Source organism: Schistocerca nitens, chromosome 1 (genome assembly GCF_023898315.1).
Source record: "Schistocerca nitens isolate TAMUIC-IGC-003100 chromosome 1, iqSchNite1.1, whole genome shotgun sequence".
In the NCBI taxonomy this organism is placed as follows: Eukaryota; Metazoa; Arthropoda; class Insecta; order Orthoptera; family Acrididae; genus Schistocerca; species Schistocerca nitens.
The window spans coordinates 379,516,551-380,669,983 of record NC_064614.1 but is presented as its reverse complement, the minus strand read 5'-3'; the positions used below and the strand labels follow the sequence as shown (position 1 = coordinate 380,669,983).

The following is a 1,153,433-nucleotide window of genomic DNA, read 5'->3' as shown; positions in this document are numbered from 1 at the left end:
AATAAGAACACCGTGAATTCATTGTCCCAGGAAGGGGAAACTTTATTGACACATTCCTGGGGTCAGATACATCACATGATCACACTGACAGAACCACAGGCACATAGACACAGGCAACAGAGCATACACAATGTCGGCACTAGTACAGTGTATATCCACCTTTCGCAGCAATGCAGGCTGCTATTCTCCCATGGAGACGATCGTAGAGATGCTGGATGTAGTCCTGTGGAACGGCTTGCCATGCCATTTCCACCTGGCGCCTCAGTTGGACCAGCGTTCGTGCTGGACGTGCAGACCGCGTGAGACGACGCTTCATCCAGTCCCAAACATGCTCAATGGGGGACAGATCCGGAGATCTTGCTGGCCAGGGTAGTTGACTTACACCTTCTAGAGCACGTTGGGTGGCACGGGATACATGAGGACGTGCATTGTCCTGTTGGAACAGCAAGTTCCCTTGCCGGTCTAGGAATGGTAGAACGATGGGTTCGATGACGGTTTGCATGTACCGTGCACTATTCAGTGTCCCCTCGACGATCACCAGTGGTGTACGGCCAGTGTAGGAGATCGCTCCCCACACCATGATGCCGGGTGTTGGCCCTGTGTGCCTCGGTCGTATGCAGTCCTGATTGTGGCGCTCACCTGCACGGCGCCAAACACGCATACGACCATCATTGGCACCAAGGCAGAAGGGACTCTCATCGCTGAAGACGACACGTCTCCATTCGTCCCTCCATTCACGCCTGTCGCGACACCACTGGAGGCGGGCTGCACGATGTTGGGGCGTGAGCGGAAGACGGCCTAACGGTGTGTGGGACCGTAGCCCAGCTTCATGGAGACGGTTGCGAATGGTCCTCGCCGATACCCCAGGAGCAACAGTGTCCCTAATTTGCTGGGAAGTGGCGGTGCGGTCCCCTACGGCACTGCGTAGGATCCTACGGTCTTGGCGTGCATCCGTGCGTCGCTGCGGTCCGGTCCCAGGTCGACGGGCACGTGCACCTTCCGCCGACCACTGGCGACAACATCGATGTACTGTGGAGACCTCACGCCCCACGTGTTGAGCAATTCGGCGGTACGTCCACCCGGCCTCCCGCATGCCCACTATACGCCCTCGCTCAAAGTCCGTCAACTGCACATACGGTTCACGTCCACGCTGTCGCGGCATGCTACCAGTGTTAAAGACTGCGATGGAGCTCCGTATGCCACGGCAAACTGGCTGACACTGACGGCGGCGGTGCACAAATGCTGCGCAGCTAGCGCCATTCGACGGCCAACACCGCGGTTCCTGGTGTGTCCGCTGTGCCGTGCGTGTGATCATTGCTTGTACAGCCCTCTCGCAGTGTCCGGAGCAAGTATGGTGGGTCTGACACACCGGTGTCAATGTGTTCTTTTTTCCATTTCCAGGAGTGTAGTTTTGATCTCGAAAGACCACGAATTTTTAATCATTACTATGTGCAAAAAGAAGGGGACTTCTGTGTTTGCATTCTATGTAACCAACAAATTAAATACATAAATATTCTAATACCATAAGCAATTTTCTGTTCATCACTCTCATTCTGTTTTTACATGCAACCATGCTTCAGTGCTGTTGAGCCACATTTCTGACAGTCATTTATAACTGAAAGAATTTTATCTGTAATTTAGTCAAAACTGATTTACTCACTTTCACTTTAAAAAATTAATTCACAACAATTATTTTCAGGCGTTTATTCAAAGATAAAAATTAGTGCTTATAGATAGTGAATATCTCGCGAAGAGACCATGAGGATAAAATCAGGGAGATTAGAGCCCACACAGACGCATACCGACAATCTTTCTTTCCACGAACAAAACGAGACTGGAGTAGAAGCGAGAAACGATAGAGGTACAAGGTACCCTCCGCCACACACCGTCAGGTGGCTTGCGGAGTATGGATGTAGATGTAGATGTAGATAAAGCACTTAATATTTTTAAAACAGGTTTACTCAGAATAATGAAACACCAAGGAAGGACCTTATATAGATGAATGATTAGGAATAAATAACAGGGTGAACCAAATTTTATGCTTTAACATAATAATTATTCAAAAAAGTTAATTTTGAATTAATGGTCCATGCTTTTACAATTCTAATTATACTGTTCGTAGCCTGTGTCACTGTCCACTGTATGGACTAATTAATTCATGTTGGCTTCCTTCTTAAGTCCATAATACAGCCGAACGACTTGTACGAAAGCGGTAATAATTCGGCAGTCGTTGTCCGAGACTATTGTGCAACAATTTTCACCCAAGGCATCGCCTGCGCCGTCCGAGTGCTGCCTGTTTCAGTGGTTCCTACAGACTGTGTCTTTTAGTCTCCGTTCGCTCTCCAAGTAGCGTACCAAAAACCCAAGCCACTTTATACGCTTCCCACAGTAACTTCCGTACAGTACAAAAGCACTCCATCTTTTACATATCACATATCCGACACACTATCCCTAAGCGTGTACCATTTTACAGAAACGACAATTTGCACAAATATATAAAATTATGTGCACGAACATTTTCATTTCATTAATCCATGACAAAATATTATTTAGTATATTATACAGTTCACATATTTCTTTGCACGAGTTACAAATATACATTAGCAAAGCTCTCTAACATCACATAAATCTCATTTTAGAAATAGTCGTTGTGATGAAATTTAAAGGGAAAAAAGTAGAAGAATATTGTAATAGATTTTTGCTGAGGATGCAACGCACCTGAAGATAATGATCGTACGCACCTCCTTGTCTTAATACACTCAACAAGACTATTGTGAGTTATTATCATAGAATAGAGTTAATGTGACAGCTAGACATTCTTGATATAGCTCCTTAAATTCCTGGACGGCGTTCCATAATCCAAAATTCTTATTTTCTCCAGAACGCTTTGAAGAATTAATTCTCTTTCGCAGGAAATAACTTAGCAGTGCATGACCTAACAACAATTAACTATTGGCGCCGTTGAATGGATATACAACAGTGCAACGTAATGGAGCCACAAATGGCCCGACGATTATGTCGACTAACTGTTCAGAAAATTAGATGGGAAATGGCGTGAATTGCGTAAGAGCTCTCCACATCGTCAGCACCATCTTTTTCTTCTTGTTTCTCTTCATGCATTTGACTTTCCCACAGATTGTCAACATCATACTTGAAGCACAATACATGAAGTCACATTTTAAAGAAAAGCAGTTGATAATATTTATCCCATAATGAAAAGTGGTGTCATAATTGAAGTTTTTACAATTTAACCAACGATTTTAACCAAATAAACAAGGTAGCTTGCGTGTAGTTTCAATAATTCCTTTACGTGCTCTGGATACACCTTCGGGTTACAAAATTGTTTTTTGTTTCCTTTATTAGTTGACAGCTTAAGTTCTTCGGTAATGTACTTTCCGCGCAGCAGTGTACATACTGTGTTTTATATAAGCATATACTGTTCATAGCTTCTCGTCTATAAATACGTGTATTTCTTTCATATAGTCCTCTGTTATCATACTTTTATTCCATTCAAGATGCTGAAGATAAATTCTCAGTAACTTTTTTCATACAAAGTGAAAAACTGTAGAAACAAGAAAGGCTGCTTTGAGAACTGAAGTCCTTAATGTTACCCAGTTTCCTAACAATAAAGTAACTTTGACCTAAATGATAAAAACCGTCACGTTACAACATTTTAAGTTATTCTCATTAATTAATCAACACAGAGGAAATTAATTGAACCTACTTGTACATCTTCACGGACTTGTTCGGGCATTGCCAGTCCTATGTCACTTGGCTGTTTCTCAACAACTAAAAAGCGATTCTATCTCCAGAGAACGAGGCAGTAACTTTGAGTAACTTTCTCACACATTATTCAGAAGGTCAGAGAGTTTCTGGTGGGGAAACAAGTAAAATTTGAATATAATACCTTGAGATCTGTGACGCTTATAAATAATAACACACGGGACAAGGGCTCGACGGTTGCTTCCATTTGCCAGACCATAAAAGAAGAACATGTCCGACATTTAACATGTGGAGTAATAGGCATCCGTTACGCTGGTAAGTGTAAATATAAAACTACATAGAACGTAAAAGTATTTCGTAAACTTATCGAAAGACTCACTGCTTCCATTAGAACTAAAGTATATGCTGTACTTACCCCGAATTGTGAATGCAGTTTACAGTAACAACACAAACAAATGTTTACTACATGCTGTTCCCATGGACAACAGCAGAGTGTCCTCCTTTGCTTATTGCATTTTGTAGATTGTTTATAATAGGAAAGGACTTGGTGTGCATTTTAGAGCCCACGTTTATGATACATCTTTTCTTATTTTGATCCGTACTACCACTTCTCAAAATATGGGATGATGAATTTTTTTTAGCACCCTTTTATATGCAGTAAGTGCGTTGTGCACCTTCCGTGTTGCGTAATTATTCGAGACAGACCAATAGGGATAGGTATGAAAACTCAAATGCTATACCAAAATTTCGGCAGTACGCCTTTCAAGCTACTACAAATAGATTCTGCTTTATATCCAACATCGGGTGTTTCACGGAAACCGAGGAGAACCTGAATTTGGCTGGCAGTACGGAGATCCGAAGTCCTCCTGAGAATGAGTCTCGTGTATTACCAGAGCGCGACCTCGCTAGTTCCCGAACACGAGTACAGTATTTTAAACATTGTGTTATCGCAAAGCGTCTCACTAAATCAGACCCAATAAACCATTAGGAAAGGCATCAGAAATAGGAGAAGGTAAATTATCAAAAGGACATAATAATACAACAAACAGTTCTAGAGTTGCATCTCTATAGACCTAGTTGTTGTTATACTAGACTAGGATTTCCTGCGTGAGGACGAAGTGGAACAATACAGAATTGTATATATGCTGAGTGTGTGGATATCGTTGCATTTCACAGCTGATTGTAGTCATGGTATCGAGCGTATCGATGAAAAAGATTTTCTTCACCTTTAATTCCGCTGACACATTGTCATAATAGGCTACAAACAATTACCAGTGACAACCAGTCTGCAGATACATGTTTAAGAACAATCAGTCCTACATGTGTATTGGTATTTGTATTTGGACGCTAGTCAGTATAATCATTAGCAACAAATCGTTGGAATGTACTAGTAGCTTGTTTCTTCTTGATACATTAAGCTAAGAGTGGGTTCTTAACTCTGCATTGAATTTTACGCTTCACGAAAGCACCCTGACTGGCGCCATTTCTTTTCGTTACCCATATGTAACTGGACTGTCAAATCACGCTCCATGGGCCGACTTAAGCCCCACAGAATATCAACTGCAGATTTTCTGCCCAAGCGAATTCTGGTCTAGAGTCGTGGTCCACATGTACATCAAGTACGAGCTGGTTAAGTGCAAACTTTTGAACGAAACAGTAACTGCGTAGGCTTGAGTTAAATATGACCTGCAGTTAAGGATTAATCCTAGCGTCACCTACCAATGTCAGAGGTTGTTCAGGGATATTTTGTGAGTATTTTGACCATTTGTCCCTTTGGCTCTTTACATACTAGTAACGTAATTACGATTTACTCGGTTTGTAATCCCAGTTACCAATGTTTCTGTAAAAGTATATCCACAACAATGGAAATGCCTATAATATGCAGTTATGAAAATGTAAGTGCTGCAAATCTAGAGGTGATATGAATTCAAATAAACAGTATCGACAGCAACTGAAAGATTTATACCAAATAAACAAAAGACGGAGCTGATCTCCCACGTTAAAAAAAAAATGAGTCAGAACAGTGTTGGAGAAACAACGCAAAAAGCATGCCAAATTTAAACGAAAGCAAAATCTCCAAGACTATCTTTTACAGAAGCTCTAAGTTTAGCGCGAACTTCAACGCGAGATGCTTAAAATAGTCTCCACAAAGAAACTTTGTCTCGAAACCTGGCAGAAAATTCAAGAGATTCTGATCGTATGTAAAGTATGATAGCGGCAAGACACAATCAATGCAGTCTTCGTTCGATAGCAATGGAAATACTATTGAAGACAGTGCCGCTAAAGCAGAGTTACTAAACATGGGTTTCCGACATTCCTTCTCCAAAGAAGACGAAGTAAATATTCTAAAAATCGAATCCAGAACTGCTCCCAGCATGAGTAACTTAGGAGCAGATATACTCGGAGTAGTGAATCAACTTGAATCACTTAATAAAACCAAATCTTTCGGTCCAAATTGTATACCAACTAGGTTCCTTTCAGGATATGCTGATGCAATAGCTCCATACTTAACAAGCATATACAACTGTTCGCTTGACAGAAGATCCTTACCCAAGACTGGAAAATTGCACAGGTCACACCAATACTCAAGAAAGGTAGTAGGACTAATCCACTAAAGTGGTTGTGATCAGAGTGCGTGTTTATGGAATATCGTCTGAGTTATGTGACTCGATTCGTGATTTCCTGTCAGCGAGATCACAGTTCGTAGTAATTGACGGAAGTGACTGAGTAATTTCTGGCGTTCCCCAAAGCAATATAAACGATTTAGGAGAAAATATGAGCAGCTGTCTTAGGTTATTTGCTGATGATGCTGTCGTTTATGGTCTAGTAAAGTGACCACAAGATCAAAGGCAATTGTAAAACGTTTTAGATAAGATAGATGTATGATGCGAAATTGGCAATTGACCCTAAATAATCCCGGGTTCGATTCCCGGCGGGGTCAGGGATTTTCTCTGCCTCGTGATGGCTGGGTGTTGTGTGCTGTCCTTAGGTTAGTTAGGTTTAAGTAGTTCTAAGTTCTAGGGGACTTATGACCACAGCAGTTGAGTTCCATAGTGCTCAGAGCCATTTGAACCATTTTTGAACCCTAAATAATGAAAAGTGTGAGGTCATCCACATGAGTACTAAAAAGAATCCGTTAAACCTCGGTTACACACTAAAGAAATCAAATATGTTAAGGAAGTAAATTCAACTAAATACCAAGGAATTACAATTACGAATAACCTAAATTGAAAGGGACAGATGAATTTGTTGTGGTGAAGGCGAACCGACTGCGTTTTATTGGCAGAACAGTTAGAAGATGCAACAAATCTACTAAAGACGACAAATCTACTAAGACGACAAACACTACACTTTTCTGTCCTCATTCGGAATACGGCTATGTGGTGTGGGATTTTTGTGAGATAGGATTAACGGAGTGCACCGAGAAAGTTCAAAGAAGAGCAGTATGTTTTGTAAAATTGAGAAATATGGGAGAGAGCGTCACGGACATGATACAGGGTTTTGAGTGTAAATCATTAAAATAAAGGCATTTCTTGTTGCGGCGGTTTCTTCTCAAGAAATTTCAATCACCAATTTTTTCCTCCCAATGCGAAAATATTTTGTTGACACCGACCTACATAGGGATAAACGGTCATCATAATGAAACAAGGGAATTCAGAATTCGTGCTTAAAGATATAGGTGTTAATTCTTTCCGCGCCCTGTTCCAGAGTGGAATAATAGAGAATTAGTGTGAAGGTGCTTCGATGAACCTTCTGGCGGGCACATAAGTGTGATTTGCAGAATAGCGATGTAGATGTAGATGTGAAACTGCTGGAAAAACTATCCCGATGTAGAACCAAGCACTGTTGATGGCAATCTTGAGGACGAAGAGTGAGGTGGGCATTACTGCTGTCAACAGTAATTGAAAGGAACAAGTTTGTTTCCAAACAAAACACCCAGCGCATATCACCAATAGCTGCACCGTAGTACAGATCAAAAAAATGGTTCAAATGGCTCTGAGCACTATGGGACTCAACTGCTGTGGTCATCAGTCCCCTAGAACTTAGAACTACTTAAACCTAACTAACCTAAGGACATCACGCACATCCATGCCCGAGGCAGGATTCGAACCTGCGACCGTAGCAGTCGCACGGTTCCGGACTGCGCGCCTAGTACAGATCTTTTAGTGCGATACAATGATAACCATAATAAGAAATTAAACGAAATGCAAGAACAACAAGCCAGCTGGGCATGCGTGTCTCTTATACCGAAATATTAAAAAAGAATCCCCGAATAATATCCAAAATTTAGTTCAAAAATGTTCAAATGTGTGTGACATCTTATGGGACTTAACTGCTAAGGTCATCAGTCCCTAAACTTACACACTACTTAACCTAAATTATCCTAAGAAGAAACAGACACACCCATGCCCGAAGGAGGACTCGAACCTCCTCCGGGATCAGCCGCACAGTCCATGACTGCAGCGCCTAGACCGCTCGGCTAATACCGCGCGGCAAAATGTAGTCGGTAGTGGCCGGGTGCACCCTGTACTTAACGCCATGAGAGATTGTCAGAATATTACTCGCTATGGTAGCAAATGTCAGTGCCAAATCGGGCCCCTGGAGGTATCCTGGAGCGGTGACACGCAGCCCACCGCAACAACTGTGTGGCTGCGGCAGTAGGCGGGCTCTGCGCTGGCAGAGGCGCGGCGTGACGCAACGCGGCGCGTCCTCCAGGTCTTCTGCCGCAGCCGGCAGCCGGCAGCCAGCCTTTCACTCGGTCGAGGGCGGCGGCCGGCCGCTGTGCCACTTGCGGCGCAGACGCAGCGGAGCCGTGACGTCACGGACGGGGACCCGCCATGGCGCCAGCGTCGGGGCACTGCGCCAGCCCGCCTCGGTCGTCATTCAGCTTGTGCCAAAGCCTGAAATGTTGTGAGAATCTGAATTACTGACGGATTATAAGCTGGAGCTCTGTTTACCACGGTTTTTAATATTCTAGGAGGTGCGTTCAATAAGTAACGCAACACTTTTTTTCGAGAGCAATTGCTTTTGAAAAAAAAAAAAAATGCAGAATTTTATTGTGCGGCATCATGGAATCTTGTTTCAGCCCTAATAGTTCATGAAGTCAGGTGATGGTGCTATCAAATTGTTCAAATGTTCAATCTTATGGGACTTAACTGCTAAGGTCATCAGTCCCTAAGCTTACACACTACTTAACCTAAATTATCCTAAGGACAAACACACACACCCATGCCCGAGGGAGGACTCGAACCTCCGCCGGGACCAGCCACACAGTCCATGACTGCAGCGCCGTAGACCGCTCGGCTAATCCCGCGCGGCGATGGTGCTATCCATAGTCTTCGAAATGGCTTCTGTAGCCGGCCGCGGTGGTCTCGCGGTTCTAGGCGCGCAGTCCGGAACCGTGCGACTGCTACGGTCGCAGGTTCGAATCCTGCCTCGGGCATGGATGTTTGTGATGTCCTTAGGTTAGTTAGGTTTAAGTAGTTCTAAGTTCTAGGGGACTAATGACCACAGCAGTTGAGTCCCATAGTGCTCAGAGCCATTTTTTGAACCATGGCTTCTGTAATGGAGGTGTGTTCCAGGCAGAGAGCTCTCACTGAGTATCTTTTGGAGGAAATACGCAGCATCTCAGATATTCAAAGGCTCTTACAGAATGACTATGGAGATCTGACAGTGAACAAAAGCACGGTGAGTCATTGGGCGAGGCGTCTGTGGGGAGAGTACCACCAACTCGACCGACCTCCAGCGTACCGGCCCGCCGCACAAGGCTGTGACTCCCGCAATAATGGAACGTGCGGACACTCTCATTCGAGGGGTTGGGTTGGGTTGTTTTGGCGGAAGAGACCAAACAGAGAGGTCATCGATCTCATCGGTTTACGGAAGGACGGGAAAGGAAGTCGGCCGTGCCCTTTCAAAGGAACCATCCCGACATTTGCCTGGAGCGATTTAGGGAAATCACGGAAAACCTAAATCAGGATGGACGGACGCGGGATTGAACCGTCGTCCTCCCGAATGCGAGTCCAGGGTGCTAACCACTGCGCCATCTCGCTCTGTCTCTCATTCGAGGTGATCGAAAAATCACAAATACCTCACTCTTCAGCTGGACGTCTCTGTTGGTAGTTCTGAGACACACTTGTCCACCAGTTACTCAGTGATGTGTGTGCCAACTTGGTTCCACACCGCCTAACTGGTAACGACAAAGAGCAACGAAGGACCATCTCTGTGGCATTGCTTGCGCTTTACGAGACTGATCGTGACGATATTTTGTCGAACATCGTCACAGTCCATGAAACATGTGTTCTTAACTTCTAACCGTAAATAAAACTGTGATCCATGGAGTGGCACACCACCTCTCCGTCATAAAATGTTCAAAAACATTCCTTCAGCCGGTAAAGTCATGGCGACGGTCTTTTGGGACTCTGAAGAAGTTATTCTGTTTGATATCCTCCATCATGGTGCAACGATCAACTCTGATGTGTATTGTGCTACCTTCAGCTTGTTAGTTGCCACAAAAATGGAAACGAACTTCTCCTTCTCCATGACAACACATGTCCTCACAAGTCGGTGTATCTTCGAGGAGCCCACAAAACTTCATCGGAGTGGTTTTCCTCTTCCATTCTACAGCACGGATCTCGCACCTTCTGAATTCCGTCTATTTGACCCAATCAATGATGCATTCCTCAGGAAGCAGTACGTAGATAATAGAGGGGAAGGGGGGCATATTTATGTAGTATGACGATGGCTCCGAAGCCGACCAGCAGAGGGGTCCCAAGCAGGCGTAAGGCCGTCACATTGAACGGGGATTATGTTGAAAAATAGGATTTTGTAGCTAAAAGAGTGGGGAATGATATGGTGTATTGAGTCCTGAGTAAAACCAACCTAATTTCAGAAGAAACTGTGTTGCATTACTTATTGAATGCCCCTCGTACAATCCTTGCACTAAGTTTAGAGACAGGTCTAAATTTCACTGAATTCGCTTCAATCATAGGTTTTGATGATGTTATTAGACACCTGAATTAGTTTTCACTTAAAATCTCACTGTAGCTCTAACACTCTTGTACATCGTTTTTCCTTTTTGTAAACGAGGCTAAAACATTTGTTTTTAGATTGAAATGTTTTCTTCTATATCTACATGAGTACTCTGCAATTAATCCTTACATGCCTCGCAGGAGGTTCATCGAACTATCCTCAGATTATTTCTCTACCGTTCCGCTCTCGAACAGTGCGTGAGAAAAATGAACACTTAAATCTTACCATGCGTGCTCTGATTCCCCTTATTTTATTAATCCGATATTTCTCCCTATGTAGGTCGGCGTCGACAAAATATTTTCGCACTGGTGGAAGACGAAGTCTGTGGTTAAAATTTCGTGAAAAGATCTCGCGCAATGAATAACGCCTTTTTCTAAAATGACTGCACCTGTAACTTGCGTATGACATCCGTGACCTGATCGTCTCTGTTTCGTGACAGTTGAGCTGTCCTGTTTTGAGCTTTTTCGATGTCTTCCGTTAATACTTTCTGTTACGGATCCCATTTCGCGCAACAGTACTCTGGAAGACGTCGGACAGCTGTATTGTAGACAGTCTCTTTAGTTGACCCATTGTATCTCCTAACTGTTCTGTCAGTAAAACATTTTGATTTCTAGGTGGGTAGGGTTGATTTTTTTCCCGGATGGGACCATTTCTCCCCCAAACTCACTCCTTATTACAACATTGCGAGGGAAATAAGAACAAATAGACACAAAGTTATGTAATTCCAGACTCTAGAGAGTGGGATACATTTACTATAGGAAATACCCGAGAGTGGCGGTGCACCTATAATAGGAAGTATTAGAGTGGAGATGCGTGCATTGTAAACTTTGACACGTTGTATCGTATTGCACTTCATCACAAATGCCACGTTGGAAGATAAGATGGCATGTGTCTTGTTACACGACATGACATCATGTATCATGTTATTTTAGTTGACACGATGCATTACCTTACAAGACATTGGTTCAACTACTGACAAGTAAAAAGGTACGGATACGTCAAGATGCTTTGATTTAAATGTATTTGAGCTGCCAAATAAGTAAAAAATTTAGTTCCCTTTCTTTTAGATCCCTAGCCCTGCCCAGGACATATTCACGTTTTTTTATGCTATGATAAAAAGTGGCTCTGAGCACTATGGGACATAACATTTGAAGTCATCAGTCCCCTAGATCTTAGAACTACTTAAACCTAACTAACCTAAGACAGCACACACATTCATGCCCGAGGCAGGATTCGAACCTGCGACCCTAGCAGTCCCGCGATTCCGGACTGAAGCGCCTAGAACCGCTCGGCCACGGACGCCGGCTCTATGCTATGATGAAACATTTTTCGTTATGGTAATTTAGTCAGTAACGTGGGATGTACAACGCTGTGGTAAACAGTCTGGTTCTTAGACAAATTCCACAGGCAGTCTTGAGGAAAACAGCAACGGGGAAATAACGAGTGGGACGGTGCGACGTAACTGGTGCGAAACCCTGAGGTCTGCCGGCCCGGCTCGCCCGCAGGAAGTGGGCCTCGGGCTGCCTCTTCCGGCCTGTTTCTTATCAAGGCTCCACTCTCCCCAGCCGCTTAATGATCACCGACAGCAGCTTCCGCGGTAATTGGCAGGTAGCGCTTCATAGATGAGCTCGCATCTATGTGAAGGTTCACATCTGAACAGCAGCTACAGAAGCGGGAAACTTTCCGAAATTAAAACATCTGCAACGCCTGTTAGACCAGTGCGTCTCACGTTTCATTATTTCGAGGAAAGCCGGAAGTCTTCGTGATGGTTCGACAAACCTTGCGAAATAGTTATGATCTGTCTTGCTAATAGGCGAATGATTTATGTAACCTAAATGCATTGAGATAACTAGGGATTCCTTACCAATGTAGCAGGTAGAACGTTATTATGCTCGAAGTCTCTGAATTATCATGTTTTTCATTTTCTACCTGACCATTTAGCTATCATTTCTCTTTTGCAATCATTCACCTTTCAAATTTGTTACACAGGTTGCGTTTTCATATTTGTTGTTGTTGTCTTTAGTCCTGAGACTGGTTTGATGCAGCTCTCCATGCTACCCTATCCTGTGCAAGCTGCTTCATCTCCCAGTACCTACTGCAGCCTACATCCTTCTGAACCTGCTTAGTGCATTCACCTCTTGATCTCCCTCTACGATTTTTACCCTCCACGCTGCCCTCCAGTACTAAATTGGTGATCCCTTGATGCCTCAGAACATGTCCTACGAACCGATCCCTTCTTCTAGTCAAGTTGTGCCACAAACTCCTCTTCTCCCCAATTCTACTCAATACCCCCTCATTAGTTACGTGATCTACCCATCTAATCTTCGGCATTCTTCTGTAGGACCACGTTTCGAAAGCTTCTATTCTCTTCTTGGTTCAAATGGCTCTGAGCACTATGGGACTCAACTGCTGAGGTCATTAGTCCCCTAGAACTTAGAACTAGTTAAACCTAACTAACCTAAGGACATCACAAACATCCATGCCCGAGGCAGGATTCGAACCTGCGACCGGCGCGGTCTTGCGGTTCCAGACTGCAGCGCCTTTAACCGCACGGCCACTTCGGCCGGCTATTCTCTTCTTGTCTAAACTATTTATCGTCCATGTTTCACTTCCATACATGGCTACACTCCATACAAATACTTTCAGAAACGACTTCCTGACACTTAAATCAATATTCGATGTTAACAAATTTCTCTTCTTCAGAAACGCTCTCCTTGTTATTTGTTATTTTCCGTTTTATCAAGTAGATTACAAATATAACTTCGAAATGCTTGCCTTCCTTCCTTTACACTATCATACATGGGTTCAATGGATTGTTCCCCTGATCGTTTCATACACGTCTCTTTCAGTCTGGTACTGGTGGCAAGTCTACATATAACTTACATAATTTTGTAATAAATGGGCACACTGTTGTCTCGACACATGCTTGTCGATATTTAACTTATGGTGATATTCAGAACTAACTCACTTGAAAATAACAAAAATTGTTGGTTTACTCTTATATATCGTTAAATATTTCTCTTGAAAAAAAATTAACTGCTGCGTATTTCCCGATATCCTCGACAGAAAATAGTAGGAATTACGGCCCATGCTGATCAGTGTACTGTTTTCGAAACGTGAAATTTTTGCCCGCTGATTTATGCAACGAGAAATATATTTACAAGTAACTAAATCACTGCATACAAATGTAAATCCGATTTATCCTGAACAATCACATTTGACAAAAAGAGAAAGGCAGAGAGAGAGAGAGAGAGAGAGAGAGAGAAAGTGGTACTGCAGAGGGATATGACTGGTGTAACTATGAAGCTGGTTGGTAAGATTCCAAAACTACAAGTACGTCTCATTTTAAATAAGCTCTGTAATATCGTGAAAGTGATATCCAACCAAACGTAATAAAAAAGCATATATACAGTAAGAGGAGACTACGTAAGCGAATTCTGTCACATGTGAAACGATGAAATTCTTGCGCTAAGGCATATTAGCTCGTTTACTGCATAGCGTGAAATCGCAATTTCTGAACTTCACCAGAGAACGCAAGATACTCAGTAATATATACAACAATGCCGTAATACATCCGTTTCTTCCCGGAGCAGTCAACCTTTATCCGTTCTCAGAAGTGCTGCAAAATTGGGTATGGGGTTGGCGTTGATGAGACATCAGTCTCGTTCGACTTTCATTCGAGACTTTCATCCCGATAGCTGCCGTCTAGTTGTTCACAAGACCAAGCATGACGTTTATATGCGTGAAATCCTACCATCTAAGGTGTTGCGTTATATTATAGAGTAAAACGAAAGCAATGTTTTGGCAGTCTTCGGCATGACAGTGATTCGTACTCTGGTTTTCCTGCTGAGAAATTTCTTTCTATAGTAGCTTCTCAAGAGACATTGTCATTATTCTGCGCTACCAGTAAAAAATTCCTATTGTGTTGACAGTCGGTAGTTAAATTTCAGAAGTGCAAAGTTTATTTCATTTTATTTATTTATTTTGTTTTTCTCAGTCTTAATGTGATAAAAGATTGTCACTTGCTAATATTATATAACAGTTATCGAAAAAAATTATTTTACAACTCTTATTACTCACGCTAATGGATTTTACGCTCGTTACTTTTTGCGACAATTTTGTTTGTAAGGGAAAAACAAAATTCTTAACGATCTGCTGCAGTTTAAGTGTGGGACCTGGCTTTTCCGTTGCAAAGTCATTTTGAGGTAAGGAGTAACTCACAAGCACACACTTAAATGTACAGGTATTACGAGAATGCGGGATGTAGGACGAAGTTCTTACGTTTAGGTGAATGCAGCTCGGCTCGTCGGCCAGAAGTCACTTACAGGCTTGGGATTCAGCACATCAGCCGTAACATGCTGAATACATATACAAATGTCCAAGTTACGTAATACAATTCGGTGTAATGTGCATAGACTGATGACCTCAGTAGTTGAGTCCCATAGTGCTCAGAGCCATTTGTAATGCGCATAATGGTCTGTCAGTTTGATGGACACAGGTCTTCTGGGACTTCAAGAGCCATTATACAGACTGGATAGGAATGGTAACGTACTTTGATCCTTCTTATAGGCAAACGCCTTTTTTTAGTTACAGTAATTTGTAGTCTCTCGCAACGGCTGAAAAATTATTAAGTTTTGTACCGATTTACTTTCTTCTGAAAAGTTTTTCATTGTACTTTGCGCATCCTACTAACATTTGGCCTATGAAAAATTGTCAATAGACGGCAAATTTTATCTTCAACAATTTTTAAAAAAGCGGTCGCTGGTTTTCTCTGTTTGTGTAGTAACGCTGAAGATGACTCGGTACTAAGACTTCCAATCTACAATTCAAATTCGCGATAAGTATTCAGGTCATACCAAATTTATAGGTGAGTTATGAAAACCACTTCCGATATAATTTTGCTTTAAGGTCTCTCATTCGAGATCGATGAATCTTTTCTCGTGTACACATATATTTCAGCAAAACTTATTTCAAAAATTATTCCATTTCTCAATTAACTGTTCACATAAACGCATCGTTTGTATGAAATAACCAACCAAAAACGCAGCTGTGAAGTACGTGCAGTCTTATTACCTTGGTCACATAGTTTCTTAAGAAAGCAGATTGACCGAAACAAGGTACAAGTATTTAGGTTCCACCGAAGAAATGATACAGCAAGAAACAATAGTAGACGAAATCTGGCAGCTTAAGCGGTTGGTGGGATCCGTGACCTTGGAGATTTGCTTCTCAAATTGGTCCTGCTGAACTTGACGTGTGAATAAATAAACAAATAAATGATCAAGCGGGTCGAAGATGGTGGAACGTACTGGGGTACATGGGTAGGTGACTGGTTTATGACTTAGCATGTGGGGCGCTGTCCGCGAAAGGCCAAATACTGGGGATTTCAGTACACTATTTTAGTATGCGAGGTGATTAAAGTCACACAATATTTAACATGAATTTAGATCCCAGTGTGATGCTGTCTGCTATTAAATAATTTGTGATCAGCTTTGGCACCTGTGGTCGGAGTCGTCAGAGTTTCGGAACCGGCGCTTATCTAGGATAGAAAATTCTTCCGAACATTGAGTTGAGTAATGCTAATTGAGGAGCAGTAGTCCAAGACAACCTTTTAATGTTTGATTCACGTTAGATCACAGTATGAAATTGAGAGGGAGAAATTCCATCACTGCTATATGTTTAGCTAAACCAAAGTCTTCAGAACAAAAATCACCATCGGCAATCATCACAAAGATCTCTTACGACGAGACGTACACTTATTTAGAATAATTTGTTTATAATCGATATAGCACAGAACAATATGGCTTCTGATTAGTTCATATCGCACCAGTCTCGTTTTGTCAAACTCTGTAGGAGTGCGGTAGTAAGTTGTACTGCTCAACGAGAACCTTGGAGTTTATATGAGCAACGTCCATCCCCCTTCTCCCCAAAGAAGATTGTCAACGACAGGTGCATCTGCAAAGAACTGACCCCGTAGTACGTGTAATAACTGGGACTCGAATACATCTGACTTCGCCGGCCGCGGTTCTAGGCACTTCAGTCCAGAACCGCGTGACGGCTACGGTAGCAGGTTCGAATGCTGCCTCGGGCATGGATGTGTGTGATGTCCTTAGGTTAGTTAGGTTTAAGTAGTCGTAAGTTCTAGGGAACTGATGACCTCAGATGTTGAGTCACATAGTGCTCAGAGCCATTTGAACCATCTGACTTCCATATGATCGATCCACGTGAAAACAGCTTTACCGTTTCTCCAAACTTAATGAACCATCAGCACACAAATTATATTTCGTTTTGTTTTCTTTTGATATGTATTATCATTTAGAACCAAACCTCTGTTTTTATATTTCTCACTGTCTTAGGAACATCAATGAGTCAAGGAGAAATGAATCAAAATTTCAAAAGTTTGCTATAGTAGTTCATTATTTCTCCTCCTTTAAGATTTAAGGGCCGGCCGTTGTGGCCGTGCGGTTAAAGGCGCTTCAGTCCGGAACCGCGTGACCGCTACGGTCGCAGGTTCGAATCCTGCCTCGGGCATGGATGTGTGTGATGTCCTTAGGTTAGTTAGGTTTAATTAGTTCTAAGTTCTAGGCGACTGATGACCTCAGAAGTTAAGTCGCATAGTGCTCAGAGCCATTTGCACCATTTTTTAAGATTTAAGGTAGGATCTTGTGGGGGTTCTGAGCACTATGGGACTAAACATCTATGGTCATCAGTCCCCTAGAACTTAGAACTACTTAAACCTAACTAACCTAAGGACATCACACAACACCCAGTCATCACGAGGCAGAGAAAATCCCTGACCCCGCCGGAAAGGATCTTGTGGATTATTCTTCTTATTTGCTCTAGGCGATTGGGAGTAAGCTTTACATTTAACTAGTTCCGCAGGCTTCCATGTAATTAACTTGTGGTTTCTAGCGGAGAGGGGAGTCCTAGTTCAGTTCCCATTCCCCTGTGTGCAACGAGATGCGTTCTCTATTCCACTTAAACGTTTTTTTTTTTCATCCTATTCGCTGTGGACAACGCCTCACGATTTTATATTGAATAGCTTTTGTACGAACGTTCGAGCTAGCACTGGTACGGATATGGCTGTCTACTTTCGTGTTAAGTTGTACTTTGAGAAGGAAGAGGCTTCCACCATCCTCCCCCTTCCAAAACTCCTCCTCTCCCCTCCGCCCCACCACCGCTCACCATCCGATAATTTTATCCCCGAAACTTCGTGATTTTAAATGTTAAACCCTACAGACGTACTTGTTTGCTTGTTTCAGTATAGAAAGGTGACTTCGATTTAAGATTTATACCAAATGTTGTTTAACTGTAATACGAATAAAAATGAAAACGGAACTAGGCAAGAAACAGAAAAAAAGTCTACTTATCGCAGAATCGTTGTTAACCACAGATTAAAGTGATGAATAGTGGTAGCAAGGAGAACAGCGACAGAAGAAGAAGCGAAAGAGTGGGGCTGTTCAAGGGGCGAGACAATTGGACACGATCATGACAAAGGCGCCATCTGAAGCAGATTGACGCAGGTGAACAAAGCCTTATTCAACAAAACAAAAGATGATGAAATACCGACATTGAATGGTGGACAGATGCCTAAAACCGTCTGTCTGGAGAACACAGTTTAATGTAAATGAATTATGGATCTAGTGAAAACAAGAGGAAGAAACTGAAAATTGGTGCTTAGCAAAGTTTTAGAATTAAGTAGACAGGAAAATAATAACACCAAAAGCCAGCAGAGATGAAGCACATGTGAAATCATTACTATACTACTGCACTGTGGATACCAATAACCATTAACCTTATTATGCGTATACAATTTAGCAGAAAGAATCACTTAAATTTTTAGTACATTTTGGGATGATCAGGTTGCGAAATTTATTACATACAGCTTTTGGCAGCAACAATGGTTCTCTGCCGTCTGGGCATCGAGTAATTGATCTCGGATTACAGATGCGGATTTGTCATTCCATGTCGTTGGATACGCCATTCCATGTTGGTTCAAATCTATGCCAGAGTACATCGTAATGGGTGACGTGTAAATATGTAACCCATGAACTGATGTGTGCATGAGTGACACATCTGAAGATCGTGTTGGCCGGCACAACAGACGATCATTCTCTGTGTCGCCGTAGGGCAGGTAGGACGGACAACTTGCGGTCTTGCGTTATCTTGTTGAAATATGACGTCACGGAGACCTCGCTGGTAGGGCACAGACACCAAACCTAATCCGCCTTAGCCGTAAGGGCTACTGTCTAAATTACAGGCTATGCGCCCAAGAGATTATCGCGTAGCTTACTCAACAAAACCCCCAAACAATAGCACCAGTTGCTGGACCCATATAATGATGACACATGCAGTGTGGCAGTGTTCATTCTCCTCAAAGCAGCACGCATAAATACATAGTTAGTGATGCCGTACGCAGAACTGGGACAAGTATGAAAAGAATACGTAGTGTCATTCCTGTGTCCATTGAGCGCACCAGTATCGGTGCGGTGCACTTTTCTGCCACATCAAAATTCGCCACGACAATTGTTGCCGAACTGACAGTCCGTGTTTTGCTGAAAATAAGCCCATTTTCTGACTTACTGACCTGACGTGGCTGCTGTAATCCCGTATGATCGAGCGAACACTAAGTCTGTCCTGTCGAGCGCTAGTCGCGTGGAACCCTTGAAATCCTGCGTGGCGCTTTGTATATCTTTCCTGAAACCGTCAACTCCATATTAACAATAAAGTCTTTGGATCCCAACCAAAGCGAGCAGCAATATCGTGGAGCGTTAAACCACAGTCTCGACAGTTCACCATCCGGCCGCTGTTAAGTTCCAATGCCTGCTGAGAACATTTATCCTTCTTACAAGGGAATAATGCGATTTTGTCACAGAAAAAGAACAATCATTTGGGACTGCCGAATAAGGAAGTAGCTGCCGTAATCTTTCCTTTACGTAAGGCCAATAATTCTGTAGCTGCCAAATGGCAAGGCGTTCATGGAACACTTGGTGCCACAATAAGGGAATGTTCGTATCATTTCTCTCTGCAAGCGGTATCCGTGCTGTCAGGACTCCACTCGCAGGCTGAGATCGGCGGATGGCAGGGAAAGGCCACCGCGGCGGTGACGGAAGCGGGCCGCGGAGGTGACCTAGGACAGCACGCCTGTCGAGTGACGCGGACAGTTAGTCTCGGAGGCCAGCCGAGGTAAGCGCGGTCGCCCACAGCGCACCGGAGACTCCCGCGATCACGCTGTTACGGAGCACTTAGCGCTAGTGCTTAATGGCCTACGAATCAACAGGTCGCGAGAAGAACGCGCGGCCTTGTAACTGTCGGCCGACTCCTCAGTGCGGTCACGTTCACTATCGGCTGCGCCACGCGGCGTGGGGAGACAGTTTTGGGGCCACGGCCGGCCCAGAGGCCCGCACAACAAACAAATCACTCAGCACACTGGTTCCGGTACCTGTTTTCATTCTTACGGCCAACAGAAGCAGCAGCGCCAAATTTCCGTAGCGTATTGAGATTCCGGGTATGTTTCGCAACAATCAACTGTCCTAGTCAACATGACGTTTCTTTCTTTTTTGTGGTTGCATATATAAAAGAAACAGAATAAGGCGCAGTGGGTGTTCCCCAAGATGGATCATCTGGAAGGAAGAGGGAGCGCTTAAATGTCGACAAAACTGTGTCAAGGCGCGCCGGCTGCAGCTGGCGTTACGGTAGCGACAGCAACACGGAGCATGCCGTTCACTGACCACGGCACGCATTAACAAGCTTCAGGCGTGAGTCCACTGCGCAGTGTGAAGTGAGTTCCCAGCCATCCATCTGACATATTTCTTTATGAGTAAATGTTCCTAAACAGTACTTTCAGACAAATAACTAACGCTAGAAAATGAATATTTAGTTCTTTCGGTTTTTAAGTGTTCCGCTTTATGAGTTAATCGCTCCGCACGCCCAACCCTAGATATTTTATGGAATGAACAGTCTCCAGCGACTGTGCTGTAAGAAGTTTTCAGGCGTCGCGCACGCCTTTGCACCACTTCACAACCTCGTCGTACGACGAAAACTTGAAGTTTTGTAGGTGCTGCTCCTTCGGACAAAAAAGGTAAAACTTATGTTGAGTTACCAGAAGCAGCCAGAGCTGCCAGAAGCAGAAAACTAGGATTTTGGACGCAGTGGCTTGTTTTCGCAACTTTATGAGGCTTACATTATCCTGAAACAAAACCGCAGCTTTCGAGAGCTTCCTTTTCATCTTAACTTTTATTTCGGGTTTCACGTCTCGCAGTAGCTCACAGGAGCTGTTACTACTCACTGTTTGATCTTTAGAGGAGTAATGAATTAGGAGTGGACCTCTCATGTCTCAAGACACTGCTTCATGAATTTTCCTTCCCGAATGCAGTTCGTCGCACTCAGATGCACGTCTAAGGCGATTTATCCACTCGCTAGTTTTTCTTTCACTGAGACTTATCAGCGCATTGCAGCTGCATTCTGCGAATAATCTTCGCATCTGTAGTCTCTTCAGAGTGCAGAAAATGAGTTAATCCGATCATTTCTTCCATGGTGCGTATGAATATCGGAAACTTCGTAATACGAGCTCGTGCTGGAAAGTAGTGCTGCCGAGTATTTTACGTGAAAGCCCTTACGGCTGTTCAAATAAAACACACTTTATTAACATTCTATTCTTCATGTCTACAAAAAATGGTTCAAATGGCTCTGTGCACTATGGGAGTTAACATCTGAGGTCATCAGTCCTCCAGAACTTAGAACTACTTAAACCTAACCTAATCTAAGGACAGCACACACATCCATGCCCGAGGCAGGATTCGAGCCTGCGACCGTAGTAGTCGCGCGGTTCCGGACGGAAGCGCCTAGAACCGCTCGGCCACCGCGGCCAGCTTTCATGTCTACATATTCATTTTGAAACATAGTTACCCTATCGACGAACACATTTCTCCCAACAAGAGACCAGTTTGTTCAGACAGTCACTATAGACTGATTTTGTTGACGGAGCCACAAGTTCACTTCTGTTTGCAGCGCATCGTCACTATGAAAGTGAAATTCTCGGAGATGTTCTTCTGATCCATGTCAGTGAACTCAAGGCGTCGGACTGTTGCATATGTCGCAACACTCGTGAATCGTCTGGCTTTGCCATGCTGAACGAGAGGGTGCTCCGTGTGTGGTAGAACTCTTAGAATTCATGCTTTCAGTTTTCGGAGGGACTTGCAGGATTTGTGGTGGTGCCTTTACGCATTAATTCCAATTGCACCATACCTGGAACATCCCAGAACACTGTCAGTATGACCTTTGCCTGCTAATGGTATGAACCTGAAAATTTTTGGCGTCGGTGATCTTATGTGGAAGAGCCCCACTGATGCTTTCTTGCTTTCGGGATCAGAATGATGGCACATATTTCATCACACGTCAGAATGTTGTTAAGGATCCCATCACTCACACGTTCAAAACGTAAAAGAAACTGTTCACAGATGTCCAATATCTTCTGATTCATGTCAGGAGTGACTGCAGTTCTGCAGCGATGGCCTGTAGACGATGCCGTGATATGCCATATTTACCTGAGACCTGTGTCTGTGTTATCCGACAGTTTTGTCTGGTGTGTTCACCAACCCGATTCCAATGAATCTCGTCGGTTGCCGTTCGCGATCGTCCACTCCTAGCTCAGTTGCACACGTAGAGGTTAGCACCGCCATTTCATTCATTACGAGCTTGAAGAACCCGACGTCGAACATTACTGACGTCGATACAATCATCACCGTTCACAGCTTTCATTCTTCTATGGATTTCAATTAGAGGCACATTTTCTGTGGTTAGAAACTTCATTACAGCACGATGGTTCTCATGCACCGACGCAGTTACATCACACAGCGCCATGTTACACGCTACAATTCGGAGACCTCTAGCGGCAGAGGGTTGCAACTAGCATCAGCGAAGCAAGAAAGTCGACCAATTAACATGCATACATATAATACCACAGCCGTTTTTGGGAACAGAACAAAAGTGTCGGATACATTACCTTTGTGAAATCTTATGGGACTTAATTGCTAAGGTCATCAGTCCCTAAGATTACACACTACTTAACCTAAATTATCCTAAGGACAAGCACATACACCCATGCCCGATGGAGGATTCGAACCTTCGCCGGGACAAGCCGCACAGACCATGACTGCAGCGCTTCAGACCGCCCGGCTAATCCCGCGCGACAGCATTACCTTTCAGCACGCCCTAGTACAGTGGTCTAAACTCACACTGAACCAACACAGCTAAAGGCATGTCATTCTTGAAGCTGTGCTGTCAACACTGGAGCAGAAAACAGCCAGCCTTTACTTGCTGACTTGCTCTCGCAGCCGGCTACTTTAGTCGGGCTCTGCTGGTTTCGGCACACCTGTCCCCAGGCTTTGCGGTCAGGGATGAGTCTCACATCGATGGGATTGGCGCACCTCCGGCGAGCGATCGCCGCCCACACCAACAAGGCGAGGTCCCGCTCAGCGGCTCGGCCGCAAATGCCTCCACGTGCGGCACGCGCCGCGTACGCCACGTGAGCACGTGCGTCAGCCTCGCGGCTAACTGGCCTCAGCCCCAGCTTCAAGGACCGCCGCTCGCGATCGGCGAGCATCTTTCGTACGTGGCCGCCTTGAGGCGCGTACGAAATTGAAATGGTAAACATTAATCAGCCTTGGTTGACACTTCTTCGTATTTACCTTGAGCTCGCTATGGAAACAGCGACCTCCACCAGGCATGAAATGTGCGCTGAAAGCAGAAATTTTGTATTATACACTACTGGCCACTAAAATTGCTACACAAAGAACGGCAGATGATAAACGGGTATTCATTGGACAAATATATTATACTTGAACTGACATGTGATTACATTTTCACGCAATTTGGCTGCGTAGATCCTGAGAAATCAGTACCCAGAACAACCACCTCTGGCCGTAATAACGGCCTTGATACGCCTGAGAATTGAGTCAAACAGAGCTTGGATGCGATGTACAGGTACAGCTGCCCATGCAGCTTCAACACGATACCACAGTAGTGACTGGCGTATTGTGACGAGCCAGTTGCTCGGCCACCATTGACCAGAAGCTTTCAATTGGTGAGAGATCTGGAGAATGTGCTGGCCAGGGCAGTAGTAGAACATTTTCTGTATCCAGAAAGGCCCGTACAGGACCTGCAACATGCGGTCGTGCATTATCCTGCTGAAATGTGGGGTTTCGCAGGGATCGAATGAAGGGAAGAGACACGGGTCGTAACACATCTTAATTGTTACGTCCACTGTTCAATGCGAACAAGAGGTGACCGAGACGTGTAATCAATGGCACCCCATACCATCACGCCGGGCGGTACGCCAGTATGTGCGTTCACCGCGATGTCTCCAAACAGGGATGCGACCATCATGATGCTGTAAACAGAACCTCGATTCATCCAAAAAACTGACGTTTTGCCATTGGTGCACCCAGGTTCGTCGTAGAGTACGCCATCGCAGGCGCTCCTGTCTGTGATGCAGCGTCACGAGTAACTGCAGCCAGGCCTCCGAGCTGAAAGTCCATGCTGCTGCAAACGTCGTCGAACTGTTCATGCAGATGGTTGTTGTCTTGCAAACGTCCCCAACTGTTGACTCAGGGATCGAGACGTGGCTGCACGATCCGTTACAGCCATGTGGATAAGATGCCTGTCATGAATTCTAGTGATACGAGGCCGTTGGGAGCCAGCACGGCGTTCCGTATTACCCTCCTGAACCCACCGATTCCATATTCTGTTAACAGTCATTGGATCTGGACCAACGCGAGCAGCAATGTCGCGATACGATAAACCGCAATCGCGATAGGCTACAATCCTACCTTTATCAAAGTCGGAAACGTGATGGTACGCATTTCTCCTCCTTACACGAGGCATCACAACAACGTTTCACCAGGCAACGCCGTTCAACTGCTGTTTGTGTATGAGAAATCAGTTGGAAACTTTCCTCATGTCAGCACGTTGTAGGTGCCGCCCTTCAGCTTCGTTACAGCGACGAATCCGTCGTCTAAACAGTGCTGATATCTTTTGTTGCATCACTGCACAGATTTTTCAGTTTGTCAACAATTCGAATGAGCGTTTAACCGCCTGAATTCAAGAATTCTATCACAGAACGCAGTCTAGTAAGAACATCGATGTCGGCCATTTTGCAAGCGACTGCAGTACTGGCATCTGTTGGCGCAGAAAGTTACTGCTACAGTGGATTTTGCGGAATAGCTCCAAATTCAAATTTTCCTTTAACACACTCTGTTTAAAGAGAAAAAAACAGGAGGCATTATTTTTTGACTACCTTCGTATCATCAAGACTGTAAAGTCTCATCTTCAGATAACAAACTTGCCTCAAAAGTCAAGTGCTGTCTTTCTATTTCCACGGTTATGTAGAACGGAATGTCCGGTATCTGATACTTCGCTTCCTGTATGACATTCTCCAGTTCTGGACGAACGGTCGTCATGCTTATAAAACTTGATTTTCGAGAGAATTTGATACCAGACGATGAGCCTCCATTGGCGATACATTTACTGAAGATCAAAATAAATCGCATGATACAGCTGTACGGAGAAACGGACTTTTTGCTGGAATGTATGGTGATTTCTACAGTATGTCACAACCGGTTCAGGATTTATTACGGTACATAAACGACAGAAATTGAAAAATGGATAAACAAGAATGTTTAGAGGACAACTGTAAGTTTAGAAGGATGTAGAACTGGAGAAAGATAGATAACACCTACGGGAAATTAAGGAGGCTTTTGGAGAAAAGAGAAGCAGGTGTATGAATATCGGGATCTGAGACGGAAAGCCAGTAGTAAGCAAAGAAGGAAAAACTGAAAGGTGAAAGGAATGTACAGAGGGTCTATACAAGGGAACTGAATTCGAAGGCAATATTGCAGGAAGAGAAGAGGAAGTCGATGAAGATGATACGGGAGATACGTTACTGCGAGGCCCGTGGAGTAGACGATGTTCCCTCAGGGCTGCTAATATCCATGGGAGAGCCAGCCGTGACAGAACTATTCAACATGGTTTGCAAGGCATATGAGACAGAGAAATACCCTCAGATTTCAAGAAAGCAATAATTCCAATGCCAAGGAAAGCAGGTATTTGTAGGCGTTAATATTACCGATTTGATTCATGCTGTCACGGGCTGCGCGGCCCCTCCCGCTGGAGCTTCGAGTCCTCCCTCGGGCATGGGCGTGTGTGTTGTTCTTAGCATAAGTTAGTTTAAGTTAGTTTAAGTAGTGTGTAAATCTTGGGACCGATGACCTATGCGGTTTGGTCCCTTAGGAATTCACGCACATTGGAACATTTGAATATTACCGAACTACCAGTTTAATAAGTCATGGTTACAAATATTGACATTAATTATTTACAGAAGAAAGCAGAGGAACTGGTAGAAGCCGACCCCAGGGAAGATCGATTTGGATTGGACAGAAATACTGGAACATGGGAAGCAATAGTGACTTACTACATACTTCAATAGAGAGGTTAAAGAAAGGTAAATCTACGTCATTAGCAGGGCGATCAGGAACTCGGCTCGCAGATCATATCCTGGCACGAGGGCCACAGCGCTCAGTTTCACTACCCTCTCCCCCTATCGCCACGGCAAGCTCTCTGAGTGTGAGGAGGGGGAAAGTGCGAAAGCGCCGTATTTAAATGGCAATGCAAAATGGTTGAAATGGCTCTGAGCACTATGGGACTTACCATCTGAACTTAGAACTACTTAAACCTAACTAACCTAAGGACATCACACACATCCATGCCCGAGGCAGGATTGGAACCTGCGGCCGTAGCGATCGCACTGTTCCAGACTGAAGCACGTAGAACCGCTCGGTCACAGCGGCCGGCTAAATGGCAATGTAGTTGCACTGAATAGGACTTAGTTTTATATTTCACACGTCTCAACAACACGGACCACAAAAAAAAACAAAATTTCAGTATTATGTAATTATTTTTGGAGCGCCGAAGACATAATATAATTTTTGTCTGGATCAGACTGTCAGCATACTGACAGACTGGGCAATTTCGCAGATTTCGCTCCCAGGTTGCCACATAATCGTAACTTATTTAGTCTCATAATCGGAAAACGTGTTTCACACACGAACATGCTGATCAGAATATTGCCGCACATCTGTGACCTCATTATGGAGTGATGGAAACTCTATCTCAGGAAACCAATATGAACTTCCTGAATAAAACGGAATTTGTACTGCAGACCAAACAGTTACATCTTTGTATGCACAGGGATATTTTCAACCGAAATGGAAAGGAAGGGAACACGTCTGTGCCATCTGCCTGCCTATCGTGGAAACGTTGTTGTGTATGATATCGTATTTTAACTGTTTGTTTATCGTATTTTCTAAGGCGGCGATTCTGGTCGAGCCCTAAATTTGCCTACATGAGCTTGGAAAACAGGCTAGGCTGCCCGATGTAAAACACCAACTGAGGTTAATCAGAGCCTTTTTAAATATATTGGGAATTTCAATGATCACGATGAACATTAATGAAATATTATGTAGAACAGTCTTCATCAAAACACTTTTATTTGTAAGTGGTGACCAGTGTCGACCTGATGCCGATCGTCTTCGGTCCATACTCTGTAATTTAGTGCTACAACAGGATAGAGGAAAACATGTAATATAATAAACGCTAAGTTAAAAATAAATTGTACGAAGTTATACCAGGTGATGACGTATGGAGACCACGGCGCAAACCAGTAGCTGTGTACACCAGCCAGTGATGTCGACTGCTGACTATAGCGGCAGTGTCATGGTGTTAAGTAGCAGATGCCACGCCCCTTGTCCTCCCCCCTGTATCCTTAGCGAATAGGATACAACACATGCAACATGTGGTTAGATAGCATGAATATTGTGCTGGGTATTAGCGTAACTTATATCCAAATAAAAATTTATATGTTGTGCAGTAAAAATTATAAATAATGTAACGTAAAAAGGTGTAATTCAGCAGCAAATGACATCAGGTAACACGTTACTGGACTGCCCTCTCCAGGATTTCATTTACACCAAACCCGGGCTGCAGGAAGCCGTTGATTGCCTACCGACGCGGACAGTTTATCGGTAGCGATCATAGGTGACATGGCGCTGTCGTACTAGATTCGACTGGGCCTCGTATGGTCTTCATACTATTTGCGTTGGCCGCAAGTCGTGCTTCAGCATCGAGCGTTCATATTGCATGACTTGTTAAAGACTGTAGAAAGCATGTGTAGCCATTGTCCAGCATTACCACTAATATAGACACCTAATCGGGTCACAAAAGTGATTGGATAGCAATACACAGATATAAAGATGGCGCTACCGCGTACCCAAGGCATGACACGCCAGTGCATTGTCAGACCTGTCATTTGTACTCAGGTGACTCGTGTGAAAAGGTTTCCGACGTGATTATGGCCGCACGACTGGAATTAACGAATTTTGAACACGGAATGGTAGTTGGAGCTAGACGTATGGGACATTCCATTTCGGAAATCGTTAGAGCATTCAGTATTCCGAGATCCGTAGTGTCAAGGGCCTGCCGAGAGGCATTACCTCTCACCACTGACCACGCAGTGGCCGATGACTTTCAATTAACGACCGAGAGCAGCGGCGTTTGTGTAGAGCTGTCAGTGCTAGCAGACAAGCAACACTGCGTGATACAACCACGGAAATCAGTGGCGGGACGTATGTACGACGATCGTATCCGTTACGTCAGTGCAGTCAAATCTGGTTTTAACGGGCTATAGCAGCAGGAGACCGACACGACTGCTGTTGCTAACAGCACAACATCGCCGGCAGCAGCTCTCCTGGACTGGTGACCACATCGGTTGGACCCTAGACGACTAGTCAGATGAGACCCGATTTCAGCTGTCAAGAGTTCATGGTAGGGTTCGAGTGTGGTGCAGATCCCATGAAGCTATAGATCAAAGTTGTCAGCAAGGCCCTGTATAAGCTGGTGGTGGCTCTTTAATGTTCTGGGCTGTATTTACGTGGAATGGGCTGTTACCTGTGTTCTGACAGAACCGATCGCTGATTGGAAATGTTTATGTTCGGTAACTTGGAGAACATTTGCACCTATTCGTGGGCTTCACGGTCCCAAACGACGATATCATGTCACTGAGTCACAAACTCAGATCGCCCGTCATGAATCCCCTCGAACATTTATGGGTCGTAATCTAGAAGTGTGTGCACAAAATCCTGCTCCCGCAACACCTCCGCTGTTATGGATGACTACAGAGGCAGCATGGCACAGTATTTGCACAGGAAACTTGCAACCACTTGTTGATTCCATGCCACGTCGAGTTGCTCCACTATGCCAGGAAAGAGGAGATCCAACAACGTATTTATTTTGTTAATCATACGCTCTGATTTGATCTGGGTCCGGCTGTCCTCCCTGTTTCACGAGAGTGCTTGCTGCGCGTTAAGCTGCATGAGCAGATCCTTTAAGTAGCTAACCAACAGAAAAATAATAGTTACTGGAGAAATATTTAGTGAGGGCGTAGTGCCGCCGGCCAGTGGCCTTCCGCCGCGCTCTGCGTCTGCGGCTAATATCGTGGACCGCGCCCGCGGAGGCCGTGCCAGCGCTCTCCTTGGTCCGACCGGCCTGGATTCCGAATGTACCGGGGCGGACCTTGTGCGGTGCGCAGCGATACAGCCGATACCACTGTGCGATCAGTATAGGTCGCACCGACCGATATCTAATTAAGCCCACCTTTCTGTGCATTCAGAACAGTCAAGTAATCTGCACTCAACGCTGGTAATACACACCGCCTGACCAAAAGAGAAGTTGAGCACCCAAAAGGAGAACAGCAAATTAAATGAAACTCCACGCGTTGAGAGGTTATGTGATGTTATCCTAAGAATCCTAAGGAAATGCAATCCGAAAACAAAGGTTACAGTACGCTTGTTCGCCCACTGCTCGAATACTGCTCACCAGTGTGGGATCAGTACCAGATAGGGTTGATAGAAGAGACAGAGAAGATCCAACGGAGAGCAGCGCGCTTCGTTACAGGATCATTTAGTAATCGCGAAGGCGTTACGGAGTTGATAGATAAACTCCAGTGGAAGACTCTGCAGGAGAGACGCTCAGTAGCTCGGTACGGGATTTTGTTGAAGTTTCGAGAACATGCCTTCACCGAAGAGTCAAGCAGTATATTGCTCCCTCCTGCGTATATCTCGCGAAGAGACCATGAGGATAAAATCAGAGAGATTAGAGCCCACACAGAGGCATACCGACAATCCTTCTTCCCACGAACAATACGAGACTGGAATAGAAAGGAGAACTGATAGAGGTACTCAAGGTACCCTCCGCCACACACCGTCAGGTGGCTTGCCGAGTATGGATGTAGAGATGTACTTATTTCGGTGATTACAAAATCGAGCCAAGGTTACATATACAGGGTGAGTCACCTAACGTTACCGCTGGATATATTTCGTAAACCACATCAAATACTCACGAACCGATTCCACAGACCGAACGTGAGGAGAGGGGCTAGTGTAATTGTTTAATACAAACCATACAAAAATGCACGGAATTATGTTTTTTAACACAAACCTACGTTTTTTTAAATGGAACCCCGTTAGTTTTGTTAGCACATCTGAACATGTAAACAGTTACCTAATCAGTGCCGTTTGTTGCATTGTAAAATGTTAATTACATCCGCAGATATTGTAACCTAAAGTTGACGCTTGAAACCTCCGACGTTCAGTTGCGTGTTGTAACAAACACGGGCCACGGTCGGCGAGCAGTGTCATGCGCATACTGCCTCGTGTGTCATTACATCAGCAATTACATGGTGATGACTTTAATCATCGAGTGCAATTCTGTCAATGGGCATTAACAGAGAATGCGTTGCAGTTCTACCTGTTTACCGATGAAGCGGGTTTCACAAACCACGGGGCAGTGAATCTACGGAACATGCATTACTGGTCCGTGGACAATCCTCGCTGGCTCAGACAGGTAGAGCGACAGCGACCATGGACTGTAAATGTATGAATCATGAATCATTGGCGACCACCTCATTGGTCCTCACTTCATTGCAGGGGCCCAAACAGCTGCAACATACATCGCGTTTCTACAGAATGATCTGCCAACGTTGCTCGAAAATGTCCCACTGCAAACGCGTCGACGTATGTGGTATCAGCATGATGGTACACCTGCACATTCCGCAATTAACACTAGGCTGACCCTTGACAGGATGTTCGACGGGCGTTTCATAGGACGTGGAGGACGCATAAATTGGCCAGCCTGTTCTCCTGATTTTACACCTCAGGACGTCTTTCTGTGGGGTACATTAAAGGAGAATGTGTACCGTGATGTGCCTACAACCCCAGAGGATATGAAACAACGTATTGTGGCAGCCTGCGGCGACATTACACCAGATGTACTGCGGCGTGTACGACATTCATTACGCCAGAGATTGCAATTGTGTGCAGCAAATGATGGCCACCACATTGAACATCTATTAGCCTGACATGTCGGGACACACTCTATTCCACTCCGTAATTGAAAACGGAAACCACGTGTGTACGTGTACCTCACCCCTCACGATAATGTACATGTGCGTCAGTGAAAAAGACCAATAAAAAGGTGTTAGCATGTGGACGTAATGTGCTGTTCCAATCTCTTCTCTACCTAAGGTCCATCACCGTTCCCTTTGGATCCCTACGTAATTCGGTGCTCTCCGATACACACGATCGAACAGCAGAGGAGTGGTACTCAAGCGTCAACTTTAGGTTACAATTTCTCCGGATGTAATTAACATTTTACAATGCAACAAACGGCACTGATTACGTATTTGTTTATACGTTCAGATGTGCTAACAAAACTAACGGGGTTCCATTTAAAAAAACGTAGGTTTCTGTTAAAAAACATACTTCCGTGCATTTTTTTATGGTTTGTATTAACCAATTACACTAGCCCCTCTCCTCACGTTCGGTCTGTGGAATCGATTCGTCAGTATTTGATGTGGTTTACGAAATATATCCAGCGGTAATGTTAGGTGACTCACCCTGTATACTGATGAGCCAAAACGTTATGACCAACTCCTTAATAGTTTGTTTGTCCGTCTTTGGGACGAAAAAAATGTTCAAATGTGTGTGAAACCTTATGGGACTTAACTGCTAAAGTCATCAGTCCCTAAGCTTACACACTAGTTAACCTAAATTATCCTAAGGACAAACACACACACACCCATGCCCAAGGGAGAACTCGAACCTCCGGCGGGACCAGCTGCACGGTCCATGACTGCAGCGCCTTAGACCGCCCGGCTAATCCCGCTTGGCTTGGGACAAAATACATCACTAATTCTGCATATCATAGATCCGAAAGTTTGTTGGTAGGTTTGTAGAGATACGTGGAAATAGATGTCTACGCAATGGTCATACGTAAATAACGGGTCGTTGATTTGCGTAGGCGGTGATGGCGAATGGCAGCGACCCAGATGGCTTCCATAGGATTTATAGTGCCGAAAGGTGACACGGCCGTCGGGGGAGACATCAAGCATGAAGGGATGCAGGTGGTTCACAGCTGTCAGCGTGCCTTCGATTACTACCACAGGTCCCATGCAAGTGCAGGGGAATGTCTCCCGAAGCATAATACTGCTCCCATCAGCATGCATCCCTGGCGCGCTGCATGTTTCGAGCCGCCGTTCACCTCGATGACGGCGTTTGTGGAGACGTCCATCGATCTAGTGTAGCAAAAATGTAATTCATCCGAAGAGCCGACATGTTTCCATTGATCGACGCTCGAATCCCGAAGTTCGCTTGTCCACTGCGACAGTAACTGACGATGTCGTTGGGTCAACATTTGCACACGTAGGGGTGGTCCACTGCGGAGTTCCATGTTCAACAATGTACGATGAACGGTGTACTCCGAAACGCTTGTGCGTGCACCAGCATTGTTTTCCTTCAGCATAAATGCCACAGATCAAGACTCCGAACCCCAGGTTCTGCGTGGAGTCGTGGATGTCCAACCACTAAGCATCTAGCGGTAGTTTCACTGTCCTTCTACCTCTTTACGTAGCTGCTCACGACAGTAGCACGCGAACATTCGATCACCTTCGCCGTTTTCGAAATACTCTTCACAGGTCTTGCGTAAATCTGTCTTTTGACAGAGTCGATTATCTCAGTGGATTTCCCCATTTGTAGCCCATATCTTGGCTAGGGAGATCCCTCATCCGTCTCTGCTGCGCTTACATGTTTTTCATAGCACGTCATGTGCCCGCATTGTCACCAGGCGGCATCCAGCATCGCGGTGGGCAGTGGTCATAATGTTTTGGCTTATCGGTGTAACTTGGCAGTATTGAGCCCATTAAGAAGTACGACGTTGGACCCTCTCTGGCCTGTATGCATGCACTGACTCGATTGAGAAGTGTGTAAATAAATCCGTTGCGTCTTCTCCTGAGGCAAACTGGTCCACACCTGCTGTAATTAGTCCTTGATATCCTACATACTGGCACTGGAACGGAGTTGAGGTCCGAGCCAGGGTTCTGCACATATTAGACTGTGTACAGATCAAACGATCTTCCTAGTCAAGTCAGTACCTCCACCCCACGAATACAGTCCACAGAAACATGTTCCACGTGTGTACGAACATTGTCCTGCTGAAAAATGGCACCGCGATATTGTCACATGGCAGGTAACACATGCGGAAGCAGGATGTCGGTGAAGTACCGTTTGCCGTCAGAATTCCCTCAGTTCATAACACCCATGATCTGAAATAATACCCGATGGTTTACCCGCACGCCAGAAGTAACGCTGTTGTGCCTCTCCACAGCATTGCCGCCATACCTGCCAATGATGGTCATCCGGGGTAGCACAGTAGTGCGATTCATTGCTCAACACAGTACGACGTCATTCATCTACATTCCATGATTCCCGGTTACAGCACTACTCCAGACTACGTCTTCTGTGTTTGGTGTAAACGACATCCTGCGCAGTGCACGGTTCCGTAACCCCTTCCTCCGACTCCTGGTAGTCTCCGACCAGTGATTCGGGATGATACAGAATGTGGCGGGGACTCCATTACTGAAACTTCCCGGCAGATTAAAACTGTGTGCCGGACCGAGACTCGAACTCGAGACCTTTGCCTTTCGCCAAGTACTCTACCACCTGAGCTATCCAAGTACGACTCACGCCCCGTCCTCACAGCTTTAGATCTGCCAGTACCTCGTGTTCTACCTTTCAAACTTCACAGAAGCCCTCCTGCGAACCTTGCAGAGCTAGCACTCCTGGAAGAAAGGGTATTTGCGCAGACATGGCTTAGCCACAGCCTGGGGATGTTTCCGAAATGAGATTTTCACTCTGCTCTTCCTTGAATCTTCCCTATCTCTTCTGTCAGCCTTAACTCGCAAGGATCCCATATTGGTGGACACTACACAACAAGCGCCTTATATGGCACTTCCTTTTTGGATGAGTGATTTCCTTAAGATTCTTTCTATGAATCTAAGTCTGGCATCTGCTTTTCCCATTTCTTATATGTGGCCATTCCAGTTAAGGTCTCACTGGATAGTTACTCCTACATTCGTTACGGTAGATACCGTTTCCAGCAGTTTGTCATCAATCGTGTGGACGCACAGTAGCAGATTTCTTTTCCTATGCAAGCGCAATAAGTAAATTTTTTTTACGTTCAGGGCCAACTGCCAGAACCTGCACCATCCATCAGTCCTCTGCAAGTCATTCTGCAAATCGAAACTGTCTTCTCGCATTGCTGCTTTAATATAGAAAAGCGCGTCACCTGCGAACAGTGTTAAAGAGATTTCGACGCTTTGTTGATTATGTTCCATTAAGAATGACATTTTGAGTTACCTCCGCAAGGAAGTCTTGATTCCAGCCGCAAATATGGTTCAGTACTCGATAAGCTTGTATTTATTTCACTAACCGGCAGTGAGGGATGGTGCCAAGTGCCTTCCTAAAGTCAAGGAACGCGGCATCAAACCTGGCGTCGTTGTCTACGGCGCTATGGACCTCATGGAAGAAAAGAGCGAGCTGACTTTCGCAAGATCTCCGTTTGCGGAGTCCATGTTGATTTTTTATAGAGATTACGTTCTCCAAAAATGTCATAATTCTTGAGCATAAGACATGTTCCTACAATAGAGTGACGTCAACGACAGAGGCCTATAATTATATGTGTGTTGTACGGTCCTCCTTGAAAACGGGAATGACCTGAGATTTTTTCCTGTTTTTTCAGTCGCTAAGTACCCTTCGTTGCTCCAGCGGTCTACGAAAAACTGCTGCTACGAGGAGACCAAGTTTTTTTTCGTAATCTTCGAAGAATCTTATAGATATCTCCTCTGGTTCTGACGCCTTTCCGCTACTAAATGATTGTCTTTGCTTTTGTACCCCGTGATCAGTTATCTCAGTGTCTGCCATTTCGGCGTTCGTACGACTATTGAAAGGTGGGACTGTGTTACGATCTTCCGCGGTGAAACAATTTGGGAAGAGAGAATTCAGTATTTCGTCCTTCTGTCTATTACCTTCCGTTTCGGTGCCACTATGGCAGTGAATAATATAGGATTTCGAATCGCTTACTGATTTTACATCAGACCAAAGCCTCTTAGTATTTATACTCAGATGGATTGACAAAATTTTGCTTTCAAAGTCATTGAATGCTTCTCTCATTACGCTCCTTAAGCTCCTTTTCCTCTCGTTCAGCTTTTGCTTGTCAGCTAGGTTTTAAATTCTCTTGAATCTGTGATGAAAATCTCTTTGTTTATGTAGCAGTTTTCTAACATGGATATTAAAGTACTATGGGCCTTTCCCATCCCTTAAGACATTTCTCGGAACATGCTTGTCAAAGGCATACTAAACAGCGCTTTCGTTTTTTTTTTTTTTTCCCATTTGCGCTCCACATCTTCGTCCTTCTCACCGAATATTTGAAGCTGACTACTCAGATACTCAGTTACTTCATCCTAAGGCATCACGCACACGATTAATATTCTCTTAAATTCGGCTTGTTTTTATAGTACTATGTCTTTTCTTTTTTGTGCTACCAATGGCTTCGAAGATTCTCACCCAAAGGTCGCTGGACGTTGGCACGGGAGCCTCTGGGATTTCAGCTAAGAGTGCATTGAACTCCAACAAAAGTACGCGAGTTTTGGTAATACGCCTTTACAGTGAATGCACTTGACCAACTCTGTATTACTACTAAAACGTCCACCTGTTCAGATGGCCAAGTTCAAATCCCCCTCGCCCATAATCCGCCTCCACGGCAGGCTGATAGTCCACGGATCTTCCCGTTTAACTGCCTCACTCTGTATACGGAGGCCAAACGAAAGTGATTGTCGGGTCGTGCTTCAGTTCCAGACGCCGGTACGCTTCGTGTGTTGTGGGGAGCAAAGCAAACGGTAGCGCTAGGCGCGAGGAGCGCTTGTGTTCACGCTGTGCCCATTACCCGGTGCAACAAGTAGGTCTGCGGACCGCTCGGCCGCCACCGACTGCCTCCCCCCCCCCTCCCGAAGTACCCCCTCCCTCCTCTCTCCTCCCGCCACATCTTCCGTCGTCCTCCGACCCCACAGACAGCCCCTCACGGTTTGTTACCCAGGTCACTGACAGCTGTCGCGGATACTGTTATCTGCAATGCCTCTATTCAGTACTGAAACATTGTTATAGTCGTTCTGCTACGAAGACGTTCGTATAAAAGTTGCGTTTCCGCTAAATATATATGAGTGCCTCGCTATATTGTGAGGTGTGCATGTCATTTTGATCTCTTACGTAAATATCGATATGTATAGCACACAGAGACAAAACTATGTAGTTGTGTAATCTTTGTCTACTGCTGTAATATCTTTGTGTTGTTACACCGTCTCTGCCTGAGTGCGCTAGCAAAGTTACAATCTTTCTAAATAGAGCATTGGTGAGTGGAAAACGTAATTTGAACTATGGTCAGGAAATTTTCCTTATAAGTATGATATAAGATTGATGGAATTTGAGTATGAATATTTTTGATGCAGTTACGCGCTATCAGTCTTTTGTCACCACAAAAATAAGACATAAAATACAGTGTATCAAAAAAAGGCAGTTTTTATTTACAAAACAAATAAATTTTGCTCATGCAAAAAGTAAAGGTGCTTCATCTTCGTCTAGTGGACGCAAGCAAGGAAGGAAGGTTGCACCTAATATCGAATCGACATCAAGGTCATTAGAGAAGGTGCACAAGGTCGGACTGGAGATGAATGGAGCCTTGGTTATTGATACATCCTTGCATTTAGGAGAAGTGGGAAAAACTTCGCCTGGTCTAACACTAACGTCACTTCCCGAAGATGAAGGCGAAAACCAACATTATTAAAATGTGGCCTGTAAATTTTTATCAGTAGGGACGGACGGAAACATTAAAAATGTGAACTAGCTAAGTAGTGACACGGCTTACGTCGGATATTAAACTTACATATCTGGTTGCTGCTACTGTGGACGAGACAGTGTTTTCGATACGAGATGCTACAGACGGCGTACCTCTCTCCTTTCTCGCAAAGTCCTTAAGTCTCCTGGTTGTCGTCAGAAGTAACGAATCAGTTGAACAGCGTAGCGCCATAAAATGTCGACAGAATGCTGCGTCATGTAGTTTTCAAACTAGGTCTCTTAAATACCAGCTTTCTCTTATTATATTTCACTGATCCAATGCAGCCTGTAGATACATGTGTTACACAACAGCATTATCCCAGTAGCGTTCACTGTGCGACGAGCAGCTACACAAGACAGCACACAAGTCGGTCGCCCTGGCAAGCTGGCAAGTTAAAAAAGGTTTTATTGAGTAGCTGTTACTTCATACGGTCGGTCGAAAATGGTTTATAGCGGGTCCCTGCGAACAAAAAATTGGCCTCTCTTACTTTAAAGGAAGGAGCGTATTTTAACTGGCTCAATTATTCTTGGGCTCCATATTTATCGTCTAGATAGGTATACTCCCTTTCATCACTACCGCTTTCGGAGGCTAATTATCGTCAGACGCATTTCCGAGCAGTTTGTCTCAAACCTGTTAATTTCTATACATTTAGTGCTGTATGTATGATCACGTCTGTGATATATAACGCTCTTCAACATAATGCCGATCTTCATACCATTTGTTATAATTATAATTTAGCCGTAATAGGGGTAACAAGCTGATGTTGATAAGGCTCCCCCATGCATCAGTGCCAACAGAGATTTTTCACTCTTAAACGTATTTCCTGTTACGGCTGTTCTACATACGAGGTCTCATATAAAAGTCTGCATAAGCCTGTATCCGAAATTAAACATAGCTTGTGTTATTACGAACGAGCATGAACCAATGCAATGAAATGAAGTACCTGTAGATAGACTGAAAGGTGCTGCCGAGAATGCCATGGCCAACTATTAGAACCAGCGTTTCGAGATGCTGTAGTTGCGAAACGCTGCCGGTACATTGTTATAAATACGAGTACTTGTAATCGCCATTTAACATCAAATTTTTCTGGATATGGTGCCACGTCATAAAGTAACAAATTATGCTGCAGAAATCAACGTTTCAGCCACGGTTACAGTGGTCTTCTTCTGGATCTACCAGTAGAACACTTGGCTTCTCAAGTGCAGCTTTTTTACGTTATGACGAGTAACATACTCAGTAAAGTTTTATATCAACTGACTGTCAGCGGATGCCTGCATAATTATACAGGGTGAACACTAATAAAACCGACAGACTGAAATGGAGGAAAAAAGGTCCAATGAACATGTGTCCGGAAATGTATCGTTGTCAAGATAGATGCTGCTGACGAATGAAAACTCCTCTGACCACGTGCACTGTATTCCTTATGTGTTGATTGACATAGCGTACTGTAAGCAGCACCGTGGTGCGGTATTCATGACGGAAATAAGCCGAGATGGTGTCTGTAAACGGCCAAGCAGATGGAAACGGTCGAGAGGCAGGACGTCTGTACTAAAACAAGTACCCTCACAGAAACCAATTACGTCACACAACATTTCACGCCCTTTTTGGGCGTATGTGTGATCATGGGTCCTTTCAGACAGATGAACGTGCAGGGAGGCATCGGACTGTGCCTACACCACATTAGAAGGACCGGGTGCTATAGGATATTGAGACGAACCCTAGCACAAGTTCCAGGCAACTGGCTCGCCAACATGGTGTAAGCCAAAGTAGGATTATGTGTATCCTGGATAAAAAGCTCTACTGTCCCTACCACCTGCAACGAGTGCAATGATTATCAGCGATGGATTTCCCTCTAGGGGAAGTATTTTGTCGATGGTTTTTTTGCATCAGACCATCACAACTATGGGCTTTCTGTCGTCAGTCCTCTTCACCGACGAAGAAATCTGTACCAGAGCTGACATCACCAATCTATATAATCGTCATCGGTGGGCTACAGACAATCCTCAGAGAATGGTTGAGGCATCTAATCAGCATCGGTTCAGCATTAGTGTGTGGTCAGGAATTCTTGACGAACACATACTTGGATCGGTTATTATTCCGGTTATTCCGGTTATTATTCATTGATGCGGAATACTCTGCCTGAGCTGTTTCAGAATGTGCCTTCGGCAGTACAACAGATTATGTCGTTTATGCTTGAATGCATGATAGAGCACCATCCTACTTCCGCATTAAAATTCGCCGACATACCAACAACATCTTTTCCCGGACGTTGGATAGGACGCGGAGTCCCTGTAGCATGGCCTGCTAGATCAACAGATGTAAACCCTCCGGATATTTTATCTCTGGGGGCACATGAAAAGCGTTGTGTGTGCAGACCCTTCAACAACGTGTTCACAACGCGTGACGCCATTCGGAGAGAGGCCAAAACGTGCGAAAGCGTGTGTCAGTCCACGATGCGATAAGTGAACGCGTGTATTGAATCCCATGGAGGCCACTTTGAACATCTGTTGTAACGTGGATGCCATGCAACTCTGTACTGTGTTCCGGGATGACTTGCTGTCGTTGCATGCACACCGTCCATTTCCGGACACGCGTTCATAGGACCTTTCTTCCTCCATTTCAAGTCAAGAATCCTTTCCTGTAGTTTGTCGGTTTTATTAAAGTTCACCTTGTATTGTAATTATCAGTTTATCCTACCAGTTATTTTCACTAGTCAAATTTTGGTCTTGAGTGCGTCTTAACTCTGTTACGATTTATCTATAACGAGCACAGTGAAGAATCGATGAATTACGGAATTTAAGAGAGCTTTGTGGCCGATTTCAATTAATTTCCTTTGGGTGTATGACCACCTCATAAGTAACAAAACCACCACTATTTCGGGTGCTACTGCAGACACTATTCATTGGGCTCACTGTTTAACCTCCCCGCAAAATTTTTAAAAATAATTAATGTGAAATGGTAGCCAAGCGTAACCTCCCCACAGAAATTTAAGGAATGAAAATTGTCCATAAATCACACAATAATATTAATTAAATAATGAACCATGAACGAAATGTAACCTCCCAACAGAAATAATAATATCTGGTAAATTTTATAAGGACAGCAGCGCTGACCTTCGGCCCTGTATTCTGAATAAAACACCAAAAATTCTTACCTCAATAAAACTGCACTTATATGTGCTCTTACTTATACATTCTTCGACACAGCTTCGTGCAATGCTGGCGTATATTTTTTTTTTTTTTTTGATTATTGAAAGGAGTGATGATCCATTGGAAATGTTCTTTAAATTGAAATGATTGTTTTTCTTTAAATGAGTTACTTTGTAAAAGAAATTATTATTGGGGCATTTTTTGAACAAATGAAATTACAATTAACATACATTATTAAATATGCGCAAGGCTGCTTCTTTACCTTCTATAACAATACTCATCCACCAGAGTCCTGACCAGAGTCGCGAGAAGAGCACACCGCCGACGCATGCTGGCTCCCGCTCAGTACAACCGTCCACTCGCTACTACTGTCGACTGACTACTACTACTGCCGAATCGCTACACACTACTGTATCCGACTGACTACTACTACAGACAGAGTACAACTGAACACTCGCGCGGTCAAGCGCAGACTAGCAACAGCTAACGATAAACTACTCTCTGGTCAGAGATTCTGTCATGCCTCGCCCACCGCCGGCAATGTAAACGTCTTTCAACTGTTTGTCAAGACTGTCTGTAATAGCAGTGGCGGTAACACACCCAGAAGGATTTTTTTGATATCATGATAGTGATTAGTTTCCTTTCATGAAAGAATAATTTCAAACCAAGTTAAAGATGTCGCCGTAATGTTCAACCACGAATCCTTACGCAAGAGAATTCCGTGACTATTACAAGCGGCATATAAACATTCCTGTACTGCAAGTTACTCGATTTTTACCTTAATAGTAACTAAGACGCCTTAAAAAATTGTTCTGAGCACTATGGAACTTAACAGCTATGGTCCTCAGTCCCCTAGAACTTAGAACCACTTAAACCTAACTAACCTAAGGACAGCACACAACACCCAGTCATCACGAGGCAAAGAAAATCCCTGACCTCGCCGGGAATCGAACAAGGGAACACGGGCGCGGGAAGCGAGAACGCTACCGCACGACCACGAGCTGCAGACAAGACGCCTTAAGTTGTTAATTAGTGATCTCTCTATTTGTGAGCGTTGATAATGAGATTTATTCCTTACTTAATTTCGCATCACGAAACATTTTATAAACGTAGCGCTGCACTTCGAGATTTAAAAAAGAGAGCTACAAAACGCTTCCAGTATGCTATGGACTGACATCTGTTACTCTGTAAAATTCATTGTTGGAGAAAAATGTTGTGCAAAATTCTGGACAGTATTCGTAACTTTCAGACATAATTAATGACGTCCTATTCGCTTCATGATACTGCAGTGCTAGCGTACTAGGCTGGAGAATAAACACATCACACAGGGATCCACAATGATACGGCGTATCATCTTGTCCAGCCTTGACAACGGACTAAAACCGGCGAGGAAGAGAGTTCGCGAGTTTCTTCAGGTATGTCAAATGCAACTGAAGCCACTCATCGATTATCAGTTAGATTCCGTAGGGCGTAGAGGTACCAAATTACAGGCATGTTGGTTGATACGTTTTACCCGTTGTTCCAATGGTCCGAGACATTTTCTATGGGATCGAGTGATTTAGCGGGCCAATCGAGATACGACAGGATGCTTGTTTGTCAAATCAGGAACTTGCGTGGGTAGCACAGTGAACAGGTCTACTGTTACCTCGCTCACAGCACAGTCGTCATCAACACGTAGAAGAAAAGGCAACATTTGGTCACCGAGAATAAAACCACATCTTACTCCACACACCGTAGGCTGAACGCTTCATTTGGCACTCGACGCCTTGCTTCATTTGAAAAGAGGCAAAATCGCATGTCACGAAACCACACTACACGTCTCGGGTCAGCTATTGCGCAGCTTCTGTTATGTACGGCCCATTTGTGTGCCGCAATGAACGAGGGCCTTTTGTGACGTCATCCTCTGCAAACCGACGTCATTTGTGTGCGGCATCGGATATGTCGCCCAGCCATTGTCAGCTTTCCTGGCCTTAGAATATTCAAGTAGCTACTCGGTTCGCCTCACGGGGCTGTGTACGCCAGGACAAGGGGGTGGGAGCAGGGGGGTGAATGTATGGGCGCTCAACGACGAGGTTATCAGCGGCCCTGTTACAGTCCTCTCACGAAGGAAAAATCTTTGGCAGTACTTGGAGTTGAGCCTGGGTGGACCATTTACCCCAATAACGAGGGGAAATGTACTCGCTGTCTTGAATTACGAACAGTGTTCCATCGAATTAGGGGAACACGTGTATCAGCGTCCGGTATGTTAAACCTATTTTGATGCAGGAGGTACCTGTGATCCTACAGCATGGATTGAGATCTTTGCTTTCAATTTAGGGCACGATGAAAATCATTCGGCACCTATTGGCTGTGGTACGCTTTACGGTGTCAGGTCGTCCCTCAGAAGGAAGTGGTGTCCCAGTGCTTTCTGGTGAGATCAACAGATAGCAGCTGTCATTTGTGGATGTTCTGTTCAACCAAGTTCATCTTAATGCAGTGCATGTTGCAACGGTGGTCTGTGTGATCCAAAAAGGATGGCTTTTCGGTCGTGTTGCTGCAGATGCCAGTGTCTCTATGTGTAGGCTGCGGACACGCTACAGGGAGGCAGGTCAGTCCACAAGGTGACTTGGACAAGGTCTCCGACGTATTGCAGTCCCACGTGAAGACCGGTATCTGGTCATCTCTGCGTTGCGGCGTCGTACAGGTACCACCAGAGCACTGCAAGACCATCTCAGAAGGGCCACTAGAGCTACTGTGTCGATCAGACAGTAATGAACAAGTTACGAGAATGGACCTTGTGAGCCAGACGTCATATTCGAGTACCCTGCTTGACGCAACATCTTGCAGCTCGCCTTCAGTTCTGCCATTCCCATGTCAACTGGCAACTTCGTCACTGGCGAAACGTTTTGTTCACAGACGAGTCCAAATAGCCTATGATGCAAGGTGATGGTCGTGTTCGTGTGGGCATGTAGGTGGTGAGCGGTATCTGCCAAATGTTGACCAGGAAATCGACAGATTTCCAAGGTTCTGTGATACTATATCTTGCCGCTCTCCGTACCTCCAGGTAATACATTGAACAGATCCTATTGGACCATGTGCTGGCTGTTGGATACGGTGGTGGACCTAAATTCCTTCTAATGGCAGGGCTTGTGTGGCGGGCGTCAGTTGGAATGTCCTGCAGAGCCTGAACGTTGAAGTTATGGAACGGACAATGACGAGTTACGACCTAAACCCCATCGCGCATTTGTGAGACAAGCTTGATAAACGTGTTGATAGTCGTCCTGTTCCACCGCGGACCCTCCAGGGACTCTGATGGGCTCTCAGTGAAGAATGAGAACTTATACTACAGCGTGATCTCCATAGACTTACACTCCACGCAGGTGTCGGCAGTGATAAAAGCACACAGAAGGCATACTCATTATCGAAGCTCTCAAAATCGAATGAACAGCAGTCAGGATGACTGGATGATAGATAGTTTCCACTTTGTTTTAGACACCTGTCGGACATTTCAGTTCTTTTTATGTAAACGATCGAGGGTGTAATGACGGTTTGTTGTGTACTTAATTTGTGAAAGGTAAAGGTATAATTTGGTAACATACCCAGCCCTCATTGCTCAGTGGAGTATGGCAGACGCCCAAAGTTATTTTGCCCTGATTCTTTTGAGAAGCGTATTTAGATAATTCTAGGCTCATTTATCAAAATTCCATTGTAGCAGAGGTAATGTGAGAATTACTTCGGTGTGCAGCACAGGTGACGGGAGAGCTGAAGGCAGCAGCAGACTATGCCGCCTGGCTGGAGATAGCCGACGCTTCTGGGGATTGCCGCCAGTGCAGCCATAACTGAAGTTATCAGCGTGGCGAGAGGCACTTTCCACAAACAGCAGTCTCCTCGCGGCAAATATTTCACAGCTATTGTCGACTAAAGGCAGCACTACTGCTTATGTGCGCAGGTAACCACGGCCTATTACACGTCTCACGGCGGTCCATTTAGCGAGTACGCCTAATATTTCAACACTACTCATCCATACCGTTGTAGACAACTGTGCACGCTACTGCCCCATTCACAATAGAAAATATACAATGCAAAGAGCTTAAGACAACCGTACTATACGTAAACGATTGCACGCTTTTGTACTTTGTACACATCATTTCCGTTTATTTACTTTTTTCTAATGTTTTACGAAGTCTCCATGCTGTTTGTCAACAGACCCACCTCGTGAGTCCAAAAAGTTTCGACACCGAATTAATGAAAAATAAACAAAGATGAAGGTTGCTGACTGCAATGCTCCACGTGTTTTACATAGTCTCCTTCCATTTGAGTACAGAACTTTCATACAACTATTTGAAACAGTCAGTAAAGTAATTCTTTGGGATTTTGTTCAACTCGCGCACGACACAAAGCGTTGAACCTTCCTGTGAATTTCTGCACTTTGTCGTTTTGTGGTAGGTTCCTTTTAGTATTAAGTCTCGTCACTGGTGGTGATTTTTTCCAGTAAAGAATTGTCCGTGTTTTGTATTTCAATCAATTCGCGACAGACGTACTTGTGATGTGTTTTTTGCACACACTTATCTCTTCTTCAGAACATTCTGGAGACTGTCTCGAACAGTTAGATTAGAAATGATGTTCGTTTGCGGTTTCTGACATGACACTGTTAACACACTGAGGCTACACGTCCACTACTTAACACTACTTGTTCACAACTGCGTAGTCGAATGAACGTTGCTTACACTTGTTAGTTCAAGCTGCCATCGTAGTTACTGCGCTGACGTCGCTTGCACGCCGTGAAAAACTCGGTCTCGGAACTTTTGAACGGACGGTGTGTCTATACAGCACTTGTTCTTCATAAACTGCTCGGTTTTCAAAAAAATTCATCTGATTTCACGAGACAGTATCTTCTACGTGAAAGGAGATAGAAACGTTGGAGAAAATTTAACTTACATATAGGATTATAAAGTATCTATTCCAAAAGAACCATCTAATTTCACAAGGGTGTATCTTTCACAGGCATTCACGTACGTCCACGGGATACCTTTTACAACTTCCTATATGATCAAAGTTTTCATGTACCTCTCACAAATACTCAGTTTGCTCACCAGCGGACCCTCGATACACAACCAGACGATGTCAAACAGCCAGACGATATCAGACAAGACCCATACTTTTGCGAACATGTCTGCAGCTACTCTGTATTCGTTGCTTTTGCTATTCGACGTCGTTTCTCACGGAAATTTGTTGGCATGGAAGGCACATAAACGGAGAGATGAAGACCTTCACAATCCACAGAACAAAAGTTCTTTTAGAGGGAGCTCAGGTGACCTCACAAGCCAATTGGTACGTTTACGTGCCGCACAACTTCCAGAAAACGAAAACCAAATTTCGGAAACCTTTTTTCCCTGTTGTGTTTACTTATTGACGCCAGAAGCTTTTTCTCTAGACCGGTCAACTACTGGTTTTACTATTGTAAAGTTTTTTACAAAAATATACACAGGCTATCAGCTGTATCAGTTTCTGATTTAGTCCGCGGAATGACTGTTTCTCTTCAGTTAAATATCAGAGGTAGACAATTTCGTACTCAGTCGAATATTTCTACTTGTCCTTTACTGCAGATTAGCCGAAAATTTTTAAAAACAATACGTAGCATGACGATCCAAGCATCTTTCAGAAACGATTGTGCGTCTACATGGGAGCGAAAGTCGGTCGTGGAACAGGGAAACCGGCAATTAAAACCGCATTTTCAAAATCTTATTATTGGAGTGTTTACATGACCAACAAGAATCGGTATTGGGAAATCGGTTTACGAAATACGGCTATGGAAGAGAAAGGTAAACAAAGTGAATGGTGTGATGCGAGATCTGTACACTCCCCACGGCCGATCTATCGTCGAGGCAGCTCATTCTTAAGAAATGCGGAAAAGCTTTTCTGTTCATCTGCCAATGCAGTGGTGTTCTGTCCTGCTGAAAAATTAAATGTACGGCATCATCTCGCAACCCTGCGAAAAGCCGTAATAAAAGAACGAACAAACGACGTAGCTGCTCCAGGGAGACTTCCATAAGTAACCACTAGAACTGGCAACTCGCAACTGGTGACAGGACAAACGTTTGGTTTCAATGCGAAAGTTAAAATGCAGCCAAAAGTTTAATACTTCGTTCATACAGTAGATAAAGTCTTGTAAAATCGGATCAGTCTCTTTGAAACGCCCCTTAGTACATGAGATGGTACATTTACTTAAAAGTTTTTGAGTTGCTGCTTCTAACAATATTTATACTGTTGAAATTTCTGACTAGCTGAAACTTGAGTGAGTGGCAGGAGCCTAGGAAGGTCAAGACAGAGTTTGCCAGAGCTAAAAGTTATTAAATAACCACGTTCATACCCTAAGCCAGTCCGTGTGGTTCAGTTATTTCCTAGTTTCTCTAATTAATCAGCACAGAGAAAGAGCTTGAAAGTTTCCTGAATAACAAGTGTAATTCATTTCCTTTATGCCTGATAAACAGATTTGATGATCTGTAGTTAATAATTTAGTAGTTAATTTTCTGAATCAAAATGATACTAGAAGAATCTAAAACATCCTGTCAGTAAAACTGAGGGCTTTAATGTTTCAGTTGATATTAATTTGATATCTTATATGTCTTCTTCTTTTTCCAACACTGAATATTACTTTTACGTATTCTGTAGAGCCCAGGATAACACAGAACTGATATTGCAGAGACCAGGGCAAACGAAGTAATCGAATCTGAACCACGGGAAGACGAAGATTTCTCTTCGCAAAGCATCGTCAGAATTAAAAACCAAGAGCGACTTGTATTGCTATCTATTTGTATATAAAATGTTGTAAACTTACACCATGGACCAAGCCTGCCCACCAAGATTATATTTACAAAACATCTTTTTGGGTGTTTCAGCGTGAAGTTTTGACTATAGAACTAAAAGACAGATCTAGCAATGAGACGCAAGTGCTCCAGTAATTATGTGCGTAGCCTCTTATCCAATACATAGGGACCACAAACAAATTTAAGCTGCGTCTGACTCCAGTTACTTTAGGTAAATGCCCAACAAGTGTTACATAGTGGGAAAACGACCCAAGTTTGTGAAATGCGCTACGCTATAGGTCTCTATACCTATATGGCCGTGACCTAAGCAGCTGGCGTCAGGTAAACAGAAATTTACCACTCAGAATAGGGTCGTATTGCGTGCGGGTGAAAGTGAGGACAGATCAGTTTATCTTTTAAGAAGCGTAATAACAGGGCAATATGCATTCTCAATGTGTGAAGAACAGTCTATAAGGTTGTGAGTACGATGATGTAACATTCTGTTGGTAGTAGTGTGTGTGTGTTCAAATGTGTGTGAAATCTTATGGGACTTAACTGCTAAGGTCATCAGTCCCTAAGCTTACCTGACCTAAATTATCCCAAGGACAAACATACACACCTATACCCGAGGGAGGACTCGAACCTCCGCCGGGACCAGCCGCACAGTCCATGACTGCAGCGCCTCAGAACGCTCGGCTAATCCCGCTTGGCTGTTGGCAGAACTCATAAATATTTTAACTGCTATTACATCCGAATAACTTCTGCCTGGAGGTTCACGTCAGCTAAGCTAAAATTGCGATGAGTGTAATTTTGCATTCTGTCAGTGCCAAAACGAACTGTATGGGAAAGATGAAGTACTACCGCAAATGGCCATAACAAAAAGATAAACTATTTTATCGCTGGGAGGATTTGATAACAAAATATGGCTAGTTTCACGTGCCATAGCTTCAGAAATTCGTGTAATAAGCCTTATGTCCATACTGCACAGTATCTTTATAGCATGATATATTTTACTAACTGACTAATTCATTTCCAAGTTACTATTTCTTTGTAAATAGTAACTTGGAAATGAATTAGTCAGTTAGTAAAATACACTTCACTTGTACACTTGTATATTTATTGTATCACTTTCTTAATTAAGTTCGGCACGCCTCGTTGTTGCCTTCAAAGTTTACTGTTTTAATTGTTCCACGTGCTCCCGAATGTCTGCTCTAGAGATTATTGAATTATGATGATTTAATTGATTTGATTAACTAGTATGTTACCATCTCTATTATTTTATTTGTTTATTTATTCGGTTCTTCATTCCGGTCAGATTAAAAAATCTCTTACACTGGATGAGCGTCCATAACCACCATCAAATCAAAATAAGCTCCCGCCTCTGTATCCGAGGCCACTGAAATACGCCTGAGCGCAGATAGCTGGTTAGAATCCTCCGTGTCGTGTTTACGTGTTCGGTCTGAGTCGATTTCGCTGGTTCGAATAAATATCGGCTTTTCGAGCGTCATTTATTTTGTAGAAATAATTACTGTATATCAGCTACTACCATGACGTCAGCACTGTTGAGGTTTTCACCCGCTGTATTTGACCGGTAAATGGAGGCTGTGTAAAAGTTCCTGATTTTATTTATTTATTCTCGTACCAAAACATACATATTACTTACAGTTATGAGCGTATTACTTTAGCACAAATCTTGGCCACTCCCTGTGCGTTTTCTGCTCCATGTGGAGGCTCATTTCCTGTGCGGGAAGCTGGACGCAGTCGGAATTGAAGCATGTGATGAACAGTCTGGTCCTCTCCATAGTCGTGCTGAATATCGTCTTGATCAGTGTAGCCACACCTTCCCGAATCAACCTTTGATCTGCCAACTCAAGATCTCAGTCTATTCAGGGACTTCCAAGTCGTCTGTTTCTTACCATAGCCAGGAGGTAGAGTTTCTGAAACATTCTTCCAGTCAGGAGGAAGGCAGCTCGTAGTCCTTCACATTTGCAACCTAGCTTTTACAGCAATTGTTATCAGTGCCGTCGATGTTCTTATGAAACTCCTCCTTGACTACAGTCGTCGCGGGTGCGGTTCGTGCCCATACAGAGGATGGTTCTCTCCTGCTCCATTTTCTTCCTTTCCTCATTCGCAGCAATTGTTTTTCTAACCGGAAGTGATGCCATTCCTGCGATGTGGTAAAGTCATTCGATTGGAGTGGATTTCAGGCAACCTGTTATGATACTGCAGGCGTCACAGAAATCTGTGTACCACCTATTTGGCATATGTTGAATTATACCGAACAGGACATACTTACTCTGCTGCAGAACAGCGTAGTGCCATCGTAGATTTCTGCATAGTTTCTGGTCGACTGTGATCCGGTAATTTTCCGTAGAAGATTGTTCCTAGTGGAAACTTTGCACTCGCAATTTATGCCTCTTTAAAGTGAGGGATATATCAGGTGTCACTCGTAGATTTTTGGGGTCTCACAGAGTTCCAGCTCGACACTTGACCATGCTTTCTTGAACTTGAGACTAGGTGGTTCCCTGTTCCTCAAATGAAAAGCATACACTTGAGTCTTTGTGGGGTTTGATTTAAGTTGGTTTTTGTTGTAGTATCTTGAAAGTTGTTTATGGGAATTCGTGAGAATGTTCTCCACTGATTCAAAATCTGTGCTCTGCGTGGCTAAAGCCAGATCATAGACATAAAAGACTCCTGCTATTGGGTGCTAAGGGGTGGTCATTCGTGTACATATTGAACAGAACTGGAACAAACACATTTCTGTACTTTCTCCCGGTGTAACTGACTTAAATTCCAGACCTCTGCGCATCGTAAGGGCTCGTGAATCTGTTAACGGTGCTTAGTCCGTAAGATAGCGACGTTAAACACGCAGTCCCCTTGGCAATTCGAGAGGAGTGGGTTACGTGCTGCCACTTACACTTCAAGAAGGAAAAGTTCCATTGTGCGTAGAGAAAGAAAAACCTATCCATTTAGATACCTGAATCTATCCCTTGAGGTGTCCAAACCAGCCATGACTATCTACTTTGCTTCATACGAAAATAATAAAAGAAGCATTGATACAGTTTCTCGCGCAAAAACTGTATTGCACAAAACAGTCGTAAACTCCTCTTATCACTGAAATATAAAGTACAGTTGACGGTGTGATATACAGTATCTACGCTTCAGGGTTTACTTTAATTTTATAATTGGTAGGACCAATACGTGTCATAAGGAATAATAAAACACATTACGATCTGCACAAATTCTGCGTGTAAATGGATTTTGCATCAGAATATAAACTCCATTTGGATCGGATTCTATTGGCAAATCTATATTTCTACTCCTATAATAACGTTCCGTCATAATTTTTATTTGATTGTTTTGGTCGCAAAATTTTTTTTTAGTAAAATTACCGGTTTTGGCTATGCAAAAGACATCTTCAGAATCTACAGTAACAACAAAAGAAAGTAAATTACTAGCTACTGTACTAAGAGATTAAAAACAAATGAAACTGAGTAACAAAAACACGACATACATCTAATTCTACTGCATTGTAAAAAGTCATAAGACGTAAAAATAACACGTATCAATACTGCCACGCATGCTTCAACAAGCTACTGTGGGATGCAAAGCGATCGTAGAGGTCGTTTATGCATGCATAAAATACAAATAATCATACAAAGTAATAAAAACGAAGTTCATTTAAAGGCATACATCTTAAAAATATTTTTAGTTGCATACAAGAAAGCAGGACTGTTAAAAATTGTTTAACCATATGAAAAGTGTATTCGTCTTGTGACAGTTAAAAGTTGTCAGAATTTAACAGAATCTTCGAAAAATTAAAGTTTATTAGAGAAATCTGTCTAAAATTACACACATGGTGATGACTGTAAAATCAGTCGTTTAAAGGATGAAGCGCTACGGTCGCAGGTTCGAATCCTGCCTCGGGCGTGGATGTATGTGATGTCCTTAGGTTAGTTAGGTTTAAGTAAGGTTCTAGGGGATTGATGACCTCAGAAGTTAAGTCCCATAGTGCTCTGAGCCATTTGAACCAAAGGATGAAGACAGAACAAAATTCGAGAATGAGCATATTGTTCTGTTTCTCGTATTCCGTTCCATGTTTTAAATCGAAAAGTAAATGATAAAAATTAAAATGAAACAGGAACTGACATCAAATATCCAAAAGAAGTAAATTCAGTAGTATTTCATTAAAAAACGTAACAGATAGCATAATGTATAGTGGGAAGGTAGTGAAGTGCAATGGACATCGCTAGCCTGCGCAGGTTAGCCTTTCTTCCATGTTGCTTACTCTTAGGTACAGTTCTTTCCGTTACTTACTCTGGGCTTCAGTTATTTTCGTTGCTTTTTGTCCATTTCTTTTTCATTTCATTTTTATTACTTACTGTTCGAGTCAAAATATAAAATGGAATGTGTGAAACAGGGCAATACGCACAGTCTCGAATTTCATTCCGTCTTCACCCTTTAAAATACTAATTTTAGGGCCATCAAATTCAATTTGAGACTTATATTTGTAATCAATTTTAATTTTTCTGAAGATTCTCTTAAATTCTAACCAGCTTCAAACAGTCAGAAGACGAACACATTTTTCATATGGTTAAACAGTTTTTTAACAATCCTGCTTTCTTGAATACAACTAAAAGTGCTTGGAAGATTTATGGTTTTAAATGAGCTTTCTTTTAATTACTTTGAATGATTATTTGTACGTTATGAATGCATCAACGACCTCTATAATCGCTTTGCATCCTATACATAGCCGGCCGTGGTGGCCGTGCGGTTCTAGGCGCTCCAGTCCGGATCCGCGCTGCTGCTACGGTCGCAGGTTCGAATCCTGCCTCGGGCATGGGTGTGTGTGATGTCATTAGGTTAGTTAGGTTTAAGTAGTTCTAAGTTCTAGGGGACTGATGACCACAGCAGTTGAGTCCCATAGTGCTCAGAGCCGTTTCATCCTATACATAGCTTTGTTGAAGCATGCATGGCAATACTGAATCGTGTTGTTTTTACATCTTATGACGAATTCAGTGGAGCTGATTGAGAGATATATCGTATTTTTTATTTTTTATTTTTTTATGACTAGTGTCATTTGTTTTTAATATTGTACATTCTGAAGATGGCTATTACATAGCCGAAAACGGAAAGTTTATTCAAAAAACTTTGCGATTAAGACAGTCAAATAAAAATTATGTAGCTCATGATCGCTCTCTCCATTCTGTCATTTTATGCCAAATTCTGTAATGTTGCGTCACTATTATGTAAGTTTGTACTGAGACTGGCGAAACTGAATGAAGTGACAGATTTTATGACGCGGAACGCGAGGAATACCTGTGCGCGACGAATAAGCTACTGCCGTTGAGAAAGGTCAGGTCGTGAGTTGCCGCTCCGCCTCCGGAGCCCTGCTCACTTGTGCGCAGCAGCAGTGGCGCAGCGTAGAAAGTGGGCAGCTGGCGACTGGCGACTGGCGCTCCAGTAGCAGCGGGTGGCAGCGCGCCAGCGTTGGCGCCAGTCCTCGCTGTGGACTCATCCTGCCCGTAGCGCTGCACTGCGCGTTGCTTTGCTCTTCCTATGGGCCGCCAGATCGCTCAGTGCGTGCTCACCCCCACAGGATTCTAGCAGTGGACATGTTCGTCGACACACCTCCCTCCCAGTTCCAGCGTCTCTGCGAAAACTACTCATAAATGGACTCACTAATCCGGTTTTCAGTTAACAGATTTCCCAGCACCGTTCCTGTTCCATTACATAAACACTTCAATATCAATTCTGGAAATGCCGGTTTGGATGTTAGAATCTGCTGCCAAAATCGATATTCACTCCACGTAAGTGCTCTGACACATTTGTCTCCGGTTGTGACTTGCTAATTAAAATGTTGTATAATGTGAGCAAAGCTATTTGGTTTGGAGAAGAATAACTATTAGTTTATAAAGGAAGTTAATACTTTATTTAACTGAATAGAAATGCTTTTTATTTTTATTAGATGAAAAGAGGTATATACAAGGTGTAATGGGTATAAGTGAAGATATTTTTGTTGATGACTGAGAACGGTATGCTGAACAACATTACGTCAGTATTGGCGTCATTTGCAGACTAATAATTATAGCCATAACAAGTACTATGTTTTATGGTTGGTTAGTACCTCCAAGTACATTTGGCAAGAGCAAGCCCTTACTGCTTATTTTCCCCTTGGCAACAGGTCAGGTGTTGCGGTGTGTACGCGTGGACGCGAAACGGTTAGTCTATACTGAAAAGTGCAATTCACCTAATGGTGTAGTACGACTGTGCAGAAAACATCAGTTCGTCAGGTTTGCAACTTGTTTGTGGGAAGACTGCTCGACACAGAGTAAAAACAACCGACTCACTGACGTGTATAAACACTGAGGTACCACTCATAAAAATAACTGCATTGATACCCGATACTCTGTATATTAGTAAAGTCACAAATCGCACTGCCCAGCAGCAACCCTATATTCTGCATAGCTTGCTAATTTGTAAACTACTACATCCACCCCAGTCTTTTAGTGGCGTAGACCTTCGTGTACAATCGATGGCATTCACGTCTGTGTGCAAGATCAGGAGCGTGTCTTCACTGATCCAGAATATTTCTAGCCTGTCTCCAAAATGTTTGGGTACAGTTGCACCAGTAATCACTTCACACATTTTTCCACTAACAGCGTGACGTAGGTGATGTAATAAAACAAAGTTGTTCATATTAATGTCCATGATAGATTCTTCAATGCCTTTCCTTGAACAAACTGCACCTGTTCCTTCAGAGTTCACTGGCACTTATGAAGAAATAGTGCCTTCTCTTTATTAAAGATATTACGAAAGTACTGAAAACCTCAATGGTGCTAACTTCATTATAGCAGCTGATATACGTTTCGCGTAGAATAACTAATGCTCGGGAAACAGACACTTCTCCGGATAGCAAAATTGTCTCAGGCCTAACACGTAAACACGATAACAAGATCGGTTTCTCAAATTCTCTCGTTGTGGACATGTATGTTAAGTGATGAGAATCTCCCCAAATACGAAAATTTCCTGATCTCTAACTTTTCATTACTTGCAATAAGATAATGGGGAACGACACATAAAATGCTCAGTTACACACGGCTCTAACTTCCCGCTACAGATGGTCAGAAAATTTTCTCATTTCTAAAGTAGGATATGAGACACCTTACCCGTTGTTTTTAACGGTATACTGAATACAGCGGATAAGTTAATGCATTTAAACTAGAGAAAGAATCAGTTGCCATGACATTGTAGGGTTAGTGATAAACTTGATGGGCGTTTAAATACAAAGGAGCAATACTGCAAAACTGTATGAAATACGACTAACATTGGAAATCAGTAGTAGGACAGATGACTGAAAGATAGGTTTGTTGAGAGGTTTCTGAGAAAATACTGCGTATCTGTTAAGGAAGACGTATAGAAGACTCTAGCATGACACTTAAAGAGTAGTGCTGTAATGCTTGGGTGTTTTATCAAGTTGCTCTAGGGGCAGATGTTCAAGAATTTGGAGACTTACTGCTAGAATTTTAATAGGTCGATACATCCATACAGAAAGGAAAATGAATGTTCAGAGAATAATACGGATTATGTAGGAAAGACGACTTGTTCTGACGAAATAAGTTTGGGTAAATTTAGACAACCATTTGAGAGAGATATGCAACAGTTTTACTGCCTCCATGGCAATGATGAAAATAAGCTAAAAGAGACCGTAGTCGCATGCAAAATGTATGTGCAGATTTATTTCGTTGAGTAACGCGTTTCTAGGGCTTTTCTGTTCCTCGAGTGCTTATTACGCCTGCGTTATTGTTTCACTGAACACCATAGTATATATCTCATTAAGTGATAACAATAAGCACCCCACTGACTACAGAAATTAAGATAAGGATAGATAAGTCAAGTATCAACATTACATGCAGAAAGAAAGAGAAAAGTTACTTGCTAGGCGTCAGAAGTAGAGGATGTTGCAGTAGAAAGAGGGAAGGTCATATAATATGATGTGCAATGTCAGGTTGACTACAGGAGCAGATTGGAGCACTTGTAGAACGCTTTCTTTCAATAAAATTAGCAAAAACTGTACATAAATAAAAATTTTAAAAAAGCGTAGCTATCTAATTTTCAGATAGGAATGTAAGCTAATAATCACAATCACCTTCAGTGTCACTAAATGATCAGGCTCTGTAGTTTTGCAGTCAGCTTCCCATGCTAGGTTAAATTAGTGCTGATTTGATACCTAGAGGTGCCTCGAATATATTTAATATGTAAAGAACTGACTTACAAAAACAATATGAAGTTGCAGACGTGATGTGTGCAACTTTTTCTTCCATCTTAGTTTTCACACATTAGCAAAAGAAGGCATTCCGGTGAGATGATTAAATGTTCAACACAGCGTGAATAAATGCCTCTCGTATGTTAAAACAGGTCAAGAGGAGCCATTTAGAGCAGGGCGGAGTGTACTAATTCCGTGTGTTAGCAACAGACGGAGAAACCCCGCCATTGCGCCCATCTGTCACTCTGAGCGAGTGTGGGCAAGGCTGGGACACAGCCGGTTCCTCGAAAGACGCGAATTTCCCGAGATACTAAACGACTCGGGGCTTTGAGCGCTGCCCTTAGCGGTCTGCAGGAAAGAGATTCCTTTTATAGTCTGTTATGACCTATTACCAGTTTCTTTCGTCGCATCCTTCCATTCTAAGAGCTACTAAAGGCAGGAGAAAGTGGTGCACTCTACGGTTAACTGCGCGGCGTAACTGGGTATTTTCCAGCTTGATGACATTTGCATGCTTAACAGCAGTCGGTCACACCCTTCACTAAATGAGTGCTGCTTCGTAAAGAAGGCCTAAGACCTCCGGGTATTCTATCAGCCTGAAATGTTAACTTATACTCAACCTTCCTTTGATAAATTCACCCTTTTTATCACGAATAATCTGCCTACTACAACTTTCACAGCGAGGCGAAGAGCGCGAGATTACTTCTCGAGGCAGGTCTGACAATGGTGGAGCGGAATGTGTTTCCATACAGCGAAGTAGCGACGAAAGGATTCATGGACTGAACTACGTATTCGTGTCTTCTTTACTGGTTTCATCGCCGCCTCCTGGTGACGCCACACTATAAGCAACATTGACTAAACAATGAGACTGCTACGTGTTGAACATATCACGCATCTAATAAATTACTCCATATCTGTTTTGAGGACGTTACCCGAGTATGTTGTTGTTGTGGTCTTCAGTCCTGAGACTGGTTTGATGCACCTCTCCATGCTACTCTATCCTGTGCTAGCCTCTTCATCTCCCAGTACCTACTGCAGCCTACATCCTTCTGAATCTGCTTAGAGTATTCATCTCTTGGTCTCCCTCTACGATTTTTGCCCTCCACCCTGCCCTCCAGTACAAAATTGGTGATCCATTGATGCCTCAGAACATGTCTTACCAACCGATCCCTTCTTCTAGTCAAGTTGTGACACAAACTCCTCTTCTCCCCAATTCTATTCAATACCTCCTCATTAGTTATGTGATCTACCCATCTAACCTTCAGCATTCTTCTGTAGCACCACATTTCGAAAGCTTCTATTCTCTTCTTGTCTAAACTATTTATCGTCCATGTTTCACTTCCATACATGGTTACACTCCATACAAATACTTTCAGAAACGACTTCCTGACACTTAAATCTATACTCGATGTTAACAAATTTTTCTTCTTCAGAAACGCTTTCCTTGCCATTGCCAGTCTACATTTTATATCCTCTCTACTTCGACCATCGTCAGTTATTTTGCTCCCCAAATAGCAAAACTCCTTTACTACTTTAAGTGTCTCATTTCCTAATCTAATTCCCGCAGCATCACCCGACTTAATTCGACTACATTTCATTATCCTCGTTTTGCTTTTGTTGATTTTCATCTTATACCCTCCTTTCAAGACACTGTCCATTCCGTTCAACTGCTCTTCCAAGTCCTTTGCTGTCTCTGACAGAATGACAATTTCATCGGCGAACCTCGAAGTTTTTATTTCTTCTCCATGGATTTTAATACCTACTCCGAACTTTTCTTTTGTTTCCTTTACTGCTTGCTCAATATACAGATTGAATAGTTTCGGGGAGAGGCTACAACCCTGTCTCACTCCCTTCCCAACAACTGCTTCCCTTTCATGTCCCTCGAATCTTACAACTGCCATCTGCTTTCTGTATAAATTGTAAATAGCCTTTCGGTCCCTGTATTTTACTCCTGCCACCTTCAGAATTTGAAAGAGAGTATTCCAGACAACATCGTCAAAAGCTTTCTCTAAGTCTACAAATGCTAGAAACGTAGGTTTGCCTTTCCTTAATCTTTCTTCTAAGTTAAGTCGTAGGGTCAGTATTGCCTCACGTGTTCCAACATTTCTACGGAATCCAAACTGATCTTCCCCGAGGTCGGCTTCTACTTTTTCCAATCGTCTGTAAAGAATTCGCGTTAGTATTTTGCAGCTGCGACTTATTAAACTCAGAGTTCGATAATTCTCACATCTGTCAACACCTGTTTTCTTTGCGATTGGAATTATTATATTCTTCTTGACGACTGAGCGAATGTCGCCTGTCTCATACACTTTTAGTGCAGATCTGGAACAGCTACGTTCGAAACTAGTCCCTAGTATAAACTAGACGCAAGTGTGACAGAAATTTGAGTACAGAATTACGTTGATTGTTGTTGTTGTTGTTTTCGTCGTCGTTGTTTTTGTTTTTGTTTCGTCGTTGTTCGTTGAAGTGGAAATAGACGACTTATTTAAAGCCCACTGGCGTATTGTCGCACTTGTCAAGGCCGTCGCGAATCAGCGTTCAATTGTCGGTCGGAATTTGGCGGAACGCTTGGATCTGGGTCAGAGGTCGGCAACCGCGGTCCACCGCGACTGGTTTTGAGCGCGGCGTGGCGCGGTGGTGTGAGAACAATGCCTATTGTCACTGCGCCAGAGCTGCCGCCGCTCTCCTAATGACCTGGAACGTCATTCGCTGCAAATACCTTCCATCGCGACGTGCTTTCTCTACTGTGCGTTCTGCAGTCGCAAGTAATTGTGCGCGTTACGTTAGTAGCCTCATATTTTCAGGGATATTTTGCATTTGACAACTGATGTTGTAAGTGTTGATATTTTCATTTAGCCATTTCAAGAGGACAACAAAATAGTTCCAAGATGACTGTCATGGCCTTCAGTGTTGTTAATTTCACGGGTCTACGGAACTGGCTATTAGAACTGCAACACTAGAAGGGCAGCATGCAAGAATGCTGCGCCAACACCAGACATGGGAGTGGCACCACGCCACGTTTGCAGACTATTCCTGGTTCTGTGTAACGCATCGCGATGGACGTATCCGCGTACGCAGGCTCCTAGGAGAACGAAATTTGTCATATTCAACTCTTCACAGTATTACTCGCCTGACGTCTGGTGTACTACTATGGGGAGAGACCCTGTACGGAATATGATCACCACTGGTTCGTATAGTTGGTAGTTTTTACAGCACGCCGTGCTCTATTTTCGAGGTCTCTATGCCATTATTTTCAAACAAGACAACGTTGGATCACATTTTGCCAGTGTTCTCATGACCTACCTCGATACAGAGGGTGTTCGGCTGCTGCCCTGAGTAGAACGTTCTCCAGGTCTCTCACACACTGAACGCCATCTGTTCATGTTGTACCGAGAGACTGGCACGCCACTACTCACCAGGCATTAAGACTTATGAAATCTGACGCAGAGGTGAAGCAGCGTGGAATGACCTTTATCTGTCAACGAAGCTCTGTTCGAGAAGTTGAAGCCGTATTCACAAAATTTTATAACTAAACGCCTAAAAAATACACTCCAAGAAAAAAAGCACCATGAAGGAATTATGAGAATGAGACCTAAATCGGTAGATGTGGATGTGGTGTACATGTACAGACAAACAAGTAATAACAGTTTCAGAAAAACTGGATGATTTATTGAAGAGAAAGAGCGTCACAAATTGAGCAAGTCAACAACGCATTGGTCTACCTCTGAACCATATGCAACCAGTTATTCGGCTTGCCATTGATTGATAGAGTTGTTGGATATCTTCCTGAGGGATTTCATTCCAAATTCTGTCCAACTGATGTGTTAGTTCGTCAAAATTCTGAGTTGGTTCGAGGCTCCTACCCAGATGACTACAAACATTCTCAACTCCGTGGAGATCCGGCGACCTTGCTGACGAAGATAGAGTTTGGCAAAGACGAGGACGAGCAGCAGAAACTCTCGCCGTGTCCTGGCGGGCCTTATCTTGCTGAAATATAAGCACAGGATGGCTGGCCGTGGAGGGCATCAAAACGGGGCGTAGAATATCGTCGACATACCACTGTGCTGTAACGGTGACGCGGATAACAGCTAAACGGGTCCTACTATGGAAACAAATGGCACGCCTGACCGTCACTCCTGGTTGTCGGGCCATATTTTCTGTCCATATGGCGGTCGACAATCACGTTGGTACCCCACCGATGTCCGGAGTGTCTCCAGACACGTATTTTCTTGTCACCGGGACTCGGTTCGAAGGGAATTCTACTCCAGTCAATGAGACTCCAGGCCGGTTTCGACTGACTGCACATTTTCAATCTTGTTAAACCGTCTGTAATGATCTCACTCCATTACTTCCTTCGGTAATGGTTTTCACTGATACAGATGTCCTATTGATATGATCGTGGAACGTACGTATTGGGGCTGACGGTCTGACGAACTTCCGCTGCCAGTCACTGGATTGGCTTTCTTCAAAACTGCACAGACAGCCGAATGTAGGGTGAGGATCCGCAGCAGCGCCGACGCTGCCGGAGGATCGGCACGGTGCATCGGGCTTTACGGCGGCCAGCACAAAGAGTCTCCGCCGGCGTAACGACTCCCGGACCGTTAAACCGCTGCCATTAATACCTTTACTGTTGCTGCACGCCGAGCTGATCGTGGCACAATTATCTCAGACACAGTCATGCTGTCACATACATTTTCTCCGTACCTCATTCGTGAAGAATTGTGATATGCCGCCGAATATAGTTAAATATCTTACTTTATCCATTTGGCGATAAGTACCGGTTCGTCATCAGGGTGTGAGACTGTTCCAGTAAAACACTCGTGGCTGCCGCATCGCGGTCGCGAAGTGTGGCGGAGGCAGTTCCAGATAAGTTTTATAGTCTGACGATAATTTATGGATTTGTAGTTTTAGCTTGACGATGTCCACTATGGAAAGACGGTAGTTACTGTTATTCTGAAGAAGGTTGGGTTATCCCGACTGAAACCTAAGTAAATTTTAGGCAAACAGTGCAACTGAGGCTGTTAATTATTAAAATTAAAATTAATACATACACAGTTGCTGACAGGGCCGCGAAATGTTGAAGATATTCGAGTACTAATGTTTTGAGTGCAAATAGAGTGCAACGTCATTTTCTCCTAAAATTCTGTGATGGTACATAGGGTGCCATAAATAGGCCTGATTACCATTTCGTGCATGATCGTTAGGCGGAATAGGTGAGAGAATAATAATAATAAGAAGAAGGATTGGACAGGATCGAATTGGGATGGGTGGAGATGTTTGAGAGTGAATCATGTGGAGATTCGGACAGTTTTCAGCAGATCCATAAGACTTATCTTTCCCTGGTATGGAGACGTTTTCTTCGGATTTGCGGCCTTGGGGCCTGTCTCCTTGCCCCAAGCAAGTCAGTGCAGTGAAGGTGTAAAGCGCATACGAAGTGTGTGAGAAAAGTAATGAGATTGATACCACTAAGACCGATCTGACAACGCTGTGTCGTTCTACTGTGTAGACCGATGTGTTCATCCCTTCCAGATGCTCAGCCCAAGTTTCAGCTCCGTAAGGCCATCAGGGAAGATATATTATTGTTGCGTGTTATGAAAACGGAACAGCACAAGTTTTTTGCTGGCACAAATCCTTTTTGGAAGCTGGAGGACACGTTGGGGATGAACCTCGATCAGGGAGACTTTCAACTTCAAAAACCGACGGAAATGTAGAACACGTGCGTGATCATCTGAGATTGTTCCTCCAGGACAAACTGCCAACCAAGTGTTTTACAAAGATGTCCTTGAAAGACCCAGGAAAAGAGTGAATCGAATGAGACCGGACATTGTAGACAAGTGGATGGTGCAACATGACAACACCCCATGTCAGACACATGCCAATACCAGTTTCTTTGCCGCTTCAGTGTATATTCACCCCAGAGTACAATTTGTTAAGATTCAGCCTGAAGCACAATGCACTTTCTGGTAATCAGTAACTTTCGGCTTTCAACTCTATTTGCTCGATCAAATGCTGATGCTGGAAATCTTTTCTACTGCTAGGAATCAAACGAGATATCTCTGACACGAGTTCTAGCATACTACACGCGTCTGCGGCTAAGGCTATCGGAGGGTGAAAGTCTATTCTTATTCAATAAATTATAATGAAATTACTGTCAAGTGTGAAATGCGCAACAGGTCAAAGGGCCTAATTCATGAATATAATGTAAGTGACGAAGAAAGTATATTACTGTACAATGACAAGCTTTTCACTTTCCCAGAATGTAATTAGCACCTGAATTTGGAAAAATATGTGCCTTATTTTGGAAATGTCTGATACCTTTTATTTTAAATGATTATAACGAAAATAGAAAAGACTAATAAGATTTTAATTCTTACTAAAAAGCTATGTATCGAGTATTTTACTGATTTTTTAATGAAATTCATGTTTTAGACAAGTCTGTATGTTGCGTATCGCAGCTTTTAAAAATTTCAAGACTGGCTTATTTTTTAATTCATGGTAGGTACACTTTCCAATGTTTTAGATATTATCCTGAAAATTTACCTGTTTACCGTCCGAGTTTGAACTCGTTTTTTGCGTTTCACCCTAAATGCCACTCACACAAATAAAAACAATGGTTTAATTTCCTTTGGGGATCACGATATGCTTCTGAGTTGCAATATAACAAGATTGAGCAAGTCTTCGAATACTCGAGAAGAGCAACCAAATTTTACAGAGCACGCATTACACTCTGAAACGATTTTCATTGAAAATTTGTAAATTACTCATATTTAGCATTTCTACATTTATTTATATGTAATGTGAATGAAACTTGCCTGTAAAATGAGCATATAGCTCCAAGTTGAGAAATTTGTATCCTGTTTTATATCACCAATAAACGTATATGTTTTAGTACCAACACAACTTAGCAATGTTTAGTATAGGAAATTTGTTAATTATTACGAGTTCCTGAGCTGAAGTATCGCTCTAACAATATTAAATACTTGCACTGGAAACAATTCTACTGATAAAACCAGTAAACATCAACTCACCAAATTACTAAATTAAACCAAAAGAACCTGAAGAATTTTCCTTGTGTATAACAGTTCTTTGAGACAATGATCAAACATACACAAGCAGTCAACAAAATTATGCATTTTCAGGGAGAATGATCCATAAATACATGTGCCCTTTTTCGGGAAATTGCTTAAAATTAATCAGCGGGTTGTATAGCATGTTCTACAAACGTTTATTTTCATCATCCCGTTGCTAGAAGTCTTCAGTCCAGCTTGGTGTATATCTCAGTATTCTGATTTTTTGTGTCTTATTAATTGCACTGAAGTCTGATTGTCTGCTATCAGGCGCCTACAGACATCCAAAAATTTCATTCTACCAGTCTGTAGCTGATTTCTGCAATCCCTTCTCTTGTTAGTGAATTCTACTTTCAAGAGTTATAGCCACAAGACCGTGATTGCTTTTCAGTTTAGCGAGCCAGATAGGAGAATTCCGAAGGGAATTAATGTTCTGGTGTAGCGAACTGCAAATCTTAGTACTGTCATTTATATTTTAATTTTTCGATGCTCACTATGGAGTAGTTGAGATGCACTTCGTTAGTAGCAGTGCTCCCGTTCGAAATCTGAATCGGTGCTTCATCTTTCACTAATGTATTGTTGACATGATGCGCAACCGCAAGAAAACTAACAAGTATCACCAGGTAATATAGTTACTACTTTCCCAAAATACTGCACTGTTCTAGTGATTCACCTAGGTTAGCCAAGTTTTTGTATGTCCGTCCTTTTGACGGGGGGTCTTGGGGACGACGGCCATTTGCTATTGTGAGAAAATGAAACACCTACAGCTGTCCTTATGATTTTATTTACTGTCTAGCTACCAGTTTCGGCGCTTCAATGCGCCATCTTCAGGTTGTAATTATGCTGAATGGTTGCCACGATCCCTATACATACCGCATCAGTGGCCAACTTAAGTGGCTACGCAAACTATCTGAAAACTTTGGCGTCAGCACACCAACCATCAACTGCCAACTGCCAGTATCAGCTACAGCCTGAAGACGGTGCACTGAAGCGCCGAAACTGGCAGCTACAAAATAAATAAAATCGAAAGGATGGCTGTAGGCGGTTCATTTTCTCACACAAGTTAGCCAACTATTTCGTGTAGCTATTGAAACGTTGACCCGAATCAGATTTTTCTCGTTTCGTTACACTGACTCAAGGAAATAGTCTGAGTGGTACTGAAGTAGGTTCCGGAGGCCGTCACGCTAGTGCGGATTTTCTGCGCAGCACACCGTACGTATCTTAGAGAGAAAGTGGTTTGTTGACTGCAGAAGGCCCTTAAAGTGTCGAAGGCGTTCGCTATGAATACCGCGCTACGTAGTTTATCTATTTCATTGTGCACATAAGGTTAAGATCCCATTCGATGGAGACGTCCTAGCGCGCTACGGTCTTACCCTAAAGTCACTGTATTTAGAAAGAAACGTTTTCTCTGTTGTGGAAGAAGCAACCCAAAATACGCAGTGAACAAAAGAAATTAAATCGAGAGACTGGAGATGGCATATTTTGGAACCGACGTTCCCCTAAACGTACATACCGAGTCCTAGCGTTGCATACAATTTGTTTGTTGCACAGGATAAACGTAGATCTAAAGTAGCGAGTGGATTGCCATATGTAAAGTCCCATCCAGTGTAAGGATTTTACGCAAATGTTAAACTCGCGTCGGTCTTGGCTCATACAGGACGTTCTTAAGAATTCAAGTTGTGTTACTCTGACTTCGCTCACATCAACTTCTTATGGTCTTACTAAAAGGAACCATTTTTGGACGCAAGAGACATTACGTGATGAATGTACCGTCCGAAAGTGCCTACGGTTTAAATATTAGAAAATTTGTAGTCTCGATCGAAGTGATCGAGAAAGCGATTCCATTTCAGAGTACAAACTGAACTGGTTCTCAACGATGGGCTCTTAAGAGAGCTGCTGTGTCTCTGCTTTGTTCAGGTGAACGTTAAAAAGAAAGCGTGACCGGTACTGGTTTGTTGGCGTTGTCGCTGCCATCAGATGAGAGAGTTCCCATTCCTATGGGAAATGCAGTTGAGATGGAACAAACATTAGAAGAGTCCGCTAATGCTGATACTAACGATAGCAAGTATGTTCTCTCTCTGTATGTTATCTCCAGAGAAGAGAACTACAGCGATTAGGCAGTGATATACTCACATTGAAACGGAAGCTTACGAAAATGTTGCACATACTATCCTATGTGTGCGGAAAGCCTAGTTGCGTCTTGTCAGTAGTTACAAACAAATGTCTGCGACTGAAAATCTGGCGAGCTCTCTCTGCCACTGGCGCGCCTTTCGTATAAGCAGCATATACGCGTGTCAAACTAGCTGTTCTTCTAACAGCCAACAGTTTGTGAACGGCTCGGACTTACTATGGGAATTGATTTAAAACGAAGCATAGCCATGAACGTCGCACTGTTTACACGTACAGTTACTAGCCTCAGGAATCACACTTCATCTATAGATTCTCACTGTACCCTCACGAGCAACTGATTTAGAACTAGTTAGAAAGTGTAGCATCCCTTTCGCCCTGGTAGTGAAAGCGGCTCGTCTTCACATGAGCTACACGCGACACCGAAAGTGATCGAAAGCCTCCTAATCCATGACCGCTCACAACTACCTGCATCTCTCGGAGACTGATCGGCGCTGGGTTCACAGATATTGGATCGATGATGTCCAAAGTATGCTCAGTCGGACAAAGGTCAGGTGACCTGAGTGGCTACACCGGCATTCTCATGTTTAAGGAGTCCGTTTGAAATCATTCTGGCACAATCCGGGAGAGGTGGGGTATTGCATTGTCTTAATGAACGAGCTGGACACCTGCAGTGTGGTTTAGGCCACCACATGGATCCTCTTGATCGACAAGCAAGTACTTGCGTCGTTCGACGCTGAGAGATGATGGCGCGAGTATCATAGGTCCCTTATCAAACCATGCACACATCCCCACAACGAGAATACCGCCACCAGAAGTCTATAGCAAGTCACCAGAGTCATTTCATGCGGTTCTCGACGTGCTCGTGCCCTGCCCGTCGGCTCGCAATAGTTTTTACAGTGACTCTGTCAGTCCAGTCATCGTTTTTCCTTGTTTCGCGCGTCGTTTGTCGATCATGTTGTTTCTCTGCATATCTCTACGCCCTGTTGCGTGCGTAGTTTGGAAGTAGACGAGTTGGATGGTGACCTTTGCAATCTTTAATTGAGGAAGCAAAAATATATAGGTGGCGAGTGGTCGGCTGCGCGCTGACGTACCTGCTGCTACAGTCTGCGACTGGCGACTACGGCGGCGCCAGTCCTCGGCACTTTGTTGTCCACGGCGCTTGACTATTGTGGCGCTGTTTCTCTGTTCGAAGTAATACTAACACCATGGTATCAGTCAAATGTACTGACATCTCACATCTTTCCCATCTTGCAGTTGCCTGTCACGCTGATGACCTGTACAGCATTTCCCGACATTCAAGTCACGTGGCACAAGGAAGTATTCCGTTTGCCGCAGCTACAGGAACAAACTGTCTGCAACACATTTACTACATTTCAGCTGGTCAAGAGTATGTAGTCATTAGCTTGTTTTAGACGACCAGCCAAAATAATACATTTTTCCTCACAGTCCACATTCAACCTTTGAGAAAACTACGTCCTTCTTGAAAGGTGACATTGTGTGTATACCACGTAGCTTACACCCTGTGGTGTATTCTGTAAGTTGTCAAAGGCGTTGGCTTATATAGACATCAATATCCTTTTAACTAAATTATAAGACTATCGTGTAACAGGAAACATCGCAAAATGGTTTAAATCGTATGTCTTTGACAGGAAACAAGAGATGTCAATGAGAGAGTCCCGTATTACGCCAACAGTCATAATCCACCTGGTGACTCCCTACATGTGATGTTCCTCAAGGTTCGATCTTAGGGCCGTTACTTTTTCTTGTCCATGCCTTTCGTCAGTAACATTACTAGTCTGTTTGATACAAACAATGCAACGAATGGCAAAAAATGGTTCAAATGGCTCTGAGCACTATGGGACTTAACTGCTGAGGTCATCAGTCCCCTAGAACTTAGAACTACGTAAACCTAACTAACCTAAGGACATCACACACGTCCATGCCCGAGGCAGGATTCGAACCTGCGACCGTAGTGGTCGCTCGGTTCCGAACTGTAGCGCCTAGAACCGCTCGGCCACTCCGGCCGGCTAACGAATAGCAAATCAAGAATAGTTTTAGAAGCTCGTTCCATGAAATGAAATTTTCCAGATGTTGGATAATTATGCGATGGAACTGGAAGCAAGCGATACTACAGGTTAGAGTAATTGTGTTAATAGTGGCGAATTGCTTCTCACGCCAAGAAGTTGGAGTTACAGGTTATGGGGCTCCAGAATTCTCATTTTGGAAGGCGGGGGAGCAGGACACCTTGAAATAATGGGTACGACCTGATTGTTCAGTAGCTCGACACAATCGTTCTTGGACAAGATACTTTCACCGAACCATTTCATCCACTTTGGTGTATTTAAAATATCATCAGAACTTCGCGGAGCCACCACTTGGTTGCACCGTCTTATGGACAATGAACACCACGCCACGAATCTTTCAGATACCTAAACAACTGCCAAACTCTTGTAAGCTGACATCTTTACAAACTTCAAACAGTCCCCTGTTGATCTTCCTTTGCTCACTGCACCAAGACAATTATGTGAACGTGTGATGCACCAAGTTACTTTGTGTACTGTTCTGCTCTTTATGCCCAAACGATAAAAGTCCCTCCAGAGTTTCGGTGAGGAAGGCAAGAAAGAGGAAGTATTAGCATCGTGCAACAGTTATAGTTTCGTAGCCATGTAATTTTAGGTCTCAAGCTGTATCGGCTGGTGGCTATACTCACCATTCATAATCATTGTTTAGTCGCAACTGTATAATGAATTTCTACTCATCCTGTGCGACTGCCACAACTAGCAATCAGTGGATCGTTTTCGGTGACACAACAGAGAAATCCGCCACTAGCGTCACTGCTCAACGTGTGGGACATCCAAACGTAATCATTCCCAATTGCCACTCCTTCCGGCACCGTGTTTTCCTAGTTCCGCGGACACTCTGAAAGTGAGTTAGCTCTCCCCATGCGGCGCTACACCTGCTCCTACTTCTTCCACTCCACGTCAGGCAAATGAATGTAATACTAGCTCGGAAGCAGGCGACTAAATACACAGACGGAAGTGCAGAGTATTAATCCAAGAACAAACTGATCGAACCCTGCCAAACTTATACTCCAGTATTCCCACGCAGGTAATATTTGTTGATTAAAACTTCATCCTCACGCGAGTTAATTTTCAGTACAGAAAAAAACTCGTCCTTCAAACGGAGTACATGATGCTGTTGGGGATGTCTAACGTTACTGAGGCCTTTAGGTGGAGATCGCAACACAGCACTCCCAGCTTATCGCCATCTTTCGGAATCTGAGAAAGGTGGCATTTTTTTGCATGAGTGACGTGAGAGCATCATGCCGACAGATCACACCGGCAGTAGGATGTAGTGCAGCGACTGCAAAACAAGATTAGTTGTGGCAATGTGGAAAGGATTCAAATGGCTCTGAGCACTATGGGACTCAACTGCTGCGGTCATAAGTCCCCTAGAACTTAGAACTACTTAAACCTAACTAACCTAAGGACAGCACACAACACCCAGCCATCACGAGGCAGAGAAAATCCCTGACCCCGCCGGGAATCGAACCCGTTAACCCGGGCGTGGGAAGCGAGAACGCTACCGCACGACCACGAGATGCGGGCTGTGGAAAGGATAATAGTGTGGCATGCAGAGTAAATGCAGTTCGTTGCAAAAGAACTACAACACGAAAAGATAGTTTCTGACTCATAGACAGGGGCCAGCAATTGAAATGCGAGAAGTAGTTAGGTAGAGAGTCACCACCACCTGTCGGGAACAGATTAGTGGAGCTGGGTTGATATTTCAAGTTGCCATGAGCATTGCCGCTAACACTTCATTACTGAAGGCAGAAACGTGCATGGTATAAAGCCAGAGTAAACTGTGACATTGAGTAGCATTCTGTGGTGTTCAGTGATGAATATCGCTTCTGTCTGTGGTAGTCAGATAGATGCCAAAGTGTTCGTAGACGACCTGGTACGTAAATGGAGTGTGACGAGGGCCTCCCGTCGGGTAGACCGCTCGCCTGGTGCAAGTCTTTCGATTTGACGCCACTTCGGCGACTGGCGCGTCGATGGGGATGAAATGGTGATGATTAGGACAACACAACACCCAGTCCCTGAGCGGAGAAAATCTCCGACCCAGCCGAGAATCGAACCCGGGCCCTTAGGATTGACAGTCTGTCGAGCTGACCACGCAGCTACCGGGGGCGGACGACGACCTGGTGAAAGGTCACAGAAGGGATGCTCGTGACCCATACCTTTCCATATCTTGGCATCATGATGTGGGGAAATATCGGATATGACAACGGGAACTGATATGGTAATTGCTCAAGGAAGGCTGAGTGATCATCAATCTCCTTGACTGGTGTGCCTAATCCCTTTATTTGTCACCCACAGAGCAAATCTGGAACATGATGGAAAGATTCACCTACCAGTCTACAGACAGCACTCTTCGTGAGCTGACATCACGAAATTCCCCAGAATGACGTTCGGAGATTGTTTGTTTAAATGCCCCAACGAAGGCAAGTTATAATCGACCGATCACCTAACCTTACTTTTATGTTGGTGATAACCGTCAATTCCGAATCGAACTGAAGTTTAATCATTAAATATTCGCTATGTAATCAACACCTCCCCACAGTTTGAGAAATGTCGAACTGATGACACATGCTGCAACACAGCCCATCTCCGTCAGTGGTCACGATGATGATGACGATGTGCTTGTGCGGCCTTACTTGGCCCCTCCGGTTTGAACGTCACTCATCTGACAAACATCAAGAGACAAGGACTCCACATTTTTTTTTTTTACAATTGTGCCTTCCAGAATCATGTAATGGTTAAATAAGGAAAGTTTTTTAAGGAGGGATAGAGTCTTTCGGCTGTTGGCGTGGTATACTTTGGCCGCTGAGGCGCCAGCTGCAGACTAGAGGCTGCAGGTATGGCGCGTGCCTAGGTGGTGCCGCATGGCCTTGGTGGCTGCCGTGACGCACCGCCGTTTGTTTCCACAGCTGCGGCGCGTCGACGATAGCGTAATCTGCGCCGCTCCTCACCTCTGACGGTCCAGTCTATTGTGGGCTGCAAAAGATGGCTTCCATTGTTCTTGCTTGACTAACAATTCAGTCGTCGCGTCGTTTTAACCACGACGAATTTTAATGCTGTCATTCATGTTTTGATATAGAGGGTGGGCCTAAAGTCTTTTTATTGTGCAAGAGCTATTAAACTTACAAGTTTGCGGTTTGTGCCAAATTAAAGAATAAATCACCAAGTTTTTGTTACGACGTCAATCAACTTCATCACGTGCAACGTTTGTTCACAAAGAACCTCTAATCGATATTAGACTTCACGCCATACGTTTGACAACAGCAACAGCATCTGTTATCCTTCTTTCTGATGCATCCAGATCAGATACTTGTGTAGCGTAAACTTTGTCCGTTACGTAACCCCACAAAAAGAAATCTAAAGTGTTCTAGAAATGTCCAGACAGATGTTAGCTGTTACTGATTTTTTTACATTATAGAAAGGCCCAATGACTCTGTTGTGCATTAAACCGCACCACACATTGATTTTAGGGAATACCTAACGTGATGTAAGGCAACTTGTGGACTTCCCGAACCTTACATCTTCATATTGTGCTTGTTAACTTCAACTGATAAGTGGAAAGTAGCCGCATCTGAAAAGCAAATTCGTTGAAAATACTCACTGCTCGTGTCGATTCTTGCCAATATCTCAGCCTCGAAAGCTGCTAACCAAGTTCCATCGTCTGGTTGTAACGCTTGGTTTATCTGGATCTTGTACGCATGCAGGTGCCGCCTGTTGTGTAGAATTCTCCGAACTGTGGTCCTAGGAATCCCTAATTCACGAGATGCGCGTGGAGTAGGTTTGGTAGTGCTTTGCAAGAACGTCTGCTGCACAGCTCCGACACTTCGTACACTGTTCGAAGGCCATCCTGTTCGCGGAAGAGCTAACGCCCTGCTACCGGTCTGTTTAAACTTCATGTGCTGCGCAGTAATACCCATTCTATCATGTACTTCTCTTGTATATTGTTCTAAAATATTTCACTGAACAGTAATCGAGGATGTCGTCTCGTGATACCTCAGAACACAATGCGCCATCCCTACGGCTGACGCCATTTTACAACAGCAATTCCAGTCCTCTCAAAGCAATATCTATCTGCAACAATGATATGCAAACAAATTTGGTGATTTATTCTTTCGTTTGCTACAAACCACAAATTTGTTAAGTTCGATAGTTTTTATAAATAAATATTGATAATCATACAAAGATTTTAGGCTCATCCAATACAAGGATGACGGGGACTAGTTAACGATATCAGAAATATATTTAAATAATCAACGGCGATTTTTGTAGGTTTCTGAACAGTGGTTAAAAAAATCCACGAAGCCAAAACAATGGAGCCAAGTGAAGACAACACAAAAAGAGAGGCATTTCATATGAAGCAAATGAATGATTACTGCAAATTCTTGCGCGAACAGTAGAACAAGAAAAGAAGTGAATATTCTTTCATGAGGTTTTCCTTCCCATTTTCCGCAGGATGACCGCAGCACATGTCAAGATTGTACCGATCTACCTCAATATCTATGTGTACTTCTATTAAATGTTTCTGTATTGCCGTTGTAGACTGAAGAGGTTTAAAAACCGAAGCATATTCCAGTATTAAATAAGCAGCTTTTTGCCCATGTACGCTTATGTCACCTATACTTTACACACACACACACGTTTATACAGGATGTAACGGGTATAAGTGACTGCGGACAGGTGTACTGAACAACATTACATCAGCATTATTATTACATTATAGCTATTGCAAGTCGTATGTTTGCAGCAAGTCAAGGTGTTGAACTGTGGATGCCTGAACATATCTCCATATTGACAGGCATAGTCCACTTAGTGGTGCAGCTACGATAAAACGTCAGGCCATGAAGTTTGAGATGTGTTTTTGTGAGAAGACGGTTCAGTGCAGAGGAAAAACAACCAACACATTGATGTGTGTACCTATTAACGAATTTCGCCTTGCGATTTCATTTGAATCCCTTACTGTACGATTCTCTGCTGTTATACGACATGGTCCAGAGAGAAAATCAAGTGTATCTGTTGCATTCAGCTGTGTCGTGATCCGTAGCCCCGAAAAACGATGACAAAATAATTCGCTCGCTGCAGAGCTTGGCGTGACCAGATTGACGTACTGAACAACACGGATAAGAGGCAGATTGCGCTTCATACTTTCAAAGATCCCAAGTCCACTAAATACAGGAAAGAAACGAAAGGTCATATTCGAACATTTTTAACATATGTTTTGAGTGGGGTACGCCCTTAGCAAAACACAGTTTTGTTTTTTGTCCTAGACATGTTTCACTGCAGTTGCAGCATCATCAGTGTCTTTTTTTATTATTTTGGCTGTTAAACATAAGGAATGTTCTTTACTGTTTAAATACATGTAAATATCAGTTTCTAAATCGTAATTACAGGTTTTTGAAGAGCACATAAAATTGTGTAATTATGATTTAGAAACTAATATTTATATTTATTTAAATAGTAAAGGGGATCCGTGCGAAACTTTCGCACGTTCATAGTTTTAAATAATGACAGTATTTGGAATAAATGTACTTGTTTGGATAAGGGTAGTTGTGGGAATGAACAGAAAACTTATTTAAAAATGAACCGAAGGACATAAAATAATAATCGTCAATGTATGATACGTCCTTGTACGTACATTTCCTAGTGTCGAAAAATGTGTCTTGCGTTCGGAATGTTTGTCACGACTAGAACGACAGGCAGAGATCAGGGACAGTCAGTAGGGCAACCTAACCTCTAACTTTAACTCGACAAACATTTTCAGTTACTGTAAACACCGTAAGCAGCAGTAGCAATACGTCAATCAGAATTCAAGGTAGCAGTGACAAATATGTTTGTCGTTTCGGGAAGTATATTGGTTTAGAAAAGTCACCTTATACGACAGGCAGAGATAATGGACTACTACAGTGGTCATAGTTATTACGTATGACAATGCTGTACAAAAATTATCCAGTTAATAAGTACTTTAAAATAAATGAAACGCTATTTGTAATGAGATAATATGAAAAGAGACTCCCTTATTCGTGATTAATAAGTAAAGTATAGGTATGAAGCTTACATCCACGATGCCCTTTTACCTATTATAGTTAAATGCCCCTTTTAAGTTAAAATTTTCCACACATAGTTTGTTTTAGCGCAAAATCGGTATGCAATGTCAGCAGCCGTTAAAAAACCATTCTAACGATACCTCATTGGTTCAAATGGTTCAAATGGCTCGAAGCACTATGGGACTTAACATCTGAGGTCATCAGTCCCCTAGAACTTAGAACTACTTAAACCTAAGTAATCTAAGGACATCACACACATCCATGCCCGAGGCAGGATTCGAACCTGCGACCGCAGCAGCAGCGCGGTTCCGGACTGAAGCACCTGGAACCGCTCGGCCACAGCGGCCGGCGATACCTCATTGGAAGAATCCTAAGGAAATGGAATCCTAAAACAAAGGAAGTAGGTTACAGTACACTTGTTCGCCCACTGCTTGAATAATGCTCACCGGTGTGGGACCCGTACCAGATAGGGTTGATAGAAGAGATGGAGAAGATCCAACGGAGAGCAGCACGCTTCGTTACAGGATCATTTAGTAATCGCGAAAGCGTTACAGACATGATAGATAAACTCCAGTGGAAGACTTTGCAAGAGAGACGCTCAGTAGCTCGGTACGGGCTTTTGTTGAAGTTTCGACAACATACCGGAGTCAAGCAGTATTCTGCTCGCGCCTACGTATGTCTCGCGAAGAGACCATGAGTATAAAATCAGAGAGATTAGAGCCCACACAGAGGCGTACCGACAATCTTTCTTTCCACGAACAATACGAGACTGGAATAGAAGGGAGAACCGATAGAGGTACTCAAAGTACCCTCCGCTACACACCGTCAGGTGGCTTGCGGAGTGTGGATGTAGATGTAGAGATGTAGATCCCTGTAGAATTAGTATGTGTTCAAAACAAAAAAAGTATGTTGATTTGCAGTACTTCGTATTCAGCAAACGGCCAGGACGAAGCAATACATATAAACCTATTACCCGTAGTCGGTAAACTGATGGCGTTAGAAAAATAGTAAATGATCGATGGAACAGTAACTTAACCTTTCCTGCTTTCAATTTCGTGGAATTAGTTTGTTTAATAAAACTTAAACAATGTCACAAGATGATTTCTTACCACAGAGTTCAAGGGAAGCGGTATTTTAATAACATTTACCGATTGAACCGTGATTTATTTTCAAAGAATGTTCTTAATAATTTATTTTATTTACTAGCGATTCATCAAAAACATTAACATATTTAATCACACTATGTAAGCGTGGAAGTAGTTGCCAGGGAGTAGCTGATGAAATCATAACCAAATTGCTTTTAACAAATGGCAATTTTATTCGTAAAAACATTTTTTTAAAAGAAACAGATTTAAAATTATTATCAGAAACCACCCTCTAAATATCAAGTTACAATTTATTCAGAGGCAGAAAGAAACAAGTTTTGCCTGTATGAGCTTTCGGGAAGAAACCTTGCCGCTCGTTTTTGACGCGGTCGTAGTTACGACCGCTCACAACAGCCTCTGAAAGACTACACTGGTGCAAATCTGCAACACACCAGATGACTTTAAACTAAACCTTCTAAAAATTTACACAAGCACACAAACTATGCACCCCGGTAGGAGGGATGGAAATGGTACAAAATACTAAAAATTAAAATATTAACTTTGCCACCGAAGGTGCAACTTGATTTTAACTTCTAAGAAAAGTCTTACGGTGAAAGGGTGGCAACTTTATATACTAAAATGATCATTTAAATAAAAGCCCATGAAAAGCAATCTTATATAAAATTCCACAAGGTTGGCCAAACAAGTTAAGATTCTCTATAGTACACAGATACCGCCTCTCAAGATGATGGGCAAGATCAAAACATATTTCAGGAATTAGGGCGTTACACTCCAAGCAATCAATTCGTTAACACACCAAATCCGACAAATATGACAGAGGCAGCTCCGAACGACAGACAGACACTAACTGCCTAACAAATGCGGACGAGAGACAGACGAGGAAGCTGGGGACCAAAGCCTGACCAAGAAAACAAGTAGAATTTAACAAAAGTAAATAACACAAAATATCACCAATCACTTAACTTCTAATAAACTGCGATTTCTCGAGAAGACCTGACGCAGCACCCCCAAATCGCTCTCCCGAACCGTCCGCTGCCAGCCGCTTCAACGGACGCAGGAAGACGCGCCGATCTCCCGTCTCACGGCGTCGCAGGTCGCACCGGCCAGACCGATGTCGTGGGTTTACTCCTGTTGCTCTCGTGTCGACCGTGAAGCCACTACCCCTCGCTATACGGCGCGGCCCACTGGACTCACGTGGCGACCTCACATGCGCCGACGCTCGAGACGGACAAGTCATCTTGTGTCTCAGTGAGCGACCGACCAACCGATCGATCCAACCGCCAATGACCATTGCCTGAGCAAACTCGAGCAGACTGGCGGCCTAACGCGCAAACTCAGATGCAGGAACTAAACTCCGACCGGGCGACCACTCGCTGAGTTCTCTTACTGGCGGAGTGGAAAGACTCTCATTTTGCCGGCTTTAAAAGTTGATCCGAACGACAGACATACTAGCACTACGAATGGCAGACAGACACTAACTGCCTAACAAATGCGGACGAGAGACAGACTAGCAAGCTGGGGACGAGATACTGACCCAGACTGACCGACTGCCGAGCTCATAGTCCCCTAAAATGCAAGTGAACAGGCAACCTTTCCCCTTTCCCTCCAGAGGGAGACACCAAAGCTGCGATTGACACAGCGGCGCCACCGCCAGAAAAGGAGCGCGACTGCTTCACACTACGCGCTGCTGCGCGCTCTTCAAAACAGCAATTTTTACCACGGCTCACCGATATTAATGCTTACAAACAGCGACGGCCAGGAGAAACAGGAAGAATGGCCCTGGTTGCGGGGTTATGGTAATAATGGTAATGTTAAGACGTATTCATTATATTTTACTTCTCCTTCGTAAATATAGTGTCTGCTGGCAGTGAAACTGTGATGTGTCGAAGGTTTGAGTCCAGAGAAAGCAACATTGTTCGGGGCGGCGAGAGAGAGAGAGAGAGAGAGAGAGCAGTAACAGGGTCGGTGTGCCTCTGGAACTGGTCTACCCGGCTTGCGCAGGCTCTGGAGAGGCGAGCCGGGCCGTGATGCGTGAGACCGAGTGCCGCCCCTCGTCAAGCCACAGGACACCGCTACAGCCTCTGGCAGTTCGATAACGTTAGCCGACGTTCACTGGCTACGCCATCAGCTGGTCGGGACAGCGTCGTTGTCATGTGGCCAGTGTGTCGCGAACAGGTGGAGTTGTATGGTTATATGTGGTGTCTGTTCCTTCGGACGTGTCCGAAAGAAAAGACACATTGTTCGATACAGTTCCCCACAGTCGTTTATAGGAGCATATGGACTATTAGACCAATTGTGTGGTTGGATTGAAGAGTTCCTAGATAACAGAACGCAGCATGTCATTCTTCCGTTGTAAGAGTGATTTCAAGTGTGTGTGCCACAGGGGACTATCGTCGGACCGTTGCTATTCATAGTACACATAAATGACCTTGTGGATAGCATCGGAAGTTCACTGAGGCTTTTTACCGATGATGCTGTAGTATATCGAGAGGTTGTAACAATGGAAAATTGTACTGAAATGCAGGAGGATCTGCGACGAATTGACGCATAGTGCAGGGAATGGCAATTGAATCTCAATGCATACAAGTGTAATGTGCTGCGAATACATAGAAAGAAAGATCCTTTATCATTTAGCTACAATATAGGAGGCCAGCAACTGGAAGCAGTTAATTCCATAAATTATCTGGGAGTAGGCATTAGGAGTGATTTAAAATGGAATGATCATATTAAGTTGATCGTCGGTAAAGCAGATGGCAGACTGAGATTCATTGGAAGAATCCTAAGGAAATGCAATCCGAAAACAAAGGAAGTAGGTTACAGTACGCTTGTTCGCCCACTGCTTGAATACTGCTCAGCAGTGTTGGATCCGTACCAGATAGGGTTGATAGAAGAGATAGAGAAGATCCAACGGAGAGCAGCGCGCTTCGTTACAGGATCATTTAGTAATCGCGAAAGCGTTACGGAGATGATAGAGAAACTCCAGTGGAAGACCCTGCAGGAGAGACGCTCAGTAGCTCGGTACGGGCTTTTGTTGAAGTTTCGAGAACATACCTTCATCGAGGACTCAAGCAATATATTGCTCCCTCCTACGTATATCTCGCGAAGAGACCAAAAGGATAAAATCAGAAAGATTAGAGCCCACACAGAGGCATACCGACAGTCTTTCTTTCCACGAACAATACGAGTCTGGAATAGAAGGGAGAACCGATAGAGGTACTCAAAGTACCATCCACCACACACCGTCAGTTGGCTTGCGGACTATGGATGTAGATGTAAATGTAATCAAGGTGGTGACGGCTAGTGATCCCTTTAGTGCAGATGCACGCCAAGCTCGAACTCTTATCTGAATCGGGCGTGATGCCGCGACTGATGAGGCTAATATGAGCAGCGGCACTGCATTAGTAGTGTGAGCAATACGTTGAGAATTTGGGTTTGATGGGAGGCGTCCTACGGCAGATCGCGCAGTGCTGGTGACCGCTGCGTGTGGCTAGTGTAGTGGTCAGCACATCTGCATAATAGGAAGGGGACCCAGGCTCGAAAGCCGGTCCGGGTCACATTTTCAACTTATTCAGCTGATATAAATCATTGCCCACTGGCATCTAATGTCAGTAATTCCTTTGTGTCTTGGTTTAAATGTCGTTTCTGCACCCGTGCGAAATGAGCAGTTCGCGACTTTCATACGACAGGTGGTATTTTTAAGGCAATAAATTCAGTTATTGTGTGGTCTAGACCATTTTAAGCCACTTTACTATGAAGGTCATATTTACTTTCTTAATTACAATTCAGAGAGGTCTAAAAAATAGCATCTACCACCGAAATAGAATTCCTTCAGGTGCCTCAAAGCGATTTCCAGCAACAAATTTTCCCTAGAGGTGGGCACAGATGCAAATCAGAGCATACCAGATTAATTGAATTGGGTTCCAACAAATCGTACGTCATTCTCTTAGTCAACTGTGAAAGTGGCGTATTGGGCCTGTGCACTCTCCTGGAGAACTGATTTTTTTAAATCCAGGTGTCTTCTCACGTGTTAGGCGTCTTCCCACATACTTCTTCATACAGTTTGTCAAGAAGAACTGCACACTACTCACCTGTTATTGTTTTCTGCCTTTAAAGGTAATATACACTTACATCTACATACATACTGTGTAAGCCATTATACTGTGCATGGCGGAGGGTACCTTGTACCAGTACTAGTCATTCATTCCCTTTCCTGTTCCAGTCGCAATTGGAGCGATGTAAAACCTGCTGTCTGTTTTCCTCCATACGAACCCTAATTTTTCTTATTTTTTCGCGTTCCTTACGCGAAATGTACATCGGTGGCTGTAGAATCGCTCTTCAGTCAGCTTCAAATGTCGGTTCTTTAAATTTTCTCAACAGCGTTTCGCCAAAGGATCATCACGTTCCCCCCAGGACTTCCCATTTGAAATCACATAGCATTTCCGCAACACTCGCGAGTTGATCGACCAGTAACAAATCTAGTAGTACGCTTTTGATTTGCTTATACGACCATCACCTTTCCCCAAACGTTTCCCATTTGAAATCACGTAGCATTTATGTAATACTGCGAGTTGATCGAATCTTCTAGTAACAAATGTAGCAGCAAGCGTCTGAATTGATTAGATGTCTTCTTTTAATCAGACGCGATGGGGATCCGAAACATTCGTGTAGTACTCAAGAACGTGTTCTACATGCGGTCTTCTTTATAGACCATTCGCCTTCCGTACTACCGTAATTACGTGCTGATTCAATTTCATCTCGTTCTGCAACTTTACGCCTAGATATTTAATCGACATGATTGTGTCAAACACCACACCTCTAATATTTTGTCTGAACATTACAGGATTGCTTTTCCTACTCATTAGTTTACAAAAAAAAAATGGTTCGAATGGTTCTGAGCACTATGGGACTTAACATCTGTGGTCATCAGTCCCCTAGAACTTAGAACTACTTAAACCTAACTAACCTAAGGACATCACACACATCCATGCCCGAGGCAGGATTCGAACCTGCGACCGTAGCAGTCGCGCGGTTCCGGACTGCGCGCCTAGAACCGCTAGACCACCGCGGCCGGCATTAGTTTACATTTCTCTCCATTTAGAACAAGTTGCTATACATCTGTCTAAGTGGTCCTGTGTCTCCCTATACTCACTCAACGATAACACTTTCTGTAAAACCGAACTGAAATTCCATCTGGATTAATACGAATCACTCCGATTTCAGATTTCAGCCCAGTCAATACAAATAATCCCTTCTACATCCCAGAAAATAATATCACATGTTTTCCGGTAGATGTAAACGACTTCTCCTTCCTTGGTGCATGCCTGTCGCCTTTCACCCATTTTGCTGTTATTATTTCGTCTTCAGGCGTGGCGAGGTGGACGACTATATCACCCAGAAAACTACTCGAAGGGCACAATCAATTGGATTCATTTAAAACTGTGCAGACTTTGCTGTAACATTCGTTTGTGAAGTCATTTTACGACATAATTAAAGAGATATGGCACCTGCGTTCTATATGTAAAATGAACGATACCGTTTCTTCTCATTCGCACGTATCACCGGCTGTTTCACACATCTTTAACGGTCGATCCTCCAAGTACCATATTGTTGTACTTTCTCTGCTTTGCGATATGTTGTTCCTGGATTATGTTATCCTTCACATGGATCATGTTGAAAGGAAGTGCAGCAAAGGTGGAATTCAGCAAGTTATTCTTTAGCTGTTGAAAATTGAACTACAAAATTAAAACTTATGGATAAGGCACTACAAACTGGCGCCAGCTCTATGTGCGTGATAACTGCTGTCTACGTCACTTAACGTGTTACAATTTATAAGACATTTAATATAAGGTCTTTTGGAGTAACTTTATTCAGGTACTATTTGTATTAATCGTTTTCCAAAAATCAAACGCTTTTAACAGAGTCTACTGGAGCAAGGTGACTGCAGCAGATTTACGGCCTCATCATCTAACGACCGCCGGCGTGTGTGACCGAGCGGTTCTAGGCGCTTCAGTCTGGAACCGCGCGACCGCTACGGTCGCAGGTTCGTATCCTGCCTCGGGCATGGATGTGCGTGATGTCCTTAGGTTAGTTAGGTTTAAGTAGTTCTGAGTTCTAGGGGACTGATGACCTGAGATGTTAAGTCCCATAGTGCTCAGAGCCATTTGAACCAAGCTAACGACCACTGTTTATTTCTAAGCAGCTGCTGTCGCTGATATAACAAGCGTGTTAAAAAAAAAGTGTGATCAGACCTTATGATCGCCATCTGGTTAATGAGCATCATTTTATTGCCACGAATATCACACACAGTGTTCTTACTTCGGACCTTGCATAAGTGGTTGTCTTGCTCGGTGTATGGCACATAAATGCCAAACCACAGAAACTCCTAATTAATCTTCTGACGAACTTCAGGTAGAACGTAACAAAGAACTGGGAATTTCGAAAAAAATTCTGCTCTCATTAAACCGAAACGTTCCTGTAGTCAGTTTAAGACCATTGCCCAAAAGAGGGCCATATCTGAAAAAAAAAATTGAAAAGTCACAGAATGAAAAGTGCAAATGTTTTAGTATTTTCACCTATTAAGCCGATTTTCGTTCATAGGGAACCACACAAAATGGAGCAAGAACATTTAAAATCAACAAAGGAACTTCCGTAGAAAGTATAGTGCAGCGTCTTGCATCTGATGAGACCTATATTGACCCTCGACAAGAAGACTATATAGTGTTGAAATTGATGCATGTGGTAGAATGAGGGCTGCTCAAACTTTAAAGCTACGTAAAAGATAAACTTGACAGAAAGGGGTTTGTTGTATACCACTTGAAACATTTACTGCAACATACGTATTCATCAACTCAAGCAAACATCTCTACAATGCCTTAACACTTACTCTAAAATAATGGTGTTCTTTTGCTATATGTTCTTTGCACTTTGTAATAGTGTTTTTGTTTTTCTCTGTTTGTTTTGTGCACATGGTAGTTTACAAAGTGAGACTGTCTATGTGTGATGTATTAAGACAGGAAAGGAGCCTGTAATACTGAATGTACTCTGTTTCAGTTGTTTTATTTACGCATTTACGTTTACTTTTTAGTCAAAGAATGCAGAGTCATGTTCGGAAATAGCGTTCTGTTTCTTCACTAGACAGCGCTACAGGTTGCCCCAAAGTCGTAACATACACCCACATATCGCATTAGACATATAAACCCACCTGATGATGGAAGTTTAAAGCTTTGAATGGCGCTGTGAATGTAAATAAAACGTGACTGGTAACAGTAAAGTTGTTGTTTCATAAAATCTGAAGCTGTATTAATTTTCAACACAATATTTAATCATTAAATAGTGTTCATTAATAAGTACACAGAAATGTTTCATTAATTAATATACTGGCTTGTACAAAACAACAAGAGGTCATGCTTTAATACGTGTAAAGAAAAACCAACTACCTAAAAATGAATTTATTAAGAATGGTTAACGGCTAACGCCGCCACTTTGCCCCGCTCTCCCCTCTATCTTATCATACTGATCCGTATAAACAGCGTTTATCTCGTTTCGAAACCTCTGTCTATATCCCTTGACACGTTAGTGGATTTAAGAATTAAGTATCATTATTTATGACAGAAGCAGCTGTTGACAATCAGTATTGCCCATTTTGCAAGTAAGTCGATTGTACATTGGTGCCATTAATCACTGACTCTTGGAAACTGGTCGTCTGAAGTAGTTGTAATCCAAGAGTTAGTAACTCAATATGCCAGAATTTTTAGAAACGAAAGTCATAAATTGGGTGAATGTGTTTGTGTTTTCGTTAAGGAAACAAATGTTGCCGTTGGTTTTTTTCATTTACTTGTTCATAGTAATGTCTGTTCATGTGGTCCTGTACGGTTTCGATGCCAATTCTGAGGAATGTCTTGCCAATGGAAATTCGTGGTCACCCGCAGTTCAGTAGATATTAAAGCACACGCCTTCTCACGTTGTTTATCAGTGTGATTAAAGACTTACGAAGTGAACCAGTGTCTCAAACCTCGGTCTTGCTCGTTAATACGTCACCTGAGTGCTTTACTACAGCAGATTCTGGAGAGTAAGCGAATATTCCGCAGCAGCGAGCGCTCATTCTGGTAAGTGGAACTGGAGACCTACCTCCATCATGGTTGTCTTTCACGTCGATGTAACTGGCTGATAATGAAACTGGTTGCTTATGTGTTCGCTAATCACCCAGTAGACGCTGATTTTAGAGACTTCAATAAAGGGCAAATTGTGATTGTCCAGTAACTGAAAACGAGCACAACAGAAATGGCGAGGAGTTTCAAATGTTAATGTGCCACCATCATAACTTCCAGTCGAAAGTGCGTGAAAGGCGGTCAGATCGTATTTCAGAAATAGATGTCCGTGCTTCGTGCAATAACGTAGCCGTTGGAAGCTATTTCAGTCTGTATAATGTGATATACGGCAATTTATGACACAGGAATCAGCAGAGTGTAACGTTAGAAAAACGAACGTGTTTCAGAACATTTTGTTCGCAGCAACTGAACGACCACGTCAATTAAGATTGATGCGTTACAGTAAATTTGTGAATACATCTTGGTGTAAAGGTGTCGATTTGCCTACTTGTATGATTCATCCTATTACATGACGTCAGAGTTCAGGTCAGGATGTGTCATTTCCAGGAGAAGTCTTACAGTGCCGACAGTACGCAGCTTAGCGGGCGAACATTCTGCTGTACGGGATTCTCATCTAGACCTTAGAGAATCCTGCAGTTGTTATATTAGTCTACATGAAGACTGTGACTACGTTAGGATGGTTATTGCCATATGATAAGTATCCATCACAGCTGATGCCCTCCACACCAGATATCACGTTTTTCAGCATAGCAGTACATGCACAAAAAAGACAGAAACATACTGCAGTAATTGCGTGGAACATTGCATTTCAGTTGACTGCCTGCCCCAAAATTCGCCCGATATCTATACATCTAGAATCCTCAAGCTTAAGAGCCAGCTCTTTACAACAAAAAAAAAGGGTGTGAGATGCGTGTGATTATTTGCATCGATGTGCTCTCCGCCACAGACCAGTTGCAGCCGTCTGTCATAGTTGTAACGGGAAAAGATGCCGACCGTATCGAGGTCCGTTTGGTTCTCAAAAATCTATCAACATTCCCACTCCGATTACCTCTAGCAAGCTTTCGCCTATGAATCTCTTTAAAGTTAAATGTAAGCGTAGGGTTCCGCAGCCATTGTCACAGTCAACAAAATACTTCTGGGTTTGAGGCCGCATTGTCATCTGTGAAATACCGACGCTTCGGCGACTGTTGCAAGGCGCCTTCCTCAGGGTGTGTTGCACCCTGAGGAAGACGCGTTGCAACAGTCGCCGAAACGTCGGTATTTTACAGATGACAATGCGGCCTCAAACCCAGAAGAATTTTATTGACTCTTTAAAGTTGTTAACCTGTAAGAAACACATTAACCAAATATTTGCCATTAAAGTGTTTCAGCCATGATTTGCCTTTACTTTCCGTTCCGTGGAAATTTCTTAGTGCCTACGTACCAACTGTTTCAGTATTCCATATGAGTATCAATGTGTCTCGATAAATATTTTTGCTCGCTTCATGTATTATAAAACATCTTTCTTTCGTGGTTCTGTAGCGTTGCATCTGAAGTGTTTATTGTCATGATACCCGGTTCCGCACATTACGAGCGTCCTCTACTGCGTCTTGTTGTAAGTAATCATGTACATGTCTTCATTCGTTTACCCCATTAGCCGGACGCTGTATGAAGAATGAAGTTTGCAGTCTGAAGTTGCGCTGGCTCAAAACGACTATCGTGTTCACCAGCTTGTTGTGCTCGTTAACACTCGGAATTCCACACCTCTTGAGAAAGACACCACCAGATGGGATGCGTTGCGACCATTACTCCCTTCTAAGTGCGTCACACTTTGATGATTGAAAATTGTAGTCCTTGTATTCCTAATATTTCACTAATCTACATAAACGTAATGGGGAAGAAACTAGAACACGTACAGTGCAATATAAGCTGCGCTCACCTGCAAATGGACTGGGATAGAAGAGAGTTAATTGACATCAGCATCGTTTGTCATATATTGGACGATGTTCTTCAGTGTGCAAAGGTAGCTGTAGGTATAAATGAATGATCGCTCGAATGGAGTGAATGGTCTGCACAGATTTTTTTTGATCGTTTTCCTTTAATCAAATTTTTATGTCGTTCAAAGATTTCAACTTCTTTTGAACTTTTCACGCTAGTTAAGGCCATAGATGCATGATCTTTTCCGAATCTACGTGTGACCAAAAGCAATTCTGATAGCTGGAGTTCAAGGTTTTTGTTAATAATGCCTTCTGAGTTTTTGTGAAGATATTTCAATAGAAACTTTCATCCCATGACACGTATTTCTTTATGTCTAACCGGAAAGTCAGATACCAGTTTTCATAGATTTAGTTTTCAAAACGTTTTAATATAATGAAATATTTTCTTAAAAATTTGCATCCCATGTTTCACCTCCTTAGGGGTTGAATTTCCAGAAACACTAGAACATGCACTTTTTAATTTCCAGCCGAGAACTTAAATACCAATTTCCATAGAAGTAGCATGAAAGATCCTCTAGTGATTCTTAAATAATGATTTATTTTCAAGTAAAAGTTTAACCCACTATTTTACTCCCTTTAACGCATACTTTTTTTATATTTCTAACTGAGAAACCAAATAGAAGTTTTGGTAGTTCTAGTTTAAAAATTGCCTTAATAGCGACATGTTTTGAAAAAGCGTTTCGCCCTCTGTTTCACCCCCTTAGGATTGGAATTTCGAAGAATCGCTTCTTAAACGATGCCTACAGTACGAGACCAACGCCCTCTCTGTATTTCAAGTTCCTGTCTTTAGCGGCTTTGGCTGGGCGATGGTGAGTCAGTGAAACAGTCAGGCCCTATTATATCTCATTATTTTACCCCCTTAGTGGTTGGATTTATGAAAATGTTGTAAAACGTATTTCTTTATTATTTAACAAGAAACCATATATCAGTTTTCGTAGTTCTAGTTTCAAAATTGCCTTAATACTGACATATTTTCAGAAAACCTTTCGTCTCCTATTTCACGCCTTTAGGGATAAAATTTCGAAAAATTCCTTCTTAAACGACGACTACAATATAAGATCAACAGCCTCTCCACACTTCAAGCTTCTGTCCTTAGCGGTTTTGGCTGGGCGGTGATGAGTTCGTCAATATATTGCCTTTTATATAAACGGATTAATTAAACGTATAACAAAAATGAAACAGAAATTAGCATAGAATACTATTTACTCTCGATACCACTCGGCAGTTTTCGAAACCTGGAGTACATCCACTCAGATGGTTGTTTAGAAATTCCTATTAAACTCGAACATAACATGTTGCAGACTACGCCTGTAGTGCATATTAAACACTTAGTGATATACTTCTATTTTCGGAGACTTTTTCCGCCCAGGAATACTGAAGTCAGTGGAACTGCGGACAGTGGATCGTGTAGTGCCACTATTCTTATAGCTGAGGGCCATGACGCAGGTTTTGCTTTCGACAGTTAGTCATTCTCCACGCCTCGTTCGTTACCTGCTACTCGTCGTTGCTGGCCTGTAACGGTGTTGGCAGAGCGATGTGCAGAGCCATCTGTTGCGCACGGTAGGAGTCTCGCGTGGGAAGGTGACCGAGAGCACTCATTCCGACGGCAGACGCAACGCTGCGACCGCAGCGGCAAGGTGTGAAGTGTGCAGCGAGCAGTGGTGTAGTTCGCAGCAACGAGACACGCTCACCGTCGTCCCTGTAGGTGTGCTCCAGCCGTAACATGCCAACACACAATTCGCATGTAACAGTACTTCTCATTTTTCTGACGTTTCTGTGCTTCCACCACACTATATAACTCGCAATCGAGTAAAACTACTAAAACTCTTCACCGCGAAATACGGGACTGCATCCCTCCATTACCCCGCAAGCCTGTAAAACTACCGTGAGCCTTATTCTCTCCCTAGCCACTGCCGTCCGGATTACTGCTACAACAAAATTTTAACGTTAGCTCCAAATCATCGAATACCATGCGCTCCTTTCCGTGTCAGTTTTCCAGTATCAAAAATTCTTTCTTCTTCCCGCCCAAATTGAAACACTTCAGATTTCGTACATTCTCTGAAAACTTGAAGTCCGCCATCAACTCGTTCACTGATTTTCTACCGCAATACTAAACGCGCTTATACTAATGCATTCCGCCAACGTTGCAGTTGCACACTCTGCACATCCTATCCCGAAGAAATAGTACACGTGTCCTCTAATTGACAACGAAATCCGCAGACATATCTACAATTTCTTGCAGAAAACAGAATCCTACTTTTCCTTTCCATGTCAGACCTCCTCCTCTTTCCATGCAGCTTGGTTCGGAGAACTCTTCCTAATCATTTCCCAAACAATATCTCACCTAAAATCCAAACCAACTACCTCGTATCACCAAAATCCATATTTACTGCACACCTCACCATCAAGGTCAACAAAAAGTCGGGACCGATGACCAATCTGTACCTTGCTACCCTCCCCCTTAACACCTTTTCATCCATCCCTACTCCCTGTAGAGAAAAACACACCATCGTTCTCATCAACACTAGCAAATTCAGTGCTACACGTCAGTCTTCCCCTATGTAACAAATTGTCAACAAAATAAGTTTTTTATCTTTCTGTAACTATAGACCTACCCAAGTCTATTTTATTTAAGAAAGTGCGTGCTGAAAATTAATTCATGCGAATTTCTTAGGCTAAAATTCTTAAAGCTTTTTAAATAAAACAAACGTTATTAACATTCTACATAGTTATTCTTCATGTCTCCATGTTTGCAGCCCTGTGCCGCTAGAAGTCCCTGAGTTATGGCGTGTAACATTCCAGTGCGTGACATAACTATGTCGGTGAGTGAGAAACAGGGTGCCGTAATCGAGTTTCCAATTCGAAGAACTGGTTCACACATGAAGCATCCTGTCGTTCAGCATGACAGTCCCAGACTACACACGAGCACTGCGACATCTTCAACAATCCGACGTCTTGGGTTCACTGTCATCGATTATCCTCGATCCATCCCGACTTGGCCCCCACCCGATTTCCATGATGTCCAAAACTTAAGGAACGCCTTGAAGGACATCACTTTGACAGAGACAAAGCGGTGCAAGTACAGGTGGGGTTGTGGCTCCGTCAACAAAGTGATGTATTCTACGGTGACGGTAGCAACAACCTTGTCTCTCGTTAGCAGAAATGTATTCGTAGCCAGGGTGAATATGTTAATAAACTGATATGTAAACATGGAGAATAAATATGTACGATGTTGATAACGTCTGTTTTATTTTAAAAGGTTTAAGAGTTTCACATTAAAAAAACCAGAGGCATTACTTTTCAGCACGCCCTCGTGCTTCATGAATGCATAGATTGAATAAAATCCTTATTGACATTAGACTGCGTCACTTTGAATCTAAAATCAATGAAGAATATCGCTCCAAAGACGATCGGAACGTCGGTTTCAGTAATGGTATTAATTTCGAAATGACGCGACCTAATCTCCAAAATTTTATTCAAATTGATACTTATAGTGGGAGCCTTCGCACCTGAACTCTAGGATTGGTTCGAGAATTGTTCGAGGAGGTATATCCTTGCCTTTCTCCTGAACCGACTCGCCCAGCTGTACGTTCGGGAATCAACGGTTAAACTATCAGTTGGAGGTTTTCCTCTTTAGTAAGTAATGGCCACATGTGAAAGAACCAATAGCAAGAGACTGGGGAACCGAAGGCTGGACCTTTCGATTTACAGTGTGGTGCTTACCCACTAAGGCACCAGGTCGGTAGAAAACAGGTATTACAAAAGATTTTTAACATTTAAAACCACTTCCTTATTTTTAAAAAGGAGCCATTTCATTGTGAATGCTGTGTTTCTATTCGGTTTGTACACTACAGTAGTATGACCGATACTTTCTCCACCCGTAGCAAGTCCCCCCCCCCCCCCCCCCTCACCAACCTCAACACTCGCAAAGGGGAACAAAATGAAGAGGGAAACTTGAGAGGAGAAATCGTGGCGAACATGTAACACGACACAGTTACTATTGAGACAAAACTGTGTCACTAAATTCAGTTAGGAATATATCTTCCATAGCTAAATAACCTATTATATCTGTTCCCTAGTGAATACGACACACCAGAAACCCATTATCCCGGCCTCTGGAAGAACATCCATTACGAGAACGGTATTTCTACACAGGGCCTAAAGTAGGTACATTGAGTCCACAACAAAGTAGCTAATCTCTTTATAGAAGCCTAGTCACAGTGAATGAAATGCTTTTCTCTCCGCCCTGAGGCGTCGTACTCTGGTAGCTGCTCACGAGTCGTGCCTTGAGTGACAAGACTGAAGAGCGGCGGAAGCAGCACAATACGTCTCCATTAAGGACATGCCATAAATCACGGACTTGTCCTCGACGCAAAGGGCTGATCTCCCCCATACATGGAAGAGCACCCCGACGTGGAAGGAATAGGCGGCCCAGACAAAACTGCCCACTGCTAAGCAGACAATATTGCTCTTTCAGTGATCAAGAATCGAAAATACGCCCTACTTCACGTACTACCAAAAAATTAACAATCTAACATCTACATATTGCGTCGTACCTAGACAGGACATGTCATTTTTCCCATCAGATTCGTTCGCCAGACCTTACAGGGTCCTTACTAAACTTCATTTTCATTATTCTTATTGTTGAAAGATACACTAACACCTTTCTCTCGGCAATTAGCGTTGGTGATCTGTCATGAATATAGACGCATGCTGTAGACAGCAAAGCTCCCTTCTAATGGACGGCGCCCTAAAGACAAGAATATTTAATATTTATTAAATAATTGCAGCTGAAGATGGGACCATCTACGTTGTATGTTGCTTTGCAGCAACCAAGCGGCAGCGACAATATTTGCATTTTCTTATTACCAATGAACAGTTCAAAATGTGTGTGAAATCTTATGGGACTTAATTGCTAAGGTCATCAGTCCCTACCTTTACACACTACTTAACCTAAATTATCCTAAGGACAAACAGACACACGCATGCCCGAGGGAGGACTCGAACCTCCGCCTGGACCAGCCGCCAATGAACAGCAAGTTTAATTCAACATGACATTTAGAAAAGCATAGATTGTTGTTGCGACAGATGGTGGCATAGCTGGCGTGCATCACAGTGAAGCTTTCCTGGAAGTTTCGTCATTACAAGTGCGTTCTCCCAAGAGACCACCCCTTCCTCCAGATGGAAGCCAATGTCTGTCGCCTCACATCATGATGCGTATCCGAATTTTTTGTACACATTCAGTTGAGGAGAACCGTGCTGTACTCGCTGCAATGAGAAAGCGCTCGAATGCGAAGTTAACGCGGCAAACACGAGCCTAACTGGCACTTCTACAGGACTGAAAGAAACTCGTCCTACCTACGTGTTGCAAGCCGTCTGTCTTCGTTGTGGACGGACACAGCGCAATAAAGTCTACACGAAGACATGGATGCGAGTAGAAAATATCTAAGTTTAATGTTTATATACTTTTTGATTACTTATTTAGATCTATGTTGTGACGTTAAGCAAAAACATAAAATTACGACAAATACTGGTTGAAGGCCAGATACCGATACAAATCTAGTGCATGTTTCACTCGTTAAGGTGCGATCACAAAAGAAAATTTCTCAACTAAAGATTGAAGCTTGTAGTTGGATCCTTGTGGGAACAACGAGACGAGAGACATACTGTACTCGTGTTGCTATAGGCTGAAGAAAAAGCTGTAAAATCATTTAATTAATGCGATAATTTGCTAACGTATTTGTTCAACTCACTGAACTTATGTACTTTGGCGATTGTTATTGGCTGCTTGATTAAAACAGCTAACTAATTAATACAACTTATACTTGGATCAAAGTAACAGAATTATTGACAGCAACTTGTTTTCACGGCAGTTGCCATAGCAACAACAAATCACAGAACGGGCATCATTCACCACAGTCATATAGCCCTGCTATCTCAGATTCCAGTTGCAACATTCGGCTGCAGACGGCGTTTGCGGCCGGTAAGATTAATAGTCGTGATTCGTTTTCGTTGTTTGTAATGTTTCTGTGTTCAGCGTGTCTATTTTCTACAACAGAAAGTCCTAAACCAATTGCGAAAGTGTGCAGAAAAGTGATCAGACGATTACCACTCTGTTAAGCAAAAACAGTACTGCATGGTAACGGGCAGCGTGTGAATGTGTGCAGAAAGGAAATGCCCTGTTGTTGCTGCCGCAGCCGTATTGTGTGAGCAGACAAAAGATCAACAAATAACATCGCTCGCTCACATACTAGACTCTCAATCTGTTGTTTTGATCGTTGAATAAGGAAAGATTCGTGTTGTCAGTGATGGAAAACATTTCACAATTTGCAAAGATTTTATTTATTTTATTTTTTCTCAGTCGTAGTGAGTTACCCTTTTTATAACATTTATGTTCCAAGAAGATATTAACACATTTGACGGATCTGAAAAAATGCACCATCATCATTTATCCACCAACAGCACGTCTCGTGGATGTTCGGCGCAAACTATTGATCTAATGTGTGTGTGTGTGTGTGTGTGTGTGTGTGTGTGTGTGTGTGTGTGTGTCTGTGTCTGTTTTCATTATTTCTAACATTATTCCCTGAAATGTCCTACTGCAAGATATCGTAATTTCCTTAGTTTTATCATTCAGATTAATCGAAGTGTAATAACTTATGGTAAGAGAAATTTCACAAATGATTGCTGAAACCGAAAAGTAAATGTAACCACCGTCACGTTTGTGTCAGTGAATCCCACTTTGAAAGCAACATATCGTGATACCAGTAGTTTTAATGTGTGTTATACGATATGGTTTTTGCAGGCAGTGTGGGGATGGTGTTATATAGGAACTGGGCTCGCAGAGTGAGCAACCGTGTGAGAACCAGGGATTATCGGAGGGGGATTCGCGTGTTGTTTGAGTAGGAAAGTTTAATGCGCGTTACAGAGATACATAGTCAGCGTTGAACTTTGTACAATTCGGTACGTAAGCGCAAATCTCAGAATTATAAAAAATCTGCAGGCAGTGGTTGGAACTCTGAATTATTCGTGTGGCATTTCCCTTTGGGCTTAGTAGAATTTTCGTGCACTCGCACCGAACTTAACGATTTAGAGTGAAATATGAACTATACTGATTAGTTGGTGAGAATCTTCAGCAAGCTTAGTTTACAGTGCTTACATCAGGGAAATTATTTGGCAAAAGACTGCAGCGTAAACCTGAGTGGTAGCCTCACTATGGCAGAATCTTATGCTCGAATAGCTCTCACCAGTTAACCCCCGAATCCTTAAAGAGTAGAATTCTCATGTATAAAACAGCTTCAAACATTTGATTATTTTACAAATGATTTAATGTGTTAAATATTTGACTTTAAGCACGTACATGAGAAAAAGTTTAGTATCTGCTGAAGGTCACTGAGTGCTTTCATTAAGAAAAAGTGGATGAATATAGTCTGCATAGTTTACGCTCCCTTTTAAGCGAAAGCAAGTTTACACATATCTCAGTCTTTATGACACCATGTCTCCTGGATTGCGTGTCGTGCAATGGTATACGTTTGCAGGTACATTAAGTGTTAGATGTTCGTACTATCTGCAAACTGTATTATGAACAGAATTAGTTGTGAAGAAGTAATAAACTAAAACGTCATGGCCAACGTCGATGAAAATCGAAAATGTAATAAGTGATAAATTTTTTCCTTTCATCATTTTGTAGCGGGTGTCAACGAGAAAAGGTTTCGAAAATATTTGAAACTATATCTAAAATGGAAGTCGCCAAGTGCTCCCACACTCAAATACAGTATGAATGAAGTCCGTGTATTTGCGCACCATTAATTACGCTGGGTCAAGATAAACACACAGTTTTAAACAGTAATACTTGTCTTATTGTGTCAAACTTTTAACAGAAGATTATACCTCTTAAGGTGTAGACAATGATGGCATTTTACATTTTTAAATTCGGTCAGTAATTACGCGAAATATTGAAAAAGTAATTTTTTGTTGCCCAATGAAGGCGTTAGATAGGCAATCTGCAACTGGTACCGGGTCCCTGGATTTAGTAACATAGATGTGCCCACTCTATGCAATAGACTGTCGATACTTCTAGCTGAATTCTGTTGATTTAACAAATCTTCGAATTCTCGTGTGTTGCCTAGAGATATTGACTACCACTTTGCGATTGATTACTCCATTTTAATGCTAACATGTGTTAGAAACAGAAGCTTTGAACTTGTGCAGAACGGAGTGTGAGCGTGTGTGGTTCGTTCCCTAGATAAACAAGAATCAAACAAATTAGCGGGCACACATCATTCCAGCTGCCTTGCTCCAGATACCAATATTTTTTTCTTTTATTTCAATTTAGGTGCTTTCGGTTCGTCCCCAAACTGCCATCTCAGGTGTGTAAATGTGATACGACCCTGTGTTTGAGGCGACGTTCGTGTCAATAGTGTCGATACGATACCCAGTCCCCGAACGGAGAAAATCTTCGACCCGCCTGGGAACTGAACCAGGACCCCTTCGGGTAGCAATCTGCACACTGGCCCATCAGCTACCAGGGTGTGCGATCCAAATTTTATTTACGGGGGTGGGCTTTGGGTTTCAAATAGGCTTAGTAGAAGCGAATTTAAAATCCACACCCATGCACAAAATGGGACTTCCACAGTCACCTGCAACACTCCCTCTTATTAATACAACTGTTAGGCCTACTGCCTTCCACAACAGAAACGACGATCGGATGCAGTCCCACGAGCTTCTTAAAAAATACTACTGAGAGATGCGAAATAAATCAGAATCCCGTTGGTACACGGAATAAAGTAGATCGCTTATGTGCTGTTATCTTTACTCCACAGCCTGCAGTATAGAAAAGTCAGGGTTGATTGTGCGATAATGGAACTCCTGCCGTAGCAGCCATCACGTGCGTGTTACAAATGGTTCAAATGGCTCTGAGCACTATGGGACTCAACTTCTGAGGTCATTAGTCCCCTAGAACTTAGAACTAGTTAAACCTAACTAACCTAAGGACATCACAAACATCCATGCCCGAGGCAGGATTCGAACCTGCGACCGTAGCGGTCTTGCGGTTCCAGACTGCAGCGCATTTAACCGCACGGCCACTTCGGCCGGCTGCGTGTTACATCGCCGAGATAAAGCAGATTTTGCGAGGAACAGAGCACGTCAGTCCTTCCTGACCAGCCGCTGAATCTTCATGCGTTAACGCACAGAAAATAACAGCAACAGGTGTGTAAACTGGATGCGCATCGCAGTGCACAAGCGAACCGGACAGCACGCGTCGCTAATGACTTCCGCGACGCTGCATGCGCTCCTCAGCTTAAGTTGGTCGAGGCCGCCGGGCCCCACGCTATGCGAACGTAATAACTCTGATTCACTTCCCCAAAGAACATTCCCAGAACCTCCAGCATTCCAGTAGCGGATTTAAAGTCCAGACAAAAACTAAAGACAGGGAGCAAGACTGTTTCGTAAAATATTAAAACTTGGCTCAACTACAAAAAAAAAAAAAAAATCAATAAAACATCACAAGTCACACGATGGGTTACGAGTGTAGGCTGTCATCTTCAGAAAAGTATACACAAAATATTTTTAAAAAGTTAACACTGTCGTAACATACAAGAAGTAAAACTGTGTAATTAAGCAGTAGTTCCTCAACTTACATTCAGTCCTCGTCATATTTTGCTGGCACTGTCCAGTTTACAAACTTCTTTTCTTCGGCTCATCGTGTTCTCCCATCTACCAGCCAGCTTGTATCACGTGTTCTGTTGCGTGTTTACTGGAAATCGCAAGTTGGCGTGCCGGTGACGCGAGTCAGCAGTGCACTGCGCTAATTGGTATTATTATGGTAGCGATGGAAAACACGTAAAACTAGACTTTTGCCCGCGCCTTCGCCTGAGCACACATATGTGACATACATTTCATATATGTACACTGAGGGAAAAAATCGAAGGATGATTTGTATTAAAACTTCGCGCCAGTCGCGTAAGTGTCACGCTAGTAGCGCCACTATGAGGATGCAAATCTAATTTGCTTTAAATACACACAGTAACGGTCGTGAACATTAGTTATCTTTGAGACTGGACGTGATGAGTCGATATTAGTCAAGAACGCCTTTAAGGTGACAAAGACGCCATCATTATCAGCACCTCACTGAGTTTAAGTAAGGTCGTGCAACAGGGCTACGAGAAGCTGGATGTTCCTTCTCCGATACTGCAGAAAGACATGGCAGGAATATAACCACTGTACACGATTGCTGGCACCGGCGGTCACGAGATTGTACTGTCGAAAGAAGACGGGGTTCCGGCGGCCAATTGACACTACCGAGAGGGAAGAACATGGTGTTCGGCATACTTCCCTGGCGAATCGTACTGCACCTGCATCACCAATTTGAGCAGCAATTGACCTCACATTGACACAAAGAACTGTTAAAAATTGGTTACTTCAAGGACAGCTCCGAGCCAGACCCCTTTGGCGTGCACTCCATCTGCCCCAAACCACCGCCATTTGCGACTTCAGTGGTGTCAAGCGAGAGCTGGGGTCTGTTGCGTTTTCTGATGACAGTTGCTTCTGACTCGGTGGCAGAGATGGCTGTGTGTTCGTTAGAAGGATGCCAGTTTAGAGCCTGCAACCAGCATGTCTGCGTGCTGGACGAGTGGACCTGCACTTGGAGTTATGGTCCGTGGTTCAATTTCGCACGACAGCACGAGCAATCTTGTGATTATCCCAAGTGTCCCAACTGCAAATCTGTACTTCGATCTGGAGATTCGACTTGTTCTGTTGCCCCTGACGAACATTACTCCGGGAGATATTTTCCAACAGGATAAAGCTCGCCCACATACCGCGGTTGTAACTGAATGTGCTGTACAGTGTGTCGACATGTTGCCCTGTCCTGTTCGATCACCAGATCTGTCTTTAATCGAGCATAAATGGGACTTCATCGGACGACAACTCCAGCGTCATCCACAAACAGCATTAGCCGTCCCTGTGTCGGCCGACCAAGTGCAGCAGGCATTGAACTCCATCCCACAAACTCACGTCCGGCACCTGTACAACTCAACGCACGCACATCTGCATGCTTGCATTCAACTTTCTGGCCGTTACGTCGCTTATTAATGTACCAGCATTTCACGTATGCAGTGGCTTATCTCACGCTTACGTTAACCTGTGATCTTGCAATGTTAATCACTTATATGTTACCTACAGAATTGGGTTCCCGAAATGTCATTACATTAATTACTTTTTAATGATGCGATTTTTTTCGTCAGTGTGTATGCAGGGTGGGCGAAATACAGGGTGGTGAGAAGCAGTCTGCAAAGCTTGTAAGGGTGTTGCATGGTAGTAGGTCGTGCCGGGAAATAGTTGTTAAGAAAAAAAATTCTATACGCTGCGCCGCTTCCGAGTTAAAAGCTTTGAAGTCAGCCAATGAGGCCGTTGAACGAGCAAATTCAAGCAACCTGCCAGAGACGGTGTCATCAAACGTGTCCTTCGGGCTTCCTAAACCCGAACAAGAGATTGGACTTGGGGCGGTAGTATGGATCGAACCCGAGCCAAAGGCTGGGCTGTCTCGTGCGCTGTCGTCTAACCTATGGAAACAACTGACACTAATTACATGTGGCGGGCCGCTTGAATTCGGGCGCGCCACGGACTGACTGACTGATTTCAAGCCGGCCGGAGTGGCCGAGCGGTTCTAGGCGCTACAGTCTGGAACCGCGCGAACGCTACGGTCGCAGGTTCGAATCCTGCCTCGGGCATGGATGTGTGTGATGTCCTCAGGTTAGTTAGGTTTAAGTAGTTCTAAGTTCTAAGGGACTGATGACCTCAGAAGTTAAGTCCCATAGTGCACAGAGCCATTCTGATTCAACTGATTTTAATTCTAATTAACTCGGAGACGGCGCAACGTATTGAATTTTTTTCTTAACAATTATTTCTCAGCACAACATACCCGGAAACACCCTTAAAAGCTTTTCAGACTGTTTCTCACCACGCTCTACATAGCACTGCCTGTTAAATAGGAGCCGGCCGTGGTGGCCAAGCGGTTCTAGGCGCTACAGTTGGAACCGCGAGACCACTACGGTCGCAGGTTCGAATCCTGCCTCGGGCATGGATGTATGTGATGGCCTTAGGTTACTTAGGTTTAAGTAGTTCCAAGTTCTAGGGGACTGATGACCTCAGAAGTTAAGTCCCATAGTGCTCAGATCCATTTGAATCATTTTTTGTTAAATAGGAGTGTGATCGGCGTTAGACACAGATGGTAAAAGACGTCTTCTTAGTTCTTTCACAAACCCAACAGAAGGAATCTTTGTCCTTCAGTGTCCATAAAGCATTAGTTTACTTTGAATTCTTGACTGAGATACAAAAGAAGAAACATGAGAGCAGCTTACACTTCGTCTTTATCAAAGAGTTTGATACTGACTGCCGAACGTTGGTTCATCGACAAAAATGAAGATTGGACACTGCAGGAGAACGATGGTATGAAGCACCGCAGCAGGAAAAAGGAGAAAGGCGTGCTGGCACTGGATTGGCCCTCACAGTCGCCTGACGCTAATCCTCTTGAAAATGTGTGGTCTGACATCAAAAACAAATTGCAAAGAAAAATAATCTTCACTCTGAAACAGCTGTCAACGCAAATTCGACGCATTTGGAGGTCTGTTCCACATAAATACGTGGAAAGCTTGGTTTGAAGCATGCCTCGGAGATGCCAAGCAATTATCGACGCTCCGGGTGATTGGACGTATTATTAATTGTAACTGCATTTTTCTTTTGCTCGTACATGGTGTATGTATAAATTTTAGTTATTGTCAAATACATTTTTCTACTGGTTGATCCGACCACGACTTACTCAACAGACTGTATATGCAGTTACGTTTACAAATACGATATATAGATGGATAAGCCAAGTACAGACAAGAAACTGGCGCTGATGAACAGGAAATACATGAAATAGAGCTTTTATTGTCCTAAAGCTGATGTATATAACATATCGGGCAACACTGAGCGTTTTTTTTTTTTTTCGTGTTACTTAGGTTCATTTAAGGGCATACTTGGACTATTGGAACCAAATGTAGTGGGTTCGGAGTATTAAATGTGATGTAGCTTTCACTAAACGTGTGACATAGTTGTCACTTTCAACCCTCGGGGGAGTCTTCAGGCAGCTCAGCTGTAGTCGTTTCTCTCTAGCGGTTTCTTGTTTCTAATTGAGACCGACAGATATGACAGTCTCCTCATACCTCTCTGTTCACGAGTTTCGCGGACTTTTCTCGCAAATTGCCCGCTTTCCCCGCTAATGCTTGGTCACCACGACGCGAGAGTGTTTGCGGTCTTCAGCTCGGCAGTGCCACAACGACGCAGCAGTCAGCTTCGTCCTACGGCCGTCGTTTCTTTGCGCTCTCTTCCTCGCGGTAAATATAATCTCACACATAACACGTAAACTTGTCTCGAATTCCAGCAAGTACCCACAGTGCTGATTCCGTTTGGATTTTAAGACTGAGGCACTGTTTTCCCCTTTTCGCACCAAGTTTGAACATACTGCATATACATTCGTTCAAATCCGTCGTGTCTGCCTTTTAAACGCAACCATTCGTTAGTATACAAGTGACTCTCACCACTGTGATGTTCGACTCATCTCACCATCACATGCACCCTTATCCTGGCCGCATGCAGACAAGCTCATAGATTCCCGTGGACTCTATCTTCCCTACTGTCTTATCAACGAACATTGTCTCTCATATCTCTCCTCGAAATTAACGCTTTTGTCTCAACAACACGGTAGAAACACTCGCTCCAACAGGGCAGAAACCTTTCTATCCCACTTCATCGTTCAACCACATTCTCGACGTCCTTCTCAGTAGCAGGAAGTCGATTCTGGAATAACCTCCCGCATTATATTAGAGAACTGAATAACATCTCCAGCTTCAGAAGATAGGTAATGATATATCCACTGAAGCAACAAAAAGGGTTGCCATTGTCCCTGTACGCACGCGCTACGTTTGCACATCCCTCTTTCCAACTTGATCTCCCTCGTTTCCAGTATACTTAGCCGATGTATTCTACTTAAATGTCCTTTTTCCTAGACTCGCTATATCGAAAAACATCTATTTTGTATTCCTATAAATTCTTCTTATATCTGCCACTGTCATTACTGTTGTTAATTTCACAATTATTATTATTATTATTATCGTTATTATTATTCTGTTATGACGGTTAGTGACAGCAGCCGTAGTAGTAAAAGTAACGACACCACTATGTCACTTGGTACGTTTTAGTAAAAAATAATAAAACATTCCAAGTGACCCAGTCACTAAAAGTGTAATATGATTACTAGACAACAAACTATATCTTACTTATAGTGACAGTTTCAGCCGATTCATGTAAAACATATCGCTACTTCAGTCCAACAGCTCGTGGCCCTATCATTTACTGACTGGAGCTATTTACAAGGATAGTGAAGAGATATGGGATCCAGTATTGGAGTCAGAATTTAAAAGAGCTTTGGACGACTTAAGATCAAATAAGGCAGAAGAGATGGATAACATTCTATCGAAATTTCTAAAATCATTAGGGGAAGTGGCAACCATTTGTGCGTAGAAGATGTGAGACTGGCGATATGCTGTACCACAGACTTTCGGAAAAACATCATCTACACAATTCCGAAGACAGCAAGAGCCAACAAGTGTGAGAGTTATGGCACAATTAGCTTAACAGCTCACGAATCCAACTAAAATAATATACACGAGAATGGAAAAAAAATGATGTTAGATGACGATCAGTTTGGCTTTAGGAAAGGTAAAGGCGCCAGAGAGGCAGTTCTGACGTTACGGTTGATAATGCAAACAAGACTTGAAGAAAAATCAAGATATATTCATAGGATTTGTCAACCTGGAAAAAACGCTCGATAGTATCAAATGGTACAAGATATCCCGAATTCTAAGAAAAATATGGGTAACTTATAAGGAAACCGCGTAATAAACAACATGTATAGGAACTAAGAAGGAACAATAAGACTGAGACACCAAGAACGCAGTACTCGGATTAAAAAGGGTGTAAGACAGGACTAGTCTCTCGCCGATACTGTTCAATCTATACATCTAACAAGCAGTGACGGAAATAAAGAAAAACTTCAAGAGTGGAATTGACGTTAGAGGTGAAAGGATATCTATGATAAGTTTCGCTGATGACATTGCTATCCTCAGTGAAAGTGGAGAAGTATTACAGGACATATTGAATGTATAGTGCGTATAGAATATGGTTTAAGAGTAAACCGCAGAAAGACGTAAGTAATGAGAAGTAGCAGAAATGAAGCATGGAAAAATCGAGGATCACGAAATAACGAAATAAAGCAATCCTGCTACCCGGGAAACACAATGACCCATGATGGAGGCAGCAAGAAGGACATAAAAAGCAGGCTAGCACTGGAATGAAGGGCATTCCTGGCCAAGCAAGTCTACTAGTATCAAACATGGGCCTTAATTTTAGCAAGTAATTTCTGAGACTGTATGTTTGAAGCACAGCATTGTATGGTAGTGAAACATGGACTATGGGAAAACTGAAACAGAAGAGAATCGACGCATTTGAGATGTATTGCAACAGACGGATGTTGAAAATTAGGTGGACTGATAAGGTAAGGAATGAGGAGGCAAAATCAACAACGAAAGGAATAAATGGGATACACTGACAAAAAAGGGACTACATGATAGGATACCCGTAAATAACTCAGGAAATAACTTCCATGGTACTAGATGGAGCTGTATAGGGTACAACTGCAAAGGATATCATTGGCAAACATTCAGCAGATAGTTAAGGACGTAAGCTGCATTTGCTAATCTGACATCAAAAGGTTGGCACAGGAGAGAGAGACTCGTGATGGGCCGCATCAAATAAATCAGACAAAAAGCAGACGTTCTACAAGTTGAAGATCAACTTGGATTTAAAAACCTTAGAGGTGGTGCTACATCGGGCCAATACTGATTTTACGCTCAGTTACAGACGGAAGGGAGAATTCGGAACTCGTTCTTGGCGTGTGAGTACCCAGAGTAAGGTCTCGACATTATAAACTGACTTATTATTATTCTGAGAAGAACGTGGACGCAGAGTAGTGTCATGCTCAGGTAGGAACTGCAGTAGTATAAAGTAAGGGACACAAGAATGAGCTATAAAGATTGTAAGACAGATTATTAATTACTCACCACTTATGGGTGAGTAGGTCGTCGGAGAAGCATCAGAATAAGTTATATAAAAATTCTGAATACTTTAATAAATTAAGTAACCCTGCCATTTAAAGAGAGGAGGAGTTGCAACTACGGTGCTGGAATTTCCTGATCATTCGTTGAAAAATAAAGTCAAAGAAATGACATAAGCAATTAAATAATTGGTACCCGTTTGTCTTAATTTATCAATGACGAATAATTAAGCACCACAAGAGAAGTATTCTTTCAAATATCATTTGTTACACTGCAGTCACTATTATCTAAACGACCAGAAACTGCCAAAATCCTTTCCAAATGCATAACGGTATTTTCCAGGATATATTTTCTTAGATGTGTTTATGGAACAAACAGAACGACGACTCAAAAAAATGCCTAAAACTGGCAGCTTGTTGTTACACGTTTCTATGTGCATAGCGTATATACTATTAACCCGACTGCGTTTCACCTTTCTTTGCGTTTTATGTGCGACTTTTGCCACCGTTCTGCTTCCAGGCTAAGTGACAAGACGGAAGTGCGAATATAATTATGCTACGGAATCTCTGTATGTTGACCTGCGAAAATCAGTGCGTGTTCGGAGACAAAAACGTAGTCGAGAGCAGATATCTGGTCGTCCGTTTAGCAGCTGTTCGCTGAGTTTCACAGGCTATTTCAAGCACAAATATTGTAGGTAATTCACAGCTAATTGGAGAGAGAGTCGTACGCTGTAGGAACCTTCGAGTTCCTCAGCAACGCTTTGCTCGAAAAACACATTACGGTGGCTGGTGTTGGGCGAAGGTGCTTACACTAGGGTATTTATTTTGAGAAGTAACGGTTCCGCTCTTCCAAACGACGAATTACGCACCGTGACATGGCGAGTATCTAACGGCCTGTACCGGCCCTGCCAGCGCCTTCGCTTTCGATTTGTACATCGTTATGCAGGACGTCAGTAAAATTAGCGGGACACGATATTCAGATTCCCACGGAACTTAGAAAATTTCATTCGTCAGTAATTCAATTATCGCCAACAAACAAAGTCACAACAACTGTTCTTGCTGTGCTACATTTTCACAGACAGCGTTGCAGTGACGTTATCCCGGGTGGGGAGTAGTCTACGCCCAAAAACTGACGTCGGATGCCCGGCCAAGCGTGATTACCACATTTGCTGTGTGGTAAGTAATACTGTAAAATTAGAGCTTACGCAAATGACGTGTTTACATTCGAGAGAGAGTTACCGAGGTAAATTTGTATAAATACCTAGACGGTTCTGAATAAGAGAGGAAATAGATTTACATTGGCTCAAAACGTAGCGAAATTCGATATCCACTAAACTAAACGTTGACGATTTTTTTGTTATGAGATTGTTCCACCTGTTGCATTTGACTATTCTTCTGTTATTTTGAGATTCTTATTGTGCTAAACTGTCTGTGGGGCACACTCAAATAAGTGCAGAGCGGTCGGTATCAGACTTACTCAGTTGGGAATCGTTGAAAGAAATAGATTTATAAGAACCTGGTTTCAATGTGAAGTCCACAAATCTTCATAAGTGTCCCACATATCGCTCCCGATGAGACCATGAAGATAATTTTAGACAAACAATTCGTGCAGATACATGTAAGAGGTTTTTGTTTTAGCCTTCTCATTCTTAACCAGAAAAGGAAGGAAGATTGAAATGTATAGTACAGTAAAAAAAAGTATACGACGCATTGTCATACGTGTGGATCGGCCTAGGATAGCTCACTGAAGACGGAACATTTCCTCAAAATCAAAGAACCTGAATGCAGAACCATTTATTCACTCGCTGATTCTAGAGTGTGTACTCAATAACACAGAGCAGTAAATCATTAGACTATTATTCCAGCCAACGCCTGTTATATGGGTGTGACTATTCTATAGCAAACGTCAGGACGAATTCTTTAACAGCCCCACAGCTGATTTGGTCTACCAGCCGTATGCATTTGATATACCGAAGCACGACATAGAGGTCGACATTTCATTCTAACGCCGGCCGTATTGGCCGAGTGGTTCTAGGCGCTTCAGTCTGGAACCGCGCGACCGCTACGGTCGCAGGTTTCAATGCTGCCTCGGGCATGGATGTGTGTGATGTCCTTAGTTACGTTTAAGTAGTTCTAAGTCCTAGCGGACTGATGACCTCAGATGTTAAGCCCCATAGTGCTCAGAGCCATTTGAACCATTTTTTTCATTCTAAAATGTGAAGAAACGAACCACGTTGCTTAGTGCAGCACTAGTAGTAGGATATTACGAACAAAGTGCCACAGTCCTCCTTTAACAATTGAAACTCATTCATGATATAAAGGACAAACAGCAATAACTTTGTAGCCTCGAGAGTCACGATCGTAAGTTAATTAATGAATGCACAAGATGGTGTAGCACATGATAATGTAATAAAGGGGGAACCGTTGGTTTAGTTATGTCTACGTCGATGGAATTATCCAATACACAGTCAGGTCTTCAGATTTGACTGAGAGAGATGGTTTTCTGAAATCTTAAGGGACACAGTAAGTCACAAGTGAATAACTGTATGAATGTGTGCAACGTGTCTTTAACGTCTTATCAAAAAATGAAGTCTTCAGCAATGCAAACTCGAATAGGAAAAGAGTGGATTAGGAAAAAGGCCGTGGGCTTTTCAGAGGAACTGTCCTGGTATTCGTCATGGTGTATTTAGGAAAAACACTGAAAAGCAGTGTTTGCAGACATAAAAAGTAAATTTTACACATCGTATGGAGAGATTTATACAAAACGTTAAAAAATGAACGATTCTTATAGATAATTACGCTGGTGTATTTCGGTACGGTAATTCAGTCACTCCATTGTTGAACTGCTGAAAACACAGACATTTATTCAACGGTAAGATGGCGATAGTTAAGTTGGTTGGTTGGTTTTGGGGAAGGAGACCAGACAGCGAGGTCATCGGTCTAGGTAAGTTGGAGGCATGTGCTTTGAGTGCTTTTTTAAACATCAATTTTTAGCGCCTATCGCAACACATCGGGAAATTGTTTTCACTGCACAATGGAGATGTAGGTGAGGGAGCAATTGTTCTCTGCCAGCGTCGCGATGTTCATATCCAAAATTCCTGTTCCATGTAGAAGTTTAGGAAATCTGGATATTTTCGAATTACTTGTTTTGTTATTGTAAATACAGGGTTATAAGTTATTTAAATTCGTGATCGTCATAAGATTCGTCACAAACGACAGACGCTTGCTTAATGGCTATCTGAATAAGCTTTCATGTTGCTGACGATTGAAATTAGAGGGACTTATATATAAGTTTTCCAAGAAGAAAGAACACTGTTCAAATGGTCCAAATGGCTCTGAGCACTATGGGACTTAACTTCTGAGGTCATCAGTCCCCTAGAACTTAGAACTACTTAAACCTAACTAACCTAAGGACATCACACACATCCATGCCCGAGGGAGGATTCGAACTTGCGACCGTAGCGGTCGCGCGGTCCCAGACTATAGCGCCTAGAACCGCTCGGCCACACCGGTCGGTAAAGAATACTGTATTATGACAGTTTTTTCCTAATTCCATCATAGGTAATTATATTAATCTGAAGTTCTCTAACAGACATTCAGATCACGTTTACGTGCACGAATAATTCTCTGATACGTCACATTAATAATGTTTATAACCAATGCGTATAGAAGACAGGAGAACCACCCCTACTCGTAAACCGACACCACCAACACAGAGCATGGAGGTGTCTGCTTGGTTCACGTTGCAATTTTACAGCGCGCAGTTCGTTGTATCAAGATCGAGAGATAATTTTAGTAGCAACTAAATTAGCGTGAGACGTTTTTCTACGCTGTTATCTCGGTTTATAGCTTCATTGTCCCCATTCGGTGTCCTTTCTGAATGTCTCCTTAATAACGACTTGTTTCGTCGCACGTAATTTTCAAGTTATGAAGGCGTAGAGTGATATTTGAGGTCAAATGAAAAAAAGTCAAATCTAGTCGTACTATAATAAGGGAACCTATACTGCTTTTCCTTTAAGCCTCCAATGGAAATTATCTATTTATTATTAGCTTTCCAGTAGACACAAGTGAATCATCCAAGATATTTGAATATTGTTTTGCATATCGTTTGCTAGTATGTTTCGCTGTGGTATCCTTAGATGACAGTCTCAATGCTGCATTTGTGTATCGATTCTCATACTGTAATAAATCTACTGTTTATAAGCACTGGCAATATCTGTGAAGTGAGACACTAGCCTAAAAATGCAACATCAAAGATAGAGGTCACGTAATATTTGCTGTGTACGATCTACTATTATCTGAGCAGAATTTCATTTCAGTGCCAAGTACGTAACATATAATGATTAACTTAAGGAGATAACTGGAATACCGGATGGCATCAACAGCATGGAAAAAAATTCCTGAAGATGGCTTTGATCATTGAGACCTGTTACAGTCACTTCAAAATTTCCTTCCGACTGTGTTTTACAGAAAATTTGCTGCTAAATCCTTATGCCCTTCTTATATTCTCTGAATACTCAAGGTGGATCAAATTTTTAGCTTCTCTCAATGAAATGATAAAAGTACAGATTTTAAGAACACGTTGTGGTCGTAAAATGTTAGTCGCCTGACATTAGCAGCTCGAAACAGGTGGCAAGTAGAGTTAACACGCTGTCGCAACAGCAGCATGGCTATTATTATTCCGCAACACTTAGGGACCAAATGCTAACAAAATGCTAAGTGGAGGATGTGTCCCGCGTATTCGCAAGCAGAACTTGGCTGCCTACCGAGACTGATCGTATGATTCCGCTACGCTCAGTGTCCTTGGTGCCATCAAGAAACAGCAGAAGCTAATTACAGGGAAGACGTTTGTATCTTTAATTGAATAAACACAGCATTTCATCTTCGTCTTTTTTTCTTCTTGTTGCTCCTACACAGACAGCATTTACATTGTCTGCGACGTATGTGATTATGATATAGACAAAGTTTTCTCGTTCCAGGGTACCTCCTGTAACGTGCACTATCCATCTCCTCTTCGTAAGCAGTATATTTATAGCTATTTCCTTATTCGTTGAACTGTATTACTTCGGCTGTTTCGTTACTTATTATAATGTAACAGCCGCGCGAGGTAGCCGCGCGGTCTAGGCACCTTCCACGGTTCGCGTTGCTCCCCCCATCGGAGGTTCGAGTCCTCCCTCGGGCATGGGTGTGTATGTTGTCCTTAGTTTAACTTATATTAAGTAGTGTGTAAGCTTAGGAACTGATGACCTCAGCAGTTTGGTCCCATGAGACCTTACCACAAATTTCCAAAAAAATTTTATAACGTAAAAACTCGAAGCAGCAGTTGTAATTGTTATGCTTCTTTGAATCCATGACGGATGGTAACATACATTTAGATTCATGTTCGTCTCTGGTATCTGAACCAAGAATTCGCCCGTGAAACGTTGAAGAACTATTTTTAATGTGTCAGCAAAGGACATTAGTGATTGCCACATTCTTCAGATGATGCAAATGAACAGGAAAAGTACTAAATAATCCCGTTTAGTAGACTGTCGGAACAAGAGCCGGTTTCTGCGCGTAAATCTACTTACGGCTCCTTTAAGGACAGTTTTCCAGCGAAGAATATACGCGTAATAACCACCGAAACCTAATGTGTGTAATTCAGACGTTATCGAATGCGCTACAGGGCGCACGGAAAAACGCCTTCAGTCCATCTCCGTAAGGAAAGCAAGTGCAAATTGTGCTCTGTCGTGGACTTGACAGTGATTGTCGGTTTGGGGATGTTGATGTCAGGGCTAACCAACGGAGGAGATACCTGTTTAGCTGGCGGTGCAAGTAAGTCTGCGGTTACCACATGTGGAGACTGGAAAAAGTCGTGTCAAGTAAAACACAAGCGACTTACTGCGCAGCCTATCGGCTACTCTTATGCCCTTATCTGATTTGCTGTTGCTCTGCCGCCAACCCCCTTCCCCTCCCTTCTTCTCCACCACCCTGACCCCTCTCCGCGACGACCCTAACATTTCTCCGCCTCCATAATATCCCTGTTAAATACAAATCGATCCATTTCGTGTTCTTAATTTCCAGGAGAAGACGACGTTTACGGCCCCCTTGCTTCTAATACATTGCCTCTTTTCTAAATGAAACAAAATATCCCTAAGTCCTCTGTATCGATCGCGACATAGATCGTTGCTGCTTCTACGGCTCGGCTGCCGTTGTGATCTTTTCGCTTAAAAAAAAAAGAAAAAAAAAGAGGAAAGGTGATAGGGTAGACTACTACTCAGAGATTTTCCTTGGGTTATACACTTCTCAGAGATTCTGAGTAATATGACGTAATCAAAAATAGTTGCCTCGATAGCAAGCATCTATATCAGTCTGAAGTGGCTGATCTACAGTGAAACTCTCTTAAAGGACGCCAGATGCAGTCTTCCGTGAAACCACTGTCCCTTCTGTCAAGGTAAGCTCGGTTTTTACCAGGCAAGAACAACGGAAGAAGACAAGAGGCCGACAGGGCATCCCCATTAACTAGCGGAAGGTCAGGAGCAAGACAAGCAACGCAGCGTGTAAAGTGGTTTACTACTACGGCCGTGACACAAGTGATAATGAGTGACCTGTGGAGAAGATTACTGAGCTATACGGTGGTGGAAGTCAGTGTGAAGGCATGAATATGTGTAGGAAAATTAATATTGTTGGCTGAAGTAGTTGTGCACAGTGTATATGCAACAGTATGAAATCCATGAATGCAGAGTCCCCCGGCGATAACATTGAATAAAATGTTCTCCGGTTTCCAACCGCGTCAATTGCTTAAAACTACACGAGCTTTCGGCCAAGCACTCCTTGGCCATTGTCAAGTGTTATGACTGCCAGTGGGCTGTTGATGAGGATATTGCCATAGATACTGCGCCATTGAAGCCGAAGTGTTTCTTTCGATACGTTGATGACACGTTCGTCATTTGGCCACACGGACGCGAGAAATTAGACGAGTTTTTGGAATACCTCAATGGCATCCACAGTAATATCCAGTTCACCATCGAGGTGGAAAAAGATAATGCATTGCACTTCCTCGACGTCCTTGTCCACTGTAAACGAAATGGATGCCTTGGCCACAGCGTCTACAGAAAAGCCACCCACACAGACCAGTACCTGCACGCCACCAGCCATCATCATCCAGCACAGAAGCGCACAGTATTACAAACATTGGTGCATCGTGCAAGAGTAATATCAGACGACGACAACCTGCCCCACGAACTGAGCCACCTAAGCAAGGTTTTCAGGAATAACGGTTACAGCGCCCATCAAGTGAAAGAAGTGATTTCTGGGAAATATCAGAATAAGACCACCGACGAAGAGCAGGAAAAGAAACTTGCTTTGCTGCCATTCTGTGGCTCTGTGTAGGGCAAGATAAGCCGCCTGTTGAAAAGACACAAGATCAAATCCAGGCCTCCAACGAAAATCCGTCAATTAATGAGACCAGTTAAAGACGCAGTAGGCCTCAGGACACCTGGAGTCCGAAATACCTAGTGAGTGTGGCCAGAAGTACATCGGACAAACAATGCGCGCTGTGGAACAACGCAGGAAAGAACATGAGAGGTATTATCGCCTACACTATCCAGAGAAATCTGCGTTAGCTGAGCATGCGTTAGAAAACGGTCACCACATAAAATTTGACGATACCTCTGTCGTGGCTCGCACTAGCGGCTTCTGGGACAGTTTAATAAAGGAAGCTATTGAACTAAAAATTACCGCAAACACTCTGAATAGAGACGGTGGCTTGCAGCTCAGCGCTGCGTGGGATCCAGCGATCGCGCGGTTGAAGAGGGCACATCGAACGCCGACTCAAAACATGCCCATATATGGCAATGTCACGGGCACCAGTGACGTCACAGCCGGCAGCTAGCGTATATAAGGGCGCATCAAGAGCCCACTGGCAGTCATAACACTTGACAATGGCCAAGGAGTGCTTGGCCGAAAGCTCGTGTAGTTTTAAGCAATTGACGCGGTTGGAAACCCGAGAACATTTATTCAGTTTGAAATCCAGTATACCGACAAATAAACTCTGGTGGTATTGCACTTGATGTCAGTAGTACAGCATATAAAAATATCTCAACGGTTCAGGTGGTAGAGGGAGAACTCAGTACGAAGCAGTCAGCCTGTGAGGCATTAGCGTGCGTATGTGTCTTTACTGCAGATAGAAAACAGACAACATTAATGACAGTGCAGGACGGGTGGCAGCAGCCAGTCAGCCCATTCGCGCTAGGAGCCACTACGCTATGACACCTTCGTTCGAGGTTAATCCTTGTTGACATTGTGATAGACTGGACTCCATTTCTTGCTGCACTATTTGTAATGAGTCTTCGTACGTTTGGAGAAATACAAGTTAAGTAAACCTTCTGTTTACTGTGATAACTTGTTTGCTGATCATTTCTGCTCCTGACCACCTTTCCTGCGACGACCGTTGTTCACCACCCTGTAGGCCACCTCTCCTTACCACTGCGCATGAAGCCGCACACAGCAGTAACTGCATACAATAAGGGGCGATCAAAAAGTTTCTGTTCGAAGGCCTTGAAGTCCAGAATCGGAATGTCAGTCAGGCGACATTGAGGACATCGTCCCACCGACGCAACACGTCGAAGGTACCTGTTTGGTAAAACACAGTGTCCCGCTGTGCGAAAAAGTCCATCACTCCCTGTTGCACGTACTCGTTCGACAGTAACCGTCGACGCTTCCAGGATCTTTCAAAGGGACCCGGGGTGTGTTAGTCGCGTGGGGAGAGATCAGGAATGTAAGGCGGGTGCTCCACTGTCTCCCACTTGAGTTGGCTTAACTTCTGCGTTACGACATTTGCGATACAGGACGGTGCGTTATCACGAAGCAGTCTGCAAATTCTTCATTCTCCGATAGGTTCTATCAGTATTCGTTCTTCGGCAGCCAAGAAAAGAATAACAGCACGTTGGTCCCGTTCGGACGCATTTGGTAATAACGTCGCCATAGTTCACGTTCCCGCATTTACCGCACTCACGTTAAAAAGACTCAAATACTACAGTGTTCCCTTGCCCACATATCGGTGCTGATACACCCGCGTCGGAGCCACGCTACGTTGCGTAGATGCTGCAGCAACGCCCACAAACGAAAATTTTTGGTCCGCCCCTTGTACCAGATTTAAGAGCATTTACTTCTGTCTTCACTAAATTGTGTGCGACTGACGCCGTGCGCAGAGGTCATATCTCGCCCGAACGTGCAAATGTGGATGAATTGGGAGACATTATTCAGTTGGTAGAATGTAATCCTTCAATAAGCCACCCAGTAATTCTAAACGTTTCAGTGTTTCACATACAAGACTATGATGGAATTCACATATTCATGGCTTCTATCCTTATTTACCTAGTATTCAACTCCTTCGAAAATGAAATGAGCGCCTCCGTCTGCAAAGAAGTAAGCTCAAGAGACGAACTGATCTTTCGGATTATGTATAGTGCTGCAAGAGGCGCATTGAAGTTGAGGTGGAATTTATGGAAATCAACTGTAAACTTAACCATTTGCCTTTCGTAACACCTTCGGCGAGTATTTGTTTGGGCTAGATTCTAACAGCTTTATCTCTGTAAGCATAAGAGCACTCCGTCTTCAGGCCACGAGTTGCCTATCGGGACCATCGGACCACCGTGTCATCCTCAGTGGAGGATGCGGTTAGGAGGGGCATGGGGTCAGCACACCGCTCTCCCGGTCGTTATGATGGTATTCTTGACTGAAGCCGCTAGTAATCGGTCGAGTAGTTCCTAAATTGGCATCACGAGGCTGAGTGCACCCCGAAAAATGGTAACAAACATTGCGGCCTGGATGGTTACCCATCCAACTGCCGACCACGCCCGACAGCGCTTAACTTCGATGATCTCACGGGAACCGGTGTATCCACTGCGGCAAGGCCGTTGCCCCTGTTAGCATAAGAATGAGACACAATTCATAAGGAATGTTTTATTGCAATTGGTCTATACTACCACCTCCTAGAACACCAACCATACCACTGCAGCGCCCTGTATATTCCAGTTTCTGTCTCCCCCACTACGACTGCCTCTAGTAACTGCCTGACGTCTTGAGACATGATCTGCCATCCTATCCCCTCTTCTAGTCAGTGTTTTCCATATATTCCTCTCTTGGTCGATTTTACTCTGAATTTCTTTTTTTATTTTTCTTCTCAGTTCACTTAATTGCCAGGATCTTCCGAAAACTCACATCAGAAGAGCTTAAAATTACTTCTTTTCCAATTACCCTCGACTCACTTCTATACAATGTGAGCTCTAGACGTATAGTCTCAGGAGTTTCTTTCTTTTTCAAGCTGAGGTCAACGCTGGATAATAATTTTTTCATTAGGAATGATGATTCTGCCCATGCCCCTCCTATTTTTAGATCATTCTTGCCGAGTCCATCGTGCCTTACTTTTCTTCCAAGCTAGCAGAGTTCCGTCACATAGCCTACTACATGGTCCACCATTTTGATGTTAAGTTTAACGATAATTTCATTTCTGCGCTTTTCGTCTTCATCCGAAGATTTGTTTCACTCTCTTGATGCCTTCCCAGAGCTACAAATAAAGCAATACAGACAACGGCTGTAGTTGCTAACAAGAGCCGGCCGCGGTGGTCTAACGGTTCTAGGCGTTATAGTGAATATATATGTACTTTTAGTTTGTTCAATACAAATTTTTAAACAAAAACAACAACAAAAAAAGAACAAAAAAAAAGGAAAACAGGATATGTTCTTTTTTGTTGTATTTAATGTTATTCTAATAATCTGTTTACCTAACACTCATTTGTATATGTTTAACTGATACCTTGAAGAACTTCTGATTTGTGTATATATATATATATATATATATATGTACTCTCCGATAAAAAAAGCGGTAGCGGAAAAAAAAGGCGCTCAGTTCGGAACCGCGCGACCGCGACGGTCGCAGGTTCGAATCCTGCCTCGGGCACGGATGTGTGTGATGTCCTTAGGTTAGTTAGGTTTAAGTAGTTCTAAGTTCTAGGGGACTGATGACCACAGATGTTAAGTCCCATAGTGCTCAGAGCCATTTGAACCATTTTGCTAACAAGAACTCCCTCTCTAGATATTTCAGTTTCAGTTAATTCAATCTTAATGTGTTACCAGTTTCTGAATGAAGCTTTTCCACATTTTACTGTTTAAAATATTATTTATTGCGATTGCAATTTCGACTCATAGCCATAGTCATGCATCCTCAAAGCAAACACTCACCAAGTAAAATACGTTAGAGTTAAAAACTAAGTAATAAATCTCTAGAACTGAAAAAATTAGGTTAACTACGTGGGATGTTGAAACCCACTTTACAACATTAAGTTTGTTATCAGCAGTCCGAAATCAAGTACATGTTCTGGTATTAATATACCCGCTGTTCCACAAACCGTCTGAGCACGCGCCATGTAGCTCAAACAGCTAAGCAATATAGTAAAAACAATATACACCATATACACCGAAGTAAAACCCTTGCGTAGCAAACATGACGGATGGATTACAATGGCGGTGAAATGACAAAGACGTAAACACACAAAGGGTGTGAACTTGAGACAACAAAGACGTTCCTAGTTCTTCTTTCCACGTCCTTTCCTTACACAGGGACCGTGCCTAGTAGTCATCACCGATTTTGTCCAAATTTATGGTGTATGCGGGGCTTGGCCAGTAATGAAAGTGACGGAAGTTGGGCTCCAGACGACCAAGCGTTAAGAAAGAAATACACTCCTGGAAATTGAAATAAGAACACCGTGAATTCATTGTCCCAGGAAGGGGAAACTTTATTGACACATTCCTGGGGTCAGATACATCACATTATCACACTGACAGAACCACAGGCACATAGACACAGGCAACAGAGCATGCACAATGTCGGCACTAGTACAGTGTATATCCACCTTTCACAGCAATGCAGGCTGCTATTCTCCCATGGAGACGATCGTAGAGATGCTGGATGTAGTCCTGTGGAACGGCTTGCCATGCCATTTCCACCTGGCGCCTCAGTTGGACCAGCGTTCGTGCTGGACGTGCAGACCGCGTGAGACGACGCTTCATCCAGTCCCAAACATGCTCAATGGGGGACAGATCCGGAGATCTTGCTGGCCAGGGTAGTTGACTTACACCTTCTAGAGCACGTTGGGTGGCACGGGATACATGCGGACGTGCATTGTCCTGTTGGAACAGCAAGTTCCCTTGCCGGTCTAGGAATGGTATAACGATGGGTTCGATGACGGTTTGGATGTACCGTGCACTATTCAGTGTCCCCTCGACGATCACCAGTGGTGTACGGCCAGTGTAGGAGATCGCTCCCCACACCATGATGCCGGGTGTTGGCCCTGTGTGCCTCGGTCGTATGCAGTCCTGATTGTGGCGCTCACCTGCACGGCGCCAAACACGTATACGACCATCATTGGCACCAAGGCAGAAGCGACTCTCATCGCTGAAGACGACACGTCTCCATTCGTCCCTCCATTCACGCCTGTCGCGACACCACTGGAGGCGGGCTGCACGATGTTGGGGCGTGAGCGGAAGACGGCCTAACGGTGTGCGGGACCGTAGCCCAGCTTCATGGAGACGGTTGCGAATGGTCCTCGCCGATACCCCAGGAGCAACAGTGTCCCTAATTTGCTGGGAAGTGGCGGTGCGGTCCCCTACGGCACTGCGTAGGATCCTACGGTCTTGGCGTGCATCCGTGCGTCGCTGCGGTCCGGTCCCAGGTCGACGGGCACGTGCACCTTCCGCCGACCACTGGCGACAACATCGATGTACTGTGGAGACCTCACGCCCCACGTGTTGAGCAATTCGGCGGTACGTCCACCCGGCCTCCCGCATGCCCACTATACGCCCTCGCTCAAAGTCCGTCAACTGCACATACGGTTCACGTCCACGCTGTCGCGGCATGCTACCAGTGTTAAAGACTGCGATGGAGCTCCGTATGCCACGGCAAACTGGCTGACACTGACGGCGGCGGTGCACAAATGCTGCGCAGCTAGCGCCATTCGACGGCCAACACCGCGGTTCCTGGTGTGTCCGCTGTGCCGTGCGTGTGATCATTGCTTGTACAGCCCTCTCGCAGTGTCCGGAGCAAGTATGGTGGGTCTGACACACCGGTGTCGATGTGTTCTTTTTTCCATTTCCAGGAGTGTAGTATTTGTGGCGCGAGTCGGGCGGGACATGAGCCATATATGTTAGTATGGTTTCCAGGCAGTAGTTGGAGCAGTGGGAAGATTACCGAATGTTAATCTGTCGTTCATGGGATCGAGTATTTATCCGAACTTTTCTTTTTAATATCAGTTTCTGCGTTACGTAAACTGCAAGGAACCAAAAAAATCTTAATAAAGTGCATTTAAGAAAATTTTCATAAAAGGGAGGACTCTAACCTCCGACAGGGGTAGCCGCCCGGACCGTGACAAGACGCCTCTGACCGCGCGGCTGCCACGCGCTGCTAATAACAGGGGAAGCAGTAATTATCTCGGCATCTTGCACACGTTATAAACACCGCATTTTTGCGTGGTACTTTCCAAGTTTCTACAGAAAGACAAACGTCGTTTATATTCATAAAAATTTCTCTCTCGCCCCACAGCCTGGCAGCAAGCCACGCTTAAGTAAGTCCTGTACCCTTGAATTACATAGCCTTTCCTTTTCACCCTTTTTATCAAAATATTAATAACTACAATATACTGAGCATTATTTAGGTTTATAAGCAGTGAGCGTAAGGTAAAACCTGAAAAAATGTTTCCACATCGAGACTCGACCCCACGATCCTGTAATTAACGCTCTGCACCAACCTCTACCTGGAAACTACGCTGTCGTAAACGGTTCATCCTCTCTTGGTCTGTACCAGAAATGCAATTTGTTTTCTAAACGCTTGGCCCTCTACATTTAAGTGTCTGACAGAGGGTTCATCGAACCACCTTCAAGCTATTTCTCTAACATCCCACTCTCGAACAGCTCGGGGGGAGAAACGAAATCTTCAATCTTTCTGTCCGAGCTCAGATATCTCTTATTTTATTAAGACGATTATTTCTACCTGTATAGGTGAGCGCTAACAAGATATTTTCATATTCGAAGGACAAAGTTGGGGACCTGAATTCCATGAGAAGTTGCTGCCGCAACGAAACACCTTTGTTTTAACGATTGTCACTCCAATTCGCGTATCATATCCATAGCACACTGTCTCCTATATCGCGATAGTAGGAAACGAGCTGTCCGTTGAAATTTTTCGATGTCCTCTGTCAATGCTATCTCAACCGGATCCCACATCGTGCAAAAATACTCGAGAAAAGGTCGGACAATCGTAGCGTAGGCCGTCTCTTTAATAGACCTGTAGCATTTTCTCAGTGTTTTCCCAATAAATCGTAGTCTTCACACGCAGCCGGCCGGGGTGGCCGAGCGGTTCTAGGCGCTACAGTCTGGAACCGCGCGACCGCTACGGTCGCAGGTTCGAATCCTTTCTCGGGCATGGATGTGTGTGATGTCCTTAGGTTAGTTAGGTTTAAGTAGTTCTAAGTTCTAGGGGACTGATGACAGATGTTAAGTCGCATAGTGCTGAGAGCCATTTGAACCATTTCTTCACCCGCAACATTATGAATGTAATCGTTCCTGCTTCAATTATTCGCAACTATAACCCCTAAGTATTTAGTTGAACTTATAGCCTTTAGGTTTATCGTGTAATCAAAATTTAGCGGGTTCCTTTTGATACTCATGTGGATGACTTCTCACATTCCATTATTTAGAGTCAATTGCCACCATACACATGTCTTTCCTGAATCGTTTTTCAATTTTTTTTGATCATCTAGATTTACAAAATGATAATGGCAGTATTATCTGCAAGGAATCTAAGAGGACCGCTCAAATTGTGTCCCAAATCATTTGTGTAGATTAGAAACGCTAGAGGTCCTATAACACTTCCTTGAGGAACACCAGATATTACTTCTGCTTTTACTTTATGACATTTCGTAGTTACCACGAATCGTGACTTCTATAACAAGTAATAAAGAATCCAGCTGCACAACTAAGACGATACTTCGTAGGCACGGCATTTGATTAGAAGTCGCTTGTAAAAAACGGTGTCGAAAGCCTTCTTGAAATCTAGAAATATGGAATTAATTTGACATCCCCTGTCGGTAGCACAAATTACTTCTTGAGACTAAAGATTTAGTTGTACAGAACGATATTTTCTGAATCCATGTTAGCTTATTGTGAATCCGTGTTGGCTATCTGTGAATTAATCATTTCCTTCGTTCTAATTCATAAAGTTCGAACACAGTATATGTTCCACAATACTACAGAAAACCGACGATAGTGATATGGGTCTATAATTCAGTGGATTACTCCTATTTCCTTCCTTTAATGCCGTTGTGATCTGTGCAACTTTTCAGTCTTTAGATACGGATCTTTCTACAAGCGAGCGTTTGTGTATGATTCCTTAGTATCGAGCTACTGTATCAGCGTACTGTGAAAGGAATCTGGCTGGTGTACAAGCTGGACTCATTAAATGATTTCAGCTGCTTCGCTACGCCAAGGATATCTACGTGTAAGTTATTTATTTTCTTTATAGTATGACAATACACATGCAACGGTCTCGTAAACTGGAAACGGCAGCGAGAGCGGTTCGCTGACCACGTGCTCCATCCAGTGACGAATGTGGGGTGACGATGGCATGACGGCCGGTCGCTACCGTTGGGCTTCATGACCTGTTCGGGCAGAGTTTAGTTTAATACGTATACAAAGATTACGAAGCTACTGCACGTGAACATTTAAACACAGCTCTCCGAAATAAAAGAACACAAATAAGAACAGCTGTGTAGGGAAGTCAATGTCTTCTACGTATTTTATCACACCATTCGTCGCTGTCAGGAAATCTTCGGAAGTATCCTTGTATACACGCTCAGGACATTGTGACACGATATGAGCAACTGTCTGCTCTTCCGCACCACCGTCAGACAATGGTGGTGACAATTTTCCCGGTTCAAGGTAGTCCACACTTGAGAGTCCTGGCTGTGTTGAAAGTGGGATGTCTCACTTTTTGTCTTTTTCGCTCCGCACGGAATATATAGTTCAATATTGTATGGTCGGCGTTATCATCAATCTTCCGGTATTTACGCAGCAGCACGCACTTCCGTCTGACATCAGGAGATGAAATATGGACTCAAGATAGGTAAGCTTAATGTGAGAGTAGACATAGTGGTTACCTGTCTTGAGCCACAGTCACTTAAAGGCAAACATCTAAGGCCAAGAAGCAGAGGCAGCCAGATAACCCCAAAGATCTCCTGGCTAAAATAAATTTGAAACTTCCTGACAGATTAAAACTGTGTGCCGGACCGAGACTCGAACTCGGGACCTTTGCCTTTCGCGGGTAAGCGCTCTGCCATCTGAGCTACCCGAGCACGACTCACTTCCCGTCCTCACAACTTCAGTTTTGCCAGTACCTCTCTCCTACCTTCCAAACTTCACAGAAGCTCTTCTGCGAGTGAAAATCTCATTCTAAAATAAATCTGTCACAGGACATAGACTCAGGTGGTTCTTCTCTGGACCTTGCAGTTATAAACTACGTCCAAGTCACTCATGTTGACAGTTATTCTTGATTCGAACTCCGGAATATTTACTTCCTCTCGTTTGGTGAAGGAATTTCGGGAAAACGTGTCTAGAGCTCTGCATTAGTGGCACTGTCATCAGTAACAATATCACTGTTATCGCGCAGTGAAGCTATCTGGCAGTCCCATTTCTGACACTTTCATTTCTGTCTCATCTCTGCACATACCATAAATTTGGACGAAATTGGTAATGACGGACAGGCGCTGCCCGGTGTTAGTTTAGTACTCCGAACGCCGGCAAGGAGGCGTTGATCAGAGCGCTGGCCGCAGCCCGTGGCGCACAGTGGCCAGAGCAGGTGGAAGCGCCTTGAGCCGGCGCGGCGCGGCGACGCGACAGCCAGCGGCTCGGCAAGTGTGTCAGAGCGAGCGCTAGCCGAGGCGGGGCCCCCGCGTCTTGGCGGTCGCCCTGCGCGCCGCGCCGCGCCGGCCGCCTTGACCCTATTGCTCGGGTATCGCCCTCAAGAGCTGACCACAATTAAGGCTGCGCTATCCTTGGGGACCGACCGGCCGGCCAGCGCACGCAGTTTGAAAGCCTGCTGCCAGATTTGCGCCGATCTGGGTTAATCGAATGCGAGCGCACGCGCGCGCGCCGCCTCCACCGGGGCGACAACGCGTCGACGCCCGGCGCCGGCCCAGCCGCGATCACAACACGCTTGCGAAATACAAAACAAGTCTCTCGGAGAACCAGTTCGTAAATTGCTCCTGATCTCAGTTAAACGTCAATTATTCCGAAGCCGTCATATACCTATTCTTATTGCCAACCGACTCACCAAAGTACACTACTGGCCATTAAAATTGCTACACCACGAAGATGACGTGCTACAGACCCGATATTTAACCGACAGGAAGAAGATGCTGTGGTATGCAAATGATTAGCTTTTCAGAGCATTCACACAAGGTTGGCGCCGGTGGCGACACCTACAACGTGCTGACATGAGGAAAGTTTCCAACCGATTTCTCATACACAAACAGCAGTTCACCGGCGTTGCCTGGTGAAACGTTGTTGTGATGCGTCGTTGTAAGGAGGAGAAATGCGTACCATCACGATTCCGACTTTGATAAAGGTCGGTATGGAGCCTAACGCGATTGCGGGTTATCGTATCGCGACATTGCTGCTCGCGTTGGTCGAAATCCAATGACTTTTAGCAGAATATGGAATCGGTGGGTTCAGGAGGGTAATACGAAACGTCGTGCTGGATCCCAACGGCCTCGTATCACTAGCAGTCGAGATGACAGGCATCTTATCTGCTTGGCTGTAACCGATCGGGCAGCCACATCTCGGTCCCTGAGTCAACAGATGGGGACGTTTGTATGACAACAACCATCTGCACGAACAGTTCGACGAAGTTTGCAGCAGCGTGGACCACCTGCTCGGAGACCATGGCTGCGGTTACCCTTGACGCTGCATCTCAGACAGGAGTGCCTGCGATGACGTACTCAACGACGAACCTGGGTGCACGAATGGCAAAACGTCATTTTTTTCGGATGAATCCAGGTTCTGTTTACAGCATCATGATGGTCGCATCCGTGTTTGGCGACATCGCGGTGAACGCACATTGGAAGCGTGTATTCGTCATCGCCATACTGGCGTATCACCCGGCGTGATGGTATGGAGTGCCATTGGTTACACGCCTCGGTCTTCTCTTGTTCGCACTGACAGCACTTTGAACAGTGGACGTTACATTTCAGATGTGTATCGGCCCGTGGCTCTACCCTTCATTCGATCCCTGCGAAACTCTACATTTCAGCAGGATAATGCACGACCGCATGTTGCAGGTCCTGTACGGGCCTTCCTGGATACAGAATATGTTCGACTGCAGCCCTGACCAGCACATTCTCCAGATCTCTCACCAACTGAAAACGTCTGGTCAATGTTGGCCGAGCAACTGGCTCGTCACAATACGGCAGTCACTAATCTTGATGAACTGTGGTGTCGTGTTGAAGCTGCATGGGCAGCTGTACTTGTACACGCCATCCAAGCTCTGTTTGACTCAATTCTCAGGCGTATCAAGACCGTTATTACGGCCAGAGGTGGTTGTTCTGGGTACTGATGCCTCAGGATCTATGCGTCCAAATTGCGTGAAAATGTAATCACATGTCAGTTCTAGTATAGTATATTTGTCCAATGAATACCCGTTTATCATCTGCATTTCTTCTTAGTGTAGCAATTTCAACGGCTAGTAGTGTATTTGAAAGTACAAATTTGAGGATAATATTTTAACGAAATGCAACATGTCGTTATCAGCTCTATTTTCTCACATATGCATACGACTCGAGGAAAGCTGTTGACAAAATGTAGCGAACTGGTATTTGCGGCTGACTGCAAGTCGACTCTCCTAGCGCCAACGACCCCGACGACAAGATACGCGAAATTAGGGCTCTTCCGAAGCCGTACAGACAATTGTTCTCTCTCTCCATCTGCGAGTGAATCACGAAAGGGAAGGACTTAATAGAAGTACAAGGTACCCTCCGCCAGGTACCCTATCGTGGCTTGCGGAGCATGTAAGCAGATATAGATGTAGATAACGTTCTTCTGTCATCATAGTCTTAGAAAGACACGTGCAAGTGCATGGAAAAGGAAACGAAATTCGCTGATGAATGGCAGGAGGACCGTCGAAAAATGTAGTGGTTGTTTGTGTAGAACGTCCGCTCTCTTGCCTGCAGTTTTCACGTCTTTTCCCACAGCAGTAGTTGGGTCCACATTTCCGTCTCCAAAACAAAACACACAAACGACAGCAATAGACACCCGACGATGAAGTCTACTTAATTATTAGGCGTGTGACATCATTGGCTTCAACCAACGCTTTGCTAAGTTTTCTAGTCATCATCTTCTGGTGATGTAGGGTACTAGTGGAAAGCTTGCTACATAGTGACACTGTTGACTAGTGTTCCCAGAATATCCACTGTCAACATTCATTCATAAACTCTTCACACATTTACATAAAGTTGGCTTTGTGGCGCCAAGAATAATGGGGTACCGAAGAGGGTGGCAGACCTACAAAGAGCAAAGAATCATCTACAACGATCAAGAAACTAGTTGGGCACTTAACGGTGCATACTACTCTCAAGAAAGGCGTAAGGACCACATGAAATAAGAAAAATATATTTCTTCCCCCCAGTTCGAACAGAACAAACAATATTAAATAACAAGTAGTTTCATGAGGCTTAGCAGTTATAAACTAAAACTAGTTGAATTTACTTTGCCGATAATCTTAACCAAGAAAAAAGGCATAAAGCTTAAGAAACTGAAATGTGAAAAATATAATTACTTATGTCTAATTATATCACATTAACAAAAATATTTTCATGAATTAAAAAAAGGGAGAAATCTAGGTAACACATTCAAAGGCATCCACAGCTACTGTATGTCGTGTTGAATATAACAACGTTAGGGTAGAATATCTAGGATACAGAGAAAAAAAGGTCATATGCGGAGAGGTGAGAATTTTATTTCCATTCATGGCAGAGAGTCCAATCGTACAGTGAAGCGTAGTTCTAAAGAGATGTTGTCAAATCAAACGAAAGAGTAATAATCGAACAGAAAAATGATAGAACGGCTCCTGTGGTACGAGTACGGTACTTCCTGTGAAGTGGAATTTTAATTGGTATAGTAAAGGAGAGTCGGCCGGTGTGGCCTAGCGGTTCTAGGCGCTTCAGTCTGGAACCGCGCAACCGCTACGGTCGCAGGTTCGAATCCTGCCTCGGGCATGGATGTGTGTGATGTCCTTAGGTTAGTTAGGTTTAATTAGTTCCAAGTTCTAGGGGACTGATGACGTCAGATGTTAAGTCCCATAGTGCTCAGAGCCATTTGAACCATTTTGAAGTAAAGGAGACTTCAGCATATTTTACTTTTAAGAAGGAACGAAAAATGTATCTCCAAAATTCTAATGACTTTTGTTGAGCCTAATGCAACAGGTGCTGCAGTGTAATTAGATCGTTAACGGGCCATCCAAGAAACAATTTCCCTCATTTGCTGACGTGACATTTTAGAATCGTTGGCCATTAAAACGAGGCTGCTGGTCACTTATTAAATATCACATCAGTGAACGTGCCAAGGTTAATGTGCTCGTGTAGTTCAGGCGACACACGATCTTGGACAAGGAAGACTTGTTGTTGCTCGGTATAACGGCTTGTCCAGTGGGTGCAATGAATGTCGTCAGCTGTTCAACGTTACAGCGTCTTACTGAAATTTACTAGCGGAACGGTGAGCAGCTGTTCGTAATTTTCTTGCTTCATGAACTACATGTATCACAGCTTGATACTTACGATATCCGTCAGAAAAATGAAATTATTCCCTTGCATTCATTCCGTAAATCAAACCTAATTCTAAAATATTTCAAATAAACTTATGGAGATCATTATTTTGCAGGGAACATAATATCTTGGATATCGACAAGTACAGAAAATTTGTGCATAAGTTTCGGATGTATGTTTTATTCATTACGCGTTCTTTGAATTATGTGATTAAGAAACGTGGTATTCTCTGTGCTTTCACAGGTCTGAATAAATAGTAATGCCTAGCGACCACGGCAGCTGCAGTAGCTATTTTCGACAAAATTGGATTACGTTTTATTAAGAAGCAATTTCAGCGTGGACCTCCTGAAGCATCACTGCACCTTTATAATTATTGTGATCCATGTCATCAAAAATGGCTCTGAGCACTATGGGACTTAACATCTATGGTCTTCAGTCCCCTAGAACTTAGAACTACTTAAACCTAACTAACCTAAGGACATCACACAACACCCAGCCATCACGAGGCAGAGAAAATCCCTGACCCCGCCGGGAATCGAACCCGGGAACCCGGGCGTGGGAAGCGAGAACGCTACCGCACGACCACGAGATGCGGGCTCCATGTCATCAATTTCTCATGCTTATTTTCCAATGATGCGAGTAGGGTTTCCAATACTGACGATGTAATGTACTCCGAACACTTCAGTAAACACAAAGTATTCTCTTGGTGCAGCAGTGATTGTATTAGAACCAATGTCCGACGTCACATACAATATTGTGAAGAGGTCGCTTCCCCTCAAAAGTCCTTTGCGAACGCCTAAAATTACTCAATATAAAATGCAAAAAAATAAAATTAAATTTACACGGCTTACCATTAGTGAAGGGAGAATAGATCTGGATTTGCTATATTTATTAAGAATAAAGGTATTCCAAGTTGACTCTAAACATTTACGTCAAAGACATTCCAACTATGAACTTAGATAGCTGAATGTAATGGTTCAAATGGTTCTGAGCACTATGGGACTTAACATCTGTGGTCATCAGTCCCCTAGAACTTAGAACTACTTAAACCTAACTAATCTAAGGACATCACACACATCCATGCCCGAGGCAGGATTCGAACCTACGACCGTAGCGGTCACGCGGTTCCAGACTGAAGCGCCTAGAACCGCACGGCCACACCGGCCGGCGCTGAATGTAATATTTCTTTAGTGTTGCTACAGCCCGCACTGAAATAACGAAACTCGAGATAGCAGAAAGAACCACCGTCTTGATATATCAAATCAGTACAATAATGTAGTTCAAAAAATCTGGAAAACAGTTACTTCGTTTTTATTTTATTTTTTGCTTGCCCTAATTGGCAAAGTGGGCTGTTGGACGTCTAGGCTCACTGTAGATGTTGCAACTTTTCAGCCAGATCCCAGCAAGCTGTGACTGGCGCAACATGTTTCCAGTTGTGAATATCTGGGAAGGGATTTCCATATTCGAAACCTACCTCACAACCAAATAAAATTTCCAGAAGACTTCGTCGGTATCGGGTGATACGAACTATTTTTATTTTGTTGCTGATACCAAACTGAAGTCAAAACGAATTAGCTTATTTGCAGTCTTTCTTAAATAAACTTAAAAAAAATTTTGCAATGGAAAAATTTAATAACTGCGGATCTTTGCGCAGCTTAAATAATAGAAATTTTATTTATGATGCCACTGAAAATTCTTTGGTTGTAAAACATTGCGTGACGGTGAGCCGAAATTTTATGGTTATCCGAACATTAAAGCTAGAAAGGCGAAATACAACTCATCCCGGCGGCGTGTTTGTTTAATTACGTGGAAAGAAAGTCCGGCTGTCAACGAAGCTCTATAATTTTAAAAGATACTTCAGCAGCAGTGAATCGGATTGTACACTGATACAAATCGGCTGTTGCTTTATCCTCTTACGAATGTAGTGTCAAAATATTTTCCTGTCAAACGTATTAGATTAAGTTCGAGGAACAAAAACAAATACAAAGAAGACAATAGAAATCGGCATTTTGGAGAAGCGAAACGTAAAAATTTGCTTTCTTTAGCATCGCTCGACGGGATGTCAAAGGAGCAAAAGAACTCTGGGGTGATCGTCCTCTGAGCCTGTGTCACCTCATCGTTTTCGAAGCTGATGGATGCGGTAGTGAAAGCTTCTTTATATCGTCCATATAAGCAGCCAGCCGACAGAAACACAGAATACCACGTACTCCCCACTGGTAATCGTAACTGGGATGACATCTATGTCGGAGTGTATTCATCACATGTCATAAAAACCTAATGTGTGGCTTGTTCCTACGCCCAATACCATACAGAATATATATTGTTTACGATTACGTTAATTGATGTTGGTCATATTTCGTCCGTATAAATGGAGCCAGGTTCAGGAAAGTAACCTAAGAAAATCGTATTGAGTTCGTTGCATCTTATGGCTCTATTATGTGCTACTACAACACTTGCATATCATAAAAGCAGTGCATGCTGCGAAGAAGATAAGTGTCTAACACGACATTGGAGAGCAGGTAAGATGCTTCTGCCTTTAGATGTCACGCCTCGATTGCTTTTATAATGAGTGGTCCATTCTCTATGCGTACTGTTGCGACTGTAACATTGATAATGCAAAAAATCGATAAATAATCACAACTTTCAGATTTGTTGTTTTCTCACTTCTTATAAATTAGACTCCACACCCACAACAAATTCGATGTTAACGAAGGCATACCACATATTTGATTTCTCACTCGAAGTGCTGGAATGAACGTTTCAAATCTGACATCCTCCTTTCGAATTTATGGGAGAGCTGAGATACATCACAGGTGTTTGTAAAGAAGATGACATTCTGATCTAGCGTAACTGTGCCAATATTGATATCTCTCATGTGTGAGCCGTTGCGCGACGTTCAAACTTTGATGTGTAACTGTCCTTATGCGTCAATACATTTCTAAATGAAGAATGTAATATTTACACTTGCTTACTGCTGTCCTCAGTTCATTACCAGCCGGATCCACGATGGGCTGAATGGAAGGTTTGGAACTGCTCATTTCCTTCAAGTTTGGCCAGAACCTTCTAGGTTTTCCTGAGAGGTCTTTCGCTAGAATGTGACAGTGAAAGTTGCTATATGCTTCAAGCCTGGCCTCTCTTTGACATACACGAACTGCTATGAGCTTTCCTCTGTCAGTTTCTCTGCAGTCTGTTTCTCTTTTATAGCGAGAATCTCCCAGTCCGTCCTTTCGCAACATTCACTGAACGGTACTATTAAGCCAAAGTTGGGTATCTGCCGTCTATTATTACTTTCCTAGGCACAATTTATAGTGACAGCGATTTATAATGTCTGTCTGCTTTACTCACATTAAATAAGTTGATAATGTCTAGCAACTCAACCAAACTCAGTCACGTTCCCAGTTTTCTTGATTATCTTTTCACCTTCGGTGACCTTCATTCCAGCAATGCAATCATGGCCTCCAATACCTGTCTGACTGCTGACACTCTCGAATATATCGGGTCCTTTTGTGATTAGGAGATCCGAAACACTCTTTTCGCATGTTGGTAGTCGGACTAATTGTTCGAAGCAGTTGTCAGTTCTGTATAATTTCGCAAGACTGTTTGCTCTTACTGCCGATAAGGTATTTGTAGTTTTTCCAGTCAGCACTGGGCAGATTAAAGTCGTCACGTATCGCTATCGTGTGCTCGGGGAATTTTCTATCTACTTTAGGCTATCTCTGAATAATCTCCGTACATCCACCGTCTGGTGGGTACCTGGCGAACAACTGTTATTATATCTTATTTGTAGTAAGGTAATACCTCCGGTTGGCCACGCGCACGGCTTTCCGGGCGGGAAGAAGCGCCTGGTCCCCGGCACGAACCCGCCCGGCGGACTTGTGTCAAGGTCCGGTGAGCAGGCCAGTCTGTGGCGGTTTTCCATCTGCCACGGCGAATGCGCGCTGGGTCCCCTTATTCTGCCTCAGTTACACTATGTCGACGATTGCTGCGGAAACAAGTCTGGTGTGAGACGTTCCCTGGGGAGGTCCACCGGGGGTCGAACCGCACAGTAACCCTGGGTTCGGTGTGGGACGGCGGAGGGGTGAAGTGGACTACGGTAGTCGTCGTTGGGTTGTGGACCACTGCGGCTGCGGCGGGGACGGAGCCTCTACGTCGTTTCTAGGTCCCCTGTTAACATACAATTCATACAAGGTAATACCTTCAGCTGTATTTACTTGAATTATTCACACACAACTGGTATCAGTTTTACAGTACACCATCTTCAGACCTTTAACACAGGAACGGGTTGCATATGAATAAAACTAGTAAATACAGCTGATGTTGATATCGGTAGTACAGATAAGATCTTTAAACGACACTACCAGCTATCAAATTGGTGATCAGTAGAAACATCTGATTACTGTTAAATCCACCGACCCCCATTTATTGTTGTCCACATTAGATATCAGTGCGATTTATTTAGTACTTCGCGAGATCTACTGTGTCTGGTTGTCGCTATAGCATTCGTCTCCCTGGAGAGTCTAATCTATCTTTCCGACATACGTTCCACGTGATGTCGAAAATTTCCCTATTCGCTACTTCCGGTTTCGGTCACCTCTGAGTCCTTAGTAAGACGCCGGAGCGACTGCCTTCAACGAAAGGCTCGAGCTTTGGGACTTTGCTGTGAGTACTCCGTCAGTTAATAACGAACAGTTTTAGAGAGTCACTATCAGGATTTTCTGCGTGGCCTATTGGAGTAATTGCTTTACTTGACGCTGGTTTTTCTACTGCAAATCTCGGAGTCACACCTTATTAAAAAATAAAATAAAAAAACCACATGCGTTCCTCCGGTTTCCGTTGTATATCCAAAACGATTTTAGACTGCAGTGGACTCTTCACACAACCGAAGAGGTCTCAAGTTTAAATTATCCCCTCGGCTCCACATCAGAGACCCCTAATCAGCTGTACAGAAGGCACACACTATATAATGATAATTAAACTATATTTGTCGCGTGTCCGCAGCTCGTGGTCGTGCGGTAGCGTTCTCGCTTCCCGCGCCCGGGTTCCCGGGTTCGATTCCCGGCGGGGTCAGGGATTTTCTCTGCCTCGTGATGACTGGGTGTTGTGTGATGTCCTTAGGTTGGTTAGGTTTAAGTAGTTCTAAGTTCTAGGGGACTGATGACCATAGATGTTAAGTCCCATAGTGCTCAGAGCCATTTATGTTTGTCGCAGAGGGTACTTGTACTTATTGTTGACGGTTTCTTCCCCTCTCATTCACGGATGGAGCCCGAGAAGAATGTTTGCTTGCATACACCTCTGTGCGAGCTGATATTAGTCTAAAGGTATCTCCATATAATATGCGGGATCATTTCATAGGTATTGAAGAATGTTTGTATTTTCTGCTTTTTAAACGTTTTTTTGAATCTACCTGTATATTAGTAATGTCTTTTTTGTCAGTTTTGTATGCATTACTTTAAGAGAATACATGAAACTAATTGCAATTCTTTTCTCATTTAGTAGCTGTAAGACTCCTATTTCAGTATTTTGGAGAGTGATTAAAAACATATGTCAGAGACATAGACCATTTTGATATTTCACATAAAATTAACAAGCACACCGAGCGACCTCTAGCACCAAATGGCGATGACATCTTCCAGCAGGATAACTGTCATTAGGACACGGCCATAATCGTGCAGCAGTAGTCTGAGTATCATGATAGATTACTCACATTATTGCATAGGCTACAAAATTCGCCTGTTCTGAACACAGTAGAACACAACCTACGTGCTATCGGCTGCACAAATCACCAGCTCGTCATTTGTGGGAACTCATCGAGGACTTTTCGAATCCGCCAGGTTAGCCTAGCGCGCTAACGCGCTGCTTCCTGGACTCGGGTAGGCGCGCCGGCCCCGGATCGAATCCGCCCGGAGGATTAACGACGAGGACTGGTTTGCCGGCCAGCCTGGATGTGTTTTTAGGTGGTTTTCCACATCCCCCTAGGTGAATACCGGGCTGGTCCCCACGTCCCACCACAGTTACACGGCTCGCAGACACCCCAACACTTTCGCACTATTCCATAGATTACACTAGTCGCAGACAGTTGGGTTACACTGATTCCGTCCTGGGGGGGTACGGGGTGGCGGCAGGAAGGGCATCCGGCCACCCCTTACACTAACATTGCCACATCCGATTAACCATGCCGACCCTGCGTATCCGTGGGAAAACGGCACAAGCAAAAGAAAGAAAAGAATCGAGGACTTTTCGAATCCACGCCACTCAGAATCGCTGCCCTATTGTGTTCCAAAGGTGAACCAAAACGCCGTTAATCTATTTGGTCGTAATGTTTTCAGTATAGTGTAAACCGAGCAAAAAGTTGCGTATAGTTTCGTTTCAGTAGTCAGTATGTAATTTAAAATGCTTAAATAAAATTATCACTCTGCGCAGTGAACGAACCCATCAGAGCGAGAATAAGACTTGAACTGACTGTGATGAGGAACGCGGGTGACTGGGACGGATGTGGCGTGCTGGAGATGATTGAGCGCCGCCCTCCTCCCGCAGAGCGTGTACCCCGCTGGACTCTCGCCGCAGCCCGCCGCTGCCGGCTGCTAATTGCTGCGCCGTGTATAATGGCGGCGCTCGCTAGGCCGTGTCGCGCGCGACCAAGGACGCGCCGTGGGCCGTGCCGCGCGCCGCGCGCGCCCGCTGCAGCCGCGGACTTCCGCGCCGTTGCGCAACGCCGGCGTGTGCAATCACCGGGCCCCACTCCCACGCACCGTGTGTGACCGCACCACACCACACGTCGCTTGCCCAGCTCCATGCAGCATGCCGTACGTGCGTACTCCTCATCACCGGCGATCACCAACTGTCGTGCCATGTCTACTGCGGTACGCAACAAAAGTGGTACTGGCTGTTGCATCCACAGATCGAAAATCAATTTCGAGGGTAATTTTTGAGAACATTAATCGAGGTGAAAAACAGCGGACTGTCTAAAATACTTTATAAACGGATTAAAACAGTTCTCGTCGCAATAAAATATTTACACTACTGGCCATTAAAATTGATACACCAAGAAGAAATGCAGATGACAAACGGGTATTCATTGGACAAATATATTATACTAGAACTGACATGTGATTACATTTTCACGCAACTTGGGTGCATAGATGCTGAGAAATCAGTACCCAGAACAACCACCTCTGGCCGTAATAACGGCCTTGATACGCCTGGGCATTGAGTCAAACAGAGCTTGGATGGCGTGTACAGGTACAGCTGCCCATGCACCTTCAACACGATACCACAGTTCATCAAGAGTAGTGACTGGCGTATTGTGACGAGCCAGTTGCTCGGCCACCACTAACCAGACGTTTTCAATTGGTCAGAGATATGGAGATTTTGCTGACTAGGGCAGCAGTCGAACATTTTCTGTATCCAGAAAGGCCCGTACAGGACCTGCAACATGCGGTCGTGCATTATCCTCCTGAAATGTAGGGTGGAGCCACGGGTCGTAACACATCTCAAATTAACGTCCACTGTTCAAAGTACCGTCAATGCGGTGACCGAGATGTGTAACCAATGGCACCCCATACCATCACGCTGGGTGATGCGCCACTATGGCGATGACGAATACAGGCTTCCAATGGGCGTTCACCGCGATGTCGCCAAACACGGATGCGACCATCATGATGCTATAAACAGAGCCTGGATTCATCCGAGAAAAATGACGTTTTGCCATTCGTGCACCCAGGTTCGTCGTTGAGTATACCATCGCAGGCGCTCCTGTCTGTGATGCAGGGTCAAGGGAAACCGCAGCCATGGTCTCCGAGCCGATAGTCCATGCTGCTGAAAACGTTGTCGAACTGTTCGTGCAGATGGTTGTTGTCTTGCAAACGTCCCCATCTGTTGACTCAGGGATCGAGACGTGGCCGCATGATCGGTTACAGCCATGCGGATAAGATGTCTGTCATCTCGACTGCTAGTGATACGAGGCCGTTGGGATCCAGCACGACGTTTCGTATTACCCTCCTGAACCCACCGATTCCATAGTCTGCTAACAGTCATTGGATCTCGAGCAACGCGAGCAGCAATGTCGCGATACGATAAACCGCAACCGTGATAGGCTACAATCCGACCTTTATCAAAGTCGGAAACGTGATGGTACGCATTTCTCCTCCTTACACGCCGGTCAACTGCTGTTTGTATATGAGAAATCAGTTGGAAACTTTCCTCATATGAGCACGTTGCAGGTCCCGCCACCGGCGCCAACCTTGTGTGAATGCTCTGAAAAGCTAATCATTTGCATATCACAGCATCTTCTTCCTGTCGGTTAAATTTCGCGTCTGTGACACGTCATCTTCGTCGTGTAGTAATTTTAATGACCGGTAGTATATTTGTAATAGTTACTAGTTTCGTTCAGAATGATGCCATCAGCAGACGATTTATACACTGAAGAGCCAAAGAAACTGGTACACCTGCCTAATATAATGTAGGGCCCCTGCGAGCAGATGTACCGCAACACGACGTGGGATGGACTCCACTAATGACTGAAGTAGTGCTGGAGGAATTGACACCATGAATGCTGCAGCGCTGTCTATAAATCTGTAAGAGAACAAGAGGGTGAAGATCTCTTCTGAACAGCACGTTGCAAGGCATCTCCGATATGCTCCATAATCTTTATGTCTGAGGAGTTTGGTGCCAGCGGAAGTATTGAAACTCAGAAGAGTGTTCGTGGAGCCACTCTGTAGCAGTTCTGGACGTGTGGGGTGTCGCATTGTCCTGCTAGAACTGCCCAAGTCTGTCAACATGCACAATGGACATGAACGGATGCAGAAGATCAGACGGGATGCTTACGTACGTGTCATCTGTCAGAGGCGTATTTAGACGTATCAGGGATCCCATATCACACGCCCCACGCCATTACAGACCCTTCACCAGCTTTAACAGTCTCCTGCTGACATGCAGGGTACATGGATTCACGAGCTTGTCTCGATACCCGTACACGTCCATCCGCTCGAAACAATTTGAAACGAGACTCGTCCGTCCAGCCAACATGTTTCCACTCATGAACAGTCCAGTGTCGGTACTGACGGGCCGAGGCGAAGCGTAAAGCTTTGTGTCGTGCAGTCATCAAGGATACAAGAGTAGGCCTTCGGTTCCGAAAGCCCATATCGATTATGTGTCGTTGAATGATTCGCACGCTGACACTTGTTGATAGCCCAGCGTTGAAATCTGCAGCAATTTGCGGAAGGGCTGCACTTTCGTCACGTTGAACGATTCTCTTCACTCGTAGTTGGTCCCATACTTGGAGGATCTTTTTCCGGCCGCAGTGATGTCGGAGATTTGATTTTTTTACCGGATTCAAATGTTCAAATGTGTGTGAAGTCTTATGGGACTTCACTGCTATGGTCACCAGTCCCTAAACTTACACACTACTTAACCTAAATTATCCTCTGGACAAACACACACACCCATGCCCGAGGGAGGACTCGAACCTCCGCCGAGACCAGCCGCACAGTCCATGACTCCAGCGCCTTAGACCACTCGACTAATCCTCCCAGTCGGATTCCTGATATTCACGGTACACTCGTGAAATGGTCGTACTGGAAAATCCCCACTTCATTGTTACCTCGTATATGCTGTGTCCCATCGCTCGTGCACCGACTACAACATAATGTTCAAACTCATTCAAACCTTTATAAGCTGCCATTATAGCAGAAACAACCGATGTAACAGCTGCGCCAGACACTTGTTGTCTTATAAAGCGTTGCCGACCGCAGCGCTTTGTTCTGCCTGGTTACGTATCTTTGTATCTGAATACGCATCCTATACCAGTTTCTCTGGCTCTTCAGTGTACCTTGATGGCAAGCAGTGGCGGCGAATGGAACATGCGTTTTGACTCCACGAACGTTAGCTGCTCACAGCAGCGGACTCACAACACCTGTTCCAATCACCGCCACTGCCTACCATCATGGTATAAATCGTCTAAAGATGGTCACGTTCTTATCGAAACCGGTAACCGTTATAAATAAATATTTTGTTGCTCTCAGGACTGCTTTAATCCATTTTAAAGTATTTTAGAAGGTGCAAGATATGCTGGCAGTGTTCCAGGCTTTTGATGCATTAGAAGAGGAATCCTTATGCTACAATTGGGTGTAAACCTCTCCCTTTCGCATCAACTTCACAATCACCATTCTACAGCCATTCGTCAGTGATCGAAGCAGCCAATACTGCGAAGAAAATGCGCTAGCGGCAGAACATTTCTATTTCGAAGGTACAGATAAATTTGGGGGACGGCATTGTCACTGGGCGTCAATAGCTCTAACGTTCTGCTGCAGCGCACCGATGACACAGGTTTAATGAGCTGAACGCTAACTTCTACAGCTGCATCTGTACTTCGGAACTACCTTGTGGTATGTGGCGGAGGATACTTCCTTTACATCTTTCCTTCATCCTTTCCCTGTTCCATTCGCTCATCACACGTTGAAAGAAGGATGGCCAGTAATCCTACGTTTTAGTTGTAATCTCTCTGATTTCCTCAAAAAAAAATGGTTCTGAGCACTACGGAACTTAACATCTATGGTCATCAGTCCCCTAGAACTTAGAACTACTTAAACCTAACTAACCTAAGGACATCACACACATCCATGCCCGAGGCAGGATTCGAACCTGCGACCGTAGCAGTCGCGCGGTTCCGGACTGCGCGCCTGGAACCGTTAGACCACCGCGGCCGGCTCTGATTTCCTCGATGTGGTATTTTTGGACCAAGATCTACGTCACTTCTGCCGAACTTATTCAAGTCTCTCCAGTCTTTATTTATGTAATTAGAGGTGTAGTCATAAAGGTTAGGGACGACTCTGGAAGTTTATTCGTAAATGGTTCAGAGGAAAGTCGTTACTTCCACACTTCCCATTTTGATGTCTTTGTTAATTTCGTTGTCAAATGGCTCTGAGCACTATGGGACTCAACATCTTAGGTCATAAGTCCCCTAGAACTTAGAACTACTTAAACCTAACTAACCTAAGGACATCACACACACCCATGCCCGAGGCAGGATTCGAACCTGCGACCGTAGCAGTCCTCGTTGTCTCTGACGGTGAAGCACACTTTAAAAAGTAACGTTTTTGTACCATTTACGAAAGCTTTACAACTATAAACCGAAAAAACTTACAGAGACATCCAAAACCTGTGTCACTACGCCGGTAATTGCACAAAGAAAGATTGAAGACACTTGAATAAGTATTGCAGAAGTAAAGTACGAGGGTAAGTCAATTATTATCCGAAATTCAGCTACATTTTTGTTTATTTTGGTAGTACTGTCGTTTTACGTTGATGATGGATGCTTTGCTTATTTGTTGTTATATCTTTGCAATTTTCAAGCTGCTAGGTTAGTTTCGTTATCGCTGCCGTGCTTTTAATCATGGCTACTCCGTTGTCTATTTGCACCAAAGAAGAGCAACGTTCAATGATCCGTTTTTGTGGTCGGAAGGCGTATCAGGAGCCGAAATTCATCGAAGACATTCAGTACAGTACGGGAACAGTGTTTTGCCACAACGGGATGTCTACGAATGGATTGAAAAATTCCGAAATGGTCGCACAAGTGTTACGCACGATGAAGGAGCCGGACGACCGTTTACCGCCACAAATGAAGAAACCATTGAGCGTTCATGCGAAATGATTCTCTTACACAGACGATTAACTACTGACGAAGTGGCACATCGTCCACAAATTAGTCACGGTTATGCCTACGAAATCATCCACAACAGACTTGGGTTTCATAAAGTTTGTGCAAGATGCGTCCAAAAACAACTCACACAGTTGAATCTATATACTGATTAGTACATCCAAATTTTTGGTTATTCCATCAGCAGTTGTGTTCAGTTTACATCTGAGAAGAATTCCTTTCCCTCGCTCCCTTCGGACCCGCTACTGACTATGATCTGTGTTATTGACTATACACAAAAAAACCGGCCTTACCAATAAGCTGTTGTGTTACTGTAGTCATCGTTCATGGTCTCCCAGCTTATTTTACTATTTACAGCGCCGTTGAGAGAGAAGACAACACTAGTGTAACGTGCATAAAGATATCGCAGCCACATTATAAGCAATAAACGAAAGAAAAAATCCTAGAATTGTCGACGTTTTTACTCAATGAAACGAAATGTGTGTCGTGACGAAAGGAAAACATATCGGCAGAGCAAAGCACAGTACCAGTATACTGCAGCAACTGACAACATGTACACGCACATGGAGGGTTTTTCGGAGATTGTTTTTGAAGTATCAGTGTAGTCAAGACGTGAGACGATTTGATAAATTTACGTCGCTCGAAAGTATTGCTTTCACAGCTACAATTATGACATACTTGCATTCACGAAAATGTCTTAGAGTAGCGCACGCTGTTCTGCCTAGAGTATGGTACAGCACTCGCTGCCGCAATCCTGTCACGAGCGCTCTTTTCAGCTTCTTAACAGTGTGTTGCCATCACCATGGAAACAGTCGATCTAAATACCCTTGATTCTCTGCATAAATTGGACACACTTGTTTTATCTGTCCACGCTGCAACAATCTGCCCCTCCGAGTTTTTGTATATGTCCTGTCATTTACACAGACAGATAAATAGTTCATATATGAGCGTGTAGCAGAATACCTTCCTTAATGTAAACAGTAAAGTGCAATCATTGCTTGTGAAAAGCGACTGGAACGTCTTCCTTGTTAACGAACAAAAATATTTCCTTCAGTTTGGTACCCACCTGTAGGTAAAACGATATTTTTTGGTAACCTGCTTGCTTGACTTCTTTTCCCTACTGTTTGCCGAAGTGTGACAGGCGCTGTATTGTCCCCTCCTTCCAGGCCCCGGTGACCAAAGCATATTCAACGGCCTTCGGGGACCGGCTGTCTCGTGCTTGACCTTGGATAATTCACCGAGCCTTATTGCCTGTCTTTAAACCTCACGGCCAATGTCGTCAACTTTTTTCTTTATCCTTCTATAATTCTACGCTCCGCTTTAACTCACTAAGTTCTTCAGCTCACTGGGCAAAAGTGCACTTAGCGACTGACAGGATGTTTACACTGGTTCAGATTCTTACTGTTACTCGAGGAGTTATTCCGCTTATAAACAGTGAGCAATAGTAACGATGATGACTGTAGTGACGGTGTCGGTGATCATGCTAAAAAGGTCTTTCAGAGACCTCTACCAGTCACAAACTTTCTTGACATTCAGCTTATTTAACGAACAAACATACAGTATTTCAACGTATAGATCTCATCTTTAGGCTATAATGACAATACAAAAACATGTAACAAGGTGCACATAGGTATTAAAGTTGTTTTCTAGAGTCTTGGCATCTGGCGTGGTCATTCTGTGGAGAAAGAGGGACACTGGAAGATTCGTATGTACATTGACTCTGTGAAACTACAAGTGTGCATTATGTGATTCGTTGTTTACGAAAAAGACACATAGAATCTAAATGAATATGAGATGTTGCTCTCGCAGCCGTTGTCGATGATGTTAAAAGTTCTTAATTACTTATACAGCACTAATCTTTTAGAATCGTCTAAACCAATCTTTCTGCCTCCTTGCTGAGTCCTTCTCCGAGGAACTGCCTCCATAAAGAAAATTCTACAAGAATGACCCGGCTCCAGTGCCCGAAGACGTTTAACATAATTTAAAGTAGGCAGGTTACATCTGCGTCAGTTTTCAGTTTCTAACGAATAATGTTTTGACGAGACGTTCAATTCTAATCTTCCTGGTTTCATTGACTTGGTGGTTCTGCTACTGGTCTACAAATGCGAAGGAGTGTATTTGGTGTTAGCGCAATGAGTTATTTTGACTGTTAATGTTTTCCATCTCTGGCACAATTCGTATAACGTCCAGGACACTCGATTCGGGATCTGAGAAAGACATTTTAGCGGTGCTGAAAAATTATCTTTAGATTCAGTTGTACTTATCGTGAAGTTAAGCATCTCGCTAAACGTAGAATAAGGTCTCGGCCTATTCTCGGCATCCAGTGACACCAGGAATTGGTTCCAAATTTTATCTGCATCCATCCAAGGATGGAGAGTATTTTTCAAATACCTGAAAATGAATCCAGACGGTTTTTTGCTGTTTTTCAAAACAAGTACATTCTAATGTCAGGACAGTCACTTCATTGTAGTCACATCATACTTCTTCCTACGTCGTTGATGTACTGTACCAGAGCGATGTTTCTGAGAACTTCTGTGACCATGCATTCTCGGAAGCACTCAGTACCGCCAGTTCACGATAACGAATGTCACGAATATGTTCCAAATCACCTGCGCTCGGCAGATAACATCGATTTCTCTCAGCAAACAAGAGTTTGGCAGTTTTCTGCAGGAAACGTATATGCTGGCCAATTAACGACTATTTCTATAAAGTAGTGTGCACTTAGTGCGTTAGTGTGGATATTTCCGATTATATTAACAAAATTGTTTATGGTTTTAACGCAGAGATGGAGTTGATTGCGGCTGAAAATTACTTTTGTTTACCAACAGCAAATGTGAAAGATAAGTTTCATAGCTACTTCTGAGAAAAATGGGACAACTATCTACAATAATTCATCCATTTTACTGGCTGTCGATCTCCATGACTGTGGATTATATTCTTTTAATAAATACAGCAACCAGCCACTTTCTTATGTATTTTTATTTAGGCTAATACGCGTTTCACCAATCTTCAGTTAGCCTAATACATATGTGAGTCTTCGGACGGTACATAGTTACAACATCTACAGAAAATTGGATGCTGCAGCTGCCTTTCTAATCTGCTCGCTGCTGTTCCGATTTTTGGCTTTATAGATGCAAAATAAAGCTGTAAAAGTGTTTGTGTCACTCCATAAACGTGAAAAATTAGAATAATAACAAGCAGAGTAGAAAGGCAACATACAGTTTGCTGTCGGTGTTGTAACTACGAAATGATTGGATACTCAAATACGCATTACGCTAATTGGAGATGGCTGCAAGCGTACAACGCATATTACTTTTAAAAAATATGTAATAAACTAGCTGATTATGTATTTATTAAAATAAAACAACTCTCTAGATTCATTACCCGCCTTTAATTCTATGAGAACGTGAGATAGCCGGCCGCGGTGGTCTAGCGGTTCTGGCGCTGCAGTCCGGAACCGCGGGACTGCTACGGTCGCAGGTTCGAATCCTGCCTCGGGCATGGGTGTGTGTGATGTCCTTAGGTTAGTTAGGTTTAAGTAGTTCTAAGTTCTGGGGGACTTATGATCTAAGATGTTGAGTCCCATAGTGCTCAGAGCCATTTGAAGCCAGAACGTGAGATATCGCGTTTTCATAAACTTCCGTTGTCAAGAATTTAACACGATTCATTCAGCATCATAGGTTATGCCGACAAACCAGAATGTACAAACAAACGTAAAGCAGTGTGTATTTATTGGCTCCGGTATTTTGATTCCTATGCTTCCGTCGCTTTTGAGGAAAAGGAGTTATGTATCCAAGAACTTTGTAGAAACAGTCTGTAAATCGAAATTAATTTTTACTGTCGAAGTAACTGATCTATTACGTTTGTAGTTACACAAAGGACAATATAATTTCTCAATATACAGAAATAATAATAGGGGTACCTTCCAACGTTAACATCACATGGTGTTTAACGGGCGTATCAGAATTGTCAGTCATAAATATGGTAACGCATTGCTAATTTCAGTTGTAAGGGGTGAATCCGAACTCCAGGGACAAAATTTGGGAGGCTTTTCAGGAATATTTTCTGAGTATTTTGTTATAAGGGACAAATGGTATCCAGTCGTTCGTTACATTCATAATAAACTGATAGTGTTTCGTTTGGATGTTTACCCCAGTTTTTTTGTGTCTGTATTGCACTAAAAGTACCTGAACCACATTGCAAATGGCGACGGTGTGCGTTGTGTGTTGTGTTTGAAAAAAAAAGAACGTGTTCCATTCTCTAGCGGTACTTGCTATTGACCGCAGTGAAGGCCACACCCACTTCGTCCTCATGCTTGCACTCAGTGCTGCTCATCCCTGTAACAGGTTCGTTTTTCCGGTATTCTGAGTTGTACGGTAAAAGTGATGCATAGCAGTATACATACGTTTGCTGGTAAGAAATCAAATGAAGTGCAGTCATTCTGCAGCGAGCCACGGGAGACCACAGGTTTGCTCGTGCAGAAGCACTCAAAATATATTGCTGAACAGCTTCCGAAATTTGTCAGTGGATTTCGGATGCACTCTGTTGCCTAAAACTATTTCGGCACACAGACGCGAAACCGGTGAACAGAGGTGAGGCCAAAGGACGCATGCGAAAGGACTTTCTCCTATTCTAGCTGCATTGTACGGTAGATTTCAAGAGGAGCGAAGCGTTCACAATGATTGTAAAAAACGCTCAGCTCATTCCCGTTTTCTTGAATGGTCGCTGAACAGACGCACACTACTATAGACTATAGATGTGCCGTCGATCCGTTAGAGAATTTTGAAACATGTTTCATGCTCCCGTGTTATGATATTTCTGGAGACCGAAAACCCACATGGGTTCGGGAAACAATGATCGTGTAAACCCAACTCGCAGACACAAGCAGCAGACACAAGGGCTCCGGTAGATGCCGTGTTCCTCGACTTTCGGAAGGCATTCGAGACAGTTCAGTACTGCCGCCTAATTAAGAAAACACGACCGTATGGAAATCACACCAACTGTGTCACTGGATGGAAGAGTTTCTAGCGCACAGGACACAGCACGACGTTCTGAACGGAGACAAGTCTTAAGACATAAAAGTAACTTGGGGCGTAACCCTCGGGATTGTTATACGACCTTTACGTTTCACGGTTTTCCGTAATTTCTCTAAATCATTGTAGGCAAATGCCGGGATGGTTCCTTTGACAAAGAACACAGCCTTTTTCTTTCCGCATCTTTCCCCAATCCGTTGTGTTCCGTTTCTAATGACCTTATTGGCGAGGACGGGATGTTAAACACCAGTCTCCTCCTCTTTCTCCATTACTTTTCACTACATATAAATAACCTAGTACGTAGCATTGGCAGTTCCATGGGGATTTTCATGGTTGGTGCTGTCGTATACAGACAAGTCGCGTCTCTAGAAAATTGTAGCTATTTGCAAGAAGAACTGCAGTGGATCGACGCTTGGTGCAGGGAGTGGCTATTTACCCTCGACATAAACAAATGCGATTTATTGCAAATATATAGAGAGAACGAGCTATTATTGTATGTTTACTTAATCAGAGAACAGTCAGTGGAAGTAACTATTTCCGTAAAATATTTATAAGTATACGTACGCAGCTATTTGAAGTGCAACGTCAACATAAAATTAATCGCTAGTGAGACAGATGTGAAACTGAGGTCATTGGAAGCCCACCAAGAAAAGTAGGTAGCTTCCAAAACACCAGCACGACCAAAACTTCACTATTGCTTGTGAGTATGGGATAGGACTGATAGAGAAAATAGAGAAGAATCAAAGAAGAGCAATACGTTTCGTTACAGGAGTAACAGACGGAAAGTCATCGAGTAAAACAGAAGTACTATCCGGCGTTCCCAAGGAAGTGTTATAGGCCTTCTATTGTTCCTGATCTATATTAACGACATAGCCGTCTTAGATTGTTTCCAGATGATGCTGTCATTTACCGTCTTGTAAAATCATCAGATGATCAAAACGACTTGCAAAATGATTAAATAATATATCTGTATGATGCGATAAGTGGCAGATGGTCCTGAATAAAGAATAGTGTGAAGTTATTCACATGAGTACTAAAAGAAAGCCGGCCGGTGTGGCCGAGCGGTTCTAGGCGCTCGTCTGGAACCGCGCGACTACTACGGTCGCAGGTTCGAATCCTGCCTCGGGCATGGATGTGTGTGATGTCCTTAGGTTAGTTAGGTTTAAGTAGTTCTAAGTTCTATTGGACTGATGACTTCAGATGTTAAGTCCCATAGTGCTCAGAGCCATTTGAATCACTAAAAGAAATCAGCTAAATTTCGATTACGCGATAAGTCACACAAATCTAAAGGCTGTAAATTCAGCTAAATACTTAGGGATTACAATCACAAATAACCTAAAATGGAATGATCACATAGATAATATTGTGGGTAGAGCAAACCAAAGACTGCAATTCATTGGCATAACACTTACAAGGGAACCTCCCCATCGCACGCCCCTCAGATTTAGTTATAAGTTGGCACAGTGGATAGGCCTTGAAAAACTGGACACTGATCAATCGAGAAAACAGGATGAAGTTGTGTGGAACTATGAAAAAAATGAAAAAAAATAAGCAAAATATACAAACTGAGTAGTCCATGCGCAACATAAGCAACAACAAGGATAATGTGAGCTCAGGAGCGCCGTGGTCCTGTGGTTAGCGTGAGCAGCTGCGGAACGAGAGGTCCTTGGTTCAAGTCTTCCCTCGAGTGAAAAGTTTAATATTTTATTTTCAGACAATTATCAAAGTTCAGGCACTCACACATAATCAACTTCGCTCTCCACAATTCCAGGACATGTTCAGATTTGCTTGGACATATGCAGGATTTGACGGTCTACACACGGAAAAAATTGAGAACGTTAAAAACATATGTTTTGACAGAGCACAGGGAAAACTATGCGACTGTGAAACTGTTGTATTCATTTGTCGCAGTTTATGTGACAAACTCTTATGTTTTCATCACTTTTTTGGGAGTCATTATCACATCCACAAGAAAACCTAAATCGGGCAAGGTAGAAGAATCTTTTTACCCATTCGCCAAGTGTACAAGTTAGGTGGGTCGACAACATATTCCTGTCATGTGACGCACATGCCGTCACCAGTGTCGTATAGAATATATCAGACGCGTTTTCCTGTGGAGGAATCGGTTGACCTATGACCTTGCGATCAAATGTTTTCGGTTCCCCATTGGAGAGGCACGTCCTTTCGTATACTAATCGCACAGTTTTGCGGTGCGGTCGCAAAACACAGACACTAAGCTTATCTTGCGCATGAGCTACTCAGTTTGTATGTTTTACTTATTTTTTCCATAGTTCCACATAACTTCTTCCTGTTTTATCGATTGATCTGTTTTCAGTTTTTCAAGGTCTATCCACTGTGCCAACTTATAACTAAATCTGAGGGGGGTATGATGGGGAGGTTCCCTTGTTAGAACGTGCTACAGGTCTACTAAAGAGACTGCTTACACCACGCTTGTCCACCCTATTTTGGAGTATTCCTGTGCGGTGTGGGATCCGCATAAGGTGGGACTGACGGATGACATTGAAAAAGTACAAAGAAGGGTAGCTCGTTTTGTATTATCGCGAAATAGTAGAGATAGTGTCATAGATATGATACGTGAATTGGAGTGGCAATCATTAAAACAAAGGCGTTTTTCATTGCGACGGGATCTTCTCATGAAATTTCAATCAACAGTTTTCTCCTCCGATTGTGAAAACATTCTGTTGGCACCCACCTACATAGGGAGAAATGATCATCACGATAAAATAAGAGGAATCAGGGCTCCCACAGAAAAATTTAAGTGATCGTTTTTTCCGCGTGCCGTTCGAGAGTGGAATGATAGACAGCTTGAAGGTGGTTCATTGAACCCACTGCCAGGCCCTTTATTGTGAATAGCAGAGTAATCACGTAGATGTAGATGCAGATGTAGATGTCACGAGTTGCTCAGTCGATTCCAGTGGCAGACGCTGCAAGAGAGGCGTTCGGCATCACTGTATAGTCTACTGTCGAAGCTCCGAAAGCGTACCTTCCTAGAAGTGTCAGCCAATATATTCCTTCCTCCTACGTATCTCTCGCGAAAATACAGTGAAGATAAAATTAAGGAAGTTCGGTTCCACACGGAGGCTTACTAACAAACTTTCTTCCCACGAACCATACTCGACTTTAACAGAAAAATGAGGAAGACTCACTGTCTACAACGTACCCTCCACCAACTAGCGTAAGGGGACTCGTGGGCACTTGGTATAAGGTTCCGAAAGCGTTCCTGTCTTCCGTGCGATATACATAATACGTAATTATTCAAACAGTCCTTTTGTCTGCGCTAATGTCAACTTCGACAAAACTGGCATTCTGCTTGCGAACTGTAACGTTGGCGTGCCGCGCGCGACAGGCCATCCGCCAACGTGGTGACGTCGTAGGCTACATTCAGGGGCGGCCACGAGATGGCTGCCGGTGGGAAACTAGTGACAAAGCAATTTCGAGGTCACAGACCTTGTCGTCCTGTGTCGTGAGATGGGAAGAGGCGCTGCGTGAGCGGGTAATATTTTGACGGCATTTTTAAAATATGACAACGTATTAATCTTGTTATGCAATGACTGCTTGTCTTATGTAACGTGCGGCACTTCATGAACGACCTTCAAGTGTTCGGGAAATAATATGGCTGGTGGCACAAAAAACATAATCATACTCGACTATATGTTTAATTACGGCTCATACTCAGTACTTAAAAACTGTGACCATATATACTACAAAGCGGCGAATTGCCTGTTTTAGGTGCCCGGATATATACTCTTATCTGTGCGGCCTGCTAAACTGTGGTGTTACAAATAGTTGTGTGAACAGAGCTAATTAACCGAATGACTTGTTGTTGAAGCTCGCTGTGGTGGACGACTCTCTGGTTGGAACACGGTTTCGTCTGGTCAGCGTTCGGAATGGGAGCGCTGGCGGCACCTCAGTGTGCCTTATGCTAAACAAAGTGCTTCAGAAACTATCTCAGCGTGACGTCAATGGTCGACAGCAGTGGAATTCTACGTATTATAAAACAATTTCTTCACTTCACTGAAGCTCTGCAGTCCTTCAATAAAGGAAATTGCTTGCAATACGTTAGTTCGTCCAGTCTTGGAGTATTGTTCGTCTGTATGGGACCCTTACCAGTTGGGTCTGATTCAAGAGATTGAGAAGGTCCAAAGAAGAGCGGCAAGATTCGTGACTGGTATATTTAGCCATCGTGAGAGTGTTCCAAATCTCATTGAAAGTTTGAAGTGGGATACACTTGCAGATAGACGACGCGCTAAACGGGAGGGTCTGCTCACTAAATTCCGAAATCCGATCTTCGCCGAGGATGTAGAGCATATATTATTACCACCAACTTTCAAATCGCGCATTGATCACCATTCAAAGATAAGGGAAATTAGGGCTCGTAATGGGGCGTTCAGACAGTCGTTTTTCCCTCGTGCGATCCGCGAGTAGAACAGAGTGGTGGGAATATGAATTTGGCGCGAATTGTGCCCTCCGCCAGACACTGCTTGGTGGCTAGCGGAATGTATATGTGGATGTGGATGTTCACTACTTTGCAGCAACCGTAGCTGAAGTGAGGAAGCTTAACTTGGTTACTACACAACATATTGTTTTCCGCGTTGTGCTCTATCTCACTATAATTGTACAAATATTGAAAGAAAGGTGACCATTTCGTCTATTAGTATCCTTCCCTTATTTTCCTACAAGAAAAATTTCGTAACTCATACCGTAATTATTACTCTAACTTTCGGCGGAGTTATTTAACAGAATGAAGACAGAGATATACTATACTTCGCCAAAGAACAAGTGGTAATTTCCAAAGATAGTGACAACTCTAGCAACATGTTAAAGAAGCTATTTTAAGAACTTAAAAAGTACAATTTAAAAATAAAAACAGTGAAAGTGAGTATCTGACAGTGGATAGTGACGAATAAAGTGATTAGAAACTCGCTATTTTGGTACAGTGTTAATCTTCTGTTGCACATGTAGATGTAACTGGTTGAGTGTAGAAGATATTAAAAATACCACTAGATAAGTGGAAAGTGTTAGTCGATAATCAAACTCGGACCCTTAGGACCAACAAGCATAGCAAATAAGCAAGAGATTATGTAAATAACAACAGTAATAAGCTTATGTACATTGCCTCACAAAATAAGTAAAGCTTCCTGAAGGGAAGGAGGAAACGAAATGAAACGTCAGGTGTTAAGAATGTAGTTAGAAAATCGAGTCAAATGTATAACGAATTATACGGTATGAGCCCAGTTGCATCCTCTCTGGCCTCGATGCATGCATTGATTCATTTGGGATGGCTGTCATGAAGCCGTTGCATCCTCTCCCGGGCCAAGCTGGCCCACAACTTTTGTGATTGGTCCGTGACAACTTGGATTCTGGCACCGGGACAGACATCCGAGCTGCTCCCATGCAAGTACTATCTGGGACAGATTCTGTGGATCTTCCTGCCACGGGCGTACCTCAGCATTGCGCAGACGTTTCATACAGACACGTTTTGTGTGTGGATCAGCATTGTCCTGTTGAAAAATAGCACAGCGGTAACGTCGCGTAAGAGGTAACATGTCAGGATGCAGGATGCCCTTGACTTGTCGCTTTGTCATCAGAGGTCACTCAGTCACCACCAGCAGTGTCCTGAAGTCGTACCCGGTGTCATATACGAATCAATAAATGTTGCAGAGGTGAGCATCATGGAAGCTATTTGGAGGAATTAATTACTAGAATACGCTCATTTACAACGAATGAATGATAAATATATGGCCAAAGAAGATATAGAAGAAGATCGCAGAGGGGAACAGGAAACTGGATAGACTACCTACAGGATAGGTGACAGATGTGAAGGAAGTTTTGATCTCCAGAAATCTACAAGAGCGGGACAAAGAAGACTGTAAACTGTGGAGGTAGAGAATATAGGAAGGACATTAGCTGTAAACAACTTTACACAACTCTATAGAACCTCTGACTAGAGAATCTGCTTTTATCTCTTTCTACAGCTACGTGTTAGATTACTAGACTACATCCAGTTGTCGTTTGGATCTATAATACCGATTACGAGGTTAAGAAAGAACAGTGAGGATAGAGTTGAGTCACCATCCAGAAATCCTAGTTCAGGCTTTCCGTGATTCATCGAATCCATTATAGCACATATTAAAATTTCCCTTAATTAAAGCCGCAACCCAGGCCTTCTCTCAACAATTCTCTATCCTCACATCTTCACTGTACAGTTTAACCCTTGCTTCGATTGCTTTGAGCCATTTTCATTATCATCATCATTAGCAGCAGCAGCATGAGACTCACCTTTCACTTGACGTCTGTTGTTGGGCACAGTACGTCTTCTTCCAATATTACGAGTCTACATGCATGCCACCACTGCCTGATGGGCACCCTCCATTACGTCGTCGTTACGGTGCTATGTCTCACGTAATTCAACAGAGAACTTCACCGGTCCATTTACCTTCTATTCGTCTGTCTGCATGTCCCACTCACTTCCACTTCATTTTCATTACAGACGTAAATACTTCTTGCACTCCGGCCTGTAAGTCAATCGATTCATTGTTTTTCCTGTCTTTCCTGATAGTTTTCAAGATGCATATCTCCAGTGTTCCTCGAACAGTTCTCATATTTTAACTCATTTTCGCATTCGAAGTCTCTGCCTCACTGATATTGTCAGACCAGGTGATACATACTGATTTTAAACTTTCCTTTCCAGATGCATCGGAAGCTTAACATGGAAAACTGTATGTGCTTGATAATCATTTTATTGAATGTCTTTGCATTACACAGTGCACCGAAATAGATATAATTTTTTGTGTCTTGTCTGCCTCCAGTCTTCTGTAGCGAAATAATGTTAACAACTACAGCATTGTTTTAGTTTTAGGGAACAGTTTACTTCTGCACGCATTCCATAAAGAATTTTGCAAGTTCGTTTTACCTCCCTCCCACTCCCGCTCCCGTTCAATCATTTCTTTTGAAACATCGTCGTTTCCTAGACAACAAAACGAACAGGCAGTGTTTGCTTAAACAATTTTTAAAAAGGTAGCAAATATTTTGAGATATATAGTGTGTTTACGAATAATTGGTAAAATATGCAGGAACACGTTATGACATAATGTAACTTAAACACAATACACTTAGTGTCTAAAGAAATCTTCTCATTTCAGGTACGTACTCGACCCTCAAACTTTTATCGAGTCGGATGTTCTTGTAGCAGTTCTCTCAGAGAAACTTCTGGAGAAACATGGCATGTTTGAAGCATGACTGCAAGCCGATGGAGGTATGTTCCAGCGGCTGCTGTATTTGTGTCAAACTTGTAATTTAACTAGTTTATAGTGACTCTGGCTTACTAACCATTTCAGTACTTAACTTTCAAGTAGTTCGTGTAATTAATCTTTTTAGTTTGATCTTCCAGTTCATATACAATAAAATGTGCCATTTCCTTTGTATATTTCATCCAGCGAAATGAACGTTTACCTCCGCTTTAGCTACTAGATGGTTAACTATATCTTTTATCTTCATTATTATGTCAATTCTTCTTCTGTTTTGTGTGCCTCGTTGCCTTTCGTTCCTCAAACGAAGCTAACGTTCATTGCCGCACTGTGGGATGAGATTGTTGGGTCTCAGACTACGTACAAGGCAGTGTGCAGTTCTGAAATGTGCGTGATAATACTTTTGAGTGTCTGTTTAACCTCCTTGTACAAGTGCCCCATGTTGACTGCTCTTGAGCTAAGCGGTTGTCAGCCACACACCAGTGAGCACGACAGGCACAAGTGGGACAGATTTCAGTTGAGATTAATATGGATTTCCAGGACTCCAAATATCTTTTAAAATTTTATTCTGGTTAAGGAACTGAAGAACTCTACTTGTTTTACTGCTCTGAAAATAGATCTCCACCAAACTTTTTAATTCATTACAATCTTTAGTTACAGGGTACCGTGTGGCCCTACGTACTCTCTAGTGTCACGTATCCACCTTTCATAACGTTATCGTCTCGAACTTTTTTTGTCTTGACATTACAGCCCCAGTTAACAATGTATAAATACGCCATTGGCCATAAGATGTTTCACTGTATTGTCGTGGTTTAATAGAGACATAAACCAGACACTGATTGGGGTTGGATCGCAATTTATTAATTACGCTTAAACGCATCACCAATTTCTGTCGGTTTTAAGAATACGAGGTGTCTCGTTCTCACCTAATAAGTGCATACCAATAATCACACTCTCAGTCACAACAATGTCCGTATTAAACATCAAAGCTAGATCTCATCTAGCAGACGATGTCAATGTGGGAATGTGGGAATAGGCATTACCCAGCACGTTACTAAGAAACTCACTGTGCTTTGCATGTACAGCAGTTCGCTCTGGTTTCCAATGTGCTCGTAACACTTCAACTATTTACGTGTTTAGAATCAAATGAAATTAAACAAATTCAAATACATGGTCAGACTATTACATGTTAGTAGCATTAGCAATTGCTACACTAGTTAATGGTATTCGTATCTACTAGGTGGCAATTGAATGAAACACGAAAACTATTTAAGTGTTATTAACGAACTGGAAACTAGACTGAAATGTTGTATAAGCGCAATGAGTTGCTTATTAATATACTGCATAACTCCAATTCCTAAATCGACAATATCTGCTATATGCTGTTCCATAGATAGCCGCGCGGGATTAGCCGAGCGATCTGAGGCGCTGCAGTCATGAACTGTGCGGCTGGTCCCGGCGGAGATTCGAGTCCTCCCTTGCGCATGGGTGTGTGTATTTGTCCTTAGGATAATTTAGGTTAGGTAGTGTGTAAGCTTATGGACTGATGACCTTAGCAGTTAAGTCCCATAAGATTTCACACACATTTGTTCAATAGATAAGATATTGGAACTGCTTGAGAGGACCATTATATTATACTTTCATTTGTAGAAATTGGTTGACTTGCGTGCGGGGCGTATGCTTTCGTATGTGTAGAGAAGAGATTCAGAAACAAAAAATGAGTCCACTCTGTAATCAAAGATGGCACACAACTGGAGACACATGTAATTTTCAGCTCATATCAATTCTCTAAGTTAGCGAATTTCTGGATTCTGTAGCACGGTGGCTACAAACTGGGGATCCAAAGCATACGAAAATAGAGAACGAAAACGGTAGGACCACGTGATATACTACGTTGAGGTCGTCGGCAATGAGTTACACAGGAACAACGTTTTGAGCAACCTTGACAACGGGAAGAGCAGTGTGAGAGTTACGTAAACACTTTGTTTGCGCACATTCACATTCTCTCTCGCTGTTAGCGGAGGACTACTGCCGCCGTTTCCCGCGCTACGACGATGCGGCAGTTGTTTTCGTTCCGTGCGATAATTCCGTCAAGGGCAGGGGCGGGTGCGCTGTCAATGAAAGGAGCTCACAGCCGTCTAACTACATTGTGCCAGCGTAGTGAATGATGTGAGGCACTGTCCCCGAAAGCGAGACAGTTTTTCGCGCATTCAAATCTGCAAGTAAGTACACAGGATAAAACATTACATGCGAATGGGGGCCACGACAAACGAACTTGTGAATTCACACTAGTCCGCTTGGCCACCACACTCCGCGAGCGCTCGGCTCCGTGCAGAATCCACGGGAAACAATGTGTCATACCTCATGGCTCCGCACACCATGACGCTATTAGTAAACCGCCGTACCACTCCAAAACGTTGCGAGTGTGAGTCCTCTCCCCATGTCGCCACCACATTCGCCGACTATGGTCATTCGGGGTCAAAACCGCAATTCATCACTGAAAGTAGCGCGATGCCATTAATCGACAGTATATGCTCCGCAGTCACGTGACCACTATGAATAGAGCCGTTTCTGTTGCAGTGTTATTGGCACCTTACACTTGTGACGGTAATTCCCTAGTCGCCCGCATCTCGTGGTCGTGCGGTAGCGTTCTCGCTTCCCACGCCCGGGTTCCCGGGTTCGATTCCCGGCGGGATCAGCGATTTTCTCTGCCTCGTGATGGCTGGGTGTTGCGTGATGTCCTTAGGTTAGTTAGGTTTAAGTAGTTCTAAGTTCTAGGGGACTGATGACCATAGATGTTAAGTCCCATTGTGCTCAGAGCCAGCCAATTCCCTAGTCCGGCTGCTACTAACCTCCGATCAATGATGCAGAATGACGCAGAATATTGTTGGGGGCCATCATTTCTTCTAGGTTGCCTGGCGCAGATATGAGGGGGCTACGATGAGCTTAGGGCACAATATGGTGATTCTCCCTTGTTGTGGTCACACACGTGGTCCACCGGAATCTTGACGGCGAGTATGCCTGCCCCCAAGTGCGTATTTCGTCCAATAGCGTACCAGCGTCACATCCGAATGTCCCACAAATTTAATTATTACACGATTCGACCAGCTGGTCAAATGGAAACCCCAATGAGGCCCCCTTTCAAACTCTGTGAGGTGCTGTTAACACTGTCACACACCAGTACACGGCATTCTCTGCGTCCATCACAGGCATCACTGAACATCTGGCGTTGTTCTTTTCCCTTGTATCCCCCTACCACGTCAGGTGACAACACTAAAAACGAACAACTCTAATGCATTCTGATGGCCATTCTACCTGTCATAGAGTATCGAAACTGGTCATTTACATAAGTTTTCGAAGTTAGATTGACGTTCTACCGTCTTTACGTTTTTCGTCAGACAGGGTACTTTGTGCACATACTTCACACATTTCCTATTGATCATATGCTAACATGATTAATACGTGCAATTTAGATTAAACTATTTAATAATCCCTTATGTATGTCATTCGTATGTCACGTGTAGCTTTCTTATTAATGTTACTGTTTTATAGTTAATTGGAGACACTGGAAGGTTTCAGATTACATAATGATAAGACAAAGAATTCCGAACCTGATTTTAAATGTAAGGCATATCTAGGGGAAGATGTGGACTCTGACCACATGAACTGATTGTGGACTGTAGATTAAAGATGAAGAAATCGCAAAAAGGCAGGAATTTAAGGACATTGGACCTGGATAAAGTCAAATAACCAGAAGTTGTTGAGAGTTTCAGAGGGAGCATTAGGGAACGATTGAAAAAAACAGAGGAAGGGAACACAGTAGAAGAAGAATGGGTAGCTTTGAGAGATGAAACAGTGAAGGCAGTGGAAGATCAAGTACGGCTAGTACAAATCCCTGGGTAGCACAAGAGATATTGAATTTAACTGATGAAAGGAGAAAATAGAAAAATGCAGTAAATGAATCAGGAGAAAGGGAATACAAATGTCTAAAAATGAGACTGAGAGGAAATGCAAAATGGCTAAGCAGGAATGGCTAGAGGGAAATGGTTCAAATGGCTCTGAGGACTATGGGACTCAACTTCTGACCGTAAACCTAACCAACCTAAGGACATAACACACATTCATGCGTATGGCAGGTTTCGAACCTGCGACCGTAACGAGCTCGTGGTTCCAGACTGTAGCGCCTAGAACCGCATGGCCACTCCGGCCGGCGGCTAGAGGAAAAATGTAGCATCTAGAAGCATTTTTCAATAGGGTAAAGACAGATTCCGCCTACAGCAAAATTACAGAGACTTCTGGAGAAAAGAGAACCACAGAGAGTCTTACAAGGGAAATGCACTTGAAAGTACTAGTACAGAAAGAGAAGAGGACGTAGATGAGGATGAGATAGTAGATAGGATACTGCCAGCAGAATTGGACAGAGTACTGAAAGATGACATTATTATAGAAATGGAAGAATACATAGATGAAGGTGAAATAGGAGATATGATATTGCGTGAAGAATTTGACAGAGCAGTGAAAGACCTATGTCAAAACAAGGATCCAGAGTAGACAACATTCCTTTAGAACTATTAATAACCTTGGGAGAGCCAGCCATGACAAAATTATTCCACCTGGTGTGTAAGATGTTCGAGACCGCCGAAATACCCTCAATCTTCAAGAAGAATGTAATAATTCCAATTCCAAAGAAAACAGGTGCTAACAGGTATGAAAAGGTTGTAAAATACAAACACGAATTCTTTACAGAAGAATGGAAAAACTGGTAGAAGGCGACCTCGGAGAAGATCAGTTTGGATTCCGGAGAAATGTAGGAACACGCAAAGCAATGCTGACTCTTTCGACTTCTCTTAGACGACAGATTAAGGAAAGGCAAACACACGTCTATAGAATTTGTAGACTTACAGAAAGCTTTTGACAATGTTGACTCGAATACTCTCTTTGAAATTCTGAGTCACTCCGGGATAAATACAGAAACCAGATGGCAGCTATAAGAGTCGAGGGGCATGAAAGGGAAGCAGTGGTTGAAAAGGGGTGAGACAGGGATGTAGTCTATGACCGATGTCATTCAGTCTGTACTCTGAGCAAGCAGTGAAAGAAATCAAAGAAAAATTTCGAGTAGGAATTAAAGTACAGGGAGAAGTAATAAAGATTTTGAGGTTTGCCGATGACATTGTAATTCTGTCACGGACAAGAAACGACTTGGAAGAACGGTTGAACAGAATGGATAGCGTCTTGAAAGGAGAATATAAGATGAACATCAACAAAAGCAAAACGAGGATAACGGGATGTAATCGAATTAAATCAGGTGATGCTGAGGGAATTAGATTAAGAAACAAGACACTTAAAGTAGTAGATGAGTTTTGCTATTTAGGCAGCAAAATGAGTGATAATAGCCAAAGTATAGATGATATAAATTGTAGACTGTCAATGGCAAGAAAAGCTTTTCTGAAGAAGAGAAATTTGTTAACAACGAGTACAGATTTAAATGTCACAAATCTTTTTCTGAAAGTATTTGTGTGGAGTGTAGCGATGGATTAAAGTGAAACATGAACGATAAACAGTTTAGATAAGAAGAGAATAGGAACTTTTCGAATGTGGCTATACAGAAGTATGCTGAAGATTAGATGGGTAGATGTCATAACTAATGAGAAGGTACCAAATATAACTGTGGAGAAAAGAAATTTGTGGCACAACCAGACTAAAAGATTAAGCAGTTGAGGGAGACCAAGAGATGAACGCAGTAAGCAGATGTAGATTACAGTAGTTATTTGGAAACGAAGTGGCTTGCGGAGGATAGAGTAGCGTGGAGAGCCTCAAACCAGTCTTCGGACTGACGACCACAACAACAACAGTTATTTGTGTGTTTTGGTGGCTACAATTTTTTTATCCAAATAATCTCCTCACTGAGCGCTCTATGGTGATGCTACCGTTTACCTCGCGTCAGATATGGGCGATATCTTTTCATTGCTGTTTAACAGTGGCAATAAAGTAAAGCGCTTACTTCATTTAGGAAGTAAACCGAGAAGGTAGATATAATTTTACTAACTTCCATTCACGCTGACATTTGTGTAGACATCGACGAGCACCTTGGTTGTCCGTAATGTTTGTAATTTAGAAATCTCACGAAAGTTAGTTGCTGCTCACTTTGCGTGAAATGTACACAATAATCCTGGTAAATAATCTCTCATAATGCTGGCAGGTCGCAGCCTGAAAGTAACTGCGTGTGGAGACAAGATGTGAGACAGGTTGGCAGCGTGGCCCGGAGAACGAGTTGTGGCGGAGTTTCGTCATAACTCGCCTACCTCCTGGCTGTAGCAGCCTCGACGCACTACCAGCAGCAGCGACCGCTTTTGCTCCGCCGTGGAATTTCCCTGCCTGCACTTTGCTGACTGCTGATAACCGACAAGGTCACGGTGTCGTCCTAAGACAACGAATGACTTACTGTCAGGGTTTCCACATAGGACAGACATTCGCTAACTCTGAATTTTTGGCAACCGGTTTGTAGCAGATCTTACGACCAGATCGCCGCGACTACACAGCAGTTTGAACGTGGCACAATGCAGAGGCGGTTAGGCTCCTATGTTTACAGCTGGGCTTCCATTCCGTGTTATCAAATAATCCACTACTCGTCTCGCTGTCACTGGCTGGCTGTGTAAGAAATGTCTCACATTTACCGTCAGTGACAGCATTCTCTTTCTTGTTTTGTGCTGTTTCTGTGGTTCCTCGCCTGAGTAGTGTGATAAGTTCCCAAGCGAGCAAAACTAATGTTCATTTTTGAACGAACAACATATGCTACGCTGGCGTGCTGAAAAGGAATGACTCCGAATTTTTTACTCTGTTTTCGATATCGGTTGAGGTATTACATGTCATTCATTTTACTCTCTATTCTCTCGGGTTTCTAGCTTCTCTGTCGCAAGTTGCAACCCTTTGCAGGTAGAGAGCTCCGAATTGTAGCGTGTAACATGGTGGTATGTAACGTAACTACGTCGGCGCGTGAGTAAACGAAGAGCACAAATTCGATGAGTTCGTTCACACATGGAGCACACTATTCTTCACCATGACAATGCCAGACCACACACGAGCGCTGCGACATCCGCAATAATCCGGCGCTTTGGGTTCACTGTCATTGATCATCCTCCATACAGTCCCGACTTCGTCCCATCCGATTTCCATCTGTTTCCACAACTTCGATGAGGTCACTTCGATAGTGAAGAAGCGGTGCAAGCAAAGGTGAGGTTGCAACAAAGCCAAGCATTCTACGGTGACTGCACCAACAAACTGGTTTTCCGTTGGGAGAAATGTGTTAGTCGCCAGGGTGACTATGTTGAGAAATAAGTATGTAGACACGAAGAATAAAAGTGTAGAATGGTAATAAAGTTTATTGTATTTAAAAAGCTTTTGAATGTTCACATAAAGAATTCAGAGGCATTGCTTTTCAGCACGCTATCACAGCTAACCATAGAAAATTCCCAACAATTTTTAAGCCACTTTGTAAGTGTCCAGTTACAAAACTCTGCAAATTACATGGAGTGGCTTGGTAGTGCACTAAAATGTCTGCAGGATATTAGTTTTAATTTATCCTTCCAATAAACAAATAAAGCAAATGTAGTACTAGCACAATTGGAAACATTAACTAGAATCACGATTTCATCTGAATGGAATAAAACTCGCCGCTTATGACGCAGACCCAGCGCGCGTAATTGCCATGCTGGCGTTGTACAGCATGTTACATGAAATTTGCCACCGTTTATAAACTGTAGCAGCCGTCGAGTGAAGCAGAAGGTAACTATACTGCGCACATGAATATATAATACGTTTCTTATTTTAGTAGACGACGTAATGAGTAAATTTAACTAACAATGCGGACGTTGAATTGGGCGCAGCTTTCCATATGCAATGACTTCCTGTGTCGTATCGCCACTAAACGTTTTGCAAAACACGTTCAAAACTTTTTTGGTAAATCCTATTGAGTAATCATCAGTCTCAAATATTCCAACATTTCGGGTAGTCACTAAAGTCGCAGTGTTGACATTTTGGAAGGTAGTTACTGAAGATGACGCGATATGGTTTCCTGAATGTTTTAACGGTTATTACAGTCTGCGGAACTTTTAGGTATTTTCCATAAACCCAGCGAATGTTCTCACGTGTTACTTCATAATGAGTATATACAGGGCTATTACAAATGATTGAAGCGATTTCATAAATTCACTGTAGCTCCATTCATTGACATATGGTCACGACACACTACAGATACGTAGAAAAACTCATAAAGTTTTGTTCGGCTGAAGCCGCACTTCAGGTTTCTGCCGCCAGAGCGCTCGAGAGCGCAGTGAGACAAAATGGCGACAGGAGCCGAGAAAGCGTATGTCGTGCTTGAAATGCACTCACATCAGTCAGTCATAACAGTGCAACGACACTTCAGGACGAAGTTCAACAAAGATCCACCAACTGCTAACTCCATTCGGCGATGGTATGCGCAGTTTAAAGCTTCTGGATGCCTCTGTAAGGGGAAATCAACGGGTCGGCCTGCAGTGAGCGAAGAAACGGTTGAACGCGTGCGGGCAAGTTTCACGCATAGTGATGTGAAAGATTCAGTGTTTAAACCTCCTCTACCAAGAAACGTGCCAGAACTGCGAGCTCGCATCAACAATGCTTTCGAACTCATTGATGGGGACATGCTGCGCCGAGTGTGGGAGGAACTTGATTATCGGCTTGATGTCTGCCGAATCACTAAAGGGGCACATATCGAACATTTGTGAATGCCTAAAAAAACTTTTTGTGTTTTTGTATGTGTGTGCAAAGCTTTGTGAAAATATCTCAAATAATAAAGTTATTGTAGAGCTGTGAAATCGCTTCAATCATTTGTAATAACCCTGTATATATATACAAAATTATGGAAATACAAAAGGCACAACACTTTACCGTGCCTAATGTGATATAGGGAAATCATTGTCATTAAAAGCAGTTTCCAGTCGTTTCAGTATGGATATTGTGTTGTATGTTAACCGGGGGCCTAGAACCGACGGAGAGGCTTCGTCCCCGCCGCAGCCGCAGTGGTCCACAACCCCACGACGACTACCGCAGTCCACTTCACCCCTCCGCCGCCCCACACCGAACCACTCATTCAGTGTTATTGTGCGGTTCATTAGTGGTTGGGAGCTACTGAAACAAGAAACAAATGTTACAGGCATCAGAGTTGAGTGGAAGACGTAATTAGAGATACATTCTGTGTTATAAATTATAGCGTTAACTGGTACAGCCGAAAGTATATTATAATATACTCAAAAGCTCTCCAGTGATCGGGTGTGCGCAAAGATACCATCTGCAACATAAAAGCGAAAGTGTGATTGCTAGCTGCCACTGACTTCAGTATGGAATATTATCGTAGTTGGTATAAACGTATTTTAAATGTTAGCTTTTCGATTAAGTCCCCACGTAAATGGGCTCAAATTTCACCTTTGATCTACCGGAATAAGAATAACAACATTACTTCATCACGTAACATGTTACAATTTGTTGTACATTTGGACCACTGCAGAGGTCCGCGTGTCATCTTTGCATTTGGATGTGCAGTGAGTTATGAATTGTTTTAATCACCCTCAGATCATCTCTTAATCCTGACAAGGCTGTACAATTCGCCGCTACAGTTCTTCGGCTCCATCAAAGGGAAAGCTGTGCATTTCTGTTGATAAGAGTACAAACGTAAAAATGTAGGGGGCTGAGTTCAGGTGGACTTAGAGGGCAAGGTCAGGCCCTGCTCGACCCGTCTGTCTCGCACCGTACTAGCATCAGCAGCAAAATAGACCGATAATCCACCACTCATGTACCACAGCCTGTTAACATGGCTCACTGATGAAACTGGAGCCCAGTTAGATGGGGATTTAATTAAAATGTTTAGTATATTTGTACTCACATTAGTAACTATACAGCAGACTGTTCCCTTGTGGATCCATATTTACTGGATCAGTTTTGCTTCTGTTACCGGAAACGCTCGCTCTATCAGACTTTGCTATTAATGTGAAAGTCCCGTTCCAGTTCTGTGTCAGACGAGTGGCGTAATCGCAATACTCGTTACAAAACAAATCTTCGCTCATACAAGACGAGTGACTACAATGTCAGTTCTTTACTTTCAATTCTTAATACAACGATCGCTGAGTTTGGCCACGGCCAACAACTATAAGGCCGTCACAGCGAGAGCAAGATCATTTGTACGTCATGTTGTATTTATGAACCATGGAAAAGTTATAGGATGATGTAAAGGATCTTGGAATCCACACTCCTGGAAATTGAAATAAGAACACCGTGAATTCATTGTCCCAGGAAGGGGAAACTTTATTGACACATTCCTGGGGTCAGATACATCACATGATCACACTGACAGAACCACAGGCACATAGACACAGGCAACAGAGCATGCACAATGTCGGCACTAGTACAGTGTATATCCACCTTTCGCAGCAATGCAGGCTGCTATTCTCCCATGGAGACGATCGTAGAGATGCTGGATGTAGTCCTGTGGAACGGCTTGCCATGCCATTTCCACCTGGCGCCTCAGTTGGACCAGCGTTCGTGCTGGACGTGCAACCGCGTGAGACGACGCTTCATCCAGTCCCAAACATGCTCAATGGGGGACAGATCCGGAGATCTTGCTGGCCAGGGTAGTTGACTTATACCTTCTAGAGCACGTTGGGTGGCACGGGATACATGCGGACGTGCATTGTCCTGTTGGAACAGCAAGTTCCCTTGCCGGTCTAGGAATGGTAGAACGATGGGTTCGATGACGGTTTGGATGTACCGTGCACTATTCAGTGTCCCCTCGATGATCACCAGTGGTGTACGGCCAGTGTAGGAGATCGCTCCCCACACCATGATGCCGGGTGTTGGCCCTGTGTGCCTCGGTCGTATGCAGTCCTGATTGTGGCGCTCACCTACACGGCGCCAAACACGCATACGACCATCATTGGCACCAAGGCAGAAGCGACTCCCATCGCTGAAGACGACACGTCTCCATTCGTCCCTCCATTCACGCCTGTCGCGACACCACTGGAGGCGGGCTGCACGATGTTGGGGCGTGAGCGGAAGACGGCCTAACGGTGTGCGGGACCGTAGCCCAGCTTCATGGAGACGGTTGCGAATGGTCCTCGCCGATACCCCAGGAGCAACAGTGTCCCTAATTTGCTGGGAAGTGGCGGTGCGGTCCCCTACGGCACTGCGTAGGATCCTACGGTCTTGGCGTGCATCCGTGCGTCGCTGCGGTCCGGTCACAGGTCGACGGGCACGTGCACCTTCCGCCGACCACTGGCGACAACATCGATGTACTGTGGAGACCTCACGCCCCACGTGTTGAGCAATTCGGCGGTACGTCCACCCGGCCTCCCGCATGCCCACTATACGCCCTCGCTCAAAGTCCGTCAACTGCACATACGGTTCACGTCCACGCTGTCGCGGCATGCTACCAGTGTTAAAGACTGCGATGGAGCTCCGTATGCCACGGCAAACTGGCTGACACTGACGGCGGCGGTGCACAAATGCTGCGCAGCTAGCGCCATTCGACGGCCAACACCGCGGTTCCTGGTGTGTCCGCTGTGCCGTGCGTGTGATCATTGCTTGTACAGCCCTCTCGCAGTGTCCGGAGCAAGTATGGTGGGTCTCACACACCGGTGTCAATGTGTTCTGTTTTCCATTTCCAGGAGTGTATATTTATTTGCTCTAATGACTGACAAAACTCGCAATTGAAATTATTGGACAAGAAAGTTCCATAAAACTCAAATCAAATTAAAAAATGGCGCTGAAACTGTGGGGAGGTACCAAAAAGTGTGAAAGACTGTACGGAGAAAGCCCAACGAGATCTGCTCATATCGGTAGCTCACAAAATCAAAGTTAACGATTCAGCAAGATGATAATATGGTCGTCAGCCCGCACATCCTGTACTGAAATGAAGAAAGAGCTTCTTGACAACTACTGAGGCTCTCATCGAGAATCCACATGAGGCAAGGATGTCGCGATGGCGGGAGAAATGTCGGTATTTGGGAGAATGGATGTCTCCAAAGGAAGAACTTCCCCCTGGACATTCAGAGAAGTGGTCAATATGGAGGTTTCTGAATAGATTACGATCAAACACAACGAGATGCAAGACCATCTGCAGACTTGGGGTTTCTCTGTGGACTCAGTTCTTTTCCAGTGTGGCGTTGAGCAGACTAACAGCCTTTTCTTTCAGTGTTTCTCATCACCAACCACCTGCGCCATGCAAGACCTCATGAGAGCTACACCAAAGGCACTTTTAAGTGTCCAACTTTTGGTCTTCTTTTGTGTAAAATTATGTCAATACTTATGTATTTTTTATATTTATGTACTTTTGACACGATAAATAAATAATATAATTATAACCAAACTAAGCAACACAAGTTGCATATCAAAGTAAGCAAGTAATGAACTGCTCAGAATATAAATTACACTTCCATAATTCCGAAAATCAGCAAACTGTGCATGCATCAGTACCAAATGGCAGCTGGGAGATGAGTGACCCACACGGGGTAAGTAGGGGACGACTCAGCACTTTTGCCTGTGTGACGAACGAGAATATCGTTTGTTTGATGATAAAACTGGGGAATGCTGCAAAAACTTCACACTCGTAGTATACAAAACGAAACAAGAGGTTGGCACAGTGATGCAGCAGTGTTCAATCGACTCGTCGGCTTCTTCGCATCAAGTAAGGTGGAAGGGCGACTGGCTACACCAATTTGGAGACAAAGGACCTTCCCACGCTGGTTGGTTGACGTTTGGTGTCTCGTCCTTTAATGTCCAGATGGAACAGGCAAGAATGCAGTGCTCAGTATTATTCACTTGGGAATAGAGAGACAGGGAGGCACCTTCCGCTCAGGGCTAGCAGAGGCGCCGGCTCTGCCAACAAAAGCACTAACCAAGCCACACCCGTGCTTATGCATAAGCTGTCCAGCTCCTGTGGGACCTTCGTTCTTCCTAAAAAGATTCGTTGACTGCCTGCTGCCGGCAAAGACGACTCTGAGACAACACTGGGAAACCGCCCTCCCACCGAGAAAAACGTAAAACTTTTCTTGTAGCAAACGTGTCCAATATACCTAAATAAAATTAACCACAAAATGATGGCAAAAATGAATCAGTATCAATATGAGGCATAATGTCGTAAATTATGATACACCCTACATAATGAAAATGAAGTTTAGATGGGTAGGATATGTAACCAAGCGAATTGAAGGTGGATGAAATAGAAGTTATTGGCGGATTCCAAAAATTATGAAAAGACCAGAAATCTACATAATAGAATGCGGGTTGATGCCCTTACAAAACACCCTGGTGCGATACAGATACGACAAGTGAAGACCACAATGCATGGAAGAGCCTACGGGAGAATTTACGCCGCAGTAGATATCAAACAGATGATGATTATGTCGATGATAATGGTGAAGATGATGATAGCGGTGGTGGTGTAGGTGGGAAGAAGTTTCATTCACAGGCTGTACACCGAAGACACAGCACTACGCCTGGGACAAGAGGCTGTCGCACGAACCGTCGGGGTACTGTCGTGAACTGATCACAGAAACCACGGATAATCTCACTCAGAACGGCACGATCGGTGTTCAACCAGGTTTCTCATCATCAGAGGTCTAGACTTCTACAATGGCCCGCCGAGTGCGTGGCCATTAAAAGAGGGCGGGGGGCATTGCCGATGCGTGACGGGGTCCGGTTCTCGCCATCGCCAGCGCACAGGTCGTCGGCCCTTTCCGTCGAAGTAACCTTTCGGAGCCGCCGTTGCCGGCAACATTCCAGGTTTATCGCGAGGCTGAATGCGGAAACTTACTCACGTATGGACAATGGTGAGGCAGCAGCGGGCGTCGTCTGTAGTGTGCAGCGTTCATTGTCTTGTCGTTTTATCTTGGCTTCTGCGATACCAGCTACCTGTTACTCCCAAATGAAGAAATACAAAATATTTTGTCCTCGAAAAGGAATGTGGAATCAGGAACGTCCTAAGTTTCCGAACAATGAACTGAGTTTCCGCAATAAACAGTTAATTGCCTGTCTGTGTAGATTAGTTTCCTGCAGAAATTTAATTTTCTGTTTGAGAATTTATGTTGTTCGGAACGATGCAGAGATATCATTTGCCTAATAGCAGCCTCTCTCCGTATAAAGGTGAACAAACAGAGACTGTCTCAAAAAGTAAGAGGAAGATGGTATTGTTTTCATTCGTTTCTACGAGGGGCGTATTGTTTTCGTGAAAGCTGGTTGCTTTTGTTCAGCATTCCAATACACCACGTTATTCCCCACTCATCTGACTACAAAACCCTATTTTTCTACATAATCTCCGTTAAATGGAACGGCCTTACACCACCTTACAGAGGATGTCTGTATGCCCACATCGTACCGCTCTACTTCTCGGCCGCGCGGGATTAGCCGAGCGGTCTAGGGCGCTGCAGTCATGTACGGTGCGGCTGGTCCCGGCGGAGGTTTGAGTCCTCCCTCGGGCATGGGTGTGTGTGTTTGCCCTTAGGATAATTTTGGTTAAGCAGTGTGTAAGCTTAGGGATTGATGACCTTAGCAGTTAAGTCCCATGAGATTTCACACACATTTGAACTTTTTTTTTCTACTTGTCGACGTCGGAGCCGTCTTGCTGCATCCATAACCTCCCCATCATCCACGTACTGCTTCCTGCGGAGTGGATCCTTCCTAGGGCCAAACAGATGGAAGTCGGAAGGTGAGATATTCGGGCTCTAGGATGGATAAGGCAGGTTTGCACCACCTATTGCGATGATGACCGAGGCCGCGCCCAACGACTCACCGCGCTTTTGTTCATACCAGGCCTCTGTAGAAATTCTGCAGGCAGCTATGAGTATCTGCGATGCTTTAGTTTTCCACCAAAAATACTCAGTGACAGCTCTCTGTGTGGCCCACCTTCTGAAGGCAACGTATAGCACCGCCGCTTATCGGAACTTCAAGAAACTATAGGGACTGAAGCAGGAACATAACAAGCTGTCCCACAACAAATTACTTATTTTTTCAACCGAAATAGGCCGACAAAAAATAAGTTGAATTACTTATTGAACGCCCTTCCTACCAACAAGAATCAACTAAACTCTTCTCAAAACTACACAGAATTAAACATCAATGAAAAAGAAATTGAGTTTCTCAGTTGCGATAATTTTGTATAGTGGTACTGTAACATAATTCTTTTTTGACACAGAGACAAAGTTTCTCTACATATTTAATCATTAGTCCCCTTTTCATAGAATCGTCTAGAAATACACATAGCCTCTAAAGACGAAACTTCATATTTCTTAAAAATTGTGACGTAACTGCATCGAAGTATACGGCGGCCCATTGCTAAATATTTGTGGCATTGACAAAAATGTTTGACTGTAAAATACACAGTTTAACGAGGATGTATGGCCAGACTTACAGTAAACATTCCTGACATTTGGAGGAAGAAGATATGTTATACGGACGTGAGTTCGGAAACGCATTATTCCCACTTTAGCGTTCAGTTTCTGCTATCTTCAACACATTACTCACTCGTTTTGCAACAAAGCCTCATCCGTGAACAGCACATTTGCAGTAAAGTGACAATTGACACATTGTTGAATGAACCATTCGTACAAGTGCACCCGTGCAGGAAAAGCAGCTACTGACAGTGTCTGCACACGCTGTAAATGGTACGGATACAGCAGTTTCGCATGTAGCAGTCTCCATATAGTCATGTGGTCAACACTACTTGTTTCAGTTAATTTTATTACGCGGACATTAGTGAGGACTCCAGAGAAAAGGCCATATCTGAGCAGAATACAGAGGCAGAAACGTATGCAGTGGGCTTTAGCACACAGTGAGGGCACGCAAGAAGAGTGAGTAATGTGGAGACTAAGATCAGCATCTTTAGAGGCGAAGGAATTATCTTTATTCGTCGTCGAACAGGTAAAGACTTGTTGCCCGAGTGCACCATTGCCACTATGAATCTTCCCATCAATGCCATGGTACATGACAGCATACGGCATTGGGCGTCTGAAAGTGTTAGAGGGTAGTGTTAACGGCGATATGTACCAAGAAGTGATACTGTTGAAATTGCTACCCTCTGTCCGTGGTTTATATCAATGCATACTTCAGTAAGACGTTCGCTGACCATCGCGTTGTCAATAACGTTGCTGCAGTGGTGACGCAGCTTATCGTCGGATCAGCGAAGCTGAGCGCCGTCGGGCTTGATTAGCCCTTGGGTGGGTGGCCGTACGGATCTGCCGAGCTCTGTTGCAAGTGGGGTGCGCTCAGCCCTCGTGAGACCAACTGAGGAGCTCCTTGATTGAGAAGTAGCGGCTCCGGTCACGAAAACTGACAACGGCGGGAGAGCGTTATGAGACCAATGCCCTTCCATATCTGCGTCCGGTAATTCCTACTGTCTGAAGATGACACGGCGGGCGGTCGGAACCCGTTGGGCCTTAAAGGCCTTTTCGGAGGGAGTTTCTTTTTGTTCTGACCATCGCAGTAGTGTGACGAATTGGCCTGGCAACAGTCCAGATCTCAAGTCGATTGAAAGTTTGTTGTCAAGGCTGGAAAATGTGGTTTTACGAAGGAAAACCAGTAACAAGAGGGAGGTGCTACAGACCATTGTCAGTTCTTGGACCATATAACAACCCTACCACAACAAAGGTCAAAATTTAATAATGATTGTGCTGTTGATCACGCTGCTAAATACTGCATTTTCGGCAACAACAAAGTTATTAAGTGGCCCGTGTCATTAGAGCATAGTTAATAAAGTCATTTCATGTAATAATAAATAAACTAGGCACTCATCTTTCCGTGTTTCCCACACTGGTCTCGTTGTAAAATCATCGCTCAATCGTCGAAAATCTAGGTGGTAGTGATTCCCAGCTCGGATGCAAAGAGGCCTAGGTTTTATTCTGCTATATTCAAAGGTTTTGTAGATACGCTTCACAAACTATTCTTGAAGATTAAACCTTTCAAAGTTAGCACAATGGTGATGTAAAAAAGTAATCAGCACTCCGAATTCAAGTTACACTTCCTTTTTATTGCTTTTGTTGCAATATCATGTAACACACAAAACATCACTTCACAATACAAAACATACTTGAAAACATCTTCCTCACTGTTAAAGTTCACATTTTATAAGCTGACTACAATATGCGTCTTTCCAACATGACGTCCAAGACTTGACTTTCTCAAGGTCCGACTCTCTAAAAAGTAATAACCGCTTATGCGCCCAAAAATCAGAGTTACAAGTACGTCAAATTTCATAGTGACAAAAGAAAGAATACACATAAGAACAATATAATAGCAATATAAACATATCGATGTTTCAAAGTATCTCTACATTAATGAAATCAAATCTGAATGTTGTCTCAGAAATATGTAAACTACTTTACAGAAACACAGTAGAATGTTGCTGGTATCGACAGGTTCAGTTGAGGTTAAGTTGAGGTGCCGTAATGGTTACGTAATTCAAGTACCATTACAACCAGAATGATCAAACCGGAAAATCTCCGATGTTTGATGGACTCGATGCTGTGCGGAATAGATGCAGTGATAAAAACAAAAGGATGTTCTGCGAAATACTGAGAAACTTTGTAATAACTTCTGTGCCAAATAATTTACAACTTTCTCAAAATGTTGCGTTGTAAGCATCCTGTTTAACTTTTTATTCAGATTTTATTAAATTTTTGTATTTTAACTCAAATTTTCAAACTGCGGGAATTAGGGCATTTATCCGAAAAATTGTAATTTATATTTCAACTAAAATAATTGCTATTCAATGAATATCTACAGAGTGTCCAGAACTAATGTTACTGATGGAGATGTGGACGTAGGTGAAACAGAGACCACGGAAGGAAGGAGGCGGATGCCTGCGCCCGCTTCGCCAGGGTGGTCATAGGTTCAATCATTCGTCAAGAGACACCGAGTGCTCTCGTCAGGCAGGCAGACTACGTTAACGGCAGCCGAGGCGTCGTCCGCCTGGCTCTGCGGTCACGTTGCGGAGCGCAGCACAGTGCTTACGTAACGGCGCGGTTCCCACTGCTGCTCTCCGGGACGGTCCCAGTAATTCGTCTTCTCAGATCATTCCGTCTCCCGCAAACAGTCTGGCTGCCACTGCTGTGTATCGCTTCCCTCCCCTCTGTAACGTACAGAAGTCATCAAACAACGGCTCCAAAATTACGGTACCAAGTTGGGAATGAATGAATGTGGATAGCATGTCTTTGCCTCCATCATTGAATAATCCTATATAATGAATGAGAGAAATCCGTCAAAATACGTACATCGCCTGACAGAAAATGTGAAACAATAGAAGTGGAGAAGACAATGAAACTTCACTGACTGAGGAAGTATCTGATATTATATTAGTAATTACGAAATCGAATGAAGTTTATAATGAACCCACTTATCAGTATGACGTTGCACCCCATTTCGCCTTAACGCGTGATATTTATCAGTTGTGCCCTCTCCTGAGGCTAGCTGGCCCACAACTGTGGTAACTAATCCTTGATGTCTTGGATACTGACCCTGAGACAGAATTGAAGCCCGAGCTGATCTCACATACACTATTGGCCATTAAAATCGCTACACCACGAAGATGACGTGCAACAGATGCAAAATTTAACAGACAAGAAGAAGATGCTGGTATTTGCAAATGATTAGCTTTTCAGACCATTCACACAAGGTTGGCGCCGTTGGCGACACCTACAACGTGCTGACATGAGGAAAGTTTCCAACCGATTTCTCATACACAAACAGCAGTTGACCGGCGTTGCCTGGTGAGACGTTTTTGTGATGCCTCGTGTAAGGAGGAGAAATGCGTACCATCACGTTTCCGACTTTGATAAAGGCCGGATTGTAGCCTATCGCGATTGCGGTTTATCGTATCGCGACATTGCTGCTCGCGTTGGTCGAGATCCAATGACTGTTAGCAGAATATGGAATCGGTGGCTTCAGGAGGGTAATACGGAACGCCGTGCTGGATCCCAACGGCCTCGTATCACTAGCAGTCGAGATGACAGGCATCTTATCCGTATGGCTGTAACGGATCGTGCAGTCACGTCTGGGTCCTTGAGGCAACAGATGGGGACCATTGCAAGACAACGACCATCTGCACGAACAGTTCGACGACGTTTGCAGCAGCATGGACTATCAGCTCGGAGATCATGGCTGCGGTTACCCTTGACGCTGCATCACAGACAGGAGCGCCTGCGATCGTGTACTCAACGACGAACCTGGGTGCACGAATGGCAAAACGTCATTTTTTCGAATGAATCCAGGTTCTATTTACAGCATCATGATGATCGCATCCGTGTTTGGCGACATTGCGGTGAACGCACATTGGAAGCGCGTATTCGTCATCGCCATACTGGCGTATCACCCGGCCTGCTGGTATGGGGTGCCATTGGTTATACGTCTCGGTCAACTCTTGTTCGCACTGACGGCACTTTGAATAGTGGACGTTACATTTCAGATGTGTTAAGACCCGTGGCTCTACCCTTCATTCGATCCCTGCGAAACCCTACATTTCAGCAGGGTAATGCACGACCACATGTTGCATGTCCTGTACGGGCCTTTCTGGATACAGAAAATGTTCGACTTCTGCCTCGGCCAGCACATTCTCCAGATCTCTCACCAATTAAAAACGTCTGGTCAGTGGTCGCCGAGCAACTGGCTCGTCACAATACGCCAGTCACTACTCTTGACGAACTGTGGTATCGTGTCTAAGCCTATATGGGCAGCTGTACCTGTACATGCCATCCAAGCTCTGTTTGGCTCAATGCCCAGGCGTATCAAGGCCGTTATTACGGCCAGAGGCGGTTGTTCTGGATACTGATTTCTCAGGATCTATGCACCCAAATTGCGTGAAAATGTAATCACATGTCAGTTCTAGTATAATATATTTGTCCAATGAATACCCGTTTATCATCTACATTTCTTCTTGATGTAGCAATTTTAATGGCCAGTAGCATACGTACATCGCCTGGCAGAAAATGTGAAATAATAGAAGGGGAGGAGGGAACGCAATGAAACTTCACAGACTGAGAAGGTACGCGGTATTATATTAGTGATTGCGAAATCGAATGAAGTTTATAAAGAACTTGACAGTATGAACCCACTTATCAGTATGGCGTTGCACCCCAGGAGGAACAAGACTTCTGGTCAGGTGACTACAGGGTTATAAACACAAAGTCCAATAGGGGTAATGCAGGAGTAGGTTTAATAATGAATAGGAAAATAGGAACGCGGGTAAGCTACTACAAACAGCATAGTGAACGCATTATTGTGGCCAAGATAGATACGAAGCCCACACCTACTACAGTAGTACAAGTTTATATGCCAACCAGCTCTGCAGATGACGAAGAAATTGAAGAAATGTATGATGAAATAAAAGAAATTATTCAGATTGTGAAGGGAGACGAAAATTTAATAGTTATGGGTGACTGGAATTCGAGTGTAGGAAAAGGGAGAGAAGGAAACGTAGTAGGTGAATATGGATTGGGGCTAAGAAATGAAAGAGGAAGCCGCCTGGTAGAATTTTGCACAGAGCACAATTTAATCATAGCTAACACTTGGTTTAAGAATCATGATAGAAGGTTGTATACATGGAAGAACCCTGGAGATACTAAAAGGTATCAGATTGATTATATAATGGTAAGACAGAGATTTAGGAACCAGGTTTTAAATTGTAAGACATTTCCAGGGGCAGATGTGGACTCTGACCACAATCTATTGGTTATGAGCTGTAGATTAAAACTGAAGAAACTGCAAAAAGGTGGGAATTTAAGGAGATGGGACCTGGATAAACTGAAAGAACCAGAGGTTGTACAGAGTTTCAGGGAGAGCATAAGGGAACAATTGACAGGAATGGGGGAAAGAAATACAGTAGAAGAAGAATGGGTAGCTTTGAGGGATGAAGTAGTGAAGGCAGCAGAGGATCAAGTAGGTAAAAAGACGAGGGCTAGTAGAAATCCTTGGGTAACAGACGAAATATTGAATTTAATTGATGAAAGGAGAAAATATAAAAATGTAGTAAATGAAGCAAGCAAAAAGGAATACAAACGTCTCAAAAATGAGATCGACAGGAAGTGCAAAATGGCTAAGCAGGAATGGCTAGAGGACAAATGTAAGGATGTAGAGGCTTATCTTACTAGGGGCAAGATAGATACTGCCTACAGGAAAATTAAAGAGACCTTTGGAGATAAGAGAACCACTTGTATGAACATCAAGAGCTCAGATGGAAACCCAGTTCTAAGCAAAGAAGGGAAAGCAGAAAGGTGGAAGGAGTATATAGAGGGTCTATACAAGGGCGATGTACTTGAGGACAATATTATGGAAATGGAAGAGGATGTAGATGAAGATGAAATGGGAGATAAGATACTGCGTGAAGAGTTTGACAGAGCACTGAAAGACCTGAGTCGAAACAAGGCCCCCGGAGTAGACAACATTCCATTGGAACTACTGACGGCCTTGGGAGAGCCAGTCCTGACAAAACTCTACCATCTGGTGAGCAAGATGTATGAAACAGGCGAAATACCCTCAGACTTCAAGAAGAATATAATAATTCCAATCCCAAAGAAAGCAGGTGTTGACAGATGCGAGAATTACCGAACAATCAGTTTAATAAGCCACAGCTGCAAAATACTAACACGAATTCTTTACAGACGAATGGAAAAACTAGTGGAAGCCGACCTCGGGGAAGATCAGTTTGGATTCCGTAGAAATACTGGGACACGTGAGGCAATACTGACCTTACGACTTATCTTAGAAGAAAGATTAAGGAAAGGCAAACCTACGTTTCTAGCATTTGTAGACTTAGAGAAAGCTTTTGACAATGTTGACTGGAATACTCTCTTTCAAATTCTAAAGGTGGCAGGGGTAAAATACAGGGAGCGAAAGGCTATTTACAATTTGTACAGAAACCAGATGGCAGTTATAACAGTTGAGGGACAGGAAAGGGAAGCAGTGGTTGGGAAGGGAGTAAGACAGGGTTGTAGCCTCTCCCCGATGTTATTCAATCTGTATATTGAGCAAGCAGTAAAGGAAACAAAAGAAAAATTCGGAGTAGGTATTAAAATCCATGGAGAAGAAATAAAAACTTTGAGGTTCGCCGATGACATTGTAATTCTGTCAGAGACAGCAAAGGACTTGGAAGAGCAGTTGAATGGAATGGATGGTGTCTTGAAGGGAGGATATAAGATGAACATCAACAAAAGCAAAACGAGGATAATGGAATGTAGTCGAATTAAGTCGGGTGATGTTGAGGGTATTAGATTAGGACATGAGACACTTAAAGTAGTAAAGGAGTTTTGCTATTTGGGGAGCAAAATAACTGATGATGGTCGAAGTAGAGAGGATATAAAATGTAGACTGGCAATGGCAAGGAAAGCGTTTCTGAAGAAGAGAAATTTGTTAACATCGAGTATAGATTTAAGTGTCAGGAAGTCTTTTCTGAAAGTATTTGTATGGAGTGTAGCCATGTATGGAAGTGAAACATGGACGATAAATAGTTTGGACAAGAAGAGAATAGAAGCTTTCGAAATGTGGTGCTACAGAAGAATGCTGAAGATTAGATGGGTAGATCACATAACTAATGAGGAGGTACTGGACAGGATTGGGGAGAAGAGGAGTTTGTGGCACAACTTGACCAGAAGAAGGGATCGGTTGGTAGGACATGTTCTGAGGCATCAAGGGATCACCAATTTAGTATTGGAGGGCAGCGTGGAGGGTAAAAATCGTAGGGGGAGACCAAGAGATGCATACACTAAGCAAATTCAGAAGGATGTAGGTTGCAGTAGGAACTGGGAGATGAAGAAGCTTGCACAGGATAGAGTAGCATGGAGAGCTGCATCAAACCAGTCTCAGGACTGAAGACCACAACAACAACAACAACTTGCACCCCATCTGGCCTTAACGCATGACCTTCATCAGTTGTACCCTCTCCTGAGGGTAGCTGCCCCACCACTGTGGTAACTAATCCTTGATGTCTTGGATACTGAGCCTGGGACGGAATTGAAGCCCGAGCTGATCTCACATATGTCCTATAAGGGACAGAACTGGGGATCTTGAGGCTTGGGAGGACGTCAACGTTACGCAGAAAGTTCATACAGATGCTTGACGTGTGTGGACGAGCACTGACATGATGAAAAATGGCAGCACGATACTATCACATATGCGGTAAAAGGGTGAGGATGCAGGAAGCCGGTGACGTACCGTTCTGTGGCCAGAGTTCCTTCAATCAGTATCCGATGCCTCCCCACACCATGACACCAGAAATAACATCGCTCTGACTCTCCAACGGACGTGATCTCTCCCTAGGTGTTGCCACACTCGCCAACGATGGCCAGCAAGGATAGTGAAGAATTGAGGATCATCGTTGGACACAGCGCGACGCCATTGATCAGCAGTCCGGTGCACAGGAAAAATGCAGCCATTTGTGATGTAGTTGGTGTTGAGGCAGTCTTAGCATGCTAAATAATTCTCTAGTCAGGCTGTTGCTGCTTTCCGACCAAGGGCGCGGAGTGACAGAATACTGCAGGAACACATTACTTGTTCTTGGGTGGCAGGCGCAGTTGTGAAGGGATTACAATATGCTTGGTGCACAATATGGCAGTCTTTGCTTGTTGTGGTGAGACGTGGTGGACCGGGACCGTGACGGCGAGTACGTCTGTCTGCAGGTTCCCATGCTGTCCAACTGTCAGGCTACTGTAGCATCCGAACGCCCTATACCTGCCACTTCGTGTGTGCGTGTACAAAGTTTCAGAGGCATTCGATCATGTCTTCTGGGTGTTTTTTTTTTTAGTTTGGAGTATAATGCTTTATTTTGGAGTATAATGCTTCTCACTGACACTCTCTTTCTTGTTTATCACACACCTTATTCTTATTTTCCTGCTTTATTAATTGGTAATGCTCGTGGGTTAGTGGTGAGTGATGTTTGTTTTCAGTTCGTACGTTGCTGTTATACAAAACTGGTCTGCATGCATGTTTATAGCACCATACGTGAGTGGAGTATTGCGAGTGACGAGAGAGAGAAATTTTTGATTTATGCTGTGTCAATGCGTATTTTTCCTTTAGCTTTTCCTTCGTAACCTTAATTGTAAATGGAGATTTGACTCACTAGATCTGTTACTCCTGGTATTAGCAAATATTCCTAATTTGTGACTTGCATAAGCAATGCAACAGTCACTGATGTGCATTCAAAGGCCTCCGGATTAGTACTTCTCGCTTGTCATTTCACAGTGATACTCTACGCAGCGCAGGTACAGTTTTTTGTTTCATATGTTAGATAGATGCCATCCATTGTTTAGGATATTTTGAACAGTTTTTTCTCGCTTACAACAAATTGCATTATCGGGTGATTTATGCCTTTTTTGTGTATTGATTGTCGTTCTGTCCCTCTCGCTCGATACGAGCAGATTCAGAACTGGTAGTGGTCCAAGTCACCTATTTCCCAGTGCAGCAGTTTCCTTTTTTAAAAAAAAAAAAGAAAAAAAAGTTATAGAGACTTCTGACTTCTCCTCAGATACCAAAATGGCGCCGTCCCTATGTAATAAAACGAGGCATTTGTGATATATGAAGGTGTCGATGACTGGTGACTCAGATGTTATGTGAAAGACTTGTAGAAGAGGATGAACATTTGGACATCAAACAGGTTGCAGCCGTGTGTGTACATCATACCCGATACCAGTGAAGTGAGTGGCCTGGTAAATTATGTAGGAACCAGCTAGAGCAGCAGGATAAGAAGGAAGTCTGATGTGTGGAGAAAAACGAAATATTTTTAGTATGGAGATACAGCGGGGTACGTTCTTTAATCTGTGTAATGCGGAAGTAATGGTAGGTTATGATTTACTGATTTTTTTGTTATTTACTGACTTATTTTGCTGAAATCTGGGTGAGACCGATTTCTGATGGTGTATGTGCGAAACAATATGAGAACAGGACTGAATATGATGAGGAAATGGGAGGGACGAAGGTCGTTTGGCTACGGTCTTTTGGGTATTACGTTTGCGGGAGTTATAAGTTATGTGAATGTGACAGATTGTATCTACACGTGTAGCAAGCTTTTAAATCTGACAGCGCACAAGATAAATCAACGACTTACTTCTTTAACGAAATAATATCCTCGAAAGACAGAGATTGAGTCAACAATTTCTACAACAACAAGAAAAATTAAGGCTGTGCGGATGTAATGGTAGGTTACGATTTACTGACTTATTTTGTGATTTACTGACTTATTTTGCTGAATTTGAGGCATAGTGTATTGACACGTTAACACGAAATTTACACTGCTTCACTCACAGAAGCATTATAAATCCAACGGCCAACAACGGGAAGCTTCTTTTATTTCGAGCAGTCATGAAGGTTTTTCAACTTCCGGTATGCATTAAATTACAATCACAGTTGTTACCATACACATGTGAAGCATTCATTATATCAGTTCTTGAGGGCAGAGACAAAAACTGGACTGTTCGAAAAACATTCTGAAATTCAAAAAATATACGTAAAAGTGAAAAACCGCGCGTGATAAGTGATCCGTAAAGTAAGGAATGAGCCGATAGCAGACACCCCCACTCCCACCCCCTAGTCCAGTGCAAGGTGCAGTTTGAAGGTAAGGTTATATGATGCTGCAATCGGATTGCAGTAATCGAGTTGTCATGCAGTGTCACAAAGGTCTAGGGGACTTCGATATCGCATAGCAATACACCACGTCTCCTTATGGGGGAACCCAGAGCTAACATAGTAATGCGCTCATCCTGTTGCGGACGAACTAGAAGGTCAGCATCACGCCTGACTGTTAAGCGGCTTTCACAATTCTACCGGGTATTTGCAGTTAGTGTGATACTGCTTCAGCGTCGTTAGCTTTTGAAAAATTTGAAATAATCACTGTAACAATCAAGTGGACGGCGGGACACTGTCAATTCACTCTGTTGTATCAGGGTGGAAAATAGGACGAATTAAATAAATCACGATGATTTTAAAAATATTAATTCGCATCGATCATAACTGTCAATAAAATATAAAAACACCAGTAACACAGAGAGATAGGGAATTCCTGGCAAATGAAGTCTACTAGTATCGAACATTGATCCCTATTTCAGGAAGAAATTTCTGAGAATGCACATCATATGGAAATGATTACTGTACGGAAGTGAATGATGAACTGTGAGAAACTAAATAACAATAACCTAAGCGATTCAGATGTGGTGCCATAGAAGGACACTGAAAGTAAGGTGTACTGGTAAAATAAGAAATGTGGAGGTTCTCCACAGGATCGGCGAGGAAGAAGCGGCAGTGTCATGGGACACGTGTTAAGACATCAGGAAATGATTTACGTAGTACTAGAAGGAGCTATAGAGGGTAAAAACTATAGAGGAATACAGCGACTAGAATACAACCATATTATAACTGAGGACATTGGGTGTGAATGGAACTCTGAGATGGATAGGTAAGCAAAGGAGAGGTTTCGTGGAGGGCCGTATCAAACCAGTCATAAGCCAGATGAAATCAAGAACATATAATTACACTACTGGCCATTAAAATTGCTACATCAAGAATAAATGCAGATGATAAACGGGTATTCATTGGACAAATATATTATACTAGAACTGACATGTGATTGCATTTTCACGCGATTTGGGTGCATAGATCCTGAGAAATCAGTACCCAGAACAATCACCTCTGGCCGTAATAACGGTCTTGATACGCCTGGGCAATGAGTCAAACAGAGCTTGGATGGGGTGTACAGGTACAGCTGCCCATGCGGCTTCAACACGATAGCACAGTTCATCAAGGATTGCGACTGGCGCATTGTGACGAGCATTTGCTCGGCCACCATTGACCAGACGTTTTCAATTGGTGAGAGGTCTGGAGAATGTGCTGGCCAGGGCAGCAGTCAAACATTTTCTGTATCCAGAAAGGCCCGTACAGGACCTGCAACATGCGGTCGTGCATTATCCTCCTGAAATGTAGGGTTTCGCAGGGATCGAATGCAGGGTACAGCCACGGGTCGTAACACATCTGAAATGTAACGTCCACTGTTCAAAGTGCCGTCAATGCGAACAAGAGGTGACCGAGACGTGTAACCAATGGCACCCCATACCAGCAGGCCGGGTGATACGCCAGTATGGCGATGACGAATACACGCTTTCGATGTGCGTTCACCGCGATGTCGCCAAACACGGATGCGACCATCATGATGCTGTAAACAGAGCCTGGATTCATCCGAAAAAATGACGTTTTGCCATTCGTGCAACGAGGTTCGTCGCTGAGTACACCATCGCAGGCGCTCCTGTCTGTGATGCAGCGTCAAGGGTAACGGCAGCCATGGTCTCCGAGCTGATAGTCCGTGCTGCTGCAAACGCCGTCGAATTGTTCGTGCACATGGTTGTTGTCTTGCAAACGTCCCCAATTGTTGACTCAGGGATCGAGAAGTGGCTGCACGATCCGTTACAGCCATGCGGATAAGACGCCTGTCATCTCGACTGCTAGTGATACGAGGCCGTTGGGATCCAGCACGGCGTTCCGTATTACCCTCATGAAGTCACCGATTCCATATTCTGCTAACAGTCATTGGATCTCGACCAACGCGAGCAGCAATGGGCAAGTACAGAAAGGGCAACAGCCTCAACGGGTGCGGGGCAAAGTCAGGACATGCGGGGACAAAGCAGCAATCGGTATTGTAATTGTCAACTGTCGAAGCTGCGTTGGTAAAGTACCGGAACTTCAAGCGCTGATAGAAAGCACCGAAGCTGAAATCGATATAGGTACAGAAAGCTGGCTGAAGCCAGAGATAAATTCTGCCGAAATTTTTACAAAGGTACAGACGGTATTTCGAAAGGATAGATTGCATGCAACCGGTGGTGGAGTGTTCGTCGCTGTTAGTAGTAGTTTATCCTGTAGTGATGTAGAAGTGGATAGTTCCTGTGAATTATTATGGGTGGAGGTTACACTCAACAACCGAGCTAGGTTAATAATTGGCTCCTTTTACCGACCTCCCGACTCAGCAGCATTAGTGGCAGAACAACTGAGAGAAAATTTAGAATACATTTCACATAAATTTTCTCAGCATGTTATAGTCTTTGGTGGAGATTTCAATTTACCAGATATAGACTGGGACACTCAGATGTTTAGGACGGGTGGTAGGGACAGAGCATCAAGTGACATTATGCTGAGTGCACTATCCGAAAATTACCTTGAGCAATTAAACAGAGAAGCTACTCGTGGAGATAACATCTTGGACCTACTGATAACAAACAGACCCGAACTTTTCGACTCTGTATGTGCAGAACAGGGAATCAGTGGTCATAAGGCCGTTGCAGCATCCCTCAATATGGAAGTTAATAGGAATATAAAAAAAGGGAGGAAGGTTTATCTGTTTAGCAAGAGTAATAGAAGGCAGATTTCAGACTACCTAACAGATCAAAACGAAAATTTCTGTTCCGACGCTGACAATGTTGAGTGTTTATGGAAAAAGTTGAAGGCAATCGTAAAATGCGTTTTAGTCAGGTACGTGCCGAGTAAAACTGTGAGGGACGGGAAAAACCCACCATGGTACAACAACAAAGTTAGGAAACTACTGCGAAAGCAAAGAGAGCTTCACTCCAAGTTTAAACGCAGCCAAAACCTCTCAGACAAAAAGAAGCTAAACGATGTCAAAGTTAGCGTAAGGAGGGCTATTCGTGAAGCGTTCAGAGAATTCGAAAGTAAAATTCTATGTACCGACTTGACAGAAAATCCTAGGAAGTTCTGGTCTTACGATAAATCAGTAAGTGGCTCGAAACAGCATATCCAGACACTCCGGGATGATTATGGCATTGAAACAGAGGATGACACGCGTAAAGCTGAAATACTAAACACCTTTTTCGAAGGCTATTTCACAGAGGAAGACCGCACTGCAGTTCCTTCTCTAAATCCTCGCACAAACGAAAAAATGGCCGGCCGCGGTGGTCTAGCGGTTCTGGCGCTGCAGTCCGGAGCCGCGGGACTGCTACGGTCGCGGGTTCGAATCCCGCCTCGGGCATGGGTGTGTGTGATGTCCTTAGGTTAGTTAGGTTTAAGTAGTTCTAAGTTCTAGGGGACTTATGACCTAAGATGTTGAGTCCCATAGTGCTCAGAGCCATTTGAACCATTTGAAAAAATGGCTGACATCGAAATAAGTGTCCATGGAATAGAAAAGCAACTGGAATCACTCAACAGAGGAAAGTCCACTGGACCTGACGGGATACTAATTCGATTCTACGCAGAGTACGCGAAAGAACTTGCCCCCCTTCTAACAGCCGTGTACCGCAAGTCTCTAGAGGAACGGAGGGTTCCAAATGATTGGAAAAGGACACAGGTAGTCCCAGTCTTCAAGAAGGGTCGTCGAGTAGATGCGCAAAACTATAGACCTATATCTCTGACGTCGATCTGTTGTAGAATTTTAGAACATGTTTTTTGCTCGAGTATCATGTCGTTTTTGGAAACCCAGAATCTACTATGTAGGAATCAACATGGATTCCGGAAACAGCGATCGTGTGAGACCCAACTCGCTTTATTTGTTCATGAGACCCAGAAAATATTAGATACAGGCTCCCAGGTAGATGCTATTTTTCTTGACTTCCGGAAGGCGTTCGATACAGTTCCGCACTGTCGCCTGATAAACAAAGTAAGAGCCTACATAATATCAGACCAGCTGTGTGGCTGGATTGAAGAGTTTTTAGCAAACAGAACACATTATGTTGTTATCAATGGAGAGACGTCTACAGACGTTAAAGTAACCTCTGGCGTGCCACAGGGGAGTGTTATGGGACCATTGCTTTTCACAATATATATAAATGACCTAGTAGATAGTATCGGAAGTTCCATGCGGCTTTTCGCGGATGATGCTGTAGCATACAGAGAAGTTGCAGCATTAGAAAATTGTAGCGAAATGCAGGAAGATCTGCAGCGGATAGGCACTTGGTGCAGGGAGTGGCAACTGTCCATTAACATAGACAAATGTAATGTATTGCGAATACATAGAAAGAAGGATCCTTTATTGTATGATTACATGATAGCAGAACAAACACTGGTAGCAGTTACTTCTGTAAAATATCTGGGAGTATGCGTGCGGAACGATTTGAAGTGGAATGATTATATAAAAATAATTGTTGGTAAGGCGGGTACCAGGTTGAGATTCATTGGGAGAGTGCTTAGAAAATGTAGTCCATCAACAAAGGAGGTGGCTTACAAAACACTCGTTCGACCTATACTTGAGTATTGCTCATCAGTGTGGGATCCGTACCAGATCGGGTTGACGGAGGAGATAGAGAAGATCCAAAGAAGAGCGGCGCGTTTCGTCACAGGGTTATTTGGTAACCGTGATAGCGTTACGGAGATGTTTAATAAACTCAAGTGGCAGATTCTGCAAGAGAGGCGCTCTGCATCGCGGTGTAACTTGCTCGCCAGGTTTCGAGAGGGTGCGCTTCTGGATGAGGTATCGATTATATTGCTTCCCCCTACTTATACCTCCAGAGGAGATCACGAGATCACGAATGTAAAATTAGAGAGATTAGAGCGCGCACTGAGGCTTTCAGACAGTCGTTCTTCCCGCGAACCATACGCGACTGGAACAGGAAAGAGAGGAAATGACAGTGGCACGTAAAGTGCCCTCCGCCACACACCGTTGGGTGGTTTGCGGAGTATAAATGTAGATGTAGATGTAGATGTAGATACGATAAACCGCAATCGCGATAGGCTACAATCCGACCTTTATCAAAGTCGGAAACGTGATGGCACGCGTTTCTCCTCCTTACACGAGGCATCACAACAACGTTTCACCAGGCAACGTCGGTCAACTGCTGTTTGTGTATGAGAAATCGGTTGGAAACTTTCCTCATGTCAGCCCGTTGTAGGTGCCGCCCCCGCGCCAACCTTGTGTGAATGATCTGAAAAGTTAATCATTTGCATATCAAAGCATCTTCTCCCCGTCGGTTAAATTTCGCTTCTGTAGCACGTCATCTTCGTGGTGTAGCAATTTTTATGGCCAGTAGTGTAGTATCGAACATTGATCCCAATTTCAGGAATAAATTTCTGAGAATGGACATCGTATAGAAGTGATTACTATACGGAAGTGAAAGATGAACTGCGAGAAACTGTAACCTATAGAGGAATACAGCGGCTACAATATAACCATCTTATAACTGAGGACGTTGGGTGTGAATGGAACTCTGAGATGAAGAGGTAGGCAAAGAAGAGGTTTCGTGGAGGGCCGCATCAAACCAGTCACAAGCCAGAAGCAATCAAGAACACATAATTATGTTGTTCAGGAGACTGCAGAGGGGTGGAGGAGATGTCACGGTGTTAGCCCGTGCCTTGGCCATGGCAGTGACGTCGACGCAACAAGTTGTCCGTGGTCGCCCGTGTGACCGGAGGCCAGGGGCCATTAGCCCTCCGGCTGTAATGGCCGAGACAACACGACGGCGTGCCTGATCACTTAGCACCACACCACACTACACCGCACTACACTAGAGCAGGTTAGAGCTGCTCATCTGAGGCCCCGCTGTGGGGCACAGCGGCTGCGCTGCTCACACACCCACCACCACCCACTACACATTTTTGTTATTGTAGTCTTCAGTCTGAAGACTCCTTTCATAGAGCTGTGCACGTTACTCTATACTGTGCAAGCCTTTTCATTTCCAAGTAACCACTGCAACCCTCCTCTTTCGGAATCTGCTTACTGTATTCATCTCTTGGTCTCCCTCTACGATTTTTACGCCCCACACTTCCCTCCAGCACCAAATTCGTCATCTCTTGATGTTTCAGAATGTGTCCTATCAACCGATCCCTTCTTCTAGTCAGGTTGTGCCACAGATTTCTTTCCTCATGAGTTCTCTTCAGTACTTTCTCATTAAATAGTGATCTACCATCTAATCCTCAGCATTCTTCTGTAGCACCACATTTCAAAAGCTTCTATTCTCTTATGTCAAAGCTGTTTATCGTCCACGTTGCACATACATATATGGCTACACTCCATACAAATACTTTCAGAAACGACTTCCTGACACTTAAATCTATACTCGATGTTAACAAACTTCTCTTATTCAGAAATGCTTTCCTTGCCATCATCAGTCTACATTTTATATCCTCTCTACTCAGATCATCCTCAGTTATTTTGCTGCCCAACTAGCAAAACTCATCTACTACTTTAAGTGTCTCATTTTGAAATCTAATTCCCTCAGCATAACATGATTTAATTCTACTACATTCCATTACCCTCGTTCTGCTTCCGTTGATGTTCATCTTATATCCTCTTTCAAGACACTGTCCTTTCCGTTTAACTGCTCTTCCATGTCCATTGTTGAATCTGACAGAATTATAATGTCTTCGTCAAACCTCAGAGTTTTTATTTCTTCTCCCTGAACTTCGATTATACTAAAAAAATTTCTTTGGTTTCCTTTACTGTTCTCTCAATGTATAGATCGAATAACATCGGCTATAGGTTGCAACCATGTCTGACTCGCTTCTCAATCACTGCTTCCTTTTCATACCACTCGACTCTTATAGCTACCACCTGGTTTCTGAACTAGTTGTAAATAGCCTTTCGCTCCCTATATTTTACTCCTGGTAACCTCAGAATTTCAAAAAGAGTATTCCAATCAACATTGTCAAAAGCATTCTCTAAGTTTACATATGCTATAAACCTAGGTCTGCCTTTCTTTAACCTATGCTCTAAAGTAAGTCGTATGGTCAGTATCGCTTTACGTGTTCCTACGTTTCTGCAAAATCAAAACTGCACTTCCCTGAGGTTTGATTCTACCAGTTTTTCCATTCTTCTATAAATAATTCGTGTTAGTACTTTGCAACCATGACGTTTAAACTGATAGTTCGGTAATTTTCACGCCTTTCAGAACCTGATTTCCTTGTAATTGGAAGTATTACATCCTTTTTGAAGAGTGAGGGTATTTTTCCTGTCTCGAACCTCTTTGTCATGGTTAGCTCTCCAAAGGCTATCAGTAGTCGTCTACTCCCAGGGCCTTCTTTCGACTTAGGTCTTTCAGCGCTCTGTAAAATCCTTCTTTCAGTATAGTATCCCCGATCTCATTCTCATCTACGTCCTCTTCCCGTTCTATAGTATTGCTTTCAAGTTCATTTCCCTTGTACAGACCCTCTATATACTCCTTCCACCTTTCAACTTCCCCTTGTCTGGTTTTGGACTGGTTTTCCATCTGAACTCTTGATATTTACATAACTGCTTCTCTTTTTTCCAAAGGCTCCTTAATTTTCTAGTAGGCGGCATTTGTCTTTCCCCTCGTGAAACATGCTTCTAAATGCTTACATTTTTCCTCTGACCATTCCTGCTTGGATATTTTGCACTTCCCAACAGTCGCATGTACACGTTTCTATTCCTTTCGCCTGCTTCATTTACTGTATTTTTATATTTTCTCCTTTCATCAATCAAATTCAATATCTCTTGCATTATCCAAAGATTTCTACTAGCCTTCGTCTGTTTACCTACTTGATCCTCTGCTGCCTTCGCTATTTCACCTCTCAAAACTATCCCTTCTTCTTGTACTTTATTCCATTCCCCTGTTCTTTTCAATCGTTCCCTAATGCTCCCTCTGAAACTCTCAAGGACCTCTGTTTCTTTCAGTTTATCCAGGTCCTATATCCTTAATTTGCTACCCCTTTGCAGTTTCTTCAGCTTCGATCTACAGTTCATCACCAATAAATTGTGGTCAGAGACCACATCTGCCCCTGGAAACCTCTTACAATTTGAAAACTGGTTCCGACATCTCTGTCTTACCATTATTTCAAACTTTCCCGTGTCTCCAGGTCTCTTCCATGTCCACAACCTTCCTTCATGATTCTTAAACCAAATGTTTGTGATGATTAAATTGTGCTCTGTGCAAAATTCTATCAGGCTGCCTCTTTCGTTCCTTTCCCGCAGACCACATTCATCTAATTTTTTTTCTTTCTCTTCCTTTTCCTAATGTGGAATTCCAGTCCCCCATCACAATTAAATTTTCGTCTCCCTTAACTATCTGAATAATTTCTTTTATTTCCTCACACATTTCTTCGCTCAATTAAACACAGAAAAAAAGCGCCGCGAAGTGCTTCTAACCCGTTTCGAGGCCTGAAAATAACTTTTGGTATAATGTAATAGAACGAGACATTTTAAGGTGTCTCTTTGAGACCCCTACAAAATATAAGCAACTATGATCGTACCACTAGCTCATGAACGCCACTAATCGATTGAGACATGTAGACACCTAATCTGTTAACCATAATTATTTTCGAAATTTTTGAAGATAGCCAGTTTTGAACAACTGATGGTTTGTATAGGGGCAAATCCATCGCCGATTGATCAATTTTCGAAACTTTTTCTTATCAACCGAGAAATCTAAGTGGTTGTAGATTTTTAAAAAGAAACCATGCATGCATTTCAGAACGGCATTCGAGTGTTGGCAGTGAAACTTTATGCAAAAGAGGCGGGGAATATGCTAGACGTGGATCATAAGGCTTCTAAAATAGTGCCATTTCATCTCCTCTGCTTCGTAAACGTAGCGTAACGAAGTAGAATTCTGATACGATTGATTTTCAGATAGTTGTCAGTACTATCTTCTGTATCAAGCAAAAAGTATAGTTAATGTAGGCAGCTGCAAAACAACTGGTAATTCTTCGATGCCTGGTTCTTTCCAGAGTTCAGACGAATGCGTACACTCGTTGCAAAGGCAAGACAGCTGACAATAAAAATATAAGGTTTGTATAAGTGGACTGAATATTTAGCACGACACTGTGAGACTCAACAACTAAAAAATTTGCAAAAATGAGTTACATAGGTATTCGAGTACTTCTAAATGAAATGAACGTACTGCATAATACGGATTTTATGAAAACTTACTTGTTTAATTTTGCACACAAAGCTGTTAAATTAGTCTAAACTAGACATATACGAAATGAGTTTTGCCAAATGTGAAGATCCACTGCTTGTGGTAGACAGTTATTCTTAGTTTTCGTCTAAGTAGCTCAGTACTTCCCAATCAGGGGCCACAGTCACACATTCCTTGACAGGATATTTAATACCATTAAAAAGGAAGTAAGAAGATTTGAAACTATAACCTTACCATCTCGTTATCATGACGTTCTGAGCAACCATGGTATCTGTATGGTTCTCGGCAATGACTAACATGTGTATGATTTCAAGACAACTATATTACAGTAATAAAAGAGAAGCCATTCAAATAGTCAAACTGGCTGAAAATATATATGGCACTACACTGTGTATACAGAAACGCAGTGTAGTGTCATATACAAAGTAGAAACATACTTACACTTTTCCTCTCCGATAATTGATGAAGTGAACAAAACTAGCGTAGACAGTTTCTAGGGCATTGGTCAGTCTGCTGTAATACAACCTAGAAAGCATGCGAAAGTTAAAAAAAAATCTGACGATTTAAAGAAACTAAAGAGATTTTTTGATAGATCATCAGAAGAAGCCCGATAAATCTATGGAAAGGCGCTAGAATGTTGCGATGAATGTGATAAGGGATAAAGAGGTATAGTACCTTACTGAAGAAACTGATTAGTTAAAATAAACTAGAACATTACTGCTATAAAATAATTAATTAGTAGATGTTGAGCTTTGGAAAAAATTAATGATTTTTACATTTCTTTATTTGCAACTGAAAGCTTACAGAAATGTTTTTCTTTCGTTCTATTATGTATCAAGAATTTATTAGTAAAACATACTTTTGTAGATATCAGCAATGTGTAATGTTCAAGTAATTCAATAAAATGTTTATTTCTTGTAGATATCGACTTTTGTGAGGACAGTCCTTAGTTCTTACCAGCAGCTACAATTATCGGTCGCTGGTACCCTTTGCGTGGACACCTTCAACCAATAAAAAACAGTTCGTGTTAACATTAGAAAATAAGCGGAAAATGTTACTTATGGAAACCGTCATTGAAATGCATGGTACATCAAAGAGAAATATTTAACTTCATTGCAACTGATTATCACGTAATCGAGTGGGGTTCAAGAATGGAGGCATTCTATGAGTTTAACTCCGAAACTTACTCCTACACAGGCGTCAAGAAGTATATCTTGAAACTGAGAATTACACAAAGATAGACCCTGGATGTGAAGTGGACAGTTCAATACAATTTTAAATTGCTTGTGTAGTACAACATTATTATTTCATCTATATTTCGAGTATCCTTTCTGATCATATGCAGATGCATCAGATTATGGATTAGGGTACACAGTTTTTGATGTTACTGGAGCACAACGGTTGTACAGAAAATTACGATATGTTGACACCCTAACTGCTTATCACTCTTCAAGGCTTCACTGTAGGCAGTAACAGGTGTCACGTGACTATAACACGCAGTTCAAGGGCGCCTGTTTAGCATCTACGAGCCAGCGTCAATAACGCCGCCCCCTCCCCGCACCACCGACTACCAGACTGTAGTGAGATCGGTGGATTGATGATTCTGCAACGATTTCCGGTAGCAGTTCAGTGGAACTTATTTTCAAAAATCTGAAGGAGCATATAATGAAAGGAGTGCTGTATACTCAGCCACGCACATTATTTGATCTAGAAATGATACATGCTAAAATTGTGTACTAGTAATTGAACTGACAGCCCTGGTAGAGTACTCGCTCCATGGTTATTTTCTAGCGCCAAGTCTTCGTCCCCCCAGTTTTCTTCCCCCTCTCACAACTCTGGCCAAAATCAATTTACATCTGTTTTGAGCTAACTATATTTTTCCATAAATAGTCACTTTATAGTAAATAACCCGCCAGGGTAGCCGAGAGCGCTAATGCGCTGCTTCCTGGATTCGGGTAGGCGTGCCGGCCCCATATCGAATACACCCGGCGGTTTAACGACGAGGTTTTTAGGCCGTTTTCCACATCCCGCTAGGTGAATACCGGGCTCGTCCCTGCGTACCGCCTCAGTTACACGACTTGCAGACAGTTGAACACATTCACACTATTTCATGCTTTACACTAGACGCAGACAGATGGGGTACACCAACTCCGTCCCAGGGAATGCGAAAATATTTTGTTCACACCGACCTACATAGGGAGGAACGATCACCACGATGATATAAGGGAAATGAGTGCTCGTGCGGAAAGATATAGGTGTTCATTCTTTCCGCGCACTATACGAGATTGGAATAATAGAGAATTGTGAAGGTGGTGCGATGAACCCTCTTGCCAGGCACTTAACTGTGATTTGCAGAGTATCCATGTAGATGTAGATGTAGATGTAGATCTAGATGTAGGGGGTTCGGGTTGGCGACATCCAAGGGTATCCGGCCACCCTCTGCAACTAACACTGCCAAATACATAGTAACACGGCCGACCCCGCGTTGAATCGGGACAAACGCCCAAAAGCAAATGTTGGAGTCATTTTATAGAAAATACAGTAACAAAAGTTACCGCACTCCACTTTGCCAGTAATGCGATATCGGTACTGTCGTTTACCGTCTAATAAAAGCCTCTGAAGGTCAACACCAACTGAAAAATGATTTAAACACAATGTCTGTACAGTACGAAAAGTAGCAGTTGTCTTTAAACAATACAATATGTGAGGTCCTGCACATGATTATGCTTAGCAATCAGTTAATTTTAGTGACACGATTAATCACGCATACTTCAAGGTTGTAGAATAAGCTAAGGACTTGGGGATAACAGATATTTTAGCTAGAACCATGTCATCGAAAATGTTGTGGTGAAGCGTTTTACCGATCTACTACAGAGACTGCCTATATTACACTGCCCTGTTATGGAGTAGGACTGCTGCTGCACGGTATGGGATTCTTATCACATAAGATTGACGGAGGACATCGATAAAGTTCAAAAAGGACAGCTCTTTTTGTACTACTTGTACTACCGCGAAACAGGGGGAAGAGCATCACGGCTAAGGTACCACAGTTGAGGCGACAGTCACTAAACTAAAGGTATTTTTCGTTGCGGCGAAATCTTTTCACGAAATTTCAGTCACCAACTTTCTCCCCCGGATGCGGAAATATTAGTTGACATCCTCTGACATTGCTAGAAATGACCATCGAAATAAAATAACAGAACTCAGGGCTCGCACGGGAAGATTTAGATGCTCGTTTTTCCCAAGTGCTATTCGATAGAGAAATACTTTGAACGTGGTTCGACGAACCCTCTGCCAGACATTTAATTGTGAACTGCACACTAACCATGCAGACGTAGTTGAAGACGGTAATTTCACGAACAGGCACCAGATGGAGCGCGGCAGTGGCAGCGATCGAGAATGAAGACGTTGAATGAGAGAACAGCGGGTGCGCTGCGTCGGACACGCGCGGCTGTGGTCTGACGCGGCGACGAAACGTGTCGGCCGCCGGGCCTGGCGGTTGAGTCGGCTGTGTGGGTCGGCCAGGGATCTGCATAGGTTCTAGGCTACGCTACCAACGCGTGCGCTGCCGCACGTCGCCCGTCCATCCTAACAGCCGGCACAAGTATGGTAGTGGGTGGGGAGTGATAAAAGCACACCGCCGATTTCCCGACCACTCACTTCAGTCTTAACATCGCAAGAGGGTAATTTAAATGGTTCAAATGGCTCTAAGCACTATGGGACTTAACATCTGTGGTCATCAGTCCCCTAGAACTTAGAACTACTTAAACCTAACTAACCTAAGGACATCACACACATCCATGCCCGAGGCAGGATTCGAACCTGCGACCGTGGCGGTCGCGCAGTTCCAGACTGAAGCGCCTAGAACCGTTCGGCCACACGGGCCGGCGAGGATAATTAAAACTATTCCATTAATTCTGACGATTTTCGATGGGGAATGTGATGTGAGTTTAACTTTTGAATTATCTGAAGACGTTTTGGGCACTACAGCCTGCTTAAAATAGGTGCAAAGTAAATTCAGGCAATGGAAAGAAGCAGACAAGTGCGCGCATTCGTGCATGGCTGCATGTTCGAGTGTGTGTTGAGGTAAAGAGTGGAAGACAGAGAGAGTAAGAGTTGTGGAGGAACAGGCTTTAGCCTAGCGCAAGCTTCACATTGAAGTAAATTATCCTCAACATTTGCCTACAAATTCAAACTGTGTGCCGGACTGGGACTCGATCTCGGAACCTTGTCTCTCGCGTCTACATATACATTTACATGATTAGTCTGCTATTCACACTTAAGTGCCTGGCAGTTCTTCGAATCTCCTTCAGCCTATTTCTCTATCGTTCCACTCTCCAACAGTATGTGGGAAAAATGAACATTTAAATCTTACCATACGAGCTCTGACTACTCTTATTTCATTGTGATGATCATTACTCCCTATGTAAGTTGGCTACTGAAAAATATTCTTGTATCCAAAGGAGAGAGTTGGTGGCATAAATTTCGTGAAAAAATGGAATACATATCGGAATGCTTTTTCCATAGTTATTGGTAGAAGCTAGAAAAATAGTCTGAGTATTGCACTCAGTTCCAGTGGTACTTGTCTTACTGCCAACCTCAGAAAATAAACCCAATAACGATATGTGTGCATATTTATTAATGAGGGTTAATCCTAACTTCGATATTTATTCTTCACAGACGCGCAGGATACTCTTAAATGCCTAACTGAATTCCAGAGGCAAGTCGGATCAATGCGATCGCGCGGTGATCAGGGTCAAAGTGGGAAATCGAGCAGTTCCTTATGATAGCACTTTTAGGAAATGAAACTTCCCGAATCAGTACAACTGTTCGCCGTTCAAAGATTTTGCCAACACAAAAAATAACTCACAGCAATCAAATTCTTCCATTAAAATAAACAGTGGAGTTTCTATAGGATTTAGATAACACTCCAGAGTTACTGGCGGACTGAAGTCTTGACTCGTGGTGGGTGACTCCTCACAAGGCTCTGCTCGTAAGGCCGCCGCACCATAAATGGAAAATTGTCGTTCAGAACGTTGGCCCCTGCACTGTTTTCATTTTTCACACAGATTTCTACAGGGTACGCTACACTACAGAATGAGAGATGCAATCTTTAATCTCTGTAAATGACTTCTAATTACGTTTCGGGTAAGTCATTAAGGTATACATCGATTGATAGTAGTCCATAAGGCACACCTGAAGTTACCCGTGAGAGCCTTCAACACTCTTCGTACAGGTTAATATGGTTTAAAGAAATGCCCACTGCAAGATATAACGCACAAACGTCAATTTATTTGTAAGTGCAGATGTCATTCTGTACATTAATCCTTTACAATGTCGCAGCCGATGATTTTTTTCTTTTTCACTCGTCTTGTATAATTTTGAGTTAAGCCAGTTGGATTCCACGTGATCAATTTTTTGTTTTGTTTTGTAAATTGTGGCATTTACCACGGGAAGTATACATTTTTTTCTTCAAGTACTACATAATCGTTGGATAATATAAAAGCCGGCCGCGGTGGTCTAGCGGTTCTAGGCGCGCAGTCCGGAACCGCGCGACTGCTACGGTCGCAGGTTCGAATCCTGCCTCGGGCATGGATGTGTGTGATGTCCTTAGGTTAGTTAGGTTTAAGTAGTTCTATGTTCTAGGGGACTGATGACCACAGATGTTAAGTCCCATAGTGCTCAGAACCATTTGAACCATTTGATAATATAAAACCTGACTATATTGTGACTGTGCTTTGCCTCACGATATTATCAAAATGGAGGCTATGAACCGTGAATCAAAATACAATATGCGTAAAATAGCTATTCTTATGACATCACATTCGTTGGTTTTGTCAAATAGAACTCGGGATACCATACCGATCAATAGTAGACTTCGCACTGACTTTCGATGGTCTCGTCGATCCTCAACCAAAGTGTCACCTTCCACTAGATCTCTAGCTACGCTGTAGATCAGTCCATTGTTCAACACCATATCATGTGACAATTACATATTATCGGAAGCCTTCATTCCCCAACACCCATCATCCTTCCTTTGTCATACAGAGATCAGTTTCTGTTCAGTATGGAAGCCTTTAAAGATGTCGATAACTAACAGTTCGTGCGGCCTGAAATGTCCCTGTATCTAGTACAGCTCGTTCAAGATCCTTTCTCTCCTCCGTGGATAATTTGTCAGAAAGTTTATGTGTGCTATCAATGGATTACTTTAGTCAGTCTCTGCTAAACGTATGTTTAAAATATAGTATAGGGCAAAAATATACAGGGTGCGTCAAAAAAACTGTATACACACTTTGAAGAGTCATAGAAAATTTATTTCCCGTTCTACAATGTTAAATTTCTGGAAATGGAAAGCTTAAACTCCAATTGGAAAAATAAATGTAGTTTGCAAATGTGATTAATGTTCAAACTGGTGGCCTTCAGCATCAATACATTTCTGAGTACGAGTCAACACTGATTCCGTACATCGTACCAAAGTGTCCAATGAGATTTCTTGCGCACACCGCCTGAATCTCATTCCAAAGTTTGTCCAGGTTACGTGGTTTACGTTTGTACGCCTCATCTTTTACTGTGCCCCATAAGAAGAAATCCAGCTGCGTGAGGTGTGGAGAGCGTGCAGGAAACTCGATTAGTCCCCTGCGTCATATCCACTGGCCTGGCACATTGTGATCCAGGTATGCTCGTACGTCCCTATGATAGTGCGGCGGGGCGTCATCTTGTTGGAAATAAAACTCATAATTACCGTATAATGCACGAATCGCAGGGAATATGGAGTCAGGAAGCATCGTTAGGTACGTTTCTCCAGCAACAGTACCTTCAAAGCGGAAAGGCCCAATGAGTCCCCTTGCAGACAAATCACACCACACATTTACACCAGGGAAATTCACAGCCTTTTCAACTGTAATGTGAGGATTATCTTCAGCCCAGTACACACAATTGTGCCTATTGACAGTTCCATTGAGTTTGAATTGGGCTTCATCCGACCAAATTATGCTACCCATAAATCCCGGTTCACGTCTCACCATCTCATGAACCCATTCACAAAATTCTAACCTTCGATCTGGATCGTCATCACTTAGCTGTTGCACCAGTCTTGGAATGTACACACGAAACTTGCCTTTCTTCAGAACGCGTAGCACACTACTAGCACTTACGTTACTCTCACATGCCTCTTGCCTTGAAGATTTTTGAGCCGAACGCTGAAACAGTTCCAAGACCGCAGTTGTGGAATCATCACTTGTAGCTGTACGAGGTCGCCCTGATCGACCTTTATGCACATCACATACTGTTCCATGAATTTCGAATTTGTCTCGTAGACGTGTAATTATTAATCTTGAAGGTGGTTCTGTACCATACTCACTTCTCCACTGTTTTCGAACCGCAGCTACATTCTCAAACTTTCAGTTCCACTTAATTATCTGCTTCCCCGCTTCGAAGCTCAAACGCACGTCCGCCATGTTGCAGTTACTTCCTTGCCACTGCTGCCACCTGTTGAAGAAACATAACATTACTTTCTCACAGATATTTAACCTTGTAGAACGGGAAATAAGTTGCCTATGACAGTTCAAAGTGTATATACATTTTTTTGACGCACCCTGTATATTGTTAATGTTCTGTACTACCTCTGTTTGCACACGTAAAAAAATTCGCGCCACATCATTATGTCAGGGGTCGAGTCGGACACCCAGCATCGCTACGTTTGACCCAACTTATCGTTTTGAAATAACGGTTCTGTACTGCGTGAGTACGTACGAGAATTGGATCATTTCTGCTAAGTTCCTCTCGCGCACAAGTGGCTGGTGAATTATCTGCGCAGGGAACTCCGTGACAATACAATGCATAGTAAAGACCTCAAACACAAACACACACACAAACACACAAATTCTGTTCTGTCCAAACCACCTCAGCGCTTTTGCCTTAGCTGCTTCTTCCTCAGTGGAACCCCACAAGAGGCACACGAATGTAGCAAGAGAGCCGCCTCACTGATTTATGGCGACTGTCACCTAGAGGTTGCCCCTGACGGCGTATTTCACGCCTCCCGAAAAACAGGTGAATACCTCTCGTGTGGCTGCCCTAGCAGCCAGCACTGGCGCGCCGTTGCAGACTCAGCTGTTCCCAAAGGCTCACAAGCCAAGCAGGTACCCTGCCCATCTGACCGATCGTTTCCGGAGAAGCGTACCATCAGTGCGCGCGCCCGGCAGGGTAGGCTAATCTGCAAACACGCTTACCCCAGATGAATTATGTAGCGCGGTGTCTAAATGACGTCGTATCCCAGTTTCCGAAACACGGCGCTCTTAAGAGATTTACGGCGCAATTATTAAAATGTAACCTGGAAACGTGTTTCGAAACGTGTCTCGCAGTCCACCGAGAGCCGAAGGTGAAAGGGAGGAATCTAACAATCGGTTATTATTATGCTACCATAGGTCTAACAGTTTTACGAGCGGATATTAAAACTGTCGTCTGTGCGGCAGCAGCGTGTTCTCACCCACATTTTGTTACTTCGAGGCGCTGTAAAAAGCTTTCAGACGTAACAGACGAGAGTAAAAGATCAAGGCGGCTGTAGAGGATAGGCAATGCGCAAATAGTGCTGGATAAAACAAATGAACTGTACTTAATTTCCAACAAAAGTAGCAAACACGAAAAATTCGAACTTTAAGAAAAATAAGAGATGGTTGTGGAAAAGAGACGTAGGAAACTCCAATATTTTATTGTGAATACTGAATAGAAGGTCAGAGAAAGGAACATAAATTACATCTCGTGCCCTCACGAACACACGCCTCTGTGCGACGTTCGATGGACGGTACAATATAGAGATAATGTACAAGAAACATCTGAGCTGTTAGTAATGGATTATGCTGGTATGAACAGAAACTGCACAAAGATGGACACCAAGTCCCAGTGTCAGACAGCCAGAGAAAAGCGTCGCATAGAGCATAAAGCACTGCTCTCAATTTTCCAAGTTCTTCATGTCACAGGGAATGACGCAAGTCTGCACTGTAGCTTCTGCCATATCAGAGAAGTAGTAGAAGTTAAACTGGGCAAAGACGAGGAGGAAACCGATCCTGATCTTGTTCAAAGAACTTGCCATTGAGATGAACTGATTCTTGTTCGCCATGAAAAATCCCTGTTTGATTATACTATGTGTGTAATATTACCAACCGGCTTCATTATTTATTTTATGTGCGTGTCACGAATAGAAAACATGACGCGCTATTTTAGACGAAATATTTGGCGTTATATGTGCAGGTAATGGATTAGAAAAATACGTAAATTAACGTCTGTGAAAGGAGTGTTGCTCAGATTCTGTCACAGTGAGTAAAGTTCAACGGAAATCTGGAGACAACACAGTGGGTCTGTTAGTAAATTCAGAAGCGCAAAAATATTCCTCTGTCTCCGGACAGAACAATACTATGCTGGCCATATCACTCTGCACATTGAATAAACTTGAGACACGTCGGCGATTTTTTTTTAAATTGAAAGGCGTTATCTGCTGATATATAACACATGGAGCAATTGGTAAGTTTTGAGTAGTGAATTCTCGTTATTTATGACATCATTTAACTAAGAAGACAAACTAAACAAAAATCTTTCGCGTTCCGCGTGGATTTCGGTTGGAAGAACCCATAAAGCCGTCTGTCTAGTAGTTTCTTTTTCCACCATGTTTTGCGATGCAGCCCTAATTTCCTCTGAGTATCACAGAAGAATCTCTGTTCGGCAAAAGACAGAAAGAAACAAACAAACAAAAAAAGAGAATACAAGAAAGTAGTCCTACATATCGGGATGAACAGCTAATTCATTCTCAGAGTGTGATGGTCCGCCTTGTGGCCGAGCGGTTCTAGGCGCTTCGGTCAGCAACCGCGCGACCGCTACAGTCAAAGGTCCGGATCCTGCCTCGGGCATGGATGTGTATGATGCCCTTATGTTAGTTATGTTTCAGTAGCTCTAAGTCTAGGGAGCTGATGACCTCAGATGTTACGTCCTATAGTGCTCAGAGCCATTTGAACCATTTTTGAACCATCAGAGTGTGATGGCATTTTTACATAATTTTGTGTCATATCGTACCGCGATGGGCCTCGCATGTTGAGTTACAAGGTCCAGTCACATCAGTCACACTAATATGACTACCGCCTTTGTTCAACGTCAACGTGCAATAACAACTAACAGACGACAGGCGACAGTACTAGCAGTGGAGGGTATTCAAGGCGTCTCCGGGGGGAACACGGAAAACATTGCAGTCCAAAACGGCTAAGTTTGCAAACTCTTCGCTTGCCGCCGTCGTTAAAATACACCGTGCATGGCAAAACGGCCCTAACCAAAACCGGTGCTGAGGTATCTGTGGTGCACCAAGGGCCATATATGACGGGAGTGAACGATGTCTACGGAGATGTGTACGGAAGAATACACTTGCAAGTGTTGTGCAAATGACCACTCAGAAGCACCTCCGCAGCAGGCTTCTGGCTCACGCACTGATGCTGACTGCTGTGATTTGCACGCCAATACCGCAACTGGACGTCCACTGATTCTCGACAGGTCGCCTTTTCAGATGAATCACGTTTTATGCTCCATCGCACAGATGGCCATATGGAGTGCACGACGGGAAACGTCTGTAAGTAAACGCCCTGCAACACCATCGGAAAGGTCCAGGCGGAGGAGGCAGTGTTATGGTCTGGGGAACGTTTTCGTGGCTTTCCTCGGGTGATCTCGTCATTCTAGAAGGTACAATGGGTCAAAGCCAGTATGTACCTATCCTTGGGGTCCATGTCGACCCGCACATGCATTTTATTTTTTCTCGGCACGATGGCATCTACCAGCAGGACAATGCAACGTGCACATAGCTCGCAGTGTCCGTGTATGGTTCGAAGAGCGCCAGAATGACTTTATCGTACTCCCGTGGTCACCAGACTCCCCGAATTCAAACTCAATCGAGAATACGTGGAACCATCTCGATCGGGCTGTATGCATCGTGGACCCTGAACCTAGGAGGCTAGCGCAGCTGGCCACGGCCCTGGAGTCGGCATGGATCCATATCCGTGTCGGTGCCTTCAAGAACCCACTGACCCTCTTACTGCAAGCCTTGCAGCGGTCCGCACTACAAAAAGTGGTTATCCAGGCTTCTGGGATATGGTCACTTTAATGCGACTGAACACCGTATTTATTTCGAAAAGAAAGCTTTTTTGAATATCATGACAGTACGAACTTCAGCATCCAGCAAGTTTTTGGCCATTCCCTTCAATCAATACTTGAGTCAATGTGATCCTTTTGCATTACTGGTATAGAAAAATGTTCAAATGTGTGTGAAATCTTATGGGACATAACTGCTAAGGTCATCAGTCCCTATGCTTACACACTACTTAACCTAAATTATCCTAAGGACAAACACACACACCCATGCCCGAGGGAGGACTCGAAGCTCCGCTGGGATCAGTCGCACAGTCCATGACTGCAGCGCCTAAGACCGCTCGGCTAATCCCGCGCAGCTACTAGTATAGAAAGGCTAGCTTTTCTTACTGTCTGATGTCACCTAAAATCGTTGGAGTAACCCCAAAGAAAGAAGAGAATATTAAGATCCAACGCCCAGTCGATGACGTCGTCATTAGGAACGGAGCACAATTTCGGAAACATGCGAAACGTATTCTGTCCTTTCCTTTCCGAGAAACTATCCCCGCATTCACCTTAAGTGATGTAGGGGAACCACGGAAATTCTTAATCTGGATGGCCGAACACGGATTTCATGAGCAGTGTTCTCCAATACGAGTCCACTGTCTTAATTCCTTCTCCATTATTCTCAGGTACGTAAGTTCAGTCTGCAAAATGAAAATATCTCTCGTTCATACGCGCACTTGTCCCAGATGTAAGGCAGTAGTTGTTAACGCAATATAAACACGCATAAAATTACTTTGTTATTCAAACCGTGATCACTCTTATGTATTTAATAAAATAATGCATGCCCATCATGTTTCATGAAGAAATGCACAACTAGCTATACTGGACCATGATATTGGTTACTTCATTATCATGTATGTCGCCAACACTATTGAAGATCTGATATCTGTAACGTAATGAAAACCAGCTCATCAACCACACGACTCGGTACCAGCGTTCATTTCTAGTGAGAAACGATTAGCGCTCCTTAAAAATCACTGGTGGAAACTGCAGTGAAGGAAGTCGTCTCGGTACAACCTCCTAGATATTCCGTATGTGGCTTAAATCAGGCAAGCAACAGCCATGCCATTCCATCAACATTCTGAGTTCGTGATGAATCGTTCTTACTCTTATTATGGAGAACTGGTTCCAAATAACGTCCGACACTGGTGTAGGCTTTCCGTAGTTTGACGGGAACCCTTCAGAATAATACCGTATTGGTTCCTTAGACAATCCCCCAGTCGATTCCTCTTCTCCGTCTGTGACCCTCTCAGCTAGTACCTTGGTGATACAAAACAAACGTTATTAATATCCTAATCCTTATTTTTCATGCCCACATATTTATTTCTCAACGTAGTCATCCTGGCGACAAACACATTTATCCCAATGGCAGACCAATTTGTGGTACCGTACTGTAGACTTTTTGACATTGTTGTCGAATCCACAACCTTAAATATGCTTGACTCACTCCTTCAGTATCAAATTGATGTTCTCGAAAGTCGTCTTTAAGTTTTGAAAACAGATGAAAATCTGATGGGACCAGTTCAGAACTGTGTGGAGGATGGTCGATGACAGTGAACGTAAGGCGTCGCATTGTTGTAGATGTCCGGCACTGTCGTGCTGAACGAGAGGATGCTCAGTGTGTAGACGAACTCTTCGAATTCTTCCTTTCGGTTTTCTGAGGGTCTCGCACCATCTTGTAGAGTTTATGGTTGTGCCTTTAGCCACGAATACCAAATGCACCACACCTTGAACATTCGAGAACACTGTGAGGATGACTTTGCCTGATGATCACGTGGTCTGGAACCCTTTTGGTGTCGGTGATTCTTTGTGGCGGAAATCTACTGATTCTCACTTGTTTTCATCATCTGTCGCAATGCTGTTAAGGAATCCATCACCTTCACACTCAAAACGCAAAAGAAATCATTGACAGATATCCAGTCTCCGCTCTTCCATGTCAAGAGTGAGTATTCGAGGCACCTGCCGCGCATGCAGTTTTCTGTACCTCTGTTCTGCAATGCTGTACACGCTCTCGTGATATGCCACACTTACCTGAGATTTGTGTCTGTATCATCCGACGCTTTTCTCTGATGACTTCATCAGCTCGATTCCGATGAGTCTCGCCAGCTGCTGTACGCAGTCGCCCACTCCGAGCTCTCTTGCACACATTGATGTTACCACCATCGTTTTCTTCATTATGAGCCTGAACAATCCAACGTCCCTCATTACTCACTGTCGAAACAATCATCACCATACATAGTTTTCATTCTTCTATGGATTTAAATTGTAAGTCGATCGAGTAATATGAAGGACATCTAATACGTCAACTGATGTTGAGACAGAATAAAAAATTCGGAGACATTACTTTTCAGCATGCTCTCGTGATATTCCGTCTCCTGGGGTTGACCAATTTATTTGTCCGTTGTGCCTATTTTTTTCATTTAAGCCCCGATAAATATATTTTTACTAAGCATCTTGCTACTTGAACGAAGGTGTACTGTCGTTTCATCAGTTAATGAAAGTATCGGATCGTGCAGAAGGGTACTGCCACCAAACGTTTGCGGTAGGGCCAGCCTGAGTGGCCGAGCGGTTCTAGGCGCTTCAGTCTGGAACCGCGCTACCGCTGCGGTCGCAGGTTCGAATCCTGCCTCGGGCATGGATGTGTGTGATGTCCCTAGGTTAGTTAGGTTTAAGTAGTTCTACGTTCTAGGGGACTAATGACCACAGAAGTTAAGTCTCATAGTGCTCAGAGCTATTTGAACCATTTTTGTTTGCGGTAGGTGTGGTGAAGAGAAGTTTCTTCGTGGTTGTATGTCTGTCAGATAAGAGTTCGTCAGCCTCTGGGTGTAGCAACGAACAAATAACCGTAAGCAATCAACAGTAAACCCCAAGTGGCGCAGCGATGTGGCTGTGATGACGGAGCAGAAAACCACCGTGACGTCTTCTCTCGTGGCTTTGTCTTCTGGACGGCATCGTTTATGTCTTGTCGTGGGCTTTTAACAAATTTTATGAGGAGTTGTGAGATAGCAGGAGGCATCTGAAGGAAAGAGCAATTAAAGAAACCGAAATGTAAAAAAGAGAACCGATGTTTATGGCACGTTCTTGCGTCTTTCCGCTTTTATGGTTGCTGCCAGCAAGTGTCATGCCTCTGACAATTTCGGAACCGCTCTAACGTTGCGTCACTGGATTGTGCTTTAGGGTCCGGCTGTTACTGGCGAGAATTAATTGCCAGTTTAGAACTCTGAACTCTCTTCTTTTGGTGGTTTTTTTTGTTTTTTTTGTTTTGTTTTTTCAGCGTGTCTCGCTTGATACTATACTCCATTGCATTGGAAACAGAATACACTAACTTTGGCTTTTTAGAGAAGCATAATGTGTGGAGTCAATCACTGTCGTTCGTGCCCCACAGGTAGAATATAGATACAGATTTCTACAGAGAAATCGTAAATAACAGTCTTAAAATGGTTTAAGTAAACGTTTGCAATTGATCTTTATCAAGAAAGTATGTGGTAGATCATGGAGGGGAATTTTTTATTACATGTTGAGGGAACCGAGTTTTCCGCTGCAATTTGGATATGAGCTCTGTAGCGCACTAGGCTTTTGATCAGAGTGTATTCTCTAGGATATGTCTAGGAGAACAATTATTGCTCGTGTAGGAAAGAAGGTATTAAAGTTGTTGAAAAACTGCAAATTTAAGAAGTTTTATGGTCACGTCTCACGAACGGTTAGCTATGTATACAGCTCCAGTGCCGCAATCACTGAAGTACAAGGGTTGGAACTTAATTAGTGGCAACTATTTATTCACGACCGATACAAAAAGAGTTACATGCTAGCACCTGTTACCGTCCTTCAGAGTAGTCACCAGCGTTGTGTAGAACCCGTTGCCAGCGAAGTGGAAGGCATAGTATACCGTTATCAGTGCCTGTTCTGTTGATGGCGCGAATGGAGCGGTCTACTGCCTGTCGAATCTCTGGAACTGTCCTGAAGCGATTGCCACTAAGTGGTTCCTTCATCTTCGGAATCAAATAAAAGTCACAAGGACTTACGTCCGAGGAGTATGGTGGATGGCACAGTACTTCCCAGTCCCATCGACCCAACAGAGCAGCCACAGCTTGCGCTGTATGCGTCCGCGCATTGTCGTGCAAAATTATAGCTGGATTGCTCAGAAAATGTCGCCGCTTCTTTCGCAAAGCTGGTAGCAGGTGATGCTCCAAAAACTAACAGTAATACTGTGCATTGACGGTCTGCCGTGGAGGAACGTAATGATTTAGGATAACACCATCACAGTCGTACACGAGAATCACCATAACTTTCACCATACTGGGGCTCTGACGTACTTTCGACTTTCGCGGCGACCCATAATGGCGCCATTCGTTGGATTGGCGTTTCAGTTTTGGCCCTTACGATGTGGCCCATGTCTCATCCAGTGTTACGATACGGCGTAAAAAAGCCTCTCCTTCGCGCTCGTAGCGCACCATGTGCGACTGAGCAACGTCGTAACGCATCCATTTCTGCATTTTCGTCAAGTCATGCGGAACCCATAGTGATGCAATTTTTCGCATGCCCAGGCGTTCCTTCAGGATGCGAAACACAGTCGAATACGCTAATCCGGTTTCGTGGGCGATCTCACGAATCGTATGGCGTCGATCACTGTCCATTAACGCGGTAACAGCATGCACTTCTTCTTCAGAGACGCTTGGACGACCTGCCCGATGCATGTCTGCCACCGTTTGCCGACCTTCGTTGAAGGCTTTTACCCAACGTGCCACTGTTCTGTACGGCAATGCCGATTCCCGCACGCCTCTTGAAGACCTTGATGACACTGTCGTGTTGTACGACCTCTGGCACATTCACTCTTGATCCAAATCCGTTGTTCCTGTTTTGAAAATATAGTGACACCGTTACGTTAGACCGCTCACTGACAAGTGACTGTGTTTACCTCGATTGTGCGCACGCCGGTGACGTGGGACGGGCGAGTCCATTTGCTCGGAGGTAAGGTAGGTACGTCAACAACGTGTGCTATCAGCGACAATAGTAGATTCCATTGAATAGTGTCTCCACGGCAGTGTTGCCACTATTTAAGTTCTAACCTACGTATAAACCGTTCGGCGGCTAAGTTGGCAACGACTAGAAAAATCTGGTGAAAAGAAGAAAGTTAGGTGCTGAGGTTCAGCTACCGTATGTGTTGGAAGATAAATGTCCTACGGGAAGCCAAGAGTGCTACCTGCATCACCAGCACATGCTCCACGCATTTGTTCGTAAAGGAGAGGGCTGCTATTAAGAGGAAATATATGTCAGCAAACATTCCGTTAAGCGCGTATTTGTGGAATTTCATTAATTTTATTTAAAATCTTTGACAGTCTACTAGAATACTTCTTCTCTCTTCAGTATCAATAAGTTTCATCTGTAATCACAGTGTGAGGAGGCAATGTATTGGCTGAGGTAGTCAACGAAATCAAAAAGATTACCACCTAGTATTTTTGGAATTATTTTTCGACTGATACTTTTTACTCTTTCTGTGTCCCTTTAATGGCTTACGAGCAATATCTTTTTTACATTTAGAGAAGGCAGCCAACAAGCCTTATTGATATGTTGAGCCTCGATTTCTCTTACGTATATGCCACATCGACGAGACATCTTTAATGTATTTTGTATGCTCGCATTACTAGCCTTCCCAGAACATGTAACTCATTGTCTTGTATTCGATGGCCGTGTCGGACAATCCAGCTACATCCGCAGGTAACAAGCCTTTATTTGTAAGATATTTTGCCTGCGCACACACAACATGATATTCCCAAGTTTTTAAATATGCTATTATTTCATAAATTCACAATCAAAATAAAAATGCCATTTTCCTGTAACACTCTCTGACTACTGATATTAGTGTCGTAATACAGTGCAAATTTCGCGTTCACCGAAACATCAGCCTCTGGGAATCCATTATGGGGGTATATAAACTACTGTGAAGATAAAGGATCAAAGAGAGCATGTCAGACGTACACAGGTTGCCTCAAGAAATGAGACGAGAATGGGAAAATACTGGCAGCAAAGCACATTAAGCTCATAAAATGGAGCATCATAGTGCTCTGTATTTCGGCGCCAGATCCTGGAAAGATGATGTTCAAACACTGGCCAATGTCCGAACTGGTGAGCTATATCCACACTACTCATGAAACAAATGCCGCGTCGATTTTAAGAAAGCCGGATAGACTATTACTCGCACCGGGAACCACAAGCTAATACCGCGCAACACCAGCTATACCCTTCATAGTGGTTTCGGTTGGCAAGGAAGAGAACCCGTGAATTTGTTCTGGTGTGCCGTATCTAACTAAAGCCACCCATTCATCACTAGGTCCTGTAGCTACCAAATGATAGGGAAGCAATACCCACATTTCATACGCCGTTCCAAAGAGCCCCCAGTCTTATCCATGGAATTAAGATAGGGTGATTTAGGTGGACAGCCGAGGTCGGATAGGAAGCTTAAGCGTTCGTGAATCTAGAAACGTATGCTATGAACATGTCTAGTGACATCTTGGAAGACGTTGGTGTCGACAGCATATTTATCAAGCAGATTTAGGAGAAAGGGCAACAGATGGACTCCGAGGAGGTTGAAACAGATATCCTGGTTCATGTCCACGGTACTATGAGTGGGCTCAAGTCATGGTACGAATAACCACTCCCACAACAACTGAGGACCACCTCCGACCTGAAATACGCTCTCCATACTATCTGGGTCAATCGCTCCACTGGACCGTCGGTGCACTCTGCATTTTGCACACTTTGAAAAGAGGCAGCATCAGTACGCTTAGGACCATTCTCAAAGCCTGCAGACAGCCACTATCCAACTCCTGTGTTGTTTTGCCGACTGAAGAATTGGACCTCCATTTGCCACTCTGAGCAAAGCCACTCTCGAGGTTCATTATTCAAAACGTCCATCGTATTCAGTGTTCCCTCGGCAGTATTCATTCGGAAATAGATTGTTTGCTTGTTTTTTTTTTTTTTTTTTTTTTTTTTTTTTTTTTTTTTTTTTTTTTTTTGGTTACTCGACTGTGGGAGGATCTGTTAGAGTATTATGAAGGCAGTTACTAGTAGTGAAAAGAGTGGTCCGTACCTATTACCAGTTTCTCCCCTATTGCTATGTATCTACACTCCTGGAAATTGAAATAAGAACACCGTGAATTCATTGTCCCAGGAAGGGGAAACTTTATTGACACATTCCTGGGGTCAGATACATCACATGATCACACTGACAGAACCACAGGCACATAGACACAGGCAACAGAGCATGCACAATGTCGGCACTAGTACAGTGTATATCCACCTTTCGCAGCAATGCAGGCTGCTATTCTCCCATGGAGACGATCGTAGAGATGCTGGATGTAGTCCTGTGGAACGGCTGGCCATGCCATTTCCACCTGTCGCCTCAGTTGGACCAGCGTTCGTGCTGGACGTGCAGACCGCGTGAGACGACGCTTCATCCAGTCCCAAACATGCTCAATGGGGGACAGATCCGGAGATCTTGCTGGCCAGGGTAGTTGACTTACACCTTCTAGAGCACGTTGGGTGGCACGGGATACATGCGGACGTGCATTGTCCTGTTGGAACAGCAAGTTCCCTTGCCGGTCTAGGAATGGTAGAACGATGGGTTCGATGACGGTTTGGATGTACCGTGCACTATTCAGTGTCCCCTCGACGATCACCAGTGGTGTACGGCCAGTGTAGGAGATAGCTCCCCACACCATGATGCCGGGTGTTGGCCCTGTGTGCCTCGGTCGTATGCAGTCCTGATTGTGGCGCTCACCTGCACGGCGCCAAACACGCATACGACCATCATTGGCACCAAGGCAGAAGCGACTCTCATCGCTGAAGACGACACGTCTCCATTCGTCCCTCCATTCACGCCTGTCGCGACACCACTGGAGGTGGGCTGCACGATGTTGGGGCGTGAGCGGAAGACGGCCTAACGGTGTGCGGGACCGTAGCCCAGCTTCATGGAGACTGTTGCGAATGGTCCTTGCCGATACCCCAGGAGCAACAGTGTCCCTAATTTGCTGGGAAGTGGCGGTGCGGTCCCCTACGCACTGCGTAGGATCCTACGGTCTTGGCGTGCATCCGTGCGTCGCTGCGGTCCGGTCCCAGGTCGACGGGCACGTGCACCTTCCGCCGACCACTGGCGACAACATCGATGTACTGTGGAGACCTCACGCCCCACGTGTTGAGCAATTCGGCGGTACGTCCACCCGGCCTCCCGCATGCCCACTATACGCCCTCGCTCAAAGTCCGTCAACTGCACATACGGTTCACGTCCACGCTGTCGCGGCATGCTACCAGTGTTAAAGACTGCGATGGAGCTCCGTATGCCACGGCAAACTGGCTGACACTGACGGCGGCGGTGCACAAATGCTGCGCAGCTAGCGCCATTCGACGGCCAACACCGCGCTTCCTGGTGTGTCCGCTGTGCCGTGCGTGTGATCATTGCTTGTACAGCCGTCTCGCAGTGTCCGGAGCAAGTATGGTGGGTCTGACACACCGGTGTCAATGTGTTCTTTTTTCCATTTCCAGGAGTGTAGTATGCTACTTCCAAGACGTATGCGTTCTCTTGTATGCTTGTTTGTTCATTCACCATAAACGCAATGCCCATACCGGGTTCTGAGTTATTTATGAACCATCTAAGCCCTGAAGTTAAACTGATTTATGCCTAAACTAATGTCGGACAAGGATGGCGCTCGAACTTGACCTTATGGTTGACGGCTTTATGTGTTTCATATTCGGTTTCGAACCCGTAAGATCTCAGATACCACATGCTAAGGCTGCATAGGAGAGCAAATAAGGAGGGGAGGAGGGGAACGGATCTACCGGATAATAAAGAGAAACTGAAGTTAACAATTTATTAACGTAGGATGAATATCAGACAGGAAATTAAAGGACACCTATTTTCGTGGTTTCCAGCTGCAATTGTCCTGTACCTATGTGTAAAATAAACACATTTCGCACTGCGATGCCTCTCTGCACTGAGGGGGTAGTGATCCACTAAGTTATCCTAGTTACTCAGATGCAATGTATTCTATATTGAACAGCGGAAAGAAATTAGGGTGAGTTCTGGGTTGCATTTACAGTGACTTTTATTGAACGAATCCAGAACCAAACTGGAGAGGGGAGGCTAGAGTTTCGTTGCATAAGATGTCTGTTCACAAGAAAAGGGTGGGCTTCTATGAACCAAGGTTTTCCACACTAGTGGACATTGGCTCCTTTCGAGAACTGAAGCCATGCCAATAAGTTTGAATGGAAGAAGCTACGTTACCACCCAAAGGTAATATGAATGTTAACAAACACTCCCTATCTCTGAAAGCACTGATACCACCTGAATTAACCGTGTCCTAATATCCTATACGACGCTACTTGCAGTAACATATTCACGTACCTTCACCAGCTAGCAGAAGCAACTGTTCTTCACGACTGTTCTCTCCGAAGACCTCTTCAAATGGTTCAAATGGCTCTGAGGACTGTGAGACTTAACATCTATGGTCATCAGTCCCCTAGAACTGAGAACTACTTAAACCTAACTAACCTAAGGACAGCACATAACACCCAGCCATCACGAGGCAGAGAAAATCCCTGACCCCGCCGGGAATCGAACCCGGGAACCCGGGCGTGGGAAGCGAGAACGCTACCGCACGACCACGAGATGCGGGCCAAGACCTCTTCGTAACTCCTTGCTGTGCCCTCTTCTCAACCTCGCCAAACTACTAGCCTCCAGCACTACTAGCCTCCAGCACTCGCAAGGTATGATAGATGCTAAGTGACCAATCTGCTGTCGCGCTCCGAAATCATGATGCGGCGGCCCTATCACGGCGTGGTACAAAACACGTGACGAAGTTATCCTAGACTCCTTGCAGATCAGAGAAAAAAATTTGTATAACCTTCTCGAAGTTTCTACAAATAATCCAGAAGAGCCAATCGAGCATCTCACTTTTGACATAGGCGGGAAGGGGGGGCAGGGGAGTGGAGCGAGGCCTTGCTTCTACCGTTGAGGTTTCAAGTCTTGTAAGCCGAATGCAGCACGTAGGACGCTCAGGAATGTGCAAGTGTCGGGACTGCCAGCTTTTTTTATGAGGTACATCCCGATATTGTCCCGAGAAAGCAACGGAAAGTCTCCCTAGCCTTCTCCAGGATGCCAGAGAAAAATTCTGCTCCGACCAACTGCCAAGCGTACTACATGAATCTCGTGCAGGTTGCAAAATATGCACAGACTCGAGACTGCTGATGACATAGACCGATATAGGGAAACGAAAAATCATGGCACACAGATAACTTACTCTAGGCATTGGTACACACGAGTAGTATATGAGCTAGACAGATTTATAGATTCATGAAAGAGGTGTGAGAGTAGCGCACGTCTTTCAAGAAGAAACTGCGTTCACTAAAACCATCAATTCCCGTCGAGTATTAACCTGATAGTCATAGGGAAGGGGTGACACTCAAATCTGATCCCTGTTGGTTGAGATCTTTTTACGATTGTTATTACTCAGTGTTACATATTGCGAGTGATACCCCATTCTTGGAGATTCGATGGACAGCCCGCGTTAATTTACCAGCAAAAATGGCGACTTCATTCGCGGAGTGATCATGGTATGCCACGTCTCCACGACAGCCCATCTTAATGTCTGACAACAAGTATCCCGACACTCGTGTGTAATGCGAAACTGATCACTAGATGTCAGGAGAGGCGGACCCGCCAGTATAAAAGGAGGCGGAGAGTGTTATGTTGTCAGCAGAAAATAAGGAACAGCAGAACAGATCTGCCATAGGAGCTGAGTCACTTAGAACGTGAAGTAGTCAGTGGACGTCGCCAGAGTGAAAAATGCATCAGGGATACTTCAATCCTTCAAAAGCTGTCAAATGGTTCAAACGGCTCTCAGGTCATCAGTCCCCTAGAACTTAGAACTACTTAAACCTAATTAACCTAAGGACAGTACACACATCCATGCCCGAGACAGGATTCCAACCTGCGACCGTAGCGGTACCGCGGTTCCAGACTGTAGCGCCTATAACAGCTCGGCCACAGCAGCCGGCTCAAAAGCTGCCCAAGTCGACTGTTGGTGTTATGATTGCGAAGTAGAATCGTGAAGTAACATAGACAGCTAAGACGAGATAGGCCCCATGTATTGACGGACAGGGTACGTAGAGCACTGTGGATGATTGTAAAAAATTCCACGCACTCACTAGAATGAATCACCTGATAGTTCCCAAGTGCTATCAGCAGCCCAGCTACATCTACATCTACATGGATTCTCTGCAATTCACTTTTAAGTGCCCGGCAGAGTGTTCATCGATCTACCTTCCCAATTTTTTATTATTCCAACCTCGGATAGCGCGCGCAAAGAATGAACACTTATACCTTTCCGTACGAGCTTGGATTGCCCTTATTTTATCGTGGTGACCATTCCTCCCTACGTAGTTCGGTGTCAACAAAATAGTTTCGCATTCGGAGGAAAAAGTTGGTGATTGGAATTACGTGAGAAGATTCCGTCGCAACGAAAAACGCCTTTCTTTTAATGATGTCCAGCCCAAATCTTGTATTATTTCTGTGACACACTCTCATATTTCGCGATAATACGAAACGTGGTGCCTTTCTCTGAATTTTTTCGATGTACTCAGTCAGTCCTATCTGGTAAGGATCGCACACCGCGCAGCAGTATTCTAAAAAGAGGACGGACAAGCGTAGTGTACGCACTCTCTTTAGTGGGTCTGTTACATTTTCGCCCGCATCTCGTGGTCGTGCGGTAGCGTTCTCGCTTCCCACGCTCGGGTTCCCGGGTTCGATTCCCGGCGGGGTCAGGGATTTTCTCTGCCTCGTGATGGCTGGGTGTTGTGTGATGTCCTTAGGTTAGTTAGGTTTAAGTAGTTCTAAGTTCTAGGGGACTGATGACCATAGATATTTAGTCCCATAGTGCTCAGAGCCATTTGAACCATTTGTTACATTTTCCAAGTGTCCTGCCAATAAAATACAGTCTTTGGTTAGCCTTCCCCACATCATTTTCTATGCGTTCCTTCCAGTTTAAGTTGTTCGTAATTGTAATACCTTGGTATTTAGTTGAATTTACGGCTTTTAGGTTAGACTGATTTATCGTGTAACCGAAGTTTAACGAGTTCCTTTTAGCACTCATGTGGATGACCTCACACTTTTCGTTATTTAGGGTCAACTGCCACTAATCGCACCATTCAGATATATTTTCTAAATCTTTTTGCAGTTTGTTTTAATCTTCTGATGACTTTATTAGTCGATAACCGACAGCGTCATCTGCAAACATCCAAAGACGGCTGCTCAGATTGTCTCCCAAACCTTTTACACAGATTAGGAACAGCAAAGGGCCTATAACACTACCTTTATTGTGCGTATCGAGTTAAAAAGAATCGGATACAACTGCCACGGCTATTGCCCCATGATAATACATACATCAAATGGGCATCTGCCAACTCCGCATTTGTAAACACTACGCTGACTGCAAAACCATGTTCGTGATTAACACTAACCTGTTGATGTTACGTACTGATGTGCTTGATGCTAGTACTGTAGAGCAATGAGTCGCATGTCAACACAAGCACCGAAGTCAACATTACCTTCCTTCAATTGGGCCAACTGGCGGTCAATCGAGGAAGTACAGTACATACTGACGAAACTAAAATGAGCTCTAACATGGAAATTAAGCGTTTCCGGACACATGTCCACATAACATCTTTTCTTTATTTATGTGTGAGGAATGTTTCCTGAAAGTTTGGCCGTACGTTTTTGTAACACCCTGTATGTGCGTATCGCTATAGCACGACTTCTGTCACCTCAGAGCACAGTAGGTACATTGGACGTACAGTGAGTGCGCGAACTTACCGCAAGGGATGGCAGGAGAACACTGCAGATGAGGCGAGGAGCCGCCGTTGAGTCAGCTGCGGCCAGCTGTCTTCAGTCAAGGAGAACTGGTGCGGCGTCCCAGTCCAAACAGCTGGCTGACGGGCTGCTACTGGACGCGTCCGAAAGAGCCCGGCGCCTCGGAGCGCCGGCGTCCAGCGGCAGCGGCGGCGTGACGTTACGTCAGGACGCGGCGCGGCCGGTCATCGGAAGCGGCGTTTGCTCCGCGGCCAATGGCGACAGGTGCGCGCGGCCGCAGCGGCCAATCAGCGGCGCCGCCGGCGGGCGCTCCGCGGCCGTATGCCCGCGCCGCACGCGAACTTGGCGCGCACTCTGCACCGGACACCGTCCCGGCGAGCACCTGCCGCCGCGCACCCGCCACTGCCTGCGCCAGCGAGCACGCCCCCTCCGCGCGATGCGCTGCTTATCGGACGCCGACTGTTCGCGGCGCGGTCCCTGCTGAGACGCCACCCCCGCCGAGACGCCGCCCCCGCGCCCAGTCGCGTGTCGCCCGCGCCCGGCGCGTGCCACGCACCCCGCCGCCAGCGTCTGTGACGTGCGACTGTGACTGTGCGCGTGTGTGCCGTGCCGTTGCGTTCCGTTCTGTGCTTGTGTTTGGAGCCTCGCCTCTGCCGCCACCTCTCGTTCTGTGGATACGCCGGAAGGCGCGGTACGGCGACTGCATACTCCACGTGACAGGTTAGTGCTCAGCCGATACGCGCACTGCGACTCGACGCAATCTCGTTGACAGTCGTACCAAAGTCGGCGATTGCTCTTATCGCGCCATATCCGAGGGCAGGTTAACTTCAGTCGGTATATAAGTAACTTGCCGAATGACATTAAGAGGCAGTCTATGGAAATCGAGGTGGTCTTACTTTACATAGATAAGACTTGTTTTTCTGAGCCAGCGCCTACGAAGAACATGTTTGTTATATCCCTCAGAAAGCGCAGCCACAGCAGCATGTGGCCCGTGTGTTAAAGTTCCTGATCATTACCAATTTAAATGGTGCTGACACTGGAATTGCCTTCTGAAGGAGTAAGGCCACTCCCCCACCTAATCATCGTCAATAAACTTACCTCTGTTATTTTCGTCCGCCACTGTAAGTGAACGCTACGATGGCACTTCCAAAATGTCAACTGCTTTCTACAATGACATCTACGAGACAGTAACTGTCGTTTCTTTTTCCGTAATTACTGGAACCACATGTGTCATTAACATTTTAAAAGACGCCACTACCTAGATGTTATATGAGTGATAAAACCTTGGAAAAGTAAACTTTGAAATCCCTAATGTCAAAAGGCTTCCTAAATTATCCTAAAAGCTGTATCACAACATCACACCAAATTGTACGTGTCTTCTTTTCGGGCAACAGACTCACAATCAGTGAAGCTGTATATCTGAGTTCCACTACCAGTTGCTGTTGGGACGTTTTAGTGTGGGAATATCTATGTTTTCGTTGTATTTTTTCGATTATGTGAACTCTGCAGATGCTAAGTCATTCAGTCAGAGTACACGTAAAATACTGGACGATATTGAGTGGTAATGTAAACAAGAAATCAAGTACCTGGTTAGTTATCGCATGTTCAGCCGGATGGCGTCGCCCAAAAGGCTCGATATTTCAGCAAGTCGACTTCTTGCCATCTTCAGGCGTTATCAAAAACGTCGGAAGATGGCAAGAACTTGGCTAGCCGTAATATCGCACCCTTTGAACGACGCCACTCAGCTGAATAACCAAGAAATATTCAGGATTTCTGTATGCTGGGAAACATTAAAATCGTACAAAAAGAGATGGTACAATTGCACATAGATAATAAGAACTCAGTGACAAGTGAACCGATGTATTATTTTCTGGATTCATTACTTAAAGTAGGTCGTCTGCGAAATTTTTTGTACCTCCGTTCATGTGTCTGGTAACTAGTCAGTTCGCTCAGGTAGCTTCTCACAGTACGTGTCACAGAAGCAGAAACCCGACGATGAATGGCTCTGAAATGGAAAACAGCGAAGCCCCCATGGCAAAGGACCAACACATTAAAAGAACACTCTCACTAACTGTTTACACATTAAGTTGTAAAATCTAAAGCACAAAGCACTGAAGCTGAGCACCCAGTGATGGGCAATGTTTTCCTCAAGGAAATTCTTGGCCCTTATGATTTTACTAAATCGTTTAAACAAAACACCACATGGTTCCTTAGCGGACAATGCCCATTTCCTTCCTCATCCTAGCCGTGTCCAAGCATGAGCTTCGTCTTTAATGATCTGGAACTTACGAAGATATTTCAGATTTATGGAACCTCCAAATGACATTTTGATCAGGTTTTGAGTGACACTTGATTGTGCAGCTCACACAGTAATATCGTCAACAGAAAAGACACTGTCCCGGACTACTTGCACCGCGTTGTTTATCGCGGCACTGTGTCGCAATGGCACACTGTCACCTTGCTCCTGAGATAAGGGCCGGTTCTAAAAAGTACGAAATTCGTCGTTCCTACGCTACCTGAAAAATTCTCTGCTACAAAAGTAGATAGTTTCGTGTAGCCACAGTAGTGACTTTCAGGAAATTTGCTCAGGTTTAGCTAGCAACAGCAAGCCATTTCTGGTACCGTTTACTTCCCATGTCCGTTACTCTATGCCGTTGGTAGAAAAAACTGTCTGTAACGTGTATTTTCAGTTAGCTACGTGTAAGATTCGTTTGCACATCACAAATAATTCGTCTTCGTCGAACATGTAACCATGAGCAGTGTTAATTGGTAGGTAAATACTTCACACATACACATCTAATAGTTTCAGAAACGGTGTAATTATATCAGTAACTTTACTTCTGAAAGGTACCGTTTCCAGTCGTCAACAAAATGGAAAAGAGTTACCTCTGCTTGCGGTTTTCTTTGAGTCCTTCAGCAGCAAGCAAGAGTTTATATTTAGTATTTTTCTAGGAATCCTTTCCTCTAATTTTAATCTTTCAATACATGACATTTTTCCTACTGGTGTTTACAAACTCATATTCGTAACAACTACATTAATTTATTTACTTAAATGAACTGGTATTACATTTTTCTGCAAGACCTAATGGCCGTTGACATTAAGCACAACGTGGAAAAAAAATTAAAGTTGTGCAGAGCAATCGCCTATTGCGACCATGGTAACATATCAGGTATAGTTTAGCGTGTAGACGAAGACAGTGTATTTAAAGATTGCAAAATGTAAACCGAAGAGAAATAAAATGAATTACTTCCCTGCATATAAGATCACAATAGGCGATAGTTCATGAATAATAAAGTTATAATTCAAAAGCTACTTTAAGTTTCGAAAATCACAATGTCATCAGTGATCATTTACCCGTTACCATAGTCATGTGAAGTGGTGCAGTCAAGGATTGAATGGAACTGGAAGATGGCTGAAAATTGTCCTAAAATTCTCTGTGGAAATCCTTCCCTCGACAGTAAAAGTTCTAATTTATCCCTGGTTGTAGATCAGCACAGTCGATGTTACATAGCGTGATAACTTTCTAAAGATCTACTACAAGGAAGGTAACTTTTACGTTTTTCCAATATTTTTAATTACAGCAGTTTTGTCACTTCTTGGTGACATACCATAACGTTGGAAATAACATGTAATAGAGTACTAGGCATCAGTGTGTTATAATGACGACACATCCATCTGTTTACGTGCTGATTAACGACCGGTTGACGCCGACACAACCACGACTAGGGGTCATAAACCAAAGCGATTACAGCACACGCAGTAACGTAGACAGGCTGTGTTTCCGATGCGTTGTCGCCGAATGCGATGAGAATGGCATTAAGACTAGTAGCATGCGTGTTTTCATGGTGACTAGTTAATATGGAACTGAAGGTATTTATTTTCATGTTGTACTACCATGAGTTGTGATATAGGATTGAAGAAGGATGCCTATTACGCGTCGTGCGCAGAATAGAACGTTGTATATTTCTTCATCTTAAAAAATAAAACACACACACAAACAATCACACAAGCAAATTCATGTAGAATGTTGTTCGAGATGCTGATCTTTCGGAGAGCTTTTCCTCCACACTGCACGAACGCCGCTTCTGCACAAGCCATGTTAGCACATCAGTCTTGTTTGCTGCGAGTTATAATTAACGTCGCAACAGTGCTGTCACTTCCACAGGCGTGTGTAACTTCACGATGGCAGCCATAATCCCCTAATGCGTCACTACTTTTCGTAAATCTCGCCTCTGGTGTGGTATGAAGTAAACGGTTTTTTTTCTTTTATTTTTTTCTTTCATAGGAGCTTACTGACTTTTCCCCGCTTTCATTTTCAATTGCCATTTGTATTGCACGCATGCGCTCGCGCCCGTGCGCCTGTGTGTGTGTGTGTGTGTGTGTGTGTGTGTGTGTGTGTGTGTGTGTGTGTGTGTATCACGAAAAGCACCTTATGATGATTGTATGAGAAGTGATAATACCTTCAATAGCTAGGTAGGTCGCAACGGAAGGACTACTTTCAAGAACAGTTACAAGACCGTTGAGAGAATGTGTATGTATAAACGAACTGTGTTTTTCCCCTTGAGTGTCGTTGAAAGATTCCAAAAATTAATCGCTGGTGACCTGTCTTGATTATTCACTGATGGCAGTAGTTTAATTATTCACGTTACCACACCAGAAGCTGGTTTTCTGCACTCTGACGATGCCCTAAGAAGTCAGAAGCCAGTTTTTGTAGAAATAAATAGTATTTGCAGAACATCAGTAATGTTTTTCCTTTAACGTACGTGGTTGAAAGTAGTGAAAGAAGATTCGCATCTCTGCTACATAGCGCCAGTCGAAAATTAAGATTCGATGTCTCCGACAGTTTTTTAAACAATACGTAGGATGCTTTGTATCTAGGTGATCCTTCGAGGTCACAATTGAGATTCCAGGCCGGGCTAAACTGAGAAACGAGAGCATCCAAAAGCTGTTGAAATGTTTTTCATTAAACTAAATTTCACCGTCACCATTCTGTTGCCAGCAGGATCATGCTCAGACAGCTGTTTACGTTTAAAACATTACATTTACAGCATAAGTTATAAGGGGCGATCAAAAGTTTCTGTTCGAAGGCCATACTCACTCTTTTGGTGAGTAACGATCTTTCTGCTTGTACTGTTAACTTTTTGCGTCATCTTTTCTTTGTCAATCATGAGCTATTTTTCTTCCGTATTAGCAGAGTTCCTTCATATAGCCTACTGCATGCTCCTTAGTTTTGATGTTAAGTTTACCGCTGACTTTTTGATCGCCCCTTATAAATCTAGTTTTGAACGTTTACAACATCACATGTAAAACATATCGTTTCCAGATCGGTAACGGGGCAGTTTGGTTTAGTAAACAGTATTACCAACAGTAAATGGTGTTATTTATCCTTTTTGCAGCAAAAAGTGTTCAAATGTGTGTGAAATCTTATCGGACTTAACTGCTGAGGTCATCAGTCGCTAAGCTTACACACTACTTAACCTAAATTATCCTAAGGAGAAACACACACACCGATGCCCGAGGGAGGACTCGAACCTTCGCCGGGACCAGCCGCACAGCCCATGACTGCAGCGCCTCAGACCGTTCGGCTAATCCCGCGCGGCGTTTTGCAGCAAGTAACGTGTATTTTTACCCGTCCAGGGTCTCACCGTGACAGTTTCCAACCAAATACCATTAACAGAGAAATAAGTCTTACCTTTCTGAACAAGTAGTTTCGTTCTTACGACTTTTTGTTTGTGCCCTAAGCGAGTCTGGTGCAGTCGGAGGACCGGCGTGGGGCAGATAAAAGATGCCGCTCTCGGAAGCCGCGGCTGTGTCGGCCAGCAGCGCGGCCTCGGTGGGCCCTGCTCAGCACTCGGCGCCACGGGTTGCGGCCGGTCAGGGGTCAGCGCCGGCGAAACCAGCGGCGCCAGCCGAGGCGCAAGGTCGCGCGCGTTGCCCCGGCTACCGAGCCGCGCCGAAGCGCGCTGGGCGCGCCGCGGGCTGCCGTGCGCGGGTCGGGAGGCGGCGTGCCCGAGGCTCACTCTCGCCCGTGGGACTTCCCACTCTGACCAGTTTTCCTCACTTTGCCGCAGCTGTTGACGCTCGGCCGTAAAGCACGGATGGAAAAAACCGACCGGTTAAAACCGATACCAGTATGTTAGTTCTGAATGGCCAGTATTTTTCGGTATTAGTTTGACCTCGGCTATAACAAGTGTTTCTTACACTGAAGCGCCAAAGAAACTGGTATAGGCATGCATATTCAAATACAGAGATATGCAAAAAGGCAGAACACGGTGCTGCGCCTATACAACACAACAAGTGTCTGCGCAGTTGTTAGATCGGTTACTGCTGAGACAATGGCAGGTTGTCAAGATTTAAGTGAGTTTGAACATGGTGTTTCAGTCGGTGCACGAGCGATGGGACACAGCTTCTCCGAGGTAGTGATGAAGTGGGGATTGTCCCGTACGACCATTTCACGATGTATCGTGAATACCAGGAATTCGGAAAAACATCAAATCTCCGACATTGCTGCCGCCGAAAAAACGTGCTGCAAGAACGGGACCAACGACGATTGAAAAGAATCGTTCAACATGACAGAAGTGCAACCCTTTCGCAAACTGCTGCAGGTTTCAATGCTGGTCCATCAACATGTGTCAGCGTGCTGACCGTTCAAAGAAACATCATCGATATGGGCTTTCGGAGCCGAAGGCCCACTCGTGTACCCTTGATGACTGCACTACACAAAGTTTTACGTTTCGCCTGGCCCCGTCAACACAGACATTGGACTGTTGATTACTGGAAACATGTTGCCTGGTCGGACGAGTCTCGTTTCAAATTGTAGCGAGCGGATGGACGTGTACGGGTATGTAGAGAACCTCATGAATCCGTGGACCCCGCATGTCAGCAGGGGACTGTTCAAGCTGGTGGATGCTCTGAAATGGTTTGGGGCGTGTGCAGCTGGATTTATATGGGACCCCTGATACGTCTAGAAACGATTCTGAAGAGTGACACGTACTTAAACATCCTGTCTGATCACCTGCATCTATTCATGTCCATTGTGCATTCCAATGGACTTAAAAATTCTTCCGCTGGCCACCAAAGTCCCCAGATGTGAGCATTATTGAGCATGTCTGGCATGCCCTGCAACGTGCTGTTCAGAAGAGATCTCCACCCCATCGTTCTCTTACAGATTTATGGACAGCCCTGCAGGATACATGGTGTCAATTCCCTCCAGCACTACTTCAGACATTAGTCGAGTCTATGCCAGGTCGTGTTGCGTCACTTCTGCGTGTTCGCGGGGGCCCTACACGATATTAGGTAGGTGTCCCAGTTTCTTTGGCTCTTCAGTGTATTTTTTAATAATAACCGAGTAAAAAACCGAAATATCGTTAGATATAGTAGATGTGCTAAAATTTAGTTTTTAAATAAACCTATTTTTTGAAAAAAGACGAGTAATTTTTCTGTAAAATTTCCATTTCTTTGAAAACGGACAAATTAAAACGAAAAACAGATTTCTGCAACCTCACTTTTCACTCTATTGCACTGACTATTCGTAATGCCCAAATAGTGGTATGATCCCCGATCACAAAATTGTTTTTCAGCAAAATTTCAAAAAACTGGATTCAGTAAGAGAATACAGGTGACTTTTTTGTAGTATTTAGCCACTTATCACTTTTAGAGAAAAGCAGCGAACGGTGGACTACGTTTATTATAAGACTAAAAAAAATGAAAATCGGTTATTTCAGAAAATTGTTATTTTGAGCGATTTTAGTAGTTAGCTTAAACTGGCGTTGTAAAAAACCGATATAACAGAAAACCGATTGTTTCAACGATAACCGCCATCCCTATGTAAACGTGATGGATAGTGTTCGTGAGTCCTGTGTGGCCATGCTCATTTAACTTACATTCTCTGCCTTGACCGTAAAAATCACCATAGCTTTACGTCCTGATGTTACTGGACACTTTTTTTTTATCGCGCAGTCAACTTCGTCCTCCGGAGTCGCCAAAAATGTTTCCTTGGTAGCAAAACTGAAATGGGACCCACGTGGGAACATTTCAGGAAACATCAGCGTGGAAACAAATTGCAACAGGCAACGCTATTTTAGATACAATCAATTATTAACGAAAAGATCACTCCAGTTGCTCTGTATAACTTTATTTACTCTGCTACAGGTTTCAACTTTATTGTTAAGCCGTTCTCTGGTATATTTGAAACTTCCATACAAATGATAGACATATACACGTATATGAATAAATTTGGAAAAAATGAGGCGTGCATAAGTTTATCTACAGACGGAGCATAAAATGTACAGTGGAGAAGTAACGTCCAAAAAATATAAGTCCAAGTTTGGCAGATTTAATAAGATGTTTGTCCAATGCCGTCGTGAGAATATGGTCGTGTTGATCGTGTTGGCACTGTATAATACATTGCATTATAACTATTCTTTTGGTTTCTGGATATTACGTTCTGACACATAAAATTTCCATTTGGATACGTAAGGGCTTAACAATAGTTTTTAAGTAAAAGTTTTACATAGTTGCATTTTGTATGAATAAGACATCAAAAGAAATTTTAGTAACAGTGCTACATAGTTCCATGCTGCATTAGTAAGACGTCAAAAATATTTTTAATAAAAGTGCTACGTAGGTGAGTGTTCTTTAAGTAAGGGGTTAAAAATTGTTTTATAACACAAGTGGTACATTGTTCTTTTTGTATAAGTAACAGTTTAAAAACAGTTTTTTATTAAAAGTGATACATAGTTGCAACTGTGTAGCATTTTTATAAATAAAACTGTTTTTAACCTCTTACTTATACAATATACCAACTGGAATACGTCAAAAAACAAATCTTCATAAAGCCAAAGAATAATTACAATGTAGTGAATTATAGTTTTGACACGACCATATTCTTACGACATCATTAGGCAAGCAAGAGTTTAGATGTATCAGACTTGTACTTACATCTTTAGGACATTATTTCTCCACTGTGAGTTTTATAGTCTGTAGATAAATATATCTGAGCATTGTTTTTTCACCTTCAATCATACAAATGTATACATCTATCATATGTATTGCAGTTTCAGACTACCAAAAATATATTTTCCGTAACTAACGTCGAGTTTAGGTGAAAATTACTTGGGCAGATTTCTACATTATTAGCCAAAAGTAAATCAGCTTTCCCTGAGCACAGTCTGAAAATTAAATCAGTCAGCGGATTACGGTGGTACAAAAACCTTGATACAGGCCACCGGGTACTTGCACAGTCATATCTGGAAGGCGATTAAGTTGGACGGAAACCTTATCAACAGAGCTTCCGTCTACGGCCTGAGCAAGGTAACGGATCCTGCCTTAAAATCAATAGCCGGCCGTTGTGTCCGAGCGGTTCTAGGCGCTTCAGTTTGGAGCTGCGCGACCGCTACGGTCGCAGGTTCGAATCCTGCTTCGGGCATGGATGTGTGTGATGTCCTTAGGTTAGTTAGGTTTAAGTAGTTCTAAGTTCTAGGGGACTGATGACCTCAGATGTTAAGTCCCATATTGCTCAGACCCATTTGAACCATTTTTTTTAATCAATAAATGAGCGCCGGGAAGCTTACTTTAGGCCACAATAAGGCTAAATGAGCCAGTGACACACCGCCTGGATGCCAGTCACACCGGTGGAAGCGGCTGCTCACGGAAGACTCCGGACGAGCGAAGATCACTTGGAATCGGACGGCGTGCAGAACACCCAATCCAGGATCACTAAAAGGCGAAGGACAGCGGCAGTTGGCCCCTCATCAGCTTTTGCAAAAGGAAAAACAGTGCCCTTTGTACTTGGATACTTAAGTATGTCAGGGGGGGGGGGGGGGGGGGGGGAACCTGCAGATGACAACGAGTTGCGGCATCGACACAAAGGTGGCATAACAATCTGGTAATTAAGGGCTAGAACATTACACATTATAAACACCGGGAAAACATGACACAAGTGCACAAGCGATAGTTTGGTTTACAAGAACGTCTACACTGGTCGCGATATCTATACCTTCTACTTCCTTTAGGAAAAGTATTCTTTGCTTACTGCGGTATAGGTACCAGTTTTCTGCAAGTTTGCCATTCTAAACAATGAAACAGAGCGATACGTGACTAATACTTGTGTTCACATTTGCTATGTTTAAGCTGACATTACGCCCAAAGAGGGAGGAAGCAATGAAGATCTCACATCAACTTTTTAATTCAGATAATCTTTATGGCATCTCTGAACTGAAATTAACTGAAACTTTACATGTGTGCATGCCCGGTGTTCCGCAATTTGAAATAAGTGCCGCACGATTATTAGATTTCATTCGGTAAGTTCTCTGCTACGGCAGTCGAAATCACTGCATTTCAGTCAGTGAGTCAGCCGTCATATTCCGCAATGCTCATAACGCCGATATTAGTGTGTTCAACATGAATTTGTCTCCAAACTTTTACAACACTTACGAGATGCTGACAAGTCGAAACACACGTGCGAGCAAGAAGTTAATCGTTTGTTGAAGGAAGCTAAGCTGAGGTCCACCGACATAAATCAAGACATTGAAAAGCTTGGTAAACATACGAGTCAAAGGATGGAACAAACAGTGTTAATATTATTTTCGAGCAGTCTTTTTGTCCGTCTGTCTTTGTGTGTCTGTCCCTCCGAATACTGCTCAGGCTTGACACGATTTTAATCATGCGTTTGAAAGACTCTTAAACCCATGCTTTATAAATAAAATACGGTTTTATTATAGTTGATCTGTATTAAAAACAAATGAAAAAATTCATGTTCTCCCGACAATTATGTAAAAACGACGTAGTCGGAGGTGGAGGTCTCTCAAAAAATGTCACCAAAGGGACAGGGGGTCCAAATTTTGAAGAAAACGCCTCAGGTAATTAATGGATGTCCCCTAACGGAAAAAGAACGTCAGCTTGCGCGTCGCTGCCGGCAACACACTGTAACATTTGATCTTTTACTGTAGACCTAGTTCGTTTTATTTACTTGCAGGTAAGTTCCACCTCTGCTCGTGAGCCTTGTAAACCACAAAGTGGAAAACTTAAATGTTCGCGAAAATGACAGTCGCATGCGACTGATAAACGCTATCTGTGGCGTTCCCCCAAGGCCAGCTGCCGAGTTTACTGATAAGTAGGAATGTCTGAACAATTGTCTCAGCAGACAACCACGTGCTGTGCTGTAAAGTTTGCCGCCGCCGCGAGCGCTTCGCTGTTATAGTTGGCGAACTGCGCTCAAGAGTCCTGTGCGCTCGCCCTTATTCAATTTACGTTCTCCGCCTTGTCCCCAAAAATCACCGTGGGTCTACAATCTGAAGAAAAAGTGGATGCTTCAATCGCTGCGAAGGGATGTTAGAAAGAAAGCACAGAATTATTGGTACCCCCATGTCTCCTGAACCTATAAGGGTGATGATAATTCGTTCGAAGTAGTCCTCTTCTCACGCTGTTTTCTTCTGTGTATGTGAGCGTTAAGCTGGTCTTTCGTTAAGCAACGTAACTCTTATCTTTTAAGTTTCAACTTCTCTACCAGCAGTACACCTAACGAGTCATTCACGAAGCGACTCATAGGTGTCGACTGATAACCTGTAGCAAATCTGTGAGGGCCGGTCGTGAGTCGTGCTTGGGTAACTGAGTCAATAGAACACTTGCCTGCGATAGGAAAGGTCCCATGTTGGAATCCCCGTACGGCTTATAGTTTTAATCTGTAAGGATGTTTCATGTCAGCACTCTCTCCACTGCAGAGTGAAAAGCCGTTCTGTATACTTAAGAGTAGTTTTAGACGCTACGTCAACGTAAGCATTTTATTCTGTTCTTCAAATTTCACCATTGACAACGTTCAACATCACAGTGCTTTACTAGGAATAGACCTACTGGAGGTTCCCTAAGACGTACACCAACAGAGTACACACTGGTCTTCTGTCAACTACACATACACAGCGTGGTCGTAGAGAAGTTCTGAATTTCTCATTGGTAGGTTCCAATCCTCTTCCAGCATTTTTAATTTAAGATTCCCTGCATCGTTTCAAATGAATGTCGAAGTGGCTTCCCCGGCTTTTGAGCAGGTATATGGGAAAACTACAGTTTAACATCGTCCTAATTGCTTATACAATGCATTTTGTTCCCAGATAATTTATGCGCGTAGTACTTTCACACATTGAAAAGGAGAAAGATTCAAGTAGTGTACCGTTCAATTTACATTATTTTTCCAGCAGTTTTGCTAGTACTATTAGAGATTCAATAGCCTATCATTTGAAGACCAATTCCTACTGTAACACTCCAAACGTTCCTTAAAAAGAAACAATACAGAGGGAGGTGTTCAGGAAACCACGTGTTTAAAGTACCGCCAACTCGAAGTTAATGGAGACGCAACGCTAGTTCGTATTAAAGCGTGCAGACATTAGGCCAACGAAGCACAACGAACGACAGTCAACCACTTCACTAGCCGATATTTGCTTAGTGTTTACGAGTGGCAAATCGGAGCCAAGGAAGCAATTAGCGTTGATTGCGGTTCGGCCTGCTGGCAGCAACACCAAAACGTTGGAGATTGGTTGGCTTTTGGCCTCCTCTCCTAGTGTGGATGCCGGGTTGGATGATGGTTTAGCAGCGATTTTGTGTCTCCAGAACTGGTGTGTATTTAACTTCTTTAGGACAGCCACACGTCGCACTTAATCTGTTTTGTTGAACGGTTTCGCTCTTTAGTTTAACAAGGGCATTATCAGAAACTCTGGTATTTTCAGTTTAACGTAGTTGACTGTTAAAGTAATGAACGAAACCAGTCAGTAAAATATAGTGAGTGTGACTTGTGGTTGTCCTGTTCCCCTGTAGGCAATGCACGCTCTCGCTAATGGTTTGTATTTATTGTGCTCAATAATATAATATAGAGTGGAAAATGGAAAGAACATTAAAGCTGATAGTTTTTTATCATGAACGGGTATGTTTATGGGTCCCTACGAACTGCGACTATAAAAACAAAGTGAAAAAACTAGACGCTTGGAGGAAAATAACTCAGCTACTAGAAAGCGATATGCACAATGTGAAAAAGACAATTATGCCTCTATTTACACCTTTTCGCAGTGAACGGCAAAGAGTAACAAACAAAACTGGGAATCACTATTAGCTTTCTGCTGCAAGTACAGCTCTCCTGAAAAAGATGTTATCATTGGAAATTTTAGGGCTTACACAATGAAATAACCCCTATTACGACTCAGCCTTAAGGTAGACATTAATTTTATCCTACTACAGTGCTGCCTGCTTTTTAAAAGAGAGCTCGACCACCAGCGTCTTTTCTTCTTCTTCTTCTGATGATCATCTTCTTGTTGTAAAATAAATGCTGCACATGCAACAACTGCTAAGTCCTCTTCTTTGCTCATAATATCAGCCGGTGAAATCGTTATTAAAACAGTAACGAAACGGGAGCAACGTCGGCAAGTTATGAGAGCCAGTTGCGATTCCACATGGCCGAATCTCTTGGTCCCAAGCTCTTCGTTTGATGTGGATGATAAGCCGAACGACAATGCGTTGGCGACCAACGTTCGCCTGAATAAAGTCTCTGTCGTTCGTGGGCCTTCATTGGCCTAGTCTGTACGCGCCTTTAGACCAAACTGGAACAAGGCACCGCCCACTTCCTTTCTGAAAGAAGTTTGTAAAGTAACTTTTTTGCTCATTCATTTTTGTAGAGGTGTACGTCTAAGGAAACTAACATGTTTACTTTGAAGATTGTATTAACCTTCAGCCGCCTGAGGTCAACAGTGGACGACCCCCCATCCAATCCCCGCCGCGTACGGAATGAACTTACGGTACACGCCGCGGTTTCCGTCGGCTTGTGCACGAGCTGCTGACTCGTAGAACAAAGAAACCACGTATCTTAAATAAACACATGGAATTTCCCATTAAATGGACACATTCGCTTCGCTTTACGCAACCCGCCGCACCGACGGCTGTAATTTGCGCCTGGCCGCACAGTATAGTGACTCAGCAGGCAGGAGTCCGTTGCTAGGCAACCGGCGACGCGGTGTGACCGGGGCCGACCTCGGCGCGGAACCTGTCCCACGCGCGGCCAGGTGGCGAGCCCGGCTAGTGATCAATTCTCGTCACACCATCTGCCGCCCCCCGGCCGGCCAACCGGGCAACAGCTTGTGATCGAAGAGTCGCACGGCACGCCTTCCACACGTGGAGCCGAGGCGAGAAAATCACTCCTAACGGTATGTGTTACTAATCAGCTAGTTTGTATGCACCTGGCGTGCACTTGGTGAATCACATAAAACGCAAAATAACCAGTTATTATACAAAACGGTTATACTCTTTCCCAAGACGTACATCAACCGAGCAGAGACTGTTCTCCACTCAGCTACTCGTACACACAGTGTGGTTGTGGAGTGGTTTGGAACTTGTAGGTGTCGATTCCCGTAGGAGCAGTTTTCATGTAAGTTTCCCTAAGTCGTTTCAAGCGAATGTCGGAGTGGTTCATTCAACACGGAAGCGGTCGATGCCGCCCTCTTTCCTTGTCTAATGCGAACTATCGTGCTGTCTCCAATAACCTCGATATCGACAATATTTTAAACAAGTGCTTTACTTCATACATAGATATCGACAATATTTCAAACATTGCAATAATAGTATTGAACCAAGATGCTGCTATGATTGAAGTTATTTTATTGCTGTTGAGTATACAGTTGCAAGAGGCATATTTCAGCTCTCTGGCCATTTTCAGGCTATCTGCAGGCAAACACGCTTTGTTAACAGTTGCAAAATTATAACTAATAACCATTTTGTTTGATTGCGTGATCATACTTACATCCATATTGGACCGTGTTGCTGTCGCTGTCTTCTAATGTTATTGCTGCATAGAGAACTTCAATTGCAGCTTAATTTTATTTGTTAGTCATTTACTTCAAATGGTTCAAATGGCTCTGAGGAGTATGCGACTTAACTTCTGAGGTCATCAGTCGCCTAGAACTTAGAACTAATTAAACCTAACTAACATAAGGACAGCACACACATCCATGCCCGAGGCAGGATTCGAACCTGCGGTCGTAGCGGTCGCTCGGTTCCAGACTGTAACGCACTAGAACCGCACGGCCACTCCGGCCGGCCATTTACTTCACTTAAGATTGCTGTTGTAGGAAATGAAATATTGATAAGCTTCTTTCTCTGTTGGAATCTTACTATTTGCCTTCCATCCACAATAGCGAGAACAATGAGCATTCAATAGAACAATGTGTCATTATTTTTTCCACATTTTTTATCTATCGGCAGAGAGACATATTCCTTGGAAACAGCTTTTTCGGCCACTTTTCAGTCTGGGTCGTGGCTATACAGCAATTGACAATATTCTTTGCTAGTAATTTTTCCAACTGGATTTAGACGAAAATTCAGTTCAATCAAACATTCAATTTTTAAGATATAACAAAATTTATTGAACTCTCTTCCTAGTTTGCTATGAGAATCTGAAGGACTTAGTCCGTTTTCTATGACCTCATTTCTTTTTCCACCACCCTGGATTTTAAAATTACGCCGATACCTAATCCACTCGAGGTGGTCTCCTTGAGCAATAGCGACCACAGAAGAAGGAGTGTATTCTGCCTGACAAAACCATGTTTCCGAGGCATTTTCAATGAAAAAGAAGTTGATTTTGTCAAACATTATTTTGAAGTGTTATTATCTCCGTTTCAGTTATCATTGTATCAGAAAGAAGAAGAAATGTTGCATTTCATTTGTTCCGATTGTCCATAGGCTGCGCAAAATAAATCTCCTTTATTGCTTATGTCAAGCTCAAATAAAATAATGGTAATTGTGATCGTACGCAACAAAGCGGATGATCAAATACTAAATAAGTGGTACGAAGGAAAAATCAAAAGCGATGGAGAACGAAAACTGGCAACGTGGAGGGACATTTCGAAGGCATTCCGTAGTAGTTACGTCGGCACAGCAAAATAGACACTGTAAGCGAAGGCAGATAGTACAATACGTCTCAGTTTGAGGACGTTCGGTGTAGTACACAGCTGATTATGGAATGACCCGGGAAAAGAGTAGAAATGGATAATGCCAGTCCCAACAAGAAATTGTACTTAAATCTTGTATCAGAAACATGCATAAACCAAAATTCCAGAAAGTTTATTTTATTGACGATTTGTCTCAATTAAACGTAGCTTTGCTAGGAGAAATTAAATTTTCATTTGAGTGCAAGATCGGTAGAACATAAATTGCAAACGCGACATCGAGTTTTCTACGATGGCTTGTTCAGTTTACCAACGTAATATCTAGTTTCATGAAATTATCAGTTACATGAAGCCATATGTCAAGTGGAGAACTGTTCACCAATAATTTTCAATTAAACTGATGGCAATGACGTCTAGCGGTCTGCTTGCTTTGGCAACATTTCTTCTAGTTCCTGTGAATTGTACTGCTCTTTAAATGTTGATAAGTGCAAAGCACTTTTGTTAAGCTGCTCTCCTCAGTTAATACGAATTCTATGAACCTGATAGAATATAGACACGACGAGAATGCAGGTGATTTGTTTTTATTTTACTATTATTAATTTTGGTCTTTCAGATCATTGTCAACAACAAAAACATCTCCACAATACACACATGTTCACTCGACTGAATGTGTACAGTAAATGGCTCATGACGAGTGATAGAACGTAATTTGCACATAAAAATAGACTAGATGAGACGGCTTTTCGGCAGTATATCCTATATAGGATAATTACTACGTTGTCGAATGTACAGAATTTCACGTTACTCATTACAGAAATCTAGTGTGAGGTTTTGCTCGAATAAGACTGTTAATGGACTTCCCACACATAGTGGCTAGATTAACTTGTCAGTAAATCGGCATGTCAACATTTCTAAACCATGACGGTACGAAACTGGTAGTAAAAGAGAAGCAATTGAGCCAGCAATCTCGGTGTGTTTATATCAGGGGTAATCAACCAATGACCCACTTTTGTATCTCTATTAGTAGTAAAATTTTCTAATTTCCCACCAGTTCCACAGTAATGGTGGTCTATGAAGTAGTGAAGTAACTTTATAAAATTTATAAAACCAAGTTACAGCAAATTAAAGAATACAATAACTACTGATTACCAGATATTATGTACCTGGACACAAGCGGAGAGTGAAAATTAGTATCAAGGCTGGGAATCGAACCCGAGTCTCCTGTTTACTAAGCAGGTGCGTTTGCCACTAAGCCGCTCCAGTCTACGTACATAAAATCATATCTGTACGATACCAGTAAAGTCTCTGAAATTTTGTCATTTAATTACTTGCCAAATACTTTATGTCAAAATGTTATGAAAACTTAAAGAAAATGTTTCCAAAATTCCTAACGTTTACCGTCCACCACGAAAACTAGAACGACTACTAGGGACCAGGCTGACGATCACTGATCTGTACGCTATGAGTTTCATAAATGCTAGTTAATGTCTATGAGAAATAACAGGATAGTAGCCGACGCACATCACATTGTCTAAATATTTAAAGGTAAGCGCTATAAAACAATAGAAACACGTTAAATGAGTGATGGCGAATGCAAACTGAAGACTTGGATCTGTTGGAAGCGTTCTAGAAACGTGCAGTATATCTGTAAGGAAATCGTGCACAAGATGCTAGAGTGACTAATTCTAGAGCTTTCGGAGCTCTAGTTAACTAGTCGTCGCAGATCGCCATAGCCCACACGAAAAGGTAATGCAGATTTTCGGAGAACTCAAATGAGAATCTTTGAAAGACAGGTGACATTATTCTCACAAAACCCTTTTGCGTAAATTTATAGAATTAGTATTCGACGGACTCTGTTGACATTTCTGCTGCCGCCGTCGTATAACTAAGTTGGGATCATGAGAATAAAGAGTATGAGAGATTAAGATTAAGGCGTTTACAGAGCTACAAAGACTGTTGCTCCTTCGTTTAATACGCGAATGAAACAGAACAGAAAATCGCTAATACTGGAACGAAGCACTGTCCGAATCGCACTATTTAGTGGCTTGCGGGATATTATGGACTGTGCTGCTCCCACGGGAGGGAGCGCCTGAAGTGCAACGTCTGGAACCGCGAACCCCTGTGCCTTTCCTTCGGCCCGGCAGCGGCACAGTACTTCGTCAGTGCTGACGCCTCAGGGAAGAGCGACCGGCGCTGTGTGTCAAGTTCAAGAGCGAGCGAGCGCCAGCCGGGCGGCGAAAGTGCGGCGAGCCAAGTGTGTCGGGCCGTTCCTCTCGGCTGGCCGCAGCGTCGCTGCCCCACGCCTGGCTTCTGCCTCGGCCGCCGAGTAGTTATCCACCTTTCATTAATCTTGTGGCTGGCTTTTCTGCTTTTTAGTAATCTATTGGCTTCTTGCTCGTGCCCTTACAGCCACTCAACAGTGGAATGTCAATTATGACGGTACGAGCGTAAGGACAACGCAACACGCAGTCCCCGAGCGGAGAAAATCTCCGTCCCGCCCGGGCATCGAACCCGGGCCCCTTCGGTTAGCAATCCGATATTACTAGCGTGATGCCTCGACCCACGATTCCATTTCTTGGGCCACTCTCATCTCACAAGGAGTCCACATGGTAATCGGAATTCTGCTTTTTTTATATCTATGGCATATAAGATGAACATCGCCGGCCGCGGTGGCCGTGCGGTTCTAGGCGCTGCAGTCCGGGACCGCGGGACTGCTACGGTCCCAGGTTCGAATCCTGCCTCGGGCATGAATGTGTGTGACGTCCTTAGGTTAGTTAGGTTTAAATAGTTCTAAGTTCTAGGGGACTGATGACCTAAGATGTTAAGTCCCATAGTGCTCAGAGCCATTTTCTTTAAGATGAACATCAACAAAAGCAAAACGAGGATAATGGAACGTAGTCAAATTAAATCGGGTGATGCTGCGGGAATTAGATTAGGAAATGAGGCACTTAAAGTAGTAAAGGAGTTTTGCTATTTGGGGAGCAAAATAACTGATGATGGTCGAAGTGGAGAGGATATAAAATGTAAACTGGCAATGGCAAGGAAAGCGTTTCTGAAGAAGAGAAATTTGTTAACATCAAGTATAGATTTAAGTGTCAGGAAGTCGTTTCTGAGAGTATTTGTATGGAGTGTAGCCATGTATGGAAGTGAAACATGCACGTTAAATAGTTAAGACAAGAACAGAATAGAAGCTTTCGAAATGTGGTGCTACAGAAGAATGCTGAAGATTAGATGGGTAGGTCACATAAATAATGAGGAAGTATTGAATAGAATTGGGGAGAAGATTTTCTCGATTAGTTTTTACAGCAGCACCTCAGTGCTTTGTGCAAATGATATTGCAGTTCTGGACTTCAAGTACCATAGATTGTTGTTGTTGTGGTCTTCCATCCTGAGCACAACTAGACAAGAAGAAGGGACCGGTTGCTAGGACATGTTCTGAGGCATCAAGGGATCACAAATTTAGCATTGGAGGGCAGCGTGGAGGGTAAAAATCGTAGAGGAAGACCAAGAGATGAGTACACTAAGCAGATTCAGAAGGATGTAGGTTGCAGTAAGTACTGGGAGATGAAGAAGCTTGCATAGGATAGGGTAGCATGGAGAGCTGCATCAAACCAGTCTCAGGACGGAAGACCACAACAACAACAATCTATGGTACTTGAAGTCCAGAACTGCAATATCATTTGCACAAAGCACTGAGGTGCTGCTGTAAAAATTAATCGAGAAAATCTGCTTTAAATTTCGACCGTCATTAATGTGCTAAGGCAAGACAGATTTTTCTCGGCAGGCAGTGTGGCTGTGCGTTGGAGTGCTTGCTTGTTATGTGCGCGGCCTGGGTTCACTTCTTGGCACATGCAGATTTCTAACCGAAGGTGCATGTTGTACGAGCACTTCCGTGAAGCGTAAAAAACACGAAAACGGCAAAAAAATCGGCACTGCTCGAGACTGGTAATTGCTGGATCGCTGCTTCGAGTTTTCTTTCGGTCATTATTTTTTTTCGTTTTTATCTGTCCACTTCGAATACCTGCATCATTTAAATATAAAAATCATCAAATGTATGCTACTTAACACATGTCTAGTTGTCATGTAATAAAAAATGCGCATCTGCTTATTTCCGTTTATATATCTACACAAAAATCCGGTTTTCATTGCAAGTACGAATTCTTAAATACCGATCATTTATAAAAGATTCTTAGTAAAAATCCTTTAAATTAAAAAATAAACAGCAGAGTGATTTCATCTTTATATGCATTCTAAAACAAAACTGAAAACTATAAGAAAATGACGCACCAAGAAGGAGTTTCCAAATTGGTCACAAACTGGTACTTACGTATCATCGGAAAATGCAAAATTGAAAACTTTGGCGGCCGATGGACGAATGTGTGACGCTGCAGCGCAAAGTCACCGCGCAATCGGTGAGGATAGTAAACAGGGGACATGTCGGTACCAGGCTATGAAGTCTTTGCGAATTTCATTCCGTGTACTGAGTTGGAGAATATAGCTCTGAGCACTAAGAGACTTAATTGCTGAGGTCATCAGTCCCCTAGAACTTAGAACTACTTAAACCTAACTAACCTAAGGACATCACACACATCCATGCCCGAGGCAGGATTCGAACCTGCGACCGTAGCGGTCCCGCGGTTCCAGACTGTAACGCCTAGAACCGCTCGGTCACTCCGACCGGCCAGTTGGAGAATAACTATGCCTCGCAGACAAGTGAGTGCACAATATACGCTACGCACATGCCAGCATTTGAGAGAGGACGTGGGCACAAAGAAGGCGGTTGAAGTAATCGACAAACCGCTCTACATGTTAATAGGAGCGATGGCCTATTCGACCATGTTGACAGGAATCGGTAATACATGGCCGAGCACAGCTTCAAGAAACAAGCGGTCGACCTAGAGAGCCGACAGAACATGAGGACCATGCACTCGTCAGAAAGGTGCTCTGAGGTCCGGATTCATCATTTTCGCTGATTCGACGTGCAACTGATACTTCAGTGGCAACAAGGACCATTAATAGGTGTCTCACAGAAAAGGGGGACGAGCTCATGGTGACACTTGCGCCGACTCCCATGGACAAGCTGATTTGCAGTGCAGTCGGTCACATTGGGCCTGGAATGTAATTGACTAGAGTACAACCACCTTCAGTGATGAGTCCCGCTTCGAACTGGGCCCCGATGGCCAGCAAAGACTAGTACTCAGACGTCCCGGACAGCGGTGGGATGGCAGTGTGACTGTCGTCCGCCATACGACCCAACAACCAGGACAGATGGTTTAGTGCGCAGTTTCATTTCGTAGCAGGACCGCTTTGCTTGTCACTCTTACAGTGCCGAGGTTCGTCAACGACATTCCACACCCTGTTCTGTTGCCCTACATGGCAAGCCATCCTGGGCTTACATTTTAGGGGATAATGCCCGCCCAGACACGGCGAGAGTTTCTACTGCTTGTCGTCGCGGTTGCGAAACTATACTTCGGCCAGCAAGGCCGCCGGATCTCTCCTCAACTGAGAACGTTTGGAGCATTATTGGCAGCACCCTCCAGTCATCTCCGGATTCTCTCGATCTAACGTGCCACTTGAACAGAATTTGACATAGTATTCTTCAGGAGGACGACCGACAAGTCTGTCAAACATAGCCAATCCGAATAAAAGCTTGCGTAAAGGGCAGAGATGGGCCAACGTGTTGCTGACCTACTCAATTTTTGAAGCTCTTTCTCTTGAAAAATAATACAGTTTTTCTGAAATTTAATCAAATCTACTGATTTCCGTCACATTCCGATAATTCCTTCGTAATGTGTAGGTATTTTCTTTTTGGTGTATTTTACTCTTTACAGACATGCCCGTAGAACATGCACTTTTATTTAAAAATTTATCATAGCTAAAAATAGAACCCAAGCCACCCATGTGGTAGGCAACCGTTCTGTCGCAGTGACACGCTGCATATCGATAATTTGATATTGGTTTAGGGTATTAAAAAGACTCAGAAAACACCAAAGTCGGGTTTCTGGCAAATTTTTTGTGTTCATGGCACTACTTTGTGCAACTGATATTTGAGTTCCGCACTTGTTGTACCATAAATATAAAAAAAATTACAGAAATCCGATTGCCGTGTGGTCTTCTTATCAGAGTGGCATCCTACAACCATCGCCCTCAGTTATATGCCACGTAATTGCTGGCAGTTAAAGTTGTAACACTGTGAAGGTGGCAGGCGTCAAACGTCAGACTGCAATATAGTCCATACACAATGCTTGGATATGCAAATGATCAGCATTTCAGTACAGCCGCTGCAGTACATAGCAGTAACGCTCTTTACATTGTGTATCTAAGGAACTATTACGCAACGGATTTGTCATTCATAAATCGTACTTTCTGATGGCTGGGTGTGAGAAAATCGTGCCAAGCCTCGTGTAAGAAGAAGAAATTGCTTCCAGCACGTGTCTTAAGTCGACGCCGGTAGGCCGATAAGGATTCAGGAGAGCTATTCTCAGCGCCAAGCTGTATCTCGGCGGTTCCACGCGTCTAGCGCTCGAAAGGACACACAGTGTTGACTCGGCCATGTGACCTTCTGCAGCCACGTCCGTACCTCGCGTCAGGAAATTTGAACACTTGCGGCAAGACAAGTATCCACGAGGATAGGTCGACGACGCCCTACTGTTTTCAGTTGCTATTATATGACAGTTAGTACCACAGGTTAGCCAGTAAGTTGTTCACATAGTACATATTCGCGTCATTAACTGACGTTAATCCGTCTGATGGAGGTAATAATTCTCCGAGGCACGTAACAATCCTCGGAAACGCGTAGTGAAAATACTGATAAATTGGGATTGGTTAGAGCAAATTGTAATTTCAATTCAGTCGGATTTGCTTTAAAACAGACCAAACATTGCCGAGAAATTCGTTTCCGCATTTACTTTAGGCCGTCAGACAACAGAGAACAGATGCCGCTCCAGTCATACACAATGGCTTCTCTTGTAAAATATATCCTCCTGTTTTCCCTGACGTCTCATCGACACCCTCTTTAATTGCCTGTCATCCGGTATCATACTGTGCTTCATACTGTGCTCTTTCTCGATGTTTTCATCTGGTATTGCAATTTTAATATGTTAGTCATAGGGGACGCACAATCACGTCGGAATACCATCTGCCATTTCTTAACTGTTAAGAATGAGGGAATATTTTCCTTATAAACATGTACCAAGTTTGGCAGAATTGTTGTTGGAGATGAATCGACCAATAAGGAATTTTGTGGTGGCACGGTGTTCCAGTTCCTCCATTTGAATAAAACACATGCCACTTAAACAGGTATTTTGAAAACCATATACACACAACTGTACTGTGAATCAGGTTTTCTCTTGTCTCGCGTTATTGGAGAAAATGTACGAACATAATAAAGACAAATTTTCGTGCCTCGCTTGGGTCAGTGTCCAAATCCAGAGGGGGGGGGGGGGGGGCGGGGGGGATCTTTCATCAGAAGAAACACTCCAATCACCGCAACACCATCATAACAATTTCTATGAAATTGTAGTATTTGTATCAGTATTACGAAATGGATCCTAGTTTTCGCGAATCTAGACTGACGTCAGCTGTTTGCGACACATGAAAATTTCTGCTTGATCGGGACTCAAACCCAGACTTCTCGCTTACGTAAACGGTCGCCTTAAACACTTCAGCTATCCGAGCACGCTTGCAAGCCCGATCCAAACTTCCATATGTCATAGAGTCCACAACCCTTCCGCTGGCATATTTCGTGATTCCTGTGCAGGGAGAGAGAAATATTTTATCGCCGTTTTAGCCCGTCGAGGCACGGATACATCATGGATGGTTATGATGTCTGTGTTTATACAGTGTCTGTATCTTCACATTACAATGTCCTTCAGGCATTCACGCATGTTTGAAGGACATTGTAGTGAGAAGATACAAACACTGTGGCCGGCCGGGTGGCCGAGCGGTTCTAGGCGCTACAGTCTGGAACCCCGCGACCGCCACGGTCGCAGGTTCAAATCCTGCCTCGGGCATGGATGTGTGTGATGTCCTTAGGTTAGTTAGGTTTAAGTAGTTCTAAGTTCTAGGGGACTGATGACCTCAGAAGCTGAGTCCCATAACGCTCAGAGCCATTTTTGAACAGACGCTGTATAAACACAGACATTGTAACCATCCGTTTTTATCAGTCCTTGATTAAAAGAGCTTTTAACATTTTATTTGGTTTCTAAAGACGATCATTACTGTTCGAAAATAGTAATCAAAAAAAGGTATTTGAAATGGCTTGGTTCAAATGGCTCTGAGTACTATGGGACTTAACATCTGAGGTCATCAGTCCCCTAGAACTTAGAACTACTTAAACCTAACTAATTTAAGGACATCACATACATCCATGCCCGAGGCAGGATTCGAACCTGCGACCGTAGTAGTCTCGCGGTTCCGAACTGAAGCGCCTAGAACCGCACGGCCACCACGGCCGGCGGTATTTTAAAAACTCGCGATCAAAGAATGATGCAAATAACACAAAAGCCTCTGAATCGTTATAACTTCATTGCGAACATCTCACACTCCAGCTTTACTATGAATCACTGTTGCCTTTGGATTGGCACAGTGATGTGACAGTCCCATAATCGGAACTGCTGGATCGACACTAACGGCGTACTTGTCGCGTCACGTCTTGGCCGTGATGTAATGGCGTGCCCATTCTTTTCCCCCGTTCCTTCACGCTTCGACAAACACGCATCTCCACGTCGTTACAATGGAATCGCCTCTGAAATGAAGACTACAACAGCTTGATCGCCCCGAGTTAGTTAGTGATGGTCAAAGTCAAGATAGGGCAAACGCGTAATAAACCTGCGGCTCCCATTTAGTGGCTATTCACGATGAAGGCCACGATTCCATCCGCCGCTTAGAGCGCCGGTCGTGATCGCTATTGAGCAGCGTTATGAAGCGTGGCGTGCGGAAGCCAGTGATTGGCTGCCGAGATGGGGGCGACGAGCAGGGTGGTGGGGCCTGCTGTCTAGACCACCTGTTGCTGGACCCCAGGAGTCGCCTCGCCAAACACCCGGCAGGGATTCGAGGTCAGCGCCTCACGTGGCCCAGAGCGCTATCGCCCTCTGAAGAACAACTTGTCTAACACATGGTGCCGCAGATCGCTTTCGCGAACCACCAGGGGTCCATGACCGCGGCCAGGTCTGTTCGCAGTTTCCGTCCCGTCCCTGGATTCATTGCCAGTGTCAGGGCCAGCTGTGTTCCTCCGAGCTCCTGAGATACGAGCCTGTAAATTTGCGACGTTAATCTCCGTAGGGGACGCTGGAACCGCCAGGTGGCGTCGCTTTGGATACTGCCGGAACAATTCCACTCCCAACCGAAACTTAATGTTCGGAGACCAGCGCTGACGGCGCTAACGTTATGTTACGGAGTGAACAAGTTCCCGATTCCACATTCAAGTTAAACAGGATTGTGAAACGATATTTATCAGTACCTCTACGAAACTCGCCCGTTCAACACGGCACACGAACGGTCCGCGAGAATGTCGTTGTCATGTCTTGAAGGATCTCTTAAGAGTGTTTCTGAACTGGTTCTTCGATCAAGCAAAATTTTTTCAGGTCTCCGGATAAAAGGGATTATTCAGCTACAAGATGCCTCACGCCAGAATCAAAAAGATCAGAGATATGCGATTTTTCGTATTTGAAACAGAAGTAGAAATTGCTGTGTTGGGATAACATACACAAATCACCGATAACATGGAGTGAAATTAAACGTAATAACTAAAATGCGAAAGAGACAAATTATTCTCGCCATGCTTTCAACCGTGTGGCAACACGCATACATTCACACAAATAAACGTCGTCGAGGGCCTCGTAGGTACTATGCACTTCCTAACAATGCTCAAGGAAAAATATACTTTGCCAGATCCCTAGAGAACATCATTTTGTGATGTAATAACGTTGCCACAATAGCGTTTTCAAGCTAAATAGTTTCAAGAAACAAAAGCGCTTGGGGTCGGAACGATACATGCATTACATATAATATCGATTACGCGATAAGTCACACAAATCTGAAGGCTGTAAATTCTACTAAATACGTAGGGATTACAATTACAAGTAACCTAAATTCGAACGATCACATGGATAATGTTGTGGGTAGAGCCAACCAAAGACTGCAATTCATTGGCAGAACATTTAGAACGTGCAACAGATCTTCTACGACGCACCGCTACGCTCCCCATTTGGTGCTGTGGAGTCACGAAAGCCTTTCCGAGTGGGGTCCGCATCAGGTGGGACTGACGGATAACATCGAAGAAGTTCAAAGAAGGGCGGCTAGTTTTTTATTATCGCGAAATAGGGGAGATAGCGCCACATGCATGATACGTGAATTGGAGTGGCAATCATTAAAACAAAGGCGTTTTTCGTTGCGACGGGATCTTCTGATAAAATTTCAATCACCAGTTTTCTCATCCGATTGCGAAAACATTCTGTTGGCACCTACTTACATAGGGAGAAATGATCATCACGATAAAATAAGAGAAATCAGGGCTCCCACAGAAAAATTTAAGTGCTTGTTTTACCGCGCGCTGTTCGAGAGTGGAACGGTAGAGATAGATTGAAGGTGGTTTGTTGAACCCTCTGCCAGACACTTAAATGTGAATAGCAGAGTAACCATGTAGACGTAGACGTAGATCGTTTAGATGAATAGTATCGTATTTTACGTTGTATTCATTTAGTCTCATGACGTGAAATTAGTCTACGCGTTACACAGAAATGAAGGACTCTTACACAAAAATATAAAAACTAATGATGACGTACAATATCTAGAATTTAGCAGCTTTGAAACATTTTTCGGATAAATTTATAACAGACGGGATACAAGTTCGTAAACAAGTAGCAGTGACAAGAATAAAATAAGTACAAACACACACACACACGCACGCACAGTTACTTACGAATTTACTTATGTATTTACTTGCACAATTCCATTTAAACATACATATCTACAGCAAATAAAACAAAAAAATAATTCTCAACCACATGCCTCATGTTTGTTGTGAAAAGTGGAACGTGAACGATGAATTTCTTTTCAAACTTTCTACACCTTAATGCTTGTTTCATAGTTAAACAAAGTTCATACTCAACAAATTTTTCGAGCACTCAAGAAAATTAAAAACATGCTGCAGCCAGTAAAAGACAGCCTCAGCCTAATTGTTCCTGAAATTTGTAAAATTCCTTCTGAAACTGCAGACAATTAATTACATTTGTTAATCAGTACGTGCGATTTCCGATACGCTCCACAGAGAACTGAAGCTACATATAGCGATTTTGACAAATATACTGCTGCCGAACCCATTCTCTTCTGTTCGTTTAAACGAAAATCTTATCCCAGCCATCTACTGTCTGCGATTCTATCATCAAAGAAGGCTCTGAGCTCAGAACGTGCAACAGCTACTTTAACCGCCGGAATAGAGGCTATATCCTTAATCGATCGTGGAAACGGGCACTCGATGTTGAAAGGCTGTAAAGTTAACTGCCACTAATTGATCTTCCTCTATAATTGGTACCTACATAATATCTAGTAACATATGGAAGTTCCGAGACTCCGTTCTGAATAGAGTACCCATGTAACGCAAGAGATACACGTGCCGATACTTCGCTCACCTTCTGCAAAGTATCGCTACCTATTAAAACACCTTTCAGCACTCTGTGTCGTCAGTAACGTGCAATGGAAATATTAGATGGTTAAACATATTTTTCTGCTAGTGGAAGTGAAGAGGATAAGAGTAAGAAATACAACTGTCAACTCCTAATGATGTTGACAGAGGAAGCCATTGAAAGCTTGAGCATACAGATGGGTCTGACGCTACAAGATAACAGAGAAACATTTGTCCGAGGTTTATATCTGTCCGTAATGATGGGATGATGATTTCAGCACACTAGACTGATACTTTCGAGCTACTTCTCAATGTTGAGACACACTGTGGACTGGCTATCAGCTTGATGCAGCGCACTCATGTCTCCAACTATCCCATTTCACGATCACTATGTGACGTCGGTGCCAATTCGTTACGTTATATATAAAAATTATATATATATATATACATTTTATGTATTTTTATTTTTAATTTATCAGCATGAATTTTTCTTTTGTTAGTGCATGATTCTTTCTCTTAGGGATATTGTCTTTTCTTACCACTTTTACTTACGTGCATAATTAAATATGAAACGGGTTCTTGAAGGGCCGCTGTTATACATGTACCAACTTTAGATTCTGAACGTAATGACTAAAATATAGTTGCCGTTAACTGAATTGAATGTAATTTTGTTAATTTCTGTTTATTGAGTGCAAAGCAAGGCTCGAGAGAATTTCGATTGTTGCCGTGGAGTGGCCAAGATAAAACTTACTGAACTCATTGAATCTGTATAATTTAAAAAATGAACTTTAACGTAAATTAATTAACTGTTGCAATTTAAAAAGGTTCTTACGACGAAATCTCTCGCATATACAGTTACTGTTACCACTGAAAAATAAATTGATACTTCGCGCGTAATGGCCGACCAGAGGCTGCATCGGAAGATGAGCTTCTCGCAGCGCAAATTACTGAAAAAATGCTTATTAAAAATAATTAGCCACTGCGAGCATTTGAGGTGACAACTATTACAAAGAAATTCATTTTGTGATGATAATGACAATTTTATTTTAGCAATAAATACGAATAACTTACATATAATATGTGTAGCCGCTCAATGGCTGCCTTCCGTACCACGAAACAAAACAGTGTGTGTACCATAAAATACGTCCTTCCTCCTCCGCTGTACAATCGCGTCTCTTTCGATCCTTTTTTATTTTCATAGACATTAAATAAAGATGCTACTCTTAAATTATCGCTGCATATCAGTTGTTTCAAGAACATTAACTGTATCTTTTACACTAATTATTATCATAAAATACTTTAACTGTGGTTTACTACTGATAAAAATGTCAATATTTATGTGTCGTACCGTCACAACTAACCACTTGCACCTGTTCTGAAACGAGCCATTTACATGTAGGTAGGTCAATTTTGACGCCCGAAGAAAGAATCAGTTAATGAAGTACGCCACAGAACTGCTAAACTAACCTACATGGCTGAATGCTATTTTCCCACCTCCCCTTAGGAATCCGTTCATCCCAGTTACCTCGACGATGCACCGCTACGCTCCCCATTTGGTGCTGTGGAGTTACGAAAGCCTTTCCTAGTGCTATAGCTGCGTCAGAGAGCCAGTCTGTTGCCACAGAGGGAGATCACAAAAGAAGCGGAGCTATTTTCTGCCGACCCTGGAGGAAATCGAGGTCGGTCGACACATGAGAATAGCGCCGTGGCGGAGACAAAGCGGGCGTTGCTATGGAAACGCAGACGACTCCGCGTCTTTGTGCTCCGTAGCGCCTGCCCATTCCCTGGCGGCACTGTGTGGGACACAGACGGCGCAGCGAGCGCCCCCGTTCTACAGCGCCGGGAAAGGAGGTGGACTACAACGTGTGAACGGCTGCGAAGGCTAGAGAACGCCTGTCCGTGAACACTGTCCCAGCCTTGGAATTCGCTTCCTTTGCTTCCTTGATACCACATGAAACAGCATACCCAACCAGCCGTCTCAGAATATGCGTTCTCGTTAATAATGATATTAGGTTGGTGCAGAAGTTCGTAGCGTTATTGTTTTGCATGTTGGTATTCCGGTTGCTGTTGGTTTGTTTATCGATTGTCATTTTTATTTGTAGTTCACTGTTGCTGTTTGAATTAACCAAAAAATGGTTCAAATGGCTCTGAGCACTATGGGACTCAACTTCTGAGGTCATCAGTCCCCTTGAACTTAGAACTACTTAAACCTAACTAACCTAAGGACATCACACACGTCCATGCCCGAGGCAGGATTCGAACCTGCGACCGTAGCGGTCGCGCGGCTCCGGACTGTAGCGCCTAGAACCGCTCGGCCACCCCGGCCGGCTTGAATTAACATATTCTCATTTGTCATTTGGAGGGAGTGAATGGAGCTGTGGACTCTAGAAAATGGAGTGCCTAGTGCAGAAATCGGATCACTTCCGACATATTCTTCTGTTTAAGAACAGTAGAGTGGTAAGTGAAATGACCGTATGGCATTGTTGGCCAGGAGGTCCCATTCGGGTTCGGCCGCCAAGTGCAAGTTTAGGTCATTCGGTGCCACACTGGATGACGTGCGGCCGATGATGAGGATAAAATGACGATGAATAGAGGGGTGAAAGTAGCGGAGGCAACCAGAAATACCGGGTGATCAAAAAGTCAGTATAAATTTGAAAACTTAATAAACCACGGAATAATGTAGATACAGAGGTAAAAATTGACACACATGCTTGGAATAACATGTGGTTTTATTAGAACAAAAAAAAGTTCACAAAATGTCAGACAGATGGCGCTGTACAGCAAAACTGCTACCGTGACGGGTGAGAGGTACGCCGATATGTTACAGAATCGCATCATCGCCAGCCTGGCTGATAAACACCTGCTGGAACGTACGATGTTTATGCAGGATGGCGCTCCATCCCATATTGCTAGACGCGTGAAAGATCTCTTGCGCGCGTCGTTTGGTGATGATCGTGTGCTCAGCCGCCACTTTCGTCATGCTTGGCCTCCCAAGTCCCCAGACCTCAGTCCGTGCGATTATTGGCTTTGGGGTTACCTGAAGTCGCAAGTGTATCGCGATCGACCAACATCTCTACGGATGCTGAAAGACAACATCCGATGCGAATGCCTCACCATAGCTCCGGACAGTGCTATTCACAACATTAATCCTCGACCACAGCTATTGTTGAGGAATGATGGTGGACATATTGAGCATTTCCTGTAAAGAACATCATCTTTGCTTTGTCTTACTTTGTTATGCTAATTATTGCTATTCTGATCAGATGAAGCGCCTTCTGTCGGACATTTTTTGAACTTTTGTATTTTTTTGGATCTAATAAAACCCCATGTCATTCCAAGCATGTGTGTCAATTTCTACATCTCTATCTACATTATTCCGTGATTTATTCAGTTTTGAAATTTATACTAACTTTTTGATCACCCGGTATTTGTGCCGCGTATAGGAATAATGCTATTGAATAGAGCTCGTCAAGGAAATTATTTTCTCATTTTAAGGAGAATCTTTTTGACATTAGTGACCCTCCACGATCAGGAAGATCTTTGGTGTTTGATGAAGACCGTTTAACCGCATTAATACACAATGATCCAAGCTAGTGTACTCTAGAACTGCTAGACGTGATGAACTGTAATCATCCCATCATCGTGCCACATTTGTAACGCGATCTAGAACGCTCAAAAATCGAATGTGTGGCTACCACATCTCTCTAATCCAAAATTACATAAATTAGCGGATGGCCATATGTGCATCTATGATTGTTAATCATCAACTGCCTCGTGAAGAAGCCGACCATACCTATACTCTATAGTTACTAGTGACTAGAAATGTTGTATTTATGCCAATTTAAGGAAAAGAGAGGACCTAAACAAAGCAGCAACTCCCCGTACAATGACACAAGCGCATCTACAAAAGATGATGATGTGCATCATGTGTAGCAGCAACAGTGTGGTGTGCTACGAATTGCTTCCTCGAGGTGTAACCATCACTGTTGACATTTATTGTCAACAGCTGAGACGTCTTGCAGTCGCAATCCGAGAACAACTGACAAGAGTGCGTGAAACGAACCTACTTCACGACAACGCGTGCCCGCATTTTGCTAGACTGACAAGAAACACTATACAGGAGTTGGACTGAAAAGTCATTCTGCACCCACCTAATTCACCTGGTCTCGCGCTCTCAGATTTTAAGCTTTTCCACATTCCATCTAACAACCTTCACGAAACTTCCTTTCCATGGGGCGACGAGGTTTTCTCCTCAAAACTACGTGATTTCTACCGTCGTAGAATTTAAAGTGAACTCCAGCATTGGCACACTGTTGTAAGTACTTAAGGAAAATATATTATCGGTGACTAAAGTCTCTGTTATGTGTATCTGTTGTGTTTATTACACTTAAGGAAAACGCTACGAACTTATGCAACAACATAATAACAATAATAATAACAATGCATGTATTGCATAAAGCACTATCTCGTAATAGTTGAAAGTTCAATTAACCTCCCCACATAATAATATCACAAATTCAGAAGACCGCCTAAAATTTTATATGGTAAATGGTTCTTCGACAGCAAGTTTGTTTTGAAATTTTCTTCATTATGTGCTTCCAGAACCTCTATTAAAGACTGGCTGTCTTGTTAATCGGCAAATGCTTAAAGAGTGCCGTCCGTACGACTCCGTATTAGTGCAGAAGTGAGGAAAGAACATGGAATGCAACACGAACTACAATAGGTGCTTGTTGACGCATGGATACATTTAAATGCTCAAGTGAAGGATGCGATAGGATCGTTATTGAAAACGCTCCCACAAAGGCAGTCTATTAACTCTTGCAAGCCGGCTGCGAGGACAGTCTAGGGCGTCGATACGCCTGAAGCGCAGCGATAGGAAACTGTGAATAGGACGGATCTGTAGCGCTGCGGGGGTGACCTTGGACGAAGTGATGACTTGGAGGAGTGGGGAGCTTGCAAAGGGGATCGTTCAGAGCGCCAGCAACAGATTGCTCGTGCGTAAGTAAGTAGCCTTTGCCAGCTCTGAAATCGTTATGTGGACAGAGACAGGTTCGGGACTGACAAGTGAGTTAATTGGCATTTCTCCACCCACGATATTCAAGTACACGTACGAATTGTGAAACTGCTTTTTGTGTGCACGTAAGGCATTGTCTGGGGCAAATTGTACAAATTAAATCTCTGAACTAAACTGTTTTTCAGTTAAATTTTAAAGTATATGTAAAACAATACCTCGGCTGCTCTTAGGAAATGCGTTAATTTCCACTAACGATTACTTTTGCTGAACATTCTCATGTGCCTAAAACCTTATGGAGAGCATTAGTAAACGTGAGACCCGCTTCATTAATATGTGAATCGTGGCAATAAACTACATGCTTCTGAGACTGTTCTCATGTGTAGCAAAGTATTTCTCAAGGTCCTAGATAGCTGTCTACTGCGGATGTTCAATGAACTTACAACAGATAGGAGATATTTAACAATTTCTTAACAGCAGCAGTGGTGGTGTTTTCCATATGCAGTATCTTGACGAATGAACAGCTGTGGCAGCACGTCGTGGAACATTCATTAAATTATTCTGGATCAAAACCTCTAGGCCGATCTATGACACTTTACAGATCAGCCATAGCCTACACTAATTACAACAGTTTGTAGGCGTCAATGTGAATCACGCATAATTTATGACGGATAAAAAAATGGTTCAAATGGCTCTGAGCACTATGGGACTTAACATCTATGGTCATCAGCCCCCTAGAACTTAGAACTACTTAAACCTAACTAACCTAAGGACAGCACACAACACCCAGTCATTATGACGGATAAAATACGACTTCGTAGTAGTACTCGTATTAAAGCAGCCAGGAGAAGTTCATTGCAATACAGCGTAGTGTGGTTAAGTAGGAAAGCTGCAAAAGTCGTCTTTTCAATTTTTAAACTGATTACCTCAATTCGGGCATGATTTTCGACAGTGTAGCACTGGAGACCATCTGAACGTCGTATAAAGACCTTGTATGGATGAGTAAATAAAGCAGGAAGCTAGAGCAACCTTACAAGCATTTCTGCCTTGGTAGCTGTGATGTTAGCGTGGCAGACTGCTAATAGGAGGGGCCCGGATTCGATTCCCGGGCGGCTCGGAGATGTTTCTCCTCTCAGCGACTGGGTGTTGTGTTGTCGTTACATTCGCTTTGTCACTAGTGGCACCGCAGTTGCCTTAAACACACTGTCACCATTAGTCATTACACTACTGAGGTTATTGTATGGGCACAAAACGAAAGCCAATAAGGCGAAGTAAAAAAAAAACTGCCTTACAAGCATTATATGTAAATAAAGTTATTTTTCATTTCATTTCTTCTATTCTAATTTATAATTTGCTACCAAGCGTCGACCATAAATGCACATAACCTCTGCTTTTCTTGAAGAGTCCAGTTTTCTCGACGGATATTTTTTCTGTCGATACTAGATGGCTTTTGATGGGTTCGCGGTCCACAATTCCTGCGAAGTATCACGTATTTGTGTACAAAGCGATATAGTTCGAGATCCTACAACCGCTGGTTCAGTTTAGCCACCAAATAATTATGGCTGTTGAGTCTCATTCGATATCCCGCTCGTCTAAGAAATATTTGTGATTCTTAGGCAATTAATAGTAGACTATTTCATGTTTAAACACTCCCCTCGAACGGACACACAATACCTTACGGTAAGCTGTTGAAGTTCAGGTTTATTTTTCCGCGTCTTTCTCTTCTGTCGGGCGATGCAAATAGTTTAAACGCCCCCACAAACCAATATAAACGGGAGTTTATTGTTCCAGCCGTTGTTCTGGCCGTGTATCACCCAGCGATTGATGTTATCGAGAGTATCTGCGCATAAATAGAACAGATATATTCGTAGCCAGACATCACTCTTCTCAGACTAATATAGTCCTGCGTCTTAAGTTCGGTGCTATTTCCGGAGGGACAACCGACTGTAATAGCTTTGCTACCTCCTTCTTCCCCACCCTCGCCATCCACCATCAGATGCTCAACAGCTGGCTTCGTGAGGGAATATAAAACCGTCCACAGCCCACATACGTGCGGGCAGAATAGTAGGAAACAGAAGGCACATGTGTTCATTCCCAGTCAAAAGCGTTACAGTTATGCAATGTTTACAGTCGCGATGAGGCTAATATCAGTTGTGTGGTTGTAGATAATCATCTACGTACTTCTGTTGCGTAACGAAAGACTGAAATCACTATACACTACATGTGACAATAACGAAAAGAACGCAACCTCAGTGACTTCATTAACCAAAATACAGTCGAAAATTTTCTAGAAAAAGGAAGAGGGGAAGGTGACGGGCAGAAATATAGATCTTAGGAAATTTGCGTCACTATAAAAAAATAGTGCTACATGAAACAGATCCAGACAAAGGCAGAATATGAAAGGGATTCATTTGCAACAGGAAAATATGGGATTGTGTTAGGAAAGAAAGCATACGACTGTTAACAAAGATAGTATAATAATGGAGTTCAGTGCTTATTAAGATTCCGTTAAGTTCATTATTAGTCATGTACTTGGAAAACTGACTGGATGACATGATGGATGGTACAACATACAGCAGCCTTAAGAAGGAAGCAATGGATCGCAGAAAATAGAGAGGCAAAGGACCTGCTAATATAGCAGATAACTGATGATGATGACTTGGAAACCCAGATTATTTGTTCTGTAATAGTTCAAAACTGTATCAATAACAACGTAATTCAAAGACAATGCAGACTCTAACGAACCTAAATTTCGTAGTATGACGTCCTCCGGGGGGAACCGTGGCTTTTGGAACGGTATGCCTCTTGTGTATCCGACTTCCTGTGTTGTCTTCCTGTACTATGCAGTGCTGACTATTACCATAGAGACCAATACTGTGTCAACGTCAAAAGGATCGCATTACAATAATTCCTTAATTATGGAACATCAACACTATACTAATCATAAAAATGTTCCTATGATCCGTTTTTCTCGCTGGTTCTTTTTCTTCATTACTATTTTTGTAATCACCTCGAAATACCTGAGTTCATACACAATGAACACAATGAAAGATACCAGTTCACACTGTAGCTTCCTACACTTCACAATAACTGACGTTAAATCAATGGACAGCTCTGGCTGTAACTAATAAAAGAAAATAACAAAATTATGAAGAACAGTCTTACAGTTACTTTGTTAATTTTATACTTCACACTACGCATTCATATCAGTTCTTGTTTCGTCACATAATTCGGAAGTACAATATAGTTCTAGTCTGGTTAACGATACTTTTGCGCTAAGTACTCACTTGACGAATGCAGTTCTAAATTTTTTAAGCCAGCATCACATACAGGGCCAGCTACGAGAAACAGAAGTACGCAAAGTCTGTAATAATGTTTCCGTATAATCACATTGTATGCACACAAAAAACGCTTAGTGTTAACGGCGAATAGCAGAAATGTACTGGCTGTATGTGGCTTTTACTGCCTTCCACCCGCTACTGGAACTCACAATAACTGCCTCTACCTGCAGGAACACTGAACAATGCTTCTCAGTGTGTCGACGGCCAAGTTAGGAAGACACACTTTCTCGTGTGATAAAATCGCCAGACAATATTTTGAAGATTAAAAACGAGCTCTTTTGACAACTTGTACGGCTGTGTAAAAAGTAAGCATGACAAAACCACCACAGACGCAAAGCACATTTATGGCTAACGTAAGTCTTCTAGTATCAAACATCGTCCTTAATTTGAGGAAGACATTTCTGTGAATGTGTGTCTGAAAAATGGCTCTGAGCACTATGGAACTTAACTTCTGAGGTCATCAGTCCCCTAGAACTTGGAACTACTTAAACCTAACTAACCTAGGGACATCACACACATCTATGCCCGAGGCAGAATTCGAACCTGCGACCGTAGCGGTCGTGCGGTTCCAGACTGAAGCGCCTAGAACCGCTCGGCCACCACGGCCGGCTGTGTGTTTGAAGTACAGCAGCGTGTGGAAGTGAAACAAAGGCTTGGCATTACCGGAAAACAGATCTTAAGAGTTCGAGATGTAATGCTGTAGTGTTGATAATTTGGTGCACTGATAAGATAAGAAATGAAAAGACTTCCACAGAATCGGCGAGTAGAGTAACAAGTGTAAAACGTTCAGAAGTTGGCATAAGATGATACCTTCTATGGTACTTGAGGGAACTGTATATGGTATAAACAACGGAGGAAGAGAGAGATTGGAGTACGTTTGATGCAAGTGGTACTCTGATATGGAAGGGTCGGTACAGTGAGGGAACTCGTAGGGGGCGCATCAAACTAATGACGAAAAAAAAAAAAAACTTTAAGAGGCAAATTGTTATCGCTTGTTGCAATGCCTACAAAAATTTAGTCATCTTTCTATGAAATACGTAATTATGTGTGCACTGAAATGGTAGAACGTAACTGCTTTTCTTATTGTTGTTGTTGTGGTCTTCAGTCCTGAGACTGGTTTGATGCAGCTCTCCATGCTACTCTATCCTGTGCAAGCTTCTTCATCTCCCAGTACTTACTGCAACCTACATCCTTCTGAATCTGATTAGTGTATTCATCTCTTGGTCTCCCTCTACGATTTTTACCATCCACGCTGCCCGCCAATGCCTAATTTGTGATCCCTTGATGCCTCAGAACATGTCCTACCAACCGGTCCCTTCTTCTTGTCAAGTTGTGCCACAAACTCCTCCCCAATTCTATTCAATACCTCCTCATTATTTATGTGACCTACCCATCTAATCTTCAGCATTCTTCTGTAGCACCACATTTCGAAAGCTTCTATTCTCTTCTTGTCTAAACTATTTATCGTCCATGTTTCACTTCCATACATGGCTACACTCCATACAAATACTTTCAGAAATGACTTCCTGACACTTAAATCTATACTCGATGTTAACAAATTTCTCTTCTTCAGAAAAGCTTTCCTTGCCATTGCCATTCTACATTTTATATCCTCTCTACTTCGACCATCATCAGTTATTTTGCTCCCCAAATAGCAAAACTCCTTTACTACTTTAAGTGCCTCATTTCCTAATCTAATTCCCTCAGCATCACCCGACTTAATTCGACTACATTCCATTATCCTCGTTTTGCTTTTGTTGATGTTCATCTTATTTCCTCCTTTCAAGACACTGTCCATTCCGTTTAACTGCTTTTCCAAGTCCTCTGCTGTCTCTGACAGAATTACAATGTCATCGGCGAACCTCAAAGTTTTTATTTCTTCTCCATGGAATTTAATTCCTACTCCGAATTTTTCTTTAGTTTCCTTTACTGCTTGCTCAATATACAGATTGAATAACATCGGGGAGAGGCTACAGCCCTGTCTCACTCCCTTCCCAACCACTGCTTCCCTTTCATGCCCCTCGACTCTTATAACTGCCAGCTGGTTTCTGTATAAATTGTAGATAGCCTTTCGTTCCGTGTATTTTACCCCTGCCACCTTTAGAATTTGAAAGAGAGTATTCCAGTCAACATTGTCAAAAGCTTTCTCTACGTCTACAAATGCTAGAAACGTAGATTTGCCTTTCCTTAATCTTTCTTCTAAGTCGTAGGGTCAGTATTACCTCACGTGTTCCAACATTTCTACGGAATCCAAACTGATCTTCCCCGAGGTCGACTTCTACCAGTTTTTTCATTCGTATGTAAAGAATTCGCGTTAGTATTTTGCAGCTGTGACTTATCAAACTGATAGTTCGGTAATTTTCACATCTGTCAACACCTGCTTTCTTTGGGATTGGAATTATTATATTCTTCTTGAAGTCTGAGGGTATTACGCCTGTGTCATACATCTTGCTCACCAGATGGCTCTCCCAAGGCCGTCAGTAGCTCCAATGGAATGTTGTCTACTCCCGGGGCCTTGTTTCGACTCAGGTCTTTCAGTGCTCTGTCAAACTTATCTCAGATCTTGGCTTACACCAAGGTGTCCAGGAGAAGTTGGGTGAGAACAGGCTGGTGGTTCGCCGCTCGGAACGCGGGTTGTCTGCTGTTGTGGCAGGCTCTGCGCTGAATCCTTGGCTTTCCGGGAAACAGCCTCGCCCCGAGCTCTGGTCGAGCGACAGACACAGGCGCAGTCTTCACGCTGCGTCGCGCCGCCAGCCGGACGAGACCGACTGGAACCGGCACGTCCTTCTGCCCCTCCCCTCTTCTGTCTCAGGGCTGCACCTGAAGCGTTGTTCTCGATTCAATCCGTGGACACAAACGATTAAAAAACGGGTGTTTGCCGTAAATTAGGTCGACTGGGTTCTATTTACTAGTGTTTGTTATTCTTCTTGTCTGTATTTTTCACAGGAAATGCTCAAGTCATGTCCTTCGAGATTTGAATAAGTTTGTAGTTATAGCATTACTCTGACTGTACTACTAAGACAGCTGAAACAAAAGGTCACTTCAAGTTCACAATACGGGCAACCGTCACAGGCATGATACATGCTTAATATAGGTCTGTCTATATCCGAATCCCGCTCCACCTACTGCCGGGTCTGGGTGCTCACGAGTCCTCTCCATTTGACTCGATTCTCCCACCACTTTTCTTCCTCCACTTGCTGCCAGGTCACACCTCTCCTCTCTACAGATATTCTCACTCCCATTTTCCACCGTGTTCTTGGGCCCCCTCTAGTCTTTTCCCATCCATCTTTAGATCTTCCATAATTTTGGGGAGTCTCTGCCCATGCATCCTCTTAACATGCCCATACTATCCTAATCTCTTTTTTTTTCAATTTCTTCTCTCATACTTTCTTGTTTAAGGCACTTTCTAATCTCTACATTCCTTACTCTGTCCATTCTTGTTTTTCACTTAACTGCTCTGAGAAATTTCATTTCCCCTGCTTGCAGTCTGCTCCAGTCCCTTTCTGTCATTGTCCAGGTTTCTCCACCATAGGTGACAATAGGGAAGTAATATTTCTTATACATAAGGAGGTTTGCTATTTCTGAAACTTCCTTATTCCAAATCAGATGTTTTATTGTTTGGTAGAAATTGCCTCCCTTCTGTAACCTCCTATTAACTTCGTTAGTTATTCTTCCATCCCTAGATATTTCATTCCCTAAATAAATGAAACTTTCTACCACTTTGAGGGGTTCTCCATTCAAGGTAATATTTCCGTTGATCCCTTTCTCACTTCCAAATACCATTACTTCACTCTTACCTTTATTTATTTTCAATCCATACCTTTTCATTATTTCCTTCCACGCATCAAGCTGTAAATGTACATCTCTATCTCTTTATCACTCCATATTACCATGCTTAATACAGGTAACATCATGAAACAAGTGTCTGCTTACAGTGCCCCAGTACATGATGCCTCATTATGTTAGGATTACGGTATTATAACTCTACCTGTATTGTATGGTTCCAATTGTACAGTTCTAAAAAGCTTACAATAAGATTCTGTTTCATTACTGCCTATTAAAAGCAAGAACAATTAGTTGTGGGTGTTTAAAGTCACTTTTAAACGGGCTGTGATACGGTACTTTTCGTGTTCACACACCTATTAATGATCCTATACGAATTTTGAAACGACAAGGAAATTCGACGTGCATAGGAAGCCATGAAAAGAAAGTGTACACAAGGGATGTTCTGTTGTTACAGTAAATAATAGAAGGTTCTTTCTCGTCTATTAGTTTTTTTTTATACTCCATTTTCTTCGATATTCCACTTCAGCTTACAGTCCAAACGTTAAAGTCAAGGCGAAGGACTGCTGTACTTCATCGGCCAACTGTTTCCATTCTGCGTAATGTATGCTTCTCTTGGAACTAAACTAGCTCATTAGATACCTTACTGTCTAGCTTTAGTTGCTTACCCACGTAAGTGTTAGGAGCAAAAAAAAATCATAACTCTCTAACGAAGAACGAGTCTATTTTTATGTAATCAAGACTGAATAAATGCTTCACGGAGTTCTTGCCACGCCAGATACGTACTCAGTCTCAAGTCTTTGACGTCTTCTTCCGTTATTATTCTTCACATTAACTTGCACCGGTACAAACGTTAGAGGTATAAGTGACTTACCTTATTCGTTTCTTAGATGAGTCAACCTAACTCTCTTATAGGTTTAACTAGATTGCTGCAGTTACTTACTTATCTGTTTAAACAACAATTCATTTGTTTCTGCTGCCACAGTCTGGAAAAACCTACACTGACGTTAACACTTACGTCTCTCCACGGACATCGCCGTTTAACCATACAATAAAGTGTCGATTACTTAAATTCTGTAGCATAGCGTACACTCTGTAGAATAGTGTGTGTTTGGTCTCCTGAGAAAATATTTTCGTATTACATTGCGTTAACAGAGCTTCAAAGATTCATCGTAGTACATTGTAATGATGGTCACACACAAGAGGCACGCGAGAGGTCATAAACTGAAAGCCAGCAATAAGATACAAAAAACAAAAGAAAGATGAGAATCTTCGGACTGTGTTATGAGTGAGAAGGACTGTCTGTCGTACCATGCACCAGACTTGTTTATCTTACCAGATTCTTAAAAGAAACAGAAAGTGGGATAAAGTAATGTTATTAGCTAATGTTTCCTAGAAAACTCGAAGTATAGTTCGTTTGAAATATTTGTGACACCACGCTGTCACAACTGCAGGAACAGAGGGAGTAACAGATGTCAGTGACACAAGCGAAGTAACGACCGACTGTGTTTCTTAGCAGACACTGTCTGTACGGCAGAAAGAATTATAACTGAACAGAGCTCCACATCGCATGACACTATGGTAAACAAACATTCTTTTGATTCTCATGAGCAAGAGAAATAATTTTACCTTTCCTTTGCCGCTTCGGTTTATCTGAGGGTTTTTTTCTTTTGTTTCCTTAGATGCATCTCAGAACATTCTTCAAAGTCTAATAACAGCCTTTCATGACAGTTAAACGGATTCTGGAAGCAGTCGTTCAAAGATGTCAGTCAGGCAAACAAATGTGTTGGCCAGTACAACGAAAAACCATCCAAAGTTGCAAATTTCACTTCTTTTGTTCACTCGATTAGGAGTTTCGGGCAGGGACCTCGCTCCTGCCCTATACGCCCCTGAGTGTGATTATGATTTGTCTTTGTGGCCGGCCGCGGTGGTCTCGCGGTTCTAGGCGCGCAGTCCGGAACCGTGGGACTGCTACGGTCGCAGGTTCGAATCCTGCCTCGGGCATGGATGTGTGTGATGTCCTTAGGTTAGTTAGGTTTAAGTAGTTCTAAGTTCTAGGGGACTGATAACCACAGCAGTTGAGTCCCATAGTGCTCAGAGCCATTTGAACCATTTGTCTTTGTGGTTTACTGTCTGTTTTCACCTCTGACATGTTAGGGAAGAATATTGTTTTATCTTCACGTCTTTTGTAAAGTTTGTTATGGTAAAGTTTTTATGCTTGTAAAGCGTTGGAAGTGATGAAGATTTTTTAATGTCCTATTGTTTTGGTTTCTTTTGATACTAATGTTGTGGTTCACATTTAATGATTTTTACGTGCCAACATGGCATACAGCTTTGTAATACGCGCCGTATGTGGCGCTGCTGTGTTTTATTATTCACTGATTTTCAGTATTTGACTGTTCTTTTTTCAATATTTTTAAAGTATTAATTTTGTTGACTTGTACTGTTACTGTGTTACTTGTTGTACTTCTGATGGTTAGAGATCATCTTAATAAATACAAAAAGGTTTTCTGTATCCCGATAGAGCGCCCCATTCCCGATGTTTCCTTACGCCAGCGGAAGTAGTAGACTGCCAGTTACCACTTGTTTGCACATTTTCAACATCGTTTTCGCATTTTCGGAAATACTAATTTGACTATCTGTTACGTAAGTCTTCAAAAGATATGTTCTGTATTTTCTGTATTTGCTTAAAAATTTTGTAATACCCGTATTTTACACGAGTGTAAATTTGGTTTTCTGCCTCGTAGGATTATTTGAAAATGGATCTCAGCCTAAAACCAGTCACTGAGAGAATAAAAAAAGTTAAATTTGCAACCTTTCCTGGGTTTTCCGTTGTACTGATTAGCAGGAGTTGCTGACCTACAATTATTCCAGCAGTATGTAAATGTGTTGGCATTTCTGAAACCCGCTCGTTACCGGAGTAGACCTAATAACATCTCTGACGGCTGCAGTCGGTGATGTATATTTTTAGGTCAGTATTGTTTCGATGGCTTTAACATCGTCATCCATCTCTTCGTAACATATGAACACTATTTCGTAATATGCTCCATAGGTATTAGAGAGCGTATAGTCCGACTGCGCTTATCTGAATCACATTTCGCTCATCAAATGTGTCCTACCCTGAAGAAAAATGCGTTTCGAGCAAATGGGGATTCAAGAAGTAGTTACTGACACGTTCCGATTCCTTTCTTGCTACCATTTACGCTGTCACTGAGGAGTTCGCCGACTGCTTCGTTTGGAATATCTAACCAAAAATGTTGGTAGCGTTGCTGAATATTTTAACCGCAAAAAAAAAAAAAATAGAGAGAATTCACGCACCCTTTATGTTACGGGACTAGCATTCGAAAGCATCAGGATTCAAATCTCTGTCCGAGCACTTTCATTTAGCATTTTCGTGCTTACCAAATACCAAAAAATACGAAATCCAGATTGGTTTCCTTCAAAGGGTCATGGCTGATTTCCTCCCCTACTTTCGTCCTAACTAAGCTTATGCTCCATTTCCAATAACCTTGTCGTCGACGCAATGCTAAGACCAAAACTTACTTTTCTGACTACTGTACGTAAAATAGCTAATCAATATTTTGTGTACTTACGTTCGAAGGCTCATGGTTCTCCTGAATAGTAATCTAGGGTCTACCAATAACAAATCAAAAGCCGTCAAACTTTCAACAATTCTTAACACAATAATTTCAGTGCCAATAGGAACTACATTGCCTCCCATAAGCGATACAAACGAGAACATATAATTAGGTTACATTGCATATTTGCCAAAAGTATTGCAAAATAATATGCCAATATTAATTAATAACTGTTTCCATAAACCTCCATTAAAAATTACTGCTCCAGTCAGTATCAATAAGCATGTTCCGAGAAAGTAGAATCGAAAACTGAAATGAATTAAGTTGCTCATGTTACTCTCCACTCACGTATTATTTTAATATGTCCGGTCTGTGGTGATTTTAACCTCTAACACATACACGGTGATTCAGCTGTCCCTACCTACGGCTTTCACCCCCCACCCCCAACACCTCCAAATACCAGACGCAAGATTTCCATAGTCTCTCGATCGCTATTAGGCCTAAAAAAAAATGGACTGGACCTTTTTGTTGGAAATTTGACATAGTTAAATTTTGTACTGGCATTCGTTTTCACTAGACGCTGTATTTTCGAATTATTCGAGAAAACATACAAAAGCTACTTTTAACGTGTTTTTTCTTGAATAACTCGAAAACCGGTTCTAGGCGCTTCAGTACGGAGCCGCTTGATTGCTAAGGTCGCACGTTCGAATCCTGCCTCGGGCATGGATGTGTGTGATGTCCATAGGTTAGTTAGGTTTAAGTAGTTCTACGTTCTAAGGGACTGATGACCTCCGATGTTAAGGCCCATAGTGCTCAGAGCCATTTGAACCATTTTTTGGAAACCGTGGTCTCCAGCGAAAAAATATCCCAATACAAAATATAACTACAATAAATTTCCTACAAAAAGGTCCTGTTCATTTTTTCTGTACGACTAGTAGTTTGCAGGTAGCGAGCGAGAGAATATGAAAATATCACTCATGGTTTTTGAAGGCGTTGCGGGTTGCACAGAACACATAGGTAGGGACAGCAGAAATAATTTCAAGAAATAGTGTGTTAGGGCTGTAAAAGGCCTTCTCGTATGTTAACACAGTCGAAAACCTAGCGAAGAGTATAAACGCTGCACAGAGGTACTTAATTAAGCGAGTTTGCTTCAAATCACATTAAAAGAAAACATTAAAAAATGTCTTTTTCTTTTATGTCCTATTTAGGATAAGTTCGCGAATCAAACATCATTTCTTGAAGTAGTTCAGATTCACGTTCTCACATCACAACATCCGAAAGAGCTGGGAGTACTCAATATAGTGTTAAGAACATCAACATTTATGCCAAACTTACTTTAGCTGTTCATTCATCCAACAAATAAGTCTCCAGCTCAGCGAAACAGACAGACAACTAAAATGTGTGCAGTGCAAGCTCCCCAAGTAAGACGTTGTTCTTCCTTCACCTGGTAAATGTGCCATTACGGAGAATTCACACGCTGACCTTGTTAGCAAACTGCACTTTCCTCTCGAGCCTCAATCCTTTTATTTTGACTGCTTTTAACGCCTGCCTGGGAAGTCCTCCTGGTGCTACGTTACACAATAAGATGAAGCAATATTGAGACAGTCGGCTTCTAGCGACGGACAACTTACGAGCACCAGAGCCCAGATAAGGAAGATAAGGAACCGAATGCCGGGCTGGAGGATGAACAACAGTGAGGAGCTGACTATAGCAGACATCCAGGTGAAATTTTGGTCCTATTTAACAGTTTAGTAAGCCAATGTACGAAACCCAGTCTCATTTCACTCCATCAGCACGACGCCTACCAAGAGGCCACCTGTGGACGCAATAGAGGTTCATACCAAACGCAATGGTCCTCCAGCGGCCACACTGTGTGGCCGCTCTAAGTCAGTTCACGTTAAGAAAAGAATTCCGAAATCACACAAAATGATGTTATTTTTCCCCATCCTGTCAATACAAGTCCATTATAGGTAAACGTTTTAGCAAAAAAGATCTAGGATGCCTGTAGATACTTCACGTGTCAGTGTAACATGTGAACACAGCGGGAGCCTACAGCTGCAGATTAGTAACCTCACAACGTGAATTAGAAAAAAATATCTAGCTGTAAAAACTAGGTAAACCATAAACGAGAAGAAATAAAACGATCACGTATATATATACAGTTTAATATACAATTTATTTTGTAGGCAGAGTCATATGTTTCAGTCTTCCTTACTCCTTTCAAGTCTTCAGACCTAGCGTGAGTTTCAGAAAACTTCAAGTAACTCGCTTGCCATCTCTTTGGCACTTTTATATTTATGTCATCTTTCCCCTCGTGTAACTGTATCTCCTGCAATTGGACCATGAAATTGTACTAATATTTTTTTTACTGCTCCCTAGAGAACGCTGAACAAAATATTATACCGGATTTCCTGTACACCGTTGTCAGTTGTATCAATAAACACAAATTAATGCATAGTACTGCATGATATCTACAGCAAGTGTCGTTAGATGCCACAACTGTGACCAAGTTTAAATTGATAGTACGTCGCCAATCCGGGTTCGCATTTACGTACCACGTTCATCCACGGTCTACTTTTCATCAACAAGCAGTCCGCCCCTGGTAGCTGAGTGGTCAGCGCGACGGAATGCCATTCCTAACAGCCCGGGTTCGATTCCCGACTGGGTCAGAGATTTTCTCCGCTCAGGGACTGGGTGTTGTGTGGTCCTTATCAAAAAAAAAAAAAAGTTCAAATGTGTGTGAAATCCTATGGGACTTAACGGCTGAGGTCATCACTCCCTAAGCTTACAGCCGGCCGGTGTGGCCGAGCGGTTCTAGGCGCTTCAGTCTGGAACCGCGCGACCGCTACGGTCGTAGGTTCGAATCCTGCCTCGGGAACGGATGTGTGTGATGTCCTTAGGTTAGTTAGGTTTAAGTAGTTCTAAGCTCTAGGGTACTGATGACCTCAGATGTTAAGTCCCATAGTGCTCAGAGCCTAAGCTTACACACTACTTAACCTAAATTATCTAAGGACAAACACACACACCCATGCCCGAGGGAGGACTCGAACCTCCGCCGGGACCAGCCCGTCCTTATCATCATCATTTCACTCAAGTCGACGAAGTGGCGTCAACTCGAAAGATTTGCACCAGGCGAATGGTCTACCCGACGGGAGGCGCTAGCCACACCGCATTTCCATTTCCATCAACAAGCAGCATGTGACTGTAACTGTATTACGAATACGTCATCAAAAGGCAGACTGGAGCTTGTGGCCGTCGGCCAGAGATGTAGCTCTGCTCAGTCTGCTGGCGACCTCATGGATGGCAGTCAGCGTGTTAAATTTGGAAGGAATGTTGGAAGATTTGAAACATTTTAAATACTCGCATTTACAATGCTAGCCCCGTGTTATTTGGATACATAAAGAAGGGTATCTAAATTACGAGGGGCGTTCAGTAAGTTAATGCAGCACACTTCTTTTCTAGGCCAATTTCGGTTGAAAAAATGCGGACTGTCATGGTGACTGTCTTCTTCGACATTGAAGGGGTTATTCTATTTGATGTGATCCGTCAAGGTGCAACAAACCACTCTGAATTGTAATGCACTACGCTGAGGAAACAACTTCTACGTGTTCGTCACGACAAAAATGTAAACTAACGTCTCCTTTTTCATGAAACACAAATCCTCATAAAACTTCATTAGATTGTTCTTCTTGTCCACCATACATACCAGATCTCGCACATTCCTACTTCCATCTGCTTGACTCAATGAATGATGCACTCCGCGTGTAGTGGTACATGGTTGATGGGGAGGTTATCGATGCAGCAAGACGTTGGCTCCGACGTCGACCAGTAGAGAGGTGCCACGCGGGAGTACAGGCACTGCCAGTAAGGTCGTGTAAGGTCGTCGCATTAAACGGAAATTTTGTTGAAAACTAGAGTTTTGCAGGCAAAAGAGTGGAATATAGTGTGGTGTATTGAAATCCCGAATAAAACCAACCAGCTCTCAGGGGGAAAAAATGTGTTGCATTACTTACTGAACTGCCCTCGTTCTTAAATATTTAGACTACCCTCAATTTAGAGCTGATTACCGCAACGTAACTATAACCTTTAATTTCTTGATGCGCCTGGCCACCGAGAGCTGTTGCAGGACGATTGATTCACGGATCCAGTTATATGTCTCCTTCCGTGTATAGCGATTTTACGGCTATGACGAATGTGGCCTGAAGATGGCATCAATGTAATACCGAAACTGGTAGCACATAGAAGTTCATAAAATAAAATAAATTTCTACAATACATACGGCTGTTGGTAAATTATTGTATCAAGAAGTTGATGCCAGCCGTCGTCCCACGATCCGTAATGGATCAACGAAGATAACCTCTAATGTTCGTATACCTCAAGACTAGATTTTGAACCCCGAAACGACTCTTTTAAACTAATCGAAGAAGTTTGATTCCCAACTATACACACCCGATTTTTATAGGGACCTCTACAGGCACATTAGCCCTAAAGCAACAATACTTGATTTGAAAATTGTGAAAGTTTAACCTTCGGGATCGAGTGGTCGATACTCTACTTCCTAAGCGTAAATTATTTCAAAAGACTATGAAAATTTACGCAGGAAACCGAGGTGGCGGTCGCCGGGAGCCGATACCAGCAACAGTACTTCACAGTCCGATTGGAGTCGAGGCAGCGGGACGCATAACAACACAGCTCGCAGCACATTAAGAAGTGGACTGGTATTCGTCAAAATACTGAGCCGAAAAGTGGTATCAATAACCTGACTAAACACGTGAAAGTACGCCATTTAGCGATGTGTTACATTATGATAAATTCGTTAAACTCGTAAACGGAAATAATAGTAGGAACGACTGTTGAACTTGCAGAGGAAGATCTGCCGCACTGCAGCCCACCTGCTTTTTCTGTATGTTGTTCACTCAGGCTCAGCGGAAAACTCCAGGGAGGATAATAGCTCGACGCACGCGGCTGTGGCAGAGCCGGAGTGGACGGGCTGTCCGCTGTGGGCTGCCGCAGGCGTTCAGGCAGCAGAATTCCCCGCGCGTTGCGGCAGTCTCGCCTCGCCATCTGTCCCGCGCTCACCGGTCGCTCTGCCCGAACCGCAGCCGTGATCTCTCCGTGACATTTCACACCGATCCACTCTGCTGTCCTCCGTGTCACAACGTTAAAATTAATGATACGCTCTGTCCCCAAGTACACTAGAGGCCTAGCGAGGTCTCCAGAAAATAACCAAATGGCAATGAAAGGCCGCGTCTCGCTTCAGCAGCAGCTGGCTCGCTGCGCTCGTTTCCATACTTGGGCGACACGGAGACTGCGGCCAACAGGTCACAGGCGCGTCGCAACAGCTGTCCACTGCCCTCGCTCTCCCATATACTGTCGATTAAATATTGCTGTTTCTCACCTACCTGTGGAAACTACAAGTTTCTATAAACTGTCACAAATCATTTGAGTTACGTTGGGCGCTCGGGACGGCTAAATCTCCATCATTAAGTCAGTTAATGAGACATGTACACTCCTGGAAATGGAAAAAAGAACACATTGACACCGGTGTGTCAGACCCACCATACTTGCTCCGGACACTGCGAGAGGGCTGTACAAGCAATGATCACACGCACGGCACAGCGGACACACCAGGAACCGCGGTGTTGGCCGTCGAATGGCGCTAGCTGCGCAGCATTTGTGCACCGCCGCCGTCAGTGTCAGCCAGTTTGCCGTGGCATACGGAGCTCCATCGCAGTCTTTAACACTGGTAGCATGCCGCGACAGCGTGGACGTGAACCGTATGTGCAGTTGACGGACTTTGAGCGAGGGCGTATAGTGGGCATGCGGGAGGCCGGGTGGACGTACCGCCGAATTGCTCAACACGTGGGGCGTGAGGTCTCCACAGTACATCGATGTTGTCGCCAGTGGTCGGCGGAAGGTGCACGTGCCCGTCGACCTGGGACCGGACCGCAGCGACGCACGGATGCACGCCAAGACCGTAGGATCCTACGCAGTGCCGTAGGGGACCGCACCGCCACTTCCCAGCAAATTAGGGACACTGTTGCTCCTGGGGTATCGGCGAGGACCATTCGCAACCGTCTCCATGAAGCTGGGCTACGGTCCCGCACACCGTTAGGCCGTCTTCCGCTCACGCCCCAACATCGTGCAGCCCGCCTCCAGTGGTGTCGCGACAGGCGTGAATGGAGGGACGAATGGAGACGTGTCGTCTTCAGCGATGAGAGTCGCTTCTGCCTTGGTGCCAATGATGGTCGTATGCGTGTTTGGCGCCGTGCAGGTGAGCGCCACAATCAGGACTGCATACGACCGAGGCACACAGGGCCAACAGCCGGCATCATGGTGTGGGGAGCGATCTCCTACACTGGCCGTACACCACTGGTGATCGTCGAGGGGACACTGAATAGTGCACGGTACATCCAAACCGTCATCGAACCCATCGTTCTACCATTCCTAGACCGGCAAGGGAACTTGCTGTTCCAACAGGACAGTGCACGTCCGCATGTATCCCGTGCCACCCAACGTGCTCTAGAAGGTGTAAGTCAACTACCCTGGCCAGCAAGATCTCCGGATCTGTCCCCCATTGAGCATGTTTGGGACTGGATGAAGCGTCGTCTCACGTGGTCTGCACGTCCAGCACGAACGCTGGTCCAACTGAGGCGCCAGGTGGAAATGGCATGGCAAGCCGTTCCACAGGACTACATCCAGCATCTCTACGATCGTCTCCATGGGAGAATAGCAGCCTGCATTGCTGCGAAAGGTGGATATACACTGTACTAGTGCCGACATTGTGCATGCTCTGTTGCCTGTGTCTATGTGCCTGTGGTTCTGTCAGTGTGATCATGTGATGTATCTGACCCCAGGAATGTGTCAATAAAGTTTCCCCTTCCTGGGACAATGAATTCACGGTGTTCTTATTTCAATTTCCAGGAGTGTATATATTGTACATGCGACTTTTTTCTGTGGCACTGTCTGAAGTTGTCATACGTTTCTTTCCCTCTCGAGCCTTACATACAATATCACATAAGCTTTGTATACACTGAAATGTCACTACTGAAGCGAGTCGGCAGCAAGTCACAAGCACCGGCTCCCAGTCATCTAGGACGTGTTTCTTCCCTAACTCCTTTATCAACTTTGGTTCCAAAATGACTGACTTACATTTCTCACGCATCACCGGTCGGCCCCTGTCAAGATTGGTTAGTGGACAACTAAACCGCCATGGACCGTACACAGTACAAAAATAAACTTTCTTTATGTTCATAACGAATTATGAGTACATATCACTATTTAACGCCCCACACCTCTACTACCTTGACCAGCCTTGCTCTCCACCTGAAGACAATGGCAGGAAAACCCGAAAGTCGTACATGCAACACATATATGTCTTATTGACTGACGTAAATCGACGTGATGATGAAGATTTAACCCTCCGGGAGGTTTAGTGGAAGTAAGATAAATTGTTCCCCATTACAGGAAACTTGTTTCAACCGGTACACATAGTAAAGTAAGTAAAGCTGTGAGGACGGGGCGTGGGTCGTGCTTGGGTAGCTCAGTTGATAGAGCACTTGCTCGCGAAAGGCAAAGGTCCAGAGTTCGAGTCTCGGTCCGGCACACAGTTTTAATCTGCCAGGAAGTTTCATATCGGCGCATACTCCGCTGCAGAGTAAAAATCTCATTCTGGTACACATAGTAGTCACGGTGAAGTATAAATTTAAATGTTCACAATTAAATTCCTCAGCCACATTCGTGTTCTGCAAGACGCCATACAGTGCATGCCGTAGGCTACGTGGTCAACCAAAATTAATCTTCACCACTCCCCTTCCCCCTCTTTTTCATATTCCTTTCGTAGCAATTACGAAGGGAGGTGAATTTTCCATACCTCCCTGTATAAGTATCATGCTTGAACGAAGGCTGTCGGAAAGGCTCTCCACGATACACAATGTCTGTCTTGCAGCGTCTTCCGCTACATTTCTGGGAAGTTGCCTAAAAAAAAAGCGCCACCCCAGACGAAGCACATAGTGTTCTTTTCTATCCCTCCCTTTAATCCGACTTGTTAAACGCCTTGACCAACAAACGGAGGTCTTGTACCGGCCGACAGGGTGTTTTAGAAGCAATCTCATGGCTGAATTATAGTTCCCTAAGATTCTACAGTAAATCTTACTTTGGTGTCTGCCACGTATACATTTATGTCGGTGTTTCACCTGAAATCGCTCCGAATTAATCATTCTAGACACTTGACAGTCCGACCTGATTCGTGTGACTCGTCACCGACCGTGCAGTCAAACGAGATCGGCCATACATAGGCACAATGGATTCCACTTCTTTATGTTTAGAGTTTTGCATAGTTGATGGTCATGTTCATACATTCGAAACAGTGCTCGAAAGGTGCAACTATCGGGTATACAACATAGTCTGGGAAGGACTCCAGGTCTCCATAAAAATTATCTGCAAGGAGACTTTCTTCCAAATTTTTGGGTTAAATTCTAAACACCACCTCACTAACTCGTCGGGAGAGACAACTCAAGGCAGCCTCCGTGGTCTAGATGATAGTGTTATTGACTACTGATTCAGAGAAGCCGGATTCGACTCCTAGTAACCATCACAGAGAATTCTGTAGCGGAAAAGTCCGGAACTAGGTGCACTCGCCTTGTGAGGCCAAATGAAAAGCTGCTTGATTAAATAAGTGAATTGACATTCAAGTCGCCGAATTTGCGTCAGAGGAAAAGCTTTTGCCAACTTGAGGCTTTTTTCTCCACAGGTAGTTCAGTGATCAACATGGGACTGAGTGGCAGCATTACCCATTAATTAGAAGACATATGGTTGTAGTACGATGAGAATTTTTATATACTGATGGCGAAAAGCGGTGCTGCTATGATGAACCAAGAGTGAGCGATTTTTAAGGAGCACAGGGAGAAAACTGTCTAGTTAGTTGTGTGAAATTATTGCTTTCGCATGGCTAGGCGGACACTGCTTTTGCTACAGAACCGTGACCCAGTGGCGGAAACATTAAATGGCGTCGTCAGGTTTGTTGGTGGCGGCGTTAGTGACGCCTGGAAACCTCCCACCTTGTGCTGCGGTCCGAACCTATCAGCGCGGAACGGCTGTGGTTCCCTGGCCTTGACACAGCGCAGATCTCAAACCTCCACCGCAGGCTTCAATCATTTCTGTCCACGGCTGTCGCTGTTTCCCGACAATATGATACCAGCATTCACTATGTATCTTACATTTGCCACTTTGCAGCGAGACTTTAATTCAGTTTGTGTTATATGGTGCGTTGGCGTCTAGTCGACTGCAGATTAAATGTTAATTAACTAGTACCTCCATGGCAGTCGTAATGACATCTCATAATTATGTGGCACTCAATGTGGGAGCAATTCATTCGAACTTTACTTACGACAGAAATTTTTACCAATTGTACAAGGCGGTTAGGAAGAAGATTGACGGCGAACATTTCCTGATCACCAGATTCTCCGCCGAAGTCTGGAACTAAATTCAAAGTTGTTTGCAGTCCATTGCGGATAACGTCTGTTAATACTGATCCGTCAGCCAAACATAAGCGTAAAAACGGTCGGCTATGGGTTGACACGAGCTCCACTCTTCCCTTATTTTCATTTCATAACAATACGAGCACAAGACAACATCGCTCAAATATCGTCTCTACAAGTCGCACACTCGCCATGTTCTTCTTTCGTCCAGTATTAGACTACCGCCCAATTCCGGTTTTGTGACTCACTCTATCCTTCATTTTTCGTCCCATGGTCTCGGTTTGTTGTTACTTCATACAGTTTTCCATCTTCTGTACTTTGTATATTCTGTATTCGTACGTTACATACACGGGTTTAATGTAATCATCTCATTAACATCAGTATCATCATCACCATCATGATTATCTTGCGGGTATTCTACGGCTGCGCCTTTTCTCAAAAATGGTTCAAATGGCTCTGAGCACTATGGGACTCAACTGCTGAGGTCATTAGCCCCCTAGAACTTAGAACTAGTTAAACCTAACTAACCTATGGACATCACAAACATCCATGCCCGAGGCAGGATTCGAACCTGCGACCGTAGCGGCCTTGCGGTTCCAGACTGCAGCGCCTTTAACCGCACGGCCACCTCGGCCGGCTACCTCGCCTTTTCTCGCTTCCCTTGTTCCACTCCCTCTGATCACGCAAGTCTCCTTCTCGTAGTTCTCTTGCAGCCACCGCGATCCGGACCTCTCGACTCAAACTCCTCCTAGGTCGTCCACGCTTTCTTCTTTCTGCTGAGATCCACTGCCACAGTTTCTTTGCTCATCTGCTATCGTCCATCCATCATCTACATCTTGTAATACGTCCGTCAACACACTACGAAGAAACACTGACATTATTACTTCCAAAGGTTAAGTATCATTGGCTACCGTCGCGGAGATCCTTTTCTCGTTCCCCGTGAGCCCGTGAGGATTTTCCGGCGCATAAAGATCGCCAATGGGGTCGAGTCAGCCTTTTAACGCAAACTGAAAATTTGCCTGAATAAATGAACAACGACTATATTTACGTTTCGCAAACCGCTTCAGACGAATGCTTCAATGCTTTTACGAGTAGAGTATGTATACACCCAGCTCAGCCTAGACTCAGTCTTTAATCACGTCAGTACCATCAAAAGTCTTAACAAAATACACTTTCAGCCACATTAATGTAGCCATCCGTCAAAAGCCTCAATAACCACCTGTTGCAGTCCGCACTGGTGCAAGACGTGAGGGAAGGAAGTCAGTGAGGTTCTGGAAGGCACAGACAAGAATATCGAACCAAACCGATTATAGCGCCGTGGCCAGTTGCACTAAATTACTCGGCTGAGGATCGATGGCACCAACAGCCCGATCGAGATGGTCCCACCCATTCTCGATTGGGTTTAAATCTGAAGAATTTGGAGGCCAGAGGAGTAAGGTAAACTCATTCTGGTACTATTATGACCATGCACGTACGCCATCATGACGTGAAAAGCAAACTGCATGTGCGGGTGGACACAATCCCTAATTACATATGTATAATTGTGTTGATCCACTATGCCTTTCAGAATGACGAGATGATCCACGTAATGCCACGAAAACATTCCACAGACAGCAACTCTTTGGAAGATTGTTGCAGTGTGATGGCATTCAGATATTTCACGGCATACACGCCAACGACCATCCGTCCGATGGAGCGTAAAAGGTGATTCGTCTTGAAAAGGCCATGTATCGCCACTCAGTGGACGTCCAGAAGCGGTATGGACGTGCAAATTACGGCTTTCGTTGCCGACCAACAGCAGTCATCATGGCTGCATGAACGTGGCGCCTGCTGCAGAGGGCTTTGCGCCGCAACGTTCGCTGGGGAGACATTGTTGGCAGCACCTCGGTTCACCTGGATGGTCAGTTGCTCAAGAGTTGCACGTCTGTTCACATGTACGAGGGCGTTTGAAAAGTCCTTGCAAAAATAAAAACTACTTATGTGTTTGGGGTGAACCTTTCTTATTTTTCGACATAGCCTCCTTATAGACTTACACAGTTCGTCCAACGCTGTTCTAATTTGTTGATCCCTTCTGAATAATATGAATTGTCCAAGTCTGCAAAATAGCTATTACTTGCTGCAATCACCTCCTCGTTTGAATAAAATCTTAGTCCCGCCAGCCATTTCTTCATATTGGGCAAATAGTAGTCCAAGGGAGCCAAGTCTAGAGAACAGGGGGGATATGAAACGAGTTGGAATCCTGTTTCCATTAATTTTGCGACCACAACTGCTGAGCTGTGTGCTGGTGCATTGTCGTGATGGAAAAGGACTTTTTTGCGGTCCAGTCGCCGGCGTTTTTCTTGCAGCTCGGTTTTCAAACGGTCCAATAACGATGAATAATATTCACCTGTAATAGTTTTAACCTTTTCCAGAGAGTCGATGAGGATTATCCCTTGCGAATCCCAAAAGACAGTCGCCATAATCTTTCCTGCCGAAGGAATGATCTTCGCCTTTTTTGGTGCAGATTCTCCCTTGGTAACCCATTGTTTAGATTGTTGTGTGGTTCAGGAGTATAGTAACATATCCCTGTTTCATCCACAGTGACGGAACGATGCTTAAAGTCCTGCAGATTCTTCCTGAACAGCTGCAAACCATCCTTGCAACACTTCGCACGATTCCGCTTTTTGTCAAGCATGAGCAGTCGCGGAACCCATCTTGCGGATGTCCAAATGTTTATGCAAAATATTATGTACGCGTTCATTCGAGATACCCACGGCACTAGGAATCTCACGCACCTTAACTCTTCCGTCATCCATCACCATATCATCGATTTTATCAATGATTTCTGGAGTCGTAACCTCCACAGGGCGCCCAGAAAGTTCAGCATCACTTGTGCCCATATGGCCACTCCGAAAATTTTTAAACCACTTATAAACTGTTCTAATCGAAGGTGCAGAGTCACCGTAATGTTTATCAAGCTTCTCTTTAGACTCTTGAAGCGCTTTGCCTTTCATAACGTAATGTTTAATCACCACACGAAATTCTTTTTCATCCACTTTTTGACAGTCATTTGACTTCCTTGATTCACTCGAATGCCAAACACAAACAAATAGACCAATATGGCTGAAACTTGGTGTGCGTTCTTTCCAAAGATGCTACTAACTAAACATGACCTCGATATGCGCCAGTGCTGCCATCTCTCGGACTTCGCACGGACTTCTCAAACGCCCCTCGTACGTATTTTGTAGCCGTCGTTCACCCCTGTCATCTACCCCTTGTCGTGCACAGCAGTTGCCTCGGCACCAGTTTTGGACAGCGCCATTTTTCCACACGAACAGTTTACAGACTTAGCCGTTTACGAAACACTCCCACCTTTGGCCCGGAAGCTAATGACTATGTCGTTTTGGGTGTCTGATAAATAGCTCCGTTTCTACATTACGACAACGATTGAACTCTCTTCCGCGTCCCCATCCCTCCCCCGACACACTTTATATACACTACTGGACATTAAAATTGCTACACCAAGAAGAAATGCAGATGATAAACGGGTATTCACTGGACAAATATGTTATACTAGAACTGACTTGTGATTACATTTTCACGCAATTTGGGTGCATAGATCCTGAAAAATCAGTACCCAGAACAACCACCACTGGCCGTAATAGCGGCCTTGATACGCCTGCACATTGAGTCAAACAGAGCTTGGATGGCGTGTACAGGTACAGCTGCACATGCAGCTTCAACAAGATACCACAGTTCATCAGGAGTAGTGACTGGCGTATTGTGACGAGCCAGTTGCTCAGCCACCATTGACCAGTCGTTTTCAATTGGTGAGAGATCTGGAGAATGTGCTGGTCAGGGCAGCAGTCGAAAAATTTTTGTGTCTGGAAAGGTCCTTACAGGACCTGCAACATGCAGTCGTGCATTATCCTGCTGTAATGTAGGGTTTCGCAGGGATCGAATGAAGGGTAGAGCCACGGGTCGTAACCCATCTGAAATGTAACGTCCATTGTTCAAAGTGCCGTCAATGCGAACAAGAGGTGGCCGAGACGTGTAACCAATGGCACCCCATACCATCACGGTGGTTGAGACGGCAGTACGGCGATGACGAACACACGCTTCCAATGTGCGTTCATCACGATGTCGCCAAACACGGATGCGACCATCATGATGTTGTAAACAGAATCTGGATTCACCCGAAAAAATGACGTTTTGCCATTCGTGCACCCAGGTTCGTCTTTGAGTACACCATCGCAGGCGCTCCTGTCTGCGATGCAACGTCAGGGGTAACCACAGCCAAAGTCTCCGAGCTGATAGTCCATGCTGCTGCAAACGTCGTCGAACTGTTCGTGCAGATGGTTGTTGTCTTGTAAACGTCCCCATATTTTGACTCAGGGATCGAGACATAGCTGCACGATCCGTTACAGCCATGCGGATAAGATGCCTGTCATCTCGACTGCTAGTGATACGAGGCCGTTGCGATCCAGCACGGCGTTCCGTATTACCCTCCTGAAGCCACCGATTCCATATTCTGCTAACAGTCATTGGATCTCGACCAACGCGAGCAGCAATGTCGCGATACGATGAAACGCAATCGCGATAGGCTACAATCCGACTGCTGTTTTAGGATGAGAAATCGGTTGGAAACTTTCCTCATGTCAGCACGTTGTAGGTGTCGCCACCGGCGCCAACCTTGTGTGAGTGCTCTGAAAAGCTAATCATTTGCATATCACAGCATCTTCTTCCTGTCGGTTAAATTTCGCGTCTGTAGCACGTCATCTTCGTGGTGTAACAATTTTAATGGCCAGTAGTGTATCCTCCGCTGCTAGTGCGACCATCAGCCGTGTATGAGTGATTATTGCACATTGACGTCGAACATAGCCGATGGTGAGAATAATGTGACTGTACCGTGTAACTGTGGGTGTCATAAATGCAGCAGTGAGATGATAAAGCTAATGAACGTGCGGTAATTTACACGAATCCTTACATACTTCTCTCGAGCAACGCCGCCATTTCCCGCAGTACGGCAATTAGTCACGCGGCCCGCACAGCGCCTGCAGCTTAATCCGCCAGAGCAAGCAGCTTTCCTACTGTGCGCTTGGCGCTTTTTTTCTGAACAGCCGATGCCGGCGCTGGCCCGAGTTATACAACCACAGCGTCGCTACGTCAACGGCGGGTGAACAGAGGGCCAACTGCGGCGGCCAAAGAAACCTCGCAGTTGCTCGAGTGGAGGGCTTTCTTTGTCGCCCCATTATTCGCCTGGCCTTGCCCTTGAGAGAGGTTCCAGCCGGTGGCTCTGGTCCGGCGCTGCAGACATATTAAGATACCCATCGGCGGCCCGTTCGCTGCCGACGGCTCGCACCGTGGCTTTTCTCGAAGCGCACGACCGCGCAGCCGCCCACGTTACCGGGACAGAAGCTGCTGTCTCGCCGTCCACGGGAGACTTCACCTCGCCTCTGGTACCTGTGTGTCCAGTCTGAGGCTTCTTTTCGTGGTTACGAAGCCAAGTACATGCAGGGTGCATCAGAATTAGTAGTGAGAGCTGACACGGGTGAGGCACGATAGAACACAGACCCATTCTGCGGTCGATCCTTCACTGAAACCGTAATCTATGTACATGCACCACTTTGGTAAGTTTGTAACCTGTATAGTGGGTTATAAATGATGATCCACGCCTGTGAAGCCACGAAGGAAATTATATCTTATTTTGTAAATTGGAGGGGTAACGGCCTTGCCGCAGTGGATACACCGGTTCCCGTGAGATCACCGAAGTTAAGCGCTGTTGGGCGTGGTCGGCACTTGGGTGGGTGACCATTCAGCCGCCATGCGCTGTTGCCATTTTTGGGGTGCACTCAGCCTCGTGATGCCAATTGAGGAGCTACTCGACCGCATATTAGCGGCTTTGGTCAAGAATACCATCATAACGACCGGGAGAGCGGTGTGCTGACCCCACGCCCCTCCTATCCGCATCCTCCACTGAGGATGACACGGCGGTCGGATGGTCCCGGTAGGCCACTCGTGGCCTGAAGACGTGCTTTTTTTTTGTAAATTGAAGGGGTAGGAAGGAAAGGAAAGGAACTAATGGCATCAGCTGCATGAGGACTGAGTGCAGAATCAACGGTGACGAGTGAAAATGTGTGCCGGACCAGGACTCAGACCCGGGACTTCCTACCTAATAGGCAGTTGCGTTGAACACAGCGCCACCCAGACACACTATATTCGCGGACGCTCCCCGGCCGACTCACATTTGCACCTAGCGCCACCTGTTCGCAGTCCTCCAAGCTCGCTGGTTTTAGATTCCCCCTGGAGGTCGAACGTAAATGAGCGTCCGCACTGAAGGCTGTGGATTCATTGCCCTTCGATGCGAATCGATTAAATGAACGCGGACATGACTCTAAGAACAGACACCACGTTGTCATATAAAGGGAATTATATGGTGGATTCGTCATCGCTAGTGATGACATTAACTAAACAAAAATGCTTGGTGCGATCGGTCACAAACGTATCCGCAACACTGGCGCTCCTTCCTGGAATTTTACAAGTAAATCCGACCTTACCTTCAAAACTGCTTGTCTCCTACATCGTTCAACGACAGAGATAGAAGCGGAAACAGGTGTTTCAGTTGTGGCGTGCTCAAATTATGTGGGGACAGGAAGAAAGGCTACAGACGAGTAACAGAGATGCTTCAGTTGAATTAAAGTCAGTACACTGCACTTAAGAAGGTGGGAAAAGGCGAGAAAGCCTACAAAATGTGGCTAAAACCTTGAATCCACAATTCTGGAGTATTTTTGGCATAAGCATGTCGTCCACGGAAAAAGTGCACTTAAATTACACAAAAATATTATAATGGTGAGGGCTGGTTCAAGCATTCAGGGAAAATTACTCGACGTATTGAGAGAGAACCAATCAGAAGGAAATAACTGAACAGCTAGTGAGCCATAAGAGTAACAGTGACTACACTTCGTTCATCATAAGAATAAACCTGATGTAAACAAACACAAGCGCAATAATTGGTCACAGACGTAACTCTAGTACACTGGTGTTGTTCCACTCTTGGAAGTAGATCCAACTTATATACTAGATATCTTATTACTATGACATTGTAAATGAAACTTTAAGACATTCTCATGTATTAACAGCCATCAACGTTTTTCTTAATCATACTTTGGCTACGTAATTTTTATTTAAAAAATCGTGTACAGTCACAGTCTCCGTAAATATTATTTGTGCTCTGATTGCCTCGATGTTAATACGTTCTGTGAAAATGGATGACACTGCATCCTGCTTCGTAGTGAAACATGTGCGCGGAACACAGTTAAAGTTCTCTGACGTTTTTCGAGCAAGACTATGTATTGAACACAACCTGATAGACAAGTTAAAGGCATGGCGCGATCGCCAGCGTTGTAGATCGATCGCGTGTATGCTTTGAGGCAACAGTTCGGATTTCGTTGTGATCTATATTTTTTTTTTTTTGAATGTAATATCTAGATCATTTAAATATGGAATTCATCAAATATATGTTAATTAACTCATACTTAACCATTATTTTTCAAGAAAAATGCACGTCTTCTGCTTTCTAATTACATATCGGACCCAAAAATCTGGGTTTCATTGCAAATATAAATTCCTAAAAGATTGCTGAAGTTAAGGAAACATTACACAATCAAATTTTTTTGGAGAAAAAAATTCATGTTCCAAGTAGATGCGTAAGGGGAACGCGCGATTACCCCTCAGTTAATATCAACAGAACTGAAATTCCTGAAATACCAATTATGAGTAAAACGGACAGCAGTCGTCCGTCAAGTTAATGACGAACATTAGTAAAATGCTATTGTCGGAGAGCTAACGACCTAACGATGAGCTGAGGAGAGCACATTACTGAACTCTGGCAGTCGCTGCAACGGTGTACCGGGGGATAACGCTGCAGGCTGCGGATTGATGAGTGGATTACGTACATTCAGTCGGACGTAGCTTCTCGTAAGGTCATTAACAGCTGACCCTCAATCAGGATTCACACGTCTGTAGGAAGTCATTCACGCAACTGAAATCTAGCGTTCTAATTATCAAAACTCGCACCTTTCTTGTTACGGCGAAACTATTAGCACCTACCTGAAAACAGTTGCCTGGAAGGAACCATGAGGGCATGAATAAGGTTTTACATTTCCATATTTTACAAGCGTGATGTTAAATGAGGTACAGAATCACAGGGTTGTCAGAGCTTGCTTTTCTTAGATCAAAGTTAGATGTAACCGAGTTATTAAAATAAGCGCATACTCACGTCTTCTAATGAACAGTTGTTACAAGTCCGTCAACTATCTTCCTTTACTTTTCGTCTGAGACCTTAACATTCCGCCAACAAACAAGTAGTTATACGAACGTTCACTTGCAAAGTAGTCCTCATGTCGCCCTTCAACGAGCCAATAAACCCCTGCCTAGACATTTTCCTCAGCAGAACAAAAAAGGACTAGATTCTGGATTCATAGAAAGACATCAGCGTATAAAAAGGTAGGCAATAAATCACAGACGGTAACTCGCGGGCAACTGCATATTCGATGTGGAACTTTCAGGATTTGCGAACTGTGTGGGAAAATGTTGTCACGACATCCACATATATCCTACTTGTACCGTGTCATGTAGTTGATCATTACAAGGAAGAAGTAGTGCTTACACATGATTAAGTGAAGTAACGAGCGATTTATACTACACAACTCAATCTCCATCCACACCGGGCAAAGGAATCTCTTTGGAGAACTGTGTTCTTTATAGCCATTTCTTTGATGCTGAGATGGAAATACTTGCTCATCGACTAAAGAAAAAATTCACAGTCCGTTTTGTCCATACCTTGGTAGTGAGCACACGTTTAGTTCAGGACGAGCCAATATATAAATATTTCGGTTAAAATACGTGAATAGCGTGTTTATCTGCTGCATCTTAAGACCTACAATGTGCATGCTAGACCCAGTCCCTACTAATGAATTATTTGGTGTGGGCTGAGAATGTTCCTTTGATGAACACTTCATTCCACCATATGTTACATATAGAGAATGTCCTTCATTTTCATAGAATATTACTGAGTTCCTGCATAGTGAGCTCATATTTCTTTATTTCTCAGCTTTTTACCACTTTTTGCAAGATTCTGTTTTCGTTAATACTGTCGTAAAACTTTTTGGTATAAAACTTGAAATAAAGATATAAATAACACAATATGGCCATCCGAACATTTAAATGAATTTCAACTCCATAGTCTAAAACTTTCTGCGTCAGTTAAATTGCGGTTCATGGAGTATCGTAGACCAAAGTTGAAAAGCTTGTTCGCCCGATTCTTGAGTATTGTTCATCTATCTCGGATCCTTATCAGGTAGGACAGATAGAGAAGATCCAACGAAGAGCGACGCGTTTCGTCACGGGATCGTTTAGCTGCCGAGAGAGCGTTACGGAGATACTAAACAAATTACACTGGCAGACGTTACAAGAGAGGCGTTGTGCATTATGGAAAGATTTCCTATTGAAATTTCGGGACAGCACTTTGCAGGAGGATCCAGACAACACGTTACTGCCCCCCACATATGTCTCGCGTATTGACCACGAGGAGAAAATTCGAGAAATTAGAGCCAATACACTGGCTTACCGACAATCATTCTTCCCACGCACTATTCGCGAGTGCAACAGGGTTGGAGGGATCAGATACTGGTACCGAAAGAACGCTTCGCCACACACCATTAGGTGGCTTGCGGGGTATGATGTAGATAGGTAAGCAGACCAATTGCTACAATTTACCATGTGTTCACTTACACGAACCAAGAGCGATTCTGTGCGCTATTGAAATGCATTAAATGTCCTCAGTTTCATAAGTATACGTCGCCACGTACGTGACTCGATCCAGATTGTGCAAAGGGAACATCCATTAAACTTATGTGATTTATTCAGTAAATATGAATTAATGTTGCTGTGAGACAGAGATATTAAATTAATAACAAAGAAGTCATTTCCACAAGAAACTATGTGACATTTTCCTGAATACTGCCACGGTGACTATGTGAAATAGACTGCTTTTTACTTTGTGCCGATGAGGTAATACGAAAGTATGCTGAAGAGTAATTCCTCGGAAAGTTTTATTCTGTTCCCCAATATCAGTTGACGTATTACGCATCATGCAAATTACTCGATCGTCTTTCCCGCTTATCTGACGCAATATAAGACCCTCTACCGCTACAGGCCTCCGAACTGTAGCGTGTGACATGTCGGTATGTAATGTAACTGCACTGAAGCGCCAAAGGAACTTGTATAGGTATGCGTATTCAAATACAGAGATATGTAAACACAGCCAGAATACGGCGTTACTGTCGGCAACGCCTATATGAGACAAGTGTCTGGCGCAGTTGTTAGATCGCTTACTACCGCTATAGTGGCAGGTTATCAAGATTTAAGTGAGTTTGAACGTGGTGTTAAAGTCGGCGCACGAGGCATGGTACTCAGCATCTCCGAGGTAGCGATGAAGTGGAGAGTTTTCCCGTTCGACCATTTCACGAGTGTACCGTGAATATCATAAATCCAGTAAAACATCAAATCTCCGACATCGCTGCGGCCGGAAAAAGATCTTGCAAGAACAGGACCAACGACGACTAAAGAGCACCTTCAACGTGACAGAAGTGCAATCCTTCCTAAAATTGTTGCAGATTTCAGTGATGGGTCATCAACAAGTGTCACCGAGCTAAACATTCAACGAAACTTCATCGATATGGGCTTTCGGAGCCAAAGGCCCACTCGTATACCCTTGATGACTGCACCACACAAAGCTTTACACCTCGTCTGGGGACGTCAACACCAAAGGACGTCAACACCAACATTGGACTGTTGATGACTGGAAACGTGTAGCCTGGTCGGACGAGTCTCGTTTCAAATAGATGTGTACGGGTATGGAGACAATCTCATGAATCCATGGATCCTGCATGTGAGCAGTTGACTGTTCGAGCTGGTGGAGGCTGTGTAGTGGTGTGGGGCGTATGAAGTTGGAGTGATACGGGACCCCTGATAAGACTGTGACAGGTGACACGTACGTAAGCATTCTATCTGATCACCTGCATCCATTCATGTCCACTGTGCATTCAGACGGACTTGGGCAATTTTAGCAGGACAATGAGACAACCCACACGTCCAGAATTGCTACAGCGTGACTCCAGGAACACTCTTCTGAGTTTAAGCACTTTCGTTGGCCGCCAAACCCTCCAGACATAAACATTATTGAGCGTCACTGGGATGTCTTGCAATGTGCTGTTCAGAAGAGATTTCCACCCCCTCATGTCCTACAGATTTATGGACAGTACTGCATGATTTACGGTGTCAGTTCCCTCCCGCACTACTCCAGACATTAGTCGAGTCCATGCACGTCGTGTTGCGTCACTCTTGATAGCTCGCGGGGGCCCTACACGACGTTACTCGGGTGTGCCAGTTTCTTTGGCTCTTCAGTGTATGTCGGCGCGTGAGCAACAGCCCGCTCATTTAGATTTTATAATCGCAGAGGAGTTCGTCCACACGTGGAGCATTCTCTCCTTCAGCATGACAAATGCCAGACTGCACACGTGTCACATCTGCAAGCATCCGACGCCTTAGTTTCACTGTCACCGATCATCCTCCACACAGTTCAGACTAAGGGCCGTTTAGCCCGCGCGGTTGGCCGTGCGGTCTAACGCACGGCTTTCCGGGCGGGGAGGAGCGCCGGTCTCCGGCACAAATCCGCCCGGCGGATTTGTGTCGAGGTCCGGTGGACCGGCAAGTCTGTGGATGGTTTTTAGGCGGTTTTCCATCTGCCTCGGCGAATGCGGGCTGGTTCCCCTTATTCCGCCTTAGTTACACTATGTCGGCGATTGCTGCGCAAACAAGTTCTACGCGTACGCGTGCACCACCATTACTCTACCACACAAACATAGGGGTTACACTCGTCTGGTGTGAGACGTTCCCTGGGGGATCCACCGGGGGCCGAACCGCACAATAACCCTTCGTTCGGTGTGGGGCGGCGGAGGGGTGAAGTGGACTGCGGTAGTCGGCGTGGGGTTGTGGACCACTGCGGCTGCGGCGGGGACGGAGCCTCTCCGTCGTTTCTAGGTCCCCGATTAACATAAATACATACAAGGACCGTTTTATTTTCATTTGTTTCCAAAACTTAAATAACATCTTCGGCAATTTCACTTTTGTTAGCGATGAAACGGTGCAAGGAGGGGCGAGGTTGTGGCTCAACAAAGTCGATCGTTCTGCAGTGACGGTATCAACAAACTGATCTCTCGTTTGGAGAAAAGTGTTCGTCGCCAGAGTGACAGTGTTATAAAAAACATATGCAGACATGAAGGATGAAGGTGTAGAATGTTAATAAAGTTTGTTCTAAAAGTTTTCGTACAAAAAAATTCTGAGGCATCACTTTTCAGCAGCCCTCGTAGTAACCGAGCACATGTCCGTAATGGCAGGAGCTGCACTGTTATTAGAGAGTAGGAAACAAACGTGTTGATGGCAGAGGCCTCCAGCTGTCAGCGAGGGAGACGGCCTTCGGAACGAGGCTCGGTGAATCATCCTGGATGTGGGTCTTCCTGCGGCGGCGCGTTCCCACGTGATACGCCGGCATGGACGGACGCCGTCACGGGCATCGAACGCGTGACGGCACCGCGCTCACAAATCCCCAGCCTACTCGACGCTCTCGCCGTAACTCGGAGCACAGTGGCAGCACGCAATTCTTCGGTACCTGCGCATAAACCGTGTACTGTGCAAGTCAATTGCCTGTCGCTCGTTTGTTCGAATATGGGCGCTGTAACCCTGTGGGGTATACTAAACAAGGTATACTCGTTTCCTTTTCCTATTGCGTTTATTAAAGCGTCTATCTGTCTAGCTCTGATTACTGTGACCGACCTTGCCGTCCACTGTTACGACTGCATTGTAAATAATTGCCTTGGAAGGACGGAAGAAAGGGTGACCTTGTGTCGGTACACAACCCACACGTTTTGAATAACACGGGGTCACCTCTTCATTGGCCTCATCGTCGTGCGACGTCAGCTTCCAACCTTTCTCTCATTCTTCCTTTGATTCAGGACGACTCTGTTTCAAGAGATCAACATAAATTCACCTCCTTCCTCACCGTTCCTACGAAGGTCATTACCACCTCTCACTTCACGCAAGCGCCTTGACAATAAAAGAGTTACACTTCTTCTTTTTAATCTACTTAAGCATTTCTTGGAACGTTTCTTGCGTGCAGAGGTTGCTTTTCTGTTCCACGTAGTTCGATGAGGAAATACTTCCATCTGAAATGTGAGCCGAACCACTGAATATCTGACGTCAAGAATGTGTTGTAACTCTTAACAATGCAAGCTGACGAATGAATACGGATTAGGAAACACTTAGGCTCGACGCTTCCCCAACTGTGGTCTTCCTACCTACTGCAAATTCGCAACTATTAAGTGAAAATGCCGCCTTATATAATTCTAATGCGATAACTCAAGATGTTTCTTACCTCATTTTAAATTCTAGGCCTTCGTAGATAACTTACCTGAATGGTAGTTGCTATTCATATAAGCCTCCTACACGCCAAATCAGTGAATTCATTTACACACACGCTCTCTCTCTCACTCACACACACACACGCACACACACACACACACCTCCTCACTTCAGTAGTTTCAATAAAGGTGGTACTGAACTCGTACAAAAAGAAAAAAAGAGACGCTACACACACACACACACATACACACACACACACACATACACACACACACACACACACACACACACACCTCCTCACTTCAGTAGCTTCAAGAAAGGTCGTACTGAACTCGTACAAAAAGAAAAAAGAGGAGTACTACACTGCAGACAGGGAGCTGCCTTACATTATCGGTCGATGGTTGTCGTGGAGTCAGGCTTCAGCGCGTTTTTCTTTCTGCGGCTGAGATTCCTCAATAACAATCTAGACGATGCAAATTAATATCAGACTTAATTGGAAAGCACGTACATTACAAAAAATTGACGAAGTGTGAGTAGAACTCACGCATTGAGGGTTCCATGAAAACCCAATTATTCATCCATCCCGAGGATCGAGGATCTCGACGATGTTCGCCTGTTACCGATATCGATATTGGCAAGATATCGGTCCCTGGCGTTCAAAGACCATATCAAAATCTCTACAGTAGTTCCTGAGATCAGTACGCACATTTAGAAATTAGCGAGCAGGGGATTTCAGTTTATACATGTAGGGACAGGAGTTTTAATGAAATATTTTTATTTACTTACTAAAGACATGACTTGAAGTTGCATTTTACGTTTCCAACCAGTAATAATTTTCTATCATGCTTTTGACGGATGCTGAATACAATGTAAGCTCTAATTGCAGAAAGATATTTTTATGTAATACAATTAGTTTTTTTTCCTTTGCATGCGCTGTGAAACCTTGTTTCTCGCCAAATTTCATGATTCTAGCTTAAAGGAAACTACCCTATTGATTTTTATGAGTGAGTTTGCGCGTACCAAAATGTGTGAGGTAAATAACAGCATTTTTTCATTGTAGTAATTTAGAAGTTTACGTTTTTTACATCACCAAGAAACTGGAGATCTTAGTATGAGAGACAAATTTGAACTGGGTAAGACTACCCTTTCCTGAGAAAAAGAGTTCTTAAGAGTCGGACAGACAGACTGACGGACATCGAACCAATTCTATAAGGGTTTCGTTCTTACCGATTTAGGTACGGAACTATAAAAAAAATTATTTATCAGAGATCTTATCTAGAACAATGTGGATCTTCAACGATATACCCGAAACGCAAAAGGGTGACAAGCTGAGATACAGGAGTTTCTAAATACTGTAAGAAGAAGCTAAAACTCAAACAATATTTCTAACTTCCACAGTTTAAACGAAAAAAAAAGCTACACACACGTAGCATTCCTGCAGAATTTCACTGTTTCTTACCTATGCTGTCCTCTTTGCTGAAAATTCCAGTGAAGACTAAATTTAAAAAATAAAGCGAATTTCGTCCTGTCTCAAGCAACCTTTAGAATTAAGTACGGGGTAACTCTGTATCGCAGCCTTCGTTAGACATTTCGTCAGGGAGTTCGTTATAATAACTCACTGAGTCAGTGCAATATTTCAGACGGAAACCACCAGCTTTCATAAATTTGTATGCGACTATGGAGGCGGCCTCAAGGTACCAGTTCACTACTCCGCACAGCACACAGGTGAGAGGAACAGCCGGGAAAGTCCTTATAGGGAGCAAGGTTACGTGTCACCTCTGGACGCGATCTTGTCGACGCATTCCCCACTGGAAGTCGTTAAGTCTGCTCGTGGTGACATTCTAACCAATGCAGACAAAGTGCGAAAACTTTTACTGCCTTGTGTGTTTGCAGTGCGCCACACAGCATTAAGAACCTACAGACTAAGTGAGCCATTAAAAGCACCGAGCGAAATGGCGCAATGGTAAGAACGTGGACTCGTACGGCTCTAGGTGAATGCTGAAATGGTTCCTCTTTAAGGGCACGGTTGACTCTCTTCTCCAGTTAGTGGTTGTGTTCCATCTCTAATGACCTCGCCGTTGATGGGACGCCAAACGCTAACCTTCATTCTTTGCTTTCAGAAGCTTACGCATTACTATCGTCAGCTCACTTTAACAGAGAAAGGGCGCCCTCAAAGCGGTGGCAATGACGTTCCAGTGGTAAAAAGTTATTTTGAGAGCTGACAACGACAATACAGGAGGAACCGAATGTCCTGATACAGATTTAAATCATAGGCGAATTGGAAACCAATCTCAGTACAGCGACGGTCTCAGTCGTATAGCTAAAATGGTGTGGTTAGATACTTCAGAGATGGCAAGAAAAATTCATTCCTCGTGGAACAGATGCTTCCTTGTTCCTGGTCATATCTTCTTTGTCAGAACGCTGAACGCAATAAAAAAAAAATTAAAAATAAAGCAAAATCAGATATTATGATTACGCGAAGCTAATCAACGCTTATATAACCTCCTCGGGCGTGTAGAATACGTCGAAATTGCACCGAGATTGTGATGAAGAGAGTTATGAAAGTCTCTTCTACACTTTCACTATACACTGAAGAGACAAGTCATGAGATACCTCCTAACATCATCTCGGGGGTCCTTTTTCCCGGTGCAGTGCAGCATCTCGACGTAGCATGGACTCCACAGTTCGTTGTAAGTCGTCTGCGGAAATACTGCGTTATGCTTTCTCTACAGCCGCCCGTAACTGGGAAGGTGTTGCCCCTCTATAGCCGTCCATAATTGCGAAAGTGTTACCGGTACAGGATTTCCTGCACGAACTGACCTCTCGCTTATGTCCCATAAATGTTCGACGGGATTCATGTCTGGCGATCTGGGTGGCGAAATCATTCGCTCGAATTATCCACAGTGTTCTTCAAACGAATCGCGAACAACTGTGGCCAGGTGACATGAAGCATTATCGTCCATAAAAATTCCATCGTTGTTCGGGGACATGAAGTGCATGAATGGCTGCAGATGGTCTCCAAATAGCCGAACATAACCATACCCAATCAATGACAGGTTCATCTGGACCAGAGTACCTAGTCCAGTCCATGTAAACACAGCCCACACCATTATGGAGCCACCGTCAGCTTAAACAAGTGCCTCGTTACCAACTTGAGTCCATGGCTTCTTAGGCGCCTGCGCCACACTTGAACCCTACCATTAGCTCTTGTGCCCTCCCCCGGTAGCTGATTGGTTCAAAATGGTTCAAATGGCTCTGAGCACTATGGGACTCAACTGCTGAGGTCATTAGTCCCCTAGAACTTAGAACTAGTTAAACCTAACTAACCTAAGGACATCACAAACATCCATGCCCGAGGCAGGATTCGAACCTGCGACCGTAGCGGTCTTGCGGTTCCAGACTGCAGCGCCTTTAACCGCACGGCCACTTCGGCCGGCGATTGGTCAGAATGCCAATCCTCAGGGCCCGGTTTCGATTCCCGGCTGGGTCGGAGATTTTCTCCGCTCAGGGACTGTGTGTTGTGTTGTCCTAATCATCATTATTTCATCCTCATCGACGCGTAAGTCGCTGAAGTGGCGTCAAATCGAAAGCCTTGCACCTGGCGAACGGTCTACCCGACGGGAGGTCCTAGTCACACGACATTTACATCTACATTAGCTCTTGTCTACTGAAACAGGAGTTCATCTGACCAGGCCACGGTTTTCCAGTCGTCTAGCATCCAACAGATACGGTCACGAGCCCAGGGAACGCGCTGCAGGCGAAGTCACGCTGTTAGCAAAGGCACTCGCGTCGGTCGTCTGCTGCCTTAGCCTACTAATGTCAAATTTCACCGCAGTGTCCTAAAGGATACGTTCGTCGTATGTTCCACTCTGATTTCTTCGGTTATTTCATGCAGTGTTGCTTGTCTGTTAGCACTGACAACTCTGCGTAAACGCCGCTGTTGTCGGTCTTTATGTGAAGGCCGCCCACCGCTGCGTTGTCCTTGCTGAGAGATAATGCCTGAAATTTGAATTGTTCGGCACACTACTGATATTGTGGATCTGGGAATATTGAATTCCGTAATGATTTCCGAAAACATTTTCACATGAATCAACCGAGTACAAACGACAACTCCCCCAATGCGCTGCCCTTTTAGACCTAGTGTAAGCGATAATACTGGCAGTGTATATCACGTTAGTCAAATTTTCTTTTAGAAATCCCTGCACGAATATGAAGGGCTTTTCCATTTTATCAGTGCGAATTTGCACATCAGAAAAAAAACTGAATAAGAGAAGGAATCATTCATAAATTGTTGCAGATGGCATGCGTGGTGCATATATTTCACTCTATGAGAAACACCTAAACTGACGGAAAAATTTAAAGAAATGAAACATGTAGAATTATTATGGGACGCGTGAAAAGGAGGAAGAGGAAGATCGTTGTATATAACCACAACAGAAATTTCTATACTAACGTTTATGTTGCCTCTATTACACCATAAGATACCAAAGTTATTCCGTTCCTTGCAAAGCACTTGCAACTATTGGACACAATAGTTTAAGTAGAGGGATGGATACTAAGTGCATGACTTCGCAAAAAAAAAAAACACTGCGCTAGAAACAGTTCTAAATTTGTTCATTTCCGCGCGGATGTCTGATACTCATGTCTTTAGTAAACTCCAGCTTTAGACGTATTGCTAGGAACAGATCTGCCAGTGTCTGGCCGGGTTTTTAGGTAAGAGTCGATCAGCGAGAGTCGATCAACCAGCGCTACCGCCTTGCATCTGTCGCTGCCGCCGTCGGGGAATTCCCGCAGGACTCTGGCTGCATTCCAGCGCCTGCGCACACCAGCTTCCTATTTTTCCTGTCTGGCTATTACTGCAGAGCGGAATGTGCAAATCATTTCTCTCTGTTCTCTTGCCTTCCGTCACAGATATCGTCGAATCTCAGAACGGCAGACTTATTTCTCAATTGCATTCGTTGTTGAGGGCGGAGTATTAATAAAACGCTATATTTTTTCTCTACATTTTCACGATGTGCACTAATAGCTGAATTGCACAAATAAACTACAACACACAAGTCATTATGCTTTTTTCGTTTGTTTACTTTTTTGTGAGTAATTAGACTTGTTTGGTGTCACTGTTCACTACCTCCTGTACTCCGCTAATCAGTTCCTGTAAACGTATCTACTACACTGAACATTCTTCATAATTTATTTTGTGTATCCTAATCCTTCGTTACCCATAGATTATCCGCAGCGTCTTCCATTTGCACAATAACAACTTGTGAATAACTTAGCGGATTTCCCATCATATATCCTCGTCCACTCGTCGCACAAACTTTTTCAATGTATTTAATATTTAACATCTTTCTACAGCACCTCATCTCGAATAGATGGTTTGTTAGAAATATTTTAATTTCATGTTAATATCTAACATTGATAGGCCTCATTTGTTGAAGGAAACTTTCATTCCCTGCAATAATCTGATTCTTCGTTGCCCCAGACATGTTGTGTAATCTTGTTCCTTCGGCAAAACACTTCTTTCACTTCTTCTCATTATACAGTTTGGACATTTAGCAAGTCGCTTTTCCGCTTTACACACGTCGTCTCCTTTATATACATATCGTTTATCTGCAGTGTAAATTCTTCGTTAGGTAGGCTGTCAGCTGTGGCTTACAATTCTAAGTGTTCCTTTCTTTTCTTGAGAAAACCTTTGTCCTCTGTAACTTGAAATTGGTGTTTTCCTTCCGCTTGTGTTCCTTTTTTCCTCTTACTTTCACAAATTTTTCGGCATCTAAATTAAGAAACAATACAACGTTGCATGAATGCTTTACACTCTTCTTAACAGGAATATTTTTGGGATAATACAGAGGGGTCCAAAAAAATGTATCCACTGCTTAAAAGTCCATAACTGGCAAACTAATTGACAGAGTTGTCTCATCTTTGGTAGTGTAATAGTTTATAGTTCCGGCAGTCACCACACAAGCGTTGTTTTGCGTTGTTTTGTTTTGTCAGATGACAGTCGCCAGATAGTCAGTGTCTTGTTCTTAGTTGTACCTCGTTACTCGAGTAAACATGGCTGGCTCAAGGCTTATATTCGAAACAGAGCCACCGACACGTTTAACGATTCGTCGCATTCGAGACAAATTTGAAGCGAAGGCTGTCTTAAAGATGTACACAAACAACGATCTGGACGACCTGTAACAGTACCAAGTCCAGCTAACTCCCGTCGTGTATTAGAACACTTCACTCGCTCACCACAGAAGTCTGTGAGACAGTGTGCCCGTGAAACTGGAATGAGTTGCTCAAGTGTTCGGCGAATTTTGAAGACAGCAAAGTGGAAGTGCTACATCCCACGATTGCTACACGCAATGAACGAGGACGACCCAGACCGTAGAATGGAGTACTGCGAGTGGTTTACTAACATGGTGCGCAACAATGAAGAGATTGCAGAGATGATTGTGTGGTGTGATGAGGCACAGTTCAAACTCAATGGTACAGTAAATCGCCACAATTTCATCTACTGGAACGGCGAAAATCCGAAAGTCCATGTAGACAAAGCCGTGAATTTTCCAGGAGTAAATGTGTGGTATGAGTTGTCTTACCGGGGCTTGATTGGGCCATTCTTCTTTGACGGCACAGTTACCGGTGAGGTGTACCTTCAAAAGCTTCAGACATCTATTTTACCTGCCATCCGAGACTTGTATGGAGACGGAAAAGTTTACTTTCAACAAGATGGTAGCCCAGCCCACTACCAAAATCGTGTTAGGGCGTATCTCGACGAAAATCTACCAGGAAGATGGATACGCCGTAGAGGTGCTGTGGAGTATCCACCACGTTCCCCAGACCTAACTCCTCTGGACTTTTACCTGTGGGGAACACTAAAGGACGTCGTTTATCGACAAAGGCCACGCACATTGGATGAACTTCGAGAATCCATCGTACATTCATGTGCAAATATCCAACTGAACACGTTGCAATCAGTAGTTCGTGCTGCAGTTAATGGTGACCATTTCGAACACCTATAGTGATATCTTTAAGTTGGACTTTAAGCTATACTTTCGCGAAAAATGAGACAGCTCCGTCAACTAGTTTGCAAGTTATGAACTTTTAAACAGTGGATATATTTTTTGGACCCCTCTGTATTATATTTCTATTGCTCCCGCTTACTTTGCATAGATATTGTTTATTACTCCATCTATGTCTGTACTTAACCCGATGCTTCTCATCGGCAAGTAGTAAAGCTTGTTATATCTCGGGATGCGAAATACCTTATTCGACCCTGTATTGCAGAAAATTTTCTGTAAGTACACAATTCACAAGTAATACAAAGAAAGGAGAAGGTTGTTTATATGTATGTCGCAATATACCTTAATCAAAAAATATTCCGGGAACTATGATATAAATAAGAAAATTAATTACATTGTATTGCGCTATACGCCTTTAAATACGATGTCATACCGTTAACAAATAAAGAAAAGAATAATCTCGAGTGGTGAGAAGTCGATTCGCAGAGCAGGACCGGCGGATCACCACGGCCTCTCTGATCGTCTCGTCAGATGACATACAAGTGTACATCGCATTTCGACTCATCAGCTGCTTCGGTCGGTGCTGTTCAGATTCCCATAAATTCCTAATAACTTCTAGCAAACACATCTGGCGCAATGGTTTCACGTTGTCGAGTAGTCCAGCGCGACAATAATAGGTGTATAAATGCTCTTAAAGTTAAACCAGTTCTCTGAACAGTAACGCAACTTTTCACTCTCCCTTAGAAGTGTTTGTTGTTCCTCACTGTACCAACACAGCTCTTGCCTCGCAAACGCAGTGATTTCCGGACGTTTGTGTTTTCAGTGCCGGCCAGAGTGGCCGAGCGGTTCTCGGCGCTACAGTCTGGAACAGCGCGACCGCTACGGTCGCAGGTTCGAATCCTGCCTCGGGCATGGATGTGTGTGATGTCGTTAGGTTAGTTAGGTTTAAGTAGTTCTAAGTTCTAGGGGACTGATGACCTCAGCATTTAAGTCCCATAGTGCTCACAAGGGAACCTCCCCATCGCACCCCCCTCAGATTTAGTTATAAGTTGGCACAGTGGACAGGCTTTGAAAAACTGAACACCGATCAATCGAGAAAACAGGAAGAAGTTGTGTGGAACTATGAAAAAAATAAGCAAAATATACGAACTGAATAGTCGAAGTGCAAGATAGGCAACATCAAGGATAATGTGAGCTCTGGAGCGTTGTGGTCCCGTGGTTAGCGTGAGCAGCTGCGGAGCGAGAGGTCCTTGGTTCAAGTCTACCCTCGAGTGAAAAGTTTAATTTTTCATTTTCAGACAATTATTATCTGTCCGTCCGTCCGTCCGATGCGAGGTAACTGCGCCGTAGTATGGGGACACTACACCTACACAAAGATCGAAACACACGACGTCAGTCGACTACAGCGCACGGAAGAGAGAGTATTCCTCCTGACGAGGCTCCCTGGCTGGCAGTTGACCTTTCGCTACTTTGGACGAGAGTGCATTAAATACGTGAGATGTATTCCGTGGGCAATATGAATCGAGAAAATATAGCTCCCGACTTCAGTAACAAGGTCATTGAATATTTTCCGAACTGTAAGGAATCGCACGGTTTTGCGGTGCGGTCGCTAAACACAGACACTAAACTTATTACAGTGAACAGAGACGTCAATGAACGAACGGACAGATCATAGCTTTGCGAAAATAAACCTTTCACTCGAGGGAAGACTTGAACCAGGGACCTCTCGTTCCGCAGCTGCTTACGCAAACCACGGGACCATGGCGTTCCTGAGCTCACACTCTCCTTGATGTTGCCTATCTTGCACATGGACTACTCAGTTTGTATATTTTGCTTATTTTTTTCATAGTTCCACACAACTTCTTCCTGTTTTCTCCATTGATCTGTGTTCAGTTTTACAAGGCCTATCCACTGTGCCAACTTATAACTGAATCTGAGGGGGGTGCGTTGGGGTGGTTCCCTTGTCAGAGCCATTGTTTTTTTTGCAGTGACTGCAAGCAGTAAATGACTCTGGGACGTTCTCTTCGTGGCAGTGGATGCAGGAGGGACTGTCTTGGCCTCGAAGTGACTGCCGTGGCCTTAGTCTCAGCTGGGTTCAGATTGGAGGGAATTCGTGGAGATCCTCTCCAAAGACGGAGAATGAGGTCAGCGGCCACACGTCGGGCCGTGCCGCCTCCGGCTGCCAAACAATGGACGATATAATCTGCATTCCGAAGACTGCCGCTCACGGAAAGCGTGTGCCCTTAATACCATACGCTCAGCGGACCGCAGTAGTACACCACAGAGCTTCATTTAGCGATCATGCAGTAGTTTGAGAAGTACTGTTACCAACTATTAAACGATGACCTTGAGCCCTGTTATACGTTTCTGACACAACTACTATATTTCGGGAGTGCACATTGATAACGTGATGGATTTGTGCAAAAAGTGGATTATTATCTCATTTGCTGTTACGATATTACGATTTATCTATTAGATCACGATATGAGTTTGTATCTTGTAAGGAGACCATAACGCAATCGAATTTCTGTAATTTTTCAGTTTTATGGTACGCGTTGTTCAGAATTCATATATCAGTATCCGAAAGCATTTCAAGGCAACTCTCAAAAATTCTTGAGAAAATCGTATTTGAAGTTTTCAGAGTGGCTTTTATACCCTAAAAATACGACCTACTTATCGGCGTAGCTCTGTGGTTGAATACTCACCTCCCGTGTAGGTGCAGGGTGAGGAAGGGAGTGGGTTCGATTCCATGCCATTGCAAAATTTTAAATAAAAAAAATGGTTCAAATGGCTCTGAGAACTATGGGACTTAACATCTGAGGTCATAAGTCCCCTAGAACTTAGAACTACTTAAACCTAACTAACCTAAGGATATCACACACATCCATGCCCGAGGCAGAATTCGAACCTGCGACCGTAGCGGTCGCGCGGTTCCAGACTGAAGCGCCTAGAACCGCTCGGCCACACCGGCCGGCTTTTAAATAAAGCTACATGTTCTATGACCATCCACATGAAACGTAAACTACATGAACATGGAAAGAAATTGGTAACACTCGAGACTGATAATAGATGGATCGCTGGTTCGAGTCTAGTTCCGGTTATTATTTTCATTTTTTTTCGTTCAGTTCGAGTATCTACGTCATTTAAATACAAAATTCATAAAATATATACTAATTAACATATATATACATATTTGTCGTTTTTATGAAAAATTCACGTCTTATTTCTTATAAATTATCACACACAGTAATCTAGTTATCATTGCAAACATAAATTGGTTTTTCTTTAAAAAATTGTTAACCAAGATTTTTTAAATTAACGAATATAACGTAATTTTTTGACGTTAATGTATTTTACACTTCGAAAATGCTCGCAAAATATGCTTATTTCCTTAAAGATTTCTGTCGACCGAGAATCGAACACGTGTCCCCCGCATGACACTCCTACATTGTACCTCAGAGCAACGCTTCCAGTGGAATATTTTATCTTTTTTTGCGTATTAAATTCGCTCTGAAAATTTAAAAAGGGGATCTTCTCGAAAATTTTTGAAAGTGTATCGAACCACTTCGGAAGATCGATATTTGAGTCCTGAACTTCACGTATCATAAATATGAGAAATTACAAAAATCCAGTTGCTGTGTGGTGTCTTTGTTAGTAATATTTGTTACGTCCCTACCGAGAGTAAAACTATTCTACGTTGAACATGGCAAGGACACAGAATTTACAAATAAAAATTTCATATACATCATAAAATTACGTACGTAAAAGTAAAAAAAAAGTTTTATTTTTACGAAACGGGCTTCATTTTGCACAATTTACCTCTTGTGCATCTATTAACATTTGTGAAATCGTACAAATCCCGCAGAGGTTTTTATAGTAGAATTATCAAATGCTTTTCGATCAGGCGTTCATATGATAACCACTAGCAGTTGCATTCAACTGTGCCAAAAATACGGTAGTCCGATAGTTTTGCTAATGTATCTTGCATTGTGGCCTGGCCGTAAACGACAGTGCAAATGATAGCTTAATCAACCTCTCGCTTATAATCTACGAATCCGATTAGCTGCTTTATTTATACACAAGAGTTAGTCATCAGACTTTCGTAGATCTTGTCCATGTGTGTTTATTTTGTGTCTGACTATGATATTTCTTCACCACAACTAACTACTGTTCAAATAGCTAGTCTTAGAAGTCTCTGCCCGTTGAATCCCCGTTTTTTCTTTTCTCACACGTTACAACAAACATGAGGGTAATTACTCTAGAATTCTAAACTGTTTCGTAATCAACGTAAAGGTTTGCTTGACGGTAGAAATAGATCCTTAGGGAACATCTTTCATTCCCTACTAATGAGATGGTAGCTTGCTTGAGATTCTTTGCACGCAAGTGTCTATATACATTGTTAAGCTCTCATCTGAAGAATGAAACTCAGTTTCTTTCTATGTGCGAAATGGAGCGATGGTTAAAAAGCTACTCTTGCATTCAGGACGAGCACTGTTTTAGTACAGATCCGGCCAAACAGATTAGGCTTTTATGTTGTTTACTGAAATAATTACACTCTGAGACAAAAAATGACTCACCACGAATAAATTATCCAAATGGGACGGAAGTCGGGAGATGTGATGAACATGTACAGGCAAACAAATGATAACAATTTCAGAAAATGTGGATTACACAGTTAAGAGGAAGAGCTTCATAAATTGTCCAAGACAATAACGTGTTGGTCCACCTCCGACTCTTACGCTATGAGTTATTAGGTTTGGCATTGATTGATAGAGTTGTTGGATGTCCTCCCGAGGGGACGTCGTGCCATATTCTGTCCAAATGGCGCATTAGATCCTCAAAATGCCCCGCTAGTTGCAGAGCCCAGTCCGTAACGCTAAAAATGTTCTCTAGGGGAGAGATACGGCGACCTCGCTGGCTAAGGTAGAGTTTGGCCAGAACGAAGATAAGCATTAGAATAGGAACTCTCCCCAACTGAGAAGGTTTGGGGCATCATTGGCATGGATCTCCAACAATATCGTAATTTTGACGATCCGACGAGCCAATTTGACAGAATTTGGCACGATATTCCTCAGTCAGACATCCCAACAACTCTGTCAACCAGTGCCAAAGGAGTAGCAGCTTGCACAAGGATCAGAGGTGGACAAGCGCACTATTGACTTGCTCAATTTGTGAAGCTCTTTCTTTTGAAGAAATCATCCAGTTTTTTTTTCTGAAATTGTAATCTTTTGTTCGTCTGTACATGTACATCGCATTTGCCGATTTCCGTCCGTTTTGGATGGCTCCTTTTTTTTTCGCATATAGTGTATCAGCAAATCCAAGACAATTCCTAAAGGAAACTCGCTGCCATGTGCTAACTTCATCTTTATACAAAGGATCTGATGCTCTAAGTCTAATGGCCTCGATGTAGACGCTTACCATAACTTACCTACCTTTTTGATGAGAACTTATCATAATTGAACGCAAGACAGCGGGCATATCATAAAAGATGCATCAGATCATTTCCAGCAACACACGTGCTAGGATACTAAAGACTCTTACTGTCTAAATATCGCACTTACTGGATGTCGAGAATGTATAGCATAAAAAATGCTTCAGTAGGAAGGAGTGATTTGCTCGGCTTGTTTTATAATAGGATATGATGAGAAATATTCTGGGGTCCTTTGAATGTGATATTAGCAATATATCAACCTTACCTGTAGCACTGGATAAAAAATGATAAAGCGTTCCACAGCAGTGTTCTTTGAGGAAAGACCAAATCTGATTTCAGTAGGAAAAAGTGAATTTTCTGAGGAGAAATATGAACAAGACAGATGAAAACTTGAGGGAAATAGCATGTAAAATCAAAAGCGTGGCGCTCAATCGTCTGTAAGTTGCAGAAATAACATTAAGAAGGTCGCATTTAAAGACACAATGATTTTAGTAAAGACTGAATTGAGAAGCAAAACAAGCAGGTACAAAAATTTTCTAGGGGCTTTTTGGAAGTAGGTTCCTTCACCAGATCAATTGATGGACTAGAAAGTGAACATTTTGGCACGGACCATTATCCCAACAACTGACAGCCGGCTGCCTTCCATGACCACAGCTACGAAGGAAATCCGGTGTGCAGAACTAGAACCGCTTCTGGGGGAAGCCTAGCGGGTTTGTCAGCTGGGCACACCACTTACCGGGGGGCTGGGAGTTTATGGTTTCAATAAGGATTTCATTCCGCTTTATGGCACCTAACGACCATCGTCCTCGTAATGAGTGGGGCGGGACGGGCCGCCGTAAAGAAAGCCGACCAGCCACGCCCAGCCGGGCGAACCCTTCGGCCTAGAGGACGGCGTCCACGTTCATCTCGACGGACCACGCCATCCAGTTTCCGCACAAGGTGCAACTAGCACCAGAGAGACCATGCGAAACAGTTCGAGCATTATAAATCATGCGGCTCTGCTAAACAGTCTTGTAGTGGAGCATTCTTTTGAGTTTAGATTAACTAAATTCGAGGAAAGCTGGATAATCAAATGATACTATATGATTTCAGAGCCCTTCCAAGTCTCAAATACCTACGAGGCATACATACAGCTAGCACCAGAGAGTCCATGCGAAACAGTTCGAGCGTTATAAAACATGCGGCTCTGCTAAACAAAGTCTTGTATTGGAGCATTCCTTCGAGTTAAGATTAACTAAATTCGAGGAATGCTGGGTAATAAAATGAAAATATATGATTTCAGAGCCCTTCCAAGTCTCAAACATCTATGAGACATACATGCAGACTCAAACGGCATTGCTACAAAACTGGCGCCGCGCGGGATTAGCCGAGCGGTCTGGGGCGCTGTAGTCATGGACTGTGCGGCTGGTCCCGGCGGAGGTTCAAATCCTCCCTCGGGCATGGGTGTGTGTGTTTGTCCTTAGGATAATTTAGGTTAACTAGTGTGTAAGCTTCGGAACTGATGACCTTAGCACTTAAGTCCCATAAGATTTCACACACATTTGAACATTTACAAAGCTGGCCAAACTGGCAACCATAAAGAAAGAAAATAATGTTTTTTCTCTGACTTCATGTCATAGATAAACATACTTCCGTATAAACTTGTATACATTTAACTACCGTAAAACAATGATATTATTATTCAGATCCTTTTTCGTACTAGAAAAGTGAACGTGATAAGCGAAAATGTACAAAATGGTCAGTTTCTGGTAAGGACCAAGTGGCCAAAGACAGAGAAATGAAAAATAAGACTCATATGAAGTGAAATCTGGCTTTCTAAGGATCATGTTTGGCTGTCTCTCTATAAACTGTGTTACCCAAGGCTTGCCTGCTATCTTTTTCTCTTTGTTGAATGGGTGTGGGTAAATCATTCTGCTCAGCAAGTTAAAATGTCAAATGACGTAAACAAATTACTACGAGGGAAGTTCAGTAAATAATGCAACAACTTTTTTCTGAAGGCAAGTTGGTTTTATTCAGGATTCCAGTACAACATATTATTCTCAGCTTTTTGGCTTTAAAACCCTATTTCTCAACGTAATGTATGTTCAGTGCTACGGTCTTAAGCCATTTTTGTGGGACGGCCTGCATGCCAGCACGGTACCACTCTACCGGTCGACGACGATGTCTTGTTGTACCAATAACCTCCCCATCGTCCACGTACACCTTCCTGTGGAGAGCATCATCTATTGGACAGCCACCCGGGCTGTAAGGTGGGTGGGTAAGAGCAGTCCAGTGAACTTTTGTGAGCTCCTCTTAGGTGCGCAGATTTGTGTGAAGTCCTCCGTTATCATGGAGAAGGAAAAGTTCGTTTGCTCTTTTGGGGGACAAACACGCTGAACTCAATTTTTCGGCTTCCTGAGGGAAGCACAATACACTTCAGAGTTGATCATTGCACCATGAGCGAGGACATCAAACAGAATAACCCCTTCAGAGTTCGAAAAGAGCGTCTCCACGACTTTACTGACTGAGCGTCCTGCTTGCAACTTTTTCTTCGTAGACGAAATAGTGTGGCGCCACATCATGGATTGCCGTTTTATTTCCAGTTCGAAATGATGAAACCATGTATCATGGCGTGTGATAGCGGTCGACAAAAAATTGTCACCATCAGCCTCGTAAAGTGCAAGCCATTCCTCACATACGCTATGTGATCAAAAGTATCCGAACACCACCAAAAACATAGTTCTCCATATTAGGTGCATTGTGCTGCCACCTACTCCCAGGTACTCCATATCAGCGACCTCAGTAGTCATTAGACATAGTGAGAGAGCAGAATGGGGTTCTCCGCGGAACTCACGGATGTCGAACGTGGTCAGGGGATTGGGTGTCACTTGCGTCATACGTCTGTAAGCGAGATTTCCACACTCATAAACATCCCTAGGTCCACTGTTCCCGATGTGATAGTGAAGTGGAAACGTGAAGGGACACGTACAGCACAAAACCGTACTTGCCGACCTGTTGACTGACAGAGACTGCCGACAACGTGTAATAGGCAGACATCTACCCAGACCATCACACAGGAATTCCAAACTGCATCAGGATCCACTGCAAGTACTATGACTGATATGCGGGAGGTGAGAAAACTTGGTTTACATGGTCGAGCGGCTCCTCATTAGCAAATGGTTCAAATGGCTCTAAGCACTATGGGACTTAACATCTGAGGTCATCAGTCCCCTAGACGTAGAACTACTTACACCTAACTAACCTAAGGACATTACACACATCACGAGGCAGGATTCGAACCTGCGACCGTAGCAGCAGCGCGGTTCCGGACTGAAGCGCCTAGAATCGCTCGGCCACACCGGCCGGCTGTTCATAAGCAACACATCACGCCGGTAAATGCCAAGCGACGCCTCTCTTGGTGTAAGGAGCGTAAACATTGCACGATTGAACAGTGGGAAAACGTTGTGTGGAGTGACGAATCACGGTACACAACGTGGCGATCCGATGGCAGGGTGTGGGAATGGCTAATGCCCGGTGAATGTCATCTGCCAGCGTGTGTAGTGCCAACAGTAAAATTCGGAGGCGGTGGTGTTATGGTGTGGTCGTATTTTTCCTGGAGGGGGCTTGCACCCCTTGTTGTTTTGGGTGGCACTATCACAGTACAGGCATACAATGACGTTTTAAGCACCTTCTTGCTTCCCACTGTTGAAGACCAATTCGGGGATGGTGACTGCATCTTTCAACACGATCGAGCACTTGTTCATAATGCACGGCCTGTGGCGGAGTGGTTACACGACAGTAACATCCCTGGAATGGACTGGCCTTTGCAGAGACCTGGCCTGAATCCTATAGAACACTTTTTGGATGTTTTGGAACCCCGACTTCATGCCAGGCCTCACCGACCGACATCGATATCTCTCCTCAGTGCAGCACTCCGTGAACAATGAGCTGCCATTCCCCCAGAAACCTTCCAGCACCTGATTGAATGTATGGCTGCGAGAGTGGAAGCTAAGGGTGGGTCACCACCATACTGAATTCCAGCATTACCGATGGAGGGGGCCACGAACTTCTAAGTCATTTTCAGCCAGGTGTCCGGTTACTTCTGATCTCATGGTGTATGGTCCTTCATTTTCCTTTATGGTCTTTTGGTAGGGGGCCAGGAATCCAGCGGTCACATATGCTTAAGTATCCCAACTGGTGAACAGTACTACCAACAGAAACGCAAACTGCATCTTTTCTTTTCTTACAGCGTCTAATGCCTACGTAAAACGAGGTGGTCACTATAACCGTCCTTACCCTACTACTCAATGCGTATGCAGTTCGTTTCGATGAAAGACGTTTGACTACTGAGCTAGACAAAATTGTCTTAACATTTCCATTCGATACTCTACTCACACTTAACCTCTCGTACACATACAGGGTGAAGCCAATTTTACCGATGACATTTCGGAGGTTTTTCAGGGATATTTCCTATTTTTATTTGAGGACCCTGCTCTACGATTGCTCATTACACAGAAGATACATTTTTTTTTTACTTTCTACTCTTATTTATCTTTGAATCGGTTTTACAAAGGGAGTGCCTTCACAACTGTCCAAATGTCGTCTGTCCTGTTTGGAAACAAGCTCGTTTTATTCATTCCCGGTACTTGGCGTTGGCAGCAAGGACGCTCACTTTACTTCTTCGCTATCAAACTCGCATCCCGCATGGTGATTCAGTGTTAAAGTTAAAAACTTCCATAGATGGTAGAGAAGGGTAAATGCATCGATTTGAGGTAAGGGTCCCTGTCCGGCACTGACCGAGTCGAAACTTACAAGCGAAAATCGTTCGGATACCTCTGGCAGTGAAATACAACTTTCAGAGGTGGTAGTACGGACCAAAACAAGAAAAGTACGTATAGTAAACGTGGTCCCTAAAAAGCATAACTATGAACACTTGTTCATCTTCGCTACTGTGAAACATCTCTTCTAGTGAACAGGTGCCCTTAACTCTTAAGGTATGCATTTTGGAGCCCATATTTCCTGGACATTTGTTTCTTGTTTTGGCGCACAATGCCCCCTCCAAAAATATGGAAACCAAAGAGCTTCCTGTAGAAGAGATATGTTTTACAGTATCGAAGATGAAAAAGTACTCATAGCTCTTACGGTATGCATTTTAGTGCCCATGTTTACTGCACACCTTTTTATTTTTGTGGTCCATACTACCGCCCCTGAAAGGTGTCTGCCCTATAATCTTAGCAACAACAGTGCTAGTACATGTATTTCAGTAGCATAGGTCTGTAAAATCAGCACGTAATACACTTTATATACTTGGTTCTGTCGAGGGCTTGTGTTTCCGACAGCTTTAACCGTGATTCCCAGCGATGTGGGTGGGTTTACTCTTAAAGAGTTGGCCGATATGTACATTGCGTATACTTCACTGAATGCAAAGGAAGACAGGCACAACGATGCTTTCCTGAGCTGTCCAGGCGCCAATGAGAACCACATCGCAGAACTTTTGCTGCTGAGGGTTCTCTCATTACTCTGTGTTTTGTCTGGTATGTTTCCGTGATCACATTTTACAGGTTTCTTCTCTGTCACATCTATCGGGGACTATGGGTTCTGTTTAGCAAATGCTCAGAATATGCCACTAAACAACCTCCTACCTATATACGGTAAGATGGCAATCCTCAAGTACACATGGGCGAAGAATGAAGGAACACCTATATAGGTTGATTCATTTGCCCCTACCGCTTGGTGTTATGCAGCCTGCAACGCTTTCAAATAGCGTGTACTTATCTTTTTCTCGCTCGCTATATGTCGACTATTAACCCTACAGAATAAAAATGGACAGAACCTTTTCATAGAAACTTTAATGTAGTTAAGTTTTGTACTGGGATACATTTTCACTAGAGGCCGTAGTTTCCGAATTATTCAAGAAAAACGTACAAAAGTAACCTACAAACTCATTTTTCTTGAATAACACGAAAAGCGTGGCCTCTAGAGAAAACTTATTCTGCTAAAAAATTTAGCTACATTAATTTTCCTACAAAGAGGTCCTTTACTTTATTCTGTGGGACTAAAAGTTTGCACACAGCAAGCGGGAGAGTATGAAAATCACGCACATGGTTTTCGAAGGCACTGCAGGCTGCATAAAACCCAGTGGTAGGGGCACCTGAATTACGCTGTTTGATATGAAAAGAAACAGTACAGAGAATAAAAAACTGGAAGCCTTCAAATTATTCTGTTATACTGAGTTTCTCAAACTTTAGGGACACTCTAGAGATAGATGCTAATCATATTAGAATTAGATAGAGTACGAACTGAAGAGATGCTAGTGCAGTAGTACATGTCAACTGCTATAAAATTATGGGATAGTTGAACATACATACACTGAAATATCAGGGATTCATTTATGTGGCAATGGTGCAAGCAGTCAAGATGTCGGTATAGGATAATTTGATGTAAAGCAATCATACAACTATTATTCAAGCAATATTGAGGATATTCGATCCAGTTGTCAAACGTGTGATTATTGCCACAACATATTTCGGGACAACATTATCCCATTTTGTGGCATTAAAAAATTTTAAGCACTTAAAATGCGATATGGGATAGTGTTGTCCTGAAACATGTTCGAATGGCTCTGAGCACTATGGGGCTTAACATCTATGGTCATCAGTCCCCTAGAACTTAGAACTACTTAAACCTAACTAACCTAAGGACATCATACAACACCCAGTCATCACGAGGCAGAGAAAATCCCTGACCCCTGAAACATGTTGTGGCAACAATCACAGGTTTGACAACTGGGCCAAATATCCTCAAAATTGTATGTAGATGTAGAATACAATACGACTGTGTATAACAGGTTATTCAGTATCATAAAATGAACAGATTCATGAAGGACAGGAAGAAATTCAGAATGGCAACAAATCATTCAAAAGAATGATGTATTAGGAGGCAAGCTTTCGATACGACAGGCGTTTTCGTTTGACAGTTAGGCAGAGGAGAAGTACAACCGAAACAAGTGGAAACAACAAAAACAAGTGGAAAGGAGCGAGGTAGTATCTATTCGGACTAATGCATTGAGACGCATGCTGTTTAGAGAAGTGTCATACCGGCGCTGAGCAGATACCAACCTGCTGACTTGAGAAAGAGTGTGAGTGGTAGGAAGAAGGTAGTGCACGTATGAACACACGGAAGTGCGCTGTTTTGCAGAAAAACACAATGAGCTATGTTGAATAGCACAGCTGAGAGGACAGAAATAATCGTGTTCCCTAAATAGGACTGCTAAGAGTATGTTGTTATTGAAGATCTCACGGGTGGTTAAATTCTACACTGTGCCAGATTTCCAGTTCACATTTGCAGAACTTTGTGGCAGCACTCTCGGCAGGCACTGCTGCCGTTCTACATCAGTGAGGGCGACAAGTATTTCTTCCAAGCGCCAGACGTCACGAACAGTGGTCTTCTCTCTTTGGCGGAAAACAATCCCTCAACTGATGAACAATTTACTTAACAATAGATTTGTATTGCATAGAGGCTTACGATTATCACTGTCTCAACGCTTGCAATATTGGATAATGGATTTTCCTGTAGTTTGGTTTTCAGGTACAAAAATACATTCTGTTTTCGGATTATGTATGTATACAGTAGAAGAAAAGGCTGTGAGGAAAAGTTTTGCTACGTTCGTAATGTTACTGTCAGAACACGCTGTTGCCACAAAAGTGCTGAAGAAATTGGATTGATATCTGTGTGCTGCTCGTTCAACTAGCTCAAGGAAAGCCTCGCGATGTCTTCATTATATGTGGCACTACTCAGAACGAAGCGATGGAGGACTTTGCTTGAAAGGTGAAGGTAAGACGTCGAGCGTGCAGATATTTTACTTAATCCCGACACGGTCTTGCTGTAGTCGTGACTACTACCTGCTGAATCACACACTCTCGTTCACAGTAATTTCGTTAGCTGCCATCCCAAACGAAGACACAATGACATGTACTGGGATGACCTACGATTTTTATCGAAAATGGCAAGGCGTTTATGTCGTTTACGGGGCACGCAACCTCCCTTTTATCGTATGATAAGTATTTTTAATTTCACACATCAATGAGTATGGGTATTAGAAAGCATAACCTTAATATGAACATTGCATTGTTGTAGTTGGGGAGAAAACATTTTATTCATTGCTTGCCACTTTCACAAGAGCTTCCCTGTCCATTACAATACTGTTAAACCTTTTTTACCTAAAAGCCTGACCCTTAAACTGTATAGTCGTAATTGTGTGAAAATGGCAAGTGTAAGTACTATGCAAAAGCATAACCCTGAAAGTGCTCTTTTCCGACTCCTTTCGTGTCGACATAATTATCTTTTTCTTCTCCCTGTTCCCCCTACTTTTCTCTTGACCGTATCAAATTCGAACACATCTGTTTACTTCTTGGATTTTCTGTCGATATTGAATTACCACAACGTAATGAGAGACGATTTTTGTAAAACAGTGTTTAATGTACCCTACAGTTGCACTGTGTAAGAAGCTCTTGTTAATATCTCTTAGTAAATATATAATGTAAATAGAATTTAGTTTTCTCTTCGATACATTGGTGGCATTGACTATCGTCGAAGACAATTTTCTCCAACAATTTCAGCGCCGAATCGTGAAGCAACATCTCACGTTGAACTAAATTCAGATATCTGATTTTTCCATTAAAATTAAAATAAATAGGAGAAAACAAATAGGAAAAGCTACATTTGTCCGTAATTTATGTCTCATTCCACAATCTTTCATTTTTACTTTCCAGGTACGTTAATCAAGCACATGGGCACACAATATAAAGAGAACAACTTCGTTTCAGACGTAGATGTACTGGTGTTTCCTTTATGACCTTTGGAAAAACTAAGAAAGTTACTATAAACATTCTAACCATAAAATAAAAAACGCAAGGCTTTAATTAACGGAGACAGCAGAAACAGGATCCCGAACTAAAACACAGACACACATCAGAGTCGTATTCAAAACGGAAGGGTTGGCATGTATCCGTTCGTCCTACTTCAAAATTACTTGGAATTTATGTGCAACGTGAGGTCTCGGCAGTTATCTTTGCCACAATTTTTCGGGTTCCGTACTTCAGTTGATAAAAATGGAACCCTTACAGGATCACTTGTTGTCTGTCTGTCCGTTTGTCCGTCTCTCTGTCTGTCTTTACGACGTCTCAAGTCGAAATTTGTGTCACATGTTAAGCTTTAAGGTCGCCTGACGATGTAAGAAAGTGAAGGTTCTAAGTCAATGTAATCAAAAGATTCATCCATTTATGTCACGTATTTTGACAGTCGCAAGCTCATTCATCAAAACCTTCAGGGTACTTTCCGATGACCGAGAAACAAGGAATTTTCCGAGAAGCAAGATTTCACATTTCAACCAAAGTAAAAAATTCGAATATTGTCAACATGTAATTGTGTAACACCAAAACCATATTGTTGTCATTTGTTATCAGACTGTCGCTCTGTCCTCCGTCTGATAAGACGTCTTCTTCCCAGGAACGGGTAGACTACCAAGTTGTAGTTTATGTCTCATTTTAGGTCCACCGACCCTTAGAGATATAAGAAAGTGAAGCGTCAATACAGCCAAATGATACGGCTAGTTAAGTCACGTATTTTGATACTCGCAAACTCAGTCATTGAAACTTATGGGTGCTTCCCCTTGATGTAGAATCGTGAAATTTGACAAGAAGAAACGTTTGACAGTACAAGTAAACGAAAAATAAACCATAAAATCGTTAATTTGTAATCACGTCACACGAAAAATATTTCTTTTGTCATTTGTTATCCGACTCGAATGTCCTGAAATCCCTAGAACCAATATTTTGCCAGTTTCAATGTCGATAACTGGCAAACATCGTCGAGATTTTAGATTCTCCGAATGGATGGATTGTCTGTACACATAATTAAGTTTGTACGGAACCCTCTGTCTGCGAGTCCCATTCGCACCTTCCGAATTTTTTAATACTTTTTGTTCCTTACCATTTCGTAAGCGCTGCTTTTTTTTTATCGACATATTGCGTCGCTTTACACGAAGCACAGCGTGTCGAATGACACTGACGAATTCCTCGTTAGCTGCACCAACAATTATCAGTTTCTCCTTTAGCGAAAAACGCGGGCGAGCTATTACCCGCTTTCTCTGTAACGAGACATGCAGCCCGTCGCCTTTCCCTGGGAACCAGCGGCCTGTTGGCTCCGCCGGCAGCCGCCGCCGCCCCTGTGTAGTGACGCGTCTTGCGGCGACCGGTTTCCGCGCAGACTGGTTGACCTGCGCTGCAGCCAGCAGCCGGCTCCATTTGCGAAGGGCAGTTTATCATAGCACCACGATCTCTGTGCCGCTCCCGGCCGCACTACCAGTCTGCTCGCTACGCCCTCTGCGGAGCTGTGGCAGGGACCGCCAACCACCACGACCACAACCTGATTTTTAGTACACATACTTCCTGCGCGATGACTGCGCGAAGGCCCCCGCATACAGCAGTTGAAGGCAAATAAGTCGCCAGTTCCTGACTGAATTCCAATTCGATTTTACAAAGAGTAAAGCCCCATAATTAGCTTGCATTTGTCACCAAACCTGGCGTCCAGTCGACTGGAAAAAAAGCGCAGGTGACTCCTGGATATAAGAAGTGTACAAGAATGGACCTGCAGTATTAAAGTCCAGTATCCTTCATATCGGTTAGCTGCAGAATTCTTTAACATATTCACGGCTTGAATAAAATGATTTTCCTTGAGAGGGCAAAGCTTCTCTCCACAGGTCAGCACGGTTTTAAAAAACCATCGCTCGTGCGAAAGTCAGCTTGCTCTTTTATCACACACAGGAAATCCTGTGAACCATAGGTGAAGGGAAATAGGTAGATTCCATATTGCTAGACCTCGAGAAGAATTTTGAAACGGTGCGCCACTGCACGTTGTTAACGTAGGTATGAGCGTACGGAATAGCTTCACAGGTATGTCAGTGACTCGCGGACTTCGTAAGTAATAGAACCCAAAATGCTGTCCTCAAGGCGAATGTTCATCAGAGATAAGACTATAGTCAGGAGTGGACCAGGGAAGTGTGATAGAACAGCTTTTATTCTCTATATACATAAATGATCTGGCGCAGAGTTTGCGGTTATTTGCTGACGACGCTGTAGTGTATGGAAAGGTTTCGTCCTTGAGTGACTGTAGGAGGATACTAGATGACTTAGACAAAATTTCTAGTTGGTGAGGTGAATGGCAGCTAGCTCTAAAAGTAGAAAAGCGTACGTTAAAGCAGATTAGTAGGAAAAACACCCATATTATTAGAGTAAAGCATTAGTAGTGTGCCAGGTCCAACGTTGCAAAGCACTATGAAATTGAATGACCGTGCTAGGATCGTAGTAGGGAAGACGAACCGTCGATTTCGATTTATTGGCAGAATATTAGGAAAGTGTGGTTCATCAGTACAGGAGAACGCACACAGGACACTAATGAGACCCTCTGCTGAGCTGTTCGAGTGTTTGCGATCCGCATCACATTGAATTAAAGGGAGACACCGAATAATTCAGAGGCGGGGGTGCTAGTTCTGTTACCGGTAGGCTTGAAAAACACACAAGTATTACGGAGATGCTTCGGGGACTCAGATGGGAATCCCTGCCGGAAGGCGACGTTATTTTCGAGGAGCACTATTGAGAAAATTTAGAGGAGGAATTTTTCAGCCTGACTGCATAAAGATTCTACTGCCGCCAACGTAAATTTCGTGTAGGGACCACGAAGATTAGAGTAATTAGGGCTCATACGGAGGCAAATAGACTGTTGTTTCTCCCTCTCTCTGTTTTCGAGTGGAACAGAAAAGGAAATGGCTAGTTGTGGTACAGGGTACCCTCCACCACGCACCGTAGGATGACTTGCGGAGTATATATGTTGATGTTGATGATGTAGATGTAAAGTAACTTACACGTTTTTTATGACTTGCTTCTTGCTAGGTTTGATACGACATCAGAAATAAGTGTTTCGTCAACACACTATCGTCATCACGCTAGAGACAAAAAAGGCTCCCATGATGGCAGTATGCTGCCGAAATGAATCGTGGTGTTACTCATAGCTACTGAAAAAACAAACTGTGATACCTTTCCGATAGTTAAAATTATCAGATCGCACTGAACTGGAAAAAGTTATAAATTTTCCGAGTCGGGAAATTGAACACTATTAAAAACTTGAAAACAAATAGGGCTTCCAATGTATCTTGACTACGTCAAAACTGTTCAAGAACTTCCGAAGAAAACAAAGAAAAGTAAATTACTGCTAATATTCCTCGACAGTCGACACGTAAATCTTCGTAAATGATCTGCATATGTTATATTGCTAGCGTGCAGTGTCGTCCCTCCATTGATGTAAGAATGTTGAGGTAAAAACTCAGTATTAGCGTAAAGCTGAAGACAGAAGTAGTGGTATTTGACACCATACCTGCTGTGATCAATTTTGTGAAAGTATACCCGATGTTGGATAACACTCACCAAATCGACACCTTTGTTTCCGTGAAATAGATAATGACCGAACAATCTTTTTTTCTTCATTTTTGTGCGTCGAATATGGCGGCGCAGTGATCAAAGCATGATTCCTATTCGCTAACTTCCCTAAATTGTTTCACCTAAAAGATGTATAATTTTGCTTTTAATGGTGGAAGCTAAATAATGATTGAAATTGAAGAAATGAATTAAAATTTATGCCATGGCCAGGACTTATTTTTGTGACCATCTATATTTATTTAAATTATCGTCAACTAAACATTTTTAAACATGTCCTTCTATTAGGCTATTATATTCCTACAGTTGGTTAACATTACAGTCATATTTATAGTTTTTCGTTTGTACATTCTTTTCTTTTTTGATTTTTCTCTTATTGTTGTTTCTCGAACCAGTTTCTTTGTGGATAAACCATTGCAGGACAGGCATAATAATTTATATCTAGCGTCAACACATCATTCATTATGAATTCAGATTTGTGTATGTGATGCATTATATGGTGCCACAGGCGCATTGTGCTTGCTGGTTTGATATCTTTCTTTAGTCAGCACTGTTAGGTGGGACAATGTGAGAGGAAACATCAGCATGACAGATGGAACAGAAGTGGAAGAAAATGTTTTATACATACTACAAACTAAAAGGTAAATTGAAGAAAAAAGAAAAATAATGCCGTATTATTTAAGAGAAGCAGAGAAGAGAGTGTGAGCAAACAATATAAATTTTATAAAGCACATAATAAAGGAAACTATTCAATTTTTATGAGTAATAGGCACTTTTCACTAAGTAATGCTTCTATCCTAAACAATATAGTACAAATAATGATGTATAACTGGATGCTATGCAACACCGCATGACAGGAAGTGACTTGCTTTTTTTTAACAAACACACATTTAGAAAACACTGGTAGTACTATTGGACGTACGTTTCACTCTGATTTGAATGTGAACATGGCAGATGTTTAGTGGGGAGCACTTTGTAGCACTGATTTCACTGAGAAGAAACACTTTATAATACTATACTTGACTATTTGAGGCGAGAGGAGAAACACTTTATCTTTTCTGTTGCACTTATCCACTTTCACTGCACACTTTCTTCTTGTGGTGAGTGCGGTGGGGTGGCTGGGCTGGTGGCAGTGCTGAGGGTCACAGGCTGGGCAGGACTCTTCCGATTGCCGTCTTCAGTGGAATCTGCGGGAAGTTTTTGAAGTTCTCGCGGTATCGCCTGTGCTGCTGGGCCGTCTTGTTCTCCTCCCAGAGGTCCATCAGGAAGGCCAGCTGGTAGGTCTGCCTCCTCGCTACGATGGCGTGTGCCGTCATTGCGAGGGTCCAGAGAGTCGCCACTCGCTTGGGTCGTGGAAATGGGTTGCAGTCTGGGGCGGTGATTGCTTCCCGGCGGTTCTGTTGATGTGGGCCACCATCTGCTTGCACGCCTCCCATATGTTGGTGGCATTCCCGCAGGTGAATCGGTGTTCTAGGGTGTCGGTCATAGCACATACGTCACAGTTGTCACTTGCGATGAGTTTTATCTCTGCCAGTCTTTGGTTGGTGGTTACCGTTCTGTTTACTATTTTGTACATTTCATCTTTAGGCAACACGTTTCCCATATTTGTTTCCAACTGTACTGCGGAAGTTTGTTCTCAATTTTATTTTTCGCCGGCTTCTCCCTGAGGGTCCAGTATATTCTCTTGGCTGTTCTGTGGCCACGGTTCGCCACGGTGTCCAGATCTTAGCTTTTGTTGACGCAGTGCAGCCTGACGTGTCGCATCCTGAAGGGGATGTGCCTCGTGTCGACCGGCGCTTCTTCTGATGCGGGTTTGTATCCTGCAATCACCGTGGCTGTGACGCTCTCATGGTTTTTGTCCTGGACGGCGAGCGTTCGTTTTAATAGAAGTGCTGCACATTTGGTCTTTACATCAACTAGACTGGTCCCCCATCTTTCGTTGGCAGCGAGCACGTTGCTTACGCCACTTTGAATATATTTCGACGCCACAGCAGGTAGTACACTGCACCCGGAAGTGCTCGCACAGTTTCGGTCGGGATGCTTAGGATTTGCGCCAGGTACCATGCTTTCGACAGGATCTTCGTGTTTATCAGACCTATTTTCTGGTGGATTGTTAGTTTCTGGTTCGCGTGCCGTCTGGAGAGACCTTTTATGGTGTGTAGCACGTCTCTCCAGTTGTATGCGGCCATTCTAAGCGGACAAGGCTGTATAGATATTCCAAGAACTTAATGGCTTTCTGCTATTTTGTACCACTGCCCGTCTGGTTTGAATCTTTGGTTCCCTATCGGCAGTAGCACTATTTTTCTGAGGTTAGTTTGGACGGCTGACGCTTTTTGGAATGTACTCACGATAGTTTCTACTCGCCCAACATCTTCGTGATTTTCAATAAAGATGTCTAGGTCGTCAGCGTAGGCTATACATGCTATTGCTTTGTTTCCTCTGATTTGAACCCAGGTCTCTTTGCTTACTAGGCAGATGGGCCAGCCATTACACCACCATAGCAGTGTAGGTAACATAGCTGTATGGACTACCCAGGTTCAATGCCCTCCCAAACACAAACTTTAATTCACGTCTTCAGCTTATTTTCCCCTTCTTAAATCGTCACTATTGTGCTGTTGTTCCTGCTAATCACCTCCGTATCGATGAGTCGCAAACTCTGCCTTTGCTTCTTTTTTGCGCCGAAAATTACGGCCAGAAATATCTGCTTTCACGAAACATGTAGCTTAATACTTTTGTACGTATTTTAACTCTCCGACATTGTCAGAAAACCCTATTATCCTTGCATACACTGTGATTAAACCTAGTATGAGATGTTTCACAACACCAGTTACAGGTTTAAGACTGGTTCAAAGTAAAAACCGAAAACGTACTGAAAGTACCCCGTTTGGGATGCATGGATGAAATTTATAAACTGATACTTAACAAGATTTCATAAACATTAAAACAAGATATTTATCGAGGAACAAGAGAACATTTCAGTAATCAGGAACAAATCCACTAATTCCTAGCGCTCCAAACCATCCGACACTTAAATCTCGAAAATCGCTGTATGCGTCGTTTATACAAAGCAGATGATGCACAAAAAATGTTTACACCGAATCTTATTTGTATATGCCCGCAGTGGCTCTGACTGAGAAGCAAAGTGCAGCGATAACAACAAAGCGGAAAGGCACCAATTCTAACCAACTATGCCACTTGGTACGAGAGTGATCAGTCGTTTTCCCACACCTAAATAATGAATCCCATTTCCTTCCTCAAATACATGTTTTCGTTATTTCATTTTTTTAAGCGACTGTTGCGTCGAAAGTTGTTCTCTTTCGTAATAAAATCAATATTGTTTCTGTGAGTAGCAACAAGAGTTTGATCAACAAACGTCCCAGATTCAAATCGTCATTGCTTACAGAAATTTATTCAGGTCATTTGCCGGATGAAACGTTCAGCGATGCTTTTCTGATTCCTTTCCTTCCCATTTTACCGTTGACCTCGCTACTATCAGAATTCTAATTTCTGATGTTTCACATATCATGGTATCAGTTTTTGCAACAGTGGTACTTAAGGGGGATGTATGTAAAATTTTCCCACCAGGTAGTTTTGTATCGTATTAGAAATATTGTCTCAAATTTTCAGCGTTTAATTCGTAGTACAGCTGATGTAATAGCCATCATTATTCAACCAATGCACAGAGGCACGCCTCCTTTTCTACACGACTCTGTCCTTGTTTGGGAGATTTTATTACTTTCTACCGTCAGAGAAGACGTGTTAAGTATAGAAGGCTATGAGCCCATTTACGATTAGATTAAGTACGAATTATTAAAGAAATGCACACATGGTGGAACACAAAACCCGAGCGAAAGCTTCAACTACCTCTTTTAGAAGAGACGCCCAAAGACAACATTTTGCTCATTTATTACCCTATTTGATGCTTCTATGGTGTCTAATGATGGCGACACTGGAAGAACCAGGACTGTAAAGGGACTAGGATTTGATGCAAGTTGCTTCACTGAAAATCTATTGAAGAAGACTGATGAAGTGCTTATTACTATTTCTGAAATGTCAGTGAAGAATATTTCAAAAACGGCTCTGCAGAAGGATCAGGCTAGAAGAAAAGAGCTACATGAAGACCGAAAATACCAAATGTAAGGTTATGACCAGCATTGAGGTACTTGTTTCTGGCATAAATGCTAATAAGATAAATTTGATACGTATTTCCGGCAATTTTCACTTACATTGTATAAGAAACGTTTTCTGTTGATTCTTATCCGGGAGGACGACGATTCAAACTCAGATCCGGCCATCCCGATTTAGGCTCAAATGGCTCTGAGCACTATGGGACTCAACTGCTGTGGTCATTAGTCCCCTAGAACTTAGAACTACTTAAACCTAACTAACCTAAGGACACCACACACATCCATACCCGAGGCAGGATTCGAACCTGCGACCGTAGCAGTCGCACGGTTCCGGACTGCGCGCCTAGAACCGCGAGACCACCGCGGCCGGCCGATTTAGGCTTTCTGTGATTTCCCTAAATCGCTTCAGACAAATCCCGGGATGGTACCTGTGTAAGGGCACGGCCGATTTCCTTCCCCATCCTTCCCCAATCCGAGTTTATGCTCCGTTTCTAATGACCTCGTTGTCGACGGAACGTTTAAACATTAATCTCCTACTCCTCCATTTTCTGCTGGGCAGTTTACAGATAAAAACATGAAATTTGCTACAGAATTTGTACATACCATAACACAACTTCCTGTAGTATAAACTTTTTCAGACTACGTACCTATCAAATTTATTTAAATTTTTGTGAAATAATAATTTCAATGTACCACACACATAAATATAAAAAATATTTGGGTGAGTTCTAAGACTGATATTGGAAAACTGGTGCACGCATTTGTATGTCTAATTACTAAGAATGACCCATCACATTTCGAAAGTAAGTAAAGTAACCTTTGAGAAAATATTCCTCATATGATGCTCGTAGTATATTTTCTGAATGTTTCCAGCAACTTTCGGATCGAATTATTTCACAGAAAGTTGGAAACAGTCCATATTGAAGATGGACAACTTGTGCAAAATTGAGTTGAATTATCTCTTCAAACAATAGAAGTTACATAAGCTTATACTTGTATGACCAGTTTATTTTCTCATGAGTCCCCCCTTAATAAAAGCACTTCAAGGACGTACGTTCCACGTTAGTATTACTGACATTTGGTATATTAAAACAAGTGCTCTTGTAACATAATATATATGTCAAGATAAAATCTCAGGAGGAACGCGGGCGGTTACGATTGCGTTGTATCTGTGAGTCAGGCTTTTTTCTCGGTCAAGGAGGAATCCGAACATGGCAGTGGCAACTATCGTGAGCGAAGCGTGTAAGGACTCCAGGTTACGCACGCCGCCTCACTGGCCCTTTACAGAAACAGTACTCTAGTTAAGAGAGACTGTGCTGCACATTAAAATTTAAAAATACATAGCTTTTTATGTTGCTGCAGTTTTGTTGAGCTGATTGTTACAATGTGTATTCTCTGTTGGTTACTGTTTCATATTAATGATCAAGTCAGATATAAGATTATGTTGCTTGTATTTGCGCTGTTTTCAAGTCCACTTAATGCAGGGGATTCTGCTCTGTTTAAATTGTTTTCCCTCTGCTTTGCATCGCAGCAAAAACCGTAAATACGATAAATACCGAGAGGCAAGAATTTCGCTAACCCATAAAAAAGTTTAGTTTTTCGCTGCATACCGGGGAACTTTAATTATCATGTTACGGCATTCCTGGGTGTTAAGATATGGCCAGGTCTAGACCTAAACCAGATTCTAGGTCGTGTTTCTGGTGTTAGTCTCCTGCACAAATTTAAGACGATGTCATGAATCGATTGTGAAAGCAAATCACTTTGTTTGTTAGAAACTAATCTCAACACTGCGTTATGGTTGGTGTCATTTCTGTTTGCTCTGTGGTGTAACACTGAATTTACAATTTTGTATAAACAGTTAATACTGCACATTTCAGAATTTAGTTTAATCGTAATCCTTTGGCGATATTAAGTGCCAAGATTGTCGCAAGTACAGGAAAGAGGAACAAGTAACATACGGCGCCTTAAAATTCTCAAAGAACATAACAATGATAAAAATAAAAGCCGTTGTAACGAAGCAAATGTTCCTACTGTCAAAAGACGAATATGATTGAGTAAAGAGCCGAAATATTAAGATTACTTCCATATTTCTTGTAGTAAGACAACAGAAACTGTTTTATCCTAGGCATCACATGACTGGAAGCTGTTGCAGAAAGGCTTATGCGAAATACATCTGATATTAAAACTAACACAGGCTTTAAATAAAACTGCTACCAGTCACAATTTTTTGTTAAGCTCCTATTTAATATTCCAACTTGTTTCGAGTTACAATCTGATCATCAGCCAATAATATATACACAAAAACATTTAACGTAAATACACATAGATCTCATTCCTGTGGTGCAAATGTCCGCTGCAGTGGTGAGGTGTTAATGTGACTTCTTTGGCCTTTTCAATCATTTCTGAGGCTGAAAATGCACGCAGGGCACAGCAGCAGTAGGGAGTGGCCACTGCAGCGGACTGCGTGCATTTACAGCGTCAGGACCGACTGAAATCGCCAAAGAAGTCACATTAACACCTCACCACTGCAGCGGACATTTGCACCACAGGATTAAAGCAGGCAGGCAGCCACAGTACGTGACAAGACAGAATACAGTTACTTTAAGAGGTAATGTATTTATGTTAAACAGCACAGAGTGTATCAAAAGGCCGGCCGGAGTGGCCGATCGGTTCTAGGCGCTACAGTCTGAAACCGCGCGACAGCTACGGTCGCAAGTTCGAATCTTGCCTCGAGCATGGATGTTAGTTAGGTTTAAGTAGTTCTAAGTTCTAGGGGACTTATGACCTCAGAAGTTAAGTCCCATAGTGCTCATAGCCATTTGAACCATTCGTATCAAAAAAGAATCGTCCGATACGCGATGAATTTTGTTTTTTGATGAAAGGGAAACTAAAAAGGTTTTTTTTTCCATGCCTTTTCATACGTGTTCAATATACCCCTTGAGATGCACGGCATATGTCAGCGCGGTATTCAAATTTTTCCCACACTGCAACGAGCATGTCTTGAGTTACAGCTTCCACAACTGCTGTTATGCGATGTCTCAGTTCATTCATTGTTGTTGGTATCAGAGGTACACAAACGGAGTCTGTTATAAGACCCCACAAGAAATAATCACATACAGTCAGGTCTGGTGACCTTGGAGGCCAGTAACGTAAGGCTGAACCATTAGATCCAGTGCGACCGATCCATCGCTCAGTAGTCCTTTGATTTAAAAGTTCCCGCACTTCCAGATGCCAGTGTAGCGGTGCCCTATTCCGTTGGTTAATGAAGTCATTCGAATCAGTCTCCAACTATGGGAAAAGAAAGTTCTCAAGCATGTCGACATACGTGCTTGCTTTAACAGTGTTCTCGACAAAGAAAAGTGGACCGTACACCTCTCCTCGTGAAACTGCGCATAACACATTAAATTTTGGAGAGTTCCTCTCATGTTGTACAACTTCATTTGGTTGTTCCGTATCCCCGTGTTCTCACATTATGGTGATTTCACCTTTTCATTTAAATGGAATGTTGCCTCGTCAGTAAACACCCGCCAGGGTAGCCGAGCTTCCTGGACTCGGGTAGGCGCGCCGGCCACGTTTCGAACCCGCCCGGCGGATTAACGACAACGGCCGGTGTGCCTGCCAGCCTGGATGTGGTTTTTAGGCGGTTTTCCACATCCTACTAGGTGAATACCGGGCTGGTCCCCACGACCCGCCTCAGTTACACGACTCGCAGGCATTTGAAACACATTCACACTATTTCACGATTTACACCAGACGCAGACAGCTGGGATGCACAAATTCCGTCCCGGGGCGTATGGGGTGGCGGCAGGAAGGGCACCCGGCCACCCCTTAAACTTAACCATGCCAAATCCGTCCTTAACCCTGCCGACCCTGCGCACAATGCAGGATAAAGGCAGTAGAAAAATAAAAAAAAGCCTCGTCAGTAAACACTAAGTATGGAAGAAAACTATAGTCCTCCATCTTGCCAAGAACGAAATTACAGAACTCCACATGTTGTTGTGACAGTAGCTGAATTTTGTATGGTTTCATGTGTAAACGTCGTCGCAACACACGCCAGACGGACATCAGGGGCATGCTGAGCTGTCGATCTGCACGGATTTCTGCGGACTCCTTGTGAAACTATGGCGGACGCGGCACGGATTTCTGCGGACTCCTTGTGAAACTATGGCGGTCGCGTTCGACGTCAGTGGCCGACAATCGGGGATGGCCCGGCGATCTGCCTTTACACAAACAACTTGTTTCTCCGAATTGTTCACGCCATCATCTAATTCTCTGTGCTGTATGAGGATCCACACCATACCTAGTACGAAAGTCACGCTGAACAGTTATCACCGACCCGCACTGCGCAAAACGTAGAACAGAAACGCCTTCCGTTGTCCCGACGCCATTTGTACTAGAACTGAAGTGGACGCACACTGTTGCTACCGAGCGTAAACGATGTAAAACTCGAGAGTTTGCTCTCTCCAACAGTACGTTGTTCGCGCACGTATCACAAGTAACATAATTGTAACGATTTTTTAAATCGGATGATTCTTCTTGATACACTTGTAAGGGATCCGTGATCCCACGAACATAGATGCTAGTATTCGACACCCAGGTCGACAGCAGACAGGAGTCGATTGTCGAGCGGTGCAGGAGGCAGTGAGATTAGTGTTGAGTGAGAAGCAGTACTGGGAAGACGGGCAAGAATGGTGGTCGAGCTGAGTACGGTGTCAATGGCGGATGTGCCGAGTGAGTAGTAAACGGTAAATTCATCGGAGTGTGACAAATGCGTCCCCCTGATCGTCGTTGGGCTGACCCTCATCAATACCGATACGCGAGTGATATAAAACCAAAAGTAACAAATGCCGAATTACGTGTTTCGCGTCAACCGCGTTGGCCAGCAACAACCATGGATTTCAGTGAGGATTGTTTTGAATGTTAATCATTATCATTGCGTGTGACTAATTACTTAAAATCAGCAACCAAGGTAGCAACTGCCTCAGAATTTGTGTGTCATTAGAAAATACGTATCGGTATGTATATCGTAACCTTTATGGTCTTTAATAATAGACAAACTTTCAATCATTAACTATTCCGTCTCAGAACAGCCGCACTCGGTTGAAATACCCCTAAAACAACGGCAGAAAAACTAATGGCCATTCATCCATTAAGCACACGGTCATATAACCATAATAATTAACTGTTTGGCGGCTTCGGTAAATCACACAAAACCCAATAAAAGACCTAACGGGGGTGTTTCACACTCTGTATTTTCGAACTGCGATTTTTGCCTGAGTGTGTTACATGTCGAAACATGATGCAGTAGAAGTAGTTAACAAATAATTGAGAATGGCAGCGGACCCTGAAAAACCCGTTAATGAATTTTAAACAAAGGTTCCCATAATAGCCACTATGGCTTTTAATTGTTCTAACCTCAAAGCTTCATGTGTGTATGAGAGTACAAATTTAAGAAAAAACTTCTGTTTGCTTGGAGTTTCGGGAGAAGCAGATAGCTGCTTCCGTCTTTCCTCTTTTCGCTGAGTTTCGCAATGAAGCTGCAAACTGTGTCGAAGCCGGTTTCGCAAACGTAGAGCCTCACACCTGCAAAAAGCGACAACTCCAACCCATTCGTAAAAAGAAACGAGAAAACGAGAAGAGCGGGACCATTAAACGAGTCAGTATTGGGGCCGGTGCTAAACGTAGCCCACGGAGCTCTCCAGTTTGGCCCGTTGAGCAGTACGGAAACAGCGTGCTAATTGCCCCTCCCGCGGGTAGCGTTCTGCGAGCGCCCTGGGGGCGGCTGCGGTAACTCCAGGACCCACGGAAACGGCACCTGTAACGCGCGCTACTTTCGCACTGTCTCGTGCCGCAGTCACAAACCACCATAGTAAAAGCACTCACTTTCCAAATGACGGTTTGTCTAAGATGCAATCGTTTTAAATACGATGGTTTGTCTAAGATGTTGTGTATTATGTGACAAATAGGCTATCGTCACGCGTTCACTATTCATTTCTCTTTGGGTCTATCCCAAGTTCTTCTCGTACTACTGTTATCATAAAGCAAACGCTCAAGATTCTTTTATTTTTCCTGCTCAATGAAAAATATTTTACTTCTGCAACATATTTCGACTGTAAATAGCACTTTCAGCATAGTACTTCTTTTAGTTTGTTGCTATGGTACACATATATTTTCACGGATGCAACGTAAGCGGAGCGGGACGGCAACAGGGTAAGAAATAACGTAGCCTCTTTGGGGAAACGATCTTGAGGCTTGTCTGACTCCGTTGATACGATTGTAATAAGGCGGTCGCGAAGTGACAAAAAATAATGAAGCACCACCAGTCCACTCTTTGTCTCTTGTCTTCTAATTTCCTTGAATTTTGCACCCTTTAATTCAAGAAGTGTACTTAAGCAATTTACAAACCTCACAACTACGACTATGGGACAGTACTGTTAACCTTGAATGCTACTCAATGTCAAGACGTTGATCACTAATAGTAACATACACGGTTCCTTTTCCTACTGAGCGTTGAAGTCTCCATTAAGCAGATGTCGCTCTCTTCCGAACGCCACTAAATTCTAGGTTGGATAGGAGGAAGAACTAGCGTTTCTAAATGTTTTCTACACGTCCAGCGCCTTACATAACTGGTCCGACACCTAGTGAGAAGTTTTCCGTTAAATGCTTTTACAGTGCAGTCCACTTTTCTTACGAGCTAGCTGCAAACTGGAATGAAATGCTGGCTGAAACATTGAAACAGATACAAGTTACTTTTATTTCTATTGTTGTTTTAGATATAGCATAATATATTCAACAGCAGATTAAATTACTAAATAACACGAGTAAAATAACCTTCATCTCAAAATGAAGCTCTGACATTTCGAAAGAGAGGTTCAGTTTGATATGGCGTGGTATGTATAAATTTGCGGTTACAAAAGGCATCATCTGTTCTTTCGGACATACCATCGGTATGTGACCATGCTGCTCGTTAGAATGAAATTACAATTAATTTAAGTGTCTATACAGATTCACATGAAAAAATTTAGCAAGAGAAACAGAAACTGTACGTAACTTTTATTAATCTCTCAATGAAATCGAATGGTGAACACGTGGTTGACATCGGCATCTAGAAGTATTTGCTGTTCGTAGTTACCAAGTGGTGTGTTCTCCATTTTCTTCAGCATTAAGGTCAAACGAAAAACTCAGATGCCTGGTAGTGTAGTTGCGGCACCGAAAGTGGAAACTTGGATCAGAGTCGATTTTCTCGTAACTAAAAGCCTTCTAAAATTGAGAGACTCATCCATATAGCCACCTAGAAGCTACTAATTTTTAAGGTTTCTTGATGTCTATGACGCACCTAACGCTGTGTGTCACCTGCAAACTGAACGTGATGTTTCTCAAGAAGAGGATTTGCAGCCACAAGCTGTAAGTCGCTCGACAGTGTCAGTCCACAGGTATTGCCTTTGTAAGCCGTTTGCGAGAGATTTTTATACATGTATAATTTCATCTCTGCTTACACGCTTCAGCCCATACATCTCACAACGTCTAGATTTTTCAGAACTTCGAGGCATGAAGACATGTCCAAAAGCAAAATCACATTTCAGTAGGCATTTGCTTTGGATCGATATTTATAGTCCGCTCTTCTTCTCCGCTCCTCTGTAACTGAAACCAGCGTCCACTCTCCATTCAACATTAATTTATAGTCACCTCAGCAGCATAAATCCTGTCATAGGATTATACAGTTTTGTCCGATTATGTTCAAAAATGGCTAGTAACGTACGAATTCCGCTTTCGACGTACACAGAGACAAAAAATTGTTCAAATGGCTCTGAGCACTATGGGACTTAATTTCTGAGGTCATCAGTCCTCTAGAACTTAGAACTACTTAAACCTAGCTAACCTAAGGACATCACACACATCCATGCCCGAGGCAGGAATCGAACCTGCGACCGTAGCAATCGCGCGGTTCCAGACTGAAGCGCATAGAACCGCCCGGCCACCCCCGGCCGGCACACAGAGACATTCAGAGTAACGTAGGCGGATGGAAGCTATTTCGTTAACGTAAGGAATGTCCCTACAAGGAAAAAAGAAAACTTCTAAAACTCTGAGCAACGCAAAGTAAGCCTCTGAAAGCTACTCGCTGAATACTAGAAAACTTTTTTTCCTTACATCATAAGCTCTGAGGTTTCTGTTTGGCTACGTAGCGTACGTTCGGTCAAGGCTAACTTATTCTTGGAAGTTCACGCAACCGCAAGTGCTACATGGCATTCCAAGAAGGAAGTAGACCCTCTAAACACGAAGAGCCTCTCGTCTCCTAGTGATTTTTATCCAATATTTTTAAAAGAGACTGTACCACAAGTGTTGGTATTTCTCGTTATGTAACACAAAGAAGCATCATTCTGCAGCAACAGCAACGCGAACAAAAAGAATTAGTAGGCAGAAGACAAGATGGCAACAGGAGCCCGCCGTACTTGGCCGTGAGAGAGGCGGCTGCGGCAGGCCTTGTTACGAGAGGGGAAGGAGAATCCCTGCTAAGTATAGAGTATCAGCGGCGCCGTGGCGCGCCTTCAATGCCAGCGCGAAATCTTCGCAGGTGGCGACCCTGGCCATACTCGGAAACGGAGCTGCTATCTACTGGACGCTATACACGTTGTTCTGAAGACTGTACTCACCTTCTTACAGCGAGAGGCGGCTCGAAATTTCAGGAGAAGCTTTCATTCCTAATTTCAAAATTAAATCGTTAAACGTATTACATTTCTTTCTACATTATCTGAGATTTCAGCTTATCGTTTGGATATTTACGTCTTCTACAGCAGTTAGTACGCCCATTGTCTTGAAAAATGCAGATTGTTCCATTTTTTTTTAAATGTCCCTTGCAGTTATTTCATAATCTCGTTACTATATACGCTTAATTCCAATGGTCTTTCTGCAGTGGTAACATCGTCAGGTCACCGAAGTTAAGCGCTGTCGGGCTTGCCTAGCGCTTGGATGGGTGACCATCCGGTTCTGCCAAGCTCTGTAGTGGGGTGCATTAAGCCCTCGTGAGGCCAATCGGAAAGCTACTTGACTGAAAAGTAGCGGCTCCGACCACGAAAATGTACGACGGCCGGGAGGGCGGTGTGCTGCTGCGGATGATATTTGGTTTGTAAGGCGTTCAACTGCACTGTTACCAGTGTCGTACAAATTCCAAATACTTACACAGTCGATACTCGCCACTTTCACGAATGATGATGAAATTATGCGGACGACACAAACAACCACTCCTCGAGTGGAGAAAATCCCCACCCGGCCGGGAATCGAACCTAGGACCCCGTGAACCAGAAGCAGCAGCGCTAGACACTAGCCCATGAGCTGCAGACAGAGCGGTGTGCCGTCCATATGCTCACCTAAAGTTAATCATTAATGAAACTGCCAAAACGACCTAATTGGAAATATAGAAAAAAAGGTCCTATGAACATGTGTCCGGAAATGGGCGTTGTGTGTACGGCGACAACAAATCGTCCCGGAACGCCCGTCACAACAGATGTCCAAAGCGGCCTCCATGGGATTGCATGTGATAGGAATAGTAGCAGTTGTCATGCAAGTTACATATAATCTTACTTTGGCTCGCACCATGTTGGTGGGCCACTTGCCTGAAGCTTGTACTTGGGTTCGTTTCAGTATCCTGTAGGATACTTTCCCTCGAATCTGATCTCCACATGTCAGCCGCGTCTCTGCACGTTCGTCTGTCTGAAAGGGCCTATGATCACACAAACGCCGAAAATGGGCTTGAAATGTTGTTTGATGTTGTTGGTGTCCGGGTACTTGTTTTGGTATAGCCATGCTGCCTCTCGACTGTTTCCATCGTCATAGCCGTACACAAACACCATCTCAGCTTGTTCCCGACATGCATACCGGACCATTCCGCTGCTCGCAGTAGACTGCTACGGTCGCAGGTTCGAATCCTGCCTCGGGCATGGATGTGTGTGATGTCCTTAGGTTAGTTAGGTTTAAGTAGTTCTAAGTTCTAGGGGACTGATGACCTCAGATGTTAAGTCCCATAGTGCTCAGAGTCATTTGAGCCATTTGCTCGCAGTACGCTGCGTCAGTCTCACTGCCTGCAGCACACAAGGAATACACAGCATGTAGTCACAGGAACTTTCATTCGTCAGCGTCACCTACCGTGGCTACGATGTATTTCAGGACAGCTGTTCATAAGACACTTTTTCCTCCTTTTCCAGTCAGGAATCCATCCCTTGTCTGTTTTAGCCGAAGGAGGAAGGAAGATTAGGGCTTAACATCCCGTCAACATCCATGTCATAAGAGACGGAGAACAAGCTGAGAATGTTTCAAGGAACGGAAAGGAAATCGGCTGTGCTCTTTCAAAGGAACCATCCCGGCATTTTCCAGGAGTGATTAAAGTGAATTACGGAAGAACTTTGTCAGTATGGCCGGACGGAGATTTGAACCTTTGCCCTCCAGAATGCGACTCCCTTGTGCTCACAACTGCGCCACCCCACTCGGTCTGATAATCGAAGGGACTGCAGAAGATCACACAGAAGGTAAAGAGATGACGCATGCTTTGTTTTCACGCAGTTTCTTCCGTGGCGCTTACCGTGAACATATTGGCATTGCTTCCTCACGACTTTTCGCGTATTGTAAACGTATTGTAGACTGTTTCAGTCACATCTTAACGTCAGTAACTTCGTCACAACTGCACACAGTAGAATAGAAACTGCGATCAGCGGAAAACAGTCCACGAATGTCTCTATGCCACTTCTGCAAAGGTAGTAGCGATACGGTAAACACTGGCCTGAAGACTCGGTGTGAAACAACAGCTGGCTGAATTGTACAGCTGCATAAGGCACTAGGATGAACTGCAGATGAAAAAAAAAAAATAAATAAATACCCGATAGACTGCAAGAAATGACAAGAAAGACATGCGCACGAGATCACTCGGAATAAAACTTATTTACGACAGAACAAAGTGAAAAGGGCGCAGATGTTAATATACTCTCTATAAGAACTTCTTATTCGTTTTCGTGTACCTTTGCCCCACATCAGCGCAGTGTAGACGTGCTTATTAACGAATTTCACATGGTTAGTTTAGGGGGTGGTCAGATTCCATTCCTTACGACACCCCCCCCCCCTCTCTCTCGCAGTGGAATACATATACCCCAACTATATGCATATAGTGTTACTCATGTGAAATGAATTGTGTACTAGCTCTGTATTCACAAAGTGGGATGTGGTAAACCGCCTAAAAACCACGTGCAGGCTAACCGGCACACTCGCCCTCTTCGTTAATGCGGCGGGAGTATTCGATCCGAGGGTCGGCGCACATCCAGGTCACGGAAGCGGCTCCTTAATACGCACGGGTATCCAGGCGACTATACTCCGTAGGAGCACTTTAAAACAAATAATAAATATCGCTTGAGTAGGAACAGAATCCGCAGAATGATATCCGCATTCACTCAAGCGTGCTTGCGACATCCAGTGGGCTGACTAATATTAGGTAAGTGCAAAAGTTCACAGCATTTTCCATAAGTTTAGTAAACACGACAGATACAAATAACAGAGACTTTAGTCGTCAATAATATATTAATAATATATTCTCCTTTACTATTTACAACAATCTGAAAACTCTGGGGTAAGTTTTCGATTCCATGACTGTAGAAATTATGTGGTTTTGAGGCGAAAAACTGGTTGAGCCATGTTCGGAGAGCATTTTCATCCGGAAAGAACGTTGCCTGAAAGTCGTTCGTAAGAGAGCGTAGAAGATGAAAATCTGCGGGCGCAAGATCTGATGAATAAGGTGGGTGCGGAATGACTTCCGAACCCAATTCCCGTATAGTGTTTTTTGTCAGTCTAGCAGAATGCTGACGGGCGTCATCGTACCGTACCATCTCTTCACCCAGTCTTCCTGGACACTGTCCTTGGACTTTGTCTGTAACACTTCTCAGTTGTTGACAATAAATGTCAGCCGTGATGGTTACGTCTCGGGGAAGCAATTCCTAGTACATCACACCGTCGTTGATCCACCAGATTGCATAACTTAACTTTTATGATTCCGGGTAGTTCTTTGTACGGGGAGTTGCTGCTTTGTTTGGGCTCAACTGTTCCTTTCATTTCCATGTGTTAGCATAAAGACGCCATTTACCGTCACCAGGGTGGGAATGGGCGGTGTTATTCACGAGCCAACCGATGACGAGCAAGCAAATACGCACATATGGCCGTCCACTGATCTTTGCGATTTAGGCTTCGAGCGTGCGGTACCCATACACCCGATTTTTGAAACTTCCCAATTGCACGCAAATGGCGGAATGATCACAGTTCATTGCATTTGCCAGTTGTCTTCTGCACTGAAGAGAATCATTGTGGATTAATGCGTTTAAACTGTGGTTTTCCTGAACGTGGAGAGCCACCGATGTCAAAATGATCCTCCTTAAGACGAGAAAGCCATTTCCTTGCCGTGCTCTGTTCAATGGCATTATCCCTATATACGGCGCAATTATTTATGGCTGCTTTTACTGCTGTCAGTTCTCTGTTGAACGCAAACAGAAGGTTATGTCGGAAATGTTCGGATTTCTCCACTTGGCACTCCAATTTCTAGCGTCCACAGCTCCACTCGTTATCTCTAAGTGGCAATGTATAAATTCAAATAGCAACAGTGAACTGCAAAACACAATAACAATCGATAAACAAACAGGAAAACCAACATGCAAAACAAAATCACTGCAAACTTATGCACCAGCCTAATAGCTTTGGTACGATATACAGGGTGTTACAAAAAGGTACGACCAAACTTTCAGGAAACATTCCTCACACACAAAGAAAGAAAATATGTTATGTGGATATGTGTCCGGAAACTCTTACTTTCCACGTTAGAGCTCATTTTATTACTTCTCTTCAGATCACAATAATCATGGAATGGAAACACACAGCAACAGAACGTACCAGCGTGACTTCAAACACTTTGTTACAGGAAATGTTCAAAATGTCCTCCGTTAGCTAGGATACATGCATCCACCCTCCGTCGCATGGAATCCCTGATGCGTTGATGCAGCCCTGGAGAATGACGTATTGTATCACAGCCGTCCACAATACGAGCACGAAGAGTCTCTACATTTGGTACCGGGGTTGCGTAGAAAAGAGCTTTCAAATGCCCCCATAAATGAAAGTCAAGAGGGTTGAGGTCAGGAGAGCGCGGAGGCCATGGAATTGGTCCGCCTCTACCAATCCATCGGTCACCGAATCTGTTGTTGAGAAGCGTACGAACACTTCGACTGAAATGTGCAGGAGATCCATCGTGCATGAACCACATGTTGTGTCGTACTTGTAAAGGTACATGTTCTAGCAGCACAGGTAGAGTATCCCGTATGAAATCATGATAACGTGCTCCACTGAGCGTAGGTGGAAGAACATGGGGCCCAATCAAGACATCACCAACAATGCCTGCCCAAACGCTCACAGAAAATCTGTGTTGATGACGTGATTGCACAATTGCGTGCGGATTCTCGTCAATTGGGCCAACTGGCGGTGAATCGAGGAAGTACAGTACATACTGACGAAACTAAAATGAGCTCTAACATGGAAATTAAGCGTTTCCGAACACATGTCCACATAACATCTTTTCTTTATTTGTGTGTGAAGAATGTTTCCTGAAAGTTTGGCCGTACCTTTTTGTAACACCCTGTATTTATTACGGTCCTCAAGAAGTTTCACCCCTGACAGAGTTGCCGATGATGGAGGATACTGTGCACCTCCGGCAAATACGAGATGACGCAAAGTGCACAGGGGAAGCAGGAAGCGTGTGAGCGCTCTCGTGAAGAAACAGGCGAGCGGCGCTGCGGCGCGGCGGAGAGCTGCTAGCTCACGGTCAAGGACGCGCTGGACCGGCACCGTGCCGCGCAGCCTGGCGGGTCAGACCGACAGCAGCCCCCCTCCACAGTACGGTCTGTTTCCATTTGCCACCTGTAGTGAGTCTGCAACCTCCCTACTACTCTACAATTTTTAACAAATTGCGGCATCCTCGTTAACGTGTCCTCGGGTTTGCTGTCGGACCCTAAAATCAACAAATCTCGGCGATCCCTCTGTCCGACATCTTCATGACAATCCAGCTGATAAAGTCTCGCTGAAAACTGATGCCGAGGTTGCATATCGTCGTCCTATATAGGCGTATCCCGCCCACCACAGTTGCTGGCCTCCAAAACTGGGTTGTTAGCGTCGCCCTTAGTAGAACACGGGCGTCAACGATATCTCACAACTCGTCTATTTACAAACACACTTCGGGTGGCCACATCGAAGTACATTGGGTTTTGATGCGTGATAGTATGCGGTTCCACGTCCTGCTAACAGAAAAACCATTGTCTCTATTAATCAAATTGTCTGCCAACCTAATTGCAATTTCCTCATTATAAACATTCTACATGTACTTGAGGACAATATTATGGAAATGGAAGAGGATGTAGATGAAGATGAAATGGGAGATACGATACTGCGTGAAGAGTTTGACAGAGCACTGAAAGACCTGAGTCGAAACAAGGCCCTCGGAGTAGACAACATTCCATTGGAACTACTGACGGCCTTTGGAGAGCCAGTCCTGACAAAACTCTACCATCTGGTGAGCAAGATGTATGAAACAGGCGAAATACCCTCAGACTTCAAGAAGAATATAATAATTCCAATCCCAAAGTAAGCAGGTGTTGACAGATGTGAGAATTACCGAACAATCAGTTTAATAAGCCACAGCTGCAAAATACTAACACAAATTCTTTACAGACGAATGGAAACACTAGTAGAAGCCGACCTCGGGGAAGATCAGTTTGGATTCCGTAGAAATACTGGAACACGTGAGGTAATACTGACCTTACGACTTATCTTAGAAGAAAGATTAAGGAAAGGCAAACCTACGTTTCTAGCATTTGTAGACTTAGAGAAAGCTTTTGACAATGTTGACTGGAATACTCTCTTTCAAATTCTAAAGGTGGCAGGGGTAAAATACAGGGAGCGAAAGGCTATTTACAATTTGTACAGAAACCAGATGGCAGTTATAAGAGTCGAGGGACATGAAAGGGAAGCAGTGGTTGGGAAGGGAGTAAGACAGGGTTGTAGCCTCTCCCCGATGTTATTCAATCTGTATATTGAGCAAGCAGTAAAGGAAACAAAAGGAAAATTCGGAGTAGGTATTAAAATCCATGGAGAAGAAATAAGAACTTTAAGGTTAGCCGACGACATCGTAATTCTGTCAGAGACAGCAAAGGACTTGGAAGAGCAGTTGAACGGAATGGATGGTGTCTTGAAGGGAGGATATAAGATGAACATCAACAAAAGCGAAACGAGGATAATGGAATGTAGTCGAATTAAGTCGGGTGATGTTGAGGGTATTAGATTAGGAAATGAGCCACTTAAAGTAGTAAAGGAGTTTTGCTATTTGGGGAGCAAAATAACTGATGATGGTCGAAGTAGAGAGGATATAAAATGTAGATTGGCAATGGCAAGGAAAGCGTTTCTGAAGAAGAGAAATTTGTTAACATCGAGTATAGATTTAAGTGTCAGGAAGTCGTTTCTGAAAGTATTTGTATGGAGTGTAGCCCTGTATGGAAGTGAAACATGTACAATAAATAGTTTGGGCAAAAAGAGAATAGAAGCTTTCGAAATGTGGTGCTACAGAAGAATGCTGAAGATTAGATGGGTAGATGACATAACTAATGAGGAGGTACTGAATAGGATTGGGGAGAAGAGGAGTTTGTGGCACAACTTGACCAGAAGAAGGGATCGGTTGGTAGGACATGTTCTGAGGCATCAAGGGATCACCAATTTAGTATTGGAGGGCAGCGTGGAGGGTAAAAATCGTAGGGGGAGACCAAGAGATGAATACACTAAGCAGATTCAGAAGGATGTAGGTTGCAGTAGGTACTGGGAGATGAAGAAGCTTGCACAGGATAGAGTAGCATGGAGAGCTGCATCAAACCAGTCTCAGGACTGAAGACCACAACAACAACAAACATTCTACCAAATACCGGGAGTACTGGCAACTATCATGATTTCGTCAAATTTCATCCCATGTCCCTCGTTTAATCGATGTTCTGCTACCGCCGATTTTTCCGGTTCAAATGGTTCAAATGGCTCTGAGCACAATGGGACTTAACATCTATGGTCATCAGTCCCCTAGAACTTAGAACTACTTGACCCCGCCGGGAATCGAACCCGAGAACCCGGGCGTGGGAAGCGAGAACGCTACCGCACGACCACGAGCTCGGACGATTTTTCCGGCTGTTGTAGGCTCGTGTGATGGCGACGTTCCACTTCTCTGTCCTAAACTGTGCGAATCTAACAGCCTATGCAAGCCGTCCCACATCGACTCGAAATTTTACACTGAAGAGCCAAAGAAACTGATACACCTGCCTAATATTGTATAGGGTACTCGCGAGCGCGCAGAAGTGCCCCAACACGTCGTGGCATGGAATCGACAAATGACTGAAGTAGTGATGGAGAGAACCGACACCATTACTCCTGCAGGGCTGTCCATAAATCCGTAATGCTTCGAGGAGATGGAGACCTCTTCTGAACAGCACGTTGCAGCGTGTCCCAGATATACTCAATAATGTTCATCTCTGGGGTGTTTGGTGGCCAGTGGCAGTGTTTAACTCAGAGGAGTTCTCGTGGAGCCACTCTGTAGCAATTCTGGACGTGTGGGGTGACACATTGTCCTATTGGAATTGCCCAAGTCCTTCGGAATGCACAATGGACATGAAGGGATGCAGGTGAAATGAAATGTGGTGTGGTTATACCGATCGCCTGATGCAAGTCTTTTTAGTTGACGCCACTTCGGCGACTTGCGTGTCGATGGGGATGATGAGATGTTGATGAAGACAACTTAACAGCCAGTCCCTGAGCGGAAAAAATCTTCGATTCAGCCAGGAATCGAACCCGAGCCCCTTTGCATGGGATTCTGTCGCGCTGACTACTCAGCTATCGAGGTGGACGATGCATGCAGGTGGTCTGACAGGATGCTTACGTACGTGTCACCTGTCACCTGTCAGAGTAGTATCTAGACGTTTCAGGGGATCCATATCACTCCAACTGCACACGCCCCGCACCATTACAGATCCTCCATCAGCCTGAACAATCCCCTGCTGACATGCACGGTCCATGGATTCATCAGGTTGTCTACATACCCGTACACGTCCATCCGTTCAATACAATTTGAAACGAGTCTCGTCCGGCCAGGCAACATATTTCCAGTCATCAACAGTCCAATGCCGGTGTTGACGGGCCCCAAAACATCACAGAACCACCTCCATCTGGAATGACACCCTCCAACATCTCTTTGTGCCGCCGCTGCCTTCAGTGGCTTGCATCATTCACAAAAGAGAGGAAATGGAGACTTTTCGGAGCGCACTACATGCTCTGTCACCCACTGTCCAGTCTATATGTAGCCTGGGCCATTAAAGAATCGCAGGTTTATCTGTCGCACTAAGCAGTGGCCAGATATCCGTTGTGTGTACTTCCTTTCACAACTGGTCAACATGGACCTTCCTGTCGTGCCTGCATCAGACCGCCTACAGAAATACCAAATGCTGTGCACGACATTATTCCTCAGCACGCTCTAAGACGGATTGTTCAGTGGTATGTCTTAAACAGTTTTCTGTTCACACTAGTAACTCTAGTTTCAAATAACACAGCTGTTTAGGTTATACCCCCCTTCAGATTTCTTTTACTACGTACTACGCTATCTAGATTAGTTGCTGATCAAAAGTATCTAGGCACCCTATGTAACGTGAAATTGACCACTAGCCGTCACGAACCCACCAGTTTAAAAAGGCGGCGCGGAGTATTGTGTTGTCAACAGAGGAAAAGGAACAGCGGAATGGGTCGGCCAGGAGAGCTCACTGATTTTGAACGTGGACTAGTTATTGAATGTCACCCGAGCAACAGATCCATCAGGGACATTTCAGTACTTCTAAAGCTGCCCAAGTAGGCTGTTGGCGATGTGACTGCAAAGTGGAAACGCGAAGAAACAACCACAGCTAAACCAAGACCAGACGGGCACTCGAACATTGCGGAGGGTGACTAAAACGTGGTATGCAGTCAGAGGAAGGAATAACTCGTGAGTTCCAAAGTGCTGCTAGCGGAATAATGACTGCATCTAGGGCGTTAAAAAGAATGGGATAAAGTAGAAGAGCAGCTCCTCATAACCCACATGTGTCTACAGTCAATGCCAAGCTACGCTTGAAGTACTGTAAAACCGACGCCAATGGACAGTGGATTACTGTAAACTAGTGATTTAGAGAGGTGAATCCAGCTGTTATACACTGTGGCAATCAGATGGTGGGGTCTGGGTTTGACGAATCCCTGGAGAAAGTTATGTCTGATCGTCTGTAGTGTCAATAGCGTAGTACCGAGAAAGGGATTTAATCGCGTGGAGGTATTTTTCGAAGTTACGTTCTGATCCACTTATTGCGCTTAAGAAAAAGCGAAAGGATATGCACTCATGTGACAGCACTGCGTACTGCGTATAGTAAAGGAGCAGTTTGGAGACGATGAGTGTGTCACCGTGACAGTGCACCCTGTGAGTCAGTGGTGTGTGGACAGTAGCATTCCTGTAATGGACCGGCCTGCCCAGAGCCCCGCCCTTAAACCGAATGGATCACGTCTGGAATGGGTTAGAACGCCGGCCGAAGTGGTCGAGCGGTTCTAGCCGCTACGGTCTGGGGCCGCGCGACCGCTACAGTCGCAGGTCCGAATCCTGCCTCGGGCATGGATGTGTGTGATGTCCTTAGGTTGGTTAGGTTTAAGTAGTTCTAAGTTTTAGGGGACTGATGACCTCAGAAGTTAAGTCCCATAGTGTTCAGAGCCATTTGAACCATTTTTTTGGGTTAGAACGTCTAATTCGCTCCAGATCCCAATATCCAACCTCACTCACTGCGTTCTCTGGTTTCAGCTCTTGAGAAAGAACAGCCTGCCATTCCTCCTCAGGCATGCAGACACCTTACTGAAAATATCTCCACCAGAATTGAAGCCGTTCTAAAGAAAAAGGATGGACACAGCTCACATTAATTTCGCTTACAGGCGTCTGGATATTTTTAATCAAATAGTGTGTATACCCATTACTGTTTCACTCAATATTCATCGTCTTCAGTTGGTGTGCGCCGGGATAATATGACTGTCGAGTGTGTATATTGTCTGAGAGAGTGAAACGCAGTTGATGACGAAACCGTGTCGCAGTTATTGTGAAGGACTTAGAGACGGCAGGTCAACACTGTAAACATGATGAATCACTCGGTGCTGACTCAAACTAGCTATTGGTCGGTCACGACGGCCATTTGCTCTGCTCCGTTTGGAATGAATAGCCGACGCACGTGACAAACTAGAGACGAACACCCGCGTTTTATATGCCCTTAAACTACCAATTTACTCATTACATATGTGTTTGTTTACATTTTATGCATGGTTATTGGTAGAAGTAATCGGTCGAGCCAGACGCAGAGGAACCATTCACCTTAAACGATACAAAAGTAACAAAAGCATGACGAATACATTAAACTTGCTTCTCTTGAATGACTCCCATATGCCTACGGCGCCTCCCCAGACGTATAATGCAAACCGGAATCTGACAATCAGACACGGCCTTCGATACACAAATGAAGAGAACTGCCCAATACCCTAATTTCCTCCAACGGCACACTATCAGATCATGACGCAGCTTCAAGCCAAAGCATAGCGTGCCACATCTGTCGTCTCATGCAACTTTCGTGCCACATAAAGGAGAGGGAACGGGTCCGAAACCCGCCTGGAGCATCAGCGCGGGTTTAGGACCACTCATTACTATGTTTCTGCGCTCACCAGCTACTGAATGATACTATGTATCCGTGTAATGATACGCACAGTGGACGAGTCTTCATTCAAAGTAGTTCGGCTATAAAGTTGCGGAACCGCAAGGTAACTTCATGATCTTGCTGCCAGACTATTCCAACGAGCCAAAACCAACTTTATCCTGCCCAGTTGTAGCAGTGTTCTCCGCAACAAAGCGAATTAACAATTTCACCCAGGTTACGTGTTGAGTTCCTTCAATGAAGGGCAGTCAGGTATATAATCACTTATAATTACGGCGTAATGTTTTATATGACACACTACTTGGCTTAACAGAGCTGCCTTTCTTATTTTCGTGGCACACAAGGTGTGTCCTTAGTCTCTACTACTCAACGCGTACCGTATTGACAGTGCTTTCGCTACGCAATCTACGTCCTTTACTTCACATCAAGTTGATGGCAATTAGTATTTTCTGCTGGTGCACGAACCATTGCTGAGGTGTAATCAAACTACTGAAACAGTACACAGAAAGAAGGGCGTTGCCAATTTCTCTAAGGAAAGCAGTTGTTGAGCTTTACAAATACAGTTACCAAGTTCAGCCACAAACTTTTTTTTCAAGTATTTGATTGTATAGATTATCAATATTTTCGTAAGACACCATTGCGAGCAAGAGATGACTACCGGAGATGCCTTTCGTTGTATTTGTTCCATGCACTCCTTTAATCCCGTCAAATCAGAATCCACAGCACTAGCTGAATGTAGGGAAGTTTACTGTCGTTCCTTCCGCTTAGGCCTTAGTCGAGGTTTCTGACGCATAGCTATGCGGTAGTGTCCCACTTGTCTTCACCTTCTCCCCTCTAAGGTCATCATCACTCAACACAATTATGATACCACACTACACACACGTGCGCCCGCACCCACCCACCCACACACACACACACACACAAACACACACATACATACACTTCAATAACCTAAACTCAACAGATACACATAGGTTACAAGTGTATTGTATGGAGAGGAAGAAAACCCTTTTCCACTACGAGGCTGATCCTATCCCTATGGGTCTCGTAGCAAGAAATACCGTACGACTCTTCCCTTGCTTGTCAAGCAGCTCATGTGAAGTGTTCTGGCCAGGCAGGCATGCGGGAGGAATGCCGCGCTGCTTGTCAGCGTTTCGTTCATCCCTGATTGATTAAAGGAGGCGCTTTATCAGAGATGTATAAATGATAAAAGTGTGTTCAACCACTGAACTCTTTGATCGTTTACCTAACATTGCAAAATGCCCGACAGATAACAATACAGATTTTAAATTTTGCAGTCAACCAGTTCTTCTGGATACATCTTCCATTCCACTGATGAATACTTAATTACACAAAGGAAGTATGTGAAGAATAGTAGACAAGACGTTTATTAGGTTGTTAAAACCGAGGGAGGTGACGGTCTGGCTAGCACATGGAATTCGCATTCGGGAGTATGACGGTTCAAATCCGTGTCCAAGCATCCATACTTTTGTGATCCATGATTTCCCTAAACCGGTCCATACAAATGCTGGGATGGCTCCTTTGAAAAGGGAAGGTCGATTTACTTCCGCATCCTTAAAACAATCCTAGCCTGTGCTCCGCCTCTAATCACCTCGATGTCGACGAGACGTTAAACCCTAATTTTCCTTCTTCCTTCCTTTTGTTGTTAATAAATTTTAATGTGAATAATGAAAGAACTGATTCATTCATTCTTATTAAATCTTAGCCATTGCTATAATGTTTAGTGTTCTGTAAATGACTAGCATGGATGCACATACACAAACAATCCATCTAAATATACACTCCTGGAAATGGAAAAAAGAACACATTGACACCGGTGTGTCAGACCCACTATACTTGCTCCGGACACTGCGAGAGGGCTGTACAAGCAATGATCACACGCACGGCACAGCGGACACACCAGGAACCGCGGTGTTGGCCGTCGAATGGCGCTAGCTGCGCAGCATTTGTGCACCGCCGCCGTCAGTGTCAGCCAGTTTGCCGTGGCATACGGAGCTCCATCGCAGTCTTTAACACTGGTAGCATGCCGCGACAGCGTGTACGTGAACCGTATGTGCAGTTGACGGACTTTGAGCGAGGGCGTATAGTGGGCATGCGGGAGGTCGGGTGGATGTACCGCCGAATTGCTCAACACGTGGGGCGTGAGGTCTCCACAGTACATCGATGTTGTCGCCAGTGGTCGGCGGAAGGTGCACGTGCCCGTCGACCTGTGACCGGACCGCAGCGACGCACGGATGCACGCCAACACCGTAGGATCCTACGCAGTGCCGTAGGGGACCGCACCGCCACTTCCCAGCAAATTAGGGACACTGTGGCTCCTGGGGTATCGGCGAGGACCATTCGCAACCGTCTCCATGAAGATGGGCTACGGTCCCGCACACCGTTAGGCCGTCTTCCACTCACGCCCCAACATCGTGCAGCCCGCCTCCAGTGGTGTCGCGACAGGCGTGAATGGAGGGACGAATGGAGACGTGTCGTCTTCAGCGATGAGAGTCGCTTCTGCCTTGGTGCCAATGATGGTCGTATGCGTGTTTGGCGCCGTGCAGGTGAGCGCCACAATCAGGACTGCATACGACCGAGGCACACAGGGCCAACACCCGGCATCATGGTGTGGGGAGCGATCTCCTACACTGGCCGTACACCACTGGTGATCGTCGAGGGGACACTGAATAGTGCACGGTACATCCAAACCGTCATCGAACCCATCGTTCTACCATTCCTAGACCGGCAAGGGAACTTGCTGTTCCAATAGGACAATGCACGTCCGCATGTATCCCTTGCCACCCAACGTGCTCTAGAAGGTGTAAGTCAACTACCCTGGCCAGCAAGATCTCCGGATCTGTCCCCCATTGAGCATGTTTGGGACCGGATGAAGCGTCGTCTCACGCGGTCTGCACGTCCAGCACGAACGCTGGTCCAACTGAGGCGCCAGGTGGAAATGGCATGGCAAGCCGTTCCACAGGACTACATCCAGCATCTCTACGATCGTCTCCATGGGAGAATAGCAGCCTGCATTGCTGCGAAAGGTGGATATGCACTGTACTAGTGCCGACATTGTGCATGCTCTGTTGCCTGTGTCTATGTGCCTGTGGTTCTGTCAGTGTGATCATGTGATGTATCTGACCCCAGGAATGTGTCAATAAAGTTTCCCCTTCCTGGGACAATGAATTCACGGTGTTCTTATTTCAATTTCCAGGAGTGTAGATTGCAAACTGACTTTTTGAACAGGAATTGTGATCTATGGAATATGTAACAAATTATAATCTGCAAACTATTATGTTAACATTCTATATGATTATTATTCCTTTCGGAAGGCTTTCGTGATCGGTTCTTCTAAAAAATACAGCTTCAGAAATGACGTTCACAGGTAAATGCTATCTGTGGTTTTGCGGAAGGTTGAGAGCTTTCAGCAAAACGAAGCGCTTGTAAGGCCCCTATAAAGCAAATTGATTTCTTAATTCAAACAGCACTTTTTTCAGTTATTTGATTGTATAAATCATCATTACTTCTTTCAGGCCATCGTAGGGAGCAAGAGGTGATTATGCCAGCTGCCTTTCCTTGTATTTGCTCCATGTACTTCTTTCGTCCCGACAAATTAGAACCATTTGATGGAGTGACAACCAAGACATGTGGTAGTTATATGCGAGGACCCATAATGGACTGAAGGGGTTCAGTGGTGGAAGGGGGAGGAAAAGGCAGGAGGGGAGTTGAACCCGAACCCACCCTCAGCTGTAACCGCCATAAAAACAAAGTTTCTAATAAAATGAGAAAACTTAAATAAACCTATTCCATGTAGACACTGATACTCCCGTACTTCATTCGCAACTCAAGAACAACACCGATCTGATCAAATAGCTAACTGGCGGACGAATCTGACCGTAGAAAGAGGCATAAGCTTCCAAATTGTGTCTTATCGCAACCACTGCAAGAACAAGACAGGTAACTGTGGTTAAAACGAGCGAAATGTTCGATTTACTTTTGGTGAAATATGCTAGTAGTCCTGGTGTTCTTATCACTTCCCATCACACTGTTCCCCAAAATTTACATCTTTAATATGCTTTACCGCTAGACCACGAGACCCGACAAATACATAGGTAGTTCATTTACAGGTTCTGTTACTGAGTTTGTATCAAAATATCTGACGTATATAGCCGTATTTTTGTTTTTATTGCATTGATTTAGAAGCTTAAATATTTCACACCGCCAAGAGACCGTAGATCCAAGTAAAAAAAAGAAAAAAGCCTCCACCCGAACAGGCCATGAAGGCCCAACGGTACCTACTGGCCGCCGTGTCATCCTCAGGCCACAGACGTCACTGGATGCGGATAAGGAGTGGCATGTGGTCAGCACACAGCTCTCTCGGCCGTATGTCAGTCTACGAGGTAGATCCTAGTACCTGACATAAATTTCAGTTTGATACCTCTACTCGTTCCTGTGAGAAAGGGGTTTTAACAGACGGACAGGCAGATAGACGGATAACAAAGTGTTCGTGTAAGGCTTCCGTTTTTACTGACTGAGACTGACAATGAAGGCTAGAAGTAAGGCATCATCTTTCGGACCACAAATAACACTGACCACGGGCAGCCGCAGAGCGTAAGAGCGAGAGGTGGAGGTCTGTTCCCTGTTCCCCTGCTCACCGGCTTATCCTCTGGGCTGCCTACTATAACTCTCATATTACTGATTACCGAGTTGTGCCCACTATTTTTTCTTTTTTAGATATTGCAGCATTTTATACACCATAACTTTGAATGAATTAAGCGTTTCTCTTAGGCCGCTCCCCCAAAACCAAATAAAGGATATTTGCTAGGCACCTAAGATTGGCGCCCACGGTAGAGTGTCCTGCAGGCGGCTGCCGCAGTGGACACAGTGTGTGAGGTGAGCCAGCCGCGTGTGTTCCGAGAGGAGCAGCGGCAGCGACAGGTGAACGCCCCCCGCACAGCGCGGCGGACGGCCCTCCCACGGCCGTTCTCACACGCGCACCCTGCGAAAGTGAAGCGACTGCCGCAGCCGCCGGCCTTTCCCTCTTTGACAGAGCCGCGCGTGGGCGGCCCTGCCGACACACGGCATGAATAATTCCGCCCTGGCGGTGAGGGCCCGGTTTTACTACGGCGGGGCGGCTCTCGTGCACTCACGGCCAACCTCGACACAGCTCGAGCTACGCGCCGTCACGTACAAAAGCCGGCGTCTTTCTTCGTTGCCATCTTGGTGATGCAGGTCAACGAACTCTCCTCTCCTGTTGTAGGCTTTGAGTTTGTGTGTCCTCCCTGGCATTTCCATCTCCGAGGAAAGATGAAGGACGACAGGACATTGCGTGGTACAGTTCTGTTGTTCTGGTGTGCGATCGGATGCTCTATTAACCAACACTTTCCGTTCTAGCCTGCATCTCATCAATACTCCGAAGGAAACGTGACGTTGTGTTGTGGGGCGGTACGTCTGGTACCACAAACTAATCCTCCCTTCCTTGTTCGCGAATGGCAAGTGGGAAGAATGATTGTCGGCAAGTCTCTGCAGTACCTCTAATTTCTCTTGCTGTGGCAGTTTCGTGAGACGTATGTTATAGGAAGTAATATGTTTTCTGACTCTTCCCCGTACGTATTCACTCGAAATTTCGATAGTAAAACCCTCCGTGATGCCCAATGCCTCTCTTATGGCGTATGCCACTGCAGTTTGTTCGGCATAAAAAAAATGGTTCAAATGGCTCTGAGCACTATGGGACTTAACATCTGAGGTCATCAGTCCCCTAGAACTTAGAACTAATTAAACCTAACTAACCTAAGGACATCACACACATCCATGCCCGAGGCAGGATTCGAACCTGCGACCGTAGCGGTCGCGCGGTTCCGGACTGTAGCGCCTAGAACCGCTCGGCCACCCAGGCCGGCTGTTCGGCATCTCTCGCGCCAAGCCATGAAGGTCCAACGGTACCGACCTGCCCTCGTGTCATCCTCAACGCACAGGCGTCACTGGATGCGCATATGGAGGGGCATGTGTTCAGCACACCGCCGTCCCGAAGCCGCTACTTCTCAATCAAATAGCTCCTCAGTTTCTCTCACAAGGGCTGTGTGCACCCCACTTGCCAACGAGCTCGGCAGACCGGATGGTCACCTATCAAAGTGCTGGCCCAGCTCGACAGCTCTTAACTTCGATTATCTGATGGGAACCGTTATTACCACTGCGGCAAGGCCGTTGGCTTACCATGCTAACAGGAAACATAACGCGATATTATTACAATCACGCAACATTTAAATGTCATTTCTGAATGAATACCAGTTGCGTAATCAATATTTCTCTGTATCCAGAACGTAGATGCCGTTACTGCTAATTACTTCCTGCGGTTGTGCTCTAAAGCTAATCATTTGCATATCGAGCCATGTAGTATACATCTTGCGAATTTGAGGCTTGCAGCATGCCGTCTTTACGGTGCTGCAATTTTTGATGGCCAGCAGTGTACGTGTAATTCATCTATCGGATCTAAAACGTACAAAATTAATGCTACGTGTCAGCTAAAGCGATAATGACTTTTCGGGTATCAGTCATAGAATCATCATCAGGAATGATATTTTAGTCTGTGTCCATTTACCGAGAATGAGGAAGCATAATCCAACAGGTGCAAGGTGCAAGCAACAGCTTGTGGTTTCAGTCGTGTCACGGAGCAGCAACCTGCGGTTTTCCGTCGCACACGTTTTCCCAGCTCATTCTGTGTGCGCTTTAAGTGAAGAGGAGGTGGAGGAAATCATTCGTCATTACGTAACTGTGAGATGTTGCGCTCCGTGGCTGAAGGGATTACCTCTTTGTGCAGCAAATTTCTTTGCTTCTGTCTGCAGTCTTGTGTAACTCTTTTAGCAGGCTCAAGCGTAATACATGTTTTCGAATCCGTGCATTCTTAAAAGTATTTTATAGCATGACCATACGAATCCTTGCTTCCAGCTGTATATTCCAAGAGGCATTTTAATTTTAAATTATGTACTCCTCTGATGAGGAAATGTGCAACTTAAGTTGCTATATAGGACGTCCGTAACTTCTTGAGTCGCAGGGATATCCAAGTTTGTTTGTGATTTAACGTGAAGTACTGCTTTAGTTGATAGCTGAAGGACATCAAAAATAATCTAGTGCCTAATAATTTACGATCTAGATTCATCTATCAGATCATAATCATATAAAATCATTCTACATTTCACCTAATATACCAACGTCACCCATACAAAATAAATCGGGATGCACAAGTACTGTTGGCAGAATAATTCTATTCCATGTTACTAAAGACATCTGTCTGCTTAACAGGGGACCTGAAATCCAGTAATCATGCTTTCCACTCACTAATTCCCCGTTCCAGAAAAAGGCGCCTCCCGTCTGTTGATTTCATTTCTTAAGATCCAATCATCCGTCCACCGATATATCCATCCAAGAGGCTAGGAAATACTTTCATCTGGCTTCACTGGTGACTGTCATTTCAGCTGGTGTTATTTTTTTTTAGCAGTAGCAATAGTAGTAGTAGTAGTAGTAGTAGTTCGAAGATTTGCCATCAGCTGTACAAATTTATAATTTACTATCTGTACACGGCATGCTATCAATGCCACGGATTGATCTGAAATTTTGTCACAACATTGCACAGGAATACGCCCGTGGCTTTACATACTTTTTTTCGTGCGTTTGCGAAATGTGTTGCAAAAAGCTTTAGTAGCAAACAAGCAATAAAACAAAACGTCATGCCTGACACGGCAGTTTCTCACGCATGTCAAGAATTTATGACGTCATATCTGCTGAGTCTTAGAGTGATATAAGTTTGCCGGCACATTTAGTGATATATACGGATACTGTATGCAAAATATATAGCGAATGGAGATGGTAGTTATAGATTAAAACGTTATGCGTGATGCGGCAGTTTTACGGCTTGTACAGAGAAAATGTGGTAAGCAATAAATTTTTTTCCTTTCATCATTTTGTGGAGGGTGTCAGCAATAAAAAATTTCGTAAAAGTCTGATATTATAAATTAAGTTAAGTTTGTTGCCAGTTACTAAGTGCCTTCATTCTCAAACAGTGGACGCATAAATCTCGATATTTCCGCGCGGTGTTATGACCTCACATCTCCTTAGTGTCGTACGCTTTTCTTTTTTTTTTTTTTGGGTGGGGGGGGGGGCGTGCTACGGATAACAACTTACCAAAGTTTTATTTCAATCGCATGAATGTTTTAGTAACACAATGACGACAAACATACAAAGAAACGTTCATTTTTATTTATATGAATTTTCTACTGTCTTCAGTCGTACCGACCATTTTCACAGGAAGACTATATAAACAAAAACCAACGAACAGTGAGCGAGTAGCATAAAACAAATAAGTTGTCAGGTTGAACAAGGTAAACATGTGGAAGTCGTTACAAAAAAGCTGTACATTAGATGGATATGGAAATCAGCTTTCCATTGGATAGATTGAAAATTATCAGAGTCATAGAATGTTTGCAGAACCAAGTACAACAGCCCATGATATCGGTACCAGCACAAAACTGACTTCATTATGATTAAACAGAGCGATCCTTAATGTAGTAACAAAGGGAATGATCTATGTTGATATAAGCACATCAAAGAACTTACATATATATGAGAAATCTCGATACTTTATAAAGTAAAGATCATCGTTTAGTAATGAATTTCTGTTATCTTCAGAGATATATATTGTAATGTAAACATTACATTTTTCAGAGAAAGACGTTCATAATCTACATTTTATTGATATTTGACAGTATATATCTTTGTACATAACACAAAATCGATTACGGAAAAATTATCTTTGCACTGTAAGGTAACAAGATTCCACGTTTATGCAGAAGTTCTTCGATGTACTTGTATCAACAGAGGTCAGTCCTCCTGTTACTACCTTAACGATCGTTCTGTTTAATAAGAGTGAAGTCAGTTTTGTGGTGGTGTCGAAATCATGTCCCATGGTACTGTGCCATAAATATTTTATGGTTATGATGAGTTTCAGTTTATCCAATGGAAAACTGAATTGCGTATATAAGTAATGTACAGCTTTTTTGTAAGTATTTCCACATCTTTACCTTCATCAACTAGACAAATTAATTGTTTTATGCTGCTTGTACAATGTTTGTTTGTGTTGATATAGCATTCCTGCGAAGACGGTCAATACGACTGAAACCGGTGGAAAATAAAGAACAAATTTGTACAGCTAAAAGCAAACATGTCATTTTTCAAATTTCAAGCTGTATCGAATCACCTCATTAAACTATTATTTGCAATTCCTTTCTTCTGTTTGATGGCAAGCACGTCCTAGCTGATATTTTTGTATCAACTGAAGATGACAAATTTCTGATGTAAAACATAAATAGTCTTGTTTTGTGACATGTTTTCTCCATGTGGTAACATACTTGCTGAGCATGGGAACTTGTCGACATTCCGACGTAGCACTTACTGGCATCTACAGCTTCAATCAGTTTATAGCCACTACATTAACTACTGTTTCTTTTTTTCCTTTTTCCTTGAGTGCACTTTGTGAAGCTCATTTTACATCATAGGACAAAGTCATAAAGCAAACGAGAAAGGTGTGTCCTCGATACTTGCGACGCACAAAGAATTTGCCCTCCATGACCCCTGTAATTTCCTTGTTATTGTGTGGAAGAGTCTGCCGGCTCTGAATTGCGCAGTATTACCGACAGTCGAATCATTCCGTGTAGTGTCAAAATACGAGGCAACTGTCAATCCTGTCTAATGTTTTTGATATTCTGCGATTGTACGGCATTCTCTCCCTCCCGGCTAACCGTACGGTCTACAGCACTGCTTTCCGGGCGGGAAGGCGTGCCGGTCCCCAGCACGAATCCGCATCCGCCCTGCGGTGTACCGGCCAGTCTGTGGATGGTTTTTAGACGGTTTTCCATCTACCTCGGCGAATGCGGGCTGGTTCCCTTTGTTCCGCCACAGTTACACTACGTCGGCAACTGCTGCCGAAACACTTTCTCCACGTACGCGTACACTACCATTACTCTAACACGCAAACATTGAGGTTACACCCCCGAGGGTTGTGAGACTTTGCCGGGGGGTCCACTGGGGACCGAAACGCACAGTAACCCTGGGTTCGGTATGGGGCGGCGTTGGGGTGAGTGGACTGCTGTAGCCTGTTATAGGGTTGTGCACCACTGAGGGCTACGGCGGGGACGAAGCCTCTGCGTCGTTTCTAGGTCCCCAGTTCCATACAATACAATACAATGGCATTCTCAGACATGTTAGGTTTTATCGAAAATTGTGAATCTGAATAATTATTTGAGTAACACCGACAGTAAGACATCCCATCATGTTCGACATTTAAAAATTAGATCAACAAGAAGTATATTACACAAAACTCAAGCTTATGCTTTAAAGTCCCCTTCCAACAGGGGCTTTAGGGATGGAGCATAAGTTCTGAGTGAGGAAAAATGGGAAAGAAAATCGGCCATGAGCTACGCACAGGAGCCACGTCTCTATTTCCTTAAATAATTTGAGGGAAATATTAGAAAACCTAAATATGAATTGTCGGACAGGTGTTCGACGCCACATTGTTCCAAATACGAGAGCTGTGTTCTGACCACTACGCCACATCGATCACTGCGCAAGCACTTTCAATCATCTTTCCTCATTGCCGTAAGAAAAGAATGCTAACTTGGCAATTAGCGAGCAGGAAATGGTATAGCTATCTCCACGGTGTCCGTTAAAATTCCAGGAATATTTGTTTTTTAAAAGAAAGCCAACATTAATAATATTTCACAACTCGTTTCAGAAAGAATATTTTGCATCTCAGGGGGGAAAAATTAAAAAGTCTTCCGCTTCTAGAATCGAAAGCACTTCCGTTTCACGATCACTGTCCTCCCACATGAGCCAATAGTGCCACATAACGACGCAACCGGGTGACGTCTTCAATAACAGCAGCTGTCGAAGACGTCACCCAGCTGAATTCCCGTAAATTATTTGAAAATGGTAAACCCCAGGAGAAGAGTTTCCTTGTTGAGTTAATTTCAGTACCAACTGTTTATTCATTACTTGTGTGAAAATGGCTTCACTAATACATTTTTCCTTGTGTATTTTTCTTATGCATTTTTATGTATCACTGTTGAGAAACTTATCCGTAATAGTTGACAACTCTATTGGATCCATGAGACTCAGACCCCCCCCCCCCCCCCCCCGTGCGGTTGCGATGTAGAAGATATTAAACATCTTTTTTCTGGGTGCCCATAGTCGCATTAAGAGACAAGTGAGTAGTAAAGTTACATGCGCAAAATTTTAAATGCATATGTTTCAAAAACTCAGTATGTTGACATTATGGTTCAAATGGCTCTGAGCACTATGGGACTTAACTTCTGTGGTCATCAGTCCCCTAGAACTTAGAACTACTTGAACCTAACTAACCTAAGGACATCACACACACCCATGCCCGAGGCAGGATTCGAACCTGCGACCGTAGCGGTCGCGCGGTTCCAGACTGTAGCGCCTAGAACCGCTCGGTCACACCACCGGCTGTTGGCATTAGTATTAGCTTTTAATAAAGAGGCGGATTCCAACGCAACTGAAATTACTGTCAATGTAAGTCCCATTTGATATGTCTGATTTTATGCCACGTTGTTACAGCGCTAGTAATTGTGTTGTGCGCTTATTTCGTATGTGTATTTATCATATCACATTTGCATGATATGGAGAATACATAAAATCTGATGGCCATGTGGATAAGTTATTAAAGCAACATAAAAAGGTATACTATCGCAAACCACATTCCAGTTGAGAATGACTCTCCATTTTGAAGAAAGAGTGACGTTATTTAGTGTGTGTAGTATTAAATGCGTAGCAATTATTATTTTCGCGAACATTGTGACACATTGTTGTGCTTAAAATATAATTTTATTTGATTTGATATGAATTTAACATATTCAAAATTTGTGTTAAAGCACGAAGATATATCGTTCAGATGGTTCTGAGCACTGTGGGACCTAACATCTGAGGTCTCCAGTCACCTAGATTTAGAACTACTTAAATCTAACCAACCTAAGGACATCACACACATCCATGCCCGAGGCAGGATTGGAACCTGCGACCGTAGCGGTCACGCGGTTCCAGACTGAATCGCCTAGAATCGCTCGGCCACTGCGGCCGGCGCACGAAGATAGCATTCCAAATCTGACTAAAGACAAATCACAAGAGATGATGAGAAAAAAGCGGAAAGATATGTATATTCTAGCGCTTTTTTTTTATAAAGGGGGTCTCCCTGTTTCGTGACACTGTCTCTCTAAGTGCTGACTCACCGAATTTTTTCCAAATTTTAAAACTTTGCCAGGCCAGGAATAACTAACTGGACACACGCACAGCAAGCACACACACACACACACACACACACACACACAATCTAAGAGAGAGGGCGAGAAAGAGAGAGGCTCGCGATTAATTTCGTGCTCCGGGTGTTATTTGACGACACGGAGGAGTCTATCGGTGTGACGTGATGCGTTGGTGACACTAGTCTCTAGGCGGACGGAGCTGAAGGCATCCCAGCTGACGTGACTCCCCGCGCCATTAGTGTAACGGCCTGGCCATTACGCCTGCAATCACCATATCTGGTAAATACTCGCGTCCGCTCAAGGCACTGCCCGTGGCCGGCCGCGTGTGACCCGTACGTGGCCGACTTCCCACAAGAGCCGTGCAGCCCCACCCCACCCACAGCCTTAGCACTGAACTGAAGTTATCACTAATTTTGAAGTTAACCAATGACGACAGCGATAATTACCGTCAAAAATAGTGAAATTTTGAGCCCTTTACTTGTTGCAGGGTTTCAGGCTTTCCCGGTGTGTAACGATTTTCAAATATTCTCTGGTGTTCATCGGGGTGCCTTCATCAAAGTCGTGCTATATTTCTGCAAAGCTGCTACTTGAAGATGGCAACAATTCAACTTGCCGAAATATCCCACCATCTCAACGACGCTACTCCGCCTGTATACCTGAAAACATTTCAAAATCCCTTTATTTTATCGAGGTGTTTGAAAAATTGTGCCGGCCAGTGTGGCCGAGCGGTTCTGGGCGCTACAGTCTGGAACCGCGCGACCGCTACGGTAGCACGTTCGAACCCTGCCTGCCTCGGGCATGGATGTATCTGATGTCCTTAGGTTCGTTAGGTTTAAGCAGTTCTAAGTTCTAGGGGACTGATGACCTCAGATGTTACGTCCCATAGTGCTCAGAGCCATTTTGAAAAATTGTAAGTGGCCAGCAGAGACGACTTGTGAAGAAGGTAAAATGGTTCAAATGGCTCTGAGCACTATGGGACTCAACATCTTAGGTCATAAGTCCCCTAGAACTTAGAACTACTTAAACCTAACTAACCTAAGGACATCACACACACCCATGCCCGAGGCAGGATTCGAACCTGCGACCGTAGCAGCCTCGCGGTTCCGGACTGCGGCGCCAGAACCGCACGGCCACCGCGGCCGGCTGGAAGAAGGTAAGTTATACAGGGTGTTTCAGAACGAGTATATGTATTATAAAGTATCATCTTGTCAAAACTACCGATCGCTGCGCCACAGCTCGGTTATTGGAGGAAAGAATAGACTGTGTCGTTTATATTCATTGCCACTAGATGTTGATTGTCTTCTGTTTGCTTCGTCATGGTCACATGTTTTTCAGAAAATCATTAAGTGGTTCTCTGCAAATGGGCTCTCATTAAACTTTGACAAAACACAGTATATACAGTTCCACACAGTAAATGGAATGACCCCATTAATAAATATAGATTTCGATCAGAAATCGGTAGCTAAGGTAGAATATTCAAAATTTCTAGGTGTATGTATTGATGGGGAGTTGAACTGGAAAAAACACACTGTGGATCTGCTGAAACGTTTAAGTTCAGCTACTTATGCTATTAGGGTCATTGCACATTTTGGCGATATACATCTGAGTAAATTAGCTTACCACGCCTATTTTCATTCTCTGCTTTCGTATGGCATCATATTCCGGGGTAACTCATCATTGAGTAAAAGAGTGTTCATTGCACGAAAGCGTGTAATCAGAATAATTGCTGCAGCTCATCCAAGATCATCCTGCAGACACTTATTTAAAGATCTAGAAATCTTCACTGTAGCCCCTTAATATATATATTCACTTATGAAATTTGTTGTTAACAATCCGAACGAATTCAAAAGTAATAGTAGTGTACATGGCTACAACACTAGGAGAAAGGATGATCTTCACTACTCAAGGTTAAATCCAACTTTGGCTCAGAAGGGGGTAAATTATGCTGCCACAAAAGTCTTTGGTCACTTACCTAATAGCATCAAAAGTCTGACAGATAGCCATATAGCATTTAAAACGAAATTAAAAGAATTTCTTAATGGCAACTCCTTCTACTCATTAGATGAATTTTTGGATATAGTAAGTGGGTAATTTCCCAACCTCCAAAAAGAAAAAAAAATTATTGAGTGTCATGTAATATTTTGTCTAGTGTTACATCTTGTGTAGACACCTTTAATTAACCTGACACGTTCAAGATCATTACGAAGTATCGTATTCATGATCTATGGAACAATACTAATCTAATCTAATGTTGCAAAATGGATAGTCCGCAGCAGAAATTATTTTGTGTTCTCAAGTTTGCGAAGTGCAGTTCCGTGATTACAGTGCAAAGATGTTTGAGATCGACGTACTAAACTGATCCTCCAAATCGGTGGAACATTCTCAGATGGTATCGAGAGAATGTAGCCACAGGATGTGTATGTAAAGGTAAGAGTCCTGGCTGCCATCGTGTTTCCGATAAAAATCTTGGACGAATTCAAGTTGCTTTTTCAGCGTAGTCCTCCAAAATCAGCTCGTCGTGCCGTCAGGATTTACAATTGCCAACAACAACATTTTGGCGTGTTTTGAGTTGTCAGTTGGTTATGAAGCGGTAAAAGTTACAGCTGTTACAGGCTCTGCGTCATGACGACAAACGCAAACGTGTGGCATTCTCTGACGAACTTCAGACTGCTGTTGAAGATGATAACATTTTCGCAGAACACATCGCGTCCAGTAATTAAGTGATTTTCCAGCTTAGTGCGAAGGCAAACAAACAGCAGAGAGCTTTTGCAGTCCTTTGAAATATGATTTCAGTAGAAGGTATCTCAGAAGACGGAATACCCCAGCAGTACCTGTTAGCTGAAACAACCGGAGATTACATGTGATGAAGCATAATTACATATTGTTCCTGTGAGCCACAAAGCCAGCATAACGCCGAGTGGATCATCTGTCTTCTGTTAAGAAGAATGGGATCTCGGCATTGTGGGAATAATACAAGCAGTGACGTCAGCGTCTGTGTGGGTGTTCTAGAGTTTGCTTTCTCAATGTATATTCGCTGATTTATTCGTTTACAAGAAAACGAAACAGCACATACATACGTGTTTTCTTTCCGTGCTGTTTTTTTTTCTTTTTTTTTCAGGCTGTGAGTGAATTGTATTTCAACTTCTCTGTAGTTTCTGCACATCTTATCACATTCAATAGAGAACTTTTCACTACACACAGAATCACACTTTCACATTTCTTCTGTTTTCAGTGAAATGTAGAATGGGTTAGTAATGGTATCACTTACTGAGGATTAAATGCTAGAATTAACGCTTCATAACATCCGCATTAGATGGCGGACTAGCTGAACTTGTCAAGGGTGAGGAAGGAACCTTTCCAGAAGGCGCCTGAAGTGATTCAGGGAAGTCACGGAAACCTAAAATTGGCCAAACATACCGATATTTGAACTCTGATCCTCCGAAGTGCCGGTCCAGCACCTTAACCACTGCTCCACCTCGTGCAGCACTTCAATACCGTTAAGCTCTTGTTGAGGCGATGTGTAGTGATAACAATAACAGGGGAAAATACTGGATCAGTGTACGCTGATTTTCCCCTTTTTCAGTTCCCAGAAGCTCTGTCTAGGCTAATTTTATAATCGTTGTTATTTTTCTTACAACAATGTTTCTCTCAGTCTTTGATCCTGTCACGATTGTTGTGGATCGTAGCTTCCAGGAACTGAACGTGAAGCGCATCTGATAATGATTGACACCAGTCGACAATAACGTACACGAAACAGTACTGTATGAATCTTTCAGATCGAAAATATTAATGAGACTGAAAGATTGCAAACGGAAGTAGACATAATGAAATAGTACGTCTGAAATAAATTCACAGAATAGGTTTCAATTTGTGAGGTAGCTATGTGTAATGAACGCTTCGCATTGTTCAGTCTGATCTGAAGTTATAGCGGAGGAAAAATGTAAATTAGGCTGATTTAAAATGGACGTTCCAGCTCTTCGTTGCTGAAGAATGCGACTGGTCTATGATCTCCTAATACTAGCAAACAGAGGTAAAAGAAATAAAGAAAATATAAAGTGAAGTATCCAATAGCAATGTTACCAATGAGGTCGGTAGTAACAAACAGTTGAATTTAAAGTTAAAAACTGTCAGTAGTCCGTTGTCATGCCACTAGGTACCTGTGATGTGCTTTCTCCAAGTTGTAGGTCTTAGCTAATCTTTATTAAGGAAGAGTTGACCTACTAACAAGATGTTTGCCAGCATACCTGAGAGTCATGGTGATGTTACTTTGCTTCGATGAAGAGTATTTACCTTTATTTTAAACCATTTTTATCTTTAGTATAGTAATTAATAGTTCTTTTAGCTTTTGGCACATCATCAAGAGCGCAGATGAAACCTACCATATAAACATCTTCGTATCTTTATTTTACTTGTTCTACTGCACACGTTTGTAAGCTTCTCAGGCTAAAACAGTTCATTTCACAAATTAACAAGAAGAATGCACTGTTTTCAAGAGCACACTAATGTACATAATAGATTACATAAAATAGTTTTGTCAAGGCGTAATTTCAGATTTCCTGAATAATATTCTACACGCATTTCAATCGACAAGTTTTCAGATGTTGATCAGGGGTATATCCTGAGTGCTTTGAGTGCTTTGGATAAGGGACCTGTAGTTTCCGGAAATACGCTACTAAGTAATTGCATTATCTTTAATTTCCTACCCGGTCGCCCCTCCTCCCCCCGCCGGCCACGGTGGCCGAGCGGTTCTAGGCGCTTCGGTCCAGAACCGCGCGACTGCTACGGTCGCAGGTTCGAATCCTGCCTCGGGCATGGATGTTTGTGATGTCCTTAGGTTAGTTAGGTTTAAGTAGTTCTAAGTTCTAGGAGACTTATGACCTCAGATGTTCAGTCCCATAGTGCTCAGAGCCATTTGAACCATTTGAACCTCCTCCCCCCCCCCCCCTCTCTCTCCTCCACCCAAAAATAGTTCAAATGTGTGTGAAATCTTATGGGACTTAACTGCTATGGTCCTCAGTCCCTAAACTTACACACTACTTAACCTAAATTATCCTAAGGACAAACACACACACCCATGCCAGAGGGAGGACTCTAACCTCCGCTGGGATCAGCCGCACAGTCGATGACTGCAGCGCCTTAGGCCGCTCGGCTAACCCTGCGCGGATCCCCCACCCCTCCCTGGTCTTTATGGTCTTTACTCTGTAACGAGTCGACAGAGTCCATGGACCCCTTTCATCAAAATACTCGGAAAATATCCGTGTATAGTCCCCAAATCATTTTTTGTTGGAGTTAACTTTCACACTATACAGGAAGAACCAAACCTACACCGATAAACATTCAGGTGTTGTTAAGGATTCCTTCTGAGTATTTTGAGATAAGACACCCACGGTCTCCGGTGACTTGTTGCAGAATAATTACGTAATTGTGGTTTATTCGGTTTGTTAGCAAAATCGCCATTGTTTCTGTGGAATAGTGAAGAAGCTTGTAATATGCAGTAACCACACAACACACATCACAGAGCAATGCAACAACCCTCAGACCAAACATTGTACTCATTGTACTGTGCTGTGGTTCCTATCGCTGAGGAAACAGGTCAGCATAGTGTCGTCGTGCCGCTTTTCCCCTGCACTCAGTGAACCCACACAAGACGGGAATGTCGGCCAACTCTTCATCAGCAAACCTATGCATACCGTGCTGTACCACTGTTAACGTACCGTAACACTACTGTAAAAACAAACCTGAGGCAGAACAGAGAGATGCTGAAGGTACACTTCAAGACGCAGACTGAAGTGGGCGCTACTGATGGCAACAACAAGTGTCGTGACTGAAAGGAAATAGTTTGTTTCCAAATATGATATACAGTGCTTATCGTCAGTTTTCAATGTTGTGTGCTATTTTCATTGCAGTACATATACAAAGCTAATGGGGGGCAAGAAACCAAATGAAATGCAGCAACCCATGAACTTCTGCTTCACCCTGTATAGGCCTGTTCTATGTCTGTTGTCAGAATGACGAGCCGGCCGCGGTGGTCTCGCGGTTCTAGACGCGCAGTCCGGAACCGCGCGACTGCTACGGTCGCAGGTTCGAATCCTGCCTCGGGCATGGATGTGTGTGATGTCCTTAGGTTAGTTAGGTTTAGCTAGTTCTAAGTTCTAGGGGACTGATGACCTAAGATGTTAAGTCCCATAGTGCTCAGAGCCATTTGAACCATTTTTTGAATGACAATTCCAAAAATTCGGCAAATTACGTAAAATACCAGAAAAGCAAAAAAAAAAAAAAAACACTCTTACTTACGAGAGACATTCCGGAATGTGATGATGACACTCGTTCAGAGCAACTAAGGCAGAAACAGTTTGGATTTTATCGTCTTTTGCCACCGCCCACCGGCCGGGCAAAGTTTTGGTCTCCTGCGTGTGGGAATCCCCTGCAGGAGCGAGTGATATGCATCCCTCCAGACGTCTACGCTGGCCGGGGCAGCTCTTTCGCATGACGTCATCGCGGCTACACCGGCAGGCCGAGTGACCGGCACTTTCTTGCAGGACAACTTTGGGGGGCTGCAAAAACACAGCAACACGCCAACAGGTCGCTCCGTGACACGCCGTAGCCTTAATCAGCATCCAGGGGCGCCGTTCTCTTTCTTTACGTAGAATCTCTGCTCCACTGACGAATTTGCAGTACTTTCTGCCTTCTCGCGTCACCTGTAATTTGCACACTCTTCAGCGGATCTTGCATAAATTTTGTTCTTTTTCACTTTTTTGAGACTTTGACCTTACTTTCCCTTAAATCACTTAAAGTGAGTTCTGGGATGATGACTCCTAGGCCACTGAAGATCCCTTGATTGCTTTGTTTTCAACAAGTCTCTGATGACGATGACCTACGTGTTGCGCTGATGTGTTCAAGCCCATTCTTCCCACGTCCCTCCCTATCATCTTTTGCCACCCTCTTGCAGCTCTAAAGGGAAACAGAGTACTTAGAGCAATTTCGTCGCCGCAGTTTTACATGTAAGTCATACATGGAAAGTTGCACAGTTTATCTTTTTCTTCAGCCTATAAATGGTTCAAATGGCTCTGAGCACTATGGGACTTAACAGAAGAGGTCATCAGTCCCCTAGAACTTAGAACTACTCAAATCTAATTAACCTAAGGACATCACATACACCCACGCCCGAGGCAGTATTCGAACCTGCGACCGTAGCAGTCCCGCGGTTCCGGACTGAAGCGCCTAGAACCGCTCGGCCACCGCAGCCGGCTCTTCAGCCTATATTTGTGGGTTATCACTGCCGTCCTCTGCCATAAAAAGATGTTCTCAGACCGCCCTGAATACAGGGCACAGCTTGCCGGTTAATTAGCAAACATCGCACTGCAGCTCATTGAACCCGTATAGCGTCTTTCACTCAGGCATATATTCGTTGCTTATCGAATTACATTACGCAACAACTGCAAGAGTGTGGAGTAGGGGTGGGGGGAGAGAGGGCAGAAAAGTGCAGAGATAGAACTGAAAATGATACCAAACGAGAGGCATGCAGGTACATCCTTGTCACAAAATATTACAACAAAATACGTCACAGGTTTTTAAATTTCAGTTAGTGTAGAAGCTTTGCAAGAAGACATAATAATACTTCACATCCTAGTCACTTGGTAGCAGGAGAGCATGCCAGTATGATAACTTCATTCCAAACGCTTATTTCATTTGAGACTTGCGTTTTTATTAGCGTCAGTTAACTGAAAGCTGATCAGTAACTACATAGAAAAGCAATCTTTATTTGCCTCTTAGGTATACGAGACTGTAACTTCGTTTCTTGGAAAGGCATTTGTTTCACATGCACCCAATCGCTTGCGAAGTGATGTCCACCGAAACTTTCGCGAGGTCATGGTGCATGCGGAAAACATGACGCGCGAAGTTCCAGGGGTGTAGGTATCATGATTAACTGGAAATTACATGTCAATATGGTAGATTACACTATGTTTCTCCATGATAACGACCGCCTGCAAGATGCACAAAGAGTAAGTAGATATTTCTTATGAAGTTTAGATACCTGATCTATAATGAACACCTTTCACACAATTACTAAGACATTTTCGACGAACTGAAGGATGGAAATCATTTAGATTCTGAAATGTGAGGATTGTTGTGGCTGGGTACAACTGTGATTATGTCAGTGGACGAAACAGACATGCTGGTTACGAGTGCGGTCAAAAATAGCGGCCTGTAATTTATATGGCAGTGAGAGAGAACAATAAAATCCTGAATGGCGCCTTTGATTTAGATACAGCAAAAAAAAAGCGAGAGAATCATTGACGCCGGAAGAAAAGATTATATATATATATATATATATATATATATATATATATATATATATATATAGAGAGAGAGAGAGAGAGAGAGATTATACACATATATAAGATTATAGAGTAATAGACGAAATCATGCGCGGGGGAACGAATGATTACTTCAAAATGGTTCAAATGGCTCTGAGCACTATGGGACTTAACTTCTGTGGTCATCAGTCCCCTAGAACTTAGAACTACTTAAACCTAACTAATCTAAGGACGTCACACACATCCATGCCCGAGGCAGGATTCGAACCAGCGGTCGTGCGGTTCCAGCCTGTAGCGCCTAGAACCGCTCGGTCACCACGGCCGGCGAATGATTACTCAGCCAGGAGAAAAGAGAATTGTTGGGATACCAAACAGCGGGAACAAAGAACATTTGGAAATCTCAGCATAAGTGGATCATATCATCTGTCACGTGGTGTAGGACGAGGAGAAATGATGATACGGTAAAGATTGGTTCAAATGGCTCTGAGCACTATGGGACGTAACATCTATGGTCATCAGTCCCCTAGAACTTAGAACTACTTAAATCTAACTAACCTAAGGACAGCACACAACACCCAGTCATCACGAGGCAGAGAAAATCCCTGACCCCGCCGGGAATCGAACCCGGGAACCCGGGCGTGGGAAGCGAGAACGCTACCGCACGACCACGAGCTGCGGACCCTTATACGGTGAAGCGGAAAAATCCTGACTGAGTTGTTTAACTTTCCATCCTAACTATAGGAACTGATGAATAATAAATTATTTGTGTGTGGAAATGTTACCATGATCTTATAATGGTATTTCACTACAGTAACCAGTAATGTTTCTATTGTTTCTGACATTAGGACAGTAAAATTACAATTTCAACTAATGTGAATCTTACATTTTTCCAATATGCTGTGATGTTATCTGGCAAAATCGTGCGTAACCAGACCTCACCGGTGTGAAGCGTTTATATTCTTATTATGCATCACCATCGAACCTAATTGTTGCTTAATTCCTGACAATTAGAAGGAAAAACAAAAGAGTCATTGAAAATAGTGGTCGTATGGGATAACTAATACTACAAAAATTTGAACTACAGTATACAGAGTGAACCAGTACTCCGCCGACACACTTTCAGAGGTACTAGTGTGCATTAAATAAGCAAACATGTATCGTAAAAATGGTGTCTAAAGTGCATACCTTAAGAGCTACTGTATGAGAACCTGCTCATCTTCGATACTGTGACATATACGTGTTCTGCTGCAAACTCTTTGCTTTCCGTATTTTGAGAGATGATGGCAGAGACCAACACCAAGAAAAAAGTCCAATAAAGATGGGCTCTATGAGCATTTGGTTCATCTTCGCTGCCGTGAAACACATCTCTTCTACTAAACAAGTGCTCATGGCTCTTAACGTAAGAATTTTAGATCCCTTGCTTACTGGGCTTTTTTTCTCCATAGTATCTCCTTCCAAAACGTGGAAGAGAAATAGCTTGCAATATATGTCTGTTTCACAATATCGAAGAGGACCAAGTGTTCATACAGTAGCTCTTAATGTAAGCACGTCAGAGCCCGTGTTTAGTGTATACTTTGGTTTGATTTGGTCTTTACTTACACCTTTGAACGTCTGTCGGTGATGCTCTGGTTCACCCCGCATATTTGTGAGATAACAGTTCACAAAGTCTTTTTGACGACTGAAGGAGCTACATTTTACTGTATGTAGCGTTATATCCGAGTCACGTAGGTGCTTGAGTCTAACTTCCATGTTGACATCTCTCTGAAAACGTAGGAAGTACAACAGTAGAAACGGTTGTAGGAACTTTCCTAGACAGACCCTGTAGTTCTACAGATAGCTGCGACTCTCGCTTCAGTCGTACCTCTTGAAAGCTCGTAACATTTTGTTCATGATTTTGTCTTCATAGAGATTTCAAGCTCTTACGTTCTGCCTCCCCTGTTTCGTCCCATCATAAAACAATACCAAGCACGAACTGTACATTGACTTCATTATCAACATTGGTTCATGCCATTCTTTCAGTGCATTGCGCAGCTAGACACATCATCACCCCGGTTCCCAGAACTCCTGAAGAGTATCACAATCACCGTCCCTTTGACTGTTCAGAGATGACACTAAACCCGCCCAAAGATGTGAATAGCCATGCATGAGCAAAGCCTATTAGACCGAGGGGGGTCCGACAGCCGATCAGTTCCAGTCATTCCACCAGGAAGGTGGTATACGGCTCGTGTTGTCAGTAGTTCAACCATGCCTAGACTGTCAATACCGCGATTCGATTCCGTCCACATTGTTACTTTGTGCCAGGAAGGGCTCTCAACAAGGGAAGTTTCCAGGCGTCTCGGAGTGAACCAAAGCGATGTTGTTCGGACATGGAGGAGATACACAGAGACAGGAACTGTCGATGACATGCCTCGCTCAGGCTGCCAAAGGGCTAATACTGCAGTGGATGACCGCTACTTACGGATTATGGCTCGTAGGAACCCTAACAGCAACGCCACCATGACGAATAATGCTTTACGTGCAGCCACAGGATGTCGTGTTATGACTCAAACTGTGCGCAATAGGCTGCATGATCCGCAACTTCCCTCCCGACGTCCATGGCGAGATCCATCTTTGCAACCACGACACCATGGAGCGCGATACAGAAGGGCCCAACAACATGCCGAATGGACCGCTCAGGACTGGCACCAAGTTTTCTTCACCAATGAGTATCGCATATGCCTTCAACCAGAAATCGTGGGAAACGTGTTTGGAGCAACCCAATCAGGCTGAACGCCCTAGACACACTGTCCACCGAGTGCAGCAAAGTGGAGGTTCCCTGCTGCTTTTGGGTTGCATTATGTGGGGCCGACGTACGCCGCTGGTTGTCATGGAAGGCGCCGTAACGGCTGTACGACACGTGAATGCCATCCTCCGACGAATACAGGCATACATCAGTGCAAGAGGACGTGCTACTGGGTATTAGAGGTACCGGTGTGTACAGCAATCGGGACTACCACTTCTGAAGGTCTCGCTGTATGGTGGTACAACATGCAATGTGTCGTTTTCATGAGTAATAAAAAGGGCGGAAATAATGTTTATGTTTATCTCTTTTCCAATTTTCTGTACAGGATCCGGAACTCTCGGAACCGAGGTGATGCAAAACATTTTTGATGTTTGTATATTTCCTTTGCAATTTTGGTACAGTTCTTTCTATCTCTCTCTCTCTCTCTCTCTCTCTCTCTCTCCTTCATATTTGTTGTTCGCATCTTTTCCTCACACTGATCTCGCTAATAACTCATACTGGACTTGAAGAATGCTGCGAACTGCAAAAATTATAAATAAGTAGTTTTCCATACTTCAAAAAATGGAACTTCAGTTACATATCTTTTCCTCCTTAAAGTTGGCTGCCTTGCGAGCTATTACCACACCTGCCAAGAAATTACACGCGTTATTAAAGCATTTTATATTTTTCTAAGGATTTCCTTCAGTGTGCTGTCTTCACAGTTGTCTTATTTGTTTGAGACATGGTCTTTCGCGCTCTAGCATAACGGGCACGTACCGGCGGCAGCAGAGGGCGCTGTTTGTGCGCGGGTCTTGTACGTGCAGATCTTGAGCTTCCGTCCGAGCCCTGCAGGAACACCGCCAGGTCTTCCATCAGCGTGGCGACAGCTACTGCTTCCCTGCACTGGATACAGCGCTCCATCTTGACAGTTGTCTAGACTTCTTACGTAGTGTGCTACGCAGCTACCTCGAAGCCTCAGTCGCCGGTAGCAAGTGCTGTAAATTCTGTATTCATTTGTTCGCCATTGTGATAAATTGCGTGTACAATTTGTTTCCTGCGACAATACAGCCTCTGTGACTTCGTGTTATACACATTGTGCAACAACATCAGCTTGCAGAAGTTTACGACAGAAAGAGCACTCGCAATAATGACAAAGTTAACACGCCGGTAAAAGCACAGTTTTCCAAGCACTGCTGTATAATTGGATTTTCTACGACTTTAAAACTCCTTTAGTTAGTGTTTGATGAATAGTCCCTGTTTACGACTACATGGGACAGAGTAGCGATGTCATTGGTATGTTGACAGCACACGTAAACTCTAAAGGCATCTCCCGGCTGTTCGTAACATAAACATAAATACCTCGAGGCATTTTTTGTGCTCTACGCTTAAAAGCAAACTTATTACAATGCTACAACTACGTTATGTGCTCGTTTATGATACGTAGTCTATAAAACTGTTCGTTACTTTGTAGCTGTAATAAAATAATTAGCGAATGTCATTTTTAATTATGAGCATAGAAAACATTATAATTTGACGCACTATTGTTACATTACGTTTCGCAGAAAACGTGTTCAGTTCAGATCTTTAAATATACAGGGTGTTTCAAAATGAATATACCGGCTTTAAAGTTTTGCAGGATTTGTAGCATGCAACTTATAAATAATACATCACATGAAAGATCAACTCAAACAGTTTTATTTCTATAGCTGTGGGCAAAGGGAACAGTATTGAATGACCAGTAGTGAGTGAAGAAAGTGTGGAACGAGTGAGAGTCTTTCACGCGTAGCTCCAAGGAATCATTTTTTTAAAGAAAATTCCGCCATTTGACTGTTAACTGTTCATTTATTTTAGACAGTCATAATTTCTGTTTTGTACTAATTCCCAAGTGCATTCCGAAATGTTAAAATATTTCTGACCTGTCTGTAATATCTCATTTCTGGCCTTATATGTTCTGCTCACGAACAGAAGTGTCGAATGCAGGTCACAGGAATATATTAGCTGCTAAATTCAGAGTACTCTGTATTAATAGTTTTCACTGTGCACAACGTCAGCCATATTATGTTTCTTCGATATACTCGTGTCCTGTAATACGACCATGACATGTCAGAGACAGGTCAGACATAAATGGTTCAAATGGCTCTGAGCACTATGGGACTCAACTGCTGAGGTCATTAGTCCCCTAGAACTTAGAACTAGTTAAACCTAACTAACCTAAGGACATCACAAACAACCATGCCCGAGGCAGGATTCGAACCTGCGACCGTAGCGGTCTTGGGGTTCCAGACTGCAGCGCCTTTAACCGCACGGCCACTTCGGCCGGCAGGTCAGACATATTTGAACATTTCATTATGCACTTGTGAGTGGTTACAAAGCCGAAATCGTGATTTTATAAAAGAAACGAACAATTAACAGTCAAACAGCGAAAATATGTTTCAAAAAATTCTTTATGACTGTGGTCTTCCACGAAGGAAAGATCATTAACTCCAAGAAATCAGTTCGGAAGGGTAGTCGTGAATTAGCAATTTCAGTGGCGTCCGTGTAAAAACTTAAGGAGACCCTTACAACTACGTCCTCATCGTTTGCTGTTCTTACAGGCCTAGAGATTACGGTCGACGTGCCAACTTTGCAAAAGAATGTATCTGCATGACGATGACGCTTCAGTAATGAATCGACATTTCACTTAAGTGTAAATGTGAACACACATAATGTGCGCATCTGGGCGACAGCAAATCCCCAAGAGATGGAATAGTTGCAACTATACTCCCCTAAACTGAATATTTTTTCGTGCCATATCCCGGTGGCAAGTTTATGGACCTTTCTTTGTCAATGAAGCAACTGCAGTTGGTGTTTCTTATCTTTATGCGTTACATGTATGGCTCTTTCATCAGTTGGAAGAAGCTGAACCATAGAAATTTATTCGGCAGCAAGACGGTTCGCCGCCCCACTGGCATAACTCTGTACGCAGTTGGTTAATTGGTTAGGTGACGCTGTAGCTGACCGCTGGACTGGCCGGAAGGGTTGTTTTGAACGACCTCCACGTTCACACACGATCTGACGCCATGTGATTGCTACCTTTTGGGGGTTCATAAAGGATGATGTGTATATGCCTCCGCTACCAGCTGATCGACCCGACTTTAGAAACAGCATTGTTGCAACAATTACTCCAGACACACTGATCAATGTTTGGGAATAATTCGCCTGTCGACTCAATATGTGGCGAATGGCGCTCACCTTGAACACTTGTAAGGAAAACTTTTTGAGATGCTCTTTCAGTTGATGTATTATTTATGACTGTAAGTTGACTGTAATAGATGTTACAAAGCCGTAAAATATGTATATTCATTTTGAAACACCGTGTATTTCTAGAGCAACTGCATCCTGAAGGTGACAAGTACAATTACGTCTACTTCAATTGGTTCCTCTGGTGCTAGAGTTCATGGTCGTTGCTGTCGCCTCTGTGGTAATGCTGATATACCAGCGGAAAGAAAATGAAAATTTACTATTCTCCCAACTGAAATAAGCAGCATGAAGCGACAGTTAATGTTTTTCCGACAGGTGACAGCAGAAAAGCCATGTTGTTCTTATTAAACCCAGGATGTAAATGTGTAATAGTAATCTGTAAATAAGACTCAGCATCAGATTTCATTATGAAAGAATAGTCCAAGGTCTAGAAGACGAGAGAGATGCAGAAAGGTGCTATGCTGTTTCGTTGAACGGGGCTTGCGAAAGCTGACTGACAGTTGATTTCCACCTTTTCTTTTCTCAGTTGACGGACAAATCAGCCGTTTTAAAGGTTTCATTACGTGCCTTATAAAAATAAAATACGAATAGCCGTGCGTTTAATTCGCTGCAGCTAGCCATTTATTAAAACCAGTGACAGGAGGGAGAGTAGAGGGAGAACGAGGGGACGCGGCAGCGGGCGGCATTCCGAGAAGCGGCGGCGATCTCTGGTCTGCAGGCGACGGACAATTAACTCCCAGTCAACGCGTGCACAACAGACTGGGCAGCGCTCCAAAACTTTCTACTTATGTAAACGCCTCCGCTCGGCCGTTGCACGCCACACACACACACACACACACACACGCACACGCACACACACACACACTCACACACACACACATACGCACACGTAATGTTTTTCAAACCAGCGTCTTCGTAATAGCAAGCGAAAAACGTTAAGGCGTAAAAACCTAGATCATTGTACTTAATCGTATTTTGTTATTTACGTCACCAAGCTTAATTTCAAGAAACAAGATTGACAATATTTTCGATATAATCATCTCATCGTCATCGGTGTTCTGCATTCTTGACACAATCACAACATAATCATCATCAGTGTCCTGCCTTAGGGCAGGTTCTCACATTTAGCTCTCCATGCAGTCCTGTCATTTGTTACCCTCTTCGTTTTCTCATCAGTGTTTCCTATCCTTATACTATCTACCATCGGGTATCTTCTGCGTCCTGTTTCACCTCTTCTTCTCCTTCGTCCATTGACCGTTCCCTCCATTTATTCTCACCCAATGTCCAAGCCAATTATGTTCCCTCTTCCTGATTCCTTTTAAAATTTCTCTCTCTTCTTACATTCAGCACCTCCTCATTTCCCATTTTGCCTGTCCGATTTATCCCTTTCATCCTTCTCCAAATCAACATCTCAAATGTTTCTGCTTTTCTTTCTTCCTCTTTCCTCAGTGTCTATGTCTCAGCTCCGTGTAATGCCACGCTCTATATTAAGCACTTCGCCAGTCTCTTCCTCAGGTCACTTCCATGCAGCCACATAGAAGCCTCGTCCTCTTATTAGATGCCATTTTGGCAATTACTGTACGTGTTTTCGCCTCCTTGTTAAGTCTCATGTCGTTCATAATAATGCTTCCCAGACATTTGAAAGCTCTAACTTGCTCTAGATCTTTCTGTCCTAACTTCATACTTGTTCTCACTTTTTTTGAACTTATCAAAATCCATTTTGTCTTTTTATTACCAATTCTCATTTCGAATTACTCACCGGTCTTATTTAATTCTTTTAACATTCCAGTCACAGTTCTTTCGCTCTCTGCCAATAACATCATCTTGAATACATTCTATCCTCCTGCCACCAACCAGCACTCCTCTATTTCTTTTCAAACATTTCTCAGTAACATGCTTCAAATATATGTTAAACAGTATGGGGAGACACCGCAGCCTGGCCTCATTCTCTTTCCACTTGTGGTTTCCTCTGTCATCTCATTTCCAATCTGAACTCGTATTTTATGTTATAGATATAGGATTTTAGTCAGTCTTCTATCTTTCAGTCGACACCATTCTTCCTCAGAATGTCCATTAGTTTATTCCATTGTACTCTATCAAAGGCTCTCTCGAAGTCAATGAAGACAATATAAACTTCTCTTCCTCTTTCAATCTATCTTTAGCCTATAATTCTCGGCAGTCCAGTTGTATCTCTTCCCTCTTGTATCTCTTTCCCTCTTCTAAATCCATACTTTTCCTCTGAAGTACTTTTTTCAAGTCTTCCGTGACATCTATTTGTCACCCCTAATAAAACTTTTGCTGCATGAGAAATCGATCTCATAGCTCTAAACCCCTCACATTTCTTAGCATTCCTTTTCTTCCCAGTCGGTATCATTACTGCCAAGAGAAAGTCATCCGACCATTCACCTCTTTCATATACATAGATACACCACTACTCCCAAGTCTCTTAAACAACTGTGCTGGTAATCCATCAGTTCCATTTGCCTTGCCAGCCGCTGTGGCCGAGCGGTTCTAGGCACTTCAGTCCGGAACCGCGCTGCTGCTACGGTCGCAGGTTCGAATCCTGCCTCGGGCGTGGATGTGTGTAATGTCCTGAGGTTAGTTAGGTTTAAGTAGTTCTAAGTCTAGGGGACTGATGACCTCAGATGTTAAGTCTCATAGTGCTTAGAGCCATTTGAACCAACTGAAGAAGCGCGTATATTTTACATTGCCAAGGGATTGTAGACTTTAATACGTGACATAAATTGCAACTTGATATTTCTACCCGTTCATGGTAAAAAGGGTTCTTAACTGATAGACAGACCGACAGACGGACTAAAAAGTGACCCTAAAAAAGTTTCATTTTTGCCAGCTGAGGTACTGGAACCTAAAGATACAGAGCACGCGGAAGACACAGCAGAAAGATGGAGGCAAGGTAACCTGAAAAATTAAGAGTTGCACTTGCCAATTGAACAGCATTACGCTGCAAATCCCACATAACTGGCAATGATAAAACCGAGATTTAGTCAAGGCCGAGAGTTAAAATTCAAGGACAAATGTAGCAGCCGTTAAGATTTGAATATGTAGTTGTCTCGCCACTAAAAGAAAAGAAAAGAAACACCTGGGTAGACAGAACAGGAACAACGGGTATTTGCTACTCAGACAGAAAAGTTGCACAAGACGGTTGTAGAAATGGTGAAAAAAAAATAGTACAATACAGTGAAATAAAGATTTCCTTGTCATTCTTCAACTTCTGGCTCCGGAAGCAAATTATGCGTCTGAAGTATAACACTGCGCAGAGCAGTTAGTAAACCACTCTCATCGAATACGGGTAATATGAGAGAATAGGCTATGAAGAAAATTGACCTTTCGTAATATGATCATAGAAAATCTGTGCAGAAAATTTCAGATAAAAAGCGCTTTCCTAAATGCCTAATTTGTTAAACGAAGATAATTCTGTGCACAGACTATGGAGGATCGATAGTACTGATTATGGAATACGCTAGGTCTAATTGAGGCTTGAAAACAGAAGGGAAGAAGTTGACACGAGGAGAAATAAATAGTGTCTGTTATCAAACCAGTTCGCTGAGTAAATAAAATTCGACCTCGCCCATTCATCGCCGTAACGCAGAGCGCCGAGCGGCAGAAATGCCGAGTGCCGTGTTTTCGCATAGCTGAGTGGCGTCTGGCCAGCGCAGCGCCCGCCAATCAGCGGTCCGGAAAGCGCTTTCTCCGGGTAGTGAGGCATCACGCTGCGTTCCGCAGCACGGCCCGCCATTGTCGGCGAACACACGGCGCACACATGCGGAGAAAAACATTGTGTCCACATCCATCACCGACGAGAAAAACACCGTGTTTTGCAACAACACGTACCGTTGGACTCTGATAGTGTCTCTGTTCTTGTTGCGCAGAAACGCGATGTGCGTGGAACACCGAGTTCCGTTAAGCGAAGTGTGTAAAAAAGATACGACCAAGACCTTTCTGAATAAATGCTCCGATTCTTGCCTTCAGTCATCAGCTAAAAGCTGAGTCAGATGAGAGGGGCTGTAATTTGAAGCCCGAAACTTACGTGCTCATTGTCATGCGATCTCGTTCGGGAGATGAGAGACTGATTCTGTGAGTGTATTCCAAGCGTGATTCCATATTTAATGGGACGAGTTCGTTACAGAGAACGTATTCTGTCATGCATTCCACTGATAAATCTTTTTACCGGTGTAGAGGTATCAAGCCTCTTGAAACTCACAAAAAACTACTCGTACAATCTACCCTGTCACTGTTTGGTCCGCATTGGCTAGTAAGCCTTTAAATCATTTCGTATTTGTCACATCGGTAGATCAAAAGTCCCTATAACGCAATATAATTTGCATCTCCCTTGAAACCGGTCTTCTACGGCGCAAAATGTAACAGAGATCTCGTCGCCTCGTTCAAAATCTATGAGCGCTAATCGAAAGTTTACAAGTTAATTGTTGTAAGTTGAAGAACGAAATGATTGTTTAAAAGCGAAGGTCTAGCTCCACCTTTATCAACTCAGGTATGTCGCAAGGCACTGTATGGAGTGTGATGAATGGGACATGGTGTAACAGAACTATTTTTCCTCCCTTCCGTGTCTCATTGGGGATAGTGCGCACGAGGACACCTTTTCCGTTACCTCTATATGCTACCATATTTCTTTAACTTTTCTTTCGAGGTCATTACACGACAAATTAGTTACAGAAATTAATATGTTGGTTGGTTGTTGTTGTGGTCTTCAGTTCGGAGACTGATCTGTTGCAGCTCTCCGCGCTAGCTATCTCGTGGAAGCCTCTTTATTTCCAAATAATTGCTGCAGACTTCTTGCGTTGAAACCTGCTTATAATGTTTATTTCTTAGGTTTCCTATACAATACTCACGCCCCGCCCCCCTCCACCCGGCCCACTCCCACTTTCTTTCATTATCAGTTTCACGATTCCTTGATGCATGTGTCCTATAAACCCAAACCTTCTTTCAGTCAAGTTGTGCCATAAGTTTTTTTTCTTTTTTTTTCTTAATTCGAGTCAGTACCTCCCCATTAGTTAAGCGATCTACCTCCCAAGTCTTCAGCATTCTTCTGTAGCACAACATTTCAGAAGTTTCAGTTCACTTGTCTGAACTGCTTATCGGTCTCCAGATAAACGTACCTTCAGAAAAGAATTCCTAATACCTAAATTTATGTTTGATGTTAACAGACTTCTCTTGTTCAGATATTATTTCATTCGACCACATTCCATTAGCATAGTTTGACTTTTGTTGATCATCTTACAGCATCTTTTGAAGTCATATCCATTTCGTTCAACTCGTCTTCCAAGTATTTTCCTACATATTTCTGACAGAATTACAATGTAGTCGGCAAACCTCAAAAATTTTATTCCTTTTCCTTTAATTTTAATTTCCTTTCGTTTGCTTACTCTACTGCTTGCTCAATGTACAGATCGAAAAATCTGGGACAGGCTGCAGCCCAGTACCACTGCCTTCTCAACCACTGATTTTCTTTCATGTTAGACTCTTATAATTGCAGTATGGTTTCTATACACGTTGTTAATAAACTTTGGCTTGCTGTATCTTGTCCCTCGTACCTACAGATTTTCAAAGAATATATTTCATTCAACACTGTCCAAAGCTTTCTCCAGATCTACAAATGCTTAAACGTAGGTTTGCCTTTCTTTAACCTATTTTTTAAGAAAATTCGTAGGTCACCATTGCCACTCAAGTTCCTACATGTCTCTGAATCCCATACAAGTCTGCCCTGAGGCTGACTTCCACAAGTTTGTCATTCTTTAGGAAATTCGTGTCAATATTTAGGAACCATGACTTATTAAACTGATGATTCGCCAATATTCACCCCTTTTAGCAGCTGCCTGCTTGAAGTTGGAATTACTAGATCCATCTTACAGTCCCTCTATACATTCCTTCCATATTTTAGTTACGTTATATTTGTCATGCTGGTATGAAAGGCTCTACAGTTCTCAGAGTGAGGTTCTCCGCTATGCACAGCGCCATTATTCTCGCCATTCCTACTGGGTTTCTGCAACGTACTAGCGCTGACTAACCAGTGCCGTATTTAGTTCGATTTAACTCTATCTCTTCAGTGCTGTAGTCTTTCTACAGATAAGATCCACATTCCTTCCCTGTACAGGATTTACTCACTGGGCCGGCATCCAATGTCAGGTTCCTCATTCTTTACACATCTTATCGTTTGTCTGTTAGCATGACCGTTTTGGTGTCTCTAACGCCTAATCTATTGCAGGCCTATTGTTGCTCACTACATACAGCGGTGCTTTCTGCGTTTCTTTGCTTTCAACCAGAGATATACTGTACTCTACGAAGGTTAACATACATGTTATTTCCCCTTTTCTTTTTTGTAGTATTTTCACGTATATTGTAGATATTATTTATTCTGAACTTAGTCAATATGTTTCTTAACAACGATGCCTTCTTCGTTTTCCCCGTCATCCGTTTCTACAGTTTACAGCAATTCTCTAAACAAGGGCAAACTTCGTATCGCATTTCTTTCATACGTTTTAAGTTAACTCGCTTGTATCGAACAATTGACATTTTCAGACGAATTTCGCAGATTTTTTTTCTATGTATCCATTCATGCAACAGTGTCGTCCTTTAAACAATATTTCGACAAGTTTCCTACTTGTCGTTCTCGGATGACTTGTTATGACCCTGTGGAATGTCATTTTGGAGAGGATCTGAACCGCAGCCCTCCTCTCTCGAGAGGGAACTCCAGAACATTCGTTGTAGGCTTAATGTAGGATTTTTTAAATTGGAGATTTCAAAGATATTTGTAACTCTTCAGTTATATTTACTCTGCCTTTATTTTGATTCTGTCTTTTCAGTTTTCCAATGTTTGCTAATTTTCTCCTCCTCATCCTCCTTTCTCTTTAGTCAATTTCTGTGCTTGGAAAAACTCCATCCTCCTGTTCCTTTTGACTATTTCTCTGATTGGCAAAGAAACAGTCATTGTCCATCTACTTATAAAATAATATCCTGATGATTGTATGGTGTATGTTCGAGATCACAGACGACAGAATACGATCTATTTGATTAATTTGTCCCCTCCGTGATCAATTTGTGGCTTCCATATACAGTATCGAGGACGTGATAATAGCTACATAGTACCTGACTATTTCTGCTGGGTTGGGTAAGTCGATTTCTTTCTACTTGTTAAATAAATGCCGCGCGGGATTTGCCGATCGGTCTAGGGCGCTGCAGTCATAGACGGTGCGGCTAGACCCGGCGGAGGTTCGAGTCCTCCCTCGGGGATGGGTGTGTGTATTTGTCCTTAGGTCCTTAGGATAATTTAGGTTAAGTAGTGTGTAAGCTTAGGGACTGATGACCTTAGCAGTAAAGTCCCGTAATATTTCTCACACACACTTGTTATATAAATGTAAATGTCGTGTGACTAGGGCCTCCCGTCGGGTTGGCCGTTCGCCGCGTGCAAGTCTTTCGATTTCACGCCATTTCGGCGACTTGCGCGTAGATGTGGATGAAATGTTGATGATTATGATAACACAACATCCAGTCCCTGAGCGGAGAAAATCTCCGACCCAGCAGTGAATCAGCCGGCCGCGGTGGCCGTGCGGTTCTAGGCGCTCCAGTCCGGAGCCGCACTGCTGCTACGGTCGCAGGTTCGAATCCTACCTCGGGCATGGGTGTGTGTGATGCCCTTAGGTTAGTTAGGTTTAAGTAGTTCTAAGTTCTGGGGGACTGATGACCACAGCAGTTGAGTCCCATAGTGGTCAGAGCCATTTGAACCAACCAGCCGTGAATCGAACTTGTTTACAGCAGCAGACGTATTAGTGATTGTGGAAACAACATGTTCTAGATTGTCGGCCAGATTCACCTGTTTGACCGTCGCAAGGAAAAGTTCCTAGATGACCGCGCTCGAGTCATGCGCTCCTGTGAAGAGACTAGGAACAACACGGTGGCGCATCCAACTACCTGCTGTGGTTTACGCGACATGAGCGCGCATCTCTCGCTGATACGCCTCGTGTCGACCTCCGCAAAATAAATCTTAACGGATTGTTGCGAACGCTGTTGAGCAAGCGAGCGTTGAGGCGATCCATCGTTACGGGGCGAAACTGGCCGTAACTGGCGGAAACTGGTTATCGGGAGGGTCGCGTGTGGTGCGGCGCTGGTGCGCAGTGAGTCTCCAGCACGTACCGCGAGGCGTGCGTCGCCGTCCAGTTGCGGGCCCTGGGCGCGCTGCCCCGGCAGCGGCGTGCGTCACGGCTGCAGCACGCGTCAGCGCCGCCGCAGCCAGCCTGTGTGAGAAAATCTAACAAGGATGCAACCGCCTGGTCTGTGTTTCGTGCACGGTTACAGTCTGTGACACCTGCTACAAAGAGAGGAATGCGTGCAGCCGATTTCAAACTTGGTGGGACATCCATAACGAGATATGAAACACAGACGATTAGATTTACAAACTGACAGCGCCGAGTAGATTCAGATGAGGTAATCAAGAAATCGACAGCCAACAGTCACAAGTGGACAGCCGGCCGCTATGGCCGAGCGGTTCTAGGCATTTCAGTCTGGAACCGCGTGACCACTACTGTCGCAGGTGCGAGTCCTGCCTCGGGCATGGATGTGTGTGATGTGCTTAGGTTAGTTAGCTTTAAGTAGTTCTAAGTTCTAGGGGACTGATGACCTCAGATGCTAAGTCCCATAGTGCTCTGAGCCATTTGAACCATTTGCATCACAAGTGGACAAGAAGAACTGCTGGCAAGTAGTCTTCAAATTCAGAATTGAGAGAAAGCTCAGTGGCACCATGTGAACAGCCATCTTGTAAATAGACTGTCATGTCACATTAATGTGACCGCCTGTCAAAAGCCTCAACAACCACCTTTTGCAGCGTGGACCGTCGCGAGACGTGCAGGAAGAGAGTCAGTAAGCTTCTGGAAGGTACCCACAGGGATTTGAAGCCGTGCCGACTCCAGTGCCGTGGTGAGCTGCGCTAGGCGTCTGGGTGGAGGATCCACGACATGAACAGCCCAATCGAGATGAGTCCTTAGATTCTCGATTAGATTTAAGTTCGGAGACTTTGATGAGCAAGGAAGTATGGTACACTCACCCCGGTGCTCTTCGAACCATCCACGTACACTGGGGGCACGTTGCGTTGTCCTGCTGGTAGATAACACAATGCCAAGGAAAATCAAACTGCATGAAGGAATGGGCATGGTCCCCAAGGATAGAAGCCGACCAGAGTGGCCGAGCATTCCTAGGCACTACAGTCTGGAACCACGCGACCGCTACGGTCGGAGGTTCGAATCCTGCCTCGGGCATGGATGTGTGTGACTTCCTTAGGTTAGTTAGGTTTAACTAGTTCTGAGTTCTAGGGGACTGCTGACCTCAGACGTTAAGAACCCAAGGATAGAAGAATACTTGTGTTGGTCCATTGCGCCGTGCAGAATGACTATCTCACCCAGGAAATGCCATGAAAACATACATCAGACCATAACGCTGCCACTCTGTTTGCTTTCAGATGTTCCACGCCTTACACGCCAAAGGCCATCTGTTCGATTGAGCAAAAAAATGTGATTCATCTGAAAAGGCCAGCTGTCGCCACTCAATGGACGTCAGCTGCGGTAATGGCGTGCAAATTCCAGTCTTCGTCGATGACGAACAGCACTTAGAATGTGTGCGTGAACCAGACACCTGCTGCAGAGGCCAATAGGCAGCAACTTTTGCTGGACGGTCGTGAGGAGACATTGTTGATACCCCCTGTGTTCATCTGGGCGGTCAGCTGCTCAACAGCTCGGTTTAATCTGCTCCCAAGTCTCCTATTAAAAAAAATTGGAGGAAGTTTGTGTTGTGTGTGCCATGTAGAGCGTTGCCTTGTGGCGCCGTTGTTTAATTTTCCATGCGATCATTAAGGCGTTGTGAAGTGATGCAATGCACAAGACGAATCGAACCTAGCGTAAGAACAGATACTGACACGGCAAACAATCTCGGACGATGGAATGAGCAGTGTCTATTGAGAAGCGCATCTGCTGAGCAATGTATACTATATTCATTCTGAGACTGGTGCGAATCAGTTCCTCGATTACCTGGAAATTGGCGCCTCTGGCCGATGTGGATGGCCTTCCTTTCCGAAGTACGATAAGCGGATTATCTCCGTGACTCCCATGTCAAATTCCAGCTAGTACAGAACGTAATGCCTCTACAGTGATGAATTTGTTGATCAACCAGACAGCCTTATAGAATCACGGGAGAACTCTTGCAAATGAAATCAGCGTGGGATGATGGGCACATAGCAGGCCGTCAGACACGATGTGTAACTGATTCGCGTACACAGTTCTCTTCAGCTGCCACCACACGTAAAAATCAAGGGGTGTTTATTTCTGGTGACTGAGGTGGCCAGGTACACGGACCTCGTCGTGCTGTACGTCTCCTGAGGGAAGATGTTGCTGAGGTCTTGAAAAAAAATGGTTCAAATGGCTCTGAGCACTATGGGACTTAACATCTGAGGTGATCAGTCCCCCTAGAACTTAGAACTACCTAAACCTAACTAACCTAACGACATCACACACATCCATGCCCGGGGCAGGATTCTAACCTGCGACTGTATCGGTCGCGAGGTTCCAGACTGAAGCTCCTAGAACCGCTCGTCCACACCGGACGGCTGCTTAGGTGTTGACAAACATTGATACAGAAGTGGGCTGGTGCCTCATCATGATCCAGGTGCATTACATGTCGCGTTGCTAAAGGCAACATCTTCCGTAACACTGAAAAAATTAATACACTGTAATATACCTTTGTTACTTGCTTTATTGCAGGCTCACCGTCCATTTCCAGATACATGTTCCTTTTCCTGTCAGGAGTCAGCTCCTGAACTTTGGCCCCTTACGTGATGCATATGCAGATGTCGACGACTATGTGTAATCGTGCGAGTGACTTTCTCAGGAGTGAACATGACGTCACCGAAAGGAATGTACGGAAACAATGCGAAGCGACAGAAGGGTAATGGCTTGCGGAGGTCAGAGAACCGCGGCGAGTCGTAACGCCAGGCCGGAAGCGGCCCTCGGCGCGTGCGCCGGCCTTCCGCGGCAAGGCCCCGCGAGGGGCGGCACCCGGCTTTTGTTTACACGCACCGCACCGCGCCGCAAGGCTAGACACTGCCGGCGCTAGCTGGTGATCCTGCTGCTCACACACACGCTCTCCAGTCACATTATTGGTCCCACTGCCTGTGTTAGACGTGCAATAACCACTCACTGACGGCATGTGTCACCACTACAAGTGGAGGACATGTAAAGCGTCTCGGGAGGACGCGCAAAACATTTCAGTAGTTGCCGTAATGCGGAAACGGTGCGATTTACCTGTCGTCCAAAAGGCGTGATTATTGGCTTTCAGGCCAAAGACGGAATCATTTCCGAAACGGCTAAGTTTGTAAACTGTTCGCGTGCCACCGTGGTTAAAGTGCACTGTGCACGGCAAAATGGCGTTATCCAAACTGGAGATGAGGTGCCACGGCCATAGATGACAGGGCTGAACGATGGCTGCAGAGATGACTACGGACGAATAGACGTGTAGCTGTTGAGCAACGAGCCGCCCAGATGAACCAAGGGGCTACCAACAGTGTCTCCTCACGACCGTCCAGCAAACCTTGCTGCATATTGGCCTCTGCAACAGGTGTCTGGTTCACGCACACATTCTAACTGCTGTTCGTCGGCGGCAAAGGCTGGAATTTGCACGCCATTACCGCAACTGGCCGTCCATTGAGTCGCGACAGCTGGCATTTTCAGATGAATAACGTTTTACGCTCCATCGATGGGCACTGGTATGTACAGCGTGAAACGTCTGAAAGCAAACACCCTTCAACCACAAGGGAGTGTTATGGTCTGGGGAATGTTTTAGTGCCAGTCCCCGGGTGATCTCGTCATTCTGGAAGGCACAACGGATCAACACCGGTATGCATCTATCCCTGGGAACCATGTCCGCCCCTAGATGCAGTTTGTTTTCCCTTGGCATGATTGCATCTACCAGCAGGTCTGTGCATCGCGGCACAAAGCTCGCAATGTTCGTGCGTGGTTCGAAGAGCACCAGCGTGAGTTTACCGTACTCCCCTGGCCTGCCGGCCGAAGTGGCCGTGCGGTTAAAGGCGCTGCAGTCTGGAACCGCAAGACCGCTACGGTCGCAGGTTCGAATCCTGCCTCGGGCATGGATGTTTGTGATGTACTTAGGTTAGTTGAGTCCCATAGTGCTTAGAGCCCCCACTCCCCTGGCCACCAAACTCTGCGAATTTAAACCCAATCGAAAATATGTGGGACCACATCGATCGGGTCCTTCGCACCATGGATTCTCAACTGGAAGATCTAGCGCAATTGGCCACAGCACTGGGGTCGCCATGGCTCCACGTCTTTGTCGGTACCTTCCACAACCTCACTGACTCTCTACTTGGCATGTTCACCTTTCTACTCCACAATTTGCCAGTTATTTATTTTTTTCAATTTTGGGGTCGCATGACCTTCCTGTTGCCGCTGTTGACATTTAGCCTCAGGGAGGAGAATTGTTGCACCATCTGTCTGTGCACCGTCTAATCACTGTTCTGATTAGTTTCGTCTTTTAAGTGTCTGTGTATCGTGCCTTTCGAGGCAGAGGCTGGGGAAATTTGCCTAAACGAACAACGAGAAGTACCGTACTCAGACTGAGTGGTACGCCAGGGCTCAAGTCTTAATCTGCTGCATGAGTTCAGTCCTGATCCGACTTACCTCATTGTCTTCCTGCACGTTAAGTAATATCAACTGGTCTGTCACAGATACATTACTCATACCTAAGGAGATAGATTTTTTTTTACTTTTTCTTTCCTTAGTACCATTGTTCTTGTCTGAATATCTTCCTTGTTAGCAACTTCTTAATCTGTTGGCTTTCGTTGTTGAACACGATATTGTATCATTGTTTTTGCAGGCAAATCAAACGTTACAATAAACAGTTTCGCACTGTTAGCACCTCTCGGAATTCAAGACTAGGAAAGGAATCTCCGTGGAATCTCCAAGGAAACAGTAGTTATTAAGTTGAACGTTATTTTTACGCATTGTATCACGTCGAAAAGTGACGAAAAAATTATCAATGTTCTTTTTTGGTTGTTAAGTTCAGTTGCTTCTACATGCTGTGATGTTTATAACTAGTAGACTTACTTGTGACCTTCATTTTATGATAGGAACCTAACTCCGAACTTCACAAACATGACATGACGGACACATAACAAGTACTTTTAGTGAAGAGTACGGTACTGAATACAATTCATTATGGACTAAGGTCGATAGAAATAACAGCATACTTTATCAGTAATAAAACTAGTTTAAAACATTTCGATATAAAATTCCGGTCTGACATGGTGGTTTAAATATCAACTGCATCATCTGTCACGGAAATTTTAATGAAATTTGCTACCGACTTTCAGACTTACGTATGACAATGCGCTTACTATTTCATAATGTGATTCTGTCTTGGGAATAATCATGTCTGTTATACAACGTACCTGAATCAGTTGTGAAGACGGATGGAGGCAATGACCAAATTAAGGAACAAATCTTCATAGAGTAATATTAAAGCAGCACCGTGACGCGTTTCGTGAAACGTGATGTCGTTCTCCCGAATGAGCTAAATGACTGGAAGTTCCCGTTTGCTTGTTTACAGCGACACCATTCATAAATACCACGGATTTTTGTTCTCTCGTTTGGACATCATTAGTCAGCATAAGTAATTAACTGGGGCTCTGACAAAAGTCTTTTGCAAGTAAGAGAAGATGCTCACGCGCTCAGCATCCAGTTATAGCTCGCTTCTTTGATTTCTCGTACGACACAGATTGCAGTAAAGCCCCATGTTAATGATAGGCCACAGTGAGTAATGAGAAACTTCAAATACCGTTGCTGAAGAATGGAACCGAATATCAAGCTGTCCCTCTCCCTTTGGGCGTGTCTCACCTGCTACAAGCATTATGTGTTTTTAATATGAGTTTGTATTGTCTACACCCAGTAAAAATTTTTTCTGGAGCAGCTTGCAACCATTCAATAAGATCAAACATCCATTCCAACTTAGTCCTAATATCGGACAGTAAATATATATTTGATGTTTTAAAATACGCATGTAAACACGGTGTGGTCGTGTTTTTCATGGAGGAGTCTTACACCCCTTGTTGTTTCGAGTGGCACTATCACAGCACAGGCCTACATTGATGTTTTAAGCACCTTCTTGGATCCCACTGTTGAAAAGCAATTCGAGGATGGCGATTGCATCTTTTAACACGATCGAGCACCTGTTCATAATGCACGGCCTGTGGCGGAGTGGTTACACGACAATAACATCCCTGTAATGGACTGACCTGCACAGAGTCCTGACCTGAATACTACAGAACACCTTTGGGATGTTTTGGAACGCCGACTTCATGCCAGGCCTAACCGACCGACATCGATACCTCTCCTCAGTGCAGCACTCCGTGAATAACGGGCTGCCATTCCCCAAAATACCTCCCAGCACCTGATTGAACATATGCCAGCGAGAGTGAAAGCTGTCATCAAGGCCAAGGGTGGGCCAACACCATATTGAATTCCAGCATTACCGAAGGAGGGCGCCGCGATCTTATAAGTCATTTTCTGCCAGGTGTCCGGATACTTTTGATCACGTAGTGTATTACTGTAGTACATTTCTTGGGTTTTTAAACTCATTTAAATCGTCGACAGGCAGCTATTAAGGGCGATAGTAGGAAGAGAACTGTGACAGTCGCCGGCAATTAATGCTGTGTGTACTCGCATATTTCTCAAAAGAAAAACCGCACAAAATCGATCAAAAAATTTATTACGGAAATGCAGCATTCCAGACACATGGTTCTGATTCAGAATCGTGAGCATTCCCCCATCAGTCGTGAAGGTTCGGTGTACTAGGATAGGCTTGCACCTTTGCGAGCTCTTTTCTGAAACTTAGTTTAATATTGTGTAGCTTAGTTTTTACTACGCTTTGGTCCACTGTTGGAATACAATCTATAAATGTTTCAATGATCTCTTTGCACGACATATTATTTAGATTCTTATTCGTGTAATATTCATGTGACAATTTGTACAGAGAAGGTATTTCGCGGTATAGTCGTATCAGTTTTTCGGCGTGGTCACTGCTCCACTCTTCCATTACACCTGTAGCTCTTCAAACTTCTTTTCATGTTAAAAGCACAGGAAAACTCACGGACTTCCTGAACGGAGCTCTTCACAGAAACGCGCTGTGTATGGCCAGCTGGAGAAGCGGAATCGCCGGTTCCAAGAACTGCACCTAACGGTCTGAACGTCGGGTCTCCGCTAACGCACAGGCGGGGCCTGAGTTTCTTGCAGAATCTGTAGGAAATATCGGGTGATCCCGATGGCGTGCAGATCCAAAATTTCACCTGCTCTTGAAGTAGCCAACAATGAGCGCGATCGCTTTTCGAAATTGTTCAGTTGCATATGGTGGTCGATTTCGGACTCAAGTCAACTGCGAGCAGAGGAAAACACAAGTTAAGCTGGCAATACAGCATTTTTCTTCCCATTTTCAGAGACCTAGAACACTCCGTGGCTGCTAAGCTAGGCCAGTCCTAGGTACTGTTTAAAATGCTTGATAAAATACTCTTGTCCATTATGGGGCACTCGTGGAGGTGTTTAAAAACACCCGAAAGTTATTTTCATTCCTATTAAACTTACAGCCGTTGATGAGAAGGATATTTTCTTTCCTTACACTTCAAAATGGACATTTACTGCAAAACATTACGAACGTCGTTTAATGTTTTCGGCAATAGTGCCAAAATAGCCTTCTACTCTGATAAATATATTTCTTTAATGATAGTCTTGGCTGGAAATATCGAATCCACTGGATGCAACTTCTTTACGAATTAATTTTAGAGGTCTCTCACATAATTCAATAGTACCATTCGGTTTTTCACTACTGGAAGTTGTTTCTCTGTTAAAATTATCAGTGGGTTCATGATTAAGACTGACTTCATAATTAAATTGAAAGTGGGCTGAAGAACCGTTTAAGTAAATACTGATTTACATGTTTCTACTGTGCACCTCCACGTAACTCCACGTTGTGTTTCTCTGTCTTTACAAAATTTAATTCTTCCAACAACGATCAACCTATGGCCTCTTTCACTCCTCCATGCTCCATTTCAAACTTACCAGCCACATATGAGGAGTAGGAACTAGCACACTCAGCACAGCACTCGGTGAAAATGATTAGTGATAACAGTGCTACCAACAATTCAGTGCAGATATTTCCAAGTAGGAAATAAGACATTGGCGCGCAGTCGAAACCTTTATAACATACGAGTACATTGTCACGCGCAGTCCACCTGTTTGCTGAGGTAATGCTGAACCTGCTCTCGTGCAGTAGGGCAAACAGTAAACCGCTTCGCGCGCAATCGGCACCTACACGGAAATGTCCTTGGCCAGTCGCGAAAATCCCCTCGTAAGTGGGTAGCTACTGTTTGAGCTAGTGCTTTAATGAGGTCGACTAGACTTATTAACGCAGTCTCCCCGCATACGCTTTGTAATATGCCGTTTCAGCAATGAATATCTGTCTCATGATATGTCCACTACACTCGTCAGTTTTGAGGGAAACTGTCATACCTATTTTGACATACGAAAGTTTTCTTATTTAGCTGATTCTGTTGTTGGCCTCGTTATCTTCTTCTCGCGGGTATTAAAATATCGAGCTGTTCTTGTACGAATAAATCTATAATTTTTTAAAGGATTGTAAATATTTGAGTGATTACTAACTACAAATTAAATATCTGTATTCTGAAATTCTTCACCTGACAAAATTAATATCCATTATCTCCCTTGAGTTACGAAATGAAACTAAATACGAAACGTGTCTTTTCCTTACAATAACTAAAACCGAACTGCTTTCCACAGCAACCAAAACATAACTTGCATAAATGCCTGGTGTCTGTCCTTTCGGATATGTCCGAAAGAACAGATACCACGTAGAATACGCAGCTGTGATACATGTCGTGTAAATTGAAGGTGGAGGGGGACAAATAAAGGGAAAAGGACTACTGATATCAGCTATATCGAGACTTTGTGCGAAATAAGCGACTACGAGTGAGAATACGTGCTGGACTGGGATTCGAACCCGGGACCTCCTGCTTACTGGACAGTTTCGTTAACCACTGCGCGACCCGGACACAGTGTTTATCGCAACTGTGTGGACGAACTCGGCACACGTGTCGGCCGACTCACATTCCCACAGAGGTCCACCTATCCACAGTCCCCCTCCATGTCCTCCATGCTCGCTACTTTGAGATTGCCGCAGGACACTGAACGTAATGGTCCATCCGCACGGAAGGCGGTGGATGTACTGCGCTTTGAGGCGAGTCAGTTATATGAACACATGGTGTCTGTTCTTTCGAACATGCAATCTAAAATTGGTGAGCAGGGGGGTCATGGACGGGGTCTAGGGATAGGTGGCGCAATGTGGGAATGTGGGTCGGCGGAGAGGTGTGCCGAGATAGTCCACGAAGTTGCGATAAACACTGGGTGCGGGTCGCGCAGTGGTTAGCACAACTGCCCAGTAAGCAGGAGATCCCGGGTTTGAATCTCAGTCCGTCACACATTCTCATCCGTCGTCGCTGATTTCGCACAAAGTCCCGATATAGCTCACATAAAAAATCCTTTCCTTTCTAGCCTCTCCGCCTTCAGTTCGCATAAAACATAACTGCTTTCTACGGTTCTTCCCGGAAAGTGCGAGAGAAAAATCAACAATTAGATTTGTAGGTCAAATAATTTAAAGAATTTATATCGCTGGCAATGACAATATTGAGATTTACTGATACATACGAGGTGAGTCAAATGAAAACCTTAAATTTGTAATAACAAACCGAAATTTCGCGCCGTTATCCTGTAAGTTGGTAAGCGTGCTACAAACTGCGTGCAGAATGGCCTGTAGGTGCCACCATAGTGCAGATGCACACATACCATCGCAGTATCAGTATAAAGGTGGCCGCCCCACTTGCGACTTGCATCAGGGAACAACAGCGTTCTGTTATTCGGTTTTTTCGTCGTGAAGGTGTGAAACCTACTGAAATTCATCGACGAATGAAGGTTCAGTACGGTGATGCATGTTTGTCAGAACAGCAAGTCTACGAATGGAGTAGGAAGTTCGCAAATGGTGTGACTTCAGTGGAAGATGCTCCTCGTTCAGGTCAGCCACAACGAGTTGTGACTTCACATAACATTGCAGCAGTTGAAGCCATAGTGAAGGAAAACCGCCGAGTGACACTGAATGACATTACAGCATGGTTACAGATTAGTCATGGGTCAGCACACAACATTGTGCATGATATGCTCGAGTTTCACAAAGTGTCTGCAAGATGGGTGCCACGGCAGCTGACTCCAGAAATGAGAGAACGGCGTGTTGATGATTGTGAAGAACTTCTTTGGGGCTCTGAACGAGAAGGTGATGGCTTTCTTGCAAAAATCGTTACTGGGGACGAAACCTGGGTTCACTTCCACCAATCGGAAACGAAGAGAGTGAGCAAGGAATGGCGCCATTCCTCATCACCAAAACCAAAGAACTTTCGAAGAGAACCATCAGCAGGGAAGGTTATGCTGACTCTCTTTTGGGACGAAAAAGGCGTCATTTTGGAGTATTACATGCCTATAGGGACCGCTGTCACCAGTGCATCATATACAGATCCCCAAAAAAATCATTTACGGACTGCAATCAAATCAAAGCGATATTGATTGCTGTCATCAGGTGTCCTTCTGCAACATGACAATGCAAGGCCCTAAGCTGCCCGTACAACAGTTGCAACAATCACAGACCTGCATTTTGAGTGTCTTCCTCATCCACCATCCTCACCAGATCTTACCCCTAAGTGATTTCCATATCTTTGGACAACTCAAAGACGCAATGGGAAGAAAAAAGTTCCGTTCTGGCGAAGAGGTACGCCACGCGGTGCATGAGTGGTTGCGCGGACTACCAAAACAATTTGTTTCTAAAGCAATTTCTGCACTTTGTAAGCACTGGAGGACTTGCATTGAGCGTGGGGGAGATTATGTTGAAAAGTGATACAGTTTTGTACCACTTCTGCACAATAAATAATATTTAAGGTTTTCATTTGACTCACCCTCGTATGTAACAAAACACATCTGAAAACAGATTTACAGATTTTCATATCAAAACTTCAAAATTAATCTAATCATATAAAATACAAACAGCAATGGTTGAAATATGGAATCTTCGTATGCATACCTTTTTTGCGAACTGCTTGTCTTAAAATGAAAATATCGATACCAATCGCTATCGGAGAGTTCATAATTCGTATTAGGATTGATTAGATCATATTTATTACGGAATACTGTGTGGCGCAAGTCTGATCACGTGTCCAAACACACGGAGGCGGATAGGCACTTGGTGCAGGGAGTGGCAACTGATCCTCAACATAGACAAATGTAATGTATTGCGAATACATAGAAAGAAGGATCCTTTATTGTATGATTATATGATAGCGGAACAAACACTGGTAGCAGTTACTTCTGTAAAATATCTGGGAGTATGCGTGCGGAACGATTTGAAGTGGAATGATCATATAAAATTAATTGTTGCTAAGGCGGGTACCAGGTTGAGATTTATTGGGAGAGTCCTTAGAAAATGTAGTCCATCAACAAAGGAGGTGGCTTAAAACACTCGTTCGACCTATACTTGAGTATTGCTCATCGGTGTGGGATCTGTACCAGGTCGGGTTGACAGAGGAGATAGGGAAGGTCCAAAGAAGAACGGCGCGCTTCATCACAGGGTTATTTGGTAAGCGTGATAGCATTACGGAGATGTTTAGCAAACTCAAGTGGCAGACTCTGCAAGAGAGGCGCTCTGCATCGCGGTGTAGCTTGCTGTCCAGGTTTCCAGAGGGTGCGTTTCTGGATGAGGTATCGAATATATTGCTTCCCCCTACTTATACATCCCGAGGAGATTACGAATGTAAAATTAGAGAGAGTCGAGCACGCACGGAGGCTTTCCGGCAGTCGTTCTTCCCGCGAACCATACGCGACTGGAACAGGAAAGGGAGATAATGAGAGTGGCACGTAAAGTGCCCTCCGCCACACACCGTTGGGTGGCTTGTGGAGTATAAATGTAGATGTAGAGTGATGGCGGCCGTTAGCCAGAGAGTGTGCACCGTAAGCGGGCGGCAGATGCGCGTCCTTGGCGCAGGGCCGCATCCGGGACGCGCCAGCAACAAGTGGCGGAGAGGAGCAGGCCGAGGCTGCGGCTGAGGATGGCCGCACGCACCGCAGGGTCGCGCCGGCCGCCGGCCCTGACCCCGCCGCCGCGAGCCTCACGCGTACTCACTGCGTCGCCAGCGAGACGCTGGCCGGCCGCAGCAGCGGATGACTCGCCCCTGTTCTCCACACTGTTTATATACAACGAACTCGCGCGGCGCACTGAGCCAGCTTTTCGTGAGCTGCAGGCCTGATTCACCATGGAGGTATAAGGAGGGGAGATGGCACTATGGCCGTCTGCTGTACGTCTGTTTGAAGCCGGTGGGCCGCCATGTTTGATTGGTCAAAACAGTGACAGAGCTCTTGTTAGAATTGCGTGTTCTTCATATTTAACGTTATGTCTGCGAAATAATTTCAGATGATGAGTGTTACAATGTTTACATGCATAACACAACGTCAGAATAGCTTTTTCAGGTGTTTTCGTTTTGTTTTTAATGCGTTTTTGCCCCAGCAATACAACTGATTTGGTTTCGTTAACTTAAGTGTTTCTTTTGGATACGAACTTCGAATGATGAAAAATAACAGTGTACAAAGCTCTTTTCAAACTCAAATCACCTATTACTGTATTTGTGTCGATGTAAACTGAAAGCAGAACCCGAAACCTATGCTAGTTTACATACCGGATGATATTTCTTACTCGTTTACACACTTATACAAAATTTCATTTCTAAATACAAACATCGTTTGTGCTTTGTCAAGAAAAATAAGCATATGAACCCACAGAGCCCTACGAGCTTCATTGATCGGAAATCTGAAATAAAATAAGAAGAAAACAGTTTCACAAAACGTAAACAAGGCCGCACATCTCACGAATATAAACGACAATATTTTACGAACGGGGCCACTTACGCATGGAACGTGATTCCTTTTAACTTGGTAGCACTATTCCAACGGTTAGTACACCCGTAAACAACGCAAACCGGCATTTTAAAATGAAAAAACCTTCAGCAGCTCTAGACAGTAGCACAATCGGAAACGAGTCTTCTGACCAAACTGCAATGGCGGAGCTCGGTTTCTGTCGGCTTCAAGTTTGTGACGTCATGGCATCTCCCCTCCTTATACCTCCATGTGATTCACATTCTGCATTAAGCTCGCTGGCCGCCTCGTCACGTGACGCGACAGCAACGCTCCTACCGCATAAAGTCAAAACTATATCATCCATCATGTTAAAACCTCTGAAAACACCATCAACGAGGACGGCGGTTTGCAGCTCAGCACAGCCTGGGACCCGGCCATCGCGAGGTTAAAACGGGCGCGACGTACGCGGGATGAAAACATTACCATATATGGCGAGGAAGAGAGCACTAGTGACGTCACAGCCAGCAGTGCGGCTATATAACGACACGGCCACCGCGACACAGCTGTCATTCTTACCACTTGACAATGACTGAGGAGAGCTCGGTTGAAAGCTCGTGGGATTTTAACCACCTTACGCGGCTAGAAGTCCGAGAAACTTTTATTAAAAGTATTCGGATTTTGTAAGGGCGCTGATAACCGCACAGTTGAACACCACGCAAACCAAATATCACCATCCTCACCTTCGAATTCGTGCTTTCAGTTTTGTGTTTCTTACGCACCAACACAGTATCGCTACAGGTCGCCAAGTTACTCGCTACAATTCGGAGTCACGTAGCGGCAGTGGGTTTCAGCTTGCATCAGCGAAACGGGAAAGCCGAGCGAGTATTATCATTGATGTGTAATACTTCAATCGATATTGAGAGCAGAATAAAAAAAAATCAGAGAGATTACTTTCCAGCACGTTCTCGTATTTTGACTGTTTGTATATTGCTATAAAATCTGTAAGGAATAAAATAGAATGCGCGCTTTACAGGTTGACTTTCGCAAGGCGTTCGATACATTTCCCCACAGTCGTTTAATGAACAAAGTAAGAGCATATGGACTATCACACCAATTGTGTGATTGGATTGAAGAGTTCCTAGATAACAGAACGCAGCGTGTCATTCTCAATGGAGAGAAGTCTTCCGAAGTAAGAGTGATTTCACGTGTGCCGCAGGGGAGTGTCGTAGGACCGTTGCTATTCACAATATATATAAATGACCTTGTGGATAACATCGGAAGTTCACTGAGACTTTTTGCGGATGATTCTGTAGTATATCGAGAGGTTGAAACAATGGAAAATTGTACTGAAATGCAGGAGGATCTGCGACGAATTGACGCATGGTGCAGGGAATGGCAATTGAATCTGAATGCATACAAGTGTAATGTGCTGCGAATACGTAGAAAGAAAGATCCTTTATCATTTAGCTACAATATAGGAGGCCAGCAACTGGAAGCAGTTAATTCCATAAATTATCTGGGAGTAGGCATTAGGAGTGATTTAAAATGGAATGATCATATAAAGTTGATCGTCGGTAAAGCAGATGCCTGACTGAGATTCATTGGAAGAATCCTAAGGAAATGCAATCCGAAAACAAAGAAAGTTGTTTACAATACACTTGTTCACCCACTGCTTGAATACTGCTCAGCAGTGTGGGATCCGTACCAGATAGGGTTGATAGAGGAGATAGAGAAGATCCAACGGAGAGCACCGCGCTTCGTTACAGGATCATTTAGTAATCGCGAAAGCGTTACGGAGATGATAGATAGACTCCAGTGGAAGACTCTGCAGGAGAGACGTTCAGTAGCTCGGTACGGGCTTTTGTTGAAGTTTCGAGAACATACCTTCACCGGGGAGTCAAGCAATAGACTGCTCCCTTCTACGTATATCTCGCGAAGAGACCATGAGAGAGATTAGAGCCCACGCAGAGGCATACCGACAATCTTTCTTTGCACGAACAATACGAGACTGGAATAGAAGGGAGAACCGATAGAGGTACTCAAAGTACCCTCCGCCACACTCCGTCAGGTGGCTTTCGGAGTATGGGTGTGGATGTAGATGCTCTATGACGATCGAAAGAGGGACACATATAGGTCAGTTTATATTGACGTCGGCACCACGGAGAAATTTTACAAATAAGTCACGAACACCAACTTTCCTGTACGTTTCTGGAGTGGTTTGCATACCAACGTTTCGTTCACACGTGGTCACTTTCACTGAATGCTGAGCAGAAGAGAAAAACAGTTTCGCGTCGAGTTCTACAGTGCGTAGCGCGTCCTGAGTGACGCTGCTGTGACGGTACGGAGAAGAGGATGGGGAAGAGGATGCACAGTGGCGTGGCGCCGGCCGTGACTCACGGGCTGGTCCGGAGAGCCGCTACTTTCTACCGCCCCGGCACAGGACACCACGTGGTCCACGGCCCACCTCGGCTCTTGCATAACCGTGTTCTTCCGCGGGGCGTGTACTGTGGACCGCCCCTCCCCACGCAGGTTGGTGCGCCACAGCTTCCTGCTGCTCTCGAACGGTGACGCCACGTGTGAGGTAGGCTACAGACTGAATCGTTACAGCATACCTCCTTACAGCGTAACAGGTACTGCAGGTACCGGTTCCAACAGCTACCAGCTTACCTGTCACATTCTGTTCCAACTCGTGATGTTCAGAGGCTGTCGAATTATCTAAATACCTAGCGATTTCAATTACGAACAAATTAAATTGGAAGCAATACACATAAAATGCTTTGGGGACTGAGAACAAAATATTGCGTTTTATTGGGAGAACAATGACAAGATGCAACAAATGCAGTGAAGCGAGGGCCTATACTGCGCTTGTCCGTCGTCTTCTGGAGTACTGCTGCTTCGCGCCCTCACACGGTAGGATTGCCAAATAACACCGAAAAAGTTCAAAGAAGGACAGCCCCTTTTGTATTACCGCGAAGCAAGGGAGAGAGTATCACAGATACGACAAGCGAATTGGAGTGGCAGTCATTAAAACAAAGGCGTTTCCAGTTGCGGTGAGATATTCTCGCGAAATTTCAATTATTCACCTATTTCCTCTGAATGCGAAAATATTTTGTTGTCTTCCACCTACATAATGAGGAACGTCCATTGTCTACACCTTCATCCACATCATACTTCGCAAGCTCCTAATAATGCGTGGCGGAGAATACTTCTGGGACCTTTAACTGACTCTACTACTCTTTTCCGCTCGCGAATGGCGCGTGGGAAGGACGATTGTCGGTAAGCCTCTGTATCGGCTCTAATTTTTCGAATTTACTCATCGTGGTCATTACGCGTGATAAAGTAAAAGAGATTAGAGCTCGCACGGAGATATTTAGGCGTTCATTTTTCCTACATGCTATTCGACAGCGGATCGGTCGAGAAATAGTCCGAAACTTGTTCTATGGACAATCTGCCAAGGACGTAAGTGTGAACTGCATAGTAGGCTTGTAGACGTAGATGTGGATGTACGTTTAGCTGTATGCATCTACGTCTACGTAAGAGCGTCGCTTTCTCACGCTTCTACCTCTTGGTGCGTTCCGTGCTTAAGTCTCTTCCTTGGTGAAAGGAATTCCCAAGTCGCCTATACAACAGCCACAAAAAAGGTATTACACTGGCGAGAAAAATTTAAAACACCAAAAAATAACGTAGAGTAATGAAATTTCGGGAATACATTTCTCTGGGACAGGTTACTGTAAACACGAAATCGAAAATGTGAAATGCTGGTACATCAGTAACCCGTGTAACCGTCAGGATGGTGAATGCAAGCATGCAAACGTGCATGCATTGTGTTTTACAGGTGCCATATGTCAGCTTGTGGGATGGAGTTCTATGCCTGTAGATCAGTCAATACAGGGACGGTTAAGGCTGTTTGTGAATGACGCTGCAGTTGTTGTCCGATGATGTCCTATATGTGCTCGAATGGAGACGATCGAGCAGGTCAAGGCAACGTCTCGACGCTCTGTAGAGCATATTGGTTACAACAGTGGTGTATGGACAAGCGTTATCCTGTTGGAAAACTCCCCCTGGAATGCTGTTCAAAAAAAAATGGTTCAAATGGTTCTGAGCACTATGGGACTCAACTGCTGAGGTCATTAGTCCCCTAGAACTTAGAACTAGTTAAACCTAACTAACCTAAGGACATCACAAACATCCATGCCCGAGGCAGGATTCGAACCTGCGACCGTAGCGGACTTGCGGTTCCAGACTGCAGCGCCTTTAACCGCACGGCCACTTCGGCCGGCTGGAATGCTGTTCGTTATTGACAGTAGAACAAGTCGAATCATCATCCTGATGTATAAATTTGCAGTCAGGGAGCGAGGGGTAACCACTAGAATGCTCCTGCTGCTATACGGAATTGCACCTCGGACCGTAACTGCAAGTATAGATCCAGAGTGTCTAGCACATGAACAGGTTGGTTGCAAGCTCTCAACTGTCCTCCGTCTAACCAACACATGCCCATCACTGACACCGACGCAGAACCAGCTTTCATCAGGAGACACAACAGACCTCCACTCTGTCCTCCATTAATCTCTCGCTTGTTGACACCACTGAAGTCACAAACAACAGTGGTGTGGGGGTAGTGGAATGCACGCTGCAAGGCGTCTGGCTCGGAGTTAACTTTGAAGTAGCCGATACATTCCCGTAACCATCGCTGCCAGTAATCATATACAGTGGCTACATTCCCGCCAAGCCTTTTTGCAGTACCGCAGAAGGAACATCCAGCTATTCGTAGCCCTATTACACGACCTTCTTCAAACTCAGTGAGATGTTGATAATGGCGTCTTTATCGCCTGAAAGACAGCCTAGACTAACAACAACTCACCACGTCCAATCTCAAAGGTAACTACCGCTCACGATTTTTTAAAAGCACACCTGATTTGCATCCTCATAAGGGCGTTACTAGCGCCACTCTTATGTAACTGGCGTGAAATTTATATAGACATCATCTTTCAGATTTAGAAACACGTCTAGCAACTTACTCGTTCAACATATTCAAGGAACCTACAGTGCTTCCACAGAAACAACACATCGAGCAGTCTACTTGAGTTAAAATTACGATTTTTAAATGTGATAAATTATGAAAAATGTGATGCTGCTTTCCACATGTAGTTGTTGTCCTACCTGACTGATTCCTTGCGTCCCATCATTATCTCTCAATTCCTTTTTTAAAAATGCTGTTTCTAGGTTTTAATGCAGTTGTTGTAGTCATAGGAGGACACAAACCGAGAAATCTCTGAATTGCAGAGCTTACTCAAGTTTAAAGTAATCGGTTTGAGTCACAGCCAGAAAGTAGCCAATGGGGAGCACGATAAGCGGGAACGGAGTTCAGTTCATAAACTAATTCCACAAGCTAAGTTACAATCCTCTCCTTGATGTCTTATCGACAATCATATAGGCAGAACAGACAGACAAGGGGAGTGAGAAAAGGAGAAAGCGAGAGAGTGGGAGCGTTTTGTGGGATGTGAAGCTCCCCTAGCAGCAACTCCGCCCGTCTTTTTGTGAAAGACAGCCTGCGGCTCCGGATCCAGAGGCGGACGCCAGCGGCCGTGGACGCGCGCCTCAGTTCCGCCTCACCTCGCCGTGAAAACAAAGTGCCGCTGAAGGCAAACGTGTGCCCTCCTCGCTCGTCTCGGAGGAATCGCTTTCAAGCAAACAGGTGGCAGATGATTCCAGGGTCGCCAAACCTGTTTTTAGATGTAGCAGCGTCTTCCACTTCGAAGATAAAGCTCGAAGCTGGCTTCTAGCAGACGATATATTCTGCTTTCTTTGTCTAGTGCAGTTGGTCAGTCCATAATGGCTCGCCACGCAGTGTTTTCATTATGTTACGTTTTATTTCAGCAATCTTGTAATAGAAATTGCCTTTCCGGTGTCTCCAGTCTTGTCTGTAACGGGGAGGAATGTGACGCCTCGAACAAGGCCATGTTTTGTAATGACACAGAAGCTCCAATGTTAGTGACAGTAAAGCTTATACATTTTGCTTCACTTCGCTAAAGTGGCGGATACGAACCCACTACATCCAGTTTAAAAGACAAATTGGCTTTGCTACCCAGTTTTGCCGCGATGTTTCTGCAAGTAAATTAACAATGCGTTGTGTCGTTTCCAACTTCCGTCGCCACCATTCCGTCTACAGCATATATGGTGTTCCGAAACTATTCGTTCAAATTAATACAAGAGGCAGATAACATCGAAACAAATATGTTTTGTTATGGTAAATATGGTCATCGAAGGCAATTTCTGATGCTAGGGACGATTTAAGCAGAAGGTAGTTTAGCATGCTATTTACAGCAGTGGCATTTACAGGAACTGTTCGAATGCACGACCACTGTGCAGATTCCTGGCAAGTCTGCAATGGTACTAGCAGCAACGGCAAATCTAGCGACGTCTTTTTCTGTTTCCACAACGGCTTCATACATCAGCTGCTTCATAAGCCCCCAGAGGCAGAAATCCAGATTCAAAAATGGTTCAAATGGCTCTGAGCACTATGGGACTCAACTGCTGAGGTCATTAGTCCCCTAGAACTTAGAACTAGTTAAACCTAACTAACCTAAGGACATCACAAACATCCATGCCCGAGGCAGGATTCGAACCTGCGACCGTAGCGGTCTTGCGGTTCCAGACTGCAGCGCCTTTAACCGCTCGGCCACTTCGGCCGGCCAGAAATCCAGACTAGTGTAGTCAGGTGACCAGGGCGGCCAGACCACAGGACCACCTCGGTCGATCCATCGACTCTCTAAGGTGTCTCTCAAACGATTCCTCGCAGCAATGCTGAAAAGGGCTGGCACACCATCGTGCTGGGACTACATCCTTTATCTTAGAGGCAGAGGTACGTAGTCCAGCAGTTCTGTCAACACCTGTTCTGTACACAGAGCAGTTCTGAATGTCGCTACACTTTCCTAGTCAGCGACACCGACAAAACACATTACGTCAACACCTCTCATAAAATGTTTCCCGACGTAATAGGCTGACTTCAGAGACCATATTATGTTTCTTATCGAAATATATTTGTTTTGATGTTCTCTACTTCCTATACTAATTTGAATGAATAGTTTCGCAACACGCTGTACATCTTCCGCATTGCAGATTGCGTCAATACAGACTAACGCAAGCTTTTTTACAATGAAGCGCCGAAGGAACTGGTGTAGGAATGCGCATTAAAACACAGAGGTATGTAAAAAGGCAGAATACGATGCTGTGGTCGGCAGCGCCTATATAAGACAAGTATCTGGCGCAGTTGTTAGATAGGTTACTGCTACTAAAAAGGCAGCTTCTCAAAATTTAACCGAGTTTTAACGTGGTGTTATAATCGACGCACGAGCAATGGGACACAGCATCCCCGAGGTAGTGATGAAGTGGGGACTTTCCCATACGACCATTTCACGAGTGTACCGTGAATATCAGGAATCCGGTAAAACATCAAATCTCCCACATCGCTGCGACCGGGAAAAGGTCCTGCAAGAACGGGACCATTGACGACTGAAGTCCAGCCCTTCCGCAAACTGCTGCAGATTTCAGTGCTGGGCCATCAACAAGTGTTAGCGTGCGAACCATTAAACGTAGCATTATCGATATGGGCTTTCGGAGACGAAGGCGCACTCGTGTACCCTTCATGACTTCATGACACAAAGCTTTACGCCTCGCCTGGGCTCATCAACACCGTCATTGGACTGTTGATGATTCGAAACATGTTGTCTGCTCGGACGAATGTCGTTTCAAATTGTATTGAACGGGTGGACGTATACGGGTATGGAGACAACCTCATGAATCCATGGACTCTGCATGCCAGCAGTTGATTGTTCAAACTGGTGGAGGCTCTGTAATGGTGTGGGGCGCGTGCAGTTGGAGTGACATGGGACCAATGATACGTCGAGATACGACTATGACAGGTGACACGTACGTAAGCGTGTATGAGCATTACTTAATAATGAGCTGCCTCAATGATGGATTGCCGCACTAGGTGTACAGATATAGCATTGCACCATTGGTCTCCAGGGTCGCTTCTAGGCCGATCGCGATGCTTCACAGCGTGAGTAGTGAATGTAGATCAACGCGAGACATGTCCGGAGAAGTAGGAAAGAGATTGATTACCGTCTGCGTGTTTTTCATGCAGTCTGTGGAGGGCACACTGAACATCCGTGAAAGATTTTGATCCTAGAGGTAATTGTAAAAAGTTTCCCAAGATTCTATGTGCATGCGTGTAAGAGATACTCTGTTATTTATTCTATTTAGCTACATGCATAAGTTAAATTGGAAACACTCAGTACAATTCAGTGAGCTGGAAACACAAAGCAAATGCTGAAATTCAAGAGAAAATTTAGTATTAAATATTAAAATAAGTAACTTCGGTTGTCATTTCCTAGTAAATAGTGGAACGCTACAGCACAATTTACGTTGTACGTAAAACTACTAACACCGCTACCTATAATTATTGTCACGTAACCTCAAAAACTATTCCTGGTCGAGAAGCATTGCCAACGGCAGTCTATAATAGCACGTTAGTCATAATGTTGCGCATTATACGCCACGTTCTAATCATACAGACCGTATCGAATGCACCATGTGATATAAACAAGGCCACGGGAGAAACGATTTAACACCCGTAGTATATCAGTAAAGTTATTGTTGTCTGTGAAGCATTTCCAAATAAAAATCTCCAGATAGTTCGACAACGATAGTCAATAACATAGAGCGCTGAATTGTTCTTCTTTCGTCCAGCATAACGACCAAAACACGTAACAGAACAAATGTCCACCAAACCTTTGTTCAGTGACAGGTTGTGATCATCGTCGCAAGCATTAGCCAATGGCTCTCGCAACTTACGTCCCATTCTCAAATCGCAAGCCATTGTCTGTGCTCGTGAGCCTTTTGTAGCCCGAGACGAGCACAGTTCACGGTCGACGTAACCTTTACTGGATGAACGCTTGCCTGCAGACCCCCTGTTAAACAAACACCGTGATATCAAAACAAACATTACTACACCTGCGGAATACCCGAGTAAGAATAAACGTCGTGTTCCGACACTTTATGCAGAATTGGTGATTGCGTTTCCTCTCTGTCTTCACGCATTTAGGTACACAGGAAGATTTATCTTTCGTCCGTTTTCTTCTTTCCTCGTGTTCGCATGTGCTACACAGTTCTAATATCAGATACTGCCAGCATTAGCGTGACATCAGAATGTCTTTTCGAATAAGGCGATAACACAACTAATACAACTCTACAGCTTACTTAATTTTCACTTTTCGGCATTTTTTTTAAAATGCTGGCTACCGCCGAAAGATTGATAACCTACATAGTGATGATACATTACTTGATCCTTGCAGCCGCAGAAGCGTCATTTCTTCAGCTATAATATTTCGGCCGTGTAACTTTCACCCATCTTGCTGTGCCGACAAGTACGCAGCCGAAAGACCAGATTGGACACTGGCGATGCACAGCGACCGTTGAATGCTCAAATATAAAGGAGAACAGTCAGCAGAATCCGCAATTTATTGCAGATCTAGATTTCGACTATAAAGTAATCATCATCGATGTATTACCAAAAGAGTCATAGCACGAGCATGTAACAGTTGGCTCTAGCATTTACATGGCAGAAACAAAATGTAAATGTAAATGTCACATGTTTATGCTCTGATAAGTTTATACGTATTTGTTGTCGTCTACATGACTGATTCTTGAACTGACTGCTGTCCTTTATACTCGAAATATCAGAGTGGAAGAAATGATGTTTTTCCAGCTGCACACACGAAACCTGGTAGTTCAGTCAATGCGCCGCAAAAACACGAAGATGCGCGATTAACGACTTCTCTTACAGTGCAACAGCACAAAACTAACACAAGCCTCTTGACTTCTCAGACGATGCCATCGACCAGTGGCACCTGGCATCTCTATTTGATAATATTCCTCGCAATTTTTATTGCGTTCTGATAATTTCATTGAAGATGATTCTAACCATAGAGATAACTGCCAAAATTTCGAGAATAAGGTTGGTTTTATATTCTGCGTTTTCTTTTACTATTATACACCCGATATCTGTTGTTCTCCGCTTCATTCGGATTCTGACTTTAGGCCATCACACACTGTGCCCACTACAGCATAACATCTCAGGATAGAGACTCATCCAGTCAGCTGATCAGATGTAGTAAATCGATTAAAAGTCTATTTCTAAAAAAAAAAAGGCAGTAGGCCGGGAGGGTGTAGAAGTTGAGTGACTGAATGAGGATACAAGGTGACAATACGAGAGAAGTCGAGGCGCTTTAGTCTGGAACCGCACGACAGCTACGGTCGCAGGTTCGAATCCTGCCTCGGGCATGGATGTGTGTGATGTCCTTAGGTTAGTTAGGTTTAAGTAGTTCTAAGTTCTAGGGGACTGACGACCTCAGCTGTTAAGTCACATAGTGCTCAGAGCCATTTGAGCCAATACGAGAGAAGGAAAGTTGCTACTCACCATATAGCGGAGATGCTGAGCCGCGATAGGCACAATAAAAAGATTCACACAAACATAGCTTTCGGCCATTAAGGCCTTTGTCAGCAGTAGACACACATACACAGCCGGTCACAGTGGCCGAGCGGTTCTAGGCGCCTCAGTCTGGAATCGCGCGACCGCTACTGTCGCAGGTTCGAATCCTGCCTCGGGCATGGATGTGTGTGATGTCCTTAGGTTAGTTAGGTTTAAGTAGTTCTAAGTTCTAGGGGACTGATGACCTCAGATGTTAAGTCCCGTAGTGCTCAGAGCCATTTGAACTATTTTTAACACATACACCCGCACACACACACACACACACACACACACACACACACACACACACACACACAAACACACACACACACACTCACGCAAGCGCAAGCAGTGTAGTTTCAGCTCTCTGAGACTGCAGATGTGTGTGCTAGTTGCACTTGCGTGAGTGTGTGTGTGTGTGTGTGTGTGTGTGTGTGTGTGTGTGTGTGTGTGTGTGCGTGTGTGTGTATGTGTGTCTACTACTGACAAAGGCCTTTATGGCCGAAAGCTATGTTTGTGTGAATCTTTTTATTGTGCCTATCGCGGCTCAGTATCTCCGCTATATGGTGAGTGGCAACTTTCCTTCTCTCGTATTGTTACATTCCATCCTGGATTTTCCTTTGTAGGATACAAGGTGACTTGACAGAAATTCTAATTGGTTACTGAATGGCATCTAACTCTAAATATAGAAAAATGTACGTTAATGCGGATGAGTATTAAAAAGAAACCCTTAATACTCGGATACTGTGTTAGTAGTCTTCTGTTTGGTACAGTCATGCCGTTTAAATATCTGGGCTGCAAAGCGATATGAAATGGAACGAGTAAGTGAGGATTGAGATAGGGAAGGCGAATGGTCGACTTCGGTTTGTTGGGAGAATTTTAGGCAAGTGTGATTCACCTGTAAGGAGACCGCATATAGGACGCTAGTGCGATCTGTTCGTGAGTACTGCTCGAGTGTTTGCTATTCGCACCAGGTCAGATTAAAGGAAGACATCGCAGTAATTCAGGAGCGGGCAGCTAGATATGTTACCTTCAGTTTCGAACAACACGCAAGTATTACGATGCTTCGGGAACTCAAATGGGGATGCCTGGAGGGAAGGCGATGTTCTCTTCGAGGAACGCTATTAAGAAAATTTAGAGAACCAGCATTTGCAGCTGACTGCAGAACGATTCTTCTGCCACCAACATACATTTCGCATAATGACCACGGAGATAAGAAACGAGAAATTACGACTGATACGGAGGCATATAGACAGTTTTTTTTTCCCTCGCTCTGTTTGCGAGTGGAACAGGAAAGGAAATGACTAGTAATGGCACAGGGTACCTGCCGCCACACAACGAAGATGCGGAGTGTTTATGTAGATGTAGAATCGCCTGCCCGTTCCCTACGTTCCATTTTGTTACAAATTGCAGGATAGAGCGGGCAGGATTGTTGGATATTATTAGTAACAACAAATAACTGCCTCCTATTTCATGACCATATTTCTGCAAATATCACAGATCCTTATATAGCATTAACGCATTTAAACTAACAAACATTCATTCTGAATAGACGAGATTGTTTCTGTGACTATAAACGTTCAGCTATGGTGAAGGAAGACAAATGTATCACTTTCAGGCTAGGGAACCTCATCCGGAATCGAAAGCAACGAGAACATTTCTAAACTCATCGCGGTTCTAGTGACGACGATAAAATTCCAAGCAGACATTTATGTAATAATTTGAGTTATTTCACAACTTATTCAAGGAACGACATCTTAAGTTTTTCAGTGGCTTCTCCCAGCCACCGTGTACATTATACGTCCTAGAAGTTCCCACACTGATTTTATTCCTGGCGCATAACCGATGTCAGCGCAGTAGCTATGGTGGCAACGTGAATTAACAACTGCAAACAACAGACGTTCATTCGACCAGCCAGTTGTGAGCCGTCAGTGTTAGGCAGAGGGCGGGCGATCGTAATGCATCAACGCTGTTGTGTCACAAATCGCAACGGTGTAACATCTCTAAACCAAGAGTTCAAGACGTTTTCTTGAGTGTTTCGAAGAGAGAAGTGTGAGCAAAGTTTGTCCCGCACGTCTTTACTCCCGAAAAAAACAGCGACTCGTGGAACCCAGCCAACGCCTGATTGAAATCCAAAAGGCTGACTATTCCTTTCTGGGAAAAATCAGCGTCGGTGACGAGACTCGATTTTATCAGTACTGACGACACAGTGCAGAAGAAATTCACATGAGGGGTCAACGCTTTGACGACATAGCCGACAGAAAAGCCAATTTAAGGCACGAGTTAAACAATATCCCAAAGAAGGACTTTCTGACACTATCGCAAGGTTTTATGTACGTTCTGTGCGTTGTGCGCATATGGGAGGACACTATATGGAACACCTGAAACATTAAAACCATCATATTAACGTTTCGCTACTTTTTGTTAATCCAGACTCGAAACACTTGGACTGACGGGGTAGGTAAGACATTTATTGCATCCATTCAACCAAATTCGATGTTGTTGTTGTTGCTGTCGGAGGCGGCGGCGGCGTCTTCGTCGTCATTGTTGTTGTTGTTAAATTCTTGTCAGCGGTTGTCTTGTGCACAGTTTTTCACACGACCCTACAAATTCAAGTGGGGGAGTATAGGTTGACGAAATGGTCAAGAAAGTGGACCCCTTACTATGTACGACTACATGTTGCTCTAGTTCACCCAACCTACTACATTCGCAACTACGTACATAAGACATTTATTTCATCGTACGGACAATGATTCATAGTTTCCCCTATTCCACTCGCAGATTTATCACCTAAAGATTTCCACTTCGTTGCTTTCGACTTACAAAGTCTTTTCCCGAACATGACTTCTTATCTCAAATTAATTAATTTGCCTCTCACTATCATCTTCAAAGTTTGTATTGTCATCGAGGAAGAACCCTGTATATTTCTGACATATTTGAGCAAGCAACCCAACTCCAAGTTTATTCAACTGACATTTTCAGAAGACTTATTACCTAATTTTCTGATATGTGTCCTGAGACATGTTCGTCTCCATCTCTACACTACAAAAACGTGCATCATATCATTTGATGAGATGAATACTTTGTAAGAGAAAGGATAGACTTTGAACTCGGTGGTTTCCATCGTCATTCGATTTTAGCTTCTTGCTCTTTACCTTTGCTTCAACGAATGTCATGTGTACTTATGAGATGAAAACTGTGGGATAGAGTAGGCCACTGAACGATTAGCACGTTTTTCTCGGTTAACTTTTCACCAGTTGAGCCATCCGAGTACGCCTGACAGCCCTAGTCTCAGTTTCAATGTATCAGGACTCTCACTCTACAGCACCCGCCTCCACACGGGCCCTGCTACGATGCTTGCGCATCCGGGAGAAAGGATGTGGTGGTGAATGGCTTGTAACATGCCGACTGTTAGTTTCTGCAACGAAGGCGGGAGCACGTACGTCACCATTTGTGAACACTGCACAAGGGAGCCGAAGTTTCATTCCGGGAACTGCGTATGCCTGGTGGGAGAAGAAACGACAAGCATGTAATCAACCATATTCAAAATTAAGCTCGACAGATTGTTGCAGTCTGTGTTTTCAACAAGTGCACGAACGGTAGTGGAATGCGCGTCGGTAAGCTCCGAAAAGGACAGCACAAAAGACACCCGAAACACCTCCCATAAGTGAATATTTACGACACCTGATTGGGATCTTAATGCACGTGCACACGTAGATGCACAGTGAAAAGTATCCTCCGTTTCCGCACTTGTATTTCTGTAATTGGTGTGTGTCTCTTTAAAACAGAGCTATGGTAGTGGGGTCACGAGTGAAGACGAGTGCCGCTGAGGTTCAACTTGAAGAGGAAAGCAATACTGGAATTTAACGCCCCAACAAAGACAAGATCATCAGAGAGTTTCGCACTAGATAGGAATGAAGAAGGATATCAGCCGTAACCATTCCAAGAAATCATCCCGGCATTTGTTACAACAGGTTTCGAAACATCACCGAAAGCCTAAATCTGGATACCTGAACCGGGATTTGACCACTACTCCTCACTTCGCGCGCTGACGTCCACAGCAGTTCAGAACTACAGACCATGACAACGAAATACCATATCTTGGACGACCGCCGGAAGATCCGTAAGGCTGCGAGGGCTGCAAAGATCTTCAACTAACGTGTATTTCGCACTGTGAACAAAATTTTTAGCAAAAGTAGTAACCTTACAGATACCGATACTACTACGGTGTGTCGAATCTTCCCCTGCCCATCTCCCTAGACCCGCAAGTGAAGCGGTAATGGTCTATCAGCTAGGGAGTTGGGTGAGCTTTTGTCTCCTGCAGAAAAGGTGAGTAGGTAGTTGTTCTGCGAGATCAGCTCATGGAGTGAACAAGTACGAACTGTGAGGCGGCCTCGTTGTCGCAGATAGGAGAGCGAAGTATTTATTCATTGATTATTATTGTGCAAGATGCAGCATCAGATTTTCTCTTGCGGTGGCTGAATATAAGTCTACAAAGACTAATGGCTAACTGGACTGAAAAGTAGAATAGTGTGTGTGTTCGTGTATTCTGAGTGGATTTTATATCGACCTAGGAACTTTTCTATGAACTTAAGACATGATAAAACCAGTGATAATCATAAACTGTTTAATTTCAAGATCCTTTTTCATCATAATATGTTCATGGAGTCATTTCGATTAAATAGTGGTAGTAGCACATTGAGAGGATGGAGGTGACATAAGCACTCTGTTACGTAAGCTACTGCAGTAATACTTTCACATCGGGAGTAAGTTGGTCCGAAATGCTGTCTAGAAACAGTGCGGTGTCGAATCAGTACGACAGCACTCAACAGGTAAATTATAAAATCATCAAATGACCTACTAAGTTTGAGAGATGAGTAAGGGTGGAGTGATGGTACTACTTTACGGGCATGTCTAGACATGTTAAGCAGCAATAAAGGCTAGAGTATGGTCAGTGGAACGTTTCTACATCACTTTCAGCTTCAGGGACAGAAACAATCAAATAAGTGGCATTCACAAGTATATAGAAGCTGTTATGGAGGTAGTTTAACTGCTGATACATCGACAGTATTTGGCGAAGAAACAGCTTCTCACATTGGAAGATAGGATTCCTCATTCGTGCATCTGGAAATACGACCAAATTCCTTGCACTGATCTAAGTATTGCTAACCAAACACCAGGCCTTCCATATTCAGCTCTCCAGCTTTCTGCAGCGAATTTCTCTACGCTACTACATAATAAGAACAGCTTTTGGAAGAAAATTCACTTTGAATGATACCATGCTAATAAAAGGTTTTGTTTGGAAGAGTTACAGCAATCCAGTGTTTTGGAAGGGCAGGAAAAGATTTTAAAATATTAGATGTACTACACCCAGACCAACTCCTCCTTCCCCAAATCTAAACACAGGTCAAAATATCACCAGTGTTGTGGCCAGATAAGCACTTTTACTTATCCTCACAACTCGCTGATGCTGTTGCTCGCTAAACTCGTTTGCAAGTACCGATATTCGAACGAGCTTGAGAAGCGTAACCCTTACAAGACGGACGGTTACTTCTCGGTTTCTCGTGCTGTGCCTCCGGCTCACAGGAGCCGGAGCTCATTAAGCAGGCCGTAATGAGAGTCCGCGGCAGCGGTTAGCCCGCCTTCTGCTGCACTTGGTGTACGCAGAACCTGTCCTGCAATTCCGGCGCGAGGCAGCAGCACGTGGGCAGCGCCAGGGGACGCCCCGTCCGCACTCATTTCGCCGAACCCATCCCGAGTAGCCGAGTAGGTGCGCACGCACCCAGCGACCTTGCACTGAACCGTCGTATTGCTCGTGTTGCCTCCAGCGTCACCTCACGGTACACTGCATGTAACCCGAGCTGCTGGCTATAAACATTACAACTATAGGAAGAATGAAACTTGAAACTTCCTGACAGATTAAAACTGTGTGCCAGACCGAGACCCGAACTCGGGACCTTTGACTTTCGCGGGCAAGTGCTCTACCATCTGAGCTACCCAAGCACGACTCACGCCCCGTCCTAACAGCTTTACTTCTGACAATACCTCGCCTCCTACCTTCCAAACTTTACAGAAGCTCTCCTGAGAACCTTGCACATCTAGCACTCCTGAAAGAAAGGATATTGCGGAGACATGGCTTAGCCACAGCCTTGGGGATGTTTCCATAATGAGACTCTGGAAACAGGAAGGATAGCAAATAGCAGTCTTCTCATTACCGTATTTTACAGTACTGTACTAAATCATTATATTTGTAGGTTGTCTGAAGGCATGATAAATGCGAAATTTACAAGGCAAAAGCACCATTTCTGATAGATCCAAAGGCTCTAACCTGGCTACGCATTGAAACGAAATGGGCTTGCCCGATGTGGGTAGGCGAAATTGGCGACAGCGGCCATTCTAAGGGAAACCGAATTTTTAGTAAATCATGGTCACTGATAGAAACTTGGCGCTCAGATATTTTGAATCTACGTACTATAAAGCGTCACACCAAGCATTTTTAAGTGAAAAGGAAGATAATGTGTAGGAGCTACATGCACTATTCTGAAGGTTCACACAGTGACCAATTTTCGCTAAATAACATTGCGATCAGTTATTGGTGAAAACATATGCAAGAGTACGATCTTCAGAATACGTAGATGATCTTATTTCCGCTATATCTGCTCACACCAAATATGCAGTACGAAGTTGGGCCCATTCGAGTAATAAAGGGGTATGAATGTTCAGTAATGTGTACAAGAAAGAAGAGAAAAGGGAAGGTGGAATGGAATAATGGAATAGACAGAATTGAATGATTGTTCATATGTAACGCCCACTTGGCTCTTATCCATCTCACTAACAATCTGAGATCACTTCAATGAAACAGCATATAACGCACGTCAGAAGCAGTGTCTGAAGCCACTAAAGTGAAGTAAACAAATTATATAGTCACAAATGGCGACTCATTAGTTGATATGCACATGGTATATATTGAAGTCACTACTTTACAAAATTAACGCTCTATGCCGGGCGTTGTGGCCGTGCGGTTCTAGGCGCTTCAGTCCGGAACCGCGCTACTGCTACGGTCGCAGGTTGGAATCCTACCTCGGGCATGGATGTGTGATGTCCTTAGGTTAGTAAGGTGCAAGTAATTCTAAGTCTAGGGGACTGATGACCTCAGTTGTTAAGTCCCATAGTGCTCAGAGCCATTTGAGCCATAAACCTCTCCCCCCCCCTCCCGCCCTCCCTCCCTCCCCTCCCCCCCTCCAATTTCTCTCTCTCTCTGTCTCTCTCTCTCTCTCTCTCTCTCTCTCACACACACACACACACACACACATATATATATATATATATATATATATATATATATATATATATATATATATATATATATACCAGTATTTGTCTCTAGCTTCACTTTTTTGTGGGGGAGAGAGGAGGGGTCCGAAGTAGGGCCGTTGTTAAGTCTAAAGTCTACACGTGCTGTGTTGCAGCGCGTGAGAGTATCCGATATTTTAGAGGTCGGAGAGTTACCTCCGTGTAATAGAAAGGAAACGGGAGCCGATATCGATTCGATAACATATGCCAGAGACCGGAGATAAGCAGTCTACTACCGCATGACAGGTGGAATGATAACAGATCAGTATCTCACGTGACGAGACAGCTGTAATCGACAGCAGTAGTACGTCATGCAGTAAGAGTGTGCACATACACTTGACTGTCACGTCAGAGCTCCTGTACACTTGGAACACTTCTTGACACGTTCTGATTTCACACAAGAAATATAGGTGGGACCTGATACTCAAAAAGCTGTTTTCCTGAACTTTTATTTTTTTTAATTTTTTACTCGGAAGAAAGCACGTCACTGTATGTCCAACAAGTTTCATCAGAATCGGTTGACGACGTACAAAATTTCTTGATCGGATCAACATGTTTTATGTACACTTATCGCTAAAACTAATACTTCAAATACAATTCTGCCTCGATCGTTTGTTTCGTTCGCGTTTCAGATGATTTCTACGTCACTTAAAAAGTAACACATTCAATTACACACCAACAACAGTGGCGACTTAGAATTTTTGTACTGCACCATCTGAGTTCAAATATCTGTCTGGTTAACCTACCGCATAATTACTGTACATACCTTTGTCTTTTCTTAAGTTACTTTCAAAAGAATGCCAGGATGATTCCTTTATCATGAGTGGGACAGATTTTGGTGTGATCAAATGGAAAACATCACACTACCTAGCGACGTCGTCTGAGCTCACCAGAATGTATCCGCACTAACGTGACGGAGAGGCGCTGTTATGACATCCCCACCGTTCTCTCCCTACCTTCCTGCGCCCCCCTCCCCACCACTCATAACAGAGGTACAGCATCTGTAGCATAATTAGGCAGTGGTAACAGACACTGAATTTTTAATCACGATTTTCACTGCCATTGTTGGTTATTGTTCGTAAGATTGAGATGAGTAAACTTAAGCAAAGCGTTACGTTTACACACAAGTTCTATTTCAATTGGTCTAATGTAAACATTAAAATAACAATGATGTACCTGAAGAAAGATCCATTATAATTATTGCAAGTTAACTTTATTATATTACCAACAAAAACTGCAGTACCCCCAATTTCTCTTAAATGCATTCTGAAATTTATTCGACTGGCACGTACTCTTTACTTGTTAGCGGCATAGTTGATAGAGTCAACGGTAATTTTTTTAGAAATAAAGTTGGAGTTCGTTGCACTATACATAGAATATTGGTCAATAAAACCAAGAAAGACCGAAGACAAAACTCTACAAATAATGGCAATACCTATATGAAAGCGAGCCCTGAACTATAACCATGAAAGACGAAAGAATGATACAGTCAGCTGGAATGAAATTTTTAAGAAAAGTAAAAGGATGTACTCTGATAGATCAAATAAAGAATTCTGAAATAAGAAAATAATTGAATTTATTTTACATGAATGAAAGAATAGAAACTAGATAACAAAATGAAAGATGCACATTGAAAGAACAGTCACATAATAGACTACAGACAGTAGGAAAGAGAGATATAGATGGACCACCGAAAAGGTGGCTTTCGTGGAGACGAAAACAGGCTTTAAACCTATTCCTTGAAGAAGAAGAAGGAGGAGTTTACATTCGTTCCCGTGAACTCCCTTCCACAGCTTGATAATTCTTTGATTGCCTACATTGTTATCCCTGACACCATCTTTCACTTAATGCGAAAACTTAGAAGTTTTACTTTTCTCAGAAGTAGACTGTTTCCAGAAATTTGAAATAATGGAGTGGTGGTTAACTTCTTTACCCATACTTTCTTGTCATGCCTCATGAGTAGCCTATATTGTATTAGTTATTTGAATTGTATACTCATAAGAATTCCTGCTACGGATTGAAATTTCTTCCAAGAAGACAGATGTTCGATGAATCCAACTCACTCTTGTCAAAACATATGAAGATAGTAACTGTTCCGAAAGAACAGATACCAATGATGACCATTCAGCTTCTCTAGAAAGAAATGATAATTAATGGAAACCCTCAGCTGCCAACAGAGGAGAACGCGAGAGGGCACAGAGGAGAGCGCGACTGCAGGGACTTATCCCTTGCACGCTTCCCGTGAGACCCACATTCCCAACTGTCGGGGCACACATTTTCAGCCGTCCCCATTGACAGCTGAGGGTTTCGATTAATTATCATTTATTGTCAAAACAGTTGATGGACCAAACGCGAGAGGAATGAGCCCTTCAAGATGGTAGTACTCCCTTTGTATGTACCATAGGAAGTTCCTGGTCACCACACCCCGTCTCTGCTTTATTTTGATTGCGGCGCCGTGAACCACATCGACCACATCATTTTCGGCTACCATCTGCGATACCAGACGTAAACGAAATTACTGCAATGCTTAGTGCTTCGTCGGCAACAACTTTCTACCAAAGTAAAGACACTACTTACAACGAATCTTGTGTCACTACATACAGCTACATATAAATAACTTTTAAGCGTCTGAACAATTTTCAATTTCAATAGAATTTTTCTGGGTTTTTGACCGCATTGTCAATATGTAAAACTACCGACGTTTCGGTCGCTGTTGCAAGTGACTTTGTTCAGGGTGTTTCGGTAAACAAGAAACACCTTGAAGAAGGTCACTTGCAACAGTGACCGAACCGTCACAAGCCCAGAAAGACTGGTTTTTGTTGGTAAAGCAGTTAGAACCTGCAACAGATCTACTAAAGAGCACGTCAACACTAAGTTTACCAGTGCTCTTGTGCAGTATCGCTGAGAGGTATAGGACACTTACCAGATAGCATTGGCGGAGGACATCGAAAAAGTTCATAGAAGGGCAGTTCGTTTTGAATTATCGCGAAATAGGGGAGAGAGTATCAGAGATATGATACGCGAATTGGGGTGACAACATTAAATGAAAGACAATCTTTCGCTGTGGCGAGATTTTTTCAGAAAATATCAATCACCAACTTTCTCCTCCGAATGCGAAAATACTTTGTTGTCTCTCACTCACATGGAGAGAAACGGCCATCATAATAAAATAGGGGAAATCCGACCTCGCGCAGGAAGATCTAGGTGTTCATTTTTCCACGTGCTACTGGAGACTGGAACAGCCGAGAAATAATATGAAAGTGGTTCTATTAGCCATCTGCTAAACATTTAACTAGAACTGCAGAGCCGACGTGTAGACGTAGATGTGGATTAACAGGCAGCGTCAGTAATACGAGCCGTGAAGAGGGGATGACTAGGCCAGAATTTTTGTGTAGCCTTGCCGTAAGCAAGGTGAAGAGATTAGATGCCGGCAGATAAGAAATGGAGCAGAGAAACAGGAGACGGTCGCGGTGCGTGCCGCGTTTTGCGAATCGCGGCCCGGCGGCGCGCGGCTTTCTCCGGGGAGCAGCTGGGACTTTCACGGCCTCCAGCCCTGCCCTGCCCTGCGTCCCGCTCACACACACACACACACACACACACACACACACACACACACACACACACGTACACACATGGCGAGCACGCGCCATGACCTCACCCTGCCATCGGCACTCGACCCTCGCCGGACGCTTTCAGAGGCAGCGCGCCGCCGTACATGACAACCGTGAACTCCAGCAGGCGTCCTAGTGCCTTCGCCACAAGTGGCTTCTGCGAACACCCAAAACTATATACTTACACTGCCCTATTTTTTTTTCGAAGGAATAGTTCCAAGAAACTCTGTACCAAATTTTATTATAACTATTTTTTGTTATCTTCATTGTATTGTATCTATAGGGCAATGTTTGTGGGATATACTTGCATAGAGTGTAACAGCTATAATTGCAGATATATTGTTTACATCATTTGTGGACTAAAATTATAACTATTAGGAGAATTATACTTTTAGGTTGGTCAGTACCTCCAAGTGCATGAGGCAAAGTTCAGTTGCCCCTGGCAGCAGGTCAGGTTTTGAAGTACGACGTGTGGACGCACAACGGCTAGTCGAAACCGAAAGGTTGCGACTGTGCAGGAAATATCAGATAGTAGAATGAGATTTTCACTCCGCAGCAGAGTGTGCGCTGATATGAAACTTCCTGGCAGATTAAAACCGTGTGCGGGCCGAGACTCGAACTCGGGACCTTTGCCTTTCGCGGGCAAGTGCTCTACCATCTGAGCTACCCAAGCACGACTCACGCCCCGTCCTCACAGCTTTACTTCCGCCAGTACCTCGTCTCCTACCATCCAAACTTTACAGAAGCTCTCCTGCGAACCTTGCAGGAATAGCACTCCTGAAAGAAAGGATATTGCGGAGACATGGCTTAGCCACAGCCTGGGGGGGGGTGTTTCCAGAATGAGATTTTCACTCTGCAGCGGAGTGTGCGCTGATGTGAAACTTCCTGGTAGATTAAAACCGTATACGGGCCGACACGAACTCAGCACCTTTGCCTTTCGCGGGCAAGTGCTCTACCATCTGAGCTACCCAAGCACGACTCACGACCAATCATCACAGCTTCAATTCTGCCAATACCTCGTCTCCTATTTTTTAAACTTCACAGAAGTTTCTTCCAGGGGTGCTAGTTCTGCAAGGTTCGCAGAAGAGCTTCTGTGAAGTTTGGAAAGTAGGAGACGAGATACTGGCGGAAGTGAAGCTGTGAGGACGGGGCGTGAGTCGTGCTTGGGTAGCTCAGATGGCAGAGCACTTGCCCGCGAAAGGCAAAGGTCCCGAGTTCGAGTCTCTGCCTGCAACCGGTTTCAATCTGCCAGGAACTTTCATCAGATAGTAAATTATGTGACATGTATGTGGGAAGACAGTTCGTCGTAAAAAAAAAAAACAAATAGCACATTCATGTGTATCCGTGTTACAACACCACATACAAAAATACACTCCTGGAAATGGAAAAAAGAACACATTGACACCGGTGTGTCAGACCCACCATACTTGCTCCAGACACTGCGATAGGGCTGTACAAGCAATGATCACACGCACGGCACAGCGGACACACCAGGAACCGCGGTGTTGGCCGTCGAATGGCGCTAGCTGCGCAGCATTTGTGCACCGCCGCCGTCAGTGTCAGCCAGTTTGCCGTGGCATACGGAGCTCCATCGCAGTCTTTAACACTGGTAGCATGCCGCGACAGCGTGGACGTGAACCGTATGTGCAGTTGACGGACTTTGAGCGAGGGCGTATAGTGGGCATGCGGGAGGCCGGGTGGACGTACCGCCGAATTGCTCAACACGTGGGGCGTGAGGTCTCCACAGTACATCGATGTTGTCGCCAGTGGTCGGCGGAGGGTGCACGTGCCCGTCGACCTGGGACCGGACCGCAGCGACGCACGGATGCACGCCAAGACCGTAGGATCCTACGCAGTGCCGTAGGGGACCGCACCGCCACTTCCCAGCAAATTAGGGACACTGTTGCTCCTGGGGTATCGGCGAGGACCATTCGCAACCGTCTCCATGAAGCTGGGCTACGGTCCCGCACACCGTTAGGCCGTCTTCCGCTCACGCCCCAACATCGTGCAGCCCGCCTCCAGTGGTGTCGCGACAGGCGTGAATGGAGGGACGAATGGAGACGTGTCGTCTTCAGCGATGAGAGTCGCTTCTGCCTTGGTGCCAATGATGGTCGTATGCGTGTTTGGCGCCGTGCAGGTGAGCGCCACAATCAGGACTGCATACGACCGAGGCACACAGGGCCAACACCGGCATCATGGTGTGGGGAGCGATCTCCTACACTGGCCATACACCACTGGTGATCGTCGAGGGGACACTGAACAGTGCACGGTACATCCAAACCGTCATCGAACCCATCGTTCTACCATTCCTAGACCGGCAAGGGAACTTGCTGTTCCAACAGGACAATGCACGTCCGCATGTATCCCGTGCCACCCAACGTGCTCTAGAAGGTGTAAGTCAACTACCCTGGCCAGCAAGATCTCCGGATCTGTCCCCCATTGAGCATGTTTGTGACTGGATGAAGCGTCGTCTCACGCGGTCTGCACGTCCAGCACGAACGCTGGTCCAACTGAGGCGCCAGGTGGAAATGGCATGGCAAGCCGTTCCACAGGACTACATCCAGCATCTCTACGATCGTCTCCATGGGAGAATAGCAGCCTGCATTGCTGCGAAAGGTGGATATACACTGTACTAGTGCCGACATTGTGCATGCTCTGTTGCCTGTGTCTATGTGCCTGTGGTTCTGTCAGTGTGATCATGTGATGTATCTGACCCCAGGAATGTGTCAATAAAGTTTCCCCTTCCTGGGACAATGAATTCACGGTGTTCTTATTTCAATTTCCAGGAGTGTATTTGCACTTATATCTGTTTCATTCCTGTATGTAATTGATATAACTGCCAAAATTAGACGATACGCTTCTATAGGGACTTGCCCGTTACAACGTAGGCTTTCCCGACTTAATATTTCTTGGCACAATCCTCGGGTTTGCTGCTGGATCCTAAAATCAACATGACTCGATATTTCGACGATCCACCAGTCTGTCATCTTCAGGAGAACGATGCTGCTGTTGAGCCCCCTGAAGATTGATGCCAGGGCTGCAGATCGTCGTTCTATAAAGACCTCCGTACCGTACATGGCGTATGTGCCACCCACCATAGTTGCTAGCCACGAAGACTGAGCTGGTGGCACCGCCCTTAGTAGAACACCAGATCCAACGATATATCAGACTCAAAGACTGTCTTCAAACACTCGAGCCGGCCGCACTAATGAGCGTCGTGTTTTCATACGAAATAGTACAGGGTTCCACGTTCTGCGAATTTGAAAACCCTTATTTTTATTAATAAATTGTCTTCTAATCTAATTTCAATGTCCTCTTTGTAAATATTGTTCCAAAAATCGGAAGTATTGGCAGCTATCGAGGTCTCGTCAAATTTCACCCCGTGTCCCTCGTTTAAACAACGTTTTGCTACTACAGATTTTGCAGGCTGTTGTAGGTGCATATGACGGAAGACAAGCCCTTTCCTCTTAACAGGAGGTGGAACCCTGTATTATTTCGCATCGAAAGACACGGTTCTTTGGTGCCGCCGGCCAGAGTGTTTGTAGATAGTCTTCGTGCGCTATATCGGTGGCGCCGGTGTTCTACTAGGGGCGGCGCCACCAGCCTAGTCTTGGGGCAGCAACCGTGGTGGGCGGCATATGCGCCGTGTAGGGTACTGAGGCCCGTATAGGAAGGCGATTTTCCGCCTTGACATATTTATGTAACCTGAAGGAGGAGATGGGAGAAAGTAAACTAATGAAAGTAGTGATATCAGCTGCATCAGGATTATGTGCGGCATCAGCGGCGACGAGTCAAATCGTGCGCCAGATCGGGATTCGGACCCGATATCTCCTGCTTACTAGCAAGGTGCGTTAACCACTGCTCCACCTGGACACAGTCTTCATCGCAACTGCCCAGACTATCTCGTCTCGCCTCTCTGCCAATTTACATTCCCACCTAGCGCAAACTATCCAAAGTCCCTGTCCATGTCCTCCGTGCTCGCTACTTAAGAGATTTCCGCAGGAGGTCGAACGTAACCGTGCATCCGCACCCATTGCCCATCGAGGTGAATCAGTTATATGAATGCGTTGTGTCTGTTCTTTCGGAGCCGGCCGGAGTGGCCGGGCGGTTCAACGCGCTACAGTCTGGAACTGAGCGACCGCTACGGTCGCAGGTTCGAATCCTGCCTCGGGCATGGATGTGTGTGATGTCCTTAGGTTAGTTAGGTTTAATTAGTTCTAAGTTCTAGGCGACTGATGACCTCAGAAGTTAAATCGCATAGTGCTCAGAGCCATTTTGTTCTTTCGGACATGTCGAAAGAACAGACACCACGCATTCATATAGCTTTGGCTTCAGTTTTCATTGGGACTCAGTAGGAGCGTTCTCCTGAAGATGGCGGTTCGAGGATCGCAGTGAATATCGAGTCAATCTGATTTTAGGATCCAGCAGCAAACTCAAGCAGACTACCAAAGCGGCTTACCTGTTTAAGAAAAGATATAAATATCCCTACATTTCATCCGTGATAATGCCACTGAACAAATATTTTATTAATGATGAAGAGACTCAGAAATCGAAAGTAGTCTTAACAAAATCCCGGTGAGGACTTGCTGTAGTGGTGTTGTTGTAGCGGTGTTTTCAAGTCTCAGCTGATGTCCTCAGTAAGGTTTCTTATTCGGCGAGCTCATAACTCAGGTGGAGCTTACTGCACGCGAAACCGTTTGCATACCTGTTGCGGTAAACTTTGCAGCCTGATTACGTATGAGGCAGTGGGCGTTCACCGCTGGAGCCGCCACGCTAACAGCGCAGTAACAGCGATCGTTGTCTCTCGCTGCTAAGCGACTTGACACACATTTTTAAGGTCGCGCAACTTCCTCGCACAACATTGTCTCCGTTGGTATCTCAGTGTGGTGAAAGAGCTACGTCTTTTTAAAGGTCTTGCTCTTGTGTTAGAATCAAAAGGAAACGAATAAGCAGCTACATCAGCACTATCGAAACACAATTTCTTTTAGTATTTCCAGCAGTCTATCACCAAGGCTGAAATCGTAAATGATCGTGAGGCAGTAGGACTTTTCTCCTGGCGGTAGCAACTTCGATTCTCTATGTAGAAAAAAATGATCGTTTTCCGAGAACTCGTCCAAGAGGAAAGAAAGACTCCGTATAATGAATGAAATTTTCAAAATAGAATATCGAAACGTTTCCTTTTAAGGTGTGGAATAATGTTGTCTATGGTAACATACATTAACGGTTGCTCTGAAAGTTGAGTATGTTACGCGTGATCTTATGTGTGTGTTATACGAGGCAACGATGAATTTTCTACATCTACATCCATACTCCGCAAGCCACCTGACGGTGTGTGGCGGAGGGTACCTTGAGTACCTCTATCAGCTCTCCCTTCTATTCCAGTCTCGTATTGTTCGTGGAAAGAAGGATTGTCGGTATGCCTCTGTGTGGGCTCTAATCTACTAGGACTACGTTACTATTTGAACTGCAGTGTTATTATCATGTCTTAATTAAAAGAGTTTCATGTTTTTAGCAGCGCTGAAAAATCTCAGTCCTTCATTATAATACTTCGGGAACGTCATTGACTGTCAGCTGTTGACGCGAAAAAGTGTCACGAGGCCTGAAAAAATGGTTCAAATGGCTCTGAGCACTATGGGACTTAACAGCTATGGTCATCAGTCCCCTAGAACTTAGAACTACTTAAACCTAACTAACCTAAGGACATCACACAACACCCAGCCATCACGAGGCAGAGAAAATCCCTGACCCCGCCGGGAATCGAACCCGGGAACCCGGGCGTGGGAAGCGAGAACGCTACCTCACGACCACGAGATGCGGGCAGGCCTGAAAAAGAAAGGGGTAAGCAGACAACGCAGAAGATAACATAGGGTATTTTCTGACTGGATAAAGAATATAATACTTTTAGTTTCTAATTTCAAAATCACAGGACCGACTGAAATTCTCAGAAAAATTCTCTGACTGACGCCTTTCCATTACGATACTACTACTATTCGGGTACTTTAGCGTATGGTCACAGTTACACGGCAACAAAAATGAAAGTAGAACCCAATATTTTTCGGTAAATCGCTAATTATATTCTAAAGAGCAAAGATTTCATTAGAAAACTGAATAGGAGAAGATGTGCCTATAGATAAATCCGACAAAATTTCAACGGCATTTAGCTGTTTAAGTGAGAATTAAATGTTCGTCTTGTCAGAACATTGTCATTATTTATCCTAAAAAGATTTTGGTCGTGATTAAGCCAAAACCTTCAGAGTAACGCACGTGTGTTCATTTCTATCAGTGATGTCTACATCAAGTGGTATCGCGACATTTCAATCCTCAGTTTTCAGTTCTTAAGATAAGATCATCAGAAAATCCACATCAGTACATGAACAACCGTTGCATGGTGGTAAAGACTTTGCATGGTGGTAAAGACTGATGATTGATGGCCAGCTTCATTTTCTTCACTTTCAACAACACAACTTTTGAAAAACAGTACGTAGACGAAGGGAGAGCTATCTCGCCTTCAGTAGAGGCAACTTTATTTACAGAGTTGTAGTACAGGTCTGCATAACAACCAGGCGACAAACCTCCGGAAGGGGAAAAATCACATCAATTTTCGGTGTCTGCAGTTTCAATGGACATCAATAGTAGTAATTGTAATTATGAATTTCTGTTTATTTAACCCAGGAACATACGTTTCTAGTGATTGTCTCTTGGATCCATTTAACGAAGACAGTAATACAGAGTATAAGCTGATTCTCTTCTCATGGTTGGGGTTCACAGTCATGTAGAACTTTTAAAATTATTGTAGCCATTGACTGCAGCAATTGTTTATTTTCCCTAATGGAGTTTCGACATTAGGGCCATTATCTGCTGGTATACTGCAAATGTTAAAAAATATAGAATAGAGTATATATATGTGCGGTAGTGTATTACAAAATTGGAAGCAATAACACATCACCGTCGTTCTGAGCCTTTTATCGCTAAGAGTACAATAACATTAAACGAACGTGAGGCTATGTACATTATAAAAATTATATAAATTACGTAAAATGCTATCCTTACTAACATTCTCAACACAAACCCCAACAGACGACTGTTCATGTGCGCTGTTTACGTGAGAACTGAGACGGATGGTGCGAAGCTACTTTCATAGGTTGTACTGCCTTTGCACTCGTCAGAGACAGTACATACCAGCGATAACAACTGTAATATAGTATCATAATATGGGAATGCAGACTTTCTCGACGAATTTCCATGTGAAATCTTCTCCGGTTATCGGCCGAGTATAGGCGTGTATCTGCGGCAACGTTTCGATAAGTTTTTATTCGTTATCTTCAGGTGATGTCAAGGCTCCATCACAGTGTCATAATATTATATATTTGTCGACATAATACTGCACTCTGTATGATACAGTTAAATGGCGCAAAGGAACGGGATAGGGAATTTAGTTGTAACGTAGTGGCGTTAAAGTACATGGGTTACCTGTTTCGAAGAACTTACAGTGACTCGGCTGCTCTTACAGACGGGGTAGTAATAATTTCATTTATCATCATTTTAGATGCGTTAACGTTGCACCAGGTGAAACAACAGAAAAGACACAAAAATACTCGTTCATGAACCGACACGACAAAACAACGAAAAGCACGGCATACCCTGTCATTTTATTTATTTTCCACTTTGTTTTATTTTAAGAATGTCTTTTATCTTATGTAATGTATTTTAGCAGTTCTCCATAAACACTGTTTAACGAGTTTTATAAGTGCAACTCAAAAAGACCTCGCTCGCTAACATTCTAAGTACGATGAAAATGGGTGATTTATTTTACATACGTTTTTGCATATTTATATTACATTTCACATACTAGAATTTAGTAAAGAGACATGTCCTCTATAAAGTGGAAAGTGTCTCGTCATATACTTTTGTCTCAATTTATTGTGTTGCGCTTTTGGTTCTTTTGTTGCATCGGTTCATAAGTGAGCATTTTTTATACCTTTGGTGTCGTTACACCGGTTGCAATACATACTTTTTCTCTTCGTTGCTGTTTCATTCCTCTCCCCACAAATGTGCGAGAATGGGCTGTCAGCAGTTATAGCTCGTCCCTCTTCAGCCAAATGGTGTTAAAAATTTGAAACATACTGAAAAGACTAACATAGTATTAGAAGAATGAATGTTTTCGCATAATAAAATATAGATGGTAAATTGCATAAAGTTAAATAATTAAAGCTGATTTGCTGCTTGATTAAGGTGTACACACAGGTGAATGAAATGATGAGTTTATATAGACTGCCAGGGCAGGGGTCGCAGGAAATTTGTAGGGTGTGTTGTTATGGTAGGAAGGGGTTTTTGTAAGTGGATGTTTGGTGGGTGGATTTGGGAGAGTAAAGAGGGATGCAGTTTCGAACCAAGCGTTAGAACGTGGGCGAAGGGGAGGGATGAGGAAGGAAGCCCTGGCAAGGGGCGGGGGGAGGGGTTGATTCTTCTAGATCTGGTAGGACGGTATATATCAGGGCGGATTTCATGGTAGGGTAAGAGAAGGCCATTGAAGTATCATTCGGAGAGGATGTGGAGCGAGTGGAAGTTTAGTGCTGGAGGGAACGTGCTGGCAGAGTTCCAGGATTAGAGCGTGAGGGAAACGCGGGTTTTTAGCGTAGAGTCTGCTGGTAACGTAGGACGTTCGAAGGCGTTCTTAATGGAAGAGTAGGGTGGGGAATTTTATGTGTTGTTAGAGGATTCGGGTAAGAGAGAATAAGCGGATCCGAAAGGCTAGGTGTAGTGCTTGGCGTGCTATAGCCTGCAGGGGGTGATGGAGAGAGGGAGGTGCGGAAATGCACGCCACATTTGCATAGCAGAGGATGGGTCGGATCAGGGATTTATAGGAGTGAAACTCCTATTTTTTGTGCGTTAGTAATCTTAGTAATTTTTATCTGCCGTGGGTTTTCTGCTCGATGGTTAGTAGAGGGTGCTTGCGTGTTAGTGGGCGATCAAATGTTAGTCCGAGGTATTTTTGTGCGTTAATTAATTGGATAGGACTGCCGTAAATTGTAAGGTAAACGTTGTGGGCGCGGAAGCTGCGTGTTCTCCATACTATAATTGTTGTCTAGGATTTGGTAGGAATTATTCTGAGGAAATACGGGTTGACCAGGAGGTAAACTGATTGAGATGAATGTGGAGGGATCGTGGCGAGCAATATATACGCATGTAAAGTGATAGATAAGGTTTCTGCTGCCATGTCTGCATGAGCACCCAAGCCACTGAATGTTCTGCAGGGCGGATAACGAATGCAGTTTTATGCGACATCGTTATAAACAAATTTGACTATATCTGTTTGTATTCAACAAATTTAAATTGTTCTTCCTGGAATACTCTACCCTTAACAAGAATAAATAAAATACAGTCTGTGAAAGTATCTTCGCACCAACTGCCTCATTTCACATGTAAATAATGAACAAGAACAGTGGTTTATTGGGATTTGTGTTAAGGATGTTACCACTGGTAATACTTTATGTAATTTATATCATTTCACGATGTACATAGCGCAGTGCTCTTTTAATGTGGCTGTGTTCTTGAAGTCAAATAACTCCGATACGATGATGACATGTGTACATTTCGGAGGATTACTTAAGTTTGACATGTGCTGGAGCACAGTGTAAGTGAGGTGCTGTTGTTGCCATTTCTGTGATGTACTACAGTATACCTGATACCTAAGAGCCATTCTTTATCTGTATACTCTGTTCTCCATTTTTCAGCTTTTGCTGTATACCACCAGACAACGGCCTTAAGACTGAAACTGCAGAAGTGAAAATAAACAATTTCTACAGTCAATAGATACTATGATAGCTTTTAAAAAATACTATTTTGAATCGCTCATGGATATATTTAGTGAAACTTATTGGCTAAGGTGCATCAACCGTGAATCTATCTAAGAAAAATCGAAGTGTAAATTTGAAGCCTAAGATTAAATTGAATTAAATTATTCCCTGTAGAAGGGCTGAGAGTGCAGGTGATATGGGAAGAGAGACGGTGGAAGGCGCTGCAGGCTGCACACACATTCTGCTGCTGATCGCCACATCAGTCTAGCAAAGCGAACTGTCTGCCGATAGAGATTTCTGGAGTAACTTTTATTTGAAAAAAATATTTATGGGTACATCAGACTACTTGCCTGTAGTCATCATATTTATTTGTCGAATGCATCAACCATAGTTAATAGAGAAACGTTAAGTATGGAAAACCCGATGTATGACAGCAGCATCTCAAATACTTCGCGACGTGTTTATCAACTTAATGTACACCTATTAGCTGGAGAGCACAAACACCTAATCGACAGTGACATATACTGATTATCAGTCTTATCATCCAAATTCTAAGCGACAAATCCATTAGCGGGTTGTTTCTTTGACTACTTGAAACTGTCTTTATAATGAAATGTGGCATAACGAGCATTATATAAGAAGATTTTTTCAGTTTCAACGCCTATAGGTCTTCGATGACATGCACACATCGAGTTTAAAGTGGAGAAGTTTCACATTGTGCATTTGAGTTTATAAATATTTAATTTTTATTATAATGAATAGTCTTGATGATTACATTACATGACGGAGTGTCTCAGACTAGCAGGCAGGAAGTCTACTCAACAACCGATCATTGAAACTTCAGAGGACACTCCTCAACACAATCTGTACACGCGGGTTGAGTGAAAAGTAATGCCTCCACCTTCGTTAATTGGGTTTGGATGGGAATATTTTAATAAATCAAACGCAGAAATGATCCTTAGAACGTGATTTTTAACTACCAATATTCACTTTTCCACATAATCACCACCCAATTGGATACATTTCTGCCAGCGACGAACAAGTTTTCTGAAGCCGTCACAGAAGAAGTCGACACTCTATTTCCGCAACCACAGTCTCACAGTTCTCTCAACGTCTTCATCAGAAGCATAATGATGTCCCCGAAGACCGTCTTTCATTATCGGGAACAGATGAAAGCCATGTAGAGAAGTGAAACGTGGACGATAAATCGTTTGGACAAGAAGAGAATAGAAGCCTCCGAAATGTGGTGCTACAGAAGAATGCTGAAGATTAGATGGACAGATCACGTAACTAATGAGGAGGCACTGAATCGAATTGTGGCACAACTTTACTAGAAGAAGGGACCGGATGGTAGGACATGTTCTGAGGCATCAAGGGATCACCAATTTAGTACTGGAGGGCAGCGTGGAGGGTAAAAATCTTAGTGGGAGACCAAGAGATGAATACGCTAAGAAGATTCATAAGGATGTAGGTTGCAGTAGTTACGTGGAGATGAAGAGGCTTGCACAGGATAGTGTGTCGTGGAGAGCTGCATCAAATCAGTCTCTGGAATGAGGACTACAACGACAACTTTGTGTTGAAAATGTTTTTTGTTTACATTTATGGATTGTGCATTTCTGCCCATTGTGTAGAGATAGGTGGGACACCTTGCACATTCTTTGTCAACAAATTTCTATTTTTCAGAAACGCTTTTCTTGCTGAGTTGTGAATAACTTTTCACTCCTTCAGTTTTATTCCCGTTATCTTTAGAATTTGAGAGTGTGTATCCCAGTCATCACTTTCAAAATTTTTTCTAAACCTACAAATGCTATAAATGAAGGTTTGCCTCTCTTTAACCTATCTTTAAAATACGTAGTTGAGGCGCTATTGCATCACGTGTTCCCACATTTCTTCGGAATTAATCATACACGAGATCGGCCTTACCCAATGTCTCCTTTCTCCTGTAAATAATCCATGTCAGTGTTTTACAGTCATAACGTACTAAGTTTCTGGCAGATTAAAACTGTGTGCCGGACCGAGACTCGAACTCGGGACCTATGCCTTTCGCGGGCACTTGCCCGCGAAAGGCAAAGGTCCCGAGTTCGAGTCTCGTTCCGGCACACAGTTTTAATCTGCCAGGAAGTTTCATATCAGCGCACACTCCGCTGTAGAGTGAAAATTTCATTCTAGATAACGTACTAAGCTGGTAGTTCGGTATTAATTACATCTGTCGGCACCTGACCTTTTTGGTATTCGGCCTGTTAAATTCCTCCTCGTCCGTTATAGACACAGATGAGGCAGCAGGTTGCTACCAGTTTTCGCAGAGTGCGCTCCGCAGTGCGCATGCGCGGCCCCGTCTGCCTTCCGGTAGCCTTGGCGGGCGGTTTCCGTCGGCTCGCCGCAGCCCGAAATGCGGAAACGCGCGACTCACTACCGCCGCACAGGCCGGCCTTTCTCGCCGTATACGTACGTACGCTGCGTCTGTTAAACCTGGCTTGTACAGCACCATAGCGAGAGCCGCAATACCGTCCATCTATCAAGCCCTTCAAACAAATCTGCACCCACCGGCGAGAAAGGTGGATCAAAGCAGGAGCCTCTCATATTAAGTGGTGAAGTTCGATATTTATACCATGCAAGAGTTTAGACTTGGATCGCATTGCTGATTTCAAAATGACGAACAATTGGTGCTCGGTGCGCCACTACTTACTTTCGAAATCCAGAAGTCACTTCTAGTGTACAAGACTGTTTGTCCAAGTTTCTCTGGATTCTGAAAAATCTTTCGTTTCCGCAGCCGAATACTACAAAGCTACGTAATCGACTTCATACTGACAGTTTTCTTTTGTAAGCCAATAGATATTCGTGTTACTCTCCTTGCGTTTTTCGGCAGGACACTAAGCCTCAGAGCTGAAGAATCGGCGATGAACGACGCCCCTGAAATCACTCCAGAAATGACACGCAGAAAATGTTGTCCTCTTAACCTCATGATGGTCTCTGTCTTTGACAAAATTTTCGGATGCATTCTAATCCCGCAATTAGATATCTGTTTAACCTGCTCAGTAGAGTATTACGAGGAGAACAAACAGTGAAACGTAAGTGTTTGAATGATCGAGTGAAACGCTCTTGAGGCTTTTCCACAATGTGATGTAGCACGCTGGGCTTGCAGCTGCGATTTTCATTATATATGAGGGAATTCATCATGCAGTCACTGAGCATTTAATAGATACTCTGTGATATTTACGTCACTTGTAAAATGATGCAGCTAGACAGAGAAGCGGCGAGTCAGTTTGAATAAATGGCAAAACACATGCCGCTCTAATAATAATAATAATAGTAACAACGAGGTCATAAATTAACAAAGTGCGGGAAGAGAGAGAGAGAAGAATTTGGAGTTAATTTTTGTGAACAACGCAGAGCAGTAATTTCACTAGGAACATAAATAAACCGCATGTCAGTTACAGTACCATCATCTAGACTATGTATAGGCTTAATATAGCTACGACGTCCTTAAGGTACGGAACATTTATAACGACGCTGAACTGGTAAGGTCGCAAAAATCTGGTACCCGTAAAGAAGAAGACGTAATTGTAGTAATGTTTGGACTAGCAAAATGGAATAAAAAATGAGACAGTTTTATGGAGTTCCATTTCAATGAGAGAACTTATCTTTTTGACAAACTCACCGAGAAGAAACTATTTTTCACCTGGAGTAGCAATTAAGGCTAATAGTCTGATACAGTAGTTAAATAGATTCCAGACATGAGCTTTTCACTCTGCAGCGGAGAGTGCGCTGATATGAAACTTCCTGGCAGATTGAAACTGTGTACCGGACCGAGACTCGAACTCGTGACCTTTGCCTTTCGTGGGCAAGTGCTCTACCATCTGAGCTACCCAAGTACGACTCACGCCCCGTCCTCACAGCTTTACTTCCGCCAGTACCTCGTCTCCTACCTTCCAAACTTTACAGAAGCTTTCAGGAGTGCTAGCTCTGCAAGGTTCGCAGGAGATTGGAAGGTAGGCGACGAGGTATTGGCAGAAGTAAAGCTGTCAGGACGGGGCGTGGGTCGTGCTTGGGTAGTTCAGATGGTAGAGCACTTGCCCGCGAAAGGCAAAGGCCCCGAGTTCGAGTCTCGGTCCGGCGTACAGTTTTAATCTGCCAGGAAGTTTCAGATTCCAGACAATTGGAAGGAATGTCTTGTATTAAAGGAAGAAACTCGCTATAAACGTTTGTAGACGAGCTTCTGATGTTCTTGTATTGCCTCTGGCGATACGCTGACAAACTGTCTCGAACTCTGTAGGAAACTGAACTGTCTTAGCATCTTTCGAGTAGAAATGGAGAGAGTAAGGGAGCATACTGGGGGAGGAGGGGGCGGGAGGGAATAAGTGAGTATTGGTTGGGGAAGAAGGAGCCAAGTAAAGAAATGTCTCTGGAGAAATACAACAGCAGAAAAAAGACAGTAGGCAATATATGCAGCTGAAATGAAATTGAAACTAACTGTCTTGTAGCGTACAGGAAGGGTAAATAAAAAGAGAAAAAAAGGAACATCATATGAAAAAGTCAGCTGAGAGTGACGATACAGGTTTACAAGTGAGCTTCCGTAATTGGCTATCGTTACCTTATAACATTCACATATTACGGTAGGACAATGGTATCCATCACAAACTGAGGAATAATACCATTTAACCAGAAAAGTGAGAAGTTTCTTAGGACCAAGAGTCGAAACGAGATTTTTGCGTTTGGCGGACAATACGCGCCGAACCACTCAAGCGCGTCTCTGCGTAAGAGGTGAAGGGTGCAAAAACGTATCTGGCAATAAAGTCTAAATAACGCCCTGTCACAAGAAAGCAATATGTTACAGAATTGAGAGTAGTAAACTAGGAACCCATAACCAATGCAATGGCCGTGCCATAAAGAGTGGCCAACAGCAACTTCGAATGTAGTGCATAACTATTCAAGCTGTGCTTATATATTGCTAGCTGTTTCTTTTCTTTTTTTGGCTTGGATTTCGAAGTTTTGTAAAATACTGAATCTTTCAAAATTAAACTCTTCGCTCTATGTCAAACAACATCTAGTGGGAATCACTTCAGTAAACACGTCACGTCTTACATATGGACTTATTGTTAAAATTCTGACACCATACGACCGAAGATCAGTTCACAAAAATTGCTTAGTCCAGCATACACGTCGCTGAATGACCACTACACTAAATATAGAGAAGTATGGGCCTATACGGAGCTGTACCGACATTCGGTATTGCCTCGCACTCACTACTCACGAATGGAATGTAAAGGGGCCAGGGTGAAATGACGATGGCACATCGAGTATCCGCTGCCACAGATTGTCCGTGTTGGACATTTAGACGTAGAAGTACTGTTTGCATTATCTGACTGCTGTTGTAAGTTGAATCACAGTTACACATTAACTAAATTTGTTTTTGGATAGGTTCCACCTTCAGAAAACTTTTTTTTTTCTTCTTTTCTACCCAGACAAGTTTCACTGAAGTTACGGCAATATCAGTAGTTTTATTTTCTCTTTCTCTTTAATAACAGTAAAATTCGTCTTCGCTATCTGTACATATAGAATTTAAGTCTTAAGAAACGTCTTGATAAACTTAAAAACAGACAACTGTTTTACACATATCTAGTTAACACTACTGTGATTTTCTGTGGCCTTCCGTATTTTTGCGTTGTAACTGCTTTTATTTCACAGTTTGTCATCTACAACCGTAGAGGGTTTAATACAGAGAAAAATGGTAATTTACGAATGGGAGTATTAAACAGTCGTGGCTAACATTATTTTATTCTATGTGAAAGAGTGTGTGCATGTGTGTGTGTGTGTGTGTGTGTGTGTGTGTGTTTGAGAGAGAGTCAAACTGAGTGAGTGAAGCGGTTTTAGTTTTTTACTTTGTGTATGGTTGTTCGTTTATGGGTTTGGGTCGTCCGGCAATTCTTTGGAGTCAGAGAACAGAGTTCCATTACAGAGAGCCGCATATTGGTTTATTGTTTCCTTTCCAGCTATCATAGCTTTCAGCTTTCTGTATTTGCTATAATTGGTAGCTTTATTCAATTATTAGTTTCTATGAAGGGGGGCGAGGGGGAGGGCGGGCGGGGGGGGGGGGAGGAGGGGGGACTCCATTTCAGGCCGGTGTTCACGTCGGTTAATCTGTGATAGGTATCCATAAGGCGTAGTGTGAATGTAGAACGACAGCTGTTGCTTTTTAGTACTCTTCTGTGTTCTGTGTACTTCATATTGGCATTTCTGCTTGTCTGTCCAATATAAACTGAATTTCAACATTGATATGTCAGCTGATAAATACGAGATGTGTTGTTTGTTTTCAAAATCAAACTGCCTTTTCCTGCTGCTGTTTATTTTATTTAATCCATATGCGTTTCGCCTTCTGCTGTTTTAAGGCATCATTAGTGGGATCTATAATGATGCCTTAAAACAGTAGAAGGCGAAACGCATATGGATTAAATAAAATAAACAGCAGCAGGAAAAGGCAGTTTGATTTGCAAAACAAGTATTTATAGGCTTTCTGCGGAGGATGGCCACACAAACAAACTTGAGATGTGTTGTGTTTGTCTGGACTGGTACCGGTTGTTCTTAGTGTCCTCTGTATTGAGTTACTTGTTCTATAGGATATTTTCAGTCCTTGCTTTGTGAGTATATTCTATAGTATGAGTTGCTTCGTTGTAAGTGAGAGTGAGTGCCTAATATTTGCTTATTTATGTGACTAAGTGAATTATGTGTGCCTGCGATTGTATGTTAGTGACGATCTCCTGTTTTTGTATGCTTGGTATTCCGTCCATTTTTGTTATAATTTTGTGATTCAGTTTGCCTGTATTATTTGTGACACCTCCTTTCTTTACAGCTATTTGTCTGATTATAACTGTCAATAGTCCATTTTTGTCGTTGTCTTCATTTAGTGGCATTGTACTCAATCTGTGCATCATGAGCTGTAAACTGGCTTGTTTGTGTTAAATAGGGTCGTTTGAATTTTTGTGTATGGCTGCGCTGATACTAATGAGTTTCTTGAAGAAGCACACAAGAGGGAGCTTCAACATCGAGATAAACCGATTTCCGTTCATTTTTAGAAATATCCTGGTTTATGCAACAAGTAAAGGAAAACGTGTCAATGTCATCAAACGGCATCTGCAGTATTAACTACTAGTCTCATAAATAATGTATGCAACATTCATGGAACACTAAAGCTATGGTCACATTGTATGTAGCCAATAAAACATTTTTGGGACTTATGTCCAAAGCATATTTTTAGAAGTCATAGGTTTGTATTTGTAACGACAGACTAGCACGCGTGAGGCTGACAGCATAATCAAAGTATCGTAGTTTACACTCACAGCAAAATACTTGTCTTCCTTGTACACTGGACCGACCGAGATGGCGCAGTGGCTCACACAACGTACTCGCATTCGGGAGGGCGATGGTTCAAATCCGCGCCCGGCTATCCAGATTTAGGTTTTTTCGTGATTTCCCTAAATCGCTCCAGGCAAATGCTGGGATGGTTCCTTTGAAAGGGCAAGGCCGGTTCCTTCCCCGTTCTTGTATTATTCCGAGCTCGTGCTTTGTCCCTAATGACATCGAAGTCGACAGAACGTTAAACCCTAATCTTCCTCCCTTCCTTCCCTCCTTCCTAGTGCGTTCAGCTACCCAATAGTCATCACCTTTTGCAAGTTAATTGTAAACTTCTGGCAGTTCACCCTTAAGAAAGAAACCTAAGTTCATTTCACTCAATGCAAGAACGATTGATCATACCTAAAGAGTCTGCGCTCTCGTTGAGCTATTTACATGCCAGCTGCGAAGTACACCGACATGTGAAACAGGTTTACCTGAACACGCGCCACACCTCTATTGGAACTTTCACGCCGTACCGCGACCATCAGAGCAAACCGATGTGGAGCAGATAGCAGGTAGCAGGTAGCACGACTTATCGTCGCTTTCCATCGTCAGGAGCTGCGCTTGTTCATTGTGTGGTGAGGCGGTCACCAGGCTGCACACATTGCGCCACTTACTCAGCTACCGGATTGAGACAAAGTAGCAGCCTCACACGCGGTTTCTCATCTGATACAGCGGCGATAGACGGAATTCCGTATCAGTAGCAAACTAGTAAAATTTGTTTTGTTTTCTTTCGACCTGACCGATTACAACAGCGACATCAGGATCAGTGGTCTGTCGCTGCAACGCCGCTTTCTGTTTAACACTTCTCAATTTCATATTTCACATCTCTGCTTCTGAAACACATTTCTAAGACGTCCACCCTTTATTTTCCGTTCACCCTTAACAAATCACTCCCAAAGGGATTGGTGTTCCGCGTAAGATAAAAATGAATCATTATTTCTTTCCCCGCACACGGTAGAGCGAAAGACGTAATATATTTTCGTGTACAGATTCCCATCTTCAGGTTCGTAGTTTTGTTTCATTTTCGACGAAATTAGCACAGCATCTTGAGGAAATATAATTCCCCAATCATTCAACTGTGAAGATGACAAAATAGTCCTATTAATGCGCGATCGTTGGGTGTCTCCGCCTACAAATGAACCAGGAAACAGACATTTCACACATTATGGCACTGTTTCAAATATTAGAGGGACAAACAGTGCGTAACAGTACGTATGAGCCCGAAATCGTTGCGAAATAAATTAATACTGCACAAAATAAGCAATATAGTGTTTTTCATTTATAAGTAAATGAAGTAATTTTTAAAGTTTTGTTGTTGATGCGATCTTCATTCTGAATACTGATTTGACGCTTCTCTCCGTGTTACCCTATCTTGTGTAATCCTCTTCACCTCTGTATGGCTACTAGAACATTCACCCATTGAAGCCGGTTAGTATAGCGAAGATCTCGTATCCCTCTACACTTACCTCCATTTCAAACAAACGATGTTTTGATGCCTCAGTGCCGGCCGGAGTGGCCGAGCGGTTCTAGGCGCTTCAGTCTGGAACCGCGCGACTGATACGGTCGCAGATTCGAATCCTGCCTCGGGCATGGGTGTGTGATGTCCTTAGGTTAGCTAGATTAAGTAGTTCTAAGTTCTAGAAGACTGATGACCTCAGATGTTGAGTCCCATAGTGCTCAGAGCCATTTGAACCATTTGATGCTCAGGATATATCTCATCAGTCGATCTCTTAATTAAGTGAGGTAGTGCTACAAATTTCTTTGCTCTCCACTTTGGAGAGTGGGAATCAGCGCTCCCAAGGATGGGGTGTTTTCATATATGCCCTTTACGCCACACCCTGAGGCCTTATCGAGTCGATTATGAGACTCTCTGTGTCTCAAATGTTTTCCTCACCCACGCTACAAGAAACCCACGTGAATTATCGCTGAGCATCACAGTTCTGACTTCCATCGCAGATGTGTCAAGGAAGGTGTGAAATGTGGGTAAAAGGGAGGTGCACCGACCTTCCCACCATATGACACGTCGACGGTGGCATTGGACAGAATTGTGATGTTTCTACACGAGCGACTTATCATTTGCCCCCCCCCCCCCTGCCGCACTCTCTCCTCCCGATTCCCTCGTACACTTGCAGCTGCAGACACGCACAGTATACAAATCTTGCACTTGTGCGTCCCCGAGGCCCTCTCAGACATGCACCCCAAGCAACCGCTACTAATTGCGATACGTCCCTCGTAGAAATCTTACAGTTGTGGCGTCTGTGATGCCCCTCTCGGCTTGGCGCCCGAAGCGGTGGCTTGTGTCACTTAAAACTTAAACCGGCGTTGTATATAACCCATCTGGTCAAAAGTATCCAGACACCTAACAGTGGACATTAATGTAGCTTATGACCACCTTACGCCTTTATGGCGGCTTGAATCGCGCTCAGAACACTTTCAATTAGGCGTCCAAATGTGAATGGAGACGCGGCAGCCCATTCTTCTCTAACAGTCGAATCCAGAGAAAGTAATAATTTTGGACGCTGTGGTCTCTAGTGAATTCGACGTTGTAACTCATCCGAATGGTGTTCCAGTGGGTTCAGATAGAGTATCTGTGCAGACAAGTCCATTTCAGGAATGTTATTGGCTACAAACCATTGCCTTAGAGATGCTGCTTCATGACAGGATGCATTGTCATGCTGGAACAAACTGTCATCGTCTCCGAACAGTTCCTGCACATTAGACAGTACACAATGCTGTAAAACGTGTTCAAATCTTCACACGTTTAGCGTTCTCTTAATAAGGGGACCAGACCCTAAACACGAAAAACACCCCCATACCGTAACACCAGCTCCTCCGCCCTCCACTGCTGGCACTACACATGATGGCGTGTTACGTTCTTCATGCGTTCGCCAAATCCAAATCCTTCCATCGAATTGCCACACTGTGGTTTATAGCTCCAAATCACTCCACTCGTTTCCAGCCAACTTCTTTGCACTGCCTCAAGTGACGCGTAGGATCGACAACAGGAATGTGGGGCTTATTAGGAATTACTCGACCGTTGTACCCCATTCTCTTTAACTTGCTATTCACAGTCATTGTGCTACCTGGACTACTAGTAGAGGCAAGTAAATCACAAGTGGTTCCTTCCGCTGATTGAATGAGATTTTTTTACGACCAGCCTCCGCGATTCTCGATGGTCGCTGTCCGTCAGTACACAATGTCTGCTGGTCTTGGTTTAGCTGTGGTTGTTTCTTCACGTGCCCCACTTCACAATTACATCATTAAAGGTGACGTGGGCAACTTCAGAAGGGTTGAAATGTCGCTGATGACTATGTTACTAACGTGACATCCAATGACTAGTCTACATTCAAAGTCAGTGAGTTCTCCCGACTGACCTATTCTACTGTTACAGCTTATCTACTGACAACACAATACTGCCTGCCTCCTTTTATACTGGCATCTGCCCCTCGAGTTATCGAGTAGCCAAATCTGCACTGCAGAGGGGTGTCCGCCTACTTTTGATCAGATAGTGGATAAAGATTTCGTATGAGCTCGCCAGGTAAAAAGTACGCTGCCTTCACCTGATGAAAGGCAGGAAATGCTTCTGCACCGCCCTTACGCCTGTCAGGCTCGAGACGAGAACAGCGGTGTCTGTCTGCAGTAAACAGCGGCGGCCACGCCGTGTTGTGGTCCACAGAGCAAACACGGGTCTCCGTGGGAGGCGCTGATTGACGTCACCCGTGGGCCGGCTCTGGTATTCCCCGTCGCTTCTGTCGCCGGCCTTGTGCCGTCGTGCCCGCTGGACACCCGCCACGTTATTTTGGCAACACACGAACAATAATTCTGACACTCGCAGAAATTAATGTGGGTCTACTGGTTTGGGTGCAGACAGCATAAGCAAAGACTTGGTGCTAACCGCTGGTTCCTTCCTTGTTGATTATATTTCCGGTGCATACTTTGCAAAGTCTGTCTGAAACATCCTGAGAATAATATCACAATTAAAGAAAATGTAGGATACGAACAAACTCTAATTATTCAACATCGTAATCGTCACTGACTACCAGTTATACACTGGGAAAAATTTGTAAGGCCTATTAGAAACTCTCAGCGTTTGTTACTTTTTAATGTCGCAGGCATCTGTACACTGTGACCATAGTGGTTGCCTCCCCTGTCCTGGACTGAACTCAAAACTGGCTCTGAGCACCACTATGGGACTTAACATCTGAGGTCATCAGCCCCTAGACCTTAGAACTACTTAAACCTAACTAACCTAAGGACATCACACACATCCATGCCCGAGGCAGGATTCGAACCTGCGACCGTAGCGGTCACGCGGTTCCAGACTGAAGCGCCTAGAACCTCTCGGCCACCCCGGCCGGCCTGGACAGAACTGATATCCCGCGTATCACCTTCTATGTTGATGGTTTGCGGGAAGGATGGATGTAATTCACAAAGGTCATCCGCGCTCCAACCCAGGGTATACCCTCTGTTTAGCCGAAAGTATAAGGGTGATGGTGTTGACATTACTCAGAACAGTGATTTCAATGTCAGTACTGAGAAAGTCGCTGATTTTGTCTCACCACCTGTCACAGTTGCTCGATGTTGCCTCTCGTTATGCTAGTTGACGGACGAGGCGTACGTCAGCACTTTTCTTTCCTCCCTCAGACCGTTCGAACCAATCGCAAATATATCAATATTCATTTTTATGTACATTTCAATGAAAATGGGCTGTCTCTTTCTCTATTATTTTTTTCATTTTGATGTTCATGTGTAGCTCCATCGCATCAATCGCATCGTCCGACTAGCCATACTATATATATATATATATATATATATATATATATATATATATATATATATATATATATATATAACGAATAACACAGTAGACTAATTTGGAACCACTCTATCGAACAAGCAGGCAGAATTCCACTTTAAATATCATTTTGTTTGTAATGGGAAAAAAACCGACGCTTTCCGTCGACGCTGGGCATCGTATGAAAGACATGGTAAGCAGAATTTGAATTTGCTTGTGCTGACTCCATCTACACGTAGCAAAAACTAAATTCCAAATATCTCCCGAAACGCCAGAGAAAATGCGCCTGACCACCCATAGGAGAGGCACTACTCATTTTTAAGAGAGCGATTTAACTCGAGTAATCGTGATTTTTTTTTTCCATCGTCCCGCCTAAACTCTCTTCTTACTCTCGCTGTGTTCTCTCTTGCACTATTCCGACCATTTATTTCCTGTTCTTTTTTCGGTGTGTGTTTCTGAACAGTTCTCGATTGTTTATGTTGCCTAGTGTGATTTCCAGTTCTTTGCCGGCCGGTGTGGCCGAGCGGTTCTAGGCACTACAGCCTGGAACATCGCGACCGCTACGGTCGTAGGTTCGAATCCTGCCTCGGGCATGGATGTGTGTGATGTCCTTAGGTTAGTTAGGTTTAAGTAGTTCTAAGTTCTAGGTGACTGATGACTTCAGATGGTAAGTCCCATAGTGCTCAGAGCCATTTGAACCATTTTTCCAGTTCTTTAATGTTTTCTTCTAAATCAGTGATCCATTTTGTCTTGTTTTTGCTACTGTTTGCTATTTGAAAAATTTACCTTGTGAGTCTGATCTTGTTCATCCTGTTGATATGTCCATAACATTTCATCCTTCTCTTTCTAAAGTTATACATTGTTGTTCCCCCCATGAACCATGGACCTTGCCGTTGGTGGGGAGGCTTGCGTGCCTCAGCGATACAGATGGCCGTACCGTAGGTGCAACCACAACGGAGGGGTATCTGTTGAGAGACCAGACAAACATGTGGTTCCTGAAGAGGGGCAGCAGCCTTTTCAGTAGTTGCAGGGGCAACAGTCTGGATGATTGACTGATCTGGCCTTGTAACATTAACCAAAACGGCCTTGCTGTGCTGGTACTGCGAACGGCTGAAAGCAAGGGGAAACTACAGCTGTAATTTTTCCCGAGGACATGCAGCTCTACTGTATGATTAAATGATGATGGCGTCCTCTTGGGTAAAATATTCCGGAGGTAAAATAGTCCCCCATTCGGATCTCCGGGCGGGGACTACTCAAGAGGACGTCGTTATCAGGAGAAAGAAAACTGGCGTTCTACGGATCGGAGCGTGGAATGTCAGATCACTTAATCGGGCAGGTAGGTTAGAAAATTTGAAAAGGGAAATGGATAGGTTAAAGTTAGATATAGTGGGAATTAGTGAAGTTCGGTGGTTGGAGGAACAAGACTTTTGGTCAGGTGATTACAGGGTTATAAATACAAAATCAAATAGGGGTAATGCGGGAGTAGGTTTAATAATGAATAAAAAAATAGGAGTGCGGGTTAGCTACTACAAACAGCATAGTGAACGCATTATTGTGGCCAAGATAGACACAAAGCCCATGCCTACTACAGTAGTACAAGTTTATATGCCAACTAGCTCTGCAGATGATGAAGAAATAGATGAAATGTATGACGAGATAAAAGAAATTATTCAGGTAGTGAAGGGAGACGAAAATTTAATAGTCATGGGTGACTGGAATTCGTCAGTAGGAAAAGGGAGAGAAGGAAACATAGTAGGTGAATATGGATTGGGGGGAAGGAATGAAAGAGGAAGCCGCCTTGTAGAATTTTGCACAGAGCATAACTTAATCATAGCTAACACTTGGTTCAAGAATCATGAAAGGAGGCTGTATACATGGAAGAAGCCAGGAGATACTGACAGGTTTCAGATAGATTATATAATGGTAAGACAGAGATTTAGGAACCAGGTTTTAAATTGTAAGACATTTCCTGGGGCAGATGTGGATTCTGACCACAATCTATTGGTTATGAACTGCAGATTGAAACTGAAGAAACTGCAAAAAGGTGGGAATTTAAGGAGATGGGACTTGGATAAACTGAAAGAACCAGAGGTTGTAGAGAGTTTCAGGGAGAGCATAAGGGGACAATTGACAGGAATGGGGGAAAGAAATACAGTAGAAGAAGAATGGGTAGCTCTGAGGGATGAAGTGGTGAAGGCAGCAGACGATCAAGTAGGTAAAAAGACGAGGGCTAATAGAAATCCTTGGGTAACAGAAGAAATATTGAATTTAATTGATGAAAGGAGAAAATATAAAAATGCAGTAAATGAAGCAGGCAAAAAGGAATACAAACGTCTCAAAAATGAAATCGACAGGAAGTGCAAAATGGCTAAGCAGGGATGGCTAGAGGACAAATGTAAGGATGTAGAGGCTTGTCTCACTAGGGGTAAGATAGATACTGCCTACAGGAAAATTAAAGAGACCTTTGGAGAGAAGAGAACCACTTGTATGAATATCAAGAGCTCAGATGGAAACCCAGTTCTAAGCAAAGAAGGGAAGGCAGAAAGGTGGAAGGAGTATATAGAGGGTTTATACAAGGGAGATGTACTCGAGGACAATATTATGGAAATGGAAGAGGATGTAGATGAAGACGAAATGGGAGATAAGATACTGCGTGAAGAGTTTGACAGAGCACTGAAAGACCTGAGTCGAAACAAGGCCCCGGGAGTAGACAACATTCCACTAGAACTACTGATGGCCTCGGGAGAGCCAGTCATGACAAAACTCTACTATCTAGTGAGCACGATGTATGAGACAGGTGAAATACCCTCAGACTTCAAGAAGAATATAATAATTCCAATCCCAAAGAAAGCAGGTGTTGACAGATGTGAAAATTACCGAACTATCAGTTTAATAAGTCACAGCTGCAAAATACTTACGCGAATTCTTTACAGACGAATGGAAAAACTGGTAGAAGCCGACCTCGGGGAAGATCAGTTTGGATTCCGTAGAAATGTTGGAACACGTGAGGCAATACTGACCTTACGACTTATCTTGGAAGAAAGATTAAGAAAAGGCAAACCTACGTTTCTAGCATTTGTAGACTTAGAGAAAGCTTTTGACAATGTTGACTGGAATACTCTCTTTCAAATTCTGAAGGTGGCAGGGGTAAAATACAGGGAGCGAAAGGCTATTTACAATTTGTACAGAAACCAGATGGCAGTTATAAGAGTCGAGGGGCATGAAAGGGAAGCAGTGGTTGGGAAAGGAGTGAGACAGGGTTGTAGCCTCTCCCCGATGTTATTCAATCTGTATATTGAGCAAGCAGTAAAGGAAACAAAAGAAAAGTTCGGAGTAGGTATTAAAATTCATGGAGAAGAAGTAAAAACTTTGAGGTTCGCCGATGACATTGTAATTCTGTCAGAGACAGCAAAGGACTTGGAAGAGCAGTTGAACGGAATGGACAATGTCTTGAAAGGAGGATATAAGATGAACATCAACAAAAGCAAAACGAGGATAATGGAATGTAGTCAAATTAAGTCGGGTGATGCTGAGAGAATTAGATTAGGAAATGAGACACTTAAAGTAGTAAAGGAGTTTTGCTATTTAGGGAGTAAAATAACCGATGATGGTCGAAGTAGAGAGGATATAAAATGTAGACTGGCAATGGCAAGGAAAGCGTTTCTCAAGAAGAGAAATTTGTTAACATCGAGTATAGATTTAGGTGTCAGGAAGTCGTTTCTGAAAGTATTTGTATGGAGTGTAGCCATGTATGGAAGTGAGACATGGACGATAACTAGTTTGGACAAGCAGAGAATAGAAGCTTTCGAAATGTGGTGCTACAGAAGAATGCTGAAGATAAGGTGGGTAGATCACGTAACTAATGAGGAGGTATTGAATAGGATTGGGGAGAAGAGAAGTTTGTGGCACAACTTGACTAAAAGAAGGGATCGGTTGGTAGGACATGTTTTGAGGCATAAAGGGATCACAAATTTAGCATTGGAGGGCAGCGTGGAGGGTAAAAATCGTAGAGGGAGACCAAGAGATCAATACACTAAGCAGATTCAGAAGGATGTAGGTTGCAGTAGGTACTGGGAGATGAAGAAGCTTGCACAGGATAGAGTAGCATGGAGAGCTGCATCAAACCAGTCTCAGGACTGAAGACCACAACAACAACAACATTGTTGTTTCCATCGGTTTTTTAGAGCTCTCTTATGACCTCTTTATCCAAATTCCTTCGCGAAAAACTGGTCTGAATATTTTACTTAGAATTTCACTTTCCTGCTTTTCAGTATATCTTATTTTTATATGTCCATGAATCACTGTAGTTTCTGCAGCGCAGAGTGCTTCTTGCAGAACTACTCTGCTGAAATGCCTTAGTTCTGTGCTGACATAAGTAGACTTTTTATTCTGGTGATTCCAGGTGAGTTTATACGGTGTTAGTGGTATAGATACAGTTGTTGTGATGTTTTGTACCTCAGCATGGACCCAATTCAGTGTGTTAGTAGTTTCCGAGTCAAACAGTCTTCCCACAAACACATCACATACATTACTACCTAATGTTTTCTGCATCGTCGTAACTTAGCCACGAAGTGGACTACATCTCTCAGTATAGACTATCTGTTTTGCATCAACGTGTTCACACTTCAATATCTCACTTGCTCCACAGAGCAAAATAAACATTAATTGCTTGTTTATGTCCTGTGTACTTGGACATACTAACCAACTCAAGACAGAATACTTGCAATAGCTGCAATTATTAGTCTTCAAGTGAAGTAAATACTGATGTTATTTTGTTCAGTACAGTGTCTTTAGGCATCACTAGATATATCTGCAAATATACACAGAGCTATAAATATATTAAAGACATCTCTTTCTATGGAACTATGCTCCCATACATTTTACACTTGTTATTTCTTAAATACCAATCTATTTACCTACTTTTCTAGATGTATTTCTGTAACTGTGGTGACAGCAGCGACAAAATATAGGGTCGCTCATAACAGTAAAATGAAAGATCCGTCGACCTGAAGTGGATTTAAAAGGGCTACAGAGGAAAACTACAGAGTAACAGAGAAGGGTACCTTCATCGCTTAACGACAGCACATGCGCGAGAAAACAGACTACAGCCATTAACAAGTGTTATCTTTTATTAGTACGAAATAACGATGAAAATTAACGCTATTAACAAACCGACAAGATTAATGATTGGTACTCATCAGGAAAACGATAGCGAGATAGATTTCTGGAGAGCAGCCTAGTGCCAATCTTATTGATACAAAACGTTTGAAACTGCTTCACAAAAAAGTCACTCTCTGCTACGGACATAAAGGAATTGCCCATAATTTCACTTTCACTTTGAACATAGGAACATCTTTATCAGAAGGAGTGAAAGTATCTAATGCTAACTAATTTGGTAAGGACAAAATTGTGGCAAAAGAAAAACTTTTGAATATTCTCAAATTACTTGGAGCGTTGGATTCAGGGAAGAATAAAGAGCTTTGTCACTGGATATCACATCGTTCATCCAACCATTTATTTTCATCGGTAGGCACACCACGTTTTAAGTGACTTTCGTTTTTCTCAGTGACCATATATGATAACCGTGAATTAAAATATAACATTGAAAGCTTACTTCGTAAGCAATATTGAAAACAAGGTCGACCACAACAGTTGAATTTACGACAGGCCTTTTAAATTACTACCTCGATGATACAAACTACCCAGCCCTTGTCTTCTGCGAAGTACATCCTACTGTCCCTCCTTGGAAGTGTAAGCTACTTGATCATTGTCACCAGCATTTCAGGAGAAGGTATGTCTTATTGGTAATCGTGTAAGTATGCCAAGTCTGAACACAGAGGAAAAACTGCTTACAAAGGATCTGAGCTCAGGTTGACTACACGCAGTAGTCACAGAAACAGCAGGAAGATTTGCACTCGCGTCAGAGCGAAAATTTCTACACTTCAGCTCACTCTGCAGAATTTTAGCATCATTATTATTAACATATTTCTTGAAACTAAGTGCTGGTAATAAAAACTAACCCATCACTTTTACCACGTGACCCGTAGACATCACAGCAGGAAGATTAGACACTTAAGAGTTCCACCTCCACGCCTAACGGAGCATACGTCTTCGTGCCGCCCAGGAGACTTCGGCTCCATCCCCATTCGTGTCCAAGGTCCACATAATCTGGAGAGGAAAGCCAAGAAAGCACCTTAAAAGTAGTAGTAGATCTGAGTTGGAACACCGACATTAACGTTGGAGACAGTAGTATGCTAACCACGTGCCCCTTCTCGGATCTTGTCTCCTAACGAAGCTTTATGTAAGGGCCAACAGAGCGAGTGGTTGATAGGCCAATGCCCTGCTGAATGTAACTGTAAGCATCAGCTACATGTTCAGGTATACGAAATATTCTGTTGCCCTTGTAACTACAGGAAGCGCATTTATATACTCCTCACCATTAAATGCTTGCACCATGATGACCATGAAAGAAACGCGGCTCTTCATACCTACAAACACTCGCTATATAAGAACTTTGTGTAAGAATGTAGTCCAGGAACCACATTTATTTTTAATTAAATTAAAATTTAAATAAAAATCGTTCTTATAACTCAAGTAATCTTTTGTTTTTACTTTGTTTCGGGTAAGCGTCATCGTCACAGCTAGCGCAGCAGTATTATGCGCGGTAAAGGCAACGTCTGCTGCTTACGATCTGTACTCTTGCTGATACACCTTGCGTTTTACACCTAAGGTAACACCCACAACAGATAGTCTGAAAAATTGAGTCTCTTAGAAAACCTGCTCTTTCAGCAAACATACCATTGTTTTGTATTACCCTTGTTGGGTCTGGTAACAGCACTAATAATTTAGGAAGAAAGTATTGCACGCTACTTGTCTTTGCCACAAGTTTAAGTAACTTCAACCGTTTTGAAATGGGGCTTTGTGCGCTAACTAGCATATACTATTATGACATCAACTGTTACAACGGCTTCGCCTTGTAGAGTAGATTTAATATTTCAGAAGAAATTCACATTGTTGCTTTGTCGAATGGTTGGTTCGCTGCTGAGCAAATGTTTTTGCCAATATGGCTTACTGCCCTTTTCGAAAAATTAACCTCATATACGGAAAGGTTAATTCAGGACGATTTCTTTCAGTATGACCGCTGAAATTAATTTCTGTTTTGCTCCATAAAAAATTACTTAATACACCTTATAACACAATTCATCAATGGTTTTTACAGGTGTTCAAATCTCAGCAAAATAAAATTTTAGAGATCATTGTCAGGCAGCTCCGAGGTCTGAAACTAGCAAGAGAGCTTTACTGCTGGCATGAAGGCCTTTTTATGTACGTACCCTAGGGGCATACACTGGAAATTTCCTATTACATTCGTGTCTTTAGACTCAACAGTAATGAACTAAGCAACAGATTTGTCTTATTGATTACTGGAGGATATGCAGCAGACTACTGCTTCAACTGGTACTAGTACTATTTCTACTAGATTCAACATTGCTGTTCTATAACTCTAGTAACCATAACAAAACATGGCGATTATTTTTTACTTTCAGCTAACTATTCGGATCCTCGAAGCACATTGTTGACAGACGACTGTATCCTCGTACATCGTGCATATTCCGTTGTTCGTTATCGTCGCGTGGTAGAGTACTACTTTGCCCAGTAGTGACGAACAAACGAAGACTCATTCCTTTGATCTCGCAGATGAAATTCACAGGTCCCACATAGAAGATACTTAGCAGTTGCAGAGACGTGACTATAACGATGTAAGATACAGGTGTACCCTACTGCTGCTAGTACTTGGATGCTACTCATCTAAGTGGATTGCTGCTGTGAAAAAGATATGCACTTCGCACGAAATTTGTATGGATGTTCAGTGCGCACGTGTATGACCGCTATCGATTGCTAACTGATTATCGTTCAGTGCTGCAGAAGTACTGAGCAACACTGAACGACAAGTAGGGGAAGAACGCTCTTAGCAGGAAAAAAATTGAAACTTAGTGTCAGATAAACACAGCGGTCTGTAATCGGATCCTTGACTTTTGTGGACAAAAGCTCCTATCTCACCCAGGATATGCCACACAACTTCAATAGGAAAATTTACTAACAAGGTATCATCCACAACAACGTGAAATATTCATTTAGGAAAAAAGTTAATTGAAGAATTTCGAAAGCAGTTTGCTTACACAAGAATTTCTGTTCTGCAGAAGCTTCATAGTTTTTAGGAACGTTTTCCGAGGGCAAAGCTATACTAATTACAGCATACGCGCAAGCGGACGAGCAATTGTCCATCCTTCTCTGCATTTCGTCAGCTTTTCGTGAGTTTTAAACACAACATTGCTCAAGTGGAGGCCCCTTCACGCAAATTATCGATGTTTTTGCGGGTAATCGCGAGGAGAATGGTGGATATTTCTTATCGCAACTCCAGGTCGATGTTCGTAGGACTTACATGTCGGTATCTCCTGAGGAGAAAAAAAGTCGTACCTTATCTGATCAGGTCAGCTGCCGTGCCAACCGGTGTCAACAAGATAGAGGCGAGATAAACGAAGAACATCAAAAGTTACCGTCACTTGACGATGTCACTTTCGGAAGGGGTCGAAAATATTGCATCAGCCACGTTTTTTATGAGCAAAATACTTTGTGTGATTCAGTTCTTTTTACTTTTACTGTTCTCAAGTTGAGCTAATCATCTATACGTGGGGTTACATCCAGCCGCGCGGTTTATTTCATCGATCAGAGGTTGCTTCGGTCATCGCTCACCCTCGTTGTTTGCAGAGAAAGGTTGCGCCCCTTGGCTCTCCGCCCAGCCGCTGCTGCAGGGACACCTGTGTAATGCTGTGTGACGTCAGAGCAGCGTGGGACCGATGCCAGCTCCACGCGCGACGTGCCCCCAGAACTTTCCCAGAAGCCTTCACGGCTGGCCCTCGACCCGCAATTTTATTATCCCGGCAACAAGTGCTGCGGAACTCCATTGACGTCAAAAGAGATTCTGGGCTTTGCTTCTGGACAAGAAACGCTTTGCCGAAGAAATAAGGCATGGTTAGGAAAGAGATATGTAACAGCGGACACGTGAAACTGCCACATCGCAATTGCTTTTGTTTTGCAATTAACTAGTACCGAATTTAGAGTTAAGTAACCATTTCTGGTCACTCTTCAACCATACAACGTAGGTAGGAAGTAGAAGTTCCGAGTCAAAGTCAGTGCTACACTAGTAAATTAGCGTTGAGTACTTGAAGGAAAACAGCGCAATGTACCGGGTGATCAAAAAGTCAGTATAAATTTGAAAACTTAATAAACCACGGAATAATGTAGATAGAGAGGTAAAAATTGACACACATGCTTGGAATGACATGGAGTTTTGATTAGAACAAAAAAAAAAAAAAACAAAGTTCACAAAATGTCCGTCGGATGGCGCTGGACAGCAGGTAACTGCTACCGTGACGGGTGAGAGGTACGCCGATATGTTACAGAATCGCATCATCCCCAGCCTGGCTGATAAACACCTGCTGGAACGTACGATGTAAATGCAGGATGGCGCTCCACCTCATATTGTTAGACGCGTGAAAGACCTCTTGCGTGTGTCGTTTGGTAATGATCGTGAGCTCAGCCGCCACTTTCGTCATGCTTGGCCTCCCAGATTCCCAGACCTTAGTCCGTGCGATTATTGGTTTTGGGGTTACCTGAAGTCGCAAGTGTATCGTGATCGACCGACGTCTCTAGGGATGCTGAAAGACAATATCCGACGCCAATGCCTCGCCATAACTCCGGACATGCTTTACAGTGCTGTTCACAACATTATTCCTCGACTACAGCTATTGTTGAGGAATTATGGTGGACATATTGAGCATTTCCTGTAAAGAACATCATCTTTGCTTTGTGTTACTTCGTTATGCTAATTATTGCTATTCTGATCAGATGAAGCGCCATCTGTCGGACATTTTTTGAACTTTTGTATTTTTTTGGTTCTAATAAAACCCCATGTCATTCCAAGCATATGTGTCAATTTGTACCTCTCTATCTAAATTATTCCGTAATTTATTCAGTTTTCAAATTTATACTGACTTTTTCATCACCCTGTACTAATGGAGGCGTTTCCTGTGGCGTGAAACTTTGTTGTGTAGGTGACTGTGGCTGCTATCATCCCCCTCCGACAGACGGACAGTCATGAGTAGCACTGCTACACGCGCCCACTAAACGAGACACTTCGGAGAAGTTTAGGACACAACTCCGAAAATTAGTGTGACGTCTGATGGTAATGAAATCCACGTCACCGCCTCTCCTATTCGTGAGAAGCGGTAAAAATTTATTTCACCTTCGGGATTCGAATTTCCTACTTCCGGGTCGAGCAGCACCATAATGATGTGCAATTAAGTACGGTTTATATAACTGTAACGTGCTTTGAAACATATGAAAGGCCTGCCTTGATACATTAACATAATCGGATAAGAGCAATGATTACGACACGAGACTGTATTACATACAAATTCCATCAGATAATACTATTTTCTTTCCTATATGTTGCAGAAGCTGTCAGATTTCCTTTAACAAACCAAAAGCTTATAAGCAATTTTATATATAGAGGCAGGTCTATATTATTTAATTATTTTCAGCATTATGTTACAACAGATATTAGGGAAAGAATGACTTCCAGGACGATTCTAGAGCTCTGATATTGGTCCATCATGCATGGAATGACTATTAAAGATTTGTGCGACGTAACACTGTAAACGAGCTTTGGAGTATATTGGAAAAGTTCGATGAACAACATTGAAACTGTATGTTACCTTACACAGTACTATGTTATCCAATGGAAGCCATATTTGAATACGATCAGGCTGCGCCATTTTCAGCCGATTTGAATGGTGTGAATACCATGGTAGTCTCTACCTAGCGGAACAACTCAAAACAAATACTTTCTGTGAAAATAATTGTAACGGCACACTCAGTGTAATACATTCAGCGTTTAGGAAGAAGGAACTACACGATTTACTATACTGTTCTCTTCCGCTGTGGTCGCGGTGAAGACGGATTTCAGATATTAAGTGTCGAGCTTCTCATTGCAAATTATAATGAGTCTGAACATTAGATTTTTAATTGTACAGTTGCAGCCGACATGGACATCCTGTCCTGTTGCATGATGCACAGTATAATCTTTAACGTGTCATCTTTATCTGCTGCTCATTGTCTTGGTAAGCTAATGCTGTGTTTATTGTCCAGTAGCTGGAAAACACTTCCTTCTGCACACTAACATGTTTTCAACAGCTGCATCATTACTTTCCCTTCCCTGAAAAATACCAGACATTGTTCTACGGTTGTATTTGTCCTTCAGTCCTATACTTTTTTCCTCCACTCTTTTTCCTTTTTCTCTTCTTTCTCTTACTCTGTTCGTGTGTGAGAGACCTTCTTCGCGTTTTCCAGGCTAAGATTTAACGCTCTGTCAACAGGGAGGTCATTTAAAATTGGCAATTGCTCAGGGGATGGGAAGGACACGTGAAGAATTTCGTGCTTCCTTGTAGTGCAATGTAAGGGAACCAGGATAAATGTACGTCAGGATGGTGGACACAGTTCAAACTACCTTCCGGCTAGGTGGTGCTCCACTATTAAGGAACTGAGTTGCCTTGCTAACCGCATGCCCCGTCTCACTCTCTGATGTCTTTGCGTCTCAGCTATCATCTACAGTCCATACATTACATTCTTCAGCCTACTGTTTTGCCCGGATTTCCGACTTATTTCTCTCTGGTGTACACGCCTAATCCTCTTACAGTCCTTGAAGGTGTCTCATTTACCGGATCAATGTGTGAATGACGCGTACACATTCCGATTTTGCCAAAATCCGAATACGCGTCACTCAAGAATGCGACACTTTCCTTTTGAAATATATGCCTTCTAAATATATGACATCATAAAATACATGCAGAAGTAGCGTGATATGTCCGTTCGAAAAATACAGTTGCGTTAACAACGTACAATATATAAAAGTGCGATCAAAAAGCTCTCGTTTGAGGGCGATGCTGCAGTGAATATGCGAGGTACTGCGATTCCAATGCGGTTATATAAGCGCCGGCATGTAGGTAAGCTATTAGTGTGGCACTCGTGTCTTTCCGTCGTGGGAGCGGTAAATGCAGAAACGTCAGCTATGGCGACGTTGTTCCAAATGCATCAAAACAGTATCAACGTGCTGTTATTCTTTTCTTCGCTGCCAAAGGACAAACACCGGCAGACAACCATCGGAGGATGAAGAACTGTCGAAAACCACCGTTGTGGGATGGTGCGACAAGGGGTGCTTGTGCTTTATGATAAGCACTTCCCCACATCGCGAACGTCCTAAAGCAGAAGTTACGCCATCTCAAGTGGAAAACACTCCACCATCCGCCCTATAGTCCTGATCCCTCCCCATGAGACTGTCACGCTTTCAGTCCCTTAAAAAAGACCTAGAATGGTCGATGATTCCCGTCGGTCGCGAATGTGCAGCAGACAGTTATGGATTCTTCATGTAGCAGGGCACGGTGTTTCACCAAACGGTTATCTTCAACCTGGTGTGCCGATGAGATAAGTGCCTCAATGCTCACGCCGATTTTGCCTGATTGGCATGCCGATTCTGGAGTGTATGGCCTTCAAACGGGAAGTTTTTGATCGCCCCTTATATTATTTGGCAGTCGAGTTGAATGCCACATCTCTGATATTCAGAACTTATTTTATGCACAATTTTAAATACTGTATGTAATCACTTTTACCGCTTATGATCTGCTTTAGTATAACATAAAAAATTCTGTCCATTTCGAGGTATAGGAATCTGCCAGACTTCCTAATTTTGATATTCTATCAACGCTCCGTACAGTATAAGCTCAAAACTGACGCTCTATCAATTGTAGGCTTTTTAAAAATACTGAAGCAGAAGACAACAGTATGCACAGCTGTCACCTTACTTAGTTGTGAAGATGAGCTTGAAACCTACTAGCAAAATAATAAAATATTGACTGGCCACTTGCTGGTCCATATTATTATCGAAGTAGCAGAACCACTTTATAACCACACCATCTTTGTGTGATGGTAAAATTGAACACTTATGCTCAGCGGAAGTCGAATATCAGTGCAGTGAGGGAAACCTGTCAAGAAACACACTATTTCCTATCACATGTGTCTTCCGTATTGACTACAGCGCTATAATTAGAGAGATTCGATTTCATTGAGAAGGAAATTCTTCTGCTCACGTATCATTTGTCATTTGCGAATGGAGTAGGAAGGGGCGTAAATGATACTGGTACACAACGTTCCATCAGTGCACAACCGTATCATAGCTTGCGAAGCTTGGATGTAGATGAAGATGCAGACGTAAATGTACATATAACATGTATCTGCAACATGTTTGATTATTTATCACGTATTTGCTCGAGTAGTCAGAAAAAGGACAGACACAATGAGACGTCTCTTTAGCTTTCACTGAGAGCATGTCGTTGGGGCGTATGTAGAAGTGGTAATGTGGGACATACCATATGTGCGAAAATGTTGCTGCCTCATTCTAGGATTAAATCCTCAAAACTTACGACCATAGCTCCGTTTATGCGTGGTCTTGGGCACCTCCCCTACACTACGTGACCGAAGTCAGGTAATCACCTGTGATAGGTTTTTGATGAAGAATGAGAAGCAGGAATAATGCTCTCGGTCTGCGACGGTATGGTTGAGTATCAGTCGTGCTCGATAAAGTGATTCTCTTACTCTGATAAGTCTGTATCTCAAGCCTGGCCTCACGCTACTTACCTGCTCGAATGCTGTGAGTTCCTGTCGACTTCTCTTTTAGTAAGACGTCAGGCATCTGAAGTAATACATTGTATTTCCGGCATTCTCTAAAGCAACTACAGCAACAACAAGGCCGTGGAAAGTTAATCAGCCTCAGCTCAGAGAAATTGCGCGCTGGAGGTCGTGGTAGTCACGCAGGTGCGTCTAAGTAGCAGCCAGCTCATGTGTGTGTGTGTGTGTGTGTGTGTGTGTGTGTGTGTGTGTGTGTGTGTGTGTGAGTGTGAGTGTGTATTTAGTCGACGATGTCGTCGTTACTGGAGAAGAAGAACCTGTACAAAGATACCGCAGTATCTGAACAAGAAACCAGCAGTATCGTGCGCGAACAGACGTCCTATCTCTCACGTGGTGCGAGCATGCATGCAACACCAAAGCGAAACGAGGAAGGCCGAAGCACGATTTGCTAAAGAGCGCTCTCAAACTCTTATGAGCTCACTGTCCTCCGTGAGGCTTCTGCACGCTTCCTAGATAATAACCGTAGGTATTTTAACTTATGGCAGGCAGCGAGGTCATTACGTAGCTATGAAACCGGTCTTCGAAACTTTTACCTGCTACTAAATTGTGCAAGTGCATCTAGCTGCAGAAAACAACAGGCTTCTCTACTACCTATTTTTCTCACATAGAAAAGTTAAATTCACCTGCTGTGACGACCAGAAAGAAATGAGCAATGCAGTCAACGCTGCAGCCCAAATTGAAGTTCATTTGACGCTTCCAGTGTAACAGTTCTCTTTACCTCTAAGACAAGAGAAATTTTTTCCCAGAAATTTTTTCCCTGCTTATTACGAGCAGTCACTTGAGTTCAGTTCAGGCCATTTCACACTTTCATTGTCGTTGATGCTACTGCCTACGTTTTCCGAGTACTGCACACGAGACGGGGTGTGTGGGTACAGCACCACTATCGGAACAAAGTCGACTGAGAACCATGGCTTACCATGCCACAGTGACAGACTAGTCCAACTCAGTACCCAATGACAGTCTCTCTTGCCGGCCGGGTGGCCGAGCGGTTCTAGGCGCTACAGTCTGGAACCGCGCGACCACTACGGTCGCAGGTTCGAATCCTGCCTCGGGCATGAATGTGTGTGTTGTCCTTAGGTTAGTTAGGTTTAAGTAGTTCTAAGTTCTGGGTGACTGATGACGTTAGAAGTTAAGCCCCATTGTGCTTAGAGCCATTTGAACAGAGTCTCTTGTTGCAGTATTTGGAAGTAACTGGAGGAAACATTGGGCCAGTAACGTTAGAGTCAGGTTTGGAGGTGTGTTCAAGTAGCTGAATGGGTGAATCAGTTTCTAAACGGGTGAAGAATGGAGAAGGGGGAAGAGAACTCATTAGCCTGCAGTTAAGACAAAAACGACGTGAAGATGAATCTCATAGGGACAAAATTCCGACGATCGACTTAAGATCAGTGGTTCGAACAATGAGCACATTTCGTGTAATTTTCGTGTAGTTCCCCAAATCTGTTTAGCTGGTTGCCATCTTGGTTCCTCATTTCCGCTTCTTGCAGGCAATTCCGTAAACAGTCAACACACAAAAAAGAACATAATTTATTCTACTACGAAACAAAGGCAGGAAATAACAACCAGCTGAAGTTAAAGAGACAAGAGCGAGAACTATTTCGGAACGCACAAGGCTGAGGCTGGCGCATCGGCCTGTACTTGTTTGTGGGACCATCGCGTCGTTCATGTGAAGCTCTTTAGGGAGATGGTAGAAATCTAAATCTGAGCTCGGCTCCGAACACCGTTCTTTCCGAATACGAGTCCAAAGTCTGAATTACCGTGCCACGTAGCTCGATAGTTAGACTGCGTACATGACTAAGATAACGTATCTCGCTACAGAAATATGTTCCGGTATACGACCGGGAAATACAGACCTGGTCATTAAATCAGAAAAAAGCATGTTTTGGTTATTCCTGTAAAAATTCCGAACGTTTCTCTTTGATAAAGTACACGTTGATACTTGCAACCACCTCAGATATTCAGCTGGCGTAGAAAAGTAAACATCCTTCAGATTTGCTGATTTGTGTCGTACTTCCACTTCCTGCCGTTTAGGACCACAGTAATTAGGCATGGAAACTTCTGTATTAAATTGAATTTGCTGCGATGTATTCGTATTTACAGAGAAAATCACATTAAGTCCACCGTTACGAATAACACAATTATTAGGGGCAGTCAAATGAAAACGAGACAGATGGAAAAAGGTGCGAATCAGTAAACCGTTTATTCGTTCAAAAGTAATCGCCATAACTATTAATACATTAATTCAGTATAGGCCAAGACGGTCGATGCCTTCATGGAAAAAAATTTGCGGTTGCTTGCGGAACAGTAATTCTACCCAGGCGTGCACCTCTTACCCGAAGCAAATCGTTGGCTACGAATATCTTTCTTCAGGGATTCAAAAATATGGAAATTGGATGGAGGGAGACTGGAACTGTATGCAGGATGTGTTAGGGCTTCTCAATGACACGTCTGCAGCGTACTGTAAACAACCTTGGCGACACGTTGCCGGGCATTTTGGTGGCATGTCATTTCGACTACACTGTAGAAATTCCGTCGGGAAGTCCTTCCGCTTCCTCCATGCAGTACCGTTCTCTCCCCATACCATTTCCATATTTTTGGGACCTTGAAGAAAGACATTCGTGGCTGTAGTTCCCTTCGGACGAAGAGTTATACGCCTGGGTACAATCATGGTTTTGTAAGCAACCGCGTACATTTTTCCATTAAGGCATGCAGCGTCTAGTCTCGCACTGGGATAAATGTGTTAACAGTTACGAGCATTACGTTTGAAACAATAAACAGTTTACTTACATTTTCCCGTTTGTCTGGTTTTTAATTGAGTGCCCCTTATGTATAATTTCAGTTTCTCCAAAAACGCTGCATGCGAAAGCAATCATTTATTATTTACATACAAGGCCAAAATCTTGCTAAGTCTTTACACACACATCAAAAAAGTTTTGCATCACCTCGGTTCCCGGAACTCCTGAAGATAGACGTTGACTGTGGATATCGTATCACAGACACAGTCACTTTGACTGTTCAGAGATGTCACTAAACCCGCTCAAAGATGTAAACAACCATGCATGAGCAGCGCCTGTTGGACGGGGCGCGGTAACGGCTGTACGGTACGTGAATGCCATCCTCCGACCGATAGTGCAACCATATCGGCAGAATATTGGCGAGGCATTCGTCTTCATGGACCACAATTCTCGCCCCCATCGTGCACACATTGTGAATTACTTCCTGCAGAATAACGACATCGCTCGACTAGAGGGTGAGCATGTTCTCCACACATGAACCATATCGAACATGCCTGGGATAAATTGAAAAAGGCTGTTTGGACGACGTGACCCAGCAACCACTCTGAGGGATCTACGCCGAATCGCCATTGAGGACTGGGACAATATGGAGCAATAGTTCCTTGATGAACTTGTAGATAGTATGCCGCGACGAATACAGGCATGTATCAATGCAAGAGGACGTGCTACTGGGTAATACAGGTACCGGCGTGTACAGCACTCTGGACCACCACCTCTGAAGGTCTCGCTGCATGGTGGTACAACATGCAATGTGTAGTTTTCATGAGCAATAAAAAGGGCGGAAAATAATTATGTTTATATTGATCTCTATTCCAATTTTATTTACAGGTTCCGGAATTCTCGTAACTGAGATGATGCAAAACTTTATTTTTATGTGTGTAGTTTGGATTTTGAATGGTCTTAGGCTTTTTTTCTGCCATGTTTTTCAGACCTTTTCTCATTTGCTCGCCTAAGAAATGAAACAACGCTGACAGTTCGTAACTCCAGTGGAAATGTACATTGATGTCCAAAATTAAATCAGGAATCGGAAGTTTTGCTGCGTTTGTTTTGCCACAAAACGGTATAAACATCTGATAATAAAGTAGAAACAATGTAAAGAAGACAGAATGTAAGCAACTGCAACGTGCATGCCGGTAGACAAAAACATCCTTCGTTTTTCCCTAACTTAACTGATTTGTATACTAATTCTGAAAACTGGTTAATGTGCTCAGTATGGGTTGTGACCATCTCTAGCAGAAATACAGGCTTGACAACGACGGGGCATACTGTGAATGATGTCATCAACTCATGTTGAGGCAATAACGCCCATTCTTCCTGCAGATTTGCTCGCAAGTCTTAGAGAATGGTTGGTGAATGATGACGTGATGAAACCCGTCTCCCTAGTCCGTGTATGAGATTCAAATTGGGAGAGCGAGTAGGCCACGCCATGCGTGGAATACCTTCCTTTTCCAAGAAAACATTAACCACTGTTGCTCTGTGAGGTCGATCATTATCGTCGATCAGTACGAAGTCTGGGCCCACAGCACCCCTGACAACCGCACATGAGGTCCGAAGATCTCGTCGCAATACCTGACAGCTGTTAAACCTTGCCGATTCACCTGTACAATTTCACGAAGAAGTGTTTGATTTGTCCCCGCCATTAGAGATCATCCTCGATATCGGTCTCTTTACACAATGTCGAGAATCGCTCTCCAGACGAAATCGGGACTCATCTGTGAAAAGAACATTGAAAAGAACCGTCCAGGTGGCATGTTGACGACTCCACTCTAGACGTTCCCTTCCGTGAAGACGCGTCATATTTACCCATACAGCAGGTCTCCGACAATAAAGGCCACACTGCCGAAGCCTTCTGTGTACCATTTGCCTCGATACAACACGTGCAGTGGATGCTGCGGTGAGATGCCACTACCGTCGTGCCCTTACGGCCAAAGAACAGTCCTCTCTCTCTGATGTTACACGTGGCCGGCCCTGCCCTGGTGTTCGGGATCAGCTACGGTCTCTGTAAAATGTCGCCACATCCTGGAAACAACAGAACGATTGACATTAAGCCTTCGGACCGCATCAGTTAACGGCAGTCCTGCTTCCATCCTTCCTATGGCCTTCCACCGCAGAGATTCTGGTAGGCGTCTTCTCTGTGCCACACTGCACCGTCTGTGACTGTATACACAGCGACTGCGGACTTGGGAGTACACGGCAAACACTACCCTATTTGATAGTTGCCTTGACGTCATAGTTGGCACGGTTGTCCGTTGACCGGAATGCCATCTGCCGTGCAGAACACTATCGTACTGGCGTGTGTTGGCAGTTTGTACGAGTATATCGTGAATTAGACACAGAACGGGGAAATAGTGGTTTGTTGATTTAAGTTTGGACACCAGTACATTTCAATTAAATACTCATGTGGGCCGCTACATCTTGTATAACCGGCAGGAGACGACTCAGTTTGTTAGCACGATATTTAGAGTGGATAGAAGTTGACTTGGTTGACTGCCCGAAAATATACAAGGTGTAAATTTTAAGGCGACAAACCAGAATAACTCAAAAAATAAGCTTCAGACGAAATAATGTGTAGAATCCAAAGTATAGTTATTAGTTTAACCCTCGTGATGGACTTACTCTTACGATTATTATCGTGTTACACTGTGAAAGCTTTGACTGTAGCTGGAAGACAACTACTACGTCAGTCGCAGAAGGCGTCTGCTGCACAAATACCTGATGTCATCCGTCCTAATGACGCGCTGGTGGCGTTGGTGCGGTCGGGGCGACCATTTGTACCTAATTAGCTCTAACGTGTGTATGAACCGCGAACCAGAGGACAGCGGCACACTTGCGGCAGGCACAACCAACACTTGTAAGTCCGCCTCTAAGTCTGTGCTTTGTGTTCTCTTCTAACAAGGCTTCCCACAACAATACCTTCATCAGCAGTCAAATGAAATGTCGCCGATGAAACGGGCAGTACTACAGAGGACACAACCATAATTAAGGCTAAAATTACTGCTTTAGTCTGTTGCACCTCAGTTTCTTCATACGAATTGTTTCGAATAGTAATACTGAATTATTTCGACGGCATCCTACATTCTATTCCTAAATGCTGTAAATTATCGTGCAGCTTCGGTCTCACTCCAACTGACTGTAACATTTTTTTTTTTTTTTTTTGCGTCTCCAATGAAAATTAATGTTTCTAATGTGCTGTCAAAAATATTTATCCAGACATGATGTTTGTCACTAAGACAACTTAACGCGTTTTGTTTACAATAAGCGTTATACACTCCTGGAAATTGAAATAAGAACACCGTGAATTCATTGTCCCAGGAAGGGGAAACTTTATTGACACATTCCTGGGGTCAGATACATCACATGATCACACTGACAGAACCACAGGCACATAGACACAGGCAACAGAGCATGCACAATGTCGGCACTAGTACAGTGTATATCCACCTTTCGCAGCAATGCAGGCTGCTATTTATTCTCCCATGGAGACGATCGTAGAGATGCTGGATGTAGTCCTGTGGAACGGCTTGCCATGCCATTTCCACCTGGCGCCTCAGTTGGACCAGCGTTCGTGCTGGACGTGCAGACCGCGTGAGACGACGCTTCATCCAGTCCCAAACATGCTCAATGGGGGACAGATCCGGAGATCTTGCTGGCCAGGGTAGTTGACTTACACCTTCTAGAGCACGTTGGGTGGCACGGGATACATGCGGACGTGCATTGTCCTGTTGGAACAGCAAGTTCCCTTGCCGGTCTAGGAATGGTAGAACGATGGGTTCGATGACGGTTTGGATGTACCGTGCACTATTCAGTGTCCCCTCGACGATCACCAGTGGTGTACGGCCAGTGTAGGAGATCGCTCCCCACACCATGATGCCGGGTGTTGGCCCTGTGGGCCTCGGTCGTATGCAGTCCTGATTGTGGCGCTCACCTGCACGGCGCCAAACACGCATACGACCATCATTGGCACCAAGGCAGAAGCGACTCTCATCGCTGAAGACGACACGTCTCCATTCGTCCCTCCATTCACGCCTGTCGCGACACCACTGGAGGCGGGCTGCACGATGTTGGGGCGTGAGCGGAAGACGGCCTAACAGTGTGCGGGACCGTAGCCCAGCTTCATGGAGACGGTTGCGAATGGTCCTCGCCGATACCCCAGGAGCAACAGTGTCCCTAATTTGCTGGGAAGTGGCGGTGCGGTCCCCTATGGCACTGCGTAGGATCCTACGGTCTTGGCGTGCATCCGTGCGTCGCTGCGGTCCGGTCCCAGGTCGATGGGCACGTGCACCTTCCGCCGACCACTGGCGACAACATCGATGTACTGTGGAGAACTCACGCCCCACGTGTTGAGCAATTCGGCGGTACGTCCACCCGGCCTCCCGCATGCCCACTATACGCCCTCGCTCAAAGTCCGTCAACTGCACATACGGTTCACGTCCACGCTGTCGCGGCATGCTACCAGTGTAAAGACTGCGATGGAGCTCCGTATGCCACGGCAAACTGGCTGACACTGACGGCGGCGGTGCACAAATGCTGCGCAGCTAGCGCCATTCGACGGCCAACACCGCGGTTCCTGGTGTGTCCGCTGTGCCGTGCGTGTGATCATTGCTTGTACAGCCCTCTCGCAGTGTCCGGAGCAAGTATGGTGGGTCTGACACACCGGTGTCAATGTGTTCTTTTTTCCATTTCCAGGAGTGTATATAAGGAACATTTACAGTGTTCTGTATAGTAGTGGGTCCCTGTAACTCACATATGACTTCTAAAGGTGTTTAAATAATGAATTAACATTATCTGAGGTCTGATTTAACCTTCTCTGTATGTTCTATCTGAGTTAAGCCACAGAATGTGGTATAGTAACAGTTGCAACGTAATTTTACCAGCTGCAATAAAAGTGCAACATTATTTGTAATTTTCTATTGTTTTCTTTGTGACGATACTGCTTCGTACAGTTTTTCAGTTCAATATTATCATATTTCCAGATGAGTTACATGTCAACCAAAACAGCGAATCAAAATTTTGTCTCTGTTCAAACAATTTAGATACATTCGTCAAGATCCTCGGCAGCCAGTGCTCGAAAAAACTTTGTTAAGTTTGACTTACAACACCAATATCCTTTGTAATTACAGACAGTTTCAGTTAGTTATCTTGCAGATTGATAGACTTAGCTACTTTTACGATAACCATACTTTACTTGGCCAGCGTCGCTGGGTCGCTAACGACAGCTCTATCGTTTACTGGTATAGTGTTCATAGCTTCGAGTGGTATTCTTCGAAGTTGATGTTTCTACTAAACATTTAAAGTCTAACAACGCCATTGATTTTTTTTCTTAATTAGAATGAGTTTGGAATCCTAGTGTATTTGGAATGCTACTCCATACTTCTAAGTAAATTCTTTGTGAGTTCTATACCAGCTGTTACCAAAACGAAAAACAAAACACAGAATAAAATCTCCTGACCTTATTACCTGTAATTTGGGTAACGTAGTCCTGTAAGATCAGTAGACTGCATTTATTAAATATATGAGGGAGACTTTTCCTTATTTAGAAATGTGATTTGTTTGTCGACTAGATTTAGCCTCTACGACCTTCGTTTCCCAACATCTTGTGTTCTACAACTGTCGTCCTGTTTGTTATCCTCGTGCTACTTACGGAAATCTTATCACTCATTCCTCTGACAACAGATTTGAGACGTACCTCTTGTTACCCGCTGCTGACAATACATAGAGTCCCACTACGGTTTCCTGAGAATCCGTGTTATGTCAGTTACTAGAACAAGGTGACGTTAAACCGTTTGCGGAACTGGCAGCATACCTAACGGTTCCAGGGTATATTTCACGGCTGCGGATTTCGAAGTATCGAAGGCTGAAAGTATGCGCAAAATCGCAAGGCTTGGCTCATCTCTGTGTAAGGTATGACACAAAAGATTAGCACAAGATCAGAGATGACCTCTGATTCACTGACCAGACTATCAAGCCTGCATCTGTCTAAGTAATTACGTAATGGATGTTGCTGGCACTAGCTACAGGAGAGCTTCTTGACTGGCTGACAGTGTGAAGAGCCCACAAATGTCTTAATAATCTGAATAAATGTGCGACGATATTGTTAGAGAAGACACTTTCACGTTGCGAAGGTCTTAAGCAACACTAAAATGCTGGGGAAAAATGGTTCAAATGGCTCTGAGCACTATGGGACTTAACATCTGAGGTCATCAGTCCCCTAGAACTCAGAACTACTTAAACCTAACTAACCTAAGGATATCACACACATCCATGCTCGAGGCAGGATTCGAACCTACGACCGTAGCGGTCGCGCAGTTCCAGACTGAAGCGCCTAGAACCACTTGGCCACAGTAGCCGGCCGAACATGCTGAAGACGACAGTATGTAAGGTATATTAAGTGCGTGATTCCCAACTAATGACGTGCAGCGTCGCACCTTTAGAACCCACCAAAACCAGTGGTAGACGTAAAATCGAGAATAAATTGGTAAAGGAAGGAAGACTGTGGTTTAACGCCCCATCGGTGCTGCAGTCACAAGATCTGGTTGGACAGAGACCTGGAATGAAATTGGCCGCGTTCTTTATAAAGGAACCATCCGAGCATTAGCCGTTTTGCCTTATTCAGGTCAGTGAAATGACGGGATATCTGAATGTTCGTGGTCGGACGGGAATTTGAACCTCACGTCTCACGAATGAAAATCCAGCGTCTTAAACACTCCGCCACCTCTGTCGGCAGGAACAATTAAGAACACTTCCAATTAATTGGCTTCTCTGAAAGAATTATGAGTTGTCCTTTATTTTCTTATTAATTTCTCAGGTACAGTGGGAACATTGAAGCCGAAGGTATTCGTGCACGAAACGAGTCTCTACATAGTTCACCGTATACAGATAATAAATTCGGAAACTGGATACGGTAAAGAATTTTTAAAACACGGGAACGAAATATTTGTGACAGTATATAAAATAAATAACACATTACAGCGAAAGTCTCTCAGCTACTGTGCGAAATTCCCAAACAGAATTAAACGAGGATGTCATAAAGGAACCCTTCAGTTTAGATCTGAACAGTTTAGTCTTTTCACTCACATTGATCAGTTCTGCTGGAAGCATACTGAAAATGAAACCTGAAGAATATTACGCACTTTTCAGAACAATGATTAAAAATTTTTGTTCTAAGTGCAAACCGTTTTTATGTTTAAAGTATAACGAAAGAATGTTGCAGATACTTTCATGCCCTTCCTTTGAAAAGAAAGGAAAAGAAAACCCTGCGATCAGGCCCTGAAGACCACGACCGCCGTGTCTTCCTCAGTCATTCATCATCGGATGCGGTATGGCGGGGGGTGGGGGGGGGGGTCATGGAGTCAGGCACTCCGATCTCCCGGACGTTGTCGACGTTTCGACCTTTTCGCCGTTAACTATTATCCAGGTAGTTTCTCATCTGACATCAAGAGGCTAAGAGCACCCTGGTCCAGTCCTCCCACCAAGGAAAAATATCTGGCTGTACTGGGAATCGAACCCGAGACATCTGCATGATCGACTGTCGCACTGGCCATTCGGCTACGGCCTTCGACCCTTACTTTCAAAAAAATTCATTTACTAACAAACATTCAATTTATTTATTTCATTTTTATTTCTATTTTTGAAATCTCACCAAGAGAAATAAATCACAGACGGAAGTCAAGTGTCTGTGGATGTGAATCTCGTTGCAGAAACCTGGCAAGGATTTTCCTCGAGGAATTCTGTGAAGTTGAGGGAAATTTTCATCAAGACTGTAAAACAGGGAATTATAGATAACTCATCCGTGAAGAAGACCAGTGCTTCGAGATGGTGCCATCTTTAACATGGATAACTTCAACGCAGAAAGATGTTATTACGTCAGACGATTAACGCTACGGTGCAGAGTAATGTAATGAAAACATACAACACATGTTATCTTTCTGTTACTGTGCTTGGATCTCGTAAAATAAATTACCAATTAAGTTAGAGACGGTGCCAGCAGTTAATCTCCTGCTGCTAAAGACGGCTGAAGCGATCCACGAATTTACTGAAGAAGTGTATTGGGGGAATCACCATCCCAGCTCCATGTCGTGTCATACACATCCCCTCGTTAATGAAATGATCAGAAATCGCAAGTTGGCATAAGTGCTACAGTAGTGGTATTTGCTTGGCTCAAAATGGCTCTGAGCACTATGGGACTTAACTTCTGAAGTCATCAGTCCCCTAGAACTGAGAAACGCTTAAACCTAACTAACCTAAGGAGATCACACACATCCATGCCCGAGGCAGGATTCGAACCTCCGATCGCAGCGGTCGCGCGGTTCCAGACTGTAGCGCCTAGAACCGCTCGACTACTCCGGCCGGCGGTATTTGCTTCCGTTGTATGTTTGTATGATAATCCTCGAATATTAGCTTTCCCGCCAGAATTTCAAAAAAATTGCATATCATTTCAAAGGATATGTGAGCGCAGATCAAATCAAAAGTGCAGCCCTTCTGTTTTTAACGCTTCATAGAGTACTGTCTGATAGACGCAGTAAGGTAGTCATTTGTTACAACAACAGTTAGTTATCAAATTAATGAAAGACCTGAACAAACATGATAGATGGCTGTACTTTTGCTGTGGTTTGTTGTGGAACAGGCCCATACAATTTATAAAATGTTCACAAATAGATTTCGCGCCTCTTGTTGTATATTGGAGCACCATCCTCCGACATTCATTATGATTAAGAAAATCTTGTCCGCTCTAAAACCCGATTACTGTCGGTAACCTAAAAGTCGAATGGCTGAGTGCTCCGGAAGATGTGTTGCAATTATTCCTTTATCTCCATAAAACGAAAGGCGAAACTACTTCGCGCGATTGGTGAGACATGAGGCGTATGGGGGGGGGGGGGGGGGGGGATGGCAGTCTGTGTGGACTCACTCAGTGCCTCAGTGCCTATTTAAAAAAAAATATTCACGTAACACGTCAGAGTAATTCATCATTCCAGAGAAACAATAGGACCAACATAACAACTACAAACTGCCATTGTGCTGTCACTCAAGACATTTGCGTATTTAACTGCAGGAAATAGGCTTTTAACGCGGGTGTTTTTAGACGATAGTCAAGCCAAACTCAATTTGTTGCTGAGTAACTGATTACTCATCGGTCCCTATGACTCTCCGCCAGATATTTTAAGCAACGCTGCACGATGTCGACGCAATTTGATTCGGTCGCAGGTTCGAAGCCTGCCTCGGGCATCTCATCGTCGAATATTAGTGGTTTTAGACTTTCCTTTGCGGGTGGACGTTCAACTCTGGCAGCTCTAGTCGAATAGTGATTGCAGTAATAGATTAATCGAGATGCATACTGACTCCTCTTCTCGCTCTGATTTATCAGCTCTGCTCTTTTTTATTATAACCTTCTTCCAATGTTAGGCGATCCTGATCAGCGGCCGGCCGCGGTGGCCAAGCGGTTCTAGGCGCTTCAGTCCGGAGCCGCGCGACTGCTACGGTCGCAGGTTCGAAGCCTGCCTCGGGCATGGATGTGTGTAATGTCCTTAGGTTAGTTAGGGTTAAGTAGTTCTAAGTTCTAGGGGACTCATAACCTCAGATGTTAAGTCCCATAGTACTCAGTGCCATTGAACCTGTTCAGCGAACACTGATTTTCGTTCAATATTAGTGTATCTTGTCTCCAACAGCATACTGCCTCGCCATGTCACGCGCTCCAACACTCAACGCAGGGGCAGCCTGCGGTAAATTGGCAGCATTAGCCACACATCGATAATTCAACCTCATTGAATAACTATGAGGTGTCCCATTTCGCCTAATTAGCTGCTTGGTCCATGTCTATTGCACCACCTAATAAACAGCAGAGCAACATCCTTCGGTACGTAAATAAACGGCTGTCACTGCCTTACAATACCCCTTTGTCAGTTGCTTGAAATACTGCCTACTGAAATTTGTACCTGTATCAGAATAAGGAAGTGACTGACAGCCACAGAGAAGGATTACGATATCAGTTCCGGCCGGCCGCTGTGACCTAGCGGTTCTAGGCGCTTCAATCTGGAACTGCGCGACCGCTACGGTCGCAAGTTCGAATCCTGCCTCGGGCAAGGGTGTGTGTGTTGTCATTAGGTTAGTTATGTTTAAGTAGTTCTAAGTTGTAGGGGAATCATGACCTCAGATGTTAAGTCCCATAGCGCTCAGAGCCATTTGAACCATATCAGCTGCGCAGTTACTCTCACGCTCACTGTACTAAATTCCGTCCGAACAGGCCTTGAAAGGCGCAACGGTAGCGAACGGCCGCCGTGTCGTCCTCAAGCCAAAGGCGTCACTGGATGCGGATACTGAGGGGCATGTGGTCAGCACACCACTCTCCCAGCCGTATGTCAGTTTACGAGAGCGGAGCCGCTACTTCTCACTCAAGTAACTCCTCAGTTTGCTGAGTGCACCCCGCTTGTCAACAGCGCTCGGCAGACCGGATGGTCACCCATCCAAGTGCTAGCAGAGCCCGACAGCGCTTAACTTTGGTGATCTGACGGGAACCGGTGTTAACACTGCGGCAAGGCCGTTGGCACTCACGGTCATTACGGCCGCAGCAATTCGGTACTGAATTCCTTCTGAAGAGTGCAGTTGGGCTCGAAAGGGTGAGTGGTGGTGGTGGCAAGATGGAGGTCCCAGTGGAAACACTGCTCACCATAAAGAAGGCTTTATTCAATTTGGCACATGCTTGGTCGTGCTCGGCAAGGCAGAACATGCCTCGCTCTGTTGACCATGGCAAGCACCTAAGTACGGGCTGCGGTTTGCATCGTCGTGAGAGGATGCTGCGTAAGCGTCCTACAATGCTGACAGCAGGCCCATAGGCGCCGGTGGCCTCTGCTACGTTAGTGGCGGCGCCGCTTGGGTTCCCTGTGCAGCCAGCGCATTGTGGGATTCGACCCGCTTCTCCCTGGCAGGTGTCTGGGGGCGGCTGGCGCTGTGGTACTATGTCCCAGGGAGAAAACGTGGTACTGGTGGCCATAAGGCGAGCGACAGGTTTACGCTGTTTTGGCACCCAGTCCCGTGAGGAATTTAGTGCTGTCGGTGGCAGGCGTGTGTTTGTTTGGTGCTTCTGGGCGCTCAACGGCGAGGCTATCAGCGCCCACGGTGGCGGGTGTAGTACGGTCTCGAACCAATGGCTCCTGCTGGTGACGCCCAGTCGTCTCGCTGTCCAACATGACTCTGGCGTCGTGATGGTGCTTCTGCCTCAAAATTCAGACATATTTATATCGCTCGGAGGCACATTTGTTTCACTAAAACGTGACACCTAAGCACGTCGCCCATAACAAGAGACTTACCCTGGTGTGATGACATCGGCCCACCAGCTACAGTCAATACCGCTGTGTGCTGCAGTTTTCCACTGAGCGTGACTAGCCATGTCTCGCAAGCCTTTTACCTGTATGTTATTACCACCGACATTTCGCCACACTGCGGCTACCAGCCTGTGAGTGCTAATGCAGCACTTCACGGTGGCTTCCTCACTACTTCTTATTACTTTTGCTTAAAGACTGGGCAGCAACACTGTGCTTTTCACGTTTCTCGGCAACCTGCAGTACTCAGTTAGCTATTAGCTGCAGACATTACGTTGCATGTAATGAAAAAAGTCAACACAAATCGTAGAACGACAACGATTTAGAACAGTTTCAGTAGCGACTGTAATGCCGTTCAAATGGCTCTAAGCACTATGGGACTTAACATCTAAGGTCATCAGTCCCCTAGACTTACAACTAGTTAAACCTAACTAACCTAAGTACATCACACAAATCCATGCCCGAGGCAGGATTCGAACCAGCGACCGTAGCAGTGCGCGGTTCCGGACTAAAGCGCCTAGAACCGCTCGACCACAGCGGCCGGCGGCAATGCGGTCCACAGAGCGATATGGCTATGGCGAACAAAACGGACTCTCTGGCCACGCTCAGTCTCCGGTAGCTTGTTGATATGGTAGCCCTCCTGTAAACAACTAGTCGTCAAACGCTTGGTTATTTTGATTCGGGTGTAGACGATTCCGTTTAGTGACAAGCAGCCACATCATACATCTGATGAATCACTGCAGAATTTTATGTTACGCTGTGTTCTTGCAAAACGATTACTGTTAGGTAATAGTTCCTTGTTCAGAATTACGAGTAGGTCAGATGTAGGCTCAGTTGGTGTTGTAGGGAAGTTGCTCAACTCAGATGTGTATATCCGTAATGATAACGTTTCCATTGGCTTACTGAATCTGCTCTTGAGAACAGACAGGCGCTCATTTATTTCTTCATTTGCCGCCTAGCTCCTAGGTCACTGCAGTACGTACAGGAACACAAACTCCCAAAACTCGTATGGACTCAGTTGTCGTAGCCTGTGAAGCTGTGTTACAATCTCAGAGGATTCTTGACAGTTCTACTCAGCGTGCATGGTACATTACCTGTCGTGACTTTCGTGGTCAGTATTTTGAACAATTTTGTATTGTTATAGAGTGCACAGTAAGGCCACAGAGTTTTTGCATTACTCTTTTTTCTGTACACTTGATCATATTGTACCTTCGTGTACAGTTACGTTAGTCCTACAGAAACAAACTCGAGTGCCCTACCCTGCAAGTACGGGTTAGACGAGTAACGCTCTTCAGCAGTCATGTATTCAGAAACCGCATGCCTTTGCACGTCACCTGTCCGTCGGGTAAAAGTGATAAAGCATACAAGTTCCCGTTCGAGAATCCTGGGAGGCCTGATTTAGAGAGGAATAATTTCAACTGCCTGGCTCTGTAGTCGCAGACAGCTGGGCGCGGGTCTTACTGCGGCCGTGAACAAGTAACTGCAAGGGCCGACACTGCTCCGACAACTGGAGCGTGTGTGTGTGTGTGTGTGTGTGTGTGTGTGTGTGTGTGTGTGCGTGTGTGTGTATGTGTGTTTATTTCTGTCCAGGGCTGCGACGGCCACCAGCTTGCCGGCCGCTTATTTTGCTCTGTGCCAGCCACCAGCCACACGCCTCACCGCACTCTAAGCAGCGCAACGACAGGCACCTTGGACACCCTCCAGCTGATCTCACCCGTCTGCGGTCTGAGCTGGTTAATGCGGGTCTGCTGCTCTCTACAAGAAAAAAAAGACACACCCATTCCTTTCTTTTTCGAAACAGTTCTTGCCGTATTGTTTTTGTTTTCAGTATGTGCTCAGGTGTCTCAGTCTGATGACCATTATTCACCAAAGGCAATCGTTCCAAAGCAGCTCAAAGTTCAAAATGTCCAAAAATCGTGCAACAGTACACAGTCCGTTGACGATACAAGGTCTACATCTACATCTACATGTATACACCGCAAGCCACCCAACGGTGAATGGTGGGGTGCACTTTACGTGCCACTGTCATTACCTCCCTTTCCTGTTCCAGTCGCGTATGGTTCGCGGGAAGAACGACTGCCGGAAAGTCTCCGTGCGCGCTCGAATCTCTCTAATTTTACATTCGTGATCTCCTCGGGAGGTATAAGTAGGGGGAAGCAATATATTCGATACCTCATCCAGAAACGCACCCTTTCGAAACCTGGACAGCAAGCTACACCGCGATGCATAGCGCCTCTCTTGCAGAGTCTGCCACTTGAGTTTGCTAAACATCTCCGTAACGCTATCACGCTTACCAAATAACCCTGTGACGAAACGCGCCGCTCTTCTTCGGATCTTCTCTATCTCCTCTGTCAACTCGACTGGTACGGATCCCACACTGATGAGCAATACTCAAGTATAGGTCGAACGAGTGTTTTGTAAGCCACCTCCTTTGTTAATGGACTACATTTTCTATGGACTCTCCCAATGAATCGCAACCTGGCACCCGCCTTACCAACAATTAAGTTTATATGATCATTCCACCTCAAATCGTTCCGTACGCATACTCTCAGATATTTTACAGAAGTAACTGTTATCAGTGTTTGTTCCGCTATCATATAATAATACAATAAAGGATCCTTCTTTCTATATATTCACAATACATCACATTTGCCTGTGTTAAGGGTCAGTTGCCACTCCCTGCACCAAGTGCCTATCCACTGCAGATCTTCCTGTATTTCACTGCAATTTTCTAATGCTGCCACTTCTCTGTATACTACAGCATCATCCGCGAAAAGCCGCATGGAACTTCCGACACTATCTACTAGGTCATTTATATATACACTCCTGGAAATTGAAATAAGAACACCGTGAATTCATTGTCCCAGGAAGGGGAAACTTTATTGACACATTCCTGGGGTCAGATACATCACATGATCACACTGACAGAACCACAGGCAGATAGACACAGGCAACAGAGCATGCACAATGTCGGCACTAGTACAGTGTATATCCACCTTTCACAGCAATGCAGGCTGCTATTCTCCCATGGAGACGATCGTAGAGATGCTGGATGTAGTCCTGTGGAACGGCTTGCCATGCCATTTCCACCTGGCGCCTCAGTTGGACCAGCGTTCGTGCTGGACGTGCAGACCGCGTGAGACGACGCTTCATCCAGTCCCAAACATGCTCAATGGGGGACAGATCCGGAGATCTTGCTGGCCAGGGTAGTTGACTTACACCTTCTAGAGCACGTTGGGTGGCACGGGATACATGCGGACGTGCATTGTCCTGTTGGAACAGCAAGTTCCCTTGCCGGTCTAGGAATGGTAGAATGATGGGTTCGAAGACGGTTTGGATGTACCGTGCACTATTCAGTGTCCCCTCGACGATCACCAGTGGTGTACGGCCAGTGTAGGAGATCGCTCCCCACACCATGATGCCGGGTGTTGGCCCTGTGTGCCTCGGTCGTGTGCAGTCCTGATTGTGGCGCTCACCTGCACGGCACCAAACACGCATACGACCATCATTGGCACCAAGGCAGAAGCGACTCTCATCGCTGAAGACGACACGTCTCCATTCGTCCCTCCATTCACGCCTGTCGCGACACCACTGGAGGCGGGCTGCACGATGTTGGGGCGTGAGCGGAAGACGGCCTAACGGTGTGCGGGACCGTAGCCCAGCTTCATGGAGACGGTTGCGAATGGTCCTCGCCGATACCCCAGGAACAACAGTGTCCCTAATTTTCTGGGAAGTGGCGGTGCGGTCCCCTACGGCACTGCGTAGGATCCTACGGTCTTGGCGTGCATCCGTGCGTCGCTGCGGTCCGGTCCCAGGTCGACGGGCACGTGCACCTTCCGCCGACCACTGGCGACAACATCGATGTACTGTGGAGACCTCACGCCCCACGTGTTGAGCAATTCGACGGTACGTCCACCCGGCCTCCAGCATGCCCACTATACGCCCTCGCTCAAAGTCCGTCAACTGCACATACGGTTCACGTCCACGCTGTCGCGGCATGCTACCAGTGTTAAAGACTGCGCTGGAGCTCCGTATGCCACGGCAAACTGGCTGACACTGACGGCGGCGGTGCACAAATGCTGCGCAGCTAGCGCCATTCGACGGCCAACACCGCGGTTCCTGGTGTGTCCGCTGTGCCGTGCGTGTGATCATTGCTTGTACAGCCCTCTCGCAGTGTCCGGAGCAAGTATGGTGGGTCTGACACACCTGTGTCAATGTGTTCTTCTTTCCATTTCCAGGAGTGTATATTGTGAAAAGCAATGGTCCCATAACACTCCCCTGTGGCACGCCAGAGGCTACTTTAACGTCTGTAGACGTCTCTCCATTGTGAACAACATTTCCTCCGATAAAAGAGAAATCGACTCTAAGCTGTTGTCTTTTTTCATCGATAACGTACTTCTCGATTTTTTTTCTTTCGTATAAGCTACTTAGAGTCCTTCCGAAATTTACTCAAGAAATATGAAGAAATAAAAATTTTAATAAAAAACAAAATGGATATTAGTGTATGTGACACAAAGTACACAAAACTGAATCCTAATACAAGGGAACATTCAACATACCCTAAGATTGGTGCTCTATTCGTCGGGAGGGAACCTCGTTCGCTGTTTTCAGTTTCAAGGTACAAAAATGATTTCTGCGCAAAGAGGAGAACAGGCATTTACATGGTCCAGTCACATTAATGTAACCACCGCCTAAGTTCGACGTCAACGTGCAATACCCCTCACAGACGGCAGGTGGCAGCACTAGCGGTGGAGGGTGCATAAAGCGTACGTGGGATGGGACGCGGAAAACAGATTAGTCGTTGTCGTAATGCGGAAACGGAGCTATTTCTCTGATGTCCAAAAGGCCAAGGGTGGAAGCAATTCCGCAACGGCTACGTCTTTAAATTGTTCGTGTGCTACCATGTTTAAAGTGTACCGTGCATGACAAAATGGCGCTATCTAAAATCGGCGCGGAGGCAACTATGGTGCAGTACGCGCCATAACAGATGATAGGTGTGAACGACGGCAGCGGAAATGTGTGCGAGTGGATAGACGTGCAGCTTTCGAGCAACAGGCCGCCCTCATGAACAGAGGGTCTGACAAAAGTGTCTCCTCAACGAACTTTCTGTGAACGGTACTGCATATGGGCCCCTGCAGCGGGCGCTTGGTTCACGCACCCGATCTGGCTGCTGTTCATTGGCGACGGAGCCTGGAATTTACCTATGGCTTTGCTGTAATACTTAAGAATTTCACGCGCATTTGTACACATATTTCACTGGTATGTCTAGGTAACTTCGCCCTGCAGTTTCATTCTCACGCTGCTTTATGTGTACGACATCGTATCTCCTGAACTGTGTTCGTACAATGATATAATTTTGCAGGTACATCCAGCGGTATACGTGGCTACTGGCTGCGAATTGTGTTGCAAATAGAGTTAGTAACGTAGAAGTAATAAATTAATACGGCGTGCTTCATGCGGCAGCTTTACTGCATGCACCGGAACATGTAGTAAGCCATATTTTTTTTTTCCTTTCATCATTTTATGGGGGTTGTCAGAGAGAAAAAGTTTCACGAAGGATTGAAATTATGTGTAAAGTTTGTTTCAGTTCACTAAGTGCTCTCATTTTGAAATACTGGGTGTATAACGTATGGATATTCGCGCTTCGTGGACGATACTGTTTGTTTGTTTGTTTTTTCACACCCATGTGAGAGATAGGTCGTTCTTACCCCACAGCGATTCTTTCCAGACAGCAAATGAAATGCTTACCAAGTTTGGTTGAAATCGGTCCACTGGTTTAGGGAGAGATGGGTAACATACATATACAGGGTGTTACAAAAACGTAAGGCCAAACTTTCAGGAAACATTCCTCACACACAAATAAAGAAAAGATGTTATGTGGACATGTGTCCGGAAACGCTTAATTTCCATGTTAGAGCTCATTTTAGTTTCGTCAGTATGTACTGTACTTCCTCGATTCGCCTCCAGTTGGCTCAGTTGAAGGAAGGTAATGCTGACTTCGGTGCTCGTGTTGACATGCGACTCATTGCTCTACAGTACTAGCATCAAGCACATCAGTACGTAGCATCAACAGGTTAGTGTTCATCACGAACGTGGTTTTGCAGTCAGTGCAATGTTTACAAATGCGGAGTTGGCAGATGCCCATTTGATGTATGGATTAGCACGGGGCAATAGCCGTGGCGCGGTACGTTTGTATAGAGACAGATTTCCAGAACGAAGGTGTCCCGACAGGAAGACGTTCGAAGCAATTGATCGGCGTCTTAGGGAGCACGGAACATTCCAGCCTATGACTCGGACTGGGGAAGACCTAGAACGACGAGGACACCAGCAACGGACGAGGCAATACTTCGTGCAGTTGACGATAACCCTAATGTCAGCGTCAGAGAAGTTGCTGGTGTACAAGGTAACGTTGACCACGTCACTGTATGGAGAGTGCTACGGGAGGACCATTTGTTTCCGTACCATGTACAGCGTGTGCAGGCACTATCAGCAGCTGATTGGCCTCCACGGGTACACTTCGGCGAATGGTTCATCCAACAATGTGTCAATCCTCATTTCAGTGCAAATATTCTATTTACGGATGAGGCTTCATTCCAACGTGATCAAATTTCACAATCAACGTGTGTGGGCTGACGAGAATCCGCGCGCAATTGTGCAATCACGTCATCAACACAGATTTTCTGTGAACGTTTGGGCAGGCATTGTTGTTGATGTCTTGATTGGGCCCCTTGTTCTTCTACCTACGCTCAATGGAGCACGTTATCATGATTTCATACGGGATACTCTACCTGTGCTGCTAGAACATGTGCCTTTACAAATACGACACAACATGTGGTTCATGCACGATGGAGCTCCTGCACATTTCAGTCGAAGTCTTCGTACGCTTCTCAACAACAGATTCGGTGACCGATGGATTGGTAGAGGCGGACCAATTCCATAGCCTCCACGCTCTCCTGACCTCAACGCTCTTGACTTTCATTTATGGGGGAATTTGAAAGCTCTTGTCTACGCAACCCCGGTACCAAATGTAGAGACTCTTCGTGCTCGTATTTTGGACGGCTGTGATACAATACACCATTCTCCAGGGCTGCATCAGCGCATCAGGGATTCCATGCGACGGAGGGTGGATGCATGTATCCTCGCTAACGGAGGACATTTTGAACATTTCCTGTAACTAAGTGTTTGAAGTCACGCTGGTACGTTCTGTTGCTGTGTGTTTCCATTCCACGATTAATGTGATTTGAAGAGAAGTAATAAAATGACCTCTAACATGGAAAGTAAGCGTCTCCGGACACATGTCCACATAACATTTTCTTTCTTTGTGTGTGATGAATGTTTCCCTGAAGTTTGGCCGTACCTTTTTGTAACACCCTGTATACGTACATCCATTTTTATAAAAAGTATGGATTAGTATGGATACTCCCGCATAAGAGTTTTAGTGAGACACCATCATTATTCTTTGATCAATCAATCAAAATGACAGTCACAATCGCGTTATTTGTTTTCTCTCCAAACGGTTTCAACCCGCGATGGGGTGATCTTCAGGGCAATTTACACTGTAAAGTTATAATATTAGTTACTAATCATGTACGTAATCTACAAGTATTTAGTCAAAGTTACATAAATAAACAAATTTTTGTAGCCATTTGGTCGCTCGCTGGAGTTGTCACCCTGCCTGTGCACGGTTAATAACTATGCATGGTTGGCTCTCTGCATGAGCTTAAATAACGGCTAACAAAACTTGAGGAGACGGTAACGCCCTCCACGGTGACCAATGGTAGTTACATATTTAAGCAAGAAATCGTAATTTTAAAGTTTGTTCCAGTTGTAATATAAAACATAATAAATAATAATTATAACTAATTAAATCTCGCCAGCCGTTGGTGGCCGAGCGGTTCTAGGCGCTTCAGTCTGGAACCGCTAGACCGCTACGGTCCTAGGTTCGAATCCTGCCTCGGGCATGGATGTGTGTGATATCCTTAGGTTAGTTAGGTTTAAGTTTTTCTAAGTTCTAGAGGACTGATGACCTCAGTAGTTAAGTCCCATAGTGCTCAGAGCCATTTGGCCAATTAAATCTCGAGACATTTACAATTATTTAAAATTCAGATAACTGTTGTCCCACTCATTTTCCACATCATTTGTGGATAGAGTAGAGCCCTCTATCTTTTGTGGTAGGGACGCCGTTGCCATCGGCGACAGTATATATCAAGCGCCGCCTAGCCTGCGTTACCGACCGTGCACAGGCAGGGTGACAACTCCAGCGAGCGACCAAGTGTAAAAATTTGTTTATTTATGTAACTTTGACTAATTGGTTGTAGATTACGTACATGATTACTTACTAATATTATAACTTTCCAGTGTAAATTGCCCTGAAGATGACTCCATCGCGGGTTGAAACCAGTTGGCGAGAAAATAAATAACGCGATTGTGACTGTCATTTCGATTGATTGATTATAAGTAAACCAATCGCTGCTATCTCCACGCAACTATGTTGTCCAAAAATTATTCTTTGAAGCTAGGGTAGGAGATCAGCCGGGCACAAGTGCACTGGCGTGTTCTCGCCTTTGGCGCTGGGTGGTCCGTCTAGACTGGCGAGTTTAACACAGGGCTGTCCGTGTTTACTGTGGGAGGGGCAGGCAGGCTGTTACCGGTGGCTGGCTGTCCGTCCGCCGCTGGCGCGTGAGGGTGACTCCGGCGCTGCAACCGCGGCGCGCTGACGCCAAGGTCGCGGCTCGCGGCGCAACCCGAGCTGGCGGACGGGAATAGCTGAGTGTGTGTGGGGGGGGGGGGGGGGGGGGTGCAGGCGCTGGTCGGGCGACACACGGCGCTACAGCACAGGGAGCGGCGCCACGGCCGCGGCGAGACAGCCGCCGCGCCAAAATACACGGCGCTCAGCTGACCACGCGGCGGATTTTTCCGCTGGCACCGCCTCGGGCTCTCGCCCCGCACTACCACGCTCTGTTTACGTCACAACAGTCACGCGATGTTCGTGTGACAAGGCCGGTCGCAGAGTGATGTTTGTATTTCTGCTCTGGGATGGCCTTCCGCGCAGTAATACTCACCTGGGACACCAAAACGTATTCGTGGGAAAGAATGGCTAAATGGTTGAAATGGCTCTGAGCACTATCGGACTTAACATCTGAGGTCATCAGTCCCCTAGAACTTAGAACTACTTAAACCTAACTAACCTAAGGACACCACACCCATCCATGCCCGAGGCAGGATTCGAACCTGCGACCGTAGCTGTCTCGCGGTTCCAAACTGAAGCGCCAAGAATCGCACGGCCACACCGGCCGGCTGGGAAAGAATGGTCGATTACATTATCCCGTCCGGCTACTCAAACGTAGGTTTTCGTCGTTTTTCCGAAACCGATTAAAGTGAGTTCTGGAATATTTCTTTTGCAATGTATGCAGCCCATTCATTGCTCCATCGTTAATAAGAGGGGCGTTCAATATACACTACTGGCCATTGAAATTGCTACACCAAGAAGAAATGTAGATGATAAACGGGTATACATTGGACAAATATATTATACTAGAACTGACATGTGATTACATTTTCACGCAATTTGGGTGCATAGATCCCGAGAAATCAGTACCCAGAACAACCACCTCTGGCTGTAATAACGGCCTTGATACGCCTGCACATTGAGTCAAACAGAGCTTGGATGGCGTGTACAGGTACAGCTGCCCATACAGCTTCTACACGATACCACAGTTCATCAAGAGTACTGACTGGCGTATTGTGACGAGCCAGCTGCTCGGCCACCATTGACCAGACGTTTTCAATTGGTGAGAGATCTGGAGAATGTGCTGGCCAGGGCAGCAGTCGAACATTTTCTGTATACAGAAAGGCCCGTACAGGACCTGTAACATGCGGTCGTGCATTATACTCCTGAAATGTAGGGTTTCTCAGGGATCGAATGAAGGGTAGAGCCACTGGTTGTAACACATCTGAAATGTAATGTCCACTGTTCAAAGTGCCATCAATGTGAACAAGAAGTGACCGAGACGTGTAACCAATGGCACCCCATACCATCACGCCGGGTGATAAGCCAGTATGGCGATGACGAATACACGCTTCCAATGTGCGTTCACCGCGATGTCGCCAAGCACGGATGCGACCATCATGATGCTGTATACAGTACCTGGATGCATCCGAAAAAATGAAGTTTTGCCATTCGTGCACCCAGGTTCGTCGTTGAGTACACCATGGGAGGCCCTCCTGTCTGTGGTGCAGCGACACGGCTAACGGCAGCCATGGTCTCTGAGCTGATAGTCCATGCTGCTGCAAACGTCGTCGAATTGTTCGTGCAGATGTTTGTCGTCTTGCAAACGTCCCCATCTGTTGACTAAGGAATCGACTCGTGGTTGCACGATCCGTTACAGCCATGCGGATAAGATGCCTGTCGTCTCGACTGCTAGTGATACGAGGCCGTTGGGATCCAGCACGGCGTTCCGTATTACCCTCCTGAACCCACCGATTCCATATTCTGCTAATAGTCATTGGATCTCGACCAACGCGAACAACAATGTCGCGATACGATAAACCGCAATCGCGATAGGCTACAATCCGACCTTTATCAAAGTCGGAATCGCGATGGTACGCATTTCTCCTCCTTACACGAAGCATCACAACAACGTTTCACCAGGCAACGCCGGTCAACTGCTGTTTGTGTATGAGAAATCGGTTGGAAACTTTCCTCATGTCAGCACGTTGTAGGTGCTGCCACCGGCGCCAGCCTTGTGCGAATCCTCTGAAAAGCTAATCATTTGCATATCACAGCATTTTCTTCCTGTCGGTTAAATTTCGCGTCTGTAGCACGTCATCTTCAGGTGTAGCAATTTTAGTGGCCAGTAGTGTAAGTGCTCGCTGTCTTTTGAAACATTATACCGACAGGAAGCGAATATTTGTTACACGCTACACAGTACAAATTCTTACACTCCGTGCAGAATTACTAAAAGCATTGACCTTATAAGTTTATTATCGTACAAACATGTATTTATGCTACCGTGCAGAATTATTTATTAGTTTTCATGATGTCGCAGACCAGATGCACAGCCACGATCTGCCATCATGGTGTAAGGTCTGAAGATTGTCTAAAAGAGACCGAAACCGGCAACCTTACACTAAAAAAATTTTAAAAATTTTATTACTGTTGTGACTGCTCGTATTCATTTCCAACAATAAATAAACCGCTGTACTCCAGAGAGACATGTTCTCAAAAATCATTCTTGCTTATAGACTTTCAATGACTTTCAGTTCCGTGTCATGATTTATTTCGTCTTTTATTTTGTCAATGCTAAAACTTCACGACTCCTGTTCATTACGTATTCAGGAAATAGCTTCATACAGAACAAACACTACAGACAGAGTTAGCAGTGTTAGAAATTCTGGCCTTTCCGTCCGTTCTCAAGATCAAGCAACTCGTTTTCAGTGGAAGAGACGTATGCTGAGATATGAAATTCAGGTCTACAGGCAATGGATAGTTGTTACAGACGCTTCTCTGTTACTGCTGTGATTTTGATGGATGATCGTCAGTCGTACAAGCAAATTAAATTATTATTAATCCCCTATCCAAGTAATCGTAGTTCAAATACACCTCTGCCATTTCTCCGCGACGTGCCCAATGAGAACACGAGAAAAGTACCATAACAGCTCGCCGCAGTCCTGGATTTCTGAAGCGCGGACGCCATCCTAGGCACACTACGTTCCCCAAGTTACCATCGATTTGTGACGACGTACACTGCATGGCAGCCTCCGTCACAGACGTTGATCAAACTTCGCGTGTGGTTGCAAGAGAATGGTGAAAAGTGTGGCGCAGTGTTATCCGAAATACACTCCTGGAAATGGAAAAAAGAACACATTGACACCGGTGTGTCAGACCCACCATACTTGCTCCGGACACTGCGAGAGGGCTGTACAAGCAATGATCACACGCACGGCACAGCGGACACACCAGGAACCGCGGTGTTGGCCGTCGAATGGCGCTAGCTGCGCAGCATTTGTGCACCGCCGCCGTCAGTGTCAGCCAGTTTGCCGTGGCATACGGAGCTCCATCGCAGTCTTTAACACTGGTAGCATGCCGCGACAGCGTGGACGTGAACCGTATGTGCAGTTGACGGACTTTGAGCGAGGGCGTATAGTGGGCATGCGGGAGGCCGGGTGGACGTACCGCCGAATTGCTCAACACGTGGGGCGTGAGGTCTCCACAGTACATCGATGTTGTCGCCAGTGGTCGGCGGAAGGTGCACGTGCCCGTCGACCTGGGACCGGACCGCAGCGACGCACGGATGCACGCCAAGACCGTAGGATCCTACGCAGTGCCGTAGGGGACCGCACCGCCACTTCCCAGCAAATTAGGGACACTGTTGCTCCTGGGGTATCGGCGAGGACCATTCGCAACCGTCTCCATGAAGCTGGGCTACGGTCCCGCACACCGTTAGGCCGTCTTCCGCTCACGCCCCAACATCGTGCAGCCCGCCTCCAGTGGTGTCGCGACAGGCGTGAATGGAGGGACGAATGGAGACGTGTCGTCTTCAGCGATGAGAGTCGCTTCTGCCTTGGTGCCAATGATGGTCGTATGCGTGTTTGGCGCCGTGCAGGTGAGCGCCACAATCAGGACTGCATACGACCGAGGCACACAGGGCCAACACCCGGCATCATGGTGTGGGGAGCGATCTCCTACACTGGCCGTACACCACTGGTGATCGTCGAGGGGACACTGAATAGTGCACGGTACATCCAAACCGTCATCGAACCCATCGTTCTACCATTCCTAGACCGGCAAGGGAACTTGCTGTTCCAACTGGACAATGCACGTCCGCATGTATCCCGTGCCACCCAACGTGCTCTAGAAGGTGTAATTCAACTACCCTGGCCAGCAAGATCTCCGGATCTGTCCCCCATTGAGCATGTTTGGGACTGGATGAAGCGTCGTCTCACGCGGTCTGCACGTCCAGCACGAACGTTGGTTCAACTGAGGCGCCAGGTGGAAATGGCATGGCAAGCCGTTCCACAGGACTACATCCAGCATCTCTACGATCGTCTCCATGGGAGAATAGCAGCCTGCATTGCTGCGAAAGGTGGATACACACTGTACTAGTGCCGACATTGTGCATGCTCTGTTGCCTGTGTCTATGTGCCTGTGGTTCTGTCAGTGTGATCATGTGATGTATCTGACCCCAGGAATGTGTCAATAAAGTTTCCCCTTCCTGGGACAATGAATTCACGGTGTTCTTATTTCAATTTCCAGGAGTGTAACATTTGTTTGTAAGGATGAGTAGTTAAGTCCTCCTCGAGAAGTAAATTCCTTCGGCCAACTTTAAGAAACCCAAATAATTACTGTTGAAGCTTACTGAGTCAATGTGAGCATCCCCTTTGGGTGATTTCAGTACATGCTTGTATCTGCAATTTCATTGAGGATTCTTTTGTACTGCTAAATAGCGAAGTGTGGTCTCTCATAGCACTACGGCAGGATTCTGTGCACTTTGATGTAATCCACTCTGTTTCCGTCCTACTTCCAGAAGTTTTCTTTTTTTAATATAGGCCTCTTCATAACTGTTGATCTTGCGGCTACTTTTTAACATTCTTCACAACTCGGGTGGTACTTGTTGACCATTATCATCCTCGGCAGGATTAGATTCGCCAGTGCAGTTTTCCACGTCTCTGAAATTTATTAATCGGCTGTTATATCGCGTTACAGATACACTACTCCATCGTCTCCTTCAGTACTAACGATTTTTTGGGCCTGGCAGCTCTTTTTGTGTATAACGATTTCCAGATCAGTATCAGTGTATCTGCAATCTACTTCATATTTCAAAATACCCGAAAACTGCACAAATAACCAGTGGTTGGATGGGACATTCAGAAAAGAAATACATAATTGCAATGCTGTTAACGACATGTGGGCGTCACTAAAATAATGTAATGTGAATGGCACTAAAAAAGTAGACGAGACAAAACCAAACATTGGACACGTAAGACGTTTGATGATAATTTGATAAAACAGCTAGCAGTAAACTGTGTTGCTGAAAGGCCAATACCTCTAAATCACGAGATAAATCTGATGACACATAGCCATTATACTTTGCGACGAAGTTGCGCAGACTTCACCTTCCGCTTTTAAAGTGACGGTTAGGAAGAAAAAAAAAGAGTTCCACAAAAATGAAAAGAACACGAAATTTTCCGTATAATATGATTATGACGTCAGTGTTTTAGGACAGACTGTGATATTCGGGGAATAAATACATGCTTGAAATTACTCGCATCAGCACCCTTGCACAAAAGGTTCCTGGTGTACAAGCCGCGTGAGACGTGAATGCTTACTTCCATCGTTTTCGTCACTGTTAAAATTGAATAGTGCCTCTTACGTATCATGTCTGCATCGATTAACACCAGGCCTGCTTTCGGTAGCCTATAATGTGAGAATGTCGTCATGGGAAAGATTCGATCACCATACTAAACAGCAGGATGACGCAGTGGACTAATCTTACTGTCGACTAAATCTCGCAAGCCGTTCTCTCTGTGTGGGAGTCAATAAAGATAGGAGTAAGTTGGATACTGTTGAAAGCTGCTGAGGAGCTGCGCACCTCGCTACTTGACACAAACAGATGCAGCCAGGCGATCAGCGACCGACTGCGCACAACTTCCCGGTAGCGGTGGGCTTGGCTTTCTTCCTTCGGCGAACTCTTGTGCGCGCGTTCCCCGGTGTAAACAGGTGGGGGCGGAGTGGGAGGAGGCACGGCAGTACTAAGAGAGGAGCCGTCGCTGTAATTATTTGGCGCGCTGCGCGTGGGGGCGCGAAAGGAAATCCCGCTACCTCGCGTGTTGCGCGCGCCAAATGAAATAAACGCCGGAGGCGGGAGGCGCGCGTAAACACGGCGCCACCTGTTGGGGGAGGGGCTGGAGGCGTCGCGTGGGCGCCGGAAGGCTTTCCGCCGGAGGCCACCGCCCGTGGCGTCGCCGAGCCGTCTGCTCTTCCAGCAGAGTCCCGCGCCCGAGGCGGATACACCGCAGCGGTAACTGCATCAGCGTACACTTGCCTCCGCTGAAAAACGCTCAAATCAAAATATAGATACTTCTCCTTCTTCAGTATTTATTACGACTCCTTCTTGGTCGCGACACACACACAATACGTAATTCAACATATTTTTTCCTCTGCCAATTTCGGTTGGAAAATTTGGAAATTTGTTGTGGGACATTGTCGAACATTCTCGCTTCAGCCCCTATAGTTTCATAAAATACAGATAGATGGCGGCGGTATAGGTATCCTTCAAAATGGTCTTGGTGTAAAAGAGATGCGTTCAAAGCAGAGAGCTGACATTGAGTTTCTTTTGGCGAAAAACCGGCGGATCGCAGACATTCATAGGCGCAGGCAGTGAACAAAAGTACGGTGAGTCGTTGGGCGAGGCGTCTGTCATCATTGCAACAAGATCGCGCAAGGCTGTTCGATCTCCCGAGATACCGGCCGACCGAACACGTCTGTGATTCGTGCTATGTTGGAACGTGCGGACACTCACATTCGAGCCGATCGACAGATCACAATCAAACAGCTCGCTGCTCAATTGAACGTCTCTGTTGGTAGTGCTGACAGACCCGCCCACCAGTTGGGGTACTCAGAGTTGTGTGCCAGCTCGCTTCCTCGTCGCCTAACAGAAAACCATAAAGAGCAACGCAGGGCCATTTTTGCCGAATTGCTTGAGCGCTAAGAAGCGGAAACAAACACCTATCCATGGAGTGACGCCACATCATCTTTCCTCAGAAGAAAAAGTTCAAAGCCGCGCCCTCAGCCGGTGAAGTGAGGGTGACGGTCTTCTGGACCTCTGAAGGTACTACTCTGTTTCATGTCCTCCCTCATGGTGCAAAGATCAACTCTGAAATGTATTGTGCTACCCTTACGATACTGAAGAAATGGCTTCAGCGTGTTCACTGCTACACAAACGCAAACGAACTTCTCCTTCATCCCGACAATGCAATGCCTCACTCACATCTGCGCACCCGAGAGGAGCTCACAAACTTCATTGGACTGTTCTTCCTCATCCACTCTACAGCCCGGATCTCGCACCCTCCGACTTCCATCAGTTTGCATTATGAAGGGTACACTCCACTGGAAGCAGTACGTGGATGATGGAGAGGTCATTGATGCAGCAAGACTTTCGCCCCCACGTCGGCTAGTAGAGCAGTACCATGCGATTATACTGGCCCACCCAGTAACGTAGTGTAGCGCTGTTACATTGAAAGGAGGTTATGGTGAAAAATAGGATTTTTTAGCCAAAAGAGTGAGGAATAATATGGTATATTGGAATCCTGAATAAAACGAACCAGCTTACAGAAAAAAACGTGTTGCTTTACGTACTGAATACCCCATGTTCTCTGCCCCGCAAAAGAATGTATCACCCAGTAGGGAAGGCAGAAAAAAAAAGATACTTCACGGATTGATAGAGTAAATGGGCCCGTTTATCAGAATGACGTTGCACTCCTTCTGGCCTGCATACGAGCAGTGATTTGGTTGGGAAAGGTCTCATAGAGCCGATTGTGTCCTATCCTCACGTAAGGATGCCCAGAACTGTTGTTACGTGCTTCTCGATATCGAGGATACGGGCACTGGGGCGGAATTGACGCCCGAGCTGTTCTATCGGTGACAGATCTTGGGATCTTGCTGGGCCGGCCGAAGTGGCCGTGCGGTTAAAGGCGCTGCAGTCTGGAACCGCAAGACCGCTACGGTCGCAGGTTCGAATCCTGCCTCGGGCATGGCTGTTTGTGATGTCCTTAGGTTAGTTAGGTTTAACTAGTTCTAAGTTCTAGGGGACCAATGACCTCAGCAGTTGAGTCCCATAGTGCTCAGAGCCATTTGAACCATTTTTTGATCTTGCTGGCCACGGAAGTACCTCAGCATTAAGCAAAGAATTCGTAGAGGCACGTGACAGATGTGGATTAGCATTATGCTGTTCAAAAGTAGCGTCACGATACTGTGGTATGGGAGGTAACACTTGAGGATGCAGGACGTCCGTCACGTATCGTTGTCCGTCAGAGTTCCTTCAGTCACTACCAACCGTGACCAGTGTCCCCACCAGATGACGCCAGGAGTTAATATCGCTGCGCCTCTCGCAAACACTGGAAGAACAGACCCTGTCCCCAAGTCGCCGCCATCCTCGCCAACGATGGTTATCCAGGTTAATGCTGTGGTATCAACGGCATACTACGTAAGAAACGGTAACTACCCTGCCTAAACCAATTACTGCTTGTGTCCGAGCAATGGTGCGGGAAGACACAGAATAATAAACCGTAGTAGTCTGTAGTGCGATGTTTATTTAATCGTGGGAGTAGCTAATTTCGACTAAGCGTCATTGTCAAGCACATCTTTATTTCATACCTATTCAAATCACTCTTAATTACACGTAAAAAGTAGCCATATGAAGAGGGATTAAATAAACATCGCATTACAGCCTACTACGGACTATGTTTAGGTTTATTAAGCATCTGGACACTGTGGGTCCCCACAAACACAAAATTTTAATGACGCAGAATGTTGCAGTGACTCCACCGCTCGTTCTCGGTTGGCAATCGCAGATGTGAAGGAGTTACGATGTACTGCGTGCCCAGTAAGGGGATCCTTCCTTGTTGCTGTCAGACGTCGTCGACCGGAACCTTTAAGGCGGGTACGCCAACCCTCAAGTTCCCATTCAAACCCACATCAGGCCACTGCCACATCCGAATACCCCACAAATTTGGATACTACACAATTCGTCCAGTAAGCGAAATGGAGACTCATAGAGACGCCGCTTTCAAAGCCTTGTCAGGTGCCACCTTTCTTTGGGCAAGCACTTGGCCGGCATTTTATGGTCACACTTCTGTGTTCTTGTTTCATGTCGATAACGACGTGACGAAGAAGAGTTGTTAGTAAATACTACGCCCGAAAAGGAAAAGTCGCTCCCATTCAACGATTTTGTGCACCATTCCACGCAGAATGCATTCCTCGGAGAAGCGACACGTCCGGTGCGACCCAATGATGAATATGTACAGTATTTATCTAATGATGACTGCGGCGACGTGATTTTTAGGCGTTTCTCCACAGTCTCAGTCGCACACGCCGATACAATTTTGGACTATCTTTCGCAACAGCAGCTGTTTTAGTAGCTCAAGTAGTAGTGGCAGTACGACGGCCGGGCAGAGACGAACATGATGGCAATCGTACCACATAACATATTGTTCTCCCATTTTCTACGTAACCGAAGTTTCATAGTTGGCCAGTTTGTTGAAGGAACCATCCCTGTCCTTCCATATACTTTTTTACATAAATCAAGCTACAAACTACATGAAATCGAACTACAGTGGTGTCCAAAATTAAAGCAACGAAAGAAAATTTCGCAATATTGTGTTTTTTTTCCACAAAACATCAGGTGACAGTAAAGCAGAAACAATGTAAAGAATACACAGCGTAAACAACTGCAATGTGCATAACGGCAAACAAAAACATTCTTCGTTTTTTTTCAACTTAACGGATTTTGACAAAAATTACAACTGGTTAACGTGGTCAGTATTAGGTGTGATCAGCCCTGTCATTAGTACAGGCCTAACAACGACGGGGGATGCTGTGAATGATATAATCAATCTCATGTCGAGGCAATAACGCCCATTCTTCCTGGAGACCTGCTCACAAGCCTTGGAGAGTGGTTGGTGGATGCTGAAGTAATGCAACCAACCTTCGTAGTGCACCAGTGCACCCCAGACATGCTCTGTGGGATTCAAATCGGGAGAGCCAGCAGGTCAAGCCATGTGTACAATATCTTCCGTTTCCAAGCAAACATCAACCGCTCTTGCTCTATGAGGTCGATCATTATCGCCCATCGATACGCAGTGTCGGCCCGCACCACCTCACAACAACTGCACGTGAGGTCCCAAGATCTCGCTACAGTGCCTGACACCAGTTTAACTTTGCCGATTCGCCGATACAGTTTATGAAGAGGTTTTCCTGTGGTCAGCATAATCCCTGCCCACAAAATTAGGGATCCTCCTCAATATAGATCTCTGTCCGTAACGTTTGGGTCCGAAATCGTGTTTCACGTTCCGGGCAGATGCGAATGCCTCGAGAATCACTCTCAAGACCAAATCGGGACTCATCTGTGAAAAGAACTTTGGGCCACTATTCGACCGCCCAGGTGGCATGTTGACGACTCCACTCTAGACGATCCCTCCTGTGACGACGCATCAGAAGTACACGTACAGCAGGTGTCCAACACTAAAGGCCACTCTGTCGAAGCCTTCTGGACAGCGTATGTCTCGATACAACAAGTCCAGTGGATGCTGCGAGATAAGATGCCAGTTGCCGTGCAGTGCTAAGGCGGTTCCATCGTGTCCTCACATCCAAATAACAGTCCTCTCTTTCTGATATCACACGTGGCCGGCCCTGCTCTGGTCTTTGTGGTATTGTTCCGGTCTCTATAAATTGTTGCCACATCCGAGAAACAACAGAACGACTAACGTTACGCCATCGGGCCTCATCAGTTTGCGATTGTCCTGCTTCCATTCTTCTTATGGTCCTCCACCGCAGAGAATCTGGTAGGCGTCTTCTTTGTGCCATACTGCACCGTTGGTGACTGTATACACAGCGACTGTGGATGTCAGACTACCCGGAAAACACTACCCTATTTGATAGGTACCCTGACTCATCTTCGACGTGGTTGTCCGTTGACCGGAATGCCATCTTCCGGACATCTGTTGACAGTTTGTATGATTGTACGGTGGATTAGACACAAGACGGGCAAACAGCAGTTCGTTGCTTTAATTGTGGGCACAGTGTATGACTACTTAAGACAGCTCCTGAGTATCAGTCCTGGGTCTTACAAATGCGCGTCTTCGTTTGGTGGCATCTTACAGCGTCTTATCGCCTGTTTCAGTGCCATTCTCCTGTATCAGATAACCTTCTTTCAGCACTGTTCCGTGCGGTAAATGCATAATCAGCTTGCTCGTTGGACTATGTGCAGAGAAGATGTGCGCATGAGGGGTGCACAGGAGAGAAGCCCCAAGTCATGCCCCATTAAAATATTTCTGTTGACGTTTAGGGCGATGAGAGCACACGAGTTGTATGATTGTCAGCTCTTCATATTAATAACAAAGTAATCTATCTCTTAATGTGATGGTAAAAAATGAACGGAGATTACAATATAACGTCCTGTCGGCTTCTAATTCACGAGAGACAGAGCACATGCTCAATTTATAGGGGAAAGCTGTGAAAGAAAATCGACCGTGTCCTTTTCAGAGGTATCATTACGATATTTGCTTCAGGAATTTAGGGAAACCAGGAACGACCTAAATCGGGTGCACCAGACGGGGGTTTTAACCACGGTACACTTACCACAGTGTCACCTCACCCGATAGCTGATGCAATAGAAATGACTTGAAAGCGTTTCAGCGCTCTATGTACCGGCACCTTGTTCTTTTATTCCGGTAGCATTCTCAGTGACGAAACTGAAGTATACGTGTTTGTTTTACAAGTGGCGTGCCCGACCGTTACATGTTTATTTATAATGGTACTGATCTTACCTTTGTTTAGTGACATTTATTACCACGTCTCACAAGTGAGGAGAAATTCTCTTGTTGTTTATACTGCCTATAACAAGAAAATGTAATCAACATGAGCAGACGTTGCAAAAACGAAGTGTGGGAATGTTGCGATGTTATTCTGAACAAGACTGTAGAATGTAAATACCGTCCGGCGTACAAGCTGTGTGTCAGAAACCTGGCTACTTACCTACCTACCGGCCTCTTTACCAGGAGAGTACATCACGCGTTGAGAAGGTCGGAACGATCTGAGGAGATGCTGGTTACTGCCTGCACCGCTGCTCATAAATTATCTACCTCTATTTCTTTTTCCTCAGTCTTGTGAAATGGAGAGCTATTGCTTCTAGCCACGTCGTTTTAAACTCCACATTTGCACAGCTTCTTCTGATGATGGAAGCAGATAATCGTAAATATATGAAAGAAAAGAAAAAAAGAAAACTTCAAAGGAATGATAGTGAACCATCGTTCTGAGTAAGTCCAAGAATTCAGCAAAATCATTTATACAGAAAACGGCGACTTATTCAACGTATAATAAGTAATACTTGAAAGGAAAAGGTTAATACCTTGAAGGTGGTGCGATCAGAACTCGAACCTGAACCGCCCAAATCAAGCATCCAAAGTGTTGTTTCATTCGATTGTTTTACGTCCTGCTGCACCTTAATTCAAACAATGTTGGAAGTGCAGAAAATTTTAGTCCCTGGGAAGAAATCACAAACAAGAGTCCCAAAGGGTTCAATTTTGAATCGACTCCTATTCCTAATATATGTGAATGACCTACTTAACAAGCAGAATTGGTACTCACTAGTGCTATAATAAATTCAATTAGAGAAAGCAAGGGAAGAGAATGTAACTGATAGTTTCCAAACAATTATAAAGTCGAAACGTCCTGGCAGATTAAAACTGTGTGCCGGACCGAGACTCGAACTCGCGACCTTTGCCTTTCGTTGGCAAGTGCCTACCGACTGAGCTACCCAAGCACGACTCACGCCCCGTCCCCACAGCTTCAATTCTGCCAGTACCTCGTCTCCTACCTTCCAAACTTCACAGAAGCTCTTCTGCGAACCTTGCAGAACTAGCACTCCTGGAAGAAAGGATATTCCGGAGAAATGGCTTAGCCACAGCCTGGGGGATGTTTCCAGAATGAGATTTTCACTCTGCAGCGGAGTGTGCGCTGATATGAAACTTCCTGGCAGATTAAAACTGTGTGCCGCCGGCCGCGGTGGTCTCGCGGTTCAGGCGCGCAGTCCGGAACCGTGCGACTGCTACGGTCGCAGGTTCGAATCCTGCCTCGGGCATGGATGTGTGTGATGTCCTTAGGTTGGTTAGGTTTAAGTAGTTCTAAGTTCTAGGGGACTGATGACCACAGCAGTTGAGTCCCATAGTGCTCAGAGCCATTTGAAAACTGTGTGCCGGACCGAGACTCGAACTCGAACAAAGGTCCCGATTTCGAGTCTCTGTCCGGCACACAGTTTTAATCTGCCAGGACGTTTCATATCAACGCACACTCCGCTGCAGAGTGAAAATCTCATTCTAAAATTATAAAATCGTTCTCAGAAAATGGACTCTCCCTAAATTTTGAAAAACCGAACCGTATTCAGTTGCGTTCAACAAATAGTCATTCTAACAATTGATTTAGCACATGGGCAGGAGTCAGTAAATAGGTCTGAATGCTCCAAATTTTTGGGTCCAAATACTGATGACAACTTGAATTACAAGAAGCATATTACCGAGCTTCTCAGTCAGTTAAGTTCAGTTACTTTTACTCTTTGTTTAACTGCTAATTTTGAAAACAAACAAATCAACCTCCTGACGTATTTTATATATCTTTACTCAATAATGTCTGATTAAATACTTTTGTGGGGTAACTCATCACTTGGAAAGGAAGTATTGATTGCACAAAATCGAGCACTAAGAAAAATTTGTGGTGTTCACACACGGACGTTATGTAGGTACCTCTTCAAGAAGTTGGACATTTTAACTGCGCCATTACAATACACATATTCGCTAATGAAATTTGTCATAAATTATAGATCACAATTTGAGGAAAACAGTGATGTCTATACCTACAATGCTAGAGGGAAAATTATCTTTAATACGCATAATTAAAGCTTTCAGTGGCTCAGAAAGAAGTTCAATAAACAGCGACAAAAATTTTTGATCACTTGCTTAATAATATGAAATGTCTGGCAGATAGCAAAACTGGTTTTAACTCTAACCTAAAATCATTCCTTCTTCTATTCCACTGATGAATTTCAATTTAACCAACTGTTATATATATATATTTCGTTTTTAAGTGTAGTGGCATGAGTAGGACTAAAAAACTGAAATGTTCATTCATATTAACACGAATCATGTATACATATCCTTTAAACTGACTCGTTTCACATCATTTCGATAACAGAGTCCTTCAAATGATCTGTGGAACATGTAACTAACTAAAATTAATTGAAAACTACCGCGCGTAAAGATGAGCCTAAGGAAGGGCTAGAATTGTGTGGAGAGAGAAGGCTGCCTCTCCGTTTAAGAGCACATTTATTAATCTAGTTGTGCCCTGACCGTAGGCAGCCTCCTATTAAAAGTCTTAAAGAACAATTAGGGTTAACGTCTCCTCGATGACTAAATCATTAGCAATGGAGAACAAGCACGGGTTGGGCAGGGATCAGGTAGGAGAACGGCCGTGCCGTTTGGAAGTAACGATTCCGGCACCCACCTTAAGCAATTTAAGGAAACAGTGGGAAACCCAAATCTGCATGCCCGGACGGGGATTCAAACCGCTGTCCTCCCGAATACGAGATCGCTGTCTTACGGTCGCATCGCCTCTCTCAGCGGTTCAATATCTTGCCCCTGCAGGATTCTGATAGACCAGGTCAGTAGAAGCTTAAACAAACGTGTAGCACAATCTGTCTGCACTTTTAACTCAGAAAACTAACGGCCGCTCTTACAAAAATCGGTGTCTGAGCCGATTCGTAATCCTTGATTAGTGAGTAAACTCCGAAAGACTCGGTAAAGTCTGCTGCTCAGAAACGCACTTTAACAGCGTTCGGATTTAGCAGCGAAACAAATTTCAACACCAACATCTCTTCTGAGTTCGAAACGGCAGCGTATTGTAAGTTTAATTTTTTGGGGGGCTACTCAGAAGAAAGTTAAGATTTTATTGGTTAATCAGCCCGAAAAGTTAATGAAAAATGCCAATAGGGCCCACTCCCACAAGTATTATATGTTACTGAATGCAAATAAAATTTTATTTGTGCACAATAATGCAGCTGTATGCAACAGACACTCGAAACATGGTGCGCAAAACTTTGTTCTTCTTCTCTCTTAACATCGATCATTATAATGTACTATCTTACTAATCAGTAGCCAGCAGCTCAAGTTGCACATTGGTGTATTATTACGATAGATGTTGACCAGTGACTAATACCATCAGGTCCCACGAAAAGTTGTAACGGTATTTGTAACGTAATAGTCACAAAAAATGTTCAAAGTGAACGTGAAGTGTTCCTTTTGTCTGTCCTCGAAGGTTTCTCTCTTGGCGACGTGCGGCGCGCGGGACGAATTACGCGGCGTACTGCTACTCGGATTCGATTGGAAACGTTTTTGGCGGACCAACATTAATTGCCTCTTTTTCTTTTGTTTTCTTTCTTTCATTCCACAGCAGAGGGAGACGGTGGGCTGCAGGCGAGCGTATCACTTTTCAACCAGCAGGTGTAGTTTGTTCTGCTGTGACACCATTTATTTTGGGTAATTGAGTGCTTATTTAATTTTGTAGGATTTTTAATTGCTTATGAATCGATAATTGTGAAGAAGATGTTGTTATTTAAGTTGCTTCATTCCAAATCCCGGCATTGGCCGTACGGTTTAGAGAAAAATCTCTCGGTCGAAAAAACCCCATGTGCGATTGATTGCTCGTGTTTTGCCTTATATGTCTTCATATCATGTCAGTGGTCTTGATAATGTGACACTGCGATCTTGGAATTTTATTCGTGAAGCGAATTTTCGTCTAATTCTGTATAAGATGAAAAACTTGAAAATCTACTCGATGAGGAGACTTTTGTCTCTATCTGTAGGTACTGATGGAAGTATTGTTGGTCAATAAGTTGTTCTTTTTATGTAAGGCTGCTACATCATACCAAATCCTTGTAGGTGTTATTGATCTGTTGACAGTCTCATTGATTTCGTCGTTTTCCAAAGAACTCTGTTGGAGTGAATTCGATACTGCTTAGAGACTAATGTAGGAAGCATATGCATATTTGAATTTCGGAAAATTAAACGTTGTAGGACCGTGCTGCAAGAATGATTTTGTAAGTCCATTGTAACGTAGTCTGTTGAGTCCGAATTTGGCGATTCGTTCTTTTATTCCAGCTAACATGTTTTTGATTTTAAATATTTCGTAAAATAAATTTGTTGGGAAGCTACTGCTTAGATCCCCAGCTATTCGAAGCATCCTCCGCTCAGCAAATAGGATTTTTTTTTCGTTTGGTTAGATGACAAATCCATATTTGAAATCCATATTCGAGGATGGGATGGACAAATATTTTGTATATAAGAAGGGCAACCGGTTGTTCCAGTCCACGTGTTCTGTATTGCAAGAGACGTACTACGTGGTTTTCAGCTTGTTTTATCTTTTCAGATGCGTTTTTCTGTCAATTTAGGAATTCATCTAGGTAGACTCCGAGATATTTAACGTTTGGTTGTGGAGTAATTTCTTGTCCCCAAAGTCGAATGTTGAATCTGGCCGGCCGCTGGTGGCCGAGCGGTTCTGGCGCTACAGTCTGGAACCGCGCGACCGCTACGGTCGCAGGTTCGAATCCTGCCTCGGGCATGGATGTGTGTGTTGTCCTTAGGTTAGTTAGGTTTAAGTAGTTCTAAGTTCTAGGGAACTTATGACCTCAGCAGTTGAGTCCCATAGTGCTCAGAGCCATTTGAACCATTTTTTGTTGAATCTGTGAGGGTGCTGTTGTCAGCGATTACTAAGATTTCTGTGTCTGAACAGAGCAGGTTGTATTTTGGTTGGAATCAGTTAGATCCTCCATTTACTGAACCAGGCTTCAAGTTTACTGATTAACTGTTAGCCTATTCATTGATTACATTGAAGGTGTATGCATGACACCAATAAGAGGTGTGATCAGCGTATAGAACGGTGTCTTCATTCCGTCACCTGGGTCACGGGATGCTAGTAGTATATATCGTATATAACAATAGGTAGATGACGGCGCACTGAGGGATTCCCACTTTAGGTCTAAAGTAAAATGAATTTTTGTCACAAACTCGTACTTTCACTTTTCTATTTCCAAAGGGTTTTTCTATTAATTGTACTATTTCAGGTGGGAAGTTGTATTTTAGCTCTTTGTGAAGAAGTCCCGCATGCTATACCTCATCCCATGTGTCAAAAGATGGCAGCACATCTGCTAAGTTTCAGGCTTCTGCTACTTTGCTAGTTAGTCTTAATAACGGATCATCGATGCTGTGATTGTTTCTGAAACCAGCTTGCTCTTGTGGTGTAATGTCGTTGTCTTCTGCAAATTGTTGTAGTCTGTCTGCACTGATAAATTACCAAGCCAATGTAAATAAGGGTCCCCAGCCTCGCTTTGACCTGCGAAGCAGGTTAAATTTCACAGCTCAAAAGTCAGTAATTAAAAATGAACTACTTTTAGGGAATATTCCGAAATATGACTACTGGACTGGAAGGACGGCTTCATAGCTAGCAGCTCAATACATCGACTTCAACAGGCTACTCGCAACTGTCGTTTAAAATCGTCATAACAACAAAACACGAACGTAGTTCAAAGCTAATAGGGGAAAGGTCAGTCAAAAAACGTCACTCTCGCTGAGCTCTTATATACATACATCAACAGAACTTTTGCGTCACGCCCTTGTTCCAAAATTCGTGACACAGAAAACAAAAATTGGCTCTGAGGCATATGTATATACATATTTGCAATGTGTCGAGATCATCAGATTGAAAAGAAACTGTGTAACGATAAAATCGTCAACTTCCGAGGTGGGGAGGGGGGCGGGGGGGGGGGGGGGGAGGGGGGTGCTTTACAACATTCCTGAGCGATCCCTTGCTTGGATGCAGCATACCGTTGATAAAGCCATCAACCCAGCCTTGCTCCAAACTCTCCCATTCTTCACTGGTTATTCCGCTTAAGTCGCAGAGAATACGTGTTCGTTGCCGACGTCCAAAGACAGCTCGTTTGAATCAATCCCACGCATGTTTGATTTGGTTCAAGTGCGGAGGACAGGCAGACCACTCAGTTTTGGTGATTCTAGCACGCTGAAGGAACGTGTTCACGAGAATAGTACGTTGAGCACGCGAGTTATCCGTCAAGGAGAAACTATCAGCACAGTGTTGGCTACACGGTCCCACCATTGGTTGCGGAATCTCGTCCCTGTGCTGTAGAACCGCGAGCTTGCACTCAACAACTACGAGAGGTTACGGTGACCCATGTAATGACACCCCCCTACATCATTCAACAGCACCTTGTTGCACAATTGAGACACAGTGTTGGAGGCATTCGATGTTATCGGGTTGTCTGTTAACACTTGGTCTGGGAGGATCAGGGTACTAGCAGGTCCGAGTTTCGTCCGTAAACAACACCCGATGCTAATTCCGAGGCGTTCATTGTGCATGATTTTGGCCCATGAGCAACAGAGTCCATGGTGTTATGATGTAAGAAGTAATGCTCGCCGTGGTCGTCGGTAATGGACCATTTTCAAACAGTTTGATGCTATACATGACGTCCTGTAGCCTCTTCGAACACCGAATTTAATTCTAGGGCACACAGCCCATGGTTCCTTTGAGTCAACAGTCGTAGATATCGATCATGCCATGCACCTATCGAACGTGGACAGTATGTGCGGTGCATCTCTTCAGCATCACAGTCAATTGGAACTGATTCCATGACTGCAGCACATCACTTTGACTCCGTTGCACACATCGGGCAACTTCTCTCGTTGACAAGCATTCTGCGTGTAACGTAATGATGCGGTCTCGATCATCGGTCTCAAATGTCCTCAAAGCATCCTGGATATTCACCCTACTGTATCACCGATGTCTGTAATGCGTTCCTATTGGTGCTTTCCTTTCGGCTGAACTGCTGCAATCCATTGAGTGCGACGTTATATCCATAGGTAGCACTCATCGTAACTGTGTGTATGTTTATAAACATCAATGGTCATCTTGACAGCGGTACAGGAACAGTCACAGTAGCAGGACACCTGCACGATATATCGGATGTTGTGGCACGACGTTAAAAACTTTTGCTGCAACGTACGCTAGAAACATCGACCCTCAAAGGGGAAATTCTCCTGCTTAAAATCCGCAAGTGTAGTGGAATGCAGGAGTTGGAAACGCAGCGAGAAATGGATGCTCGAACGTAAACGCTAAATGGCTCTGAGCACTATGCGACTTAACTTCTGAGGTCATCAGTCGCCTAAAACTTAGAACTAATTAAACCTAACTAACCTAATGACATCACACACATCCATGCCCGAGACAGGATTCGAACCTGCGACCGTACGGTCGCTCGGTTCCAGACTCTAGCGCTTAGAACCGCACGGCCACTACGGCCGGCGAACGTAAATGCAGATGCTACCTAAGTCTGCTGGTTGTATTATATTTTCCAAGGAGCGGACCTGTTCAATGTCCTTAATACGTTGCAAGTATCACTCATCGCCAGAGCACTGCTTTGTGTAGCCGTCACTACATTATGACGGAGCTAAATGAACTCGAACGTGGTCAGATCGCTGGTGCTCTTATGGCGGGTGTTCCCGTAACCGAGGTATACGAAGTTTTTTATGTCTGAAGAATTGCCGTATCAAAGATTTATACAGCGTACAGGGAAAGCAGAACATGATCTGCTAAGTCACAACACGGACAAAAGTGTGTGTTGAGCGATCGTAACAGACCGTCGATGAAGATGGATATGGCTAAAAATAAGAGGAATCGAGCGTCGCAGTCGCGAACCATGTCAGTACCAAAACATTACAATGGGATCTACATAAGCAGAGAAGTGCAGGACGAGCTGGAATATCAAAACCACTAATCACTGATACAAATGCCCCTAACGGGAAAACGTGGTGTCTAAGCCATAAAACCTGGAGTGTGGAACAATGGAAGAAAGTCATTTGGTCGGATGAACCTCGTCTCATACTATTACCACATCCTGAGAGAGTTTACGTCCCAAGAGGGAAACGTAGTGTTTGTTCGGTGATGATTTCAGCAGCCTTATCGTGTTACTCCACGTGCCTCATGGGTAGTCTGCAAGATCGCTTCACTATCGAGGATTATGTGACCATTTTGGCTGATCAGGTCCATCCCATGGTATGATGATGTATGTTCCCCAATGCTGATGCTGTGTTCGAATACAACAGGCCCATGTTCACACGGGTCTCATTGACTAGGACTTTTTGTGAGCACGAGGAAGAGCAGTCGCTTTTTCCCTGGCCGCCACAGTCGCAAGATCTCAATTGAGCCTTTGGGGTCAGCTTTCGAGATAAGGGTGCGTTATCGCTATCCACCTTCTAACAATACCAGCAATTGCAAAGCAGGTTAGAAATCAGATTAATAATGTTGCTCACGCTGCATTTGTTCGCTTTATCGGGCAACAACAAAGTTATTGATTGTGGATGGTATCGTCAGAATGGAAATAATGAAGTCACTGTTAAAAAGTCATTAATTTTGGCACTTATCTTGAATGGATTCCCACGTAGATTTCGTCTAAGTTGTTATGGCTCATCTTGTTGATTCTAGGGTGATTCCACTTTGACTGCTAGAAGGTCCAGATCTATATTTCAGCAATATTTGAAGACCTAACAAATGCGTTTTTCAGGAAATTCTTAATGATCAACCAATCCCAGATCATAACAATGGTATGGGAGAAATAATTTTTGACTTGGTGTTCACGATCCACATTTTTATTAAACTTCTTGTAAATTCACATATACTTCTTCTTAATTGTCACATCATCAAGAAAACAGTTTTGTATCAATCCTCATATATTTAATTTCCACTTTAACCAAACATAAGACTTGACTGTTATTTTACAAATCGAAATAACAACTTAACTTCTGCAAAGTGAAACAAAGACTGCTCTGTGCGCATTCTCGCCAAAACGGTTACAAGTAAGTCAAAGATTATGACAGTCTCACAGAAATGAATACACACAAGAACCATATCACTGTAATATATCGATACATCGGAGTACCTATACATTAATAAAACCAAATGTGAATATTGTCACAAAAATATGTCTGTTATTCCGCAGAAAAGTAGTACGATATTACTGGTATCGAGAACTGGGGTTGGAGTGCCGTAATGGTCACGTAAATAAAGAACCATTACAACCTCCATCATAATTAGTTGAACTTGCCATAGTTTTGCAGAAAGAATTGTAGAAGATTCCTTTGAAAACCATATAGCACCTGTATTTATCAGATTCGAGACGACTGGAAGCTGTTTTGGATGTCATCGTGTTTGCTACACCGTATTAGACGTGTTAATGTGTTGGTTTTTTTGGTGTTTCCAAATTTTGTACGTTTCCTGAACAAAATGTAAGTAAACAATATTGCGTACGAAGTTGAGCTGCCGTTGAGTTGTTGAGTCTTTGGTTTTGCCTCCAGAAAAGAAGTGGCACTAACAGCGCACGCTCTTGCCCGCGCAGTGGATGGCCGGTTGCCTCCGCACGGAGTGTCAGCCAAGGGCCGGTGTCCTCGCGTTGCGTCGCGGCGCTGCACATCCGGCGCGATGCAGCCGCCGTGGACTCGGTATCAACCGCAGCGGGCCGCGCCGAGCTATCTCTAGCGGAGCGCAAATAGAGCGCGCACACGCGGGCTTTACGACGCCGTCAAGGCTGCTCCTCGGAGCTTTGTTTTGTCTCCTCGTCGTGTCAGTCACTCGCCGCTCGTCGGAGCCAGGGAAGCCGCGGGCTGTTGTCGGCGTCAGGGCTGCGGTTCGCCCTCTGTGTCCCGACGTGGCCCCAGCGGTGAGAGGTAGCGTACTCGCAGTCCGGTGTGTCTACCGGGCAACGGCCAGCTTCCACTAGGAACGGGAAAAACCGACCGGTTAAAACCGATACCGATATTTTAGTCATGAATAACTGGTATTTTTCGGTATCTGTTTGGTCCCGGCTATAAAAGACATTTCTTTACTAATAACAGAGTAAAAAACCGAAGTATTAATTACGCACAGCAGCAACGCTACAATTTTTCGTTTTTATACAGGAATTTTTGAAATAAATTTTTATTCGCAAAATTTGCATCGGTTGGAAATATTGCGTTATTATATAAAATGGGAGAAACAGTCAGCGGTATTTTAATAACAACGCCGACAGAAACGAGCACCAAACACATGGCATAAGAATTGGTACACTGTTGCTGAGGCTGAGACAATAATGTCCCCGTTGCTGTGTGTTGTGGTTTAAGGTACGCGTGCACGTCTAGCGTGCAAGACTTGCCCCCACCTGGTCCGAAAATGTGTGTGTGAAATCTTATGGAACTTAACTGCTAAGGTCATCAGTCCCTAAGCTTACGCACTACTTAACCTAAATTATCCTAAGGACAAACACACACACCCATGCCCGAGGGAGGACTCGAACCTCCGCCGGGACCAGCCGCACAGTCCATGAGTGCAGCGCCTAAGACCGCTCGGCTAATCCCGCGCGGCACCTGGTCTATAAGGTAGTTTCTCGCTGTCGTCACCGGACAGCAGAATGGCACCAACGCTACTCTGGAAATATTTCTACGAAGTGAATAGGAATGAATTACAACGCTTCATTTTCTTTAGAAGATGAAAGATTTTTCTGCCATTTCCCTGAAATCATAAAACAGAAAGGAAACTGTGGCAACATTAATAAATTAAAAACTTTTCAATTCATTAATAGTATAAAATAAAAATAGAAAGTAGTTGTTTTGCTGCCTGTGTCTACATAATTGGTCTTTATCTGCTTGTAGTCCTTGAAAACGAAAAAACTGACACAAAAGAAACAGAGTTCTTCAGTCTTGTTTTTCATTCTTTAGCACAGACCATTCGTATTTACCAAATAGTGGTTACGATCTCCGATTGCACTAAGAGTTTTGAGCAGAGTTTAAAAAAATTAGAATCTGTTGGAGAATGTTGGTGATCCTTTGTTACATTCAACCAAATTATCACTTCACCAGAAAAGGAGCGAGATGTGGGCAGACTAAGTTTCCTTTTATTTTCCTATTTAATTTAATGTTTTGATTCTATGTGTCTTACCGAGCGAGGTGGCGCAGTGGTTAGACACTGGACTCGCATTCGGGAGGACGACGGTTCAATCCCGCGTCCGGCCATCCTGATTTAGGTTTTCCGTGATTTCCCTAAATCGCTCCAGGCAAATGCCGGGATGGTTCCTTTCAAAGGGCACGGCCGACTTCCTTCCCCGTCCTTCCCTAATCCGATGAGACCGATGACCTCGCTGTCTGGTCTCCTTCCCCAAACAACCAACCAACCTGATTCTATGTGTCTTGAAACTGACTCAAAATATTTCAATCTTTGTTCGATTTCTACGTTTATTAGAGGAGGTAACAAGAATAAAAAACCAAAATTGGTTATTTCAGAAACCGGTTATTTTGAGCTTTTAACAGTCAGGTTGAACTGGGATGGAAAAATTCGATACAAGCGAAAAGCGGTTGTTTCAGCGATATATAACGTAATTATCTTAGTAACAGCTTTAGCAATTAGCATAGAAATTATAGATTAGCATAGATCTTCTTAGTTAAAGGTAAGCAAAGGATTGGAACTGAGGATCAATGGCTTGACGACTAATTCCAAGGCTTTCATCCTCGGTTCCCCATGGTGGAGGGACTATAAACTTCTTCCTTTCCTGTCTTCTTTCCTCTTCTTCATTCTAAACTATATTTTTGTATTTCTTTTTCAAAATTTAAATTTCATGAAAATTTTTGTTAAACGGTTTGGGAAAGCTGCTATAAAGAAAAGAAAAGAAAGACAAATAGCAAACAAAGATAACCAAGTAAAAGAAAGCAAAATAAAAGAGACAAAAACAAAACACGATCAACTATGACCAGCCTCCACGTGGCGGGACACGGGCAACGGTGCAATCGGATGCGGGAACTGGTGTGGAGGTTCAGCCACATCGGCGCCCATATACCGATCGCAGCGACCAAGTGGTCAATAAAGACCCACCTTAAGCAAATTAGGTGGTGGGTCGAAAAATGAGGGCGGCAAGTGAAAAAAAAAGTGTTTCAGCGATAATCGCCATCCTTAGCTTGCACGAGAACGTGGCCGCGGAGAGACGGATTGCCTGACCTCGTCTGTGCCGACAGCTTCTAGCCGTCTCACAGGACAGCGAATACTTTTGCTGATTGCCTTCTACTTGTATTTCGCGTACTTGATGTTGTCGTTTGAGCAATGCTGTAACACCGGCCGTTTGACGGTGCTTCGGGTTTTAGACTGTCATATCTACGATTGAACGCTTAATGAATACTTTTACTCAGCCTCGACACAGCGTGTAAGTACATATTTATCTTACTATGAAAGTTAATCTTACTAACAATGGTAAATGATAAACTTTACTAGAATCTGCCGTTTAAGCACACAAATATGTGTGAAATATATTAAATATATGTGGCACGGGTGTACGCAGGTAACGCCACGGCTAAAAAGCTCCTCCTAAAACAAACTTGGTCCAGATATTACTGTCTCGAAAGAAGTAGGCCTACTGTGGGGGTAAGAACCAGCAATGGCCTATTGAGGTGGAAAGAGAAGGCGGAGGAAGAGATGGACTTCGAGGAGGTGAGGTATGAATATAGGAGCGAGGAGAGGATGAACTTAAATGAGGCCGTCCAGGGTGGCCGAGCGGTTCTAGGCGCTACAGTTTGGAACCGCGCGACCGCTACGGTAGCAGGTTCGAGTCCAGCCTCGGGCATGGATGTGTGTGATGTCCTTAGGTTAGTTAGGTTTAAGTAGTTCTAAGTTCTAGGGGACTGATGACCTCAGTAGTTAAGTCCCATAGTGCTCAGAGCCATTTGAACCATTTGAACTTAAATGAGAGGGGGAGGAGGGGGGGGAGTCGGAGGTGATGTTAGAGGAGGGATGGAAGAGACGGACAGAGAAAGGGGGAAGGAGGAGATAGACTAATAGAAGACTGGAATAAACAGATATCCGGGCAACGCCGGCTACTCAGCTAGTAGGTTTTTAAACAAGGCGACTGTCTTGTCCCGGACAGCCTACAGTTTCATCTCTAATGAAGTCTGTCTCAGTGAGACGTTAAATTCTAACATGCCTCTCTTCTTAGGGGTAAAAAAATAATTACTAGCTCACGTGCGCACACTGGTGCGCATGTGAACACACACTCGCGCGCGCGCACACCAAACCAAATACACACACACATACATATATATATATATATATATATATATATATATATATATATATATATATATATATATGCGCGCACTCGAGCGGTAGTGAGAAGTAAATGCAGTTACTTTTTTTTGGCGTAAACTTCCTGCACCCACTTGAGAGAAGGGAAGAAAAACTTGGAAACAGAGGGGAAAGAAGGAAGAAAGTGAGGCAAGAAACTTCCTTCGGCGTATTTCGTCACCCTTTCCCACTCTTCTACCTTACATATAACTTCCCTTGATCCGACTTCCTGTCTGAAGAAGCAGGCTATTCTGTCTGTAAATGTAATTTATTAATGCGAATTGTGTGTTATACATGAAGTGCTTTAGGAAAACCAGAGAAAATAGTAATATCCAGCCAGTTATTTGAAAGCAGCTCGTCTCCAGCAAAATGGTGTTTCCGATCTTGTGCGTGGCTTTTAAAGAGCACCCACACAGCCGTAACATATGTTCCACTTGTTCCTTTTATTTGTGCAATTTGCTTAAACTCTTTCCATCCGCAGAATATTTTACACGTGCCCTGGCTTCTCTTTTTTTCCCTTATTCGCCATGAAATTTGGCATAGCTCCAAAGACACCGAAATCCTGGGTTACATTTTCTCTAATTTCTCTAATTCACTTTAATCGAATAAAGGATAGTTTCCTCAAATAACATATGCCCGTTACTTACTTATCCTTTTCTAGTAGCACTAAGTCTGAAATGATCAACATGTCGACGACACGTTAATTTGTATACTAGTTTCCTTAATTACTCAATATTTTATGGACAATTAAGATTTTTCAATCACTGCATAACGTCTTTATTACATTAAGTGACAGTTACGTGCAAGTAGAATGCAATTATAGTTTGAATGCAATTTTTGTTAGATTAAACTAAAATTGCAACGGCCCCTGTCAAGCTACAAAAATTTTCGAACTGAAGTATATGTAAGTCCATCTCCTTTCTAGCTTGTCAGAAGCAATTTTTGGTAAAGCTGCTTTATAGCCTTGCAGGAGGATACGATAGGAATTTGATACCCGTAGTATTGCTACAACCCATCGAAAGTACAAAACTTACACACACTCGTTTGCGGTGAAAATCTTGCAATATATCATCAATGTCTCTCAGTCACGTCAAAATGTAATGTGTAGTATATCGTCTCGTAACACAATTTACTCGTATCTTGTTAGTAGATGAGGCGGAACAGTACAATGAAGATAGTACGTTTGCCAAGTCTGTTGCTTGACATGTGTTCACTGCACTAGGTATAAGGTAGTAGTGGAGAAGAACGTTATCGCTGTGGATCTGCAAGTTGTCACTTTGATGAGACGCTCACAGTGTGAAGCCATTAACTCCGAGGCGTTTACTTCAAGTGGCTGTCAATTATGTGCCTCCTGCAGAGAAATGGAGTATTCACCTGTTAAAAAGAAACTAGATTGTCAACAGGAAAAGTAAACAGTAGAAGAGGTGATTCTTGTCCACCACTGAGTAATCGCTTTCCTCCCACTAAGAAAAATTTTTAATCGCGATAATAGATAAATTACAAAACGCAACGAAATTATTTATTACATCAACCCTTAAAAAATATATATCAAACAATGGAAAAAACCAGAATGTAATTAGCAATGTTATGAAAAGGAAAGTTGTCATTCACAATATAGGGGAGATACTGAGTCACAGATAGGCACAACGAAAAGACCGTCACAATATAAGCTTTCGGCCAACAGGGCCTTTGTCGAAAACAGACGACAGACACACACACACACACACACATACACACACACACACACACACACACATACACACGCAAACGCAACTCACAGACAGATACAGATGACTGCAGCCTCCGGCAGCTGAAGCCACATACTTAGAAAGATCTGCCGCATTTCAGTTAGTAGCTTCGCTTTGCTCCACGCAGACATTACAGTTCGAGTGAGCATGTTTACGGCCATTTAGAGACTAAGATAATTTCCACGAAAACCACAGCTTCCACCAACTTCTCTGTCTGATAAATCGGTTCTAGTCACATACCGATTTTTTGTGTTTCTGATTCGTTTTTATCGATAAGCTAATGTCAACTTCCTTCCACAAATTATAAAGTGGACTTCGAGGGTCTGGTACAACTTCTTAGAATAGCAAGCACTCCGTCTTCAGGCCACGAGTGGCCTACCGGGGCCATCCGACCGCCGTGTCATCCTCGGAGGGGTCAGCACACCGCTCTCCCGGTCGTTATGATGGTATTCTTGACCGAAGCCGCTACTATTCGGTCGAGTAGCTCCTCAAATGGCGTCATGAGGCTGAGTGCACCCCGAAAAGTGGCAACAGCATGGCGGCTGGCTGGTCACCCATCCAAGTGCCGGCCACGCCCAACAGCGCTTAACTTCGGTGATCTCACGGGAACCGAGTATCCACTGCGGCAAGGCCGTTGCCCTAAAATAGCAAGTAGCAGCCGAAAATTAAAGACGTATAAAACATTTACCACATCGAGGATAATTATAAAGTTTCCCATCATTTTTAATATGGCCACATAGAACTTTCGGTAATGGTGCTCACAAACTGACAGCTGTAGGAAGGTATTGACATTTATGACAGAGAATAATGATTCCCAGAACCTGGGCACTCAATAAAAAAATTGTATACTCGATGGGGTGATTATAAAACTTGGCGAAAAGTTAGTGACAGCGGTGAGTTCACGGAGTCTGCTTCCCGGTACGGCTAGAAGTAGTCTTCCTACTGCTGACCTTCGTCAGATCAGCCGCACAATAATCTCTCAAATACGACTTCATCGTTTAACAGATATTTTAAGTCCGTGTAAGTCACAGATCTTGCCGGAAGAGCCGCTGAATCATACGACTCTATCAAATACAGCAGTATCTTATTTTTATCACAATGAATCAGACTCCATTCGTACTATCAGGATGGCCCCTCTACCCTGCCCATGATGCCGAATGACGTTCGCGTCGAAACGAAATACAGCGTCATTGACGAGCAAAGTTGTTTGTGTGGATTGAAGGTTCAAATGGTTCAAATGGCTCTGAGCACTATGGGACTCAACTGCTGTGGTTATCAGTCCCCTAGAACTTAGAACTACTTAAACCTACCTAACCTAAGGACATCACACACATCCATGCCCGAGGTAGGATTCGAACCTGCGACCGTAGCAGTCGCACAGTTCCGGACTGCGCGCCTAGAACCGCGAGACCACCGCGGCCGGCGTGGATTGAAGGAAAAAGTAGCATTCGTGAACCAGGCCACCAGCGAATAATGAACGACTCTAGCACTCATGAGTGGTTACTTTTGGTAAGTTTCACTGAGCACACGGCGTTTGGTGAAACACGATCTTTCAGGGAGCAGCTCCACTATCAAAGGAAGCAACACCGCAACAGATCGACCGCATCGTAAAAGATGTTGTTCTTAGTAGATATGGTCTTACAAAAATAATGTAGCATAATCAAGGGAAGGCCGGGGTGGCCGAAAGGTTCTAGGCGCCACAGGCTGGAATCGCGCGACCGCTACGGTCGCAGGTTCGAATCTTGCCTCAGGCATGGCTGTGTGTGATGTCCTTAGGTTAGTTAGGTTTAAGTCGTTCTAAGTTCTAGGGGACTGATGACCTCAGAAGTTAGGTCCCATAGTGCTCAGAGCCATTTGAACTTTTTTTTTTTTTTTTTTTTTTTTTGAGTCAAGGAAATAGAGCTAGGCGATAAACTGAGTACACAATATAGGCTGCAATACCATGAATAAGCGAACATTGTCTCTTCTAGGAAGGGATGCAGCGAGCGGAATAGTAGATTTTTATTTTCTGTAATTGAACGAAATAGTGGGAATTACATTTTGTAACTACACCCTGTTATAACCTAATTTGTCTAGTGGGTGTCTAAATCGGTATTTTGCCTGATGCGTCGTAGCCTCGTTTGCCTAAAGAATGAATGAGTTTGTGTGGCAGAGTGGAAGACGTGTCTTATAGATTTTCTGGCTTTATAGCTTTCTCGTGTAGAAAGTTCCTAGTGTGTGCTTTTGGGATGTAGCAGTCGCCTTCTTCCATGAACCACACCTCTGACCCATCTAGTGCTGTAGGCAAAATTACTTGTGTAACTTGTGTATATTGGCGTTGCTTGTTCTCAACTGGAACCTCTCCACCATTCCTGAGCGGACACAAAATATTCTGCAATCTACACTGCGGTACCTATGATTTTGATGGCAAAAAGTTATTCTTTTATACAACTGACTATCAACGGGTTTCGGTTTGGAAGTGATTTTTATTTATTTTTTTCCATAGGGCAAGTTGTTTGAGATCTCCGCCGTCGTAGGGCTCTATTGCTTTCAGCGGGAGTGACTTTTGCCTTCTACTCAGTGGGAGTCGCCCAGAGAACTTAGTCACAACATGGAGAATCAAACCTATTTTTAACTTTTTGCTGGACAATAAGTTTCAGAAAAAAATATGAAGATCTACTTTGTAAGAACGTCTTTCCAGAAGGGAGTATAACAGAGTGAAGTCCCTGTGCACGTATCCCAGCAGAAGTGAACGTAAGAGCCACACTTTTATTCGACCTTTTCCTGCGCTTATGCAATCTTTCCTCTCTGGAAATACGGAGTGACTCAAAAGAACGGGAAATTTTGGAATGTGTTTTGGCAACACTGCGAGGCATGTGGCGCCGAATGACGTATAGAATGCTGCCCGCACTATCTTGCCATTTAGTAAGCAGTAAACATGGAGCAACGGAACTATGGGCAGAGAGTGTTTGCGGTGAAAGCCTATTATAAGAACGGAAGTGTGGAGGCCGCGCGTCGAAAACTTCGGCATCATTTCAACATCGGACGGCATGGTCGTGTTCCCTCAGCGCATGCGGTCAACATCTGGGTCCTCAATTTTTAAGCAACGGCTTCTGCACTGAAGAAGCAGTCTGAAAGAGGCCCCGAACTGCTCGTGCGGGAGAGAATATCGAGGCTGTGCGAACTGCTTTCGTAAAAGACCCTCAGTGCTATTTTCTACGTCACGCAGTGTGCCTACAGTTGCATCGTTCGAGGGTTCAACGACTACTGAAAGTGGATTTAAAGTTCCATCCGTACAAGCCGCAAATCTAATGCGTAGACAATATGCTGAAGGCATGTTAGCATAAGTGTCAGACGACGACAATTTCATTAGCAACTGTGGGTGTCGATGAAGCTCGCTTCCAGAGCACTGGTTTTGTCAATAGACAGAATTTTCGCTATTGATTCAGCAAAATCCACGTCAGATACACGAGCCTCCACTGCACAGCAGCAAATTTACTGTCTGGTGCGCCATGTCATCGAGTGGCATTATGGACCCCTACTTTCTTGAAGATTATGATGGGTGCGTAACCACTGTAACATCTTCTCGGTATTTTGCATATTCCTGCCAGCAGTTTGCTTCAGCATGACGGAGCAACCGCACATGTGGCATGGATGTCGATGGGAGCTGTGCGACAATTCTTTCGTAACCGTGTCATTTCAAGGCACGGTGGCATAACATGCGCACTAAGACCGCCCGTCCTGATAGCCTGTGATATTTTCCTTTGGAGCGATCTTAAGAGCGCAATTTACCGTATTCGATCTGCTACCACCGAGGAACTTAAAGCAAGGATACGAAAGGAAATCTCCAGGAATACTATTGAAATGCTAGGTCGAACCATGCATAACTTTCCTATCAGGCTGCAGGAGGAATGTGTGCGTCGAGGGAGAACTCATCTGTCAGCTGTGATATTCAAGAAATAAAAATTCTTGTGACATTCAATAATAACATACTCTGTACTACACACTGTTCAGCCAGAACTGACCTGCTATCGATATAAATCCATCCAGGCGACAGCAACGTCACATGGTGAGGAATGACTGTTACTGAGATACACGGACGGTGCATGTAGATACCAGTGAGCGTGCTGTCCGTGTGCAGAATGGGGAAGGACACGATCTGATTTTGACCAAGAGCAGATGGTGATGGCCCGAGACTCGACATGAGCGTTTCCAAAACGGCACCACTTGTTGGGTGTTCGAGGAGTGAGTGTCTTCAACAAACGGCGAAACCAAGGTGAAACCACTTCGAGACGACGAGGGCTTAGGTAGCCACCTCTCATTACGAATGACGGACGTCGTAGGCTGCGTAGACTGGTAAAACAAGACAGGCGGTGAACTGTGTCGGAAGTAGCACGAGACGTCAATGCTGGGCAAACAACAAGTGTGTCTGAACACACAGTGTATCGAACTCTTCTAACGATAGGCCTCAGCACCCGACGATCTATGCATTAGCCAATGTTAACACCACGATATTGGCAACTACGACTGAAATGGGCACATAACCATCGGCACTGGACGTTGGCACAGTGACAGAACGCTGCAAGGTCTGACGGATCTCGATGCCTTCTTCATCATGCCTATGGGAAGGTGCGAATCCATTATCTTCCAGGAAGGTACCTCCTTGACACCTGTACAGAGAGACGAAAGATGCCGGCCGTTGCGACCGAACGGTTCAAGGCGCTTCAGTCTGGAACCATGCGACCGCTACTGTCGCAGGTTCGAATCCTGCCTCGGACATGGATGTGTGTGATGTCCTTAGTCAGGTTTAAGTAGTTCTTACTTCTAGGGGACTGATGACCTCAGATGTTAAGTCCCATAGTGCGCAGAGCCATTTGAATTTGAGACTGAGACAAGCTGGCGGATGCTAGATTATGCTCTGGTGAAGATTCATGTGGGTATCCATGGGTTCAGTGGAGCTCGTGAAAAGCACCATGATGGCCAAGGAGTATCGCACAGTTGTTGCAGACCACATACACCCCATCATGACGATCATGTTCCCCGACGGCAGTTGCTCTGGTAATTAGGTGACTTTTGCGGGCAGATGTGCTGCCAACGCCGTCCAGCGACCTAACAAGACCTGACTACTTCCACGCCACGACGCGTCGCCGCTGTTATCCGTGCCAGTGGTGGACATATCGGCTATTGGGATCGCCATACTTGAACAGGAACACGGCGGGTCACGTTGCACCTTAAACGCCTGCCTTTAGCCTCTAGCGAAATCGTCGCCAGCTTCTTTCATTACGATTCCATAATGTACTGGCTAATCAAGAATACGTAGACATAAATATGAGCTATTAATCTCCATTTCAAAATTTACCGTTCTTTTGAGTCAATCTGTATTTTGTGTGTGAGAAAAATACCATATTGCCCCCTTGATCAGAGACTACGCTAGACAGTAGACCTCCATAAACCGGTTACGCTGGTTCAAAGGTAGGAGGAAGGCAAGCATATACCGCTTCCAATATTATTACTCCTAGGGTAGCATGTTGTTGTGGTCTTCAGTCCTGAGACTGGTTTGATGCAGTTAAGCTGCATGTCCTCGGGAAAATTTACGGCTGTAGTTTCCCCTTGCTTTCAGCCGTTCGCAGTACCAGCACAGCAAGGCCGTTTTGGTTAATGTTACAAGGCCAGATCAGTCAATCATCCAGACTGTTGCCCCTGCAACTACTGAAAAGGCTGCTGCCCCTCTTCAGGAACCACATGTTTGTCTAGCCTCTCAACAGATACCCCTCCGTTGTGGTTGCACCTACGGTACGGCCATCTGTATCGCTGAGGCACGCAAGCCTCCCCACCAACGGCAAGGTCCATGGTTCATGGGGGAAGTAGGGTAGCATGCGGTGTTCAAACTAAACTTCGAATCTAGGAAAACTGTACCTTGTTACACATATAAACGAGAGAGAGGCAGACAGACAGAAAAGGAGAGAGAACTCCATTTACGATGCAGAATTTTACCAAGGATCTGCGATACAATCTGAAAACGGACACATTAACGTTATGTACTCTGTATTAAATTTTTTTGTGTCCAAGTCCGATGTCCGTATCTCCAGCACTTTTTTTAAAAAAAAATTCTTTAATTCATTTCATAATAATTATACAATAATAACCCACCACCTTAATGATTAGTGGGTCCTATTTTCCTAGATTTACAATAGCAGCTAAACATTTGTTTTTCTTATCTACAGACAGTTCTACGATATTTACTAGGCAGACTACTTCTTAGTTTACTAGCTAGCATAATTTCTAATTACTACAACAGGTTAATTCTAATTCTAACTGCCTGCAGCGTTACAATTGTGCCAGTTGATGATATAAACCTACTTGATGCCCTGCTCATAGAGCTAATCCCTATGAGCAAGCCCCTGGCACAGGGCGGGCAAGGGTTAATTATCGCTGCAGGTTCCTAACTTACTATCCTATTCTAATTGACTAAGTCTACTTCCTACTGTATGTCATTATCGGTGCGTTGTCTTTATCAGGATTTGCCCCAGTCCCCCTGGTCCTAATCGTGGCGGATTCCAACTGTAAGTCTCCAGCACTTGCAAGTCACGCTGACAGCACAGTGGAAAAGCCCTGGAATACTGGATACCTGTTACCCGTCGCAGGGCAAAGTCCTCCTTGGCTGGCGGTTCTGCTGCTGTTGCGACACGCGAAAGCGAGAAGACGCTCCCGCGGAGGCAGCCCTGGCATTTCCCTACCTGCCGCCTCCCGCTCCCGGTTCATAGGTCACCCCCCAAGAGCCAGATATGTCCGACATTCCGCACACGATCAGACGCTTCACAACCAGCACTGCCCCTCCGCATCCGGAATTCTGTTGCGCACTCCGCGTGTTGCTCGACTGCAGTATCTCCCTCCCCAAGAAGGAGAAGATCGCTGTACTTGAACAGGTGCACAGCGAGTCACGTTGCACCTTAAACGTCTGCCTTTATCCTCTAGCGAAATCGTTGACTGCTTCTTTCATTACGATTTCTTTTCGCGTGGACAGCTCTGTTATGACGCTAACTGGAAGGGGAGTCGCTCGACGACTTGTTGCAAAATGCGCCAAAGAAACTGGTATAAGCAAGCGATATCTGAGTTTAGGTACTTTCGCTGGCCACCAAACTCCAGAAATATGAACATTATGCCTTGCAACGTGCTGTTCAGAAGAAATCTCCACCCTAGCGTACTCTTACGTACTTATGAACAGCCCTGCAGGATTCATGGAGTTAATTGCCTCCAGCACTTCTTCAGACATTAGTTGAGTCCATGCCGCGTCGTGTTGCGGCACTTCTGCGTGCTCGCGGGGATCCTACACGATATTAGTCATGCGTACCAGTCTATTCGGCTTTTCAGTGTATTATGTGGGGGAGTTTTCCTACAGCAGTCCTCAAATCTGAGGTGGTCAACTTTCCTGCTGCTGCTGAACAGAACACTACGATGGAGATGTTCCACAGGTGACGGGCAGTGAATTTTCTAGGTACCAGCAAACGCTTGAAAAATAAATAGTTTTACGTCGATTTCAAAAGGCCTGATACGTCAATCGATATGGACCTAATTCATAAAACTGATGTGTGCTGTGGTTCTTTCTTAACGTCCTTCTTACACAATGTCAAATACTGTCTACACTGAGCTTAATCACCATCTCTCCCCCCCCCCCCCCCCCCCCGGTTCCCTCGCCATCCAGACAAAAATTTAGCAAACTTCGCTTTGATAAAGTATTGAAACTCCATGGGCATTGATGGCAGCTGCAGTTCGCAATATTATGAACTACACAAGATAACTTGTGTAGAGGACAAGCAGCACACAGCTTGGGCCGGATTTTCGGGAACGTAGATGTCATATGTCGGTTTGTTACGTTGTAACAGGAATTTACGATGAGTAAAAATCCGTAGCGAGTCAAGATGACTGATCGCTCCTGTATGTTTCTTATTCCAAGCTGTTGTTGTCCTATACAGGTGGACCGAAAACTGGCATCTTTTGGTATAATTCAAGGTACATGATGTCTCTAACAGATGATTACTAAAATATCTCCAGAGCATTACGATCTTCTTCAGATTCCACTTCTCTTGTACCCAGCCCCGCCACGAAGCTTCCTTCAATCTACTGTACGAATAACACGAAATAGACCGTCGTTCACGTACTGGCGCTCTACCTCATATCGGCGTCGGTCTCCAAAATACTTCGTGAAAGTTTTCCTTCTGATGTTAACCTGAGTACGGCATTAAACTCCATTGTACGTGTGCTTTACCCGAGCGCATTACTGCAATCTCCCACTGACTATGTCCAGTATTTTCTGAGATGCAAAAATTATCTTGTAATGGTTGCCTTGCAAAGAATAAAATAACAACTCACTAATGCTACTCAACTCTTCCCTGCTAGCCGAATGAAAAAATATGTGATAGAAGGTAACACTGCAAAATGGAAAATAAAACCACTATTCATCAGGCCAATGCACCTGCTGACAAACATGTTTTGCCAGTGCTAAAACTCAAGATATCGAAATACAAATTGTTGAAATATAACCCTGACTCACCACATAAACCTCCCTACCACTTCCGTACAGAGTTACATCTAACGAAATTTTTTGCTGAAAAACCAAATGGAAAGTTTATGACGTCTGAAGTGGTAGTTTGGAGATATTGTAGAATCGCACTCCATGAACGAAATTTACTTGCAGTGCAAAACATTAAACAGAGTACACGGACCTAAAAGAGTACTTCATCGGTAAGTTTAAGTACGTTTACCCTAAAAAGAGACAGGTTTTCACTGCCAGGTGGAACGGCTTTCACCTTACCACCTTACCCTCAAAAATCTATGTTCGACCATCGCTGATCACACGAACTTCTGACAAAAACCGCCCTCTGCTGTTTACATTCTACTAAAGTCTGTGAGGCATAGTCATATAACCTCAAAGATATCGAGCTGTCAGCATAAAATTTGGTGATTGTCTTAGTCTTGCTCTGAATATTCACTGTGCAATGCGACACGTTTTTCCCAACGACGAATAACGTGGCAGAGGTCTTGATTGTACGTGTCGTCGTTTTGGCTGTGCGGGAAACTTTCCACTTCGAAAATCACATTGTCATTTTGTAAATTACTGTCTCTCAATAGTCTCTTCATCCAAGTAAAGATGAAGGAGTTACTGGCTTATACGTCTGAAGAATGCGGGGTGACTAAGGCACAATTTCATCTACATCTAGATGACTATTCTGCAATTAAAACTTTTTGCTAAATCACGCTGAAGCTGTTTGTCTACCGTTTACTCTCGAACTGCTCGCGGGAAAAAAACAAACGCTTAAATATTTCCGAGCGAGCTCTGATTTCTCTTATTTTATGGTGATGATCAGTTCTCTCTATGTAGGTAGGCGACAACAAACTATTTTCGCATTCGGAGGAGAAAGTTGGTGATTGAAATTTCGTGAGTAGATTCTGCCGTAAGAAAAAAGTCTTTGTTGTAATTACTGCTACCCCAATTCGCGTATGAGATCCGTGACACTCTCTCTCCTATTTCGAGATAATACAAAACGAGCTGCCCTTCTCTGAAATTTTTCGAAGTTCTCTGTCAATCCCGTCTGATGCGAATCCCACACCCAACAGCAATACTCCAGAAGAGGACGGACAAGCGTAGTGTAGCAGTCACTTTAGTAGATCTATTGCGTTTTCTGAGATTTCCGCCAATAAATCACGTTCTTTGGTTTGCTCTGACCACAACAATTTCTATGTGATCGTTCCAAGTTAAATTATTCGTAATTTAAGCCCTAAGTACTTAACTGAATTCAAAGCCTTTAGATTTGTATGATTTGTCGTGTAACCGATATTTAGCGGATTTCTTCTAGTACTCATGTGATGAGTTCACATTTCCCATTACTTAGAGTCAATTTCCATTTTTGCACTAAACAGGTATATTGTATAACTCATTTTGTAATTGCTTTTGATCATCTGGTTACTTTACAAGACGGAAAACGACAGCATCATTTGCTAACCGTCTAAGAAGGCTGCTCAGATTGTTTCCTAAATTGTTTGTACAGATCAGAAACTGCAGAAAGCACGTAAGACTTCCTTGGGGAACGCCAGATATTAATTCTGTTTAAGCCGACCACATTCCGTCAGTTATCACCAACTGTGACCTTTCTGACAGGAAATAGGCCAAAGGAGCAACATGTGTGTCTGTGTGCTGAACAGAACGTTCTGGGACGTGAGCAGCCTAGAAAGCCAGTGAACGGCGATTTTTGTCATGTTCAAACTGTCGTGCACTATGTTGAAACCTGGTATGGCTGCTTTTCACTTTTTCCACAGTCGTCTCGATAGTGATACGCTGGTCTTCTAGAACCAAGGTTTCCACTTTTCTTGCGATTCCTGGTTCATGACAGAGGGATGGTCTGGCACTTCCTTCCCCTACATGGCTTGCTGCAGTGTTATCCCTAACGTTGCTGAAAGCGAAGCACCAAACGGTACTCTATTGCGGCTGCAGCTCCCCCCCCCCTTTTTTTTTTTTTTTTTTTTTTTTTTTTTTTTTTGCGGCGCCGGGATTGCGGATTTCAATGTCTAAACAGACATGTCGTTCCGAGCAAACAAATAATTAATTACGTAACTTTATTTTTCGAGGTGATAACTAAACCTTTATGACTACCTATATAGGGTGCACCACCGTCTCTTTGTTTCACTGATAGTTAAGCCGTTCTTTCACGAGATGTGAAAACGCACGTGCTGGTGACGTCACAGCGTGAAATTCCACGTTTCACTGCTCTGCGGAGCGTGGAAGAAAGAATGTGGCATGTCAGATTTTTGCCTCGTGGTGAGAAACGTGGCCAATGAGATGCGACTTCGTTTTACGTAACAAGCATAACATAGGAGCCGCTATATTGTATGACGTTAAACATCGTGTTTCGTGAGTTAACTTTCTCATAGAGTACGTGGTATAAACATATGCTGTTTCAAATCACCAGTAAGTTGAGGATTTCTCGAAAACACGTTGTTTTTGATACGATTTGTTGTAATAAAATGAAGTGTTATAGCTTGTGTACCGCGGAAATGTACCGTTTGAATGCAGCGGCACAATGATCCACAAAAAGCATGTCTTATTGGTACAATCTGCATATTAAACATCAAATAATGACGTTTGTAGATACAGTATTTAGACAGTATATGCCAATAAGGAGTGTCGGTTGCTACGTCGAAGCTGTAGCATAGTTGATAGCGTCGTGTGGCCAAAGTGACGAAGAAAAAGATGGTGGATTCACGTCCACCTCCATTTTTTTCACCTTTGATTTTCTTAAGGACTCTGCATCTTTCTTATTTACTTAACAGACATATTATCTCAAAAGTTGAAGTTATTTATTATAAATACTATATTTTTTGCAATTATTGTTGCGAATGCCAACGACTGGAATGTTTCCCCTTTTCATGGTAAACCTCCGATTCAATGATGGTGAGCAACTTCGAAAAAAATCCTCTCTTCTATTCCAATGAAATTACGAAACGAATCGCGGCCTTGAAATTTATGTGATGAAGCACATTATTTCGGAGTCACGTAAGATGATTTCGCAACTGCGAAAAAGAACTACCATCAGCTGTAGAATGGAATGGCGACAACGAAATTTTGCGCCAGACCGGGACTCGAACCCAGATTTCGTGCTTATCGCGAGCGGTACCTTACAATTTTTTTTTTAAATCACATTTTGTTCGTTGTATCTGCTCGGGGCGGACGTCGAAAGACACCCGTTTCAGTTCGTTGTTGATGCATTAACTAAGTTTTTTTTTTTTTATTACAGAGGGCAGCTAGCCCTCTGACCGAACAGGCTGAGATACCGTGCCGACGTTTTTGGCTATCCGTGCACTACTTACGGGCCGCGATAAGCGGGAAATCCGGGTTCGAGTCCCGGTCAGGCCCAAATTTTTACTATCGTCATTCCTTTCCGCAGCTGATGGTAGTCTTTATTCGCAATTACAAACTCAATTGATCTGCTTCGTAATGGCTGTGGTCACCGCAGCACCTGTTCGTTTGGACATGCATGCTTGTCCAAAGGAACTTTGTATCGTAATCAGAATAACACAAGTACTGCAATATCTTATTATTTCAGAGTGTTGGTGTCATTGGAACATCGAGAACATTGATATTGTGCAGTCACAAACTGACATTACATACTATATCTTAACTGTAGTAAATTCAAAACTGAAAATGGGATGTAAATTCAATTCAGTTAACGAATAATTTCTACTAGTACGTATCTCAGGTCGTTGTACCGCATTACGGAGTTACCAGCAATTCGGTGTTCAAGCAATCGACGAGTCCAGAAATTTCTTCGCAGTTTCCACCGTTATTCTTCGACAATCGCTAACAGAATAAATGCAGCTATTTGAGACGTGTCCGTTTTCGTAAAGAAACTGTGTGGCGGGAGCCAAATAAAGCCGACAACGGACACTGGAAAGCGCTGAGAGAGCAAATCACGTTAATGAGCTCGTCCCGTGTGGCGACACTGCTGACCCTCGAGAGGTAGGATATCCAGTCCACTTCCACGCCAACGTTAGCTGGCTCGTGGCGTGTGAGGGCGGCTTTACACTTAAAATTCATCGTCACCACCATCACTTCCTTGGACCTTTGTTCCACTTTAACGCGGGGTCGGCCTTGTTACTATGGATTTGCCGATGTTAGTGTCGGAGGGTGGCCGGATGTCCTTCCTCTCATCACCCTTTACCCATCGGGACGGAATTAGTGCACCCTAGCTGTCTGCGTCTGCGAGTCGTGTAACTTAGGCGGGATATGGGGACCAGCCCGGTATTCATCTAGTGAGATGTGGAAAACCGCCTAAAAATGACATCCAGGCTGGCCGGAACACCGGGTCTCGTCGTTAATCCGCCGGGCGGATTCGATCTGGGGCCGGCGCGTCTACCCGAGTGCAGGAAGCAGCGCATAAGCGCTGTCTGCTAACCTGGTGGGAGGCCTTACACTGAACATGCCTGTACATATCTTGCAACGTCAAATATGCACACGCAAATTCTGTAGTGCTAGAGTTCGTGCAGCACGGTCGGCCTTCCAGCTCCAGCGTGTTAGTAAATTCTGAAGTAATGAGAGTCGCCGTCGACACAAGTGTTCCGTGCGGAGGTAGCGGCGCAGCATTTGGCACAGAGTCCGAAAGAAGAGCTGGGCAGCCGCGTGTACGCAACACTGGCCGCCCCTGCGCGCCGTGTGGGAATGCGATGCACTTTGCAGCGGGCAGCGGACGCTCGGGGCAAGGCCGCGGCGCATCCTCACTCCTTCTGCGGTGCCCAGGGCAGCCTCGCCGCTTGCTCAACAGCCTGCGCCCAGACGCTTCAGCACGCCTCCTCGTACATGGCGATTACCTAACAGCCACGGACTTTTGTACTGTACAAGATGCTGGTCACGTAATTCAAAGCGGCACTCGCCACGAATATCGGGTTATACACGTGCCTTGCTAATGACTCAGTCGTCACGCCATATAAAATCGTGTGTGTTCAGTTCAAGTGACGAAGACGAACGAGAGCGGAGTGTTTGTTGTTGTCGTGGTCTTCAGTCCTGAGACTTCTTCAACTCCCAGTACCTACTGCAACCTACATCCTTCTCAATCTGCTTATTGTATTCATCTCTTGGTCTCCCTCTGCGATTTTTACCCTCCACGCTGCCCTCCAATACTAAATTTGTTATCCCTTGATGCCTCAGAACATCTCCTACCAACCGATCCCTTCTTCTAGTCAAGTTGTGGCACAAACTCCATCCCAATTCTATTCAATACCTCCTCATTAGTCATGTGATCTACCCATCTAATCTTCAGCATTCTTCTGTAGCACCACATTTCGAAAGCTTCTATTCTCTTCTTGTCCAAACTATTTATCGTCCATGTTTCACTTCCATACATGGCTACACTCCATACAAATACTTTCAGAAACGACTTCCTGACACTTAAATCTATACTCGATGTTAACAAATTTCTCTTCTTCAGAAACGCTTTCCTTGCCATTGCCAGTCTACATTTTATATCCTCTCTACTTCGACCATCATCAGTTATCTTGCTCCCCAAATAGCAGAACTCCTTTACTACTTTAAGCGTCTCATTTCCTAATCTAATTCCCTCGGCATTCTTTCTTTTGCTACTGCCTTTATCCCACAGTGTGCGCAGGCTCGGCAGGGTTAAGTACGGATGTGGCATCGTTAATTTTAAGGGGTGACCGGATGCCCTTCCTGCCGCCACCCCATACATCCCCCCCCCCCCCCGACGGAATTAGTGTACCCCAGCTGTCTGCGTCCAGTGTAAATCGTGAAATAGTGTGAATGTGTTGTAAATGTCTGCAAGTCTTGGAACTGAGGCGGGACGTGGGGACCAGCCCGGTATTCACCTAGTAGGATGTGAAAAACCGCCTAAAAACCACGTCCAGGCTGGCCGGCACACCGGCCGTCGTCGTTAATCCGCCGGGCGGATTGGATCCGGTGCCGGCGCGCCTACACGAGTCCAGGAAGCAGCGCTTTAGCGCTCTCGGCTATCCTAGCGGGCCAATCTAATTCCCTCAGCATCACCCGACTTAATTCGACTACATTTCATTATAGTAATGGTGCTAATAAGAGAGGAGAGAGGATATATCAGTGTGTCAGCAAGTAGCCTTCCCTCATCGATAACATCGACAGTGCCACCAAAGTTAATGTCTAGAATAGTAAACTTCCTTAGGCTACCAAAGTAAGCGTAGACTACGGCAGTTACGTCGTAGCTTTGGTAAGATAAGACGGTACTCGCGTTACATGCAGGTCAGGTCTGTTTGCATATCTGTTGGGCGTCACCTAATAACAATCACTTTCTTTATGTGTGAGGTAAGAGTCGTACTATATTTCTCTAGAAGCCGGATGCGGTGAACCATCTAAACACCGAGTGAGGGTAAAGAGGCCGCATAACCTATGGAACATTTCTGTTCCACATAGTGATCCTCCTGTTTGTTACTTAAAAATAAACAGCATTTATAGAAAAATTGAAGTTGTCAATGTTTAATTCAGGTTTTATTCCAAAATCACTGATTTGTAACGTGAAACAGAAGGATGTTGTAGTAAAAATAAAGGATAAATACAGACTTATCATGTATCAGTAGGAAACTCAACTTCCTCAAAAAAGAAAGGTAAAATTAAAAAAAAAAATAACGCAAAACAAAAGTGTACCAAAAATCGCTTCAATACTTCGTCGAACTTATATAAAACACGTTTCCGAATCGTTGGGTGCTATTACTAGGGTTCGGTTTTTCCAAAAAATACAATCACTTTACACTTTCACTTCACTGCCTACCTTATTGACAGTTCTGATACCTTCTCGGTATCCGCCGAACAACACTGTATGTATTCAGTGCTGGAATGAGAGCAGTGGCGAATTTACCGTCAGCATTCCACTTGAAACTGAAAACTGATACTAAATGTTATCGGTCGCCAGTCCTGAAGGAGCAAATTCTGTATTTTACTTTTGAGATTAACCGAAAAATATTATTGAAAGCTTTTATTTTTATATAGCAAGTTCATTTGAATACAAGATGAATCCCAGCAAGATCACTGCGATTTAGCCTTATAGCTATCAATTATAAAAAGGACGCTGAGATAATTACTAATATTCATGTAGCTTGGATTTCAAATTAAACTTGAAAATGAATATACGTCAAAGTGAACCATGTCAATGTGATATGCTACCTTTCAAAGCAAACAGTCTCCTTTTTGGCAGAAAACTTAAATAATAACACTTCTAAGTAAACAACATACTAACATTGTCGTTACAAATAACTGCATCTACTGTAATCACTGACCATTAATAAACCAAGATTTTTAAAATGGCAAAAGAAAATTGGATAATAAATGTTTGTGAGTGATGTTAATACAAGCAGTTACCAACAATTAATAAACCATAGTTATACAAAATCAATGTTCAACACGTTTACTGATATGACTGTAATTCCCCAAACAGTTCTAGAAGCGAAAGTAAAATTGAATGTTCTTGCCTTGAAGCAGATTTGCAGCAGTAAATTGTGGTATCGAGAAATCAGCACACAGTTTCTTCACGTCTCTGTTAACACAGACAAAGATGGCTCGCCATGAAGCCTTGCTGTGGCATTGTTCTCCAAATGCCAGCGGCGCAATTATTTCGCTACAAATTATATCCGGTAGGACCTTGCATCCGAGGCAGTTGTGTTTCTGGACGACTTAGAGCTGTACACATACTACCAAGCCATTTCCTTTTCACTCTTAAGACAATTTCATCGCATAAAAATTTGCATTTTGACTGCGCGCTCCAAACACCGACTGCATCTTGGCACTGCCTGCAGGAGATTCTTCGTGCTACCCTCGACTGCTACACGCCATGGTCAGCTAAAAATAACTCCCTTGGGAATGGATCAGTCATTAACAAGTAAAATTAAATGAACGTATGTCCATTCGATACGACATTATAATTAATAATCTGTTACTTTAAATAATATATAAAAATCTATATTAACTTGATATCACAGATATATTAACGATCATGACAAAGATTTAAATTTAAATAAGTGTAGTTGCATTACATGATGATCAGGAGCGCCGGTACACCACTTTCGCTCCATTTGGCCAAAACCAGAGGATAAGAGCCTCCTCCATCGTCATTTAGACCTTCACAATCAAAGTAACCATGTCCATGACTATCTATTCACGATGCAGTTGCCTATAAGGAGATAGCAACGCTAGAAGACAGTAGCGAATTTCAGGAAAACCTGCAGGCGATCATTGATTGTGCAAGGGCTGCCAAATGACACTGAACGCTAACAAGTGTGCTTATGAAGAGACGAAGAAATCTGCTACTGTACGATTGCACAACTGCTGACGAATCACTGGGGACAGTAACTACTGTAAAATTCCTGGTACTAACCATCCCAGCGACCGAAAGTGGAACGACCACATAAAACAAGTTGTGGGATAAGCAGATATCTAGCCGAAATTCTTTGGAAGAATCTTAAGAAATGAAATTCATCAACAAAAGCACTCGTTCCACCGATTCTTGAGACCAGTATGCTAACCACTGCGCCACATCGTTCAGTGTGGGATGTATATGTACAAGGTGGGCCAGAAGACACAACCGGAAGTGTTTAATGTTACTGTATTGAAACAAGAAGCAACATGAAAGGCAAACAGGAACATGAAACGTCTCCGTAGCTCTCGCAGAAACTGTATTTCACAGAAAGAGATACACGCACAAACGAAATAACACAGTGGCGAACGTTCTTACATACTTCTTACATACTTGAAGCTCTCTCTTCACACGAATCACGTCTCGTATTCATATCACGATCACTTAATTCATTAATGCTGCCTGATAGAAATGAACGGTAAACTTCTTTTCCCATCCAACGATGCATGGACGTTCTTGGGAAGTTCCTCTCCGCCGGTGAACGAAGCAGGGATGCATTTAAGCTTTCAGCATCTTCATTATCGTTGTCATATTTCTCGGATCTTCCACTGCATTGTGCATCTTTCCAGTTTCCGAATATCAGACCCCTTTGAAGCTTCTTTCTTGGCGCGATTAAAATGTTTTCCCTAAGTTCATCACATGTATAAACCGTTAGTTCCTTATCATGCACCCCTAAGCTAAGAAGACTGTTTTTCAATTCTGAATCTGCTTGTTTCCGCCATTATAACACAAATGTTTAAAACAGTATCACATTGGTAGCAAAACAGAACACGATCACGTGCCGTAGCATTCGCCAGAAACAGAACTGAAACAAGATCATATGCCCGCATTTTGATTGAGAGACGCCTGCATTATTGTAATTTAACGTATATGTATTATCGTATGAGTTGCTGTAATTTGAGTGACCTCTGCCAAAAGACAGACGTACTATGGGCATGGAACATTATTTGCAACCTAGAAAACATATCCAGATCCATGTAATCGCAGAACTGTGTCTTAAGCTACTGGAATACTTTGCGATCGTGACTTCTGGCCCAACCGGCAGACGTAGTTGTAGATGAGGGGGTGTTCCTGTTTGTTGCGATCTTCTGTTATCCAGCTATATGATTGTGGTATGTTTCTTGGTAATGACAGATGGGTTGCAAAACATTACAGTAATTCTCATCTCCATGATTCCGACAAAAGATTCTGTGAAACATAGGAATTCTCATGTACGCTGTAGTATTGTGGAGAAATGCGCAGCCGCTATGAAGCAAATTTTGCTGGAGTGGCCCTCCAGACTCATCTTCCACTTGAGCGGCTATCTTCCCCACCTGGTCTAGATATTCCACAACCTCCATGTATACCTTATCTTCTGGCAACGTCAGCCAACTTCAGTAGAGAGATCACACTTGTCGCAATTGCCATAATATCCGCGTCTTTGGTCTCAATCAGACCCGTCAATAGTCTTTTCAAGGTCCTATTCACTCGGGCTACTCCTTATAGCTCTGCTCCGACTCTGTTATTCTCTGTTGGAACATTATAACATTACAACTTAATGTTCTTTGCTCCCACGGTCACCTGCGTACATGATCCCGCTACCTGACTGCATCAAGTGCAAAAAAAATGGTTCAAATGGCTCTGAGCACTATGGGACTTAACATCTATGGTCATCAGTCCCCTAGAACTTAGAACTACTTCAACCTAACTAACCTAAGGACATCACACACATCCATGCCCGAGGCAGGATTCGAACCTGCGACCGTAGCGGTCACGCGGTTCCAGACTGAAGGGCCTAGAACCGCACGGCCACACCGGCCGGCATCAAGTGCATTGCTGACAACAAAGCTGCAGTAGCTAAATTAAAACTATCATCACCACTGAGTCACATAGCCATGCTGTGTGTTTTGATCTCGTTTGCCTTGGAAATTATGAAACTTTTCTTCAAGTTGGTGGGTAATTTTACACAAGCGCCTTGTGCTTTTTGTCACACTGAATGTGGTTCGTTAAGAATCGCAGAGGGAGGTATCTTTTCGATAAATGGGCTGGAATCACAATCGTGATTAACAACTTCCTACTTCCCTCGTAAACGTTACGAGTTAGATTTCTGTAAATCTACTGGAGCTTACCTTTTCTTTGTTCATTTCCTACCATTATTAGCATTATAAACTGAGAGCAGCAAGGAGAGAAATTTTCGTTGCCGTACAGAACGAACTGGACATTTCTTCTTATGCAACACAACACGCTTTGCATATAAGCAAGCTTACAAGCATACGCACACCATTACCAAATCGGACTTCGATTTCCTTATGTAAATAGATATCGTTCGATGACTGTGAATAGTTTCAAGTACTTTATAACGAAAACTTGACAGGACCACCACATAAACTTCAAATCTCAAATTAATTTTAATCTATACAAAGCATCCAGGTATGAAGACGTTGCTGGCGTTTCATCATTCACTGAACACTCTCTTATCAACAATGGACTATGTTTCAAAGTGATTCATTGATAACAAACGTTTTATTGATATTCGCTGCATTGCGCTTTCCGCTGTCAGTCAACGCCATGTGAATACTCTATCTTAGTTTTCCTGATGAAAGACGGCCTTTGTACGCGTAAGTCAATTGTCATCAGAGACTATCCGACACTAGCCGACACGGTCTGCAGCAGCGGTACATCTTTGCAACAGGAACGGGCAGCTATCTCCTGGGGAGACACTACACCTCTGACCGGTGCCCGTCAGTCGGAGCTCTGCTGAACCCCTCGTGCAGTTGAAGCACAAAGTACTCTTTTACTGGGCAGAACATCGAGCAGATGCGATTTATACACTATCTTGTACATTTGATATGGGTGAATTCGACCAGTAACATTCAGCACTATGGTAGACTTCAGCAAGCTACGATCATTCGTGTTGTAGTCATGTGATTGGAAATCGAGAGTGCGTTGTGGCTATTTAGAATCGTGACCTTTTTGGACTGAATTTGGCATTCGAACATTTCTCGCTTTTGATAAGAACCCATTGATCGGTATCCGTTTCTGAGGCAACCATCCATAAATTCAGCTGATTTACAAACAGTTTGTCTGACTCGAAATGTTATTTTTCAGAAATTCGTGAATATATTTTTGAGTATTCTTGTACCATGATGCTCGCTGGTTTAATTCGACACCTATGCTTATCCATGACGATTAACTTTGTGCATATGGCGTAGTCAAACATTATATTATGTCCATGTTACATTTGCTCTTCCCGAATGTATCATTTTGCACCTTTTCCCCAGGAGTTCTACGGCCTGTACCATACCTCAATTTGAGAATGCTTCAGATTTACTTCATGTGGAAACGTGCTTCATTCCCTTATGGTACCAAGTGAGGTGGCGCAGTGGTTAGCACACTGGACTCGCATTCGGGAGGACGACGGTTCAAGCCCGCGTCCAGCCAGCCTGATTTCGGTTTTCCGTGATTTTCCTAAATCGCTTCAGGAAAATTCTGGCATGATTGCTTCGAAAGGGCACTGCCGACTTCCGTCCCCATCCTTCCCTAATCCGATGGGACTGATGACCTCGCTGTTCGGTCTTCTCCCCCGAATCAACCCTTATGTTGCAGTTTGTTCAGGAATCACGATGAATACGTAAATATCACTTTCGTTTATCTTCCGGAAGAACTTATTTGGTAAATCAGATAAGGCGACGTAAATCCAAACTTCGAGACACGCGGCGGCAGAGACATAGTCATCGTAACTCATTGTTCCCACCACAGAAGCTCTCAGTTTTCACTTTGTTAGACAGTGTAGACCACAAATGAGAAACACATTTGTCCTGCAAAAATTGAGCCTATAAAGCACAATTTATAATACTTTGGGGCAGTATTGCATGGTGTTTGCAGACGATATCCTAATTAAAATCTCATCTGTGTTACTTCCGAGTAACTCCCCGCCTCCTTTTTCCTCTGTTGGCCTTCGCGGAAGTTTTGGGTTCTTAGTGGGTGATGATTCATGTATGGGAGTAAATTTCAGGGCAGAAAGCAGGGTCATAATTTCACTTTAAAAAGTAGTGGCAGGTTTTTAATTTCTGTATGATAGCCCGATAATGTATGAAATGCAGCTGATTTCTGTTGAAATCAACGCGCACATTCTAACGTCTCTCATGTGAAAAATGTTCAGTTTTCTTGGCACACACTCCAGTCTCCCTCCTGCTGCCTGAATAATAATGATTGCATCCTTCCTTTTTTTAATCTTGTTTTTGTTTCATTCACCATCTTTCGTCTACTTAGAACGCTGACTCGTCGCTTTGAAGCAGCTCGATTCTATAAATCAACGAGTCCGACTTAACGAGTCTTTCTGATCCGACAGTGAGTGGACAGTGGCTCACATTACCATATGTTAACACCCAGTATGTTCGCCACGCCATTAGCACATCACATTATCGCACTTCTTCAAAGAGACGTCTGTGTTCCCAGTGGAACTCGTGCGGAAAATCGTGAGCGACACAACCTTGAGATGGAAGACTCCAAACGCTGGCCGTATCACTTTCTGACGCTCACCTTGTTCGTCATTTTCGTGGTTTGTGACTTTCCAAAGTTAAGTACTCTACACTTTCACAAAAATGGCTTGATTAGCTACTCCAATCGATATTCTCTGATTTTCAAGCCATGATATATAATTCATGCAAAAGTGATGTCGAACAATTGGATATAAACTTGAATCCACCTTAGCTACAGTCGAATTGTTTCAATTTTCTTTACTTGATAATATTTCAGGATTAAGTAAAATTTTCAATCATTTTCTTTCTTCTGGTTTACTTGACAGTTTAAATTCTTCTTTCGCCCTAAAAACTTGATTTTGTGAATAGTTTAAAAACATTTTCATAAATAAATTCGATTTGTTTCTCTTCTCTTCTTTTCTTCTCCCACAAATATGTTCTCTATAACCTAACTGCTGTGCAGGTGAGCTTTCATTTTCGTTTTAAAACATTCGGACACCAGTGTCCCTTCAGTACATGAATCTAGCATTCCTTTATTAATTATAAGTAGAAATCTGGAGCGGTAATGTTTGACTTATCATGTTTTCTTCCTCATTTTCTTATTTATACATTTCATAACCTTTTTTCTATGATGTTCCGTGTCATTCAGTGTTTTCTATGCAAGTGTGGGGCAAGCAGTGTCCGATATATGTCTGCATGAGCTCTAATTCCTTGTGTTGCATCATCTGATTTATTATTTGGAACACTTGTTTCAGTTTCATGTCAGGTCTTTAGTATTTCCTAAAGTCTGTGCGAATCCCTTCAGTGACCATACCACAAAAACCCTTATTGGCCTCCTTGTATTAGCTGTCTCTGAGCACTATGGGACTTAACTTCTGTGATCATCAGTCCCCTAGAACTTAGAACTACTTAAACCTAACTAACCTAAAGACGTCACACACATCCATGCCCGAGGCAGGATTCGAACCTGCGACCGTAGCGGTCGCGTGGTTCCAGACTGTAGCGCCTAGAACCGCTCGGCCACTCCGGCCGGCTTTGTATTAGCGTTGGCATAGTTATTTTTACCTCTCTCATGCACATTTGAGGAAAAACCGATCTTTGTCAAGCTTTCTCGGTGAAAACGATAATCAGCAGATGTTCCAATTTTGCAGCGGAGTTAATGTTACTTCGCACTGCAGCTTTCGTAGCTGTCTTGTTTAGGTGTTTAGGGCAGCGACGTCACCCTGACAGCCCGGAGGCCAGCTAGTTTTTCTCTCATTTCGAACCAGTATGTCTCCTGAATGCTTTGTTTGCGATCCACGTTTATTACTTAAGAGCGCCATTAAATTATGCGCACCACAAGAAGAACTCACGTCAGTAATAACAGCGCTTATTCGAAATCGCCTTTTATCATACCTTTATCTCGTTTCGATGTCGTCTGCAATTAATGCAGTGACAAATAGCACATGCATCTCATGAAAGGCGTTCACAGTACTCTCCACTGGCTGACATCATTTCTAGAAAACTTGAGATTGCCCCTTTTCTCTCTTTAACAGAGCTTTTCCTTCTAATCGCAAAGCTCTTCATCGAGTATCTAGTGAAACATTGTATACATCCTGTTATTGCTCCGGTCCTTTACATAACGAGCTTCTATCGCTGACGTCTATGTGTTTCAGAAAGATGAAACATGTTTTTTGCTCAAGAATTATGACGTTTTTGGAGAACACAAATCTAGTCTATAAAAGCGACATGGATCCCTCAAACAGAGACCTTGCTGAACACAGCTAACTCTGTTCGTCTATTAGATCCAGAATATCGTACACGACGGTGGCCAGGTTGATGCCGTGTTCCTTGGCTTCCGGAAGGCAATCATTACAGTTGCAGACTGTTGTTTAGTGAAAAAAATGCGAGTTTGCCAAGTATCGTAACAGATTTGTCACTGGATACAACACTCTGCTCTTAACTGAGCAAAATCGACGAATGTAAAGATAATTTCTGAAATACCCCAAGGGAGTGTTTCAGTTCTGCTAATACACGGTCCAGTCACATTATTATCACCGCGTATGTTCGCGTCGAAGTGCAATACCCACCCTCGGGCGGCAGATGGCAGCACTAGTATTGGAGAGTATGTAAAGCATGTCGTGGGGTCGCGGGAAACAGTGCAGTCATTGTGGTAATGCGGAAACCGAGCGATTTATCAGACGTCCAAAAGGGCATTACCGTTGGCTTTCGGGCTAAGGGTGGAAGCACATCCGAAATGGCTAAGATTGTAAATATACTCATGCTCATAAATTAAGGATAATTGTAGAATGTGGTGCCACACAACGTGGCATTACACAAAACTGGTGCTAATAGCATAGGCACATATGGAACACTCACGACACAGATCTTTAAGTCCACGGTATTGGTGATAAGTTGAGCAAACCGTCCCGAAACACATGTGCTACAAAACGCCACTGTTTCCTGCGCATGTACCCCGACATCAATATGGGATATCATCACCATGCACACGTACAGAGGCCGCACAACGGGTTGGCATACCCTGGATCAGGTGGTCGAGCAGCTGCTGGGGTGTAGCCTCCCATTTTTGCACCAGTGCCTGTCGGAGCTCCTGAAGTGTCGTAGGGGTGTGAAGACGTGCAGCGATACGTCGACCGAGAGAATCCCTGACGTGCTCGATGGGGTTCAGGTCTGGAGAACAGGCCGGCCACTCCATTCGCCTGATATCTTATGTTTCAAGGTACTCCTCCACGATGGCAGCTCGGTGGGACCGTGCGTTATCATCCATCAGGAGAAAGGTGGGACCCACTGCACCCCTGAAAAGGCGGACATACTGGTGCAAAATGACGTCCGGATACACCCGACCTGTTACAGTTCCTCTGTCAAAAACGTGCAGGGGTGTACGTGCACCAATCGTAATCCCACCCCACACCATCAAACCACGACCACCATACAGGCCCTTTCAAGGACATTAAGGGTTGGTATCTGGTTCCTGGTTCACGCCAGTTGAAAACTCGGCTAGAATCACTTTCAGACTATACCTGGACTCGCCCGTGAGCGTAACCTGGGAGCACTGTTAACAATGACCATGTACTGTGTTCTTGACACCAGGCTTTACGGGTTCTCCTGTGACCAGGGGTCAGTGGAATGCACCTTGCAGGTCCCCGGGCGAATAAACCATGTCTGTTCAGTCGTCTGTAGACTGTGTGTCTGGAGACAACTGTTCCAGTGGCTGCGGTAAGGTCCCGAGCAAGGCTACCTGCAGTACTCCGTGGCCGGCTGCGGGCACTGATGGTGAGCTATCCTATTTTCTTGTGGTGTTGTATACTGTGGACGTCCCGTACTGTAGCCCCTGGACACGTTTCCTGCCTGCTGGGATCGTTGTCATAATCTTGAGATCACATTTTGTAGCACACGGAGGGCCCGTGCTACGACGTGCTGTGTTTGACCAGCCTCCAGTCGCTCTAGTATTCTACCCCTCATAACGTGATCAATATGTGTTCTTTGAGCCATTTTCAACACACTATTACCATTAGCACGTCTGAAAACGTCTGCACACTTACTCGAGCAAATGCTCTACGACTGAGCTACCTAAGCACGACTCAGGACCCTTCCTCATAGCTTTACTTCCGTCAGCACCTCATATCCTACCTTCCAACTTCACATAATTTTTCCTGCATACCTTGCAGGACTAGTACTCCTGGAAGAAAGTACAGTGTGACACAGAATAACGGGAATGTTTGAAATGAACAGCGGCAGCCATGGGCAGGTGGCAGCACTGAGGGTTCGTGACAGTCAGCGAGTAAATAGTCCGACATTTCAGTAATCATGGATCAGTGGAACGGGCAACAGCGTGCGTTAGCCATAAAAATATTTTATAAAAACAATTATAGTTTGGTAGTGGCGCAGAGGGAGTTTCGACGTTTTCATAATTTAGGACGTCATGATGCCGCTCCGTCGAAACACGCGATAAAATGTTGGATTAATAACTTTCAAGAGACTGGATCTGCCCTCAAGAAGAAACCAACAGGACGACCAAGGAGTGTGCGTTCTCCAGCGAACATTGAGGTTGTACGCGAGTCTGTCTTACGGAGCCCACGCCGTTCAATTTGTTAGTAAGATCCAGTGATTGGAATGTCCCGGAAGAGTTTTTGTGGAACTCTTCATCTTGATTTAAAATTTCATCCGCACAAACTACATATGGTGCAAACATTGAAGGACAAAGATTACGGGTTACGATTAGGATTCTGTCAACAAATGATAATAAAAATAAACAATGACGATGAATTTCTAAACAAGTTGGGAATGTCAGAGGAGGCACATTTTCATTCACAGGTTATGTGAATAAACAGAACTACCGTTACTGGCCAGACACAAAGTCTAATGACGTTCATGAGCGCCCTTTACACGCTAGTAAAGTGACAGTATGGTGTGCTGTTTCATCGCATAGTATTATCGGACCGTATTATTTCGCAAATAAACAAGGAAATACAATAACTGTCAATGCCGGTCGTTATGTGGAGATGTCACGAACTTTCGTTACACCTGCATTGAACAACTTTCCAAACGTCCAAGAAGTCTGGATTCAACGGAACTAAAAGACATCACACAGTGCACGGCAATCAATGGCATATATGCTAGAATTGTTTGGCAACCGTGTGATCTCATGATTCGGTAACACTCCCTGGCCGCCTAGATCGCCAGATGTATCCGTTTATGACTTTTTTTTGTGAGGATACCTCAAGAGCAAAGTCTACACTGGACCAAGAACCCTGGATGAGTTAAAACAGAGAATTCGGGATGCAGTTCACAGTATTCCAGCTCAGATGTTGCAGCGGTCAGTGAGGAATCTCAACAGCAGATTTCACGAATGTATTCGTACAGGAGAACGACATCTAAAGGACGTAATTTTTAAAAAATGATAAATGCCATCAATGTTTCGTAAATGGCAAAGTTGTAAGGTTTCAGTTGCTGTGAATGCAGTTTCTTTCCTTCACCACTTCTAGTTTTATTGGATTGTGGAAATGTTCGCGTTTTTCTGTGTCACCCTGTATATTGCGGAGACATATCTTAGCCACAGCCAGGTTAGAGGCACTTGCCCGCGAAAAGCAAAGGTATAGGTTTTGAGTCCACGTCCGGCATACACTCGTAACATGTCGGGAAGTACCAGTGCACACTCCGCTGCAGAGCGAAAATTTCATTCTGGCCATAAAGGAAAAGTTCGCTGTTGAAATTTCGAGGGCGTTCGAGGGTTGGACAAAGTATTACCTCCACATACGTCGCATGAAATAATCTCAACGAGAAAATTAGGGAAATTAGATGTCATATGAGGCTTCACCTCCAACCATTCTTCCCACGCACCATCCGTGAATGGAACAGGAGAGGGGGGAGGGGGTTTGCTGGTTATAAATGTTGGTCTTGAATATGGAACTGTTCTCACTTGTATAATAGTATATAACCTAATCAGTTCACTGTCAATGCGTTCATTTTCAATCTTTACTTATTTGAACTGCTCTGATACAAAAATTGGATAGTGTGGTCAATTTGTTGTATATTTCACTATCGATATAAATATAAATGCGGTAAAAAACCGCTACTTCCAAATGGCTAATTACAAATCAGAACACACGAAGTTTCAAGGAAATGAAACATCGAGCTGATGTTCTCCATAAGGTTTTGTTTCATTATGACAGGAAAATTAACTCAGTCTCTTCAGAAAGTAACAGGAATTGTCGTAAATGTATTAATTAAAAATTAAATATGAACACAAAGAAAACTCCTTTCTCCTTCGTAGATCCATACTGAGTCATGCGTGGCCACTGAAATGATGTTCTTTCATATGATGATATTTACCAAATACGTCAGATGTATGCATGATTTCCATTTAGCAAGCTACTTTAGCCGCTTCCATAAATTTTGAGAAATATATGACAACTGTAGAATAATATCCCAAATATTGATGATCAAATTACTTATTACTTCCTGTAACACGATTGTTAATGGGATATTTCCTCATAAAACCAAAGAAACTTATTTGGTGAAGATTCCGCACGTCGTGCACCATTCTTGGTCGGAGTGGGCAACATTAATTATTTCGGAACCCTGTCCACGAGCTAATACACACAGCAGGACGTTGCTGTACGCTGTAGAGTCCATTACGTTTTTGTCTGACATTGAGTCCCGCGCTGGCAGTATACTGACTTGCGCGTCTGTCAGCTATACTTATCTGCTCTCTCCCTTATCTGCAAGTTTTCCATATATGACACCAGGAAACACATATTAGCACTTGCGTGGTAAGATTAAAAGGCTGCGTGGGTGTTCAGTCAACATGTGTGGGCTGGCAGGTGGCCAGGTCCTCTCCGATATTGGGATACTGCAGTATGTAGTGCTGTAAATTGAAATGTCTGTCATCTGTCCTGAGTCAGTAAGAAAAACACATACGTACATGTATTCATTTTATGACCGTTCGTGCAGGTTGACTGTAACTGAAATCGTGGCGCATGTTTTGCTGATATATAGAACTGCAGCAATTTTCATTATACCTGTCGATAGCCAACCGCTACTGAACTCAATACGGGGAAAAGAATGTTGAGAAAGGTAGGAAGAAGGGGCACGAGTTGTTAAATGGCTGAATAATAGAAGAAAAACAAACTCATGTGTGACTAACATACGTAAACTTCTAAGTCAGATAATGTAGCAGGCGTCCACGAAATTCCTGCCAAAGTAATACTGAAGAACAGTTAATTGTGGAAGAAACGTAAAATATCAAAACAACGTCAAACAACAGCGTAGCATATAGATAAGAGCTGTTTCTGAAGAACAGTCCGATTATCTAACCTTAGACTTGTTGACTGTCGCCATGTTCGACATAAAATAAGACAATACAGCAGTGAACCTGCTTGATCATTTGTTCGTATTTATCAGAAGTAATTCTGTCGGAGTGCTTTCTTACTAGCGGGAGATGAAATCTGGAAAATCGGCGATAATTTTATTTCATTTTTAGTCCTAGTGAAAACGACTGGAAATGTCAACTGAAATAAGTGTTGTGGGATTCTGATGATTAGAGTTTAAGAAATAGATGGGTAATTAATACTTACAAAACGAGTCAGGAATGATAAACATTGTAATTGAGGCATGGAAAGCTACGTTAAAATAAAAAAATGTGAAACACAACCGCAAATTATCACCTATAATTAAATACGAGAGACGACGAAAGAAAGGAAAGGGAAGGGAAGTTAATAGCAGTAGTAAAAGTGCAAGGAGAATAAACATACTGCTAAAAACAGCTAGGGGATCAGTCACAATATCTTGGTACTGACGTCTTGTTTGGGACTACCGTCATTCATTATTAATACAGGGAAGTGAAAAGCCATTCTCCGCTACAGCTTTCACTTTACTTTTTAAAAAATAAATTTCTACAATTTATAAAATGATCCTTAGGAACCCAGAAGACAGTTATTAACAAGATCTTTCGTCTTAGCAGTTCACATTTGGCATCGAAGTTGTTCCATCGGCAGCAGTCATTAACGAAACAATTCCTTTTTTTGAGTAGGACATGATTTTCTTTAAAAATACTTCCCTTAATTCGCATGATTAATGCAGAAGTTGCAGAAAGCTCATGCCAGGTTTGTTAGAGTAAGAGATGAAGGAATAACTTGTCCGAAACTAATTCAGAGTCACCATATGTATCAGAAACACTTACAACCTTTCTATCATGATCAGAGTGAATCATGCTACCTAAACACGCTATTACATGCACGCACCTTGATCGCTTGCTAGTGTGATATAAATTGCACTCATTCTAACGAAGATTACGCTTGCCGTCCCTTATCTCTTTTCAGCGACCAGTGGAAATTACACTTCTCTGTCTTTGTATTTATTTTTAGGATTCACGATGCAAATCGAAAACTGCTGTAATCTGGATGCACAGTTTAATTCTGCTGCTAATCACGTTAACAAGGCCCCAGGCAATCGAAGATCTGTTCTCCTAACGTATCGCGAGATAATCTGCAAGCACTGCATAACGCGTTACAGAGCAGGTACTAGGGTTTTTCAAGAGGTGTGCAGTTGAAGGACACTTAACTCACACTGCGGGAAATGAGGGAAGTGAACATTGGGATTTTACGTTCTGTCTACAGCTAGATCATTAGAGACGCAACCGAGTCTTTTTTAAAGAAACCATACCGTCAATTGCACTAAACATTTTAGGGACAACCTGTAAAATTAAATATGGACCTCGGACAGGGATATGAAGCTTAATCAACCCAAATGAGAATTCAGTATCTTACAACTGCGCCACCTCGCTCGGTTACAGTTAAATCTTACAGCGTCTTGTAAAAATTTAGTACAAATTCAAACGAAGTTCGAACAAGTTTCATGCTATGTTTTGTATCGGGTTTCAAATGTGGAACTCTCGATGACGCAGTCTGGCTTGTAAAACTTAGGCAAAGACGTAGTAGATCTTTCGTTGCGATCTGTTATAGATATTACTTCTAAATTACTAAGTAATAAGCTATGGTGGACCTGAAAATCGCTAAACTGTTGCTCCCAGCTGCGTCGCAGGATCTGCATCACAGCATCATTCCCCGAGTGCTGAAAAATCTTACGAAAGATAGCGGCTACGCTCATTGAAAAACAAATAGGCGCTTTGATTTCAAAACAAACTACGTAGGAAAACAGGGTTCGGTGCCATTAGAGCACCTCGTGTCAGTACGGATGAACAAAGCCATGAGGATACACGGGAGGACAAAGGCAAACTCTCTGCTTCAATAACTAAGCGTACAGAGATCTGAGAAAATGAATGCTCTAGTGTTTGAAAATCGGTGTTACAGATACGGTAGTCCCAAAGGACAGCGTAGTTCACCCGTACAAATTGACACGTAAGTTCAGAATCACTTAATCACCCCATAATATCCGTAATGAAATCTACAAAAAGTATCCAGTGCATTTTATGTGTGTGTGTGTTTGTGTGTGTGTGTGTGTGTGTGTGTGTGTGTGTGTGTGTGAGAGAGAGAGAGAGAGAGAGAGAGAGAGAGAGCGAGAGAGAGAGAGAAAGAGAAAGATCATAAGTCCTTTCTACTTACATTGGTTGGTTTGGGGAAGGAGACCAGACAGCGTGGTCATCGGTCTCATCGGATTAGGGAAGGATTGGGAAGGAAGGCGGCCGTGCCTGGAGTGATTTAGGGAAATCACGGAAAACCTAAATCAGGATGGCCGGACGCGGGATTGAACCGTCGTCCTTCCGAATGCGAGTCCAGTGTCTAACCACTGCGCCACCCCGCTCGGTTTTCCACTTACAGATGGAGAAGTTATTAACAGATATGCCATACAGGTGTGGGAGTAGTTTCTAAAAGCTCACAATGGAATAGTGTGTAGTAGCGAAGAGTCAAATACGCGTTCAAGAAAGTACTTTGAATGAACATTATTCGAAATATATCTTTGAAACACGAGAGCCATGAATAAATTGCGAATGAATGGCACGGCCATCGCCTACAGCAAATAACATTCTTATTCAGCTATGCCATACAGCGTGCTTGAACACCCGAAGTGGCGCAAAGATCTTTGCCGCTTCTCTATCGACTCATAAGGCATGCTCAAATTCGCAAATAAGTAACTCGTTCACAACGCTCTTGCACGGAATACAATATGACGTACGAGGCGTGGCAGTTCTCATGGTACCGAAGAGTTTCGATGGGAAAGAGGAAGATAGAATGTGGCTCCTACTATGTGTGATCAGATACGAAGTGTAACACTACGATTGAAGAGTTCGCTCGGAGAATTATTTAAATGACTGCGAACTGTAAGTGATAGAAGCTGAACGCATTAGTCATACATTTGTCGATATTTTTTACTTTGTGGCTTATCAGTAGATCGTTGTAATACAAATATTTGGACTGAAGCAACTTTCAAACCCGATACTCTTCATCGAGAGAGTTTAACAAGTTATCTGAATCACTTTTTACTATTAAAAGCACAAAAGGAAAACTTAGACAAAAATTTTAGAAACTCTTTATTATTAGCAATTCAGGAAGCCCGTTGAGTTGAATAAGACATGAGAAAATAAAATACAGTTATGCGGTAGAATATACGAGGATTGGAACTTTAATAGTGGCAACTATTTATTTACAGCTCGTACAAAATAGATACGTGTTGCAAAGTCTTACTGACCTTCAGAGTAGTAACCAGAATTGTGTATAACCCGTTGCCAGCGATGTGGAAGACGTAGGATACTCTAAGCAGTGCCAGTGGCGTTGGCAGTTCGAGCGGCGCGGTCTATTGCCCGACGAATTTGTAGCAATTCTGAAGCGAATACCGTGAAGTGTTTCCTTCAGTTTAAAAATCGAGTTGAACTCACGATGGCTTAAGTCAGGGGAGTGCAGTAGGTGGTATAGCACGTAGCAGCCCCATCAGTCAAACAAATCAGCTTGAACTGTACGTGCTTGAGCATTGTCCTGCAAAATGATGGTCAGGTACCGCAGAAAGCGTCATCATTTCTGTCTCTAAGCTGGTCGTAGGTTGTGTTCTAAAAATGAACAGCATAGAGACAGAAGTGATGACACTCTGCAGGGCCGGACCATCATTTTGCAGGACAATGCTCAAGCAGGTACAGTGCAAGCTGTTACTGGTTCAAATGGTTCAAATGGCTCTGAGCACTATGGGACTTAACTTCTGTGGTCATCAGTCCCCTAGAACTTAGAACTACTTCAACCTAACTAACCTAAGGACATCACACACATCCATGCCCGAGGCAGGATTCGAACCTGCGACCGTAGCAGTCGCGCGGTTCCGGACTGAGCGCCTTAACCGCGAGACCACCGCGGCCGGCAAGCAAGCTGTTACTGATTTCTTTCACTGATGGGGCTGCTAAGTGCTATACCACCTACTGCACTCCCCTGCCTTAAGCCCTCGTGAGTTCAACTAGATTTCTAAACCGAAGGAAACACTTCACGGCACTCACTTCAGAACTGCTACAAATTCGTCGGGCAATAGACCGCGCCGCTCGAACTGTCAACACAACTGGGACACCTAAGAGTATCCTACGACTTCCACATCGCTAGCAACGGGTTATATACAATGCTGGTGACTACTTTGAAAGTCAGTAAAACTTTGAAACACGTATCTATTTTGTACGAGCTGTAAATAAATAGTCCCAACCCGTAATATAGGCGTAGCGCTTAATACTCAAAGAAGAATGACTGCCATTAAATGTAATCATAATAGGCAGGTCTTCAGCAGCGACGCGTTTTCTCAGACTAGCAACGGCAAGCTTTGCTCACAAGGCGACATATCCCGAACGAGTGATATGGTCAACACAAAATGAAACCAGCAATCAACATTTATTAGAAGAATTTATACCAAATGAATTGCTGAGCATGGAGTGGTTCTGTAGACCAAGTCCTATACGCCAGTCTAAGCTAACACATGGAAAGAGAACTATCAGATCTTTAAAAGTTCAGTCTTGACAGCTGTATCTAAGAGTTTTGAGTTCTGACTCTGAATACCGAATATTACTTGGACACTTTGTCACTCGGCGTTTACTGTCCGATGAGCACTCGGTAATAGTGGCTGGCTGTAAGGGCGGCAGCCAAAAGTAGGCTTCGTCTGGAACTGTGGGCAACTTTTGCTGACGAGCTGTGCCAAACTAGATGACTCTCCGTTTATCCGCGACCAGCGGAACGATGTCCACCTGCTCACTGTTTAGCGGAAGAGGAAAGTGGTTCCAGGTATCAGCGTTCTCTGTAGTGTCTAACATAACTAGCGACGAATAGAGTGGACCCTCAGATCCCGTGGCGGAAACATAAATGGATTTCATTGTATCAGCGCCTTCTATGTGGCGACAGATCGCAACTGAGGGGCGCCTGTAGTATGTCTGAATGGTGGAGCCCTTTTGTGCTATTGCTATGTATTACATGACTGCGTACACTGCACCTTTGAATCTGACAGTATTTTTCCTTCATTTGAACAAACCCCAGCCTCTACACACCAAAGTTTCGGGTCGCAAATTGTTTAAATGTTCAAATGTGTGTGAATTCCTAAGGGACCAAACTGCTGAGGTCATCGGCCCCTACTCTTACACACTTCTTAAACTAACTTATGCTAAGAACGACACGTACACGCATGCCCGAGGGAGGACTCGAACCTCTGGCAGGAGGGACCGCGCAGTCCGTACATGACGCTTCAAACCGCTCAGCCACTCCGCGTCGCTGCAAATTGTTAAAAGCTTTCGTATAAATGCACGTAAATTATACATCTGTCGCTGAAAGCAGTACAAACATACAATTATTTTACAGACTGATGGCACTGGGTATGAAAGAATATGATGATGATGATGTTCTGTTTGTGGGGCACTCCAATGCGCGGTCATCAGCGCCCATACAAATTTCCAATTTTTACACAGTTCAATTATTACACAGTCCAATTATTACACAGTCCAATTTTTACACAGTCCAATTTTTACACAGTCCAATTTTTACACAGTCCAATTTTTACACAGTCCAATTTCTACACAGTCCAATTTTTACACAGTCCAATGTAGCCGCTGTCACAAATGATTATGACGATGATGATGATGAAATGATGAGGACAACACCAACACCCAACCCCCAGGCAGAGAAAATCTCCAACCCGGCAAGGAATCGAAACAGGGACCCCGTGATCCAGGGGCAGAAACGCTAGCCACTAAACCACGAGCTGCGGACATTATAGGACACGTGAATATCCAAACTGCGCCGACATTCCTTCAAAACAAAGGCCTGCACAGGACGCAGAGGCACAGTTTGTTCATTAACGCTCCCCATAATGTCATGAAACCCGTGCAGAAACACTGTAACCGCCTCTGGGAAGAGATACACAGCGATGTAACTGTGCTGTGCTTCCTCTACAGAAATGACTTTACTCGTAGTTCATCACCCAGGACCAATACCCTGACCTAAAGTTTTCTGACTATTAAGTCGAATAATTAGAAGTAAATAAGATCATAATCGCGGGCAACATGACGGCATCTCGATACTACATCAGAAAGCAGTGGGAACTTCGGTGTAACTTTGGGTGATAATTTAAACTGGGCAGTGTCGCCATGTGTAGGATGATTTCGATGGTTCTGTTGGAAGGGCACGGCCGATTTCCTTCCCCATTCTTCCCTAATCCGAGCTTGTACTCCGTCTCTGATGACATCGTTGTCGACGGAACGTTAAACAGTAATCTCTTCCTCCTCCTCCTCGGATGACTTCCGCTTGCCTCTTTGCCCTCAAAAAATTTCGGAACACATTTCCAGAGGATGTGAAACGCAAACGTGTGCGATTATTCGTTCTACCGAACCTCCACTTTAGTGATATAATTCAACGTGACATGGGTAGTAAAAATATAAGACCGTTGGAGCTAACTATGAATGCTTGTGTGCTTTAAATCAGCAACATCCGTCGATGTGACAATCTCAGTGCTTCGTACTCCCAGTTAGGGTGGTTGCGGTCAGCCAAGTTACGGGATTACCACACGCTGTGTCTACGTCACTAGTTTCTCGTGCCATCATAATATAAACATAAGGTCTCACCTATCTAGTATCCTGGCTGTGCGCGTTCATAAAACAAAAACATTTGCAGACTCCACTGTCACTGCTGTCCGCCTGTGGAACAAGCTCCCCTGCACATTTCGCACAATTCAATGTCCTGCTGCTGATACTACTACTACTGTTATTATTATTATTATTATGCTATTGCTACCAAGGAAAAGATGAAGCCCTTCCTTCTGTTACACTCGTAGCAATTACCCAGAATTAATGCGTCTGGCCAACTATCCCCGCGTCAAATCATAAAGCGAATGTTCCTACCTTCTCCCAGTTATGCTGCTTTCCATTTTTCATAATGTATGAACCACGCCATCTTCTCTTCCTGAGTGTTACCACATTCCTCTTTCCCTTACTCTTCCATCCCTTTCTCCATGCCCATTGCTGCTATCGCTCATCCCTAATAATTGTGTTTAACATGTACGGATATAAACTCTGTGTATGTGCTTTTTGATCTGTACTACAGTGCCTTTCATTTTCTAAATTTAGTATACCGTGCTTACTGTAATGTAAGCAATGTAAAAAAAAAAGTAGAATTTTCGGCTAGATGAGAGAGAGGACCTGAGGCCCAAAACCTTGCCACGTTAAATAAGTCAATAAACAAAATAAAATAAAAATATTGTACTAAACGCAGACATTACGTGATTATAACAGCTCTAACATTGGTTGTCTGCCTTTTCCCTAACCCTCCCTCGCCCCCCCCCTCTTCCATTATATAAAATGTAGGACGTAGAATAATAACCACGACAGTCACAATAGAAGGTGATTTTATTTAACACACGACCCGTTTCGAGCTTGTGCCCACCTTCAGATCGTTTACATTCAGGTTTATGTTTCCATATTCAGTGCTGAAGATCGCTGTTTGAATCAAAAACAAATAATGTGATGATGGCTAAATAGACGCAAATGAAACACCTGTAACTAGCTAAGCGAAATGTGTTGCAGAATATTATAGTACTTACATAATGCTGGTGTATCTATATCGTTTTCACATTAAATTTAGCATACTTTTGTACAAAATATTTCGTTTTTTTACACGTTAACTGTATATTAGTCACCATGCTAGTTATTGTTGCTTCCATAACGTGTCTTTGATAAAGTAGTGGAGGTTTAGATGTAGGTAACTTCAGGCACACATGCACTCACAACATCCAACGTGTTTACATTTGAGAAACAGAGGGTACACTCAAAGAGCTTAAGTCAAGGAAGTGCAGATATGTAACACATACAGATACGTAATAGATTTTACAGATTATGAAAATGAAATTGTTACGTTATTGTGGAAGCACACTGTCATTTGTAATATCGAGAATGGCTTCTGGTAAATTACGTAAGGTTAAGTAGACATTGTATTTTTCCCATAAACTGCTAGGTGTGAGGGGTGCCATGATATTACAGTTTTTTATTTTTCAAATATTTCATAACAAATCTGTAGAAATGACTTGTTTTCAAGGTCTGTTTTGTCATTGACAATTAGGTGCGGTGATTTGGAGCTATGGATGTAAATTTCGAACTCTTAGAGGACGTTCATTTTCTTTAGTTTGCTGTCAGTGTATCTGTAGGTTGTCTTTAATTGCTATGGCTGACTGCTTACGTTCTTGCAGGTATGTTGCAAAAGTGGATTTATTAAAATTACGTAGCCGGAAGGCATCTATGTATTACCGGTGAAACTCCTTCCTATCTGGCATATATAGAATTGCGGTCAACTGTCACATAAATGTTTTTATATACAAGGTTTGCTATGACTGGCTGTTTGTCTTGTTGCAATGAATGATGTGCTGTTGTAGCTTATTGTTAATGCTGAAGAATATTTGAATAATTCCAAAAGTTTCATTTACGTATATTTACTCATCATCATATTATTTGTTTTTGACTTAAACAGTCATCTCCAACACTGAGTATGGAAATATGCACCCGAATGTAAACCACCCGAAGATGGGCACAAAGCCGAAACCGGTCGTGTGTTAAATAAATTCCCGTTCAGTTGTAACTTTTAGCGGTTATTATTCTACACCCTATAAAGGAATAGTCACGGAGTTCAGTTACATCTATTATAGATAAAAATACATACAAAATATATTTTTTTCTTCACGCAGTCTGCCCAGAAATGTTCCTCTGCACATGTAGATAGCAGCTTCGAATACTTAATCCATACTCAACATCGGACAATACATTTTCTAATCTCTAGCGTCTAAAGCACCACGAGTGGCTCATATATTCGTTAAGGTACGTAGATGACAGACGCAAATCACGAAGGGAAAAGACGAACTGCCTCTCAAACAACAAAGTTGTATCTTATCCGCCTCGACACTCAACAAGCGGCGATAAGCTAATTACCCGAAGCATGCAGTACTCCCGCACTAGCATTGCAATGACTTTGGGCGTGAGGAAGTTTCACTCATTTAAAAGTACAGAACCTTTAAAGGTCTTTCCTGTTGACCTACTCGTCCGACTGACGAATGAAATACGAAAAAAATCTACTGTATGAACCTTGTAACTAAAACATCGCAACCCAAATCCTTCTACATTTCTATTAGAATTTCATCAGCAAAACTGTAACTGTTACATCATCAGTGGATGATTGTTGTTCTGTAAGATTGAAATTATTTGATATTATCTATAACTACGTCTACCTCTACGATCAGTAAAAAAAATTCTGAAGGATACCGAGTAGCATAACGGAATCTGTATGATTCCGTGTAGCATAACGTATGACGAGAATGTGACTGAACGCTTTTAAGTTAGATGCACCGACTGATATTGAGAAAGATAATAGGGGTATCCTTCCATCAGTATTGCGTCTATAATATTTATTGTGCAGTACTTAGTCAAGAGATCTGAATCAAAAAGCATTAGTCTACAACTATTCTCTATTTTGGATGATTACACGTAGCTTCTGGATTGTGAAAGGTTCCTAAAGACTCCAGACACTCCTCTCTCTCTCTCTCTCTCTCTCTCTCTCTCTCTCTCTCTCTCTCTCGCACACACATACACACATACACACACACACACGGTCTCTCTTTGTATGTGCGTTCTTATGCTATGTGTGTGCGAACGCGCGCGCTCTTTTTAATCGCCTACATTGTCACAGCGTGCCACAGAGCAATACTTTAACAAAGCATAGCTGTTTTTCTGAGAGGTAGCAACGAGTGCTTGTCCTCCATTAAGATGAACAAAACGAGTTGCCATGAACAACACGCTGCAACACTGCCACTCATACATAAGGCAGAGAGATGGTTTATTTCCCGAAAATAACGTATATCTCAAGTATTTTCTACGCACAGAAGGAAAGAAAACATTTTTGGGTAGAAAATCAGAAAAGATTTTGGCGTCTCAACTAGCTCAGAAACACCATAAAAAGTAGAGAGCTTACGCAATGCTATGAAGAGTGGAACTTTCATTACGCAGACTTTGTGGCTAGATGTTTGCAACTGTGAGTCCGCTGTATGAATGGTCTAGATTTGAGAAAATTCAGTTATCATTTCGGTACGGCTTGGCTATCTATGACGCAAACAAAGTGTCTCTCGAAGATATTTCAGTATGGGAGTAAAGCGTAACACATTCCGCGTATGGGATGGTGAGGTCCTCACGTGTCTTTGATGTTTTCTCTCGCAAACTGTGTACACTGTGGCAATGTCCGAGCACAAACGGCGGTATCGGTTGGAGGACGCGGGAAGATAAACATTCAGCTGGACTGCAAGACGTTTAAACACCAGAAGCTACATGCAGAAGACGAGATCGAAGTATTTGGTTTTAAATCCTTCTTTTATAACATATTCTGACGCATGTGGCTATATTTTCAACACACACTTCAGTAAGTAAGTAAGTAAAGGGGAGTAGGATCATTAAAATCATTGTGAGCGTCTGACCGCATCATGATAGAGATCCCACGGTTCGGCCATAGGTATTACTTGTCTTTGTCCCTCAGTCACTACGAAGGCAGACAAATATTCTTTGTTTGGCAGAGGTGAACATAACTGTGGTGATATGGTACGAGCGACTTGTTCAAACCCTCTGATTTGTAGAATAGGTAAAGCATAAGTGTTCGGTACAACTTATTTTAATGAATTTGTAATTGTTTATAATCTGTAACTACTATTAAAATGTTTACACCGTCTCCCAACTTTATCTAAATATAAGACTATACAAGCAATATGTCTGTGCGCCAGTATTTACCAAAGTATTTCACACGGCATACCACCTAATGTCAATCAAAAGGCGAAGAGAGTAAATGAGCTAATTCTAAAGACAATTCAGGGGTCTAACATTCTTCAGATATGAAACGGGCAAGGTCAGCTCACGGGGACCCAAACAGACAGAAACCATAATACCACTGACTGTAACTGATGAAAAGAACAACTAACACCTAATGTCACTGTTTCCAGTTTATGTATTTCAGTATTACAGCACGTGTCACTGACGTTACTCGCTCAAATCTTAAAAAATTAATGTATTTTAAAATTGAGGAAATCATTAGGCACTTGCAGAGTCAGTTTCATTGAAACGATCATTTATGAGACACATCTTCTCAGCTGTTGTTATTTTGCTGTAAATTTATCTCTTTATTTTCACGTTTTGTAGTTCGTGTGTTTCAAATTTCAACAAGGGTCTCTAAATACAAACACCGATTTTTAACCGATTTTTTAGCTTTAATGTAGTATCCACTCAAATAATTCACTTTTTAATAAAACGTGTGTAGTATTGCAATTTTTTTTTTTAATTTCTGGCAGCTACTGGTCAGTACTACACAGCGACCCGTGCACTGGTTCCTCGCGTCATCTGGAGCCTTGGTGAGAGGATGGTCTTATAGACCGAAACCAGTAACCAGTATTAAAAATACAAATTTATTACGACCTGGACTACTTTTTATTGAAATATCAAATACGATCCTCGTGTTCTATAATGATGTCAGAAATTATTAATCTAAATTTCGTAGACCTCCATGCCACAATGCGGAATGTATTCTGATGGTTCAGGACATTAGCCTTTTGCTTTTTAACATTTCATTTGGATCGGCATACATCACCATTTAACAATTAACCCCTACCATTCGATTAACAAAGCTTCTGCTTAACAAATTATTCCTTCTGCCTTCAGTTTTTATTCCCAAGTTCTATGGCACTACTTAGATAAAGTTTTGAAACCATTATTAAATTACTTTTCCGTCTGCATTTGGCAGAACATGAAATCTATGTTATACAGGAAACATTTTCCTAACGTTATGCGATTTTACACCATTAGCCATTAAAATTGCTACATCACAAAGATGATCTGCTACAGATGCGAAATTTAACCGACAGGAAATAGATGCTGTGATATGCAAATGATTAGCTTTTCAAAGCATTCACACAAGGTTGGCGCCGGTGGCGACACCTACAACGTGCTCACATGAGGAAAATTGCCAACCGATTTCTCATACACAAACAGCAGTTGACCGGCGTTGCCTGGTGAAACGTTGTTGTGATGTCTCATGTAAGGAGGAGAAATGCGTACCAGCACGTTTCCGACTTTGATAAAGGCCGGATTGTAGCCTATCGCGATCGCGGCTTATCGTATCGCGACATTGCTGCTCGCGTTGGTCGAGATCCAATGACTGTTAGCAGAATATGGAATCGGTGGGTTCAGGAGGGTAATACAGAACGCCATGCTGGATCCCAACGGCCTCGTATCACTAGCAGTCGAAATGACAGGCATCTTATCCACATGGATGTAATGGATCGTGCAGCCACGTTTCGATCCCTGAGTCAACAGATGGGGACGTTTGCAAGACAACAACCATCTGCACGAACAGTTCGACGACGTTTGCAGCAGCGCGGACTATCAGCTCGGAGACCATGGCTGCGGCTACCCTTGACGCTGCATCACGGACAGGAGCGCCTGCGATGGTGTACTCAACGACGAACCTGGGTGCACGAATGGCAAAACGTCATTTTTTCGGAAATATCCAGGTTCTGTTTACAGCATCATGATGGTCGCATCCGTGTTTGGCGACATCACGGTGAACGCACATTGGAAGCGTGTATTCGTCATCGCCATACTGGCGTATCACCCGGCGTGATGGTGTGGTGTCCCATTGGTTACACGTCTCGGTCACCTCTTGTTCGCATTGACGGCACTTTGAACAGTGGACGTTACATTTCAGATGTGTTACGACCCGTGCCTCTACCCTTCATTCGATACCTGCGAAGCCCTACATTTCAGCAGGATAATGCATGACCGTATGTTGCAGGTCCTGTACGGGCCTTTCTGGATACAGAAAATGTTCGACTGTTGCCCTGGCCAGCACATTCTCCAGATCTCTCACCAACTGAAAACGTCTGGTCAATGGTGGCCGAGCAACTGGCTCGTCTCAATAAGCCAGTCAGTACTCTTGATGAACTGTGGTATCGTGTTGAAGCTGCATGGGCAGCTGTACCTGTACACGCCATCCAAGCTCTGTTTGACTCAATGCCCAGGCGTATCAAGGTCGTTATTACGGCCAGAGGTGTTGTTCTGGGTACTGATTTCTCAGGATCTATGCACCCAAATTACGTCAAAATGTAATCAGATGTCAGTTCTATTATAATATATTTGTCCAATGAATACCCGTTTATCATCTTTATTTCTTATTGGTGTACCAATTTTAATGGCCAGTGCTGTATATTTATTTGTCACGCAACGTCTTTCACCTTCTTAAGCCAAGTTGTTAAAAAAAATACAGTTCTGAAGAACGTTAGGAAAGTGTTTCCTGTTTAATATTATTGAACGTAGTCTCATACGTGGTTAGGAACTGCCTTCTTCGTACTGCTGCAAGAAATCCAGGGTGTAGTCCGCCATCTTCTGTCGGTGACTGTCTACACCAGAAGTTCGGGAAGAGGTGAGTAGACTACGATGGACTAGCTAGTTTTCTTGTAGGTCGATTGGCCAAATCTATTTTACTGTATCTCCACACAACTAAAGGTAGTCTGTTGAAAGAATATTGAACGCTTCAGTAGTGTGGTATCTCACCTAAGTTAAGAGAACTGAATACGTAATGTAATTTTATTTCATTTGTATCGAGGTACTTTTGCGGTCCTACACTCTTACTCTGAACGTTGTCTGCCCCAGGAATTGCTTGAAGTTCATAACAAGAATTGCGAATCACCGTTTTACATTTACGTAACCTGTATCAAAAAATCGCATAGCATCATTAGACAGTCGAAACACTGTGTGCCGAGGTTGCCACGTGGTCGCTTAGAGGACGTCTTCGCCGGGAGCCATAGCGCGGCCTATTTGTATACTCGTGGGTGTCGCTAGGTGCTTACCTCGCTGACGACCGGACGCGTCTTCCCCAAAGGGCCAGCCGCCTGAACAGCGTTGCCTTACACATTCGGCGTTCCGTAATGGCATCGTGGACGCGCATGATGCTTTTAGAATGAGCTGCCCACAGGACGACGTTCAATTTTAAAAATGACGCCCATCCTCTTCCTGCCGAGCTTCGCTGGCCGTTGTACGGCCACAGTGAGGCAGACAATAACCAACGCTATTCGTCGCAGATAAATACTGTGATATTAACTGCCCAATTCGGGAAAGTTGTAACACCCCACCTGTCACTTATCTGGTTTTGGCGTGTGTTCACCCCAGCTAATTGACTAACAGATCAACAGAGAGTGCAAAACTGCTGCAATATCGGATAACGCAAAGAAAGTAATAAGGCCCTGTGACTCCTGATTGAACTGCGGTGGGAGTGTTGACATTAATTGATTCAGAATTGATCACTTTTAATTAAAAACGGGTGCACATTGATGTTATATTCAGCTATTGAACACCAGATGCAAATGTTGAACATAAAATTAATTAAGAAAATGACTTGAGATTTCAACTACTTGACCGAAAACAGATGCAGTCGATTACCACAAATTTATTTTAGCTCACGACCTTCAATTCATCACATTACATGACTCTCCTACCAGGCAGTGGTAATAAATTGCGTTTGCGTGGAGTAAAGCGCGATAACTCAAAAGTAATTCCTATCGACTGACCCAGGCGTAACACGAAGTGCGAGAAGAATTCTACAATACACAGCCCATGAAACCCTCGTGGAAACTTTGCCGACATGATCCAACAAATTAATCAGTGGCCGGAGCGGCCGCAGTATCACCGAATACAGCGTGGCGGAGCGTCGTAGTTGTGCGGACGTCGGCCGACCTCGTGGTGCTGCAAGGATGCGCTCGTCTATTCACTCCTAGCTATCTTGCTCAGTTCATAGCTGAACCAAAACTTCCTATCTCCAAGCTCAATCGTTCCATTTGCTAAGTCCTAAACTGCAGAGATGCTCACTCTTTCTCAGGCTAGCTGAGTAAAGAACGCAACGTCCGCACTCTAGGCAAGCTGGGAACGGAAGACCTCTACAGGGACTTCTCCCAGTCCGCTCTTCGCCTCGGTTTCCCCTCCAGCAAAATCACTTACGCCAATTGCAGCGCAAGTCGCGTTAATTATGCGTCGCTTCCCAGCGCCGACCAATGCCTGATCTGGGAAGTGAACAAATTCCCACAAAATTTCCCTTCCTCTCAACTTCTGCTCTTTAGCTCCTCCCAGGCCACCCATCAAGGTTAGCATCTGCACAAAACACCAATTTTTCCAGAATTCTGACTCCCAGGAGAGTACTTCAAATTCCTTGGTCCTATGTTCCCATCAGAGGCCGGCGTATTTCATTCTGTCACTCTTCACCTGTTTTACTTCCGACTCTGTGGACCGTGAATTCAGCGTGAAATTGCTATAGTCACGAACACGCATATTTTGGCCTCTGTTGACCGCTCCACTGTAGCTTTGCGCGGCTTACTCGCATGTTTCACTGAAAACGGGTTGACGAACATTTATCAACAGGTGTACAAGTTCTCTGTCTGCTTCCCGGTACACCAGTGTGGGGTCAACCACCCACTCACCGTCACTCATCTTAAGGCAGCTGGAGGCCGCGCCCCGTTACCGCTTTCTCAGAGCTTGAGCTGCCCTAAGCTGCCTATTGTCACTTCCCTTCACCGCTCTCCAGCCAGCCATGGTCAACTCTGTATACTTCCCTTGGGTAAACTAGCCTCCAGTAAATCAACGTGTTTCCACAAAGTTTCTCATGTCATGTGAATTACTTTAAAACCATCACCCGACATTAATTATTCCAATACGTCCATACTATACCCTCTACAAGATGCATTGTGCCTTGTCAGTCATGTTTGTTCAGCCCTACTGTTCTCTCAACGTGAGTTAGGTGATCTTTAATGACTTCATGTAAGGGGCATAGTTCTTGCCATCTTACAAAGTCATTCGTACCAAATTAGTTTCTACACTGTAATTTTTAAAATACACTCCTGGAAATTGAAATAAGAACACCGTGAATTCATTGTTCCAGGAAGGGGAAACTTTATTGACACATTCCTGGGGTCACATACATCACATGATCACACTGACAGAACCACAGGCACATAGACACAGGCAACAGAGCATGCACAATGTCGGCACTAGTACAGTGTATATCCACCTTTCGCAGCAATGCAGGCTGCTATTCTCCCATGGAGACGATCGTAGAGATGCTGGATGTAGTCCTGTGGAACGGCTTGCCATGCCATTTCCACCTGGCGCCTCAGTTGGACCAGCGTTCGTGCTGGACGTGCAGACCGCGTGAGACGACGCTTCATCCAGTCCCAAACATGCTCAATGGGGAACAGATCCGGAGATCTTGCTGGCCAGGGTAGTTGACTTACACCTTCTAGAGCACGTTGGGTGGCACGGGATACATGCGGACGTGCATTGTCCTGTTGGAACAGCAAGTTCCCTTGCCGGTCTAGGAATGGTAGAACGATGGGTTCGATGACGGTTTGGATGTACCGTGCACTATTCAGTGTCCCCTCGACGATCACCAGTGGTGTACGCCCAGCGTAGGAGATCGCTCCCCACACCATGATGCCGGGTGTTGGCCCTGTGTGCCTCGGTCGTATGCAGTCCTGATTGTGGCGCTCACCTGCACGGCGCCAAACACGCATACGACCATCATTGGCACCAAGGCAGAAGCGACTCTCATCGCTGAAGACGACACGTCTCCATTCGTCCCTCCATTCACGCCTGTCGCGACACCACTGGAGGCGGGCTGCACGATGTTGGGGCGTGAGCGGAAGACGGCCTAACGGTATGCGGGACCGTAGCCCAGCTTCATGGAGACGGTTGCGAATGGTCCTCGCCGATACCCCAGGAGCAACAGTGTCCCTAATTTGCTGGGAAGTGGCGGTGCGGTCCCCTACGGCACTGCGTAGGATCCTACGGTCTTGGCGTGCATCCGTGCGTCGCTGCGGTCCGGTCCCAGGTCGACGGGCACGTGCACCTTCCGCCGACCACTGGCGACAACATCGATGTACTGTGGAGACCTCACGCCCCACGTGTTGAGCAATTCGGCGGTACGTCCACCCGGCCTCCCGCATGCCCACTATACGCCCTCGCTCAAAGTCCGTCAACTGCACATACGGTTCACGTCCACGCTGTCGCGGCATGCTACCAGTGTTAAAGACTGCGATGGAGCTCCGTATGCCACGGCAAACTGGCTGACACTGACGGCGGCGGTGCACAAATGCTGCGCAGCTAGCGCCATTCGACGGCCAACACCGCGGTTCCTGGTGTGTCCGCTGTGCCGTGCGTGTGATCATTGCTTGTACAGCCCTCTCGCAGTGTCCGGAGCAAGTATGGTGGGTCTGACACACCGGTGTCAATGTGTTCTTTTTTCCATTTCCAGGAGTGTATGTTCCTGATAATATGAGGGTCACTCAAAAAGAAATGCACACTATTTTTTTTAAATCCATCTTTTATTCTACATGTTTGAATGTTTTACAGTGTGTAGATACATCCTTTAGAAACAATATTTTCATTTCTCCACATAATTTCCATCCCTCTCAACTGCCTTACGCCAACTTGGAACCAGCGCCTGTATACCCGCACGGTAAAATTCTGGACCAACCTGTTGGAGCCACTGTTTGGCAGCATACTCAAGGGAGTCATCATCTTCAAACTTTGTTCCACGAAGAGAGTCTTTCAGTTTCCCAAAGCGGGGTGCGTGTTTCAGTGTTATCCATCTGAGTTTTGTGATCGCTTCCATGGTTTTTTGACTGACATGTAGCCATGCATTGTCGTGCAACAGCAAAACATCCTGCTTTTCCCGATGTGGTCGAACACGACTCAGTCGAGCTTGAAGTTTCTTCAGTGTCGTCACATATGCATCAGAATTTATGGTGGTTCGACTTGGCATGATGTCCACAAGCAAGAGTCCTTCGGAATCGAAAAACACCGTAACCATAACTTTTCCAGCAGAAGGTGTGGTTTTGAATTTTTTTTCTTGGGTGAATTTGCATGATGCCACTCCATTGATTGCCTCTTCGTCTCTGGTGAAAACTGATGGAGCCATGTTTCATCAGCTGTCACAATTCTTCCAAGAAATTCATCTCCACCATTCTCGTACTGTTCCAAAAGTTCGGTGCGTACAGTTTTTCTTGTTTCTTTGTGAGCCACCGTCAACATCCTGGGAACCCACGTGGCACAAACCTTTTTTAACGCCAACACTTTCAGTATTCTGCATACAATTCCTACCCCTATCTCAACGTAGCGTGTCAATTCGTTCACTGTGATGCGTGTGTCAGCAGTCACCAATTCGTTAACTCTCGGCACATTGTCTGTAGTGTGTGCAGTACGAGGCCTGCCGTTGCGAGGACAATCCTCAATATTGCCATGCCCGCTTTCATCACGTAACTTGCTTGCCCACCGACTAACTGTACTGCGATCGACAGCAGCATCTCCATACACCTTTTTCAACCTCTTGTGGATGTTTACCACTGTCTCGTTTTCACAGCACAGGAATTCTATGACAGCACGTTGCTTCTGACGAACGTCAAGTGTAGCAGCCATCTTGAAGACATGCTGTGACGGCGCCACTCACGGGAACAGGTTGAACTAAGTTTGAAAACAAGTGGGAAGGATGTATCTACACACTGTAAAACTTTCACACATGCAGAATGAAAACTGTATTTTTACAAAAATAGTGTGCATTTCTTTTGGAGTGACCCTCGTAATTGAAAAGCCCAGCTACATGTCATATGCTTAACCATAGCTTCTGACGCAACACAAGTTGTTAACAATGCTGTGTGTAGATGCTGTAAGCAAGCCTACCAGAGTTCGTTTTATCATCATGGCGGTGCCGGCCGCGGTGGTCTAGCGGTTCTAGGCGCACAGTCCGGAACCGCGCGACTGCTACGGTCGCAGGTTCGAATCCTGCCTCGGGCATGGATGTGTGTGATGTCCTTAGGTTAGTTAGGTTGAAGTAGTTCTAAGTTCTAGGGGACTGATGACCTCAGCAGTTAAGTCCCATGGTGCTCAGAGCCATTTGAACCATCATGGCGGCGCGTTTACTGCTGTTTACTGATTTTCCGCTCTTGGGAGATGTCGGTTTTCGGTTGCAACCACCTGTGGTGTGTTTTACAAAACGTCTTCGTCGATTTGTCTTATTTATTACGAAATAATCTGTTTTGTAATAAATTCATCCTGCCTTGATCATTCAGCTGTGCGAAATTGGGAGAGGCAAAAGGATTACTGCTCCGTTTGTCACAACTACGTGAAGCGCATGAGCCACACCGAACAAAGGATGAGTTATGAGTTACATTCCCTTCTTGCCCCCTCGCCCCCCCCCCTCCTTCCAAAAGAGGGGAGGGGGGGGGGGGAGGACACCACGCTAATACCACAGTCTAAGATACATATAGTCGTGACCATCTCTCCTGTGAAAACTGCTACCGCCTGACAATTTGAACTACACTAGCGCTCCTAGTGGCGAGAAAGCCAGCCGTAGAATTAATGCTTGTTTGTAATTATTATGCTAGTTAATTAGCCAAATAGTTACATTTTTGCATTCGAAACATTATTAAAATATCGAGAGACACGAATTAAATCTAAAAACGACAGGATCTCAGCGATACAATGAATGTGTTTAAGAGTGTTGTCGTTTGTAGCTCGGCAACAATTTGTGGAATTCGTTTCTTCTGTACTGGGAACAGTTTTATTGCTTTTCACGTTTTATTATCACGTCTGTGTGGTGTTCTCTTGAGCTACAATTGTGGTGGCTCACTCGACCCAGTTTCACTTATTCATCAGGCAAGTCTCTCATACCTCAAAATTCTATGAAAATTGAAGTCTCAGTGAAATATTATTGCATTTTGTTTTTCAGGCATACTTTACAGCAGATCAACCACATCCAGCCAGGCTTCCTATTTTTTCATCCACTTGCTCATTCATGAACCTACTTCCCCGAAAACAGGCGCCTGGTTTCATAGTCCAAAAGTACTGAAAAGTTTCATCAGATCCAGTTATGCATAAAGCGGTGATATTTTCAAGTGTGCTGGATAGTTGTGCAATAGATAAGCGAAACAAACACATTAATCACGTTTGCGACAGGAAAAAATTTGCAAGACAGTAATTGTCCACAAACTGATAATACTTCGTATCTCTCCTAATTCTTTGATAAGGTAATTCGTTCAGTTGTCGTATAGAGCAGACTCATCGATGCATAACTGGCTTCTCAGCTGTACTTAGTTAAAGGTGAAGTAAAAGTGAAAATAAATATTTACACATAGCAAGGATGAGACATTCGCATTGATTCGAGAACGCGTCAATGAAGCACTTGGAAAGTCTGTGAGTCGTAGGATACTTGGGCGTGATTCCCTCTTCTTCGAGACTCGCGCTCGGGGAGGGGGGGGGGGGGGGCAGTGGTTCCCATTCTGTCCTGCATTCTAGATTCAAGTTTTTCGCTAAAGGCGAATTCCGGGATGATTCTTTTGAAAATGACGCGGTCGATTTACTTCATTATCCGTGCCGTGCTCGAAGTTTAGCTCCGTCTCTAATGACCTCGTCTTTGACGGGATATTAAGCTTTAACCATCCTACCTATCCTCTTTTTCGGAGTTTCCTTATTCGAAACTAAAAACAACAACAATAAGTAAAAAAGTTTCTCAATGAACTCTGCCTGCAATCCTAGATTTAATGAGAGCTCCTACATCTAGCAGTAGACAAAGACGCTTTGACAGCCTTCGCCAGATGGTTAGGTTAGGTTAGTGTTGTTTAACGTCCCGTCGACAACGAGGTCATTAGAGACGGAGCGCAAGCTCGGGTTAGGGAAGGATGGGGAAGGAAATCGGCCGTGCCCTTTGAAAGGAACCATCCCGGCATTTGCCTGAAACGATTTAGGGAAATCACGGAAAACCTAAATCAGGATGGCTGGAGACGGGATTGAACCGTCGTCCTCCCGAATGCGAGTCTAGTGTGCTAACCACTGCGCCACCTCGCTCGGTCCTTCGCCAGAAATAAGAGCTCTGACACCGAGCTCAGTTCAAAGTTGTGCATACTAGACGTTACGACTCTAATCTTCCCTCTAGGACATCTAAGCTACTGGTCTCAATATTGAGCATATAGCACGACGACTACTCTTGAAACCACCGCAATCTGAAAGTGGTGCGGCATTCTGCGCGGTCCAGTAACATTAATGTGACCGCCACTATGCTCGACCTCGCCGTACAAAAACCACTCACAGACACAGGTGGCAGCACAAGCAGTGGAGAGTTTCGTCTTGGGGGATGCAGGAACAGGAAACAGTGCTGTCGTCGTCGTAATGCGGAGCCATTTATCTGACGTCCAAAAGGGTATGAGCATTGGCTTTCGGGCTAAAAGTGGAAGCATTTCCGAAACGTCGTGGTTAAAGTATACCGTTCACGGCGGATTGGCACTATCCAAAACTGGCGCCGAGGCAAATTTGATGTACCACAGGCCGTAGATGACAGGTGTGAACGACGGCTGCGCTAATATTTCTAACCAAATGTTAAGTATAAAGCACGTCTGACTCCACTACTCCGAAAATGTTCATTACATCTCCTGGACACGCAGCTCCGAAATTGTAAGTGTTCGCACAACGACGCGCCATTCTTGTTTGAGTACAAACTTGGCCTAGGAAACATCAGGCCTTCAGTATGTTGCACTCCTATGTTCAGTCACACTGATCAGGCTAAAAGATTACGACTCTTTCCTAGAGCTTATATCGTAATACAGGGTCTACTGTTCTCGTGATTCGGCAAACCTCCTTTAAATATATTTCCGGATGCCCTTCCTGCCGCCACAATCGTCTGTTAATCAAAGGCAGGGAAGTGTTGTGCGCTACCTCTCTGTGAATCACGTAATCTTTGTTCTGTGTGCTGTATTACAACTGTTTGTGTATCGTATTTTCTGTGACAAAGATTGACAACCAGCCCAGCATTTGCCTTAAAGAGCGTGGAAAACCATCTAAAAACCGCTATCATGTTAGAAGGTGCCCTATTTGATCCGCGTCTGCTTTGGCTCCTTGCCTCGCAAGCTATCGTACTACGCATTCAGCTGTACGAGCAGGTGATAAAATGTCATGGTTAATCTGTTCTAATCTACAACGACATTAGACGTACGATAACACATAATCGTGAACAGGATTGTAGGGGACACTTACTGTTCAGAACAAAGCTGCTGCAACAATACCGATCGTCTCTGTCCAATTATTGTGACGTCGCCAGTTGCTGATACAAAGTGCTCTCAGTACCTCCCTATGTCATTAGATCTATCACCACAGTGAGGAATACCGGCAGCTATCCGGAGGGAGCCTCTTCAGACTTACATCTTACTTCATCAGCTCATTCTGAGGCTGACGCAGACACATGTCCCGCTTGAATGCACACATACATTCTTCGTGATCGGCGATATGTCGATGCTATGGTAATACACTAGACGTCGTGAAACTTTCGCTGTTTTTCTTTTTCAGTTGGTAGCATTCTAACCGTGACGGTTGAGATATGGGGTCCACAGAAAGGTTTCATCGACTGGAACGTGTTTACATCAGAGCAGACTCCGCAGCTGAATGAATGACCTCATTCATTTGTGATTCACCGTCAATGTGCTGACCTCGGCCCGCCGTCAAGGAGAAATCAGTTGGCTGCAGCTGGTGTCATCCCAGGCCGTCACGTGACCTGCTACTACCAGTTGCGCTGCCCACTGGGTCTGCGTGTTGACGCCCGCTCCTTCAACCCAGACGCACTTGCCCTCTGATAACTTCATCGCCCGCCCTCATCAGCTGATTGTGACTCACTCACTCACTCGCTCGCACGTGTTCATCCGAGCATAATAAAAGACTGTACTGTCACCCGTGCATAACAAAACATGGTGCTATCGCAACTGACACGGCCGGCCGGAGCGGCCGTGCGGTTCTAGGCGCTACAGTCTGGAACCGCGCGACCGCTACGGTCGCTGGTTCTAATCCTGCCTCGGGCATTGATGTGTGTGATGTCCTTAGGTTGGTTAGGTTTAAGTAGTTCTACGTTCTAGGGGATTGATGACCTCAGAAGTTAAGTCCCATAGTGCTCAGAGCCATTTGAACCATTTGAACAACTGACACGACTATAATTAATTAGTTCTGCTCTACGTATTACTATGATACATTAACATGTCATTAAGCTTGTAACCTCCCCCTCACTTATCGACCTTAATGACAGTGAAAAATTAAACCGCGTGTACCTAATGGAAATTTGGGAAAAGCAATCGTCACCGAAGTTAATCTGTCGGTAAAGAGGGAGGAAAGGGTTACATCTTAATGAAAGGAAAAATGCAAATGAAACTGGTGAAAATCAATTTTGAAAAGGGGTAAAGTTAATAAAGAAAGTAAATGTGCGGCCGTTACGTTAACAATTAACTAGCGGTAATTAGATATTTGAGGTTTGGGGGAAATTACGGTCGCCAGTCCTATGGACAATTACTATAGTAACTGAAAGAGAAAGGTTATTGCACATATAATTAGCACTAGAAGCGTGGCAACTGAAGGTTGACACGTGTAGTGTGAAAACTGAAAGTTTGTCAGAAGTAATAAATTTCGCTACACTCTGACTTAATTTAGCAAAAGAATTAATAAAACCGGAAAATTGAAAGTTAATTTAGTGACTGAAATTAATAGTGAGCTTTGTTTCTGAAGCACATCGAAATTCAGTAAAATACGGTTAGTCTTGGGCTACCTCAACAATCATTTCAAAAGCTACTTGAATCTACGCAATTTAGAAATAAGAGATTTAACTTTGAACTTGAATTAAATGATTCGGAACAATTAATAATAGTAAAATTTAGTACGTACCAAGCTGAGCTGCAGTCACAGGTAAGCTAAAATATGCTAACAAAACTCGCACTCTTAATTTGTGCTTGTGTAATCTAAATATTGTAGCCAGCTGTGAATACTTTAACTGAACTTTGAAATTAAAGCAGTGAAATCGAATTATATTACTTTAATGCTGGCGTTTGAATTTCAACGACACTCGGGTTCATTTCGGAAAAGGAAGGGACCCTGCTTGGCAATGCAATTGGGACAATGAGCAACAAAGGTTCATGGTAAGTTGCTGTAATTTTGTGATGCAACAATTTTAAAAGCTGAGGTCTGCCATACAGTTCTGAAACTTTACGTGCTTTTAGTCTTCCTTATTGGTTGATTGAAGGTTTGAAGTCGTCGATCGAGGAGGTGGCGACAGTCACTCATTGTCGGCCGTCGCTGTTGCAGAAGCTAGATGCTGGCGCGCCTTCTTCTCGACACGGTCACCAGGCGAAACGGGCTCTTGATGTGCGCCAGCTAATGCTTCCCGTCGGCGACACCGTGCTAGAAAGTATTATAGCCAGTCGAGCGCAATTACATGCTGCCAAACCCCGAAAGCGCGGCAACTCGCGGGAGCGTCACACAACACACCTGCTCCACTGCACTACCCCAGCCAGACTCTCTCTGCCCGCGCTCCACGCGACAGAGTTAACACTACCAAAGATCCTAAACACTTTCGTTCTCCACACGACCTATCGATGTATTCGTTCGATAGTATAGTTTTCCCTAGGCCAGACTCAGCGTATAAATACAAATAATATTCACAAAACAAACCAATTATACATCGACATAAATGCATATATATACAAATAGTAAAACAATTACAATATACAAAGACACAGAAATGTTATATCTTCAGGTAACAAAATAAGGAAAAAAATTTGCAGTGCAATAGATGGAAATAGGAGGATATGCATTTCCGGCGTTACAAGCTTATCTAGACAGAAGCAACAGCTAATAACTGGGCTATATTTTGCATCATATATTATGTTACCGCACTGCAGTACGACCACAGGCTCGTATTTGAAACTGGCTTTTGATGACCGCGTGTATAACTCGTCAGGTTTTTCGCTGTCTCCCTTGACAACTGCAAGAGATGGTAAGGATGGTTTGTTGTACATCGCTGTGATCCGTGTTTCTCGCGCTTGTATGGAATAGCACAAAATATTTCTTTTGAAAATCGCAGATTATTAAATCCTAAACATTGCTAAGTCATTAATCAACTGATGTGAACAGAATCCTTACAAGTCTGAAGAGGAGGAGACATAAATGAAAACTTCATTTATTTCCGTAACGCTTTCCTAGAGGCTCGCATCGCAGCCAGGATTCAAAAGGAAATTTTCAGAAAGTGACGTGTTCCTTTACGGCTCAGTCTCAGTGCTAATAAAACGTCCAATGAAGAATAAGGACTTTGAAACTTACTGGCACATTAAAACTATGCGACGAACAGAGGTTCGATCCTCGGATCTTTGCCTTTGTAGGCATGTGCGCACGGTGACCTTTTCTTCGTTATTTCGACATGTTTCTTCTTTTCCTCAGGAACGGGTAGACGTATCAAGTTTACATTTATGTCACATACCAAGGCTTAGGACTCCTTGGCGGCGTAAAAAGCGTAAGCTTCTAAGTTAGTGCATTCAAAAGATACGGTTAGTTATGTCACATATTTTGATACTCGGAACCTGTCTCATCAAAACCGATAGGGTGTTTCCCGTTGACCTAGAATAATAAAATTTGGCAAGAAGCAAGGAGGAAATCAGGAAAGTGTTAATTTGCAGTTATATAACACGATTTGTTATCCGACTACCAATTTATCATTAAAACATTCTCGAAGGTCTTGGAATTCCCAGGACCGATACCTTGCCAATATCAGTGTCAATAACAGGAAAAGATCGTCGAAATTCTCGATTCTCGGGATAGATGAACTGTCTATATACATAATAAATAATTACGTTTGTACGGTTGCCTCAGAGCGCGAGTCCTACTAGCACACGGTCATTTTTTATTTTATTTTATTTTATTTTTTTAACACGACAATCCAAGCAGAGCACTAAGGAGGTACGTGCACTTTTCCATTGCCAAAGTTCCGCAGTGTGCTTTAACCCAGCCATTTAGTTCAAAATTAGCTTTACGATTGTTCATGGATGGCATTACATTCGTTGTAGCCAAGAAGAAGAACTCAGTCTCTGATAAGCTATTAATGCTGACAGGTTACGTTTACGTTATATGAGCACCGTTCAATAAGTAATGAAACACTTTCTTTCTAAAATCAGATTGATTTTATTCAGGATTCCAGTACACCATATTATTCCCCACTCTTTTGGCTATAAAACAATTTTTCAACATAGTCTCCGTTCAACGCTACGGCCTCACTCCATCTGTCTGGGAGGATGTATATTCCCGCATCTTAAAACTCTCCTGGGCGACGTCGAAGCCAACTTCTTGTTGCATTGATAACCTCCCCAAATCCAAGTGGTGCTTCCCACAGAGTGCATCCTTCACTGGGACAAAAGAATGGAAGTCGGAAGGGGCGAGATCCGGGCTGTAGGATGGATGAGGAAGAACAGGCCAATGAAATGAAATGTCGTGTGACGAGGGCCTCCCGTCGGGTAGACCGTTCGCCTGGTGCAAGTCTTTCGATTTGACGCCACTTCGGCGACTTGCGCGTCGATGGGGATGAAATAATGATGATTAGGACAACACAACACCCAGTCCCTGAGCGGAGAAAATCTCCGAACCAGCCGGGAATCGAACCCGGGCCCTTTGGATTGACAGTCTGTCGCGCTGACCACTCAGCTACCGGGGGCGGAACAGTCCAATGAAGTTTTGTGAGCTCCTCTCGGGTAAGCAGATTTGTGTGAGGTTGCATTCTCTTGGAAAGGAAGAAATTCGTTTGCATTTTTTGCACCTCGAATGAGAGTGTCCGCACGTTCCATCGTTGCAGGAGTCACAATTGTGTGCAGCCGGCTAGCACGCAGGGGATCGGACAAGATTGCACAGTCCTGTTGCGATGGTGAGACACCTTGCCCTAGGACTCACCGTGCTTTTGTTCAATGCCAGGTCTCCTCAGACATTCTGCAAGCGCCTGTGAAAATCTGCGATGCTCTGGTTTTCCGCCAAAAGAAACTCAGTGACAGTTCTCTGCTTGGAACGCGCCTCCGTTACAGACGCCATTTTGAAGGCTACGTTAAGTGCCGCCACACATCGAGTCTTCATGAAACTGTAGCGGATGAAGCGGGAATATCCCAAGATGTCCCACAAGAAATTCCGCATTTTTTATCCGAAACTGGCCCAGAAAAGAGTGTTGCATTACTTTTTGAGCGCCCGTCGTATTGTCGACGTTTGGCACTGATTCGAAAAACGCCTGCTTGCATCATTCATTCGACGGAACCTATACAGCCAGATCAATATTAAATGTATAAAGATTTCCACATCAAGCAGTCCAATACCAACTTTGTTCCACAGATAACAAAGAGTGAGATGAGTCATGAAGTGGGCAGTGTGATCTTAGAAAGCCACTCGTTGATCGTAAGAACTGATAACTATCTGGCAAGAGGATTAACAGCAAGTACAGAAGCGATACGAACATTCGATGGATATTACAGTACGAGATGTTAGCTTTAACTTTACATCCTGACAAGCAAGCTGAATTCTGATAATCCCAGTGTGATAGGAACTGTGAGTAATACTATTTCATAGGATTCCAACATCTCTGAACCTACATCCTTTTGCTGCCAAGAATAAAACTGCTGTTAATCGTACTCCCGTGCATTGTAGGGAGCCTATGATGCATTCGCTAATGATTCGCTAAGAAATCGCAAGCTGTTGGTTTTCGGCTACAAGACGTCTGGTGTACCCACATGTCTGGGACAGGAGAAGGATATTACAGTTAAATGCTACATCTCCATGGAGGTGCATCCTTCGATATCACCATGAGTTGCGAGCGTTGCCTTCCGTTTCACGTCTTTCTAATGTCCCATTGGGAGGGGGAGATGGGTCCTCCAAGGATAAAAATTAATTCTCGCTCTACCACTCTCGATAGAAGTTCAGACGCTTCTGCGACGTTCTCAGGTGAACAAGGTCATTCTTTCTTCATTATTATATTTCACCAGTATGTACACTGGAGGTCACAAAATCAAGGCGATAATGGTGCCTAATGCTTAATGTGCATCTTATTAATAGATTACTCGTCCCTTTTTAAATGAATCCATAATGGCTTCCCGAGATGTACAGACACAGTGAAAGACGTAAGTTCCATGCATATTACAAATTAAAGTTGCGTTTTTTGTCTGTATGTGACAACCAGTCTCAGGAACTACTTTAGCGAATTTTATGTGATCTTCACTAGTACATAGTCTCATTCACGAGGAAGGTTTGTTTACGGTATTTAATCCATAAATATTTCGGATAAATTTGCTGAGCTATGTGGAATTGAGATCCCCTGCCACATTTTTATGTTTGTATGTGAAGCGTTATAACAGTAAATTTTGATAAAGTTTTGACTTATCCACAATGGAGGTAAGATATTAGTGTTATGCCAGACAAGTCGCGGTGTCGTAGATACTTAGAGCTACCCGCGCGAAGCCGGTAAAGGTCATTATTTTATGAATGAAAGCTCGTGGACTTTCTGTGAATCGCCTTTTTGGGTTTTCATTTTCGAGGCCAATTTCGAAGATAAAGGATTTCCAGGATTCACACGAGCCCTGATAAAGCAGTCGACCAAACTGCAAAGATTTGCTTCACTGATGGACGGTGGGAAAATACCCTTAAGTTGTTTAGTTTTAATTGCACACATATCGACAGCAAATTGATGTGTACAATTAAAACCAAACAACTTAGAGGAATTTCTCCACGGACCACCACTGAAGCAGATTTTAGCACTATGCAAGTGCTACTGCTTCACTGGTTCGAGTAAATAATGGAAAACATGAAGATGGAATTTTCACTCCGAAATATAAGGGACAGTCAAATGAAAATGATACAGATGGAAAAAATAAGCTGTTTATTAATTCAAAAGTAATCGCCATAATTCGTCCCACTGTGCGAAGAGATGGTCAGTGATGGGAAAATGTTTGCAGTTGCCAACGGAAGCATGACTGCAACCGGACGTCCACCTCTTCATCCTAAGCAAATCAACATAACGCAAGTCTTTCATCAAAGTTCCAAAAATATGGAAATCGCATGGGGAAACGTAGAGACAGTATGGGGGATGTGTAAGGGCTTCCCAGTGTAAGAGCTTCTGCAGCGTGGTGGAAACAACGTTGGCAACATGTGGGCCCTACCATACAGAATCAGAAATTATAATCCAGTAGACAGAAGAAGTGTGGGAAGACTAACGAAGAGTTACAGAGGTCTAATACTTGAAGAGCAGAGGAGGAAAAATAAGAAGAACAAGAAGGTAGTTTTAGTTTTCAGAAATTTCTATTTTGCTTTGCTTTCCTGCGGTACTATTTTGGACGAGTAAATAAAAGGGTCCAGTTACTAGTATCTCTGTAGTGAGACATGCAGTAAGATTACACGATAGTGACGATCGTCCTAGTCTGTTTAGTGGGCGCTCATCCCTCTACAATTCAGAGCAACACTGTATAGTCAAGCATCCAACAGTACTGTTCGTACTAAAAAGCGAGACATAACGGCACGTGAAACAGAACATCCGAAGGCAGGCAACAGCCGGCTCTCACCTAAGATCTATCTAATAGTCAACCAACAGTGTCGACAGATTAAAAAGCTTAACACACAGCACTGGACGATACTTGAAAGGAACCGTTGCAACAGTACAACGAATTTCACACTGTACTATACGAGTAAGTTCTTGTGTCCACCCCTCACCACTTGGCTAGCACACTTTGCCAACAGTAGAGGTGAAAAAAAAAACGCATCTCACCGTCAGTGCATCAACGTTGGTACGGCGTAAAATGACTAAAACGCGACTTCGATTTGTGAACTATCATTTACATAGTCTCCTATTTAGAATGCAAACAGTTTTACAGACCGAGCAGCAGGTGCCACCAAAATGTACAGTAAATTATGTCGGAGGAACGATGGTATGATGATACCATGATGGTGATAACGATAACGTGATATTACGAACTTACTTACAGGAAAACACAAACTGCTAATTTTAAACCTTCTGTCTGACGAGTCCATGACCTGTATTGACGGCGACCACAAATCCACTAGCGGTAAAAAAAGACACCTATATGTCGCAATAAAAATTAAAGTGTTGCTCGTTTTCATCCCAACCTGTTCAGAGGCCAAACATATCACGCAGTCGGGTAGCAATAGGAACACGCAATATCCTAGATAAGAAGACTCTTGCGATTCCTGCTAATCCAATGCTTGGCGGAAGCACGCATGACGCAAATGTGTATTAACGATATCACCAGATAGCTAAACACAATCTAATTTAAGTGTTTCTTTTCAAACAGTCATTTCCGTGTCTCCGGACTATCATGTTAAAATCCCTTACTGTTCAAATGTATTTATGCTGGAGTCCTGTATTGACAAAGCATCACAGAGCAAAAGAACCAATTTTATTCAACAACAGTGTCATTCAGATCTTGCTGTTCTCGAGAAGCTTATAATCTAATTCTTACATTATTACTCAACTACCCCTTCCCCTTCACTCCCCTTTCTGTCTGTCTGTCGATGAATACTGCGCCAGCTGTGATTGTCTTGAGGCGTAGCGCCATATAACGATCCTGCCTTGGAGGCGGTTAAGTGGGAGATGTGTCTTGGAGCTGGAGAGGGACAGATGGTGACGCGAGACTGGACGCGCATGTAGTTTATGTATCAGCCGATAGAGAACAATATTGTATAGGGGGACTGTGATTTTAGTTTTGATTGTGCCCACTAGAGTGCACTAAAGTAATAGGATGTTTTTCATAAACTGTTCTAATCTTTTCATAAAGTGTTGTTATTTCTTTTTGTGTATGCAAAATGTTATAAATGTGTTTTATCAGTATGAATGATGCGTGAGTGTGGTTTAAGGTTAATATGAAGATAATTGTTTAATGAGTTATGTAGTGGGATTTAGTGTGGGAACATTTCGAAGAAGTATGGATGTGGACAAAGGGGATTTTTGTAGAATAGATTTGTAAAGTAAGTTTATGGTAAAGGGAAAGTTAATTCAAGTATGAATAACAATAGTAAATAACTTTATGCATAAGCAAAACTTCAGCATATTAGATAATTACGTCGGTAAAAAGTGCTGTCGTTAGGTATACTATTTTGCGATTGGTTATTGATGAAAAGCGTGGACTGACGCAGGAGAGTGTTGTTTTGCTATTGGCTGTTGAGTAAACTGACCAATGGTAAAGCAACATTCTCGGCGCGCCTTTCTCTGCTGGTAGAGAAGACTTAGAGTATTCTAGAGAAGAGTGGGAGCCTAGCCATAAACAGATCGGACGTCTGTAGCAGTAGTTCCGATGGGCCGGCCGCGGTGGTCTAGCGGTTCTGGCGCTGCAGTCCGGAACCGCGTGACTGCTACGGTCGCAGGTTCGAATCCTGCCTCGGGCATGGGTGTGTGTGATGTCCTTAGGTTAGTTAGGTTTCGGTAGTTCTAAGTTCTAGGGGACTTATGACCTAAGATGTTGAGTCCCACAGTGCTCAGAGCCATTTGAACCAGTTCCGATGGAAACGTTAAGTTGCCCAATCTAGCAGTGTTTCATACATCAAAAGTGTGGTAAAGTGACGGCATAATTATGCCGATGGGCGTGTAGAAATTTCGGAATATTTAAGTGAATTTTGTGACGAGAAAAGACATATATTCCGCGTGGCGTATTGAGCAGGTCGGTGGCTAAAAACTGTGACTGCATTTGGTACCGACAGACTTAATATTTGGCGAGCATTATCAATCAAAAACAATCAGTATTTTTGTAGCTATTACGTTTTCGGGAAATGCAACACCATAAACTTGCTAACGTGAGTGAAATGGATTGTGAGTGACTGTGTTAAGACTAGCACAGGCTTGGCAGTGATACTTGTTCACCTAAGTTTCAGAATATATTAATTGAGGACAAAACTTCCAACCTTTCATTTCGTGTTTCTCCCGAAACGTAGATTAGTGACTTTAACTGCAGCCTGGTTCATGTCGAAGTACAGTAGGTTTCACTCGGCTTTCCTACTGATGATCTGCTGAGACAATGTTCACAGATAAGTGCAGGTCCGTCGTAAAGGGACGGAAAGAACCGCGCCGCCGCAGTCTCCCATTGCATCACAGAAGTTTGAAATTGTGTTCAAATGTGCTTACGACGTTCCTCTGTAATGGTGCAAAACCGGGGCGCCCTGCGACATCACCGACGGGCTCAGCGACGCCTCATTTAGCAAGGTATAGACACATTCGAAAAACAGGCCAGATCTCAGAAACTCATGTGAGCACCAAATATCACAACAATTGTGCCCAAGGCCACAGTGGACGTGACACAGGATGGTAAGTTCATCATACCCCCTCTTACCCACATTCCATCCCTTCTTTTGATGCCTCTGCGATGGAGGTCAGAACTGCGACGCCCAGGGTTGAAATCACGTGGGTTTCTTGTGGGTGGCCGAGGGGAACATTTCACACCCACCGCCACTCAGAATCGGCAAGAGAAGGCCTCAGGAGATGGCATAAAGGGCGTCAATGAATCCACTCCTTCCCTATGGACGTTCATTCTCACATATTTCGCGCCCGAAAACGACAGTTTGCAGTGCGATGTACAACAGGACCACGTTTTTGACAAATTTTGCCACTGCTGAAATCCCCTAATTCTACACTTTTTAAAGGAAATTGCAGGGCTGCAAACCTCATTGAACGTGATCTCAACTCTTTGGAGTACACCGTGACAGCTAGTTTTTCTTTGCTGTGTACAGGGTGGAATCGATGAATTTAGTCGTGATTCGATGCAGAAAACAGTGTTTATGCTGTTTCATCCCTCCTTTTTCGAGCCCACCTTGTTGTGTGTATGGAGGGGTGCAACACTGACAGGCACGTGAATGAAATGGCAAAGGGCTCTTCTGAGAGTCTCCTCTCCCGTCCCTCCAGTTAGGAAGCAACCTTGGTGCCATCTTTGTTGGGTACTTTAAAAATGTTCCCGTGTGCCGATACTCATCCACTGAACACTACCCTCAGGTGGGACAGGCAGCCCACTCCACAACAGCGGCTGCTTACCACATGCGAAATCAGAGGGGTGTCGAAAGCGTTGGCTATCTGGCCGGCGGGTAGAGATCAGTAGATGGTTGTCTCTATATAGAGACATTTTTAAAGTGCCCAACAAAGATGCGTAGGTGGCACCGATGGTGTCGCTGAATTGGAGGTCCGAGAGGGACCCTTCTCCGTTTTGTTCACGAGTGCTTCAATGTCGCATTCCCTTCTACACACGCCATAGGATGGTGTGAAGAAGGATGGATAAAACAGTATAAACACTCCTTTCTGCTTCGGATCACGTTCAGATTGCGTCAAACGGTTTTGAACAGTTCCTAGAGGGTCCACCCTGTCTTGGAGTGAGATCACCTTCAAGGGGTTGTCCTGAGAAAAGCCTTAAATCATCCAGGAGTGTGTGAGCAGCGGAAAAATGAGTCAAGAATACTGTCCTCCTCTTCATGACACTGCAAACTATCGTTTTCCGAGAGCGAGATATGTGAGCATGAACACCCATAGGAAAGGGGCAGTTTAATTCACGCTCCTTATGCCATTTCCTAAGGCCTACTCGTGTCGCTTCTGAGCTGCGGTATGTTTGAAATGTTTTCCTCTGCCACACATAAGAAACCCGCATGATTTCAATGCTGAGCATCGTGGATCAGACCTCCATCCCTCAGGCATCAAACGAAGGTTTGAAATTTGGGTAAGAGGAGGTGTGACAATCTTCCCATCGTGTGACACGGCCACGTTGGCGTTGGGAATATTTGGATTTGTGGTGACATTTGATGCTAGTGTGACATCATTAACCCACCTTACAGTTCAAATGAACTGCTGAACTCTAACCTTGCTTTCCACTTGCTGTATGAAGCGTTGCTGAGCGCTATGGTTACGTCGCATGGCACCACACTTTTGCATCATTACACAAGAAAGTTGTCAGCACCTTTCAGTCGAACTTCTGCGCCGCGTTGGGAGACAATCACGGGATTTCCAAAATGTGACCCTTTAATTGTGTTGTACAGTGTATGTATTACTTTCTCATTTTAAACCTCCTTTTCACTTTTTAGGATTTCGTATCTCAATCGGTAAAAACTGATCCCTTATCTTAGTTCTCCGTCTGTTAATACCTTTGCTCTCGGGAGCGGACAGAAGTATAAAATTGAAATTTATGTCAATAAATAAAATAAATGGTCGCATTCTTTGTTTGTATTGACTCAGAAGCTCAAAGAAAACGACGATTTATGTAACACATTTTGATATTCACAAAGCCACTCACAAAAACCTATAGACGAATTATCTATGTGTATAATTAAGCTTGTACAGAACCCTCTGAGAGTGACTTCTCTTTGCACTTGTCTGGTTTTTTCATATTCTCACTTGTTCTTTTCCTCTGTATTTTGGTCATTTTACGCCATTCTTTTTCTTTTCCTCTGGCTTTCCGGTTTTTCACTTTTTCACCTCTTTTTATCTTTTTTATCATATCTCTATTTTCTCTTTATGTTTACTAAATTCTTTCTCTATATCCCCAACACTTTCTGTTTTCATCCTCTTATTTGTCATAATACAATCCTTTTCTCCCATCTCTCTCTCTCTCTCTCTCTCTCTCTCTCTCTTTCTCTCTCTCTCTCTTTGTGCGCGCGCGCGTGTGTGTGTGTGTGTGTGTGTGTGTGTGTGTGTTTGTGCATTATCATTCAGGTATTATCCTGTCCTATATTATATAAATATATCTTACTTGTAACAATAAATTCTAAACTTTGTAAGATTAAAGCTATAAATTTCCGTTGTTCGTAGGTGAGTGTGATTGGCAGCAGAACGCGAGCGAGGTTGGCAGACTGTGAGTGTGCTTTAAGCTAAGTCTGTAACTACTGCATTCTTTATTAATTTAAAAAATGTAGTGTTAGAAAACACAAGAACATTACAGAATAAGGTTTTTCACATTATGCATCAAAAACATATGATACTGAACCTATGACTTCTTAATTCGTTTCCTAGGAGTCTTTCTCAGTAGCCTGCTTAATAAAACCTTCTCTGTTTACAAGCCTCATCACTTCGTATAGTTATCTCCGCCATCTTCATCAGGAGTTAAAATCACTGACAGCCGGGGCTGGCACAGCGCTCTGGCCGGCTGCCGTGACCGAGCGGTTCTAGGCACTTCAGTCCGGAACCGCGTGACTGCCACGGTCGCAGGTTCGAATCCTGCCTCGGGCATGGATGTGTGTGATGTCCTTAGGTTAGTTAGGTTTAAGTAGTTCTAAGTTCTAGGGGACCGATAACCTGAGAGCCATTTGAACAGCGTTCTGCTTTGCTTATATAGACCTCCCAGAGAGAGCCGGAGTTATATATGCAAAGTAGCCAAGTTGGGCAGCTCCTAGCAGCTCCGTCCGGCCGCGGGACCAGGGCTCACGGGAAATACGGGCCCCACGAAGAACTTGCGAGGTCACACTTGTTGACTTGTGCACCACATTTCGCCAACGCTCGGCTCCGTGCAGAGCCCACTGGAAAGCAATGTGTAATTGGAAAGATAATCGCTAATGGTCTTAACTTTATCGTATGCTATAGAGAGATTGCATGCATTTAAACGAGCAGTCAAGGATTATTAAATTCGTCTGAAATAGTTACTCGCTCCCCGCCAGAGACGGCTGCTGGCACTCGAAGGACCTGCAGCGTCGTGTGCTGTGACGCACGCACCACGACTCCTCTTTCTCGTGGGCCTTCACAGGGACCAAGTGACGTCAGAAGGCGCGATGGGCCGGTGCCAGGTTTGAAACTGTTGCTCCCGCGTCCCTACAAGCGTCAAACCTTCGTCTTTGCTTTCGCTCAATGTCTGAAGCCCACCCCCTACCAAGCGTGTACCTGTGGTCCCTGTTAAAATTGTTACTGTTTATTCTAACGTTGTAACAGGTCTGCTCAGCTCTGTTCAATTCTTCAACAGCAGCTCTCCCGTGTGTGAAGAGAGTTCCAACGACGATGCACTGGAAGTTTCAACCGATCCTAAGCTCGTTAACTGTAGTTCGTATTAGCAGATACCACAGGTCATCCCACTTGAATGATTCCAACTTGGAGAAAGCTGTTCACAAAGTGGAAGTGGTATTCTCTTACACTGTCGTCCTGAAAGGCGAGCTCATCATCGACATACTGACTGAGGGCTGGACAGTAGATTGGAGGATCCTATTCCAATACTGTACAGCCCTGAAACAACAATCTATAATGATGACATGTTGATTTCTATACGGAGACATCTATGTACCAATCTGTACTAGCCGGCGAGGTAGGCAACCCTTTCGACACCCCTCTGATTTTTGGATGGGGCCAGCAGCCGCTGGAGTGGAGTGGGTTGCCTGTCCCACCTGTCAATAGTGATAAATGAATGAGTAAATCTGTGCAGAGACATTTTTAAAGTATCCAACAAAGGTGGCCAACGGTATTGTCGAACTGAAGAGGGATTGGGGGGGAGGGATCTTAAGGGACCCTTTGTCATTTCATTCCAGTGCATGTCAATGTTGCACCCCTCCATGCACACGCCAAGGGCGCGCGCGGAAAAGGAGGGATGAAAAAGCATAAACACACTTTTCTGCTTTCGGATAGCGTTCAAATTTCATCTAATAATTGTGAACAGTCGCTAGTGGTTCCGACTTGTACATCAAAGAAAATCTAGGAGTCTCACTATGCTCCAAAGGGGTGAGATCACGTTCAGGTGGGTTGCAGCCCTGCGGTGTTCTTATAAAAGTGAATAACAGGCCGGGGATGTCACCAGTGGCAAAATTTGTCAAGAACGTTGTCCTGTTGGACATCGTACTGAGAATTGTCGTTTCGTGCATAATATGTGCGAAAATGAACGTACCTAGGAAAAGAGTGGATTCATAGAAGCCCTTTATGCCATTTCCTGAGGCCTTTTCGTGGCGATTCTGAGCGGCGGTGTGTATGCCACCCGTAAAAACCCACGTGATTTCAACCCTGGGCGTCGAGGTTATGACCTCAATCGCAGAGGTGTCAATGAAGGGGTGAAATCCGGATAAGAGGAGGTGTGAGAATCTTCCCATCGTGTGACATGTCCACAGTGGCGCTGTGCACAATTGTTGTGGCATATGGTGCTCACATAAGCTTCTGAGCTCTTGCCTATTTTTCGCATGTGTCGACACCGATACCAGATTGACCCACCTGCCTGCTGAAACCGCTGGGCTGCCTGCACGCCTGGCACGTGCATCGGCACAGTCACCTCCACACTCTTCTACAATCACCATTTCACGTCAGACAAATCCTACACTAAAGTTAAAATCTTCTGGGTTGTTAGGCCGCAACATATTTCCTCTTAAGTAATCGACGTTTCGAGACCTCTGCTGGGATGTTCTTCAGGATCTTTCGGTGTCCAATACTGTTAAACGGTTCTAGCAGTGTTGGACACTGTGGAAGATCCTGGAGAGCATCCCAGCAGACGGCTCGAAACGTCGATTATTTAAGAGGAAATATGTCACGGCCTAACAACCCAGAAGATCTTAATTTTAGTGACAATGGCGACGAAGGCCTGCAGACTTACATAAATCCTACACTCGTCGGTGAGCAACGCCATTGTCCAGTTACGTTCTAGGTGTGCACTTGTCCACATTCTTCTCGGACCATGGCGCTGGGTGGTCCGTAGCTTTGTTCTTCAAGGACGCCCAGAGGCCTAATTGGTCGCGAGGACACGTTTGGATAATGTCTGGGTCATCACTCCCCGCACACTGTCCCGAAAATATGCTGTGCACTAGTTGTATTCAGTTCTGCTCAGCGTTCCTACACTAATTAGCCAAACCAACATGACTGCTGCCCACCGCGAGGTTGAAGGGCTCTTGGTAGTGTTGCGGGCACGTGACGCAATAAGGAAAAAATGTAAGCGGACGAAAGACGAACGGGCAGTCATTACAGCGAAGTCACGGGCTGCAAATGCGGAAATCCACTGATATAAGCGGTTTTGACAAAGGGCTCACTTATATTGTGCTGCAGCTAGAAACGAGAAACTCTGAAAATGAGAACCTGGTCGGCTATTCTCGTACTACTGTCGTGAGCACGTATGGAAAGTGGTTGAAGATTGATGGAATAACAAGTAGGCCGTATGGTACTGTAGGACGACCAATTCTCGTCACGAAACGTAGAGGTCTGAGGATCCCCCACTGCACAATCCAGGACAGGCAGCGATCTGTGGCAGATCTGACGACAGAGTATATTCCTGGTGCAGCCACAAGTGTTTCCGAGCACACCGTCCAAAAGCCATTGTTGAACATGGAGCTCCACATCAAACGATCTCTGTGTGTTCCTGTGTTGACCCATAGTCACTTATGATTGCAGAGGGCACAGCATCACTGAGTTTTCATCGTGAATCAATAGAAACGTGTCGCCTGTCGAGTGGATCGCTTTTCGTGTTACGCCAGGTCTATGGCTGCGCCCTTTCACGCCGTCATCCAGGCGAATGTCTGCTTGAAACGAGCACGGCGCCACAGATGCAGCCGGTGAGAGAGCAGTTATGCTATTGGGTACATTGAGTTGAGCTTCTATGGGACCTATGGTGGTATTCTAAGACACCGTGACAGCAAGGAACTACGTAAACATTACTGCGGGCCACCTGCATCCCTCCATGGTTGGCCGGCCGAAGTGGCCGTGCGGTTAAAGGCGCTGCAGTCTGGAACCGCAAGACCGCTACGGTCGCAGGTTCGAATCCTGCCTCGGGCATGGATGTTTGTGATGTCCTTAGGTTAGTTAGGTTTAACTAGTTCTAAGTTCTAGGGGACTAATGACCTCAGCAGTTGAGTCCCATAGTGCTCAGAGCCATTTGAACCATTTTTGAACCTCCATGGTTGAGATCTGATGGCGATGACGTCATCCAACAGGATAGCTCTCCACGACACAAGGCCAGAATCGTGCGGCACTGGTTTAAGAAGTACGATGTTTTAGCCAGCAAATTCCCCTCATATGTACCCACTGGAACACATATCGGGCGCCAGCTACTTCCACACAAACCACCGTCCCGTAATTTTCGGGTGCTTTGTGACCTGTGGGTAGGTATCTGATGCCACGTGCTTCTGGAACCCCATCAAGGACTTGTAGAAGCTATGTCAAGCAGAATTGCTGCTGTATTGTGTTTGAAAAGTAGGGCAACACACTATTAAACAGGTGGTCATAATGTTTTGGCTCATCGACATATGTGTGATGAAGTGCCGATGAGTTTACGGCAAACTGACAGTGTTAGAAGTGTACAGAAGTCGCATAGCCCCGTTAACGTTTGTACACATAGCGCTCTCTACTGACATACATCGTCCTTATCATTATCGTCATGAACATTGTCATAGGTGTTTCCCCGAACTAATTTTGGAAAATCACACAGAGGGCTTCATCCAGATCGGTGTGGTCAGGAAGCGAACCGCGTGTTGGCGAGTTGCCAGCAGCAGTTATGAGACAATTAGCTCATCATCTCGCTGGGTGGCTCAGGGCGAGAGCATTTGTGTGACAAGGCGATCTCGAGTGACCCAAGGTGAGATGGCAGCGATAACAGAGCGCTATCGGCCGCCCCGCAAGTGTTTTGAGTTATCGGAGCGCGCCGACAACAGTCTGTCCCACGGCGTCGCGCGCACCTGTTGCGTTGCGCCCCTCTGCCTCGCCATGCTGCAGCCCAGCGTTCCCCGTTCTCCACGTAAGTAGCGCCGCTTCTTCCTGCCTGCCTGACCATCTTGTCTGACTTGTGCCTCGTGCGTCGTATACCGGCTAAACACCCTTCTTGCGTTAACTCAGCAACGCGATAGAACGCTTTCGACTTATTACATACTCCTTTTGCGACACGCAAATTACATGATATTTTCAACACATCCAAAGTAGGGGACGTCTTGCTAAAGAATTACATATCAATATCAACATGATGGACTGGGTATGGATCCGAATCGACTGACTCATGACTCGTCAGTGTGCGAAAAAATTTTAACGAAGAGCAGGTAAAACGATGCGCTTTTTAGTGGCGAACAGATCGGTCGTATGGGCATTCTCTCTACAGGAGATCTTGACAAATATTTCTGATCGGTTCTTAACATTTCCCCAGCATGGAGAGTGCGAGATGTATAGTTCCGATGACAGACAGATAATGATTAATGTTCCAACGTTATGGAAGCCCTACAGGTTTTGATGCTTGTGTACTAGATCAGTTACACACTTCCATCGATCCTCCGATTGGAACGGATGAGTAAATCTCATCCCATCACGATCTATGTATTCTTTTCTTTTTGTCGTTAACGGAGGGGAAGGGGGTTGAAGCGGCTTGTGTATTGAGTACCACCTGTAAACAGTTAAAGACATCTATTACCTCGAGCTGTGAAAACTGCAATGGTTATTCTTGAAATTACCTTTGAAGGTGATAAAAAATCATTAGTTCGCAGGTTTTACTTTTGTGCTTGTGCACATGGGAGGTAATTTCAACAAAACATATAATAGTAACACGCATTACCAGACAAGACCATTTCGATGTGTATCACTTATCAGTTCGTAATACTGCAATTATAAACCTGTGAGATTTTTGTTGAGTAATCAGTTTTCTGTCAGTCTTGGAAAAGCTGGAGGGGAGATGTACATGCTTGAAAGTAACTAAAATTTCTTTCCTGCGGTGGAGCGAATGACGTGACTGTCGAGTAATCTTTGTTGTGCGGCTTGAATCAGGCATCTCGGCGTCATGCTTGTAGAAACGTCAAAAAACAGTAATAAAACACATCCTGCGTCAGTCGCTTGTTTATTTTGCCATTAAGCGTTTCGATGGTTCACTCCTTCGTCTTCAGGTGGAGAATTGTTTATTTACCTGGCTGGTGTTGGTGAGGAGTACAAACGCCTTTCCACACTCGCAACCCAAGGGCAGTGTAGGTTATTTTGCGCCTTTTGCTAACGGTGAAAATTGTTGATTTAGAAACGACGCTTTGGAGGTTAAAACACATGAATTTCTGACAGTGAATTATACTTAAAGGGATGGAGAGTTGCAAAAGGTCTGGGTACTCTTGCCTGATGTGCCCTCTCCACCGCATATTACATTTGTACTGTCGTTTCAAGAAAGTTGTATGTGTTATAGATATGTTTGTTTACATTGGATACTGATATGTGCACAACTCAGTTATTGTATTAGGCAGCTATAAATAAATTCTTTTCATGCGAATGTGCTGCAGCATTGGATACAAAAACAGTGATTAAATAGTTTTGTACATAAATATGTTTACCTTTTGTTTTAATAATGTTAATGGGCTGCTCTTGAATACAGATACGTGCACACTTTGATTACTATATTAATTTTCTATATATAAGAAGTTTATAACAAATCATACATATTTATTGTAGGTTGAAATTATTAAGGGATAAATGCGAGTGTTTACGCAGTTATTATACTAATTTCTTATACGTAAAAAGTTTACAACCGATCATACATATATATTGTAAGTTCAATTATTGAGGGATGGATGAGAGTGTTTACATTAATTACTCCAGCACTGTATACAAAACTAATGATTAAATAGTTATGTCCTTCTATTACAACTCTACCATTCCTGTAAGTACAATTCACTGTCAGAAGTCCATGATTGTAGCCTCTAAAGTGCCTTTTCTAAATCAACAAATTTTACGATTAGCAAAAGACGCAAAATAACCCACACTGCCCTTGGGCTGCGACTGTGGAAAGGTGTCTGTACTCTTCACCAACACCAGCGAAGTAAATAAACAATTCTCCACCTGAAGATGATGGTATGAATCATCGAATCGGGTAATGGAAAAATAAAAAAGTGACTGACATAGAAAACTGTTTTATTTTTACTGTGTTTTATTTTTACTGATTAACAGTCGCAGCCCTCATAATGACGTCCTTTATGGACGAAATATCAACGTAAAATAATCGAGAATACTTATAAACACTGTTTTAAGAGTTTTACACGTTTGGGCAGTTTCTGACCTGACGGAGCAGCGCGTTGGAATCAACTTTTTGCATCAGTTTGCCATTATAGGTGACAGGAGTCGTGCTATGATTATGACGCAGAACCGAAACAACAACTGAAGCAGTAGAGGTGTATGTCGCCATTGCTGAAGAAAGCAAAAAAAATTGAGTACGAAAGAGAGAAGAAGTGAAACAAAAATCGCCAAACATATCAAACTGCGTTTACGATTTAAGCTCTCTGATCTGCCACTCAGACACAGATGACATTTGGCAGTCTTCAACAACATTGTGTAATAAAAGCTCCTAGCAGAAGAACCTGTCAGTACCACCCATCCGACTGCAGGAGAGGTCTCCTAGTTGTTCTTACCTACCCCTGATATGAAGTTATTCTCCATTCTTGCGTGTAAATGTTGTGTACAATGACTGACTGCAACGGAGCACGGCTTAAGAGTTCAGTATGTCATGTCGTCGCTTATACGTCGAATCTTCGGTGGATGCGAATGGCCGGCTGTCGGTAATTTGAAATTCCAGCGACTTAAAGGTGTAGCGAACCTCAGAATAACTTGGACGTGAAGCGTGGCGCTGGAGAAAAGGACGAGTCGTAAACCTGATGAGGACCACGACACGTGTAGTATTACGGGATAGCGAACACATAGTCTGCACAGTGGTGGCGAACCGCGGAATTACAGCATTGGAGTATGTCTTCAGGTGTGGTTCTAAGTGCCACCACAGTTCCCAGGCGTTTGTTATAACGTGCGGAACGTGCACATATTCCTGAGCGAGTAATATCGCAGAAGCTAAGGTAAATGCGGCTTGAGCTACCAATGCTGTCTCTTAGATAATGCAAAGTGTCACTAGACCGTAAATTGTGGGTCTCGCTTCGTCTTTTTTACTAACATTTAACCATCGCTATACGTCCACCCATCGTACTCAAGCGGTATCATTCTTAATAGTAATATTCTCCAATACAGTTCATTAATTACGCACTTTAGTTTAAAGAGACAAAGGTAAGGATAGAATTCGTCCGTGGATCTTGCAGAGGAATGGCATTCGCCTGGACTGAGTGAGAGAGACGACGCAAAACTAAAATCTGCAAGGTTCTAAACCTCTCGCTGTTCTCTTGTATTTGAAATTCAGTTTGCCAGTGCTTACATGTGACAGTACAGAACTTAACACTACCTTTCCGGATCGACTGTACATCATCATAGCGAACAAAATACTATCGTGCTACCGTGGAGCATTACCGAATTGCAAGGCAGCCACAACAAATGAGCACTTCGGTTTTTTCCATGCTCTAACACTCTACGTCTTTAAATCACCTTTTCAGATAGCTTCAGATTAATCTTTGAATGCTATCGTCAATCTAAAAGCAAGCTTGAGAGGTCCATAAAATAAAAAATGAAAGATTATTACTTCACACATTACTAAGTGATAAAATTTCAGTACACAATACATATCATTCTAGAAATATGATGGATAGCTAAAAGCAGTTTGTACTAAAGTTTGAGCAATGGTGATTAAATGGCGTCGATAATAACAAACGAGATTTTTTCCAGATATTGTATCTGAACTTAGAGTACGTTCGCGATTAGCGACCTCCCTAAAGAAGCCGCATCTCCCAGTACTACCTCTCTAGGGTAGCTGTTTCTTTGCCCTGTGTCAGCTCTTTAATTTGGTTGAGCGTACAGACTTACGTTGCGCCGACAGCGACATATACTTGAAAAGTTTTAACTGGAGGAATGACGTCACAAAGAAACTGCTTAGAAGTTCCGTATAACTGTGTTTGCACGCCTGTGGTGCTTCCTGTCTTCTCCAGTCAGCACCGATAGTGTAATCTTCACTGGCGTTACTTCCTTGCCTCTTGGTTCCTTGTCGTAAATAAACAGAAACTGATACATTCAAACAGTAATTCTGCCGCCCCCCCCCCCCCCCCCCCTGTACTCCACTTGGAGAAAGAAAATTCCAGACAGGCGGCAGATAACGCGATAACGATTGCCGTAGTACTGACAGAAACCTATAACTGCTCAAAATTGTGACAACGCCTCAGTATTGCCATAGAAACGTAAACAAAATCTCATTATGCAATTGGTCGTGGCAGACGGGTAAAGCAGCAGCGCCAAGTCCATTGCAGCTGTCACGGAGCTTCTCTGCTTTTTCCCTTCTGCACTGATGACAGCTGGACGGGCTATTGTATTAGCTTTTCAACCAAATATCTCACTAGACTGTCAGTGGGGCAGAGGGGTTCCTAATCGGGAACATGTGGGGTAACCAAGGGCAACCTCCGGAATACCTCGGTCGGAACTACGCTAATTTGTCTCAGTCACAACATTGTCCATTGTTCCAGGCAAAAATTAAAATTTTATGTGTAATTGTGTGTGTGTGTCAGTTTATTTGGATCAACGGATTCATATATAATGGTTGCCATAATGCTGTAGCTGGGTGCTGTATGCTTCAGCTGTCGTCCTGAGAGTGTTATAATAGCGCTTGCCAGGAATAATTTTAAGGTTTCGTTTACCACGGGAGTAGCGAAACCTGTACTTTTTCCCGAACGCAAATATTCAGTACGACAAAACACTCGTTTTATACGCCGGCCGGTGTGGCCGTGCGGTTCTAGGCGCTTCAGTCTGGAACCGCGTGACCGCTACGGGCGCAGGTTCGATCCCTGCCTCGGGCATGGACGTGTGTGATGTCCTTAGGTTAGTTAGGTTTAAGTAGTTCTAAGTTCTAGGGGACTGATGACCACAGATGTTAAGTCCCATAGTGCTCAGAGCCATAACATAACTCATTTTATAAGGCGGCAACTGTCAGTAGAAAAGATTCTAATCATCGTAGGCCTTAATATTCCTCACATGTAGCAGGTTTCTATATCATCCAAATAAAATTTAGTCTGAGTAGCGACTATGAAATTCTTCCTTCCGTATATGATCACGATATTCTGCTTGAAATTTAGTTTATACAACTTTTCAGGATTATCCCTTTCCTGTCTTAAAAAATTCAGTGGTGAGGATGAGTAAATAATTCACACGAATATTTAATAATAATTGTCTACGGTTTTATTCACAGTAAAACTTGAGTTACCTTAGCATGCGTTCCGAATAGTTACATCACAAAGATGAATTAAGCTTTTGTCTAAAGATACGTATTATCCAGTCAATTCAATAAGCTGTAACATTCACATAAGGCCTAAGCAAAATCTACCGCTTAAATGGAGGTCATAAAATGGCGATTGTGCCTTTTATATTTTCTAATAGCGAGTAGAACTAAATCTACTACAGCGACGTTTGAATTACGCGCGGAAATGTCTCTGAAATTTAGCTCGGCCAGTAGTTAAAAACCTCGGACAACGCCTACATGACTCTAAATAAAATGTCTTTTATAGCACACATATGTACTAAAGAAATTCCGGCTGCGGAATAGGCCTTCTTCGAGAATAGATCCCCAGTTCGGTTAAATTAACATATAAGCTTTTGTTATTTCAGCACACCTGGTTTAACTTCGTTAGGTGACTGGTTTGCGGCAAAAATCCCACGCTCGCCTCGTCCTGTTGGCAGCACTGCCTCAATAAAACAGGCATTACTTGTTGTGAGTCTTTAGCCTATCCCGGCTTAGTAACTGACAGAATATTTCGGCGTCATCTTTAGGTGTGAAGCCTAAAAAACAGGCCCACGGCGCGTGCGCCGGATGACGTCATTGACCTTAGCAGAGAGCATGCGCAGTGCCACTGGCTGGTGAGCGCTGAGAGGAGCGGTGTATCGCTTTCAAGACAACTGTCTCTAAATCTGTTGTCGACCGCGTCACAGGGCAGGCACGAACCCTGCAACTGAAAATCGAACGAGGGAGGAACCACTAATGCCCCGACTGGAATTCCGTGCGTTGCCCTTCAGGCAGAGGAGTGCGATTCCCGCCACCAAGCACGTTCGTGAGCTAACGCCACATTAGGACCAAGTAACTGTAGCTCCTACCGTACATTCAGATATTGTACTACAGGCACAATACAGATATAACTTGGCCCTTTTGCAGGAGATGCTGCAAACTTAAGCACGCGATCGCCGCCTAGCAGGCGGCAGCTGCTGCAGGAGGAGGGGAAGTGTAGGGGGAACAAGACTCGCAGGGCACGCAGCTCACTGGAATCAACATCCCATTCACAGTGCCTACTGCGGTGCTACAGCGTGTTGTATTGTTTATTAGCCAAGGTTGGCAACGGGCCAAAACGTTCCGTAGCGACCTAAGTCATCCGACATCCACCGATGTCAGCCCGAAAAGAGCCAAGTAATATCAAGCGTACACAAATATCTGCTAGCGAACAGCGTTGGAGATGCATAACCCCAAAATTCTTCTAACAGGAATTGATCATATTCTGTCTAGGCGCCTGATAAACCACACTCATGATACATCGTCAGTGAAAAAGGTAGGCGAGAAATCGGTGACAAATGCAATAAAAAAGGAAGGCAACCATCGATCTACTATGTCCTTCGGAGAAAATCCGTTAAAATTTATGTGAAAACACTCTACAGTCACTAAGCCAACAGCGCCTAAATTTGCTCCATAAAAGCCCAAATCTGACGCTCAGACGACACTTTCGGTACTGACACCCGTCTATGGACTACACAAACAGTAAAACTGTAAACAGATTAAATTTCTTCAATTTTCTAATTCCATATGATAGAGGACAGACGAGCACAATGCCCTGAGGAACTTCTACTGCAACAGGACAATATCCCTTCTCGGGAATTCAGCTTCGCAGCCGAAAATAGCGACCATTTGGAACGCCGAAATATAGTGTAAGTTTGTTTTCGCGATCGGATTGCAAATCCGATAAACATACTATAAGGCTTTACCTTTTCGAGACTGCCCATCTTAGCGACGGAAGTCAAGTAGTATAGCGTACAAACAAACACCCCTCTGATCATACAGTGTAGGCTTTCACAGCCGGTATTGTCTTCACTTAAAACTTCCGGGCTGATAAACCATGGTCGAAGTATAAAACTCTCTCCTGACGTTTCGTCTCCGACTGCGGGAGACATCCTCGGAGGTAAAGCGGCGAACTGCGAATAGAACTCGAGGAAGCGCTGATTGGGGGTATATAAAATTCCTTGTAGCTGTGCACAGGTTTATATCGGTACCACAAAGAGAAGTGTGAACACCCTTCTTGTTGAACATAAGAGGAATTGCCGCCTGGGTCACACGGATAAATCGGCCGTAGCGGAACGTGTTGAAACGTCCCCTTAGAAAAATTATTGAATTACTGTGCTGATAAACCTCTCACATTATTTGATTTTCAAACAGCTGAGCAGAACTGAACGTACTCAGACATTTCGCTCTTTACTTATTCCGATCAACGCTAAACTGACACACAATATTTTTAGCACAACGCAATATGACTTTCAAAAATCCCTACAAAAGAATGGCTCTGACTAACAATAACCTATACCTTTCACAAATCACTTAACTCACAAAAATCTTCGTTACTCGAACTACTGCAATACAGCGAGCGCCACTACTGCCAGCTATGCCCAACACTACAATAGCGAATATTACAACAATGCTAACCAGCCACAGACTGCACACAGCACAGCCAGTGATTTTCATACCGAGCGCTACGTGGCGTTACCAACATAAAAACCTAAACAGCCTACTTACAATGTTTATCAGGAAGGTGACCATGAAATAAAATTCAGCGATACGAGCGTCAAATCAGCTATCGAGATTGATAAACTCCGTATTAATTTTAACAGGAAAGACCAAGGTGTGAAGCTGGATAAAATTGGGATGTCAGCGTTGCACCGGAAGCGTGACGATCGATTACTTTCAATCGAGAATGTTGGCATTACCAAAGACAATCTCATAGCCGACGCCACGTGATCGACAGTGGCGCCCTCTGTACTGCCTATATAATCAGCGCTTCCTCGAGTTATCTTCGCAGTTCGCCGCTGTACCTCTGTGGATGTCTCCTGCAATCGGCGTCGAAACGTCAGGGGAGAGTTTTATACTTCGACCACGGCCTATAGCCCGGAAGTTTTAAGTAGAAACACCCCTCTGCTGCCCGCAATCGCTGTCGTAAAGCGTCATGGTAGGCGCGTGCACGTGATGTTGGCTCGCGTGGTCTAGCGATGCATCACGGTCAAGCCTGCCACTCGGAGGTGCGCCGGCACGCTCTCCACCCCTCCGTGGCATGCTCCAGGCGAGCCGCGCTGGAAAGCCTCCAGCAGGTGCGTGTGCTGTCTGCAGGCGCTCCCTGCCACCTTCTCAATGGCGGCGGGAGCAGCGCAGCACTCGCCCCGCCTAGCCACGTGTGCCGCTCATTAGGAATTGCGTCACGGGCTGCCCGCAGCTGCAGGACAGCCCAAGCGCTGCCAATGCTGCCAACCGCGCTACATTGCCCACTACACTGCTATGGCAAACGCACGTATAAATTTTTTTCTCAATTCGATCCGCTTCTGTACAGTCTCACATACCCGGTCACCACATACGATATGTTATCACGTAACATTCGTAGTGTTTTTAATTATTCTTGCCTTCCGAAGTACAGTGATGTGACCAAAGTCATTGGATACCTCATAACATCGTGTCAGACCTCTTTTTGCGCGGCGTAGTGCAGCAACTTGACGTAGTGGTCACCCATAAATGCGAAAATATTGCCGGTGAAAAATTTTGTGCACGAACTGACGTCTCAGTTATGTCCTACAACTGTTCGATAGAATACACTTCGGGCGGTCTGTGTAACCTAAACGTTTTGTTCCAATTGTCCAAAATGTTCTTCAAAACAACTGCGAAAATTGTCGCACAGCAACATGGCACATTGTCATCCATAAAAATGACATCGTTGTTTGGGATCATGAAGTCCATGAATGGCTGTAAATGATCTACTCCAGTCAACGACCGTTTCAGTTGGACCTGCCGGCCGCGATGGCCGAGCGCTTCTAGGAACTTCCGTCGGGAACCGCGCTGCTGCTATGGTCCCAGGTTCGAATACTGCCTCGGGCGTGGATGTGTGTGATGTCCTTAGGTTAGTTAGGTTTAAGTAGTTCTAAGTTCTAGGGGACTGATGACCTCAAATGTTAAGTACCGTAGTCCTTAGAGCCATTTGAACCATCAGTTGGACCAGAGGACCCAGTGCATTCCATGAAAACACAGCCCACACCATTAAGGGGCACCACCTGCTTGCACAATGCCTTGTTGACAACTTGAGTTCATGGCTTCGTGGGATCTGCACCACACCCGAACCGTTCGGTTCTTACCAACTAAAATCGGGACTCAACTGACCAGGCGATGGGTTAACAGTCGTCTACAGTCCAACCGATATGGTCACCAGCTCAGGAGAGGCGATGCAGGCTGTTAGCAAAGATACTCTCGTTGATCGTCTGCTGCCATACTCCACTAACGCCACATTTCGTCAAAGGCTACGAACTCGTATCTTCTACATTCATTTGTGCAGTTATTTCACACATTGTATCTTGTCTGTCAGCACTGTCAACGCTATGCAAACGCCGCTGCTCTCGGTCGTTAAGTGAAGGCTGTCGGCTACTGCGTTATCTGTGGTGAGAGGTAACCCCGAAACCTGGTATTCTCGGCACGCTATTGACACTGTGGATTTAGAAATATTGAATTCCCTAACGATTTCCGTAATGGAATGTCCCATGCGTCTAGCTCCAACTACCATTCCGCGTTCAAAGTCTTAATTCCCGTCATGCTACCATAATTACGCCGGAAACTATTTCACATCAGTCAACTGAATACAAATTACAACTACGCTAATTCAGTGTCCCTCTGTATCTTGTATTCGCGATACTATCGCCACATGTATATCTGCGTACCGCTATCCCGTGATTATTGCCACCTCAGTGTAAATTGGTTGTCATCTGACTTGGAGTGCCCAAAGGTGCGATGTTGTCGCGGTAAGCATTTTCTGCTGTCAGCCGCTACAGCGCTCCGATCTTCCCTGCAATATAAAATCTGAAGTTCACGTATTGTATAGATCTCTCTAGTGTTTCTAACCCTGAGCAAAATTTGTTCTTAATTTTAGTTAGAGCCAGAGAAATGTCAATAAAAAAATTGAAATTTTCCAGTCTCGGAAACATCTTCAAACTGATTACATCGTATCTCGAAAACTAATGAACTCAATCAAATATTTTTCCATTAATGGCCAAAATACTTCGTTCTGCAACGCATTTTTCGAAAGCATCTTATTAAATAGCGTTCCATCCGAAATCTGAGCAATCCTTTTTTAATTTTGTTAATATTTAACTCTCAACAACTATGACGTTTAAACAACTGTATTTGTTTTTGAATTACGGTATCGCTGAATTTTTTACTGATATCACGTACACCATCGACTGTACTATCACCATCAATTTTGGCCTTCATTCATTTTCACGTGGTGAAGGTGCCGAAAATACAGCAGTTGTCAACATTAATAACATAATTAATTTGACTCATTTCATTGATGTAGGTAACTGCTGTGTTTGCAAGTCCTTAATCACTTGAAGCTGACTTATGGTCGAAATTGCAGATGTGGGAATTATAATAAGTAATACAGTCGAAAGCTAACATGATGTCATTTAAGGCAGATGGCGTTTAAAGTCTCCACCTTTCGACAAAAGTCACGTAAAATTCTGAATTGACGTATGGTATACATCTCAATACCATCACCCCTGTACCCCTGTTTCGTCTACTTTCATTGTGTATCATTAGGCGAGATTCATTAGACGCTAGCCACAATGCTTTGCACTGCGGAAATGGCATTACAGTGGCAGGCAAAAATGTAATGAGCCCATTAGCGCATTGATGGTGAAACCACTCTAGCCCGCTAGCTGTCAATTGCCAACTAATTTAAATTGAACTGTAGAATGTTACGTATGTACTCCACTCGCTCCAAGCGTTCTCTATCACGCGAAAACAGTCACCGCCTATTACCAGCGACTCAAAGCAAAACTGTTTCTTTTATACTGTAAAGTGATCTAAGATTTTTTCACTTGTCGATTCAGAGAAGAATGCAAAACGAAAGTCTGCAAAGAAAAGCAGAACAGGAAGTAGAAAATGTGAAGTTCTAAAAACTAAACGTAGACTGGACCCCAGAAAGTTATAGAATGTGACTTCGACAATATAACTAAAATAGAACAGATACAAGTTTAGAATTTAGGTAAACACGTGATCAGAGAATATATTGAACCTTGCTGAGGAATTAAAACTTCGGACTCGTCTAGAAATATGTAAGTATTTGAAACTGCAGATGGGGAGGTGAACTAGACATCAAGAGAGAAATTAGAAACTTGTGAAACATGGTGCTACAAAAGAAGGTGAAACGTAATATGAATAGATCGAATACTAAACAAAATAATATTGCAAAAAAATGGTTGAAATGGCTCTGAGCACTATGGGACTTAACATCTGAGGTCATCAGTCCCCTAGAACTTAGAAATACTTAAACCTAACTAACCTAAGGACGTCACACACATCCATGCCCGAGGCAGGATTCGAACCTGCGATCGTAGCGGGCGCGTGGTTCCAGACTGTAGCGCCTAGAACCGCTCGGCCTCCCCGGCGGGCTAATATTGCAAATAACAGGAAAATAAAGGAGTCCATGCGAGACATAAAATGGAAGAAACAGATTTGTGAGACTCGCTGAGGTACACGAGAATGATTAACGTGGTACAAGAAGGAGGCAAACGGGTACGAGATAGGAGAAAGCTGCAAATGGAGATTAGGAATTGAATATTTAGAACATTTATTGGAGAACTTATTTCATAATAGGTAAGAAATGAAGAGATCTGCATTGGTGAAACTTGAATGATGGTTCTCATCATAGTAGCAGAAATACTGATATCTGCGGTAACATATACAAAAAAAAAGTACTGACTCAATTATTTGATGTACCATGTGACTTGTTTGGAAAAGTTTACAGAATGATAGAAACAAAGCATCAATTACGTCCACATTTGTGTTATTTTGCCAAATTCTTCTCTAATTTTTCACAAATGGTAACTTTCAGACAAATGTGTACGTTTAGGAATATAGACGCAATGACGAATTTCGCTGATACAGTCTTCTCGGAATATCAGCCGAACAGCAGTATCGCCTCGAAGCAACGTTTCGAAGAGTTTATTCAGACGAAAACCACGCCAGAAGATGACAATTAGAAACGACGTCGTAACGTTGTTTCAAGGCGATGGTGCCACCCAAGTGATATCCCGAAAATATTTCGCCAATGTGAATACAAATTCTTCAACACGACAAAAAAAATTCAAACTATGTAAAATGACGTGCCGAACCCTCTGAATAGAGATGCTTTAGTTCTTACAGCATCTACATGCGTCTTATGTGTTGCTCCAGAAACACAGTAGTTTTAAATCACAGCACGTAAGGACACTACATAATATAATCATCACATTTTATTTTAGAGTTTGGATAAAATTAAAGACCGTAACTTTACGAAGTATACCTCAACGAGAGCTTGAAAAGCAGAAGTCATTAGATCAAGCTCAATACCTACCCTCTTCGCTCAAATACAGTTCTGCAAAGACAAATATGAGGTCTCGATGTGGCTCAAGCTTTTAATCTGTTACGAAAGATGCGGCGATTGTGTGTGAATAACGAACAGTGGCAAACAGCTTCAATAGAAAATTGCATTATTTTTTAGGCGTTGTAATTAATTTCTGTTTTTACTTCAGTGAGCATAGTAATTTTTGCTCTTTAAGTGCATTCTCTTATTTCTGGTGTTGTATAAATCCTCTTATGATAATTCGTCAAGAAAGTTAATGTCCCTCGTTGAAAATAAAATTGATTAACGATCATTTAATCACCTTCTGAAAAATTAGTTCTTCTAATAGATCTTCATTAATCCTCCACATTACTTTGTGTCAATCGTGTTATTGACTTCTGTGTTACTGGACAGCGGTACACTCGTTTCGTATCAGTTTTTGTTAGTGGTTTTTCCATCTCCGGCGATATATCTTTTAAAGAGCCTCACACAGCGTTGAAGTGGCAGAGATAGCAGCAATTTGCCTACCTAGGCTACAGGTTCTCAGTTGCAATGATATCCTCGCCCGAGTGGCACATTCCTCAAACTTTGCTGTGAGTGTTCATCGAAAAAGATGACAATATCGCGGATTTCAAACGTTTGACGGTACGCCCATCCACCTCTGAGAATCGTCTAACTCGTCATTCTGCGCGATATCGCTACGAATTTGGAAGAAAAAATTATTTTTAGATAAAGAAAGGTTGGTTTCGAGAACCTGGCAGTTATTTTACTTGCACGGAGTGACTCGTATCCTGTGTAACGTTATGTGTAACAATCTTCTGAAAGTGATTCATGCACGAAACAATTTTTTTCGTAGAGTAGGCCACTCAGAGCAAAAATTTTACTTGTCTCGTTTCATTACTTGTCTGTTGTTTGCAGAAAATAATTTTCAAAATTATTCTATAAAAGCTATTTACTTTTATGTAAGCTGTAATCATATTGTGTCGGATATTTTTGACCACAACGACTACAATGAAATACATTTGCAGACTTTTTCACAGACTTTAATGCAGCGTTCTTTTCCTTTTCAATACTTCACATTTTTTAAATAACTTCTATTGTCAGTTTTGAGAAGACATAGAGTTGGAGTAAAGGAAAATAAAAAACCGCAATGTTACTTAATATTACATAAAAATAAGACAACGAGGTCAGAAAAAGAGAGTTGTCAGTTCGATCACCCAATGACAGCCGGCCGGAGTGGCCGAGCGGTTCTAGGCGCTACAGTGCGGAACCGCGAGCCCGCTACTGTCGCAGGTTGGAATCCTGCCTCGGGAATGGATGTGTGTGCTGTCCTTAGGTTAGTTAGGTTTAAGTAGTTCTAATTTCAAGGGGACTGATGACCTCAGAAGTTAAGTCCCATGGTGCTCCGAGCCATTTGAACCAACCCCAATGACACTCGTATCCTGCATGAAGATTCTCCTCACAGTTCCAACAGTTCAGTACTTTTGTTTCACTGGTTGATTTTGTTAAAGTTTCAAAAATATCGAGAGAGAATGGTTAACGGATGTGTACATTTATATTGGTACACGGAAGACCGCTGTTGGATTCGTGGTAGGCGGTTCCCTTCATTGTACCGTGAATGTAATTTCCCTTTCAATCCATTCACGCATGGGGCGTGGAAAGAAAATCTTCTTATTTCTTCCTGTGCGACTTAGCATTAGCCTAATTTCTAGTCTCCTGATCTCTACCACTGCAAAGTGAGGCTTGAAAATTTTTAAACAGATTTTTACCAGATATGATGGGTCTATAATTCAAACGCCTCCCAGATACTTTTCTGCGCTTTTGTTACAGTCTCTGATGATTCGACCAAATCAAATACGCTATCCTTCCTTGTGTACGCTCTGTAGCTACGGCTAGAGCAAACTGATAGAGATGTTGCTCATTTAAGCACTACTCCGATGCAGATCAGGTGGTTTCATCAGCAGCTTCTTTCGTAGACGTTTACCTGATGCCCTACCAATGAAGCAAAGCATGCCATTTGCTTTATCTTCGTCGAAGCCTACGCTAGCGATCGGTTTCAAATCCCACCGCACTGCAGGTTCCAGAGAGTGCCTCCAATTTGATGCCCTGAACTTAAAATCTCATCAAGAGTACAACTTTACATTTCGCCACATTCCATGTCAGCTCGTAATGCATAAGGGTCAGACAAATGAAAACGAAACAGATGGAAAAAAAGTAAGCGAGCTGTTTATTATTGCGAAAGTAGTCGCCATAACTATTAATAAATTTATCCCACTATGAGAGAGAACTGTCAATGCCTTCATCGAAAAAAGTTTGCGGTTACTTACGAAACAGTGATTGTACCCAGGCGTGCACTCTTCGTCCGGAGCAAACCGACGGCCACCAATATCTTTCTCCAGGTCTCCAAAAATATGGAAATCGCATTGGGGAGACATCGGGCGTGTTTGGAGGATGTGTGAGGGCTTCCCAGCGATGCAGCGTAGTCGAAACAACCTCGGCGACATATGGTCCCTCTCTGAAGAAAGATGCGTGGCCGTCAATTCGGACGAAGATATGCACGCCTGGATACAATCATTGTTCCGTAGTCAACCGCAGACACTCTTCCATGAAGGCATTGACCGTCTTATCTCAAAGTGGGATAAATGTTTTAACAGTTATGGCGATTATTTTTAAAATAATAAACTGTTTACTTACCTTTTTCCATCTGTCTCTTTTTCATTTGACTGATCCTTATAGTAAGCGTCTGAGCTGTTTGCTCTAAACCAAAAGTTGTCAATGAACTATATTACTTTCATAGTCATTTTTAAGACAGAGAATAGTGCTACAACAAAATGTCAAACGCTTCGATCTGGTGACATTAGGCAGCTCAAGTACTGGAAACGCGCGTCTAGTAAGTTACATAGTATAACGTGATTGAGGAAGTTTCGGGCTGTAGTTTTGCAGTTAAAGAAATTTCGATTCAATCAACCTACAATATTCGCATGCCAGTTTAAATCGTCGTTTATTCTTTCAATCATTGTACACAGGAATACAGGGAAATAATTGTTGGAAACTTTTGTATAACACGGTAACTAACCTCAAAATCTTCAGTAGAATGGCGGTGATAAGGAATGGCTTCTAGTCTATGACTCTAACGAACCTCACAGTCTACATAAATACCACAACCGATTATGTGAAGCACAGGATCAAAAACACATTCAGCGTAAGTCACTACTTGAGATATTTATGAGAAAATGCTCGTTTCGAATACATTGACTTATCGTTAGACGTCACCTGCAGCGTTTACTCTGTATACAGAATGATTTGCATCGAATGATGTACTATTTGCCTTTGCACGATTACTTTCAATCTTTTGTCAATGGCATCTTTTACCTGCATATTGCAAAACATAATAGCTTCGCCAGTAAGAGAAAAAAAAAGTTCTAATGTGTATGAGTGCTTAAGGGACCAAACTTCAGAGGTCATCGGTCCCAAGACTTACACGCTACTTAAACTAACCTATGCTAAGAACAACACACACACCCATGCCCGAGGGAGGACTCGAACCTCCGGCGGGAGGGGCCGCGCAGTCAGTGACATGGCGCCTCTAACCGAGCGGCCACTCCGGCAAGAGAAAAGCGAAGACGTGGTGTTTGCACTCGAAAGCCATGGCCAAAAAATAATTAAACGGGGGTCTTTAAAAATGGACTGATGAAAAAATTATATCGCAACGTCAGCCTAAGCTGAGCTCCTGTGTATCTTTCAGATCGGGAGGACACAAAAATGAATAACCTTTTATCCCATCTGTAAATATATGGTAAAGCTTTTTACATGAGGAAAACAAAAATATCCTCCCTGAAACCTCAAAAGAAGGAGGTCCGAGGTCATTCGAGAGAGACCGCAACCTCAGGCTGGGGAAGGACGTGGAGTGATACCGACCGTGTCCTGTTCAAAGGAACCATTCCGGCATTCGCCTTTTTCTGTTTTAGAAAACCACAGGAAAGCTACACCAGGACGGCCGACTAGAGGTTAGAACCACTGTCCTCCCGAATGCGAGTCCAGCATCACATCAATGCGCCACTCGCTCGGCCTTTGCGTCATCAGTTATCTTAAAAACGAACATTAGACGTTTAGCGATAAAAGACTGTCTAGTCCCATTAAATTATGAACAATTAAACATTCTAGATAATAAGCGCCATTTAAGAGCTGAAAGGGCAGATTTGGATAATGTGATTTGTCGACTGGGAGCGTCTCCACCCGACAGAGCTCCTTGCTGTAAACAGCTGACGCAACGCCAACTTGGCCTGATTTTTCGGTAAGCCGCCAGGAAAGAGGTTATCAGCGCAGCAATCTCCACACGCTGAGTGCGAGCACAGACCGCGCACCCACAACTACGGTGCGTCCTTGCCGCACACTCCTGCTGCATGACGAGTCGAGGACGCTCCTGCCGCACCAAAGACGCTGTAGCGAAGTGTTTACTAGAAAAGACATATTTGAACTGTTCAGACCGGAGAACGGCTCTAGTTCTCTGTGCTTCTCGAGAAATGGCGTCTCATCCGAGCGATCAAAGAACACCTTTCCGCACAACAACAGGACGTAATTAAGCAGTTCTGCAATCTAGCCTTGAACGGAGAGATCTACATCTACAAGTACACTGCGCAAGCTGTTATACGGTTCGTAACGGAGAGTATATGACAAAAATTACTACCTGTTTTCTGTCGTAATCAATTCGCACATCGAGTGAGTGATAAATGGCTGGGTACTACGCCTCTGTGCGTGTCACAGTCTCTCCTATCTTATTATGATGGTCCGTAAGCAAGATATACGACAGCGGCAGCTTACTGGTGCTGTTGTCTTTTCTTCAAACACAGTATCTCTTAATTCACCCAAGAGGATCTTTCCATCAATAATTCCCATTCAAGTTCGCCAGCATTTCTGTTATACTTCCACATGTACTATACTCCTTCGATGTCTATTGTCATGCCTTCCTGACAAGAGATCCAAACACTGTAACAACACTCTTGAACTGATCGCATTAGCGTCTTCCACGCCATTTCCACCACAGATGCACTGCATTTTTCGAGAACCTTCCCAACAAATCTAACACTAAATTTACGTAATCGTTCCATTTCATAACACTTCTTAATATTATACTTAAATACTTATTTTCTGTGACTTGCTGTAAATCCTTATGACTAATCTTGTAATTGGGTACTTTCGGATTCTTTCTCGTTGTTATATGCATTAGTGTAGCTCCTAGTTAGCGTTCGCAAATCTATTCTAATAAAGCCGTCGTATCTGTCTGTTCGAACACGCTAATACCCATAACCACTAGTCGAATTTTCGTCGGGTTTTCACAGGTAACTTGAGCGTAGCTGGGGAAACGTATCTGACACTGGGTTCAGTATGCAAGTGTGAGTATGTATATCTCCTCGTGATATGACGACTATTCACGTAAATAATAAGCACGATAAAGGTACAGCGCTTGTTGAAATAAGAGAGAGGTCGTCTTTCAGGAAGTGGTGTGAGATTATAAACTAAAATATTTGCTATTTTCATACTGCACGCATAATACTTCACCTTCTCGGAGGTATCCTACACTCCAGGGCGGTGTTATATCTCACATACATCGAGGTGTTCGCAGGCTTAATAAGATGCAGTTCACCGCGGATGAGTCCGCAGTTCGTGGTCTAGTGGCTAGTGTTGCTAGTGTTGCTGATCACGGGGTACCGGGTTCGATTGCCGGTCGGGTCGGAGACTTTCTCCGCCCGGGGACTGGGTGTTTGTGTTGTCCTCATTATCTCATCATCATTCGGGAAGTGCCGAGACTTCAAATAGAAAGATTTGGAACCTTTACGGGAACTGATGATCACGATGTTGAGCGCTCCACAAACCAACATCATCACCACACCACGGATGAGGCTTTTGATTAAACTTGCTCAATTATAGTTATCGATTACTATTTCATTAGAGTAATCAATTTGCGAAATGTGAGTGTATATATATATATATATATATATATATATATATATATATATACTCCTGGAAATGGAAAAAAGATCACATTGACACCGGTGTGTCAGACCCACCATACTTGCTCCGGACACTGCGAGAGGGCTGTACAAGCAATGATCACACGCACGGCACAGCGGACACACCAGGAACCGCGGTGGTGGCCGTCGAATGGCGCTAGCTGCGCAGCATTTGTGCACCGCCGCCGTCAGTGTCAGCCAGTTTGCCGTGGCATACGGAGCTCCATCGCAGCCTTTAACACCGGTAGCATGCCGCGACAGCGTGGACGTGAACCGTATGTGCAGTTGACGGACTTTGAGCGAGGGCGTATAGTGGGCATGCGGGAGGCCGGGTGGACGTACCGCCGAATTGCTCAACACGTGGGGCGTGAGGTCTCCACAGTACATCGATGTTGTCGCCAGTGGTCGGCGGAAGGTGCACGTGCCTGTCGACCTGGGACCGGACCGCAGCGACGCACGGATGCACGCCAAGACCGTAGGATCCTACGCAGTGCCGTAGGGGACCGCACCGCCACTTTCCAGCAAATTAGGGACACTGTTGCTCCTGGGGTATCGGCGAGGACCATTCGCAACCGTCTCCATGAAGCTGGGCTACGGTCCCGCACACCGTTAGGCCGTCTTCCGCTCACGCCCCAACATCGTGCAGCCCGCCTCCAGTGGTGTCGCGACAGGCGTGAATGGAGGGACGAATGGAGACGTGTCGTCTTCAGCGATGAGAGTCGCTTCTGCCTTGGTGCCAATGATGGTCGTATGCGTGTTTGGCGCCGTGCAGGTGAGCGCCACAATCAGGACTGCCTACGACCGAGGCACACAGGGCCAACACCCGGCATCATGGTGTGGGGAGCGATCTCCTACACTGGCCGTACACCACTGGTGATCGTCGAGGGGACACTGAATAGTGCACGGTACATCCAAACCGTCATCGAACCCATCGTTCTACCATTCCTAGACCGGCAAGGGAACTTGCTGTTCCAACAGGACAATGCACGTCCACATGTATCCCGTGCCACCCAACGTGCTCTAGAAGGTGTAAGTCAACTACCCTGGCCAGCAAGATCTCCGGATCTGTCACCCATTGAGCATGTTTGGGACTGGATGAAGCGTCGTCTCACGCGGTCTGCACGTCCAGCACGAACGCTGGTCCAACTGAGGCGCCAGGTGGAAATTGCATGGCAAGCCGTTCCACAGGACTACAACCAGCATCTCTACGATCGTCTCCATGGGAGAATAGCAGCCTGCATTGCTGCGAAAGGTGGATATACACTGTACTAGTGCCGACATTGTGCATGCTCTGTTGCCTGTGTCTATGTGCCTGTGGTTCTGTCAGTGTGATCATGTGATGTATCTGACCCCAGGAATGTGTCAATAAAGTTTCCCCTTCCTGGGACAATGAATTCACGGTGTTCTTATTTCAATTTCCAGGAGTGTATATATATATATATCACACATTCACGCATCTTTCTCCCAATGCGGAGACTCACAGCAAAATTTTCGCCCAATCTGAACAACTTGAACAGCTCAGATCATTGCATTATCCGCAGTAGCAGCTTAAAGAGCTGTTTCCTCCCGATAATCATGACCACGTAAAACAGAAAGTATTAGCCTCGCTAATCCTATTGTTATAGCGCAGATAGCTCTTATTATTTACGTGAATAGCCGTCATATCACGAGGAGATATACATACTCACACTTTAAGTCCCCTCGAAGATGTGATGATACAAAGTAATAAACGGATTAGTAGATTAGCAAACATCGCTGAGATAAAGACAGAAATAACCTCTCGTCTCCTCAAGCTGGGATACTTTTACAGAGCACGTGGACTCTGTTTTCTAATTACGCTGCTGCATTGCGTGATTCATTGTGCCTTTTTTGTGTTTATGATTATTGAGATTTGCTAGAAACTCGGCACTACTTTGTACGAAAACGGAAGACGGGGTGAAATTTACAGCATATGGCGGACAGCCAGCATACGGAGATTGGAATGAGTTTTTTCTGTACTGAAAATAATAGCGCACGAGGAAGAAATTTTAAACAATATATTCATCAGCCATTGAAATACTGGTGTAGGCTATCGGTGTTGATAACATTCGGTTAAGGTGTTCAGGGAGTAAAACTTTGAAATTTCCCTACGGTCGCAGGTTCGAATCCTGCCTCGGGCATGGATGTGTGTGATGTCCTTAGGTTAGTTAGGTTTAAGTAGTTCTAGGGGACTGATGACCACAGATGTTAAGTCCCATAGTACTCAAAGCCATTTTTTGAAATTTCCGTCGTTGTATTAACAGTTATTTTTCCAGCATACTAGTTGTTCAAGAAAAAAATACCTTGGCGCACATGTTAACGGCTTCGGAAGGAGAGGGACTCAGTCGCGGCCCTGGTCATCTTGATTTGCTTTTCAGTGGCTTTCCGAAATCGACCGAGGCGGATCGTTGGAGAGCGCAGTTAAAAGAGATACGGCCTATCTCCTTCCCCATCCTCCTCCTGTTGGATTCCTTCTCATTCCGACGGTACGGTAAATCCTAAAAACACTTGGTATCACAGACTAGAAAGCTCTAAGAATTGCTTACAGGCAACTAAAGGTACAACAAAATCGAATTTCATTCTCTAGACCAGGGCTTCCCAACGTGTGGTCCACGGACCCCTTAGGGATCCGCCGGCTCTTTCTAGAGGGTCCGCGGCCACGTTTCACCAAATCGTGTAAAATAATGAGTAAAATATTTGAATAAAAATGTGAAAATTAAATTCATCACATTTTTTCGTGTGAGAAACACAGCAAACAGCCACTATTAACACTATTAACAGGTCGTATTCCCAAGCAGCCTTTGCGGTTCCTAAGTGAGAACGCATACACAGTTTAGTGCCGGAGAATGCGGCTTCTCTGATCGACTGTGTCGCAACAATACGGAGGGCGTTTGTGCGCCGGCTCACGGCGCTAGATGCACTGAAACCTTTTACGCATGCGCGGAGCGAGCTTTGTCGACCAATCACAGCGCTCGCTGGCACGTAGGCGGCCCCAGGCATCATTAAATGTCAATCTTGCCTTGTCAGTGCACTACCTGTTTCTGGCAAGTTCATCATCAGACGGCTGTCCACATGATTTTCAAGATACACTTGAACTTGCCAGTTCGAAACCGGTAACGGCGCTATTTACCTAAATAAACAACAGTGTTAATAGTGGCTGTTTGCTGTTATCTTCTTTGTAAGAATTAACCTACATTAATTGTACACAGGCACGGTCTCACAATGTCAGTTTTAGACAAAATAGCAAGTAATATGTTGTCCGACTTTTCCCGGAAAGTACTCTCTTTAAATTTCAAAATTCACCTCTCAGTGATGCAGAACGCCTCTCTTGTGACGTATGCCACTGGAGTTTGTTGAGCGACTCTGTAACCCTCTCGCGCCGACTAACCGATCCCGTAACAAAATGAGCCGCTCCTCGTTGGATCTTCCCTATCTCATCTACCAGTATTACCTGGTAAGGGTCCCAGAATGATGAACAACACTCAAGAGTCGGTCGAACAAGCGCCCTGTGAGCCACTTCCATCGTGGATGAGTTACATTTTCTTAAGATACTTCCTACGAATCTCAATCAAGCAGCTGTTTTTCCTACTATATGTTTCATGTGGTCATTCCACTTAAGTTATCTCTGGATTGTTACTCCTAGATATTTTACGGTTGATGCTGTTTCCAGCAGTTTGTCGTCACTATTTGTACAGTAGTGGCTTTCTTTACCTACGGATGCGTAACTTGTTGAATTTGTCTTCATTTCGGGGACAACTCCCAGTCCCTGCACCATTCATCAATCGTCTGCGAGTTATTTTCCAAATCGATACTGTCTTCTGTCGCTGCTACTTTCTCTTACTCAACCGCATCATCTTCGAACAGTCTTGCAGAGCTTCCGATGCTTTATATACATTGTAAACAGTAATGGTCATAAGACACTTTCTTGGGGTACTCTGGAAATTACCTCTGACGATTTCGTTCCTTTGACAGCGACGTGTTGAGTTCTGTCTGAAAGGAAGTCCGGAATCCAGTCGCATATCTGCTCCGAAACACGATAAGCTCGTATTTTTTTCACTAAATAGTAGTCCGGGACGCTGTCGAATGCCTTCCTGAAATCAACCTCCTACGGTCCAAACTTCACAGTTCTATAGCGTACGTTGTGGTACTAGCTTTCGCAGAAGAAAGTAGCAATCGCCCGCGAACATTTTACATGATGAGTATGCTGTGATAGTTCAGTATTGCAGTATGGCATCAACTGTGTTCAGAGGACGGCGCGCAAACTTCCCCGGTTTTACGAACATTCAAGCACGCAACCGCTCCTCGACTGGCCCGCTCAATCACTCTGTCTTAATCCTATGGGAAATATCTAGCACTCTATCGAAGAACGGGTGAAACATAGCAATCAACATTCCTGCAGTTTGGTACCTGTACGGTTTCGAATCATCACTGAGTTGATTCAGTTGGATATCGCATACCTGAAGAAATTTGTGGTCTCTCTCTTCCTCGCTGAACAGAAGCCATTTCCAGGACAGAGACGGCGTTGTAAGGTATTAGCGTTGTACCTCCTGTATTTGATAACTTGAAATAAATAAGGCTCTAAGTGACATAATAAGGAATTTTGAGGTTTTTTTGTGAAATGGGATCTACGTGCTAAGCCCGACAACCTACAAAGGGCTAAAACTGTCATGAATGGAAGCGTAGTGTCAAATGCAATCAACAGATTTAACATTCACTGCTCTTAACATTCCAAAGGCCCTATGTTCCACGCGCTTACTCCTCAGTGGTAGATAAAATGGCAGAAGCAGCAAGTGTTTGTAACAGTATGAGTGGAAGGAAACCACGAATTAAAGGAGAACGTACCGTGGCAGCAATGAGGAAAATGTTGAAAAATGAAGGGACTGCATAATTAAGTTCGTTTAATAAATGTGTTGCAGCACAGGAAGGAAGTCTCATTACTGTTCGCTAACCTACACTTGAGATGGACAGAGTGTATATTATTGAGTTACCGAATGTATTGTTCCAGAAGATGTAAAGGACATGATACAGTAATCAAGAAAAATAAAGCCATTTATCGTCAGTAACATGAAAGCATCTGAATTATTAGATTTCAAGAAAGCAACAGATTGCAATATAAACACAGCAAATCTAAACACATCAAAAGTATAGCGTCTATGACTGGACAAACGTAAGCCTCATTAAGACCAGGAGAATTTAAATGAAATTGAGACCTGGAAAGCGAACCTATTTTCAGAAGAGGTGTACAGGTACAGGACGTCAAGAAAATGCAACTACGTTTCTCAGACGTTACAAGCCACGTCTTTGTACAATAGAAGAAAGATTCGATTTAAATAGTGCAGAACCTAACAAATAAAGACCACATGGAGTTTTACAAAAGCAGAATGAACTTTTATTGTCTTTTTGCTGAGCATTGAACTCTGGTACTTAGAGCTTCTCATTGCATTTCCACTTTCAGTAAGTTTTTCATATACTTAGCATACAATATTTGTAATTTCTTTTGAAAACTAGACCCATACTATGCTTAACGTTCAAATAAAACACTTTAATAGTGCAATTATGACCATTAACTACCTAATATACAATACTTGAAACTCGTTTTCCTCAAATTCATAATTTTGGCACTTAGACCCTTTTTTTATTTCAAGTTTTCAATCATTTCTCTTGTCTTCTTGCTTTCCTCCTGAAAAATTTCGATTAGTTATTATGCGTTTGTATTGTGTAATTCATGTGCTGTTCAGAGGACTGTACCTGCGTCTTCAGGGAGTATCGACGCGAGAGATGTTTGGTGCCTCCCATCTCTGCAAATAAACCAGCTTTAAACGTATGTGTACTTCCTCATTTACACAGTTTGTGAACGTCGATACATCTAACATAGGTGCGAGAATTGAAGTCACGCTATTCTCGCCAGGTGATATTGACATGCTTCAGAAGTTTGACAGGAAACGTGGATTTGTTTGGTAAACATATTGGTTGTAGCTGAGTCCAAAAAGTAGTATATCGCTTCTCGGTTGCTATAACAGCTACGGTACGCATATCAGCTAGTCCCGTGCTTAGGGAGGACTCAAATGGTAATTTTTTAAAAACTGCAAAAAATGAGTAGAAAATTCTACATTTAAAAATTTGAATAGAGCAATCGCGGAAGGACTTGGTCAGTACTAAATACTATTGGATTTGGAATACAGAAAAATACAGTCTCACGACAAAGTGACATAACTGGCCCCCGAAGCTGTCTGACGGAATAGTATTAGTTGATGTATCCAGAAGGAGCGGAAATCAGTTTCCTATCAGTGCATCCGGATTTAGTTTTCGTCGACACTTCAGGCGAAAGCCTGGATGATTCCCTCAACAAAGCTACGACCAGTTACTGCTTGATCCCTGTCCAACGCAATTAGCACTCCGTCTCCAATGACAACGCTTTTAGAGGGACGCTAAACCCCAATCACCATTGCACCAGTTCGAAGCCACTTACTGACACAACTTTTCTGTCTGTGCTCTGTATAATAACTTTTATGTGTGGCCAATGGAATAAGTGATTGTTAACAATTAGTGGCTGGAAAGTAACCCAGAGGGACGGATAGTAGCTTTGGTGCACGAATATATTAGCAAATATAAAAACGTTTGATGTTTGTTTTTGTCTCTGTAAGCTAAACTCGTATGGTTGAAAGAAAACACGTGTATATGAACATTCAAAAAATTAGTTTTTCTCCGTGCTTTGATAAACATTCAAGCTAAAAACCACACTGCAAACAGTGATTGCAGATACACTTGTATGCAGTTGTATAAATGTATTCATAAGTGAAGCCTCTTACTTTATAGCTCCTCGAAAATTTATGTCAGCGGTTAGCAATAAACTTAAGAAAACGTCAACATTTCACCGTTTAATTGTTTTATAACTGATACCAGCCACGCTTGTTGTTTTTTATTTCCCATAAATATTCCGAGGACTGTTTTCATCTTCATTTCCACATTACACACACAAGGCACTGTCAGTTTATATGCAATATTTCCCTGTACCGATTGCTTAATAATCGAAAACTGCGGAAGCTACCAACCTTGAGATTATGTAACTTGTATGTGAAACAACGTCAAAGTACACAAGTTGTGCTTATATGACTGATATATTATTTTGTCAATTTTGTAAATTCTGAGAAATAGTTAACAAAAGTCCTTAAATAATTCTCTTCACAACAAGTGTCATTGACCGTTAACTACTGTGTCGGAAGAAAAAATAAGTAAATGACATGTGGTATGTGTGATTCTCACTATTTGCTGGTAATGTTCTGAATAGAAAAGTGAGTGAAAATTTCAATAAATGCAAAATATTTTTCTTTCTGTTACTCCTTCGATTACAGAAAAATGTAATGTGACTAGAGATGAGAAGAAGCCAACGGTCTAATAGTGAAGCTTGTAAAAGGAAAATAGAAACACCACAGCTATACCAATTGAATGTTTCTCTGATTTTACACCGCTATTAATCTCTATGGATATAATCCATACACCAGAAAATATGGATTTTTTAATATTGTATACACAAGTTTACGCATTTCATATAACATAGACAGCGTAAGAGAAAGATAAAAAACAACTAATTCACCAGACAAGTCACAAGTCACAATGTATTTTCCTGTAACCAATATAACTGATCATCACACAATTCCATACGGCGCCACATTTTGACCCTAAGGTGGATTGCATGTAATGCACCAGACCGGTGATTTCACACCGCCACAAACATGATGCTCTGATCCTATATCTTTTATCGCCAACGATGCAGCAGTCAGGGCCAAAGGTACCGAAATGCGTCCACGTTCTGTTAACTTCTTCACGTTGGACGCACAATTACTTTAGGTAGTCATAAGCAGAAATTGGCGAAGTTCAATGTCAGCTGTGACGTCAGACCTGGGACGAAGCGCGAGGCTTGGCTGCAGATAGAAGCGGCGATTTCGCGCTAACCGTGGGCGGCCCGTACCTCGAGTCCTGCATCATCGATGCACACCACTTGTTACGTACGTACAGCCACGTCCCCTCACGAAGCGCCGGCCGGACAGAATACAAGCTTTGTTCCGCCTGCAGGAATCATGTTACCTCACTGCGGTTGGCCTCTGATTCCCAACCGCGGTAACAGGCGTGATTCGCATCTGTACCTTGTCCCTTGCATCACCAGTAGAATTGACGTAAGTAGCAACAACAGGGAGAGGTGTGGTGGAAGAGCTTTCTGTAGAAATATCGCGACGTACACTTGGAACTGTTTCTTCGTTCCACAGGCGTGTCTACAACAATACTAGGAAGCTATTTCATTGCACTCTGACAGGATTAAATAAAATGTGGGATTGTAACGGTGCAGTGGTTCTACGAAATGTATGTATACACTAGGCTAGAGCTAGCATATTCACAGACTTTTCTAGAGTGCTTTATCACGTGCAGTAGAGACATACTGTGCTTTGGGCCTCAGACTGTTTCGTTACAGCTTCCACATATAAAATTTTTTCGATGTCCAAGCAGAGTTATGGCTGAGTTAAGACTCGAGATTAGGAAAATATTCACCCCTTCCTTCGTTAGATGACAATGATAGCCACACCGCTATGTGCTCTATGAAGTAGGGCATACAGTTCGCCAAGTGTCCGAGCGCTGTACTGAACATGAATATCATATCTAACCACAGAAACTTCGAAAAATCAGAGAAATCGCAACAATGCTTCAGATCAAGTACAGTAATTTGGAAATGTTAACAATAGCCCAATAGTGCTTCAGAAAGGACACAAGGTTTTCAAATGGTTCAAATGGCTCTGAGCACTATGGGACTTAACATCTGAGGTCATCAGTCCCCTAGAACTTAGAACTACCAAAACCTAACTAACCTGAGGACATCACACGCATCCATGCCCGAGGCAGGATTCGAACCTGCGAACGTATCGGTAGGGTGGTTCCAGACTGAAGCGCCAGGAACCGTTCGGCCACACCGGCCAGCACACAAGGTTTCCTTTGAAGAAGATGTTTGTTCATATTTCATTTTACAGAAGCGTTCTAATAAACGAAGACGTGGGAATTCGAATGTGCATTAGTAAATTTAACAGAGATAGCGGCTATACCGATGAGGAGTCTGGGGCCATGCGCTAGAAACAAAGCGCTAACAAAAAAAGGAAATGCAAAACTTAAACGGAGCTGGTGGTGCAAGGAGCGGTCTCCGTCCATATTCCTCCCACTAATTCTGGAACATTCCATCCATTTCCGGTATTTTCGCACGCCACTCCACCAATAAAGAGCCAGACCATTGTTGTATAAACGAGAAACGTCGGTCCCAGCACTCAGCCAGTTCCAGTGGAAGTAAACGGTGAGTGTTTCGAAAGATCGAACTTATTAATTTACAAATAACGCGGTCTGAACAGTGAGAACATTTTATAAAAACCCTGCATTTTACTACAAGGCACTGTGAAATAAGTGAATGTGGCTGGAGCGATACGTGCGTGTCGGAGACACTGAAAACCCAGCGAAGTTAGCAGTTGTGTCTTCGACAGCATTCTGAGTCATTTATATACCTCCAGGGGCTATGACGAAGAAGAGCCACTAGAGTGACTGGTGAGGTCACAAGATGGCGCTGCACGGCTCAAAAGCGTTTCATCTATGCTTTTAACGCGCTTATTCAACGTAGAGAATTAGGAATATCACTTGAAACAATATGCACTGAAGAGTTGGCGATGCTATTCGAGAGTGGGGCGGGCTACGCGGGCTATCAAAATCCCGTCGTCACTAGGATTCTCTTTGGTCTGCTAGTGGTAATAAACTGAAGCGCCAAAGAAACTGGTATAGGAATGCGTATTCAAATACAGAGATATTTGCTTATATAGGCAACTCCTATAAAAGACAACAAGTGTCTGGCGCACTTGTTAGAACGGGTACTTCTGCTACAATGGTGGTTATCAAGATTTAAGTGAGTTTAAACGTGCTGTTATACTCGACGCACGAGCGATAGGACACAATATCACTGAGGTTGCGAAGAAGTGGAGATTTTCCCGTACGACCATTTCACGAGTGTACAGTGAATATCAGGAATCCGGTAAAACATCAAATCTCCGACATCGCTGTGGCCGGAAAAAGATTCTGGAAGAACGGGACCAACGACGACTGAAGAGAATCGTTAAAAGTCACGGAAGTCCAATCCTTCCGCAAATTTCTGCAGATTTTAATGCTGGGCCATCAATAAGTGTCAGCGTGCGAAACATTCAACGAAACATCATTGATATGGGCTTTCGGAGCCGAAGGCCCTCTCGTGTATCCTTGAGGACTGCCCGATTCAAAGCTTTACGCCTTGCCTGGGCCCCTCAACGCCGATATTGGACTGTTGATGACTGGAAACATATTGCCTGGTCGGACGAGTCTCGTTTCAAATTCTATCGAGCAGATGGACTTGTACGGGTATGGAGACGACCTCATGATTCCATGGACCCTTCATGTCAGCAGGGAACTGCTCCCGCTGGCAGAGGCTCTGTAATGGTGTGGGGCGTGTTTAGTTGGAGCGATATGGCTGATACCTCTAGATACGTAGGCATCCTGTCCGATCATCTGCATCCATTCATGTCCATTGTGTATTCTGACGGACTTGAGCAATTCCAGCAAGATAATGCGACATCCCACACGCCCAGAATTGCTACAGAGTGGCACCGGAGCACTCTTCTGGGTTTAAACACTTCCTCTGGCCACCAAACTCCCCAGACATGAACATTATTGAACATATCTGGGATGCTTTGCAACGTGCTGTTCAGAAGAGATCTTCAACCCCTCGTACTCTTACGGATTTATGGACAGCCCTGCAGGATTCATGGTGTCAATGCCCTCCAGCACTACTTCAGACATTAGTCGAGTCCATGCCACGTTGTGTTGCAGTACTTCTGCGTGCTCGCGCTTTCCTGGCATGATCTTATACAGGTGTACCAGTTTCTCTGGCTCTTCAATGTATAATAACTCCGTGCAAAAGAGTCGAGACACCTTACGTTACAAGAAACTATCTGTCATATCACATTACTTCTTCGCTATTTTTTAGCCTTCAATTGTGTGCTTACTCTTTCACAGCTTTCATCGAAGCTGATCAACTCAGTTGTAGAGGACGAACGGTTAATCTTTAGCAGCCTCACCGGAAACAAAATAGGTGACGCTTCAGGTCAACCTCTCATGGAAGGCGACGTAAGAAAAAGCTGAAAAACTGGAGCAGTACTATAGAACTGACTGGACTAGCGTATGATACAGATTTCGCTTAGAAAAACTCTGTACTTTGTCCTAAGAAATCTTAGGTCTTCCACTCGACTTTCCTACCCTGATATCACGTATTCACGTATTGCATCATAATATCACTGCTATTGCTTTTAAAAATGTAAGAAACTACAATGGTTTATGACAAAATTTGTAATGCAGTTTTGTCATATATAGACATGGTTGGAGATCGCGACTGTTATATAAAGTAAATTGTTGATGGTGTACAGCAAACAGCCACAAATTGGTTATAAGTTAATTTATTCAAAAAGTCCCGTTACCGGTTTCGTTTTTTTTACAATTCGTCATCAGACCGTGTTTTCATGTTTTCACCGGTTATGTTTATACACTGGTTTCCTGTGATTTGCCCTAGAATAAACAATAATTTACAAATTACAAACGTGTAATGGCTGGTTCAAATGGCTCTGAGCACTATGGGACTTAACATCTGTGGTCATCAGTCCCCTAGAACTTAGAACTACTTAAACCTAACTAACCGAAGGACATCACACACGTCCATGCCCGAGGCAGGATTCGAACCTGCGACCGTAGCAGTACTGCGGTTCCGGACTGAGCGCCTAGAACCGCGAGACCACCGCGGCCGGCACAAACGTGTAACCATAATGGTTGCACGGCATCTTTGTGTTGGGATGCAACTTATGTGAAATGTCCATCTGGCGCATTGGTACTAGCAGTTTCCTTGCAATGAAATACATTCTCAAGGATGTTTGTATTTTCACAGTCACAAACGATACTGCGTTGTAAACCATTTTCGATCGGTCACAAAATGAAATGTTTTGATTTATAGCATACGGAAACATGTTCAGGGTTTGCTATAAATCAGAACATACGGTGCACATTGAAAATTCGTTTTATGGCAGAACTAAAGTGATTTACAATGCAGTGCAACGTTTTTAACTGTGAAAATACAAATATCCCTGAGAATGTACTTCATTGGAAGAAAACTGGTAATACAAAGGCGCCAGTTAGACATTTCACATAAGTTGGGTCCAGCACAGATATGTAGTGCATCCATTTTAGTTAAACGTTTGTAATTTGTAAATAATTTTTTATCCTAGGGCAACTCACAGGAGATCAATGTATAATCAGCATTGACAAAAGCTTGAAAAAACTATCTGATGATGAATTGTAAACAAATTCGAAACCGTTAACGACACTTTCTGACTAAAGTAACCTAAAACCAATTTGTGACTGGTTGCTGTACACCATCAACAAAAATTTGTAATTGTATATTATCGGTTCCTTCTCTGTCACTGGCACTGCAGCGCGTACAGTGAAATAGCCGTAAGGACTATGCATCGCGCAGACACTATCTGATCAAATGTTTTCGGACAACTGTGTGTGGACATTAATGTGGAGTGCGTCCACCATTAACCGCTATGACGACTTCTGCTCTAGTGGTGACACCTTCTGAGGAGGAATGGCAGTGGATTCTTCCTCAAGAGTCGAGTCCAGAAAAGGTAGTCAATTGGACGCTGCGGTCTGGAGCGAAGTCTATGTTCTAACCCATCGGAGAAGTGTTCCATTAGTTTCACGTCGGGACTGTGGGCAGGGTAGATCGATTCAGAAATGTTGTTATCCGGAAACCATTGCCTCACAGATGCTGCTTTATGGCGGGGTCAATTGTTTCCCTTACGCAAATCGTCTTCGTACAGTTCCTCTACTGTGCGCAGTGCTGTAAAACGTATTCATATCTTTCCGCATATAGCGTATTCCTAAGCGAAATACGTCTATCCTGCCCTAACTACGAAAACCACTCCCATACTTTAACACGACCTCCTACGTACTAGTGTACCTTACGGAGAAGGACAAGCAGAGGTCTGCAGCAACAACAGACATTGTCACACAAATAAACACACACACACACGAGTGCGCGAGCCAGTAGAGGGAGGGAGGAAGGGGGGTGGGAGACAAGAAGAGCGCTGAGAAAGAGAAAAACGTATGAGCCGATAAACACGACATCGAATAGAATGGAGAGGAAAAAAAGAGATAATTTGCAGACTCACGGACAGATAATTGCCACATGGAATTTCAAAGCTTATTGCGTGATGAGTCACTATCGAGAGAAAGGCGTAGCTGACTACGTGCCTCTGTCACGCTCTTTCTGATAACCGCCATAAAGAGGTTTAAAGAAAGAACACCATCAACGTAATAAACAAGACACTGAGGCTTTATTGGGCCGTGATTTAAGTTACACAACAGATTATTAAAGTTTCAGCAATTTTATGTAATCCACCTGTAATCTTACAAGACTTAAAGGCATAAAATAAAATCTTGATCGAATTTACGCAGTATCTGATGCCAAGAGTGATCATATCCCAGACAATTTTCTGAACTTTAGAATTCTAACTACAAGCATATAGAGAGCCGTGGTGGCTGCCTTGCAGTAACACTGTAACTGCTACTGCTGTCGAAATCTATGTTGTGCGATGTCACCCGAACTAATATTTCAGAGTGCAGTGTTGTGAACCTGCTGTGAATTCTTTCACAGAATAAAACGTTGAAGCCGAACTCTTTTGTTCCGTTCACTTAATTGAAGTATCTGAATATTGATCGCTGACTGACTCAAGTTTCTTTTTTCCTTTTAAGATATTCTTCTAACTGGTGTGATGTGGACCGCAATGAATCCCTCTCCTCTGCCAATGCCAGACTCTTCACCTCGGAGTAGCACTTGCTCCCAATGCCCTAACTTATTTGTTGGATGTACTGTAATCTCTGTCTTCACCAACTGTTTCTACCCTCTACAGCTCCCTCTAGTACTGTGGAAGTTATTGCCTAATCTCTTAATACATGCCAGTCTCTATTGGTCTCACAGTGGAGAGGATGTCGAGTCCTAAACTTATTTCCGTCTCTTAATATATGTCTTATCATCCTGTCCCTTCAACTTATCATAGCCGTCGTGTCTCCTGTCTATTCTATTTTTAAGGAGTACGTGTACGTGAGTCAAATGCTGTTCTCTAGTGATTTTTTAAAAAGTTCTCGGAATCAGGTCGACATGGATACATCTGTTAATATTACTCGTCTGTCTCATTCGCGAAAATAATTGAGTATCCAAAAGTAATGATTTCCGATAGCCTGTCCGAAGTAAAAGCAATTTTGTCGGAAGGGAAAAGGTATTCACTGCAAACGCAACCGCAGATGGTTTATAAGAGTCGCAAAACGTCTGTGAGAAAGTTTTATTTCATTCGCCAGAGGATATGAGACGCCACGTTACTTTTGAATGCGGATGTTTTTCAGACTGCTCAGGTGATTGTCTGCATTGACTTCAAAAGTACGCTTCATAGACAATAATGTAACTGCCACATATGTTGTCTCTTTACTGTACCACTTATATGCAACCTTGTCCATTTCGGGAATATAACATAGCAGGTGATCTGTGCCCATCCGCTTTTCATTTTACCTACTCTAATTTAGTCGCTGGATTTCCTGCAAGAAGGCACTGTTAGAAGGAATAGCGCATACACTTCGACTGAAATCAAATTCCAGCTACATTTTCTGAACATTTGCAAGGGACGATTCTTTTCAACAGCTACTAACTAAAACAGTTTAGCGTCCAAGAGACGTTTTCGTATAGTTAATTACACCTGTCACGAAGCGCGGAGTCTGTTTTGAGAGTCCCACGTGCACTACTTGAGAAGAAAACCATCCGCCGTCACACCGTTCTTCTTCAAACCCATCTCACTTTCAGAACGACATATTCGACCCACTTCATTTCGTATCTATTGTTCACTCCAGAATCTCTGAGATACGTGGCACGCTCAAGGGCTTGCCACCAGCGATGTTGTTGAACGCCAGCGGTCCTTTTAGCCAAGTTGTTACCATCACAAACCATCTGCCGAAACAAAAGAGTCGGCCGTCAGTCATTGTCAAATCCATTTCGCAGAGAGCACTTGTCTATAAATGACTAAACTGCAGCGAACTGTCTCGTAATAGAAGTAGCATTTTTCCATATACTGTGCATAGCAGATACTCCATGAAATACAGGGTGAGTCACCTAACATTACCGGTGGATATATTTCGTAAACCACATCAAATACTGACGAATCGATTCCACAGACCGAAAGTGAGGAGAGGGGCTAGTGTAATTGGTTAATACTAACCATAAAAAAATGCACGGAAGTATGTTTTTTAACACACACCTACTTTTTTTAAATGGAACCCCGTTAGTTTTGTTAGCATATCTGAACATATAAACAAATACGTAATCAATGCCGTTTGTTGCATTGTAAAATGTTAATTACATCTGGAGATATTGTAACCTAAAGTTGACGCTTGAGTACCACTCCTCCGCTGTTCGATCGTGTGTATCGGAGAGCACCGAATTACGCAGGGATCCAAAGGGAACGCTGATGGACCTTAGGTACAGAAGAGACTGGAACAGTACATTACGTCCACATGCTAACACCTTTTTATTGGTCTTTTTCACTGACGCACATGTACATTACCATTAGGGGTGAGGTACACGTACACACGTGGTTTCCGTTTTCAATTACGGAGTGGAATAGAGTGTGTCCCAACATGTCAGGCCAATAGATGTTCAATGCGGTGGCCATCATTTGCTGCACACAACTGCAATCTCTGGCGTAATGAATGTCATACACGCCGCAGTACATCTAGTGTAATGTCGCCGCAGGCTGCCACAATACGTTGTTTCATATCCTCTGGGGTTGTAGGCACATCACGGTACACATTCTCCTTTAACGTACCCCACAGAAAGAAGTCCAGAGGTGTAAGATCAGGAGAACAGGCTGGCCAATTTATGCGTCCTCCACGTCCTATGAAACGCCCGTCGAACATCCTGTCAGGGGTCAGCCTAGTGTTAATCGCGGAATGTGCAGGTGCACCATCATGCTGATACCACATACGTCGACGCGTTTCCAGTGGGACATTTTCGAGCAACGTTGGCAGATCATTCTGTAGAAACGCGATGTGTGTTGCAGCTTTTTGGGCCCCTGCAATGAAGTGAGGACCAATGAGGTGGTCGCCAGTGACTCCGCACCATACATTTACAGTCCACGGTCGCTGTCGCTCTACCTGTCTGAGCCAGCGAGAATTGTCCACGGACCAGTAATGCATGTTCCGTAGATTCACTGCCCCGTGGTTTGTGAAACCCGCTTCATCGGTAAACAGGTAGAACTGCAACGCATTCTCCGTTAATGCCCATTGACAGAATTGCACTCGATGATTAAAGTCATCACCATGTAATTGCTGATGTAGCGACACATGAAACGGGTGAAAGCGGTGACGATGCAGTATGCGCATGACACTACTCTGACTCAGTCCACCGGCTCTCGCAATGTCCCGTGTACTCATGTGTGGGTTCATGGCAACAGCAGCTAACACACCAAATGCACCCGCTTCTCCTGTGACGGGCCTGTTACGGACCCGTTTGCGTGCTTCGACCATACCTGTTGCATACAGTTGGCGGTAGATGTTTTGCAATGTGCGGCACGTTGGGTGCTCTCTGTCCGGGTACCGTTCTGCATACACCCTGCAGGCTTCAGCTGCATTTCGTCGACACTCGCCATAGATGAGTATCACCTCCGCCTTTTCAGAGTTCGAATACACCATGGTCACAGTTCCTACAACACTACACTATCACAGACGTCTGGTAACACGGTGTACTACAGTTGGTCTGCGTGCGGAGACGAATAGCAGCAAGCGCTACATGCGGACACTGCGACAGCTAGACCAAACCACAACAGTGCACTACAGCCACACTCGTAAACGCGGTCGTCATCGTAAACATGTCCCTGCAGATGCTGCTCGCCGACCGTGGCCCGTGTTCGTTACAACACGCACTGAACGTCGGAGGTTTCAAGCGTCAACTTTAGGTTACAATATCTCCGGATGTAATTAACATTTTACAATGCAACAAACGGCACTTATTACATATTTGTTTATATGTTCAGATGTGCTAACAAAACTAACGTGGTTCCATTTTAAAAAACGTAGGTTTGTGTTAAAAAACATACTTCCGTGCATTTTTGTATGGTTTGTATTAAACAATTACACTAGCCCCTCTCCTCACGTTCGGTCTGTGGAATCGGTTCGTCAGTATTTGATGTGGTTTACGAAATACATCCAGCGCTAACGTTAGGTGACTCACCCTGTATAAGTTTTTGGCAAGAATCGTTGGTGTACAATATAGTACTGAATGTATTATTCGATAAATAAGCTGTCCATCAGCAACAACGTGCTGCAGCGTTAAAAAAACGGTGTCACGTAATTCAGCGGCGTTTTGGTTCCTTAACAATGCTCGAGCAGCTATCCACTTCTCAGGGACGATAGATTGCTCAGGACGGGCGTTCCAGCGCCCGTCTAGCTGTCCAGGTCCAGATCTTCCGCGTTATCCGTAAATCGGTCTGGTCCCTTGTTCAGGCTGCGTCTACCTTTCGTCACCATCCTTCTGCAATGAACCACTGTAATTAATGAAATGTACAACCTAATGTGTGTTTTTCAGTAATTCTGTTAGGTTGGTGCATAAGTTCGTTTTTGCTTTGCATGATAATATTCCGGTTCCTATGGGTTTCTTTACAGATTATCATTTTATATAGTTCTCCATTGATATTTGTATTTATATATTGTCTTTTATCATTTTGAGATAATGGAGCTGTGGACGCCAGAAATGGAGTGCCAAGTGCAGAGATTGGAAACTTCTTTTGTTTGAGTTCAATAGACGGGTGGCAGCAGTAGAGGCAACCATAAACATGTGTGGGGATAACGCCATTGGACAGAGCACGGGAAGAAAATGGTTTTCTCGTTTTAAGAAGAATCATTTTGACGTTAGTGACTCTCAACGTTCAGGGAAAACTTCGGAGTTTGATGAAGATCGTTTAAACGCATTAGTCCAGACTGTTCCACGCCAGTGAACACGAGGACTGGTAAATGTGATGAGCTGCGATCGTTCGGCCATGGTGCGACATTTTCATGCAGTGGGGAAGGTTTAATCATCGGGTGAATGTGTGCTGCATGTCCTAAGGAAAAATCACAAAAATCAGTGGGTTGCTATAAGTGGATCTCTGCTTGATTGTCATCAGGTGCTTCCTGAGCAACACCGACTATTCTTATTCTGTATCGTTTCTGATGATGACAAATGGTGTCTTTAAGCTAAAATAAGGGAAAGAAAGAAATGGCTGAGCCCAAACAAAGCAGTAACTCCCCGTACAAAGACCTGCGCGCGTCCACGAAAGATAATGTTATGCACCTGGTGGAACAGCGACGGTGTGGTGTTTACGAATTGATTCCCCGAGGTTTAACCATCACTGGTGATACTTAAAGTCAACAACCGGACGTCTTTCATAAGCAGTCCTAGAACAACGACCAAGAAGACGGCGTGAAGTGATGTTACTCTACTATAGCACGAACTCACGTTCTACTAGACTGACGAGAAACGTTATACTTGAGTTGTGTTGGGAAGTCATTCCAGCAGTTTGGTCCCTTAAGAATTCACACACATTTGAACATTTGAAGTCATTCCGCACCCACCTTTTCCACCCGATATTGCTGACTCACATTTTCACCTTTTCCGCTCTCTATCGAACAGCCTTCAAGGAACTTCCTTGCCGGACTAAATTAACATGACCCGACGAGTTTTTCTCCTCAAACACAAATGATTTCTACAGTCTTGGAATCGAAAAGTTACCCCAGCGTTGGGAGACTGTTGTGAACTGTGAAAAAGCACTCCGCCTTCAGGCCGCAAGTGGCCTATCGGGACCATCCGACCGCCAGATCGTCCTCAGCTGAGGATGCGAATGGGAGAGGCATGTAGTTAGCACACCGCTTTCCCCGTCGTTATGATGGTTTTCCTTGACCGGAGCCGCTACTATTCGGTCGAGTAGCTCCTCGATTGGCATCACGAGGCTGAGTGTACCCCGAAAAATGGCAACAGCGCATGGCGGCCCGGATGACCACCCATCCAACTGCCGACCACGCCCTTCAGCGCTTAACATCGGTGATCTGACGGGAACCAGTATATCCACTGCGATGAGGCCGCTGCAAAATTGTGAAAGAGAATATATTATTGATGACTAAAGCCTCTGTTATGTGTATCCGTTGCGTTTATTGAACTCACAGAAAAACACTGCCAATTTATGCACAAACCAAATATATAACTGCGAAGGATTGCTGTTTAGCGACGAGCTGACGCCCATAAAAATTTAAAATAGTCCAGCACAAACGTAACGCGATTTGATTTTTAAGAAGCACGTTACATTACTTGTAAACGCCGACGTCAGTATCCAGCTTAATTACGCCAGCTTTCAAGGTTGTCTTCTTTAACTTTAGTGAAACGTTACTTTTTTAATTAACTTTCCTGGTGACCTGACTAACAAGGGATCGTACGAACTTCCCCCTTTCGATCTGATGCATATTGACAGGGTGTGGCGCGGGATTAGCCGAGCGGTCTCAGGCGCTGCAGTCATGGACTGTGCGGCTGGTCGCGGCGGAGGTTCGAGTCCTCCCTCAGGACCGGCCGGTGTGGCCGAGCGGTTCTAGGCGCTTCAGTCTGGAACCGCCTGAACACTACGGTCGCAGGTTTGAATCCTGCCTCTGGCATGGATGTGTGTGATGTCCTTAGGTTAGTTAGGTTTAAGTAGTTGTAAGTTCTAGGGGACTGATGACCTCAGATGTTAAGTCCCATAGTGCTCAGACCCATTTGAACCATTTTATACCTTGTGTACGCGATACTACAGCCATCTGTGTATGTGCATAACGCTTTACCATGACTTTCGTCACCTCAGTGTATATTTATTATTGGCGCTTAAGGTTGCGGAACCAACTGCACAGACATTCTTCCAAGCCTAGTTAGGGCAACAAGCGGAAAGCATTCCAGACAGCTAGACTGGGACTATAGGTCAGATCTTCTCGAATGCTCGCCCATCTCAGTGATCATTGTGCCTCCACTGACACGCTGCGATGACACGCCTGGTCAGCCAGGCAGACCAGACGTTCCTCGCTGTGCCGGCCTTTGCTCCAGTCACGGCAGTCCAGCCACCACGCGCCGCCTCCCTCCCCCCTCCCCCACTCCACCGGCCCACACCAAGACACAGCTGGCGCATGCGCATCCGCGGTCGCGCCCGAGCGCTCCCAGCTGACAGGTCGTGACGTCACCCGCGGCCCGCGATGAGCCGCTGTGTATGAGGACGGCGTCCGGCCGCATCCTCGCTCGCCGCCCGCCAGCTCCGTGTGCCGGGCCACGCGGGCGCGCTGACGAAACTTCGCAGGTACCCGTCTCACCTGCGCTTCTGTCCTTTTAATCACGTGTCTCAGACGTGCAGCATTTCGTAAGAAAATAAATGCACGCAGCGGTTTCGAAGTTTGTACTGTGGCCAACGGGAAATAGTCGAGTACGAATGTGATAAAACCGGGCGATATCCTCCAAATCTAATCGGCAAGTGTTTATTGTTTGGAGGCGCCCTGAGATAAGACGTTTCCTTCTCGACGAGTTTGTAGCATACCTCAGTAATTGATAATACGAAAACGAGAAACAAAGTCGTATAAACAACTTTCTTAAAAGATACCTTCACATTTAGAGAATGGTACCGATGCAGAAAGTCCGCCTCCGTTGCTGAGTGGTCAGCGCAGCTGACTGCATTGCGCAGCACCCGGGTTCGATTCCCGGTATTGCCACGGATTTTCCCTTGGTCTGAGGTCTGGAACGGGATGCGCTTAATCTCGTGATGGCAGTTGTGGAGCTACTTGACCGAGTAGTAGCGCCTCCAGGAAGCGAAAACTGACAACGGCCGAGAGAGCGATATTTGACTCCATGCCCCTCCATGCCGCATGCAATGACGCCATTGGAGGAGGATCATCCGGCGGTCGGTTGGAACCGACGGGGCCGCTATGGCATGTGAACGGTGTTTTCAAGTATTTTCATGAGGTGATGCCCCACAGTCCTCATATATTTGAAAAATGTCATATTACCGCCTTGAGCTGCTGGTAAAATACTTTATTTACGCAATCAGTTGCATGGGGGCTTAATAAAAATATTAATGCAAATAATTTTAATTTTTTTTTTTTTTTTTAGTAGCTGTCTGTCCGATTACGAAGTCTCGTAACGGTTGGCCCTGACTGTTATTGTTACGCAATCTGACTGCTTAGAACAATAACAAAGAATGAAATGGAAATTTTCATTAACACAGTTAATTAATTAAGCCCCCAGCAACTATAAAAACAACGCAACAACAAGCACAAGAGTAACTGTTCTGTGTGTGGGAGTGTGACTCAACGTACGCATCTGGCACGGTTCTTCTTCAACAACACAACAATTTTTAAATAACATTATACTGAATTAATTAAAGAAAATACAAATACCATAATTACTCAAGAGAACCACAATTACACTCTAATCCAAGAACCCAAGCCAGATGCTTTGTTGACTGAACCTGTAATGACACATTATTTAAAACATGGAAATAATGAAAAATAAATCAAGTTTCGTTACCTTCATATATTGACCAAAATCACTCTCATAATTACAATATATCTCCACACCGCCTCGCTATTACCACATCTGAACAAGAACCTTTCAGTATCACATCTCAGCAAGCACTCCCTACTAGCACATCTGAACACCAACTGACTACTACGAGCTCTCGCCAAGCAGTGACTTCTAGCACATCTCAATAATGACTTCCCGTGGAGGCGGCGGAACAATGCTCTCTAGCGATCTCTGGCGCTGTGGCTCAGTGTAGCCACCTTTCACAGTTTCAGTCGTCTGACCATCATCAGGATGCTATATTCCAAAAATAATACGTATCACTGCAGACTTAAACTGTCACTGCTCTTTACCTGATGTAAATGTTAACAACAACACAGACGTAAATAGTAAGAGCGTGACGTTAGGCGAAATATAAAATCATTGTCGCCACGTTACACTGAAAATACCACTGAAGTATACCATAATCCAGTGGTGTCAGTCATTATGAAAACTACATATCACAAAAACGTAAATTGTTTACATTTGTACAGTGTAACCTGTTATCATATAGTAATATAAATTACAGTCTTCAGTTTTTATATACTATGTAATGTATATTACGATTTGATAACAGGTAACTCTGTACATATGTAAACCATTTACATTTTTATGATATGTGGTTTTCATAATAACTCACATCACTGTGTTACGGTATGCTTAAGTGATATTTTCAGTGTATAATTCAGACAATAATTTTGTATTTCGCCTAACGTCATGCTTTGAATACCTTTATGTGTGTACGTGAAATTTAATTATTGTACTTTGTTGTTAACATTCACATCAGGAAAATATTCGTGATAGTTTAAGCTTATAATGTTACTTATGTATTATTTTTGGTATGTAGAAACATAAAGATGGTCAAAATGACTGAAACAGCTAGTATAAATAAAATATTTTATTAGCAGCTCAAGGCGGTAATATGGCATTATTCGATGGAGTTTACGTTACTGATGGAGAAGGCCACTGTACTTGTACTCCTGCCTGTCGAACGGAAAAGAGTAGACAAATACAATTTACCCAGTCGAGCGGCCTGGTACGAAACTGAGTAGTTTAAGCTGTGGAATTGTCTGCCCCCGGTAGCTGAGTGGTCAGCGTGACAGAATGTCAATTCTAAGGGCCCGGGTTCGATTCCTGTTGTGTTGTCCTAATCATCATCATTTCACATCCATCGACGCACAAGTCGCCGAAGTGGCGTCAAATCGAAAAACTTGCACCCGGCGAACGGTCTACCCGACGGGAGGCCCTAGTCAAACGAAATTTTTTTTTATCTGTGAAATATTATGGCATGTCTCCATAATCGAAGTCACTAACGCACGCCTCTGTTGTGGCGCTTGACTCTGAGGTAACTGCTTCGAACTCTCTTCGTGTCAGAAATTCTCATCGCCAGTATTTGGTCGACGAGAAGACGTAATGGTGTACAGTTCTTGATCACCAGACTTCGAGCCAATGTTCTTGCTCAAGTTACAAACTTCTACTGAGTGAGGGTAAATGATATTGTAGATGGTGATCAGTCCATCAGACGGAGCCTGGCAGTCTCTTTGGTGATATTCGAGAGAAGTACGCTATGTGTAGCACCACGTTTCACCCTCTCGTTTCCATACAGTCATAACAACATGAACACTACACTACACTGTACAAGCACTCATAAGCCATCCACAAGTCGCATAACGTACGTGATACTCTGTAACCTGTTGGTGAGAGGTAACAAGACTTTGGCCCCAACGATCATCGGCTGAGTACGGGACTGATAGCTTAGAATGTTATGGGTAAGGAGAAGTAAGTGGCGCAAATAGCTATATTTTGCCCCTTCGTAGATTAAATCCGACTTTTCTCTTAGGCACCGAAAACTCCTCAAACACCTGTTCATTTACATAACCATCCAAAATAACTCAACGTTTCAGTGCAATGATGAACTTCACAAACATCCAGTCGTGGCGTCAACGCTGCAAATCGAAGCACCTAACTCAACATTTTCCATTTGTTGTTTGTCTGCGCCATTTTACATTTACTACATCAACACGATGGGAACGCGAATCCGTATCGAAATTATAGTCTGTCACTTCTTACATGGAAAAGAGAGAGAAAGAGGGTTCAAATGATTCAAATGGCTCTGAGCACTATGGGACTCAACTGCTGTGGTCATTAGTCCCCTAGAACTTAGAACTACTTAAACCTAACTAACCTAAGGACATCACACACATCCATGCCCGAGGCAGGATTCGAACCTGCGACCGTAGCAGTCGCACGGTTCCGGACTGCGCGAGAGAAAGAGGGAGGGACAGAGAGGGCGGTCTGGTGAATCGAAGAGGAGTTTGTGCTGTAAAGTCGGTTGCTATTAGCGTTTTATGCTTCAAGGAACTTTCCCACTCTAGAATCGTTTTTTCTCTCAAGAATTGCTAAATTCATTTCAACGTAAGAAACAAAGAAAAATTATTTGGATATAAGAAAAATGTGAGGAGGAAACAGGTACACAGCGCAGCTGATGACTAACTAATCTTCTTACGTAATTTCGTTTGACAGCCATATGAGTTAGCTATCTCCACGCCGTCCGCTATCTCCATCTATTGTTTGCCCGCCATTTGTGTGGCGGCGTGCTCGTGAAAGTCACTTGACAATTCACCAAGGTTCCTGTTCTGTTTACACTGCATGCCATCACCGTTGTCTGGAGTCTGTGTCGTCACAACGACAGTTCAAAGATCAGGTACCTATAAACGCCACACCATAAAATAGAATAACGTAAGAAAACTCAGACTTATACTGAAGGGAACCGACAACAGTTTTTCCCTCTCGCCGTCTGCTAGGTGACAAAAGTATCACTGCTTTACAGTGAACCCTCAGCTACACACTACCGTATTGCTTGCGGAGTAGAGAGTCAGATGTGGGACACATTTACAACACAGTTTACGGCGTGTGTTCGATGGCTTTTGCGATGCACATTAGAGGAGTCAAAATGATGCCTGCCTTTGAGTTGAAACCCAGGAATATATGCAAGTTTTGGGTGACTGATAAACTTTATTGGGGTTAATTGTGATGAATGAGTGATGCACCTTTCATATTGTGAGTTTTCTATTGTGAAAAGAAGACTTTCTTCACGTCACTCTAATACGAAGGTAGATTTATTTATTTATTATCTGCTTCATTCGTTGTCTTAAAAGATCTGCGAAGTAACCACTTACAAACTGAGGCTAGATAATTATCCATCGGTAGCATTGAAGAAATAAGATGCTCCGGTAAGCTACTGCGAATGTTGCCCCATCTGTCGCCATTTCATTTCATGCCTTCTCGGTAACTGTTAACCATTCTTGATTGATGCAGCAAACCATCTCGCAAAATTAGTCGTATAACTGTAAACTCACCACATAGTTCTTGTGTAATATAAATTTTTATCGGTAGTCGTTGACTGACTCATCTGCATCACTGACATCTTTTTCGCTGTAAGACGTTCGGTGGGACGATCGATTCAAAAGCAGAAACTGACACTTTATTCGTAAGGCACGAAAAATAATAGATTTGTATAGGAATAAAAACAAGTACCTTTATTTGCCTTTCACAATATGAACTTCCTTCACCGTTGTACCTCTCCGTTGAACACTGTTGAAAACACACACAGTAGCACGCAAACCTCAAGTTCTACCTCGCGACAGCTGGCGTCTTATTCCCGTGGTACTTGATTGTTTATAAATTCCGAAAAGTACCTATCGGAAGGAAGTAAAGGTAGACTGAGCAGGATGCGCAATATATCACAGCAACATTTGCAGAATTGTTTCGTCATGACTGCACCAAAAAACGCGATACTCAGCGACAACACACATTTTCTCGAAGAAATTCTACGATTGTTTCTTCAAGAGCAATTCCGTACCGTGCGTATAGGGAACTACTTCCCTTACAGGGAGACGACGCTGCAAAATTGTCTGTTAACCCATTACAACTCATCGTCCATGATAGAGGACACATAACGTGCGCTTTGAGGACGCTATAAGCAATGTATAGAGCACATACATTTTCAGTTGATGATGAATATCTCTCATCTGAATGTAGTTGCAATCATGTCGGCGCTGTAGCATCGTAAATTACGGCTTTTGACCCCAAACCGAATGCGAACTGCAGACAGCTGAAAGGCAGCTGAAAACATCAAGCGATATGATGGAATAATAGCAAATTACAAAACAATGCAGCTATATATTATTGTAAAAGAACTGAAATAATTCTACCATTTATTAAATAAGAATAAAACCCATTATCGAAATAAGAGCTACTTTTAAAGTTTAAGAAAGCGTTCTCCAGAAAACTGGTGGTGTTTAATCTGAAATATTGGCCTGAAAATGAGAAACTAGTTTAAGAAACTGCAAGTTTGATATTGAAATACGGCTAGTAGAAAATCAGAAAATAAGGGCTTGAAAGTGCTTGAAATTTGATTAAACAGAAAATTATTAAATATGAAATGATCGGCTAACATAGTACATGAAATATTATATTCCGTTAACGCAGAAATAAGAACTAGAAAATCAGTTAGTGCAAAGAAAGATTGATTTAACGAGTCTTATGGCATCGTACAATAGTTAATAGTACAGCGGCGGGCCGCTGTGGCAGAGCGTTTCTAGGCGCTTCAGTTCGGAGCCGCGCTGCTGCTACGGTCGCAGGTTCGAATCCTGCTTCGGGCATGAATGTGTGTGATGTCCTTAGGTTAGTTAGGTTTAAGTAGTTCTATGTTCTAGAGGACTGATGACCTCAGATGTTAAGTCCCATGGTGATTAGAGCCATTTGAACCAATAGTACAACGAAGTGAAGGGCAGGAAATTTTAGAAGGAGGGGGGGGGGGGGGGTGCGGTAATAGACGCAGAATAGGAAGAAATGGATGAAGAAAGGAAAGAGCTTGGCATCTTCACAACGGTACACTGCTGAATAAGCCACTTAGTAAAACTTCATCAGTCGATGAATGAATGACTTTAATATTACGCATTTCCGGATAATCCATCATAAAATATCATATAGCAGTCAGAGGCTCTCAGTTGTTTGAAAATTTCACTCGCACACTTCATGAAAATAATATGGAGGCGCAGTTCGTTTCAGTACATAAAATTATATTAATGATCGTAACATTAATTGTAGATGGCACGTTAGCTATACTGCATTCCCCTGATGTTGAATTTTTGGCTTACGACAAAATGATACCCAAAAATTTGCGAATGAGATTTACGACGTCGAAACTGGTCTTGTCAACAAAAATATCCAAACAGTGGATGTGGAAACATCAGTCATTATATTCGAGAACAAATGGAAGTCACAATGCCGCACAAAAAAGATCCGTGAGTACTTGAGTGGCACGACATGTAGATCGCAAGAGCAAGAGCGCCTACAGCTGGAGGGTTAGCGAAGTCCGCCTGCAGGCGAGTGCTTATGATTCGTAGCGTGACCCGGCGGGTCGTGTAACTGTCAGCAGGCACTGCCAGTGGTCTGGGGGCCCCGGGGTGTTTCCGTGTCGGACGGCATCCAAACACGCCTAACGCGCCTGCCGCCGCCCCATCCGCCGCAGAATATCAACCACTCAACTACTGTGCGCTGGCTTTCGTCCTGCCCCGCCAGTGTTTCTCTGTTACTAAAGTTATTTCAAGTATTTGCTTCAGCATTTGATTTGCCTTTTGCTTGTCAGTCGAGGAGATACGCAGCTGCTTTTCTTCAAGTTTAACTCAGTTTTCTGTAACTATGACTGCTATCTCTGATCACATCTTATTAGCAAATTTAGACTGGAAGTTTAGTTTATAGCGCTCTGCATTTTTAGTTGTGACATATCTCTGAAAATACATTACCCCAAATTACCTTTCGTATACAACACTGTTCGCTGCTATAATTATGTGTATTCGCTGTAAATTATAGCTGTTAACCTTAATGTCGAATATAACATGTTCTGGTTTTATTTTATATGCTCACAATGCGTCAACATATGCTATTACCTACATTCTATCAACGTGTTCTCTACCATTTTACTCTCTCTACACTCGCATAATCCTAACATTCCTCTCTGTTTGTTACAGCTATGTCTGGAGAACCCGAGGATACGAAAGAGCAAACCCAAAGGAATGATACAGGTAAGTTACTTCTTTGGCTTACTAGCGATACAGAATCGACGTTAAATACGGCGGACATTCGGGAAGCGCCTGACGAAGTTTGGTTATGCAACACGCAACGTAGCGGTGTATCGCTGGTAGCCAACAAACAGGCGCATCTAATAAGGACAGATAGGTAATTTCAAGCATGGTACAATGACCATGAATTTCAATTGGATTTTTACTGAGGACACAGTGGCCTTTAACTACGAAGTTACTTTTTTAAAAAATATTATATATCACCAATAAATAATCTATTCCACTGGATACTGATAGGTATGTAACGGTATGCTTTACGAAATAGAGTAGTAAAACTGAAACCAGAAGTAGCGTTGCCTAAGAACTGTAAACAACATAACCCACTACATTGTCGTATACTATTTGTGTCCATCTGTAAGCGACGTCCTCCTCCTCCCCCCATTTTCAATGATGGACTTCATATAGTGCCTCCTTAACTTTTCTCCGCAGTCTGTCTCATGTCGTAATAACTGCTGTGAATTATCACTGTTCCAAGTTGTTCACATTCTGTTATCATCTGCTGTTTTCCTACTACCGAATTCGTTTTGTGAGTTAACGCCAACGTGTCGTATAGTACACACTGACGTCACTACTCTGTTGTTCTGACGACGACCATCAATATGCCGCAGATATCAAGTATTTGCTCCAGCATCTGATTTATCTCTTGCGTGTCAGTCGAGAAGATATTCAACTGTTTTTCTTCAAGTTTAACTCATTTTCTGTAACTATGAGCGCTTTCTCTGATCACTTCACTACTTATTAGCAAATTTTGACAGGAAATTTAGTTTAAGCGCTCTGCATTTTTTACTTGTGACGTACCTTAAAATACGTTACCACCAACTGCGTTCGTATACAACACTGTTCGGCTCTATAATTATGTATATTCGCTATAAAATACAGCTGTTAATGTTAATGTCGTATATAACGTCTCCAGAGCTCGAAATAAAAATCGAAATAATGAATGCGCAGCATCGGTTTCGGTATAAACAGAAATTAGTTATCAGTTTTTAAACTTTAGTTAAAAAAGAAATAATTAGAAATTGTAAGTGGTCCATTCAACAGTGCTGCTTAAATCTCTGTAGGTCACAATAATAAATTTTGGAGATTATGTTTTTGATTCTGGTGAATTGTGAAGTGGCTGGTACTTACAGCATTGTAACTGAAAGAATAGCAATAAGAAAATTCATACCATTTTATTCTGTCTAGCTCTTTCCTGGTTGATTATAATATATTACCTTTGAAAGCCATATTAGACAACCTTCCGAAACTGTGAGGCACAGCCGCGTGGGATTAGCCGAGCAGTCTAAGGCGCTGCAGTCACGGACTGTGCGGCTGGTCCCGGCGGAGGTTCGAGTCCTCCCTCGGGCATGGGTGTGTGTGTTTGTACTTAGGATAATTTAGGTTAAGTAGTGTGTAAGCTTAGGGACTGATGACCTTAGCAGTTAAGTCCCATAAGATTTCACACACATATGAGGCACACTGAACAAAACTGAAGACAGTCTTCAAATGATTCTGTCAATGTGATACACAGAAAATCTTCGTACAATAGTTGCAGCATACCACTATAAGCGTATATTTTAATTTTACCAGTGACACTCTCGAATAACTCAAGTTTGAACGTGAGTTCTCGTCTGCTGGGCTGCAGTAATGTTCCGTTGCAAAGTAAAAATGATAACTCCTTCCATTGTGTTGACATTATTCACTGCGATGTAGCAATGTAAACATCGTACTGTCAGTACTGTCCGTTAGAGAAGAAATGGTATTTCAAGGAGAAAGAATATAGTTTGCATCATTTGAGGTATTACCCACGCGGCTGAAAATTTAATGTCAGTATTATATACGACTTCTTTGTATCACACATTTGTCGCCTATCATATGAGCATCTTCTGTGCTCGGTTCTTATTTTAGTCGACGTTGAAGCATTTTTCAATAATGAGCCTCGGTACAACCCCACTAACGCCTGAAGGCATCTCTTAAATGAATAAGAATCAACTAGATTGGTGTCAAATATTAGTAAGGGATTGTATGTGAGACGATGTCTGCATGAATGGAAGTAAAAGTGAAGCGCAGAAAACCTGAAAAGAAGCTGGAAGCATTTGAAATGCGATGCCGCGAAGGTTTGTCATCAGCGAAGTAAGAGAGTACAAAATAAAGTACCTGAAACGGCACATAACAAAAGAAATCTAAGAAAAACTATTGTCCGAAGAATAACGCAAGATAAGCATTCAAAAAACACAGTATCAAACTTGTGACTTAAAAAAGCCTTAGCGTTAGTAGGGCGCTGCATGCGCTGTACGCTGTTTATGAGCTGCTTCAATAACGTTTTAGTTTAGAAAGGAAATAAATGAATCTTAAATAATATTGTGATTACCAGGATAAGCTAATGCTTGAATAAAAACTATTTATTAACATACAGGTCGTCCTTTGAAATATTTACAAGCTGTGGGAAATTTAACGACCAGTGCACCGTAGAAAGTGTTGCGCTTCATAATTTAAGTTCACAGTATCAGTTCTTTTCAAGTGGTTAATGTCGACTCACTCTGCCTCGTGCCGATACGTCATAGCGGCAACTCCGCCGTTTCTCGCGAATTCCAGCAGGTGGACGCAAAATGCTCCGCTAAACAGACACGTCCGGCAGCTTTTACGAGCCATTAAGACGCCTATTCGCTCTCTGTGTATTTGTGGATGAGAAAGAGAGCGATGAGAGAGAGAGAGAGAGACAGAGACAGTATTACGCACTCGCTCCTGTGTAACGTTTTAATAGCGGAGCACAGTTTACCGCCGAATGCTCTCTCTGTGCACCTTCTTATCAGCGGATTTCAACGACACTAAACTCTCGTCACCGTACTCCACTCGGTTGCCCATACAGCAGAGCGACAGGAAAACTGGTTAGGGAGGTTATTCTGTTTCGCTGGCAACAGCGCATGTGAAATGTAAGTCACGGTGACTTTCTTAACAGGTTTTCGTGTCGCCTAAGAATATTTTATGTCTTACCTCTCGCTACAGTATTCAGTACATCTAAATGCACCTCAAGGAAGAACGTCGCTCAATAAACACTTTGCAAATACGAGGCGATTGTTTGGGTTCGTAATTAAATGTACCTGGTAAGCTGCAGTCAGTCCATTCATGAACTATGCCGCCTGTATCTGCTTTAGTCGCAAGAATGTATCCTGAAATATGCCCTGTATTAAAATACCCTCTGATATATAATGTTAAGACCAATAAATAATTAGATAACGCTGTGAGACTCCAAAGGTTACAGAGTAAAATCATCAGTGAAGAGTAGGGGAAGTCTATTTCTTTTGCAGAGCAATAATAATGGCACTAATAGACTATTTAAGTGGTTTCCACAAACGTATCAAGTTCTGATGGTCTAGCATTTACAGTGTGTAAGTAACTCGGCTTGTAGTAAAGATAGTTGCAGTGAGCATGTCTGCCTCAAATGCTAGCCTAGCTGTATTACCTAAAAATTCTGAACGGTCACTAGCACAAGGCACACACGTTATTTATAAAGTGACGAGGTGCGAACACGTTCTGCAAACTCCAACCGCAAACCTGCCTTCTGTTCTGAAAGGCGATGCTAAAAAAAAGAGCCGAAGCTTGCTGTTCACTGTCGTTATCTAAAGATCGCAATGATAGTTCAGGAAAACTGCTGTCTTTGCTGAAGACAGAATGAACATTATGTGGAAGCTCCGGCAACAACACATCAAATTTTGCAAATAATGGCAAGGCATTGCGTATAACTTTTAAAAGCTTTAAGTAGAAATACATGTAATTCTATTCAATGCATAGTTAAGTCACCAAGACACACACAACATATATGCATGAAACACGAGATACAAAGAGCCACGACGCGTGAAATAATTGAACAAAAGGCAATTCGTATGTATATGAATATACCGAAAGATCATTATACCGGTATGTGATGAGTTCCAATTCCCTAATATTTGGATGGATTAACGGAAACCCAGTTCTGTACCGTGCTTCGAAAGTCATCCGTCTTAAAAACTCTCTCTCTCTCTCTCTCTCTCTCTGTTAACATTCACATAAAATAGAGCCACAACAAACGACATTACATATGAGAACACCACGCCGTACACGGCCCGTATTTGGATGTCATTTCAATACAGAACCTCGCCGCTGTCCTCCTTGGTTAAATGCTTAAGTGTAATTCAGACCGAATTGTAGATACACCAACTAGACTTATGTCACTAGACTTTATTGGTCTTCGTGTACCTGCCTAGGAACTAACAAGACGCGTGAACATGGATTAAAGCAAGAGGTATTTAAAAACGAAATGAAGGAACACAATTAATAAAAGCCCGCAAATTAATGGGGGTAGGACGTCAAACTGGCCGACTCGGACCAGGAGAGGAACCACAGGACATTTTAATTTCCACTGTCTATACTTTTACAAATAAATTCATAAAAATCAATCAGCATGAAGATGAAGGATTCAGGATTCACACTCCAGCAGAGGAAGTTCAAAAACACAACAAAATAATTTTTTTTTTTTTACGTGTGAAATTTCATCATTTTTTTCACTTACTATTGGCTACATTTGTTGCTATCTGTCCACTTTTCTTCATAAGTAAGAAAGATTCTTCGATGAATTTTAAGCAGCATAAAACGCCATACTTACAGGTGTATGAAACTCGAGAATTTTCCAAATCTATTGAAAACTGTGGTAGAAATTCAGATAACTAACTATACAATTTTAGTTTTTTCTAAACATGACGTTTAAAATGTAACAGCACATTCATTTCTTCATAAATTAAATAAATTCTAGAGTTCCATACACCAATAAGTATGGTTTGCATGTTGTTGTTGTTGTTGTTGTGGTCTTCAGTCCTGAGACTGGTTTGATGCAGTTCTCCATGCTACTCTGTCCTGTGCAAGCTTCTTTATCTCCCAGTACCTACTGCAACCTACATCCTTCTGAATCTGCTTAGTGTATTCATCTCTTGGTCTCCCTCTACGATTTTTATCCTCCACGCTGCCCTCCAATACTAAATTGGTGATCCCTTGATGCGTCAGACAATGTCCTACCAACCGATCCCTTCTTCTAGTCAAGTTGTGCCACAAACTCCTCTTCTCCCCAATTCTATTCAATACCTACTCATTAGTTATGTGATCTACCCACCTTATCTTCAGCATTCTTCTGTAGCACCCCATTTCGAAAGCTTCTATTCTCTTCTTGTCCAAACTAGTTATCGTCCATGTTTCACTTCCATACATGGCTACACCCCATACAAATTCTTTCAGAAACGACTTCCTGACACTTAAATCAATACTCGATGTTAACAAATTTCTCTTCTTCAGAAACGCTTTCCTTGCCATTGCCAGTCTACATTTTATATCCTCTCTACTTCGACCATCATCAGTTATTTTGCTCCCCAAATAGCAATGGTTTGCATGCTGTGCAGAATTCATCGAAGTCTCTCCCTTATTTATGAAGAAAAGTGTACCTATAGCAACAAATGCAGCCAAAAATGAGTGAAAAAATGAAGAAATTTCACGCGTAAAAATTTTTTATTTTGTAATGTTTTTGAACTTCCACTGCTACGAGAGTGAATCCTAAATTTTTCCTGGTCTTGCTGGCAAATTTTTATGAATTTATTTGTAAAATTGGAAATTAAAATGTCCTGTGGCGCCTCTCCTGCTCCAAATCGGCCCGTTTGACGTCCTACGCCCCTAAGCACTTTGAACACCTCTGGCTGGTAATTCTTTGAATAATTAAAACTGAAGATCGCTATTACAAAGATTTCTGGCTGCCTTCGGGAGTCGCATAGAGATCCTGTCACTTCAGAAGAGTTACAGCTGTGGATGCTGTGCTCTTGAGATGGTTCTCCGTGTTGTTGGGTGGTGGGGCCGTTGCTGCATGCTCCAGTTACGGGCGCAGTGCTGGTGCCCCTGCAGACAGACATGTGTTGCATAACGGGGCGGCGCCACAGCTGGGCAGCACCTCGGCAGCTGTTTGCTCCGTGTCCCCCGTCCCAGCCACGCTGCACTCGCCACGGCTCCTCCTCTGGCTTAACCATCCAACCTATCGTCTCGTGTCAGTCCAAACAGAGCTGCACTGTGCACTGTGGGCAGGCACCGCAAAGAACTGTTATATTCCACTATGATGGACACAGACTGTTAACAAAGGTCCAAGCATACGAAGTAGGTTTCCTGACATGTGAGTTGCTCGAAGACTTATGAAGTAATACAGGTGACTGATAAGTTACTCCCGGTTTGTAAACAAACATAATTTCATTAATTAAGAACCAATTTTCTTTGAACCACTTTTGTTTCACAGTCATCAGGAAACAATTGCTGCACATAATGTGCCTTCCGTGGCGTAAAAGTGAGACCTTTCTTAAGAATCGTTGCAACTACGTAACGTGAAAGACCACTTCCACGAGATCCTTGACGTAATGATTTCGTAAGGCCGTCGTGAATATTTCGGGAACTCGGTCAACATTCTCTGGTGTCCTCGAAGTTGGTGGTCTTCGTGATCTTCTTGCATCGGCGACACTCCCTGTTTCAATAATTAGGAATGGCTATTTTTATCTGTTTTTGCATCCATTGTTGCATGGATCCCTTGTTTAGCCCTCCAACACTTTAGTACTCGCATTACAGATCCCCAGACCTCATAACGAGTTGCTGTTTTGGCCCGTTCTTCCACAGTCAACACACGAGGTATTTTCCAACTGAAACAAAAGAAAAAATTGTATGAAACACAACCTCAAGGAGTGCTGTCTCTAACAAAGATAGTTAAAAGAAAATTGGTTCATAAACAAAGAAATTATAACTATTTAAAAATAGGGATTGACTTATCAGATGTGGCCGAGCGGCTCTAGGGGCTTCAGTCCGGAACCGCGGTGCTTCTACGGTCGCAGGTTCGAATCCTGCCTCAGGCATGGATGTGTGTGATGTCATTAGGTTAGTTAGGTTTAAGCAGTGATAAGTCTAGGGGACTGATGACCTCAGATGTTAAGTCCCAAAGTGCTTAGAGCCTTTTGAACCATTTGAAGTTATCAGACGCCCTGTAGAAGCCAGTACATAGTTCTGGACGGCGGGTGTTCGTCAGAGACAAGAATAGCGTCAGGAGTGGCCAAGAAAGTGTGATCCGACTGCTCTTGTGCTCTGTATGAATAAATGAGCTGAAGGACCGGCTGAGCAGAAGCCTGCGGCTGTTTGCTGATGACGTGTACGGGAAAGTATCGTCGCCGAGTGACCGCGTGATGAATGGCAAATTATTCTAAAGGTAGAAAAATTTAATTTAATGCAGATGAGTGGGAAAATCGGTAGTGTGATATTCGAAGATAGTACTGGTGGTGTGTTGCTTGACTTGACGCAGTCATAACAATTAAATATCTAGCAGTAGCGTTACATAGCGATATGAAATGAAACGAGGACGTATGGTCAATAGTAGGGAAGGAAAATGGTCGATTTCGGTTTATTGGGAGAATTCTAGGGAAGTTTAGCTCATCTACAAACGGGACCAAGTACAGAACAGTAATGCGGCCCATTCTTGAGTACCGCTCGAGTACTTGGTATCCCACCATATTGGATTAAACGGAGACATGGGATCCGCTTTCAGCACAACACAATTTTGTTTTTTTCCTAAACATGTTTCACTGCAGTTGCAGCATCATCAGTGGGCTTTTATTTTATAGCTGTTAAACATAAAGAATGATCTTTACTGTTTGTACACACGTAAATATTAGCTTTTAATTCGTAATTACAGATTTTCAAAAAAAGATTTAAAATTATGAATTCATACCTTTTTACCACATAGTGTGGTTTTCCTGATGTGTTATGTTTTTACAGTGACTGATTTCTTTCACAGTTCGTCACCTGCAACCACATACAACTTAGTGAAGACAGAATTATTTAAGCAAAAATTACGATTTGGAGACTGTTATGGCTATGCCTGAAACTAATTAATTCTATTGGAAGGTTGTGTGTGTGTGTGTGTGTGTGTGTGTGTGTGTAAAGGGAGAGAGAGGGAGAGAGAGGGGGAGAGAGAGAGAGAGAGAGAGAGAGAGAGAGAGAGAGAGAGAAGGTTTAAGGATTAATGAAAAATCCTTAAACCTACTCTCTCTCTCTCTCTCTCTCTCTCCTCCCCCGCCCCCTCCCTTTACACACACACACTTCTGAGAGATACAGAACACCTTCAACTGTTCCACTGTCCGCCATTTTGTTTTTACAGCTGGTAAACAGTGAAACAGTGACAGTGACAGCTTAACAACACAATGAAGAAGATGAGAAAAACAGAAAACGTAAGTGAAACATAATGTAAGTAGACACACACACACACACGCACACGCAACCTTCCACATAGAATAAATTAATTTCAGGCATAACCGTGACAGTCTCCAAATCGTAATTTTACATAAATAATATTGTCTACACTAAGTGGTATGAGGCTGTAGACGAAGGAAATCAGTCACTGTAAAAACATAGCGCATTGGGAAAACCACACCATGTGGTGAAAAGGTATGAATTCATAATTTTATGCCTTTCTTCGAAAATCTGCAATTACGATTTAAAAACTAGTATTTACGTGTAAACAAAGAGTAAAGTTCATTCTTTGTGCTTAACAGCCATAAAATAAAAGCCCACTGTTGATGCTGCAACTGCAGTGAATCATGTTTGGAACAAAAAAACAAAATTGTGTTTTGCTACAGGCGGACCCTATCCAAAAGCATATGTATTGTTAAAGCAAACACGGACAAAAAATAGCTTCAACCCCAAGATGATTAGGAGGCATCGAAGTAATTCAGAGGCGGGCTGCTGCATTTGTTACCGGTGGGTTGGAGCAAAGTGCGAGTATTTCGGAGGCGCTTCACGAACTGAAATGGGAATACCCTGAGCGAAGACGATATTCTTTTCGCAAAACACTATTGAGAAAAATGTAGAGAACTGGAATTTGAGTCTGACTGCAGAATGAGTCTACTGCTGCCTACCTATATTCCTCGTAAGAATCACGAAAACAAGATAATTGGAATTAGGGTTCGCACGGAGGCATATGGATAGTCGTTTTTCCCTTCTTCATCTGCGAATGGAACAGGAAAGGCAGGCCTCTCGGGCTGGTAGTCTCACAGAGCCGCAGGGAAATCTTTTGTTGTTTGAACAAGGAATGGGAAGGAAGTAGCAGGCCATCTCTGAAAAAAGGTATGTGATTTTCACCAGGCTACCTCGATAGGAACAACATTACTGGTGCTGGCGACGGAGTCCCTTTGTGGCTCGCAATTTTAACTTCTCAGAAATGCTAAACGCAGAGCATAGTATTGCGTAAGGAGTGAAACAATTCGGTCTCAACGTGGTGAGAGCCCCGGCTGTATCGCATGACCCGGGAAATGGCGAAACCCCGTGGCGACGGCGGCCGCTGATGCAACGGTGGCCGATCTGCGACCCTGACCTGCCAGAGGCAGCGCCCCGGGGCTTATCTGCTGGTCGCTGGACCACGGCTGCAAAGCGACACTTGCGCCCACCGTGCATCTCATCTCACACTTTCCGCCATTCTCCCGCAGGAGCTGATGCAAATGGGGCGTCTTGAGTATCATGACCCTCACCCTTCCCCCTCCTGCCCATGGAACATTTTACTACAAACAAACACTGTTATATGTATATATCAATTTAGAAATTTCTCCGATAAAATCTAGAAAATGAACTATCACGGAGACTAAGAACATCTATAGAATTACAAGCTATAAAATGAAACTGTGGATCAGCGAGAAGTGGCATACAAATTTCATTTTCTTGTCCGTTTCGCTTGTGAGCGCGAGCGCCTTAGAACTGGGAAATCACAGTGCGTTGCAGTGACTTAAGCGAAATAAACGACACTAACTCACACTTCCAGTAGCCACCAGCCACACGTTAAATGCATCTGGTTGTGTACACGCAAACGTACTACAGTTACCGTAAACTCTATGGTCATGTGCAAGCAAGATCCCTGTGGATTAGACGTTGACGGGAAACTACCGCACTGAGTTTGATGCAACACATACGAGTGAATACTATTACACCATTAAACTTTGTCAAACAATCGCTGCTTTTACTGGGGTAAATCCAGTACAAGCTCATACTTTGAATACTGCACACTTCGTCCACTTTACGCAAACTGAGCAAATAGGCTGGTGCTTTTTGCACCAGTTGTGGGCTAAGGTGTGCCTTAAGGGGCTTATGGAGCCACCATTTAGTTGATGGGCGATTCCTGAGAAAACCCGATGAACATGGTTTTATGGTGCCGAAACCGGGCCGCGGAATCCAAGATGGTTATGCACAGCAATAGGGTGAAATTTTTACGTTATATTCCTAAGGTCCCGATCTCGAACAGCTTTGAAAATTTTCTTGATTTTTTTCCGTTTCCGAGATACAGAGTTTAGAAGTTACCTTACATGTACATGTAAAATACGCACATAAAATCCGGCGTGAGGCGAAATCTAAACAATAAATAGCCACAGCAAATCTTCCTGTTTTGGAAAATCTTTGTCCATTACGGAGAAAAACCCATAAACGTGGTTTTGGGCATCAAAGCCGAGCAGCGGATTCCAAAACTGCTATACACAGCAAATGACTGTGAAGTTTACGATATATTCCTAACATCCCACTCTCGGAATCATTATCCATTTCCGAGATACAGATATTCAATGTTACCTACTAATATCAAAGAAATATTAGTGTGCATTTTAGGGTCTGTTACTCTTACGTGACTCATCATTACGCGAATGTCACCTGCGGATTTGGTTTCAGTGCCATGACAACTGTTTTGATCTAACAAAAAAAGTAGAGGGAGAGAGAGAAGCTGTATGCAATTGAAGCGGGTTCTTAATCCCAAACGCGATAACGAAGGCGACTCTGGTACTGAAACAGGAGACAGTAACAGAGAGACTCAAGGAGATAATGAAAATGTGTTGGGCTGAATGAATGAGTGAGAATGGGCAAGTGGGAGCAGACAGGCGTGAGCGAATTACAGTTATGGACCAGTGAGTGCGTGCGAATTACAGTTACGAGATTTGGAGTGAGAGGTGAGTTACATATTAAAAACGACGCGAATAAGTGTGCATGCCAGAATTTTTGGGAAAATTTTTGAAGGTGCTTAGGAAGGTAGAATGATGCAGCTGGTACCCACTTTTCTGTGAGAGTCCTTTAAACAGGAACATGCCTGCCTTTTTGTGCTCCGATAGGAGCAATTTTTCGTTTCTTACACATGCGTCTGAAATTCAGAATCGGTTCTTAAAAAACATTCAAAATACACAGTAAAAAAAAAAAACAGAATAAAAGTATAGTTCCGCTCTTACGGACGTTAGTGCAAATATTTCATGTTAACAGCAGATTAGTAACACCATTAGAATTAATCTGTATTGCAAGTGAGCGTGGTTAGATGTGCCAGTCAAACATAACAACATGATTCCTTTTATGTCCATGGATCATTAGGGTGCAATATATTGAGTAGTAGCAACTTAAGTAAGTAAAGCAGTCATCGGTCCAAAGACTGTTCTGAACACCTCATTACTTTACTAGGCGTGGTCCAGTGTGAAATGGTACTCCGTTGCCTTTTTCCGACCTTTGAACTGACTTACACAGCCCGTTCCAGGGGGACTTATAACTAAATGTGGGTTCCGAACCACGGTGCAATTTGACATTTTTCACATCAACAAATCACTGTGAAACGTGAAATAAATGATAAGTAACAGATAAAAATTCTGGGACTGACTGGGGATACCTGGTAGGAATTTATACACACATATTTGGCAGTGGTCATCCTTAGGTTCTACATTTTAACATCCTGTGAAATATTTTTTTTAAACTTATGTAACTACGGAAGTGTGTTTTCATGCGATCTCGAACTTATTGAAATGCAAACTGCATACAACTGGGATGACCTTCCCAAACGACGATATTGTACGGTACCGTGTTTGCGGATCGTCTGATTACAGACAGGCTATAACCTTCTGTTTAATGGTAATGGACGTGCACGAAATTACACATACGAGTTTTCAGCGAGGCGGCAACAACTAAGAACAGTCATAGCGGCACTGTAGAGATATAAATCCGTTTCCCCACCAATAATTTTTGAATATGACTCTCTGTCATTCTTATATGATAATGATTACCGAAACCGGAACACTCCCATCCCATTGCGATACTGTACGATACAATGCTTATGAAACGTTCGACTGCTGCCAGCACGCAAACATCGATCTTGTGAATACAGATATGCACCAAACAGAAATCTTTTTATTTACAAATTTATAGGTGAGTAGCAAGTACGGAAGTTGCAATTGATTACAATTTCCCACAGAACTGAAGATTTTGGCCTCTGACGAGCGAAACCGGTTGCCAAACGACTTTCTATGCGACTTGTGGCTACTCCAAAATTTTATTTCTTACTGTGGCAGTTCCCTCTGCAAAAGATATCTGATCTCGATCAATAATAAGCCGTGTTTAACATGGGGTGCTTTCCAGGTGCTCGTCCATGGGCTAGCACACATGGATGAGCGTGCGTTCTGAAATAGTAGCCCACTTACAGACTGAGCACACCTGCTACCTACAGCTAATCCGACGCGGTTCGTGGATGCGCAGGTAGAACCGGCAAACCACCCATTACATTAATTATATATATATATATATATATATATATATATATATATGATTATTATTAAAATACTAGATAACAGTGATACGTTAAAAGTAATGGAGACAGCAAACTACGATTCGGTGTGGGGGTGGGTGGGGGAGAGGGGAGCATGAGGATGAAGGTAGAAAGACTGAGTCGCCTCCGTCTCAAAACCCTGCCCTGTATCCGCGCCTCGCGCCTGCTGTGGAACAAACGAAAAGTGGCCGAACAGACAGTATTCCTCGGTTCGCGTCGTCGTTTCTCTTATTTTATTCAGATGTTGCCTTCGCGCGACGCACGCCCAGTTCTTCCTCCAGTACCGGTTCTCTAAATTTATCCTACAGGTTTTCGCGAGAACAGCATCGTTTCTTTTGCAAACATTCCTGTTTGGTAAAAGTTGAAGTTGTCGTTTGGACCTCAGATACTCATCATTTTATCTGAAAAATTTTCTTCAATGCACACACACGTCTGGCCAGTTACGTTTTCAAATGCGTCAGGTATACAGGCTGTCCCATTTATCTTGACCATCCCAAGTAACTTTCTGTCCAGAAGCAAAATAATATATGGCAGGGTTCCACGAAGGTAACAGTACAATGTCTGAAGCATAAAAGTTTCGAATTTACTATGATAATAATACATACACATAAGACATAAACAATAACGACGGAATTACATAATTTATTTCATAACACGAGTAACAAAATAAGTTGTTTGCATTCCCTGCATGAAAATTGGTATAAAGGCATTCACTGTCCTCTGGTGTTATTGCACTGTTGGTACTTGTCTAACCTCCATTCTTCCTAATTTCCTCAAAAATTCTCTTCGGCATTGATTTTTTAGCGTTTGTAGTTCTTGCTGTGAAATTGTCGCCCACTCTTTTCGGCTCATATACTGCCTCAATACCTTCCATTGCGATTTTAGATATATGCTGTCTCTCTACCCTTCCTCTCTCGAACGGCACGCGGGAAAAAATGTCCAGTAAACATGTGCTCTAAAATGCATACCTTGAAAGGTATACCTTCGCTACTTTGAAGCAGAACTCTTCTAATGAAAAACTGCTCATAACTTTTAAGGTATGCTTTTTAGGGCACATGTTTGCTTTTTTCCTGTTTTGGTCCATACTACCACCTCCCAAAATATGGAAAGCAACGAGCTTTCAGTAGAAGAGATTTGTTTCACATAATCGAAGATCAAGAATTGCTCATAGTTCTTAAGGTATGCCTTTTAGAACCCACGTTTACTTGACTTTTTGTTTCGAATGTTCATTCCTGTAATCTCCCTGAATATTGACCATCACTTCTGAAACACCCTGTATGAACCAAATGGTTTTTTGGCTACTAGGGAGACGTTAACCAGCATGGCCGCCTTTCTTGTAATTCTGGTCGTTACAAAGGTACAAACAGAAGTAGGCTAACACCTAACCCAAGGTGTCTGGATTAAATGTATAATAATATAAAATGGAATAACTTGAGACGTAATAGAGATATTTATTCCTGACTTTGCTTCTAAAAGTATGGTAACTCAAATTGTTTTCTGTATTTGCTTGCGGCAGTTGGTACCCCGTGTTCTTGCACGTAACTGAGCATCAGTACCCATATGGACTCAACAGCAGAAGTTACTCTGTGTGCTTTCTCTCGCGGAGCTTAAGCCTATAACACTGGTAAAACATAGTTTCCTGCGTCAGTATGGCCTGCGACCAACTTACGATGTTCCCAATTAACTAACAGCCAAGAAATGGGACAAGCGGCTTCATTTGAAATTGAAACTTCGCTTTCGACGTCGGGCCACCACACCATGCGAGCAGTTTCAGAGGCTGCTGTTGAATTAATCCGTACGTCATTCCAGTGGATCCCTTGTAACTCAATCCGACAAGCAAGCAGCAATAACAGTTACCTCATTTGACAGTACGCGATGCTGTCCGTAAAAAGTAGCACCTTCGGGCGTACAGACTGCAGCATCGTCACAAAATCAAGCCTGACGAAGGCATTCGCGGAGACAGTTCTGGCTAAAATGGATGAAGACGAAACATTCCTCGATTTCGTCTGTTTCTGGAAAGAGGCTACACTCCATACTTCCGGCAAGGTAAACATGCAAAACTGTCGCATATGTGTAACGGAACCCCATTCCCACGAAGAGATAAAGAGCAAAAGTGACTCTCCAAAGCAAATATGTGGTATGGATTGTTGAAGGACACCTCAATCAGAGCATTCTCCTCCGCGGAGCCTGCAGTTAATACAACAGTGTAGATGGACATGTTAGAACCGTATGCTATGCCACAAATTCCTCACGAAATGATCTTTCAACAAGATGGCGCACCATTTCATTTTGCGAACCGCTGGATTGGGAGAGGCAGCCCATAGATTGATTGCGCCCCCCCCCCCCCCCCCCAAAGACCAGACAACACACCACTTGATTTCTTTATGTGGGGAATTATCAAGAATCAAGTGTACCGGACATCAGTTCGTGATCTGCCAACTCTGGCCATCGCATTCGTACAGTTGTGGCAAATGTTACGCCTGCAATGCTGCAAAACACTTGGAGAATTGAGAGGTTTATTCATGGTATGTTTCCACAAATGTTTTTTTTTTTTTTTTTTGCACACCTAATACACGTAGATTTGCGTATCAGTAGTGGCGCAACAGACACGTAGTTTGTGTTCCAGTGCCGTCCGGGGTGGCCGAGCGGTTCTAGGCGCTACAGTCTGGAACCGCGCGACCGCTACGGTCGCAGGCTCAAATCCTGCCTCGGGCATGGATGTGTGTGATGTCATTAGGCTCGTTAGGTTTAAGTAGTTCTAAGTTATAGGGGACTGATGACCTCAGAAGTTAAGTCCCATATTGCTCAGAGTCATTTGAACCGTTTGTGTTCCAGTTCTCTCCAAGTGTTTTGCAGCATTGCAGGCGTAACATTTGCCACAACTGTACGTGAGGTCATCAGTCCCCTATAACTTAGAACTACTTAAACCTAACGAGCCTAATGACATCACACACATCCATGCCCGAGGCAGGATTCGAGCCTGCGACCGTAGCGGTCGCGCGGTTCCAGACTGTAGCGCCTAGAACCGCTCGGCCACCCCGGACGGCGCTGGAACACAAACTACGTGTCTGTTGCGCCACTAATGATACGCAAATCTACGTGTATTAGGTGCGCAAAAAAAACATTTGTGGAAACATACCATGAATAAACCTCTCAATTATTTCTAGTTATTACATTTTATACTGTTCTATGTTTAACCCGAACACCCTGTATCTTTTCTTCGCTGAACTACTTCACCTCCTCAAGACCAGTTCAAAAACGTATCACGGTGTACCACTCACGTAACCATGACGTTATTAAAAATGTATGACATAATTGGCTTTTACTCTCCTGTACTAGCACACAGTAACCAGAGTTAGGTAACTCTTCCGCATAATGGATTTGAGAATGACCGAAGAGAACTCAAAGAAAATACACGCCGGTCATTGCTGTTCTGCTAACTTGCATTCACCATAGACGAATAGTATCTCAAATTTGTATTCGTTGGATTACCCTCAACCCACACAAAACTTCAACTGATGACGCTGGAGTGCATTTTTCTTTTGTTTCCATTTATTTACTGTCAGCTCCAGCAAGTGGACAAGATAGGTTACTCTCCATTGTGTGCTAGCACAGGAGAGTCAAGTCAATTATGTGTTACGTTTTTAATAACGTCATGCTTACGTGAATGGTACACTGTGATACGTTTCTGAACAGGTCTGGAGGAGAGGATGTGGGCAACCAAACAAAAATTACAGGGTGCTGTTTAAAAAAGACGTGCTGCTGTTCTTATCCTCGTAACGAACGAAGTTACTAGAAAGGCAATCATGCTGGTTAATGTCCTCTTGGTAGCTAAAACAACGTTTGTGTGATGATCTTTTATTTCACTTCTGAACAAAAAATTACTTGGGGTGGTCGGGATAAACAGGGCAACCTGTATGAATGATCAACCTGAACTCCAACGGCAAACTTTTACGGGGATATCTTCTGCATATCCATACATCTCACAAAAATGAATGTATGTATATGTATGTCTGTGTGTATGTTCCACATCTGCTTACCCACAGAACCAATTTCAACCGCACTTGGCACACATGTCCCTTACTCTCTGTCAACAATCACTGTCGTGGTAAGAACCACCCATCTGTCATATCTCAGGAGATATGACGTCATAAACACTGGAATGAATGAAAAACTGTCGCATTGTGTATCCGGTTTAACTTTATTAATTCTCTGCTACTCACTCTACTCGCAACACATTTTACAAACAGCATCCACATACGTCGATGAATGCACCTACACAAATATATCAGCGTTCGATCCATAGTTCAAGAAGTATGGTCTCGTAAGCACTGAGATGCGTGAAAAAGCGCCGCATCATGCGTGAAGTTTTAATACATTTATTCTACACTCTTACAGTCGAGTCTGCTTAAGGAATATCTGACGCGTGGTAGCGCTTCTGACTGACTTCAACTGCGAAGTGCAAACGGCGGTAGGCGAAAACAATCGCCATCTCTAGAGCTACGGAGAGGTGTTGCCACAGAGACATTTACAAAATCGCTTTGTAGACACGCGAAGCAGCCGTGCACAGCGTGCAGGAACTGTTAGGAATATTACACTATAAACACAGTTCATTTTTCATTTTCGTTCGTACTAGGAAATTCACAAAATACCGGGTTTGTCAGCAAGGTTTGTTATTTGGGAGCCGTCGTCTCCGATGGCTTCTTCTACATCTACATCTACGTGGTTACTCTGCTATTCATAATAATGTGCCTGGCAGAGGGTTCAGTGAACCACCTTCATGCTGTCTCTCTACCCTTCCTCTCTCGAACGGCACGCGGGAAAAGCGAGCCCTGATATCTCTTATTTTATCGTGGGGATCATTTCTCCGTATGTAGGTGGGTGCCAACAGAATGTTTTCGCAATCGGAGAAGAAAACTGGTGATTGAAATTTCATGAGAAGACCCCGTCGCAACGAAAAACGCCTTTGTTTTAATGATTGCCAGTCCAATTCACATATCATGTCTGTGACACTATCTCCCCTATTTCACAATAACACAAAACGAGCTGCCCTTCTTTGTACTTTTTCGATGTCATCCGTCAGTCCCACCTGATGCGGATCCCACACCGCACAGCAATACTCCAGAATAGGGCGGACAAGAGTAGTGTAAGCAGTCTCTTAGGGTAGACCTGTTGCACCTTCTAAGTGTTCTGACAATGAATTGCAATCTTTGGTTTGCTCTACCCACAATATTATCTATGTGATCGTTCCAATTTAAGTTATTTGTAATTGTGATCCCTAAGTATTTAGTTGAATTTACAGCCTTCAGATTTGTGTGACTTATCGCGTAATCGAAATTTAGCTGATTTCTTTTAGTACTCATGTGAATAACTTCGCACTTTTCCTTATCCAGGGTCAATTGCCACTTTTCGCACCATACAGATATCTTATCTAAATCATTTTGCAAGTCGTTTTGATCATGTGATGACTTTACAAGATAGTAAATGACAGCATCATCTGCAAACAATCTAAGACGGCTACTCAGATTGTCTCCTATGCCGTTAATATAGATCAGGAACAATAGAGGGCCTATAACACTTCCTTGGGGAACGCCGGTTCAAATGGCTCTGAGCAGTATGGGACTTAACTTCTTTGGTCATCAGTCCCCTAGAACTTAGAACTACTTAAACCTAACTAACCTAAGAACATCACACACATCCATGCCCGAGGCAGGATTCGAACCTGCGACCGTAGCGGTCGCGCGGTTCCAGACTGTAGCGCCTAGAACCGCATGGCCACTGCGGCCGGCAGGCTAACGCCGGATATTACTTATATTTTACTCGATGACTTCCCGTCTGTTACTACGAACTGTGACCTTTCTGACAGGAAATCACGAATCCAGTCGCACAACTGAGGCGATACTCCGTAGGCACGCAGTTTGGTTGGAAGACGCTTGTGAGGAACGGTGTCGAAAGCCTTCTGGAAATCTAAAAACATGGAATCAATTTGACATCCCCTGTCGATAGCACTTATTACTTCATGAGTATAAGGAGATAGTTGTGTTTCACAAGAATGATATTTTCTGAATCCGAGCTGACTATACGTCAATAAATCGTTTTCTTCGAGGTACTTCATAATGTTCGAGTACAGTATATGATCTAAAACCCTACTGCAAATCGACGTTAGTGAGACAGGCCTGTAATTCAGCGGATTATTCCTACTTACCTTTCTGGGTATTGGTGTGACTTGAGCAATTTTCCAGTCTCTAGGTAAGGATCTTTGTGTGAGCGAGTGGTTGTATATAATTGCTAAATATGGAGCTACTTTATCAGCATACTCTGAGAGGAACCTGACTGGTATACAATCTGGACCGGAGGCCTTGCCTTTATTAAGTAACAGCACTTCATTTTATTTCTTACTTCCATTTATCTTTGTATCTATAACGCACGGAAAGTAGCTACAAAACAGCGCAGTTGTCGACGGTAAGCCCTGTGTGTCTTGTTTGAAAACAAACTTGTTCCAACCACACAAAGCACTTGCTATCGACAACAGTACTCTCCAGTTTCACTTCACTCTCAAGCTTGTACTCGGTACTGATCGGTTCTGCCTCGTATCTGTTTTTACGGCAGTGTCGGCTTTATTTTAATTCTGATGCACAGCAGTATGGCTATATTTTATTTATTTTTTTTATTTTTGGTTTCGGGCAGCAAAGACCAAACATCCAACAGTAGTTACAAAAGCGCCATGTTAAAATTATTGTAATTTGCACAGTAGAATAATAAAAAAGAGTTCAAAATACAAACATGAGTTCTTAATTTAAAACAAGAACACTAAAGGCGAACATCATACAGCCAGCAGTAGTCACAACAGTGCCAAGTTAACAGTAGTGCAGTTTTCGCAGTAGAACGATGGTAAGAGTGTGAAGTACAGAGATGAGTTCGTAATATAAATTAAAAACACAGAATTACGACCCAGGTTTCTAACCGGGCCGGTTCATGGAGGACAAGATCCACACAACTTACAATGGATGGCTTTTCTCATGAAGAGTTGGCCCGTATGCAGAACTGTTCCCACAGCTACGTTAACTACAACACAGTACCTTTGCCTCAGAGCCTTCTCGTATTGCTCTGTGTTCTGTGTTGTACCTTTTGGTGATTGAAGTTACACGCTTTTCAATTGTTGTTAAGATATTGCGGCAGAGACAAGGTAATTAGAATAACAAACCGAATAAATCGTAGCAACAATATTACTGTGTAACAAGCCACCTGGAACGATGTGTCTGTTATGTTAACACATCCAGAAAATATCTCAGAACGATGTCCGAAATTTTGGCGGTTAATTTGATTCTGTTCAATCAACGGGGGCGTGTGAAAACATTTAAAATACTCTCTCTCAATGTCCACCGCGGCAGGTAGATGGACGAGCAGTCACGATGTATCCGAGGATTTAATAGCTCGCTGCTGTGCGCTCGATTTGTTTGCAGCTGATGCACAAAAAATCCACAAAATTTGAATGTGAAATCCAGAAGAAAAAAGGCAGTGGAAAAAGTATACCAAATCGAGTCAAACCAGATCCGAAATAAGAACCGCATAGAAGCTCTCTAATGTAGTAAATGAAAAGCTCAGTGTCTCGGTTTCTCCCCGTGTTTCTGGAATTCCAGAATTAATAACAGAGTGGAAAAGACTGTTAATTATTTTATAACTCACAAATATTTGCAGTCGAGACACAGGAAGAACACTATATAGCTTAACATAAATCAGGCTGAGAGAAAAATGTTTGAATTTTTATCGAATTTATTAGCGAAACAACATGTATAAATATAAATAAACAAAACGAAAATGCAGGTAAATGACACAATTATGATTAATGATTGGCAATAGACTTGCTACAGGACATGAAATCTATTATTTTTGCTATAGGCTCTTTTTTCTCCTAAAAAGAACCTTTGCAACATCACATCTCTTCGAAGCAAGTTAATTATAAATTCTCTGCCAGTGCCTCCTCATTTGCAGAGTACCAGTTTTTGTCATACTGTGTTTTACTGAACGAAATGTGTAGCCCAAAGAAACACCAGCGTTTCAAACTTCCCGCTCCGTTGTGTATGATTTCTCGTAGTGTCGCTACTTGCCGCCTAGCGGCGCCACTCGTCGCAAGTGGCTGGAGGTAGGTTGGCCTTATTTGGTCGTTGTGCCGCTAGATGGCAGCAGCCGCATGCGGTGCGGGTTGCGGTGAGCAGGAACAAACGGTCGGCAGCCCAAGGCTGCTGCCGTCAGCGCAGGACGTGATAACTGCCGCCCGCACGTCCCGGCGATTACCCGCGAGCCTTAACGCGCCGAGTTAGGGCAACGTAGCTCCACACGTGCTTTCGAGCTCATTTTTAGTTGCCTATTATTTATATACGCCTACTCAACCTAAATTTTTAGCATTCCAGATTCCCCGTTTGCAAGGTGAAGCTTATAGCAGTCACACATAGGCAGCAGTCATGACAAATTTCACTAGCAACGAAGATATGTGTCACAAAATAATATACATCATACCTTCACAAGCAAGACAAACTTGTATATAGAGATTTTGTAGCTTTGGAAAGAGCATTAGACTTTTTTGATTGGAGTTAGGTCTTTCAAAGCGAATCGCTGTCTACAAATGGAAAGACGCCACACAGCAGCTGTAAGACTCGAACATGAAAAGGAGTAAGAGTTGTAGCCTATACTCATATTATTCATTCCATACACAAAGCACGCGGTAAAGGAAACCATCGAAAACTTTGGAAAAGGAATTACAGTTCAGGGAGACGAAGTTATAACTTTAAGATGTGTTGATATTGTAATTCTGTCAGAGATGGAAAAGAAATTGAAAGAGCAGTTGCATGGACGTGATGCTGCCCTGAAAAGTGATTAAAAGGTTTTGAATGTGGGAGAAAAGTCTTCTATGGTATAACGTGACGGAAGGATGGAATTGTCTGCTGGACGGGAAGAAGGAATTGTTTGCTAGGGCACGTAATTGGTAATGGAAGGAAATCTGGAACGTAAACGGCGGGGGGAGAGGGGAGATTGTTGAGGAAAACGAAAGCTGAGTACATTAAGCAAATTCAGATTTCCACAGGACAGACTAGCACAGCGGATTTCATCAAACCAGTCTTAAGACTAAATATTGCTATAACAAATGTTCGACGGAATGGATGCAGATAATCATTACAGAACTAAGGCATGGCACATCGATACTTGACTAGCAAACATACTGCCATTTTATTATGTTATGGCGTGTAATTGTAAGAAATACATTTTTTGAAGTCAAATATGGGATTACAGGACATTATAACTGGATGTATTACTTCGAAGAGATTCTCGGAGAAACAGTAAATAAAGGAATCACTCAATTGAAGGCATCATACGACCGGAGGCAATCAGGGAGAGTCTCGACACAATAATGACGACCAAGTCCTCCTCGTCTATTTTTATTCGATTCTTTCGTGTAAGTATTTTATTTCGTTTCAGTGCGTCTCTAGTTTACAATTTAAAATTCCACAGATAGCGCTGTCGTTAGTGAGCAACCGTTAGTTCGGTGCAGAGGACATGAGAACATTATAATTTGATTGCAAAGACCTTGGGGACCACAGAACGTATAAATAAGGTACCTAGTTTCTTCATTTCCACGGTTCATTCGCAGCAGGTTGAGCTAGAGGACGTAATATCATTTGCATGAAATTGTGATTTGCGTAACAGAACCCGTCAGACGACTGTCTGGTATGCTATGTGACTAATAATCCCACTAATGGTGCGTATGAGCACTTCCGAAACCGGTTTGTGCTAGTAAATATTTCTTATTAACTATTCTTGCAAAAGGAAAATACGCAATATTAATTTAGATACTTTCGATTCCATTGCAAACTAACATCTGTTCAGCATAACTCGTCCGTGTCTGCTCACGTAAAAATAGTAGGGTATAATTCGTTATCCGTACCAAAGAGGTGTCTGTGGAAAGTTACGGAAACGAAGAGAAAGGGCCATGTGCTACAGACAATCATACACGCCACTATTCAGCACGCTAAAAAGGGACAAAACGCAGCTGAGACATGTCTGGCGGGCTCACGCGATGGTACGTCAGACATACTGTCTGTGATAGGCAGCACCAATCAGCGGTCTCATCTCATCCACATTAATGGCGTTAATAATAGAACTATTAGTTCCTGAGAAAAGTTAACTCACGCTACGACCCCCCATTGCTGTAGGCCATCCGTCAGGCAACGCACGGAATTATTACATTTATCGACACCGATCAACGTGGTAACAGTTTTAAAATAGAATTTTATTTGTATAGACAGTAAGTCCTGACAGAATTTCTGAATACATCTCTTATTTTTCTGGTAAGCTTTCAATAATCATGTAATTATTTTCTAGTTTTGCTGAAGACTTTACTCATAGAACGTGTGGTTCCTTCACTGCGATATGCTGTGTGTATCAGGCTGCACAGATCATGTTCCAGCTACACGTCAGCCACTTCTTCGACACAACTGGTATGATGAGAAAGCCCTACCCAGAATTAATTTGTGTCAGGTGCTCGCGTCCATTTATTCTCTAGTATTCAAAAGTGGTGACACTTCCCTCCTGGCAGCATGCTACGATCCTTAAAAAGGGATTACTTCTCCTAATTATGTCCCTGTATTCCCGAAGTTTATGTTGCACGCACTTAAGACAGAAACTGTTACAGTAATAAACGGCAACACGTTTCTCCAACACCTCTCTTTAAAAAAATAAGTTCTAAAATTTAAAAAAACTGCCTTCACAATTCTTTTTTTCTTTTAGTACACAGTCTTACGACTCACGGGAAGCAATTCCTTAAGCAACTCTTATAGCAATCACGGAGGGCACCGAAAAAGTTCAAAGAGTGGCAGTTCGTTTTGTACTATCGTGAAATAGGGGAGAGAGTGTCGAGGATTATACGCGCGCTGGAATGTTTCGCTGCGGCGAGATCTTTTCACGAAATTTCAGTCACCAACTTTTTCGTCAGAATGCGAAAATATTCCGTTGGCGCCCACCTAATCAGAGATCGCGCGTAAAGATTTAAGTATTCGTTTTCCCGCGGGCTGTACTAAAGTGGAACGGTACAGAAACATTCTAAAACTGGCTCGATAAACCTATTCCTGGACACTTAAATGTGAGTTGCAGAGTTGTCAGGTAATGTAAAAGAGCTAGGATCATCAGGTGACCGTTTTAGTTCTGTATATGTCCTGTATCATATGTCCGTAACTACTGATTAATGTGTTGTACACGCAGCCTCTTTCGTTACGTGCGTCCCCTCCATTATGCTTTTTAGAACTGAGCGCGGACCTCAAGACGAGTCTCGTTCAATTTCCGTCGTCTAATGCAGCTCCCCACTTCCTGCATCTCACTGTTTTCCTTTGTGTGTATGTCATATGTGACCCTGTGCCCATACTGTCCTTACCATCGTGCCACGGCACAGCACCTCGAACATATATGAAGCAGATCCCTATGTGATTCATATGTTAATAGCTACAGAAGGGTATCTAATTTTGAACTTAAAGGTAATCTTGCAATTTTTGCAACTAGCGTCTCACAAGATAAGCTCTTAATATCTGCAGATTCCAGTTCACTTCCAGTTTCTGTCTCTCCATGCTCGCTCCTCCACACTGCTCTCATGCCTGCAGGTAACATCTTCATTGGTATTTTCGTTCACTGACTGTCACTCATTCTTCTTACGCGAAAAAATAACTCCAGTCCGTGAGTTCATTAGCTTTTCCGTGTCTACATCTACATCCATACTCCGCAAGCCGCCTGACGGTGTGTGGCGGAGGGTACCTTGAGTACCTCTATTGGTTCTCCCTTCTATTCCAGTCTCGTATTGTTCGTGGAAAGAAAGATTGTCGGTATGCCTCTGTGTGGGCTCTAATATCTCTGATTTTATCCTCACGGTCTCTTCGCGAGACATACGTAGGAGGGGGCAGTATACTGCTTGACTCCTCGGTGAAGGTATGTTCTCGAAACATCAACAAAAGCCCGTACCGAGCTACTGAGCGTCTCTCTTGCAGAGTCTTCCAATGGAGTTTATCTATCATCTCCGTAACGTTTTCGCGATTACTAAATGATCCTGTAACGAAGCGCACTGCTCTCCGTTGGATCTTCTCTGTCTCTTCTATCAACCCTATCTGGTACGGATCCCACACCGGTGAGCAGTGTTCAAGCAGTGGTCGAACAAGTGTACTGTAACCTACTTCCTTTGTTTTCGGATTGCATTTCCTTAGGATTCTTCCAATGAATGTCAGTCCGGCATCTGCTTTACCGACGATTAATTTTATATGGTCATTCCATTTTAAATCACTCCTAATGCCTACTCCCAGATAATTTATGGGATTAACTGCTTCCAGTTGCTGACCTGCTATATTGTAGCTAAATGATAAAGGATCTTTCTTCCTATGTATTCGCAGCACATTACACTTGTCTACATTGAGATTCAATTGCCATTCCCTGCACCATGCGTCAATTCGTTGCAGATCCTCGTGCATTTCAGTACAATTTTCCATTGTTACAACCTCTCGATATACTACAGCATCATGCGCAAAAAGCCTCAGTGAACTTCCGATGTTATCCACAAGGTCATTTATATTGTGAATAGCAACGGTCCTACGACACTCCCCTGCGGCACACCTGAAATCACACTTACTTCGGAAGAGTTCTCTCCATTGAGAATGACATGCTGCGTTCTGTTATCTAGGAACTCTTAAATCCAATCACACAATTGGTCTGATAGTCCATATACTCTTACTTTGTTCATTAAATGACTGTGAGGAACTGTATCAGAAGACTTGCAGAAGTCTTCCTGGGCTTTATCGACCATTGTAAGAGATTCAGTCTATATCAGAAACGACAGTATATTCTGGATGAACTGTCATTGAAATTATGTTTTTCCGCATGTGTTCCATTCTAATGTGGTATCTCACCACGAAGTGCGTCAGTGGGTGTACTTTATCGTTAAGAAGACGTCCTTGTGTTCGACCGTGCTTACGCACTTCACTTCGTATGCAAAAGAGTAAACAATATTCCTTGTCGTCTACCTAAAAAAAGGAAGGAAGATTAGGGTTTAACGGCCCGTCGACAACGAGGTCATTAAAGACGTAGTCTATATAAAACTCGGACGTAGCATTTCGTATAGCAAAAAAATCAAATGGCTCTGAGCGCTATGCGACTTAACTTCTGAGGTCATCAGTCCCCTAGAACTTAGAACTACTTAAACCTAAATAACCTAAGGACATCACACACATCCATGCCCGAGGCAGGATTCGAACCTTCGACCGTAGCGGTCGCGCGGTGGCAGACTGTAGCGCCTAGAACCGCTCGGCCACTCGGGCCGGCTTTCGCATAACAATTCCATTCGAATTCAGTGTTAATGGAACACCCTTTCTTCCACTCTGCTTGCACAGAAATCGCCACTGTAAAGTAAAAAAAAAAGGTCTAATAACAGTTCAGACTGAAAACGTGATTTTTCGAACACTGTAGGCCTGTCGAAGCAGTTAAACAGAAAATTATCAAATTATTGTTCTGGAAAAGGAAAGGTCCTATTATTTGTGGGGGAGATTCCAGGGATACACTTGCTCTAGTAAATGAACTATTAAGTTTTCTTTAATAGTTTTGCATTTAATGGGTGATCACGTTGCACAGTTACTAGATGCAAGTGATTATTACACATTTACAACGCTAATATAGTAATCCAGAGCGTCTGCTCTGCAGCCAACCACTGAGTTAATAAGGGCAGAGAGAGAATGACTAGAGTCGATAAGGCTGCAGTGTGTCATTATAATAGCGAAAAAATCTCCCTAGAAATTACACAACGGATATTTGCCTGCATTTACATAGTGAAATGAAGAGAGCAAAAAAAAAAGTTAACCGGCTTGACAATAACCTATACAACTGCTGCTACGTGCTACATAAATGAAGAATCAAAAAATTCATTTCTTCAAGGCCTAGCCATTTTACGAATAAAATGTTATATTATTTCAGAAGTTATGGAATTATTACTTTCGCGTTGAAAAAATAAGTAAATATCAAATTAAAGCATGAACTGAAATATTTCTTCATTCTCTTTAATTATATACTCTTTTAACGCCGAATGATTTGACGCAGTGTTTAGCACATTGGCCTCGTAAGCGGGAGTAGGGCGGTTAAAACCCGCGTACGGTCATCCTGATCGAGGTTTATCGCGATTTCCCTAAATCACTTCAGGCAAATGCCGGCATGGTTCCTTTGAAAGGGCACGGCCGACTTCCTTCCCCGTCCTTCCCTAATCCGATGGGATCGAAGACCTCGCTCTGTCGACTTGCCCACGAGAGCCCTGTTCGACAGACGTTCACAGCTTCAGTTGTCCTATGCTCCGTGGATCAAGTTTTACTTCTTGCCGTTTTCGCATGTTCTCCTGGACGACACCACACAGCACAATTTATATAGGAGTTTTGGTTGATACGCTGTCGATAGACAATGTTTGGTACCCATCTGACTGACTGACATCTATAGATTTGGGTGTCAGATAACGTGCAGTGACTAGTTGCCTCCGAAGTCGCTCCTGACCGACCCATTCCGTTGTTACTGCATGTCTACGGACAACACGACACTCCCCGCCTCCTTTCATGGCGGCGCGCTAGCCTCTCGTGATATCTGGGGGTCCATTCCACATTACACAGGGGTTTCTGGATACTTTTGATCAGATAGCACACAAATTTTCTTTTTAATTGTTTATTCACATAGCTGTATTTATTAATAATGTCGTTATGTGCACATGCAAACAAAATGTGATTGATAGTCTTGAACTTCCACCTTGAAAAAGCTACAGTAATTGCACAGAAAAAAGAGGATGGATGGGGTTTGGGGGTGGGTGGATAGAGGGTGTGCGCCGTTTGTACGTGTATATGTTGAGCGGGGGCGGAGGGGAGAGTGAGACACGGTATCTTGCTTATTTAGCGCGAATACAAGCAAAGAAAAATGAAACGTAAACGCACGCGAAATTCGTCAAAATCCAACTGATTACGTTGAGGTTGATCTGGAGTACCGATACTACTTCCGGATACTGCAGAAAAAAAGTGATTCCTACATTTCAGAGAGAAAGAATTTATCACGAAACGCTGTAAAAGGAGCTTTTACTGAGACTTTGCGAAGGCAATACCTTCCCCACAATTGAAATTAAATACACTACTGGCCATTAAAACTGCTACACCACGAAGATGATGTGCTACAGACGAGAAATTTAACCGACAGGAAGATGCTGTGATATGCAAATAACTAGCTTTTCAGAGCATTCACACAAGGTTGGCGCCGGTGGCAACACCTACAACGTGCTGACATGAGGAAAGTTTCCAACCGATTTTTCATACAAAAAACAGCAGTCGACCGGCGTTGCGTGGTGAAACGTTGTTGGGATGCCTCGTGTAAGGAGGAGAAATGCGTACCATCACATTTCCGACTTTGATAAAGGTCGGATTGTAGCCTATCGCGATTGCGGTTTATCGTATCGCGACATTGCTGCTCGCGTTGGTCGAGATCCAATGACTGTTAGCAGAATATGGAATCGGTGGGTTCAGGAGGGTAATACGGATCGTCGTGCTGGATCTCAACGGCCTCGTATCACTAGCAGTCGAGATGACAGGCATCTTATCCGCATGGCTGTAACGGATCGTAAGCCACGTCTCGATCCCTGAGTCAACAGATGGGGACATTTGCAAGACAACAACCATCTGCACGAACAATTCGACGACGTTTGTAGCAGCATGGACTATCAACTCGGAGACCATGACTGCGGTTACCCTTGACGCTGCATCACAGACAGGGGCACCTGCGATGGTGTACTCAACGACGAACCTGGGTGCACGAATGGCAAAACATCATTTTTTGGGATGAATCCAGGTTCTGTTTACAGCATCATGATGGTCGCATCCGTGTTTGACGACATCGCGGTGAACGCACATTGGAAGCCTGTATTCGTCATCGCCATACTGGCGTATCACCCGGTGTGATGGTATGGGGTGCCATTAGTTACACGTCTCGGTCTCCTCTTGTTCGCATTGACGGCACTTTGAACAGTGGACGTTACATTTCAGATGTGTTACGACCCGTGGCTCTACCCTTCATTCGATCCCTGCTAAACCCTACATTTCAGCGGGATAATGCACGACCGCATGTTGCAGGTCCTGTACGGACCTTTCTGGATACAGAAAATATTCGACTGCTGCCCTGGCTAGCACATTCTCCAGATGTCTCAACAACTGAAAACGTCTAGTCAATGGTGGCCGAGCAACTGGCTCGTCAGAATGCGCCAGTCACTACTCTTGATGAACTGTGGTATCGTGTTGAAGCTAAATGGGCAGCTGTACCTGTACACGCCATCCAAGCTCTGTTTGACTCAATGCCCAGGCGTATCAAGGCCGTTATTACGGCCAGAGATGGTTGTTCTGGGTGTTGATTTCTCAGGATCTATGCACCTAAATTGAGTGAACATGTAATCACATGTCAGTACTAGTATAATATATTTGTCCAATGAATACCCGTTTATCATCTGCATTTCTTCTTGGTGTAGCAATTTTAATGGCCAGTAGGGTATTTCGACATTTGCAAAAAGATGATTGTGTTGTAAAACAGATCGCCATTATTTGTGAAGCTTTTCCGACATTTCAGTGGCTCAGGGCTCCGTTTCAGTGTGGGCGGTGAAGTCAAAGGAGCGCATCTGAGGAGAGACGCTGACGTAGTCGTTGGGTCGGAGATAGAGCACGCGACTGCAGGGGGATGCCGCGCGCTGGAGGCTGATACGCCGTGCTTTGGGTTTCTCTGTAGTGAGTACGCGAGGCGACGTTCTCTCCACTTACTGGAGCCTACTGACCAGTCACGTCAATACGAAGAATTTTGTCATTCTGCGCTGTCCACTCCATTCAACAGGTCTTCTGCCTTCTTTACATTAGTCCAGAAGGGCTGTACCGTGTGCACACACGGAAATAATTTCGTGACAGACCAGCGGATAGTCACTGATATTCACAGCTTGGCCGTGGCGAGGTCAGCTAATTCCGAGGCTAGATTCCATTTACATATATGGCTAACAAAACGTATAACACCTGTCACGCCTGTACGACGTACATACAACAACATCGAGGCTCCCACTTTTCCATGGCAGATAAGAAGTGAGCAGCCACGTCAACAGGAAGTGAGGTGAGACTGTCGGAGCCTCAGATCCGGATGACTCCATCTGGCAGCCCAGACCCGGCACAGGGTCAAGGCGGGCAGCGGTGCCCTCGCGGAAGAGCGAGCAGCACATTTGGGGGTCCGCGGCGTGCAGCACGGCTCAGTACGGCAAGGCTGCCGTCCCCGGGCACGCGGAAGTCCACACGGGCGCTGCAAGGTCCCCGCGGCCTACTTGCCGCTCACACACACACACACACACACACACACACACACACACACACACACACACACACCTGCCTGCCTGCCCTGCCCTGCATGTGGCGGCTACTGGTACTCGCTGGAGTTCCTGCACTTCTCCACTTGTCCACAAACCTCTCCGCTACCTGATTACCGGTAGTTCGGAGAAAAAACTGGGACTTACCGCGTGAGGAGCACGGTCTATCTCGTGCTCTCTTCTATACAAGTAATTAATAGCAAAAACTAGCACAGGTAAACATTGTGTGGACGGTAACTGCTACCAACGTAGCACAGTCATGTAGAGGAAGTGCATACTAACAATTTCACACAGGACACGTGTGGTCAGAAAACTACCTCAAATTGACCCCAACAAACATCTAAGCTACAGCGCATGCGCGTCGAGGCAGAGTTCCAGTATTCTTTATATCTTCTCCCGCGAACCACTAGTCCTAGAGAAAAAAGACAGGCACCCTCTTTGCAGTAAAATCAATGTAATTTTAATTTTGTACTGGGAAATTTTTTCGCTCAAAGCTATGGTTTCCTACTTATTCAAGAAAAAAGTACATGAGTGGTCCTGAAAGGCACCCGTACCACCACATTCACCCTCCACTTTTGGAGATTTTTAGAATGTTGTCAATGGCATTCTCTCCTACCTCATACCATAACCGATCGTTAACCCCACCAGCTTCATCGGCTGTTTCGTTAACAGTTACCGGAAGAAAAAAGAAATCTGTAAATGTAAATCAAAAACTAATTACGTTTACAGTTCGATCTAAACTTGACTCTTATAAGCACATCAGTTTCGTAGTAAGAATGCCAGACAAACAAAATGATTTAATTGTTAATTTTATACTGTCAAGATCTAAAAAATTTTGAGTTGAAATTTAAATAAATGTTAATTTCACTATTTGTTAGTGCACTGCTTAGCCGCTGGCGTAAGAGGGCGAGCGGTTCAAATGGTTCAAATGGCTGTGAGCGCTATGGGACTTAACTTCTGAGGTCATCAGTCCCCTAGACTTAAACCTAACTAACATAAGGACATCACCCACATCCATGCCCGAGGCAGGATTCGAACCTGCGACCGTAGCGGTCGCCCGGTTCCAGACTGAAGCGCCTAGAACCGCTCGGCAACTAGACGGCGAGCGGGCTCGCATGGCATGGCGTGGCTCGCATGCTCTGTAAATTAGATGACTTTTGTAGGCCAATTTGAGGTACTTTCGCGACTTGATAGGCGCAGTTGTTCTATAACAAATTATGGATCTCGTCTACTTATACACCACTGTAGTACATTCTACATAGTTATCATTTACATCTTGTACAATAGTAGAAGCAAAAATAATACAGTAAACAGGTCCCCGAAAATTAGCCGTTTGCGAGATAATTTGCGAATGTGTGATTAAGAGCCGACACTGTCTTCAATTCTAAATATTGTCCTACTTACTAAATTTCTATTTTAATTGTAAACTTTGCGATCAAGTCCCCGTCTGTTTGGGATGAAATTTCACACATGGCCTACATTAACAAGAAGTACACTGTGGTTTTAGCACTTCAAACAATTTACTGTACACCTGTACCTGTTAAAACAGGTATCCCACATATCATCCCCGCATTTGGATGCAATGCTGCACTAATCTCAAGAGCGAGTTATGAATTCCGAAAAAGACCCTACGGATCATCTTGTATATTGTATAAATCGCTGCTCCTATTCTTCAGACGCATCAACTGGAATGCTGCATACTTCACTTTTGAGATTATCGTAGAAGGAGAAAATCCAGAGGACATTGATCACGTGAGCTTGGAGGCCTAGGTACAGATCCGGCTTGACCTATCCGCTTTTAACGGCACTGACGCGTCACATGTCTTCTTACATCAGTGCAAAATGTCCCGGTACTCGATCATGTATTTACCAAATATTCAGACCTTGAGCCATAGCAGAATTGGAGCCCAGTTAGATGCTTATATTTCAAATACGTTTGCACTAACTAGGACGATACGTCACACTGAAGTCAGTGTTAGTTCTCAATCATACGTTCGGTATTATTTCGCAAACAGTACGATGACGGGTCCATGCTTAGTGGTATTGTTTTTTTATCTATTATTATATACTTTCACCAGTATCAGTTTTCGCTAATAATTATTACATATTCTCTATAGATCTAGAAGAAATTGTTACGAAGACTGATTAATTTAGCAAGAGTTCATCGGGGTCCTGTATCTCACACATCTGTTTTCTGTTCGTTATTTTCTTGCTTCTTTTACTGGTTCTGTGAAACTAGATGAGGCCAGCTTATCCGGTGACAAAAGAAGTCTTTGACAAACACAGGTCACACAATGCTGATTAAAAAGGAAACCAAAAGCAGTAAATAGTTATTTTGCTCTACAAGCCTATATGTGCTTTTTATGAATTTGAGCGCTATCAGGTTGAACAACATACACTCTTTCCGGAGTGTCTCGGGAACCTCTCTTGTAATTTCTGGATTAGCCTGAAACTTTTAGGCGGATGTTTCCTGTAACAGAGAAGAAACAAGAAAATTTTTGCTGTATAACCGACCGCTTACATAACACAATGTGTCCCGAAAGTTGTAGGCATTAGGCCCAACCCCGAGCGCTGTAATATTATTTAAAACATCAGTTTTAGCCAGTGTAAATGAATGTATTCGGTAAGGCGTCAAAACCATTTTGGAACATTTATTGTGCGGCAGCTTCAGTGCCTGGCCACTTGAGAGACTCGTAATTTTAAAATAAAAAATAACAAAGGAATTGTTTGGAATGTTCATGTACGATACCCAGAAGTGTCACGAGGAATAAGAAAAATCGACAGCAATCTAAAGAAAAGTTAAAGGAGAATATGACCAAACCTCCAGGGTCAAACATTCGAACCCCTTTCGTTCAAAAGATTTTTTTTCCTGCAACTTACCGCTTCTTTCGCTTCTTAAACCAAAAAATGGTGATTCACACAGTCGTTCGGAGCCCGAGTTAAGCAGCATGTTTTTATACAACTCGTTGAGTAAATCAGTTGAAATGTTGGATAAGGCAAGGGCATACGACCTCAAATAGGATCATGCCTATGAAAGCAGTGCAGTGTTCCAGTTAACCTTCGGTTTCATGACAGGTTTACCATCAATTTATGTATGTAGTCTGAACAATACTTTGGATAAAAAAGAAAAAAAAGGGAAAAAACATATGTGTTCGATGGTCTCTTGTAAAGAAAAAAGGAAGTCCGCACCAAAAAAGTATCTCGACTTCGATTTGAAAATCTTGCTTTGATCGCTCCATTTCTTTAATTTCTATTGCAAACTTGTTGAAAATTAATCCTGCATAACAGCTGGGACCACCAGCACGAAAAAGGAGGAAGAGTTGTCCTAGTGTAAATCGTTTCCTGTGTCGGTACGGGAGTTTCCTGCAGATGAGTTTATATCCTGTAAGTATATCGCCTGGTTTGAAAGTGTTACCTCGCACTGACGCATAAAACGCTATTATTAAAATAGCTGACTGTATTTGACTATGAGGACTGTCCTTCGAAGACATCGACAGTAGACGTAATAAACGATACAAGGCTTTCTATATGTTAAAAAGGAGATAACATGCACTCATGCGTTTTAACAGCTTCATCACCTGCCATTCACATTTGTGTATTTGTAAACAAATTTAAATTTGCCTTCAGAAAGCATTTACCCAAATAGGTCGTAGATTGGAACCAATGTTACCCTTAGTATTATCGACATAGCGCAGTTCGGAGATTTAACCTTGCCTCCGTTATCGCCTGGCTTTGTCACGTTTTCACGAGCACAGTATCAGCGACCAGCGGTCGCTACAGTAATGCTGATAAAGCCAAATCCTTCGGCGTGATAACGAATCAATTAAATATTTACTATACAGAGATGTAATGCTTTTTTATCTGTAGTTTCAACTTTCTTTGTTCAAGTTGTTCAATAACAGAACCTTGTTCATAACTGCGCGCTTCTATCATGACGTGTAATAAGGAAGAACTGCAGTTGACCTCAAAGCTAAGGTCAAAGACAGCAGATCTTTGTTCTTTATGACTTTCTTTCCACTTAAAGGTGAGAGTGACCATGGTCGAGTTTCAATGGCTATCTGCCTCGATAAAACGATCTAAATGAGATAATAGGCAACCTATCTCCATCATTTTTACAAGGAAACTAGGATGTTAACTGTGTCGCATCAACTTCTCGTACTGATGCGAATCTAAGAGACACACACTCGAGCCGACGGCTTGTGGGAATCTGGGATAAAACCACGGTGACTGGTTACTAATCATAAAGGAGACACTCATGTACACAACCTGGCCAAAAATAAACAGACATATACATTGAAGAGCCAAAGGAACTGGTACACCTGCCTAATGTCGTGTAGGGCTCCCGCGAGCACGCACAAGTGCCGCAACACGACGTGGCATGGACTCGACTAATGTCTGAAGTAGTGCTGCAGGGAACTGACACCATGAATCCTGCAGGGCTGTCCATAAATCCGTAAGAGTACAACGGGTTGGAGATTTCTTCTGAACAGCACGTTGCAAGGCATCCCAGATACGCTCAATAATGTTCTTGTCTGCGAAGTTTGGTGCCAAGCGGAAGTGTTTAAACTCAGAAGAATGTTCCTGGAACCACTCCGTAGCAGTTCTGGACGTGTGGGGTGTCGTATTGTCCTGCTGGAATTGCTAAAGTCCGTCTAAATGCACAATGGACATGGATAGATGCAGGTGATCAGACAGGATGCTTATGTACGTGTCACCTGTCAGAGTCGGATATAGACGTATCAGGGGGTCCCATATAACTCCAACTACACACTCCCCACACCATTACAGAGCTTCCACCAGTTTGAACAATCCCCTGCTGACATGCAGGGTCCATGGATTCATGAAGTTATCTCCATAACCGTACACGTCCATCTGCTCGATATAATATTAAACGAGACTCGTCCGACCAGGCAACATGTTTCCAGTCATCAACAGTCCAATGTCGGTGTTATAGGTCCCAGGTGGGCGTAAAGCTTTGTGTCGTGCAGTCATCAAGGGTACACGAGTGGGCCTTCGGCTACGAAAGCCCGTATCGATGGAGTTTCGTTGAAAGGTTCGCATGCTGACACTTGTAATGGCCCAGCACTGAAATCTGCAGCAGTTTGCGGAAGAGTTGCACTCGCGTCACGTTGAACAATTCTCTTCAGTCATCGTTGGTCCCGTTCTGGTAGGATCTTTTTCCGGTCGAAGTCGGAGATTTGATGTCTTACTGGGTTCCTGATATTCATGGTACACTCGTGAAATGGTCGTGCGGAAATATCCCCACTTCATCGCTACCTGGGAGATGCTGTTCGTATCGCTCATGCGCCTACTATAACACCAAGTCCAAATTCACTTAAATCTTGATAACGTGCCATTGTAACAGCAGTAACCTATCTAATAACTGCACCAGACACTTGTTGTCTTATATAGGCGTTGCCGATCGCAGCGCCGTATTCTGCCTGTTTAGATGTCTCTGTTCTTGTATACGCATGCCTATACCAGTTCCCTTGGCGCTTCACTGTATTAGTGGACATTTATATTGCATGTGACCGTCCTTCGCCTTTATGACGGTTCTGCTGCGGTCATTTTCAGTGATGTGTCTGAATGGAGAAGTGACACCCCATTCATCGTCAGTAGTCGAAATCATATAAGGTAATGATGTTGGACTCAGGGTCTGGAACGAAGTCAACGTTGTAATTTATGCCAAAGGTGTTCCACTGAGTTTAGGTCGGAACTCTGGGCGGCCCAGACAATTTCATGAACGCTATTGTCCACGCACCACTGCCTTACACGTGCCGCTATCTAACAGGGTTCAGTGTCATGCTAATACAATCAGTCATCGTTTCCCAACTGTTTCCCTGATGTACGCGGTACACAGTGCTGTAAGACATTTCCATATCCGTCCATATTTAGCGTTTTCTTAAGCACAATAAGTGCACCACAGGCTAACTACTGCGCGGGGTAGCCGCGCGGTCTTGGGCGTCTTGTCACGGTCCAGGGCGTCTTGTCACGGTCCACGCGGCTTCCCCCCCCCCCCCCCGGTCGGGGGTTCGAATCCTTCCTCGGGCATGCGTGTGTCTTTTACGTAGCGTAAGTTAGTTTAAATTAGATTAAGTAGTGCGTAAGCTTAGGGACCGATGACCTCAGCAGTTTGGTCTCATAAGACCTTACCACAAAATTACCACCTTAACTACGAGAAACGCCACCACCTCTTTTCTTCACCGTTTGCACTACACATGTTGGCAGATAACTTTCTCGTTGCATTCGCCTATTCCAAACTCTTCTATTGGATTGCCACGTGGTGTAGCGAAATTCATGACTCCAGGCAGGTGTTTCAGTCATCCACTGTCGAGTGCCGTCCCTCTTTACACCACCTCGAGTTTCGCTTAGCGTTGACTACTGCTCGACCACTGCATCCCATTCCTTTTAACTCCTTACGCACAGTCACTCTACTGTCTGGACTGCTGGTAGCACTGTGAAACACCCGAGTGATTCCCCCCTCTGATTTCATACGATTTGTTTACAAACACCTCCGCAATGTTCTACGGTCCATGTCCCTCAGTAAATGAGGTGCGCCTGGCCTTATTTCAGTTGTGGTTGTTTCTTTGCGTTTCCACTCCACAATTACAACACCAATAATCGGCTTTATCAGCTTTTGCTGCGCTTACGTGTCCTTGATATATTTGTTACTTAGTTGACATCCCATTACTAGAATTAAATTTTCACCCTGCTGTGGAGTGTGCCGATTTCGATTCTCGCTCCGGTACACAGTTTTAATCTGCCAGGAAGTTTCATCCAATGACTAATCCACGTTGGAAATTACTAGGCGCTCCAGATCTACCCATTCTGCTGTTCTGTTTCTCTACTCACAACACAGTACTCCCCGCCTTCTTTTGTTCTGACTGGTCCATCTGTCGAGACATCTAGTGGTCAATTCCGCATTACGTAGGAGTAACCGGACACTGTTGATCAGATAGTATGTTACCCAGTAAACGAATCTCAAGTCCTGGCTAGTGTGGCAACACTGTCATGTTTATGCCCAGGTAACAGAGAGGGTGTCAGAGTCCACTCCAGTACCCCCACAAGCGGAGTGCCATTACACGCTACCCGTCTGTACTCCACTTCCTTGCGTAGTACGGCAGTTAAACATTGGTCCCCTTTTCTTCAGAATGTTGATACACATAAATTCACGTTTAAGTGAATTTTCTAGTAATTTTAAAGACTTATTTTAAATTTGTTTCCTTACAGATGTCAATTCATTTAAAATTTTGATACCTCCCACTAAGTGATAAACTTCATCTTCGGTCAGCTCATATCAAAGTGCATCTGTGTGGTGTGTTGAATTACACTCGAACAAACCAGTGTGCGCCTTGAGTGACGGTGATGTTCAGTTACAGAATGGATAAATCTGCATCTGCTGTCTTGTAATCGTTAAAATGTTTTTTTCTGCTTTTTCGGTAGGTTTTTCACTGTTTCTCATCATATTTTCCGTTATTTGATTCACGAAATTTGAAACACAACCGTTAACATTCTCAGAACAGGAACATACACATCCCATCCATTCATTCAAGAACAGAAGTAAATACTGTATTAAAAAGATTTGATGCTGATGATGGACCCGCAAGGACCGAAATGCATCGTGTGATTCCATAAAACACGAAAAAACTGTGACTGAAGGCGTTAGTATTCATACTTCCGTATATGATTACAGCCACGTCCACAACTGCAAAATACAGATAAAATTAGAAGTTCACATATGATAATTAGTTAATACGTGTCCGCCGTAGCTGCACAAGAAACGTGAGACACTGAAACATGCCTCATAACACGACCAAATTGTCCATGAAATAGATATGGACAACTATTTGTTTTCAGATATTAGGTTTACAGGAATCCAATTCTTCAATAGAATGGGGACTTCAGCGTTCCCCATCACAAACCAATGACTCCCTTCTGTTGCCCAGAAACTCTTCGTTCATAGTCTGTCGACGAACACAGTGGCCGCTACGTGTTCCCATGAGGCAGTGTTCACCTATTCCGCGCACGCCACAGCCGTGTGATTCACGAAACGTGAACACAGCTGCCGGCCTTTGGTAGCCCTGGGGAAACTCGGCCAGTCCGCTGCGCACTACACTGCGAGAGGCCCTGAAGCGCCCCCGTAAAACTGCCGCGCCTTCGCTACGAGCGTCCCCAGCAGAACAGCTGGAAACAGCCCGTGGCGGCGTTTCTAGCTGCGTCAGCAAGGCGGCAAGTGCGCTGAAATGCGGGAATGTATTTGCTCGCAGAAGATAGACCTGACCCGATTTCACTAGCCACGCCAAACGACGTAACCTTATAAAATGTTCTAGGTACCTTACATGTGCAGGGGAGCCTTAAAAGGAATAGAAACTAAATGACCGCAGCTAAATCACTATAATACAGTCGAAGACAAAAAAACAACAACGGAAAAACGCCAAGGAATTATCCGAATGTTGCGGAAATCGGTAGATGTGACGCACCTATACAGACAAACAAATGATTACAATTTAGAAAAATTGACGATCTATTCAAGAGAAAGAGCTTCAGAAATTGTGAGTTTTTCGTCTTGGCATTGATTGATAGAATTGTTGAAAGTCCTCCTGAGGAATATCGTGCCATATTTTGTCCAATTAGCGCGTTAAATTGTCACAATCGTGAGCTGGTTGGAGAGGTATATTGGCAATGACAAAGGCCCCAGTATAAAATCCAGAAAAAGCTCAATGTAGAATCAAGTCGTATGATGTGCCTGATTGTATTACAGAAAATTCTCTGTACATGAGCTAAGTCGTGGACATCAGTCATATCGGGGAAGGAATGAGTGCCGTATTCGCAGGATGAACATAGAGGAAAACGCTAGCCAAAAATGAAAAAAAAAATGCAAGTAGATATTTCGCTTTTGATTCCTGATGAATCCGCTGCCTGTTCCGACAAGAGCTCTACACTGACATCTGTAACCAGCTTTTATTATACCACGAAGTTTGATAAAGTTTTCTGCATCCTTTTGGCACTAAACGTTGACTGAATCATCATACGAATCTATATATTCTCACTAGTGACACAGTTTCGTCCATAGTTCAGAATTCCACTTTAAACTTTTGCTATCAACGCTACTTTCACCTTTGCCGATCTTTTGCGAATGTGTAAAATGCTTCGCTTTGACGTGGCACGTATTGAACGTTAAACCGCTGTTTGGGTAAAATTCAACTTTCTGTTCCTGAGAATTCTGCATTCATTTTCCTCCAATACACGGCATTTTCCTACGATCTCTATTTCGACAAATATCTTCAATAGGCCTCCTATCGGAGCTTATTTGCTTTCGTCTAATCAGGCATCGTGTAGTATAGAGTTCTATTTTGGAGCTTTGGTGGGTACATCGTCCTCCATATGACTGTTTGTAGTAAATTATGCCGAGCGGTTCTAGGCGCTTCAGTCTGGAACCGCGCGACCGCTACGGTCGCAGGTTCGAATCCTGCCTCGGGCATGGGTGTGTGTGATGTCCTTAGGTTAGTTAGGTTTAAGTAGTTCTAAGTTCTAGGGGACTGATGACCTGAGATGTTAAGTCCCATAGTGCTCAGAGCCATTTGAACCATAGTAAATTATGGTAGCACTGAAGTCACTATCCAAGCTGACAACCTCTTTATTTTAATCCAGGTGAAAGGAGTGAAACATCGTCACTACTCATCTCTTTGTACTTTACGACATTTGAAGAAGTATCGGAAACAAACATTTTTGTAAGATTTTTCCCGCGCTAGTACTCTGCCTCGAGTACGAGCACGCACGGTCACTCCGCTTTGCCTGTTCGTCGGTATGATAAGATTAAATAACCTGTTGATCCGTTGTGATCTAGTTACATATCGACACCTTGTTTATGACAGTCTAGGTGACGTTCCAAGTTCTGGAGGATTCGTTCCACGTGCGACTCCACAGCCGTAATTCGCTTTAGTGTTTCGTAACAGCCAGTACTGGTCGATCAAGCGCGGCCTCGTCTGGTTCTCGTCTCTTCTGCAGACTTACTGTGGACAGCTGCCTGGAAGTTTCCACGAGGAGAAACGTACTCCATCACCGACGATCTCTGAGCTAACGGAATGTGAAATAATTTCAGACGTCTGTAGAGTACGCAAGCACAGTCTCAGTTGATTCCTTTTGTTTGTTTCAATGCCACTCTGTTCCACAAGAAACCCGATCATACCGCTTACAGATGTCAACACACGGCACTCGGCGGAACAGGTTCTGTATCTGTCATGAAAAGAAAAGATCATCTACTTCATTCTTTTCGTTCTTCGGGACGATGTTTAGTTCTATTCAATCCTTGCAATACTGTCCCCATTTTCGTCCGGTTTGTTTGCAGTTTTGTGACCTCTTATTAGGATAATATCTCCCTTTTGGCATGTGTCTTCGCCGACCGGAGTGGCCGTGCGGTTCTGGGCGCTACAGTCTGGAACCGAGCGACCGCTACGGTCGCAGGTTCAAATCCTGCCTCGGGCATGGATGTGTGTGATGTCTTTAGGTTAGTTAGGTTTAATTAGTTCCAAGTTCTAGGTGACTGATGACCTCAGAAGTTAAGTCGCATAGTGCTCAGAGCTATTTGAACCATTTGCACTTGTCTCTTCATTATGCCACCTTCTGACAGTTACCTTGTTCCCTCTCTCCCCATGTGTCCCATTTAAACACCGACACCAACGCATTGTACGTCATTGTATACTCGTTTCCGGACGTGGTGTGTAACAACAATGTTCCATAATGGGTCTCGTTTTTAATGAACATTAACGATCTTTCACTAGAATGTCACAACGTAGTAATTAAATATTTTCCATGTATGATATAACAAGTGAAATAAAAAAAATATTGCTTGTCTTCCTACTAAAAGATTATTTAATGTTTAGAAATATCAACAAGCTTAAATGTAAATTCATGCCGTTAAATTTTGAAGAGTCCCAAGAGTGGTTATAAGCAGATCAATACATCAATAGGACAATACATATCCTATACTTAATGAATGTCTTAAAAATTGATAAATTGATGGCAATTGCGACTGCAGTATATGTGATTTAAAAACTGTTAGAAGTAGTTAATTCTGCTTGCTTCCATTCACTAAAGAGATACAGGATCATATTTTGTGGAAACTTGACATACAGAAATATGTTTCTAGAATACAGGGACAATTTGTGTTAATTATGTCTGGTATTAGCCCTCGAACATCCTGCAGAAACTTTTTGATACAACTGTGGTATTTTGACAACTACTTCACAACAATACTCTCTAATGTCCTGCGTCGTTACCAGTATTTTTCTTTTCCCAAAACACATTATGAATCTGATTACAGTACTAACACCGAAAATAGTCTCTGTTAAGTTATCAAGCGTTTAATATCAGGTCCTCGAAACACATGTTGTCAACAATCTGCCAGAGGACGTTAAACTCTTGTGGTTAGTACCGCAATTTAAGGAGGACGTGAAAGACCTTGTTGGCCATCCTTCTACTCTCTTCGATGGAATATTTTCAGGAAATCGTAAAACAAACATTTTTCAAAATTTAATATTTATTATTTTTGATAATAATTCATTAATTTTTATCATTCTGTTGTGTTTCATTTAATTAAAATGTATATCTTTGATTTCTTCTCACATCCCAGAGACTTTGCCATATGGGATCTATGGAAAACGATTAATCTGGTGTCGTGAAGAAGGTTTCGCATTCTGTCTTCTTTTTACTAGCCTTTGATAATTTCCACATGCGTCAGTCTCACCAATGTTCATACCGTGTACTCATTATGGCACTACTGAAATCCCTTGTGTCTGTAGCCTACAAGTCCGTGAATACTAAGTTTGCGGAGCTCGAAACGACACAAATGGTGTTATTTTTTTTTTAAAGATGTTTCTTTATTTATCGAGAACAAGAAGATAATAAATAAAATACTAAACAGATTTGATATTTTAAAACGTTACTCTCATCTTGTTTTGCAAATTGTAGTACAGTAGTGGTACCACTGAAGTCGACTTCCTAAGTCTTTGAGGCGACATTTGCGCTAAAGAAGTCGTACCTATTTACCTTCACCTACAGGGAGTAGCTGTTAAGACCCATTACTCTAACATAAAAATAGTACTTCGGAGCCCAGTTTTTTCCGCCATTTCATGAAGTTTCTCTACAGATTGTATTTCTTCTGATCTGTGACTGGAAACGATTACAGTTTCATCTGCAAATGCCAGACAGTGAAGGAAACTTTATTTTGGAGACTTTTTCAAATATTCATACCTTTAGTTTCATTTTATAATTTGCAGATCACTTTTCCAGAGCTAAACTGAATAGCGATGGCAATCCATCCACTTGTGTGACCTCTGTTTGATTCCGAATTTCTTAGGAAGTTCTCGCAAAAGTTTAACTTGTCATATTATGTTGATCAGGGGCAGTCCTTCTCCCCCCCCCCCCCTACCCACCTTTAAAAAATTGAATCTCTTAGCTCGTTAAACAGTGTCTGTCCATCCACAGAATAACATGCCTTTTTGAAACCACGAAATATGATTGCTGTTTGTTTAGTTTTGTGAATTTGGAGGACGTTTTTAAGGTTTAGGATTCATTCTGCAAAAAATCTCCGTTTTCGAAATCCTGGCTACTATTTTCCAGTTAAATGGTTCGTTTGTTTTTTTAAACTATTAAGTAGGCTTCATAGAGGATTTTTCTAGTTAGCTGAATTGCTCTGTAATTGTTTATATTTTGGGGGATTTTCTTACTAGAGCAGATCTCCTGTATATTTCTTATAGAATGTGAGCAAGTTGTGGATTGTTTATTTGATTTTTTCAAATGTGAAGGTTGCTGGTTCAGGATTTGGGGTGCGTTTCTTATATGTGAGTTGGTCTTGGGATTTTCGCAGATTAGGAGTTCTGAAAGTAGCCTACATCTAAATCTACTTGTACATGCATATTCCTCAAGACACTGTACAGTGTGTAGCGAAGGGTACCCTGTACCCTCTACTAGTCATTTCCTTTCCCATTCCACTCGTGAGCAGAGCGAGGGAAAAACGACAGTCCATATGCCTCCGTATGAGCCCTAATTTCTTGTATCTAACTTCCATGGTCCTTAAGCGTAATGTACTAGGGGAGTCTGAAAAGTCCCTGCAAAAATAAAAACTACTTACCTGTTTGGGGTAAGCCTTCTTTATTTTTCTACATAGTCTCCTTTTAGACTTAGACACTTCGTCCAACGCTGTTCTAATTTGTTGATCCCTTCCGAATAACAGGAACTGTCCAAGTCTGCAAAATAGCTATTAGTTGCTGCAATCACCTCCTCGTTTGAATCTTTGTCCCGCCAGCCATTTCTTCAAATTGGAGAACAAATAGTAGTCCGAAGGAGCCAAGTCTGCTGAATATGGGGGATGTGAAACGAGTTGGAATCCTATTTCCATTACTTTTGCGACCACAACTCCTGAGGTGTGTGCTGGCGCATTGTCGTGATGAAAAAGGACATTTTTGCGGTCCAATCGCCGACGTTTTTCTTGCAGCTGCGTTTTCAAACAGTCCAATAACGATGAATAATATGCACCTGTAATAGTTTTACGCTTTTCCAGATAGTCGATGAGGATTATCCCTTGCGAATCCCAAAAGCCAGATACCTTAACCTTTCTGGCCGAAGGACTGGTCCTCGCCTTTTTTGGTGCAGATTCTCCCTTGGTAACACATTGTTTAGATTGTTGTTTGGTGTCAGGAGTGTAGTAATGTATCCATGTTTCATCCACAGTAACGAAACGGTGCTTAAAGTCCTGCGGATTCTTCCTGAACAGCTGCAAACCATCCTTGCAACACTTCACACGATTCCGTTTTTGATCAAGCGTAAGCAATCGCGGAACCCATCTTGCGGATAGCTTTCTCATATCCAAATGTTTATGCAAAATGTTATGTACCCCTTCATTCGAGATGCCCACAGCACTAGCAATCTCACGCACCTTAACTCTTCTGTCATTCATCACCATACCATGGATTTTATCAATTATTTCTGGAATCGTAACCTCCACAGGGCGACCAGAACGTTCAGCATCACTTGTGCCAAAATGGCCACTCCGATAATTTTGAAACCACTTATAAACTGTTCTAATCGAAAGTGCAGAGTCACCATAATGTTTATCAAGCTTCTGTTTAGTCTCCTGAGGCGTCGTTTCTTTCGTAAAGTAATGTTTGATCACCACATGAAATTCTTCTTCGTCCATTTCTTGAAAATCACTCGACTTCCTTGATTCACACGAATGCCAAACACGAATCTTTCCAAAGATGCTACTAACTACACATGACCTCGATGCGCGCCGGTGGTGCCATCTCTCGGACTCTGCACGGACTTTTCAAACGCCCCTCGTATGCTGGCGTCAACAGAGTCGTCTGCAGTGAGCTTCAAAGGCAGGTGCTCTAAATTTTGTCAACAGTTTTCCTCGAGACGAACGTCGCCTTCCCTCCAGTGATTCCCATTTGAGTTCCCTAAACAGCTCCGTAATACTCGCAAGCTGTTCGAACATACCGGTAAAAATCTAGCAGCCCGCTTCTGAATTTCTTCGATGTCTTCCTTTACTCTGACCTGGTACGGATCCCATACATTCGAGCAGTACTCAAGAATAGGTCGCACTAGCGTCTTATATGCGGTATTCTTTACAGATGAACCAGACTTTCTCAAAATTCTCCCAATAAACCGAAGTGGACCATTTGCCTAGCCTGCCATTATCTTCAAATGCTCGTTCCATTTCATGTCGCTTTGCAACCTTACATCCAGATATTTAAACGATTTGACTATGTCTGTCAAGACACTAGTAATATTATATCCGAATATTACAGGTTGTTTTTCTTTCTACTCATCGGCATTAACTTATTTTTTTCCACATTTGGGGATAGCTGTCATTCATCACAGCACCTGGAAATTTTGTCTAAGTCGTCTTGCATCTTCCTACAGTCACTCAACTTCGACACGTTACTGTACACCACGGCATCATCAGCAAACAATCGCAGATTGCTGTCCACCCTGTCCGCTAAATGTCCGCAGCTCGTGGTCGTGCGGTTGCATTCTCGCTTCCCACGCCCGGGTTCCCGGGTTCGATTCCCGGTGGGGTCAGGGATTTTCTCTGCCTCGTGATGACTGGGTGTTTTGTGATGTCCTTAGGGTAGTTAGGTTTAAGTAGTTCTAAGTTCTAGGGGACTGATGACCATAGATGTTAAGTCTCATAGTGCTCAGAGCCATTTGTCCGCCAAATCATTTATATTTCTAAAGAACAACAGCGGTCCTATCCCACTTCCCTGGGACACTCCTGATGATATCCTCTCTAGTGAACACTCGCTTTCACGGATAACATACTGGGTTCAATTGCTTAAGAAGTCTTCAAGCCACTCACGTATCTGGGAACCTATTCCTGCTAGAAGTTTGCAGTTTTCTTTTCTGTTTATTCGTATTGTTCCGTCTGGTCACGTTTATTATATTACAGTAAAACATTGTGTGTATTTTGTTACGACAGTTAAAATTCAAGACAACATTCTGGAGAATTTAAACTGTGCCCCAGACGGGGCTCGAAACTGGAGTCTTACCGCGGACAACTTTCCGAACACGATTCACGACTGTACCTCAGAACTTTGCTTTAACCAGTAACTCTTCTCCTGCCTTCCAGACAAGCGAGACTAGCACTCCTGTAATTCAGTGCACAATCCGCCGCATTTTGCAGATTCAATGTGGAACAATTTCTAGGCTTCTGTTGCACGTTAAAAGTGGGGGTGACTGCGCCTAATATTTGGCAGGAGGGAGAGGAAGAGAATAACAGACTACTCACCCTTCACCAGAACCAAATACTGAATTCCCGGCTAAAAGGAGGTGTTCAGTTGTAGTCACTACACAGAACGTTCCCGAAAATACAGCCGGCCGCTGGTGGCCGAGCGGTTCTGGCGCTACGGTCTGGAACCGCGCGACCGCTACGGTCGCAGGTTCGAATCCTGCCTCGGGCATGGATGTTTGTGTTGTCATTGGGTTAGGTTTAAGTAGTTCTAAGTTCTAGGGGACTTATGACCTCAGCAGTTGAGTCCCATAGTGCTCAGAACCATTTGAACCATTTGAACCAACCCGAAAATACATTAATTTTGCGTTATTTGCAAAAGTGTGACGATTTCTAGAAAGGGCAACGCAACCCGGCGGTGTCAGCATGAGACGTCGGGAGTCGCTGCGCCTTCCGTCGTTAAAGCGCGCCGCTCGGCTCTGGAGACATCTCCGGTGCGCCAGAGAGTGACGGGAATAACAATTACTGTCAAATAGCAGGGCTATTAGGGCCGCATCCCGGACGTGTCAATAGGCCATTAAGTAAGTTATGTCACTTGTCCCAAGGGCGCGCGGCGAACCTTCTAGGCGGAGGACCGGAGTGTCACCGAGAACACTGACCCGGTCAGCCACCGGCCGCACCCCGTCACACACGGTCCCCCAGCTGACGGCGGGCCGGGCGCGCGGTTTCCGCGGCTGAGGCTGCGCTTCTGAGGCGCGACGTGACAACGCGCCCGCACGTGCCGCCAGTCAGCGTCCACGTCGCACACAGAAGCGTCATACCCCGAAGTGGACGCTGCCCGCGCCCGCGTGTGTTCCGCTTCTGTAGAAGGGTTACTGACCCATACCTGCTCTACCCACCTTTGCAAAACCACCATCCTAGTACTGCAGTCGTTTACAGCGCACGTGGCCTCAGCTTCGACGCTTACGAGTTGCAGCTTCTCGCTCGATTCACATCAAACTCTGGACTTTCACGACACGAAGAATGTTTAGAGAGACCTGCAGTAATATATGTGTTTTTACTTGTTGTACGTTAGAGTTATTAATTCTACGGACGAAATATTGCGCTACTGGCCATTAAAATGCTACACCACGACGATGACGTGCTACAGACGCGAAATTTAACCGACAGGAAGAAGATGCTGTGATATGCGAATGATTAGCTTTTCAGAGCATTCACACAAGGTTGGCGCCGGTGGCAACACCTACAACGTGCTGACATGAGGAAACTTTCCAACTGATTTCTCATACACTAACAGCAGTTGACCGGCGTTGCCTGGTGAAACGTCGTTGTGATGCCTCGTGTAAGGAGGAGAAATGCGTACCGTCACGTTTCTGACTTTGATAAAGATCGGATTGTAGCCTATCGCGACTGCGGTTTATCGTATCACGACACTGCTGATCGCGTTGATCGAGATTCAATGACTGTTAGCAAAATATGGAATCCGTGGGTTCAGGACGGTAATACGGAACGCCGTGCTGGATCCCTACGGCCTCGTATCACTAGCAGTCAAGATGATAGGTATCTTATCAGCATGGCTGTAACGGATCGTGAAGCCACGTCTCGATCCCTGAGTCAACAGATGGGGAGGACGTTTGTAAGACAACAAACATCTGCACGAACAGTTCGATGACGTTTGCAGCAGCATGGACTATCAACTCGGAGACCAGGGCTGCGGTTATCCTTGACACTACATCAAAGACAGGAGCGTCTGCGATGGTGTACTCAACGACGAACCTGGGTGCACGAATGGCAAAACGTCATTTTTTCGGATGAATCCAGGTTCTGTTTACAACATCGTGATGGTCGCATCCGTGTTTGGCGACATCGCGGTGAACGCACATTGGAAGCGTGTATTCGTCATCGCCATACTGACGTATCACCCGGCGTGATGGTATGGGGTGCCATTGGTTACACGTCTCCGTCACCTCTTGTTCGCATTGACGGCACTTTGAACAGTGGACGTTACATTTCAGATGTGTTACGACCCGTGGCTCTACCCTTCATTCGATCCCTGCGAAACCCTACATTTCAGCAGGATAATGCACGACCTCATGTTGCAGGTCCTGTACGGGCCTTTCTGGATGCAGAAAATGTTCGACTGCTGCCCTGGCCAGCACATTCTCCAGATCTCTCACCAATTGAAAACGTCTGGTCAATGGTGGCCGAGCATCTGGCTCGTCACAATACGTCAGTCACTACTCTTGATGAACTGTAGTATCGTGTTGAAGCTGCATGGGCAGCTGTATCTGTACATGCCATCCAAGCTCTGTTTGACTCAATGCCCAGGCGTATCGAGGTCGTTATTACGGCCAGCGGTGGTTGTTGTGGGTACTGATTTCTCAGGATCTATGCACCCAAACTGCGTGAAAATGTAATCACATGTCAGTTTTAGTATAATATACTTGTCCATTGAATACCCATTTATCAAAAGGTTCACCGAGCGAGGTGGCGCAGTGGTTAGCACACTGGACTCGCATTCGGGAGGACGACGGTTCAATCCCGTCTTCGGCCATCCTGATTTAGGTTTTCCGTGATTTCCCTAAATCGTTTCAGGCAAATGCCGGGATGGTTCCTTTGAAAGGGCACGGCCGATTTCCTTCCCCATCCTTCCCTAACCCGAGCTTGCGCTCCGTCTCTAATGACCTCGTTGTCGACGGGACGTTAAACACCACTAACCTAACCTATCAAAAGGTTCAAATGGCTCTGAGCACTATGGGACTTAACTGCTGAGGTCATCAGTCCCCTAGAACGTAGACCTACTTAACCGTAAGTAACCTAAGGACATCAAACACATCCATTCACGAGGCAGGATTCGAACCTACTACCGTAGCGGCCGCACGATTCCAGACTGTAGCGCCTAGAACCGCTTGGTCACTCCGGCACGCCCCGTTTATCATCTGCATTTCTTCTTGGTGTAGCAATTTTAATGGCCAGTAGTGTATAAGTGGTTTCCTCGTTTAGAAAGATATTGCATAACATTACGTACTAAAATTAACCATGCGCTGTCGGGACTTCATTTGCACGGTCAGCGTGGTTCCTGGGACGGTTTCTCCCTACCACCCTTCTCTGTAGTCTTACGTCGTACAATCCTAAATAAAATTCCTGAATTTCCTCGATAAAACTGAAGTTTTCTAGAAACAGCTATATGCTATGACATGGAATACTATAGTGCTATCTAGGAGTTTTATTCGTGTACAAACATTGATGTTAACGACAAATTTCGTGGCCCGCTGCATGAAAACGAAATTTTTTCTTGATATGACAGTTATTGAGCGCTTCTGAATTCTACACCTAAACTCCGTCCGAACAGGCCACGGAAGGCCCAACGGTACCGACCGACCGCCGTGTCATCCTCTGCCGACAGGCGTCACTGGATGCGGAGATGGAGGGACGCGTTGTCAGAACACCGCTCTCCCGGCCGTTGTCACTTTTCATGAGCGGAGCCGCTACTTCTCGATCAATGAGCTCCTCAGTTTGCCTCACAAGGGCTGAGTGCACCCTGCTTGCCAACAGCGCTCGGAAGACCGGATGGTCATCCATCCAAGTACTAGCCGAGCCAGACAGCGCTTAAGTACGGTGATCTGACGGGGACCACTCCGGCAAGGCCGTTGGCTAGTGGCCCATAAACATACGTGATTTGTTTTAAGTCCCATAGTGCTCAGAGCCATTTTTTGAACGGCCGCCCTGTGGCAGCAGTCGCACCGCGATTATGAACAGAGGTGAGGAGACTACGGCTGTACCAGCTTGTAAATTAGGGGATGCTGTTCCACTCTTCTCGTCTAGGAAGCGTATCCTTAAGTTAGTGTTTTTCTTAGTGAAAGGTCTTTCCCTTTCTGTCCCACCTTAGTCAGTTTCCTGTGGTTTACCGCTTCTGCCAGCAGTAGCGCGATCATTTTCTGATTTTTGTATACAGGACGTGCTGTCAGCAAGAGAACATGTTCGCTTTCCCGAAAGTGATCCACATAGGCATACCCAAACGCAAGCCACCTAATAGTACTGTGTTAAGCATGGCTTAATTTCGATAATTCCTTCCATTTTAATGCTATTTTATACTCCGAAAGTTATCTGAGAAATGTGAAAATTTATAAATTTTAAAACATAAACGCTTTTACTAAAATGTTAAGATCGTGACCGTCACGACTCCCGTTTCTTGAGTAGGGGTGTGGATAAGCGTTCTGTAGCCAGTGGAATACCGTGATACAGGTTACTCGTCTGTGCCTTATTATTGCGTTTTGGTCTTGATGGACCTTTTGATGCTCACCGGCCGCCACGTCGTCCTGTTCGTTAGGACGTCTTTCGGACGTGGTTTGGTGGGGGTATGGGGTCAGAACAGCGCTCTCATGGCCATTGTGGGCTTCCCATATTTTGAAGCCGCTACTTCTCATTCGAGTAACCCCTCAAGTGTTCTCAGCATACCCTGTTCTTGTCCTCCCACCAGAGAAGGATCCCTGGCAGTACACGGAACTGAGATCGGATATTCAGCACGGCAATCAGACCCACTGACCACTCAACTACGTCTTATTAACTGACATAAACTCGCCTGATCATAGAGGTGTAATCCGTCGAAACGAGCAGTGGAAGAATAGTGAAGGTGAGTGGTTGCAGTAAATTGTATTTTTAACTAATTTACAGATACGGTAGGTAGACGCCTAGACGGGCGCGAAAAACTCAAAATTCTGTTAATCAGAAAAATCACTCCACAGTCTGCACAAAGGCTGCAACCTCTCGAGTACCAAGGGCATCGTGAGCTGCAGCTGACCGCCATCCCATTGGCGCTCTGCTGACGCCATTGTCGGGGGTTGAAGGTTCCGCTGTAAAACGTATAGTATTGTCCATATCGCCGGCTGTCGGCGTTTGTGACGAAGTGGGCCATTAGTGAGGCTTTTATGACACCCGCTCGGTAGTAAGGGCAGCGCAGCACGCGGAAGTGTGTATGTGTGTGTCTATGCCAGTCAGCGTGAAAGGCTCGCCTTACCGCTCGCCACAGGTAGTCGGGCGGCTGCGAACCGAGCGGCAGCCTTCGCCTCGCGCGAGCGGAATTGGTGGCAGGTCGGCCGGCTGCTGCGGTGTTTGTCCGATGCTTTACTGCTCTTCCGCCTCGCCGTCCCCTGATTAATGGATGCAGCTCACTCACACGCCCGAAGCCTGGACCAGAAACCCGGAAGCATGACGCATTCGAGATTTAAGACTGTCTCAGCGAGACACAGGCACTGCATGATTATAGGCAATAACAAACAGAGTCAATAATAGCGACGTCACACTACACTGTATAAACAGATGGAGTGTTAAAGAATTGTATAAATCGTGTTAGGGCGCAGAAGGTTGCGTTCCCCTCTCAACAGAAACTGAGGTTCGAAGGCGTTGCTAGCGACAGTTCTAGTCGGCCTTACTCACTCTTATCCTCTTCCTGTTATGCAAGGTCAAGCACACCGTTGTACGGAAAATGGAGCGAGAAGATATTTGTTTGACTCACGGAAGAGCGTGACGAAAACGTTGAAAAACTTGAATTGGCAGGCACTTGAAGAGACATGTTAGTTATCTTGCGAAAGCAAGCAAGAGAGCCTCCGAGTTCTGGTCCAGATGGTCCAGTCGGACCGGCCAGCCGCCGTGTTATCCTCTGCCGCTGTCGTCATCTGAATACAACATGGAGGGATATCAGGTCAGCACACCGCTCTCCAGGTTGTTACAGGCTTTCTTGACCTTCGAGTGGCGAAAGGGTGCTCACAAAGTTTTAGGAGCCAGAGTTATTTATTTATTTAATTATTTATTCATCCAAGGATGGCCTTACAATGACACAGGAATTGTCAAGGTAATACAGTGCTAGTCAGTTGGCCAAAATATGAGGGTGAGTCAAATGAAAACCTTAAATATTTTTTAAAATATTATTTATCGTGCAGAAATGGTACAAAGCTGTATCAGTTTTCAACATAATCTCCTCCACGCACAATGCAAGTCCTCCAGCGCTTACAAAGTGCATAAATTCCTTTAGAAAAAAATTCTTTTGGTAGTCCGCGCAACCACTCATGCACCGCGTGGCGTACCTTTTCATCACAACGGAACTTCTTTCCTCCCATTGCGTCTTTGAGTGGTCCAAACATATGCAGATCACTTGGGACAAGGTCTGGTCAGTATGGTGGATGAGGAAGACACTCAAAATGCAGGTCTGTGATTGTTGCAACTGTTGTACTGGCAGTGTGGGGCCTTGCATTGTCGTGTTGCAAAAGGGCACCTGCTGACAGCAATCCACGTCGCTTTGATTTGATTGCAGGCCGCAGATGATTTTTTAGGAGATCTGTGTATGATGCACTGGTGACAGTGGTCCCTCTAGGCATGTAATGCTCCAAAATGACGCATTTTTCTTCCCAAAATAGAGTCAGCATAACCTTCCCTGCTGATGGTTCTGTTCGAAACTTTTTTGGTTTTGGTGATGAGGAATGGCGCCATTCCTTGCTCGCTCTCTTCGTTTCCGGTTGGTGGAAGTGAACCCAGGTTTCGTTCCCAGTAACGATTCTTGCAAAGCGCCGAAAAAGTTCTTCACAGGCATCAACACGTCGTTCTCTCATTTCAGGAGTCATCTGCCGTGGCACCCATCTTGCAGACACTTTGTGAAACTGGAGCACATCATGCACAATGTGGTGTGCTGACCGATGACTAATCTGTAAACATCCTGCAATGTCATTCAGTGTCACTCGACGGTTTCCCTTCACTATGGCTTCAACTGCTGCAATGTTCTGTGGAGTCACAACTCGTTGTGCCTGACCTGGACGAGGAGCATCTTCCACTGCAGTCACACCATTTGCGAACTTCCTACTCCATTCGTATACTTGCTGCTGTGACAAACATGCATCACCGTACTGAACCTTAATTCGTCGATGAATTTCAATAAGTTTCACACCTTCACTACGCAAAAACAGAATAACAGAATGCAGTTCTTCCCTGGAGCAAGTCGCAAGTGGGGCGGCCATCTTTATACTGATATTACGACGGTATGTGTGCATCTACACTATGCTGCCACCTATACGCCATTCTGCACGCTGTTTGTAGCAGGCTTACCAACTTACAGGATAACGGTGCGAAATTTCGATTTGTTGTTACAAATTTAAGGTTTTCATTTGACTACACTCGTATAATACACAGCATAAAGAGCTTGCTTTCAGAGGATACGACAGGTAGCCTTCGGGCAAAGGACAGGTGGTCGTCTGCGGCCTTGATTGAGGGTAAGCCCCGTCAATTACCTAGCGATCCAGAAAACCACGGAAAACCCAAATGATCAAAATGGCTCTGAGCACTATGGGACTCAACTGCTGAGGTCATTAGGCCCCTAGAACTTAGAACTAGTTAAACCTAACTAACCTAAGGACATCACAAACATCCATGCCCGAGGCAGGATTCGAACCTGCGACCGTAGCGGTGTTGCGGTTCCAGGCTGCAGCGCCTTTAACCGCACGGCCACTTCGGCCGGCTGAAAACCCAAATGAGTATGGCTGACCACAGCAGGTCCATTCTCTCGAATATGAAGTCAATGTCCTAACAGCTGCACTGCCTCATTCTGCAATTCTCTAATGAATAATCTTCCTTCATTTACACACATTTTTTCATGCTACTTGCAATATAAAACATAGTTTACTTCTTTACCCCATCGACACGCAGGTCGCCGAAGTGGCGTCAAATCGAAAGACCTGCACCAGGCGAACGGTCTACCCGACGGGAGGCCCTAGCCACACGACATTTCCATTTTTTACTGCCCACACACTGAAGAAACCCGCTGATGACTCCTGGACTGTTTCCAGTCACTTTTTATACAAAGCATAGTTCCACTCTTCACTGGCGCTCACACTGAGACACCCATCGAGGACTCCTGGACTGAGAAGATGCTTCACTCATTACCAGACTCCGTATTCAGCATCTGTCCACCTGAAAAACTAAACCAACGGACATTATTATCATGCATCATATATCTTGACACATGAACCTTGTTAAAGCAGTAATCTACAGTCAAGTATTGAAATGCGACAACGAGCTGTGGTTATCCCTGTCATTACTATCCACTGCCCTGGGTCCTCTTAGTAACCTTTTTTTGTGTAGTATGCATTATTTGTGAAGACATTTTAGCTGACTTTTCAAACAAATGCTTTTTAGTAATCGTTTTCATTTCCTTTGGCAATTTGTCATATTATTTTATCTCTGATATAAAATGCTGTTTTTACTCCTTTGTTTGCTTTCCCTGCGTAAACGTAGCTTCAGAGTGATCTAGCTATTGTTTTCAGGCCACTAATATCGCTCCAGAACGGAGGTATCTGTCAAACATTTTATATTGTTGGGCAAACTATCAAAGATTTTTGTTGCTACATATTGAACTTCTTTGTGAGTCACAGACAGCCCTAATAATGAGTAATAAATGTCATTTTTCGCTCTAGTGTTGTAGGTATGCACTTCACTGTTCTTCTCAAATTGTAATGGGTTATTTATGATGAATTTCACTAGCATGCGTAGATCCTTGAAGAGGACGTCCGTGGGTGACACCACATATTATTCTTGTTGATCGTTTTTTTGCAGTCAGTACTTTCTTTCTAACTGATGAGTTACCCCACAAAATTATTCCATAAGACATTATTGAGTCGAAATATACATAAATGTCAGGAGGTTGATTCGTTTGTTTCCAAAACTAGCAATGTGAACAACAAAATTTGCAGAACTTAATTGTTTGAGAAGTTTTCATCAAGATGTACACCCAAAAATTTGGAGCAGTCGTCTCCATTTACTAACTCCTTCTTATGTGCTACATCAGTTGTTGGTATGATTTTGCTTGCTGTGCAGAAGTGAATACAGTGTGCTTTTCCAAAATTTAGGGAGAGTCCATCTCGCTAACGGGATTGATTCAGTATTAGAATAATCTGCAAAAAATACTAATCTTGCTTGTTGAAATTAAGTGGACGGTGATTCACATACATGAGGACAGGAGTGGACTCAAACTTGAACCCTGTGGAACACCCTTTGTGACTGTGTCACTAATATTTTTTTATCCATCCGACATAGTTTGAATTATACAGCACAACCTTTTGCATTTTGTTTGTTAAATATGAACCAAAGCAGCTGTGCTTAAAGCCATCAGTTCCATAAAACCTGAGTTTTTCTAAGAGAGTAACATGTTCTAAACAATCAAACGCCTTGGAAAGATCACAAAAATACCGTATGGTGAGATCTTTTCAGAAACAAGCAACACGCAAATGCGAATTCTGACATAGAAACCTGCTACGCGAAGTTACCTTATGTTCTACTTTGTGCAGTTACTCTGAAATGCTAATTATTTTCATATTCAAACACGCCACTGTGACGTTCGTTGCGTTGGTGTCTGAATTTTAACGGCCAGCAGAGTACACGGAGAACAGGAACGATGCTGCCACACTTCTCAAAAGTCCTACAATCGCTACTTTTGCCCTCCCGAATGCGAGTGCAGTATGCGATGGGGAGCGGAGAACAACGGTAGTAGCAGGAGGAACACGTGTAGAGGGAGCAGCAGGAAGTGAGACCAGCACAGCTGACAAGAGGCCGCCACGCGAAGGCGGCGGCTGCGCTGCCGTTCCCAGAACACACACACACACACACACACACACACACACACGCACGCACGCATGATAGCGGCGCTCGGCGCAGCGGCGTGACCTGCCGCACAAGGGAACGCCGTGTAGGGGCCTGCCGAGCCACAGCGCTGCCCAGCGTGCGTGGCCATTGTTTGACCCGAAAACCGTGCACACAACATGTGGGTATCTGTCAACTCTTCGCGACTCATCCACGCGTCGACGGTATGGAAGTATGACGCTAGACAGGTGCCACTAAGAGAGCAACATGGCTGCCTGGCCACGTGCTGGTTTCCGCACCGTTTCCACTTAGGCCTCTAGGAAAGAATGCCAATTTCACCCACAAAGAGCATTTCAAATGGAGTGCGCACACAGATGCCTACTTTGGAAAACAAACAGATTTTACCTTTTTATTGTGCTCTTCAGTCCAAAGCTTTTGATGCAGCCATCCATACTAGTATATCCTGTTAAACTTTTTCATCTCTGCATAAATTCTCTAATTCACATCCATGTGAACATGCTTACTGTTGTCAAACCTTGGCCACCCTCTACAATTTAACCCCCCACACTTCTCGGCATCACGAAACTGACATTTCCTTGATACTCTTCTTTTAGCCAAATTGTGCCATGTATTTCAAATTCAAATGACTTTAAGTACTATGGGTCTTAACATCTAAGGTCATCAGTCCCCTAGATTTAGAACTACTTAAACCTAATTAACCTAAGGGCACGCCCGACATCCTTCCGGACTGAAGCGCCTAGAACCGCTCGGTCACCGCGGCCGGCTGCCACGTTTTTCTTTCCATCCGAATTTGCTACAGTTCATCCTCATTAGTTACACGATCTACCTATCCAACATCCACTATTCTTCTGTACAATAACATTAAAAAAAAAATCTGTTCTCTTATTCTCTGACCTCTTTATCGTCCGTGTTTCAATTCCCTAATAGGTAATTTATTTCACAGAGCGAGGAGGCGCAGTGGTTAGCACACTGGAGTAGTATTCAGGGGGAGGAGAACGGATCAAATCCTCGTCCGGCCATCCTGATATAGGTTTTCCGTGATTCCCCTAAATCGCTTCAGGCAAATGCCGGGACGGTTCCTTAGAAAGGGCACGGCCGACATCCTTCCCCATCCTTCCCTAATCCGATGGGACCGATGATCGCGTTGTTTGGTGCCCTCCCCCATGCAACCAACAACCAACCAACCAGTTTATTTCATTATGAATGTAATGTGCAAAAAAATATTACATTAAAATACCAGCACAAAAGACGAATGTTATGGCATTTAAAGGAATACACGCTATCAAACAAAGACAACCATTGATGAGCGACGAAGTGTTCAGGTGTCACACTTCAACCATCTAGCATGCGACATACGCTATGATCGAAACTAAAGCATCTAAAATAAATTTAAAAATGTTCAACATGCTTGTATCTCAATACTCAGACCCTGTGAGGCCCCAGCCGGCCGCAGTGACCCAGCAGTTCTAGGCGCTTCAGTCCAGAACAGCCTGCTGCTGCCGTCTCAGGGTCGAATCCTGCCTCGGGCATGGATGTGTGTGATGTCCTTAGGTTAGTTAGGTTTAACTAGTTCTAAGTCTCAGATGTTAAGTTACAGATGTTAAGTCCCATAGTGCTTAGAGCAATTTGAACCATTTGAATCTGTGAGGTCAATTGACGACTTACTTGACTGAGAAGTAGTGGCTCCGGGCACGAAAACTGAAAATGGCGAGGAGAGTGGTGTGCTGACTACATGTCCCTCCATATCTGCATCCAGTGACGCCTATCGGTTGAGGATGACACGACGGTCGGTCGGTACCGTTGGGCCTTCCCAGCCTGTTCGGACGGAGTTTAGTGTTTCACAATACAGCGGACTCGTATGAGTTAGACCAGAAAATAGATACTGGTAAAATTCTATTAAACAGTGGCAACCCTGGCAATATCTACTATGCTGTACAGGTGACAGAACAGAATCACATGTCGTAAACGTGAATGAAATATACAGAAAGCTGAAATACAGTTCCTGCGGGAAGTTAATGATTGCAATCTACTGGTCCGTATGTGCATGAACGTAGGTCAAGAACTGAAGAAATACGCCTTAACTGACCGCAAATATGGAAAAGTTACTTGTGAATAATGGATGACCACCAAATCCGTTGTATGATCCAAAAGGTAGTTGAAACTTACGGAGACGCAAAACGCGGGATGAAGTGTAAAGACAGAGGAGGCAACTACCTAATCCCTGCGCTGAAGAAGAAGATCACGTTATTTTTGTTTCGAACGAATAACGGAAGGTACTTCATATCAAAGATAAAAGCGCCCCCATTCTATCAGCGGTTACCTTGTCACGCCTTCAGTCGTTGCTTGCTGGTTAAAGTACTGTGAACGTCTTTCCCTCTTTTTGAGCAAGATATAGTAAAATCAGAACACGTTGTTCACGGAGATGCGTCACTTTTATAAGGTGCATATTGCATAAGTACACGGTGGCTAAATGTATTCGAATACATTCTGAACTGCATCGTACTTTTGATCACGCGTTCACCCAATACATAAGGTAGCTTTTAGCCTCGGGGCTGTGTTCTCTGTAACAGTCATACTTCCAGTGAAGTGCGGGACATCCGTAGCGCACAGCAAAGATGAAACGACAGTAGGTAGCAATGTTATGGTGTATGGTCTGGCCCGAGGCCTGCTTCTATAATATTATCGTTAGCAGACTAATCCATAAAAGTGTTAAAAGCACTCTCCTCCACACTATGTACTCTGAAATGAGAGTAAAACGCAACTAGAAAATGCAGCCCAGCTTCAGTGGTCGAATACAGAAGTCTGCAGCTGTTACGTCACAAAACGTCGGAATACCGTGGCGCCAGGTTTCTAATCAGCTGCGCGCAGAACACGCCCGCAGCAAACATTGACAGATACGCTGAGAGATATCAGACAAGCGGCCCTCCCTTTTCTGTGTCGTATCTAAGTTACGTCTTCTCCGAAATAGTCTGCCTCTACGTAAACATCGGACAGCTTTTCTGTTTCCGTTTCGATTCAGAGGCTTCTTCCCCGTCTCGCTGTTATTTACCTTAACTAATCAGAAACGTTATTTCCTTGTGACCGCTTGCTTAACAAAACATCGTAAGAAGTGTTGACATTAAAACAAAATAAACCGTTAGTAGGTATGTACGTGCGAACAGTGAGACAAGACATTAATATGAATGAAACTTAATGAACAGTTTGGATTTCAGAAACATAACTGCTGTGTGTCCTGCTCTGTTTGATAGGGAAGATGTGTAGTTTCTTCATATTCGTGGCTCCTATACGAACTGTAGGCCAGATTTCCTGCAGCTAAGTAAACTCTGGACCTCATTACGATAAACTTCGCATCTCAGCGTCGATTACACTAGTCACATAACTTAGCAGCAAGGTTATCTCACGCAGTTATACTGTTCGCTTATGCAGCTAACGGTCTGTGCTTCAAGGCTGGTTTCCAAGTACCCATAATGAGGCACGGATTCCTTGTCGTTCTGCAGTCTAGCTTGAATAACTGCATTCGTCGCGAGAGGCATCCAAAAGTCTTATTGCTGTAATGTAACACGAATCTGAATGCACATGCAGTTGTCTATGAAGAACAGTTTTTAAAGGTCTCTTTCAACTATAGCAGCCCAGACTTCCTACATGCCCAGTAAGCGGAATGTTCATCCTGTTAATAAGTTTATCTCTCTCTCTACTAAGACATTAGGCTTGCCGCACTTCAGTTCTGAAAGTCACTTCATAACACAGTTCCTGTTTTACAGTAGTGTGTGTGAACCCTTTTGCCTTGCTTAAACGGAAAAAGGGTGGGGGGGGGGGGCGGAAGAAGTGTGGAAAGATGTGCATTTAAACGCAATTAAAACAGAAGAGAGACTTATCAGAATTGTTTTGTCTTTCCAATAGCTAGATGTAAGTAAAATATGAACAAATTTTCTGCATCCTCCACATCAGTTCGCCATACGATGCGCTTACACAGATTATCACCAGTTGTGCAAACTGACGCAGCGCCAGCTGCGCCGCTCGCAGGTGTCGGGTCAAACGTTTGCTAGTTACCGTACGTCCGCACCGACATACTTACAGTACTAGCAAAAAATAATAAAACAGTCAGACTAAACAAATAAGCACACAGGAAAGTGACTGCTTCACACCACCAAGAGGAATGAAAGTACCACTTTCAGTACGACCGTTCCTAGCACGGCAATGTTGAGTTCGTATGCAACTAAAGCTGATAACTGCCTTAGTTATTTTTAAGAGTATTTTCTTGAACTCAAAGTATGTAGAACTCTTAAATATGTAAAAACTTAAAAAAGTGTCTCTGGAGAACAGGACTGAAAGGGGGTAAAATATGGACAATAATAAAACTGGAGAGGACTGGCGGCAGTTAAAATACAGGGCGTCCGAAAAGTCTTTCCCTGACTACATAAATTGATAACTCAGGCTAGAAGTAAGATACAAATATGAAACTGGTGTCCAATTGTTTACAAACTATCAAAGTTTTTTTCACGCATCAGTAAACTTCCACATGACCACCCTTGGCAGCACGTAGCACATCTAGGCGATATTCAATTTCCGTCCACACATTAGCCAACATCACTGGAGGGATGAATTCAACGACTGTGGTTACCCGTTGGCGACGGGTTTCAAGATCTGGTACACGTGTCCGGTAGACCTCGTCCTTGACATAACCCCATAAAAAGAAGTCTAATGGGGTTATGTCAGGAGAGCGTGGAGGCCAAACCGTTGGCCCATCACAACCAATCCATCGCCCAGGAAAGGTCATATCGAGACAGGCGCGGACGTCCAAACCCCAATGAGGCGGTGCACCGTCTTGCTGAAACAAGACATCGGGGTGATAGTGAAGCAGCTGAGGAACAGCATACAGTAGCAACATGGCCAGATACACTGCAGATGTGATGGTAGCCTCAGCGAAGAGGAATGGCCCGATAATTCGATCGTGCAATAGCGCGCACCAAACATTCAGCTTTGGACTGCCTCTGGTGCACTCAGTGACCTCGCCAGGGGGTTGTGAACCCCAAATGCGCACACTATGGCGTTTCACTACTCCACTGACAAAAAAGGTCGCTTTGCCGGACAAGGCAATTCGTCTGAGATAACCATCATCGTCCTCAATACGTGATAGCATTTCGACCACAAAGTCATATCGACGTGTACTGTTATTGGGCAACAATGCCCGAACGATTTGCACTTTGTATGCACGAAACAATAAACGTTTGTGTAAAATGTCATGGAGAGAGCTTTTTGACATCTGTAATTCACGTGAGGCCCTGCGCACCGATTTCTTCGAACTTCGCAGAAAAGACTGCCTTACAGCTTCCACCCTGTCTGCTGAGGTTCTTGGTCGACCAGACCTGTGTTCTTGAACTTCTCATACCAGGCTTTAATGCTCTTGACATCAGGTGGATTCCTTCCAAATGTTGTCTGGAAGTGTCTCTGCACTATGTTTGGTGATCGTGTCTCATGGTACCACAGGACACACTGTGCCTTCTCCTGATTGGTTAACATGGCTTCTTGGGCACTGCACCTCATCCACTACTTACGTACTGCGAACCTACAACAGAAAAAAAAACTTTGATAGTTGCAAACAATTCAACACAAGTTTCACATTTGTATCTTACTTCTAGCCTGAGTTATCAATTTATGTAATCAGGGAAAGTCTTTTTCGGACACCCTGTATATTCCTGTGGATAATGTTAACAAATAAGGGGTCGTGTAACCTATGAAATGAATTGTTTTTATACAGAGTTGGCGAGAAAACAAACCCATAGACAATTCTTACGAGCAAGAGGAGTACATTGTGTTTCAAGTATATTCATCCGATTTTACATGGCTATGGCTAGGTAGTAACGCTGGCGCGGTAGTTCTGCGTGTTGTGTCAGAGGGCTGGACATTCTCTGTAATTACTAAAAAGAATTCGCCGTTGCGAGTACGACTTGTGCTGTGAGGCATCCGTACAAACTTAATTATGTATACAGACGGTTCACATATCCCAGGAATCGAGAATCCCGGCGATTTTTGACTGTTATCGACATCGACACTAGCGAGATATCAGTCCGAGATTTTCGAGAATGTTTCAATGTTACGTTTGAAGTCGGATAACAAATGAGTTCCGAGAATGTTTTACTTTTAAATTTGGAGTCGGGTAGAAAACGAAAAAACAAATTTTTTCGTGTTATATAATTACAAATTAAAACTTCCTCGCATTTTTCATTTACTTGGACGGTTAAATCTTGCTTCTAGCCAAATTTCATAGTTTTTGGTCAACGGTAAGTACCCCTACACTCTTTGATGAGTGATTTTTCGCGTATCAAAATATGTGACATAAATGGGCGTATCTTTTAAATTCATTGGTTTAGAAGCTTCAATTTTCCACACTGCCGAGTGATCATAGATCTTAGTATGTGAATAAATACCTGACACCTCAGTCTATTCCTGAGGAAAATGATTTTTAACAAAAAGACAGACGGACAGAAAGACGGGCAACAAAGAGATCCTGTAAGGGTACCGTTTTTGCCGGTTTAGGTACAGAACCTTAAACAGTTATGAAGTTTTCAAAGATTAACTTGAAGAGATGTCATGCAACATCCGAAACAACCAAATGACGAACAAACATAGATTTTAAAAAAGGGGGGTTAAGTGCTAGACTACAAAATCCAAAAATGGTTCAAATTGCTCTGAGCACTATGGGACTTAACACCTGAGCATCTGAGGTCATCATTCCCCTATAACTTAGAACTACATAAACCTAACGAATCTAATGACATCACACACATCCATGCCCGGGGCGGGATTCGAACCTGCGACCGTAGCAGTTGCGCGGTTCCGGAGTGAAGCGCCTAGAACCGCACGTCCACGGCGGCCGGCTTACAAAATCCAGAGGTCTCGGGTTCGATGCCCGATCAGTCCTAGGATTTTTATTTGTCATTTATCACTTCTTTCATCTCTGACAATGTTTGTTGAGGTAAAAAATACCAAGTTGCACCGTGGTTCTGAATTTCCTATTACTGCATGGGCAAGTCAACTCAAAGGTCGCAGGAACGGCATACCACAGAACTATGCCTAGGAAAGCACTGTGGTACTCAAAAGAGTCTTCGGACTGATAGACTCCTTTACTTACTTACTCATTTGTATCCTCTACACGGATAGAGACAGGAACTTGGTATAAAGTTTAACTTACGGTTAGGACCGCAGAGGGTTTATTTTTGAAGTGCCACCCGATTTTACAAATGCAAATTTTTTGCATGCGTTTACGTGCAGTCTGGCGGTATTTTTCACAATTACGTTTAGAATAACGTTTTAATACACATGCTCATTTACTGGTCGGTGCTACAGTCCTTGTAGAACCTTGGCCTCCATTGCTTTCCTTCACCTATCTCAATTCCTGACTCCCATTGCTTTAAGGTCCACCTCCATACCTTCAAGACGCATTTTTATGGGTCTTTCTATTCTCCTCCCCTCCTCGGAGTTTCCTATAATCTCTCTCTTAACACTTCGGGTTTTTGGCATTCGGTGTATGAGGAGCCCATCTTATTCTTCCTTGCTTGATTTTCACTACAGTATTCATGTATCCGAAAAACGTCAGTAGTTCTGCGTTTGTCCTTACTCTCCACATTTCGTCCTCTATCACTCCACTACATATCTTCCTCAAAATCTTCCTTTCTCATCTCAGTCAGCAGCCTTCTTCCTTTGCAGTCATGCATAGCGTTACAATCCATACATTACCGTAGTTTTTAATATAGTCAAACATTGTTTGAAAGACCTACTGTTCCCTGTTCACTGTAGAAAATTATTTATTTCACTTCACTATTGCAATTTCGGCCTTTGGGCCATTACCAAAAGCTAAAAGATATACGAAAATTAAGCACAAGGTGTATATATACCGAGTCGCACAAAGAAGCCATCAGACAGTACAGAAAAAATATAACATTACTTAGATTTTGCTTCAGTACATGTCAGTCTTTTAAAAGTCTCCGTCATTAATACATTCAATGGTCAGAGCTAAGCCTCTTCACAGTAGCATTATAGTAACATCAAAGGAGCGGGACGATGACATGTACTCATATACGTGTCGCAGGGCTAACGAAGTGTAGGGTAAAAGATTGAAATGCGTGGTAAAGATAAACATGGGCACTGCAGGCAGAGGATATGATGGTGGGAGGAGGGGGGAGGAGAGTGGAGGGAGATGAAAATGTTTTAGATGCTGTTGCCAGTTGTTCGTATCGTGGTTACAAGAAGTCCCCTACCGCTGATCTTCGATTTCTGTCACCAGCTCTCAGTTCACTCCTCGGGGAACGGAAGTGGCAGAGGCGTGGGACGCGCGCTCAGCTTCCTGGAGCCCCGGGTCGGGCAGTGTGGACAGAAAGCCCCTGTCCTGCGACTGGGGCACGCCACACGGCACCACAAAAACACTGGGAAACACGGCCTCCGGCGTGCTGTTGGGGTGGGGATAGTGGGGGGGGGGGGGGCAGGGAGCGAGGAGACTCGGCGAAAGTGTGAGGGAGACCGGGGAAACCCCGAGCGAACAAGAGAAGATACTCGGAACAGCTCTCTCTAGAAATCACTAGCTAGCACTGTCACTGTTACTCTGACCAATTTGCAAGTGGGGGCCATTTAGATATCATAGATAAACAGTACTTGTCATTTGGAATAAAGAAACGAACAGTCGGTGTCAACTTCCCACAGTACATACTTTGCGTCTCTGGGAAGAACTCTCTTTATATTCGCATCCATTTCCTGGAAACCGCGATATTATTTTGGAACGTTCATTAACGTACGGGGTCACTTTCACAGAAGTGTTGGAATGACCAGAATGAGAAAAAAGTCGTTCTGTAAAAACTGTTTGGAACTGAGTATCGACTAGCCGATCACTGCAGTTCAATCTGCCTCAACAGCATCCACGCAGGGAAGATTGATTTCCAGCGAGATGACACAAACGAAAGTGAAGAGTACATCTTAAAATATCTACAGGAACATACCACACTTAATCCGGTAGGCAGCACTGCAAATTTAATGACTCAACTACTGTTAAAACCCACTACTGGCAGCCATTCAAGACTTCAATCGGAAGTTTCAGACTGTAGTAAAATAGAAAAACCTTCTTGCTAACTAGATGACAAAATCTTTCGAAAACACACTGACATATTTCCAATGGACTTCCTCGGATGTGAACCAGCGAAGCTTAATTTTGGGTTCTCTAAGCTGCTGCTCTGACTCCCAACTTCACAGGAGAAATTGCTCATTGGTGAACCATGTGTGCATTACTCGTGGAGCAGGCGCGTCATGGGTGTACAAGGGGAATAAAGTGGAGCACCATTATTGTAATTCTATATCTAAAACTACTTTTATACTCCGGAAGCCACCCAACGGTGTGTGGCGGAGGGCACTTTACGTGGCACTGTTATTACCTCCCTTCCCTGTTCCAGTCGCGTATGGTTCGCGGAAAGAACGACTGCCGGAAAGCCTCCGTGCGCGCTCGAATCTAAAATTCTACAACAGATCGATGTCAGAGATGTAGGAATATAGTTTTGCGCATCTGCTCGACGACCCTTCTTGATAACTGGAACTACCAGTGCTCTTTTCCAATTATTTGGAACATTCCGTCCCTCTAGAGACATGCGGTACACAGCTGTTAGAAGGGGGGCAAGTTCAGGAAATCTTCAAAATATTGTTACTGCAAACCCAGTCAGGAGATTTAGCAGTAGTTTACGGTACAACCAGGCAACCAGTAACAGCTTTTAAGGACGCTGTATGTCCAGCTAGATACCCGCTGACGTATGTATAGCGTCATTTAAGGTTTCTACGCTGCTTACATACAAAGTAAAGTAAAATAATAATTACACGACATTTGCCCAAATTAATGTGCCACATACTATTTCTGCGAAAGTTGTTACATAGCTCTTATTGCTAACATGTGGCTGCTGCAGTGTCCCAAAATGAGATGCATATAATGACTTGCCGCATGATTAGTTTACCCCTAATGCCAAGAAAAGTACCAACCACGAGATGAACAGCTTGTCATCTTCACATAAAATATACCTAAGTTCATGAAGGCGACCAACCATGAGGATTCTGTGCTTCTTAATTTGCACCAAGCGCTCGAATCATCTCCGAAAAGTACAGAGGAATTTTTTATGCGATATGTTGCCCGGTTTGAGATTAAGCTGAGTTCAATTTGAGAGGAGCAGCGAAGTAGCTTATGGTGGATAGCGGATCACCAATAGTCGCCGAGATAGTTTGGAGTTACTGCATGAGATATAAGTCAACAGTTGCTCATGCCCTGTGTTATCAACTGAATCTCAGATTTATCACGGAGTGAACTGTTGTTTAAGATAACGTACAACTATCACAATACAGTGCCAATATACATCGAATCTGTTGTAAGATTGTATTCAAAATCTAGAAAGCTAGTGAATTGTAACCTCCCGCAACAAGAAAGCATTAAAAACTATTTGAAATTCATCACACTGGTAAGACTGAGGTTTTCTCTCTTTGATGCGGAAGCCCAAGGGACGAAGGGGAGGGGGGGGGGGTTAGAAAGCCGGAAAAGTAGTCAGCTGGGAATATCTTTCGCACTCACCGGCACGTTGGCTGCATCACGCGCCGTCATAGACCTTAGTCGTTTTGCCAGTGACGTGTTTACAGTTCTGTATTTATACGATGACACTGCGGGTAAGTCTTTTTCCTGACGTAGGCCGCGTGTGCTTTTTAGACTCACAGTAGACGGCAGAGTTTACAGATCCAGTCTTTGCTGATACTAACAGCTATCACCTCATAACGGGGCGGCTAAATGTGCGTGCGCAGTCATTGGAGTATTTCTATTTTATTCGTGAATTTCACATCATGAGGACTTGAGGCGCGACAAAGTCTCGTTACAGTCCTCCTTCAAGTCGGTGCAATGACTCTGTTACTGCTCTGTGTGTAATACAGTTCAAGAATTCAATACTTCTCGCCTCTCAGTGATGCAGATAGAGTCTAGTACTCTTTTTTTTCCTTAATACACCAACTAAATACTGAACTAAGAAAAATTCCGCCCTTGTTTCTCAATAGTATGCCAACAGAATTCAAATATTAGTCGTAGTTTTTGCTAGTTATCCTTAAGTAAGGTGAGAGAAATACTAGGAGCGAACCATCAGCAAGGCTACAGCTGCAGTTCCACATTAATAGATGTCTGGAAGCAAAATAAAAAGTCTATTTATATATTAAAGGTCTTTTACTTTCGACTTTTAAACAACACTCTACTTTTTTTTTCCTTTGTTTTTAGGCTTCAGCATCCCGCCGCCATGCAACTCATTAGGGAGTTTTCAGTACTGGTGACATCGCGTTGTTTAAAAGTCGAAAGTAAAAGATCTTTAATATCTAAAACGACAAATTTTTGTTTTTGCTTCCAGACATTTGTTAACGTGTAGAATAGCAGCTATCATAAAAAAAACAAAAGAAAACGTTAAAACCGATTCTGAAAATTTTCTAGATACGTGTGCACAGCAGATCACAGCTTCGTTGTGTAAAAATTCAGAAATCATAATTATAGAAACTTGAATATTTTGCGTAACCTATGTGCAATGCTGAATCATAAAGGTATCATATAACTTTAAAAGTTCTACGGTTTGTTTGTGAAGAGAGATTTATTACCACATATTATTCACGGGAACTTACTGTTATATAACAATCACATGTTTCGGACTAAACTTGCATTTGTTCTCGTGCACGCTGCCTAATGCTTTGTGATTAGTAGTTAGTTGCTGGTCGAATTTCCTTTTGTTTGTTTTGATGTATTTTCGAAGCTGAATCACGTACGTAGTTTCATTGTTTGGCAAGTTAGAACTACTTCTTTCGTTTTCTTCTGGAATTTATACTCAGAGAGCCTTGGGCCCACAGAAGGGTTTTGTGCCGTCATTGTCATATCATTATTATGTTATTATTACGATCCGGTCGTTATAATTTTGCATAATGGTATGTAAAAGTCACACTACAGGGAGGTGTGCACTCTGATACTCAGACGAAAATTCCTGCCTATCTTAGACAACTTGGTGCGCTGACGTATCATATAAACGACATTAACGACGCGATCCCTGTGTGTTCAAATAATATACGTGTGATGCTGTTAACATGTACTATGAAATGAATTGCAACAAATTTCGAAAGGACAGCAATGTATCACTTGTCAATGGCTACAAGGACGAAATTTCGAGTGTGTATCTAGAATAACATTCAAATGGCGAAAACATTATCATCGAGAAAGTTTCAAAAAACAGGAACCACCTCCACGTCCGCACCATCTTTCTGCGGAACCTCACAACTGATTCATAGTGGCATTCCCCATGATGCTCTCCCGTCATCCACCGACTGGTGATCGACCTCCTGAAAAGTGGCGAGCAGCATTCTGTCTCCGGAAAAGCAATCCTTCCGTCTTTGAAAGCAATACAAGTGCTACACCTGCAGAACAGCTACACGTTTAATGTGCAGGTAAATTATAATCCCTTTTATGAAGATCGTCTCTTTTCTACTGAATAGAATTATTATACATTATTTGAACTTGTGCTGACAATATGGTGTTCTTAGCAAGTTTGGCCCTGTGATAAATGCTCTTGGCTCCCTAATAACGAGACTGCTACATTGTTGGACCGCACACGCTTCCCGTGGAATGAGCGGGCCGTTTGGCAGCTCCTTTCCATACTACAGTACGCTGTTGGCTGTGCAGTGGGAAAATCTCACCGGAGGTGCTGTGGGCTATTCACGGCGCGTTTCTGCACGCTTTGGAGTCGCACGATGTGTTCTTGTGCAGCGTTGCCCCACACTGCTGCAGTGTACTCGAGTGCCTGACGCAGCGGAGTAACACATAGCGCGATGTGGAATCCCTCTGGCATCGCTGATTAACGATTGAGAAGTGGGTAGAGGGTCCTCAGTCTACCCATAATCCTCCGGTGTGGCTCGTCGACGTGATGTCTTCGGATGAGGCGCCTTTCGGCATGACACTTAGAAAAGGGGAGGTGCTGAGCCAGGGGACAGGGATACCGCGGTCGTTCTCAAGAAGCAAGGCCTGCTTTCTATCTTTATTTACATCAAGAAGTCCTGAAAATTCCCACTGACATCATAGGAAACGTTTCATCCTTACATTAGGTTTCGACCAATTTGCTTTAGCAACCTTTTGTAGAGCCAGACCTGATTCTCCAAAGAATTACTCACTGACCAAAACTGCTAAAATTTAACAATAAACGAAACAGCCAACAGTACTGGACAATTATCACTTTCGATTTATCTGATTACAACTGAATAAGAAGATGTTAATGGTTAATGAAAATCTCCTCAGCTGTATTATTATGCATGTATTGTGTTGCGACCGGTTTCGTTGGTAGAACGTCTTCAGGTCGCCGAAATGTGCTAAAGTCACGACACAAATGGTCAAATTGTCGTAAGTAATGTTGAAGAACAAACACAAAAACAGTGACCATAAACATTCTGCTGACTACCTGCCGGAAGTTTGGCGAACATGCTGCGTATAAGAAAACGAATTTTTCGTTCCACCCGCGTTTCGTCGTTATTATTTGAAAGGCTTCTTCAGTGGCCTGAAGTACGTACATATCTGTATTTATAACATTATGTTTTACATACTGGACATTGTATGTTGACGTTATAAACAGTTCTGTCATTTTCTGATTTTCTTTTACGTAGTAATGTTTTCAATTTCTGCTTCAAATTTCTTAGATGCTGGTCTACATGTATCCTCGTTACGGTTTCAGTGCTACTCTTCTGCTTTCTTCCAATAGAAATTTTACAAAATTGTTGAGGCTTTCGTGGCCACTTGTTGACAAACTGCCTATTGGCTTCTGTCTCGGGTTCTTCGGCCGACGTTCATCTAATGATTTTTCTGACGTTTCGCCAGCACGAGTGGCTGGCATTGTCAATCCACCGGCAATGGAGGGTGAAGCTTTGACAATGCCAGCCACTCGTGCTGGCGAAACGTCAGAAAAATCATTAGATGAACGTCGGCCGAAGAACCCGAGACAGAAGCCAATAGGCAGTTTGTCAATAGAAATTTTATTTGCATACCACTAGAAAATGAACACTCGTTTTCTTCATGTCATGTTTTGGACGTTATTCCCAACTGTCAAATACGTGTCTGTGATTTGTGTGTGTGCTTGAAATTGTTTTAGTGACATGAAGTTATCGTGTGGCATTGATGGCCGGGTGTCTCCACTTGGTGAAGTTTGGCAAGTCTTTTCAGTTGACACCACAATGGAGACCTCCAAATTGATGATAATTAAATGATGATGAGAACAGTACAACATCCAGTCGCCGAAAGGACAAAAATCTCCGACCGGCCGAGAATCGAACCCGTACCCACTACACTGCCGTCGATCGCGCTGACCACTCAGCTAAGGGGACGGTTTTTGTTCGTTTCAGTATTGTTACATGCATAAATAGGTACCGCATTTTTACCTGATTATTTCTTTTATTAACTTTAGGGGAGAGTTGTGTTGGTAGTATTTCACCATTGGTATAAGGCATCTGTTGTGGTTACTTATCCTGACGATTTTCATATCTTGTTCTAACTTGGTAGGATGATGGTTATGATGCTTTAGGTCTTCTGCAAATGAGGAATGGTTTATTTAAGACTTCCAACTCCTAATGTGCCCTTTGCAACGTATTTTAAAACTCCTTCACGTCATCCGCACATATATTGCATCAAAACTTTGACATTCCAGTTGATATGTTCCTGATCCCTGGAATTCGTTACTCTTAGCTGGTGGCAGCATAAGTTTGTTTGGTTCGCACTTGTTCTCACCGGCCGGCCGCTGTGGCCGAGCGGTTCTACGCGCTTCAGTCCGAAACCACGCGGTTGCTACGGTCGCAGGTTCGAATACTGCCACGGGCATGGATGTATGTGATGTCCTTAGGTTACTCAGGTTGAAGTAGTTCTAAGTCTAGGGGACTGATGTTAAGTCCCATAGTGCTTAGAGCCTTTTGAACCGAACCATTTTGTTCCTACCGACCGAAAATATTAGTGGCCACAATGTCAACAGATTAAAGCTGTAGTAGACACTTCATTATTGTATAATCTACGTAAACTCGTTATCGAAAGCGAATAGAATTAAGGCACTACATGAAAACGGTCAGTCGAATAGTCTACATTACAGCAACGCTGCAAGGGATACACTCCACTGAGGTGACAAAAGTCGTGGGATACTTCATAATATCGCGTCGAACTGCCTTTTGGCCGACGTAATGCAACTCGATGTGGCAACAAGTGGTTGAAAATCTCCTGCAGAAATATTGACCCCTGCTGCCTACTGCGAAAGTGTTGCCGGTGCAAGATTTTGTGCATGAACAGACATCTCGATTATGTTATAAAAGTTAGATGCGATTCACGTCTGGCGATCTGGGTGGCCAAATAATTCGCTCAAATTGTCCAAAATGTTCTTCAAACAAGTCGCCGACAATTATTTCCCGGTTAGATGGCAAATTGTCAACCATAAAAATTCCATCGTTTTTCATGAAGTCCATGAATAACTGCAAATGGTCTCCAAGTAGTCGAACATCACCATTTCCAGTCAATCATCGATTCAGCTGGACCAGAGGAGGCAGTCCATTCCATGTAAACACAGCACACACCATTGTGGATATAGCGTATTGTTGACAACTTGAGTCCATGGCTTCGTGGGGTCTGCGCCAAACTCGGACCCTATCATCATCTCTTACCAACTGAAATCGGGCCTCATCTGACTAAGCCACGAATTTTCCAGTAACGTAGGATGCAACCGATGTGCTCAAGAGTCCAGGAGAGACGCTGCAGATGATGTCATGCTGTTAGCAAAGACACTCGCGTCGGTCGTCTGCTGTCATAGTCCATTAATGCCAGATTTCGCCACACTGTCCTAATGGGTATGTTAGTCGTACGTCCCACATTGATTTCTGCTGTTACTGCGCGCAGTGTTGCTTGTGTGGTAGCACTGACAACTCTACGCAAACGCTGCAGTTCTCGGTCGTTAAGTGAAGACCATCAAGTACTGCGTTCTCCACGGTGAGAAGTAATGCTTGGAATTTGGTATTCTCAGCACACTCTTGACACTGTGGATCTCGGAATATTGAATTCCGTAACGATTTCCGAAATGGAATGTCCCACCAGTCTAGAACCAACTACCATTCCGCGTTCAAAGTCTGTTAATCCCCAACTTGCGTCGATGATCACGTCAGAACGCTTTCACACGAATCGCCAGAGTACAAATGACAGCACCGCCAGTGCACTGACCTTATATACCTTGTGTACGCGATATTATCTCCACCTCTTACCAACTGAAATCGGGCCTCCGATGAGAGATTCGAACTACAAGCCACCAGTCGAACAGCCAGAAATAATAGTACAGGGGGCCTCCAACGCACAGCCCGTGTCCATGTCTGAGAACTGTACTACACCACCCGAATAGCATATTGCTAGCTCGTGACTTTTGTCACGTCAGTGTGTGTAGTTCACGCCGCTACTGTGTACTGGTGCGCCGAGGGGTAAATCCCTCGTGCCGCTGAGTCACATTCGATATCCAGACGCAGCTCGCGGCGACCGCGGAAATAGTCGGCCACCTCTGGACTGGCTCCAGCAGCGAAGTCTGGACCCGGGAGGATGGTGAGTCAGAGGGGCGGCGGCGGCGGACACTTCGTGCGTAAGCAGCGCCCAGCGACCGGCAGCTATTTTCACTGTATCGCCAGCCATCCGCACCAGCCGCCGTGACGCAACGCCTAACCCCCCCCGGCCAATGCTCCGATGAGAGATTCGAACCACAAGCCACCAGTCGAGCAGCCAGAAATAATAGTACGGCCAGCCTCCAACGCACAGCTAGTGTCCGTATTTGAGAACTGTGCCACACCAGCGAACAAGACTGCCTAAAATTTTCCACAACTTGTCTGACATAACATAGTTAAGGATTTAAAACTAAGCTGGTGTTCCTCTTTCTGTAAATTGTTGTACGGTAAGCGTCACGAGATAGCAAGGTGCGACAAATGTAGAGTTGTAAAACTACCGTCGGCTACCGTAGACTATCATAAGTAAGCGTAGACTATGGTAGTTTACCTAGTAGCCTGGTCAGTTAACATCGTAACTGTGTTACTTGTACGTTGTGGGTGTTGCAGACCTGTCGGCCGTCACCTTATTTCGATCACTTTGTTTATGTGTAAGATCAGTGTCGTACTAGATTCCTCTAGAAACCGGAGGCGGTGAACCGTCTAGAAACTGAGTGAGGATACATAAAGGGCCGCACAATCTACGGAACATTTTTGTTCTGCATAGTTACCCTCCTATGTGTTACTTAAAAATGAAATGCATTTATAGAAAACTGAAATTTTTAATGTTTAATTCAGGTTTCATTCGAAAATTATTGACTTGTAACGTGAAGCACAGGGATGATATTGGAAAATTAAATATATATATATATATACAAACATGTTTCTGATACTCATAAACAAATGTTCAAATGTGTGTGAAATCATATAGGACTTAACTAATAAGGTCATCAGTCCCTAAGCTTACAGACTACATAACCTAAATTATCCTAAGGACAAACACACACACCCATGCCCGAGGGAGGACTCGAACCTCCGCCGGGACCAGCCGCACAGTCCATGACTGCAGCGCCTCAGACCGCTCGGATACTCATAAAAAACTTTCGCATTTATCAATAATAACAGGAAACTCTTACCTTTGAACACGATGAAGAATATTCTATTGAGTATAAAACAACAACAACAATCATATAGATTTTTTTATGTTTATGCATGTAAAATATACTTTCCTCTCAAAAGTAATTGCTTTGGTTACATAAAAGCGCAGAAGTTACGCAATCAATTAATTTTTATTACTTACGGAATGCAATTTATATTTTGTAACGGTATAAAATACACAATGAACTAGCATTGACCGATATGTGGTTCTAATCAAATGCAAAACAAACAAAAAACAAAGAGAATACCCAATTTCTCTGTCAAGTATACATTTATGTTTCTTTTCTGCAAATTCTAACCATACTATCGGTAATCCTATCATTTACTACATCATTTATGTAGTGTACCAAAACTACTGAACCGTAGTTTTGGTAGAGCGCAAATCTACACGGATGTCGTAATCTGCCGCTGTGGTCGAGCGGTTCTAGGCGCTTCAGTCCAGAACCACGCGGCTGCTCGGTCGCAGATTCCAATCCTGCATTGGGCATGGATGTGTGTGGTGTCCTTAGGTTTGTTAGGTTTAAGTAGTTCTAAGTCTAGGGGACTGATGACTTCATAGTGCTTAGAGCCATTTGAACCATTTGTCGTACACTTGTCATTAAATTAGGATTAAAAGTTTTACCCTTAGAAAATGAATAAAACCACCATCAAAGAAGGGTACTTTCCGCTACAACAGTCTTACTCAAAAAAGAAAGTAAAATATTATTTTTTTTGGCATTTTCATGAAACAATTCACTTCTTACTAACAAACAAAACACTTAAATTCCGATTTCATTTATCTATAGGGTTCGCCTTTGTAAATAAGTACCGAGCTCGGTGGCACAGTGGTTATCACACTGGACTCGCATTCGGGAGGACCACGGTTCAGACCCACGTCCTGCCATCCTGATTTAGGTTTTCCGTGATTTCCCTAAATCGCTTTAGGCAAATGCCGGGATGGTTCCTTTGAAAGGGCACGGCCGACTTCCTTCCCCATCCTTCCCTAATCAGATGGGGCCGACGACTTTGGTGTTTGCTCCCTTCCCCCCAAATCAAACAACCAGCCGTTGTCAGCAAGTAATTTAGTCGTAAAGACAGACATTATAGATAAAATGAAACATTCTGTATTTAACTGACAGCTGAAGAAAACAGAAACACCAACTCAAAATACTTCACATGAGATCTTACCAGTCTTAGCTGCCCAAGTGTTAAGTACGTCGTGATTTTTCAGAGACCGTGCCTAACTAATTTTAAAATATCTCTTAGGACAAATCGAGTACATTTCGTGAATGCAGCCGCGTAAATTCCAATTCAGCCACTGATTGTTCGGCCATGAACTTTCCTGCCTTACTCGGAAGCCAGCGGTCGAAATATCACTGAAGGAATTGGAATTTACAGGGAAGCATTAGCGAAATGTAATGTATTCTTCATGATGCAGTGAAAAGTCGTAAATGTACAACTTTTAGTCTCAATAACTATTTTCTAATTACTCCCAAGCAAAAGGCTTGTTTATAAGTAGTACTGATTTCGACAGGAAGAGAATATATAAAGGAACCTGGGTGTCTCCAGATGGGAAAACAGTGAACCAAATTGACCACCTAATTGTAGAGAAGAGAATAAAGAAGTGGATACAAAATGTTAGAACGGCAAGAGGTGCGGAATGTGGATCAGACCACTTCCTTGTCAGAGGAAGGATGAAAGCAATATGGAGAGCCAGGAAGCACAAAAGAATGCAAAGAGTCACTCGATATGACCATGAGAGTCTGACTGAAGATAATATAAGAAGAACTTTCAAGATAGCACTAACAAACCGTTTTGAGGCTTTGAATGAAGAGGAAGGAGATACTGTGGTAGATCAGAACTGGAAGGCGATTGCAGAGACCATTAAAGAAACAGCCCAAGAAGTAATCCCAAAGCGAACTAGGGGAAAAAGAGTGTGGTTCAATGAGAAGTGTGAGGGAGCTATCAGGGAGAGACAACGGGCCAAACTACTGTGGATACAAAGCAACATGCAAGAAGAAGAAAAATCGAGGTTTGAAGAAACACGACGGCAGACCCAAGCCACATTGAGGAAAGCAAAGAGAAAATATGTTAAAAGTATCATGGAGGAAGCTGAACAAGACTTTCATGGAAATAGGTATAAAGAACTTTATAGAAAAGTGAAAAGTTTTAAAGGAGGGACATACCATCAACACAGATTTATAAAAGATGACAATGGAAGAATGTTAACAGAAGATCAAAAAATTGGAAGAAGATGGATGGAATACTTCAGAGAATTACTAAACTCTGATGAACCAACCGAAGTACTTGAGTTTGATGAACCCGTAACAGTAGACCCAGAATATCCTCCACCCACCATTGAAGAGATAAGGAACCAGATTAAAAACCTTAAGAATGGTAAAAGTCCAGGTGAGGACGGTATTCCTGCTGAACTTCTCAAGGCTGGAGACGAAATCCTCTGTTTCAAAATCCACAAGCTAATCGAGCAAATTTGGGTAAAACATGAAATACCAGAGGAATGGAAGGTAGCTGTGATATGCCCCATATATAAAAAGAAAGACAAATCCGTATGTGACAACTGCAGGGGCATAGCGCTACTCAACACCTGTTATAAGATCTTCTCCAACTGCCTATTAGACCGAATAAAACCTATAGCAACAGACATAATTGGAGAATACCAAGGAGTTTCCAGGCAGGGCGATCAACCACGGACCAGATTTTTGTCCTAAAACAGGTCTGTGAAAAAATGTACGAATACGGACGAGAGATACATCTCCTGTTTGTAGACTTCAAGAAGGCCTACGACAGTATACATAGACCTAGCCTGATTAGAACTATGACAGAGTTTGGTATACCAAAGAAGTTGGTCAAACTGGTAGAGGTATGCCTAAATGACACAAAACTTAAGGTTAAGGTAGGCAATCAAATGACAGAAAGCTTCCAAGTTGTAACAGGATTACGCCAAGGAGATGGGCTATCACCTGTCCACTTCAACCTGGCACTTGAGAAGGTAATGCGGGATTTCAACAAAGAAAACATCAAGGGCATTCAAATTGGTAATGAACACATTACATATCTGGCCTATGCAGACGACATTGCACTATTAGCATGCACACAAGAAGATCTGAAGAGAAGTATCCAGACCTTGGAGTTATTGGCAGCTAGGATCGGTCTACAAATTAGCTCTGAAAAGACAGAGTATATGACCATAGGAAGAAAGATCCAGAACTCTCAAGATTTAATTGTGAACAACACCAGGTATAAACATGTGAAAGAGTTCAAATACCTTGGATCATTTTTTACAGAAGTAACATCAACTGAAGCAGAGATAAAAGCAGCAGGCGGGAAACAGATACTATCACTCTCTAGACCCTATATTAAAATGTAGAAGTGTCTCGCAACAACTAAAGCTACGGTTGTATAAGACATTAATAATGCCAGTAGTACTTTATGGTTCTCAAACCTGGAGCACTCGAAAACAAGACCTTAAGCGACTGCTAACATTTGAAAGGAAAGTCCTCAGGAAAATATTTGGACCAGTCAGAGATCAGACTACTGGAGAATGGAGAAGACGCCATAACACTGAATTAGAAGAGCTGTACAAGGAGCCTAACATCTTTGGAGTGATGAGAAGCAAAAGACTGCAATGGGCTGGACATGTTGTTAGAATGGAGGCAACAAGATGGCCCAAAATCACAATGGACTGGATCCCGTCAGGCAGCAGACCAGTGGGAAGACCTAGAAAGAGGTGGATCGATGGAGTGAGAGAAGACCTGTTGCAGCTGGGAGTCACGGAAAACTGGAGACAGATAGCAGAAGACAGAGACGGATGGAGAGCTCTAACTGTGGTGGCGCGCGGTCCTCTGGGCCTGATCGCGTGAAGAAGAAGAAGAATGTATTCTTCATGATGCAGTGAAAAGTCGTAAATGTACAACTTTTAGTCTCAATAACTAGTTTCTAATTACTCCCATGTCTTCAGCTGTACTGATCACGACATTATGAACACTGCAAGTATGTGGTTTCGTAGCATTCTTCTCCAAGCTCAATTACATATTCCTCTTTTGGTAGCAAGTAGTGCGGTGGAAGTAATGTGTCCAAACAAGGTATGCAGTACTGTTTTCTTTTGCTAATTTTCAACCATATGAAGAAGGCCCGAGGAAGATTTCAGCAATTATGATGAAACTTACGAGTTGGTGAAGAAGACGAAATGGAAAAATGATATGTCTTATGAGCATAGAAAATTTTACTTTAACTGACAGTGCTCTAGGAACTTAACAAAACAGTGCAGTAGCCTTAATACAAAATTCTACAAGCAAAAGAGTCACCTGCTTTGTTTTCTCAACATTGAGAGTTTTATTTCGTCCTCTAAAACATGAATAAGTGGAGTAATCAACTGGTAATATGTAGATCTCAATGTTTCAGTGTTCACGTTTTCATGAGAAAATATTATATTACATCTTGTGGCACCTACGGACCTTCAATAGGTGGTTCTTTCCATCCTGTAAAGTAAAAACGAAAGTGAAATACGTACGGTACAAGCAACTAACGGCACAGAACAGTAAGCGTCTTAAGCAAATAGGAAACCGCTGACAGCCATGACGAAATAAGACGGACGTATCTTCGAGAACACAACACGCGTCTTTCTGGTACAGAGACTACGACTTAATGATGCAGCGGGAAGCGTAAGGTGATGCGCAATTAGCCTCCTTAACAACAATTAATGACGCAGAATAAAGTTATTTGCATAGTTCTATCATTCCTTATGTCACACTCTTCTTACCAAATAATTCAGATGATATTTCAATATACGTGCCTCATTTTGAATTCGCAATCATTTTTCAATAGTCAAATATCATGTAGCATCCGTCATCTAAAGTCCTAGTTTCAGTTCCATTTGTGTATAAATCATTTTATATCTCCTATGAGGAAGCAAAGAAACATTTATACCCGACATCGTAAAAAAATTGATTTTGGGCGTTAAAATCAGTGTGTTGACACAAGTTGCTTCTCAGAAAACGTATTAGAACCAAATCATTATATTTTATTTTTTAAAGCTACGCTCGACGACTTATCATCGAAACGAGGAGAATTCCAGTCGTAAGTGTAAAATCAACGTACATTATTTAATGTTCCGAATGAGATCTTCAAACAGTGTTGTGACGACAGTCGACAAAGTTAAATGGTGCGAATACTTAGAGACGCGATGTGTTTTATGGAGAGGTGAGAGAACGAATCGTATGACTGTAAACAAGTTGGATGCCAACAAACGAGCCCAACGGCTACAGTTTTTGAAAACGAGACAGAAGTAAACCATGAATGAGAAGTCCATGTCTTCCTGAAAAAAATAATTGTCACTTATGAATATCGAATTGTTCTAACCTCAAGGAAAAGAGTCTGCCACTTTCGAAACAGCAATAGGGTAAATACAGTTGCGGAAAAGTACCCAGGAAACATGTGATAACTAGATGCAGGAAAGGTCACGAAATTTGTCTTTTCCGTTGTCCTCTGGCTCTGTAACCACTGCCGCTGCACCCTGTACCCGGTAGCGAACTCTTCGGGGAAGTGGACGTGTCTGGTGAACCAACAATGCTCCTACGTCACTCAGATAGCCGAAGGACGTCTACAGAATGGCACCCACTTGCGGAACAGCCAAGTAGCAAGGCTATAACAATTTGTAACATTCTTCATATTCTTCTTTTTCTTCTTCAGCGAGTGTATTTACCACGTTTCTGTGGCATTCTTCACAGTTCATGAAGTACTTCATCGACAGTTCGAAAATAGAAGAAATCGCTAAATACTCCAATCCACTAAAGGTGCCGTCAGTGTATGAGTTTTATAAAAGCTATGCAATATGACTGGACAGAATGTTACCTAGACAAAAGGGGATTGTAGGCCAATGCCAGCATATTTATTACGGAAACAGATTAATTGTTAGATAATCACAGTAATTATCACAAAGGAAGTCGTGTTGTCGACATTAGCAACTGACTACTTATACACCGAAGAGCCAAAGAAACTGGTACACCTGCCTAATATCGTGTTGGGCCCGCGCGAACATGCAGAAGCGCCTGCAACACGACGTGTCTCCATGCCTGTACACGTCCATCTACTCGATACAATTTGAAATGAGACGCGTCCGACCAGTCAACATGTTTCCAATCATCGCAGTTCAATGTCGGTGTTGAAGGGGCGGGTGAGGCGTAAAGCTTTGTGTCGTGCAGTCATGAAGCGTATAGGAATTGGCCTTCGGCTCCAAAAGCCCCAGCATTGAAATCTGCAGCAATTTGCGGAAGAGTTGCACTTCTGTCACGTTGAACGATTCCCTTCAGTCGTCGTTGGTCCCTTTCTTGCAGGATCTTGTTCCAGCAGCAGCGATGTCGAAGATTTGATGTTTTACCGGATTCTTGACATTCACGGAACACTCGTGAAATGGTCGTACGGGAAAATCCCCAGTTCATCGCTACCTCGGGGATGCTGTGTCCCATCGCTCGTGCGCCGACTGTAACACCAGGTTCAAACTCACTTAAATCTTGATAACCTGCCATTGGAACAGCAGTAACCGATCTAAAATCTGCGCCAGACACTTGTTGTCTTATATAGGCGTTGCCGACCGCAGCGCCGTATTCTGCCTGTTTACATATATCTGTATTTGAATACGCATGCCTATACCAGTTTCTTTGGCGCTTCATGGTATATTCCGCGATGTTCAATTAGGGCATGATTTTTCCATATAAAAATGGAACAGCAAAACGTTGTGCACGGCAGACTGTCGCACGCTTTTGCCGTTTAGGTATTTTGCCCTCTGGCTGCTGAAGAATGGCGAATTCTTGGAAGACAGCATGCTTCGGTGTCGTGCAAATGTGACTCCAAGGGCCAGCCAGTGTGGCCGAATGGTTCTAGGCGCTTCGGTCTGGAACCGCGCGACCGCTATGGTCGCAGGTTAGAATCCTGCCTCGGGCATGGATGTGTGTGATGTCCTTAGGTTAGTTAGGTTTAAGTAGTTCTAAGTTCTAGGGGACTTGACCACAGCAGTTGAGTCCCATAGTGCTCAGAGCCATTTGAACCATTTTGTTAAGTCCTATAGCGCTCAGAGCCATCTGAACAATCTGACTCCAAGGAGAGGGAAAGACTCTGGGAGATATTTCTGTTGTTTTGCTTTGGCTAGCGGCTAGGCGCTGACACGACTGTCTTGTCTTCCTTGGCGTAAGTCGCCTCAGCGGTGACGCACAAAGCGTGGCGCAACACTTGCCAACTAAAGCCCAGGAGCCACCGTTTATCCGCCGAATTTTCCCGCCTCTGTACTTAAAACTAATCGCGGCTCTGTAATGTGGAGACTTCTGGCTGTACTGACACAATTACATTTTCGTTTCAACATTAATGAAGCATGAAGTTTTGTCAAATAAAGACCCGTTTTTTGGTTATCAGTCTTCTCACTGGTTTGACACGGCCCCCAAGGAATTCCTCTGCTGCGCCAACCTTTAATCTCAGAGTAGCACTTGCAACCTACGTCCTCATTTATTTGCTGGGTGTTTTCCAATCTCTGCCTTACCCCACAGTTTTTACCGTCAAATGCCTGGAAAGTTATTCGCTGATGTAATAGGTGTCCTATCATCCTGTCCCTTCTTCTTATCACTGTTTTCCATATATTCCTTTCATCGCCGATTCTGCAGAGAATCTCCTCATCTTTTACGTTATAAGTCAACCTAATTTTCAACATTCTTCTGCAGCACCACATTTCAAATGCTTCGAATCTCTTCTGTACCTATTTTCCCACAGTCCATGTTTCACTACCATACAATGTTGTGCTCCAACCGTTCATTCTCAGAAATTTCTTCCTCAAATTGAGGCCGATGTTTGATACCAGTAGACTTCTCTTGGACAGGGATGCCCTTTTTGCCAGTTCTAGCTTTCTTTTTATGTCCTCCTTGTTCCGCCCGTCATGGGTTATTTTGCTGCCTAGGAAGCAGAATCCCTTGCCTTGTCTACTTCGTCATCCCCAATTCTGATGTTAAATTTCTCGCTGTTCTCATTTATTGTACTTCTCATAACTTTCGTCTCTCTTCGATTTACTATCAAATGGTTCAAATGGCTCTGAGCATTATGGGACTTAAACATCCGAGGTCATCAGTCCCCTAGAACTTAGAACTACTTAAACCTAACTAACCTAAGGACATCACACACATCCATGCCCGAGGCAGGATTCTAACCTGCGACCGTAGCGGTCGCGCGGTTCCAGACTGAAGCACCTAGAACCGCTCGGCCACACCGGCCAGCTAATTTACTCTCAATCCTTACTGTACCCATGAGATTGTTCATTTCACTCAACATATCCTGTAATTCTTCTTCGCTTTCACTGAGGATAGCAATGTCATCAACGAATCATATCATTGTTATCCTTTCATCCTGAATTTGAATTCCGCTCTTGAATATTTCTTTTATTTCCGTCATTGCTTCTTCGATGTGTAGATTGAGAAGTGGAGGGGAAAGCCTACACCCCTGTCGTACGCCCTGGTTATTCTATAAAGTAAAATGATGATGTACAGCAACCAGTCACAAATTGGTTTTAAGTTACTTTATTCAAAAATTATCGTTTCGCTTTCGAATTGATACAATTTATCGTCGAGAAGGTGTTCATGCTTTCGTCAAAACGTATGCTGTATTTGTTTACTGCTGAGCTGCTCTAGGGTAGAAAATAATTCTCAGTTATAAACGTGTAACAAAGTTGGTTGCGCTACAGACGTGTTAGAACGCAGCGTACGCAAAATGTCTATCTGCAACATTTGTTTCAACACTTTTCTTCCAACATATCATATTCGTAATGTAGAGTGCATTTTCACCATCAGATGCATCGGTTTGCCATACTAGACTCTCACATTTGGTCACAAAATGGATTTCCAGTGCGCACGATATGACTTGACTCATAACACATGAAACAAATATAGAGTTTACAAAGTTCGTAAAAGACAAAGATACACAGATGTGGTAGTTTGTGAAAGGAAGCGTAAATTACTTTTGTTTTAAATTTAAGGAATATTTTACATTAAAAGTAGGGCATTAAATACTGGTAGATAAATGGTATCATGTGAATTACAACGTTACAAAATTAGTTTACAGAACGATAAAAAAACAAATGTGGAGAAGAAAGTATGTGAAATTCTTACGTGATGTGTGAAGAATGATAAAGATAGTACCTTAATATTTATTGATACTTAGTGCCATGAATAATACTGACTACTGAAGAAACATACAGTATTATGAGATTTGTGACGTTGGAAACAAATGCTCCAGATGGTCATTTCACGCAAATTGTGTTCTAACACAAGTCTGTACCGCAGCCATCTTTATCACACGTTTGTAACTGTGAATTATTGTTTATCTTAGGGCAACTCACTAGTAAACAAACGCATCACATGCTTTGACGAAAGCATGAATGCCGTCAGATGGTGAATAGTATTAATTCGAAACCGGTAACGGTACTTTCTGAATAAAGTAACCTAAAACCAATTTTTGGCTGGTTGCTGTACACCATCGACATTTTGTTTTGTATTATATAATAATGACGCAATCGAATACGAGCGAAGTCTTAGCTTGTTGGTCCATTTTATAATTGACCCCATGTGGTAGAAAACCGTGGTTTCTGTTGTTATAATAAATAAACAGACCGTCTGCTTCACTTCTTTTATCACCGACTACGGGTTTCAGTGTGCCCTGAAGATCATCTTTTTCCTAAAGATGACGTGGAGCGAAAATTCGACCCGTTTGTCGGTAACAGAAGGTGTGATCCACATGGGATTTGTTTATTTATTGTTGGACCATGTCACTTCTTCTTCTTCTTCCACTCAACATTTCGACTCCACTGCTAAGATCTTCCTCAAGCCTTCTTCAGACAGCTGAGCGTCAATCATAGGCAATAGAACGCCCCTGCCCAGAGTGACAGTTATGACAGGCAACTCAAAATATATCTTGAATGAGTAAATTTATAGTGGAGCGGGTTTCGCTAAGTTAGATGGAGAAAGTGGCGAATTTTCTGAGGTACGCAAATAATTTCAACGTTTATGGCGACCGAATTATGACGCAGTTATGTATTTTCGATGTAACTATTTTCTGCTTCGTCGGAAGAGGCCTTCGGAGAGAACTTCAACGATAAACACGTATGGAACATGATCAAATAGTGACCAGATAACAGCGCCGCAAACCACTTTCCCGCCGTCTGGGAGGGGGTTTCACAAACGTCCACCTTTCTGCGCCAAATGTAACCAAACACCTAGCTCAGGGACGGTTTGTGTGTTTATTATTGTGACTGTCAAATCAAGTGTTGGAAACGTTGACCTTGACCACTGATACGAGCTATATTCCGGGTAGACAATAACACAAGTCGAATTTCATCTGGACTTATCGTAGTACGGGCCCTTTCCATAAGGAATTTCCAGTCAACCGGAGTCTCCAGTTGTTTTCTTGCCGCAAATGACTTTCTTCGTGGTTCCAAAAACATGGAAATCGCACATGGGGAGATTGTTTTTCTATGGAGGATGTGTAAGAGCTCCCAGCAACACGTGCACGGGCATTATGCCGTCCCTCAAACCGCTGTTCAATGACTTTCTGGAACACGGCGCTACAGTTAAGGCACAGTGGTACATGGACTCTATGGAAAAATTGAACCGCACCATCAGGTCCAAACGCCTACAGATGTTGACGGTCTGCATCATTCTGCTGCAGGATAATGCCCGCCCAAATGCTGCCAGGTTTGTTTCGACTACACTGCAGACGTTTCAGTGGGAAGCCCTTACACATTCTCCGCACACTCCCGATCTCTCCCCTTGCGATTCCCTAATTTTTGGAGTCCTGAAGAAAGACATTCGAAGCCGTCTATTTTCTTCGGACGAAGATGTGCACGCCTGGATACAATCATAGTTCCGTACGCAACTGCAAACATTTTTTCATGAAGGCACTGACTGTCTTGATTCACAGTGGAATTAATGTATTAACAGTTACGACTATTACTTTTCAAACAATAAACAGTTTGCTTAATTTTCTCCCATCTGTCTCGTTTTCATTCCACTGTCCCTTAGAGTTCCCCAGTAATTTCTGAATAAGAGGAATAATTTAGTAATATTTGTAAGACCAGCTGTGTTAGTTCTTTCTTAGTTACGTAACGGCAACCAGTAGTGCAGCGAAAACAATGTACCCAAATAAAGAATGCTATAACGCTTTTTTTGCTCATTTTCAGCCATATTAAGAATGAAGATTTCAGCAGTGATGCTGAAGCGTTAACTTGATGCTGATGATATTGAAGAAAACACGGGAAAATTATTTCTGCTTTCAAGTTTTAAATCTGTGTTTCATGACAGAGATGATGTATTACATCTCTTGGCAGCTGCATCATTTTCAAGCGAGCCTTTCCAACCTGTAAAAGAAAAACGAAAGTGAAACATGTACGGTACTAGCAACTAACGACGAAGAGGAGTAGGTGTCTCAAGCCATAGGCAAACAAGAGATTGTGTATTCGAGAATTCGACATTCACCTCTCTGACGTAGAGACTACGAGGACCCGGTGATGCAGTGAGTTGGAGGTAGGGGGACGGGGCTGTGAAGTGCTGCGTAAGCTAACTCCGCAAGCGTCATGGTGAATCCACGTTTACAAGACAAACGTTCTCTGAAGATCACACCAGGGTGCCAACTGTTCACGCTTCTTCAACCGTACAACGAGGTACACGCGAACAAGCTGCCGAATACGTGGACCGATATAGGCAAACGGATATGAACATACTTTTTTTGATTGGCCCAGTTTTACGTCGCAATATAAAATGAACATAAGTTCCATATTCAGGTGTCAACAGAGTCGGGAATAGAAGTTCCCTCTCATATTTTTCCGATTTGCAGCCGCGTTCTCCCAGTCTGGGTAAATGGACTGATTTCCATAAATGAAAAGTAAAAAAATAAGGAGGGAGAGATAATTTTTACAAGTCTGCTGGCTTTCGTGTCCTCTGTAGTTGATGGTAAAATCTTCTGAGTTGTTATACCGCGTCATATTTCTCTTAGATTTCTTCGACGGCTGTTCGTTTATTAAGGTCTCATGGGTCGCGAAATGGAATCAACAGCGAAAATCAAAAATGTTTTATTTGCAACAGCTACATCTTCCAGCTACTTCCCTACATAGTCGCCGCTCCGACTTGGACATCAGTTGTAGCGCTGTACTAACTTTCCAATATCCTTGTCACAGAAGGCAGCCGCCTGTGATTTCCGCTAATTCTCTATGCTAGTCTACAGCTCACTGTCTGCGCCAAAACGATGTCTTCGTAGTCAGTGGTTCATGTGAATTATGAGATGAAAGTCAGAGGGAGCCACGCTCGGTCTGTGTGGTGGATGATCAAACACTTCCCGCCGAAACGCTGCAGGAGCCTCCTCATTGGTCCCTCAGTGTGCAGCCGAGAATTGTCATGAAGAAGGAAATTCGTGACAGTTACGTTACGTGGGTTGCATGAAATCAGGCTAAATCTCTCTGCAGGCACTCATACTTGGCGGCAGACGCTATTTTCTAGACATCTTTACAGGCTCACTGTGTTCTCAGAACTCAAGAGAGCGCCGTGGTGCGATCAACAGGCATGCTAGAGGCACTGCTCAATACATCTGACCAAGGCTTCATTGGGTTTTCATTGGGGTTTCCATTTCGCGACCGATCGGTCCTTAGTGAACGAATAGCCCTCGTAGATTACTGGACTTTTCTACCCCTCTGTTGGGATCTTTCTTAGAATTCTTCTGGGTTCACCGAGTGGTTGAACTTTCGGCTTTCTTGCTTGGTTCAGTGTTTAAGGAGAGCAAACAGCTTAGGAGATCAGTCTCCTATTCACCCCCAGGACAGAGGAAGTGTACCCTTTCTATCTGCGTATAGAGTAAATTCGCTATTCACCTTTTGGGATGTGGAAAACCGCCTAAAAACCAGATGCAGGTTGCCTGGCGCAACGACTCGTCTGTAATCCACCAAATGGATTCGATCCGGGGCCGGCGTACCTCCTCTTCCTGGAAACGGTCACATTAACATGCGCGGCTAACCAAGCGGTGTACTTCGAGCCAGCAGGGGGATACACTCCTGAAAAAGACGCCAGCATAGGCGTCGAAACGTCAAGTATTCCAGAAATCTGTAGAGGAATATGACATAACATATCAAGTCAGAATATTTTACCATCAGTGACTTTGAGGAACTTTAAGTTGTCAAGGATGGGCTATCAAATGGTGAACACTGCAGATATAACAGCCTAGATAATCCTCGTTTCCTTTGAGAAGCATCTCCTATAACAGACAGGGGAACTTTCCACATTTCGATGAAAAATGCTTCTAAGGTCGGCGAATGGTATTTAAGGTCGCCACTGAAGCAAATGTGGTATTTCCACTGTCCTCTTTTGAAAGCGCAATCTCGTGGCAGAGGGCAGATATCAGAGCCCAGTAATAGTGACTGGGCTGTGTACGGAAGATACTTTTATAGCTGCCGAGGTCTCAGTTATTTTCCACCAGGAGTGGCGGCTGACGAAAACAGGCAGGCGCGTTTCGCTATTTCATGCTGGCAGTGAAGCAGCATCCCAAAGTTACGCCACGAGGGCGGGTTATCTGCCATTTAGCGGACTGCGATAGCGCTTGACACTGTGCTACTGGGAGTAGTGACCCCGTGCGTACGTCAACGGGCCAGGGTGGCGTGTTGCTATAACGACAGCCGGCCGTTGAGTCAGTTCGCGGGGGGCCACACGCCTGGAGACAGCCGGGGGTCAGGGGGGCTCGTCCCGATAGCTGGGGGTCGCCTTTCTCTGGCCGGCCTATCACAGCCGCGCTGGCGCACCAGCTGGGGCTCGTCGCCAGCTACCGTGCGAGGTTCCGCCGTTGGCTGCCCAGAAACGCGGTTACTTAATGGGTTACCACCCAGATGATGCACTTACTAGGACGTAACATCTCTGCACGAATAAGGTCTTTACCAACTAATGACTAAATCGTGGACGTTCAACCGAAGTTTTGATTCCATATTTCTGCATTTTTGTACTCGACACCCGAAAGCTCACCATTAAGCAGCCATGCCGAAAACACCTTAGAGGTACGACGCACACGAACTGTGCAACTTTTACCTGTTCTACACACGAACTTTCCAATTCTCCCAAAACTGCCGCTAACGCCAGTTCCCGAATTCGACAATCAGCATCAGATCTGTGATTTTTTCTTGGGCACTCCACGCAGTTGGTCAGCGATCCATTTCGCAAGATCCAAGCAATATTGAGCTAAAAAGTATTAAACTATGTCTACTAAACATTTAAAAAAGAAATAAAACCTTAAGAAATAAATCTAAAGAAACAAATGTTAAGCACGCGCATGACGAAAAAGTGTTTTACGGAATTTACTCATAGAGATAAGTTGAAGGGAACGATCTATGTTTTGGTTAGAGAAAAAAACTTTCAATAGCCGTGATCGCATCAATTAGTCTTTAGTGTTGACAACCTGTTTCGTCTGCTGTAACTGTCATCTTCCGGTCTTCAGAAAGTTTTGTTATAAAATGAGTCCCATTGTGAGTTATTAGCTCATGTCATGTTGTCATTATAGTGGATAAAATACAGCAAACTATACACTGACGAGCCAAAGGAACTGGTACACGTGCCTAGTAACGTGTAGGGCCCCCACGAGCGCATAGAAGTGCAGCAACACGGCGTGGCATGGACTCGACTAATGTGTGAAGTAGTGATGCGAGGGAATTGATACCATGCATCTTGCAGGGCTGTCCATAAATCCATAAGAGAACGAGGGGTGGCGATCTCTTCTGAACAACACGCTGCAAAGTATCTCAGATATGCTGAATAAGGTTCATGTCTGGTGAGTTTGGTGGCCAGCGGAAGTTTTTAAACTAAGAAGAGTGTTCCTGGAGCCACTCTGTAGCAGCACTGGACGTCTAGGGTGTCGCATTATCCTGATGGAATTGGCCAAGTCCATCGGAATGCAAAATGGACATGAATGGATGCAGGTTATCAGACAATATGATTACTTTCGTATCAGCTGTCAGAGTCCTATCGAGACATATCAGGGGTCCCATATGACTCCAACTGCACACTCCCCACACCATTACAGAGCCTCTGCCATCTTGAACACTGCCCTGCTGACATGCTGGGTCCATGAATTCTTGAGATTGACTCCATACCCGTACACGTCCATCCGTTCGATACAATTTGAATCTAGACTCGTCCGACCAGGCAACATGTATCCGGTCATCAAAAGTCTAATGTCGGTGTTGACGAGCCCAGGCGAGGCTTAAACCTTTGTGTCGTGCAGTCATCAAAGGTACACGAGTGGGCCTTCGGCTCCGAAAGCCCATAGCAATTATGTTTCGTTGAATGGTTCGCACGCTTGTTGATGGCTCGGCATTGAAATCTGCAGCAATTTGCGGAAGGGTTTCTCATCTGTCACGTTGAACGATTCTCTTGAGTCGTCGTTGCTCCTGTTCTTGCAGGATCTTTTTCCGGCCGCAGCGATGCCGGAGAGTTGATGTTTCACCGGATTCCTGATAGTCACGGTTCTCTCATGAAATGGTAGTACGGGAAAATCGCCACTTCGTCGCAAATCCCAGGACCTACCTACTTGTCAGCTAATGTTGCTGATGTACGTGAGGAACTCGTGGAGAATTCTTCAGGAGTATAATCCTTATCTGTACTTGAAGAAGTCACCTGTAACAGATAAAGAGACTGCATATGATAAACGCGTATGTGTCTGTGTGTGTGTGTGTGAGAGAGAGAGAGAGAGAGAGAGAGAGAGAGAGAGAGAGAGAGAGAGAGAGAGAGAGAATGGAATGTTCGACGTACCTCTTCATAAATATTTTCTTCATCAGGCTCTGTGCATAGTATCAGATCTTCGTCGTGCTCTATGAAATGCGTATTCATAACGTCGATAACTGCCTCTGCAGTTATTCACCTATGGATATTACTGTAGGACTGAAGGACATAGGAGGATTGTCAGTGATCATCCCTTTGTCTTTATAAATTGAAAAAGCGTAGGAAAGAGCACTGATGAAGTTTACTTTGAAATATTCATCAAACGTTTCGAGATTCAGTCACTTTTTGTTGGGTTGCCATGTTTGATTTTGTTGCGACGATACTCACAGCTCCACGAATCGCGAACTGACAATAGTAGCACAGTCTAAAGCATACAGTCGCGACAGTCAGTGGTGAGAACAACCGTCTGACAGACGACGCGACGCTTGCGATTCTAGCGGTCAGCTAGGGTAACGTCTGTTAGCTTCATATACATAGTAAGAATAATATTTTATTTTCTAACCATTTTGTACGTCATTTACGATATGATTGTTTTATATTTGATTCGGAAGCTTGAATGTATTAAAATTCTACGGTAAATAGTTGAACAATCTGAAGAAATGAAGTAAAATAACAATGAGAAAAAAAAAACAGAAAAAATTATTAGGAAGCATCTGGGATTGATCTCAGGTGGCCTGTTGCGTAAATAATGCACTTGACCATTACGCTACGCCTTTGACGACCAGTGTGCTGAATAAGTATAGCCGGCCGAAGTGGCCGTGCGGTTAAAGGCGCTGCAGTCTGGAACCGCAAGACCGCTACGGTCCCAGGTTCGAATCCTGCCTCGGGTATGGATGTTTGTGATGTCCTTAGGTTAGTTAGGTTTAACTAGTTCTAAGTTCTAGGGGACTAATGACCTTAGAAGTTGAGTCCCATAGTGCTCAGAGCCATTTTTGAATAAGGTATATGTGCTATCGGAAAAACTTTCGAGAGCATTTTCTCCTTTCCTAAGGCCCACTCAGGCGAAATATTTAAGGCACGTGATGTGGAGACCCACCCGCTTCTACACACGCAATCTGGGTGAAATTGCGAAATTGGAGTGTCCTGATTGGTGGCCTCCCCTTGTAAGATTTTTGGCAGTTGACGCGACTTCCAAAATTGACAACGCTTTTGTCCACAGGAAAAAGTTAAAGTTGCATCGAGGTTGGTCTTTCGCGCTCAGAAGCATATCGCTCCGTGTGGTAACTAAAGACTGAGGGGTCAAGTGATTCCAATGAATCAGAGTTCATTGATGACCTATCCATTTCTTTCGCCGCCGTCCTTGTTCAGACAGCGATGGAGGCGGAGTAACAACAGTAATCAGTTCTCGACTTCTTTTTCTTTCTTAGGTTGCTATGTAGCGCCCTCCGAGCTCGCCGTAGGAGCAGTTCTTGCACGTTTACGGGAAAGATAATGGGACGAAGCAAATGTGAGCCTGCGAGACGTCATTCACACAAGGGAAGGATCTCTCATCCTGAGTATACGACATCGAGCCACCTCCTGGTTCTGCTTCACACCGTGTCCCTAGACGCCGAAGAGTTTAGGAGACACGGGCCACGTGAGAAAGCTACGAGGAAAACGGTGTGAGCTCCGGTTTCACGCTATTTTAAAAGAACGGCGCGCTATTTGTGTTTCACGCCTGTTGCCACTCTCCACGCGGCCTCCGGGTGACCCGAGTTCAGAATGGAAGATTCCTCGTAAGCGACTTCATTTCATCAGCCATAGTCGCAGAGACACTCAGAAGCAGTCTGCGGAACTATAGTATTACAAGTCCCTGGGTCAGGAATTGAAGAGCTATTGTGTTGCTCATATTTACAATGCTGGCCATTACAAGTGGAAACCCAGAAATGATACCAAATAATGACTTAGAAACAAAATTTTGAAAAAAAAGCGCTCAAATTCTTTGTGAAGTTATTTGTCCAACAGTAAGAAATAAAACAGGTTGCAGAAACATTTGACGTACCTCTGATTGCTGCTCGAAATCATACGAGCTAACGAGGTCCCGATGGAGAATTCAAAGCTCTCTTTTTAACATTTGTTGTGAATGGTATCGAGCATCATTCAAAGGCACGTCAAATGTTTCTGTAATCTGTTTTATCGCATACTTTTAGACAAATCTTTTCACAAAACATTTGACCGGTATTTTATTTTATTTTTATTTATTACTTTTAGACAAAGCATTCAAAAAATATTTGACTGATCTTTACAAATTTTCTTATAGTTAAATATTACTCCATTGTAACTGTTTATGAACAACATAGCAGCCCCTTCAGGAAATGAACTTTTTCACGTAGCTAGCAGCAGCTGTTCGCGAAATATTCAAATTTTCCCTCAAATCACTAATTACACTGTCCTTAATTACCATTATTACTTTCCAGCATTTTTTTAAACGAGACCTTTTGCTAGTTAATTTGATAACCCAGTGGTCCATTTACCAATCATCGTTTGGCTATGACAGTTAGGACAGAAATCACTAATTAAGTTTTTCATAATTACTATGATTATTTTCAGTTAAATAAATCTTTCCTTGCAGAACTAGACCTCAAGCTGATCAGTTTGATACCTTATTTGTCCATCTCTGACTCTTCGTTTGGCTATCAGAATTCGGATAAGAAATCTTATTTGTAATTTCTCCCAAACATTTGATCACTTACTTTCAAATGCGATTTCTGAATGAGCATCCCCCTGCGTTGTCTTTCCTTGTATACAAAATGTAGACGGTGTTTCCCTATGCACTTCGTGTGGTTCCGCTGCAGTGCCCATCTTTAGCATATCAGTATGACGACTGTTGTATGCTGTCTTCATGGATACATTCCTCATATATCCTCATCTGGTGCAAAACATCTAGCACTTCACCCACATACCATTTTATAATGAACGTAGCCCTGTACAGGTCTGTACAATAAGAAGGAAGCGACAATTATGGCGGTCTCTGTGCGTCTGTCTTTCTAGCTTAAGTTCTCTTTTTATCAATGTAGGCATGGTCCATCTGTTTTCTTACGCTATCGGCATCTTCAGCCTTCCCATCTCTTGCTAAGCTGGTAACCTTTCCCGTGTTTCTTCGCCTCGAGTACAAGAATCTCTCTTAATGTCTAGCACGAATGAAAGTAGGTTAACAAATACATATTTAGTAAGTTTGACGGTCGCCCACGACAACTCCGTAATATGACGCAAGTTCTGATTCCTGCAAGCGACGAACATGAACCTTCGCTACAGATACCTGTAACTACGCCATAAACTCTGGTCTTTAATGTCAGGCTACCCACTTTTTTAAATTTCTTTTGGGCTATCTGTGGAGCACAGTGATTCTGTTTGTGCTGACCTGAGGACGCCTGCCACTTCTGATGATCTTGGTGAAGTTCAGTAGATGTTTTCTTGTTAGTACCTTGAGCGTTTTTGGTAGCCCAGTATTCGTTCATTTATTGCTGAATTCCGTCTTGCGTTCCTCGGGCCATTTCTTGGTCTCATTGTGAATAACTTCGTAAGGGACGTTAGGAAGGGTCTGGTTTCATAGCCAGATGGTCATCACGCCTGTTATTTATCAAGCCTTGCCTAATATGAAGTTCTGCAAGGTCTTTCTCTGCTTGCTTGATGCGCAAGGATCCAGTGCCTTTACCCTTGTTGGCTACTTTGAAGATCTTACAGGCCTGCGAATAGGGGTCCATTCTGTACATGTGGCTATAGGAAGCTAGTCTTATTCTGATGGCTTCGGTGAGGTTTCTTTTTGTTGGTGGAGTTCACGATTAGGTTCGTAACATCGTCTGCTATATGGAAGGATCCTTGGTCCGTTACCTTTCGCAGGAATTTCCTTTCTTGTGACTAGAGGACTCTTATTGGGATCTTCTCGGTTGGGAAAAGCGCTCTTCTGCATAGAGGATTGACGGGTTGACTATACTATATAAAACTTAGAATACGTATTAAGAAACTACTTTACCTATCATCTCTCTAGTCACCAACATATTGGTTTGGGTAATGACGTTACTTACGAAGAAACACATACTCAGAGCTGTCAGATTTCACAACACAGCCTCTCCGGTGACATTTGTGCTGCAAGTACATTGTCCTTCACGAAAAATGTACAGCTCAAAAATTATTGTGTGAATTGTTTCTACGAGGGTATTATGACTGAAGCAAATGCATCATCGGAAGGGATTGTTCAGCTCCCCCCCCCCCCCTCCCTCCCTGCCGTCTTACCTCGTTAGTAGTAATACGGAGGATTCGCCAGCATGGGTCTCATCCTCTTCCTCCTCTGTCAGTGCCAACAGCAACTTTTTCTTCTTTTTGCTGTCCTTTATTCCATATTTTCATGGGGTGAGTATGTTAACCTGGATTTGGCAATCTTAGTGATAGGGGGAGGTTGCGTGCCCTTCAAGTCGCTGCATTCCCCACCCCTTTGGGACGACGAAACTGTATAAGCCATCTGTCTGTGTCAAGTGTTACCCCCTGTGAATGTGCTAGAACGTTTTCGAAATGTTTGTCAGTCGTGTAGCTGAGGTGGGACTTGGGTACCATCCCAGTATTCGCCTAGATGGATGTGAGAAACCGGCTAAAAATCACATCCAGTCCGACCAGCACATCGACCCCGTCTTAGTCCACTAGGCGGATATAATCTGCTGCGGGAGCGCTAGCCCGAATCCCGGAAGCAGCGTGCTAATGTGCGCGTTTACCTGGGCGGTTAGTGGCAATAGCAACACTGACGCGAAACTACTTTCTGCTAGCATTGTGATCTAAACCAAACAGTAGAACTTGGGGCAGACTCATACTTACAGGAAGAAAAGTCTTAACATGAAACAGGAAACCTTAGCAGCAACAACGCCATTTTACTGAAATCGTAGTAACGTGCACATCGCCCCCATTTAATTACATAACAAATCCAATGAAATCCTGCTTTTGTTACTTCCGTTTTTAAAGTTACAAGCATATACGCATGCGAAGCAGACAGTTGACGTTTTGGTAGAGGATAATGATAGACCAACTGAGATTCCTTACGAAATACGTGGTCCTTTTCACTTCGGTTTTATAATGCAGCGAGTTTCAAGTCTTTACAACATTACACATTCTAATAGTCGCTGCGAAATTTCAAACCACGTCCTAGACATCCCCGTAGTCAGATGGAAAGTTGAATTTGGGTATGTCAAAGACAAATTCAGTTGGGTCGTTTACTCGCCAGTATGCAATATAAGAAAATGTTTTGTTGTTGTTATGTCTAACTGTATGTGATAGCAAGAGACAGAGAGAGAGAAAGAAACGAGACTTTATGCGAACTAAAAACTTAAAACTTGCTGTAGGCAAGGAATGACGGGAAACAGTGAATTGTGGTAAATGAAATGACTCTAAGGACACACAAAAATATTTTGAAAAAGTCGCGTCTCCCAGTATCACTGAATAAAAGTCGGAGGTATTCCTGACAAAATAATCTCGTTTCAACACGGTCAGCGAATTCCGCATCATCGGTATGGGCGCTGTGTTGCTGTACTGGAAATGATTCAGAACTAGCGCGAAACGAATTTCGCGGGAAGGTTAGTCCAGACACGTGTTTGTGCCACTTGCGTGCTCGCAGTATCTCTTGTGCTGCCCCTAGCGCCCATCGCCAGAAGCATCTGTTACGCGGTGCTTGGCGCAGGTAGTTTGCAGTACGCTGCACAGATGGCGCTGACGAATCAGCTTGCGCCTGCTGTCGAGGAACTCCTCGTTTACCGTTTTGCACAGCACAAACCTTCTTCCAAATGCAACTGGCTCCTTGTAAGGGGCAGCTGCTCAGTTTCGGAGAATCAAAATGCGTGTTGGTATTCAAAACTCGAGACAGTTTCTGTCTAGATTACGACTTGGTAAAATATAAGAATAAGGACTACAGGGTCATGGTCCACGTCCGACATTTACGAAGTGTACCGTATTTGAATTGTGGATAGTTCGTTATTTTGAGTTTAGCATCATTCTAGAACCTACATACATTTCTATTGGATGTATTTTGCGTCTCACCAAACTGAGAATTCGGTAACAGGCGAGGGAGTTGAACGGACTTCCGGTTGATAGCTGACACGTACAGCTAATCGGTAACACGTGGTGGTTTCCGCCGGTGACTGCAACGTGTCGCAATGGAAGCGCCGCACAGCGCACGCCACGAACGCTTCACGTGATCAGCCAGCCAGCGAGACAGCCTGCGCCACTTTGCACCTCCGTCGGATTTGCGAAAGCGAGCAAGCGTGCTGTCGTTCCAGCGACGGACGTGAGCTCACCACTTGCCTGGAATCCGACTTCTCCGTCCACTGTTGACACTTGGTGACTGCAGTACATACCGTCTACGTTACGTTTCACGGAAACCGTCTGGTTCAAACCGCCTGCGGAGGCGCCACGTTAAAAAAGCCTCTGTAGCTGGATGTGGAACTGGAGTTTGTCTCTTTAACTCCTGTCTTTGTGCCATTTATGTATTTCTTTTCCTTTTTTCATCGCTCTCCTGACTGGTCTTATGCGATCCTAAAACCTTCCTCTCCTGTGTTCAACCTTTTCGTCTCAGAGCAGCATTAACACCCCCTGTCCACGGTTATTACGGCATGGAAGTTATCCCTGCTATTTTAATACAAGTCCTATCATCCTGCCCCTTTCTTCTTCCTTCAGGATAAAGATTAGGAAAATAATAGAAGAATCATTAAATACTGACAATTTTCACAATCACAATAAATCTGTTGTTAGAATTACGTAGAAAAAAAGGTACCAATGGTGAGATTCGATCCAGAGACAGCACTCCTGCGAAGACCTTATAACTTATACACTAGTGACCTGACAAAGTTTATAACCACCGCTAAAATTTTCTCGAAAACGGTTGTGAGTTGAGTTTTCCTGTTTACAGGGAGCGAAAGGCTATTTACAATTTGTACAGAAACCAGATGGCAGTTATAAGAGTCAAGAGACATGAAAGGGAAGCAGTGGTTGGGAAGGGAGTCAGACAGGGTTGTAGCCTCTCCCCGATGCCATTCAATCTGTATATTGAGCAAGCAGTGAAGGAAACAAAAGAAAAATTCGGAGTAGGTATTAAAATCCATGGAGAAGAAATAAAAACTTTGAGGTTCACCGATGACATTGTAATTCTGTCAGAGACAGCAAAGGACTTGGAAGAGCAGTTGAACGGAATGGATAGTGTCTTGAAGGGAGGATATAAGATGAACATCAACAAAAGCAAAATGAGGATAATGGAATGTAGTCGAATTAAGACAGGTGATGCTGAGGGAATTAGATTAGGAAATGAGACACTTAAAGTAGCAAAGGGGTTTTGCTATTTGGGGAGCAAAATAACTGATGATGGTCGAAGTAGAGAGGATATAAAATGTAGACTGGCACTGGCAAGGAAAGCATTTTTGAAGAAGAGAAATTTGTTAACATCGAGTATAGATTTAAGTGTCAGGAAGCCGTTTCTGAAAGTATTTGTATGGAGTGTAGCCATGTATGGAAGTGAAACATGGACAATAAATAGTTTGGACAAGAAGAGAATAGAAGCTTTCGAAATGTGGTGCTACAGAAGAATGCTGAAGATTAGATGGGTAGATCACGTAACTAATGAGGAAGTATTGAATAGGACTGGGGAGAAGAGAAGTTTGTGGCACAACTTGACTAGAAGAAGAGATCGGTTGGTAGGACATGGTCTGAGGCATCAAGAGATCACCAATTTAGTATTGTAGGGCAGCGTGGAGGGTAAAAATCGTAGAGGGAGACCAAGAGATGAATACACTAAGCAGATTCAGAAGGATGTAGGTTGCAGTAGGTACTGGGAGATGAAGAAGCTTGCACAGGATAGAGTAGCATGGAGAGCTGCATCAAACCAGTCTCAGGACTGAAGACCACAACAACAACAATGTCCTAGTCGTGCCCCACATACACTGTCAGTATAAAATGGTTCAAATGGCTCTGAGCACTATGGGACTTAACTACCGAGTTCATCAGACACCTAGAACTTAGATCTACTTAAACCTAACCAAGCTAAGGACATCACACACATCCATGCCCGAGGCAGGATTCGACCCGGCGACCGTAGCGGTCACGCGGTTCCAGACTGTAGCGCCTAGAACCGCTCGGCCACAACGGCCGACACAAATGTAAGAAATTTACGTTTTTGTGATACGTTGTTTTCATAATGACTGAAATCACGGCCACCCGGCCGGCCACTCAGTATAAATCAAGTCGGTGAAGGGAAGTTCGTGTGGTCCCCTTGTGAGCAGTTACTCTTCAGTATTATACGCGCAAACAAAGTCGATGCCCGGTGCGGTGTATGATGGGAGCGGCTGTATATGGGAAATGCCTTTAGGGTCGCTCCCAGCAGCCACCGCGCCGAGTGTCAATTTAGTTTTCAGATACACTACATAAGTCGCGACAACATGAACTATGAGACAGAAGGTGCTCTATCTGTTCTTCTCTGCCGTCTTACTCCGCTAGCGCTCCTAGCTATCCCTCATTTTGCACAAAACGATCTGTTGTGAACTCTACGTGGACCATTTCACATTTACTCCTGTAAGCATTCTCTTAAATTCATTTTGTAGTCCAGTGCCTTACCCTCTCTATCAGCTGTTTAAAGCCAATGGACTGAGAAAGCTTTTTTTCTGATTTAAACCGCGACCTTACTTGACGGGTCATCATATAATGGCTACAGTTAATTTATCTCTGCCTCTTCCTTTCGATATCCACGGTTATTTTCCGACTTTCACGAGAAGACACAAGCACTGCTGGACTACTTGGTTTAAGAAGGCTGTATACGATCATTTTCATTAAGTATCACAGCTAGTTACTTCGCCCGTGTAGAATCGCAGAGACTGTATCCTCTTGGTTCACATGCGTAGAACTACACAGAGGACGCCCTAGGCTCTTCTACAGGAGAGAGAGGTTTCTCTCTCCCTCTCCTCACCCGCTCCTCCTCCCCCCCCCCCCCCCCCCGCCGCCCCCCGACACCATTCTCTATGGCGATGAGGAAACGAAGTTCCCCAATAGAAATATGTAGGATAGAATTTTTTCTTTATAATGCATGTTTCATTCCTCATCCAAGACAGCAATGCAATCTATTGTTCTTTCAGCCAAATCCCAGAGACGGTGGGGCAAAAGGATTGACGATTGGCGGTATTTCGGACGGTTTTTTATTTGTTTCAGCATTTACCTTCTAATAATAATAATAATAATAATGTTCTGAAAATCTTGGTCGGTACCGGGAGATTGGAATTAACTGTAATTTTGTCTGAGACTAATTATTCAACGCAAAAATTCACTCTCAAACAGCGAGTCGTGCTTATATACAGCGTCGTTATAATTAATACTTCGCTACTTAGGCAGTGTAGAAGGAAAACTATTTACCGTATGAGTACCCAACATTATAGGAACGATCTTCGGGCTGAGCACTGCAGGAATTGCATTGTTAATGTTAGTCTCATGACTTGCCGTTAGGGAGCAGCGCTAGTAGGGCGACATGCACACAAGTGTGCATTACAGTTGCAGACAGTCAACATGAGTTTGGATAAGGTGAGCAGGACTTTACTCGTTAAGGCTGTTTTATCAAAACAGCAGCAATAGTGTTGCTGTTCTTCGCTCGCATCGACTCATTAACGGAATAAGGAGAGGTCCTCTTTCCGCACCGGGGTTGAAGAACAAGATTCGAAAGTTCAAATTAACTGGCGATTTGGGAATTGCTCAAGGGAGAGGTCGACGGTCAATTGCGCCACAAATTGTTGAAGAGGTTACTGTTGCCTTTGCTGAGAATGCTGGACGCAATGTGCCATCTTCAAGCTGTGCACGAACTGTGTCAGGACAGCTGAACAATCCATGGTCCACCGTTGCTTCGGGCAGCAATTGAGGTATACATCCGGTCAGAATCAAGGGATTCCCGTCTTCAGCAATCATTCCGTTAGTTTGCCAAATTTACTTCTGGAAAAGTTCTTAAGCTTACATTTATCGGTGAGTGCCGTACTTTGTTGTAATCCGTGACCGAGTGCAACCGGTTGTTTTTAAAAGTTACAACGCAGTAACTGTTTTCTGCGTAAAGCTTTTCGTTTCGCCAGTGTCTTCGCCACAAGCTTCCGATGAAGCCTTCTAAAGGCTGTTGAGTGTGACATCATGTGGAACTGAACAGCAGCAAGTTTACTAAAGATCGAATAAACAGAACAAGGAAACTTTTCTAGATACTTCTTCATCAAGGAAAGAACTTGTGAGAATACAGGAGATTTAACACGTTTTTGTTGTGCCCTCCAACGCTTCACTTTGCCTCATTAGGCCTACTTTACGCAACAGATCACTTTCCAGTTAAGCGCTTTTGCTGGTTTCTTTTCTTCCTCCTTTTTTATCAGAGAAGTTTCTGACGCATTCGGCTAATACTTTCCTTGTGCTTAGTGCACTGATAATGTAATATCTTGTAAGCTGACAGCCAGTCGGCTATTGAACTGTTAACATGAATAAACAGAACAATTTTCTGGATACGAGAACAGAAATAATTTTGTTGTTGCTGTTGATTAACACGAAAGAGCTGCTCAGAACGTGTTCACGAGCGCTCACCGTTATTCCCTCCAAACTGTTGCGGAAGTGCATCTGTTCTCGCAGACGCTTCCTCGCAAACTGCGTACCCTGCCTCAGGAAGACTTCTGAAACTTTCACGTGGAAGAGCCGCTTCCGGATACTCTGCTTCGATGCAATGAGGACGTAGCAGTTTGAGTATTCCCTACAAAGTTCCTTCCGTTCCTCCCCTTAGAAACGTCTCGGCGATTTCTGTCCGCGTTTCCCAAATGACGTAACGGAACTCGCACGTCAGTCATTATACAACAAGTGACATGCGGGAAACAAACAACTGATGGAAAACAGCTTCTAGACACAGATATACAACGTGCAATACGCCTGGTTTCCGCAACAGTCGACCAGAGACGGTTCTGCAGCTGCTGACAGAGGAAATCGGCCGCGTAGCTTACACAAGAACCATCCAAACATTCGTATGTCGTTTGTTATTTATACTCAGTTATCGTGTCAGGAGTACACAACGCAGATCGCAAATATAGATAAAGTGACTAACGAAAAATAAGACAAGAAATTGTTAAACAATTGCAGACGGCAGTTTAGATACTCAGTAGCGCTCTGGACAGTTGTCTACACGATACTGTCAAGTGCCGCGCTGTTCAGGGGGTGGATTCGGCTTGGATCATGGCCACATTCACTAACCACAGGCTCTGCGTTGTGTCTCATCCCTGAAGATCAGTCTTGATGCTTTTGACGCCAGAACAGAATCTGGCTCTGAGCATCTGAGGTCATCAGTCCCCTAGAACTTTGAACTACTTAAACCTAACTAACCTAAGCACATCACACATATCCATGCCCGAGGCAGGATTCGAACCTGCAACCGTAGCAGCAGCGCGGTTCCGGACTGAAGCGCCTAGAACCGCTCGGCCACAGGGGCAGCTGCTGAATATCCGTGGTACTGCCACCGCGCCAACGAAACTGCTTACTTATTCGTAAACAGAGTGATAACATACTAACGCATGTTATGTGGTGCTTTCTAAAGTCATGTAGTTCCCCGTTGCACTCTGCATTGCCAAATGTAGTACTAGTAGCATCACAGATAATCATTGTTTGAAAATGCTCGAGAAATCTGTAATGAATGAGGAGTCTGTACCCCAGAACAGAAGGTGGCAACGGCTCCCTCTCGTGTTCCTTCACCTTTCGCACTTCATTGGATTAACCGTAATAAAAAAAAAAAAAAAAACGCACGTCCACTTGTCAGGAACGATGGCGCCGTTCCATAGGTCGAAGAGAAGCAGCGTAGCTAGCGCGCAGCACTGCCCCCTGGCCCGTCTGTTTATGGAGCTGCTCATCGCTCCAATATCATGGTCTGGAAGTTCCGAAAATACGTTTTACTGCAAGATTTGCAAACACACGTGACATGCAGAGATGATAAGCAGGCGAGATGAGGGGCAACTCACCAGCTGGTTTACGTGGCTCCTGGAAAACGCAAGCGTAGAAACTCCCTATTGGCTGCGTGTCTCCAGTAATCTAACCGCGCAGCGCGGCTCCTTCCTGTTTGGAGTTTTCCACGCATCCGCCAGCCTAACTTCCTCCTCTTCCTCTCTATTGAGCTACTTCCTCTGCCTCCTCTTTCGTAACAAGGAGCAAGCAAGAACGTCGCAGAAGCGTCGTCACAGCGTTTGTTTGTGTTTTTGTTGTCGTGCTGTGCTCTAATTACATTGTCAGGGAAAAAAGTCCTTGCGTAACGCTGCTTCTCTGAAGTGTGTGTGTGTGTGTGTGTGTGTGTGTGTGTGTGTGTGTGCGTGTGTGTGTATGTACGCGTAATGGTCTCGAGGCTGCTGGATGCGTTGGCCTCACCGGCTCGCATTAGCGCGTGTTATGACGCACTGTGATTCACTGGTGGCTGGAAGTGTACAGTGATAAAGAAGAAATACGGACTACCGTTTACTTTACCTGTTCAAACGCTGCAGGTTAGTAGCTGCAGTTTCATAATGGTCCTCTGCCAGGTTCAGCTAGCTTTGTTTTGAATCTGATATACATGAACAGGAAGTGGTTCAGATGAATGCAAAGGCGAATATCAGGGGAGAGTGATGCACTTTGAGGATAGTGTTCGTAGGAACACATGACGTCTCGCGGTCAGTGTATGCTGTCACTGATTTTAGAATCACCTGCACCTACGCGCACTAGAAACCATCTTAAGCAGTTTCCTGCATTTTCTACTGTTTTTGTTGTAATTACACATTAGGTTGTCTTCTGTGCGGGCCGGTCGGAGTGTCCGAGCGGTTCTAGGCGCTACAGTTTGGAGCCGCGCAACCGCTACGGTCGCAGGTTCGAATCCTGCCTCGGGCATGGATGTGTGTGATGTCCTTAGGTTAGTTAGGTTTAAATAGTTCATCTAGGGGAGTGATGACCCTAGAAGTTAAGTCCCATAGTGCTCAGAGCCATTTGAACCATTTGAACATCCAAGTGCTGTATAATACGGAGCGAGTGAGGAGGAAAGGTACATACTTTGAGGGATGAGAGTTAGGTCGTTGTGAACAATCAAATGGACATACACCCTTTTCTTAACCGTGTCCGACATACAGCTGTTTGAAAATCACGGGCAACAGTCGCATATCCTTCTTCATCAGCACTCACATGCGTTTACAATCAGAGAGACTTTAGGCTAGGTAGTGTAGTCTTTGCTGACCATTTCATTTCAATGCGCAGAGTGGACGGAGAGGAGGAACTGCCTGCTTGTATTTTACATGCGTGCGCTGAAGTAAAGGACAGTACGAATGAGCTCAGATCAGCAACACAGCAGATGTTCACAATAGCTACAAAACGCATTGCATTTGACGGTGGATTTTCTGAACATCTTTGGTGAGCACACACACTCAATTAAACAAAACATTAGATCACAGCCGGCCGCGGTGGCCGTGCGGTTCTAGGCGCTCCAGTCCGGAGCCGCGCTGCTGCTACGGTCGCAGGTTCGAATCCTGCCTCGGGCATGGGTGTGTGTGATGTCCTTAGGTTAGTTAGGTTTAAGTAGTTCTAAGTTCTAGGGGACTGATGACCACAGCAGTTGAGTCCCATAGTGCTCAGAGCCAATTAGATCACAATGTTTCCTTTACTCCCACCCGCATTTATCTTGTTCACCATTATTTTCATTAGTTTCCTCGGAAACTGTTAAGAATAAACATACGTTCGTACGACTTTTTTTTTCAGAGTCAGTAATACTATCATCCCTCACAACATGTACCTTTTCTCCTGACTCACCCTGTATATTAAAGCTATTTAGAAGGTATTCTTCGTTCTTCAGTATCACAATTAAAGGACCTGGGGTACAAGCGAAGAGATAGGGATTCGAGAGTTGTAGGAGTGAAGCACCATTGGAAAACACTATTTTTCTACACTTGTGCAAAGGTCATTTTGACTACGCTGCAGAAGTTTCGCTGGTAAGCCGTTATACAAACTCCTTACCGTCCCGATCTCTATACGTGCGATTTCCATACTTTTAGAGCCATGTAGAAAGACGTTCATGGTCATCGATTTGCCCTGGGTACAATCATTGTTCAGTAGGCAACAGTAAACATTTTTCTCACAAGGAAATAAATGCATTAACAGTTATGGCGATAATTTTTGAAGACTGCCCCTTATATGTCGTGCTGCTGTTTTGTGAAATAGATTATGATGTTCCCCCAACTCACGTTATTGCGCCTTTGATACTATTAATTGGTCGAGCATATCTAATTTGAAAGGCAGGAACGGGTAAAGATTATAGTCCGGAATATTCTGTCCTTGTCAACGGTGACATGGAATGGTCGATACACGTAGACTCTAGAGTCTTTAAGCGTGTCAGAGACTGTAATAAATAAAGAAGGTCACCTGTTATTATCATATCCAAACGAGGTGGCTCATTTCTCGAGGTAATGAACTCTTATTCCGGAACAACGAAGTTCAAACACTTGTTCGGCGATTCTCACTTAATTTTTGCAGTGTCACTAAATCATTTCAGGCGATTGTCAGGATATTTCCCTTTGTCCCATTTATTCCCATCCAAGCCAGTATTTCGTTTCTAATAATAAATGTGAAAGGTGACAAGAAGCTCAATGTAAAGCATTTCATTCAAATTAGGGAGTTTAAAAATATTCTATGTTGGGCCATAACATATTCCCGTACCACTATGGTCAGCATTTCCAGACCTTAGTATCACTATGGTCAGGTTTCCTGCGCCACCAGTTATCCTCTTGCACACTTTCTCTTTCAATTAGATCGCTTAAACTTTCATATGCCCCATTTGCATTCTAGCTTCGTAAGACAGGCAGCTGGCAAAAAACAAGCCATTTTTTATCATTAATCTGACTTGCAACTTAAGCTTACAGTGCACCATCTGTCAGGAATTATTGCTCTCAGATTTCATTCCTAGACTGCAATGCTCATATGCTGTCGACGTAACCGAAGTAACCAGCATTCTGCAACTTCAGCTCGCTATTCCATGTCTCGACTCTGCGCAGTGGTAGTAGTAACAGTTTACTATCACTTATTGCTATAAGCGATACGAATAGTTGATTGGAGCCTATGAAGAAAGAAGAGAAGCATGTGCTGGAACCGATGTACATGCATAGTAAGTGAGCTATAATCTTCACTGTATATACCTTGTACGTTCATTCAACGGCTGGCAATAGTGAAATATGGTGATGTAGGGAATCTTGCCTTTTGTCTTCATTACTGTTTTCCTGTGTCACCGCCAATATTTTCTCATTTCGGAAGCTGCGTGATCGTCAGCAACTGACGAGAAAACTGCTCCGCCGCCGTTACACAACGTTCACTGCACGCCTGGTGACGTCGTCACGCTAGTTACTGGTTTCCCTTTGGCCGTGACGCCAAGGCTGGTACGCCTCTAAGGACAGGCATTGTTACCTCGCAGGGTAACCAGCGGACGGCAGTGTGCACCAGAAGGCAACAGTCGCCTGCAGAAATTTTCGCTTCTTTATGGCTGGTGCTACTAGGCTGATTCGAATGAAAACCTCAAATGACTGAAATAAATAAAAGCTGTACCAGTTAGTGGTGCAGTTTTTCTTTATTTAAAAGACAAATGACACAGCTGCGCCGGCCGGTGTGGCCGTGCGGTTCTAAGCGCGTCAGTTTGGAACCGCGTGACCGCTACGGTCGCAGGTTCGAATCCCGCCTCGGACATGGATGTGTGTGATGTTCTTAGGTTAGTTAGGTTTAAGTAGTTCTAAGTTCTAGGGGACTGATGACCTCAGTAGTTAAGTCCCATAGTGCTCAGAGCCATTTGAACCATTTTGACACAGCTGCAAGCTTTCCAGAAACGCCGATTATGATGAACGAAGTAAAACAAATCAAAAATAGTTCCGAATATGGACAGACGTCAGCTGTGGAATGGAATGACGACAATGAAAATTTGCGCTGGACCGAGACTCGAGCCAGGATTTCCCACTTAATGCGAGCGGCCGCCTTACTATTACGCTATTAGAGCACGGTTCACGGCCTGATAGAAACCTCCGTATGCGGTCAACCATGAGTCTAGAGACTGCACTGTACATCTAATATGTATATTCCCGTACGAGGTAGATTTTTTAATTGAAAGCCGCTTGCCCTGTGGCGGCGGGTAAATACTATATTGCATCGTACTTCTGAACTACATAGGTACTGCAGTTTCTTATTAAATATGAGTGTGTATTATTATGCAGATGAAGTAATTACGCCGGCCGGTGTGGCCTAGCGGTTCTAGGCGCTTCAGTTTGGAACCGCGCGACCGCTACGGTCGCAGGTTCGAATCCTGCCTCGGGCATGGATGTGTGTGATGTCCTTAGGTTGGTTAGGTTTAAGTAGTTCTAAGTTCTAGGGGACTGATGACCTCAGATGTTAAGTCCCATAGTGCTCAGAGCCATTTGAATCATTTTGAAGTAATTACAGATATGTAATTTATCGGCGTAGTCTCCGTGTCGGGTAATGCACGTAATCTGTGCGTCGAAACTGCGAAGATACACCGTGAGAAGTATTCTTTTGGTAGTGAAGGCAGCCACTCGCATACTGCGGTTTTAACCTCGCCATCGCCTGCGAAATGTTTTGCCTCCCAACGCTTCTTTTGAGCTTCCAAACACAGGTAAGTCATTGGGGGCGAGGTCTGGTGAGTAAGATGGATGTTCAAGACCTCAAATTTCATACTCGTTCACCGTTTAAAAAGGCAACGAACATATCATGTATTAACTACAACATTCTTATAGCTCTGTACTTAATTGCAATATTCCTTACGTACGAGGGTGGTTTGAAAAGTTCTCGGAATCACCACGAGAGGTCAGCGCTAGCGCAACGAGTTGTTCACGTGATATTCATCGGACTGTTGCCTTTAAACACGTGTCACGTCAGTGCTCTTGGAAGAGAGCTGTGGCGGTGACGTTGCTCTGTTGTTGTTCCCGCGTAGTGATTTCCGAAGTGGAAAAAATTTAGATTCGAGCAGTGATTAATTACTTCATAAAGAAAGGTATGAAAGCAAAGGGCAGTGATGCCGATTTCCAGAATACACTGGGGGACTCTGCTCCTTCATATTCAACTGGTGTCAAGTGGACAAATGAGTTTTAATTTGGTCGGGAGAGCTTAGATGATGATCCGCGCAGTGGTCGGCCAAGACGTGTCACCTCCAGAAATCTCTGCAAAAGTGCACAAAATGGTCATGGAGGATCGCCGATTAAAAGTGCGTGAAACTGCTCACCCTTGCCAGATGTCATCTGAAAGGGTATATCACATTTTAACTGAAGAATTAGGAATGAAAAAATTATCTGCGAAGTGGGTGCCGCAAATCTTGACGCTGGATCAAAAACGCACGAGAATGGACATATCGGAACAAAGTTTGGCCCGTTTTAGAAGAAACGAACAAGATTTTTTCGCCGGTTTGTGACCACAGATGAAACTTCGATGCGGGTTTTTTTTTCTGTAAACAAATACGGAAAGATTCGATACCCAACAAGAACAACAGCGTTGCAAAACTCACAGTCTTCTCAATTGTCTCTAACTGACGAAATAGCACTATTCGAAGAGTGTTACACTTAACGCAACACAGTCGCTTATTCAGTTCTGAATACTTTGGTTCGATTTTTGTCTCACCTTATCTCAGTAACCCCAATTCTGTCAATTACCAATAGTACCAAGAACTGTATTACTTTATCATATCTTTTACTTTGAAAAAGAAATGGTTATCTTCGTGTTGTGGAGATACTTATCTGTTGACAAGTTCTTCAGTAGTTTTGTTCGAAGCTATGCGATGAAGAATAAAATGCACACAAAGAGTCAAAACCGAGAAGTTGGATCAAGCAGGAAGTTTTTAACCAGCGAATTACACATTGTGGTTATGCTGTTGAAGGAAACAGCTCAGGATGTTGCGCAGTCAATATTACGCCGACCGCTTACTCGACAGCTTTTCTGCAAATTGTTGTGTATGAATAAAAACAAAGAGTTTCAATTCTAGTTCTACGTAACGCCGCAATGTTTTATTTAAGAATGACGAACTGAGAGAATTACAAATGAGTTGAATACTCATGCTTGGCTTGGTAAATACGTCGCTGTGACAGAATAATGTGCTGGATAATTTTCGAAACTTACTGTAGTCAGAAATGGGCTTTATTGTGTGCTGCGAATATGCTGCCACTTCGGAACTAAACACCATAATTCGGACCAACATTCTTTTTATTGTTTGAGGTCATATCTGACGTGGTCGGAAAGTTCAGTAAGTATTTGACACTGCTTGGAGATAGTTCACGCGCCTTTAGCGCTAGAATTGTATGGATCTTCGTGGCTTTGATACAGATAGACGCGAACTGAATTGCACCAGTAAACTGTCTGACAACTGGGGCTAGCATAAATAATTCCAGTTCAAAATCGGACAAGATAAACACTGGAGGTACCCACAGAGTTCGATTATCACTTCGAAAAAATAAAGTTACGTAATTAATTTTTTTATTTTGTTTGCAGTTACATACCTACAATACTACTGCACACTGAAATCGCTGTGGCACAGTGCCATATCACGTCACTAAAGGTGCCGAAACTTAATGGCACGATAGTTAAAACTTGGAGAGTGCTCCTGGTATTTTAACAGTTCTTATTGCAATGTTCACCACTTGTGGATCTAATTCCCCAGTAAATCATTCATTTCCTTGAGGCCTTATTCCCATTGCAATGCGGGGTCGGCCTTGTTGCTATTGATGTGGCAGTGTTGGTTTCAGAGGATGGCCGGATGCCCTTCCTGCTGCCACCCCGAACCCCCTGGGACGGAATTAGTGCCATGGAATAGTGCGAACGTTTTTCAAATGTCTGCGAGTCGAGTAACTGAGACGGAAAGTGGGGACGAGCCCAGTATTCACCTAGCGGGATGTGGAAAACCGCCTAAAAACCACATCCAGGCTGGACGGCAGACCGGCCCTCGTCGTTATTCCGCCGGGCGGATTCGAGCCGGGGCTGGCGCGCCTACCCGAGTCCAGGAAGCAGCGCGTTAGCGCTCTCGGCTACCCTGGCGGGAGTAAAAGTATCTAAATCTCATTTAGAATTGATGAGATCATCTTTGGTTATGAGCTGAGTAACAGCGTCTTCATAAAGCAACGTCTTGACTAATTTCCTACTTGATACCTTCGCCTGAAAATGAGCAGTAGGAAATTGGTTGAAACGATGCTTCAAGACGGCTATGCTACTTGGCTCGTGGCTCATAACGCAAGAAGGTTGCAGTTCGGCAAAAAAAAACCTGAGTAATCGTATAGATTTAAAATTTGTCAGCGATTAACAACACGAGAGCAAACTGTGTCTTTGATTTGTCTGCTCGAATATCGCCAATCTCTCAATTATGTTCAGTAAGTTAGTTTACGCGTAGTTAGACACCCACAATTTCTTTTTTACTCAAGTACGTATGATGACCACCACAAATAAGGTTTTGTCATGAAACAAAATGAAAACTTTATCAATCCAATGTTGTTTAGCTACCAGGAGAACATTACCTGGGTGATAACCTTTCTTGCAAATTTTCGTTGCGAAGATATGAACAGCAGTACATCTTCTTTCTAATACATCAGTATATTTTTTATTTCGCACTTCGCTTCCTCTCCTTACGACCCGTTTAAGACGTACCGCACTGTACCATTCACGTAAACAGTGCTGGTACGCAGGGTAACGTAATTCGTCCATTTGCTGCAGATGACATAGACAAATGGAAACAAAAGCAAAAATGCGCATCGGTCTTTCAGTCCACAACAAATGGAAACTAACGATAATGTAGTTTTTAATCACAGGCTGCCTTTAGCTATAGAGAACATATTTTTTAAAAGTAATACAAAATGTACTATATCCACCCACATTGTAAATGAGAAAACATTATTGCAGCTACTGTTCTGTCAACTTAGACCCACCCCGACAGCCGTCCCTGTTAAAGCGCGGCTTTCGCGACGGGGAGGTGCGCCGGCGGTGAATCTTATTCGCCTGGTGGATTGACGACAACGGTTGGTGTGCCGGCCAGCCAGGATGAGGTTTTTAGGAGGTTTCCCACACCCCATTAGGTGAATACCGGACTGGTACCCAGGTCCCATCTCATTTAGACGACCCGAAATCATTTTGAAAAATTTCGCTCGGTTTCGCGTGAATAGCACTACATGCTGACAGTTGGGTTTCATACATTTCGCCTCGGGGGTAATAGGGTAGCAACAGGACAGGCTTCCGCCCACCTCTTACACTAACCATGCTCAAAGCGTTCATAACCACGCCGATCTTGCACCGATCTGGTACAAAGGCACAAGAAAAAGAAGAAAAAGACTATCTTGTTAACTTACATTTTGCATAGATGAGTAGCATTGCTACCATATCTTCGTTAGTGTACTCACACAAACGTTCAATTGAAGACTGTTGGCTCAATAACCTGTGTGAATTTGCTTGTGTTTCGATGTGCTTACTGCCAGCTCCACCAAATGGCCGAGTTACCATACTCCGGGTGCACTGCTGTGTGCTTGTATATGAGGGTCAAAATCAATTTCGCATTACGTTTTTAACAATGTGAATGATACACTCTGGTAAGTTTTTGAACAGATATTGAGCAAAGGAAGTGGAAAACTGAATAAAAAATACACTCCTGGAAATTGAAATAAGAACACCGTGAATTCATTGTCCCAGGAAGGGGAAACTTTATTGACACATTCCTGGGGTCAGATACATCACATGATCACACTGACAGAACCACAGGCACATAGACACAGGCAACAGAGCATGCACAATGTCGGCACTAGTACAGTGTATATCCACCTTTCGCAGCAATGCAGGCTGCTATTCTCCCATGGAGACGATCGTAGAGATGCTGGATGTAGTCCTGTGGAACGGCTTGCCATGCCATTTCCACCTGGCGCCTCAGTTGGACCAGCGTTCGTGCTGGACGTGCAGACCGCGTGAGACGACGCTTCATCCAGTCCCAAACATGCTCAATGGGGGACAGATCCGGAGATCTTGCTGGCCAGGGTAGTTGACTTACACCTTCTAGAGCACGTTGGGTGGCACGGGATACATGCGGACGTGCATTGTCCTGTTGGAACAGCAAGTTCCCTTGCCGGTCTAGGAATGGTAGAACGATGGGTTCGATGACGGTTTGGATGTACCGTGCACTATTCAGTGTCCCCTCGACGATCACCAGTGGTGTACGGCCAGTGTAGGAGATCGCTCCCCACACCATGATGCCGGGTGTTGGCCCTGTGTGCCTCGGTCGTATGCAGTCCTGATTGTGGCGCTCACCTGCACGACGCCAAACACGCATACGACCATCATTGGCACCAAGGCAGAAGCGACTCTCATCGCTGAAGACGACACGTCTCCATTCGTCCCTCCATTCACGCCTGTCGCGACACCACTGGAGGCGGGCTGCACGATGTTGGGGCGTGAGCGGAAGACGGCCTAACGGTGTGCGGGACCGTAGCCCAGCTTCATGGAGACGGTTGCGAATGGTCCTCGCCGATACCCCAGGAGTAACAGTGTCCCTAATTTGCTGGGAAGGGGCGATGCGGTCCCCTACGGCACTGCGTAGGATCCTACGGTCTTGGCGTGCATCCGTGCGTCGCTGCGGTCCGGTCCCAGGTCGACGGGCACGTGCACCTTCCGCCGACCACTGGCGACAACATCGATGTACTGTGGAGACCTCACACCCCACGTGTTGAGCAATTCGGCGGTACGTCCACCCGGCCTCCCGCATGCCCACTATACGCCCTCGCTCAAAGTCCGTCAACTGCACATACGGTTCACGTCCACGCTGTCGCGGCATGCTACCAGTGTTAAAGACTGCGATGGAGCTCCGTATGCCACGGCAAACTGGCTGACACTGACGGCGGCGGTGCACAAATGCTGCGCAGCTAGCGCCATTCGACGGCCAACACCGCGGTTCCTGGTGTGTCCGCTGTGCCGTGCGTGTGATCATTGCTTGTACAGCCCTCTCGCAGTGTCCGGAGCAAGTATGGTGGGTCTGACACACCGGTGTCAATGTGTTCTTTTTTCCATTTCCAGGAGTGTATATAGTGCTTTAAAAAAAAGACATACTGCTATTTATATCTTCGCAACGGAAAAAGGTACAAGAAAAGCAATCATGCGGGTTAATGTACCCCAGTAGCTAAAAAACACCTGCTTGATACATTCTTTCCTTAATTTTGCTTCTGGACGAAAAGTTATTTGGGGCCATCAAGATAAATGGTACACTCTGTATGTTGACATTTAAATACCCTGTAACTTATGCGATGTTTACTTATATGTCTGTCTTTCCATAGCTCTACAGAGTTAGGAGCCGCAGACATGGATGGCACTGGCGGACGACTTCGCGACCACTGGTTCAGACTGGAGATCTCCCGCTGCCAGCTACGATCTAGTCCTTGACTTTAGCGTGGGCAGCAGGCAGCTTCGTAACTCTGCATCCACCCACGGCTTAGATTCTATCTGGCAACATAAACCGACACACCGTTACTTCTTGCATCCTCCGAGCAATAGATTCGCAACTGCATGTACTTGGACAAGGCTATAAATCCGGCTCAAAGCCCAACACTAAGCTGCGAAGCGAGCAACACTCTCCTTGCTCCGCAGAGCCGTAGTTTCATTTTGAGTGCCGCCTGAAGCGATGAATACACAGTACACGTAAAATCTCCCACATTTCTTGCAAGCCGCACCGTATCGACAGCATTATCAGACCTGTATTGTAGTATGTACTCTGACGCGCAGTTCTGTGAGCCTAGACAACTGATACGAAGCCAAGTCAGAAAACGAAAAACCGTGCCCAGATGTCGTGCCAGACGCCTGTTTAAACACAACTGGTGTTTAGCTGCCGTGTAGGCCGGGATCTGTTTGACAGTAACCAAAGTACTTCTAGTCCCTTGTTGTGGTCTCGTAAAGACAGTAGTGACGTTCCAGTCTGGAGCTGAGGCGTGGAATGGTTTCTGCGAAATCCTCTATAAATACATTTTTCCCTTAGAGTTTTGCAGACTGGTGGCAGTGATATTATTAGGAACCGGATACTGCTAGCTCACAACAAAGCCGGCTTCAGTCCTCTTAGCGTAACGTCGTTGCTTCGTGAAGGGCAGGTCGTGGAGTTAATCTTATCGCGCGTATAGTTCCTAGTTATAAATGCCCTATTGTGTCTGTTTTATGTATGCACCAGAATTTTGATATAAAACTTTACTTTCTAAATTATGTGCTTACGGCGTCCATTGCGATCCTTTGTAGTATTCCTCTTCGTACTGTCTCATGTAAAGTTAGTGACTGTTCTGTAATGACTTGGGTACTGAACATTCGGACGAAATAACTCAAAAATTCAGCATCACAAAAGTTATTTCATTAGTCTGATTTTTTCGCCCCATATAAACTTGCAGTGAAGCCCATCAGAATGTGTATCCGTAGGTACCATTAAAATACACTGCCTTCCAAAAATAGTGAAGCACGTACTAGAGGAGGAGGAAACGAAATGAAATTTCAGGGACTGAGAGAGTATGTTATGTTATTTCGATGGTACAAAATCGAGCCATATGTTGTGTTGGCAGAGGAGCAAACACCGTGTTACGAGAGGAGGCCGAAATGCACGCGTTTTAGCTCACGCAGGCTGGCGTGAGGAGGGAAGAACTATACTGACGTGAGATCTGGAACATGACAAGAAATTAGAATTCAGAAAGCAGACATAATTAGTTTGATACTTAACTTTAATCCATTAATGATGAACGTCGCTCTTGATGGTACATGAGTCACAATATTGTCTGTTCAGGATACATAGTAACTGAATATGGAGCCTTGCTAGGTCGTAGCAAATGACGTAGCTGAAGGCTATGCTAAACTGTCGTCTCTGCAAATGAGAGCGTATGCAGGCAGTGAACCATTGCTAGCAAAGTCGGCTGTACAACTGGGGCGAGTGCTAGGGAGTCTCTAGACTAAACCTGCCGTGTGGCGGCGCTCGGTCTGCAATCACTGATAGTGGCGACAAGCGGGTACGACGTATACTAGCGGACCGCGGCCGACTTAAAGGCTACCACCTAGCAAGTGTGGTGTCTGGCGGTGACACCACATCATATTTACAAAAAACTTGTCAGTATGAGTCCAGTTATCAGTCCAACGCTCCCCCCTCTATGGCCTAGATGCATGCAGTAATATGTTTGGGAAGTTTGGCGTAAAGCCGTTGTATCCTGTCCTGAGGCAAGCTGGGCCACGACTGTTGTAACTGGGCCCTGATATTCTGCATGTTGACGTTGGAACGGAGTTGACACCCGAGCTGGCCCCAACCCATTTCTATAGGTACAGATGTGGGGATTCTACTGGTCAGATGAGTACCTCAGCATCACAAAGACCGACCATAGAGACACGTTCCATGTGTGGACGAGCGTTGTCCTGATGGAAAATGGCACCACAGTACTGTCACGTGAGAGATGACACATGCAGATCCAGGATGCCCGTGACGTACCGTAGTGCTGTCAGAGTTCCCTCAGCCACTACCAATCGTGACCTGTAGTCATGCGCGATGGGTCTCCACACCTTGACGCCAAGAGGAACATAACTGTGCATCTCCATAACATTGGAAGAATGGGACCTCTTCCCAGTATCGTCGCCATGCGGACTACACAAGGGGCAGCAGTTTCCTAGACTGGCTGCTGCTGGTCCCTGACCAGTGGTGCGGGATGACACACAATGTTGCAAGGATTCCAATTCTTGATCTTGGGTGGCTGTCACGGATGTAAAGAGGTTACGGTGTGCTAGTGCGCAGTAGCGCGGTACTCCCTTATGGTGGCCAGATGTGGTCGACGGGAATATTGACGGCGAGTATACCTGCTCTAACGTTCTCATTCAAACCAACATCAGACCAGGATCACATCCGAATGCTCGACAAAACTGACGTTGCACAGATCCACCACCAGGACAATTGGAGGCTGACAATGTGACCCATTTCAAACTCTGCCAGGTGCTGATAACGCCGTGTCATACAAGTACGCTGCACCTCCAAGTTCTTCACAGCATACAGTTAACAACCAGCGCTGTTCACGTCTCTTATACAACACTAAGCACTAGGAAGACTTAAGCACTCTGGTGAGCCTTCTATTTGTCGTAGACAATAGCAGCCCTCATCATTTACATACCCACCGATCGTCTGTATGTGTACGAACTTGCATTGACACAGACCATGTCTCCTGGGTGTCCCACTTTTTTGGATAAGGTAGTGTATTTCACATTGAAATGGTAGATACCGTGTCTGTCTTCATTTTGTTATACCGTCCCCACTTGTCAGTTTTTGATACTAATCGAGAAATGTGGTCTATATGTTAGCACAACTCTCTCAACAGCGACGAGGGTTTGAACTTTAGTTGTGAAAACTACGAAGGGTGTTAAATAACTAATGCAAAACTTTTTTTTTCTCGGCCATTTTCGGTTTAAAAAACGCGGAATTTGTTATGGACATCGTGGAAGATTCCCTATTCAGCCCCTACAGTTTCACGAAGTGCCGACAGCCGGCGCCGCTTCAGGTAGCTTTCAGAATGGAGTCTCTAACGGAGGTGCGTTCCAAGCAGAGAGTTGTCATTGAGTTCCTTTTCGCGGAAAACCAGAGCATCGCAGATAAACGCAGGCACTTACAGAACGGAGACTTGGCAGTGAACAAAAGCGCGGTGCGTCGTTGGGCGAGGCGTCTGTCATCAGCACAACCAGGTTGCACAAGACTGTCCGATATCCCGTTTGCAGCCCAGCCGCACGTAGCTGTGACTCTTGCCTCGTTGGAACGTGCGGACACTCTCATTCGAGGAGATCGACGGATCACAATCAAACACCTTGCCGCTCAACTGGACGTCTTTGTTGGTAGTGCTGACACTCTAGTGCACCAACTGGGGTACTCAAAGATGTGTGCCCTCTGGGGTCTTTGCCGCCTAATAGAAGACCATAAAGAGCAACGAAGGACCATCTATGCGAAACTGCTTGCGCGTTAAGAGGCTATTGATGCGGCAAGACGTTGGCTCCGCCGTCAACCAGTGGAATGCTACCATGCGGGTATAGAGGCCCTCCCAGTAAGATGGCGTAAGGCCGTCGCATAGAACGGAAATTATGTTGAAAAATAGGATTTTGTAGATAAAAGAGTGAGGAATAACATGGTGCGTTGGAATCCTAATTAAAACGAACCTGCTTTAAAAAAAGTGTTGCACTACTTGTTGAATGGCCATCGTAATAATGTGCAACAGTTAAAAAATAAATGCATGTGTCAGAGTATTGCTACCATTCAGAGTAGTCACCAGCATTGTGTATAACCCGTCGCCAACGATATGGAGTCGTAGGATAGCTTTATCAACGCTTCATGTGTCGATAGTTCGAAATGACCGATCTTTTACCGACGAATCTCTGTAACAGTTTTGAATCGAATCCCACGAAGTGTTTCCTTCATCTTAGGAATCAAGTCGAACTTACAAGGACTTGTCCGGGGAGCGGATCGTAACGAAATTCGGCTCTTACAGCCTCGAATAGACCGTAACGAGGTTCTGATGACATTTTACAATTCAGGGGTCTCGGATTTCATCTTAATGTTATTTTAATGTCCGCGAATATTTCCAGTTGATGAACGATAGTGATGACACTGCATCCCTAATCAAACAATACTGCTGATGGAACTGCTTTTCGTCTCGTCACGGTATGATAGAAACCCACAGCCGTATAATTTTCCTCTTGCTTGATGAGTTGTTGGACAGGCTAGTGTCCGCTGACAGTGGACGGCATGATCTCTGCGGCACGCGATGGAATCTGCCCGGGCTGCGGGTTGCGCAGCAGTGCGGTGGGAATGTTCTCGTCTCTGGCGCCGCGGCGGGCTCTTCGGCGCCACGGCTGGCGCTTCCGCGGTGGCGCGTGGTTCGTGGCGCGCGGCCAGCAGGCATTGTGGCGGCCGCCAAAGAGTCGAGAACGCCTCCGCCGTCAAGGACTGCGCCCTCAGCGCACAGGTGCCAGCAGGGGGACGGCCAGTCTTAGCATTCACGAGCGTACCGCTCATCATTACCCGTTGGTCAGCCTGAAGCGTATCGCTCTTGCAACACCGGTGTCATTTTTTACACTACTGGCCGTTAAAATTGCTACACCACGAAGATGACGTGCTACAGACGCGAAATTTAATAGACAGGAAGAAAATGCTGTGATATGCAAATGATTAGCTTTTCAGAGCATTCACACAAGGTTGGCGCCGGTGGCGACACCTACAACGTGCTGACATGAGGCAAGTTTGCAACCGATTTCTCATACATAAACAGCCGTTGACCGGCGTTGCCTGGTGAAACGTTGTTGTGATGCCTCGTGTAAGGAGCAGAAATGCGTACCATCACGTTTCCGACTTTGATGAAGGTCGGATTGTAGCCTATCGCGATTGCGGTTTATCGTATCACGACACTGCTGATCGCGTTGGTCGAGATTCAATGACTGTTAGCAGAGTATGGAATCGGTGGGTTCAGGACGGTAATACGGAACGCCGTGCTGGATCCCTACGGCCTCGTATCACTAGCAGTCGAGATGATAGGTATCTTATCCGCATGGCTGTAACGGATCGTGAAGCCACGTCTCGATACCTGAGTCAACAGATGGGGACGTTTTCAAGACAACAAACATCTGCACGAACAGTTCGATGAAGTTTGCAGCAGCATGGACTATCAACTTGGAGACCAGGGCTGCGGTTATCCTTGACGCTACATCAAAGACAGGAGCGTCTGCGATGGTGTACTCAACGACGAACCTGGGTGCACGAATGGCAAAACGTCATTTTTTCGGATGAATCCAGGTTCTGTTTACAACATCATGATGGTCGCATCCGTGTTTGGCGACATCGCGATGAACGCACATTGGAAGCGTGTATTCGTCATCGCCATACTGACGTATCACCCGGTGTGATGGTATGGGATGCCATTGATTACACGTCTCGGTCACCTCTTGTTCTCATTGACGGCACTTTGAACAGTGGACGTTACATTTCAGATGTGTTACGACCCGTGGCTCTACCCTTCATTCGATCCCTGCGAAACCCTACATTTCAGCATGATAATGCACTACCGCATGTTGCAGGTCCTGTACGGTCCTTTCTGGATACAGAAAATGTTCGACTGCTGCCCTGGCCAGCACATTCTCCAGATCTCTCACCAATTGAAAACGTCTGGTCAATGGTAGCCGAGCAACTTGCTCGTCACAATACGCCAGTCATTACTCTTGATGAACTGTGGTTTCGTGTTGAAGCTGCATGAGCAGCTGTACCAGTACACGCCAACCACGCCCTGTTTGACTCCATGCCCAGGCGTATCAAGGCCGTTATTACGGCCAGAGGTGGTTGTTGTGGGTACTGATTTCTCAGGATTTATGCACCCAAATTCCGTGAAAATGTAATCACATGTCAGTACTAGTATAATATATTTGTCCAATGAATACCCGTTTATCATCTGCATTTCTTCTTGGTGTAGCAATTTTAATGGCCAGTAGTGTATTTGTACTTCACTGATGCTGAGTTTACGTATTGTCGTTTTGCCATTTGGAGATAGTGGGTGGAGCAGTGGACGAAAGAAAATGTTGTTCCAAATGGAGAAATCGGAACATTTCACGCATTCTTCTGTTTGAGCGGGGTGACAGCAGCGTAGGCAGCCAGAAACATTTGCGCCGTGTATGGGTCTAATGCCATTGGAGAGAGCACGGCATGAAAGTGGTTTTATCGCTGTAAGGACAAGGATTCTGGTCGTATGTGAAGTATGTTAGCGGCAAGAAACAATCAATGCCTTCTCTGCGCAATAGCAATGGAGGTACTATCGAAGACAGTGCTGCCAAAGCAGCGTTACTAATCACAGCCTTCCGAAATGCCTTCACAAAAGAAGACGAAGTATATAATCCAGAATTCGAATTAGCTTCCAATATGAGTAACGTAGAAGTAAATATCCTCGGAGTAGTGAAGCAACTTAAATCACTTAATAAAAGCAATTCTTTTGGTCCAGACTGTATACCAATTAGGTTCCTTTCGGAGTATGCTGCTGCATTAGCTCTATACTTAACAATCATATACAACCGTTCGCTCGACGAAAGATCCATACCCAAAGACGAAAATTTGACAGGTTACACTAATATTCAAGAAAGGTAGTAGGAGTGATCCACTAAATTATAGGCCCATATCGTTAACTTCGATATGCACCAGGATTTTAGAACATATACTGAGTTAGAACATTATGAATTGCATCGAAGAAAACGCTCTATTGACACACAGTCGCCGCGCGGGATTAGCCGAGCAGTCTAAGGCGCTGCAGTCATGGACTGTGCGGCTGGTTCCGGCGGTGATTTCTGGCGTTCCCCAAGATAGTGTTATGGGCCCTTTGCTGTTCAAATGGCTCTGAGCACTATGGGAATTAACTTCTGAGGTCATCAGTCCCCTAGAACTTAGAACTACTTAAACCTACTAACCTAAGGCCATCATACACATCCATGCCCAGACTGCAGCGCCTTTAACCGCTCGGCCACTTCGGCCGGCAATACGCTCTTTCAAATTCTGAAGGTGGAAGAGGTAAAATAAAGCGAGCGAAAGGCTATTTACAATTTGCGCAGAAACCAGATGGCAGTTATAAGAGTCGAGGGGCATGAAAGGGAGGCAGTGGTTGGGAAGGGAGTGAGACAGGGTTGTAGCCTCTCCCCGATGCCATTCAATCTGTATATTGAGCAAGCAGTAATGGAAACAAAAGAAAAGTTCGGAGTAAGAATTAAAATCCATGGAGAAGAAATTAAAATTTTGAGGTTCGCCGATGACATTGTAATTCTGTCAGAGACAGCAAAGGACCTGGAAGAGCAGTTGAACGGAATGGATAGTGTCTTGAAGGGAGGATATAAGATGAACATCAACAAAAGCAAAACGAGGATAATGGAATGTAGTCGAGTTAACTCGGGTGATGCTGAGGGAATTAGATTAGGAAATGAGGCACTTAAAGTACTAAAGGAGTTTTGCTATTTGGGGAGCAAAATAACTGATGATGGTCGAAGTAGAGAGGATATAAAGTGTAGACTGGCAATGGCAAGGAAAGCGTTTCTGAAGAAGAGAAATTTGTTAACATCGAGTATAGATTTTAGTGTCAGGAAGTCGTTTCTGAAAGTATTTGTGTGGAAGTGAAACATGGACGATAAATAGTTTGGACAAGAAGAGAATAGAAGCTTTCGAAATGTGGTGCTACAGAAGAATGATGAAGATTAGGTGGGTAGATCACCTAACTAACGAGGAGGTATTGAATAGAATTGGGGAAAAGAGGAGTCTGTGGCACAACTTGACAAGAAGAAGGGACTGGTTGGTAGGACATGTTCTAAGGCATCAAGGGATCACAAATTTAGCATTGGAGGGCAGCGTGGAGGGTAAAAATCGTAGAGGGAGACCAAGAGATGAATACACTAAGCAGATTCAGGAGGATATAGGTTGCAGTAAGTACTGGGAGATGAAGAAGCTTGCACAGGATAGAGTAGCATGGAGAGCTGCATCAAAACAGTCTCAGGACTGAAGACCACAACAACAACAACTTGCGTGTTGAGCGCTCTGGAATCAGTTCATCATCGGTCACTATGTTTCAGTGCCGGAAGCATTGTCCGCGATGACCTGCTAAGGCAGGCTAACGTCATTATTGATCGTTCAGTACTTCCTGGTCATTCACGCCTGAAGAAGATTTAGACCCGTCTTTATCCTTATTTAACCCAAACAAGTTTCGGAACAATATTTTTGCCATGTGAAGTTTTGCGTATTTTATCAAGATCTAAAACTGATACGTATGTCCATCTCCATAATCGCTAAATTTTTTTTTTTCACGGAAACTTTCATTACATATCTATACATATATTCCTTCAGAGATATTCCTGGCCATATCACCATGGCATATTAATGATTGTGCAAAGGAGTACTGAATTGTTCTCAGTGGTATTGCAAGTGACTGTAGAAAGAAATGGAGGGAGTGAAATGCGGCGCCGACACGCAATCTACTCCTCTCCAGCGGCCGACGCATAGACTGACATCAGCAGTGTCACATATTGGTGCACAGTCCAGATAAAGAATTTTGCGCAGCCACCAAGCCCTTGTTGGCTAAACATCGGTATTGAAATTTTCTTTCACCAACAGGATCTAATTGATTATTTCCAGGTTGGTTGGTTGGTTAATTGATTTGGGGGAGGAAATCAAACAGCGAGGTCATCGGTCCCATCGGATCAGGGATGGATGGGGAAGGAAGACGGCCGTGCCCTTTCATAGGAACCATCGCGGCATTTGCCTGAAGTGATTTAGGGAAATCACGGAAACCTAAATCAGGATGGTCGTACGCTGGTTTGAACAGTCATCCTTCCGAATGTGAGTCCAGTGTGGTTGCCACTGCGCCTCTTCGCTCTGTCTTATTTCCAGATCGACTAACGCTGTTCTACAGTGAGTCAGTGACCTAGACGACGAAGAAGGGCGAGGCAGCATTAAGAGGCATAAAATAGTGTTTTGCGTTCAAGAAAGAACATGAAACATTCCAAGATGTTGTATTCTTTATAAAAAAAAAGATAGAATTGTATTCTTCTATAAAAAAAAGATAGAACTTGGCCGTTCTAGCTTCTGGAAACATTATTAACACGTAGCTGTTTGTTCAATATTTCGTCCGTCGTCGAACACGTAACAGTACCTTTCATTGAGAACTTTAGCTGACTGCACTACATGGATACCAGACAGTGAATCGTTTAGTATGAACCACCACCAAAGCCGTCGAGTCTCTTGTAACAATATCTCCAGGTGGAGATTTTCTGTTCTTCCGGTAGTGAAGAGACACATTCTTATTTCATTACATCTAGTGAATACTGTTTGCTAAATTTGTGTAGACGCCTTCTTGTCATCAGATCGCGTAATGCCACAACAAAGAGCCGTTAGGAATCTAACGCCTGTCTGTGTGAGGCGGTGTTGCCGGTTACGGGATCGGTCCTCGCTTCCCTGGCTGCGAGACCGTTACGCGAGTATAGAGGAGACAAGCTTGCTGACGCGCCTCGGACGTGGTGTAACTGGTGCGTAGTCCCTGCGGAACCCCTCTGTGTTGCTTAGGTCCGAGAGCGTATTGGACGACTTCATGGAAGAAGTACACCCGATTTATTAACCTTCTCCATGGCATGCATATGTTGCACGACGGTGGAATGATCACAGTTCATCACATTTGCCAGTTCTCGATCATTCTGGATTAATGCCTTTAAACGATCTTCATCAAACACCAACGGTCTTCCTGAACATGAAGAGTCACTGATATCCAAACGATATACATCTACATCTACATGGATACTCTGCAAAATCACATTTAAGTGCCTGGCATAGAGTTTATCGAACCACCTTCACAATTCTCTATTATTCCTATCTCGTATAGCGCGCGGAAAGAATGAACACCTATATTTTTTCCGTACGAGCTCTGATTTCCCTTATTTCATCGTGGTGATCGTTCCTTCCTATGTAGGCCGGTGTCAACAAAATATTTGCGCATTCGGAAGAGAAAGTTGGTGATTGGAATTTCGTGAGAAGATTCCGTCGCAACGAAAAACGCCTTTCTTTTAATGATTTCCAGCCCAAATCCTGTATCATTTCTGTGACACTCTCTACCATATTTCGCGATAATACAAAACGCGCTGCCTTTCTATGAACTTTTCGATATACTCCGTCAGTTCTATCTGGTAATGATCCCACACCGCTCAGCAGTGTTCTAAAAGAGGACGGACAAGCGTAGTGTAGCCAGTCTCGTTAGTAGGTCTGGTACATTTTCTAAGTGTCCTGCCAATAAAACGTAGTCTTTGGTTAGCCTTCCCCACAACATTTTCTGTGTGTTTCTTCTAATTTAAGTTGTTCGTGATTGTAGTACCTAGGAATTAAGTTGAATTTACGGCTTTTATATTAGACTGACTTACCGGGTAACCGACGTTTAATCAGTTCCTTTTAGCACTCATGTGGATGACCTCACACTTTTCGTTATTTAGGGTCAACTGCCACTTTTCGCACCATTCCAATATTTCTTCTAAATCGTTTTGCAGTTTGTTTTGATCTTCTGATGACTTTATTAGTTGATAAACGACAGCGTCATCTGCAAACAACCGAAGACGCAAGACCGCTACGGTCGCAGGTTCGAATCCTGCCTCGGGCATGGATGTTTGTGATGTCCCTAGGTTAGTTAGGTTTAACTAGTTCTAAGTTCTAGGGGACTAATGACCTCAGAAGTTGAGTCCCATAGTGCTCAGAGCCATTTGAACCAAAGAGCGTATTCCAGTCAACATTGTCAAAAGCTTTCTCTAAGTCTACAAATGCCAGAAACGTAGGTTTGCCTTTCCTTAATCTTTCTTCTAAGGTAAGTCTTAAGGTCAGTATTGCCTCACGTGTTCCAACATTTCTATGGAATCCAAACTGATCTTCCCCGAGGTCGGCTTATACCAGTTTTTTCCATTCGTCTGTAAAGAATTCGCGTTAGTATTTTGCAGCTGTGCCTTTTTAAACTGATAGTTCGGTTATTTTCACATCTGTCAACACCTGCTTTCTTTGGGATTGGAATTATTATATTCTTCTTGAAGTCTGAGGGTATTTCGCCTGTCTCATACATCTTGCTCACCAGATGGTAGAGTTTTGTGATGATTGGCTCTCCCAAGTCCGTCAGTAGTTCTAATGGAATGTAGTTCTAATGGAATGTTGTCTACTCAAGTGTTAGTTAAAATGAAAAGAATAAAGAAACTCGTAACAGAATTTTCTGCAACAGATCAAAGTTTCGAGTGTTTGTTGTTATTAAGGATTTTTCCCTCCTCTTTCTATGCAAAGTTTCATCGGATATCTCGCTGTCTAAAATCTACAGTTCACACTAAATGCGGAACCTAGTTCAAAAGTTTTAAAACAGTCGAGTAAATGAAGATTTCTGAAGCTACGTATCGTAGCAGTTCCATTATGTGTGTAAAGTTGAAGAATGGATCCTCTGGAACTTGTATGCCTTACGAGCAACACGAGATGACAACCAATACTCCTCGTTATACGCATGTACGATAGGCGAACAGGGAAGACGTCTTCCAGAGAGGTAAGAGCACCGTGAGAGGGCAGAGTAAGCGCACGCAGCAAGTGGACTCGCCCTTGCTGTACGTGTCCTCGTCGCACTGACATGGCCGCCCTGAGTGAGGCTAGTGGAAGCAGACCGGCCACCTGCTGATTCGCAGTGACACACTTTCAGCGCGTGGGCGTGCTGTCCGTTTAGGGTTTCAACACCGCTTCACTTGCAAACGTCGCGCCCGATGGCGGTACGAGAACTCCTTCCAATAGCGTGTTATTTCTGCAATGCGAGGCTACAGGGGTGTGGCCCAGTTGGGAGGGGGGCAACGAATACTCTGTCTTGGCAGACAGCAAATAACACGGCGATAACAGCTATAAAACATTATCTTTCGTCCTTTTTTGTCTTCGCCCCCTCTTACATTTCTTCCTACGCTGATCGCGGTGACATCTTTTGCTATTGCGTTCCATTTATGCAACTAATTGAGTCATCATGCTATACATCCGGTTCGCCATCCTCGATCCGGTAAGCCATCAGTGAGCTGCAATCGGAACTTACGCCGAGCTAATTTAGGAGAGTGAAAGCTTACGCTTCTTTTGTTAGCCAGGTGTACATTGACGGGACAAACGTCATTGAATAACGATATGTTCATAGGGTTCGCTATATACTTGGCAGTAGTCTCGAGTACGCAAGATTTAAAGGGGCAGTGCATTGGCGGAACTTTCAATTGTACTCGGGTGATTCATGTGAAAAGATTTTCCATCTGTTTAAGGTTGGTTGAAGGGAATTGATAGAGTATGACCGGAGTGGTAGTTGGGCGTAGACGCACGGAACATTCCATTCCGGTAATCATTAGGAAATTCAATATTCCGAGATCCATAGTGTCAAGAATGTGCCGAGAATATCAAATTTCAGATGTTACCTCTCACCACGGAGAACGCCGACGGCCTTCGCTTAACGATCGACAGCAGCGGAATTTCAGTGCTAATAGACAAGCAACAGTGCCTGAAATAACTGCAGAAATCAATGTCAGGCGTGCGACGAACGTGTCCGCTAGGACAGTGCGGCAAAATTTGGCATTAGTGGGCTATGTCAGCAGACGACAGACGCGAGTGCCTTTGCTACGAGCACATCATATGCAGCGCTCCCGGCCTCTGTGGCCGAGCGGTTCTAGGCGCTTCAGTCCGGAGCTGCGCTGCTGCTACTGTCTCAGGTTCGAATCCTGCCTCTGGCGTGGATGTGTGTGATGTCCTCAGGTTAGTTAGCTTCAAGTAGTTCTAAATCGAGGGGACTGATGACTTCAGATGTTAAGTCCTATAGTGCTCAGAGCCATTTGAACCATATTTTGAACCTGCAGCGCTCTCCCGGGCTCGTGACCATATCGGTTGGACCCTAGACGACTGAAAAACCGCGGCCTGGTCAGATGAGTCCCGATTTCAGTTGATAAGAACTGATGGTAGGGTTCGAGTGTGGCGCAGACTACACGAAGCCATGGACCCAAGTTGTCAAGAAGGCACTGTGGCTCCCTAATGGTGTGGGCTGTGTTTACATGGAATATACGGCGTCCTTTGGTCCAACTGAACCGATCACTGACTGTAAATGGTTTTGTTTGGTTACTTGGAGACCATTTGCAGCTTCATGTTCCCCAACAACGATGGAATATTTTTGGATGACAACGTGCCATGTCACCGGGACGTAGTAGTTCGCGACTAGTTTGAAGAACATTCTGGACAATTCTAGCGAATGGATTGGCAACCCATTGAACACTCATGGGACATAATAGAGAGGTCATTGGGAGCACAAAATCCTGCACCTGGAACACCTTCGCACTTATGTACTGCTACATCGGCAACCATCAGAATTTATGCAGGGGACATCCAACGATTTGTTGAATCCATGTGTCGTCGAATTGCTATCCTACGCCAGGAAAAAGGAGGTCCGACACGGTATTAGGAGGTTGTTGTTGTTGTAGTCTTCAGTCCTGAGACTGGTTTGATGCAGCTCTCCATGCTACTCTATCCTGTGCAAGCTTCTTCATCTCCCAGTACCTACTGCAACCTACATCCTTCTGAATCTGCTTAGTGTATTGATCTCTTGGTCTCCCTCTACGATTTTTACCCTCCACGCTGCACTCCAATGCTAAATTTGTGATCCCTTGATGCCTCAAAACATGTCCTACCAACCGATCCCTTCTTCTAGTCAAGTTGTGCCACAAACTTCTCTTCTCCCCAATCCTATTCAATACCTCCTCATTAGTTACGTGATCTACCCACCTAATATTCAACATTCTTCTGTAGCACCACATTTTGAAAGCTTCTATTCTCTTCTTGTCCATGTTTCACTTCCATACATGGCTACACTCCATACAAATACTTTCAGAAACGACTTCCTGACACTTAAATCTATACTCGATGTTAACAAATTTCTCTTCTTCAGAAACGCTTTCCTTGCCATTGCCAGTCTACATTTTATATCCTCTCTACTTCGACCATCGTCAGTTATTTTACTCCCTAAATAGCAAAACTCCTTTACTACTTTAAGTGTCTCATTTCCTAATCTAATCCCCTCAGCATCACCCGATTTAATTTGACTACATTCCATCATCCTCGTTTTGCTTTTGTTGATGTTCATCTTATATCCTCCTTTCAAGACACTGTCCATTCCGTTCAACTGCTCTTCCAAGTCCTTTGCTGTCTCTGACAGAATTACAATGTCATCGGCGAACCTCAAAGTTTTTACTTCTTCTCCATGAATTTTAATACCTACTCCGAATTTTTCTTTTGTTTCCTTTACTGCTTGCTCAATATACAGATTGAATAACATCGGGGAGAGGCTACAACCCTGTCTCACTCCTTTCCCAACCACTGCTTCCCTTTCATGTCCCTCGACTCTTATAACTGCCATCTGGTTTCTGTACAAATTGTAAATAGCCTTTCGCTCCCTGTATTTTACCCCTGCCACCTCCAGAATTTGAAAGAGAGTATTCCAGTTAACGTTGTCAAAAGCTTTCTCTAAGTCTACAAATGCTAGAAACGTAGGTTTGCCTTTTCTTAATCTTTCTTCTAAGATAAGTCGTAAGGTTAGTATTGCCTCACGTGTTCCAACATTTCTACGGAATCCAAACTGATCTTCCCCGAGGTCCGCTTCTACCAGTTTTTCCATTCGTCTGTAAAGAATTCGCGTTAGTATTTTGCAGCTGTGACTTATTAAACTGATAGTTCGGTAGTTTTCACATCTGTCAACACCTGCTTTCTTTGGTATTGGAATTATTATATTCTTCTTGAAGTCTGTGGGGATTTCGCCTGTCTCATACATCTTGCTCACCAGATTGTAGAGTTTTGTCAGGACTGGCTCTCCCAAGGCCATCAGTAGTTCTAATGGAATGTTGTCTACTCCCGGGGCCTTGTTTCGACTCAGGTCTTTCAGTGCTCTGTCAAACTCTTCACGCAGTATCTTATCTCCCATTTCATCTTCATCTACATCCTCTTCCATTTCCATAATATTGTCCTCAAGTACTTCGCCCTTGTATAAACCCTCTATATACTCCTTCCACCTTTCTGCCTTCCCTTCTTTGCTTAGAACTGGGTTGCCATCTGAGCTCTTGATATTCATACAAGTGGTTCTCTTCTCTCCTAAGGTCTCTTTAATTTTCCTGTAGGCAGTATCTACCTTACCCCTAGTGAGACAAGCCTCTACATCCTTACATTTGTCCTCTAGCCATCCCTGCTTAGCCATTTTGCACTTTCTGGCGATCTCATTTTTGAGACGTTTGTATTCCCTTTTGCCTGCTTCATTTACTGCATTTTTATATTTTCTCCTTTCATCAATTAAATTCAATATTTCTTCTGTTACCCAAGGATTTCTATTAGCTTCGTCTTTTTACCTACTTGATCCTCTGCTGCCTTCACTACTTCATCCCTCAGAGCTACCCATTCTTCTTCTACTGTATTTCTTTCCCCCATTCCTGTCAATTGTTCCCTTATGCTCTCCCTGAAACTCTCTACAACCTCTGGTTCTTTCAGTTTATCCAGGTCCCATCTCCTTAAATTCCCACCTTTTTGCAGTTTCTTCAGTTTCAATCTGCAGTTCATAACCAATAGATTGTGGTCAGAATCCACATCTGCCCCTGGAAATGTCTTACAATTTAAAACCTGGTTCCTAAATCTCTGTCTTACCATTATATAATCTATCTGATACCTATTAGTATCTCCAGGATTCTTCCAGGTATACAACCTTCTTTTATGATTCTTGAACCAAGTGTTAGCTATGATTAAGTTATGCTCTGTGCAGAATTCTACAAGGCGGCTTCCTCTTTCATTTCTTCCCCCCAATCCATATTCACCTACTATGTTTCCTTCTCTCCCTTTTCCTACTGACGAATTCCAGTCACCCATGACTATTAAATTTTCATCTCCCTTCACTACCTGAATAATTTCTTTTATCTCGTCATACATTTCATCAATTTCTTCATCATCTGCAGAGCTAGTTGGCATATAAACTTGTACTACTGTAGTAGGCATGGGCTTTGTGTCTATCTTGGCCACAATAATGCGTTCACTATGCTGTTTGTAGTAGCTAACCCGCACTCCTATTTTTTTATTCATTATTAAACCTACTCCTGCATTACCCCTATTTGATTTTGTATTTATAACCCTGTAATCACCTGACCAAAAGTCTTGTTCCTCCTGCCACCGAACTTCACTAATTCCCACTATATCTAACTTTAACCTATCCATTTCCCTTTTTAAATTTTCTAACCTACCTGCCCGATTAAGGGATCTGACATTCCACGCTCCGATCCGTAGAATGCCAGTTTTCTTTCTCCTGGTAACGATGTCCTCCTGAGTAGTCCCCGCCCGGAGATCCGAATGGGGGACTATTTTACCTCCGGAATATTTTACCCAAGAGGACGCCATCATCAATTAATCATACAGTAAAGCTGCATGTCCTCGGGAAAAATTAGGAGGTATTCTATGATTTTTTGTCGCCTGAGTGTAATGTTACGCTTGTCATGTATATTGCAATGAGATCGTTAAGGTTAGACACGCCATAATTTAGTATAGATGGACAGGAATAGTTCAGTTATGCTCAATAATAATAGACAGTCGTTTCATAGAAATGCAGTGGTCTTTACAAAGCGAACTCAAACCTCAAACCCGAAAACTTTGCAGTTAATTAATATGTTTGTAATGAGTCCTGCTGGCTTAGTGTACCTCGTACGACTCTTAAGTAGGTTTTTGTTGTAACAGACTTTCATTTCTTCAACTAATTCATTGAATCGTTTCTCTTCTGTTCGTCTCGACTTATTTCGTCAATAATAATACTCTCACAGACTTCTTTTCAGAAGAAAACAAGTATAAAATGAGTTGTACATTTAGACAAAAAGGAAAAAAAGTCATGTAGAAGTGATTAATAAACGTTGTTTACACATCTGTGAAATATCTCCAATTATTTTCAGAGTAACTTTTCTGAGAGTGTCATTAGACCATCATTTCAAGTCAGCGCTCTATAGTATATACAATTTAGAACATTGACTAAGAGGAAACATTAAGACATTACGAAAGCGTTTTAAATTCGTAAGGTATTTACTAAAGCTGGCAAGCCTAAAAAACTTTGGAACGAAAGGGACAGGATAACACCAGCATGTTTAAGTGCAATAGAAAAGCATCGTAAAAACTTCTCAGGTTGATCACCCAATAATGTAATTTTAGGTTTTCAACGCAATTATTTTTTAGTACTGCCTTGTTTTAGTTCTTTGAACGTAGGTCAACGGTTTTTCAACAAGGCAGAGACCGTCGCTGAAGTACGAGTCTGAATCTGCTAAATATCCAGCTATGGATGTCACAACTTCTTCATTGTACCCGAAACAGATACCAGCCTCAAATTTATTATGTGTGGGAATGAGTGGAAGGTAAATACGTAAAATTTGGTGAATATCCCCTGCACATATTCCGAGTCCCAATTGTTTTCAATTGCCTGTGCATCTTTTGGACAGTTATATTATCCTCACAAAAATAAAAATAAAAAAATTATTTTCAGAATGCTCGTCGGGTACATTTTCTCATCTAGTCTGTCCGGAGGTCTTGCTTACTATTTGTCATTTACTAAATCACATTTATGCGGAAATCAATAAGAAGAGCATCTTTTAAAACATCGAAAACACTGACCATAAAATTTCCAGCAGATGAAATGGGATTCCCCTTTCATGATGCCTTCCAGCCACTGCTGCCGTTACAATTTCAATTTATGACGCCAGTGCTGGAATACGTATCTTCTGCAGTAAAAATTAAGCTCATAAAATAGATTAGGTTTTTAAAAACTGTCCAAATGTTGGTGAAACATCCGGTTTTGAGCTGCATTTCGTCAGCATTCAGTAAATGCTGCACGCATCTAGCACACAGCTTTCTCATGGTTAATTCTGATCAGATCCACACGCGAACTGTACTGACCTTTTTTCTAATATGCCTATGAAAATCAGCTATTTCATATAAAGAAATCGCAATCTGTATCTGGATTAGAATAGCAGCGTGATTGATAGACACGGATAGGGGCGATGTTATCGGTTCGTCGTTGCACGCGCTCGCAATATGGCTCGGCAGCAACAGCTGGTCATTTCAGTAGTGCTGAATTCGTTCACACGTTTCCCGTTAATCTACAGTACTGAGTTCGCTTTACGGGATCGTAATAGCCTTGACACAGTGCTACTTACTTTCGCTGGTAGCTGCAGGCGTATTGTAAAAAAGTATCAGCACAAAGAAAGAAGGCACACGACGAAAACGAATGGCAACAGTTACATTAGCGGCCATAATTACTGTCGTCCGCAGAGCGCTGCGTCAACGGCGAACAAAGCAAAAGGAGCGACCAAGTTTGTTCTCTGGCTGTTCATTCCTGTGGTATCTCTTCTGGAAACAACCAGTTGTCAATCACTTGTTATTCTGATATGGACACAGATTGCGTATCTATTATTGTAATGACATGTTTCACCCGAATTAGACCATCTTCAGATGTAAGGTAGGGAGAGAATCATAGCCGTCAGTGGCCTCAGCTGTTGTGATCTCCGTACTTTTGACAGTTTTGACAGCGTGCGCGAGCTGATGCCGGTCATACCTATCAGCCTCTCCGTTTATTCTATGTTAAAATGGCCTAATTAGGGTTAAACTGGTCACAGTTATTAAAATCCGTTATCTAAACTTGCTTGTTTTTATAATTAGGATTCCGTGCCTCAATCGGTAAAAACGGAACCCTTACGGGGTAACTTTATTGTCCTTCTGTCTATCTGTCCGTCGGTTACTACCCTTTTTCCTCAGGGGTAGACATATCAGTATGAAATTTATGTCACATACTAACGTCAACAGTTCCTTAGCGGTGTAGCAAAAGTAAACTTCTAAGTCAACGCTGTTTATGTCACCTGTTCTGATACTCACGAACTCATTCATCAAAATTTGTAGGCTATTTCACGTTTACCTAGCATCATGAAATTTTGCGGAAAGCCAAGCTTCACAGAACAAGTACAGGAAAAAATGAGAAAACTGTTACTTCGCAATTATATCACACACAAAATATTTCTTTTGGCACTTATCCGATTTCAAATTCGGAAGTAAAACATTCTCGCAAGTCTTGGCATTCCGAGGACCGATATCTTAGCAGTATCAACGTCCACAAGAGGCAAAAATCGTCGAGATTCTCGATTCCCAGGACGAATAGCCTGTCTGTATGCATAATTGAATTTTTACGTAACACCCAGTGCACGAGTTCCACTCGCACCTGGCCAATGTTTACAAAACAAGACCACTGTTTACTCCTGATGACACTACGTCGCCTGCCTCCAACGGCTTTAATCGCCGCTCTTCCAACATGCTGTTCTTAATTTTCTCGTTATTGTTGTCTTTGCTTTCTCGTGTCTATGATTTATAAAAGAAGTACTGTTACTTTTGGATTCAACGGCCCATTTTAAAACTTTGAAATTGAAGGTGCAGACCTGTCACGAAGCTACAACAATTTTACATTTATTTCTGTCGGTCAAAAACGGCCCAAAACGAAGAACCTGATGACAGAATTTGATATTCCTTATTTAGCAGTCTGGGCGAAACACGCACAAACGACTAGTTTTAAACAGTCGTATAAAAAAATGGTAGACGGCATATAATACTTGCAGTTGACCTACGTTTCAGCTAACACGCTTTCACACATTAAGACAAAAGTTTCAGTGGCATCGACGCCAGCTCTGTACCTGGCCGGGAACTTTCCGTTTCGCCCCACCAAGCAGGCAGAGGGTCTCCTCGCGTACTTACTCCAGAGAAACCCAAAGCCCCGCGTATCAGCTTGCAGCGCGCAGCAACCCCCGTGCAGTCGCGTGCTCTATCTCGAAGCCAGCGACTTCGTCAGCGCCTCGTCTCAGATGCACTCCTTTGACTTCACCGCCCACATTTAAACTGAGCACAGCACAAACGACAAGCTCAAGAACTTTTTTTTTTTCAAGATATCGGATTCAATTTTCTGGTGTAGTGGGAAGTTATTTAAAGATATAGTAATTTTTTTCCCCCAAACAGCGAACTGTTTTTATTTAAATCGTGGGGAGAGCGTCGTCTTCACAAAGTCTCAGTATAAACCACTTTCTCACGGTATCGTAAAACTCCTTTATAACTGAAATGTCGGAAGCACATTTCTCTGTAGTGACGGAAGTCTGTTATTACTTGGAACCCCAAATCTACGTACACTTCATATACTGCTTTATTGATTTTTCCATACTTTTACTTTTCATGTTTCTATGCTTGCTCTCAGGCTAAATGATTAAGGTATTGTGTCCTTCCCCCTCCCCCTCCACACGCACACACACACACACACACACACACACCCTCAGCCGGCCGGTGTGGCCGATCGGTTCTAGGCGCTTCAGTCTGGAACCGCGCGACCGCTACGGTCGCAGGTTCGAATCCTGCCTCGGGCATGGATGTGTGTGATGTTCTTAGGTTAGTTAGGTTTAACTAGTTCTAAGTTCTAGGGGACTGATGACCTCAGATGTTAAGTCCCATAGTGCTCAGAGCCACTTGAACCATTTTTGAACCCACACCCGCCCACCACACACAGCCACAACCGCGATCCGCCCCACCTCTATACTCGTCTCCATGGTTTTAGCTTTTAGAGTGGAAATTAATACTGTCCATTCCCCCTATATACGCTGCAGAGCCAAAGAAACTGGTACATGTGCCTATATCGTGTAGGGCCCCCTGCGAACACGAAGAAGTGTCGCAACACAGCGTGGCATGGACACGACTAATGTCTGAACTAGTGCTGGAAAGAACTGACACCATGAATACTGCAGGGCTGTCCATAAATCCGTAGGAGTACGACGGGGTGGAGATCTCTTCTGAACAGCACATTACAAAACATCCTAGATATGCTCAATAATGTTCATGTCAGGGAAGTTTGGTGGCCAGCAGATGTGTTTAAACTCAGAAGAGTGTTCCTGGAGCCACTTGGTAGCAATTCTGGACGTGTGGGGTGTCGCATTGTCCTGCTGGAGATGCTCAAGTCCGTCGGAATGCAAAATAGACATGAATGGATGCAGGTGATCAGACAGGATGCTTACGTACCTGCCACCTGTCTGAGTCGTATCTAGACGTATCACGGGTCCCACATCACTCAAATTGCACACGCACCACACATTACAGGGCCTCCACCAGCTTCAACAGTCACCAGCTGACATGTAGGGTCCATGGATTCATGAGGTTGTCTCCAAGCACGTACACGTCCAGCCGCTCGACACAATTAGAACAATTAGAAACGAGACTCGTCCGACCAGGCACCTTGTTTCCAGTCATCAACAGTCCAATGTTGGTGTTGACGGGCCCAGACGAAGTTTGTGTCGAGCCATCATTAAGGGTTCATGTGGGGGCCTTCGGCTCCGAAAGCCCATATCGATGATGTTTCGTTGAATAGTTTGCACGCTGACACTTGTTGATGGCTCAGCATTAAATCTGTAGCAATTTGCGGAAGGTTTGCACTTCTGTCACGCTGAACGATTCTCTTCAGTCAGCCGGCCGCTGTGGCCTAGCGGTTCTAGGCGCTTCAGTCCGGAACCGCACTGCTGCTACGGACGCAGGTTCGAATCCTGCCTCGGGCATGGATGTGTGTGATGTCCTTACGTTAGTTAGGTTTCAGTAGTTCTAAGTCTAGGGGACTGATGACGTCAGATGTGCTTAGAGCCATTTGCACCATTTGTCTCTTCAGTCGTCGTTGGCCCTGTTCTTGCAGGATCTTTTTCTGGCCACAGCGATGTCGGAAATTTGATGTTTTAGCGGATTCCGGATATTCACGGTACACTCGTGAAAAGGTCGTACGGAAAAATGGCCACTTCATCGCTACCTCGGAGAAACTTTGTCCCATCGTCCGTGCGCCGACTGTAACAGCAGCACGTTCAAACTCACTTAAATCTTGATAACCTGCCATTGTAACAGCAGTAACCGATCCAACAACTGCGCCACACATTTGTTGTCTTACATAGGTGTTGCCGACCGCAGCGCCGTATTCTGCCTGTTTACATATCTCTGTATTTGAATATGCAGGCCTATATCAGTTTCTTTGGCACTTCACTGTATATGAGCTTTTTTTTTTTTTTAATACGACGTAATTTCATGCTCAGCAAGCAAAGCGTGAGAAAATATGGGGACTCTGGACAACAACAGTACATCAATGAACCCAGAGATGGCCACTGTAACCGTGGCCGAAACGTTAGTTTCATAAAAAAAAAAAAAAAGCACTCCGCTTTCAGGCCACAACTGGCCCATCGGGACCATCCGTCCGCCGTGTCATCGTTAGCTGAGGATGCGGATAGGAGGGGCGTGTGGTCAGCACATCGCTCTCCCGGTCGTTAGGATGGTTTCTTTGACCGGAGCCGCTAGCATTTGGTCGAGTAGCTCCTCAATTGGCATCACGAGGCTGAGTGCTCCCCGAAAAACGGCAACAGCGCGTGGCGGCCCGGATGGTCACCCCTCCAAGTGCCGGCCACGGCCGACAGCGCTTAACTTCGGCGATCTCACGGGAACCGGTGTCTCCATTGCTTCAAGGCCGTTGCCGTTAGGTTCATAAGTGATAACATTTTTGTTCTCTTAAGTATGACGCGGTATCATACCCAGAAAACTTTCATGTTAACGTTAAAATTAGTTAATCGCTCATAACCTTTCAGGTTACAGCTACTGAATGAAAATCAGGGTGATCCGAAATGCTTTTGATCATTCCCGCAATTCAATGTGCCGGTAGATAAACGAAGTAGTAAGGATCGAACCCGAGCCAAAGGCTGAACAGTCTAGAACGCTATCATCTACGCTAAAACAACAACTAATACCAGATGTACCGGGTGATCAAAAAGTCAGTATAAATTTGAAAACTGAATAAATCACGGAATAATGTAGATAGAGAGATACAAATTGACACACATACTTGGAATGACATGGGGTTTTATTAGAACCAAAAAACAAACAATAGCTCAAAAAATGTCCGACAGATGGCGCTTCATCTGATCAGAATAGCAATAATTAGCATAACGAGGTAAGATAGGCGCGCAGTCCGGAACAGTGCGACTGCTACGGTCGCAGGTTCGAATCCTGCCTCGGGCATGGATGTGTGTAATGTCCTTAGGTTAGTTAGGTTTAAGTAGTTCTAAGTTCTAGGGGACTAATGACCACAGCAGTTGAGTCCCATAGTGCTCAGAGCCATTTTTGAACGAAGTAAGACAAAGCAAGGATGATGCTCTTTACAGGAAATGCTCAATATGTCCACCATCATTCCTCAACAATAGCTGTGGTCGAGGATTAATGTTGTGAACAGCACTGTAAAGCATGTCCGGTGTTATGGTGAGGCATTGGCGTCGGATGTTGTCTTTCAGCATCCCTAGAGATGTCGGTCGATCACGATACACTTGCGACTTCAGGTAACCCCAAAGCCAATAATCGCACGGACTGAGGTCTGGGGACCTGGGAGGCCAAGCATGACGAAAGTGGCGGCTGAGCACAGGATCATCACCAAACGAAGCGCGTAAGAGATCTTTTTACGCGTCTAGCAATATGGGGTGGAGCGCCATCCTGCATAAACATCGTACGTTCCAGCAGGTGTTTATCAGCCAGGCTGGGAATGATGCGATTCTGTAACATATCGGCGTACCTCTCACCCGTCACGGTAGCAGTTTTGCTGTCCAGCGCCATCCGTCGGACATTTTGTGAACTTTTTTTTGTTCTAATAAAACCCCATGTCATTCCAAGCATGTGTGTCAATTTTTATCTCTCTATCTACATTATTCCGTGGTTTATTAAGTTTACAAATTTATACTGACTGGCGGGCCGCTTGAATTTGCGCGCAACAACCAGATTGACTAACTTCAATGTAATGAACTAGGAAGCGGTGCAACGTGTGGAGTATTGTTCTTAACAATTAATTCTCAGCACAACCCACTATGCAGTATCCCTAAAAACTTTTCAGTGTGTTTCTGAGCACCCTGTATGTCACCACGCAGCTACGTTTGCTTCTGTGCTGTTACGAAAAGCACAATATAAATCTTGCAGTCGGTATCCAACAAAACGAGAACTCCGCCCGTAGCTCAGTGGAGAATGCCGATAACTCCCCAGATCAAAGCGGCGGCGTTATTTACTTTGCCGCTGTATCGGACGTCAGCAGCCACCTACTTTGCCCCGGCGTGTGCACGCCTGCAGACGCTCGGATGCGCCGTTTCTCCATTCTAGAATACGTTAAGGGGCCGACAGGAATAGCCGGACGGTCGCTTTGGGAGCGGGCGCGCTATTTAAAGGGCGCATCGCCTCTCCAAACTTAACAATAGTCCGCCGCCGGCGGCTCGCGGTGTCGCCTTGCCGTTGGCTGGCGGCTGCCGCCCCGGGGGCGTGTTGCGTGTGTCGCGCGCGCGAGTCAAAGCGGCGAAAGGGCGCAGGTGTCCGCCGTGTCCACGCGGAAGCGGGCGCCCAAGGCTGACACGTGACGTCCACCGGAGAATCGCGCGCTTCTGCGAGGCCCGCCGACCGTCGACACGGCGGCCCGCTCTGGCGAAGGTTTCGCCGAACGACATACGACTCGTTCTACTATCTTGTCTGTTGCTTTTGAGTGGTGCCGTCTTCTTTCTCCTTCGACCGTCATTAGCACGTCCTGTGCGTCAGAGATAACAGTGACGTTCGTCGACTGTGTTCCACACGACGTAGGTTTCTTATTTCTCGGAAGAATATCTTTTTGTACGAGGCGTATGTTTTAAGTACCGTTTTGAAATGAAAATAGACGTGCTAAGATATATCAATAATTTTATTTTTACATGAAAGCCTGTACCTTAATCTGCGCACTGACGCCATTACAGTCTGATTCTTCCTAGTTTACGTTGTGTACTGAGTGTTTAAGATGCCTCCGATAATCGTGAGTCCCGCCGACCGTGAAGTACGGGCTGTTACAAGATTTCTTAGTGCTAAAGGCCTAAAAGCGATCGATATTCATCGTGAGATCTGTCCACTTTACGGAGAAACATTATGAGCGTTGGAATGGTAAGAAATTGGATGAAAGCATTTAAAGATGGCCGCACAAATGTGCATGATGAACAACGGACTGGGCGTTCAAAAATGGTTCAAATGGCTCTAGCACTATGGGACTCAACATCTGAGGTCATCAGTCCCCTAGACTTAGAACTACTTAAACCTAAGTATCATAAGGACATCACACACATCCATGCCCGAGGCAGGATTCGAACCTGCGACCGTAACAGTCGCGTGGTTCCAGACTGAAGCGCCTAGAACCGTTCGGCCACTCCGGCCGGCGGAGTGGGCGTCCTTCGGTCGTTAATGAAAGTTTGGTGCAGGAAGTGGACAATAAGTTGAGAAAAAACACACGCTTTATGATTTCCTCCTTGCGGGATGACTTTCGTAATGTTTCTCGTAGTGTTTTTTATGGCATCATGACCGAGCACTTGAATTACCGAAAATTGTGCGCACGTTGCGTACCGAAAATGTTAACGGGTGTGCACAAAACCAAACGTTTAGACAGTGCATTGACTTTCCTTGAGCGGTACCACAACGACAGTGATGATTTCTTAAGCCAAATTGTTACGGGCAATGAAACACGGGTGGCCTACGTCACACCAGAATCAAAGCAACAGTCCATGGAAGTTGAGCAAGGGCATCGTTTTGCTGCAAGACAATGCCCGTCTGCATGCGGCGAATCAGACCAAAGATCTCATCACATCTTTTCGATGGGAAACTCTAGATCATCCTCTGTACAGCCCCGATCTTGCGCCCAGTGACTACCATCTGTTCCTGCACTTGAAGAAACACCTGGGCGGTCAGGGTCTTCAAGACGATGACAAAGTCAAAGCAGTGGTAATGCAATGGTTAACAAGTCAGGCGGCAGACTTCTATGAGGAGGGTATTCAGAAACTGGTACAACGTTATGACAAGTGCCTCAATATTGACGGAAATTATGTAGAAAAGTAGATTAAGGTACAGGCCTTCATGTAAAAATAAAATTATTGAGATATCTTAGCAAGTATTTTTTTAAATTTCAAAACGGTACTTACTTAAAAAATACGCCTCGTGCTTATCTGGACGCTCTGCTTCGTGTACCTCATATAAGGGCATTATTATACAGTGTGTATCAAAAAGAATCATCCGATTTTGCACGTCTATAGTTCTGAAACAAATAAACATATACAATGAATTCTGTTTTTTGATGAACGAGAAACTCAAAAAGTTTTTTTCGTACCATTTCATTTCTTCTCCATGAAGAAGAAATAAAAACTTTGAGTTTTGCCGATGACATTGTAATTCTGTCAGGGACAGCAAAGGACCTGGAAGATCAGCTGAACGGAATGAGGAGTGTCTTGAAAGGAGGATATAACATGAACATCAGCAAAAGCAAAACAAGGATAATGTAATGAAGTCGAATTAAATCAGGTATGCTGAGAGAACTAGATTAGGAAATGAGACACTTGAAGTAGTAAATGAGTTTTGTTATTTGGGGAGCAAAATAACTGATGATGGTCGGAGAAGAGAGGATATAAGATGTAGACTGCCTACGGCAATAAACGCGTTTCTGCTGAAAAGAAATTTGTTCACATAGCGTATAAATTTAAGTGTCCTGACGTCTTTTCTGAAAGCATTTGTATGGAGTGTAGCCATGTATGGAAGTGAAACGTGGACGCTAAACAGTGTAGACAAGAGGAGAATAGAAGCTTTCGAAATGTGGTGCTACAGAAGAATGTTAAAGATTAGATGGGTAGATCACATAACTAATGAGGACGTACTGAATAGGATTGGGGGAAGAGCAATTCGTGGCACAATTTGACTAGAAGAAGGGATCGGTTGCTAGGACACGTCCTGAGGCATCAAGGGATCACCAATTTAGTGTTGGAGGGCAGCGTGGAGGGTAAAAATCGTAGAGGGAGACCGAGAGGCGAATACCCTAAGCAGATTCAGAAGGACGTAGGTTGCAGTAGTTATTTGAAGATGAAGAGGCTTGCACAGGATGCAGTAGCGTGGAGAGCTGCATCAAACCAGTCTCTGGACTGAAGACCACAACAAACAAAATGGCTCTGAGCACTATGGGACCTAATTTCTAAGGTCATCAGTCCCCTAGAACTTAGAACTACTTAAACCTAACTAACCTAAGGACATCACACACATCCATGCCCGAGGCAGGAGTCGAACCTGCGACCGCAGCGGTCACGCAGTTCCAGACTGTAGCGCCTAGAACCGCTTGGCCACTCTGGCCGGCGACAACAAACAACTATCTTTTCAGAGATGTACAATATGCCCCCTGTGAGACGCACGACATGTGTCAATGCGGTATTCAAATTGTTCCCACACTGAAGCGAGCATGTCTTGAGTTACAGCTTACACCGGTACTGTTATGCGATGTCTCACTTCATTCATTGCTGTTGGTAACTGAGTCACATAAACTGTCTTTTATAAGCCTCCACAAGAAATAATCACAAAAACTCAGGTTGGAGGCCAGTAATGTAAGGCTGAATCATTTGGTCCAGTGCGACCGGTCCATCTTTCAGTAATCCTTTGATTTAAAAATTCGCGCGACTGCTACGGTCGCAGGTTCGAAACCTGCCTCGGGCATGGATGTGTGTGATGTCCTTAGGTTAGTTAGGTTTAAGTATTTCTAAGTTCTAGGGGACTGATGACCTAAGATGTTAAGTCCCATAGTGCTCAGAGCCATTTGAACCATTTGAACCATTTAAAAATTCCCGCACTTCCAGATGCCAGTGTGGTGGTGCCCCATCCTGTTGGTAAATGAAGTCGCTCGAATCAGTCCCCAATTGTGGGAAAAGAAAGTTCTCAAGCATATCAAGATATGTGCTTCCTGTAACAGTGTCCTCAGCAAAGAAAAATCGACCATACGCCTTTTACCGTGAAACTACATAAAACACATTAAATTTTAGAGAGTTCCTCTCTTGTTGTACAACTTCACGTGGTTATTCCGTGCCCCATATTCTCACATCATGACGGTTCACCTTTACATTGCAATGTTGCCTCATCACTCAACACTAAGCATGGAAGAAGACGGTCATCCTCCATCCTGCCAAGAACGAAATTGGAGAACTCCACACGCTGTTGTTTGTCACCTTCATGGACAGGTTCCAGTTGAATTTTGCATGGTTTCAGGTGTAAACGTCGACGCAACACACGCTAGACGAACATCGGGGGCATTTTGAGCTGTCGAGCTGCACGGCGAACGGATTTCTTCGGACTGCTCGTTAAACTATGGCTGATGCGTTCGACGTCTGTCAGACACTGTGGGACGGCTCGGCGATTTGCCTTTACACAAACAATCTGTTTCTCGGTATTGTTCATGCCATCGTCTAATACTCTGTGCTGTAGGAGGACCCACACCATACCTAGTACGAAAGTCACCCTGAACAGTTATTGCTGACCCGCACTGCGCAAAAACGTAGAACACAAAACTCTGCCTGTTGTTCCGACACCATTTTTACTAGAACTGAAGTGGGCGCAGACTGCTGCCACCTAGCGGGAACCATGTAAAATTCGAGAGTTTGCTCTTTCCAGCAGTACGTTGTTCACGTACGTATCTCAAATAACATAATAGTTACGATTTTTTAAGAGTCGGATGACACTTTTTGATACACCCTGTATTATATTATGAGACATAAGATGCTGCTGTGTTTGATTATGTTGTTTGTTAGAACAGGCGTATTTCGGTGTGATCGCCATCTTCAGGTTATCTGCGAAAAGTGCACAGTTTGGTACAATGTTACAAATTTTATAGTATTATTATTATTGAGCGCATTATCAAACTATTATAGAATTATGGTTTGCTACTTACATCAGGTGATCTTGATATACACATGACATCGATGTCTCAATTTCTGTCACACTATTGTATAAGTCTGGTCGTTTGGTGCTGTTGGAGCTACAGAATAGTTAAACTACTTGGTGCAGCAGTTGTTTGTGTAGCTCTCGAATTACGAAGGTTTATTTCATAACGAAGTTTCGTGTATTGACAGTTGAGTCAGCGATGTTACATGGTTATAGGTTGTTTGCTCCTATGGTATTCTGGTAGGTCATATCCTTGAATACCAGCCATATTATATTGCTTGTATGATTCGTGTTTATGCGGTTCTACGGTCATAAGTAATTTAATCCAATTACTTTTTATGGAATTGGTTATGTCACAAAGTACTATGGTGCGCAACGTTTGTATCAATTTCGCGATGTTGTTTTCGTGAATATATGCTTTCCAGTGTTTATTTTTAATTTCGTGTTAACTTACCAAAAATCTAAGATATTACCTACAGAATACCGCAGAAGCAAACAGCCTCTTACCATGTAATATCGCTGGCTCAACAAAGCTGTAATTAAAGTTCATTATGAAATAAACTTTCATAATTCGACAACTACACAATAGCTGCTCCAACGAAAAGTTTAACATCCACTATAGCTTCAACACCGCCAAAGGATCAGCAGCAACTGAGACATCGATGCCATATGGATATCAAGACCACCTGATGTACTTGGCAAGCCATAATTCTGCAGCACGTTAAATTATGTACTTAAAATAATATCTATATTATAGTATTTGGTGAGGGGCCGTCCCATAATGAAAATCCTATGCCGTGTGATGCGTTTTATACAATTCTGCACGGTCGTTTAATAAACAAAACACGAGTTTACCGTCTGTCTCGCAAGGTTTCTTACTGAATCGCTTATTGCAGAAAAGCAGCTTCTTCGAAATTCAAAAATTTCCGTTTTTTTATGATTATAGTTCTGAGTGGGTCGGTGCATCGCTTTCCGCAAAAAGCAAACCTGTTTGCACGATAACACGATTCTCGCAACGCCGACAATTTTCCGTCTACTGCAGATAGGGAACTAGTCCGGGACATGGTGGTGGCGCTGCGCGGCTAGTTTGCGAACTACGCTTTGTTGTTTTACAGGCTTGAGCTGAACCTCTTTGCGTTGTTGTTTGTCGCAGGTTACTTTCTTGGTTCAAACGGCTCTGAGCACTATGCGACGTAACGGCTGAGGTCATCAGTCCCCTAGAACTCAGAACTACTTAAACCTAACTAACCTAAGGACATCACACACATCCATGTCCGAGGCAGGATTCGAACCTGCGACCGTAGCAGCAGCGCGGTTCCGGACTGAAGCGCCTAGAACCGCTCGGCCACAGCGGCAGGCATTACTGCCTCCCGCATACATCTCGCGAACTGACCACAACGAGAAAGTCCGAGAAACTGGAGATCGTACGGACTTATGGCGACAATCACTCATCCCACACACCAGTCGCGAGCGGAACAGGGAAGGGGAAACAGTCAGTGGTGCCAAAAGTACCATTCGTCCCACACCGAAAGGCGGCTTGAGGAGTATAGTTGTGAATGTAATAATGGTATATGTTGAAAGCAGAATGGTTCTGACGTAACTAGCACAATTGATACAGAGTGTATGAATTCTATAACTTTACCTGCTTGTCTTTTTCTTCGTATAAAGTTCTTGGTCTGCCGAGCGTTGACGGTTGCTTGAGCGAGTACACTTCTCTCTTCAGCAGTGTTGAAGCGATCACAATCTGTCTCAGTTCCAGTTCAGATCCCTATATTATCAAGCTTTGATAATCGTCTACGACACATGTCCCGTTTAACATCGAATATTACTTTAAAACTTAAGAAGAATGGAATGTTCTGTCGTCGACGAATTCACTGGACACGGAGCACAGAACAGAATTAGGGAAGGAATGGAAAGTAAATGGGCCCTGTGCTTGTCAAAGGAACCATTCCGGCATTTGCCTTGAGGGATTTAGGGAAACCGCAGAAAACATATCTGGATGGCTGGACGAAGATTTGAACTTGCGTTCTCCTGAATGCGTATCAAAATGGTTCAAACGGCTCTAAGCACTATGGGACTTAACATCTGAGGTCATCAGTTCCCTAGACTTAGAAATACTTAAACCTAACTAAACTAAGGCCATCACACATATATGCCCGAGGCAGGATTCGAACCTGCGACCGTAGCAGCAGCGCGGTTCCGGACTGAAGCGCCTAGAACCGCTTGGCCACAGCGGCCGGCCGAATGCGAATCCGTTGTGTTACCACACCACTTCCCTGTTTTGAAAGCGAGCTGAGTATAATTTCTCCGCGCGCAGTGTGAAAAATGACTGCCATCTTGCACTTTTTTTACTAATTTTAACTAGTTCTCTGATTCTTCTTTTCTTTCTTTATTGAAAGCCAGTCCTTTGCTGGAGCCAGATGTCAAACGTCTGTCTGCCACTCGGGGAGTTCAGTTCCCGATTTCAAGTCTCCGTGTAATGTATAAAAACAATAGGCTGAGTATAACGGCTTGACGCTTAAGATTTATCTTAATATTCTGTTGTACAACACTTTTTTTGTTTCGTTATGTTACTGATTTCGAAATCCGTTCTTATTTCTCATAAGTACTGGTGTTTAACTTCGTTCAGTAACTAGATTAGGTTTGAGTAGTTTATCTCCGACACGCAAGCCTTAGTTATTTAACACATCATGTCATGAGTCGCTACCAGACGGATCCACAGAGTGTGATATAAAGAATCGTGGCGAAAAGTTTTTAATTCGGATTCAACATTTTATGGCCGACATATGTATATACATAATTTTCACTTTTTCATGCCAATACAACAAATTTTGCTAGGAACTGACAAGTAAATTCACATCGGAAGACAAAGATAAAACCATTTTGTACAGAGACTGCTGACTACAGAATAGTAAAGATACTTTAATGTCTTCTCATAGCACATTCGTTTTTTCAGTTTAATTACGGATTGACCTTAAACGATAATAATGCAGTTTGGATTCAATTGAAGTAATTTCTCATGAAAAATGTGTTGTTATATAACAAAATTTTCTCTTTTTCGTAGTTAAAATTTCGGTCATACGATAAAACAACTTTCGTGTAACTAGAAGTGTTGTTAGTGTACGTATAAATTTTAGAAATTGTAGTAAAATACATCTTCGTAAATGTGTTTCTTATCAAAGAAATTTTAGCTTTCACGTAGTGAAGATATGAAGAAAAAAGAAAGTACAACAAACAGCAATGGAGACATGTGTGGCAACGAATCGTAACAAAAGACTATTCAGGCTGAATGAAGGGGTTTTCTTTTTCTTTCGTGTCGATGATCCTGCTTAATGCAGGCCCGATTCTTTAGCGTCCGCTTGGCAACTGAATGCCCGCACGTTGCATACCGGCAGCTTGCCAGGTCTGCCGTGCGAACCGCGTTTGAAGCCACCTTACTGCGTGTTCTGAATACCTGTGTGATGCGTACTTGAAGAGTTAATGAGGGAACCCCCCAGCATTTGATCAACCGTACGCGCGGAAGCGCAACCAGCCACGTCGGCGTACGTCAGTTGGATACCTCGATTCGAAGAAGCTGCAGCTCGCTTTGTGTGACTGCAATGTGCCACAACACGAGATCCTATGTTTACATCTATCCCCTAAGGACCATGACGCTGTGTGGAGCCGCGCTATTCGTTACAGGTAAGTCTAGCCTCAACTTAACTTGGCATTTCAGTGGCGAACTCGCTGTACTTTGGCACCCCAATACAATGTAATTGCTACATGAGTGTCGAAGACCACAAGGTGGTCCACAGCTAGCCGGCCGCTGTGACCGAGTGGCTCTAGGCGCTTTAGTCCGGAACCGCGCTGCTGCTACGGTCGCAGGTTCGAATTCTGCCTCGGGCATGGATGTGTGTGATGTCCTCAGGTTAATTAGGTTTAAATAGTTCTAAGTCTAGGGGACTGATGACCTCAAATGTTAAGTCCCATAGTGCTTAGAGCCATATGAACCATTTTTCCACACCTAGGAAAACGTAAGTTCATTCTGTCAAAGAGAACAGCAAGGTGCCGTGTTGTTGTTTGGAGAGGGTACAGGAGGAACTACTCGCACACTATGGGCAAATGGTAACTTCTTTTTGTGCTCTTCCGTTCCAGGACTTGTTTCACATAACTCTCCACGCTACTTTATTCTTCAAAACTGCTGCAACGTGCACCCATGTGAACCTAGTTACTATAGCCAAGCTATGAACTCCTCCTACAGTTTCTACTCGCTACACATCTCTCCATTACCAAATGACGATTCCTTGATGTCCCAGGTTCTGTCTTATCAGCCTACCGCTTCCATTAGTCAAGTTGTGCCAACACTTCTTTTTTCTACTATTCTCTTCAATAGGGAGTCATGATTTACATAAGAACCCTACCATTTTCTTCCTCACAATCTTAGACCAGGAATTATTCATGTGCTACTGAAGGTGACTTACCATTCTAAACCGTAGTAACCATCTAAGAATTTACTTTTGGATCTAGCTGCAGTAAACTTTGCTACGTTAATATTCTTGCTGCTGTCCATCAGTAACATGGCTAACATCAACGAGTAAAGACAATGTTTAGCCTTGGAACTAACCTTATGGACTGTAGCTAGGGAGTGGGAAAGGTCAACGGTCAACTATGTTGAAAGGCAAAATGGCTTGTACTGGTTTGTATAGGTATCAGGCTACTACATGTTCGCGAGAGTTAGTAAAGCAAGCAATAGTGTACCTGCATACCAAGCCACCGAGCAAGAGTGGAGTAATTATGTCACTTCTTTTAACCTTCCAACGTGGGGCGTAATACACCACAGTTCCCATCACTTGGTAACTTGAGCTGTTCCGTATAATGGCACAAACTTAGTGTGTCTGAAAAAGGCATAATACTTAAATTAGTTTAGCACATATAAAATAAAGAGTCAAGGGGAAATTTGCAAATGGAATTAAAGTTCAGGGAAAAAAATTAAAGCTTTGAGGTTTTCCGATTATGTGGTAACTTTGTCAGGGACGGCAACGGACTTAGAAGAGCAGCTGAACTCAACAGATAGCGTCTTGAAACGAAGACATCAACAAAAGCTAAACAAGAATAATGGAATATAATCGAATATAATGTGGCGATACTGGAGGAATTAAGAATTGAGACTTAGGAGTAGTAACAGATGTTTTTCTGTTTGGGCAGCAAGACAACTTATGATTGTCAACGTGCGCAGGCTGGCATTAGCAAGAAAAGTTTTTATGAAAATGAGGGATTCGTTAACACATAATTTGAATTTAAATTTTAGGAAGTATTTTCTGGTGGAATTTGTCTGGAGTGTAGCGTTGCTTTACAGAAATGAAACAGTTCAGATAAGAAGAGAATAGAAGCCTTAGGAATATGGTGCTACAGAAGAATGCTGAAGATTAGATGGGTAGATTGAGTTAATTAATGAGGGGACACTAATACGAAATGGGGAAAAAAGAAATTTATGTCACATCCCGAGTAAAAGAAGGGATCGTTTGATAGAACACTCCCTGAGGCATCATGGAATCGTCAATTTTGGAGTGAAGGGAAGTGTGGAGGACAGAAACTGTAGAGGGAGACCAGGGAACGAGTACAGTAAGCAGGTTCAGAAGGATGTTGGTTCCAGTAGCTATGCAGAGATGAACAGGCCAGCGTGGAGAGTTCTCAAACTGACAACAACAACAAAAACTGAGAGCTAATGTGGGAACTGACGTCTTTCGGTCTAACTGAACTACAGCTATCTCTGGGGTGTCAGGGTGCGCTGTCCACGTTCCTAGAATTTTGCTCCAGAGCGTTGAGTATCCTTACGGGGCTACCCTATTGTCGCTTAGTTTATTGCTCCATATTTCAGGTTTATCTAAGATTGTAAACTGCGTTATTAGCTTTCCTAAGACGTATACTGTAAAAAGATTCAATGCAGATTTTTCTTAACACTGAGCACGTATGGGGGGCGACAAAGCTATAGCTGGTCTCCTTGGAGACGTCCTTCCAGAACAGAACGCGACACAGCGCTCCGAGTGTAAAAAAGACGTCCATCTAGAGCTGTCTCCGACATCGTCATCAGGATTAGAAGTGCTGCCTAAACTATTTACTCTTTATAACGATGGTGAAGACAGCTGTCGAAAGCTCGAGGATTTTATTCGATATAAAACAGCTTGAAAATCGATGTTTTATTCATCTAAAGCATGAATCTGAACCACGAGGTGAAGTAACGCTGACATAACAAACACTTTGAACTATAGTGCGGAAAAATGTTCTCGAAGCGGAGACAATGTTTTGACGAGCTGTCTTTTTTTAGATAATAACGGTCACTGACGAAACTTTACTTCTGGATTTCTCATGGCGTTTCCCTCTGTCTTTGTACAATTGCCAACATCTATAATAAGCAGCAACGCTTGGCACAGATCTAAGCATATTAATATTGTTGTCCGCCATGAGAACATCTGCGCATTTTCTTGGATGGAGTGCAAAGAGAAAAGGGATGCTGTTCAGAACGGCGCGTGTCGTGAGTCTAGCACACGATTCCTCGTCCTGAGGGTAATTACCCGCTTAGGGGTGAAATTAAATTTTGTGAGAGGTAGAAACAAAACGTCTCGATTGTGTTTCGGTCACTAAACTAAATTTATTTTTAAAAAGCTTTTACTTTAATCGCTATTTCGTAATACTGTAGTGCTGATTGCATAAGTTAGGAGCAATCATATTTTTTTCATTGATAACCTTTGCAAACATGTTGGACATGGCAGCGATCACAATGAACAGTAATAAAATGTCATACAGAACAGTCTCGATCGGATAACAACACTTTTATTTATAAGCGGTGACCGTTCTCGACCCGTTGTCGATCATCCATGAAGAGTGGAGCCGATGGTACGGAGCAGAAACAGTGAGTACCACTCGCTGATGTTGACTGCTCACCAGTGGGTGGTATCCACAATTCCTGTTCCATACCATCGTATCCACGCATCACCGGAGGATCCATATCGAGTCGAAACCGGTTATCACTTGTAAATGAAAGTGTTCTTATGCGTTCAAAACTGTTCTATATACGGTTTTCTTACATTATTTCAATTACTAGCATTAACACACGATACAGTGCAGCGTAGGTTACGTGTTCTGAAACCCAAATGTATCACGGACAATCAAATGAAAACGAGACAGAGGAAAAAGTAAGTAAAGTGTTCATTGCTCGTATTTCAAAAGCTATTGCCATAACTGTTAATACACTCGCAGAAAAGACGGCCAGCGCGTTCATGGAAAATTGTTTGAGGTCGTCTACGGAATGATGACCAACGCGTGCATCTCTTCGTCCGAACCAAATCGACGGCAACGAATGTCTTTCTTGAGGGCTCCAAAAATATGGAAATCGCGTGGCGAACGATGGAAACTGTATGGAAGATGTGTAAGGGCTACCCAGAGAAACTTGTGCAGCATAGTCGGAATAACCTTGGTAACATGTGGGCGGGCGACATAACTATGTAATGCACAGTACACTGAAGAGGGCCCACAACTTATTATAGTAATAATAATAACAATAATAATAATAATTGTTATTATTAGTGGGAGTAGTCAGATGCAAAACATTAACAGCCAGAAGTCTTCCAATTTCTGCCATTTCAGAAGTACGGAGTCCAGCAACAAAGTGATTTGCACATAGTAAGCATAGTGCGCAAATTTTAACTTGGTTGATGTTATATGCGGGTGCAGGGGTTGTGTGACGGAAGAGTCCCTAGGGAGTGGTCTGGTACAGGGGATTCACGCTTTGTAGCACGTGTCTACCCTTTCTTTTCTGAGGAATTGTGTGTAAGTAGCATTCCGAATGTAGTGAAATTTGCTTCATTATTCTATAAGAAAGGTTGTTGGAAATAAGCACTGCCAACTGTATCATTGACTCATTAGTTCGTGGTTAATAAAACACCTATAATTGCGCAAAGAAAACTATTTTTCATTCTAAAAATTAGCTGTGTGCTAGTGTTGATGATGGTAGGAGGGGGCGTGATACTAGCCCATGTCTGATGGCACTCAGCAGTAATGATCTTAGGAAGGTTGGAAACCACTGTATCTAGCAGAGCGTGGCTAAGGCTACTGCACTACGTAGCACTGAGTATGTTTCACTACACTGCTCCTAGTTCCCCTCCTAGAAGCTTTCCAGAGGCGCTCCTTGCGTTGAAGACTGGGTAATTTCGTAAACATTGGTTGGGCGTATATACCGGATATGCTGCTTAATCTCTGATTGCGTCAGCCGTTATTCTATCTGACTGCGAGCGGCGCTTTGTTCTGCTGTGCATCTGAACTGAATCGTCGGGAGCTCCCTGTAATCAGGTTACACCTCCGTAATTTCCATGGCCATCACATTAGCTTCAGCTTACAGTGTAGCCGACTGGAACTGCAACGCGCTCGGAATACGACTGAAGCATTTCACAACCTCCGTCGAGAATCGGGTATACAATCGTACTTCAGCCACCCTTTCAGATTTCACTGGTGGACAGGATTGACATTTTATTCGCACAGGTCTAAGAACTATTTTGACGATAGCAGATGGATCAGAATTACGAAAGCCCAATAGTTTGTTACTCAACTCATCGCATACGATGGTGAGTAGAGCGCAATTCTGCTAGCTACAAATCTGATATACAGAGCTTCCATACACATATTAATTTATTTATCACCATCTCTCCATCCATCTCTTCACTTCAGGACGTCGCTCTATTTATCTTCCCCCACACACCTACCCACTCTCTCTCTGTCTCTCTCTCTCTCTCTACACACACACACACACACACACACACACATACATTGTCTCTCCCCATTCTGTGTCTTTATCGTCTAAATCTATTTTTCAGTCTGTTATGGTATAACACGCTGCGATTTTAACCAGACACAGCACATTCTGAATCCCAGTACAGACGTCGTGATCTAGACTATCTGCAGTTTCCTTCTAGGCCACCATCTGCGCCCCAACAATACTATCGCAGTTATTTCACGAACTTCAGGAAGTACACAATAGTTTCAGACTGAAATACCGATGAGCGTATGGGTTTTAAGTACCAACGTAATCTGGCGAAGTAAACGGAAAGAAAGAGGGGTAGACACACAGTTTTTATTTACCACTTCCCAAAAATAAAACTACACAATCTCTCTTTTTTTTTGCGTGTCTATGTCTCCAGTCCTGGAACACATCGAAATCCCCGCTCCACAGTATCGTATCACGCCGCTAGATGGTCCGAAACAAAACGGTGCAGCCCATATTCACTTTACCCAGAGTCGTATAATTTTGTTTCTTCTCCTCTAGCCGGCCGGAGTGGCCGAGTGGTTCTAGGCGCTACAGCCTGGAACCGCGCGACCGCTACGGTCGCAGGTTCGAATCCTGCCTCGGGCATGGATGTGTGTGATGTCCTTAGGTTAGTTAGGTTTAAGTAGTTCTAAGTTCTAGGGGACTGATGACCTCAGAAGTTAAGTCCCATAGTGCTCAGAGCCATTTGAACCATTTTTTTTCTCCTCTAGCGTCATCATACGGTACTGCGACGCAGCGATTTAGATATGTACCAGGGTTTAAGCTAAATACAAAATTTCATTTTTTTCGATGTGGTAATTACAACTTTATGCCTACCCTTCGTGATGCTTAGGACCCTTTATCAAATCTGTACAATCTTTAGAGAGATTGTGGCATAAGTATCTTATGGTAGAAATGTATTCATAACTGGGAATACGATTATTTGCTGCTGCACAATTTATTGGTATTTACTTACTTACTCCTTGGCGCTAAGGCCCGTGTAGGGCCTTGGCCTTCTGGACAATCTCCGTCCATTCTTCTCTGTTTGCTGCCTTGGCTCTCCATCTTCTAACTCCCATCCTTCTCAAGTCATCCTCCACGTTGCCTAGCCATCCGGTCCTTGGTCTGCCTCTTATACGGCGTCCACCTGGTTTTCCTTTGAAAAGTTATTTGTTTGTGCTGCTCTCCACCGTTCTTTCTACATGCCCTAACCGACGTAGTCTATTACTCTTTATTTCTGTCACGATATCTGATTTGTTACACAACTCTCTGATCCACTTATTATTTCTAGTTCGCCAAAGCCCCCTATCATTCACTGGCAGCCGGTCGGAGTGGCCGCGCGGTTAAAGGCGCTTCAGTCTGGAACCGCACAACCGCTACGGTCGCAGGTTCGAATCCTGCCTCGGGCATGGATGTGTGTGATGTCCTTAGGTTAGTTAGGTTTAAGTAGTTCTAAGTTCTAGGGGACTTATGACCACAGCAGTTGAGTCCCATAGTGCTCAGAGCCATTTGAACCATTTTTTTTTCATTCACTGGCCCGAAGATTTTCGTAAGTATCTTCCTTTCCCATCTCTGCAACAACTCCTCATCATTTTGGTCATTATCCAAGTCTCTGAACCATACATCATCACAGGTCTCACTACTGTACGATACACCGTCAGCTTCAGCTTCCTACTAAGGCTTCTTGCTTTAAATACTTTAATCAGTGCGAAGTAACTCCTGTTACCAGCTCTAACCCTTGCATATATTTCTTCTCTCAGATCATTATTCACAGTTACCAGTGACCCAAGATATTTAAAGCCCTCACAGCGTTCATATTCTTTCCCATTCAAAGTCATGCTTCTTTCTCCTTCACTACCTTTTTCTAGTTATCAACATGTACTTAGTCTTTGACAGATCAAATGTCAGCCCCATCTCCACTCCATATCTTTCTAATTTTTCAAGCTTTTCTTCCAGGTCCTGTTTTCTTCTGGATAATAAATCAGTATCATCTGCATATGCAGGATCCTACATCACTCTATTCGACAGTGTTCCCCCAGGGTTGCAGCTTTGTGTCTTTCGCATCACCCTCTCCAAGGCGACATTAAACAGAATAGTGGAGAGCACATCACTCTGTCGCAATCCTTGGTTAACTTCAAATGTCACTGGTAAAGTGCCCTCAAACTTAAATTATTGTGACAAGTGAATATTGTGCAGGACCGGGACTTGAACCCGAATTTGCCACTTTACGCGAGCGATCGCCTAAACCACATCGGCTAACCGAACACGCCTCCGGAACCGACTCAGATCTCCACATGCCCCTGAGTGTCCACGCCTGTGATTCCTGCACATATAGACTCTTCATTATTATTGTCGTGGCCTCTCTAGGCACGTGTTACTATTTGTAAAGTCTGTGTTTTTCGGTGTACTGTACAGTGTCCTTCAAATAGCATACATGTGTGAAGGACGTAACATAGAACACGGAGAAACCCAGACATTGCAAATACTACAGACATCTTAACTGCGTACCTCAAATATGCTATAAGCCTCAGTGAGTCACACCTGTCTATTTTAAAAATTTATTGTTGTTGGCCATTATGAGTTATCTTCTACATAAAAAGTCTATATAGTTTTTCTTATCTTGAAAATTCAAATACGAGAGACTTCTGTTCCAGTGATGCTGTGTAGGACAGACATATATATATATATATATATATATATATATATATATATATATATATATATATGGTTCAAATGGCTCTGAGCACTATGGGACTCAACTGCTGAGGTCATAAGTCCCCTAGAACTTAGAACTACTTAAACCTAACTAACCTAAGGACAACACACACATCCATGCCCGAGGCAGGATTCGAACCTGCGACCGTAGCGGTCGCGCGGTTCCGGACTGTAGCGCCAGAACCGCTCGGCCACCAGCGGCCGGCTATATATATATATATATATATATATATATATATATATATATATATATATATATAATAATTTTTACTGTTGCAGTCACTTTTTACTAATATTTATTAGCACGATGCGTTTCGGCAGCATGCTACCAATATGAGGTGCATTACAGTTACATGCACGTAAATCTAAAATGTGAGTTTCTTGTCGTAGTTTTCCTTTGACGTTGTACTAAGGAGTACACAGTTAACGACTCAATTAAGGATGTAGATGACTGTTCTGTCTGATAGCCTATGACGCAGTCACCTCCGTGACTCGTGCGTAGACGGTCCATCGTAGGAAGTTCTTGAGTCATTGGTCCTGAATAAAGCACACGGCTTTCTAGCGCCGCACAGGAACTTCCCTGTTTACAATAACGTACAGTTTGTCACCAAATATAATCAGTCCTTTTCATAGAACTTAGGACAGTGCGTCAATCTTATTCATTTTCTTTAATAGGCCCGGAAACGACTCGATGACAAGTGCGTCATACGTTACACTGGTATGAATTTGAGAAGGCTATAGTTAGCTTATAAAGACCATAAATCACTAATCAAACCATTTGATCGGAAGTTTGTTTTTCTCCGTTTCCTTTAATTTCCCCAACTTTGCGCACTACCATTGGTCCCCTCGCTAGTTTCTTTCATTCCACACCCATGTAATTTTTTATATAGCTACTTCTTTCACATATACTTCTTTATGGCACGCGGCGAAAGGAAAATCGTTAACATCGATGGTAATGAAAAGTCTGAACACTTAGTTTGTTGCACCCATTGCACATTTTCCGCGCAATTCTCCGTCAGAGTTCTGGATATTACAATACTTTCCATATCTAAACGTTATTCGTCATTCTAGATAGTTGTCCTTTTTTGAAGTTTTTTTGATGCAATACAGAAAACGGTATTTGACACTACCTTCATTAAGGGAGGAGAGCTTCTGTGAAGTTTGGAAAGTACGAGACGAGGTACTGGCGGAAGTAAAGCTGTGAGGACGGGGCGTGAGTCGTGCTTGGGTAGCTCAGATGGTAGAGCACTTGCCTGCGAAAGGCAAAGATGCCGAGTTCGAGTCTCGGTACGGCACACAGTTTTAATTGGCCAGGAAGTTTCACTACCTTCATTGTCAGTTACGAGGGGCGTTCAGTAAGTAATGGAACACATTCTTTTCTGCAAGCAGTCTGATTTTATTCTGGATTCCAATATACCATATCATTTCCCATTTTTGGCTAAAAAGCCCTATTTTTCAACATTATCGCGATGGCTTTCTGCGATCTTACTGGGAGGGCCTGTATGCCTGCATGGTACACTCTACTGGTCGACGTGGGAGCCAACGTCTTGCTGTACCAATAAACTCCCAATGATCCACGTACTGCTTCCATCGGAGTGCATCCTTCATAGAGCCAAACAGATGGAAATCGGGGCTGTAGGATGGATGAAGAAGAACAGTCAAATGAAGGTTTGTGAGTTCCTGCCGGGTGCGCAAAGTTGTGAGAGGACTTGCGTTGTAATGGAGTAGACGTTCGCTTGCACTTCAGTCGCGTCGAACACGCCGAAATCGTTTCTTCCGTTTCCTGAAGGTAACGCAACACACTACAGACTTGATCGATGCACTATGAGGGAGGACACCAAACAGAATAACCCCTTCAGAGTGCCAGCCGTAGTGGCCGAGCGGTTCTAGGCGCTTCAGTCTGGACCCCACTGCTGCTACGGTCGCAGGTTCGAATCCTGCCTCGGGCATGGATGTGTGTGATGTCCTTAGGTCGTTTCAAATGGACACGAGCACCCAGACCATTCCATGTCAACGCAGACCACATCATTATGGGGCCACTATCAGCTTCCGCAGTCTCTTATTGACAACTTGAGTCTATGGCGACGTGGAGTCTGCACCACACTCGAATCATACCATCAGCTCTTACCAACTGAAATCCGGACTCTTCTGACCAGGCCGCGGTTTTACAGTCATATTGGGTCCAACAGACACGAGCTCAGGAGAGGCGCTACAAGCGATGTCGTGCTGTTAGCAACACTACTCGCTTCCATGCCAAATTTCTCCCACACTGTCCTAACGGAGACGTTCGCCGAACGCCCCATATTCATTTCTGCGGTTATTTCACGTAGTGTTGCTTGTCTGTTAGCACTGACAACTCAACCCAAACGCTGCTGCTCTCGGTCGTTAAGTGAAGGCCGCCGGCCGCTGCGTTTTCTTTGGTGAGAGGTAATGAGTGAAATATGGTATTCTCGGCACACTGTTGACACTGTGGCTCTCGGAATACTGAATTCCCTAACGATTTCCGAACTGGAATCTCCCACGCGTCTAGCCCCAACTACCATTCTGCGTTCGAAGTCTGTTAATTCCTGTCATGGGGCCATAATCACGTCGGAAACCTTTTCACATGGATCACCTGAGTACAAATGACAACTCCGCCAATCCACTGCCCTTTATAGCTTGTGTACGCGATAATACCGCCATCTGTACATGTGCATATTGCTACCCATGACTTTTGTCACCCCAGTGCACAAGTCGTTACACCTCGAACAGGGCTTCAGCAACGGCGTTTAAATATACACAGTCGTAGAAGGCAGCGTTATCCGTTTCTAGGAGCCGTCCTTCGGCGACAGTAACAGTTCCAGCTAGATGGCAACGCAGTACTTCAGACAACTGCGAGTAGGGTGTCTTCAAGACGCCTACCCATCTGACTGTTTCCTCTTTCCGTTTGCATTTATCGCGACCGTTTCTGGGAAAGCCTCAAACAGTCCCGCCAGGCTATCGGCTGCGCAGATAGCGACAGTGGGGTCCAGCGAGCAGGTGGGCGTCATCCTAACGCAGCAGCGCTACGCCTTCGCCGTCCCCGCGGCCGGCGGCGTCAGCAGGAGCCACGCATCGTGACGCGCCGTGACGCACGCAGGAAGCGGCGTGGCCCGCTTTTTGTCCTCTGCCGCAGGACCGCCCGACCCCTATCTGCCTACGCTACATCCAGCGTTCACGTTCGCCGGGCGTGGGAGCTGCAGCCAGAGGCGATGTCGATGGCCAGGATATCCTGGAATCCTGTTACTTCCCTCCAGGCAGTGTGTAGTCAGTCATACATCCTACACTGATTGTCTCCTACTACCTTGAGATACAGGATGTTCTTAAAACCTCACTACCATTTTAAAAAAACTTTAGTTACTTGCAAACTATTAGAGACAGAGTATCATGGTGTGTTGTAAAACGCAGCTCTTAAACGTTTTCTCTGTTATTACAGAATTTCAGTGTATGCCTCATTCGTTGCTATTTGAGCATCAGTGCGATATTCGAGTTCCATCCATGTATGGGCCAGAAATGCAGCACCAATAGTTCTTATTAATCATACACAGCTGATGTTCCTAAGACGTATTGAGTCTCACCTTTATCTATGATAAAGGCCTTGGCCAAAGCAAAGAATTAAAATTTGTATGAGTGCCGGGATTTGAATGCGGTTCTCTTGCTTACTAGGTACATGCCATAGCCGCTACTCCACTACAGCTATCACACCTCTACAGACTAGGGTAGTCTGTCTCCCTCACTGGCACAAATTCCAACTCACGCCTCAGTCCATCATAGCTAGCACATCTGCCTAGTAAACAGGAGAGACAGGTTCGAATCCCGGCACTGGTACAAATTTTAATTCATTGCTTCGGCGTGCGTCATTATCACAGATAAAGGTGAGACTCAGAATATTTCAGGAACATCATCTGCATATGATTAATAAATCAGCTACGCTTGAGATACTGGCAGGTTTCTCTCACTGCTAATATGCTACTTTAATGGAACTTCCTGGCAGATTAAAACTGTCTGCCGGTCCAAGAAATCGGAGCTTTTGCCGGCAAGTGCTGTGTCGGCTGAGCTACCCAAGCACGACTCACGACACATCCTCGTAGCTTCACTTCCGCCAGTACTTCGTCTCCAACCTTCAGAATTTCACAGAAGTTCTCCCGCTAAGAAAGGGTATTGCGGAGAAATGGCTTAGCCCCAACCTAGGGATGTTTCCAGGACAAGAACTTCTCCTGTTCCAATATTGTCGGCCTGTGTGGTCGAGCGCTTCTCGGCGCTTCAATCTGGAACCGCGTGACCGCTACGGCCGCAGGTTCGAATCCTGCCCCGGGCATGGATGTGTGTGATGTCCTTAGGTTAGTTAGGCTTAAGTAGTTCTAAGTTCTACGGGACTGATGACCTCAGATGTTAAGTCCTATAGTGCTCAGAGCCATTTGAATCATTTGATTTGCTCCAGTACTGGACAGCCTCGTCGAGTTTGGAGGGAAACAGCAATAGACTGAGGCGAGGGCTGAAATTTGTATGGGAGAGAGAGACGTGCTAGTATAGTCCGTGCAGCTGTCGTAACCACAGTGCCAGAGTGGAGTATCAGCTACAGGAACTGTCTAGAAAGCAGGAGACCTGGTTTTCAGTCCCTGCATTGATTCAAGATTTTTAATCTTAATTTAATGACAAGTGTACGACAAATGGTTCAAATGGGTCTAAGCACTATGGGATTTAACATGTGAGGTCATCAGTCCCCTAGACTTAGAACTACTTAAAGCTAACTAACCTAACGACATCACACACATCCATATCCGAGGCAGGATTCGAACCTGCGACCGTAGCAGCAGCGCATTCGGCCACAGCGGCCGGCGCCCCTGCATTGGTACGGATTTTAATTCAGTGCTTTGGCGTACATCATTATCATAGTTCTGATAACTTCATTGGCTCTTGCATGAAGGACAGTGTGCGACTGACTGTCTTGTGTATGTGCGATTCTTGACATAACCACACAAAAATAAATCTAGTGGAGTGATATCGGGAGACCGCGGCGGCCATACGCTGCGACGTAGGCACGATCCACCTGCATCTACATCTGCAGACATACTCCGCAAACTGCCGTACGGTGCATGGTGGAGTGTATCACGAACCACTACTAGTCATTTCCTGTTCTGTTCCACTCGCAAACAGAACAAGGAAAAAACGACTGTCTAAAAGCCTCCGTAGGACCCCTAATTTCTCGCATCTTACCTTCGTGGTCCTTCGCCGAAATGTAGGCTGGCGGCAGCAGAATTGTTCTGCAGTCGGGCTCAAACGCCGGTTCTCTAAATTTCCGCAACAATGACTCGCGAAAAGAGCGTCGTCTTCCTTCCGGGGACTCCCATTTGAGTTCACGAAGCATCTCCGTAATCCTTGCATGCTGACCGAACCTACCAGTAACATATATAACAGCACGCCTTCGAATTCCTTCGATGTCTTCCTTTAATCTGACCTGGTGGGGATCCCAAACACTCGAACAGTACTCAAGAATGCGTCATACTAGAGTTCTGTACGCGGTCTCCTTTACAGATGAAGCACACATTCCTAAAATTCTCCCAATAAACCGAAATCAACCATTCATCTTCCCTACTGCAGTCGTTAGACGCTCGTTGCATTTCTCATCGCTTTGCAATGCTACGTCTAGGTATTTAATCCGCGTGACTGTGACAAGCAGGACATTTCTGAAATTGGATTCGAAAACAGCGGGATTGTTTTTCCTACTCATCTGCATTAACCTGCATTTTTCTACATGGAGTGCCAGCCGCGATTTGTCACACGAACTAGAGATTTTGTCAACTCATGCTGCATACTCCTACAATCACTCAACGACGACACCTTCCTGTAAACCACAGCGTCATCCTCAAACACCCATAAATTGCTGCTCACCCTGGCCGCCAGATTATTTATACATGTAGAGAATAAAAGCGACGCTATCACATATCCCTGGGAGACTGCTAACGAAATCCTTGTCTCTGACGAACACTCACGTCGAGGACAACGTACTGGGTTCTGTTGTTTACGAAGTCTTCGAGCCACTCACATATTGAAATCGTACACTCGAACCTTCGGAAGTCTAGGATTATACCTGTTGCCCTCCATCCATGGTTTGTAGCCTGTCATCTGAGGAAAGGGCTAGTGAATTTCGTAGGAGCGATGCTTTCTAAATCCGTACTGATTTGTGGACAGAAAGTTTCCTGTGTCAGAGAAATTTAATGTATTCGAATTCAGAATGTGTTAAAAAATTCTGCAGAAAACAGATGTTAAGGATATTGGTCTGTAATTAAGCGGGTCCGTTCTTTTACGCTTCTTAAACGCAGGAGTCACCTGAGCTCTTTTCCAGTCGCATTGGACTCTGCAATGGGCGAGAGAATCGCGATAACGGTAAGGGGGCAATGCCGCAGAGTACTCTCTCTAAAACCGAATTAGGAATCCATCTGGACTTTGTGACTTATATCAACTCTTTCAGTTGCTTCTCTACGTCACGGATGCCTATTTCCATGTGCTACATTCGGGAGCGTGTGCGACACCTATCAGGAAATGTAACATCCAGCACATTCCGTAAGTTCAAACCCCAATGTGAGGAGGCACCATCAGTCTGGGAGATCATGGACTGCAGCAGCTCTTCGATCTGTGGTAGCACGAAATATTCGAGCGTCTCCATGTAAACAGATACCGTTATGCTTTTTCTCTGCGAAGAAAAAATGGCCCATCACACTGTCGTGTTTTAAATGACACCAAACATTAAGCTTAGGGCTATCACGAATATGTTTTCGGACCCACACATTCTAATACTGTGGTGGGTCACATTTTCAAAAATGTGGAAAATCGATTCATCTGAAAACAGGCAATTTTTCAGGTAGACATCGCCAGCGTCGATGGACGCCATCATTGGAACATGCGAAAACATACCGCAGAAGACGATGGTTTGGCTGCAATGATTGTATCATTTGCACTTTGCACGCTAAAAGCTGTAAACTCTCATGCAACGCTTTACGGACAGTTGATCTTGCTTACTGCAATTCGCATGAAGCACGACAAATTGACTTCTGGTGGCTGCGCTGAAATTCAGCTTGCATTCTGTCAACACGTGCTTGAGACATAAGGGGGACATCCGCTTCGAGGAAGGTCTTTGACACTTCCTGCCTCTTTAAAGTTTTTGAACCTTTTCATCGTGCTTCTTTTTGCCGGCGGTGCCCTCCCGTGCTGACGACCTTGATTCCGCAGTACCATTGTCTCAGATTTGGATTCTGCGTACCAGGTGGCACACCGCGCCTCCTCCTGATATGTCGCCATTGTGATGCACTCCATGTCAAACTGCAACACAGAAAAAAGGAAAAAAGCTTCGAGAGCTGGTAAACAATTTACAACAAGCCACGATTTTTTGCAATGATAGCAGGACTTTAAGGACACCCTGTATAGAGAAGATTCGGCGGAAACAGGCGAAAACTCACATTTTCTTCCCTGTGCAGAAGAAATACGTCGCATCAGTAGTCAGCATAATCAGCAAGTAATTTGGGATAAAATATCGCGTGGCCAGCCTGTTTGGTGGCTTACACTAAGGACTGACTGAATCAAAAAACATAAGAACACTAACATAAGTCAAGTAGTTCGTATAACGTTGGGTACTACGCTCTATCTGTAATGAACTATTCATCTACGGGGCGTTAATGTACAATTTTTAATGGGTGTTGTCTGTTGAAGAGAGACAGAGAGAGAGATGCTGTAAAACAAGTTTATTCATATTTTTGAGAATTGGTTTCCTCTTTGTGTTGAGTGATTCAGTTCATATCAGCACGTTATTGTTATGTATGAGGTGTGGAATTCACTACAGATACAGATAGAGTGGCTTGTTTCTAGAATGGTTCTATCAGTAGTGGAGTGTGCGGTGTTTCGGAATTAGGAGTGCTCACCCAGCGAGCTATGCATGTAAGGTTCCGCGAAGTATCTGAGGTAAGTGAGAGGTAATTACGGAAGTAATCTATGAGGACTGTTTGTGAATCGTGGCGGACAAATCAGACTGTAGGAAAGCAAAAAGTCTCGCACGCAAGCTTTAATTTGCCTAAAAGTTTCAAGAATACCTTAAGTTAAATTTCAGTTTTTTGGGGCTGGTGATACCTGCCATACTATATTTTACAGGAGTTGTGCGACTGCTACGGTCGCAGGTTCGAATCCTGCCTCGGGCATGGATGTGTGTGATGTCCTTAGGTTAGTTAGGTTTAAGTAGTTCTAAGTTCTAGGGGACTGATGACCACAGCAGTTGAGTCTCATAGTGCTCAGAGCCATTTTACAGGAGTTGTTTGGCGAGTACGCAGAAGCAAAGATATTCTGTTTCGTGAAGTGCAAGCACAAAATTCATTGAAACGCAAGACAATAACCTGAAACAACTGCGTCGAACTCTGCAATAGAGAACAAGCGTGTACATTTATATACATCGACGAGACAAGTAGTAAATAATTAGTGAATAGAGGAAAATTTAGCTTACGTGGGATACAGACGACAGCGAAATACTCGTTGGCTATTAACCGCACTGAAAGCTACTGCAGTGCATTTTATTGTCTTCACGAATATCGCAATAAACGCTCAGAATGTGATATCCCAGGTTTTTCGGCATGTTTGATTAATGGTGTGCTTTCGGGCCGAGTTGCTGTTTCCACTGTTCTGCACAACAGTTCGACAGCCGACCCAGTCGTCCTCTGCAGGTGCAGCTATTATTACGTGTTGTCGTTGCCCGGACTCCAAACAGGTTGTGGAGTGTTATTGGTATCGCGCCGCAATTTATAGCCGAGTTCGACATGAGCAGTACTGCAGTCTGGTTGGTACCTAGGCAGCGAGAACGCATGATAACAGCCGCATCTGAGGAAGACGACTGGATCGGTTGCCGAAATATCGTGCAGAAAATTGGAAACAACAGCTCAGCCGGACACCAGAAAGCACACCGTTAGCACGCAGGATCTGCTAACGTCACGTAACTGATTCCGCGAGCTACCACGTAGAGAACTGTGAAAAAAAAAATTCCACGAACGTATCTTCGGGAATGAATGTGGCAGATTAAAATAAGCAGATACGTAGCTTTTCCTCGTACGTAAGCAGCGATGCAGAAGAGGGGGCATCCCGCGCTACCTGTATAACAAGTGGCCTTCACTGAGCAGTGATCGGCTGTTCCACGTCTCCAAGAAGTATGACGTAACATACTTGTTGTCAGAGGCTCCATTCCGACTGCACATTATCCCGACGGCCTCTGTTACTGTATTTGCCACGCATTTTGGTCGAAATTTCAGGTCGCTGAGTAGCAACTGCAGCAATGAACAGAATGTGTAGTGAGGAGTTTACCTCTGTCTGACAGAAATGTTTAACAGCTGCTGCGATAGATACGCGACAAAGGATGACGTCTCGATTATGGGTGTCCAATGGTTCGGCATATCGTCTTCAGAAATGTCGGCTGTAGATTAGATACCGAGCACTTAACTCAGTAGAGCCATTGTAATGACCACAGGGATATGAAATCCAACTTCGACCAAAAAGTTTGGCAGAGAGGCATTTCGCTTTATACGAGAAGAAGTCATCTCAGTTACCTTGGTGAGAGATCGTGGGCAAAGTAGTTCTATCGGCATCTGAATGACGACAGTACTGATTTCATAGTCTCAGAGGAGGATTCCGTGGTTGAAATGTAATGCACAAAGCAAAGAAGTTTGTGCATAGTGTATTCTGTAACTATTGAGTACTGTCAAAAAGTTAATGAACAAAGGAAGGTCTCAGCAACGATTGAACAGTTTTAAAATGAATACTTCGCTTTAATCCGACAGTTTGTTGTGGACTTCAGGCGGTTCCACAAGCCAGAAATGAAGCGGCATTTAATGCAGTGAATGAATGTCGGTGGGCCTGTACCAAAAGAGCTGAAATCAATTTTGTCTGTGGTGAATGTTTTGGCAGTGTTCAGTGGAATATAAAATGTGTTCTTTTTACTGATATGCTTGCCAAGGGAACAACAACAAATCATGTATAACACACGCTTCTTCTAGTCCTATCGAATGGAGGGGAAACATGCAAAAAGATACCTGAGATGAAAAGAAAAAATTGTTTTAGAAAGATAATGCACATACCCACAAAGCATATTTATCAGTGGGAAAACTAAGGGACGTAAAGAACATATTACTGAAATATCCTCCTAACTTACGAAGTCTGACAGGCTATGACCACAGAAAACTTTTGGCAGGAAACATTTTGAATCCACTGAAGTAGTTACAGTAACTTTTCCTGCGTATTTTGCATACTTTCAAGAATGTAATTTCAGGGACGCAGTGAATTCTATGGACGTAAGTTGGATGAAATGCATTGTCCTGAAAGAGGATTATGTCAAAAAAGTGCATTATTCAAGTGAAAAAAACTGTCGTTCATTGCCAACAGCATTAGCTCGGAAGGTAAGTGCAAACTACAAACCAGAGGTCTGGAGTTCGATTGCCGGCCGATCCTAGGGCTTTTTCTGTATTTTATCGCTTTTGGCTCCCCTGGCTCTGATTTGTGCCAGCGAACAATGCCACGCTTCCAGCAGTTTGGTGTCCACTTTAGAATGTTAGCTATATACATCTTCCACAGATCATATCCACGAAAGACTCCACGATATGGAACGTGAAAACAGAATAAACAGAAATAATTATACATGCTGGCCATCTACAGGATTCGTCTGTAAAAAACTACTGATTACTTTTGTTCAAGATTTGTTCTGTGGTACAGATGTAGTTATTGGGGATATATATATTTAACATGAATTTTAAAACACTTCCGGTAATTGTCAGCTATTTTATTTCCATGAACAGACTGTCAAGGAGATTAATAGCTGCATACGAGTATTTCATCCATCCATTCATTCATTCATTTGATTCACTAACGGATAATGCAGATCATTTTTCTTTCTAGTATTATGAATATGTCTACTATTCTCAAACTCAGATGGATTGTTAATCATAAATCTCTGTACTCTCCAGCAGGTGGTTAAGTCAGTTCAAAGATGGGAAGAAGCGACACAACTAGTAAAGTAGTGTCCAAACCTACTTTCGGGCTGAGGACAGATTTACATTTTGTTTTTCACACCGGTCATGAAATTGTGCATTCGATGACCAAATGCGACAGAGTCCGCGTGGAATACACAGAGGTGACAAAAGTCATGGGATACCTCCTAATACCGTGTCGGACCTCCTTTGCGCAGGCGTAGTACAGAAACGCGGCGTGGCATTGATTCAACAAGTTGTTGGAAGTTCCCTGAAGAAATATTGAGCAACGGTGCCCCTATAGCCTTCCTTAATTCCGAAAGTGTTTCCGATGCAGGATTTTGTGCACGAACAGACCTCTCGGGGTATGTCCCGTAAATGTTCGATGGGATTTACATCGGGCGACCTGGGTGACCAAATCATTCTTTCGAATTGTCCAGAATGTTCTTCAAGCCGGTGACATGGCGCACAGTCATCCATATAACTTCAGCCGTGGTTTGGAAGCATGAAGTCCATGAATGGCTGAAAATTGTCACCAAGCAGCTAAACAATCATTTCCAGTCAAAGATCGCCTCAGTTTGTCCAGAGGACATAGTCCATTCCATGTAAACACATACACCACCATTATGGAGCCACCACCAGCTTGCACAGTGCCTTGTTGACAACCTGGGTCCTTGGCTTCCACGTCACCTGTGCCGCACTCGAAGGCTGACATCTGCTCTTACCGACTAAATTCGGAACTCATCTGACCAGGTCGCGGTTTTCCAGTCGTATAGGCTCCAACCGACATGGTCACTAGCACAGGAGAGGCGCTGCAGGCGATATCGTGTTGCTAGCAAAGGCAGTCGCGTCGGTCGTTTGTTGCCATAGCGGATTAACGCCAGATTTCACCTCACAGTCCTTACGGACACATTCGGCGAACGACCCACATTGATTTCTGCCATTATTTCACGCAATGTTGCTCGGCCACTGCGTCGTTCGTGGTGAGCGGTAATACCTGAAATTTGGTATTCTCAGCACACTGTCGACAGAGTGGATCTCGAAATTCTGAATTCCCTAACGATTTCCGAAATGGAGTGTTCCATGCGTCCAGCTCCAACTACCATTCCGCGTTCAGAGTCTGTTGATTCGCGTCGTGCAGTCATAATTACGTCGCAAACATTTCCTCATGAATCACCTGAGTACAAATGATTGTTCTACCAGTGTACTGCCTTTGTAATACCTTGTGTACGCGATACAACCACAATCTCTACATGAGCGTATCGCTATCCAATGAAATTAGTCACTTCAGTGTACAAGACGAATCCGGAACGGGCGAAACTGCAGATACAAGACGTCTGACCAGGCTGAGACAAAAATGGAGACGTCTTTCTGAAAACATCCGCCATTCGCAAAAGATTTAGCAACAGGTGAACGTGAAATGGAAGATTATTTTTTCCTGGATTGTCAAATGTTTTTCGGGAACAGTTGGTGATGACAGAGAAGCCGCCAGCCGCCCCTTCTGCGTGATCGTTTCTCGAGTGATGAGCACGACGCGCACGCGAGGAATGCAGCACTGCGCTGAGCGAAAGGCGCGCGCGGGTAAACGGGCAGTTCGTCTAGTCGACAGACGTGGCGCCGATGGTCGTAGCGGCCGGCTCCGTTTCTAGGCTGGGATCCAGACTAGGTGGTCAGTTCGGCAGCACGTGGCGTCGCGAGCCCCGTTATCTGTGAGTCTGGCTCAGCTAACAGAGCACGCGTCCTTTGTGCTAATGCCACTTGTGCCGTCACCACTGAGCGTCTTCCCTCAACTGAAACGGAGAATATGTGAAGAAGACCATCAGCGTTCAGTCATACATTGTGGTGTTTGTTACGCTGAATGTTGTATTTCAAGCACTGAACACTCAATTTCACGTGCTTAGCACTGTTACGTAGTCTTCCTTTGTACTTAGTAGTTCGCGCTAGTCATGCTACTCATAGATTGGTCAGTTTGCTTATACGGGGTTTTTCAGCTGTCCCTACCGATGCCGCTCTATGCAACCCGCAATGTTATAGCTGACCTTCAAAAACTAACCGCGAGATTTTCATATTCTCTGGCTTGCTATGCGCAGATTCTTATTCGTACCCAAAGAAGGAACTGGCCTTTTTGTGGGAAATTTAATACAGTTAAATTTTGCACTGGGATACGTTTTCGCTGGGGAGCACGATTTTCGAGTTATTCAAGAGAAACGTACAAAAGTGATCTTCAAACGCAGCTACAGCCTCACACTCATCCCTCACCAGTGAGGATTCCTAGTACGTCGTTCTTGGCACTACCTCCTACCACTGCATAAAAATTTCCGACTACACAAACTATTCTCGATATTCTACCTTTTTCCGTCTCTACTGATTCGACTATTACTTCTTACAAAATTATATATATAATTAAATTATTAATTTAAACGTGCCCATATGAGCAATGAAAGAAAAACAACTTTTATAAATGTTACGCTAAAATTACATTGACAATTCGATTAAAACTTAACCCTTACAAGCACAGCAACTTTGTAGCCGGAAGGCCTGACGAATGCAACGATGTGATTGTTTATTTTGTGCAGCTGAAGTTCAAAAAATTGTTAGTTAAAATTTACACAAACATCAATTTTACGATTCTTAAGTGATCGACTAAGCCAGTGGCCTAATAAAGTGAGTCAATGAGAACCACGAAACGTCGAAAGTGGGAAATAATTCGTAACGTCGCAAATGTTTTTACGGTTCTACGAAGGAGTGGCACGAACCAGATACTAGAAATCCTAACGAGTGGAGGCTGAGTTTGGATGTGGGAGTACATTTTTCTTCAATAACTTGAAAGCAATGGTCTCTAACAAAAACATATCCCAGTACAAATTTTAAATACATTAAATTGTCTACAAAAAGGTCCTTTACATTTTCTTCTGTAGGTCTAAAAGCCTGGGTGTAGCGAGCGAGAAAATATGAAAATCTCGCTTGTGGTTTTTGGAAGCCAGGATAAAGTTGCGGATTGCATAAAACGACGTCGGTAGGGGCAGCTGAATCGCCCTATATAATTCTGATTTTTATAAAAATTACTTCCTGTACCTACTTACTAATTGCACAGACTTGATGCACATATGCTTTATTTCGTGAAGAACAATTTTTACTTGTAACAGAGATTTGGTTACATAGGTTAACATTTTTATACTTGAGTTTGAAACAGAAACATAAACAGCTCAAAGAATAACTTTATTCTCAGATATTGCGAATTTTAAATAACAATATCTGTTTTTCGTAACCCGATTTTGGTGAAATAAAGCCTTTATGGTGCCTCAAGCTTTGCTCAAGTTACCTATGCAAACCGCATGAAAAGTCTTCCAGTAGTTTTGGAGATCAGCGTTTTCAAATAGACAAACAGATAGGCACTACAATTTTACGAATTGATTATTAGTACAACAAAAAAAAAGATTTGTTATAGATGGTGGTTGTTTTTCCTATCGTGTTGTATGTTGTAGTGTTTCTGACACTAACAATAACGGATGAAATTAAATACAACAGAGAAGTTCACAGAAAGATACAAATGATACAGTTCTAGCGCTAAGATTATCTGATGTAACAGCCAATGCATTATGACACGATAGGTCACGATAGAAGCAACACATGTAAATATCATCTGTTCCACCTTCGGTCTACGAGATAATTTTATAAGGAACAGAACAGTTGACGTCACTTGTAATTAATAACTTTTCACAGATGATGCGTTTATCGACGAAGACCTGTATTTGGCAGATACTGTAGTACTATGCAGCTGGAACTCGTCGATCGTGCACCATGGTGCAAAGATTTGTAACTAACTGTGAATGTCGTGAAATGTAAAATCGTTCACTTCACGAAATGTAGTACTCTTGCCCACACGAGTAATGAGTGAAAAGAGTCAGTGTTATACTGTACCTCGCTGTAGCACCGTGCAGAGATATGAAGGCAATCATTCACATTAGCTCATGTGAAAACAAACTAAATGGCAGACCACAGCTCTTTCTCATGAAACTGAGACGCTGTTGTTCTTCTGCGAACGAGATTGCTTCTAATACATTTGAATGGTCTGTAGTATAACACACTGAAGAACCAAATAAACTAGTACACCTGCCTAATATCGCATAGGGCCTCCGCGAACACGCAGAAGTGCCGCAACACGACTTGGTATGGACTCGACTAATGTCTGAAGTAGTGCTGGAGGGAATTGACACCATGAATCCTGTAGAGCTGTCCATAAATCCGTAAGAGTGCGAGGTGGTGGAGATCTCTTTTGAAGATCATGTTGCAAGGCATCCCAGATGTGCTCAACAATGTTCATGTCTGGGGAGTTCGGCGGCCAGCGGAAGTGTTTAAATTCAGAAGAGTGCTCCTGGAGCCACTCTGTAGCAATTCTGGGCGTGTGGGGTGTCGCATTGTCTTGCTGTAATTGCCAGATCCGTCGGAAACCACTATGGACACGATTGGATGCAGGTGATCAGACAGGATGCTTAAGTACGTGTCACCTGTCAGAGTCGTATCCAGACTATCAAGGGTCCCATATCACTCCAACTGTACACGCCCCAGACCATTACAGAGCCTCCACGAGCTTGAACAGTCGCCTGCCGACATGCAGAGTCCATGGATTCATGTGGTTGTCTCCATACCCGTACACGTCCATCCGCTAGGTACAATTTGAAACGAGACTCGCCCGACCAGGCAACATGGTTCCAGTCATCAACAGTCCAATGTCGGCGTCGACGGGCCCAGCCGAGGCGTAAATATTTGTATCGTGCAGTCATCACGGGTACACGAGTCGAGTGGGTCTTTGGCTCCGAAAGGTTCATTGAATGGTTCGCACGCTGACTTTTGTTGATGGCCCAGCATTGAAGGGTTGCACTTCTGTCACGTTGAACGATTCCCTTCAGTCGTCGTTGGCCGCGTTCTTGCAGGATCTCTTTCCGGTCGCAGCGATGTCTAAGATTTTATGTTTTGCCGGATTCCTGATATTAAGGGTACACTCGTGAAACGGTCGTACGGGAGAATCCCACTTCACCGCTGCGTCGGAGCTGCCGTGTTCCATCGCTCTTACGCGAACAATATCACCACGTTCAAACTCACTTAAATCTTGATAACCTGCCATTGTAGCAGCAGTAACCGATCTAACAACTGCGCCAGACACATGTTGTCTTATGTAGGCGCTGCCGACCACAGCGCCGCATTCTGCTTGTTCACTTAGCTCTGTATTTGAATACCAGTGGCACTTCAGTGTATTACTCAGATCAAGTGGATTTTAAGGGACATCTAAGTTTACAATCAGCCAATCAATTAGATTCTGGCGCTGCCTAGAAGCAAAGTGTCGAGGTTCCTGCAACGACGTTCACTACTCTCATGCAGTGAACAGTTGAACAGTCACTCTACTTCAACGTTCTGGATGAACAACTTAAAAGCTCAATTACATACATGCGACCGCGAACATGACGAGAATAGTACTCGAGTACTATAGAAAATATTACTGTCGAACGAAAAAGGCGTTGTTGGAAGTGGGGAACGGTGAGCGTCAGCGGTGCATTATTTCCACACATAATATGTCGCCGCTGGTTGACACTGGCTGAAACCGGCGACGCGGCGCTGGCAGGACGCCCCCCGTGTCTGGCGGCTGCAGGAGGCGGCGCCTCCGCGTGTGGCGACGTTCGCAACCGGCCACCGAAAACCAGGCGCTGCCGCTTTCAAGAGGCTCGCTGCGTCCACAAATACTCGTCGTAAGGGCGCCGATTTGCCGACACGTGAATGAACCTCAGCGTGTCAGCGACAAATACGCTACTGGCCATTAAAATTGCTACACCGAGAAGAAATGCAGATGATAAACGGGTATTCATTGGACAAATATATTATACTAGAACTGACAGGTGATTACATTTTCACGCAATTTGGGTGCATAGATCCTGAGAAATCAGTACCCAGAACAACCACCCCTGGCCGTAATAACGGCCTTGATACGCCTGGGCATTGAGTCAAACAGAGCATGATTGGCGTGTACAGGTACAGCTGCCCAAGCAGCTTCAACACGATACCACAGTTCATCAAGAGTAGTGACTGGCGTATTGTGACGAGCCAGTTGCTCGGCGACCATTGACGAGTCGTTTTCAATTGGTGAGATATCTGGAGAATGTGCTGGCCAGGGCAGCAGTCGTACATTTTCTGTATCCAGAAAGGCCCGTACATGAACTGCAACATGCGGTCGTGCATTATTCTGCTAAAATGTAGAGTTTCGCAGGGATAGAATGAAAGGTAGTGCCACGGGTCGTAACACATCTGAAACGTAACGTCCACCGTTCAAAGTGCCGTCAGTGCGGACAAGAGGTGACCGAGACGTGTAACCAATGGCACCCCATACCATCACGCCGGGTGATACGCCAGTATAGCGATGACGAATACACGCTTCCAATGTGCGTTCACTGCGATGTCGCCAAACACGGATGCGATTTTCATGATGCTGTGAACAGCCGAAAAAATGACGTTTTGCCATTCGTGCGCACAGGTTCGTTGTTGAGTACACCATCGCAGGCGCTCCTGTCTGTGATGCAGCGTCAAGGGTAACCGCAGCCATGGTCTCCGAGCTGATAGTCCATGCTGCTGCATACGTCGTCGAACTGTTCGTGCAGATCGTTGTTGTCTTGCAAACGTCCCCATCTGTTGACTCAGGGATCGAGACGTGGCTGCACGATCCGTTACAGCCATGCGCATAAGATGCCTGTCATCTCGACTGCTAGTGATACGTGGCCGTTGGGATACAGCACGGCGTTCCGTATTACCCTCCTGAACCCACCGATTCCATATTCTGCTAACCGTCGTTGGATCTCGACAAACGCGAGCAGCAATGTCGCGATACGATAAACCGCAATCGCGATAGGCTACAATCCGACCTTTATCAAAGTCGGAAACGTGATAGTACGCATTTCTCCTCCTTATACGAGGCATCACAACAACGTTTCACCAGGCAACGCCGGTCAACTGCTGTTTGTGTATGAGAAATCGGTTGGAAACTTTCCTCATGTCAGCACGTTGTAGGTGTCGCCACCGGCGCCAGCCTTGTGTGAATGCTCTGAAAAGCTAATCATTTGCGTATCACAGCATCTTCTTCCTGTCTGTTAAATTTCGCGTCTGTAGCACGTCATCTTCGTGGTGTAGCAATTTTAATGGCCAGTAGTGTATATATGGGCAACCAAATGAAAACGAGACAGAGGAAAAAACTAAGTAAACTATTTATCATTTCAAAACTAGTTCCAATAACAGTTAATGCATATACCCCACTGTGAGACAAGACGGTCAGTGCCTTTGTGGAAATATGTTTGCGGTTGGCTGTGGAACCTTGCTTGTAGCCAGGGTGCACCTCTTCGTCCGAAGCAAATCGATGGCCGCAATGTCTTTCTTCAGGGCTCAGAAATGTGAAATCGCATGGGGAGTAACCGGGACTGTATGGAGGACGTGTGAGGGCTTCCCAGCGAAACTTCTGCAGCGCAGTCGAAACAACCTTAACAACATGTGGGCGGGCATTCTCCTAAAACAGGATGATCCGTCCGTCAACCCTCCTGAACGCTTGAACTTGATGACGCGCTTCCGTTTTTACAAGGTGTCCACCCACCTCTGTGCGTTAATTGTGGCACCGTGTTCGAGGAAGCAGATGATCAGCGGGTTGACAGACATCATTCTGTTGCAGAATAATGTCCGCCTGTAACCCCCCCCCCGCCCCCACCTCCTCACACATGTTGCCAAGGTTGTTTCGACTAGCTGCAGAAGTTTCTCTGGGATGCCCGCCCACATCCTCCACACAGTCCCCATACCTTCCCATACTATTTCCATATTTTTGGTGTGTCCTGAACAGACATTCGTGGCCGTCAGTTTGCGTGGGTTGGAGAGGAGCACGCCTGCGTACACTCATTATTCCATAGCCAACAGCAAACATTTTTCCACGGAGGCTTTGACCGTCTTGTCTCCCAGTGGGATACATGTATTAACAGTTATGGCGATTACTTTTGAAATAATAAACAGTTTACTTACTTTTTTCCACCTGTCTCGTTTTCATTTGACTGCCCCCTTACAGAAATTTCGCGGGATGGCTGTCGAGCCGGATGGGAACGACTGGTACAGTGAGAAGTAACATCGACTCAGCTACTCATTTTTGGCGTTATTTTCTACCAAGTCGTAGGCAGTTGCAAATCAGGCAACCTGCTATAAACCAGAGACGACTTCTTCAAGCAGGCAAGGATTAAACCGTGGAAACACCACACAGCGCAATGAGCAGTAAACTCTTAAACGTTATTACAATTCTACCAGGCATAGTGTGTTTGCTACCTTATGTTGACAGAAGGAAAAATGACATTCACTACTCCACAATAAGGTTGTCTTCAGCGTAAAAAGGGGTGTACAATGATGCAACAAATATTTTTCTTCACTTGAAAAAGTTTCTCCCTGACAACTCCTATTCCACAGAAGAATTTCTATTACTGTAAAGGTGGTGGGTAGGATATCTGTACATCCTTTTTTGGGAATAAATAAATAAATAAAAATCAAAATGAACTTAGAAATATAACCATATGTACAAATTAATTTGCGATGTGAATGTAAAATGACTTATTCCACGTTCTTACGATCTATGTGCTAAATGATCCTTAGAACGTGAAATTAACTATCTAACTAAGTAACCAACTAACTGGAAGCGTGTTAATACCAGCTGACCTCATCTGATTCGTACTGATTTTGCTTCCCATCGGAAGCGGGAAGTCTTCTTATCGTAGATAATCTAAAAGCTTACTGCAAATGTGAACAAGGATACCCATACTGATTCTTTCGCTCTGAATGATCTTGTTAGACTTCAGAATACCTCAGAAGACTGAACATAGAACTCTCCGGATTAACAATACATCTCTCTCCTTCCAGAAAATATGTCGCAGTTACCCAAAGGATGAAAACTTGATTGCAATGTATATACATCCATTTAGGCCATTTCGCTCGAAAACGATGTCTACCACTATCTTTCTCCGTTTCATCGAAAATCCGTTGGCCCAGTGGTGAAAAATGTAAGACGTTCGGACAAATTTAAATGTCTAAAAACATAGGGATTCGATCTATTTCATTTGCTTTCTCTGTGGTTATGCCTATTCGAGCTTTTACCACCCGTTAAAGAATAACTTCCACACATCTGACTGCGAAATGCCTCAGTATTTTCGCTGCAACCCAGAGTGTTAATGATGTGACGTCCACTTTTTTGGCGACATGAGGAGAGAGGACACGACAAAGGAATGAAAAAGGCGTTTAACAACTCGATTGGAGCTGGTAGCGGACTCAGCTGACATTTTGCCAAGAAATATTTTTGTGGACCAATCGACAACGGACGCGCGTTCTTGCGGTTGTGGAAGGACTCACATATATTATCGAAGAAAAGAAAATTGTAACCAGCTACACTTTTTGAATGAATTATTTCTTTCAGCGTAACAAGTTTCTGGCCTAGACCCATCGTCAGACGGCATCGAGAATTTCTCTTAGAAATTTATCAGTTTTGTCCTACAGCAGAACAAAATATTCGTGATTTTCGTTCACTATTACGTTACAAGCAAGCACTATAAATTTTACTTCCTTGAAGAAAAATCGTATTTCATTTATACTGAAAGCCTGTGAAAATTATAAAATCACGAATATCTGCTGCGGTCTGACGATGGCCTCGGGTCCGGAACTAATTACGATGAAATACACTCCTGGAAATTGAAATAAGAACACCGTGAATTCATTGTCCCAGGAAGGGGAAACTTTATTGACACATTCCTGGGGTCAGATACATCACATGATCACACTGACAGAACCACAGGCACATAGACACAGGCAACAGAGCATGCACAATGTCGGCACTAGTACAGTGTATATCCACCTTTCGCAGCAATGCAGGCTGCTATTCTCCCATGGAGACGATCGCAGAGATGCTGGATGTAGTCCTGTGGAACGGCTTGCCATGCCATTTCCACCTGGCGCCTCAGTTGGACCAGCGTTCGTGCTGGACGTGCAGACCGCGTGAGACGACGCTTCATCCAGTCCCAAACATGCTCAATGGGGGACAGATCCGGAGATCTTGCTGGCCAGGGTAGTTGACTTACACCTTCTAGAGCACGTTGGGTGGCACGGGATACATGCGGACGTGCATTGTCCTGTTGCAACAGCACGTTCCCTTGCCGGTCTAGGAATGGTAGAACGATGGGTTCGATGACGGTTTGGATGTACCGTGCACTATTCAGTGTCCCCTCGACGATCACCAGTGGTGTACGGCCAGTGTAGGAGATCGCTCCCCACACCATGATGCCGGGTGTTGGCCCTGTGTGCCTCGGTCGTATGCAGTCCTGATTGTGGCGCTCACCTGCACGGCGCCAAACACGCATACGGCCATCATTGGCACCAAGGCAGAAGCGACTCTCATCGCTGAAGACGACACGTCTCCATTCGTCCCTCCATTCACGCCTGTCGCGACACCACTGGAGGCGGGCTGCACGATATTGGGGCGTGAGCGGAAGACGGCCTAACGGTGTGCGGGACCGTAGCCCAGCTTCATGGAGACGGTTGCGAATGGTCCTCGCCGATACCCCAGGAGCAACAGTGTCCCTAATTTGCTGGGAAGTGGCGGTGCGGTCCCCTACGGCACTGCGTAGGATCCTACGGTCTTGGCGTGCATCCGTGCGTCGCTGCGGTCCGGTCCCAGGTCGACGGGCACGTGCACCTTCCGCCGACCACTGGCGACAACATCGATGTACTGTGGAGACCTCACGCCCCACGTGTTGAGCAATTCGGCGGAACGTCCACCCGGCCTCCCGCATGCCCACTATACGCCCTCGCTCAAAGTCCGTCAACTGCACATACGGTTCACGTCCACGCTGTCGCGGCATGCTACCAGTGTTAAAGACTGCGATGGAGCTCCGTATGCCACGGCAAACTGGCTGACACTGACGGCGGCGGTGCACAAATGCTGCGCAGCTAGCGCCATTCGACGGCCAACACCGCGGTTCCTAGTGTGTCCGCTGTGCCGTGCGTGTGATCATTGCTTGTACAGCCCTCTCGCAGTGTCCGGAGCAAGTATGGTGGGTCTGACACACCGGTGTCAATGTGTTCTTTTTTCCATTTCCAGGAGTGTATAACCAAAACGATAACTTTTTCCTGTACATAGGATAGCAGTCGTTTTACATTACTATAGGATTTATCACTGTAAATTAATTCATTATCTATCACACGTAAAAAATCTAAGATTTTAAACAATGGATCGAAGTTCTTACCAAGTCTCCGGTAAGTTCTTTTTATTGTAAAGTAATCTTTGACAAATCTCCCAGTTCCGACCACGACTTTGAGGAAGTTTCTGGCAGGTTCATAAGATCTTTAACGGAGCAATCCCTTCCAACATCGTTACCAGTTGGGATGCCTCCTTGACCAAATCCCACACGTGGATCTTGCTACAGATAACAACCTGCACGAGAATGTGCGCTGACCGCACCCTACAGAAAATGAAATGAGTGTAATTATAAAAGATAATAAAAACAAAGAATAGAGTTTTTTGCCTTAATTACTGCAAGAATATAGATCCGACAGAAGTGTAGCCTCTTGTGACAAGTGAAGAACCTGTTCCCTGTCATATTCCGCCGTTGTCTGTATTTTCGGAAATGTGTGTGTCACTGTCAAAGACGTTAACATCTTCTGCCGGAAATACTGGTTGGTAGGACAGCTACCGGTTGCTTCTTAGCTTTGCGTGTCTGATAACAGCTCCCTTCCCACGGTAAAATGAAGGCAGAAAGGAGAGTCTGAGATACTGACGGGGTCTAGTATGCCGTTAAAAATACGCTGGACTTGTTTTCAATGTTTCTACGAGCAACAGAATTACAGCAGGTTATCTGTCACAAAATAATTATAGTTTTGAGTGACGTGCACATCGTTATCGCAGCTATGATGTCGGGAGATCTTATTGTGCGTCTATCAATGGACGCATTCAGCCAGCCTCATTTTCGGTTGTTGACGTGTTTCAGCCTTTATTCGACAAACATCCGGCTGTTTCTGGCCAGGTCCTACAAAGCACATGTCATACTTTAGACGTGCTGATTGTAGTTTCGAAGTGACCAAGTCCAGAAGCTTCTCGGCTGTTCCTGTCAAAATTTTAAAGATTTTCATAAGGTCATTAATATCGTTGAAATACAAATAACAATAATAATAATGATGTAACAAAAAACGTACATGGCTTTATGTGCTTTCCAAAACCAAAGTAATTTTTAAACTCCAAACGTAAACATCGCTAAGAATATTCAGATAGATAAACTTCACATTTATGCGCTAGACATATTTCAGTTTTTCACTATTTTTCTTATTTCTTCGATGCGTACCGCATGCGTACTCTTAAATAACACGTCACATAATACAGGTGAATACCATAAATAATACAGTAGCTAACATCAAAAATGTTTCTCGTAAATAATTTCCTAAGACTGAGTTGACAAACCATCACACATTATTAAATGAAATGTTTTCTACCTGTTAAAAGACCCACAAGAGAAAGAAATCATTATTTTAATAAGTTTAGGTTAATAAGTTTTTAACAGACGAAAAGAGCTAGGTCTGAAACGTATTATTCACTTCTTGGAATACATTCCCATCCACTTTCCTTTAATACTTAGGTTCCTGTAGACATAAATCTTCGTGGAAACTCAAGATTTAGAGAAAATTTATTAATTCATTGCGAACGTAGCTAAGGTCTGAAAGATAAATTTGAAGTCTTGATAACCGGAAGTTCACACTCAGATGTCAACGGTGGTCGACCCCAACATCAGGAAATCTCTAGTCAGTGTATCAATGCGTACACATCTTGAGGTGTTGCTCGTATTGTAAAGCTACTATGCATAGCGATTCTTGCTTTCTCGAACACTCCATTGGTTACCAAAAAAAGTTCACAGACAAGGTTTTACAAATATAATTTAATACTAGTACTCTATTGCTACAAAGTGCGTATATGCTTCTATAGGTATTGCACCTACATGATAATTCTGCAATTCACACGTAAGTGTTTGGCAAAGACTTCATAGAACAAGACTATTTCTCTATCGTTCCACTCTCCAAAAGTAATAGCGAAAAACGAAGCAACTGTTCAGCTAGGTGATCGATATTTTTCTTTATTCGTTACGCCTTGCAGCATGTAATAGTTTCCTTGCCGTCACAATTTATTTTTTATTTTTTTATATGCGTACAACAAGATATAAATAAATTAATAAGCCCTTTCAGATTACAAACGTAAGCTAAACAACTCAATAGTTAATCAAGTATCGAACTCTAAAATTTTACTTAAACTGGTGACAAATCCAACAAGATCGAGTTACGCATTTGGGAGCTGAATTTCATTGAGCTGCCTCTTCTCTCAGTACTGACATTTGACAATCAGTATTGGACGGATGAAAAGAACCGATCAGAGGCTCTGTTACAAGTATAAAACAGCTTCCTTTCTTCTTCAGTTCAACGATATCAAACCGACTACCATGGAACGAAAATGCAACTGAAAATTTTGTGAAACGGACCGAATACGCTGGTGTTTCTGAATGCGCTGGAGACCCAACAACGAAATTATTTAGATATTTCAAGACTAAATAACCAAGGAGAAGTCCAACCAGTAACCCTGTCGGCAGCTGAGTGCTTACGTTCACTGCTTTCAGTGTCAGATTCCCCTCCACCCGAGGTAGGAACGTTAGCACTTGTTCCACACGACCTAAACACAAAGTGTCAGCTGCGTACAGTTCAGTATACGTACCTGGAAAGCTGTTAGGTTATTGAGTGCAAGGTTCGTTATGTTTTAATAGAAATGCTCTGGTACGACTCTCTGCCAACTACCACACGAGCATAACAAACCTTCAGAACACTGGCTTTTTTAGATGTCGTTCTATTCCCGCCGTCTACACTGCTGCCACGAACACAAAATTGTGACTGCTTGTCGGTCGGTATCCTTCAACTTCTTCTGTTTCCAAAAACAGACATTCTCCGTCCCGTTCTCTATCATTTGCTTACATTCGCTTAGCCGATATTATCTGCTGCGTCGAGGAAATTTGAGATCGCTTGCTAATAAATCAATGGCATTACGGACGTGAGCGCACTCGACCTGTTAGTGTTATTACTCTCGTCCCGCTATGAGGCAAATTTGTTTACAGTTTCATCATGCACAGACAAGCGTCGCCAAGCCAACTGCCTGCTGCGAAGCGTACTCTGCGATACGCTCGCTATAAGCCACTGTTTGGAAGCTGGGTTGTATGTGTATCACGAAGGTTAATAAGGGACCCGGGATCAATTTCGCGTAGATAACGTATCTGAATCTTTTACCAACACTGGACCCTAAATATTTGTCCTTACTGTCTTAGACACACCGCTTAGTAATCGATGTATCCTTCGTTCAACAATCGACTTAAAATTTTGCGGCTCGAAATATCTGTAGGAAGACATTCGCATATTTGCTTTCGTTTTCGTTGTTTGTAGATATAGTGGTGGCGTATCTGTAGCTCTGCTATTATTTGGCAAACCACATACTAGTTTCGCTGCATATCCTCCAGCTTTACATTGTGCTTTTGTTATTTTCGGGATCAGAACTACAAATTAAAACTCAGATTTGCAGGGAAAGAGTGCAGGTTAACCATCCAGAATACTGTAGCTTTAAAAACTACAGTACTTCACAATTCAGACGATAACGTTTGTAGAGCTTTCAAAGCACAATGTTTGTCAGGTAATATAACCGCCATGCAAAAGAAACCCGTTCACAACTGAATAATTGACAGTGTTTGTCGTCAAGTTTGACACACTTCAACCGTGACAACTCTCAACTATTATAACAGGCAGGAATCCTTCGTTGCCGTCATGGATTTCCTGCTGCTGTCCCCCGTCATTTCGCGAACTGCCGAGTGTTTAAGCACTTCTGCAGCGTAGTGCTGCGTTTCTGGTGTTGTGGATGAGTATGGGCTCAAAATAAGGGTGGTCGGGGATGAGGTGAAATGCACTGCCAGCGCATAGAGTACTGCTATCGGATTTGACGACGTAATTTTCTTCAGAAAATGGTGAAAAAGTTACTGTGAACTACAGCATGGTATTTCGGCGCTTCGTTTTGTGCATCAAAGTTCCATCAGCTTACCTAGAAGGGCTTCAGAACAGTTCTTGTGATAAGACACAGTTGCTCAAGTCTATAAAAGGAATGATATGAAATTGTGCAGAAGACTACTTAGTTGGTTTTGTGAGATGAATATACACATCTATTTTTATAACTATTTCAAAAGTAAGCTGTTATTACTAGGAAGTTCGAAGCCAATGCAATCGACCATGGAAAAAGGCAGTTCACTGTTAGTATAGATTATTATTGTTATGTGGAGATTTTTCTCTTTTTAGGCTACTATTACAATTAGGAACGTTTTAGCACTACGTTATTTTATTTTCATTTACATTAACGTAAAATTTATGTGTTGGCACAGAAGTATATAATTGAGGGAATGTTTTATGGTGGAGAACAAAAAAAAAATACGTGAAATGGACTATCGGGGACTTATGGTACAGTTAATAGTTAGAGGTGAAAAGAAAACAGCAGGATAGATGTGAGGGAGGACGTCGGAATGGTGACTAATAAGAAAGACGTAAAAGCTAAAACACATTACAAAAAGGTCAACCTAAGATGTAGCTGCTCTTTGCCTCTCAAATGCGAACCCCAGGATCACATATAGGCCGCAGAACATTAACAGCTACCGTTCTTTTATGTTATAGAATGACTCTGGTCTTTGGTAGCATTCTCTTCCGTTAATGTACTAATTCTTTTTTGAATCTTTAAAATTTCGATTTCTCATCAGTCTCTACTTTACACATAATTTGAAGTATTACAGTGAACGAACATAGAAATTCATAGCTTTTAATCAGTAAGATGGATAGTTATAAATTTTACTGAATAACATAGGTAGTTACAGTTTTTACGCAGTAAGAAATGAAACAAAGTCTGTCTTTCTCATGGCTCGTACCGTAATATAAGGACCACTTTTTTGGTTTTTGGCAAATTTATTTAATTTCACTTTGTGACTTGGTGCCGTTTCTGTCGCCACTTAACGTAACGGAGGGAAATCCTGTGTGCTATCACTCTGTGAACTGTCTAAATTTTATTTTGTGTTATCATACTGTAATTGGCTTGAAAATCACACCTCGGGTCCCCGATGCAGCAGGCCAACGGTTGCGAAACCGCTGCGCTGATTTGATCCGGGTCTGGCTGACCTCCATAGCTAAAGCACTGTTCGTTAAGCTGAAACTGAAAGATCGGAGAAAGAATAATCAATAATTACAAATTCTGCGCAAGGCTTGGACTAAAGCTCTTCTTATCAGTTGGCCTACCCTTAATCGTTACGGCTAGTTCAAATCATTGGATGATTTTCCATCCATATTGTGCTAGCTACGAGGTAGTAACAATTAGAAATGGGAACTCAAAGAGTAAGAAATCACATATATTATGAACGTAATTTACTGTTTCTATGGGTTCTGGAGGTATGTGGATGCTTCACTGAGGTGACAAAAGTCATTGGATACCTTCTGATACCGTGTCACAACTCATTTAGCCCGGCTTAGTGCAGCAACTCGACGTGGCATGGTCTCAGCAAGTCATAAATATTGATAATGAGATGTTCTCCCCCCCCCCCCCCCCTATAACAGTCCACATTGAGAAAGTGTTGCCGGTGCAGCATTTTGTGCACGAACTGACCTCTCCATTATGTCCCATAAATGTTCGATGGGATTCATGTCGGGCGATCTGGGTGGCCAGATCATTCGCTCAAATTGTCCAGAATATTCTTCAAATCGGTGACATGGCGCCTTGTCATCCATAAAAATTCAATCGTTTTTTAGAAACATGAAGCCCATGAATGGCCGCAAATGGTCTCCAAGTAATTGAACATAATGATTTTCAGTCGATGGTCGGTTCAGTTGGACTAGAGGACCCAATCTATTCCATGCAAACACAGCCCATACCGTTATGGAGCCATAACCATTTTGCACAGTGCCCTGACGACTTGCGTGCATGGCTTTGTGGCGTCTGCGCCATACTTGAACCCTACCATCAGCTGCTACCAACTGAAATCGGGGCTGATCTGACCAGGCCACGTTTTCCAGTCGCCTAAGGTCTAGTAGGCGAACAGCCTTGCCGCAGTGGTAACACCGGTTCCCGTCAGATTACCGAAGTTAAGCGCTGTCTGGCTGGGCTAGGCCCTTGGATGGGTGACCATCCGGTCTGTTGAGCGCTGTTGGCAAGCGGGGTGCACTCAGCCCTTGTGAGGCAAACTGAGGAATTACTTGATTGAGAAGTAGCGGCTCCGGTCTCGTAAACTGACATACGGCCGGGAGAACGGTGTGCTGACCACATGCCAATCCATATCCGCATCCAATGACGCCTGTGGGCTGAGGATGACACGGCGGCCGGTCGGTACCGTTGGGCCATCCAAGGCCTGTTCGGACGGAGTTTAGTTTAGTTTGGTTTTAGGGTCCAGTAGACACGAGCTCAGGAGAGGAGCTGCAGACGATGCCGGTAGCAAAGGCACACGAGTCGGTGGTCTGCTGCCATAGACCTACGGGTACGTTCGTCGCATGTCCCACATTCACTTCGGTGCTCATTTCACGCAGTGTTGCTTGTCTGTTAGTACTGACAACTCTACCCAAACGCCGCTGCTCTCGGTCGCTAAGTGAAGGCCATCAGCCACTGCGTTGTCCGTAGTGACAAGTAATGCCCGAAATTAGATATTCTCGGCAAAATTTTGACACTGTGGGCCTCGGAAGATTGAATTCCCTAACGATTTCCGAAATGGAATGTCCCACGCGTGTAGCTCCGACTACCATCCCGCGTTCAAAGTCTGTTAATTCTCATCGTGCGGCCATAATGACGTCGGAAACCTTTTCACATGAAACACCTGAGCACAAGTGACAGCTTCACCAAAGCACTGCCCTTTTGTACCTCGTGTACGCGGTAATACCGCCATCTATATATGTGCAGATCGCAGTCCTATGACTTATGCCACCTCAATGTATGACAATAAGATGTGCCCGGACCTGTTGACGATGTCCCACAGTACGTTATTAGCAGATGGCGAGAAGGAAATGTTTCGAAACGTTGCATCAGAACGGAGTTGTAACTGTATTGATAACCCCATAAGAGTTCGCCAGTAATTCATAACGTTAAATTTTTACAAAATTATAGCCAGTCGAAACACTGTATTTACTGCAAGTACACGCACAGTGACAGTGCCGCAAAGTGCCTGAACACCTGTGAACACTTCGCCGTTGCTCACCGGCGAGGCACGCCTATTGGGAAACGCCACGAGTGGCGAATACACACTTTGCCCCGCAGCCTGGCTCCGGCTGACGATCACATGTCGCGGAGGTGACGGCCCGACGTTGCTAAGCCGAGGCGCGCCACGTCTCCAGGACACAGTAGACAGCCGACAGCTGCCGTGAGAGAGATAGCCGCCCCACCAGCACGACTCGGTGCATTTTGCAACAGCTTGTCGCGTATCTCAATTAGCTATACATCTCTCTCCCTCTCCGCTCCAAAAATCCCCGAAGCACAGCAGCCAGGATTTACGGATATCTCCAAACTGATTGGCTGTCAATCGTGCTGGCCAGTAATCCCGGGAAATTTTTCCCTCTCTGCTTTTGTCATGATCGCTTCCGACCAGACTGCAAATCACATTTATCTCGTGAAATTTGCGACAAGATGTACAAGATTCCCCAACTAATCTAAATAATCAAAATTTCCCTATATTGCCGGCCGGTGTGACCGAGCGGTTCTAGGCGCTACAGTCTGGAACCGTGCGACCGCTATGGTCGCATGTTCGAATCCTGCCTTGGGCATGGATGTGTGTGATGTCCTTCGGTTAGTTAGGTTTAAATAGTTCTAAGTTCTAGGGGACTGATGACCTTAGAAGTTAAGTCCCATAGTGCTCAGAGCCATTTGAACCATTTTTCCCTATATTTTCTCCTCCATCCTCGGGACTCCTTGGCAAGGTCAGCCAATAAATTGTACAGCCGTCTCGCCACTGGTCGTCTATCCCTGTAACAGAATCTTCCTTTTAACATTCCTTTGGATCTACCGTCTTCTCCGGTTTTCTAGCTGTGATTCCTTGAATGTAACTGTTTCTTTCCTACGCATAAGTTGCTGTAATTCACAGCTGAGTCCCGTTCTCCAACACATTTCCTCCCTCGTAGGAACATAGATATTTGCAAGATGTTTCGTTCATATGCTCTTTTCTATCGATGTCCATACTCTTAACACGTAAGTACCAATTGCGCCATCCTTATAATTAAATAATTCATAAATTCCTGTAAGGCTGAAAAAAAGCTTGTTTTTCCAATCTGTAAAGCTCCTTTGGTACATAATCTCACAATATTGTTACTGGATAAAGCACCAAACATCTTTGGCAAGTTTACCTCATTTTGTGTTCTTCTCAGTTTGAAAGTGGACAATTGATACACTTAGCCTTGATGTCGTTAACATTGAGCTCTATATTAATTTGCTCTGAATCAGTTCCTTTCTATATTCATTAAAGTGTGTTTGTATCTCTCTGTCACAGTTGGTGTATCTACTGCAGATGCTCTTATCTGGCTGGATTTCAGGAACTGTATGTCTCTTGTGGCAAGGTAGTTTCCAAAAGACTATCACCCTGTCTGACGACCGTAGGTGCTTTGGGCGTCCATGACACAGTGCGAGGTGTGTAGTTGTTAAGACAACGGAATTGTGTTCAGGAGCAGTGTAGTTCAATTTGACACCCTCATTTCGATTATCTTTAGACTTCGTACATCACTACAACATGTTTCAACGTCTTAGGTTGCGAGGTACCGGGGCTAGCAGTGTATTTAACACTAAATTCTTCTAGAATCTTCATATATAAAGGATGCCCTAAGCCCCCCCTACTCTAACTTATACTTTTGCTGTTGCACATGGATTAAAAAAGAGACGCGAAACTGTAATCGACCCTGCAAGTGGAGTAGAAAAGAGTTTGGCACCTGCAATAATTTAATTTGATAAATAAGTTAAATAAAGGAAAGTTTCATTAACGTAGTGAGAAATAAAAGGGTTGCTCTACCGATTAACAGAATGAAAGTTCTGTCCAAAATAACAACATGATTTATTATGACTAAAATCAAAATAATAAACAAAACACATGAAACATTTTACAATACATCAAATTGGCTCAAATTGGATACTGAAGTAAATGCTGTGAAGGTGAAGTTGTCCCTAAACTAGATTGTGACATTTATGACGAAGTGGTATGTGCAGCCAATCCCTTGCAACTCAAATCTTAAGAGAAACACACAGCCAACCCAACATTAATTGCTGCTACATTAGTGAGAATTCAGACAATGAACACCCAAGACAGAACAAAGTTAGAAAAAGACGAACAGGCGCGCTCTGCTTAGCTCTGATTATCACCTAGGAAAATCCCTATCTGCCGGAGCTGCGGACATACATTACCAAACTGTCTTCTTAACTGCAAGAACACGATCTGGCGTACCGGAGGCGATGGCTGGTCGCTTCGACGTCCCGTCGTGGTGATTATAATGTCGCGACTATAGCCCTAAACTAATTATCCTGGTCTGGTTGTTCCAGACTAAAGACTTCCTAGCAATACAAATGCGCCTCTGAGGGGGACGAAGAAGGCTCGCCACACAATCACTGACGGTACAGTGATTGATTTTAACAAGCGAAGTCACACTGTAACTCCGATACAGTCAACTTTAGCCAAAACTGCTCAAGACAGACAACATAGGCCGCTTGTACGCAGAACGCTCAATTGCCAGCTGTACTCGGAAAGTTACGTTGAAGTCGAAACTTCAGCAACTTCGTCAAACAGTTACAATTAAATAAAAGTATATTAGACAGCCAACGGAAGGCAGGCTGTCCAGAGCAGCGAGAGCTCAGTCTTGTAACCTATTCCGACCGAAAGGCGAGAACCGACCACTACAAGAGCACCCGTACAAACCGAACACAGAACATTCCCGCCCCCACGACAGTGGCCGTGGTTAAACGTTCCAATGAGCAACTCGAAAACCGGCGGAAAATTCCACTCTATTGCCGAAGCACTACCATTCCACCAATGGAGATTCTTGGCGCCAATTTCTGCGCCGATTTTGCTACGTCACGGAGCTATGCCCTGATCAAGCCAATCACAGTTACAATTTTGCAGAAAGCGCGGGAAATTGCCCGCCAAAACTGCCTGGGTACACAAGTCATTCCCACGCCTCGCTGGTAGCCCGCCAGAAAGTGATTTCGCTAAGTTTCTGCGAAGTAACGGAACCTCTAGCCCAGCCGCTACTTCAGGCGCCTGTGGGCGTGTCTTTTGACAATGTCAACGTCTGGAAAGCATTCACTCGGCTCCCTCACACCCGTCGGCTTACCCTTTCAAGATCAGCAGAGCCCGCCTGTCACCGGACCACCTGGGTGACGAGAGACGCAGCATGGGAAGTCCACGTGTGAAGGAATAGCAACTTTTCACCGCATGCAATTAGAGAGGAAAATCGTAAGATAGATATATGAGAGGGGGCTCATGCCACCTCTCAAGGTAACGTACCTAAATGTTATTCCCGAGGATTCTAACCATATAGCTCTTCCACACGTACAAACAGTAGTTTTTCGGGGTGGGGTTCGACTCACAACGTATCTGTTTTTCTCGTAAAAAGAGAGGTTATAGTTACAGCCAAAATGGATTTCGCTAACGGCATTACAGTTCGGCTCTATCCATAGACATTTAGACCGTTTTACCGTAGAGGTTAGAATTCACTACCGAAGTATACCCAGAGAAAGAAATGGATATTTTTTAAACGTTGGTTGAGGCCTATGTGATGCAGTACATTACTTCAAATGGGCAATAAGATTCTTACAATCTCTTCTTTTACAACTTCCTTGTTTCCCTGTTCGCGTTTAGCGCTTAGCGATTCATTAGCGATACAGCGAGCTCTTCTGTACGGCAAGTATCTGTACAAATTTTTGCTTTAGTCCAGATTCGGCGAAGAGGAACGTTATCTGTGTGTGGAAGAGTTTCACAGCGTCATTATATTCTTCTCCGCTCATAAAAGAAAAGTCTGCTTTTAACTTTATATATATGTCCATGCGGCTCTTACGAACATTGTCCTTCACGACAGGCCGATTCCTAGACGCACCTGTACCGCCGACAATGACGATGTTTTCACGGGCAACTTGCTGACCGGTCAACAGCAGCTGTAGTAGCTAAAGCACTTTTTGATACGTAGTGGTCGCCTACTTATTAGCTCCGACTCGAACGCTGTGGGTGTTTTACATAGGTGTTCAGGACGAATACTAAAGTATCACAGTCCCTCTCCCTTCCTCAGCGTAACGTGTCGAGTATGTAACAGTGTCATTTAATGGTGTGTGTTTTTATGGAGTAGCTTGTAGTGGAAAGGAGGAGAAGTGTGAAACTCGTTAATAGCTAATAGTCCTTTCGTCTGGAAGAGTACCAAAGGGCCAGTCGAGGTGAATGTCCTCATGAATGAAGCCCAATAGCAAGTGTGCCTTCACCTCGCGAAACACTGCGGATAGCTTTGTGGTTTACCCCAGAACTCTGGAGTGTAGTCTGACGATTAGGGAGTGTACTCTGCTTCTCGGATCGTAATGGAATCGGCACACTAGGCTCTTGTTCAGCAACTCATAGGTAGATATTTATACCTACAATCGTTTTATCCCAGCCGTCCACAAATAGTAGGCCGGCCGTTGTGGCCGAGCGGTTCTAGGCGCTTCAGTCCGGAACCGCGCTGTTGCTACGGTCGCAAGGTCGAATCCTGCCTCGGGCATGGATGTGTGTGATGTCCTTAGGTTAGTTCGGTTTAAGTAGTTCTAAGTCTAGGGGACTGATGACCTCAGATGTTAAGTCCCATAGTGCTCAGTGCCATTTGAATCCATCACAAATAGTAATAGCACTTCCGGGTGGAGTGCAATCCCATTAGTGGTTACTATAGGCCTAGCCCGAGTGGTTACTCACTGAAGGTATTGCAAAGTACTAAGGAGTCTCTACAAATCTTCTCTTTCCTCTTCACAATTCTGAACATAGTAGATTATTCCATAACCACCAAATATTATTCGATATCAACGACTTTTATATAATTTACTGCATGGACTACGAGGGCGTTCAATAAGTAATGCAACACAATTTTTGTCATGTCTAATTTCGTTTGAAAAAGTGCAAGATTTGTTTGTGGGACATCGTGCAATATTCCCCGTTCAGCCCTTGTAGTTTCACGAAGTTCTGATACACGATGGCAGTATACGTAGCCTTCAAAATGGCGTCTGTAATGGAGGTGCGTTACAAGGAGAGAACCGTCATTTAGTGTATTTTGGCGTAATAGGCGCTTGCAGTATATCTACGGAGAAATGGCAGTGAACAAAAGCACGGTGAGTCGTTGGGCGAGGTGTCTGGCATCAGCGCAGTAAGGTCGCGCAGCAGGGTACGATCTCCACCTTACAGCCCGCATCTCGTACCTTCCGCCTTCTGTCTATTTGGCCCAATGAAGGATGCACTGTGCGGAACGCAGTAGGTGGACGATGGAGAGGTTATTGACGCAGAAGGACTTTGGCTCCGACGTCGATCAGTACAATGGTACTACGAGGGCATACAGGCCCTCCCAGTAAGGTGGCGTAAGGCCGTCGCGTAGAACGGAAATTGTGCTGAAAAATAGGATTTTGTAGCCGCGAGTGGGGAATAATGTGGTGTACTGGAATCGTGAATAAATCCAACCCGATTTCGGAAAAATAATGTGTTGCATTACTTACTGAACGCCCCTCATATTTAAGAAGGGAATGCAGAATAAATGAATACCATTACCAGCTACCCGCTAAAATAGTGAGTGAGCAACCTTTGGTATATTTTACTAATGGTTGATGGTCTAAAATTGGAACATTCCGCTATTGTAGAGGTTAAAAATTCGATGCATGAATCCATAAAGAGAAGAGACAACTTCAGAGTTGAAACTTCCTGGCAGATTAAAACTGTGTGCCGGACCGAGACTCGAACTCGGGACCTTTGCCTTTCGCGGGCAAGTGCTCTACCGACTGATCTACCCAAGCACGACTGTGAGGACGGGGCGTGAGTCGTGCTTGGGTAGATCAGTCGGTAGAGCACTTGCTCGAGAAAGGCGAAGGTCCCGAGTTCGAGTCTCGGTCCGGCACACAGTTTTAATCTGCCAGGAAGTTTCATATCAGCGCACACTCCGCTGTAGAGTGAAAATTTCATTCTAGAAATATCAGAGTTGTGTGTTAAGACGCAGAGTTTTCCTCGGAAAATATGAGCGCAGCTATAGAGGTGCCAGGGGCAGTGTCCTGGGCCGTGTAACGGGACGAGCCGGCGACGTGTCGTCGGGTACTGCGCAGTTTCGCACAGAGGCGCCGGACTGCGTAGTGCAGGCAGGCAGGGGCCGTGGGAGTCGCGGCACTTGCGTCTGCCCGCTAGCGGCCAGCCAGGGGCAGCCGACACCGGTGTGGCTATTCTAGGTGAGGGTGGCGCGGGCGCAGCAGACGGCTTTCCTAGCAGCATTACCACTGCCCAGTACTGAGCCGCCAGCGGGCCACTGTCTGTCACAACTAAAAGCTGTATGTAGCTTTGCTTTGTGGCGATAACACTTCTTGCTCGTAGCAAGAAATATCCCAAAAATAAATGTCAAGAATCGAATCTCTGTTCAACAGAAATAATAGCCCAAAGCAACGTGAGTGAAGCTGGGTATTGTGGACTTAACATCTGAGGTCATCAGTCCCCTGGACTTAGAACTACTTAAACCTAACTAACCTAAGGACATCACACACATCCATGCCCGAGGCAGGATTCGAACATGCGACCGTAGCAACAGCGCGGTTCCGGACTGAAGCGCCGGCCGGAGTGGCCGTGCGGTTCTAGGCCCTACGGTCTGGAACCGCGCGATCGCTACGGTCACAGGTTCGAATCCTGCCTCGGGCATGGATGTGTGTAATGTCCTTAGGTTAGTTAGGTTTAAGTAGTTCTAAGTTCTATGGGACTGATGACCTCAGCAGTTAAGTCCCATAGTGCTCAGAGCCATTTGAACCGGGCTGAAGCGCCCTGAACCGCTCGGCCACAACGGCCGGTTCGTGGACTTCAGACTTTTAAAATAGTCCAAAGAAGTTCAGCTCGATTTGTGTTATCGTGAAACTCGAGAGAGTGTGTCACGGATGTGATACCTGAGCCGGGGTGGCAATCATTAAAACAAAGGCGATTAAGAAAGTCTTTTCACGAAGTTTCAATCACCAACATTCTCCTTCGAATGAGAAAATGTTTTGTTGGCGCCCACCTATGTAGAAAGAAATGAACATCACAGTATAATAAGAGAAGTCAGATGTCACATAAAAAAATATGAGAGTTCGTTCTTTACGCGCGCTGTTCGAGAGTGGAGCGCTGGGGAAATACCTTGAAGGTGATTCGATTAACACTCTGCCAGTCACTTAATTGCGAATTGCAGAGCAGTGATGTAGATGTATAAAATGATCCGCTTAGAATACTGCTGATTTCACTGTGCACTCTAGCCTTTCCGAGCATGTTCCCTTCTCTAATAACGACGTCGTCATCGCACGCCGAACCCTAATCTTCCTTTTCTTTGGCTGGTCCCGCCGGAGGTTCGAGTCCTCCCTCCGGCATGGGTGTATGTGTTTGTCCTTAGGATAATTTAGGTTAAGTAGTGTGTAAGCTTAGGGACTGATGACCTTAGCAGTTAAGTCCCATAAGATTTCACACACTTTGAACATTTCTTCCTTTTCTTTCGGATTTCTTCCAGCGCACTTGGGAAAAGATAAATCCTGTTCACGTACCGTGCTGTAGCTGAAGATAATTGCGAATTTCATTGTGGTGTAATCTCTGTCACATTCTGGGTAAACTTCATGGTATTCCTGCTTTCTTCCAGAGCCTAGTTCTGTCTGTCGGAGACGAATCTCTACCAGATAGGGAGCGCTAGTGCCTCTACGAATCTCACTGCGCTACCCTAAAGCCGTTGGCACATGGACCGTGCAAATGGTTCAAATGGCTCTGAGCACTATGGGACTCAACTGCTGTGGTCATCAGTCCCCTAGAACTTAGAACTACTTAAACCTAACTAACCTAAGGACATCACACACATCCATGCCCGAGGCAGGATTCGAACCTGCGACCGTAGCAGTCGCACGGTTCCGGACTGCGCGCCTAGAACCGCGAGACCACCGCGGCCGGCACACGGACCGTGCATTTTAACGTCGAGCGTGTCGTGTCTCTATGGTCATGGCGTGGAAAAAGCACGTTGGAGAGCCTTTCCGAATGTGCGCAGCGATATCTAGTGCGTCAAATATTCTGAACGTGCGTTTCAAAGTAGATCAGTGAGATGGAAGAATGCCACCTATATCAAATGACGCCATCTCTTTTCAGTACAGAGCCGCGAGACGCCATTTTGGCTTTCAATTTAAGTCCATATTTACATACGACCAGTAAATTGCGGCTCTCTCGAAAACCCATACGATTTGTTGTAATATAACGACTGGAAACGTCGTACTGGTGGTCAAGGAGTTAATGTAACTTGCGTATTCTGAAAGCATGCCGTTTCAGAGCAACGGAATATTGAGACATATCTTGGTACAGTTTGTTGTAATTAAATATCAGTTAATAACATATATGCGATTACAGCTTTCAAGAGATGATAAGACGTAACTTATGGTCGCAAATCATATATGGCGCGTGTAGCGTAATGAAGAGAGCTGCGGATTAGTTATGTAACAAGTGATGCGTTGCTTGTTCGCATCGCACTGAATCCAAATATTTTTTTAATAACCTTCGCGTTTTCTAATAGATTTTCATACTTTCTTATTTGTTTAATAGAAGAAAGTTCTTTAATATTCAATGTTAAGTACATACAAGTGCGCTCTTTCTGAGAAGTGAGTTTATTCGATTGGCTTTATCTACAAGGCAGCTTACAGCAAGATGACTTTCTTCTTTCAAGTTTTGTATTTCAGATGTTGTAAAGATTCTGTTACTGAATAGGAAAAGTGATCAAGTAAGAATGACCTTAGGGTTTTACTGAAAAGAGAGAATGATGTAATAATTTTTATCTTATGCGGAGAACTATTGAAAATTTGCATGGCACTCTTTGCAGTGGAACTTTTATAACCCGATGTCCCTATTGACTGAACAAGGTACTTTCTTTCTCTCTTATACCAAGTTCACAGATACTGAAATTTTTATTTATGTATAGTACACACAGAACAACATGACTAGATTATAGACAAGGGAGCAAATGTGCGTTTTAACAGAGCTAACGTAGGAATTTTACGCCCGTCCATTTCGTAAAACGTGTGATTGGCGGACCAGTTTACAGCTGCGCTGGAGCGCGGAGCGATCAAGGATACCACGTTCAGACACATGAACAGTATGCGCAAGTCGCATCTTTTCTGAAAGATTAGCACCCCGCTGAAGTCCGCACGATCAACATTGACGTTCGAAAGTACTGTCCGTGCTTAAGTGTATGTATCGGCTCAAGTGTCAAGTACTTTCTCGATGTGCAAGAAAAAGAAAGTACGGATTGGTCTAATTGGTATATACATTTGGAAAGTGGTAAGGGTGAAGTTACCGACACGTAAGGAAATCGTTCTAAGATTACGTAATGTGATTTTCTGTAGATCCTAAAGATGATACAATTTAAGCATACTGCAAACTAATACGTAGTTATGAGGGTATGTTCCCTCTGACGACACTAGGAGCACTAGACGAGGCATTTTGGATGATCGCAAATGTCTGGGACTGTGTTGCAAGTACACAAGTGAGAGGCGCCTCGCAGGCGGTGTGACCGACTTTGTAGATAACTAGTATGTCATAAAATCAGTATGCCCGCTTATTTTCTTAAACAGTCGTTTTCTGTCACCCGAGAACCCAAACTACTCAAGAGAAAATCTTGGTAATGTACGGACAATCTCTTTCCGATAATGTAATTATTATTTTTAAAACGCAGTTAACTGTCTGCCGCGCCACGTGAACTGAATTATCCCACGCAAATCTAATATTCCGTTGTAAGTCTCTTAGCTATCACGGTTATGATGACTAACATTCCATGTTCCGTACTGCATTACGACGCTGAAGATATGCAGATACTGAAGATATTCCCTTAACGGGCTGTTTAATGCTACAAAGGCATTTATTTTCCTTGGAACTGAAACATTTCTGAAACAGGATGCTTTGCTTGCAGTGTTGAATACCTAACTGAACACATGATCTGCACTGAAACTAGGAAATTTGTGATCTGCCAAGCAGCTAAGGTAATATTTTTTGGATATAGAAGCTGAATCTGTTAGCAAATGGTGTTTGCTACGATTTATATCACTTGGTGTATTGCTTACTTATTATCATCTGACTGGCAGCACATTTCTGATAGCTGTTGCGTAGCTACCTTATCAGCTATCCCCGTCATTCATTTCTTGAAACAATAGTCAGTCAAGTGCCAGATTTTTTAAAAATAGATTAAGTATCGAAATGATTTTAACTCATTTCCTTTTCAGATTCTCTGAATAAGATACAGTTGTCTAAAAAGTGTATCCAATAATCTTACGGAGACCACTTATTTTAGTTTTTATTTCATTGTAGCGAATGACTGCAGGGTGGAAGAGAAGGGAAAGGCTTACATCGAGAAAAATCAACGACTAATCCTTATCAAATCTCTGTTTGTTGGAAAACTGTGACGATTTTGTTGGGGCAATGCAGCTGTTTCAGCCACCTGGGTAGTCGGCAAATTCTTTCTGTATTTCAGCTCTTATTCTGGCTTTAATTTTAACTGCAGGAAACTGTAAAGCAAATATTTATTTTGAATAAGCAGCAAGAAGACCTGAATAATTAACATGTGTGATCACAAAAGTTCCTTTTTTATAAATGAACTTTCAATTGAGTACTGAATTCTATTACCTCTCTGTTTTCAAATTATTGTCTGCTTATGGAGTGACACACACACTCTGTTCCTATCAGCCGAACAAGATGGCAAAGTGGTCAAGATACTTAACTCGATTTGTCGGGGACAAGAGTTAGAAGCCCCACCCAGCCAATCAGGCTTAAGTTTCCTGTGATTTCTTTAAATCGTTTAGTGAAAATTACAGAACAGTTGCTTCGAGTTGACACAGCCTATTTCCTTCCATATTCCTGTCCATCCAGAGCTTGAACTCGGCTCTACAAAATTCGTCGGTGGGTCACCTCTAATGACCTCTTTTTCTTCCTTCTTTCTTTTCGTCGTCGGCAGGACTTTAAACCGTAATCTTCTTTCTTCTATCCTTATGTCTTAAAAGGCTTGTGGCGCGGCATCCTTTCAAAGCCGCAATAGGAAAATAAGCTTCTACGTATGGAATAAATTCGTGTAACTTGAGAAAGGGACGTCATTTGATAGGCGTCATTTGGTCGACACATCGTAGCATCCTGCCACACACACGGATCACGTATTTCAGACTGAGCGGGGATGATTCAGATTTCGTCCAAGTGGAAATGAAATATGAGTGAGGTGCCTACAAATTACATCTAGATCTTAATTCCTCTCCAAAACCAAATCGTGTTTACCTATGCTCTCCGGTACAAAACGCCAATATTTAACTTTCTATGCTACCCTAGCATTTAATTATGAGTTCTGTTGCATAATTCTGTCCCTTATATTTCCCAATGGTCCCAAATAACACAGCACAATGAGGAACAATGTCCACATAACCATGAAATGAACAAGAAGTGAACAGCTTCGTACGGTCATGCTGTGCTGCCTGTGGGCGTGAAGTCCGTGGTTTCTCTAGAGGGAGGTTGTGCTGCCTTACTGTGTAGGAACAAATTACATACCATACCGATGGTCAGGAGGAGTGTACAGGCTTACCATGTAAGGACGAGGCTGTACTGACACAAATATCTTGTGTACTCAGAATAAAAATAATTATAGATATTGTGTAAATGAACAGTCAGCTGTCGCCAGTAACAAAATATTTAACTTATTGAAATACAGAGCAAATCGAGCAGTTTTTTGTGTACACGTTACCAGTTTGTTCTTGGGTTCGTCACCATCAGACGGACTGATGTCCGGTTGTGTCGTACGTTTGTCTCATATGCACTCGATTGTTACAGGAGGAGTCGCGAATATGAAAGCTTATAAAAATTGGTACACTTCACCTCCCACAGAATGAGCGAGACAGTGATGTTATTAAGAGAACATTACGCATTCTACAGAAAAGTTTTCGAACTAAAATGTCCATTTTGTTTATTATCTTCAAGTGCTGATTACATCCTAAGAAAAAAATATTAGGATGGGAGCCAGCTTTAATTTTGCAGTACAAGCTTACTTACTTAATTATACCGTTTGTTACTAAATGTCTGTCATTAATCATGTCAGAATTTTTCGATTTCTTACAGGTAAAAAGATAGTATATAAAGCAAATTCGTATGGCACTGTTGGCTAGGAGGCCAGGAACTACCTAACTTGAAAGATTTTTCTGCCCTTCGCTTACGATGACATCTTTTCTTCGCAATGTGCGAGAGTTGTGTGTTTAAGTGTATCTGATATGTGTAGGTGACTGAAATAGATGTGTGTAGTGTAGTGTTACGTTTTTGCTGGATGATGATGACGAGACAAGGGAGAGAGTGAACCCCAATGCTGGCGCACAGCCTAAGCCTCTCGAATAGCGCCTAGGGAACCACCAAGCTTAACCTCATCATTTGACTGACAGATTACCATCGGCAGTCTCATATGCCTTCACTTTATGAGATACTCTGAAGAGGTCTGGAATTTAATCCAGGACAATGGCGCAGAGTCTGGTAATCAGGATCTCTACACCAGCACCCCTCCTCCCGTTTGCTGAATAGGCAGAAGGAAAGCAACCATGGTGTACCCTGACAGTTACCCACCCAAGTAATGGGCACGCCAAAGATCAGAAATGGAGCGAGTACGAATCATATGTTGAGGGTTGCATACTTTATAAATCAAGGCGCCGCTGTTACGTCAATATTATCCCGTCTTCCTTCCTTCCCGCTGCAGTGCTGCTAGCACGACGAGTCTGAGGACAGTGCAGCTGCAGTCGCTTCCTGCCCATCAACTCCTTCTCTCTTACTGAAGTGTTTAGAAAAGGCTCATATAAGACCATCAGATATTTTCAACAAAAATTCATACTATAATCACAGTAATTTAATTAATAGATAAAATTAATATTCAGTGCTAAATGATCAGCCATTTTATTGATGTATGATAATCGTCATCCTAAATGGTTGTTAATGTGGCGACGATGTCGCGAGTTCCCGGATATACAGGGTTAAAATTAATAAAACAGACTAACTGCAGAACCGGATTCCTGTCTAGCAATGGAGGAAAAAAGGGCCTATAACCATGGGTTCGGAAATGCATCGTTGACACGGTAGATGGCGCTGGCAAATGTCAGTTCCCCTAACCACGTGCCGTGACTTCCTTGTGTGTTTCAGGCTGTGTGATAGACGCAGCATAGCGTAAGCCGCAGAATGTTCGGTTATTCATGTCGCGAACAACCCGAGATACGCCTTGCCACGGTTCGCGCGGCTCCCCCCATCGGAGGTTTGAGTCCTCCCTCGGGTATGGGTGTCTGTGTTGTCCTTAGCGTAAGTTAGATTAAGTAGTGCGTAAGCCTAGGGACCGATGACCTCAACAGTTTGGTACCATAAGAACTTACCACCACCAACCCCAGATGATGTCTGTATACTGCCAAGCAGATGGAAAGGTTCGAGAGGCGGTACGGCTATACCAAAAAAAGTACCCTCACAGACACTAACCACATCACACAACATTTCATGCTCTTTTTGGACGTTTGTGCGATCATGCATCCTTTCACAAAGACGAACATGCAGGGAGGCGGCAGAGTTCACGTATACCAGATTTGGGGGACCGGTTTCTAGAAGATATTGAGACGAACCCTAGTACAAGCACCACACAAGTGGCCCGCCAACCTGTTGTAAGCCAATGCATGATTATGTGTATCTTGCATGACAACCACTACTATCCCTATCGTCTGCAATCTCATGGGGGCTACTTTGTCGTTGCACGCACACTGTCCGTTTCCGGACATGTGTTCATAGGACTTTTTTTTATCAATTTCCAGTGAGGAATTCGTGCCGGCAATTTGTCGGTTTTATTAATGTTCACCCAGTACTTGTGAGCTCGTGTAATTTCTCTCCTTTCTGTGCTGCTAGAGTTCGCTCGTACCCGACAAAACTCAAGCGACGAGTTTACTATTGTAATTGGGCAGCGGCGGAGACTCGCGAGTGGCGCGTTTAAAGGGAGTATATAGAGCTCATTCCTGATCCCTACGTCACAAAATGGTTCAAATGGCTCTGAGCACTATGGGACTTAACTTGTGAGGTTCAAATGGCTCTGAGCACTATGGGACTCAACTGCTGTGGTCATCAGTCCCCTAGAACTTAGAACTACTTAAACCTAACTAACCTAGGGACATCACACACATCCATGCCCGAGGCAGGATTCGAACCTGCGACCGTAGCAGTCGCACGGTTCCGGACTGCGCGCCTAGAACCGCGAGACCACCGCGGCCGGCTAACTTGTGAGGTCATGAGTCCCCTAGAACTTAGAACTACTTAAACCTTACTAGCCTAAGGACATCACAAATATCCATGCCCGAGGAAGGATTCGAACCTGCGATCGTAGCGGTCGCACGGTTCCAGACTGTAGCGCCTACGATTCCCGGCGGGGTCAGGGATTTTCTCTGCCTCGTGATGGCTGGGTGTTGTGTGCTGTCCTTAGGTTAGTTAGGTTTAAGTAGTTCTAAGTTCTAGGGGACTTATGACCACAGCAGTTGAGTCCCATAGTGCTCAGAGCCATTTGAACCATTTTTTTGTAGCGCCTAGAACCGCTCGGCCACTCAGGCCGGCTCCCTAAGTCACACCCGACTTTGCTTAACTTCGGTGATCTGACAAGAACCGGGCTGTTCGACGAGGCAAGGCCATTGGCTACAGCATATGAATTTTTAGCATATAGACATTCAGCCTTCGTAAACTATCGTACATATTAGTTGTACAAAGACAGAAAAAACTTTAATTTGTTTCAAAGTACCTCGATGTCGAAAGGGCGCCAAACGACAACTTAATGCAGATTGTTTGAGACGATAAATGAAGGGGACGCCGTCACGAATAACACTGGAAAGAAAAAGGAATATTAAAGTTGGGAGTCCCATAAATGACGAGGTAGTTGAAGACACAGAGTAAGTTCGGAGTGGCAAAGAGGAAAAAGGATATATTGTGCAGTGTCCGTTTCCGAATTAGGAAAATCACGGAATAGCTAAAACTGGATAAGTGGACGCGGATTCGAACCGCCGTACTCCCGAATAGCAGTCCAGTGCTTAACCACTGCACCATCGGCTCGGTACAAATGTAACACTGGTAGCTCTGCAGATACTGAGAGTGGCGCTCGAGCTGTTGTTGTGTGCCAAGTCCAAGGTCGCTGTATAACTTGCGCGTGTCAACGCGGACGCACGTTCGGGTGGACCTGTTACTAGTTGGCGAACGTATACACATACTGAGTTACGTACGGACAACGATACGCCAGTTTGGCGGCTGAGACGCCCCGTCATTAGCGTGGCCGTCATAACAAACAATGGCGGCGTCCCCGTAGCCGCGTTGCCGGGGTGAATGTAGGCTGCGTGGCGCAGCGGCTGGTGGCGGCGCCGGGGCCCGGCCGGCCCGGAGCGGTGGTGAGAACGAGGCCGGCCGGCGACCTACTTGTGCTGCCGCGGCCGCCGCTGCGCCGTCTTGCGGACGGGACCTCCCCCTACAGGAGCTGGCCCGAGGCAGGCCGTGGGCGCGCAGGCGTACAGCCGCTGCACACCTACGCTACAGGGAAGCAAGGGAGCCTCCGAAAGGGCGCATCTTCTACACCTACCTCTACACTTCGCAAACCCACTTTACACTGAGGTGACAAAAGTCATGGGAACCCTCCTAATAACGTGCTGGACGTCCTATTGCTGCCGGCCGGTGTGGCCGAGGGGTTCTAGGCGCTACAGTCTGGAACCGCGCGACCGCTACGGTCGCAGGTTCGATTCCTGCCTCGGGCATGGATGTGTGTGATGTCCTTAGGTTAGTTAGGTTTAAGTAGTTCTAAGTTCTAGGGGACTCATGACCTTAGAAGTTAAGTCCCATAGCGCTCAGAGCCATTTTTGAACCTCCTATTGCTCGGCGTAGTGCAGCAACTCGACGTGGCACGGCCTTAACAAGTCGTTGGAGGTTCTCTGCAGAAACATTGAGCCATGCTGCCTCTACAGTTGTCCGTAACTGCGGAAGTGTTGCCGGCGCAAGAATTTGTGCACGAGCTGACCTCTGGATTACATCCGATAAATGTTCGATGGGATTCATTCAGGTGATCTGAATGGTCAAATAATTCTCTCGAATTGTCCAGAATGTCCTTTAAACCAATCGCCAACAATTGTGGCACGGTGACATCGCGCATTGTCGTCCATCGTTGTTTGAGAACTTGAAGTCCATTAATGGTTGCAAATGCTCTCCAAGTTGTCGAACTCGACCATTTCCAGTCAACCAGATAGGTTCATGTAGACCAGAGGACCCAGTCCGTTCCATGTAAACACAGCCCACGCCATTATGGAACCACCACCAGCTTGCACAGCGCCTTGTTGACAACCTGGGTCCATGGCTTTGCACCGTCTGCGCCACACTCGAGCCCTATCATCAGCTCTTACCAACTGAGATCGGGACTCATTTGACCGGGCCACGGTTATACAGTTGTCTAGGGTCCCAACGGTATGATCACGGGCCCAGGAGATGTCGTGCTGTTAGCAAATGTACTCGCATCGCTCGTCTGCTGCCATACCGTAAACCCCAAATTTCGCCGCACTATCCTAATGGATACGTTCGTCGTACGTCCCACATTTATTTCTGTGGGTATTTCACACAATGTTGCTTGTCTATTAGCACTGACAACCCTAGGCAAGTGCCACTGCTCTCAGTCGTTAAGTGAAGAGCGTTAGCCGCTGCGTTGCTTATGTTGAGAGGTAATGCCAGAAACTCGGTATTCTCGGCACGCTCTTGATCTGTGGATCTCGGAATATTGAATTCCGAAATGGAATGTCCCATGCGTGTAGCTCCAACTGCCACTCCTCGTTCAAAATCCGTTATGTGCATAGCGCTATCCCATTTCTTTCGTGAGCACAGTGTATGCCGTGTGGCGGAGCTTACTTTGTGTATGACTGTCATTTCCGTCGTTCCTTTTCCAGTCACGAATGATGCGCAGGAAGAATGTTTGTTGGTAGATCTCCTAGTGAGCTTGGATTTCTCTAATTTTACCTTTGTGGTCTCTTCGCAAGATACAGTAATCAGCTAAAAGCATTGTCAGTACCACCCACTGTACACTGGCTTCTGCTTCGTAGCGATGCGTGTGCGTGACATGCTAACGGAAGCACAAAATTCAAAAGTTTTGCATCGCCCCTTTATTTCGAAATTCGCGACACAGAAAACAAAAATTGGCTCTGAGACACTCGTACAAATAAATACATTCGTAATGTGTCCAGACCACCAAATCAAAAAATAGTCTGTTACTCACGAGGGGAGGGTCGAGTGTTTAACAGCACTGCTGAGGAACGTGGTGGAACTTCCCATTACTTGGAAGCGGTCTTGAATCCATCTTGGCATACCTTAAATGAGATCATCAAGCTAGCCTGGTCCAAACAGTCCCACTCTTCAATGACGATCTGGTGTAAGTTGCGCAGTTTACACGGCCATTGTCGACGTCCAAAAGCAGCTCGTCTCAATCGATCCCATACATGTTCGATTTGGGTTCATGTCCGGGGCACAAGTAAGCCACTCCTAGCATGCTGAAGGAACGTGTTCAGCAGAACAGCACGTTGGGCATGCAAGTTAACATCCGTCAAGACGAAACTGCCACCGAAATGTTGGCGATACGGTTCCACTTTTTGTTGCAGAATCTCATCCCTGTAGCGTAGAGCAGTAAGATTGCCCTCGTCAACTACGAAAGGTGTACGGCGACCCCACATAATGCCACCCTAATATTTCACTCCACCAACAACTTGTTGCACGAGCGGGATACAGTGTTGGAGGCGTTCGATATTACCAGGTTGTCTCCAAACAAGTTCTCTGCGGTTATCAGTGTACAAACAGGTGCGAGTTTCGTCCATAAACAACACACTGTGCCAGTCGTGAATCTTCCATTCCCCACGATTTTTTGCCCATCTGTAACAGAGTCAGTGGTGTTCTGGTGTACTCGCCATGGTCGTCGGTAATGGAGATTCGCATCGAGAAACCGTCTCCTAATTCTTTGATGCAATAAATGGCACCTTGTAGCCACTCTGAACGCCGAATTCGGTTCTAGAGCACTCATCCCATGGCTCCTTTCACTCAAAAGTCGTGGATATCGATTATCCTGCGCACGTGGCCATCGTGGACGGTTTGTGCGGTGTAACTCCTCAACACCACCTGTCAGCTGGAGCCGATACCATATCCGTACCCCATCAGTTTGACTTCGGTGCACACGTCGAACAACTTCCAAGGTTGACAAGCCTTCTCCCTGTAAACCGATTACGCAAACGCTATCACTGGTTCTGACTTTCCGTGACATGATGAATGTTCAGTCTACTGTTCCACAGACGTCTCTAATGCGTTCCTGTTGGTGCTTTACTTTCAACTGAAATACTGCAATCCATTCAAGTGCGGCGTTCTACGCGTAGGTAGTGCTTATGGTGACTGTGTTTGTGTTAACTAACAACCATCATCGGTACAGAGACAGTCACAATAGCAACACACCTACACGACATGTCGGGCTGACGCAACACTTTCGTTGCTGTGTGCGTATATAGGCAGAGCGGAGACGAATGGGTAGTCGTTCTAAAGGGACTTGGACAAACGCCTGACTGTTATGGCCTGGGGATTGACAACGAACGTCTCGGAAAAGGAGAAGCTGGTCGGCTGTTCGCGTGCTGCTGTTATGAACATCTATGGAAAGTGGTTAAGAACAGTGGAACGACGAGTCGGCCACAAGGTGTTGGACGTCCTCGCCCCATCACCGAACGTATCTCTGTAATACGGGATAGGCGGCGAACTGTGGCAGGTCAGACGACAGAGTACAGAGCTGGTCTCGGCACAAGTGTCTCGAAGCACACCATTCGTCGCATTTTGATGAAAATGGTACTCAGCAGCAGAGGATCCCTACCTGTTCTGACGTACACCCAACGACATAGTCAATTACGACTGCAGTCGACCATCGACACGGGAACGTGGATTAATGGAAACGTGTCCCATGGTCGAATGAATCAAGTTTCTCGTTACACTTGGTCAAGAATATTGTCTAGATAAGCTGTCATTCAGGCGAGTGGTTGCTCGAAACAGGCACCGCGCAACGGACACAACCCGATGATGGCAGTATTATGCTATGGGAGACATTATCTTCGGCTTTCATAAGCCCTGTGGTAGTAGTCGAAGGCACCATGACAAATGTTGACTAGGTAGACATTATTGTGGTCAACCTGCACCCCATCATGCTTGACGTCTTCCCCGTCGCGGCGGTGGCATCTTCAGCAGGACAACAGCTCGCGTCACAAGGTCAAAAACGTGCTACAGTGGTTTGGAGAACACGACGCTGAACTCACATCGATTTCTCGGCCGACAAATTCTCCTGCTCTGAACCCGACGAAAAACATCTGCGACACTATCGGGTGCCAGAGGCGCGCCAACAAACCACTAGCGCGTAATTTACGGGAAATGCGTGACCAATAGGTAGACATTTGGGGTAACCTACCTCCGGAAACCTACCAAGGACGTGCCAAATCCATTCCACGTCGAATCACTGGTGTACTGTGCACCAAATCTGATACATGGTCTGATATTCCATGACATCAACATCTACATCTACAGTCATACTCCGCAAGCCACCTGACGGTGAGTGGCGGAGGGTACTTTGAGTACCTCTATCGGTTCTTCCTTCTGTTCCAGTCTCGTATTGTTCGTGGAAAGAAAGATTGTCGGTATGCCTCTGTGTGGGCTCTAATCTCTCTGATTTTATCCTCATGGTCTCTTCGCGAGATATACGTAGGAGGGAGCAATATACTGCTTGACTACTCGGTGAAGGTATGTTCTCGAAACTTCAACAAAAGCCCGTACCGAGGTACTGAGCGTCTCTCCTGCAGAGTCTTCCACTGGCGTTTATCTGTCATCTCCGTAACGCTTTCGCGATTACTAAATTATCCTGTAACGAAGCGCGCTGCTCTCCGTTGGATCTTCTCTATCTCTTCTATCAACCCTATCTGGTACGGATCCCACACCGGCAGTATTCAAGCAGTGGGCGAACAAGTGTACTGTAACCTACTTCCTTTGTTTTCGGATTGCATTTCCTTAAGATTCTTCCAATAAATCTCAATCTGGCATCTGCTTTACCGACGATTAATTTTATATGGTCATTCCATTTTAAATCACTCCTAATGCCTACTCCCAGATAATTTACGGAAATAGCTGCTTCCAGTTGCTGACCTGCTATATTGTAGCTAAATGATAAAGGATCTTTCTTTCTATGTATTCGCAGCACATTACACTTGTCTACATTGAGATTCAATTGCCATTCCCTACACCATGCGTCAATTCGTTGCAGATCCTCGTGCATTTCAGTACATTTTTCCATTGTTACAACCTCTCGATATACTACAGCATCATCCGCAAAAAGCCTCAGTGAACCTCCGATGTTATCGACAGGGTCATTTATGTATATTGTGAATAACAACGGTCCTACGACACTCACCTGCGGCACACCTGAAATCACTCTTACTTCAGAAGACTTCTCTCCATTAAGAATGACATGCTGCGTTCTGTTATCTAGGAAACTCGTATTTTATTTCCTAACGGCAATGCGGAATTACACGAAAGGTCTAAAGACATATATCTGAGCTACAATTTTTGGAGCTCTCGTTAACCGAAACAATTGGCTGTGCTTCCTTGCGTACAGAATCACATTGCATTATTAAGAAAAGTTGCTCGGTCATTTAAATAAAAACAGATTAAAAACCGTGACTAATGAATAATATCCGAAATTCTGCTACAAATTGTATTTACCATTCAACACGCACTGTAGAGTGAGCTGAAGACTGCAGAAGTAAAAAGTGATATTGCTAAATAGTTAACACATCTGTCCTTCAACACTTAAGTCGCTCCGTTGGTCCAGAGATATACACTAGCCTGCTCCACTTATGCATATAGTGGGTATGTTTCCACGCTCGCCTCCATCTTATTCATTTCTTTCTTCTGTAATGTATATTTAATAGATTCTCCTTACAGCAATTCTCTCAATTAACTTACGCAACAGACTTCGGCGAAAAGATCGTAGTCTTTCTTCCCTGAGTATTCCGTAAAACTCTCGTATTGATTGAATTGCTTGCTGAAAACTGTTATAGCACTTTTCTGAATTCGTTAGCCTCCTTAGAGTGGAGATCCCAAACACAGGGAGAACACAAAAGAATCGGGGATAAAAGTCTGTTACTACACTTTTCCACAGTTCCCCGAGTAATCGAAACCTTCAAATTACTTTCCCTATAACTGATTACCTAATAACAGGGAAGACCAGTTTGGATCCCGAAGAAATGTAGGAACACGAGAGGCAATACTGACCCTACGACTTATCATAGAAGATGGGTTGAGGAAACGCAAACCTACGTATATAGCATTTGTAGACTTAGAGAAAGTTTTTGACAGTGTTGACTGTCTTTCTCTCTTTCAAATTCTAATGGTTACAGAGGTAAAATACAGGGAGCGAAAGGCTATTTACAATTTGTACAGAAACCACATGACAGTTATAAGAGTCGAGGGGCATGAAAGGGAAGCAGTGGTTGAGAAAGAAGTGAGACAGTGTTGTAGCCTATCCGCGATGTTATTCAATCTGTATATTGAACAAGCAGTAAAGGAAACAAAAGAAAAATTTGGAATCGGAGTTAAAGTCCAGGAAGAAGAAATAAACTGAGGTTTTCGATGACGTCGTAATTCTGTCAGAGACAGCAAAGGACTTGGAAGAGCAGCTGAACGGAATGGACACCTAAATTTGGATATCTGAATGTTAGACGCCTACGAGAAGCTATTGCTACTGTTTAGATGAAATTGGGCTTAATATAATTCAAGGTGCATCCTTTGCTCACTTTTTTCCGTCTACTGGTTGGTCCGAGTATGCAGAGTCTGTGCGTCGACCAGTTTGCTGTAACGAACCAAGCGTTTTGTATAAATAAAAGTTCAACTTGCAGCTGACGAGCCGTATGGGCCCAGTACCTAGTTTAATAGTTTGACAACATGTAAGGGGCAGAGGCAGGAAAATGTACTGAAATATTTGAACATAAATCAGTCAACATTGATAACGCTTTTTTTCGGAATCAAAAGCGCACCACTATCGCGAAATCTCGTGCAATGTTTGGATATAACAAAGCAAGCAGTTTTTTTCTTATTCAAGGCTCTAAGGAGTAATAGTATGTCTCTATTTTTAGCTACATCGAATAATACGTTTCGTGCTAACACTCGTTTCTTGCAAAGTCGTTCTCTTTATGTTGGAAGCATCACCAATAGACAAATTTCCTAAATTGAATCGTGAATTTTAAGAAGGAAAACACGGCGTCTTTGATAAAAGGAGGAGTCTAAGCCCTTTCTATTCACTTATGAAGTCGACTAAGGAATGAGGAAAAGATTTGAACTGGCAGTCGTTTTACTATCATTGAAACCCAAGTACAATGTCTATAAATGTCAAGAGCCGCTCTTCATGAAATCGTTGCCGGAAGATTATGATTATTGGAATCCTTGTGATGATTAAAAGTAGAAAATACTCAATGAATATCAAAAACGAAATTGAAAACACAGACATTTTGCACTAGCGAGGTGGCGCAGTGGTTAGCACACTGGACTCGCATTCGGGAGGACGACGGTTCAATCCCGCGTCCGGCCATCCTGATTTAGGTTTTCCGTGATTTCCCTAAATCGCTCCAAGCATATGCCGGGATGATTCCTTTGAAAGGGCACGGCCGACTTCCTTCCCCTTCCTTCCCTAATCCGTTGAGACCGATGACCTCGCTGTCTGGTCTCCTCCCCCAAAACAACCCAACCCACTAGCTATAAATAAAGAGCAGGCAATTCTTCTCGACCACACCACATTATTTGCTCTGTCTAATGAAAGAGTCCCTGTGTAGAACCCCTTTTTGCAGAAAATGTTCAGTGTCAAGAGTTGGTAGTACTGTAACTGAACACATTTTGCAAAGTGAAATTAGACTGACAAAAAATTTCACATCGGTGATGATTAAGTAGTAAAGTAACAAGTCTTTACGTTCGGTGGTGTTAAGGAAACTTTGTTTTCTTTTACGTCAAGTTACGTATCTTTCCCGTTGCAAGTGAAAACTGCACTCACAGAAAACGTTGATATCGGTGGTGGTTATGTGGTAAAGTAACAACACGTTACGTACCGTGGTGACCAGGAACATATGTTTTCTTTTCGGGCAAATTCTGTATCTTTCCCGATGCAAGTGCAAAATTCCGCCGGAACTCTTGCTAAGGGGAATTTTGGACTGCACCCTTCGGTCCTGATGTGCACTCTCTCCCAGTTGTGTTTATCCCACTAATCACCCACTGTCCAGTCGCTGCAGTGCTACGTATGTTGTACCTTTGCCTCGTCCTGATCACAAAGGCAATACTATCTGTACACAGTTCAAGTTGTAGCCCTCCGTTATTCTACCAAATTGGTACTCACAGGTCAGTTATGTTATAGACTGTCACGGCTCTCGTTTTACTTAACGCTGCATCTCCTCACCGCCTGCAGAATGCGGATTCTAGGGATCTGCGTCATTATAAATATAGTAATTTAGGTCCATAGTCAACCTTAATGGTGACCAGTGTAAAAGCTCAACTGCTACATAGATGGTTATTGCATTTAATTAAAATATCAGTAATAGTGACCTTCAGTGCGATAAACGGTGATTGGCCAGATAGTGCTCGAGGCAAGTGAAAACGAAATAACAAAACCATTGCTAGAGATCAGAGTTCTTCGTGAGGCACTCAGCTGATTTCTTTATCTTCGCAATTAATTGTAAATGTTAGCCATGATTCTCAATGATGGCCACTTGTTTCCATCATACCACTTCACTGCAACTGTATACGGCGTAACTATGACATTGCCTACGTACTGTAGGTCATCTGGACAGGAGGTGCGGTTGGCGAAACCTACCAACAACGTCAGTTTACACATATATATTTGAATACGAGTCTATTCTAATTCATTATTAGCCCATTACGAGTAAAATGGATTTACGGATGTCACCGTTTAACATTGTTTTCCTCTTTCTCAAGATATTGCACTACTTTTACTACAGTGTCTACTAATTTTTGTGCAGGTTTTTTCTGCGTTTAGTTTTCATTCATAAATAATTCTCCTTCCTGATTCAGATTAAAAGCCAGCTATTTCTGCAATGTGCGCCTGAAGAATTCGATGAATGGTCTCGGGAAATAAAGGAAGCAAGGCTTATAAACAAAGTAGCTTTCCCGGGCGTCGAAGTAATCACCGTTAGCTACAACACACTTCTGACATCGGCCGTAAAGCTGTTGGGTACTGTCAGCAAATGCTTCGTGTGGAATTACTCGAAGCACCGTGGTCACGCGTTGTTGGACATTCGAATCATTACAGGAGATGAGACCTGGTGTTACCACTTCCATCCGCAGACCAAGCGACAGCCAGTGTTCATTGTCTTCCACGCCTTCTGAAATAAGTCGGCTGCCAAAATCCAAAGTTAAGGCGATGTTGATCGCTTTCTTCGGCAGCAGGAGCTCGATCCAGCGAATTTGTACCAGAAGGATGTGGGAAAGACGATGAAAACCATGTCATCGACTGTCCCTTGGTCTCCGGATAATAATGGCAGCATCAGGTATCATCTTCTGTAATTATTATACACAACAAAAATCACTAACATTTGTACTGCTGCTACAATTTTTGTTACGTAATCGATACAAGTCATTAGGTCTTAGGTGGCAACCAGTTATTAAATAAAGCATGCATCAGATCAACTGTACTGTAAGGGTAATTCCTGAATGCGCGGGACATAATAACGACAGAGATTCGGAGTCAACTATGTGAGGTTTGTGACAATTACGTAAGAGATGTTTCTTAGCTGGATGTAAGTTATTCCACCACGCGAGAATTCTGACAACAAAGTGCGAAGCCTAAGACGTCAAAAGTAAATTAGGATTTGGTGGGGTCCATTGCAGCGTTGATAAGAGAGACCTGACATTACACGATGAGGACACTTACAGGTTCCGCAGCGATAATGAAGTGAAAGAAAATGTTACCTGGCGATTACTATCAAGGGCATCAACAGTCTACTACAAGCAATCGCAGGGATTTTTTTTTTTAAATCATGCTTCCGGCACTGATATGGTTGCCTGTGATTTTCAGCTCATGCTGATACTTAAATTATTTCTTGCTTAGTGACGATCACACGAGTTTCACCGAACTGAAACCAGCTGGTAGGCATTACAAATTTGTACTGCGAGTTTACGACAAATCTGTCTTTAAAATCGCGACAGTTAGGAGATAACAGTACAGATTTCCCAAAATAGCAACAGACTGTTTCGAAGACAGCTGTCCAAAAGCAGCTTGGTACGATTTCATGGTCATGTTGTTCCAAAACCTCACAGTGTTTTTCTGAGTGTATAACGAGAAGAGAGGTTAGGAGATTAGGTTTAAACGCACCGTCAACAACACGAGCATTGAAGCCCGAATTGGGGAATAGTGTTGTACGATAGCGGCCGAGGAATCATTGCGGCATTCGTTTTAAACGGTTTTTCAAAGTTTGAAAATGTAAGCCTAAGTGGCAGGTCTAGGATTAGGTTCCCAGTGCTCCCGAACGAGAGTCCCACGCCTCAGCCACTCGTTCGGTGGCGTTACGTGAACAACTGGGATACAAACGGCCAAGTCCTTTCACCAGCAGGTGATTCCAGCTTCACGACCATGCACCTGCGCAAGCGCTACTCCTGTTAGTCAGGAAGCAGACCACTTTGCTCGACCACCGGCCTCACTCGCCTGGCCTTGCCCCCGACGAAAACAAGCCGTGATTACTTTGAAACATTACGGCTACTACGACGTCAGCTCTAAAAGTGTTCCCCGGCCCTTGCGGCCGAGCGGTTCTAGGCGCTTCAGTCTCGAACCGCGCGACCGCTACGATCGCAGGTTCGAATCCTGCCTCGGGCATGGATGTGTGTGATGTCCTTAGGTTAGTTAGGTTTAAGTAGTTCTAAGTTCTAGGGGACTGATGACCTCAGACGATGGTCCCATAGTGCTCAGAGCCATTCTAAAAGTGTTCACGGAAAAGCAGTTACCAAACTGTCTTCAAGGGGGAGTAGGCAACTGCTTTCGGCGTTCACTGTTAACGTGTCAGAGGGGGGCCACAGTGGTTGTACCCTGCCTGCCAGACTAAAACGTTGCCTTTTGTCTAAACCATTTACGGCGAACGACAGGATGATTTCTCACAAATGTCAAGACTCATTTCCACATTTCCATCACCATACTTATCCAGTCCAAAATTACGTTCCGTCTTTAATTATACAGTTGTCCTCGTTGTGTGAGATACTCTGTGGGGGGAAATGGCCTAAAATGGTACAGGAGGACGAAACTGGATCGCAGTATGGTAATCTACGGTTTACTTGAATGCTTTTGATGGTTACGCTTCACCTACTGCTTCCATTTGGTGGAATGTGACAGAAGAAAGCTTTCCCGAAGACAACGAAGCCAATATTTCTGTTCAGCAACATTCGTAATTGAGCATTATTAACGATTTACCGTAATACTAATAATAAGTATTTCTGTCTACAGCAATATTTTGATCGTAAGTCTGTTAGCTTTCGAACTTATGACCAAAGATTACGTTTGTGTTACAGAAACTAAAATGGCACAGAAATGCCGCTTTGACCTTCACCTTCACACGCCGTGTCCATGTTTCAGACACAACAGTTCTGCTTATAAAAAGACATTTACAGATTAAAACTGTTATTGGTTGATACATTTGCTATTTTTTAGTCTTTCTAAAACACTTTTAGAGGCAGTGGGCAGTGAAAATGAACACTTACGGAATCAGATAGTCAGGGAATGAAAACGGCAAAAAATCTGTCATTACTATCGTTAACGAGGGTGAGACTGGCGGCATGAAGGCATTTTTGACGTATAAAGTCCTTAAAGAGACACAAAGGAAATTTGTATGCGGCAAGCAGAGCAATAAATGAACTTCCTCCCATAATAAAGAAATGCATCCCATCAACATTTGAAGCTCCTGGAACTCATGACTATAACAAGTGATCCACAGAAAGTACTGCCATAATCCTTAAAAAGCTTTCTCCGTGAGCGATAGATTTAGAGCTCTCAAAGCAGTGCTGAGCTTTCTCAACGTCAAATCTCCAAGTATAGGGGAAAAAGCGTCAGAAAAGGGGCGACGAACGGAAAATCGAACTTAGCAGTTGTGAAGCAATGTTTGGTCTTGGTTTCACTATGGGACGGAGAACAAGAAGCAGATATAAATATTTTTACTGATGATTATGAGGATTCGACTTGTTTTCACTGCAGCGATTTATTCAACTAATCAAAAGGAGGGTATGTGTGGTTCAGATGACGAGCTATTAAAAATAGAGCGATACAGATTGTGATAGGCTTCTAAGCATAAAAGATCCTCAGTTTTGTCGATGGGATTCAGGACATGAACGCTGGTGAAATTTTAAATGTGAATGTCAGTTTTTAAATCCCTGCACGGTACATGATATCCAGAGGCCGCTAAAAACCTAGCTGTTGATCTTCCTAAGTCCACACACACAGATACAGGCACGCGTTAACCAATGGGGACACTAGTTATTTTAGTTAAATTCATCAAGCATATCCTACTGTAAAAACCTTAGAGTAGTGTGAAATTGCGTCTACACAGTTTTAAGTGCGGTAATTGGGCTGGGAAATAAAAATGGAATTTCAATACGTCGTTTTAGCCACCTTCTGCTGACTGTAAGTTGTAATAATAATAATATTAATACAATAATAGACGATGTTAAATAACACAGTCCACTTAATAATACAGAAACTTAATGGGTTAGCTATTGACATTACAATTTTACATTGTAATTAAGAAATTCCTGTTTATTGTAGAAGGAGGGCGCAATTGACCAGTAATTTAGTGTTTCTTCTAATGCTTAATCAGAGTCATCTTGAACAGTTAGTCTGGGCTTAATGAAGAATTTGTGCTCTTTGAGTTCATAACTGTAAAATGCCTGCGTGAGGTATAATGTGTAAACGTGTGTATTGCTTTCTGTGTTGTACCAGTGTACATTTTCTCTGGGTTTTGCTTCTGGTATTTGAATTAAAACGTAATGCATGTATGTAAGCTTACTACCGTCTTAATTTTTTGTTTAGAAAACAAACGTACTCAATGTGCTTTATATGACGAACCCTTAATTACCCTAATAGCTTCGTTCTGCAGTTTTAAGATGTGCTGCACATGGATAGAGTTTCCACATAAAATAATACCATATGGTATGGCTAGAGGACAAATGTAAGGATGTAGAGGCTTATCTCACGAGGGGTAAGATAGATACTGCCTACAGGAAAATTAGAGAGACCTTTGGAGAAAAGAGAACCGCTTGCATGAATATCAAGAGCTCAGATAGAAACCCAGTTCTAAGCAAAGAAGGGAAAGCAGAAAGGTGGAAGGAGTATATAGAGGGTCTATACAGGGGCGATGTTATTGAGGACAATATTATGGAAATGAAAGAGGATGTAGATGAAGATGAAATGGGAGATATGATACTGCGTGAAAATTTTGACAGAGCACTGAAATACCTAAGTCGAAACAAGGCCCCAGGAGTAGACAACATTCCATTAGAACTACTGACAGCCTTGGGAGAGCCAGTCCCGACAAAACTCTACCATCTGGTGAGCAAGATGTATGAGACAGGCGAAATTCCCTCAGACTTCAAGAACAATATAATAATTCCATTCCCAAAGAAAACAGGTGTTGACAGATGCGAAAATTAGCGAACTATCAGTTTAATAAGACACGGCTGCAAAATACTAACACGAATTCCTTACAGACGAATGGAAAACCTGGTGGAAGCCGACCTCGGGGAAGATCAGTTTGGATTCCGTAGAAATGTTGGAACACTTGAGGCAATACTGACCCTACGACTTATATTAGAAGAAAGATTAAGGAAAGGCAAACCTACGTTTCTAGCATTTGTAGACTTAGAGAAAGCTTTTGATAATGTTGACTGGAATACTCTCTTTCAAACTCTGAAGGTGGCAGGGGTAAAATACAGGGAGCGAAAGGCTATTTACAATTTGTACAGAAACCAGATGGCAGTTATAAGAGTCGAGGGACATGAAAGGGAAGCAGTGGTTGGGAAGGGAGTGAGACAGGGTTGTAGCCTCAGACCGATGTTATTCAATCTGTATATTGAGCAAGCAGTAAAGGAAACAAAAGAAAAGTACTAAGTAGGAATTAAAATCCATGGAGAAGAAATAAAAGCTTTGAGCTTCGTCAATGACATTGTAATTCTGTCAGAGACAGCAAAGGACTTGGAAGAGCAACTGAACAGAATGGATCGTGTCTTGAAAGGAGGGTATAAGATGAACATCAACAAAAGCAAAACGAGGATAATGGAATGTAGTCCAATTAATTCAGGTGATGCTGAGGGAATTAGATTAGGAAATGAGACACTTAAAGCAGTAAAGGAGTGTTGCTATTTGGGGAGCAAAATAACTGATGATGGTCGAAGTAGAGAAGATATAAAATGTAGACTGGCAATGGCAAGGAAAGCGTTTCTGAAGAAGAGAAATTTGTTAATATCGAATATTGATTTAAGTGTCAGGAAGTCGTTTCTGAAAGTATTTGTACGGAGTGTAGCCATGTATGGAAGTGAAACGTGGACGATAAATAGTTTAGACAAGAAGAGAATAGAAGCTTTCGAAATGTGGTACTACAGAAGAATGCTGAAGACTAGATGGGTAGATCACATAACTAATGAGGAGGTATTGAATAGAATTGGGGAGAAGAGGAGCTTGTGGCACAACTTGACTAGAAGAAGGGATCGGTTGGTAGGACATGTTCTGAGGCATCAAGAGGTCACCAATTTAGTACTGGAGGGCAGAGTGGAGGGTAAAAATCGTAGAGGGAGACCAAGAGATGAATACATTAAACAGATACAGAATGATGTAGGCTGCAGTAGGTACTGGGAGATGATGAAGCTTGCACGGGATAGAGTAGCATGGAGAGCTGCACCAAACCAGTCTCAGGACTAAAGACCACAACTACAACAACATGGTATTATGCTTTGAAAAATGCAAAACAGGATGTTCCAACGTAGATTTTAGATACACAGTTTATAAAGGTGCACAAAATTAAATTTAAAAAAAAGCAATATAAATAATCATACACCCTCTGCTACGCTACTAAACAATCAGCACTGCACTAGCAGTTTCTGATTATCCTTGTCAAAGAGTCTCTACTATGTCTGGACTCCTTATCTTAGCTCTGAGTGAGTATTTGAGAAGCAAAACGGTCATTGTTGAGTGGCGACCGCAGATCTCCCGACCGCTAGCTTTACGTACTTCTCTAGACGTACACCCCAGGAGAGCCTCCGCCGGGGCTCACCGCTTGCGAAGTCCCGTGGTGTCAGGGTTTCGACCCGTTGCCAGGGAAACCAGGCCGAGAAACTGTAGCCTGCGAAGGATTCCGCTGCGGCCTCCCGCTGCCTGCTGCAGCCGTACGGAATCTCGGGGTGCAACGCTGGTTATGACATAAGCTCCCCCTGCTGCTAGCCTCGCCGGTGGTTGGGTAATGAGCGGCGACTCGGCAGCGCTGGAGAAAGCCCGTCTCGCAAGGCACGGAGCGGCGCACCGCCGTTTCCCGCGCCGCCACAGCCACGCTTTTTGCCCTCTGCCGGGTTCCGCCATTTTCCCTCCACGTCGCGAAACCTTCGCCGCTATCTCGCCTTGCGCTCCGCCGCCATGTTTCTACGTCATCCACGGAGTTTCAAGCTGTAAGCGCTCACGGAGTCATCCGATGGGCCACATCTCCAAATCTGATTACTTGGTATGTGCGTTACGACATTCGATTTCACCTCCCCTTGATATTTGGTAGGGTGATTTGTGCATTAGTCACTAACATCCCGTTTGAAGCAGTTCTGTGCAGGGCGTTCTGTGCAAATTTACTCGGCAGTGTTGCCTACCTTGCTCTCTGTAGGCGCACCTTTACTCCTGCTAGTTCAACACGCCGGTCACTGCAACGAGACCGCTTCTACCCGCGCCGACTTCGTCCAAATTAATGCTGTAGAAAGGGCTTGGCCACGAATGAAAGTGACATAAGTGAGAGCTCTAGATGACGAAGCTTTTAGAAAAGAAATAGCATTTTTGACGCGGGTAGGGCAAGACATCAGACATTTGTGTTAGCGTAGTTTCCAGGAACCGGTGGGTACAGAGGAAAGAGCACATACCAGTCGAGTTCCTATGCGATTTTTACATTACTTCACTGCAAATAAACCGAAATGTACGATATATTATATTTCATCATATTTTTCATAAGAGCCATGAAGCAGAAAAGCAAAGGGAAGTTTGAAGTAGCAAATAAATTTCCAAGATGGGATTGTACTAACAGCGTCCACGAGGACTCTGCGAATAAGTTTCAAGAAGGATTTGTAATTACAGCGTATAAGACTTCATATTCCATTAGTTTCATTTTGGCTTACTAGAAGCGTTACGAGTGCTTTGCTGCAAACTGTGCGATGCGAGATAAACTGTAATGAATGTAAACCAATTTTATTCCTGTACAGAAACTTTAAAACAACTGTGTAATTGTGAAAATGCAGCGTTTACAACGTGCGCAAGATGCCAAGAAGATGACTTGTTCCCTGTCTTAAATGAATGTAATCACAGGATGTGTAAATCATCTGCTATAGAATAATGAAAGGATCTAACTTTATATACGACCTTGCCGCGTACGCTTTACAATCCTATGCTCGAAACTGATTTACAGAGTCCTCGTGGATGCTGCAAGTGCAATCCTTTACTGTAAACTTATTTGCTGTCCCAAATTTTCCTTTGTCTATCAGCTGCAATTTTCATGAAATCCTACGAGACGATGTGGCCATTTGGATGCTCTTCAATAACTTTCAGATGCCTTGACAACACTTTTTATTATTGCCAAACTCGTCCTATGCGTTTCGACTTTCCGTCATCCTCAAAGGCTACAAAATACAGCACAAAACTGGCATCAGAAGATATGAAGATATGTTACATTTCACCACTGATTAGAGTCACTGTATAATGTGTAGAATATGGTTTTCTAGCTTACCAATATCATGTCACTCATATAAAATTGTCCAATAGATACATTGTATCTCATCAATTTTGTCAATCACAAAACAACTGCCTAGTGCTAGCAAGCAACAAGTCGGAAACCAAGTGAATTAAACTACTAGGCGGCGCTAGATACGTGATACTAGATGCATTTGTTTGCTGACAACTGCAGTTTCATCATTACACCGTATACAACAATTTCATCAGTGAACAATTCATGAAAATCACTTTACAATGTTTTACAAAAACTTTTTTTTACGAAACAGTGCATAACAGATCTTTTGAATAGTCGAAAATAGCAAACTGGAAGAAGACGCTGAATGGCGCCAGGTTACATGGGGAAAATTGTCTCTTGAAATACAAATTTGGCTACGTACAGCGTATAAATTACTAGTATCAATAAGAGTTTACAATGTATAGAAATACCAGGCATGTAGCAGTCGCCTATGAAGAACTGGTGGCCCCCTTTCAATAGGGGTGAGAGTGTCACTGATATGATACGCGAGGTGGGGTGGCAGTCACTGAAACAAAGGCGGTTTTCAATCACCAACTTTCTCTTCCGAATGCGAAAATGTTTTGTTGACACCCACCTACGTAGGGAGAAATGATCATCATAATAAAATGAGAGAAATCGGAGCTCGAACGGAAAGATTTAGGTGTTCCTTTTTCCCACGGGCCATTCGAGAGAGGAATGGTAGAGTAGTAGTATGAAAATGATTCGATGAACCGTCTTCCAGGCACTTAAGTGTGAATTGCAGAGTAACCATGTAGATGTAGAGTAGATTCAGTGCCTTTCGGCCAATGGAAGCAAATGCTTAACAGCCATACAGGAAATTCGAACAATTTGAGAAGACACGTTGGCGGAAATGGAAAAACAGAACTTTCACGTCGAAATGAAAATCTGCTGTTTATTCTTTTCTCGACCAGGAATGAAAATTCAGAAATTGCGATTTCAGAGTGATAGAGACCTGAAACAGAAGAGAAACATGCAAACGTTGTTGTCCTTCTGACGGTTGAAAGACACTGTACTATCACGTCGCACACCAAACACGTTTAATAGATTCTCCATCTAAATAGCGCCAAGACCATTTATGATTTCACTCTCTTACGTTGCTGAATCACTCCTTGTCGACTTCGCCGATTACAATGTTCGTTACTATCAGAAGAGCACTCAAAAACTCGTAACTGTTTCCCTTGACCTGGTTTCAGAGCGGATCAAGGAGTTTGTGACAGCGCCTTACTTCTAAATTGTAGTCTTCGAAGAACTGAATTGTATTTTGTCTGTGTGGTATTACATCATTGTTATAAACTGCGTTGCGCCTGAGTCTGAAACGTTATATTCATTGAATTTTGTTTCTGTTTCAGATATAGGCCTCCAAGATGTGCACCTCTCTGGTAAGTACATGGTCACCAAGCAGCAGCAATGTGTCACTCCCTCTGTGTTCCCTTGCTTCCGTATTGACAGAGCATCAATAAAAACATATCACCCTTTCTTTCCTTTCCTAATGAAAGCGTACATTATTCGACAAAAATCAACCGATGTTTTAAAAATTTAGATATTGCCAATTACAACAATGTGACCTTCATCAATGTCTGTATAATAATTTATTACGTCACGACCGCTTAAAAATGTGTAATACTCTCATTAACGGTTTCGGCATTAAGTCGCCATCTTCAGGTGTGATTAAGCAACCATAAAGGATCTTCAAGATATACTGGGTGCCCAAGGAGCAATGGTCAGTATACAAGGATGTGACAGGAATAATCAATCAAAGCAAAAACGTGTACTAAGTGTAGGCTCTAAAACGCATACGTTAAGAAGTATGAACACTTCTTTACCGTTTATACTGTGAAACAAATCTCTTCCACTGCAAGCTTTTTGCTTTCCATATTTTGGGGCGAGGAAGTATGGACTATAACGAGAAAAAAATGTGTGGTAAACATTCACTCTAGAATGCATGCCTTAGAAGCTATGAGCACTTGTTCAGTAAAAGTGATGTTTCAAATTAGTAAAGAATAACAACCCGTCCGTAGCTCTTCAGAACCCATGTTTAGCGGACATTTTTTCTTGTTTTGGCCCGTCTATCATCCCTCAAAATATCGAAAGCAAAGAGCCTGCAGGAGGAGAGATTTGTTTCACAGTATCGAAGATAAAGAAGTTCTCATGGCTCTTAAGCGGGTAGCCATCTTTCAACGCATAAAAAATGGCGATTTTCGTGATGTTTTCTAGTAAAATAAAAACGAACGCTGAACTTTGAGACGATTTTATTCCTTACACTTTTGTTCTTTAAGAAGTCATTGCTATGTTCACATCGGATCTTCCCTGTAACTGCTGCACCAGGTGGAGGGACCCCTTGCAGCTGGAACACTGGTCACCGCGGGCAATCCCGAAGCCCTGCTGTTGAAACAGTAACAAAATAATTTTGTACAAATCATTTTCAATATAATTTCTATCAGCATACACAGGATAAATTAAAAACATTAAGTTGTACTAAAATTGTGACATGTTGAAATAACCTCATTTTCTTCGCCCACAAAATCGAGACAACAGCGCGCAACGAAAGTACACTTTTGAAGTTATCGTATACCGGCTGTGTAGCCTGATGGAGAATTCGATTTAGAATTTCAGCATCTAATTCCGATCAAAATCGTATGTACTGTTCTCAAGTTATGTTTCCTCACAGTTTGAAAATACGCTATTGAGAAAAACTTGTTTAAAATTACGGGTTACATTTTTCGTAGTTAGGTTAAACATTCCTCTAGTCAGAGATCCTTAGACCATACAGCAGTCCTTCCATATCCCAAAGGAGATTCTTCTCCATCTTCTTCGTAGCCACGGTGGTCCTGCGGACCTGTCTGACAACTTCTATCATCGGCTGCTCTGCTCGTTCGATACGCTTTTCGTCCGCTTTTATGCAGAAGATGTAACAGGCTAGTCCGATCTCAAGTTCTAGCACGCTAATAATTTCCATAATTTCTCTTAGGTCGCCTTGGAAATTACATGATGCACAATTGGTCGCGATGCTGATTTTTTCCCCGTTGTGAATGGTTTTCGAAGACACTTTTTCACAAATCGCCTTTTTGGCAAACCTAGGATGAACACTAAAATAAAGTAGGCATCAAAGAGAATATTTAACCCAAAAATTAAAAAAGAATGATTTTTATAAATTTTCAAATAGGACTGCTCCCTTAAAATAGGCATTTTAGAGCCCACGTTTACCAGACTGTTTTGCTACGAATGATCATTTCTGTCATATCTCTGAATACCGACCATTCCTCCAGGGACACCCTGTACAACACTTGCAGTTACACACTTTTAACACCGTGCGAGGTGGAGGAATGGTTAGCACAATGGACTCGCATTCGGGAGGTCGACCGTTCAAACCCCCGTCCGGCCATTCTGGTTTAGTTTTTCCGTGATTCAGGCAAATTCCGGGATGATTCCTTTCAAAGAGTGCGACCTACTTCCTTCCCCATCCTTCCCTACTTCGATGGGACGATGACCTCGCTGTTTGGCCCCCTCCTCCAAATCAATCAACAAACCACCAACACTTTTAACACGTGAAGCGTAAAATATATCAATGATTGTACATCATATCGTTACATGGCAAGAAAAAGTCAAGAAGCACGGCATCAATCTGGGCGCCGTTCTGACTGCTTTCTTGGTCTCTAGCTGCAATTGTATATCTTACGATGATTTTTAGTGGATTAATCACATCTTAAACTTGGTGCCGAAATCGGTAATGTGAATATTACATATATTTAAGCGATCTTGAGGTAATAAAATATTACACAATAACCAACAGAGTTAATCTGCTGGCATTAAAATTGCAACACCAGGGAAAATATCAAAAACCGGAATTTTATTTATTGGGCGTGCACAGTATGTATGAAGGATAACTGATTAAATTTGTTGAGAATTTGAGGGCATATAGGATGCGACATTTAGTATTCAGAGTTGCCGCCTCTGGCTGTATTCCATCAAGACATAAAACCGAACTGAGACTGGATGACAGATACGGGTACGTCATTCCATGTTGCGTCAGTTCTATGCCACAGTTCATCAATCGTAGCCACTGGTGAGTGGTGACGTGTCAGTCTTTCGATAACCAATCACCAAATGGTTTGAATGGGTGAGAGATCTGGAGAACGTACTTGCCAGGATAACAGCCGAACATCATCTGTAACGAGGTACGTCAATACAGCACAGAAAACATGCAGTGCCGCGTTATGTTGTTGAAAGACAATGTCTCGCAGACGGAGAAGACAGGGCACAGTTCCCGGCGTTAACGCGTCAGAAATGTACGGGCTGCCGTCCAGATGATCTGCTACGACAAGCAAAGGTTATCGAGTTTGTAACCAATGGCATCCCGTGCCTATAAGCCAACGTATGACGACGACGATTCAAAATGGCAACATTTGTTCTCCTCATGGTCTCCACAGTCGACCAACGTGGCGCTTCACACAGAGAGCGTCTGGAAAGGCGACTTGTTGTCATTGCCGTGTTGAGTTTTGTGTCTGGACACACCTGCCGACACGCCTCTCTCTGCCGCCGAGTAAAGGGAACCGCAACAATGGTCGCCGCGCTGACAGCCCGAGGTGCTCCTGGCGTCGTTGTACTGTCGGTGTGGGTACTTGCTTGGTGCAAACAAGACCATTATCTGATTCAACGTACGTGACGTGGGTCCACAATCCTGCACGACCGAACGCTATTGACGCGTGGCAGTTGAGATCCTGCGAGGTACTGAGTATGGCTTTTGGGACCCCATAGATTCCATATTCGAGTGACAGTCGTGGTATCCCGACCAACGCGAACAGCAGTATCGTAGAACGATAAACCGCAGTATCGATAGACCACGATCCTCTCTCTGTCGAATTCTGGCACGTGCTGGTAGACTTGTTCTTTCTTACACGAAGCGTAACACGATCTTTGCAGAAACAAACAACATTAAAAAGAGATTTCTGAATGAGAAACCCGCTACGTCATCTTTACTTCTATACATTATGTAGACGCGTTACTCCTACCTACGATAGGCGTTCATTAAGTAAAACAACACTTACATCGTGGAGTATTCCCGCTTCAACTCCTATAGTTCGATAAAATTCCTATAGGTGGCAGCGCTGTAAGTAGCCTTCAAAATGGCGTCTGTAACGGAGGAGCGTTCCAAACGGAGAGCTGTCATTGAGTTTCTTTTGGTGGAAAACCAGAGCAATGCAGATATTCATAGGCGCTTGCAGAATGTCTGCGAACTGGCAGTGAACAAAAGCATGGTGAGTCGTTGGACGAGCCTCCTGTCGTCATCGCAGCAAGGTCGCGCACACCTGTCCGTTCTCCCGAGTGCCACCCGGCTGCACACAGCTGTGACTCCCGCCATGTTCGACGTCAGCGTGTTCGCCACCACAAAAATGCAAACGAACTTGTCCTTCTCTATGACAACGCAAGGCCTCACATACGTGTGAGCACCCGAGAGGAGCTCACAAAACTTCATTAGACTGTTCTTCCTCATCCATCCTACAGCCCTGTTCTCGTACTTTCCGACTTCCATCAGTTTGGTCCGATGAAGGATGCACTCCGTGGGAAGCAGTACGTGGGGGATGGGGAGGTTATTGATGAGCAAGACATTGGCACCGAAGTCGACCAGTAGAGTGGTACCGTGCTGGCGTACAGGCCTTCCTAGTAAGATGGCCTAAGGCTGTGGCATTGAAAAAATGGTTCAAATGGTTCTGAGCACTAGGGGACTTAGCATCTGAGGTCATCAGTCACTTATAGCTTAAAACTACTTAGACCTAACTAACCTAAGGACATCACACACATCCATGCCCGAGGTAAGATTCGAACCTGCGACCGTAGCAGTCGCGCGATTCCGGACTGAAGCGCCTAGAACCGCTCGGCCACCGCGGCCAGCTGTCGCATTGAACAGGGACTGAGTTGAAAAATAGGGTTTTGCAGCCAAAAGAGTGGCGAATAATACGGTGCACTGGAATCCTGAATGAAGCCAACCTGCTTTCAGAAAAGTGCGTTGCTTTACTTACTGAACGCCCCTCGTACTTTGTGTGGTCGCTCTGAGATGTCAATTACTTGCAATTTCCTCGCATGCGCGGTTTACATTTATTGGATGCCACCTTCTCAGTGTTGCAATTTTAATGGTCAATTGTATGTTAGCGCTCACTGCAACTATTTTGCATTATTCATTCTTTCCGCTTTTTCTTGCCTCTTTTTGGTAAGAATTTGTGTGTTGCAGGAATAAGTAATTTACCTTTACTACTAACTGGAGTCCGCTATAGCTCGCTCTCTGCTACATCGAAACTTTGCATGGTGATAGAATGAAAATAAAGGGAATCTTATTTTGACTTACGTGCCAACACGCAATAGCTTCCGACAAAACGACGATCAAAGTTTGTCGAGACTTCATAAGGCTACTTGCGCAGCGTGCAACCAAGAGCGCTGGCAACACACTGACTAAGAGCACAGTCTCAAAATTTTGCACCTTATGTCCAAAGTCATAGTTATGTTTCTTTTCTTTTTTTGTCGTGGAAGTACGTGACATCAATACCTTTTAACATCGCGACATTCAATGGATTAATGGCAAAAGAGATAAAGATTTCATTTATTATTAAAAATAGTTTTTATTGTCACACTTGTCACTGATTAACAACTTCCAGGAAACTGCCACCAACAGTTTTCGTTTATCTCCAAGAAATTATTGGCAAATTTTGTCCTCGAGTATATCAAGGCGTAAACCAATTAACATCAGAATGTATACGCAACAGCCACAAAATCTGGAAGGCTCACAAAAGAAACTTATCATCAGCTTCTGGACAAAATTTTGGGATCTTACTTAAAAGTGAAGCCGTTTCTGTCACTTATTGTCCCGTGGTATGGGCAAAACGATCCCTCCTTTCCGATGGGCTGTTTGTTGATGAAATTGAAACATCGACATCTTCCTTAAAAGTAGTTCCGCCAAAGTCTAAGTCGTGATGTAAACCCTGCCACATATACTTTTACTCAAAGGTGAAGAATACATTAGCCAATTCCAGAAGTGTCCTGCTCTCACCGCACAGGAAAGGGAAATCACGAGTAGAAGCAGTGCAGCTAAAATACGCACCGTGATCCATAATCAGTTGCAGCCTCCAGCTTTCGAGGAAATAGACACACTTATTTTATCGCGAAATTACCACCAGATCACGAGGTTGTTTTCCTAACGACAATCACACAATATGCGACGTGGTGTATGTGCCTTCGCAAGTTGCTCGTGGTGCTTCGAATGTTTATGCTTCGAATGTTTTTATGAATTTACTGGTTGTCTTGAAACATAACATTCAAAATCAAAGTAAAAATGGAATACTAAAACTTTTATGTTGTTAATTTTGAGTTTCTGTTAATTATATAACATTATGCAAAGTGGATCACCTAAAAGTTGCACAGCAAATATTGTGGAAATGGAAAGCGCTATTGACGTGTGCTTTCCGCAGAATGGATTGGTAGTCTGGAGATCGTATTGTTAAGCAATCAACACGTTTTAATAATAATTAGAAAATGGGTTTTTGCTTAAACGTACACTGTTTCAAATGGAATAATGCCTACTGACATTAACAGACTAAAGGCAGGGTTAATCAGAATGTCTGTGATGTTTCTTGCAGGTTTGTACTGCGAATCGTTTACGAGATATCGTATTTTAAAATGTTCCCACTCCGACACTTGTAGAATATCTGTGGTAGCATACACTAAATAACAACGCAGGTGGTTACACTACTTACATGGATTCTGAGCAGTAACGAGACAGCTGAACATCACAGTAGCAAAACACGCTTCCATTCTGGTATGATACGACTGCTGCACTCGTGTTGGAATGCAGCGGAGATGTCCGAGCAGGCTGCACTAATGCGTTGCTGCATATCATCGGGTGTAGTTGACATGTCCTTCTGGACAGCGTCTTTCAGCTTTCCTTACAGAAAAAAAAAGCTCCACAGGAGTAAAATCCGGGAATGGGCCGGCCGAGCTACAGGTCTTCCTGCGTCCATTACATTGATTTGGAAGAATTCATGAAGACATGCTGTAGTACTTCGTGCACCATGGGTTGGATAGCCAACATGTTGGTACCACAGGTTTCTCCTAGTCTGTACAGCTGATGGTTTCCTATCCCACACTATTCATTTACACTCCATGAACGGTCGAGTTCCGCCTGACGAAGCGAATGTGAATTGACAACAGACCAATAGCGCATTTTTAGGCCGTTCACTAAACAAGATACATGTTACGTGTGGAGTATCCTGTCTTAATGCCCATGCACAGAAATTAACGCTATTCCCATAATGGTTTCCATGCAGCTCTTGATGGAGAGAGATGCGATAAGTATGGAACCTGGGTAGATGGAAAATGCGTATGACACTTGCCTGACTTACGCCAATTCCTCGTGCTATTGCGCGGCAGGTAACGTGCAGATCAACTGGAATAGCAGCAAGAACATTAAGTTCACCGTCTTTCACGTCATTAGTTTCCTTCTGTTACGTTGTCTAAGTGCTACATTACCACTTTCACGTAACTTATTGAAGAGGTTGATAAGTAACTGCCGACGTGATGGACGTCTGTTAGGATATCTTGCCGCATACGCCATACAAGAACGAACTGCATTCTTCCTACACTCTGTGTACACCATGAGCATGTCGGCTTTTTTCTGCACTGGTAAATCCCATCGTCGACTCACGACCTACAGCTTGGACTGTCACTCACTAACTGACTAGCAAGTCGCAATTCACTCAAGCAACACACAAGCTCACTGTGAGCAACATAGCAACATCTTACCTAGCAACTACGAGGGTTGAATGCCACAAACAAGTGACAGTGTGAAAACTTTTCAAAATACGACATCTGGTAAACGAGTCGCACTACTATCCCGTAGCAAACACCACTGACATTATAATTTACCCTACCTTTAGTTTGTTAATGTCAGTGGGCATTATTCCATTTTCAAAAGTGTTTGTTTGCACAGAAAATACACTTTCAAAGAACTGTTACAATCTGTTGATTGGGTAACAATACGAGCTATGAAAACCACACATCAGTAGCACTTTCCATTTCCGCAATATATGCGGTGCAAGTTTTAGGTGATTCACCTGTTTAAGATTTGTGGTGATATAACCTATTTTTAATTAGACGTAAAATGCTTATTTTTTGTCAATAATTCCACTGTGTTGTACGATCTCATAAAAATAGTGATGTGACATACTTCCGTGACAACAAAACAAAAACGAGACATAAGATTGGATTTGAACACGGAGCAAAAAATTTTGAAATTGTGGTCTTAGCCACTGCACTACCAACTCAATTGGTTTTACGATCGCAAGTGGACTGACGAAATCGCGTCGAAAGTTTGACCGTAATTTTTTCCAAAACTATTGAGTGTTGGCACCTAAGCAGAGACAAATATCCCTTCGTTTTCACCCTTTTCTCACCATGCCAAGTTTTGACTGCATCAAAGAGCGACCAATGACGAGTTCTCTTTCTAAGATACTGTGATGTACATATAATTAAAGACGAGATCAGTAACAAGTTCAGTTTGTAAGACACCGCAATATTTGATATCTCGCAGTCAAAAATGCCATTCGTCATCAGCTCCACATGAAAGGTAAGTAACCAACTTAACAGACTTCAATCGCTCCTTAGAAGAACAGATTCGTATTTATGTAAGTCTGCAGGCTTTCGTGGCCGTTGTTACTGAAGTTAAAATCTTCTGGGTTACTAGGCCGGGTCATGTTTCTTCTAAAATGTTCAAGGTTTCGACCCCTCTGCTGGGATCTTCCTCAGGACCTTTTGGTGTCCACTACTGCTAGAACAGTAGAAGAGTGTTCTAGCAGTAGCGGACACCAAAAGATCCTGAGGAAGATCCCAGCAGAGGGGTCGAAACGTCGAACATTTTAGAAGAAACATGACGCGGCTTAATAACCCAGAAGATTTTAACTTCAGATTCGTATTTAAGTGAGAGGAGAAGAACCTTAAGTTTCTAATGCTGTATGTGTGGTTGAGAAATCGGCTTTCGGGCTACGAATTTCTCTCAGAGTAAACCTTTTGTTGTTGTAGAGTATGGTAGCTTAGTGAAAAGTCAGGCCGGAATAGAGGAAATTAGATAGACGCTCGACCCCGCAAAAGTCTCTATCAATACAGCACAAATGATTTCGAGTCTTTTAAGTTGTCAGATATAGACCTTCTCAGCGTTTTCTCTGTAAAAGCAATGTCGGTTCCCTTCAATCGATTTTGTATATGTGTGCCTGGCGGTGGGAGGGGGGGGGATGGGGGGGGGGAGGATTACACGCCACACCACTCCACATGGCTGTTAGCAGACCTTTATCGATGTCACTGCGCTACAAAGCGTGTCATCTGTGCTATCAGACAAAATGTTCCTCTTACTACAAAGGGCAAGTCTCCATTTCCACTTTTTCCAACAAAAATGAATGAACATATGAGCAAAAGAGTATATTTCATGAAGGATTGGTATTATTATTTCTTCCTAGCTTTGTGTTTCCCCATGGTTATTAAGGAACCTGTATGTATGCAGAATGACATCGTTTTAGTTAATGTCCGACGTACGTGATAACAATAACATCGCAGCACACACACGACGACACACTGATGGATGTATCGGACACTTATTGCTGGGAAATCCGTATTCCGGTGCCTCGTGCTTTCCCCAATCAATATGAAACAGTCTTTGGCGTATATTACCGAAAAAACCGAAGGGCTAATGCTACCCACATCCGGCTCACAAGCATCTAGCGCCAAGTTATTGGTCACTTTCCTCTATTCCTGGCATTAAAGCCCATACAAACAAACTACTTTTGCAGATAACTCCATTTCCGTTTAAGCTGAGCTATTATGGATATTGTAGAGCACCTTGACCGTATATTAACTGAATATAAATACCGATAACTGCGACCAGTAATTTAGTATATACTTGTTTATTTCCATGAACTAGTCTCCTTGCCTTTTGAGGCACGTTTGTTGAGGTTGCAGTCCCGCGATGTCCTTAGAGAAAGGCTGAATCCTCCGCGAGTGCTTCAGAAGTGTCAAAGGTTCTTAAGAACATCGTCTTGTTGCCCATCGCACTACGAACTGACGTTGTTGACCGCAAAATGTGTGGGAATCAATGCCTCGAGAGAAGGGGTAGCTTTATTGACACCCTTTGTGCCAACCCCTGAGGCCTTTATCTTGTCGATATTCAGCGGCGGTGTGTCTGAAATGGTTTGCTCTGCCACCCATAAGAAAATGGCGTGATTTCGTCGCGGTTCTGATCTCCACCACAGAGTCGTCAAAAGGAGGAGCGAAAATAAAGGTAAGAGGGGTTGTGACGACCTTCCCATCGTATGACACATCCACGGTTGGTGTTAGGCAAAATTATGGTGAAATTAGGTGCCAATATGACATCACTAACCCACCTTACATCTCTCATTAACTTCTAAGCTCTGGCCTTTTGTTTCGCATGTGTGGACACTTTGCTGGTTGGAGCGTTGCCGAGCCCGAGTGTGACATCGCAGAGTGCCACGCTCTTGCAAGGGATGGCGGTTATCGCTGAAATAACCAGTTTTCGGTGTATCGGTTTTTTCCACGCCAATTTAACCTGAATGTTACAACCGTTCAAAATAACCGGTTTCTGAAATAACTGCTATTCGGTTTTTTTATTCATCTTATTTCCTGCAATAAACATTGAAATCGAACAAAGATTGAAAACCTCTTACTCTCTCAGTTTCAAGATAAATAGACTCAAAATATTAAATTAAACGGGCAAATAAAAGAAAAATTAGTCCATCCACCTTTCGCTGCTTTTCTTGAAAAATAATAAGTGGTTGAATACTACCAAAAAAAACCTCCTATTTTCCTACTGATGCTAATTTTTTTGAGCTCTGCTCAAAAATTGTGTTGTAATCAGGCATCATGCCACTATTTGGGCATTACGAATAGTCAGTTCTAAAAGGTGAAAACTGATGTTAAAGAACTCTGTTTTTCTTGTTAATACATCCGTTTACAAGGGCTACAAGCATATTACGTGGAACAGGCAGCAAGCAGATAAGCTACTTAGTATTTTTATTGTATACTATGAACGAATTGTTAAGTTTTTAATTTATTACTGTCAGCACAATTTCCTTCGTCTTCTATTATTTAATAGAAATGGCAGGTAAATCTTTAATCTTTGCAAGCAAATGAAGCATTGTATTTCGTTGCTATGGCACTCTGTAAAAATATTTCTAGCCTAGGGTTGGTTGCAATATATCAGATGTCCTGCGACTACAGCGAGAAACTAACATATAAACCAGGTGGTGGCAGGTCTTGCACTCTGCACGTGCACGCGTATCTAAAACCACGACACACAGCAACAGATACATTATTGTCTCAGCAATGCTGTATCAATTTGTATGCCATGTGTTTGTTGATCGTTTCTGTCGGCATTGCTGCCAAAATAGGACTGATCACTACTTCACTTTCTATAATAAAGCAATATTTCTAATCAGTACGAATAAAAATTACTCCTTTTTAATGACTTATTGAAAAACTAAAAAAATTAGCACTGCTCCTATGGCTAACTGATATTTGTTTTTTTCTACTCGTTTATTAGGAAAACATAAAAAAACACCTGTTACAAATGATACCAAACAAATATCGAAAAATACCGGTTATTCAGAACTACAATACCGGTATCGATTTTAACTGGTCGGTTTCTGCGACCTCTAGTTCCTGCAACATAACAGAGGAAGTTTGTTGGCTGCTTTGGGACAAATTTCATACTTCGTCGCAGTGGGAGACAATTGAGGGGTTTCGAAAAACGGATCTTTTAACTGTTTGACGTACAGTAGTTAAACAGGAACGTAACGTGTTTTCATTTCGGTGACTGTGAAACATCCCCTTAAAAATTTTTATAAGTTACGTTATTTGATTTCCAAACGGCTGAACAAACTCAACGTACTCAGACATTTCTCTCTGTACTTATTCTGATCATCACTAAACTGACACACAATATTTTTAGCGCAACGCAATCTTTCAATAATCCCTACAAAAGAATGGCCGTGACTAACAATAACTTATACCTTTCACGAATCACTTACCTCACAAAAATCTTCGTTTTTAGAACTACTGCAATACAGCGAGCGCCAATACTGCCAGCTAAATAAAAGATTCTAACTACTGAAGGCACTAACTACTGATAGGCATAGTTAGCAAATGAAAGATTTTGATAGAGAACAAACAATGTATTAACCTTAATAATATTCAAAAGTCATCATATATATATGATATACAGTATTACAAATTTACTCTTTCTGATGGACACACGTCCAGATCATCCGCTCTCAAAACTCCGCCATCTCTCTCCCCACATCCACCACTGCTGGCGGCCCACCTCCAACTGCGCAACGCTACGCGCTGTTCACATCCAACTGCCCAACACTACAATAGCGAATATTCAAACAATGCCAACCAGCCACAGACTGCACACAGCACAGCCAGTGATTTTCATACAGAGCGCTACGTGGCGTTACCAACATAAAAACCTAAACAGCCTAGTTACAACTGGCCTGCGAAGGTAAACCAAGGTCACTGATTTGAAGTTGGTCGTGAATGAACCGCGTGGCACGATGCTGAATCGAGCACACGTCGCAGGCCAGTTCGACGATGCCGTGCCGCGTAGGCAAGAAGCACGTGTGGAGGAGTCGCGTGCCGGCAGAAGAGCAGGCGTCAGCGCCCGGCAGGGGTCAAAGAACGGCCGGCACGCGCGCCGCCCCAGACCGCGGCGCGGCCAGCCACCCCCGCCACCTGCTGCGACTTCTCGCTGCCACGCACTTCGCAACATGACGCAGACGAAGGACAGCAAAAATTAGAACGCGCCGAAAGGACTCGTAAGCCCATTCTGCTCGAGCAACTTTATGGTCAGCTCCTAGAGTAATCGTTTTGGTTGCGCGTCATGTGCTTGTAAATCGACAGCCAAGTGGTTCAGTGACATCAGTGTCGAATACAGAGTTCTTGAGTATGCTGCAGAATGCGCATGCGCAGAATCAGGGAACTGTGACGTTGTCCGCTAACATCGGAAATTACCCAGTTCTGACCCTGCTCACTTATTTGTTTGTTTGCTTTATTTCGTGACACATTCCAAAGGTAACACCAGGGCCTGGAACTTGTCATGCTAGTGTTCTTCCACAAGAGAGAGACCAAATACGAAGGGTCCTCAAAAAGTTAAGTTACACAGTATAATTGCAGGCCAAGTAACTTTTATTGAATTCCGCACTACAGTTCAAAGTGACACAGCTATGTGACACATTTTTCATCATAGTCACCAACTCTCGGTAAACAACGAACGAAAAGTTGTATCAATCTTTGGTTCAAAATGGTTCAAATGGCTCTGAGCACTATGGGACTCAACATCTTAGGTCATAAGTCCCCTAGAACTTAGAACTACTTAAACCTAACTAACCTAAGGACATCACACACACCCATGCCCGAGGCAGGATTCGAACCTGCGACCGTAGCAGTCCCGCGGTTCCGGACTGCAGCGCCAGAACCGCTAGACCACCGCGGCCGACGTATCAATCTTTCAATTCCTCGGACGGTATTTGCTTCGTGATACATTACCCGTGTTAAAATGGACCGTTTACCAATTGCGGAAAAGGTCGATATCGTGTTGATGTATGACTATTGTGATCAAAATGCCCAACGGGCGTGTGCTATGTATCCTGGACGACATCGTCCAAGTGTCCGGGCAGTTCGCCGGATAGTTACGTTATTTAAGGAAACAGGAAGTGTTCAGCCACATGTGAAACGTCAACCACGACTTGCAACAAATGATGATGCCCAAGTAGGTGTTTTAGCTGCTGTCGCGGCTAATCCGCACATCAGTAGCAAACAAATTGCACGAGAATCGGGAATCTCAAAAACGTCAACATCGATTGCACCCGTACCATATTTCTATGCACCAGGAACTGCATGGCGACGACTCTGAACGTCGTGTACAGTTCTACCACTGGGCACAAGAGAAATTACGGGACGATGACAGATTTTTTGCACGCGTTCTATTTAGCGACGAAGCGTCATTCACCAACAGCGGTAACGTAAACCGGCATAATATGCACTATTGGGCAACGGAAAATCCACGATGGCTGTGACAAGTGGAACATCAGCGACCTTGGCGGATTACTGTATGGTGCGGCATTATGGGAGGCAGGATAATTGACCCCCATTTTATCGATGGCAATCTAAATCGTGCAACGTATGCTGATTTCCTAGGTAATGTTGTACCGATGTTTCACTGCATGACAGAATGGCGATGTACTTCCAACACGATGGATGTCCGACATATAGCTCGTGTGCTGTCGAAGTGGTTTTGAATAGCATACTTCATGACAGGTGGATTGGTCGTCGAAGCACCATACCATGGCCCGCACGTTCACCGGATCTGACGTCCCCGGATTTCTTTCTGTGGCGAAAGTTGAAGGATATTTGCTATCGTGAACCACCGACAACGCCTGACAACATGCGTCAGCGCAGTGTCAATGCATGTGCGAACATTACGGAAGGCGAACTACTCGCTGTTGAGAGGAATTTCGTTACACGTATTGCTAAATGCATTGAGGTTGACGGACATCATTTTGAGCATTTATTGCATTAATGTGGTATTTACAGGTAATCACGCTGTAACAGCATGCGTTCTCAGAAATGATAAGTTCACAAAGGTACATGTATCACATTGGAACAACGGAAATAAAATATTCAAACGTACCTACGTTTTGTATTTTAATTTAAAAAACGTACCTGTTACCAACTGTTAGTCTAAAATTGTGAGCTATATGTTTGTGACTATTACAGCGCCATATATCACAGAGCGAAAAAAGTGGTCCAACTAAAACATTCATATTTCTTTACGTACTGCACGAATATGTAACAAAAAATGGGGGTTCCTATTTAAAAAACGCAGTTGATATCTGTTTGACCTATGGCCGCGCCATCTAGCGGGCCTACCATAGCGCCATCTGGTTTCCCCCTTCAAGCTAGACCAGTTTCGTTCTTTGTAGCTTTTTCGTTTGACCCTTATTTCGTGAGATATTTGGCCCAGTCACTATCATTGGACCTCTCTGTATATGGAAGAGGGTTTGTAGGCGTATTTTATCCTATACCTGACGGACGCAGACATGTGGACATGCACTGCTGCGATCGAGCAGAAGAACGAAGAAACTGGGGCTAGTGCGCTAAGGAGGAGAAACGCAGCGCTTACCAGGCTGTGGTGAACGTGCGGCGGCAACGCGAGGTCGGCCGGTGGCTGCGGAACGGCGAACCGTCGCGTCGCCCGCTGATAAGGCGGCGGCGCGGCCGGCACACCTGCTCAGAGATAGCGGGAAACCACGCTCTCCCGCTCCACACTGCACACACACTACGCTGTACTGCCTAGCTTCCAACCCGCTCTGCTGGTACGCCCTCTTCTGCACTCATCTTCTCATCTATAAGTAAGAATCAAAGACAAGAAATGTATTTGCGATGTTTTGGCACAAACTGACACAATGGAACTTTTGACTGGACACACCGTGAGGTCTCAAGGAGTCGTCAGCTTGGTAACGAACTGTCATGCCGGAGAAGGGGGGGAGGGAGGGCGATCAGGTTCTCAAATTATAGTGGGTTTTACATTACTACTTCACCGTTTGCCAACGTGGACCACACTTACGCTTTCAACTCTCAGGAGCTGCGTTCAGCAGCAAAGTATGCTGAGGGCTTCACTCTACAGTTAAACATGAACGAGGAATTTAGACTGCAGTCAGTTGGTTCACTGTTATCATCATCATTTGCAGCAGGAACAGCAAGCCGGCCGCTGTGGCCGAGCGGTTCTAGGCGCTTCAGTCCGGAACCGCGCTGGTTCTACTGTCGTAGGTTCGAATACTGCCTCGGGCATGGATGTGTGTGATGTCCTTAGGTTAGTTAGGTCTAAGTAGTTCTAAGTTCTAGGGGACTGGTGATCTCAGATGTTAAGTCCTACGGTGCTTAGAGCCATTTGAACCAAGGAACAGCAATCTCATGGAATTCAATATAGAACTTCCTTGGTCTGTATGTCATCCGAATGCATGACTGCGTGTACTGCCCACCTCCAGTTCATTTTAACTAGTGTTATATATTCTGCGCCAGTCTGTTATTGTCTCGTAATGATGCCCAGCATAAAAGTGTCCATTACTTGATGAACCATCACTTCCTGAATGGTTTTCGCACTAAACGTCTATGCCTCTGTCACATACATCAAAACTGGTGCTACACCCCCACTGTAAACTTCCCAGAGAAGAAAAATAGTATCTCCAGGGGAAAATTTGTAATGTTGTTTAATAATTGTATGAACAAAGAAAAAAGCATGGTACACCAAGTATTTTTACTGTGGTAAGCGGTTTCATCTAAATCAGTTCTCGATCGTAGCTATCCTTTTCGCAATATTTTTAGACCTGAAGATAATCTAATTTCGCCGAAACTGATCACTATCGTACCGAGTTTTGTTCACAAAATCATAAATTTTTGTTTTCAGACACTTTCATAATTGGAAAATATTATACCTAAAATACTCCAAGCAATAATAACTCTTACGCTCTGAATATATAGTTCAAATGGCTCAAAGCACTATGGGACTTAACAACCGAGATCATCAGCCTCCTAGGCTTAGAACTACTTAAACCTATCTAACCTAAGGACATTACATACATCCGTGCCCGAGGAAGGATTCGAACCTGCGACCGTAGCAGCAGCGCGGTTCCGGGCTGAAGCGCCTAGAACCGCTCGGTCACAATGGCCGGCTCTGAATGTATAATTTCACTGACTGGTTCAGCGACTTCATCTATAATTTGTGTCGACGTGCTCATAGTACGTTGTTTTAGTTCTGTTTAAATACATTTTCAGACTTGCTTTCAAACTTTCAGTTCTAAGTTCTGCCATTTGTTGTTACACAGGTCCCAGTCACGTTCGTGCGGCCACTTGTAAAAAGACTGAGCAACAACGTTTTGCAGCACTGGTCGCAGTGAGACGTGTAGGAAGAGTGTCAATGAGATTCTGGGAGGAGCCACACAAACTCCTTTGCCATGGCCAACTACGCTAGGTTTCTCGGTTGAGGAGCCATGCCGGAAAGAGTTCGATCGAGGTGGTCCTACAGATTATCGATTGGGCTTAAATGCGAGGAGATTTGTGTCGAGGACAGTACGGTAAACTCATCCCGCTGCTCTTCCAACCAGCAAGTTCACTGCGAGCTGTGTGACGCGTTGTATCGTCTTGCTGGTGGATGCCAATGAGCCGAGGAAAAAACAAGCTGCGTATAGGGGTCGACTTGGTCCCCAAGGATAGTTGCATATTTGCAATGATCTTTTGTACCTTCCAGAATGACAAGATCACCCAAGGAATGCCACGAAAACATTCCCCAGACCAAAACGCTCCCTCCTCCGGCCTAGAACCTTCCAACGATCGTTGCAGCGCCGGACACGCCAACGGCCATCCCTTCGATGGAGCATGAAACGTGATTCATCCGAAAAGGCCTCCTGACGCGTCTCAGTGGACGTCCAGTTGCCGTACTGGCATGCAAGTTGCAGCCTTCTTCACCGATGAACGGCAGTTAGTATGGGTGCGTGAACCAGGCGCCTAGACTGCGGGGGGTCCATACGCAGTAATGATCGCTGAACGGTAGTTGAGAAATGAGCGTTAATAGCCCCTTGGTTCATATGTGCGGTGAGCTTCTCAACAGTTACACGTCGATCTTCCCGTACATCTCTTCGCAGTCGTGGTTAGCCGCTGTCATCTATGGCCCATGGTGCACCAAAATTGCTTCTGCGCAGGTTTTAGAGAACGCCATTTTGCCGTGCACGGTACACTTTAATCACGTCGGTACGCGAACACATAACAAACTTAGCGGTTTCATAAATGCTTCCATCTCGGCCCGAAAGCCAATGATGATGCCCGTTTCTCAGATAAATCGCTCCGTTTCCGCGTTCGCTCCACACTACCACTGCTGCCACTTGCCGTCTGTGAGTTGTTGACATCGAACACAGGCGATGGTCACATTAATTGACTGTTCCATGTGACTCACCCTAATTGAACAATATCACCAGAAAAACGAAGTTGGTTCATTTCGATTTTTTTAGACGTGATATTCCTCATGTTTAACTAAATTCAGACAATGGGCAGTCGTAAGCTCGATACTATTTTGAATAATCTACATAAAATTATTTGTCAACGCATAGGCGTCTTCCTCAACCAATTTCTTTTCTAAACTGAGGAGTATTTCAAGAAAGTTTATTAACTTAGGCATTTATCGACATTAAGAAGCAATTTCATTAATTTTTAAGGGTTTCCTACCTGAAAGGAAAAGGAACAATAGTACCATGTTTCCAAAAAAAATTAAACGAAGAGATGAAGACGAAGAAATGCTTTCACTTAATAAATGCTGCTTTATTTCACTCATTTAGTCTCCTGGCAAGTTAAAAAGCAGTTAAAAAGCAAGTTAAAAAGCAGTTGTTATAGCAGTAAGACATATTTTGTGAAACAGGTAAATATGTTGTAGCAGTTGAACAACTGATATTTTGTTTTTATATATCTCACCATTTTAGTACTTATGCTGCCGTCCTGACGACAGAGTCGCAATTTATTGGAAGGCCGGATGTTATAGAATATGACAGATGCATCTTTATTGCAGAGAAAAATCTGATGACGATCATGAACTTGTTTTGCCGCTGCCCCTCCCCTTGCTCTTCCCCACAACTCGATACAAATGTTATAAAATGTGGAACATCTTATCACTTCACCATGACGCTTCATATATTATATCATCAGTGATACATTCTCACGACGAAGAAGCTGGATTAAGGCGATAATCCTTGAACTCGTTCTTCGTAATCCGACTATGTCTCTGCACGTAAGCGATGTTACGAGTTATTACCTAGAAACTCATTACCTTATTGGTCTTTTCCTGCGATGTAATACCGAATGACAGCTTCGAGAAAAAAGTTTTCCGATATAACGAATTGATCTAAGTTAAACGAATGCCTTTTTCGGATATTGTGAAACAGGTATGTAGCGCCCTCTTTCCTTTAAGGTCCATTCTTTTAAAACTTGAGTCTTTTGACTTGTATGGCGTCTCTTACCTAGTTCAACCTTTCTATAACTGCACGTATTCCACAACGAGCCGCGCGGTCTGAGGCGCATTGCCACGGTCCGGGCGGCTTCCCCCCTCGGAGGTTCGAGTCCTCCCTCGGGCATGGGTGTGTGTGTTGTCCTTAGCGTAAGTTACTTTGAGTTAGATTAAGTAGTGCGTAAGATTAGGGACCGAAGACCTCAGCAGTTTGGTCCGATAGGACCTTACCACAAATTTTTAAAATTTTCTACAATGTACGTCATCTGCTCCAAAATTTTTCCTTTTCTACGGCTCCTTTCAGCTGCAAGGTAACTGTTCCTACACGAATTTTTCTCTTTCACTTCTATTTTCCATATCAACCCTTTTTCCTAGCACTTCTCTTATTATTTCGTCTGTCCACTTGATTGTGATACCCTTATGACTAACTTTATTAAGAAAAGAAAGATGGAAGTTAAATAGTTTGATGTTGGTCGACATCAAAATCATTAGAGACGGAGCAGTACATCAGATGGGAAGAAATGAGTAATGAATTATGTGGGCTTTATATGAAGGAAAGTGATTTAGGACAAAATACTATTCTCCTCGTACCATATTCAAACATTCAGCGTTCTACGAATTGCTTCGCCGAGGTGTAACCATCACTGCTGACTTTTATTGTCAACAACTGAAACGTTTTGCAGACGCAGTCCAAGAACAACGGCCTGAAGTGGTGCTACTCCACGGTAATGCCAGCCAGTATTCTGCTAGACTGACAAAAGACAGTCGTTGGGAAGTCATTCTGCACATACCTTATTCACCCGATCTTGCGTCCTCAGATCTTCACCTTTTCCGGTGTCTATAGAGTAACCTTCAAGGAACTTCCTTTCCGGATGAAAATGGCTCGACGAGTACTTCTTTCGAAACCACGTGATTTCTACAGTCGTGGAATTGAAAAGTTACCCCAGTTTTGGCAGACCGCTGTAAATAGTGAAGAAGAATATATTACTCATGACTAAAATCGCTGTTATGTGTGTACTTATGCAAAAACGGTACGATCTTACGCATCAACCCATCTTTGCATCCAACAAACGTAGTGGTATTGCGTCTAGCACCTCAACATTATCTCTTGAAGGACGTGAAATTTCCGATTTGCTCTCCAGCGCACTAGATAGGAAAAAGGGAAGATGGCTGAGAGGGAGCTAGGAAATTTTAAAGTGATGGTAATATTTATTGCAATTGTTTATGTTTCTGTTTCTTTGTGCTGAAAGCATCCCAAATACCTGTCAACTGTTAACCAAAAATGCCAGTTTTCCTAAATGTGTGCGTAGCGGGAAATGTGGTAGTATTACGACGCCGAGAAGCTCAGTAAACCAAATTTATTTTCGTACTACTAGATTACCATCACATGATAAACATCTGGATCAACGCAAGCATAACAAAACATGTGTTATGAGAGATGACACACAAATATTTCCGTCTGAAGTCTGGGTTACCCTGCATATGTGAAGCTTGTTGAGAGGACAATAACACTGATGAACGGGGAAATTGCATCACTTCACAGCGCGTGTGCTCTCGTCCTTGACTGGTGAGGTAGGGAAACCCCTTATCAGCGTCCTGTGGCGTTATGTTTCCCAGCTGCTGTTTTATCTTCAGCTCGTAATTAACTGTTACATGATGCTTAATCGCACTTTGGAACGGGCTGCTACATCACCCTGAGCTCAGGTTTATTCTCGACTTCCAAACACTCTGCAAGTCGCTCCTAAATGATCGCAGAGTCTACGCCCGAATAATGAATTTCACACTTTCTATTACAGGCTTCTAAGGGTTGTATACGGGACTTAGTAGACAAATCTTTGATACAGGAACCCATGAATGGAAATGTAATATTCGGGTGTAACACACACACAGCGGAGAAAATTAGCTCTGAACTGTGTGTTCCACAGGAGCCAATGACATGTGTAATGCTTAGAGTATTCGTCGTCAGGTGCTCTAATACATGGTAATGGAAGTCTTATTTAAAGTCGAGACTGTGGTAGTCCGTAGAGCAACTAATCAACCCTTCTAGCTGCGGAAGTACCAGTTTCTCGCGGCCGTTGTTGTAGAATATGGAGATCAGAAATGAAACTTCCTGGCAGGAAGTTTCATATCAGCGCACAATCCGCTGCAGAGTGAAAATCTCATTATGGATATCAGAGTTTAACGACAAAAAAATGGTTCAAATGGCTCTGAGCACTATGAGACTTAACTGCTGAGGTCATCAGTCCCCTAGAACTTAGAACTACTTAAACCTAACTAACCTAAGGACATCACACACATCCATGCCCGAGGCAGGATCCGAACCTGCGACTGTTGCGGTCGCGCGGTTCCAGACTGTAGCGCCTAGAACCGCTCGGCCACTTCGGCCGGCGTTTAACGACAACGAGGTCATTAGATTCGGAGCAAAAGCTCGTATTAGGGAAGGATTTGGACGGAAATCGACCATGTCCTTTCAAAGTAACCATCCCGGCATTTGCCTGAAGCGATTTTGGGAAATGACGGAAGACCTAAACCAGGATGGTCGGACGCGAGTTTGAATCGTCATCCTCCCGAATGCGTGTCCCGTGTGCTAACCACTGCGCCATCTCGCTCGGTGTCATTGTTGTAGTCGGACGAAAATGGTATGTGGTAACATAATTAGGCCTACCACCAGACCAGGGACTGAAGACCGCACCTTCTTTTCTGTTTGTGTGCGTACCGGGCGGCGTCGGATTTGAAAGTGATACGGTCTTCAAACTTATTTCATATCCAAAAGGTACAATTCCGGATATGGGTTCCTTATCATAATTTTGATTTATAAGTCCCCTCCACAACCCCTACAAGCACATAACAGTAGTTGTGAAACACTTTTTATATTCTTCGTCAATGTTTCGTGGTGGTGACTTCCTGTGACTTCTAAGTAAACTTGCATTTCGAGAAATTAATGTAGCACAATCTGTTTCACGATTCACTTTTGAGAGAATAGGTAGCGTACTGATGGTAAAATTTGTTCTCTTCATTCTACGCTCACAAAAAATTGCGTCAGTAAAGTTTTGGTATCATCAGAAGGATCGTCCGATTGTTCCCAAATGTGATTAATCTTGCTACAGATCTTCTGGTGACAGGCAGTATTGTCGTTTTTATTATGAAGTATAGTTTCGAATAACCTGCTGTGTCCTTTCTGATAGAAGATCAGACGCTGACGTTCCGGCGACATCGTTCTATTTAGAGATGGAGGACAGTCAGTAAAAATGCAGAGATTGGCAAGGTTGTCAGCCACTGCTTATTCAAAGAAATCATCCCAGCACAAGAGATTTACGAAAACTACAGGAAGAGATCTGTATCCCATTATTCCCGAACACGAATGCAGTGTCTTAACTACCGCGTTACCTCGCTCCGTTATTTCCTCCGTAATTACCGAGCAGTGAAATAATTATTAGCCAAGAAATTCCTTATTGGCGCTGTACGTGTTTTCTACATTTCCTATTTTATTCAGTAAGTCACGCATTCAAATGGGCCCCGAATGTGTGGAAGAAGTATGTAAAGTAACAGCTGTCGCAAGTACACAGCACGTGTTGGCTATGTCAGCGACATTGCTGTCGTATACACACACCAGCAGATACACAGTTATAGGGAACGGTTTCATATTTTTGTTTGGCATATACTGTCCCAGTAATAAATTATAAAAAGCTCCAATTCCCCGGTTCCAACCAAATATTCCCAATTGGGAATCCCTCTGGCCCCTCTGCCCGATAAGTTGACGGAAAATAATCAAACTTTGTAATGCACCAGATTTCGGACAGTCCGCACTCTCCCATAGGAGTAAAGAATTAAACCCACAAAAAAAAAGAAAAAAGAAAACACTGCAGCTGGACGTTGCAGGCATTAATATTCCTATTCCTTCAGCATGGTATTCCTCGATCTGTGATCGTCGAGCTAACCAACCATAGTCCTAATCTTCTAGTTCATACAATGCTCATTGTTCAGTCATATATATATATTTGTATGAGTGTGAGTGTGAGTGTGCGTGTGCACTAAGAATTGCACAATGAACATTTTGTGGACTGGAAGTTTAGATTACTCTGAACTTTTCCACATATATTGCTGGTAAGGGACTGTGTACCTAGCTACGATAATGCGAATCCACACAGAGATTTTATCCTCTCCATCACCTTCCTTAGTGACGATGTCACCACTGACATATTTCGCTACTTTCATCAGTCTTCTCGGAAATATGAATCATAAGGAAACATCATTGCAGACAAGGCGAAAGAAACTTTCATTATTATAGCCCTCCATCTTCGTGCGCGATTAAGAAAATACAAATAACAGCCTTTCGTTTAGACTAGAGCTTTGCATACTTCTTCAGTGCACTGCGAATATTCTTGTGGAATTAGCAGTGGCTCTTCCGACCATGTGACACAACTTAAAATTCATTGTCAGTAAATGATAGGTGGTGGGAACAGCACTGTGCAGCACAATATGTTGAGTACATAGATGCAGAAGTAAGAACTTTCTCGCAATCTTTTTACACGGAATTGGAGCACCAAATGCTAACGTATCGGATAATGTTTGTTGATAATGAGCTAATGCTGTCGGTGACTACGTTCCTTTTACATTCCTCGTCCACGTGAATACACTCTATAATTCACTTCATACTTTCACAGACATACTGAATAAGGAACCAGTGCATTTTACGGGCACTGGGAGCAAAACTTCAAAGTTACACGTCACTTACCACAAAGTTACGCGAGGACTGGTACTTGTAAAGTGACTCTGTAGACATATAGTAAACGTGGAAGACCACGCACAGCATTAAAAATAGAAACAGCGACCTCATACGGAGGTCATGACGTCATGGAATCTGACTGCAGCGCGCAAGTTTGTTTTATCTGGGACGCTGTGATAGAGCGGGAAGAACAGACGCTTGACGACCTCGATAAGAAAAAAGTGCGGGAGTTTCCTTGACGAAACGTGGAAGCCAAAACAGCACCGCCGTTTGAAACGGAGGTTTCTTTAAAGTTACGTGATTCTCTTGAGTAGTACAAGATCGACACATTATTACCATCGTCTCATATCCGGAGCAGCCAATGGCCTTGCCGCACTGGTAACACCGACTGTCGTCAGATCACGAGAGTTAAGCGCCGTCGGGTGTGGCCAGCACTTGGGTCTCCGTCCGGGTCTGCCGAGTGATGATCAGCGGGTTGCACTCAGCCCTTGTGAGGCCAATTGCGGAGCTACTTCACTGAGAATGACAAATGGCAACGGCCGCGAGAGCGGTGTGCTAATCACACACCCCGCCACGTCTGTGTCCAGTGACACCTATCGACTGGGATGACACGGCGACTGGTTGGTACTGCTGGGCCTTCCGAGGCCTGTTCGGATGGAGTGCAGTTAAATACCAGAGCAAAGATCATCTTCAGAGAAGATAGCAGATAGATGGGCTGGAAGTTACTCAGTATGGTGTCGGTAGGTCTCTACGGTATCTAACGTCAGAGTGTCACATGTCCAACGAAAACACTCGAACTCAAGGACGAAGAATTACAATGCCAGGAACCCTTAGCTGTGCTTTCCTTACGGCAGTCAGATATGTTTTAAACCAGTAACATGACACACACTGTTGCTGTAAGACCATCAACATTACTGGAAATAAATGTTCTAATCGGCAGGCCGTAAATTCAATTAAATACCTAGGAATTACAATTACGAACAACATAAATTGAAAAAAAACGCATAGAAAATGTTGTAGGGAAGGTTGACCAAAGACTGAATTTCTAATTGACACGGCACTTAGAAAATGTAACAGACCTACTAAAGAGACAGCCCATACTACGCTTGTACTTCCTCTTTTAGAATACTGCTGCGCGGTGTGGGATCCTTACCAGATAGGATTAATGGAGTACATCGAAAACGTTCAAAGGGTAACACGTTTTGTATTATCGCGAAATAGGGGAGAGAGTATCACTGAAATGATACAGGATTTGGGGTGGACATCATTAAAACAAAGGCGTTTTCCGTTGCAGCTGAATCTTCTCACGAAATGCCGGCTGGGGTGGCCGAGCGGTTCTAGGCACTACAGTTTGGAACCGCGCGACCGCTACGGTCGCAGGTTCGAATCCTGCCTCAGGCATGGATGTGTGTCATGTCCTTAGGTTAGTTAGGTTTAAGTAGTTGTAAGTTCTAGGGGACTGATGACCTCAGAAGTTAAGTCCAATAGTGCTCAGACCCATTTTTTTTCTCACGAAATTTAAATCACCAACTTACTTCTTAGAATACGAAAATATTTTGTTGACGCCGACCTACAAGGGTATAAACGATCACCATAATAAAATAAGGGAAGCCAGAGCACGTACGGAATGATATAGGTGTTCGTATTCTCCGCGCGCTATACGAGATTGGAATAACAGTGAATTGTGAAGGTGGTTTGGTTCGATGAACCCTCTGCCAGGCACTTAAATGTGATTTGCAGAGTATCCGTGTAGATGTAGATGTAGATGTAGATGTAGGACCACGTTCCTAGGAAATGTTAGCAGAAATACGAACAAAGTGTTTCTCTTACGACCCTGCTGCCGCCAAGAGCTTGTGTTGGATAAAATCACAGCAAAATGGTTCTTGTCAATTGTTCCTCTCCTCGCATACCAATATCTATACGACTGACGAGGAACAAAAATCCTCATTTGCAAGGCAGTGTCCACCAATCGAAAGATCTTCTCTATCATAGAATCTGTGACCAGTGGCAAACTAGGCTTTGAAGATCAATACGCAGCAGCATTGTTTAACCACTGTTTTAAATATTCGCCAGACAGAAGTAGCCAGCCATCTCTCAGACACCTACATAGCACAAATTCGACTGCAATTTCAACACCAAATAAGCCTATGTAATAAACTTTCGCAGCTAGAGCACACAAACATTTCGCTTACGACAACACTTTAGAAGTGCCCTTACACGACTTTTTACAAAACTCATCATCGCGCCTGTTACGTAAAACTGACCAATGGCTCACGAATTTACAGGCGCCTAAAGCATCCATCAACTTAGGTCATAACATGTGAAGTACTTCACAGATATTGCTTTTTCGACTTCAAATATCAGAAAGTGGCAATAATAATGTACGGCAAACTGAGGAAAAAAACCAACGCTAATGACTTCGTCGTTGTTTATAGAGCCGTAAGGTGATTTTACGCGCATTAAGTAGTACGTCAGAACGGCCATTCATGCGGAAGCGTGGTCATTAACGGGGCTAATCAGAGCCAAGGCTGGGGGAACGAGTGTGAGGCGGGGCCTTGCGACCGGGAGAGCGGACACGTCTGCCGCAGAAGGCCCTGAGTGGGCTCCGCAGGCCTTGAGCCGCTCCCGAGGATGCAATCCTCTGGACGGGATGCCGCGGCGTGCGGCTGCTGCGTGCTCCCCTGTCGAGGACGCAGACTCGAAAGCACGGCAACCGTGCCAGGCGCAGCTCTTTATTTATTTACCTACTAGCTGACAAATCCGGCGTTGTCCAGGTGTTCGCTTTGTAAATACTGTTGTGTAGGCAGAAGAGCCAACACCGTGTTACGAGAGGAGGCTGAAATGCACGCGTTTTAGCTCACGCAGGCTGGCGTGAGGAGGGAATAACTACACTGACGTGAGGTCTGGAACATGACAAGGAATTAGAATTCAGAAAGCAGACGTAATTAGTTTGATACTTAACTTTAATCCGCTCTTGGCGGTCCATCACTCACAATTTTATCTGTTCAGAATACATTCAGTAACTCAATATGGCGCCTTGCTAGGTCGTAGCAAATGGCATACCTGAAGGCTATGCTAAACTGTCGTCTCTGTAAATGAGAGCGTATGTAGGCAGTGAACCATCGCTAGCAAAGTCGGCTATACAACTGGGGCGAATGCTAGGGAGTCTCTCTAGACTAGACCTGCCGTGTGGCGGCGCTCGCTCTGCAATCACTGATAGTTGCGACACGCGGGTCCGAATTATACGAGGTGCATTCAAGTTCTAAGGCCTCCGATTTTTTTTCTCCGGACTGGAAAGAGATAGAAACATGTGCATTGTTTTAAAATGAGGCCGCGTTCATTGTCAATACGTCCCAGAGATGGCAGCACCGTACGGCAGATGGAATTTTACCGCCAGCGGCGAGAATGAGAACTGTTTTAAATACTTAAAATGGCGACGTTTTCCTTACTTGAACAGCGTGCAATCATTCGTTTTCTGAATTTGCGTGGTGTGAAACCAATTGAAATTCATCGACAGTTGAAGGAGACATGTGGTGATGGAGTTATGGATGTGTCGAAAGTGCGTTTGTGGGTGCGACAGTTTAATGAAGGCAGAACATTGTGTGACAACAAACCGAAACAACCTCGGGCTCGCACAAGCCGGTCTGAGGACATGATCGAGAAAGTGGAGAGAATTGTTTTGGGGGATCGCCGAATGACTGTTGAACAGATCGCCTCCAGAGTTGGCATTTCTGTGGGTTCTGTGCACATAATCCTGCATGACGACCTGAAAATTCGAAAAGTGTCATCCAGGTGGGTGCCACGAATGCTGACGGACAACCACAAGGCTGCCCATGTGGCATGTTGCCAAGCAATGTTGACGCGCAACGACAGCATGAATGGGACTTTCTTTTCGTCGGTTGTGACAATGGATGAGACGTGGATGCCATTTTTCAATCCAGAAACAAAGCGCCAGTCAGCTCAATGGAAGCACACAGATTCACCGCCACCAAAAAAATTTCGGGTAACCGCCAGCGCTGAAAAAATGATGGTGTCCATGTTCTGGGACAGCGAGGGCGTAATCCTTACCCATTGCGTTCCAAAGGGCACTACGGTAACAAGTGCATCCTACGAAAATGTTTTGAAGAACAAATTCCTTCCTGCACTGCAACAAAAACGTCCGGGAAGGGCTGCGCGTGTGCTGTTTCACCAAGACAACGCACCCGCCCATCGAGCTAACGTTACACAACAGTTTCTTCGTGATAACAACTTTGAAGTGATTCCTCATGCTCCCTACTCACCTGACCTGGCTCCTATTACTTTTGGCTTTTTCCAACAATGAAAGACACTCTCTGTGGCCGCACATTCACCAGCCGTGCTGCTATTGCCTCAGCGATTTTCCAGTGGTCAAAACAGACTCCTAAAGAAGCCTTCGCCACTGCCATGTAATCATAGCGTCAGCGTTGTGAAAAATGTGTACGTCTGCAGTTCGATTACGTCGAGAAGGAACGCCAGTTTCATCGATTTCGGGTGAGTAGTTAATCAGAAAAAAAATCGGAGGCCTTAGAACTTGAATGCACCTCATACTAACGGACCGCGGCCGATTTAAAGGCTACCACCTAGCAAGTGTGGTGTCTGGCGGTGACACCACAAATTCTCTATTAAAAACAGTACCTGATGTGTACTTGAAGGCAATATTATAGAAATGGAAGAGGTCGTAGAGAAAGATGAATGGGACATACGATACTACGAGAACAATTTGACAGAGCACTGAAAGACCTAAGTCGAAACAAGGCCCCGGGAGTAGACAACATTCCGTTAGAACTACTGATAGCTTTGGGAGGGGCACCGATGGCAAACCACTTGCACCTGGTGAGCAAGATGTAGCAGACAGCCAGAGTGCCCACACAGTTCAAGAAGAATATAATAATTCTAGTACCAAAGAAAGCGGGTGACGACAGGTGTGAATACACGAATTCTTTACAGAAGAACGGTAAAACTGGTAGAATCCGACCTCGGGGAAGACCAGTTTGGAGTCAATACTGACCCTACGACTTCTCTTGGAAGACAGGTTAAGGAAAGGCTAACCTACGTCTATAGCATTTGTAGACTTAGAGTAATCTTTTGACAGTGTTGACTGGAATACTCTATTTGCAATTCTGAGAGTATCAGGCGTAAAATGCAGGAAGCGAAAGGCTATTTACAACTTGTATAGAAACCAGACAGCAGTTATAAAACTATAAAACTCGGTGGGCATGAAAGGGAAGCAGAGGTTGAGAAGGGAGTAAGACAGGGTTATAGTCTATCCGCTATGTTACTCAATATGTACATTGAGCGAGCAGTAAAGGAAACAAAAGAAAAATTTGGAGTAGGAAATAAAGTTCATGGGGAAGAAATAAAAACTTTGAGGTTTACCAGTGTTGTTGTTGTGGGCTTCAGTCCAGAGACTGGTTTGATGCAGCTCTCCATGCTACTCTATCCTGTGCAAGCTTCTTCATCTCCCAGTACCTACTGCAACCTACATCCTTCTGAATCTATTTAGTGTATTCATCTCTGCCGGCCGAAGTGGCCGTGCGGTTAAAGGCGCTGCAGTCTGGAACCGCAAGACCGCTACGGTCGCAGGTTCGAATCCTGCCTCGGGCATGGATGTTTGTGATGTCCTTAGGTTAGTTAGGTTTAACTAGTTCTAAGTTCTAGGGGACTAATGACCTCAGCAGTTGAGTCCCATAGTGCTCAGAGCCATTTGAGCCATTCATCTCTTGGTCTCCCTCTACGATTTTTACCCTCCACCCTGCCCTCCAATACTAAATTGGCGATTCCTTGATGCCTCAGAATATGCCCTACCAACCGATCCCTTCTTCTAGTCAAGTTGTTCCACAAATTTCTCTCCTCTCCAATTCTCGTCAATACCTCCTCATTATTAATGTGATCTACCCATCTAATCTTCAGCATTCTTCTGTAGCACCACATTTCGAAAGCTTCTATTCTCTTCTTGTCTAAACTATTTATCGTCCCCGTTTCACTTCCATACATGGCTAGACTCCATACAAATACTTTCAGAAAAGACTTCCTGACACTTAAATCTATACTCGAAGTTAACAAATTTCTCTTCTTCAGAAACGCTTTCCTTGCCATTGCCAGTCTACATTTTATATCTTCTCTACTTCGACCATCATCAGTTATTTTGCTCCCCAAATAGCAAAACTCATTTTCTACCTTAAATGTCTCATTTCCTAATCTTATTCCCTCAGCATCACCCGACTTAATTCGACTACATTCCATTATCCTCGTTTTGCTTTTGTTGATGTTCATATTATATCCTCCTTTCAAGACACTGTCCATTCCGTTTAGCTGCTCTTCCAAGTCCTTTGCTGTCTCTGACAGAATTACAATGCTATCGGCAAACCTCAAAGTTTTTATTTCTTCTCCATGGATTTTAATTCCTACTCCGAATTTTTATTTTGTTTCCTTTACTGCTTGCTCAGTATACAGATTGAATAACGTTGGGGAGAGGCTACAACCCTGTCTCACTCCCTTCCCAACCACTGCTTCCCTTTCATGCCCCTCGGCTCTTATAACTGCCATCTGGTTTCTGTACAAATTGTAAATAGCATTTCGCTTCCTGCATTTTTTACCCCTGTCACCTTTAAAATTTGAAAGAGAGTATTCCAGTCAACATTGTCAAAAGCTTTCTCTAAGTCTACAAATGCTAGAAACGTAGGTTTGCATTTCCTTAATCTATTTTCTAATGTAAGTCGTAGGGTCAGTATTACCTCACGTGTTCTAACATTTCTACAGAATCTAAGCTGATCTTCCACGAGGTCGGCTTCTACCAGTTTTTCCATTCGTCTGTAAGTAATTCTTGCTAGTATTTTGCAGCGGTGGCTAATTAAATTGATAGTTCGGTAATTTTCACATCTGTCAACACCTGCTTTCTTTGGCATTGGAATTATTATAACCTTCTTGAAGTCTGAGGGTATTTCGCCTGTCTCATAAATCTTGCTCACTAGATGGTAGAATTTTGTTAGGCCTGGCTCTCCCAAGGCTGTCAGTAGTTCTAATGGAATGTTGTCTACTCCAGGGGGCCTTGTTTCGACTTAGGTTTACCTATGAGATTATAATTATGTTAGAGGCGGCAAAGGACTGGGAAGAGCAGTTGAACGGAATGGACAGTGTGTTGAAAGGAGGATATACGTAAGATGAATATGAACAAAAGTGAAACAAGGATAATGGACAACGTCCTGCGTTATATTTCTAAAGAAGTCTTCAAGCCACTCACGTATCTAAGAACCTATTCCACATGCTAGTGCCTTCGTTAAGCCGGCCGAAGTGGCTGAGCGGTTCTAGGCGCTTCAGTCTGGAACCGCGCGACCGCTACCGTCGCAGGTTCGAATCCTGCCTCGGGCATGGATGTGTGTCATGTCCTTAGGTTAGTTAGGTTTAAGTAGTTCTAAGTTCTAGGAGACTGATGACTTCAGAAGTTTAATCTCATAGAGCTCAGAGCCATTTGAACCATTTGAACCAAGCCTTCGTTAACAGTCTGCAGTGGGGCACCATGTCAAATGCTTTCTGGAAATGTAGAAATGTGGAACCTGCCTGTTGCCCCTCACTCACAGTTCGCAGTATATCATGTGAGAAAAGGGAATGTTGAGTTTGGCACGTGCAATGCTTTCTAAAACCGAGCTGATTTGTGAACAGAGGCTTTTCCCAAACGGCGACATCGTCGCGAAAACCAGTATATATATATATATATATATATATATATATATATATATATATATATATATATATATATATATATATATATATAAGTTTCCTTTAATTTACGTCTATGGTCACAAATTTTTTGTTAACAGATTACCCGTTTCGGTCTTTAATGACCATCATCAGATCTGTTTCGTAAAAACAAAGTCCTAATGTTCAAAATGTGTGTGAAATCTTATGGGACGTAACTGCTAAGGTCATCAGTCCCTAAGCTTACACACTACTTAACCTAAATTTTCCTAAGGACAAACACACACACCCATGCCCGAGGGAGGACTCGAACCTCCGCCGGGACCAGTCACACAGTCCATGACTGGAGCGCCCAAGACCGCTCGGCTAATCCCGCGCGTCCAAAGTCCTAATGTACTGCATTGACGATGCCACTATGGCTGCAATACTAGACTTTGTTTTTATGAAACAGATCTGATGATGGTCATTAAAGTCCGAAACCGGTAATCTGTTAACAAAAAGTTTGTGACCATAGACATAAATTAGAGGAAACTTAGAAGCTTTTCCGTCTCACTGAGACCTTAGAAAAGAAAGTGATTTACTGTTACTGTCAGTCAGCAATTACTCGTGAGAAACAGACTTAAGAAAAGGTGCTGGTTAGCTGTAGATGCAGTGTCGGGTCCACCGAGCGTCCAGGGTGCACCGAGGGTCGCATGCTGCAGCTGTAGGGGACGGGGGACGGCGGTGAGCCGCGCGTACCGCAAGGCGGGTCGGCGTCGCCCGGACGGAGCAGCCGCCACGCGCCGGCCCAGTGTCTGTGGTCACGGACTGGGGCCGCCGCGGGCCACTGCCAAGTCGTTCGGCCCGCCGCCGAGCCAAAGTGTAAGCGATCCGCACACGGCCCGCCATACCTGGCAGCTGTACCCGCACAGGTTAACGGGAGGGTCAGGGCAACAAAAGTGTGCAGGTCAGGACGACTGTACAGTTCTTTATTGTTGATGTCGGTTTCCGTTATTTTCTCTGACTCCACCGCGTTTATTGTTACGCATTTACGAGGGGCGTTCAGTGAGCAATGGAACACATTTTATTTCTAGGCCAGATTATGTTGTAAAAAAATGTGGAATTTGTTGTGGGACTTTGTGAAATATTCCCGCTTCATTCCCTATAGTTTCATGAAGTCCTGGCAGGTGGCGGCGCTACACGTAACTATCAAAATGGTCTCTGCAACGGAGGTGTGTTCCAGGCACAGAGCTGTCTACTGAATGTCTATGGAGACCTGTCATTGAACAAAAGCAAGGTGAGTCGTTGGGCGAGGCTTCTGTCTTCATGGCAACAAGCCCGCGCAAACTTGTCAGATCCCCCGCTTGCCGGCCAGACGCACGCACTGCGGTTCTTGCAATGTTGGAACGTGCGGACACTCTCATGCGAAATGATTGCCGGATCACAATCAAACACTTTGCTACTCAAATGGACGTCTCTGTTTGTAGTGCTGACACACTCTTCCACCAGCTGGGGTACTCAAAGGCGTGCGCCCACTGAGTTCCTCGCTCGTGTAACTGTTTAGTCCAACGAAAGATGCACTCTGCACCTAGCAGTACGAGGATGATGCGGAGGCTGTCGATGCAGCAAGACGTTGGCCCCGACATCGACCAGTAGAATGGTACCTCGCGAGCGTACAGGCGCTCCCAATAAGGTGGCGTAATGCCGTCTCATTGTACGGAGATTATATTGAAAAATGGGATTTTATATCCAAAAGAGTGGGGAGTAACATTGTGTATTGCAATCCCGAATGTAAACATTTACTATCAAAAACAGTCTTGATCACAATTTATGTATTACGGTGACCGGTTTCGACCACTATTGTGATCATCTTCAGACCAATGAGTAAGAACCTCCTCCTGCTGTAGAATCACTACCGGTTTCGACCGCTGCTGTGATCATCTTGAGACCAATGAGTAAGAACCTCCTCTTGTTGGAGATTCACTACTCAGTGGTCGAAACCGGTTACCGTAATAAATAAATTGTGATCAAGACTGTTTTTGATAGTAAATATTTGTAACACATTGATCACTGTTCACTCCCATAATGTATTCCGAATGTAAACACCCTGCTCTGAGCAAGAAATGTGTTGCATTACTTATTGAACGCTCCTCGTATTTGCTATCGACTTCGAAGCAACTACGTCTTTATCCTAAGGCACTTTAGCACTGTGTGATCTGTTAATGTATTCAACCTGAGAAATAAACGAATACTAAGTCAAACACAAAGTACTGTCAGAGGAAGTGTGCCCTGTACACGGTTATAGGGGGAACCTACTTAACGCAACCGGCTAGTGAGAGACACTTACCAGTGCCCGTTGTTCTCTCGCATTGCAAGAATGAAAAGCGATCGTCAAAAAAGCCTTCGTCGACAGACTTGACTGTTAGTTGTTAATGTCATTAAATTTATTGACGAAGAAAACGAATTTGATAGCCTCCTGGATTCGGTTTTGAGGTGAGTCGACAAGGTTGGGCAGGTACGTTGCACCCGATTTAAGCCACTCAATCAATTCCACCAAAGTCCGGCGATGGTGATGTCGGTGTTTCAGCCGCTGTTCCGACATGTCCCACAGCTTTTCCTATGAGGTTCAAGTCAGACGATTTTGGAGGTCTGTCGAAATCTAATAGTTTGGGGGAGTGTTCAGAAAACCAGTCACATATTCTTCCAGCCTGATGAACTTTAATGCTGTTATCTTATTTAAGTGCCTGTGTGAGCAATGGTCTCTTGCGGGGTGACCGACTCCAAGTATTCATTGCATCCAGTACCCGCCGCAATGTTCTCTCGTTATCAGGTTGGAATGGACCTCCATTCACCATCAGCAGCATTTCCTGTCGGTTTTGGGAGCGATCACAAGCCGTGAATGGCGCGCCTCCGGTCCATTCCAGTTAGGATTTTTTTCCGAGCATAATTCTGATATCGAGTTTCGCGGTCAGATATGTTGCACCACTGCCTGTAGACACGCTGAACAGACCGCCGCGAAACACCAGTAAAGTCGACAACTTCACACACTGTATGGCCATGGGCACGGGCAAACACGACTATCCCTTTTTGTCATTATGTCATGTCCTTATATTTACCCAAGTTTCCGTTCAATGTCCGCCTGACACATAAATGTCTCACTGATCTCTACGGCCGGCCAGGGTGGCCGAGCGGTTCTAGGCGCTACAGTCTGGAACCGTGCGACCGCTACGGTCGCAGGTTCGAATCCTGCTTCGGGCATGGGTGTGTGGGGTGTCCTTAGGTTGGTTAGGTTTAAGTAGTTTTAAGTTCTAGGGGACTAATGACCTCAGAAGTTGAGTCCCATACTGCTCAGAGCCATTTGAACCATTTCTTTTTTTTTTAATTCTACGGATTTGTGTTGACACAGAGGCAGTGCGCGTGCAGTTGAGCATCTGTAAAAGCTTAACGCCATCTGTAAAGGCTTAACGATTCATCTGTGCGTGACTAATGTTTTGTCTGGTGAGCCTATCTACCGCGAAGAAAAAGGAAACTGCACACGTTAAATATCTCATTGTTGTCATGGATAAAAACGTTATTAAGCAAAAATTTCTGCGATATTATTAACAATACAAAGTAATAACAACTTTGCAAAAGCTTAAAAGCTTTTGTTACATGCGACTGGCTTTTAAGGATAGCAAGGAAAGACAGAAATTAATGTATTCTCTATGGCGAATAAGGAGAACCTTCAGCTGTAGAATGGAATGACGACAATGAAAATTTATGCCGGACCTGGACTCGAACCCGGATATTCCGATTATCGCGAGCGATCACCATACCTTTGTTTTTTGCATTTTGTTCGTTGTGTTTGGTCGTAAAGGACGTCACATGACATCCGTTGAAGTTCGTTGTTGCTCCCTTCACTTAGTTTTTTAATTACCCTGCTCTCTGACCGAACACGCTTAGCTACCGTGCTGCATGTCTAAAGGAACTTTGCATCGTCATCAAAATAACACAGGTTTTGCAATATCGTATTTCTCTGGCGATACCGAGCAAGTGACTTTCAAGTGAAACGTCTGACCTGTACAGAAATATACATAATGAATGAACGAGTACAGATCGTTGATGCATGGTTGAGGACATATGGAAGTCTGGGTCGGGGCGTGAGTCGTGCACGGATAGCCAACTGGTAAGGCGACACCTCACGAGTAGGGGGATATCCTGGTTGGAGTCAAGATCCGCACAAATTTTTACTGTCGCCAGTCCCATCTACAGCTGATGGTTATCCTTATTCGCTATTGCGAATACATTTAATGTATTTCATAACGGCTGTAGTCGTCGCAATGCCTGTTCCTTTGGCATATTTCCATATCTCCATATCTTGTATTACTTCGAAGCTGTTTGGGCTGTAAGATGGATTTGCGTCACGCTGTGATGCGTGCATGCATATCCAGAGGAGCTTTGCACCGTAATCGGCATCACACAGGCACTGCAAAACCGTAATATCGTAAAAATTGTCCTGTCTCTGGGATTTTATTTTAAAATGTCTCAGAACAGATGAGTCGTCATGTGTGGGAACTAGACGACATAATTTCAAATAAAGGTGTACTACTTAGATTTTTATGTGAAAATGAAACGCCAGTATTAAAGCGGCGTGTCGTTTATGTAAACGAAACGTGAATTTATATGCATTAAACTGTGAATAAAAGTTGTCAGGTGTTATCAGTCAGAAGTTCCGCCAATGCGAATTGTTGCATGCAGGGTATTTGCGTTCAGATGTGTAGCGAGCTGCAACGCTCCAGTTGTGAGAATACCGGAGTGCAGACTGTTACTGCCTCTCCGTTTCCGGGAGCAAACGAGGCGGTGCTGCCACCTTGCCCAGATCCTCAGTTCCCTTTGTCAGGTAGTAAGTTTGATTCGCAGTTCTGGCTTAGCACTCCTTTATTCCTCACCTACGGCACATTAACACGATATACTTGTGGTGGTACACAACATCGACCACAGTGCTAATGTGTCTGAAGATGAATCCGTAGTACGAAATCGATAGCAAACACACAAAAATTGATAAACGCAACTGAGTGGAAGAAAAGTAGTAAGACAATAATAGCCCTTATTCTCCACTAATGTAACCAATTTCCTAGCGCTATGGGAGCAACCAGACTGTACAGTGCACCGGAGAAGGATTTAATTTGTTTATTTTTACCTGCGCACTAGCTCAGACTGAAGCGTGAGTACGAGTCGTTTGTGCACGCTACAGGTCCAGGGGACTCAGGTCGTCCTTTGTTTTCGCTTTAGCGTGTGAAATGTTCAAAGGTGACTTGTGTTGCTGTTTACGTCATGTTAACTTTTAGTAGAGTTAGTGGAGTCTGTTTTTTTTGTTTAGTAAGTTCATTTACATACATGACAAATCGCAAAAGGAATTCATTGAACCTTCTCAATCGAAATCCTGTTTATGAAAAGTAAAATGCAAGAATTCTTACAAACGAAGAATGTAAACAATCTGCATACAAAAAATTGGTTTAAAATCTGAGAATTCGTGCCGGATACCAACAAGGACGCCGTACTTAAAAAAATTAACAATATGTAAAGCAACCATTGCGGAGAGACAGGGGAGGAGGTAGAAAACGGTAAAATCGAGAAGGTCACCTGGGGATGACATACGTGAGCTTATTTATTTATTTATTCTCGAGTCAGAAACATACAAATTTACAGTAGCCATACACATCAATAAGTATATATATATATATATATATATATATATATATATATATATATATATATATATATATATATATATATATATTACATGCGCCCAGTACTTTGCAACCTCCAAGGCGCTTGGAGTGTCTTGCAGGAGATCAATCTTCGTGCAGGGTGTAGGGCACAAAAGGCACTGGAGCATGTGGCTTTGGGTTGTTCTTGTCCACAATCACAGGACGTATCTTCTGTTATGAAGCCCCATCTCCTCAGATTGTCTCTGGATCGTCCAACTCCTGATCATAATCTGTTTAAAGATTTCCACACCAGCCAGCTCTCGTTGTGTCCAGGTGGTAGTTCTTCAGCTTCTGGCGTCTGCAGGTGAGGCATCGACTTCTTCCATAACTCCAGCCTTGCCTTCTCTGATGAAATGGTGAGCTTCTCGGATGTTCTCAGGAAGCTCTTTCGCGACCTCAGCCGTTGCTGACAAGGGGACCTTCCCATCGCACCCCCCTCAGATTTAGTTATAAGTTAGCACAGTGGATAGGCCTTGAAAAACTGAACACAGATCAATCGAGAAAACAGGAAGAAGTTGTGTGGAACTATGAAAAAATAAGCAAAATATACAAACTGAGTAATCCATGCCAAGATAGGCAACATCAAAGATAGTCCGACCTCAGGTGCGCCGTGGTCCCGTGGTTAGCGTGAGCAACTCCGAAACGAGAGGTCCTTGGTTCAAGTCTCCCCTCAAGTGAAAGGTTTTTCTTTATTTTCGCAAAGTTATGATCTGTCCATTCGTTCATTGACGTCTCTGTTCACTGCAATAAGTTTAGTGTCTGTGTTTTGCGACTCCACCGCAAATTCGTGCGAGTAGTAGACGAAATGACGTGCATCTCCAATGTAAACCGAAAACATTTGATCGCAAGGTCATAGGTCAACCGATTCCTCCACAGGAAAACACGTCTGATATATTCTATACGACACTTGTGAGGGCATGTGCGTCACATGACGGGAGTATGTTGTCGACCCACCTAACTTGTACAATTGGCGAATGGGTAAAAAGATTCTTCTACATTGCCCGATTTAGGTTTTCTTGTGGATGTGAGAATTACTCCCAAAAAAGTGATGAAAACATAAGAGTTTGTCACATAAACTGCAACAAATGAATCCAACAGCTTCACAGTATCACACTTTTCCCTGTGCTCTGTCAAAACATATGTTTTTAACGTTTTCAAATTTTTCCGTATGTAGACCGTCAAATCCTGCATGTTTCCAAGCAAATCTGAACATGTCCTGGAATTTTGGAGACGAAGTTGATTATGTGTGAGTGCCTGAACTTTGATAATTGTCTGAAAATAAAAAATAAAATTTTACGCTCTAAGGAAAATTTGAACCAAGGCCCTCTCATTCCGCAGCTGCTCACGCTAACCACGGGACCACGGCGCTCCTGAGCTCGGATCAACCTTGATGTTGCATATCTTCGCATGGACTACTCAGTTTGTATATTTTGCTTATTTTTTTTCATAGTTCCACACAACTTCTTCCTGGTTTCTCGATTGATCTGTGTTCAGTTTTTAAAGGCCTATCCACTGTGCCAACTTATAACTAAATCTGAGGGGGGGTGCGATGGGGAGGTTCCCTTATGAGTACACGAAAGGAGCCTCCACGAAGATTGCAATGATTTCCGACCAAGGTAAGACTTGCAATCGGACGTACCCTGGGCGTCAGGTTTCTCTGGCGGCTGATCCTTTCACACCAGAAACATCATCTTGGTCCTTTTCAGGACCACAGTTGACCATCATATGTGGGCTGTCATTGTAATACTATCATCTGACTTTCTGAAGCAAGTAGGAAGCCTCCTATGGCCAACTGATTTGCAGGTAAGCCTGTCCAGGTACACCCGGCGGGAAAAACCAGAACGTGCGTCCGTCTTTCTTCCAGATTCTGTTCTGCGGCCTCCTGTCTGTAAAAGCATCAACAGACGACGTTCAGCATTACGCCGTAATTATATGGTATGAAAACGCTTCCTGAAACATCCACAACCCCCAAACCGGCTGTGTCCTTGGCATATGATATCAGACATAATGAACAAACTGTTAAGCGTTTCGCGGGAACCATCGTAACCTCATTCTCCTGAAGAAACTTATACGACAGTAAGGGACCACTGGATTCTGTGCTGTTTTACTCAAACTGGCCCTACAGCGAACGTTTGAATATTGTGCGCCTGTTACGACACCGATTTCAGTAAAGAGGAACGAGGCCACAGTACTTTCTTCTTCGTTCCAAGACGACCATGAAATTTTACGCAGAATTATCTAACAGTTCCTTGGCATACTGACAGTTTTATCACGTGTGTCTTATTTTCAGCCGGCCGCTGTGACAGAGCGTTTCTAGGCGCTTCAGTCCGGAATCGTGCTGCTGCTACGGTCGCAGGTTCGAATCCTGCCTCGGGCATGGATGTGTGTGATGTCCTTATGTTAGTTTGATTTAAGAAGTTCTCAGTCTAGGGGACTGATGACCTCAGATGTTAAGTCCATAGTGCTTAGAACCATTTTTGTCTTATTTTATAATCTTGCTGTTCATTTCAAGAGGTATAAAGCAAATTTAACTGTTTTGACTTGCAATATTGTCAACATTTCATTTGATAGTCGAGTATATCAACGTATTCATTCTAGTGTAGTATGACAAAAAGAAATAGATACTGCCTGCAATTACGAACATTACCGTTACCAGAGCGCATATCAATTTACGCCTTGTGTCAAAAAGAGGTACTTGCTGATACTTTCAGAAAAATTTAAAACTTCGTACTGCTTTATTAAACCGTATTTTGTTTGTCTCTACTGTATATTTCTCATTCGTTAAATCATTTGCAATTCTTTCTTTATATAATTTTGCGTCATTCGGCTTAAATAAAAGACTGCCACGTATAAGCCTGAAGCTTTTCGCTTCTCTTACCTTCGAAACATTCACAGCTGTTATTGACGATCATCGCCGTTCGCTGCATCTGTTTCATCTGCTTCTGATTTGTGGCTAAATTTCATCAGACTAGTTTCGCGCTTTTGCTCATACTTCACTGTTTATGTCTCATCTACAAGTCCCACAGAACCGAAACCCTTATGAGATATATGCAGTACTGTGGATAGTTTCTTCGGTCGTAATGGTAATAGTCATCGGGGTTTGGGAAGACGCCGCTGACGAAACGACGTTACACACATTAAACGACTTAATATCTGTCGTCCCCACTCTCTGTCACTGTGTCTGCTATGACACTGCTCGGGTGTGCAAGGCGTTCACACTGCGAACAAACTGTGATTCGCTGTGTGATAAAAGTGCAAGGGAACTCACAGAGTAAGGGAATTTGAAAGGGCATCGGGTCTTCCCTGAAAAAAATATAAATGTATATTAGTTCCAACAAATCAGAATTTCCAGTCTACAGAATGGAGGCAGGAGGGCATTTGCCTCTTAAAATACGCATCAGATTCTTAAGGTCAGAATGATGATACATGCACTATGAATATGGTTTTAAAGTTTCTGTGAAAGATCGAGAAGAAAAGTATAGTATCCTATGCATTTCCATTCCACGATTCGCAGATGTCCAGGAAATAACACGATAAACATTCTCTCTTTATCTCACCTCAGACTAGGCAGAAGCTTCACCGGAAGATTTACAACCGTAAAACACTCTAGATCTGTCAAAGAGATGACATCACATTTATGGGTCTCAGTGTGACATCAAGCTGTTACTCCGGCAGTGGCGCAGCTGGCAGCAAACATGTTTGAAGCCCGAATTTTTCACGGTTCGTGAACGTGACTGGCGTTCTACTTTACGACAGCTCATTATCTGTGAAACTGTTCTCCCGAGTAATCTTCTGTGCTCATCTGCTTAATCCACTAATCGTTGTTTGGCAAACACCAGCCGCTCCGTGTTGTGGCATGCAGTCCTCTTGATGAAATCTTTGAAATCCAGCTGACGCGTTTCTGCGAATGATGATAACAAATATTTGGTATTACTCCGAAGCTGTTTGGGCTGTAAGATGGATTTGCATTCTACTGTGATAAGTCCCTTCTTCTGTGTGTGAACCAGCGCAAGACTGTATAGAACGCACCCCTCCCCCCTCCCCATCTCTGATGTCAATCCGATCATGTGTTTCCAAGATCACTCTGCATTACGCAACAAGAACGCGCGCCTTGTGGAGGACGTAGAGGAGAACGTTATATAATTCTTATGCGGCCCCATTTACTTAATCGTCATGTCACTGGAGTCTCCTGTGTAATCTTTGGCCTACAAATTATCAATATTGAAATAAGTTTTCCGGTTTCAGCACGGAAGGTTTAGTGAATATGGACTGGAGTTAAATAGGGCGCGGCCGGCCAGGGTGACCGAGCGGTTCTAGGCGCTGCACAGTCTGGAACCGCGCGACCGCTATGGTCGCAGGTTCGAATCCTGCCTCGGGCATGGATGTGTGTGATGTCCTTAGGTTAGTTAGGTTTGACTAGTTCTAAGTTCTAGGGGACTGATGACCTCAGAAGTTAAGCCTCATTCAGAGCCATTTGAACCATTTAAATAGGGCGCCCTTTTTCGCCGATCTATTTCACGTCAGTAGGTGACTCAAGATACAGCCAACTAGACTTACACTAAATCTGCAGGCCAAGCGTAAACGAACCAAAAATCTTCAAATTTAGATTGAATAAATATTTTTTGGAACAGAAAAATAGGCAATAATATGCTTGTTTGTTATGAATGCGTGTGGCCATTCTACAGTGTTTGTAAAGATATACCGCTCCCATACTAATGACTGGCACGGGATGAAGAAAACTGCCTTAACTGTCTTCACCTTTTTATCTATAAATTCGACACATGACCCTGGTTGACAGCCTTCTACAAAACACGAGAACCACTTCAAAAACGTCTGCATGTGCGTCCGTAACAGTGGAACTATTCTTGTGCGCAAAGCGTGAGTTATGAGCCACTCTGTCAGCTATTACCACATGTTTTCCCTGTTATGATAATTTATATTTGGATAAGGTATGCTCGTTCGAAATGGAGGGAGAAAATATCTCAGGTCAATCTCACGTAGCTTAATTATCGTATGGCATCTACTGAGGTTCCTAATCAACATTATACATTCAAATATAAAAATATTTATGTACGAAGAGTGATGTAGTAATGTCAAAAAAGACATGTACTATAAATAAAATTTCAAATGCAATGAATGCTGATTACATTATTTAAACATTAAGTCAAACCAAGTTTTTCTACAGCACTCAATTTTTCAGCATGTGTCTGTTACAGCGCGATGACCAGCGAATTAAGCCATTCAGTTTTTTTCAGTTGTTGCTGGTAACAGATCGTCCCAAGTTGGAATTTCCTGTGTCGACACTCAGTTACTATGTGGTGTACTGTTCGTTCTGAACCGTCTAATGCACCTCCATTGGAGATAAAACTGCTAGTTAATGTCCATCATTATGTAAGTAATGATTTCCTAGGTTAAAGGTATGGGACATTACATATCAGATTAAAAACTGTAGTTAGCTTTTCAAGGTGGCTTCAACGTCTAGGGAAATATTAAGTCGTAATATCCACTTCAAATATCAAAATGACCAAACAGAGAGTTCAATACCTTTGTGAAAAAAAAAACGCTGTTTCTTAATCATTTCAAGCAACTTCTCACAGTTTTTCCAAAACATCACAGATAAAAACCAAACATAATGCTTACAAACTCATCGAGAATTCCAAAGACATTTTCTCGATGTGGATCTGTCCAAGTCTGAGCCAAATCGACTGTGAATACAACCTACAAACGATCTTATGAACTGCAATACAACTCCGACGCAACTGGCGCCAAAAACAGTATAATATGAAATGTATAAATGTTGGAATTATTTATACCTTTTAATTACCACATTATTTTCTGAAAATATTTCTTTATGTGAAGATTTTTAGACATAATTGATAATAAAAAAAATTACGAAATTTGCAAATATGAAAATTATAAACTTCCTGTTATTTGATAATATTGATTTCATATTGATAGTAAAATAAATAAAAGTATAAAGAGAACCAGATATTTTGTTTGTATTTAAAACTGAATACAAAAAAATATTGTAAATGATGCAGATTTGTTTTCAGAGCATTTGGTGGTGATAATGCGTCCACTTATTTTCATAGTGTATAACTGGTACATGATAACATATCGATGCATAAATACTAGAAATATATTTAGGGAAAAGTTTTATCTGCCCAACAGAAAACTATGAACAACGACAGACAAGAAATAAATAATTTACGTAAGAAAATCCACTTTAGCTTCGTCAGATTCTAGCATATATCGTACAGTTCTTTAATTGAACCCAAGTTCCAATGAGGCTAGATTTATAACAAGCAGCACATTCGCATTTAGGTCTTTTAGCCTTTTTCCATTTAAAGAGCCTAGCTTTCGTTCTGGCATGTCGTTTTCCTCTGTTCAGACAGCTCTGTGGTTTCCAAGACAAATGCATTTCTCGAAGTGGTTTGGTTCGATCTGAGTAGGACTTGTAGCTGTGGTTCTGAAAGGGCGCCTATTCTGATCTCTATTATTCTTCCAAGTCATAGGTAGGTGGAATGTGGTTTCAGAAAGGTTTCCTAGATTTAAGCCTATTATAGGGTAAAGAGCTCAATGTATTATTTATTGGCAGATCTTTGGAGACTCAGATATTGTTGATCTTGTTCCACTCTCGAGCCATCTGTAAGTGCCACTTAAGCTGAGGAGGAGCAATAGCCGAGAGAACAGGTAGTCATATGAGAGGAGTGGATTTGAGTGTCCCAGATATTATCCTCATTGTGTCATCTTTTTAATATGACAGCTTCGACTCCACATAAGAGAGCAATAATCAGCAACTTGTTTCGCCATGCATAGTATGCAACGTGTGTTCCCAACTTGTTCTGGGTATTTTTGTAATCTAGTTGTTTCTGGCTTCCAATTTTTGTGATATGCTTTCGAGGTGCTTAGTAAAGGCGATGGAACCATCTGGGTGTACTCTAAGATAATTTGGGAACTAATTTTGTTTTACCGTTCGATTACAAACGAATACGTATAAGTCTCTACTTGCTGTGTGGTTGTACAGATGGAATCAGCATACTTCCGTGTTCTGAAAGTTCGACCACAACCACAGCTCGCCGTGATCTCACTTAGTGACCAGCTGTTTTACATCAAGATTGAGAGTTTGCGGGGAAAAAACCTACCGAAGTTTACAACGCTCTAATTGAAGTTTGTGAGGATACAGTACTGGATCGAAGCACAATGTCACGGTAGGCTTTCCGATTCCGCGAAGGCTGGCCAAGCACCGTACCTAAGGAGTGAGCGGCCGGTAACTGCAAAACATTGCGCTTCCGCTGTCACTATTGACATACTGCAAGAAGATCGACGCAAAACATGCGAAGAAATTTCTTCAACAGCTAAATTGTTAACCAAAAATGTAAAACTTTTTGGCATGCTGTCTATACGGAAGAGAGTGACAAATAAGAGCAGTACGTAACTGAGTAATGAAAAAAGCGTTTTTGGCTGTTGTATTCCTGCATATGTACATCTTAACTTAATTGGGTGAGAAGTATACCGGAAGTATACAATATTTCTGTGTTGACATTTAATTGCAATTTAACAATCAGATCCGTTTTCAACTTTGCCGTAGCAGTTATCCAAAGTTCTATAGTTTCAGACCGTTGCTATTTTGTCAGGGTGCTAGTGATGTATCCTTTATGTGACTTCTTTTTTTTTTCAGGCTTTTATCTTCCTGTCTCTGGTCGGTTCAACTCTAACAAGAATTTGTCAAATGCATCCTCTTTATGTTCATTGTGTGGCTTTGCCAGTTCTAGTGCTATTTATACTATTCGTTGAAGATTCATATCGATACTTCTCGATCTTCTAGCATGTCCGCAAGGGGCCTGCATCCTACTGTGAAAGCCTTTATTACACCCCCCCCCCCCCAATGTCAAATCTATGTATGAAGTAGCCAGACGTCCGATACTCTCGACAAACTCTGCCTAGTCAGGGACATATTCAGCGGTGTGATTTTCTCCCTTGTTTTCGCTGGTGCTTTCTAGTTATATATTCTTCGCCAGAGCGAGATTCAATCTCACGCTTGTATCACCGTAACAGGTGGACTACCAGTGGATACGGGGGCCCGTGGACTACTCCGTCCGCTGTTTTTACTTTCCGCCGCCAGACCGCAGCTCAGCTCTCCAGAGACCCCGCAGGGCTTTTCGATCGGAACGGCGGACGGCTTGCGACATTCACGAAGGCCGCCTGTTTCACGTTCCAATAAACCAATACACTGTTCTAAATTCTGAAATTACTCGTTATACGAGATTCTGTATGAAGAACTCGCCATAGCAGATGCTGAATCCGGCAGTAAAGAACTTGCACCTCCGAAGCTTATGGAAATTTCTATGGTAAAAATGTGACGCAAAGGCGCTCTTTTGTAACAAAAGCTTCTTTCCTTTCTCGCGGACATTCCAGTAAGGTGTTAGTAGATGTATGCAAGTTTTTTTCTTGCGTTCCTCAAACACATTCTCCAACAGTTTTTGCTGCTTTGTGTGTATCTGGTTTGAGCGTCCATCAACTCTATCAATCGCCCATTAGGCGTTCAGTAGAATTGTGAGGTAATTCCAGATTGCTCTTACATCATGTCTCACAGGGACCGAGCGAGGTGACACAGTACTAGGCTCGTGTTCGAGATAGCCGGGTTCAAATCTCAGCTCAGATTTAGGTTTCGATTAAGCGAAATCCGGGACGGTTCCCTTAAAAATAAGTCAGATTTCCTTCTTCATCCTTGTCCGATCTGAGCTTGGATCTAATAGTTTCATCTTGCGACGGAACGTTGAACTCTTCGTCACAGGGAATTAACCATTATTGCTCAGTCTTCGTGGGTCGACTGTCTAAACCACTGGGTCACGAGTTAGCAACGTATCATACCATAATGCCCAAAGTTACATAAAGCCAACAATCACGCACTTCATTAAGTAGGCCCACCCTCACCCAACGTACGTCGGGCCATGGGACAGGCGCGACTTGTTACGTAATGCGTCATTCGCAACACTTTTTATGTCTTGGTCATTCAAAATGAATTTTATACTAAATCAGCAACAAGCCGTTCACGTCTGTGATGCTTAGTTCAAGCACTGAATCTCTAGAACGAAGTCCAAGTACAGACAGAACGTGAGTCATCAAATATCATGATGTGAGACGTCATGCATTACTACGAAGATTGCCAGTTCAGCTCTGCCACACGCAGAAGCAATCAGTATTTTCTAAACGCCCGTAATTTAGGTTCGTGTGCGTGATTTCACGGCGTCGTAAATACTTAAGGGCCTACAACATGACTGAGTGTTGAAGGGTGATTGTCTAAAATTTGCCAAAAATCTAAAAATGAATGTGGACTGCTCACGTCTCTTTCAGTTGTACAGAGCTCGTTCTGAATGTCCATTTGCCATATATATTAAATGAAGACGTTAAAAAAGCATTCATGGCTTTATGCTGGCCTAGGACATAGTGGAAAGATGAGAAGCGGGGAGGGTTCAAATGGCTCTGAGCACTATGGGACTCAACTGCTGTGGTCATTAGTCCCCTAGAACTTAGAACTACTTAAACCTGACTAACCTAAGGACATCACACACACCCATGCCCGAGGCAGGATTCGAACCTGCGACCGTAGCAGCAGCGCGGCTCCGGACTGGAGCGCCTAGAACCGTACGGCCACCGCGACCGGCAAAAGCGGAAGGGGTTCGATTCATTAACGACAAACAAGGGTATGTTTCTCGTTTCAACAGGTTACCCAAGAACTTAAATTCAGTACCATATTCATAAAACAGCTACCACACTGTTTTTATCCTAGGACGTAATATTGCGGTACAAGTATCCCATTCACAACTAACGACGGCCCTAGAGCACTGTCAGTTTTCTTCAATTTACACAACCTCCGACACAAACCACAGACTGAATTCTGCTAGCCGGCCGAAGTGGCCGTGCGGTTAAAGGCGCTGCAGTCTGGAACCGCAAGACCGCTACGGTCGCAGGTTCGAATCCTGTCTCGGGCATGGATGTTTGTGATGTCCTTAGGTTAGTTAGGTTTAACTAGTTCTAAGTTCTAGGGGACTAATGACCTCAGCAGTTGAGTCCCATAGTGCTCAGAGCCATTTGAGCCATTTTTTTGAATTCTGCTGGGAAACAGTTAAATAGTGATCCACTCACGCACTGTGCCGTACTAAGAGCTCTAGTTTCCACGTATCCTGCGTTGACCTAAAATGTGGAACAGACAGATATTGTCGACTGCACACATAACATTAAAGTTTCTGCTTGAAGGTAAAAAAAAAATAGTATTTCTGCGTTCAGGCTGATTGGGCAGCAATGGTAAAAGCCAAACATCAGGCAAGGAATAACTCTGTTTCTCATTTGACGTGTTCATGAATCATCTGCACGCTAGTCACAGACTATTCTGCGAACGTTTGTTTCACATACAACTTGAAACGCCATATCTACGAGCAGTAATCGCTCCTGAATATCTGATAATGGATAATTTCCGAAACGCGTCTTATGACCAATAAAGTCGTTTTATGTCTGATATTTGACTCATCGCCATTGTGGCCTCGTCAGTCTGAGAACGGTACTATTGCTTCTGAAAGTAATAGCCGCCTGCTCCCTGCATGATTTCGTCACATCTGTATTACTGGAATTAACACATTGTCGAAAATCTTGAAATCCGTACCAATGATGACGATAGGCAAAAATGGCCGATATTTCCGATTCCCCCAATGAATGAACTGTATGTAATTAAGTATGTGCAGAACCCTCAGTGCACGAGTCCTATTCGCACGCCTGACCAGTTTCTTGATAATTCGAAGGCATTTTCGCCAACATTGTCTCTAGGGTCTGTTAAGGGTGGGGAAACGTGCACAGTCCACAGAAGCTCCCAGTTTGCTTTTCTGGAATTTGTTACCGTCTTAAAGAATTCTACATTCTAATAAATGAAAAGCACCAGTTTGCTTTTCTTCTACAATATCACTTTTATTGTTAACCGGTTTTCGGCTTACAAGGTCATCTTCAGACATAAATACAGAATACATAAGGAACTTAAGCAATATCAATAAGATAAACAGAAATAAATAAATGCAGAAAAATGGAGGTGTTTGAGGGAACCTACAGTCTAAGAGTGTGGTGGTACTACATTTTAACATTAACATCATATAATCATCTTTATTGTTCATTACTTCCCACACTCTCTCTTCCTACATATTCCCATTTTCCTGTATTCATTAAGTTGTTTTGTCTCGTTGAAGTTGTCTTTGTATTCCACATAGATTGTAGTTTCAATAGTTAAGGCTTTCTTTTAACTGGTACTTGTATTACTTTCCATGTTTAACACTCCTTGTAGTTGTCTCATCAAATACTGTTCATATTTATTTTGCTCATTTATTTAATGAAAACTGTTACACTGCTTTGATTATAATGTTAATGTTAAAATGCAGTACCACCACACTCTTAGACTGTAGGTTCCCTCAAACACCTCCACTTTCCTGCATTTATTTATTTCTGTTTATCTTATTGGTATTGCTTAAGTTCCTTATGTATTCTGTATTTATGTCTGAAGATGGCGTTGTAAGCCAAAAACCGGTTATCAATAAAAGTAATATTGTAGAACAAAAGCAAACCGGTGCTTTTCATTTATTAGAATGTTGTTCTACCAAGAACCGACGGAAGATTCTGTTAATTCTACATTCTTTTATTGCCACAAATATCTACCTGCTACGCAGCTAAAACAGCTACAATACTTCGAAGAATCGAAGTAAAATTTAAAAACTGTCCGATCCAATATCAACAAAGATTTTGCTGTACTTCTAGCTGCCGGCCGGTGTGGCCGTGCGGTTCTAGGCGCTTCAGTCTGGAACCGCGTGACCGCTACGGTCGTAGGTTCGAATCCTGCCTCGGACATGGATGTTTGTGATGTCCTTAGGTTAGTTAGGTTTAAGTAGTTCTAAGTTCTAGGGAACTGATGACCACAGATATTATGTCCAATAGTGCTCAGAGCCATTTTGTACTTCTAGCTATTGGTCAGTAAGTATGAAGCAGCTTCGTTACGGAATTGCGGTAGCCTTAATTAATGACGAGTGAGGGTTTTCGTGACGATACGATGACATAAAATGTTTGGGATACCGTACAGATGTTGCACTTAAGTCTGAAATTACGTATCTAAATTCCTCTAATTCTCGCGTGATAGCTGTTAATGGACAATGGATGACACAGTTATTCGCAAGCTTCCAGCAAAGTTTCAAATGACGCAGGCTGGCATGTAGCCAGCTGCTGACAAACGTTATGTATAAAAGGCAAACCAACAATAAAAGAAGGGGATCGCAAAAAACATCTTTCGATAAAGTGGGCCACATCAGCAGCAGCTGAAGGAAAAGTGTGGTGGCATAGCCACGATAGGTTGGCGCTGCAGTATCTACTGCGCGACATACTTGTTTCAGCAGAGACTGGAAATGGCAACATATGATCAATACTGGGATTTATAACCAATCTCGATTCAAGTGCTAAAAGTCGTCATCGCAAAAATCCTGTACTATAGACATTACAGCTTTTCTCATTCTGAATGTTGGTTTGAACATTGCAGTGATGGTCCGTTACTAACACTTGGTTCTTTTAGAGGTACTTGCCTTCCTCCAAATTTTGAACACATTCCGTCAGCCAGTTTAATGTGGACCTCGTACTATGGTGCAACTACACATTTTTCTGATTTACAAACCATTTCCAGCGGTGGAAGAAGGTGGAAGAAGCAATGACAGAAGGAAATCCTAAAACTGAACCCGAATCTTTAGAGTTGTGATCTGACAACTAGCTATCGAGCCACAAAAATGATGAAATTTAACTTTCCATTCTTGGTCTGTGACAAGTTAAAACTGTGCTCGAACCTGGGTGCCTGCCTTACTCAAGAAGCAGTGTTCGGAATAAGCCGCACGGGCTCGCAGCACAAGTAGTAAGAATAGAGAAGAGCCTCTAAGGGTACTTGATGTTGTTAGAGGGTTCATGACGTGTGACTGGCATGTTCGATTGGAAGACCACTGTCTGTGGTGGATATGATTACTCAGTTCGAATCCCTGGGTGTACACAGTCACAAATAAGCAATATGGTAAAAAGTTTGTGCTTCTCAACATATATCTATGTGCATCACAACTGAACCATCTAAAGTCATTCGTCTCTTATCGAAGTATATGTTCCTTCAGTCTCTGAGTAGATTCCACATTAGGATAATATCTGATACGACATCATATCATAGCGGTGAATTGGTTCAAATGGTTCAAATGGCTCTGAGCACTATGGGACCTAACATCTATGGTCACCAGTCCCCTAGAACTTAGAACTACTTAAACCCAACTAACCTAAGGACAGTACACAACACCCAGTCATCGGTGAATTGGTCAGTGGCCTCAGTTGACTTATATCATTTGCTAAAACGATGGACAGAATCATTCTTTTCCTCATTGTGGCTTTAGGGTCGAAAGTCGGAAACAAAGAAAAAAGCGAAACTTCGATAATTTACTCATGAAACGAAGCCAACTATGTAGATAAAATTGTGAATGTCTCCAGCGGAGACCTGACTCCAGACTGGAGGATTCTGGCCACCCTTGCAGCTGCCGAATGCGGCGGGGCAGCTGGCCGGCGGTGACCCTGCGTGGCAGATGCACAGGTCACGTGACTGGGATCGCTGACCTGTGGCGCCCATCGTCCCGGTTCGGCTGCATTCATTATAATCAGCCATCTGTGACGCGCATCTCTACTGACGAGTGTCGGTCTTGTTCAGACTCTGTAGCGAGTAGCGTGGTGCTTAGCTACACACCCTGTTATTCACAATGAAACAGCAAAGTTAGACTTCGTTTGACCAGTCTTCACTGGGCACGTCTCGAGAATTTTGCACAGCGCTACTGACAAGCTCTTAGCCGAGGTGTTTTACCAACTGTGTTCCGTGTCCTAAAAAAATTGTTCAAATGGCTCTGAGCATTATGGGACTTAACTTCTGAGGTCATCAGTCCCCTAGAACTTAGAACTACTTAAACCTAACTAACCTAAGGAGATCACACACATCCATGCCCGAGGCAGGATTCGAACCTGCGACCGCGCGGCTCCAGACTGTAGCGCCTAGAACCGCTCGGCCACTCCGGCCGGCTGTTCCGTGTCCTCCCTATGTGTGTTGTACAGTAGTAGTATATGTTTGTGAAGCGTAGTGTCATGTAGCATCTGGTCCTGCGTGGGAATAAAGAGTAAACTGCACCTACTTCGTGTATCTCTGTCCTTTAACAGAAGAATTTAGTAGAAATTCTAAAAAAATTCGTCTGGCAGTACAGGTCGGAAACCTTCATAATGAAATTTCAAGAACAGCTGTTGAGGATGAAAATTACGATTATTTCTCAGCCTCATACCGACCGCTCCCTTAAAATTTATGAAAAAAGTTAGGCTACCAACAGTTCCCACATAGGAATATAAATTGTAGCTCTTCCCAAACTTCATCCTTGATTGAAGCAGGAAAATCTCTTAACATATAATAGAACAAAAGTACCCTCCACAACGCACTTCATAGCGATTAGAACAGCGTGTGTGTAGGTACAGATTCCAAGACCCACAAAGAACATTTCTAATTAACAGTGCTGTGAATGCGATCTCATTTTGTGCTCTAGGGAAGTGAGAGTAAAACAATGATGGCCTGGCCGTTGCGCAACTGTCGTGACAGGAGGAGAAAGGGCGAAACCCGACGACAGGTGAACTACATTCTCCTCTTAGAGAGGACCGAGGAAGCCGCTGAGCATTAATACACCCGTCTTACAGATGAATCTGAATCAGTACTCTTTCTTATTCGCTTATTTAGCTACCTTTCACTAGTAATTCGTAACCCATCACAGAGAAGTTTGGAATGTAGCCCGGGATATACGCCCACAATTGAAGAATCAGTTGTAGTGCGCTGTCATCGCTGTGCCGAATCCTCCAAGTGACAACTGTTTTCTTTACCAGGATTCCAACTAGCAGCATACATTTCGAATCGACTGCGCCATCAAGATACGAGGGTTGGAACTTTAATAGTGGCAACTATTTATTTACAGCTCGTACAAAATAGATACGTGTTTCAAAGTTGTACTGACCTTCAGAGTAGTCACCAGCATTGTGTATAACCCTTTGCCAGCGATGTGGAAGTCGTAGGATATTCTTAGCAGTGCCAGTCGTTTTGACAGTTCGGCCATCGCGGTCTATTGCCCGACGAATTTTTAGCAGTTCTGAAGCGAATGCCCTGAAGTGTTTCCTTCAGTTTAGAAATCGAGTTGAATTCACGAGGGCTTAAGTCAGGGGAGTGCAGTAGCTGCTATAGCACTTAGCGGCCCCATCAGTCAAACAAATCAGTAAGAGCTTGCACTGTACGTGCTTGACCATTGTCCTGCAAAATGATGGTCAGGTCCTGCAGAAGGTGTCATCACTTCTGTCTCTAAGCTGGTCGTAGGTTGTGTTCCAAAAATGAACAGCATAGAGACTGAAGTGATGACAATTCCTGCAGGACCTGACCATCATTTTGCAGCACAATGGTCAAGCACGTACAGTGCAAGCTGTTACTGATTTGTTTGACTGATGGGGCTGCTAAGTGCTATACCGCCTACTGCACTCCCCTGACTTAAGCACTCGTGAGTTCAACTCGATTTCTAAACTGAAGGAAATACTTCAGGGCATTCGCTTCAGAACTGCTAAAAATTCGTCGGGCAATAGACCGCGCTGCCCGAACTGTCAAACACAACTGGCACTGCTAAGAATATCCTACGACTTCCACATCGCTGCTGGCAAAGGGTTATACACAATGCTGGTGACTACTCTGAAGGTCAGTACAACTTTGAAACACGTATCTATTTTGTACGAGCTGTAAATAAATAGTTGCCACTATTAAAGTTCCAACCCTCGTGTATTATAATCTGTAAGTGTAAATGACTTACTTATGCATGCCCATACGTTAACCTCGTTATTTCCATTCGTATGCCACAAGCCACTTGTCTAGTGTAGGTGGTAGCTACCTAAAATATGGCTCGTTTGTATCCGCCGCGATTGTAACCACCAGTAAAATGTGGAACGTTTTTGACGGTTCGCTCGAAAACAACATACAAGGAAATGTTACATGTAATTCAGATAAGTAACACATTATCGCAGGCTGGGTATTAATGTGAGACTCGTGTATCTCGCATCGATTTGATATCCCTTATCAGTCTGTTAGGAAACTATCTATCTACATGATATGTGACATAATTATGGCCGATGAACCTTCCCTTCCCCACTTCTTTCACTTCGCTCCTGTCTACTAAAACTTGGATTTCCCTATAAAAATATTCCATAGCAATGCCCTGTTACTGGCCAAAGTCTGTTTAAATAAATTACACGTTTTTACTTTTAGCTTCGCCTTTAATGACATGTTATTTGTAAATTGTCTAATCGACGTGACAAAAAGCGAATGCTGTTGGAAATATGTTAAGAAATATGAAGCGTCATACAACAATGACTTCAACTGCTACCCATTTATCAAAATTAGTAATGTAAAAATGCATTTGTTTACAAATTTTCTTTGCTAACTATTTCTTCTAAACAAATGTGAAACACTTCGTGACCATTTTCAGAATATTACAAGCGTTCAATAGTAGATAATTTATATTTCAGCACTCCTGCTCACTAAATACCATTTTGTACTAACTAGGCGAAAAACCAAAGCAGTGGATATTGCGGGTACAAAGCAAAATTTACTCCAAACTTCGAGTGCTACTTAGAACATATTTATGTAAGCCACTGTTGCCATTATATGTGCCTCCGAGACGCCATGTCAAAAAATAAAATTTTCGGCTGGGCCGGAGAATTTACGACAAGTCTACCATGTCCTCACTTTTGAATCTGCCAAGGACATCCGTTTGCTGACCGCAGACATCCTGTCAACATAACGCAGTAGTCTACGGACGGTTTCTCAACTTATTTCCGCACCGCTGTGACAAAAGTCGTTGCTTGCCTGCGGAGAATTCCATCGCAGGCTGAAAAAATAGGAATATCACCATAAAAGATTGAAAAATGTTGAGGGTCAATTGTCGCAACTACTTCAAGCGCAGTTTATTGTACTTGAGCTTAATAACACAAAAAAGGCAGGTAACGCAAGTTGTTCTATAAATTTAATTTATTTTGGCTTAGATCTGAAGCAGATGTTCCATTTAAAGGTTGAAAAACAAAGAAACAGCGTGTTTTCTGTACTAATATGTATTTATTTCGAAATGTTTTCGGTTTACTGTGTTCTCATCAAGCAAGAACTACTAGTGCCCACAAGACACACTAGGATGTGTAGGAAGCCAAACATTAGAAACAAGGATACTCTTATGTACCACTACCTGAAAGTACTTGGAGTTGGTAACATGGAGGAAGCCTTAGCTTAATATTTTACTCCAGGGAATTAATTTCTGTCTATGATGACCATCTTCAAGATCAGAGTACAAAAGAATTATTCAGTCGCATTGAGCCAACAGGAAACGTATTCTTATTCGAGCTAAACTATCTATTATGACAAAATACATGGAAAATTACGTTGATTAAGAGGGGTGATCATGCAGTACTGCGCGTACTCCACTACCAGGGAAACATAAAGCAAATCAATTATTTAAACCAACAAACAATTCTTCTAAAAAGTTCATGTTAATTGTTTTTACGTCCAAGGTAGCATGTTTTGTTTGACAATCGTGCATACCATTTGTTTTCATTATGAACCGGCAGTTCAGCCTAATAACACATCCTCGGAAAACGAGACAATGGAGTAAAGCTCTTAGAATATCAGATATTACAAAGAAAAGTTTGTGTTGGTTCTCAGGTCGGTGAAGGATTTAGAAAACAGCTTTCGTTCCTGGTAAAATAGCTTGGTGTTTAAACCGATCTTCGAGTTGATGCCTGCTTCACTTTATGTTTCACGAAATCATTCGCATAGAGAGTTCACACACATGAAGCATTTCTGTTGATATTACTGTTATGAATAAGTATTAGAACGAAAGAAATGGGAGAGATGACATACATTGCCGTCATGTAGACTCCTTGGCTCTAATGCTGTCAATCCCGCCGAGTCCAGTCGTTCACGTTGTTAAAGTACTGCCGCCAATAGTGTCGCATCCCTGCATTCCCTGAGGCAACACAAGATTTCGGTGCTAAGTCTGGTAACTGTGAACGGTACACGTTAGTGGTCAAATATTTATGATAAAAATGTCTTGCACCACTGAGATTCGTATCGGCTATCCCCAGGTCGAGCGCAACTGCACTGGAGCTTGTTGCAGATATCGACGATGGATGCGGATTGGTTTTCTTTTTGCCTGCCTAGTATGATGGCTGACTAGTTTTAGTACGAGTTCTGTCGGAAAAAGATAATTTTTTTTATTTTCCTTGAGACCAACAGGAATTTCTACTTCAATAGTACTCACTCCATAAGCATTTGCTCGGGGTGGTTTTACCGACAACGGCTTTATAAACCTAAATACAGAGAGCAGTACTATATAAGATAAAGGAATACTCACGTATATGCTCGATTCGGAAACTCATTTTCTTCAATTTTCAGTATTCGATGGTGCCAGTGGTATGTTCTGCTGTTGTAGTTTACCAGTTGTGCACTTGTGCCGCGTTTATCGCTGAACCGGTTAGAACGCGCTGCAATTATAAGTCCCGAGTACTCACTGACGTCATTGGGGGAGAGAGCAATTAACTGATTGCTCACCATTTCAGCAGCCGCCACTTTGCTGATGAACTAACTGCTGTTTGCTTTGAAGTCCAGTCAGCGTAGTTCTCCATAACGACACTTATAAATAACCTAGTCCCTGAGTTGTTGTATTCCAGGTTAACACCTCGCATGAACAGGAGTGGCATAAGACACCAACGGCTGAAATAACGGAAATAGTTCTACCTTGGGAATCGACAGAAAATACGCAACGACTGCCCTTATCAGAGTCGCTAGATTTATAAAAACGTACTGCAGAGCGTGGTGCCGAAGTACTTAGGACACTGGACCTGATTCCAGAACGAACGCCATCCGGATTTGGGTTTTCATTACACGCGAATGCCTGTACGCTTCCTTTAAGTAGGTCACCCCTGCTTCGCTTCACGCTTCTGCTAGAACTGAACCGTCCGTTGCTTCTGATCCAGTTGTTACCCCCAACCTGAAGGTAATCACTTCCGTAGGGGGCGAGACGGCGGTCGGGAGTAGGGACGTGAAATGAAAATTTCCGTGGTGTCAAACCAATGATGATTTAGGAATCACCATGATTTTTTTAAAGCACTATTACGGTAGACTCTAATATGTAATGGATCATCATAGTCATCACCCATTTCACATCCGCTACCAGATACAATGCTCCTCTAGATATTTCCATGCATTGCGGTCGTGAATGATACAAATCCCTCTCGCCCCTGCTTATTTTCTGTTGTCATCTACCTGCTTTCCTCTACTTTGTCTTTTCAGTCTACTATTACTTCTTGGAACTCAGAACAGGACCTTCTTTGGCCGTCTGATGCCGCCCATTTCTCTGGTTACTGCCCATGCCACGTCCACTTTTTTCATCTCTACCATGGTTACGTCTTCCATTCTACTCTGTTCCCTAATCAATTTCCTTCCTCTCCCGTCCTTACCAGTAATTTACAACAGGCATCTCTCCATTAGTCGCACAGCTGACCTTAAATTCTGAACGTTTTTCGTGGTAAAGGGTCAGGATTCACTGCCGTGAGTAAAAACTTTGGTAACACCAACTGTTCGCAAACATATGGTTTCATACACAGTACAAGCTTCATTTTGAAATTTTATTATTTCATCAAAAGTACGAGACCATTTTTACTCTTCAGTTTATTTATTTTTTTGCCCGTCCAGTGGTAGTAGTTATAATTCGTCGTCGTTAATAAATTGTAATAGAAACTTTTCTTACATGATAACTGAAAAGGCAACTTTCTCGAAAGGCAACTGGTATTATTTTAGTGAAAGTTCGGTGATTAGTAGCTATTGTTATTGGAAGAATTCTTAAGAATACCGATTTCATACTCAGTTTACAGGTGTGTCCACAGACCTTCAAGTTTGGTAGCAATGAAAACAATAGTGAAGAACTGAATGAACTAGGCACATAACTTACGATGTACAGTGGTGGACGCCAAACTAAATTGCAAATAGTAATCATGCATTATTTCTTAGTATAGTGAAATACGTAGAAATCGTCTGAGTCACAGTTGTTTGATCATTAACTAGGTATTATAAATCATTTGTCAGTTTAAAAGGTACTGTTCAAGACATTGGATGTCATCTGATCTCGTTCAGGAATAATCTGACAAACTGTCTTAGACCCTGTGGTCTCGGATTCGAATTTCAGCTGGATCGGAAATTTTTCCTCCTTGGTGACTGGGCGTTTGTCTTCTCCTCATTATTTCATTTCAGCATCATTATCAAATGGTTCAAATGGCTCTGAGCACTATGGGACTTAACATCTGTGGTCATAAGTCCCCTAGAACTTAGAACTACTTAAACCTAACTAACCTAAGGACATCACACACATCCATGCCCGAGGCAGGATTCGAACCTGCGACCGTAGTGGTCACGCGGTTCCAGACTGAAGCGCCTAGAACCGCACGGCCACACCGGCCGGCATTTTTTAGTTAAATATGGAATAAAAACCAAAGTAATGCCATTTCGAAAACGTATTTTTTCTAGGTTTACTTGTCACAAACCGAAGCGATGGTAACAGTCCTCCTGGGATTAATAAACTAGATAAGCGCAATAGCGAACATTCTTCCTTATCGATGTAGTATGACTGTTTTCTGTTGTATTGATCTTCCATTTCTTCAAGCACATTCATTCCATAGGTAATTTATTTTTTTCGCAAAACTGGACAGTATTGTCTACAAAAGTTCGTAATGACCACGAAGCAATTTATTACTTTTATTAATACACACATTCGTGCACCGACTGTGAAACAGAATCACCAATTGTAAGACTCAAATATTTCACAAGCAGAAAAGAAGAAGATGTCTTGCTTCTCGAGTAAAAAGTAGCGGAAAGTACAACAATAATCAACCATTCACTACAAAAACTTTTTCGACCGGTTATCGAGATGCATCTGATATGTTTGTTACCGCAACAAGAGATGTATGTCACTTGCCTGGGATCAGAGTCCGAGATGACACGTCCTGAAAACTGTACTTCGGAACTGAACTCGAACTTAGCCCCAGCAATCAGCCAAGTTGCGCTTCATTGTGTCTGAAGGCAACAGTCCATATTGTACCATATTGTGAAGTGTGTCTGTCTTCTCGGCTGATCCGTCTATACAATATTGCATTTGCATTACCTCTTTGTCAAACCAGTAGTCACATATTTTACTTTGTTTCTTCTTCTTCGTCTTCTTCTTCTTCTACTGCTGCTACAGATGCCACTATTACTCTCATTCTTTTACCTTTTTTTGAGTTGATATTTTTTGAAATGATATTTTATTTTTATTCTTTTGTAAATGGTATTTGTCATCTTCTTCTCACGTTTTCATCTTCAGCATCCCCTTCTGATAATTCTTTGCCTTACTTATTTTAGACGTTGCTACCGTACCTCATCTTTTCAAAAAGTTCCCAGATTGAAATTATTCCTGGCGCTCAAGCGACGTCAGCGTAACAACAGCGGTGACGGCTTGAACTAACAATGCATTTGCATTCGACCATTCGGTTGTGAGCAGGCAGTGTTACAGAGTGTGCCTACGTTGTTGTGTAAGAAATCATAACGGAGCAACATCTCTAAATCAAGTGTTCAAAACATTCTCCAGAATAGTTTGAAGAAGAGAAAAGGGCGTGCAAAGTTCTTCCCGCACACCTTGACTCTCGAGCAAGAACAACGACGCATGGAAACCAACCGGCAATTGATTGAACTGACAAACGCGGACATTTCTTTTCTGGAAAAAATCATCACGTGTTACGACGAGTCTTCGTGTAATAACAGGAACATACCACAAAATGACAAAATGCAGAAACTCACCTGAAGCGTCAACGCTTTGACGAAATAACCGACATTCAAACCAATGTGAGGCGCGAGTTTAAGTACACCCCTAAGAACTTTTCTAACTGTTTCAAATGGTTGTATGAATGTTCCACACACACACACACACACACACACACACTTCCCTCTAGTAGTAAATTGGTGATCCCTTGGCGTCCCTTCTTATAGTCAGGTTCCAGGTTCTACTACAAATTTCTTTGCTCCCCAATTCTGTTCAGTATCTCTTTCTTAGGTAGGTGATCTACTCATCTAACCTTCAGCATTGCCGGCTGAAGACCGCTACGGTCGCAGGTTCGAATCCTGCCTCGGGCATGGATGTTTGTAATGTCCTTAGGTTAGTTAGGTTTAACTAGTTCTAAGTTCTAGGGGACTAATGACCTCAGCAGTTGAGTCCCATAGTGCTCAGAGCCATTTGAACCTTCAGCATTCTTCTGTAGCACAGCATTTCAAAAGCTTCTATTCTCTTCTTATCTAAGATGTTTATTGTCCACGTTTCACTTCAATACACGACTACACTCCATACAAATACTTTCGGAAGAGACTTCCTAAAACTTAAATCTATACTCGATGTTAACAAATTTCTCTTCTTGGGAAACGATTATCTTGCCATTGCCAAAAAAATGGCTCTGAGCGCTATGGGACTTAACATCTGAGGTCATCAGTCCCCTAGAACTTAGAACTACTTAAACCCAACTAACCTAAGGACATCACACACATCCATGCCCGAGGCAGGATTCGAACCTGCGACCGTAGCAGCAGCGCGGTTCCGGACTGCAGCGCCTAGAACCGCTCGACCACAACGTGCCATTGCCAGTCTACAGTTTTTATCCTCTCCACTTCGGGCGTCATCAGTTACTCTGCTCCCCAAATAGCAAAACTTGCCTTCTACTTTAAGTTTCTCGTTTCCTAATCTAATTCCCTCAGCATCACTTGATTTAATTCGACTACATTCCATAACCCTGGTTTTCCTTTTGTTGGTGTTCATCTTATATCCTCCTTTCAAGACACTGTCCATTCCTTTCAACTATTCTTTCAGGTCCTTTGTTGTCTCTGACAGACTCACAATGTCATCAGGAAACCTCAAAGTTCGTATTTCTTCTCCTTTGAATTTAATTCATACTCCGAATTTTTCTTTTTTTCCCATTATTGCTTGCTCAATGTTCAGAGTTAATAACATCAGGGATAGACTACAAGTCTCCCTCACTCCCATGTCAACCACTGCTTCTCTTTCGTGACCTTCGAGTCATATAACTGCCGTCTCGTTTCTGTACAAGTTTCGCTCCCTGCATTTTACCCTTGCTAGCTTCAAAATGAGATAATAATGGAATATTATGTTGCGTTCGGAACTGCCATAGCCATCTGTTAAAGACAGCTCAGTGGCTTGTGGGGAGGTGATGGTGCCGTTTCGGTTTAGTTGTCAGTTGCGGCACACTCGCCTGCGGCCAGGAAGCGCCGCGCGGTCCTTCCGACAGCGGAAGAGAAGCAGGCGAGGTAACCTTGACCAGGGCTCAGCCCCTGTGTTCGGTGTTAACGAGGCGCCGCAGCCAGAGGGCGCGAGGTCGCACAAAGAAACGACACTCCGGACGGCGGAAGTGAGTTGGAGCGCGCACTGACATATATCAAGCCTGCTGATCTGAACACGGCCACCTGCGCGGTCGGGAACAAGGCACTTCCTAGAGTCACCGGTCATAATCGGCCAGCCTGTGTGATGCCAATCGATCTCTTCCACAGTGAAGGCAGTAGCGAACACATTTGTTCTGCCGCGCCTGTAGTAACAGTACGCTTCCGATCAGTTTTAATAAAGTGGTGACTGCAGGTTAGGTGAGTCCTTGAAATTAACAGGTTGTGTGCATCTGATTGTCTTGCTAAGGCCGGTATTACACTATCAAATTTCTTTGTCCAATATCTTTGTCAAAGATTTTTGATAGTGTAATAGGGATCTTTGACAAATGTCGTCCAATATTTGATCAAATCTAGGCCGAGGCCGTATATTTGATCAAAGAAATCGCTTGTCTTCTGTTCACTGCAATGCGATATGTTACCACGCGGAGCGCTAGCATCGCTGCAGCGTTCTGTCGTCTGTAGTGTTTTTATAACCATTGCCGGTAAATACAATTGGTGTGTGCCGACAACTACAGAATTAATAGAGATGTCTGAAGCTTATGAGGCGCTTTACAACGTGAGGCACCCTGAATACAAAAATAGATTAAGAAGATTGGAGACCTAACCTGACCTAACCTAACCTAACCCTCTCCTGTAGCAAGGAATCGGAGTGTTATAGTGAGCCTGTCGTCTGAAGATGTAGCAGTTCTTAAGTGAAAATTGTGCTTTGTGATATGAGGATACACTTCATTGAGCACATACAGAAATGTATGCCCATCCATTCTTAAGTAATTGATGTACGACTTGACGTCTTCCACTGTAAGCTCACGTAACAAGTTTTGTTGAATGCTTTTATCGTGTCGTCGTAAAACCCACGGCTTCACCCAGATTAGATTAGTTTTTCATTCCATAGATCCGTGCTGAGGAGATCCTCGTGGATGTGGAACATGTCGATTTTTTTAAGCTGAAATAAAAATACTAATAGTATGAATAAATACATCATTTGTTTCTGTTAAAAATTTCGTCAATGGAGTAGAAGGAGTTGGCCAGTAGTAAGTCTTTCATGCTCCTTTTAGACTGATCTTTATTTCTAACTAATTTTTTTATGTTTCCTGGCAAATTATTGAAGATGAGTGTTCCTGAGTAGTGGACCCCCTTTTGAACTAAAGTAAGTGCTTTTAAGTCCTTGTGCAGATCATTTTTGTTCCTGGTATTGTATGTATGAACTGAGTTGTTTGTTGGAAAGAGAGATATATTATTTACGACAAATTTTATTAAGAAGTAAATATATTGAGAGGCAGTAGTTACTATACCCAGTTCTTTGAAGAGGTTTCTGCAGGAGGTCCGTGAATTTACTCCACAAATAATACGTATTACACGCTTTTGGACCTCGAAAACTTTTGTTTGACTTCAAGATTTACCTCAAAATATTATCCCATATGACATTATGGAATGAAAGTATGCAAGCTTTTTCATTTTTATGTTGCCTATGTCTGCTAACACTCGAATTGCAAATACAGATTTGTTAAGGCGTTTCTGCAGTTCTGTGGTGTGCTCCTCCCAACTGAATTTATTATCAAGTTGTAATCCCAGGACTTTTAAGACTGTCAACCTCGTATGTATGGTTCCATTTTTTCCCCCCACTTCTTTTCCGCATGTGCACACAATGCAATTGGAGTACGTAGAACTGCTGCGGTTAATAACAAGTTGTTGTCAGCCATCTTGAACTTTGACGAAAAATTTGATGACAGTGTAATACCCCTTGTAGCGCTACGTCAAAGATCTTTGTCAAATATATTGGATGGAATATTGGATCACATCTTTGATCAAATCTTTGACAAAGAAATTTGATAGTGTAATACCGGCCTAAGTAATCGTGCAACATCTGCTCTGATCATGCACTGAGGTGACGAAAGTCATGGGATACCTCCTAACATCTTGTCGGACCTCCTTTTTCCCGGCATAGTGCAGCAATTCGTCGTGCCATGGACTCAACAAGTCGTTGGAAGTCTCCGGTAGAAATACTGCCTCTAAAGCCGCCCGTCCATCTTTGCGAAAGCCGGCCGGAGTGGCCGTGCGGTTCTAGGCGCTACAGTCTGGAACCGAGCGACCGCTATGGTCGCAGATTCGAATCCTGCCTCTGGCATGGATGTGTGTGATGTCAGGTTAGTTAGGTTTAATTAGTTCTAAGTTCTAGGCGACAGATGACCTGAGGTCATCTGTCGCCTAGCGCTCAGAGCCATTCTCTTTGCGAAAGTGTTGCAGGTGAAGGATTTTGCGCACGAACTGACCTCTGGATAATGTCGCATAAATGTTCGATGGGATTCATGTCAGGCGATCTGGGTGGCCAGATCATTCGCTCGAATTGTCCAGAATGTGCTTCAAACCAATCGCGAACAATTGTGGCCCAATGACGTGACGCATTGTCATCCATAAAAGTTTCATCATTGTTTGGATACATAAAGTCCAAAATGGTTGCATATGGTCCCCAGGTAGCCGAACGTAACCATTTACCGACAATGATCGGTTCATTTGGACCAGAGGGCCGAGCGGCCTAAGCCGCTGCAGTCATGGACTGTGCGGCTGATCCCGGCGGAGTGTCGAGTCCTCCCTCGGGCATGGGTGTGTGTGTTTGCCCTTAGGATAATTTAGGTTAAGTAGTGTGTAAGATTAGGGACTGATGACCTTAGTAGTTAAGTCCCATAAGGTTTCACACACATTTGTACTATTTTTTTTTTTTTTTAAACAGAGGACACAGTCAATTCCGTGTAAACACAGCCCGCACCATTTTTGGAGCCACCACCAGCTTGCACAGTGCCTTGTTGACAACTTGGATCATGGCTTCGTGGGGTCTACGCCACTCGAACCCCACCATTATCTCTTACCAACTGAAATCGGGACTCATCTGACTACACCACAGCTTTCCAGTCGTCTAGGATCCAACTGATATGCACACGAGCCCAGTAGATATCGTGCTGTTAGCAAAGGCACTCGCGTCGATCATCTGCTGCCATAAGCTATTAACGCCAAATTTCGGCGTATTGCCCGAACAGATACGTTCGCCGTACGTCCCACGTTGATTTCTGCGATTATTTCAGCGGTTTTGGTTGTCTGTTAGCACTGACAACTCTGCTCAATCGTCTGCTCTCAGTCGTTAAACGAAGACCGTCGGCCACTGCGTTGTCGGTGGTGAGAGGTAATCCCTGAAATTTGGTGTTCTCGGCACAATCTCGACACTGCGCGTCTCGGAGTGTAGAATTCGCTAACGATTTGCGAAATGGAATGTCCCAAGCGTCTAGCTCCAACTACCATTCCATGTTCTACGTCTGTTAATTCCCCTCGTGCGGCCGTAATCACGTCGGAAACCTTTTCACGTGAATCACCTGAGTGTAAAAATGACAGTTCCACCAGTGCTCTACCCTTTCATACCTTGTGTGCGCCATACTGCTGTCATCTGTATGTGTGCATATCGTTTTCCCAAGACTTTTGTCACCTCAGTGTAAATCAAACAACGTAATAGCTTCTCTGTCAGAAGGCTCAATACCAACTAAAAGAAGAGGAAAAAAAGTTTCCTTCTGACGGAGGCGTCAAAAGGAACAAAAGTAGCGCCTTTATCCTTGTGCACTGTTGCGAAACTGTGTTAGAAATGCGGCTCCTTCGTTCTCGGTGAATGTACAGCAGCATCGTTCCTGTTCGCTAATTATGGAGTTAACAGTATCACTTGAGCCAGCTCATACGCATAACAGGAAATAAAAGTGGACCGCATAGGGAAAAAAAAATCGCTAGTGCTCCGTTCTTGCCTGCTGTTTCTCTGGATTTGATTTATGCTTCCGCCCTCCCATCGTTTTCTGTAAATGCCATAAGCAGTAATCATCTACTAGTATCAAGCTGCACAAAATCTCTTGATTAACCTCACATTTCCAGGTTAATAACTGGTAACTTTTCTTTCGTTCCTTAGGACCGGGAGCGGAACCGTCGCCTGAAACATCTTCTCTTTGGCTGGTTCATCCTTTCATATTATCCGGACGAATCGGACCTTCACTTGACCTCGTTAGATATCGCGATAGTATTTTGTAAAGTCGACAAGTATGAATTGCCAAAGTACAGAGTACAAAACCTCGAGAAAATTTGTGTCTATCTCGTCCGAGGTAGTTTCTAGTACCTATTATCTTGAATACTGACGGTCATGCCTTTCTCGGCAACAGATGTTTCGGAATACTTTTGAAGCTATAGTTTTGTTACTTCGTAATGAGACGCTGCTTGCAGTTATTCTTTTTCCATCCGTCTTGCATCATCTCTCTTCCTCTCCCCACCCCCCCACACACACACCCACACCACACACAAACACACACAGAATTTGTTACAGTAGCACACTGAGAATACACCTCAGCACAGGCAGTCGTTCTTCATAGGCTAGCGAGCTGTCTTCTCCGTGACACGTGCGAAAGTAATGGAGTAATGAATCACAAGGTAAATGCACGCTCACGTTTCAGAATGGGGACTTTGTGTGGGAAGGCCGTAGGCGTCTTTCACAGGAACGCCGGACACGAAACTCGTGACTGTCATTCACGATCAAGAGACGAGTCTAGAGACAGCCTCTGCAACTTCCTGTCTTCAAACTCCAATGCAAACATCACAGGCAGACTAAAACTGTAGTGCGCTCAAAATGTCAGAAACAAAAATGTATACTACAGTCCGTATTTAGGCGTTTAACAGTGAGTTAAGCAATTCCTGACGAATTTCTTCATTACAAACTTCAGTTCCGAAGATGACATTGTTGTTTCCTGCGTAAGCAACACGTCGCGATACGATAATGACTAAATTACTTAAGTACTGCGTTACAGTTCAGTTTGAGGCATCAAAATATGATAAACTTCAAAAATCTATTATTTAACTAGCTATAGACGCAAGGATATTCCGGCACCAGCTTTCTATGAAGAACAGGATGTGTAAGCTATTTACTTTTTATTTTTAGAGGATCCTATAGCGTTAATGTAAAGCTTTTACAGATGCTATCTGTATAATTCACTTTTTTTTCTTTTTTTACGGTCCCCCCTATTTCGACTACTTTGTTGAAATCTTCCAGTGTTTCCACACTTTCCCTCATCGCGTACCGTAGCGAAAAAGTTCTGGATTGTGTGCGCTACATTACTTCCACCTTTATATTTCCATTCGTTTGCCCCCTACTGTCACTGTATTAGCAGATTAACTACTCGTAGTTCCACAGTCCTTGATCCCTAAACACTCTCAAGAGATTCCAATACTTTTCCTCGGCTGTAGATCGACACGTGAAATAGAATGAATATGTGACAGAATCTGTTGCTTCTGAGGAGCAGAGTGTATGTTTCCAGAATGAGATTTTCACTCTGCAGAGGAGTGTGCGTCGATATGGAACTTCCTGGCAGATTAAAAGTGTGCGCCGGACCGAGACTCGAACTCGGGACCTTTGCCTAGGTCCCGAGTTCGAGTCTCGGTCCGGCACACAGTTTTAATCTGCCAGGAAGTTTCATATCGGCGCACACTCCGCTGCAGAGTGAATATCTCTTTCTGCAAACATCCCCCAGGCTGTGCCTAAGCCATGTCTCCGCTATATCCTTTCTTTCAGGAGTGCTAGTTCTGCAAGGTTCGCAGAAGAGCTTCTGTGAAGTTTGTAAGGTAGGAAACGAGGTACTGGCAGAATTGAAGCTTTGAGGGCGGGTCTTGAGCCGTGCCTGGGTAGTTCAGTTGGAGTACTTGCCCGCGGAAGGCGAAGGTCCCGAGTTCGAGTCTCGGTCCTGCACACACTTTTAATCTGCCAGGAAGTTTCAGAGTGTATGTTGTTCAAGTATTCGAAAAACATGCGTAGCCTGTCATAGTGTCAAGAAAATGTTAGGACTGACATGGGACTGGATAGAGGAGCAGTATTAGAATCACCTAACTTCTAAAGGTTTTCGTATAACTGAATCCTTGGTTTCGGTTAACAAGTTCAGATCTGTTGATAGCACTCAAATATAGATGTTAGTTATTGTCACACTTTTTGTTCAGTACTTTTTAACTGACCCATACTGGCAGCATCTGCTATATCATTGCCGGCCGCGGTGGTCTAGCGGTTCTAGGCGCTCAGTCCGGACCCGCGCGACTGCTACGGTCGCAGGTTCGAATCCTGCCTCGGCCATGGATGTGTGTGATGTCCTTATGTTAGTTAGGTTTAAGTAGTTCTAAGTTCCAGGGGACTGATGACCACAGATGTTAAGTCCCATAGTGCTCAGAGCCATTTGAACCATTTTTGCTATATCATTTGCGACAAGCAATGAATAAAATAAAAACTCAAACACTCTGATTAACAGTATGCTTGAATTCCTTCTTTGCCGGACCTATCATCACAGCATTGTAGTAAATTGTCGTGGAAAACCCATGATCAAGATCTTGTTCAAAAGCTAAATGCTGCTTTATTTACCATTAGAACAGTATCTGAAGTAAGCGATAGTTCAACACGAAAGGTAGTCTACTTGGCTTATTTTCATTCAACTATGACGTATGGTACTATGTTTTGGAGTAACTCTTCTGATTGAAAAAGGGTATATTGGCGTGAGAAACGGCCGGTTCGAACAATATGTGGTGTAAGTTCGCGAATCTCTTGTCAACCTCTGTTCAGTAGTCTGGGAATTCTGACAATGGTGTCTCAATACATATTTTCTTTAAAGTCACTTGTTGCTAATATCAGTTTATTCCCACGAGTTGGCAGCTTTCATTCAATCAATACTAGGCAGAAATCCAGTCTGAATTCGGAATACACCTGCTTGACTCTTGTGAAGAAAGGCGTGAAGTATTCCGCTGCATCCATTTTCAATAATCTGCCTCAAGGATTCAAAAGATATTAGCTGTAATTCGTGCGCTTTCAAGTCTAAACTGAATTTCTTCATCGCTCACTCCTTCTATTCTGTCGAGGAACTCCTGGAATAATTTAAAAATTAAGCTAATTCCTGTGTTACTTTGTTGATTATATATATTTGAATTTATGACTTGTCGTCTCCATACGATTCATATGCGTTTCATTTTACCGGCTATTACTCTACTCTTATAATTTCATGTGCTGACTAGTTCCATGACCATGGAGACTTGCTACTCAATTTGTAACATGACATATAAAATATAAGTATAAAAACATCCAGTCCCGTTAGCGAAGGAAACCTCAGAGCCGGTGGGGAAACGAACCCGCTACGCCTCGTTGTAGCCGGCGGAAGTGGCCGTGCGGTTAAAGGCGCTGCAGTCTGGAACCGCAAGACCGCTACGGTCGCAGGTTCGAATCCTGCCTCGGGCATGGATGTTTGTGATGTCCTTAGGTTAGTTAGGTTTAAGTAGTTCTAAGTTCTAGGGGACTAATGACCTCAGCAGTTGAGTCCCATAGTGCTCAGAGCCATTTGAGCCTCGTTGTAGATCCAGCGTCGCGAACTACTTCTTTTTTTTTTTTCCTCGTAGCCCTGCTAATCACTCTCCACATTTTCGTGCATCGGAACCACTAGATCACGAGCTGTGGATAACTTCCGGGTGACGACACCTTTGTCTTTACGTAGAAAGATGATTTGTAAGGCAACAGTTTACTACCTGACAACGAGTAGGGACCAGCACCGCAGGAGAGGTTGTCGTCTTTGTGGAAGTAGCTGCTGCTCGACACCTGCGATGGTGTGCAGGTCAGGACCACCCGTGGTGTGGGCAGGGATCTCTGAAGTATTGTCTGCACAACAGGAGAGGCTATAACCAAGGGACAAGTGGGTGCCCACTGCAGCGACAGTGCACTCGCACAAAAAAGAAAAAAAAAAAAAAGAACACTCCCACCCCTGTTCCGTGTGTCGGCGGCGTCAGAGACGGGTCTGCCGCTTGACGCGAGCGCTGCAAATCATCATCAGCAACCAGGCGCAGTTCGACGCAGCGACTCGCCAGCCGCGGCCGGCGGACAGCCGGACAGGTCAATTGCCGTTTGGCACTGTGGGGCGACCGTCCGCGTGGACGACGCGTCTCTTCTCCAACTGGAGCGACGCACGCGACCCCGCCGCCGGCTGATGCGCCATCGGAGACGCTGCGTCCCCGTCTACTGTAGCCAATGTTGCCCCTGTCAGTCATCCTTCACAATTGACCATCCCATTAAGCACACTGCATGAAAAGGAACTCCCTCTCCCCGTCCCCCAACCGATACATCATGCCAGTGCCTTGAAACACCACCTCAGTTGGACGAGGAAGAGAGCCTATAGGTTTCTTCAACTACGCCATGTCCAGCGGAAGTACTTATTCGTGATTAGACCCCGGGGTGGTACCAAACTCCGACGAAGATAGTTGCTACGATTCATGCGCTGTTCCAGATAATTTTAGACATTATGATGTGATTAAGATCGGGTGATTCAGCGTGCCAGGAGTGGCGTGACAGGGAGCTTGAGTGCTCGACAAATCAGAAACGTATGTGTGAACAAGGCTGTCGTCACCTTGAAAAACCGGAATGTCCACAGCATTCTCATCATGAATATGCAGGAGAAAGCCGAACACTTGCCCTCCGAGACTGTTGAACTAAACATCCTGATTCCTCTTGGCGGTAACACTAAAGACGTCATTTTGGAAAAATCGGGTTTTCTGCCGGTATTCCGCGTCATACTTGCACAATATTTCGATCTCGTTACTCGTAGTCTTCATCAGTCCCTGAGACTGAACCCAGTGTGGAACAGGTCCAGTATTTATACCTATGTGGGTTTGGACACGGCGCGGACCGATGACGGAGCACCTAGCTCCATGTAAGCATAAATACTGCACCTGTTCCACATATGAGAAACGTATTAACAACTCGTCCCAGAATAAACAAATCCAGATTTAAATACATCTATCCTCCCAGAACCATCATGCAAAACAGCCTCGGCATACAATCCGACTCAGGACAGAAGAAACTCAAACACTAATAGAAAATATCCCCTTCCCACCTTATCTACTAGAGAGACCAGAACCAGAGCCAGATCCAACTGAGACTGAAAAAGATTACATAGACGTAGACGTTTAAATAACAATAAAACGCCGAAACCTGAAATCTAAACGCGACCGCTACGGTCGCAGGTTCGAATCCTGCCTCGGGCATGGATGTGTGTGATGTCCTTAGGTTACTTAGGTTTAAGTAGTTCTAAGTTCTAGGGGACTGATGACCTCAGATGTTAAGTCCCATAGTGCTCAGAGCCATTTGAACCATTTTTTTTTTAAAGCCGGCCGAAGTGGCCGTGCGTTTAAAGGCGCTGCAGTCTGGAACCGCGAGACCGCTACGGTCGCAGGTTCGAATCCTGCCTCGGGCATGGATGTTTGTGATGTCCTTAGGTTAGTTAGGTTTAACTAGTTCTAAGTTCTAGGGGACTAATGACCTCAGCAGTTGAGTCCCATAGTGCTCAGAGCCATTTGAACCATTTTTTTTAAAAAACCTAACCACTGCAGGAACACTGACCACACAAGAAGCAGGTGAAATAACAAACTGCCAACGAACACCTCTAGCGAAACGTACACATGATCACTGTCCAGACCCAAACCGTTAGTTCACTTACCAATAACGCATTATAAATTATAATGTTAATAGGAATTCAGACATAAAAATGTTGCGAAGTCAAAAACCCTTAACTAGCTTCTGCTAGAAAATCATTTGTAAAGTTACCTCTAGTCAGTAGTAATCAAGAAGGAAAAATAACGATGTATTTATGTAAGAATTGTAAACTGTAAACGTAGCTCAACTTCTAGTAATTGGAATAGGAGTGTTAGAAATTAAGTTAAATATTGTGATTCTTCAGTTTCTCCCGGCGTATTTGTTGCTCGAACAGTCCACGGGTATACTGCCGGTTCATAATGGACACTATGAACCGGCTTATACCCGTGGACTGTTCGAGCAAGTTAAATATTGTAATAAAGGAAATCAGAAAAAAATTATAGATACAAACCTATGGCCCAGTGGAGCAGAAGCTCTCAGTGGTCCATCCAGCTCCTTCACAGCAGGAAAAAGAAAAATACACTGGATTCAGCCTCCGGGATTAACCGATGGAGATTGTGAGTTACGCGATCAAAATATGGCGCAAGTACAACAGGGATTACCGGCAGAAAAATGATGACAACGCCTCGGCGGTAAAAACCTGAAGACCAACATGATTGACTGAACTACGACAAACACTCCTTAAACATCATAGAACCATCTCTAGCCTGACATACACCCTCCAAGCACCGTGGATCAACGCTTCATCGTGATGTCGGTGCACTCGAAGCCTTGTATCATTTTAAAAGACATAACATCGAGACTCGTCTGACCAAATTGCACGCAACGAGTCAGTTAGTGTCCAGCTTGTTCGTATAGGCTACCATAGAGGTGCAGCGTTATATGTTACTGAAAGTAATAGTCTTTTGCAAGGTACCCGAGTCCAAATGCCTATTGTATGCACTTCCTTTCGCAATGTTCACTTTGAAGCTGGTTGAGATGAACCAGTATTCACTGGCAGCACCAATTCCTGACTGCCTGAAACCGATTGTGATCGACATGGCATGACAATCGTCTCTCGTCCCTGTGGGTTATAATCTTCGAAGACCACTCTTCTCACGTCGCGTTACACTCCTGCGAGAAGTACACCATTCCTCGTAGATATCTTGGTCAGTCCGCATTCATTCAGATGTGAACATGGGCACATCCAAACAAGACGGCTCCTTTCTGGCATTCTTTCGCGTATCCACTGCGCCCCATCTTACTGCGCTCATTCCATGCAACCAGCATAACGCCATTTCTTACTCAGCGGTGTAGGGTCACATGACCTCTTGGTTCCAGTTCTGTGCCATTTACATCGCTCCAAAGGGAGGAGAATGCTCACAGTACTCCATTCCATTTCGACCAGATGCAGCAACGGGGGTTCAATGTTCCAAAAATAGAAAACAGTCCCTGTGTGTGTGTGTGTTTCGTTAATAATGTCGCGTTTCGCACTAATCGGTGCCAGATAGCTTCGCGAATACATTGTTATGTAACAAATTATTTTTACTATTTACAGATAACCTGAAGACGTGCTAACCGCGTGAAAAGCGTGGTTATTAACGAAACACTCGCAACAGAGACTGTTTCCTATTTTTGGAACATTTCTTGGACTAGTACGTTCCTTTAAGAAGTGACTAACATTTTGTTGTGTGATCTTAAACATCGTAGTTTCGTTGACTTACTGCTTGCCAGAACACAACTAAGGACCCAAAATTAACAAGCATCTATAAGCTACTCTCATAAGGCGTGACTCATAGTGGGGATGGCTCTTCGCAGATCCTTTTTCGACCCAACAGGACTTAACAATAGATAATGCGGCAACTCCATGTAAAAATAAGCCACGGTGTTTTGTTGTCACACAGAAAAGTAAATTCCCTTTCCACAAGGACTGGTATTGGAAGCCCAGTATGGCTTGATTTCGGTTTATTCCTGGTTTCCCTAAACCACTCGGAGAGAATGCTGGGACGTTTCTTTCAAATGGTTCAAATGGCTCTGAGCACTATGCGACTCAACTTCTGAGGTCATCAGTCGCCTAGAACGTAGAACTAATTAAACCTAACTAACCTAAGGACATCACACACATCCATGCCCGAGGCAGGATTCGAACCTGCGACCGTAGCGGTCGCTCGGTTCCGGACTGTAGCGCCCAGAACCGCACGGCCACTCCAGCCGGCCCAGAAAGTGATCACTACCACACAGGCCGTCATGGACTTTCCAGTGAATAGATGGCAGAAGGCCAGAGCTGCAGACTGAAAGGTCAATGGCCGGCTGACGTTTCTTTCCGTAGGACCGTGTGTGAGTTCTTCCCCCTCCCCCCCCCCCCTCCCGCCCTAACCACATACATTAAATCATTTTCCATCTGCGTTAGAGGTAAGTCTTTAATGACGTCGATGTCGACCTGCTTTTGGTGTTCATTGCTTCCGTAATGGTTTCGTGACAGCGCTTCTTATCGGTAATATACATGAAGTAGGATTCAGTACTGAGTAACTGCATCTCATCTCACACACATTACGTGGGTGGTACCGATAATTTTTGGAATGAGAATTAAGCGAATATCGGCGCGTATTACATACGCAGTATATGGGGCCCATGTCATATTCAATGACAATGTCATTAAATTTATGAACACCTCTCCTAGTCCACCTATGTTTATACTATTACTCAGGTGACCCTCATATATTCTTACTTTATATCGTAAGTTTACTTAATTTGCCTGAGAAATGTAAAGGCCAGCGTTGTATATCCGGACATGGTAGCGTTTCCCTGGGAAACCTCATTAGACACCAGCGTAACCTCGTCGACTTCACAACATGCGGTGGCACCGAAAAAGGGATCTAAAGCGAGTCACGTCTCAGCTCCTCATTCAAGGAAAGCCGACACTTAATGAGCGTTGCTAACCTTCACGGCAGACGCGGAAACTCAGTAGGAAGTTCTTCCAATGTGACAGGATGAGTTCCTGCACCCTTTGGCTTCACTACGGAAGCGTGTGGTAGAAGCGTAGAATTTCTGGAATATCAGAGACAGTCGCGGAACGGGGTGATTCTCGAGCCCAGAAAACCTCCTTGATACCATTCTTTTTAGAAGCATTCATTTTAGTCTGTTGATATTCCTCATGTGGAATTCAGGACACGTAAGGACAAAAAATGCCCGCCCGATTGGCCGTCCGGTCTAACGCACGGCTTTCCGGGCGGGAAGGAGCGCCTGGTCCCCGGCACGAATCTGCCCGGCGGATATGTGTCGAGGTCGGGTGAACCGGCCAGTCTGTGGATGGTTTTTAGGCGGTTTTCCATCTTCCTCGGCGAATGCGGGCTGGTTCCCCTTATTCCGCCTCAATAAGACTATGTCTGCGATTGCTGCGCGAACAAGTTCCCCGCGTACGCGTACACCACCATTACTCTGCCACGCAAACGTAGGGGCTACACTCGTCTGGTGTGAGACGTTCCCTGGGGGGTCTACCGGGGGCCGAACCGCACAATAACCCTGGGTTCGGTGTGGGGCGGCGGAAAGGTGAAGTGGACTGCGGTAGTCGTCGTGCGGTTGTGGACCACTGCGGCTGCGGCGGGGACGAAGCCTCTCCGTCGTTTCTAGGTCCTCGGTTAACATACAATACAAAGGACAAAAAATTAATAGAAACTTAAGCAAGAACCCGTATTAGTCAGTGCAGCTAAGCGCAACTTGATCATCAACTGTACTCATTTTCACATTTGCATATGCACTACTGTAAGTCCAAAAAGAATATTTCGCTGGGACGATATTGTTCCAGACTAGCTTCAACCACTCACACTTCCAAAGAAGGTTTTGGGGCGGTGTTTTCTGGTTGCACGGAACATCGCGATAATGCTCACGAGAAAGCGACGACTAGACTTGTGTGACTAGACTGGGCTGTGAAAATGACTCAGGTTTATGTATGAGGATAACCTGTGAACAGTGCGGCCGTGAGAGAGAAATGAAAAAAATAATCAGAATAGAGGAGATTTTAGCAGAACTGCTTTTCCTTCACCGGTAGAATAGCGCCCATTTATTCCTCCAGTGTCGAATTTTATGTTGTGTTGAAACTTTTCAGCATCTGTACAATCGACAGTGCCACGAAAGAAAGAGGAGCTTCAGGTAGGTGGTAAAGGCCACAGTAGCAAAACGTACTTTCCTATCATCTTCCAATATTGTTCCAATCTAGGAGCTTACATCATGTAAGCTTCATAACGTTTTGAACTGGGAAGGGAGTGAATGATAGCTACTGTGCGTGCTCTAACTGCGCTGTTCATACTGCAGTGACTAGTTGGATGTGGATAAGAGACAGAAACTACACATAATTTCAGACTACCTGGTAAATAATGTGAAAAGTGAAGTCATAGACTGCAGTACGACTGATGATATTCTTCAAAATATCGGGAATCCGAAATATCGATATTTAAAAAGTATCATGATCGGCCTTCGATGTATCAGGAAAAAATATCGACATATCGATCGAAAAAATATCGATTTCTGGCCTATAGGGGTATCGGTTGCACATTGTGAATATACTGCCGGTTTTAGAGCTGTGCATTTAAGCACTGATTTATTATTACGAGGGTGAGTCAAATGAAAACCTTAAATTTGTAATAACAAATCGAAATTTCGCTCCGTTAACCTTTAAGTTGGTAAGTGTGCTACAAACAGCGTGAGAATGGCCTGTAGGTGGCAGCAGTATCAGTATAATAATGGTCGCCCCATTTACGACTTGCACCAGGGAAGAACAGCGTTCTGTTATTCGGTTTTTGCGTAGTGAAGGCGAGAAACCTATTGAAATTCATTGACGAATGAAGGTTCAGTACGGTGATGCATGTTTGTCACAGCAGCAAGTCTACGAATGGAGTAGAAAGTTCGTAAATGGTGTGACTTCAGTGTGTAACGGAACCTATTAAAGGCTTTACTTTACCGAAGTATGCGATACCCTCCAAATTCAACCAGTTTAACGAGTATTTATGATTATAGAAAAGTTACTGTGTATGTTAACAATGATTGCATAACATGTCTCCATAAACAGTCAACCCATTAAATTATACTGAATAACTGACCCACACGAAAGTTAATATCACTTGATCACTGATACAGCAAATGTCATCATGTAAAAACACTAAGTTTGATGTGTCGGCAGCTGGGCCAACACCTTGTAGATAGAGGTGGCTTAAAAAGGCACGCGAGACTAACGCAGACGGGCGTGAAGTACTGGAACAGGATACGTGATTAATGCTATGAAGAAAAGAACGGAGTTTCTCATATACTTATCTTTAATTTCTTCTTGTACATCTCTATGGTGAACACAAGTGAGACTCTAATTACAATCACTGTAAGGCTAATGGCGCCTTGCTAGTTCGTAGCCATTAACTTAGCTGAAGGCTATTCTGTCTCTCGGCTAATTAGAGAGAAAGGCTTCGTACGTCTAGTCGCTAGCTCTGTCGTCCGTACAACTGGGCTGAGTTCGAGTCAGTCTCTCGAGACCTGCCTTGTGGTGGCGCTAGGTTTGCGATCACACAGTGGCGACACGCGGGTCCGACATGTACTACAGGACCGCGGCCGATTTAAGCTACCACCTAGGACGTGTGGTGTCTGGCTGTGACACCACAAAGTTCATCTTAAATAGTTAATATGAAGTACGAAAAATAGTGACCAACTCACGTATTTTGGATCTCCTTAAATAAAAATCACCCAGTGAAACCTATTTGTTCACTAGGAGCGTTTTCACTCAGTATTCACGTAATCAATCCTATTTTAGACGAAAACCAATGTAATTCTTAATAATTCATGTTATTTACTTATTTATGCAAATTAGAGAAGTCAATTGACAAACTTCAAAAAAACGGCCTTTTTGTACCAAAGAATTATTCTGTCAAGTCAACAAATCTGTCTGTCATTTTAATAACATGTTAAATTATGTTACTCGATGTAAATTAATAACTTTTCTGCACAAATTATGATAACAGGTGCACATGTGACTTATAAACTATATCTCTTTTTTAGTAGTTCTTTGAAAAGGTTATAAATACAAGCAGCAAGAAGTGTTGAGAGCGCAGTCGGAATGTCACTTTGGTAAAGTGTATACTATGTGTGTTATTGTTCGAGGTGGATAAACAATGCAAAGAACATGTAAAAGAAGTACTACTTTGTGTTGTGTCATTGTATTTTGTGGACAGTGGAATTAAGATGGCCACCAGAGTAATAAATATTTGAAGTTTAAATATTTGTTTGTTTCGCTCGTTATTTATCATCAAAAGCACATCAAAAAACACAGGACCTCATCTTTTTAACCCTAGACAACCAGATTTAAAGCCAGCATCAGCATCGAGACAAAGCAGCGATCCAGCAAGCAGCAGCGATTACTACTTACTACAATGCATTTTAATGGCGCCAACCTAACATCAAGTGCTAACAAGCTCCGTAAATGGGGGTGAAATAGTGCGATTATAGCAATTAGCAATATCTACGACTAGGCGACCATTACAAGTGGAAGATGCTCCTCGTCCAGTTCAGGCACAACGAGTTGTGTGTGACTCCACAGAACATTGCAGCAGTTGAATCCACAGTGAAGGAAAACCGTCAAGTGACTCTGAACGACCTTGCATCATGTTTGCAGATTCGTTCAAATGGTTCAAATGGCTCTGAGCACTAGGGGACTTAACTGCTGTGGTCATCAGTCCCCTAGAACTTAGAACTACTTAAACCTAACTAACCTAGGGACAGCACACACATCCATGCCCAAGGCAGGATTCGAACCTGCGACCGTAGCGGTCGCGCGGCTCCAGACTGTAACGCCTAGAACCGCTCGGCCACTCCGGCCGACGCAGATTCGTCATGGGTCAGCACACCACTTTGATGTGTGCTCCAGTTTCACAAAGCGTCTGCAAGATGGGTGCCACGGCAGCTGACTCCCGAAATGAGAGAACGACGTGTTGATGCTTGTGAAGAACTTCTTCGTCGCTTTGAACGAGAAGGTGATGGCTTCCTTGCAAGAGTTACTGGGGACGAAACCTGCGTTCACTTCCACCAAACGGAAACGAAGAGAGCGAGCAAGGAATGGCGCCATTCCTCATCTCCAAGTGATTTCCATATGATTGGACCACTCAAAGACGCAATGGGAGGAAAGAAGTTCCGTTCTGATGAAGAGGTACGCCACGCGGTCCATGAGTGGTTGCGCGGAATACCAAAAGAATTTTTTTCTAAAAGAATTTATGCACTTTGTAAGCGCTGGAGGACTTGCATTGAGCGTGGCGGAGATTATGTTGAAAAGTGATACAGCTTTGTACCACTTCTGCACAATAAATAACATTAAAAAAAAATTTAAGGTTTTCATTTGACTCACCCTCGTAGATATTCTGTACATCAACAAGCTAGTCGCCTGCTTATCTCCCTTACAGCAAGTATTGAGAGGAAAACGATGCACGTTCACGCTTGCGACAACCACTTTGGTAACAATGGTAACTGTCCCGGTATGTAGGTCTCGATACGGATTCCTCGAAGTTTCCCGCATTCACTCCAATCAAGAAGGCCGCTTATGCAGCACTGCTTATGCACTGCGCCAAATGAACGTCGAGAAGTTGTATGACACTTCGACCAGTTAACTACTGTCACCATGAAGCAGCGTCCATCTCACGAACATGCCGAGAGCTTGTCCGACGCTCCGCTCTGTGCAGTAATCTTTTTGACTACACTCAGCTGCTTGGCGTTTCTTACACTTTACGATTAAGTGGCTTGCCTGAACCTGTCAGCCAATAAATACGAAGCGAAGGGTTAGTGCGCAGGGTTAGTGCCCCATTGCCGGCCGTAGTGACCCACATGTAGTGACAGGGCGGGGCAGGAGCAGGGCCAGGTGTAGTGACCGCACGCTTCCTGCTGACCGCTGCTGACTGGCTACTGCAGCTGCTGACTGCTGACCACGTGCTCTCACATCCGCTCCACAGCTGACTTCAGGACAATGACGCTCTTCGGCGCTAACTTTTAAGTCTTTTTTTCTCTCGGGTCTTCAGTCTTCTCTCTGGTTTGATGCGGTCCTCTCCAGTGCCCAGTCTCCTCATCTCACAGTGGCGCCTACACCCTACGTCCTCAATTATTTGTTGTATAGATTTTACTCTCTGTCTTCCCCAACGTTTGTGTGTTTTCTGCAACTCCCTCTAAATATCGCTGAAGTTATTCATCATTTGGTTTTAGAGCTGTTGCACTAGCAGTGTTTCCAGACAAAATTATTCGATATAAGGCCCACGTCTTACGCAAAAAAAAAAGCTGATTCTTTTTCACGTAAACTCAAACATGTTTCAGCAGTTATATGCCATCGTCAGTGGGTATTTTTTTAGGGCTAAAATCAATTTTTGGCTGCTGCTAGATTGTCAACTGCAACTACATGATGTTAGTGTAACTTCTATTGGCGTCTTAACAAATCACTTTATCCGTAAATATAATTCTGTTCTGCACAAAGTTTTTTTGTGATTGTATTTTTGCTATTACTTACGGTTAGATTTCAAATACCCATTCTCATCTATCGTTGAAATGCACAAACAAACGGTACACATATTTTGTGGGACTCCACTCGTCAACAACATTTTTCCACCTTACGATTGGTGTTGCTGCCGTAAAGCCCACTCGAGGTTGAAGTTCACTTCTTCTCATGTCAGTTTAGCGTCAAACCAAAGCATGTTTACATTTCGCAGAATTGTATAAAGAATACCCGTTGACGATGGCACAAATGTGCTAAAACATGTTTGACAGAACAGCTGAACCTTGTATCTAGTAATCATTGAGCCGGCCGCTGTGGCCGAGCGGTTCTAGGCGCTTCAGTCTGGATAACGCGACCGCTACGGTCGCAGGTTCGAATCCTGCCTCGGGCATGGATGTGTGTGATGTCCTTCGGTTAGTTAGGTTTAAGTAGTTCTAAGTTCTAGGGGACTGATGACTTCAGATGTTAAGTCCCATAGTGCTCAGAGCCATTTGAACCATTTTTTAGTAATCAATGCAGTTATTCTCTGATGTATTAGTATATCTGCTATCTCATTGTCCCGTCTTCTAGTTGGAAGTTTTCCACACATACCTCACTTTCTTCTCCGATTCTGCGGGCGGGTATTACGTATCTCATCAGTCCTCTTAATTTCCGGTATCCTTCTGTAACACCGTAGCTCAAATGCCGTAAGGGGCAGCCAAAAGAGTTAACGGTATCAGAATTATACTCCGCTACACACCGTTAGGTGGCTTGCAGACTATGATGTAGATGCAGGAAACGATACAGGTGGAAAAAAAAGTAGGTAAACAATTTTGTAATTTCAAACGTAATCGCCATAACTCTTAATACATTCATCCCACTATGGGACAAGACGGTCAGTACATACTGGAAAAATGTTTGCGGTTGCCTAAGGAACCATAATTGTACCCAGGTGGGCACCTCTTCGTAACAAGCAACTCGGCGGCCACAAATGTCTTTCTTCAGGGCTCTAGGAATATGGAAATCGCATGGAGAGAGATCGGGACTGCGCGGAGGATGTGCAAGAGCTTCACAGCAAAGTTGAAACAAGCTCGGCAACACGTGTGCGGGCCATGTATCAGCTACAGCTATTTACCCTACGGCAGGTAAACAGATCCATTACCAGTTCAGATCCTCAAAGAATCATCTGAAGATAATCAGCAAGGGTCGCATACTTAATTTTTTGTAATCTCAGAACAACCAGTCGTGTATGGATTTGCGAAATATGCTACGCTTCCGGAAGAGTAATTTCTGGAGTCGTAATGTCTCAGATACTACGTAATTTTACAAGCTACACGTGATGTAGCGTACTAGCACTAAGTGTGTATCAGCTCTGTCCATGTGTTTTATAATTTTGGTTTGTAGTACCAAACAACGTTTGATGGTAAGAATATCTGGTTCTTATTTCAATTTACCTGCTGTCTTAGTTTCTGCTCCAACGTCTGTAAAAACATCTACATATCAAGACCTATATTTTGCGTGTATAATCAAACACACCCGAAAATATTCACACTCAAATACAAAATGGCTCTGAGCACTATGGGACTCAACTGCTGAGGTCATTAGTCCCCTAGAACTTAGAACTAGTTAAACCTAACTAACCTAAGGACATCACAAACATCCATGCCCGAGGCAGGATTCGAACCTGCGACCGTAGCGGTCTTGCGGTTCCAGACTGCAGCGCCTTTAACCGCACGGCCACTTCGGCCGGCTCTCAAATACATAAAATACGAATAACTGGCTATATGGAAGAGCTGTCCTACAATTTCTATACCTTGCATATAACGCAGGGTTATTGTGTGTATTGTGGTCAGTGTTCAGTGAAAGAATAATGTTACTTTTCAAAGTTTTTTTTATCTCTATAATATTATAGAGCCAGACGTCTGATTTTCAGCTTTGTTACAGAATTTTCCTCAGTTCCACTACTCCATAAAAGTTTGGTGACAGCACCACGAAATGGTCATGGTGAAAAAGTGACTACAAAGGCAAAATGCAATTACAGAGGAGGTTGTACTTTATTACATGCGTACTCTCGTCTAACGATGAAACCGGTGATGGCCTGTTTTCCTATAATCGATATAGTAAATTATTGTCATTGTTTGCTGTCTACGTCTCAATATGAAATTACCATTGGTCAGAGTATGGAAGGTCAGTCAGTTTCCTAAAAGATAACACCGAAATTTGAGAATCCAACAGTGTAAATGAAAATGTTACTACGGTGTCAATGGAAAGTGTGAGCGTTGTTAGTAGGGAACACACATTATTTTGGTACGCTCCGTCTTCATGCGCTCTATGCAGTGGGCGCTCAGCATTCGTTGCATAATTATTTTCCCCGTTACCTGTGTCTGCTTGCATAAAGCTGTTCAGAGTTTCTTCATAAGTTACATGGCAAAGGAATCAGACGTAGGGCACTGCACTTCCTGTACACATTAGCATACATCTACATTGCGAGCAAACCCAGACGATGTAGATAATCGTTCTCCTGCACATGACGTAACAGTAGACACTTATGAGATCGGTGAACCTAAATAGTATAATACGAAATAAGGCTTTCAGTATCCGTGCAGAATATAGATGAAGTACAGAAGCAGATGAGTGATTTTCATATCTGCAGAAATTTAGAAGACATAGCAGAAGTGGAAAGCGAAGGAAACTGCCTCGTTAAAAAAAAGTGCAAAAACGAGTGTAGTTTATCAGCATTGCGTTTTAATGTAACATGGTGCTTTGATAAGACTGCCGCGTACCATTAGCCCCTCTAGTTCAAAAGAAGTGAGGTACAACACCCAGACGGGACAGACATGATGCTTAAGGCAAAATGTGTATCTTTAATAGACGAATCAGGCAAAGTATATTTACGACAAAGCGACGTACTTACGCAAAACACTAGCCCGCAAGTGGAACAACGGCACTGATATAAGCAGTAAAAAGAGAAAGAGCAAGGTATGATAAAGGCTGCAGTATCTAAGGAGAATGTTTGTTCATCACTCAGAAGGGACGAAAAGTTTAACATAGAACAGAAAGAAATGGAAGACAGTATTAAATGTCAGCGGGTCCACGTTCACCGTCCTTTTACTGCGAATACACACATACACGTACAGTTATTGTATAGACACTGAAATAGAACGAATGTGATTAACGGTCTTCATAAAGTCTGTCCACAAATATGAAAAAAGTTCTTGAATTTTGGAGGAGAGAGGCTTTGAGTTAACTTTCCGTCAACGTCATCATTCCTGTAGATGGAGAACTGCGAGACAGAAAGTTGGCAGCAAACTTTTTGAAGTAGCACCTCCATTTGTCCGTAATGAGGAGCCAGAACACTGAGAAATACAGATCATTGTGGGTGGCTACGCGAGAATTTAAAGCCCACTTCTCTCAAGCACGAGTCCATTTTCCTAATTACTACACCACCTACACCGCCGTCAAATGATGAAAAGAAGTTACTGAAAACTTGAGCAGGGATCCTAGCAAGGGGATATGAAACAATACTTTAAAACAATATAGGTTCAGTACAAAAACCATTACATCTCTGTCGGTTTTGAATATCGATGGGAAGATGATAAGCAACAGTTTTCTTTCGCGCTTCGTGACGTTATGACACTCCGTTGTCTGTATGACGCAAATATACAATCTTATCAAGGTAGGGACCATTTTTGACGTTACGGTACTTTAGAGGGTCAAAGCGCTATCGGCCAAATAGGCCACCTGACGCAAACTCTTACAGAAACACGCAGTTAAGCATATCGTGATTGACAGAACTTTCAGTATCACTGTTTATCGGATTCTGAACGTCAGTCGCTTTCGTCTTTGCAAGTCTGAACTCGTACCAAGTTCGTGGAGAAATGTTGACGTAGAAAATCAAGTCAAAACCTTAAAAAAGGGCAGCGCACAAAATATGTGTATGTAAAGGAATCCTACGATCGCATTCTTGTGATTGGCTTCTTATCTATTGGTGTTCAAAGTTCATTTTGCAATACACTAGTAATCTAAGAGTAGCTTTTGTATATCAGTTTCAACGTGCTAATCAAGTGCAGAATTGTTCAACATATTTAACATGTTGCAGGTAAAAGGGGGAACATAAATAGATTGGCATTAGATGAGCGTTCAGAATTCCCGGAAAGAACTGCGATGATGATGTCACATCACGACCTAGATGTGATTGATAACGAGGCAACTTTCGAATGTACGATGCGCCTTTGTGTTATGGAACTGTGACAGATGCCACGTAATGCTGATCAACTACATCAGTAATATTTCCTTCGCCTCCTACTTAGCCCAACGTCAAACGACTGGAGAAAGTGAAAATGTGAGAATGCAGGCTTATGCACTTTCCCGAGTTTTGTGGGAAACAGGAATGGGAAAAAGCTAACGGCAGCTGTAAGTACGTCTCACAAAATGTTTTCATTCAGGACGCCATTCTCCAAGCTCTATTAAGGCGCGGACTCTCGTAACAGCTGCAGTATCTCTAACAGCGGTAGCTTCTACATAACAGAGAATAACTTTCGCTTCCCTCGTATCTTGCCAAGTTTTAAACAAGTTCGCCAAGAATTACATTTCCAAAGACGCAGACAACTGCTGAATAATCCCGTGACTCGAAAGTACCCAGTACCACAATTCTATGGAATTAATTTTTTCTAAGTATTTTCAAGAAGAGTCGAACCCCATTGCCAAAAATGATTAAAGAGCTAATAAAACAAACTTATTTAAAAAGTCAGTTAGAAAGATAGTGATAAACATACTTTCTATAAAGTGGAGGATTACTTAGATAACACTGGATAGGAATATAATAAAAAGGGTAACACAAATAAATGAAGCAATTCTGTCATTTAGGAGGACACTTTCACATTGCTCTTTTCTGCTAAAACTTGCTCTGAATCCCGTTTCTCACTCATTATGAAGATATGCTGACTCAGTTTTTCAGGCACGTAAATGGAGAGCTGCAGTGCACAAGATAGAACCAAACATCTTTGTCATTTTCCTGACGTGAGTTGATAGCTTATGCAGTGACTGGTTTTTGAGAAATAAACGAATAACATAACACTAGCTTTTTGTATTATGAAATAATTTCTTTACATGAATATTTAAGCAAAACGTGGTGACGATTTAAGAAGGGGGAAATGGGCTGTAGGTGTGAATTGATATTTGTGTTATGGAAGGCGTTGGACTACAGTAGTCCGTGCAGCTAGTAACCTATATACTACGGTGCTGTACTGTTTAGCACCTCCACCTAGTAAGCGGAAGACCTGGGTTAAAGTCCTGGCCATGGCACAAATTTTAATTTATTGCTTCAGCTTCTATCCTTATCGAGTTTAAACACGACGTTTGTGCACCATGGATAAACGATCGAGACTTTCTTTTTGTAACAAAAAAAAAAAAAAAATGGCTCTGAGCACTATGGGACTTAACTTCTGAGGTCATCAGTCCCCTAGAACTTAGAACTACTTAAACCTAACGAACCCAAGGACATCACACACATCCATGCCCGAGGAAGGATTCGAACCTGCGACCGTAGCGGTCACGTGGTTCCAGACTGAAGCGCCTAGAACCGCTCGGCCACCAGCGACCGGCTTTTTGTAACAGACTTGCCTTGTATTTGGAAGGAGAGAGGCCCTAATGTCAATACGGCCATCCTGATTTACGATTTTCGCTGTTCCCCGTAATCTCTTCAAAATCTCTGTCCAATCCTTGTCAAACTAAACCTCTAAGTATGGAAATATCTGTAAATATGAATCAGGGCCTTTTTGTTCTTAAACTATAATACCAAATGTCCGTTATCCTTGTAATTTAAAAGTGATGCAGCGATGAATAAGACTACTTCTGCTACTACTACTACTACTACTACTACTACCACCACTGCCTCGGTTACCTCCACAACCTCTACCACAAAATCGCTAGTGCAGCCCGCATTATTACGCAGTTATAAAGTATGTTGCTTTATATTCGTGAGTCACATTAACTACAATCGTGGAAGTGTTCAAACGTGAAATTGATTTACATGTTTGTCAGTAAAAAGAAAACGATACACACACGCGCACTTGCACAATGTTTGAGGCGTGTCTTTTCAGTCGTCCCTAAACGAAGCAATAAATGTTAAAAGGCTCATTCGTTGCACTCCACAACACGATCGTGGAATGATAATATTTCACTATAATATTATAAGATGTTGCAAGCGTCGTCATACAACGTAAGTCGTAAGGCTTTCCGGAAGGGCAGGCAGTTGGATCAGCACGCCAAGGTTCAGCAAGACTGTTACTCGAAACTGAACCTCCGGAGGCAGGAGCTGAAGTACACCCACGCACTGCAATCGTCAAGCCAGCAAATGGAAACTAAACGATAGTTTTGAAAACCTGTGTTCATGACGGAAGGGCGTGTCAGTTGGTGGCGAACGAAGTGTATCGGATGAATAGATACGGCCCGACTTAGGCTCAGCAGGAAATCGAAGGTTCAGGGAGTTAACCCCACTGTAGAGGCATTGCCTTCAGCTATCTCATTCCGCAGCTCCTCTTAGCATACAAGCCACTGTTATTAAAACAAACCTCATAATATTTTTAAAAAATTAAGTGTGATATTATTTTTTATATATATGCACTGCCACTGCGAATAAAAAAAGTCTTTTTTAAGCAGTTGCAGTCTGACTACTTTTTAAGCGTCCTCAGTGCCATCTTTGTCCGTCGTTACTGCACTCGTAAACAGACAGTAGACATACAAAATTATCTGACATCTTTCTTGCACCAGACGTTTCCCAGCTACTAACCTTTGCATTTGCTCTTTTAAACGGAGACGAGAGCTTTATTTGCAGTCGTTGGGACTGACGAAAAAGTGATGTACTCCTTTATGCAGTCGGACAATAGTGTTGCCACTTGAAAACAGGGGCGACGCAAGCACTCTTTAAGACGCTATGCCGAGCTAAAATCTTGTCGCTCGTAAATTCAATTGTCATGCGCTATTTGTCGCTAGGGAACGACACAACTCTCGTGGCTCCTCACTGACAAGGTTACTTACAGTGGGGGAAGAGTGGTTAGTAGGCGAAATGGACAGCTTCTTCAATCGGTTGTTTGTTCTACAACCTGAGTGCAGCATTAAGTGAGATTTCCTAAATGTTAACAACAGTCGTCTTAAAAACAAATCCAATTATATTGTACTTCTTATCAGCAGATACCCAATATTTTTTTTCTTTCCATTGCAAAATTTGCTATCGATAACTAATATATTCATCAATGTTGCCCACAGCCTTTGTCACTATTGAAATCTTATAGCATTAGAGAGCAAACGAAGTTTCAATAGTAAACATCTAGCTAGATTTTTTGCTGCCACTTAACATGATTTTCAGTCCTCAATACGTGTTCTCCAAGTTAAAAATTGCGTTTAGCTTAGATTGAAATGTAGGTCGCCCTACAAATGACGGTACTTTTGGGTGGAGCGCGTTTCAGATTCCCATCAAACCATCCAAATTCAGGTGTTCAACGATTTTTCTACACTGGTTGAACCGACTGCTGGGGTGGTTCCTCTGAAATTGCCACGGCCAGTTCGCTGGACCAGCCTGATCCAACTCGACTTTGTGTTCTATGTCTAACATCTGATAGTAGCAACTGCCGGAATTGTCACGGTGAGGAGGAGGTAGAAAAAGGTCAAACACTGCGGAAGACAGTTGAATTTAGAAACAAGGGTTAGTAAATCAGTCATAACTGGTATACTCAGTGATAAAACAAAGCAGTAGGCTTTCACCAGAAATATTGACCCTTAGACAATCTGTATAATAGTGTATTTAAAATATGACAGTATGCCATCTTAGGTCTGTATAACATTAAAAGACTTGATAATGGCATTGTAAAGCCGAAATCATGATCGTGTAAATGTAACATTGCAAATAAAAAACAATCTCTTGGCGGCACTGACTTTAAAGAAACATTGAGCTTTCTTCTGTGGGGAAGCCATTTTTACAATATAGCTCACACAACGCTCTCGGTGGCGAAAGTGTTGAAAGAGACACAGCTGTACAGAAACTTCATAGGTTCCCTAGCAGATCTGTAACAAAAAACAAATATTACCATCAAAAATATAATAAATATTTAATCTTGAAATCAAGGACACTCTGTAATTTTGTAGGTGTATTTAGAGTCACATGACGATACTGCCTGCGAAATTTATTGCGCATACAATTAGTAGCACAGGCGTAGTAGATTTAAATGTTATGCACGATGCGGCACTTTTTCACGTATCTCATTGTTTATGACGTCATATCTCCTGAACTATGATAAGTAGGTGATTCGTGACCCCACAGCGATTGTTGCCTGACAGTAAGGGATATGTGTACTAAGGTTGGTTGAAATCGGTCCAGTGTTTTAGGAGATGTGGAACATACAGGCATACATACATCCATTTTATAATATTTATGGAGTACACACTGTTCGTACGTGTGCGTCTTCCCTTTCGATCCCTTTCGCCTGTTGATAGGCGGAAAAGTTGCGAGGGAGCTGATGTGGTAGTCGTCACCAGGACTGTGACGTGAGCGGAGGATTGAAAACCGCCCAGAACCGGTGAGGGGTTGCTCTTTGACCCGTCCGCATTGTTCTCCGGCGGTATCTCTCTCCGCGCGGGAAGCTCGGCTTTGCACCCTGCTTAATGCCGTGATGAGCGCTCCCAGTCCCGGACGTGGGGGCGGTAGCGCCTGATACGCCTCCTGTACCAGCTTCCGCCGCTGTTCACCACGGCTGCCCAAACACGTGGCCCAGCGGCGGCTCACTGGACACGCATTCAAGAGGAGCGCGCTTCAGATCCCCAGATCCCCGCCCAGTCATCCACAACTAGCCGGAAAGCGTTTACGGAGAATGCCTGGAAGGTTTCGGCCCTTTTACTTCCCCGTATGTCCTCAAACAGGGATCCGCCACTGGTAGCCGAGTGGTCAGCGTGACGCAATGTCATTACCTAACGGCCCGGGTTCGATTCCCGGCTGGGTCGGAGATTTTCTCCGCTCGGGGACTGGGTGTTGTGTTGTCCTTATCGTCATCATTTCATCCCCATCAACACGCAAGTCGCCAAAGTAGTGTCAACTCGAAAGACTTGCTTCAGGCGAACGGTCTACCCGACGGGAGGCCCTAGCCACACGGCATTTCATTTCTCAAACAGGGCTTGGGCTCCGCCCCTAATGACCTAATCGTCGACGGGGCGATAAACGCTAATCTTCATTCCTTCAAGACCGGAAAACCGGAAATGAGCTCCGGTCGCAGTTGGCTCCTTTTCTGTGACTTGTGAATGACGAAACCTGATTCGCACAGGCTCCTTCATCCATAAACATAGAAACTTCAATGTTATGGCCGAAGGAGACTTTGAGAGGAAAGGGAGAGGGGCAGAGGAGATGTTGGGGGGGGGGGGGGATGACAAGCCTTGTTTAAGGCACTGGACTCGTAAAGAGTGGCCGAAACGTCTTTAAAATTAATTGAAAACGTTTCCATTAGGCCATCCCGACACTATCATAATTTAGGATAATTTCGTGCATTTCGGAAAGCCAGTCTCCTCCCAGAAAAGAATCAATAGGAAAAATTGTAATGTTAGATCGGAGAATTCGTGGAGTTTGTTGTTAAACCGCCTAAGACACTTAATCTCACCACTACATGTACTCTCTCACCTAATTAATCAGTGATATGGGTCATTTAGTAGGATTCACTCAGTGAACGCTAGGCAGAAAAACAGTTTGCACTCGGATAACGCCACATTAACCACTGTACAGAAGAATGTCCCTTATTATCTAAGTTTCAAGTTAACAGGCGTCCAATATTACAATATGAAAAATGAGCTATAAACCTTAGATATTAAATTTCATTTTGTATAAGCCTTCTTCGTCCCAGCTGAAAAACGCTTCATCAAAGTGTACCACCGGCCGCTGTGGACGAGCGGTTCTAGGCGCTTCTGTCCGGAACCGAGCTGCTGCTAGGGTCGCAGGTTCGAATCCTGCCTCGGGCATGGATGTGTGTGATGTCCTCAGGTTAGTTAGGTTTAAGTAGTTCTAAGTCTAGGGGACTGATGACCTCAGATGCTAAGTCCCATCGTGCTTAGAGCCATTTGAACCATTTTTTGAGAGTGTACTAGTTCTATGTATGTAACGATAAATTGATATACGTATGGGGCTACACAGACTACTCAGGATTGGGTTCCTTCATCAAAAATAAGAAGAAAAGTAGTGTCATTCGCAATTGCAATTATACAAAAAATGCGTATTTTCTCTGGTGTTTCGGCAGATATTTACAGTGTCATGTTAGCATTGCGTAGCTGGAGTCAACCCAAACAATCGCTGGTCGCCACGTCTTTCATGCGATGCTCAGTGTCGACGGAAAGGTTCATTTACAAACAAAACTATTTTTAAATTCGAATCTTACGTGCCCATTCGAGACAGCGCTTCAAATTAGTCTAGTTCGGTATTCGTTTTATCGATATGTATTAACAGGGACAGTAATACACGATGAGCAAACAGCAAACCAACAGTGACTCAGTAGCGCTGCAGTCACCGCGCGACATGGCAGTGTTGTCGCTGCTGCAGTACTGGTTATTGTTAGAGTTTTACTCTCCCTGTTAATACATATCGATAAAGCGAATACCGAACTAGACTAATTTGAAGCGCTGTGTCGAATGGGCACGTTAAATTCGGATTTAAAAATAATTTTGTTTGTAACGGAACCTTTCCGTGTGTGTGTGTGTGTGTGTGTGTGTGCGTGCTTCAGAAAGATGTAATCCACATGTAATTAAATTCAGACCAAATGTCTGATTCCTTTCCTTTAATTTGTTCGACATAGCCTTCCTACGCCTCAGTGATCAAGTTATATAGAAAACGGATTATTACGTGAGCACATCTACTTTAGTAGACACTCTCCCCAGAGAATAACAAGCCTACGTTTAAATCTGGCAAGAAGGTTCATAACTGACCTCTGTGTGTTTGATCTTACTTCGTCCTTGTCCCCGTTCCTCTAAGGGTCGTAAACCAGAGCAGCTCTTCCGCGTTCGTCGTTGCCCTCCACAGCAAGTGAGTATTATCACATACAAGGCGTTGCGTACGTAATTAATGACGTTCCTGTGATTTAACCAAAAACGCACCACTCAAAGAGCTCGTTACCGGTTAATGTCATGTGCCGTCCTCAACCCGAGTGCACTAACATATTTTCTCCACGATTTCCTAAACACGACAGAATGTTTGCTTACGCAATCAGTGTCAAGGCAACTTTCTTCTTGGAGGGCGAATCAAAGATTTCAGCTCTATCTACAAATTCGACGTCGGCTAAACTACAGAGCTTTACTATCAGTATTACATGTCTACGGCCACATCGACAATTACCTGCACCCCGCTGTGTTATCCACTGTTAAACAGCTACTTCTAAGCAAATGTTAATGCTGAAACTCACTATCCACGCGTATCCGCCATCACAGCCGTTCTCTCTTCGAGGTATTGAGGCACGACCCACTTGTAGTCTAGCAAACCGCGCGACATCGGAAAAAAATTGAGACGATGGCAGAAGTTGACACAATACTTGTCGCTCGCAACTCACTCTTTTACTTAAGGGGCCGGCCGGGGTGGCCGAGCGGTTCTAGCCGCTACAGTCTGGAACCGCGCGACCGATACGGTTGCAGGTTCGAATCCTTCCTGGGGCATGGATGTGTGTGATGTCCTTAGGTTAGTTAGGTTTAAGTAGTTCTAAGTTCTACGGGACTGGTGACCTCATATGTTAAGTCTCATTGTGCTCAGAGCCATTTGAACCATTTTTTTTTTTTTTACTTAAGGAAAAAACCAATCTCTGCGCTAACCACAATGCAGTCATTTGACAGTTGTCTTTCACTGAAGACTTTTTAAGTGACATTACGCATCACACGGGAACAGTAGACACGTTGACAATCCCATGAGAAAAACTGACTTTTTTCCGGAGTAAAACGTAGCCTATGTGTTAATTCAGGGCAAAGGCTATCTCCATTCCAAAATTCATCCAAATCCGCACAGCCGCTTCAAAATGGTTCAAACGGCTCTGAGCACTATGGGACTTAACATCTATGGTCATCAGTCCCCTAGAACTTAGAACTACTTAAACCTAACTGACCTAAGGACAGCACACAACACCCAGTCATCACGAGGCAGCCGCTTCAGCGAGAAGGAATAATAAACATACTAAATCGACGAAGGAAGAAAATAAGTAATTTCTAGATAGGTGCAGCGCAAATTTTATAATATTTGTACTTGCAACAACGTCATCTGCCCTCACGTGTGTACCTGTCACCAGCAGATACGCTCGCATGTCATAATAGAATCCCCCTGTCACTAAAAGCCTAGCACGTTCTACATGTAAAGGCACGCGCTCTCTCTGTCGTACAGAATTTAAATGACACAGTCATCAGTCTTCAGCCGGACATAGTGAGTAATAAAAGCACTTTCATAAATATGATACAGTTCAGAACTCAAAGAGTAAAATGCTTTTTCTAAGAATAATTTTTGTTCCACATTTCATGCTGTACGAGTATTCTTCAAATAAATAAATGTCTTGTTCTACACATTCTTAAAAGGAGCCCATGAGTTAATTCAAGGTACAAGCTAATTCTATTCCAAATTTCTACCAGACCGTCCGAGCGTTTCAGAGTGGAGGAGTAACAAACATACACACAAACTTTCGCGTTTATAATATACACTCCTGGAAATGGAAAAAAGAACACATTGACACCGGTGTGTCAGACCCACCATACTTGCTCCGGACACTGCGAGAGGGCTGTACAAGCAATGATCACACGCACGGGGCACAGCGGACACACCAGGAACCGCGGTGTTGGCCGTCGAATGGCGCTAGCTGCGCAGCATTTGTGCACCGCCGCCGTCAGTGTCAGCCAGTTTGCCGTGGTATACGGAGCTCCATCGCAGTCTTTAACACTGGTAGCATGCCGCGACAGCGTGGACGTGAACCGTATGTGCAGTTGACGGACTTTGAGCGAGGGCGTATAGTGGGCATGCGGGAGGCCGGGTGGACGTACCGCCGAATTGCTCAACACGTGGGGCGTGAGGTCTCCACAGTACATCGATGTTGTCGCCAGTGGTCGGCGGAAGGTGCACGTGCCCGTCGACCTGGGACCGGACCGCAGCGACGCACGGATGCACGCCAAGACCGTAGGATCCTACGCAGTGCCGTAGGGGACCGCACCGCCACTTCCCAGCAAATTAGGGACACTGTTGCTCCTGGGGTATCGGCGAGGACCATTCGCAACCCTCTCCATGAAGCTGGGCTACGGTCCCGCACACCGTTAGGCCGTCTTCCGCTCACGCCCCAACATCGTGCAGCCCGCCTCCAGTGGTGTCGCGACAGGCGTGAATGGAGGGACTAATGGAGACGTGTCGTCTTCAGCGATGAGAGTCGCTTCTGCCTTGGTGCCAATGATGGTCGTATGCGTGTTTGGCGCCGTGCAGGTGAGCGCCACAATCAGGACTGCATACGACCGAGGCACACAGGGCCAACACCCGGCATCATGGTGATCGTCGAGGGGACACTGAATAGTGCACGGTACATCCAAACCGTCATCGAACCCATCGTTCTACCATTCCTAGACCGGCAAGGGAACTTGCTGTTCCAACAGGACAATGCACGTCCGCATGTATCCCGTGCCACCCAACGTGCTCTAGAAGGTGTAAGTCAACTACCCTGGCCAGCAAGATCTCCGGATCTGTCCCCCATTGAGCATGTTTGGGACTGGATGAAGCGTCGTCTCACGCGGTCTGCACGTCCAGCACGAACGCTGGTCCAACTGAGGCGCCAGGTGGAAATGGCATGGCAAGCCGTTCCACAGGACTACATCCAGGATCTCTACGATCGTCTCCATGGGAGAATGGCAGCCTGCATTGCTGCAAAAGGTGGATATACACTGTACTAGTGCCGACATTTTGCATGCTCTGTTGCCTGTGTCTATGTGCCTGTGGTTCTGTCAGTGTGATCATGTGATGTATCTGACCCCAGGAATGTGTCAATAAAGTTTCCCCTTCCTGGGACAATGAATTCACGGTGTTCTTATTTCAATTTCCAGGAGTGTATATAGGCTATTAACTTCTCCACAATGTCAATTTTTTATTGTAACAGGACGCTGAAATCATATCCCACGCAATCTCTTGGTGGCAGGCTGCACTTCACAATAACAAACACTACAGGTTCTTAAAACACAGTTATATTGATCTTTCATTTAAGCTTGCACAAATAGGCTACTGAATACATGTCTAGATTGTTCGCTCGTGCTGCAACTAAGTACGAATCGCGAACATGTGAAATTGGGAGGGTGAATAGAAGATGAGTGTGTATTCGACGTATCTGCTGCGTTCCTCGCGCTAGGTAACTACGTCGTCGGCCTTCCCCATCCTGGACGCCATTGCTGTGTCGGTGGGTCGTACATTAAGCTCTACGTAATTCATGCTCGAGTTGATGAGAGGGAGAGCCAACAACATTACCCACGAATTGTGCCTTACGTCTGTCCGACGTCCCAGAGATGATGGGCCTCGCATGCTACATCCTGGAGGTTGTGTATGATCTTGTAAACAGCTAGGTTGTGCGAGTAGTACCTGTATGTAGCATTCATCTAAGCTCATTTCTTTTTTTTCTTGTATACGTTACGGACCGGAGCGCATTGCGCTTGGTGTGTTGACCGAGCCCTAGTGGCAGACGAGATAAAATGGTAATCTCAAATTACGCAGGCCTTGAGGTGATTGTCAACTATTTTTACATGCCTTTCCCTATCACATAAATTACTTCAAACGTCATGGACACAATACCGAAATGATAATTGCGGAACTGGTTAACAAAGCGTTGTAATGCGTAGTCAGAAACTACATGCGTTTGAGCATGCCAACGTTACGCAGCTCAGCACAGTCAGTATGTGCCACCACTACTGAAGTATGTAAATGTTGAACACAAGAGGAGTAAAGCTGAGGAGAGAGACTGAACCTCAGCTGAGTCACCCTGACGTTGTTTTTCCGTAATTTAACTATACCACTTTCGCAAAAACCCGGATGACTACCCATGAAGTACCACGGGCGATTTCCACCGTACCGATCTGCACCGTGGCTCGGAGTCCATGTAAAAAGGTAAGCCCCCCCATAATTGTGTGGATAAGTCAGTTCAGCGTGCGGAGAACGGCTTTGGTACAGCATCTACAATAGGACCATGCCTAGTAGAGGACACTGGTGTTCAAACCAACTTTTGTGTTGATGAAACGAACAAAAAATTTGATACTATTATGAAGCACAATTTGAGTGACTCAGTTTAAAAAATTCTCCATTTTCGAATAGAAGAAAAGTTGTTATTCTTCGCAATAACGTACCAGCTGAGTTCCGCAGAAGCAGTATTCTTCCCCAGCCACCGATTTAGGACTACTCAGCCATTAATTTCTGAACACGAAGCAGTACGCAGAAGAAAGGTTTAATTATAAATATGAAACCACATAAATAAATGAGTGTGCCTCCGTAGGTGAATAATTCGTGCTGTTAGAATGACTTGGCGTTGTTCGACAAGTTATACTAAGAATAAAGATGTCATCATCAACATCAGCTTTGTACTACGCTAGCAGATCCTTTGCATCTCCATTTGTGGAGGTCCATCGCTTCCTTCTAAATACCGCTGACTGTGCTACAATACAGCACCTCGTCCAAGGTGCGAAGTCTCTTCCTTCCTCGTCTCCTCTTTCCTTCCACCAATCCTTCTAAAATCGATTTTATAAGACCCTACCTTTTTCTTAATGTATGTCCTATCCAGTTTCTTTTCTTTCTTTTTGTTACACACAGTCATTTTCTCTGCTCTCCCACTCTTCTGAGTACCTCATTTTTTCATCCTATCCATCCGAATTACATTTTTGACCGTCCGCCGCGTCCTCAACACAAAAGTTATGCCTTGTTTCTTCGTTATCCACGTTTCAGCTCCACGCACAACAATGAGGAAAATATCGAAAAAAGTACGTTGTTCTTGTCAATTTGCAATGAGTTAGTGAGTTACACGATACTAGTTGTTGTTGTTGTTGTGGTCTTCAGTTCTGAGACTGTTTGATGCAGCTCTCCATGCTGCTCTATCCTGTGCAAGCTTCTTCATCTCCCAGTACCTACTGCAACCTACATCCTTCTGAATCTGCTTAGTGTATTCATCTCTTGGTCTCCCTCTACGCTTTTTACCCTCCACGCTGCCCTCCGGTGCTAAATTTGTGATCCCTTGATGCCTCAGAACATGTCCTGCCAACCGATCCCTTCTTCTTGTCCAGTTGTGCCACAAACTCCTCTTCTCCCTAATTCTATTCAATACCTCCTCATTAGTTATGTGATCTACCCGTCTAATCTTCAGCATTCTTCTGTAGCACCACATCTCGAAAGCTTCTATTCTCTTCTTGTCCAAACTATTTATTTCCATGTTTCACTTCCATACATGGCTACACTCCACACAAATACTTTCAGAAAAGACTTCCTGACACTTAAATCTATACTCGATGTAAACAAATTTCTCTTCTTCAGAAACGATTTCCGTGCATTGCCAGTCTACATTTTATATCCTCTCTACTTCGACCATCATCAGTTATTTTGCTCCCCAAATAGCATAACTCCTTTACTACTTTAAGTGTCTCATTTCCTAATCTAATTCGCGCAGCATCACCCGATTTAATTGGACTACATTCCATTATCCGCGTTTTGCTTTTGTTGATATTCATCTTATATCCTCCTTTCAAGACACTGTCCATTCCGTTCAACTGCTCTTCCAAGTCCTTTGCTGTCTGTGACAGAATTACAATGTCATCGGCGAACCTCAAAGCTTTTATTTCTTCTCCATGGATTTTAATACCTACTCCGAATTTTTCTTTTGTTTTCTTAACTGCTTGCTCAATATACAGATTGAATAACATTGGGGAGAGTCTACAAACCTGTCTCATTCCCTTCTCAACCACTGCTTCCCTTTCATGCCCCTCGACTCTTATAACTGCCATTTGGTTTCTGTAAAAATTGTAAATAGCCTTTCGTTCCCTGTATTTTCCCCCTGCCACCTCTAGAATTTGAAAGAGAGTATTCCAGTCAACATTGTCAAAAACTTTCTCTAAGTCTACAAATGCTAGGAACGTAGGTTTGCCTTTCCTTAATCTTTCTTCTAAGATAAGTCGTAAGGTCAGTATACGATACTAGAACCTAGAGATTATCTGGTCTCCCCATAATCTCTGGGATTAGCACTCTCGGTAACAGAGAAGAAGAAGAGTCTAATTTTGGATTCATTTATTTATTTAGCTTAATCGAATTTCATAGTTTCATTTTCTAACTGAGATGGCGTTATTTAATTATTAAGGGAATCGATCCTTCAGGTGCCCATGGATGTACTTAAGTTCGCAGACGATTCATCTGTACTACATTCTTCTATTCAGAAGCGCAGATGTTTTACAGTAGAGTTCATTTACGGCAAATTAATAAAGTTTGCCGAACGGTTACTCTGACGTAGCTACCTTTCTCCATCGCTGCTCTGCTCACGTACGCTCTCCTCCCCAACACACTCAAAGTATCATTTAACCAATGTCTGCCGACCGCGGTGGCCGAACGGCTCTAGGCGCTTCAGTCCGGAACCGCGCGACTACTACGGTCGCAGGTTCGAATCCTGCCTCGGGCATGGATATGTGTGTGATGTTCTTAGGTTAGTTAGGTTTAAGTAGTTCTAAGTTCTAGGGGACTGACGACCTCAGAGCCATTTGAACCAATTTTTAACCAATGTCTGCTCCCCGTTATTTTCCTTTGTTACTTGTATCCTGTTCACTTAACGGTAAAAATACACACTCAAGACAAAATACGACGCACGGCAACCAAGAGTGGTGGTCTGGGGTGACATTTCTTTTCATAGCAGGATCCCTTGGGTTGTCATCCGCGGCACCGTTACTGCACTACGGTAAGTCGATATTCTACGCCCCGTTTTGTTGCCCCTCATGGGCTTACATTTCAGCAAGATAATGCCCATCCGTACACGAAGAGAGTTTGTATTGCTTGTCTTCGTGCTTACCAAACCCTACCTTGGCCAGCAAGGTAACCGGATCTTTCCCCAACTGAGAATGTTCGGAGAATTATGGGCAGGGCTCTGCAACCCGCTCGGGATTCTGACGCTCCAGCTAATGGGAGAGCGTTTGGCACTACGTCCCCCAGAAGGACATCCAAAAACTCTATCAATCAGTCGCAAGCTGAATAACTGCTATCATAAGCTTCAGAGACAGACCAACGCGTTATTGAGCTTGTGAAGCTCTTTCTCTTCAATAAATAATCCAATTTTTCTGAAATTGTAATCACTCGTTTTTCTGCACTGTACACCACATCTACTGATTACCGTCCCATGGGGATACTACCTTCGTGATGAGTCTTTTTTTTTTTTGCATTATACAGCCTTTCAAATATCATTTTCCCGAATTCGAGTCCCGGTCCAGTACACTGTTTCGTCGTCTCGAAGAAGGTCAAGACAGTACATACTCCGTTATTTACCTAGCTAGGTGGCGCACACTCGATTCGCATTCGGGAGGACGACGGTTCAAACCCGCGTCCGGCCATCTTGAGTTAGGTTTCCCGTGATTTTTCCAACTCTCATCAGCAAATGCCGGAATGGTTCCTTTGAAAGGCCATGGCCGACTTCCTTGCCCATCCTTCCCTAATCCGATGGGAGCAATGACCTAGCTTTCGGTCCCTTCCCCAAAATCGACCAACCAACTCCGTTATTTGCAGGCCTGGGACTGCAGTACCTCCAAAACACTGCGTTGTGTGCCCTCTCCCACGTCCTTCTCCTTCTGGCCTGCCGCGGCGGGGTGGCATGGCAGTGGCCGGAACACTAGCTGGCTACACAGGGCCCGCAGGAGCGTGTGCAGGGCCGGGCAAGCACTGGCGACATCCCAGCGGGCACCCGCCGCTATGTTTAGAGGGTCGCAGCGAACCGCCAGGTGCTTCAAGGGTAGCGGGGCGCGCGCCAAGCCAGCTCCGTGTAGTCTGTAGTGTGTGTACCGACCAACCTGTGCCATTTGGACGACCTTCCAGCCAGAGGCCGCCGCCGCCGTAATTTGTGTAATCTTTCGTCAGCGCGGCGATTCTTCAAGTGGCATCATCCCACGCGCCGTTTCCCACTTGTCTTCTTTAGCGTCCCGTTAAAGGACGAACGCCTTCACTTTCATCTTTCATGTCAGCCGAAAAATTAATCGCTGCTCGTGAATTAGCTCTTGAGTGGATGCCCCTGGCAGGGATTCATATGCATCGTCAGTACTATCCTGTGCCTAAATGACGTGGTACAGCGTTTAAGTGACTGGATTTGTGTTCGGGAGGAACCTGCATTTACTACTTCTCAAAATAATGCCAACCAATATTAGTACACTTGTCCCAACGATGAACTAGTTTTTCTATACCTGATGCGAAGAAATCTTTGTCTTCCTGTTGGGTCAGTTTCAAAAAATGGCTCTGAGCACTATGGGACTTAATTTCTGAGGTCATCAGTCCCCTAGAACTTAGAACTACTTAAACCTAACTAACCTAAGGACATCACACACATATCCATGCCCGAGGCAGGATTCGAACCTGCGACCGTAGCTGGCGCGCGGTTGTAGACTGTAGCGCCTAGAACCGCTCGGCCACCCTGGCAGGCTGTGTCAGTTTGCCACAAATTTTTTGACCTCCTCATTTTTGCCGAATTTTGTTCCACATAATGACAGCTTGGGTGGACCAAACAAATAAAAATCTAGACTGTAGGGAGGATGAGGTAGTATCTCTGAACCCATGTTTACAGTGGTTTCAGCTGGACGGTGGGAGGACGAGCGCTGTCATGCCTTCTCCTTGAGATCCTCGACGTTTCTCTCATTGTTGGCTTTACTTTGTTTTTGAGCATGTCTGAAAAACAGTCATTGCGTATTGTACTCTGATCTTCCAAATAATCACAAAAAACGACAAACTGCGCTTCCCAAAGAGTGGTCAACATATTTTTTTCTCGCTGATGCTTGTATTCTGAATTTGTTTCGGACAAGCGAGCGCGTGTGCTTCCATTCCATGCTTTGTCTTTTGGACTGTGGTTCGTATTTAGAAAAGACTATATACACACGTTGAGTCAATCAGATGTGATGTGCATGTACATACAAATAAATAAATACAATTTCAGAACAAATGGATGAGTTATTCAACAGAAGCCCCTTCATAAACTGAGCAAGTCAATCCGTACCAGATAGGGTTGATAGAAGAGATACAGAAGATCCAACGGAGAGCAGCGCCCTTCGTTACAGGATCATTTAGTAATCGCGAAAGTTACGGAGATGATAGATAAACTCCACTGGAAAACTTTGCAGGAGAGACGCTCAGTAGCTCGGAACGGGCTTTTGTTGAAGTTTCGAGAACATACCTTCACAGAAGAGTCAAGCAGTATATTGCTCCCTCCTACGTATATCTCACGAAGAGACCATGAGGATAAAATCAGAGGGATCAGAGCCCACTTGGAGGCATACTGACAATCTTTCTTTCCAGGAACGAGACTGGAATAGAAGGGAGAACCGATAGAGGTACTCAAGGTGCCGTCCGCCACACTCCGTCAGGTGGCTTGCGGAATATGAATGTAGATGTAGAATGCGTCGGTCCACTTCTGGCCCTTATGTAAGCAGTTATTCGGCTTGGCGTTGGTTGATAAAGTTGTTCGACGTCCTCCTGAAGGATATCGTGCGAAATTCTGTCCAGCTGGTTGGGGGGCCCTACCCGTAATGATATAAACGTTCTCAATTGCGGAGAGATCCGGCGATCTTTCTGCCCAAGATAGGATTTGGCAAGCACGAAGACTAGCAGTAGAAACTCTCGCCGTGTGCGGGCGGGGATTATCTTGCTGAAATACTAGCCCAGGATAGCTTACCATGAAGAGCAACAAAACGGGGCGTAGAACATCGTCGACGTACAGCTCTGCTGTAAGGGTGGCGCGTATGGCAACCAAAGGGCTCCGCGGTGAAAAGAAATGGCACCCCAGACTATCACTCTAGGATATCGGGATGTGTGGCGGGTGAGAGTGAGATCGGTATCCCACCACTGTCCGCGGCTTCTCCAAACAACTTCTTCGACTTGGAATCTCACTGACTGGAGTAGAATTGTCTTGAGTGATGAGTCACACTTCGAACTGAGCCCTGTTGACCAGCGAAAACGCAGCCCTTCCAACCAGCTTGGAATTTTGAAGATCTAGGGCGACATTTGGACAGAATTCCTCAGGAGGACATCAAACAACTCTACCAATCAGTCCCAAGCCGAATAAACACTTTAATAGAGGGCCAAAGGTGGAACATCTTCGTTGATCCATTATGGATCGTGGGACGACGGCTGGCATGAACTTCTTGATGCAATAATTTACCAACAGCCGTATGTATTGTAGAAATATATTTTATTTTATGAACTTCTATGTGCTACCAGTTTCGGCATTACATTGATGCCATCTTCAGGCCCCACTCGTCATAGTCGTAAAATCGCCTGGCCACCAAGAGCTGTTGCAGGACGGTTGATTCACGGATCCAGTTATATGGCTCCTTCCGTGTATAGCGATTTTACGACTACGGCGAGTGGGGCCTGAAGATGGCATCAATGTAATGCCGAAACTGGTAGCATATAGAAGTTCATAAAATAAAATAGATTTCTACAACACATACGGCTGTTGGTAAATTATTGCATAAAAAAAAGGTAACAATACGTTACTGACTTACGAAATTCGTGAAGCTGTTTCTCTTGAGTAAATCATCGAATATTTCTGAAATTGTAATCATTTGTTTGTCTGCCGATTGCCGACGCATTCGGATGATTCATTCGTGGTGCCACGTTTTCTTTGTATTTCTAAAGGATAAGTACCTCAGCTTCGGCGGAATATTGATTTCGTGAATATTTGCCGTGACACTGCATGCATTTATACCTAGGTTAATATGTGTATTCGTATCGCCGCACATTGTCTTGGATATTTATGAAGCGTGATTGATCGCTATCGTGACTCATAATAGGGGAACGAGAACGAATCGAGCACGTATGCAAGATGAGCTCACGACAGAGCCTGAGTGTTGTGAAACAAGGGGAGGCTGGAATCGTTGTCCTTGAGGCGCGACACGCGGCAGCAACCGAGCAGCTGCCGAGACGTGAGTGCACTGTGGTGGGGCACGCAAATGTTTTGTGTCCGTGCAGACAAAATAGCAGCGCAGCGTCGCGACTGGAGAGGCGGCGAACAACGGCGCTCGCAGAACCTATTCCGGGCGCGGCGCGACGGGGCCGGTGCCATCCTTGGCTTTCATCCCGGTACCCGCATTCGCATGCGGCGTGGAGCCGGCGCGCGAGGGCCTCGCAGGCGACAGCCCGGCACCTGCGAGGGGCTCCACCGGACAGGACGGGCGGCCTCCGCTCGTAATGAGGCTGGCTGGTCACTCTTCCGTGTGGCCCGCCGCTGCCTAGGCCACGGGCGGCGCCGTCAAACCTCTTCTGGCACCAAGGGCAGCGCTGGCCGATTGTCCCAGAGCTACCGGCCTCGACGACTAGTTGCTACCTCGTACGCACATTTGCGTACTATCGTGTCCTTTTGATGACAATGTAGTTAACAGCTAATAACTAGTGTTGTACAACGGAGCGGTGTGATGTGGGTTTCGAGGCGACATTCTTGGATAAAAGCATCGCGCATTTCATGCCTGGCAACGGCCTTGCCGCAGTGGATACACCGGTTCCCGTGAGATCACCGAAGTTAAGCGCTGTTGGGCGTGGCCGGCACTTGAATGGGTGACCATCTAGCCGCCATGCGCTATTGCCATTTTTCGGGGTGCACTCAGCCTCGTGATGCCAATTGAGGAGCCACTCGACCGAATAGTAGCGGCTTCGGTCAAGAATACCATCATAACGAGCGGGAGAGTGGTGTGCTGACCCCACGCCCCTCCTATCCGCATCCTCCCCTGAGGATGACACGGCGGTCGGATGGTCCCGGTAGGCCACTCGTGGCCTGACGACGGAGTGAGTGCATTTCATGCCTCGTTAGCGCGAGGACCGTTCAGTAAGTAATGCAACACTTTTTTTCTGGCCAGTTTCGGTTAAAAAAATACGGAATTTGTTGTGGGACATCGTAGAATATTCCCGCTGCAGCCCCTATGGTTTTGCGAAATTCCGACTTGTGGCGGCGCTTTACGCAGCCTTCAAAATGGCGTCTGTAATGCAGTTGCGTCCCAAGCTGAGAGCTGCCACAGTGTTTCTTTTGGTGGAAAGCCACAGCAATGCAGATATTCATAAGCCCATGCAGAATGGCTATGAGGATCTGGCAGTGAACAAAAGCACGGGGAGTCGTTGGGCGAGGCGTCTGTCATCAACGAAACAAGGTAGCCCAAACGTCTCCGATACCCCGCGTGCCTGCCGGCCGTACTCGGTTGTGACTCCTGCAATGTTGGAGTGTGCGGAGACCCTAATTCAAGATGAACGACGGGTCACAATCAAACAAGTCGCTGCTCATCTGGACGTTTCTGTTCGTATTGCTGATAACTAGTCCACCCGTCGGAGACCTCAAAAATGGGTTACCTCTTGGAACCGGCAATGCATGGAGTGGCGCCACACCACCTCTCCTCCGAACAAAAAGTTCATACTGTGCTACCCTCAAGAAATTGAAGAAACGACGTCGCCACAAAAATACGAACGAACTCCTCCATCTCCGTGACAACGTAAGGCTTCACACACAAGTGTGAGCACCTGAGAGGAGCTCACAAAACTTCATTGGACTGTTCTTCCTCATCCACTCTACAGCCCGGATCTCGCACCTTCCAACTTCCACCTGTTTGGCCCGATTAAGGGTGCACTCGGCGAGAATCAGTATGTGGATGATGGGGAGCTTCATGATACAGTAAGACGTTGGTACCGACGTCGACCAGTAGAGTGGTACCACGTGGATACACAGACCCTTCCAGTAAGGTGGCGTAAACCCGTCGCAATGAGAGGATATTGTGTTGAAAAATAGGATTTTGTAGCGAAAAGAGTAGGGAATAATAAACTGTACTGGAGTTCTAAATAAAACCAACCTGCTTTCAGAAAAAAAATGTCTTGCATTACTTATTGAACGTCCCTCGTAGTTCAGATGGTTGAAACGGCTCTGAGCACTATGGGACTTAACTTCTGATGTCATCGGTCCCCTAGACTTAGAACTACTTAAACCTAACCAACCTAAGGCCATCACACACATCCATGCCCGAGGCAGGATTCGAACCTGCGACCGTAGCAGCAGCGCGGCTCTGGACTGAAGCGCCTAGAACCGCTCGGTCACAGCGGCCGGCCGCCCCTCGTAGTTAACAAAGAATAATTGTAATGTACAAGGGAGCGAAGTGATATGGGAAGGTAGTTTTTTGAGACGATATTCTTGGATAAATACTTCACGGACTTCTTACCGCGTAAGTATGTGCGTAATATCACGCTTTTGACGACTTCCTCCATCGTCATCGCCAGGACGTATTAGTATGCCATGTCATACTTCGTTTAGTTGGCTGAATTACGTCTTGGTGACATCACGAAGTCACGGAACTTTCGGATGCTACGAGAAATTATGTCGATGCCTATGATGGAAGAACATCGGTAGCAATACTTCATTAGATTGTCGATGGTTCAGTTTCGTTCTCTGCTGCCTTTCAGCAAGAAGTGCTCCTTTCTGTGCACCAGCTCGAACATCTATATCGCCGCAGGTCATTCATTCTAGATGTAAATTTTGATTGTTTATATTCCACCACAAAAATACTTAAATATTTACCTACTAATTTAAAATGTCAGGCAGGTAGTAAAGCTACTGGAAATAATTTCTTCTGTACAGCTTATGTTCTATAGATGAATATTCTATTAAATTCTGGTGGCTCGTGTAGTAGGGCAGACAAATATGTTCCCATATTTTATTGAATATGTGTCTCACTTGAAACACAAGCAGTGACAGAAACTAATATTTCATTTTTATTAAAATCAAACCACTATTACAACGAGTATTTCGTTCATGGACAGTATGCAACCATGTACACAAATATATGTAGTATATGTTACCTCTAAATAGAGTGCTACTTCTAATTGTGGAACACGTAACTAACTGGCTACTTGGTAATTTTCAACAATGTGTGGAAAACTGAAAATTATTAAGGAAAAATCTACGTACGATACAGTAACGAAATATCGTGAAACGATAACTGTTTCAGTGATTCAGTGAAAATATCGCTGGTAGAAGAGAACAATAAAGACAGAAACAAGCTGCAGAAATGGGAGTCTTGATCAGTTTTCGGCATTATACGAACGGATGTGCGGAAGCAACTCTTCAAAAAATGGTTCAAATGGCTCTGAGCACTATGGGACTCAACTGCTGCGGTTATCAGTCCCCTAGAACTTAGAACTACTTAAACCTAACTAACCTAAGGACATCACACACATCCATGCCCGAGGCAGGATTCGAACCTGCGACCGTAGCAGTCGCACGGTTCCGGACTGCGCGCCTAGAACCGCGAGACCACCGCGGCCGGCAGCAACTCTTCGGCTCGTCTTAAGAAGAAAGCAATGTTGAAACCACATACAAAATTACATTACTATCCGCTGCAGAAAGGGGACGAGATATCTCTAGGTTGAATAGAATATTGATTGTAAGAGCAACGGAATGTAATGGCGTACAGCTTGATAGAAAAATATAGTACATAAAAGGGAGTAATTTTGTTTTTTCAGAACTAACCGTTCCCAGTTCTCCACAATCACGGAATAACTTTTCGCATCGTCTCTTAATTAACCAAAGAAATTGGACATTAGTTTGAAGTAATTTTTACAGACTGTAAATCTTGTGCTGTGCTTCGCCTGTCTGACTACCTCTACATCTACATCTACATCAATACTCCGCAAGCCACCCGAAGGTGCGTGGCGAAGGGTACTTTCAGTACCTCTGTCGGTTCTCTCTTCTATTCTATGGACAGTGTCATGAAAGGAGGGTATAAGATGAAATGGCTCTGGGCACTATGGGATTTAACAGCTATGGTCATCAGTCCCCTAGAACTTAGAACTACTTAAACCTAACTAACCTAAGGACATCACACAACACCCAGCCATCACGAGGCAGAGAAAATCCCTTACCCCGCCGGGAATCGAACCCGGGAACCCGTGCGCGGGAAGCGAGAACGCTACCGCACGACCACGAGCTGCGGACTGGTATAAGATGAACATCAACAAAAGCAAAACGAGGATAATGGAATGAATGTAGTCGATTTAAATCGGGTGATGCTGAGGGAATTAGATTAGGAAATGAGACACTTAAAGTACTGAAGGAGTTTTGCGATTTGGGAAGCAAAATAACTGATGGTTCAAATGGCTCTGAGCACTATGGGACTCAACATCTCAGGTCATAAGTCCCCTAGAACTTAGAACTACTTAAACCTAACCAACCTAAGGACACCACACACACCCATGCCCGAGGCAGGATTCGAACCTGCGACCGTAGCAGTCCCGCGGTTCCGGACTGCAGAGCCAGAACCGCTAGACCACCGCGGCCGGCCAATAACTGATGATGGTCGAAGTAGAGAGGATATAAAATGTAGACTGGCAATGGCAAGGAAAGCGTTTATGAAGAAGAGGAATTTGTTAACATCGAGTATAGATTTAAGTGTCAGGATGTCGTTTCTGAAAGTATTTGTATGGAGTGTAGCCATCTGTGGAAGTGAAACATGGACGATAAATAGTTTGGACAAGAAGAGAATAGAAGTTTTTGAAATGTGGTGTTACAGAAGAATGCTGAAGATTAGATGGGTAGATCACATAACTAATGAGGAGGTATTGAATAGAATTGGGGAGGAGTTTGTGGCCAGTTTAGTCGCCTATATACGAAAACATAGCAGAAACAAACCAAATAATTGAATAGTGGTCGTTATCAAATTGCACGTTATACCAAACATAGTGGAGTGACACGGTGAAATTTTAAATATCACTCAGACACGCCAGTTTTCATCAGTAATATTAATAAGTCATAGAAGCAGAGGGAATCATGTGCAGTCATAAGAACTGTGATAGATAACGAACCGTCGCAAATTGCGAATACCATAATACATCAGCTGCACAAATGACTAATGACGCATGTAAATTTTTGCCGGATCGCCGGCCGGGGTGGCCGAGCGGTTCTAGGCGCTACAGTCTGGAACCGCGCGACCGCTACGGTCGCAGGTTCGAATCCTGCCTCGGGCATGGATGTGTGCGATGTCTTTAGGTTAGTTAGGTTTAAATAGTTCTAAGTTCTAGGGGACTGATGACCTTTGAAGTTAAGTCCCATAGTGCTCAGAGCCATTTGAACCACTTTTTTTGCCGGATCTGGACTCGAACCCAGGCTTCCGCTCAACGCGTATATGCATGATGATGTCGTCTGGCAACACACACGGTATGGCTACATCGAGCAGACTGTGTTTAGCGTCACTATACTCGTACTGGCAGAAACAGTTCAAAATCGATAATCTTTGCTGAAGGTCGATTGTGCGTAAACACACGCGATGCAACTGAAAATATGAATTATTTCTGCCAATTACATCGCATCCAATTTGATATTTATGGTTTATAAAACGATGCTTAATGACAGCACAGATTATGCTTCCATGTCTCTGTAACAGAACGATTAATACTTAATCGCTATTTTCGGTTTGTTGCCGTACGCCCTACGGTTAAAATACTGAATAAATCGAAATTAAATAAAAAATCCTACACTCAACCTCTTAGTAGTATTTTGCACATCAGATCCTACTCCTCGATATTTTTTCCACTGAAATTGGTTTCCTAAAAGGTCATGGAAGGGAACATTAACTTAAAACAGTTAATGAAGTACTATCTGAAAAAAATCTGCAGAAACATTTAATCAGCTCTTTACAAGTTTTCAGGTAGGTGAGAGGATTGTTCATTTGCTTCAAATGTACACAAATGTAAAATTACGCACTGCACAAAATGAAAAAATGCTGTTTGCTATACCAATATCGAGGATTCACAAATAGAATCATTCAACTCATTGAAGTACAAGGGCGTAACAATTTGAAGGCTAGGAAATGGAATGATCACACAGACTCAATCGTAGGTAATGCAGGTGGCGTTTCACTGAAGGACCCCTGGGAAAACGCAGTCAGTCTTAAAAGAAGACTTCTTATAAATTACTTGTGCGTCCTGTCTTGGAATGTTGCTCAAATGTGTAGGACCCATACCAAATAGGACTAACAAGGGATATTAAATGTATACAAAGAATAGTGGTGCGAATGGTCACAGGTTTTTTTGACACCGTAGGGAGAGGCACAGCACACACGGAGACATTTAATCAGTCATTCGTCTCTCTCTCCCTCTCTCTCGCTCTCTCTCTCTCTCTCTACACGCGTGATTGGAACAGAAGAGACCCTAAAATGTGGTACCATGCTAAGTACAGTCCTTTATGCACTTCACAGTGGATCGTAATGAGTGCATATGTAGATATGAAACAATGAGCTGTCTTACTCCCCTGTTAATAACATTTTCAACCTTCTTAGAGGCTTACTCGGTGGTACACTCGAGAGAGGTGTTAAACGTAAGGGAAAGCACGCCAGTGTTTTTACCAGCGAATGTTTTCCACGCGGCTTGCGCTGGAGCCAGGAAAATGGGGCGAGTGAAACCCGGGCGTGCCGATGTCTTCAGGTCTGCCAGTAGCTCGGGTGGGCGCTGGACAGTCGTCGGCCGTCTTTTGTCGGCATCGCCAAGCGTAAACTGTCCCTGCACGGCCAAATGTTTGTCGTGTTCCCCTAGGCTGGAGACTGGCAGGGTGTTTGGGAACTCTGGAGGCCAGCCTGCGGCCTTGCAGATGGCGGAAGCCCTGGTCCTTTCGTCCGATCCTCTCCAGCTGCGTCTGCCCCCGTGCACTGCATCCACAACACGCCCCTCGTCCTCTCCCACAATGCCTCGAGTTACTGTTTTACTCGGGGAGAACGTGACAGCCAGCCAAAATGAATCCCACGTCCGATATATGCTTCCACAAATAATTGTTTTACTCGCCGCAGAACTGTTGACCGTGACACACATTTCCTTGCCTCCATGGGCACGAAGCAGAAGTCAGCTGCTTTGAAATGTTGTTTACGTCCATGCGGCGAAGTTCAGTTGCTCCCAGCTGCCAGACTGGTTTATTGCTTTTTGGGTGCTATATACCGGACCGTACCCCCCTCTAAAGGGAACACGGACAGAGCTTTCGGCACAAACCTCGAGGCAGGTTTAGTGCTGGCAAAACAAATGTCGTCGGACTGTTTAGTCCTTTCTTGAACTGCTACTGTTATTCGTGATCATAAATTCTTGGTGGTTTACAGAGTTTCAAGCCAGTCCCAACTGGCTCTTCTAAACAAATGTTAACCTAGTTTTTGTTTCCCGCAATCCCCTGTTATACAATATAGAAATTTACTATTGAAATTTCGGGACAGCACTTTTCAGGAGTCAGACAACATATTACTTCCCCGCACATACATGTCGCATATTGACCACGAGGAGAAAATTCGAGAAATTAGAGCCAATAGAGAGGCCTATCGACAATCATTCTTCCTACGCACTATTCGCGAGTGGAACAGGGTTGGAGGGATCAGATAGTGGTACCGAAAGTACCCTCCGCCACACACCATTAGGTAGCTTATAGAGTATGACGTAGATGTAGATGAAAACAGGAACTTAGACAACTCTAGTGATACATTCTGTGTCAGCTGTTCTCTTTGAATGTTATCCAATTTGAAATCCAAGGATGCCTCTTGGGCCCGCACTGTAACTATTTGAAAATAGGCTTCCTACAGCTACATAATTCTCCGCAAGCCACATAATGATGTGTGGTGAAGGGAAGAATGTTTGTCGGTAAGCCTCTGTATTGGCTTTATTTTCTCAAACTTTCTCGTCTTGGTCATTACGCGAGATGTATGTCTAAGGTAGTAATACTCTGACCGAATGATCCTCGAAACTGCTCTCTCGAAATAACAGTAGTGCACCTCTCCGTGACCCTCAATGCCTGTCTTGCACCGTCTGCCCCCAGTAGAGTTTGTTGAACATCTCGTTAACGCTCTCGCGCTGATTATGCGATCCCGTGAAGAAACGCGCCGCTCTTCGTTGGATCTTCCCTATCTCCTCTATCATTCCTACCTATTAAGGATCCCATGTTGGTGGACAATACTCAAGAATCGGTCGAGCAAGCACCTTATAACCACTACCTTCGTGGATGAGTTACATTTCCTTAAGATTCTTCGTATGAATCTGAGTCTGGCACCTGCTTTTCCTACTATGTTTTTGTGATCATTCCACTTAAGATCAATTTGGATAGTTACTCCCAGATATTTTACGGTAGACACTGTTTGCAGCAGTCTATCATCAGTAGTGTAGTTTCACAGTAGCGGACTTCTTTTCCTACGTATCCGCAATATGTTATACTTACTTACGTTCATGGTGAACTGCCAGAGCCTGCACCATACTTCAGTCCCCTGCAGAACATTCTACAAATCAATACTGTCTTTTGGCGTTGCTACTTAGTTATAGACAACCACATCATTTGCGAACAGTCTTAAAGAATATCCGACGCTTTCTACGAGAACATTTATATACACTGTAAACAGTAACGGTCCGGTAACATTTCCTTGAGGTACTCTGGAAATTAACTTTACATCTGTCGATTTTTTTCCGTTAAGAGTGAGTTCTATCTAGAAGGAAGTCTTGAATCTATTCGCAAATCTGCTCCGGAACTCGACAAGCTCGTCTTTTTTTTTTTTTTTTTTTTTTTTTTTTCCTTCACTACATGGCAGTGCGGGACGGTGTTAATATCTGTATCTGTGCCAACGGGAAGGAATGCTGGGAAATAGTAAAAAAAAACATCCAGTGTGATATCGCTTCATCTTCGTATTTATTTCACCGAACCATCTAATCTGTTCAGTCTTACACATCTTCCCTGATAGAGCTGGCAACAGCGCGAGTGAAAGAGAACCTCTCCGTTTCGCTGGCTGAGCACCCCTAGGGATCTCTGAACCTACAAGTTTACACTCTCCCCTTCCCCCTCTCTCTCTCTTTCTCTCTCCTCCTCTCCCTCTCTCTCTCCCCTTCCCCCATCTCTCTCCCTCTCTCTTTGTCTCTCCTTTTCTTAATCGCGTTTTTGAATCTTTCTCTTTCTAGTTTTTCTTCTCTCTCTCTCTGCCTTCGCCATCCACTGTTATTTTACTTCTCTCCTAACCTGTCACCTAGAACTGCAGGTCAGTCGACTGATATGTGGAGATGGAGAGAAGAATTAAGTAGAAATCATCAATCAAGTCATCCTGATACAGTTCTTCGCCAGTTCTCAAAACCATTTCATACATTGTCTAGATATCTTCAACAAGCCTACTGTCGAGTCCCTACCACATCTTTGTCCAATTACCTACCGCTGTCCACCTATTTCTTTCTCTCTCTCCCTCTTTTTTACGTCATTAGCATCTCAGTCGCTGTTGTGTATCCAGTTACGAACACAAACACGGGAATAAAATCGGAAGGAAATGGCCAAAAATATGTGGGTAAGGTGCTGTAGGAGCTGGTGATGGCGGTGGATCGACACTATATAGCATTGTCCGAAAAACTAGTAAGGGTTTTGCAGGGAAGGCTGTGCAGAGAAATAATAGTTAAGAAAAATATTCGATACGTTGCACCATTTCCGAGTTGTAATAGCATTGAAGTTAGCCAATCAGGTTGAGGCGCGAGCAAATTCAAGCACTTGCAAGCGCTAAAATGCAATATTGCACAGACATCTATGGATGCGTGAGTAACCACTTGTTGAAATGTTCATTCCCATTTAAAATGAGCCGTTTTCGGAAGTGATAAATTTAAGCTATGCGAGCAAAAGCTACATTTGTTCGGTTTGAGCCGGCCGGGGTGGCCGAGCGGTTCTAGGCGCTACAGTCTGGAACCGCGCTACCGCTACGGTTGCAGGCTCGAATCCTGCCTCGGGCATGGATGTGTGTGATGCCCTTAGGATAGTTAGGTTTAAGTAATTCTAAGTTCTAGGGGACTGATGACCTCAGAAGTTAAGTCCCATAGTGCTCAGAGCCATTTTGTTCGGTTTGAGGGAATCAAGCGAGGTGAGCAAAAGCTACATTTGTTCAGTTTGAAGAAACCAAACGAAGAACAAGTTCGGCGACACTTTCTTGGCGGGATGTTTGAATATGCGAAAACGACGACCTGATTGGCTGACTTCAGTGCCAAATAACTCGAAGACTGTGCAACGTATCGAATTTTTTGTTAAAATTATCTCTCCGTACGACCTCCCCTGCAACATCCTAACAAACTTTTCAGACTGTGTCTGACCATCCTGTACGTCACTGAGAAATAGCAGAGAGGTGAATTGTAATGTAGATCCCATAAGGGATTCACAATCGAAAGGAGGAAATCTTTTTCTGATGATACAAGTAATAATGGCCGCTATTGTTATCAATAAAAATTTAAGGTGCCGGATCAGCTAACATGAAAACAAGATTGAGTAATTGTTTTTATCTGAATAGAGACTCATGGTCTATGTCAACATAACGATGAAGTAAATACAATTTTGCAGGAATTAGATGAATAGCTTCAGAATAAGAAAGGGATGAGTAACAACGTTATATGCAGATGCTGTAGAACAGTGTGCAATTGTAGACTTGTAAAAACGTGTTTTTGCTGTCTCTACTAGAGGTTCGTATGTAAATCACCCAACATCTTCTTTCGATTTGCTTCAGAGCTTTGTGAATCTCAAAGCTGCTAAAATTTTAAGTAGGCTGCATTTAGTATTAACAATGTATGTCATCATGAGAAAGACTTTATAAATTCAGATTATGTACGCCACATGTCAATTATTATAAAATATGTTACATATTTAGTTAGCACTATGGTAGCAAGTGGACTTGGCGTAGATGCGACTTTCTCAACCCCCAACATAACGGAGTGTCCTGCCTTGCTTCAGGCCTACTTGCTGCCACACTACTAACTAGATATATAACATATTTTACAGTACTAGACATGAGGCGTACGCAGTTTTAAATTATAAAGTCTGTCTCTTCATGATATAAACAGTCGAAAGTATATGCATTTTAAGGGAGACTTTCGCAGCTTTGTGGCGGTGTGTATTACAAATGTCTTAAAAAACGTCACCGAAGCTTTCGTAACTAATAAGTCTGTAAGTCAAATGTGATCAACAACTTGTGAGCACGGTGAAGGCTTATTAGCAAAAGGACCAACTACATGATGAAACCTGTGCGTTGCATTGCACTACCTTTGCGTCTATCGTGCGCGTAACTCATAGTGAATGACGGTTTAAAAACATGCATTCTTTGACAAACTATTCTGTGCACGAACTGTCATCCATCAATGGTTGTCGGTGTGATCCTGAAATACCTTCACACACAGGATGATTGTGTGATGATGTTACAAGCTTACAGGGATGATGGCGAAGGGTAACTGTATCAATTTGAGGTAAGGTACCTTGGTCTGGAAACGATCAGTTCGAAACTCATAAGCGAAAATGGTTCTGATACCTTGGACAGTGGACGTCTTCTTTTGCAAGCTCTTTGCGTTCCATATTTTGGAAGGAAGTGGTATGGACCAAAACAACAAAATTAACGTCCAGTAAACATTGGCTCTAAAGTACATGCATTAAGAGCTGTGAGTACTTGATCATATTTGCTACAGTGAAACACGTCTCTTCTAATGGAGAAGTGCTGATAGCTCTCAAGGTACGCGCATCCACTGTTTGTTTTAGGTTGGAGCGTAAGTTCGTAGCGTTTAATAAACACAACAGATACACATAGCGGAAACTTTAGTCCTCAATATTATATCGTCCTTCACTATTTAACAATGGTCTGACAACGCTAGAGTAACTCTTCTATTCCGCGACTGTAGAAAGTACGTGATTTTCAGGCGAAGAACTCGTCGAGCAAGATACAGAACCATGTTCATCCAGAAAGGAAGTTGCTTGAAGGTTGTTCGGTAGAGAGTGGAAAAGGTGAAAATCTGAGGGCGCAAGATCAGCTGAATAAAATGGGTGCGGAATGACTTCCCAGCCCACCTCCTGTATAGAGTTTTTTGTCAGTCTAGTAGAGTGCTGGCGGGCGTTATCGTGCAGTAGCATCACACTGACATGGATCATTGTGGATTAATGCGTTTAACCGATCTTCATCAAACCCCAAAGGTATTCCTGGACGTCGAGCGTCGCTCTAATTTAAAAACGATCCTCCTTAAAGCGAGAAAACGATTTTCTTGTCGTGCTCTGTCCAATGGCGTTATCCCCGTACACGGCGCAAATGTTTCTGGCTGTCTTCACTGCTGTCGCTCCTCTCTTGAACTCAAACAGAAGAATACGCCGGAAATGGTGCGATTTTTTCACTTGGCACTCCATTTTTTAGAGTCCACTATCTGCAAATGGCAATACCTAACTCAAATGGCAACAGTGAACTACAAATAAAAAATGACAATCAATAAATAAACCACTAGCAACTGAAATAGTAACATGCAAAACAAAAACTCTACGAACTTATGCACCAACCTAATAGTTGTTAGTCCCAGCTGCTACCTTCGTTTATGTGCTAATGCCCCTTATACGCCAGGAATAAGATCTCTCGCATAACTTTTTGGAGCGACGGTATATACGAAAGTGTGAAGCTATGAATAGTACTGGAGAGGACAGAACAGGATGACATAGGGTTATGTAGTACAGAGTACGGAGCGCTACGGCCATAGCATAAACAAACAAGCGTAAAGTTTAACTAGGTTTTGATCTGTTAAAGAGTCTGCCCGGCAAGGAAGAGCCAGGCCACCCCCAACGTCAGCCCGCCGTGGCAGGGGGACCGCGGCAGGAGCAGGCTGGCCGCACAGCCCCCGTCCCGAGGGCTGATGTCTGAGGGCTGGGCGACGCCCTTCAGAAGGGCGGCCGCGCGCCCGCACGCGCTGCGCCTGTCTGTGTGAGCCCGTGTCTGTGTTGTGTGTGTGTCTGTGCGTGCGGGAACGCCGGCAGAGGCCTCGAGCGAGGCTATGCTACCCGGAGCTCCCCTCCTGCCTTACCTTGGTAGCAAACCGGCGAGAACCGCCGCCGCCACCGGCTCCGACCCTACCTGTCTTAACGGCGAGCGAGCCGTCGCAACGCGACGCTCCAAATAATATCTGCCGACAGCGCGGCCTGTTTGCTGTGCCCCAGTGTTAGCTGGAGGTCTTCCGCAGGCGGTTGAAGGCCCCGTGTGTCCGTTCGGAGGCAGGCAAAATAAGCTCGGGTGGTGGCCCGTCACTCACGTTTCCGGCGACTCTTATGATCAATAGTGCGGATAACGTCAGCAAACGCCCAGAGACGGGGAGAACAGCCTGTAGTTTCAACTCTGCAAACTCCTTAGTACACTGTCAGAGAAGCGGAGCAGGTCTTCTTGTTAGCAGATAACTTGTTTGCAAGCGAACTACCGACTTTGGCGACAGCAGACAGTGGCTTTGCAATCCTAAAACTAGTTAATGAGGAAACTTAAATCTTTAATATTGCCCTTTTCGGAAGAGAGCATATCTCTTGCATAGGTTGTTACTTATTTACATGTTCATTAAATCGATTTAAGATTCATTTATTGAAATGATGTGGAACAATTCAGTTTATATGATATGTACAGATGATAAGCTTTAACATTAATGAACACATTATTTTTTTAGTCCCATTCATGCAACAACATTTAAAAACAAGTAGTTTTTTTTAGCAAGCTGCCAACTTTTATGTAGAAACTCGTCAATGGGATAGAAGGAGTTGCCGGCCGGGGCGGCCGAGCGGTTCTAGGCGCTACAGTTTAGAACCGCGCGACCGCTACGGTCGCAGGTTCGAATCCTGCCTCGGGCATGGATGTGTGTGATGTCCTTAGATTAGTTAGGTTTAAGTATTTCTAAGTTCTAAGGGACTGATGACCTCAGAAGTTAAGTCCCATAGTGCTCAGAGCCATTTGAACCATAGAAGGAGTTGTCCAGGAGAAATGATTGCTTGCGACCTACAGACACTTTATGTTATGTGACAAAAGATCAAAAGATTTTTGTTGCTGCATATTGAAGTTCTTTCAGAGCCACTGAAAGATTTAATAATTGATAGTAAAGTTCATTTCTCCACCTAGCGGGTTATGTATGGGCATCACTGTTGCTCTCAAATTTTGATTGATTATTTATAACGAGTTTCATTAGCGAATCCATTATGTATTGTGAAGGTGCAGTTAAAACTCCTAGCTCTTGAAGATGTACCTACATGACGTCCATGGCTGAGGACTATGTATTATTCTTACAGTTCGCTTTTGTGCAATCAATACTTTCTTTGACGTCCATGGATCAACATATTACTCTTACAGCTCGCTTTTGTGCAACCAATACTTTCTTTCTAAGTGATGAGTTACCCCAGAACATTATTTCATAAGAAATTATTGAGAGGAAGAACGCAAAATATTGTAGGGAGGTTAATTCGTTTGTTTCCAACATTAGCAATAATTGCACGAAGAGCAAAAGCAACGCAACTTAATTGTTTGAAAAGCCTGCTAATACACTTGTTAAAGTTCAAGTTTTCATCAGTATGTACTCCTGTTCATGTGCTACTTCAGTTGTTGGCATGGCTCTACTTGCTGTACAGAACTGAATATAGTGCTTTATTTTTCTTTTTTCCGAAGCTTAGGGAGGGTCTATTTTCTGAGAACCACTTAGCAATTCTTTGGAAAATATAATTTACCATATCTTTCGTTGCTTTCCGTCTAATGTGATTAATTATAACACTAGTATCATCTGCAAATAGTATTAATTCTGCTTGTTAAATAGAAGGTTATTCAAATCTGCAAGGAATAGGAATGGACCCAAAATTGGACCCTCCTGGACTCCCTTTGTGGTTTCTCTTCAGTCACTAAAATTTCCTACCCTTCCTATATTGCTCCAATTACTGAGCACAACCTTTTGCATTCTGTTTGTTAAGCATCATTAAAACCAGTTGTGTGTAAAGCCATTAGTCCCACAAAACTTGAGCTTTTGTAAGAGAGTAACATGATGTACCCGTTATTTCTAATTAAGCTTCGCAGTTACCTAATTTCAAACTCATTGGACGTTGTGAAGCAAACACAGCAAAACGAAATTATTCATACTGCAGTGACTGCTCCAGTTGGTGTTATGTCATTTGTTACGCACTAACAGCAGCTTGAGGTTTAGCTGGTTTTTATGTTCGCTTTACGCGTTACTCAGATTTACATGTCTGAACTTATTATGCTGTTCTTGCCGTTAGCATAGAGTCTAGTTTGATGCATTTCTCGATATTGTTATCTTTTTTTTGTGTAAGCCTCTTCATCTCTGCATGGGTACTGTACACAATGCCCACTTCAATCTGTTTATTCTATTCAAGACTTGGTCACCAGCTAGACTTTTTACCCCCTCCCCTCCCCACCACATCCACACACCCTTCCTTCCATTACCAAATCAACTGGCCCTCTGCACGTACCTTGAAGTGCCCTCTATCAACTTATCCCTCATGTTGATGTAGTAGTACCATACAGCTTTTTTCTCCTAAATTCTATTCATCAACTCTCAATTACTTCATCTTGCCACCATTTATGTATGGTTATCCTTATGCCTATTCATTTACCCTGACATACATTTTTGCTGTTGAAATACTGACAGATTTGGGAGTCTCCCCGATAATTTTCACGTCCCTCTTAACATCTTTCGAATTTCCAGGTTGTGTATGTTTTTGCTGTTCGACATTTTGCTACACACAGTGCTACAGCGTTTCTTTTACGTCTCTTGAGACCGACTTTTTATTGTATTCAGAAAAGCTGATACTCATTCCCAAATAGTATCTACAACTTTGTTTTTGTTTCTCATTAACTGACAATGAATTTCATCGTTTCCTTCTGTTAAGGCACATTCCCATCTTCGACTGTTGTAATATCGCAGCTAAGAAAAAACGACTTACAGACGGCCCTAAACATGTGAATGTACTCATAATATTCGTGATGCTGTTTTCCCGTAATTTGAAATACAAGGAGGAAAAATAGCACATGCCTCCAAGAAATTTGAGTTTTTACGACATTATGAAACTGACATACGGTACATAACTTTTCTTTCTGCTTACGTTCTTCATTTTCGGTATAGTAAGATACTATTATATATATATATATATATATATATATATCTTTTGTGAAAAAATTTCACTGTGTTATTTCCGCATATCATATACACAATTCAGAAAATTTTCCGAACATTGCGTTTAACTCACATGCGTCAGTAAATATCTGTTTTTCCTGTATCAGAACTACTTCAACCAAACGGCGCCGTGTTATATAATTCATACGCAGTCATCTCGAAATCGCGGTATAGATGTAAACAACTTTTTAAGAGATGAAAGTGACTTTACAGGCACTAGCATAGTTGTGCATGGTTATCTCCAAATGATTGTCGGAATAAATAAAAACATACATAGCGCGAAGCTAGATGTGACTGCCACGCAACAAAAATTCTAGACGCAAATCACCGTAGTACGTGTCAGTAAAGGAGGTGATGTAACCGGTTTTATTTCGCCGCCTGTATCCATCCATCAAACTGCATCATTAAGAGTACGTTTCCAGAACTGGTCGGTGTTACGTCGGTTTACTGTGTAAAGTTGAGATCAAAATGACCTAGTTCATGAATGACAAGGAGTTGCGTTTGGTGTAAAGGAGCTATAAATAACGACAGACTTGCTGTACAGTTTTACACTTGAACAGATATGTACGACCGGAAATGTAGCGGTCCATGATGCATGTGGTAAGAGCTGTTTCCTAACATTCAACACACAACCAATTGTATTTTTGGCTTCTGCACCCTCATAGTAATAGCTTTTATTTTTCATCGCTTCTTTATGACAGAAGAGAACTGTGGGGAAAGTTAGCGGAAACCAATATTATTTCTGTACATTATACACATCTTTTGTCTTATGAAAAGAAAGATTTGTCTCGTCATACCTTATAGTACCGGATTTGACGCTGGAAATTATCCAGCTGTTGTCAATGCGAGCGGTGACTGACTTCTGAATTAAATTAGAAAGTTTTTATTTCCCAGGTCGCTTGATAAATGCTGAGTACGGGTGCAGAACAGAAGAAAATGAACTTTTCATAAAACAGCCCAAAGTATGGGTTAATTGGCTATTCTGAATGTACTAAGTCGCTTTTTCTGTTCCACTTCTGGAATATTTCATAGCGAGCGCTCTACAGAAGACTAGTTCAGACCGTCTTTCGCAGCTTGTTCCAAGTTTTCATTTTGCTGTTTCACTTGTCTAAAACTGAATGATATTTAATTATTTAATATTAACACATTGCTTAAAAATTGAAGGACTTACTAGCGAGTTCCCGTTTCATAAGATTCATATTTCTGGCAGTGAAGACGGATAATACAGACAATCGTTAACACTGCAGATCCCTGAGCACTGTTTCAAAACGGAAGCGATGTTATCACATATAAGACAGTAATAAAATAGTTGCAGCTGCGCTCAAACTAGAAAAATAGATAGAAAATATACAGATAACGTACAGGACTTTATGAGTTGAAATATATTTCGTGATAACCTCGTTGTCTTTTCGGCGAGTTGACACTTTGCTTGAAGATGATGGGAGTGACACTCATCGAAACGTCGCGCTGATTCGACGAACTCACTAGACTTGAAACACGAGAGCTTTATATCAGCTGACTACCCGGCTATGCGTTTATTCCAATTTTAATAGGCAATCTTCTTCCGCTTCTCTTTGTCCATCGCCCTTCTCTCTGTCCTTCTTCTCGCATCTCTCTGTCCACCTCCTCTTCCTCTCTCTCTCTCTGTCCATTTCCTCCTCATTACTTACCATATCTGTGTACCCATATCCATCCTCCTTCCCTCTCTCTGTCTGTTCTTCTCGTCCTCCCTCCTTCTCTCTCCACGTTATCATTCCCACTCCAATTGTAGGTTGCTGGTTCTTACCTCTACAGTATTTCTTTCCAGATAATATATAATACGTGTACCAAGTTTGGTTGAAATCTACCCAAAGGTTTAGGAGGAACTTTTGACCCCCGGATTTGCTGGCATACGCACATACCGCATATATTTCAAATATATTTAATATATTTAACACATATTTCACATGCATCTCCAGCGAATTTCTCCCTGCAGCTTCGATCTCAAGCAGCTGAATGTTTATGACATCATATCTCCTGAGCTATGCGTCGTACAACGATATACACTGCTGGCCACCGTAAATGCAACACCAAGAAAGACAAGAGGTAGCACAACAAAATTTATTTTGTAGATAACATGTTGACCAAGTATCAAATGATTACGTTTACAGACGTCTGTGACATGTGGTTCCTGCCAGAATCAGTAGCCAGAGTAGCCGCCATTGTTGAAGATCACCGCTGCCACACGTCTCGGCATTGAGTCAAAGAGACGTTGGATGTGTTCCTGGGGTACAGCAGCCCAAGCAGCTTCCACACGTTGCCAAAGATCATCTGGTGTAGCAGCTGGGGATGTAATCTGGGTCACTCGTTGAGCAACCCTGGACCACATGTTTTCTATCGGCGAAAGATCCGGAGAGCGACCCGGCCAGGGAAGCGATTCAATCTGGTTATTGACGAAGAACCTTTGGACAATGCGTGCCACGTGTGGTCGCGCATTATCCTGTTGAAATATGGCTGTGGCCGAGCCCTGAAGGTAAGGAAGGACAACTGGCTCCAGCACCTCGGATATGTAGCGCCGGCTATTTAAAGTACCGGCAATGCGTACTAGAGCCGTGCGAGAGTAATATCCAATACCGCCCCATACCATAATACCCGGTGCAAGACCAGTGTGGCGGTGCATAATGCAGCTGTCCAGCTTCCTCTCTCCACGGTGTCTCCACACTCGAATCCGACCATCGTGGTGCTGCAGACAGAAGCGTGCCTCGTCAGTAAAGACAACGTCATTCCATTCTGCTGTCCACATCCGTCTGTCATCACACCATTGGCGACGGAGACGTCTGTGGTTCTGTGTCAATGGTAGACGAAGCAATGGACGTCTTGCGGACAGACCACTCTGCTGTAAACGGCGTCGAATGGTACGCGCAGACACTGGATGATGCGTTACAGACGCAATGTGCTGTGCTATGGTTCGGGATGTCACTGAGCGATCCGTCACTGCCATGCGCACAATTTGCCTATCAGCACGTGCAGTGGTGCACCGAGGTGAGTGCGATCGACCACGTCGGTCCGTCGTACCCTCCTGCATCCAACGGTCACATATCCGCATTACAGTTGTTTGGTTTCGTCCAACACGACTAGCGATTTCTCTGTATGATAATCCACATTCTCGGTAAGCCACTATCCTTCCTCTGTCGAACTCGGATACTTGATCAAAAGATGTTCGCTGTTGTCTACGAGGCATAACTGATCGTCTTGTGAAACAACCACAAGGTAAATACACGTGCCGAACGTAAACTTGTCGAAATTGCCAAGCCTTAAATGGCGCTATGAGGTGGCGCCACAGGCGCGCGTGATGTGCGTCTGCGCTGAAATTCTAATCAGTTGCATATCTCATCGCTGCAAACTCATGGTGTAAATTTCACTCGATTCGGATGCTTCCTTCAGGGTGTTGCATTTACGGTGGCCAGCAGTGTAATTTTGTAGATACGTTCAGAGGCATAAGTCGATACTGTCTGCGAAATGTGTTGAGAATAGAGTTGGTAACAAATAAGTAATACTTTTAAACGACATGCATGATGCTGTAATTTCTCAAGCAGCTCATGTTTATGACGTCATATCTCCTGAACTATGTGTAGTACAATGATATAATTATGCAAGTACATTCAGTGGTATACATGATAACTGTATCGTGAATATAGTCCCCAGTAAAGAAGTAATAAATTAAAACGTCATGCCTGATGCGGCAGTTCTACTGCGGTACACGAACAGCGAAAATGTAGTACGCGATTAACCTTCTCCCTTTTATTAATTTATGGTGGATACCAGCGAGAAAAAGTTTCATAAAGGTTTGAAAGTATGTGGAAAGTTTGTTGCAAGTCGCTATGTGCCCTCACTATCAAATACAGGATAAGTAAAGTCTGGGTATTCGCGCATCGTAGGATACACTTCTTTTTCACCTCCACCCCCACGCCTTCGTTGGGTAGGTGGTTCTTACCTCCACAGCAATTCTTTCCCGACAGTAAGTGGTATGTGTACCAAGATGGTTGAAATAGCTCCCGTGGTTTAGGACGACATGTGTAACGAACATACATAGATACATACATATACAAGTACTAACATCCATTTTTATAATATGTTTGAATTATACGATATTATAACAGGTGCCGGTCGCTGTGGCCGAGTGGTTCTAGGCGCTCCAGTCCGGAAACGCGCTGCTGATACGGTCGCAGGTTCGAATCCTGCCTCGGGCATGGACGTGCGTGATGTCCTTAGGTTAGTTAGGTTTAAGTGATTCTAAGTCTAGGGGACTGACGACCTCAGATGTTAAGTTCCATAGTGCTTAGAGCCATTTGAACCATTTTTATAACAGACATTTAAGATTTTTTGTTACCTTCTGGTATCTAAGTTCGCTTGCTAATAGCTTCAAAACTGCCCAAATACTGTCTCTTAAGATGGTTGATTCGTTAAGTCTGAGAAATGAAACTGAATTATAAATAAACCTCCCGGCCTGTAAAAGATATTCTACTTCGTACACGAAGAAACAAACATGCTTTACTGAAGGAAGAAGGGTTAAATACAACCTTTCAGTTGAAAAAATTAGACGAAAATGCCAAAGGACTCCCATGAAGCACTATAGGGTAAGCATAGGAAAATTTGGTAGGAAGCCCTGTTGAGAGATTTGAAGCCCACACTTTCAAATATTCATTAATAAAATGTAAAATACGGAGCAGGCTGCTTTATTCAGAGATGATTGTAGAAATAAGAGTAGAAACGAAGTTAACGAGCAGTGGTTTCACGGGACTTGAGACGAAAAAGAATAGTGTTACCACCTACGTATTTTCGCACGTTACTCTTCCCACTGCAAGAATACTGCATCTGCAAAAAGCTACTAGATGCGGAACGCTTCGAGGCTCCGGGTATATCATCACATCCACTCAACGTGATATAAACGTAATCGCGGTCGTTTCGTGACCAAGAGTCTGTTGCATGAAGTTTGCTGCCGTTCTACTTGCGGTGGAAAGGACTTGGCAGCTTCACTTGGAAAATGCTCTGCGCAATCTGAAGCGGGTCCTTAATTTCCAGCAGAATTTCCGATTTGATAACAGCCATCGTGGTCAAACGAAAAAAAATTATACTTGGAACATCCGTATGCCATAAATATATGGTGTGTATGTAATTCATCTGAGAGAGAAGCTCATAAAACACTTGTAAACCGAGTATCGAGTATTGACCAGTAGTCTGGGACACTTGCAAAGCTGGATTAATAGAAGAGAGAGAAATATCCTACGAAAAGCGACAAGTTTCCTAACAAGATCGTTTAGTAACCGCAAGACCGTTACGGAGATGCTCAACAAATGCCAAGGGTACACGTTACAAGAGAGGCATCGTGTACCACGAAGATGTCTGCCGTTGAAATTCCGAGAGCATATGTTCCAAGAAAAGTCACTATACATACATCTCGTGAAAAGACAACGACGGGAAATTCAGATAAATTAGATCTCATACGACGGTTTATCGATAGTCATTCTTCCCACTCGGCATTCGTAAATGGAACAGAGGGAGGGGGGGGGGGAGGAAGCTGACAATGGCATCAGAAGTACCCTCCACCGCGCACCTTGAGTTGGCTTGCATAGTGTAGATATAGATGTATAACAATAAGGGAGCGCTGGGCTTTCGAGCCCGCAGAGGGGCAAAGATACACGATTTTGTATCAATACTTTGTTAGACTCCGAATCCAAAGGTGGGATTCGATATATTATTTTGTTCAGAGCTCTAGAAATACCTTCTGGCAAATAGAATGCGAGTTCAGATCAGAAGGCACAAGTAGGGCTTTGTTCTGTACATTGCTCGTACACATTTCAACGCGGCGAAAAATAAACAAAGGCGGTGACCGACTTGAAACAAAACAAGGGAATAGCGGCAAGCGTGCGGTTTCCGTCGATCACCTTGAGGCCGGAGCGTTCACCCCGGCGTGGCGAGGCGAGGCGCAGCCACGCCATCCCCTCCACCGCGACACACACACACACACACACGTTCGCACGCTCTTTGCATTCTACGGGGCCAGAGACGCCGGACGGCTTCCTCAAGAATGTCGTCCTTCAGGTCATCCGATACGCGTGCGTCTGGCGCGCCAGACGCACCGTGAAATTCTGCTTTGTTTTTTCCTCGTCCTTTTAAAATTTCTTGCAGCGCCACACTAATGTCACCCTCGCTGGTAATACTCGGAGCGCAGCCTTCTACACAGCTGTGTGGTTGCGTTTTAACACTTTGTTGTTATTTCTTTGTCAAATAACTCGGTAATGTTGACGTCGACATTCAGTGGACGCTTCAGCTTTCCAAATATTACAGTCAACAAAACTTTCTCAGGTTGTGAAGAAATGTACAAAGTCTGGAACATGTTATTAATTGTTGTATGCTTTTAGGCTGTTTTAATGCAACTTCTACATCTACATACAGTATATATTCCGCAAACAAACGCATGATGCATGGCGGATGGTCCCTTGTACCATTACTAGTAATTTCCTTTCCTGTGCCACTCCCAGACAGAGCGAGCAAAAAACAACCATCCACATACCTCCGTAGGAGCCCCAATTTCTCTTACCGTCGTGGTTTTTACGCGAAATGTACGTTGGCGGGAGTAGAAACATTCTGCAGTCAGCGTTCAACGCCGGTTCTCTAAATTTTCTTAACAGCATTCCTCGAAAATAACGTCGCCTTTCCTCCTGGGATACCCATTTGAGTTCCCAAAACATTCCCGTAATACTCGCGTCCTGATCGAACCTACCGATACCAAACCTTGCAGGTGGGGATCCCAAACACCTAAACAGCACTTAGAAATGGGTGGCACTGATGTTCTATATGCGGCATCCTTTGCAGATGACACAGACTTTTCTAAAATTCTCTCAAAAAATCGAAAGACGACCATTCGCTTTCCCTGCGTCATTACATGCTCATTCCATTTCATACCGCTTTGCAACGATACCCATACGCATTTAAACGACGTGTCTGCGACAAGCAGCAGATTACTGTGTTCGAACCATACGGGGTTGTTTTTCCAACTCGTCTGCATTAATTTACATTTCCCTGCATTTAGAGGTAGCTGCAGTTCATCACACCATCTGCAAATTGTGTCAAGTCCTCTTGTATCCTCCAAAAGTCGCTCAACGACGACACCTTTTCGAACACCACAGCAATATCAGCAAACGGCCGCAGATTGCTGCTCACCCTGTCCGGAAGATCATTTATACCCTTCTCTCTGACGAACACTCGCCGTCGAGGACAACGTATTGGGTCTACTACTTAAGAAGTCTTCGAGCCATTTACATGTATGGGAATCTACTTCGTATGCTCGTACCTTCGTTAACAGTCTGCGGTGCGGCACGGCTTCAAACGCTTTTCGGTAATGTAGGAATATGAAATCTGTCTGTTGCCCTTCTTCCATGGTTCGAACGATATCACGTGAGAAAAGGGCAAGCTGTTTCTGTCTTCTTCAATACCTCGTGTCACAGGATAATGAGGCTTCAGACAAATATTTTCTATAGTGTTTGCTTCTGCTGCAATGTATTTTCGTTCATGTTGGAGGTAGATTAACTTATCTTCTGACTCTTCCGCAACGTTCATTTTACTGTATGTTAAACATCAACACTTCATCAACACACACTTAAGTTCTCAATATTCCTGTTCAGTGACCACAGACATACACGTACAGATTTATTAAGCTGCAAGTCTAATTCCAGTGTTTGTAAGTAAATTATTGATTTCATTCATTCTTGCACTCTACGTAAAGAGTAGTAGGCTTGGGTTGGTTTGTTTGGGGGAAGAGACCAAACAGCGAGGTCATCGGTCTCATCGGATTAGGGAAGGACGGGGAAGGAAGTCGGCCGTGCCCATTCAAAGGAACCATCCCGGCATTTGACTGGAGCGATTTAGGGAAATCACGAAAAACCTAAATCAGGATGGCCGGACGCGGGATTGAACCATCGTCCTCCCGAATGCGAGTCCAGTGAGTAGACTTGGAACGCGCACTATTAATATAAATGAGGACTTCACGACACTGCAACAGACGTTCGATCGTGCAGATCGCTAGATTTATTACGTCCTTTTTCTGCCTAATATGTATATAGTTTAGGTTTCTTGGTTTCATGAACCTCTGGTGTGTCACAAACAGCGACACTGTCGATTTCATCATCTCACCCATTTTTATGAACATCAACACTCAGCAAGTTAATTACATGTTCTAACCATCATTTGAACGATTCTTTTATCAGAATGATGTGATACCAGTCAGTTAACAGGGTATGCAGTATATAGATGGTTAGCGTTAACATTAACTAACACATTATTATTTTAGTCCTACTCATGCACCTATACATAAAAACAAGTTTTTTTCGACGCCGCCAGGTTTTAAATAGAAAATCGTTCATGGAATAACAGTAGTAGGCCAGGAGAAATTATTTTAGGTTAGATTTAAAACTTGATTTACTACATGTCGGGCATTTTACGTTATTGGGAAAACGATAAAAAAATTTTGTTGCTACATATTGAACTCATTTCTAAGCCATGACAGCTTTAATAATGGGTAACAAAGGTAATTTTCGCCTCTACTGTTGTAGGTATGGACGTCACTGTTGTTCTGAAATTTATTTACAAGAAAAGAGCATCGTGAATTAATTAATTTTCAGTATTAGCGGGAAGATGCTTTAGTGTTTCATAACAAGGCCCAATATTCAAAACTAATTTATTCAAAATGACACTAGCTGCGGAAGACTCCGAATTTGTAAAACTGCATTGGTTTAAAAATGCCCTTTTTAGAAGCTCATTCTTGATTTCTAAAACCGCAATACTATTTGTAACTAGAAAATTAATATATAGTTCTACTTACGCTTTCAAATGTTCAAATGTGTGTGAAATCTTATGGGACTTAACTGCTAAGGTCATCAGTCCCTAAGCTTACACACTACTTAACCTAAATTATCCTAAGGACAAACACACACACACACACACCACACACACACCACACACACATGCCAGAGGGAGGACTCGAACCTCCGCCGGGACCAGCCGTTACGCTTTCTTCTAGTTCAGCGATGATGCATTTTAATTTGAAAAAGTCGCAAATATTTTCCTGTTTGACGGAGAATCCAGTGACCTGATCTTTGGTGTCCTTGGTACTTTGGAGTCAAGGTCACTATACCCGTTTCATGTTATACCTCATTTCGTGTTACAGCCGCCACTATGGCCTACCCAGATTTTTCGATTTCTCTGTCTTGTCTCTAGCTGTTCGTACTGAGCGGATGGCGCAGTGTTTAGTACACGAAATTCGCATTCGGGGCAACACCGACTCAGATCTTCCTTGTAACCACTCTTACTTCAACTGAAGATGCAGTGCTAAGATCCTTAGCAAGACAATGTTTCGCAAAAGTTTCGAATTATGTATAAAGTTTGTTGCAAGTCACGAAGTGCTCTGATTCTCAAATACTGGATGAATGAAGTCTGTGTATGGGCGCGTCGTGGGCTACACTTCTTTTCCACCGCCACCCTTTCATAGATAGGTGGTTCTTACCCCTATACAGTATATGTTGTATGTACCGATTTCGGCTGAAATGGGTCCAGTGGTTTAGGAGCAGACATCGAACATAAATATATACATTTTTATAATATGTATGGATACAAGGTTACGTATTATTATATCATGTGTACTACCTAGCGTCAAATGAAAATGAAATTTTGTTGGTCTCTCTACGGTATCAAAAAGGACTTTGGGGCAGGTTCTAATGAATTCTACTACGGCATCTGGCAAGACATGAAATTTGAAAGCAAAGTATCACAAGTTAATGCCAAAACTGCACTTTATTTCAAATAATAATAGTAATTACACGTTTACATACATTAAAGCTGTAACAACAACGGTAGATGTCTTTGCCCGCTTTCTCGTCACCAAAATGAACCAATATTAATACTGTACCAGAAAGTGATTAAGCAATCCGCTATCTCCCCAACTTGTACATTCCACACCCGCTGTACTATTGTGAGTCGAGCTACTGGAGTGAAACGAAACCGAAATGTGCCGCAAGCGCACCAGCTCAGGCGTCGGCAGCGGCGGCGGTGGCGACGACGGAGAGGGGCGCGGGCTGGAACTGGCGCAGGATGTTGGCGATGATCTCGAGCGGCTCGCGCGCCGCGGCGGCCGGCTCGTCCTGCAGGCGCAGCGCCGTGGCGCGCACCTGCTGCACGAACATCTGCAGCGGCGGCCGATCGCCCTCCTCGTGGAACCAGGCGCGCGGGAACGTCGCCACGATGGAGGCGCTCTTGCGCGCCGCGTCCGCCGGCGTGCACGCGCGCAGCGCCGTCAGCAGGTACCGGTTCAGCAGCATCGTCACCGACACCTCCTGCCGGCAAAACACAGACAAAGAGGAGTAGCGGAGACTGCGGAAGGCTGCGTGGCAGAGGCTCGAGACGCGTCAGTTGTGCTGCTAATGCAAAGAGAGAGGAGGGCTCAGAGAGGCACGAAACTGGGAGGTTTCTCGCACAGGCGCAGAACTTAGGCTGTGAGGAGTATCTGACTGCAAGAAAATTCGAAAAAGACGAGGGAGACATACAAAAATAATAAAAAGCGTGGTGATCAGTGGCTTAACACTCAGTTAGCCAGCTGGATCACAGGTTATCACAGAATTTATTTTCATATGCATATTATTAAAAAGTTAACAAACTAAGTCAGTTGTTGGCTCCCAACTTTCAAATTAATGGGAAATGAAAAACTGATGAACCACTTCCAATCAAAATGGTACCTATTTTTTATTTTTGTTCCACTTTTTCAGTAAATATATGAAGAATTATAGTCTTTTCTCATGTTCTACCTTTGAATGAGATATTCACTAGTTGTTTCAACAAAATTATACACTTCACTCAGTTGGATTTCTCAGATAAGTAGTGACTATTCATGTATCTGTTAGTGGAGCGCCTAACCAAATACTAATTAGTGTATGACAGCTGGGGCCCGTACCCAGTGCGCCGTTCCCTAGGGGGCACATTGTCGGACGGGCTAAAAAAATAAGGAAGGGTAACGGAAGAGGGGAAGAGTGAGGGACCGAATTAGGAGGGACAGAGAAAGGGGGAGGAGGAGGAGGAGGAGGAGGAGGAGGAGGAGCAGGATGAGGATGAGGAGGAGAAAAGAAAGAAGAAGAGGAAGGAGGAGGAGAGGAAAAAGAAGGAAAAACAGAAGAGGAGAAGGAGGAGGAGGAGATGAAGGACAGGGAAAAGAGGAGACAGGAGGAGGAGGAGGAGGAGACGAAGAATGGGGAATGGGGAGGAGAAGAAGAAGAAGAAGAAGAAGAAGAAGAAGAAGAAGGAGGAGGAGGAGGAGGAGGAGGAGGAGGAGGGGAAGAAGAAGAATAGAAGGAACATGACGGGCAAAGACTGAAGAACACTGAACTGGGAATGCAGCGGGGATGTATGAAAGAGAAGCATGAATAGCACAAGACCTATGCCCTCGTAAGGAGACGGCGCCTATGTCGTATTTTCAGCTACTAGATGGGACCACTCTAGTTTCATTGCGTTAACCACCTGGCGTAACGAAACTGTGAAGTATATATGGGATGTTTCGTTTGTTATTTTGTCTCTTACAGCTTTCCATTGATCAACAATGAAAAGGTCTTTCTTTATCGTTGCAAGCAATCCGACTATGGGTTGTCTGTGTAGCATCTGACTGACACTATATTACGATTGATTAACTGTAAATGCAGGGATGAACATTGCTTTAAGTCTCGCCGCAATAAAAAAAGTTTCCATGCAGACCGTTATAAATAATTTTACTGTACAGTCAGATAAGGATGATCAATTACCTGCAGCACTCGTTCCCCAAGAATGCCGTGCCACGTGAGTGCGTTCCTCAGTAGCTTGAGCGCTGACCCGAACTGCCGCTGGAAAAAAGGCGTCCACGCCTCAGCATAGACGCCGCGAGACACGTTGGGTGGCACCAACGGGATAAACACGTCGTTGGCCACCGCAGACTTCATCTTGTCGAGGGCGGTCTGCAGCAGCTGCTGCAGAGGCTTGCTGTCCTCGGTCAGTGACGGGTACGCCCGCAGCAGCTTGCGGAGCAAACCCACCAAGCGCAACGTCTGCGAAGTTGACAGTGGGTCCCAGGCGGCCTCGACCAGCGCGCGCAGCTTAGGCACTATCACGCGCTCCATCACTTTGGGCACCAGCTGCGCGTCCGGGTCCTCCCTCAGGGACATTTCCGTTTCCGATTCGGTGAGCCCGTACAGCAGCAGCGTCGCGTACCATTCGTACTGCTCCATCTCGACCGTGGTCTCTTGCAGCGGGTTCCACGTCAGCATCCTGAGCCGGATCACAGGGTCGAAGATTTTGGGCAGGCACAGGCTGACATAGGCCTCCCGGTAGTCGTCCGGATGGACGGAGCGCCAGTCCTCGAAGCGCGACTTGATGCTCCGCAGAGAGGAGAACTCCTCGACGACGTCGTCGAGGACGAGGTCGGCGTCGGACTCGATGGTGGCGAGCTTGCGCTTGAAGGCGGCCGCCTCCAGCTCGGTGACCTCGTCGTCGCTGGACATGCCGTCGACGTGCGCGGCCGCCGCGGCCGGGGTGCGCGCCCTGCGTCTCCGCGCGCGCCGGCCCTCGCGCTCCGCCGCCCTGCGCGTGCGCGCCTCGTCCTCGGGGCCCGTGCGCTTCACGTTCCTCGCGGCCGACGCCACCTCGTCGCACTCGTCGCGGATGTCCTGCCGGCGGCGCTCCATCAGCAACTCGGCGCGGCCCCGCAGCACCTCCAGGAAGCGCTGCTCCAGGTTCGATATGATGAACACCTTCTCGTCCAGGCACTCGATCAGGTTCAGCACGTAGTAATGCAGCTTCTGGTAGAACTGCAGTCTGTTGACCAAGTCGGGCCGCTCCCTTTCGCACGACTCGCGATTCTTCTCGTTCATCTCTATCTGCTCGCAAGTCTGCTGAAGCAGCTGATTGTCCACATCGTGCTGCTGCTTCATATGCGCCAGTCTCTCGCGCAGCCTGTTGACTACTGTCTCCGGGGGCTCTATCGGCGGTGGGAAAGGTGAAGCCGTGTAATCTCCAGACTCCGTAGACATGTTAGACACTTCGGTGCCCACGAATCTTTCACTAGCCATTGGCATATACGGTTGTGCGTAATACATGCTCGCCATTGTCGTTTCGGACCGCATAGCCTCTATCTGACCTCTGGATACTCCTTTCTTCAGCTGCTGGGATTCCCATTCGTCGTCGTCTTCTTTGTTCCCCGGATTCTCCCTAGCTGCCGTAAACACTTCCAGCCTGTTCTCTTTCTCCGAAACTTGCGTCTTTACTTCCATTTTGATCCTCTCCTCATCGCTCGTGTCGTTGTCGTCAGAGAGCTTCAGTTTCGAGGAACTGGAGTCTGTGGTCGCCACGGGAATGAAGTCTTCTCCCATCTGCCTGGCGAGCTGGCGCCGCTTCCTCGCCGCATGAATAGCAGCGGCGTCGGGTATTTTCCCGCATTGCAGTAACAGCTTGACGTTGTCCGCGTCTGGAAACTTAGACCTCTCTCTCTCGCGTTCCTCTTCCTCCTCCTCCTCTTCCGAACTAATATCACAGAAGGCCATTTCCGCTTCGCGACCACTTAGGATCACAGGCTTGTGAGTCTGTTTAACAACTATTTTGAGTTCGTTGGCGTCACCCGGTATGACGGTCTCTGTCGCATCTGTTGTGTCTGGTTTCTCCTCCGTTTCTTGCTTCTTCCCTTCCTTTTTCTTTTTCCTTTCATTATTCAGCATCCTGCTCAGTTTTTTACTCTGTGACGACTTCTTCACTTGGAACACTTCTTCGCCCTCGTTGAGGTCTTCCTCGAAGCTGAGGACGCTGGGGTTGTGTTTGGCCTGCTTCTTCTCCTTCTTCTTGGTAGGTTTCGCCTCCACAGGCACCACTGGAGGCGATGGTTCCTGCTCTGTGCTGGTCCCAGGAGCTGGGGTAGTTTCGCTCTCGTCAGCATTCTCGTCGGTGCCGAATACTCGACGGCTAATATTCTTCTTCGGCTTCTTGAAGAGCGCCATTTTCGTATTTCAATTGTACCTGCAACAGAGAAATACAACAGTCCGATTAAGAGCGAATAACAGTTCAGGAGATGTCGTAATGCCACGCTTCTAGTGTCGTCGTTTCGGGAATCTCATAAAATCTCTATCCACTACTAAAGGATAGTCTCAGTGATCGTCGTAATTCAAGAACTAGTGCAGTTGACTGCAACATAAAGAACACATGTGCGATATGCACAAGACTAGTGTGAGTCCAAGCAAACGAGTAAAAATAAAATTGTAGTGTTTCTGTAACTCTAACTGGAAAGGACTATAGCTGCAAGAACGTTACTTCGGGGCTATATCGACAGCATTTCGCTAGTTACATCCTGGGTATTATAAATTAAACTATTGGATATCGTGTTAATCACACCCCCAACGACTCCCTCATTTATCGCCGTCAACATCAGTTTGTCTTCCGCAGAGTAATTGACTCAGCTAAGAAAGAGATATGTTGCTTCAGTACATATATACCCAGGCTTTGAAAGGAAACACTTATACGCTTAGCATAACAAACAAATTAACATCTCGGACATTAATGTGTCACAGAACTACTTTAGGGACAGGTTTCTTACACCAAAATATGAAAAATATATATGGGCTCTAAAATGCATACCTTAAGACCTATCACCACTTGTTCAGTAGAAGAGATGGGTTACATACTACCGAAGATGAACAAGTAGTAGTTCAGAGATCTTAAAGTGTGCACGTTAGAGCCCACGACCACTATATATTTTCCCTTGTTTTGGTGTAAGGAACCTATCCCTAAAACTTTTCGGTGTATAATTTCACTCGCTTCCGTAATATCTTGAACCAAGCGAGGTGGCGCAGTGGTTAACACACTGGCCTTGCATTCGGGAGGACAATGATTCAAACTCGCGTCCGGCCATTCTGATTAAGGTTTTCCGTGATTTCCCTAAATGGCTCCAGGCAAATACCGGTATGTTTCCTTCCCCTCCTTGATACAATCCCAGCTTTTTCTCTGTCTGTAATGACCTCGACGTCGACGGGGTTAAACCCAATCTTCATTCCTTCCTTCCATAATAGCGTGAATCGACGACTGGATACAAAAACATGGAGATCATCGCAAATATCAGAAAGCAACTCTATTAAGTAGCTGCAGATAAGCCAAGAGATTACAAGACCATTGTTGTGTTACTGAGCAAATAAATAAACAGTAAAAAGAGAAGAGGCACAAGTTTCTTTATAGATCAGTAAGGATGCCTCCAAAAATTAGCCAATACATAAACTGAGAGGCCACATGACACGGTAAAGTTTATCTCATTTTAAGATGTGCCGTGCAGGATACGCGAATGAACGGCTAGATGTTGCCTACGGCACGAATGTAGAACGTTACTCGTACATGTACAGGTACGATCACTGCAGTACCTTTGACGTAACGGCCTTCGATTCTAGGATTATGATCGGTCACGGGTCACAGCATATCGCAGATTACACAAGAATAGGAGTTTACGAGGTCAACATTGTTCATCATCATCAGTAACGCAGATAAGTGTTTCCACGCGCTTAAAATGCTGCACCTGAGGGAGCGATTTAGGATATACTGAGATCTCACTGTGGGGGTGTCAGAAACCTGCATCTACCAGGAATGTACGGAAAAAAATGCACCGCCTAAGATCCAGCGGCCGACGTCAGACTCGTGCCACAGAGCCATCCCGACATCTGGCCACTCACAGTATTTAGATTTGACAAATAAATCGACTTAGTTGGTGGAGCGAATGAGAAATCGTTGGTCAGCCTACAAAACTGTCGAGTTTATTATTGATCCAGACTGGCTTCCGTTGGTAAAGTCAAGTTCTTTGTATTTCTCACGATAATGGTAAGACGGGCATAGTTAATGATTTACCGTACCCATTCGTCTCGAGACACGGTACACAGCGAAACTTCAAAGAGCGCTTCAAGACTGCGACTCTGGAGAGGTGCCTCTGACTGGAGAGTGCTGCGGCTGGAGCGCCCCGTTCTGCAGACGTCCAGCACATTTCCTTCCACGTGCTGGCGTGGGAAGCGGTGTCGGTTGCCGCCTGACTCACCAGCGGAACACGCGCCGACCACGCTGGCCTTTCCACACGCGCCCGCCTCCTCTTGCTTAGTCCAGCTTCAGCGGACTGTTGCTCCCAGGGTAGGAGGTAGGGCGCATGCCACCGTGTTACACTGTTTGAGCAAAGTCTTCGCGAGAAACGCACGAACTCTCCAGCCTGCTCTGGGGCTGTATGTAGTGACAATTCAGCCACTTGTTGGCGATCTTTTGTTCTCGCTGACGTGGCAGCGTCCGAGTCTTAATTGGTGTCCTGCTCACAATTCCATACTCCAGCAGTTTCTATAGTCATACGGTCATGAACGCCTAAAGAGATAACCCCTGCTCCGAAGACTACTTATTACTCTATTTTTGATTTTTGTGAACCATAAATATGCACGTACAATGAATTCGTAGCAATTGTGTAGATAGCCGCGCGGGATTAGCCGAGCGGTCTTGGGCGCTGCAGTCATGGACTGTGCGGCTGGTCCCTGCGGAGGTTCGAGTCCTCTCTTGGGCATGGGTGTGTGTGTTTGTCCTTAGGATAATTTAGGTTAAGTAGTGTGTAATCTTAGGGACTGATGACCTTAGCAGTTAAGTCCCATAAGAATTCACGCACATTTGAACATTTGAATTGTGTAGATAGTTCGTACATTTATGACACTAGTCTTTTTAGTTCGTTGCCTGCCTTTACTTGATGTTATGAAAGTTTAAGATCTCTTCTTCGTCTCCTTGATTGAATGATCAGCGTACTGGACAATGGTCTAATAGAGCTAGATGATAGATACGGAAAGTTCAGTGTCGCCGTAAGGCGGATGATCGGCAGGAAAATGTGTAGGACGATGGCACCACAGAGTTTAGTTTACTGCTACTAACTGCGCAGTATCCATAACCGAGTCACTAAATAAAAAGAACTTTACGGACAACAGAATGGAAGCATCGATTTTAAAAAAATATGACATTTCAACATTTCTGACACAACTTCGCTAATCTTCCTAGCGGTGAGTAAATGAAACGGTACCATAATGAAAATGAGTGTTGGTGATTTATTTTGGCTCACTTGTGCTAATTAGATTCTCACGCACTCTTACGCCGATTAATCGTGCAAATATCAGAGAACAAAAGCGAACGAAACAACCAGTGAGATGAAAATTAAACTAAGTTTCTCTAGCATAGAATACACTTTAAAACTGCGACGATATCATAACTCGGTATTAAAAGCCATTTATCACTAAATCTGCGTGAAGAAATACTTTAAAACCAGGGCCGGGAAAGAAAGTTCAGAGTGTACTTGACACCAACGTCTTTAGAGCTGGAACGCTTGCTCACATTGGGGAAAGAACGAGGAAAGAAATAGCTGTGGTTTCATTCAAGGAGCAATCACGACATTCATTTGAGGTGATGTAGAGAGACGACAAACAGCCAAATCACGATAGCCAGACGAGCATTTTTGGTTGCCTCTCTCATCAGAGGGCCGGTGCCACGTAATTGTGTATCAGCCCTGGATCCCAGCACAAGAATGAGCTGTAGAAAGTGTGACGATTACAAAAATCCATAATATCTTGAATAGACGATTGGATACACAAACATGAAGACCATCACAAATATCAGAAAGCATCTGTATTAAGTAGATGGATCGTAGCTGCAGGTGATCCGAGAGATCACTAAACCAGTGTGGTGTTAATGAGCAAATAAATAAACAGTGAAAATAGAACTGGTTGCGACCTATTTTGTTCAATTCAAACATTTTCAAATAAAAGTAAGGATCGAGGCACAAGTTTCTTTAGAGATCACTGAGGACACCTCCACAAATTAGTCGAAATATAAACTGAGTAGCCAAATGACATGGGGAAGACTATTTCATCTGAAGATGTGGCGTGCACGACGCGGATTCAAAGAGAATTCAGTCAGATGCATCTGATCTCCCCTGACACTGTAAGGAATTCTCCATTCAACCTGATGGAGCAGTGAGAATTTCGTAATCGGGTTTGTTACGCTCACAAATCTCTTCGCAATTGAAAAATTGCGACAAACCGGCAAGAATAATGGTTTTAAATTGAAACGATGTAGAAATCACCTTACTTCTAGAAATTGCTCAGTTCGAAACATTATCATCTAAATATATTTCACCACGACACAATGAATGAACTCTTGAGTGACCAAGTGGGGCCTACATCCCTCGTATGAAAATATAATCGGTTATGTGTTGGTGCGAGAAAATTAATATGGCAAAGTTAACAAAAAAGCGAGCCACACTTATCGTCAATGAAGCACCAGCGGAGCTACAGGACCATGCTAGAAGGTGTTGAGAAGGAGAATGAGGGATTAGGGTAAGTTAAGGTGAAAGAGATGTCTTTTACAACCTCGTGTAAACATGCGTCACACAGCGTATCATCCTGTTGTCTACGCTTCATTCTAGTATCCTGTTTTACAATTACGGTGCAAGAAGTGCTGTGATAACATGACGTCAGTCAAATCTCTCTCATCGCCGCATTAAGGAACTACGCAGATAACGCATTATCCTGCAATTGGAGTATGGTGCGCGCGCGCTTATCCCAGTGGATCCTTCGCGTTGAGAAAGGGTGAGGAGGGGGCAGGGATGCCCCTTTTTTGTACGACATGGTTCCATTCCCTCTCGACCTTCACGCAGTCATCCCTTACACAGAGCAACCTGAGGGCATCCAGATTTCTTCAGAGCTGAGAACATGGTCCATTATCCCATGTTGGTTCTAAAACTATACTATGCTTCTGAGAACAGTTATTACTGCCGTTCCACAATCAGTCTCGTTGACTGACAGTGATGCGTACAAATGGGGAACATTGACAGACTTCAAATGAGTTCACTACTCGTCACCCTCTGTATATAGGAATAACTCGAAATATCGCATCGGAATAAAGCTCAGAGCTGTTAATACATATAGACAAACTACAAATTCAAACATTCAGACTACGATCCTCAGTCGGTACAAAGATTTCTTTTCGTCACTTGCCGCTTCTTTCGTCTCCATCCAAAATCTGCACGTGTGAAAAATGCCAAGTTACACCATAGTTCGGAGTCCATGTTGAACGATATGTCCCCCTATAATTGTCTGGGTAACTCATCTGAAAGGTCGGAGAAAGGCAGAAACGTACCACACCTAGTCAACTAGTGTGCTGTCTAAACCAACCTTCGCGGTGACATAGATTTTCTTGCGATATGTCAGTTCTCTGAGAATGTTACTAAACCAGATGCAGTTGTATCTATTTGATGTGTGCCCGGTGTGGGAAGGATGAATCATTTTTAAGAGCCTACATGTATGTGATACGGGTTGTAATTATTGCGCGCGCGCGCGCACACACACACACACACACACACACACACACACACACACACACACAAGAAACTTGAAACTTCCAAGCGATGGGTTAGTGACGGCGCGACTGCAAGCCATAAAACATAGTTCGAATCTCCCAAAGACTACTGGTATATAGGGGATGTTAGAAAAAAAAGTGTCTAATGTTTTGAGTGGTGGTAGTAATAATCAAAACAAGAAAGAAAGTCCAATAAACATGGGCACTAAAACGCATACCTTACGAGCTATGAACTCTTGTTCATCTTCGCTACTGCGAAAAACATCTATTGTTCAAGCAGTCTGTATGTCGCGAACTATTTACTTGACAGCAATGCATTTTCCACGTGGAAGGTTACATCTAAGCTGCGTCAACAGCATATAGCTCGTTATAAGGTATCACATAGTGAGAGGCAGGACCAACAAGTCATCGACGCAAACAACAATTTATGGCGATGGTTAAGAAGCAAAACAAAGCAAAGCCACGCAGACTGGCTCTGACAGGCCATTCAGTTCCGACCGGCCGCCGTGTCATCCCGTGCAGCATGGTAGGTAAGAGCCACGTGACAATTAATGATGTCTCCGCTGACGTCAAATTAACAGCCAAAAGTACGCCTGTTTCTCAGTGTCCACTCGGAGAGGAAGTTTCCATACTGGGATAACGTAATGCTTTGTTGCTCTGCCGCTAAGAGCCTCTTTATGATCCAACTCACTGAACTATACGTAATTTATGAGTTATCTCGTCATTCATCTCCACAGAGATATCGTCAGCTCCTCGTCTTTTGCGAAAGATACGTTGCCACTTCTCTGGCATGAGGTGACTGCTAGCAGTATCAGAACCAGGTCCCGGATGCTGGGAGACACTGCTAGCATGCTCAGATGCGCTGCCATACCCGTAATTGGCTCTCTGTAGTATTAACTGTAACACAAAATAATGGTCACTTTATGCGTTACGACAATGTATTCGTTACAAATTAAATTTAGAATGCTGCATTTATTGTGTTTTTCACCGATCAAAAACAGTTGGAGTAGAATATCGACAATTTACTTTATAACAGTATTACTCTACGTACATTCAGCTAAAAATGGGCACAGTGCGTACTTGGAACTGCGTCGTCATCGCTAGATAAGGTAACCCGTGGATACAAGCACCCCTAATGTATCATTGTCCACGTCGGTCGATACCTCTTCATATTTGTTGCCACCACTACATTCATCGGTCACGTCTACTGAACTGGCGCTCGTCACGTGAAAGAGTAAGCGATACATGCGCAGAGGTCGACGCAGCTTCAGTGGCAACCCTGCTTGTGCGCCTTGTCTTGGGCAATGATTGATTTCGGTACAGCATCACGTGACGGTGTCAACTATGACGGCCAATTGATGCAATTTCCAAGCGCTGCGCAACGAAACTGCGCCCCAAGGCCCGCGGGAACATTTCTGCTGACGTCGTCCAAGCAGGACAAGGTGACACCCGAAGGAAACGCCTGGACTCCCCACTGGCCCCTAGAGGTTTCGAGAGCCCTTCACACAAAGCGCGACGACCCGTCAAGAAGGGACGATAGCGACGGAACGCTGAGAGGATAATACGATTTGAATTTAAATTTTCATCCGTCTGCCTCTTGTGTCTTACCAGTGAAAAGTAGCAAGTACATCTTCGAATGACAAATACTTTGAAATACAAAAGTTCCGGCCTTTAACCGTTAAAACGTCGTCTGATCAGTAGCATACAGTCTACTCACACGGACACATCGACATTAATTAGGTTTGCGAAATATTACGAAAGAGCAACTCAACAGTTACGTAAGTGACCGACGACACCGCGTACTGCCGTGATACTGCCACTATCGCACAGAAGCTAAATGATGATTACTCGCTAGAGAGACGCCAAAGCCAGATTGTCATGTCTCTTATAGAAATGTACTCATACATCAAGATGTAGCAGTTAATTCGAACAGAATTCAAGCTCGTGCAGTTCTACAGTTAACTTGGCGGATCATCTTAAATCATTGTTGCTGTTTATCACCAGCCTCGTTCAGCTTGTTTTAGGAACAACGAAGAAAGAGAGTGGACAGCTTCCTGAAGTAAAGTTCACCAGTAACACTATCCTTCTTGCCGAAAGTTAGAAGAGCGCAGAGTTAGTGAATGGCACAGACGTTCTGTTTAATGGAATTCTTGTCAAAAATAAATCAAACTGTGAGTTTAATCACAGAAGTGAATAACAAAAATACAGAATTGAGCACATACAGTACAGGAAGAAATATTAGGATCTGAAGTGTCATCGACAATGAAGTCATCTGAGAGAGAACATAAGTTCGGTTTGGACAAGGATGAAGAAGAAAATCGGCCGTAGCAATTTCAAAGCAACCACCCGGCGTTCGCCTTGGTTGATTTAGGGAAACTATGGAATACCTAAAAATGATAGTGATTTCAACGTTGCTCCTTTTGAATGCGATTCGGCATCGTTAAAACACCTCAACTTCTAGATGCTAAATGTTACATTCGGAGTAGAAGTGTGGAAAGTGACTAAAATAAAAAATACACCTAAAAAAACAGTGCTGCATGCTTTTCTTGATAATCAAAATCTCGCAATGAAACTATGTCAAACAATTAGCTTTACTTATGTCTGGAGCGTACCACTGAAGTAGCATTAATAAAGTAAATCCACTGTTTTACGGCTGATTTTAAACTAATTCAAGGCAGATGAATACAGAACTCCAGTGAATACGAACAGATGTCGGCAGAAAAACCGAGAAACAAGGAATTATTTGCAGGGCGAATGGAAGATTAAAATTTCAAGGCATCAGTGGGAAGACGAATATCAACTGTCGATATGCAGTAAAGGGAAATATTACGGACATATATAGCCAAACATTCTATCAGAGTCCTGGTTTCAAATAATTAAGGCAAATAAAACTTTTGTAGGTTCCACATTCGCATCAGGTTTAAACATTCCTCAGCCATTTTCATTGCATACACCTTCGAAATCCTTGTGAAGATAAAGGAGTAGCAGTAGCAGACATCAATCATAGTTTTTTCGAATGTAAACTTCATGCACATTAACAAACTGGTTTTATATAAAAGATAACCAGTTCTCGTCCAGCATTAACAATTAGTATAACAGCTCTCCTTCATCAAAATAACATATTTCAAAATAAATTACGAAATTTTTAAATAAATATGAGCTTTAATCTCAACATCGTAGAAAATTACTGAAACATGGGGATGGTCTTCGAGCACAAGGAAATATTATATACAATAAATGAAAATAAAGACAAAAAATTAATACTTTGTCAAAGTCAAGGTCATCAGAGCCGAAGTACAAGTTCATATAATCAAAAATGGAAGAAGGAAGTGGCCGTGACTTGGTTGAAGAATCATTCCAGAATAGAGTATTTTGAAATGCTATTAACCTGAGAATTTGTGGAGGAAGTTACTAGACAAGGGATAAATGACACATGCGGAAGAAATTAGGCGGATAATGGGACGTGCTGCTATTATAGGTACTTAACCTAGTTTAGAAGAGAACATGTAACAGCACGCGCTGCTTGTAGCATGTGACACAAGGCAGTTTAATAAGGCTGGTCAGACGAGAAAAAAAATTTTTTTGCGGTCTTATGAAATCAATTAACGTCCATAATGGTTCAAATGGATCTGAGCACTATGGGACACACATCCATGCCCGAGGCAGGATTCGAACCTGCGACCGTAGCGGTCGCGCGGTTCCAGACTGGAGCGCCTAGAACCGCTCGGCCACATCGGCCGGCACCGTCCATAATGCATGGCCTATGTCAAAGTGGTTCTCTGAGAGTATAGTGAAAGTCACGTACTCAGTCGTGGAGGGAAAAGCATTTCTGAAGCTATCAGTATAAACACTGCCACATTGATAAACAAGAAGACTCAAAAATTCAGAGCACAATAACAAACAGCAGCGCTCGTGCTATGTTTTGGAGGCTGTCTTCACGTCACAACAGGTGGACGCCGGCGCCACGCACATTTACCTTATCGCATTTACACACACCGCTTGTAGATCCTTCCCCTAATACCCCCTCCATCCCCCTCACCTGTTTAATATCCGCCACGGTTATTGCTACCGTACGGCCTGTGTGGGCACTATTCCTTGTGAATATTGCATCGTGTAATTACGATGTTTTATCGCCCGCAGGTAAGACCAGGAAGCGCGCGAACATGAAATTTTATCTGCGGCGTTGCGTCGTGCAGGCTTCAGAACTACGGCGTAATGAGTATTTCGGTCAAGACAGTGAAAGAAAGTTCCACGAAGTGCGTAGTTTACTAAGCACTCTAATTAATCAGTACACTAAAACAGAAACATGGGACTTAAAAAGTTGTCGCCAGAATCGCTACTTTTTCAGCGACTTAAGACACTTACGTCAGTAGTTTGTATAGTGACGTAATAATGTTCACAGTGACCTGCAATTACACTTCCACGAATTCAAAAATTCCTGTCTGTCCAAAGTACGCTTACTATTCAGTTCGCAAGAATTTCCATTGAATCAGATACTAAATCCAATTCAATAAAGACGAATAGGAGCTACGTGACCGCTACAGAGCTATCTGTTGGCCTAAAAGAAATCTGTCTGCCGGAATGGTTGGATTACTGTAAAAATTCCTATCTTCATTGCATTTTAGAAAATTCACCATTGCACTAATGACAATATTTATTGGGTTTTCACTGATTCTATTTCTTTTGTGCGCGTTTGTATATAACTTATTGCTCTTTTCATCGTTAAACTGGTACTTCCACATCAAAAACAAAATAACAAAAATGGCAGTCGACTTTTCCCCCAGCCTTTGCGATCGTGGGTTAAGTGACATCAACTAAGGCGGTTAAAATAAAAACAGAAAATAAAAAGTCTATCATAGGTTTATACTGCGCAGGTAACCTTTATCAAACCCTTAAGATATGTTCTCAGTTTTACAGTTTTGTAACAGCAGTTACTTCAAAAGCAGTAATTCCGAAACTAAGAACAGAAATAAGAGTCACACAGTATTGTTAACACAAACGTAAACTCAGTTTAACAGGGCGCGACCATCACACAATGTGGAAAAAAAGATGATTCAAAGTTGTAATGAAATATTTAAAGCTTTAAAACCTACTCTGGACCGTCGCAAACGTATAGTTATGTTAATATACGAATAAAGACAACCTAATGAAATGTGGCTGAACATGACAGACGCGTATCTGGGCAGCAAATGCGTACATTGAGTTTTGCTGAAGACGGAGATCTTAAACCGATTATTATAAAAGTAAAGAAAAAAAGACATACGGTAGTTCCTTCTAACCAACAGAACAAACCATGTTTCTAGTATGACTGGAAACACACTAGATATTTTGCCACACATGCTGGGGACTTATATAAATATTTGAAACGTTGAGTAACTGAGGAGGATAAATGTTACCTGGAGTCCATAAGGGAGCCAGGCTTTGACATCACACTTACGGACAGGTTAACTGAATGGACTACTCGCCCAATGTTAGACACGACCCACAACAGTGACATCAGGTGCCTCTTTCGGAGCTAGTGACAGTTATAAAAGCTGACTGAATGCAGAAACATCTGGAAAATGGCCGCTCTGAAGCAATTTCAGTCCCTGATGCGCTGAGGGAGCATGAGGAAAAACCATTAAGTCTGATGAGGACAAGCGAGGCATTATCTCCTTTAAGTAGCCCCTCGTAATGACACGTCATGTCAAGGGATACTGTTGTGACACTTGCACAGCTTGTCAGGTTTTCCAGTGCTATGTAAATTTTTCGCGCACGAGTGCAACAATTATACCGCATAGGTAACGAGTTTCCTATGAGTGTTCAAAACAGCGAGAGTAAATAATTAAAAAATACTTCTAAAACATTTCAGTATCAACAGCAGCACAAAAAATTGTTTAGTTTGTTATCGTTTCAAAAGACACACCGTTCGGAATATTATGTAAAATAATGGCAATCATGTGATTTTAACGAATGATTCGATATCTGGATTACTTAGTTGCCTACTCGTATTTTTTTGCGTAAACCTGCGGCGATTAACGGAAGCGTTGCTGCAGCCACGTGGCGCCCTATCGAAACCTCTGTTAATGAGTTACGCACGCAACAGAGTTATGCCTTCCGTGTCATTAACGTCAGCCGCTTTCCAACCCTGGATGCCAGGTGCTGAGGTTCAAGGTTACAGACCGACCCGATGCCCTTAAGTGGAAGAAACATCCTTGTGCCGAAGTTTCGTTCGACGTTTCGTAATAAGCACATTCTGATATTTTCAAATTATGTCTCTAATCATGCCCGCTATAGTTAGTATAACACAGCTGATAAGCAACGGAGAATTTTTTCACGCTGCTGATACGTCATCGGGACGATGCTTCATTTCTACCTGGATGTGCAGAACACTGCAAAGCATAGCAAAGCACCCAACAAATATTCGCAAGTGAAAATGAGTTTTAGCTCAACTCTTCGTACCCTCGATTTTCAGGTTTGAGACCTGACGTGCCACAAGACATCTTGGCGAAGAGTTGATGTAATGCTGCACCACTCCTGCTTCCGGTATTGCTTGCTATCCATGAGCTCCAGACCGTGGCAGTGACAGCTGAGGCCGACAGTGACGTCAGTGGAAACGACAAGACGGAGGAGTCTTTCAACCGCTCCGAGACTAGAACCAGCAGACCTACTGCTCGTGACATTCTACAGCGTGGAAAATCAGCCGAAATGGCTAAGGATATGCAGCAGCTTACTCTACAAGGAGAATTCTCAATAATATTTCGTGAAGCCAAGACTGATGGAACTAATGTGATATTCATTAACGAAATCCACCGCCTCGTTATCATGCCAGCTATAGGACAGCAGTTGCCTTACAACACATTAAACGTAACAGAAGTCACCTCTCTCTGTGACCTCTACACAAATTAGAAATTAAAATCCCACGCCTCATTCTTCTGTCTGTATGTGAAGACTAATTTCAGAAACTGCTGCAGAGACTTTGATGTGGTTTTCTCTAATAGACATATTGATTCACGAGAAATTTTCGTGTATATAATTTATTTTATTACCGTTACCCCAGACAAGTCATCCGACCGAAGGTACTTAGCGCTACCCGTGCGAAGCCGAGGTGGGGCGGTAGCTAAACTATATATACGGTAATCTAAAACAGTATGCACATAGACGAATTGCCTGCATACATATTTAGCGCTGAGTTAACCCATTAAATGATCGGTGTAGTGCCGGCCGGAGTGGTCGAGCGGTTCTAGCCGCTACAGTCTGGACCGCGCGACGCATTACGACGTTCAAACTGCACGGTTGACTGCGGGAGATGATGGGAATTAGTATGTGCACGCATGGTTTGGTTTAGCTTCGAAGCCCACTTTCATTTGAATGGATTCGTCAATAACCAAAGCTTGCGCATGTGTGGGACTGACGATCCGCATTTCGCGACCGAGAAGTCTCTTCACCCTCAACGGGTGACTGTGCGGTGTGCAATATCCAGTCAAAGAACGATCGGTGCGATATTCCTTGATGGCACGGTGACTACCGAACGGTATGTGAAGGTTTTGGAAAATGATTTCATCCCCATTATCCAAACTGACCCTCATTTCCACAAGATGTGGTTCGTGCGAGGCAGAGTTCGACCCAATCGAAGCACGAGAGTGTTTGATGTCCTGGAGGAGCACTTTAGGGACCGCATGGCTCTGGGGTACCCAGAGGCCACTTACATGGGCCTCGATTGGCCTCCATATTCTTGGGATCTGAACACGTGTGACTCCTTTTTGTACGGCTACATTAGGGACAAAGTGCACAGCAATAACCCTAAAACCATTGCTGAGCTGAGAACAGTCATTCAGGAGGTCATCGACAGCATGCGATACTTCAGCGGGTCATGCAGTATTTCTCTATTTGTCTGCGCCACATCATCGCCAACGATGGCGCGCATATAGAACATGTCACAACTTAAATCGGAATATCTATAGTGACGTTTACATGGTGAATAAAGTGTGTGCACTTGTAGTTTGTAACTAATTTACCGTTTTTCATGTAGTTCAGTAATTGTCATCCTCTGTGTTCCCCAATATGTAAGGGAAATCTCTTCCGGTTACAGCAAACTTATAGACAACAACTTGTCTCGATAGCAATAAAGGAAAGGGTGAGTGCAGCGCAAACGATCAACACAGTGGCTTGTCGTTTTGATCACAGAAAAATCACAAAACTTCGGCGAGATCGGTAGCTCTGTAAAAGTAATTACCAAGTAGAGTTGTGACGGAGCGCATCATAAGCAAAAGTAAATTTCAGTTGCACAACTCAGACACCGCTAAGTGAAGTGCCACTTTCTCTGAGCCTGCGGACCGAAAGCCAGGCACAAAGTGGATGTTGCACGAGTAATCAACAGTGGCTACTTTCTCTGGGTATTTGCTTCCGATAGTGCCCCAGACGTGACGCACAACGCAAAGCACAAACTACGTAAATATCTTGTTTAGTTTTTGAAGTTACTATTTGTTTGTTTGCTTGTTGTGGTCTTCAATCGGAAAACTGGTTTGATGCTGCTATGGACGCTCGTTTATACGCAATAGCAAAGTATACTGGAGCTTCGTCCTGCTGTAACCACATATTCTACGATTCCTATGTCTTAGAGCTGATGTACTAAGCACGATTGCAGCACGTCCTAATACTAATTTGCATTCATGTGTCCTTAAAAAAATATGGTTAGAACGGGCATCGTGTTGAGATCCCGGCCCATAACGTCATACGGGTTCTTCATAAATCTTATACATAATATTGGGATTTTCCATAGACCAAAAACGATATTGCTCCTCTGTGGACTCCGATATATCGCATATTCACATTGAGCGAGACACAGCGCTTGGAAGTTGTGCCGACAAAGCATGGCAGGCTGCAACTCGCTGCTCCTTGTCGTTGTCAGATAATTCATTCACATACTTTCGTGTCAACACTTCCATTCTCAAAACTCTCTTAATGTGGTCATGCACTGATGTTCGCGGTATTTAAAGTTCCGCTGGGAAACAGTCAATAGGGGTACTGCGACTTTACTGACACCCTGTACAGTATTATTATTATTATTATTATTATTATTATTGTTGTTATAACTGACAGAGACTTGGCGTTTGCGAAGAGGGCGCTTCCGAATCACGGATGGATGATTTGAATGCCATTTTCAAATTATTGCGAGGCAGTGAAAACAAACTTTCTCAGTGCACATTACTGTATGCCTTCCTTAGTCCCCCCCCCCCAACCCCTTCATTATTATTATTATTATTATTATTATTATTATTATTATTATTATTATTATTACTGTAACTATAGTTTTACGACCAAAACAATACCGTACTTTCCTCAGTCAAGCAAAGCATCATAATGCTCGAGGCACCATTAAAAAGCATTACTGAATGCAACTTTACTAATATTTTAGAGAAGAGAAACGTTCTGGCTTAAGGCGATTCTACATCCAGTGTTTAGTTGAAAAAGACATTCGAAATATTAAAATCCGGTCACTTATTATTCTTCACGACCTGCCCTCCTGCTTTTCATTGTCATTAAGTGGTTCCTTACTGACAAAACGCGAGAGAAATACAAAACGGCGAGCAGCGCCAAGACCAGAGTGTACACGAATCGTAAGGAGCGACTCGCTCGGGTGGAGGAGGCGTCTGCAAACAAACATGACAGGTAGGAATATAGTTCAGCTCCGCCAGCTCCAGCGCACGAGCGGTGTTTGTTTTCGCAGCGAACCGCTGCAGACGGCGCCCGACCAGACGCAAAGTGTGTCAGCTGAGCCGGCGCGGCGTCGCTAAGCAGGTAAATGTCAAGGCGGCGATGAGCGCTGGCCGCTCAAGTCGGGCCTCCCGGTTGCTACGGCTACCCTCTGCCGGAACGGGGTGCAAAGTGCGAGGAGGGGGGGGGGGAGGGGGGGGGGGAGAAACGACGAGACGAATTTGATTTTCAAACCGTTATCTAACAACTGGCGTGGACTTTATCGGCGCTGTGTAAGGATGAAACAGCTATTCGCTCTGAGGGGAGATAACAGACCGTCGAAGCAAAACGCGTGTTTTGCACCGTCTGGCATGTGCAGCAAACTAACGATAAGGGTACAGTACAACGCCGCCTCGATGAGTTGGAATAACTGACAGAGACTTGGCGTTTGCGAAGAAGGCGCTTCCGGATCACGGATGGATGATTTGAACGCCATTTTCAAATTATTGCGAGGCAGTGAAAACAAACTTTCTCAGTGCACATTACTGTATGCCTTCCGTACGCCCCCCCGCCCCCCCCCCCAACCCTTTATCATCCTTGCTTGGTGAGAATTTTATGTCAACAGTCGATGATCCAATCCGACATTTTATTTTTTCGCTTTTTTGAAATCAGCAGTCTGAGATGTACGTGAAACAGCGTCTACAGTAAGCGAACTGGTGATACGATGTACGAAGTCAGTAATTGTACATACTAAACCAAAGGTGTTGTTGAAGTAGTTGTCGTATTCCAAAATCTATATGAACGATGCTAAACTGGCCAATCGATCAACACCTTACGCAGAAAAGTTGTGCGAATGAAAGGCATGGAAACTTTAAGTTTAACGTGTCGTCGACATGTAAATCATTAAAAGTGGAGCACTCGCTCAGTTAGAGATGGGATCGAAGCAACCACCCCGACATACACGGAACACATGGAAAATGTAAATCTGGGTGGCCGGACAGAGAGATAAGAACTACGTTCTTCCCGAATACGAATCGTGTTTTAGCCACAGCGTCACCTCTCTACAACAGACGTAATCTTAGATGATTTTAAGCTAACGCAAAAGATGTCTGCACAGTGATTTAACTACGCTGCTGGAAGAGAAATGTGTCGTTACGTCAATGGAGCGTAGAAATACTAAAGTGAGAGTTCTCTCTGGTAGTAGAGGTTGTTTTTATCTCTTATCAGGGAATCGCGCATACTGATAATGGCGGACATGTCGTATCACTCGGCGCCAGAACGGCAACGGGCGGTGGTACTTACCTACAAAACGCAGACAAACCACTCGTTCATCACCAGCACGCTGTATAACTCGGAGGAACTCAGGACGTCCGTGTCCGGCCAGATCGTCACATGCTTCACAATGAGCAAATCTTCCTAACAAGAGACCACTGTCCTTGGAGAGAGATAAAGGCGGCTGATAACGACACACCACTTGTTCTAGTGCCACTCGTGCGGCTCCTTCATGAGCCGCTGGCCTCAAGCAGGCATGTTTTAGGAATATCTGGGACGACCGGAAGCGCTGTATAACGAATTTACACACTCATGAACTATATTAATTGAGCAGTTTATTATTCGCATACTGAAATCTGTCAGATGCCGAACTAAGTGTATCGAGAAGACTTTGTCGAAATATTAATGTAACGTGCCAACATTAGTATTTCTTGCTCATTCCCTACTTCGAATTTTCCAATGTTTCTTTTCCAGGCCAAGGCCGCATTTCCATATATTATAAATACACTGGCCCTTAGTGGAAACTTAATAGTGCGTTCTGTCGTCTACGATGTAGAAAATAAGAGAGAGACAGAGTTCAATAACGGACCTCCGGAGATACAAGGAATTTCATAAGGATACTTTGTTTTGAATTTCACGAGCTTGTGTTCCAAAGTTCACGGAGCTGGTGAACAGTGTTGCATGAAAGTATGTCGAAGGTGAAGAAAGTTTTTTTTCTGCGTGTTTTGCTGCATCAGCTAAGCTTACTTGAGCTAATGTATACTGCTTTTCCCGGTATTTGTCGAATGAATGTTTCTTTTCACTGCACTGTGTTCACCCTACCATCCAAATCCGTTTGATGCATTTCCTTTTTACGTTATTACATATATATGACAACTTCAGGATTTGCTATTGTGGACTAACTGAAATAAAAAAACTCCCCTTTTTGTCTTCAAATTTTTGTGAATCTCCATTCGCTCGTTTTATACTCTGCAGTAGAGAGCCTAACTGAAATTCTGTCTGAGCATGTCGGCTCAATGAACAGGTATGTTCTTCCCTTTCCCTTCATTTTCGCATTCTTGGAGATGGAGTGTAGTCGAATTAGACCAGATGATGCTCAGGGAATTAAATTACAGAATGAGATAGCAGCCGCGTGGAGTGACCGCGCGGTTTCAGGCGTCATGTCATGGACTGCGCGACCCCTCCCGCCGGAGGTTCGAGTCCTCCCACGTGCATGGGTGTGTGTGTTGTTCTTAGCGTAGGTTAGTTTAAGTAGTGTGTAAGTCTAGGGACCGATGACCTAAGCAGTTTGGTTCCTTAGGAATTCACACACATTTGAACATTTTGAATGAGATAGCACAAATACTTTCAGTACTTGTCCATTTTCAGTAGGTGTATTTCATTTTGTTGATAAAAATCATTACCAACTGCACGAAGAGATTTTATTTCTTTATCAGCTTCGGGCAGTTAGTGCCCTTCTTCAGAATATCATAATTATCGCATTATTAGCGAGTGTTTTGACGCATTTTTGACGCTCGCTGATAACAATACCAACGACAACAACATAACAATAATAATAATTATTATTATAATAATAACAAAATATTATCATTACCATCTTCTGAAGGAGGCACTAAGTGCCTCAAACAGGTAAAGAAATAAAATTTATTTCGTGCAACTGGTTGCTGGTTTTTCAATAAGAAAAGTACTATATAAGTTTTGTTATTTGGACTGCAAAGTAACTGACGATGGCAGCGGCAAAGACAAAATAAAATGCAGGCTAGAACAAACAAGAAAGGCTTTTCTGAAAGAGAGAAAATACAACACTGAATGCATATTTTAGTATTGGAAATTCTCTTCTGAGAGTGTTTATCTAGAGCGTAGTCATATATGAGAGTGAAACATGGACTTTCATCACGGTTAGGAAGTCTGTATATTTTGAAATGCGGTTTTACAGAAGAATGCTGAAGAAAGGATGGGTAGACGGGATAATACAATTAGCAAAGACGGCTTACTGAATCTTGTGAATGGGAATAGATCTTTGTAAGACAACTTGACTAAAAGAATGGATCGGTTGACACGACACATCCTGTTGAATCAAGAACTCGCCAATCTGATAATGGAGGGAACTTGTGTTTGGGTGTGTGCTGGAGAGGGGGGGGGGGGGCGGGGGAGGGGGAGGGTAAAAAAGTAGAGGGAAACTAAGGCTTGACTACAGCAAACCAGTACAAATGGATATAGTCTACAGCAGGTATGCAGAGATGAAGAGACTTGTGGAGGGCAGATTAGCATGGAGAGTTGCATCAAATGAGTCTTCGGTCTGAGCAGCAGCATTTTTTGCCTTCGCCGTAGGGGAGTAAGAGAATTAGGATAGCCTACCAAACGTTAAACACTGAGCGGCGGAACTCACTTCAAGCTGGTATTGCCTTGAATTTACGGAAACACGGTGGAATGGAAAACAAGGATGGTGAGCGCGAAAGGCAGTTATTTTTCATTTATGTGAGTAGTACGAAAGTCTGGCTTCTGTCTGATCCTAGCTGCCTCGATAGGCGGCCAAGTTTCCTGCCGAGATGGCTCTACAAAGAGTGGCCAACAGTTTTGGGAGCCGTTTGATAGGCCGTACCGGATGTACTGGATGTACTGGCGCGACGCGAGGCGGACGGCAGCCAGACAAACGCGAGCGAAAGTGTATGTGACGTCACAAGGTGTCGGCGTTGCCAAGCGGGCTCAGCTGACGGTTGGGCTGCAGTTGACCCAGGAGGCAGGCCCGTTACTCTTGCGACTGGTATTTCGGCCGCTCGTGCGCGTGCCATTTGCTAGGTGGCGGCCGACACTGCCCCAGCCGATGTTAGCTGGGCTAGCAACACACACACAGTGGCACAGCTTTATTGCGGAACGTTGCAGGGAATTACTCAAGTCCCGCTAAGACCTGCGCCTTGCAGCCCACGACGCTAGCCTTTCGCGGTTGAGCGGCTGCCAACGTAGGCGTCACAAAAATCCCCCACAAACGTTCCAGTCGCCTGGAAAGCAGCCAGCGCTACGGTTTTTCTCGGAGGGAATAGAGTTATGGCGAAAAAGAGGAAAACCTGTCGAAATGTTCGTTTTCTACTAGAAATGGTGATTTGAACTTACTAGGAATAAACAGACGACAAAATAAGTAAAAGTAAAGCGATCCCCAAAAGCTACTTATCGATCACGCGCTGTACCAGACTGCTATACGGGTGAGGATATTGTCTGAAGCATGTTCGTGACAAGGCGGCTGAGAACAAGTGGCTCAGCCGTTTTAATTTTAGAAGCAGCGCTGTGGGGGCAATCAATCGTTCCCCCGGACGCCCGTCATTCGACGCATATTAAGGGGTTAAATATGTGAGTCAACTGAGAGGCCAGAGAGAAAGAAACCCGACGATGGCGACTCTGCCATCCACATGACGAGTATACAGGTCTGCTACGTTGGCTATCACACGTGCATCTGCGTAGCAGACGGCGTTATTGTTGCGCCAGTTCTTAGAATTCGAAATAAATTAACCCCATACCCAGCACCCACTCCGATGTTCATAGTTGATCAGTGTTATGCAGCCTACAAGTTTTATACAATTACATACTTTCTTCAGTGTTCGCCACATACTGTTATGAATACCACAATCTACTCAGGCATACACACATCTGAACTGACTTTCATAAGCGCCTTCTGAAACGCTAGAAACGTGTATACAGTTGAATTTACAACAATTGTAACTCACCCTGTACTTGTGTCGTATGAAGTGGGACCAGAAAGAAATACATTTTATCTTAGAAGCTTAGGCATGTCTTCTTGCAGCACAAAGCGACAGAGCCATGCATAAAAGCGTCATCTTGGCTTTGTTTATATCGGAACAGCCGACACCAGCCCCTTTGCCTTACAAACATGTGCACTTTTCTCGGATATTTTTGCGGAAAGCTTCAATGTCAACTTTAATGAGTGTAATACTGCTGACCTCGACTTTTCGAATAACGTTAAAAAAGTATATCAGTTCCAAAAACAAACATTTGCTTCAGCGTCGCGGTTGATACAATGGCTACGACGACTAACGAACTCACGTACATCCCTCTCGACGTGCCATCATTTTCCGAAAACCTCCATGCGACATCTACAACCGTTCACGAAGTAACATACAGTTCGAATATATTGATACGTAGTGCCCGCATTTTCCAGCTTCTCTGTAGGAGTGGGTACGATTCAACAAAGTACTTGTTGGTAACAAAATCGGGATGAATAAAATGTAAATACCGTGAAAACCAAGTTGTCCGCAATAGCGTCGCTTTCTCCGTAGCGTTCACGTTGAGCGGACATCCACGTTCTCTTGACCCCAATCTCAGACTCCGCCGTAGGTTTTCCCTGCTTGACGCTGAATAGTGGTGAAAGAGACGGCGACAAAATTTATTTTAGCAAACGATATCGCATAAAAGTAAAAAAAATACTTAATATGTTACAGCTGACCATAAAATAACTGTTACAAGCATATGAAAAGCAAAATTTAAGTCACTGGCGGATAGCAATCACAAACTCGATGTTAAATGCAAAATTTTAAGACTTCACCGAACTAAAGGAACAAGTGCAGTTGGGTTTAACTTTGACTAATTACTTCGTTCATCAATTTCCTCTAGCAGACGGGTCCTTAGACCCTGATATTTAGATGATTTATTACTTAGTCTTTACATTTCTTTATACGTAAGCATTAGTCTATACCGGAAATCGTTCTACATGCGTGACAACGAGCGAAAGCCATATCAGTAAAGAATTTCCTGAACATATTCCCCTTTGGAGATGAGTCGTAACGACGCTGTGGATCATGTGGTCTCGTTTTGTATTTTTATTAATCAGAAATCACCATTTTCCGGTTTTTGTTCTGAAAGCCAAAGGGAGCTAGACACGGATGCGGAATTTAGTCAGACGGTGTTTCACTTTCCTCGCAGACTGTCGGGGGCTTTCCCCGTACTCGACAGGAATGTCGGTACCTGTGTATTGAGTGTAGTACACAGCAGGTGTGAGTCAGAGCAAACTTGTTTTGACCGCGGGGATACCGTTGGCGGTCAAGGAACCGAAATCTCTGGCCGTCGTCTGTCCGGATCAGACCTCAGTCAAAGCCTTTTTGCGCCGAAATCAACAGATACACAACTCCGACAATGGCCAGGGAAGACGATTAAAAAACCTCCCACCAGATAACGGTCTTTCCCGATATTTAGTTGCAGTAGTGTTTTAAAGAAGCTAAAGACAATCGGAAATCACGGACTCTGCTTCCGAAGCTAAAGTCGCGGAAAACATCTGACTATGAGATCCGTCCCTAGAGACAAGTCTATGTTCAACATTCATGATACGTTGTGGGTTATGCTTCAAGTTAACAAGCCCGATTCCGACGATCTAAACTTTCTTTGGTCAAACTGCGACTAAACTTGTGGTTCTTCGTGTAGGTATTCGTAGGATGTTAAACGTGAAGGATAGCTCTCATTACACACATGATTACTCTTGATAAACCGCGAACTGCAAATGGCACTATGGACACTGCTCAGAATTAAATGTGATTATTTTTAGCCGGTGAGTACAGATTAACACGTTGAATGTACGATCTGCCATAACACGGATACAAACGTTGGGATTAGCACTGCGTGTCACTATAAGCTAGGGGCTTGAAAATAGTATCAGTTGAGGAGGAAAGGAAGCAGCAGATGACTCTAAGCACTATGGGACTTAACATCTGAGGTCATCAGTTCCGTAGACTTAGAACTACTGAAACGTAACTAACCTAAGGACATGCCCTAGGCAGGATTCGAACCTGCGACCGTAGCAGCAGCGCCGTTCCGGACTGAAGCGCCTAGAACCGCTCGGCCACACAGGCATGCAAGGAAGCAGCAAAATGGTTCAAATGGCTCTGAGCACTATGGGACTCAACTGCTGTGGTCATCAGTCCCCTAGAACTTAGAACTACTTAAACCTAACTAACCTAAGGACATCACACACATCCATGCCCGAGGCAGGATTCGAACCTGCGACCGGAGCAGTCGCACGGTTCCTGACTGCGCGCCTAGAACCGCGAGACCACCGCGGCCGGCGGAAGCAGCAAACTTCAATTAATTTCTAAGGTTAGAAAACAGTTGTTATCTTCCACAACACTGCTCAGGTACGACTCATACGACGAGGTTGGACTTAAGGTATATGGATGGACAAAGTACTTCTTCACCCACGTGGTTGTGCTCTGAATCACCTTATGATGGACTGTGATTTGGAAATTGTGAATCTTTGTGATATAAAGACAAATTAAAACAATTATCAGTGCCGAACCACATTTATTTTTCTCCACGAAGCGTTTGAGGGACTTACACCTTCATCTTCAGGTCGATCAGTGCATTACATGACAATTTCTTTTTCTGGATATGGCCAGTTGTTTGTTTCGGATCAGAAAAGTTGTTATCGTAGTATGGCACTGAACTCAAACACTGGAAAGAATAACGAAGCTATTTACACAGGTCGTTGCGCACGCAAATTCAAGCAGCCCCACAGATACAACTAGTGTCAGTTGCTCTCATAGAATAGATAATGGTACACGAGACTGCTCAGCTTCTTGTTCGGGTTCGTTTTTACTACCATCCCATGTCCAATTTTTACTTCTCTCTCTCTCTCTCTCTCTCTCTCTCTCTCTCTCCTCCTTCTCTATCTTTTTTAAATTTTTTTTCGCCGCTTTGTTCGGCTTTGGGTAACATAACGATTCACACGTTTGGCGACACCGCTCCGACGGGCCGCTTGAATTTGTGCGCGCAAGAGCCTCATTGGGTACCTTTCACGCTAAATAAATAAAAAACGGCGCAACGTATCGCTTTTTTTCTTAATAATTATATCTCAGCATACATACCCTGCAACAACGTTACAAGCTTTTCAGACTCTTTCTGATCACCCTGTATATATCCATCTGTTCAACAGCACAGTAAAAAATGTCATGTGGCTAGGGCCTCCCATCGTGTAGACCGGTCGCCTGGTGCAAGTCTTTCGACTTGACGCCACTTCGGCGACTTGCGTGTCGATGGAGATGAAATGATGATAAGGACGACACAACACCCAGTCCCTGAACGGAGTAAATCTCCGATCCAGCCGGGAATCGAACCCGGGCCGTTTGGTATGACATTCCGTCGCGCTGACCACTCAGCTACCAGGGGCGGACAATAGTACAGTGTGAGCTGGTAATGTTCTTTCGCTCACAAGATACTGTACTTCTACTCATGCCCGATCTCTTAGTGTTTCTGTTTTTTGTTTGTGTGTTGTTCAATGCCACAAATGCGTATACGTAAAGATCATCGGTGTTCTTTATGCTGGAACATCTTGCAAGAAGCTTTGTTATTGTTTATAACTTATACCTTGCCATATTATGATAACAAACGACACAAAGTAACTAATCTGAAGCGAAATTAAGCGTAAGGCAGACAACAAACTATAAACTGAAAAGAAAACTGTCAGGTAATCCCCTGATCTACCTGAAGATAAGGTGTAAAACCTCGAAACAAAAAAACAAGGGTGGCTGACACACCAAATCTTTTAATTTATCTTTTGAACTCTGAATCCATGAAACACGAAATATGCCGCCAATTAAATCTAGTAGAGGTCTTTAAACTTCTGAAACGTATTTACTCATATAAGTAAGGCACGGTGACAATCGCAATGAAAAACTAGATAAATTATAGCACACAGAGGATCTGTTCTTCCCACGATCGCCAGTAGGTTGTTACGCGGCAGAGAGACGGAGTTCCGCGTCTATGTTTTAAAAATTCCAAGTAGACAACCATAAATACATACAAACAAAACGAATTGTGATGGAAGTAACGACGACACAGCATACCTTGAAACACAGTTCTGGGGCTATGAATTCTGTGAGATATTACGAGGCAGCAGTAAGTGTGGCTTGTGGTGTGTGTGTGTGTGTGTGTGTGTGTGTGTGTGTGTGTGTGTCGCAATCATTGTGACAAAATCCATCTACTATCTTTTATGGCATTGTTACTCGTCTAACGCCATTTCGAAGTCATTGTTTCATTGTCAGGGCTTCAGTTTTTAAATATGTCAGCACGGCAGAAAGGCGTATGTGTGAGAGTTGTAGTGCATTCTTAGTTGCAATTTTCGTAACTCTCGTGGTACAGACACAGAATTACAAAAGAATATTTTAAGATTTTTGTTGAAATTTATGGTATGCCTACGAATTTTGTTGATTTCTTTTGTGTGTGGAGCAATTCGCACATGCACCACATAGAGTTTACGAAGATTACACCACAAGTTGCGAAGACAATGACAAATTGCATGGATATCTCAATACCTCTGAAACTTGTTGTGTCATCTTCGAAAACTGTGCATGCTGAAGATGTACGAGTTTCGCCATTGGGATCTTGTATACAAAGTAAATCAACAAAATTCACAGGTACAGTATAAGCTATAACAAGAATCTATATACTTTCATACGTAATTGCTTATCTATTACAAAAGAATTTCGCGAATTGCAATAGAGGATCCAGTACAGCTCTCACGCGCATGCGTTTCAGGCGTATTGACATCGCAGTGAAGTTCTTTACTCAAAAACTGATGATGCTGTGGATTCTGAAAGTACACTGCCATAGTAACGACGCTATAAGAGTAGAAGGATTTTATTATTACGTATCGGTTTGCCGAGAATAGCTACTATGGCTAACACGAAATTTGACATACGTCGTTTAGAAGACACATTTTGGATGAAGACGCTTCACGAGAGGCCGTGGCAAAAGCGGAATGCGCGAAGGTCGCGTGCCCTCATCACGCTTGTCCTCCAAGATCAGCTGCCAGAAAGGGCACCGGTGTTGCAAGACAGGCTGAGGCGATACCGTTCACTACGAAGGCCACTCGGTTCAGGCGCCCGTTCCGCAAAGTCCAATCGGCGGCCGCTATTTTAGGATGCGCTCTCGCCGACGCTGCAGCAAAACTGCATACTGCCGTGTCGGCACGAGAGACCAGCAGATGAGACTAGGCGCTCGCGAGTTGAGTGTAGAGGAGGAGAGCAGAGCAGAGGCCCCGACGGGCCAGTGCTCCAAGTGTGCCGGATCTTTGCGGCCGCGGCTGGCACTCGGTTGGCGACGCTGCCCCAAGGCCGGCTACCGACTCGAGCCTCGCCCCGTCTCACCTCGCCCTCGGCTCACAGTTATTATTACAGAAATAACTCGAGAAACCGAAGCAGGCGGCCGGTGTCCGCCCCGCCCAGCCACGGGCACAAAGGCCGGAGGCGGCAGATGCGGGCCGCCACGCACCCCGCGCCGCCCGGCGCCACGCAGGATGTGTGTGGTCAACGACCCTGCCACAACCCTAGCGCCCGCCAGACGCGGCACCACGTGTGCCTATGTGTGCTCTCTTTCCTTCCACGCTCGGAGGAGCAGGATGTACGCCAACCCTTCTTCTCCACAGCTCGCCTGCCGTACGTATACAAGCCATCGCTCAAGTCGAGTAACTGTTCGCCATTAACGGACGGAGCACAACAACCACGACGCAAACAAAAATACAGGGTGTTTATAAATGAATGTAGGGTTCAAAAATGGCTCTGAACACTATGGGACTTAACTTCTGAGGTCATCAGTCCCCTAGAACTTCGTACTACTTAAACCTAAGTAATCTAAGGACATCACACACACCCATGTCCGAGGCAGGATTCGAACCTGCGACCGTAGCAGTCGCGTGGTTCCAGACTGTAGTGCCTAGAACCGCTCGGCCACCCCGGCCGGCAATCGACAAATATTCGATGCTTCAAATGGCACATCGGCTTCAACTCTTGTGTTAGTCGGATCGTAAAAGGATGCAAACGCAGCTCTTTTGTTAAAATTCGGTGCAAACTGCTTCTCTGACTGGCTAGCCGTTGATAACGGCGGCGAATGACTTACCGGACTCGCAATGACGCTCTCACTGACGAGAGTGACATCCTCTGCCGATCAACAATAATGAGGACGTCCACGTGATTGAATGTTCACGGTCGATCCTATATCTTCAAATTTCCTTACCAGCCTCTATACATTAGGCGCGTTTCACTTACCAAAAATTACACGAAGTCTTCGAACGGTCTCTGCATAGCACTCACCTTACTTCAAATGCACTTTCAAAATCTGGATACACTGATCTATCGTGTATCGCTCCAGTTTTTCGCGAGGAATCAATTCGAAATCATTATGCTGTCTGAGCGCGCCTCCAGGTCATTCTCATACTTTCCCTCACACTTTCATTGTCACTGGTTTTCAACCTTCACTTCCGGACAAACACACATGGTTCTCCAATCTATTGTTAGATCTTCATTTCTTCCATACCAGTTACCTAAATTTCATTTCAGTGAGATTATTTAAAATGATTATATATGGTGTCTCTCCTAATCTGGCATATTTTCTCTGGTGTTTCAGCAGATATTTGCAATTTGGTTTTTGCGTTGTGTAGTTAGAGTCAGCCCAAACAAACAGCGCTTCCATGTGACGCCCAGTATAGACGGAAAACGTCGATTTCTTTCCCGTTATAAACAAAACGACTTTTAAAGCGGAAATTTACGTGCCCATTCGATAGAGCGGCCCCAGTTTAGTCTAGTGCGATATTGGTTTACCGATGTGTATTAAAAGGAACAGCAAAACCCGGAGAATAACCAGTAATCCAGCAGCTATAGCACTGCCTGGCTCGCGCTGACTGCTAGCCTAAGCACCCAGCGCTACTGAATCGTTGCTGGCGTGTTTTACTGCCACTGATATAAATATCGATAGACTAACCTGCGACAGCACTGTCAACTGGGTACGTAAAATTCCGCTTTAAAAATAATTTTATTTACAACGAGAAAGAAACCGACGCTTTCCGTCGCTACTGGACATCGCATAGAAGAGGTGATAACCGACGTATATTGTTGGCCTGACTCCAGCTACACAAAACAAAAACGAATCTGCAAATAACTGCTGAAACACCAGAGAAATTGCGTCTTGACGACTCTTGAGCCAGGGTAACACACACTCCTTCTCATATCTGAGTCTTTGGTAGCTCTACTCCGGAATCGAGAACCGTCTACATCTGTTCGGAAATACCTGGAGGAAAACGAGTGGCAATTAAGGTTTTAGCTGCTAAGATAGCCAGGTTATGATGACTGCTTGCGAAAAGCGGGGAAATTCGATTCCAGTCTATCACAAATCGTGTGAGTGTTTAAGGTTTAATCACCTGTGGACGACACTGTATTTCAGGTGGAGCGGCACTGCACTTCCCCAAGATGAGAACACAAGGAATCAAATGCAACTTGTTGAAAAACGAAAACCAACTTCGAATTCACCTTGACTGAACCAGGAAAAAATCCCCATTGCCTTTCCCTCGCTCTACAGAAACTCTTAATCATTTCGCTGTCGAAAGGACCGATGACCACACAGCTTGGTCTCATAACACAACAATTGTCATCTGCCAATTCTTGACTGGCCTCACAATGTAGCCAACGTGTAAGTCTCCTCCCTACAGCGGGAACACGTCTCGAAATGAATTAATTTCTTCGGATTTGTATCTGCTGCTCTGTGGGCTAAGAAAGAAATGATACTTCTAATCAACTAAGTGCGACTCTACGATGTTAAGTCCCATAGTGCTCAGAGCCATTTGAACCATTTTTTATTAATTTACACGTACATTTCAGGCGCAAAAGCTTAGAATTTCTTATAGTAACAGGAAGTAGGGTGTTGGAGGGGGTTATCCCATGCTCCTCAATCCATAACACATGGACAGCAGGGAAAAACTGTTAGTATAGCTTTGATTCAGACACATTAGGATCAAGAAGTCGAATGATCGAATCAGTATAATTTTCCTGGTATTTCTAAGTAGTGTATGTGGTCTAGAGTGAGGCTGTTCTCAGCACGTAAATTTCATACTGGGTTTTGGGCTGCAAGAGAAAGAAAGTGGTTTTCTCCGCTACCTCTTTGTTAAATATAGATCCAGAATGCTAACTAGTCTGCATGCTACACGTACGAAATGGAAGGACGATCAGATTTGAAGTGGAAGTTTCATATATGCTGCTGAAGAAAAAGTTATCTCGCAGATTTTATATAGTGTGTTTTAACCTGTGAACCGTGGCGATACGTCGACTGGATGGATATAGACCTCATCCCCTTAAAACATAACAGATAAGAGAAGAAAGGAAAACTAATGTCTCACATGCTGGAGGAAATTATACGTGAAGGCATCATCAAATAATACTCCTGCACTGAGGCTGCACATCTGCCCTGCATTCCACAAACTGTCTACAACTGCTGTGCTGAGTTCTTGGCAGTAGGTCTCAATGCATGGTGGACTTGTAAAATACGACAGTACAGTATTTGACTGGCCAGAAAAGAGCTCTGTCACCTGTCAGTCCAATCACTTATCATTTTAAAGAAAAGTGTCAGGTAGCTAACAGCCGCAGACAGAGCATGTTGGGAGAAGACGGTAACGGACGCTAGTGAGTTTCGCGTCTGGTATGTGCGATGATGTCACGAGGACCACAATAGCTCTAACGGGACAAGAAGGTCAGAGTAAACTGAAAATCGCTGTAGTAATGAACTCACCTAACCTAGCTGCAAAACAAATTCGACTACCCCACCCATTCCCCTTCCCAGTAGTTCCCAAGACGGAGAAAATTCCCAGAAAAGTAATTCTCTGAAGCAGCTACAAGTTGTTAACAGGTTAAGGCCTTTCGACAAATGGCAGTTGCGAGGAGAAGCGGATGCCGTAAAAACCCATACGGCAAAGACCGCTCCAAGCCGGAATCTGTCGCTCTTGCTTCTGGTGCCGCAACACTTGTATAACATACTTCAACAGGTGCGTCGACACTGCTATGATACACGTTCCCTAGAAGAAGAATTGTTGTATTCCGCAGATTTAAATGCCACGTCCATGGATATGTTTCTACGGAAATCGACTTGTCGTTTTAGAGGAAAATGATTAGTGCGGTGAGAAACATAATAAATTAGCCAAATTTTCTGGTAGATAAGAACTGCGTACCGCAGAGGGTGTCGTACACGAAGCCTTTCCTTCCTCCGGGCAGTGTTTGTCCATCGAGATATGCATATTTTGTTTGCAGTGTGGAAAGTACGGACAGGCACCGACTGAACTGAAGCGAGACAGCTAATCATGAGTTATGCTCGAATGCTCATTCAGCAAAGGCACTGCTCGCGAAGAACAGGGGTCCTGGTTCTATTCCTAGTCCTGTACATTTATTCTCTGACACAAAATTTCACAACAGCGCAAATTTCGAAGCAGCGTAAAGGATTATTAATCAGTTAAATAAAAATTAAAGACAAGAAAACTGGAAAGACGGAGGGGATATAGGGTCCACTGGCAATTACCGCGAAAAGATAACACGGATGAATTGTCGCTTTTCCATGGTTGAGAAATGTAACTATCTGTAGGGAGTATGTTGGGGTTGGGGTTGGGGTAATGTGGGAAGGAGAGACTCTGTGTATGTACGTGTGTGTGTGTGTGTGTGTGTGTGAGAGAGAGAGAGAGAGAGAGAGAGAGAGATAAATGATTATCTAGAAGGACATTATAGGCTGCAGCCCATCAGCACCGGATGAAGTTCTTAAAGACTGAGTCAATGGAGACAAGGATGTATTACGCTAATCAACAGAAATGAAGCGTGCAAACTCAGAAAGTACGGTTTCAGCTACTTTTACATCTTCTGGGATATGAAGGTATGTTACGGAGGAGGGAAGTTTTAAGTTATCCCTCATAAAATCCAAGTGTACGCCGCTCTTGTCTGAAGGAGCGAGCTAGCAGAGCAAATACCCACCACACTGGCTGTAAGCTGCAACAATGGCGTCGGGCGGCGGCGGCGACGGCGACGCCTGCCTCCTTTTGTTCTCCCTGCCCGCACTGCTATTCGTGTTTCAAGCACCGCAGCACATAACCTATACACATTTGTAGACAATGGCGGCGTTGGCGCGAACACTCCGGATCCAAGATGGCGGCCGCCAGCGCGCCGCCGGTCACGTGATCGGCTACGCTGACCTTAAACCGGCGGCCGGCCAGCTGGGCAAAAAACGCGCGCCCCGTCCGCTGCCGAGGCAGCCTCTGCCGGCAGGTTGTTCAACCGACGGCTGCCTCTGAAGAGTCTTTGTCCTCGCTAGTGCCAGGCCAACGGCGTCGGGACGCCCGTACAATGGTCTAACTAATCCTGCCATGCCGTACAATCCGTTCTCCAGATCAAGTAACAACCAGTATGACAGAGATAATTTTTTGGAACTGTGAAGTAATGCTTTTGCTGTTTCACTGGGGACAAGCGTTGCCACTTCAAGATATGCATTAAATTTAACAACAGCCGGCCGCTGTGGCCGAGCGGTTCTAGGCGCTTCAGTCTGGAACCGCGTTGCTGCTACGGTCGCAGGTTCGAATCCTGCCTCTGGTATGGATGTGTGTTATATCATTAGGTTAGTTAGGTTTAAGTAGTTCTATGTCTAGGGGACTGATGACCTCAGATGTTAAGCCCCATAGTGCTTAGAGCCATTTGAACCAATTTAACAATACGAAATATTGGTGGTTCCATAGAAACGGAGTGACGCATCGAAAAGAGACAAGTCTAAATTGGGCACGCACTGAGAGTTCCAGTGTGCCTTTGAGCAAAGAATTAACAGAGTGGAAAAGATAAAGGGCTGACTCGCCGATATAATTGTCATTTGTACCCGAGTACTCTCTCAGATAGACAACGCTAGTAAAGGTAGCTGGTCGTGGTCTCACTGGAGCAACCATCATGGCATTCGCTTCGAACATTTATGGAGGTTGCAGAAAATCTAAACCAGACTAACTGCGTGAAAGTGAAACTTGCTACTCTAGAATAAACACGGCACTGCAAGGTAACTAATGGTAGCTCTCAACAAGGTTTTATTGAAGAAAAGTTTTTAAGATAACTTCCTAGGGGTTGATCCGTATAGGTCGACTAGTTTTATTAGCCACAACAGTACAAAAAACATTCTTGACCAACTACTAATATACAAACGTATAACAACGCCATTTTTTCCAGAACAGATAGAAAAATGAAAGAAGGAATACGAAAAGTAATAATAATCATCTTTTGGAAAGAAAGGTTAGTAGAACTGGTAGGAGAATTTCAGCTGAAAATAGATATTCATAACAAATACAGTATAAAAAATGCACCAAAATACAACGTTGTTGAAACACTAAAACAGAATGAGTTAATAATTTTAATATTTTGGTGGGACCACGTAGCAGAATGGACTAGAAGATTTAATAATAGATGAAAGAATTCGTAAATCGGAAAAAGAAGACGGTTAGACTGAAAACACCTACAATAAGAAATACATCTCTAGAAATACAGTACAACACTATTCCAGAATATTTATATGCCTATAAATATTTAATAAATACTTAATAATGAACTATATGCTGGACAGAATAGAGATACTTGAAGGAAGGATTACTAAAATGTGTGCAAGGTAAACAATAGATGGTTTGAAAACAAGAAGTAATTACGAGGTCTAACAAAATATTCAGAAAATATCAAAAGTAATGGTAAAGCGTAGGTTAACATTATTTGGACATAGCTACCGAATGAGGCTTCTAAAGCAGAAAAATAAGAAATCAGGAACAACATAGGCAGAAGAAAGAAAACGACTACGCGGGCAGACGTTCAAAGACTGCTAGAATGATGGGAAACAACACAAATAAGAGGAATTGAATCTGTTACGTGATCCCAGATGGTCAATGATAAGATAATAATAAGCGCTTTTTCTGTAAGGTGGACTTGAGACTGTTACGTTATGGAAATGTAGATCTTGCTAAGAAAAGTGTAGATCCCATGGAAAAAGTCTGGTTTTGCAAGATATTGCACATATGGTGAGTAATGAAGAAAAGAATCCATTTATCCTACCAGTTGAGGAGTATGCCCCCTTATTGTACAAGTTGTGTTGAGGAGGAAAATTCTTTTCGCATTAGTTCCCAAGGTATAGCTGTCACGAATGGGAACTATAAACAAGTCATTAAGTAAATACAGTAGCTTCCTGAGTGTGATATTGAGTTTACGTTAAAATTCAGGTTCGGTTATACAGCTGTCAAATTCAGAGCATTCAATCTGTGTTTTTAATGTTAGATGAGCTGATGTATACATTCTGCTCCCGTGTCCCGTAGTACCATTTAAGACACGAGCATTTGATTGTTACCTTATTTGATTTTACACCAGTAGACTTCGTATTTACCGCATTAACGAACAACTGCCAACTGGTGAATTAGTTCCAAATAGTAGAAAACCAGAAAACTACTTCGCCCAAAACCACTGATTCATCTGTGGTTTTTAGCACTGGTTGTTTAGTCCCTATTCTTCTTGCAAAATTTTACTCCACTTCATCATTTCCTCGACGTACAACGTAAACAACAGTCGTGATAAGTTGCATCACTACCTGAGAACTGTTTTTAACTCAAATTTATCTTTCTTGATTTTCCTTTTTTATTATTTCAACTTTAGATTACCAGTCCGTTTCTGTACTTTAAGTCCACATGTCTCTGGATCAGGAACATATGATGTCATCTTAAATCACTGAAATTTATCTTGAGGGTTACAGATGATACAAAGGTATCTTGATTTAACTCTATTGTTTTTTTCCACTACGAAACGAAAAGCCAGAACTGTGCACCAACAAGAGAGGTAGTAACGTTACAGGTATAAGAATATTGCACTCATTCGTTCTGCTATTTGATTCTGGCAGCAGAATCAAATCCACACAGCGCTGGCTCGACGCACATTCCATGCGCTCGTGTGGCGTCGTCACTGTCAATATAAGTAGTTTGGAAAAAAGGCAGCTTTACCTTACAGTACATGGGAGCCAATGGTCAGAAATAAAAATTTAAAGTGAAAAGAACCCTCGAATGAGTAATGCGTATAAAGCATGTGCCTGGAAATTGATTACCCGAGAGAGAGACACGGGAAAACAGCGGTTCAAATCCCTCCTCCGGCCATCCAGATTCAGATTTTTTGTGCTTTGTCTATACATCCCTCGTCGCCGAAGAGACTTTAACCCCACATCTACCTTTCCTATCACTTCCCTGTAGCCAGTTCTTTAAATCAATCTGCCATAGCACTGACGGGTTGCGGGTTTAGCGCATCAATACTGACAGTTCCTCCGTAGTGTTTCCGAGACCGCAGTTAAATATATGGGTACTTAAAGGCCACACCTTTACCCGACGTGTGATACGAACTCGTGGCCTCAGCTTTAAATGTCAATTACGCTATCGCGCACCGCGGAGGCCCACATTTCCCAGTCGGGCGAAGAACACACGAGCGCAGGTGAGGTTGACTGTGGTCCCGGTCGGGCTGTGTTTTGGTGCGGGATCGCCTCGCGGCCAGTACACTGTACAGCTTTCACGGCGCCTTGCCTCGTCTCACCACTCGTCCCCTTGCAACGGGAAAGTAGCTCCTGCCTGCTACCCGTGGACCGCTAGCCGTCCGCTCTTTTCCGCTTAAGGGCGGTTTGCGCCTGCGGAGGCCGTGGAATTTCGTGGTGCTTCCTGACGTCTAAAGCAGCCCTCACACGGGACGTGTTTCTCAACGCGACGCCCGCCAGACGTGGTGTCCGTCGTGTTTGCTGCACGCTCTGAAACGATCCGTTACATCTCACGGATCATCCTGATCGTGGTTTGCGGCCTTAAGCGCTCTGAAGTAGCAGTTTCCGGTTGCAGGTGACGCGTAAACAACACTGTTGCTTTGCGAAAATACACGCACGTAAAATACCTGCGTTAATTATGTTAGCGACTGTCGAAGAAGATCTGGACTCGTCGATGGCTTGAACGACGAACTGCTGGTACAGTATCGCAACATAATGTTGTACGACCATCTGAGATACATACCAGTAGTAGGAGTTGTTCGTTAACTCAACTGAATCTTCATCCCGTTTTCGTTTCTAAACTGAATATAGCTATCTGTTACAGCGACTATCATCACTCTGAAATAACGTACTTCAGCGCATAGATTTCAAGATCGAGAATGGTTTCGTAATTTCATTTGAATCTAAGATGAGATTTCTACTGACAGACTGGCAGTCATGTTAAGCTTTCTGGTCACTGGGGAAACATTCCAGTCGTTGGCCTTTGCACAAATCTTCTTCTTTTGCTTGTCCCTCTGTCCAACATTTTTCCGAGGGTCGGCATGGTTATGGGCGGATGTGGCGTGGTTAATTTAAGGCGTCGCCGGATGCCCTTCCTGCCGCCACCCCGTAACGCGAATGATGATGATGAAATGGTGACGACAACACATACACCCAGTTCCCGGGTAGAGAAAATCCCCAACCCCGGGAATCGGACCTGGGACCCCGTGATCCGGAGGCAGTGACGCTAGCCACTAGACCACGAACTGTGGACTGGCTTCTGCACAAATATTGCAACCAATACATTATTTATAGTAAATAACATCGACGTCTGCTGATCATACTTCTATTAATCAATAATAAAGACCCAGAAATTTTTAGAAAACATAAGGTGAAAAAAGTGGAAGGAGCTGGACGTGAACCTGCTACCTTGTTCTTCACGGCTCACGACCATCTCAACTACGCTACGGCTTCGACAAAGCAACCGGACCTCCGTATATGGCATGCACTGTCTAAAGACTGTATCTACAAATGTCATTATTTGATATTTAATATGGAAATTGTGCCAAAAAGACGCGCTTTTGATAGCACTGAAACGGTATACCCTTACAGCATACGAGTTATAACACTAAAAACATCAACTACAGTAAGCCTTTATCTGCCGATACATAGTTTCTTGTCATTTTACTATACAACAAGTTGTAGCTAAAATGACCCGTTTTCGAGAGATCCTCAATTTGCTGATGTTTGGAACAGTTTATATTGCAACTACTTACTTAATGACAAAGAAAACCCAACAAATACGACGTTTAACGTCAAATAACATGGCAGCCCCTAATTTCAGCTTGTCACGTAAAAATGATGTCGCCTCTCATTGGCCACGTTCCTCTCCACAAGGAAAAAGCTGACTGGCTAGATTCTGTATTTCAGACGGCTTAAGGCACTTCGGCCTTTCGTCGCCTGGGCAGCGGATCGCGTATTATTCAAGCCGTGCTGTTACCTAGCTCTAGGAATTTCTCTTTCCATCCTGCGCTTAATTCGCTGTTGGTGGACTATTTATCTTTGACACAGAGTCGTTTCCACGCTGTTACTGATGATGATTATGATGGTAGGTTTAGGCGCACAACAAATTCTTTAGCACCTGGGCTAACATTTTTATGAGAGAGAGTGAACGTATTGCCTAGGCTGCCAACGTCAGAATTACCCCTCAGATAACTACTACAATGACAATTAAACAGAAAGGTTTGAAAGGACGAGTTTCATTAAATAAGGTAGGAAAGCCAACACACAACTGAAGAGCCATTAAGACTAGCAAGGGCGGGGCGAAGGCCGTGCTCCTCCCACACAGTTCCACAAGGTTGTTCTGCGAGAACTGTAGGTTTCTTGTCTTGGCTCAACTTCGTCATTCAGACACGCAATCCGCTGTTGACAACAGCACATTTAGCGACAGGATATTTATAAACCTATCACTACAACAGCGAAAGCTTGAATACGCGAACCTGTGTGCATTGTCACAGGTTTTATTAGAGATGTGATATATTGATACGCCTTTCGTGACTCACACACAATGAACCTCCAGTCACCACTGATATATGCATTTAAAAGAACATACTCTTCTATTATGACATACATTTTGCACTACATGAAATCACAGTCTGTGTTCAGGGACCATAGAGTGAACACCCTTCGTTGGAATATTACCTAGTGCGACGGAGGCGATGAGCATCACCCAACAGAGGAAATACACCAGAATAACAAACATTCACCAGCTATTTTGGAAACTGATGAGTGCATGTTATAGTTCGTCTCCACTGTGCGGTCTTTAGCATAAGGATCTTTGTAAGAAACGAAAAAAAAAAAGTCTGCGAAGAATTTAACAGTGGCAAAAGTTACGAAGTAAATTTAAGAAAAACAGTAGATTATAAAGGATCGGGAAGGAGAGGGGAAAGGGGATGTGGGGTTTGCTATACCGTCCTATAACTAACGTCGTCACTTCCTGACAATGACGATCTGGTCTCAAAGAGAAACAGGCGGCTTAAAAAATACGATGAACGTGCGCGATAAAGTTTCCTGGAATATCGGTCCATTTTTCTAATCGCAGCAATTTGTAGTCCTTAGTTACTATGAGAGTACATAAAAATTTACAAAGTGAAAAGGAAGTATTGACATAAAAGTGGAGACTGGAATGCGAGCTCACTGTATCCCAAGCAGAATTTTTATTTTATTTTATTTTTTGTAGAACTATTTCTGAAAGCATTTGTTTGGTGTGTTGTTTTATAGAAAAGTCAAATACGGACGGTAAATAGGACGGACAAAGTCAGAACAGAAACTTCTGAAATGTGGTACTATGGAAGAATGCTGAATATTAGATGGGTACACAGCATAATCAATTTTGTAACGGTGGGAAATGTGTGTGCCCTGGGAGGTGGGAAGGGCTGGGGACCGGGGAGGGGGAGCAAACCTTGTCCTGGGAGATAATGGCTAGACTACAATGAACAAGTTCAAGTGGATGCACGGTTCGGTAGTATAAATGCAGATCGTCGGCGCTGGTGACCTAGTGGAAAAGGGTATGCTTGGAAACCGGAAGGTCACGGGTCAGATTACAAAGTATTTCAGTCAACCTTTAACCAACCCTACACTTTCGAATGATGTGAAGATCCGCTAGAAACTACCAGTTGTTTCGTATTCACGTTAAACTACAGGTCTGGTAACCTTGGAAGGACTACTGGTTGGGGACGGGCGAGTCGCTAAAGTGGTGTCCAACTGGAAGACTTACACCAGGCCGTTGAGCCGTACGGAATTATTGTAACCCAGAGACGAAGATACTAGCACAGAATAAACTAGCGTGAAGACTTGCTGAACTCAGTCTTCGGACTGACGACGACGGCAACAACAACAAATGGAAGGTGGAGTACCATCTCTCGACATCCTAAGCATTGTTTACAGCATACACATAAAAAGCCACACGGTAACCCGTCGCAATATATTGCATATAATTCCACTGTTGCTGTGGTCTTCAGTCAAATAACTGGTTTGATGCGTCTCTCCATGCTACTCTGTTCTGTGCAAGCCTCTTCATTCGCAAATAACTACTGTAACCTGCATCCTTCTGAATCTGCTTACTGTGTTAAACTCTTGGTCTTCCTCGACTATTTTGACCCCCCAAACTTCCCTGCAATACTGAATTGTTCATCCCTTGGTGTCTCAGAATGTGTCCTATCAACTGATAATTCCTTCTAGTCAGGTTGTGCCGCAAAATTTCTTTTTCCTCAAGTTCTGTTCAGCAGCTCCTCATTAGTTACGTGACCTATCCTCTAATCTTCAGCATCCTTTGCAGCACTACATTTCAAAAGCTTCTATTCTCTTCTTGTCTATGCTGTTTATCGTCCATGTTTCACTTCTATACACGGCTACACTCCACACAAAAAAATGTTCAAATGTGTGTGAAATCTTATGGGACTTAACTGCTAAGGTCATCAGTCCCTAAGCTTACACACTACTTAACCTAAATTATCCTAAGGACAAACACACACACACACCCATGCCCTAGGGAGGACTCAAACCTCCGCCGGGATCATCCGCACAGTCCATGACTGCAGCGCCCCAGACCGCTCGGCTAATCCCGCGCGGCTACACTCCATACAAACACCTTCAGGAAGGGCTTCCTGACACAAGTACTCGATGTTAACAAATTTCTCTTCAGAAACACTTTCCTTTCCGTCGCCAGTCTACATTTTATATCGTCTCTACTTTGACCATGATCAGTTATTTTTCTGCCCAAATAGCAGAACTCATCTACTACCTTACGTGTCTCAATCCTAATCTAATTCCCTCATTTTGCTTCGGTTGATGTTCATCCTATATGCTACTTTCAAGACACTGTCCATTCCGTTCAACTGTTCTTCCAAGTCCTTTCCTGTCTCTGACAAAATTACAATGTCATCGGCAAACCTCAAAAGTTTCTATTTCTTCTCCCTGAACTTGAATTTCTACTCTAAATTTTTCTTTGGATTCCCTTACTGTACTGATTGAATAACATCGGGGATAGGCTACAACCCTGCCTCACTCCCTTCTCCACCAATACTTCCCTTTCTTGCCCCTCAACTCCTATTACTGCCGTCCGGTTTCCGTAGTTGTAAATAGCCTTTGGCTCATTCTGTATCACCGTATTTGAAGCTTGTGTAAACAAAGTTATAGTGGCCGTTTGAGTAGCTTCCCGCTTCCAAACACCATAATAACATCACCCACACAAACATCAAACCAAAATACGCTAATGCCTCTAAATTATTCTTGTTTTTCTACAGTTGTCTTACCGTCACCTTATGCCCAACCTCAAAAATTGTGTGTCTGTGCCGTTTAGCAATCAAAAAAGGTGTACTGCTTGATTAATATGTCACCGCGTCCGATACAGTAACTGGCACAGCGCACGGAGTTGGGTATCCTGCGAACGGCATTAGCATTGGTTTCCCGCCGCCTCAACCTTGAACCCGGCAGGCAGTGAGCAAAGTAGGTGGTCCCTCCTCTGCGTGGCGTCTAGACGGGCGCGTAACGCGAGCACCGTGCGTGCAGCCCAAAAACGAGCACCAGGCGGGCACAAAGGCCGATGGCTGTCAGACCAGGCGGGGCAGGGCAAGGCGGCAGCTGGGCCCTGGCCGGCGCTACCTGCCCCTCAGAGGTTCCCACAGCCCGCGGGGAGCGTCTGCGTCCGCGACAAGTAGACAGCCTGGTGCGACGGCTCTTCTGCCATCCCAGACCTCCACCGGTCGCTGCTATCCAACCGATACACACTCTGAGAGGAACAGGCACTCGCGTATTGGTTCACGAACTCGCTGACTGGATATACAAGTAGTGAACATTTAAAGACCCTCTTATCTAGCATTTTGTTAAAGTCTTGTCCGTGCTTGCATGAATACGAAGTAATCTCCACCTCCTACCAAAGACGTTGATGCCAGAAGTATCCTCTGCCATATACCTTAATGTGCCTTGTGGAATATAGTGTAGACGTTTGTATTTGCCCAAATACGATCCCTCACCGTTGTGTCCCTCAATGGTCGTTTATTTACTTTCCCGTTGGATTACGCTTCATTTTTTGGGTCTTGTGCCTCAATCTGTAGAAACGGAACCCTTATAGGATAGCTTTGTAGCGCATCTGTCCGGATGTTATGAAGCCTTTTCATCAGGAAAGCATATACGTATTACATTTTAGGTTAGGCTTTACCGTGACTGTTATTGACATTAAATGAAACAACAAGTTTACTGTTACCAGTCACCGTTTTATTTATTTCCACGACGCGTTTCAAAGGTTTAAACCTCCATCATCGGGTGGATTTACATTAGTTAATATGACAATTGTGGGTGTGTTGTGTTACGATTTTTTGGAGGAAATAGTGTCTTGTTTCTCCACTACGCAGTGCCACAAGTTCCTCCAAAAATCGTAACACAACACACACACAAATGTCATATTAACTAATGTAAATCCACCCGATGATGAAGGTTTAAACCATTGAAACGCGTCGTGGAAATAAATAAAACGGTGACTGGTAACAGTAAACTTGTTGTTTCATTTAATATACGTATTTAATTCAAATATATGCCACATATTGAGGTCTATGGTTCCTTAGCATATAAAAATTATTAAAGTCAATTTAATCTAAAGATACGGTCGCTTATGTCTCATATTTTGAACTCGTGAACTCACTCATCAAAACGTTGACCTAGAATTATGAACTTTGGGAAGAAGCAAGGTTTCACAGTACAAGTAAAGGAAAAAAAATTGTTAATTTGCAATCATATAACACATAAAAATGTTTTGACATTTTTCATCCGTCTGTCTATCGGTTTGCCCGTGTGTTAAGACGTCTTTTCCTTTTGAACCGGTTAGTGTATAAACTTCAAATTTTTGTCACGTACTAAGGTCTATGGTCTCGTGGACGTGTAAAAACTCTTGCTTCTTAATCAATGCAATTAAAAGATTCGGCCATACATGTCACATATTTTGACACTCGCAAACTCACTTATCAAAACCTATAGAGTAATTCCCACTGACGTAGAATCAAGAAATCTGGCAAGAAGCAAGGTTACACAGTATAAATAAAGAAAAAAATTCTGAAAATTGTTAAATTTTAATTATATCACATGAAAATACGTTCTGCCATTGGAACATACATTGCATTCATCAGCCGTCAAATGCATAATACACCAACATAACTGCATGCAAACATAAAATGTAAGTTATGGTCATGTTTAAGTAAATACAAATATTTTATTGAGCCCTCTGCTCGCTTCTTTTTCTATGTCCGGGATAGTCTGAGGAAATAGATTTTGGTACTGTCTCAGGATTCTCGGGACCGGTATCCTGCCAGTGTCTACGAGTATATCGAAAACAGGCAAAAATCGAGATTTTCGATTCCCATGATGGATGAACTATATGTAACTAAGTTGGTACGGAACCCTCATTGCGCGAGTCCCACTCGTACTTCGCAAAATTTTATTCTATGTTTGTCTGCTCATTTCAGCCAGACTCATACTTATGTGTTGTAGCACACCATTGTGACTGTAGTCGGCCTGACGAAATAAATCTCGGGTGAACAGCCTCGTACGAATGTGCATAGGACACACTATTTCGGCAATCGACCACGTTGCCATCGTTGAACAATCATGTAGTCGGCCTGTTCTGAGCCATGTCAAATGACTTTTACGTTTCACGACTCGTCTTGTTGAACCTATCTCTTTAGCCTAGTTTGTACAGGCAGTTTACCCACGGATCGCATTCTTATCATTTTGGTTAATATCTGCGACACTATAGTTAATCTTTTTTTTCCCTTAATTTCTTGCGCAGTGCACCGTTTGAAATTACCTTGTTTCTCCTTTGCTAATTCCTTGTACCATACACACATGTGTTCTAGACGAACAGTATAATAATTTATTTGTTAATCTACTAGGATTCTGCTTGTTCTGCTTGACAAAAGTAGTTTTCTTTATCAAAGCTTTCTTTGCCAGAGTTAGTCAATTTATTGTACCAAACGATTCTTTGGTGGGGGTGTGCTGTACATCGACTTCCGGCCATCAGGATTGACGTTTCCCAAGTTTTATATTAATCAGATCAGGCCGGTACAACGATCGTTTCTCCATACTCACTACGACCGACTTTCTTTCTGAGCCCTGTTCGTCTCAAGGATATGAGAGATCCGTCTCTTTGATATTCATTCCCTTCACTTCTTGCTTCATATGCAATACATGATGCCGAAATATTCCTCTTCTGTGGAAGAACGTGTCGGCCCCAACATTCGACGTTTGCATACGGCGGCTGTGCAAACAGGAAACCGTGTGGTTCGTTTGTTGGGGCAGGGAGGAGCGAACGTAATGCAGGCGGCGCTGTGTGCTGGCTCTGTTTTTGCCGGACGCCAGAAATCAGTCCCGACAGCCGCTGATTGGCATTAACGCTAGTTCTGACGCTACTGACGTATTAGCGATTGCGCGACAGAAAACCTGCTGCGGAAAAGTACTGCGCTAATAAAGAGCAAGCACGTCCGAACGAAGCGTCGGTGTGCGTTTCCGCTGGAACCTGTGACGCTTTCGGGGTTACGTACCGGAAACATCAATGCCTAGACACGTGACTTGTTCCTTCAGACTGACAACCACACTAAGGTACAAAGAACTACTAAAACACCGACTCTAATGTTTTATCTGTTCTATAGATGCTTAATATAATTACACAGCTAATGGATGTTGATAAACTTAAAACTAGTTGAAGTATGTGGCTTGTTTCTTTTAACTGTTGCAATGACTGCACTGTAATAGGTGCAAATAATTAAAGTTCTTAATCAATGATTGGTTTATCATCATACGTATCCTCGCAACAATTCACTTTCTAGCCCTCACGACTCCTCCTGAACTAGCGAACAACCCTATATCCAAATTAACACTACACGTTTCCGAGTACTTAGGCGCTCAATTAGTAAAATGATCAAAGGTAATTTGATTAAATACACAATTAACTTGGGCATTTAGAGAAACACTCACCATCAACGAAATGCCGCAGGATTTTAGATGGCGCGTCATTGTTGCCTGTTGCCCGAAGAACCGTTACGTTAAGTGCCCTTTGCTGTTTCGGAGCTTACTGTTACGGCAGGGCGCTTAGCTGTGAAATTCGCAAATGTCTCTTCCGTCAGCTCTCATATTGCAACAGGGAAGAGTCATACCTGAATTTACGAATAAATTAGACCACACATGCTACATATAGAAAAGGAAAGAAACGATTACATAGTGAAATCGGTACGTGAAAAATTATCACCCCCTGTGGTGTAAGCCTCTAGACATCTTACAAGAATAGCTGTTGCTCTGTTATTACAAAACAACAGGAAAGTCGTTGCAATGTACCATTAAATGCTGTGAATACTAGCACCTTCAAGCAGCCGTAACTGTCCATGATCCACGAAACACATTGACGAAGATCGACCATTTACCTCACGTTCAAACTCTCCAACTTATATACGCTCATCAGTCCCATATACACTTGTAGGTCTTTCATACATAGTTCACACCAGTAGTCAATAATACACAACGATACTCAATGCTCTTTTTATCTTTAACAGTTAACACGGCAGTTCAGAAGACGCATACCCAGTCTCTCTTTCTCCCTCCTCTCCCTTTCTTTTAATATTTGGCCGGCCGCGGTTCTAGGCGTGGAGTCCGGAACCGCGCGACTGCTACGGTCACAGGTTCGAATCCTGCCTCGGCCATGGATGTGTGTGCTGTCCTTAGGTTAGTTAGGTTTAAGTAGTTCTAAGTTCTAGGGGACGATGACCTCAGCTGTTAAGTCCCATAGTGCTCAGAGCCATTTGAAACATTTTTTAAATATTTATCGATCCGCCACGAATTCCTATCCTGTATCAACTTCTTCATATCAGAACAGCACTTGCACCTCACGTCCGGAATTATTTATTGAATAAATTCCAGTCTCGGTCTTTCACTACAGTTCTTACCCTCTACACTTCCTTCTAGTACCATGAAAGTCATTTCCTGATGTCTTACCACTTGTCCTATCATTCTGTCCCTTCTTCTCGTCAGTGTTTCCCCTATGTTCCTTTTAATTTTCAATATTCTTCTGTAGCACACTTATCTGTAATTCCGATTATTCACAGGTCCTATGCTGCTTTGATCATCCTCTAATAAAAAAAAACATAAAAAAAGGCTCTGAGCACTATGGGACTTAACAACTGAGGTCATCAGTCCCCTAGAACTTAGAAGTATTTAAACCCAACTAACCTAAGGACATCACACACATCCATGCCCGAGGCAGGATTCGAATCTGCGACCGTGGTGGTCGCGCGATTCCAGACTGAAGCGCCTAGAACCGCTCGGCCACACCGCTGGCTCTAAATTTCTAAATCATTTACGTGCTCCCTTTACACTGTCGTGATTTTGTTCAAATAATAGTATATTGTTATCTGGCCTGTTTCCTGGATGGTCCTCCTTTATGTCGTTGTAGCTAGCCTTTACACAAGAGTAGCTAAGTCACATAAGAAAGCAGTGTGTCTGCTACTCCCACTTCCATGTGTCCTCCCCGTCGGTGCTGGTCTGGATTGAGACATACAAGCGCTCCTCATTGACCGGAGAAAAGTTTCAATTTGTCATTTCGCCTTAGCCCTCGCAGCAGTGGGAAATAAGCAGCAGTTTTATGCTGCAAATACGACGAGAAGACGCGTCATCGAAGCGACGATTGGATGTGCTCGGGAAAAAGTTATAGTTTCAATTACTGGCCTCCGTTAGATGGCTCCTTAGAACGCTCGTAATTTAAGACTACAATATTGTAATTTTCGCCAGAAAAATTACGTGACAATCAGGAAGGCGTGAACGATCGAGGTACTATGCAGCAATGGTAAACGTGGCACAAGTGTCGGCTTGTGAAATGGGAGCAGCGGAGACGTTTTGCAACACCCCGGGTGATCTTGCGCCCGCTCGGCTCGCCAATCCCAGCCAGCCGCCGCCAGGTGCTCGCCTCGCCAGATCGTAGCAAATCAAATCAGTTCAGCCGCCACTTTCAACGGACGGAGCGCGCCTGGCTTCCTGTTTACATATTCCCGCGCTTGTGATGGCGCGCATTAGGCACCAACTGGTGCAGCCCAAGGCGGATGCACGACCAGCGCTACGCCACGACACGCGCTACGCCACGACACGAGCCGCTTTGTGGGTCACCACTGGTGACTTCATTCTTTGCTGCAAATAGACAACAGCATCCGCCGGAGCATGCTTCACTTGCAAACAGTCCGGACTGCAACATTCTAAGAGGCGGAGGGAGATGTGTCCCTTGAACTCCGAGTAAATTCCTTTCTGCAGCAGTGTATGCGGGAGGTCGGCAATTACATATATACACACACCAGAACCTCAGTCAGAAAAGCTCTCTACATCTGTTTTTATATCAAACCACGTACCTAATGCGTGGTAAACTATTCCCATCTAAATCTATCGAATTTTTTAACTGTTGTATAGTGTAACACGTCAACTTAAGTTGCCGTGCGTGGCTGCGTCAATACTGGAACACAGTATTAGTGCTGAAGCAGCCATACACGATGACGAAGATGACCTGTTACACCATTAAAACAAAATTCCGCCCGAATAGGCACTGAAATGCCAACGGTACCGACCGAACGCCGTGTCAGCCTCAGCCCAAAGGTAACACTGGATGCGGATATAAAGGCTCATGTGATCAGCACACTGCACTCCCAGTCGCTTAAGTTTACGAGATCAGAACCGCTGCTTCTCAATCAAGTAGCTGCTCAATTTACCCCACAAGGGCTGAGTGCACCCTGCTTGGCAACAGTGCTCGGCAGACCCGGAGGGTCACCCATACAAGTGTTAGCCAAGACTAACTTCGGTGATCTGACGGGAACCGTTTTGCCACTGTGGCCGTGTGCATACTACAGTACAACCAAGCTAAAAAGAAGTGAAGATGATTTGTAATGGCGGAAAACAACAGTCTGCTGTATTAAATAATCATTTACGAACTTGGGAATAAAGCGAATGTAAGCTAAGTTGAAAATTTACCTGTTCTCTTTGAGACTTATCGTTGAATCTGCATTGTAACCCCAGTAGTCGCTGCGCCTTGTGAAGTCCTAATTACGCCTAACGACACGTAATATCCTTTGAAAATGTTCAACACTTATTTTTCAGTGAACATGTATATCGATTTTTGCACTAACTGCTTACACATTACTAATTAATCCGAAGATTTTTTTGCGTTGGAATCAGGAAACCTTACGGAACCGTGGCATCCAAAGTTGCTCCAAATACTCACATAAATGGAATACTTTAAACGGAATCTGGCCACAGTAACTTGAGAGTCTATCAACAACAGTGTGATGGTATCCGATAATTCCAGCGACACATGAGCCACTCAACACAGAATAGGAACACTGAGACCTAGGAAACTCCAGTTTTAACACAAGCCCACCTTGACAAAGCTCTATTCCAATGAAAATCAAACATCTTAAAAGTTGAACTGAAGACCACAGTGCTTTGCTTCTGCTGTTGTTTTTTTGGTATTCAATTAGAATACTGGTTAGATGCCGCTCTCCATGCTAGCACGTCATGGGAAATATTATTAAGTCTCTGCTTAGCTACCACAACGTACAGCTATTTGAAGCTGATTATTACCGTGATACATTGGTCTCCCTCTGCAGTTCCCCCCCCCCCCCCTTTCTCTCTCTCTCTCTCTCTCTCTCTCTCTCTCTCTCTCTCACACACACACACACACACACACACACCTCCCTCCGTTACCAAAGCGCCAGATCCTTGACGCCTCAGCATGTATTATCAACCCATCCCTTCCATCATTCGTGTTACAAACTCTTCCCAATTAGATTCAGTACATCTTCGTTAGCTGTTCGATCTACGTATCTAGCTCTCAGCATACTTTTGTATCACCACATTTCTAAAGCTTCTACCGTTTTCTTGTATGAGTTGTTTATCGTCCACTTTTCACTTCAGTGTAAGGCTACACTCCAGCAAATCCCTTCATAAAAAGACTTATATATAAGATGTTATCAAGTTTCTCTTTTATTTCTCTTTTCCGTGCTTTAGTATCCGCAGTTTATTGGGGGGAGGGGGCAGATCTCCATTTTACTCTTAGTTATGAACTGTATACCTCAAACACGAAGGGCTCTTCATTTCAACGTGGAGCGGAAATCAAAGAGTAGTTTCACATGTTTCAAACAAACAGTGGGACTCTCAGAGACGGGAGAAACATTACACTTTAGAAAGGAGATATGGAACCACACCAGGACAGAACTCTAAACCTTTTGGGTGTGTAGTCTGATACCCAGCCAGCCTCCGCGGAGGTTCAATCACAAAAGCCACAGAAACCAGTTGCTTTGGTTGACCGCTTGGTTGCCGTCCCAGCAAAGTGCGCGATTCTCGCGTGACGCGGCGTCAGTCTTGGAGCTCGCAATAACAGAGAGGAAAGCAGTGAAAGTCTGCGACCGCACGCGCCACTGTCGTGAAAAAACGAGCGGTCCTCCCCTCTGGCCGGAAATGCGCTGCCTGCTACCCTATTGCGGCCGTTCTGCGACGCTGCGCGCGGCATTTTAAAGCACGCGCTACCGTGCTATTACTGCACGATAAACGCTGACTCATGCGGGGTTGATTCGTGGAGATAGGAGCTGCAGAACAACATGTTACGTTGCACCAGACACACTACAGGGAATGCGAACACTCCATGGAATTTCCTACGATCTAATAATTATCTTCATACACAACTGCAGTCCCAGAGGTAGTTTTTGGATTATGTTATAATCAATCAGTTGACTAGTACTCAGCCAGTGACTGCGTTTACTAATGAGATTTCCGCGATGAGTTTCAATTATATGCTGCCATCAGCAGGTGCTTACTTATTGCATTAGGTGTTACCGTTATCATATCGCTCTGACAGTATGCGTACGTTATGCACCATTTGGTTTACCTCTAACATTGCGTTTGTGACCTGAACAAAAACCAGATTAGAAAATATGTTCAGCTATCGATATTTATCACTACTAACGCACATTTGGTAGATTATGGCTGTGACGTATATTTTTAGAGAGGTCGTCTCAAAGTTTGCACTTATTCGAGGGTACTGACACTGTATGCAGAGTTAGCCACACGAGGAAATTATGTACTGGAACACAGTTGAGAAAAAGTCAAGAGCAAAGACGTTTAGTATTGTTTTAATTGTGCAAATAACAGTCTCCAACACTAAGTGATGCGACGGATATTCACTGGCGTATGATTTTATTTTCGCTAAGAAGTTAGAAACATCTAGTTTGCACACAACCACGTCTCCGTCGAAACCGTACTCGATGGTTTGAAGTCTATCAATACGAAGAGGATAATCTTTCTCGCCACAAATCGAAAGTGTTTCCTTACGCGAATAACAATTATACCTTAACAAGGCCCCTTAATTAGACAAAATTATGAACATTTGCATTACAAAATGTATCATAAAACACGGCTTCGAAACACGGCGTGATTATAAGCCATTTGTTACCCAAACTGTCATGAGAATTGCATATGTGCGAGGGCATGCTGAAAAATATTGCCTCTACATTTTTTATGTGAAAACTCTAAAACTCTTTAAAATCAAACTTTATTAACATTCCGCATCTTTATTCTTCATGTCTACAAATTTATTTCTCAACATAGCCACCCTTGCGACAAATACATTACTCCCAACTAGAGACCAGTTTGTTGACACCGTCACTGTACAATGTTCGATTTTCTTGACTCAGTCAGAACCTCAGCTACAGCTGTACCGCTTCATCATTATCAAAGTGAAGTCCTTCAAGGTGTTCCTTAAGGTTTTGAAACAGATGAGAAACAGATGGGGCCAAGTCGGGACTGTATGGAGGTTTGATCGATGACGTAGAACCCACGGCACCGGATTAATTCAGATGTCACAACGCTGTAGAAATGAAGAATAAAGGTACAGAATGTGCATAACGTTTGACTTATTTAAAAAGCTTTAAGCGTCTTCACGTTAAGAATTCCGGGACATTATTTTGCAGCACGTCCTCGTACTTCTCTGAAGTTGCAAGCTGAAATGAGAACATAACATAAAATTATTCATTTTACAGCCTCTTCTTACCATATATCAGACTGAATCCTGAACGCAAAAGGACGAAAATAAGTAATGTAGTTTTCTTTCTCTATCTCCCTCCCTCTTTCTTCTCTTTCTTTTTAAGCAAACGGGCGGATCGCCTTCAGGGAACACAGGAACCATTGTAATTAACACACTGACAAACCGCCACAGTTCGCGAATTATTTGATTTTTTTAGTGGTTTCGTTCATCACATGCGAGCATCTTCAGATATTCATTGCCCTGGCGACAACGACTTACAGTTTTAAAGGCTCTACTCGGCACCTCTGTCAATACAAAGTGTTGTATCGAACTCACCTCACTGTGTGTTGACGATGGGACCTAGCGATGGTTTAAACCTGTAACGTGTTGTCGCTAGAGCTATGAATATCTGAAGATGCTCGCGACTGAGGAGCGAAACCAGTCAAATAAACTACATAAATAACTCGCGACCTCTGGCGGTTCCTCTGTACAAGTATTGTTCTTGTTGTTGCTAACACTAGAGTTAGGAGGAAGAGGAGGAAATGGAAAATAATTGGCTTTGCAGTATTGTACAGAACTACAAAACTGTGGACGCCGCTCAAGCCTACAGCTCGGCAGCGCACCTCGGGCGCGTTCGCCGGCGCACCCTCCCAGCAGCTTGGCCGCCGCAGCCGCTGTGGCGGCGTGACTACAATGTAGCGCGCGACCCACATACATCCCCGACTGCAGACTGGCGGCGCTGCGCGGCGCAGCGTGCGAAATTGTCGCTTTGCTTTCACTTTCCCCGAGCCTACCCTTCCGCCGGCGGAAGCTCGCGGCGAACCCTTCACTCCGGTACACAGTGGTCGTCACAACACTGAGCTTTCTCACAACTGGTACGCTTTCCATCAGAGCCTGCAGAAAACGACGAAAAACAATCTCTCAGGCTTACCATAAAGCGGAAAAAATATCATGTATTCAACTGCGAAATGGAACAAGTGATCAGCGAACGAAAGAAACAAAAACGTGCGACATACGTTCATTAAAGTACAACTCTGGAAGCAGACGCCTGTTTAGTCTCGAAACCCATGCGATGGAAGTTCGTATTAAACGGAGAAGAGAAGATCAATTCAAAACCAATGAAGGTGCAAGGATAGTCAATGTGTGTCAAGAACTGTCACAATAAAACTTTACTACATTCGGTAAAGGCAACAGTGCAGCGAAAAGCACTTCTCGCGTAACAGTATTATAATACTGGCTTATAGTTGCATAGTTCAGTAATTATTCCATTTCTATGCTATTGTCGATAAAGTAGACTAAACTGAGGAACTAGTGCCTAAAATGAGCTGTTGGATCACAAATGCGTGTGAGGTACGTCTCTCTTCCGAAACAAAACCGTCTACAAACAACATTTCTGTCGCATCGACGTTGGTGGCAATATCTAGAAAAACAGTACTTAGTCGCCTTATATACGTCCACGGTGGAGTTTACCACCGATTATAATTCATCACTGGTTATCGAAGACTTGGCATTACTCGCTACAAGCACCCACAGGAAGGCACTCACTCAGTGAATGGTGTATCGAGATATAGTACCCGGAAAGCTGAACGAATGTACTTAGAAAAGTTTCGCAATACGTATCATACCAATTAGAGTCACTTATTTAGATTTGCTTCCTCCAATACTTGGTAGCATATCGGGCAACACCTTTCCTCCAATGAAATTAATCAGCTGCCAATCTTTCAGCTTCCTCCCAGTTCACGTCCTTCGCAAAACTTCGTTTCCACGTGTAACTACTAGGTCTTCACCTACTTCTGTATCCATCCGTTGGTTTCAAAAACGGTGCTAATCTGGGGATTCTCCTGTTTCTTTCATGGGTACAACATGCCCCGCAAGCTACAGTGTTCTTTCAGCAGGCTGCGTACACCACTAACCACTACTTCTCAGCACTTCTTCGTTGGAAACGTGGTCGCGATAACTGGTGTTCAAAATCCGCATCGTTGGTGAAAAATATTACGTTTGTGTGCCGATTTAACTGACATTTTGCAGATCTCACACTTGTATGTGGCCACTGGTAAGATGATAGAGCAGTAAAACCGAAGATTTCTCGACATACTTATCGAGTCTCATTGTCATATAGATCGCATTCGTTAGAACACTTCAGAAGCTCCCTCAATTTTGTTACTGAGGTCTGCATCTACGTCCCCGTTATCGCAGAAGGCTTCCGTGACACGGAAATCTGTCATACTGTAGTAGCAGGCTAGTTTCTGGAGCACTATAACTTGGATATAGATACATTTCTACTTCTTACGCACATTGTGTTTGTTTTATCACCATTATTTTTAAGTCTACGGAACAGGCCATTCCATCCAGCTCGGTAGTCATCAGCTGTAAAATTTGTGGTGTTTCTGCCAGAAGAACTATGTCCTTATCAAAATCCAGCACCGTAAACGCAGATGCCTCATTCCAACGTATGCCCATGTTGGAGTTTCTCATTATCAAATCTACGACTAATGTGAAAATGAATGGTGGAAAAAGATGTTCCCATCTTCTTCTCTTATAAGCAACTCGAGCCTAGAAACAGCTTTCTGAAAAAAATGAATGACATAGTCAGAAATTCCATATAGGCTTACGATATTCCACAATGATTGTCGGTATATACTGTCAAAATTTATCGTTATGAATAGAAACTTGCGAGGAGCTGGGTCGTTCAAACCACAGATATCTGGGAAACTTTGAAGGAATGGTTCGCAGAGTAGAATCTGAGGAAATGATGTTGGATCGTGTAGTAGAACATTCATCAATACGTACCTATCAACTTGTTGCGAGCTGAAGCTGTTCGCACAAGGAATAAGTCGCTTATGTCAATAGAAATCTAAATGTCCGTTCCCTACCATTAGTTCCTTATTTAAGACTGCTCAGTTTAAGGTACTCTACTATTTTGACCCCAAAGATTGAGGAAACCATATATTTACAGCTGTACTTCGCTACAGTGAGAATTAGCCCGTAGAACTACGAATATAAAAGAGATAAAGAGGTGTGTAGTCCAAGCAAAAATTAACCATTAAGAATAACAAGAGTGGAGTATTTCGCTTACCGAAAGAGGCGCCAATTTATACGGCTGGATTCTAAGCCATTTCGATGTCCACGGGACAGTGAAACGTAGCATTTCTTCCTTCCTTCTTAGCCGTTGAAAAGACACTAAGATATTACATGAAAATCACAGACAACAATGTCGTAATAATCACTGACTCACTCTCCGCGGTGCAAACACTAACCTCAACTGGTAAACCCAAAGGGAGTTGTTGTTTACCACGCGAAATAGCTGCTGCTGCTGCATCAGACGTAAAGAAAGTGTACGGAGGTACCATTTGAATGGATCAAGGGACATGCTGGGATTTGGGGGGGGGGGGGATAAGAAAGCAAAGAATGCAACAAAGAATGGAATACAAGAGCTATACATTCCGCGGATGATCTAATTGCTGTAGTCAATGACAGGGCAAAGCGAATAGAACAAGACGTGGAAGATAGAAGATCTGCAGAAGGGCATCTGATGCCAACAAATCCACCCACATTTACAGAAGACCCAATGATTTGCTGAAAGATGTGATATGAAATGTGACTCAGCTAACATAGGGAACAGGAGACAGTTCCTAAGACTGACTGCGAGGTTGAAATTCAACGACTGCTATCGTCAGCACCTGTATAGAAACAACCTCACACCATCAGCATACTGCGACTGTGGGGCGATCAAGTACACCATCAATTGCATCTACTTTGGACGCCCTACCTAGACACAGAAGACACTCAGACTGCCTACTTACGGAGATGGTCCTCAAGCATCAATCGAATGTGTTAAAATTCTTGACTACGATGAATATAACCACTTACAAAATGGTTGTGAATTTTATTGTAATCGTCCAATGTGCGTATTTACTTCGATTTATTAGATATCTGTAGGTAAATGGCTCTGAGCATTATGGGACTTAACATCTATGGTCATCAGTTCCCTAGAACTTAGAACTACTTAAACCTAACTAACCTAAGGACATCACACAACACCCAGTCATCACGAGGCAGATAAATTCCCTGACCCCGCCGGGAATCGAACCCGGGAACCCGGGCGTGGGAAGCGAGAACGCTACCGCACGCCCACGAGCTGCGGACTTCTGTAGGTAAAACTGCTGTATTTAAAATAATGTGTTGTTGACCATGAGAATGAAATCTGTTTTAAATTCATCAGAAACGATACACTGGCGCCTTCAAAAGATAGGAAGAACTGTAAATTTGGACTGGCTGTATTGGTGTAGCCAAATGTCAACACTTAAAAAAAGTTAATTACTTTGGCCAGCCACAACGATTTCGGATTGAACAAATGTAACGGCAGTTTGATAGTAAGCTATCCCCAAGGGATGTCGACTTCAGCACGCAGTCATAACGCTCTTCCGTGGGAAGAGTTCTAAATCTACACTCACTGACAAGTGCACTACAGAAGGTACTTCCCGTTGCAGCATTAGCCAGGTACCTTCTGGTTTAATCCCCGTATGGAGCGCAGGAAGAATGGCTGCGTGAATGTCTCTGTGCCGTAATTGGTCTAATGTTGTCTTCATGGTGCCTATGGGAGCAGTACCTAGGGGGTTGTGTATACTCGTGGATTCCTCAAAATAATAGTTTGCATCTATCTTATAGTGTGTGTAAGTTAAGTTTTTCGGGTTCTCCGTGACACTGCACCTTGAGTATTTTTTAAAAAAGTTAGTTTTCTTTGGTATGAGCCCATACACTTGCCTAGAGTGGGCTACGAAAATGTAATCTGTGCTTCGTAGACAGACTGCATTTTCCTAGAATTCTATAAATGAACCGAAGGCCGTATCCTGCTTTACCTACGATTGAGTCTGTGTGCTCGTTCCATTTCATGTCCCCACAAATTGTTACGTTCAGGGATTGGTACGAACCGAGCGATCCGAACTGTACGTCACCGATATTGATGAAAAAAAATTCTAAAACCAAGACTGCATAAATATTTCTTTATTTTAAACAAAAGATTTCGATACATTTTGCTGTGTTCAGATCCTCAAAATTATTGTTACAGAACGTGTTCACTGTGAGATGGATAGAGCCTCATGCCAAGTTGTCAAGGTAGTGGATAAAATGTAGCACGTTACAGAAACGTTTGTCAGAAATAAAACATTTACAGTCAAAAAGCGCCTTGTGTACATCACCATGTCCATTCACGGAGTGTTCAAAGATGATTGTTATGTCACAAAGATCACAATATACAATAAAATGCACAGTAGCACATCTCTTTACATTAGCCTGACATGTTCCATTCACTGCTGAGAACTTGCCATGAGGTTCGAACACACAATGAACACGTTTTGTAACAAAAATTTTGAGAGACCTAAATATGACAGCAAAATCTGTCGAAACCGGTTGTTGAAAAAATGGTGAAAATGGCTCTGAGCACTATGGGACTTGACATCTGAGGTCATCAGTCCCCTTGACTTATAACTACTTAAACCTAACCAACATAAGGACATCACACACATCCATGCCCGAGGCAGGAATCGAACTTGCGACCGTAGCAGCAGCGTGGTTCCGGACTGAAGCGCCTAGAACCGCTCGGCCACAGCAGCCGGCTCTGGTTGTTGAAAACAAAGAAGTATTTATTCTACCTTGGCTTTAGAAAGTTTTTTTACCAAATGAAACAGGCCGTTCCTTCACATTCTCAATACGAGAAAATTCGATCTCATTGGTATTGTAGTCACACAATACTAGGTATCCCTTCGTTTTGTAAGGCGGACAGTATTAAATTTCTAGCCACTTTTTGCACCAGTCTGAAAACTAACTGTAGTGTAGTGTAGTGCAGTGCAGTCTTACTGTATACCGTTAAAGCTTTTTTCCATCACATGTAAAAAATTTTGGCATTGTCTGCAGGTCATTAATGTACAACATGAGAAGCAAAGGACCGAAAACTGGGCACGCCTTAACTTTCTACACGATATTTGGATATGACTGTGGCAGTTCAGACCGTCTGCCTGTGGAACTACTGTAGACCAGTCGTGAGTGAGGCTGGAAGTAAAATGGTATCCTGCAACAGTGTTCCGCAGTAAGGGACGATAGGTGAAGCTCGCTTTGCGACACGCGGCTCGTGGCGTGAGCTGTGGCTGCGGCTGGGCCTGGCTCGGCTGTCCTTGGCTAGGAGCGGCGCTCTGCACACGTGGCCGTCGGGCCGGCTGGCTCAGCGTGTCTGCTGGGAGGCTGGCGCCGCCACGCTCTGGAGTCTGCTGCGGCCCCCGCACACTCCTCACTGCACTGCACTACGCTACACTACACTAAAGCAGACTAGGTGACGTCCAGTGATTACGTGAGCTCGAAATGGTGGGGGAGAGGGTCTGACAAAATCTCGCCAGATATCATTTAGGCAGGAAGGGGGTGGGGGGTGCAATGAATATTTTTTAATTCGGAGAATATACATTATTACCAATCCCAAAGAAAGCAGGTGTTGACAGATGTGAAAATTACCGAACTATCAGTTTAATAAGCCACGGCTGCAAAATACTAACACAAATTCTTTACAGACGAATGGAAAAACTGGTAGAAGCCGACCTCGGGGAAGATCAGTTTGGATTCCGTAGAAATGGTGAAACACGTGAGGCAATACTGATCCTACGACTTATCTTAGAAAATAGATTAAGGAAAGGCAAACCTACGTTTCTAGCATTTGTAGACTTACATAAAGCTTTTGACAATGTTGACTGGAATACTTTCTTTCAAAATCTGAAGTTGGTAGGAGTAAAATATAGGGAGCGAAAGCCTATTTACAATTTGTACAGAAACCAGATGGCAGTCATAATAGTCGAGGGGCATGAAAGGGAAGCAGTGGTTGGGAAGGGAGTGAGACAGGGTTGTAGCCTATCCCAGATGTTACTCAATCTGTATATTGAGCAAGCAGTAAAGGAAACAAAAGAGAAATTCGGAGAAGGAATTAAAATCCATGTAGAAAAAATAAAAACTTTGAAGTTCGCCGATGACATTGTAATTCTGTCGGAGACAGCAAAGGAATTGGAAGAGCAGTTGAACGGAATGGATAGTGTCTTGAAGGGAGGATACAAGATGAACATCAACAAAAGCAAAACGAGGATAATGGAATGTAGTCGGGTGATGCTGAGGGAATTAGATTAGGAAATGAGACGCTTAAAGTAGTAAATGAGTTTTGCTATTTGGGGAGCAAAATAACTGATGATGGTCGAAGTAGAGAGGAAATAAAACGTAGACTGGCAATGCCAAGGAAAGCGTTTCTGAAGAAGAGAAATTTGTTAACATCGAGTATAGATTTAAGGGCCAGGAAGTAGTTTCAGAAAGTATTTGTATGGAGTGTAGCCACGTATGGAAGTGAAACATGGACGATAAATAGTTTGAACAAGAAGAGAATAGAAGCTTTCGAAATGTGGTGCTACAGAAGATTGCTGAAGATTAGATGGGTGGATCACGTAACTAATGAGGAGGTATTGAATAGAATTGGGGAGAAGAGGAATTTGTGGCACAGCTTGACTAGAAGAAGGGATCGGTTGGTAGGACATTGTCTGACGCATCAAGGGATCACCAATTTAGTATTGGAGGGCAGCGTGGAGGGTAAAAATCGTAGAGGGAGACCAAGAGATGAATACACCTAGCAGATTCAGAAGGATGTAGGCTGAAGTAGGTACTGGGAGATGATGAAGCTTGCACAGGATAGAGTAGCATGGACAGCTGGATAAAACCAGTCTCTGGACTGAAGACCACAACAACAACAACATACATTATTACAATGGACAATACTGAAATGCCCGCCAATATTTATGGCCTCTCTGAAATGAACCTGTTCAACATGAATCTGGATCAGAATTCTTACAATGCATTCTGTGTGTTAAGCGGCACGCCGAGAAGATGAAACAGAGGTGCGGGCAACAATTTAATCGTTTGTGGATGAAGATAAGCTTAGGTTTGCCGACAAGAATTGCCTCAGTGACCATATACATCAAAGGGGTTGGAAAGCTACGTAATCATAAGGTTCAAAGGAAGGTACAAACTATGTTGTCTTTAACCTCAAAAACGAAGTAAATATTCAATGTCATTTAAAGTATATACGAGGTGCATTCAAGTTCTAAGACCTCCGATTTTTTTTCTAATTAACTACTCACCCGAAATCGATGAAACTGGCGTTACTTCTCGACGTAATCGCCCTGCAGACGTGCACATTTTTCACAACACTGACGCCATGATTCCATGGCAGCGGCGAAGGCTTCTTTAGGAGTCTGTTTTGACCACTGGAAAATCGCTGAGGCAATAGCAGCACGGCTGGTGAATGTGCGGCCACAGAGTGTGTCTTTCATTGTTGGAAAAAGCCAAAAGTCACTAGGAGCCAGGTCAGGTGAGTAGGGAGCATGAGGAATCACTTCAAAGAAACTGTTGCGTAACGTCAGCTCCATGTGCGGGTGCGTAGTCTTGGTGAAACAGCAAACGCGCAGCCCTTCCCGGACGTTTTTGTTGCAGTGCAGGAAGGAATTTGTTCTTCAAAACATTTTCGTAGGATGCACCTGTTACCGTAGTGCCCTTTGGAACGCAATGGTTAAGGATTATGCCCTCGCTGTCCCAGAACATGGACACCATCATTTTTTCAGCACTGGCGGTTACTCGGAAATTTTTTTGGTGGCGGTGAATCTGTGTGCTTCCATTGAGCTGACTGGCGCTTTGTTTCTGGATTCAAAAATGGCATCCACGTCTCATCCATTGTCACAACCGACGAAAAGAAAGTCCCATTCATGCTGTCGTTGCGCGTCAACATTGCTTGGCAACATGCCACACGGGCAGCCATGTGGTCGTCCGTCAGCATTCGCGGCACCCACCTGGATGACACTTTTCACATTTTCAGGTCGTCACGTAGGATTGTGTGCACAGAACCTACAGAAATGCCAACTCTGGAGGCAATCTGTTCAACAGTAAGGCGAAGGCAAAGGTTCAGGGTTAGTGTCCCGGTCTGGCTGGAAGTTTCGGCGGTGTATTTACTGTGTCTACCGCTGGCGGTAAAATTCCATCTGCCGTTCGGTGCTGTCATCTCTGGGATGTATTGCGTTGATAGCACAGTCGATAAATTAACTGGCCGCCAAAGGCAAAGATACCGGCTTCGAGGCCCGGTCTGACACTCAGTTTTAATCTATCACGGAGTTTCAAGTTAGCATACAAAGCGCCGATGAATGGAAATCAGTTCTATAAATACACTGTTAACTGCCACCAGAAATCGGCCAATACCATTCGATATCTATCGATTCAGCTAGTCCCATTAGCCAACTCGCCGCGAATCTTCTTCGTTGAGGATAGCCAACGTCTGCCACTGTATTCTGGAAGTCAATAACGTCGAAGGAAGTAAAGATTTAGCGTCCCGCAGACGATGTCACTACAGACGGAGCACAAGACCACGATGGGCAACAGAAGGGAAGGAAATCAGCCGTGTTCTTGTCAGAGAAAACATCCTACCATTTGTCTTTAGTGATTTAGGCAAACCACAATAGCCGGTGGGGAATTCCAATCGCAATCCTCCCGAAAGCGACCCTATTTGTCTTGAGCATTCCACCACTAGCTTAGCAACAGATGTCGAGACATTACATCAACCACATATCTGATTTACAAATAAGCTCATATGACACCTTTCAACGGCGACCGTTTTTTTTTTTACAGATGCAATCAGCACTGACGTGTTCTCTCCCGAGTGCAAAGTCGGAGATTTCTTGTTTTCAATAAGAATTTCCATCGTCGGAATGCAGCCAGGACGTGGACAGATGCCTCGGCATACTTTCGCGTGACAATACAGAGCGTACATTAAAGATACGTCACCAGTCATTGGCATAAAGTAAATCTGAAACTACGGCCAAATCACTATGTTGCAGATTAAATTATTGTAACGACTAAGTGAAAACTCTGAAAATCCTTTCTAACTTGTTCTAGTTACGTTTCACGTCAAGTAAAACAACTATTTTATAATTCGACGCTACAATCACGGAGAAAGAACAGAGAAATCAGTATACAAGCCGACGGGCTCCGTAAGATATTAAACAATTGTAATAGTTACAAAGGCTAAACTACGCATGCAATCCGCAATCGTTAAAGGAGGTCAAAAACAATTTCTTTGCAGTAAATGCTTGTCGTTTCGTACATATTTCAGTTATATTGTATTGAACTGGAGACATAGAAACAAAGGAGAAGCTTCGTCCCCGCCGTAGCCCTCACTGGTACACAACCCCAAAACAGTCCACTCACCCCACCGTCGCCCCACACCGAACCCAGGGTTATTGTGCGGTTCGGCGCCCAGTGAACCCCACTCCCCGGGAACGTCTCACATCAGACGTACATGGAGACAGTGTTTGCGCAGCACTCGCCAACATAGTGTAACTGATGTGGAATAAGGGGAACCAGCCCGCATTCGTCGAGGCAGATGGAAAACCGCCTTAAAAACCATCCACAGACTGGCCGGTTCACCGGACCTCGACACTAATCCGCAGGGTGGATTCGTGCCGGGGACTGGCACGCCGTCCCGCCCGGAAAGCAGTGCTTTAGACCGCACGGCTAACCAGGCGGACATATTTCAGTTTAGTCAAATCATAAGCACACATTACAATCGGTGGAGATTAGAAATACGAAATGTCTGTACATACGGCGTATCCTGCAACTAGGAACTGGAACAATTCTGTGTCGCGTAGCGTTTCCGTGACGATACGGCTAACGAAGCAAACACCAGCTCTTGCGTTAGGTCGTAAACGAGTAACCTGAAGGAGTAAACGAAAGGATTATGACTCATCGCGTCTCCGATTACAATGTATAATGCAAAATCCTCATATCTCGCATAACCAGATACGCGGATGCGTAAGCTCATAATCACAAGAGACAACGAAACACGAGATATAGGCAACAGGACCATAAACAAAGTTCATGCTCAAGAAACAATGGCATTTGAGAGATTTAAAGACGGAAAATAAAATCTAGGTTGTTATGCAGCTGTCCTGTCACATTACTAGTGTCAAGTGGTTAACGGAATGATAGATTTGAGGACAGGCATTTAAGCTAGGTACTTGTAATTATTTAGCAAAGGAATCTGAAAACTTTAACAATTTAAGTATTCACAAACGGTTCTGTTAAAGAGATGGATGAAAGTAATTGTGAAACTGGAAATGAACCACGGAGCAAGAAGGTTTCTTTGGTAGTGTGACTTCACGTGCCGTTGGTAAGAACAATTTATCAAGTCGAGGATTAGTTCTTACTTTCTAGGCATGGTCGTGTAAGGAGGTGGTAGGCTCTTGACTTCCTCCAGCCTGTGAGCTGGTTCAACACGTAGCTGGTAATGGGGCTCCTACATCTGATACAGCGGCATTCCTTGCACACGACTACGGTCAGACGAGTAAAGCTCACTAGACCAGAAAATGACATTGGAACGAAAGTGGGATGGAAATCTGTAGTTTTGGATTATTGCTGTGACAATAAGTCACTGAGCAACCGACCAGCCAGGAGAGGCATTTCTGGCTGCGTATGCATAATCATAACAATCAGAACTATAACTTACACCAATGACGAAAAACATTAGAAAATTTAAAAGTATGGCCGTAATTTGCATACTGAGTACTGCTCCAGTGTTTGGGATTCCCACAAGGCCGGATTAAAGAAACACATCGATGCAATTCAGAGGCAGTCTTTTAGGTTTATTACCGCTAGGTCCGACCAACGCGCGAGTATTAAGGAGATGTATCGTGAACTCAAATGGAAATCCCTGGAGAGGTGGTAACGTTCTTTTCGCGAAACACTATTGAGAAAATTTAGAGAACCGGCATTTGAAGTTGAATGCAGAACTATTCTACTGCCGTCAGCGTACATTTCGCGTAATGTCCATCAGTATAAGATAAGAGAAATTACGGCTCCTACAGAGGCATAAAGGCAGTTCTATCTGCGACTAGAACAGAAAAGGAAATGACTAGCAGTTGTAAAAGATACCCTCCGCCATATGGTGGCCTGCCAAGTATTTATGAAGTAAAATATAGAATTTCATGTAAATGTTATTTGAATTACAGATTAAGACCATTAAGCCTTCTCTTACAACAGACCAAACTTTGCATGTAAGAAGATAGACGTTTTATGGAAGTACTAATGGCAGATTCATACGAGGTGGTTATATTTACAATAACCATAATGGAAACAATGAAAGACAATGAAGTGAAATTGAATGGGAAAAGTTGAAAGACGAGTGAAAAGAGAGTTAAAAACATGTTTATCACTTCCGGCAAGCCGGCCGGGGTGGCCGAGCGGTTCTAGGCGCTACAGTCTGGAACCGCGCGACCGCTACGGTCGCAGGTTCTAATCCTGCCTCGGGCATGGATGTGTATGATGTCCTTAGGTTAGTTAGGTTTCAGTGGTTCTAAGTCTAGGGATCGGTTGGTAGGACATGTTCTGAGGCATCAAGGGATCACCAATTTAGTATTGGAGGGCAGCGTGGAGGGTAAAAATCGTAGGGGGAGACCAAGAGATGAATACACTAAGCAGATTCAGAAGGATGTAGGTTGCAGTAGGTACTGGGAGATGAAGAAGCTTGCACAGGATAGAGTAGCATGGAGAGCTGCATCAAACCAGTCTCTGGACTGAAGACCACAACAACAACAACAACAACAAGTCTAGGGGACTGATGAGCTCAGAAGTTAAGTCCCACAGTGCTCAGAGCCATTTGATCCATTTGAACTTCCGGCAACAAATAATTAAATTACAGTTAATGCTGTATCTACAAGGAATGCGTACAACAGCGGAGCTACCATTATTTCACGATATAAAGCATTAATTTATTGTCGAAAACAGTAAAATTTGTAATTTCTCCAACACTCAGAAAAAAATCGTCGAGTGCCTAGATGCACGGAAAGATTGGCTTAAACATTTGCGATACCAAAGGCGACAGAAAGTAATTTAGACGATACAAGGATGTGAGAGTTGGCTTAGGAATGTTGCATTTTGAGGTGTTGTTATTAATAGACAGACGACGGTGAAAACACAAAGTAAGGTAATGTTTTCGACAGATAGCACGTAAATACTTCTCTGTACAGAAGGGATGATTTGAGCATACAATAGGGCGCTGGTTCCGCGGCTTACACAGGATTTTGCAGGACCGTGTGGACGGAGTGGCGGGTGGAGGTGGGGGGAATGCCCAGCCATTTGGAGTTGTTGGAGGGCGTAATCGAAAACGAACAATTTTAGCTGCAATGACTCTTTCGTTTTGAAGTCTCTAGGGGAAGATTTACTGCATTTATCCAAGTCTGAAGTGACGCACTCAAGTAACTAGACAAGGAAACTACATTTTTAGTTAGATGAACTGTCCTTCCAAACTCTCACAAACAATCATGAGGAAATGGAAGGAATTTCGAAATTAGTTAGAAAGATATTTTTGAGGTATTTACGAAGAAGCGAAGTGATGGGAAATGGGGCAGTGATCGGGGCAGGTGTGCGACATGCGACAGGAGCCCCTGGGAACGGTGTGCAGAAGTAGTGCCGGCGGCGGCAGCGGCAGTAGCGGTCTGGTGCAGCTCAGAGGCTGGTAACGGGACCGCGAAGGAGAACCGGCGCAGGCGCCGTCAGCTGGCGTCGGCGGCTCGCCCGCTTCCAGGCCCACTCCAACGCCGATCCGTCTCTGCACAAGCTAATCACTTTCTCCATAATACGTCAAGGGGAGTGATGTGCATCCCGTGACACAACGCCGCGTCACTTTCTCACAGCGAAAACACGCACAATTCACATTACAACTGCGCTATGTGCGTACCAGAGTATTATCGAAGATGAAGCGCGACTTCTCAGTTACAGGCAGCCCTACAGTTTCACAGTAGCTATTGTGGCTATTCTTGGCAAAACAAGGGCAGTAAAATGAACGGAGAACTTGTTAGCGAAATCCATCTACTGTCGTTTCAGCAGCGTATTATACTTCGCCAATGTCCATTTCAAAGCGGTAGACTCAGGGCTTCAGTTGACACGATTTCTTGCGCGTTGGTTCCGATAGGTACACTGGCGAAGCAAAAAACGGTATTGAAAACACTGTGAGACGCATTTTATTACCTAATTTTCTAGATGGTTTTCTGAAGAAGAGGGCGGCTGGTCCCTCCCAATCGCCTGTCAACTGCGTTGTTGATGCAAAACCAATGAGGATAGGTGTGAAAAAGATAAACGGAGGTACTATAATCCTAATCATTATCACCTTACGACAGCTTTGGCACATGGGGTCACGCAAATGGTCACGCCCTTAGTTACTGGACAGAGGTGGCGATAATGAAATGTAAAGGTTCCCTCTTTTAACATGGTCCTGTTTAACCTACTTCAACGCCATTTGCTAGCTGGCGTTTGTATGCTGTAGGGGCTGTTTTATATCTACATCTACATGGATACTCTGCAAATCACATTTAAGTGCTTGGCGTCACCGAATAACTGTGAACACCAGGAACGTTACAGGTGACAGTCTCGGTGACGTCCCCGTTGTTAGAGACGGAGCTATAATTACCTCAGCTGAAAGACAATTCGGGAAAAAATCGACCATAAACTTTCCAAATTTACCTTTCTAGCATTCGCCGAATACAAGTTCAGTGCTCACTCAGTGCACCACCACGCTCCGTGTATGCTTGCGATAGGCTGATATTTGTTATGTTGGATTTTAAGAAGCAAGAAACATCTTCACATATGGACGCTGATATCCTCGACGTCAAGTGCCCCAATCACAATAAACTGCAACACAGTAGTTTGTTACAAGACTCTGGAGCGCCCCCCCCCCCCCCCCCCCCCGTGACTTCATAAAAGTTCTTAGTAACTTTTACTAATGAGATGCATAGACATATAGAAAATGCTTAGAGTATAGGGAATCGTCAATGAGACGTGTAGTTTATGAGACACATACTTGAACGACAGAAAGAAGGTGTATGTGTTTTTCCCCGGATTACAATATCGGTATCACTTGCATTTGCCATGTGCTGGGCATTCCTTAATAATTCACGAAAGATATGCCACACTCGTTCCCTGATACCTTCATAGTGAAAAACATGGACACGTGAGTGCATCTGTAGTCTCTGTTTGCCTACAAGTTATTTTAAATGAAATTGGACTGAAACTGTATTATATTTTGTTTTACTCGGTTCGAAAACGTTTCTCATACGTTATAACTCGTGATGGTTTCATGGAAAACAAATTTGGTACCAATGTTATGAAACTTAATTTTTTTTTTCAGACTCATGTGAAGTTAAAGTGGCATGACTTTAGCATTTTTAATGACTGTTTAAGACATACCTTTAACAAGGTCAAATGTGTAAGAGGTAGCATAACAGACCCTCCCTTTGTTTTATGAGTCGCTCCCTGCTTCTAGAAGCAGCAGCGATATACTGTCCAATTCCTCGTACACATTATGGCACTACAGTTATCCTGAGGCCTCTTAAACAAAAGTCACCATCGCGTAAATGATATCGCTCTTTTCAGTGTGTTATCGATGTGGGCTTGTTCGCGATTCCAATGAAGGGTTACTTTGTTTTTATTTCCTTAATCTCCTGGATACTGTAGACGATTCTAAGAGCATGTATGTAACAGTCCAGTTATCACATAATCCTCACCGCAAAGTGCCACGATACTTTATCACTGAGAAGATTAGCAGTTGAGCAGCCGAAACAAAACACAGCATCAGTAAAGCGATGAAATATATTGCCAAGTATCGCTTGCACAATTTTTGATGGTAATTTATTGAAAGTAACTTGGCGCTGGCAGACGTAATGACAACATATAAGCAACAGTTTCTTAAAACCATGTAAAAACAAATCAAAAATACCTATCGCAAACAGTAGAGGAATTTTGTTTTTTCTCTGCCAGTATATCATCATTACGAAAATATTCGTCTATGCAAAGCGCGAGGACAAAGATAAGCCGGGAGTACAGTATGAGATATGGTAGCTAAGGGAAAAATTTATTAAGATAATATTTTCATTCAGGATCGGCAAAATTTATGTTGTTCGGAACACAGAGAGGTTTCTCAACGCTGCTGGCAAGTTACCCAACGTGGAGTAAGCTGTAGACGAAACCCAGCGAGAATGGAACTCTCGTGAGGTAGTTAACCACCAAAACAAAGCAAGACTCACTTAAAACCATAGCGGTACGCCGAGCTTGGTCTCCGTTCTTGAGAATCTGTTCTGCGGCTTGTGACCAACAAATGAATACTTCTCAATTAAGTTAACTTACACATTTGGTATTTTTCCCCTCGTTGGTTGCTTAGTCTCAGCAACATAGACTTTCGCCTCAAAACCTACTCGAACGCGACCTTTTCATTCAGTGGTCTTATGACAGCTATTTCGTAGAGAATACATAGTGCCCTTTTTACATATCAGGTTCGCGTCAGAGGATCTGCTCCTAGTCAATGATGTATCACGAAAACTGAATGCGCCGACTTGTATTTGGGGAAAGAGAAGGCATGTAACTATCAGCTGCATCTGCAATACTGAAAACCTGCATATTCAGGCTAATGGACTGTTTGAATTATTTTCGTAGCAGTTAACATGCACATCTGGGAGAGAACGTCTATGAACCAAGCGATACGATCAAACTGTCATTACTGTAAGACGAACTATCCTAAAAATAGCAGTTGTTTTAACAGTCAATACACATCTGGAAAGAGAGCGTTATTGTCACGGTTTCATCTTACTTCTGAGACACTTCACAGCGGTGTCACAGAGGTGCAGAATTTGAGCGTGTTGTGTTCCTACGCACACATGGCTTTATAATGTGGATTCTCTTTACCGAACATTACACACTTAACTGTTTAGTATATACTGAATGCGGAGACATCATTAAAATTTCACAGCTAGAAACTGTAGCTTTTAGAAAGTCGACGAAAGCTGTTGTGTAATATCTCATTTATGCCAGTGTTTCGAACCTGCAATTACAGTCACTGTGGATGACACAAAATAGCAGTGGAATAGATAACTACGGATATAGCGTGTACATACACAGTCTCGAATTCTAGTGATACTTTTATTTGTATCTTGCGAAGTGGTGCTGCGGGTAAGGCACTGGTCTAGTGTTCGAGAGAACGCGAGGTTTTATTCTCGTACAGCCTTTCTGATCAAGACTCGAGTGCCTCCCTGAGCCACTACCGAGTGATGCTCCGATGGTTTTGTTACCTATCATGACCGATTTGTCCCTCAATTCTTCATGAATTTGTAACAATTTCGATATGGTCTGGGCTTTATCATAATCCCTCTAACGTTGAAGGCTTGCATTCAGCTGCAGTGCGCACTTTGCGAGAACGTTAAATTGCTGCTTCATCCGATGCTCATACCGTTCATGGCAGTACGTTCTCCATTACGCAGCTCTTTAGTTGCCTACATGTCGACAAGCGAACCACACTGCAGTCCTCCCGCCAAGATACACACACTGGTAGTCCCGACACCCGAACACAGGTCTTCCGTACGGAGGTCAGACACACTAACCAGTGAAAGACTATGCAGGACATTCTACCGTTGCAGTGCTTACATTTTGAGAGCTTACTGAGTCCAAAGCTTTCTTTGACAGGCAGCCTTGCTTGCTAATATATAAATTGTTTATCGCAATTTTCTTTTCGACAATTTGTACACGTAGTTGCATCCGTGTGGCTCGGGACTGCCAGATGTGTTTCGCTGGAATCAGCAGCCGTCGCCGCCGCTGTGAAGATGAACTTGTAGGAGCGGCCAAGTGGCTGGAGATGACGCAGAAGCGTTGCAGGGCTGGCCCGGCACCTTTCGCGTCCGCAGATTGCCTGTATTGAAACGCCCTTGCGCGCTGACGTCTGCAGCCACGGCCGCGCGCCGGCGCTGCAGCCCACGTCCCGAACGCCCTCCACCCACTTTTAGTCGCTATGTGGCGTGCACGGCAAAGACCCTTCTTTAGATAGTGTTGCTTCCTGTACGCTGTCCTCCGCGCATAGTACACTGTTGTTACGGGGGTAAGCTGGAGATACAAGGAACATCACTGTGTCTTACATCTACCGTCTCCAATCTGTCGATGTGCAATAGGACATGTTACTTCGTCCCACATATGACTCGCGAATTGATCACGACGTGAAAATCAGTTAAATTAGATCCCGTACAGAGGTTTACCGACAATCATTCTTTCCATGCCACATTCGCAAAAGGAACGACAAGGAAGGGCAAACGGGTATGGTATCAGAACTACTCCCGCCTCACATCGTAAGGCAGCTTGCGGAGTACAAATTTAAATTATTGTTTTGAAGGGCACATGGTGAACATGTCGCAGCCGAGCCGTCTAAGGTGCTGCAGTCATGGACTGTGCGGCTGGTCCCGGCGAAGGTTCGAGTCCTCCCTCGGGCATGGGTGTGTGTGTTTGTCCTTAGGTTCAAATGGCTCTGAGCACTATGGGACTTAACATCTATGGTCATCAGTCCCCTAGAACTTAGAACTACTTAAACCTAACTAACCTAAGGACATCACACACATCCATGCCCGAGGCAGGATTCGAACCTGCGACCGGAGCAGCAGCGCGGTTCCAGACTGAAGCGCCTAGAACCGCTCGGACACATCTGCCGGCGCCGAGTCTGCGTTACTTTTGCAGCGTGTCTATCTTTTCTTGATCCAGGCACTCAGGGGGTAAGAAGAGCGCACATTCTGCCTCATAGTTGGGAGCAGGGAGTGGTAATTTCCACCATTCTTATACCAGTGCTGTCACCAAACGTGTTCGTTTTGCACCCCGTACCTTCTTTTGCAATGGTACAAATGACACACAGAAGCAACAGACTTTCATAAATGTGCATTGCGGATATATTCATGTTCAAATCTGGTAGTCATTTGTAGAACTGAATATAAAATGAAATTAAGTCCGTCGTAAGACATTTGCTAAGGTCGGAAGTAGCTGGAATGGGCAAAAAATCTGCCGATGATACCTATACTGCCTATGAGTCAAGAAAAGACAGTAAAAGATATCAGTTTCGATACTCAGTATTTAATATCGATTAATCAATGTACCTGTAACTCATGCATCGTCTATACATAGCGAAATCATTTAGAAAAATTATCGACGTTTTGATATGTCTATATTTTCCGCCCATCCCTAATTTTAGGTAAAAAAAAAAAAATGGTTCAAATGGCTCTGAGCACTATGGGACTCAACATCTTAGGTCATAAGTCCCCTAGAACTTAGAACTACTTAAACCTAACTAACCTAAGAACATCACACACACCCATGCCCGAGGCAGGATTCGAACCTGCGACCGTAGCAGTCCCGCGGTTCTGGACTGCAGCGCCAGAACCGCTAGACCACCGCGGCCGGCTTTAGGTCAAAAAATGTGATCTTAGTTATGGTCTAGTAACCCACCTTCGTACTGTATACTTTTTACTCAAGATGAATGAGAATCCAGATAACACTCAGTGTGGCTCTCTCAAGACATGGGGGTGCGTAAGGTGTTTGAATAGAACCACGTAATGTCGACTTACGACTGGAGACCCGAAAGGCACAACCATTACTTTCCTGCAAGCAGAGGTGCGCCACGAGGGGTACTCACAAAGTTTTAATTGTCACATCGAAAAATAAAGCTACGTAATTAATATTTTGTTTGTTTTTAGTCCTGGAATACACAGAAAGCTCTGCGCCACATTACCGCAGGAATCCAAACAAAATGGCCGAGGGCTTTTATAAAGTGGGGTAGAGTGCGGTAATTCGTTTTCGGCGGCAGTGGAACTGTTTGTTGCAGCTGTCAAGGCCAACCCAGACGGCTAAAGAATTACCGCACAATTACCCTCCATCCCCCCCCCCCCCCTTCACCGTTATTATTTGGTTTTGGATCCTCAGGATCTCTAGCGGCTTGCTGCTTTACTGTGGCATACATTTTGCAATGTTTTGCCACAACTGCAGACAAGTACGCCCAGACAGGCAAAAAATTAATGACATTAATTTATTTCTTCGACGTGACAGTTAAAATTTTATGGTTAGTCCTCGCATATGCTAGTTCTACTAGATAGCTCTACCACACGCTGTTATGTATCAGCTGCCCAACACAAGTGTCTGTCTGGTGTAAGTTCATCCTGTCACGCGCGCGCGTGTGTGTGTGTGTGTGTGTGTGTGTGTGTGTAATGCTATGGGACTTAACTGCTAAGGTCATCAGTCCCGAATCTTACACATTACTTAACCTAAATTATCCTAAGGACAAACACACACACCCATGCCCGAGGGAGGACTCGAACCTCCGCCGGGACCAGCCGCACAGTCCATGACTGGAGCGCCCAAGACCGCTCGGCTAATCCCTCGCGGCTTCCTGTCATAAACCCTGTTTTGCAATGTCTTTACAGTTGTGAATATGACAGAACGAATTGATAACAACAGGTTTTTGTTAAAAAATCAGTGCAGGTGATGAGGCGTTGTGTTTTACAAAACAAGTAACCACCAAGCCAATGGAAGACTGCCTCATCACCATTATCGAAGAAAACAAAAGAGGCGACAATTCTGACTTATTGTTTCGACATGATGCAGGTAGGACTCCACGATTTTGGTCCCAAAGAGTACCATAGTAAGGCACCGTCACTACCATCTTGTGCTAAAACGACTGCAGGAAGCACTGTGGCGATTAGAGGATTGATTCCGTCACTACTATCGGTAACAAAGCGTCGAATATCAGCAAGTTCTGCAACCTTACTGATTCAAAGCATTTCGTGATAGACGCTCTTAGCGGAAAAACCTATCACTACTGACTTCTACCTGCAGGATAAGAATGCTACTTACTTTTAAAGTCCCTCTTCGAATTAGGACAAGGAGTATTTAGAATAATAACACTGTATTCTAAGTGGATGGTCGGTCAGCAGAACTGGTTAAGTTTAAGGATCGTCTCCAAGGAATTCTTAAGTATGAGGAGATCTGCAAGTTCATTTCTGCAGTATTTGGAACCACATATTATCTGTAATAATACTTCACCGCGCACCTTAACGCACACTTGTGGTTGGCGATTTTTTTTCTTTTTTTTATGTCATCTTCCACCTTCTTTACAAGATGAGCAGACGCAGTGACACATAAAATAGTCATCACTACATGCACCGCGGTTCATCTCCTCTCTCAAAGAAGACAACTTTAACGGGCTGATGACAGAAGATGATACAGCTGCGGCCCACATTTGAGTTGTGTCTGTACAAGTTTGAGGAGAAGCATTTCACCACCAGGGATTCGCTGTTTGCTTTCACGGCGTCTCGCTTTGAGGTGAGCGCTATATGTGTTCGCTACTGTGCCAAGATCCAGCGGTCCAAGCACAGCTGCTCAACGAAACGAGTTTGCGCCGGATATGAGCTGTGCCCCGCTCCAAACAAACTCTCGACACACTATCAAGCTGGAGGCGCCGCTATCACGAGGCATAGTACTATTTTGTATGTGTCTGCGTTCTCCGAAGTCTGTCGTCCTTTAATTGCCCTAGGTAGAGGAAAACGAGGGCACAGATTCAGAATGTGGCTCGATTGTCAAGCAACGATTATAAGAAACTCTGTAATAATGCTGCAGCGTCTGCTGTTAATACTACTATTATTTTGGTGACTGTGGATAAATCAGCATTCAGTCACATCTGAAATAGAAGGCGTGCACAAAACGAATGAGAATATAAATGAGGATGGGAACGAAATGTATTGCCATGTATCTTCGTGGTAAAAAAATGTTGTACATTTAAATCTTATTTCTCTGCTGTCGTATTGCGACCAATACATGGGCGGCAATATTCATTATATATAAGCAACGATTTCTTTACAGGGGCTCTATCGGTCAAGAAAGTGACGATTTTATTGCCGACAGGAGTTTGAGCCAATGCGCTTTCCACTCCCAATAACACGCCTTCTCCTCGCACTCCGTGAATCACAGGAATTAACGCATGGGCTTGCATTAGTTCCTGAAAAAAAATGTCCCGTCTGCGAAGTGGTCGTTATAGAGTCGGTATACAAGCTCGGGTTGGAGCAGGAAATCGGTCATGCTCTCTCAAAGAAACCATCCCCCCCCCCTCCCCCCCATTCGGCACAAGCCATTTAAGGAAATCACGGAAAACCTGAATCTGGATTGTCCGACTGGGCTTTCAATCTCCGTCCTCCGGAATACGAATCTAGAGTCTTATCACTGAGACATCTCGCTGACTTTGATCACTAACATGAAAAATTCATGTAGTAAAGGTGAACTCAGTTTAAGGGAAAATACCCAACCTTAACGTCTAGCTGCTCACCCGTCCTTGGAAATATGACAGCATTGTTTCAAACTGCATCTGCATGTGTTCTGTCATCATTACAGTCTAATGTAGAGTTGGAGCGCACAGTTTTTGTTTTTGTCCTACAGATAGAACACAGACTGCAATTCACAGTCAAATAAACGCAATTGCCTTCTTTGCTATAAATAACTTAAGCTTCTCATCTCTGCAGCTGTTGGCCACTGACCTTTCAACTAGTTCCACTTCCCACTTGTTATATAATTCTTACGATAACATAGTTCGAATACACTGATTGCTGATGCCTGAGTCTAACCTCCAAACCAAACAAGCCAAGCCTGCAGTCCTTGACGAAGCGCCTCGGATCGCGCGGTCCACCTTTCAGCCACGTGGGCTCCAGCTGATGCCATTCTATACATATTTCGATGCTTAGACCTTAACAACAGCATACAGGAGTCCTGAATCCTACGATCCAGTACAGAAAGGCATACCCAATACCGACTGAAAGACGAGGGCCCGAGTACAGAGGCGCAGCAGGGGGCAAAGGACACACCTGTCGCAGTAGGAGCAGAGTACATGGGGTGATCCATCAAGCAAATCATTACCCTTATCTGGCAAATTACGCACGCTGCCGCAGATAAGCCGCGAGCACGATAGGTGCCGTACGAGTTACGCAAACAGAATAGCGGGGTTCGGGGAATTCTCCCCGTGGCGCTATGTTTTGTTTATGGTAAAACCGAAAACAAATGTTGCAATGTGCAGCCGAGGCGGCTGCTCGTTGTCATAACAGGGCGCTGGTTGTTGGGCTGCGAAGTTCAACACGCCGGAGCGACGGCAGCGTGCTATTTTACAGCATACTTACAAGTTTTCTAGGTCAGCGATTTCAGAGCGTACTTCCTAAAAATAATTCAAAAAATGGATCACCTCTCGACAGACCGAGGCCACCTTGCTTGTCACAAGCCGATTACGAGACTTTATAATATAATAATTTCCTGTTTCCGCATACGTCATTGCAAGTGCATGTTTTCCTTGTGGCTTTCGTTGGAAAACGTTAATCAGCTTTCTCCACATCTTACATTTCCTCTTCATTTTTGAAACAGTGCAGATTCGCGCAGTACTTACAGACAACGTCATACTTTTATCACATATGAGAAGTCATGGATCACAGAATAAAAAGTCGAGCATGAAGCTACTTTTGATATACTGTATTATCAGACAGCAAAACAGTGAAAAGAAAAACAACTTCAATAGTATCAAAACAACAGTATCGCTAATCCATATCAACACAGAGGTTAACTTGGGATGTTCTGGGAATGACACGATTCTGGTTCACTGCAGTAGTTCAAATAAAAACACGCCACAGTATTATCCAACAGAATATATTATTGTGCGTTTCAACAATGTGTAACAGCAATAAGCGGCGTAACGAATGGTAATAAGTATTCAGTCCTCGCTTCTACCCCCCCCCCCCCTACACACACACACACACACACACACACACACACTCTCTCTCTCTCTCTCTCTCTCTCTCTCTCTCTCTTTAAAATTTTTGTCTAAACGACAGACATCATTGTTCAAAAAATAAACTGCAAATAGTTCCACTATCCAGTTCCGACCAAGGTTTTCTAAAGGTATCCATGATATATCAGGCGTTTTTGGAAGTCGTGACCCGTCTCAAAATATTCCCAATTGCGAGCAGCTTTGTGTCACCTCTAGCCTGATAGAATATTTGGCTGAAAAGAATCAACTTTTAAGACAGCCCATCCTGCTCTTAAGATGTCAAAAAAAGTCAGTTTCAATCATAAAGTCATCTGAAATGATTTACTACTGTTTTATTACCAATGACAATTTAATTCGTTTCTCTGAGCGATTAAATTGGGCAGTGAGGATTATTCTTTCAGTATCACGTTATGACATTAGTTGAACGACTATATGGCGAACAGCGACCTCAATTACACGCAGTAACTCGCCAAAGATATCACATCTTCTGCTGGAGGAGTAAATAAGTCCTAATCAAGAGTCACATTGCAAAACGTAAAATCTAATGACGTCAGTCAGTACCCCGACTACATATTTCCAGACAACGCAATATTCAGATAAAATTTCTCTCAGAGAAAAATAATAATATTTTTGTGGTGTAATGAACGCTAGCTTTTCAACAAATATCTCGGAACACTACGGCCTTGGTACGAGTAGACAGCTAAATTACATGAAAGTAACACTATCTTACTGGCACGAGATGAGGAACTTTCCAGTACAGTGACCGCAGGCTTATCTTCTCCCGCTCTGAACGCATCTTGCGAATAAAGAAAATTTGCCGCCCATACAGTCTATGGAGTGCTGAAATGGAGAAATCTGGAGAATGGAACTGCTGTGTTTCTATTATTTTCTCTGTTATTTTGGAAGGTTAATTTTATTTGTCGGTTCGTAGGGGACAAAATAATTTTCTGGAATTAGTAGTTCCACACCTACACTTCCTTTTATTAGTTCTATATGATCCGCCACTTTCAAGCACCCACTCTCGATTAAATGAGCTAAAGCTATCACGCTGCAACCTCACGTCATAAGCGCACACAGACTAAGACAGCATGTGAATGCGACGTATACCATCCTGTGTATGTCACATTCGTGTGTAATCTTAGAATCACTGTAGACAGCGATAAGTCAGGTTGCAGATTCACAGTTTTCGACAAGAATGGGCGCTGGGAGTGGCGTTGCAGATGTTAAAACTAGTACCAAAGCATCAAATAAATGTAAAAAAAATGAAGGATAGGTGTGGAGCTGACAGATCCACAAAAGTATGAGAGTATAACTTTCAATAGTGCAGATGATTAATGAAGACAACTATTTCATCGTTTACATGCTAAATATTTATCTACTACAAAAAATATACCTTACAAAAAGTGAGTACCTTTTATCGCCCTGTATAAAGAACTGAGAGAGATGATGATGTTCTTACTCGCTGAATACCGAAAAATATATTTCAGTTGATAATATAAGGTACATTATGATGAAAACGAGACATATGAAAAAAGTACGTAGACTTTATCACTTCAGAAGAAATCGTCGTAACTGTTAATACATCTATTCCACGGCGAGACAAGACTGTCAATGCCTTCATGGAAAAATGTTTGCGTTTGCCTATGGAACAATGATTGTACCCAGCCCTCCACCTCTTCGTCTGACTCAAATCGACGTTCACGAATGTCTTTCTTCTGGGTTCCAAAAATATAGAAATCGCATGGGAAGAAATCGGGACTGTATGGAGACAACGTAAGGATTTCCAAGCGAAATGTTTGCAGCGGGCCTATTTGTCGCAAATGTTGTTTCGACTAAGCTCCAATTTTCGTTGGGAGCCCTGACATAGTCTCCATACAGTCCCGATTTTTTCCCATGCGATTTCCCTATTTTTGGAGCCCTGAAGAAAGACATTCGTCGCCGTCAATTTGCTTCAGACGAAGAGTTGGACGGCTGGGTAAAATCATGGTTCACAACTGCAAACATTTTTTTATGAAGATACTGGCCATTTTGTCTCACAGTGGAGTAAATGTATTAAGAGTTATGACGACTACTTCTGAAATAATAAAGTTCACTTACCTTTTCCTTGCGGCAATGTTTCAAGTGCCGGCCGCGGTGGTCTCGCGGTTCTAGGCGCGCAGTCCGGAACCGTGCGACTGCTACGGTCGCAGGTTCGAATCCTGCCTCGGGCATGGATGTGTGTGATGTCCTTAGGTTAGTTAGGTTTAAGTAGTTCTAAGTTCTAGGGGACTGATGACCACAGCAGTAGAGTCCCATAGTGCTCAGAGCCATTTTGAACCAATGTTTCAAGTCCTGGTGAGTTAAGTAGTTTTAATCTACTTATAAGTTTAATAATAATGTACACTACGCTGCAGATTGAAGGATTCATTGTTAATCGCTACATTTTTTAGTTTTTACTTCCAGTCCTGAGTTTTGTCATGACATCGAGGAAAGCACCCCGAAAACGTGTAAACAGAAGAGTGAGAGCAGCTGTATTTTGTTGCTCGGACAGTACTGTCGTATACGCTTTTCTACCTTTGAGCTGGCTGCCCATGTCATCCGTCAATGACAGTGGCATTGGAGTCACATGTATGTCTGCTCAACAGGTGGCCGCACAGTAGGGATAAAGCGCGAATGGAGCGACGGTTAACGTGTGTTACGTGAAGTAGTGTGAGGTAAAGTAGGACGGATGCCAAGGCTGTACGGCCAGCGCCACAATTCGTCAGAGTCCCAGCTAAGACAAACATATGGACGCATAAAGCATAGGCCGCAGGACGTACGGTGTCTTGTACGAAGACGGTAAACGCCAAGTGTGCCGTGCGGCGGCTGTCGTCGGCGATCTGGGGAAAGCCTGTGAGTGCTGGCGGCATTTCCGGGCCCTGGCCGCTCGCGCCCTTGGTGCCACCTTCAGACCACCTCCAAACCTCTCACACACACACACACACACACACACACACACACAGGCGGCGCGTCTCCACAGCAACCCGGGGCAGATACTGCGCTCCGAGGGGGTGCCACAGCAAAAGAAACCACCGCAGCAGAGCGGTGGCGGAAGAAGGGATGCAACGAAACAGCCCACAGGAAACAGGAGTGACGCTGGCAGAGTGATGATATTTCACCTAATTTTGCACTCTACTTTTGGTCGCCTGCCTGCTAGATTTCGTCGCTAACGCCAGTCAGTAAAATTTACAACGTCGGTACGTATACTCATCGGTGAGCATAACTTACACTACTTCCTTTCCGTTCAATATTGTTCAATATCAGAGTTATGTGAGGCATTAGATTTCGAGTATTTATTTAATGCAACAATCGAACTGTTGCCCACAAAGCAAAACAATTCATTTCACCCTTCCTCCATTTCCATTTCAAAGCTGCCGTAATTAACGGTGTTACCCAATTTCCGCCCGAGAAGACGACACGCCTTGCTGTTAGCGCCCGCCGGCCTCAGTTTTATCACATCCGCCGGCGTGGGCTGTTACGTAAACTCTAGTACTCGGGCAAGAATCTCATTCACAGGCTTCACTCTTATCGAACGCCCCAGACGACCTTATACCGCGGCAGCCGGTCAGGACCGATTTTCTGCCATCATCAAGGGCCCCGTCTGCTCTAGGCTGGACAGCTCATAATGTGACGCTCTCATCACATTAAGAGCTTGCAAGCTCAGATGGTTCAAATGGCTCTGAGCACTATGGGACTTAACATCTGAGATCATCAGTCCCCTAGAACTTAGAACTACTTAAGCCTAACTAACCTAAGGACATCACAAACATCGATGCCCGATGCAGGATTCGAACCTGCAACCGTAGCGGTCGCGCGGTTCCAGACTGAAGCGCCTAGAACTACTCGGCCACACCGGTCGGCGAGCTTGCAAGTGCCGCTTTTAAAAGCTGCCAGACTAAGGCAAATTTTCGTTCCTTTAATTCAACGCTCAACTCAAGCAAAGCGTGGATCTGAAGCCTACCCCCTTCCTCCTCTCTAATGTACAACACTTTATTCATAGGCGTTACTTCATGTTTCCATCCTCATGCAGTGAGAGAGAAGAAAGATATTGCTAATAGATAGATTAGTTAGTGGAAGCAACAGATGCTATTGATATCATACACACGACTTAGTGAATCTGTAGAAAGTACACGTTATGATACTCTCTCATTCAACTGCTTCCAACTGAACTGCTCAGGTACTGTCGCCGTTTCGCAAGGCAACGGATGTTCCACTCAAGGTATTCTGCGAATGACGAAGGTACTTGAATATCTTCGACCTCTCACATTCAGCTATTAAAAGGCATTGATTTTGTTATTCTAAAATCAGATTGACAGATTCTGAGATTCTTATCGCTCTACGGACAGTTATGACGTACAGACCTTCGCTAAATATAAATGTTTGTCAATGAATGGAAATCATGCTAGCTGGACAATCAGTATACGTGCTCTTATCTTCTAATGTCTACTGAAATAACGTCAGCAGGAGGAAAAACTACGAGAAGACAGAGCCCGTCGCTTTTCCGAAAGTACCTAAGACAACTGACTGAAGATTGAGGCATATTAGTTTTTACAAACTTGCCTCCGGCAACGTCACAAAGCAATGGAACTACTCTTTCACAGTGCTACCAAAAGAAGGAAGACAACAAATACATGGGGGAGCATGACGGTATAGATCCTCTATCACAGTTTGGCCTTGCGTTTGATTACAATCTGTTACTTATGCTACTCTGCGGAAGTAGACGAACGTCGAATGACATTTACAACACAATTTATTCAATCATATTTCCACTAAAAGTTTCTTAAATTACAACAAAGGAAGAGTTAAGCCCAGTTTCCGGCATTAAGCAACTTTCCTGCGTTTACGACGATTTTGAAAACTAGTGAACAGATGATGATGATGATGATGATGATGATGATGATGATGATCCAAGCCACTCGGCGAGTGCGATTTTCACTTGTGAAACGACGATGTATCCGTATATTGGAATTCTGGGAAGCAGAACGAACACCGAAATTAATAACACTCAACGAGATACGGAGCTTGTTCACACTTTCGTGAAGTTTTCAAGACAGCACTCACATGATTTCAAGAGTGCAGGTATCTGTGCGTCATCCTGAAACAGATACCTGGATATTCTTTCAACTTTTTCAGCTTTCGTAATGACGTATTCCAAGAACGGCGGATAAGCGTTATCTAACCAGTCCTTCTCCGAACGATCACGAAGTAGCGAATCAAAACACTTCACACGGGAGATACGGCAGCTGTAGGGCCACTTCCATATCGACAATGTGTACTTCAGACTTTACCGCGAGGATTCAAATACCATTTTCATTGCACTTTGTAACCGAATGCTACGTAAAAAATGCACTTGCAAGTGGCCAGAAAGAATATGGACATAGACCAGGACGGGCCCTTAATCAGGAAGACCTCAAATCTCTCATCGTACATACATGCTCTGACCATACTTTAGATTATCATCGGCAACACTTAACAGCGCTCTGGAATAGTTTGACGCAGTAAACAACATACAGCGAAAAGACAATTGCAAACGACGTGGTCCACCTCCACCGCTGGACTGCGGCAATTGCTTGAATGGGATTACAGCAATATCTGTTGCAAATCTGTTAAATACCTTGCCGTCTCCCGGAGCTGCTTAAAGCGCTGTACATTATCTTAAAGACACTAAAATTCTCCCAGAGAGCGGAGGAAATCAGAGGAAAGAGTGAACATTTACTGACTGTGACGGAGTCTAATTGTCTCCGACAAGTCACAAATCGATGCAGCAGCAAGCATTCTGCTTTCCTCACACATATCTGCACAAATGCAGTGACGTGTCGAAGGTCGGTAATGGACCAGGACATATGAAGGCGGACCTCGGCCTAGGTATTGGTAATTTAACAGACACGTCACTTACAAAATGGCGAGGCCCACGAGAAAGACAGGCCGCGGCGCGTACGTCACGAAGGTAGTCCTGAACTCGCTCGGACGCTCAGCTCAGCAAACGACATGCTTTTCTAAACCTGTTAACTCGCAGCTGGGCGTGTAAGTACTAACGAGAATTGCTTCTTCCATTGGAATCTGCTATTATGAAGTCTTACTGATTAACAGCACTACAACAAAATTTAATTTAAGATCAATACTCGATATAAATGGTATAATGATTTTATAGCATTTAGTCTCTTCTGCTTAACAGTACTCATTACATTCTGGAACTGGTGCCTTATGCAACTGATAATCATTTTAGCATGATTTATTTTTATTTTTTTTTATTTTTTATTTATTTATTTATTTTTTTTTTTTGTACGCCAGTACAGCCGTAACAAATTATAAGTAGGCCCGTGGACTACCCATCGTATAGGACTAATAACAGTGAGATTCCAGTAGAAGATTAAGTTTTCGTTTGTACGGACACGCCTAGTTACGAATTAACAGGCGTAGAAACGTAGTTTGTCTGCTGATTTGAGTGAGCTAGCGAGCGCAGGACTATCTCCGTGACGTACGCGCCGCGGCCTGTCTTTCTCGTGGGTCTCGCAAAATGGTCACATCATTTCATGTGATAGAGGTAGCTTGTTCTCTTTATTTTTGCTCGATCTTTCACCACATGTCGAAGAGACCATTTCTAAGAAACCCTATCAAATGGACCGAAGTCAGTGGTTCTCTTAGCTTTTCACGCTGTAGCCAGTTATGATAGTCTTCAATAAAATGTATGATCCGGGAACTTGTATTTCTAGTTATATATGCTAAATTTTTAGTTGTAGACCTATAAACTTAACCCATGACAACAATGGTACCTTGAGTAGGTCTGCTTCGTTATTTACAGAATAATTTATGAGAAGCCATCACATTATGGAAATGATGTGGTAGCTGTTATTATCTCATAAGATGCTGTCAATAAATGATCGTGTACGGAGATGGCATTCCGTAAAGTAACACCACTGGAAATATTCCGAAACGCTAAAAAGAAAAAGAGAGATATACACGATGTTCCGCAATTCATGTTAACACATTTCTAGGGGTTGTAGAGACTCTAAGTTATAGGCGCCGGCGCCGTAAATGATATATACGTATACAGGGTGATTCCGTGATGGTGTTACACGCTTTCAAGAATGATGGAGAAGGGTAAATGTATCAATTTGAGGTAAGGGTCCCTGTACCGGAAACAAAAGAATCGACAGTTATAAGTGAAAACCGTTTTGCTACATTTATCCGTCTCTATCACCCTTGGAAGGTTTTATCACCATCACGGAATCACCCTGTATATAAAGGGTGAGTCAGGAGGAAAAGTACGTGCTTTGAGATGCGACAGTATTAGTGATTCTGAACAAAAAATTTCATGTGGACATAGGCCCTATTGCGAATGGTTTCCGAGACAGAACACGTTTAATATCACTTTTGTACGTTTTTCTTTAATAACTTGAAAACCGCACACTCCAACGAAAACGTGTCTCAGTACACAATTAAACTGAATTAAATTTGTTACGAAAAAAGATCCTATTTATTTTTTGTCGAGGACAACAGTTTGCGCGGAGATCGCGAGAATATTGAAAAACTCGCGCGACGCGCCTGCTCTGTAGCTTATGTGCTTTTTGTAGACCACTTTGAGGTAGTTTTCCGACTTGATAGACCACAAGCGTCCTGTATCAAAATGTTCGTCTCAACTTCCTCTATATTGCTGTGGTATGTTGTAAACAATGACAATGAATAATACAGAAAATAAATATAAATGTACATTACAAGTGTACTATCTCGGAAACCATTCGAAATAGGGCATATATCCACAACAATTTTTTTTTCTCAGAATCACTAATGCTACCACCTGGCAAAACACGTACCTTTCCTCCTGACTCACCCTGTACATACATACATTTACATGCGCCGGTGCCTACAACTCTGACGCTACGTAGCGCCCTTGGATGACGTTTTCGGACAGGGGTTCCTATGTAAAACATGGTCTACTAAATCCGCTCTACAACTACTAGGAATGTGTAACATGAATTGGGAAACACCTTGTATAGCTGGAGGCGTCACAAGCACATTAATTATTTGTGTAATGACACCATGATGTCCAAGTTCGCTGTTAATCAGAAACATTTTACTACAGAAAGATGCCTGGACGTCAGAGCAACTGCACTTTCGTCTTTGTGTGAATCTCTACTCGAATAAAGCAAAACAAAAAGTGCACTGATCAGGCCAAACTACCGATATCCATCCTAACTGCTATTACAGGCAGTGCACAAGTAGTTAGCCGGCCGAAGTGGCCGTGCGGTTAAAAGGCGCTGCAGTCTGGAACCGCGGGACTGCTACGGTCGCAGGTTCGAATCCCGCTTCGGGCATGGGTGTGTGTGATGTCCTTAGGTTAGTTAGGTTTAAGTAGTTCTAAGTTCTAGGGGACTTATGACCTAAGATGTTGAGTCCCATAGTGCTCAGAGCCATTTGAACCAGTGCACAAGTAGTTAGTGCTTCGTCGCGCGTTACATGTGGCCCACAGACGAATTACGGAACCGCATTCCCACATTCGCACTAGAAAAATTCTCCAACTGCTGTAATCGTTTACCGAGACTAGATGAGACTTTAATACTTTTAGGTCGCTCTCTTGTCCCACCGGGAATTTCTTCTTCGGCCTAATCATGTCAACATATTGATATACGGCAGTCAATGTGATTTACATAAGACCTCGATAAAGGCAGTGACAGTGACAGACAGCAGAATTAGCGATTGAGCTCCGACTTAAAAATCCATGCCTCATCAGTGAAAGCTTTAGCTGCGACTATCAAACTGTTCTTAAGCGCAGGACTTTACAGCAGAGTTAAGTTTATCTAAGCTGATACTGGCAAGTAAGACTAAAGCAATGAAATGCCAAGGGGTTCCTTTTTCTCTTCAACACTGCTCTCTTTGTGATGAAATCCATAGATAAATAACATCATATATTAGGAAATAAGTTTTAGACGGTGAAAATCTGAACGCCTGGAAGAAAAATACTAATAAAAAAATAGCAAAGAAACAAGAGAAACACTAGACGTCACCTTATTCGTCTTGCTGTCAACAAACAGGAAGCGGTTTTACTCTGAGTGGGATTTTTCTGTGTTACTCCTGCACTTCACTATGCGGTTCGCAGGAAAACGCATTTTGTAACCACTCGGCCATGCGTGAGTCGGGACGTCCAGGGCCCTAACAACGCCGCTAGCAGTCACGCGACACTACTGTCCCCTTTGTGTATTGTTTACATCAGTCTTTCTTGGAAACAATTAGGCTAGCATTTTTTTCCCTCAACTGAACGCCATCTGCTTCTAAATGCCGCGCCTAGAGACATCACTTCCAGCAACGTCTCTCAACGCAACTCTTGTACTGGATCTAATGTACCTTCATACAGTCTACCTCACAAGCACTGCTTTCCTGCCAGCGTACTGTCTCATTGTTCCAGGCTTCAATACCTCCCAAAGTCTACAGATTTCAAAATAGGAAAATTCCTAACTGGCGTGCCAGACCTATATTCCGTAAAAATGTGTTTAAGTATTTTTCAGGCAGAGACTGCGTACATTACGTGATAACTGACGACCAGGTCACGGTATACCGTTTATAGTTCACCAGTATCGCGCCAAACTGAAGACTACACGAAAGTTGGTACACGAGCCTGAAGTTTCACGTCTCGTCGATGGGCAGCATTAACAAAGTAACAGCTCACTAGGGGAAAGTTGGAAGCAGGGGTCTGTTTTAACCCGTTTAAGGAACAAAACCCAACATTTGTCTGAAGTGGCTTACTGAAGACACGGGCAACGGACACCGGGATTGTCTGTCGGAGATAAGAACATTTTCCTTGCAGTGTCTTTAATCTATCCAATAACTCGCTTCGTCTAATTTTAATAGGGAAGATGGACGTAATTTTCTTCATTTCCACAAAATTCTTCTAGCAGTCGGATAGCGTCGTTATGTGATAAAACATCGCAGCCGGGTGAAATCTATGAAATGGACTTCAGCCGCGAAAACCTACGCTTATGTAATTTTCTTTAGTTTACTCGTAATACGGTCCGGCAACGACTAACTATTGTTTAAAATCCTTGCAGGAGCTTTACATATATTCTCTCTTTCTCATATATTACACAGACGGTACGCGCCGGTATGTCGCACCCACACCTCTGACAAAAAGAGCGTTAAACTAACGTTTTAAGACGTCTAAATTTCAAAACAAGATCCGCCGTAGATCACAGTACCGGAATCTCTTTTTAGCACAAGAAGCACTATATAATAGGGTACATACAGGGTGTATCACAATTAATGACGTAAACGCATACAGTTGAAAGTACACGATACTAGAAGCAAAAAAGTCTCTGTATACATAGGGCCGAAAATGCAACCTTAAGAGCTACGAGCAATTTTTCATCTTCGATACTGTGAAACAAATCTCTTCTAGTGCAAGTTCTCTGCTATCCATATTTTGGGAAGTAGCAGTATGGATCAAAACAGGAAAAAGAAGTCCAGTAAACTTGTGGTCTAAAACGCATTCCTTAAGAGCTATGAGCACTTGCTCTTTTGAAACACAGCTCCCAAAATTTGGAAGGCAAAGAACGTGCAGTAGAAGAGATTTGTTTCACAATACCTAAGATGAAAAATTGATCGTAGCTCTCAGTGTATGCATTTTTGGCCCTATGTATACTGAGACTTTTTAGCTTCTAGTATCGTGTGCGTTTACGCAATTAATTATTATACACCCTGTATGTAAAGTATCTACAACTGTGTCACTGCAGCTGTCGTGTACTTCGTCAGTAGCGTGCTGTTAGGTGAAAATTGACCCTGGTACACGATATAAGGGGAAGGCATTTCGGAAGAGGACTGTAAGTTCACCGTTAGTTTAATGACTTCAGTAAAGCCATTAAGCTGCGTAGGGGACAGAGACCAGGTAGTCTTGCAACATGCAGCCCGAAGGGGCTGCTGCTACATTTGCGGTCTCGCTAGCGGAGATGGCTCTAACGGCATCTAGTGATAATATCGGTACAGTTATTCGCAGGCTGGCTGCAAGGTATCGCAGGGGAAAGACAGCAGGGAGTTCTTCAAACTAAGTGAATATCACAGTGTACCGAAAAAAACTGTCGCTTTTTGATCTAACAACACGTATCAAAATCCCGACTGGGTTGCAGTAAAGTTACACAGTTCTCTTCCTTCACTGTATGTATATACTGAAGAGAAGTCGTGAGTGTGTGTGTGTGGGGGGGGGGGGGAGGGGGGTAACTTTCCTGCAACTGAGTCGGAATACGTAAACATGTTAGGTGAAACACGCGACAGTTTTTGCGCAGCACTGTAATGCTCATCAGTTGGTTTGGACCACGCTCTGCTCTCCTTCACCTACGATGCCTTGCAGCCAGCCTGCGAGTAACTGTACCGATATTATCAGCAGATGCCATTAGAGGCATCTCCGCTAGCGAGACCGCAAATGCAGCAAGCAGCCCTTTCGGGCTTCATGGTGCTATACTACCTGGATTATGTTCTTTTGCAGTTTAATGGCTCTACTAAAGTCATTGCACTAACGGCGAACTTACACTCCTCTTCCGAAATTCTGTCTCGTTAATTTTGACTTAATATTAGATCACACAATGATTGGACGACAAGTCAAGAGAAAGGTACACGATTCACATTAAATCTCCCATATTTATTACAACGCAGGCTGAAGCACTCAGTACTGACGAAGTACACGTAGGCGGCCGGGGTGGCCGAGCGGTTCTAGGCGCTACAGTCTGGAACCGCGCGACCGCTACGGTCGCAGGTTCGAATCCTGCCTCGGGCATGGATGTGTGTGATGTCCTTAGGTTAGTTAGGTTTAAGTAGTTCTAAGTTCTAGGGGACTGATGACCTCATAAGTTAAGTCCCTTAGTGCTCAGAGCCATTTTTGAAGGACACGCAGTTACGGATGCATACTTTTCATAGAAATTTACGTGACAGGAGACTGTGCCCGATACCTCTGCTTATTCGAGATCAACATACATGCACATGTACTACAAGTCGGTGACTAAAATAATATTAAAGTCTCGATCTTTATGAAACTACATTGTATTATGACCCTAACTGTTTATTTCTGATGCATGGACATCTTACTGCAATCTCCAGCTGTTAGATCAATGTCCGAAACGTTTTAATGAAAGGAATAGACAATTTAAAAAAAATGGGAGAGAGAAAAGATCTTGTTTAAAACCGAACCTTGCAAAAAGAAGTACGTATCATCAAAGGTAATAATCCCTACGACAGCAGCAAAAGACACTACTAAGTTTTATAAAGAGTTGCCTTTGTTTTCAGATGCCAAAACTGTTATAAACATGTACCTTAAGCCTTTAAGCATGCCAGCAAAGAGTTTGTATCCAAACCGGTGACTAATTTACGCTTTCCTCTCTTCTGTTTCACAGATCCGAACGAGACGGTGTACATGATCTGTGGTGTGCTAATTGCCATGGTCCTGGTGGCACTCATCATCGTGCTGCTAGCTCTGACCATCAGGTGAGTGCTGGGGCTGACAATATATACTAACGGAACATCAGTAGTTAGATGTACGCTCGATTCTTTTCCAGGGCAAATGGATGATCAGCTCTGTAGTTGCTGGCTAACGCTCTTCCGTAAAAACGCTACCCGGATTTAGAACCATCGACCATCCTTCGGCGATCAGTTTCTTATCCGTATAATTTAGTTGTTTTCGTGCCTAGTTACTCGGTAAACATGCAAAATACGTTACTTAATTTCCACCGTCACCAGTGCTCGATAGGCGCCAGATACGTTTCCAGTGGGGCGGGGCGGCGTCGCGCCCTTGACATTAAACGCTCACGATAGCGCCATTGACGTCCCACAGAAGATGCGAAATTCATACACAAACTCCGAAAGCCAACCAAACAGGAGTTTTGCAATGACATAACCAAACACGTGAGGCGCTTCCGATAGATTTCCAGCGGACTCAAGTTGTTTCTCGTGGCAGTTAATGCTTAACTGCCTGTGGTGCAAGGGTCTGGTGGTGGTGGTTAGTGTTTAACGTCCCGTCGACAACGAGGTCATTAGAGACGGAGCGCAAGCTCGGGTTAGGGAAGGATTGGGAAGGAAATCGGCCGTGCCCTTTCAAAGGAACCATCCCGGCATTTGCCTGAAACGATTTAGGGAAATCACGGAAAACCTAAATCAGGATGGCCGGAGACGGGATTGAACCGTCGTCCTCCCGAATGCGAGTCCAGTGTGCTAACCACTGCGCCACCTCGCTCGGTCTGCAAGGGTCTACCACCATATCATCTTCTACTGACCTTCCCTGTTGATAAATCAGTAGTAAACAGAAACGAAAGCGATTACTGTACTTCGACATCAAAAATTTATAAAACACAATGTATGTGCGTGGATAAGAGGGGGCGGGGCGACGGTCGGGGAGGAACCACCGGAGTATTACATATAATTTCATTGTTAAAAACCATTCAAGCTGTCGCCTTCAGGCCTTAAACTTCTTTTACTAAAAACAATGTTTAAGACCTGAAGATGACACCTAAGAGTGTGAAACCGGTTGTCTTAAATAAAAAATATTTTTGCGATCTTAGCTTTTGATAGTTTTTAACAATTGAAACAGATCTCCCTTCAGTACTCTCATAATGAGAAAATTCAATATAATTTCATATTCTTTCCTTCTACGGAATGAACAGAGACAAAAAAAAGCGTAAATGAATGACTTAGAAAGTGCATCGGTACTCACGCAGGAAAGTTCTCGTTATTGTAGGAGGCAATGTAGTATTAGGATTTTTATTAAACAACGGCTATCGTAACGTTACCAGTAAGCTTTTTTCTGTACAATGCCTCAGAGAACCCGTGTCACTCATTCGGTCTGAATAAATTCTTATGATGACCAAACTCTGGACCAAAACTCAAATTTGCGTACGTGGAAGTCCTGCGAATTAGTGGTTTCCACCATCGATCAGTTACACCTTACTACAATTTTTCATCTGCCCTATCTCCCTATCCTTACGCATGACTAATTCTGAACATGAACTGCACTAATTTCCGCTTAGGTTCATATCGGCACCCCAAGGCCTGTAAGTGATCGAGCTGCGCCCAGGGATATCACAATAAGGCTGTAGTTGAGCTCTGTGGTACAATATTACAGTTTCTCTTATGTTCACGATAGGAAGCTAGGTAACACACCTTACACGCACAACTTCCTCCGAATACGTAAGTAAGAAACGCACGGCGAAATTGCCTGTATGCTGACATTAACGTCAATTCACCCTGCTCAACCACAACAATATCAAAAATGGCTCTGAGTACTATGGGACTTAACATCTTAGGTCATCAATCCCTTAGAACTTAGAACTACTTAAACCTAACTAACCTAAGGACATCACACACATCCATGACCGAGGCAGGATTCGAACCTGCGACCGTAGCAGTCCCGCGGTTCCGGACTGGAGCGCCTAGAACCGCACGGCCACCACAACAATATCGCTAGTCAAGAGAAAAAAGACAGAACTGGTGGTTTCTATAGCCTTGGCTACGTTGGCCGCTAGGTTTACCCGTGCGCTTTGTGTGTGTGTGTGTGTTTGTGTGTTGTGAGAGGAGGAGGGGGGATGAGCGCTAATTACGTATGCATGCATCTTCCTGCAAAATTTTACGCAGGGCACGTGACTGTGTCGCACACACTATGTAGGCCTACCAAGGACGTTGACGCGTCGATATGCAAACTCGGCAGAGGAACCAGCTAACAACTCTGGCCTCTCCGACGTGCCCGATTTTTACATAAAGCTTAGTCTGCGAGTTGCGCTGTGCCCGGCTCGCATCGGTTCGCCAGAAATAGACAGCTCCCTCCCCTGAGTCAGCTCAGCCCGCCGACAGACACCAGCGCAAATACACAGCGGCCACTGCACCTTCTGCCCGCGTCCGTACAGAGGGTACGTTAGACTGCCGCCACTGCAGCCAGAAGAGCCTACTGCTCTTCTGCCAACCTTAATAGTCACGTCTCTGGCCTCCAGTTTGCTGATAACTAAACTGTCCCAAAACTTTATAAAAGAAATTAACGTTTTCAAAAAGACACTGTTCAAAAGAAACTTGAATCAATTTAACAGATTCTCCCTAAGCGTCTTAAGATTACCACTGCGTACCAATTATCTCACTGTAAGTCACTGAAACGTCATCGCAGACACACAGAAAGCTTGTCATCTACGCCGTGTAAATCAACATCTATTACTTTTTTTCCAATTAATTCGTTACCGAACTTTGATTTTGTTGCGAAACACAAACTCTCCAAAAGTACGGTTCAATACACTTTTAAGTTTACAAGACACTCAGCAGCATTTCTTGAAAATATTACCTCACTTCATAAATACATTCCATCGTACTAAAAAGCAGATACGGCAATCGATAGACGCCTTGCACGGTCGAAGAATAGTAGTACAGATTCTGATAATGCAAGTACAGCAAATTTTATACGTTTAGAAGTGTACTGTCATTGTTCATAGCAGAAAGATGAAGCTGTACGATTAACTGCACAAAGAGAAGCAAAAAACAGCATCACAAAAGTTCGAAGTTGTCGAGAGTCTACACGTACGGCAATGCACCGCACATTGATTTGCTGTAGCTGAAAGTAAAATATATGCAAAGAAAGCATCTAAATGTGTGGACGATAAGTTCGCGGAGGCACTGTGCAACTACTACTTTGCCGAAGCAACATTGTTTGTTTCACCCATTTATTTCTTCAGGTTCAAATGGTTCAAATGGCTCTGAGCACTATGGGACTCAACTGCTGAGGTCATTAGTCCCCTAGAACTTAGAACTAGTTAAACCTAACTAACCTAAGGACATCACAAACATCCATGCCCGAGGCAGGATTCGAACCTGCGACCGTAGCGGTCTTGCGGTTCCAGACTGCAGCGCCTTTAACCGCACGGCCACTTCGGCCGGCTATTTCTTCAGGCTCTAACGTCTTTTCACATATTCTGGGGACAAATAAAACACCAGTTAATTGAGTATGAGATAATACGATTGTTGCAACGTGGTTGCACGGTCATTGCAAGGTTCTGACCCTGTAATTTCCAACGATTTTCAACTGGTGGAAAGACTGTAACAGGGCTCTTTCACCATCTTGAGGGTAGGTAAAGAGCTACTTGAAGGCTAAGTACAGACTCCGGTTTTGAATGACAGCTTCGTCGACTGCGAGACAGCTATGAGGAACAGATGACCCTCGAATGACACCTCAGGCCGACGATAAAGCACATTGGCCTGCGTCTTACAGAAAGTTCCTTTAGTTTCATATTGCCCTGGGGTGTTTAGACTGTGTACTACACATGCAGAAACGTAAAACGAAACCCATCCTATCCTAAACTTACCGAAGCACAACGCTTGCATCTTCTCAGCGCTGCTCAGTATACTGGTTGATAAAGTTCACAAATGCTTTTGTTTCTCCGTGATGTTCCCATCTTTTACTCCGGATAGAAGTCGAGATGATCGACACTTTGACACAGTACTAAAAACGCTATTTCCATCCATCGGCAGCAACAGCTCCTCGACATAACTACCGACCGACAATTGTAGCGAGCGACCCGCTGAGCGTGCATACCGAAATCTCCGGCAGGAAGTTTCTCGCGGGCCTCACGGGGAACACCTCGCAGGCGTCACAAGTTCGGCGAAGGCGCCGCCGCCTGTTACGTCACCACTTACACGCCTGTTTCTTCATCTGTGCAACAGACGCCGATACACAGAGGACACATTTGCGCCACGATCCCAATGTTTGTACACACCGACGAACGAAAAAGTACCCCAGTCTTGTTGTGACGTCGCTGCCCGCTCCCAGACAAACCTTGCGTCTATCGTAACCAAGTTGGTAATATCCAGTAATTTTGTAGAGTGAACTGGCGTCCAACGTCAGCACACAAGCTGTTTGATCAATCGGAACTTCTTTACGTATTCGGAGGAAGCCGTTCCTGAAGAGTCTGTCGTTCGTTAACCTAGCTTTCATGGAACCGCTTTCTGCTGTCACTCCTACGATGCCCATATATAGAAACACTGAGGCGGACAAACCTGAAAAGAAGACTCAAAAGTAGTGGTATGTGACGACAGGTAATAGTGCGGAGGAAGAACTGTAACATGTTGAACTGTCAACGGATGCATGAAGGAGACCACTCATTCGAAAGCAGTCCGAACTTGGGTTTTGTCCTAGGGTTTCTCTGTCGTAAAGATTTATTTACCACGAAAGCGTCATACTGGTGCTCAGAGGTACTGAAAAGAGCCAAGTTTAATGGCAATATTTCGATAGCCGTTATCTGGTAAAGAAAACAGTAAACGCTGCCCTTGTAGATTGTAATCGCCAGACGTGTTACGGATATTTTTGGTATACGAGTTGTCTGCAGTCTTCATCACAAAACAGTCCTCGAGAAACTGACAATAGCCCCATATACGATTTCTTCACAGCCTTTAAATTACACCTTCAGCGGCTACTTAGTATTAATGCTGTTTGTGTTAAATGATCGCTCTAGAATTCGGATTTCCCGTTCTCTAAAAGTTTTAAACGCAATAACGGCAAATTATTTGCCAACTTCAGTACTTCATAATACTGCGGTTTTTCCACATTTCTACCACCCGGTCGACTTCCAGGTCCAATCCCTAACACAGTATTGTACGGACATGGCAGTTTGCGACGGTTATCTGCTGGACGGCGCGCCTATCAGGAGGCGCCTGCCAGCGATACTGTGAAACTCGCTCGACGACACTGCTTAGTGAGGTCGGCGACAGTTGTAGGACTCAGACCGCAACTGTTCACCTCTATCAAAAAGGGAAAAAGAAATGCCCTGGGGAAGACATGAAATAATGTGCTGGCACGATTACTGCGCGTATGCAACCATCCATGTAAGCTATAGCCGTGCAGATGCGTTTGAACTGCCTGATACGAAGGCTGAGCGGCCAGATCGCCTCTCCTGGGACCAACAAGGCAACCGCGCGCGGAGATGGAACTATGGTTGGTGTCCCGCAGCGCTAATACCAAACGCACCCTCTCACAGATGCTTCAACAGAAAATATAGCGCATCCCTACACTCGAGTCCCGTCAGTTCCGTATATTAAAAAAAAATTAAGAAACAAATGTTCCAGTACGCTTGAAATACTGCAGTGGACAGGCAAACTGAAACACTGGAGGTGGCATTTTCGTTACAAATCAAGCAGTCCTTCATCCAGCAGTAGGTGCAAATGACTGATGATGATGTTTTTATTATAAGTTTTACGTATACGTTGGGTTCAAGAACTGCCTTAACACAAGCTAGAAGCTAAAGTTAAAAGAAGCACTAAGCTAAAATAAGTAGTTTAATGCCGATTTTCGACGTTACTGTGGTTTTCTGGGGATGGTCATATGATCCTTATTGCACTGTCAAAGCTAGGAACACACAAATTTTTATAAAAGATGTGATAAAAGAACTCAAAGTACACCGTCGAAGAATGTATAAAATAAATTTTATAAAAGATATCTGACAAAGATATTACACAGTGTAATAAAAGCCTAGTAGACACTTTACAATGTAGTACAGGTCTATGGAATGTGATAGCTTTCCTCCAGCCTGACATGCAATAATTATACCAATATTTCGAATCAAAAACTTGTAATTTCTCATATACGCAGTACACTGACAGACTTGGAAAGTCATGATAAATACACTCAAGAGATCCTAGGTGTAACCTGTGCGGAACTCCAACTCGCATGTAGTACGCACTACAGCAACGGCAACCTGTAACATCTCGTTCTATGTACGCGGTTCTGCATCTGTTCTTACTAACTGAAAATGATGATTTTATGTAAGGTTCTAGTTTACATGTGCGTAAACATTTACACCTTTCATAAATAAATACCAAAAAACCATTACTGGGTTAGAAAGTTAAAAATTATTACGAAACATTGCTAGTCACAGCATGAAGAAGCATTGGAGGTGACACTAGAAAACTGATTATGGAGCCTCGAAAGTCTGTACATACGAAATTAAAACCTTTGTATTCGTCAGTTTAGAAGAAATCGCGTACTTCCCTCGCGCCAGTGACGCCGCTGCGCTTGTTTTTCCTCTGCGCAGTCTCGCTAGATAGAGGCTGGCCGCCCCCTCCACCGCTCCGCCAGCCAATGGGAGGCACGTGTCTGTGACGTCAGACCTCCGGTTTAAAACGAGTGCGGGACGGTGCTAGTAGTTTAGATGGGCCTCGCTCAACGGTTGTGAGCGCACGCCGCAGCTCGCCGTACGGTGTTTGCTGTTGTGTTGGCTCAGCCCAAGTCAGGTCTTAAGTGCTGTTGTTATTGTTCGGTCGTTGTTCGTCGTGTGAACCGTCAACATTTGTAGATGCAACAGTGATTCGACGCCCGCGGTCTCGTCTCATTATAAACTAAACAGGCTAGGCACTGCCAGCCAGTTTACACTTTCGCGTGGTTCTAAATACCGCCAAGACGCCTTCTCAAAAGAGCACGTTAGCCAGCAAGCTGCTAGCTTTCATCCTGAAGCCCGGGAAGAAAATCGAGAAGATGATTGGACCAAACTCATCCGTTTCTACCTTGCGTCTGGCCCGCAGCAAACTGCGGAAGAGAGATGACAACCAGAGCCCGCCGCCGCGGCATCCTGTGGGCGTCGCAGCCGCAGCAGCAGCAGCGACGACAACGACGACGCAGATAACAGCTGTGAATCACCTCAACTGCCAATCTGTCGCTACGGTGTCTGCCCAGGTGACAACTACCATCCTGCCGCCACCCGAGGCCTGCCCTGGGAGCACAGCAACGACAACAGTCTACCCTCCGCAGTTTCTGTGGCAATTTCCACCACCCTACTCGCTGTACAGCAACAACCAGGTAGATATGCAGTTTTTGTAGCGTAGTCTTTAACAATGATGTTTCCGCGCTAGCGTGAGTGGGTGCAATACCGTATGATGTTGGCCAGAGGCGGCTGTGTATAATGAATGCATAGTTGGGTGTTCCATGTCGCATTGTTTTACTGGTGAAGACAATTGTGGGAGTTTAGAAACGAATCGTTCAGTTATAAGTGATGTGAAAGTGTGTTATTGACATGGCTTTCGTAACCTGAATAGCCAATGTGAATTCAGTGTGATAGAAAATTACATTTTAAGTAACGTTTACCACGTTATGAAATCTGAAAGTGTGTTTTGCCATGACGGAATGAATACTTTCATTAAGTACTGTGCTATTAGTTTGTGAAGCATGCGCTCGAACAGCTGTTGGCCTACTCACGCTCGCTTGGATTATAGAATTACCGCATGATAAATGTAAACAAATACAATCAGGTTTCTAAAGTAACGTACTACACAGACAGATTTTCAAAGTAACAATCAATATAGAATTATTTCCTGCTTATGCGTTCTTACTTGAAACAATGGGGCGAGACAAATTTTTTAAAAAAATTCGTTCAGTGTTAATTTTGATAGCTGCGTTAAAAACTCGATATTATTGGATGCGTCACAATGATGTTTAAACTCATGTAAGTTTAATGTTGTATTTTACAGGACCCGCTCGTACACACCCTCCCTGCTGGTCAACCCGGAATCTGCAGAGGATTTAGGAAAAACCTGAGAGGCAGATGGAGACGCCTTGTGAAGAGGAAACCTGCCAATGAAGTGTACACAATACCTGCAGAACTTCGGGACCAGTTGAAACAAATCTATGTATATTAATACTATTAGATATATAATGGACTGCAAAGTGCAGGTTTCTGGCGCTTAGCTGTGTCTGCATCTCAGTGCGAACGAAGCTTTTTTAGTCATGTTCAAATACTGTGCAAATGTCAAACCAAAAAGACAGTTGAGTCTGTTATACTACATACCAATATGGCCTTTCAAACCATGATATTATGAAACTGTAAATATGTGATATGTTTGTAAAGTATTATTCTGCCCACTTGTCTGAACTGTGAACTGCATATTCAGTTGGTGTGGCAGGAAATCATTGACTGTCAGCTCATATTGAGCTTGTTTATCCTGATTACAATGGACTGCAGAAAGTGTTTACTTGTAAATCAAGATTGTCGCATTTATTGTCTGAAGTATTTCATAGCTGTTTAATTCCAAAATATTTTCTATTAAATGCCTTGTTGCATTTTAGAAATTAATGGCAATGTCAGTTGTGATTTCTCTCAGGGACAGTTGTACCTTTCTAAACTTTGTTGAAAGTGCTGAAAATCCCTGATAAGGAGAATAGGAATCCATTCTTCCCATGCCAACTGACCACTAAGTTATTATAGTCAATAAACTGTAAATATTAAGACTAAGTTAAATTTTAATTTAAAATAGACATGGTGACAGTGTCTGCCAAAATGTGAACTAAAACTGTTTTGTGATAAAGAATGGCAAATGTTATCAAATAGATGGAACTTGTTCAGTATTCTATGGCAGTATATACACCAGTTTTAAAATTTAGATCTGTCCTATATTGAACATCATTTGAAATTTATGATCTGAGTCATTATGTCAACCATTCCATCCATCAATGAGAATAAATAAAATGTTAATATTGCACATATGTTTTACAATATCCAGTCCTCAACAATTTGTGCTGTTTATTACCTTGGGAGAGAAAACTAACATGGGTTAAATGAATTGATGCTCCTTCCTCAACACATCATCAGTCAGATACTCTTGCAAAAAAAATACAGTTAAGTAGGGGCTAGTACAACCATATTTAATCTGACCATTAAGTGTTTAAGGTCTTACTTTTAGAGATTCATTCCAATGCATTTGGTGATTGATGTAGTACACCACTGTCATGAGCATAACATTTCATTTAGTGTATGACAGTTCAAAGGATATTTGAATTGTTATACAGCAACTAGGCTGCTGCTGTCAGCTGTGCCACATGAGCTGAAATGGATCGAAGTTTTGTAGGGTTACAGTACACCTCTCAATTAACAGAATGCTGCAGACAATCACATGGCAGAACAGTTTGCATTTCCTGGAAAATAATATCCAGTGGGTACTAATATAGGTATTCTCCACAATGTGTTGCAGTTTAATCCAGTTACTTGAGTTGGCCTGTTACATTAAGAAAATGGTATTTTTCAATTCGACTTGTACACTGAGCACTCAATGGAAGAGCCAATTAAGCATGACACAACAGAGAACTACTTGTTTTGAAATAAACCTCCACACACTCACCTTAACAACAATGGATTGATATTTAAATAAACATTTCTTTTCCTCAAATTTAACAGTATTCTTGCCCTCCCCTTTTTTGCACAATTACAGAGGAAATTTTATTGAATGAAACAATACATTTTCTGTAACAGTGATGATAGAGAGAGAGAGAGAGAGAGAGAGAGAGAGAGAATAGCTACAAAATGGCACTCTTGCCACACACACTGGCACATTACACTGAAGACTGCTATTCCTGCAAAGAACAGAAATGTTCCTCACACTGACTATACTTACCAAGGCAAACTGAGACATATGATCATATGATGTGAAAATATCACCACTTAAGTATCTTTTTTTTCTTGGAGTGAACCACTGCTCTTTATTCAGACAGTCAGGTTACACTACACTACTTACTGTGTCCAACTACAGAAATTAAAAATAATCTTAAATTTATAGAAGTCAAATACAAATTTACTTTGTTTCATTCTTTTACCAAATAATCATCTCTGCTATCAAATGATCAATAAATGAAATAAACAGAAAGTACACCACAGATAAAAAAAGAAACCTGCCTCAACTATGCTGTAGGAAAGAAATTTCATTTTGGATCTATTTGTTTAGTAAAGAAGGTGAGAGTTACATTGTAATGAGATCATTAACTAAAGGTAAGTGGGAAAGTCACTTTACGTAAAGCCACAACACTGGTATGACATACTTTTACACATGACATGATGGATAGTGACTGGGATTGAATATTATTTTGTACTGTGGCTAGCTTTCAGCTACAGCATATGACTGGCTCTCTACAGGCCTATAACTTCTGAAATGTATTTCAACTACTGCAATGTCAAACAGCTGACAAGTTCCCTGATTTTAGTACTGTGCTAAGCAATGGTATGTGTGATATGACTACAGGTAGATAACTGAACAGTTTCATTAAGCTGATATGAAGTTTTTATTCATTTTGCAAAATATTTATTGCTGTGATTTTGTACCCTCTCTCTATATTGAAGGAAAACTCATAAACCTTGAAATATTGCATTAGATAAACAATGATGATGACTGCAATCAGGAATGGAGACATAATATCAACTGAAACACCAGCTTGTTTTACAAATCCACAGTGTATTAAATGTAATTTTCTGCAGAAGTGTAAAAAATATCACACTGCAGTCCTTTGTAATCAGTTCCTAAACAAGTTCATGTATATAGAATCTATTGTAAGATATCCAGACTTAAATACAATAATTCGGTTACAAAATATTGTGGAAATGTGTGTGTGTGTGTGTGTGTGTGTGAGAGAGAGAGAGAGAGAGAGAGAGAGAGAGAGAGAGAGAGAGAGAGAGGGGGGGGGGGGGAGGGGAGGATGATGACGACAACACAACAAATGTTGTGAAGTGAAAATATGGTGACGGAAAGTTCTGGTGGAAGAAGATGATCATAGCTTAATGGTAAAGTTTGCAAGTTGCTCAGTTACACTCAGTGGTACCTTCTAACAGAATAACTGAAGTATCACAAACCTGACATTTCCCATTTTTGAGTGAATGTGCACCAAAATAAATACTTCTGCAGAAAAAATGTGGGACTGTGTTGCTGCTGTCTTTGAATTATAAACTGTGTGTTACTGATTTTTGTTATGTTATTTGTGCAACTGGACTTGCAACACACAACAATGCATATATGATTTTCCACTGTAAAAAAAAACAATAAAAACGAAAAAACCATTGTTACAATGACATAGATACATATACCTACAGAACTCAATGGCTCATGTGGTTTATAGAAAGTGAATATCCTCAGCAAAGACAGGATTTTCAAACTCTATGGGAAGCCATACTATAAGAAATATTAGATAACCACAAAATTTTAATGTTCATGAACAAAAATGGAAGGGAAATGAAAAGCATCTGCAATGCATACAGCAGAGATGCTGTGTCGCAGATATGCACAACAAAAAGGTTGTCAGAAAGTGAGCTTTTGGTCAACAAGGCCTCTGTTGAAAATAAACACACACACACACACACACACACACACACAAAAGCACGTGCGAAAACGCAACTTACACACATCTCTGGCTGCTAAGGCCATAATGCACAAATACAAATTTTAAGATTAAATTCATCAACAATAACTATTAAGAGATTATATGGAGAGAAAAAGAGTACAGCATCATTAGGGCAAACAGGGAATTTGACTATGACAATTGCATTTTTCTAATCTGGCCATAATTACTATTTTTTCATTTATTTTACCTTTTGCTGTACCTCTAATTCCTTTGGCCTACTAAACAGAACACAAAAGTCTAAAAACCTGCCCAAATGTTGCGTCATCATGGCCAAGTATCATACAAGATAAGACAGTTGGCGTATGTAACTTAAATAATGCCCAGTTTTGAGATCTTCATACATAAATTCAGCTAATACCGTAATTTGAGGGGAAAAAAACCATGGCTGTTGTCGAACAATTAAACTCTGGACACATATTCACAATAAATATTATCAACTGCACACAATAAGCAATTTGCCTTCAACAGTTTGTATCAAGACAAGATCATTCAAGTGAGAGGTCCCATATCTGGACACTACAACAAAAGAGAGGAAAAGACACTGGGATGGGTTGCAGAGGATAACAGTTGAATGATATGAGGCAAGAATCATGAGCCAAATATGGTATTTAAAAAAGAAATAACAAAATTTTAGAATTTATTATTACTGAATTATTAGCTGGAAAATGGTCACAAGATATATAAATAAATTGTTTTGCAATAAGTTTCCTTTAATTTATGTCTATGGTCACAATCTTTTCTGTTTCACAGATTACCGGTTTCGGTCTTTAATGACCATCATCAGATCTGTCTCATAAAATCAAAGTCCTGAAACAGATCTGATGATGGTCATTAAAGACCGAAACCGGTAATCTGTGAAACAGAAAAGATTGTGACCATAGACGTAAATTAAAGGAAACTTATTACATATATGGGTCACTGTTTTTTCGCGACTATGTCGCAGCTTGTGAAAATTGATTTGCTGCAGAGTAAAGAATAATTGTATGTAGTTTTGGTGTGTGTGTGTGTGTGTGTGTGTGTGTGTGTGTGTGTGTGAGGAGAGGTTGGGGGCAGAGGTTAAGAAGGTGGGGCAGGAAAACTGAAATGGGCAATACACTGTATTTCGTTGTTGTTACATTTACTGAGGGAGCTGCTTTTCATTCAGTTTGATATGTTTTTTCCATTGTACATGACTACCTACTCATCTCGTTTTGTATAGTAGCCCATGTTTGGCCACGTTGTAGGAGAAAACATTTAGAAATTTGTGAGATGATGTATGGCTTCACTTAGGGTAAGACACCCCCCCCCCCCCCCCTATGAAACAGGGATCTTGCTGTTGGTGGGGATGCTTGCTTGACTCAATGATACCGACAGCCATACCGTAGGTGCAACCACTATGGAGGGATACCTGTCAAGAGGCTAAACAAACGTGTGATTCCTGAAGAGGGGCAGCAGTCTTTTCAGTAGTTGCAGGGGCAATAGTTTGGATGATTGATTGACCTGGCCTTGTAACATTAACCAAAACAGCATCGCTGTGCTGGTACTGCGAATGGCTGAAAGCAAGGAGAAACTGCAGCCATAATTCTTCCCAAGGGCATGTCAGATGCCTTAATCTGGCAGGTAGGTTAAAAAATTTAAAAAGGGAAATGGATAGGTTAAAGTTAAGATATAGTGTGAATTAGTGAAGTTCGGTGGCAGGAGGAACAGAAATTCTGGTCGGGTGAATACAGGGTTATAAATACAGAATCAAATAGGGATAACGCAAGAGTAGGTTTAATAATGAATAAGAAAATAGGAATGCATATAAGCTCCTACGAACAGCATAGTGAATGCATTGTTGTAGCCAAGATTCACATGAAGCCCATGCTTAACACAGTAGTACAAGTTTATATGCCAATTAGCTCTGCAGATGACGAAGAGATTGAAGATATGTATAATTGAGATAAGACAAATGTTTCAGATAGTAAAGGTAGATGAGAATTTAATGGTCATGGGGGACTGAAATTCGATAGTAGGAATGGGAAGAGTGGTAAGTGAATATGGACTGGGAGTGAGGAAAGAAAGAGGAAGCCGTGTGGTAGAATTTTGCACACAGCATAACTTAATCATCACTAACACTTGGTTTAAGAACCATGAAAGAAGGTTGTGTACGTGGAAGAGACCTGCAGACACCAGAAGGTTTCAGATAGATGGTAAGACAGAGATTCAGGAACCAGGTTTCAAATTGTAAGACATTTCCAGGGACGGATGTGGACTCTGACCACAATTTATTGGTTATTAACTGTAGATTAAAGTTGAAGAAACTGCAAAAAGGTGGGAATTTGAGGAGATGGGACCTGGATAAACTGAAAGAATCAGAGTTTCAGAGGGAGCATTAGGAAATGATTGACAAGAACAGGGGAAACAATACAGTAAAAGAAGAATGTGCAGCTTTGAGAGACGAAATAGTGAAGGCAGCAGAGAATCAAGTACTTAAAAAGACGAGGGCTAGTAAAATCCCTGGGTAACACAGTACATATTGGATTTAATTGATGAGAGGAGAAAATATAAAAATGCAGTAAACGAAGTGTTGAAAAGAAATACAAACGTCTCAAAAATGAGATAGACAGAAGTGCAAAATGGCCTAGTGGGAATGGCTAGATGACAAATGTAAGGACGTAGAGGCATATATCAATAAGATATATACCGCCTACATGAAAATTAAAGAGACGTTTGGAGAAAAGTGAACCACCTGTACGAATATCAAGAGGTCATATGAAAAACACTCCTAAACAAAGAAGAGAAAGCAGAAATGTAGGAGGAGTATATGGAGGGTCTATACAAGGGTGATGTACTTGAGGGCAATATTATGCAAATGAAAGAAGATGAAGATGAGGTGGGAGATATGATATTGCGTGAAAAATTTGACAAAGCACTGAAAGACCTGAGTCAAAACAAGGCCCCAGGAGTACACAACATTCTGATAGCCTTGGAAGAGCCAGCCATGACAAAACTCTTTTGTCTCATGAGCAAGATGTACGAGATAGCATTTCTTCTATCATACTTCAAAAACAATATAATAGTTCCAGTTCCAAAGAAAGCAGGCACTGACAGGTGCAAAAATTACTGAATTACCCATTTAAGAAGTCACAGTTGCAAAATGCTAATGGAAAAACTGGTAGAAGCCAACCTCGGAGAAGATCAGTTTGGATTCCATAGATATGTAGCACCATGCGAGGCAATACTGACTCTATGACTTATCTTAGAAGATAGTTAAGGTAGGAAAGGCAAACTTACATTCATCACATTTGTGGAATTAGAGAAAGATTTTGACAATGTTGACTGGAATGCTCTCTTTAAAATTCTGGAGGCCGCAGGGGTAAAAATCTGGGACGAAAGACTACTTACAATTTGTACGGAAACCAGACAGCAGTAATAAGAGTTGAGGGGCACAAAAAGGAAGCAGTGGTTGAGAATGGAGTGAGACAGCATTGTAGCCTATTCCCAATGCTATTAAGCAGTAAAGGAAAAAAAAAACCCGAAAAAATTGGAGTAGGAATTAAAATTCATGGAGAAGAAATAAAAACACTGAGGTTTGCCAATGACACTGTAATTCTGTCAGAGACAGCAAAGGAGTTGGAAGAACAGTTGAATGAAATGTATAGTGTCTTGAAAGGAGGATATAAGATGAACATCAACAGAAGCAAAATGAGGATAATGGAATTGAGTATAATTACATCAGATGATGATGATGATGAGCAAATTAGATTAGGAAATGAGACACTCAGAGTAGCAGGTGGGTTCTGCTATTTGGGCAGCAAAGTAACTGATAATGGTCAAAGCAGAGAGGATACGAATTGTAGACTGGCAATGGCAAGGGAAGAATCTCTGAAGAGGAGTCTGTTAATATCGAATATAGGTTTAAGTGTCAGGAAGTCTTTTATGAAAGTATTTGTATGGAGTGTAGCCATGTATGGAAGTTAAACATGAATGATAAAGAGCATACACAAGACGAGAATAGAAGATTTTGAAATGTGGTGCTACAGAAGAATGCTCAAGATTAGATGGGTAGATCACGTAACTAATGAGGAGGTACTGAATAGAATTGTGGCACCACTTGACTGTAAGAAGGGATCGGTTGATAGGACACATTCTGAGGCATCAATGGACCACCAATACAGTACTGGAGGGAAGCATAGAGGGTAAAATCATAGAGCCAGACCACGAGATGAACACACTAAGCAGATTGAGAAGGACGTAAGTTGCAGTAGTTACTTGAACAAGATGAGGCTTGCACAGGATAGAGTAACATGGGGAGATGCATCAGATCAGACTTTGGACTGCAGACCAAAACAACAAGGATAACCACTGACTTATTCAGGGTGGATGTCCGCTTACATTTCAGTGCTCAGTAACTGCATACTGGATTTAGGGAAATGGCCCAGTTAACTAGATAGGATAATATACCAGACCCTTTGAGTGCTCTTGAGTTTGCTGCTTATGTGGCAAATAATGCACCTCAGCTATAATTCTCTTATCACTCCATTTATCATCTACCCCCCCCCCCCCCCCCGAAAAAAAAAAAGGAACTTTCATGCTGAAGTCATGCTTTGCAGTACCCTTTCCTTTTAGATCATTGATATATTAACCAGAAAAACTTCAGGAGAGTACTGCAGAACACTGTCTACTGCAATTATTTGTAGCTTCCACTTTACTTTGGCTTACACTCACCAAATTCAATTAAATACTAGAAACAAGCAAACAATTTTTCACTTTCCTAATAAGGACTTTGACACTTAGAAAGTAATAAATGATGGATAACTGAAGAATTCTACCTTTCCTGCAGTGGTAGGAAGGAGGCATTGTAGGATATAATATAGAGTTATTAAAGAGAGTAAGGTACCTTTAGACAGAAGTACAACAGCTCAAAACTAAAAACATCTATGAGGGCATGCTGAAATGCAATGACTCCTAATTTTCAAACATTATTAACATTCTACATCTTTATTCTTCATGTCTACAGATTTGCAGCCCTCTGCCACTATAGGGCTCAGAACTGTAGCATGTAACATGGTGATGTGTAACATAATTATGTCACTGAGTGAAAAAACAGCATGCTGTAACTAAGTTTCAAATTCAAAGAGTTCATCCACACATGGACCACCCTGTAGTTCAGCATGGTAATGCTACATCATACACCAGAGCTGCGACATCTGTAGCAGTTGGTGCCTTGGGAAACATGTAGACACGAAGAATACAGATGTAGAATATTAATAAAGTTTGTTTTATTTAGAAAGTTTTAAGAGTTTTCACACAAAAAATTCAGAGGAATTACTTTTCAGCATGCCCTCATAATTACAATAACATCCCAACCACATGCAGGAGATAGTGTAATGCAGTTCCCTATCATCAGACAGTGAGATGATATTTTGTGAATAGTATTAAACGTCCTAACCACACATTATAGACTTTGATCACACAAATAAATTTGTTATTAGAGATAACTTAAGAAATAGAACTAAAACATTCTGTCAAAGATACAACACAAAGAACATTATCAAAGAAAATGAAGGATAATTACATTAATGACAAGAAAATGTGCACAGAACATGCCAGTATACTCTATGAGTTTTTTTTTTTTTTTTTTTTTTTTTTTTGAGGATGGTACAATGACAAAGTGAAAAGTTATCAGTATGGCAGTGAAAAGCTGTGTTGCTTTCTCCTCAAAAGCAGACATTACGAGAAATGAGTTGTAGTGCAATTATGAACCTTACGAAAGATGGTGTGTTTCAGAGTTTGGTGACATGGGTGGCTGTACCAACAATACATATTTCAAATATTTGGGTATTCCTGTTGCTAAAGCACCTCAGTTTTCCTTACAAAAAGCATTTGCTACACACATTTCTGTAGGAACAAACCATTAGTTCTTCCTCATTTTTAACACTGCTCTGAATGATGAAGAGTGCTGAGTCAGACACAGCTTATTGGCCAAAGGAGTTCTAATTCAAGTTAATGGTGAGGTACAATATATACTCTGAATGGAAAAATATGTACAAATATTGAAACCTTAGTTTTTTGTGAATCAATATGTTTAGCTTACTAACTAGCTGTTCTCGCACCTAACCTGAAGACCACGCAAATCACATCACACATCTATCTACCTATCTTCTGATGCTTGCTCCTTCATGTCAATGGCACCTCTATGAGGTTCAGAATAACCTGTCTGCACTATACTGTATTGCCAGTTATGTAGGTAGTAATTATTGGTAAGTTTGAGAATGGTTTCAATAAAGAGGGTACAGCCAGAAATTTTTGTCTGAACTGCACTTTCTTGCTGATTGTCATGTACAGTTGTGTGGAAATGAACAACCTGAAAATTCTAGTTTGCTGAGACTCCTGAGTACAGTGGCACATCAATAGAAGAGGATATTTTCACAGCATCAGTAACAAAGCTTTTGGGTACCAAAAAGTCAAAGAATAACAGGCTGCATGTAAGTGGGAAAAGGCACTGGACCAAAACAAGGGAAAATAAGAATAAATAAAATAATTTTCAAAAACTACATAAAAAATCTAGATGTTTGGTAAGAGAGAGAGAGAGAGAGATAGAGAACTGAAAATGGTGATATAATGGGCAAAGAAATGCTGTAGGAGAGCATCGAGGATCTCAAGGGAAAGAGGCAGTGAAAATTAAGACTAGGTCCCTGGTAAAGACCATGTTCAACTTGAAGACCTAGTTTCCATCTTCAGATTTGAAAAGATGATCTAAATGACCTGAATATTGAGGCTCTGAGTGTTTAAAGTGTAGAGTGTTTGTCAGTGGTGATTCATTTTGAATTAAGTTTGGCAGCTGTCATGTAAATAAAACACAGTTTAAAATATGTAGTTTGGACAACAGACTATCTGCATGCTCTGTATGGCTGTAATTATATATATTTTGTCTACTTCACGGTTGTTGCATGAGGTCTTAGTAGGACACAGAATGTATGTTTTCAATGTGACAACTCATACTGACACATAGGACCCATGCGGTCATAATAAATCTTTGGTTTATGTTGAGTTCACCCACAAGTAGCACTACCCTCACTTTGATAGTTGCTCCATCCCATGTTAAATGTTCTTCCCCATACATCCCACAACTTTGTGATAAACAGATACAGCTGGTGTCCTAAAATGTTTTCTGATGGGCATGTATGTTAATTTCTCTTTCAAACACAGAAGCTCATCTAAGAAGAATGAAGTAAATGAAGAAAAGGATAAGTCTTTTCCTCTAAACACTTTATCCCATTGAATGTTTCAGTTACAGTATGATCTAACTTCTGAGCTGTGTAATGAAGGTCCTCAAATGCATTACTGGCAAAATAATACGATTTGCATAAAACTGAGCAGAGCAATTGCATTCACAAATTCACAATCCATGCAGCTGAGAAACAATGTGAAAAGATCAAGCTGTTAGATTTTCATTTCCTAGATATTAAAAAAGACTCTGATCAGTAGTGTGTGATTTCATCTGGTTTAACATCTACATCTACACCTACATGGATACTCTGCAAATCACATTTAAGTGCCTGGCAGAGGGCTCATTGAACCACCTTCACAATTCTCTATTATCTATCTAGTATATTATTGTATATCTTTTCATACAAGCTCTGATTTCCCGTATTTTATCATGGTGATCATTCCTTCCTATGTAGGCCAGTGTCAACAAAATGTTTTTGCATTTGGAGGAGAAAGTTGGTGATTGAAATTTTGTGAGAAGATTCCATCGCAACAAAAAACGCCTTTCTTTTAATGATGTCCAGCACAAATCCTGTATCATTTCTGTGTCACTCTCTCCCATATTTCGCGGTAATACAAAATGTGCTGCCTTTCTTCAAACTTTTTCAATGTTCTCTGTCAGTCCTATCTGGTAAGGATCCCACACGACGCAGCAGTATTCTAAAAGAGGACTGACAACTGTAGTGAAGGCAGTCTCCTTAGTAGGTCTGTTACATTTTCTAAGTGTCCTGCCATAAAATGCAGTCTTTGGTTAGCCTTCCCCACAACATTTTCTATGTGTTCCTTCCAATTTCAGTTGTTTGTAATTGTAATACCTAGGTATTTAGCTGAATTTACGGCTTACAGATTAGACTGATTTATTGTGTAACCAAAGTTTAACGAGTTCCTTTTAGCACTCATGTGGATGACCTCACACTTTTCGATTATTTAGGGTCAACTGCCACTTTTCGCACCATTCAGATATCTTTTCTAAATCACTTTGCAGTTTGTTTTGATCTTCTGATGACTTAATTAGTCGATAAATGACAGCATCATGAGCAAACAACCAAAGATGGCTGCTCAGATTGTCTCCCAAATCGTTTATATACGATGATATTGTGGTCTTCTGGAATACCTCGTCAGGTGGGTAAACTGTTGTTTATAGAATCAACAAGCTAGGTTGAAAATGTTGCAGAGGTGTCAGATGACTTCTGTATTACAGTTGGTATTCACAAACAGTCTGCCTTATAACTACTTCTATTCAACCTTGTGATTGACAGTGGGTAGTAGAGTTGCCGTATCGTCAACAGACACTCAAACAATTCTGAAAACTTGCCAACCACTAACAAGGACCCTTCTCTACACTGATGATAAAATGTAGCCACAATTAGCAATATACCTTACGTCTTAAAAAGTTGAGACACGACAAACAATTGACCTGCGGGAATCACAGAGGACAACTCTCACTGGCAGCATGTCAAAATTCTATTAAAAATATCAGTATCCTTGGTTCACTATCACTGGCAATGAACAACATACTAATGCAGCCAAAGCAAGGCTGAATTAATCCTGCATAAAATGGGAAATGACAACAACTAGCACAATGGAGGTAGAGAATTGTCTGATTGTAAGCATCAAGGTAACTAAGATAGTTGAATAAATAACTGGTGTTGCAAGACTGAACCATGTTTCAGATAGAAGTGTTAATAACTCATTGAGCCACTTCATGGAAAATAGGACAATATTGTCTATTATGTTTTGGAGATGTGCCATGCACACTAAATGATACTGTGACAAGGAGAATCTACACAATGGAAGTTTATGGAAAGCAGCCCAAAATTTGACCAAAAGAGTGGTGAATAGGAACACCACACAGCAGTCTAAAGGCTGTAAAGCTCTCAACACAGCAGAAGACTAGGGATACACATGGTGGGGCATCCCCCATGCAGCGACAGAGTAAAAATAAATAAATAAAAAATCCAATGGGCAGAATACTATTAGTGTGAGAGAAGTCAAAACCACAACAAGTTAGAAATCGATGAGAAGGGAGAGGAAACAAGAATGAATAACACTTAATGATCACAAATTGGTGAATTCAGAAATTAAAGGTATGTAAAATTAAAGTACCGCTACTTATCAAACAGCGATACAAGACGGAACCCTATCCACCAAATAAACTACTGCAGTGGCTACACTATCAAAATAGAAATATCATTAAAAACAAAAACCTGTAAAATTAAAATTTTTATATTGAGAACATGCCCAAGTGTTGACTTAATTGGCCACATATTTGAATTCTAATAAGAAACAGGATTTTGAAAGGTTCCTTGTGTTATCCAAAGAGAAGGTCAAAGAACCACTGACTGTGGGTTCGCCACTGCATTGTACACCAGCATGTTCAAAAGTTTGAAATGTGAGGGCAATCTAACAAGAAAACATAGAAAGAAAGGGAAAGAAAATTAATACAATCAGTATACAGTGGGCTACACATATATCCGAGTAAAAAGTAAATATCGCAGGATGCTAAGGAATAACAAACATCCTGAAAGACTTGTCCAGTTTTCACTTGGAATAGGTCACCTCAAGGGCCATTTTTCTTAAATTTGGTAATACTGCAAATTGATGCTCATAAGAGAGAGAAAACTCAACAGCATGAGATTGCAGCATTAGTGACGAACTTCCAGAAACTGTTAAAAGCATTTAAATACCTGCTTTTAGGTTCACAAAAGGCCAGGATAGCCCACGTATTATTGTAATGCTCAATGATCTTACCTGGGAATCATTGGCAACAAAGGCATTATTGTTTTTGCAAACTCATGTGTGACCACTGGGATGAAAATTCATAAGGAGTAATATGGGTTGATTAACCAACTATACTGTATAAAAATACTTCTAGAAATCACAATTAATACTACATAAATAATTGTGCTAGCTTCATCCATGTATTCAAAGCTACATACACTCTAAATAGTCTACATTTAATTTTCTTGTCATCTTTGTTATAATATAAATAGTTAAATGGATTCAGCTCATCAAACTGAACCTACCAAGAACATCAGCTGCTGAGCATTAATTTGCCACCATTCATTAATACTGGTAAGGTGGTTGATCAGAAATTTATTTTCATCACTTAATGAACTGAATGCCAAAATCATGACTCCTGCTTGTATTGCGTCATTGTTACAACTGGGAAAAAATACAATATACTAGAATTGTCATGGCTGTCAAGTTTTATTTATGTAACAGGTGTTACAGCCATCAAATTTTATTAATGTAGGATGTGTCGTGAAAATCATGGATACTACATAAAGAAAGGAAATTTTATCACATAGTAATGCTGCAAGTATTTCAAGGCAGCTGTGTTTGAGAATCATTCCAACTGAGAATGGACATTTACAGACTGTTCGTAAGCTTCCTAGGAGGTTCTGGAAAGATTTGGTCATTAGGAAGACCTTCGGTAGCAGCTGGGGAAGGCAATGCTAATTAGAGAAACTCGTCCACAAGTCCCTGAAAAATCGGTATATAAACAACAAGCGCACAGGATGATTCAGTTGGAGGCATAGTTACAGTCAGTACCAGGAAGCAGAAGAAGCAGTAGTAGTACAGTTGAGCATCAAGAGTCACAATAGAATAACACTTGGATGCTGCTACAGAGAAGAACTATAACTCTGCAGACAATCAAGGAAAGGCAAATGAGTTTCCAATAAACATCCAGGAACAGTTATTATCCTTAGTTTTCTGCTTGTTAGTAAAGCACGAACTATGAGTAATAGTAGATGTATACCATGTGTCAGGATATACAGAGGAATGAGTGGTGTCTTGCACTTGTCTCCTACTTTGGTTACAGTACTGGATTGTGTGTTGCCAGAATGAGTGGCAAGCAGAGCACTTGTCTGATAGTGAATGGCAGAGTCATGAACCAGGAGCTGTTGGGAGGGATTAACATATAGTGTGGCAGCATGTAACCATTGGTATGTGAGGGTGTGAAGCCACTGTAAGACACTTCTCCAAGCAAGGCTGAACTGCTGGGAAATAAAGTGTTCTTAAATTGTGTCCTTCCTTACTAAATCCTTATGAAACCCACAACTTCAACTCTCCATTCCAAAATTACATGTGCCAAGCATCCTAGCAGATTTCCTACCTCTCACTCCCTTAAAGATAACTTAGCAGACCTCTATCCACATTACCAACAACATTCTGATTGCAACACACAGGCTACAGTTTTATCCAAAGTTGGTGATAGGACCTGTGCTGGGATGTGACACAGTTCACAATGAAGATGTAGGTACTTTGAACTTTTGGGCTCTCTCATTTAAATGATTATGAATGAAATGAAGATCCAAACTACAATGGCAAACATAATATTATCCATTCATTTATTACTGTAATTTGCATTCTTACTCAGGTTACACACAAAAACCCAAGGAATAAGCCAAATAAAATTTATGAGTATAAGTATTTTAAGAATCCATCCCAGCATCTGACGGAAAATAATTATTCCATATAACAGTAAGCTATAAAGGGCATTCAAAAGGGAAGTTACAAATGGCATCCCATGGTACGACCACTGAAATGCACTGCACCGCACTGCCAGAAGAAAATATATGCTCTGGGTTTCCTAGAGACACCCATCTTAATGGCCTTGATGACAATGGGACATTAAACACTGATCTTCTTTCCTGCAAAAATAGTTCTGCGGCAGTACATATAAAAGATGCATCACTGTGTGGGAGTAAAATGGCACAACAACTGGAAACAATACTCCAACATAGAAGTACATGGGGTAGTGTGATTCTTGTGGGCACCATGTCTAAACTGCACACAGATTCACTGCAAAATCCAGGTGGTATATGGACTAAACACAATTTTGCATCCAGCTGCAGTGAAATGGTGCCAAAAATTTAATAAAGGCCGCACAGACAAGAGGGATATGACTGTGAAGAAAGGAAATTAACATTGACCACATACAACAAGGACCAGGCAATGGAGGTCCTAATTCACAAATTTTCTGACAGTGAGGAAGTTCACACAAAGTTCTCAAATGGCTCCAAGACTAAGGAGAAAATTTCAATCACTGAGGAACTAAATGATGGTACAATGTTTAGGACATAGTTTACAGAGACTATATTGCAAAACAATGTCATTTATCTGTGCCACTTTGAAGTGGAGCACAGTATCCAACAATAGTTACTTAGACTGCCATAATAATGTGTAACTTACTTTTTGAAATTCCCTAGCATATCAAAAATCATTTTTAAATCCAATAAACTGATGGCTCAAGTTGAAGTGTAAAATATAAAGATGCTGATTACATTTAACTTGCTAAATTACCTTCTGTATACAAGTCAGTGAAACTCGTTTTAAAAATTGGAATTCATATCACAGCCGTTTTAAGAAGACATTACTGCGAGGCAAAAAAAAAAAAAAAAAACAACATTTTCTGGAAACCACTGAGCAATGAGACAATGCATCAACCTAAAAAGGAAGGAATATTAAGTTTTAATGTTCCATCAACATAAGGTCATCATAGATGTTTCATGAAAAAAGGAAAGTTCACTGCAACAAAGTACTCCACATCACTATATGATTATGGTGTTACTACTGAAATATTAGTAAAGCTGTGCCAGAAAATATTAAATAAAATCGTAAGCTGTCAATGGAAAGAACCCCATTTATAACATCCTCCACGTTATAGTAACAGATAGTAGTGCACAGGCATTAAAGCAACTAGACATACATTGGTACATGAACTCTACTTCCAAATTTTTTTTCTTGTTTAAAATGTCATGCACTGATGTTATAATTGAGGTGATGTGTTAAGATCTACTGTAGCCCTAAAAGAGCCAATAAAGATACCGAGACATATTAGTGAATACAGCTACTGAGAAACACTGCCGAGATACCTAAACTTAAGAATTTTTTGTATGTATTTCAATATATAAAACATATTAGACACAGATTCACAAATGCTACAAATAATACTATAATCATAATATTCTGAAAAATGGCTAAAGGTGGTACAATAAGAACTAGGACCACACTGAGAAAGGAGATTCATCTATTACACAGGAAAGTAATCAACACTGAAACAACAAAGACATGGATGGGTATCATCTGTATTGTAAAGTGTGTATGGCTGATAACAGATTAAGATAATGAATGAACTTATGCACCACCAATTAAGTACAATTCACTTGGTTACCTTCTTTTAAAAATACTGCTATCAGGTATAAATTAGAAAATTATTTAGTTGTACTTAAGGTGTTTCTTCAAGGAAATTTTGACAAGTCTAGTTTGTAAAATACTTAAGGATACATGGGTGCACAGACTAAAATGGGCATTCAGTAGTATAAAGCAAGGAAATTGGTCCTGTACTCTTAAATTTGAGAACAAAAGCTTTAATTTCAAGAGAGTGTTGGAAATAATAATTTTGTACGACACATCTCACAGTGTAAATAATGCGCAGTGCAGTACTTTAAACGGTAATTCTTATGGTTCTATTGGTTCTTGTTGTTTTGTTGGTACTGAATGTGCTATCCTGAATGTATAGTGTATGAACATTTTTCTTTTTTGAGTGCATAAATGAACTAAGTGTCTTTACTATTAATAACATATTTTTCCAACCAGGACATATTTCTTGAGGTTACAGGTACAGAAATAAGAAATTAAGTGTTATCATAGTACATATAACTTTTTTTCATTCATCAGTTTGGAACAACAAACTGTCAGAAGAAAGCTAAGTTCGAAATTTCAAGTGCAAGGTATGCACTAATAACTTTTTTTTCTTTTCTTTTTAAATATTGTTACTGACAAATGTACATAACATGTAAGGTTTTTGGAAAGTGTCATGGAAGAGGAACAGACTGAAAAAGAGCTCAAAATTCCTTAAAACATAACAAGACATATTTTAAAATTAAGAGAAAGAACTGAGACATTTATTTGTAACCACATGATTGGAATACAAATAGAGAATTTCAAATATCAAAGAATATGCACGACAAAGTTGGGTGTGTCACATTAATAAAAGTAGATATTGCAACAGAAATTTAATCCAGCAAAAAGTACAATTACTGTGCATTTTTCACAATTTAGCAAGTTAATATGTGGTTTCAGTTGACAGGTGAAGTGGTTGAAACAAACTGGTGCTCTGCAACTACTTTTGCTAATAATGTCTCAGAAACATAAAAGGATGTTACTACAATTAAAAAAATTGCAATTGAGAAACTGATGTTAGGCTATGTGAAAACTAGGTTCATCATGATCAAAAAAGAAAATGGCCAAGTTTTACAGGAGACTTAGAACAGGATCCTGTTTCACACCTAAAGAAACAATTTCAATCATGGGAAATTTCAACGCAAAAAAATGTTGTGGCATAGAAGTTGAAAAAGAAGCACAGATTAGACATATAAAAATTGTTTAGTTTTGAACATCATGACTGTGGCGAATATGGATGCAAAAGAATAATTGTAAGAAAAGGAACAGATAAATGAAAGTTATTCACTACTCGACCCACTGCATACATAGGCTCAAAATATGACCTTTTCTTTCTGCAGCTAACCATCTATCAGTTGAAAGAAAAAGGAACAGGGAAAATTGTCCAGCTGCATGATTACAGTCCAGAATCTTTAAATATGGGTAGTACTTTTGTTGCAAAACTGGAACTGTACTGAAAGCAACTCAACTTGGTGAAATTAAAGTGTCATCTATGTCAATGGAAAGTCATGTCAATTTAAAATAAAAACATTATTTGTCTCTGGACTTGTTCACAAGTTGTTAACAAAGCACATACAAGGTGACAAAATTGAACTACATGAAATAAAGTCGTCATAACTTTTGAACGGTTTGCATTAGCATGTTCAAACTGCATGGTTGGCCAAGGGGCACGATGGGAATTAGTATGCACATGTGCACGTGCCTTGTTGCTGTCAGCCATTTGCATGTGAAAATAGCAAAACTGGCACATTTGGTGGAGCAAGAATTCGTATTTTGGGATTGAGTTGTCTCTTCACCCTCAACAGGTGGCTGTGTGGTGTGCAATGTCCATTCACAGAACAATTGGTGCAATATTTCTTTATGGCACAGTGACTACTGAACGGTATGTGAAGGTTTTGGAAGATGATTTCATCCCCATTATCCAAAGTGACCCTGATTTTGACAAGATGTGGTTCATGCAAGATGGAGCTCAACTTCATCGAAGGTGTTTGATGTCCTGAGGAGCACTTTGGACATCGCATTCTGGCTCTGGGGTACCCAGAGGCCAATGGCATGGGCCTCAGTTGGCCACCTATTTTCCAGATTCGAACACATGTGACTCCTTTTTGTGGGCTCTATTAAAGACAAGGGGTACACCAATAACCCCAAAACCATTGCTGAGATGAAACAAGCCATTCAGGAGGTCATCGACAGCATCAATGTTCCAACACTTCAGTGGGTCGTGCACAACTTCACTACTCATCTGTGCCACATCATCGCCAGTGATGGCAGGCATATTGAACATGTCATAACCTAAATCCGAATATCTGTGTAGTGACATTTATGCATTGAATAAAGTGCATGCACACCATAGTTTCTAACTAATTTACATTTTTTTTTCATATAGTTCGATAATTGTTACCTTGCATATCGGAAACAAAGGATTATTAAGTTGTGTTACAAAACAGAAGAATATTGCTCAAAAACAAAAAGAAATTGTTACAAAAAACTATGGAGTGGGCCATCAGACAAGACAAGAAATTTGCCAGAAACTTCTATGCGGCACTTCTAATGAAACTGATACAAATCTGACAACAAAGGCGACATCATTTTACTTAGGAAACAATGGAAAATCCAGAATGGAATATAAAAATATAATGAAAAGGATAGTTGCTACACATATCGCAGAGATCCTGAGCTACAAAAAGGGACAACAGAAAGACTGCCAGAAAGTTAGCTTTTGGCCAACAAGTCCTTTGTCAAAAATAGAGAAAATACACACACTAACACTAACACAACTCTCACACATGACCACAGTCTCCAGCGACTGTCCTTTTCATTACATCATTTAAATTATGCACATGTAAAAATTGCTTCTGATGAACTTTTACTGGAGGTGTAAAGCAATTTCACCAAATAATCAATGTGGTGCCAATATATACATCACTTTACAGCAATGTGTCTTATGGTCTTATTTTGGTCAGCGATCCAACTTCTTCAGTGTGACCCAAGTTTTTATATGTAAGTTACTGTTTGGATCTTATGTATATAACTAACATGTGGTTTGCTATGCCATACTCTAAATCAAAAATAAAATTGCATTGAAGAGATTAACCGTGATGGTCTAGAATAATGTACTACTCGTGTATTATCTGTATGAAAGGTAAACAAGTAAGATTACCACATAATCAGAAGAGGACAACATATACACCATTAAGTGGCCAAATGAGCTCTTACATACTAACTTCATGGATCCTATTGCTTCCATTTCTTGTGCCAAAAAGAAGTATACAAGATGACTTTACTCATTTCACAACTGTTTGCATGATTGGTAACAAATACGAAGTATTTCAATAATTTACACAGTAAGAAGCAATCTCAACTACTGACTTTAGCTTGAGGAAACACAGATTTCACAGTGATAATAGTGGTTAATATTTGGCGACTGATGCAAAAAGTTCCTTTAAAGAAAAAGGAATTCAGTATTAACTGAGTATTAGAGTGATATGGAATTTGAAAGAGAATGAATGGAAGTATTACAAACAAAGCATACTGTATAATACTGAGTTTCAAACTTAGAATGTTTGGTGATAAATACCTACTTGATAAAAGGCAACACTGTTAACTGCATTAAAATCAAAAGAAGACACCAGAAAGTGTAATGTGATTATATGGGAGACAATCAAGAACAACCAAAGTATTAAGAAAACAATATAGGCACTTCTGTAGGATAAAAGTCACATAAGCTGAGATGTAAGATGATACTATTGCAACAAAACTGGGAGAGCATACTAACAGCATCTTAAGTTTTATTCAAAAAGCTACAGTATGTAGTGCATTCAAGGAAACAAAAATTTATATAATGTTTGTGTGACTTTTGAATTATCAGATGAAATAAGGAAAGCAATTTGGTGCATGGAAAAAGGAAAAACTGTGAACTAATGGGATAACAGTAGAGATAATAAAAGCTGGAGGAAAAAGTAAAACAGTACACTTACTCACAGAATGTTTGTATAAGATGGTGGTTGGAAAATGCTGCAATAACTGTAATAAACAAGAAAGGGAGCAGGGAAGATGAACCACAGTCCCAATAGCATTTTGTCAGTGGTTTAAATGTTTGTACAAAAATCATTATTAAATATCTAGAATTTTTTTAAAAATTTTTTTAACTGAAAGTACTTCATAATCTGCCGTGACTGAGGTCACTAACCAACTGACAATACTGAATTCAGGCAATGAAAATATTTTTCATTGCTTTACTATGAGGAGCTAGGGCAGGGACGATGGAACTCATTACTAGTGTGCGTGGGGGGGGGGGGGGGGGGCAGCGGCATGTGGCACCTTTCTTGAGATAAAATCCTGAATTTCTTCTTAGTGGCTTACAGATACAGGGCATAACACACTACTGATGGTAAACCACCTGCTGAACACTGAAGTTAAGCCTGCAAGTTTCTTAATTTGAGTATGCTATAAGTCACTGCCTTGTTTCATAATCACTCTTCCTTTTGTTTTCATATTTATATATTATACAAACAGGGAATTACATTTCCAAAAGCATTCTGAAACACTTAACCACGATACCAAAGTCACTGAAATAATACTGGCAAACCTGGAATTTGTTCCTAACAACAGTATTTTTTAAAAAGGATTTACATTGTGAAAAAATGCAGTGTTGTCAGTTCTTCCATCAAAAATGAAATGTATACTAGAAGTACTTCTCTGAGAGGATGCAGAATAGCTCTTTCATCTCCTTAAAATTGGAGGTTTAAGTTTTTAAATAATTTTCCATTTTAATGGACACAGAATGATTGGGGAACAGCCTCAAAACTTCTTTTTCCTGAAACCACTGCATTTGTACTATCATGGTTCAATGGACTACAGGTGGGGACCCTCTCATCCTAGAAACTCAGTGACCTGCCTTTCCTTTCCAGTGCACCCTAACTTACACTTTTATTTGCTTCCACAAGAAAGGAAGGTAAGATTGTATTGTCACTATTATTTTTATACCTGTCTATCAGCAGAACTAAACATTTTGCCTCCTGAAAGTAAGTACTCGTCAGCAAATGTATTTCATAATTTATCAGAAGTATAATATGACACAACTAAATACTTTGAAAATAGATGTGCTAGATGCTGTTCTATGTTTCAATGATGGTGCAGTGTCAAGGCTTAATGTTATGGGACTGATGGGAGTGCCTGGTGGACTAAATATGCTTAGAGCTCTAACAGCTATTGACCGAAGGAGACTCTTCAAAGCAGAAAAATCAGAGATGGAGGCCACCAAAGAAGCAAGAACAAGAAAAGTAGTGTGAAATAGAGAAGGGAGGAAGAACATCACAGGAAACAAGATGAATATGGACCTGGGATGCATTATTGCCATGCAAGTTTAATAGAAAAAGCAAGTTTTAACTTCAACTTGAATTTCCCCAAAGTTAAATTACTTCATGTTCTGGTACACTTTGGCTAAAAACTTAATGATAGAGACCTGAAATTTTGTATACTGTCTTAAAACATGCTTAACTAAAAAGCAGGTTACTCTTGTGACTTAACTTTGAAAACAAAATGCCTTTGAGAAAAACCATGAATTCATTTCCAAAATTTTTGAGAATCACACTTAAAATTTTTTTGTACCACGGTTTATGACAGTACCATCTTTTCAATAGTCTGCTTTAAAGATAACAGTGTAAAGCACTTACAGGAAAAAAATAAACCTTCTACTTTGTATTTTGAGTAATGTGTACCTATGATGTACATAAATAATTAGTATAGTTGATTTCAACAGCAACAAAAAAATACAGTTAAAAAAGTTTAAGAGCTAAAGCTGTGGTTCATACCTAAAAATGTTCCCAACAGGTTTCTTAAAAGATGGCAAGCATTATTTGGGCTTACAAATCTTATTCTTTGAGTTACACTGTTTAGAAAACTGATGATTTTTTCAGGGTTTCCCTTGGTATTCATGGACCAGTCCCCTTAAGGACACTCTTAGTATCAGAAAGCCTGATGTTTATAGGATTCCTTGCAGCTGCAGGAAGTCACACATCGGACGAACTTGTCACACCAAAGAAGACAGATGCATCAAACACTGATAACACACAAGTCTATACAACAACAGAAATCTACAGTCTCAGTACAGGACACAATATGGAATACAAAAGCACTAAAATTCTCTCATTGATGTCTTTGTATTGGGACAGTATAATGAAAGAAGCAGTCAAAATTAGCAGCTTAATAAATCTTGAGAACAGAAATACAGGTTTTAAACTTAGTACAGCATGGGATTCAGTATTGGCAATACTAATTTCACAGTGACTATAAAGGAAAACTACTGGTCATCCAAGAGATGAAACTTCGATGGCAAGTTAACTACTCACATAACAGGGGAGAGGAAGACTAGACATCAGCACAGACATGTATTTTGGCATGTATTTCTAGCAGAAATCACAGGGATGGCTTGACGGCAGGGGACAGGAGAAGTGATACTTTTTACATGTCGGCCACAGTCTTTGGTTCATAACCCTACAAGTGGCATAGTGGCTCTTCCCACTAACAATCAGGTATTCTAAGATTTCAGTTCCTTCTGGGACACTGAATAGCTGCCCTCTCTCAATACTGTGTAAGACAGTTAAGTTATCACCAACCTGCTGCAGCTGATGTTGGTTGTCACTCAAGCACACTGTCAAATCTGACCTGGAATTGACCACGTCTTTATGTTCTTTAAATGTTGTACGAAAATTCTTACCATCTGGCCAATATAACTGGTCTTACATATCTGGCTTGTATTGAACTCAGTATGATTCATGCCACGATACAAGAAAGGATCCTTTTAGAAAACTTCATGGTTCCTTAACCTAATGTCCAAATTTTTTGATATGGAAAATGCCAGAACTATGATGGCAGACAATGGTTTCTTTCCAATCCATTCTGACACATAAAAATAGATTTTTTTTTCACCACAGTTCTCTCTGACAAGACAATTATGTTGTATTTCACAAACTATTTTTATACTGGTATTGTTTGATGAATGTAAAATTTGTGTTTCTGCTGTAGGATTCCGTGGAATGCTACAGTACTTTAGATTATGCTGGCTAACAGAAGCAGCACAAGACCTCTGCGGATAAGACTGAATTCTGGTTCTCTCTCTTTTCTTTTTTTATAAAGTTAAAAACTGAACTCAATAATGAATGGAAAAGCTTAGTTTTTCATTTGCATCAAACAAAAAAATGTAGTCCCGCAAGAGTAACTGTCAAGTGAACATGTAATTATCTGATAAGCATCTCCATTTTTATTTCCTGAGAAAATGCAGTTTTCTAGACACCTAGGAAATAATCCTAGAATCAAACAATAATTTAAACATAATCAACAAACAATAACTGATTTCTGTAATAGCCACAGATAAAATTTTAACAAATTTCATCAAGATTACATTTTTCTGGAAATGGAAACATGGTATTAACCAATTTCTTTTAGCAAAATCCATGAGGCTAACGTGTGAAATTTTGGATGGAACCTTAATGACTAGTGAGACAAAGTTCTCGATGCATGACACTTCCACAATCTAGCAAGCATTGTAATTTGACTATGATTCTCCTCAGTTGAAGTTTACACACTGCTGATGTTTTCTGGCACCTTGAAAGTTTTTCTGAACATCTATGATTATAAACAATTTTCATGTGTTTGATCCCTTTACTACAAATTTAAGACAAGTCTGGCCTACAACCTCATCACAAAATGGTTGCTTTAAAATTTTATGCACTTTGTATCATAATGATAATGACTGTGAATTTCGGGCACTGACCAGTAGGGTTACTAACAGTCTACTGAAGGTATACTGGTTTTTCACATCAGAGAACATGAATTTACAATGCAAAGAATACGAAAAAGGATACAAAAAAACTTTCCTAAAAATAGTTGCTGTTCTCAAAGTGCACACAATATATACTATTATAGGATTACATGCTTAATGTGATTTTTGAAGGTTTCTGAAAGCACTTGTAAAAGGAAGGGGGGAAAGAAAGACCTGCCCTGTTGGGGCTATATGATTTCCTACTAACTGTCGTCCTGACACCTGTAGTAAGAGTTATAATACAGAATTTAGTGAATACATTACCATCAGCCACAGCTACAACCTATATTGTTTAATAATACAACTTTAGTTTACTGAAATCAATAAAACACACTTAAATTTAATGAAAATTAGAGGAGAGATGATTGTTTCCAAGTTTACATGGAAAAGTGATATAATCACGCAGGAAAGGAGCATATGAGCCACATGCAAAATATGTAGTGGTAACTGCTTTGTAATTTGTATGGCTAGTAAACAATATATTATTGTAAGGTCCCCTTGAAAAACATATTTGTCTATTGTACATCCTTAATATCTATCACTTTCTTGGGCGATGGATAGGTATGAAGAGCAACCCGACTAACTTGACCACTGTAAAACTTTCTTATGATTTGCCCACTACTCCTTCACAGATGAGACCACTGACTCCACTTGAACTATGTGAAATAGTCTGTGTGTGGCTGGTAAGGTCATCTAAAGACAAAGAAAAAACAATTATATGTCCACCCATCATTGAGTACTGCAGGCAAGACGACCCCTTCCAATTCATTTCCTACTGATGTATTAGTGGCACAGGTAACCATACCTTCAAGCCATGGCTGAAAAATGACTTTACCATGCAGATGACTGTAATGGGTTACTCTGAAGTTTAATGTTTTGTCTGTCTTTGTTTGTATTAGGAAGGAAGATAATGACAGCCAGCACTATAACAGTCAAACATGATGATGATGATGATGATGATGATGATGATGATGATAATAATAATAATTCATACTACTACATGGGGAGGGGATAAATTGAGCAAGAACTTTAAAAAATTTTTGCCAACAATGTTAAACAACATCCTGTTTTAATACAGGGGCGTCATAAACAGTCACGAAAGCTTGTAAGAGTGTTGCAGGGGAGGTTGTGCTGAAAAATAATTGTTAAGAAAAAAAAAATTCTAATGAATCAGGTCTCAGGACATGCAAATTCAAGCACGCTAAAATGTGGTAATGCACAGACATCTGTGGTTCTGTGAGTTATCACTTTTTCAAATGATCATTCCACTTAAAATGGGCCTTTTTTGAAAATGATAAATTTAAGCTAAGTGAGAAAAAGCTACAATTGTCTGGTTAGAGGAAACACAGTGAACAAAAAGTTTGGTGCCACTGGCTTTGGCAGGCTACTGGAATTTACATGCACAATGACCTGATTGATTAACTTCAATGCTAATTAAATTGCAAACAGCACAAGATACTGAATTTTTTCCTTAACGATTATTTCTCAGTACAACCTATCCTTTAACACACTATACACTTTTCAGGCTGTTTATGACTGCTCTGTATAAAGATAAGACTTTAACATTTTTGCCAAAATTTCAAAAACATCTTGACCAATTTACTTCCGATTTTTACACAATACGCTAATGAATGTTTGGACTTCAAATTTTTACAAAATATTGCAATAAGCACTGAGACAAACGTAATATAAATTTAAGAAATATCAGCCTTAGTAACACTGTGTTAAGAGATTTCCTCAATATTTCTTAGTTGTACGCAATATGGTAAGATTAGCAGATAAAATGGGAGGAAGGAAACAAATAAATAGGTGTGAGAAAAGAATGGATAGTTTACAATATGACAGATACTGGTTCTCTGATGGACAGAAGGAATACAACTGGCAAATGCTGAGAGGGCAGCTATGACAATGGTAACAGATAAAGGTTTAATTTCCTGTTGAAATCAAAGTCATTCCAGAAAAGATGGAAGTTACAGGATAGTTTGTTCCAGAGTCGTATGGCCAAAATGGAGAAAGATTTACTGTTATGCAAAGGTACAGCCAAGGTGCTACACATGTCCACTTTTATATTGTATTTATAGAATATGGGTGGTATATGATATGTGAGGACGCGCTGGACACCAGTGACTGTGAAATTGATGAGGAAAATGGATGGTATACACTGCCTGTTTAACTGCATCTACCCTGACTGAGCATAGGAAGGATTGACATGAGGCTCTACCCTAACTGAGCATAGGATGGACTGACACGATTAAACAACCAAATATTTCAGACATATCTTATGCACACATTCATAACTAGATTGAGTCTGAAGTTTACTATTCGTGCTGTGTTTAGCTACATCACAGCAGCAAAGATTTTCCAGGGCCAACAGACCCTCCCATTTTTTTCTCTTTAAAGGTAGAAATATTTTTCTAAATAAGTAAGGTAATTGGAATGTGTGGAATCAACAAATGCTGAAGGAACCATTTCATGAAAATGACTGCTGGCACAAGTTCTGATGAGATATGAGGATGACCGGTGGCTTCTTAGGATTTAGTTTAAGTTCGTGCACATTATTATACTGAATAAAGTTTGTTATTCATACCAGATATGACAGGAGAAACATTCTTAGGATTGGTATTTTTTGGGTGTACATACTGATGAAGCATGTTACTGAGCTTCTCAAACAACAAAGTTCAGTTACTTTTCTTTCTTTGTATAACTGCTAGTCTCTCAAACAAATCACTCAAACTCTTGAAATATTTAGCAATTTCCATTCAGTAATGTCTAATGGAATGATTTTTGGGGTGATTCAGAAAGAAAGTACTGATTGCACAAAAGCGAGCAGTGAGAATAATATGTGGTGTTCACCCACAGTCGCTATGTAGGTATCTCTTAAAGGAACTGGACACTTTAACTGCCCCATCACAACATACTTGTTTGCTAATGTAGTTCATCATAGCTAATCCATTACAATTTGAGAAGAACAGTGATACCCATACCTACAAACTACAAGAATAAATGATCTTGATTACCCATTGTTATACCTGTCAGAGCCACGGAAGGAGTTCAATATGTAGCGACAAAAACTTTTGATTATTTTCCCAACACCACAGAATATCTGAAATGTAGCAAAGCAAGTTGTGAATCTAGCCAAAAATAATTTCCACCATTCAGCTTCTATTCCAAGGACAAATTTCTATTTCAAAACTGGTGAAAAGCCTAGTTTTGTTTGGTGGCATGAGTTGGACTAAACAAATGTGTCCATGAATGTTAGTATTAATCACCCTGTAAACTGAGATGTTCCATATCATTTCAATGAAATAATCATTCAAATGACTGATGGGACACATAACTACCTAACATCGACAGATGTGGCCAGCATGTAAGTGGTAGTTACACGAATGACATGTCACTGACGTACAAACAGAAAAGCAATGGACCAAGGACAGAACCCTGGGAGACTCCAGAGAGCACATGTTTCTATACTACAAACTAAATGACAAAATGAAGTTTTTATTGGAATGTGTGCAACTAAATCTTGTTGACATCTGTGTTTAACTGCAGAGTAACAGTTTGAGAAAGTCATTTTTCAACAGCTACATCTCTAATTTGCAAACCTCTGTGAAGTGCTTGGCAGAGGCTACACTCCATTAACACTTTTTCCCATTCCATTCACATGTGCATTGTGGAAGAACAATTGCTTAAATGCCTCTGTGCTTGTTGTAATTAGAATAATCACATTTTCATGATCCCCCCCATGAACCATGGACCTTGCCGTTGGTGGGGAGGCTTGCGTGCCTCAGCGATACAGATGGCCGTACCGTAGGTGCAACCACAACGGAGGGGTATCTGTTGAGAGGCCAGACAAACATGTGGTTCCTGAAGAGGGGCAGCAGCCTTTTCAGTAGTTGCAGGGGCAACAGTCTGGATGATTGACTGATCTGGCCTTGTAACATTAACCAAAACGGCCTTGCTGTGCTGGTACTGCGAACGGCTGAAAGCAAGGGGAAACTACAGCCGTAATTTTTCCCGAGGACATGCAGCTTTACTGTATGATTAAATGATGATGGCGTCCTCTTGGGTAAAATATTCCGGAGGTAAAATAGTCCCCCATTCGGATCTCCGGGCGGGGACTACTCAAGAGGATGTCGTTATCAGGAGAAAGAAAACTGGCATTCTACGGATCGGAGCGTGGAATGTCAGATCCCTTAATCGGGCAGGTAGGTTAGAAAATTTAAAAAGGGAAATGGATAGGTTAAAGTTAGATATAGTGGGAATTAGTGAAGTTCGGTGGCAGGAGGAACAAGACTTTTGGTCAGATGATTACAGGGTTATAAATACAAAATCAAATAGGGGTAATGCAGGAGTAGGTTTAATAATGAATAAAAAAATAGGAGTGCGGGTTAGCTACTACAAACAGCATAGTGAACGTATTATTGTGGCCAAGATAGACACAAAGCCCATGCCTACTACAGTAGTACAAGTTTATATGCCAACTAGCTCTGCAGATGATGAAGAAATTGATGAAATGTATGACGAGATAAAAGAAATTATTCAGGTAGTGAAGGGAGACGAAAATTTAATAGTCATGGGTGACTGGAATTCGTCAGTAGGAAAAGGGAGAGAAGGAAACATAGTAGGTGAATATGGATTGGGGGGAAGAAATGAAAGAGGAAGCCGCCTTGTAGAATTTTGCACAGAGCATAACTTAATCATAGCTAACACTTGGTTCAAGAATCATAAAAGAAGGTTGTATACCTGGAAAAATCCTGGAGATACTAATCGGTATCAGATAGATTATATAATGGTAAGACAGAGATTTAGGAACCAGGTTTTAAATTGTAAGACATTTCCAGGGGCAGATGTGGATTCTGACCACAATCTATTGGTTATGAACTGCAGATTGAAACTGAAGAAACTGCAAAAAGGTGGGAATTTAAGGAGATGGGACCTGGATAAACTGAAAGAACCAGAGGTTGTACAGAGTTTCAGGGAGAGCATAAGGGAACAATTGACAGGAATGGGGGAAAGAAATACAGTAGAAGAAGAATGGGTAGCTCTGAGGGATGAAGTAGTGAAGGCAGCAGAGGATCAAGTAGGTAAAAAGACGAGGGCTAATAGAAATCCTTGGGTAACAGAAGAAATATTGAATTTAATTGATGAAAGGAGAAAATATAAAAATGCAGTAAATGAAGCAGGCGAAAGGGAATACAAACGTCTCAAAAATGAGATCGACAGAAAGTGCAAAATGGCTAAGCAGGGATGGCTAGAGGACAAATGTAAGGATGTAGAGGCTTGTCTCACTAGGGGTAAGATAGATACTGCCTACAGGAAAATTAAAGAGACCTTTGGAGAGAAGAGAACCACTTGTATGAATATCAAGAGCTCAGATGGAAACCCAGTTCTAAGCAAAGAAGGGAAGGCAGAAAGGTGGAAGGAGTATATAGAGGGTTTATACAAGGGCGATGTACTTGAGGACAGTATAATGGAAATGGAAGAGGATGTAGATGAAGATGAAATGGGAGATAAGATACTGCGTGAAGAGTTTGACAGAGCACTGAAAGACCTGAGTCGAAACAAGGCCCCGGGAGTAGACAACATTCCATTAGAACTACTGATGGCCTTGGGAGAGCCAGTCATGACAAAACTCTACCATCTGGTGAGCAAGATGTATGAGACAGGCGAAATACCCACAGACTTCAAGAAGAATATAATAATTCCAATACCAAAGAAAGCAGGTGTTGACAGATGTGAAAATTACCGAACTATCAGTTTAATAAGTCACAGCTGCAAAATACTAACACGAATTCTTTACAGACGAATGGAAAAACTGGTAGAAGCGGACCTCGGGGAAGATCAGTTTGGATTCCGTAGAAATGTCGGAACACGTGAGGCAATACTAACCTTACGACTTATCTTAGAAGAAAGATTAAGAAAAGGCAAACCTACGTTTCTAGCGTTTGTAGACTTGGAGAAAGCTTTTGACAACGTTAACTGGAATACTCTCTTCCAAATTCTGAAGGTGGCAGGGGTAAAATACAGGGAGCGAAAGGCTATTTACAATTTGTACAGAAACCAGATGGCAGTTATAAGAGTCGAGGGGCATGAAAGGGAAGCAGTGGTTGGGAAAGGAGTGAGACAGGGTTGTAGCCTCTCCCCGATGTTATTCAATCTGTATATTGAGCAAGCAGTAAAGGAAACAAAAGAAAAATTCGGAGTAGGTATTAAAATTCATGGAGAAGAAGTAAAAACATTGAGGTTCGCCGATGACATTGTAATTCTGTCAGAGACAGCAAAGGACTTGGAAGAGCAGTTGAACGGAATGGACAGTATCTTGAAAGGAGGATATAAGATGAACATCAACAAAAGCAAAACGAGGATAATGGAATGTAGTCAAATTAAATCGGGTGATGCTGAGGGGATTAGATTAGGAAATGAGACACTTAAAGTAGTAAAGGAGTTTTGCTATTTAGGGAGTAAAATAACTGATGATGGTCGAAGTAGAGAGGATATAAAATGTAGACTGGCAATGGCAAGGAAATCGTTTCTGAAGAAGAGAAATTTGTTAACATCGAGTATAGATTTAAGTGTCAGGAAGTCGTTTCTGAAAGTATTTGTATGGAGTGTAGCCATGTATGGAAGTGAAACATGGACGATAACCAGTTTGGACAAGAAGAGAATAGAAGCTTTCGAAATGTGGTGCTACAGAAGAATGCTGAAGATAAGGCGGGTAGATCACGTAACTAATGAGGAGGTATTGAATAGGATTGGGGAGAAGAGAAGTTTGTGGCACAACTTGACTAGAAGAAGGGATCGGTTGGTAGGACATGTTTTGAGGCATCAAGGGATCACAAATTTAGCATTGGAGGGCAGCGTGGAGGGTAAAAATCGTAGAGGGAGACCAAGAGATCAATACACTAAGCAGATTCAGGAGGATGTAGGTTGCAGTAGGTACTGGGAGATGAAGAAGCTTGCACAGGACAGAGTAGCATGGAGAGCTGCATCAAACCAGTCTCAGGACTGAAGACCACAACAACAACAACTATCAGGACAATATGTAGGGGTTGTAATACATTCCTAGACTTATCATTTAAAGTTGGTTCTAAAAACTTTCTAAATAGATTTTCAGGGGATAGCTTGCATCTACCTTCAAACACCTGCCGGTTCTGTTCTTTCAGCATCTTTGTGTCACTCTTCCATGGGCCAACCAAACAGCTGACCATTCAAGCTGCCATCCTTTGAATCTGTTCAATATCCCCTCTTGGTCCCCCACAGTTAAGGAATACGCAATCTCCTTTGTTGACTGATTGTGTTTCCACAAGATTCTGTCAATGAATCGTACGCTGTCACCTGCTTTACCTATGACTGCAACTAAGGTCATTCCATTTAATATCCCTACAAATTGTTACACCAGGTATTTGTATGACTGACTGATTCCAACTGTGGCTCACTGGCATTTTATTCACTGATATTATGGTCATAGAATACTATGTATTTGGGTTTTGTGAAGTGCACAATTTTACATTACTGGACGTTTAAAGCAAGTTGCCAATTTTTGCACCACACTGAAATCTTATCAAGATCTGACTCAATATCTGACAGTACATTATCAACAACTGCATAAAATGTGAAAGGTCTTAGGCTACTATAAATATTGCCTGCAAGGCTATTAATACACTACACAAACAGCAAGGGTCCCAACACATTTCCCTGAAACACACCTGAAGTTACTTCTACATTTGTCACAGATGACCCATCTATCCAAGATAACATGCAGTGTCCTTCCTTCCAAAAAATCCTCAATCCAATCACAGATTTCACTTGATATCCATACTATCGTACTCTTAATAATAACTGTAGATGTGTTAATGACTCAAAAGCTTTTTGGAAATTGAAGAATACTACATCTACCTGACTGCCTCCAACCATGGCTTTCAGTATCTCACATGAGAAAAATGAGAGTTGGGTTTCACATGATCCATGTTTTTGGAATCCATGCTAGTTTGGCACGGAGGAGGTCATTCTGTTGATGATACCTCATTATATTTGAGGTCAAAATATTTTCAAAGATTCTACAACAAATGAATGAAAAGGATAATGGACTGCAGTTTGGGTCACTTCTGCTACCCTCCTTGCAGATGGGTGTGACTTGTGCTTCCTTACAGCTCCTGGGAATTCATTTTTGTTCACAAAATCTATGGTAGATTATAGTGAAAAGAGGGGCTCATTCAGCTGAAAGATCAGCATAGAATCTGATAGGATTCCATCAGGTCCTATTTTTTTTTTTTTCCAGTTTTGATGATTTCAGCTGTTTTTCAATGTCACTGAGACTAGCAATTATTTCACTCAGTTTTTCAGTGGTACATTTCTGATTTTGCTTTGCTACCACCCACTTCAGTTCCTGCCTCATCTCTGAGTGACTGGACACTATGACTGGTGACACTAACAGCCTTTACATACAACTCAAATTTCTTTTGGTTTTGTGAAAGCTCTTTCAACAGTACTTTGCTACAGTAATCACTGAAGGCTTCACATATTGCTCTGTTGACAGTCAATCATGTTTCAGCCTACATGTCTCTATCTATTTACATCTATTATGCAGTAGTCTCCATTTCTTTACAGTGACTGTATAGTATGGAGGGGTCCCTCCCATCACAAACTGCTCTACTGGGTACCTATCTGTCCAGTACAAGTTCAACAGTTGTTCTACACTTGAGCCACAGTCCGTCTACATGTCCTGTTGTGAGTTAAAAGTTTCAAGTTCCTTAGTGAGACATGACACTGTTTCTTTATCTAGTTTACTGAGTGTACAAATCTTTGTACTTGTTTTGGTTGCCCTTTATAATCAATGTTTGATGTCGTCAGTCACTTTGATTCTGCTGTTGCTGTGTCATGTTCTTTTTTGGAACCCTAACTGATATTAATTTTAGATGTTATAAAATTTACAGTAATCCATCAGTTGTTCACAAAGTACTCGAAGGCTTTATTTAGATACTGTGGGTTATATAGTGGTTGGCCTGTAGTTGCCCAGTGATTCTGGGTGGTCATTCTTGGATATTTATCAACTTTAAGTTTCCAATCAGTACAATATATTACTTAAGAAAGAGATTACAGATGTCTGCAAGAACTACAATAATACCGGCAACATTATTAATCCTTACTCTATCATTACCTACAGCCATGGAAGAGATTCCCATGATTGCAGTAGAGAAAAAGTAATTTACTTTGTCTGCAGAGGCTTGAATCTTCTACACATAGAGTGTTGTTTATTTGTTATCTGGCATTGTTTCATATCTACCATGAAATAGGAGCTCTCCTTCTTGTAACACGTTTGGGGTATTTATGTCACACAGTACAATAAATCTGCAACTGAATTCCCAAACTTAATCATCTAATGTCAGGTCACTGCTTATATCTTGCCATGGAATATCAAAAGCTCTTTTGTAGGGTATCATTGTTAAACTGTAATTCTGGGTGATCTGTAGATTACTCTGATTAAAAATTTGATTAGATACATTTATTTCTAAGAACAAGAACACTACCTCTATTTTGCGTTTTGCATCTGATGTATTAGTATCTTCAGTTTTAGATCAGAGTGAACACATGTATCTGCACTGCCCTCACAATGAGTTATGTGATCCATGTTAGAAGGGTATAACCCCTGAAATGAACAAAGTCTGAAATGGTGTTTGGTTTGAGCTACATCTCCAACAGAAGAATTCTTTGAATTTCAAATGGAGGAACAGTTCATAAAACTCATCAAAATTAACATATAGTATGTTGGCATAAATGATAAGGACGTCACACATATAAATTTTTAAGTTTATGAAGGTTGAGCTCCATTGTCTCTGCCTACTGACCAGAAGAGAGAGTAAGACCTGTATTCACTACGACAGACATTCTTCAGGGATGAGCAAACATCTGGTTGTACAAGCTCTATACTATGAACAGCTGCAAACTTTGATGTACCAGTTAATACAAAGAACTGAGAAGGAGCAGACTGTTCAATGGCAACACAAGGTAATAGGTGCCGCTCGGAGTACTTCTATCTGTTTGAAGCAGTGAATAAAAAAATGACAGGCTTAAAGGTTTAAATAAAACTGATTAAAAATACAGAGGTAAATCAAATAAAAACCTAAATCCAACTGTGATAAGTGAAACAACTTACAACTAACATGCAGTAAATACAGTTAAAGAAGCAGAAAATGGGCAGACTGAGGAGACTGTTGTTAATATATTGTATCAATACTAATTACAATGACATATGAATATGCACAAAATGCTTGTAGAATAACTGTCAACACAACAAAGTGAGGAAATTTATAAAAAATATACCATGAACAAATAACTACAGTATGAGTCTTTTTGTCTCATGAGATTTCTTTATGTCTTCAGTTCAGATATCTTCGTTACCAATGTCTTCACTACAGTCCTGCCATCCCAAGTCAACACATTTTGCTATGCAAACTGTGAAATGGCAAGTGTTTAACATGTGAGATCTTTCCTGACAGTAATCCCAATCTTAGTGAGTTTCCTTTTCTGGCTACACACTTCCACTCTCTTCTGGTACAATACAAATTATCACAATTCAGTTATACATATCTGGCACAAGTTCATAATTGTGATGTCAGCAACTATGGAGTGGGAAGGTGGTGTGTGTGTGTGTGTGTGTGTGTGTAGTGGGAAGGTGGAGTGTGTGTGTGTGTGTGTGTGTGTGTGTGTGTGTGTGTGTGTGTGTGTGTGTGTCATCTGGTTTGCATACCATGCAGCCAATATCATATTACATTCCTAGCACACTTAAAAATTACAACCCATTTATGTTAGGACATAATAGGTGACAACAGATCATAACAACACATTATAGTAATGGGCCAAGAATAAAATTGTTTTAATCATTTGGGGGGAGGGAGGATGCATACAAGAGTTATAAATACACAAATTCGTATTGGAGTTACATTAGAATACCATTTTCTGGTTAGAAATTTGCTTCCAAAACATTGTGATTAACAAATATATGTTGTTGTTGTGGTCTTCAGTCCTGAGGCTGGTTTGATGCAGCTCTCCATGCTACCCTATCCTGTGCAAGCTTCTTCATCTCCCAGTACTTACTGCAACCCACATCCTTCTGAATCTGCTTAGTGTATTCATCTCTTGGTCTCCCTCTATGATTTTTACCCTCCACATTGCCCTCCAATGCTAAATTTGTGATCCCTTGATGTCTCAGAACATGTCCTACTAACAGGTCCCTTCTTTTTGTCAAGTTGTGCCACATACTCCTCTTCTCCCCAATTCTATTCAATACTTCATCATTAGTTATGTGATCTACCCATCTAATCTTCAGCATTCTTCTGTAGCACCACATTTCGAAAGCTTCTATTCTCTTCTTCTCCAAACTATTTATCGTCCATGTTTCACTTCCACATGTTTTACTGCTTGCTCCACTTTCAGAAACGACTTCCTGACACTTAAATCTATACTTGATGTTAACAAATTTCTCTTCTTCAGAAACGCTTTCCTTGCCATTGCCAGTCTACATTTTATATCTTCTCTACTTCGACCATCATCAGTTATTTTGCTCCCCAAATAGCAAAACTCCTTTACTACTTTAAGTGTCTCATTTCCTAATCTAATTCCCTCAGCATCATCCGACTTAATTCGACTACATTCCATTATCCTCGTTTTGCTTTTGTTGATGTTCATCTTATATCCTCCTTTCAAGACACTGTCCATTCCGTTCAACTGCTCTTCCAAGTCCTCTGCTGTCTCTGATAGAATTACAATGTCATCGGCGAACCTCAAAGTTTTTATTTCTTCTCCATGGATTTTAATACCTACTCTGAATTTTTCTTTTGTTTCCTTTACTGCTTGCTCAATATACGGATTGAATAACATCGGGGAGAGGCTACAACCCTGTCTCACTCCCTTCCCAACCACTGCTCCCCTTTCATACCGCTCGACTCTTATAACTGCCATCTGGTTTCTGTACAAATTGTAAATAGCCTTTTGCTCCCTGTATTTTACCCCTGCCACCTTTAGAATTTGAAAGAGAATATTCCAGTCAACAATGTCAAAAGCTTTCTCTACGTCTACAAATGCTAGAAACGTAGGTTTGCCTTTCCTTAATCTTTCTTCTAAGATAAGTCGTAAGGTCAGTATTGCCTCACGTGTTCCAATATTTCTACGGAATCCAAACTGATCTTCCCCGAGGTCGGCTTCTACCAGTTTTTCCATTCGTCTGTAAAGAATTCGTGTTAGTATTTTGCAGCTGTGACTTATTAAACTGATAGTTCGGTAATTTTCACATCTGTCAACACCTGCTTTCTTTGGGATTGGAATTATTATATTCTTCTTGAAGTGTGAGGGTATTTTGCCTGTCTCATACATCTTGCTCACCAGTTGGTAGACTTTTGTCAGGACTGGCTCTCCCAAGGCCATCAGTAGTTCTAATGGAATGTTGTCTACTCCCGGTGCCTTGTTTCGACTCAGGTCTTTCAGTGCTCTGTCAAACTCTTCACGCAGTATCGTATCTCCCATTTCATCTTCATCTACATCCTCTTCCATTTCTATAATATTGTCCTGAAGTACATCGCCCTTGTATAGACCCTCTATATACTCCTTCCACCTTTCTGCTTTCCCTTCTTTGCTTAGAACTGGGTTTCCATCTGAGCTCTTGATATTCATACAAGTGGTTCTCTTTTCTCCAAAGGTCTCTTTAATTTTCCTGTCGTCAGTATCTATCTTACCCCTAGTGAGATAAGCCTCTACATCCTTACATTTGTCTTCTAGCCATCCCTGCTTAGCCATTTTGCACTTCCTGTCGATCTCATTTTTGAGGCGTCTGTATTCCTTTTTGCCTGCTTCATTTACTGTATTTTTATATTTTCTCCTTTCATCAATGATGTTCAATATTTATTCTGTTACCCAAGGAGTTCTACTAGCCCTCGTCTTTTTACCTACTTGATCCTCTGCTGCCTTCACTACTTCATCCCTCAGAGCTACCCATTCTTCTTCTACTGTATTTCTTTCCCCCATTCCTGTCAATTGTTCCGGCTTTATCGCCTGACTGTGGCACGATGTGGGAAAAGGCGTTCAAGCACCTGAGTAGCTCACAATCTCTTAATGAGTCCATCACTACTTTGTAAGTTCTTGCATTTTATGATGCCACGATAATAGTGACATTATTGTAAAACTGGTGTTTCCAACTACTTAGTCTCTTTCACAAAGTTACTTTGTGAACACACTACCACTCGTATGAAAAGAATTCACCAAAGTACATTCTGATGTTCAGTTATACAAATGAACTGGGGAATCTCTAACATCTATTTTGTGGAGGTAGTCGAGGAAGCTGTTATGGTAGAAACTTACCCTTACCACAAACATGTGGTACTGTATGCCAGGTATCCAATCTGTAAAATGCGGTCTGATGCTGGGCAATCTGCCACCATGTTTCCTCCCATGCAGTATACACCCTCGCATTTAATTTAGGGATGTGGTCAGATGCATTGAAACCAAGGATAAGTAAATGCACATTGTTCTTTGTGAGGAGGTCTTTCCGCTCATTTTGTTGGAGGCCTTAGTTCAATGGAATCCACAGCAACTTCATCAAACTTCCGTACTGCTGCAGCTTAGCCACTTTCTGCTTTATGTTTTTAAGATGATCATTGTCCCTCTGTACCGCTGGAGTGTTGAAAGCTAACAGTGCAACTAGCAAGTCTGGTATGATCAAAATCTTGTTCAGTATACATGGCCTGCCAACTGGAGAGCTTGCAGAATTGTCATTGCCTGTGTGGAGACACTACTGTTTTCTTAAGGTGTGATTATGACTGTTCTACTTGCAGATCAGGACAAAAAATGGACTCCCCACACATGACCATATGGATGTTTCCAACCTATTTTCAATTGTCTATGGCCACTGCATATGCATGACTGTCATGAATATGTTGTTAATGTTTCCTGATGGACTTAAATACAGATAAGTAAACCGTTTCCAATGATGGACACCACTCATTGCAGGCTTTTGGAAAGTTTTTGAGAGAGTAAACCATGAGAATATCAGCACATTTTTATGAGCATACTTTTTACATACCAATCAGTTTCGCTTTCATAACGGATTCACCACATGGAAAGCCATACAAGACCTCAACAAATGAAGTCATGGCAGAGCTAAACAAGAAAAATTGTGCTGCTGTTATATTCTGTGAGCCTGCACAACATGTGTGGGCCACAGAATACTACTGGGCAAACTAAGATGTTATGGCATTATAACACCATCTCTCTTGCATGAATGGAGTCTACCTTCATAACAGAAAACAGAGGGTCACATTGACAGTGTGTGTAACAGGAATAAGACTAAACTAAGAGGGGAGAAACATTTCATGAAGCGGTTCATTCATTCGGACACTGGTTTCCGTAAATCCCGTTACAAAGGATAACTTCACGAATGTGGATTGAGTCAAGTTAATCAACAGGTAGAAGCCACCACTGAATTGCAACAAATTATGTAAAGCATACAAAACAACAACTTAAGACAAGCATCAGTCTACTCACACTGATAATTGTGAGAATTACATCTACATTAATTTATAGATGTATATTAAAATCAGCTACTTTCAAAGAAACTACTGTTTCTCCTCTTTCACTCTGCCATTGCTGTTTTTATCTACTACTTCACACTAAGCATTTATGTAACTACACATTTCTGAGACCATTGTCAGTTGTGTAGATACTCAAGAAGTTAAAAACCTGCCTTGTTTTAATATTAGTGTTAACTTGAATTTACACACTCAGGTCCAACTATAGAAAATGTTAATGCAATACTCTTTTTTCCTTCTGCTTTATAATATTCTGGGATTTCTAACTTCCCATCTGATGTTTGCTTGCAACATCTTTTATATTTTTGCACCACAGTGTAAAACTCAATTCCAAACTCTGTACAGGGATATATAGTCTACACAAAAATTATTTTTACATCTAGTACTCTGAATTTCACATTTCATCTTGGATTCAGTCTTATAATTGAATACAAACACAATTAGGAAGTGTGTGTGTGTGTTTCTGCAAAACTGAAATCAGCATATAGTACTATCATCATATGAATGTGTCAGTTTACTCAGTAAATATGAAAAATGATGTGAAGACAGGCGATACTGCCCAAAACTGGTCAGTTAAAAATAATAATAACAGTGACCAACAGATGGAAAGTAAGTCTATTTTCCATTGTGAAGTATCTATTAAAGATTAGCCTTTCTGATCATTACTGTTAGATAATGCAGCTGCAGGCAGGCTTGATAAATAACACAAACTGCAGGCATATAAAAGTATCATCTTGGGACATAAAATACACACTTTTACTAGGGCAATGTAAAATCAAACCTGGGATGAAGTGTATGTGGAAACCAATGCAGATATTAAGTTCTCTAAATTATGCACATTGTTTACATTGGTCTTTGAGGAGACATACCCCAAAGTAGCTACTTCAGTAGCAGCATTGAAGGAAAACAGATGGTCAACTATCGGTATTATATAGTCTTTGGAGACTAAAATTTCTTAATTCTTTACAAAAGAACTACATTAATCCATAGTTCCTAGATTACTATCAAACGTACAAAAACACGTAAGGAAGATGCTGCTTGCTGAAGTTTTATATAACCGGGAGGTTATAATTGAACTGACTGTGTTCCAAATGCTGCAGTGGGGGCTGTTTACTTTGCAGCATGCTCAAACTTTGTTGGTTTGTTCATTAATGCATGCACTCGTGGAGCATGCATCCAGAGCTCGAATTGTGTCACAGGACTTCTCTCCGCCCTGATCAAAAGTTCAAAAGATTTTGCACTCTTTGCCACCAGGTGAAAATATGGCCCTGTAAGCAGTCAGAATGTGTAATGTTTCCTGTTTTGATGCCAGTATGCTATTTGCTGCTTGGTGACAAGTGCTGATTTCTTTTGCGAAGTGACTGTTGATGTAATGGGTTAAGGGGAATGAAGTTACCCACAGAAAATGCGATGGCTATTCAGAAGAAAGACTGTGCATTGCTGGTAAAGTTATTTTATCATAATGACAGTAATAGCAGGGATGCACTGTGGGAATATCGCCAACAGAAACAGCTGTGAAGAGGCCCCATGATCAATAAATAGCCTAAAGAATATGATCAAGAAACTTGAAGAAACAGGCGAATTAGGTAGTGCAGCAGGTAGAGGGTGGCTGCCCATTCCAATGGCAGTTGTTGATGAAGTTGCTGTAGCTACAGCAGACTGTGGAGCACATGCCTCACATTCTGCATCCAGAGCTCGAATTGTGTCATAGGACTCCTATCCACCCTGATCAAAGGTTCAAAAGATTTTGTGGCACATTTTACACTGGATTCAGACTGTGCACCAAATGAAGCCCCAAGATAGGCTATAATGCCACGACTTTGCCCTTCTTTCTTTAGCACACACATAAATGGTTAATGTGTGGCCAGGGAGAAGTTTTTGGATGGATGAGGCACATTTTACTCTGCATGGTGCCATGAATGCACAGAACCGTTGCATATGGGGTTCTAGTTCACCACATGTTGTGCAGGAACATCCGCTGCCCTCAGCTTTTGTGGCTGTGTAGTGTGGTATCACAAGCTCCTTCATTCTCGGGCTGTTATTCTTCAAGGAGATAACAACTCACAGTGACATCTGCACCTTATAAGGACCTCCTTGTGAAACCAGCTTTGCAAGAACACAACTGTGTCCTAACCGCTACATTCACGCAACACGGGGAGACACCACGTGTCCCTTGCCACGTGAACGATTTGCTACAAGAAACCTTCGGTAAAGGCCACATCAACTCTAGGCAATTTCAAGGCATGTGGCCTTCCAAATCCCTCAACCTAAATCCATGTGACTTTTGGTTCTGGGGATATCCGAAATATCATGACTATCAGGGATGTAACCAGACTCTTCCTGATCTGTAGAATAGCATATGATGACATATCACTCTGATTACACCAGATATATTATGAGGAGCTGTGTTATGGATGCAGCAGTTGGTAAGTTGGGAGACTATTTGGAATCCACATTGTATCTTGTGACCATGTGCCAATAAACATGCCCGAACTGCTGTGTGTGTGTGTGTGTGTGTGTGTGTGTGTGTGTGTGTGTGTGTGTGTGTGTGTGTGCGCGCACGTTAAATGACAAAATAATATATAAGACAGAAAGTAACAGCAAAGTAATATGGGATACCATAAAACATGAAACTGGAAAATGTAGATTGAAGTACAAATCAAGAGTTGGGAGTAATTTAGTAAAGCAGTCATTAATCTGAAGATTATTTTGAGAACCACAGTGCTTTACTAGGTGTGGTTCTATTAGAGGTGGTATGCTACTGCCTTTCTCCAACCTTTGAACTGAGTAATCCAGCCAGTTATTGGTGGATCTTCAGTTTAAAGTGGATTCCCAGACATGGGGCAACTCAACATTTTTCACAGTACAAACATTGTCAGAGGTGAAAGAAAAGGTAATTGATCAGGAATTGAGCCTGAGACCACCGGATTTGTAGTCTGACACTTTATCAACTGAACCACTGAGCCATATGAAGAGACTTGTGTATGAGACACCTGTGAAGTTGGAAGAAACACTCCTTGCATGAGTTCTGGAGGCAGCAGAATTTATTCAACACACACCAGAGTTTGTTAGCTGTGTGTATGAAAGCTTGTGTTGCGTATTCACCTTGTGTAACCAACAGTAGGATCATCATGCATCATTATGTGCATACCATGAAGTGAGGAATTTGAAAAAATCCAATCTTCAAACTTATTTTACATCAAAACAGTACATTGTTTTGACATTGGTTCCTTATCAGAAATTCCCACTATGACCTCTAGAAGTCTGTAAAAGGGACCATGAAACACTATGTCTATTAAGAACATAATTGGATCAGTTATACTACCCTGAGGCACAGCTACATTTACAAGTTCCTTGTCTGACATTTGGTAGAAAATTACCAGAAAATCCTTAAGAATTGTCAAATTTTGTATATGACAATTTCTCTGGTATTGTGGAAAAGATGCAACAAAATCATCTTAAAGCACGTGTAGCACCTGCAATGAATTATGCAACAATAACAATGATGATGCTTTCCACAACAGATCTTGAAGTCACAAAGACAATATAGAAATAAAAAGTCAGTAGGCATAGATGATGTTGCAGTCTCTGTTCTGAAGACGTGCGTAAGCAGTGTATAAACCCCTTAAAATAAAAAAATAAAAGAGGTCTTTAGTTCTGGTATTTATCCAGAGTTCCTACGACATGTATGAGACGTGCCCTTACTAAAGAAAAGCAATGTTCAGGGTATAGAAAATTAAAAGCCAGTTTCAGTTACTGTTAGCATTCTCAAAAAATTAAATCAATCATGAGAGACAGAATAGTGTTATATGAATAAACATAAACTTTTTAACAAAGCATAGTTTGGTATCTGAGGTGGGAGAAGTGCAATATCTGCCATTGTAGAATACACAAAATTAGTACTTGAACCTCTTGACAAAGATCACTGTGTTACATGCACATTCATAGATTTGTTCAAGGCATTGGACACTGTCACCCAGAAGCACTAGGTTTAGGGGGAATAGCAAATAAGAGGCTCCAGTCTTACCTGGAAAATGGGGTGCAACGTAGATATTTCATGTCTGCAGATGATAAATTTTTAGTTAAATGTCTCGGACAAGAAACATATAAATGTAAGTGTGCCTCAGGATAGTGCACTGGATCCAATTCTGTTCTTAATATACACAATTCATAATTACTTTTAAAGGTTTGCAAGACTTGTCGAGGGGACTTACTAGAGAAATTTTTGATAAGGAATCCACATTTAAAAATTTACCTTTTAGTATAAAGTAAGTTTGAAGATTGGAGCTCTTCAAATCTACCACACAATGGAGAGGATGAGCACGGCATGTGTTCCCTATAACATGAGCTGACCCACATGACGACCCTGCTGTTAGTCGCACGATGTGTATCTGCTATGCCTGCTTTCATACTCACAGTTGACAAACTCTGGTATGTGCTGAATAAATTTGCTGCCACCAGAACTCATGCAATCAACTTTTCTTCTGACTATACAGGAGTCTCAGACATGAGATTCTTCATATAGTCCCACAGCAAAAATTCGAGAGTAGTTAAATCTGGCAACCGCGATGGCCAAGGGGTTGGTCCATCTCAATCCAGCCACCTTTTGAGATGTGTTTGATTGAGACGAACGTAGATGCCATCTACAAAATGTGATGATGCACCATCAATGTTTCTCTGATGGGCTGAAGAGATGACACGAAAATGTTCATGGGGCATAGTAGCATGTTTACGGGTCAGGAGTTGGTTTTATGGTGTAGAGTAAGATGTCACAGTTGAGTGAGTGTAGGAAGATTCAAGATGACTTAGACAAAATTTTCAGTTAGTATGATGAATGGCAGCTAGCCCTAAATGTGGAAAAATGTAAGTTAATGTAGATGAGCAGGAAAAACAAACCTGTAATGTTAGGATACAGTTTTATTAGTGTCCAGCTTGACACAGTTAAGTCGTTTAAATATCTGGGCGTAATGCTGAAAAGCAATATGAGGTGGAACAAGTGTGTGAAAACTGTGGTAGGGAAGGCAAATGGTCAACTCTGGTTTATTGGCAGAATTTTAGGAAAGAGTGGTTTGCCTGTAAAGGAGACTGCATATAAAACACTGGTGCGACCTATTCTTGAGTACTGCTCAAGTGTTTGGGATCCATACCAGGTCAGATTTAAGGATAACATCAAAGCAATTCAGAGTTGGGCTGCCAGATTTGTTACCAATAGGTTCAAACAAAACTAATGCTTTGGGAGCTCAAATGGGAATCCCTGGAAGGAAGACAGCATTCTTTTTGGGAACAACTATTGAGAAAATTTAGGGAACCGGCATATGAAGCTGACTGCCAAACAATTCTGCTGCCACCGACATACATCACACATAAGGACCACGAAGATACGATATGAGAAATTAGGGCTCATACGGAGACGTACAGACTGTCATTTTTCCCTCGCTCTATTTGCGACTGGGACAGGAGGGGAAATTTGAGGTACAGGGTACCCACTGCCACACACTTTATGGTGGCTTGCGGAGTGTCTATGTAGATGTAGATGTAGTGCAAGAAGTATAACAGCATGTTCACGATTTAGGAGTCACCAGAGGGTGTCCATAGGACGAGCAGTGATAAATTATGTTTTATAATGTAAGCCATCTGATGCAAACGGTGTATGATCAAAAGAACATTGTATAACAGGGACCAGCAGAAGGAAGCAGTACCACTATGTCCCATGGATGCATTCATGTTCTCCCTTCCTTCAGGGTGATCATATGAACAGCTGTTTACCTTCCCTTTAAATCTGAATACCAGGAATTTACAAACTTCTGAAAACAATGAAGTCATACCATTCAAACAATTATCAACGAGTTCAAATAACAATAAATGTTACTTGCTTATGAGAATTGCAATCTAAGACTGTCACGGGTGGGACTGGGAATAGCCCGTGGTTGGGCTTGGCTAGAGGTCTGAAGATGATCATGTGATGATTGAAACTGGTCACATTTTAATAAATGTGCATTGCGATCTGACTGTCACAATTAGTTTCAAATATTATATTTTGATCGCTGATATCTCCAATAATGTTTCCAAAAATAACTGTTCTTGTAATTCAATTTATTATATCAATTTATAGTTGAATCAGCAGCTAACATATTTATGCCTTACTTCATATTTAAATAACCTTATAGGGAAGTTTTGTTGCCTACAAACAAGATAAATTTCAGTACAGTATTACTTTGAAGTCATGAGTACATAGTTATTTCTATTTAAAAAGTTCATCACTTAAAAAAAACTAAGCAGATGATAACTCATTCACTTTCAGAAATTTCTTAATTTCCTGAAAATCCTTAGTACAATGTGTTTCTAGCATGTTTGATGTCTGGAATCAGGAGAACAGAAGAACTTATTCAAATTCGGTGTAGGATACATCCCTCTCATCTTGAGTGGAGAGGAACCTCTTGTAGCTGTAGGTGTAGGTGTACGTGTAGGAAACATGTAGTAGTCCTCAGCAGTAAAAGAGCCTAAGTCAGTTGCAAATTCTAACAGAAACAAGAAGGTTCTGCAGCTAGGTAGTTCACATGGCAGATGTGTGAGCCAGCAGTTGCAAGAAAGTGTTGGACTGTAAGTACCAGGTCACCAGCATTGTGATGCCTAGTGCAGGGTTGGCTCAGGTGACTGTTAACATAGGGGAGTTATGTAGGAATTTTACGAAAGAGTATCAGATAGTGACAGTGGGTGGAGCTGGGAATAGTCTTGATAGGTACAGGGAGTAAGCTGTAGGTGGTGACTTGGTAAAGATAGCTACTCAAACTAGTGACACTAATGTGCACTTCGTGCAACTACTTCAGTGTCATGCTCGGCCTCATCTTAATGCTACTGTTAGGCATGTTAACACAGGGCCAGAGAAGGCACTGATGGTAGAGGGCATGGCTCACATTGCAGTAGTGCCAGTTGAGTCTACCGTATCTATAGATCGGGTTTTCCTAGGCATGGCCTGCACCTCGACAGGTATGGGAAAGGGAGGCTGGCAAAGCTTACAGGTGACAGTGTAGTGGGCGGTAGTGAGATAACTCTTGGAAAAATTCCTGTAGTAGTTGGTGTTACAGCTGCACCTTTTTAGACTGAAGTCAGCTGACAGGTATCCCTGCTCAAAGGAAGTTCCTCTAAAAAAAGAATCACCTTCAGATGAGATCAGATATCCAAGTAGTGGAGGAATTAGCATATTTCATCAAAATATAAGAGGTATTAAGACAAAGTTAGTGAACTGCTTATAGATGTTGACTCTGACATTACTGGCATATCGGAGCACCACTTAAATAACTTGACAATTCAGAGACTTTCTTCACAGGGTACAGATTAGTTGGCTGTTTTTTCAACGAGTTCTTTGTGGAGTGGCCAAGTGTGCAAAAAACAGTATTCTATTTGAGTCTGTAGACGTATAACAGCATTGCACTGAACAGGTATTTGAATGCTGTGCAGGGGCAATTGAATTTAGTGAAATTAAATTTCTAATTGTTGCTGTTTATAGGTCCCCTAACTCTGACTTCAGAGCATTTCTGCTCAAGCTATAGAGGGTTTTTTCTTCACTTTATGGCAAGTGCCAAAAATTAGTTGTCTGTGGTGACTTCAATATTAATTTTGTACATGACTGTTTGAGAAAAAGCATGTTGGAAGATCTAAATTCATATGATCTGATGTGGACTGGTTTTTTTTTCCAACCAGGATGCTGGGGAACAGTGGCACAGCCACAGACAATACTTTTAAATGGGCATTCCATCAGTAAAAGGGTGAATGGCCTTCCAAGACCACGATGCACATATATTAACACTAACAGGTTTTTGTATCCAACAAATGTTATATATAATTACAAACTATGCAGGAAAGCTAATCCAATGACAATAGAGAGTTTTTTAAACCTCGTAAAGGAACAAGAGTGGCAGGATGTTTATAGTGCCAAAAACGTAGATGACAAATATAATGCTTTCTGTAACACATTTCGCATGCTCTTTGAAAGTTGTTTTCAATTAGAACATTCTAAACAGGGTATTAACAGTAAAAGTCAGCCTGGGTGGCTGACTAGAGGGATAAAGATATTATGCGGAACAAAGTGGGAATTATATCAAAATGTTAGAAGTAGTCTCAACCAAGCTACAACAGAACATTAGAAACAGTACTTTAAGGTGCTTAAAAATGTTATCAGGAAGGTAAAGAGTATGTGGCACACAAACAGAATAGTCAGTTCATAGGATAAAATTAAAATCGTGTGGTAGGTCGTGAAGGAAGTGTCTGGTCAGCAGCACAAGTTCGACGATATAGGGTCATTTCGTAGTAAAAATATTTCTGTTACTGGTAAGTCAGATATAAGTACAGTATTTAACAATCACTTTCTGAGCATTGTTGGTGAATTAATTAACAACTTAGTTGCTACAGGGAATCATATAACTCTTGGAAAATGCCTTTCAAAGATTGATGTCTGAAATACTCCTCTGTGGTACTGAGAAGGGGGAGAATGAGTCATTAAGTCACTGAAGACTAAGGACTCTCATGGATATGATGGGGTGCTTAGCAGAACATTAAAATACTGCGCTGCACATGTGAGCCCTATATTTACGCATATTTGTAATTTATATCTAAAAACAAAGATGATGTGACTTACCAAACGAAAGCGCTGGCAGGTCGATAGACACACAAACAAACACAAACATACACACAAAATTCAAGCTTTCGCAACCAACAGACTTGAATTCCAGAACCTGGTATCCTGAGGTCTTACACTTTTCCAATGATTGTACAGTTTGGGCAGCTGATGTTAACAAGAAGTGTCTCTGTTTATATTATTGCTATTAAATTGTTTACTGTTACTGACCTATCTGGGAGCTTGTTCTTTATGTGTGTGCCCATTCCAGACTACATAATTAAACAAGTAGTTACTCTCCTTTCTACTACACTTCAACGCCTTCATCTCTATGCTGTTTGTTCTTAAGCCGTATCTGTGCCAAGTTTGTTGTCCACTCCACTGAATAGGTCCTGTCAGTTCTCCTTACACTTGGCCAGAAAGGCTATGTCACCTGCAAACCTTAGCACTGGAATCTGTTCCCCTTGCATTTTTAGTTTTCTCCCAAAATATTCCTACCCTTCCTGTACTGCTTCTTTGATGTACAAGCTGAATAACAGTGGTAATAAGGCGCATCTCTGTCTTATACCCTTCTTAACACCCATGTGTATTTCTTCACCTTCCACTTCCATTACTCTCACAAGAGCTTCGTAAATATAGTAAATAATTTATGTCTGGCCCTGTCCTTTAGCCACCATATTCTCATGATTGTGAACATCTTAGTCTAATTCAAAGTCTTGAAGGCTTTCCCTAGGACCACAAATGGATTAGGGTAACCTGATTTTTCTTCACTCTTCCATCGATTTCCTAGTACAATGTCCAGAACAGCTTCTCCGGTAGCTTTTCATTTCTAAAAGTAAACTGCCCTTCCTTCAATACATCTTCATTCTTTCTTTATATTCTCATGTGCATTATTCTGACCAGCAATTTACAAGTGTAACTTGCGAGTCTAATCATTAGATAGTTTTCACATTTATAGCTACCTTTCTTGATAATGCGATGTTAATGTTGACCTGGAAATGTGATCAGAAATTTCTGTTTCATATAATTTGACACCAATTCAAGTATTCTAATCCATGTATCTCCAACAGATTTCAGTAATTTGTATACCATATATCTCTGACTCTAAGCCCTAATCTTCTTTATAAATAATGTCAGTCCATAGTCAAGTAAGACTCATTAAGTTATTTATCTTATTTTCACAGGCATATTGTCCAGAGCAAAATATTCTCAGGCAAATATGAGAAATAGCTCATATTGGTCAAGACTTTTGTAGGCTCATAACACATACAGCCTCAAATATTTTTTATTCATATTCACTTAATCTTTCACTCCGGTCCCACATAAAATCACTACATGGGATGAAGGCTTCCGTTTAATTATGTGACGTTTTAAATTCATGTTTTAAAAAAAGCATTCATGCAAGAGGACCATATAGACATGCCATTGTTAGAGCGCCACACAAAACATGCAAGGAGGATATAGAAACAGGCATCCCTGGCACTGAAAAACAGTTGAAATAGTTGAAAACTTCAACTTTGGTCCCATATTTAGTTCACATTTATCGCAAATCTCTCATCCAGCAAAAAGTCCCAAACTACTAGAGGGTGGGGGGGTTAGGGGGGGATCCATGAGACTGAGTTCTATAAACAAGATAGGTAAAAGAAGGGACCCAAAAAATACCAGAGCAATAGCCTTTATGTCACTTTGCTGCAAATTCTTGAGCATATTCTAAGTTCAAATATCGTAAACCTCCTTGAGACAGCAAAGTTGCTTCTGTCCACAAATTAGCAGGGTTTTAGAAAGCACTACTCACACAAAACCCCATTAACTTTTTTTTCACACGATATCCTGCGAACCATGGGTGAAAGGCAATAGGAAGATTCCATATTCCTACCTTTTCAGAAATTATATGACATAGCGCCACAATACAGACTGTTAACAAAGATTTGAGCATACAGAATAGGTTCTCAGAGATGTGAGTGGCTCAAAGACTTCAAGTAATAGAATTCAGTATGTTGTCCTGGATGGTGAGTCATCAGAGACAGAGGTAGTCTTAGGAATGCCCCAGGTAGGCCATTTGTTGCTCACTGTATACATAAATGATCTGGAAGATAGTGTGAGCAGCAGTCTGTGACTTTGCTAATGAAGGGAAAAGTGTTGATGAGTTAGGATGACTTCGACAGAATATTGTTTGGTGTGTGGTGAATGACAGCTTGCTCTAAGTGTAGAAAAACGTAAGTTAATGTAAATGGGTAGGAAGAACAATTCCATAATGTTCAAACACAGTATTAGTGATGGGCTGCTTGGCAGTCACATCAATTAACTATATAGAAGGTACATCACAGCCCGCATCTCGTGGTCGTGCGGTAGCGTTCTCGCTTCCCACGCCCGGGTTCCCGGGTTCGATTCCCGGCGGGGTCAGGGATTTTCTCTGCCTCGTGATGGCTGGGTGTTGCGTGATGTCCTTAGGTTAGTTAGGTTTAAGTAGTTCTAAGTTCTAGGGGACTGATGACCATAGATGTTAAGTCCCATAGTGCTCAGAGCCATTTGAACCATTTTTGAAGGTACATCACAAACTGATATGAAACAGAATTTCGAGCACCACCACCACCCACCCACAATAATAAATAATTTAGTCTTCAGTATTACTTTCTGCTGTTTTTCTCTCTCATCCCCCCCCCCCCCCCCCCCCCCCAAACACACACACGCACTGACAGCCAAAAAGATTACGACCAGTGCTCACAGCATGTAACACAGTAAGGAAAGTATACAAGTGCAGCAGAGATGTATAGTGTATCATTTTAACAATGATAAAGGTTGCAAATGGAGAAATCCCTTGACATAAGTGACTTTGACACAGGGCAGATTGTTATTGCCTTATGCCTGGGAACAAGCATCTTGGAAATGGTGAGGATAGTGAGCTATCATCGTGATCATTTATGGCAAGTGGCTGACGGACAGTGAAACAATGAGTAGGAGACAAGGTGTTGGAGATTCACACCTCATCACAGAACATGGAGGTCGGACATTTGCTCCCTCTGAAACGCAGCATAGGTGACTGTGAGTGAGTACAAGGTCGGTGCAGGCACAAGTGTTTCAGTGAACATGGTTCAGCACACAATGTAGAACATAAGGACTTGCAGCAGACACCTCCTACATGAAGATAGAGCATTTATCACTGCAAATATGTCATCTGGCCATACACATCACATTTCTTGTTACAGAAGGCTAACAGCTGTGCGGGTCATTCCATATCAAATCACCCAATAAAAAATAAATTTTACACCCACCTCCTTAGATTTTCATGAAATTTGGCTCAAATGGTTCTAATACCATCCTGACAACACCTGCAAATTTTTTTTTTGCTGTATCTCTTATAGTTTTTTTTATAAATTTTTAAAGTTTTTATGTTTTGCGTTTTCCGAACCTTCGGAAATGGTAAATTTAATTTGTATTCAAAACTTTAAAATTGCTTATCTGAAAAACTCTTTTAGATAACATCATGAATTTTTGCAGCAAGTTTATTTATTATACATATTTGAAGATAAAAATGATACTATTAAAATATATTAATATTTTCTATGAAAAAATATATATATATGTATTTTTTTCTTTTTTTTAACGGATGTTTTGTTTTATAAGAATTGCAATATCTAGAGTCTCAGACCTGATAGAATGCTCAAATTTGTTTTAATTTACTCTTAAACATATAGACTACTTGATAAAACAAAAATAATGATGGCTTTTTAACATGTTTATTAATTATAGTAGACTACATTAGAATTATGTACAAAGATAGTGTTCTTACAACACTTATGTATAACCCAACTGATTGCTTGAAACATTGAATTTTTTTAGTAATTTTGTCTTTTTAATAAACATTAATGCTGATTCAAACTGTTTTTCGACATCCAAGAGCTTTCAGTTCTTTTGATACAGTCTTTTTTGAAGTAATACATTCTTCTAGTGCCGCTTGATTGAGGTGCGTCTACTACACAGACTATGTGCTCCAAAGGCACTATGCAAGAATCTTCTCTTTCAGACCAATAAAATGATGCAGCTGGTCCTGAAGGATGTAGAAATAGAATTTCCGCATCTTCTTCATCATTGGATATTGTTTTTACCTGTCCAAAGTACCAGTTACCATCATGATTTGCATGGTTCAACACGAACCCAATCAGAAGAAGAATGGAAAGAAAAGACTAAGGAGGGTTTTACACTATCTGTAGTCCTTCTAATTTCAAGGTTGATTGTTGGAAGTGGTTTGAAGTTATGAAAACTTCTTGTTCCAGGAATGGTTCGGGTTGCTGAAAAAACGTTTTTCTAGTTTTAACCGTAGCAAATCAGCTTCTTTTTTGTCAATAAAGTGAAAATGAATGTTTTCAATATTTTTTTCACAAAACTTGTACACATCGATTGCTGTCATTATTTGTTCTTCATCCGAAAGCTGTAGACTGGCTTTCCTTAAAATTCTTTTAATAGTTCCTCCTAGGCCATCACAAATTGACTTCCCATGACTTGTTGCAAAAAAAGAGTGTTGGGCCTTCAAATTAAAGTCTCTCAAGTGTTCGGTCAAATTTTTAAAACTGTTTCTATTTTTGTACTGCCCAGCACAACCATGTGTAAAGTAGTGAACTGAGTCAATGTCAGTATGATGTAATGCCACTTTGTAATTTCTTTTTGTACAAAGTTAACAAAACCAGTGTCATGTTCTTGGTCATCACTAATAAAACAGTGGTTGGAACCAAAAACATTGTTTTCCTCATTTCCTAGGAAAATTCCAACTGGGTGCAGAGTACAACCACCTCTATTCCAGTGGTAACTTTGGATCTCATTTTGTATAACAAAGGAATAATTTTCACTGAAATCCATCACAATAATTGCTGTTTTGGGTGGTGGGTCTTCTTTCAATCTTTTAAAGGCTGCTGATTGGGATTTTGCTATAAACGAGTGCGGGGTGAGCTTTTCCAATGACCTAACCAATAAAGAAATGTAATCTTCAACACTGATAGACTGTTTGATCATTTCTGCCCTGTCTGTGTTAACCCACTGACTGATTACAATTTCTTCTTCTAAATCATAATCTTCACTTAGTTTTTCAGTTAAGTACTCAGTTAGTGCAGCATTTGCAGGACAGCTGTCGCAATGATGTAGCATGCAGTTTTGGTTTTCCGTGTTGCACACAAGCATCTTAATTAGGTCTTTATAAGATTCTTCAATTTTCACAGCATCCAATAATAGTTTAACATTCTGGTGGATACTGCATACACATACAATGTGTGTGCCTGCAGCACCAGCAAGGATACACCATTTAGGTCTCAAGAAACAAAATTTTGAAAATCCTACTTCTACATCGGGATTATCCCATTTGAAACAATAATAGAGTTCTCTCAAGTTACACAAAATGAGTCTTTTTTGCATGTACACATTTTTTTGAACACTTACTTTGTCTTTTGTTCCAGGTAGCACTCTGGAACTTTCATCCTTTTCATAAAAATCTGTTACAAGTCTTACTGTATTTTCTGAAAGAGTTTTACCTTTTTTTGGACCAGGAGTTTCCAAAATACCGTTTTCAGATTTTAGCTTTCTAGCTTGTCGCACCATGGACTCACTTACATTAAATTCATTCATCACTTTATTTCGACTCCAAGAATCTGGAGCCAAGGTCAGAATCTGGATTTTTCTAGACCTCCAACAGATGACATCTTCTCTTTCATAAGAGAAATCATTACATCAAAATCCTTTGCTTTCTTGTATCTTCTTCGTCATCATCAGAACTTGGTGCATCATATTTTAATGCTTTTGAAACCGCTTTTTTTGCAGTCTTTTCAATACTACTAACCTTCCTTTTAAAATAAGACCCTTTACTTTGTTCTGACAAGCCATGAAGCTTTATCGGTGTTAAACCTAAATTATCAAGAGCAATGTTTGTTTGTACAAGGGATTCATTTCTGGATTCCAATGATTCTAATTCAACCATGACTTCATCATCTGTTTCACTTTCATTGACTTCAACTCTTAATTTTTCCTCACAAAAGTTGCGGCATGTTGAGCAAATTTTGTCCAGGTTTTATGCTACTATTTTTTGTCAGTAATTGTTTAGAAAGATCCAAGCCTACACTTCTCAACGACTTTTGATGGGCTTTTTATGTTTTTTTAGTGGGTCTACACATGTTGTTTGATACTTTTCAAAAACATTTAAAAAGTAGTAGCTGTGGTGTGAACATATATTCTTAAATTCACACAGATTAATTCCAGATCGTAAGTGGATCAAATTTTTTTCTTCCTCACTCAATTCAGGTACTGGTTGTAACTTTTTTGAAGGTGTGTAGGTTGTTTGGAAACAGTCAGATTTTTTAAATAACCCTACGCTACAGGTTTCAATATCTGACATACTGATTTCACTTTTGGTCCGATTACTGTTCTGGTTACTTTTATAGGGTATTGGAAAAGAATCTCTGTAACTAAGTAACAGTACTTACTGAAAGTTCGAATAAATTTAATAAAATACTATCCAAGCACTATTTAACACTGTAATAATTTTTTACTTCAAAACACAGGAATAACAAAACAAAATCCAAGCATACATTGTTACTCCAAGAAGACAAAAACTTATTTTTGGTGTCTAAGTCACTTGGTACTTTTTATTTTTAAAATATAATTAATATTATTTAAAAAATTAGATAACTATTGAACAGGTTAAAAAGCGAACATAATTTTTCTTTTCTCTAATAGCCTATACAATTAAGAGTATTTTAAAACAAATTTGAGCTTTCTATCAGGTATGAGACTCTAGATATTGCAGTTTTTGTAAAACTAAACAAAAAAAATACCCAACAACTACTTGTAATTTTTTTTCATTTGGAAGATTTTAATATATCTTTATGGTAATCTTTTAAAACATTTAGATATAATACACAAACTTATTCCAAAATTTCATACTGATATCTTGAGTATTCTTTAACATACAAATTTTTTTAGTTGTGAGGATACGTTTAAGTTACGTTTTCCGACTGCTGAAACAACGCCAAATCTAAAAACTTTAAAAATTTATAAAAAAAACTATAAGAGATAGAGCAAAAAAAATTTTACAAGTGCTTTCAGGATTATAAAAGAAGTAATTGTAGCAAGTTTCATCAAAATCTGACATGGTTGGTGTCAAGGCCTGGGTGACTTGACATGGAATGACCCGTGCATGAATGTACTATGTTATGAGGAACACTCACATGGACTTCTTTTGGGCATGTGACAGTAATTGATGGCTTCATGAAAACTGTGAACTATGAGAAAATCATTGTGGACCACCTGCATCCTTTCATGTTTCATGTCATCCTTGGTGGAGGCGGCATCTTCCAGCAGGACAAATGTGTGTGTCACAAGTCTAGAAAGGTGGTACAGTGGTTTGAGAAGTGTGATAGTGAGCTCATATTGCCGTGTTGGCCTACATATTTGCCTGATGAAAACAGATAGCAGCTACATGCCCACAAACAACAGGTCAGCAACTTGTGGGGATTGTGAGGGAGTTTACAGATATCTGGTGCCACATATCTCTGGAAACTCACCATTGATGAATCCATGCTGCAGAGAATTGCTGCTGTACTGCATTCCAAAGGTGAACCAACAAGCTATTAAGGAGATGCACAAACTCTCTCACCCCCCCCCCCCCCCAATCCCCCTATTCTCAGGACTCTGGATGAAGACAGAAATTGACGGAAAATGACAGTATCACATGGATTCTATATTTGATATGAAATTATTTGTATTTTGATTACAATGCATTTCACATCTATGCAGATACTGCAAAGGTGATACATGAATCGGCAATGAAAGAAATAAATGTCTGTAAGCAGTAAAACCAGAAAATGAAGAAAGAGCCTTCACACAACGTAGTTTGCATAATTTCATCACCACAACCGACAGCTATATCTTTTTTATACAAGTTGCAAATGTGATAGAAACTTCAATATGTGGCAAAATCAGAACATGAAAGAAATGCTGTCCATGTAACATGATTAACTGGTATGTTGGATGTTCAAATACAATCACTCCTTATGAAGCCTCATCTTAAGGTGAGCTGCAAAATACTTTTATCAGCATTTATTTGAAATTTTATGTTACAATACTAGTAGCACATGAACATGAATAAATCACTTCTCTGTCCTATATCCATACCACTGTTAAAATTTATTGAACTATGCCACATACCTTCTGCATGGTTTGCAAAGAGGTACTGCAAAAGCTCTATTTGACCAGTGTATCTTTGAACCAGATACAAGTATTATAGCAGGTTAAACAGAAAGCAGCATCTGTTTTGTTTTGTGCATGCAAACTACATTAATGTAAGTTACTTTTGAGGTCAGTAAGCAATATCACCCCCCCCCCCCCCCCCACAAGAACCATGGACCTTGCCGTGGGTGGGGAGGCTTGCGTGCCTCAGCGATACAGATGGCCGTACCGTAGGTGCAACCACAACGGAGGGGTATCTGTTGAGAGGCCAGACAAACATGTGGTTCCTGAAGAGGGGCAAGCAGCCTTTTCAGTAGTTGCAGGGGCAACAGTCTGGATGATTGACTGATCTGGCCTTGTAACATTAACCAAAACGGCCTTGCTGTGCTGGTACTGCGAACGGCTGAAAGCAAGGGGAAACTACAGCCGTAATTTTTCCCGAGGACATGCAGCTTTACTGTATGATTAAATGATGATGGCGTCCTCTTGGGTAAAATATTCCGGAGGTAAAATAGTCCCCCATTCGGATCTCCGGGCGGGGACTACTCAAGAGGACGTCGTTATCAGGAGAAAGAAAACTGGCGTTCTACGGATCGGAGCATGGAATGTCAGATCCCTTAATCGGGCAGGTAGGTTAGAAAATTTAAAAAGGGAAATGGATAGGTTAAAGTTAGATATAGTGGGAATTAGTGAAGTTCGGTGGCAGGAGGAACAAGACTTTTGGTCAGGTGATTACAGGGTTATAAATACAAAATCAAATAGGGGTAATGCAGGAGTAGGTTTAATAATGAATAAAAAAATAGGAGTGCGGGTTAGCTACTACAAACAGCATAGTGAACGCATTATTGTGGCCAAGATAGACACAAAGCCCATGCCTACTACAGTAGTACAAGTTTATATGCCAACTAGCTCTGCAGATGATGAAGAAATTGATGAAATGTATGACGAGATAAAAGAAATTATTCAGGTAGTGAAGGGAGACGACAATTTAACTAGTCATGGGTGACTGGAATTCGTCAGTAGGAAAAGGGAGAGAAGGAAACATAGTAGGTGAATATGGATTGGGGGGAAGAAATGAAAGAGGAAGCCGCCTTGTAGAATTTTGCACAGAACATAACCTAATCATAGCTAACACTTGGTTCAAGAATCATAAAAGAAGGTTGTATACCTGGAAGAATCCTGGAGATACTAATCGGTATCAGATAGATTATATAATGGTAAGACAGAGATTTAGGAACCAGGTTTTAAATTGTAAGACATTTCCAGGGACAGATGTGGATTCTGACCACAATCTCTTGGTTATGATCTGCAGATTGAAACTGAAGAAACTGCAAAAAGGTGGAAATTTAAGGATATGGGACCTGGATAAACTGAAAGAACGAGAGGTTGTAGAGAGTTTCAGGGAGAGCATAAGGGAACAATTGACAGGAATGGGGGAAAGAAATACAGTAGAAGAAGAATGGGTAGCTCTGAGGGATGAAGTAGTGAAGGCAGCAGAGGATCAAGTAGGTAAAAAGACGAGGGCTAGTAGAAATCCTTGGGTAACAGAAGAAATATTGAATTTAATTGATGAAAGGAGAAAATATAAAAATGCAGTAAATGAAGAGGGCAAAAAGGAATACAAACGTCTCAAAAATGAAATAGACAGGAAGTGCAAAATGGCTAAGCAGGGATGGCTAAAGGACAAATGTAAGAATGTAGAGGCTTGTCTCACTAGGGGTAAGATAGATACTGCCTACAGGAAAATTAAAGAGACTTTTGCAGAGAAGAGAACCACTTGTATGAATATCAAGAGCTCAGATGGCAACACAGTTCTAAGCAAAGAAGGGAAGGCAGAAAGGTGGAAGGAGTATATAGAAAGTTTATACAAGGGCGAAGTACTTGAAGACAATATTATAGAAATGGAAGAGGATGTAGATGAAGACGAAATGGGAGATAAGATACTGCGTGAAGAGTTTGACAGAGCACTGAAAGACCTGAGTCGAAACAAGGCCCCGGGAGTAGACAACATTCCATTAGAACTACTGATGGCCTTGGGAGAGCCAGTCATGACAAAACTCTACCATCTGGTGAGCAAGATGTATGAGACAGGCGAAATACCCTCAGACTTCAAGAAGAATATAATAATTCCAATCCCAAAGAAAGCAGGTGTTGACAGATGTGAAAATTACCGAACTATCAGTTTAATAAGTCACAGCTGCAAAATACTAATGCGAATTCTTTACAGACGAATGGGAAAACTGGTAGAAGCCGACCTCGGGGGATCAGTTTGGATTCCGTAGAAATATTGGAACACGTGAGGCAATACTGACCTTACGACTTATCTTAGAAGAAAGATTAAGAAAAGGCAAACCTTGGAAGAGCAGTTGAACGGAATGGACAGTGTCTTGAAAGGAGGATATAAGATGAACATCAACAAAAGCAAAACTAGGACAATGGAATGTAGTCAAATTAAATCGGGTGATGCTGAGGGAATTAGATTAGGAAATGAGACACTTAAAGTAGTAAAGGAGTTTTGCTATTTAGGGAGTAAAATAACTGATGATGGTCGAAGTAGAGAGGATATAAAATGTAGACTGGCAATGGCAAGGAAATCGTTTCTGAAGAAGAGAAATTTGTTAACATCGAGTATAGATTTGAGTGTCAGGAAGTCGTTTCTGAAAGTACTTGTATGGAGTGTAGCCATGTATGGAAGTGGAGCATGGACGATAACTAGTGTGGACAAGAAGAGAATAGAAGCTTTCGAAATGTGGTGCCACAGAAGAATGCTGAAGATAAGGTGGGTAGATCACGTAACTAATGAGGAGGTATTGAATAGGATTGGGGAGAAGAGAAGTTTGTGGCACAACTTGACTAGAAGAAGGGATCGGTTGGTAGGACATGTTTTGAGGCATCAAGGGATCACAAATTTAGCATTGGAGGGCAGCGTGGAGGGTAAAAATCGTAGAGGGAGACCAAGAGATGAATACACTAAGCAGATTCAGAAGGATGTAGGTTGCAGTAGGTACTGGGAGATGAAGAAGCTTGCACAGGATAGAGTAGCATGGAGAGCTGCATCAAACCAGTCTCAGGACTGAAGACCACAACAACAACAACAACAACAACAACAACAAGCAATATCAGTAAGCAATATCAATGCAATATCTGCTGTACTTTAGTTTCCTTCCTTTTGGGCTCTGCATCTACATGGCTACTCTGCAAACCACACTTCAGTGCCTGGCGGAGGGTTCATCGAACCACCTTCACAATAATTCTGTTATCCTACTCTCTAACAGAATGCAGAAGAAATCAACACTTATATCTTTCTGTGCAAGCTCTGATTTCCATTATTTTAATCTGCTGTTCATTTCTCCCAATGTAGGTCGGCATTAGAAAAATATTTTTGCTTTCAGAGGAGGAAGTTGGTGACTGAAATTTCATGAGAAGATACCACCACAATGAAAAATACCTTTGTCTTAAAGAAGTCCACCCCAAATCCTTTATCATGTCCATGGCAACTCTCTCTTAAATATTCCTTGCTAATACAAAATGTGCTACCCTCCTTTGAACTTTCTCAGTGTACTTTGTTAATACTATGTGGTAAGGATCCCACACCAGGCATCCATACTCCAAAAGATTGGATTGGATTGTTTGGGGGAAGAGACCAAACAGCGAGGTCATCGGTCTCATTGGATTAGGGAAGGACAGGGAAGGAAATCGGCCGTGCCCTTTCAAAGGAACCATCCCGGCATTTGCCTGGAGTGATTTAGGGAAATCATGGAAAACCCAAATCAGGATGACCAGACACGGGATTGAACCATCGTCCTCCCGAATGCGAGTCCAGTGTGCTAACCATTGCGCCACCTCGCTCGGCACTCCAAAAGAGAATGGACAAGCATAGTGTAGGCAGTCTCCTGAGCATATCTGTTTTGCCTTCTAAGTGTTCTAACAATAAAATGCAGTCATTGTTTCACCTTCCCCACTATACCTTCTGTGTGTGTTCTTTCCACTTTAAATGGTTCGTAATTGTAATCCCGAGATATTTAATTGGATTTACAGCCTTCACATTTGATTGATTTTCATAGTGTAACCGAAGTTAAATGGATTACTTTTAGCACTCATGTGGATGACCTCACACTTTTCATTTTTAGGGTCAACTGCCAATTTTTACACCATACAGAGATCTTATCTAAGTCTTGACTTTTAGTGTTTTCACTAATATATACCACCAAATAACAATAGACACAATGGAAAACACAGCACTGTTGCTAAATGCTGTCTTCCATTAATTGTAGTTTATGTTGCGTAGCTTGTGTATAAATGGATATTGTGTTATATGTGTTCTACGTCACCAACAGTTTAAGCTTTGGTGGAAGGGACAAAAAAAAAAAAAAAAAAATATTTTTTCCCTGCATAACTATTTTATTTGATCAGCTACCAGTATAAAGCACAAAAAACAGGTTACACATCTCTTGTTTGAGGAGGAGATGAAGTTAAATCCTTCCACTTCCAGCTATCTTATACAGTATATGGTTGGAGCTTGCTTCCTCTGCTCCCAACAGCACTGCTCTGAAACGGGGAAAGAAAAAGCGCTGATAGTTGTTACTGTATTTGAATAAACTGATGCACAAAACAAAACAAATCGTTGCTGACTCTGCAAACAAACCTTATTGTATAGATAGACTCTGTATTCATTCATTCATTCTATTGTGGTGAAATATAGGATGTTACTGCAATGTTTCTTTTTAAAATTTATTGCCTAATGCTATACCAGAAAAAGCTGAACTAATAACAATGAAATAATTTGAATAATGCTTGTTCTGTTCTATGATCTTGAGAATGATAATTTGAAACAACAGTACCACATAATTGTATTTTGCATAGAAATGTCCCTCCTTGATGCTAGAAACCTACCACATTGTTGCAAAAAACTAGGGAAAAAGTTTGAATTTTATTCATTATGTAATGGTGTCTTATAACATTTATCTGATTCTGAAAGGCATACATAGGTGAGAATAATTCAATGATCAGATTTTACAGTATAAGAAATGCTTATCATTCAGGACATGTAATAAGAATGTTAGTTTCAGTTCTATCTAGAAAAACAAAATGTTTCCTTATTTCTGTTATAGACAGACCTATAGAGAATGAGGCATTGACGAAACTGACATTGGTTTTAGGAAACATACAATATGAAAAATAACTGCTGTTTGTTAGAAAACGATAGGGCTACCAGTGATAACATGTGGCAGCTAAAACTCTGAATTTCCACATAAACCAACGAAATGAACCAAACATGATTGAGTAGTATGAAAACATCAAATAATTTTATCCCATCCGCATGTAAGACATTGACTTATTTGTGTTCATTCCGTCATTCAAATCAATAACAGTGCCTTTTACATAAAATATGTGGAAGTGAATCAAATATTTTATGTAATACAAAGTATGGTTTCAAGGATTTGCTACAAAACACAGTGCAACCTGATCCATCGCTAGGAAGAAAGAAAAAGGAATACACTTTGTCTCACAACACACAATTCGTGCGCAGTATAACCCTGGTTACTTTCTTACATTTTTATACTGGAAACTTAATTTGTATGACTGGCTAAGCGTATAAAACGGGCAGCCAATTCGCAAAGGAACATTTAGCTTCTCTTTAAAATCTACGTTTAGCAACAGTAATGAGGCGATTCATTATGCAAAAACCTGACATCTATTAGATGAACGACGAGGATCCCATCTTAACATTACATTACTTGGAGAAGATGCCCATTGCACAACAGCAAAAATTCTCGAATAGCTAAAATCAGAATAACGTAATGCAAAGCCGACTGTCATTAAGGGAGTACTGAACACATCACACTTCCATATTGCAATAGGTGCATCCCATACATGAGGCAACTCTTGCCAAGGTTTGATACAGGATCAAATAGCCGGCGTTTTAATAAATCACGAAAATCGCGGACATATTAGCTGCAGTTTATGGTTGCAACTTGTTCAGGTGCATTCGGCAATTAATACTGGAGGACTTCAGCAACATTACGTTGATGAAGGCATAAATATACACTGAATAGCATACACAATATCTCCAACTTACCGAAACACGTCAGAGCTGATTATTACACGCTGAAGCAATGATGTTTCCCCGCGTATTTACCTATCTGTAAACACAATAACACATGGACGTCACTCAATATCGTTGTGCTAGTGTAATAGTCTGCCATCTACCGGCATTAGTGTGAATGAACAACTTTCGCATCCTGTAGTCCCATCTAGCGCCGGATAGTGAAACGAGGTACAACTTGTGGTAACAGTGCAGTTCCCCAAAATCATTGGTTGCGAAAAACGAAAAATGTGATTGTTTTAAATGGGAACCTATCCATGTTACGTAACACGCGCCCCTACCAGTGGTACATGAGAGAACAAAACACATTGTCCATCTATACTGTTTTGGAAGAAGACTAATAACATAAACTTCTATATAAAGAAAAAACCGAATATGACAAAACTTTAAGTTCAAAATGAAACTGCAGAGTGTGTATCCAGCACAAAATTTTTGGGTATGTATGTTGATCAACAATTAAAATGGGATGAACATATTAGGATGCTTGGGAAAAAAAATTAGCACAGCATGCTATGCCTTACGAATATTAGTCACTGTGTGCAATAGTTCATGCCAGAGAATGACATACTTTACACACATACATTCTATAATAAGTTACGGCATAATATTCTGGGGTGCAAATGCCCAAAATGTGAAACATGTGTTCAGATTCCAAAAACGAGCCATCAGAATAATGAACAAGAGTCACAAAAGAGCACACTGCGGTGAGCTATTTAAAAAGTGGGGTATTCTGACAATCCCAAGTGAATATATCTTGCAAACTACAGTTTTTATTCACAAAAATATTGAGCAATACTTAGCAAACAGCTGCATACATGATCACCAAACCAGAAACAGTAATTGCTTGTACCTAGACAGAATGAATAAAACTAAAACCCAAATCACTATGTTTTACCAAGGTGTCAAGATATACAATAAACTGCCAAAAGAAATCAAAAGCATAAAGGAACTCTGTAAATTTAAAGCATTCCTTAAAGAATATTTATTAAAAATAGTTTTCACTCGATGAGAGAATTCATGCAGCATAAAATTGGCATAAATAAATAATCAGGTTAAAAAATTATAAAGTGGACATATTAGATTGTAATTTACTCATACAGGTATTAGAGGAGTCTTGTGATATATTGCTTTTGATTGAGGCAGGTTCTTCTGCATTATGTAGTTCAATGATAAATTGTGTGTGTAATATATATATATATATAATGAATTTATTATATGTAGCTTGTATTTTATTACCTTATATGACAAAATAATATAGACATGTATGTATAATGACGACATCCATACAAAGAAATTTGTTTACGGGTGAATAAATAAATAAATAAACATTAGCACCGCTCTGAGTGGTTCCAACACAGAACTCGCTGTGTACATAAGTAAATAAATTGTGAAATACCAATATAGCAATATTGTGAAAAATATTATTGCTGCAGAAGTTGCGTACGATGCATATCATTTGGACAATAGCTCAACACTCGGATCTAATTTCATATATTCTCATATCACCTGATAATGCATTTTATTTGTGATTACTCATTCATTTTTTGCGATGTCTTTGGTTGTTAATCACTCTGACTTCAAATGAGCGCTAAAACAGACAAAATTTTAGAGACTAATCGCAAAGAAAAATTATCTAAATTCCTTTCATCTGGGATGAAAAGCATTTCCTTAAAATTCTTCTAAGGGGACTATCGTTAATGACGTGAGCGCAGAATTGTGTGTGTGTGTGTGTGTGTGTGTGTGTGTGTGTGTGTAGGGGTGCGGGGGGGGGGGGGGGCGTGGGGAGAGAGGGGACGAAAGAGTGAACATTAAATTTAAATTTTTAAATATGCTCGTATGCGCCCAAGAAGGGCATCTAGTGACAACCCTCAACATCCACTACTACAATATGCGAAATAAACAAAATGAAAGCACGCATTATGTATACGGCCGTGTTTGAACGCCACTCGAACTGTTCGATCGAAAAAATGGCTCTAAACACTATGGAACTTAACGTCTGAGGTCATCAGTCCCCTAGACTTAGAACTACTTAAACCTAACTAACCTAAGGACATCACACACATCCATGCCCGAATGGTTTACGTCACAGTTCGGGAAATTTTCCGGCTCTGCACGATCTATTGATCGGTCTGCGATGTAGTGCACTTATTGGTACAATCGCAACGGCCTGTCTTAGCATTTTTAATGCACCACGGATTTCAATAATAAAAATAATCGTGAAAACGGTCTGAAATAGTTACTAGGGCGCAGATCATGCGTGTCAACAACAAATAATAAATAAATGAAAAATTGAAATCAGATTCTGTCAACTTTTCGAGATTTCGATCGTCTCGGGATCTAGTGACGTCTGATAGTACTGCCTCAAAGACAGGTCTTGCCAGAGTAATTCATTCTCGCAATAAAATTAGTCTCTTTAGATCTATTTCGTTTGTTCGCCATTAATTCTTAATTACGTGCCCTGATTGTTTCATCTGAATGTTGCCGTCTTCTTTTCAAATCTGGTAACGTTTTTATCTGTTATTCTAATAAGTGAACAGGGACTGAACAGCTCATTTGTAAATCATTACCGTCCCTCATTAACAAATAAAACTTTATACTGGATTCAGTCAAGTATTATTTTTTGGAGAACAACATTTTCACCCTTGTCTGTTACCTTTACTTAAAACTCAGCATAAATGTTTTTCTTTTTAGACCATATGAGAACTCGTATTGAAAAATTGTTCAAACACAACAGGAGTTTCTGCAGTAGTAGTATTTAATGCTGTTTCCTCTCGCGTTTTACGAAACTGTCACATTTTAAGCGGAGCTATAGTTTATTGTTGCGGCTCTCTCGTAGTTTCTTGCGTACCTCTTACACTCGTGCCGCTTGGGTCAAATGTCACGTCGAAGTTCGAACAAACTCGATACTGCATCTAACGCTGCAGCGTATAGGAAAATCTCGGGCCTGTTCGAACGCGAGCATTATTTGCCGAACCCTAATTCACTATGTTTATATGCGACACATCTTCCGGAAGACGAAATCCGAATTTGGGAGATCGTTTTTGCATTTCGCGTTTACCTGCGAACACCTGAAGCGGATTTGCGAGCCCAGTTAAATATGGCACCTGGACAGCAGCTCTTACAGTTTGTAATTTAGTCACTACAATCGCTATTTGTCTTCATTTACACGATGTGTAAACAGCTTCAGTCTAACATTTCTGCTTATCCTTCACTGTACAAGGAACCACTACGTCCATATTAGCAGAAATTTTGTAAAAACAAGACGAGGCCTGACAGCCCAAGCACGTTTCGAAACCGGTTGCGTTTACATGGGAGCGAAAATCGATTGCGAAATTGGTAAACTGGCAACAAAAGCGGATTTCCAGAATCGGTTTTGAGGTGTTTACATGGCCACCCAGAAGAGGTATTGGGAAATCGGTTTACGAAATCCGATTTTGGGAGCCCCTTATAAACGGAGCGATTACGTCGTTGGTCAAATCCGACTGGTGGACTCGGACACTAGAACTGATCTGGGGGAGGGATCCAGCAAAATATCACTTCAACGTTGGAGGGCCAATGTAAATCAACGCCAATTTTTTATTTCAGAAACTACACATTATTCTAACCGCAAACATTTTGTTAACTGCTCTGAATGATTTACACGTGTGTGGGTCCAACTTTCTCCTGTGTAAAACAATCTGACACTAAGACGTCAGATTTCATTCGGGGAGTACCCTGCTACGCCCGTCGAAATCACTGCGTGTTAGTGATTAGGTCGGTCGTGATAACCCGCAACGCATATAAAGCCGATGTTAACGTGTTCATCATAAAACTGTATCAAAACTGTCACAATGTGACATGTCGGCAGGTCGAAACAAAGGTGCCATTAAGAAGTTAATCGTTCGATCTCGTCCGCATTATTACTTTGTGCCAAGAAGGGCTTTCAACAAGGAAAATGTCCAGGCGTCTCGGAGGGAACCAAAGCGATGCTGTTCGGACATGGAGGAGATGCAGAGAGACAGGAACTGTCAAATGTTTCAAATGGCTCTGAACACTATGGGACTTAACTTCTCAGGTCATCAGTCTCCTAGAACTTAGAACTACTTAAACCTAACTAACCTAAGGACATCACACACAACCATGCCCGAGGCAGGATTCGAACCTGCGACGGTAGCGGTCGCGCGGTTCCAGACTGTAGCTCCTAGAACCGCTCGGCCACCCCGACCGGCCAGGAACTGTCGATGACATGCTTCGCTCAGGCCGCTCAAGAGCTACTACTGCTGTGGATGACCGCTACCCATGCAAGAACCCTGACAGCAACGCCATCATGTTGAATAATGCTTTTCGTGCAGCCACAGGACGTCATGTTACGACTCAAACTGTGCGCAATAGGCTCCATGATGCTTAGCTTGTAACCTCCCCACAAAATATAATAAATAATATGAGTATGAATATAATTCTAATTTAGTGTAACCTCCCCACAAAATTCTTTCACATTTGTAACCTCCCTACAAAATTCTTTCTCATTAACCTCCACACAAAATTATTTCTGATTTAATCTAAGCTCAAAATTCATTCACATTTAGCGTAACCTCAAAACAGAAAAATTCCTAAACCTCTCAACAGTAAAAATTATAATTATGTCGTTCACATTCAGTGTAACGTCCCAATAAAAAAAAATTCAGTAACCTGGTAATAAAACAATGTAACTAACCTCTCAATTAAATTGTCGCTCACTTATGACTTTTCAGTAATTCACTGTGAATTTAACCTGGTAAATTTTGGACGACAGCAGTGCTGCGTCATGGCCCTGAAAGATCATTCTGAATAAAAAAGGAAAAATTCTTACCTCAATGAAGTCGCCGGATATATCTGCTCTTACAATAGATTTTTCCGGCACAGCTCTGTGCAAGGCTGGCCGACCTATGTGTCATTTATGAAAGGAAGCAACTGATTTTTCTATTGCAATAATCGGGATGATCATGGATGGGAGAAATTAGTAAATTCTTTAAATTGAAATGAATGGTTGTTAAAAGTTACTTTTTATGAGGAAGATTATTATTACGAGAGTTTTAGATGAATTCATTTCGTCGATACAAATGAGTAGTTCATCAACTTTATTTCTAAGTCCCGGAATGTTCTGGTGTAATAAAGATAACTGATACTGCATACTAATGGGATTGTAACTGCTTTGGCGAAGATGAACTGGCAGTTTCTGATTTCTTTCTGTTAAACATTGTTTAAATGGAGGCTGTATGATAAAATCTGACTCCTGTTCATCTGTTTTCTCAAACTGAGTGTGTCTGCCAATCTCTCTTAAAACTCGTTTTCTTTCCCCCTTCCCTATCCTAAAAAAGGCATCCCTCTGACACCTGTGACCACTGGTATTTTACCACTTGTGCCAGTGTACCCCCTTAAGTTTTCTGCAATCAACCCAGACAATTTTCCCTTCCCTTTCCTATTGAGGTGAAGGCCATGCCTAGTGTAGTCCCGCCTATCGATAGCATCAACAGAAATCAAACCAATATGGGACCCTATATCCATCCTACGCAGTCACTCCAACTCCAAGTTCACAAAACATAATAATAAATGACATAAAGTGCACACGCATTGTATATATTTTCGTTTTTTTTACTATTTTACAAGAACTAGGATACGCAATGAGTACAAAACATATTAATAAATGACATAAAGTGCACACGCACTGTATATATACATACATATATATGTATACATATATATATATATATATATATATATATATATATATATATATATATATATATATATATATACCATTTTACAAGAACTAGGATAGGAAAGGGAAGGATTGCATCATGGTTGTAGCACAGTAGGTTGCACGTAGCTGCACTGAAAGTCCATATCTTTCTACAGAAGCACAACACCAAGTGAGACAATCTGAAGTTCTCTTCCCTGAAGTATGAATCAGTGTAGCCAAGACACTGAAATGTCGTATTAATATTCAATGTTATCATTTTGGTAGTAGATTAGGTGCACCAAACAGTGGGTCCATAATAACATTTCCATCGTTCAAGGTCGTGGACAGTATGATGTGTCAACACCACATTCCTGTAAGGTACACCAACGTAGAATTAGTGCAAAAACCAAATGTAGTGTTCCATGATCATGAGGATAGACAGGACAAACTGATATTGCAGTAATTTCTGGTAATTCGGTCAGAAGGTGAAGGACATTAAGTCTTATGCTAGTCATCATAGAGAATTCCACTAGTCTATCAACCGATTTGAGTAATTGTTGGCACTCATTGCCTAGTTACTAAACATTTCTGTACTATGTGTGGAGTATTACAGTACATCATTCATAAGTTATCTGATTACACGAAATATTGGCACTCATTGGGCAGTTACAAACCATTTTTATGCATTATTCAGAAGTGATCATTCAAAACAAGAGCTAATTAATGGCATAGTATTTACATAATTCATCCAATTATAGTAATCATTGGCACTCATTGGCCAGTTACAAACCATTTTTATGCATTGTTCAGAAGTCATCATTCAAAACAGGAGTTAATTAATGGCATAGCATTAACATAATTCATCTAATTATAGTAACCATTGGCACTCATTGGTCAGTTACAAACCATTTTTATGCATTATTCAGAAGTGATCATTTAAAACAAGAGTTAATTAATGGCATAGTATTTACATAATTCATCTAATTATAGTAATCATTGGCACTCATTGGCCAGTTACAAACCATTTTTATGCATTGTTCAGAAGTCATCATTCAAAACAAGAGTTAATGAGTGTAGCATCAAGCTACTGGTATTCATATATAATAGCAGGTGAGTGACATAAGACAAATTTAAAATATACGAAACAGTGGCATTCATTGGCCAGTTACAAAGTATTCGTATAGTTTTATAAAACATTATTCAGTATTATTCAGAAGTCATCATTCAAAATGAGAGGTAATTATTGGCATAACATTTTTAGAGTATAACAAAAATATTATTTACAGAAATAATTGGCATAGCATTTATGCACTATTACAAAACATCATTCAGCACTACTCAGAACTCATCATTCATGTGACATAGGACACATCCAAAATGCAACCTACTGCAACTATTACTCAAGGTCCATGGTCCAATAATACATAGATATAATGGATTGAATACATCTGACAAATCTGCATTATATTTAGTACTATAAGTATCTCTTAAACTAGTAGCATTATTTGGGACTGGTAATACATTTTTTTTGTGCTAGCAATGCATTGCGTTGGGATCGATAATTAATTGCTGGGGCATGAAAATATTTGCTTTTGACTTATTGCTGCAAATAAGGATTAGTAACGTCATTCGTCATGAGTCAGCTGTAGCAAGGTTATGAACAAGTAGAGTATATGTGATCACATTCATGAATGACACACACAAATAGGTAAAAAATGCAAGTATTAGAACAGGTTTAATAACTAACTGCAGCACATTAATTTCATGAATAGCTTCTCCTGGAAAAAATACAAAATGGATTATTCAGCTGAAAGAAGAAACGAATATTATGCTGAAAAGTAGTGAACTTCGAATTAACAGGTAATGAAACGTGTACTCAATATGTATGTACTCTAGCTATCCTTTCCAAAACATTCAGTCATTATACCATGTGATATAAGACATACTGTCAAAACGAACTGCAACAAATACTTAAATAACTACATAGCATTTCTTAACTAACAGTAAATATATAAACTTCATCATTATTCTCATCTGCAAAGAAAAACTTCATTATTCATATTACGGTAACTTCATTACTATCATCACCTGCAAAGAAAAACCTCATTATTCATATTAGCATATTCTTCATATAACTATTCACCATTTATTATCATCTGCAAAAAAAACACTTCATTATTCATATTACCATTTACTTCATACAACTATTCATAGTGTAGAGTTCCTTATTTCTAGCATATTTCATCACTAAAACTAAGATGTCTAGTTCTGTCTGACAGCCTGCATCAATCGCCTCGTATTCTGAAAGAAAAAAAATTGTTAAGACTGCTATCATACGATGTGTATAGTATATTCTTGTTAATGCTTGTTAATTTTGATCCATTTACTCTTCATGACGAGGTATTGCATTTTATTTCGTTCATTCCGAAGGTGAAATTCCCATTTCATAGTAATCCACTGTGGTTTGTTTAAGTTATTGCTTTTACACGTTATTGCTTTCTGAAAATGATGAATAAGGATTAATATCTTGCATTTAAATCATATACCCATTAAATAAAAACTGGTTTCTAGTGATATAATTAAGCATACAGCATAGCATGACAGAAAACGCATTATGTCAAAAACATAGAGAGTGTTCAGGTGCAAAAATGTACACATAGTCTCATAATGCAGTAGCCAAAAGTGTAGAATAGTCAAGATATTGAGATATCATAAGGCAAAATGTCAAAGTCATCTTAAAGATTTCGTAGTGCATACAAACAAGACAGGAAAACAATCATACATACACGAAAAATGGAAAAATGTGCACGGTCTGATGTGTAACGACAAGAAAAGCGACCTGCTAATCTTACCTTGCCGGGCACTTGCCAAGAAAAAGTATGATAATCATCAGTAAGTGTTCATATAAATATCTGTAAATGGCATTACAGTGTGACAAATCATAAAGTATGTTCAGTCAATAAAGGGTTTAATATTGGAGACATGGTGATTGCCTTTGCTTTTTCTGGTTCTCAGAGTTTCGACGTGTACTACATTGGGGTGAGGAATGCTGCGAATTCTGTATGGACCTGCGTATAGAAGCTCAAATTTACTGCATCTACTCTTTCCTCTATTGGATAAATAATGTGTGCGTACTAATATCTTCTGTCCAATGTGAAAGTCACGGCGTGTACAAACCTGTTTTTGCTGTCTTCTCCGGCGCTCTCCGGCACGTTTGATGTTGTTGAGTGCAATGTCAATTATTTAATGGTGGCGTAGTCGACGACATGTAGGAAAAGATACTAGTTCTTTAATTTTGTTAGGTGGTTCAACATTTTTCAGTATAACAGTCGGAGATAGCATAGTAGATTCATTTGGTATTGAGTTAATTACATCCTGGAATGACAGTATGTGTGTATCCCAATCAATATGTTTTTTATGGCAGTATATTCTACATAGTTTACCAATTTCTTTCATTAGTCGTTCACAAGGGTTCGAAGAAGCGTGATACTTGGATATATAGATCGGAGAAATGTTTCTTGTTCGTAACATACGTGTCCATTCAGCAGATCGAAACTGTGGTTCATTGTCGGATATTACTTTCAATACATGCCCTACATGAAATAGAAAATGTTTTACAAATGCTTTCGAAACAGATTTAGCAGTAGCTTTGCGTAACGGTGTGAAGGTTACAAATTTCGAAGTGAGTTCAACAGCGAAAAAGATGTAACAAAAATCTCTATTAGTTCTGGGAATCGGACCAAAAATGTCTACAGCGACCATGTGTCTCAATGTAACAGGTACAATGGGATGTAACGGAGGAATATGCTAAGTCGTGTCTGACTTAGCTTTCTGGCAGATTTTACATAACGCTAAAACTCGTCGAATACGTTTCTCCATGTTCGCAAAATAACAGTTCTGTCTCAGTATAAGAAAACATTTTCTGGCTCCCTAATGTGCGTAACTTAAATGAGTATACCAAATTAATTTGTTAACAAGCTCGTCAGGAATACATAATAACCAGTTGTTGCTGTCAGGGTGAGAGCGGCGAAACAGAATGCTATTGCGTACAGTGTAATGGTTTCTAATGGTAACATTATTCCTATCTTGCTAAATTTCTTTCCATACGTTGTCTTTGCTCTGCTCCTGTGCTATATCTCGTAATGATGCCGAAATGAAGTTTTCAAATGCAACTTGTTGAATGTACATGACGCTGAAATTTGCTTTGCAGAAGTTGGTTGCGATGTCTTGCTGATTGTTGCTGAGAGAACGGGTAGTGCGTCTGCTACAATATTTTGCGTACCGGGAATGTGAACAATTGTAAAATTAAATTCCTGTAAGTAAAGTTTCCATCTGCTTAATCTGTCATGTGTAAATTTTGTGGACAGTAAAAACTGGATCGCTCTGTGATCTGTGTAAACGGTCGTATGTCTTCCATAAAGAAAATGCCTAAATCTCGTAAATGCCCATACAACACATAATGTTTCAAGTTCTGTAACAGAATAATTGCGTTCAGCTGGGGACAGAATGCGACTCGCAAAGGCGATGTTTTTAATTACTGTAGAACTATCATCTTCAATTTCCTGAAAAATGTGTACGCGTAAAGCGGTGTTAGAACTGTCGGTGGCAATGGAAAAATTTCTAGTAAGATCTGGATGTGATAAAAGTGGTGCATTCAACAAAGCTTGTTTCAGATTGACAAATTCAGAATGTGCTTGGCTATCCCAGGACCAAATAGTGTTTTTACCCGTCAATTGACATACTCTAGGGGTGTCTAAAGCAGAGTAATGAATAAATTTACGGAAAAAGTTAATTAAACCCAAAAAGCTGCGTAGTTGTTTCTTCGTCGTAGGTACAGTAATGTCACGTAAAGGTTGAAGTTTTTCCGTGTCAGGCGCAATGCCTTCTGCTGAAATTACATGTCCAAGAAATTTTATAGAAGTTTTGCCAAAGTGCGATTTGCTAAGATTAACTGTGAGTCCTTGTGCACGAAAAGTTTGCAACAGTTGTTCCAGAATCAGATTATGTTCAGACCAGTTAGCTTCTGCAATAAGAATGTCGTCTACATACGTTGTGATTCTGTCTTTTAATTCTGTCGGAAGTATAGTATTCAAACCGCGAATAAATGCTGCTGAAGAAATAGTTAAACCGAACGGTAATTTACAAAATTGATAACAGTCACCATAACAGAGAAAAGCTGTGTACTTTCTGCAGTTCGGATGGAGCTGAATTTGCCAAAATCCCGATTTCAAATCTAACGTGGAATAAATAGCAGTACCATGAAATTTCTGTAGAAGTTTTTCTAGTGTTTGAGGGCGATCTGTTTCATTAATAGTAATGCCATTGATGTGACGCGAATCAAGTACGAGGCGAAGTGAACCATCCTTTTTCTTAACAATATGGAGCGGGTTTATGTACGGACTAGCTGCCGGTTCAATAATTCCTTGGTCAAGCATAGCTTGCAATTCTTTCTTAACTTGTTCTCTGTGAATATACGGAATGGGATAATGTTTGGTTTTAAATGTGTCGTGCTGTTTAACTTGAAATTCATACATAAAACCGGACATAGTACCAGGGACGTTGTCAAAAACTGGAGCTTGCTGTAAAAGAATTTTGTGTAGTTGAGTGCGTTCGTCGTCTGTATTTGCACTGCTCTGTTTAACTTTATCAGAAATCATCTGCATAACGTCATGGTCGGCTTCGTCTGGTGTATAATAGTTGTGAACATACGTATCTGTGAACAATGTGGAATGACAGTCCGTGTTACGTGATGCAGAAATGACTTCTGTCCGATTAATTGTTTGTTCTTCTGCAGATAAAGAGTGCTGAAATTCTAATGCCAGTTGTACATTTTCATCCTTTAACATTAAATGGGAATTTTGAAAGTCAATAATTGCGTCGTGTTGTACCAGAAAATTCGTACCTAAAATAACGTCTGTTGTCAATAAGGGAACAATCCAAAAATTTGAGTGAAACGTATGACCTGCAATACAAAACGATAAGTGTGTCTGTAATTTTACATCTACTCCTTTAGCAGATACTGCTCCTTTTACTTTAGTTTTGCCTAATGATAACGTACGATAGGTATTCTCTTTGTTACATTCGTTGAAAGTTTCCTCATTTATAACTGACATAGGTGATCCAGAATCGATTACTGCTGAAAATTTGGATGATCCAACCTTTACTTCAATGACAGGGTGTGAAATGGTTTTTTGAATAACTGGTTTTTCCTGCAAAAGAGTGTCTCGGATGTCGTCAAAAGTAATAACATTTTCGTGAACAAGATTCTCTGTGTCAAAAGTATTGCTTACGTTGCTGGAAGATTCATTCTGCACTGTATCTAGTCAAATTCTGTCTGAGGATGCTGTGGCATTTCAGCTATTTGTACTGTTCTGTTATTTCTTCCTGACGTATTACGTTCGGGATGATATCTACTATCTGGTTCATTCATGGTAATCTGTTGTTGCGGATGATTCTGTTGCTGGTAAGACCGACTGTTATTAAACGTACGCTGAAAATTGTGCTCATTACTTTTACGTCTGTCATGATAGTCATTTGTATACGGCGCGTTGCGATAAGAGTTGAAATGATGTGTTTTCTGTACGTAGTTATTTCCTTGTTGCTGTGCGTTACTATTTGGCGGAGCCGACGCTATACGTGTAGGCGGCGAAACATTAAAGCTTGGTTGACCTTGCACATTACATTGTTGGTTAGTTATGCTAACCGGCTGGTTTTGTTGCTGTTGTTCGGAAAAACCTCTATTGTTCCTGTTGCTAATAATTTTGACGATACTGATAATTAAAATTTTGTCTGTTATTAAAGTTCTGGTGGTTGTCATTCCTGGAGCGTATAATAACTGTCACTTTCAGGTAAAACTTGTCGTATCAGCTTTTCTTTACTCATACGTAATCCTAAATAGATCGATAGTTGAAGAGTTGTTTTGATAGATATAAAGGATAGTAGAAGAGAAGGCAGCAGTGCAGAAAACTAAAGATGAAATAGCACTACTACGGCTTGGGTTGGTTGGTTGGTTGGTTTTGGGGAAGGAGACCAGACAGCGTGGTCATCGGTCTCATCGGATTAGGGAAGGATGGGGAAGGAAGTCGGCCGTGCCCTTTCAGAGGAACCATCCCGGCATTTGCCTGGAGTGATTTAGGGAAATCACGGAAAACCTAAATCAGGATGGCCGGACGCGGGATTGAACCGTCGTCCTCCCGAATGCGAGTCCAGTGTCTAACCACTGCTCCACCTCGCTCGGTCTACGGCTTGGGGCCCTGTGCACGCTACGGCACATATTCATCGAAGTGTAATGAATCCCCTGAGGTCAATTACGCGCTGCAAATAAATTTTAGTTTCTGCGTTACAGGCAATGCCGGTGAAAATTCAAAAACAAATTGTTGTATCTAGTCCAATGCTAGTTTCTGCGTTACAGGCCAAGCTGGAGAAAATACAAAAGCAAATTGTCGTATCCAGTCCAAAGCGTGATTCTGTGTTCTGTCATTATTAAGTACCTTAAATTTTTTTACTGATAGGAAGTGCTTGTAATCAAAATTATCATCTCTGAATGTCCGAACAGGTTCAGGATTGTATGTTAATCTGTTTGTCTGTGACTGTTCGGAATCTAACTCACGTACTCTCTGTAAATTACCTAAATTATACTGGCTGTGTGAGTCTGACAAATGTTCGGAAAGTGGCGTATGCTGTGATGTGTTAAAGGCTGAAATATTTTTCATGTCCGTCACTTCGTGCTGTAAAGATGACAATTTTCTACGTAATGTATTATTGGACGAACCTATCTCACTGATCGTCTGCTGTAAATTTTGGAATTCGGGTATTTGATTAAGCGAAACTGGTGACGTATCGTCTCATTTGGTGTCATTATTACTTTCGATAACGTCAATACGACTGGCCAATTCATCATATTTTTCAGTCAGTGCTTTTACGTGATCGTCGTTTTTAGTATCACAAGCATTAAGTTGTTTTAGTATTTTACGTGTGGTTTTGTTCAGTTTCTTAACGTCTGCTTTGATGGCATCGGGATCCTGTATTAGTTCCAACTTTTCAAGTCTGTTGGTCATTGTCTGAAAGTCTAATGTGTGTGTGTCTGTTTTTGTTTTAAGATCGGAGATTTCATCATGCAATTCGGTGTTCAACTGTTTGATTTCGTTTGATACTGTAGCAATATTGTTGTCTACGTATGTTTTTTCTTTCGTAAACAATTTACGCTTATCTTCATGTCTTTGTGCAGAAATTGCTTCCATGACATGTTGCTTTACTTTATTCTGTTCCTGTATAAATTTACTGTAACGCGTTTCACTGTTTTGTAGGTGGTAATTAAAACGTTCGTCAATTTGGCTGTTCTTTTGGTCAAATTTCGCGTCTACTTTTGCATCCAGTGTGCGTGAAAGTTCTGCTGACATTAATTTAAAGTCGTCGCGTAACTGTGTTGCGTTTTCAGAACATTGTTTAGCGACTGCACTCATTTCATATCTAAGTAATATAGTCGTGGCTGCATGTGTATTACTTAATTCTTGAGCCACAGATCTAATTTCTTTACTACTGTTCCTAGCACAAGCCTTAATTCCCTCACGTAATTGTTCTTTAATATCATGACATTGCGCGGCAACGACTGTAATCTGTTCACTAAGTTGTTTGTTCTGTTCATTAAGTTGTTTGAAATTCTTATCTTGCTTATCATTCGACTGTTTGGAATTGTTGTCTAGTTTTTCATTTAGTTGTTTACAATACTCATTAAGTTGTTTGTGCTGGTTGTCGTATTTTTCATTGAGTTGTAGTAATAATGCCATAACTTGATCCATGCCAAAATTAGCTGCTGTATTTTCTGTGCTGTGTGATGGTGTATGTGCATTTGTCACGTTTTGTGTAACCATTAGGTCATCCTCTGATTCTTGAAAATGTTTGCTAACGGATATGCATTGTAAGTCACTACCTCCGAATCAAATAAATCTGACGTATTTTGACTACATTGTTCATCTTCGTGAGAAAAATTTATCTGATCACAATTCAAATTTTGCAAACCGGGTGTGTCAAACTGCGCAGCGTTCATTGTATCGGAACGTGCCGCGTCATCAATTGTTACATTTACTGTGGACATAATTGAATTTGTTTGTTCATCATTAGAATTAAAATCATTACTAGTGATCGGTACGCACTGATTGTCTGTAAATGGAGGACTATCATTAAGACACTGAGTGTCGCTAGTATTATCGGTCAAATTATTCGAGTCAGCTTTTTCACTCCCCACAAAATATAATAAATAATATGAGTATGAATATAATTCTAATTTAGTGTAACCTCCCCACAAAATTCTTTCACATTTGTAACCTCCCTACAAAATTCTTTCTCATTAACCTCCACACAAAATTATTTCTGATTTAATCTAAGCTCAAAATTCATTCACATTTAGCGTAACCTCAAAACAGAAAAATTCCTAAACCTCTCAACAGTAAAAATTATAATTATGTCGTTCACATTCAGTGTAACGTCCCAATAAAAAAAAATTCAGTAACCTGGTAATAAAACAATGTAACTAACCTCTCAATTAAATTGTCGCTCACTTATGACTTTTCAGTAATTCACTGTGAATTTAACCTGGTAAATTTTGGACGACAGCAGTGCTGCGTCATGGCCCTGAAAGATCATTCTGAATAAAAAAGGAAAAATTCTTACCTCAATGAAGTCGCCGGATATATCTGCTCTTACAATAGATTTTTCCGGCACAGCTCTGTGCAAGGCTGGCCGACCTATGTGTCATTTATGAAAGGAAGCAACTGATTTTTCTATTGCAATAATCGGGATGATCATGGATGGGAGAAATTAGTAAATTCTTTAAATTGAAATGAATGGTTGTTAAAAGTTACTTTTTATGAGGAAGATTATTATTACGAGAGTTTTAAAACATTTACATGCGACTTGAGATAACATTAATACATATGCGCGAGGCTGCTTTTTACCTTATACAATAATACTCAGGCTCCGGCATCGCTGCACCGCGACCGGGCCAGCCAACACGATACACCAGACCAGACCAGAGCAGACTCCAGACTAGCAACAACTTACTGCTACAGCTACACAGTTCCTACTGCAGTCAACACTGCTCTCTGGTCAGAGACCTTGCATATCGCAGGCAGCGCATGAGCAATACATCGAAATTACATCTGCTCGGACCTCTTACAACGTCTATGTGGTTTTCCCTTAAGCTAGATTGTGGGGGCCTATTTGATACGTCAAATAATGTAGGTAGTACATTCCATACAGCCGGCCGCGGTGGTATCGCGGTTCTAGGCGCGCAGTCCGGAACCGTGCGACTGCTACGGTCGCAGGTTCGAATCCTGCCTCGGGCATGGATGTGTGTGATGTTCTTAGGTTAGTTAGGTTTAAGTAGTTCTAAGTTCTAGGGGACTGATGACCACAGCAGTTGAGTCCCATAGTGCTCAGAGCCATTTGAACCATTTGAGCCATTCCATACAAGTTTCCTTGATTCCACGTTCACTGATTTAGCTGAACGTGTATCGAACAGAACTCTGCTTTGTTGGATAAATATACGACGTCTTTCTATAAAAGCTCAGGTCTTCTGGTGCTTACTAGCAATTTTTGGTATTAAAGGAAGACGACATTATTCAGTAAATGTGTGTACGTCACAAAAGAATCGTAAATTACCTGTCCTATAATGTCTCGTTTCGTATCTCCCAGGGTCCTTAGGAAACTAAATAATCACAAATATGGTGTAATTTTTTAGTTATTGCTGATTTTTATGGCACTGCATACATTTATTATTGTAAAAACTATCTTACAAATCAATATAAACGTTAGTATTCGCACTCATCCGATATCGTATTCAGAAGTGTCGCTTGCTGGCCGCTTGGGACGCTTCCATTGTGCAGTATATAGTGGAGTATATAATTTACAGTGCAACAGCTGCCCTCCATTTTACATAAGCAAAACAGGAAGAAGTTTCCATACATGCTACAAAGAAAACATTGTTGCCTTTAGACTTAGTCGCTTTGGCAAATCTGCAATAGCTATCACAAGTACCTTAACAGACACAGACTAAGTGACATCCGTAACGGCTTAACTGTACTCCACACAGAAAAAATGATAAGAAACTTGATCTGCTAGAGCAATTAGAAATAATGTTACATAAAGAAAAGGCTTCTGAAAACCTACTGCATGAACGAACAGAGTTTAGCAGTCACAATTTTTTCAGTAATTTTAAAAGTTAATTTTTTTTTCTACAGAAACAAGTATTTTAATAATCTAACCATTTTATAAAATTAGGCACATTTATCACATTTTAAAATATCTGTATTATTAAGGACAGCTAGGTAAATAATAACGTAACACCTGTAATATCTGTGTATTTGTAAAAATGCAGCATCTTCACGGTCGAAATTCTGTGACTTGTTTTGAATTGTGTTCAAAAATATGTTGTGTCAAAATGTTCCTGCAAATGTGCTGTTTAATAGAAAGTGTGTATTTGTACATTAACGTTATCAGACATCTACTACTAGAAACAGTAAGTTACTTTTCGATTCATCATAGTTTTATAAACTCATATTTCATAATGTGGTATTTTGTGGTATAACAATGTGATCTTGCCAGTTCAAGAATTAAACGGAATGTAAAGTTGATGTAGACTGTCAAAGTTCTCGAACAAGTATCGTGCATTTTAATAAAACAACGAATTGTGGCTGAGAGCAGTTGTTCCTTATTATTACGAAAGTAATACAATCATAAAAGAAACACTGCAAACAATAGATAAAATTAAGTAGAACAAAAATGAATGTTTAACATCATGTTTAAAAAAAGTAAACCTTTGTTTTAGACATCAAGGAATCTTGTAGAAATTAAAATAAGCCCAAATTTTATCTTAGTAAAACATCGACAAAAGATTTGAAAACGAAAAAAGAATGGAGGAAAATTGCATCTTAGTTAAAATAGCGACAAGAAGTTATAGAAAATGAAGTTGGCTGAAAATTGCTTTTAAGTGACATTGACCTTAACTCCGTCCATAAAATCTAAATCGCTTCCAGCTTCGTCCTCCTTTTGAGGGTTGGCAGTGGCAGGAGTGACTCTAGGAGTCCCTTTCTGTCACATCATGTGTCTTTAAAAGTAGGCATAAGACTGTATACACAGATAAAATGAAAGTGACAGTAAGCACGACTAGTTAAGTTAAAAACAAGTAGCGTATACACACTACTGGCCATTAAAATTGCTACACCACGAAGATGACGTGCTACAGACGCGAAATTTAACCGACAGGAAGGAGATGCAGAGTGCAAATTATTAGCTTTTCAGAGCATTCACACAAGGTTGGCGCCGGTGGCGACACCTAAAATGTGCTGACATGAGGAAAGTTTCCAACCGATTTCTCATACACAAACAACAGTTGACTGGCGTTGCCTGGTGAAACGTTGTGATGCCTCGTATAAGGAGGAGAAATGCGTACCATCACGTTTCCCACCTTGATAAAGGTCGGGTTGTAGCTTCTCGCGATTGCGGTTTATCCTTTCGCGACATTGCTGCTCGCGTTGATCGAGATCGAATGACTGTTAGCACAATATGGAATCGGTGGGTTCAGGAAGGTAATACGGAACGCCGTGCTGGATCCCAACGGCCTCGTATCACTAGCAGTCGAGAAGACAGGCATCTTATCCGCAAGGCTGTAACGGATCGTGCAGCCACGTCTCGATCCCTGAGTCAACAGATGGGGACGTTTGCAAGACAACAACCATCTGCACGAACAGTTCGACGACGTTTGCAGCAGCACGGACTATCAGCTCGGAGACCATGGCTGCGGTTACCCTTGACGCTGCATCACAGACAGGAGCGTCTGCGATGGTGTACTCAACGACGAACCTGGGTGCACGAATGGCCAAACGTCATTTTTTCGGATGAACCCAAGTTCTGTTTACATCATCATGATGGTCGCATCCGTGTTTGGCGACATCGCGGTGAACGCACATTGGAAGCGTGTATTCCTCATCGCCATACTGGCGTATCACCCGGCGTGATGGTATGGGGTGCCATTAGTTACACGTCTCGGTCACCTCTTGTTCCTATTGACGGCACTTTGAACAGTGGACGTTACATTTCAGATGTGTTACTACCCGTGACTCTACCCTTCATTCAATCCCTGCGAAACCCTACATTTCAGCAGGATAGTGCACGGACGCATGTTGCAGGTCCTGTACGGGCCTTTCTGGATACAGAAAATGTTCGACTGCAGTCCTGGTCAGCACATTCTCCAGATCTCTCACCAACTGAAAACGTCTGGTCAATGGTGGCGGAGCAACTAGCTCGTCACAACACGCCAGTCACTACTCTTGATGAACTGTGGTATCGTGTTGAAGCTGCATGGACAGCTGTAGCTGTACACGCCATTCAAGCTCTGTTTGACTCAATGCCCAGGCGTATCAAGGCCGTTATTACGGCCAGAGGTGGTTGTTCTGGGTACTGATTTCTCAGGATGTATGCACCCAAATTGCGTGAAAATGTAATCATATGTCAGTTCTAGTATAATATATTTGTCCAATGAATACCCGTTTATCATCTGAATTTCTTCTTGGTTTAGTAATTTTAATGGCCAGTATCGTAAAAAGGCGTGATTAAACCACATTCTTGTTAGAAAATTTCAGTCTTTACTGCCAACACCTCCTCTCCCCTAGTGGTTGCTTCAAATCCTCCACAGTGGAAAATTCCTTCGAAACTGAAACTGGGAGCTGTCTGGCAACATTTTAAGTGTAGTACACAGCACAACTACGTACGATTGCGCGCACTCCTTGGTGCTCCCTACGAGATCTACTGCATTTACCACAAATTTTCTTTGGTTTTGCTACGCACTACTCTTACTGTTTCGTCATATACCTACCAGTTATAAAACGAGCGAGGTGGCGCAGTGGCTAGTACACTGGACTGGCATTTTGGAGGACGACGGTTCAATCCCGAGTCTGGCTATCCTGATTTAGGTATCCGTGATTTCCCTAAATCGCTCCAGGCAAAGGGCCTAATCCGATGAGGCCGACGACCTCGCTGTCTGGTATCCTTCCCCAAACAACCCAACACAGCCTACCAGGAATTGTCCATTAAATTGGTCAGACTACGCCACTAAGAGAGCACAGACCGTACCACGAATTTGTTGAGGCTATGTCACAGCAATTAGTGTCAACACAGTTTTCATATCATAACATTGCTTTAATAATACTTTTCATATTATTACCTTTCTGCTTTAGAAACGTTTATCTTCCACTGACAAGGACGCCTCTTCCTTTCCCGAGAGTGACCGTCGCCCTCGGTCTCTTTCTGGTCATTTCCGACTACTACGATGGGTTCAAATTCTTTCAGAGTTCCTACTATTTCAATGACGCCCACTTTGAACCATCTACTGCATTTAAACCGTTCACAGAATCCCTCATTTTCATCAAAACGCTCGCGCAAATGTGTCAACAGACACCCTGTTGATCAGCTGAACTGTGCTTACCGGCGTATATTTCGGCAATGCACCGACAGTGAGATCTTCATGGTTGCGTATGCGTTTGCTACCGCGCAGCCAACCTCACTCTGAATAAGAAAATATCCTTTCTAGTTATAAAAAACTAAAACACAGCTTTGTATGTGTAGACTGGTAAGTCTGATGTCATCTGGCGTGTTTTGGATGCGGACATGGCACTGCCACCGCCATGCCTATTGAACCTGGCGGGTTTTGCAAGCGTTGGACATTTAGCGGGCCTTGCACTCGAAGAGAATGTGCAGTTAGCCATTTTCAACATTTTGTGGCGTGTTTTACAGCCTGAAACCTATTTCATCGTGTAGGCGCTGAAGAAATCAATACGGCAGTGTGCCGAATTCTAAATCGACAAAAAATGCATTTAGCAGCTTTTGCATATGGGCTACTCATATACACTGAAGCGCCAAAGAAACTGGTGTAGGCACGCGTATTCAAACACAGAGCTACCGTATGTAAACGGGTGGAATACGGCGCCGCGGTCGGTAACCCCTACATAAAACAACAAGTGTCTGGCAAAGTTGTTAGATCGGTTATTGCTGCTACAATGGCAGGTTATCAAGGTTTAAGTGAGTTTCAATGTGTTGTTATAGCCGGCGCACGAGCGATTGGACACAGCAGCTCCGAGGCAGTAATGAAGTGGGGATTTTCTCATACGACCATTTAACAAGTGTACCGTGAATATCAGGAATATGGCAAAACATCAAATCTCTGATATCGCTGCGGCCGGAGAAAGATCCTGCAAGAACGGGACCAACGACGACTGAAGAGAATCGTTCAATGTGACAGAAGCGCAAGTCTTTCGCAAATTGCTACAGATTTCAGTGCTGGGCCATCAACAAGTGTCAGCGTGCGAACCATTGAACGAAACTTTATCGATATCGGCTTCTGGAGCCGAAGGCCCACTCGTGTATCCTTGATGACTGCATGACACAAAGCTTTACGCCTCGCCTGGGCTCGTCAACATCGACATTGGACTGTTGATGACTGGAAACAAGTTACCTGGTCGGACGCGTCTCGTTTCAAATTGTATCGAGAGGATGGAGGTGTTCGGGTCCGGAGACAATTTCATGAATCTATGGACCATGCATGTCGGCAGGGAACTGTTCAAGCTGGCGGAGGCTCTGTAATGGCGTGCGGCGTGTGCAGTTGGAGCGATATGGGACCGCTGATACGTCTAAATACGACTCTGACAGGTGACACGTACGTAAGCATCTACTTCAGATATTAGTCGCGTCCATGCCACGCCGATTTGCGGCAGTTCTACATCTACATCTACATCTACATCCATACTCTGCAAGCCACCTGACGGTGTGTGGCGGAGGGTACCTTGAGTACCTCTATCGGTTCTCCCTTCTGTTCCAGTCTCGTATTGTTCGTGGAAAGAAGGATTGTCGGTATGCTTCTGTGTGGGCTCTAATCTCTCTGATTTTATCCTCATGGTCTCTTCGCGAGATATACGTAGGAAGGAGCAATATACTGCTTGACTCTTCGGTGAAGGAATGTTCTCGAAACTTGAACAAAAGCCCGTACCGAGCTACTGAGCGTCTCTCCTGCAGAGTCTTCCACTGGAGTTTATCTATCATCTTCGTAACGCTTTCGTGATTACTAAATGATCCTGTAACGAAGCGCGCTGCTCTCCGTTGGATCTCTTCTATCAACCATATCTGGTACGGATCCCACACTGGTGAGCAGTATTCAAGCAGTGGGCGAACAAGCGTATTGTAACCTACTTCCTTTGTTTTCGGATTGCATTTCCTTAGGATTCTTCCAATGAATCTCAGTCTGGCATCTGCTTTACCAACGACCAACTTTATATGATCATTCCATTTTAAATCACTCCTAATGCGTACTCCCAGATAATTTATGGAATTAACTGCTTGGGCCGGCCGAAGTGGCCGTGCGGTTAAAGGCGCTGCAGTCTGGAACCGCAAGACCGCTACGGTCGCAGGTTCGAATCCTGCCTCGGGCATGGATGTTTGTGATGTCCTTAGGTTAGTTAGGTTTAACTAGTTCTAAGTTCTAGGGGACTAATAACCTCAGCAGTTGAGTCCCATAGTGCTCAGAGCCATTTGAACCAATTAACTGCTTCCAGTTGCTGACCTGCTATTTTGTAGCTAAATGATAAGGGATCTATCTTTCTATGTATTCGCAGCACATTACACTTATCTACATTGAGATTCCTTTGCCATTCCCTGCACCATGCGTCAATTCGCTGCAGATCCTCCTGCATTTCAGTACAATTTTCCATTGTTACAACCTCTCGATACACCACAGCATCATCTGCAAAAAGCCTCAGTGAACTTCCGATGTCATCCACAAGGTCATTTATGTATATTGTGAATAGCAACGGTCCTATGACACTCCCCTGCGGCACACCTGAAATCACTCTTACTTCGGAAGACTTCTCTCCACTGATAATGACATGCTGCGTTCTGTTATCTAGGAACTCTTCAATCCAATCACACAATTGGTCTGATAGTCCATATGCTCTTACTTTGTTCATTAAACGACTGTGGGGAACTGTATCGAACGCCTTGCGGAAGTCAAGGAACACGGCATCTACCTGTGAACCCGTGTCTATGGCCCTCTGAGTCTCGTGGACGAATAGCGCGAGCTGGGTTTCACACGACCGTCTTTTTCGAAACCCATGCTGATTCCTACAGAGTAGATTTCTAGTCTCCAGAAAAGTCATTATACTCGAACATAATACGTGTTCCAAAATTCTACAACTGATCGACGTTAGAGATATAGGTCTATAGTTCTGCACATCTGTTCGACGTCCCTTCTTGAAAACGGGGATGACCTGTGCCCTTTTCCAATCCTTTGGAACGCAACGCTCTTCTGTGTGCTTGAGGGGGCCCTACACGATATTAGGCTCTTCGAATATACGTACTTCATGATAAAATACTTATTATAAGCGCCTCTATAAATCTCGAATTCATACTCAAATTTTAAATTGTATTTGCACATGGTCAAGTGTGAAAATCGCGACTGCTGCTGGCCATCGAGGAGTGCGCTGCATACTTTTGTTCGCAGACGTTTCATACCTCTACCTCATCTGATCCTCTAAGTGACTGGAGAACCAAATGTGCCAGAGCCTGGGGAACACGATGTCGTTCGCACTATTCCTGCTTCGGCAGTCTCTCAAGGTGCATTCAAATTTGCAGGCTATTCCCAAATGTCGTGCCATTACTGCTGCCCGTCTCTTTTGATGAATGAACAGTCTATCCATAACAGATGCTGCAGACTTTGCATCGTCTGTGAAGCTGCAGAAACACAGATCGGCGCTGCACGCAACCAAGCGAACACCTGTCGTCAGGGTCCGACTAACACGTGTGGTCACCCGTCTGGCTGGACTGTAAACGATACACTGGAGTGGCTGCACGAGGAGGATGTAGATATGTCTGATGATTGTCTTCCTGTACTAACAATACACATGAATATTATGCGTCCAGTCGTTACACGGTAGGAAGCGCATGAATGCCCAAGGAGTCAGAGAAGAATTAGGCAAAGTGGTGTCGTATCCTCTTTTGTATTTGCTTATTTACGAAAATTATTTGCAGAAACCACGGTATGTAGAAAACCATTTGGCAGCTTTTAAGACAATTAATTTACTTAAACTCGTTATACTGCACCTTAAATGTAGTCATCATTTTCACCTCTAACCTCACAGAAAAAATGTCGTGTATAGAAGATATACTTTAGATATGTTTAGTGATATGAAGGCAAAAATAAACATACCAAGTAAATTTAATTACGTATTTAAAAGCTCTAGGGCAAATCTCACGTGAGAGGGACAGGGGCCCCATCACATCTTACCAAATCTTACAAAAAAGAGGACTGGGTCCAAATTAAAAAGAGAACCTTCACGTAATTAGTGGACGTCCCGTAATGAATCTGAATCAGGCCTCTGCCTTTCCAAATGATAGTTTTATATTAGTCTTTCACTTCGAAGGGGGTATGGATCAAAGACGGGGTGGGGGTCATGACCCTCCCCTCCCACCCCAAAAATTTAACAATTCAAATAGTAGTACACGTGCTACCTATGAATTCTCAAATTTAACAAGTAACGTTGTTAGAATAATGTAAAATGAAAACTAAGGGCTTCGTAAATGGCTAGGAATTCTGGAAACCGCAAGCTACGTTCAACACAGGATACAAGGTGCATCTGAAGAGCTCTGTGAATGGTCTCAGAAAATAAAGGAAACAAAATTTACTAAAAAGGAACTTTACTGGTGTTAAAAGTAATCATCATTAGCTACAACATACTTCTGACGTCTATTGTTAAGCTGTCGGAAACAGTCAGCAAGCACTTCTTGTGGAACCGCTCGAAGCCCGTGTTCACGCATTGTAGGATATCCACATCGGTACAAGAGATGATATATGGCACTACCAACACGAACTGGAGATCAAGCGACAGTCAGTGGCACAGTGTTCATTGTCTTCTCCGTCCCCTAAAAAAAGTCGGCTGACAAAATTCAAGATCTCCTTTTTCAGCAGCAAGGGCTTGGTCCATCATGAATTTCTACTCGAGGGAGGTGCGGAAGAAGATGAACACCAAGCCTTTGACTGTCGCTTGGTCTTCGGATAGTACTGGTAGCGTCAGGTCTCATCTCCTGTAACTATGCAGATACACAGCAGCGCGTGACCAAGGTACTTCGAGCCATTCCACAAGAAGTATTTGGTGACAGTTTCCAACAGTTTTACAACCGATGTGTTGGAGCTAATGGTGATTACCTGGAACGCCAGTAAACGTATTTTTGTTTGTGACTCAAGTTTCCTTTGTTCTCTGAGACCACATTCACCGAATTTTTCCGTCGCAAATTGTACTTTTCAACTGCAAGGGTGAGTGCTTGCCCATGCGGATGGACCTCCGGTCCGACCGATAACACCCCAGCCAGGTAGTGGCGCGCATTTACTGTAATTGCTGTCAACAACAAAGCCATCAGATTTCGCGAGCCCACAGGTGGAACACCAGTGAAACTTGAGTATTGGAAGAAAGAAGAAAACCTCCGCTAAGAAATACAATCATTTAGGAAGACTGACTCCTCGAACGTGGGCAGAAATGACTAAAGGAAAGAGTATTTTCCTGGTTTATGCACTCGCGTAACCATAATCTGGTGGACTGTATTCATGACCGTAGTGCTTTAAAAGTACTGGTAACAGTGAGTGCGCACTTTTACACTACTGGCCAAAAAGTGCTACACCACGAAGATGTGCTACAGACGCGATGTTAAACCAACAGGAAGAAGATACTGTGATATGCAAATGATTAGCTTTTCAGAGCATTCACAAAAGGTTGGCGCCGGTAGCGACACCCACAACGTGCTGACATGAGGAAAGTTTCCAACCGATTTCTCATACACAAACAGCAGTTGACCGGCGTTGCATGGCGAAGCGTTGTTGTGATGCCTCGTGTAAGGAGGAGAAATGCGTACCATCACGTTACCGACTTTGATAAAGGTCGAATTGTAACCTATCGCGATTGCGGTTTATCGTATCTACATCTACATCTACATCTACATGATTACTCTGCAATTCACATTTAAGTGCTTGGCAGAGGGTTCATCGAACCACAATGTACTATCTCCCTACCATTCCACTCCCGAACAGTGCGCAGGAAAAACGAACACCTAAACCCTCCTGTTCGAGCTCTGATTTCTCTTATTTTATTTCGATGATCATTCCTACCTTTGTAGGTTGGGCTCAACAAAACATTTTCGCATTCGGAAGAGAAAGTTGCCCGCATCTCGTGGTCGTGCGGTAGCGCTCTCGCTTCCCACGCCCGGGTTCCCGGGTTCGATTCCCGGCGGGGTCAGGGATTTTCTCTGCCTCGTGATGGCTGGGTGTTGTGTGATGTCCTTAGGTTAGTTAGGTTTAAGTAGTTCTAAGTTCTAGGGGACTGATGACCATAGATGTTAAGTCCCATAGTGCTCAGAACCATTTGACAACCATTTTGAAGAGAAAGTTGGTGACTGAAATTTCGTAAATAGATTTCGCTGCGACGAAAAACCTCTTTGCTTTAATGACTTCCATCCCAACTCGCGTATCATATCTGCCACACTCTCTCCCCTATTACGTGATAATACAAAACGAGCTGCCCTTTTTTGCACCCTTTCGATGTCCTCCGTCAATCCCACCTGGTAAGGATCCCACACCGCGCAGCAATATTCTAACAGAGGACGAACAAGTGTAGTGTAAGCTGTCTCTTTAGTGGACTTGTTGGCATCTTCAAAGTGTCCTGCCAATGAAACGCAACCTCTGGCTCGCCTTCCCCACAATATTATCTATGTGGTCTTTCTCACTGAAGTTGTTCGTAATTTTTACACCCAGGTACTTGTTGAATTGACAGCCTTGAGAATTGTACTATTTATCGAGTAATCGACCACCATACAGCAATCTTTTCTAAATCGCTTTGCAACTGATACTGGGTTTCGGATGACCTTACTACACGGTAAATTACAGCATCATCTGCGAACAACCTAAGAGAACTGCTCAGATTGTCACCCAGGTCATTTATATAGATCAGGAACAGCAGAGGTCCCAGGACGCTTCCCTGGGGAACACCTGATATCACTTCAGTTTTACTCGATGATTTGCCGTCTATTACTACGAACTGCGACCTTCCTGACAGGAAATCACGAATCCAGTCGCACAACTGAGACGATACCCCATAGGCCCGCAGCCTGATTAGAAGTCGCTTGTGAGGAACGGTGTCAAAAGCTTTCCGGAAATCTAGAAATACGGAATCAACTTGAGATCCCCTGTCGATAGCGGCCATTACTTTGTGCGAATAAAGAGGTAGCTGCGTTGCACAAGAACGATGTTTTCTGAAACCATGCTGATTACGTATCAATAGATCGTTCCCTTCGAGGTGATTCATAATGTTTGAATACAGTATATGCTCCAATACCCTACTGCAAACCGACGTCAATGATATAGGTCTGTAGTTAGATGGATTACTCCTACTACCCTTCTTAAACTCTGGTGCGACCTGCGCAATTTTCCAATCTGTAGGTACAGATCTATCGGTGAGCGAGCGGTTGTATATGAGTGCTAAGTAGGGAGCTATTGTATCAGCGTAATCTGAAAGGAACCTAATCGGTATACAATCTGGACCTGAAGACTTGCCCATATCAAACGATTTGAGTTGCTTCGCAACTCATGCTAGCAGCTGTTCGTATTTCAAATTCTGGAATATTCCATTCGTCTTCCCTGGTGAAGGAATTTCTGAAAACTGCGTTCAATAACTCCGCTTTAGCGGCACAGTCGTCAGTAACAGTACCATCGGCACTGCGCAGCGAAGGTATTGACTGCGTCTTGCCGCTTGTGTACTTTACATACGACCAGAATTTCTTCGGATTTTCTACCAAATTTAGAGACAATGTTTCGTTGTGGAACCTATTAAAGGCATCTCGCATTGAAGTCCGTGCCAAATTTCGCGACATTGCTGCTCTTGTTGATCGAGATCCAATGAGTGTTAGCAGAATATGGAATCGGTGGGTTCAGGAGGGTAATACGAAACGCCGTGCTGGATCCCAACGGCCTCGTATCACTAGCAGTCGAGATGACAGGCATCTTATCCGCATGGCTCTAACGGATCGTGCAGCCATGTCTCGATCCCTTAGTCAACAGATGGGGACGTTTGCAGGACAACAACCATCTGAACGAACAGTTCAAAGACGTTTGCAGCAGCATGGACTATCAGCTCGGAGACCATGGCTGCGGTTACCCTTGACGCTGCATCACAGATAGGAGCGCCTGCGATGGCGTACTCAACGACGAACCTGGGTGCACGAATGGCAAAACGTCATTTTTTCGGATGAATCCAGGTTCTGTTTACAGCATTATGATGGTCGCATCCGTGTTTGGTGACATCGCGGTGAACGCACATTGGAAGCGTGTATTCGTCATCGCCATACTGGCGCATCCCCCGGCGTGATGGTATGGGGTGCCATTGGTTACACGTCTCCGTCACCTCTTGTTCGCATTGACGGCACTTTGAACAGTGGAAATGGCTCTGAGCACTATGGGACTCAACTGCTGAGGTCATTAGTTTGAACAGTGGACGTTACATTTCAGATGTGTTACTACCCGTGGCTCTATCCTTCATTCGATCCCTGCGAAACCCTACATTTCAGCAAGATAGTGCACGGCCGCATGTTGCAGGTCCTGTACGGGCCTTTCTGGATACAGAAAATGTTCGACTGCAGTCCTGGTCAGCACATTCTCCAGATCTCTCACCAACTGAAAACGTCTGGTCAATGGTGGCGGAGCAACTAGCTCGTCACAACACGCCAGTCACTACTCTTGATGAACTGTGGTATCGTGTTGAAGCTGCATGGGCAGCTGTACCTGTACACGCCATTCAAGCTCTGTTTGACTCAATGCCCAGGCGTATCAAGGCCGTTATTACGGCCAGAGGTGATTGTTCTGGGTACTCATTTCTCAGGATGTATGCACCCAAATTGCGTGAAAATGTAATCACATGTCAGTTCTAGTATAATATATTTGTCCAATGAATACCCGTTTATCATCTGCATTTCTTCTTGGTGTAGCAATTTTAATGGCCAGTAGTGTATTTTATGCTAGCTGTTCCCGGCCACTTGTTGCCGTGGCTCAGCCTCGTTAAATGGAAAGAAAGAAAAGAGAAAGCACACGTTTCTAATATGCATGAGGAAGGATATACGCCCTAATCTCCTTCTTATTCCTGTCTCTGTCCATCTCCTCCTCCCCTCTCTTTGTCCATATTCCACTCCTTCTCCCTCTCTCTATCCATCAGTCCCTTCCTCCTCTCTTTGTATATCACACATTCCTCTCCCTGTCCATCACTCTCCCTCTCTCTGTCAATCTTCACCTTTCTCTCACTCTCTCCCCCCCCCCCCCCCCCTCACTGTTCACTATCTCCTCCTCCTTCTTTCTCCGTCTTCTCCTCCCTCCTCTCTGTCTCTCCATCTCTTCCCGCCATTCTCCGTCCTTCATGTCCCCCATTTCTATGGGTATCTTCTCCTCCTCTCTTGATTGTAAGCAGGTAAGCCATAAATACAATTTTCCTGTTGCTACCAAAGTCTCACTACTATATGGAAAAAAAAACTAAGCTCCTCCCGGATCGGCCACGAAGGCCCAACGTTACCGACCGGCCCCCATGTCATCCTTAGCCCATACGCGTCACTGGATGCGGATATGGAGGGGTATGTGGTCAGCTCACCACTCTCCCCCCCATGACTGTAAGCCAGAGTGCTTCGGGGGCATTGTGACAAGGGATGTATGTAACACCTGGGCAATCCACTCAGTAACAAGCCCGCCCTGGTGTATTTAAACACTGGCTGCATGGCCAGGTTGGGGCATCGAATTGGCGGATCATCGAGTCGGCGTTGGTTGCAGCATGCACTACCACTGTGAGGCAGTCAGCAGTCAGTCATCATTCTGACAGGACCGTCTGCCTGGGGTCCAGCCGCAGTACTGATGGGTCTGAGGTCGAACTGAGACTCTCACAGCCACCAGTGCTCTGAGCGTCCACTACTCACTGAGCACACCTTACCTACGGTCCGGCCTAGGCAAGCCGAGTGGCTTCGCCAGCAGTTGACCCACCACAGCAAGGTTTCCCAGCAGTGAGCCTCGTCAGGTCCACCCGCCATCGAGCTAACTGGGAGTAGCTACTGCTGACTGTGTCTCGTCCATACATCGTGTACGGTAGATTGCGGCTTCAACGAACACCACCCACTACCCGCCTGAATGGGCACGAGTCTTCTGCAATAATTAGGTGCCTACCTGTGTTAACCAGAGAACAATGAACGCCCAAAATTCTGAATGTCTTTCGACCTAGTCCAGAAATACAGTTCATTAACACTCGGAGGCATACTGTCAGTTAATATATGTCTGCTTCAGAGGCACAGTTCGCGTTATTTATTGTAGTTTGTTCGTAATGCGGTTACACAGCTCGATAGCGATTCATGGTCGCGTTCACATTTTCAGTATTGGGACAGTACTTTCCAATTGCTATCGGGTTCGACACTTTTATAGAAAGTGCTTCACACGATCCCATATAGGATTTAATTCATATAGCAACAAAACATATACATCAAGAGAAGTGTTGCGACGTTTTGCATAATATGGTTGACGTTCTGTTCGACACTGTTTCACTACTGACCCAGCAAGGTACAACACAATACTGATTTATTTTTGCCGGCATTTCGTTAGTAATTTTATTTAGAGTGTCCTAGGCTTATTTGTCAGGAGGGAAGCTTGGCATTTTTCTCACTGGGAAGGATGTTCTCCCTGTGTGGTCTCTGGGACCTCTTTGTTGGAGGCGGTCAGTGAATCTCATTAGGAAATGAGAAGGTCCCCTAGGAGCCGGGCGGCATTCGCGGATGTATGGCTGTACCTGCTTCCTGTTGTAGTCAGCGGAGCCGGCGGCTGGTAGCCCTGAGCAGAAAGAAGGTGCCACGCCAATGAGGCCGTCCCCGGAGAGTAGCTGAGCTCGGCATCTGGCTTCTTTTATTCGGATATCAAAGGAAGAGACACAGAGATACCACTTGATCAACGTGGAAAGCTGCATTGCTTTTGCTCCAGAATTGGTCTCACCACCACTGTGCTTGCCGCGAAGAAGTCAACCAATCGGTGGGACACTGGTCCAGCCCAGTAGGAACCTCTTATTTGTTAAGATGCGCTTCATTTGCCAAGAGTGGGAAGTTTCTGCAGCGTCTGCCCATTTTTCAGAAAATAAACGAAATTCTCGTCCCTCACACTGGCAAGAACATTGAGTCGTCCTCTCCGTACAGTGTTCCTTCGAAAGTAGAGAGCTGTGGAGGGACACGTATGTTTCGTGGCCATTCGATCGCCGCCTTCACTACGTGGTCTCCTGGCTGCCGTGTGATACTGATTTTGAGGAAATGTTGGTGTCATAGTTGTGGTAAAGCGATCCGTATTCTGATCAGCTCGCTGCTTGCTTACTTTACCACGCAACATGTGTTGCTTAATTTGGATAGAATCTGTGGCATTTTGTTGTATCGTTAAGTTTGATTTCGCTAGATGTGCAGATGAATAGATCTTGTTGTGAAATCTCTGTACGGTCTTCCACACTTATGGTACCACCCACAGTGTTAGCATAATCTTGTAGTTTGATCTGACATTGAGCTTCAGAGAACTTTTTTTCTCTCTGTTGTGATTTTTGTGAGTAAAGAGAGCAAGCAAATTTATACCTGATAATCTCAGTCTAGACTTAATTGCAAGATCCTTTACATTGTCTAACTAATTTTCCACAGTAAGGCGACCCACTAATCAAAATGTATGTATGTGTATACATGCAGGGTGTTGGAAATTCCCTTTACAAACTTGCAGGACGTACAGAGGGGAGTGAGTACATAATATTTTGAATAAGAAATCCATGTCCGGAAACGTCATCAGCTGGCCGCTGGGGCCCAGCGGTTCTAGGCGCTTCAGTCCGGAACCGCGCTCCTGCTACGGTCGTAGATTCGAATCCTGCCTCGGGCATGGATGTGTGTGATGTCCTTAGGTTAGTTACGTTTAAGTAGTTCTCAGTCTAGGGGAATGATGACCTCAGATGTTAATTCCCATAGTGCTTAGAGCCATTTGAACCATTGTTTGAAACGTCATCCAACGACGCTGCAGAGCATCAAAATTATAGGCACCGGCGCCTTTAAATGCATGTACCGCATATACAGGGTAATCCAGTGATGATGTTTGAAACTTTCACGGTTGATGAAAAAGAATAACTGTATCAATCTGAGGCAAGAGTCCTGTTCCGGAAACGAACGTGTCGAAAGTTACAAGCGAAAATCATTCCGATAAGTCCGCAGTTCGTGGTCTTGCGGTAGCATTTTCGCTTCCCGCGCACGGGGTCCCGGGTTGCATTCCCGGCGGGGTTAGGGATTTTTCCTGCCTCGAGATGACTGGGTATTGTTGTGTCATCATCATGATTCATCCCCATTACGGTATGAGGAAGGCAATGGCAAACCACCCTCTAGTACGGCTTCGCGGGTCTCCCGCATCGTCCCCTACGCTCCTCGGAGTATGGGGCCTCATCATCATCACCTCTGACAATGAAATACATGTATCGGTATTGTTATTGTTAAGATTTTAGGTTAGGAAACTTTCGGAGGTGGTGATATGGTCAAATCAAGGAAAGATGTCTAGTAAAAATTGGCTCTGAAATGCACACCTGGGTATCTATGAGGACTTGTTCATCTTCACTAGTGTGAAACTCATCCCATTTTCCCTTTTCGAGCTGTAAAACTGCGGGATCAGATATGATGTTTTAATTTATTTCTTATTTACTATTAACTGCATCGGCAACACACTTTGCAGACAGCATTCACATATATCACTAAACGTACCTACGAAATTCTATCATTGTACTACCCATAATTCAAGACATATGACGTTATAAACACTGAGATGAGTGAAAAAAAAGTTCAAATGTGTGTGAAATCTTACGGGACTTAACTGCTAAGGCCATCAGTCCCTAAGCTTCTCACACTACTTAACCTAAATTATCCTAAGGACAAACACACACACCCATGCCCGAGGGAGGACTCGAACCTCCACCGGGACTAGCCGCACAGTCCATGACTATAGCGCCTAAGACCGCTCGGCTAATTCCGCGTGGCGAGATGAGTGAAAAACTGCCGTATCATGCATCACGTTTAAATTTATTATTTCTTTGCTGCTAACTCTATTCGCAACAAAATTTCGCATTTAATAAGCAAATATGCTTCTGAATTTAACTACAAAATTATATCACTGGACGACACATAGTTCAGAAGATATGACGCCATAAACAATTAGGAACAGGGCGAAATTTGCTAGTGATACAGATGAAATATGTATACAAATTTCTGCGAAATATGTTAAATATTTCTGACGGGCGCGTGTACAGATAAAACCACTGATAATAAACTTCTCCTGAACGCATGGAACGATTTCAACTGGACTTAATACACATTTTACTTACTATCTAGAGAGAAATACTACAGAGGTAAGAACCAGCAGCCTCCTATTGGGGGAGGGGTGACAACGTGGAGAGGGAGTGGGGAGAGGAGGAGATGAACAGATAGATAGGGGGAAGGAGGTGATGAACACGGGTGTGGGGGAGGAGAAGCTAATCAACAGAGAGTGGGGGAGTAGGACAGAGAGATGAGAAGGAGAAAATGGACAGAGAAAGCAATAGGAGATGCGCAGGGGAAGAGGAGACCGATTGATAGATGGGAAAGAGGATATGAACAGTGAAAGGGAAGAGGAGATGGACAGAGAGAGAGGGAGAAGGGTGTAGGAAGGGTGAGGAGGAGGTGGACTTAGAGGGAGGAGGAGGTTGTGGTCAATGGGAAGGAGCAGATGAACAGAGGAGGGAGGAAGAGATGAACAGAGAGAATGCAGAGGAGCAGATGGACAGAGAGAGAGAGAGAGAGAGAGAGAGAGAGAGAGAGAGAGAGAGGGTCAGGAGGAGATGCACACATGGGGGGATGGAAGAAGTTGACAGAGAGTGGAGGAGAGGAGCGGAAAGGGGATGGAAGAGACAGACGTAGGGAGGTAGAAGGAGGAGATGGACTAATAGAACTGGAATACATACCCAAGCATCGCTGGGCACTCAGCTACTAATAAATATAATTCGGTGCGCATCAAAGCTAGTTGTTCTCACAGCGACGACGGTATTGTCGTGAACAGCTCAACGATAAGGTATATTAAGGATTCGCACAAAAGAACGAGCATTGCACTCGCTCACCTTTTATGATCAGAGGTTTGTTTTACAACCAGATTTGCAGTTTATGCTCGTCGACTCTGATCCAGAACTTTCATGGCAATTCTGCCAGGATATTGCTTTTGGTTTCTTCGGATATCCTGCAGTTAGCGCAGCACAGTGACCCATCTTCAGGGTACCAAAAGTTATAGCGACAGTTTTTGCCCCAGTTTTGTAACTTGCACATTAGTATGCAGCTGCAGGACACGCTAGTACGGTGCATATGAACTATGTCTTTTTTTATAATTTGTTTTATTTGTGTAGGGGCAACGGCCTTGCCGCAGCGGATACACCGGTTCCCGTCAGATCACCGAAGTTAAGCGCTGTCGGCTGTGGCCGGCACTTGGATGGGTGACCATCAGGGCCGCCATGCGCTGTTGCGGTTTTTCGGGGTGCACTCAGCTTCGTGATGCCAATTGAGGAGCTACTCGACCGAATAGTAGCGGCTCCGGTCACAGAAAACCATCGTAACGACCAGGAGAGCGGTGTGCTGACAACACGGCCCTCCTATCCGCATCCTCATTGAGGATGACACGCCGGTCGGATGGTCCCTGTGGGCCACTTGTGGCCTGAAGACGGGGTGCTTTTATTTTTGTGTGTACCTGCACTCTGGGGAATTTTGTTGAAAAAAAATTGTTTTACATGTGATGATTTTTTTGTATTATATGTCAAGATATATTTCTGATGACAGTTTTGTGATAGCGGTAGTTTGCTGTGTAATAGATTCTCGTTCCATGTCTTCTGTGCATGTATAGGGCTACTCGAACACAATCTAGAGAGACAAGGCGAATTCTTAGTTAGGGGAATTCAAGGGAATCGAAGGAAGTCACAACAGAGTTCTCTCTGCGGAGACGTCAGCAGCGATTGTGTTGCCTGAAGCACAGGAAACTACACTGATAGCCGAGCGGTGTGAAACTAGTGTAGCTTGCGAATCAGACTCAACAACTGCACAAAGCAACTCGAATCTCGCAAATATGAGAGGTATTCCATTCTGGGTAAAATAAATGCTAGAACAATTCGAAGCAGGTAGGACAGAAATGCGTGAAGCAGACAGGAAAGCAGAAGAAATGCACGAAGGAGAAAAGAAAGCAGACGCAGATAGGAAAGAAATGCAAGAGACGGTCAGGAAAGCAGAGGAGAGAGACAGGAAGTCCGAAGCACATAGAAAAGAGGCACGAGAGACAAACAGGAAAATAGAGACAGACTGGAAAAATACCAAAGCAGATAGGAAACATTTTTGGGAAAACATAACAGACCTAGAGAGAAAACTCGATTTCCGATTGAAATCCGTGAACAAACAGCTGGGCAATGTAACAGAAACGACAGAAAATACCGTGACCAAGCCGGCCAAATTTGAAGAAAGTTAAGGACACAAATGTCTCACTTTCTCCCAAGATGCAAACTGTCGAGGAAACTAACTCCTCAGTGTCTCCCAAGGTGCAGTGACCCCGTGTTGCATAAGAATAATGCCTGTTTCACAGATTTTTTTTTAGATAATGAAGTGCAGCTACAGTTAGCGAGGACTTCCGCCAGATGCTGGCCATACATATGGTTTTTTTCTGATTCAGAAACGCCGAGAATGTTAAGTAACAAAATGTGATTTTGTATTGCATTGTTTATCATGGCGCCTTTCTTCATTTTCTTTTGATTTTCTGTCCATATCGTGTGTTTAAGTTTTCTCTTTCTTTGAGGAAACCATTACTTTCTTTCAGTCATTTAAAGTCCTAAAGGGTATAGCGAATTGTGTTGTGACATGAAAGATGACTTCTGTGTGTAGCACGAGGAATATTTAGGGGTGCTGTGTTTTGTATGGTCAATGAATGCACTGCAGACATTATTTATTTATTTTATTTTATGGCCTATATTGGACCACTTTAGTCAATATTTGAATTAGGTTCTTCTGTTTTTTGTTGGCCCAACACTTTTTCATTCTTTCCGGACGTGCCCTTCTCTCCTCATCCGAAACACCCTTCCCATTCTCTGCTAGTTAATTTTTATTGGTAGTGTGATATGTTTGTCCTGAAGTATCTTGAGCGCGTCTGTCTTGCCTTTGAAATCCTCCGTCGTAATCTCATCATGTCCTCCTTGATCCCTGAGATCCATTTAACGCTGCTCTTACCCTCCTGCTAATTCTATTTTCTGTTGTCCTCATCAAATGTCCTAGGAAAGAGCTCCGTATCTTTTTCATTGCACTTTCATGGGTTCTGTTTCTTTATGAAATGTTTCGTGTCAAGCTATTCTCCAAACTCAGTGTTTTTGTATTTTTTATTTGTAAATGTTTTGACTATCCTTCTGTCTATTTTGAGTAATCTGTCTATTGCCACAGTTTCGCTAGCAAATGTTATTTGTGGATGTGTGACTGTTTTGTAGTGTTTCAGTTTTGTGGCTATTTAGAGGCTTTTTTTGTTATATGTGTTCTTGGTAACATGATTTGTTTGTTCTACTCTGCCATGCTGGTTTATTGGTGTGTGTTATTATTTCTCCCTAGTATTTAAACTTTTTAGAGATTTTGTGCCGTGTTCTCCAGTTCTAATTTTCTTTGCCAGTGGCGGCTCCCTTAGTATTATTTCTGCTTTTTTAAAAAGATATTTTAAGGCCAATACTCTGGGCTATTTCCTGTAATGATTGTACTTGTTTGGTTTCTTGAATGTTGTTGGCGAGAAGAAAGAGGTCATCAGCAAATATTAAACAGTTCAACTTTATGTAATTTTTTTCTGTTCCAACATTAATGTTCTTTGGATTGTTCTTGTACCATTCCCTCACTATATATCCAAGGACACAATTAAAATGAAGTAGTGGCAAGCCGTTTCCCTGCCTTAAACCAGTTTTTACCAAGAATGATTCAGAAAGTTCTCCTCTGAACTTAATTTTCGAATTTGTTTTTGTTGAGGTAATTTATAACAGTTTAATTAATTTTTGGTGAAGTCCGAAAGGTCTCAAAGTTTTTAACAGTGAGGGTCTATAGATAGAATCATACGCTTTCTTAATCTTTAAATGTAATTGAGAGAGGCTTGTTTCGTTTGCAGTAATAAGCCATTGTTAATTTCAGAGTAATTAGTTGTTCGGCACAGTTTCTCCGAGGTCTGAAGCCTCCTTGGTATTCCCCATTTCGTTATCCAGTTGTTCTTTGATTCTATTGTGTAAAATCTTGGCAGAAACCTTGTAGGCACAGTCCAAGAGCGAGATTCCTCAATAGTTGTCTGGATCACTTTAGCTTCCTTTTTTATGAAGAGGGTTAATTACAGCTACGGCCCATTCTTGTAGGAATTCTTCTGTTGCCCAAAACTTTTGTGAATTATTATGTAAAGATGTCTGAGTTGTTTTACCAACGTACTTCCACACTTGATTTTCACCACATCTTTTGTAGTTTATCATTTCTTTAAGTGCAATTTCCATTTTTTGTGCTGTAGGTGGGTTTGTACTTTCTAGTTTGGTTTTTACAGGGGTGCTTGTATGTGTTGTTAAAAGATTTCCAGATTCATCATAGTTCAAGAGCTTGTTGAATGCTTTTGCCATGATTTCTGCGTTTTCCTTGTTATCTTTTATATCAGCAATAGTGTGGGAGGGTTATAATTACGTAGTTGTTTATCCAAAGCTTTGAAATTGGTTTGTGGTAGTTTTCTTCAATGGAACTCAGAAGATCGTTTTGGTATTGCCGTTTTTTCTGATAATTCGAGAGAATTTTTTTTTTTGATGTTCTTGAGGGTAGTTGCATTTTCTTCTGTTTTCTGAGTCTGAAATTTTGTCAAAGCTTGATGTCTTTCATCATGAATTTCATCAAATTCTATAGTCGACCGTGCATGTTTTTTTACGATGATTTACTGGGGCCGATTCTTCATTATGTTTTAAAATTAGTATTAGTTTCTCCAGACTATTGTATTTTGTGTGTTTTTCTGATATTTGTCATTTTTGATTAATTTATGTGAGTCACACTTTCTTTTATCTCCAATTGCTTTCTGTGTCTTTTTCCTTGCTGGATGAATTTGATTCTGATTTTAAGTAAATGATGACGTGAAACTGCGTCTGTTCCTTTCAGTACTTTAACATTTCGATTTTTATTGTGAAAGAATTTGTCCATGCGAACGTGGTCCAGCTGCCACTCTCCTCTTGTTCAAATGGCTCTGAGCACTATGGGACTTAACGTCTGAGGTCATCAGTCCCAGTCCCCTAGAACTTAGAACTACTTAAACCTAACTAAGGGCATCACACACATCCATGCTCAAGGCAGGAGTCGAACCTGCGACCGTAGCGGTCGCGCGGCTCCAGACTGAAGCGCCTAGAACCGCTCGGCCACACCGGCCGGCCGAATGGTTTCCCTTTAAAATATGTAGATTTAGAGGTAAACCCATGTGTTCTGCAAATTTCAACGAGTCTTTGTCCGTTTGTATTAGTTTGTTTAGGTGGGGCCCATTTTCCAATTATATCACCATACTTCTTTTTCTTTCCCAGTTGGGCATTAAAATCTTCGATTAAGATCGTTAAGTTGTTTTTATTCACTTGATTTATTGTCTGATCCAAAATATCCCAGAATTTTTTCTTCTTCTACCCTAGTTCTTGTCAGAAAATTTTTCTCATTGGTAGGGGCATGGGCGTTTATGATAGTACAAATCCTGTTTGTGGTTTTCAGAGTTAAAGTTGCGAGTCGTGGATAAATAGCTTCAAAATCAGTTAGTGAATCTATCACTTTCAAATTTACTGTTTCATACCTTTTTGTTCTGGTAAATAAATAAATGTCGTGTGACTAGGGCCTCCCGTCGGGTGAACCGTTCGCCAGCTGCAAGTCTTTCGATTTGGCGCCACTTCGGCGACTTACGCGCCGATGGGGTTGAAATGATGATGATTAGGACAATAAAACACGCATCCCTGAGCGGAAAAAATCTCCTACCTAGCCGAGAATCGAACCCGGGCCCTTAGGATTGACAGTCTGTCACGCTGACCACTTTTTTTTTTTTTTTGCATTTTGTTCGTTGTTGATAGTTGTGTTTGGTCGTTGTGGACGTCACATTACGTCCGTTTAAGTTCGCTGTCGATCCTAACACTCAGTTTTTTTTATTACAGAGGCAAACCAGCTCTCTGACCGAACACGCTGAGCTACCGTGCCGGCTGAACCTCTTTTTGTTCGTCAGTGTTCGTTGTATTTGGTCGGGGCGGACGTCCCATGATGCTTGTTAAAGTTCATCGTTCATCCATTAACTCAGTTTTTTATTGCAGAGGGCAGCTAATCCTCTGACCGAACACGCTTGAGCTACCGTGGCGGCTCCAGTCAGCTACCGGGGGCGTACTTTGTTCTGGTTTTCCCTTGAAAACTGTATAACATTGAGATTCAAATGGATCTTCTGTTGTATTTCTCATTTCTTTGAGTCCTGCTATTACGACGTTTTGTCTGTCAAATTCATTTGTGAAGATTTTGAGCTTTCCAGTTCTGAGTGAAAGAGTTTGTGTTATGTGTTGCAATGTAGTTAACATGTTTATGTTTTCTTTTGGCATTAAGCACTTGGTGAGTGTTGGGTGATTTCAAACGCTCTGTCTCATTTGAGTCATCTAATTGGCTACCCACCGAAACCGATGTCGTGTTTGACTGTCAGAGGCTATCAACTCGAGTGGATCAATCTCTGTGTTACAACAATGGCCACAGAGGATATTCATCAGCCGCTGTTAAAGTGTGGAACAGACGCTGATGGGATATCGCCACTGACATATGGAACCGTCGTGCCCTTGGTACTAGTTTTGGTCCACTCCGTGTATTTTATTTTTCCATATCTGGTGACATCCCCCTAACCTCCTATCCGCCACCTTGGGAGGCCCTCGGTAGGAGACTAGCAGACATTGTTATGAGACTTTCCACTAGCTTCGAATTACAGTTTGTTCCAGGGTATTTGCTGACTAGTTCTGAGAATATGTCAGATGCCAGCTTTTGCTGTGCGTTACTAACCATACTTATGTTAGGTATTGTGTCTTCCTCAGTATCATTTTCGTACGATCACCAGTCAGTATTGATAGAAGGTGTTGTCTAATTTTGATCACGGCACCCTCTCTAAATTTGCCAGAGGTATCGCACAGCTCACTTAGACCATCACATGGACGGACCTAAGATAGAGCAACAGTAGTTTGTTAAGCTTAAGATTCTTGGAGATAACGAAACTTGAGATAATGAGTAGCGAGTTTGGCTATGTCAGAATTTCCACTTAACTTTTGGCGTGGAAACCGTGTTTTGATTTATCTTGAATTGTGAGCAAAAAATTGATGTAAGACATGAAGCCAAAATACTTTTATTTTAAATTTTTCTTGGTTGCACAGTCACATTAAGTCTCAGTTCAGTCATTGTGATACATAAAGAGGGGATTACCATGTGCTGGGATAATGTTGTGCACTGATTGACTCATACCACTGTTTCAGGACCAGATGAGCTGTGGGAAGACACAAGAAGAGTACTAGGCAGCAGGTATAGACGAGATCAGAGACAGGGCCCTGTGTTAAGCCATAAAGGAACCGCTGGCACACGCCTCTTGGCAGCTCCTTGTCAGCCAGCACAAAACAAGTGTCAAAATAAACTAGCTATCAGGGAGCTCTAAGCGGCCGGCCTGTGTGGCCGAGTGGTTCTAGGCGCTTCAGTCTGGAACCGCGCGATCGCTACGGTCGCAGGTTCGAATCCTGCCTTGGGCATGGATGTGTGTGATGTCCTTAGGTTAGTTAGGTTTAAGTAGTTCTAAGTTCTAGGGGACTGATGACCTCAGATGTTAAGTCTCATAGTGCTCAGAGCCAGCCAGCTCTAAGCAACGGAGGTGACCGTATCTTTTAAACCACTGAAGCCTTACGTGATTTGAGCTGTGTCTCAGAAGAAGATTTTTTTTAAAAGAATACTCTGTAAATCAAGCCCTTAAGTGAACACTGCATTTCGTGGAGAACGAGTTGCTGCACAAACGCATTTAATTTATCTTACAAACTAATTTTTCCTAACTATTTACTTTTCAATGAAAACAAGTGCTATTTAGTGGTACAGCTCATGCACACATCTACTGTTCTCTAGGTCGTATTTATTTACATTTACATCTGTCAGTTGAAGTGCCATTAGATTCTATTTTTTAGTTCTCATATTACTTCATTTATGTTGTGTCTTTTGGTACTTTGATAAATACATTACGTGACTTGTAAACAGTAAAAACAAAATAAGTGGACTTTCTCTACTATAGAGGATGTCAGATGTTACGTTAAATTCCATTGGTTATCGGGCTCTTAAGAGTCATCATATTCACACTATGTCCTTTTGAAACAAGTTTCTTCCTTATGACTCATTAATACGAACAATTTATTTTATTATTACAATTTTGACATCTCAGTGTGAGAGAACATTTTCTTATGATGTCTGACCATCCTTTCGTTGTAGCACTCATGTGTCACAAGTTGAAATTGATGGGCACAGCTCCATGTGTATGTTATACACATATTACGTAACGCAAGAAAATTTTGATTAATGAAGTTGATTAAGCATGGAACCTGCAATGTGTACCCAAGCCAAAAGATAATTTTATAAACATCAGATTTATGTTATATGGAACGGAAATTTCTGATATTATATTTTGATTTTGCTAGTGTAAAGTATTTGTGTACAATCCGGAGGTATCACATTTGTTTGTGAGCGACGGCTGTTGGGACAGCTGAACACCCAGATGAACCAAGGGGCTACCGGCAGTGTATCCTCAACGACTATCGAGCGAACGTTGTTGCGTATGAGCCTCTGCAGCAGACACCTGCTTCATGCACCCATGCACGTCATTGGCGACGGAGGCTTGAATTTGCACCCGAATACCGTAACTGGTCGTCCACCAATTGGTGGCAGGTGTCCATTTCAGAGCAATCACGTTTTATGCTCCTCCGGACAGATGGCCGTTGCCACGTATGGCGTGACACGTCTGAAAGCAAATACCCTGAAACCAGGAGGGAGTGTTATGATCTGGGGAATGTTTTCGTGACATTCCCTGGGTGATCTAGTCATTCTGGAGGGCACAATGGATCATGACAAGTAAGCACCTGTCCTTGGGGCTGATATCCATCCCTACATGCAGTTTGTTTTTCCTCGGCACGATTGTATCTACCAGTAGGACAATGTAACGCCTCTCACAGTTCGCAATGTATGCGCGTGGTTCGAAGAGCAGGGTTTACTGTACTACTCTGGCCACCAATCCTGCCCCCGCTGGATTAAAGCACAATCGAGAATCTGTGGGATGACCTCCATGGGACTGTTTACGCCGTGGATCCTCAGCTGTGAAACCTACTGCAGCTCACCACAGCACTGGAGTCCGCACAGCTCCACATCCTTGTGGCTACATCCCAGAACCTCATTGACTCTCTCCATGCATGTTTCAGGCTGGCGCAAAAGGTGGTTATTCAGGCCTTTGACACGTGGTCACTGTAATGTGAGTTGGCAGTGTAAAATGACAATTACATTTCTCTCATCAGCTGCTGTTTCCCTTTGTTGATTATTTAATTCTTTCCATTTCCAGTTTTTGAATTTTTTTTAATAATGTTTGAAATGTCATACCAGCATACCTATCAGTATACAGCCGTACTGCTGCTCTAACTTTTGCCAGAAGCAGGAACTCTTGCAACATTGTGAAAGTCGAAACAAACTGACGAGCAAGTTGTCTGACTGGGAAGAAACTAACGCACAGCCTAACGGGCTTCAAACGAACTGGAACATACGCGAAGCGTACCTGAGTAATGTGTTTGCTTATATTTGTTATAGTAGGCAGGCGTTTGTGCGAGCTCTTCACCTGACGGCTGGAAAATGGTTTGCGACATTGTTATCTTGTTACTATTTGATCAGTTTGACATATTACGTCGTTAAAGTCATCTACGAAGCTTCCTTCCAATGACACATGAAAATACATGTGTAGATTTAAAGACATGGTTCGGCAGCTATAAATGTTTAAAATCAGTTGCGTATATCAGAAAATTCACGATGTTGTCCCTCTATAACGTAGCATAAGTCGATCTCCGATGTACAGGATCTTCCAGAAATGTTGCGACAAATTTCGAGGGGCCACAGAGAGTGTCTTGAGAAATAAATTGAGGATAGAAACACCTGTCCAGAAACATCATTTAACGATGGTACAGAGCGTCTAAATTATAGGCGCTGGCGCCTGCCACTAGGCTACCCCTTCGGCAGAAATCGGGGCTTTGTACACTGATGGACTGTAGGCTTTATGGCTCACAATGCTGTTTGTTTTTCTGAAACAGCGGCTGACAATCCCAGTGGAGAGGTTGGATCTAACTGCTGCTCAGAAACGCCACGTCTCCTACAAATGCGATAACGGTTCTGGACATGGGCTTCCATCCAAAGATTATTTTTCTCCTGGAACCCTCTAAAATCTCCAATTTTTTTTTTCCGCCCACGGTTCGTCAGCCTGGCCTCGTGGCAGGCGCCGGCGCCTATGACTTCAACACCCTGTAGCGTGTGACCGGATGACGTGTATGACCACGGGTTTCTATCCTCGATTTGTTCCTCAAGGCACCCTTTACAACCCTTCAAAGTTTGTCGCAACATTTCTGGGACACCCTGTGTTTTACTCATTCTGGATGTAGAGGATGTAACAAAAAAGGTACGGCCAAATTTTCAGGAAACATGCATCACACTAAGAGGAAAAAATACGAGTATTTTTATCGGGAAGAGGCAGCAAATACATTTTGTCCATGTTATAGTTCATTTTATGCTTACCTTGTTAGACACATTATCCATGAGAAACACACAGAAACAGGAGGTACCAGCACATTACATGAAACGTTTTCTTACATGAAATGTTCAAAACAAACTTCTTAAGGAGAGCTCACTGATCAAACCGACTATAAAATTACCTGTCATCTTTGTAAGAAACGGAAACCCCCGTCGAAAAGAAATCGATATGCAGAGAGAGCCAAAATATTCTGATCCATTGCGAAAGGCAGAACGAGAAGGGGCATAGCGATACAGATAGAAAACATGACTGACAGTAGAGAGTAGGGCAACGAGATGCACAATAAAAAGGACAATAGTAAGAATGATCGAGAGAAGGAGTGGAGCTTCCGGAAATGGCTAAGAAGAAAGCAAAACAAGGAACGGACAGCATGCCTACCTCTAGAGAAGGAAGACTTAAAGAAGAACATACTACCAAATTCAGAAAAAGTTGGAAGTGCAATGAATGAAAGGCACGCAAAACGTTGTAGTAACGGAGTGTGATAACACGCAACAGCTAATAGAGGAAGATTATGAAAGTACACAGATCATAGAAGCTACGGATGGCAATTGAAGTTACAAAAAGGATACAAACAGTAATGGACAAGACACAAAAGTGGAAGAAGTTTCTAGCCGGACCCGCCGTCTTTTTGCGAAATGTGTGAAAATGCAATGAGACTGGCTGGACAAGAGGATATACTTACGTTAACCATAAGTATAAGACACCTGCTGAGGCACTGTCATCAAAAAGGCTGTACCGTAAAGTTTCCTGTGATGGATGAAGCTGATCACATTCAGCTCAGTGTCAACAATTTGCCTACAAATACGAAGGAACTGCAGACTCTATTTGAGGCGTCTTTAAGAAGAGACAGAAGATATTTGATATTGAGCGTCTATACGACAATTAGTGATGATACATAGCAGAATTGTATATGTTTACTAGTTAACTGGCCCCATAGCTAAGGACTCACTAGATTCCAGTAGCATTCAGTCACAATGAAATCACACCCCAACGGCAATGGAACAGAGAAAAATTATTAAATCCGGCTAGATGAATGAGATGCGCAGTGCCATGGTGATGCAAGAGTTCGGGAAAGTGCTAGAGGAGTTGTAACTACACACTATGTATACAGGATCATATACCAGAAACGGGGCATTATCCCACGTGCCAGTTACAGCACAGATCATTATATCACGTCGACATCCAGTGGCTGCAATTGTGGTGCCAGACAAAGACGTAACAATGACAAAGATACTTCAACTCAGTGACGAACACACAGTGAAAACAAAAATAATGTCGGCCGTAGAAAAATTTTACATGACTAATCAATATTTTCAATGCAGTCGGGAAATACAACAATAAAAGAAAACTTGAAAACACCGCAATACTGGGTCGACACGACAAACACATTTTCGTAATGGATGCAAACGCGAAAACATAATTGTGGCAGAGCAGAGTAGCGGACAAACGAGGACTTTCCCTTCAGGACATTGTACAGATCTTGTCTTTCATGTCACGAATTGGTCACTCAGCCCATTTACTTTCCAAAATCGCGCAGATGCGGCAACAAATGTAGTAGATATCATCCTCGCAAACTCGAAAGTCAGTGACCATATTGCCAACTGGAAGGTCTCTGATGGACTTACAAGAAGTGACCACAATCTCATATACCTCACAATTACAAACGCAGATAATGAATTAGACACTGTCAAAAGAGTTTCAAATTCCCTCGAGTCCTTTCCTAGAGTCCTTAAGACTTAGAGTAGGAATTGCGAGGATGTACAACCCAAGATCTTTAGGGGAAACAGAACGACAAATAAGGCTGATTTTCTATCGAACTGATAAACAACAATTTAAGAACTACTACACGAAACAACAATAGATAGATGGGAGACGTTCATTAATGATCAAATGGAAACAGATGTTTGGGATTATCCATACAAACTTGCAACAACTAAGATTACCCACTGACTTTGACATTTTGCTTGCTAAAATGACACATCAAAATTTTTCTTCAAGCGCTGTACAGTGGTTCCACTCATACCTTACAGCCCGCCAGCAGTGTGTAATGGTAGGAACTAAAATGTCGCAGTGGAAGGATGTTGTATCAGGGATCCCACAAGGATCAGTTTTGGGCCCATTACTTTCTCATTATATGTTAATGATGTGTCAACTATTCTCTCCCTCAGCAGCTACCACCTATATGCTGATGACTTTCAATTATATCTCAGTGAAAGTCCAGCAAACCTGCACACAGCCATCGATCATGTATATACTGACTTACTTCCTTTATCAGAATAGTTGCAGAACTTAGGTCTGAAATTAAACCCTTCCAAAACGCAAGTAATCTTAGTCGTCCACAAAAGATTTATTACAACACAGCACAAAGAATCTCTTCCATGCTTAATTTTAAATGGCACCGAAATAACCTTTTCTCCTTCTGCAAAGAACTTGGGGATAATCCTGGACCACCACTTAGACTGGACTGAACACACTACTGGAATCTGTTAGAAAGTTTCTGCATCCCTTCATTGTCTACAGAAATATAAAAAAGTATTTCCATTCGAGCTTAAGAAGAAGCTCGTAGAATCTCTAACACTCCCTATTCTCGACTATGGCGATGCTATTCTTCAAGGGTTTTCGTACGAAAAGTCTTGCAGGCTTGAACTGGCGATGAATGCTTGTGTACGATATATTTGTGACGTTCGTTATTACGATTATATCACTCCAGCTTATTCGGCTGGCCACGATGGCCGATTCTAGGCGCTTCAGTTCGGAACCGCACGACTGCTACGGTAGCAGGTTCGAATCCTGCCTCGGGCCTGGATGTATGTGATGTCCTTAGGTTAGTTATGTTTAAGTAGTTCTCAGTTCTAGGGGCCTGGATGTATGTGATGTCCTTAGGTTAGTTATATTTAAGTAGTTCTCTGTTCTAGGGGACTGATGTTAAGTCCCATAGTGCTCAGAGCCATTTGAACTCATACTTTTGAACAATTATCGTGGCTACGTGCTGATAAACGTAAGGACTACCATACTTTATGTTTACTCCGTCGTTTTCCCAATCATCAGACTCCCTCTTACTTATCTTCAGCCATTACATTACTATCTGAACAGCACAGCAGAAATACTCGTACTCAACAAAGTAAGATCCTCTCAGTACCACCACACAACACCGTCATATTTTCTAAATCATTTTCTGTATTCGGAACCCGACTTTGGAACAATCTTCCTCAAAATATCAGAGAAAATTAAATCACTTCCAGGCTTCAAAACGCAGCTAATGCCTCACCTTCTCTCTCAATAGCTATCTCTCCCACATATTGATCTGCAGCCCACATTCTTCAATCCCCACTCCCCCAACAACTTTTCCCTTCTCCTCGCTTACAGGGTATTTACTTAAATCAAGTCCTCTCCAAACAGCCACTATTACTGTCATTCCAATTTTCTTGTTCTTCATCCTTTCTTTTTCTGACAATACTAAACATGGTTTAAGTTGTTCTAAACTAGTCTATATTATTTTTAATGCACTTTGTTCTATTATTACTGTTATTATTGCCATTTATCCTTACTTTCATTATTTTCGACTATTATTATGCTTATTATCATCTCTAAGATTGTTATCATTTTCATGAATGTTTTGGTAATATGTCTGTATGTGTTGTTGCTGGTCAGATGTAAGAGAGGGCCTTGAGGCCCTAGTCTGGTCAGGCTAAATAAGCAAATAAATAAATAAATAAAATACTATTAGTTCTGAGAAGATCCGACGGCACGATGACAACAGACTGGGTAACAAGTTCAGCACCTGCTCAGAACTTCGTTGCCGCACGTTACAACGATGGAAGCCAGAGAGTTCCATCAGCATCCTCCCTCTGAATTACCAGAGCAGCATATGAATAACATTGCTGTGGTTCCATTTGCCCATGAGCAAGTGTGACTGGCAAAAATGAAGTTAAAGAAGAAGAAAGCACCAGGGCCTGATTTAATACTAGCAGAAGGTCTGTTGTAGGGTCGGGTGCCCATAATTCTGAAAATTTCGAATAGCGTTGTATTAAAAAAAGGGGTAGACAAAGATACAATAGAACCGAAATCTTACAGGCCGATTGCTTGGCTAAAGTACAACAAAAGCTTCTGTGCCTCCGCCTAATGGACCACAAACGGCTAATAGGCATTAGCTCCATGGAGTACGGTTTCAGGAAAGGAAATTCAACCAAGGATGAATATTCTGAACACATCAGACGACAGGTATGCTACAAGCACAGTGACTGTATTGCTGGGGCGTTTGATAATTTGTGGTGGCCTGCCCTGTACGAAAGACTAAAACAGATGGACTTTCCAAGGTATCCCTATAACAGTCTGCGAGATTACTGTACACAAAGGCAGACGCAATCAGGATGTTCTGGAAAGAAAATTGTGTAAGACACCACCAAAGGTTCTGTTTGTGGTCCAGAGTTCTGGGATGTTGGCATAGAGCCATTTCTGAACCAGCTTCAGGGTATAACAAATGCTACAGGCTGCATGGCCTATGCAGACGATCTGCTTATTATAGCATCTGCTTACACAAGGGCTAAATTAGAGGCAAACAATAGGGTAGCTCTCGAAAGATTAAGCGACAGGTACATATAAAACAAACTAACGATAGCAACCCACAAAACAGTCTATATGTTACTAAAAGGAATATTATCAAGAACGAGAAATCTCACAATCAGAATAAACGACCAACCTGTGAAAAGAGAAGAAGTATCTACACTCCTGGAAATTGAAATAAGAACACCGTGAATTCATTGTCCCAGGAAGGGGAAACTTTATTGACACATTCCTGGGGTCAGATACATCACATGATCACACTGACAGAACCACAGGCACATAGACACAGGCAACAGAGCATGCACAATGTCGGCTCTAGTACAGTGTATATCCACCTTTCGCAGCAATGCAGGCTGCTATTCTCCCATGGAGACGATCGTAGAGATGCTGGATGTAGTCCTGTGGAACGGCTTGGCATGCCATTTCCACCTGGCGCCTCAGTTGGACCAGCGTTCGTGCTGGACGTGCAGACCGCGTGAGACGACGCTTCATCCAGTCCCAAACATGCTCAATGGGGGACAGATCCGGAGATCTTGCTGGCCAGGGTAGTTGACTTACACCTTCTAGAGCACGTTGGGTGGCACGGGATACATGCGGACGTGCATTGTCCTGTTGGAACAGCAAGTTCCCTTGCCGGTCTAGGAATGGTAGAACGATGGGTTCGATGACGGTTTGGATGTACCGTGCACTATTCAGTGTCCCCTCGACGATCACCAGTGGTGTACGGCCAGTGTAGGAGATCGCTCCCCACACCATGATGCCGTGTGTTGGCCCTGTGTGCCTCGGTCGTATGCAGTCCTGATTGTGGCGCTCACCTGCACGGCGCCAAACACGCATACGACCATCATTGGCACCAAGGCAGAAGCGACTCTCACCGCTGAAGACGACACGTCTCCATTCGTCCCTCCATTCACGCCTGTCGCGACACCACTGGAGGCGGGCTGCACGATGTTGGGGCGTGAGCGGAAGACGGCCTAACGGTGTGCGGGACCGTAGCCCAGCTTCATGGAGACGGTTGCGAATGGTCCTCGCCGATACCCCAGGAGCAACAGTGTCCCTAATTTGCTGGGAAGTGGCGGTGCGGTCCCCTACGGCACTGCGTAGGATCCTACGGTCTTGGCGTGCATCCGTGCGTCGCTGCGGTCCGGTCCCAGGTCGACGGGCACGTGCACCTTCCGCCGACCACTGGCGACAACATCGATGTACTGTGGAGACCTCACGCCCCACGTGTTGAGCAATTCGGCGGTACGTCCACCCGGCCTCCCGCATGCCCACTATACGCCCTCGCTCAAAGTCCGTCAACTGCACATACGGTTCACGTCCACGCTGTCGCGGCATGCTACCAGTGTTAAAGACTGCGATGGAGCTCCGTATGCCACGGAAAACTGGCTGACACTGACGGCGGCGGTGCACAAATGCTGCGCAGCTAGCGCCATTCGACGGCCAACACCGCGGTTCCTGGTGTGTCCGCTGTGCCGTGCGTGTGATCATTGCTTGTACAGCCCTCTCGCAGTGTCCGCAGCAAGTATGGTGGGTCTGACACACCGGTGTCAATGTGTTCTTTTTGCCATTTCCAGGAGTGTAGTTACGTGTGGTCGAACGCACGGCTTTCCGGAGTGGGAAGGGGCGCCTGGTCTCCGGCACGAATCCGCCCGGCGGACTTGTGTCGAGGTCCGGTGAGCCGGCCAGTCTATGGATGGTTTTTAGACGGTTTCCCATCTGCCACAGCGAATGGGGCCTGGTTCCCTTTATTCCGCCTCAGCTACACTATGTCGGCGATTGCTGCGCAAACAAGTTCTCCACGTACGCGTACACCACCATTACTTTACCACGCAAACATAGGGGCTACACTCGTCTGGTGTGCGACGTCCACGGGGGGGGGATCCCACATACAATACATATCTAGTTACGTTGGAATTAACTTCGACGGAGGAAAGCAAAACTTGCATTCACATGTAGTAATCGTTTGCCAGAGAGGCATTAAAATCCTAAATACAATAGCAACGACTGGCCAAAGAAGTTTTCAGCTGCCACTTAGTGTAACAAGAACGATCCACAACGCAATCTTACTCGCTGTTGTGGGCTACGGGTCGAATGTTAGGGCTCATAAAGCCAGAAAGTTAAGCACAGAACAGGTTCTACGACGAGCACAATAATAGTGTACTCCTGGGCCTGACAGGCGCGTGTAGAACAACAACGACTGAGGCGCTGCTGGTGATACTTCGCTTGTTACCGCTCGACATAGCGGTAAGAAAGCGAGGGGCACAACATTGGCTCAAAAAACACGAATATGATACGGTAAAGGAAATACTGGGGACAAGAGACGTATCGAATAAGAAAATAAAAGCATGCATTGATAGAGAATGGTAAGGAGGCTAGGCAGAAACGGAGAGGGAAACTTACCAGTTCCTTCTGAGCCGTGCAGTCTAGGCGTCATGTCACGGTCCTCGCGGCTCCCCCCCCCCCTCCCCTCCCTCCCCCGTCGGAGACTGAGGTTCAAGTCATCCCTCAGGCATGGGTGTGTGTGTCGCCCATAGCGTAAGTTAGTTTAAGTTAGATTAAGTAGTGGTAAGCTTAGGGACCGATAACCAAAGGAGTTTGGTCTCATAAGTTTGTAAAAGGTATGCGCTGCCTGCGATATGCAAGGTATAAGAGAATCGCTGACCAGAGAGCAGTGTTGACTGAGTACGAACTGTGTAGCTGTAGCAGTAAGTTGTTGCTAGTCGCTAGTCTGAGGTTGTCTGCGGTTGTCTGGAGTCTGCGCTTGTCAGTCTAGTCTGGTGTATCATGTTGGCTGGGCCGGTCGCGGTGCAGCGATGCCGGAGCCTGAGTATTATTGTATAAGGTAAAAAAAGCAGCCTCGCGCATATCTAGTAACATTATGTAAACTCCCAAGTATATCTTTTAAAAAATGTCCTAATAATAACAAGCATTCATTTCAATTTAAAGAATTTAATATTTTTTTTTCAATGCATGATCATTCCGATTGTTGCAAAAGATAAATCATTTGCTTCCTTTCATAAATAACAAATGTATAGGCCAGCATTGCACAGAGCTGTGCCGGAAAAGAGCTATTGTAAGAGCAGATAGTTGCCGACTTTATCGAGGTGAGAATTTTTGCTTTTTATTCAGAATGATCTTACAGGGCCATGACGCAGCACTGCTGTCGTCCAAATTTTACCAGGTTACTGAATTTATTTTTTATTACGAGGTTTAGGAATTTTTCTGTTTCGAGCTTACATTAAATGAGAAAAGAATTTTGTGGGTACATTAAATGGGAACCAGTTTTGTTCTGAGGTTACACAAAAGTTAGAATCATTAACCAAAAATAATAACAAATATTATAAATAAATTTTGTGGGGAGGTTACAAGATCTTACCACAAATTTAAAATTTATTTTTTCCTAACATGAAAGAAAGAACAAGAATGGTATATTTATTTCTTACCAAGGGATCTATCCACTAGCAGTGGGGACGTGGTCCATACCCCAGCTCCTTACTAAAAATACAACAGCGCACCACATACATTTGTGAATGTGGAGCAATCAGTACCACGGTTCACATCGTCTGGGAGTGTGCCGTTAGACAAGACGTTCCACACCAGTATAGGAACGCATTTGGATATGCAACAGTCTATAATGTAGTAAGGAACGAGGAACTGTGGCGTAAGCTGGACCCACTCACAGCTAAGGTATCGGCTTATGAACTGAAAGCCTGCATGGCTCAGCCTCTATACCTTGGTTGGCACAACAACACAGCCCCTGTGAATCCTGAGTTGCGTATCAGCTCGCGGGGGGCTAACCTTCCAGACAAATGAGAGATCTAGCTTGATTCTAATACCAAAATGTTGGAGTAATGTAATATTGTGTAGTGTAGTGCTGTGAAATATAGCCTTGTAGTAGTGTAGTCCAGAATTAAAAATTACAAAATTTGTGGCCTACCAATGCCACATTGTGTAATAGACCAATAGTGTATGCCTTGTGGATTCCGGATGAACAGATATCTGAGCGCCAGATGGCCAAATGATAGTATGTAGAATTTTTTAGTTATTATTATTATTTGTTTTAATGTAGTTACTTTATATAGATCCCACCATACCTTAAATAGCAAAATGCTTAGTTATTACTAACACATCTGAAATTATGTTAAAATATTATGTGCTTTATTGTTGCCAGTTCATGTGCAACATTGGGTTTGTTCTTTTATATAGATAACAGACTAAAAAAACAAATAAATAAATAAAATAAATAATTCCTAGCATCCTGTATCTGTGTGTCACAGATAGCAGGTTGAGAAGTCAACAAATAGTTGAGGAAGGAAAGAAGATTAGTGTTTAGCGTAAGTCTATGACAAGGTTGTTAGAGAAGTAGCACAATTTCGGATTGGAGGAAGGATAGGGAAGGAAATCGGTCGTGTACTTTCGAAAGGAAAGTAATCCTTCGACGGGAAACATCAATCTAGGAACTGTTCGCGGGTTGGAATTCACGTCCTCTTGAATAAGAGTCCAGTGAGTTAGCCACTGCACCACCTTAGTCGTTGCAAATAGGTAAAATCCGCAGGTATTATATCAGTGAGGATGTAAAGGTTTTTTCCTTCAACGATTTAAAAGTTTTCTTAAAAAACAATTTGGTTTTGATGCATAAATTGCTGTGTGTGCTATTCTGTAGTTTTCAGCGAGAAAACATGCACAGTTTATGCTGGTTTTCCTGCACTCGTGCCGGAACAGAAGCAAGAGGAGGAGCTCAGAAGTCACAATGCTGATCGGGCCTATGAACCACCAATAAAAATATGGCACTTTTTTAAGCATACATATGATCTAGTTAACAAAAACTTAAGAGCGAATGCTATAAATCTCTTTCTCAGCCGTCACGCCCAGACTATAAAAATATTTTTTTTTGCATGAATTCGGAATGTTAATAATCTTCAGCACTGGAGATGTAGCGATATTACTCTGATGGAGAACCTTCGTTAAGGAGGGAGAAATCAAAGATTTTATGAAGTACGGGAGGAGCCAGGGATTTTATTAAGTAACTTTAAAGGAAAGGCGGGGATTGAGATGTAAGTGAAAGATTCCCCTAAGAGCTCTTGATTCCAGTAGTCTCCCCAAGTTCCGCTTGACGATCGGGAGAATTTCATTCCGAAGTTGGGAGCTTGAGAATTGTGCAGCAGCCAAGGCCGATGGAATGAAGGGGTTCGAGGACCAGGAGAGGCCTCAGGAGCTGAACCTGTTGCGTTTAAAACTTTGAGTGCGACTGACGCGGCGGGACGTTTTGCTTCCCATTAACGGAGCCCCAAGCTCGTCGTAGTCTCTTTCAGCGTTCGCCATTTCCCTGTGGAGCAAATACGACTTCTTCTTGCGTATGCGTATTGACCCCTCTGATATGTGTATTTTTTGTGATCTGACGAAGGTGTTTGACTGTGTAGATCATGTTACTCCTATCATATTTTGAACATTTACATTTAGTAATGTCTCATGGACAATTTTCGGGGATAAAGAAAGATTTGATTACACAAAAGGTGAGTATTAAGTATGGAATTGAGCTTTACAAGTAACTAGTCTGAATCAAACGTAGCAAACGGAATTTAAAAAAAAAATATTCTACATAATTTAAACGATGTTGAAAGCAGAGAAAATTTTACTGACAGGGAAGAAATCACGAAGGGAGCAGCACAGAACTCAATTACGGGTCCACTTCTATTTCTAGTATAAATGAGTAACCTTAAACTTAATATTCATGAAACAGAATTGATACTTCGCAGGCGGTTCTTCTCTTAGAATAAACTACACTAGAAAGATAGCAACGAAAGAAATTGGTCCTGGTGTTTCTCAAAGAATTATTAGGTGCATCTCTGAAAACTCTGACTTCCTTAATCTTGAGAAAACACACTATATTCAGTTCTGTACAACGAATAGAAGCTAATCAACAATTGATGTAGCACATGAACAACATTCAGTAAACATATAATTTTTCCAGTGTGCATTTTAATGAAATCTGGAACTGGAAGAAACATATTACTTAACTGCTGAAACAAGTTCAGTTGTTTACTTAATTGCAAACAAACGAACTAATTTCCTATTATATTTTGAACATTTGTAAGGTGTCAGGCAAATCCAACACCTTCCATGAAAACCCTGACATGATAAGCAAATCCGGCAGTATGTCACATAGCTACAAATAAATCCTGACATTAAATTAACCAAAGTAATACGATCAACGAGTGAGCAAATGGAATACCACAGATTAACACAAGAACGCCTAAATGCATGTCATACCTTTCCACTGTGAAACAGACGCAATTCCGAGGGAAGAAACGAAAACAGAAGCCGAGAGCAGAACCGTGTTAAGCTACAAGGCCCTACGATAAGGGACGGACACCCACGTCACCAGCCAACCACCAGGACCACCCCCCAGCCCATGTTAAAAGATAGAGCCCTCCAGAAGAACAGTATAGATCTTACGATAACACTAAAAGGGCCACACCAGCTGCAAGTTTTAGCGTGAGACTTTTTCGCGTCTCTATTACGTTGCAAACGTTAAAAACATTGCCCCACCACGAAAAGAAGAACGTTTCTCTTTGGATAGACAGAATTTTTGTAGGCGGAGCTTAAGGTTAACATTGAGACCCTGATTGGTCAGATGAAAACACAGCCAGATAGTTTTTTTTAAATCAACTTCGGTAAATTGTAGTGAGGAGAAGTTAGGAGGGAGTTGGTTCTGAAACGGCGAGGTGCGTGGAGCTGTGCAGTCCGCCGCCCCCTGACGAACACCGACAAGGTAATGAACGCACGCGATGCCGCATTTTTGAGCGCATAAGGCTTCACTCAGAACTGCAGAAGTCTCATCTGTTACATCCCCTTTTTACGTAATACTAGTGTCGATCGTCAATTAAATCTCATGGTGTTCACATTTGCTACTAGAAGTTACAATCTGAAACGCGATGATTTTTCTGTTATATAATTATTGAGAAGCCACATCAGCCACTGTAATTTACGACAAGTTAAATAACTAATTAAAAATAATTGAGGGTCACTGTAGACCATTTTGATAGTTTTCTCTTTTGTGAAACTTAATTTAAACCTAGATTATAGATGTGATATGGCATAGGTCATCCTTCGATCCAGTGTAGAACATGGAAACGCACTCAGGGAATATTCGTTCACATTTTTGTTGAACGCAGTTGGGTTTTATCATCCTGTATTAAAATATTTCCTTTTATCATTAGTGCAATTTATAAACAATGTTTTGTGAGTAGAATAAAACTTCCAATGGTAAACTTAACTGCTTTTTCGACGTTATTTTACCAGCTAACTAAAAATAGTAAAGCCTTGAACCCCTTACTTAGTATTAAGATTCTTTTACAGGGAGTGCAGTGGAGCTGACGCTGAAATCATTAAGTATTTGGTTATATCATCGCTAGTCTCACTGAACTCTTCTGAACTCTACATGTCATGTGTGGTCTGGCGTCTCCTTACCAGCAACAGGTCCCAGGTTCAAACTAGTCAATTCCCTAAAAAACACGCTCAGAGCGTCGTTGCGCAAAAGTGGTAGGGAGACACGACTTAGAACAAACAGACACCATACAGAATGTTAGACATTTGCATTCAGTAATGTCTCATGGACAATTTTCTTTTGTAACTCATCATTCAGAAAGAAAGTTTCGATTACACAAAAGGCGAGAAGTAAGAATTGTACGTGGTGTTCACTTGCAGCTCTCTTGTAAGTACCTCGTCAAGGAATTAGGCATTTCACTTGCACCTTTGCAATACGTCTTTTATCTAATAAACTCTTCATAAACATACATCACAGCTTGAAAAGAATAGCGATTATCCAATTAATCAAGGGGAAAAATTCCGTTTAGTGATTACACTAATATTATAGTCACTGAGAAAACAAGAGAATTTCTTGTAGAGAAAGCAGATGAAACGCTCTAGGAAGTTTAGAATTGGTCAGTATGCAGTAATGTGACACTAACATAGATAAAAAAACAACACAACGAACTTCAGTTTGAAGAAGAAAAATGAAGTTGTTAAATTAAATGCAGGTAGTACCTCTATAGACTGCATAACAATCACAAAATTCCTACGAATTAATGTTGATTCCCTGTCACCCATGAACCATGGACCTTCGGGACGCCGGCCGGTGTGGCTGAGCGGTTCTAGGCGCTACAGTCTGGAACCGCGCGACCGCTACGGTCGCAGGTTCTAATCCTGCCACGGGCATGGATGTGTGTGATGTCCTTAGGTTAGTTAGGTTTAAGTAGTTCTAAGTTCTAGGGGACTGATGACCTCAGATGTTAAGTCCCATAGTGCTCAGGGCCATTTTTGAACCTTCCCGTTGGTGGGATACAGACAGCTGTACCGTAGGTGCAGCCACAACGGAGGGGTGCCTGTTGAGAATCCAGACAAACCTGTGGTTCCTGAAGAGGGGGAGCAACCTTTCTAGCAGTTTCAGAGGCAACGGTTTAGATATATGACTGGTCTGGCCTTGTAACATCAAACAAAGTGGCCTTGCTGTGCTGGTACTGCGAACGGCTGAAAGCAAGGGGAAACTGCAGTCGCAATTCTTCTGGATTGCATGCAGCTCTACTGTATGGTTAGATGATGATAGCGTCTTCATGGGTAAAATAGTCCCCATTCGGATCTCCGGGCAGGGACTACTCCGTAGGATGTCATCAGAAGAAACAAAACTGGCATTCTGCGTATCGGAAAAAAACTGGAAATGTGTGGTAAGATCTTATGGGACCAAACTACTTGGGTCATTGGTCCCTAAGCCTACACACTACTCAACCTAACTTAAACTGACTTACGCTATGGACGACACACACACCCATGCCCGAGGGAGGAACATCCGATGGGGGGGAACCGCACGGACCGTGACAAGGCCCCTAAGACGACGCCGCTACCCCGCGCGGCTCTAAGTATCGGAGTGTGGAACGTTTGATGCCTTAATCGGACAGGTAGATTAGAAAATTTAAAAAGGGAAATGGATACGTTGAAGTCAGATATAATGGGAATTAGTAAAGTTCGGTGGCAGGAGGAACAGGACTTCTGGTCAGGTGAATACAGGGTCATAAATACAAAGTCAGAAAGGGGTAGTGCAGGGGTGGATTTAATAATGAATTAGAAATTAGGAATGCACGTAAGCTGCTTTGAACAGAGTAGTGAACTCATTGTCGTAGCCAAGATAGACACGGAGCCCACGCCTACCACAGTAGCACAAGTGAATATGCCAAGTAGCTTCGCAGATGGTGAAGAGACTGAAGAAATGTGTGATGAGATAAAAGAGATTATTCAAATAGTCAAAGGAGACGAAAATTTAATTGTGATAGAGGACTGGAATTCGATAGTAGGAAAAGTAAGAGAAGCAAAAATAGTAGGCGAAAATAGACTGGTAGAATTTTCACAGAGTCTAGTTTAATCGTCGCTAACACTTGGTTTAGTAATCATAAAACAAGGTTGAATACATGGAAGAGATCTAGATGCTTTTCCATAAGCAGGAAGTCGTTTACGCAAAAAAAAAAAAAAAAAAAAATATAAAATAAATAAAAAAATCATTTCCAGCCATCAGTTCCTTATGTCCAAGTATTATGTTTAAGGTCCTCTGCTGCCTAAGGGTCGGTTCACACCATAGGGCGTAAGAATGATTGGAATAATAAAAAGATGAGTAGAGGAGAAGAAGAAGAAGGGACTCATTGGCGGCGAGCACCCTCTGGCGCAGTGTCGCGGCCTCGCAGCGGCCGCGAGGGCAGACGGTTGGGGCGCGTTCGCCACCCCCGTGCTGTCAGCGGCCCGTTTAATGAGTGCCGCTCGAGCGCTGTAATTATGGCGACCGCCAGCTGAAGGCGCACCGTATTAATTACATTTGACAAGCGCTTTACCTGCTTGCCTCAGCGAGATTGCGCGTTTAACTGCAGTACACGTGTCTCCGTAATTAAACACCGCGCCTATTCAGAGGGAGTGTACGTGAGGCCCTGGAGTGCTCGCCGTCGCGGTGGCTGGCACACACAACCGTGGAGCTGACAGGCGGACCGCGAGCTCCTTCTGCTATTGAGTCCTCCGTCTTAATGGAGCCTCTGAAACACTGTGCTCTATGGCTGTCATGGGGGGAGGGCACATTCAGCAGAAAAGGCGAACACTGGGGAGTCTTTTCGTGCGTGTCAGTGCTACCTGAGGGACGGCGTGGATGATTAATGTGTAACCATATCTAAGTCTCCAGAGCTGGCAAGTGCACGCACTCGTCCTATTCGTCCAATTTATGTTGGACTTTGAATTCGGCGTCTTGCAACAAGACACATTACAAGTTTTTACTATGCTTCTGCCCGTAAAATTAATTTTAAAACTCCTTTCGGAAGACGCGCGCAGGTGAATGTGTAAAGTCCTGAATTGCGCACAGCAGAGCATTTATGTGTCATGCGGACGCTAGATGAACTGCGTGGTCGAGCTAGGGATAATATCGAGAAATAATGTGAAATAGGACAATCGCGTAAATCTGCTTTAGGAAGGATGAACAGAAGATGCTGATTTGTCGGAAGGTTTCTGGAAAAATGAAACGCACCTGTAAAAGGAAATTGTTAATGCGACCAATTCTAGTAGTGTTTCAGTCTTGGAATCCTTATCAAATAAGTAATAAAATGGTTCAAATGGCTCTGAGCACTATGGGACTTAACTTCTGAGGTCATCAGTCCGCTAGAACTTAGAACTACTTAAACCTAACTAACCTAAGGACATAACACACATCCATGCCCGAGGCAGGATTCGAACCTGCGACCGTAGCGGTCGCGCGTTTCCAGACTGTAGCGCCTAGAACCGCTCGGCCACTTCGGCCAGCAAGTAAGTAATACGGCAGACATCGAACAAATTCAGAGACGCTGCGCTAGGATCTTGGCAGGCCAGTACAGCCCATAGATAAGTGTTTTAATAGCAAGAAACGGAAGAGAAGAAAAAAAATAGCGGAACATGAATTGTGGAAGAGGAATGAGCGAAAGAGGAAGCCGCCTTGTAGAGTTTTGCAGAGAGCATAATGTCAGTCACCGCTAGCACTAGGTTTCAGATGCATGGAAGAAGGTTGTATACGTGATACCATTGCACAGTCGACAGCACACGAGAGACCATCAGCGTCGAAGACTCCGAAGCTGGCAGCACAAGTGCAGCGGTCAATCACCAGCTGTCGCTACTGCAACGGGCAACGTCCAACCCCGAGCGGCGTGACCAGGGCGCGAGACTCGACCGCATATAGAGGCGCCGTCTGCTGCGGCAGTTTCATTTATTCGTCAATTACTCCCCAGTTACTTTTCGGGCCCCCACCAGTGTAGGCCATGAACACGCCAGCAGAGGCATTTCGGCCGGCCGCTGTGACAGAGCGGTTCTAGGCGCTTCAGTCCGGAACCGCTCTGCTGCTACGGTCGCAGGTTCGAATCCTGCCTCGGGCATGGATATGTGTGATGTGTGTGATGATACGAGTATAGCTATCACACCCAACAGACAAGAATTAACTGGTGAATCTGTAAACGATGGTTTTCAGAAAATCATTAAGTGGTTCTCTTCAAATGGGCTCTCATTACACTTTGACAAAACACAGTACATACAGTTCCACACAGTAAATGGAATGACACCATTAATAAATATAGACTTCGATCATAAATCGGTAGCTAAGGTAGAATATTCAAAATTTCTAGGTGTATGCATTGATGAAGGGTTGAACTGGAGAAAACACACTGAAGATCTGCTGAATCGTTTGAGTTCAGTTACTTATGCTATTAGGTTCATTGCAAATTTTGGCGATATACATCTCAGTAAATTAGCTTACCACGCCTATTTTCATTCTCTGCTTTCGTATGGCATCATAGTCAGGGGTAACTCATCATTGAGTAAAAGAGTGTTCATTGCACAAAAGCGTGTAATCAGAATAATTGCTGGAGCTCATACAAGATCATCCTACAGACACTTATTTAAAGAGCTAGAGATCTTCACTGTAGCCTCACAATATATATATTCACTTATGACATTTGTTATTAACAATCCTAACGAATTCAAAAGTAATAGCAGAGTACATGGCTACAACACTAGGAAAAAGGATGATCTTCACTATTCAACGTTAAATCTAACTACGGCTCAGAAGGTAGTAAATTATTCTGCCACAAAAGTCTTTGGTCACTTACCTAATAGCATCAAAAGTCTGACATAGCTATATAGCATTTAAAAGGAAATTAAATGAATATCTTAATGCCAACTCCTTCTACTCATTAGATGAATTTTTGGATATAGTAAGGGGGTAATTTCCACAACCTCCACCCAAAAAAAATTAAGTGTCATGTAATATTTTGTGTAATGTAATATCTTGTATAGACACCTTTTATTAACCTGACACGTTCCACATCGTTACGAAGTGTCGTATTCATGATCTATGGAACAACCACTAATCTAATCTAATCTGATCTCTAGGTTAGTTAGGTTTAAGTAGTTCTAAGACCAGGGGACTGATGACCTTAGATGTTTAGTGCCATAGCGCTTAGAGCCATTTGAACCATTTTTAGAGCCACTTGTACGGTGATGTACGTCGCTATTTTGTGTTTAACTCGCCTCAGTGACGTCAGCTCATATCTAGGACAGTTAGCTAAGCGGAACATTAACTTAAGTCAGGCGCCAACAGAACTGTTGGACATAGACCTACGATTGTATATGTCAACGCCATCAGTAAGCATAGGACTTTGTACTGCACCATACGCAGATCTCTGACGTACAAGTTGACTACTCTCGATATAACTATTTTAAAGTGATGTTTGTTTATTCATTCCATGTTTGAGTTATCTTTCATTTCTCGTGCAACTTCCTGAACAGAAATGTATTTTGTACACGTGTCTATCATTTGGAAACATAGTGGCTCGCGTGGACGCTAAGCGCCATAACGGTATATATGGAGGACAATCGGACTGATTATATGATGCTAAGAAAGCAGCTGTAGCGGCGCATCGAAAGCTAAGTACTAATTAATTGTTTGTGCATAGTGATTTATTTAGGAACTTTAGTAGTCTTCAACCGGTGTTCGTGGTGTTTTCTGGTGAAATAATTTCAGAAGAACCTTTTGGGAACTGTTTACAGCTCGTTACTGTGTGATTAGACGTTTGATTCTCTTTCTGTATTAGTCTTTTGTTATATTCACATTTGTTGTTTATTAATACTGTTAATAATAGTAGTTACTTCCCTTGTAGAGTAAGTTTGTGATTATTGTAGTCAGGTTTTTAGCATCTTCTTATTGTAGTAGCGGAACTTAGAAAAAGTAAAATTTTACCATGAGTGAGAAGTGTGGGCTTTGCCGTAGGTTCGTGAGTAGTGGATTGCGGTGTGACACTTGTTCGAAGTATTTTCACTGGGGGGAATGCAGTGGGGAAGCCAGTGGGCATTCTGGTGAGATCCTCTCCTGGAACTGCAGGTTATGTAGCAAGAGTAAACTGATAGAGGAGCAGGAGCGTAAGATCTGTGCCCTTCAGGTGCAGTTGAAAAACGCACAGGAGGAGCTAGATAGGATGAGGAGGGAGAAGGGGGTTGGGGAATGGGAGCTGGCTGTTGGCAAGAGATCTGCTAGGAGAAGAAGATTTTCAGATAGTTTTACTATTGGTGTTTACAATAGATATGACCAACTGTCAGAGTCTAGTGGAGAGGAATCTCTAGTAGCTGTAGATGTAGGAAGTATGCAGCAGACCTCAGTAGTTACTGTGCCTAGAACAGTTGCAAAGTGGAAGAGGAAGAAGAATGTTCTGCTGTTAGGTAGTTCACATGGCAGAGGTGTAGGCCAGCAGTTGCAGGAAGTGCTGGGAAGTGAGTACCAGGTCACCAGCATTGTGAAGCCTAATGCAGGGTTGGCTCAGGTGACTGTTAACATAGGGGGGTTATGTAGGGATTTTACTAAAGAGGATCAGGTAGTGATTGTGGGTGGGGCTGGTAATAGTATTGGTAGGGATGGGGAGTATAACATAGATGGTGACCTGGAAAAGATAGCCACTCAGACTGGCAACACGAATGTGCATTTCGTGGAACTGTTTCAGCGTCACGATCGGCCTCATCTTAATACAGCCGTCAGGCGTAATAACATGAGACTTGGGGGTGCGCTGATGACAGAAAGCATGGGTCACATTTCAGTGGTGTCGGTGGAGTCTATCAGCAGGACGGGTTTCACTAGACACGGCCTGCACCTCAACAGGTATGGGAAGGGGAGGTTGGCAAAGCTTATAGGTGACAGCATAGGTGGGGTTGGTGGGATCACTCATGGGAAAATTCCTGCAGTAGTGTGTGTTAGAGCTGCACCTTTTTTAGATTGAAGTCAGCTGATAGGTATTCCTGCTTAAGGGAAGTCTCTCTAACAAGGGAATCACTTTTGACAAAGCTTAGGTATCCGAGTAATGAGGGAATTAGTATATTTCATCAAAATATACAAGGTATTAGGGATAAAGTTAGTGAACTGCTTATAGATGTTGACTCTGAAATTATTGGTATATCTGAACACTTCTTAAATAAGGAGATAATTCAGAGGCTTCCTTTACCAGGATACAGGTTGGCTGGCTGCTTTTCGAGGAGCTCTTTGCGGTGTGGGGGAGTAGCCATGTATGTGAAAAACGGCATCGCATTTGAGTCAATTGATGTTTCAAAGTACTGCACTGAAAAGGTGTTTGAATGTTGTGCAGGTGTGGTTAAATTTAACGGAGTTAAACTTGTAACTGTTGTTATTTATAGATCCCCAGACTCCGATTTCACAGCATTTTTGCTAAAGCTAGAGGAGGTTCTTGGTTCACTTTATAGGAAATACAAAAAGTTAGTTATATGTGGTGACTTCAATATTAATTGTATAAGTGATTGTGCAAGGAAGAGGATGCTGGTAGACCTCTTTAATTCATATAATCTTATGCAAACCGTATTCTTTCCAACGAGAGTGCAAGGGAACAGTAGAACAACCATAGACAACATTTTTGTTCATTCCTCATTACTAGAAGGGCATTCTGTTAGAAAAAAGGTGAATGGCCTTTCAGATCATGATGCGCAAATTTTAACTTTAAAAGATTTTTATGCTGCAACTCGTGTTAAATATAGTCATCAGCTGTTCAGGAAAGCTGATCTGGTTGCTGTAGAGACCTTTGTAAACCTTATAAAGGAACAAGAGTGGCAAGATGTTTATAGCGCTGAGACAGTAAACGATGAATATAATGCTTTTCTAAAGACCTTTCTCATGCTCTTTGAAAGTTGCTTTCCGTTACAACGTTTAAAACAGGGTACTAGCACAAACAGGCAGCCTGGGTGGCTGACTAGAGGGATAAGAATATCTTGTAGAACAAAGTGGCAATTATATCAAAACGTTAGAAACAGTCAAAATCTAAATGCAGCAGCCCATTACAAACAGTATTGTAAGGTGCTTAAAAATGTTATTAGGAAGGCAAAAAGTATGTGGTATGCAGATAGAATAGCTAAGTCTCAGGATAAAATTAAAACCATATGGTCAGTCGTAAAGGAAGTTGCTGGTCTGCAGAGACAGGTCGAGGATATAGAATCAGTGCGTAGTGGGAATGTCCGTGTTACTGATAAGTCGCATATATGTACAGCATTTAATAATCACTTTCTGAATATAGCAGGTGAACTAAATAGAAACCTAATTCCAACAGGGAATCATATAGCGCTCTTAGAAAAAAGTGTTCCGAGACTGTTACCTGAAATGCTCCTCCATGATACTGACAAGAGGGAGATTGAGTTAATAATTAAATCACTAAAGACCAAGAACTCTCATGGATATGACGGGGTATCTAGCAGAATACTGAAGTATTGTTCTATGTATGTTAGCCCAGTACTTAGCCATATCTATAACTTTTCCTTTAGGAGTGGTCGGTTTCCTGATCGATTAAAATACTCGGTAGTGAAGCCACTTTATAAAAAGGGAGACATTGATAATGTTGACAATTTTAGACCTATTTCTATGCCATCGGTGTTTGCTAAAGTTATCGAGAAGGTTGTATATACAAGGTTACTGGAGCATTTAAATTCACATAATTTGCTGTCAAATGTTCAGTTTGGTTTTAGAAATGGTTTAACAACTGAAAATGCTATATTCTCTTTTCTCTGTGAGGTTTTCGACGGATTAAATAAAAGGTTGCGAACGCTAGGTGTTTTCTTTGATTTAACGAAGGCTTTTGACTGTGTTGACCACAAAATATTACTGCAGAAGTTGGACCATTATGGAGTAAGGGGAGTAGCTTACAATTGGTTCGCCTCTTACTTTAAGAACAGAAAGCAGAGGGTAATTCTCCGCAATATTGAGAGTGGTAGTGATGTTCAGTCCCAATGGGGCACTGTTAAGTGGGGCGTTCCCCAAGGGTCGGTGCTGGGGCCACTGCTGTTTCTTATTTATATAAATGATATGCCTTCTAGTATTACAGGTGATTCAAAAATATTTCTGTTTGCTGATGACACCAGCTTGATAGTGAAGGATCTTGTGTGTAATATTGAAACAGTAACAAATAATTTAGTTCATGAAATAAGTTCGTGGCTTGTGGAAAATAATTTGATGCTAAATCACAGTAAGACTCAGTTTTTACAGTTTCTAACTCACAATTCAACAATAACTAACATTTTAATCAGACAGAATGGACATGTTATAAGCGAGACGGAACAGTTCAAGTTCCTAGGCGTACGGATAGATAGTAAGCTGTTGTGGAAAGCCCATGTTCAGGATCTTGTTCAGAAACTAAATGCTGCTTTATTTACCATTAGAACAGTATCTGAAATAAGTGACACTTCAACACGAAAAGTAGTCTACTTCGCATATTTTCATACGCTTATGTCGTATGGTATTATTTTTTGGGGTAATTCTTCTGATTCAAAAAGGGTATTTTTGGCTCAAAAACGGGCTGTTCGAGCTATATGTGGT

At 43.4% G+C, this 1,153,433-nt stretch overlaps 2 protein-coding genes, 1 non-coding gene and 2 pseudogenes across 7 annotated transcripts; 4 read left to right on the top strand and 1 right to left on the bottom strand.

The window, feature by feature from the left end:
- The first annotated feature begins 193,306 nt into the window (after positions 1-193,306).
- Trnas-gga (transfer RNA serine (anticodon GGA)) lies at positions 193,307-193,390 on the top strand. The gene is given in 2 exon segments: positions 193,307-193,346; positions 193,356-193,390. It is a non-coding gene; the product is annotated as a tRNA-Ser (tRNA).
- Positions 193,391-203,868: 10,478 nt separating this feature from the next.
- Positions 203,869-1,028,731, top strand: LOC126248391 (uncharacterized). Its single transcript, XM_049949378.1, has 6 exons — positions 203,869-204,334; positions 587,830-587,883; positions 802,468-802,497; positions 1,017,749-1,017,839; positions 1,024,893-1,025,166; positions 1,025,835-1,028,731. The coding sequence occupies exons 1-6, from the start codon at positions 203,869-203,871 to the stop codon at positions 1,026,000-1,026,002; spliced, it is 1,083 nt and encodes a 360-aa protein (XP_049805335.1). The 3' UTR covers positions 1,026,003-1,028,731.
- LOC126207104 (5S ribosomal RNA) lies at positions 262,048-262,164 on the top strand (annotated as a pseudogene).
- LOC126249026 (PAX3- and PAX7-binding protein 1) lies at positions 928,911-1,088,427 on the bottom strand. 5 transcript variants are annotated; one of them, XM_049950635.1, is made up of 3 exons: positions 1,088,247-1,088,381; positions 930,921-933,156; positions 928,911-929,468 (listed from the first exon to the last, which is right to left on the bottom strand). In XM_049950635.1, exons 2-3 carry the CDS (start codon positions 933,135-933,137, stop codon positions 929,163-929,165), a joined length of 2,523 nt encoding a protein of 840 aa, XP_049806592.1. In that variant the 5' UTR covers positions 933,138-933,156; positions 1,088,247-1,088,381; the 3' UTR covers positions 928,911-929,162. The 5 variants fall into 5 exon arrangements, 4 of the variants coding, with proteins under 4 accessions (XP_049806592.1, XP_049806609.1, XP_049806600.1 ...); XM_049950652.1 differs by lacking the exon at positions 1,088,247-1,088,381 and adding an exon at positions 1,021,685-1,021,845; XM_049950643.1 differs by lacking the exon at positions 1,088,247-1,088,381 and adding an exon at positions 963,261-963,425.
- Positions 1,088,428-1,122,498: 34,071 nt separating this feature from the next.
- On the top strand, positions 1,122,499-1,122,616 carry LOC126213018 (5S ribosomal RNA; annotated as a pseudogene).
- The last annotated feature ends 30,817 nt before the right edge of the window (positions 1,122,617-1,153,433 follow it).

What these genes read in the sequence shown, in the direction of transcription:
- LOC126248391 (XM_049949378.1), top strand. Translation starts at nt 203,869, where the DNA reads ATGGCGACAGGTGCGCGCGGCCGCAGCGGCCAATCAGCGGCGCCGCCG. An exon ending in CTGCTAGCTCTGACCATCAG is followed by an intron (nt 1,017,840 to 1,024,892) that starts GTGAGTGCTGGG and finishes TCTGGCCCGCAG; the next exon opens with CAAACTGCGGAAGAGAGATG. An exon ending in CGCTGTACAGCAACAACCAG is followed by an intron (nt 1,025,167 to 1,025,834) that starts GTAGATATGCAG and finishes TGTATTTTACAG; the next exon opens with GACCCGCTCGTACACACCCT.
- LOC126249026 (XM_049950635.1), bottom strand. Translation starts at nt 933,137, where the DNA reads ATGGCGCTCTTCAAGAAGCCGAAGAAGAATATTAGCCGTCGAGTATTC. An exon ending in TTGGGGAACGAGTGCTGCAG is followed by an intron (nt 929,469 to 930,920) that starts GTAATTGATCAT and finishes TTTTGCCGGCAG; the next exon opens with GAGGTGTCGGTGACGATGCT.